Source organism: Moschus berezovskii, chromosome 12 (assembly GCF_049115385.1).
Source record: "Moschus berezovskii isolate FMDL1 chromosome 12, NW_MosBer_1.0, whole genome shotgun sequence".
Classification (NCBI taxonomy): Eukaryota; Metazoa; Chordata; class Mammalia; order Artiodactyla; family Moschidae; genus Moschus; species Moschus berezovskii.
The window spans coordinates 91144815-92298247 of NC_142471.1; the positions used below are offsets into that span (position 1 = coordinate 91144815).

Below are 1153433 nucleotides of genomic sequence, written 5' to 3' on the forward strand. Positions count from 1 at the left end.
CACTGCTAGGGTGATTTCTTTCTTAAGGTTCTCCTCTGCATTGGAAAGCTTGGGTTGCTTAATTTCTACCAGGTAAGCAATGTGTCCCCAGACATCACATCCAGGTCTCCAGACCCTGACCCTCAGGTTAAGGTTGGCTCACCACCTCCGTGGAGAGATGACTCCCACACCGAAGTCTGCAGCCCTGGTTCCTTTTTACGGCTAGAGTGGTGTACCCTGCAGCCTGCTGAGGGCCCTCCTGGATATCCCAAAGGTACCGCAAACCTATGCATCCCAGAGACAGCTCATGACCTCCTCTCCAGCCTTGTCTTTTCTAGTTATTCCAGCTCATCCCTCCCATTCATCCAGCAGGTGACCCTGATACCTATTTCCTACTTGCCACTGATCCAGTCCCCTCAAAGTCCTGGCCATTGTACTTTCTAAGTCTCCCTGGAGCCTGTCTGCCTTTCTGCATCTCCATCACCACCCCACTGGTCCAAAGGGCCATCAATTCCAGCCTGGACCAATTCAAGATGGTGTATCTTCATCTCCCCTCACCAAAGCTCTTCGCCGAGGACATTGAGAAATTTCTTAACAAGGTCGCAGCGCCCTCCCCTGGCCAGTGCTTACCTGCCTCCCCAGCCCCATCTCTCATCTTGAGCTCCTGGGGCTTCTGTCCCAGTCTCACCACCTTTCTGGGCCTCTCTCCACTGATACCTTTGCCTGGCCTTTTCCCGCTGCCTGGAATCCTCTTCTCTCCCCTTGTTGCCAAGTTACCTTCTCTCTGACTTTCCCAACTGGGTCAATTCATAGTTGCAAATTCACTTTTAGTGGGGAACATATTTGAAAGTTTCTGCATGCCCCCAGTAAACTGTATTCGCTCACCTCTGTGTTCCCAGCATGCCACCTGTACATAAAACCATGGAATGATTCACTCAACTCCGGGCCAGAGGAGTACCCACTCTGGCTTCCCTCTGGCAGGGAGACAGGTCCATCTGGAGCTCCAGGGAGCCTGCCCTAATGGTTTCAAGCCTGCTTCAGGGCCCACACAGGCTGCTTCCCAGACCTGGCTCCCAGAGAACCTGGTGTTTTCATCCCTGTGCCCAAGGGGTGGCCAGAGGGCCTCTGTGCAGGGTCAGATAATAGTACATTTTAATAGATTCCAAGTGGTGGCTGTTCCAGAAAAACATCTACTTCTACTTCATTGACCATGCTAAAGCCTTGACTATGTCAGGGTCACAACAAACTGTGGAAAATTCTTCAAGAGATGGGAATATCAGACCAACTTACCTGTCTACTGAGAAATCTGTGTGCAGGGTAAGAAGCAACAGTTAGAACCAGACATGGAACAATGGACTGGTTCAAAATTGGGAAAGGAATACATCAAGCCTGTATATTGTTGCCCTGTTTATTTAACTTTCATGCAGAGTACATCATGAGAAATGCCGGGCTGGATGAAGCACAAGCTGGAATCAAGATTGCTGGGAGAAATATCAATAAACTCAGGTATGCAGATGACACCACCCTTAGGGCAGAAAGCAAAGATTCTCTTGATAAAGATGAAAGAGGAGAGTGAAAAGACTGGCTTAAAATTCAACATTCAAAAAACGAAGATTATGGCATCCAGTCCCATCACTTTGGGGCAAATAGATGGGTAAACAATGGAAACAGTGAGAAACTATTTTCTTGGGCTCTAAAATCACTGCAGATGGTGACTGCAGCCATGAAATTAACAGATGCTTGCTCCTTGAAAGAAAAGCTATGACAAACCTAGAGAGCATATTAAAAATCAGAGACATTACTTTGCCAACAAAGGTCCATACAGTCAAAGCTATGGCTTTTTCAGTAGTCATGTATGGATGTGAGAGCTGGACCATAAAGAAGGTTGAGCGCCGAAGAATTGATGCTTTTGAACTGTGGTGTTGGAGAAGACTCTTGAGAGTCCCTGGACTGCAAGGAGATCAGACCAATCAATCCTAAAGGAAATCAGTCCTGAATATTCATTGGAAGCTGAAGCTTGATACTTTGGCTACATGCCAAGAGCTGACATTGGAAAAGACCATGATGCTGGGAAAGATTGAAGATAGGAGGAGAAGGGGATGACAGAGGATGAAATGGCTGGATGGCATCACCGACTCTATGGAAATGAGTTTGAGCAAGCTCCGGGAGATGGTGGCGGACAGGGAAGCCTGGCGTGCTGCGGTCAGTGGGGTCACAGAGTCAGACACGACTAAGTGGACAACAAAAGGTGGCTGTCGCGAATGTGAGTCGGTCAAGGAAGGAAGACAGAATGGATTTGATTTAATAGTCTGTTGGCTTAATACATACCCTAGATGGGCTTCCCAGGTGGCCGTAGCAGTAAAGAATCTGCTTGCTAATATAAGAGATGGAAAAGAGAGATGCAGGTTCAATCCCTGGGTCAGGAAGACCCCCTGGGAGAGGGCACGGCAACCCACTCCTGTATTCTTGCCTGGAGACTCCCATGGATGGAGGAGCCTGGTGGGCTACAGTCCATAGGGTCACACAGAGTCGGACACGACTGAAGTGACTTAGCACAAATATACCTTAGATATTTAGCCATATGCTATGTAGGCCTCCATTTACAGTCTTCCCCAGGCCCTGCAAACAAAACAAACAAAAAACAAAAAATCAAAAAGCAAGCCTAGGGCTGGTTTCGTGCGTATCTGAGAATAATCTTTCCTCTCATTTAATATCAAGACAATCTCCTTTCTCATCTGCAGTCAGAGTTCAAAGGTGAACTGACTCTGAAAGTCAACAGAGATAGAATTACCAACCCCAAAACCTGAGAGCACAATGAATGGGGGGGAGGGGGCAGCGGTGAATGATTCACGTCATTCAGGATTGAAAACATGTTCCAAAATCACATGACACCAAAATATTACAAATTATGTTCTTTGGGTAGTGGGACAATACATTTTCTTGCCTTTGTGTACTTTGCTATTGTTTGAATTTTCCAACATAAATGGTCCTACATTTGTAATGAAAATTTTATTCTTTTGAAAAATCAAGTTTCTATTCTGTTTCATTCACAAAACATGAATATTTTGCCAAAGCTCACCATCTCCTTTGCAATCCCTTCCATGGAAGCAATGATTTGAATTTTCTGTCCATGTATTTATTTCACTGGTGGAGACAAAAAAAACATATTTTCTCAGAACTCAGCAGAAAAAGACTGCAGTTACACTTACAATTTATGTAATGGGGACTCACTATAAACCTCATTTATAAATTTTAAAAATGCATTGCCTGGTTAGTGGAAGCAGGCTCCACTTTATTTCATGCAGCTCCCAGAGTTTTCTCATACTACTTCTGCTGCCTAATCTCCATGAAGCCCATCTTGATTTCTTTCAGTTTCCTAAGTGGTCTGGAGTTTGTTTTTCCTAGCCACGCTCTAAAAATCCAGTTTTGGAAATTCTCTGGTGGTCCAGTGGTTAAGACTCTGTGCTGTCAATGCTGGGGGAGTGGGTTCAATTCCTTCTCAGGGAACTAAGATTTCACATGCTGTGTAGTGTGGCCAAAATAAAATAATTTCAAAAAATAATAAAAATCCAGTATTGGTTTCCCTTACTTAGGAGTGAGTATTGTCTAGTTCTCAGGTGGCTCAGTGGTAAAGTGCCAATGCAGGGATGTAGGTTAGATCCCTGGGTAGAGAAGATCCCCTGAGAAGGAAATGGCAACCCACTTCAGTATTCTGGCCTGGAGAATTCCATGGACTGTATAGTCCATAGGTCACAAAGAGTCGGACGCCACTGAGTGACTTTCACTTTCACTTTCTGCTTAGGGATGGGCTTCCCAGGTGGCGCTAGTGGTAAAGAACCCACCTGCCAATGCAAGAAACATAGGAGACATAGGTTTGATCCCTGGGTCAGGGAGATCCCCTCGAGGAGGAAATGGCAACCCACTTCAGTATCTTTCCCTAGAGAATCCCATGGACAGAGAAGCCCAGCGGGCTATAGTTCATAGGCTTGCAAAGAGTCGGACACGACTGAAGCAACTTAGCATGCATGCATGCACTGCTTAGGTATGGATTTGAAATGTTTGTGATGAGAAGATATGAAGGCGGCGGCAAAGGAGGAGGAGAAGCGGCAGCTGATTTGCAGACTCAGAGGGGACCCTGGGCGGAGGTATAAAAGGGTCTGGGATACGGGTCTCTGTCTCTTTCAGAGCCATCCCTCCTGGTGGCAGCATTCTTTCCCTCAAAGCACCTCTCTGCTTGTATCCGCACGCGGCCCCCACGACTCATTTACACACCCCCATACACAGACCTTTGACTAAGTAACACCAAGCCAGGCTCAGTCTCTTGACTAATGCTCCCTGTTCTAGAACATCTCCAGGTAGGCATGAGAGCCCCTCAGAGCCAGGCTCTACTTCAACTGCTACAGTTGGCAGACCCTCATGCATGTGTGTGATGTCACACACTGAGAACTTCTGGGGCAGAAAGTTCTTGATTTCGTGTGTGTGTTAGTCACTCAGTTGTGTCTGACTCTGCAATCCCTGGACTGTAGCCCACCAGGCTCCTCTGTCCATGGGATTCTCCAGGCAAGAATACTAGAGTGGGTTGCCATTTCCTCCTCCAGGGCATCTTCCTGGTCCAGGGATCTAACGTGGGTCTCTCGCATTGCAGGCAGATTCTTAACCATCTGGGCCACCAGGGAAGCCCTCGATGTTTCTTAAATCACAGCAAACAGAGCCTCTAAAGAAAGGAGCTGCCATGGGTCACAAGGGCCATCTTGTTGGTGGAAATTTCTCCACTCCAGAAGCCAGTGGAGAACTGACCACCCTCTGCCCAGAACGGCTCCACTCTAAATGACCCCTCAGAAAGTCTTCCCTGTGGCTGTGATTCTCCCATGAGTCACTGCAATCATATAAGATACATTCACTGCAGCCAATATGCACAAAGCACTGTGTTGATCTCATACTTAGGTCTTTCCAAGCACGACATCCACAGCAATCATGTCCAACCGTAATTGGGGAGAAACCAGCCCGAGACCCTCCAACAGGAGAGCTCACTCTTATGCAGTCCCTCTGCTACTTCCAGACCATTAGAGATATTTGTAATGTAGATGAGGCCAGTCCTTTTGCACAAAGTTGACAGACAAGAGGAAGATCCAGAAATGCCACAGCAGCAAATGAATATAATTGATACTTCTCCACTCTGTGCTTACAAAATGCCTTTTGTACCCAAATCTCAGAGCACTCCAGGAAGCCAGGCTTGACTGGCACTTCCACTCAGGGTAACCGTGAATGGTCAGAGCTTCTCAAGTCATTTGTGATAAGAAACAACAAAAGTCCAGATACTTTTAAAATGCAACATTCTCACCTTCTGGGTAGTAAACAAAAGTGTGCAGATGGGTAATGACATCTGTGGATTCTGGCTTCATTTCCCAGAGAGAAAATGTAAATAAACATGTAAAAACTGTCATATGTAGGTAACACCCATGGTCCATCCAGTAGTTAACATTCTGCCCAACATTCTCCTGCAATGGATTCCATCCTGGGTACAGCCTAGTGACTGTATTACACTGAGAAGGTAAAATAGATTTCTTCAATGCCCACAGGCAGGCCAGTACAGAAACGTTCAGTAAAACGTCCAGTCAGTGGGTTTGACCCCAGACACTTCTGCACTGAGTAATGCCTTCCTTTCGTTCTCTCCACCGGATGCTCACTTGGAAATGCGCAATGGCTAAATGATTCGACAGGGTCTACAAAGGCCAAGCCCTTAACTGGAAAGGCGGGGGTCTGCCTGAGGGATTGTCGTGAAGGTTCATTCAAGAATTCTCTTCCTACCCTCTATTTAAGGTGCTTCCCAGGTGGCGCTAGTGGTAAAGAACATGCCTGCCAGTGCAGGAGACATATGAGATGCAGGTTTGATTCCCTGAATTGGGAAGATCGCCTGGAGGAGGGCATGGCAACCCACTCCTGGTTTCCTGCCTGGAGAAGCCCATGGCCAGAGGAGCCTGGTGGGCTACAGTCCACAGGGTCGCAGTCGGACACAACTGAAGGGACTTAGCACGCACAAGGTGCACACACAGCATGAGTCACCACCAGTGCTCCGGCCACCAACGAGGGGCCTGGAGAGCAGTTGTTAGTAACTTCGGAACTGTTCCTAGGATTCATTTCAGGTGATAATCATCTTCAGAGGATAAAACTCATCAAGACTCTGAGGACATTTCTGCTGGGAAAGTAACACCTAGCAGAGAAAAACTGGCCCTCTGATCACTTGCACTGGATTTGGAAGTCAAGGCTAATAGCTCGGGAATGAATCTGAGTGCACTGAGTATCTGGAAAAGGAACTCCTCCAATGATTTCCAAATAGTTTCAAGAATGTTACTAGTCTACAGAACAACCATTAAATAATTATCAAGAATAATGACATAAGGTATCCTGTAGTTGTAACCAAGAGTTAGCCTTGCTATTACACTGATCAACTGCACAACAAGGTTTGCATTATCTTATATTCTAAAAATTTTCTACTCTGGTCAAATTAAAGTGTAAAGGAAAATACTTGTTTGATTGCTAACTGTTCTTGAACTAAAGAGTAGCTAGTATGCAATTTTTGGTTCTAAAAGCAGTGGTCTATAAGCTTTTTTAAATGTAGATTTCTCTCACTTTTTTTTTTTTGCCAAGCCAGGCAGTATGTGAGATCTTAGTTCCCTGACCAGGGGTTGAACCTGTGCCCCCTGTAGTGCAAGTCTGGAGTCCTAAGCACTAGACCGTCAGGGAAGGCTCTAAATTTTCTTATCAAAAGACTCTGATGCTGGGAGGGGTTGGGGGCAGGAGGAGAAGGGGACGACAGAGAATGAGATGGCTGGATGGCATCACCGACTCGATGGACATGAGTTTGAGTGAACTCCGGGAGTTGGTGATGGACAGGGAGGCCTGGCATGCTGTGATTCATGGGGTTGCAAAGAGTCGGACACGACTAAGCGACTGAACAGACTGAACTGACACTGTATTAGTTGAAAAAAATTCTGAACATGTGGCCCCCATATATGCATATAAGTTTATTTGCAAATAATATACTAGCAGTAATACATTAGCATAAAACAAAAGTAGAAAATGTTCAAAGTCTAAAAAAATAATAATTTTACTTAGTGACTGCAAACCATTTAATAGTTCTGTTCTCCCTAACATTTTTTTAAAGAGAGTGAAGTGGTCAGATAGGTTTATTTTTGTGACTCTTGGCTGAAAACTTTGTGACATAACAATTTGAAGTGTCCTAAGGTTCAGTTTATTTTGAAACTTGGCTTTAATGGCTGTCATCCCTGAAAATATCTCAAGAGATAAGTAAACTAACTAGGAAGAATCACATGTCTTAGCAAGTCAAACTGCTCATTTCAGTTGTACCCACAAGTTATGCAAAGGTTTTAACTGAAATCTGGCTAAACTTCCAGCTTCTCTGAAGTCTATCAATCTTCCTTTTAAAAAACAATTATACAATGTCAAGGAATAATTCAGATATGCTTAGCTAGTTGCTTCACGTGCATTTCATTTACTTGTGCGTAAGAAGAAAGGTCAATGGACTGTTGTTGTGGAACACAATTACAAACAGGATGTATAAAAGAGAGGAGAGAGGAAAACCCTGCTGGCAGCTGGGGACAGTGACTCTCACAGGCACATTTTGGGGTAAACAGATCAGTTGCAGACTGACAAGGAGATCAGTGTGTGTGTTGTGAGTGGGCCGACTAGCAGTATCAAAGAAAACAATCAAAATGTGGATCCCAAAACTCTCCATCTGGGAGATATTTTTAAAGACGTGAGAAACTTCAGTTTGTAAGTTTTGTGCAGGTATTAGTTTTTTTATTTTTTATTTTTATTTTATTTATTTTTTATTGGAGGCTAATTATTTTACAATATTGGTTGGTTTTGCCATACATTGACATGAATCCGCCCCGGTGTACATGAGTTCCCCCTCCTGAACCCCCCTCCCACCTCCCTTCTCCCTTTATCCTCCCTCTGGGTGAGCAACAAAATCACAAACATTGGAAAGATTTGCAAACCTCTATTTTCAAAAATGCTCTCTCAATGAGATTCAGTTCTTTTGAAAACCAATGACTTTCTCACTCATTGTTAAAACATCACTGTTATCTTGAAGGAACAGGTTAAGTCTGTTTGTTTTTGTGAAACTCTCCTACAGCACCCTCATGACAGCTACCAGTTATCACGGAAAAGATGAGGAAATGTGAAATACTTTTTGCCAAAAAAACCATCAAACTTGATTTTTAAGTATTTTTCCACAATAAATTCTGTGATCTTCTCTGTGTGGTACATGAGATTTTCGAGGTCACCCCTCACCTTATCACAAAACTCTGAAAAGCCTCTCCTAAAGGCCTTGTTTTGTCACCAAATTTTACCATGTGGATGGCATCAAGTGGCCCGCCCAAGCCACCATACGGCATGGTAGACTGCAAAATGGTCCACGGACACCCAGTGGCCCTCCTTAGTGGACCATTAGTCTTTCCCTCCACCCAGATGCTAAGCTTGCCAAAATGTATCATTTTGGCCAAAAAAAGTGAGTGGCGGTAATGTCTGTGACTTCTGAGCAGGTGCTTCAGGAGATAGTTGATGGCTCACCAGCGTCTCTGTTACTCTGCCACTCCCACTGGCAGAGCTCCAGGTCCAGGCTGCTTCATCTGCCCAGGTCCTGGAGCAAAAACTACCTGGACTAGAGAAAGTATGTCCCAAACGTCACATAGGACGCCCCTACCTACTAAATATTTGGGCATTCTCACCCCAATTATTTTTCACTGTTTATCTGAAATTTGTTTTACATCCTGGGTTGTAAGTCACTGATGTTTGGGGATTGTTTGGTTTGGCTGCAAACCCAATTTTACTGGACTGATACAGCAGCTGACCACAGCCCAAGGAAGACCAACTGGGTCAACTTGTTTATTAAATATATTAATAGTAAGGCTTTGTTATTATCCAGTTGCTAAGTCATGTTTGACTCTTTTGTGACCCCATAGACCACAGCCTACCAGGCTCCTCTGTCCATGGGATTTCCAAGGCAAGAATGCTGGAATGGGGTGCCATTTCCTTCTCCAGGAGATCTTCCCCACCCAGGGATCAAACCTTCATCTCCTGCATTGGCAAGTGGATTCTTTACCACTAGCCACCAGGGAAGCCCATAATAGTAAGGTTTATGAGTGATAGTTGCTGTCATGTCTGACTCTTTGTGTCCCCATGGACTGTAGCCTGCCAGGCTCCTCTGTCCTTGGAATTGTTTGCCCTTACTTTTCGGATTAAAAAAAAAACAAAAACCGGAAGCCATAGTTTTTCCTGCACCCCAGGAAATTATCTTAGGAGATCACTGTTCTAAGGTGTGGTCTGCAGGGCAAGGTGGTCAGACACTAGTAACTCAGTAAAAACACAGACTGCTCAGCACTGCCCCAGTGATACCATCTTAGAATCTGAAGACGGTAAAGGATCTGCTCACTTAACAAGTTCCTCAGGTGATTCTAAAGCAAATTAACGTTCCACTGGCTGGTGTTTGCAATTTAACTTTTTAAAAGGCTAACAGTACTAACTAGTACTCAGAGACCTGCCGTTGCTATTTACACTAGCTTTGTATGATGTTCAATGGGTCAATTCTATTCTCCTTTCTGGATGGCATTGCTCTCATCTAAAGAGGAATGAGACTGACTCAGACATCTCAAATCTCTCTTCCAGCTCAAAGTCCAGGAGTGGAAGTCAGAAAATCAGGGCCTTCCAAGGTCCAGCAGGCAACGGACACTGAGGCTGCGGAGGTGTAGGACACTAGGTCGTGGAGGGGCCCTTGGCAAACAGAAGGGCCCAAGCCCCAGTCTCCCTGGAATTTTACTGTGTAGGCACAGCTGTTCAGGAATTCCGAGGGCCATAGGCATACCTGCCTTACATATAACTGTAAACACCTGGTGAAAATTTTCTAATTTTGTGTTGGTAAATACTGTGTCCCACAAGTAACTAAATGAGTTTATGATTGACTGACATGTCTCTGAAATCATCATATGGGCCGGGAGGATTTTTGTAAGCAGAAAAAATCTAATGTACCAATTATTCTAGAATGGAACAAACTGTGTGACTACTAACTTTAGTAATTAAGGACATTGACACTGCAATATATTGGAGACACACATTCATTAACATTTTTAGCTTTTTTCTGTGAGATTATATATATCTTGGAGCCAACAAGGTTTTTATGTCTGAAACATTTCGATAAGCGTTTTAAAAGCCTGTTGGCACCAGTCATTTGATCTGCATTAGCTTAACGGCTAAAACACTTTCGTGGGCTGATGCTGTTCTGGTATTGGTAAAACAGAGATGATCAGACAGGACATTATTGAGGAGCTCAGTCAGCAAGGGAGGCAGATATAAATAATTAATTTTTCTATAGGCTTCCCTAGTGGTTCAGTGGTATAGAATCTGTCTGCCAACGCAGGGTTTAATCCCTGGGTTGGGAAGATCCCCTGGAGGAGAAAATGGCAACCCACTCCAGTATTCTTGCCTGGAGACTTCCATGGACAGAGAAGCCTGGTAGGCTACAGTCCATGGGGTCGCAAAGAGTTGGACACGACCTAGTGACTAAAAGAAATGACAAAAATAACAATTTTTCTGTAAAGGGGTAAGTGCCAGATAAAGCTGCATACAAGTTTCAGGAACAAACCCCATGAAATGGGGAGAGCGAGCGAGGTGTCAGGAGAGACTTATTAGACACATGCGACACAGAGTCTTTCGGAATAAATTAGCCAGGTGAGGAAAGGAAAGGTATTTCAGGCAAACGAAAATCACCAGCAGACACGGATTTATGGGACAACTCGCTGAAGCAGCAACGCCTCTTAAGTGGTGATGGCATCAGGCACTGGGGAGGCAGGTAAACAGGTGAGAGCGGGGACTTGTTACAAGGTCCAGGATGCAGCTCCTGCAGGGCAGAGAGCAGCCCACAGAGGATGAAGCATACTTGGAGGAGCTGGCCGCTAGGGGCAGGAAAGGAGGGGAGGGCAGACACTGGGAAAACATAACAATGAACGTACATGTCCCAAAATGTCGCGTTCTGGAAGTTATGGTCCAGCTTTTCCCACATTATATTTCAATCACACACATTAAAAGCGATAATAACTTAAACCCAAAGCACATAAACATTTTCGAAGAGGGAAAAGAAAATAATAAGCACTTAGAACCAGCCATCAGTGATCCTCCTCCTTTAGTACCTAAACCTCTCTAGTCCTGCCCTGTTAAGAGACCCCAGAAACCTGGTTCCCTCCTCAGGTTTCCCTCCACAAACAGTTCCTGGGCATCCTCAGTTCCCCCAGCCCAAAGCCGGCTCTCATGGTCCCCTCTGCTGCTGACTCTCTCTCTGCTGAGTTCCTGGCTCTCTCTGTTTGATTCTTTGCCTTTTCACAGGCTGTTTCCAGCGCATTTTCTCCCTAGGCATCACCAACAAGGGTTCAGGCACTTAGCTCTCAAGTACTTAGTCGCTCAGTCGTTTTGCGACCCCATGGACTGAAGTCTGCCAAGCTCCTCTGTCCATGGGGATTCTCCAGGCAAGAATACTGGAGTGGGTAGCCTTTCCCTTCTCCAGGGTAGTTCTCAAGAGGCATGCAATATATGTGAGTCTTAAAGAAAGAATTACAGTTACCTCAGGAAATCCCGGAGAAGGCAATGGCACCCCACTCCAGTACTCTTGCCTGGAAAATCCCATGGACGGAGGAGTCTGGTAGGCAGCAGTCCATGGGGTCGCTAAGAGTCAGACACGACTGAGCGACTTCACTTTCACTTTCACGCATTGGAGAAGGAAATGGCAACCTACTCCAGTGTTCTTGCCTGGAGAATCCCAGGGACAGGGGAGCCGGGTGGGCTGCCGTCTATGGGGTTGCACAGAGTCGGACACGACTGAAGCGAGCAGCAGCAGCAGCAGGAAATCCCTTCTTACAAACACAGACCTATATAATAAAACAACAGAATTTAAGGATCATTAGAAGATAAATTATGTATTTATAAAAGCTTAATGAAATGATGTTTTACTATAAAGTAATGCATAATAGGAAAGAAAAATAGGAAAATGAAGCTTTAAAGAATATTAAGTCATTTCATTTTACCCCTCAGAGATACATTTTTATTGACACTGACACAGATATGTTTGTAAAATCCAAGATCTTATCACAGGTGTGCTTTAAATTCTTTTTCTCACTTAACATCATGCACAATTTTATAGTACAGGCACTTTTAACAGAGCCTGTGGAGTTTACAAGTTCTTGAAAAATTAGTGAATTGTTGCACAAGTTAATGGTATTATGTACCAAAAGTAGACTTAACCATTCTAATGTTAAACATTTGCATTCAACTTACAATGTAAAACAACAACGCATTACCTGCAAAAACACAAAGCAGTGACTGCAAAATCCAAACAGAAAATTATAAATATCAAAACCAATACACATTGATTTAAGGTTCTACAAAATGTACTATACAATTCAGTTATGTTTAATTCATAAAAATGTTTTGTTATAATTGAAAACAATTTGTAAATTGTTTGCTAACAGACACAAGGACTTCTAAATCTGCAGATAATTAGTGCCTTATCAGCACCTGATGTAAATTACAAACTGACAAATAATTGCAAAGGCAAAACTAATTTTTTAAAACCACTTCCAACGTTTTACTGCAAAATACAACAGACATTTTAAGGAAGGCTGTAGCTCCATTTAACCACATTTGATAGTATAGATATTGAGTGTTCCTTCGTAGCTCAGTTGGTAAAGAATCTGCCCACAATGCAGGAGACCTGGATTCAATTTCTGGGTTGGGAAGATCCCCTGGAGGATGAAACTGCAACCCACTCCAGTGTTCTCGCCTGGAGAATCCCATGGACACAAGAGCCTGGCAGGCTACAGTCTATGGGGTCGCCAAGTCAGACAAGACTAAAGTGACTAAACCATCACCATATTGAGTGTTGGCTCAGAGGCTAAGAGGGCCCCTGCACCTTCAAACTTGGTTTTGCTGTTTCTCCACCTTTTTGCAGCTCAAGGCACTGGCGTTATCTCCTGGGGATTTGGTAGAGATTCCGAATCTCAGGCTACTTCCAGACCAACTTAATCAGGGTCTGCATGCCAACTAAAACCCCAGGTGTCTCCTGGGCCTTTTCAGACTGAAGAAGGCCCTGAACCACTACAATACCCTTTGCTAGATCCCTAGATCCTTAAGGAAATCAGTCCTGAATATTCATTGGAAGGACTGATGCTGAAACTCGCAGTACTTTAGCCACCTGATGCTTAGACCTGACTCATTGGAAAAGACCCTGATTGAAGGTGGGAGAAGGGGACGACTGAGAATGAGATGGTTGGATGGCATCAGCAACTCCATGGACGGGAGTTTGAGTAGGCTCCGGGAGTTGGTGATGGACAGGGAGGCCTGGGGTGCTGCAGTCCACGGGGTGGCAAAGAGTCGGACACGACTGAGCGACTGAACAGAACTGAGATCCCTGCGGCGCGATAAGTAAGGGGGCTCTCCGTAAATGCTCCGCTAAGTCACTAAGCAGCAAACTGCACCTTTGGCGGGGGTTAAGGGTGGTGGGTGCCACCTCCTCTGAAACGCATCTCCTCCCCTCAGCAAAGGCGGAGGGCCTCCTCTACGACCCTCTCCCCGCACTCAGGCCTGCGAGGCCCATGCACGCATTGTGATGCGCGGACAGGACGCCGTGTCTAGGAGGCCCTGACTCTGTGGACCGCCCCTCACCTGGGCACGTCCTTCCCTTCCCGGGCCTGAGAGCCCGCCGGGAAGCCGAGGGGTGGGGCGCACTGGGAGCTCCGGAGGGAAGAGGGTTACCGCTACACTGCTCTACGTAACAGGAGCCGCTGGTTACACCTACGGCAGCTGTTTCCCGCCCAAACGCAGACAGGGGCCGGGGAGACCGCGACCCTACCCCGAGCCCAAGTCCCGAGGACTGTTTGCCAACAAAGAGGACGGGCGTGCAAGGGGTGGAGCCTGGGAGTCAGAGTACCGCGAGACGTAGTTTCTGCAGTGCCTTTGACAGGCGCAGGCGCACTACAGCTCCCGCCCCCACCCCTACCGCCTCCGCGAAGGTGGCCGCCACCGGGGGAGGCGGGGCCGGGCCTCTGGCACAGAGCTCGCGAGATTTGAGCGCGTCCGCGCTCGTTCTTCCTGTCAGAGGCCGGAAGTGCGGGGCCTTGCTAGCGCTCGCTCCGCTGTCTGCGGCGGCGCCGCTGGGCCCCGGGTATCCGTCTCGGCTCCTCGGGTCGAGCTTCGCCTGGCCTCCCCTGGAACGTGGTGATGGCGGACTCTAAGGAGGCCGGGACCGAGGCTCCGCCGGCCGGGGCCGCTGCTCGGGGAGGGCTCAGCCTCCTGTCCCAAGGGGAGTCTGAGGAACCTTCTGCACAGGTGAGTCCTCCGTGGGGCGGGACCTGCGGGGGTCCGCGGGTCGGCTCGGCCCGGGAGGGATGTTACGGTGCCCGGCGTCTGGTGGAGCCTTCACCACGCCTCCCCGACGGGCCCCCTGAGGAAACAAAGTCCGTGTGCCCGTCGACTCACATATTTACCGTGAAGTCATGCGTGTCCAAGCGACCCTGCTTCCCAGTCCATGCTAGCCCACAGGTGAGTTTGACACGATCCCTTCTCTCGAGGAGCGCAGGTAGGAATCAGTTCAGTTCAGTCGCTCAGTCCTGTCCGACTCTGCGACCCCGTGGACTGCAGCACCCCAGGCCTCCCTGTGCATCACCAACTCCCGGAGTTTGCTCAAACTCCTGTCCGTGGAGTTGGTGATGCCATCCAACCATCTCATCCTCAGTCGTCCCCTTCTCCTCCCACCTTCAATCTTTCCCAGCATCACGGTCTTTTCCAATGAGTCAGTTCTTCTTATCAGGTGGCTAGAGTATTGGAGTTTCAGCTTCAGCATCAGTCCTTCCAATGAATATTCAGAGCTGATTTCCTTTTGGAATGGACTGGTTGGATCTCCTTGCAGTCCCAAGGGACTCTTGAGAGTCTTCTCCAACACCACACGTGGCTCCAAAACTGACCCAGCCTTGCAGAGCTGGAGGGGAACAGAGAGTGCGCTCACTGAGATGGGACTGAGCTAATATTTGAAGGGCGCAAACTGGTTGCCTGGCTGAAAAGGGACTGTGTGAGAGAAGGTGGGAAGAGTTAACTCAGACCCTGAGCTTTCTTGGAGGTGTGCGGGTGAATTCTGTGCAGATCCCCCAGTGACTTGCCTTGCTGTGAAGTTAAGACATTCAGAGTACTTGTGTGATAGACTGACCAATCAATTACTAAACACTTAAAAATGAAGAAGGCCCAGATAGTACCACAAACCGCTTCCTAAATGATGCATTCTATTGAAATTAAAATACATGTTTAATGTTGAACACAGGTTTTATTACATTTTGTGTTTAGTTACTATGATGCTGTTTACTCCCTGGTTTCTGCTTCTGCCCTTATGAATGTTTTAAAAGACAGTTTGATTGGCCTGTTTCCTAGCTAATAACCATAACCATGAGACTCCTTGACTCATCTTTATTCTTTGAAATTATGTGAAAAAGAGCTATGTAAATTGTACAAATTTATGCTCCCATTTATCAACTGCTGCTGGTAACATGTAGCATATTCTTGTAAGCCTGATGTGGTAGGGTTTTATTATTATTAAGATGAGATTTTTTTTTTTATTCCTAGTAATGTACATTAAAGTTTCATTTAACATGTTAATCAGGGATCAGCTTTATTTCTCGGAGGTAATGAAGTGAAGAGCCGAGCTGTGGTGAAATACTCTTCTGCCCCTCCTCGGACGGCATTTGCACGCCTCGAAGAGAAAACAGACTTGAAACTCCCACCTGCCAACTGGTTACGAGAGAGTGCCAAGCTAGGACCGGCAGGAACTACCATTCTTGGCAATAGTAGGAAAAGCAAGCCATTTTCCAGGTAAATATTAATGGCATTTTTACCTGTTCCTCAACCCTCCTTAAAAACCTTAAAACTCTTAAGACTTGGCTTTTCAGCGTAATTTATAATGCTCATCAACATGCCAAGACTTCACTTTAGAAAAAGATTATATTTGACTTTCATTGTGCTTTTTCACAATAATAGGATTCTGTTAAAATATGAAGATATCAATTGTATATGCTTCTTTCAAGTCTGCATCATGTTATTAACAAAGGTGAATTTTGACCACTAAAATTCAATTAGCTATTTTCATTTTAGCCAGTTTTCATACTTTTTGAATATGTGAATATGGAGTCTCAGGGGGGAAACCCTTAAAACTGTCTAACCTGTCCTGTGGAATTTTTCATTAAATGGTGGTGGATTGTCTGGTCTGACACAGTGATGTAAAAACACAGCATGTTTAAATATATACCCTTGACTTTGACACTTGCTGGAAATTCTGCTGGTGGTATTTAAGGTTGAGAAAGAGGCCTGGGTCTTACAGAGCAGAATGTACTGATGTCCATATTCTTGTCGACCTTTTAATGTGGGGGGGGTTCCCTTTTTCCCTCTTAGTGATTGAACCTAAAGTATTTCCACATAACATACAGCAGGAGCCATAAATAATAGCTTATGTGCCAGTGATTTGGAAATTATCCTAATGCCTCAGGAGGTAAAAGTTATGTTTGCAAAATGTTGCTTGTATGTAGCATTATTTATACTAGAAAAAAAATTGCAAATAGTTTTCTTGTCTTCTTTTAGAAAAATGGCTTAATAAAGCAGAATTAAATGTTATAAAGTGATTTGGCTGATAATTATATTGACAGTGTATAGACACTGCTGAGTACTTTATGTGCTTATCTCGTTTCATTCTGTCAACAACCTTTTGAATTTGGTGGTGTTAACTTTCCTGCAGAAAAGTGAGGCTTGGAAAGGTTAAGAGCTTGCCTAGCCCACGTGGTAAATCATCAGCATACTTTGAAGTGAGTCAGTACTAAATAAGTGTTCTGACTCTGCCGCCTCCTCACTGAAAAATGGTGACAGCAGCTCCTTTTCATATTTGCAGATTATAGATGTGCCTCATGTGGCACCTGGCACGACTTTGGTGCTCAGTGAGCTATTGTTTCTCCTTCTGGTTGAATTCGTGTTGTGTGCATTTTGTTCTCATACATGTTTTAAAACGGTACTAGTGTATATCACTGGGAACATGATCCCAGAGACTAAAATCCTTCTAAATGTTTCTGTTGTTGTTTTTCTTGTCTCCCCATCTAAAAAGAATAACTCAAACTGACTGTTTTCTATTGCATATTTTTTTAGATTTCATGACTACAAAAATAAAAATGATTGTAATTGTTTTTATCCTAAATATTTTCTGTTATTGCTTCTGTTATTATTGTATTTCTGTCTTGTATCAAATTTAAGATGCCACTGATTTTAAGTTGCCCCATTATTTTTGTTTTAACAAAATTTTTAAAAGTATGGTTAGCTTATAATGTGTTGGTTTCTGGTGTAGAGCAATGATTCAGTTATACGTATATATACATATATATATTCTTTTCAATTACGGTTTATCACAGAGTATTGAATATAGTCCCTTGTGCTATACAGTAGGGCCTTGTTGTTTATCCATCCTGTATATAATAGTTTGTATCTGTTAATCCTAAACTCCAATCTGTCCCTCCCCAACTGCACTCCTTCATGGCAACCACAGTCTTGTTTTCTGTATCTCTTAAGTGACCCCATTATTTTATGTACCACTGAGAAGGAAAAACTAGCCAACTGTAATGGTGATAGGCATACTGTTTTCAGAGATGTTAGAGTGTAGAAAATGTGTATCTAAGAAGTGCTGAAATACAGTATTCTGTTGTAACAACACCTGCCCCACCACGAACGTGATTTTTGTGGCCTTTGTTTTCTCCATTAGTTTTGGGATGGCATACGACTTTATTGATTCAGTGGGCAACGATGTGGATGTTGTCTCTGACTCTGAAGTAAGTGTCCTCTTTGTGACTATAATTGGGATGTTTGTGCTGGGGATTTATAGTCTGCTCTGTTCTGCAGCCTGGAAAAATTATTGATGAAATAAGCTACAACTGTCTGATTATTGAACACCTTTTTTATTAAAGTAACACTGTTCACTGCATCATTCCTCGAAGAGGAGGGAATCACTCACAAAATACTGGCAGTGGTATTGATGGCTGTATTTTAATGATAGCAGTTTTGATGATAGCAGTTACAGTGTTGGGTTATATAATGTTGCTGGTTGAGAATTAAATATGATACTTGTAGTAAAATCTGTTGATGCTTAGTTGGCCAGTGTTTTCTGAGATGCTAAAAGCTTGGGTCAGTGCAACAGTGTGACCTGTATATACTTTATGAAATTCCATCATGTTAAAGGAAGTCTTTGTCATTTACATTAACACAGGGAGACTAGTAAAGTGTAAGTGATTCTGGTTTTAAGCTCTGTCTTCCATGTGTTTGTAGGTAGCTCCTTAAGGTACAGTTTCTATGAACTTAAGGAAATAAGGTTTATTATGCTTTAAAACTGAGTGAAGTTAAATTTGAAAGATTCCAGATCATACCGCAAAGGTGTTTCTAAACTGTTTTTCCTTTTATATTTTTTAAGAACATAAAAAAGCTTCTGAAGATTCCCTACAGCAAATCACATGTGAGCATGGCCGTGCACCGTATAGGAAGGACTCTCTTGTTAGACGAGTTAGATATCCAGGAACTCTTTATGAGATCATCTCAGGTAATTCTTGAGAAATAACGAGAAAAGCACTGTTTTAACAACTGATGGGCACTAGAAATGTGATTTTGTTTCAAAGAAAGGACAAAGTGAAAACGTGGTTGAGTGCTTCAACCAAGAAATGAAAAGTTTAGCTGAAGATTAAAAAGCTTTAATAAAGAAAAAGTTAGAGAAGAGAACAGTAGAGAAACTTATTTCACTGATACCAGCAGCCAGAATTCTTATAAGTAAAAGGGTGAAGTGGAGAAAGTTACGAAATATATGAAGTTTAAGGGACTGGTTAAATTTTTGAAAAATCCTTTCATGTCTGTATTAAAGAGATTGTCATGAAACATGGCTCCCAGGAAATGTGAAAAATGTTTAAAAAATTATTCCTCTGAATATATAGTTATGTTAGAATTAATTGGTTCTCTTTAAGCAGAGCTTTTCAAACTGTGTGTGGTAAATGACTATTCTCCACCATTTTTTTTGTGGTGGTGGTTTAGTCACTAAGTCGTGTTCGACTCTTGTGATCCCATGGACTGTAACCTGCGAGATCCCCTGTCCATGGGATTTCCCAGGCAAGAATACTGGAGTGGGTTGCCATTTCCTTCTCCAGGGGATCTTCCCAACCTAGGAATCAAACCCGGGTCTCCTGCATTGCAGGTGGATTCTTTACTAACTGAACTACGAGGGAAGTCACATTATTGAAGATATAATAATGCTGCAGATTCTGAAAGCTGACTCTACATTTCTGTATTTACCATGTTGTTACAAATAGTTCTTGATTGCAAATAGTTCATGGTCTTGCCACTCGCTCCCATAGGCTACTCTTAGAGAATATTCTTGCAATGCTTTGATAAAGGAAAAGAAGTTACAGTGATTCAAACAGACATTTATAGTAAATGTTTTTCTATTTGTAAAGATCACAGTTCAGTTCAGTCTGTATGTGTTAGCCACTGGGCAGGGTCTTGAGAATCACAGCCCTGCCTCCTTGCAGCTTATAAACACACAGATAATTTTAATGCTTTGTGCGTTCAATTTCTTATGTTACCAGACTGGTGATTGGACATGGTTAAAAGAGTTTTATCAAAGACTTATTGATCAGAAGTGGCAGAGGAAGAAAAAAAGCAAAGAACACTGGTATCAGAAGGCTATTCTTTCGAAGTTTTTGTATTACAGGTACTTAGCTATTTGTTTATTTTTATCTGAAGAGAAAAAATGAAAATCTGATATAAAACTTAATTTGAAGCCAGTAAAAGTAATTTAAGTTTGGCTGCTGTTATTGTTGACATTTGTCCTGTATTCCTTTTTTAAATAAGATTTATGCTTGGTTATAGAATCTAGTTTTTTAAAACTGGTGGGCTGTTACATAAAGTTAACTTAAGTAACAGTGTGGTGTTTTTTTGCTTCTGATTTGGCCAGTATCAATGGCGATGGAGCTGCTCAGCCTGTCCCATCTGCCACAGAACAGCAGGAGTCATCCAGCTCTGATCAGACCAACGATTCAGATGAGGCTTCGTGGCCCGCCCCCTTTGAAATGCCTTCTTCAGTCTCTGAAGACCCCAGTGCTTCCAGTCAGGTTGGACATTGCTTAGATGCTAATTCAGCAAAATCATTTAAGGAGACAAAGCCAATTATCCCATCAATAAAAAATAGACAAATAGGAATAAAACATATTCTATCAATTTATGTCTTCACAGGTACAAAAAGTCCTTTTTTCAGTTTTTCAGTATGGAATTTACAAGGGTTATTATGGATGGCTAGATCAGACTTTTTTCAAGAAATAATTCAAAGATATTTTTAAAAGTTTTACCACATTTAAAATAGCTTATTAATATGTTTATCAGTAGTGTTTTATCTCCTCGTAGTCATAAGGAGATATGGTGTATTTAAACTGTGGAAATATTAAGTTCCTTTCAGATATTAAATATTAAGTTCCTTTCAGACCTAAGAGACTCACAGGTCTGTGTAATTTAAATACTAGCCTCCTACCTTAACTCTCAGTCGGATTTGTTAGGCCTGAAATAGATCTGCACATTTTCTCAGTGGAGTTGCTAAGACTTAACCTACATTAATGTTATAAAGCATTTAGAAAGAGGAGAGAATGGACTGTGACCTCTTTTATCTCTTATATTCTTGGTTTCTTCTTACTGTTCATTTGTTTTTGTCCTTATTGTGTCTGTCAGGTAACTTCATAGATGTAAATGGTGCATGTTTTTTTTTTTAGGAAAATTGACAAGCTTGAGATAACTTGCTAAATTGCCTTTCTCCTCTGACTGTGTGCTCTCACACACTGAACGTTCATTATTAGTTTCTATCCTTGCAAATTATAAGGTCATAGGAGACAAAATACCTTTAACCTGATTTTAGTTTCGTAAATTTTTTCAGATAGATATGCCTCATTGAACTGTGTAGTGAACTTTATGTTTTTCCAGAGTTGGGAAAACTGTAAGGAAGACTAGGGGAGTAACTAGCATCCAAGCCCACATCGTGATAACCCGAGAGGTAGGGACGTTATTAATAGAAATGAGAAGGGACATGGGTGCTGGCAGGGTCCTTTGTCATGACTTGGGTGGTGGTTTCATGGATAATTTGTTTTCTAATTAGTCATTATACTGTATTCTGTATAATTTATGTACTTTTCTGTATTTGATTATATGGTTAGATAGCATCACCGACTCAGTGGACATGAATTTGAGCAAATTCTGGGAGATAGAGGAGGACTGAGGAGTCTGGTGAGCTAGTCCATGGGCTTGCATGAGCTAGTCCATGCTAGTCCATGGGCTTGCAAAGAGTTAGACATGACTCAGTGACTGGCCAACAGCAACAATATGTGATTATCCTTTACTGAAGGAGTTTTTAAAAAATTATTTAGTATTCCTTGACTTCAAAACACACGCATTATAAAAAGACCACATGATGAAAATTCTAGTCTCCTGCTGCCCATCTCCCCTGTATCAGCCTTATCATTCTGTCCTTTAAAGGTTACTCTGAAAAACTTTGGAGGCTTTTGAGAATCTATGGACTTGCCTGTGGAAGAAGTGACCTGGAATCTATTTAATGCCTCTTATGCCACATATTTTATGCCATGTATGGTGTGTGTATTTTTCATCCTTTTAGCTGCATATGTATTATGTTGATGGTATCGTTTTACAAATAAATAAATAAAGCTCGTAAAAAGTAGATGTTTGTCTGTGGTCACACAGCTGGTGAAGTTCAAGCTAGGATTTAAACCCTGGTCTTTCTGATCAGAGGCCTGTTCCCACAGCAGTACTCCACTGTGTCTGTATATTCCACACATTTAGAAGGGCCCTACGAGCAGTCAAGTTGTCTGGGCAATGGCATATCCCTAAGCAGAGCTACCTTGCCTACAAATAATCTTTTACAGAATGCTTTCGGTGACATATATAAATCTCTAAACTTCACTTCATGAATTCTTGCTCCCAAGACTGTATCGGCAAGTTTGAGGCCCATGTTAAACAGTAATAGAGTTTAAATAGTTCTCTGGTTTGGCCTTGGAGCCAAAATTTTAAGAACATTATAACATAGAAACCTATAAATCTCACTAAGGCAATACGTGGCAAATATAATTTTTGGAATTTATCCATAGGTCGATAACTTGTCTGTATAAATAAACAATACAGTACATGTTTGACATTCTTTAAGGACCTTTGTGAAGACATGCAAATGCACTGGAGATCTCCCACTTCATAGCTACTTTCATATGCTTCATATCTACTTTCTTTGAAAACTGGTGCTAAGCTTATTAGCACACAAATGGGAATAAGCAACACACACACATGCTCAGATATACACACATGCTTGCTCATCTTGGTTTAATGTTTCTTAATGGTTTTTAATGGCAGCTGCCCTAATGGTTGGAAAATCAGTGGACTGCTTTTACTACGTCAGAGGTTCCGCTTCCTATGTGTTTTCCAGAACACATTCCACAGATAATAATAAGAATAATTATAAGAATGATAAGAATAATCTGTAATAAGAATAAAAAGTGTTACAAGATCAAATAGGTTTGGGAGTAGTGGAGTATATAGAGGCCATGTATGTTTTTCCAGTGCAGGACCTCTCAAGAGCCTTTTATTGTAATAAGCATTGTTACTCCTCAAAAGCGAATCCTTGTAAACAGTGTTTTTCAGATCTGACTCTGGGAATTAGTCACCCCAGAGACTAGACTTCTGCGAAAAACACATTAGGATGTGTGAAACTCGGGACTGTTCTGATTACCAGTGTCATAAAAATATGGCTGAGTTTTCTTAGGAAATTTTTAATCCAGTAGGGATAGAATAGGCTTAGAGCAGTGCTGTTCCAATTCACCCCAAAAAAGAGGGAAAATGCTTGGAAAGCTTAAATCTTTAGTCTTGATTTGAGTAAGATCTGAACGTGTTTAGCTTATTACAGTGACTGACAATTAGAAACTGAAGTATGCACCCCGTGAGGAGAGGTAATGATTCGTATCAGCTGTAATTTACAAGAGCAGGTTTGAGCTGTATGCCTTGACGTGTCGGTGATACTCTTTTTAACAGTAGGCCTTTTGTAAGAAGTTACGACAGCAGAATCACTCCTGTCCTTGCACTTTTCACAGGGAAGTGAGCCTCTTGAACCCTCATACATAGTGGGGCATGTTGCCTCAGCGCCTAAAGAACAAAACCTGACTCCTTTATTCAATGACGGGGAGAACAGTCAGGTATGCTCTCCGTGGGGTCCAAGTCGAGACACCACATCCCCAGTCTACTTCATCATCTAAGAGCTAGTCTTAAATTGGAATTCATAGGGAAAAAAAAATCCACTTGATCCTAAAAATCTCTTCCTAAACATCTCTGTGATCTTCTGGCTCTGTGGCTTCATTTATCTTTTCTCCTTTGTCTTTTCCTTCTTCTAGTCTTTTTGTGGATCGTGGGGGGAGATTATAGATCCCCTGTTTATTACATAATCTTTCTATTTTATTTCAAATCAAAGGGTCTTAAAAATGATTTTGTTCGGAATATTTTATGGACGTTTGAAGACATACACATGTTAGTTGGTTCCAACATGCCTATCTTTGGAGGCGGCCGATATCCAGCAGTCAGCTTACGTCTCAGGTAACTAGACTTATAGTCCAAGAATCGTGTTCCAACTTGCTTTCACCTGCTTATTTTGGCATCCTTTCCTTTTTCTAGTTTTTTTTTTTTTCCCCACTTCCCTCCTTCCTCCACCAGTTGAAATGGCCACAGTACAGAAGGAGTGTTTCAGCAAGTGCTGAAAACCCTGTGGCTGGCTTTTCATTCTAGTCCTTGGTAGTGGAGTCAGAGACCTGCTGTACTGACTGAGTCTTAGGTCTGAATCTACAACTTGTGAGAATGGAGTACAGCTTATTTAACCAGTTAAGAAGGTGGTTTACCAGCTTCCTGTTCACTTGTAGCATTTTTTAACGTTCCAGTTGTATGTATGTGTTCACATCGTCCATCCTGTGTGAGTTCTGACTTGGGCACTGTGATGTATGCTGGTCAGTCTTCACTTCAGGTTGTATGAGGAGCGTGCAGTGGCTCCCAGCCATCTGTGTCATAGTTCTTCCTTTTGCTCCTGAAAGCTCTTATGGACACCCATTAGGAGTCCAAGCAGAGTTTATGGGAAGATGTTAAGTACAACATACCCCATGAGCTGCGTACGTGTGTCTCATCAGAAGAGAAGCATAAATGGCATTCTCCAACTAGGGAGAACAGATTACAATATTCTAATGAGGGAAGTAAGTCTCAGATGATTTGAAATGGAACATCTTCATTAATCAAATAACACCAGAAATGTGTTTTTAGGGATAACAACAAACCCATTAATGTGCTAACTGGAATTGACTATTGGTTGGACAACTTGATATGCAACGTGCCAGAACTTGTCATGTGTTTTCATGTAAATGGAATTGTACAGGTAAGCCTGACACAATGTGACTTTTGAAATAATCTCTCAACTACGGATTGGGGCAGAAAGTACCTCACTAAAGTTTTTAACACCCTTGAGTAAGGTGTATTTTGGCAAGGAAGATAACTACGGCTGAACTGAAATTAGAGTGCTATTACATTTGAGTTGGTGCTGTCAAAATTCTAGATGTGACAGGAGTTTAATTTATAGGTAATTTGTGAGCAGGTCATACATATACTAAAATCTGCATTTTTAGCCAGAGAACTATAATTTTAAGGCAAGTACCCATAGCAGTTACTTCAAAGTGTCTGAACAGTGAAGGTGTTTATTCAGTATCGTATCCTGTTATTCAGTATACAGATAAGAATACTTAATGCAAAATGTTGAGGAAAGGCCCCAGCAGTAATTGCATAAAGTACATAGCTTGTATTAGCAAATTGTTATAGAGCGTTTTCTATTTATGAGGGACTTTGTCCCCATCAGAAATGTTGGAGTTTGGAAAGCAATAAGATTGGTCACTACTCAGAATGATTTAATCTAATGGGAAATAAGAATGTGCAAAAAGGAAAATAGGGAATGGTGGGTGAAGGGTTAGAAGTATACACACGAGAGTCTGGATGACCAGAGAAGAGTGTGGTCACTTCTGTTTTGATCTGGTCTGTTTTCCAATTTAATTGCAGTTTCTAGTCTTAGAGTACTTCAGAAAATATGCTCAGAGGCATTTAGGGAAGTGTGAGCAGAAGACAAAAAATGAGGAGGCCTCTTAGAGATTGTGATGGTAATAGCCTCGCAGCCTTTACTCTTTCCTGCTTCCTCCACACACTCCCCCCACCCCTCCCCGCCCCCCTACTCCCTGCCCCGTGCTCCATTTCTTTAAAGGAATAGTCCAGCGCTCAAAGGAAAAGTAGTGTGCACTGGAGATACTGCCCAGGTGACTCTGGTGTCTGGGAAAAGAAAAAGCCAAAAATAGCATATTTTGAGAAAGCTTACTGGGTGAAGTCTGCCTTGATTTGTCACCTTCCCAGTTGGAAACCATGAGGGCAGAATGAAAGAAAGGGTACAGTGCAACTTATTCTGTGGTTGGGACAGAAATGAGATGTGCTAAGTCTGTGGTTCAAAGTATGGTGATGACTCTCCCTTAAGAATTATTCCTGTGGTAAACCACCACATTGCTGGCAAGGACGGGTCAGATTCCTTCAGAGTATCAGAGCAGAAAAAAGACCGAAAACCAGTGCCTGAAACTCTCATGCTGCCTGGGTCTCTAATTGCAGAATTTAGATATTTGGTCTCTTTTTAATAAGAGAAGTGTTGCTGTGCAGGTTTTCTCAAACTGTCTTTTCTCTGCTTTTTAGAAGTATGAAATGATAAAGACAGAAGAAATTCCCAATTTGGAAAACTCTAATTTTTCTACTAAAGTCATAAAAGACATTGCACAAAATATTTTATCATTTTTGAAATCTAATTGTACCAAGGAAGGACATACCTATTGGCTATTTAAAGGTAAACTATTGTTTGAATGAGTAATCTTTGATTTAAGTGGCAACTGTAAAATGAGGTTTATTTGGGTTTTTTGTTTTGTTTTCTTCCCAGCAAGTGGCAGTGATATAGTGAAGCTCTATGATCTCACTACTCTTTGTGAAGAAACTGAAGACAAATACCAAAATCCATTCACAATGCCAGTGGCTATTCTTTTATATAAGTGAGTGCTTTAAGACGTTAAGATGAAGAAGTAGCCTTATTTAAAAGTTTTATGTATATGGCCTCACTGTCTATGCCAAAGTTTTAAATACCTTTTAGATTTTCATAGTTTAAAAAATGTGTATGTATATACATCTATATGCTGTCACAAAATAAATAGGGAAAGGGAAAAGAGCAGGGATGTAAAATGCAATGTTTTGTTGTTTCTTATGGCCCTTATTCTCCTGGAAGGAAAGATGAGCATGCCTAGACTTGAGTCTTGAGAAAATGATGAACGGGCAGTAAAGTTGATATAAACTCCTTTTAGGGTTGCTTGCAACATGATGATGAAGAAGAATCAAAATAAGAAACACTACGGGACAGTTCGAACCCTGCTTCTGAATTGTGTTAAATTGCTGGACAAAAGCAGACATCCTCAAGTAAGATTAGTATACGCCCTCTAAAAGAATTCTGGCATTCTGATCGAGAATGGTTACCCAGACATTAAAGCCACCTAATGCATAGTCTGTAACTGCCCGATCTGGTTTGCTAACCAGTTACCACATGTTGTGCCTAATCTGAACTGAGAGGTGCTTTAAATGGAAAACACACACTGAATTTTGAAGAGTCTGTGTGTGTGCACATGTGTACACGTTACATATTGAAATATTTTGTGTTTATTGAATCAAATATATTAAAATTGATTTTACCATATTTTGTTCTATAAATTTAGAACTCCTATAATTTTAACAAAGTAGTGCCGTTTTTCCCTCGTATCTTCATTGTTAGAAGGTGGAAAACTATTTTATAGTCTGTCTTGAAAGACCCATTTACATGAATGTCAGTGTAAATAAGGTCCACATTCTGTACCTCAGTATATAAAAGCATCTCTTAAAAAACCTCAGTCTTGCGCCCCATGGTTTTACATCACCCTTATTACAAACCTCAGTGGTCTGAATTTGATAATTGTATATCTCAGTGTAAGGCTAATTGTTGTATCCTGTTTAAGTCAGAAAAGATACGTAGTATTATGATTTTTTTTAAAGATTCAAGTTAATTTTAATTGTAGCCATATTCAATTTGGAGATAAAGATTTTCCTGGAGACCAAACCAAGAGAAACTGGTTTCAAAGAAAAGTGGCAGAACAAGTTTTGGCTTAAATATGTAATTGCAGATTAAAGTGGTGGTTAGTAAGTTAGAAAATAGTGTTAAGGCTATTGCATGTCTGTGATAAAGAATTACTTAAATAATAGAGTAGAATAATGCTGATATGTAAAAGCTATTTTTAAGGGAAGCCAGAAATTTCTGGACTTTTTGCTCATTAAGCTCATGGAGGTTTTTCCCCCAGAACTGTAAATTGTATAGTAAATTCCAGTTTCTTGGTTGATACAGAGTGATAGCTTGCTAATATTTTAGTTGTGACACTTTACATGTGAAAACTTGTCTCTAGTGAAATACAGTTGCAATTTTTTCTTAAGAGAGAAGGCTGGGAATGGATAGTTTCAGGAAGTAAACATGTCAACCCATGAGGATTTTACAGTACATTCAGAGCATTGGTACTTAGAATCAGGAATGTTTCTGTGTATATGCCTGTCTGCAGATCTCCTCAAATTTGTTAGTACAGTAGTAAAGTTCATTTTGTTTTAGAATGCTCAGTTTTGGTGAGTCACTAATATATTTTTTTCTTTTTGTAAGATTATTGCTTCAGCCAATTACATGCTTTCAGAACTTTTTCAATTGGATGAACCTAAAAAAGAAGAAAGTTCAGAATCTCCATTAAATGAGAATTCTGATGAAAGTTACAGTGAAGAGGAGGAGGAGATGCCAGACAGTGATGAAAACGGATCTTACAGCACCAGCTCTGACCCGTCAGATGACAGCAAAGCAGTCGCTATAATCAAGTCTGTTGGAGAGCTGTCCGTTCCAGAAAAATACAAATCCATTCATCAAATCAGAGTAAGCATGTTGGCATTTGTATTAAAATTTCATCAATGGAATTAATTGAGTACAGTTAGCCTCTCAAAAAATGGCATTACTTCAACTAATACTTCGTGATATAGGGTCTAATAATCATTAGCTCTATGAAATCTAAAAATCAGTTTTATAATTGTCCCAGGGTCACTGTCCCACATGCAAACTGACGGTGGACAGATGTGGCACATCCGTATGTTAATTTTCATATGGGAGATTTTTCTTTCCGGTGACCAGTGTGCAGCCCTCCCTGCTCGTCAGGGTGCCCCTTGCTAGTTGCTGTGTTGCTGGGAGGCAGTGTATGTTGCTCGGTGAACGCAGAACCAGAGCGGATGGGCGGCTTGTTGATCCGTATGTGGAGAGGCCTGGCTCCTTGTCCCTGTGCTGTAGGACGTGCCGTCCCGTGACTGGGCACGCCAGCGGGGTTGGACGTGCCCCTGACTGGTCACGGCCCGGTGGACCCTGACAGCTTCCTGCCCATTAGCTTTCTGTTGGTGTTGATCACATTGACTGTCACACCATCCATTGTTTCTAGACAGTGTTTCATTTTTCCAAATTATTGCTACTTTCCAATCGTATTTATAGATAATCTCTTACTTTAAGCTCTGATGTTAACTTTCAGATGGAAATTTTATATTCAAATAGGCATTTAGAGGATCTTTCTGTCATTCCAAAAGATTGCCTGTCCTTCTGACCTCCTCTTCGTTTCTCCTCTGGTTTTATCTTAGCCCCACTGCCTTTTTCTCTGTCTCTCATATTCAGAGTCATGCCCACCCAAGGGCCTGTGCCTCTGCTGTCACTTGTGCTCGGAACTTACCCTTTCCCCAGACCTTTTTGTGACTGGCTTTTTCTAAGTTGATTGAAATGGCACCTCCTCTAGGAGACCTTTCCTGACTGCTCTAGACAAAACATGCTCTGTTTTTTTCTCCTTCATGGGGCTGGTAATCTGTACCTGAAATTCCCGTGTGTCTGTGTCGCATCGCTGAAATGTAGGCTCACTGGAGGTATGGGCTCCCTGGAGGTATGGGCTGTCCTGTATCTCCATGGCTGCAAGCCATAATGTGCACATGTGCTCAGTCGCTCAGTCATGTCTGACTTTGCAACCCTGTGGACTGCGACCCCTCTGTCCATGGAATTTTTCAGGCAAGAATATTGGAGTGGGTTGCCATTTCCTCCTCCAGAGGATCTTCCCGACCCAGGGATCAAACTTGCATCTCCCGCATTGGCAGGTGGATTCACCACTATTGCACCACCTAGGAAGTCCACAACACATCATTAGTGTTCAGCTAAAGCTGAAGCTGCAATACTTTGGCCACCTCATGCGACGAGTTGACTCACTGGAAAAGACTCTGATGCTGGGAAAGGTTGGGGGCGGGAGGAGAAGGGGACGACGGAGAATGAGATGGCTGGATGGCATCACCGACTCTGTGGACATGAGTTTGAGTGAACTCCGGGAGTTGGTGATGGACAGGGAGGCCTGGCGTGCTGTGATTCATGGGGTCGCGGAGAGTCGGACACGACTGAGCGACTGATCTGATCTGATCTGAAATACTGACTAAGTGACCACAGGAAAAAGTCATTAACTGCCCATCTGAATTTTAGTGCACTTGGCAGCTTGAGAAACTCCCAGTACAGTAAAAAAAAAAAAAAAATGTTTCTTACTATAAACAAAATCATCAGTTGTAAAAGGTACCTTATTTGGGAAACTGCTTTGTCAACAGAATGCAGTTACATTTGGTAAATGGTGTGTTTACGGATTTTTTTTTAGCAGAACACTTTCTATCAATATTGAAAGCACTCAGAAATAGCATTCATATAAACGTGTCTTTTGTGTTAGCTCTGCCATATCTCAGTACTTTCTGGAGTACAGACAGTGTGGCTCCAGGGTCCCAGACTCAGCACTTGCTCACTGCAAGTTTGAACACAGCACCTAACATCTGTATTTAGTTCTCTGTATAATGAGAGCGGTAATTCCAGCCTGTAAGATTCACCAAGTGGAATGCTTCAGAGAACTGCTTATACATCATATCACTCAGTAAGCAGAGGTTATTAACTGGCTCTGCTGCTAATTAAGTGTATACATTATACATGAGACCGTGGGCAATACTGGTTAACGTTGCTAAACTGATGATATTGTGAACTGTGTGTTAGCAAGTACTAGTTAGTGCTCGTTGGGAGTGAGCTGACCCATTGGATTAGGTATAGATTTATTTAAAACATTCCTTGCTTGCTTTTTTTTGTTGTAATAGAATTATTTTTTAATTTTAAGTACTTAAAGCAATATATACTGGAAGATCTTTTTAAACAAGATTTTTGTTGATGCTTATATCCATTTACTCTGCAATTAAAACAAGATTAATGTCTAATTGAAACAATTCATTAACCTTGAAACAGATACCTCACTAAACTGAATATACAGAAAAGTTCAAAAATTATTGATTTGCAGAATTTTAGTAATTCCTGAGAGATGGAATTTGTTGTATTGGCAACATGTTAATAATTTTTAATGTTCGTTTCTGAAGCCCAGTTGTGCGTTTCCAGTTTGTCATGACACAGAAGAGCGCTGTAGACTTGTGCTGAGCTATGTTCTGGAGGTAAGTTTCAGTTGAGACTTTACTGTTTCAGTAAAGCTTGTACTTAATATGCAAATGGCATTTGTTTGTTGGTGTCCAAATGTTAATTTTTCTTTATAAGCAAACTTTTATTGGGAGTGCGGTTGTGTGCAACATTGTGCTAGTCTCTGTACAGCGGAGTGAATCCGCTGTTATTCTGAGTGATATTCTGCTGTGATTTTTTTCCCCCTTAAAGCATGAATTGAAAATTAGTTTTTCCTAACTTTCAGGTCAAATGTAGTTTTTAAAGTCTGTCTTCAAAATATAAATTCTCCTAAGTGTATTCATTTCCAGTTGATGTTCAGTGACATGTATAGTAAACATTTCTCCTTTTTTTAAAGGGTTTAAAGTCTGTGGACAGCAGCATCAAAAAAGAAAGTGACCTCCCTGCTGCTGACCCCAACACCCCAATCCCATTAAAATATGAGGATGAATCCACAAGAGGGGGTCCTGAGGGTCTAGAGAAGCAGATGGCCTTGTTTTTGGACAAAAGTAAGTTGAATTGAAGTGCAAATAAGGCCATTTCAATGGAATAATGTACTGGGCCTTTATCAGCAGCAGACTTGGGTCAATTAAGGCCTTCATTGAAAGGAATTCAGAGAAAGGGTACATATGAATGGAAAGTAGGGGAGGATATCCTTTCATTCAAAGTGTAAAATAAAGCAGGGTGATTTCGATCCTTGGTAGATATTCTAACAAGAGCATAAGGAACCTGCCTCCTCCCATCACCCGCTAGGAGGAACTAATGCCCGCAGCCCTTAGGCTTCTCCTGAGAAGGCCCTGCTTCAGTAGGAGCAGTTGAGGGCTTCAAGACAAGGACTTAGGAGCCAAGCCGCACAGCTCCAGGTCTCATCTCCACTGGGGCAGGTCGTTTGACTTTGCTGAGCCTTGTTTGCTCTCCCAAAGTAGAGACAAAAGCAGCCTCCTTTAAAGGGGTGCTGTATGGATTAAGTGAGTTAGTGCAGGTAACGTGCTCAGAGCCGGCATGTGATGAGCAGAGCTACCAGAGCAGCGGCAGCCTGTTCCCTCACAGCACTGGAATAGGCTGTGCATGCACTTAACAAAGCATTGATCTGTTCAAGGACGTCACTTCACAAGGAACATGTGGGCTTCAAAGTAAAAGTGCTGAGTTTCTCATTTTAGTCTAAGTTGTATTTCTTTTCCCAATCCTATCCCCCTTCCCTGTTTTGAAACCAATTTCCAGTTAATTTTAAAAGTATTTTGAAAGCCCATATGTTTAAAATAGTACCAAGAACTTTCTGAAAGGTTTTCTCTTTATGAGCATAAGTGGAGCATGGCAGGACTCACTTCCCCAGCGTTTGTGTTGTGCCTCCTGTGTGCCGGCCTGAGGTTGTACACACCAGCGTTGGGACTCCTGTCTCTCTGCTTTTCTCACAGTGTTGTCTGTTCTGAAATGCCTTTTCTGTCTGTTCCTTCCTCCCCCTCTCAACTGTTGAATATCCTGCCTCTGCGTTTGAGTCACAGTTCCTTGGTTCCCTCACCGCTTTGTGCTGTAAGCACTTCCTGAAGCCTGCCTTAGTCATCCTTAGCTGTGCTTAATGGTTTTATACTCACACACAGACACACTTGTGAGCAAAACTTCATCCTTGGTTCTCTGACAATGCCTCACACATCGAAAATGCATACAGTAGCAGAGGAAAAAGAAATACAGGCACGAATAAAACCATAAAAGAGACTTAAATACTTCTCATTTGTATTTTGAAAGACTCAAACATTAGAGCTGATCAAAAAACGAGAAATCTTGAACCTGGGAGATGCTGAACATGACATAATAAGTGGTGAGGAACCATTTTAATGTTTAGAACAGGAGTTCTACTGTGATTAAAGCTGTGCTTTAGGAAGGTGAACTTTGGGGCAGGTTGACCCGTAGGCTAGAGAAAGGAAGTAGATGTCATCATGAACCCAGTGATGTCAGTGACCCCCAAAGAGAGTGACAGAGTTGACAGCTGCGTGGAAGCAGGGCTTTGGAGATCTCAAGAGTATTGGAACACTGCTGTTCTGTTAATACTTTACTGCGTTTAAGTAGTATAGCATTTACCAGTTTTGTTGTAGCTGTTAACTGTACAGGAGCCTGGTGTGTTTATATCAAGAAACAATTTTTTTTGTACAGTGAGACTTCAAATAAAATATGTGTCTTTTTCCCCTCATGTCGTAGTGGGCTCCCTTCAGAAGGGTAATTATTCCAGTCAATCTGGAATGATCCCTGGTTCTTGGCAACATAAAATGAAGCTCCAGCTGATTCTCAAGTCATCGAAGGCCTATTATGTCTTGTCTGATGCTGCCATGAGTCTTCAGAAATACGGAAGGGCATTACGATACATTAAATTAGCTTTGCAGAGCCATGGTAAGTCACTGCAGATGAATATGTTTAATAGCTTTGGGAGGAGAGATCAGAGAAGGCATCTGAATCACAGTGAAATTTTACTCAGTGAAATTTTCATGTAAAATTTTTTTTCTAACCTTGTATGTACCAGACCACCTGACCTGCCTCTTGAGAAACCTGTATGCAGGTCAGGAAGCAACAGTCAGAACTGTACATGGAGCAACAGACTGGTTCCAAATAGGAAAAGGAGTACATCAAGGCTGTATATTGTCACCTTGCTTATTTAACTTATATGCAGAGTACATCATGAGGAACGCTGGGCTGGAAGAAGCACAAGCTGGAATCAAGATTGCTGGGAGAAATATCAGTAACCTCAGATATGCAGATGACACCACCCTTATGGCAGAAAGTGAAGAGGAACTCAAAAGCCTCTTGATGAAAGTGAAAGAGGAGAGTGAAAAGGTTGGCTTGAAGCTCAACATTCAGAAAACGAAGATCATGGCATCTGGTCCCATCACTTCATGGGAAATAGATGGAAAAACAGTGGAAACAGTGTCAGACTTTATTTTTGGGGGCTCCAAAATCACTGCAGATGCTGATTGCAGCCATGAAATTAAAAGACGCTTACTCCTTGGAAGGAAAGTTATGACCAACCTTGATAGTATATTGAAAAGCAGAGACGTTACTTTGCCAACCAAGGTCCGTCTAGTCAAGGCAATGGTTTTTCCCGTGGTCATGTATGGATGTGAGAGTTGGACTGTGAAGAAAGCTGATCGCCGAAGAATTGATGCTTTTGAACTGTGGTGTTGGAGAAGACTCTTGAGAGTCCCTTATACTGCAAGGAGATCCACCCAGTCCATTCTAAAGGAGATCAATCCTGGGTGTTCATTGGAAGGACTGATGCTAAAGCTGAAACTCCAATACTTTGGCCACCTCATGCGACGAGTTGACTCACTGGAAAAGACTCTGATGCTGGGAAAGGTTGGGGGCAGGAGGAGAAGGGGACGACAGAGAATGAGATGGCTGGATGGCATCACCGACTCTGTGGACATGAGTTTGAGTGAACTCCGGGAGTTGGTGATGGACAGGGAGGCCTGGCGTGCTGTGATTCATGGGGTTGCGGAGAGTCGGACACGACTGAGCGACTGAACTGAACTGAACTGATGTTTCCTAGTATTTTCCACTCTGGTTTAACAGCCCTTCATTTTGAAATACATGAAAGATCTTCTTAAATTTTACTGTGTTCCTTCATTTTTAATGTGTTTTTTCTCCTTCCTGTTCTTTCCACATAGATACTTACTGCTGCCTCTGCACCAATATGCTTTCTGAAGTGCTGCTGTTTCTTTCTCAATATTTGACGCTCTGCGGTGATATCCAGCTAATGCTGGCCCAGAATGCAAGCAACAGGGCGGCACACCTTGAAGAGTTTAATTACCAAACGAAAGAGGACCAGGAGATACTGCACAGCCTCCACAGGGAGTCCAGTTGTCAGGGTGTGCGAGGGAGGGGACTTGTACTTTGGTTCAGAGAAGTGCCAGAAATGTCAGCGTTCATCATTTCTTAATGTTAGCGTTGAACACAAATCCTGTGCATTTGTGTACAGAATGGTTTTGAAGTATTTTGTAATTACTAATTATACAATTGGCACTAACTAAAAGTAAAAGCAATCTCTGGAGACGATCATATTGACTGTTTACACTTGTCTTTCTGTAGTAACCCTTTCGTTAATTGACCAACCCATGATTTTCTTTTGAAAAGGAATTAGCAGTGGGTAAAAATGAACATGTTACCTTCTGAATGGTTCCTGGGGGCTGAGATACAGAGGTCATTATTTTTTGAATGTGGTTCACAGCTGTCTGTTTTTGGAGTCAGATTTTAAACCTGGGAGAGGGGAGAATTTGGTCCACAGCTGCAGTGTTCCTCCTCTTAGCTCTATCCAGGAGATATAAGCACCTGCAATTAGGGCAGTAAATGAGACGTAAGGTGCTTCTGTAATGTATCATGAAATTGTTTATTATGCTCTTGAGTTGTTTATATCACGTGATACCCACACCCCCAAAAGTTTTGGCTGTTAACATCTAGAGCGTGCACAGAGGGAAGAAATGTATTATTTCCTTGGGGGTTTCTGGCCCTCTTTCTTCCCTTCCTCCCTGTCTGAATTTCTCAGATGACCGTTTTAATAGATACGGTGAGAAAATCCATAGTTTGTTTTTGCAGCTCACTTAAGGTACCTCTTTGTAAAAGTGATGTGCTCCCTGAAAGTTAGCAGCAGGCTACTGCCCTTTTTTTCCCTTGAGTTTTTGGGCCCAGCCCCTGAGTTTACTCCAGTCTCCACTAGATGGCAGGTTTAAGTCTTTGGAGCTTATCAGCTTCTTCTGTGACTTAAACTTCCTATTAATATAATGGGGCTTCCCTCGTAGCTAAAAAGGTAAAGAATCTGCTTGCAATGCAGGAGGCCCAGGTTCAGTCCTTGGGGCGGGAGGATCCTCTGGAGAAGGAAATGTACATAACTAGCCTCTGGTAGCAGTCAGAAATTTATTTCAAGAACGGTTTTCAGTAATTAAAAAGAAAAAAATGGTTTACTTCGTATCGGTGGACAACTTTAGGTCTGTACCAATAAGCAGTGCATCCGGTAAAATCTGGGTCTTGGGACTTGTTTGGTATTTTTAGGCAGGAAAATACTTCTCTTAATCAGACGTTAATATTTCAAGAAAATACAGTTGTTTAAATTCAGAGACCTTCTGAAATTTAAAATTTTAGTGGTATTAATTGAATTTTAATATGCTTATACTATATTGCATCTATTTGTTCTTTTTTCTTAAAAGTATCAGATTACTTAGATGCTAAGGAAGAAGCGTTCATATGACTCGTGGTAATATTTCCTCTCTTTCTTTTAAGGATTTGCATGGGCTACTGATTTGTCTACAGACTTAGAAAGTCAACTTTCAGTTAGTTGTAAATGTTATGAGGCTGCTAATGAAATCTTGCAGTTCAGTGACTTAAAAAGTCAAAATCCAGAACACTATGTTCAAGTGTTGAAGCGGATGGGTAACGTTAGGAATGAAATCGGTGTCTTTTACATGAATCAGGCTGCCGCGCTGCAGAGTGAAAGACTCGGTGAGTACCCCTCTGAGCCTGCTCGTTGTCAGCTGCTGTTAGCAGACCCTGCTGAGGCTTACAGAGTTCAGGCCGGGAGCTGTCATACAGGGCTGCACTGTTTATCTTTTATTATTAATCCTGAAGAAATAAAAGTAGGGAGAGACATTATTTTCCCTTGGGAGTTACCATTTCAGTGTCCTCTGTCCTCCACCTGATCAGTTCAGGGGTGAGTTGGACAGTCGGCCATGTGGTAGGCTTTGTGCTGGATATAAAATCAGCTAAGACATAGTTCTCCGAGCTGGGAAGCCAGATATGAATACAGATCTCTGAAAAATGCCGTAAGTACCCGTGCAGTCCAGTAGAGGAGTGGGGAAAGGAGACGTTGCTTCGAGTTGCGTGTTTTTGGAAGGCTTGTGGGAAGGAGGTCTAGTTTGGGCAGATTGCACGTGACATGTAGGGTGTCAGCAGGCAGACGTGGGAAAGGTGGGATGTCCTGACCAGAGTAGGCGGGAGGAAAGAGCCAGAGACGCTGTGTCCGTGGGCGTTGGGAGGAGCAGCAAATGGTCTTCGGTGAGTCAGGCAGAGGGTGCTGGACTCCTCTGGACCCATGTTGAGTGTGAGAGGCCAGTGGACCTGTGAGTGAGTGGCTGGCTTAGTAGTCAGAAATGTGTGGGTTAGCAAGAGCTCTTTGGGTTAGCGAGACTTAGGCTGGGAAGCGTTCACATCGGGGTGATAGTTGAACCCCTGAGAATGGGTGAAACTGTAGAGGCTGTGCACACAGCATGAGAAAAGGGGCTGCGGGAGAGGACTGGGGACAGTACATAAGCTGAATAAGTCTGTCACTGTCTGCCTGCGCTCTGAGCTGGGCTTGGCACCAGGGCACAAGAGGTCATCCCTGGTGGGAGAGCCTGAGCTTTTTTGCTGTTGTTATTTACACACATATAGTCTATTTTTTTAAATTGAGATATAAGAACATGTGCTTTTAAGGTCCCTCTGGAGGAGGAAGTCAGTAAAGGCATATGAAAAGTGGTAGTCAGAAGACGCAGATTGTGTCTCTTAAAATTCATGGGACCGTGTCTCTAGAATCTTTGTAAAATGGTGCTTTGCTCAGATATTCGTATTTGCTTGCTTTAATCACAGCTCATTAATAGAGAAGAGGATTCAGAATATCGTTTTAGCGTGCTTGGCTGCCATAGCAGTAGGGAACTCTGCTCAGTGTTATGTGGCAGCCTGGGTGGAAGGGGAGTTTGGAGGAGAATGGATACATGTGTATGTATGGCTGAGTCCCTGTGCTGTTAGCCTAAAACTATCACAACATTGTTAATCAGCTGTACTCCAATACAAAATAAAAAGTAAAAAAAATACAGTGGACTGGATGGTTTCACAACAGAAGTTGCTGTCTCACAGTCTGGAGCTAAAAGTCCAAGGCTGGGTTTCTCTGAGGCTTCTCCCCTTGGCTTGCAGGTGGCCCCCTTTTTGCTGTTTTCTCACCTGGCCTTCTCTCTGTGCACATTGCTGGCATCTGTCTCTTTTATAAGGACAGTCATTTTGGATCAGAGTCCCACCTTATGGACCTCCCTGGTGGCTCGGTGCTAAAGAACCCACCTGCCAATGCAGGAGACACGAGCTCAGTCCCTGGGATGGGAAGATTCCTTGGAGCATGAAATGGCAATCCACTCTAGTATTCTTGCCTGAGAAATCCCTTGGACAGAGTAGCCTGGCGGTCTATAGCCCATGGGGTCACAAAAGAGGAGGACACAACTTAGAAACTGAACACCAGCAACAGATGACCTTAAATGAATTGCATTTGTGTTTAGGACCTCAGCATAGGTTTGGGGGGTGGGGAACACAGATGTGAAGAGAATATAGCGGGTGTGATGAGAACAGTGTGCTGTGGTTGATCCAGGCGGCTGGTGCTACCCTGGACATCCAGTCACTGCCATGCTCCTCTCATTGAGACATACTGGTGGGCTTGTGCTGATACCTGCTTACGCAATTGTTTTCTTTCTTTTTTGGCAAAGTGAGCAAAACTGTGTCCACTGCAGAGCAACAGTTGTGGAAAAAAAGCTTTTCTTGTTTTGAAAAGGGAATTCACAACTTTGAGTCAATCGACGATGCCACAAATGCGGCCCTTTTATTATGTAACACGGGAAGACTCATGCGGATTTGTGCACAGGCGCACTGTGGCGCAGGTGATGAATTTAAACGTGAATTTTCACCGGAAGAAGGCTTGTATTACAATAAGGTAACACACTTACGTACTGGGCTTCATCTGTTCACACTTGATTGTCATTTACACTTTGCTGTAGCTCCACTAAAAGGTTATAAAACTAAAATAGTTACCGGTGGTGATGGTACAGGATGAGACAGCAGCAGCTGGCCTAAGAATACTAAGGACTCAGTAGTGAAGACGACAAGTTGACTTGATAGGGAGAACACAGTCGTTCAGTAAATTGCATTGGTGTAACCAGATTAATGGAGAAGGCAATGGCAAGCCACTCCAGTACTCTTGCCTAGAAAATCCCATGGATGGAGGAGCCTGGTAGGCTGTAGTCTGTGGGGTCGCTAAGGGTCGGACACGACTGAGCGACTTCACTTTCACTTTTCACTTTCACACATTGGAGAAGGAAATGGCAACCCACTCCAGTGTTCTTGCCTGGAGAATCCCAGGGATGGGGGAGCCTGGTGGGCTTCCGTCTATGGGGTCACACAGAGTCGGACACGACTGAAGTGACTTAGCAGCAGCAGCAGCAGCAACCAGATTAAAACCACCCCGATCTCTGTGGTGCAGTGGTAAAGAATCTGCCTGCCAGTGAGCAGACACAGGAGATACGGGTCCGATCCCTAGGTTGGGAAGATCCCCTGGAGAAGGAAAAGGCAACCCACTCCAGTATGCTTGCCTGGAGACTCCCAGGGACGGAGGAACCTGGTTGACTACAGTCCATGTGGTCGCAGAGAGTTGGACACGCCTTAGTGACTGAACAACAGCTACCAGCAGAGCAAATGCCGAATGGGCGAAAGATGGATGAGGAAAAGCGACACCAGAGATCTCAGAGGAGATACAGGTAGATCCTTAGCTGACGGACTGGGGCTTTCCCTTCGTAACATGGTGAGCAAAAGTCACCAAGTAAAAGACGGATGACGTTCAGATGCATAAAAATCGTTTCTTAAATGCACAACAGAAAGCATCGTTGCAAAGTAGTCCAAATCTAGGGAAACTAAAGCACACATGATAGATCAGAGGTTAACAAACCCTCAACATAAAACGAGCAACTAAGAATCATTGAAAATAAACTGCCCCAGTAGAAGAAAGAACAAATAACCTTGAACAAAAAAACTGGTTAATATGTAAGAACAATTTCAAATTTTAAAGTTTATGAAATTTTTAAACTGAGTTTCTTTTATCAAATTGTAAAATTTTTTGGCAAATAGTGATATCTAGTATTGGAGGAGGTATACGAACTCAAGAACATGCATTTAATCAAGAACTTTGAATCTGTTTAAATTATATTTAGTGAGTAATGTTCGTTGCATATTGAGCTTTAAAACAAAGTGACCTTATTTTTCTTCAGTTTACATATTCATAGAAAAAGTGGATAAGTACACACCAGAAATATAGAAATTATTGGTGGGTGATGGAATTCAGTGAGATTTTGTTTGGCTAAATACAATGACCATGCATTTCAGCATTGTGACAGAGGTGGGAAGGGTTGCTTCTTTATACAGTCAAACCCAGCAAATTGTTCTATCTGTAGACTTGTCAAAAAATATTTTATCTAATTTGCTAGTTATATAAGCTATAATTTTCATTTAGAAAGGAGGGAAAAAAATGAAGAAATGCATCCTCATGGTTCACACGAGTCGTAAAACAGCTTGGCTGATGGCAGACTTGAGAAGAAAGGTGGGCGGCATGCAGTCCACTTGAAATCACTTCCTTCATTGAAAAGTGTCATTGATTTACTTTTTTTCCCTTTCTTCATGACAGTGCCCTTCTATAAGTTCTCTCAAGTGAAGTTGCTGTTGGGGTGACTGAGGCATGTTTTAGTTTAAGGCATGTACTTAAGCTGCGTCACAGCGGCCCTCTTTGCTCCCTCACAGGCTGTTGACTACTATCTGAAAGCTCTACGGTCCTTGGGGACACGGGACATACACCCAGCCGTCTGGGACTCGGTGAATTGGGAACTGTCCACTACTTATTTTACCATGGCAACTCTGCAGCAAGATTATGCTCCATTATCTAGAAAGGCTCAAGAGCAGGTAATAATATTTGCTGGATTATGTAGAAGTATTAACCTTATATATTCCTTTGTTTAACAGATACACAGCATCTGTTACAGTCTTTTCCTTGACAAGCAGTGTTTGTTTTTAAAATTCTTACATAAGATTATGAGATGGTCATTTTTTCCCTTTCCCTTAAACAAAAAATGCACAGATTGAAAAAGAAGTCAGCGAGGCGATGATGAAGTCGCTGAAGTACTGCGATGTGGACTTGGCGTCTGCCCGGCAGCCACTCTGTCAGTACCGGGCTGCAACCATCCATCACAGGCTGGCGTCCATGTACCACAGCTGCCTGCGGAACCAGGTATTGCCGTTCCGACTCCAGCCCAGTTAGAAGTGCTGCTTTTCTTACGTTTCTGTATAGATTTGAAATGCCATCTGTTCTTGTAGCTGTTTCAGAAAAGCTTGGAGTGTAGGTATTTCCCCTTCCCCTATGTTGCGTATTTTTTTCCATTACAATTGATTAGGCCTTAGTTTGCAAAATTAGATATTTGCCTGAATGTATTATTTAGTCTTTTTTTTTTTTAATGTAGTTACTCTTTATAGAAATGGTTTTATGCCAATTTTAAAGTATCCACCACCCAGTTTTAAAAAATTTTACTGTGACATAGAGCATGCATATCAAAGGACACAGGAGATACATGTGAAGCATTTGTACAGTTTGGGGAATAACAGGAAAGCCCTGTGTGCCTCACCTTGCGGTTAAGGAGTGGAGGGGCCTTTGGGTGCGCTCTGTGTGCCCTCCCCATGCCGAGTCTCTCGGTGCCGCCCAGATTAATTCCTGTCCCGGGTTTTCTGGTATGTCTGTACCTGTTCCGTGTTCTATCAATTAAGCAGTATGTTTACATTTTATCTGGTTTTGAACTTTATAGAATAAACCACACTGTATATATTCTTCTGTGACTTCCTGCTGTTTAGTTAACATCACATTTTGGAGATTCTTCCAGGTGGATGCATAACTGTTCATTTACTTAGCTTAGTGTAGGATTCATTAAATGAGTATATCAGTTTATATATCCATTCTGTGATAGCTGAACTTTGGGGTTGTTCTCGTTTGAGGCTAATTAGAAACAATACTATGAACAGTTTTGTACATGAATCCTGGTACTCAAACCCATGTATTTCTGAGAATAATCTGAGGCCTGAGGTCGAGGTGCCTTCCTTCAGAGAGGGTGACTTGCTTCTGCCAGGAGTCTTGTGCCTATATAGTTTCTTTAATGGTTTTTAATGGTTTTTGTTGTTTTTTTTTTTTAATGGTTTTGTTGTTTTCCCTTCCTTAGCACCAAGACAGCTTACCTTGCAGTCCCTTGGGTGTGGGTTTGCTTCTGGGTTGCCTTTATCCTGAGAATGTTGTCCTTTGAGGCCCAGCTTAACCTGGAGAGGGTTTTTCTCACCACTGTGAGCTGACCCTAGACTCTTTCACTTACCTCAGGGGGGCCCCAACCTAAACTTACATTTGTCCAGATGGCCTAATATCCTCATGGCAAATGCCAGCGTGAGAGTGTTCCGGGGCAGCTCCCTGGCGCTGGGACAGCTGGACACCTGCACACCGAAGGATGGAGCTGGCCTTCCTTCCTCACGTAACACACAAAAACCAATGAAACAAAGACCCAGATGTCAGAACTAAAACTCTGGGACTTAACAAAATGCTGAAAAGCACTGTGATCCAGAGATTTGGTGAAGTAGGTACTGTGAAGCCCAAGCCTTAGGATTTATTTTATTTTTGGTTCTAGGTTGGTGATGAGCAGCTTAGGAAGCAGCACCGGGTGCTGGCAGACCTTCATTACAGCAAAGCTGGAAAGCTTTTTCAGCTTCTGAAAGACGCTCCGTGTGAACTCCTTAGAGTACAGTTAGAAAGAGTAGCCTTTGCAGAATTTCAGATGACCAGTAAGTCTTCTTTATTTCTCAGATTTGTATGCATTGGCTTAGTGTTGGATTGTCTTAGAGTGAGGCAGACCTGTGGATCACTCTTGGATGTAAGTAATGCTGTCTTTTTTTGAATTTGCCCATAGTTAATGTCTTTGGGTAGGGATGATTTTTTGAAATGCTTTTTAAAACATAAATGTGTTAGATTATGTTTAATGACTAGAAACACTGGAATACAGCCCAGGGTTTCTTATTTGAAAAAAAAATTGTGACAAGTTACTTTAGACAAAGATTTTAATCATCATGAACAAGGTGGGAGTGGAGAAGCGGTGGTGGGGGCGTGCTGGCCTCATTGAGTCCCTCTGCATGGTAACCACAGAGCCTGAACAGGTAAAGATGCGGTGGGAGGGCGGGGAGGGGTAAAGTGAGGCATTTCATTCCGTCGTTTTCCTCAGCTTGGAGTGGGCTGGCGCTCTACTACTGAGTGTTTTTTTCTAAACTCACTCCTCTGCCTTGATCAGCTGTTCCCTTTCTGCAGAAGCATCTTGTGAGAAGTATCTTGTCTGGTAAAGAAACAGACATTTATTTGAAGTACAGCAATTCTACTGGTTTCATTTCAGTTATTTTCTTCTATAAAATTGAAATGAATTTAATATGTACCTGTTTATACAGTTTCTCTGGAAGGATGGACACGAAACTGATGGCACTGTCTCTTCTGGGGAGGCCGGCAGGGTGGCTTTCAGTGTGTGCCCACTTGAACGTTACACGTTTTGAGGATGTATTACCCACTCGAAACCTACTAGGGAGGCTTCCCGGGCAGTCCAGTGGTTAAGACTTCGTCTTCCAATGCCAGTGCAGAGGTGTGGATTCAGTCCCTGGTCGGGGAGCTAAGACTCCACATGCCTTACAGCCAGAGAGAGAAAAATGCAAAATAGAAGCCATATTGTAACAAATTCAGTAAAGACTTTAAAAATGGTCCACATCAAAAAGATCTTAAAAAAAAAGGAAGAAGTACCTTTTACCCAAAGCATCTTTTTAAATTTTTGGCAGTATATGCATAGCTGAAGGTCAACTAGCTCTTTCTGAGGGTGGTCTGGGGAGGTCTTCTTTTCTAGTTTGCATCTTTGAATTTTCCATGTTTGAATTCCTTAGAATGAGCAGGATTCATTTTTATTTTTTAAAAAAAGTAAATACTAGGAACAGATTTGCTATGATGATAAGTATGGTTAATTCCTTTTTAAAAAAATGTTTACTACTCTTGAGTATGAAACCAGATAGCGAGGCAAGAAAGCAATGATTGTTTATTGCTTTCTCTAGTTCTACTGTTTTTCTCTAGGGATAATTACTAAGCAGAAGTTGGATTTAGAAGATCTGTTGGGATTTTCGGCTACCTTCACGGTGTTTGAAAATCAGAATTTTCATTAATACATTGGAAGGGTTTCTCTATATTTAAAGGAATGATCATTTTGTGTTTGCCACTCTAGGTCAGAATAGCAATGTTGGAAAATTGAAAACGCTGTCTGGGGCCCTTGATATAATGGTGAGAACCAAGCATGCATTCCAGCTCATCAGAAAGGAGCTTGTGGAGGAATTTGAACAGGTAAATGGAAGAAAAGAGTTATCCATTTTTTATGTGTCTTAAAGTAAATGCTGCATGGTGAGTATGTACAGTGGGCATGTGCATGCGTGTGTATAGTGTATATGTATACAAATACATGAATATATATGCTTTGCATGGGCTTCCCTGGTGGCTCAGATGGTAAAGAATCCACCTGCAGTGCAGGAGACCCGGGTTTGATCTCTGGGTTGGGAAGATCCCCTGGAAAAGGGAATAGCAACCCACTCCATTATTCTTGCCTGGGGAATCCCATGGACAGAGGAGCCTGGCAGGATACAGTCCATGGGGTCACAAAGAGGCAGACACAACTGAGTGACTAAAACTTGCGTAAAAACACACTAACAGTGATTTCTTTTTTGGGTGGAATTATTAAACACTTCTTTAATTTGCAAGTGTATCTTTTATATTTTAAAATTGTTTCTTTAAATAACCACTTAGACCTTGGTTAATAATAAGGCCCTGGGAATAAAGAGAAAAAAAGGCCTGTTTCAGTTTCCGCTAAACTGCCTGCAGCTGACCAGTGAGTGGGCTTACACAGGCCCCCTAGGAAGGCCTTTCAGTTTCCCCAGCATCCGTGTATTCATGCTGCCTCCTCTGTGGCCGAAAGCTTCCCTGAGTTCCCATGGTGCCTCCATCCTACGAACGTCCAGGTTCTGGTTCTCAAACCACACGGGACCGGTTTCCCTCTGTTCCTTGCTCATGTAGTGGTGGAAAGTCAGGAGGGTTTCGTGCAGGCTCAGTTTCTTCTACATCAGTGCTGTTTAGGTTTGAGACAGTTTTTTCACGTGATGTGGTCTCTCAGAATGTTCTCACAGGAGGGAGGCAGAGAAGGCCGAGACAGGGCGGTCAACAAGGCTGTCCCTGGACAAAAATCCTCTCGATTTGCTCTTTGTTTTTGGTTAAAATGTTTGCTGGATTATTCAAACTATGGCTCCACCACTTTAGTATGAAGCAGTAACTGTGGGGTGACTGAGCTGAAATCACTTTTTGTTGTTTTTAGCCTAAGAGTGAAGAGACCCTTCCAGCTGCTGATTCTTCTCCTAGTCTTAATCGAGAAGAAGTGACAAAACTGCTCAGTATATTTGAATCTCGCTTGTCATTCCTTCTCCTTCAGTCCATCAAGCTGCTATCTTCAACTAGAAAGAAAACAAGGTAAAGTAAATGACTGGTGGAAGTTTCTTTCTCCGCACCTTACCCAGATACTCGTATGCCAGCCCAGCTTTCCCTCAGGAGAATGTGGATTCCATGAAGGCTGGGAATCCAGGCCTGTTTTGTTCATGACCAGGAGCAGTTCCTGGTACATGGTAGACACTTGACTATTTATGAAAAGAATAATCATTGGCTTTAATTGATGTTTTGAATTAAGTGTTTAAAAACAGGCCCGTGAGCAGTCGATTTGGGAAAGTAGGTATGACGTCGGATTAATAGGACCCCTGCTTCCGTGAAAAGTGACAGCAGGGCCGTCAGCATCTAGTTCTTAGGTCTCTGTCACTGCTCTTGGTGGGCATCACTCTTTCCTTCATCTCTTGCTCTTTTTTTTTTTTTTAACCCAGTAGTAACCTTGATGAAGACGTAGTCCTCAAAACCAACAAGCAGATTTACTCCCAGCTCCTGAGAGCCACTGCGAACAAAAACGCCTCTCTCTTGGAAAGAGTTGACCTCCTCATCCATTTGCTGGACCAGCTGGCTCGTGGCGGCGGAGGCAGCAGCGCCGTCGTCCAGTGACTCCCGCCTGGGGCCGCATCCACAGAGATGCTGTCAGTGCCTTCTGCACTCGGGTACTAGCGTTTCCATTCGGTGCTCCATGTCATTAAATGTGAGAGAAATACCCACTTAAAACAGGCTCAGCGGTGGAAACACAGAGTTCTCATTTCTCACGACAAACGACCGTGGCAGAGTTCTTTGGCTGCTTCGTCGGAGGCGCCAACATCACAGTCAGAGCTCCCGCGTTCGTTTCTTTGGGAAGTACGTGGTACCTCAGTATTAACAGACTTGCTGTGAGGCAGTTAACACTTTAAAATATTTTTGAAGTATGTTAAGCTATGTGGGTTTAAGAGATAATTTTGGATAAATGTTGCTTTGGTCAAGAGAACTTTTATCCAAATGATTTCAGTGGTTCAGGTGGGTTAAAGAAACTTCCGGTGCATCCACAGTGTTTCCTTCTCAGTCACACAGAAAAAGCCTACCCTTTTTAAGCTTCAGTACAGGATTTTTCAAAGACCAGCCATTGTGCAAGTCTGTCTTTAGTGCATGTTCTGAACAGATCTGCTTTTCTTTGACTTTGTATGACAGCTGATCAAGGATAGGTACCTCCCCCTTTACCCACCCCCCTATTTTTTTTTTCATTTTAAACTTGAAACTGTGAATAAGGTTAAGAAAACTATTTTGAATAAATAAATTATTTATTTAAAATGTCTTTGTAGTTTTCCATTTCACCTTCTTCACGCTGCGTTTTGATTTGAACTGGTTTACTTAATATGTTTTACAAAGTGACGATTAAAACGATAATAAGTAAAATTTCTGCCACCCCTGAATTCTCCCTGGAATATTATACGCATTACTTGCTGCTGCGTGGCTCTTCTCCAGTCGCTCATAACACACTCTGTTTTATCCACTGCCTGGAGCGTGCAAGGCTGTCCTTATCATAGTTAACTGATCTCAGGTTCGAGAAAGATAACGTGATACAGAGGTCAGGCATATACTCTTTCCTGTGGGGTTGACGGTCTGGATTTATGTGCATGATGCCCCTGTAGATGAGAGCTTGCCTGGCCGCCACGTCTCTGCTGACCTGGCCCGAGGGCGGGAGGAGGTGCTGCTGCCAACAACGCCTCCCCCACTGCCCCGTGCCGCATCTGCCTCTGAGTCTCATGCCGCCCCGCTCACCAGCCACACCCCTCTGAAGAAATCCAAACTGGGCTAGAAAATTGTCTGGAACAGGAAATTAAAAGACGCTTACTCCTTGGAAGGAAAGTTATGACCAACCTAGATAGCATATTAAAAAGCAGAGACATTACTTTGCCAACCAAGGTCCGTCTAGTCAAGGCTATGGTTTTTCCCGTGGTCATGTATGGATGTGAGAGTTGGACTGTGAAGAAAGCTGATCGCCGAAGAATTGATGCTTTTGAACTGTGGTGTTGGAGAAGACTCTTGAGAGTCCCTTGGACTGCAAGGAGATCCAACCAGTCCATTCTAAAGGAGATCAATCCTGGGTGTTCATTGGAAGGACTGATGCTAAAGCTGAAACTCCAATACTTTGGCCACCTCATGCAACAAGTTGACTCACTGGAAAAGACTCTGACGCTGGGAGGGATTGGGGGCGGGAGGAGACGGGATGACAGAGAATGAGATGGCTGGATGGCATCACCGACTCGATGGACATGAGTTTGAGTGAATTCTGGGAGTTGGTGATGGACAGGGAGGCCTGGCGTGGTGTGATTCATGGGGTCGCAAAGAGTCGGACATGACTGAGCAACTGAACTGAACTGAACTGAAACTTGTGTTTAGGGCTTCCCCGATAGCTCAGTTGGTAAAGAATCCACCTGCAGAGCAGGAGACCCCCGGATTGATTCCTGGGTCAGGGAGATCCGCTGGAGAAGGGATAGGCTACCCACTCCAGTATTCTTGGGCTTCTCCTGTGGCTCAGATGGTAAAGAATTCGCCTGTGATGTGGGAGACCTGGGTTTGATCCCTGGGTTGGAAAGATCCCCTGGAGAAGGGAAAGGCTGCCCACTCCAGGATTCTGGCCTGGAGAATCCCATGGACAGAGGCGCGCTGGTGGGCTATAGTCCATGGGATCACAAAGAGTTGGACACAACTGAGTGACGAGCATACCCGTGCACACAGAATCAGTTCCACGTCCTTGGGTTTCGGGGGTGAGTGGCGTCTCCCCTGATTGGACCCATGGCTGTGGCTGCCTTCTGTCTGCCCTTGAAATCAGGGCCAGTGTGGGTGGAGGGACAAGATGGTGGGTGTTGGGAACGTGGCTACAGAGCCCTAGACAGAGTGGAAGGCAGACGGATTCCTCAGGATGCTTTTCATTAAACTTTGGTGAAATTACTTGTTGAATTATGTTTTCTACCTGAGAAACTGGATTTTCCAATCAAGTAATTTAACAGCTCACATAATGCTTTTCCCATTGAGTCTTAAGGAGCCATATTTGTTTCAGTTAGTTAAAATCTGGTTTGTTTTCTTTGTAAAATAAATAAGACTTATTCTCCTAGAAATCCTCTGTCTCTCCATTTGCCTACTTTTCTCCTTACGAGTTCAGGTTGGAGGGGTCGATGTCACAAACGTCAGGCCACTGCTCTCAGACAGAAATGAGCCATTTGAAGGGAGTCAGGAATCTGTTGTCTGTCCTCAACTTTTCAGTAAGTGTTGCTTTCGAGGAAGAAGACAGCCGTGAGTCTCGTAGGAGTAGTCCGCTGAATCTAGATTAATAGCATGGTTTTGTGACTCTATTCCTGGGGAAAACCTCAGTAATCTTCATTGGATAAGGATCAAGGACACGACTTCTATTCACATCAATGCAAACACCTGCAGAGAAAGTTAAGGCTGGCTTTTCTGGAAGTCATTGGTTTTTAGGTTAATTTATAGCAGTGAGGTAAGTAAACCTGTGGCTGCACCAGATTTTGGGGGCTTGAAGTTGTTAACAGTTTTCCATATGATGGGATCATCTGCCGTGACCGTATATATGTGTGATCAGTCACCAAGTCATGTCCGACTCTTTGTGACCCCAGGGACTGGAGCCCGCCAGGCTCCTCTGTCCATGGGATTTCCCAGGCAAGAATACTGGAGTGGGGTGCCATTTCCTTCCTGGGAAATTCCTGGGAATTTTCCTGACCCAGGGATCAAACCCATGTCTCTAACGTCTCCTTCATGGCAGGCAGATTCTTTACCACTGCGCCACCTGGGAAGCTGGCCATAAATATAAATCTGCAGTAATTAAGTACAGCTTCTAACCAGGAACTTGGTCATCTGACAAATTCCAGTCAAGGACAACAGAAAACACCAGACTGGGAAGTCTTCTATTATGAGGAACCCTTTGAAGAGGTAAATGAACTGCTTTCTTCAGTCATAAAAGGCAACGTCCAGGGATTTGGGATGTGAGGGAATCTTTCTGAAATCAACATGGAGTAGCTTCTTCCTCGTTCATCTTCTGAGTGGGCCTGATCCTTATCACTGTCCTATCTCCAGTGTTGGTTTTCTGAGAGCCAAACAGGTTTTAATGTGGTTTAATACTGTTAAGTGACAGGAAACAAGAGACAGTTTTCAATATGGCTCCCAGCCAACCATGATGCTCTGCCATGATTCCAAGAGAAAGCAGGACTTGCAGCACCTGGCTGAGTGAAGCCTTTGCTCACATGAATGGTCCCACAGGTCTTGAATCACCTCTAGATTTGACCCCAGGAATAGATTCTATTGTATGTCCTTGCTGCAGTTAGAGTGTGATTGGCTCCAAGACCATGAGGGCTCATCAAAAGCAAAAACAACAAAAACCATGCAGTCTTTTTCACATAAACATCTTATTTTTCTTCTCCTTCCTTTGTAATCTAAAGATTTTTCTTTTATATGTTAGGAGCCCATGGGTTGTCACGAATCATTTTCCTATCCTGATCAATATAACCTCTCTCTTTAAAGAAAAAAAAATCATGATGCTTATTATTGGATTCTTCTTTAATCCAGAGTTTTAGAATCACCTAGATCCACCACTAGTCGCATTTTTACAAATGAGGAAACTAGAGTTGAAGCAATTCACCCTGATTCAGACAGCATAGGTTGAACAAGGGATCCAGAGTGGGACTCTGGAATTCCACCCAAGTGATGGTCCTATGAATTAATACTTTGTAATTTTGCTTCATTTCATTTCCAGATCCAAATGCTAATTTCGTGCTCTGAAACAGCACAGGATTGTTTTAAGCTGTCATTAGTTCCTCATCCTGAATATTTGGTATAATGTCAGCATCAATAGAATAAATCCACTTGAGTTTGGGGGCTTTCCTAGTGGCTCAGACGATAAAGAATCTGCCTGCAATTTGGGAGACCTGAGTTCAATTCTTGGATCGGGAAGATCCCCTGGAGAAGGGAATGGCTACCCACTCTAGTTTTCTTGCCTGGAGAATTCCTTGGACAGAGGAGCCTAGCAAGCTACAATCCATGGGGTCACAAAGAGTCAAACACAACTGAGACACTAACACTTTTTAGTTCACAGCTCACAAAACATCAAAAGCAGTTACATCCCTCAGCAACAAAATATGCAATATATTTGGAACAGTTTACCACTGAGAAGAGTGTGACACGTCTGGTTAAGGTGTAATTCACTCCATCTGGGATGGCTTTTTAATTTGGAGTATTCACAACAGGTTAAATTTAAGATGTTTCCAAAGCTCCAAGTGTGAAATTCAGCTGTATTATAGAAATCCCCCATGATGGCCTAATTCTGTATTTGAGGTTCTTTGAGTGTTGCCAATATAAATTCTGGACTTCTTAAAGTGCCCAAAGATTTGCTCCCAACTTCGAAAGATCCAAACAAGTCCATCCTGAGACCATTTCTTTATGTCACTGAACTAAAGTAATTCTTCCTTTGTGTGTTGTGAAGGAAGACCAGATTTATACATACAGCTCTTTGGGTCAACAGCTGCATACAAAGTTCTTTCAGTTTTGGCTCCTGCCTCTAAGCTCTTTTGAGTACTTTAAAGCAACGTCATTCTGGGACTTCCCTGGTGGTCCAGGGGTTAAGAATCTACCTTGCAATGCAGGGTTCGAGGTTTGGATTCCTGGTCGGGGAACTAAGATCCCACGTGCTGGGGAGAAACTAAGCTTGCACACGGCAACTAGACTGTGCGCCACAGTGAGAGGCCCCTGGAGCCACAGCTGAGACCTGATGGAGCGGGTAAATAAACATTAAAATAGATATTAAATATTAATGTTAATATAATATATATTGTTATATAATATATAATATGTATATAATAGTAAATATTATATATTAAATAATATTGCATATTATATAATAATATAATTGTTATATAACAAATATAAATTTATATAATTATATTACATATAAATATATTTATATTACATACAAATATATTTATATAAATATATGTAATATTTATATATATTATACATCATTGCACGCCCCCACCTCCCTCCCTTCTGCCCCCCTGAAAAAAAACACTGCTCCTCCCTGCTTGGCAGCTGCAGCAGATCCTGCTCCATGAAGCCCACCCCCCCCACACACACACGACCCTGGAGTTCCACATGCCCCAGCTGACCTGCATTTCCAACCCGCCTCACCCGCCTTGGCGTCCCTCCCCAGGGCTCAGCTGTCTGGCAGCCAGGCCTCATTCCCACCCAACCCTGAGGCCTTCCTTCTGGTTCCTGTGTCTGCAACCTCAGCCGACCCCTTCCCCACCTGCCCTCACAGACCAACTGAAGAAAAAAAGCATCTGACCTACTATTACTGTGCCTTAAAACTCAGCAATAACTATTGCTGCCGCTTGGTTGCTAAGTCAGCTCCAACTGTTTGCAACCCCATGGACTGCAGCACGCCAGACCTCCCTTCCTTCACCATCTCCCAGAACTTCCTCAGACTCATGTCCATTGAGTTAGTGATGCCATCCAACCATCTCGTCCTCTGTCGCCCCTCCTCCTCTTGGCCTCAATCTTTCCCAACATCAGAGACTTCTCCTGTGAGTCGGCTCTTCGCATTAGGTGGCCAAAGTGTTAGAGCTTCAGCATCAGTCCTTGCAAAGAATATTCAGGACTGATTTCCTTTAGGATTGACTGGTTGGATCTCTTTGCAGTCCAAGGGACTCTCAAGAGTCTTCCCCAGCACCATAATTCAAACCCTTTATGATCATCACATTTACCCAGACAGCATTTACATGTTCAACTGTGGCCTCGTTCTTTATTAGATTTGAAATTAGCTTTGGCCTGGAAGCTAAAAACTTTCTGTAAAGCAGAAAGGACGAAGATGAAAGCTGGAATGAAGCTGCACAGTGTCGTGCGTGCAGGCATCTTGTATTCACGTTCTTCCCACGCAACTATGACAAGCAGCGTTCACACACAGACAGACGCCCAGGGAGATGGCCTTGGAACTGTGCTGGGGAGGCCCAGCCCACTCCCTTCCCGTCTCTTGGGCTTCTGAGAGATGCCTCCTGTGGCTAAATGAACCCTCTCTTCTAGCGGGACTGGCTTGGCAGGCTCTCCGTACCCTGTGATCAGAGAACTGCGATCAGGACCAGAGCCAAACTCTAGTGTCTTCCCACCGCACAGCACTTTGTCAACGTCAGCACACACTTCTTAGCCATACTGTCTGTTGGATGCTCTCTGTACAACGTACATCAGTTCAGTTCAGTTCATTTCAGTCGCTCAGTCGTGTCCGACTCTCTGCAACCCCATGAATCACAGCACGCCAGGCCTCCCTGTCCATCACCAACTCCTGGAGTTCACTCAAACTCATGTCCATCAAGTCGGTGATGCCATCCAGCCATCTCATTCTCTGTCGTCCCCTTCTCCTCCTGCCCCCAATCCCTCCCAGCATCAGAGTCTTTTCCAGTGAGTCAACTCTTCGCATGAGGTGGCCAAGGTATTGAGTTTCAGCTTTAGCATCAATCCTTCCAATGAACACCCACAACATACATAACCATACATAAAACTCTGACATGTGTGTCAATGATCTGTTTTATTTATATATAGCCGTTTATAAAACTATGTATATAGTTACATATGACAAGTATCTATGTCAGTTATATTTATCAACTGATTTAACTAGATCAATATATGTCAGTGAACACAGATCTGAGTTAAGTGGCTATACCGTGTGACCACCGTGTGCCCACCGTGTGCCCAGAACTCTTTGGATCTGAGGACACTGTTCACCTCCGTACGTGGTAGGTTTTCTTCAGGCTTTTTATTGAAATCTCAAACTATGTCTTGATTAGAAGACAAACCGTAAACGTTTTCTCTAGGGGAAACAAGAACCTGCAAAGCTTCTGGACTTGGAACAAAATGACAAAAATTGTTATCCAGACATTCAGCATTTCCTGGGAGGTGAAAATAAACCTAAACCCGGGACAGAACTGAGAACTCTGTGACCAGAAGCTGGTGTTCTGAGGGCTGATGTCACACAGCCCGATGGGTCTCAAAGCCCCAGAACATACCTGTCCCTCCCTTGAGCTCTGGCACAAGACGGCACGTCTGGAAGTCAGGTATTCCTCGTGGTGACAGTAAGATCCCTCCAAGAATCACAGAAGAAGGGTGGGGAGGTTCATTACTGAAGCGTCTTGTTTCACATGATTCATTTTGCTTTTATTTGGCTTCATGCAGCTTAGGACGCCTGAACTCAGGGAGGTGTTGCTACCACTTAAATCGTTGGCTTTTCTCCAGGAGTCACTTGTCTTCTCTCCAGGGATTACCAAGCCTTTGAAGGGACCCACTTGTCAAGGCTCAGAGTGTTTGATTAAATTGCTCGTTCCAGGTAAACTGGATTTTGAGGAACTCGGTTGGATTTCAGAGGAAAGATAGCCAAGCAAGGCGTGTGGTCGACAATAAAGACAGAACAAGGGATGGGGGCTCCTGGTTCCTGGAGAGGCTGGCTCCTCTGTGCAGGACACTCTCCACCTCTGAGCCTGCAGAAGGGTCTGGAAGGGAGTTTCTAGGATCTCCTTAAATACTGAGGTGGCATGACCCATTTTTCCCCCTAAAATATGTATCCTTTACAAAACGGTTCGCGTATTCTCAGCAGTGTACACATAACATTTTTTGGGGAAAAAAAGACATTCCCTTAGTTATTCCTACAGGAGACTTGTAAGCATGATTCTGAAAGTTCAATGTATTTCAGGGGCTTCCTAGGTAAAGAACCCGCCTGCCAATGCAGGAGACTCAAGAGACTCAGGTTTAATCCCTTGGTGAAATGATCCCCCAGAGAAGGGAATGGCAAACCACTCCAGTATTCATGCCTGGAGAATCCCATGGACAGAGGAGCCTACAGTCCATAGTGTCACAGAGGGCTGGACACAACTGAAGTGATTTAGGATGCACGGAGAGTTTGGGAGCAAAGCCATGGGCCCAAGTATAGGCCTGTTCATCATGTGCAGGGGTATGTTACTGCCCGTGAAAGAGAAAGAGAGTCTTCCCATGTGGGTCCTTCCTTCTCTCTAGAGTAAACCTCCCACCCACTCTGGACCAGCTTAGGGAGACCCACCCACGTTTTATATGCGGAAGGCTCTGTGGCTTGGGATAACTCTCCCTCCACTGAAGGAAACCCATGGAAGTTGATTGCTAAGTGGCTGGGGGTCGGGGGAGGTGGGGTGGGGGAACATTCACTGCTTCCCAGGGTAGGGGGGACATTCACTGCTTCCTGGGGTGGGGGGCATTCACTGCTTCCCGGGGTGGGGGGACATTTCACATGCTTCCGGGCACTTTTCTGCCTAGGTGTGTGCTTGACCACAAGATGATACTTCAGAGGCTTGACTTCAAGATTATGATCACCATTGCGGGCGGCCTCCTGATGGCCGCGAGCCTGCTTATGTGCTTTATCATCTGTCTTAGCTACAAACTGACAAAGTCAATGAAGAGAGAGAAGACGGTAAGAGTGGCTAACAGCCCCCCACCCCCTAACCCTCAGATGGGATCCTGGGGCTCCGTGCTTGAGCGGGGTCATCCCCGGGCCTGTGGCCACACCCTGGGTGAGGTCAGGAACAGCAGGAGGGTTTGAGAGGACTGAGGCGGGGAGGGCAGAATCTGGTTTTCTATCCCTTCTGGTCTGAGGCTGTGAGCTCACAAGTGGAATGTTCTCAGCCTCTGGGTCTGCGCTGCTTTGCTGTCACTTAGCCTCACCGGGTTAACCCTCAGCGGGTTGATTCCACACTGGCTGGCCGCCCCCCACCCTGTCTGTCCAGACCCTGCAGACTGGGGGCTGTTGGGGTGGCTGTGATGAGTTCTCTGCCTCTGCTCACTTGGAGGACAGGCTGAGCTGATCTCCTCCTGCCTGAGTCGGCAAGCCCTGGGGGTGTCCGTGGCCCTGGGGATGGTGAGATGGGCCTACAGGACTCTGGGGGTGTTGAGCTCTGCGGAGATCCTGGCTGATCTGACCGTGGGCTGCAGGTCATTAGCCTGCAGCTCTTTGCAAAACGGTTTTCACTTTATCTGGAGTCGCGGAGCAGTTTTGCAGCGGGTAAAAGGAACATCTCCAGTTTGGGGAAGTGACCCTGTGAGGAGGAGGGGACCTCAGAGTCCAGGCTGGGTGTCTGTGCGGCGGTCCCTGTGCGTCATGCCTGCATCTCCTGCCTGGAGTCCATGCACACTAGGTGCTGACGGTCAGACCTGTGAGACTGGTGCCACATCCCTTCTCATTGACAAAATGCTGGAGGACATGGTTGGGTAAAGATTTTGGGAGAGAGTGGAGAGGTACGATGGAGGGCTGGGGTCACACGTCGCCACTGCCTAGCTGAGGACCTCTGACAATTGCAAGAAATGGATTTTTTTTTTTTAAAGTAATCTAATGTTTCTGATAAAAATCTCTGAAGGAAAACGTAACAACCAAAGACGCGGACACAAAAGACAAGAAACCCGCTTTGGAAGCAGGTCAACCTGAGGTTCCGCCAACTCCAGCGTCAAAGCCCCGGTGACAGAGTCTCGGAGAGAGATGTCCTGGGGACCCTCAGTCCAGACTGGTGGAGCCCTGGCATCTCCAGGCCACAGTCCTGCCTCGGGAAGTACAGTCAGCCCCACTGCCTCCCGACTCTGCCCCTTCAGTGTCTGTGGTCCCTCGAGGGTAGGAGCCGCCTCTTAGCCCCGGGGTCCCAGCACACTGCCCAGACTCCTTAGGTGTCAGAGGTAATTGCACCAGATAAACCTCTCAGACACAGCAGTAAATCATGAATAGCATTAATTTTGCTTACTGGTAAGAGTATGCTATGCATTAGAATGTTTAGTAAAATAATTTCCTGCTAGTTTATTTTCTGAAAACCCATATATATCACAATGTCTTTATTTTACCACCCATTCACAGTTAACATAATTGCATCAACATTTAATGTAATAGCTGGCATGAGGCTATTATTTTAACTCATTAAGTGAGTTATTATATGTAACGAATGAGTTAAAGCCCCTAAAATGTGGAATGGTGCGTGAGAACACATCCTGTAATTAGGAGCTTGGCTAAGAGGTCCAAAGGAAATATTCAACTCACTGCTGACCACCAGGGCCCGAGGCCCAGCCCTAGTTCAACACATAGATTCCTGCCCAATGCTGTATTCTCTTCTCAGAGGTCTTCCTTCACCAACGCTCTGGGAGTCGGCTGGGGTGGGCACACGAGAGACCATGTCGGGGGAACACAATACAGCAAACCCTCCACAGCCCCGTGTTCAATGGCTCCTCCCCCTCTCCTTTCCCGTCCCATGTTCTGTCCCTTCTGATCCTTATGGACATGGGGAGCTTAAGAGGCGGGAACTCTTATCAGGGTCATGTGGGACGCAGGCCTCATGCTGGTTCCCGGCTGCCACTTTGGGCCTGGGAGGCACCCTGCACATCCCCAACCTCAACACTGACCCTTCCCAGATGAGACCTATGCCTGGCGAGCTCCTGTTCTGAGGCCGCCATTACCTCTCTCCCAGCCGCCAGACCACAGACCCAGCATAACTCTGGGCCTGGGTGCAGTCACCCTTAAGAGGAGCGGTCACCCCCTGGACAAGGGGGAGTGGGACTGCGTGTGGACTCCCTGGATTTCACTGTCCTGAGTTGAAAGTTATTGGGTTTCTACTTCTGCCACCCCCAATATCTGCAGAACCCAGGTCCCTTCCCCCGTCACTTTACAAATTCCATGTTTGCCTACTCAGCCTTCACCTCCTAAACTGGGAACAGGAGACCCACCCCAGCCCAGCTGCCAATGCGTGGGTTCCCTGCTCACAACCCCGGCTGGGAACCCGCACCCTTGCTGCCTGGCTCCCGTGTGTCTGATGGACAAGGTCGGCTGCAACCCTTCCTGACCCTGAACCCGTCTACATCTTTAACCCAACCTGTCCTGCCTCACCTTAAACCCTGCTCACCTCCTCTCCAAAAGGTCACATCAGGCTGTCGTGTGGACAGAAGACATTTAGCGAGTCCTTGTCCCCTGCTCCCACCCCCACTCTCACCCTCCCCGACCCTCCCCGCTCCGCGGCAGCCCCTCTTCAGCAGCAGCCCCCTCCGGAACTTTCCTGCCTTTATCTCCCCGTCTGCCTTCAGATGCCTGTCTCCTCTCCTCCGTCGTTCAGCGCCCTTCTTAGACTCCGAAGCTGCCAGGGACCGCACCCCGACTAGATGCTATGGTTTTTGGACGTGCTTGCAGGCGGGACTCACCTGGAGGGCTTCTAAGCCGCCTGTGACTGGGGCCTTCCCCTAGCAAAGGATTAAGTAGAAGCGGGTGGGGGGCAGGGAGCAGCTCCCTTTTCAGAAGCACTGTGCGTGGTTCTGACGTGCAGCCACGGTTCCTGATTCAGGGTCTGATCTATTTCCCTTTGATGTTATAGAGAAAAACTTGTTTATAAGGTAGTGTTCTCTAAATTATTTTCCTCAGTCCTCAGGGACAAGTGTTCAGTCTGTGCAGCCAACGCCAGGATCAGTCTTAGGACGCGCCCATCACCTTGTGAGTCCCCCCGGCCCACACCCCAAATCCCCCAGGTCTGCGTCAGGTGTGCATGGGCACGCCCCCGACCCCAGTTGGTTAAGCCAGCCCTCCTGAGGCGCTCTGATTCCCATGAGACCCCCATTACATTCTGAGGGGTCTGCTGCTCATCCCAACTGGGACCTCGAGCTCAGACCAGCAACGCTGCAGGCTTCCCCATTCACTGCCTACGGGGTTCACCACCTTCGGCTGAAAAAGCCCTAGATTTCTGCCTGCCACCTGAACCTAGGGTGGCAAAGCTGCTGATCCCCGCAGGGGTGCACAGGGGCAAGATACATCTCCAGGCCACTTCTTGAGACCATTCCTGCTGATTTGACCCAAAGAGGAGGTTTTCAAGCATATATTGCTTCTTGGGACTTCCCTGGTGGTCCAGTGGTTAAGAACCCGTCTTCCAATGCAAGGGACGTGGGCTTGATCCCTGGTTGGCAAACTAAAACCCCACATGCTGCAGAGCAATGAAGACCCAGCACAGCCAAATAAAAATAATGAGAAAATAGATATTTTTTAAAAAATTAAAGAAGGAATAAATGCTTCTCAATTTGTTGCCTGACTCAGGTCAGTTTCCAGAACCCTGAAGTGGTTGTTGGTAGCAGTTTTGTCTAATTCTAGCCTGGTTTCTATGAAAAGGCAGCTGCCACCCCCCAGCATCCCCTCCCCTCCAAGCTCACTGTCCTGCACAAATTCACTTAGAAGTGAGGTGTGTACAGGGTTCCACCCAGGTCACAACAGACTCCTTTCTGCCTTCTCCACTGTTCACACCTCTGGTCTCAGAGAGAGTCTGAGGGCCACGGCAGTGGCTTCAATCCTCGAGAATATACAAAGAGAAGAAAAAATTAAGGGAAGGAAAACTCTGTTCATTGCACTTAATAAGGTACTAAAGCAGACTCCTGTGGTTCAGCAATATTAAAAAGAGTTTTAGGTATAATTTTCAATTCTGCTTATAAACCGAAGGGCTTGTGCTCGCAACCCTGCCTTCGCTAAAAGTACGGAATCGTTAAGAGACTTTTAAAGCAACTGGACCTTGCTCTGTCCCCCAAGCATGTGATCAGAGGTCCAGCTGACCCAGTCCAGGTACTGTTGAGTCTTCTGTAGCACTGAGGCTGGGGCCTGGGATGCGGGACTCTCCTGCAGTGCTTGTACCTGGACAAGTGTCTCCTTGAGCAGCAAAATACAAAGAAATTATAAGGCACTAAAAACAACAGCATGCATGCAGTTGGGGCAAATTACCTACAACAAGATACAGAGTTGTCAGGAGCAAGAACAGGGTACTGCGCACGCCCCCTGCCCTGGACACCCACACAGGGGTGGGCAGGCCACCCAAGCCACCCCTCCAGCCTGACCCCTGGACGCACCTCTACCCTCATCCCACGTAAGCAACCAGCTCGTCCCCACCCTGGGGAGTGAGCAAGTGAAGCTGTTACTTGTTTTTGCCCCTCCTGCAGCCACCGGAGCCCCAGAAAAGCCTGAGTGTCGTGACTAGCCCTTGGTGGTGGTAGCTGAGCTGCTCAGTCGTGTCTGACCCTTGCGACCCATGGGCTGCAGCCCACTGGGCTCCTCTGTCCATGGGATTCTCCAGGCAAGGATACTGGAGTGGGTTGCCATTCCTACTCCAGGGGATCTTCCCAACCCAGCGATGTGACCCACGTCTCCTGCATCTCCTGCATGGGTAGGAGGATTCTTTACCACTAGCGCCACCTGGGAAGCCCAGAGGTTCTTTTTTAAAGATGAATAAACTCCTTCACACACAGCAAACTTTATTCTTCATGCCAAACTTTATTCTTCAAGTTTGTCAGTTCTCAGCACGAGGGCGTATCTGCTTCTTCCCCAAACACGGCAAGTGACAAGAACACACGGTCAGCCTGAGAGGCCAGCGAGCTTTATTTGGCTTCCTTCCTGCCTCCGGAGGAGCTGTGTGCGCCCGGCGAGGGTCTGCGCTGGCCTCCCTGGGGGGACGCCAGGTGCCTGTGGGCCTGATGCCGGCCCCATGGCCTGTCCGGTCCCGGGTGCTGGGCAGGGGGCAGGGGTTGTTCTCCTCGGGCAGGAGCAGGAGCACGAGGACGGCGGCCTGCTGGGAGCCCCTGTCAATGCCTGGCTCCACCCAGAGGCAGCAGCCCAGCCCGGGGAGGGTGCCGGGGCCTTGCAGTCAGCATGCGTGGGGCTGGAGTGCCATCCTGATGCTGGCGGCCAAGGCGCGTGGCGTGGGGCTCTCTGCAGTGCAGCTCACGGGCAGGCCCTGCGTGGCCAGGGCGTGGGCTGTGGTGGGGCCGATGGCCACAAACTGCAGGGAGAAGACAGAGGGGTCTCAGCGGAGCCGCAGGCCTTGGGGTGATGCAGGGGGCGACAGGTGCAGGGCCTGTCGGACATCCTGTTAGGACGACGTCTGGAACTGGTCAGGACCTCCGTGGTGGGAGCAAAGAACAAAGCCTGGAAAGGGGCTCTCCATGAGGCAGGGGTGGCAGCCGGGCCCCCCATGGAGGCAGAGCAGTCCAGACTGGGGTCAGGAGCCAGGGGGTCAGGTTCAAACGGCAGTTCCACAGGACGGTGGCCTCAGGGTGACCCACCCTTTCCGGGCCTCCGTCCTCACCTCCATGAAGCAGAAAGGTTAACAGCTTTGCTCATCCGGCTGCTCCAAGGATTAGATGAGCAACACGTGTAACCACTTGGCCCGTGCCTGGAACAGACCCACGCCTGGTGACCGTTGGTGGTCCCAGGACCGTTGTTATCCTAGGTCAGAAGCTTCACTGGCCTGGGCCACATTTTGCTGTGACTCTGGCCCCTGCCAGCTGTCATTGCAAGTCACTTAGCCTTTCCGATCCTCAGTTTTCTCATCTGTGAAAGGGGCTCAATCACCCTGCCTCTCAGTGCTACCTTAGGGCGGGGGGTGAGATGGGAAGATCGACAGACAGCTCCTGGCAGAGAGAAGGTGCTCCTCTCACCCCTCTTTGTGCTCACACCACGAACAGGGACCTGCCCGGGAGTGCCCGAAGTGAGCCCCCTGACAATGGCAGCCCCTGCCCAGCACCCCCATCTGCCCCTCCCCAGGCAGGCTGGCAGGAGAGAGGACGAGATACCTCCTTCGCACAGTCTTAGGAAGTGGTGGCCTAACACTCCTCCCCAGGGGCGTGTAGGGGGCAAGGAAGCAGGCTGCTTGCACAGAAGCTGGGGCTCCTCCCACAAAGCAGCTACCCCTTAAGAGACCTCCCTAAGGCAAAAACATGAAGCTGGATCCCTACCTCACACCATGCACAAACATTAACTCAAAATGGATCAGAGAAGTCACTGTCAGAGCTAAAACTACAACAGAAAACACAGCAGTGAACCTTCATGACCGTGGACGAGGCAATGGTTTCTTAGACACATGATGAAAACCACAAGCAACAAAATAAAACACTGGTTAAAAAAAGCTTCTGTGCCTCAAAGAACACCATCAACACAGTAAAAAGACAACTCATGGAATGGGAAGAAGTTTGTGCAAATCATATATCTAGTAAGGGACTTGCATCCAAAAAAAAAAAGAACTCTTACAACGCAACACCAGAAAGACAAATAACCTAGTTAAACAGTGGCAAGGATGTGAACAGACGTTTCTGTTAAGAGGATATCAAAATGGTAAGACTCAGGGAACTCAAGTTGGTGCTCTGTGATAACCTAGAGGGCTGGGAGGGGCGGGAGGTGGGAGGGAGATTAAAGAGGGAAGGGACAGGTGTATACCTGATTAATTCACGCTGATGCATGACAGAAATCAAAGCAACACTGTAAAGCAAAGACAAATAAATATAAAAAACTGTTGTTAAAAGAAGGTTTGGAAATGGTCATCATGCCCACGAAAAGATGCTCAGTGTCTTTAGTCATTAGGGAAATCCAAACCAAAACCACTAAGAAACTACTTCACACCCGCTAGAATGGCTATAATCATAAAGACAAGAAAATAACAAGTGTTGGAAAGAATATGGAGAAATCAGAATCCTCATATATTGCTGGTGGGACTGCAAAATGGTACAGCCGCTTTGGAACATAGTTTGGCAACTGTTCAGAAGGTTAAACATAACGTCACCATATGAGCCAGCAACTCTACCCACAGGTACTCACTCAAGAGAAATGAAAACACGTGTTCACACACACGATCCTGTATGTAAACGTTCAGCTGTTACTCATGATGGCTCAAAAGAGGACACAATCCACGTGTCCATCAGCTGACGAATGGATAAATAAAAGGTGGTACATTCAGAGTGGACTGTCGTCTGGTAACGCACAGGAACGGAGAACCGATACACGACGACACGGGTGAGCCTGAAACCATGAGGCCAAGTGAAACGAGCGTCAGCGCAGACCGGGTATGGTGCGCTCCATTCGTGTGAAGAGCCCAGAGCACGGGGAGATCCGCGGAGACAGAGCAGACCAGCGGGGCCGGGCGCTGGGGCGCAGCTCTCACGGGCATGTGGCTTCTTTCACGCTATTAAAATGTTCCAGAACGAGAGGGTGAAGGTGGCACAGATCTGTGAATTCACTAAACCCACTGAATTGTACACTTTAAAAGGTACATATCTAAGTCATAAAAAGTGAACTTCATGGTGTGTGAATTATATCTCAATAAAGCTGCTTTTTTCTTTAAAAAAAAAATTAAAAAAGAAAGAGACTCCCTGAAGTTGGGAACCAGCAAATAGCAAGCATAATTTCAGCAGAAGCAATCTGGTCACAAGATGACGTTTCCAAGTGAGCCTTTTATTCCCCCTGAAATGGGCTGGTCACAGGAGCGGGGGGCGTCTAAAGAGCTCTGCTGTCAGACTCACCACCAGGGGCCTGGCTGGACCCACAGAGCCCACAGGGGCTGGACCCAGGCTGCGGACGGGGCCCCTGGAGCAGGGCAGCCCACTCCCCACTGGGGCCCCAACAGCCTAGCACTAAGGCCAGTGTTCCAACTCTGGGCACCTGCCGAGGGCTGGGGTGGGAGTGGGGAACCAGTCTATAAGGCAGAGACAGTCCCGACCCCCCAGTGTGCTGGGGCCTGTGCTGGGGGCTCCCACTCACACCAGCAGCCCTTCCCCAGTTCCCCTCAGGCCTTTTAAGAGCATCCCCATTACAGGGCTGTGATTACTTGTCAACTCCTAAAGAGTACGAATGGAAATGCTTTGAGTTAAAAACCACGAAAAGGAGAAAGAATTTTAGAATTTCAAGACAGACGGGAAACAAGGGGAAGCATGCTAATACCCGAGCCAGGCCTTGAGCTAAGGGCTTGCCTCAAATTCTTTCAACGAACCTATCAGGGAAGACCATGCACACGCCTACGAAGACCACAGAGGGGTAATCATCCTCGCGTTGCACAGTCTCAGAGAGGTTGAGTAACTTGTTCAAGAGCACCAGCCAGGAAGCAGCACCGTGACCTGTGAGCAGGGCCTGGGGGTCCTGAAGCCCGCGCTGCGCAGCACGAGGACTTCCTGGATCAGGGGTGGGACTCCAACCCCCTGCGGTGGAAGTGCAGAGTCCTGACCCCTGGACCACAGGGAAGTCCAGCCCTGCCTTCTCTCCAGAGCTGCCATCAGGGACTCTGCGAGGTTAGGAGTGACTTTGCATGGAAATTCTGGGATAATTAGTAAAAGTAAAACGAACAAAAGAATTTGAAAGAAAAAGATCAAAAGCCCACTGAATATCTTACCTTAATTTGGGCAATGCTGTCACCAGATAACTCTTGAATATGCTTGAGACTGTGTGTTAGGCCAGAGGGACTGAAAAACGTGATGCTGGCGGGAACACCCTGGAGAGGGGAGAATAGAGTCAGTCCCTTGCCAGGGGCCGAGGTGAAAGACGCTCCCCAGATGGTGACCATCACCCCTGGAGCCCAGGGTACACACCGGGGCAGCCCGGGGGCATTCGCAGCAGAAGGGTCCCCACTGGTTTGGGTCCTGGGCTCCCCAGAGATGGAGCCCAGGTCGAGAACTGTTTAGAGAGGGGGCTTGTGGGGGAGACTGGGCGCTCTGCCGCCCTTGGGTCTGCGTCTGCCGGGCCAGAGGACACAGGCACCGGGGACCCAGCACCCAGGCGAGTGGAGAACACCTGCAGCTCATGTGGCCCAAGTGCTCTGATCAAGTCAGACAGCAGCGAGCCTGCTCCCTGGCCCTCTCTGTGCCTCTTGGAGATGGAGCAGACAGACGGGCCCACTGGGCCTCTCTGCTCTCTTTGGTGCTAACAGGGCCTCCCAGGCCGGCAAGGCATTCAGAAGCCTATCCTGGGAGAGAAGGGAGAGGTGTCCTATTGGGTGCAGATGTGGAAAGCTCCCATCAACCCAAGAGCTGAGCACTCTTCTGCCTGAAGCCTCCAAAGGTTCCCACTGCCTCCCCAGGTCGACCCAGACCACGGCCCGCCCTGTGGGCCCGCTTGGTATGTACCTCAGCCCTCTCCAGCCCCTGCCCTGCAGCTCCACCACCGCTCCACCCCACGGTGAGGAAGTGTCAAGGCCACTGCTGACCCCCGGCTTTCTCAGTCTTGAATGCTACATAGAGGTCTTTGTGTAAATTATCTTCTTTAACCCTTGAAAATTCTTACCAGATTGGGTCTGTTCCTACTTCTCAGATACAGAGATGGAACCAAAAGACGGGACACTCCCCGCCCCCCCACCGCAAGTCACAAGCTGCGATGGGCAGTAGAGCCTCTATCGGGAGGCAGGAGCCCCTCAACCCTGCCTGTGCCACCCAGGGGCCCCCGGCCCGCGCTCCCAGGAAGCGGCACGCACCTGCTGGCTATAGTAGCTGGTGAGGTTCCCCTGGATCCCTGGGTGTGGGACAGTCTGGTAGACGGTTACACTCTCCAAGGGGATCCCTGGACACAATGGAGACCAGGAGACAGGCTTTACCGCGCCGGGAACAGACCATGGGGCACCTTTAGTAGAGGCCCCCCAGGGACGCACGACCCTCCCAGAACAAGTGGCAGGGCACCAAGGGGCGTGGGCTGGGCCGGCCCTCCGCACCCCACCCAATGCTGCGAAGTGGTCACACGGTGCAGGAGGCGGAGATGACAGGGAAGGATGGGGTCCCGAAGCCTCAGCCCCCCTCGGGACCACGGTTCCTTTTGTCCCCGCATCTGTGTGAACCGTCCACAGGCCTGGCCCTGGCCACTCCCGCCATGGCTGCTGTCCGCGTGGACTCCCACCCTGCAGGCTGGGGCTGGAGGCAGACCGCGCGGGGGTCTGTAGGCCTGGGGCGTCAGCAGCCACAAGCCTTTGGGAGCCCGGACAGCTCGGTCCCTGGCACCCTGGGATGGAGTGCAGGGTTAGAGCGGGAGCAGGTCTAGGTCAGCTGAGCTGCAGGCTGCCGCGTGCTTGATGAGATCGGCTCTCCCCGAAGACTGGCTTCCCCATGTGCCCACCCGGGGGTCCCAGCCACCCCACCACCACCGCGGTCCTGGTGAGGGCTCCGGGCCCCCCGCTGTCCCCCAGCTGAGTTCAGCGGGTGGCGGGGAGCGGATCTGAAGCAGGAAGGCGCCTGCACCCCGTACCTGAGGGGCGCCCACCTCCCAGCCCTACTGGTTCAGCCCAGCCGTGCTCTCCCTCGAGGGCTCTGGGGTGACGCTTGGTCACCGCGCAGGGGGGCTCTCAGGAGCCCCGAGGGCCGGGGCAGGCGTGGCGCCGAGGGCCAGAGCATTCGTTCACCTTTGTCCTTGAGCATTTTTGGCAGGATCTCTCTTTTGAGGGTTCCGCAGGGAAACAGAAGAGGCAGTGCCGACGACTCTCCTGCAAATAAACAGGCAGGCGTTGTAGACAGGCCGGAGGTAATGTGTCGGGGTGTGGGAGGCGCAGCCCCCAGGCCCCGCCTTGGGTCAGGTCAGTTCCAGGGTCGAGTGGAGGAAGCTCTCGGGGTCCTGGGGGGAGACAGCATGTGGAATACTAACACCCACGCATGCCTGGGACTGCAGTCACCCCAGCTTCCGAAGCCCCTCCCACTCTGGTGGCCCCGGGCAGCGGTGAGCGTGCAGAGCTGGGTCAGAGGTCAGGCCTGGTACCGGCCCTGGAGTAACAGTCTCTGCCTCCGGAGGGGACCGGCTGGAACCTGGGCTCCACGGGCAGGCAGCAAATGGGAGCCGAGCATGGATGTTGGACATGCAGCCGCCCCAACAGAGACCAGCTGCAAGGCCACTTTTGTTATGGTGGGGATGGTGGCCGCCAGGCCAGGTGCCCGAGGGGCTGAGGGGCTGAGGGACGCTGGGGGCGGGGGGGCCCAGCCTGCTCAGAACGGCCCTGCTTCCTGTCCCTGCATACATCTCTGCTCTGGGAGAATCAGCTGGAGGCCTCTCTTTGCAGAATCGTGGAGACACCATGGAGACACCAGCTCCAACAAAACCGATGGGCCCAAGTGCTCTGATCAAGTCAGACAGCAGCGAGCCTGCTCCCTGGCCCTCTCTGTGCCTCTTGGAGATGGAGCAGACAGACGGGCCCACTGGGCCTCTCTGCAGAGTGGAGGCCTGACGGGAAACAGCCTCCAGGGGAAGGATGCCCATGGCCCATCACATCACCATGGAAACCGACAGCATCTCCCACCAGGGCACTGCTTGACCACACCGCTCTTCCTCTTTGTCATAAGATCACTTATGGAAAACGAATGAAGACATGAATTTAAAAAATTCCTTTCTGGGATGAGCTCAGCTAAACAGGCCAGTGTGAAAGCTGGTTGAGTGTTCTGCAGAGGTGAGCGGTGAGGTCTCCCTGGGATGACAGGGAGCGACCAGGGCCTGGCAGGAGTCTAACCCCACACAGGATGGTGAACCTTGGAGCTCGGATGCGCTGAGCTCCTTTAACAGGAAGGGGGCCCGGCCTGCTGGGCAGTTGTACGGAAAAGTACAGAAAGTCCTGAGAGCGCGCAATGTGGCCAGGGCAGAGGCTTCCGTCTCTGTAGGCAAGACGGGTGATGAGAGGGAGGGGGTCAGTGTCATTTCACTGGAGACGTGTCTGTCCGTGAAACTCTAACGGCCTCCAGGTCCGTTAAGCTAAGAATTTCATAACTAGTCAAAGCCTAATCCCTACTGAAACACAAACCTCCCTAGAACCCGTGCCATTTTAAGTCTCAGCCCGTGAGCTGCCCAATGATGAGCTTACGAGGGGGTGATGGGTGGGGTTCTTCACAGAGGAGGGGGCTTTGCGGGGAGGGAATTCAGAGAAGGAAGCGGCTCCTACAAGGAAGGGCAGGTGGGGGAGCTGGCAGACAGACAGACAGACAGACGGTGCCCAGTAGCTCCTGCTGCCTCCACCCGCCCCTTACAATCCCCAGGAAGTCCTGTTTTTCTGGTTGTGTCTCCAGCCCTGTCATTCTGTGTCAAGTTCAAGTTGCCTCCAGTCCTTGGGTGGAGCGGGTAGAAGGCAGTGGGCTGAACTTCAGACAAGCACAGACGGAAGCAGACACAAGGCACCTGATACAAGACAGCAGCGGATACAAGGCGCCGAGAACCCAGAGGGGTGCATGCACTCAAATCAGCTGTGTCATTACCAAGAGGGCACTGAGGAGACGGCCCTTCCCCGAGGTGCTGGCTGGGAGGCCACCCAACAGCAGTACCAGGCTTCACTGGGGCCCTGCTCTACTTACTGGAGCAAATGTATTCTGCAAGCTTTTCTGCATTTCCACAGCTTTCTCCTTCTGTATGCAGGCCAATTCTATTCACTGGAAAACAACAACAACACCTATTTCTTTACATGGTTGTTAAAGTCCTTCTGTTCCAGGGTCGTGTTTTAAAGATGCAGAGACGAAGGCATGTGCTTTACAAACACACGGAGTGTCTCCCCTCGGAAGCTGTGTGGGAGCTGGGAGGAGGCATCGTGCGCCCAGGAGGGAGCTGGGTCCCAGCCCGCAGCCCCCGCTGCCCCGCGGCCCCCAGACCTGTGGCTTTGGGTGATGCGGGGTCAAGTTAGCAACTTACTCTCAAAAGGTTCAGGAAAAATTAAGTTCTTTGCCTTGTATTTATGCCTTACCTATAAGTTCCCTTCAAAATAAAGATGTATATATAAAAGACGAAACGACATAACCGTCACACAGATCCATTATCATTTAAATTGAACTCTTCCCCCGTTAGTGGACACTTCGGGTTTTTCATTTTTTTACATTATAAGTAACACGACGATATAGTTGTGTATCCCAACCCCCCACCCTCACCCAAAAGACTCTTTGAGAGTCCCTTTGACAGTGAGGAGATCCAACCAGTCCATCCTAAATGAAATCGGTCCTGAATATTCATTGGAAGGACTGATGCTGAAGCTGAAACTCTTAATACTTTGGCTACCTGATGCGAAAAACTGACTCATTGGAAAAGACCCTGATGCTGGGAAAGATTGAGGGCAGGAGGAGAAGGGGACGACAGAGGATGAGATGGTTGGATGGCATCACCGACTATGGACTTGAGTTTGAGTAAACTCCGGGAGTTGGTGATGGACAGGGAAGCCTGGTGTGCTGCAGCCCATGGGGTCACAAAGAGTCGGACATGACTGAGCAACTGAACTGATACAAACATTTCTCCTATTTGGGATTACTACTTTTGGATAGATTATCAGAGAAGGGATGAGTGGGCCAAAGGGTACAAATAATTTAGCAAAGCCTTTGAATACATGCTGACCAAGTATTTCTCAAAACATGGGAACTGATTTTCAACGCCATTTAGCCGTATCTGAATATATTTATTTCACCACAGCCTTACTGGCATCATTATGTGGTTGACTAACTACTCGTTATGAACTGATAAGGAAAAGAATCTGTTTTAAACTACACCACGGGGTTCCGTGAACTAAGTCAGGTCAGTGGGGAGGGACATCTCCCGTTCCCTCTCTGCTCTCCACCACACTCACACTCTGGTTGCCCCGGGGGCGGGTTTTCCACAGCCAGCAGTTCTCCAGCTCTCAGCTGGGTGTCCGACAACTTAACTCATGTCTGACACTCTCTCCAAGGAGGCAGCGTCATATCCCAAGGCCCGGATCACACCGCCCCTACTTCAAACCTACGTCGTCTCTTGTGCTTCTGACAGACTGGCTCTGAGTCGGAGGGTCTCCCAGCCCACTCCTTGAGTTGGATCACTTGCTAGAACAGCTCACAGAACTCAGGGAAAAGGTGTAATTTACTGTTGCTGGCTTCTTACAATGGATATTTCAAAGGGTGTCAATGAACAGCCAGATGGAGGGGCTGCATTGAGCAGGGATGGTTCGGGGGGCCTGGGCCTCCCAGCTCCTCGTGAAACTGCCCTTTGGATTTTTATGGTGGCTGCACTGCATGGGCACAATGGACCAAGTCATTGGTCACTGGTCATTAATTCAACCTCGGGGCACCCCACCCATCCTTCTCCCTGGAGGTGGGGGCAGGGAGGGCAGGATCTGAAAGCTCCCACTGGAATCATGGGATTGGTTCCCATGGCAACTAGCCCCGTTTACAAGGGCTTCCCAAAAGTCACTGCAGTTAAGTCAACTCAGATGGAGTTGAAATAAGTCTGTTATGAATAACAAAAGATACCTTTTTTTTCCCTTATCACTTAGGAAATTCCAAGGGTTTTAGGAGGCCTGGGCCAGGAATAGGGATAAAGACCAAATATACATTTTTTTTAATAATCACAATATCACAGTCATTCTTTGGTGTTTTATTTGGGCCTCGACTGCTTACCTAGAGAAGCAGTAGCATTTCCCACCACATACACCGACTTAGCATTCCATTTTTCTTTCAGAGACTTTTTCCAGGCTGTAAAACATGAAATTCGATGTGAGTTGCAAATACCATGGTGGCCGTTTGGACTGCTGCCTGCGGCTGTTTGTTCATCCTAAAAAACTTGTGAGCAAGGCAAACTATTAATGATAAGATATAAAGAACAGCATCTCAAACTAAAATCCATTTTTATATTCTATTCATAGTCAGCAGGCAAGTTTTTAAAAATCACTTTGGCCAAATGTTTCAGTATGCCTTGCTTGAAATATTAAGTCATTTCCACAGCTGGCACTAGAAGCATTTTTAATGAATACTAGTAAACAAACATAATGAAGAATTAATTTGCTTGGTGATATTAAAATATAAAAATCTACCCTTTTTCCTTTGGCCACGCCATGAGACTTGTGGGATCTTGGTCCCCAGACCAGGGACTGAACCAACGGCCACAGCAGTGAAAGCACTGAGTCCTAACCACTGGACCACCAGGGAATTCCCCCCAAAATCTACACTTTTAGAGAAAAAAGTTACTGCTTGTGAAAACGAGGCAATTTAAATCTCTAATAAAGCAACGGCTGTTTACTCGCTAAGTCGGGTCCGACTCTGCGACCCCATGGACTGCAGCATGCCAGGCTCCTCTGTCCTTCACTATCTCTTGGACTTTGCTCAAATTCATATCCACTAAGTTGGTGATGCTATCTAACCACCCCATCCTCTGCCGTCCAATACAACTGATTTTATTTGGGACATAAACCAAAGCAGTCAACAAACTGTCATCTCAGATAGGAAGGCTCATGTATCCATTAGGTCAAAGTAGAGATAATACATTTCAGGTTTAGAAACAAACACAGTTTTATAGAGGATGTTATCATTTTATGACAAAAGTAAACATTTAAAAATATTGGTTAAAGAAATACTGAAAAGAAAAAAAAAAGTATCACAAGGCCACTTGGCATTAAACACCCTTTTAGGAGATAAGGAAACATTAGTTTTTCCTTCCTAAGATCTGACACCCGTCTGGGGGTTTAAGAGGCAGCATGGTCCCGTTTCCTGGGGACTTGGCACCTCAAAGTGCTCGCTCCCATCAGAAGGCTCCCAGGTGACGCTATTCTGGGTGGGACACTAAGAAACAGCCTAGAAGAGGGAATCTCAGCTTCTGCTCCTTCCAAAGGTAACACAGACATGAAGGAACTTGGTACCTAAATACTTTTTGAACTAAAAGTTACTGCGCTGTTTCAAATGTGAGGTCCAGCTGTTTCTAGCCTGAGCATCACCGACGGGAGAAACCAGAGTGACATCCAGAGGGATTCACAGCAGATCCCACCCTCACCTTCAGCTTTAGTGTCTTTCTGCAAACACCGCTCCACGGCTTCCACCGCTCTGGGGCTGGTGAAAATGAGTCCCCCGTAACCTTCGGGATGAGACAGCTGCACACCAAACAATGGCAGAGGAATTTTATACGATGGCCGAGCTCAACGCTGCCCAGGATTCCACATCTTCCCAAAAGTAGCAGGCAAACTACATCCATCTATCTTTCCATCCACCCATCTTTCCATCCATCCATCTACCCATCCATCCATCCACCCATCCATCCATCCATCCATCCACCATCCATCCATCCACCCATCCATCCATCCACCCATCCACCATCCATCCATCCACCCATCCATCCATCCACCCACCCATCCATCCATCCATCCATCCACCATCCATCCATCCACCCACCATCCATCCATCCACCCACCATCCATCCATCCATCCACCATCCATCCATCCACCCATCCATCCATCCATCCATCCACCATCCATCCATCCACCCATCCATCCATCCATCCACCATCCATCCATCCACCCACCCATCCATCCATCCATCCATCCACCATCCATCCATCCACCATCCATCCATCCATCCACCCACCCACCCATCCACCATCCATCCACCCACCCATCCATCCACCATCCATCCATCCACCCACCCATCCATCCATCCATCCACCATCCATCCATCCATCCATCCACCCACCCATCCATCCATCCATCCACCATCCATCCATCCATCCATCCATCCATCCACCATCCATCCATCCATCCACCCACCCATCCATCCACCATCCATCCACCCACCCATCCATCTACCTTCCATCCACCCATCTATCCATCTTTCCATTCACTCAAGACAGGAGAGCTCACTATGTGCCTGAACTACTCCAGGTCTTTAAGAACACACAGGTAAATTCATACCATTTCCCTCAAAGAGGTCACAGTCTTCGGGAGGGACGGGTCAGTGTGACGCAGGGTGACAGGCGTAAGGGAGCAGAGGGGATGTGACTCAGTCCGGGCATGGCTGGGGTCTAGGCAGTACCACAGACTGGACCTGAATCCGTAATAAGCTGGAATATTCAAGGAGCAATATCCATGCTGAAACCCCAGTTTTTGAGGATAAAAATGGGGACAAAATCTACTGATCTTGTTTTCTGAGCCAGGCAGTGGGCTGTCTTACACACACTCCTGCACCGAACATGTGAAGATACCCTGTGATGGGTGGAAAGACTCGAATTGATCGGATTAAGACAGAGGCTTGGCGAGGATGAGGAAGCAGCCTAGGTGAGGGGTGGAGCTGCGATCTGAGCAAGTGTCTCCACGGTGCCCAAGCCCGAGCACTCACTCACCGCACCACCAGAGCTTCAGATGGAGCTCAGACACCTCCTCAGGAAACAGACTAGCTGGGGGTGACGGAGAGGCTCCTGCTTCTAGCGTTTTTCAGACCACTGGGGTCCTATTAACGAGCTCAGATGATGAGCTCTGCTTCCATTAAAGCTGCTTATGGGGGTCCCTTACATAGTCCTCACAGCACACAGTCAGGGCAGATGCCAACTGTTGAATGAATAATTCAACATTCAGCTCAAACAGAAGGGAGGAAGCAGAGAGGTGAGTGACAGGTAGACTCCAGTATGCAGAGCATGGGGGCAGGGCGGGGGAGGGGGGAGCCTGGGGCTCACAGCGGCCCAGGAGCCCAGTGGGCAGGGGTGGGCACACCCATCCCGTGAAGCCCCTGCCTCTCGGCCCACGTGTCCAGAACGGAGTCCCTGTGGAAGTTATCTGGTGGCAGGTGGATAGTGGTGGAGGCTGCTGGGCATCTTCAGCTGGAACTGTTCCAATGGGACTTCCCTGGGGCCGTCCCCAGCTGTAATCTATCACCCCAACCCGGGGGTAGCAGCCCCAACCCTCCCTCTTATCTGCTGGGGGACCCGGCCAAGGTGCCCGGCCTGGGGAGAAACAGCAGCTGCTGGGCTCTCTGCTGAGGTAGGGGGGCGGGGCAAGGCCTGCAGGAGAGGAGGAAGGGGAAGGGTCTGCTCGGCTGAGAGCAGGCAGGCGGGGCCTCGCTGTGGGCCTGCCTCTGGGTCAGGGGACTTTCTGCAGGGGCTGCTAGAGGCTCGGGCTGAGGATCCAACAGCAGCCGAGTACTGGGGCAGGTGAGTTCACGCAGCCAGACAGTGAGACGAGTGCTCATCAATGGGTCCTTCCTACTCGGGTTGGCAAGGATGCCACGGGAACCAGAGGTGTCTCATTGGAAAACGATGGTGCTCAGGGGCTGGCGAACCTTACCTTCTCCGACAGACTGGGGAGAGACAGAAACTCAAACGATAAAACAGGGATCAAGGTCGCTTCGAGCCCATATAACCCCAGCTCCTGCAAATAAAAGGGTAAAGCTTTGAGCTGGCAGGGTTTGTTTTTTTAATAAGGAAAAGGGGCCTGTTTCACAATTTACACTGTGCCCACTCCTCAACTGTTTGCAGATCGCCCCACCCTTGACTGACTTCAACACAGGCAGGGCCAGGCATTCTGGGACTGCGTGTGCCAAGCACTTACCCTGACGTAGGGGTCCTGGCCACAGTCGTCCTCCTTGGGGTCTTTCAGCAAAAGAACCTTCATTATGGCCTGGCAGTCCTTACAGGGTGCTACAGGGCAGGGAAAGGGGATGTTTACTCGATCTCCAAGGCTCTTCCTGAGCAGGGCCAGCTGGGCGGGCGTGGGGTGCAGGTAATCAGCGGTAGCTTGGCTGGCCTCTCCCTCCCCCACAATGACTCGGCATTTATGTGCTTGCTCCTTCTGAAGACCCTGTCACCGATAAGGCCCACGGACAGCAGACTGGCACTTGATATCACTTGAAAAGGCGGATTAAAGTCACTCGGGAAAGGCAGTGTCCTAGCGGAACACTGGAGACTCACGGAAGAGAAGTGACGCAAATTCTGGGCTGAATCAATAATAAATAAGAGAAATGAGTATCTTTTAAGGAAAGGAATAATTACTTCCATTTCTTGATAAATCTACTCAGTTGCTTATAAGCTCTTGAGGAAATGATTATATTGACTCTTCTCATACGTTTTACAATGTAGTCAAGTAACATGAGATAATCTTTCAAAAATTTTTGAGAAACCTGGGAAAAGCCTGTTGATATATCTCAAAAGGAGTACATATTCATACCCTTTCTTCCTATAGTTTCACTTTTAGAATAAATTCTAAGGTGATACTCATAAATGTGTGCAAAGATTAACATAAAGGTGTTCATCCTGGTATTCTTTTTTTTAAATTGAAATATAACATAAGGCAAGTTTAAGGTGTACAGTGTGATTTAATCCATTTTTATGTTGTGATACAATACCTCTGTAACATTAGCTAACACTTCTATCACTGCATAAAATTATCAATTCTCTTCTGTGGTAAGAGCAATTAAGATCTAGTCTCTTGGCAGCTTTGAAGTTGATAATACAATATTGTTGATTATAACCACCACGCTATTCATTAGATCCTCAAAACTTAGCTGCAAGTTTGTATCCCGGTATGCTTTATAATTGCAAACAATCAGAAACAATGTAAATGTCCAACAAGGAGAGAATGGCTAAATAAATCACGGTCCAAGTCTACAAAAAAATCACTAAAATATCCATAAACAACTTAATTACATGGGTTATTTAACTGCAAAATAATGTTAAGTTTAAAAAGGCAGGATACAGAATTGCATGACATGTGTGATCTTACAGATTTTATATACACATATACATGAAAGAATATTCTCTGCTGCTGGGTTAGGGTGATTATTTTCTTCTCTAATTCTTTTTGTATCACCCAATTTTATTTTTACAGTAAACATTAAACTCCTCTTATATCAAAGGAGGAAAAAGCACATTATAACCATCCCAAAAGCCTCCAAACAAAAGCTGCCGAAGACCTTCAGAACAAACCCTGCTGGAAACGCGGATTACATCCCGCAAGTAGCATTAGACTAGCAGTTACTTAATGAATATACAGTGGCTGATAACAGTCAAAGGGAGTATGTCGTTTGGAGCAGAAATGTGTTAACGCTGGGAGCCATTACTAATAAATAATCACTGAACATATTTCTGGAAACTTATAACATCTATGGGACCTTAGGAAACTCTGGCTCCAAATGAATTGCTTTGTATCTAAGCAACCAATCCTGGGTGAACTAATAATAATTATGAAGCCAAGTTCAATTATTGCTGCTTTCTAGCAGTTAGCTGGAGAAAGAGGCCGCAGCGTTGTGTCTCACCATGCGACGCCCATAGAAACCAGAAATCCCCCTTTCCAGGATGCTCACTCTGAGGTGCCAACTTGGCCGGGCTCGTTTTCCCCATTTATTCAGAAATGCTAACTTAGGTGTTGCTGGGCAGGCACTCTGCAGAGGTGATCCACTCACCATTCGTTGGCTTTTAGTAGAAGAGATGATCCTAGGTCATCAGGGAGGGCCTGCTTCAGTCAATAGGAAGGCCTAAAGAGCAGAACTGAGGTTTCCTCGAGGAAGAAGGAATGCCACTGTGGCTGCAGCTGCAGGTAGTGCCCGAGCCCGCCCTGCCCTTCCCGTCGGCTTGCACCGTGGATTTCAGCCTTTCCTCGCCAGCCCCTACAGCTGCGCAAGGCGATTCCTTGCACCAAGTCTCCTGATTGTGTCCCCCACTGTTCTCTCTGGTGAACCCTGGCTGACACGCCTCCCCATCTGGGGGTGCAGGGATGCATGTCACTGGGTGGCAGGAGAAGTGAGTGACAGAGGATGAGATGGTTGGATGGCACCACCGACTCGATGGACGTGAGTTTGAGCAAGCTCCGGGAGACAGTCAGGCACAGGGAAAGCTGGTGTGCTGCAGTTCGCGGAGCTGCAGAGTCGCACGTGACTTGGTGACTGAGCAACAGCAGGAAGGGGCCTGGGGCTTCCCCAGGGGAGAAGGGCAGGCGTGACTCAAGCGCAAGGACCAGGGAGACTCTGGTTCACTGAGAAACGGGGGCCCACTGGACCCCCAAATATCCATTTCTCCCTCCTTCCTCACAGAAAGGAGCCCTTCATAATGTCGGGCACGTGGATGCCCGGGACAAATACGTGCCGATGGATGTGGTCAGGTGAGGAGGTGCTGGTCCAAGGGATGGAAGTGGAAGTGATGCACACACTTCCGGTTGCGCCTGGACAGGAAGTGCCGTTCCTGCCCTCCCCTTCCTGCCTGGTGGAGGACGGATGGGGTTGGCCAGTAAGAGCTGCAGGGTCCTGCGCTGGGGGTGATGCAAGGAGCTCTTTGCGTGGCAGAGCCACCAGTCAGCCAGAGAGTTTACATCAGAGGAAAGAAACGTTCTATCCTGTTTCAGCCAATGTTATCGGTTCTCTGTTAGAGAAGTGGGACACACATCCTCACCCAAGCAGAGCCCAGAATGCTTCCTGGAGGACCCAATGTTCCTGGAGGATCATGTTCAGACTGGAGGCTGCACAGGACCAAGCCTGAGGGGTGGGGAGAGGCCTGGGGTGGAGTGTGCAGGGTAGAGTGGGGAGACGGCCTCGTCTGGCCCTGTTAGGGAGTATGGACTTAGTAGCAATGGCGATGTCCTGTTGATGGATGTCCTGTTCTGCTTGCACTTTCTCCTCCCTTTCTCTCTGGGGCAACATAAAGAGGGAAGTGCGGGGTCACCGAACAAGCACAGGATGAAGGGCCAAGGGAGTTGGGTTCTGGTCCCAGCTTGACTGGCCACGACGTGATCTTGTTTTCTCCCCTGTTAAATGGGAATACCCTCTGCCCTCCCAAGGCACGGAGTGACGCAAAGCAGATAATGAATGACAGCTACCCAGTTGTTGTTATGTAGTCATTAAATCATGCTTGACTCTCCTGTGACCCCATGGACTGTAACCCGCCAGGCTCCTCTGTCCATGGTATTCCCCAAGCAAGAATACTGGAGTGGGCTGTCATTTCCTTCTTCAGGGGATCTTCCCGGCCCAGGGATCGAACCTGAGTCTCCTGCATTAGCACATGGATTCTCTATCACTGGGCCGCCTGGCAAGCCTTAGTTGGATAATAAAAACATGTGACAGCAAACCAAATCTACTCACTGCAAATAAGGAAAATATTTCTTCTGGGTTCTACTCTGTGGTTCTCTGGGGTAATAAAACCGATGCCTTCTGGATAATGACTGCTTAAAAATTCCATGAGATGGGCTGCAGGACTTGAAAAATAAAAATCAAATACTGCCCTTGGCCTTTCTCGGCCATTGCTCTAAGCATCTCTAAGGTAGAACTAAGAAGAGCCACCGCTGAAGCTTCCTGGCCACTCCAGAACCCGTATCACCAAGTTCACTGAGAAACAGATCAATGGACACGTGCACTCAGACAGTCAAGCCAACACACTGGTACTTTTCTTAGTAACTGAAGATTTAAAGCTGAGACTGTGCAGAGAATTGACTCTCCTCCACATCTACCCCCTCACGACTGACAGGTACCAGTCACTGAACTACTGGGCAAATACAGCCGAGGGCAGAATCCCAGGGCTCAGAGAAAGGTCCACAGACCCCTTCTCAACAAGGGAGGGGTTGGGACGTCCCTGCTGGGCCAGTGGCTAAGAATCGAGGAGAAGCCTGTGTGCGACAATGAAGAGCCAGAGCAGCCATCAGGCAAGAATACTGGAGTGGATTGCTATTTCCTACTCCAGGGGATCCTGCTGACCGCAGGAATCAAGTCCAGGTCTACTGCATAGAAGGGAGATTCTTTACTGTCTGAGCCCCCAGGAAAGCCCTAAGTGAAAGTGTCAGTCCCTCAGTTGTGTCTGACTCTTTGAGACCCCATGGGCCAGTCCACAGAATTCTCCAGGCAAGAATACTGGAGTTGATACTCCTTTCCTTCTCCAGGGGGACCTTCCCTACCCAGTGATCCCACCTGAGTCTCCTGCATTGCAAGCCTGGCTTGCTGCAGTCCATGGGGGTCCCCGAGTTGGACAGAACTTAGCGACTGAACCAACAACAACTTGCCCTAAAGCAGATGAGGTTGATGCGTGATTTTAAAGAAACCTTCAGATCGAGAAATGCGCTTAAGAACAGTGGGCCAAGGGTAGGTACCAGGATCACATTCACTGATTACGGACAAGGCTGTGCCACCGACTGTGCTGGGCGACGCCTGCCGGGTTGGGGCATCTGCTCTGGTCCCGCGACCTTCTTTCCCTTCAGGGACCACGCACCACGGCCCAGCGCCCACCCAGGCCAGCAGCGGCCTAAGGGGTTCCGCTGCCAACTCGACACGCACAGGCAGTCCCGCAGGCGGGTCCCGGTGCGTCCGCGGAACTCGTGTGTCTTTGCCGGTACCGTGCACAGGCGACACCTACCTGGCCGGGCTGGCGAGGCGCAGGGCAGGCGCCCACTCCGAGGCGTACTCTCAGGGTTTCCGCCTGCAGGCCGCCGGGCTGCGGCTAGCAGCGCAGAGCCGGGAGGGCGGCCCCCTCACCACGTGGCCGGCGTTGCCATGACGACAGTCCAAGCCCCGCCCCCAGTCACCGGGCACCTGCGCCGGGGCTGGAGAATCCAGGAGCCCACGCCGAAGCTCGCGCATGCGCACTGGCACCCAGGCCCAGCGACCTAGTAGGATGGGTCAAACCACTGCGCAAAGCGGGGGGGGGTGTTGAGGAGACACTTGGAAAGACGAGAAGCTCGATGGAAGGAGGAAGAAAAGGCCAAGATAGGACCCCCCAAATTGGACTTGACTTTCGGACTTCACGGCTGTGGGGTCGAGGCCGACTCCGCGCCGAAGGTCTTCGTGCCCTGCCACCCGTCCCCCCTCGGCTGGAATGGGTGGATCCGGAAGGGCGGGCGCGCGGGGGTTGCGCAGGCGCAGAGGCGCCGGTAACATGGCGTCCCGGCCGAAGCGGCGGGCGGTGAGCCCCGAGCCCCCTGCTCTGGGCAATGAGGACGAGGAGGACGAAGTGGAGGAGGGCGAAGACGACAGTGACGAAGAAGAGGATGAAGAGGACGAGGTCGTCAATGAGGTGAGACGCCCGTGCGACCCCGGTTTACCTTCTGTCTGGGGAAAGAAACGTAAACTTTTTGGCAGCAAAAGCCGTGTGAATGGGTGAGCTGCCTGAAGTGGCGGCTTCCCGCTACCTGAGGGTCTTGAAACAGAACCTGGAGGTGAGGGAAGGCCCTCACACAGGCACCACGTCGGTCTTTGACACAACGCAGCCACAAAGGTGTTTTCAGAAGGCCTGCCCAGGCCGGGGCGGCGCGGGGCCCGGGGCCCTCCTGTCGCCGCACCACCCTCCTCGGTGGCAGTGTTCAGTTCTCAGGCTGAAGCCACAAGTCCTCGTGGTCGTCAAGGCCCGGAGTCCATTCACTGCCCTCCCCGCGGCCTCGGTGCCGGGGGTCGCGGTACCCGCCTCCCTCACGGCGGCCCCGCCGCGTTTCTCGGAGGCCCGCCTCCTCTTCAGCTCTTCGCGCCGCCTGTATTATTTCTGTAGTGATTTCCCTCCGTTGTTCAAGTCTCAGCTAAGTCGACGTATCTTCCCTTCAAATCAAGTCCTGGTGACACGTTCTCATAGAAGTGGGTCCTACTATAGAGCCTGGCTGTAGGGATACTTAATGTTTGTTGTTTGTTATAAAGCAGAGACGTTACTTTTCTAACAAAGCTCAGTCGGTAAAGAATCTGCCTGCAGGGCAGGCGATCTGGGTTCAATCCCTGGGTCGGGAAGATCCCCTGAAGAAGGAAATGGCTCCCCACTCCAGTATCCTTGCCTGGGGAATTCCATGGACAGAGGAGTCTGGTGGGGCTGCAGTCCGTGGGATCACAAAGAGTTGGGCAGGACTGAACGACTGTCAGAGGCATTACTTTGCCAACAAACGTCCATCTAGTCAAAACTATGGTTTTTCCAGTAGTCATGTATGGATGTGAGAGCTGGACCATAAAGAAAGCTGAGCAGGGAAGAATTGATGCTTTTGAATTGTGGTGTTGGAGAAGACTCTTGAGACTCTTGAAAGTCTTCTTGCTGCGACAACAAGGAGATCCTACCAGTCCATTCTAAAGGAAATCAGTCCTGAATATTCATTGGAAGGACTGATGCTGAAGCTGAAACTCCATTACTTTGGCCACCTGATGCAAAGAACTGACTCATTGGAAAAAAGGGGACGACAGGATGAAATGGTTGAGTGGCATCACCGACTCAATGGACATGAGTTTGAATAAGCTCTGGGAGTTGGTGATGGACAGGGAAGCCTGGCATGCTGCAGTCCATGGAGTTGCAAAGAGTTGGACACAGTGAGCAACTGAACGGAATATTTGTTGAATGAGTAATTAAGACTGAATGATCCTTGAGACCCTAGAATGCCTAATAGGTACTCCAAACTTAACATGTCCAAAGCCAAAATGGTAATTTATGCCCCTACTCCTAGTCTTTGCCATTTGTAAATGTTTCCCGAAAACTGGGTTCCCTTCTTGGGTGTAGAGCCTGTAGACACAGCCAAGCCCGAGATTGGAAGAAGGAAGAATTTATTCTTGCAGCGAGTAAGGAGAACACTGAGGGTCTTTCCCAAAGCCGTGTCTCCCCAAACAGCAAAACTGAGGGGGTTTTAAGTTGTGATTGTTGTTCAGTCGTTAAGTCCTGTCCAACTCTCTGTGACCCTATGGACTGCAGCATGCCAAGCTTCCCTGTTCTTCACTATCTCCTGGAGTTTGTTCACACTCATGTCCATTGATTCGGCGATGCTACCTAACCATCCTGTCAGGTTGGTTTATTTTTCTCCCTCAGTTCTTGTCTTATTGCCAACAAAAATTTGGAATGATGGACTAACGGGTTTAAAACAACAAACAAGTTACAGTTCAGTTATAGCTCATGCAGACAGATCTTTTATTAAATAGACACTCCCAAGGCATGGGAACAGGCCTACCCCAATGGAGTTACTGTAATGATCCCTCCTGGTTTTCCTCTCTTTTTTACTTCCCGTCTCCTCCTTTCTGTTGTGCAATGTGCAAAATAGGGCTTGTGCCCATCACCAATTGAGAAATGGAATGCAGATGGGCGTACGCTCAAGACTGATTGACAGCTGCTTGACAGCAGGCTCTGCTGTGCCTCTCTTCCCGTAGTTCAGTCTGTTGTAATCAGGTGTATACATGTGCAGGATGCTGACGGACCCTTAATGGGCTCCTAGCTGCCTAAGGTTTGTTGAGGAAGCCCCTGTGGTTGGTTTCTATCCACTGTGTGCCTAGGGTATCTGTGCAGGAGTTGGAAAAGTCTCCGTGGTTATTTTGTAGCGTATCTGTGAGCTTCTCTAGGCATGTCTGGGATGGGGTTTAGAGGTCAGCGCACGTCCTTTTTGGTTAGGCCACCCTTTGCTGCTCCTGCCTAACTTCCTACCTAACAGTTTCATCCTCTGTCTCCCCCTTCTCTTCTTACCCTGTGTCTTTCCCAGCATCAGGGTCTTTTCCAGTGAGTTGGCTCTTCGCATCAGGTGGCCAGAGTATTGGAGCTTTAACTTCATCATCAGTTATTCGTTGAATATTCAGAGTTGATTTCCTTTACGATTGACTGGTTTGATCTGCCTGCAGTCCAGGAAACTCTCAGGAGTCTTCAGTAGCACAATTCAAAGGCATCAGTTCTTCAGTGCTCAGCCTTTTTTATGTTCCAACTCTCACATCCATACATAACTGTTGACATAGCTTTGACTAGACAGACCTTTGTCGGAATAGTGATGTCTCTGCTTTTTAATATGCTATCTAGGTTTGTCATAGGTTTCCTTCCAAGGAGCAACCATCTTTCAGTTTCATGGCTGCAGTTACTGTCCGCAGTGATTTGGGGGCCCAAGAAAATAAAAATCTGTCACTGTTTTTACTTTCCCTCCCTCTCTTTGCCATGAAGTGATTGGACTGGATGTCATGATCTTAGTTTCTCTTAATGTTGAGTTTAAGCCAGCTTTTTCACTCTCCTCTCTCACCCTCATCAAGAGGCTCTTCAGTTTTTTTTCTCTTTCTGCAATTAGAGTGATATCATCTGCATATCTGAGGTTGTTGATATTTCTTCTTACAGTCTTGATTCCAGCTTGGGAGTCATTCAGCCTGGCATTTCGAATGCTGTTCTCTTTGTAGAAGTTTAATAAACAAGGTGACAGTATACAGCCTTGACAAACCCTTTCCCAATTTTGAGCCAACCTGTTGTTCCAAGTCCAGTTCTAACTGTTGCTTCTTGACCAGCATACAGGTTTCTCAGAAGACAGGTAAGGTGGTCTGGTAGCTCCATCTCTTTAACAATGTTCTACAGTTTGTTGTGATCCATATAGTCAAAGTCTTTAGCATAGTCGATGAAGCAGAAGTAGATGTTTTTTGAGAATTCCCTTGCTTTCTCTGTGCCAATGAATGGTGACAGTTTGATCTCTGGTTCTTCTTTTTCTAAACCCAGCCTGTGCATCTCAAAGGTCTCAGTTCACGTACAAGCCTTGCTTGAAGGATTTTGAGCATAGTCTTGCTAGCATGTGAAATGAGCACAGTTGTATGATAGTTTGAGCATTCTTTGGCTTTGCCCTTCTTTGGGGTTGGAATGAACACTGACCTTTTCCAGTCCTGTGACCACTGCTGAGTTTTCCAAATTTGCTGACATATTGAGTGCAGCACTTCAACCGCCTCATCTTTTAGGATTTGGAATAGCTCAGTTGGAATTCCATCACCTCCACTAGCTTTGTTCATAGTGATGCTTCCTAAGGCCCACTTGGATGTCTGTCTCTAGGTGAGTGATCACACCATTGTGGTTATCTGGATCATGAAGACCTTTTTTGTGTAGTTCTGTGTATTCTTGCCACCTCTTCTTAATCTCTTCTGCTTCTGTTAGGTCCATACCTTTTCTGTCCTTTATCCTGCCTGTCCTTGCATGAAACATCCCCTAGATATCTCCAGTTTTCTTGATGAGATCTCCAGTCTTTCCTATTCTGTTGTTTTCCTCTGTTTCTTAGTATTGTTCCCTTAAGAAGGCTTTCTTATTTGTCCTTTTGTCTCCTTTTTTCCATTTCCTTTCACTTCTTTGCTCAGCTATTTATAAAGCCTCCTCAGACAACCACTTTGCCTGATTGCATTTCTTTTCTTTGGGTTGGTTTTGGTCACTGCTTCCTGTACAGTGTTCTGAACCTCCATCCATAGTTCTTCAGGCATTCTGTCTACCAGCTCTAATCCCTTGAATCTATTTGTCACTTCCACTGTATAAGGGATTTAAGTCATAGCTGAATGGCCTAGGGCTTTCCCCTACTTTTCTTCAATTTAAGCCTGAATTTTGCACTAAAGAGCTCATCGTCTGAGCCACAGTCAGTTCCAAGTTTTGTTTTTGATGACTGTATAGAGCTTTTCCATCTTTGACTGCAAATCATATAATTAATCTGATTTCTATATTCACCATCTGGTGACGTCCATGTGTAGAGTCATCTCTTGTGTTATTGGAAGAGGGGGTTTGCTGTGACCAATGTGTTCTCTTGACAAAACTCTGTTAGCCTTTGCTCTACTTCATTTTGTACTCTGAGGCCAAACCTCCGAGTTACTATCTCTTGACTTCCTACTTTTGCATTTCAATCCCCTATAATGAAAAGAACTTTTTTTTTTTAAGTTAAGGGTACATGTATATTCATGAATGTGCTTAAGCAGAGGAGAATTAAGCATAAACTTGAGGCAAAGGTTGATCGAGCCCCAGCTTTGGTTAATTGAAGTCGGAAGGGTCACCATCTTTATTCCATCTTCCACCTTGTGGGGACCTTAGTTCCTGCAGAGCTCAGATATTATTATGTTTATCCTTTGAGGAGGAACTGGGACTTTTATCACCACACTGTTGTTTAATTACCTTTTCTCTGTTCCTCTGTATCCTTCAGATAATTAATTACTGAGACCTGTTTGAGGGCAAGCACTGTGGCAAGGCTTAGAATACGAAATGGATAAGGCCAGAATGGCTTCTCTTATGTCAGGAAAGCTATTCCTGGTTCTTTTTCACCTGGCACCCCCCTAACTTATCTGCTTTCATAAATGGTCCCCAAATTCACGAGCTGCTCAAGTTCAAAACCTGAAAGTTAAATTTAATTCCTCCCTTTTCCTCAAAATCTTGTTGGCTCTGCCATCAGTAGCCAGACATTTCTCATCAGTGATTCTGTGCTGGTCACAGGCCACTCTTCCATGGTCTCTTGACTGGATTTCTGTAGTACGTTTTAACTGGCTTGCCTTTCCCCATTCTTGTAACCTCCAATTTCTCCTCCACTCACAGCAGAGAGATCTTTTAAAAATATAGGTCTGGGGACTTTCCTGACTGTCTCGGTTGAGACTACCCTTCCACTGCATGGGACCTGGGTTTGATCCCTGGTTCCAGAACTTCTGCATGGGACCTGGGTTTGATCCCCGGTTGCAGAACTAAGATCTCTGTGCTGCGTGGCATGGCCAGAAAAAAAAAAAATGTAGCTCTGTTCTCCCTTCCTTGCTCTGACTACCCCAGTGGGTTCCCGTTTCATTTGTAAGAAAATCCAAAGTTCTAATGGTTCTTGGACTGAGACAGCTGGTATGGCAGGATCAGAATAAGGAAGAGAGTGATGGGGAGATGAACATGAGTGGGGGAAGTGAGGGTGCAGGGTGAGGCCTGTGGTTATGGCAGCGGGTACATAACAACTTGTTACTGACTGGGGGATTTTTGCAGAAACTAACACCTGTGGCTTGCAGTTTTGTAAGTGAATATTGAAACAGCTTCAGTCAATAATCTTCAGGTAACAAAAGATGTATTAATACATCTCTGGCCAATAATGTGATAAAGCTCCATGGAACAGAGCTTTCCCCTACAAAACAGCTCTTTACTTTGGCCCCTTCCTTGAATGTGGTCTCACCATTTTTTATTTAGAACTTCTAACTGGCTGTTTGTGAAGTCAAGTGGGCCTTAGAAAGCATCACTACGAACAAAGCTAGTGGAGGTGACGGAATTCCAGTTGAGCTATTTCAAGTCTTGAAAGATGATGCTGTGAAAGTGCTGCACTCAATATGCCAGCAGATTTGGAAAACTCAGCAGTGGCCACAGGACTGGAAGAGGTCAGTCTTCATTCCAATCCCAAAGAAAGGCAATGCCAAAGAATGTTCAAACTACCGCACAATTGCACTCATCTCACATGCTAGTAAAGTCATGCTCAAAATTCTCCAAGCCAGGCTTCAGCAGTATGTAAACCGTGAACTCCCAGATGTTTAAGCAGGTTTTAGAAAAGGCAGAGGCACCAGAGATCAAATTGCCAACATCCGCTGGATCATGGAGAAAGCAAGAGAGTTTCAGAAAAACATCTATTTCTGCTTCATTGACTATGCCAAAGCCTTTCACTGTGTCGATCACAATAAACTGTGGAACATTCTGAAAGAGATGGGAATCCCAGACCACCTGACCTGCCTCTTGAGAAACCTGTATGCAGGTCAGGAAGCAACAGTTAGAACTGTACATGGAACAACAGACTGGTTCCAAATAGGAAAAGGTGTACGTCAAGGTTGTATATTGTCACCTTGCTTATTTAACTTATATGCAGAGTACATCATGAGGAACGCTGGGCTGGAAGAAGCACAAGCTGGAATCAACATTGCTGGGAGAAATAGCAATAACCTCAGATATGCAGATGACACTACCCTTATGGCAGAAAGTGAAGAGGAACTCAAAAGCCTCTTGATGAAAGTGAAAGAGGAGAGTGAAAAGTTTGGCTTGAAGCTCAACATTCAGAAAACAAAGATCATGGCATCTGGTCCCATCACTTCATGGGAAATAGATGGAAAAACAGTGGAATCAGTGTCAGACTTTGTTTTTTTGGGCTCCAAAATCACTGCAGATGCTGATTGCAGCCATGAAATTAAAAGACGCTTGCTCCTTGGAAGGAAAGTTATGACCAACCTTGATAGTATATTGAAAAGCAGAGACATTACTTTGCCAACCAAGGTCCGTCTAGTCAAGGCTATGGTTTTTCCCGTGGTCATGTATGGATGTGAGAGTTGGACTGTGAAGAAAGCTGATCTCTGAAGAATTGATGCTTTTGAACTGTGGTGTTGGAGAAGACTCTTGAGAGTCCCTTATACTGCAAGGAGATCCAACCAGTCCATTCTAAAGGAGATCGATCCTGGGTGTTCATTGGAAGGACTGACGCTAAAGCTGAAATTGCAATACTTTGGCCACCTCATGCGACGAGTTGACTCACTGGAAAAGACTCTGATGCTGGGAAAGGTTGGGGGCGGGAGGAGAAGGGGATGACGGAGAATGAGATGGCTGGATGGCATCACTGACTCTGTGGACATGAGTTTGAGTGTACTCCGGGAGTTGGTGATGGACAGGGAGGCCTGGCGTGCTGTGATTCATGGGGTCGCGGAGAGTCGGACACGACTGAGCTGAACTGAACTGAACTGAACTGGCTGTTTAGCTAACTTTGGGTTGTAGAAATCAGTACTTGCGTTAACATGGATAATCAGGCTACCAGTGATTGAAAATTTGTATTGTAGCCATCACTGATGATAGTGTAAGAAACTAGGTGCTTGCATGTAGTGTTGGTAGGATGATAAATTGATGAAACCTTTTTGAAGGGGGGGCTGTTTGACAAAATCAAAGCTTAAAATATGTAAATCCTCTGATTCAGTGATACTGCTTGTAAGAATTTACCCTCCAGCAATAATAGTAATACTAGTAATGCATGATTTAGGATCCTCAAAGGCTGATCTTATTTAGTACTTAAAAACATTTAAGATTTTGTTTTTGCAATGAAGTAATCCTTTTGTTTATTTATGGAATATTTCAGTGGTGTTGCTTCTTAGAGTCTGTTGTTTCATGGCGAGAGATCCTTTTGCCTAGCTGCACAGACCTTTTGGCTACTTGTACTCAGCATGTTTTCTCCTGCCTCAGGGCCTTAGTATGTGCTGTTCCCTATGCCTGGAATTCTTTTTACTAGTCCTTAGTTCCCAGCTCAATTGTCACTTCTCTAAGGGAAGCCTTTCCTGAATTTCTGACTCCCTATTTCTTTTTCTTATAGCCCCATTCACCTGTTTTGTAGCCTACAAAGTTGTAATCTTCTATTTATTTCCATGACTATTTCTTTAACGTCTGTGTTCACACCTAAACTGTAAGCTCCAGGAGGGTGTGATCCTTCATGTCTGCCTTTCATCTTGAGTGCCTATCACAGTGCTTGGGGCAGAGTGGACTCAGTAAACATTTGCCCAGTGAATGAAGCCTGGCCTTGTATCCATGGGCTGAATCAAGCTCCAGGCAATGCCAGGGACTTTTGGAGTGTTTTTTCTTTGCTCACACTTACTGCCATCAGGTAAGAGCTTCTCCTTTGCTTTACCCAGAGCAGACTTTCTCTGCATTAAAACCATGTCACTGTGAGTGCTCTGTTATGCTCAGACTTTGGTTTCAGATGAGGAGATGGTGTGAAGGTGCTCTGTCATCTGTGCAGATGGCAGTCTTGTCGATGTTTGCTCTTTATTCTGAAGCCTAGATGGTTATAGTTCTGATAACATCTTCTCGTCCTTTTGCTGGCGTGTTCTGTAGATGGAGATAGAGCCAAAAAGAATGGGGGGTGGGCGGGTAGAGGGAAAAGAAAAATGGGCAAATGGAAAATAATGCCTGAATTGTCTTAGTGAGTTACGTATGGTGACTTATTTTGTGTGTCATTTACAGGAAGTGAATATTGAATTTGAAGCTTATTCTATCTCAGATAACGATTATGACGGAATTAAGAAGTTACTACAGCAGGTATGGTCTTTTATTCCGTACACATGAGTCTGCTCTTCTGAGAAATTCCAGGCCATTCAATATAAGTTCCCTCAGATTTCAGTTTTTCTCTTTTAGAATTCCCATTCCTGCCTTCCTTCCTTGCCAGGAGGGAAGAATGCTTTTTTCCTTTTCCAGGGCTTACTCCCCTGTTTGAGCCTCTGCTCCCAGACCTCTCCCTTTGATAAACATATTTAAGTATTCTGTGTTCTGAAATGCCCTCCCTGTCATCTTTTAATTACTTGTGCTGTGATTCAGCTTTTCTTGAATTCATTTCTCAACTTTATGGGGTTGGAGGAATTCTCACGTAATCCCCGTTTCAGTGCTCTGCCATTTGGTGTCACAGGCAGCAGAGGCCCGTCAGAGCCTCCAGGGTCTGTGGCCCGATGTCCCCGCTCCCCTCTCTGCTCCCTATCCTTGACCCTCCCCAGCACCTCCTGAATGACCACCAACTGCCTCTTCTCACATCTCTGTGCCTTGACTTCTTTCTCTTCAGCTTTTTCTTTCCTTTTGGGTTGCTTTTCTGGGTCATCTTCTGGTCGAATCATTTGAAATTTCACTTTTTATTTGCATATGAAAATGAGAAGTTTTATTAGAAACCATTCTTCGATTTTAATTTAAAATAATTTTTTTTCTCTCTCAGCTTTTCCTAAAAGCCCCTGTGAACACTGCAGAACTCACAGATCTCTTAATTCAACAGAACCATGTCGGGAGTGTGATTAAGGTAAGCAGGACAGTGGTGTTTATTCTGATTAAATTAGCTCTGTATCCTACGTTCCTTCCAGTTTACAGCACACAGGCCAGAAGCTCAGACTGGAAAGCTTTACTGGCTGGCACGCCATCATCTCAGCAGTCCAGGGTCAGTAAATGCAGTGATCCAGGCAGTGGCGTGGGTGGTAGGGAGAGAAGTAGGCTGATTCAGAAGAGGCTGGGAAGGTGAAATGCAGCAGGGCTTAGTGAGTGACTGGGTCTGAGAGAGGGGAAAGGAGTCGAAGAGGATTCCGCAGGGTCTGTCTGGAGAACCACAGTCCAAGCGTGGCGGAGGATCAGGTCAGGAAGGGAACATGACTGGGTTTGTACGTCTTGCATTTGATTTGCGTGTGATACATGCAAGTGAGTGGTGGGGCAGCAGCTGGCGTCTGGGGTGTTTTCAGCAGATAAATGGTCACTGGAGTTGTGAGAGGGGTTGAGATTGTGAAAGTCCGTGAAGGTTCAGGGGGAGGGCGCACAGACCCCTCGGTGGGAGGAGTGTCCCGGTCAGTGTCAGAAGAGAATGTGGGATCGAGAAGGGATTGGGCCCACCTGTGGATGGTGGTCTGCCCAGTGACCTGCACTTACATCCACGTGGCTCTCTGTCCGTGCGATGGTGCTGCTGTTCCTTCAGAGCAGTGGGTGCCCAGGATAAGCTGTGTACACCGGCTCTGGTACTGGCACGGGCTCTGTACGTGCAGCCATCTGCATCAGGTCTTTTTTCTATCCCCTGCACCTATTGTCTAGTTTACTGTAAAAAAGCAAAACCGTTCCACCCAGTCTAAGGTTCCACTCTAACAGCATCAGTGTCTGCCATCTCACTTTGTTTTCAAAACCAAAATTCTTGAAAAATATCCTACGTCAATTTCCACCTCCTCTCTTCCCGAAGACCAAACACCTCAATCTGGCTTTTACTCCCAACTCTCCTGACGTCCTGAAACTGATGGGGTCCTGCGGCCAGCATTCAGAACCTCAGCCATGCAGTATCAGGAGAACGAAAGGAGTGACCCCCCTGAGGCATCCTCTCACAGGCTCAGTGGACAGAAGCAGGCCACCTGCTCTGTCAGCAGATAGATGTGAGCTCTCGCTGATGAGTGTCCTGAGACCTGAGGGACACCAATGAGAAGCGGTCATTTATTTTTGAAAAAGTTTATTCTCTGGTTGGCGGATTCATCCTTTAATTGAATAATTACACAAATAAATCTAAAGTACAGTCATGGCTTCCTGGGCTCCAACAGAGACACCTGAGGTGTTCCAGGGACCAGACTTCTCCTTCCGAAGACAGGGACTGCTGGAACTTTCTGCACCCTGTGGAAGTGGGGGGATTTGGACTGTTTGAGAAGGCATTTTCGAGGGTTGTGGAGGGAAGGGGTGGGCTGTGCAGACCGCACGTGCCTGCTCAGCTGGAGACTCAGGGCCCAAGAGGCTCGGGAGAGGTAAGGTGTGGGCTGGGAGGAGGCCGGACTCGGGTCAGGCAGGGCGAATCCTGCGGGGGAGGCAGGTGGTGGTGACGAGGCTGGGATGTGGTGACCGGCAGACCCCATGCTGCTGCCTAGATGCCCGACGGCCTGTCAAGGAGGAGGGCTGAGCGTGTTCCAGAGTACTTGTGGCTTTTTGAGCAACAAGCCTTTGGCGGGCTTTGCCCCGAGGGAGCCGTTTTCATTCACACTCCCTGCCGTCGGCCTGTCGGTACCACACGGGCTTTGTCACAGTGGCTAGGTCCACTGTCTGCTGTTGCTCTCAGGGGGCCTGGGTGGGTCAACACAGCACATCTCCCTCTGCTTCTTTCCCCTGTACTCCAAGAGCAGGCGTGCCTGGGACTGGTGGTCTCCTGAGCTGCCTTCTCATTTTCTCCTTTGCACCTCTTGTTTTGTTGAGCCTAAGGCTTCCCTCACCTTGGCACATCATTCGTTTTGGTGACCTAGGCCTTAGCCGCCTTGCCTGAGCCACCCTACCCTTCCGTGTTCAGTAGATGTGTTTTGTTGTAGAGCCTGGTCGCCCGCTTGCCTGAGGTCCCCTCAGTGGCATGGTCAGCTCAGATCCAGGAGCCATGCCCCCTCACTGTCCCCAGGTGCCAGGCCCCCCTGCAGCTCTGTCCACTTTGACTTGGCCCCTGCAGGCAGTTCCACTCTGCTCTCTGTTCCTGCTGAGGCCCTGGCCGCAGGAGGTGCCCTGGCACCGCCGACTGCTCCTATGCCTGGCTGAGCAGCGGTGCTGGGACCCCTTCCCACCGAACATGTTCAGGGACACTCAGGGCAAGCCTGGGTCCCTGCTGTCCTTTGGGGGAAGAACAGCAGCCTCATTTAATTCATTCAGCACATCTTCCCTGAGGACTTAAGTCTGTGCCAAACTCTGTGCTGGGGACTGGGGAAGCCGCGGCAGGAGTTTATAGCTTGGACGAGCGTACAAGCAGCAGATGAAGGACAGTGTGGCCAGTGCGGCGAGTGGAGCCGAGGCAGGAGGTCAAAACCCGAGAGGGTAGGCTGACTCGGGAGTCACGTGCTCCGCTCTTGGTGCTGCGTTTGCAGTTTCTCGCTTCCCCTCTCGCCCTCTCCTCCTCTCCTGCCCGCGCGCGGGGCATTGCTCGTCTTCCCCTGCGGTCATGACTGGCCAGTGCTCTGGAAGCGTGGGTTTCGGGTGGGACAGTGTGTGGACGCACAGACAAGCCTGGGCGCCTCCAGCAGCACTGAGGAAAGACCAAAACGGTTTCCGTAGTGAGGGCCTCTCTGTTCTGGACTCAATACATGGAGCAGCACGTCTTAAGAGTCAGGAAAGATGCTGAGAGCAGAAAGAGATCATCCAGCCTGTAGCAGAGGACAGCGTCGGGGGCGAAGTGATGGGAGCAGGGCCACACAGGTGTAGTCCATGAGGCTCTGCTAAGACTGTGACAGTGAAACAGTTTTCATTTGAAACGTGAAGAGATAAATGCCGCCTCGATTCCAAGACTTTGTACTGCACTTCTCAACCAAAGGTAAAATGAGTATTTTTTTTCTTTTTGAAACAGCAAACGGATGTTTCAGAAGACAGCGATGACGATGTGGATGAAGACGAGATTTTTGGTTTCATAAGTCTTTTAAATTTAACTGAAAGAAAGGTTGGTTTCATTGGGTGGCCGTTAGAGTGGTTATTCCTTAGGCCAGAACCTAAAAAGTTAATTCTGTTTAATCCTTGCTGAAAGTGTGTTTTACATCAGACAAAGATACTAAAGTATAAGGACATGTGCTCTTGTGAAATCTCACTGTAGCCCTTTTTCAATATGACGGCATTTTTCTCTGAATAATCTGTGCCCAGTTAAAGTCATTTACTGCCTGTGTCACAGAGAATTGTCCCCTGAGTTTTGAAGAACGAGTTTTCTGATGGTGGTGTGGACACAGCTGTTTTTGCTGTCTCTGCTGCAGCTGTTTTCTTTGATTCTGAGTCTTCATTGCTCCCTGAAATTGAGGACACTCACATTTATTTGTATTTTCATTCATTTTTATTGACTCATTGATGGGTTCTAGTTAAAAATATCCAGGGGATTTACCCCCCTTAGAATAAGATGCAGGCTATACTTTATCTTAATTTTTGTGAACTTTTCAGATACTTTTATCTTATGAGACGGACTAGAGTTTCTTTCCCAGTATGTCTGAGTTAGTATAACCTTCTCTGACCACTGAGTATGGGCTAGTAAATAACCAGGTGTAGTTACTTTAGAAAAATAATCAACACTGAAGACTTGTAAAGTGAAAGTCGCTCAGTCGTGTCTGACTCTTTGTGACCCCATGGACTATACAGTCCGTGGACTTCTCCAGGTCAGAATCCTGGAGTGGGTAGCCTTTCCCTTCTCCAGGGAAATCTTCCCAACCCAGGGATCAAACCCAGGTCTCCCGCATTGTGGGCAGATTCATCAGCTGAGTCACAAGGGAAGCCTAAATACTGGAGTGGGTATCCTATCCCTTCTCCAGTGGATCTTCCCGACCCAGGAATTGAATTGGGGTCTCCTGCATTGCAGGTGGATTCTTTACCAACTGACCTATCAGGGAAACCCAAAGACTTGTAAGGTTTTTTTTAAAGGCTTTGGCAGGAAACCACACTTATCTATAAGATACTAAAAAGTGATAGCTCTCACTTTTATGTTTTCTCCTGTGGGTGATGGCCTGTGATAAAGAGTGAGCCTTCTCTTTGCTTTCTAGGGTACCCCTTGTGCTGAGCAAATTAAGGAGTTGATTCTGCGCCTCTGTGAGAAGAATTGTGAGAAGAGCATGGTTGAGCAGCTGGACAGGCTTTTCAATGACACCGCCAGGCCTGTGGGCTTTCTGCTGAGTGAGAGATTCATTAACGTTCCTCCACAGATCGCACTGCCCATGCACCAGCAGCTTCAGTAAGAGACCTTGGAGAAAGCCTTTCAATAGGTGGCACTCCCCCAAGCAGAGTCAGAAACATGACTCCAATGGAATATGTTGGTTTAAGCACATGCGGGGGGAATGCCCGAGAGATGTATGCGTTACTAATAGTAGGCTTTTTAATAGAGTTTTAATTCCTTAGGACTGTTGTGACAGTAGTCTTAATAATCGTAAAAATTTAAATGGTATACAAATAAAGAGTTTCATATACACTTTAACGCCCATTTGACGGAAGTTTTTCACCTGCTTCAGAGATAGGATTTCTGTTACACGAATGAAATGTAAATAATTACAGTAACAAAACAGTAAAATTCCTGAATTCCATTGGGATATTCTGTGACGAATGCAACCATGGCCCTGATACTGCCTCTCGGGCTTCTCAGGGCTTGTTATTGTTTTGCTTTAATGCAGGAGCTTTAAGTTTACAAGAATATTTTAAATATACGAAGAGGTAGGAATTGATATTGCCTGTGCTTTGACATAGAGGAGGATGAAATTACAGGTGGACATCCGGGCTTTACAGAGTATTATTTCTCAGAGGTCAGGGTGCGTCTTTGTGGTCTCCCTGGAAATAGCTGGTGCAAATGTGACTGTAGTTTGAACCTCTTGGTTCCCCATCTGCCTTTACACAGCTGCTTTTTAGTTTGGCTCTTTCTCCCTTGCCCCACCCCTCAGCTGCTACTCACACTACTTGTGGTGCCTGCCTGTTTGTTCTGACTTGTCTTTTTTCTGATGCTGGAGCTCATATATTAGTTTGATTTCATAGGAGGATCAGTTTTCTCCAGATCCTGTGAAAGAAAGCCGATGTGGGTTGTTTTGAGTTTCTTTACATTTTTGTTTAGCCAGACAGATGGGGTTATGTATGATTTAAAGGAAGGAAGGAAAAAGTTAAGGTTTCATTGCTGTTGCATTGACCTGGTAGTTCAGGGCATCTGTCTGGCCATTTCTGGCAGGCCAGAAGTAAGTCCCAGGTGCCAGTGAGTGAAGACTGTAGAGGTCACCTGCTCTGATGGCATCGGTCGTGGCCGTGTACCCTTGTGTGTTTCAATTAAATGTTTTAGAAAATCCAGATTCTTAGGTATTTTTAACAGAGCAGTGATGGTGTATGAACTTGAGACTCATCTGTTAAGTTGCTGTGTATCTACAACTCAGAGCGTTAATCTGCGAGTCACCATACCATTTATCATAAAAGGCGCTGTCATAATCAGCTGAAGTGCATCTGGCTGCTTTAGCAGCATCCAGATCTAATGTCTGTCCGTTAAGGCTGTGTCACCACAGAACTCCATGAAGAGGTCCCAGTGGTTTTCTCTGTGCGCTGGTTTGTCCATGGATCTTATCTGATCCAGCAGGCAAACCTTGTGTCTCTGTGTGTTTGTACCTTGTAGGAAAGAACTAGCAGAGGCACACAAAACTAACAAGCCATGTGGGAAGTGTTACTTCTACCTTCTGATTAGCAAGACGTTTGTGGAAGCAGGAAAAAGCAATTCCAAAAAGAAACGGAGCAACCAAAAGAAAGATGAGTTAATGTTTGCAAATGCAGAAGAAGAATTTTTCTACGAGGTAAGACTGTCCTGTTCCATCTCTTTGTTTAAAAGTAAATAAGGATTTTCTTAATAATAATCAGGATTTCTTGCTCTCTGACTTTATGCCAAAGTTTAAGTGTGGCCCTTCTGTTTTTAAACCTCCGTGTCTACAGCGCCTTGGGGCTAATAACAGAGCAGGAAGGAGGTGATTATCAAGCCGATCAAGCTGATGGTTGGGCATTCACAGTGTGCTTACTCTGAGATCTCTGTTTTCATGCCGCTCTGGGAGGTGGGCGTTAGCCTGGGTGCACAGGTGGGGACGTGGAGCCGCTGCCTGGTGGGTGTGGACGGTGGGCTGGGCCCTGCGCCCCCACTGCTGGCTCCCTCGCCGCCCCGTGCCCTAGGATCTAGAGGCCATGCCCCTGGCGGGACTCTCCCTGGAAGCTTGTGCCCGTGATGGACAGCCAGATGCCAGAGCGTGTACTTCCTCATGCTGCCTGCCCCTCAAAAATGTTAGTCTCTGAGGAGGACAGATTTTCCTGGTTTGGATGACATCACTTATTTTAAAAGGCGCCCACTGAAGACAAAAGCACTATAGATTCAGCTCTGTCTGTCCTTGTTTTTCAGGAAGTAAATAAGTGAAAATTGTTTAAAATGTGGGCCTCAGCACGTGAGGTAGGCCGTGTTAGGGACAAATGTGCGGGTGTTTTAAGATGGGTTGGTCATGCGGACTTACTGTCCTCACAGGAAGCTTTATGCGAAGGAAGCAGTGGGGACAGTGGTAAGACTAGCCTCACGGTTCTTCTCTTTAACTGTCAAATGTTATGAGTCTTAATTTCACTTGTATATCCCAAGATTATTTTGAAAATCAAATGGGCTTGTGAATATGAGTGACTTCAGAATTACAAAGGTGAAAGTGTGAGTTGCTCAGTTGTGTCCGGCTCTATGGGACTGTAGCCCTCCAGGCTCCTCTGTCCATGGGGTTTTCCAGGCAAGAATTCTGGAGTGGGTTGCCATTCCCTTCTCCAAGGGATCTTCCCAACCCAGGAATCGAACCCAAGTCTCCTACACTGCAGGCAGATTCTTTATCCTCTGAGCCACGAGGGAAGCCAGAGTGTCATCACTCAGCTGCTTGTTCACCTCTTAGAAGTAGGACGCGTCTACCCACACTCTTCCTGCAGGTTAGAAACCTCCTTGGGGAGTGCTTTGTAACGTCTGCCTGACTGTCCCATTTGAGCTTCCTTTTAACTGTCAGCCTTCTTACATTTGCCACACTATTGTATTTCTTGTTATTGATTAAATGAGTTTTGTGTGAATTTTAAATTTATGGTTCTTTGGTTTAGAAGGCAATCCTGAAGTTCAACTACTCAGTGCAGGAGGAGAGCGACTCGTGTCTGGGAGGCCGATGGTCCTTTGATGATGTACCAATGAAGCCCCTACGAACTGTGATGTTAATTCCAGTTGACAAAATGAATGAAATCATGGAAAAACTTAAAGAACATCTGTCTGTCTAACCCATCTCCCATGGACCGTGGTGGGCTGGCTTCTGCACAGTTACCAGAAGACTTGGTGGAGGCTTACTGAAAAACTCATGACTTTATTCAGATGAAGGTCCTCTACAAAAAGTAGGGTTCTGTCACCTGTGTCTCTGACACATTTACAAAATATCTTTGCCATTTTAAAATTTTGGTCAAATTAAGAACGGTTGATTAAAAACTTTTCCAGTAAGAAGAAAAACATGGGGTAGTAATTTAAAGAACTCAATAAAAACTTCTATTTTTAGTTTTTAAATAACATACAGAGTGTTCTTCCTTTCAGGACTCTGTGTGGGCTGTGACACCACGTCCGTGCTGCCCCATTGGGCCAGCTGCCGCGCCGCCTTTGGGACAGTTATTGCACATCAGGCTTTGTGTGGACGCTCTGCAGCATCACTGCACAGTGCATCTCTGTTCAGTAGTTTCAGGGCACTTATCACACACCTGCTCCTTTTTCGTTGTCGAAATAGGGGATAGGTGATCCATGACTTGCTGTAGAATATCCTTACTTTCACTGGGAGGCAGATTACTGAAATAGTATTGTGGTGCCAGTTGCATAAATCTGTTTAAAACAAAAAATTATTAGTGGTGAGAGATTACCAAACAAACATTACTGACCCTTCCCAGGCCTGGAGAATCTGCCTCCAGAATCTTGATTAGTTTGAACTTCTCAGCGGCTCAGTCTGCCTTTGTAGAATGAGTGCTTTGTGGTTTGCGTAGGACCAATCCAGCTGCATTTCTAGGAGAAGCTGGGTTCTCTCTCACTCTAGCCACCGGGGAGACTGGTATTTCCCCCAAGGCCTTCACAGTTCTGCAGCAGGTCAGATCAGGTGCATGGGAGAACTCTGGGTGCATGAGAGAGGGAGTGTTTTTGCATCTCTTACCAGCAGCACAGTATGTAGCTGCCGAAGCTGGACACACCTGTAGTTGCTCCCAGCTCCTGCCTGGAAAGATCAGCTGCCCAAGCGGGAGTGGCGTCTTCCCAGTGGGCCCGCACCTGCGGTGGCTGCGAGACAGTCCATCCTCACTGCTCTCCCTGCAGGCCGTTCACTGCGCAGCCAGCGATCTTCCCGACGGAAGACGCTCCTCTGGCTTAAAACCCTCCAACCTTCTTATACCGCACTTAGGATCAACTCCAAACTCCCTCTGTGGTCCGTAAGCCCTCCGCTTTTTGTACCTGCCTGCTCTCAGCCTCACCTCCATCCTTCCCTTCCCCGCTTGCTCCAGTCTCAGTGGATCACCTGTCATGAGAGGTGGCCAGGCTCACTGCTCTGCAAGCTCTGCACCTGCTGGCTCTGTGTCTCTTCACTGTGCCATGCTTTGCCCTGTGTTTCTAGACTATTCTCTCTCTGCTGTAACGTGAGGCACGGGCCTTTCTTAGTCATCTACAGAGACCTGCCTTTAATAGCTGTGCTCCACACAAATTTAGATTAGCAATAGTATAAGCTGCTTATACAGAAAACGTAAGGAAACCCAAGTCTGTCACGTGCGCTTCAAGTAGAAATTAAAAAGAAAGCCCTTTTGCTGCACTGCACTCACAGTTCAGGAGCGATTTCAGAGGCGATCCTGATGTAGTTGTTGTTGGCGATGCTGAATTTGTGGAAGAGAACCCACTCAGGCATCTTCCTGGAGACGGAGTAACAGGACAGCGGATGCAGCTGTGCAACCTGCTTGTGCGTCAGCATCAGGTAGTTACCCGACCCGTCCACGTCCCGAGCAATCTGAGAGGCAGCGTTTCAGAGGGAAAAAGGTGTGTTACTGTGGAGATGGATACGGCAAAAATACTGTTTTAAAAATTCCAAACTACTTCATGGAGAATGAACTACAGACTGGCTACACGTTTCCCATTTTCAGATACAGAGAGTAAGACGTATACATGTTTTGCCCAAAAGTTAAGAGCCAGCGATAAGGATGCTGTTGACTGATTTCATCAGTTTCAGGGCAGCGTGCCGAAACAGCACAGCTGCAAAGGTGAACGTTTCTGGTCAAGAAATAAAGCTGTTCCTACCACATCGCGGACTGCACACAGATGTCCAGGGCTTTACACTTGATGTTTTGGCTCACTGAATTCCTCACCATAACCCTGTGACATCTGTTTCCATACAGATGAGGAAATCCATGCTCAAATGCTGCAGTGTTTGTCTCACTATGATGTGAAGAATGTATGCATTTCTAGAACAGGCTTTACTAACAGTTTAGAGCAGCTGCCTTAGGCAGCCTTTGCTCCAGGAAAGAAACTGACGGGATGCTGTCTCTACTTGTTGGGTGCCACATCACCAGTTAAGTGGGGACAGCCAGGTGCCGTGAGGAACTGCGACTGACGTTCACCCAGGGTGCTGTAAGAGCTCCCTCTGTGATGAGAAAGATCTGTCCTTTTGGACAAAGGGAACCTTCTCGCTTAGCTCTTCACTCCCTTGAGGGGACGTGTGTTTAAATACTAAATATTCAGTAACATATAAGGGTTTTCACACCAATAAAATAATCACCCTAAGTGAGAGACTTCTGACAGGATGTCCTGAGTATGTGAGATTTTTGTAAAGACCACACCACAGGTGGCCTTATCCATTCTTACCTGCATAAAATAACCAGACAGAAGAGCTTTCTTTATGTTCAGAGTGTTCTCCTTTGAGCCAAAGGCAGGTTCTGTGTAGGGAAGCTCGATCCGCTTGATGATTTCTAAGAGTTCAGCTCGGATAACCTCTGCCGTCCTGAGTGCTGAGCAGTTGAGGAAGTAATCGTGACACCACTTTTCCACACAGTCTAGGAAGAACCAACAGAAGGCTGCTTAGACGTGACCTGTCACAGCTGAGAGCCCAGGCCGGACATGCTCTTATTTCTGCGTCCTCTGTCTCCTAAGAAGGTCGTCCCGTGAGCCGGTGGCGGGAGGCGGCGAGGACAGAGGCCTCTGGTGGCTCTGCCACGCGGAGAGGGAACAGGACCTGCAGCGGCTGCAGGGACTCCAAGGCCCCACCGGCTGCGTAAAGTGCAGGGCCCTAGCACTGACCCTTAATCTGGGTCACGAGTGGCAGGAAAGGCTGTCTTTTTTTTTTTTTTTGGTAATTTATTTTTTATTGGAGGCAAATTATTTTACAATATTATATTGGTTGGTTTTGCCATACATTGACATGAATTCGCCCCGGGTTTACATAAGTTCCCCCTTCTGAACCCCCCTCCCACCTCCCTCCTCCCTTTATCCTCCCCCTGGGTCATCCCCGCATGCCAGCCCAGAGCATCCTATAACATGCATTGACCCTGAACTAGTGATTCGTTTCACATATGACAACATACGTGTTTCAATGCCATTCTCCCAAATCATCCCACCCTCACCCTCTCCCATAGAGTCCCAAAGACTGTTCTATACATCTGTGTCTCTTTTGCTGTCTCGTATACAGGGTTATCATTTGCATCTTTCTAAATTCCATATATATGCGTTAGTATACTGTATTGGTGTTTTTCTTTCTGGCTTACTTCACTCTGTATAATAGGCTCCAGTTTCATCCACCTCATTAGAACTGATTCAAATGTATTCTTTTTAATGGCTGAATAATAGTCCATTGGGTATATGTACCAAAGCTTTCTTATCCATTCGTCTGCAGATGGACATCTAGGTTGCTTCCATGTCCTGGCTATTATAAACAGTGCTGCAATGAACATTGGAGTACATGTGTCTCTTTCAATTCTGGTTTCCTCGGTGTGTATGCCCAGGAGTGCGATTGCTGGATCATATGGCAGTTCTATTTCCAGTTTTTTGAGGAATCTCCACACTGTTCTCCATAGTGGCTGTACTAGTTTGCATTCCCACCAACAGTGTAAGAGGGTTCCTTTCTCTCCACATCCTCTCCAGCATTTATTGCATGTAGACTTTTGGATAGCAGCCATTCTGACTGGTGTGAAATGGTATCTCATTGTGGTTTTGATTTGCATCTCTCTGATTATGAGGGATGTTGAGCATTTTTTCATGTGTTTGTTAGCCATCTTTATGTCTTCTTTGGAGAAATGTCTGTTTAGTTCTTTGGCCCATTTTTTGATTGGGTCATTTATTTTTCTGGAATTGAGCTGCAGGAGCTGCTTGTATATTTTGGAGATTAATCCTTTATCCGTTGCTTCATTTGCTATTATTTTCTCCCATTCTGAAGGCTGTCTTTTCACCTTACTTATAGTTTCCTTTGCTGTGCAGAAGCTTTTGATTTTAATTCGGTCCCATTTGTTTATTTTTGCTTTTATTTCCAATATTCTGGGAGGTGGGTCATGGACGATCCTGCTGTGATTTATGTCGGAGAGTGTTTTGCCTACGTTCTCCTCTAGGAGTTTTATAGTTTCTGGTCTTACATTTAGCTCTCTAATCCATTTTGAATTTATTTTTGTGTATGGTGTTAGGAAGTGTTCTAGTTTCATTCTTTTACAGGTGGCTGACCAGTTTTCCCAGCACCACTTGTTAAAGAGACTGTCTTTTCTCCATTTTATATTCTTGCCTCCTTTGTCAAAGATGAGGTGTCCATGCTGCTGCTGCTAAGTCACTTCAGTCGTGTCTGACTCTGTGTGACCCCATAGACGGAAGCCCACCAGGCTCCCCCGTCCCTGGGATTCTCCAGGCAAGAACACTGGAGTGGGTTGCCATTTCCTTCTCCAATGTGTGAAAGTGAAAAGTGAAAGTGAAGTCGCTCAGTCGTGTCCGACCCTTAGCGACCCCACAGACTGCAGCCTACCAGGCTCCTCCATCCATGGGATTTTCTAGGCAAGAGTACTGCAGTGGCTTGCCATTGCCTTCTCCGGAGGTGTTCATAGGTGCGTGGATTTATCTCTGGGCTTTCTATTTTGTTCCATTGATCTATATTTCTGTCTTTATGCCAGTACCATACTGTCTTGATGATTGTGGCTTTGTAGTAGAGCCTGAAGTCCGGAGGAAAGGCTGTCTTAACGGCCAACCTTCTGTCCAGTGTGTGTACAGCCAGGATGCATGTGGCCACGACATTTAATCAGGCTAGGAGGCAAAAGCTTACAGTACACATCTCTGTTCCATGAAAATATCTCTCATGTCGTAACTGTAAGAAAAAGATCACTACTAGGCTGACTTGGGAATTAATGTTACAGTTCAGCTCGCCTACCCGAGTTGCAAGTTTTATTAACATATTAAAAGTCAGTCCCCTGTAGCAGTGTGAAGTTCCTCTCTCCCTCCATCTGTGATGACGGAAGCTGGACCCAGTTTTGCTTTGACCTGGGAGTGCACGTGGCCCGGGCATGGGGACTGCAGACGTTCGGCGCTGTCCTGTCCAGTCCACTCCATTCTGGCCTGTCTGGAGCCGTGAAAGCATGCACTTGGTCACATGATGACCAAGTCATCTGGCTTGCTCTCCAAAGATGCTGCCAAATTCCTTGTGTACCTCGATGACAACTTTTTCTTCTTAGCGTTAAGAAAATGAACTCCCTGCTCCATACCATTCTGACTGCTGTCATATTTTTCGCCTCACTTCAAATACTTTTTCACACCCTCTGTTGGAGCAGAGGAGGCAAAAGAAGCCTCGTGGAGAACAAAGGTGAGCCTGAGATCCCTCCTTGTAGCCAGTCCTCGGGCCGCCTCCACGTCACTGCTCCTCCCTCTTGGCCTTAGATCCCCTTCCTATCTTTAAGGCTGGAACAGGAGTTCCCGTGGAGGAGTTTGCTGTTCGCTTACCCCTGTAGGTGGGAACATAACCCACCGTGCTTCGGACGCACCCCGTCTCTGCCGCAGCTTTTCCACGGGCTGCTTTTCTCCCCTCCCTCCTCGGCCAAGCAGTCTCCCTCAGCTCACCCACCTCTTCGTTACTACCTGGGGCTGGGGGTGGGCTGAGGGAGTGTTTTGAATGATCCACATTCTCTCTCCATCTAGTAGTGAACCTGCCATGTCAGAAAAAGCACAAGGCACAGCTCTGACTGCTGGGCACCTGGAGATGCCAGTTCTTTCCTTTCTCCCCGGACCCGAGAGGGCAGGGCCGTGCTGGGCAAGTCTAGGGCTCCCGTCCTTGTGGCCCCAGCAGGCTCGCTCTGGAGGCTGTGGGCTGAGTGCTGGGGTGTGTGGACGCAGGGCCCCGTCTGCAGGAGCGGGAAGGTGTCTCTACGGTTAAACCTGTGGGTGCACAAGGGGGCCCTGGAGCGCCGTGCCGCTCAGGTGACCCAGGGGCTCGGGGGAGAGAGGATGTTTGCTGAATCATAGCACAGCTCTGTTCTGGGAAGGAGAGGAGGACTAGGAGGTGATTTCTGAGAAATGGCAAGCTTTCACTTACGCTCACTGGCGGCGTTCAGAGTCATGTCCTGGTAGGCCTTGTAGATGTTGATGAGGGTGAAGTGATCTCCGTCAGGATGTAAGAACGTCTTCCAGCAAGACAGGGCGGCCTCCTCCGCTCCGCGGGGCAGGTGCGAAAAGCAATTAGGAGCTTTAAGACACGAAAAGTCAGAAGGTTGGCGATAACAGCACAACAGGCGCCAGGGGGCTCACTGCTGCATGCAGCCCTGCTCCTGTCTTCTTCTGGGAATACCGTGTTTTCGAAATCAGAGACACTCAGGGTGAGCTGTCATCATGCACGTGTTTCTGTTAGCTTTACTCAGGGCTGCTCGGCACAGTGGACACCCTGCCTGTATTACAGCGGGAGTCGGGGGACCTGGGGACTCAGAGGTCCAGGGACAGGACTGGAACCCAGGTTCCGATGCAGCAGAGCCTCTGATTGTTCTGCCAGTAAAGGAATCTATTTAAACCTATCAACCAAGGTGAGTGAGGTGGAAGGAGACAGAAAACACACACAAGATCAGCAGGGGTAAGAATCCTTCCAGTGACGTGTTTCTTGATCGGTACCCATTACTTCAGCAAAAGCAAGCGTGGTATGCTGTCACCTGTCTGATTTAAGAAATTCACTGGGTTTTTACTTAGGTATTTTTCAAATTAAGATAATTCTTATAATTTTCTATCTTTTCAATCTATTTGAATTGAAGATATTTCATTCCCATGTCAATGGATCTCATTTAAATCTATACCTGCTGCAGGAAAAAAGAACCATCCTGAAGGAATACCTGTCACCATGGCAGCGATGGTTAGCATTTCATCGACACAGTCAAATTCACAGGATGCTAAGATGGACTTGGAGAGTTGTGGGTCAAGAGGGAACTCTGACATGATGATTCCGAATTCAGAAAGATTTCCATCATTGTCCAGTGCTGCCAGGTAATCTAAGTCTTCCAAAGCCTGCATCAGACTCTCTGGTGCTGAGGAAGACAAAATTAACCATTAGAAAGTCTCATACCACCAAGATGGGGTAACAGGTACTGGACTTTTACTCCCACGCAGAACCACCAAAGGATAAGCAAAATAGTGAAACAGAAGTCTGTGAGACAGAGACCACCAGGCAACGAATGACAGTGAGACAGGTCATCACTCAGGAAGCTTTACTGCCCTGAGTTTCCAGGCTGTGGTGGTAGGAGGGGAACTGGGGGAGCTTCCAGGTTCCCCGCATCATGGAGATGGTGCTGAGGGTCCCTGGAGACTCGGGTGGTCTGAGCTTGCAGGTCAGACTTCCTGAGAGGAGAGAGCTCTGCAGGAGGACTCAGATGGACGAGGGCCCCTTGCTCAGTCAGCAGGGCCCATCAGAGAAACCACTCCAGGCCAGGAAGGACAGAGGATTCGTGCCTGGTGCACACATGTGATCCAGGACAGGCCTGTTCCCACCGGCCAGGCTGCAAAGCCTCACGGTTCATGGGGCTCTGGGGAGAAAATAATAACTACACTCCCCCCACAACCCCAACCCCAACAGCGCAGTTCCAGTGCCACCTACATAATCCTGAAACCAACCCCTGGAAGGATCATCCTGCAGCCCAGGGCAAGCTCAAGAATACTTATAGGAATAGGAAGTGTCCAATATCCAGCGCAGTGAGACCGACAATGTCTGGCATCCAATAGAAACCATGGGGTAGGAAAATATAATCCCACAATAAAGAGAAAAACGCACCAATTGAAGCTGACCCAGAACTCACACAGATGACAGCAACAGCAGACAGACAAGGGAGCTGGAAGAGCTATTTGCATTTGTGCATTTAGAGACCCTGAGGCAAGGGCAAGGCCTTGAGAAGTCACAGCCCCCGGGAAGCAAACAGACTGGGCTCGTTAGAAAAAGTATTCAGTCCAAGGTGCCATCAGCGAGCCATGAAATCAAAGGTAACAGCTAGAGGCAGCAGCAGAAATAAGCATCTCGGATTACACAGGGCAGGAGGGGCTGGGAGTGCAAACTTAATTACCGAGGGCTGTTTAGAAAACAATTTCCTTAAGTCAGCAAAGCTGCTTCATAAGTTACAGGATCTGGCAACTGTCCCTGTGAGGATCTGGCTGGACAGCCAGCCTCTGTCCCCAGAGGGCACAGCTCCTCATTTTCATATGCCGGAGTTGAGTCAGCTACACACAGAGTGACTGGGGGAAATAATGTCGTGACTCTGCTCCTGGTCCTAACAGCAGGAGAGAGGAAGTTCTTGGGCGGTTTCTTATGCTGGAAAGAGCAAGTTAATGAATGCGGATGATACAGGTGAAGGAGCACTCACAAAAATAACTGCATAAGGTTTGCTAACACTGCATTCTACGTTTTAAGCCAGCTCCCCAGTACGGCCCAAAAAATTATAGGTAAAAGCAAAAGGGTTTAGATGAGGGTTCTTTATGGCAGCGCTGTTTAAGTGTAATCCATGGTAAACGATGCTAACAAACGGAATATAGATGTTTTAGTGCCAGGCCTCTTTACAACACTGCAAAATCACACTGCTTTATTCCAAAGGCAATTTCAATATGAACAAAACATCATTTTTATTAAGCTCTACTGCCCACGGCCGCTGTACTCCCTGCGGGATAGCTCACTGCAAGGTCACATGCCTGCCCCACTGCCATCACTCAGAGTCACCTGGAGGGCTACTGACACACTCTTTCCTGCACCCTTTTCCCATGGAAGCCCAAATGCCAGGTTCCAAGACAGAATCTGCATTTTGCTGCCACAGCACCTGCAGAAAGGCTGCTCAGACAGGTCGTTCGTCTGCAATAAGGGTTGAGCCCACAGCTGGATGGAGGGACTGACCCAGCGCTGATCTGAAGCAGAAGCGCAGGTCTGAGGGGTCCAGGGCTCTGCTGTGTCGTTTCCAGAACCAACAGCCTCATGTGGCATCTTTCCTTGAAAAGTCTGCCAGGATTTTCGATGTCAAATAACAGTGTGTTCCCTTCCTTGTCAAGGGGACCTCCACTCAGGGGCTCAGCAGGGGTGCTGCTGCTGCTGCTGCTGCTAAGTCACTTCAAAGAACGCAAAGATGAAGACGGGAAGCTGCGTACCTGTGCCGCTCAGCCTCTGCCCTTGGGGGTCCCAGAGGCATGGCTTGGGGTCACAGGACACCTCGCGTCCTTATCCCGACACACTCGGGCTGATGCTAGTCTGAGTGGCGTCACTGGCGCCACCTGCAGCCAGAGGAACTGCGATGTGTGGATACCAGGGCGTCAGGGATCCCGGCACAGAGCAGGCGGCACCGGAGCACCACCGCCCCGGGGCACAGCTGCGCTCAGGAGTCAGGGACCCCACACAGAGCAGGTGGCACCGGAGCACCACTGCCCCGCGGGACAGCTGTGCTGGGAGTCAGGGACCCCGGCACAGAGCAGGCGGCACCGGAGCACCACCGCCCCGGGGGACAGCTGCACTCGGCGTCAGGAATCCTGGCACAGAGCAGGCGCGCACGCTCACCCCATGCAGGCCCCGTGCCTGGGAGACGTGTGAATTACACACATGTACACAAATGCAGACGGCGGTGGAAAAAGATCGCTGGACAGGGCGGGAAGGCCTGGTAGGAGTTAGGACTGGGGCAGCGGCATCGTGTGCACCCAACAGAGGGCCCGCAGAGCAGAGAAACAGAAGAATCGTGACGGTGGCTGGCTGGGCGGTGTAGACTCTCCATAGTCCTGGGACTTTCAGGCAATGGGAGTAACGGTTTGACTCTGGAGAGGAAGGGAAGGCCCCTGTTTCACTTAATTTCACAAGGACAGGCTCGTCAATCCTGGCATGCGCCAACCTCCTACTGTCACACCGTACATAGAGCACCTCTGCATAAACGACCTCATTTGCACCTCTTAATAACCCCATGACACAAGAGGGCAGACCCTCCGTCCTCGTGCTACAGATGGGGAAACGGAGGACAACTTGCCAAAGCCACAGGGCTAACCAGCCTCTCTCCTGGGCCATGGAAGCAGCCTCTGGAACAGCCTTTCTGCCGGCAGCTGTTTGAACCTGTGTGCCGTCAGCACAGCTGCCTCCAGTCTTGTGTCTTTCGGCTCCAAAGCCCAGCTCGGCTCCTGACCATCTTGGCTCCTCCCAGGGAGCCCGGTGCGGCCTGCCAAGGCCTGTGGATCAGTACCTGTTTTTCACACCGTCAAAACTGCCTCAGGAGGCTCTCCTGCAGCTTGGGGCCGATGAGCCTTCTGTGTCAGAGTTCGGGTGGACGCCACGTGGGTGGTGACAGCAGAGCATTTACTCCATGTACGTCATCGTTCTTGGGGGCCACAGAGAGGAACGAAGGTACTTGCCTCTGTGAAGTGACGGCTCTGACGACGCTCGTGTTCAAATGAAGACGCTGAGGCGCCCAGCGGGCAACACGCTCACCAAATGTCACGCGGCTGGTAATGAGGGCCAGGGCGCTGGGGTGCCTGAAATCCGGGCCGCCTCTGGCCTGGCGTGCCGAGGACAGCCCCGTTTCCATCTCTCCCCCAGCTCAAGGCAGGCTGGCCTTCCCGTTCAGCCTCCACCAGGCGGGCCCAAATAACAGATCCTACAGTCGCTGGACCCACAAAGGGCTGAACGGGTTTCGAGGGCTGAAGGTGCTTCCCTTCTGTGCCTTCTAAGCTCTCCCTCAGATTTTCTTTTCATTCTGCAAAATGACCTCCTCTTGCTTCTGAGAGCCTCACAACACTGGCTCTCAAGGGGTTTTGGCACATTTGTGCCTCTTCTCCACCCTCCTCCCCTGCCGTCTAGTAACAGTGGTTGGCTCTGTGGGACCTCAGGCAGGTGACGTGGGACCTCTGTGAATTCAAAAACCGAGGTGGGGCCTCCTGCTAGCCCCGGGGCCGAATCCCGGCTGTCTGGGGGCGACCGGAGCATGCTTCCTGCCTGAGATGGAAGGATCCACGCCAGGCTCCCTCCCGCGGCCCATTTCCCCTCCCAACTGCCTCTTCACCCAGACTGTGACATTTTCGGCCCCTTTGTAAACTCCATAGCAGAATCTCACGTTTCTCGCGATGAAGAACCCACCACTTCTCGGGCGCACTCACCAACCAGGCTCCTTGAGTGGAAGAGAAAACTGAGGAGCGTCTTGACTCCCTGATTCACGGGCCGAGAAGTCCCAGCCTCATCACCACAGGTCAAGAGTCTGGACCCATCTTCGGGGCCCTGAGCTGATCCTGCCCTTTCCTCCTTCCCCCGTCTCTGAGACGGCCCTGTCTCGTCCCGAATGCCACATCCGGCAAGTCTGCATTTGGGTCCACTCTTCACAGATGGTTCCAATGCCAGTCGTCTGGCCGCCAGATACCAAGGTGACGTCCGGCATGGCCCTGGACTCGGCGAGCCTGTCCCCACCCAGAGGGAAGATGCCTAGGAGCACCTCAAGTGGTCGGCTGGCCCTGGACTCCCTGCCCCGGTCAACAGGGATTGCGTCCTCCGCTCACCGTGGAAGTCAGTCCTCAACACTAGGGAAGAAAATGAGGGATTTTTTTAAAGAGAGCTATGCCAAGGGACCCTGGAGGAGGGCATGGCAACCCACTCCAGTGTTCTTCCCTGGAGAATCCCCACGGACAGAGGAGCCTTGTGGGCTGTAGTCCACGGGGTCACAGAGAGTCGGACACGACTGAGCGACTAAGCACGCACGTACACATACACAGGCCAAGGGAACTGGATGAATAGCCTAGTGACGCCAAATCCACTTCACATGGCCTGTGAGTCCTGTGGAGGGTGGCCGCTCTGCTGCATCTGCGTATTTCATTTATGAGCAGTGTTAAATGCAGCAGCTGCAACCATCATCTTTTTTTTTCCCTTTCAAAACGATGAGTCAGAGTTAATCCACGGTTGTATTTTCCCAAAGCACAGCAGAAAACAGTTATATGCATACCGCCAGGAGACAAGAATAAATTGTTTCCCTCGCCCTTTTGTTCCCCGCTCTCGGCTCTAAGCCCCACGTATGGAGTGAGCAGCAGAGGGTGACCACTGAGAAACACGGCAGTCCCGCTGCACTCTGGCTGTGCTGTGCCATTTGCTTGTTAAAACTCTGGATGTTACAAGGCCTGCTCTTCTCTCGTCACACTGGTCCACCAAGTAACTACCAGCATGAGAACAAGATGCCCAGGCAACAGCATGAAAGAAAGAAAGAAAGTGAAGTTGCTCAGTCGTGTCCGACTCTTTGCAACCCCATGGACTGTATAGCCCACCAGCCTCCTCAGTCCATGGAATACTCCAGGCAAGAGTATTGGAGTGGGTTGCCATTTCCTCCTCCAGGGGATCTTCCCGACCCAGGGATCAAACCTGGGTCTCCCCTGCATTGCAGGCAGGTGCTTGACCGTCTGAGCCACCAGGGAAGCCCAACATGAGCAGTTTTCAAAAATAAAACCTGTCTCTTCAGGGGGTGGTGTCTGGAGTGCTGACTGGCTGGCTGGCGACAGATGCCCTGGGGTTTCCGGGGAAATGGATGTGAGTGACCCACCCTTGCCTTCCAGATTTCCTTTCTCTCAGGGACCAGAGTGAGACCCAAGGACAGAGGGGCTTCACCATTTGCAACGTTAAGGGCTCATGGTTAAAGGAATCCTGGTTTCCCAGCTTTTCTGGACCTGATCACCCACCCCCCAGGGCCCCAGCCCATCCCCTCCAACCACTGCTGTAGAAGAAAAATGTGTTCTGAGTTTGCTTACATACATTTTACAACCTTACATCACTTCCTGTGACTGCTTCTTTCCTCCAAGCTAGTAAGGAAGGGCCCAGGCCTAATGAACCTCTTCTCAAATGGGGAACCTCTGTGCCAAGCCAAGCTGGCTGATACCCTCAGGGTCAAGCCTCAGGCTTGGGACCACATGGCTGTTATCCCAGTGATGTGCTAATTTTCCCAAGAACCTGAATGAAGAAGGCCAAGGCCTTCTTTACACGCGTTCAATGTAGGCCTCTCTCGCCTGCATGCCTGAGCTTCTGCTGGAGAACAGTGACCCTTTTCCTGCAAGAACAGATGGCTCCCAGGGAGGAGATGGCTACAGAGGAGGAAGGAGGTCTGTCTTGGACGAGACGAGGAGCTCACCCAGTCCCTCTCCTGGAGATCCCACTGCTCCTCTAGGGAGGAGTCTGTTGAAAACCTTAGATTCCAAGGGTGCCCAAAGTAACAGGTCTTCCAAGTGTTTACTGGGAGAGTTTCGATATTAAACCTCCTGTGGTTCTAGGGAAGGTCTCTGCACCACCCTGGCTTCCACTGGCCTGGCCACCCGTCTCCCTGTGTCCCTGTGTCTGATGGCAGACAACATTCCAGTGTCAGGACGGTTATTTCCTAGACGGTGCTTTTTTTTTTTTTTTTACAAAATTTTTAGATGATTTCGGAGAATGTTTACCTCTAGTGAAGACAATGCTTCAGGACAAAGTCAAAGCCCTCAGCTGCTTGCTCTGCCGGGGGGCCACCCGCTCTGAGAACTGGGGGTGAGCAGGAGCTAAGTGGGCAGGGTTGCAGCCAGGCGCCCTGCTGACCCACACCCGCGCCTACCGGGTCTGTTCATGAAGTCGCAGTGGCCCAGGCCCGCGATGTCCACTCTCTTCATGAAGAGTACTGTGCTCGTGAGGTTGGCTTCCTGCATCTCTGCTGGTTTCAGCGGCCGCATGTCCCTGGAGGCAAATTCTTCGGAGTACAGACAGAAGAGTTTTCCTGGAAGAAACCGGGCAAAGACGGGGCTGACATGTCTGGGGTGCCAGCAGACAGGAACCGCCATGCATGGCTCTGGGGCCCACGGGGCTACCTGAGGGAGAGGCTCCAAGGATCTGCTTGCGGGTCTCGGCCTGGCTCTGGCTGATGGGCTGCGTGATGAGCGAGTCTGCTCTGATCCTGGGGTTGTACACCTTTGAACGGAAGGACAGCGGCTTGAGCATCGGCTCACTCAAGACCCCATAGGCTTGCTCGCCCTGAAGTGACTGCTGTTTGTAGCACCTGACTTCATGGACTTCTCTGCTACTGACTCATTACTTTTGTGATATTTGCTATTGTTTCACTTGCCTGGAGATGAAAACTGCAAGAGCTTTGATAAATGGATTTAAGGGCTGTCTGCTTTCACTGTGGCTTCTATAAATATGAGGGCTCTGCATTGTCTGCTGAAACATGGATGCCACTTCTCAAAGCGCCAGCTGCCCGATGGGGACAGATACTCACGTGCCCCATGGACAAAAGGATGATCCTCTGATCCTCTGACAGTGCCACGTTTCCTCAAGCTTCTATTCAAACGGACTGTGACCCCCAGGGTCTCACCTCTATAATGCACGCTGGGCCTTCCCGGTCCAATCAGCTAATATAAAGCTACAGACGGCACTGATGGTGATTCTTCTCAGGTGTGAGTTTAAAGGTAAGTGACAAGCCTGGGTTCTCTGAATGGTGGATTAATTCAGTAAGGTCAACCCAAACTGGTTCCGAGGAAACTTTCCTAACAGCTGGAATGGCTCTGTCATAGTAATCAAGGATGCTTAGGAGACCCGTGGTCTCCAGGGGGGATAAAAGTGACACAGCACCTAATAAAAGTAAATGCATCGATACTCAGGGCAGGTTCTTTTCAGTTTACAGGCTAGGACTTCCGAAACCCCACTGTCTTTGAGAGCTTGAGCCATCCTATTTCTGTTTTTCCTAATTTTTAAGGACAGTGATTAAAAGCATACTTTTTTTTAAAATTTAGGATGGAATTTCACCATGTCAACGATAAAGCCAAAATTTTCTAAAATAAAAGTCAGTGTACTTGAAACTAATCTCTAGTAAATTACCTGGGAGAAGATGCTAATTACTTTGATAAAGAGGCCACCAAAAACACCTAAGACATGTATGGAAGAAAAGAATAGTCTGGGAGTCAAGTAATTTGCTTTAGTAGTTGCGTTTCCTTAAAACTTTTCCCGTTAGCACCTCAATCAATTTAATTTTCCAGACTACCAACCTGCTAATGAAAGGCAGTTACCTATGCTCAAGACTTCGGTTACTGTGTGCAACAGCACTGCTCCGCACAACAGCCAAATACAGAGAAGGCCATGACCGCAAAATGACAGGAACCCAAGACAATTGTCAGCAGTCTGATAACTGTCCTACTCAATTTAGGCAGTTTACGTACTCAGTAACAATTACCTTTCTTCTCTCCACACCCACATCGATAACAAACTTGACTGTGTTGCTGCAGATCAAAGACTCTCCACAGCCAGCCGTTAACACCACACGTCTCTGATAAACGGGGCTTCTTTTCTCTGTCTCGGCGTTTGGCTTGAACACTGCACATTTCTCGTTTGGATACAAAGGAACAACGACCAGCTCTCCAAGATCTGGGTTTAAGTTAGATCCTTCTTGGCAGACAATTTCATAGGCTTTTTCAATATCCTAAAGTAAAAGATCATCCATGACAGTAAAGTACATTATAAACAACTCTGTCCATATTACATAGAACTATCGGCAAAACAAGGACCTCCTGAATAGCATGGGGAACTCTGCTCAGTGTTATGTGGCAGCCTGGATGGGAGGGGAGTTCAGGGGAGAGTGGACACATGCATTTATATGGCTAAGTCCCTTTTCTGTCCACCTGAAGCTATCACAATTTTGTTAATCGGCTATACTCCAATACAAAATAGAAGTTTAAAAAATAAATATTTTTAAAAATTTGGCAAAAGCTGCATAATGTATTCACGGAAAGAAATACTTGTTGTCTATCAGTTCAGTTCAGTTCAGTTGCTCAGTTGTTTCCGACTCTCTGCGACCCCATGTACCACAGCACGCCAGGCCTCCCTGTCTATCACCAACTCCCAGAGTTCACCCAAACTAATGTCCATCGAGTCGGTGATGCCATCCAGCCATCTCGTTCTCTGTCGTCCCCATCTCCTCCTACCCCCAATCCCCGCTAGCATCAGACTCTTTCCCAGTGAGTCAACTCATCGCATGAGGTGGCCAAAGTATTGGAGTTTCAGCTTTAGCATAAGTCCTTCCAATGAACAACCAGGATTGATCTTTAGAATGGACTGGCTGGATTTCCTTGCAGTCCAAGGGACTCTCAAGAGTCTTCTCCAGCACCACAGTTCAAAAGCATCAATTCTTCGGCGATCAGCTTTCTTCACAGTCCAACTCTCACATCCATACATGACCATGGGAAAAACCCTAGCCTTGACTAGACGGACCTTGGTTGGCAAAGTAATGTCTCTGCTTTTTAATATGCTATCTAGGCTGGTCATAACTTTCCTTCCAAGGAGTAAGCGTCTTTTAATTTCCTGGCTGCAATCAGCATCTGCAGTGACTTTGGAGCCCAAAAAAATAAAGTCTGATACTGTTTCCACTGTTTCCCCATCTATTTCCCATGAAGTGATGGGACCAGATGCCATGATCTTCGTTTTCTGAATGTTGAGCTTCAAGCCAACCTTTTCACTCTCCTCTTTCACTTTCCTCAAGAGGCTTTTGAGTTCCTCTTCACTTTCTGCCATAAGGGTGGTGTCATCTGCATATCTGAGGTTATTGATATTTCTCCCAGCAATCTCGATTCCAGCTTGTGCTTCTTCCAGCCCAGCGTTCCTCATGATGTACTCTGCATATAAGTTAAATAAGCAGGGTGACAATATATAACCTTGACGTACTCCTTTTCCTATTTGGAACCAGTCTGTTGTTCCATGTCCAGTTCTAACTGTTGCTTCCTGACCTGCATACAGGTTTCTCAAGAGGCAGGTCAGGTGGTCTGGGATTCCCATCTCTTTCAGAATGTTCCACAGTTTATTGTGATCCACACAGTCAAAGGCTTTGGCATAGTCAATGAAGCAGAAATAGATGTTTTTCTGGAACTCTCTTGCTTTCTCCATGATCCAGCAGATTTTGGCAATTTGATCTCTGGTCCCTCTGCCTTTTCTAAAACCTGCTTGAACATCTGGGAGTTCACGGTTCACATATTGCTGAAGCGTAGCTTGGAGAATTTTGAGCACAACTTTACTAGCGTGTGAGATGAGTGCAACTGTGCCGTAGTTTGAGCATTCTTTGGCATTGCCTTTCTTTGGGATTGGAATGAAGACTGACCTTTTCCAGGCCTGTGGCCACTGCTGAGTTTTCCAAATTTGCTGGCATATTGAGTGCAGCACTTTCACAGCATCATCTTTCAGGATTTGAAATAGCTCAACTGGAATTCCATCACCTCCACTAGCTTTGTTCGTAGTGATGCTCTCTAAGGCCCACTTGACTTCACATTCCAAGATGTCTGGTTCCAGGTGAGTGATCACGCCATCGTGATTATCTTCGTCGTGAAGATCTTTTTTGTACAGTTCTTCTGTGTATTCTTGCCACCTCTTCTTATTATCTTCTGCTTCTGTTAGGTCCATACCATTTCTGTCCTTTATCGAGCCCATCTTTGCATGAAATGTTCCCTTGATATCTCTAATTTTCTTGAAAAGATCTCTTGTTTTTCCTATTCTGTTGTTTTCCTCTATTTCTTTGCATTGATCACTGAGGAAGGCTTTCTTATCTCTCCTTGCTATTCTTTGGAACTCTGCATTCAGATGCTTATATCTTTCCTTTCCTCCTTTGCTTTTTGCTTCTCTTCTTTTCACAGCTATTTGTAAGGCCTCCTCAGACAGCCATTTTGCTTTTTGTCTATAGGTATCGTTAAATACGAAAAGAAGATATAACTGTGTAAGAACATTTCTTTGGGGAAGTTAAATATAATTTATAAATGATTTCATTGCTTTCAGTTCAAAATGTCTTTCCTTTTGTGAAAGGTACTGTCTTTGCTTTCATGCATTTCTCAAGCTTGAGGCAATTTCTCACGTCTGTTAACAATGACAGGGAAACAAAAGTTATTTTCAGATCAGTGAGAACGCACCACTGTGCTCTGATGGTGGCAGAACTAAGAATTGTAAAGCAATCTCTAGGTTTCCAATAGAAGCATATACACATACACGTTCCATAATCAGGACTTTAATCTGGGTCATTCTGAAAATTATTACCCATTAGCACTTAGCATTTAAAAAATAGCAGAAATGCAATGAAGCAAGCAGGAAATAATCACTGTTATTTATATATTTGCAAGATTCAGGAATTTAGAAATACTCTTTAAAAATGTTTCATTATCAACTACACTGAAAAAGAGTAAATTATATGCCCTAAAACTATAAACAAGTAAGTATATTAGTGCAAAATGCTCAAAAAGCAAGACGTTTTACACGATACTTTTCTATTAAATTTTTCTCAAATCACAACCAGATTTCTACAACCTCATATAAGAAAGATGTCACAATGTAATTCTTACACCTTTTAAATTTGTTTCCAAAATCTGTTTTTTTTTAAGGGTCTAACTACCAGATGAAGGAAGTCAGTCAGTTCAGTCGCTCAGTCATGTCTGACTCTTTGTGACCCCATGGACTGCAGCATGCCAGGCTTCTCTGTCCATCACCAACTCTCGGAGTTGCTCAAACTCATGTCCATCGAGTCAGTGATGCCATCCAACCATCTCACCTTCTGTCGTCACCTCCTCCTGCCTTCAATCTTTCCCAGAATCAGGGTCTTTTCAAATGAGTCAGTTCTTTGCATCAGGTGACCAAAGTATTGGAGTTTCAGCTTCAGCAGGAAGCCCCATTTCATTAGATTAGATTTCACTAAAAATCTAAGTAAAACGATGCCTTCTGTGACTGTTACAAAGATTTGAGGCCCCTGTCCAGCGCTCCAGCTCATCTTTCCTTCCCTCCACACCACCTGTTGGATAGAACTGAACTAACTCAAGGGCTTCACAGGCGGACAGATCTGCCTGGAGAGCAGCAAGACCTGGGGTGACCTATTACCCCAGAGACCCCAGGGCAGCAGGGCAGAAGCTGTGGCCCACACCACAGTCACCTGGGCACCTCCTCCTGCTCACTCTTCCCTTTCCTGTGGAGCTGGTCTACTTGGGGCAGGTTTTTTTTTTTAACCAGGCAAAGAGCAAGGCTACTGATTGTAAAGAATGAAAGCTTGCCAGCTGGAATAATCAGAATAAAGCTATTTATTCCAATTTTTAAAATCATTCTAATCACGTCACATTTTCAGCGAGGCAAGCTTAGAGATTTGCACAGAGGAGAGTAAGTCCTTGATCTATGTCTCCCTGCACGTGGCTGTTGCCCAGGCCTCACAGGGACCTGGGTACATTCCTCCTGGTGGGGAGGTGGCAACCTTGGCACACACAGCTACCCGAGCTGGAAGAGGGGGCTCGATTCCAGCAGTGCATTCCCAAGTGTCCAATCAAAATAAGCCTTCAAACTTCACTGCCATAGTGCTCTCACGCTCTGAGAATTGAGGCTTGTCAATTTTCCTTTGCTTCCTTCCAGCGGCTAAAACTTAAGTTATAACAGGATTCTAATGTTGAATTTTGTTCCAAATGGGGAGGGAAAAATCAAAAACAAAAAAAGCCGAGCAAAATAGAAACATTACTGTATCTACTTTGGACTCCTCAAGCTTAGATGACGGAAAGCTTGGAGGTCACATCTTCAGAATTTTTAGAAAGTGCCTAAGATACTTATCTGGTGCTTCAACTGTTTACTGATTTCCTTCTTGTTCAAGGTGTTCAGAGCAATTACATCCGCAGGGCTTTCCCATGATACCTGCAACAAGTATGGAAGACGCAGCCCCCCCTGCTGCCCCCGGCGCTGAAGACATCCGGCCCCAGAGGAAAGGGCCGTGACCAGATGGAACGCTTTCCAGGAAAACCTTCTGCCTAAGAGCACCTTCCTGTGACAGCTTCAAGTTGCATGACCATCTGGCTAGACGGTCTCATTTGTCTTTATTTTTGTTTTCCAGTTAATCTACTTCACTTTTTCTTCAAGTTAAAAGATGGTGAAGTGGTTAGGAACACCACCCTGTAAACATGCAGGCCTCCATGCTTCAGCTGAGCCCCAGACACAGGGAGTGCCTGGCTCATGGGTATTAACTCACAGCACGTGAGGGGCTAGGCCAGCGGTTAGGGAAGATGGGAGGCACCCAACGTTCATCGAATCAAAACATCTGAGGGTATCTCTGCACTTTAAAATGGATTTCTTAAGAGGAAAAAAAAAAAAAAACGACAAGTAGTACACTTCTGTTAGACTGCTTGGGTTTGTTTTCATATGACATTTGGTTTGCCGTAGCAGATTCCAGAGTTGTATATTGAAATCAAGAAAGATTCAAACAGCAAGGGCAAAGATGGTCAACAGCTGTTAATATGGATTTCAGGGCAAGACAAACTTTTCCAAAAGACAAAACTCTGAGACCACAGCAGAGTATCTTATGCCAGTCAGTCCTGACATAAGGAGTGAAAAAGAAACAAGAAAAGCCCATCAGGACACTGAGCTATGTCCAGCCTGCTGGGGAACAGGCGGAGAAAAGAAAGCCAGCTGTGGAACTGGGGCTGGGCTGTGAGGGAGAACGCTGCTTCCCAGGGAAGGCACGATCGAGCTGCAGGGCAGCTGCCTGCCCGCCCACCGGCGGCCTGCTGGGAGCCTCTGGACGAGGAGGAGACCCCCCCAGAGACCCCAATGCTCGACTCGGCCACATCGGCAGCTGCTGCCAGGACGAATGTGTCCTCACGCTCAGAGGCTCAGAATTGCAAACTCCGCCCTGAGCTTTCCCTGCACTATCACTCGCGGGACTTTAAGACTCTGCAGGACTGACGGTTTCTTAAGGAGATGTCTTTCCGGTCTGACTTCCAGGAAGACTCTACACCCTTCTAAGCCCTGTGGATTTTACAGCTTCTACTACTATCCTATGTAAAAATGCATCTTCTGAAGTCTGACAATTAAAAAGTCATTATGACATTACTTACAGCTTCTATTAAAGAATCAAACACTACCCCCAACTCTGTTATGAGCTTTATTTTTCAAAAATCCATTTGAGAATTTTTGGTTACTCTGAAGATGACACTCACCCTATCTTAATTATACTGCCCCCACCCCCAGCATTGAGACGTATGCCTTCTCTTCACGGCAACTCTAACTTTCAAATGTCTTAGACTCTCTAACTCTGCCCTTCCTCCCTCCTGAGGCTTCACCCCGTTACACCAAAAACCTCTGTTCTCAGAAATCCTTCCCTGTCTCCTTAATCATTTCTTCCCTCAGGACTTTCTTGAATATCTCAGTCACGCAGGATTAGGGAATGATAACAGAATACATCACTGTAGCAGGCAGATTTACTACCCAAGAAACTGTATGATCTATACACAAAAAACATAAATATGCTGTAGTTTATCATATACTGGACACTGAATTACTTTCTTTACAGAAATAGATAAAATGTACATTGTGGGAAAACTGTCTAAAGGCCTCAAAGCTGAACGATCAGTCATCCATCGTGCTGTGACTGTGAAGCAGAGTAAACACTCCTGAGGGCGTTTCAGAAGGCGTGTGCACACTTAAGGCTCTGATGGAGAGACGAGGTGCTTGGCTTTGTTCAGCCGGTGGCTCAGCCAGTAGCAAGCAGCTTCCTTCTGGTGTTGTTTAATCACCGGACTTGTCATGGTCTGTAAGGTAGGGCTTTTACTCTCGGAGTGAAATGATGGGTAGGGAGGAAAAGGCCAGGCAGTCAGTCTCTAAGAAGGAAGTCTAACTCCTCAGATTCTGGAGGTTTTTAGATTTGGTCCTCAGAGCAGTGCGAGAGAGAGAAGCAGGATCAGGGTAACTGCGTTAAGACAAATGCAACCCCAAATGGAGCCTGACTGTCTGAAAGCAGTAACAGACGCTCAGGTGTACATTTCCAATTGTGCTTTTGGAAAGGCAGTTTCAAGTGAAGTGTTTTCTCCTTCATCTTTTTAAGAAAAGGGTAGGGAGACAGCCCTCTGGGTGTGCCATAAACTCTAGCGTTCTGCCTAATTCTCCACTGACTGTTGCAGGGACACCGTTTTGCTTCCTGATTCTCCGCCATGCACTGAGGATAAGTTCTGCATCTCCAGCACCTGTTCCTGCCGTGAGGGGGGCAGCCGTACCAGTGTGTCCCCTCTGCTGAGAGGGTTCACAGCGAGCCTCTGGGGCAGCCCAGGATCCCCTGGGGCAGCCCAGGATCCCGCCCGCCCAGGCACAGGAGGTCGGCTCTGGAGATCACCCCACAAGCTCATTGGACTCCCGCCTCCCCTCCTCATTCTGTGTTTCAGAACAATTCCTGCTTTTAGAAGCATTTCCCTGTTCACCTTTCAAGCACAGGCTTTATTTATTCTTTATCAATCCTTCTTCCGAAGTATAGAGAAATGAGGTGTGATAGAACCAAATAATTAAACAGCTAATTAGCAACTGAAACCTATACGTTATTCAAAGCGTCCCAGTGAGGTTCAGAGGCTCCCAGTAAGCAACCTTATTGCTCTGGTGGGTTAGAGCAGTACTCACTTACTTGTTCACAGGCCAGAAAGACAGCGACGTCACCCTTCTCACCCGAGTGGTGAATTTCAAAGATGAGGCGTAAAATAGACTCAAAAGACTCCTTCTGAGCCCCACTGAGGTACACAACGTCCACGGGGTGCTTGTTTTTCACTTGGATGAGAGGCACGTTTCCATAGTAAGAACTGAGTTTGTTGATCAGGTGAGGCGAGGAGTTAATTATGAGCTTCAGCTCTGGCCTTGCCAGTAACACATCTTTAAGAAGTCCAAGTAACACGTCAGTTGCGATGCTTCTTTCATGAATGTCATCTAAGATGATGACCCCATAGCTGCCCAAAAAAGGACTGGACATCATTTCTCTTTGCAACATATCATCGGTACAATACCTACAAGGAGGAGACATTCACGTCAGAACGTCATGAAAAAGACCATACAAGGAGCTCCTGACATAAGCCACAAAAATACCTTTCCCGGAGCCTTTTGTCTAATCCGGGAGCTTAAAACCTTTATCGGGGCCAAGGTTCCTTTAAGCTGATAAAATCTACTTCAAAACCTTCAAAACCGAAAAATACACATAAACAAAAATTTTAAGCGCAATATGCATATGCTCACCAACCCTCTAAAGACCATCACTGAACCTTAGGTTAGAGACCTCTGCCTTAAATGTTTATTACAGATATTAACAAGAGCTACACTGAACCTTTGCCCTGAGCTTTTTAAACAAAAAAGTAATCTAGCAAAATACTCCTGTCGGGCAAGAGTTCTCCCCTTTCATCAGCGAAGAACGTCGAGTGGGAGCACACGCTCTTCAGTGGGGCACACACATGTACACAGATGGCCATCCTGGCTCAGGTTCTGGGCCCGGTGCGTCCAGGAGAAGGACTCTGTCAATGGCACTTTTTTGGGAGATGACATCACCAAGGTGTGAGCATCAACATGTTTGAAATGTCACCCAAATAATACCCACACAAAAGCACCTAAAAAGGAATCACCTATTTGAGGGCAGCATGCAAACTGGGGAGCATTCCTGGAGAAGGAAGGGGTCAATAGTGATTTTACTGGAATTTTACAGTAGATCATGGGAGATTTTTTAAAAAATAATCACAAATACCTATTAATCATCCAGAACTATACAAACATCATCTTTCTGACAGTATTCACATATCTACCTATATTATTCCTTGAGGAAGCCAATCCATAAGCTTTATACCAATTTAAGGTATTTTATTTGTCCCTGTCTTTGGCAGGTCTGAATCGGCTAGTCTTAGAAAGGCCTGCTTGCAAGTGTGCCCCCTGGCTGGCATTTGGGAACTTAGATTTGGGAGTGTTCTCACATTCCCAGAACTGAGGCTTCCTGTCTGTAATACGGTCCAACTTGCTTTCCTTCTGGCAGTCCGGAATTTTAGAATACAGCAGGAGGCTGAGGGTGCCTATGTGGCCAGGCCCCAGCACAGACCCCTGGCACAGAGTCCCTGATGAGTTCCCCTGACAGGACAGCATTTCACACTCGTCGTTCACAGCTCACAGCTGGAGGGACAAAGAGTGTGCTAGGTGAGTCCACGGGGAGGGGCTCCTGGACGCCTGTGCCTGGTTCCCATAGACTGTGCCCCCGGCACCATTTCCCTCTGCTGACTCTGTATCCTTCAGTTCAGTTCAATTCAGTCGCTCAGTCATGTACGACTCTTTGGGGCCCCATAGACTGCAACACGCCAGGCCTCCCTGTACATCACCAACTCCCAGAGTTTACTCAAACTCATGTCCATGGAGTCAGTGATGCCATCCAACCATCTCATCCTCTGTCGTCCCCTTCTCTTCCTGCCTTCAATCGTTCCAGCATCAGGGTCTTTTCAAATGAGTCAGCTCTTTGCATCAGGTGACCAAAGTATTGGAGTTTCAGCTTCAGCATCATCCTTCCAATGAATATTCAGGACTGATCTCCTTTAGGATGGACTGGTTGGATCTCTTTGCAGTCCAAGGGACTCTCAAGAGTCTTCTCCAGCACCACAGTTCAAAAGCATCAATTCTTTGGCACTTAGCTTTCTTTACAGTCCAACTCTCACATCCATACATGACTACTGGAAAAACCATAGCTTTGACCAGACAGACCTTTGTTGGCAAAGTAATGCCTCTGCTTTCTAATATGCCGTCTAAGTTGTATCCTTATACTGCAGTAAGTCTGAGCTGTGGATCAACTACATACGGAATCCCATGAGTCTTCCTAGCAAACCATTAGACGTAGGGGTGGTCTTGGAGACTCTGACACAGTCCTCAATTAACCCACTTCAAGGAAGAAAGAAAAAGGAGAAAACACTAAGTTCCTAGTGTGCGCCAGGCAATGTGCTGGTATGACAGTTTTCATTTAACCTTTAGAGTAAACCTTCAAGGTAGACATTACTATCCCATTATTTGTAAAAGAGGAGCCTGAGGTTCAGACAGGTTAAGTGTCCTGCATACGGTCATAAAGTGAGGGAGAGAATCAACGTAAGCCTGAAATCTGTTCCATCTCACGCTATCATCAAAGTGTGGCGCTCGCCCCCGTGGCCACCATGGCTCCGCAGTAAAGCCCGCGCCCGCTCCGCGCCTTGTGGAGCCGACGTCTGCTGTCCGCCCTGCTCCTGTACTTGTTCTCATTCTGAGTCTGTCTTACCAAGCAAGCGCTGGTAAGTTGCTCATTATTCCTTTTCTCAAACTTAAGAAAGAAAATATATTGAATACTACAGTACCATTCTTCATGCAAAATAGAAACAAACCGAGTTGCATGCAAAATCTAGCTGTCGGGCGTTGTGCTGAGATTAACTAGTATGATAGGTGATATAAGTGCTACTGGTTCTTGGTGAACGCAAGTTATTTCGGTCTACGCTTCTTTCTCAATGTCAGAAATGAAATCTCCCTTCCCTTCTTGGCCAAACTCATCTAAGCACTGATCTGACAGGAAGAAACGCTCCTTCTCTGCCAGACAGAGCTATGTATGTGATGGAAAAACGTCCAGGCTTAATCAAAAAGGGAGAAGTTGTGACTCACCTAAAACTAGGAGACTCAGCAAGTTAAACCTGGCCTTTCGGATGACTGCAAGGAGATCCAACCAGTCCATCCTAAAGGAGATCAGTCCTGAATATTCACTGGAAGGACTGATGTTGAAGCTGAAACTCCAATACTTTGGCCACCTGATGTGAAGAGCTGACTCACTGGAAAAGACCCTGATGCTGGGAAACATTGAAGGCAGGAAGAGAAGGGGACGACAGAGGATGAGATGGCTGGATGGCATCACCGACTCGATGGACATGAGTTTGGGTAAACTCCGGGAGTTGGTGATGGACAGGGAGGCCTGGTGTGCTGCGGTTCATGAGGTCGCAAAGAGTCGGACATGACTGAGCGACTGAAAGGAATACTAAGGATCAATCCTAAAACTTACCACACAAACCTCCAGCTTTCTTCATAAGACAGAGACCTATTTCTTACCTTATATTAATAAGATCATGTGTATAGTGCTTAAGAAAATGCCGTCCCTGATGACCATGTAAAAAGATGGATACATCTTGGAAATGTCATTTATATCTTAAATTCTTAAGACTAAATTTCTGAAAGCTAAGAACATAATATAGGAAAGTTTAATATTTTTTTAAAATTATATTTATTGAATTTGATCTTAAAAATGTGATTAAAAAAAAATCTGTGTTCTAGAGGGTTCTTATTTGAAATTTATGTATCACTTCCACAAGATATTGTGATATCTCTTAATAGTTCAAAGACTATTTCAGGCATATAATATTCAGGTACCCACTGTTTTGAAAAAGGCCAGAAAAAAAGCTTAAAGAATAACTACATTTTTCTATATAGAAGCCAGAAAAATGGCAGTGGCATAAAGATTATATTTACTAACTGCCTATTATATGCCCAACAGATTAGATGCTAAGGAGGTACAAAGAAAATGGAAAAGACAGGCAATGAACGTGGCTGGAGGTTCCCTCTTCACCCAGATCACTAACACAAGCACCGTGCCCCTACGCGTGGAACGCACAGCAGCTCCCTGAGTCCTCACAACACCAGAGCACGTGCGCCAACCACCGCGGCTCAGGGATCAGGAAGCGCAAGGCAACAGGCGGGTGGGTGGCAGAGACGCTGATTTCACAGCCACGCCACCTGCTCTTTGGAGCACAGAGCGCCAGGAAGGAAAGAAAGGACAACTTTATCAACACAGGGCTTTTCATTAGCTCTGGTCCCTCTGCTTGCAACTCAAACTCTGTGAGCAACAGATCAGAGTATCTGCTGACTCTGCACTAGCTGGGGAATGTCAGGGTGGAAAGTGCAGCGTCCCAGCAACAAGCGTGCCCGGGAAGTGAAGAGAAAAGCCGAGAGGAGGACCCGCAGCCCGGCAGATGCGGAAGCCGCCAGAACCTACGGTGGTCGCTAGCTCCCCTCCGCCTTCTAAGGTGTGCCTGCGGGTCAGCTCCTCCACACTTTCTGAAGGCTATATTCTACATTAAGAAAGGAAAGCTACATGCAGAAAGAGCTAAAAAAAAATTGTCAACAGAAACTGTAGTCCTACCTTTGGCTGTAAGGATTGAATGTCTACAGTCCTACAGGGTTTCCCCCATAAAGCATGAAAGCCAAGTCCCTACCCATAACAGATGTTGAAAAGGTGAGGTGTGTCTCTGACCTGCTCTGACGACATTACTGGGTTACTCTGTAAGTGTTTATGTCTACGACTTTCTAAAAATATATATATACACATACATATGTACACTTGATTTATATTAATAAGATAAAAACACCAAAAGATTTCATATTAAAAGTGACTACATCCAAGAGTCCTTTTCATAAGGTTTCCAAAGTTGAGATGGCAATAAAAGTACAGCTGTTAAATGTAAACTAGTCAGAGCTGTCCTTTAATTAAAAGCATGACCACTTGAAAGGCCACTTTAAAATATAAAGAATGAAAAATGAATCTGCTGAGCGTGGGATCCTTCACCCTTTCAAGGGTGCATGTCCTGCCCAATTCCTCAACTTGTCTGTGAGTTCCCCGAAGCAGGGAGGTTTGTACGTTTACCATTTGCATAATAAACAGTTTATGAACACACACTAACACAATGACTCGGGGACATCATGGCGCTAATAAGAGAAGGTTACGTATCTTCAAGAAGTGCAAGTCCCAGTGCCCTTGATGGAAAGATTCCCTATGGTTTCACACTGGCCTGAGGATTGATGTCTTCTACTTTTGAAGGTAAACGTTTGCGGGAAAGCAGCTTGGTGCAAACTGAGTGAGTTCTACAGGCATTCTGGGAATGAGAAGCACCCTACCAGGGTCTGCAGCCGCCGGCGGGGACCAGCGCTGGTCTTCCCTTCCATCAGCAAGGGTGCTGCATGCCCTCCATGGGGCCAGCACGTCAGACGCTGGGGGTGCCAAGTGAGCAGAGACCAGCCTGGTCCACAGTCCTCTGCCAGGCTGTGCAATGCCAGGGGATGCCGCAGCATCCTTGTGAGGCCAGCAGGGGGCGTTCCCACGGGGTGTGAGATGGGCAGACACACTGCTGCCAGGACCCTCGTCTCAGTCCTCGGGGCGGGCGGGCGGGCAGCCTGGGGCAGCTGAGGCCCTTGGGACACTTCATCTTTCCATGAGGGCTGCGATGGAGACCTGCCTGAGAAACTGGCCCAGAGTAGGGATTTTTCTTTTTTTCTTCCACTTTCTTTTTCCTTCTGCTAAATTCTTGGAACCCGCTGTGTAAAGGAAATCTCACAGTGAAGCTAAAAACACATAAAAGGACTTTTTTTCCCCCTCACAACTTGTGGGAGCTACTGACAAGGGTCCCTGGAATCCGGAAGCACCTGAAAAGTAGAGTTTCAAAAACACTGACCTACCCTGCCACCAGGAAGGCTGATAAGACATTTTACAAAGTCCAGCAGAGAGTTTCCTAGTTTACACTAAGGGAGGGTGGAGGAAGTCATCGTGGAGCAGGTGACCTCTGTACAGGGCCGTTCATGATGAGGAGGAAATTAGCCCGGCCTAGAAGAGGCACAGACATTCCAAGCAGATGGAAGAACGTATCGAGGCACGTGGACTCGGAGAACCACGTGCCTCCGTGGCTGGAGCACGGACAGCGCTCACAGACCCGCCAGAGCTGGAGCTCCAGAAGGTCTCTGGGGCCAGCCTGAACAAGTCAGAACTCGTTTCTGAGGACTGTCGGGAGATACGGAAAAAGTTTACAGACAGGGATCTCTGATGGTGTCAGGCTGGAGACAGGGAGATGAGTTACTGTTATACAAGTTACAGGTGCTTAAAGCAGAGAATGCAAATAACACGCTCTTCTGGAATTGCAGAAGACGAGCCGGGAGCCGTGTCGGGCACAGCACAAGGAAGCCCCCCAGACCAACCTCAGGATGGTCTCACTGGTGCAGCAGTTCTCAAAAGGGATCATGTAGCCGACCTCATGGCCGATGTTAACATCCATCTCGTCTGCCACGCGGAGGGCGAGCTGGACCGCCGTGGGCTTGTGGACCTGCGTGCACACCACGCCCCCGTGCTGGTAGTGGACGGAGAGGCAGTACTCAGCGCACCACTGCGGGACCTGAAGGGGACGAAACAGACGGGGTCAGCCCCACGAGCGCAGCGGCAAGGCCCAAGGGCTCGGCTTATACGTGGTTTTCCCTCCACCAGTGCGCTGCATGCCGTCGCGTGAAACTGAACAGCCTGTATTCATGCATCGCGTTATTACTAGAAAATAAAGTTAGGAATAAACAGCAGTTAGCACAGACTGTGAAAGTTAGACCCTCAGATGAAAAAAGGAAGATTGAAAAAAATAAAAGGCAAAGTAAAAAAAGAAAATTTTTTAACCTCAGCTGTTATGAAAAGACTAATATTTAAGATCATTATTTTCTTTCTGGTTAAAAGAAAGCACCATCAAAGATACAGCTTTTGGTACCAACTCTTATGCTTTAAGCAATGTAAATATTAAATATCATTTAGACGAAAAATAGTGGTTCAAAATTACAATATTTACATTTAAATTTATATGATCATAACAAAATAACCAGATAAGCCTACTTTAACTTTCCCTGGCAATAAAAGCTAAAATGTACTGGCATTTATCAACTAAGTATAATGAAAAAATGAGCTCAGTGAGATAACCAACTAATCTTTTCAGATTTAGAGTCAATTAAAAGATGGCCAAGTTATTTCTTTTCAAATCCTTGTACTGAAATGAATAATAGTTCAATTAATTCTATCAAGTTTATCTGTATGAGAATTATTAGAGTAGAAAGCACTGATTCACTTGTATGTGCAATCTTTTTAAAAATTTTCTTCCATGTATCAAATTTAGAACAGTATACATATATATGAATGTATATCTCACACACATATATGTGTATGCAGCCACCTTAGGGCACTGTCAATGAGTTATACTTTGTTATATGTATTTTTAAAATAAATCATTCTGAGTGCTTTTTAATAGATTCAAGGTATTTAAGAGTTTTGACATTTTTAATTATCCTCAGATTTCCTTTTTACTGGGGCTTCCCTGGTGGCTCAGAGGGTAAAGCGTCTGCCTGCAATGCAGGATACCTGGGTTTGATCCCTGGGTCAGGAAGATTCCCTGGAGAAGGAAAAGCCAACCCACTCCAGTACTCTTGCCTGGAAAATCCCATGGACGGAGAAGCCTGGTGGGCTGCAGTCCACGGGGTCGTGAAGAGTCGGACACGACTGAGCGACTTCACTTGCTGTTTACTAGGCCCACTGTGAGATTCCAGGTTTCACTACTCACTATAACTTGAAAAATAAACGTGACTTACCAGAAATCAAGTAACTGCAAAATGAACACCTGCTGTAACCTGCAGATTCCTGCTGACTGAAAGTGTAAATGCAGTTCCTCTCTTTTAAGACGGGTGTCAGCCTTGTCAATAGGCTGAAAACTAGTCAGCAATTAATGCCGGCTTTGTCTGACTCTTTGTGACTGTATAGTCCATGGAATTCCCCAGGCCAGAATACTGAGTGGAGTGGGTAGCCTTTCCCTTCTTCAGGGGTCTTCCCACCCCAGGGATCAAACCCAGGTCTCCTATACTGCAGGTGGATTCTTTACCAGCTGGGCCACCAGGGAAGCCCATGAATACTGGAGTGGGTAAGCTATCCCTTCTCCAGCAGATCTTCCCAACCCAGGGATCAAACCCAGGTCTCCCGCATTGTGGGCAGATTCTTCATCAGCTGAGCCACCAGGGAAGCCCAAGAATACTGGAGTGAGTAGCCTATCCCTTCTCCAGCAGATATTCCCAACCCAGGAATCGAACCGGGGTCTCCTGCATTGCAGGCAGATTCTTTACCAACTGAGCTATGAGGGAAGCCCTTGTTCCACGGAAGATGACATACAACACACTACTCTCAGCGGAGCTGGAATCAAGGCACAGCACAGGAAACGACAAGGCGCTCAAGTGGACTGAAGTCAGGGGTTCCAGACCTGACCTGCCACTAGCTTCTGATTTGTAAATCACGATTTCCCCAAGCTTCCGCTCCCTTTCCTGTAAAACGGGGTGAATGGATGAGAGCCACCCCTCAAAGTCTGAGCTCCTATACCACTGTCTCCACAGGGCTGCAGTGATTTCCATTTACTCCTATACACAGGTTCTGCAAGGTCAGTCTATGACAGGGTACTTCCAATGCCCTAAACATCATGCAGGCCCGGCAGTGCAATAAATATAAACCATCTGACGGTCCTCACTGTCCTTTATGCCTCCCCCACAGTACAGCAAATTATTTCACCTATGAGGCAAAGAATATCATTCAGAAATGGGACAGCTCTTCTAAGTATCAGTTAAAATAAGCAGTGGAAAGACGGGACACCCGCCTATTGGGCTTACTGTGGGGACTACTCTGCTGACACAGCCAAGCTGAGAGTTGGAGCCCAAGTTACAACTAACTGCAGAGCTCCTCTCCAGGCAGCTCTGACTGCAGACTGCGTACCGCCCCTTTCGGCAACAGTCACACATGGATGACAGCAGTGATGCAAACACAAACTGAAAGGCTCGTCGCTCAACAAAGAGGAGAGATGCACGAACTCACCTCTCCTGATTATTACAACTTCCGAGCTTCGGCAGACCTTCCGAAGCACTCTAAGCAAGCAAGGGTGCCCTGTGAAGTTTGGGGCCGTGGCAGACTCTGAGTCTCGGCTGAAAGAAATGACGGTTTGGCAAGTGCTGGAAATGTGAACATTTCATAACCTCAGGGATTTCAGGCACCGGGATTTCAGCTTCACTGGCACTCTTGCACTCTTGGCGCTCATAACAAACAGCACGCCATGCGGGGCCCCGATTCTGACTCTCCTCTGGGAGTGACGGCTTCTTTGCCCCAACAGTCCCTTCCCCTCCTCACCGGTAACGTGTGCGCCTGTCAGAGATTTCGTGTTGCTCTCCAGTTTCCTTTTGGAAGACATCCCTCCCCTCCCCTCTGGCATCTAGAACAGACTTTAGTTCTTAGCAAAAGTTGCGCAACTTTACAACCATCTTGGTAAACAAGGTAGGCAACTGTTCTAACTGGGGGAAAAAAAAACAAAACCAACCTACTTACAAATTTACCCGGGAGTTCTGGCAATAGACATCACTCACATTTATGTATGTGGTCTAGAATTTTTCCCTCCTAGAAACCAGGGCTTCAGATATTTCCATTCTGAACTCACCTAACGATTTTTGAACATTCTCTCGATCCAGTTATTTTAATCTTTGGGTGTGGCCTGCAGGATCTTCCTCTCCCAACCAGGAATTAAACCTGTGCCCCCTGCAGTGGAGGTGTGGAGTCTTAACCACTGGATGGCCAGGGAAGCCCCCTCAACCTAGCTTTAAAGGCTATTTTCTAGACTGTGTGATGTGCACACGTGTTGAAGCCCGCCTCACCCGCTCTGGCTGCACAATCAAGGCTGGAGTGGAACTGGCTCTTGGCTCATATCCCCTCCCTGCAAGCAAGTCACCGGGACCCCGGCCAGTCTGCCGCTATCAGAGCAGGTAAGAGGAGCTCTCCGAGGACCCAGAATCTAATCTAGATCAAGGCTTCACCGTCTTGGCTTCGTAACTAGAGTTCTACAAGTTGTACCAATTTGGAAAACGAAGCAGCCAAGACTCTCCATCCCCCACCCCAGGCGACAGGCACGAGGCTGGGCTGCTGGGCTCCGGGAAGCAAGGGCCAGGGTTCTAGCTGGGCCGATCCAGATCCAAACCGGGAGGATAGCGCCTAAGTCACGCTGGTGTGGCGCCTCCTGCTCCCCCCAGCCACGACGAAAGACCGCGCCCCTCCTCGGGCGGATACACGAGGAAAGGACATGAGACAAAAGGGCTCCAGGAGACCAGCACTGCTACAGTTACACCCATCCTAGTCCCAAGGCCCCAGGTCCGCCTTTAGTACCTCTGGTCCGCCCCGGGTGGCCAGTTTCTCTTCTGGGCCACCCAGGGTACAGTTGTGCTGAGGTCCCAGCCACTCACTTTCACTGAAGCACGAGTCAAGGAACCCAGAGTCGAAAGGAACCGTGTTATCATTGTTCAGTTGCTAAGTCGTCTCCCGCCTCTTTGTGACCCTGTGGACTGTAGCCCGCCAGATGCCTCTGTCCATGGAATTCTCCAGGCAAGAATACTGCAGTGGATTGCCATTTCCTCCTCCAGAGGGATCTTCCCAACCCAGGGATCAAATCCGTGTCTCCTGCATTGCAGGCAGATTCTTTACCACTGAGCCACCTGGGAAGCCTGAAAGGAATTTTAAGGACCAGCAATTCACCCCAAGGCATGAATCACTACAACATTCTTGCAAGCTGTCTAACCTGCCCACATGAACCAGGAAGGCAGAACACACTCCTGAGAGAGGGTCCCCTTCTGGAATAAATGTCACACAACCCTGGATACCATAATCTGTACACATCTTGAGTGAACACAGGTAGACTCTGCCAGCAGAAAACGGGGGTAAGTTACAGGTGTTAAAAGGTGAAGTTGTTAAAAGTGAACATGTTTTATAGCATCCAGCTTCTTAATTTAGGCTAAATCTCAGGTATGTCCTGCTTATTCAGCTCACTAACCCATCCAAGTCATGAGAAATTTCAGGACAAGTAAAATAAGACAGCTCCAAAAATATTTCACTCTCTTTCAGGCTTTTTCATAAACTTTCTCCAAAAAAAGGTAATAAGAAAAGCTCTCTAAACGCATGAAAAGTTGTCCTCTTTTCCACAGGGCAGTCACTACATAGCCTTCCATCCCACCTGAACCAAAGAGAGATGGAATTTTTAAGATCCAGCAGAACACCCATGGTCCTCTTTGAAAGGTTTGGGGCTAAAGTCAGCCTTTTCTTTGAAAGGTTTTAAAATGCTGAGGAAAAAGAAAACAGTCCTGAATGCTCTTTTTTAAAAAATTACCAAGTTGTTTCCATAATTAAGAAGACAGCCGATGCTTTCATTATTTAAACTGGTTTAGAAGAGGCCCACGGTCTCATTTGACTACTACTTTTGATTTCTCCCACTCTGCAAATACATACTGCCTTCACACCTAACAGAAATAAGCATGATCTATTAAAATGATCAAGAAGTTAAAGATGACAAGAGAAACCATGGCTAGGTATTTACATATTACAGGATAACAATTCTTGCCCTTTAAAAGCACACATTCTAAAAGAAAACTCAAGTATAGATAAAATTTTCTTTTGAACGATTGTGTAGGTTAGTAGTTCTGAAGCTAAATTTTGTTCTAAGACTGACCAGGCAATTGTGAGTAACGAGTGCTCAGTCTCTCACAGGGAAGTTACAGATACAGAAATGGGGAAGGCCCGGATGAGCGCCGGACAGCTGAACTGGGATAAGAAGCGTCAGGAAAAGAGAGAGACAGAAATACAGATAAAACACGAGTGTGGGAAGGGAAAGAAAAAGGAGAAGTAAAGAGAGACAGAAAGAGAGCAGTCAAAAGGGCGAGAGTGAGGAGGAGAGACAGCTTCGGAGCTGGAGAGACGGAGAGGTGTGTGCACGCAGCACACGTGTTAGTGTCCTCACTGCTCACTAGAGACACGGAGAGGTGTGTGCACACGCAGCACACGTGTTAGTGTCCTCACTGCTCACTAGAGACACGGAGAGGTGTGTGCACACGCAGCACACGTGTTAGTGTCCTCACTGCTCCCTAGAGACACGGAGAGGTGTGTGCACGCAGCACACGTGTTAGTGTCCTCACTGCTCACTAGAGACACGGAGAGGTGTGTGCACACGCAGCACACGTGTTAGTGTCCTCACTGCTCACTAGAGACACGGAGAGGTGTGTGCACGCAGCACACGTGTTAGTGTCCTCACTGCTCACTAGAGACACGGAGAGGTGTGTGCACACGCAGCACACGTGTTAGTGTCCTCACTGCTCACTAGAGACACGGAGAGGTGTGTGCACGCAGCACACGTGTTAGTGTCCTCACTGCTCACTAGAGACACGGAGAGGTGTGTGCACACGCAGCACACGTGTTAGTGTCCTCACTGCTCACTAGAGACACGGAGAGGTGTGTGCACGCAGCACACGTGTTAGTGTCCTCACTGCTCAGAGAGACGGAGAGGTGTGTGCACACGCAGCACACGTGTTAGTGTCCTCACTGCTCACTAGAGACACGGAGAGGTGTGTGCACACGCAGCACACGTGTTAGTGTCCTCACTGCTCACTAGAGACACGGAGAGGTGTGTGCACACGCAGCACACGTGTTAGTGTCCTCACTGCTCACTAGAGACACGGAGAGGTGTGTGCACGCAGCACACGTGTTAGTGTCCTCACTGCTCAGAGAGACGGAGAGGTGTGTGCACGCAGCACACGTGTTAGTGTCCTCACTGCTCACTAGAGATGCAGAGGTGTGTGCACACGCAGCACACGTGTTAGTGTCCTCACTGCTCACTAGAGACACGGAGAGGTGTGTGCACGCAGCACACGTGTTAGTGTCCTCACTGCTCAGAGAGACGGAGAGGTGTGTGCACGCAGCACACGTGTTAGTGTCCTCACTGCTCACTAGAGACACGGAGAGGTGTGTGCACGCAGCACACGTGTTAGTGTCCTCACTGCTCAGAGAGACGGAGAGGTGTGTGCACACGCAGCACACGTGTTAGTGTCCTCACTGCTCACTAGAGACACGGAGAGGTGTGTGCACACGCAGCACACGTGTTAGTGTCCTCACTGCTCACTAGAGACACGGAGAGGTGTGTGCACACGCAGCACACGTGTTAGTGTCCTCACTGCTCACTAGAGACACGGAGAGGTGTGTGCACGCAGCACACGTGTTAGTGTCCTCACTGCTCAGAGAGACGGAGAGGTGTGTGCACGCAGCACACGTGTTAGTGTCCTCACTGCTCACTAGAGATGCAGAGGTGTGTGCACACGCAGCACACGTGTTAGTGTCCTCACTGCTCACTAGAGACACGGAGAGGTGTGTGCACGCAGCACACGTGTTAGTGTCCTCACTGCTCAGAGAGACGGAGAGGTGTGTGCACGCAGCACACGTGTTAGTGTCCTCGCTGCTCACTAGAGATGCAGAGGTGTGTGCACGCAGCACACGTGTTAGTGTCCTCACTGCTCACTAGAGACACGGAGAGGTGTGTGCACGCAGCACACGTGTTAGTGTCCTCACTGCTCACTAGAGACACGGAGAGGTGTGTGCACGCAGCACACGTGTTAGTGTCCTCACTGCTCACTAGAGACACGGAGAGGTGTGTGCACGCAGCACACGTGTTAGTGTCCTCACTGCTCACTAGAGACACGGAGAGGTGTGTGCACACGCAGCACACGTGTTAGTGTCCTCACTGCTCACTAGAGACACGGAGAGGTGTGTGCACACGCAGCACATGTGTTAGTGTCCTCACTGCTCACTAGAGATGCAGAGGTGTGTGCACACGCAGCACATGTGTTAGTGTCCTCACTGCTCACTAGAGATGCAGAGGTGTGTGCACACGCAGCACACGTGTTAGTGTCCTCACTGCTCACTAGAGACACGGAGAGGTGTGTGCACGCAGCACACGTGTTAGTGTCCTCACTGCTCACTAGAGACACGGAGAGGTGTGTGCACGCAGCACACGTGTTAGTGTCCTCACTGCTCACTAGAGACACGGAGAGGTGTGTGCACGCAGCACACGTGTTAGTGTCCTCACTGCTCACTAGAGATGCAGAGGTGTGTGCACACGCAGCACACGTGTTAGTGTCCTCACTGCTCACTAGAGACACGGAGAGGTGTGTGCACGCAGCACACGTGTTAGTGTCCTCACTGCTCACTAGAGACACGGAGAGGTGTGTGCACGCAGCACACGTGTTAGTGTCCTCACTGCTCACTAGAGACACGGAGAGGTGTGTGCACGCAGCACACGTGTTAGTGTCCTCACTGCTCAGAGAGACGGAGAGGTGTGTGCACGCAGCACACGTGTTAGTGTCCTCACTGCTCACTAGAGATGCAGAGGTGTGTGCACACGCAGCACACGTGTTAGTGTCCTCACTGCTCACTAGAGACACGGAGAGGTGTGTGCACGCAGCACACGTGTTAGTGTCCTCACTGCTCAGAGAGACGGAGAGGTGTGTGCATGCAGCACACGTGTTAGTGTCCTCACTGCTCACTAGAGATGCAGAGGTGTGTGCACACGCAGCACACGTGTTAGTGTCCTCATTGCTCACTAGAGACACGGAGAGGTGTGTGCACGCAGCACACGTGTTAGTGTCCTCACTGCTCAGAGAGACGGAGAGGTGTGTGCACGCAGCACACGTGTTAGTGTCCTCACTGCTCACTAGAGACACGGAGAGGTGTGTGCACGCAGCACACGTGTTAGTGTCCTCACTGCTCACTAGAGACACGGAGAGGTGTGTGCACACGCAGCACACGTGTTAGTGTCCTCACTGCTCACTAGAGATGCAGAGGTGTGTGCACACGCAGCACACGTGTTAGTGTCCTCACTGCTCACTAGAGACACGGAGAGGTGTGTGCACGCAGCACACGTGTTAGTGTCCTCACTGCTCACTAGAGACACGGAGAGGTGTGTGCACGCAGCACACGTGTTAGTGTCCTCACTGCTCACTAGAGACACGGAGAGGTGTGTGCACGCAGCACACGTGTTAGTGTCCTCACTGCTCACTAGAGACACGGAGAGGTGTGTGCACACGCAGCACACGTGTTAGTGTCCTCACTGCTCACTAGAGACACGGAGAGGTGTGTGCACACGCAGCACACGTGTTAGTGTCCTCACTGCTCACTAGAGATGCAGAGGTGTGTGCACACGCAGCACACGTGTTAGTGTCCTCACTGCTCACTAGAGACACGGAGAGGTGTGTGCACGCAGCACACGTGTTAGTGTCCTCACTGCTCACTAGAGACACGGAGAGGTGTGTGCACGCAGCACACGTGTTAGTGTCCTCACTGCTCACTAGAGACACGGAGAGGTGTGTGCACGCAGCACACGTGTTAGTGTCCTCACTGCTCACTAGAGATGCAGAGGTGTGTGCACACGCAGCACACGTGTTAGTGTCCTCACTGCTCACTAGAGACACGGAGAGGTGTGTGCACGCAGCACACGTGTTAGTGTCCTCACTGCTCACTAGAGACACGGAGAGGTGTGTGCACGCAGCACACGTGTTAGTGTCCTCACTGCTCACTAGAGACACGGAGAGGTGTGTGCACACGCAGCACACGTGTTAGTGTCCTCACTGCTCACTAGAGACACGGAGAGGTGTGTGCACACGCAGCACACGTGTTAGTGTCCTCACTGCTCACTAGAGATGCAGAGGTGTGTGCACACGCAGCACACGTGTTAGTGTCCTCACTGCTCACTAGAGACACGGAGAGGTGTGTGCACGCAGCACACGTGTTAGTGTCCTCACTGCTCAGAGAGACGGAGAGGTGTGTGCACACGCAGCACACGTGTTAGTGTCCTCACTGCTCACTAGAGACACGGAGAGGTGTGTGCACACGCAGCACACGTGTTAGTGTCCTCACTGCTCACTAGAGACACGGAGAGGTGTGTGCACACGCAGCACACGTGTTAGTGTCCTCACTGCTCACTAGAGACACGGAGAGGTGTGTGCACGCAGCACACGTGTTAGTGTCCTCACTGCTCACTAGAGACACGGAGAGGTGTGTGCACGCAGCACACGTGTTAGTGTCCTCACTGCTCACTAGAGATGCAGAGGTGTGTGCACACGCAGCACACGTGTTAGTGTCCTCACTGCTCACTAGAGACACGGAGAGGTGTGTGCACGCAGCACACGTGTTAGTGTCCTCACTGCTCAGAGAGACGGAGAGGTGTGTGCACGCAGCACACGTGTTAGTGTCCTCACTGCTCACTAGAGATGCAGAGGTGTGTGCACACGCAGCACACGTGTTAGTGTCCTCACTGCTCACTAGAGACACGGAGAGGTGTGTGCACGCAGCACACGTGTTAGTGTCCTCACTGCTCAGAGAGACGGAGAGGTGTGTGCACGCAGCACACGTGTTAGTGTCCTCACTGCTCACTAGAGACACGGAGAGGTGTGTGCACGCAGCACACGTGTTAGTGTCCTCACTGCTCACTAGAGACACGGAGAGGTGTGTGCACGCAGCACACGTGTTAGTGTCCTCACTGCTCACTAGAGACACGGAGAGGTGTGTGCACGCAGCACACGTGTTAGTGTCCTCACTGCTCACTAGAGACACGGAGAGGTGTGTGCACACGCAGCACACGTGTTAGTGTCCTCACTGCTCACTAGAGACACGGAGAGGTGTGTGCACACGCAGCACACGTGTTAGTGTCCTCACTGCTCACTAGAGATGCAGAGGTGTGTGCACACGCAGCACACGTGTTAGTGTCCTCACTGCTCACTAGAGACACGGAGAGGTGTGTGCACGCAGCACACGTGTTAGTGTCCTCACTGCTCACTAGAGACACGGAGAGGTGTGTGCACGCAGCACACGTGTTAGTGTCCTCACTGCTCACTAGAGACACGGAGAGGTGTGTGCACGCAGCACACGTGTTAGTGTCCTCACTGCTCACTAGAGATGCAGAGGTGTGTGCACACGCAGCACACGTGTTAGTGTCCTCACTGCTCACTAGAGACACGGAGAGGTGTGTGCACGCAGCACACGTGTTAGTGTCCTCACTGCTCACTAGAGACACGGAGAGGTGTGTGCACGCAGCACACGTGTTAGTGTCCTCACTGCTCACTAGAGACACGGAGAGGTGTGTGCACACGCAGCACACGTGTTAGTGTCCTCACTGCTCACTAGAGACACGGAGAGGTGTGTGCACACGCAGCACACGTGTTAGTGTCCTCACTGCTCACTAGAGATGCAGAGGTGTGTGCACACGCAGCACACGTGTTAGTGTCCTCACTGCTCACTAGAGATGCAGAGGTGTGTGCACACGCAGCACACGTGTTAGTGTCCTCACTGCTCACTAGAGACACGGAGAGGTGTGTGCACGCAGCACACGTGTTAGTGTCCTCACTGCTCACTAGAGACACGGAGAGGTGTGTGCACGCAGCACACGTGTTAGTGTCCTCACTGCTCACTAGAGATGCAGAGGTGTGTGCACACGCAGCACACGTGTTAGTGTCCTCACTGCTCACTAGAGACACGGAGAGGTGTGTGCACGCAGCACACGTGTTAGTGGCCTCACTGCTCACTAGAGATGCAGAGGTGTGTGCACACGCAGCACACGTGTTAGTGGCCTCACTGCTCACTGAGAGGGCTTGGGAGCAATGATAAGCCAACAGCAACCCGCTGCTGACACGGCTTCCCTTATGGCTCAGCTGGTAAAGAATCCGCCAGCAATGCGGGAGACCTGCGTTCGAAAGATCCCCGGAAGAAGGGAAAGGCTACCCACTCCAGTATTCTGGCTCGAGAATACATTCCATGGGGTTGCAAAGTCAGGTATGACTGAGCCACTTTCACTTCACTTCACTTGACTTGGTTTTTAAATATAATTCTCCACTAAAAGGAACCACCATGGCTCTTCGGGGAAAATGGCTTTTTCTAAGACTGGAACAAGGAACATACTAGATGAGCCTGTAACACTTTCCTGGGCCAGAAAGCAGAGGTATGCGCAGAGAATGATGTCAAAAGGACACAGAAGTCCTCCTGAAGGAACACGGGCCACATTAGGAACAGTTTGAGCAACAAAATAAATGGGCTTCATAATCAACTATCACCCACAGAATAAGAACTCATGAGTCCACACGGACATAAATAAATGAATAAATAAATAATGAAGGGGAAGAAGCTCAATTTTACAGAAGAATTTGAAACACTGAATGTAGATGGAATCTCAGAAAAGTCACCATTTGGTTACTACCATGTAATAATGTCAAAGGTAAGAATCATGCCAGGACGCTGAAATTGGTAGGTGGATGTGTGATGAGCAGCAGACTATACATGGTCTCCAAGTATCTCCTCATATCCCTCATATATTTTAAATGATAGGGGGAAAACCGCAACTTTACAAAAGACATCAGGACAGTCACCACCTTGTCACGTTACCAGATTTGACATCACTGCTGCTGCTGCTGCTAAGTCACTTCAGTCATGTCCGGCTCTGTGCGACCCCATAGACGGCAGCCCACCAGGCTCCCCTGTCCCTGGGAAAACTCTTCTGTCCCCTGCTATGAGGTCCTGAGGAAGACACATGGCACTACTGTGCTCTTCCCGCCACAAATGCAGAACTGGAGCCTCACCCAATGGAAACAGCAGACAGATCCAAACTGAGGGATGTTGTGCAAAACACCTACTGCCTTGTGCTTTGCAGAAATGTCGTGGTTGCGAAGGACAAGGAAGGACTGAGAAGCTGCTTCGGCTCAAAGGTGCTTAAGGAGAAAGGGCAAGGCGACGCAGTGCGACTGTGGGCTGGGTTCTGAGCTGGAGTTTTTTTTAATTACAAAGGTCCTTAGTGGGAAAACTGATGACATTTGAAATATTACAAGTTAGATTCAGTACTTATATTGTGGCTAACCCTGCTTTTAGTAGGTACTGATTATGGATGTGAGAGTTGGACTGTGAAGAATGCTGATCGCCGAAGAATCGATGCTTTTGAACTGTGGTGTTGGAGAAGACTCCTGAGAGTCCCTTGGACTGCAAGGAGATCCAACCAGTCCATTCTAAAGGAGATCAGTCCTGGGTGTTCATTGGAAGGACTGATGCTGAAGCTGAAACTCCAATACTTTGGCCACCTCATGCGACGAGTTGACTCACTGGAAAAGACTCTGATGCTGGGAAAGGTTGGGGGCGGGAGGAGAAGGGGACGACAGAGAATGAGATGGCTGGATGGCATCACCGACTCTGTGGACATGAGTTTGAGTGACCTCCGGGAGTTGGTGATGGACAGGGAGGCCTGGCGTGCTGTGATTCATGGGGTCGCGGAGAGTGGGACACGACTGAGCGACTGAACTGAACTGAACTGATGAAGTATTCCAGGGACGGGGGAGCCTGGTGGGCTTCTGTCTATGGGGTCACACAGAGTCGGACACGACTGAAGTGACTTAGCAGCAGCAGCAGCAGCTGAAGTATTTGGAAGTAAAGGGTATCATATTGTCAACTTACTCTTGAAAGGCTCAGAATAAAAACGTATGTGTGTATGGAGAGAGAGAACGATGAAGCAAATCTGGTAAAATGTTAACTTTGGTGGAATCTGAGTGAACTGTATGTGGAAAATCTTTGTACCATGTTGCAACTTTGCATAAGTCTAAAATTATTGCAAAATTAAAACTCTAAATCATTTTTTAACTTGCCACTTGTCCACAGAAAGCAGGAAAATTACACTTCTTCAGTGTTCAGCATTAGCTTCTTAGGACAAACTGAAATCATTCATTGTAGCAACCAGTCATCATAACAAAGGGAAAATCATAATATACCCTTGATATTGGCAGTTACAAAGTAAAGGGGAAAAAGAACACCAGTGATTCATTTCACCCCTCTTCAAGTTTCATTTAGAACAAGGAAGGCTCAGAGGTAGTAAAACCTTGAAACAGCAAAATGTAAAGAGTTCTCAGAATGCCACGACAGTCATGTGGCATTCATTAGACAAATGATCACATCCCTCTGGGCCAGAGTTTCATCATCTGAAGAACGAAGGCGCTCTATCAGATTATTTCTGCAGTCTACTCTAATTTGTACATCATGAAAATCTGTGAATTCATTTCATAATAAAAATATTTATCACTTGCTTTATAAAATACAGCTCTCACTCAAGCCTGGAGTTCAAATATAACAACAACAAACTGGCCAATAAGTCGCCACCAACTTTCTACCTGGTTGTTTCCTCCTCTTTCCTCCCCCCCAGGCAGGAACACGGGAGTGGGTCACCATTCCCTCCTCCAGGAGATCTTCTGGCCCAAGGATCGAACCTGTGTCTCCTGCATTGCAGGCAGATTCTTTGCCACTGAGCCACCAGGGAAGCCCTCCATTGTTTCTCAGAGTTTGGAAAACAAAGATTTCCTTGTGTTTTTAACTTTTTGTAGCTTGACCAACGTCACCAACAAGCATATCCATGCATTCTGAGTATCAGACTGCCAGACCTGTAAACATGGCAGTTAATTCCAAAACTTACCGTGGGCCAGTAACCTCTCTTAAAATACAGTATGCACAACAGAATACTTTTTATTTACAACAAAGTAATTTGAATAGATTCTTCTACTAAAGAAAGTTCAGTGGTACAATAAACATGATTAATATCCACCTAAGTATTAACTTTTATTCAGCCGGCTTTCATAAAGGAAATCAGGTTAAGTAACTTATCTGATGAACCTGAATTGCTAAGGTTCTTTTCTGTTTTTTCAGTTTAGACGATTTCATTCTTACAACAGGATGCTATGCTGTGATGCTGTAACTATTTCAGTACTAAAATGGTACAACATACAAAGCCAACTATTTTTTCACAGGGGCTACTCACCTGAGAGCTCTTGCCACACTTAGCATCTCCCGAAACGATCACAATTTGACTCTGAAGCAGCTTCTCCATAAAGGAGTATTTTTCCTTCCATATTGGAAGGTCTTCTCTTTCTTTCAGAAGTTTATAGTAACGTGATGAATACGGCAAGCCATCGAAAGGGTTAAGTTCCAAGTCCTCACACGCCAGAATTCCCTCCTCATCCCCGTCACTGGAATCCAGGGACTCAGGGAAATAGCGTTTTTCAGAGGAAGAATTGGGACATTCCAGGGCTTCTGCTTCCATCTTGTCCAAGGGAGCTTAAGCCGCCGGCATTCCCCCGCAACAACCCACTGCAAACAGCCGTCTCTGTACACAAACTCAGACGTCCCAACCTGCGGGGCTGCAGGGCACGGCTCTCGCCTGCTGAGCTCCTCTGGGCTGCATCTGTGCTCTGCTGCGCTGGCCGCTCCAGCACGCTTCCGGGCCTTCAGTGATGGTCGCCAAAGTCAGACGCAAACTAAACAAGAAGGAAAGTCAGGTACACAGACATACGAGATGCTCAAAAGAAAAAGCAATAGGCATTCCAAAACAAAAGCCTGATTCTTTCTATTAACGGGTTACTCTCTGGCATTTCTGCTGTTTAAAAGGCCAGGCATAACGCAGGCTCGCTCTTCAGCTCTGGTTGGTTGCCATTTCTCCCTGGCCAGTTTGGAGCACGAGCGCACCCGGGACCTGGTTCTCTCTGCTGACCCCTGTCCCAGGTCCCCACATCTTGAATGACAGCAAGAATCGGGAGCAACAGGCGGACATTGTGAGCGTGAGGCTCCATCACGTGGTCACTAATCCCACCACAAAGGAGACGGCAGACCCTCTACAAGGGAAAACTGTTGAGGGCTTGGTGAATGTTCCCTCACACTGGCTTCAGAAAGTCTACTATTCATTTATTTAGTTTAAGAGAGTATTAAATGTTCTTTTTCATTTTACATTTGCCTGTGCTAATTTACAAAGTCCAGTGAGTGAATTTATTATTTTTTCCCATCTGAGGCTATGCCAGCTTTGGTTAATGAGGTCTTTTATTTGTTTAACTACACCAGAAATCTCAAGCATGTTTCCTGAGATTCCTGGGACTTAAGCCCTACATGTTAGATTTAAGAGGCAACAAATTACAACACTTAATTTAAATGAAGAAGAGAAAAACTGCCTAAGAAAGGGTAAAATTTACACTAGGAATGGTCTGTATGTGTCAGAGAAAGGATCCTTCCTTTTCCAATCACTGGTGGTTTTTAAAAAATTCAATCAGTATTGCTGGAAATAAGCACCTTTTCACATTAACCAAGGGAAAACTAAAAGCAAAGAAAAACTCAAGTAAAAAAGAAAGCAGAATAAAATATATTTCATGATATTTTGTCACTCAGGTCACTCTTCTTATGGCACCTCATTTATCAGAACTATTGCTTGAGATTGTCAGAGTTAGTAGTCTCAAACGGCTAGCTTCTAACCATAAGTAATAAAAACAAAACACTTCTCCACTGGTCAAGTCAGGCTCCAGGGAAACAGTCAATCACTTAAGAAACATTCTTGAGTGCCTTTCCAGGGCTTAAACTAATAAAGGAGGCACTGGTCATGCACAAAAAGATACTCCGGGGCAGGAGGAAGACTGGTACAGAACTTTTAAAAAGTCAAAGATCACAAGAGGGAGAAACTGATCTCTAGGGTGGGGAAGAGCGTTCTGGCTCTCTGAGGGCAGAGTTCTTCAAAATTCATTCTGAAAGCCACCGTTTCAAAATTACAATGGAACTGTCAAGGTGTGATAATACAAATGTAACGCGCATTAACTCCACAATTCCACACTGAGACCAGCCCCACAGAAGAGCTCCAAAAGCAGACTGCCTGAGGTCACAGGACAAGCTGCCTGCGACGGTGCCGGACAATCAGAAACCTCCACTGCTTAAGAGAAGTTAACTCTCAGTTTTATGTTCAGCTTTTGTTTTGTTCTGATTAGAATCCCTCCCAAGGGATCTCATCTTACATGTAAATTAAGTTACTGCTACTATGGCTGATGATTGCCTTAGGTACTATTTCTGAATTGTTTTGAGTCGCTCAGTCATGTCTGACTCTTTGCCACCCCATGGTTGCAAACTGTTTTATCTTTAAAAACAAAGCAGCACCATTACTATTGCCAAACATGTGTCCCTGAAACGCTTCTCTTACAGGGCTCCCTAAAAGTATAATCATTGTATAATTAAAGTCTTACTTAGAAAGCACTGACCACGTTGAGTCCTTGGGAAACAGTCACATTTTCTGAATAGGCATCTTTCTAGAAGAAAGCTAAGACTGACCTAGCCTCTTTTTACACAAACCACGTGTACAGATACACATCACCTACTTATCTGTTCTGGTGATCCAGAGATGACCCATGGAGCGGTGGACTCTACTTCCTCTCCCTGTGAATCTGAGCTGGCCCCATGACTCGCTGTGACCACAGGAAAGAAGTAAAGTGATGCTGGACTACTTCTGAGGCACTCAATTGCTTGAAAACACTCTCCCTTGGAGGCAGCTGAGGTGGAGAAGCCACTAGGAAGAGACTGAAGCTTGGCGTCTGCTGACAGAAGGCACAGCTCGCCAACCACGTGGGTGAGTGGTGGAAGGCGCCCCACCCCGGCACGGCCTGCAGATGACCACAGGCCTGGCCGACAGGACGTCTGCACAAGGAGAGGTCACGGGAGCCCAGTCACCTGGAGAACCACGGGACGGACCACCAAGTTCCAGAAGTAGAAAACCTGACTTCTGCCAGCTAAACAGAGCATATTCGGGATTTAACTTTTTCCTCATGACTCAAGGTCCAATGGAGAAGACTCTTGAGAGCCCACTGGACTGCAAGGAGATCCAACCAGTCCATCCTAAAGGAAATCAGTCCTAGGTGTTCAATCGAAGGACTGATGTTGAAGCTGAAACTCCAATACTTTGGTCACCTGACGCAAAGAACTGACCCATTGGTAAAGCCCCTGATGCTGCGAAAGATTGAAGGCGGGAGGAGAAGGGGACGACAGAGGATGAGATGGTTGGATGGCATCACCGACTCGATGGACATGAGTTTGAGTGAACTCCGGGAGTTGGTGATGGACAGGGAGGCCTGGCGTGCTGTGGTCCATGGGGTCACGAAGAGTTGGACAAAACTGAGCGACTGAACTGAGCAAGGGCACCAATGCACTGGTTCCTGTAACAGAATGAGGTTTCCAGATTTCCCTGAAGTGACGGGGGTCAGAGGCCAGACTGCGGTCACAGAGCCCTCCCTCCCCGGGGATGTGGCCCCCACATCACATGGTCGCGCTTCGCTGGTGAGGCTCCCATCTGCTTCTCTAACCTGCTCTCTTTCACGGTGCTTAGAACCAGTCAGCCTTGTTGGACAGAAAGGCCTGTGAAGGCTGAGTCCACAAAGGGCTCCATCCTGACCCCAGCGAGTCTGAAGGGTAAAGCGATGAAGCCTGCGACACCTATTTGCAGCTCTCTCGGGACCTGTTTTTCTTTCTTTCGGTCTGTATTTATTTGGGCTTCCCTGATAGCTCAGTTGGTAAAGAATCCACCTGCAATGCAGGAGAACCTGGTTTGATTCCTGGATCAGGAAGATCCCCTGAAGAAGGGAAAGGCTACCCACTCCAGTATTCTTGGGCTTCCTTTGTGGCTCAGCTGGTAAAGAATCCGCCTGCAATGCAGGAGACCTGGGTTCGATCCCTGGGTCAGGAAGATCCCCTGGAGAAGGGAAAGGCTACCCACTCCAGTATTTTGGCCTGGAGAATTCCAGGGACTGTATAGTCCATGGGACCGCAATGAGTCAAACATGACTGAGCGACTTTCACTTTATCGATTTAATTGGAGGATAACAGGCTTTACAACGTTGTGCTTCTGCTGTACAAGAACACGAGTCAGCTGTAAGCATACGTATGTCCCTTCCCTCTGAGACCCCCCCAGCTCCTCAGCCCATCCCTTAGTCGTCACAGAGCATCAGGCTGGGCTTCCTGCGCTATACAGCAGCTTCCCACTGGCTGTTTTACACAGGCGGTGTATAAGTGTCAAGGCTACTCTTTTGATTTGTCCCACTCTCTCCTTCCCCTGCTGTGTCCACAAGACCCTTTTACTGTCCTATAGACTGAGTTCCCGATTTGGAGGGGCGAGTGGCTGAGTTTTGAGTCCATGCTGGAATGCTGGAACACACAAAAAGTCCAAAAAGTCCAGTCCAACGCTGGAACACTAACGCAAACTCAGCAAATGTACTCGACACATTCACTCAGGTTTTCACAGGTGTCCTCTAGCTCTAGGTTTATGACAGACTTCCTAAGGTCAAGATCCACTTCTGAGTCATCTCTGCAGAGTCTACAACATAACTAATATAGGCCTTTGCAAAGATTATGTGACCAATACATATTAGCTGAAATAATAAACAATATACTCGTGAACCATGACGACAAGGTTTAGAACAAAGGAAGGTTAATGAGGCATTACCAGTGAGTAATGAGTGTCCTCAGGATAGAGGGCTGTTATTTCTTTGGAGAACAGGGTTGTTAGTTCCATGTTCCACACCAACTCTATTCAAAGTGCTTGTGACAAGATAAGGAGCTTGCACTGCAGTGTAAATTAACTGGCTGCTTCCTTCCCTGAAAAAGCCTTGCTATTACCCTGAACAGTATGATTAGGGCCCCAGTGTATTTACATTCTGGCACCAGCTCCTAATCTCACTGCAAACCAGTAAGAGTCTGTGGACTGACACTGGTCTGCACACTGCACTTTGAAAACAAAGGTCCTATCCAACCACCAAACTGGACTAGTACTAACGACAGCAATAATGACAATGAGGATGATTCTACCAATTAGCCTTTACGGAGGGCTTACTGGGCGCCAGACGCTGTAAGTACTTAAGCACTTTATATGGATTATTTCATTTAAACTCTGAAGGACTCCATGAGGGTTTACTTTATTATGTTCATTTTTTTAATGAGGAAATTTAAGCCTTCAGAAGCTTAGTTAATTCACTCAGCTTCGAGCTGCTCAGCTGGGGTAGAGCAGGTGCTGAAGTCCTGCAGTCTGCTCTCAGCTTCACCCCAGATATGTGTCCCAGGTGCGGGTCCAGAATGTGCTCAACCATGTCGCACTGCACTGCTTCCTGACCGCGTTAAAGAGCTACAGCAGGCTGCCGCTGCAACACTGTGGGGCAGAGAACCACTCGATATTACAGGAGGCATCAGGCAGGGTGGCCGAGAAAACATACCGTACAACAACAGTTCTTTCACAGAAAGGAAAACGCAGTTGTAATCACCCATATTGAGAGACGCGGTCAAACGTCTAATATGAAAACTTTATTTTCCAGGCATATTCTGTTTTAACCAAAAACAATGGACATAACTGGACTTTTAAGGAGATTACTCCTTTGCTTTCCTTTGCTTGAATTGGCTCAGGGCTCCCAAAAAGCACATCCTATGATGACACTACCCTTATGGCAGAAAGTGAAGAGGAACTCAAAAGCCTCTTGATGAAAGTGAAAGAGGAGAGTGAAAAGGTTGGCTTGAAGCTCAACATTCAGAAAACAAAGATCATGGCATCTGGTCCCATCACTTCATGGGAAATAGATGGAAAAACAGTGGAAACAGTGTCAGACTTTGTTTTTTTGGGCTCCAAAATCACTGCAGATGCTAATTGCAGCCATGAAATTAAAAGACGCTTGCTCCTTGGAAGGAAAGTTATGACCAACCTTGATAGTATATTAAAAAGCAGAGACATTACTTTGCCAACCAAGGTCCGTCTAGTCAAGGCAATGGTTTTTCCCGTGGTCATGTATGGATGTGAGAGTTGGACTGTGAAGAAGGCTGATCGCCGAAGAATCGATGCTTTTGAACTGCGGTGTTGGAGAAGACTCTTGAGAGTCCCTTATACTGCAAGGAGATCCAACCAGTCCATTCTAAAGGAGATCAATCCTGGATGTTCATTGGAGGGACTGATGCTAAAGCTGAAACTCCAATACTTTGGCCACCTCATGCGACGAGTTGACTCACTGGAAAAGACTCTGATGCTGGGAAAGGTTGGGGGCGGGAGGAGAAGGGGACGACGGAGAATGAGATGGCTGGATGGCATCACCGACTCTGTGGACATGAGTTTGAGTGTACTCCGGGAGTTGGTGATGGACAGGGAGGCCTGGCGTGCTGTGATTCATGGGGTCGCGGAGAGTCGGACACGACTGAGCGACTGAACTGAACTGAACTGAACTGACTGTACACTGTCAACCTGCTTATTTAACTTCTATGCAGAGTACAGCATGTGAAGTACTCTGGAGGGGCTGGAGGAAGCACAAGCTGGAATCAAGATTGCTGGGAGAAACATCAATAACCTCAGAAACCAGATGACACCAGCCTTACAGCAGAAAGTGAAGACGAATTCAAGAGCCTCTTGATGAAAGTGAAAGAGGAGAGTGAAAAAGCTGGCTTAAAACTCAACATTGAAAAACCGAAGGACATGGCATCAGGTCCAATCACGTCATGGCAAACAGTCGGGGAAACAATGGAAACAGTGACAGACTTTTATTTTCTTGGGCTCCAAAATCACTGTGGACGATGACTGCAGCCATGAAATTAAGATGCTTACTCCTTGGAAGAAAAGCTATGACAGACCTAGACAGCATATTAAAAAGCAGAGACATTACTTTGTTGACAAAGGTCTGCACAGTCAAAGCTATGGTTTTTCCAGTAGTCATGCAGAGATGTGAGAGCTGAAAAATAAAAAAGGCTGAGCACCAAAAAACTGATGCTTTTGAACTGTGATATTGGAGAAGATTCCTGAGAGTCCCTTGAACAGCAAAGAGATCAAACCAGTCAGTCCTAAAGGAAACAACCCTGAATATTCATTGGAAGGACCGATGCTGAAGTTGAAGCTCCAATACTTTGGCCACCTGATGCGAAGAGCTGACTCATCAGAAAAGACCCTGATGCTGGGAAAGATTGAAGGTGGGAGGAGAAGGGGACGACAGAGGATGAGATGGTTGGATGGCATCATTGACTCAATGGACATGAGTTTGAGTAAGCTCTGGGAGTTGGTGATGGACAGGGAAGCCTGGCGCGCTGCAGTCCATGGGGTTGTAAAAAGTTGGACACAACTAAGCGACTGAACAACACTGGTGTCTAGTGGAAGAGTGTGGCGGGAGACAGTCCATGGGGTTGAAGAGAGTCAGACACAACCAAGCGATGTCTCAATAATAACAATAATATACCTAACACAGCGTGAATATCAATCCTGCACAATGTTTTTCAAGAATCCTACATTCTACTGGCAATTTGCACATAAACACTTCCCAAGCTCAATCAATGTTTGTGTATCATAGTAACATATTACTCCCTACATGTAAGTCTATAAATCAAGGGTTTTGTTAGAATTTCAAATGGCTTGGCCACTCAGTGCTTTTCAACACTATTTTGATGATTATTTTTACTGAATAATATTCTAAAAACTAACATTTGAGTAAAAGCAAAGTTAATAAAGTATGCTAAAATATTAATTTGACTTATTTATGCGGTCTAGTTAGATATGTGAACAAATGCGTGAGCCAATCAAAGTTGAAAACTAAAAATAGGCTATTGACAGTCTCCCTAAGGAATTCACTGTATTTATTTTACCTACAACATACCCAAAATGAACTTTCATACAACTTCTTTATCAAAGACAGTATTGCTTGGGGTGTTATCATACCTCCTGAAGTTATATTTTACTTGAATTGTTGCTCTAAATGGAGATTGTGAAAAACAAAAAATACAAGGAACCTTTTTCACAAAGTATGTGTGTGTATATGTGTGTTCAGTCAGTGGTGTCTGACTCTGCGATCCCATGGACTGCAGCCTGCCAGGCTCCTCTGTCCGTGGAATTCTCCAGGCAAGAACACTGGAGTGGGCTGCCATTTCCTCCTCCATGCTAACAAAGTAACGGGTAGCCATTCTGCACCAACCTTATTAAAACAAGAATTAGTCGATAAACCACATTGTGCACGCTAAGGCAGGTGGAGGAAAACAGAATCATTTCAGGGAGTGCCAACACACGAGCCTGGAAGAGCAGGGGTTCTGTTAATCTCTCCAGATTTTCTGGTCCCTCCTTTCTAGTTTCTGTGCCCCAGTTTTATCCCAACCCTCTTCTCACTGCACGTAACCACCCCGGAGAATCTCACTCACATTTTAACTTCGATCACTGAGTGCTTCCCGCGAGTTTCCATCTTCATCTCAGACTTCTTTCTACAGTTCCAGACCCACACGTCCGAGGACTACTTACAGGACGTCCCAACTTAGATAACAGGCTATTTCAGGGTTAACGTTCAAAACTGAACTTTTCATCTACTCCACCTCTCACACTTCTGAGAAAGAAAAGGCTTCTTTCACTTTCCAGATTCAGCAACTGACAGAACAATGCCCGTCAGCAGGAAGTCATCCCTGGCTTCTCCCCCACCTTCACCTCCAGCATCTCCAAGGCTGCTGATTTCACCTCGCTCAGCGGCCCCTCCTCCTAATTCCCAACACCATCACCACCAGAGCCTTAGTTATCTTACCATTTCTTCACACAATTACTGCAAAATCTCCAGTTTTGCTTTTCTGCCTCTAACTGTGGCTCTCCATCAACATGACGTCATTCACAGGCTGCCAGTGATCTCTGTCAAATGCAAAACTAGTCATGTCACTGACTCAAGTGCTTTTTACTACCTTCAAGACAAAAGCCTCACTCCCGGGTTCTTTCTGACTTCATCTGTATTTGCCTCTCCAGCCTTCCAGTAAGTTCTCTCTGTTCCAGCCACAATGGACTTGTGCCCAGAGCTGGTCTCCTATCCCCTGTACCTCTGTCCAATCTCTTCCTCTGCCTGGGAGGTCCCCTTGCCCTCACTGACAATCCATCAAGTCATTTCCTAGTCCCTCCTGGAGAAGAAATCCAGGTCCCAGGAAGTACCTCACACATTACAGGTGCTCACCGAATATTTGCTGTGTGTACGCTGGAGTTAATGACAACTCTTTACATTTAATAAATTCTTTGTAATATACAAGGAATTTTCATTCATATCTATAATCACATTTGACAACCACTGCAGGTTTTATCACCCGAGTTATCAATGAGGAAATAATGGCCCCTGACTTTCCCAAGATGGAAGAGCAGGAATTAATGCAATCATCCCTGACTAAAGGCTTGTCCTCTATTATTATCCTACTTAATTATCAGGTACACACTGAAAACCCACTACAAGCTAAAAGGAATACAGAAGCAGCCTAGGTTATGGACTTAGCTCTAAAATGTTTAATCTCATCAGAGGCACAAGACCCATACACAAAATAATGAGAGAAAATTCTACAAGATAGTATAGTATATATATAAAACAGATAACCAATAGGGACCTACCATATAGACAGAGAACTATATTCAATATCTTATAATATTGAAAAGAATCTTTAAGGTAAAAGAATCTGAGAAGGAACATATATATATCTAATATATATGGCTAAATCATTGTACTATACAACTGAAACTAACATGAAACTAACACGATATCATAAATTAACTATACCTCAATAAAAAAGAATTCTAAGAAGAAAAAAGAAAGTACAGTGTAGTATAGGGCTAAGTGCCAAAGTGCGTAGTGACCCTGGGAGGAATAGAAGTACACTCAGTGGACACTCACCTATCCTGGGGGCTTCCTGGGGCTCAGAGGGTAAACATCCCTCTGCCAATGCAGGAGATGCAGAAGACGCGGGTTTGACTCCCGGGTTGGGAAGTTCCCCTGGAGAAAGGAACGAAAGCTGCTCCAGCGTTCTTGCCTGGAAAATCCCATAGATGGAGGAGCCTGGAGGGCTGCAGTCCAGGGGGTAGCAGGGTTGGACACGACTGAGTGACAGCATGAACACATGCACACTTATCCTGGAAAGGCTCTCCAGATAGGAGATGGGGGAGTGGGCAGCATGGCTCTGTAGCCAGTTACACCATGAATAATTAAAAGGGCTAAGGGAGAGGCATTTCTTAAGTCCAACAATTTGAGTGCAGACCATGACAGGTCTGGAGGACAGAAAGCAAACAGCAAAAATGGAAATACAATTGTTTTCTGCCTTTGACCAAATTCCTTCTGAGTTTCAGAAAGTAACAGAGGGAAGAGTTCCCTCACTATGGAAAAACAGAAATCCAGAAACAAAACTGAAAACTTTAAGTTTATGAAACAGAAATTCATCTGCTTTTTTTTTTTTCTTTTGAAATCATCCTACTTGAATCAAACCATGTTAACTTGCTAAGGGAATTACTTTTACTTTGAATTCTGATGTGGACAAGAGATTTAAATAAGAAGAAAGGCCACCTCTGTCTCTTAATTGCTACCTTGTTATTCCTTGGGACAGCGCTTTGGCTTGCTACATGTAGTTGAGCATCAGCAAAGTAAACAATGATGTAACTATTCCTCCAGTGAAGAGCTGGGAAACTTTTCTGAACATGACAGTGAAAACAAATAGAAAAAGTAGTACAAAATCCCCAAAGGGACAACCAATACCTTTACCATTCATTTCAACCCCCAGCCACTAGCAACTGACCTCAGGCCATCCCCTCCAGTAATAATAAAGCACATCCCTTTATCTGAAGCAATTTCTTTAAAGCTCTTCTCAGTCATTCAACAGATGATTAACAAGTACATTGTTACTGGAGAAAAAGAAACTGAATAGCAACCCCTGCCTTGGACATTTTTGTACCTACCCCTTCCTCATTTTCACCCCCCTCTTTAGTCACTTGTTCCATAGGTATACAATCCCCTAAAACAAATGCTGTTTTTCAGCTGCTCAAGTCACGTATTACCTAAAATATGTCCATGCAAGATTGCCTCAATGTCAAGTTCATGGCTATCGTTAAAATCATTCATCTATTTACCAATATATATCTCCATTTTATAAAGCAATTATCCTCTGGTTAAAAAAAAAAGAAAAAAATCTTCATATAACTACTAAATTCTCAAGTCCTTGTTACATGAAGATCTACAATTTGGTTCTTCTTTTTAAATACAAGTGCCTAATCCTTTACTCTATGGGAAAATTTAACCCTACATCCTCTTTTCTGTTAATAAAAGCCAAGCTTTAATCGTCATCCTGTCACTTTGACTCTGACATTATTAAAGAACATCATTATGTTTGTTTCTCCAGTGAAAAGACCAATTCATAACTTTGCTAATGATGTGAAAACTAGAATTTGAAAAGACTGTACTACAGAAGAACTGTTGATCTTAGAACCTTTCCATCTAAAAACTCATTCCCTGCCTCTAAGTAACAAGAACAGGTAGTCAAGGTACCATGAAGTGTCTACCTTCCAACTTGAATTTATTACTTTAATATTGTAGCTGTTGAATTATAAGTTCTGTATGTATCACACTGCTTGTCAATATCCACATAAATAAACCGTGTGGCTTTGACAAAGAATCTGAAAAAGTCCCCATACCATCTGAGAGGGGAGAGCCCAAACTGGTGGAATATAATAAATGTTCCTTTCCATCACAGAATATCTGCCTCTCAGGTTCAATTAACCTCTGAATGATTCTCCTTCTGAGAGGAAAGTAATTCTCCTTGATGTCCTGGTCATCTACCGGGTGGAAAAGAACGAGCAGTCACTAACGTGGCCCCCAAACGCTCCCTTCTTTTCATTCCCCTCAAGTCCTGTTTAGGGCAGCAGGAGGAAATGATGGAGGGGCCAAAATCTTCAGACGGGAGCACTGCATCCATCATGCCAGCCTACCAGACAAAATGCCCGGTGATCCCCAACGTTTCCTGAAAGCACGACCTGCATCGATGTTTTCAAAACCACTCTTAGGAGAAAAAAGACTGTAGTGTGGGATCTTGCTACAAAAAAAAATTACGGTGTGTTTCACTGCCCTACCAAGTTTTGGTACAGGACGTGTGGGCTTGGTGGCCAAAACTTGGAGCGAAAACCAGGAGGAGCTCTGAAACAAATACACACACACATACACAAAACTAAAAACCGGAAAGATCCGACTGGGGCCCACGGCCTGAAAGGTGACACCCGGGATGACAGTGCAATGTGCGCAGCGGAGACGCCTTCTCCCCGCTTTTCGGGACCCGGGCGACGCGCTCGGCCCACTGCCGACCCCTCGCTCCCATCTGCCAAGAGGCGCTGCCCGCCACAGGGACCCGAGTGGCCGCAGTGCGGCCGGGCCGGCCGGGCGCACCCCCGCCCGTGGCCGCCCCCAGCCTCGCGGCCCCGGGGCGGCAGGGAGGGCGGGTACGCTCCGCGCGCCCGGGCGCGGCGCCGCGAGGCTGGGGCGGCCCGGGGTGGGGCGCGGCTCCCCGGGCGTTTCACCGGTCGGGGCGGGGGCGTCCGGCCCGCAACAGGCGCGCCCGGCCGCCCCCAGCCCGGCCTCCCGCCGCCGCGGCCCAGCCTTACCTGCCGTCTGCGGAAGGAGGCCCGGGCGCGGCCGCCCTTCCCCGCCGAGCTCGCCGGGCGCGCGGACCGACGAACGGACGCCGCGGATCGGCGACGGAGGGCCCGCGGGGCCCCACCCGAAGGCCCCGCCGGGGGCGCGAGGGCCGCCGCGGGGAGGCCGCGACCGCCCGACCAGGCCGCCCCGGGGCCGCGCGTCTCCCGCCCGCGGGCCCCCTCCGCCCGCCGCGCTCGCCGCCCCCCGGAGACGCGCGGGCCCTCGCGCTCGCTCGCGTTTCCTGGCGTCTTCTGGTCCCTCCCTCTCGCCGTCCTTCCTGCTCCTCCTCCTCCCCCCACCCCGCCCTCCGGGTTGTCAGGGCAACCGAAGCGACGCCGGCCCCCGGGAGAAGAGGCGTTAGAAGGGGCTTGCGGCGCCGGGGGCTCGGCCGGTAGGGGCCCGGGAGCAGCTTCCTCTATGGAGCTCCAGAGTAAGGGGGCCGGGGCCGGGGCCGGGGCGGGCCTCCCCCGGAACGGGCGTGGGCGCCCCGCGCGCGGCTCCGCAGGCTTTTTAAAAACGCTTTTGACCTGGATATACGGTCTCCCTCTCGCGCTTTCTTCTCCGGGAGGGTAGAGAAAGGGGCTAAATCCTGCGGAGTGTGATCGTCGGGAGCCGGAGGGCTGCGTGAGCTCGGGAATGTGGGCTGGAGGACGCAGCGCCCCCAGGATGTTGCTTCCTAAAATGACCCCCCACGCAAATCCATTTCTTGTTACTATTGTTGTCATTATTATTGGAGCTTCCCTGGTGGCTCAGATGGTAAAGAATCCTCCTGCAATGCGGGAGACACAGGTTCGATTGGGAAGATCCCCTGGAGAAGGGCATGGCAACCCACTCCAGTATTCTTGCCTGGAGAATTCCATGGACAGAGGAGCCTGGCGGGAATACAGTCCACATGGTACCGTCGTCACTGTTTTGTTTGGTACTTTGATTCATTGACCATAAGCAGCCATTCTGCTTCTAAAATGTCAGCAGTTGAACCTGCAAGGAGGCTAGCTCTTCTCCTTATTAGAAGATATGGCCTCCTCTTCGCAGTACTCGGAGATTTGAAGGAGAGAAAAATTTTGAGCTTTGTGCTGCTGCTGCTAAGTCGCTTCAATCGTGTCCGACTCTGTGCGACCCCCTAGACGGCAGCCCACCAGGTTCCCCCGTCCCTGGGATTCTCCAGGCAAGGATACTGGAGTGGGTTGCCATGAGCTTTGTGCAAGAGTGTTTAATTCGTTGCTAGAGGTTCTCCGAGGTAGGCTTGGACACGCAAAAGGGAAAAAAAAGTTTTCTGTTTTCCCCCAAAAAGTTAAGAATTCTTTTTCTGTTTCCCACTTTGTTTGACAAAAGGTGAGCCGTCTGGAATTATCAGATCTAACACAAGCTTTAACTTACTGTGTTTTTGATTGTTGTTCAGTGTGCTGTGCTTAGTCGTTCAGTCGTGTCCAACTCTTGTGACCCCATGGACTGTAGCCTACCAGGCTCCTCTGTCCATGGGATTCTCCAGGCAAGAATACTGGAGTGGGTTGCCATGCCCTCCTCCAGGGAATCTTACCAACCCAGGGATACAACCCAGGTCTCCCACATTGCAGGGGCATTCTTTACCATCTGAGCCGCCAGGGAAGCCCGTTGATTGTTATTGTTATATTATTACTACTGCTACTATTTAAACCTCTCTAGGGACACAGACCTGGTGGGCTTCCGTCTATGGGGTCACACAGAGTCGGACACGACTGAAGTGACTTAGCAGCAGCAGCAGCAGGGACACAGAGCTCCATCCTTCTTTCCCAAGCTGTTTTATTGCTCCTTTTGTTCTTAAAATAAGAACAGTGTTTCATATGGAGACTAGAAAGACCTGAAACTTTTATAGGAGAATGCAGTGTGACTCTGAAAACCAAGTTGTCTTTTCTTGCACAATTTCAGAAATGAAAGTACTCAGACCATGTCCATTCTCTGGGGGTATATGCTGATGTTGTTAAAGGTCGTTAGTTTCCAAGGAGGTCTCTAAAGAGTTTTTCCTTTCTTTTAACTCCCTTGCTGAGCAGAAAGCTTGTAAGTTGAGAATTATAGTTTGAGTGATTTTTATACACTATTCTATTCTATTCACACTTGTAACTCTCTGGATTCTGTGTGTTATCTAACCTGTTGAAAGAAATTTAACTTACAACAATGTTAGCATTTTTGTATCATTTCAAACCAATGCCAGGGTGTGTATATTCTCTCTTTAGAGAAGAAGTAAAGTGAAGTGAAATATCTCTCTTAAAAATACCTACTTTATTTCTTCAAATTTATGTTACTGTTTAACTGTGTAAACTACAAATTTCAAGTATGGTATTGAATTTTGTGTTTCCAATTTCAATACCAATTTCAAATTCCAGTACCAATTTCTGTGGTATTTCCATGGTATTTTCTATGTTCTAAATACTCACCTGGGGTGGAGGATTGAACAGTGACTGAAACGCTGTTAGCTTTGGTTATCCCTGGGAAACTGAGCAGACACTTGCCCAAGAACTTCTGAAAACCTCCCTGGGGTCTGAGATGAGGGGAGAGGAAATGGACAGGTTTCTGGCAGAATAACCCAACAAAGAATGAGGGAAAGGGGTTCCAGCAAGGTCCCTGAGACCAGAGAGAGCAGTGTTGGTTTCAGGGTCAGAGTTCAAAGATCAGTAGAGCTGTAACTGAGGAGACTGAGGGGTGGAGGGGAGGAGGAAGGAGACAAGGCTGGAAAAGTGAGTGGGAGCCGGATGCTGGAGACTTTGCAAAACTCTGAGAAATCGATTCCCTCTACGAATGACCCGTCTGATTTATATCTGATCACATTGGGTCTTAACGTGGAAGATATTTGTTAAGTAATCTTTTATGCCTGGCACACAACTGTAAATTTATTCTTTTTTACATACTCTCAAATGCTGTCACCAGTTTAATTTTAGATAATTCAAACAATGACCATTTACCTTAGAGAATTCTTTAGCAGCCTAATAAACATCATTTTGGGTGAATATTAATTCATTTGCTGTTAATAAATATTTTAAAGGACAAGATTAGATGGTCTTTATGATCCTTTTTAACTTCAAGGAGTGTACCCTACCAGATTCCACCTGAGACTCAAGTTACTATTTTATTCTTTCAAAGATATTGGAAAATACTGTGGCTGTGATATTAACAAATACTACAATTATACTGTCATCAGTATTGTATTAACAATATAGTATGTTGTTATGCCAATATTATCTGGCATATTTTAAGCCTGGTGTGTACATGATACCATTTGTTATTGGGGGGTTTCAAATACCTTTTTACTGGTGTGGTTGAATATAGCACCAGTAAATTGATTTAAAAGGAGGCACCTTCTCCATTGCCTTTAAGGATTAAACGTGTATCTAAGGACAACACCAAAGAACTACTAGAAATAACCCCCAAGTCAGTCTTACCCATTCTGTTTCCAGACACTTAGGTTTCTATTACTTTTAGGAGTGACCTTTATTAACTGAGTCATTAAAATCCCATAAACATAAGCACTTCAAATCCCACAGCTGGATCACACTGGCAATAAGCAGAGGGTGACTGGGGCTACCACTGTTCTCCAGAATGATAGTAAGTCAATGATCCAAGAAATGACTCCTAGGGGAAAGGGGCAAATTAAATCAGCTTACAACCCTGGGCTGTTCAGAATGGTTTTGGCTCTTGGCTTACATATTTACATCTTTAATTATTTTCTTCCTAAACTAATAACGTTGTTGGAAAGATAACCCATGTATGAAATAACATGAAAAATGCACATCAAATTCCTGTTTTTAAAAATTGCTTATTTTTGGCTGTACTGGGTCTCCATGGCTACGCACAGGCATTCGCCAGTTGCGGCTAGTGTGGGCTCCTCTCCAGCTGCAGTGCAAGTGCTTCTCATTGTGGTGGGTCCTCTTGTTGCGGAGCACAGGCTCTAGGTGCGCCGGCGCAGTAGTTGTGGTGCGTGGGCTTCGTTACCCCGTGGCATGTGGAATCTTCCCCGACCAGGGCTTGAACCTGTGCCCCCTGCGTTGGAAGGTGGATTCTTATCCACTGTGCCACCAGTGAAAGTGAAAGTCACTCAGTCGTGTCCGACTCTTTGCAACTCCATGGACTATACAGCCCATGGAATTCTCCAGGCCAGAATACTGGAGTGGGTAGCCTTTCCCTTCTCCAGGGCATCTTTTCAACCCAGGGATCGAACCCAGGTCTCCTGCCTTGCAGGTGGATTCTTTACCAGCTGAGCCACAAGGGAAGCCCAAGAATACTGGAGTGGGTAGCCTATCCTTCTCCAGTGGATCTTCCTGACCCAGGAATCCAACTAGGGTCTCCTTTCTTTGTAGGCAGATTCTTTACCAACTGAGCTTGCCAGCAGGGAAGTCCCAAATTCCTTTTTTTTTCTTTTTCTTTTTAAGAGAAGATTTATGTTCAACAGTACTATCTCTTCCCTAATATTTTAGTAAGTGGCAATGCCAAGGAGTAGCTTTGCAGGTCTTTAAACTTTCCTCTCATGATCTTCCTTAGCCCACCAAATCACCCTAAACAAGAACATACTCTGAATTTTAAAATGTGTATATTTATCAAGTGCAGCATCAAGATAAACCCTTAGCTCCCGCTTACAACCATATTGCCACCTGCCCTCTGAACTCTCCCTAAATAAAAAACGCTGGGCCTAGTTCAGGCCAGGCAGCAGTTTCTTGATAGACACCTCCCTTTTCAAAGGAGTCCTGCATGGGGTTCTAGGTTACTCCAGTGACTAAGAGACTGAGCCACAGCCTTGAAGGGGTGGAGACCTGTTCCTCCAAACCTGTTTTCCCACTGGCCTGCCCATCGATGGGGAGGATTTCACCGTCTTCCCCACTGCTCCAGCTGGAAATCTGAGTGTCATCCGAGCTCCCCTCTGTTACTCAGCACCCGCCCGCCACTCACCCCACCCACCCACCAGCGTGCCTGCGCATTCCACCTTAGACACACCCTAACCCTGTGCCTCTCTCTCTGCGGTCACCACCCACACCGAGCCACCATCTTGCCTAACCTGTGATGGGAGTCTCTGCTGATTTCTGCATTTCCTCTCCCGACCTGTGGGGACCAGAGTAAGCTTTTCAAAATGCACAGGTCATGTCACTCCCCTGCCAAAAGCAACCCCCCGCCCCAAAGCTCCTGTCCAGCTGCCCCTGCACCCACCGCGTATAGGATCTTGGGTACATTGTGCTTCAGCCCAACGGTCTTTTTGTCCCTTCAACGTACCAAGCTCCTTCGGGACTGCGGGCCTTCGCACAGGCTCTCCCCAGGGCGGCACGCTCTCCCTCCTGCTCTGGCGGGTCCCACTCAGAGTCGCCTGGTCTCGGCTTAGATGCCCACTCCTCTGGGCTTCGTGTTCAGTCGCTCAGTCGTGTCCGACGCTTTGCGACCCCATGGACTGCAGCCCGCCAGGCTCCTCTGTCCATGGGATTTCCCAGGCAAGAATACTGGAGTGGGTGGCCATTTCCCTCTCCAGGGGATCTTCCCCGACCCGGGGATCGAACCCCTGACTCCTGTGTCTCCTGCGTTGTAGGCGAATTCTTCACCGCCGAGCAGTCAGGGAGGCCCCATGTTGGGTGCTTTTCTCTGATTCTCCAAAGAGGGTCAGGCCCCCTCCCTGTGTTATTCCTGTCTCTGCAATGATCACAATCTGTAATTCTCTTGTTAATTTTCACAATCTGTGTTCTCCACCGGGCTGTAGGGTGGCTGAAGAGGGCCCAGTCTGCGGTTCTGCTTCCAACACTGAACGTGGAATAGGCCCTGAACAAGCATTTATTGAATGGATGGCACTGCTGTTAACACCTGGGTGCCTTATTTAGTTTTATTTCCTTAAGAGTGTTGCGATGTGCTTCAAAAGACAGCCATTTTACTCTGTAACAGAAAGGGCTGTGCACCAGTGAGATTTGAATTGCCTCTTGTGTTGTGTGCTTTGGGTAAAGTTCATTTAAATCAAGAGCTTGTAAATGTCAGGTGAATTACAAGTATGGCATTTCTTTTTCTTCACTAGTTTAAAAGGGGGTCTTTTAAGTATCTCATTCTTTCCAGTAAAATTAAGGAAATAAGGCAATGTTATTTAGGGGGACTGAAAGGTTCAACAAAATCTTTGCACAGCCATGGAGTACTTGTTCATTAATTATCTGAGAGACTGCTGAGTATTTAAGAGCAATACATTAGAGAAACCCAGGAGTGTTTTTTAAAAGTCTGTGTAACAATTTTTTGTCAAGTAGTCTCTTACAGAGTGAAGCAAGTCAGAAAGAAAAACACCAGTACAGTATATTAATGCATACACATGGAATTTAGAAAGGTGGTAACGATGACCCTGCATGCGAGACAGCAAAAGAGACACGGATGTAAAGAACAGTCTTTTGGGCTCTGGGAGCAGGCGAGGGTGGGATGATTTGAGAGAATAGCATGGAAACATGTATATTATCATCTGTGAAATAGATCACCTGTCCAAGTTCCATACGTTGAGACAGGGTGCTCAGGGCTGGTGCACTGGGATGGCCCTGAGAGATGGGATGGGGAGGGAGGTAGGAGGGGGGTTCAGGATGGGGGACACATGTACACCCATGGCTGATGCATGTCAATGTGTGGCAAAAACCACTACAGTAGTAAAGTAATTAGCCTCCAATTAAAACAAAAGATTGATTTTTTAAAAAAAATAATATTCTATCAATTAGATTGCAATTCAAAAGTTACCATTAAGAAATAAAGGCTTATTTTTGTTTTAAATAAAGGCTTATTTAAATCAAGTTTAAAACTTAAAAAAATTCAAAGCAACATGTTTTAAACAGCTATAAAATCCCAGTCAAAATACTGACGTTCATTGCCATCCTGCCCTCAGGATGCTCAGCCCACCACAGGGAGGGGCAGACTGACTGGATGGGCACAGCTGTGTCTCAGCAGAAGCTGAGCACTATCCTCCAACCAAGTCTGTACCCAATAACTTGGATTTCACCTCCTCTTGCTGGGGAGAGAAAGTGGTGTTACCACCTGCTTGGTCTGGGGAATCTGCCCAAACACGCCCAGGAACTGAACTAAACCGACCAGTTTACTGGAGGGTCTTGTGCCTGAGCATCACCCAGGAGTGGCCTGGATGAGTCATTAAGTACAGAAGGTGGTGCAAGCTTGTTCACAAGTAAACAATTCACACCAGTGTTCTGTGCATTTCCCTGCTCACCGGGCTGGGGCAAAACTGGAGATGCTTATCCTGGGACCCTGCCCAAGTCTGGGGACATTTCTGTCCTGAGCAGCAGAAAGAAAGGAGGAGGCATCCCTTGCCTTTAAATTCGTTTAGCTGAAACACCAATACATTGGCCTCCTGACGTGAAGAACTGACTCATTTGAAAAGACCCTGATGCTGGGAAAGATTGAGGGCAGGAGGAGAAGGGGACGGCAGAGGATGAGATGGTTGGATGGCATCACCGACTCAATGGACATGAGTCTGGGTAAACTCTGGGAGTTGGTGATGGACAGGGAGGCCTGGCGTGCTGCAGTCCATGGGGTCGCAAAGAGTCAGACGTGACTGAGTGACTGAACTGGACTGGATGAGCTGTAACCCACCCCCTTCCAGGCTCTCAGGGACCCCTTCCTGGCCTCACCTTCTTGGGAGAGTTCTCTCCTTCTCACAGTCTCCTGCCTCCTTGTTTCTGCCCGGAACCCAGTCACTGCCCATCCGTGTATCTGTCCTTAAAAGGATCTCGCCAACGTTCCGTTCCGTTCCGTTCAGTCGCTCAGTCGTGTCCGACTCTCCGCGACCCCATGAATCACAGCACGCCAGGCCTCCTGCCCATCACCAACTCCCGGAGTTCACCCAAACTCATGTCCATCGAGTCGGTGATGCCATCCAGCCATCTCATTCTCCGTCGTCCCCTTCTCCTCCCGCCCCCAATCACTCCCAGCATCAGAGTCTTTTCCAGTGAGTCAACTCGTCGCATGAGGTGGCCAAAGTATTGGACTTTCAGCTTCAGCATCAGTCCTTCCAATGAATACCCAGGACTGATCTCGTTTAGAATGGACTGGATGGATCTCCTTGCAGTCCAAGGGACTCTCAAGAGTCCTCTCCAACACCACAGTTCAAAAGCATCAATTCTTCGGCGATCAGCTTTCTTCACAGTCCAACTCTCACATCCATACATGACCACGGGAAAAACCATAGCCTTGACTAGACGGACCTTTGTTGGCAAAGTAATGTCTCTGCTTTTTAATATGCTGTCTAGGTTGGTCATAACCTTCCTTCCAAGGAGTAAGCGTCTTTTAATTTCATGGCTGTAATCAGCATCCGCAGTGATTTTGGAGCCCCCAAAAATAAAGTCTGACACTGTTTCCACTGTTTCTCCATCTATTTCCCATGAAGTGATGGGACCAGATGCCATGATCTTTATTTTCTGAATGTTGAGCTTCAAGCCAACCTTTTCACTCTCTTCTTTCACTTTCATCAAGAGGCTTTTTAGTTCCTCTTCACTTTCTGCCATAAGGATGGTGTCATCTGCATATCTGAGGTTATTGATATTTCTCCCGGCAATCTTGATTCCAGCTTGTACTTCTTCCAGCCCAGCATTTCTCATGATGTACTCTGCATATAAGTTAAATAAGCAGGGTGACGCCAATGTTACTATCTCTTAAAAACCTCTGCTTCTCTGTTTACCCTCCTCCAACCCAAATCAGAGTTAATTTCTCCCTTGTAGCTACTGTCTGCATTTTATTACTACTTTTATTATTCTGACGTGTTGTGATTGATATATATTTATATGTTCAGCTCTCCCATTAGAAGTTACCTTGAAATGGGGACTTCCCTGGTGGCCCAGTGGTTAAGAATCTGCCTTCCAATGCAGGAGATGTGGGTTCAATCCTTGGTCAGGAAACTAAGATCCCAGATGCCTTGAAGCGACTAAGCCCTCACACTGCAGCTGGAGAGGTGACCCAGTGAAGACCTAGCACAAACAAAAAAAGAAAGTTAACTTGAAATGGATTAAGGGCTTAAATGTAAGACGAAATTGTAAAGCTCCTACCAGAAAACACAGGGAAGGAGCTCCTCAGCATACATCTTGGCAATGGTTTTTTGGATATGACACTAAAAGCACAAGCAACAAAAGCAAAAAATCAACACGTGGGACAACATCAAATGAATAACCTTCTGTACCGCAGAAGAGACGGTCAACAAAGCGGGAAGTCAGCCTATAGGGTGGGGGAGAGTTTTTGCAAACCATCTCTCAGTAAGGGACTGATCATCTCAAACGTATTAGGAGCTCGTGCAACTCAATAGCAGGAGAACAGTCCATTTTAAAAATGGACAGGAGACCCGAATAGGCTTTTTCCAAAGAAGGTATATGCAGATGGTCAACAGATACGTGAAGAAGTGTTCAACCTCACTGGTCATCAGGGAAATGGGAATCAAAACCACAATGAGATTCTACCTTACACCTGTCAGAACGACTGTTATCAAAAAGATAGAGCTAAGTGTAGGCAGGGAGGTGGAGAAAAGGGACCCCGGTCCACTGTGATTATCCTCTTAATAACACAGGTCAGCCCTATTCATTGTGAGAGGGGGCTACACAAGGGCCTGAATAGCAGAGGGAGAGAATCATTGGCTATTTTGGAGGCTGGATATCACAGAAATTGTATCAGTTGTATTACACTATTTAAAGGCTTTTTATATTTTATATTTATTTTCATATTTTTATTTTGTATTTTTGCTGGCTTCCCTGATAGCTCAGTTGGTAAAGAATCCACCTGCAATGCAGGAGACCCCAGTTCGATTCCTGGGTTGGGAAGATCCTCTGGAGAAGGGATAGGCTACGCACTCCAGTATTCTTGGGCTTCCCTTGTGGCTCAGCTGGTAAAGAATCTGCCTGCAAGGTGGGAGACCTGGGTTTGATCCCTCTGTTGGAAAGATACCCTGGAGAAGGGAAAGGCTATCCACTCCAGTATTCTCCAGTGTTCTGGCCTGGAGAATTCCAGGGACCGTATAGTCCATGGGGTTGCAAGAGTTGGACACGACTGAGTGACTTCCACATTTTCTCCATTATGCATTTGTTGTACATTTCATCTATTTCTGTTTATATCTTTACTTCCATTATTTCAGTTTGCTATTCTTTTTTAAAAATATTTTGAGATAAATTCTTATATCATTGCTTTCAGTCTTCTTTTTAAAATAAATGCATTTAAGGCTTTGAATTTTCCTCTGAGCTCAAGTATTTTTTTTTTGTTTTTGTTTTTTTCTTTGTAAAATTGTTTTGTAGTATACATACGTATAAGAAACCAGGCAATGTTAAATCTCCAGGTTGATGAATTATCACAAAGTAAACACACTCTGTTAGTAGTACCCAGATGTGGAAATGGATGGCCGCTAGTTATTTGAGTCTGAGTCTCACAGTATTGCCATCTGTTTTAAAGATAGTGTCTGATCATTTCAACACCGGAATCACTTGTAGGTTTGTTTCTCTTTTCTCTTGCTGCTCTTAATATTCAGTCGTTCGGTCATGTATCCTGGAATTCCTGGTAATTTTTGATTGAATCCTTGACATCCTTTGTGAAAATCATAGATGTTTGGCTAGGTATTATCTGTAGAGAATTTTATTTACGTTTGGTTGACATTTAGGTTACAAATAAATTACCTTGCCTCAGTTGAGGATACTCTGTTTTCAGTTTGCCCTTATTTCTAGGGTGTAGCCAGGCATTTCAGGAATATTAGCTGAGCATGGCAACCCACTCCAGTACTCTTGCCTGGAAAATCCCATGGATGGAAGAGCCTGGTAGGCTGCAGTCCATGGGGTCGCGAAGAGTCGGACATGACTGAAGCGACTTAGCAGCAGCAGCAGCAGCTGAAAATCTAGAGTTTTCACTGGTGTCTTTCCTCTTCAGCAGGTCTTATACTTCATTTCTTGATCCCTGCTGCTGCTGCTAAGCCGCTTCAGTTGTGTCCGACTCTGTGCGACCACATAGACGGCAGCCCACCAGGCTCCCCCGTCCCCGGCCACCATGATATTGCCAAAATCTCTGCTTATTCGTGGTCAGCAACTTCCTCAAGGAGGAGTTGCTGGGCTCATTTCTCCGTTTCCCCTTTTCACTGGACTCTTGGCCCATTAAGCCTTGGTTGTTTTGGCAGTCTTCACCTCCAGTGTTTTTGTGTGACTGTTGCAAGTTTCACTTTCTCTTTGTCTTGCCCCAGCTGTGAATCACCCACAGGGACTGTAGGGGGAATGTAGGGCCAGTTTCAATATTTTCTTCTCTTGGGGAGCTTGGGCCCTAATCTTGTCTACGTTCTTGGACCTTATTGCCTTCATATAGCTGTTTTTAAATATACTATCCAGTTTTTCTTTGTGGAAGTATTACTGTGATACCTGCTAGAAGATAAAATTGATAATTGAAACTTAACAGAAGATCCTCAAAGACATTTAATTCAAAAGACTTAATCAGGGCTTTCAATAAATTTTTCATAGCCTTCTATTTCTTTTAAGATCTGAAAGCATATGTAAAATTTAATTTATTATATCCAGCAGTATTTCCTGCCTTTTAATCATTCAATACGTAGTTCGCAATTTATACATAATATCCATGTCTTCTAGTTTGTGATCAAATTGTGTAAATCCTAGTTAATAAAGATAACTTTAAACATCAGTAGATGATATTTTTGGGCTAAGTCCTTGAAGATTAAAAGAAACTTTTATGACTATTTTATGTCCATTTCAGAGAAAGCACTTTTGATGGTTAAAAAATTATGTATACCAAAAATAAGGTGAGGCCAAAGATAACTAATGGAATAGTTTCTCCAGGGGAAAGCAGTATCTGCTATCTGTTAACATCTTATCTGCCAGTTTGGTTGAAAATGTGCTCAGGTAATTCCTGGAGTTGGGTAAAGGTGTTACTTGAGCCTTCTTAGATGGTGATGGTCTTTTCTCTCTCGGTTGACTGGCTTCGTCTCTATTCTGTGCCTATTTGGGGATAAGGACACCTGTGCACCCCACTATATGTTATTAGTTTCAAATGCCCAAGGAGAGACGGAATTTTCTTTCTTAATTTGAATTGTAAGGGCAGGATCCTTGTTAGACCAGGATGCCCACCCCATCGTGAAGGATGGAGGGGAGGGATGTCCGTGACAGCTCGTAAGCCAGGGAAGCTGTAAGGATCTGGGTGAATGTCACGGCGTCGTCAGCCAAGGTGACTGTGCAAAACCATCGTGGTTCTATACTGTGTTCAGTGGGTCTCCGACTTGTTGCTGCGCTTCGCTAGGAGGGAGGCCTGATCCTCACTGATCATCTCCTCCAAAACTGTTACCATGGAAGCAAGGACTGACTCTTCACTGAGTTACTTCTAAGATGCATTCAAAGCGGGGACCATTTTTTTTTTTAATGACTCAACTGTTTCACCTTGCTTAAGGTGACAAACATAAGTGGTGCTGGAAACCAAAGCGTTACTGCAGCCAAGTCTCTCTGACCAGTATAAAATTACCTCTTATTATTTTATTCACAGCATTTCAAACATTAAGGTATTCAATATCCAAACCAAATTTCTCAACAAGTCTTTGAAAAAGCCCTTTCTCCCCATTTCTCAGAATGAAAATCTCATGACGTTTGTCTTTAGAAAGTTCTCTGTACTTATACCTGGTTTCTTGTCTTCCAAAGTGAGCGAGTCAAACTGAACTTTAAGGAATCTTTTATATAGACTTAACATAATGAATTTCGGAGAAGGCAATGGCAAGCCACTCCAGTACTCTTGCCTAGAAAATCACATGGACAGAGGAGCCTGGTAGGCTGCAGTCCATGGGGTCACTACTAGTCGGACACGACTGAGTGACTTCACTTTCACTTTTTACTTTCACACATTGGAGAAGGAAATGGCAACCCACTCCAGTGTTCTTGCCTGAAGAATCCCAGGGACGGGGGAGCCTGGTGGGCTGCCGTCTATGGGGTCGCACAGAGTCGGACACGACTGAAGTGACTTAGCAGCAGCAGCAACATGATGAATTTAGGCCCAGTGAAATCTAAGATACGAAGTAGCCACAGTATTCTCCCTTCTTGGTGTATAAAGTGAAAGTAACTTGTATTCCAGTTTGCTATTTAATGCTAAGAATGAGGCTGGTCTAGGAGTCAGAGCTGTGGTGTCATAGCCTGTGGCTCTGAGCAGGCACCCCTGACACAGCGTACTGAAAGCCAGCTTTGTCTGTTTCACCATTGAAGATCAAGTGTGACAAAAGTGTTAGTCACTCAGCCTTGCCCGACTCTTCGTTTCCCCCATGGACTGCAGTCCACCAGGCTCCTCTGTCTGTGGGATTTTCCGAACAAAGATACTAGAGTGGGTTGCCATTTCCTTCTCCAGGGGATCTTCCTGACCCAGGGATTGAATCTGAGTCTGCTTCTTTAATAACTGAGCTATGAGGGAAGCCCTAAATAATGACAAACTTCAGGACCAAACTCCCTGGTTTAGTACCTGTGTGATTCAAATGAGCTTCGGACTTTGAGTGCTTGAAACATGCCAGGCACACGGAAGGTTGTGTGTCACCTGTCCTGATGGGATGCGTCGTTAGGCCCATGTCCTGCCTTCTGTGGTTCAGGGACTTGTAATGGCAGTGTGTCTTGGGTCCAGTCACACTATGAATTACATGGTAGACTTTTCAGATCTGAAAAGGACTGACACTTGCTATTCAAGCCTGGCATTATCCCATTTGTGCTATATCTGCATGAATATGGAGCCTGTCTATTTTTTTTAACTTTTTATTTTGCACTGGAGTATAGCCAATTAACAATGCTGTGATAGTTTCATGTGGACAGCAAAGAGACTCAGCCATGCAGATAGATTTATCCATTCTCCCCCAAACTCCCCTCCCATCCAGGCTTCCACATAACACTGAGCAGGGCTCCCTGTGCTATATACAGTTGGTCAATATGCAGCTTGTCTTAATTTATGCTTCCTATTATTGCAAATGTGTGTTTCATATCACACAGATACATGTGTACTTCTTACTTTGGAAATTTTCAGAGCCATTGCGTAGTTCAAAGTCTTAGAATGACTCTTTTATTCCTTTCATGGAGATAGGATTGTTTACATTTTGCCACCCTGGACCTCTCTTCCCATCTCTCTCTCTTCCCCTCTCCTCTGTCACTTCTTGGACACCCAGACACAGACACACACACACCCTTTTGCTGAACCATCTAAGTGGTTGCGCATAGCATGGCCCTTCAATCCTGAATCCAGCGATACATGGAGGACATTCTCCTGCGTAGTCACAGTGAAATTAATAACAGCCTCCAAACTCAGCCGTGATGTGGTAATGACACCTCATGTGGACTCCCTATTCATAGTTCTCAATTGCCTTCATAACGTCCTTTATGGTTGTCTTTATTTCTTTCCAGCTGACCAGGATCTGATCCAGGATTGTACACTGTGTTTAATTGTCAGAGTCTTTTAGTCTTCTTTAATCTAGAACAGTCTCTCATACATATTTTTTTTTCTTTCATGACACTGACAGTTTTGAAGTGGCCAGCTGTCTTTGCGGAATGTCCCAGGCTAGATTTGTCTGATTGTTGCCTGAAGATGTGTTCAGTGAGGTATTTTCACAACGGATGTAACCTTACACCGAGGCTGCAGATTCCAGCTCTGTATCCTATTTTGATACAATGTTGTGGCTGCAGCCGGAAAGGAAGAGATTAACTTTCTGGAACGCAAGGGAAATTTGAGTTGAAGAATCTCTGCTAAGAAGAGAAAAACTAGTTTCTCTGGGCTGTCAAGACTGTGCTTCAAGAGCCGGTCAATTCGCAGTGCTAAAGCCACCCCTTGGTGCTTCCTACCATTGTAGGTGTGGGGCGGCAGGCCGGCAGGCAGCCTGGAAAGGAAAGGCGTGCCCTTCTTTTCTAAGAAATCTGCTCCAAGCAGAGGAGAGAACCTGACATACGTGAAATAATTTTTCCAGTGGAATAAGACAGTGTATCTCAGCTTAGGGCCGGGGCACAGATCTGGGCGTGGCCAAGAAAGAGTGAATCAGTGGCTTGTAATTGGGCCAACGCCAGCTCTCTGTATCTTTATTTTTACTGCTTCCCAGTATCCACTTATGACTCTAGTTAGACCTGTGTCTTTGCAGCCTTCCACACGCACTACCCCTGGAGAAGGGAAAGGCTACCACTCTAGTGTCTGGCTTGGAGAATTCCTTGGACTGTATAGTCCTTGGGGGTCGCACAAAGTTGGACATGACTGAGCGGCTTTCAAAAGCACGCACTGCAGTCATTCCTGCTTTTATCCCTCACCCAGTGCCCTGCCCTCCTCTGCCATCTACTGTCTGCACTGGTGGCCGGCCCCTAAGATGCCCCCAGCATCCTCCCCCTGGTCCCCTGCCTCGTTGTGCCAAGTTGGCTTGCGTGGCTGGTGGCATGGGGCACAGTGCTGCAGTCCCTCCCTCGATTAGGTTGTAGATGACCGGAAGGTCTGCCGCGGGCCGATCTTCAGCCTCTCTTGTCCTTTCTTTCTTTCTTTTCCCAACCACCTCGACATTGCCAAGACATGAACCCACTCAAGTGTCCCTCTGACCGAGAACCAGTGAGGACTGACTTCTGCCAGCAACCCAGGGACCTCGCTTGCAGCCAGATTCTCCAGGCTCGGCTGAACCTTGAGATGCAGGCAACCTTGGCTGGCAACTTGACGCCCACCTCAAAGGGAGGCTCCGAGCTCTGTCTACCCAGCCAAGCCATCCCCAGACTCCTGACCCTCCAAAAGCGCAAGATAATAGGTTCTTGTTTTAAGTCATGAAGTTTGGGGGTAATTTGTTATGCAACCGTGGAGTATCAGGCACCATCTTGTGCCAGACACCCTGGCCTTCCTGACTCCAGGCAGCACTGATCTCGTCCAGCCAGAACTCCTTTTGCACTTTGCCTCCTTTTCACTCTTTCTAGAATTTCTTATTTTACGTTTGAGATAAGGACTATAGTCCTGTTGCTATTGTTTATTGTGTCTAGCTCTTTGCAACCCCAGGGACTGTAGCCCTCCAGGCTCCTCTGTCCATGGGATTTCCTAGACAAAAATATTGAAGTGGGTTAACATTTCCTTCTCCAGGAGATCTTCCTGACCCAGGGATCGAACCCGTGTCTCCTGCACTGGCAAGCGGGTTCTTTACCACTGAGCCACCAGGAAAACCCAAGTAATACAGTTACAAGTTTCAAAAATCCGAAGTTACCACAGTGTACATAGTGAAGGGCCCCCTCTTCCTGTGACACTGTCCCCCAGTTCCCACCCCGCAGGCAACCACCTTGTTAATTTTTGATGTGTCATTCCAGAGATAGTTTAAACATTGTGCATATATGTCAATATAGGTAAATTATATAAGCTACATTTTTTTTCTCTATTCTATACTTTTTTTTTTTTGGTCACCTGTTTTGAAGAGCTTTCTGTTTAGTCCATCGTGAGCTTTTTCATTTTTTAAAAAATAACTGTGCTGTATCTACAGAATGAATTTATCTAATTTATTTAACCAGTCTGCTGCCGCTGATCATTCAGTTTGGTTCCTGTCTTTGCTACCATGATAGGCTGAACAAAAGATGTCTATTTCCTAATCCCCCAAACCTGTGACTCTGTTACCTCCCGTGGCAAAAGGGACTTTGCTGGTGTATTGAGTTAAGGATGGCGACGTGGGGAGAGTGGTCATGTTATTCAGGTGGGCCCAAAGTAATCAACCACAAGCGTCTTCATAAGAGGGAAGGAGGCGAGTCAAATGCCGGAAGCGGGTGTGAGGGTGGGAGGGGAGGCTGGAGCGATGCAAGGTCAGGCACTGCGGAATGTGGGAAACTTCTAGAATTTGGAGAAGTCTTGAGAATGGACTCTCCCCCAGAGCCTCCAAAAGAATAGGCCTTCCATTTCAGTTTTCTCTGGATAAGACTGATCCTGGACTTCTGTCCTCCAGAGCTGTAAAAGAATACTTGTGTCTTGTTTTAAGCTACTTTGTTTGTGGCTTAAAGCTCAAGGCTCAAATTGGTTACAGAGGCAGTAGGAAACCTGTACAGCTATTCTTACAACCACTGTGGACAACGTTGGACTAAATACCATGTCCTGTGCCTGACATTTTGCGTTTGTGCTCATATATTTGTAGAATAAATGTCTAGGTGTGGGATTGCCTAGAGTCAAAGGCAGAGTTTGATAATTGCTGACACCCTCCACAGGGCTTACACTAGTTTCCTTTCCAACAGCAATATACATCTCTCTCTTTCCACAACCTCCCCAGCATGTGCATTTTCAGACTTTCGGATTTTTACCATTCTGCGAGTGATAAATCCTAATTTCCCAGTGTGACTGAAAGTGGGGTCTGGCTGCTCACTGCTCAAAAACCAATAAAGAGGCCAAGTTTATTGGTGGAAAGTTTGCTTTATTTTGGATACTGGCAGTGGGGGTGGGGGGGCAGACACCTGTCCAAGGGCTGGCTGCCCCAACCCCCCACCCCTGACAGTCGGGGGCAAGAGCTTTTGTAGAAAGAGGAGGGGCTTCATGCAGACACAGCACGGTCAGCTCTGTCATCCTGAAATCGGCCGTCAGTGGTCTGAGCAGCAGCAGCTTGTTTTTAGTTCACTTCAGTTCAGTCGCTCAGTCGTGTCTGACTCTTTGCGACCCCATGAATCACAGCACGCCAGGCCTCCCTGTCCATCACCAACTCCCGGAGTTCACTCAAACTCATGTCCATCGAGTCGGTGATGCCATCCAGCCATCTCATTCTCTGTCGTCCCCTTCTCCTCCCGCCCCCAATCCCTCCCAGCATCAGAGTCTTTTCCAGTGAGTCAACTCTTCGCATGAGGTGGCCAAAGTATTGGAGTTTCATCTTCAACATCAGTCCCTCCAATGAACACCCAGGACTGATCTCCTTTAGAATGGACTGGTTGGATCTCCTTGCAGTCCAAGGGACTCTCAAGAGTCTTCTCCAACATCACAGTTCAAAAGCATCAATTCTTTGGTGCTCAGCTTTCTTCACAGTCCAACTCTCACATCCATACATGACCACGGGAAAAACCATAGCCTTGACTAGACGGACCTTTGTTGGCAAAGTAATGTCTCTGCTTTTTAATATGCTGTATAGGTTGGTCATAACTTTCCTTTCAAGGAGCAAGTGTCTTAATTTCATGGCTGCAATCACCATCCGCAGTGATTTGGTTTGTTTTCGTTCCGTTCTGTCGCTCAGTCGTGTCCGACTCTATGCAACCCCGTGGACTGTAGCCTACCAGGCTTCTCTGTCCATGGGATTCTCCAGGCAAGAATACTGGAGTGGGTTACCGTTTCCTTCTCCAGGGGATCTTCCCGACCCAGGGATCGAACCCAGGTCTCCCGCATTGGAAGCAGATGCTTTCACCTCTGAGCCACCAGGGAAGCCCAGTTAATCTTCAGCTCCAGAGTTGGTTTGTTTCCATTTCTTGAGGCTAGTTCTTGGAATCATGGCAGCCTGTGTCGTGGCTACAGTCTGGTCATCGTGTAGTTAGCCTCTCCACCTGGTGGGGGTTTCAGTGTCCACAAGAGAGCTCACGGGATACAGCTTAGAGTATTATCCACAGCCTTTGAGGAAGAACTAAAGGTCCTTGGCTCTGCTTCGTGACTCCATTATAATTATTATTGGTCTCCTTTGACTGTTCTTTGTTTCTGCATGTTCTCACTTCTCTGATTAAACTTATTCTTTGGATAAAGTTTTGCCACAGAGCAAAGTCAGGTGGAGGACCTGGGGGAAGGGCCTTAGGGTCCTGCTTCGTTTCCCTAGTGCCTGTCCTCATCCGCACCGCATGTTTAGGGTGTGACCTTCAGGGTTAGGATTCGGTGTTTATTTCTGCCTTATCTTCCCCTGTTTGCCTTTGTGCCCCTCCCACTACCTGACATAAAATGGGTTCTTCCTGGAGAAATGAGACAAGGAAATATCCAGAGGCAGGGATAAGAAATGTGACACAGAGTCCATTTTATCCATCTCTGTATCCTTCAAGTTCTATTTAGAACATGAAAATGTCGATTTTGGACTTAAATATCCTAATCGCAGTCATTGACAAGTGAAGAGTTAAGGAACAGTTGCCTGGCAACGTGGGATCATTCTTGCTGTTGGGTGGACGTGGGCAGGATCAGCAAACACAGCTAGCGTACGGCCCCACCTCCGACCCCAGACTTTCCCTTGGAGGTCAACACAGTCCAGGCTCCTTGCCAATCCTCGGATATTGTTTGCTCACGAAATAAAACCTGCTTGTTGTACCCAGTTCAAGGACTAGCAGCTGCGTCAGGAACTGTAACTCAAGTTGCAGTTTTCCTGTGAAGGAAACAAATGGAAACTTCCACCACCTTCCTCCTCTCTCCTTACCTTGGGGTCAAGGTATGCCCCCGTTCCTCACGTTTTCTTCTTCATTTGTACGGCTGACATCTTTTTTAAAATATGTCTTTTCCAAGTTTCCAGCATCCTTATTTACTCTTTTTGAGATCTTGAAACGTCAGGGAAATGAAAAGCTATTACCCTCATAAAAACAGTGGAGAGTGAAGTTTGTTGCTTTTGTTTATAATGTAGACCGGTTGGTTTGACATTTTAAAAAGTTTAAAAGTTTTGAGAAATCTCCTGGTTAATAACTTGAACTCAGCTGATTTTAAAAAAATCTGTTTAATGTGTAGTGTTTAGCCTCAGTGTGAACCAATGTTAGACTATGAGTTTAGGATTTTCACAACTTCCAAGGAACAACAAAGTTTAATGAAACAAATGTAATAAATTATGGATGTACAAAGGAGCCCCATTACCAAAATTTTTCCCCTACTGTTTCTTGAAGAGGAAAAAGGATACAAAGCAGTGAAGCCTTTTAAGAGAAACATGTACCTTCTGCCTCTTTGTATTCTGAATCCGTTTGACAAAAGTACCCAACAAGTGATTTTAAAGGCAGAACGGTGACTCTCTGATTCCTCTCTGATTGTGTCTGCACATCTTTGTGGGCGCTCACTCTGCGTGGCACCTAAACTTGAGTCCTTTTGTGCCTACCAGGAGGACAGCGTGCTAGTACACAGACTCGGGCCAGAGGCCTGGCTTTCCAGGTGCTTCCAATTGTAACTTGATTACAGGTAACTTAGCGAGAGTCAGGCCATTTTGCCACACTGGTGTCTACTAAGTCTTTCTTAGGAGTCATCGCCATCACTGCTTCCAAGTGGTTTTACTTCTGAGTTTATTTTGTTGTTGTTTAGTCACTCAGTCCTATCCAACTCTTTTGTGACCGCATGGACTGTAGCCTGCCAGGCTCCTTTGTCCATGAGTTAATTTTAGATAAAAACAAATTGTGGTCGTGCCAGCAGCTCAGTAAGGCAAGGTAGCATGGATGGGCACGGGAGTCAGTCAAGCCTGGGTTACTCTTCAGTAGCTCGGGGATGTTTACTATTTCCCGTGGCTCAGGGAGATAGTGAGGCTGACCTTGCAAGGTTCCCGTGAAGGTTAAGTGAGACAGGGTGTGAACCGTGTCCACCATCGTGGGGCCTGGCTTGTTAATGACCATGTAGGTCACACACTAACACTTGACATAAACTGTGAAACAAGACCTGGAAGAAAACAAATGACACCAACCCAGACTGATCAGCCAAATGAAAGGCTGTCCAAGAAGAACCACTGAGAGAGGGACTTCATTTTCTACCACTTAAGTTACCGTTAGAGCGATCACGTGTGAACTCACTAACGACTCATGACAGTGTGGGACGCTTCTGTTTTTCCCTGAGGAAAGCAACTTCCTATGGACAGTTCCCCAGCCCCAAAAGACTATGTAACAGTCTTCATTTTTTGAGATGTCACATTCTAAATTTGCATTACTTTTTCCTCATTTTCTAAACCACCTTTATGCATTACATTGGATATTTCAGAAACAATCAGAGCAGTCCCTTTATTGGGCAAGTTCCTCCAGACTTGCAGCTAGACTACCGGCCCCATGAGGACAGGCCCCAGCCCCGCCTGTGCACACGTGTCTTCTGCAGGCTCCCAGGGAAGACAGCGGGTGGGCACTCGAATACTGTTTGAATAAGAGAATGGAAGACGTGGAAATGTAGGCAGCATTGAAACTCACAGACAGAGAAACGTTATAGGGACATGGGTGAGGAAAGGCTGGCGGAAGGCATGTGTCTTAACCATTTTCACCATATTTTCTCCCCTAAGGGGAAAAACTAAATTCTCCCTAACAAGAGAAAGTAAATACTAAGGAACACGATATTTGCCATGTATGGTTGAGTTTTGACAGACCACAAGCATGGTAATATCTAAGACCTTCCTTCTCCCTGATAATGTACTGTTGTGTGTTAAAGGCTTCCCTCATAGCTCAGTTGGTAAAGAATCTGCCTGTAACGCAGGAGACCCTGGTTCAATTCCTGGGTCGGGAAAATCCCCTGGAGAAAGGATAGGCTACTCACTCCAGTACTCTTGGGCTTCTCTGGTGGCTCAGCTGGTAAAGAAATCTGCCTGCAATGTGGGAGACCTGTGGTCAATCCCTGGGTTGGGAAGATCCCCTGGAGAAGGGAGAGGCTACCCACTCCAGTATTCTGGCCTGGATAATTCCACGGACTGTATAGTCCACGGGGTCACAAAGGGTCAGACACAACTGAGCAACTTTCCCTTTCCTTCTCCCTCCTCCTGGCCAAGAGTGCATTTGGGAGGACAGGTGGAAAGCGCACGACCAGAGGCCTGGGCCTCCAAGCCCACATCTGCCTCCTGAGCAGTTGATTCACTGCAGAAGGTCAGGGAGGTGGCTGCATGATGAGAAGTGTGGTCTGTGAGCTCCTGGGTCAGACTGGGCGTGGAGATGTAGGTAGCAGGAGAGTTTCTGGCAATGAACTTGCCCCCACGCAGAAGGAAGTTTGCTGAGAGGGAGCCGGGAAGGCAGGGAGCAGGTGGAAAACCCCTGGAACGGAATGACCGAGGCTGGCAGAGCCAGTCCCCCCAGGCCAGGAGATCAGTGAGTGATGAGTGTTAACCCACTGCGACTTAAACTTCAATGTGTCCTTGAAAGGGGTCTGGTTAAAATTCAATGCTTCCAATAAAGAGCCCAACTTTCTGCTTTTCTAACAAAGCCATCCCAGGTGATGCCTTCTACAAGCCGTATTTGACTAGTAGGAAATTAGCACAGCTGTGGATGCTACTCATATTTAAGAGTAATTTTGTAAGCAAAGGTAAAATTATGACTCTCAGATACAACAAATACATGTTAAACATTTACTAATGAAATAACCACTAAGACGTTACCACCAGTTCCAAGGGGGATCCAAAGGACAGACATGTGTATAGATCATGAATACTGAAATAAACTTAAATGAGGCCAAAGTGGCTTTGCTCTGTGCGGGGAGGTTTGTTCTTCCATGGAAGAAGTCATCTGCATATCCGGGGACCAGAATCATTTGCAATAGGCGAAGGGCAATGCAACACTAAATTGGAAAACCTGGAAGGGTGTGATCTGAGCAATGTGTAGTTTTCCCACTGAAGCACAGATCCGCAACCCCCTCCATAATTTGTATTTGAGTAGTGTTTTCAAAGTTTGGACTGCTCTACATTTCAACTTGACACCTTGTATTCAACTGTTTGTGGTTAGAAATTTCTTTTCTTTTTCCTCATAATTTAATTATTTTGCTCCTCTAGGTAATGTGAAAAAGTAGAGAGAGCCCTTAAATAGGATTCCCGTCAGGAGGAAGTAGGAGCTATCAACTTTCCCCGACGATAGGCTCAGGAAGAAGATACTGTTAAAAGAGGACCTTTGTGAGCCGGGGACAAACTGTTCTGATGGCTCAATCTGGATTTTTGGTATATAAAAAAGAAAATCTGTGGTTAAAACAGTTACCATTTGCATTACTCATAAGAGCTAAAGGATGGAAGCAACCTAAGTGTCTGTTGACAGATGAGCAGATAAAATGCTATTTAGCTTTTTAAAGGCAAGGAATACTGACACGTGCTATAACTTTTTGTATTTTTAAAGATATTTTTATTGAAATATAGTTGATCTACAATGTCGTGTTAATCTCTGCCGTACAGCGGTTGTACATATACGTGCTTTCTTTTTATGTTGTTTCCCATTATGGTTTATCACAGGATGTTGATATTCCCTATACTATGCAGTGGGACCTTGTTGTTCATCCGGACGCACGTTACAACTTGGCAACAATATACGTGAAGTAAGCCAGTCCCCAAAGGACAAGTACTGTAGGATTCCAGTGTCTAAAGACAAAAGATAAGACCGCTGGGTAGTGGGTCTGTCCTGTATTTAAGAGAAAGCAACCCATGCACTGGAAGACATGGTGCAGGGGGAGCCCTCGTCCCCAGGGTGTCTGGGCAAGAGTGAGGTTTGCAGGGTTGGAAGCAGTAACAGGGAGACATGCGTGGTTGGCTAGGGGTACGTATCGGACCTTATTTAGAAACATCAAGGAGTGAAGAAATCAGGTGCAGATCCCAGAGCTGGATTGGCTGGCTGGATACACTGTTTCTGGGGAAGCGGAGCATTTATAGGAACAGGGAAGTTTGTTTTGCTGGTGTGGAACCCCGGCAGGAGTGGCTGCATATGGGGCCTAGAAATTCATGTCCGCACCTCTCACCTGGAGTGGTCAAGTTCACAGAGACAAGACAGAGAAGCAGTGCCTGCGGCTCAGGCAGGGGTCATGGGCAGTTTGTCAGACGGGTGCAGGGTTTTAGTTTACGACGTCCACGTTCTGGAGATGGGCAGGGCTCATGGTTGCACCACAGTGTGGATGTCCTTCGTGCTACTCAGCTGTCCACAAAAAAATGGTTTAAGTGGTAAACTTTGTCACATGTGTGTTTTCTTTTCCCCTACCAGAATAAAAAGATTTTGAAACACTTGCCATTTAAACACCTACTATAGATAGCATATTGAAAAGCAGAGACATTACTTTGCCAACAAAGGTCCGTCTAGTCAAGGTTATGGTTTTTCCCGTGGTCATGTATGGATGTGAGAGTTGGACTGTGAAGAAAGCTGATCGCCGAAGAATTGATGCTTTTGAACTGTGGTGCTGGAGAAGACTCTTGAGAGTCCCTTGGACTGCAAGGAGATCCAACCAGTCCATTCTAAAGGAGATCAATCCTGGGTGTTCATTGGAAGGACTGATGCTAAAGCTGAAACTCCAGTAGTTTGGCCACCTCATGCGACGAGTTGACTCACTGGAAAAGAGTCTGATGCTGGGAGGGATTAGGGGTGGGAGGAGACGGGGACGACAGAGAATGAGATGGCTGGATGGCATCACCGACTCGATGGACATGAGTTTGAGTGAACTCCGGGAGTTGGTGATGGACAGGGAGGCCTGGCGTGCTGTGATTCATGGGGTCGCGGAGAGTCGGACACAACTGAGCGACTGAACTGAACTGAACTGAACTGATGTGACCTAACAGTCGCACTCCTGGGCATATATATACCCAGAGAAAACTGTAATTGAAAATGATACATGCAGCCCGATGTTCATTGCATTTATTATAGCCAGGACATGGACACAACATAATTACCATCAGCAGAGGAGTGGATAAAGATGTGGTACATATAGCCAATGGAATATTAATCATAGAAAGGAGTGAAATTGCATCATTTGTAGACGTGGATGGACTTAGAGATTGTCATACAGAGTGAAGTAAGTCAGAAAGAGAAAAGCAAATGTCATATAGTAACACATAAATGCAGAATCTAGAAAAGTGGTTCAGTTCAGTTCAGTCACTCAGTCGTGTCTGACTCTGCAATCCCATGGACTGCAGCACGCCGGGCTTCCCTGTCCTTCACCAACTCCCGGAGCTTGCTCCAATTCATGTCCATCGAGTTGGTGATGCCATCCAATCACCTCATCATTCCTCTGTCGTCCCCTTCTCTTCCTGCCTTCAATCTTCGTGACCCATGGACTGCAGCGCGCCAGGCTTCCCTGTCCATCACCAACTGCCACAGCTTGCTCAAACTCATGTCCATTGCATTGGTGATGCCATCCAGCCATCCCACCCTCTGTCGTCCACTTCTCTTCCTGCCTTCAATCTTTCCCAGCATCGGGGTCTTTTCCAATGAGACAGCTCTTCGAGTCAGGTGGCCAAATTATTGGAGTTTCAGCTTTAGCATCAGTCCTTCCAATGAATATTCAGGGTTGATTTCCTTTAGGATGGACTGGTTTGATTTCCTTTTAGTCCAAGCACTACAGTTTGAAAGCTAACTTCTTAACCTAGGGAATTGCTTAGTATCAAATAGAAACAAATGCTCGAAAACCCTGGAGGTAAGACTGCGCCGTTTGTTTCTCCTGGGACTGACCTGGGAGACCTTGAGGAATGAAGGGGGGGATCAGGCCTTGCCTTGTGATTCATGTGAACCAGTTAAGATGAACTAGCCCCTCAAGCTGTGGACTTGTGAACCATGGTATCTAGAGAGGGCAGTTCTCTGTGAGATACAAAGGATTTCAAGCTGGTCAAAGGTATGCAAACTCAGCTGACCTCAGCTGTTGGAGGTTCAGTTTCTCTGGCTGGGGTTCTGCTGGGCCCTTTTTCCTCCTCCTATGACCCTGGGTCCACCTTCTTCCCATTGCTTCTGAAGGCTCCTTAGTCTCTGTGGGTTATGAAATTCTCGGAGGTTGGCCATAAACCTCCAAGTGAGCTCTCTCACTGAATTTGATTATATTCCGATCTCTTCTTTCTGACCTGACTTTTTAACCAACCCCAGAGCTGTGTGATTTTGCTTTTGAAATTTTATGATTTCTCCTGGGGCCTCTCATCCTTGGTTCTTCACTTCACCATCCCAGTAAGTGTGTGACTGTGTTTTTTTCTGCCTACACTACTTCGGGGATTTGTTTAAGTATTGTGACTTTCCACAATGAGAAGGATATAGACTTTGCTGACTCCAGCTTTCCTGATGGCTCCGTGGGTAAAGAATCTGCCGGCAATACAGGAGACACAGGAGATGCGAGTTGGATCCCTGGGTAGGGAAGATTCCCCTGGAGGCGGAAAACGGCAACCCACTCCAACACTCCTGCTAGAAAAACCCCATGGACAGAATAGCCTGGTGTCAGACACGCCTGAGTGACTAAACACAGCACAATCAGTATTTGTTCCTTTCAGTTCAGATGACACTGAGGCCATGCCAGATAACACAGGGCAAGAATATGGACTTAGGAGGTGACTACTGCCCCTTGCACTGTCTGTAACTGGGCTTTAAGCATTTTATCATATTTGACCTCATTTGTTTTTCTCATTGCTTAAGAGCATTGCCAAACATGGAATTTCAGACTAAAGTGAAGAAACATGATACAGAATAAATCAGCAATCATTTGGCCAATACGTTTTGCTTTTTATTTTTCTGGATTTAAGATAAAGACCAAACCTTAATCTCTGGTTTGTGTCTTTCAGTACTGTGATGGTTCGTTTAGCTCAGTTTTAGATGTGACCCTATTTCCTTACAGCCATCTTTATAAGGTGTCCAAATGAATCGATACTGTTGATCACAATTCATTGATTTATTAAGCAGAAAACTTAAGGAACTTTTTTCTTTTTTTGGGTGAAAATTTTCTTTAAAATTTTTTTCTAATAAAAAGATTTTCTGTCTCTCGGAGTAGTCCTAGTAATAAGTGCAAACACTGGAATGATTGTTATTTTGGCAGAAGGCCGTGGAAACGTTGCTGTTGCTCTCTGTGGTTTATGGGAGGGGTTGACAAACATCGTTAGAGCAACGATCATAAATAGAGACTGTGTCAGAGTTTGCGCTCAGCCGCCGTGCTTGCTGTTGACCCAGAGCAAGCACTGGGAAGCTTACATGCCAGCGACGAAGCACAGAATTTATAGCAATGGCTCTGCAGCTTGCTTGCCAGAACTCAAATCTATCAGTAGACCAATACTTTATGTTAGGTGAGGCTTCTTGGTTAGCGTCTCTTGTTTCAAAAAGAGGTTTAGTGTGGGTTTATATATGTGTATAAAACAAATTTGGGGGAATACTTCCACCTACTATTCTTTTGTGGAGACACACACTGACTTTGCTGGCCACCTAATCACCTCCGTCATTAATCTGGAAACGTTCGTGTCTACTCTTCCTCTCCCTGGAACTTGGCTGCTCTTTCTCACTTACATAGAAATTTTAATGAGACTTGGGATTTCCATTGGGATTAAATCAATAGGTCATTCTGGTGAGAACTTTATAGTACTGAATCTTCCAATCCATGAATTTTATCTCACCATTTATTATGTCTTTCCATTCTAAAATAATGTGATTCTTTTCTTTGAAGGGCAATACATCTTGTAGATTAATTGTTAAGTTCATTGCATTTTTGGTGCTTTGTAAGTAATTAAAATTTAATTCTGAATTGTTAGGTGTCTGACTAGCTAACTTTCTGTATTTACCTATAGATTTTTTTTTATTATCAGTGTACATAATCACCTTATGTATAAATGGATTTTTCCCCTTCATCAGCAGTTCTTTTGCTTTTTATTTTCATTATCACATTGGCTAGGACCCACAGTAAAATGTTGACCAGCAGTGCCGACAGTGGTCATCTTTGTCTTCCCAACTTCAGAGAATACTTTGTGTTTCATATCAAGAACGATATCTATTGTTGTGATAGATCTCCTTTATCAGAATAAGGAAGTTCCTTTCTATTTCTAACTTGCTTACTATTTTTTAAAATCAAGGAATGGGTTTTGAATTTTAACAAGTGCTTTTTATGCATCTGAGATGATCGTATTCCTTTTTCTTTAATCGCCGGATGCGTTGATTATCTTGTTTTTCCATGTTAAAATCAATCAAGCGTTCTAGTATAAACAAATTTGGATTACACTTCTTACATTATCCTCTTTATATATTGTTGGCTTTAGTTTACAAAGACATCTTTGAACTTTGTTTTCAAATTTACATGCACTACGTGTTATCTTTTCTGATGTGTAGTTCTGTGAAGTTGCTCTGTGTGAACGTAAGTTTTCATTTCACGTGGGTAGGTACCTAGGAGGAGGATTTCTGGATCCCATTGTCAGTACACGTTTGACTCTGTAAGGTACTGCGGAGTCGTTTCTGGAAGAGGCCGTTCTGTTTCAGTTTCTTTAGCGATACAGGCGGATTCACACAACTTATTCTTGAGTTTGGTAGTGTAGGGGAGGTAACACTTCATCTGGCCCCTCTTCGGTTTTCAGCTGGGGCTCTTCAGCAGATAGGTTAGAAGAGGAACAGGGTGTTCACCTGCAGAGTACATCACACAGGAGAGACTTCAGTGAGAAGTAACTCCTAAGTGGCGGCTTTGCGTTCCGGCTTCTACAGCATCTTCAACAAAGAGCAGTACCTTTGCAGAGAAATGACAGGGGGAAAGGCATGCAGTTTCCATCTTTTAAGGGAGCAAACTATGGTGAGGTAAGTGCGTGAGAGGAAAGCTTTAACGGTGCCAGGTTTGTCCTGCTGCTGTCTGTGGGCTGATGAGTCTCTAGGAAGAAAAGCAACAACAAAAAACCCAAATGAGTGTTTCTGTCTTTAGGCAGAAATGGAAGAGGATGGAGAGCTTTTCCTGGGCATGCTGCCGCTCAGTTCCCTTCAGCTCAAAAATAGTTTTTATGTCAGAAGGTGACATCCAAAATTTAATAATTTTTATTTATTTATTTATTTTTTCAAAATTTAATAATTTTTAAATCAGACATTCTGATTTCCTTCGGTGTTTTGCCTATGTAATCTGATCTGTAAAATGTATATGCGTAATGTTGTGAGATGGCTGGATGGCATCATCAACTTGACGGACATGAGTTTGGGTGAACTCCGGGAGTTGGTGATGGACAGGGAGGCCTGGCGTGCTGTGATTCATGGGGTCACAAAGAGTCGGACACGACTGAGTGACTTAACTGAACTGAACTGAATGTTGTATGTGGTTTCTTCTTTTTTATTTTTTTTAGTATCCCTTATTAACTTTCTAATGTCTGTAGGGTCTGTAGTGATGCTTCTTTTCATTCCTGATATTATTTGTCCCTTTTTTCTTGCAGTCTGACTAGAAGTTTATCATTTTTTTTTTTAAAAATCCACCCCCGTCGAAGAGCAAGCTTTGGCTTTCATTGATTTTTCTGTTTTATATTTTCTTGGTTTAGTCTCTTTAACCTTCCTACTGCTTGATTTAGATTTATTTTGCCTTTCTTCATCTATTTTCTTAAAAAGAAATATATTTTTATATTTAATATATTTTTCTTTTCTGGTGTAGTAATTTAGTGCTAGAAATTTTCCCCTAAGGAGGAATTTAGACAAGTTGTTTACTCAGTTAAATATTTCTTAATTTTCCTTGAGAATTCCTCTTTGACCCATGGATCATTTAAAGTATACTATTTAATTTCCACATATGTGGAGGTGTTCTAGAAATGAGAACACACTTTATTTGATTTCTAGTCTCTTCGTCAGAATTTGTTTTATGACCCAGAATATAGCCTATTGTACTCTGCCGTACTGACCATTCTTCAAGTTCTGAACTTCTTTTCTCAATCTGCCTATTATTTACCTTTCAGAATCCTCTGGTCATTGGTTATATTTTGTCCAGTGTTTTTCTTTGAATCAGTGGGAATGACAGGCTGTCACACCCATCCTACATGGAGGGTAGACCACAAATTGCCAGTACATTAAAATTTTTTTGATTCACATTGAACAACATTGGCCTGTAAATCTCTTTTCTTGGGCTTTCATTAGGTTTTGATCTAAAGGTTACTTTTATTTTAATCACATAAAACAAATTGCAGAGTGTTTCTTTTTCTATTCTTGGAAAGGTTTGTGTTAGTTTTTTTTTTTTTTAGCTTCTATGTTTTGTAGGAAATTTTGGTGAAGCCACCTAAGCCTGGAAATTTCTTTAAAGGAAGATTTTTTGACTACTGAATCAATATATTTAATATAAGACTGCTCATTCTACTTTCAGTCCATTTTGATGTTGCTTTTTACTGGATATTTATTTTTCATATGTACTTTAAAATCTGGCTTAAAGTTATTCATAGGGAAGGAGGTTTAAGAGGGAGGGGTCATATATACAACTATGGCTAATTCATGTTGATATATGACAGAAATCAAACCAATATTGTAAACAATTATCCTTCAATTGAAATTAAATTTTTAAATAAGTTATTCATAATTGCAACTTATCTTTCAAAGTCTTCAGATCTATAGTTCAGGCCTTTTAAAAAGGTTTCTACTGCTTTTTTTCTTAATAACTCTTACTAAAGATTTGTCCATTTTATTATGCTTTATAAAGAGTCAAGTTTTAGCTTGGTTGATTCTACTGTGTGTATGTGTGGGTGGGAAGTTGTGTTTGCATTTTATTCATTTCTATTATGTCTTCCCTGTTTGAGTTTCTTGTTCTGTTTCTAATTTATTGTCCAATGTGTAGTTTATAGATTTTTTTGCAAAGTTCATTTTCTAATGCTCATGTTTAAATGTATACATTTCTGTTTAAGAATGGATTCAACTGTATCCTATAGTTTTTGAAATTCATAAAAGATAATTTTTCTTATAATTTTATCTTTGCTCTATGGGTTATTTAGAAGTGTGTGTCTCAGTGTCTAAAAGTTGGATTTTCTAGTTAGCCTTTTGTTTCCCATTGTTTACTTAATTATGTTATTGTCAAGAGATTTTGATCTGTATTATTCCACTAATTTGAAGTTTGTTTGCTTTAGTATATGGTTAATGTTTTGAAATTGTTTCACATTTACTCGAAAGGAAGTATATTTCTGGAATTGTTAGATCTGTGTTCTAATGTGTTCATTGAGTATAATTTTTTTCATGATCTGTTAAAATCTTTGACATCCTAATTTTTGTATTTTTTTCCGTTTGCTGCTGCTAAGTCACTTCAGTCGTGTCCGACTCTGTGTGACCCCATAGACGGAAGCCCACCAGGCTCTCCCGACCCTCGGATTCTCCAGGCAAGAACACTGGAGTGGGTTGCCATTTCCTTGCTGAGAGACACATTAAACATCTCTCATGATTATGGCTTTGGCTCTCTTTATATTCTGTCAGCTTTTGCTAATATGTGAGGCTATGTTTGGATCTTTATGATTCAAGTATGTGTGTGTGTGTGTGTGTGTGGTGTTTCATTGTTGCGTTTTCCACCGTGTCGCTTGTGAGATCTTAGTTCCCTGAATGGGTTCAATCAAACCTGCACCTTTGGCAGTGAAAGCACAGAGTAAAACCGACTGCTAAAGAATTCCCAAAATATATCTATATCTTGGTAATTTGAACATTTATCATTTATATCATTTATATACATATGTGTCTAAGCCTATGACTGATATAGCTGCAGTAACTGTGGTTACACTGTGCTTGTGCATGGGTGTTGCATGGATACTTATTATTTTTTACTTTCAACCATTTTGTATCTCTGTATTTTAGGTATAGTTTTGTAAATAGCATGAAATTGAATTTAGCAGTTTGACAATTTTTAACTAGGTCATTTAGTCAATTGCATATATTATATACCCTGATATGGATTCTATACTTATGGTTGAGTATCTGATATATATGTATGTATATTTATATGTTTGTATCATCTTATTAATTTATACCATCTGTTGGTCCTACTTTTATGTTCTCTCACCCTCACTTTTCTGCCTTTTGTTGGATTACTGTGATACTTTTAGTCATTTGGGAGTTTTTGTACTTTTTTCTGGAGAAGGCAATGGCAAGCCACTCCAGTACTCTTGCCTGGAAAATCCCATGGACAGAGGAGCCTGGTAGGCTGCAGGGGGTTGCTACGAGTCAGACACGACTGAGCGACTTCACTTTCACTTTTCACTTTCACACATTGGAGAAGGAAATGGCAACCCACTCCAGTGTTCTTGCCTGGAGAATCCCAGGGACGGGGGAGCCTGGTGGGCTGCTGTCTATGGGGTCACACAGAGTCGGACACGACTGAAGTGACTTAGCAGCAGCAGCAGCAGCAGTACTTTTTTCAGTGGTTGTCATATTCATCTAAACGTGTATATGTAGGTTGTAAGTGTCTAAATGTGATTTATCCTTCTGAATGATACAAGAGCTTTCAGTTCAGTTCAGTTCATTTGCACTTTAGAGTACTTTAATTGCCTTAACTCTTCTTGAGTTACACAATTATATTTACATTTATTTTCAACTTAGTATTGAAATAATTGTAGAACTGCTTGTGATTGTAAGAACTGGAGATCCTATATACTCCTCACTCAGGGTCCCTCAATGCTGGTTGGTTGTTCAGTTGCTAAGTTGGTCCGACCCTTTGAGACCCCACGGACTGCAGCATGCTGGGCTTCCCTGTGCTTCACTCTCTCCCGGAGCTTGCTCAGACTCGTGTCCATCGAGTCAGTGGTGCCATCCAGCCATCCCATCCTCTGCCTTCCCCTTCTCCTCCTTGTGTTCAGTCTTTCCCAGCATCAGGGTCTTTCCCAATAAGTGGGCTTTTCACATCAGGTGGCCAAAGAATTGCAGCTTCAGTATCAGTCCTTCCAATGACTCTTCTGGATTGATTTCCTTCAGGTTTGACTGCTTTGATCTCCTTGCTGTCCAGGGGACTTTTAAGAGCCTTCTGCAGCACCACAGTTCAAAAACATCAGTTCTTCAGTGCCCAGCCTTCTTTATAGTCTTACTCTCACACCCGTACATGACTACTAGAAAAAACCGTAGTGTAGACTGTACGGACCTTTGTCAGCAAAGTGATGTATCACACCAGGAAACTGATGTTAATGCAGTCTTCGGATCTCACGCAGATTTAAGCAGTATGTTTATGACATCAGTGACCACGACTGTTACCCATACAGAACAGTCCAGCAGAAGGGTCCCTTGGGCTGTTTTGTTTTTTTTTTAGCCACAGACACTGCTGTCTCCCCTCAGTCCTGGAAACCTCTAGTCTCTTCGTCTCTGTAATTTTGTCAAGGAAACAATTTTGTAGATGTATAAGGCATCTATGGATAAGTACACACAGGTATAAGAAATATACAGGTAAGATTTTACATGTACAACTCAATGGGTTTTTACATAGTTAGCATATAAGACTTGGAATATTACCAGCACTCCCAGCAGCTTCTATCTTGGATTTCCTTCCAGTGGCTACTCTTACCTTCTCCCCAGAGAGATCTCCCTCTCTGACTTTTTACACTATAGTTTTGTCCACTTTTCATTTTGTATATAGAAACTTATTTTTCCTGTGTCTTCCTTCTTTTCTTCAGTGTTGGTCTTCTGAGATACATCCATGGTGATGCCCTTGAGTAGCGAGTTCACGTTCATTGTTGTATGAGTTTCATAGTCATGCACGGATGAGAGAGTTGGATTATAAAGAAGGCTGAGCACCGAAGAATTGATGCTTTTGAACAGTGGTCCTGGAGAAGACTCTTGAGAGTCAGTTAGACAGCAAGGATATCAAACCAGTCAAATCGAATGGAAATTAACCCTGAATAATCATTCATTGGAAGGATTGAAGCTGAAGCCCCAATTCTTTGGCCACCTGATAGGAAGAGCTGTCTCACTGGAAAAGACCATGATGCTGGGAAAGATTGAGGACAGGAGGAGAAGGCGGTGACAGAGGATGGGATGGTTGGATGGCATCACTGACTCCATGGATATGAGTTTGAGCAAACTCTGGGAGATAGTGAAGGACAGGGAGGCCTGGCGTGCTGTGGTTCATGGGGTCACAAAGAGTCGGACGCAACTTAGCCACTGAACAGCAGCAGCACTCCGGAGGTCTTCACCCCTCCTGCTGGCGGTTGTCTTCAGCTGGGTCTATGATAGGAAAGTTGCATCTTCTGGTGCACGTGTGTCCCTGTCTACTGGATGTGTATCAAGAGTGGTGGTGGTGTTTATAGAGTATATGTGTGTTCAGCTTTAGGAGATAACTGCTAAAAATCCTCCACAGTGGCCACGGCAATTTACTCTCTCATTGCCTGTCTTTGAATGTCCCAGTTTTTTTTTTTTTCCCATTCTTCCCAATACTTACCATTGTGTCAGCTTTAACATTGTTTAGATTTTGACTTAGTCATTATGAGGGGTGTGTAGTATCTCACTGAGTTTGTAATCTGATTTTCCTTGATGCCTAAATAGATTGAGCATCTTTTCATGTGTGTTAGTTTTGGCCACTTGAATATTCTCTTTGGGGGAGAAGCTGCTTGAGTCTCTTGCCTAACTTTCTATTGAGTTGCTTGTCACTTTTATTATTGATTTGTAGGAATTCTTAACTGTATTCTAGATCAAAGTACCCTGGTTATATTTTCTCCCACTTAGTAGCTTGCTTTTCCATTCTCTTCATGATTTCTTTTGATGAGTAGAAATAACTTTAATATAATCAATCAATATTTTCCTTTATGGATAATGCTTGTGATGTTTTCATAGAATTTTTTTTTTTTGTCTAATCACAGTTCTTGACAGTATTCTGTTATCTTTCAGAAGCCTTTTCACATTTTTATTTGTCATCAGTCTGGAGTTGATTTTTATTTATGGTGTATATTTTTTAAAAATATGGTTGTGTTGTTGATATAGCATCATTTATTAAAATGACCACTTTTTCTTCACCATTCTTCAGGGTACATTTTATTATGAATTAGGCACTATATATACATATGGACTCTTCAGGTCTCTAACCTCATTCATTGGTTAATTTTACTTTGTTCTGGGAATAAGAAGCCTAATAAAACAGTCTCTGCTCTTAAAGTGCTTACAACTGAATGTAGGAATTGGTTAAGTAAACTGCTAATTTCAATGTGATGGGTTGTAGAAGGAAAAAGTATTAAAATTGTGCTTTCATCTAAGTTTAGGATTAAACTGTTACGATTCACTTTAGTACAGAAACTATAGTGCAATAGTAAGAAGATTCTCATAACTGAAAGAAATTTTGCATTTCATTTCCTAGATTTTCTTTATAGTTCACCATGTACAAATATATCCCTAAACATACATTGTTTAGTTTTGCCTTGTTTGGCTTTAATATCAAATGGCATCAAACCACATGTATTCTGTACTGTTGTGGTTTAAGTTCAGTAAGCTTTTTAAGACTAAGTACATTTTAGTGATGGAATTTTTCAGGCAGTGGGGAAACCTTTGTGCCAACTGCTTCCATTAAATCAATAGTTCCTAAAATATGGTACGCAATGTGACTTTAGGCATTAACATTTTAGCATGTTGTTCATTTTATATTTATTTTTATAGCTGCTTTCTGAAGTTGATTTAAAAAGATGCCAGGTTTTTCATTTGCTTACAGCATAAAATTTCAAGTCAACTTGAGAACCCTGAGGCCGACAGTTTTGCAGATGGAGACGCTTTGTGCTTGTATGGAACTCGGTGGAAATCTGAGGTGACGTGAGGAAGACACGCTTGGATAACACTGCCTCGTTTAGCCAGGCAGGGCCTTTTTCTGACCCGGGGAATGGGCAGGGAGGTGGGGGATCTGTCATTGCTTCCTTTTGACTGAAGCCCCTATCTGGCCAAGGTGAAGTTGCTCCTTAGGAAAGTTACCATAGGCTGAGACGTCCCCAGTGCATGAGGCAGGATTGTGAGAAAGTTGGAAGGGAGCTTAGGTCTGCCATTCTGCCATGGCTGCCTGTTAAGGATACACATGATTGGATGTCAACAAATCTGCAGTTTCTTTGGTTATAAGATTAAATACTCCCTTGTTGTCTGGTCTTCTTCCCTGGCAGCTGGGGAGGTAAAGGGTGGTATAAGTGTACTTGCATGTTGGTTTTTTTTAATTTTATTTTTTGATGTGAACTTAGTTTTATTTATTTATTTATATAAATTTATTTATTTTAATTGGAGGCTAATTACTTTACAGTATTGTATTGGTTTTGCCATACATTGACATGAATCCGCCCCGGGTGTACATGTCTTCCCCATCCTGAACCTCCCTCCCACCTCCCTCCCATCCCATCCCTCTGGTTCATCCCAGTACACCAGCCCCAAGCATCCTGTCTCATGCATCGAACCTGGACTGGCGATTCGTTTCACATATGATAATATACATGTTTCAATGCCATTCTCCCAAATCATCCCACCCTCGCCCTCTCCCACAGAGTCCAGAAGACTGTTCTATACACCTGTGTCTCTTTTGCTGTCTCGCATACACGGTTATCATTGCTATCTTTCTAAATTCCATATATATACGTTAGTATACTGTATTGGTGTTTTTCTTTCTGGCTTACTTCACTCTATAATAGGCTCCAGTTTCATCCACCTCATTAGAACTGATTCAAATGTATTCTTTTTAATGGCTGAGTAATACTCCATTGTGTATACGTACCACAGCTTTCTTATCCATTCATCTGCAGATGGACATCTAGGTTGCTTCCATGTCCTGGCTATTATAAACAGTGCTGCAATGAACATTGGGGTACACGTGTCTCTTTCAATTCTGGTTTCCTCGGTGTGTACTTGCATTTTGAATTGAGGAATGGGTGTGTAGAAACCAAGCTCTGTCTTGAGTGGGCGAAGCCTCAGTTTCAGAAAGAGTGATGCTTGGAGGGTGGATGTCAGAGGATGGCAGAAGCTAAAGGCCAGACACAGAGCCGGAGCAGGAGGGTGGGGATTGAAGGGGAGAGGGTGCGTGGGGAAAACCTCCATCCAAAGTGAATGCATGAGGCCACAGTGCCTTTCAGTGCTAACCCAGAGCAGAGTTTATAATGCGCTCAAGGTGCTCGGCCATCTGCCTGCAGAAAGGAAGTGAGAATCAACGCGACCTGGGACTGTGGATGTGGGAGAGAAGTTCAGCTAGTTTGGGGGAGATCGTAAGAGTTCGGGGGTTGGACTGTGGAAGCATGATGACCCATTCATGACAGCAAAGAGCCAGCTGCAGGCAAGTTGAGGTGGACAGAGAGAGAGGTTCAATTAGCCTAGGAAGTCTGAGGTTACCGAGGCCAGCGCATGAGGCTAGAATGGTCACCACAAAGCCAAGCTAAGCAAAGGTGCCAGGAGTGGGATCTTAGCCGGCTGGAGATAGTAAGTTAGAGCTATGGGAGTGGCATGAGAGGGAGACAGACAGACAGACTGACTCTGTGCCTAGCCCAGGGGAAAAAGCAAAAGGCCACAGCCGGTGATGCTGTCCAGCACAGTGCCTTCTTGCATATATTGTTGTTGCTGCTCAGTTGCTTTGTCATGTCCGATTCTCTGTGACCCCATGGACTGTAGCCTGCCAGGCTATTTGAAATGTTTGTTAAATACCTCTGTAGGTATTGGATGTCAGAAATTTCAGAGATGTAGTAAGAATTCAACTCTTGGAGGCAGAGTTTCTGGCAAGCTTAACCTTGGAATGGGGTCCTATATGTGGTGGTGAAGTTAAAAATAAAGAAAAAATGACCTGCGAGTTTTTGTAGCAGTCAGCTTGCCTGAAATAGAGCCTACTGCTGCTGCTACTGCTAAGTCGCTTCAGTCGTGTCCGACTCTGTGCAACCCCATAGATGGCAGCCCGTCTCCTTGATGGCGGCTCCGCCGTCCCTGGGATTCTCCAGGCAAGAACACTGGAGTGGGTTGCCATTTCCTTCTCCAATGCATGAAAGTGAAAAGTGAAAGTGAAGTCGCTCAGTCATGTCCAACTCTTTGCGACCCCATGGACTGCAGCCTACCAGGCTCCTCCATCCATGGGATTTTCCAGGCAAGAGTACTGGAGTGGGGTGCCATTGCCTTCTCTGGAAATAGAGCCTAGAGCTTGGCTTCTCGGCCTTCCACTCAGAACCCGGTATGGCTCTCATTTAACACATGCTTTTAAATCAGCATGACTCTCTTTGGTCCTTTTCCACAGTAAGTTAGAACTCAGGCCCGAGGTGACATCTGGCAACCTGGTCTGGAGGGAGGAGACAGGAAGCAAAATCAGATTGTGCTTGATGACTGGACACTCCTAAGGGTGCTGGGCTCTCCTAGAGCTGGGGTGGGTTATGTGCTAAACAGGTGAACAGTGGGCCAGGTCAGGCGTGCAGGTCAGCCAGGCAGGCCGGCAGCATCTGACAGCGCTGGGTAAGGCTTGGGAGGAACCTGGTCCCGCGGGAATCTAGCCTAGGCAGTAGGTGGCAATGTTGGCAAGCCGATGAAAGCTACATTAACATATGAGAAAATATCATTTGATCATTTTAATAAAAGCAGAAAAATCATTTGAAAGTCAACCCTCAAATATGGCTGAAAATGCTTAGCAAATAAGGAATCGGGAGTAGGAATGTGCTTAGCCCAATAAATGGTTTGCACAGATTTTTTTTTTCTTTTATATTGTGTTCCCTTTAAAATCAGGGTAAAACAAATATAATGTTTCAGCATTGCTGGACAAGGAGAACAAAGGCTAGAGACTGGAAAAGATGAAGCCACCAAACAGTTCTTTTACTTTTTGCCGAGGTTATGAGTATCTACCAAAATGGTAGAGTTTATATCATATACAATAAAAATGAAAGGCAAATGATTATCCCAGAGTCTCACAAGGTGACCAGCAGATCAACAGACAAACATCAATTGGTACATTTCTATGATACTGGTTAAAAATTGTTAGCACATTAAAAAATATCATTTTGCCAAATTAAAGGAACGTAGGAATTCCCATTTTGCTAGATGTGAGTCCTGTAATGAAGAAATTTATGCATCTTCACTGAAAAATAATACAAAAGACTCAATGATAAATTTCACAGGTAGGCAGACTGAGAATTGTAAAGTTATTTCTAATCAAAATTGGGCTGGGACAGTTATCAATGTGAGGGAAACCTGTGAAATTGGATTGCTATCTCCCTTTATATATAAAATCAGTACCAAATGAGTCAAGAATTAAATATGAAAGGTAAAATTTAAAATGTTTGGAAGGATATATAGGAAAATGCATTTCTAATTTTGGGATGGGCGATAACCTTTTTCATAGAAAGACCACAGAGCAAGGAAACAAACCAGTCCTGCAGAAATTCTGCGTTTGCAGCCAATCTGACAAAGTAGAGGGCACATGGCAGTTCTCTGTACCGCTCAATTTTGCAGTGAACCTAAAACAGCTCTTTAGAAAAGCATATTGAAATAATGTCCGGGAGATTCCATTTAAAAGTGATCTGAAAATTTGACAGCATGCTGTATTCCTGAGGGTATGGAAGTAGGTATAGAATTGTGCTGGGGTGTGTGTGTGTATGTGTGTGCTTCCCAAGTGGCGCTAGTGGTAAAGAGGTCACCTGGCAGTGCAGGAGACTCTAGTTCGATCCCTGCGGTCGGGAAGACCCCCGGGAGAAAGGCATGGCAACCCACTCCAGTATTCTTGCCAGGAAATCCCAAGCACAGAGGAGCATGGTGGGCTACAGTTCATGGGGTCACAAAGAGTTGGACAGGACCAAAGTAACTTACCACACATGCACAGAGAGGAAAGTCATATTAATCCAATTTAAACATGTATGTTCTCTGATTTTATCCTCTCGACCCTTTCCTACATGAACATTGTTTATAGTACGAAAAGGTTGGAAACATTCTCAAAGCACTATAAAAGGGAGTAGACTAAATATAGTGCATTCATATAATGGCATTCTTCCTAGGTATCAAAAGATAAAGGATAATTCAGTCTTTGCTTTTTTTTTTTTTTAATGTTTTAGAAGAGTTTCAACTTTGCATCTTTTTACTGGTAATTTCATGTACATTTTTAGGATTTTACTGACAAATTTGCTGAAACTTCTATCAGGTTTAGCTTTTTCTTTTTCTCCTGTATGACCATTTCACATTTCCTCAGACCAGGGTTATCACACATTTTCAGTAAATTGAGAATAGTTGTTCTTAAACAGTTTTTAAATTGTAAAGATTGAGAGCAGAAGGAGAAGGGGGCAGCAGAGGATGAGATGGTCAGGTAACACCACTGACTCAATGGACGTGAGTTTGAGCAAACTCTGGGAGACAGTGAAGGACAGGGAAACCTGGTGTGCTGCAGTTCATGGGGTCACAAAGAGGTCACACATGACCTATCTTTATAATAGTGGCAATTATGAGTTATATTTTATCTTTAATTTGCTTTTCTAAGGAAAATTCAGCAAACATTTTCACTATTTTCCCCATTATTTTATTTGATTCACTTCTCTTAACTGGATTATCAAAACAAACGAAACAACAGATTCCAGGGGCCTGTTCATTGTGCTTGAAATTTTATCCCTTCCCTTTAATTACTGCTTTTATTGAGAACTGAAAAATTTTCTCTGACAACTTACTTCTGGATGTCAGAATGATTTTCACCTTATTGTTCATTTTTAATCACCTTCATTTCACATTTCAACAATTTTCTCATTTTCTGTGCTTAACAAATAAATGGAAACCCTTCATATGTCCAAATATGAAATTTAAGATATTTTTACTGCCCTCATCTAAAATAGTGTCTCAAAATTTCAGTTAAAATGGCAGTCAACCTTTGTTAGTTTTTAAAATATTTTTAAAAATTTTGTATGTAAGAGACACACCTTTTACAAGTGTACAGTCCAGTGGGTTTTTTCGTATATTCACAAAGACGTGTAGCTGTCACTATGATCTAAATTCATTTCATGACCCCAGAGGAGATCCCATACCCATTAACACTCATGCCCTTTCCCCTGTCCTCCCCGCACCCATTCGTTCACTTCTGTCTATGGATTTACCTAGTCTGAACTCTTGGTATAAACAGAATTCCATGGTATGTGGCCCTTTGTGCCACTATCATTAACTATTTTTTTCCTTTTTTATCACTGACTTTTTGAATAAATATTTTTGTGCCTAGTTTATGTTCAAATTTCCCTTCTCACTCATAGAAAATGTTTTAGAGTCGTTAAAATGTCATTGTCCTTTACAGTGTTGATGTACTTCAAGATTTCATTAATTTAGAATGGGCAAGCTATCTAACTACCCTTTTCAGTTCAGTTCAGCTCAGTCGCTCAGTCGTGCCTGACTCTTTGCGACCCCATGGACTGCAGCATGCCAGGCCTCCCTGTCCATCACCAACTCCTGGAGTGTGCTCAAATTCGTGTCCATTGAGTTGGTGATGCCAACCAACCATCTCATCCTCTGTCGTCCCCTTCTCCTCCTGCCTTCAACCTTTCCCAGCATCAAGGTCTTTTCAAATGAATCAGTTCTTCACATCAGGTGGCCAAAGTAGTGGAGTTTCAGCTCTAGTATCAGTCCTTCCAATGAACACAGAGGATCGATCTCCTTTAGAATGGACTGGTTTGGATCTCCTTGCAGTTCAAGGGTCTCTCAAGAGTCTTCTCCAACACCACAGTTCAAAAGCATCGATTTTTCGGTGCTCAGCTTTCTTCACAGTCCAACTCTCACATCCATACATGACTACTGGAAAAACCATAGCCTTGACTAGATGGACCTTTGTTGGCAAAGTAATGTCTCTGCTTTCTAATATGCTGTCTAGGTTGGTCATAACTTTCCTTCCAAGGAGTAAGCATCTTTTAATTTCATGGCTGCAGTCACCATCTGCAGTGATTCTGGAGCCCCCAAAAATAAAGTCTGTCACTGCTTCCACTGTTTCCCCATCTATTTGCCATGAAGTGATGGGACTGGAAGCCATGATCTTAGTTTTCTGAATGTTGAGCTTTAAGCCAACTTTTTCAACCTACCCTTTAGACTCTTTAAAAGAAAAATCCAGTGTGGCATGAATGTTGAAAATACTCCATCTAATATAAGAGAAAAACCCAAGAAAAGAGCATAATAAGACCCTGAAGTAGTCATTGCTTCCGATATTGGGAGGCAGATTTCCTGTTGTGATTTGGGGATGAGCAGCATCTGAAATATATTTTAAATACCTAGATTTTCAGAGTGCTTGACACTAGAGTCACAGGTGTGGAACGTGGGTTCCAGTAGTCCAGGACTGCGTTCATCCTGTCGAAAAGCCAAAACTGCATTTGAGTGACTCTTGTATGTGCCTTAATTTCAGATGAGTTTCAGCAAACACTTAGGAATGGGTTTTCTGCACAGCAAGTTGGTTTCCTGTCTTCGAGCCGCACACACAGTGACATAGCCAAAGCAGTTCACTGTTGTAGAATCTGAAGCAATCGAGTATTATTTGATGTCTGGTGTGTTTATTTGATTTCTCACTTCATTTAGTTCAGGTTTTCCCCTATTCTGATGAATTCTTTATGAGCTGTTTTGGATAAATAAGTCACATCAGTCCTTTCATTTTGACAGTGTGCCAAGCACGCATGTAAAACTTGATCAAACCCAGCAGTTAGTCTGATTCCCTGAAATTTCTGTTGTTTGAAAGCATCAGTTTTCACTGTGCTATCTGACGGGTAAACCTTCTTGATTTAACTGTTTAATGCCCTCAACTACTCTTTCTGTTTGGAAATTCTGTTTCATGTTTAGGAATACTCCGCTTCTTATAATCTTATCACTTCCGTCGTCATTTTTGTGACCAGTACTTTCTTGGCTATGATGATTCTTTTTGAAATCATTCTGCATACCATTTTAGCCTTTAGGTTTTAAAATTTTACTGTTATATAGGTGAGTTTTTAACTTTTCAAAGGTTCTGCCAATCTTCATTCTCCCGCTAATTTCCTCCTTTAAATTCTGCTAGAATCCTTACTTTCCATTGCATTTGAATTTGGGAATGATCCGTAATTGTAGAAAACAGTGAAAAATTTATCTGAAACTAAGGCAGATAAGAGAGTAATTCAAATGCGCTTAAAATTTGCCACTGTGTTCAATTGAACCCCATAATTGTATAATCAAATTATTCTTATACTACAAATATTGAATTATTGATGGGGTATGTGTCAGAGTTTTTCACTGGAACATTTGTTTCTTCAGGCTACTCTGCTGTATTGGTGGCGATTTCGCATGCTCTTTTATCTGGAACTGTCAGACTTTGTGAGGGCAAGATACATCAGATAAGGAGGTGTGCATGAAGAATGCATAAATCATGTTGCCCCGTCTTTAGTTATACTCGCTCTTTGCCATAATGCTTTGTGTCCTACAAACCAAGACTTATGACAAATTTTATTTCCTGTGATTTGCTACAAAAAGGAAAGTGTGTGTTTATGATGGCATACACTGCTCATTGTGTGTGTTTCTGACAGGTGAAAAATTGTGTTTTAACTAGATATTAAATGAGATCCAAATCCTCTGCTTGAGACTTTAAATATTTGTTTGAAAGAATTTTCTAGAGACTAGCGCTAATAGTGGAGAAGGCAATGGCAAGCCACTCCAGTACTATTGCCTAGAAAATCCCATGGATGGAGGAGCCTGGTAGGCTGCAGTCCGTGGGGTCGCTAAGGGTCGGACACGACTGAGCGACTTCACTTTCACTTTTCACTTTCACACATTGGAGAAGGAAATGGCAACCCACTCCAGTGTTCTTGCCTGGAGAATCCCAGGGACGGGGGAGCCTGGGGGGTTTCCGTCATGGGGTCACACAGAGTCGGACACGACTGAAGTGACTTAGCAGCAGCAGAGGCAGCAGCAGCAGCAGTGCTAATAGACTTCAGTCTCCTCTACTGTTCATACGGCAGTAGGACCTTTCACCTCAAACCTGTGTGATGGGGTGTGAGCCCAGGGCATGGTGGGAGTATCCCTGGAAGTGACTGCCACCGTGGGTGGAGGGGATAGGACCTCAGTTATAACAGGAGTGACTGCAAACTGCACAGCTGTACTTTGTCAAATTGAACCAAATGCATTTCCAGCTCCACGTCCCTTTAGTCTAGCAGAAAATTTTTCCACAGACCAGGGAGCAGAAGGTGGTTTCAGGATGATTCAAGCGCATTACATTTATTTTGTAGTTTTTTCCTATTATTATTATATTAGCTCTACCTCAGATCATCAGGCAGTAGGTTCCGGAGGTTGGGGACCCCTACTTTAGTGCTATCTGAATAGTACCAGTTCCTACTATACACCAGACATGGGGAGGTGGCCTGAGGGGATGTTGGGGTGGGGAGGGGGCACTCTGCTAACAACCTGGAGTTCAAACATTGCAAGATTTACAAGAAAATGTTTTACCACGTGAACACACCGCTGTGATCCTTTATTGAGTCTTGCAAGGGGCTCATGTAAATGAGAGACACCCCGCCACACACACAAAGATTCAGACTTCATTAACTTTATACTAAATCTCTCTCTGGGTCTGATTATTTCATGGCTTAGGGACCCCCTTGGCCCGCCAAAATCCTTAGTAAATATGGGTTCAGCTGGGCAGAATTCATCCCCTGGACCCACTCCATGTCCAGACGCCTGCGTGCTCCCTCTGTGCCGGGAAGCGCTTTCTGCCCCGTGGCCTGTACTTTGGCAGGCTTTAGCCCCCGTCTGCCTAAATGTCTGTGGGCGGAATGCAGTAGCCCAGGGACCTGGGGAGCAGAGCAGCTCCTCTGTCTGTAACAGGGGGAGCCCCTCTAATGACTCGTTCTGGTGAGGAGCCAGGAGCCACGCTTGGAGAAGCCCTCGGCCCGCGGCGGCCAGGGCTCGCTGTTCTGGGAGGGCCGCTGGGCCGGGCCCCCCAGGCTTCCGCCCGCCTCTCTGGCTTAGGGGGAGTCTCTGAGAGAGGCCTTGGCCTGGCCTGCGGGCTGCCTGGGGGTCTTGAAGCTTCTCTCTACACCCCTGAGGTAGAGAGGAACTGCCTCAGGGCGACCTCTGAATGGGAAGAGGGGTGTCTTCAGACACCGCCTGGCCCCCCACCAACTGCCTTCTTCTCCACTCCATCAGCTCTGGTTCTGTGTCTGGCATCTTGGAATCTTTAAAGATGAATTTATCTGCAGGATGATTTCCATTGTAGGGGGAAAATAATGACTGCAACAACCTGGGTTCTGGGCTCTAGAGAATGGGAAGCCTGTGAAAGTTCTCTGAGATCTGGTCCCAGGGAGCCAGCAGGGCCAACGTGCCTCTTGGTTGCTAACTTGTCATTTTTCCATTTCATGGAGAGCCACGGCCCCAGACCCTGGGGCCTGACAGTGTCTGGAGTTGGACAGGCTTGGGAAGGCTCTGAGTCCCAGCCTGAAATATGGGTAAGGGATCAGCCTTGCTCCAGGTGCCTGAGATAAGACAGTGACTTCGAAGCACTTAGCATAGCATCTGGCCCAATGTGAATGCTTATATAAAAGCTAGTATTACCACAACAGTTTTGTTTCTGTGGTGAAAAGCATAAAATTATCCTAATAGAATAAAAAAAATTTAAATGAAATTGATATAAATTTTATATTCCAGAAGAATTTTAATAATTAATGGATTCTTTTTTTTTTCCCCTGTTCTGGGCAAAATGGATTTTTAATTTAAAAAGACATGGAGAGGAACAATAATTAATAGCGCCCTTATTGTAACTCAGAATGAACTATAGCTTGAAAAGAACAATTGCCTAAAATGATAGCTTTGCCCGAAGTGACTGGAATTTCTTTTGTCAGTTGCTTTGCTTGTTGAAGAATTTCTGTGAAACACTTGTAATACTCATATTTGAGGCACCTATCTTATTTTTAATGATATTTTAATAAAAACCCAGTTGCATGCTTCATATCAAGTGATTTTCTTAGCTCCCAAACAAAATCAAGTTTGTTCTAAGTAAGAAAAGATACACTTTCTACAGAAGTGGAATGTCAAGGAGGCAAAGGTGGAGCAGGGGAAATATATCATACTCAAGGAAAATTCAAAGAATTTTAGGTTTTGGAAGTTTTCTATTTGAATGAACTATGATTGCTCATCCCAGATATGGCAGAATGCCATCTAAAGCCACATTCTTATTTATTCACATTTTAAAGCAGTGGATTATTTTATAGTTTTCTTTTAAACTCATTATTGAATTTGTTATAACACTGCTTCCGTTTTGTTTTTTCTTTTTTTGGCCATGAGGCATGTGGAATCTTAGCTTCCGACCAAGGATTAAACTCATACCCCCTGCATTGGAGTGTGAAGTCTTAACTACTGGACCACAGCAGGAAAGTCCCATTTATTCATTTTAAAGTTAGAATCAGGAGAAAAATGGAGATTGATATAAATATTGAATAACTTGGCTGTATGGCAATGTGGCTGCTGCTGCTGCTGCTACAAAGTATTTGTTCTTACCAAGAACGTGAATATTTTACAGAGAATGCATAATAGCTCTTAAAGCTTAAACCAGTACTTTGTTTAAAATTGAAATATAGTTGATTTGTAGTGTTGTGTTAGTTTCTGCTATATAGCAAAGTGATTCAGTTATACAATATGTATGCTTTTTTTTTTTATAATTTTCATTATGGTTTATCACAAGACATTGACTATCGTTCCCTGTGCCATACAGTAGGGCCTTGTTGTTTATCTGGTCTATTTATCATGCTTTGCATTTGCTAATCCCAAACTCCCAATCCATCCTGCCCCACCCACACTCTGCCTTGACAATCAGAAGTCTCTAGTTAAACCGATACTCCTATCCTGGAAAGAAACAACAGCCAAGATGGGGATTGAATACATCTGAAGGGGGATTCAAAGTGATATTTATTAAGGATTCCACTGTAAGAAAAGCAAAAAAAAAAAAAAAAATTATAGGCTTTCTTGAAGATTGTAGAGAAAATATGATTTATTGGAGATATCCCTTGCTTCCATGCTCTAGTATCAAGCCTCCATATATAATGCAAGTTTTATACTAGCATAGAAAATGGAAAGGAGCAGTCAGATTTACTGTTATGTATGAGCATGAATAATTTTTATTTTTATTGCTTTCCCACTTCAGATCAAGTTGGAATTTTTCACTTTTGACCAAAGGCTCTTGGTGGGTTTGCAGAGAGTATGGCAGAGGTACATGAAATGTCATGTATTTATTGTGTACGTTTGTGATGGGATGTCACATAATTGAAGTAGTAATTCGAAAGTTATGGTTAGGAATTTTAAATAAATTTAAAGTCAGAGTTTAGTAATTAACTTCTAAGAGTTAAGTAGTTGTGTGATAATCTGTGGGTATATTCATTTAGCGATTTCAGTGACCAAGAAGGGACTCACTCAGGCCCCTTAAGAAAGTCTCTGACAAACCAAAGGGAAGATAATTTTAGTAAACAATTCAGAAGGAGAAATGTGAACTCATTATCAACTTGTGAGGGTGGGTCCTGGGTGGTGTGGAACCTGTCACGATCTTTCTCTAAATAGTGCCACACGATTGAGAATCTTACAATAGCCTGTTTCTGTCCTCACATCCTTCGTCTCATTGTAGTTTTCTCCTATATATCCCATTAACCTCCCAATGCATTTCTATAATTTTTACTTTAGGAAGATGATGTATTTTTTACTTCCCCATACATCTGCTGTTTTTCGTGTCCATTATTCCTTTGTGTAAATGCAGATTTTCATCTTGTATGATTTCTCTTCTGCCTGAGAAACTTCAACATTTTTTTATAATTCAGCATTGCTGGTGATGAATTCTCTTGGCTTTTTTTTTTTTTCTTAAATCTAAAAAAAAGCCTTTATTTTGATTTTATTGCTTAAAGAGATCGTCCCTGGGTAAAGAAATCCAGCACTCAGTACTCGAAAGATGTCTCTGCACTGTGATAAATGCTCAGATGGTAAAAGTGTCTGCCTGTAATGCAGGAGACCGGAGTTCAGTCCCTGGGTTGGGAAGATCCCCTGGAGAAGGAAATGGCAACCCACTCCAGTATTCTTGACTGGAAAATTCCATGGACGGAGGAGCCTGGTGGGCTACGGTCCATGGGGTCGCAAAGAGTCGGACACGACGGAGTGACTTCAATGCACTGTGATGGGCTTGCCTGTTTCTGAGGAGAGGTCTGCTGTCAGTCTTATCTTTGTTCTTCTGTGATTAATTTTTTTCAGCCTATGGCTGCTTTTAAGATTATTTGCTGAATTTCAACAATTAGATTAAAACCAATGCCATCAATATTTGGTATGGTTTTCTTAAGTTTATTCTGCTTGAGGTTCTTGAAGTTCTAGGTCTGTGGGTTTATACTTCTCATCAAACTTGGGAAATTTTGGCTATTTTTTTTTTTTTTTTTGCTTAAAACAACATCAGTTTATTGTCTTACTTTCTCGAGGCCGGGCTCCCCCTGAAGCCTGTCGGGGAGGGGTCTTCCTTGTCTCTTCCAGTTTCTGGTGTTCTTCTGGCAATCCTTGATGTTCCTTGACTTGGAGATACATCACTTCGCTCTCTGCTCCTGTTGTACAGAGGTCTGGCAATCCTTGATGTTCCTTGACTTGGAGATACATCACTTCGATCTCTGCTTCTGTTGGACAGAGGACAGACATAGCATTGTCCTTGTCTGGGCCTCTTTTCTTTTCATTAGGACACGAGTCGTGTTGGACTTTCGTCCCCTTCTACTCCATTAAGACCTCATCCTAACTAATTACATATGCAGTTATCCTATGTGCAAAGAAGATCGCATTTCCAGGTGCTGGGGACTGAGGACTTCTACATACGTTTTTCGAGTGTGAATTCAACTCATAACAGGGAAAGAATTGAAGATGTAAGTGAAAGAGTCCTGAGTTTAGTTTTCTGTAAGAAAAATGGAAAATGTAAAATCCATGAGCAAAATTAAGCGGCCATCATATGATGGTTAGTTTTTAGCCCTTTACGTTGTATTTCCGGCTTACTTTCTGAAATCTAGGAAATGTTTCCATCAATTCTTTCTTTTCACCAGCTGCTACGGTAATGATATTCTTCCTCTGTATGCATATTTCTGTTGTCTTTCTCTGGATTTAATAATAATAAGCATTACCAATAGTGACATAAGAGTGATAAGGGGTTTCTTATACAAAATTTTTGTGATTATCTCACTTGGGAAAAGGAGAAGTAAAAGATTAGAGGAATATGTTTAGTTTCAGAACATTATGCTGAATACATCAGTTTAAATCAGTGTGCGGCTGCTGCACAGCATGATGTGGCCATGAAGATACACAAGCAAGATTGAACACTTGAACCAGTAGTGAGCCTCAGATCTCTGAGCAGTTCTCAGATGCATTGCTGTTATTCCCCTTAATTTTCCGTCTCCTGTTTCTCCTCCTTTGAGCTACAGTTACATGCATGTTGAGCTGCTTGCTGTTCTTTTGAGTCAGTGACTGCGTTCTCATCTGTTCTCTCACTGTGGTTCATTTCACCAATTTTGTACTGCTGTGTCTTCTCATTTATTGGTGTATTTTCTGCCGTGTATAATCTGCTTTTGATTCCATTCCATGTTTCATTTCAGATTGTATCTTTCAAGAAGTTCCAACTTGGTATTTTTATGTCTTCTGGCCTTTCTGTCTATCTACTTAAACGCATAGAGCATACTTACATTAGGTAATGTACTTGTTTATAAATCCTGTCACCTCTGTTACTTCTGGGCTCATTCCTATCAATTGTTTTCATTATGGGTCGTATTTTCTGCCTTTTGCATATTGGTGATGTTGTTCCTAAAATAGAGTTGTTTTTTTTTTTAATCACAGTTTAGAGTTTATAAAACAATTATAAAAATGAAATAGTACGGGTTCTCACATAATCCACAGTCAGTTTCCCCTGTTAGCCTCTTACATGAATGTGGCACCTTTGTTACAAGTAATGAACCAGTGTTGATAAACCATTATTGACTGATTCAGATTTCTTTAGTTTTTACTGAATGCTCTTCTCTGTCCCACGACCCCATCCAGAATACCACATTACATTTCGTCTTCATGTCTCCCTACTTTCCTCTTGGCTGTGACAGTCTCTCAGACTTTTTGCTTTTGGTGACCTTGGCAGTCTTGAGGAGTGCTGGTCAGGTGTTTTGCAGAACATCATTCAGTTGGGATTTATCTGCAGTTTTTCTCATGATTAGATTGAGTTTATGGGTTTTGGGGGCAGAAAACCAGAGGTGAAAATGCCATTTTCATTACACTGAACTAAGGATACACACTGTCAACATGACTTAACACTATTCACGCATACAATTTAATCTCCTGGCTGACGTCCTGCTTGTCAGGTTTCTTGGTAAAGTTACCCTCCTTTCCCCCACTGCTTTCCCTACTGAACTCTCTGTGCAGCCCACGCTGTTTCCTTGAGGGCTGAGTGTCTCCATCAATTACTTGGAGTTCTCCTGCATAGGAGATTTGCCTCTTCTCCCACATTTGTTTTGTTCACTCCTTTATTTATATTAGTGTGAAGTCAAGGGTATATGTTTTATACTTGGAGTTATAGTCCAATGCTCAATTTTTTTTGCTACTCAAATGTGCCAGTTTTCGCCATTGGGAGTTTTTTTTTTCTGGCTGGCTCTTACTTTTTTTTGGCGTACCCACTGTGGTGGACTTTTGTTTTCTTTTAGCATTAACTTATTTTCCGGCATGCTAAGATGCTTCAGGCTCATTTATCTTCCATGTTTCCTGCCCCATTTCTATAATCAGCCCTTTATCCAAGGAGTTGTTCTTTCTTTAATTGAAGCATTAGGAACCAAGATCTCCATGCTAGATGAGCTTATTGTGATTGGCATATCTGCTTTTAGACCGTCTCCTCTGAAAGAACAAGGAAATATGAGCATATATGTGTGCATGCATGCTAAGTTGCCTCAGTCGCGTCCGACTCTTTGCGACCCTATGGACCGTAGCCTGCCAGGCTCCTCAGTCCATGGGATTCTCCAGGCAAGGTTACTGGAGTGCCCTCATCCTGGGGATCTTCCTGACTCAGGGATTGCACCCATGACTCTTGCATCTCCTGCATTGGCAGGTGGGTTCTTTACCACTGGCACCACCTGGGAAGCACACGTACAATACCTAATAAACATTTGTGTGTGTAAGTGAGGTGAGATACGCAGTCATGCTGTCTCCAACTGTAGTTCACTAGCGTGTGGCTCATTTTAACCTCCTCTCCCTTCTCATCTGTAAACACCCACTCCAGCAGAGAAATCTGACCCCCACTATCTGCCATCCATTTAGTTAATTGTCTAAACTTTGTATACATGCACGTTAATATCAGAATGCTGAACCTGTACCCTGTGGGAAATGAGGTGATCAACTAGTGTGTAGTGCTTGGGTACAGTTTCTTTATCCTTTAGTTTTAGAGATTTTGCTTATTTCCAAAGTGACTTAAGGCAGAAAGAGCCTTTTCCCCTGCCCCAATGAGGCAGACTCATGCATCTGTAATAGAGTTTGATTGTTTTGCCACACTCTGCATTCTACCTTGAGATTCTGCAACTACCTAAATGATTTTAAAAATGTGCACATATTAAGCTTCATTGTTTGTGTTGTAAGGTTCTATTTTGTTCACTCAGTTGTGTTTGACTCTTTGCAATCCCATGAGCTGCAGCACGCCAGGCTTCCCTGTCCTTCACCATCTCCCGGAGTTTTCTCAAACTCATGCCCATTGAGTCGGTGATGCCATCCCACCATCTCATCCACTGTCTCCCCCTTCTCCTCCTGCCCTCAGTCTTTCCCAACATCAGGGTCTTTTCCAGTGAGTCGGCTCTTCGTGAGCCTCTGTGGTTTTTGATAAGTGCTGTGTCCACGTTTACAGTATCGTGGTTGTTTCGCTGCCCTGAAAAATGCCCTGATGTTTCTCCTCCTCATCCTGCCTTCCCTCTCTTGAGACCTCTGGCTGCTCTCTTTCTCCTGTCCCCGTAGTTTTACCTTTTTGAGAACATTACAAGTAGAATCATACAGATGTATCTCTTTCATACTTGTTTCTTTCATTAGGCAATATGCATTTAAGAGTTTAACATTTTTTTCATAGCTTGATAGCTCATTTCTTTTCATTGCTGAGTATCCTTCTGCAGTAGGGAGGTACCACAGTTTCTTTATCCATCAAAGGACCTATTGTTCCTGCTTTTTTTGCTGGTTATGAATAAAGCTGTTGTAAACATTATCAAGCAAGCTTTTGGGGTAAACATAAGTTTTCAAGTCAACTGGGTAACTGGGTGCTGCTACTGCTGCTAAGTCACTTCAGTCGTGTCCGACTCTGTGCGACCCCATAGACAGAAGCCCACCAGGCTCCCCCATCCCTGGGATTCTCCAGGCAAGAACAGTGGAGTGGGTTGCCATTTCCTTCTCCAATGTGTGAAAGAGAAAAGTGAAAGTGAAGTTGCTCAGTCGTGGCCGACCCTTAGTGACCCCACAGGCTACAGCCAACCAGGCTCCTCCATCCATGGGATTTTCTAGGCAGTAGTACTGGAGTGGCTTGCCATTGCCTTCTCCGAACTGGGTGCATGATTGCTGAATCATATGTTTAGCTTTGTGGAACATAAGACTATGTTTAGATTTGTGGGGAAAAAACCAAAAAAACAAAAAAACCCCCTGCCAAACTGTCTTCCAAAGTGGCCATACCATTTTGCATTTTTACCAGCAGTGAATGAGTTCCTACCGCGCTGCATCTTTGTTAGCATTTGGTATTGTCAGGCTTTTGGATTTCAGCCATTCCAACATACCGTGGAAGTGGTGTCACATTGTTTTAATTTGCAATTTCCTAATGATATATGATCTTGAGCATCTTTTCACGTGTTATTTACCATCTGTGTGTCTTCTTTGGTGAGGTATCTGTTCAGCTCTTTTGCCAATTTCTTAATTGAGTTGTTTTCTTATTGTTGAGTTTTAAGAATTCTTTTTTATATTTTGGATACAAGTTCTTTATCCAGCATATGTTTCTACAAATATTTGCAAAATGCTTTCATTTTTTTGTTGGTAAATATGTTTGTTTCATCTTGCTCCCGAAGGGAGTTTTTTTGCTGAGTATGCAGCTCTAGACTGATGGCTACCTTTCCTTTCCCCTCTGAAGGTACTTCTGTGTTGTTTGGTGGCTTCCTTTGCTATCATCGAGATTTCTGCTGTGACCCTAATGCTCCTCTGTAAGGGAATGTGTCTTCCTCTGGTTGCTTTTGGGGCCTCATCATTGCCTTTGTCCTCTTGTTCCATTTTTGTGTCTAGGTATGTTTTTCCTACTGACACTATTTGGAAAGCGTTTTGCGTCCTAAAGTTGTGAATTCATATTTTTAATTAGTTATGTCACATTTTCAGTGATTATCCTTTAAATGTCACCTCTCCTCTGTTTTCTTCATTCTTCCCTTAAATAAATATGTTAGATCTTCTCATTCTGTTTTCTTACTCTCTGTTTTATACACCCATTCTTTGCTCTGTTCTGGGAAAGCTGGGTAAATTCTGTGGATATGTAATTACCTTTTCATTTTTTGCTTCCTTTACCATTCAACCCACCTACTTAGTTTTATGTTTCAGCAATTATATTTTGACTTCTAGAATTTCCGGTTGCTTTTCTCCTCAGATATTTTTGGTCATTTCTAACAATTTTTTTTTTGTTGTTGTTGTTTGTTATTTACTCAGCTTTGGAAAGAATTGTTTTATTTCTTTAAAACTTCTGTATCTGGGTCTTGGATAGTCTGAATCTGACAGTTTCCACCTCTTCCGTTCTTGGAGGGTGTTTTAAGTGTGGGTTTTATTATGATTTAGGTGTAGTGAGGCTGGCAGAGTAGGAGATGACTGCAGCAGTGGAGAAGGTGACTTGTTACAGTCCCCAGGGGGCAGGGATGCCATGTGGGTGCTGCCCAGGGAGGCGCCAGGAGGCAGCGTGAGCAAGGCGAACTGCAGACAAGAAAGAGCCTTGCTGCTGTGGTTTCTGTCTTGAAAGCATGCCAGGCAGAGCAAGCAGGCAACAGGCTTCAGGTTGGCTAGTTTGAATAATTTCCATGGCTCTGGGGTGGAGGGCCTGTCCCTGGTTGGTTGGTACCATCCTGGAGTGATGAGGGCTGGAGATATGCTGGCCTGGAGTTTGTCTTCAGAAGAGGTGGGGTGGGGGGTGGTGTGTGGACTCTGGCCCGGTAATTTTTGTTCGTATGAAAGGGGGACTGGAAGGCAAATTTATCATCTCCAGGAATCGGCTAGCCCTGGAAGGGACTGTCTCCCCAGGGTCAGTAAGGCCCCAGATGTCTAAATATCAGAGGGAAAAGACATGTTTTCTACCGAAAGACATGTCTCTTGACTCTGTGAGCTTGCTTGTCTTCCTTTGTGTTTGGCTATCTTTGATCTTAAGTTATGGCTGAATTGGGGACTCTTGCCTTCAGAGAGCATTTGCTTCTGCCCCGGGGTAGCTGAGGGGCTGATGGGAACGGTGAGCACTTTGGAGTCCCTGGAGACACTCAGAGCAGGGGCTCTGACTCAGCTGCTGCCCTCCATGTTCAATATCCCGTAGCATCATTGCTGTGTTGCCCTGGCCTCGTGATGACTTTATGCCCTGCTGCTTACAGGTCAGGCCTGCTCTGAATCTCCGCCCCTCTAACTCCCTGCTCCTCTGGTCCTGGTTCTCTGCCTCTGTAGGTTCCTTTGTTCCTGTTTCCTGGGTGTTGCTACACAAGCAGACCTTGAAGGTATTGTAGGTTCAGTTCCAGACTGCCGTGACAAGGCGAATCTCACAAAAAAGTGCACTACTCAAATGTTTTGGATTCCCCATGCATATAAAAGTTATGTTTAGACGATACCATTGTCTATTAAGTATGTAGCAGCCTTAGTCTGAAAAAACAATGTGCATCCCTTAAATAAAAAATACTTTATTGCTAAAAACGCTGTCATCCGAGCCTCAGTGAATTGTAACATCAAAGATCACAGATCACCGTAACAAATATAATAGTAATAATAAGCATGTTTGGAATACAAGAAAATGACCAAAACATGACACAGAGACATGGATGAACAAATGCCAGTGAAAGAGCAGCACCGTTAGACTTGCACAATGTGGGCTTGCCACAAACCTTCACAGTTTTTTTTTAAAGCAAAATCTGTGAAGCATCATATGAACCGTAGCCCGCCAGGCTCCTCTGTCCATGGGATTTTCCAGGTGAGAATACTGGAGTGGGCTGCCATGCCTTCCTCTAGGGGATCTTTCCAGCCCAGGGATCAAACCCACATCTCTTACATCTCCTGCATTGGTAGGCAGGTTCTTCACCACTAACGCCCCCTGGGGAGCCCAGAATTTATAATAAAGCCCTCTGGTTCCTGATTGATCTAAACCCTGCTCATATTTTAAAACTTTTCCTGGAGTGGGGAAGCAGCAAAGAGGTGGGCTGTCTCTAGGTCATTCTACCTTTGATGAGACCAACGGTATCTCAAAGGACGCGTCCCATCCCAGGTCTAATTAATTGTTGTGGTGTGGAGGGTCCTTTAGAAGACAGTCTTTGATGTCTGAAGCTCATCCCGTTCCATGACCAATCTCACTACCACCCTGGCCCTAACTGACCGCCCTGACCTTTCCACCTGAGTTACCGCAGTGGCCTCCTTGATGATCTCCTTGCTCCCATCCTTAACCGCTTCAATCTGTTTCCAATATGGTAGCCGGAGGGTTCCTGTTAAAACCTAAATCAGATCACTCTTGTCCCCACAACCTTTGAATTGTTTTCTCTCTCACGTAAAAGAAAGTGAAGTCGCTCAGTTGTGTCCGACTCTTTGCGACCCCGTGGACTGTAGCCTACCAGGATTCTCCGTCCGTGGGATTTTCCAGGCAGGAATACTGGAGTGGGTTGCCATTTCCTTCTCGAGGGGATCTTCCCAACCCAGGGATCAAACCCAGGTCTCCCTCATTGTAGGCAGACACTTTGCTGTCTGAGCCACCAGGGAAGTCAAACATTTTCACAGAGACCCAAAGGCCGCAGATACCGCCTCCCCTGCCTCTTCTCTCAACTCCTCTCACTCAGCCCCTCCTGTGGGTGCTCAGGTCCTGTGCCTTCCTGGGCTCCGTGCAGCGCAGGGACCATGCTGGGCTTGCTCTTGCCGCAGCCTCTGCACTGGCCGTGCCGACTGCCTGGGGTGCCTTCCTCCAGGCTTTGGCTTGGCTTGCGCGCTGTTCTCTCAACTGTTTACTCACAGGCGTCTCATCCTCAGAGGGGCCTTCCTCTGCCACCCCAGGGAAAACTGCCACCAACCCCACTTTCCCTTGTCCCATCTGCCTTATTACTTTTTCCCTTAGCACTTAGTGTCATCTTGCGTACTATATATTTTCTCTTGTAAAAAGTCAACTTTATCGGGATGTGGTTTACAGATGATATTAATAAAATGTAACCCTGTGTAAGTATGCAGTTAGATGACTTTTGCCAAATGGATTCGTCGGTGTAACCAACACTGAGGCCGAAAGAGGGCATGTCCATCCCCAAAATCTCCCCGGAGGCCCCTGTGCTACTTTCCGTTACGGCTTGAGGATCTGGTGACTGTCACTGTCAATGCTTGCCTTTTCTAGAACGTCGTGTAAATGGAGTCAGTCTGTATGAACTCGGTTGTCTGGCTTCTTTTATTCAGCGTAACGTTTTTGAGCTCCATCTAGGTTACGGTGGGGCTTCCCTGGTGGCTCAGGCGGTAAAGAATCTGCCTGCAATGTGGGAGACCTGGGTTCGATCCCTGGGTTGGGAAGATCCCCTGGAGGAGGGCATGGCAACCCAGTCCAGTGTTCTTGCCAGGAGAATCCCCATGGACAGAAGAGCCTGGTGGGCTACAGTCCATGGGGTTGCAAAGAGTTGGACACGACTGAGTGACTAAGCACAGCACAATGCATGAATAACTCTTTGCTTCTTATCTGAGATTGTGTAGCGTGCTTTTTAGAACTCATCCTAGGGGATGGTGTTTATCACCTTCGTTGTTGAAGTTAATACTTGAATGTCTTCCGTGGCCTAATTCTCATTTGTTGAGTTATCTTGTAATTTTGGTTTTGAAACAGATATATCTTTATATATTGGGTTGGCCAAAAATTTCATTCAGGTTTTTCTATACGGTGTTACTTACAAAAGTTTATGGTTTAAAGATAATTTCAAGTAGAAATCTCCTGAACATTTTTAGGAAGTTTAGGAAAGGAGATGAAGGGTGGGGGCCAGTAGGTAGATGTGAGAAGAGGGGAAGGAGATTGAGGGAGGAAGTTGGAAAAGGTTGAAGAGCGAAGCAATACCTGATGGGAAGATTAAGAAGATTTATTTGTGTTCAAGCTGAGATCAAAGCTGTACATTTGTAACTAGTGCAGAGAGGGGAAGTAAATCTATTTTTGAACTGTTTCTTAGACTTTTTGCAAGGAGAACTATAACATACTAGCTGCCTTTGAATTTTATTCACTGAACAGATTTACTTACTATTTACAGTGAAGGACCTGACAATGAATCTTGGCCGTTAAGACATGGTTAGAGGCAAGAAGCAAATGAATATGAAAGCAATCCTATAGCAGAAGCAGGGGATTTCTTATTCAGGACATTATTCTGATAAATGCAAAGAACAGTGACCATTATTTATAATTAGTACTTGATTTATGACTCTGTTTCTTTCTATTCTGGCTGCAGAAGTACAATTTATTTTTCTGTGTGCACCCTGGTAACCTATTTAGAATGAGTCAATCTGGAGACATTTCTGGTAAAAATAATATTTTGTTTTTGTAAGTTAAGTTCATCCAACATTTCTGTTTATCCTTGTTATTGCAAACCATTGCTGTTGGAGAACCAGCGACATAGTTATAAGTTATGAAAGAGCCTCATTTGGAAGAGCACAGTATGTGGCAAATATTACATATTGATGTATAATCAAAATTTCAGTGATTTCATTAATAAATCACAACTCCTAAAGATTCCTGTTTTCAGCTATGTTGATAATGAGGGTTGACTTTTTCCCTGAAGGCCTTAATATCAGTTGGGACACTCTATTCCTTTTAAAATTATCTCATTATTCATTTTTAGGTTTGCATCGGCATTCCAAGAAGGTTGTGCCGCATGTTTCTGCCAGTAGAGGTAGAATGACAAGCCCCTTTTTCTTACTGTAATCTCCTTCATTGCCCTTTCTGGCTGCATCATTGAGGCATGAGCTCAAATGTCTCTTGGCGCCTTGGTCCTTTTCCTTTAGAATGAGGATCACAATCGTAGGAATTGCTTTGGGGTCTCTTGTCATACGTTTGAATCTTCTGCAGGACCAGACTCAGCAGAGATCCACCTGAGAACTGGATCCACCTGTCTTGTGCCTCCATACTCGTAGTACTGAGCAGGGTGATGACCTCACCGTAACATTCAACTGAAGATATGACCAAAGAACAAAGAGTGGTTAGAAAAAGGGAGATTGGCAGGAGAGGGAACAGAGAAGGAAAGTGGTGGTTGAGGGGAATTTAAGACCATAGCCCCTGATGTCATCACTCTTCAGACTGTACAATGTGCTACAAAGCCGTAGGATTTCAAAGATTTTCATGTCAATATGCTTTATTCCATTTTATTTGTGTGAATAAGGGGCTCGTAACGATATAGTTGATTTATGTTAGGAGCTGGATTGAGTTAGTTTTTATAGGGCTGCATGGAAGGCAACTGACAAACACTGGAGTCAAGAGCCAGGTGTCCCATCCTTTGGGATGACAAGCCACTCCAATACTATTGCCTAGAAAATCCCATGGATGGGGGAGCCTGGTAGGCTGCAGTCCATGGGGTCGCTAAGGGTCGGACACGACTGAGCGACTTCACTTTCACTTTCACACATTGGAGAAGGAAATGGCAACCCACTCCAGTGTTCTTGCCTGGAGAATCCCAGGGACGGGGGAGCCTGGTGGGCTTCCGTCTATGGGGTCACACAGAGTCGGACACGACTGAAGTGACTTAGTAGCAGCAGCAGCAGCAGCAGCATATGAACTAGAAGATGGGTAACGTAACGACTTGACCTCACTAAACAGAAGCACTGGAGGCTTCTCTTTCCTATGGGAAGTTTCTATCCGTTTTTCCCATTTACTGGTAAATAATGTACAGTCCAAGTACGGATAAGCACTACAGCTGTAGCATAAAATATGGTAAGTTGTATATTGTGAGTTAATGGTTGAATTATTCTCCACATACGAAAGATCAATACAGAATCCTTTCAATATTTGAATAATGTCAGATTAGCTTGAATCAGACATTAATTGAGTAGTGTTGGGGGTGGAAGGCGAAGGGAACCTCAGTGTATGTCCTCAAGGAGCTTAGTCTGTAATTGGATTGAAGTTGTCATTGGAATGTAGACGATAACAAAGACATATAACGCCCGAGGATTTCTGAATTTGAAACTGGACCACAGTTATACAACATTTCAATGTAGTTCTAAAGTGTAGGTTACCTGGATACCCAGTTACTTGGGAGATGAATAAGACAATAAGGATGGAAATATTGAGACAAGGATATATACAGACACAAACATTTTTGGCCAACCCAGTGCAACCAGTGCATTGCACATCCATGCATGCAGCACCTTGTTCTGTTATTCTTTTATTAAATAATTCAGACCTAACATATCTAAAATAATCTCACGCCACCACTCAGCTTAAGAACCAGTGTTACCAATAAAATTATTTTTCTGCCATTCCATCACTTTTTCTTCCTCCTCCTTTTGATACAGTTTTGTCTTCTCAAGCTCTATGTAAACTATATCATTCTGTACATACCATTTTACAGTTTGCTTTTGTGATTCAACCTGTTCCCACTCTGATTTATTAATGTAGATATGCTTATTGTAGTGGTAAAGAATCTACTGGCCAGTGCAGGAGATGTGTGGGTTGGATCCCTGGGTCAAGAAGATCCCCTGGAGAAAGAAATGGCAACCCACTCCAGTATTCTTGCCTGGAGAATCTCATGGACAGAGGAGCCTGGAAGGCTACAGTCCATGGGTCACAAAAAGTCAGGCATGACTGAGTGACCGAGCACACATGCATGCATTTAATTGTAACTTTAGTCTTAACTGCTGTATAGTATTCCAATTCATGATTGTTCATAATTCATCCAACCCTCTTATGCCAGCCATTTAGGTGGTTTTCAGTTTTTCCTAGCTGCAGAGTTGCTGTGGACATTGTTGCACATCAGGGACTGTGGCTGGGAGTGAAGATCCCATTTCCTGGACTTGACTTCACTTTGCCAAGTTCTTCTCCAAATTTGTGCTTCCACTGGCCGCTTAGGAGTGTTGCCCTTGTTTCTCTTTTTTGTCACTGGCAGATTTCAGTTTTTGTGAGTGTGATTGTGCAGCCTGTTTGAACTGCAAAGTTGTGATCATTGAGGTGGTATGTGCTGTACTGGGATTCCGCTTGGGCTGAGTGGCTCGGTCAGATCCGTTTGTGGTGGTGTTTTCTTAAGAATGTATGTAATCTGCAAAAATAAACAGCCCAAATAAAAAAATGGATAGAGAACCTAAATAGAAGATGTACAGATGGCCAAGAGATACATGAAAAGATGTTCCACACAGTTAATTGTTAGAAATGCAAGTCAAAATTACAATGAGGTATCATCTCACACCGGTCAGAATGCCCGTCATCAAAAAGTCTACAAGTAATAATTGCTGGAGAGGGTGTGGAGAAAGGGGAACACTTCTACTCTATTGGCTGAAGTGTAAATTGGTGCAGCCACTGTGGAAAACAGTATGGACGTCCCCGAAACTAAAAATAGCTACCAGATGATTCAACAATCCCACTCCTATGCATCTATCTGGAGAAAACGAACTTGAAAAGATACATGACTGCTTATGTTCATAGCAGCATAATTTACAATAGCTAAGACATTGAAACAGTCTATACATCCATTAACAGATGAACGGATAAAGAAGATGTGGTATATGTACACAGTGGAATATTACTCGGTCATTGTAAGAATGAAATAGTGCCATTTGCAGCAACATGGATGGACCTAGAAATTGTCATATTAAGTGAAGTAAGCCAGAATGAGAAAGACAAATATTGTATGATATTACTTATATGTCGAATCTAAAATATGATACAAATGAACTTATTTATGAAATAGAAGCACGTATAGAAAACAAACTCTGGCTACCAAAGGGGATGGCCAGGGTTGTGGCGGAGCTGCATTAGTAGTGTGAGATTAGCAGATACAAACTACTATATTTAAAGTAGATAAACATTAGGTCCTACGGTATAGCACTTGTTCAGTTGCCAAGCTGTGTCCACCTCTTTTAGACCCCCTGGATTGCAGCGTGCCAGACTCCTCTGTCCTCCACTATCTCCTGGAGTTAGCTCAGATTTATGTTCATGGAGACGGTGATGCTATCTAACCATCCCATCCTCTGCCGTCCCCTTCTCCTCTTGCCTTCAATCTTTCCCAGCGTCAACACAGGCAACGATTATTCGAAAACTTGTAATAAACTATAATGGAAAAGAATGTGAAAAAAGAAAATTATATATATGACACGGAATCGCTTTGTACACCAGAAACTACCCAACATTGTAAATCAACTGTATTTCATTAAAAAATATGAGCTAAGCAGATGCGCTATAAATACTGTTCCTTCACCACTGTCCCATCCCAACGTCCTGCTGGTCCCTTAGTGCCACCCCCAACCCCTGCCCTGATGGTACTTCTGTCCTTGGGACACAGGGTCGGTGTCCCACCCATGTGCTGAGTGAACAGATGTAAACTTATTCCTTGGGAATAAATGTCATGTGGAATATCTGCTGCATATACTTGACACCAAAATGGTCAATAAATTGAACCAGAGAGTAACTGCTCTGTCTCACGCTATGAAGCACCCACACTGACTTATTCTTGGTTCATTTTTACAGAATTGTTTCTGTTATAGACAAACAAGCTCAGGGAGGAAGAATTAAGACTAGTAGTTTTATCTTAGCTGAAGTTTGTTTTCATAAAGATAAGTGAAAGTGTGCTATTCCATTTTTCTTATTCAGTGCTATTGCGACATTAAAATATACCCCCCAAATCAGTCATAATTCTACCGCTCTAATTGCCTTTCATTTTTCTAAATTCTTTTCCAGTTCTTCTGTCCCTGTGAATCTGTAGATTTTGTGATTGTAGTCAGAGTCTATGCAGATTTGCATTCCTCCCGCAGCATATCAAACACACTTACATTAGTACATATTTTTCCAGGTGTCTTTTCAGTGGCTGGATACTCTTGCACTTAAATGAGGTACTACAGTGTGTGCAACAAATTCTCCACTCTTGGACATTTGTGTTCAGTTTTTGTTACCAGTGATGCTAAAGTGATTCTCTTGGTTTTTATGTAATTTATGCATCTCTGTATTTAAACATGGGCAGGTAGTAGATTGCATATAGAGGGTTTGAGGGCCTGGTTCTGGAGTCACATTTCCTGGGTTCAAATTCTTATTCTGTTGAATACTGTGTGCCTTCCTTGGAAAGTTATATGACCATTGTGTGTCTATGGTACATCTCTCAAATGGGGACATTCAAGGAGCTCCTAAGGTTGCTATGAAGATTAAATGATAAAATATAGGTAAGTTGCTTAGAACAGCCTGATCCAAAGTGAAGGCTCATTAAAATTTAGCGATTAAACAAATATTCACAATAGCTAAGGCATGAAAGCAACCTAAATGTCCATCAACAGAGGAATGGATAAGGAAGATGTGGTACATACGCACAATGGAATGTTACTCAGCCAGGACAAAGAATGAAATAATGCCATTTGCAGCGACGTGGATGGACCTGGAGATTATCATACTAAGTCAGAAAGAGGATGACAAATACTGTATGATATGACTTCAATGTGTAATCTAAAAAGTGATACAAGTGAGCTTATTTATAAAACACACTTACAGCCACCAAATGGAAAAGGAAGGAGGGATAAATTAAGTCGCTCAGTCCTGTACGACTCTTTGTGACCCCATGGGCTGCAGCACACCAGGCTTCCCTGTCTTTCACCAACTCCCAGAGTTTGCTCAAACTCATGTCCATTGAGTCAGTGATGCCATCCAACCATCTTGTCCTCTGTTGTCCCCTTCTCCTCCTGCCTGCAATCCTTTCCAGCATCAGGGTCTTTTCTAATGAGTTGGCTGTTTGCATCAGGTGGTCAAAGTACTGAAGCGTGAGCTTCAGCATCAGTCCTTCAAGTGAATATTCAGGGTTGGTTGCCTTTAGGATTGACTGGTTTGATTTCCTTACTGTCTAAGGGACTCTCAAGAGTCTTTTCCAGCACCACAGTTGGAAAGCATCAGTTCTTCAGCACTCAGCCTTCTTTCCATGACTCTCATATCTGTACATGACTACCGGAAAAGCCATAGTTTTGACTATACAGACCTTTGTTGGCAAAGTAATGTCTCTGCTTTTTAATATGCTGCTTACGTTTGTTATAACTTTTCTTCCAAGGAGCAAGCGTCTTTTAATTTCATGGCTGCAGTCACAGTGTGCAGTGATTTTGGAGCCCCCAAAATAGTCTGTCACTGTTTCCATTGTTTCCCCATCTATTTGCCGTAAAGTGATGAGACCGGATGCCATTACCTTAGTTTTTTGAATGTTGAGTTTTAAGCCAGCTTTTTCATTCTCCTCTTTCACCTTCATCAGGCTCTTTAGTTCCTCTTCACTTTCTGCCATTAGGGTGGTGTCATCTGCATATCTGAGATTATTGATATTTCTCCCGGCAATCTTGATTCCAGCTTGTGATTCATCCAGTTTGGCATTTTTTCTCATGATGTCCTCTGCATAGAAATTAAATAAGCAGGGTGACAGTATACAGCCTTGATGTACTCCTCTCCCAATTTGGAACCAGTCCATTGTTCCATGTCCATTTCTAACTGTTGCTTCTTGACCTACATACAGGTTTTGCAGGAGGCATGTAGGTAGTTTGGTATTCCCATTTCTTGAAGAATTTTCCACAGTTTGTTGTGAGCCACACAGTCAAAGTCTTTAGCATAGTCAATGAAGCAGAAGTAGATGTTTTTCTGGAACTCTCTTGCTTTTTCCATGATCCAGCAGATGTTGGCAATTTGATCTCTGGTTCCTCTGCCTTTTCTAAATCCAGCTTGTACATCTGGAAGTTCTTGGTTCACATATTGTGGAAGCCTAGCTTAAAGGATTTTGAGCATTACCTTGCTAGCATATGAAATGAGTGCAATTGTGCAGTAGTTTGAACATTCTTTGGCATTGCCTTTCTTTGGGACTGTAGTGAAATTTGACATTTATTTCTTATTTAATTTGGAAGTAACTGATACACACTACTTTATATAAAAATAGATAAACAGCAAGGTCCTACTGTATTGTCTGGGGAACTATATTCAGGATCTTATAATCTATAGTGGAGAAGAATCTGGAGAAGAATGCATGGATAAACATGTGTATATATGTATATTTGCATGCATGCTCAGTTGCTTCAGTCATGTCTGATTCTTTTTGACCCTATGGACCCTAGCCTGCCAAGCTTCTCTATTCATGGGAATCTCTAGGTAAGAATAGTGAAGTGGGTTGTCATGCCCTCCTCCAGGGGATATTCCTGATCTGGGGATTGAGCCCACGTCTCTTATGTCTCCTGCATTGGCAGGTGGATTCTTTACCACTAGTGCCATCTGGGGTATATATAATAACTGTATCACTTTGCTGTGTACCTGAAACCGATGCAGCGTTGTAAATTAAGTATACTTCAGTAAAAAAGTTAACTATTAAATAATCCAGATCTTAGGGGGAGGGATGGAGGTATTAATAGGTGGAAACCTAGATTAAATAAGATTGACCATAATCATGCTGATAATGAAGCTGGGTGTCATGTACAAGTGGTTCACTATACTATTCTTTCAATTCTTTTATGTGTTTGAAATGTTTTAATAATAGAAAGTGAAAGTGCACATAATAAAACCTTTTTTTCACTTTTAAATTTATTATTATTTTTTTGCTTTTAATTATTTTCTTTGGACATGTTTCTAGGAGTGGGGTCACCAGGTGGGATATTTTTATGATCGTTGTTTTGAATATGGCTGAATTGCTTTAGTAAAAGATTGTATGGTGCTATCCACAAGTAAGCCAATTTTATCACAATTTCAAACAGCATAAAGTATTATCGTTATGTGTTTGTCATCCAATTTTATCAATAAAATTGCATCTCACGGTTATTCCCCCCCCGCCTTTTAAAGTTAAGCAGAAGCTGCAAGCATTTTGTTTTTAGTTTTATTTATTTTTGGCTGCACTGGGTCTTCATTGCTGTGTGTGGGCTTTCTCTAGCTGGAGAGTGGGAGCTACGGTGGTTGTGGGGCTCAGGCTTCTCATTGCAGGGGCTTCTCTTCCTCTGGATCACGGGCTCCAGGGTGCGCGGGCTTCAGTAATCCTGGCACGTGGGCACAATAGTTGTGGCACATGCACCTACTTGCCTCACAGCACGTGGAATCTTCCTGGACCAGGGATCGAACCTATGTCTCCTGTACTGGAAGGCAGATTCTTTACCACTGAGCCCCCAGGGAAGCCCGAGCACTTTCTTAATTGTGTTTACTGCTGGTTATCATTTGCAAAAAAATTATCTGCCTCTGTCCTTGGTTCTTTTGTCTGTGAGGATTTGATAGGATTCATTGTATGAAAGTCATATACAATGGTTTGGTGTTAAACCCACTGAAACTATCATATTTCACTTAAAAATTTTATTTATTTTAATTGGAGGCTAATTACTTTACAATATTGTGGTGGCTTCTGCCATACATTGACATGAATCAGCCCTGGTGTACATGTGTCCCCCATCCTGACCCCTCCCACCCCCCTCCCCACTGAACGCAGGAGCTGTCATCAGTATTTGGGATCGTGATGTTTGACTGAAAAATCCCTTCCTTCCTGTGTATTCACAGCAAACGTGCTTTTTGACACTTTCACAGTCCGAGCCATAAGAATGATTATGATCTCTGTGCCTTACTGATTTGGAATATGTTCCTGATTTATGCTTGCTGTATGGTCAAGCCATGATGAATTGCTCCGAGGTGGCAGCTACCACTGTTCTTTAATAGCAACCCCTCTGCCTGCTGTCACCTTCGTTGTGGGCCACCTGCCACCAGAGGCCAGGCTACAGATGTCCCTTGTCAATGAAATTTGACCTCAGTGAATTTGCAGGTGTCTCTGGAAGGACAGAGAAACTACCACCCTGTTTCTGTGGTGTTCCATGTCTGTAATGAGCGTACTCAGAGTTGCTTTCTCTCTTTTTCGGTCCCTGCTTTTCACAGTGCTGATGACAATTGCTAATTCCAATACAGACCATGATCACACATTCTCTCCACAGAGCTTTAAAATATGGCCAGTCGCTTATCATTAAGATCCTGAGTAATGTTTTTATTCACTCACCTTTTGAGACTCCTCCTGTGGGGGCTGGCACATTTCTGTTATATTATTACAACCCATGTGTTTAAACTTTTGAGAATGTCAAGGCCTGATATCATACAGTGGTTTATTTAAACTTTGTATTTTTCTGTATTTAAATGTATATTTGTAAATGATAGATTTTTAAAATGGATTTCTGGTGTATACTGGAGAGCCACATTTTATTCCATCTTTGTAACCATAGGGACTGAATAGTGACAGTGTATGAAGCCCTCTCTATTTCATGTTATTTGTTACTTGACAAATGGCAAGAGGGGCATAAAATTGTTTTATTTGTCAGGTTTGCATAAGAAGTTTCTTACAAAAAGCTTTTATAGTACACAACATACATAAATTCTTACATAATCATCCTTTTGAGATTAGCCTTATAGTTTTTTGCTGTTTTTCCTTTCTCTTTTTTTGGGGAAATTTTTTTGGGTATATATCTGTATTTTTATATTGTTAAAGTATAATTGACATCTAATGTTATGTTATGTAATGTTAGGTGTATGACATAATGATCTGACATTTGTATACATAGCAAAATGATCACCAGGTTAAGTCTAGTGAATCATTATATAGAGTTATAAGCATTTCCCCCCCTTTTTTTCTTGTGATTTTTAAGATCTACTCTTGAAAGTGAAAGTGTTAGTTGCTCAGTCCTGTCTGACATTTTGTGGTCAGACCCTGTAAACATAGCACGCCAGGCTCCTCTGTCCATGGGATTCTCCAGGCAAGAATACTGGAGTGGGTTGCTCTTTCCTCCTCCAGGGAATCTTCCCAACCCAGGGATCAAACCCAGGTCTACTGTGTCTTCTGCATTGCCAGGTGGGTTCTTGACCACTAGCTCCACCTCTACTCTTCAGTTCAGTTCAGTCGCTCAGTCGTGTCCGATTCTTTGCGACCCCATGAACTGCAGCACGCCAGGCCTCCCTGTCCATCACCAGCTCCCGGAGTTTACTCAAACTCATGTCCATTGAGTTGGTGATGCCATCCAACCATCTCATCCTCTGTTGTCCCCTTCTCCTCCCACCCTCAATCTTTCCCAGCATCAGGGTCTTTTCAAATGAGTCAGCTCTTCACATCAGGTGGCCAAAGTATTGGAGTTTCAACTTCAGCATCAGTCCTTCCAATGAATATTCAGGCCTGATTTCCTTTAGGATGGACTTGTTGGCTCTCCAGCTTTCAAATATGCAATATTAACTATAGTCACCGTGCTATATGTTACCTCCCCGTGACTTAATTATTTTGTAGATGGAAGTTTGTAACTTTTGACCCCCTTAATCCATTTTTCGTTCCTCCCACCCCACCTGGCCTCTTGCAACCACCAGTCTGTTTTCTGTTGGAAAACTTTTAAGGTAAGAAGTTTGCCATGATGGAAAGAAATTACCAGTTGTTTTAAAGGAAAGATGCAAAACTGAAAGCTTTCTTTTTTGTTTCCGTTTTGTTAGTAATCTTTCAGTTCAGTTCAGTTCAGTCGCCCAGTCGCGTCCTACTCTTAGCGACCCCATGAACTACAACACGAAAGGCCTCCCTGTCCATCACCAACTCCCGGAGTTCACTCAAACTCATGTCCATCGAGTCGGTGATGCCATCCAGCCATCTCATTCTCAGTCGTCCCCTTCTCCTCCAGCCCCCAACCCTTCCCAGCATCAGAGTCTTTTCCAGTGAGTCAACTCGTCGCATGAGGTGGCCAAAGTATTGGAGTTTCAGCCTCAGCATCAGTCCTTCCAATGAACACCCAGGACTGATCTCCTTTAGAATGGACTGGTTGGATCTCCTTGCAGTCCAAGGGACTCTCAAGAGTCTTCTCCAGCACCACAGTTCAAAAGCATCAATTCTTCGGCGATCAGCTTTCTTCACAGTCCAACTCTCACATCCATACATGACCATGGGAAAAACCATAGCCTTGACTAGACGGACCTTGGTTGGCAAAAGCTAAACTTTAAGCCCAAGTTTGTGACGTAGGATTATGTGATTGGCTACATTTGGATACTGGTTTTCAGACTTCAATAAACAAAAGCACCTTTTAACAGATCTGATGCTTATAATGAAGAACATGGAGTCCTGAACTCCTGTGTGAAAAGCATCTGAATTGTGTCTGTGCCTGTGTGTTTGCATGTGTATTGTATGTGTATTTTATAAAATTATGAAAACAATTCCCCAAATAGTGTTTCTACTTAGATAAATAGAAATGCAAATGTGGACATAAACATCTTGGCTAAATAAATAAATATTTAAAAGGTGGGCTTCTGAGTTTTCCAAAATGTTGATTGCAGTCAGTTTGGGAAAGATATATTATTACTTATGACAGCTGGTAGGTTCATCTCAGGGTACAGCGAGTCAGGGCTGTTGACCTAGATGTACTTACTTCCCCTTGCAATTCCAGCTTCACTGTGAATCCTGAGGATGACAAAATTTAAGAATAAAGGAATTTGTTCATGTATTGGGAGTAAACTCAGTTTAGCATACTTTCCCGACAGGGTGCCTATTCCTTGCTCTGGTACCAAAAAACCTTCTCAGATATTTATAAGTTGTCTCACTGATTATTTTACCCACATTTGAGGGCCTTTCCTCTGTGTTCCATGCTAAACATAAAGAGGCACCTGGCTGGTCTCCTACCCACTTTGCAGGGTCAAGGTGAACATCACCAAACCTCTCTGCCTGTGTTCCTCCTAGACCATCTAATCCCCCTCATGATGGACCAAGGTCCTGCCAATGAGCAGCCTTCCTGACCCAGGGCTGGCAGGGAGCCCTCTCCCTTCCTTCTCCGCTGTCACACCCCCAGCCTTCACTCATTCAAATCATGACCTGGTTCATTATCTCCCTTTTTCTTGTTATTTCCTCTTGCTCATTTAAAAGTGTCCTTGGAGTTCAGTTCAAATGAGTTCCCAATTTAACGCTGATTTAAAATGAGTGGCTGGAGGAAACCTGGAGATCTAGCCAACAGTACATTTTTTTACCCCAGGGTCTGCATATCACATCTCCGTTCCTAAAGTTAAAAAATGAAAGTCACTCAGTCTTGTCTGACTCTTTGCGACCGCATAGACTAAATAGTCCATGGAATTCTCCAGTCCAGAATACTGGAGTGGGTAGCCTTTCCCTTCTCCAGGGGATCTTCCCAGCCCAGGGACCAAACCCAGGTCTCCCACATTGCAGGCAGATTCTTTGCCAGCTGAGCCACAAGGGAAGCCCAAGAATACTGGAGTGGGTAGCTTATCCCTTCTCCAGTGGATCTTCCCAACCCAGAAATCGAACCGGGGTCTCCTGCGTTGCAGGCAGATTCTTTACCAAGTGAACTATCAAGGAAGCCCCTCTGTTCCTAAGAGACAATTTTAATACAAATTTGAAAAGCCAGGTGGCCTGTGTTTTCATCATGATTCTGCCAGTTAGCACTTCGTGACCTTGGGCAAGTTACCCCCTCTGCATCTGAGATTTTTTTTATTGTTGTCATTTAGTCTCTCAGTCGTGTCCCTGACCAGGGATCAAACCTGAGTTTCCTGCATTGGCTGGCAGATTCTTTACCACTGAGCCATCTGGGAAGCCCATCTGGGTCCTGTCGGGCATTAATAGTTTTCTGCCAAAAGCAGCTGGTGTGGCTGGAGATTTGGATCTTGTTAAGTTGTGCTTCAAAGTAAAGAAGATGGAAGACATCACTGCGGGTTAGCGCACTAACCTTTGGGGTTCTGGGCGAGTCAAGTCTTGTCTTGGGGTCGGTCAGGTGGGCTGCTATAATGTTGTGCCTTCACTCAGTCTTCATTCATGAGTGCTGAACCTGGGAGAGGTGGTGGAGTTGAGAAACTTGAATCACTTCTTTAAAAAGTAGCAATAAATCAACCTTCTACACACCACTGGAGATGGCAATGGCACCCCACTCCAGTACTCTTGCATGGAAAATCCCAGGGATGGAGGAGCCTGGTAGGCTGCAGTCCATGGGGTCGTGAAGAGTCAGACACGACTGAGCGACTTCACTTTCACTTTTCACTTTCATGCATTGGAGAAGGAAATGGCAACCCACTCCAGTGTTCTTGCCTGGAGAATCGCATGGATGGAGGAGCCTGGTCGGCTGCAGTCCGGGGGGTCGCTAAGGGTCGGATACGACTGAGCAACTGCACTTTCACTTTTCACTTTCACACATTGGAGAAGGAAATGGCAACCCACTCCAGTGTTCTTGCCTGGAGAATCCCAGGGACGGGGAAGCCTGGTGGGCTGCCATCTATGGGGTCGCACAGAGTCAGACACGACTGAAGCAACTTAGCAGCAGCAGCTACACACCACACCTTTTCCAGGGTACCAGGGCTGGAGGGGGTGATGATGAACAGGGAGGGTTCTGACTCCGTCTTGTCCCTGTAGCTCACAGTGGGCACATTGCTGGGTCGCAGGCAGTGGAGCATCCATGGCCATGCCAAGTTAATGGATAGAGGTCTCTGGTTATTTGCCCCGTGTCAGTGGTAAAGAACAAGGCATGAGAAACACATGCAAAACTGGGGATGTTATCTTTTGGTTTCTCATATAAATTTGTGAACCATTAGATTTGTCCCTTTTGAAACTGGGTATTCATTTAGATTTTCTTACCTTTTTTTTTAATTAAAAAAATTTTTTTTTTAATTTTGTCTGCACTCAGTCTTTGCTGCAGCATGCAGGCTTCTCTAGCTGTTCTGCGAGGGCTGAGTTGCCCCACGGCGTGTGGGATCTTAGTTCCCTGACCAGGGGTAGAACATCCACCCCCTGCTTGGGAAGGCAGATTCTTAACCACTGGACCACCAGAGAAGTCCCAGGAATTTCTTACCTTTCTTGATTTCCAGTGGGATCATTAGTTTTTTTGTCTTTTTTAAAAAATTGAAATCAGTTGATTTACAATGTTGGTTCATTTCAGGTATAAAGCACCATGATTGTTACACACACACACACACACATGTGTATATATTCTACAGAGTGTGATTCATGGGGTTGCAAAGAGTTGGACACGACTGAGCGACTGAACTGAACAGTTATTACAGAATATGGAGCTGAGCATCCTGTGGCATACAGTAGGCCCTTATTGGTTATCTATTTTATATAGGGTAGCATATGTATGTTAATCCCAGTTTCTTAAGGTGGATGTCTCTGGAACTGAAATTTTACTCAGCTTCTACTTATTGTGAGGGTAATTCATAACAGTCTGCCCATCCTGGTCTCCGAAAGGTTTAAGGAGGCTTTGAGTAGTTTTAGGAGGCTCTGACAAAAGAGTTGTTCAGTTAATAGTGTCACAATGGGAGTCACCATGCTGTTCCTCAGTCAGAGTTGCAGAAATTGAAATAAATGACTCATGTTGAAAGACCTGTGTCCGACATGTGGTATGTGATCATTAGTTCCTCTCCCCACGTGTGTTCATTAGTATATAAAACACTGAAAAACTGTTTTGCTAAGAAAACCAATAGCTCCACAAAAATAATGTATGTCATTTATTTTTATAGTTATTTCTTAAAAATAGATATTTAAAATACACCAAAATTATTGAAAATCATAATATGCCCCAATCGGCCACCTAGGTTTCAAAGGTTAATGTGTTGCCACATATGCCTTAAATTCTTAATGACATGACGCCTTACAAACACAGTGGTGAGTCACCCTCCCTGCCCCAGCACACCTCATCCTTTCCCTGACTCTTTTTAAGAGCACTCTCTCCTGGCGGTGTATATTCTTCAGTGTTTTCTAACTTTTACTGTATCTCTACATTTATAAACTATATTTATAGTTATATAGTTTATATATAGTATGTTGCACGTTTTAAAAAGATATACACATACAATGCAGTATATCCTTTGAACCTGTGTTTTTACACACTCATTTGAGATTTGAGTTGCATGTAAAACTACTTCCTTTTAGCTGCTGTGTGGGCTTCCCTTGTAGCTCAGTGGGTAGAGTCTTCCTGTGATGCAGGAGACCCGGGTTCGATCCCTGGGTCAGGAAGATTCCCCCGGAGAAGGAAATGGCAACCCGCTCCAGTATTCTTGCATGGAGAATCCCATGGACAGAGGAGCCTGGCAGGCTACAGTCCGTGGGGTCACAAGAGTTGGACACAACTTAGGATACCATTGGTCTGAAATATCCCATAGTTTATTTAGATACTTCATATATATTATTTGTCACCAAGCACTGTTTTCATCTCTGATTCAGAGCAGGTGTTCAAACCCAGCTTTCTCTAATTCCATCAAGCAATGCATTCAATAAATACTAGGAAGGTAAAATTTTAAAGAATGAGCTTGCAGACTGCCTGCTATATCTCTGGGATCTAAATGTAAACGAAATTGGCTGTCTATCCTCCTGGCAAAGCAGGATCAGGGCAGCCTTGTCTTGCTGGAAGAAGGGGGTTGGTATGGGGCTACACTGCAGGAGGCCCCAGGGTCCCGGGGTGGTGGGTCAGCTACCTGAGATATTGGCTGAAGGGGGAAGCAAAAGATCCTCTCTTTATGGATAATAGATATTGGGGAATCAATGACATTAAAAAAATTAGAGTGTAGTTAATTTCTAATGTTGCCTTAGTTGCAAGTGTCCAGTAAAGTGATTCAGTAATACATTTGCTGTTCAGTCGTTTAGTCATGTCCAAGTCTTTGAGACCCCATGGACTGCAGCATGCCAGGTTTCCCTGTCCTTCACTGTCTCCCAGAACTTGCCCAAACTCATGTCCATTGAGTCTGTGATGCCTTCCCACCATCTCATCCTCTGTTGCCTCCCTCTCCTCCTGCCTTCAATCTTTCCCAGCATCAGGGTCTTTTCCAGTGAGTTGGCTTTTTACATCAGGTGGCCAAATTATTGGAGCTTCAGCATCAGCATCAGTCCTTCCAATGAATATTCAGGATTGATTTCCTTTAGGATTGACTGGTTTGATCTCTTTGCTGTCCAAGGAACTCTCAAGAGTCTTCTCTAACACCACAGTTTGAAAGCATCAATTCTTTGGTGCTCAGTATTTTTTATTGTCTAACTCTCACATCCGTACATGACTACTGGAAAAATCATAGCTTTGACTGTACAGACCTTTGTTGGCAAATTAATGTCTCTGCTTTTTAATATGCTGTCTAGGTTTGTCATTGCTTTTTTTCCCAGGGGCAAATGTCTTTTAGTTTCATGGTGCAGTCACCATCCACGATGATTTTGGAGCCCAAGAAAATAAAATTCTGTCACTGTTTCTGTTGTTTTCCCATCTATTTGCCATGAAGTGATGGAACCTGATGCCATGATCTTAATTTTTGGAATGTTAGTTTTAGGCCAGCTTTTTCACTCTCTTCTCTTTCACCTTCATCAAGAGGCTTTTGAGTTCCTCTTTGCTTTCTGCCATAATGGTGGTGTCATCTGCATATCTGAGGTTATTGATATTTCTTCTGGCAATCTTGATTCCAGCTTGTGATTCATCCAGCCCAGCGTTTCTCATGATGTTCTCTGCATATAAGTTAAATAAGCAGGGTGACAATATATAGTCTTGACGTATTCCTTTTCCGATTTGGAACCAGTCTGTTGTTCTATGTCCATTTCTAACTGTTGTTTCTTGACCTGCATACAGGTTTCTCAGGAGGCAGGTAAGGTGGTCTGGTACTCCCATCTCTTGAAGAATTTTCCACAGTTTGTTGTGATCTACACAGTCAAAGTCTTTAGCATAGTCAATGAAGCAGTAGTAGATGTTTTTCTGAAATTCTCTTGCTTTTTCTATGATCCAATGGATGTTGGCAATTTGATCTCTGGTTCCTCTGCCTGTTCTAAATCCAGCTTGTATATCTGGAATTTCTCAGTTCACATGCTATTGAAGCCTAGCTTGAAGGATTTTGAGCATTACTTAGCATGTGAAGTGAAGTGAAGTCACTCAGTCGTGTCCAACTCTGCAACTCCATGGACTGTAGCCTACCAGGCTCCTCAGTCCATGGAATTTTCCAGGCAAGAGTACTAGAGTGGGTTGCCATTTCCTTCTCCAGGGGATCTTCCTAACCCAGGGATTGAACCCAGGTCTCCTGCATTGCAGGCAGACACTTTACTGTCTGAGCCATCGGGGAAGCATGTGAGATGAGTGTAATTGTGTGGTAGTTTTTACATTCTTTTGCATTGCCCGTCTTTGGGATTGGAATGAAAGCTGAGCTTTTCCAGTCCTGTTTTTTTCCAGCCACTGCTGAGTTTTCCAAATTTGCTGGCATATTGAGTGCAGTGCTTTAACAGCATCATCTTTTAGTATTTGAAATAGCTCAGCTGGAATTCTATCACCTCTACTAGCTTTGTTCATAGTGACGCTTCCTAAGGCCCACTTGACTTCACAGTCCAGGATGTCTGGCTCTAGGTGAGTGATCACACCATCATGGTTGTCTGGGTCGTGAAGATCTTTGTTGTATAACTGTTCTGTTTATTCTTCTTAATATCTTCTGCTTCTGTTAGGTCCATACTGTTTCTGTCCTTTATTGTGCCCATCTGTGCATGAAGTGTTCCCTTGGTATCTCTAATTTTCTTGAAGAGATCTCTAGTCTTTTCCATCCTATTGTTTTCCTCTGTTTCTTTGCATTGTTCACTTCAGAAGGGACTTCCCTATAGCCCAGATGGTAAAGAATCTGCCTGCAGTGCAGGAGACCTGGGTTCAATCCCTGGGTTGGGAAGATCCCTTGGAGAAGGAAATGACAAGTATTCTTGTGTGGAGAATCCCACGGACATAGGATCCTGGCGGGCTATAGTCCATGGGGTCACAAAGTATCAGACACGACTGAATGACTCACACACACATTTAAGAAGGCTTTCTTACCTCTCCTTGCTCTTCTTTGAAACTCTGAATTCAGATAGATATATCTTTCCTTTTCTCCTTTGCCTTTTGCTTCTCTTCTTTTCTCAGCTATTTGTAAGGCCTCCTCAGACAACCGTTTTGCTTTTTTGCATTTCTTTTTCTTGGGGATGGTTTTGATAACCACCTCCTGTACAGTGTTGCGAACCACCATCTACAGTTCTTCAGGCACTCTGTCTATCAGATCTAGTCCCTTGAATCTATTTGTCATTTCCATTGTATAATTGTGAGAGTATGTATATAGTAGTGTGTTTGTGTTAATTCCCAAAGTCCCAATTCATCTCTTCTCTCCCTTCCTATCACCTTGGGTAACTATAGGTTTGTTTTCTGTGTCTGTGGGTCTATTTCTGTATTGTAAACAAGTTTACTTGTATCATATATTAGATTACACTTGGAAGTGATATATGATATGATATCTGTCTTTGTCTGATTTACTTTGCTTAATATGATAATGTCTAGGTCCCTCCACTTTGCTATAAATGGCACTGTGTCATTCTTTTTTATGACTTGGTAATATTCCATTTGGAACCAGTCGGTTGTTCCATGTACAGTTCTGACTGTTGCTTCCTGACCTGCATACAGGTTTCTCAAGAGGCAGGTCAGGTGGTCTGGGATTCCCATCTCTTTCAGAATGTTCCACAGTTTATTGTGATCCACACAGTCAAAGGCTTTGGCATAGTCAATGAAGCAGAAATAGATGTTTTTCTGGAACTCTCTTGCTTTCTCCATGATCCAGCAGATGTTGGCAATTTGATCTCTGGTGCCTCTGCCTTTTCTAAAACCTGCTTGAACATCTGGGAGTTCACGGTTCACATATTGCTAAAGCCTGGCTTGGAGAATTTTGAGCATGACTTTACTAGCGTGTGAGATGAGTGCAATTGTGCGGTAGTTTGAGCATTCTTTGGCATTGCCTTTCTTTGGGATTGGAATGAAGACTGACCTTTTCCAGTCCTGTGGCCACTGCTGAGTTTTCCAAATTTGCTGGCATATTGAGTGCAGCACTTTCACAGCATCATCTTTCAGGATTTGAAATAGCTCAACTGGAATTCCATCACCACCACTAGCTTTGTTCGTAGTGATGCTTTCTAAGGCCCACTTGACTTCACATTCCAAGATGTCTGGCTCTAGGTCAGTGATCACGTTATCGTGACTATCTTGGTCGTGAAGATCTTTTTTGTACAGTTCTTCTGTGTATTCTTGCCACCTCTTCTTAATATCTTCTGCTTCTGTTAGGTCCCTACCATTTCTGTCCTTTATCGAGCCCATCTTTGCATGAAATGTTCCCTTGGAATCTCTAATTTTCTTGAAGAGATCTCTTGTTTTTCCTATTCTGTTGTTTTCCTCTATTTGCATTGATCACTGAGGAAGGCTTTCTTATCTCTCCTTGCTATTCTTTGGAACTCTGCATTCAGATGCTTATATCTTTCCTTTTCTCCTTTGGTTTTCGCTTCTCTTCTTTTCACAGCTATTTGTAAGGCCTCCTCAGACAGCCATTTTGCTTTTTTGCATTTCTTTTCCATGGGGATGGTCTTGGTCCCTGTCTCCTGTACAATGTCACTAACCTCCTTCCAGAGTTCATCAGGCATTCTATCAATCAGATCTAGTCCCTTAAATCTATTTCTCACTTCCACTGTATAATCATAAGGGATTTGATTTAGGTCATACCTGAATGGTCTAGTGGTTTTCCCTACTTTCTTCAATTTCAGTCTGAATTTGGCAATAAGGAGTTCATGATCTGAGCCACAGTCAGCTCCTGGTCTTGTTTTTGCTAACTGTATACAGCTTCTCCATCTTTGGCTGCAAAGAATATAATCAGTCTGATTTCAGTGTTGACCATCTGGTGATGTCCATGTGTAGAGTCTTCTCTTGTGTTGTTGGAAGAGGGTGTTTGCTATGACCAGTGCGTTCTCTTGACAAAACTCTATTAGCCTTTGCCCTGCTAGGAAAAGGAGTGCATCAAGACTGTATATTGTCACCTTGCTTATTTAACTTATATGCAGAGTACATCATGAGGAACGCTGGGCTGGAAGAAGCACAAGCTGGAATCAAGATTGCCGGGAGAAATATCAATAACCTCAGATATGCAGATGACACTACCCTTATGACAGAAAGTGAAGAGGAACTCAAAAGCCTCTTGATGAAAGTGAAAGAGGAGAGTGAAAAGGTTGGCTTGAAGCTCAACATTCAGAAAACAAAGATCATGGCATCTGGTCCCATCACTTCATGGGAAATAGATGGGGAAACAGTGGAAACAGTGTCAGACTTTATTTTTTTGGGCTCCAAAATCACTGTAGATGCTGATTGCAGCCAGGAAATTAAAAGACGCTTACTCCTTGGAAGGAAAGTTATGACCAACCTTGATAATATATTAAAAAGCAGAGACATTACTTTGCCAACGAAGGTCCGTCTAGTCAAGGCTATGGTTTTTCCCGTGGTCATGTATGGATGTGAGAGTTGGACTGTGAAGAAAGCTGATCACCGAAGAATTGATGCTTTTGAACTGTGGTGTTGGAGAAGACTCTTGAGAGTCCCTTGTACCGCAAGGAGATCCAACCAGTCCATTCTAAGGGAGATTGATCCTGGTTGTTCATTGGAAGTACTGATGCTAAAGCTGAAATTGCAATACTTTGGCCACCTCATGTGACGAGTTGACTCACTGGAAAAGACTCTGATGCTGGGAAAGGTTGGGGGCGGGAGAAGAAGGGGACGACAGAGAATGAGATGGCTGGATGGCATCACTGACTCTGTGGACATGAGTTTGAGTGAACTCCAGGAGTTGGTGATGGACAGGGAGGCCTGGCGTGCTGTGATTCATGGGGTCGCGGAGAGTCGGACATGACTGAGCGACTGAACTGAACTGAACTGAACTGAATGTTCCATTGTGTACATGTACCATGTCTTCTTTCTCCATTCCCCTGTTGATGAACACTTAGATTCCTTCCATGTCTTGGCTATTGTAAATAATGTGGCTGTGAACATTGGGGTACATGTATCTTTTCGAGTTAGAGTTTTCTCTTGATAACAATGGTATTTTTTGAGGCCTGAAAGACTCTGAGGGACAGGGAAAGGTTTTAAAGGAAGTGTGAGTCAAGGGCCCAGCCCTAAGGACCTATGAATCCAGCAGGGGAGACGAAACTAACATGAAACAGAACAACTGGGATGGAGCAGCTTGCTGCTGTGAGCTGCGCCTCTTGTCATCTTTTCCAGAAAGGAAATATCCTCTTTTTCTCTACCTCTTGACTTCTGCATCCACAATACCTTCTGGAAATACTTTCAAGGCATCTAGAAAGTCCAGAAAAAAATTATTTTTAAAGGCCATGTAATATTCCGTGCTATGGATGTACCATCATTTATTTGACTATTCTGTTACTAATGGGTCATCTCCTTTTGTTGCTGTAATTGGCTAAAAGCTGTTGCAGTTAATGTCCTCATACTCTACATATGTCCTGATGTGGTCAGATTTCTGCAGGAGAGTCTACCAAGACTGGCATGGTTGCAGAGGAGGGTGTACGTATTTCTAATTTTAATAGATGCTGCCTTATTGCTTTTGAAAAAGGCTAGAATTTATACTACACACTACCCACCCCCCCAACTAATGTATAAGTGTCATTTCCCCTCATGGTCACCTCTAATATTATGAAAGTCTTTTTAAGTGTCTGACATTGTTTCCCATTTCTGTGGCGACTAGGCAGTATGAATGTCTTTTTGGAAGCTGTTGGTTGTGTTTACTGTTTGTCTCCTGCTCATCTTTTGCTTGGGTGTTCTTATTGCCCTTTCGGTTTTTCCCTGGGTTGGTTTGTAAGAGCTGTTTATCTAGAATCAATATCAACCCTTTGTCATCCGGTTTATGAGTATTTGGACCAGTGATTTCATTTGCCTACTGACGTTGCTTCCCAGCCAGTTCACTGAAGGATGACAGTTGCAAACTGTGTTTCGTCAGCTCAGAGAACATCCTAATTTGTTCCATAAGTTAACCAACCTTTTGGAAAGGTCCACGGACGAAGTGTGAGCTCCATGGGTAAGATGCAGTCTCCTTGTTGATGAACATGGTAGCTCACTGCATCAGCTGAAGTTTCTATCACTTAACGCTTTTCCGAGTTTCTTCAAACCATAGGGAGACACACCTACGTGTATGCCTGATGTAGAGGAAAACACAACTGATCTTTGCGCAGCTTTAATGCTCTCAGCCAGTCTCTCGTGTCCTTATGGGAGAAGAGCCCTGAAATACTGTATCGTTTTTCCTTTCTAGAAACTGCATCATCCTCAAAGCCTCATCCGCCTGTTGTGGGCAAAGTGACTCATCACAGCATTGAATTATACTGGGATCTGGAGAAGAAAGCAAAGCGGCAGGGGCCCCAGGAGCAATGGTTCAGGTTTTCTGTCGAAGAAGAGGACCCCAAATTGCACACTTACGGTATCATTTATACGTAGGTGCAATGTTGAATTGCTTAATATTTTGCTTTGGTTTCTCGATTAGCTGGATTGGTTTCTGTTGTCTCCAAGAAGACTCGGTTTTTGAAATTAAAAGGATGAGTCAGCATCATTTGCATCCATTCTTTCTGTGAAGGATGAATTTCGGAAAAGAAGGGTGAGCGGTCTCTGACATTAAACCTCCTAGACCTCTGAGAGCTCTGTGGGCTTCTGAAATGTTCTAATGGTGGATATTTCAACTTGGAAACGTGGAGACAGAATCAGAGGAGAGTTGGATGAAATCGCGTGAGGTTCCCATCAGGCTGCCCTGGGCACAGGTGTGACAACTCCCTGACACTCACGTTGCATCACTGGTCCCTCGCTGACTCTTCCAACCCACCTGCCACCTCCCTCTCGCCTCCATCAGGGCCTGGCTTTTCACCGTCCCCTTGAAAGTCTTTCCTTCTGTTTTTATCTATTTTTTGTGGCTGCAGTGGCTCTTCACGGCTTTGCACAAACTTTCACTCGTTGCGGCGAGTGGAGGGGCTACTCTTTGCAGCGCGCTGGAGATGAGATGACTTTTTCTCATTTAGACGGCTCTTCTAGTGGCAGAGCACAGGCGCTAGGCGTGCAGGCTCAGTGCTTGCGGCACACAGGCTTACTTGCTCAGCCGCATGTGGAATCTTCTGGGACCAGGGATCGAACCTGAGTCCCCTGCTTTGGCAGGTGAACTCTCATCCACTCCGCCACTGGCGAAGTGCTCCTTCTGTTTTTAACACAGCTGGTTCCGCCACACCACGCATGTGTCATAGCAAATACTGGCCCCTCCTCAAAAGGCTCCCCGAGGTAGCCGTCCTTCCAGCCCGCTCACCTCTCTGCTGTGACCGGATTTCATTTTCTCATGACATCTGGCTCTGCTGGAGTCACTTTGCTGTTGGTCTCTTCATTTTCTGTCTCCCCCACCCCAGCATCTGAACTCCACGAGAGGCAGGTAAGATTCCTGCTTTGCTTCAGACTCTCTCCCCAGCTCCCAGACAGCGTCAGCACACAGGAGGCCCTCAAAATACTTGTATCAAGAAGTCATTTGTTCCCTCCTCCCCGACCCTTAGCTTTTACTTCAATCCTTATTTCTTCCTTTGGCAGCTCTACTGCTTGTAAAATGACTTTGTGTTTCAAGAAGAAGACCAACAATGAGGAACCAGTTTGGTTTTATATGTAACTTTTAATTTTGACATAATTGCAGCTTCACATCTGGCTGTGAGAAATCGTACAGAGTGATCCCGCGAACCTCTTACACTTTCCCCAGTGGGGACATCAGGGAAAACTGTAGGGCAGAGTCATCATCCTGGTGATGATGAAGTCATGATGCGGAACAGTTGCAGCGCTTGGCTGGACTTTGCTCAAGGTGGCATTATGGTGAGGGTGCATACCCAAACCACGGTATCCTTGCGATTTGATGAATGATTCTTTGTACCTAGAAAAAAAAAAATGCATGCACTTACCTGAAAAAAACAAATCCACCCCAAAGCATGAATGATGATATAAGTGTCCCTATAGAGAAAAAGATCCAATTTCTCTCCTCCTGTCTCGGTACCATGAGCCGCGCTTGGAGACGTCAGGGGGCGCTCTCCTAGGGGCTCCTCTACTTCCCGCCTCCATTTCTCCTGTGCTGGGCGATCAGTCATGTCCACTGGCCTCCAGCCTGGGTTTCTCAGAGATCTGAGTGCTGCCTGGCCTGGAAGCTCACCTGGTTGGTTGCCTGGTGTTTGAGGACCTGTCCCGAGGCCTTCAGAGCCCCCAACCCTGAGCCACCATTGTGAGACCCTCATGCTGTCTCAGAGGATTAGCACAAACCTTGACACTAGGTGGCAGAGTGAGACCATGTTAATCTTGTCCTCTTTTCTCGGTTCCATCCCTTTCCCCCTAGGTGTATCGTTAAAACTAGGAAATGCCTTTCTTTAAAAAGCGGTGATCTAGACCACCTGACCTTGGTCTCGTGGATTTAAGAACTTTGTTTCGACCCGTCACTTTCTGCTCTCCTGCCCCACCAGGGTCGATGCTGTCATCCTCGGCGCGGGCGCTCCTTCTCGCAGCCCGTGATCCCGCTTTTGCGAGTTCTCCCTCCTCACGTCCTTTCTGTGCTTTCTCATTCGCCTCCGGCACGTCCCTTGCTAGGTTGCAAGGAGGGTCTGTTTTCTGAGTTGTCGCTGCTGAGTCCCCAGGTCCTACAGCTGTCCACAGTGGCTGATGTAACTGTCCACACCCCTTTTAGTGGCTGTGTAATTGTCCAAATCCCACATTTTCTATTTTAACCTTCCTTTTGCCACGTTGTCTGCGATGCGTTTCCGTTGCTTGCAGGATGACGGTCAGGCTCCCGCAGACTAACATTTGATGCTCTTCAGTTTGCCCACCACCTGCCTTTCTTCCTGTCTCTTATTTTTGAGCACGAACCTTCCAGTGGAATCTGCTTCACGTCCTTGGATGACACCTTGACTTTTCTTGCACGTGCGTTCAGCTCTTTTCCCTGTTCAGACCAGCCTTCCCCAGCACGCCACTCCATCCTTCCCTCCACCCGAGTCGGCTTCTGTCTTGACTGATACGTTCCCTTTGCCCTCCTATTATCTGCCCTCTAAATTCCTCCAGTAGTCGTTTCCCCTGCCGTGCGCTTCATTCATTCGTTCAATCAGCACCTACTACATGCCAGACATTGTTCTGGTTGCTGGGCTTACCGCACTGGACGAGCAGACCCTAATTCCTCCCTTGTGCTGAGGAAGATGGATGGTTAGGAAGGAACAGAAGTGAACACACGGTGTGTCTGATGGTGGTGAGCACCAAGGAGGAGAAGCCGGGGGCTCGGCGTGGCCGTGAAGGAGGCGTCCCAGAGCGGGTGACACTGCGTGAAGGAGCAGGGAGGGGTATCTGTGAGTGTCTGTAAGACCATCCTGGGCAAAAGACACAGCTGGTGAAAATGCCTGGAGTCCCAGAAACGCTGAGCAGTGGAGTGAGTGAGAGGGGAGACAGGGGCTGGGCCAGAGAGGAGACCCCTGGGGTCCCGGGGGCTGCCCCTCTGCCATGTGAGAAGCCGCCGGGCCCCGATAAACCGTGGAGGGTGTGGTGGTCTCGCCCCGGGAGGGTCACTCTGGCTGCCGAGGGTGGAGCCGAGGCGGCCACAGCAGGGAGAACTAACTGGGGAGCGTCTGTAATAATTTAGGTGGGAGACGACAGGGTGCTGAATTCAGGGTTTTTAAAGACCATTTTGAAAACTTTTGCTGGACCAGGCGCAGGATGTGAGAGAAGGAGGATAGCAGGGGGCATCCGTGGACAACTTGAGGTTGGGGGCACCGGGATGACATGCCAGTCCGTGGGCTTTTGGAGACCTGGCGTCCTAGAAAGTGTGGCGAGTCAGACACAGGCCCCTGGCCCTGCCTCCTGGCACCTTCTCCGAGTCCTGAGCCGGCAGCACGGCCTGCCTGCCTTTCCCTGGGCTCGTTTTGCAGCTCCAAGTGCTCTGATCCCCACCCTGGCCTCCGGAGGCCTGCGGGTTTCTGTCGCAGCCTCGGACCAGCTTTCTGTCCTCCAAGCGTTCAGCACCCGCTTCCCGCAAACGTTTCCCAGCTGAGACGGACCGCGGGGCGTGAAGAGAGCACCCTTCCTGCACTGGCCGTCTCCCCAGCGGCTGCTCCTCACATCCCCTCCTTCTTCACATCCTCTTCTTCCTCACTCCCTCTCCCTGCAGGGGCATTTTGCCTGCAGTGAGGCCGCTGCCGCTGCGGACAGCCTCGTCTGCCTGCTCAAAACCCCCACCCAGGAAGCTTGTGTGTGCTCTCGGACTGCCGAGCTCAGCTTCCAGTTGTGAAACTTGGCCACCTGAGGACAGATATCATGGGTCAACATGATCATTTGTCCGCAGTACAGTCAGTCCCTTACATACGAGTGAGGTCCATTCCAAGAGCAAGTCGGTGAGTCCACTTTGTGAGTCCAGCAAAGTTAGCCTTGGTACTCAACCAACAGAACCGGCTCCATGGTACCGTGACAGGTTTGTCACACTTGTCACGTAAATGACACATAACTAAGCAAACAAGAGTACACAAAAGCACAGCCTCTGGTAGAGGGTGCGTGCACGTGACAATGTACGCCAGGCACGTGAACTGACAAGGGGCGTGATGGGACACGTGAACGCGCGTTCCCGTCTTTGCAAGGTCACAGCTTGAAGGTCCTCGTGTAGGGGACTTACTGTACAGTCACGCGCCAGCTGTGTGTCTGCCCTGCGGGAGGGAGACCAGGCTGGAGGCCACCTGGGGGCAGGGGCAGACGCCTGGTTTGTCCTTTGTGCCCAGGAGTTCAGCCCCAGGTGAGAGACGGCCGGCCATCCACGTGAGCTCCGTACCGCCCTTCTGGTAGCTCTAGAGGACGTAGCCTCCACGACCGGCTGTCTTCATCGCGGGTCTCCCTCCTGTCTAGGGGCTACGCGACCAAGCACGTGGTGGAAGGCCTGGAACCACGGACCCTGTACCGATTTCGGCTGAAGGTCACCAGCCCCTCCGGAGAGCATGCGTACAGCCCGGTGGTCTCGGTATCCACGACCCGTGAGTATTCAGAACTCAGAGCTCATCTGTCTAATGGTGACCGGCCAGCGTGAAGGGGAAGATGCTCTGCTTTCTGCTCGGCCCGACCGGACGCAGAAACTGCTGCGTTTTTGAACGCCGTGATAACATTGTTCGCTGGCCGGGCCTGGCCATCCCCGCAAGGGAAGTCACGTGAACAAATGTGAGACCTGTTTTTGTGTCAGCTGGCACTACCCTGGGAGCGCACATTCAGGAAAAAAAAAGGATGGAGTCACCTTTCTTAGGAAATGGGCCGGGGGGCGTGCGGGCCGCCCCAAGGGTTCCCAGGCCGAGAAGCAGGCTGCCCGACTGGGTGACCTCAGAGGAGAGGTACGCTTGGCATCTTGTCCCTTTGAGACAACGTCAGTGCATCGTCATGACTTGACGCATAAACCTGGTTCCTGGGGATGCCGTGCGTCAGGACACATGGTGGGGGACATGTGGGGGGGAGGGGCGAGAGGCCGCATCTTTGCCCAGGGCCAACTTAGGAGTGCAAATATTTTCTGTGATCTTACTTTCTCTTTTAAAGGTTTACTTATTTTTGGCTGTGCTGGGTCCTCATTGATTTGCATGGGCTTTCTCTGGCTGCACTGAGTGGGGTTGACTCTTCATTGCCGTAGCGGGCTTCTCACTGTGGTGGCTTCTCTTGCTGCAGAGCACTGGTTCTAGAGCGCACAGGCTCCTGCAGTTGCGGCTCCCGGGTTCTAGAGCACCGGCTCAGTAGTTGTGGTTCACGGGCCTCGTTGCCCTGAGACCCGGGATCGAACCTGTGCCCCCTGGCTGGGCTTCCCTGGTGGCTCAGCTGGTGTAAAGAATCCGCCTGCAGTGTGGGGGACCTGGGTGTGATCCCTGGGTTGGGAAGATCCCCTGGAGAAGGGAAAGGCTGCCCACTCCAGTATTCTGGCCTGGAGAAGTCCACAGGCTGCATAGTCCGTGGGGTCGCAGAGAGTCGGACACGACTGAGCGACTTTCACTTTCCCTGCACTGGCAGGCTGATTCTTCACTGCAGAGCCACCAGGGCGGTCCCGTGATCAGTATTTAAAAGCATTTTGAAGGTGTGTGTGTGTGTTACACAGTTCCATCTTTGAACTAGAATGCTGTGAAGACTGAAACAGTCAGAAGTGTTCCTCCCGGCCCACCCACTGAAAACACGGACAAACCTTTTCTCGGTTGCATAAAGGGAATCCACCCCTTGTGAGTTAAACATTATTTTCAAGTTTCATTCATTATAGCATTTGGCTTGAATACAGGTGTATATGCTTTCCGTGAGTTTCAGTTGTGTCTGTAAGGTCTTTACTCACGGAATTTTTCCTGTGCAGCAATGATCATTCGATTTTGAGTTGGTTCTCAACAGCTTCCATTGCATGGGGGCCATTAGGGGTTTGGATCTCGGTTTAGCAAGATGGGAATTTAATTAAAGCTGAGCGTGGCTTTTCAGGGGGTGACATCGTGTACAGCCCCTAAATGGTGCTCAGCTGATTGTGAAGAAATACAGTTTCAGAGAAGGCTTTTGATGTGAAATGGTCAATTCCAAAGATTCTTCACGGCTTGGCTTTAAGCTGGAGAGGATGAACGCACTTGCTTTTCTATGGACGCTGTTGAGCTCCTGGAGTGTTTTAGGGGAAAGGAAAGGCAGACTTGTGTTGGTTCTTTGTGCGCTGGGGGAAGGCACAAAGAAGGGAGGAGAGCAGAGAGGAGGAACATGGACGAAGGGAGCCCACCGGGTGAAGAGAGACCCCGGAGGCCAGCTTAGGGGCAGGCGGCTCCCCCAGGCCAGCGTTCAGCTCCCTGCCGCCCTCTGGTGGCTCCACCCCTTCACTCCGGGGCCTGTCGAGTCCACTCCAGGGGCAGAGCTCTGCTGCAGGTGGGTCCTCGTGGGGTTGCCCCTGGCCTGCCGGGCACCCGGGTCCTCCCCCAGCACAGAGCCGTGTCTCTGGGTCTCCCCACCTCTAAGCAACGCTCCATTGCCTTTTATTTTACACAGTCATTCGTCTCTCCTGGCTTCCACCTACTGTGTGCTGAAGGGCGAGGGTGATGGGTTAGCCATGTCTAATTGTAGAAGAGCCTTAAGACAGGCGTGGGCGGATAGTGAACAAAATGCCCCGAGGCAGAACCCAGAGGAGGAGGAGATGCTCTGATTGGCTCGGCTTGCTTTCCTGTGTCTCAGGAGGTGGGTCTGGTTCCCACTGGCTGGGGAGACGCCCCTGAACCTGCCAGGTGAGTGGAACCGGGCGCAGAGAGGCCTCTGGTGGCCACTGGCATCCTTAGTATCCCACCGAAGCCAGGGCAGGGGCTCCTGGGCCTTGTGGCCAGAGGTTATGGGGAGTCAGGGCACCACCTGGAGTTCTTCTAGGAAGACAGAGGACCCCCCCACCCGCCATAGCTCTTGGTCTATCAGCTGACGATGGTGGTGCCTGCGAGCCAGGCGTGCCTTCTCCTTGCCTAGTGGACTTCGGAGAGGCAGCCGTGGATAACTGGGCCGGTGGTCCAAAGCCTTTGTCACTGCAGTCCGTGGCTTCTGCGGGTGGAGAGACAAGGCCTCCTGCAGGGCTGAGGGTGGGCTGGGGACGAGGCTCCCGGTGAAGACACCCTGGGAGCCGGGCGTCAGGTCACAGTGCGCGCGCCTGCATCCAGGACGCGCGCCGGACCTCAGGGTCCTCTCCTGGGTGGGAAGGATCGGGTGCCTCTTCCTTCTGGCTGGCTGCTGCTCGCTTAGGCTGTTACTGTAATATGCAAAGCAGACTCTCTTAAGGAGGCAGATCATGCTAAACAAAGAATTAAAAATGTGCATGTTATATAAACCGAGCGAAAATGCATCTGTGGGTTGATAATTTGCATTCGGTCTGAAAGTGTTTTAATGAATCACAAAAGCATGTACTTTGTTTGAATAAAGGATGCTCAGCCTTTTTTTTTTTCCTTCCCCAGGTAAAGTACACGAGACTCTTGCTTAAATGAGGCATGCAATTTTAATCAGTTGGGCCCTTAAAAAGAAAGAAAAACAGCTGCTGCTTGTTAATTGGCAAATATTTTCCCCAATGAGCTCATCATTTATTCACTGTTTTTAATAGAGACTTAAATTCCACCAAGAAAGGTGTTATTACCCCACTTCAATATCTGCTGGGGCATCTGCAGCTAAATGACCGTCCTAGAGAACGTGAGCTGAGGCTTCCCAAACGCTGCTCTGCCCCCTCCTCCTCCTGGCCAGGTGTCCCCGCCCGAGGTCCCACCTGACCAGTGCCACCCATCTAACACACGGGGGTGCTCACGGGTGTCTTCACCACCAGCAGCATCAGTTCAGTATTTGGAATTGTGACACCTGGGGTCAACATCAGAGAAACAGAACCACAGATGCAAAGCCTGCCTTTGTCATATTCTGTTGCACGTACTGACGGCAGTCCCTTGGGTCAGGTCCACGGGGTCTTGAAGGGCTTGGGGGCAGTGGACTGAAACATCATGCTCACCCTGGAATTTCCTCTCTGTTCTTCATGACTCCTGCCTAGAGTGGGACTGGGAGGAGCTGCTCTGCCCTGCAAACAAGAGTCTTTGCATTTCTTTTCTGTTTCTCTGTCAATTCCTATAACCAGTGAGACCTTTCAAAGCTTGGTGGTCCCTGGCGGGGCTGGTGGTCACACTCGGGACCTCTTTGCCTTCCCGGCAGGGCTCTGAGAGGGTCAGTGAGTTAATGCTGAGACAGAACTTCCATCCCTGATGACAGTTACTGCTTCCTTTTGCTGGATCTCAGAGAGCAGGGCGTGGTGAGCAATTATGTTGTTTTTCTTCTCTTCCAGGAGGTGTCCTTTTGTTCTCAGAATGAGTTCAGAGAGCGCTGATGACCCCTTCCAGAAGCTAGGACAGGCAATGTGTTGTGTTAGCTGCTGAGTTGTGTCCAACTCTTTGAGACACCATGGACTGTAGCCCACCAGGCTCCTCTACCCATGGGATTCTCCGGGCAAGAATACTGGAGTGGATTGCCATTTACTTCTCCAGGGGATCTTCCCGACCCAGGGATCAAACCTGGGTCTCCTGTATTACAGGAAGATTCTTTACCGTCTGAGCCTCCGGGGACACTTATTTAAATTACATCCTAATATCATGATACCCTGGTCTCTGCTTTGCGTGGTCCTCGAGCTTCTAAGCGTGAAATGAACTTCCTTCACTTTCTGATATTTGCCTGCCGCAGAGCTCCTTGGCGGGGAGCGGGAGTGCCACGCAAGGAGAGGTGTGCTGGGGCAGAGAAGGGGAATGACGTGGACCAGAGGTGGTCGGCGGTACTGTGCTGGGTGCCGTGTGTGCTTTTCGGACTTTCCTTCAAATCCCAAGAAGTCAACCTATTTCTGAAGGCTTCTAAGCTTTAGGCCTCCCCTTTCACTTCACACTTGGCAGCAGTTGGGGTTCATAGGTGTGTATTTAAGATGTCTGCTTGTACCCAACGTTTAGTAAGAGTGGAAGCCTAGAGTGGACTGGTCAGCTATAGCAGCATCTAGTCAAGCCCCACACTCCCTCCTTGGACAACTCCCTCAGCCTTTCTTGTCCTGGCCTGTGGTCTGAAGGAGACTCTAAAAGCATCGTGTAAAGTCCTAGATTCAGTTAAGAGGATCGAGTTAGGATACCATACTTTAAAATTCAGTAGAAATAGGATGAGCTTCCTATGTTCTTCTAGACAATTCTGGAGAAGGCAACGGCAACCCGCTCCAGCGCTCTTGCCTGGAGAATTCCATGGACAGAGGAGCCTGGTGGGCTGCGGTCCATGGGGTCGCAAAGAGTTGGGGCACAACTGAGTGACTAACACGATTCCTACGTTCCCCTAAATGATTCCATTCAAGTCATGTATTTTTGTGTTTTTAGTGGCAATTGAAGTTTGCAATTCACAGGGGTGGGGTCGTTTTGGTGCAATAACTTGGACTTACCCACCACACCGTCCTTCTCCTCTTTTCCAGGAAGGGAGAGGGAAAGGGAACTTTGGGTTTCATTTGCTCATTAAAGGATAGATCATTTTAAGTCCATCCAACTCTAGTGTCCAACTCAGCCTCTGCACTGTTGGCGTCTGGGGCTGGATAATTCAGGCTGTTGGGGCTACCCTGGTCTGCAGAGTGTTTAGAGGCATCCATGACCTCCATCCCCTAGATGCCAGTAGTACCAACCCTTAGGTTGTGACAACCAGAAATATCACCAGACTTCACCAAATGTCCCCTGGGGAGCAAACCTCTGTGCCCTCCCATCGCCCCTCCCGAAACCACGGGGCTAGAGATGACCCCTCTCCAAAGGCCAGGGTCGGCCATGGGCCTCACCCTCTGATGGCTCATCGTGCTGCTTTCATTTAAGGCTCTGGGTCTAAAACTATGTGTGGGATGTTGAAAAGGAAGTATAACGTAGCTGAGGCATCTTGAGGAGATGAGCCAGCTCAAGCAGACAACATGGTTGTTTCAAGAACAGTTTTCACTTGCCTTAAATTTATTTTATGGGAACAGAAGAAAGGGTATCAGCTGAAGGTCACTCTGATAGGGATCCATTCATTCCTCTGCCCCGCTGTTTCCTGGCTTGTACTCTGTTCAGGGAGAATTGTCCAGGGAAACTGGCAGGAAAGGGGCTCCAGTGCTGGGAGCTGGTGCCACGGACCGTTTCTCCACCAGCACAGGTGACCAGGGGCCTCGGCAGGCTGGATGTAAGAGGGAGGCTAAGGTGTGGGGTGAGCCCCAGGAGGCGGCCTGAGGTGTGATGCAAGAAGACGGTTGCGGGGGATGTTTACTTTCAGAGTTGAGAAGGTAACAGCTAAAAGTCAGCCCCACAGCGTGAAGGACAGAAGAGGAGCCTGTGTGTGTCTCCTTCTCCCTGGTGCCCCCTGGAATGAAGACGGGGGATGGACGTTACTCAGTTCAGCTCAGTCGCTCAGTCATTTCCAGCTCTTTGCCACCCCATGGACTGCAGCACGCCAGGCCTCCCTGTCCATCACCAACTCCCTGAGCTTGCTCAAACTCATGTCCATCAAGTCGGTGATGCCATCCATCCATCTCATCCTCTGTCACCCGCTTCTCTTCCTGCCTTCAATCTTTCCCAGCAGCAGGGGCTTTTCTAAGGAGTCAGTTCTTCACATCAGGTGGCCAAAGTATTGGAGTTTCAGCTTCAACATCAGTCCTTCCAATGAATATTCAGGACTGATTTCTTTTAGGATGGACTGGTTTGGTCTCCTTGCAGTCCAAGGGACTTTCAAGAGTCTTCTCCAACACCACGGTTCAAAAGCATCAATTCTTCGGCACTCAGCTTTCTTTATGGTCCATCTCTCCCATCCATACACGACTAAGTTCCTTAGACATGTTAGATGAATGAGCCCTTTGAGATGGCTGAAGCCAGGGATTCTCAGCTCCATGCCTGTGGGGGCAGGTAGGATGCTACTTGTGTGTGGGAGGTTGGACACCAGGTAGAGAGGAAAGGTAGGCTGCCTGGGACCAGGGCACCTGCCACGCTGTTACCTTACCTGCATGTGCGTATGTGTGCTTGGTCATGTCCGACTCTTTGTGACCCCATGGACTGTAGCCCGCCAGCCTTCTCTGCCCATGGGATTCTCCCGGCAAGAACACTGGAGTGGGTTGCCATTCCCTTCTCCCGGGGACCTTCCCAACCAGGGACTGAACCCATGTCTCCTGTACTGCTTGTGGATTTTTTTTCTTACCGCCAAAGACACTTAAATAATGTGCAGGTGCTGGTCTAGTGCTTTGTATTATTTCATTTACACTTAATCATCGACCAAGGTAGAGAGTCAGGGAAGCTGAAACCCGTGAAGCCGTGAAATAAACGTCCTGCTGGACGGCTTCTTTCTCATGGTTCTGCGCCCTCGCACGGCTCCTTTTTGAACTTCGGCCCCATTCTCTTCCATGAGGAGTCACTGCACAAAGGGCCTGTCTTCTCCTGCTGCTCCTCTGCCTTTTCTCAGGATCCTTCCCTGGCTCTCCCCAACTTGGCAGGCTTGCCCCCACCGTGAGGCTTTCTCACCATGCCCCACCTCTCTGGGTACGAACCCTTCTGCCCCCACAAGGCCGGAGTGGATGTTATGTTCCCAGGGAAGGACTGACGGGGTGGGTTCCCAATGTTAAAACCGTCTATCTTTTCTTGTTTGTTTTTCACATGGCTTAGTGACTCCCTGGCAAACAAAACCAGCCCATCGTGATGATGGTGGAGCTTTTCCCCTTGCTCGTAAGAGACGTTTATGAAGTCTTAAGAAATCTGAAAGGTTTATTTTTCGAATATCAAAACAACATCCACACAGCAGTACTTTTATAACTTGAAAACGTCCCGAGCCTTTAGGACAGTCTAAATGCTCTTCTCTTAATATGTGAAAACGAGGTCTTTTTTCAGTAAGAGGAGGAGTGGAGTAGGTCATGTAGAGACCCTGAGCGAAGTTGCCAAGTGCCTTCTTAGAGGTGAACATGAACTTCCGCTCGAGGCCGCAGGAGGAACAGAGCCGGAATGGATCTCCTTTCACTATATTTTGGATGACCGCTTTCCATCTACTTTCTTCAGGAGAACCCATAAGTAGCGAACACTTGCACAGAGCTGTCAACGTGAACGATGAAGATCTGTTGGTGCACATCCTGCAAGGAGGGTGAGAGAACTCTGCCTTTTAAAAACTTAGATCTTTTTTAATTCACAGCAATGCTTAGAAGCTGGCTACAAAATTGATCTCAGATGACGGGTGTGAGTTCATCCTGGTTCGTGAGGATGACCATAGAAAGCCCCACATAAATGCCATTATTTAATGAACATTGAAGACAGAAATGCCAAGTCTGTGTGTCGCGTTTTCTTCCCGGAAATAACTTCTGATTCTTGCTTATATGCCATAGTATTGGGGCAAATTTCACCCCTAACTGCCCATGTCTAATTCCTGATGAAATTAAGGAATCACTCAATCAGCTGTTTCTAATTCAAATGACTGATAAAACCCTAGAGGGGAAATGGTGACCATGAATGCCACAGATGGGCTATCTGCAGCTGCTTCCCAAATGAAAAGGGGGCAATGTTACCCAGACCCTTCTTGAATTGATAGTTTTGAGCGTCTTAGAAGACGGGGCTTCTCTTGTGGCTCACCTGGTAAAGAATCTGCCTGCAATGTGGGAGACCTGGGTTTGATCCCTATTGGGAAGATCCCTTGGAGAAGGGAACCGCTACCCACTCCAGTATTCTGGCCTGGAGAATTCCATGAACTATACAGTCCATGGGGTCACAAAGAGTTGGACACGACTGAGCAACTTTCACTTAGAAGACAGGTCATCTCTGAATTGAGGCTCTGTAAGCTGGAGAAGGGAGAAGGCAATGGCACCCCACTCCAGTACTCTTGCCTGGAGAATCCCATGGACGGAGGAACCTGGTGGGCTGCAGTCCATGGGGTCGCGAAGAGTCGGACACGACTGGGTGCCTTCACTTTCACTTTTCACTTTCATGCATTGGAGAAGGAAATGGCAATCCACTCCAGTGTTCTTGCCTGGAGAATCCCAGGGACGGGGGAGCCTGGTGGGCTTCTGTCTATGGGGTTGCACAGAGTCGGACACGACTGAAGTGACTTAGCAGCAGCAGCAAGCTGGAGAAGAGAAGTTTCCTGCAAAAAGTCACAGCTTGCAAGCTGCTATTTAAGAGCTTGGCTTTTTCCTCTGAGCAGCAGAGCTTCATGCCCAGTAGGTGAGACGGGATCAAGGGAGAACTGTGGCTCTCCCTCATTCCAGGCTCGTGTGGCGGGTGGAGCTGAGAGCCTGTAGCGCAGACACTGTGTCCTCTCCATAGTTCAGGTGGGCCTGCTCTTGGTGGAGGATTTTATTGAATTACATAATGGTTCCGCATTGGAGAAAATGCCTATTTCAAGTGAAATTACGGCAATTTCCTCCTCTTTCCTTGTGAATTTGGATCCTTTAACATATTGGGCAGGGCAGTCTAAGACAACAACAACTTAATCGTCCAGGAGGAATTGGGACTTTTGGGAAAATGAACCATTCTAACCACCTGTGCTCTGCAAGAGATGTCAGCTGTGAATCCACAGGAAGTGATGCAGGAGCATTAATCTCTTTCTCCTCTGTGTTTTCTCCAAGCAACGTGAAGGTTGATGTTCCCAATAAATTTGGCTTTACCGCCCTGATGGTCGCTGCCCAGAGAGGATACACCAGGTATGGCCCTTCCCTCCTCATCCCTTCGCGAAGGGTTGAGCACCTTGTTTGGGAGGGGAAAGGCTGTGGGGGTTCTCTTTCCAAAACTGTGCCACATGGGGGCTGAACATCAACTCAGTGGCTCTTATCATAACTTCAAACAACATTCAGGGGAGGACCTAATGTATAATCTCATGGTAAAGAAGAGAGGTAGCCATTTCAACAGTATTTTGCAAGGTATTTTATATGTCCTGGGGAAACTGGTTATCGGAATGTTAATTTCCTCATCAAGAAAAGGGGAGGGCTATTCATTCTGGAAAACAAACTTCTCTGATAGGTTGCTCAGATAAAATTTCCGCCGACACACTCCATTTTCTCTACACAGAGATAAGCATAAATACTAATATTTTCCCATCATATTTATATTTTAACTACTAAAATGCCATTTTGAAAGAAATAGAACATGGATTTCCATTAAATGCTACCATTTGAAAACATTTCAAATGGCTGTTAAAGTGACAGTGAGTTAGTTTGATAGCCTGGTTTGTTTCACATGGTGAAGTTTTTTTGTTTTCAATGAATAATTCACATAAAGGGCAAAAGCTTTTTTTTTTTTTTTTTTTTTTGGTGTGGAGAGGTGGTTTCCCAGTTTAACAATACCTGGTCTTTAAGGCCAGCTGCCTCTGAAGATGGAGGAGAGTGTGTTGGCATGATAGGTCTTAAATAAGTTTTAAATAAGACCAATAAAGTTGTTCGTTTTTCCTGGGTTATCATGGGTTCTTACTCATCAAAGCTGCTTATCCAGCGATACTGAAATCTGTTTTGTTTAGGCTTGTGAAAATCCTCATTTCTCATGGCACAGATGTGAATTTGCAGAATGGAAGTGGCAAGAACAGGTAGGTGTGGAACTTGCCCTAGGCGTTCGCCATGCTTGTGTTATTTGGTTTACTCCCAGAGGGCTTTTGATTTAACCCTTGTTTCTTTTGACAGTACTGAGACGTGATAGGTTCCCAAAGGAATGATGGTGACTCAAAAGCTGGCTTGTTCATTTGGTACTTATTGTTACATTCAACAGGGTAATTCTGGGGATATCTATCATAATGCGTCTTCCCTCCTCAGCTCAGAGCCCAGCACACTCTCCGCGCTCTGTAAATGAGGGACGTTGACATGGTTATCTCCAGCTGTGTGCTGGGCATTTGGCTGTAAGTGCCTGTGACACTTTGACCTCCCTAAGGATTCATGGGGTCGCGGAGAGTCGGACACGACTGAGCGACTGAACTGAACTGAAGGGCTCCACTGCGTTTCGCCTGACTGTTAACTGAAAGTCTTAGGTGCCTCTGGAGAGAGGAACAGTCATGACGATATAGCTGGAGAACAACCTCCCTGAGGCGGAAGGTCTGAGCACATCACAGGAGAAGTTTATGAAAAGAACATGATACTCACGAGCTTGTTCTTATAATGATGTGGGAGGTTTTTAGAAAGACTTAAAATTAATCATCAAGCTAGTGGTTGTTTAGTTAATTAATTCAAATCAACCAATGGTTATTGAATGACTACCACATGCCAGGCTTCACCATGCTTGGCACTTGGGTAGAACAGTGAACAGAATGCAAAGCCTTTGCTCAAGGAACTTGTAGTCATGTGACAGATGCAGAGTGGAGGTATCTGCACTGCAAACTGGTTTGTCAAGAGTGGCTAGAAGACCCTGATCATGCCTGGCTGGCCACGGAGAGAACATCAATTTCCAAAATCGGATAGCCTGCCTACTGTGTCCTCTGGACATGGTGCAGCAACAGATTTTAGTAACATTGAAACAATCACTTACACATTTAAACAGTCGTGTTTGAAGTAACGCTTAGGTAATTTTGGAACTAAACCACAATGGTGTGTGGTCACTCACTTAGAGTCAGACATCCTGCAGTGTGAAGAAAAATAATAGTGCCATGAAAAGGAAAAAGAAAAGAAAAAGCTGAGAGGTACCAAAAAAAAAAAAAAAGAATTTTTAAAAAATAGAAATTAATTAAAAAATAAAAATTGTTGCGAAATAAAATGGACCAATTTCTTATAAATCTCAGAAGAAAAAAATTAGAAATCTGAAATGACTCAGAACAGAGAAAATTTAAACCTGAAAAGAAAGTGCTACGTTTGTGTCTAAAATAGATTGGATCAAATCATTGAAATGGGTACTTATTTTTTTTGGAGAAAATTTAAACCATTAAAATCAACCCAATAAGCAGAACATCTGAAATAACCCATATCCATACAATAAACTGGAAAATTAAAAAAAAATTATTAAAAAGATTACCTCCAAAATAGGTTCTGTGGTTTGTCTGTTCTACTAATGAGCTTGTTCAGGTTTTCTAGGTACTGATAGTAACCTCGAACTTGTCCAGAGCAGAGAGAAGTTGGAAAGCTACAGAGGATAGCCTTATTGCTAAAATCTGGTAGAAAGAAAGCAATTTGCATGTCTTTATGTGAAGACATTTACGTGTCTTTTCCATGCCAACTAAGGGGATCATGTAGGAGGGTAAAGGTGTCTTGATTAGGAAATTTATTAATATAATACTTTTCATAAGTAGACTAAAGGTGAATCCTGTGTGTGTGAACTAATCCTCTCTTTTTGTACTTCATTTTTTTTTTTTTTTTTTGTAGCAATGACTTTTTTCAGGAGATGGGATCAACTGTCTTAGAGGATGCCCTATGTTTGTGATCTGCTCAATGTCTCCTAGGTGTGAAGGAGGCATTTAACTTGTTTGTTATTCCTAATAAAGTTAAAATTAGGTTTAACAGATTGATTTGATTCAGGTTAGCATCTTTAGCAAGAGCACCTCAGGGCCAGCGTTGTGACTTCAGTTCTCAGGGTTGTGATGCAGGTTGTCCCACAGTTGGATATTCTAGTTCTGATCCTTTGGTTGGGGTATAACAGCTAAATCCTTCTTTTGTAAAGATAATAGTTTCCCATCGCAATTAGAAAATAATCTATGTGCTAGGAATTCAGTACCATGTGAATATCTTATTCTCCATTAACCTTTCATACAAAAATTTTAGCATCCACCATGATCCTTGCCTAAATCAATGTTTAATTGGGACTTGCTAAAAAGTGATTTTCTAATTCCATGATTCCTCCTATATTTATTTGCTGGTAGTCTTCTTTTAACAAGAGCTTTCTCCCACCAACCTAGTATGCACTCATTTTATCACAATACAAATGTTTATTTTGAGCACAATAAAATGTTTATTTTCTTTTAAGTACCAATATTTAGAGTAAAGATTTCATTTAATGGTTATCTCTAATAGTGTCCAGTGAGATTTTTTTTTTCATCTTTTGAATATCATCATGGACTGGTAGGTATTTTTCAAATCTGACATTTTACTCATTTACAGTGATTAGTCATTTTTTGGAGGTTTAATTCACATGCCATAAAATTAATTTTGCTAAAAGGTACAATTCAGCCTTTAAAAATATATTAACAAAGTTGTGCAACCACCATTATTCTATAATTCTAGAGGATTTTCATCAATCCAGAAGGAAGCTCTGAATTCATTAGCAGTCATGCTCCATTTCTTCTCCCTCTAGCCCTGAAAACCACTAATCTGTCTCTATGGATTTGTCTATTCTGGACATTTACTATAAATGAACTAATACACCACATGGCCTTTTGTGTCTGGCTGCTTTTATTTCACATACTGTTTTAAGGTGCACCTACATTGTAGCCTATTTCAGTACTTCATTTCCTTTTTATGGCTGAATTCTGTTGAATGGATATACCACAGCCGATTTATTAGTTGATAGACACATACATGTTATGTGAATAATTTTCTTGACTTTTCCACCCAAATTAGGATTTCTGTCTTAGGTTTAACCCGGGAGGATAAATATGAACCTGAGTGTGGTAACTGCACTTAATAGCCAAGTGTTTCTTCTGCCGTGTGTTGCAGTCTGATGCTTGCATGCTATGCGGGACACCTGGATGTTGTGAAATATCTCCGAAGACATGGTGCTTCCTGGGACACCAGAGACCTGGGAGGCTGTACAGCTCTGCACTGGGCTGCAGACGGAGGCCACTGCAATGTGATCGAGTGGATGATAGGGGACGGCTGTGAGGTATGGGACCCTCCTCAACTGCACACGTGGAGTTAGGAACCTAGATGCTATTCCACAGGGTTCAGGGGAAGCAGGGCCTTATGTGGATGCCTTTGATTAGTTGAACCTAGCAATGCTGGAGGAAGTTCTCTGACTTATGAGCGAGAAGGTTCCTGAAGCCTTGGGACCAAGAAGATCATTATAGGATTTTTACGATAGTGAGGCTTCAGGTTGTCATGGAGGTTCAACTTGTATGGGGGGAAAAGGAAACCGTGCTGAATGAATCCAAAGCTGGACCTGATGTTGCTTCTACTTTGTTTATTCTCTTGTTCATTCCCTCATTTATCTCTTCTTTCCATCTGCCAGCAAAGCTTGCTTGTGTCTTGACCACACAGCAGATAGTGTTGCAGGTGCTGGACACACCGAGACGTTCAGAACTCTTGCAGTCGTAGTGCAGCTTATTGCTTTTAGAATTAGATTATTTTTATTCTTTGCTTTAAAGATGAATCATTACAAAAAATTTCCAAAGAGCAAATACTGTATCAAAAAGAGAGCATCCCAGCTCTTGTGTCTGTGCTTCGAAGCAGGTGTTGCTTCTGGTTTCAAGTCATCAGGAAGTACAAATCCTACTTGGCAAATAGAGTTGTTTGGACATCTATAGATATTTGAAGTTGGGCAAATAGAATTAGCTCAATTATGGTACCTGCTGACAACTTTCAAAACTTCAGTTCAAGACTTCAAAGAAGTTAAATAAAAATTGTAGGGCATGGAAATAAGGAGAGATGGACCAAATGCTGTCCTAATGGTAAGTGCCAGATGGTGCAGGGTTTTGAGAAGTTAAACTGATGACCTGGAAAACAAAACTCGGAAGTAGGAGAGTTATGTCTCCTAGAAGATGTCTGTAGATTTGCTCAGCTTGTCTCTCAAGTGTGATTGAGGGCAAGCGAGGCTTAAGCTGTGGGATCTCACTGGTTATAGAGTGCTGAGGAGAGGGCCCCTTGAAGGAAAAATACCTCAGTCATTAAGACAAATCCCTTTTATTGCATTTCTTGTTTTCTTTGTTTTAGAAACATGTGCAAAAGGTCAAAAGGATCAGCCTGTGTGCCTTGGTGGTTAGGGCCGGCCCACACCTGCCTGGGTGGTAGTGACAGTCACATTCCTCTTGTTTGGTTTATGACAAGTTCTGCTCATGCTCTAGATCCAGTAAGAATCTGTAGTTGAAAATGATAGTTGACCTTTGCTGAAAGAAGGGCAGGTCTCTGCCGCTGACATTTAAACACTGGAATTTTGAAAGTGTAGGCTCTCTGTGCTTCTGTTATGAACACACTCATTTGGGGTGAATACCATCTTTTTCTGTAGAACTGCAGCTCCATAAATGTGTCCATGGAAGATTTCTGTGTGGCCGGCAAGTGGCAGGTAGATGATCTCAGCACGATGGAGGGATGGGCCAGGGAGCAAATCCATCACCACCCTCTTCTTGAATCGAATGATCTGTACTGAGTGTGACTTATTTCAATGGGGAACCATTTCTACATTTAATGAGCCATGGGACCTCAGGAAGGCCATTTGACTTTTCTGAGGTTTGGTTTAAACACGAGTAAACCAGGAATAAAAATAGCTATCCCTGTTTCACCTTCAGGACTCAAAGAGAAAATGTGCATAAGAGTGCACTGAAAATGTATACAGCACCCTGTAATTTCAGGCAATTATTTTATTATTATTTAACCGTAGCAGAGCTTGCTGCCCAGAAAGGTTATTTGTTATTTGCAGGAGGAAGAGCTGCAAATCTTAACGGTGTTGCAGAGGGTAATCTCAAACATACAAATCACCTGCAAGGTCTTAAAGCTCTTCTGGCAGTTCCTTGTTTGTTATTCTGGTCTGATGTTTTACTGAAGCTATAGGTTTCTTTGAGTAATTCTGTAACAGAATTAGGTGTGTGTGTGTGTGTGTCTGTGTGTGTGTGGTGTGTGTGTCTGTGTGTGTGTGTGTTGGTGTGTGTGTGTCTGTGTGTGTGTGTCTGTGTCTGTGTGTGTGGTGTGTGTGTCTGTGTCTGTCTATGTGTGTGTGTGTGTGTGTCTGTGTGTGTGTGCGTGCACATCCAGGCATCCATCTTTATGCATGTCTATGCTTACCTCAGTACTATCCTCATGGATTGATGAGGTCTTCACAGAATTGGTGGAGACATTTACATTCCCTTATTTTAAAATGTCTTTTAAAGCACAAAATTGCGAGACGTTGGTGTAGGGTAGGTTATTGGGAAATGGCCCATCTTGTTAGCAGGCCAGCTCTTGTTTTGGACAAGGCATTAGGTTGGCTCATTTTTCAGGCTGGACTTCATGTCAGAGATCTGGTTGCTTTGCATTTACTTGTAATTCTTAATTACAAGAATTAATACCTATTGGTAAATATCAGGGTGGGTGTTTATATTTCTGTCTTGTTCCAGAAGGGACTTAAAGTTGCTTACAAAGATACTTAAAGTAAGGAGCAGAAACTATAAAAACAGGAGAGGAAATTAGGCGGGAGAAAATAAGACAGCTCACTTGGGGCCAAGGAAAAGGGGATTGTGTTCGTTTTTCTATCCCATCTTCTTTCCACTTGAATACATTGTAAATGAAGATGCTCATGGCTGGGGAGAGGCATCTCAGGGCCTCTCTGCACTCTCTTTAAAGTGGTCCAAACACAGATGGTCTCTGCGTGTATGTGAACGAAGTCAGCACAGTCCAACTGATCATCACTAGGTCTCAAAAGGCTGCTATCTAAATTGGGGGAATTTGGGCAAGTAGACATTGCTTTATAAGCTTCCCACGAGTGATGTGCAGGACAAGAAAGTGGGCTGAGAGCCACTTGCCCTGTGGCTCCGCAGGTGGACGTTGTGGATGCTGGTTCCAGGTGGACCCCACTCATGAGAGTCTCTGCAGTCTCGGGGAACCAGGAGGTTGCCTCTCTGCTGATTGACGCAGGCGCAGACGTGAATGTGAAGGACAAAGATGGGAAGACCCCTCTCATGGTATGACCTGCTCCACGTAGCAGCCTGGCTTGATGTGTGGGATTAAGGTCACAGCTGCCCCAGAAGAGCCCTTCTTTTGAGCTCAGCTGCATAAAAGCACCAGGTTTGGGTGGCGTGTGTATTCCCCACTGGCCTGTGAATTAAGACATGGTGACGTCATCGTGACATTTTTTTGTGGGGAGCCCAGTCTAGTATCTTTGTAGTCTTTTTACAACTATTTCTTGAAGCTTTGCCAACCCCAGTCTCTGGGGCCATTTTGGGATCGGAACAAAGGAGTGCTGTTCTCTGTCTGGGTTTGGCCTTGGATGTGTTGTCTTACATGGAGGAAAGTGGATTTCCTTTCCGTTTCCCTGGCGTTTGCCGGCGCAGTGCAGTGGGGTCCACATCCCCATCCTGCAAAGCCCCGGTGGCCCCTGCCAGCTCTGCCTCTGGAGGGTGTTGCTGGTGGATGTCCTGGACCTGCCCGCACCAAGATCCCCTTCATGCTCACACCCCACTGTTGTCCTGTTTTCTAGGTGGCCGTGCTGAATAACCATGAAGAATTAGTCCAGTTACTTCTTGACAGAGGGGCAGATGCAAGTGTGAAAAATGAGGTATGTGACTCCATCTCCATCTCAAGAGTTTCCCTGGAGGGGAGGAAGGAACAGAGGCACGAAAGAATTTTTTTTTTTTCTTGTTTTGTCTTTCAGTTCGGCAAAGGTGTCCTCGAAATGGCCAGAGTTTTTGACAGACAGGTTGGGATGTTGTTGCTGCCCGTTGAGGCTAATTTTGTAGCAATAAAAAAAAAAAGTAAAAAAACCGCAACTCTTGGATTACATGCACCTGTTTTTGTTTATTTAGAATGTCCTCTCCCTATTAGAAGAAAGGAAACGAAAGCAAATGCCGAAGAAGTCATCTATTCGCTGACCAGGGCACCTCTTACTTCCCTCTCAAAGCCAGTGAAGCAAAGCAAAGCGGGACTTGAACTGGAGAGAAGGAATTCTGCGTCTCTGAGGGCTATACATTTGATTACTTATTTAGTTGGAGATTCACAGTGACTTTTGTAACATACAACTGTTCCCACTTTGAAATACACCTTTCTACCTAAACGTGCGTGGCGGTGGTGTTGTCACTGGGCGTCTGCAGGATGAGGATGTTTTCCTGAACTTGGAGTTACATGCAAAACAAGATAGTTAGGTCCCGGAGATGGAGATGCACAACCACACACCGGTCCCCCTCTTCGCAATCCCACCCTCCAAACTGTCTGTCCTCTGAGCTACCCCGGGAGTCATGGGAAGCCCCGCCCCCCACGTGTTTTCAGTTCTGTCCTTCCCTCCCAACCTAAGGCCTTGCAGCCGGGTTGCCAGGTGGTGCTCTCTCCTGGAGGGACGCTCCTCCAGAAAGCCCAGGAGGCCACGAGCAGAGTTTTCTGCTCAGCTGTTGGCCTCACATCAAAGCAAAAGATACATATTTCAAGACTCCGCTTCTGCTGTTAGAGGAATCTTTTTAGAACAGCCCGGTCTGAGGATGTGTTTGCATAGACTCAGGCCCTGACAATGAAAGAACTGGCCTCCTGGCCTGTTGACACCTTTGCCAAAGAGGAGTTTCAGTTCATTGAGTCCTCAGGGCAGAAAGGGTTCTGATGCTGATCGCTCAGATCTGACACAAGCAGAAATGGACAGGTCTGCTGCTTGGGGGGCTCAGACACAAACGTGTTGGTGCTTGAACTCAGCGGACACACTTAAAATCGGCAAAGAAGGGAGCTGACCACGTGCATTTTGTGTCTCCAGAGAGACGAGCTGGTTAACTCGGCCCCGAGAGAAGACAGGCTACAGAAGTCTGCCCAGGACAGGACTCTACTCTGCAGGGAAAGACCAACTTTCAGGTAATTAAAGTGCTCAAACTTTGGGGGAAGGGCATGGGGCAAAAACACACAATCAACTTTATTGATGTTGGCCATTTTCCACTTCGTTCCATACTATTTATAGAATGGGCTTCCTTGGTGGCTCAGTGGTACAGAATCTTCCTGCAGTGTAGGAGACGTGGGTTTGATCCCTGGGTTGGGAAGAACCCCTGGAGGAGGGTGTGACAACCCACTCCAGTATTCTGGCTTGGAGAATCCCATGAACCGTGGGTCTCACGCAGTCCTCTTCTTAGCTGTTTCACTAGCATTCTGCCTTTCACACAAATGCTTACTCCTCTAGATCTGCTAGATGTTAAAAATCCCTTTAGGAATCAGAGCATTATCACAGCTCTCCAAAGCTCCCCCCACCCCCCATCGTAATCAATGTTGACATTCACCTCAACTTCATTTCTCCATCTCTTGTAGATGATATTCACGAGCTCTGGAAAGAGGGCATGCCTCTTCTTGTGGGCCTCAAGCTTGGCCACATAATGGGGCTGACTTTGGTCAGTGAAATGTGCGTGGAAATAGCTCCTGCCTATCCGACCAGGAGCTTTAAGAACCCCCCGGCCCCTCTTCCCTCTGTCACAAGACCAGCCATGACTCTGATAGAGGCTGCTCCACAGTCCAGGGTCCCGACACCAGAGCCTAAGCTCACCCAGAACGGACATGACATGAGTGAGAAATAGTCCTTTCGTGTTGTGAGCCACTGAAATTGAAGAGTGGCTTGTCATTGCAGGGTAACCTAGCCCCAGATGACTGCTTGGAAGGTCCCGGCATAGATCTGGGAACCCCATTTTCCACGGAAGCACCTCTCAAGTCCTGTGGTTTCCAGTCTTACTTGAGTCACACTTCCTTTCCTTCTCTCCTTGTCTTGCCTTTGCTTTAAATTCAGACTTTTTAAAACTCATGAATGGGTGTTGAATTTTCTCAAATGTTTTTTAGCATCTCTGCTAATCATATTTCCCAACATGCTATCAATTTGCTAACTTGGATTACTAGATTTTAAACTGTTGAACCATCCTTATATTCCTGAGATGACCTCATCGGGTACCGTGGGCTTCTGGGTTCTATGTGCTCATGTGCTATGTGTGTTTGCTTTTCAGTCTTTTTCCTTAGTAAGACTAGATGGGGTGGTTTATCTTGTGTTTTTAATTTTCCTGAGGAAGAACCCATGCTGTTATTAGTTTCATTTTTCCCAATTAATTTATACTTTACATTTCTGAACTGGAATTCCCTCTGGACTGAATATCCCAGGAAAGGCAATGAGCAGTGGGTCATCAAAAGCACTGCAGGCGGGTGCCTGTAATTCAGGGAGTCTGAGAAACATGTGCTGTCATAATTGGTCTCATTCACCATTTGCGACCTGCCTCTTGAGAAACCTGTATGCAGGTCAGGAAGCAACAGTCAGAACTGTACATGGAACAACAGATTGGTTCCAAATAGTCAAGGCTGTATATTGTCACCCTGCTTATTTAACTTATATGCAGAGTACATCATGAGGAATGCTGGGCTGGAAGAAGCACAAGCTGGAATCAAGATTGCTGGGAGAAATATCAATAACCTCAGATATGCACATGACACCACCCTCACGGCAGAAAATGAAGAGGAACTCAAAAGCCTCTTGATGAAAGTGAAAGAAGAGAGTGAAAAGGTTGGCTTGAAGCTCAACATTCAGAAAACGAAGATCATGGCATCTGGTCCCATCACTTCATGGGAAATAGATGGGGAAACAGTGGAAACAGTGTCAGACTTTATTTTTTGGGGCTCCAAAATCACTGCGGATGCTGATTGCAGCCATGAAATTAAAAGACGCTTACTCCTTGGAAGGAAAGTTATGACCAACCTTGATAGTATATTAAAAAGCAGAGACATTACTTTGCCAACAAAGGTCTGTCTAGTCAAGGCTATGGTTTTTCCTGTGGTCATGTATGGATGTGAGAGTTGGACTGTGAAGAAAGCTGATCGCCGAAGAATTGATGCTTTTGAACTGTGGTGTTGGAGAAGACTCTTGAGAGTCCCTTGGACTGCAAGGAGATCCAAACAGTCCATTCTAAAGGAGAGCAATCCTGGGTGTTCATTGGAAGGACTGATGCTAAAGCTGAAACTGCAATACTTTGGCCACCTCATGTGACGAGTTGACTCACTGGAAAAGACTCTGATGCTAGGAGGGATTGGGGGCGGGAGGAGAAGGGGATGACAGAGAATGAGATGGCTGGATGGCATCACTGACTCTGTGGACATGAGTTTGAGTGTACTCCGGGAGTTGGTGATGGACAGGGAGGCCTGGCGTGCTGTGATTCATGGGGTCGCGGAGAGTCAGACACAACTGAGCGACTGAACTGAACTGAACTGAACCATTTGCTACATAATCTGCTATTCACCTTTAGCAGATGAAGAATCACTGCATTTCTAGGACATAGTTTTTCTACCTTTGGTGCATTATAATCTTCAGAATTTGAACCATTTAGATCTTTTACTTCATGCATTAATATACAAAATTATATAATTTTTCCAGAGGCATTTTGAAAGGTGCATGCATATTCTGTGTGTGTGAAGTATCCTATTTGACATATATATACACACGTATATCAGTTGATCTACATTATTAGCTATGTCTGAGGCCTTCTATGGGCTTCCCTGGTGGCTCAGAGGTTAAAGCGTCTGCCTCCAATGCGGGAGACCCAGGTTTGATCCCTGGGTCGGGAAGATCCCCTGGAGAAGGAAATGGTAACCCACTCCAGTATTCTTGCCTGGAGAATCCCATGGACAGAGAAGCCTGGTAGGCTACAGTCCACGGGGTCGCAAAGAGTCGGACACGACTGAGCGACTGAATGGAACGGAATGGAACGGAGGCCTTCTATGTATGTACTTTGTTACTTGCTTTGTCATAGGTGGAAGGTGGGAAGAATAAGGACCCTTGTTATCATCCTGTAAATTTGTTTTCTTTGTATTTAATGAAGTTCTTTATGAAATAGGAGGCTATTTTTAAAACTTGTAATGGATTCCCATTGAACTTAGATATTTACCTTTCTGTGTAAATACTGCTAGTTCTGCTTGCTTCTTTCTGAATTTATCTCCTCTGTAACTAAGGTGAGTTTTAAAACTGTATTTTGATGAGTTATATATCACATTGTTCAGAAAAATTGTTAGGTCCCCCCCACCTCTGGCATGGGCTTCCCTGGTAGTTCAGCTGGTAACTGAACTACCCTTGAGAAGGGACAGGCTACCCACTCCAGTACTCTTGGGCTTCCCTGGTGGCTCAGATGGTAAAGAATCTGCCGGCAATGCAGGAGGCCTGGGTTTGATCCCTGGGTTGGGAAGATCTCCTGGAGATAGGGCATGGACACCCACTCTAGTATTCTGGGCTGGAGAATCCCCATGGACAGAGGAGCCTGGTGGCTACAGTCCATGTGGTCGCAAAGAGTCAGACACACCTGAGCGACTACGCATAGCACAGCACACCTCTGTGTGTGTGTGAAAGGCATACAGACATCTTCCCTCCTCATCCCACCCCCTGATGGGCTCATGTGTATCGCAGCATTCCTCTCCTGACCCTCAAGCTCACCACCCTTCTTAAGGTTCTTGCTGTTTAGTTGCTAAGTCATGTCTGACCCGTTTTCAACCCCACAGAATGTAATCAGTCAGGCCCCTCTGTCTGTGGGATTTCCCAGGCAAGAATACTGGAGCGGGCTGCCATAGCCTTCTCCAAGGGGTCTTCCCGACCCTGGGATTGAACCCGGGGTCTCCTGCACTGACAGGCGGATTCTTTACTGCTGAGCCACCAGGGGCGCCCCTGTTAGATTCTTATGCATCTCGTGCATCTATCCATGAATGAGAATACAGATACCTTCTTCAACTTGAGAGCCCCCCGCCCCTACTTTGGTAAAAATCTCGGTAATGAGTGGGACGCCTCTTTATATTGACCTGTATACCATTTATTGGATATAATATTCGTAACAATGACTTTTTTTTCCTATGGAAATAGCAAGTTGTGTTATCTGTAGACCCCCCGATATGAGAAACGCGTACAAAGGTAACAGACGGTAACATAAAAAGGTAAGTGAAAAAAAAATATTAGCAAACCAAGCATGATACATGGACGAAGCAGCGTAGAAATGAATGCGCCGGGTTAGGAGCTGCAGCTGTACTGTGCTGAACAGCCTGTAGCCAGCTTTGAGAGAGTTCTGTGCCACACACGTTCAAACGGTGCACTTTCCTTCAAACCTCCCCACTTGACCTGACAGAGGGTACACAAGAGCAGCCAACTCTGATGTTGCTTGCCCTCCATGGACTCTTAAGGGATTTTCTCTTTCTAGTTCGATGTATTTTTTTTTTTTTTCTATCACTGACCTTCCCATTTAAGTACTTGCTTATAGGCCATAAACATAGGTATCAGTCCACTTCTTTGAAAACTAAAATGATCATGAGATTTTTTTCCTTTTGTCGGATTTAAAATGTGCTAAATTGAGGACTAAAAAAAATTATCTCATGGAAGGAGCCTCACAGGTACTGACTTCTGAAGAGGATGTGGAAAAATCGGGGCTGGTTACAGAGTACTGAACCTGAAGAGCCGAATCGCACTGCAAATTGTTTATTAAATCTTCCAGCTATCATGATCGATTGTTGGCTATTATGAAAATTTTATATGCAGGGTTTCTTCTCCTGGTGTCTCATATGGATCAGGCTCTTACTGGCTGGGATCTAAGCTGCCACTGGTGTCCCCCCAAAAAAGAGGGGGTTTACTTTATGAAACGCAGAGAGACGGTCCATTCCTGTGCAGGTCAGTGGCTTCTGGAAGCACTGCTGCACGGAAACGGCTCTCAGCCTTTTCTTGAGCTTGCTGTCACTCATGTGACTACCAGAGTTTTCAAACAGGCTTAAAAGAGAGAGATGGAGAGCGAGTCGAGAGACTTTCCGTCGTCATAGGCAAACCGAGTTCCTGTGGCCAACTCTCCCTTTTGATCAGAATAAGTCTTTAGGCGGGAGGTGCCTGTGGCGGGGGGATGCTTTTGGGTTCCCAGCTGCCGTGGCAGAGGGAGCGGGGAGGGGCAGGGTTGCTCCCAGCTGTGGCCCTGGAGAAGGCTGGGCTTTTGGTGGACTTGCAGGGCAGCCACCAAACTGCAGAGATGTGTTGGAGCCTGGGTTAGGGGTGGGGAAGGAACTTGGGTCTGACAATGGGGAGTGGTATGAGCTGAGGCTGCCTGTGTCCAGACGCGTTCACGGCCCTCTCTCTCGAGTCCTGGGGAGATGAGGTGGCATGCTTTAGGCTCCTGCCAGCCAGCCATCGTGTGGGGTGGATCCACAGCCCCAGCACTGGCGCTGGGGAGACTTCTGGGTGTGACGTGTACCTGGGTGACTTGTGTTTGCTTGGGGTCCTAACAGTGAAGAAGGATCTCCAGGTTGAGTCTGCCTGCCCTGGGGTTTCCTGCTCCCCAAACACCCCAGGGAGCCCTCCAGGGCAAGAGTCTTAAGTAAGCCTCACGCTGAGAGCCTGGCAGGGGGGTCAGGCTGTCAGCCAGGTATGGCACCCTCCTGGTCGTTGGGGGTCTCAGTGGCTCAGAATGCTTGTAAACAGCAGTTGAGAGATGGCAGGAAGATGCTCGAACATTCGAGTTGGCCCAGAATCAGCCTCTGTCTAGCACCACAGGAGATCAGTCTCATAGGAGCAGTCTGCCACAGAGCAGGGTCTCAGCTGTTTTTCTTTCGGAGGGGACATGGATATGTTGTATTGATTTGCCAGGGAACAATGGCCTCTGGTTTCAGCCTGAGAATTCCTAATAAAGTTAAGAAGGCATGAAAATGTCCCCTTTGAGGCTAGTTGGGAGTACTTATCCTCGTGTAGTTTAATTTGTTGCTCTTGTGGTCTCTGTGAGGTCATCCCACATGTGTGAGCTGGAAAGTTCACACGGGGAAGGGCAGTCTCTGGACGCACAGTTTGACAATGGAAAATGTTATGCACTGTTTCTCTCGGTTGCTATACATCTGAGTCCACGTATCGGGAAAAGCACACTGTTACACAAAAGTTCAGGAAATCAACTTTTCAGGAGAATGCCTGGAAGGTTAGCCATATACTTCCCAGTCAAGTGGGGTCGTATGACTGCAGCTCCAGTAAGACGGAAGGAGAATGACTACCCTTAGGGGCCGACTGTGTCGAGGCGTGTGGACTCCCAGCCAAGGCCATCTAAACCCACACTGACTCTAGTATTCATGTCCATACAATCTTAAAAAATATTAAAAATAGACGGTCATTGAAATATAAGTATTCCTTTTCATTTCTATCATCTAGGAGGGTATAAAAAGGGGGAGAAATACCTCTTCCCCTCCCCCAAGCAAACTGGCTCTTGGTTCCTAAGTTATATTAAAATGAAGGTTATTGCTGAATATGCTTCATTTGATAAATACTGCCTTTGGAAGTATTGTTCCTTGGCTAACATTACCTGTGTACGGTAAGGGGGTATTAGGTTTAAATATGTTCTTTTCCAGAAATGAATGGCACGGCTCTATAACAGCACTTAGTTTGTAGAGAGAAGAATGTGTCACCAGCCGTGGCCAAGTGGCCTCTGATGATGACAGGTAAGATCACAGCGTTAACCTCTTTTAATATCAAACTATTCCTGGTTCTCTGAAATAGAAGCACAGGAATTCTAGTTAAAGGACAGGTGAAGAAAGTTCACACCCTCTTCCCTGCACTAGCAGAAGGGGCTACAATGCCTGATCCAAGGATTTGGGTGTCTATAAAAATAATACCCACCTAATGCACCATAAAAATGCTGTAAACTTTCCCATAGAATATGTTTTTGGCCTTAATGCAATTACCAAATATAATGCTAGTTACAGTAATTCTGTAAATACTCATCAGCAGTAATATTTTCTAACATGGCTTTATAGTTTTAAGAAACTAATAATTGCATAATGAACAAATTGCATGCTATAAGACTTGGAATGTATTAGAGTTGTTCCCTCTGTGTGTGTGTGACATGGATTTACTGAGTTTATCCATGATCCTGAATGCTATGTTGCCTATATACGGTGAGAACTCGGAGAGAGTTAAATGCACTCTTGTTTTCCTGAAGGCAAACCAAGATTCTTGGAACGTTTTGTCTTTCTGCTTCAAGGCATAGAAAAACCATGGAAATGACCCCAGATGAAGCTCCATCATAAAACAGAGTGGATTATGGAACCGTTGTCAATTGCCTTCTAATGTGAAAACTAGCCGCATAGGACCCCACTAGAAGACAGACATAATGGCATTTGACCTTTTCTGAGTAATTTTTAAATTTTCATGCCATTAGGTCCAGGCATCTTCGAGATCTCCCTGTGAAAATGGCTCCCGAGTCTGACATCCGAAGAGTGAAAGGTTGATGAGTCTGCTGCTCAAGACTGCATTTCATGAATATCGAGCGTGAACGTGAGGACTTTGACGCTCAACAGGTAAGCTGTAAAAGCTTAAGAAACAGATCCAGACTTTATGCTAAAAACATCTCTGAAAGATTCCTGCAGCCAAGGTGGGAAAACAAGATGCCCCAAAGAGAACTTATGAGTAACTTAGGGTTCTTTGTTCAACTTATCCTAACAAAGACAGCAGACCGTGACCTGTCCCAGTGAACACAGCTTTCCATTTGGCTGCAGTTTTTGCAAGCACAGGGATTCTGCCTAATTTTTAATAAGCTGAACCTTGCAATAAAAGGAGATTTTTATCTCCAGAATTGATTCACTAGATCTGGTTACGGGTTCACATCTGAAAATGGTTATGCTCCCGTGGAAAGCCTCATCTGTCTGTCGGAACACAGTATCATTGTGTTACAGTCAAGAACACAAGGTGGTAATTTGTTCAGCTCCAAACAGCACAGGGAGTCGGAGGTTTGCAGGGCTCGGGCAGTAGCTGTCTTGTAGAAACACCACCTTTCCCAATCTAAATAAGGCGCTGATGCCAGCACTCCGTGAAGGGCAGCCAGGAAAAGAAGTTCTTGGTGTTTCTATAAAGCAAACTTCTCGGCCTGCTCTCCAAACGTGCTCATGGCTGGTGAGCTCAAGGTCAAGTGTCTGTCTGGCCTCGTGTTCCAAGTCTGTCTCCTACAGTGGCCGCACCTTAAAATTCCTCTCCAGGGTCCAGGTTCTCTCCCGAGGCCCCTGGCCAGAGGCCAGGTCCTTCCCTGCGATCCCTGGAGCTTCCAGGGATAACCCTGGTGGGCCAGCCTGTCAGCTGTGACAGTGTCCAGGATATCCCTGGAAGCCCAGCCCAGCCTGGACCTGAAGCCAGGCTCTGGCCTGAGAGCAGGCCTTCTACCTGGGGTCTCTCGTTTGGTGTCTGGTACCAGAATCACTGCCATGGGTAAGCTGGGCAACTGCCCTCTTCATGAAGCCTCCATCAGAAATAACATCCTGTCCAGAATCCCAAAGAGCATGATATTTCAAGTTCACTAAACTATTAAAAGCACAACAAGCCTTCCTTCCATGGAAAACTCAGTGATGGTTTTTTTTTTTTTTTTAAAAAAAAAGCCCACTACAGCGCACTGCACTGTATAAGGCATTCTGCATAAATTAATAATTTACAAGTACCTGAGCAAGGAGTATACAGAGCACCATAGCACAGCACAGCACCGACGGCAGTAGCTCAAAGTTCTTTCAAATCACGGTGTTTGACAAATTAAAAAATTCTAAAAGTTGGTACAAAAAAAAATAATAACTCCAACTGGAGTTGACAGATAGTGCAAACTTGTGTCTTCACTGTTGAACAAAGGTGTCGGCTTGCTTCTCACTTAGCATAGGCGGTGGGGGCGGGTCTGGGCACTGGGTGGGGCTGTTTCGGAGCAGGTCTGCAGGAAGAGAGAGGAGAGAACAAAACTGCGTTCAGAGGTCCTGCCAGCGATTTCTGCCAACCCTCAATGCCCGGGTTGGAGATGCTGTTTCCTGTGCTGTGATGGGCTTCCAGGGTCAGATCTCACCTCTGTGCCCCCCACCCCCACCCCCACCCCAGGTGCTGGAGACGAATGGCTCTTGTCAGCAGCAGGGGTGGCAGATTCAGAGAGGGCCTTGCTGAGGGATGTAGTGTCTTCAGCCGTTTATGACCCTTTTCAAAGCTGCCCCTCCTGTCCATCCACAGGGTGATTTGGGAAGAATGCCATGAAACAGAACGGTGCAAGCCACAAAGGTGAGTCTCACACACCACTTTAAATTTTCAGGCAGTTGTATGGAAAAAAAATAGACTAGTTTTAGTCATATTTCATTTAACCCACCCTGTCCAGAGCAGCAGCATTTCAGTAAGTCAACGTTGAGAATGACTGGGAGAGCTGGCACACTGGGGGCACCGACTGAAAACCCAGGGTCTATCTGCACTGCCCGCGTGTCCTGTCTTCCACCAGCCACAGCGTGCCCAGCAGTGACCGTACTGAGACGGCTCCAGAGGATGGGGAGTGAAGCTGGGCACGTGGGATCCCTTGGAGATGAACAGACAGAGTGTTCTCCTTCTAGGTGGAGACAGAACCAGTTCGCACTGGTGTCATCAACTGGCAGAAGTAAGACAGGCAGCTGCCTGAGACCATTTAAGAGAGGGCCTTCCCCAGAGGATCTAAATACATATTTCTCCAAGGAAGTTGCTCAGTCGTGTCCGATTCTTTGCGACCCTATGGACTGTAGCCCACCAGGCTTCTCTGTCCATGGAATTTTCCAGGTAAGAGTACTGGAGTGGGTTGCCATTTCCTTCTCCAGGGGATCTTCCCGACCCAGGGATTGAACCCGGGCCTCCTGTATTGCAGGCAGATGCTTTTACCTTCTGAGCCACCAGGGAAGATCACAGAAGACACACAGGTGGCCAAAAAGCACATGAAAGTTGCGTGACATTGCGAATTATCAGAGAAATGTAAATCAAAAGGACCATGAGGTACCCCACCTCACACCTGTCAGAATGGCTGTCATCAAAAGTCTAAACCATCTAGAAGCAGGGGAGGTAGGATGGGGTGGGAGGTGAGAGGGAGGTCTAAGAGGAGGGGCGTATGTACGGCTGATTCACGCTGAGGTGCGGCAGAAACCAGCACAGTATTGTAACCCTCCAATGAAGAATCAGTAAGTCTGCGAACAAGAAATGCTGGAGAAGGTGTGGAGAAAAGGGAATGCGCCTGCACTGTGGGTGGGAATGTAAACTAGGGCAGCCCCTGTAGAGCACGGCATGGCGGTCCCTCAGGAAACTGAAGGCAGGGTTACCACGTGACCCAGAAATTCCACATCTGGAGACAACATTAATTCAGAAAGATACACGCACCCCAGCGTGCACCATGGCACCATTTACAACAGCCAAGAAGCAGCCTAAATGTCCGTCAACAGAGGAACGGATAAAGATGCGGTGCATATATACAGTGGAATAGCACTCAGACATAAAGTGAAACAGAAGACAAATATCACTCATATGTGGAAAATAATTTAAAAAAAGAAATAAATGGTTTTGCAGCACTGAAGAGATTATAGAAAGTAAATAAGCTAGATCAGACCTGTTTTATGTAGTAATTTTATAGTTTATTTTAATTATTTCAGTTGTAAAATATTGTTATACTGTTAATTAGTTCTGATTGTTCATATTAAACTATTGTAATGCAAATAAATAAATAAATAAGGAAAAAAAATTAAAAAAAAAATACAGTGAAAAAAAAATGATAGAAATGAACTTATTTACAAAGCAGAAGCAGACTCACAGATTTTGAAAATGAACTTAGGGTTTACTCAAGGGATGTGTGTGGTGGAGGGGGGGATAAATTAGGAGCTTGGTATTAACATATCACTATATATAAAACAGACAACCAGCAAGGACCTACTGTATATAGCACAGGGAAGCTGCCTGAATATTCTGTAATAACCTATATGGGAAAAGAATCCAAGAAAGAATGACTATATATATGTATAACTGAGTCACCATGCTGTGTACCTGAAACTAACACCATACTGCACATCAAATGTGCACTAATAAGAGAAAGCTGCCTGCAGGTCAGGAAGCAACAGTCAGAACCAGACAGGGAGCAACAGACTGGCTGCAAATCAGGAAAGGAGCACGTCAAGGCTATATGTTGTCACCCTGCTTATTTAACTTGTATGCAGAGTACATCATGAGGAGCGCTGGGCTGGAGGAAGCACAAGCTGGAATCAAGATTGCTGGGAGAAATATCAATAACCTCAGATATGCAGATGACACCACCCTTATGGCAGAAAGTGAAGAGGAACTAAAGAGCCTCTTGATGAAAGTGAAAGGAGAGTGAAAAAGTTGGCTTAAAGCTCAACATTCAGAAAACTAAGATCATGGCATCTGGTCCCATCACTTCATGGCAAATAGATGGGGAAACAGTGGTTGACTTTATTTATTGGGGCTCCAAAATCACTGCACATGGTGACTGCAGCCGTGAAATTAAAAGATGCTTACTCCTTGAAAGGACAGGTTATGACCAACCTAGATAGCATATTAAAAAGCAGAGACATCACTTTGCCAACAAAGGTCCGTCTAGTCAAGGCTATGGTTTTTCCAGTAGTCATGTGTGGATGTGAGAGTTGGACTATAAAGGCAGCTGAGCACTGAAGAATTGATGCTTTTGAGCTGTGGTGTTGGAGAAGACTCTTGAGAGTCCCTTGGACTGCAAGGAGATCCAACCAGTCCATCCTAAAGGAGATCAGTCCTGGGTGTTCATTGGAAGGACTGATGTTGAAGCTGAAACTGCAATACTTTGGCCACCTGATGCGAAGAACTGACTCATTGGAAAAGACCCTGATGCTGAGAAAGATTGAGGGCAGGAGGAGAAGGGAATGACAGAGGATGGCTGGATGGCATCACAGACTCAGTGGACATGGGTTTGGGTGGACTCCGGGAGTTGGTGATGGACAGGGAGGCCTGGCGTGCTTCAGTTCATGGGGTTGCAAGGAGTCAGACACGACTGAGCGACTGAACTGATACGCTAATAAAATTTTTTTTTTAAAAATCACTGCCTCAGGAGAATAGCAAAAAAATAAAAAGGGCTTTCTACGTGGTATGTATAATTTATATATAATGGAGTATTTCTCAGCTATAAAAAAAGAATGAAATATTCTTTGCATCCACATGGATGGACCCGGAGACTATCACATTAAGTGAAGGAAGTCAGAGAAAGGCGAGTATCATGTGATGTCTATCCCTTCTGTGTGGTGTCTAAGACAGGACACAGAGGAACTTATCCACGGAACAGAGACAGCGGCACAGAGGACAGACTTGTGGTCTCCGAAGGGGAGGGGCGTGGGGAAGGGGCAGATGGGGACTTTGGGATTAGCAGATGCCAACTACCATGCATAGGCTGGACGAACAATGAGGTCCTACCGTATAGCACAGGGAACTGGATTCACCATCCTGTGATACACGCTAATGGACAAGAGTAAGACAAAGAACGTACAGGTGTAACTGAATCACTTTGCGGTACGGTAGAAATGAACACACCACTGAAAATCAGCTCAACTCCAGTAAGATAAAAGAGGGCATTCCCCACCTTCCTGCCCATGTTTTTTTTTTCCTCTGAACACTACAAAAGTAACTTCAAGATCAGTGTACAAACCACAGTGAAATAATTAGGATGCTCTGCAGTGTTTCTGTATTTGTAGAGCCGGGAATCAAACCACTGTCCTGACCCCTGACCAGCTTTATCTCTGAGATTTATTACACAGATTTTTCACAGACCAAACATTTTTCCCTGAGAGCTGGAATGAACTCACAAATGCATGCCTTCCCCTCGGAGACGCTGAATTATTGAACGCAGGGCCCGGCCAGCACCCTACCTTGCTCACAAAGCAAGCTGTCTGCCAAGGGGGCATGTGTTTTGGCTGAGGGCTTAACCCATCTGTGAGCTGGTAAATGTTTAACTCCGCCATGGCGGGGGAAGTCAGAGGCCCTGGATCTGCGGTGCTTGTCAATTTCCACGGTATAAATAACCCATGCTCCCAACAGGACGTGGCTGAGCACAGAAGAGCTGTGTTGTGGCCGGGGCGTGGTGTTCCCATCACACAGAAACGACCGCGGTAGGGAGCCTCAAGAGAGTGGGTGGCAGGAAAATGTAGTTTAAAAAAAAAATGGAAGTTTGGGGCTCTGAGCATTTATTACTTTTGTTTTTAATATAACTGGCATCATTTCCAGTTTACGTAATTTTAAAGAAGGCCCAGGCTTAACACCTAGCTGGCTAAATTCCTGGAAATTTAATAGTTCTTGCAAACCAACAGGAGCTGGCTCCAGCACACCGCTGGGTTAAACCTCCCTGCCCAAGTCAGGATTCGGGCCTAGTCCCCTTGGGGAGGGCAGAGTGGATGACCCCCAGCGGCCGCTCAGTCTGCAAAGGCGATTCCTTTCGTCGGTCGAGTGGGAAGCTCACGGTCATGCTTGCCCAGCAGTTTCTTCAGCCTAACTTCTTCTACTCCTCTCCTTTCATCCCTGGCCCTCCAACCTCACCTCATTTCTTGGGATCCCAGGGACCGAGGAGATGCTATCACAGTCCCAGTCATATTTTTGGAGGCAGTGTCCTGCTGTCCCAATATCGCACCACTGCAGCTGGCTGTGGCCTGAGCCAGATCATCAGCCACTGCTCTGAAGGATCTGTTCTACTCGATCTTGAGCTGATCTCATGGGTAGGCTGGGATCACTGCTAAGAGTGACCAATTCTATAGTTCCCAGCTGCTTCCTTTCAAGATCTGCTCTTGTGTCTGTCTTATGCTGCTCCCAGGGGTGGGGAGTGTGGGACACACAGCTGGCACCACACTCCTGTGTCCTCCGGTGGCTTGAGAAGCGTGGCCCATGCTCCTGGCCCACATAGTTTCGGGGAGGAAGACAAGGAAGTGGGTACATCACCAACCTTATGGGCTCCAGGCGGAGCGTGGACTCCTGCCGTCCCGGGGACCTGGCGGAGGCGCCGGCCAGGCGAGCCATCTTGCTCAAAGGGTCTGCAGGCAGCGGCTTCTGAGGGGGGCTTGGCTTACGAGTTCCCTGCAATAGACCACAAGGTGGGGCGTGATCATCATCTCTGTGCACTCAGACGAGATGCTGACTTGAGAAGCCATCAGAGTCCCATGGAGGGTGGGCTAGGGAGAAGAGGGCGGTTACGCTGCTACACAGCACGACTTTCACTTCCTGTGAGCTTTCTGACTACAGTCCCCTCACCGTACAGGTGTGGTGGTGTGTGTGTGTGCGTGCTGTGTTCAGATTTAACCACAGCATCATAGCTCAGTCGGTAAAGAATCTACCTGCAATGCAGGAGACCCGGGTTCGATTCCTGGGTTGGGAAGATCCCCTGGAGAAGGGACTGGCAACCCACTCCAGTACTCTTGCCTGGAAAATCCCATGGACAGAGGAGCCTGTCTGGCTACAGTCCACGGGTCAGACATGACTTAGCAACTAAGCCACCAAACCAGCATCATTTAGTTACAGAAACTCAAAGATGAGTCTTCGGATGCCACGTTGCTGACTGGCTTTGGATGTAGAGTTGCAGGCGTCTCTGGTCCACTGTTTCCCAGAGGATGTCAACTTTCCCCCATGCTTTTCAGGCTTCTTTTCACTTTATAAAGGCTCAACACGAGAAGCTGGTGACAATCTTTTCAAGGAATACACCCGTTTCTTCAAATTTGCTGGGACCTTCTAACAGAACTGGTTCAGGTACGGGCAACCCAGACAGGGAGGGGGCCACCCTCTCCCACTAACATGGGGTCAGTCACGCTGCTCCCCATGAAATGCACTACCGCTCTTCTACTGAAACTCTTGCTAAGGGTTCGTTCGAAGAGTCACCAACACGCCTGGCAAATGACACCCAGGAGGAAAATCCACGTCCACCAGAGGGCAGTGAGGGAGCTGGCAGTAGCGGGTGGGCACAGCATGAACTTGGAGTTTCTGCTCTGGGTTTTACGCAAAGACCAACACTCTGGGACTTGTGCAGGTCTCTGGACTTCTCCAAACCTCAGTTTCTCCGGGTGTAAAGTGGGAGAAAACAAAGGCCCATCTCATAGTGTTGTTATGAGGACTACATCATGCATGGTAAACTCCCAGAACATGGATAACTGATTAAAAGGCACCCGTGTTCCTGGGGTTCTTCCCGTGGTTACTGTGCGGCGGGGGAGCCACGGTGGGAAGTCGGTGAGCACTGATGACACTGCTTGAGCGCAGGGTGAGCCTAGGCACCAAGACCCCTAGGCCCACCCGCTCTGGGCCTTGGAGCCTAGAAACACTTGTGCGTGCACAGAAAGTGTGCAGGAAGGGGTGCCAGGAACTCAGGGGAGACAGGACACCCTGGTAAACAGACGGCCTCACCCCCTGCGGCAGCACTCAGTGTGCCATCCACCCAGGGCCACCCGAGAGGACTGGGGAACATTTGAGTGGACTTTCTCCTGGTACTCACCCCACTGATTACATCTCCACGGCAGTCAGAGCTCAGTTAAAGGAATGCGACAGTATAGTCTCTCCCGTTTAATAAAGCTATCCCCTTGTGGCTCAGCTGGTAAAGAATCTGCCTGCAAGGCGGGAGACCTGGGTTTGATCCCTGGGTTGGGAAGATCCCCTGGAGAAGGGCATGGCAACCCACTCCAGTATTCTGGCCTTGAGAATTCCATGGACTCTATAGTCCATGGGGTCGCAAAGAGCTGGATACGACTGAGAGGCTTTCACTTTCGCTTTGTAAAGCAAAGGAAGCTATAATACCACAGAAGTCTGTCAATCACAGCTGCATGGAAAATACGCCAAGTTGAGACAAAGGGCAAGCTGGCAGAGGATAGCGCCACTGAACAGGGACAGACTTACAAGGGACATTTCCCCATGAGTGCTCATTTAAGGAAACACCAACAGGCCGCAGAATGTAAAAGAGAACACACCCTTCCCCAGGGATACAGACCCACGACGAGCACAAGCACGGAGGTCAGGCCGTCTGCATATCTGAGCAGGCTCCGCGCCGATGCACGCTGAGAGAGCACGCAAGTTACGCCACTTCACGTTGCAGAAAGAAGGTGACACGAGGGTTACGTGAGAGATGATCTATTAACCTCTTAGCACAGAGCCTGGCACACAGTGACCAATAGGTTACTATTATTGAAGGAGTGAACGGAGCCACTTAAAAGCGCCTTGATCGTACTGGGATTGCCACCCACACAACTATATATGAAGTAAATAACTGATCAACTGCTGTACAGCACAGGGAACCCAGTGCTCAGTGGTGATCTAAATGGAAAGGAAATTGAAAAGACTGGATATATGTATATGAACAGTTGATTCCCTTGGCTGTACAGCAGAAACTAACAACAATGTAAAGCAACTATACTCCAATAAAAAAAATTAATAAAAGTGCCATAATCCTCCCAACAGACTCACTCTGGGTGATAGGCCATGGCACTAAATCAAGTTCCATTTCCTGTAAGATGGCAGAAAACTAGGAGCGAGATATTAGTGTGTGCCATAAGAAAGGAATGCTGCACGTACCCATAAACTTGAGAGACTTTGAAGATTAAATAATTCATGACTAAATGATGACTAGTTTTGCCATTAAGTATGAATAAGTATCTAGTCTTGCTAGTAAAGATAACGCCAAGTTTTTATTGCAAGGCTGGAAAGAATGTGAGATGTATGTTACAACGTATCACAATATATTTGGATTTATCACGGAAGCTTAGAAGGTAATTAGGTGGGCCATTCATTCTGGTTTGCCTGGGACATTCCCAATTTATGGTAGTGTTGAATTTATTAATCACAGTCTCTCTAATGTGTCCTGGTTTAGAGGACAAATTACACAGTCACTGTAGTGATAAAAGCCTAAAGAGTTGAGATGTTGATTGAAAGTTCTGATTCAAACCTGGGCTCAGCAGAGACACCAAACTGCTTCCCTCCTGCCACACCCAGGACAGGTTTCTATGGAAACATGAAACAGGTAGCCGCCTAGGTAAGATGTCAGCTTCCCACCAGGCCCAACTGGGACAAACTGGCTTCATGGAACGGTAGAGTTAGTCAAAGATGAGGGGTCCTCCCTTCTCAGGGATCAGACCTGGAACCCCAAAATCATCTGGGCAGAAGCCCCTGCAGCACATGCTCTGACCTTGGAGAGAGGGGCGGAGCTTCCGCACTCCCTATGAGGCATCATTTTTCAAGCAGACTTTGCAAAACCTGGACCCGGGCTTTCCCCAAGAAGTCCAATCCAACCTGGCCACAAAGAGCCATCAGGATGGAGCAGAGGAACGACTCCAGGACTCAGTGAACATAAACTCCACCCTCAATAAACATTTCTTTAGCTTGACTTTCATTTTTAAAAAGAAAACAAGTTCAGATGCCCCTTTCTCTTCAACTTCTAGGTATCGGAGAAAAATCGCAATCTATTATTAAGTAGAGTGGTCTCGGGCTTCCCTGGTGGCTCAGTGGTAAAGAATCTGCCTGCCAATGCGGGAGACTTGGGTTCGATCCCTGGACTGGGAAGATCCCGCATGCCACGGAGCAGCTGGGCCCATGCACCAAAAACTACTGAGTCTGTGCCCTAGAGTCTGGGAGCTGCGAGTCCTGAGCCCAAGTGCACAACTACCGAGCTCCACTCACCCTGGAGTCCGCGCTTCACAACAGGAGCGGCCACGACGATGAGAAGCCCACGCCCCACAGCTGGAGAGGAGCCCCCCTCGCTCGCTGCAACTGGAGAAAAGCCCACGCAGCAGCAAAGACCCAACACACCCAAAATAAATAAAATTATACAAATAATAGAGTGTCCTCGATTCTCCATTTTCTGCTCATGTTTTAGCAATAGTCACATACTTCAAATAGTGTTTTAGAGGGATGAGAATGAATTTTTAGATCCAAATAGAGCCGTTTGCCTTGACTGCCATAGAGAATTCTCAGCTGCTATCTCCGTCTACATGGTCATCAAGAAGAAGTGCATCCTGCTTCTCCAGAGGGAATCCCCCCAGGAAGACCAGATGTTATCGCAGGAAAATGCCAGAGATGCCACAGCGGTCCCAGTGAGCTTGTGCAGTGCTGAGCTGGGGGTAGGGCAGCATGAATCCTGCTCACCATCTGGCCCATCCCTGGCCCTGCAGGAACCGACGCTTCATGATAACCACAGGGATAACTGGTTCCCGGAGAAATGCCTCGACTTCTTTTTCCTCTTTATTCAGAAGAGGCAGGCCTCCTTGTAAGAACATGTTTGCACCCAGTTGGAAGAGGTCCTTAGTTCTTTCTTTCTAAAACCACCTGAAGACAGTAAGAGAAAATGCACAAGGAGGAGCATAACTCCACTTCTGGGAAAGCCGAATATATGAGAAAAGGATGCAAAGTGCGCAGCAGGCTGGGCCGAGAAGAGCCCATGAAAGGGACACGTGTTGTGGTCAGCTTGGAAGAGCCACCCACCCTGCCTGCCAAGGACAAGACCCGGGAGTGAGCCGCTGACATGTGGGTCAGGGCTGAAGGCACAGCAGACAAGCTCAGCCATCATGCACACCTGGAGCAGGGGAGGGGACCTGGCAGGGTCTCTGCTGAGAGCAGAGGAGGCCAAACCACCACCATCCCTCAAAGCCTGCTGTCCCCACGCTCCCCCAGGAGGTGGGCAATTTAAGAGCTGGTCCTGAGCTCTAACCTGGCCCTTCCCCCAACTGACCTGCAACTGGTCCTTCCTCCCAGGAAGACCTCCCTTCCTGTAAAGAGGAATTCAGACACACTAATCAGAACTACTGAAAGAAGGAAGGAAGGAACACAAAAAACAAAGGGCCAACCAAGAACCCGCTGGCAAAAATGTGTATGTATGTAAGGAAACAAAGCAAAGGAGCTGGCAAAAGTTGCAAGAAGCAGGGAAGGGAAAACGAAAGCAACAGTGGAAACCAAGCTCCTGGATGCGCTCAACACAGGCAGGGCTGCGGGGGCCCAGCCGAGGGAGGGAGGAAAAGCTCAGGGGCAAAGCGCAGCGCCAGCAACGGTGTCACTGAGGGATCTGAGCAAACAGCACAGAGAGGAAAGACCCTCACCATCAACGCGCAAAACCTTTTCTGAAAGGGTCAAGTCCTGGAAAGCGTATACTGTTCCCCTGGGGATGTGCATGAGACTCAGCACAGTGACAGACTTTATTCTGCTGGGCTCCAAAATCACTGCAGGTGACTTCAGCCATGAAACTAAAAGAAAAGCTCCTTGAAAGAAAAGCTATGACAGACCTAGACAGCATATTAAAAAGCAGAAACATTACTTTGCCGACAAAGGTCCATATAGTCAAAGCTATGGTTTTTTCCAGCGGTCATGCATGGATGTGAGAATTGGACCATCAAGAAGGCTGAGCACTGAAGAATTGATGCTTTCGAACTGTAGTGCTGGAGAAGACTCTTGAGAGATCCCTGGACAGCAAGGAGATCAAACCAGTCCATCCTAAGGAAATCAACCCTGAATATTCATTGGAAGGACTGATGCTGAAGCTGAAGCTCCAATACTTTGGCCACCTGATGCAAAAAACTGACTCGTTGGAAAAGACCCTGATGCTGGGAAAGGTTGAGGGCAGGAGGAAAAGAGGGTGACAGAAGATGAGATGGTTGGATGGCATCACCGACTCAATGGACATGAGTTTGAGCAAACTCCAGGAGCTAGTGAAGGACAGGGAAGCCTGGTGTGTTGCAGTCCATGGGGTCACAAAGAGTCGGACATGACTGAGTGACTGAACAACAGCAACATCAGAAATAAGATTCAACTCTTTAAAGCTACTGGACTTTGAAGGATACAGAATCATGTCATTTACAAGGAAAGAAAGGTAAGCCAGCTCCTGATTTCTTCAGAGCAGATAGAGGAAGCATGCATAGAAGAGTTTCAAGGAAGGAAAGTGTGATCCATTAATTTCATGCCTAAAACATCATTGGAAAAGTAAAGCAACAGCCAAATGTCTTTGAACATGCAAAAATTCAGAGAAAATCCTTCCCAAGAGTTCTTCTAGAAGAAATTCTGAAAGTCCAACAGAATGGATTTCAGCCAGACAGAAAAAGGATGGCTCAGTGGCAAAAAGATAGATCACAAAATCACTTCAGTGCAGATCTCAGGCTAACAAAATTGTGGAAATTATGGCTACAGAACAGAAAGTAGATGTTATAAGCTGTAATACAGACAGTTCTATAATATAGACATTACAGAACTAACTGAAGTTATGAGGTGGATCATCCATTTCTAGATACATGATGGGCTGGGTTATTTTGACCTATCTTCTCTCTAAAATTGTTGGACAGAATATATTAAAATTTTTTTTCTTAAAAGTATCAAGAGCTACAAGATAGTAAGATGTTATCAGGCCAGCATCTAAGTGAAAGGAGAAGCCCAGAGGGGTAAGTAGTACAGTGAAGTTATAGGTATTTGCCCAGTTAGGGAAACTTGGGGTTTGGTTCTGATACCCTTTTAAGGTGAGGGATGCAGGGGTTAAAGGTCGGCACCAGTCCCAGTTCTCTTTCTGACCTCTCCTCGATCAAGCTGGGCTCTGCAGAAGACTATACCTCAGGGTAAGAATCTTCCAGAAGTCAACACTTAGCACTGTCCATCCGTAGCAGACTGCAGGGACAGTTCCCTCATCCCTAGATAGACTACAGGGAGAGTTCCCTTGGTGCCGGGCAGACCGACCTGTAACCATAAACTGCCCTTTCGGACCAGAAGCTGACATCTCATCACCCATCACACGGGTGGCTCAGTAGGCCCTGAGTCATCTCACTGGGCCTCAAGCTGGTGCTGCCCTGGCCACCTGACACACGCAAATACACCCTCTCTGGGGAGAACAGCCTTCGTCCTTGACCTGCAAGAGCTCCCAGAGAACTTTCCAGTGAAGTAAGCTCACAGGAAATGACCAGGAAGCAAGGAATCATGAAAAAGACAGAGGGAGGGAGGGATAAAACCTCAGCAGTAACACACCCAAAGACTCTGGATTTGGAAATTATTGGAGCAAACATTCTTATTATAAAAGATTTTAGGCAAAGCCTCATATCTGAGTAAGAACCAGAGAACATCCAGAAACAAAAAGCAAAACACAGATAAGTACATATTTTACGCTTAGTTTGGTACCATTTATATGAACTGAGAAAGAAAATACTAGTCATATATATTATTCATGGATACCTACTTATGTAAAAATATATGAAAAGTACTGGAGGAGGGCATGGCAACCCACTCCAGTATTCTTGCCTGGCGAATCCCATGGACAGAAGAGACTGGTGGGCTGCAGTCAGTGGGGTCCCAGAGTCAGACGTGACTGAAGCGACTTAGCATTCACACACAAACAGAAAATCAACACCAAACATAGGCCAGAGCTTGTATCTGGAGTGGGCTGAAGCAGTCTATACTATTTAATTTTTCCTTTTCTAATAGAGAAATATATACATATATCTGAAAGTTAAATAGTTGTATACCTAGAGAAACAGGTAAAAATGGTTCTTTCTATGCAGTATAAATATGGGTGAAATTTGGATTGTTTTTACATTTATATATTTTTAAGTACAAGTATTCCCCAATTTTCGAGTTTGCTTGACCCTCACTTTTATGAAAGACCTACATTAGTACCTGTTTTCACTAACTGACAGAAATCTGAAGAGGATCTTCACTTTCACATACAAAAAGGCAAAAAGCCAGCTTTCAGCATTGTGGGGGGCAACAGCCATTGAGCAGAGGGGGTGGCACCACCAAGCTCCTGCCCCAGGAATTACACTCAGCATACCCGCCAGAGCTCCGAACCCTGTTGGTGAGCGTCTGTGCTTTATCTCGATTTGCATCCCTTAACGAGATGTGTCCTAAGGTAATCGCTTCTTTACTTTATGCCATTTTGGTTTATGAAAGGTTTCATAGAAACGCTCTGCTTTTAGACAGTAGGGAAATCTATTTAAAATATTAACAACAACAGAATAAATTTCAGTATTTGGGCCAAAGGAGAAAACAAAAGAGAAAACATAGAGTCTTTTAAAATTATAAACATGGTAAACACAAAAATGAGAACAGGCACAGATAAAGTAGTGTTTGGGAAACTTCTAGATTTACATGCTGTGTAATCACATATGAATAATAAATGAAATGATGATCTAAGAAGTTAGAGAAAAATTAAGCTAAGTACAAAAGAAAAATGGAAGTGATAAAGATAAGAGCAGAATAAAAAGTAAAATAAAAGTTACTATCATTTAGCAAAGACATTACAGACATCCTAATAGAGTTATGTTTTCATTTAATTATCACAAAGTCCAATGAGAGAGATATTATCTAAAATTTGTAGAGGGGAGATAAAAGTAATGTTTCTGTGGTCTAATGGCAGTAAAAGGAAAATTATATATAAAATCAAGGGCTGGTTCTCTAGGGGTGGTGGAGTGGAGGAGAATGTGAAAGTTGGACCATAAAGAAGGTTGAACACCAAAGAATTGATGCTTTCAACTTGCTGCACTGGAGAAGACTCTTGAGAGTCCCCCCGACAGCATGGACATCAAAGCAGTTAATCCTAAAGGAAATCAACCCTGAACGTTCCTTGGAAGAACTGATGCTGAAGCTCTAATACTTTGGCTACCTGATGTGAAGAACTGACTCATTGGAAAATGCCCTGATGCTGGGAAAGATTGAAGGCAGGAGGAGAAGGGGGCGGCAGAGGATGAGATGGTTGGATGGCATCACTGACTCAATGGACGTGAGTTTGAACAAACCCTGAGGGAGACAGTAAAGGACAGGAAAGCCTGTTTTGCTGCAGTCCATGGGGTTACAAAGACTCGGACAAGATTTAGAGACTGAACACCAAGGAAGAATGGAGGAGGAACCAGATAAATCTAGTATAGAAAAGATAAGTCATTAAAGGACAAATAAAGACACAAACGCAATGAACAATGCTAAGGATTAGTCAGGAGGTTATCTAGGAAAATAAAGTTGGATTCCTACTTCATTTTATGCACTAAATAGCAGATGGATCGAATACTTAAATGTGAAGAAAAGATCATGAAGCTGTTTGAAATAGAAAAACATGTTTGTAACCTTTGGGTAGACAAGCCTTTTTAATAACAAAAAGTGACACAAGAGGTGACAAGTTTACGAAAAAGGGAAAAAGCAAACGGATTTTAAACCTGTGAAAAGATCCCCCATCTCATATACAGGAAGAAAAACATGTAGTTTTTTTGTTTCAAGCAATCATATTGGCAAAGATAAGAAAAATCTCTGTACGTACTGCATTGATGACGGCTTGGGGAACAGAAATAGGGACACATCTTTTGGGAACAGAAATAGGGACACATCTTTTAGAGGCATTTCTGCCTCACCTATCAGGTTTCTAAGTGCACATGGCCTTTGATCAGCACTTATCTGATCAAGTTCCTAACTGCACATGGCCTTTGATCTGCAATTGTGGTCCCAGAAATTTGTCCCACGTCCATTGTCAAGCATGGGCTCAAGATGCCTGGGCAAGAATATGCCTGTTCGAAGTATCAAATGATGAAACCACCCATGTGGCCATCAGTAAAGGACAGGTTAAAGAATTTACAGTGTGGTCCTACCATGATACACTACACAACCAGTGAAAGGGATTAGGTCCATCTGGAGTAACCAAAGTGGAAACAGGAACCAGGTGCGCTGCTATTGGATTTCAAAATTAGGATCCCAGGTTTGAAATAAGAGCGATCGCAAGCTGATGGTTGCTGAAGATGGGGGATGGGCAGAGAGGTTTCACTGTACCTTTTAATTTCGAGTGTTTGAACATTTCCAACTTTTCCATAACCTCTCACTGCAGAGAGAGACAGCTGGAAGAGACTTTTCACTGTATTCTAAATTACATTTTACAAAAACCTAGTGTTAATGATTGCTTTTGGGACGTGAGCCTGGTGATAGGTGGGAGGGAGATTACTTTCCAAATAATCCTTTACATTGTTGGAATTTTTACTTATAGGCATCCATTGCCATTACAATATAAAGGTAAAGTGTCAGGCATCCATTTTTTTCATGTACAATTTGGGTGCTTACAGTAATAGTGAGTGGAAAACAAACACTCCTTTGAATACTGTAATCACTTGAATGGCTTCCCTCTGAAGTTATTTCTCTCCAGGGAGATAAAGGTACTTCCACATCAGATGAGTCTGTCATGTGAATATTAGTACATGATGTGCTGTGCTCAGTTGCTCAGTCGTGCCTGACTCTTTGCAGCCCCACGGACTGTAGCCCGCCAGGCTCCTCTGTCCATGGAATTCTCCAGGCAAGAATACTGGAGTGGGTTGCCATTTCCTCCCCCAGGGGATCTTTCCGCCCCAGGGCTCAAACCCATGTCTCTTGCATCTCCTGCACTGATCAGCGAGTCTTTTCCACTAGTGCCACCTGGGATGCCTCGGTATATATGAAACCCCAAATATTTTAGCTGAAATTCCTGGGAGTTACTGGGTAGGCAGAAGTGAGCAGGAGTCCCAAACCCTGGTAGCTACGATTTAAGAGTCTTGTGCTGTAGCTGGGCAGTAGCTCTGCTTCAGATTTACAGGATGAAGTGACTAAGGTCTTTACTTACCCATGGCTCACTGGTCGGGTGGGCCCCCAGGGAGCATGTGATCCCGTGACGAGGCTTACGATTTACTGCTGAGAATTCACATCGATCCAGTGCACGTCCGACATGTCTATTGTGTGTGCACAGGGCTTAGGTGTGCCTGGAAGGGAATACAGTCTCCTGCCTTCTGAAATGGAGCAGGCCAGGCATCCCGGTTACTGGACCGAGGTGGCAGGTGAGTGCGGAGACCCCGGGGAGGACTGCAGGAAGGCTCGGGGGAAGGGGGTCCTGGGTGGACATCTGGGTAACAGGATGAAACCTGAGAAGCGGAGAGAAGACGCGGGGGACCCTCCCAGCTTTGGGTTTGCCTTCAGTAACACAGGTTTCTGTAACGATCAGTTTTTTCGTGTTTCACCTCCCTTCCTTCGGAGTATATCCTGACGAATAGATTTCCTTTTCTCAGTATGTACTGGCATTTCTGACAAGCAAGGGTATCTAGATCATCAAGATTGCAAACTCTCTGAGTGCTAGTTTAAGTATCAGATGCCCACACAGATAGGAAGGGTGCAAGTCCTCATTCAAATAAATTCAGATGTGAATTCATTTTGTGGCAGACAACTCTGCAAGTTTGGACGCAACCTCAGAGGGACTGGCCAGGACCTGATGACTCTGAAATCGTGGTCTAAATTAGCTTTGCTCCTATTTGTATCCTTACAAAGCATTTATGAATGAATAGTTATTGCTTATAAGTAACAGCCCGTGTTAATCATTCATCACTCTTTGTGTGGGTTGGGGGAGGGAGGGCTCTTTGAAATAGCTCTCCCCACTTCCCTCTGACACTAGTTACATCAAGTCTGATTGCTCTACCATCTTAGAAGAGATGGACAATGTCGGCCGGCCTTGTTTTACAAAATACAGTGCGTTGTATGTTCTACAGACACAGATAAGGTGTGGAGGAGGAAAAATGTCACGTCAGAGACACTGAACTGAAAATCTCACCTCTACGAACGACGCATGGAGGATTTTTCACGTGGAGTCTAGGAAGACAGTGCCGACGGACCTATTTGCAGGCAGGGAGGGAGGGCAGACATAGATGCAAACTTACGGAAACGGGCGGTAGGGGGAGGAAGGAGAGGGTGAGACAAACGGAGAGTAGCGGGCGAGCGTCTACACTACCATCTGTAACGTAGACGGCCAGCGGGGATGTGCTGTGTGACTCCGAGAACTCAGACCGGGGCTCTAGAACAACGTAGGGGGGTGGGATGGGGAGGGAGGTGGCAGGGAGGTTCAGGAGGGAGGGGACGCAAGTATACCTGGGGCTGATTCATGTTGCTGTACGGCAGAAATGAAACCAATATTGTAAAGCAATTATCCTCCAATTAAAAATACATTTAAAAAGATGCCACGAGTATCTGGAGTGCCACGCAACTCCTGTTGTGTTTCTGAACAAGGGCTGGTTCTGAGAAAGGCCAGTTAAGACAAACGGCTGGAGCAGACACTATTATAAGCAAAAGCGAAGAGAAACGCAAGTCTCTCCTGTTACTGTATGAGGCCTTGCACGATGCGAGAAGATCCCCCCATCCCACCGCATCACCTTTACCTGTGGCAGGAATGGGGAAGTGGATTCGAGACCGCCGAGGCAGCCGGTGCTCTAAGACTTGCCCTCCACCGCCGTCTTCCCGCAGTCTCTTCCTTCTGCCCCCAATGTGTCCTCCTGTTTCTGCAGCCACTTTAAGTCCGCAGCCCTGATCTCCACCTCTGGGGGTCTTGCTATTTGGCCTCACGCTGCCTTGTTTCCTCCTCTGCGAAATGGGGCTACTGGTGGTGTCTGCCTCCGAGGCCCCTCCAGGTGGTTAGAAATGCCTGCAAAGCACTTAGCCTGGGAACACTAGCCACACAACTGGTGCTCAACACATGCTTGCTGCTTTATAACAACTCAAAACACAACTGAGACGCTCCTTATCCTAAAACACTTAGGATAATAACTCAAACAGATATACACACACACACAATTATAGACCAATCGGTTATAAGAATAAAGATAGGAATTAGTCCTGCCTTTGCTGGAATTTCTGCAGCACAGAAACGTGCCAGAAACAGGGTTGGCAGATATTCTCATAAGCCCATCTGCTGTCTCAAGAAAGAACCTGAATTCAGCAAAAATCAATCTAAGAGATAGGTTCAGTTGCTTTTCTTCTTTTTTCCTATTGTTCTAGTAAAGAAGCTAATCTAACTGGAAAAACAGCTTTAGCCAGTCAGGTCAGGAGCATTACTCACTGATAAGATTCTACGGAGGAAAACCACTTCCTAACTTTTCCCAGGAAACGAAGGGCTTAAAAAAATAAAACAATCCAAGTAGAGTCACACATCAGCATGTACAGTTCAAATGCTGTTTTATGGAGCAAACCTTAAAAAAATATTACAGATAAGTGCTAAGTGATGCTTTCATGAGGTTTTACTCGTTTGAAGGGTGGCACGTCTATGGATTGAAGGTGCCACTTATACTCCCATTAGAATCATGGCACACTGCAGTCTGACAGCAGAAAATTGCATTTCGATCTACTTCTTAGCACCGACTTCTCTAGATATAATTCTGTGAGTGGAGAAATCTCTCTCTTAGATGTGACATTGAACGTGCTCTTATTTAAACTCTAGATGAGTGAATTAAGCCTAAGAGTCATAATAAAGTTCATGAAGGATTTCAGTTTGCTACAAATCTAGAAATCTAGTGAGACTCCAGAGTCTGACCCCCAAGCCCGCGCCTTGCCTCAGCGGGGAACACATTTAGGTGCACTGGGGGTTTGGCAGGTAAGACAATCCCCTGAGTGTCGTCATACCTCCTCGTCTCTCGAGTCACACCTATTTTTTTAAATTCATCTTTGGTGACTTGAGACCCTCTCTTGGGTGATGGTGCGACACTCCACCCATGCCCAGAGCCCTCTCAGGGTCTCTGGGTGCCATCTGTGTCAGGGGGCGGTGCCCACCACCTCCCACCCTGGGCCCCTCCAGGCTGGACCCGCTCCCGGCAGCTCAGGACTGAGCCCACAGGGAGCCGTCCTCTCCCCTGTACGTGTGCCCCTGGTGTAACCGCAGCCCCTCCCTCATCTGCCGACCAGCCTGACACCCACACCAGGCTGCAGTGGTCAGCGCCCCGCGCTGAGGTTTCAGGATGAAAGGGAATCGACAGGCAGAAAAGGAAAACATAAAACTCCGTGTCAGATGTTGCTTCTCCTGGAGTCTCTGGCTCGCCCGGGGCCTCTCAGGGCCCCCTTCACTCGTGGAAGTCAAGTCAGTTGACTTTATGGATGACATCTGGGGTCAAGGCAAGGAATCCTTTCACGCTACAAAGCACAGCTCGTGAGCTCCCGGATGCAGTCTCTCCCCCTGCCTGGGTGTCACAGCTCAAGCCTGCTGCCCAAAGACACACTTTCAGAATTCTGCTCAAGACACATGCTCCTCTTTAATATACTCCTCTTTAATTTGCTCCTCTTTAATATTACTTTAACACAATCGTACAGGTGCAAGGTTGTATGTTTTTGAACACTTTTGTAATCCAGAGGAAAAAGCCAACTAAAATATCTTAAGATGAACCATCATTGAAGGAGGAAACAGAACAGGCTCCATTTGAAAGCAGGACTCCATCTTGGGCCAGACTGTGGACTCTGAGCTATATGCCCAGTATCTATGGAAATGACATACCAATTGGAAAACCAGATCCCCCGGATGGAAGAACCCCAGGGCTCGTTCTTAGACTCTCTATCCCTAAAAGAATACCCTATTATCTGTGTAACTGAATAGAGTCATACATTCTATTGTGCTTATTGGGGGATGACCACAGGCCTGTTGATAACTGTCCACTGTCAACTACCTAGGCTTAAGGCATATGAATCACGGGTTAACTTTGACTGTGTCTTTCTCTTCCTTTGTTCAGAATAGTTTCAGGGAATTCGGGGAGGTGGGTTTGGGCACGTACACTTAGGGTATATAATGTTTTCACAAATGCTGGTCGGGGTCCTTGGCTAAGAGGAGACTCTGCCTTGGGCCTGCTGGTGTAATAAACTGCACTCCCCTATCTGCATTGTCCTTCTGAGTGAGTTTGTCTCCCGGTGTGTGTGGCTACAACATCATCAGAAAGCCGCCCAAACCCTCTGGGATCCTTTGGTCGCCACTCCTGGAACTTGCCCTGTTTTTCTTTCCTCCTTTTTCTCTTCCAGAGTCTGAGATGAACTCTCTATGCAGTGCTGTCCCTGGGGCCTCTGAAGTGGTCCATGAGCTGGCAGTGGGTGCTGGTTTGTCTGACTGCCTCACTGACGTGCCTGTTCCTGGTGACTTGTGGACATTACATGCCAGGCAGAACAACGATACTCTATCAGGCTCCCTGCCTGCACACAGTTGTGCGTGACTGCACGCCCCTGTGTGTTTCTTCTTATTTTTTTTTCCCATCATTTTTCTAGCCTTTTCTCAAGCCCACGCTTTGCCTTTCATGCTCAGGCTGTGTTTTGGGAGAACTTGGCAGCAGTCAGCTAAAAGCCAGAAGAATATACTGAATGCTTTTCCTCTCAAAGAGCTGACAGGATGAAAAGGAAATGAAAGTTCGCTTCCTTGATCAAGGCCGAGGAGTTAGTTTGAGAAGCTTGAGTTGCAAGGCTCATTTCCCTGAGAAGGAAATGGTAGCCCAGAAAGGCCCATCTGTGAACAAGAGAAGAGAGTTGATTCAACTGTCCTTGATTTTTAAAGATCACACAGAACACTTGATGGCAAGATGGAGCATTTTCTGTAAAGAATAAACTCCTCCTTGGACGTGAGGTCAACCACTATCCTGGTGTTCATGAAAGTGTCTTCCTTCCGGAAAGTTGTAGATGGTATGCCTGGATGGATGAGGCAGGGCTGGCCACCAAGCGTGTATCTGTCGCGTCCTGGGGGACAGGGCATGGGTAACGCTAAAGTACCAGGCGTCAGTGGATTCGATCTGTGCCGCTAAACAAGAACCACCTCCAAGAGGCACCACACCTGCACGGGATTAATGCCGGTCCCCTCGGTGTGATGAGAAAGTGCGAGCCTAATCCAGATCATGTGTCTCGGAAAAGCTCCAGACAGACCCCAGCCTGGAGTGAGAAATGTGGATTTTTCAGTTACTAATGTTTAAAGGGTAACATTTCCTTAGTTTCATAAAACAGAATGAAAGCCTTTTTTGAGGCCTGCTTTAAAGGAAATCTTGAAGGCGTCATCACTTCTGTAGGCACTCACTGCTGGCAGGAAAAAAAGATACCAGCAAGTAAAACTATCTTTTCTTATTGAGAGTCCCAGTGTCCCATGGTACACAGGTGAGCTACTTAAAGGGAGGCAGGAAAAGCCTCAGGACACGAGAACCCTTGGAGAAGAGGCTGATGGGCTCTGTGAATTTCTGAAATTTGCGTTCGAAGCACTGCTATGGGTGCCTTCTCGAGGGCTCACAGCCTTCACCAGATTCTTGAAAAAATCCATATGCCCAGAGAAGTTTAGAAAGTACCCATCCCTTCCACTAACGTAAATCCAAGACAGGCTCAAAAATGAATGTAAATATACCATCAACGGACAACAAAATAGACAAGAAGTTACAGGTGGATCTTGATTGATTGAACTGGGAGAGGACTTTGTAAGCACAAAAGGAATAGGAGGATTCACCAAGGATTAATAAATACTCAAAACTGGAATTTTTATACCAAAAAAAAAAAACCAGCACAAATAAAACCGAAAAGCAAACCAGGGAGATGTTTACAGTAAATCACTGGAAACGGGTAGGATTCTTAACCTATTAAGAAAACGAACTCGAACAAATAAGAAAGAAAAAGGCTCAAACAGAGAAAAGCAGGCAAAGCATGGGAACAGACAACTCGCAGAACAAATATAGTTAACAGCACCTATGTGCTGGAGCCGGCTGCTACCAGCACATACCGGCTGATTCTCTGCTCCTGATTCAGAGACATCACCTCAATAACCTGAAATTGATCATAGTGGAGTTTTTACAGCAGAGAAATCACCTACAAATCAAGGCTGTTTTATTTTTTGGACAGTCAATTTACCTGCACACTTTGTTAATAGATACACAAAAAGCAGTTCAAGTGTACCGGCAGTCAAAGAAATGCAGAGAGAAGTGAGGTCTGGATGAGATGAAATAAGCACATTTCACTCTATTCCTCCTGCAAATTACAACATAAGAGTCTGGAGAAAGTCCATAAAGCAACCGACAGACATTCTGAAAGATGGAAAAGAGTAAATGGACTGGCTAGGGATCTCAGAGGGCTTCCCAGGTGGCTCAGTGGTAAAGAACCTGCCTGCCAATGCAGGAGACACAGGTTCAATCCCTGGGTCTGGAAGATCTTCTGGAGGAGGGGCATGGCAACCCACTCCAGTATTCTTGCCTGGAGAATCCCACGGATGGAGGAGCCTGGTGGGCTACAGTCCCTGGGGTAACAGACACGACTTAGTGACTAAACAACAACAGGGACCTCTGAACTCAAAGAACTGCCCAGTAGTGAGTCCTTGTTTTTTCTCTTTCCCCCTTCTTTATATCTTGGCCTGGGCTCTGGAGAAGTGCTCCCCAATCTGAAAATGCCAATAGCATCAGACTGAAAAAAAGAAAAAAAAGGCCTGAGGAGAGCCTATCTTTAGCTAAAAGAACAGGAGAAGCATGAGCCAGTAAGAGATATACTGTGGCCATACCTGACCTAACTCTACCTCCAGGTGAGACTAGAAAAAAGCCATGCTCTGCTGTCCCCACTGGGTACCACATCCTGGACACGGCCCAGCCCTGTTACCCATTCCTCCCTACAGTAACAGGCCTCATCTCTTCCCTGGAACAAAGCCTGTGGATGAAACTTTCCAGTGGATTTCTTATTACCACAAAGACCAGAAGGAAGCAGGGCCACACTTTTCGCATCTTGAAAGAAGAACACAGTCAACCCAGAATTCTATATCCATGGAAAATATTTTTCAGTAATGAAAGTGGGTCAGACATGTTCAGAGGAAGGAAAACTAAGATAATTTTTCACCAGCAGACCTGCTTTAACAGAATAAAAGAAGTGTTTTCAGATAGGAAGGAAATGATAACAGAAAGAAACCTGAGACATCAGAAGTGAAGAAAGAACAGGAGGAGGGACGGTATAGTAGGCACTGCAAACCATTCTCCTTAAGTTTAAAAAATGATGCTTGGTGGTTAAAAGCCAAAATGACAACATCTTAAATGGTCTCACTACATTAAAGGTAACACTGAAGACATCCATATCATAAAGGGAAAGGAATAAAGGGAAGGAAAAGATGGTGAAGCTTTACCTTCCACTTGAAGTGATAACATATTGATACCAGTAGACTGTGATACATTATGTACATACAGTGTAGTCTTTAGAGCAGCAGTTTTCAATTAGGGGTGATTTTGTCTCCTAGGAGACATCTGGCAATGTTTAGAGGGATGATTACACATGCTACTGCCATCTACAGTTGGTAGAAACAAAGATGCTGCTAAACATTTCATGATACACAGGACAGTCAGATACAACAAAAATTCATCCAGCCCAAAACGTCAACGATGCTGAGGCTGAGAAACTCTGCCCTAAGGCAGCCAGACAAAAAAGTACAGATGGATATATGTCATAAACACTATAGATGAATCAATATGGAATAGTGAAAAATGTTTAACAAACCTACAGGAAGTCAGGCAAGAGGAGCATGATAAAAACATTAAAATGGTAGACTTCAATTCTGTCAATAATTATATTAAAAGTAAATGGTCTATACACACCAGTTAAAAGCCAGTGACTGACAGAACGGATGAAAAATACATGACTCAGCTATATGCTGTTTCTCAGAAACTCATTTCAAGTAAAATGACATAAGTAAAAGTAAAAAGATGGAAAAACACATTCCTTGCAAACCCCAATCAAAAAAAAAAAAAAAACTCCACTGAGCAAATGTATTAACGTAAGGTAAAACAGATTTTAGAACAAAGTCACCAGAGCCAAAGAAGGACATGTGTTGTTGTTGTTTAGTTGCTAGGTCACGTCCAACTCTTTCGTGACCCCTTGGACTTTAGCTGACCAGGCTCCTCTGTCCATGGGATTCTCCAGGCAAGAATACTGGAGTGGGTTGCCAGTTCCTTGTCCAGGGGATCTTCCTAATCCAGGGATTGAACCCTAGTCTGCTGCATCTCCTGTACTGGCAGATGGATTCTTTACCACTGAGCTACCAGGGAAGCCCAAAATGAAGGATGTTACCTAATGATAAAAGGGTCAATTCACCAAGAAGACACAACAGTCCAGATTGTTTTGTATCACAAACAACAGAGCTTCAAAACACATGAAGTAAAAACTGATGGCTGAAAAGAGACACATTTAGTTGGAAACTTCAACATCCCTTTCAGTAATTTACAGAACTTCTAGATGGAAAAAGCTATTTTATGTATCAAATGGGCAAAGCTTTGAAATATTAATACTTAATACTAGCAAAGTCATGGTGAGACAGATGCTCTGTACTAGTGTGGGAACATAAGTGCATGTCAGTGTTGAAAAATATTTATATATATTAAGAGGCTTAAAATGGTTATACCATTTTTCTTACCAGTGATTATATCTTTGTAATTTGCATTTGGTTTTTACTTTTGTCCCCACCTCATGTTTCCTGTCATACAAACAGAAATTGTTACTTCCAACAGCATAAAAATGAGATCATACACATAAAGTGTGTTACATACTCTTGCAACTGCTGTGCAGAAACTAAATCAGTGGTAAAGACTTTTGTAAATAATTTTTGAAAGTGAAAAATGGTAAGAAATTATGCCCATTGCCATTCCTATCTCCCAGTGAGCCAGCTCTTTGCACCAGGTGGCCAAAGTATCAGGTATCTTATTGTATTTATTGTAAATATCTGTTTTATTGGCCAAACCGAATTACTCACAGTGCCTGCCACCTGTCATTCTCCAAAATGTCATCATATATAGGTCAAGGGTCCCCAGCCTCTGGGATCTAATGCCTGATGATCTGAGGTGAAGGTGATATGATAATAAAAGAAATAAAGTGCACAATAAATGTAACGCCCTTGAATCCTTCGGAAACCATCCTCCCCACCCCGCATCCACAGAAAAACTGTCTTCCATGAAACCAGACCCTAGTGCCCAAAAGGTTGGAGACTGTTGGAATAGATGACAAGTTGAATGGGCGCCCTCACTATTCTGAATAGAAGAGATTAAGAACATTCCTAAGAGGATGTCCCTGGCAGTCCAGTGGTTAAGAATCTGCCTGCCGATGCAGGGGACAAAGGTGTGATCCCTGGTCCGAGAAGATTCCGCATGCCTCAGCGCAACTAGGCCTGTGCATCACACCACCTGAGCCCACGCCCTGCAACAAGAGAAGCCATCATAGCGAGAAGCCCACACACTGCAACTGTTAGGAGCCCTAACATCTGAGTAGCCAGGATAGGCCTGAGACCTTGCTTAGGCCTAAGTTTCAATTTCCTGGAGACAGGGTGGAGGCTAAGTTCACAGAAACTCCTCCCTAAGAAGATCTCGCTGGCGCCAAAATTAAGAAACTCCTCCCTAGAAAAGTCCCGCCGGCGCCAAAAATCAGGCCAATCAGAGGAAAAAAGGGAAATTCCCCCAGAAAAACCCCAATGAGCTTCTGTCAGCTTGATCTTTTGAACAGAAATAGGTGCTTATGTAACCTGAGACTATAAAAACCGCTGTGACCTGGGCTCTGGGCTCTTGTCAGCACTCCACTGCACTGGAGGAGGCATGAGCCCTAGCTCGAGCTAGAAATAAACCCCATTCTTGCTTTTGCATTGCTGCGAGTGTCTTATTCTACCAGTATGGGGGGACCGGACTCAGGGCATAACACAACTAGAGAAAGCCCACGCAGCAACGAAGACCTCGCACACCCAACACTAAACAAATTTAAAAATATCCCTGAGAGTAACTAAACTGTACTGCACAACTATGCCCCAAACACTGTACCAAGTGCTTTCCGTGAACGGTCTCATTTACACATCCCAGGAGCTGAATTAACTCTGTTTTACACAGGCGCCAAGAACGTAAGCACCTTGTCCAAGTTCAGACGCTAGCAAGTGGCAGAGTCCGGACTCCAAGCACCTCCATCAAGTTACGAGCCGGGGGCCTACCTGGGCCTGCCTGAGTGCAGGGTTGGCCGGCAGGGGTCTGGCAGGGACGCAGGGCACACGAGGAGCCTGGTGCAAGGGTGGGAGCCCTCGCTGCGGGGAACTCGGCCGAGGGGCGTTGGGGGCTTTGAGGGGTCTGCTGATGTCCACGTGCTGACACGGCGGCACTCTCCGGGTGTTGTCCTGCGGGGTCAGAGCAAAGAGCCACGATGTGACCATTACTAGGTATCCCCGGAGGACACGCAGTGCTAACTCCTCTGCTAAAGCTGCGGGGGGAGGGGCTGGAGGAAGGGTGAGAAATCAAGGAGTGACAGGAAAGGGAATCTATTATTATTCATGTGAATGTCAGAACTCTAACAGCAGCACCCTTCTCCACCCCCAAATCTGAACCCATGGGGACTGACTGACTTCCTAAGTTTTAATTTCTTTATTGAGTATAGTTGCTTTTCAGTGTTGTGTTAGTCTCTACAGAACAGCAAGGTGAACCAGCTATACGTATACCTTTATCCACCCCCCTTCCCCCCCTTTCTTAAAATTTCCTTCCCATTTAGCTCTGGGATCAATTTCTATTTGAATTTTTAAAAACTGGATTAATTAATTAGCAGGTAGGTGCAAGGCACCTCAGGAAGTGCCAGCATGTGTAAAGACACAGACCAGAAATTCAGGAAATTCCAGAGGACTTGAGAAAACGAGATGCAGTTCAGTGCACACAAGGCCCGACGGGAACCAAGGAAGGAGGAACATCAGGGATCCTGGAAGCCAAGGGCGGAGGTTGGGGCTGGGTCCGGGGGAACAGCGCCCACCTGGGGGCCTTGTTTTTAGTGACAGATGAGAATGGACGCAGCGTGAGCCTCACACACCCTGCCCCTCCCTGCCTCCCTCTTGTATTCCTTTATCTCTAAAAACAGCTTTCAGTTCAGCTGAGTTCAGTTCAGTCACTCAGTCGTGTCCGACTCTTTGCGACCCCTTGAATCACAGCACGCCAGGCCTCCCTGTCCATCACCAACTCCTGGAGTTCACTCAAACTCATGTCCACAGAGTCGGTGATGCCATCCAGCCATCTCATTCTCGGTCATCCCCTTCTCCTCCTACCCCCAATCCTTCCCAGCATCAGAGTCTTTTCCAGTGAGTCAACTCGTCACATGAGGTGGCCAAAGTATTAGAGTTTCAGCTTTAGCATCAATCCCTCCAATGAACATCCAGGATTGATCTCCTCTAGAATGGACTGGTTGGATCTCCCTGCAGTCCGAGGGACTCTCAAGAGTCTTCTCTAGCACCACAGTTCAAAAGCATCAGTTCTTCAGCGATCAGCTTTCTTCACAGTCCAACTCTCACATCCATACACGACCACGGGAAAAACCATAGCCTTGACTAGATGGACCTTGGTTGGCAAAGTAATGTCTCTGCTTTTTAATATACTATCAAGGTTGGTCAAAACTTTCCTTCCAAGGAGTAGGCATCTTTTAATTTCAATGCTGCAATCAGCATCCACAGTGATTTTGGAGACCAAAAAAATAAAGTCTGACACTGTTTCCACTGTTTCCCCATCTATTTCCCATGAAGTGATGGGACCAGATGCCATGATCTTCGTTTTCTGAATGTTGAGCTTCAAGCCAACCTTTTCACTCTCCTCTTTCACTTTCATCAAGAGGCTTTTGAGTTCCTCTTCACTTTCTGCCATAAGGGTGGTGTCATGTGCATATCTGAGGTTATTGATATTTCTCCAAGCAATCTTGATTCCAGCTTGTGCTTCTTCCAGCCCAGCGTTCTTCATGATGTACTCTGCATATAAGTTAAATAAGCAAGGTGACAATATACAGCCTTGACGTACTCCTTTTCCTATTTGGAACCAGTCTGTTGTTCCATGTACAGTTCTGACTGTTGCTTCCTGACCTGCATACAGGTTTCTCAACAGGCAGGTCAGGTGGTCTGGGATTCCCATCTCTTTCAGAATTTTCCACAGTTTCTTGTGATCTACACAGTCAAAGGCTTTGGCATAGTCAATGAAACAGAAATAGATGTTTTTCTGGAACTCTCTTGCTTTCTCCATGATCCAGCGAATGTTGGCAATTTGATCTCTGGTTCCTCTGCCTTTTCTAAAACCTGCTTGAACATCTGGGAGTTCACGGTTCACATATTGCTGAAGCCTGGCTTGGAGAATTTTGAGCATGACTTTACTAGCATGTGAGATGAGTGCAATTGTGCGGTAGTTTGAGCATTCTTTGGCATTGCCTTGCCAAGAGAATGTAGTGGTCATAGCAAACACCCTCTTCCAACAACACAAGAGAAGACTATACACATGGACATCACCAGATGGTCAACACCGAAATCAGATTGATTATATTCTTTGCAGCCAAAGATGGAGAAGCTGTATACAGTTAGCAAAAACAAGACCAGGAGCTGACTGTGGCTCAGATCATGAACTCCTTATTGCCAAATTCAGACTTAAATTGAAGAAAGTAGGGAAAACCACTAGACCCTTCAGATATGACCTAAATCAAACCCCTTATGATTATACAGTGGAAGTGGAAGTGAGAAATAGATTTAAGGGACTAGATCTGATAGATAGAGTACCTGATGAACTCTGGACGGAGGTTCATGACATTGTACAGAAGACAGGGACCAAGACCATCCCGATGGAAAAGAAATGCAAAAAAGCAAAATGGCTGTCTGAGGAGGCCTTACAAATAGCTGTGAAAAGAAGAGAAGCGAAAAGCAAAGGAGAAAAGGAAAGATATAAGTATCTGAATGCAGAGTTCCAAAGAATAGCAAGGAGAGATAAGAAAGCCTTAGAACGGAAAAACAAGAGATCTCTTCAAGAAAATTAGAGATTCCAAGGGAACATTTCATGCAAAGATGGGCTCGATAAAGGACAGAAATGGTATGGACCTAACAGAAGCAGAAGATATTAAGAAGAGGTGGCAAGAATACACAGAAGAACTGTACAAAAAAGATCTTCATGACCAAGATAATCATGATAACGTGATCTCTGACCTAGAGCCAGACATCTTGGAATGTGAAGTCAAGTGGGCCTTAGGAAGCATCACTACGAACAAAGCTAGTGGAGGTGATGGAATTCCAGTTGAGCTATTTCAAATCTTGAAAGATGATGCTGTGAAAGTGCTTCACTCAATATGCCAGCAAATTCGGAAAACTCAGCAGTGGCCACAGGACTGGAAAAGGTCAGTCTTCATGCCAATCCCAAAGAAAGGCAATGCCTAAGATGCTCAAAAACAGCTTTCAGTTCACTTCAGTTCAGTCGCTCAGTCGTGTCCGACTCTCCGCGACCCCATGAATTTACTGAGGTTAATTGACTGTTGCTGCTGCTGTTGCTAAGTCGCTTCAGTCGTGTCCGACTGTGCGACCCCATAGAGGGCAGCCCACCAGACTCCCCTATCCCTGGGATTCTCCAGGCAAGAACACTGGAGTGGGCTGCCATTTCCTCCTCTAATGCATGAAAGTGAAAAGTCAAAGTCAAGTCGCTCAGTCGTGTCTGACTCTTAGTGACCCCATGGACTGCAGCCTACCAGGCTCCTCAGTCCATGGGATTTTCCAGGCAAGAGTACTGGAGTGGGGTGCCATTGCCTTCTCCGAAAGTTGCAGTCAATATTTAAAATGTACATTTCTTAAATTGTGATAGAGGTTCACACTCATGAAACCATCACAAGTGAAACAATGGACATACCCATCGCCGTCACCAGCTATGTTTCACTGATTTTCACTAGTCCTTTGACTTGTGAAGTCCTTCTCTCTCCTTTTCCCAGCAACTATTGACACAATTTCAGTCATTATAAATTGGCTTGCATTTTCTAGAATTTTATATAAGCGGAATCATTGTTTTTGGTCTGGCTTCTTTCACGCGGCATGATTATTTTGAGATGTATCCAAGATGTCCTGTGTTTCAATAGTTCATTTTGTCTTATTCAGAATAGCATCTCACTGTGTAAATATAACAAAATGTGTTTACCCTTTTACCTGTTGATTGGTATTTGGGTTATTTCTGGTTTTTGGTCCTTCAAAAGAAAGCTGCATTTTTGACTCTCACTAATAAAGCTGTTTTTCCCTCATGTCCGTGGTTGGGGGTGGAAAGTGGCAATGCTTATTAGGAATGGCTTCTCTTTGGAACCCAACTCTCTACACTTTTTGGATTGAGGGAGATAAGATAGATTTTCTTCTTCTTTTTTGCTTACCGAATCCCTGATAATGATTTGAAAAATCATTTGTCATTTATTGACACAAACACTGTTTCCTGCTACAGTCGGACTCTTGTTGAATAAGTTTGATATTCAGGAATTCTTGCAGATATATCAGGAACACTTGGTGGGGGAAACTAAATATCAGAGTGAACACTAGTCTACATTCGCCAGGGCAGTAGGAAAGTTAGGAGACAGCAGGGAGCGGGAGGCCCTTTAAGGATCCAGCTCTTTGAAGCTGTGGGTTGGACAGAGCTTCCACAGTCCATGGTTGCAGCAAAATGGGCCCAACCAAGGGCTCGGGGTAATGCTTAGAAATATCCCGGCAGTAACTCTTAGAAATACCCTCAGTGTGACCCTTAGAAGTACCTTCAGTGTGACTCTTAAGAGTACCCTGGGAGTAACTCTTAGAATTACCCCCAGTGTGACTCTTAGACATTCCCTCAGTGTGACCCTTAGACATACCCTGAAGGTAGCAGGGAGCCACAGAAGCCCCCAAGCCCAGACTGTGGGACCCTCGCACCGCAGCAGGGGTCCACGTCGGGTCGGGCCTGAGGGCAGGCCCAGTCCCCTCCCCTCCCCATGGAGCCCGGCCGCCTGGGTGAAGGCGGGGTGATGACCAAGGCCCCGTCCCTCCGGATGCGGGCTCAGCGGAGTCGGGCACCCTGAGCCGCTCGCAGCCGCAGCCGTCGCCTCGGGGCGCCTCTGTCCCGAGGGCGCAGCCGCAGCGCTTCTCAGTCTCTGGCTGAAAGCCCGCGTCCTCCCGCGCTCGCCTCCCGCGTTTGTTGGAGACTCACCTTAGGGGTGCCGCAAGGTGGCGGCTTCCTCGTCGGGCCTTCGCCGAGGTGGGTGAGGTGGGCCTGGCCGGGCTGGGGGCCCCTGGGGGGCCGGGAGGGGCGCACGCACCTGCAAGGCAACCGCAGACACGCTCACGGGGGGCGCCGCAACCCCTGCCCGACTCGACGTTTCCCGCTTTGTTCACAGTAACGCTCAACACACAACTCATTTCTTTTAACTCCGTGTGGTAACCATGCAAGAGAAAAGATTTAATCTCTTACAGGACTAAAATATAAACACTGAGTTCTTTCCCCCAGAGCCATTATTCTGTTAAACTAAAGCTCTTGCAATGCACAGAAACACAACTTTGTGACACCTGGGAGCCTTTCTGCATAGAGCTGGCATTTTAGCAACATCTTGGAATACATTTGGATCAAAAGCTACCCCAGCTGATAAAAATGTTTTAATATCCCATGTCTTATAAAAATTACCAAGGGTAGGGCGGGGAAAAACACACCAGTGGAATTCATCAACACCTTGCTTATTTATGTAATAAGCAGCGAATAGTTTGAGGGGAAAGTGAAGGGGGCAGCTGGTCTGGTAGAAACGTTAAAACACCAAACCAACAGAAAATCTGACCCCTTCTTTGCTAAGGAAACACAGTGAAAAGCAGTTGGTCGCCTTCTTTCAAATGCCATTTCTTGAAAAGGTGACCCCGACCCAGGGTACCTTAGCTTTTCAATGGTGTTTTTTTTATCTGTAAACAGCAGTCGTATCAACGTCTTCCTTTTGAGGTAAACCACACATCCAGCAGCAAGAAGACCGAGGATGGTGACCAGAATTCCTGTCGTTAAACCCTGGTTATCTGAAACAAAGCACATTCGGCTCAGAGAAGAAGGCAGTTACGGTGAAATATGGGGAGTATGAAATTGTGACATTTACGGCAAAACGAACTTGGAAGGAAAGAACAGAAATGCAGTGAGTACATCCTTGAATGGTGTACGGATAAATTAGCCTTACTTCAAAGGTCGTGTTTGAGGTGCAATCTGCCTCGCCATCATTCATTTCTGACAAGTCTGGAACTTGCTAAAGGGGAATATAATCTGGCAGGTGGGACCACAGCTCTGGCCACATGAGCCCCCCGAGCATGCCAATGGCAGGGGAACGGTGGTCAGAGAAAGTAACAGGGAGCTGTCACTAGAATCCCATCAGAACTAAAGTGAAGTGAAGTCAAAGTGTCAGTTGCTCAGTTGTGTCTGACTCTTGTGACCCCAAGGGACTGTAGCCCGCCAGGCTCCTCTGTCCATGGAATTCTCCAGGCAAGAATACTGGAGTGGGTAGCTATTTCCTTCTCCAGGGGATGTTCCCAACCTAGGGATCGAATCTGGGTCTCCTGCACCGCAGGCGGATTTTTTTTTTTTTTAACTGTTCAAACAACCAAGTCGTCCCCAAATTGAAGTCTTCCCGTCCCAATGACACTCCTTCAGTCCCTTTCCTTCTCTCTTTCTTGGGGGTTGGAATCTGTTTTACTTTTGTTTTTTGAACTTTTTTAGACCAAGATCTTACTTCTGGTTATCATCATATTGGAAGGTGAAGAAGAAAACTCTGTTTAAATGAAACACCCTTGGATTTTGTTTTGTTGTGTTAGAGACTTAAAACACAGCCTGTGGGGGGGTGCAAACCCCTGTCTCTGGGAGGATGCTGTTTACATTCTTGAAGGAAAGATCCCCTTTTCTCTGACTTGATTCCATTTTGTTCAGTATAGAGACTCTAAGATTCCTCAAGGATGCAGAAAGGAAGGGAAAATCAAGCCATCGAGTTGGTTTGACTGCAGCTGCAGTCAAGGGCTGTCTGTGGAGGGCTCTGGATGCCAGGAGTCGGGGGTTCACCAGGGCTGTGGGTTCCTTGAGAGAGCAGGTCTCAGCTCACCGGTCTATTCTCCCACCAGCTGCCAGAATCTGTGTTACTCGGTAGGCGCCCCGCAGTCCTTCTGGGCTGCTGCTGCTGGCCGGCCGTGGCGGCGGCTTCTGTCACCCGGGCTCTCCCACCTCTGACAAGGATGTTTGGCTGGCTGAGAACCAGAAAAGCTGCTCCCACCCTGGGGGAGAAAGACTTCACACCCCGTTTCTGGACTTTGTCCTCAACTGACGAGTCCTACCAAGGATGTGTCTCAGGAAGACAATCAACATAAGACTGTCTCGATTCACTTGTTCAGTGTTACTGGAAAAGCCTTGCTGTGGTTTCCTGGCTAACACGCGCCTCTTTTGAGACTGAGCCAGCAGTCTAGGGGCCTCTGGTTAAGGTCCTATTGTGTCTTAACCCAGCTCATTAAACAGGCTTCCTTGTCCTTCACCATCTCCCGAAGCGTGCTCAAACTCATGTCCATCGAGTTGGTGATGCCCTCCAACCATCTCATCCTCTGTCTTCCCCTTCTCCTCCCGCCTTCAAACTTTCCCAGCATCAGGGTCTTTTCCAGTGAGTCAGGTCTTTGCATCAGGTGGCCATAGTATTGGAGTATAGTTTCTAATTTCTTCAAATCAAATCCCTAAGCCTTCAACTGCTCAGTTATTAAACACTGGCAGGAGCAGCTGGCACCCGGCAGATGCGGGAGAGACGCTAGCTTCATGAGCTTCTGAACCCCGCTCACGTGGGTGGCTGCACTGAGGCGTAAGACCCGCACTGTGGCCTTCCCTGTGTAACCCCTGGCTGGCTCCTCAAGGCCCCTATTTTGTAGGCGTTTTGGGGGTAAGAGATTAAACCTATTTTCTTTTATGAAATGATGGCAACAGTGGATGAGTTTGGCTCTTCAGTTGTTTTCATTTAAAAAATATTCTTACCTGGTACAATGAAGAGTTAGTGACTCAGTGGGTTCCCCATGTTTTGGCAACTCCCAAACCCAAGACCCCACGGAGGCCACACCAAAAAGACACTCAGAGCATGTGGCCTGTCTCCCACCATCCTCTCCAACTCCTTGAACATCTGGCTCACTTGAATGTGGATGGAATGGGTGGCACGGGGTTTCTGATGCATTAAAAACGAAAACCCTGCTGTTTTTGAACAATAAACTCTTAATGGCCAATTAGAAAATGAAGTTGCCACCGAGAGGCCAGCCATCAAGGCATGGACGGCAGTGAGGAACAGGGGGGCGGGGCCAGACCCAGCTTATTATCCCCTGGGATGGATGTGCGCTGAGAGCCGAGACCTGCAGGCCCTTTGACCACCTGCTGCGGGGCCAGGCTGAGAGGGCGGGACCCTGGGCACCCTCGGAAGCAGCGCTGAGACTCGTCCACCTTTCAGCACAGGGGTGACCAGAAGTTCCCCTCCACTGCCGTCTCTAGATGCGCCTGCTCGGAGGGTCTCTCCCACCTGGCCCTGCAGAGCAATGTTGTGTCTGTTGTCATGGAAACGCTGGCCAAGCCACAGATTCAACCCTGCCCATCACTGCAGGACGTATGACTTCCTCCGTCAGCCTCTGACTGAGTGCCCCGGGGCCTCAGGTGGGTGCCGAGGTAGAAACACAAGTGTGTTTGGGCAGTTCCTGCCCACCCCGCCCCTGACTCCCCAGCAGGGCTCATGGTGGGCTCTCTGCACCACTGGACTTGCTGCTTCCACTTCAAAGGGGGCGTCACCCTGACTTGCCCCTTCACTGGTTGCCAATCTCTCAGAGAAGACAGTCCTGCACTAGGAGACCACTTATCATCTCTGAGGAGACAAGAACTGATGATCCCAGCACAGCTGCCCTTGGGGGCCCCTACACAGGTAGACCTATGTCTCAATCTTAGCTGTATGACTCTGTGAAAGTTACTTAACTTCTCTGAGCCTCAGGTCCTTTGTACGTAAAGAAAGAAGAAGAAGAATGCTCACTTTGGTAAGGATTCAATTACTGCCTGCAAAACGTGAAGCCTGGTACCTGTAGGGAACAACAGCTCGGCAAAGGTGACTGCTGGGCTGGGCCCAGGTCCCTTTATGAAGAGGATGGCAATTTTCTAAGAAGAGCTTTAAAAGGTACTTGACGTCACAACTCTTGGCCTCAGTAAACAAGGCTGGCCTTGACCGAGCAGTTTGATCTTCCGACCACGAGGTGCACACCCACTCGTCAGTTTGTGGTGGAACGACCTTAACTGAGAAAATGTCACAGCCTGCGTGTGTGCTCAGTTGCTTAGTCGTGTCCTAATCTTTGCGACCCGATGGCCTGTATCCCGCCAGGCTCCTCTGTCCATGGGATTCTCCAGGCGAGAATACTGGAGTGGGTTGCCTTTTCCTTCTCCAGGGGATCGTCCCGACCCAGGGATTGAACCTGCATCTCCTGCATTGGCAGGTGGATTCTTTATCACTAGTGCCAGCTGGGAAGCCCGGCAACCTCTGAGAAAGCAGAGCAAAGAGTCTCTGCAAAGATCAGGGAAGGATGAGAGAGCGTCTGGAAACAGGGGCCTTGGCCTGTGTCAGGTCACCTGGACCTGTGGGGTCCCCACTGGGTTTCCAGCTGTGCACCCACCTGAGGGCCGGCGGGTCCTCTGTCCTGCCTGCAATGGTCCCCCGAGGGCCTGGCTTCCCACTGCCCCTCTGGAGCTCGGCTCACTCCCCAGGATGCACTGTCACCACTAACCTGCTTGCCGGACGGGGCCGCTGTCCGTGCTTCCTCCGAAGCCAAACCTGTCACAGAAGGGAGGCGCCCAGTGGGGCTCGCAGTGGCAATTCTTCCTGTTGTTGCACACCTTTCGGGCAGCGGGGGACAAAGACACCAAGAGGGAGGCAGGGTTAGGACGTGCCTCCCCGTGGGGCAGCGCCAAGGATCTGAGCCCTAACCGAGCCCCATAGCGAAGCAAGGGCCCTGTGGTCAGTGCCCCCACCACACAGAGGCAGCCAGACTCTGGACACACCACTGCAAGGATCCACCCTGCGCCCAGCACCACACCAGCGAGTCAAGAGCCCGAGGCTACAAAAGTAACAGAATGTGCTGTTGTTATATCAGCAGCTGTTGAGAGAAAGATGGAGACCATCAGGGCTCACCGGCTCCCTCCCACCTCTTTTCCGTCTCAATTTCCAGGTGCCTCTTTTAGATCCAGGAAACCCTCCCAATCTGGTTGAGATGAGAAGACCTCTCAGTAGTGAGGAAGGGACCCTGCTATTGGGACATGGAATCCATGCCCTTGGGCATCAAGGGTCTAACAACCCTGAGCAACTTCAGAAAGGGTGCTCGGGGAAGCTGGGTGACTTGGGGTCCCACGGCAGTCTGATGGCCAGGCCTCCTGCTCCCCCTGATGCCCACAAGGTACTGCCTCCCCAAAGTCTGCTCTGATTCCTTCAGCAGACACTCCGGAGGGCTGGTCCAGCTCCTACCTCTGAGTGGTGGACACAGCCAGCAGTGAACTGCGTCCTGGTGAAATAAGAGGCTGATGGCTCTGGTCCCACGGTAAAGGGCTCCCCAAGAAGGTGGGAGGGGCAGCTTTGCTCTTGTGGGCCCTGAGGCTCCACAGAAGGGCCAGTGCTTGCTCACCCTGTGACCCAGGGTGACTGATGGTGGCTGTTGCCACCTGTGATGACATTCTACTTGTTATTGGTATGTATTGTTGTACATGGATCTGGCAACTACTATAGGAACCAATGGAAAATGATTATGAAAACAAGAGGGAGGGAATCCTTTCTAGAAAGATAATGAGGCTGAATGCTTTGGGAATGCTGGATGACGGGTAAGGCCCTAAAAAGAACTTTGGACAAATTTGGAATGGGAAGGACAACTAAAAAATGATCGGGAAAAGCTGCAAAAGAAAGGATTCCCCATTCAGGTTGCTCGTGAGTGTCTCAGTTTCCCTTGCACTTAGAGAAGCAAATGATACATCACGGATGGTGCGCTTTGGAAGGGTCTGTGTAAGGAAGTCAGGGCTGAGCTCCCATCCTGCAGGCTTCAGCTCCACGTCAAAGTACTGCTGGATGGGGCCAAACACACGCTTTTGTTTTTAAGGCACGTTAAATGTTTGGGGTGGATATCTCATTTGTGATGTTTCCCAGGTGGTGATGAATCAACCATAGTCAACATCAACAAACCCAGACACTTCCAGCAAGAAGGCCACCAGTCAGGAAAGCCTGTGATAAGTGAGAAAGTACGTTTCAATGAAGCTCACGTGAAGCAGAAGTCACTAGCACTGCCCCGGCGTGTCCTGCTGTTTCCCCAGAGACCCTGCGGCTGGGGCACCACCCCTGGGATTGAGGCACTGTCTCCTGCTGTGAACCACAGTCAGGGGCCCTCTTGATGGCTTGTGGCAGAGAGATTATAACCCCGACAACTGCCCCCCACACCCCAGGGGGCTGCTGGTGAGCCTGGCCTTGAGAAGGAAAGGTTTGGGGTCTAGCTGTTACTTGTTCCCAAGTCACAGCAGCTGCTCAGCCCCCAGGCACCGTGGGCCTTTCCTCTCCAATGTGTGGATGGGACGCCAGGGATGTTGGAGGGTCAGGAGCCCAGGGGCCTTGATCCAGCATTGCTACTAACTGGCCACCTGATCTTGGGTGTGCCACGACCCCCACGTGGGTCTGGACTCCATCATCAGTCAGATAATGAGGCTGCACGAGATCATTCCTTCTAGCCATTAGGCAGAAGTCTACGATCCAATGAAGACATGAAAAGACTGCGTTTTATACTGACAGTCAGCTACGCTCACCACCAACAAACCCATCTGAGGTGACGCTGCAATCCCTCATGGTTATAGCACAAAAATAATCTTATGCAAACCTCCATAATTCTATGTTAGAATCACCAGCAAGTGTCTGCAAGTTTTAAAAATAGAATGTGGAGCACCATTTCTGCAGAAAAGGCTTCAGAAAAACAAATGAACCATTGGCATAGCTAATCAAGATTAATATGATTCCACTGGAAATAATTAAGCCCATCAGGAAAAATAAATTAGGTTTTGAACAATTAGAATCCTCCCCTCCCCCAAATCCTCGGAACTAAAACAACAGCCTTCTTTAGTTGAAACCCACTGCATGTGATTTCAAGAACATGTGGTCAGTGTGTGCTGTCTTCTTTGTTTTAATTGCTTTTGGAAATATTTCAGTTCAGACACATATTCTGAATCTTGGTTGTAAGAGAGACAGCTCCGTTTGAAACGCTAATGAAAAACTCTTCATGAAGGAAGGTTAGTGTTAAAATTACTTTGAAGATGACAAAGTCCTTTCAAAAAAATCCAGAATGCCAATTTAAAAGATAATTACCACTCAATCTGATTTTCTTTGTTCAATAAAAATCCCATTTCTTACGCCATGTAAAGGTCAAAGAAAATGAATGTCTTCAGAAGAAAATATTGAGGAGACACTGCCATATTTTTACAAAGTGACGGATGGCGAAAGTCCTTTCCAAAGGAATGGTTTAGTGCTGAACTTAATTATGGGCTAGCTGCGTGAAGGCAGGTCACCTACTCACCCCTCTGCCATGACACTGCACCGCACACTCGTGAACGCCGAAGACACTGACATTCTGACACCGACGATTCAGGCAGATCTGGAGAAGGAGGGAAGCGTAGTCAACATCTGTGTCCATCTCCAAACACACACACAGGCATCTGTGTGTTAAAGAATAGAGGAGTGGATACAGAAGATGTGGTACATACACACAATGGAACACTACTCAGCCACGAAAAAGAACCAAAGAATGCCATTTGCAGCAGCAAGGATGGACCTAGAAAGTGTCATACTGAGTGAAGTCAGACAGGGAAAGACAAACATCATGTGATATCACTTATATGTGGAAACAAACAAAAAAAAGGTACAGATGAATTTACCTACCAAACAGAAATAAGAGACACAGATGTAGAAAACAAACCTATGGTTACCAGCGGGTGAGGGTGTGGGGAGTGATAATTGGGAGACTGGGCTTGACATTACACACTACCATATATAAAATAGATAACAATAAGGACCTATTATATATATAGCACAGGGAACTCTACTCAACACTCTGTCATGGCCTATATGGGAAAGTAATCTAAAAAGGGTGGATATATGTATAACGGATTCACTTTGTGATATATCTGAAACTAACGTGACACTGTAAATCAACTACACTCCAATAAAAATTAAAAACAAAAAGAAAAAGCAAAGAAAAACTCTAGGAAGACCATCTTCCAGTTAGCATGCACATGGCATAATGATGCTCTCTGCCTTGGACATAGGTTCTGATGTCCACCTCCAAATTCAGCCCATTCCAAGACTCATCAGTGTGGACACTATGGAAGTCTTCTGTCTCCATAGCATTTTCGATGGTTTTGGTCAGCTCTGAAATTATGGTAACTGATTTCCTCACGACTTTTTGTTTGGAGCTTGCAACAAAATCCATGTATTGCAGCATTTTTGCCCCCATTTTTTCTCTACTGTTAAAAGATATAGGAGAGAGGAGAACAGCCTAGTCCTTCACCTGGGCCAGTAGAGACTCAAAGACTCCAGGAACCCAGGGTCCGAGAATCTTGCAAGGGAGATAGTAAAATATGGGAACTTCCCCAAAGTGCTGACTGACAAGTATTATCGTTGATGACATAAACCATCAACAGAAATGCTCAACAGAGGAGAACAGACGCTTCCCTTGTATTTATCAAGCCTCTCCAGAGGCAGTAATTTGCTAAATGATACTGGGCTGGTTGAAAGAATTTAGTCTCATTTCAAAGGTGCATGATATAGTCCAGACTCATGGGATCAGGCTCTTTATCTCCCATAAAATGTTACAAATTGGTGGAGTCAAAGGAAGAAAAGTCAAAATTTTAGATTACAGAAGCATTTTTAATCAAGTAGGACCTTCCTATGAGACATTCACCATCTGACCCCAGCAGATGCCTCTTATCTAAGGCAAGATGAACGCCCTGTGAAAGAAGTGCTGGTTGAAGCTGCTCTCAGGGATGGTGGGGTCTTGGCCAAGGGGACTGGCACATTCCTGCTAATAAAAGAAACTGTTTGGGGTTGCAATGAGCACAGGAGGAGCCCAGGTAGAATCTCAGCGGATGGGTGCTGCCCTCCCCCAACCCATGGGCCAGGCTCAAAGATGGCTTTCAAAGAACCGGGGCTCTGCAGGAAGGAGATCAAAGCACATTTAATTTTGCACATGAAGCGAAAATCTCACTGATAAATTGAGTCCTTGGAATTTCAGTGTTCAGATGCACCTGGCCTTGGTTGTTCAAATCACAATTTAAATGGTGTCATTCTAATGTCAAGACTTGAATATAAACGAATGTGTGTGATTAAGGAGATACCCAGAATGTACAATGTGTTTCGCATATCATCCTGTTTCCTTAAGGATAAAGCACTGATAGCATGTGAGGGAAGGGGGTGGGGTGGGGAGGAGGGAATTCCTGCCCTGGGGACCCAGCTGCAGGAGCTGGCTCAGCACCTTTCCTTTCTGCTCTGTGACCTCTGGTTAGTAATGGTTTCATATTCATTTTGAAAATGGGGCCCTAATCAAACCATCTTCCTTCCTAAAGGAAATGTTAATTATTAACTTGAGATCATTTAGTCTGATGAGAAAGTTTAGTGGGAAAAAAAATCAATGTGGCAGAATGTGAAAATCTCAATTGTTTTTTTTTTTTTTCATCATTGTGGCCTTTATTCCTAACCTTCCTCCCCAAATATCTCAGTCTACCTTTCCCCCTTGTCTCCAAAAGAACCCTCTTTGGGTTTAAGCTTATCCCATCTCCTCCCCTCTCCTGTCCCTCTGTGGGGGTCTCTGAAACTACATCTGACTTCCCATTCTGTCCAGGTGAGAACAAGTCCCTGCTGTGCCAAAAACCCAGACCACATTTCCAAGAACAATATAATATGCTGCTATGTTTCCTTCCAGAGTAATTTCCTGGCTGGAAACTCGCATAACACCCAGAGTGTAGAAAAGACTTCTTAACACTGAAGGGCTGAGAAAACAAGCTCGATTTCCCCAAATCTGCATCTCAATGGTCAGACGAGGAGCTAGGATTTGCTTATTTATATTTTTCCTTCTAGGTGCAAAGAATTGGATTTCAGAGGCAGCATTCTGAGAAGTGGATTTTGAAAAACAAACCATGTAGCTCAGGTCTCAAACAGGACGTTTCTCAGTGGGCCCTTCCAGACTCACGTTTGTGACGCAAGGGAGCACTTGGGGCTTACTTTTCCATCTGCGCACTTTGTGCCAGCAAGCACGAGCCCCGGGTCTGGCAAGTCATCACCCAAGTACACGTGGGTCCCACGGCACAGAATCCGGCCTCCTTCCTGCAAGGGGATATTCGTTTCTATGGAAACGGCATTGGTACCAATGACTGGTCGGCTGGCACCTCCTTGACACTGGATTTTTCCACACTTAGCATCTCTGGAAAGGCAAGAACAGAGAGTCCTCAAAGAGGGAAAGTGTGGAAGCAGCCCTCAGTGATCCGGGAGGTTCAAAAGCGTGGCGTGGTCAGGACACGGACCCCATACCTCATCGCGCACTTGGTAAAGGAGCTCTTGGAATCTTTGCCGCAGTTGCCGTAAGGGTCACCTGCGGAGTTGACTCTCTCAAAGCAGATCCCGGGGGCAGGTTTAGCACCTGAAACAGAAGCAAAGCAGCACTCTCACCTCCTGCAAGCCTTTGGGAGAGTTTTCTTTGAACGGCACTGGTGGCTCAGTCGGTAAAGAATCTGCCTGCAGAACATGAGACTCGGGTTTGATCCCTGGGTTAGGAAGATCCCCTGAAGGAGGAAATGGCAACCCACTCCAGTATTCTTGCCTGGGAAACCCCATGGCCAGAGGAGCCTGGCAGGTTACAGTCCATGGGGTCGCAAGAGTCGCACATGACTTAGCGAACGAAACCGCCACCTGGCTTTCTAAAGGGAGATGTGTTCCAGTGTCCAGAGAAATCTCACCTGGCATCTTAGCTGATGCCTGAGCCCTCTCAGCTCACAGGAGAGCTTGCGTTCCATCACTCCCTCCTCTGGAGGGCTGCTCTGCGGGCCCATGACATGTGCAACCTCTCAGGAGGTGAGGTCCGGCTCTGGGACCAGACCAGACCCCACACCAAGGCGCTGACTGGCTGGCTGCGGTCAAACAGGGAGGCTTGCTTTCTTGAACAACTTCCACACAATTCTGGCGAAAAAATGCAAGCTAAAGCAGGTTCCAAGGAATAATGATGACTAATGAGAAGAAGCAATGAGAGGGGCAGACAGAAAGAGAGAGACTGTGCAAGGCAGAGATCGCACGCCCCGTCTGCAGCCCCACAAAGCTCCCTGTCAGAGCAAGCACCGGCTTCGATGAATGTCTATGTGGGTCAGGCAGAGACTCCCCTCAGAGGGCATGAGACGTAAAACCTCCCAGTCCTTTCACTCAGCAGGACAGTGCCCAGCAGAGGGGGATGTGGGAGCCAGAGAGCTCAGGAAATGGTCATTTTTAGCACGTCTTCCTGGAGAAGGCAATGGCAAGCCACTCCAGTAATCTTGCGTAGAAAATTCCATGGATGGAGCAGCCTGGTGGGCTGCAGTCAGTGGGGTCGCTAAGGGTTGGACATAACTGAGCGACTTCACTTTCACTTTTTACTTTCACACATTGGAGAAGGAAATGGCAACCCACTCCAGTGTTCTTGCCTGGAGAATCCCCGGGACAGGGGAGCCTGCTGGGCTTCCGTCTATGGGGTCACACAGAGTCGGACATGACTGAAGTGACTTAGCAGCAGCAGCAGCAGCACGTCTTCCGGCCAAGGAAAGCGAGAACATGTACCTGGGGCTTGCACTGCTAAAGCTCCGCAGGGCTCTAGAAGGCCGTGCACAGTGGTGTCCGTGGAGGACTGCGTGAGGAATTCAGGCGAATGTCCCCCGTCCTTCAGAGGAAGCTGTGCCCAGCGCTGTGTCCTGGGCCTGCCTTCCTTTCCACAGGGGTGTCCTCCCATGTCTGCCAGGAGGCCAGCTTCCCAGAGCCCAGTTTTGCCTCCTGCCCTTCTCGGTACCCTGCTCTGGGGAGGCTCCATCGCCTTCCAAGATGACCGTGTTGTGATGGGCAACACTCCCCTCCTCCCAGCGATCAGATGGCGTTCTTACTACTAAAAAGTCCATCTTTCTTCAGCCTGATTCCTCATCAGACATATTTAGCATCCCATTAAAACCAACAACAAACAAACAGGCAGACAAATGAAACAAAACCGTGTAGCAGTTGAGACCAGTCATGGGTTCAGCAGTTGATCTCTGCACTAAGCCACCCCATCCTGGACCTCTCATTACTCATTCTCTGTTTTCTGGGGGAAAAAAGAACATTTAAGAGAGGCCTCGCAAAGTCCTTCCAAAAGGCATTTACCTAAACCGGACACGAATGAGTCATTCAGTTATGTCTGACTCTTTGAGACCCCGTGGACTGTAGCCCGCTAGACTCCTCCCTCCATGGAATTTTTCAGGCAAGAATACTAGATGGAGTGGGTAGTCATTTCCTTGTCCAGGGGATCTTCCTCACCCAGGGATCGAACCTGTGTCTCCTGTGGCTCCTGCACTGCAGTCAGATTCTTTACCGCTGAGCCACTGGGGAAACCCCAACTATGTGTAAGTGAACACTATTCAGGCTTTAAAAAGAAGGAAACTCTGCCATTTGTGACAATATGGATGAACCTGGAAGACATCATGCTGCAGTGAATAAGTCAGATACAGGAAGACAGGCACTGCATGGTCACAGAATCTAAAACCGTTGAGCCCACAGATGCAGAGGGTAAAGAGGTCATTGCCCGGGGCTGCAGGGAGCAGGCAGGAGGGAGGTGTTAGTCCAAGGGTACAAGGTTTCAGTTACACAAAATGAATTCATTCTAGAGGCTGACTGTGCAGCATAGTGACTACAGTCACTAATACTGTACTGTATATTTAAACATTTTCTAAGAGGGTAAATCTTATCTGCTCAGTGTTCTCATCACATACACATATACACATAAAAGTAAATTAGGAGGGTGGGAGGAATAGTTTAGAGGTGATGGGTATGTTTACGGTAAGGATTGTGGGCGTGATTTCAAAAGCGTATGCTTCTCTCCAAACCCATCAAGGTGTACACACTAAATATGCACAGCTTTCTGTATGTCAATCGTAGCTCCATAAAATGGTTTCAAGTCTTTCTCTTCCCCACAGCACATCCCTTTCATTTGCAGTTGATTTTGATGCTGATCCATTCTATTCTGCTGTGTTGCTGTTACGGGAAATCTTATTTTTAGGCACAAGTGACCGCTCACCCCACAGTGAGGCTTCCGATTTTACTTTTCTGTTTGCTCAGTGGGTGTGTATTTAGGCTCTCCACAACCTAATTATCCATTCTGTTGCTTTTAAAAGTTCCTCCACCAGAATAAAAAAAGTAGAAGCAGGAAGTCACATCTTAGGAATAGTAATTAAACACGTGATAAATGTGGGCTTGTCTTTTCTTAAACCTGTGTTGTCAGTTGACCTCAATGAACCTCCTAAACCAGCAATGATTCACGAGACCCAACACAGATGCCCAGCTGGACTGTTAGATTCAAGATGTGACTGAGAAATTAAGAGGTCAGGAGTACTCAGCCAGAAGAAAGAATGAAGTCATGCCCCTGGGTGGGCCTAGAGATGATCCTACTAAATGCAGTCAGAAAGAGAAAGGCAAATACCATATGATACCACTTACGTGTGACATCTAAAATATGCCACAAATGAACTTACCTATGAAAGAGGAACAGACTCACAGGCATAGAGAACAGACTTGTGATCACCCGAGGGGGAGGAGTGTGGCGGGGGGAGGGTTGGATCAGGAGTTTCCGGTGAGCTGATGCCAACGATTTCATATAGAGTGGATAAAAAACAGGTCCTACTGTATAGCACAGGCAACTTTATTTGTTATCTTGTCATAAATCATGATGCAAAAGAAGATGAAAATAATGTCAGTATATGTATAACTGAATCACTTCGCTCTTTCAGCAGAAATTAACGTGACACTGTGAATCAACTATACTGCAATACAATAAATATTTAAAAACAGAGCTCAGTAAGTAAACCTTTCTTTCTGATGACGGATCTTTGGGGAAACGGTGTTTTACATTCGTGCATTCACGAGGTCTAAGAAAAACAGAAACAAGTGTCGATCCAGTCTTGATCTCTTCTGGAAGGCCTCTTCGTGTCTGATTTCCACTGGTTGCGCTGCAGTGCTGCAAGATCCAGGGCTTCACAGGTGTCAGCCCTACAAGCCAGGAGAGCTGGGTCATGCTATGGGAGCTCCTGAGACGTTGTTCCATTTGTACTGTGAGGACGAGGACTTCACCTGCCCTGGAGGCCCAGAGAGACCCCCAGGCTCTCAGGAAGCCTATTTATACTGAGGACAGCCACCAGTCATGGTGAAGGAGATGGCTCGACCCCGGATGTTAAGGATGGCAGAACACACGACAGGAGGGGAGCTCCTCGGAGCCGACCTCGTTTGCAACCCTCACCACATTTGCAAGTTGCAAAAAATAGTTCCGGATGGTGTCAGAAAGGGCTTCACGCCTGTTTCCTTCACAGAGGGTCATCCCCAGGGTCGAGCACATCACAGGAAGCCAGTGCAGACTGTTGATTGATCAGGTGAATGACTCCTGGACCCACCTTGGGGAATGAGAGGGAAGAAAGAGAATCTCCTCGATGGAAAATTTGGGAGGTTTTGTACATACTTTGCATGTTAAATAAAAGTGCAGTCATAGCTCAGTGGGAAATGGAATATTTCTTACCACGTCTGTAAACAAAGGCTGTCACAGTCATCAGTAATTGCACCCGCCACTGACGGTGAGCTGGTGAGCCCTAAGGGCGTTCAGGATGCGAAACACAGGATGCTGGCCCCACATAGTTCAGTTCGGTCGCTCAGTCCTGTCCAACTCTCTGCGACCCCATGGACTGCAGCACGCCAGGCCTCCCTGTCCATCACCAACTCCCGGAGCTTGCTCAAACTCACATCCATTGAGTCAGTGATGCCATCCAACCATCTCATCCTCCCCAGACAGCTGAGGTGCATATCCAAGGAGTGATCTCAGCGAGTCCATCCTCTTACATCTTCCTATACAAAGAAAAGCACGGAATCCCTCCACTCGAGCTATCTCGCTTTCCTTCAATCAGCAATGACGTTCTGATGCTCAGACTACCTGCCCTTGGCTGAAAAGCTTCTGTGTAACCTGGATGCCCCTCCTCACCTCTGAGAGCAGTTTTCTCAGGGTTACTTGAGATGCTGCCTCCCAGGCTTGAAAGTCCTAAACATTCCCAGTGAATAAAGCATAATTCTCAACTCTTAGGTTGGGAGCAATTTTTAAGTCATTATCAGGATGGTTCAGCGGTCAAGAATCTGCCTGCAATGCAAGGGGTGCAGGAGATGCAGACTGGATCCCTGGGTCAGGAAGATCTCCCTGGAGAAGGAAATGGAAACGCACTCTAGTATTCTTGCCTGGAGAAATCCCATGGACAGAGGAGCCTGTGGGCTACAGTCCGTGGGGTCGCAAAGAGGCAGACGTGACTGAGCACAGCACAGGGATCTCAGCTTCCCTCTACCCAGCTCCTCTTCTCTTGTTTCAGTGAGTGGGGCTCCCGCTGCCCCGAGTCCTGTGCTCTTCCTGGTCGCTGCCCCAGCCAGCCTGGGCTGCTCCTCCAGAAGCTCGTATCAGCGCACAGCTTGCTGCCTTATTTTGAATGAGGCAGCAGGAGACCTCAAGCAAAGACACTTGAGTTTGATTTCCTTTCATTCCATCAGACCCTGGGAACACAGAGCATCTTCCCTTGGAATTCCTTTCCTCGCCCTTAAACCAACAGACACAGTTTAAATGAATGAGGACACTTTGGATCCCCAACATGCCATTTGTTGGACAACCCACTGCCAGGTATTGTGCTGGACATGGCAGGCAGTAGAAGCCATTCCCGATCCGGGAAGATCCCGCATGCCATGGGACAACTAAGCCCGTACACCACAACTGCTGATCTTGTGCTCCAGAGCCCGGGGACCACAGTTACCGAGCACACGTGCCAGCATACTGAAGCCCGTGTGCCCTGGAGCCCACGCTCCGCAACAAGAGAAGCCACCACAATGAGAAGCCCAAGCACAGCAACCAGAGAAAAGCCTGCATGACAGCGAAGAGGCAGCACAGCCAAAAATAAACAAAGCTGGGTGGGGTTTGACCCGTAAAATCTTCACTCTGGGATGAATTTGCCCAGTGGCTCCAACAATGCAGAGTTCTAAAAGTTAACTTTCTGGCTCTTGCAAGAAACCAGCTTTTCTCCAGAGCTCAAGGGAGCAGGAGATGACATGACACACCTTGCTGTTGATGCATCGGCGGGGCATGTCATCAACGGGGCACAGCACCAGCACTGTTGGCTACAATGTGCCAAAGGAAACTCACGTCTGGATGTGTAGCGGGTCCTGATTTCATTGGCTACAGACACCTGGGGATAGAGCAATCTCTCTGTGAAGTCAGACACCAGAATGTACACCTGATCCTGTCATATACTCCAGTTTTTCATCTGGAGGATTAAGGGCAAGGACACGCTGATGGGTAATTCGTGGTCAAACTTGATGGACAAGATCTCTCGCATCTCCATCCTCAAGCACTTCGGGATTGAAAATGTTTATCAACTTTCATCTCATTAATACTCTGAAACTGCTGGTGTTTCAACGGAGGGGGGAGCTAAGTGACAGAGGTCAGAGGAGGGTGGGGCAGAACCCTATTTACCACGGTGGTTCCCATCCAGTTGACTAACAATTCTTACCCTGAAGTCTCCATGTTGGGATGAGAAGTCTTGCCTGAGAAACATGGATGTTTAAAGACAAGGGGGTTTACAGAGAAGGAGAAATATCATGTGACATCCCTTCTATGTGGAATCTAAAAAGAAATGATACAAATGAACTTACAAACCAGAAAGAGACTCACAGACTTAAGAGAAGGAAATGATGGTTGCCAAGGGGAAGGATACTTAGGGAGTTTGGGATGGACATGTACACACCACTGCATTTAAAATGGATAACCAATAAGGACCTACTGTATGGCACAGGAAGCTCTAACTCAATGTTACCAGGCAGCCCTGGAGGGGAGGGGGGTCTGGGGAAAAACGAATCCATGTGTATGTGTGGCTGAATCCCCTAGCTGTTCACGTGAAATGATCACAACATTGTTAATTGGCTGCACCCCAACACAAAATAAAAAGACCAAAGAGTTTACTAAATGAAACTTAAATGAAAAAGTGTCTAAGCAGCTGAGACTTGATCCAGGTCACAGCATACTCGATTGCTGTCTCACTTCCCATCTCAGGCTGTAGGACCGTGTCACACAAGGTTTGGGGCCACCTCCTGAGGCCAGCATGCCCCCAGCTAGAGGTGGGCACTGCTCAGTCCCATCTCTTGTGTGGCGGGGAGCAGTTTCCTCCACTGGTTTGAAGCAACTATAGAGATTTGTGAAAACGAATTGTAGAAAAGGAGTTTGTGAAATTTTTGTTTGGTCTAACACCTCTCTCATATCCCTTTTTCTAGGAAGGTAATCCCTTGTCTTACAGAAAATCCACCTTTCATGGTTCAAGTGGGGCTAACTTTCCTAACCAATGCCAAAAGGATGGGCATGAGATTCAAGTCTGGCCCCCTGAGACTGATCCATGTCACCAGTAATGAGTTTAGGTCAGGGATGGATACAGGACCAACCAGTACATCAGCATCTTCCTTGGAACCTGACTGCTGGAGCCGGCTGGACAAGGACCCTGGACTGCTCTGCTCCTGGGGATCGCTGGCTGTGTCCTTCAGGGTCTCCCCCATTACCATTCTCTCTTGAGCCTGGGGAACCCCTGCTCTCATTCACCCTGGAGGGCTGTCCCCACCTTCCATCCATCACAGTTGCCTCTTGCAATGTTTGGAGGCTCTGGTCTCACTGTAAAACCCCCTGTGGACTGAGAAGGTGCCTCAGGCCCGCACAGAGCAGGTGTGCCCCATGAATGAGTGAAAACCAGAGGGAACGCAATTTAGGGAAAGCACATCCTATCTCTACCCCACCCCCCACTCCCTGTAGAAGTCAGCTGTGGTTTCCACAGAACAAAGCCTCTTGGGTGAAAAAACACAGTTTCCTGGGCTGCCTTGCCTGGGTCTTTACTTACTTATTTACATCGAATGAAGCGTTACCATGCTGGCTTCCCTCACAGCTCAGCTGGTAAAGAATCCACCTGCAAAGCAGGAGACCCCGGTTTGATTCCTGGCTTGGGAAGATCCACTGGAGAAGGGATAGGCTACCCACTCTAGTATTCTTGGGCTTCCCTGGTGGCTCAGCTGGTAAAGAATCCGCCTGCAATGCAGGAGACCTGGGTTTGATTCCTGAGTTGGGAAGATCCCCTGGAGAAGGGAAAGGCTTCCCAACTCCAGTATTCTGGCCTAGAGAAATCCATGGACTGTATAGTCCACCGGGTCGCAGAGTCAGACACGACTGAGTGATTTTCACTTTCATCCCTTTCATTTAAGAGGAAAGAAGCTATAAAGTCACAAAAGGACATTTTATTTCCTGGAAAGGAAAGCTGTCATTCCCTTACTGTTTAGACACATTAAAGAAAAATTCTATAAGCAAGGAAACCAGAAAGCGGGCTCCATGATGACCTTGGGAGCAGACACAGCTCCTAAATTGAAAAAAGCATCATTATAGGCAACACTAGAAGATGCAAACCAAGAACAACTTTCCGAGCACCCTAACCATCGGGACCTACAGACACCAGGAAGGACGGCCAAGAGTGTGGAACCAGCCAGCCGGCGTTTTATCTCAGAGGCAGAAGGGTCAATATTTAAAACATGTAAATGACTTCTACCTGCTAGCAAGATGTTATAAAGGTACAGATCCGACTTCACAGTTGCTGCACGTAAAGATGTCTGTCTTCATGAAGACGAGAGATTTCATATCTGTCTCATGAAGAAAAAGTGACAGGTTTTCTTTTCACTACTATATTACATCAATTTACAGCCTTTGAATTTTTAATAATGGAACACTTAGATGTTCTGCTATTATCAAAAGATGAAATTGAGCCCTTCAGAGGGGTTTTTGACATAATCCTGTATTTTATCATTCTATAAGAAGTGATGGAGTTTAATTACCAGGTTTATCTTCAGAGTGATATAACTTGCGATTTGGAAGTTTTTGATGTCATTATGTCTTTTGAAAGAGAGATGATGACATCTTGTATTAAGCCCACAATTCATGTGATCTAATCTTTCTTTAGGGTTTTCCCTTGTGGCTCAGGGGTAAAGAATCTGCCTGCCAATGTGAATTCAATCCCTGGGTCGGGAAGATCCCCTGGAGAAGGAAATGGCAACCCACTCCAGTATTCTTGCCTGGTGGACAGAGGATCCTGGTGGTGGACCATAGTCCACAGGATCGCAAAGGAGTCGGACACGACTTAGCGACTAAACAACAACATTTCCTTACAGTGACTCTGTTATGCAAACGCAGGTCCCCAGTTCAGTTGTGCTGGGTCCTCCTCCCGTCACTAACATCCCTGCCCCTGTTACTAACGTCCACAAAGGCATCTTCACAAGTGACCGCAGCCTGCTTGTCCTTCTCACAGTCCTCTCTCTGTTTCTCTTCTCCACACTGACCTTTACGTCCGTGGAAAAACAGAGACCCAGCAAATACATTCTGTCATTTCCTTCTTGCACAACGGAATGAAAAAGAGACCTTCCCGCCTCCTAAACACGATGACCCTTGGCAAAGACACTCTTCTTCCCATCTGTAGCCTGATGCTTGGATGTTTGTAAACGTATTGTCGCAGGTGTGTTGTCAGAGAGAAACTCATTTAAAGCAGCCTTGCTGGGCTTCCCTGGTGGTACAGTGGTAAAAAACCCACATGCCAGTGCGGGAGACACGGGTTCTGTCCCTGGTCCGGGAAGATCCCACATGCTATGGAACAGCTAAGCCTGTACATCACAACTGCTGAGCTTGTGCTCCACAGCCTGGGGACCACAGTTACTGAGCACACGTGCCACAAGGCTCAAGCCCGTGTGCCCTGGAGCCCACGCTCCGCAACAAGGGAAGCCACCACAGTGAGAAGCCTGAGCAGGGCAACCATGGAAAAACCTGCACAGCAACGAAGATCCAGCACAGCCAAAAATAAAATAAAGTAAAAAAGTAAAAATAAACCAGCCTTGCAGATAAACACTGAAAAGGCACCAGCCCGTAAAAATCGTCTGACCAGCTCACACCACATCAATCAGGTGACGCTATTTTCTGGTGAGTGATAAAATAGATAATACTAAGATAATTTCAGGATTTCCTTGATGCAGATTGTTTGTGGCTCTAGACACAACAGTTATCTGCAAGATTAATTTCCAAGTAACGTTTTCAGTTATCATGCTAGTGGTTCAGATAAACAACAATGGCAAAAGTAAATTTTCTGCCTGAAGAAACATATCCAGCTGTATTTCAGAAGGAAATGTTTAAGGTCATGTCGCACTGACAGAAAATCTTTGTGGCTATTAAGCCTGAAGCGGACAGAGGGCTAAATACAAGGTCTGGTTTGAGCTGCAGGTAACATTTACGTGTTTGACATTAACTGATGAAGTCTTCAGATGCAAGATTTGTGGGAGAAACATCAGTGGGGGGAAAAGTGTCAATTCCAAGCCGACAAGGATACCATCAACAATACTCATCAGGAAAGCAAGCAGATGAATAGCCCTCACAAAAAGTATTCTAAAACTATATTACTTTGCTAGTTAGGAGTTGCAGGCATATGTTTTGAATTTTCTATCATTTTATTTGTAGAAAGATTTGGAAGCAGGATTATTTTATTGAAATATAAGGCTGGATTGAGAAACGTCCCTCTCAAAAGGGAATTAGTTAGCTGGGAGGAAGCGCTTCCTCTGGTCAGCGTTTGGGTAGCGAGTACCTGATGACTTCCTGAATGCAACAGACAATGCTGGCCTGGTTACTAGGATGCCAGTGGCAGGGGCCGGCAAAGCAACTGCCCTAGATTTCTGAGTCACTGGGCTTCCTAGGGGGCTGAAAGTGACCCCAAATCTCACATGGTCCTGATCCCAGAGCATTTGCGAAAGGCTAGGAAATGAAAGACTATATCCTGAACTCATTGCGTCCTTGACAATAAGTTTTCCTCTTCTGAATCATGAAAAATCAATACAAACCGACCACAGTAACACAGCAATATGCTGCTCTCTGCCTGCTGCATCTAGCTGGCCAGGACCTGGCTGAGGAAGTGACCTCTGCCCCCTGGAACTGTGGTGGTCACATCCTGACTCCACTGCAGGTCCCAGGCGAGCGTGCACTGGGGCTGTGGGAAGTGTGTCCCTCTGGCAGAACCAGGGCTCTTGGTCAGCAACTCACAAGAGCAGGACATGGTTGAATAGTTATCGAATGAGAGTATGTGGTGGTAGACATGGCTCTCTGCTCTCCAAGTCACAGCCCAAGCTCTGGACAAGCAGAAGAGCCTGCGGTTCCCCTGGGATGGGCCCCTGTTCCTGTGCACCTTGGCCCCTGCTGTTCCGGACCCAGGAAATCCCTTCCTCTCCTACCCTGGCGGTGATTACTCCAGGGCAACCTTGCTTAGGATCCTTCCTGCTCTAACCACCACCCCCTCCAACCCTGCCCCATGCTGAGCCCGAGTCCCTCCTCTTGTGCCACCAGATCACGGCCCTCTCCGCACCCCCAGGCACTGTGCAAGCTGCAAGCTACTGCACACTACTATATACATGCAATATATTCACAGACATGAAATAGACAAGCTGCAGTAGAGGACAACAAAATACCCACGCCGGAGGCGCATGACTCTCCCCATTTTCAGTGAGACACAAGAAGGTTGAGGAACTTGCTGAAGGTCACCCTTTTAGAAAGTGGTCCATGCAATGCCTCTGGACCCCCAAGAGGGCCTTATGTCCTAATCCTTGAACCCTGTGACTATGCGACCTAACTTGGCAGAAGGGACTTTGGGGATGTGATTAAGAAATTGAGATGGGAAATGATGCTGGGCAACCTGGATGGTCCAATGTAATCCCAAGGATCCTTGTAAGAGGGAGGCAGAGGATCAAAGTCAGAGACAAAGATCTGACCACAGAAGTGGAAGTCACAGAGACAGAGATTTGAAGATTCTTTACTGCTGGCTTTGAAGGCGTGAAGGGGCCATGAGCCAAGAATCGCGGGCAGCCCCTCAAAGCTGGAAAAGGCCAGAAAACAGATGCTCCCCCAGAGCCTCCAAAGGTTAACACTGCCCTGCCAGCATCTTGATTTTAGGACTTCTGTCCCCAGGAACTAGAAGATGATAAACTCGTGGTGTCATAAGCCACTGTGAGGGCAGACACACAAAGCTTACCCAGTGTCCTTGAACTGGAGAGCTAGGCCATCACACTAATATAAGGAAAGAAACACCCTGCATTAGCAAAGCGGGTGGTTGAAGGCCCTTTAAGAAACCCCCTGGTACAGGGAGCCCCTGCTGCTTCTGGCACCAAGTTCTCTATGCTCCTGAGGAGGCCAGTGTGATGACTGCCAGAACGAAGAAGGTCAAGAGGGATGGATCCCAAGAAGCCACCAGCCTGCAGACTCCCCCAACCTCATCCCCACGCCGGTCATTTCCAGGAATGGGCACTTCTGACGTCAGAGATGTGTAGTCTGTGTGCCCGCCGTTGCTGGGCAAGGGCCCCTTCCGTCACCAGGGTTGGTGGGAGGGGAGAGAAGGGGCCAGCCCGGACCCTGGGGCGGCAGGCCCCACCCTCGCTCGCAGGGACGTGGGGGGACCAAGCAGGTAACTCCCTACTGCTTCTGCTCTGGAGAAGCTCAGCCTGTGAGTCATGCCGTCAAGTCTGTCTGCCTGTCTGCCTCTCTCTCTCTGGTCAGGCAGCTCAAGAAGGACTAATCAGATGAGCTAAAAACACCAGCCTCGGTCGCCATGAATCACAGGCCCGCAGCCAGCTGAGTCATTCAGCGGCAGGGCTGAGAGAGCCGTGGGGCTCCGTCTGAGCTCACCCTGGAGCCGGGGCCAGACGCTGTAAGTCAGCAGGGCACCAGAGGCCGTGCTTCGCTCCAACAGCTCCGAGTGCTGTGTGCTCTGGCCACGGAATGCTCCTTGGAAGGGAGCGATGCAACCAAGTCCCCTGTAACTCAACTCGAGTCTGGGGAGAGGCTGGGCAGGGATGGCCACTAGGGACGCTTTGGGCCACAAAGGTTTGGCCTGGGGCAGCAGCGCTGACCCAAAGTGACCCACTCAGCTAAAAGGTGTCTGGTCACTCGCCATTCAGAGCCCGTGCAAGTGGGTGGCATGCAGATAGTGAGCGCCTCTGTTGCACTGGTCATGGGGAGCATTTGAGGCTGTGAGTCCTACCTGCCTGGAGACCCTCCTGCCCAGCTGTGGAGGAGGTCTGGGGGCTGGTCAGGTTCCAAAGTCCAAGCACTAAGGCTCCAGGTACCACCACTTCCTCTTTCTATCTGCCTGAGTTCATCAGCTGACTCACTGGAAAAGCGCCCCTGATGCTGGGAAAGATTGAAAGCAGGAGGAGAAGGGGGCGACAGAGGATGAGATAGTTGGATGGCATCACCGACTCGATGAACGTGAGTTTGAGCAAACTTGAGAAGATCGTGAAGGACAGGGAAGCCTGGCAGGCTACAGTCCATGGGATCGCAAAGAATCAGATGTGACTTAGTGACTGAACAAGAAGCTCATCAGTAAAGCCCGAGGCCTTGGAAGAACTCTCCAGAGAATGAGATAAATGAAGGCATGGTGAGCCGCTGGGTGCTGCATCCGGGCTGCGATCTCTTCTCCCTCAGAAGGTCCCCCGTGCACGGGAGCACTGGCTCGGCTGCAGGGCGGTGGCAGTGGGCTCCACGAGAGCCCCCAGGCCAAGCAAGGCACGCTGTGTCCCCCACACTCAGGCCATTGCTTCTGCGTCGTGCTTCAAACCCAAGCTCTGAGGTTAGTCACTGCTGTTTGCCCTCATCATTCCTAAACCCTAAACCCCAAATCCCACCAGCAAAGTCAGACAGAGGCCCACATCGGCTCTCCCTCCCCTACAGAGCCCGAGTTGGCCTGGCCCCCTGCCTGGGCCTTGCTGACCACAGTGGCCTTGCCACAGCTGGGGCCTCCGGCCAGAACCGAGGCCGCCCTGCAGCCAACGGGAAGGGGCAGAAGAAAGACAAGATCGTTGGGTCACGGTCTTGGAAAATACCCGCTGTGGGATTCACAGTTAGATCCTCGATGCAGAGACAGGGGCCAACCCCCGGGGTGACGAGCCCCTGCTCTGAGTCGCCCTGCCCTAGGCCCTGGGTCTCTGGCCCCAGAAGACCGGGCAACAGAAGAGAGAGACACACAGGGGACGGCGCCTTCCCCCTTTCACTTCTGAGCATCTGTTTGATGTTAGAGCTTCGGTGGAACTTGCGTTCGAGGCCTGGCTCTTTGAGGTGATGGCCCAGTGTGGGAACTCTGGCTGGACTTGGTCACAGTACCAGCCTCGCAACCTTGGGAAATGACTTCCGGCCTCTGAGTCTGAGCTTCTTCCTTCTGTAAAGCTGCGGTCATTGTCTCCACCTCAGGCGTCCTGTCCTGGGAGGGTAACGCAAACCAGGCTGAGCCCGGGTCCAGCGGCCCATGGGCAGGAAGTGATGAACCATCTCTCAGGGACCCAACTGTGCAGAGGCCGCTTCCTGGCCACATTCCCACCTGGGTGCTTTTTTTCTGGGACACACGCCTCTGTCACTCTGCTTTCAGAACAAAAAGGTATTGAAGGCCCTTAACACCTGTCTCCACGCTCTTCCTCTGGAGTCCAGGCCTCCCACTCTGGGCCCTCCCTCTGAATATCCTTCCCTGTCACAGAGTCCGCATCAAGTGGACTCTGGCTTTCCTGAGGCAGCCCCTCCACCACCCCTCGCCCCCTGGGCGCACCGACATCCTCTCCGGCACCCTCGGCCCATGGCTGGGGCTGTCACTCGAGCGCCAAGAAGGACTTGCACAGAATCAGGGTTGCGGGCGGGGATGTTGTGCCGCCTGTCTGCCCGGCTCCCTGTTCCGCCGTCTGAGGGCAGCGGTCCTGGCTGATTCGGCCCTGGCTCCCCACGGGCACACGGAAGGTACTCATACGTCTCTGGCCAGACCATTCCGTTGTGCCTCAGGGCGGGCTCCGGACAGCACCCACTTTTGCGTGCCCTGTGCCCGACAGGCCCCGGTCCCACCACAAAGCCCGTCGCTTCAGCCCAACAGAAGGAAGGTTCTCGACAGCGCGCTCCAGGAGGGCGCTCACGGAAACAGAGGGCAGGCCTGGCAGCCTCAGCACCCGGGCTGGTGGGGCTGCGTACCTGGCCCCCAGAGGGCGGCGCACTGCTGCTCGTGGGTCTGGCAGACGCCGTTGTAGCAGTAGCCGTCCATCCCCTGGCACGGGTGTCCGTCGTGCAGATACACGTTGGCCGGGCAGTGAGGACTGGCCCCTGTGCAGAACTCCGCGAGGTCGCAGGCGTTGCTGGGGTCCCTGCACGCAGTTCCTGCCGGCTTCAGCTGCAAGGAGAGGGCAGGCTATAAGCATGTGGCTGCAGGAAAGGGGGATGAGCAGTCCCAGCAACACTCCGGGTAGATGGGAGCAGGGCCACCCTCGTGTGGCCTCACCTAGATGGGTGTGGACTTCAAAGGAAGTTCCCTTTACTGAAGGGAGAGCTCATTAAGTAAAGAGTCTCGCTCTGGGATTCACCTTTCCACTGTGGGGTGGTGGGGGCAGCTAAGATGCGGCTCTTTTTAATTTCCTGCAACATCAGGGTTTCCTGGTGAGCAGACAAGCTGGTCGCTGGCCCCGAGACCTTAGAGGAGGCGGCAAGTGGGGTGCTGCCTGATGGACCCATCGATTCTTAAGAACAAGATCTCTGGATACCAACACCATCACTTGTTTTAAGATCACATTTGCATTTAAAGCGTTCGCTTTTGTGGGCAAGATGATAAAAATCATCCCAAGGGCATACTTGCAACAGCAATTTTACTTTGCTGTCAAATCACAGAGCTGGGAACCTGGCTGTAGGACTTCACAGGGGCAGGGAGAGAAGTAGTAAACCGAAGGAACCAAAGGAGCCACACAACGGTGCCTCATCTTTTTGATGTCGAGGAGCATATGGCTCAGGGTGGCTTGTCTGAGGTTACAGAGCCAGTGACCAGCCCCGCCTCAAATCCCCCACTCCAGGGACTTCCACCACCAGCAGCTGCAAGCCAGGGGTGCCAGCTTCTTTAATATCCCCATAAACTGATCACAGGAAAGGGGTGAAGGATACTTTAAGCTGAATGTAAAATGTTACAATGCACTTTGGAAACACTGCGCTCTGCCTGGGTGGCTAAGAGGGAGTTTCCTGCAAGCAGAAGGTCAAGATCAATTGCTTAATTAAAAGGAAATAAAACTCTACCCTTGGAACATCTGAATCAAAAGCTGAGATGTCGACTCTGCCAGATCTCAGCTCTGAACAGTGAGACAAAGGATGGAACTGCCAACACGAATGCAGTCAGGGTGGCAGAAAATGGCAGAGTCTAAAACTGCCAACTTGGCTGGGCTGGGTCAGCCAGTACCTTCTGTTGGGGGTCGTCAAGAGCAAGATGTTGAGGTCGTGGAGAACAAGCCACCCACCACCTCAGCCAGCAGGCAGACATTCTTGGGATGGAGCAGAGGGACCTGATGTGAGTCCTCCCTGTGAGAGGGCGAACTGGTTCTCAAAGACTTCCTCCAACAGCACGACCAGAACAGTTAATGGGGAGCCTGAGTTTTTTGGTTCAATTTCCTTCCAGCACCTAAATAATTTATTGCAGATGTCTTAGCATTAAAATGTGCATTTCACACAAAGATTAGGAGATAATAAAAATAGGAGGTAGAGAGTGCCAGCTTGTGTGATAAGGACCACAGTTCCCCAGCAGCGAGCACTGGGAAATCACCCTGCCCTGTAGCTCGCCCTGTACCGGTGTTGAACCTGCAGAACCCGTGGATGACCTTGGGAGCAGGAGGACTCACCCGGCAGTTTTCACAGCACAGTCCATGCGCGCAGACAGCGTCTGGCTTCAGGGTACAGGTGGTGGCATTACAGCAGAGATTCTGACATTCCTGGAGACAGGAAGAGGTTTGACAGGGTCACCAGGGGGCCACTACTCACCAAAAGCAAAGGTCGCACTTTCAGTGACTGGAAAGGGAAGAAAGAACCCCAGGGCCTGGCTCTTGAGCTGAAAACCAGCCTGAACGAGGATTATCTTCCTTTGGAAGAAAGCAGAGCTTCTGGTAAGTGTTTATGAACTGCCTGGGAGTGCATGTCCCTGGGAAAAGTCAGTAGCACTCAAGCATCTTTCACGATGGGGTGAGGGATGGGACAGAAGGCTGGCTGGCTCCGGAGGCCATTTGCATCGGCAGCGGTGGGGCCGTGTGTGTCTGCAAGGAGCTCAGGCCTCAGTGCAGTGACCTGTATCGGGATCACTGGAGCCCTTTGAACGTGTTTGAAAATTTCCATAGATGAACACAAACTTAACTCTTCAAAGACTGATCCAGAGTTTAACCACGAGCACAGTGGCAGGAAATGAAGTCAAAATAGTTGTGTTTGAACCACAGCAGTCCAACCTGAGGCCGCAGCTGGACTCTTGGTTAGCACAGGGAGGGTGTCTCACCCACCAAGACACTCCTCAGGTCAGAAAAGCACCTCAGAATGAGCAGGAGACCGGAAGGAGGTCTGTGGGCTGTGCCCATAGATTTGCAAGGGATTTAAACAGGTCAAATAGTAGATGGATGGTCCTCTCTGAAATAAACACGAGAGAGGAAGTGAACTCCTGTGTTATGCTTCATTTCACAGGTACCCAATCTTTTGTAGCATAAAGAAACCAGAGGCTATAGTTTTGCTTAGCTCTTAACAGAAGGCCTGCACATATCTCTTCAGTGTATTTATGACATCGTGTGCTTCAGGACATTCTGGTAACTTGGAGTTGACACATTTTAGAGGAAATTGAATTGCCATTAGAAAGAGGAGCTCAACAGTCTTCAGAGTTGAACTGATCAATGTCCTTTTATTTTCTCATATATGGTGTGTGCTGAAGAATTTATATATTATTGGCTACAGGCCCATCACATACTATTTTCATAGTGTAACAGTTAACTCCCCAAACCATCTCCCATGAATGAATTTATCATCAGTATCATAAATGCAATGAATAAAACGTTGATAATCCAGAAGATTTATGGCTCAACCAGGATATCTCAACTGTATCCCATGTAAAACTCTATGAATGATGTTCCCAGTGACTGCTCGCTCCTATTACACACACCCCCCAGGTTATTCAATTTTAAAATTGCTCAAGGAATTTATAAACATCCAGAGTGTGTAATATATACAGTAAGAGAAAACTGCCAACCAGAAGCCAACGCTGTAACTTTCAGGACAGTAAGGAATTCTAATTCATGGACTTACAATCCTAAAACATTCAGGAACTTGTGTTTTTATAAACGGAGTCCATTAGTGGTACACCTGATCAGTGCCACAACACATATAATGATGCTGTCCTGTATGTATGGTCTAAATGGCTCTTCTAATGACATGTGGGCCAATGACACATTACAGACTTCCTTGCACTTCTAAGGTAAATCAACCATCCTAAAACTGGTTTGTAAGATCCTTTAAGAACCAGGTCCCAATCCCCCCGACGAAACTGCTAAATAATATACACAGAAGTTCAAATGGAAACAAAGCCAAGTAGCATGGTTTTGACTTCAAAAGGGATTGATAATGTGAGCAAGATAACTAAGTTTAAAAGATATTTGCAAGCTACTGGCATGCAATTGACTTTAAACAAGGAGATAAGGCTGCTTTTTCAATCCTATTAGCTTGGAAGAATGAGCGAGTTGTCAGGATACCCTTATGGTGGATATAAATCTAATGTCCTGGACTCAAGGGTTCAGCACTCACTTGCCTTTTAACTACCCAGAATCTATTTCTTCTGCAGAACTCTGTTTATCAGAAGAGACAAATGCTTCATCCGTTGATGCAGCTATTATTTTAGCGTTCAATAGAGAAGTTCAACAGTCAATGAACGCTCAGCCTCCAACTGCAGAGTAATGAAGCCGTGAGAGGATTTTCAGCAAATGCCCTAATTGTCATTCTTGGCTTGTAGGTATTGGACAGAGGTTCTCAGTCACCATGAACTGGGCTGAGACAACAATGCATCTTCTTGAAAAGAGTCGCCATTATTTCTGGAGCAGAAGCTGGGTCCTGTTGTGAGCTGGGGCAGTGGTTCTGACCCATTCACTCACCGAGGTGGTGACACTAGAGTGTGTTATGGTCCAGGGGATGCATGGGCTGATAGGAAACAGAGGCATGATGGTTATTTACAGTGCTTGAGTGCTGAGTAGGGGAATAAAGAACCCAGGTTCACTAAAGTATTGGTCAGTTTGGAAACTGGAAATGGGCTTTCATATCATCAGAGCACAGCGTGACCTTAAACCTTAAAAAGTAAACAAAAAAATTTAAAATTAGAAAACTAAAAATTGAGGGAAAAATCTTGCCCGTGACTTTCAAAGATTTCTTGGGAGAAAGAATTCTGGATGAAGAGAATGAGTTCTTGTCAGATATCAAGGACTTATTAAATGAGGGCCCTACACATAGAATATCAGGCAGGGAGAGTATAGCTCTGCCTAAGCAAGGAGTTTGATTTCATCAAAATCTGTCCTGCAAGGCAATAAGTTGCCTGAAGAGACAGTAACCCCCCTGTCAAAGCTGAATGACTCCTTGATGGGGGTAAAAGAGAAGGTCATAATATCAATGGCAAATTTCAGGCACTCAAGGGTTTGCTGATGTGATGCTGGTGATGGCAGTGGTGATGAAGATACGGCGGTGCTGGAAATGACAACAGAGATGGTGGTGGAAATGGTAACCGTGGCGATGTTAACCCTGATAATGAAGAGGGAGGCAGGGATGCTGGTGACCATGCTGGTCTATGGAATAAATGACTCTGCTAATAGAGTCATCCCAAACCTGAGAGTTCATGGCTTCAGGGAGAGCTGCCACATTTATTTAAATTAATATGCAATTACAAGGAGTTCAAACAAAAGATAAACCATTTCAAGTCAACCTGACCTCTCCTGAGAAACAGGAGTAAACTGTTTTTTTCCTTTAAGCAATTAGAAAAAAATCTCTGAACAATTTCCCCTTTGTATAACCCATCCCAAGATGGTTTCAAGTTTTCCTCCACTCATCAAAAAGAGTTTCTGTAAGGCCATAATTAGGATTTTGTTCCTGCATAGTAACCAAGCTTTGTGTGCTGTGAGCAAAATTAAACACCCTCATGGACAGCGCCATGACCCTGGGCGAATCCTGAATTTGGCAAGGGCACAGAAACACTTGATCAAGCTGCCTCTTCAACCCCCGTCCCCGAGCACTTATAGTCACTCTCAATATTCTTACAGGAATGGTCAGATGGAGTCCAAGATTATTCCTGCTGCCATGGAAAAGCTCAGAGGCTTGGAGAGGGTAGGATACGATGAGGAGTCCACAACCAGCTGTTTGTCTGATGAACACAGCGATGCAAGGTAAGTCTCAAGAATCTCAGCACAAGTCTCCTTCCATCCTAGAATCCTTTCAGAGCAGCCCTCCAAGATGTGCTCTTCTTAAGCCCTCACCAGGCCCATTTGTAAATTTAGCTAATACCCACCTTGAACTTGTCTACCACTGCAGCTCACATAAGCTCCCAGAGAGGGACTCCCACGTGTAGACAGCGTGCTATGCAAACGGGTGACTGATTTATTCTAAACACAACCTCCTCCAAACTTTGAGGGGCTCTTGTTTTACCAGGCAGTCTCACTGTGTCCTTTCTCTCTCCTTCCCATGATTATTCAGAGATTTTTTTTTTAAAAAAATGGCTGCTACAATTTTGATGGTGATTAACTTTATACTGGGCCCTATGGAAGCATGAAAATGTCCTGACAGTGGCTGGAAAGCAGGGTGAGATAAGCCTTTTGCTGGATTAAAAATGTTCTCTGCTCTCACTTATTGCTTCTGAAAACTGACAAGCTGAGAAGCAGGAGCTTGGGAGCCTCAGGTCACACATTTAGAGGAGGCTGCGGAGACAAGGGCAGAATTTCAACTCGGGAGGCATCTCTTGGTTAAACACGAACGCTGCTTATTCAAATTCCCCTTGGGCTGCACACCTTGCAGAGAGAAAGACTTGGGGCTTATTAGCCATTTGAAGCCAGCATTCCAAGGCTTTCTTCTCTGTCAAATTCAAAGCTAAATGCTCTTTCATTGTTCTCGTCCTCATCTTCCCGAGACTGCCGCGCCCTTCAACAGAGAAGATTCTTTATCTCTTTAAACCAGTGATACAACTTAATTCTACGCAATACTTGGCATTCAGGAAGGCCGTCCTGGCTTATGAAGCTTGCTCAAGGTGGCCCGAGGACTTTCCCATCCTGATTCTCCAGCGCTATTTGTTCTGCTGCACAGTTCCTTCAAATTCTTGCTGGTTGGCCCAGCTGTAAACGCGAGACAAATGTCCCGTGAACGTTTCTCTTACCTCCGGCTCCCCACAGTCACACTCCTCTCCTTCTTCAACGTATCCGTTCCCGCACTTCTGGCCCCCGAAGGACTGCTTCACTTCCGGCAGGTTGAACAGACACATGCCCATGCCCTTCTCCAGGCTGGCCTCCAGGTCCTTCCTGCTGCAGCTGCTGAACATCATGGGGAACGGGAACCTGCAGGAAGGAGGCGGGATGTCAGTCGTCAGGGAACAGAATGGCCTGTGCATCGTCCTTCTTGTGCCAGTGTGCGTGGTACCCACGGACATCACCTGGGTGGGTGGTCACTCTCTCAGTGAGTGAAAGCTTGAAAGCTGTAAATGAGGCACCTTCAGGTAAACCCTCTGGTCTAATCCTGCACAGTTCCAACACCACCAATGAGGAAGGGTTACCGGCTCAGTCATAGCTCGACTCTCTGTGACCCCATGGACTGCAGCCCGCCAGGCTCCTCTCTGTCCATGGAATTCTCCAGGCGAGAACACTGGAGTGGGCTGCCATTCCCTTCTCCAGGGGATCTTCCTGACCCAGAGATGGAACCTGGGTCTCCTGCATTACAGGCAGATTCTTTACCATCTAAGCCACAAGTGCTTTATCCCCAAAGAAATGATCTTTGGATGGTTTCAAATCGACAGCTCCAGACAGTGTCTCATTACAGACATCATTAACAGCTCTGTGTGAGATGATACAATGGAAAGGGAAGACTTAGGACCTGTAGCTTGTAATATAACTATGTGAGGAAGTTTTCTAACTTCATTGTTCGGAATGGCCATCATCAGAAAGTCTACACATAATAAGGGCTGGAGAGGGTGTGGAGAAGAGGGAGCCCTCCTACACTGTTGGTAGGAATGTAAACTGGTGCAGCTACTAGGGAGAACAGCAGGGAGGGTCCTTAAATACTAAAAATAGAGTCACCATATGATTCTGCAATCCCACTCCTGGACATATATCCAGAAAAGATGAACACTAACTTAAAAAAGACACATGCACCCTATGTTTATAGTGGCACTGTTTACAACAGCCAACACGTGGAAACAACGTAAATGTTTATCAGCAGATGAATGGATAAAGAAGGTGTGGGACATATAGGTAAAAGGGAACATTACTCAGCCATAAAAAGGATGAACAATGCCATCTGCACCAACGTGGATGGACGCAGAGATTACCATACAAAGAGAAGTCAGAGAAAGACGAATCATCTGGTATCACTTCAGTTCAGTTCAGTTCAGTCGCTCAGTCGTGTCTGACTCTTTGTGACTCCATGACTCACAACATGCCAGGCCTCCCTGTCCATCACCACCCGGAGTTCACTCAAACTCATGTCTATCGAGTCGGTGATGCCATCCAACCATCTCATTCTCTGTTGTCCCCCTTCTCCTCCTGCCCCCAATCCCTCCCAGCATCAGAGTCTTTTCCAGTGAGTCAACTCGTCGCATGAGGTGACCAAAGTATTGGAGTTTCAGCTTAACATCAGTCCTTCCAATGAACACCCAGGACTGATCTCCTTTAGGATGGACTGGTTGGATATCCTTGCAGTCCAAGGGACTCTCAAGAGTCTTTTCCAACACCACAGTTCAAAAGCATTAATTCTTGGGCGATCAGCTTTCTTCATAGTCCAACTCTCACATCCATACATGACCACTGGAAAAACCATATATGTGGAATATAAAAAATGATACAAATAAACTTATTTACAGAAATAGACTCTCAGACATAGAAAACAAATTTATGGTTACCAAAGCAAAAGGGAGAGAGGGATAAATTAGGAGGTTGGGGTTAGCAGATAACAAAGTACTATATATAATACAGATAACCAACAAGGAGAAGATTCTTGAGAGTCCTGTGGGCTGCAAGGAGATCAAACCGTCAAACCTAAAGGAAACTAACCCTGAATATTCATTGGATGAACTGATACTGAAGCTCCAATACTTTGGCCATTTGATGTAAAGATCCAATTCATTGGAAAAAGACCCTGATGCTGGGAAAGATTGAAGGCAGAAGAAAGGGACGACAGAGGATGAGATGGCTGGATGGCATCACCGACTCGATGGACATGAGTTTGAGCAAGCTCTGCGAGCTGGTGATGGACAGGGAAGCCTGGCGTGCCGTAGCCCATGGGGTCGCAAAGAGTTGGATGCGACTGAACAACAAAACCAGTAAGACCTGATATACAGCACAGGGAATGATATATTAATACGGTATCTTTTAATAACCTATAATGAAAAGAATCAAAACGTACATATAACTGAGTTACTCTGCCGTACACTGGAAACTAACGCAGCATTGTAAATCGACTATACTTCAATTAAAAATAGTAATAAAGGCAATTGCTACCCTGAGGCAGGGGGAAGGTACAAATGACTGGGCTTATCAGCTTCCTGGCTTCACGGACATCATCTCCACAGGGGGTGGTGGTCAAGAGCATGGCTGATACTGGTTTGAATCCATGAAGGGCAAATTGCTGTCTCCTCAGGCATAGCCTTAAAAGAACAGAGGAGGTCAGATGTGCGGGTCCTGCTCTTGTCTATAAAAACCAGGCTTGCAAAGGGATGTGGCCAAGTTGGCCGATTTCCCCGCAAAGCTCAATCTCCCCCTTCCCTGGCCATGAGGGGCGTGCCAGCCCCCTCACACCTGGACGGGCTGTGTGACAATTCTTGGTGACGGAATTAGCAGGGGTGAAATGATATGCAGTTAAGTGGCGATTCCTTCCTCTTCCCTGTGGCCAGCTGAGCTCAGAGCACCCCAGCATCCTAGCAGGGGACGAGGCGGAACATCACCTGGCCCTGACTCACCGCACGGTGCAGAGCCCCACGGCAGCACATGGAAGGGAGCCCCCGTCTAGGACGGTAAGCCACTGGAAACTGGGGGTTTTCCTATACCTGCTAGTGTTCCCTAACATATACAGAACATCTGACTCTTTTACGAACGCGTTTTCCCATGTCTTAGGCAGCAATTATAAGGGCTAAGCCCACCAGAAACCCAAGTTTTATTACTTAGTGAGGAAGCAGAGCCTGCCCACCAGCAAGCCCAAGCATCCTCTCCCATGCTGACGTTTAGAGGATGACGTTATAATTGGATCCCAGTCAACTGGCTAAACCAATGCGTGCTGCTATGTCTCCCTGAGGATGACAGACTAGCCACCATTCAGTGACTGAATCTGGAAATATTTCAAGACCGTGATGAGTTCCAGGGCCAAACGGGTAACACTGCTACCTCCCCAAGTGTTTTCTATCAATCTCAGGTTATTAACTCTGAAGTGTAATTCTAATCCACAGGCAAATTAATACATGCAAAGTCTTGCTCTCGGATGCAATGGCAATAAACCAAGACTTATCTGGAGTGCTGTAACCAAGTTCCTTTTGAACTCTCTGTAACTTTCCTGGGCAGACAGATTGATTATTCCTGGTATCAAAGTGACGCTGAATAGCTTCAGATGACGAGCCATAAGAAAGAGTAATTCTGTGCATTAAGAAGGGCTTGGTGTGGAAAATACGATGTATTGCACAGGGGATAGAAAACAGTCCTTTGCAGTAGAAGAGATCGAACTTTCTCCCGTGTGAGCTTTTCCCAGGCTGCCCCATCTCAGGCCTGATCCCGGAGGCTAAATCTCACTCTCAGGCCAACAATGCCCAACCAGGTGTTGTGATGAGAGCTCACCAGTTCATTCTGGGAGGAAACTGATTCCTAGAAAATGTTAACAGGGAATTAGGAGAGACACTGGATAGACTGTAAGCCTCGGGAAGAGTTTGTACTACGACTAATAGCAGCTGAGAGAAGCCCAGTGAAAGAGGGGTTATCAGCCATCCAGTTCCCAAGGGAGTAAGACGTGTGCAGGGCTGAGACCAGCTCCAGGCACAGCTCTGACAAGCCCTCCCATCTCACTGTCTTTCAAAACAAATACATTTTGAATTTTTTTTTCCAGCGGGGGTTGACATTAAAAAAGGAACAGAAATGAGATGAATGAGATCAGTGTAAGTTCAGCATTTAAAATTCAGAGCATCTGGGAGAGGAGAACAGATCACTAGTAGCAAAAAACAACTCTTTCTGTGTCTGTGGGTATGGTCAGATAAGAGTCGAGTTATCTGTGTAACAGTACATTTCTTGTTCTTAGGTGGTTTTTTTTTTTCTTTCCCCTATTCTGTTGAAGGACAAAGCCCAGATGCTTTTAAAAGTTTTTTCTTGTTTAGTGTCATGGATAACATCCATCCAGTTCACAGCTTCCCAACCTTGCTCTAAGGAAGAGCGTCCAGGCACTAATTCCTCGAGGTGCCTCCCTCTGTTTGTTCTTTATTTTTAACTGGAGGATAATTGCTTTACAACGTTGCAATACAAATGTTGGTCTCTGCCACACATCAGCATGAATCAGCCGTAGGTACCCGCACATCCGCTCGCTCTTGAACTCCCACCGCCCAGCCAACCCCACCGCACCCCTCTATGCTGTCAGAGCGAGGTGCCTGTTTTAGCAGCAGAGCAGCACTGCCAGTCGGGGTGTGGAGGGGTCACCGACGCTGGCCCTTGGTTCCATCACTCCCAGCACGGAGCCGGGGCTGACACCACGCAGCCCGGGTTCACCGGCGCGACACCTGGCTTCAAGGTCGGTACAAGGAAAACCTCCACCAGCTGCCGGCTCACAGCTCCTGCCCCGAGCACATGTGAGAGGGGCATCTTCCCCTCCAATCTGGACCTTCCTGACTCGCTCCGAGTGACCCCAGGGAGGCCCCTTAGGAAGGCTGAAACCCTTCCCCGTACTTTCCTGTCCTCTCTGTGGGCTGGACCGGTCAACATTTCCCCTCTAAGGGAGAATGGAGAAAGGCCACTTGCATCCTCCAAGACCTCTCATTTGATGACGAATGGCAATGAGACCAGGGAGCGTTCTGCACTTGACTGCATCCTTTCATGATTCCTTATCATGGGAACAGGTGACTATTTCTCTCTGATAGAATATTCCTGAGCCCTATTTGGGGGCATTTGGAGAAAGTCAGCCTTTGGAGGAATCAGAGCAGAGTACCCTGTCACTCATCACTCAGTTATTCTGCAAGTATTTATTCAAAACCTGAGTGCCAAGCATTGTACCAGGTCCTGGAGAGACAGGAGTGAATAAAACACCCCCCCGAATCTTGGCCATGGTGGAGCTTGCATCTGGTGGGGCAGACAGATAATACAGAAGATAAGGGAGTAAATTATGTGTTAGGAATGAACATGAAGGAGAAAAGTAAGACCGGTCGGGGGAAAGGATATAGGAGGTCTTGACCTCTTGGGGAAGATGATCAGGGAAGACCACACGGGAAGGCAGGCATTTGGGATATGAGGGAAGAAGCTGGGAGCACCCGGAGAAAGAATGTTCTAGGCAGAGGGAGGAGCCGGTGCAAAGGGGTATGGGCAGGTGTGACGGTCCCAGAGGACTTTGTTGGGCAGACAGCAGCAGGTTCTTCTTTTGGTAACATACCCAGAGGAGCGACCCCCTCCCCAGAGAAGACGCCTAGGCCCTCTGAGTTCAGGCGGATGGCAAAAGACACCGTGGAACTTCATTAAAGGGGGAAAGGAGCATTGCCCTGCGAGGACCAGGCACTGATAACTGCTTGAGGTACTTTTCATAGGAATTTCAAACTAGTATTCCCCATCCCCCCCCCCCTTTTTTAAAGCAAACTAGTTTTGACTGACAAGCAAGCGTCTGCCTGTCAACTCCCTTCTTATGCTGGAATCCTCTTCATTGACAGGTGGGTGGCAAGGAAGAAGACAGTACCTAAAAACTGTATCTAACCCAATGCGCCCCGAAAAGAGAATTCAGTCATCTAAAATGACTTCATGCAAATCAAAACTGAATGAAGTACCACCTCACACCGGTCAGAACAGCCACCATTACAGAATCTACAACTAACAAATACTGGACAAGGTGTGGAGAGAAGGGACCCCTCCTACACTGTTGGTAGGAATATAAACTGGTGTAGCCCCTATGGAAAACAGTATGGAGGTTTCTCAAAAAAACTAGAGTTGCTGTATGATCAAGCAATCCCACTCCTGGGCATGTATCCAAACAAAACCGTGTTCAAAAAGATACATGCACTCCTAAGTTCATAGCATCACTATTCACAGTAGCCTTGGAAGCAACCTAAATGTCCATCGAGAGAGGAACGGACAAAGAAGATGCGGCACATCATACCGTGGTGTATTACTCAGCCATAACAAAGAACGGAAGAGTGCCAGCTGCAGCAACAGGGGCTCAACCAGAGATTATACTGAGTGAAGTCAGTCAGAAAGAAAGACAAACGCCATATGATCTCACTTACATGTGGAGTCTAAAACACGACACTAATGAACTTACCTACAAAACAAGCTCGCAGACGCAGAAGGGACTTGTGGTTGCCAAGGTCGGGGCGGTGAGGGAGGTGTGGAAAGGGAGTTTGGGGTTAACAAATGTAAATTAGTATATAGAGGGAATGCATAAACGACAAAGCCCTACTGTTCAGCACAGAGAACTATATTCAACATCTTGTGATGAACCAGTGACAGGAGAGGATAAGAATGTATAACTGATTCATTTTCCGGTACAGCAGAAATTGACACATTATAAATCAACTATGCTTCAATAAAAAGTAAAGTGATTTCAGGTCAAGAGATAAGGGAATTTGATGATACCAAGTATAAGATCTCTCTAACTATAACAGAATCCTGATTTACACACACAGCCACACGAAAGAAGGACTGCAGGAAAATGCTCGGCACGGCCAAGCTCATCACCCGGCTTCCCAGACACCAACCCCGCTTCTGAACTTCTGACGACACCGAAATGAAAGCTTCTGCATGGCATGCTCACAACTCTTCATTCATCTACTTGCTCACAGGAGAAGCAGCTGCCTGAGGAGGATCCTGTGATGATTAAAATGTGGCTCCAGGCTTCCCCGTCTTTCCTTGCTGGACCTCTGTCAAGGGAACTACAGGACACGCCCCCTCCCCACACTGCCTCTCCACCCATATAACTAAAATACTAGAAATACATTCACATATAGAAAGACATTATGCATATTTATCCACATGTATAAATTATATAAATATATAAGCACATTCATTACATTGAATTGATATATGTATTAGGAATAACTATTGAGAACCTGCTTTAAGCTAGATGATATGGTGGGTACTTTCTCATAGTAATATTTTCTTCTTCTTTATGCTGTTTTAAGTTTACACTTTAAAACAGCCCCATGAGATAGGTTTGTTATCCCTGTTTTGCAGATGAGGTGAAGGCATTTAAGAGTTCTCACTCCAGTATTCTTGCTGGGATAATCGCACAGAGAGAGAAGCCTGGTAGGCTACAGTCCATGGGGCTGTAAAGAGTCGCACACGACTGAACATACAAGCAAAATAAAGAGGCAAAGCAAAGTTTGGGGATGGCAGAGACTAGATCTGATCCCAAGTGTAGTTATTTAAAAAGCTCGTTTTCCTCACTGAGGACATCAGTTCAGCCCTGGATTTCCCACAGTAAACTGCTGAGACACGGACAGTGATCAGTATGGCCTTGATGCTCGGACTTACACATGGAGGAGGAGCCATTCTCTCATCTCAACACCTGCCTGAAGCAGAGCCCCTCCGGTGGTCCCGGCATCAGTATCACCCGGCAACCCAGCAGAAATGGAGATGCTCAGACCCCACCTGGACCTGCTGCCCTGGAAGAACTCAGGGGTGGGGGCCCCGTGACTGTGTTTTAACAAGCTCTCTAGGTGACTTCATTTTAAACCGAAGTAAAATTCACATGACAAAATCACCACTTAGAAATACACAATCCTGCAGCTTTTATATATTCACGGCATTACACAAACATCACCACTTATTCCAGAACATTTTCCTGAGCGCCCCCCTCACCCGAAAAATAGCCAGCCCATGAGGCAGACACTCCTCACCCCCACTCCTCTAGCTCCTGTTGACCACAACTCTGCTTTCTCTCTCTCTGGTTTTGCCTGGTCTGGACATTTCATGTAAATGGAACCTTCCAACGTGTGACCTTTCATGTCTGGCTTCTTTCAACATGTTTTCAAGGGTCATCCATGCTGCAGCACTCTTGGTACTCGGTTTATTTCAGTGACTGAATAGTATTCCATTGGAAGTAAGATTACATCACAATTTGTGTGTCTGTTCATCAGTTGACAGTGCTGGCGATTTACCAAATGATCAAAATTAAAGATTGGGAGCAAGTGACCTGGTTTTAAGATTCAGATGCTGTAAAGAGAATACATGGACAAATCCACACTTATTGGTGTAAATGATAAGAAATACAAACCAGGTGCCTTGCAGGTCACTTTTCTTGCACTTAAAATTAGAAATAGTTCTGTTTTCCCCCGTGGTTCCATTTTTCTAAGAAAAGCTCAATGTACAGCATTTTGAAACCTTACGTGACCGCAGGCACATGCTAGAAATTCCACGAGAATCTTAAAGTCAAATTCAAATCACAAATGAATTTTTAAATATTGTTAAATATTAGAGCAGTTTAACTGATTAATCTTTGTACTTTAAGGTGCCAGAAGATTCTGACTGAACAGAAAGATGTTTCTGTTTTGAAGCAAATTCCTCCCACTTGCTTCGAACTCCAAAGCACAATAGTTCTGCCTGCTTTTAGCTCATTTTGTTCCCTTATTTTATAGCCTTACTCCTTGGACTATTAATGAAAAGAACATTGAATTAGGCCATATAGTTGACCATGACATTGAGGATCCCATGCAGCCCATGGTGGGTAGTTTAAAAAAGACAAGCCTCAGTTTCTTCCAGAGCTTTTGGCAAACTCATCATAATGTGCTTTTTAATACTCTTCATAAATCATCCCAAATACGTCAGGACAGCAGCTAATTGAATTGACATATAGCAGTGTCAGGCTGATGCAAAGCAATAAAATTGGAGAATTATTCAGAAAAGAAGCCCTTTTGCAAGATACTTTCCCTTGGCACAAGAATGCTTTAAAATGATTACACCTAAGGACCCAGAAAAAAGTGCTGCTTTCAGCTCACAGGCAGAGAATTTCTTGCAGACACCATGCCAGGGTGACCGGCTCCTACTTAGATGTGACCTTCTTAGTTAAGACACGTCTGCCTTTTTTCTAATATTTAACTACCAAGGACACTTGGGGTAAATTTACCATGCTGAATGCAAGATTAGAAATGAAAAGCTGATGAAGCAGCTGCGTTGATTCTGGATAAAACACATACACAGAACCTACTTTCCAAAAGAGGAATGCCACTTATGGCTTCCCACCATAAATGCAGTCACAACTTAATATTTCAGCCATCACCAAGCTGCCAAGTAAAACATTATTAGGGGTTACTTTTACTTTGACAAATGTGCAGTCAGAAAACTCTTTTCTTGTAGGAGCCTATTGTGTGTCTCACGGCTGTATTCCTGGGGGTGAATCATACTAAGACCATTTATCAAGCCTGACAGTGGAAGTCGGGCGTTATCTGCCTTGCAAAAGCTCTCTGGGAATTATCTTCTCTTGTTGGCAATTAGGCAGCCTGGACAAGCAGCAGCAATCAGGCTGCACTCACCGGGGCTGAAGGTCACTGTTCCCCATCTCCTCCGACTTCCGTGCCTCATTAATCAGTGCGTGCTGGGTCCCAAAGAACCCGGGGTTCCCCAGCTCCAAGCTCTGGGGGTGAGAACAGCCTGCATGCTGATTGCAGGAAAGAAAGGCAGGTGACCGCAGCAAGAAGGATGGTAGAGCATGGGCAGCTGCTGAGAACAGCTTGAAGCTGACACAACCGTGTGACAGGAGAAGCCAGCATCGCAGGAAACCAGGGATGGGAAGTCATCCAGATTTCTGTTTTAATCGATTGGAAACGAAGAAAGAAAACCTCACATCTTTTACAGCTGATAAATGATTAGATGGTAAAGGGATACTGGTATGGGGAAATACGTTGCTGACTTTCTGCTTCCCACTGATTTCTTCCTGCAACTGGAATGGAGTTTTATTTTCTCCTGACAGTGAAAGTGACAGATGCAACAGGCCTGGGAGGCTCTTCTTTACAAGGCACAGAGGAGACGGAGGAGAATCGAAATTGGAAGACTAAGTCTGAGCACTCATCTGTTAAAACTAAAGCTCAGTCTTACACCCAAGTCTCAGTCTCCACATCTATATGGGGAATAACAACAACTACCTCGGGTGTTGAGGGAGGAGAAAAGTGAGACACACAAACGTGGGAAAGCCTTTAGTTAATTTCAAAGATGCCAGTTGCCAGTATTTGCCTGAAAGGATGTGTGCCTCTCTTCCTTATTTAGAGGTGCCGTTCTGGCTATTTCAAGTTACAGATCGCCAGTGCCTTGTGCTTAGACACACTTTCCAACAGGGTGCAGACTTTATTACAATTACAGTCTCAATGTAGCCCTCTTTAAACTGCAAAACTGCAAGTACAAGTCAGTGCGAGAGAAAGATGATTCAGGAGGCAAAGGCATGATCAAGCAGTTAAACAGGATCCCTCAATTTAATACACATGTTGGCGTCAAAGACACTGCTCATTCTCGAAGGGCCGGGCTGTCGTGACCTGAACCAGAACATAAACAACCAGCCGAGCCGCCGACACTCACAACGCCCCCGTTTAGATGGCTGTTACCTGCCGTGCGGCTGCGGTGGCTCTCAGTTCCTGGAACTTCTTCCAAAACGTACTTCCCCAAATTCCTGCAACTGTTTCCTCCATAGCCAAGGCCTAAGAGGGAGCTGGGAGGGGAATGTCACCACAGACAGACCGACCTGACCCTCCCCACGACCCGTTCTCTGACAACAGGACCTCCTGACTCTTTGTCACTAAATCCAAAACCAGCTTGGAGAGCTTTTCCAAAAACAAACAATAACTCACAGTTCAGGGCCAGTTCAATGCATTCCTAGGTCCTCCAGGAGCACCAGCCTCACGCTGGTGCCGTCTTCTCTTCCTGGGGGGGATGCAGGGCCTACTTACAGAAGTGGGTGCAGAGCCTTGGTTGGGACGGGTTTGCTCAGCCAAGTTTCAACCCCAAAGTTCTGAGGCCGTCCTGAGAAAAATCTTCAGATTTTTCACAATTATGCCCTGGAATAAAATCTTGCAATCACCACACAAAGAATTTAGGAGTGACCAAGAGGCATGTCCTGTTGGGGTGCGTGGTGGTGTCTGCACCCATGGCGACTGGCCTTTGTCAACAGCAGCCTGGCAGGACTGGGGTACTGCTCAAGGTCACCCAGTTTCAGGCACTACTGACTTCATCTACCTCTGCATGTCTGTGTTAATAAGCATGAAAAGCAGTTACCACTCTTGAGCCAGGCCCTGCTGTGGGCCAGGAGCTTGGTGGGCATCCTGGCTCACGGACCGTCTGGTGAGTCAGACTGTATCATTCCTATTTTACAGGTGAGGAAACCGAGGTGCAGAGAGATTAGGCACCTTGCCATAGTCCTCCGGTTCCACCGCCAAGACTGAAACCCCAACTTGCTGACTGAAGGCCTGTGCTTCTTCTCTGCAAACATGCTGCCTCGAGGGCAGTCAGGAGGCCTCCGGAAGCCACTTCCAGGTGTCACCCCCAGGGCAGGGGCCTCAGGGCAGCCCCGGATGTGACCTGGCATAAATGGTGGGAGCCATGAGGGCATCTAGGAGGAGGTGGCAGGGCGCAGGTTAACAGTGAAGGCCACAGCCCTGCCTGCGGCTCCAAGCGTACCTTCGAGCATCTCCCTGAACCTCCTTGGGGCCGGATGTCGGGATTTACGGAGCACACCTGCACTCTCGCACACATGTGAGGGCAGTCGTGAGCCCATGGGTCCCAACAAGCTGCCAGCAGAGGACAGCGCTGTCTACCTGGAACGCACGGGACTCTGCTGGGGTGTTTCTGGGGGTTAGTGAGGGGTGTGTGGATCCAAGCCTCACTCTGCCGGGCCAGGGGTACCCGGTGTAACCCTGAACACACGGGCTCACGTGGCAGAACAGAACCCCGGCAGCTTCAACCTCGTGCCAAGTCCAGGAATGGAAAGTGACCGCACGAGGACCAAACTTAACCCCGCGGGCGCCAGATGGGCCGCAGACGGTGAAGAAAACCACCAGGGCCGGGAGCGGATGATCAAAAACGTCCTTAGTAGGACATGTCCATTGTTAATAGCAAACACCTGGTGCCCAGAATGGAGCCATCTGCCGGCACATTATAATTCATGGGTTTAACATGTGACCTTTGACCTCTGCGCCTCCTCTCCCCCTCCTCCCCGGAAATTAACTAAAGTGTAAATGTAATTGGCCAGAATTTTTAATAAAGAAGGAGACCGGCTGAGCTCTGGTCACTTGAGAGGTGCGCAGGCGGCCACTGGGCGTTCCTAGAAAGTAGCCCTTTTACTTCTGTGCTCTGATGGCTCTTCCTGAATCCAGTCCCACAAGACAGGGGACTCAGGCCAGGGGACCCGTGTCACACGAAAGGGGCCCAGCCCCCTAGAGGCAGTGTCTTGGCTTCGTTACAAGAAGAGGCCACTGTCCCTGCGTGTGGCTCTTCAGGGTTGGGGCTTTGACAGACCTAAACAGATCCAGGGCTTAACAGAGGGTGGTTTACATGTTGAGGTAACTGCACCCTTGCCTCCCGTCCCAGGAGACAGACCTGTGTAGACCCTGCTGGTGGTCACATCTGCTCACTCTGCAAGTCTCTAACAGGGAAGACACTTTTAAACAAACATGATCACAAAGGTGGTCATGGTAGATACTTCCAAGCTATCCAACAAAGGCTGAAGTCTACTCAGCCCTGTTCTAACATCACTGAGCTCCCAACGCTGGGGTAGCCATCAGGGCAGCCTGCAACTCGAGAGCGGTGAGGATGACTCTCTAGGTTTCCCTCCCCTTCCATTGCCCCGGGGATTGGAAATGGAAGGTTCCTTTGCTCAAGGACACCGGGTGAGGGGCCAGGGAATAGGTGAGAGGCAGGAACCAGAGGCTGCGGGCTGATGTCTTGAGCCTGATCCTGATCTACGGTGAGGCCTCTGGCCTTTCTGAACCTCGGTTTTCTCACCTGTGTAATGAAGGTGACTGTTTCTGCCCTTTCCTTGTAGAACCGTGACGATTAAATGAGAAAGGTCTTTGTAAGCTGGGGAGTAATCTATGAGATCTCCAGGGCCTTATTCTTACAACTACTTTTAGTTTTTCTATTGTCAGCCTCCTACTTTGCTAAAATTAAACACAGGCTTTTAGGAGAAGCCACTTCTGGAAGGACTCTGCCTTTTAAAAGCAAATTGCTCCCTGGTCTCCATGGAGTTTAGAACAGGAAACAATGGGCTCTATCTCCTGTTTACCTGGGGTTTCTCAGTCCTTATTCTTTTTTATTTTTGTTTTTATTGCATTGTTTCTGTTCTTGTGAGTTATCATAAGTCCATTGTAGCTGATGTGGGATATACAATAAAAGAAAATGGTGATGTTGCAGCTAATACTATAGTATAAAAGACGGCCTCAGAATCTTCTCCCTGGAAGTTTAGCCATTAAATGCAGGGCATCACGTGCAAGGCATTTACATTACATAAAAAAAATAAGTTTAGCTATTAACTCTGCACACATCTGATTGTGCTAGAATCACTGTCCATCTATCCATCTACTATCAGCCCACTCAAACATCAGCCTATCTACCCATCCATCACCTATCCATCACCCTCCCACCCATCCTTTCATCCATATATCCATCCTTCCATCCATCCATCCTTTCAGTCCGGAAGTATTTATTGAAATTTACTATATACTAGGTACTACTATATTCTAGGTGCTGGGGATTTAGCAGTGAATAAAACAGACAAATTCGTGACCCTCTAGAGCTTAAAGTGGGTCCCTCTGAATACTGTTGGTCACAGAGAGGCCCAGAATTTACCCTTGACGTTACACTGCAGCCTCTGTGCCACATGTCCTGGGGAAAGGAGGAAGCTCTGTGTGTGTCTGTGTGTGTAGTTTGTGTGTAAGGGGGGAAGTATTGGCAAAATTTCAGCAGCAATGTCCTGGGGAAAGGAGGAAGCTCTGTGTGTGTGTGTGTGTGTCAGGGGGGAGGTATTGGCTGAATTTCAGTGGCAATGTTTTCACACATGTTCTACCACAAATAAAATGCTGGATTAACGAGCAATGACAGGAAATAATTCTCTGCTGTTGTAACATAAGTTGAAGGAGATTTGCAGAGCTAAATGCTTAAAAACGGGCCGGCCCTCCTGCTTCGAGAAGTCACACGGGGACAAGGCTCTGGGCTGAGGAGGCTTCAGTCCCCACATGAAGCCTGAATGCAGCAAAGCAGCCAAGGAGGCAGGTGGTGGCGAGGAGCCCGGGAGGCCGGGTGGCATGGCCACCCTAGTCTCCATTTGGTCTGGACCACGGAGCTCCCTGGGAGCCTGAGGTGGGAAGCAAGCGCGCCTTCCTCTGACCAGAACCCCAAGGAGATGCCCTTCTCCTCTTCCTGAGGCTCACAGCTACCTCACGTGCTTACTGGAGATAAGTCACAGCAAGGTGGAGAGTCAGGGGCTTGGCTTCTGGGGACTCAGCCTTACATCCTGGGGCTTCCACTTGGGTAGTTTTGAAAATATAAGCAATTCATTTAACTTTCTGAGCTCCATCATCTCATCTATAAAATGGCTGTAACTACACCCGCCTCACACCTTTGATCGATGAAAGAGGACACCCCAGTGCCATCCAGGGTCCAAGTCAACTTTGCCTTTGTTCATTTCCTCCAAACTGGATATTGAAGGAGGAGAGACCACGTGGAATGGTCTTCCCAGCTTGACCTCTGGTTTGCATCCAGCTTCAGAGGAGCAGACATTCTCCATGCCCTTGGGCAGTGACTATCACTGTCCCAAGTCTGCACTGATTGCAGACAAATTCTTTCATTTTTTAGTGAGCAAAATCTAATCCTGTGGAGAGGAAATAAGTATACAGTCTGTACTGAGGGGCTCTCCTGCCAGTTCATTTCCCCTTTCTGGTTACATCGGGAAGTAGCCAACTCAGTTACTCTGGTTGGATAATTAAATTGATTCTAACCTACAGTGTTTTAACGTTATTTAAGTTCCTCATTTTGTTAGTGTTTGTTTTTCTTTTTAACTCCTGGGTAAAGGTTTCCATCCCTTCCGCTGTACTTGGAAGAAGTGAAGACTTTCCTAAACTTTTCATTGAGAAAAAAAAAAATCACCTTCAAATGAAGAGCTGATATGGGGAAATAATTTTCTCCGATCCCATGCTCATAAAATCCCTTTATAATATGCATATTTCAAGACCGCAGATAGATCCTCAAATTTCAAAAGGGGGTGAGTTTTAATTATGTGTATTTTACACTGATTCTTCAAGAAAGCAAGTTCTTCGAAAGGTATAGACTTTCCAGCTACATCAGATTTCTGTCAATTCCTACCACATCTGAAACTTGGGACGTTTTCACTGAAAATTATGGTCAATTTTAGTTTCCTGAATCACATTTTCAGATAGAAAAGTGAAAGTGTTAATTGCTCAGTTGTGTCTAACTAACTCTTTGTGACCCCATAGATTGTAGCCTACCAGGCTTCTCTGTCCACGGAATTCTCCAGGCAAGAATACTGGAGTGGATAGCTATTCCCTTCTCCAGGGGCTTTTCCTGATCCAGGGATTATACTCGAGTCTCCTGTGTTGCAGGCAGATTCTCTACCATCTGAGTCATCAGGGATAGAAGCTGCCTCAAATATAAATTCAATTTTCCAGTAACATGAGCTAGGAATTCTCGAGAAGAGTCAGCCTAACCCTATGCAATTCTTGTGGGATTGGTTCAGACTGGACTTCACTCCGGAATATTCTCAGCGCACACCCCTTCCAACCTCGCTCCTTGTTTGCAATAAATTATTGGTAAATTTATTTAAAAAGGTGTTAAATGCTATTATGGTAATATTTAAAATTTTCCCCTTATCTTTTAGAGGCACAACTTAAATATTTATAGATGAAGTTATGATACCCAGTATTATATAAATAGATTAGGTGCCCTGACTGCAAGCCCCATGACACTCAAAACATCCTGGCAGAGAGCCCTGAGCTTTGGGTCTGCAATCACCAGTTTGCTTGTCTGTCCTCCTCGTCACAATAGAAGGGCCTAGAAGTCAAGGTTCCTGCCATTTGGGTCCACTGGCCCACTCCTTGGGATCAGACACACAGGTACCCCCAAATTCTAGTTGAGTCAACGAGAGGTTTTGCTGTAATTGGTCGCCCGGCCTTGTTTCCTGCAGTTGGCTTGTCTGGGCTTGAAGGCGGAGGCCACGTCCTCTCAGTTTTCAAGAGAGAAGGGTGAACTTGGGTGGATCCATCCAGCTGTGCTTCACGTCTGGACAGCTGTGCAGCAAGGAAGCATGCAGTGAATGTTTGCTGAATTGAATTATACGGAATTGAATGAGCCAATTATCCACACTTCTGCGGAAGTGGACTGGCGATGCTTCCACCTTAAACGCAGTTATTTGATCTAGTTGTAGATGGTATTCGTGAACGCCCAACCTCAGCGGAATGAAAATGATCTACACCCCTGGTGAGCAAGCGCTGACCCTCGCTCGTTTATTTTCTCAGCCCACGTTATACTGGGCGCTGAACACTCTGCCCTCCACTGCCTGCTGGCAACCGGGCAGCACATTCTTTGCTTGAGAATTGTTTGTCAGCCTGGATTAAACAAAACCTAACAGCCCCAAACTCCCAATCTTAGGATTAACATGAAAACTATGGCAGTAATTCCTTCCAGAGACACACGTGTACAATGTAGAAGTGCTCTTTTGTGGTTCTTGGATGTAGAGTCCTTAAAGAATCTTACTGGAGAAACAGCAAAGTGAAATTCCAAACAGAAAAGACTCAGTGCAGGTAAGAATACTGGAGTGGGTTGCCATGCCCTCCTCCAGGGGATCTTCCCGACCCAGAGATCAAACCTCCATCTCTTGAATCTCCTGCCTTGGCAGGCAGGTGCTTTACCACTGAGCCACCTGGGATATCTTCTGGTCTTGGCTTAAACGTCATCTCCACAGAGTTCTTCCCCAAACCACTAATTAACGTCCAGTCCCCGAGCCAACAGGTCTGCTTTCCACCCTCTTCCTTTGCTTTCGTCACAGATCTCCTTTCAACCTGCAGTTTTTAATTTACTGCTTTCCAAGGCTGTCTTCCTGACAAGAATTCAAGTTCCATGAGGACAAGAAAAGGATCTATCCTGTTCATGGCTGACATAACTCCACCATCTATCCAAGTGTATAACCCGCTGCAGGAACTGAGTCATTGTGTGTTTCTGTCCAGCTGTATCCCGTCATGAGATGGCTCTACGACTCCAACTCTCATCTTAACAGGAAATTGTCCACAAAAAATAAGAGGAGGTTCTGACAGTAATTTCTGAATACTAACCCAGCCTTTTTTCCTACACTCGGAAGTGACATTTACTATTACACAAAATATTCTTTCCCCAAAGTGCTCACATTATTCAAATTATTTTTCTTACTCCCATAAATGTGGCATACTTAGCCCTCAACCCCTTAAGGCCAAATGCTCCAAGAAGCTCATTAATGGATGGATTCAACTGAGTTCAAACTCCCACTCCAATCCCCAGATTTTACTTCTGCCAAAGAGTGATTTCCAAGACAGGTCTTAATGTTAACTATCCAAGGACATAAAACACACACTCTCACACACACTCAAAGACCTGTAGTAATTAATGATATGACCCCGTAAGGACACCCCCTCCAACTATTTCTGTAACATGCAACTGAAGTCATGACACCCATGTTTAAAAGAGCTCTCCTTCACCCTCTGTTTCCAGGCCTTTGGGTCCCATTCGTCAATGATGGCAGTTGGTGAAATTTCAGAGTTAGAATTCTGGAATGTTTTGATAAGGAATAAACAAGTGGTATTAAGGAATGCATTTCTTTCCTTTAAACCATCTGCAACACTTGTTTCTTTTTGATTCTGGGAGAGTTTCATATCATGAAAGCAGTCCCTGATTCATCTCTTTGCAAGTCACCTTTGGGGCTGAGACTTAAATCACATTTTTAACATTTGCTACTCATGTCTGAATCAGCAGTGGGGAGGAAGTTGGGAGGAAGGTTTGGACATGGGCCAGCTGAAAATGAACCATTCACACAGAAACCATGGGCACTCACATGGCACTAGAAGTGCTTTCCAGCAACTATGAGCAGGAACCCTGGGGAAAAAAAAGAGCCTTTAACTCTTCAATGGTTCCAAGGTTCCTGTGAGCTAAACAATAATAATAATAACACTGTCTATTTGTGGAGTGATTTGTAATTTAGAAAGACATATGATCTCATTTAATCCACTCTCTCACTCTCATGGGGACCTATGAAGTAAGAGAATGACCACGTTGAGATAATACTGGAGATTAAAAGCAGCCTGGAAATTCTACAATGGGTGATGGATGACTAAGGTGGCCAGAATGGCTTGACCTCCCCCTTACTGTGGGCTTTTGTGATTAATTCACCCACTTGCTTAGGAAGTTTCTCTCCATCTGAGAAAATTAAAAACACCACTCTCTGGACAGGAATGTGGGATCACAAATGAGAACCAAATAGAAAAGATTTACACAAAAGCACAAGCTCAGCAAAAGAGGAAACTTAGAAATCGCTAATAAGGTATAAATCAAGGAAAGGCTATTAGCAAACCCCTGGTAAGAAAAAAAAAAAACACAGCTTTTAAAGTGATTTGCTGAGCTCTTAACAATACCATTTCTACCTATGATTTTCAAATATCTCCAGGGTAATTTGGCTCGAATCCTTAAACACTGTCATGAAGATGTTCCAAGTTGAAGGGCTTTACACAAAATTACAGAGGGTACCAGAAAGCAGTGCCTTGCTATTACACCTCCAGAACTGTGTGAATTTCAGAGCTGGAGGTGCTTGCTCATGGGTGCATTCCCCACAACAAATGCGGGTCCGAGTATTTGTTTAATGTGTGAGCAAGCAAGTGGAAGAACGGTGGATGGATGCAGGGAATGCTGTGCGTAATGAACAGATGGATGGATGGATGGATGACCAGATGGATGTATAGGCAGATGGGACAAACAATGAATAGATTGATGGAGGAAGGAATGGAAGAAGGATAAAGACTAACTCACTCATTTTACTGATGAAAACGTAAGAGCCAGTGGGGTTACTAACTTGTCTGTTTTGCCAAAAACCGCTGGTGTCAGAATTGAGGCTCTCAGGTCTCTTAAAATCCCAGTTTAGTGTTCCCAGTCTAGACTCTCTTCTCTTCTATTGGCCTTTTTTAAATCAAGAGTTATGAATCATTAACAATATTAACAACACAATCTTCTTAGTTTTGAGAGCCACTTTTGGAGGCAATATAGGCTGGTGTATTTGTGCCTACTTGATAATCAGGGATATTAAGCACAGAGTGAATTTCCTGTGGCCACTTTGAGCTCATCAAGAATGAGAAAGCATGAAAACCACCCAATTTCACATCAACTTTCTGCCAATCTTAACCTCAGAGGTTCACACAGGGAGCTGCCCGTGACACTGGACCCTATCTGGGCTGGTGGCATATTGGAAATAGAAGAGAGCCATAGGCTCTGGCCCAACCTCACCCCCAAGAAGAAACTCTTTGCCCCAAATACCTAACAAACAGTTATTCTGCCCCTGCCCAGGGAGTTTAAATGACATGGGGCACATTATTTCTTGGAGCAAACTGACCCTCTTTGAGGATGTTCCCTTGGTTGAAATCTAGAGTTTTGCAGCATTTCACTTCCTGTTGGTATTGGGCCTAAGATATTGGATTGGATAAAAATTTCATTTGGGTTTTTCGGTAAGATATTATGGAAAGATCCAGATGGATTTTTTTGGCCAACACAGTATTTTCACTTCCGGCTCAGGTTCTTGGCTTTGGCCATCTCAGATTCAGAGAGCAAGTTCTTCTACGAGGTCTTGGTGAGTCCCTTGAATTGTGCTTAAGACAGAACCTCAAGCAAAAATGATGCATATCTGTGCTGATGGTGGTGATGGACGATGGACAGGAGATGTAGGGCCTTGCTGGGATGAGATGGCTCAGGGACCAACTCCAGTGAAAGGACAATGCTCACCATGCGAGCCTGCAGTCCAGCCTCACAAGCCATTCGAGAGGAGGCCCATGAGGCTATCAGTTGCAAAAGCGTTACCACATTCTGTAATAGTCCACCCCTCTGCTGGGACTTCTAATCCTCTTCAAGCAGGTGCCCCCTGCACATCACGACCTCATGAAGGCCAGCCCTTAGGATGCCCGTTGGCACCTGCTTCTTGCCGCAGGTACTTCCTTTGGCAAACCCAGGGAGCAGGCTTGGCTTAGGAAGTGCCATGAAGATAAGCACTGGGAAGGTCTCAGGGTATAAAAAAGAAGCTGGCATCATGATAAAGGCATGTTTTCCTTCACTGATGAAAATCTTCCTACTTTAGCACATCTAGTTTGGGAGGGACCCTTAGAGGCGAAGGAATGCATTGGAATCTGGAATCATTCCAAGCTGCATCTATTTCCACCTCCTCTGAATGCTCCAATAATTAAACTGTCTTCCTTGTTTTTTTTTTTCTGGGTGAATCAAATACAGAATTTCAGAAAACCATGAAGCAAGGAAGAATGACATAACTTACCGAGGAGGGAAAGTGACTTAAGATTTGAGAAGGGGATGTGGTCTCAGCAGTAGGGATCCTACAAGCCCCCAAGCTACTGACACTTAGATCCTCCGCCCCAGGGCCAACACAGAGAGAAGAAGCATCTCCCACCTGGCACCCATCTCATCGTGCCCCCTTTGCCCAGTGGCTTTACCAGGCCCAGAAGGAGCTGTAGGCACAAATCAAAACCACGTATGGGGGATTCTAGGGTTATTTGCGATCTCTAAACAAAGGCCATATCCAGGCCCACCGCTTCTCAGCGAAAAGCTCAGGCCACACGCGCTCTGCTCTGCAATCCGGGTGCTTCTCTCCGAGGAGTCCGGTCCATGGACTTTCTTTCTGGCCAGAAAGCCACGAGCGCTTTGCCCAGCTGTTCGCTGATGTGCGTCCCGGCTGCAGCCCGGCTCCGGGAGCAGCAGAGCAAGGGTACTTGCCCGGTTGAGGGGTTCATGATGCAGCCTCCCTTGTCGGCCGCCGTCTTGCAGCTACAGCCTCTCTCCAGGGTGTCATGGTTCATCCCAAAATTGTGGCCCAGCTCGTGTGCCAGGGTCACGGCCGCGCCCAGGGGGCTGTCTGAATGGTCCTCAAAGAAAACACAAGGGCATAATGTATAGGTCACAGCCTTTTGACCTCTTTCCCAGCACCCCCTTCCCTCCCAGCTCTACCCACCCAGACATTTATCTTTCCTGAACACTTGATGGAATCCAATCTCCTACAAGGAACCAAGATGTGCTGTGCTGTGCTCAGACATGTCCCGACTCTTTGCGACCCCATGGACTATAGCCCACTAGGCTCCTCTGTCCATGGGATTCTCCAGGCAAGAATACTGGAGTGGGTTGCCAGGCCCTCCTCCAGGGGATCTTCCCAACCCAGAGATCGAACCCACATCTCTTGGGTCTCCTGCATTGGCAGGTGGGTTCTTTACCACTAGTGCCACCTGGGAAGCCCAAGGATAGAGCCCCATTATTTAGTTTAAAGATTTGACCTATTTTATTAAACTAATTTGGGCCCCCCTCTGCTGAAGAATGCATTCCTCATAAATACACGTAGGATTCCCCGTGTCTTTACTTGAAATAATCATTTCCCTCCGGCATCTGACAAGCTCTCACGAGACACAGATCTACTGAGTGAGGCAAAAAGTTTTCCTGCCTCATAGGAAGAGGTGTTCCTTCCCAGGTGACTCAATGGTAAAGAATCCACCTGCCGACGCAGGAGACGCAGGAGACACGGGTTTGATCACTGGGTCAGCAAGATCTCCAGGAGGAGGAAATGACAACCCACTCCAGTATTCTAGCCTGGGAAGTCCCATGGAAAGAGAATCTGGCAGGCTACAGTCCATGGGGTCGCAAGTGTCGGACATGACTTAGCAACAATAGGAAGTGGCAGCTCATTTCTTCATGGGCAATGTAAGTACCATTTTGTCCTTGATTGAGAAGATGCTGATAGAAAGTCAGGAGAGGAAGCATACTTAGCGCAGTCTAGATAAGATCGAGCAATTCTTTTTCTGACAGTTGAGCCAAGCTTGCTAATATTGTTTTATGCATTATACATTACTTGCTCTCAACACACATCTTTCTTGCTTAATGTCTCTCATTGACTTCTTTACCCCCTCATTTGAGTCGGCAGTCATGATACCCAAGGAGTCTTCATCCTGTTAGCAGATGCATTATCTTGTTGGCCATCAAAAGATTCGAGCAGAGGAACAGTTGGGAACCAGCAGGGCTGCTGGTGTTGGAGGGTCTCCTGGGAGTTGTGGGCCGGCAGTGGCTCACTGCAGGGATGGGGGCACTGGCAGGACTCTTAGTCCCAGAAGGTGCCCCTTGGCCCCAGTTCTCCAGGGTCTGAGCAATTCTTACTGGGTATGCCTCTTGCTGACTACTTGGTAGAGAAGGATACTTGGAAATTTCATAATAGTTCACCACAAAAGCAAACTACATTGAATAAAGTGTTTGAAGACTCACTGAATTAAGGTTGCAACTTGCCTGCTCTCATTTTGTCAGGAGGCATCCTGATTCTCTGACTCTTGCTGCTGGGAGTTCACTCAACCTTTTGCTTCGTTTTGGAAGGTGGGTTTTCCACTCAGCAAGAGCTGCTTGGCCACCCCCAACTTAGTGGAGTGTGTGCATGGCTTGGCTAAAGAGATATTAGAAATTAATTTTTAAAATATCACTACTCAGCCTTTAATCTGTGACTATGATCTGCAGAAACGGTGCCCATGACCGGTGTTTCTGCAAACGCCTGCATGTCACCAAGTGTTGAAGGCAACTTTCTGAATCCTGCTTCGCGCTACAAGAGGTAATGTGGGAGGTTCCCAGGAAGCAGTGATACTGTGCTTCAGAGCAGTGGTCCCCAACCTTTTTGGCACCAGGAACCAGTTCTGTGGAAGACAATTTTTCCACAAACGGGAGTGAGGGTGGGGATGGTTTGGGGATGATTCAAGTGTATTGCATTTATTGTGTAGTTTATTTCTATTAATATTATATCAGCTTCAGCTCAGATCATCAGGCATTAGATCCCAGAGGTTGGGGACCCCTGCTTTAGAGAACATGCTATTCCTGATACAGAAAATCTCTGTGGGGCCTCTTGATAGAGGTGTGCTCATATGAGATTTTATAGGTTTGTTGGCAGTTACAGTTGTAGCTGCCTTTCTCAATAGCCCGCAGTCTAAGAAAAGAATAATGTCAAACCAAGTTATTCTTAGAATAGATGAAACTCCTAATAAATTACTTTGTTTAGATTTTACAGTTTCCTGTTGTAGGAAGCTTCACAAATGTTTCAGGAAATCAATTTTATTCAATCTGAAAATGCTGAATTTAGCATGTTTTGGTACAAAATTCTAGGAATTCATCTTTAAAAACAAAAAGACTCTTCATCAAATTCTTTTGTATCACTGAATATCATGGTTTTGTTTTGAACTGCCTAATTGTTTCACATTCTTCCACATATATGTGATTATAAACAGAATGTCTCTTAAAAGACCCTGATAAATGGTTTACATTTCTAATAAGACAAAAACCTATTTCTTTATTACTGGCATTATGTCCAAACCAAGACTATTTTAGTCAGTTAGATACAAAGGCGTGGCTTGAGGTAACGGAAATGAAAGATTTGCTCCATCTCAGAAAAATGGAGGAACAGTACAGAAGTCAGATCTTCAATGCAATCAGGATTCCTGCTTGCTTGTGACAGGATTTCCTTCCTCTTAGATTTGTGGGTCCTTGAAAGAGGCATGGTTGCAAGTAACACTCATGAATTTAACTTCAGAGACACAATGGGAGAAAGTCTGGACGTTTTAGATCTGGTCAAGATATTGATTTTGTTGACCTCAAGAATTTTATAGAAACCAAAGGAACTGTGGACTTCCAGCTGACATGGTGCTTCTCTTCACTTGAAGCAAATAAGGAATGTGCCAAGGATGGACTTCACTGCTGGCTGGCTTGTCAAACACACTTTTTGTTAATTAATTTTGGCCTTGACTTGATTTCTGATGCAGTATATTTATCTGCTTCTATTTCCCACATTCATTTTCATCTGTTTTAAATAGTCTTCCCTGTCTGCTCTCAAAGAAGGAATCTTGATCAAATGCTTGCGTGTAAACAGAATAAAGGATGTGAACTTTAAAAAGCCTCTTTATGAGATCAGATCGGTCATAAGAACGTTTAAACACGCCACAGCTGCAGACCTGCCATGCTTATAAGGAATTCAGTTTCAGCCCTAAAAAATATTTATGCCAAGTTTTAAGTGGCAAAGTCAGTAGCGACTGACCATGGAACCATGAAAGAGAAAATGATTCCCTGTTAAAACTTTACAGGCTACTTTGTTAAAACTACAGTTGGGATCTGACTTGAAATGAACCTGGCACCAACAAAAAACAAACTTTCCAGGGACCTCCAGGTTCAAAGAAAACCAGAGGGTGGACTGTTTAAGCCAGAAGTCTACTGGGTGGGGGCAACCGCTCCGTAGAGCCTCCTCAGCCTACACGTTTGGTGCGTGTTTATGTTAATTACCCACGCCACCCAGAGAAGAGGAAAATGTTCCATGCAGATATTCACTAAGAAGATTAGGGTGGGCAGAATGTGAAGAACAAATAGAAGTCAGCAGAATATTCCTCCTTCAGCCCTTTCAGTTCAGTTCAGTTCAGTCGCTCAGTCGTGTCCAACTCTCTGCGACCCCATGAATCACAGCACGCCAGGCCTCCCTGTCTATCACCAACTCCCGGAGTTCACTCAAACTCATGTCCACAGAGTCAGTGATGCCATCCAGCCATCTCATTCTCTGTTGTCCCCTTCTCCTTCCGCCCCAACCTTTCCCAGCATCAGAGTCTTTCCCAGTGAATCAACTCGTCGCATGAGGTGGCCAAAGTATTGCAGTTTCAGCTTTAGCATCAGTCCTTCCAATGAACACCCAGGATTGATCTCCTTTGGAATGGACTGCTTGGATCTCCTTTCAGTCCAAGGGACTCTCAAGAGTCTTCTCCAACACCACAGTTCAAAAGCATCAATTCTTTGGCGATTAGCTTTCTTCACAGTCCAACTTTCACATCCATACATGACCACGGGAAAAACCATAGCCTTGACTAGACGGACCTTTGTTGGCAGAGTAATGTCTCTGCTTTTTAATATACTATCAAGGTTGGTCATAACTTTCCTTCCAAGGAATAAGCGTCTTTTAATTTCATGGTTGCAATCAGCATCTGCAGTGATTTTGGAGACCAAAAAAATAAAGTCTGACACTGTTTCCATTGTTTCCCATGAAGTGATGGGACCAGATGCCATGATCTTTGTTTTCTGAATGTTGAGCTTCAAGCCAACCTTTTCACTCTCCTCTTTCACTTTCATCAAGAGGCTTTTGAGTTCCTCTTCACTTTCTGCCATAAGGGTAGTGTCATCTGCATATCTGAGGTTATTGATATTTCTCCAAGCAATCTTGATTCCAGCTTGTGCTTCTTCCAGCCCAGTGTACCTCATGATGGACTCTGCATGTAAGTTAAATAAGCAAGGTGACAATATACAGCCTTGACGTACTCCTTTTCCTATTTGGAACCAGTCGGTTGTTCCATGTACAGTTCTGACTGTTGTCCTGACCTGCATACAGGTTTCTCAAGAGGCAGGTCAGGTGGTCTGGGATTCCCATCTCTTTCAGAATTTTCCAGTTTCTTCTGATCCACACAGTCAAAGGCTTTGGCATAGTCAATGAAGCAGAAATAGATGTTTTTCTGGAACTCTCTTGCTTTCTCCATGATCCAGAAGATGCTGGCAATTTTATCTCTGGTGCCTCTGCCTTTTCTAAAACCTGCTTGAACATCTGGGAGTTCACGGTTCACATACTGCTGAAGCCTGGCTTGGAGAATTTTGAGCATGACTTTACTAGCGTGTGAGATGAGTGCAATTGTGCGGTAGTTTGAGCATTCTTTGGCATTGCCTTTCTTTGGGATTGGAATGAAGACTGACCTTTTCCAGTCCTGTGGCCACTGCTGAGTTTTCCAAATTGGCTGGCATATTGAGTGCAGCACTTCCACAGCATCATCTTTCAAGATTTGAAATAGCTCAACTGGAATTCCATCACCTCCACTAGTTTTGTTCGTAGAGATGCTTCCTAAGGCCCACTTGACTTCACATTCCAAGATGTCTGGCTCTAGGTCAGTGATCACATTATCGTGACTATCTTGGTCGTGAAGATCTTTTTTGTACAGTTCTTCTGTGTATTCTTGCCACCTCTTCTTAATATCTTCTGCTTCTTTTAGGTCCATACCATTTCTGCCTTTTATTGAGCCGATCTTTGAATGAAATGTTCCCTTGGAATCTCTAATTTTCTTGAAGAGATCTCTTGTTTTTCCTATTCTGTTGTTTTCCTCTATTTCTTTGCATTGATCACTGAGGAAGTCTTTCTTATCTCTCCTTGCTATTCTTTGGAACTCTGCATTCAGATGCTTATATCTTTCCTTTTCTCCTTTGCTTTTCGCTTCTCTTCTTTTCACAGCTATTTGTAAGGCCTCCTCAGACAGCCATTTTGCTTTTTTGCATTTCTTTTCCATGGGGATGGTCTTGGTCCCTGTCTCCTGTACAATGTCACGAACCTCTGTCCAGAGTTCATCAGGCACTCTATCAGATCTAGTCCCTTAAATCTATTTCTCACTTCCACTGTATAATCATAAGGGATTACAATCAAATATTCACAAATGTTCTGTTTGAAAAATGTGGAGGAATGCACGGTTTCTTGGAAGGGCAAGGCTCTGCTTGTTTAACAGAGGGGGTGGGGTGGTCTTGGAGGACACTCCCTGTCTGAGGGTCGGTGTGAAGGGGACACCACATTGTTCCATCGGGGACTGTAACCACATGGGATGAGAGTCTTCCCTTTAGTTACCCGACGAAGGGGAGCCCATCGAAGTTATCTCCCTGTTACATTTGGAAGGAACAAGTCTCCAAATGTCTCCCCGTTTTATTTCCTTTTACAAACATATATAGCTCTTATATGACAAAGTGATCCTTGTAAAGCAATAAACCTAGGTCTCTGCCTTCCAAGAATAAGGTTAGTATAAAGACAAATTGGACCCCGGCAAGGAGGTATGTCAAGCATTTGCAGCGGTAAACAGTTAAAAACCTCAGACGTTTGGCTATTGGGTCTGGAGGCAGAACCATCAGAAAACCATTCTAACGGTAATATCTGGTGAGACCACAGTCCATCCCAGAAGCTAAGTGATGAGAGCAACCTCAGTGCCCTGGTTCATCCCAGGGCTGGGAGGATTTCTTGGTTGGAGGCAGTTGGACCAAAATCCCACTTGAAACTTTACTTCCATAAATGGTGTAGATTGGCTTCCACTGAACTATTTTTACACACTCACCTTTCCTATGTGCAGCTCAGTGTGTTTTTTTATACAGTCCCTAGAATACTGTTGGGTAGAGAAGATCATAAGCAGAAATAGGGTAGAAATATATCTAAGCTGACTCCTTAGAAAAGATCCTGATGCTGTGAAAGAATGAAGCAAAAGGAGAAGAGGGTGGCAGAGGATGAGATGGTTAGATAGCATCATTGACTCAAGGGACAGGAACTTGAGCAAACTCCAGGAGATAGTGAAGGACAGGGAAGCCTGGCATGCTGTAGTCCACGGGGTCACGAAGAATCAGACATGACTTAGTGACTGAACAACAGTGATATCCAAGGAGCATTAAAGAAAAAGGATCTAATTTTACAATGTCTGATAGATTTCCTGGAAAATCATCAAGAGAATTAGGTCTGGACATTGCTGCCGACTTCTCCATGCCCTTGGCTTACCATGACGATCCCCCCGGACTGTTCTGCTGTGCACATACTCATGATGGGTGCCATGCCGATGGTGGTCCCTTGGAAATAAACTCCACTAGGAATAAAAGAAAGGACTCTCTTAAATCAATATAGAGAAGTTTTCTAACATTTGAAATTATGCTGGACACTCCTGCATTCCAAAAGCAGAAAAACTGCAAAAGCATATATAAAGATTAAAACTAACACAACATTTTAAATCAACTATATTCCAATTTAAAAAAGAGGGAATAGTTGCATGAGAGTATGTTTGCACGTGCTTTTTATCTTTGATTCTTCTAGAAATGTGTGTTCCAATTGCATCATCATCCCATAATCTGTTAAGATTTCTGTTTTCAAGACGGGGCAACAACCAGCCATGACTTGTATATTTATAATTTGTAACCTGTCTGTCTCCTAGTGAACTGGGGGCAGGTGCTCCTTTTAAACAGTAGCTGCTGATGCTAGGGCTGAAAAGAGTCATGGAGAGAGAATCACTACTAACAAATGAAACGCACTAGGTGCTTTACTTGATTCTCTGCTGCTGTTGCTCTCCTGGGTGGCGCTGCTGCTGCTGCGTTACTGGGTTACAATTAGGCCAGAAACCCAAACTTTTCCAAAATGTCCTGCTAATATGGCTTGCAAAAATAAAAACAGCAGAAAAATGATTGACCCTTGGGAGTGAGTGCAGAAGCACTCAGAAAGCCTTAGCACCTCAGAGGAAGCTTCTGGAAGGAGACTTCATGGCTCTGGAGAAGGTTTTCCTCACATGGAATCTTAGTCGATAAGTAATGACATCATGGCCTGTTTAATGCAATGCTATTAATTCTAACTTAGTGCATTAAAAATTAATTGAATAGCTGAGGTCTGGAAGCAACCTAAACATCCATTGACAGAGGAATGGATAAAGATGTGGTACGTGTACACAATGGAATATTACTCAGTCATTAAAAAGAATGAAATAATGCCATCTGCAGCAACATGATGGGCCTAGAGATTGTCACACTGAGTGAAGAGAGTCAGAGGAGAAATATGGTATGACATTCCTTATCTGTGGCATCCAATAGCAAATGATACAAATGAATCTGCTTACAGACTTAGAGAAAAATTTATGGTTGCTGGAGGGAAGGAAGGGGTCTTGGGATAGTCAGGGAGTTTGGGATGGATATGTACCCACTGCTATATTTAAAATGGGTCACAACAAGGAATTACTGTACAGCACACAGAACTCTGTTCAATGTCATGCGGCAGCCTGGATGGGAGCAGAGTTTGGGGGAGAATGGATACATGTGTATGTATGGCTGAGTCCCTTTGCTGTCCATCTGAAAGTATCACACGTTGTTAACTGTGTTAACAAAATAAAATACAAAATAAAAAGTTAAAAAATAAAATTATTCCTTATTTACCTAAAATTCAAATTCAATAGAATATCCTATATTTTATGTGGGAACCCTAACATAACAACGTTGCCTGTTTAATGAAGATATGCCCCACCACAATCCTCCATACCTTCTTTCTGTGTCCTGCCCCCTTTTCTGCTCCATTCTGCCTCATTCCAGAAAAATAATCAAACACTGTATTTGCTGAATCGCCTTTAAGTGAAACAAATAAACGGCCATGTTTTCTTGGCCATGTACACATACAGATACTACACACATTATTTGAAGTTATACATTTTGGCAGTGCTCATTGGACAAAGAGGATAAGTTTAGGCAAAATAAAACTCCATCTATGTATGTGCATATCCAATCATCCAGCCAGCCAGCCAGCCATCCTACGGCACTCCTGTTCTCAGCCGTAGGGACCGTGGCTTTATATTTACATCCATATAGACCATTTTAACAGATACAATTAAGCATATATATAAATAGTAAAGTTATATAAGAGGCTAATTTATTTCCAGATGTTCAAATTGGACAGGCTCCATTTGGGGGAAGAAATCAAATCAAAACACTCTGACTCTACTTTTAGCAGTTCGGGATTAATCGATGCATAAAATATGAGGCAACCGCAAATATCCAGGGGTGGGGGGAAAAATACAACCCTGAGAAATGGCCAAAGTCAATTATCGGGGAATGCCAACAACCTCAGTTCAGACGAAGGCCTTGTCTAAAGTGAGCATAGGACAGGGCTGCTTTTCAACTTCCTATAAATGTTCAGGAAGCTAGATCCAATGTGTGTGACAGGAAAGTGTCTCGGACCACAGAGCTTTCAATTCAGTGATATGAGCTACATGAGAACAGAGTCATGGCATAAATTGGGACTTCTCTGGTGGCCAAGTGGCTAAGACTCCGTGGTCCCAAGGCAGGGGGCTCAGGTTTGGTCCCTGGTTAGGGAACTAGATCCTGCACGCCTAAGACCTGGCACCAGCAAACAAATAAGTAAATACTTAAAAAAAATGGTATAAGCTGTTTAAAAATTTTAATAAAAAGTTCTTCAGTTTAGGAAAAAAATCTACTCCGTACAATCTTAGATATGATGTCTTTTGCTTGATATAAAGGAGTCTGTAATATGTTACCAATGGACTATGTTAAAGGCATGCTTTTCCTTATTTTCTCCTCTTCATAGTACTGATCACGCTCTGAAATATTCTTGTTTATTATTATCTCCTCCCAGTAGGGGCTTCCCTGGTGGCTCAGATGATAAAGAATCTGCCTGCAATGCTGAAGACCTGGGTTCGATCCCTGGGTCAGGAAGATCCCCTGGAGAAGGGAATGGAAATCCACTACATGATTCTTGCCAGGAGAATTGCATGGACAGAGGAGCCTAGTGGCCTACAGCCCATGGTGTCACAAAGAGTTGGACACTACTGAGTGACTAACACTTTCACTTTTCCCTGTAGATGGGAGATTCCCAAGAACAGGGAGGTTTACTGTGTGGATCACTGTTACATTTGAAGCCCCGAAAAGATGTTTTGTTCCTAATTTGTGCTCAACACACATTGATTAAACAATAGAACACACGGTTTATCTTTGACATGCTGGTATTGTCTAATCTAGAAAACCAAGAGAAACAGCAAAACAGGAGAAGGAATAAAAGTTTTCTTTCTTCAGGCGGCCGACAGGGTCACTCTAACGTACTGCCTTCAGACCTCGCATGACTACTTTCCACTAATACTGGCAGAAAATGAGCTTCTTAAAAAATATACTATCAGGACAACTTTATATTAAGACTAAGCCTAGAGGGAGAGATAAACTGGGAGTTTGGGGTTGACATACACACACCACTGGATTTATTATAAAACAGATAACTAACAAGGACTCTGCTCTATACTCTGTAATAACCTAAATGTGAAAGGAATTAGAAATGGAATGGATACATGTATATCTATAACTCTTGCCTGGAAAATTCCATGGATGGAGGAGCCTGGTAGGCTAGAGTCTTCAGGGTTGCAACGAGCTGGACACGACTGAGTGACTTCTCTTTCTTTCATCTATAACTGAATCACTTTGCTGCATAGTTGAAACTAATACAACATTGTTAATCAACTGTACTCCAATATAAAATAAAAAAGCAAAGAAATGAAAAGATCAATAAGGAAATAAATAAAAATACGAGAGAAAAACATTAAGAAAGAAAAGTATTTATGAATATCAAAGTATTGGTGGTGGTTGAGTAGCTAAGGCGTGTCCCACTCTTTCGACTCCATAGACTATAGCCTGCCAGGCTCCTCTGGCTATGGGATTCTCCAGGCAAGAATACTGGAGTGGTTGCCATTTCCTTCTCCAGGGGATCTTCCCAACCTAGGGCTCAAACCCAGGTCTTCTGCACTATAGGCAGATTCTTTACCAACTGAGCGGTGAGGGAAGCCCCCAGTTATATATATATATATAACTTGTGACTTCCCTGGTGGTCCAGTGGTTAAGACTCTGCATACTTCCACTGCAGAGGGAGCAGATTCGATCCCTGATCAGGGAACTAAGATGCCATATGCCCTGTGGTGCTCATTCCCCCACCCACACTCAAAAAAGACAAAGCCTAGAAAAAGTTGCATAGAGTAAATGACTAAGACATCTGCTTGAGGGATACGTTTCCCAGGGTATGCAAAGAAAGACTTTTTCAGCAGCCCCCAATTTCAGCTGAGATGGCCTCCCTCCAGTCAGTGGGGGCTGAGAAGCCCACTTTGAGCCTGGTCCAGCGAGTGTATTCTGAAGAACAGGTGCAGTTCACTGACTGTCAGGAGAGGCTAAGAGGAGGGCAGGTGTGCTGGGGGCACGCTTTGATCTTAAGCAAAGGAGAGACAGCAGACACCTTACCTGATGAGCTGTGCATTGTCATGGGATTTGCGAGGCAGAAGCTTCATCTTTCTCCAGTCCAGAAACTCATGCAGGCTCGTGAACGGGTCCTGACTTATGGAGCACTTGTCGATGTCGTTCCACACCTCCACGCCCACCAACACGATGCGAATGTTCAGTGGTCGGTAAAACTGAGGGCGACAGAAGACAGGTGTCCCGGGATCACTTTAACGAGAACTTGCAATGCCACGTAGAACAGATGTGCAATTTCTGAACCTTGTTGACGTGATATGGAAAATCTCTCTGTGCTCCCTTGTTCCCGTGGCATTGGAGTTGAAGGAATATTTTCAGTGACCGATGCAAAGTGATGTGCCAACTGGGTTCGCAGAAGGGGTGGACTGATTAGATGTTAGAGTTAACCAGCCTTTTTTATGTCTCCGAGGTGGCACAGTAGTGAAGAACCTGCCTACCACTGCAGGAGACACAAGACACTTGATTTTGATCCCTGGGTCGGGAAGATCCCCGGGTCGGGAAGATCCCCTGGAGAAGGAAATGGCAACCCACTCCAGTATTCTTGCCTGGGAAATCCCATGGACAGAGGAGTCTGGTGGGCTACAGTCCATGGGATCGCAAAGAGTTGGACGCAACTGAGCATGCACACCTTAACTGTAGGGAAGCATACATTTCAACCAATTCATTGGTGATTATAAATGGGCATATAGATGTGTTATTGCTAATGTAACGTAGTTACATTACAGCTAAAGACTGCTAGCTCATATCTACTGCAAGAAAAACAGTGAGTTAGGATCATTCAGACACTCTGCCAAGTGCAGCAATTTGTTCCTTTTAAGCAAAATGTTCTACCTATGAGTTACAGAAAATGAATCTGTGTTGTTCTCAGCAAAGACTTAGACTTGGCCAACGCTATCATATTCTGTCCCCTGTAAATGACCTAGTAGGTTTTAACTAAATGAATAGATCAATATCTCTCAGGATGATAAAGGCAGACACAGAATTAGTCTTCAGGAACTTTGAGGAGCATTTTTTCCCACAGGTCAGACTTTAGTTCACCAACAGCACCATGGGAAAGACCTCGTAAAGGAAATTCCTCATTCCTTCTGGCACACAAATGGCATCTTGCTTTTCCATCCCCCATCTTTCTGTGTCCTGACTTCAACCAACAGCCCATTCTCCACAAACAGGTCATCTTGGGTCAGAAGCAGGCAGAGCAACTGTTACAATGGCTAAGGGAGAGTTTTGAGCCAGATGAGCTTATTGGGGCAGGATGAGTGGTCAGAGTGGGGCCTTCCCAGGTGGCGCAGGGGTAAAGAATGTGCCTGCCAATTCAGGAGACACAAGAGATGCAGGTTCAGTTGCTGGGCTGGGAAGATCCCCTGGGGGAGGAAATGTCAACCCACCCCAGTATTCTTTTTTTTTTTTTTTTTTAATGAAAACACTGAAACTTTAATTGGATCAGAATCATACCTGTCAGGAACCTGGGCAGTGTACTCTTCTGTATAGCACAGTTACTTCTGAGGGGGTACTTTCCAAGCCATCTAAGTGTTCCAGCTATCCCTGACTGGCTACAGAGATGTTCCAAGCACTGTCACACTAGCGTCAGTATCTGTGCATGCTCAGATTTCTGGTTTCGTGCCACTATTTCCTCAGTTCAGTTCAGTCATTCAGTCGTGTCTGACTCTTTGCGACCCCATGAACCACAGCACGCCAGGCCTCCCTGTCCATCACCAACTCCCGGAGTTCACTCAAACTCATGTCCACAGAGTCGGTGATGCCATCCAGCCATCTCATTCTCTGTCGTCCCCTTCTCCTCCCACCCCCAACCTTTCCCAGCATCAGAGTCTTTTCCAGTGAGTCAACTCGTCGCATGAGGTGGCCAAAGTATTGGAGTTTCAGCTTTAGCATCAGGCCCTCCAGTGAACACCCAGGATTGATCTCCTTTAGAATGAACTGGTTGGATCTCCTTGCAGTCCAAGGGACTCTCAAGAGTCTCCTCCAACACCACAGTTCAAAAGCATCAATTCTTCAGTGATCAGCTTTCTTCACAGTCCAACTCTCACATCCATACATGACCACGGGAAAAAGCATTGCCTTGACTAGACGGACCTTGGTTGGCAAAGTAATGTCTCTGCTTTTTAATATGCTCTCTAGGTTGGTCATAACTACCACGCCCTTATATCCCAGGAGGTTTCACAGCCAGAAGGTAACTTGCCCCTCCCCACCCCACCATACCCTGGAAAAGCCTGGAGTGCCTTCTCAAGCTCCTTCTTCTTCTGCCTTCTTCTGAAGGCAGTCAAAATGTTGAAGCTCTTTTGGAGTTCTTCCTTCTTTCCGTTGCTCGTCTTGTTCTTCTCAAGCAGCTTGGTGATCCGGGTCATCTTTGATGCTGGGAAATCCTCTCCTTGGTCCACAATCTTTCCCATGATCTTAAGGTACCGCTTGGGCCACTTCCTGTTGGTCTCCTTCACACTGACCGGTTGTCCTGGGTTGGGACGATCCCCTGGAGAAGGGAAAGGCAACCCACTCCAGTATTCTGGCCTGGAGAATTCCATGGACGGAGGAGCCTGGCGGGCTATAGTCCCTGGGATCTCAAAGAGTCAGCACACACAGCAGTCACGGAAGAGGTAAGAACTTCCCATGGTCCACACCTGTCTTGCTACTCCTCTGGGCATCACACAGACACAGAGGTGGCTCTGTGCTCGGAGGTCCAGGGGGTCAGGAAGTGGGAATCACCTGGCTGGCTGTACTCCAGGTAGCCAAGGAGAAAGAGGTGGCTGGTGACGTCAGTCGAAGTTAGGCTCCAGATAGGAGCAGGTCCTGTTCTTAGTTGCTGGAAGCCTCTGAGCCAATAAGGAACAAAAATCACAGAAGCACATCTGATAGTTAAGCCCCATTCCAGCGCGCTGAGCTCAAAGGCCATAAACTCCACGAGGCTGAGCGCTGACCCCGGGTTCTGACCCATGAGAGCAGCCTCATCTTTTCCCTTGCTGATCTTCATCCCTCGCTCCCCACCAGTCATCTGGTGAGCATTAGGTTAGCAGAAGAATGTGGCCGAAGCACAAACTACATCACAGAGGATAAACGGATCGCAGCGGTCCAACTTGGTTTCAAGCAGATAACAATTATGGGCATTACATTAATAAGTTAATGAGACAATTATACGACCCAAAACAAGCCCAACAGCTTGTTTTTAATCAAGAGTTGCTTGGCTTGTGGTATCCACTCGCAAGCTCCCAGCCCAGGCTTCCCAGGAAAAACTAAGTTCCTGGCCTCCTTGGGAACTCTGCACACGTGTGCCTGGCTGTGACACTCTGCTGGAGAGCTTACACTTTCAGCTGTGTTTCAGAGAAATGAAACGGAGACCAGAAGGCGGAAACACAGGCCATCAGCCACCCATGTCCACACCAGCCTGCTATGAGACATTCGGGGGCACGTGCCCGTGTGGGCTGTAGGGCTGTCATCCGTGCAGGGGACACTTTGCTTGCCTCTGGAGAGTGTCGTATTGAAGTGGTCACTAAGGTCTGTCAAGATCCAACTCTGTTTCTCAGAGTTAGCTCTGGGGCTGACTAGGCGGGGTCTTTTCATGGTAACAATGGGTTGTAGTTTTCATCTATTGTTGTGGCTGTTCAGTCACTTGTCTCACTCTTTGTGACCTCATGGACTGCAGCATGCCAGGCCTCCCTATCCTCCACTGTTTCCCAGAGTTTGCTCAAATTCATGTCCACTGAGTCAGTGATGCTGTCTGACCACCTCATCCTCCGCCACCCCCTTCTCCTTTTGCCTTCAATCTTTCCCAGCATCAGGGTCTTTTCCAGTAAGTCGGCTCTTCAATTCAGGTGGCCAAAGCATTGGAGCTTCAGCTTCAGCATCAGTCCTTCTAAAGAATATTCAGGACTGATTTCCTTTAGGATTGACTGGTTTGATCCTACTGTCCAAGGGACTCTCAAGAGTCTTCCAACACCCAGCACCAACAATTCAAAAGCATCAACTTAAATTCTAAAAATATGATGCTGTTAAAGTGCTGCATTCAATATGCCAGCAAATTTGGAAAGCTCAGCAGTGGCCACAGGACTAGAAAAGGTCAGTTTTCATTACAATACCAAAGAAGGGCGATGCCAAAAAATGTTCCAGCTATTCAATTCAGTTCAGTTCAGTCACTCAATCGTGTCCGACTTTTCGTGACCCCATGAATCACAGCATGCCAGGCCTCAACTCCCGAAGTTTACCCAAACTCATGTCCGTTGAGTTGGTGATGCCATCCAACCATCTCATTCTCTGTCGTCCCCTTCTCCTCCTGCCCCCAATCGCTCTCAGTGTCAGGGTCTTTTCTAGTGAGTCAACTCTTCGCATGAGGTGGCCAAAGTATTGGAGTTTCAGCTTCAGCATCAGTCCTTCCAATGAACACCCAGGACTGATCTCCTTTAGGATGGACTGGTTGGATCTCCTTGCAGTCCAAGGGACTCTCAAGAGTCTTCTCCAGCACCACAGTTCAAAAGCATCAATTCTTCAGCACTCAGCTTTCTTTATAGTCCAACTCTCACATCCATACATGACCACTGGAAAAAACATAGCCTTGACTAGACGGACCTTTGTTGGCGAAGTAATGTCTCTGCTTTCGAATATGCGACTAGGTTGGTCATACCTTTCCTTCCAAGGAGTAAGCGTCTTTTCCTTTCATGGCTGCAATCACCATCTGCAGTGATTCTGGAGCCCCAGAAAATAAAGTCTGACACTGTTTCCCCATCTATTTGCCATGAAGCGATGGGACCAGATGCCATGATCTTAGTTTTCTGAATGTTGAAATTTAAGCCAACTTTTTCACTCTCCTCTTTCACTTTCATCAAGAGGCTTTTGAGTTCCTCTTCACTTTCTGCCATAAGGGTGGTGTCATCTGCATATCTGAGGTTATTGGTATTTCTCCCGGCAATCTTGATTCCATCTTGTGCTTCTTCCAGTTCAGCATTCCTCATGATGTACTCCGCATATAGGTTAAATAAGCAGGGAGACAATACACAACCTTGATGTACTCCTTTTCCTATTTGGAACCAGTCTGTTGTTCCATGTCCAGTTCTAACTGTTGCTTCCTGACCTGCATACAGGTTTCTCAAGAGGCAGGTCAGGTGGTCTGGGATTCCCATCTCTTTCAGAATTTTCCACAGTTTCTCGTGATCCACACAGTCAAAGGCTTTGGCATAGTCAATAAAGCAGAAATAGATGTTTCTCTGGAACTCTCTTGCTTTTTCAACGATCCAGCGGATGTTGGCAATTTGATCTCTAGTGCCTCTGCTTTTTCTAAAACCAACTTTTACATCTGGAAGTTCATGGTTCACGTATTGCTGAAGCCTGGCTTGGAGAATTTTGAGCATGACTTTACTAGCGTGTGAGATGAGTGCAATTGTGCGGTAGTTTGAGCATTCTTTGGCATTGCCTTTCTTTGGGATTGGAATGAAGACTGACCTTTTCCAGTCCTGTGGCCACTGCTGAGTTTTCCAAATTTGCTGGCATATTGAATGCAGCATTATCACAGCATCATCTTTCAGGGTTTGAAATAGCTCAATTGGAATTCCATCACCTCCACTAACTTTGTTCGTAGTGATGCTTTCTAAGGCCCACTTGACTTCACATTCCAAGATGTCTGGCTGTAGGTTCCAGCTATTAGTCCTCTCAAATTACATCCTTTGACCAAATTCCGTATCTAGAAGCATATAATAGAGCCCTTCCTCTCTAAAACTAGTGCTACCAGTGAACTGTCTCACACACACATGCTGAACTTGCATCGTGTCTTCACACAGAATCCCTCAGCTGCCTGTTGGGATGCTCTTCCCAGACTGCAGGTGGCTTCCCATTGGTTCTTCCTAATAAGAGTGGTCAGAGCTAACACTTAGGAGCATTCCCTATGCCCTAGGCATGGTGCCAAAAACTTTCCACGTGCTCTCTTAGCCCTCATAGCACTCTGTGAGTTAAGAACTATTGTTTCCATGTCACTGTCAAGGACGTTGAGACATGGAGGAGGTGAACCACTCCAGCCGTGACTGGCATCGCTGGAGTTTAAACACAGGCAGGCCGGTGCCCAGGTGTTAAAAACCGCTCAGTAACCCAGCCAGGTAAAGGGGAGTGCTCAGACTCCCTTCCAAGATGATCCACTGTGACCCCAGGCCCAGCAAGAAGCACATGCAGAGTGTAACAGCTGCCTATGACTCCCAGAATGTACGTGGCCAGGGTCCAAGACCAGCTAAATCGATTCACCCATGAACCCAGCAGCGACAAGCACCCGCTTGGCTCTCGCTGCATGCCCAGCTTGGCACTGGCCCCAAGCACAACGTTTAGGATACCCTTGACCTTGACTCCCAAATGCTCAGGGGTCAGCCAGATGCTCGAGGCAGGGGACTCTTAGCCATTATTACAGGAAAATCTAATCCACCGAACTACCCAGGAGGGTGCAGACAGGAAGTTCAGGGGATGCTGGACTTGATGGCTCCAAGAAGGCTTTCGAGAAGTAGACCTGAGAACACACGGGTAGGATCACAGGGCTGTGCGCTGGGCTCCACCACAGGGGCGAGCATCCTGCGGGCAACTGGCCTGGGAGGGGTGGGGACAAGGACTCACACAAGGGGGCAAACACCTGACATTAAATGCACGCAAGATGAGCCAGTCCCTGAGAAGCAGGGCACAGAGGTGCAGCCGGCAAAGACAGGCAGTTGGTGCTAACGTCATCACGAGAAAGTAGGACAGACAGGAGGGAGGGGCAAAGGGGGCGATGACGCCATCTGGCAGCCACACAGCCCGCTGGCCCCACCCTGCAGTGTAACTGGGGCCTGGGGAACATCTTCCTTCCCAGGTGAGGGGTGTGTCTGCCAGTTCCAGCACCAGACACATTTTCTGCATTCCGACTCAGGGGAACTGCCTGCATTGTTCCGAATGTCGCCTCTGTCCCTAAATCACTTCTCGGACTCTCGGTCTGGGACGTCCTTTCCCTCTTCCCTTTGAGCCAACACAGCCAGCCAAGTAGTTATTACTTAAGAATAGCTAAGAAGAGCCAAGATTTCTGCAAATGAGGAAGTTGCCACTGGAACGGTCATTGTTTTTTTAAGCCAAGATGCTCCCACTTGTAGTTGCAAAACTACATTTGGAACGCTCGCTACAGCCCAGAGCCCATCAGTTAGCAGACCTGGGTGCACAGTGCATCCGATGGAGCTGGGTTACCCCGTGGGTCTTCAGGGTCTGCTGGGGACAGACACATACATGTGCTCAGTCATTCAGCTCTCTGCTTGCTAGAAACACAAGAACAGGCGTGCTGGTTAACGCCCCTGAGTCTGTCAGGACTTTTCTCAGATATGTGGTTCTCTAAATACCAGGGCAGGTTATTAACAACCCCCCAGTTGCTCATTCCTGCTTCTGCAAACTGAAGCAAGAAATAATACAGAATACTATGTAAAGAAATACAAATATGGAAGACCAAGCATATCACTTTAAAACAGGATTTCAGCAACGACCAGCTCAAGTTTAATGTTGTTCATGGTTTCTGTTTACTTCCAAGGCTTAAGAAGTTCTTGAATTCTTTGTTTCCTGGTTCTGCCTCATTGGAGGCATCTGGAATGTACTCACCCGAGGCCCCACCCAGGCCAATCAAACCAGAGTCCCTGGACTGGGACTTGGAATCAGCATTTTGAAAGCAAAGATGCAGACACACATTCACATAGACAAACAAACCTTGCGAGGACTCTAATGCCCAGCCCGGGCCAGAACCAGGCCTGACTTCTATTGTTCAGTCTCTAAGTCGTGTCTGAGTCTTTGCGACCGCATGGACTACAGAGCACACCAGGCTTCCCTGTCCTTCACTATCTCCTGGAGTTTGCGCAAACTCACTTCCACTGAGTCAGTGATGTTATCCAACCATCTCATCTTCTGCCACCCTCTTCTCCTCTTGCCCTCAATCATTCCCAGCAGGGTCTTTTCCAATGAGTCGGCTCTTCACATCAGGTGGCCAAAATGTGAAGCTTTGAGTCACGCTGTGCAGGGCCACCCAAGATGGATGGGTCATGGTGGAGAGTTCTGATGCCTATGATCTCTGGCATAACCTCTGGGATCCATCCTTCCCTCCCTGCAAGAAGGACTGGCCATATACAAAAATTCTCCTACATCCACTTTACTTGGGGATCAAGTAAATTTTCAAAAATGAGTTATTCAAGCAAGCATGGGCTGCCTGGGAGTCTGACCTGCCTAAAAGTTCTTGTGGATGCGGATGGTATTATTCTATGATCCCAGGATGCCAACAGCCATCTGTGTTCTTCCTGGTTTCAGAAAGTTCCTTCCAGCCACAGCCACTCTCTGAGCACCAAGCCTTTATTTCCGACTGCTCAGGGTACCCCGGGAGACCCCGTTCTCGCTTCTTTGGGCACAAAGCCTTGTCTGCCTCTCATCCCGAACTTGTGCTCGTTTGGACCCCAGCTCTTCTCAGCCTCTGCTTCTGCTTGGTCAGGGCCGGCTGGGATCCGCAGAAAGTGGGTAGAAACAAGGCCAGAAACTCCTGCGGAGGTGGGGGGTCACAGAGGCCAGGGCTCACCCTTGGTCCTGCCTTTTAATGCTGCTCGAACATGTGCTGATTACTTAACCAGCCTCTGCAAACCTCAGCTTCCTCTGCTATAAAAATGGGAATACCGGTGTCTACCTGGAGGTGTCTGAAAAGCACTGAGACCCTGGCATGTAGAAATTTCTTGGTACACTTATCAGATACCCTCCTTCAAGTGTCTCTGAATTCCCACTTCCCCAGACCCAGGTCAGATCTTCACGATTTCTATACAACAGAAGCCCACCAGCCCTCTTTGGTGACTCCATCCTCCACTCTAACTGCAGGCACCACTGTGTGTGACCCTGTGTGTCTCCTCTGCTTAAAAACATTCTCCTGGCTTACCACTGACAGCAGAATAAAATCCCAGTAGAGCTGAGATGGCTTCGCTGAGCACCCAGGGCTCTGACCAGTGAATCCCTGCAGCTTCCTCTCCTCCTGCCCTAACTGTGCATGGACATACATCCATCTTACACATGCACACACACACACACTCACGTATGTGCTTGTGTGCACACACACCCCTACCACTTAGGTAGACGGAGTTACTTGCATGCCCAGACGCGTGGGGAGCAAGCCAGCTGAATGCTCCTGGTGAAACGGTACTCGCTTTTCAAAATCGCCTTGCTGCGAAGCCTCCCTGACCTCTAGGAAGATGTAAGCGGTTCTCTTCTGCAGCCCCACAGCACCTGATTGACAGCATCCACCCAGTTCCCATCATGCCGGACCACACCAAGTGGCTTATGGGTCTGCTTCCTTACAAAGCTGTGACCCCCCTGAGCAGATGGACCCCATCTGATGCATTCTGGATTCCTGATGCACGGTGCTCAGTTCTGCCCATAAGGCCTCGTAGAATGGAGTTGGATTTCGAGAAGGGCTTTTGCTTTCAAGTTTTCAGAAAACTTTGAAAAGTCAATTTGAATATAATAGGATTGCTTGGAAATATAGCTACTGTGAAGCATCTTCAAACTGCTACGCGTAAACTGTGAGCATTTCAGAGAATCCCCGCCAGGAGAGCTTCAGTGATGAGCCGGGGACGCTTTCCGGTTCCCGCTGTGCTCAGAGGCAGGAGACAGACTTACTGCTGAGTATAATGGTCGTGTTCAGACAGGGGCTGCCAGCCACGTAGCACATGGGAGCCACCTGGGAGCCTACAAAGCCCGATGTCCAGCCCCCACCCCTCCTTTGAAAGCAAGGCCTTTGAAAGCTTCTGGGCAACTCCAGCGGCTCTGGGCTGAAAGCCCTCAGCGCCAATGAGCCGAGGCTAGCTCTCAGAGTGTGTTGCCAAAGGCGGCTGGCACAGTGGTTTCACCTTGCGAACAGCTCATGGAAGGAGCGTTGGTGAGCAAATACGCCTGGGCCAGACCAGACTTTCAGGATCTTGTCCAACGCTGAAGTCACCTTTCAAAGGTGAGCTCCCTCCTGAGTTCACAGTGAAGAATTTTCCAGCAGCAGATTGAGCTGAAAGCCAACTGCTGCATCCCAGGACTGTGAAGCCTGTGGGTCCCTTATCGATGAGAGCCGACCCTCAGGCAGCTGTGGGACCTGCCCAGAGAGACCTGGGGAGTGGCCTGCTGGGCGCTTTCAAGAGGGTCACATGTGCCATCTGGTTCAGGATCCAGCTAGGGAGACCAGGATGGGAGGAGATGGATCCCAAGGCCACCGTGGTCCAGACAGCGTGGGGGCATCTCCTGAGGCTACTCCAAGCCCTGGGGGTCTTCAGAGGAAGGGAAAGTCGGGTACCAGAGGCAGAAGCCAGCCTTCCCAAGTCAGATGGGGTGTGTTTCATTCCCTCCACCTCATTCCCGAACGTTTACACGATGTGAGTGATTTAATTACCCCCAAAGAACTTACCTTGTCAACGTGATTAGCGATCTCTATTAATCGCTGCTTGACTTTTTCCAGATCTTTTCCTTGCCTCTGAAACTTAATAATTTTAAATGTCAGCATTAATAACGGTAAGACCATCAATCAAATCTCATCTTCTCGGCTCCTGGAAATGTGAAGTCTTGGGCTTTGCAACCCTCTAGGGCCCTCCCTGGTTTATGGTGAAGTGAGCTCCCATTCTGCCGAGTAATTTCCCTGTCCAGGGACTTTCTGAAACTCCCTGAAACTCACCCAAGCCAAGTGCTCATAAGACAGTAACTTTTGTGATTTTTTTCCAGCCTCATAAATGATGGAGGCAGTGACATGTTTTGGCAAAGAGAAAACAGACAACCAGAAAGCAGCCCAAAGCCATTCTTCATATCATCGACTTGATTTGAACTTCCTCCGAAATTTCTTTTATATTTGTTTTTAAAAATTAAAGAGTGAAAGTAATAGAAGCTCATGGCAGCAAGTCAAACAATACAGAGAATGGATAAAAGTTAATAAATTCCCCCTTCTCCTCTCTAATCTGACCTTCCAGACTGGGAACAGTTTCCTGAGAAATTGTCAAATCTGTTTCATTCATATGTGTTGAGCCAGCTTGGGAGAGAATGTCACCTAATTCATGATAGGTAGTAGAGGCAAGAAATGAACACAGAGAAGATAATCTAAAAAAAAAAGAGCTAATTAAAAATTAATGTAAAGAAACAAACTAGCAGGGGATAAAGTCTGACTTCACAAGGTGGGGTTTTTCTGCTGTGTTTCCACAGCCTTCATTCATTCATTCATTTTGGTTTAACATATTGGAAATTTTTTAAATTAAACTTTTCCCCAAAGTGTTTTAGAATGCATTCTAAAACCATCTGCTATTTCCCACAAATAATTCTCCCAGTTTGGAGAGCTGAGCTACTATGGCAGCTCTGTAGTCCTTGTGGATATTTTTTCCTGCAGTCCTTGCTAATATTTTGTAATAGCAGATACATTTTTAATGTTTTATACCTTATAAGATCAGGGAGCCATTTTTTTCCCATGGGTTGTTTACAATGCTCTTAAGGCCTCATAGAAAATGAAGTTAACTAAAGCATGTAATAATTCGCTAAACATCTTCTTTTCCCTGTGGTGGCTGTTTTTTTTTTTAATCAACCAAGAAATTTCAAAAAGTTCTTACCTCTCGGTTATCGGCAACGATAACGAGCTCTACGTACTTGGTCATCTTGAGGGTCTCTCTTTTTTGCTGCCAAAAGTAAACATGGATTTAATTCCCTGGAGGTCTCTCTGGGGCTTTCAGCACACTGCCAACATCTCTCTACGGAAGCGTCAGAACTAAAGGGACACCCCACCCCTACCAACAACACTGGCTCCACACCTCTGTTCTACCTAGGAGTTTACCTTTGACCCCAACAACTTCTGTAAAACCACTGCGACATGAGCCATCAGTTTCCATTCCCATCTGGGAAGTCCCTAAAAAGGAATCTAACCTTTGCGCTGGATCACTGATTTTAGGATCAGAACATGCTGAAATCACCATTAAACAAAACACACTCATAAACAAGTAACTCTGGGACAGAAGCCAATGGCCGTTCATTTCAGGCTGGATGTAGCACATGTCAACATCACCATAGACAACGATGGAATTCAGGGTTTCACCGGTGTTCCCTTTGCCTTTGTGGTCTGGTTTTGTGACGTGAGAAAAGCAGAGGAGAAAAGCTTTGCTCGCGTCACAAAATCGGAGGAGAATGTATTTTAAGCCGGAACTGCCCTTCTGGGGAAAAACTGAGTAGTCCGGGCCAGAAGGCTGATTTCTTGCGGCTGATCATTGAAAAATCTGGTTAGATGCAAAGGAAAAATGGGGAAGAACTGAGCCAGGCGGTATTAGGAGGAAAACCAGAAAGGAACAAAAGAAACCGGACAGACAGAGACAACGCTGGAACACGCCACGAGAGAAAGGTGATCGGGGAAGAGTGCGGTAGCGAGAAGGGCCTTGTTTGTCAAGGGGCAGGGCTGAGGAAGAGGCGGACGGCCCAAGCACGGACTCCCTTCCCATCAAAGGCAGCCTCTGAAGTGGGTGACATTTTAATCACGTTTCCTCAAAAAACACTCACACTCTTCCACGAATTACTGGGAGAATCCCAAAGGCATTTTTCGGAGGATAAAAAAAGAGAGCAATTCATGGAGGGTGGTCTCAAAAAGCCAACATTAAAAGCAAAAAATAAAGCCTTCTGTTTTTGCAATAAAATGGAGTCAGAGGAAATGGGGGTTGAACAGGTCTGGCTCCCCATCACTGATATCGCTGCTTTATGAGTTAACTACACTCTGCTTAACCTTGAAAACTTGCATGTTACAACCAGGCTTTCAGACAAAAGCAAAAATGACCAAGGTCTGCTCTGAATCAGCTTTCCAGTCACATAACCCTGAGGGAAACATCTTTTATAAAACAAATCCCCATCAGTGCAGGATCTTCCAAACAGATTTTTACAGGAAAAATGTGTTTGTATCATAGCAGTGTTCCTCCTTGCTGCCCAGCTATGCTGATTCATGAATTCTGATATCTCTGAAGAAATCTCAGGGCTTCCCTGGTGACTAAGATGGTAAAGAATCTGCTTGTCAATGCAGGAGACCCAGGTTTGATCCCTGGGTCAGGAAGATCCCCTGGAGGAGGGCATGGCAACCCACTCCAGTATTCTGGCCTGGAGAATCCCATGGACAGAGGAGCCTGGAGGGCTACAGTCCATGGGGTCACAAAGAGCTGGACATGACTGAGAGACTGACAGTTTTACTTTCACTTCAAAGAAATCTGGAAACCTTATGGAGGGAGGAAAAGAAAAGAACCATGAAAGGTATAATTTCTCATACTTTAACAACATTACAAGGAAAAAAGTTCAGCTTAGTAACTATATGTTGTAGGCATGTTTTATGGTGACCACTCCTTACACACAAAGGGAAAATGACTAGCCCCCGTGTCGCCCACTGGTCTACCCAAAATGAGACACCGTCTTAAAGGGGTTCCTCCTTCCCGAGGGGTGGAAAGCAGAAGCCTCTTCCCCCCAAAATTCCCTGATTTGCCATTCGCAGACTCATCTTACAGAAGAAAATGCAGCTCTGTTAAAGAAGAAATAAATTAACCTCCCATCGAAAAACTCATGGAGAGAGCCCTGGTTGCTCAGATGTTTACACCTTGCAGACTGCAAAGGGGTGAAATGAACGGCCAGGGGACAGTTCCAAATGGCCTTGGATCATCATTTAGAAAATACACAATTCCAGATAATGAAAACAAACACATGAGCCCAATTTTCCTGTCTCTGCAGTTTTCAGAGAAGTCCACATTTTCTCATGAATGCAGAGAATTGCAAGCTCAGAGAGACGCCTAACCACATAATAATAAAAAGCCACAGGGGAGTGGCCGGCTCATGGCCGCAGAGGTTCCTTTTCCACCAGCTGCACACACAGAGAGGCTTAAATTACCTCCACATGATTCCCACCTATCTGGGCTATCCAGTTAAAAAATCATATTCAAAATGTTTGATATGCAGAGCAACATTTGAAACCGGTTGCTTGATGGAATTTTCATTTGAGTGGGGGTAGGGGGGAGATTGAGGAAACAAACACCCTTCCCCAAACAGGTAAGAACATGAGCCTCTGAGAATGGCCCAACCATTTCTGCTCCAAGGTTGGAGGCATTTTTTGAGTCTTGCTCAAGTGGGAAGCTGTTCCCTGGCCTCTCAAAGTTGTCACAGTCAAGTTCTCAGGAAGAATGGCCCCCACACATTTTCACAACAAGAACTCTGGCTCTGGGAACTCAACTTGAGTCCAAAAAAACAAGCTGAGATTAGGGGGCAATAAATTCTCAATGCAACTCTCTCTTCCTACGGGCCAGACCCCTGAAATAACCTATCTGGGAGGAGGGATGACAAGAGCACAAGTCCTGAGGCTGGGAGAGCTTGCAGGCTTGTAGCAGCAGGCAGGATGGCTATTGTCCAGTGAGCGAGGGCAGGGCGTGGATGAGATGCGGCCAAGGATGGGGACAGAGGAAGGGTCCAGAGTGAGGAGGCTGACCGGTAACCTAACTGTCCGAGACAATGGGGCTCCCTTGGAGGTGAGGTTCTTTACATATCACCCTGGCTGATGGGAGGAGAATGGATTTTAGGGGGACAGTGGTGGAAGTGGGGGAGCAGATGACCACTGGTGACAGTTTGAGGCAGTAAAAAGATGGAGCCAGGCAAACAGATTCAAGTTGGATATTTTAACCAAACAACAACAACAATAAAATAACAACAGATCTAGGACCGTCTGCAAAGATGGCAAGTTTAGCAAATTTGGTGACTCAAAAGTTTGATTTATCTCCTTCTTAGTGAAGAAAGAGCATTGTTGACTCAAGCCAGACTCCATGCCTTGTCTCTAAGGCCACTTACTGAGTATTTATGAGCTGAGCCCTGTCTCGGCTGTGAAAGGTCATCTCTACCACCCTTACCAATGATTTGCATGGGGATGAAGCATCCAGATCATATCTGCATGGAATACAGCCTGGGAGGACTGGCTAATGTACAGGCTGCAGAACCAGCAAGCAAATGAGACAAACGCTGGAAGAACGGACTGAGTCTGAGGTACTGAATGCTAACGGGCACAAACGCAAAGCATCGAAATTGAGTCCAAAACGCCCGTGGCACAAGGGAGAGCTAGGATTTATTTTTCTAGAGCGTTAATCGATTCAAGACTCAACAGGAATCCACATCTGAAGATTTTGGAACCTTGGTTCTCACTGAGAGATGCTCAGAGCTCAGGGCTAAGGAAGGAATAGCAGGGCTGGCTGTTTTGTTATCCACCAAGATTTAACAATAAGCAAAGCAGTAAGGGCACTTGGTATGGCCTCTTAGAGGAGGTATTGAGGTGGGAGTGGTTATAGTGAAAAGAAAGTGAAAGTCGCTCAGTCGCGTCCAACTCTTTGAGACCCCGTGGATCATACAGTCTACAGAATTCTCTAAGCCAGAATACTGGAGTGGGCAGCCTTTCCCGTCTCCAGGGGATCTTCCCAACCCAGGGATCAAACCCAGGTCTCCCACATTGCAGGCAGATTCTTTACCAGCTGAGCCACAGGGAAGCCCAAGAATACTGGAGTGGGTAGCTTATCTTTTCTCCAGCGATCTTCCCAAACCAGGAATTGAACCGGGGTCTTCTGCATTGCAGGCGGATTCTTTACCAACTGAGCTGTCAGGGACGTGGTTACAGCAGAGAGAAATTAAATATGCTTGCTCTAATTAACAAGTTTTCCAGCAATTCTGGTTAGTTCCTGATATTCAACTGTTACTAGACTCTACAGATAATCCATTCTACTGTTAATACCACCCCCACGACCACCACTACTGTGGCTTCTATTAGACCAGTATGACAGCCTGTCTAGAAGACCCAGAGCAACAGCCCTGGTTCATTTCAGATGGGCGGCGTTTGCGGAAGCCCCACAGGGTCTCCCTGACAGGCTGAGCTATTTGCACTCAATAGACCAGCGCACATTGCTATTTTAGAGAAGGCAATGACTTCTACACGTGACTCACAATGATCCATCCTAGTGGAGGGGAACAATAGCACAGATAATCCCCAGGGAGGATAATTCAACAACAATTTACATCTGCCTTCGGGATGTATTCTGTGATTTGCTCCAGTAGCAGATTTACAGCCTTCACCTTCCTTAGAGACTGCTCAGGCTGGTGTTAAAATTCGTTTGCATTTTTGAATGACCAGCTGATGGAGGGGGAGGGTGAAGTCCCAGGAGGGCTGAGTGGCCAGGGCTCTACGGATTGGGTGTAAAAACCTGCAGAGGATGGAACTGGAGAGGAAGGCCCCTGACTGCAGGCACCCTTCCAGAAGCAACTTGGGTTTTCACTAAAATTTAACAGAGAGCCTTGTAAAAATGACAAACAATAGCTCAAGCTGATATTATAGCCGGTGAATACCCCGAGTGCAGATTTATTCCCGCTGCTCCTTGAAGAAAAATGCACACATCTGCAGAAAAATCTCAGCCTGCAAGCCAGTCTTTGCAATAGTTAACATTTAGTAGGGGCAGAAAAGCGCTAGGAAAACGCAAATGCATTTGCTGCAGTGCATAAACCAGAGGAGTCAGCCAAAGTTACATTGATTTTTGAGTATAAGATAAAGGCAGTGTTAAGTCTGGCATGCAAGCGGCACGGAACTCGAGTATACTTTCTTTTCAAGTTTACCAAATGGTCTCATATACAATTCCAGCTCTCACATATTCCACTTATTTGAAAATTATTTTTGGTATTGTTTTCATGATACAGATGTGCTTTCCGTCAAAGACATGTTCCCTTCCGTGAAAACAATCACACCACTTTCCAGACAGAAGTACTGAGAGTGGTGACTAAGTGCACATGATAGCCCCCCCTTCCGATTTAAAGGTTCATTTATGCTTCCATATGCGTTATTAACAAAACACCATTGTTATTCAGGTTTTCTCGATCTCTCTACAAGTCCAAATGACTGGAAATTACTGTGCCAATCACAGGTCTAGAGCGCCGGAAGCTTAGTTAAAGAATTAAAATACGGCTGGCCAGGACCGACCAGGCATGCACTTGTAAATGAAACGGCAAACATATCCGAGTGCCGTTTAAACTGTCAAGTTATAAATCTCACAAGGTGGATAACGTGTGTTCAGTGAGGTACTCAAAGCAAGGCACCTCGAAAACAAAATGCAAATATTCTACCTGTTTATGACTGTGAAGGCTACAGTCTCATCACATCTTATCTGAGGTCTGGAATCAAAGGCGAGAGCCTTTGAAACGTAAAGCAAACATGCCCTGGGAGCACAGAGGCTGGTCTCTGTGACTCCATCTCTTAACTCAGTCCCTCTAAAAGGGGTGGGGGGAGGAGAAGGAAGATTCTCTGAGCTGCTACTGCTGGTGATGTGAGTGCTGCTGCTGCTGCTGCTAAGTCACTTCAGTCGTGTCCGACTCTGTGTGACCCCATAGATGGAAGCCCACCAGGCTCCCCCCTCCCTGGGATTCTCCAGGCAAGAACACTGGAGTGGGTTGCCATTTCCTTCTCCAATGTGTGACACTGGAAAGTGAAAAGTGAAAGTGAAGTCACTCAGTTGTGTCCGACCCTCAAGCCCTATTCCTGGAGGTTGAGATCTTAGCTTCCCTGGTGAGTGTCAGTGTCAAGGTCAGCCATAGTGCCTGACACAGGGTGATGGGGAAAAACAAGGAAAAAAGAGACTGCAAGCACCTGCTGTAGAAACCCTCTATTAACAAAGAGAGGATGTTAGGGTCACACGAGCAGAATCAGACTGAAAAGAACGAAGGCAAAATTAAAATGAAAAGTCCTGAAGTGGTTCAGTTAAGAGCATGTTAGGGGAACACCACCTAGCCAAAACTAATGGGAAATTTTTAAGAAGAAGAAATCATTTAGGATAATGTTTACTGTTTGGAGAAAATGATTGGGAATACAAAGAGGCACAATTTTCATGAAGCTTTGAGTGGTAACCAGTATAACACTCAAAGTCAGGCAAGATGAAGAGTGTTAGTGGAGCCTTGAAAACCTGTCAAAGTCAGGGGAGACTCAGAGTGTTAATTGCTAAGTGATAAGTTGTGCTTATCAAGTGTAAGCACAAGTGACATCATATGAACGAATTCTGGATTTCTTGTCAACAGAGGAAGGGGAAAGACAGAGATGAGAAATCAGCAAATCACTGATAACTTCCTATCGGGTTGTGCACCTTTGAATTCGGGGCCTCCAGCCAGACGGGGCTACCCTTACTCTTTTTGTGAGTTTGGTGGTGGTCTGTGGAGCCCCTGTGTCACTGGTGTAAAAGGGTCAGGCAGCCTTTCAGGGTGGAGGTTCCCTGGTGCTGCACCAGCGGTGACCTCTTGGCCTGGAGGCAGATTGTGCTCCCAACTCCATTGGGCAACCTCTGTCCCCAGCTCTACCGCAGAAGGGAAGACCCGTGATGAGCAGATCCGGGGCCAGGTGACCCGAAAACAGACACCTAGAGGGAGAAGTGGGACGCCCAGACGACCCCCTAGCGTGGACTAGGGGTAAACGTCACACATTCTCAGCCATACTGCTGGGCCAAGACCTAGTTCACCCAGGGCAGACGAGTGGGCAGTGGCAGGGGATTCTTCCCAAATTCTAAAGAAGACCCTACTATAAAACAGACTGGCCACTGAGAAACCTCTATACTGTCCTTCTCCTCCCGTAGAATGAGGGCGGCCTGAGAGTGTGGAGGATCTGGTCCAGTCCTGTGTTCCACGGAGGGGTGTAATGGCAGGGCGGACTTCTGGGCCAAGCCCAAAGGTTATCACTGGAGACAGTGAACGGTGATTTTCAGTCCTCTGAGCCCAACACTACCTAGCACAGGTCAGTGAGTTTGACCCTGACATTTGCAATACAATGATGGAGATTTCAGTATCTGATTATGTTCTGCCCACCTCAAATCAACCACCTCCAGATAAAGTAGGTAACTCTATCCCTCAGACACAAATGGTAAAATTTCTCCAGATGGCCTAGCGGTGGGTGTCCCTAGTTGAAGCCCCCCTGCCCCCCCATCTCCAGAGATGTAATGTGGGGTTTTCTCCTACCCTTCTTGTCTGGGTCTGGGAGGCCAGTGGGAGCATGTCATGCACAGTAAGGCCCGATGTATTTGATCCACACGATCCCCAGGTGCCTGGCAAGTTTTCCACTGGGAAGAGTTTGTATCTGTTGGTTGCATTTTTCATTGGCTCCAAAATATAGGTGTTATTTTCAAATGTAATGAGTCCCCTGTTGAAAAAGAAAGAAGAAAAATTGCATAAGTTTTAAGGGCAGTTTCTTATATATGGCTAAAACCCAGTTCTTAATGACAAAGAATAAAAAAAAGAAATACCAATGTATTTATATTCCTGGGTCTGAATTGGAAAGGGCATTGCTGTGCCATATGCTTGCATTGACTTAGTTTTGCAAATATTTCGGAAGACAGGTCTGAGAAGTTTTTCGTTTCAAATATTTTATGGTAAAGAATAGACTGTTTATTCTTTATGCCTTTCATTTGTTTTTTACTTCTCAAGGAAACATTGCTGGGAAGAAGAGTTGAGACAAAAGATGTTTCATCTGCTTAGAGAGTAATTAGATCTAAAGTAACAGACATGATTCAGAAGGGAAATCTTTATTATTATTTTTTTTAAGGAAAATTCCTACATCTGAATTATTCATTCTGATCAACAAAATTGAAAGAATTCTGATATAAGTTTGAATATAAACTTATGCTTTTTTTAAACTTATGGTTAGGCTTCTCTGGTAGCTCAGATAGTAAAGAATTTGCCTGCAGTGTAGGAGAAATGGGTTCAATTCCTTGGTTGGGGAACATCCCTTGGAGAAGGGAATGGCTGCCCACTCCAGTATGCTTGCTTGGAGAATTTTATAGACAGAGGAGCCTAATGGGCTACAGTTCATGGGATCATAGAGTTGGACATGACTGAGTAACCAACACACACGGTTACCAAAGGAGGGGAAGGGATAAAGTAGGAGCTTGAGATAAACAGATAAGAACTACTATATACAGTACAGACAAACAACCAGGTCCTACTGTACAGCAGAGGGAACTATATTCACTATCTTATAATAACCTCTAATGGAAAAGCATCTGTTATACATATAAAACTGAGTCACTTTGCTGGACACAAGAAACTAATGCAACAAGGCTATGGTTTTTCCAGTGGTCATGTATGGATATGAGAGTTGGACTGTGAAGAAAGCTGAGCGCCGAAGAATTAATGCTTTTGAACTCTGGAGTTGGAGAAGACTCTTGAGAGTCCCTTGGACTGCAAGGAGATCCAACCAGTCCATTCTAAAGGAGATCAATCCTGGGTGTTCATTGGAAGGACTGATGCTGAAGCTGAAACTCCAATACTTTGGCCACCTCATGCGAAGAGTTAACTCACTGGAAGACTCTGATGCTGGGAAGGATTGGGGGCAGGAGGAGAAGGGGACGACAGAGGATGAGATGGCTGGATGGCATCACCGACTAGATGGACATGAGTTTGAGTGAACTCCGGGAGTTGGTGATGGACAGGGAGGCCTGGTGTGCTGCAATTCATGGGGTCGCAAAGAGTCAGACACGACTGAGCAACTGAACTGAAGCCAACTATACTTCAGTGAAAAAAAAAAAAAGAATTTTAAAAAGGATGCTTTTTTTGGGTATTTTACTTAATTTGTGGGCAATGTGTGAATAAAGGAACCAATTTAACATAAGTTCACAAGCATCAGAACCGCTCCTCGAAGTCTGAGGTCTGCATCTGGGTCTCTTTGGACTAAAGATATACAGCTCTTTAGAGGCCTGAAGAATGTCTCAGCACCCTGACCAAGAAGGAGGCCTTCGAATCCAAGATCTGGTTTGAGTTCAAGCTCTGACATTTCCCGGCTGTGTGGCAGGACTTGAATAGCAGGAAATCCCATGGACAGAGGAGCCTAGAAGGCTGCAGTCCATGGGGTCGCCGAGGGTCGGACACGACAGAGCGACGTCACTTTCACTTCATTTCATGCATTGGATAAGGAAATGGCAACCCACCCTCCAGTGTTCTTGCCTGGAGAACCCCAGGGACAGGAGCCTGGTGGGCTGCCGTCTATGGGTTCGCACAGAGTCGGACACGACTGAAGTGATTTAGCAGCAGCAGCAGCAGCTCTTTGTTATTGACAAGGGCAGACCCAAGGTGAGGCTTCTGTTAACATACCCATCCAAAGACTGACCATTTCAGGAAGGCCCTATGCTTTGTTCACATGTCCCTCCCCATCCTGGCCATCTGTGGCTCCGTGGTATGAAACACAGCATTAACAAGATAACTATGCTTCTTTCGGAGTGGCAATGATGAAGAAAGAACCCTTTGTGCTAACATTTACATTTGGGAATAAAAGTATAAATTCTTTTTAAAAGATTATTTTACTTTATTTATTTATTTGGGCTGTGCAGTATCTTAGTTCTCTGACCAGGGATTGAACCTGAGCCCCCTGCAGTGACCATACAGAGTCTTAACCACTAGATCACCAAGGAGGTCCCTAAAAGTATAAATTCTTTTTTAAAATAGACACATATGCTAAATATTTTAACTTGCAGAGACAGAAGGTGGCATTAGCTCATGGACCCCAAAGCATGTCTGACCTTCTGGAGGAGGACAGAGCTGAGGCCATGTCCTTGCTGTTGCTCAGTCACTAAGTCATGTCTTTGCGACCCCAAGGACTGCAGCACGCCCGGCTTCCCGGGCCCTCACTATCTCCTAGAGTTTGTTCACGTTCATGTCCATTGAATTGGTGATGCCATCCAACCACCTCATCCTCTGCCGCCCTCTTCTCCTTTTGCTTTCAACCTTTCCCAGCATTAGGGTCTTTTCCAATGAGTCAGCTGTTCACATCAAGTGGTGAATTATTGGAGCTTCAGCTTCAGTGTCGGTCTTTCTAATGAATATTTAAGGTTGCTTTCCTTTAGGATTGACTGGTTTGATTTCCTTGTTGTTTAAGGGACTCTCAAGAGTCTTCAGCACCACAGTTGGGAAGTATCAGTTCTTCAGTGCTCAGCCTTCCTCACATCTGTACATGACTACTGGCCTAGAGGGACCTTTGTAGGGAAAGTGATGTTTCTGCTTTTTAATATGCTGTCTAGGTTTGTCATAGCTTTTCTTCCAAGGAGCAAACATCTTCTAATTTCATGGCTGTAGTCACCATCTGCAGTGATCTTGGAGCCCAAGAAGAGAAAATCTGTCACTGAGGCTGTGTCCTACTCCCTGGAAATGAGCCATATTAGCTGCCTTCAAGTGATGGGGGAGCATCAGCCTACAGGTTGGTTTTTGTCTTTCGCTTTTCCAATGTGGAATAGGAAAATCTTTAAACAGGCTCTTCCTGATGTTGAAATTAGTTTTTCTTTAGAGAAGTGGAAATTTGGGTAACAGTAAACTGGCAGCTCCAAGAGTTCCCACACATCTAGCAACTTCTGTTACCAATCAAATTGACCACGATCATAAATGAACACAATTTTCAGGCAAAATTCATTTAAATAGACACTTGAAACACACTGACTCTTAACCTTTTTTGAGACATGAATCTCCTTATACTCTCCCCAGGAAAATTCACACATACATAGATCCATAATATTTTGCAGAAAATTTAAGGAGATTCAAAACCACGGATGAGGTCCATGGACTTCAGGTTTAGGGAGTCAGTTCTCACACGTGATTTATACAGCCTCAACCCAAGGATTTGAGAAATAGCTTAATCTTTGAGTAACAGCTGAAAAAGTCAGGTGCTCCATCAGTTTCTTTCAGATGATCTGAGCTTGTTTCCAAAGGAAAGAGGTTGGAAAATGTCTTCCACTATTTCTCCTTCATTTGTTCAGACATTCTCTCGTCCTGCACTTAGTGATAACCTACTTACAAGTGAGCATTGAATCGTTCTTATATTTTAATGGAATGTCTGTATTCCAATACTCAAATGGCATAAAAGGAGAAGGGATGAATTCAGTTCAGTTCAGTTCAGTCGCTCAGTCGTGTCCGACTCTCCACGACCCCATGAATCACAGCACGCCAGGCCTCCCTGTCCATCACCAACTCCCGGAGTTCACTCAAACTCATGTCCACAGAGTCGGTGATGCCATCCAGCCATCTCATTCTCCGTCGTCCCCTTCTCCTCCTGCCCCCAACCTTTCCCAGCATCAGAGTCTTTTCCAATGAGTCAACTCGTCGCATGAGGTGGCCAAAGTATTGCAGTTTCAGCTTTAGCATCAGTCCCTCCAATGAGCACCCAGGATTGATCTCCTTTAGAATGGACTGGTTGGAACTCCTTGCGGTATAAGGGACTCTCAAGAGTCTTCTCCAACACCACAGTTCAAAAGCATCGATTCTTTGGCGATCAGCTTTCTTCACAGTCCAACTCTCACATCCATACATGACCACGGGAAAAACCATTGCCTTGACTAGACAGACCTTGGTTGGCAAAGTAATGTCTCTGCTTTTTAATATACTATCAAGGTTGGTCATAACTTTCCTTCCAAGGAGCAAGGGTCTTTTAATTTCATGGATGAATTAGGCAAATATTTATTTTGAACACAACTGGTAAACCCACACACACTAATCAGTTCATTATTATACAACTGGCTTACTCCACTGGTCCTGTTTTGTGAAGTCTCAAAAGCAGTGGAAGAAACAGCAAAGTCATGTTCAGGATGATCACAGCCTAACTGAAACGATGGCACTGAGACACATGAGGCACTTGGGAAACATTGGAGCGTGAAGCTGTGCTACCAACGCCGACGACTTCACTGCGCAGAGATGGGGACGCAGTGAGGTCTGGAGTAACTGAAGGCGTTCTGGCTTATCTCAAATCCCACAGGTCGACAGACAGTCCTTACATAGAGCTGTTTTCTTGTACTCCTTGGCTCCCTACCACTCCCCCACTCCCTCCAACTAGTGTCTTCAGGAATCTCAAAGTAGACCATACGGACACACCTCTGGTCATCAACTCTGGGGAGGCTTGCATTTCTTCTTTTTCTTTGAAAAGTTCTTTATGAACTAAAACTTAGATTCCTAAGTTAAAAATGGGTAGTAGGAGACTTCTGTTTATTAAAGTTGATTTTTTAAAAGCCTCAATTAAGAAAAAGATCTTTTTAAAAAGAGGCCAGGGCAAAGTGGAAAATGAATAATACACTTGGAGGGAAAAGAGAGACTGGCTAGAAAACTGACTTTCCAGCCCCCAAAAGAAAATGACACCAACATCTCATCTTGTATTGCAACATTTTCTATGTTGCATTAGATTTCAATACGCTGAACACTTACAGTAAAACACGTCACCAAGTTCTAATCACGAGAAGCATATGACTGAAGAAGTTTTTCTACTTAATGGAAAATTTCTAGAAATTGTTATTCAGTCATAAAATTGTTCTGGTATCTCCTTTTATCTTTTAAGTCATCCAAGGGCCAGATGTTGAGAAACTGGGGTGAAGTCTTTCCCTTTGCTGCAAACCATTGGCAGCCTAGAATACATCTTAATTAAATAATTGCTTTGGACTGTCTTGTGTATAATTAATCACTTAGCTCTAGAGATTGCTGGAAACCACAGTGGAGACAAAATTCAAGGATTCAGGGTTTCTGAGATTTAAAATTTGATGTTCTCACAGCCCTTTCTGGCCCCAAGCTAGATAAGCAGATGTGATTTAAGTTGCATGTCATAGGTAGTTCGTTGTAAAGTGGGAGTTGGAAGTATCTCAGAGTGAGGGATTTAAATCCAGCAGACTTCGAAAGTGGGGCTCTTTTCCCACTGGTCGAGGAAGGGGGGAAGCTTTGAAGTCAGTTTCCAGTGTCTGAGAGAGATGAAGAGTGTGGGTATCTCCTCCCTGGGGGGATTAGGAGACAGAGGGGAACACTGGACCAGCCCTTATGGGGAGGGTAAGGCCACCTTCCAGGGCAGTCAGAGGTGGTGAATGGGTGGGGGGGAGCAGAGGAGAAGGGGTGGTTGAGGGTAAGGGCAGCCACCCCTTGAGGCACCCTGCCTAGGAAACATCTGGTAGTTTTCCCCACTGTCAAGGCCACACAGGTAGCTGGAGATATGGGTGAGATCCAATCTTGACCCGTGTATCTGAAGCTCGAGGTGGTCAACTCCCACACTCTCCTGCCTGCCTCCTTCTGGTGCTGTTTCAAGACGGATGTGGAGCCCAGAACAGGGCTGACCTTGTTGGAGGGCAGAGGTCAAAAGGAAAAGGGCCAGAGAAGTGGAGTTACTGATCTGAAAACAGCCAGCCTTATTTTAAATGTCAGAATCCTACTGTTTTTCTTTCAGTGGAAACAAAGAGAAATACATTAAAATTTTAAGTTGATTCTGTTAGCTTTCAAAGTGATAACTCAGGGGACCTATACTTCCTCAAGATAAGTTTTGTTCCTCTTAAAAATTGTTTTTAATCTCCAAAGCAATGGTGCATCAGGCAGTAACACAGCTTAATGGTGCTGTAATTATTATGATTTTTCATACCACTCCCAGGCAAACTGGGTAAGGGCACATGGATTTTGATGACCTGTAATAAGACGATGATTCAAAAATATGAATTAACCTGGCTACTTCCATGCTCAGCTGCTAACTGAATTTTCTTGGAAAAAGACTTTTAGGCTCAACACTGTGCTGCCAGGACTTCCCAGGGGGCTCAGTGGTAAAGAATCTGCCTGCAGATGTAGGAGACACAAGGGATGCAGGTTCGATCCCTAGGTCGGGAAGTCCTCTGGAGTAGGAAATGGAAAGCCACTCCAGTATTCTTGCCTGGGAAACCCCATGGACAGAGAAGCCTGGTGGGGTATAGTGCATGGGGTCGCAAAGAGTCAGACACAACTAAGCACGCACTTGTGCATACACACAATGTGCTGTCAATCATGAGTTGGCATGAAATTCAATTTCAGTTCCTTTATGCAAGTAGCTCAGGGGTAAAATAATATCCCAGCCCATTTGTGTTTGAAACATAGGGATAGCAGCAGTGATATTAGCGAACCCATTAGTATCATCAGGCGTTTTTTAAAAAACATTTTTGCCACATGGCATGTGGGAATCTTCGTTCCCCCACCCGGGATCGAACCGTGCCCCCAGCATGGGAAGTACAGAGTCTTAACCACTGGACTCCCAGGGAAGTCCCTGGGCTTAATTTCAATAAATAATTTCTATGAGTGAAATACTCACATGCAATCAAAACAAATACTCATAATCCCCTACTATGTGCCAAATGCTGGGCTGTCTCCTGTGGTACCCATAAAGACGTCTCACCTGTGGTTCCTGTTTCAAATGTAATTCATAACCAGGTTTGGGAGACATGACCAAAGAGGTAAAACAAACTGTCATAAAAGATTTTAAGAATAGCTCTTGCTGGCACATCGGTAATAAAAATAGCAGCCACGATTGATGGCTACCCAGAGCCAGGCTCCTTTTAAAAATAACAGCTATACTGAGAACTAATTCACCAACCATTAAGCTTCCTCTTGTAAAGCATGCAATTCCATGGGTTTTAGTATATTCACGGAGTCATACAAACAAAATCCCCGTCTACCCCTGAACACGCTCATCACCCTCGAAGCAAACCCTGTACCATTAGCAGTCATTGCTCAGCTCCTCCCCGCCCCCAGGCACCAGGTTCTTGAATTTTGCAAATATGATTAATTTCAGGATCTCAAGATGAGATTATCCTGGACTTAGGGTGGGACCTAAATTCAGTGATGTGTGCCCTCTTGAGAGATGGAAAAAGGAGAAGCACAGGGACCCAGGGTTGAAGGTCACATGGACAGCGGCAGAGACGCGGCCACAAGCCCAGGAATGCTGAGGACGGCCAGAAGCCAGGCATGGACGGATTCTCCTGCAGAGCCTGCAGAAGGAGCTAACCCTGCCAGCACCTTGATTCAGACTTCTGGCTTCTGGAGCCACAAGAGGAGACCCTGCCGGTGCTTTAAGCACCCACCATGTGTGGTCCTGTGTTAAGGCAGGCCTAGGAAACCAACACGGCCCATGGCTGGACCTGGCTCCCCAGCCTGCTTCCCTGTCCTTGGCCACTCAGGATGGTCCTATGTCCCCGAGGGCTTGTGCCAGGGTGGGCACCACTGACTTCCAAGTACAAAATGCCAGAGCAACTCAGAGCTGCCCACAGGCCAGCAGTCAGCCCAGCATGGTTGATAAATGGCCCATGGGAAACAGGGGGCCTTGAAGGGAGCTCTGGAGGCACCTGGAGATGTGAGGTCGCTCGGGAACCAGGTGAGGGATTGAAGGAGCAGGAGAGCAGGTGAAACAAAGGTCTGAGCGCACTCAGAATGCGGTGACTGAAAGAGAGACACGTGTGGACGGACAGCAGGGGCCGCAGAAGCAGGGCGGGCACGGGACCTGGACAGGGGTCAGCCACAGGCAAGGCGCTGAGCTTGGCTGTGGCCGTGGGCTGCCTCTGTGCCCACATCACTTCCCGCGCTGCACACGCTTCGTGCAGATGACGATGCTGGCTCTTCTAGCACCACCAACCCCAGCCCCCGGACCTGGCTCCTGTTGGCCCCTCTTCTTCTGCCTTTCTCACCTCCTTCCCGGCCTCGATCAAATCCACCGGCTCCTTGTTTTGTCACCACTGGTGACCCCCACCCTCTGGCCCGCAGGATGCCAGCTGCCTTAGGGCTACATCTCCCACCAGAGGCTTCTACCGTCCCGGGCAGCCCTCGGGCAGAGGCTTCCAGGCCGACCCATAACCTGTGAGGTCCACGCCCGCCATCAGTTCCCTGGGCCCCTCTGCTGAGTTCCTCGTGTGGTTCTGTGTGACCTACTTCGTGGCCCTGGCTTTGTTACATTAAAATGATGTCTGGCTGGGCAGGGATGGCATGTGAGGAGGTGATGGATACATGCCCGTGGAAACACTGTTGAACAAGCCTGGGAGTGAATAAGAGGCTCTGATGTGTAGAGCTTTCAGAGCTGTGTGGTTTGGAGTGCAGAGGGTGGCGGGACTTAGATGATCAAGCAGTGTTTTTGAAACAAGACCTTTTGGAATGTGCAAGATGGTCGCGAAGGGAAGGGTGGAGGCAGGAAGTGTGGGTGGGAGGCAATTTAAAAAACTGGGCGGGAGGGCTGCTTGGGGGTGGCAATGGGGAAGGGGAGATGCTGTAAGCAGGGGGCCGGGGAAGCAGACAAAGGCTGGGGGCCTGCAGGAGGTATTCAGAGACCCCCAGGCGCCATGCTTAGGAGCCTGGGATTGGCTGGACCTGTAATGGAACAGAGTTCAGGAGGGGAGCCTGTCTGGGGATGGAGGAGTTGGGATTTGGACCTTCCACGCTTTGAATGAGAGTGGGGCCTGGGAGAACTGAGACTTCACCTTGGTGGTCCTGCAGGGCCAGAGCAGCCTTGGAGACGGTGTAGATGGGCTCTGAGCCCAGCTCTGGCCCCCCCACGGATGTTTACACAAGATGACGGAATGAGTGTCTCCGTGGGAAGAAGGTGAAGGGAGCAGAAGAGGCTGGGCAGAGATGGTGTGGCCTGTGGGGTGGAGGAGGGCCAGTGTAGCCCAGATGAATAGAAGCTACAGGAGCAGAAGGTCACAGAACAGAGGTCAAGGTCAAATTCACTTCCACTCTAAGCTAGTTTCTTTCTTAATATGATCTATTACACTTTAAAGTGTTTGTTTTTTTTTTTAAACCTTGGACTGGCTAGGATTAAATTTCACTGCCCACCTGGTGGCCTGGGGACAGCACACTGATTCCAACAGCATTTATCGAGCGTTTACAGTGTGCCACGTTCTAGGCAGTACCAGGGTGGGCCCAGGGCCCTGCCTTTCTAGCAGACAGGACAGCACAGGCAAGGCCACCTCCAGGTGCCTGACTTTTCAGCCCCTTAGACCACTGTGCCCTGGGTCATTTAGGCTGAGCTGTGAGACCTGGAGAACCCACGTCCACCTGTATCGGCAAGCACTCAAGTCCAGCTATGAGTCACCAGGGAGGCCAGCGACCCCGCAGCATCTTCACCCCGCAGCAACCCTTCACCACTTGGCAAAGGCTGGTCCTGCAGGAGGGTTGAGCCTCATTTCCCAGCTCTAGTCTTGCTCCTTCCATCTTGTTTTCCTCCTAAGATCTTTGTTCACTTTCTCAACTGAGATTTCTGGTCAACTTCTTCAAAGGGATCAATTCAACTGTTTGTTAAATTACAAATAATAACACTGCATTGAAGCAGAACTTCTTTCTTTTTAAAAAAATGATGTTTCTGTTTGCCTTGATCACTAAATTGCAAATGATTATTTTCATTATAATGGTTATTTCTGATTCCACGGACCATAGCACTAGTCAACTCTATCCTTTGAAAAATAAGTTGATTGGCTATTTTTCAATAGTGTTGGGAGGCAAGAAGTATTCCTGCATTTTGTGTTATATTCAATTTCATTATATAAAATTTAGTGCAGTAAACTTTATATTATATAATTAAAATACATACAAAACATTAAAGGAACATAGCAATGTGTATACTTATTCAATTACCAAATAAGCTCACATTTGAGTATTTTTATTTAATTGAATTTTTGAAAGCATCTCATGCTGCCTCCCACATCTAAGACATGCTGAGAGTCTATTGTATAGTCAAAACTATGGTTTTTCCAGTAGTCATGTATGGATGTGAGAGTTGGACCATAAAGATGTCTGAGTGCCAAAAAATTGATGCTTTTGAACTTTGATGCTGGAGAGGACTCTTGAGAGTCCCTTGGACAGCAAGGAGATCAAACCAGTCAGTGCTAAAGGAAATTAGTTCTGAATATTCATTGGAAGGACTGATGTTGAAGCTAAAGCTCTAATACTTTGGCCACCTGGTGCGAAGAGCCAATTCATTTGAAAAGACCCTGATGTTGGGGAAGATTGAAGGCAGGAGGAGAAGGGGATGACAGAGGATGAGGTGGTTGGATGGCATCACCGACTCAATGGACATGAGTTTGAGCAAGCTCCAGATGGTGATGGACAGGGAGGCCTGGTGTGCTGCAGTCCATGGGGTCGCAGAGAGTCAGACACCACTGAACAACAAATAAAAAGAGCTTGTCAGACAGCTCCTGAAGGTCCTTGCAACAGAAGAGTGAAAGCACAGGGTTTGGTGATGGATAGTAAGTGAGCCAAGGCAGGATGAGTAGTTTAACTGTGAAGTGCCTACTATGCAACAGGAAGTGTCCTATGCAAGCAAGGGCTGTCTATGATAGTACAGGCTAGATAGGGTTGAGTTGCATGGCAAGGGGTGTCTAGGAGGTCTGGGTGGGCTTCCTGGAGGAGACATCATTTGCTTTGGGCCCTGGTGGGAGAGTGAAGCTCCCAAAGCCACTGTGAGGTGGGGAGAGGAGCGCATCCCAGGCTGGGGCACAGCTGGGATAAAGGCAGTGAGACACGTGTGTGCATGTTCTGAAAACAGCTAGAAATCAGTGCAGCTGGAAGGGGGGGCGGGTTTCCTCAGGGTAGAGGAGGATGAGGCTGAAGAAGAAGGTTGGATCCAAACTGTGCAAAATGGCTAAGTGGAGCGAAACGTCTAAGAGGAGTCGGAGTCAGCCCGACTGGGGTCTGAGATGGAGCTTCGCCCGTGGCTGCTGAGGGACTGTGGGCAAACCGCTTTCCCAGGCTTTGCTCCCTCATCTGTAATCTGAGGTGTGTGTTACCTGCCCACAGCTTAGTGAGCGTCACACGAGAATGTGCCGAGGCTCCGTGCCAGTGCACGAGACGCCTCTCTCCTGAGACAGCAGTGACTGTGAAGGGAGCGACAGCATCCTTCGATGTGAGCCTCTGCAGCTCCGAGCTGCAGCATTGGAACCAAGCTCCTGGTGACCCAGCCTCAGCTGCTCTGCAAGGCAGGGGCATTGCCACCTGCTCCATCCTCCTAAAAGCAGAAATCGTGATGATGTTGAAGGTTAGAGTGTGACATAGCCTTAGCCTGCCTGGGAGTATGTGTGTGTGTCTGTGTGCAAGAGCATATGTGGAAGCCTGAGTGTGCAGGTGTGAGCGTGTGCATACCTATGCTCAGGTGTTATAAACCCCACTTAAAAATGCAACTGTCATACAATGAATGCCTAGTTTACAGCTCTACCAGCTTCCTCATCTACCTTGTGAATGCTTTTCCTTACGTCTGTTCAAGCAAAAAGGTGGTTCCTTAAGAAATGAAGCCTAATTTTAACCATTATGCCTGTAGGGGATGGGAAGACTCTTGGCTTAATCCAACAATGTGAGCCCCCAAAACTCCTTGTATGAGATTTCTGAGCAGGAACTGAGAGGTGGGGAGCAAAATAACAAGGAGACATTGCGAGAGACTGTTGCTTCCCTCCAGGATCTCACGCTGTCTCTGGCCAGGGTGGTGGTTGTGAATCAAATCAGGACACGGGGACACGGCTGTGTGGATGCTCCAGAGGGAGTGAGCCAGGGCTGGAGATCTGTACCATCACAAAACACAGCCGCTGAGCTTCTCTTGGGGGTGAGGGCAGCATTCTCTCCCCATCATTGGAACAGTTTGGTACCCGTGCCCGACAGTGCTGTGGCGCATCCGTTGATCATGGGGATACTCCTGGGCTAGGAACTCGGGAGCAGGAGGTGAGGCACACAGCAGCGAGAGCAAACAAGAGACAGACCAGGAAAACCAGGAACGCTGCCCTGGAATCGTGCTAAGGAGGGCAGGGCATCGCGGGGAGACATACGATACGGTACAAAACTAACTTACAGCCTGAACTTCCCGTTTGACTTGGAGTCCTTTCAAAGAAAGGATAAGCTCCATGGCTGAGCTCGTTGTTATGATCTATTTTCCACGTTGCACTTCGTTCCCTCCATTAAAGAGCTGTTTGCTCTTTAATCCCCGTCTACTGGGATCTCCAGGCCTTTCTCTCTCCTTATCTGTCCCCCTTCGAGACTCAGATGAAGAAGGATGGCTTGTTTGCTTCCTCCCTCTCTTCTCTCTTCCAGGACGGAGCTCTCCCTGCCTGCCCATCTTTGATCAGCCCTTTTTGAAGCAAAGCAGGATGTTCCTTCTCTGCTTTTTCTCTGCAGGACTGTAATCTGCTGGGCTCTAATTAATGCGTCCCCCAGGACGCTCGACTTTTCCTCCACATTCCTAGCTCTGAATGTATTCTGGGGTCACACCATATTTCACTTGATTTTTAATCCTTATTTTCTTTCTCAAACTCTCCCAGGCTGGTGCTACTCCAGTTGCGTCTGTATCCCCCCTCGCAATTGATTCTTCCGCCAGGGAGCAGTTGATCGAACACAGCTTTGTCTCCGGTCTGATTCTCCCCTCGCAAGATCACAGAGTTGACTGCATAACTCCGGAATTTCTCTGTTGACGCACGGTCTGCTGCATTTGCAGCAACAGCACAAAGATCTGGGAAGCTGACGTTCTCTGGAGCGCCGTCCCCATGCGGTGAGCTCCGTCAGGCTTCCCACCCGGCCGTGGTGACCCCAGACAACGCAACACTCGCTCCCCTGACTTTCCCTGAAGCCCCGGCCACAAGTATTTCACAGGATCCCTCTGCCAAACTGTGGTCTGTGCCAGGTACCAGGGAGAGAACGATCTCCAGGTGCCAGAGACAGGAGGTGGGCCGCCGAGACTCAGCCCCTCCGGGGGAGCTGGTCGGGGAGATGGACCCCTCTGTGTGGGGCCCTGAGAGTTACCTGCACCTTTGTGGGGGGTGGGTCCAGGATGAAGGATGCGGAATAGAGAGGCAGCAGCAAGGCCAAGCACAGAGGGTGGACCTGTCCTATTTAAATATCCCTCAGGATGCTCTATCTACCCAGCCCTTCATCATCATGGTTTAAAGCCAGTTAGTTAATATCACTGGTTTGGCCACACCTGCACTCCGCTCACCTGTATCTGTGCTCAGTCAGGCGCTCGCTTTGTCTCCTAGTGAGAAGAGGCCCTTTTCATTTTTATGAAGCAAGCAGTGGAAATGCAGATACCTAATGTCCTATTTTTTTTTTTTTTTTTTAACACTGGGAGTTGTTTAGCATGGAGCCTCATGGACAAAAGATAGTCCCCAAATCCTTGGATGCTGAAACCCAGCCAATGTACAGGTCTGAGGATGACCCTGAAAGAGGGGCAGCCAAGGAAGGCACGCTGGGGCAGGGGCAGTGGGGACAGACAGGGGTGGTCCTGAGGAGGTGGGGGGGTCGGGGCTCTCAAGTTGTCACGTGAGGACTCCTGGGTCCTGCGGAGGTGAGGCCCACCCACCGCGTGACTCCTTTCAAGCGACTGGAGAAGCGGGGTGGTTAACAGCAGAGTTGTCAGCATCAAGGCCACTTACCTGAGACCAGAACAAGTGCTGAGACTGACCGTCGATCCGGAAGAGCCTTGCACGCGCCCATGGTAGTGACAGTGACCCTGGAAAGGCGAGACAGCCGCTCAGTCACGATGCCTTCCTGCCCCTCACAATAAACCCGCCGTCTCCAATCACCTTGCTTTCAGCAGTGGAATTCCCTCTGGCATAAGATATTGAACCAGCAGTCTTAATGTTTCATGCCAGCCCCACATGACCCAGCCAGGATCCACGGCAGGAATATCTGATTTACTTAGAGTTTATCAGTAGGGTCTTTAATCACATCCCAGTTTCATTTTCGTCTCTCTGAAACCCTTCAGGAAAGCCCTGATGCAGAAGGTTTGACACAGTCCATGAGCTGAACAAATCACATGGCTATTGCCATTTTCCACTCATGTAAATTGTCTTTTGTAATGAGACGAGGAACCGTATGGGGTATTTAAGCACACTGTGAAATGCAATAAAGTGAGGCCTAAATCTACGACTTAGGAAAACAGAAAAGGAGATGGGAGGAAGGTAGGGTGAAGAGAGAGAGGATCCCTGGACGAATTGCCCAATTGAGGGCAGAAAGGCTCTCTTAGCAGGAGAGAAAAATAAGAAGGTCCTTTAAGGCAAAAATCCCTGGGTGATGTGCCTGCAAGATTCCATTTCTTTAATCGTGTCACTTGCAAAAAGAAATCACAGCATGGACACCTCCTTAGTGAAGACAGATACCTGTCCAGAATCAAGGTTAATTTTATTGTTGAAGAAAGGTTACACTGCAGCCCCAATAAAGTGGCTGGCCGGCCAAGTGCACTCAGCGCTCCTCATTGAAGGCATCCAAAAACCAGTGGCATGTGGTCCCCAGCAGTGGGCTGCATCTTCCAAGGGGCAGGGGAAGTGGGTGCTGGAGTTTCAACCTCAGCACACAGCTCCTTCGGTCAGGACTCACCTTTCCAGGGCAGGGCTGGGTGTCCCGTTGTCCTGCCTGATAGAGACAACGCTCCAAAGGCCACTTTGACTGTACTAAGAAAGGGGACTGGAGGAGACTGAGTGGCCAGGGAAATCCGATGATACCTTGAGAAAGGGGCCGCGATGATCTGTCCGTGAACTGAGGACAAAATTTTGGGAATATCTGAAAGGCAGCTGCAGGAAGGAGATGGCAGTGCTGCAGAGTATTTGTTCTTTGGATTTTCTCTGGTTGATTCTGGAAGTCCTTTACAGATTCAGGATACTAACACTTTGCCTGTTACTATGTGAGAAACGTCTTTTTACTTGACTTACGGTATCTTGTGTTGTACAGTCAAACTGATACACCTTGGGTATTACTTTAGATGGCTTTCTTCAAGGTTATACAGATGTCCTCTCTTGTTTTCTTCTATTTCTGTAGTCTGAGGATTAGCTCTTTAAACTGGAATTTATTCTTGTGCAGGGGTGAGGCTGCACTCTACCTTGCCCCATGAACCGAGAGCCAGCTGTCCTTCACCGCCACGCTCCTTTTCTTAGTCCCCTTGTCATGTACTGAATATCCACACACGCACCTGGCTCCGCTTCTGTGCTCTGTGCTGGTCCACTGAGGCAGGCCTCTCTCAGTCCATCCCTGAGCCGACGCCACGCTGTTTTAATTCCTATTTTTCTATAGGAACATTTTGATATCAGAGCGAGTTCTCTCGTTTGATTGTGATTCCTTTCATGTACCATAACATCCCCTTTTAAAAGCATGCTATTAGGGGCATTAGGACCTTCCCAATGTTGTGCCACCATCATATCTAATTCCAAAACATTTTCATCATCCACAGAAACCTCGCCCATTAGCAGTCACTTTCCATTACGCCCCACCCCCAGCAACCACTAAACTACTTCCTGTCTCTACGAATTTGCCTCTTCTGTTCATTTCATGTAAGTGGAATTGTACATAATGCGGCCTTTTGTGTTTGACTTCCTTCACTTAGCATAATGTTACCAAGGTCCATTCATGTTGTAGGTTGAAGTGAGTATTGGTACTTCATTCCTTTTCACTGCTGAATAAAAGGACACTGTGTGCTTACTGTGTCCGACTCTGTGACCCCATGGACTGTGGCCTGCCAGGCTTCTCTGTCCATGGGATTTGCCAGGCAAGAATACTAGGGTGGGTTGCCATTTCCTCCTCCACGGAATCTTCCTGACCCAGGGATTGAACTCAAGTCTCCAGCATTGGTAGGCAGATTTATTTTTTCCACTGAGCCACCAGGGAAGCCCAAAATGACGTTGTAGGGATATACCAAATTTTGTTTTCCCATTCGACACTTGATGGGAATTTGGGCTGTTTCCACTTTCTGGCTGTTTTGAACGGTGCTGCCATGCATATGTGCCTACAAGTTTTAGTGTGGACATGGTTTTTGGTTCTCTTGGGTATACACTGTGGTAGGTATATGGTTATAAATGGGTAGGTGGGATTGCTAGATTTTATGGTGACTCTGTCAACATTTTGAAGCACTGCTGAACTTTTTTCCAAGCAGCTGAACCATTTTACATTCTCAGAGTGTGGGAGGAATGTGCAAACTTCACATCCTTGCCCACACATGTTATTGCCCACGCTGTTGATTACGCCCATCCTAGTGTATGTGAAGTAGTATCTCTCTGTGGTTTTGACTTTCATGATTTAAGATGGTGAACATCCTTTTTTGGCTGTGCTGCATGGCATGCAGGATCCTGGCTCCCCAATCAGGGAGAGAACCCGCACACTCTGTGCTGGGAGCTCGGAGTCATAACCCCTGGACCGCCAGGGAGGTCCCGAACATCCTTTCATATGCTTATTGGCCATTGGTGTATCTTCTCTGGAGAAATGTCCACTCAAGTCCTTTCCCTGCTTTTTATCTGGGTTCCCGTCTTCATTGCTGAGCTGATAGAGCTCTTCATGTACCCTGGATTCCAGACCTCACATGATTTGGAAAGAGTTTCTCCCAATTTGCGTGTTGTTTCCTCACTTTCCTGATGTATTTTGAGGCACAAAAGCGGATCACTTGGATGAGGTCCAAACTCTCTATTTTTTAATTTATTTGCTTATGCCTTAGGTTGCATATCTGAGAGACCTTTACCCAACCTCAGGTGATGAAGACTTACACCTATTTTGAAGAGTTCTGCAGGCAGAGCTCTTACATTGAGATCTTTGATTCACTTTGAATTAATTTTCATAAATGCTTAAAGTAGGGGTCCATTTTCATTCTTCTGCATGTGGATATCCAGATGCCCTGAACCATTTGTTAGAAATCTATTACTTCCCTAATTTGCTTGGCGACCTTGCTGAGAGTGAGTTTTCTTTTGATCCTATTTTTCTTCAGAAGTTTCTACACTATTATAGCCTATTTTCTCTCTCAGGTGAATTTTGGAATCAAATTTTAAGCTCTGCAATCATCCTTTGAGTTTTCAGCTTGACTACCTAGAATGTATAGGTCGGTTAGTCAGGATTTGTAGTTTTCAAATAATGAGATTTTCTATTCACATACGTGGTATTTCTCTTCATACAATAAAGCCATTTTTGCACCATTTGGTCTAGTTTTAGATTTTTTTTTGGATGGCTTTGGAAAGTTTTCATTAGGTTTATGTCTAGGTATTATATAGATTTGTTGATATCTCGAATAGGATCTTTTTTTCTATTTCATCTTATGGGTGGTTATTTTTAGTATAAAGGAAATCTTTTTTATTTTTTAAAGTTGATCTTGTAGCAGACATTGCTGTTGGGCCATCTTATCAGTTTAACAGTTTGTGGTGTATCTTGGATTTTCATATTGTTGATTAAACCTACCGCAAACAATGAAAGCTTTGGGGGGCTCCTTTTTGACCCCCCTACAATGTAGAGGAGTGGGGTGCCTAGTGTCCAGGGACAGAGGTGGGAGGGGGAACCACCCACAGAGGGAAAGCATATGTACAAAGATGGGTGATGGGGGAGGATGGTTCAGGGAGGGGGCGCATCCGCTTGGCCAGAGGATTCATGCACAGATGTCGACTCACTGCCCTTCTCCTCCCCCTGGCAAGAACATCCTTTTCAAACAGCACGTGGTTCAGGAAGGGGTGTGCAAAGGGCAGTGATGGGGGACCCTGCATCCAGACAGCCCACAGGGGACCCTTGCTGCCAGTCTGCCTCTTCAGTTTCCATGGCAAGTAACTTTTAAAAAAGTTCCATGGACTGCACCCCTGCCCCGCCCCCTGCCCCAGGTAACTCTAGCTTTGGGTAGAGTTAGGAGTTATAACAATTCTATAAACATGGGGAGATTGTGCAACTGGAAGGCAATGCCCCAGGGCATCAGAGGGGGTGTGGTCCCCTCTGCACAGGGTTGGGGTGGGGTTCAGTCCTGGGCACATAGCAGGCATGTGGGAGCTGAGACAACTCAGAAGGTGAAGCTACCCAGCTGGTGTTACAGTTTAGGCTGCCTGGGGAACCAGCATCACTCAGCTTTTGCCTACTCTTTTTGAGGGTCCTGTGCCTGAAATTATTTGCTCCCTTTTAGAGAACTGTGAAATACTGCTATCAGAAATCAAGTATTGGTTAAAGAATTAAAACCCAATTGGTGACAACAGTCTGTAATGATTTACCTTTGAAATTTCAAACTCATTTATTCTCAGTCTCAATTTACTTTTTAATAGATTACTTATCAAAAGTACTTTCAAATTAAATACCCAGAAATATAAGCTCATTAAAGCATGAGCTGAGAACAAATTAGTATAAAATTAATTTCCAGTTCAACAACGAGGATGAAGCATTGCTTATCAAAGAGGAGGGAGTGCATCCCGGCTCTTGTACACTGGCCCTTAAACGACTCTAACTCTTAGTGTCAGAGTTCACACCTCATTTCTAGCTCAGAACAGAATGGCTTTCTGTTCACCTTCAGACAGTTGACTAGCAAGTCCATCTCTCACTCTTGACTTTTACTAGAACTCCAAATTCCAGATCCTCCATGACAATTACAATCTCATGAATATATTTTTTTAAAAAAAACACGATCAACTAAATGTTTAAACAGATGTGATTACATATTTATAAGGTAGTAAGTCGTCATACGGGGCTTCCCTGGGGGCACAGTGGTAAAGAACCAGCCTGTCAATGCAGGAGACCTGGGTTCGATCCCTGGGTCGGAAAGATTCCCCTGGAGAAGGAAACAGCCTCTTCAGTATTCTTGCCTTGGAAATCCCATGGACAGAGGAGTCTGTGGGCTATGGTCCATGGGTTCACAAAGAGTCAGACATGGCTTAGCAAATAAACAAGTTATCACACAGATAAATTGACAAACCAGAGAGACAGATTCATCACACTAGGTGACACAAAATTGGTTGGGGAATTTGGCTCTGGGGAGTGGAGGTTTGGGAGGCTTTATGCCCTTTGGCATGGACAGGGAGGCCTGGCGTGCTGCAGTTCATGGGGTTGCAAAGAGTTGGACACGACTGAGCGACTGAATTGAACTGATGCCCTTTGGCAGTGTTCCAGGTGGAGGGAAGCATGCAGGCAGCATCACACGGGGGCCGGCAGTGCCCACTCAGCAAGGTCTCCAGGTGAGCATGTGTGCCCATGTCTGAGAGCCAGGTTGCTGCTCTTGGACTCATGCCAAGAGGCAGGAACCAGCCAGGCCTCGTAGATTTGCAAACACATGGCCTGTTGGACCCGGATGTGGACACACCCGTGAGGGACACAGGCATCCGTCATGTCCTGTAGGTGCCCCCGGGCCTGCTGGTTCAGTCGATCACAACAATTACCCCTGCAAACCTGCCATTCAGTTGCCTCCAGAGAGTCAAACCGTGTGTCTCTTTCTATCACAGTTATGTCTGTAAGAACAAGACATCACCCTGTTTGCATAGTCGCCTTGGCCTAGTTCTGCTGATCCAATACATTCTCTTTCTACCAACAAAACATAACACAGAAAATAGTCCCAAACATGCATAACCACAAAATTATATCTTTCCTCTACAAAACCTCTAACCATGTATTTTATATACTTATTACTTAACCTAATGCATTTCCCCCCTCCAGTAAAATAAATTCTCCTTCTGTTTAATACTATCAATCAAATATAATAGCAGGGAGAAGGAATATGGAATAAGAAACCCTGAGCTTGAAAATAGTAGCCCTCAACTCTATGTAGTATGGGAAGTAAAATAAAAATTCTGTTACCCAACTCTCAGTGGACTAGAAAGAAAGGAATTTTATCTGCTAAATTGCTAAAAGTCGGCTGATGTTGTGATTTAAAAAGTCCTGTGAGCAAACAAATTCCATTAAAGAGTGAGCTGAGAAAAAATTATTTTCAATGTTCTTTTCCTTGGGAACTGGGTAGGGCCTCCCCCGCCACATGCAATGTGACAAACTGTCTCGATTTAGCATTTGGATCACACCGTGTTCTAGCTGGGAGGGGACTTCCAGCTCTTAAAGGTCGACCTTCCTTGAACAGATGAGGAAACCGAGGCCCTGACCGGTTAAATAACTGTCTTATGTCACAGAGCTGGTTCATGGCAGAAGAGGGACGAAAAACCAAGCCTCTCAACTCCAGGCCAGACAGCTTCCCTCCATATCTTGCTGCTATGAACATGTGCCCTCATAAAGAAAACTGATCCCCTAAAATCCACACCTGGATGGAATCCTTTCTCAAGCACAGCAGGGCCTCATCCCCACATCACTCGGGGAATCCGAGGAAAGTCAAGTCATTTCCAAACTCAGAAAGATCTGCAGATGGGAGGGCCGTGACAGTGAGTGAGTGTGTAAGCACACGGGCGTGTCTGTGTGAGCACAGGTTGCTCCACTGTGGTCCAGTCTTTCCTCCCTTCAGGCCTCCACAAACCAAGTGTTTGCTTGAGACTAAAGCAAGGTGACAGTGCATTCGAGCAAAGAAAAAGTGACCTTGCAGCCCTGCGTGTTTCTGACGTGGCAATATTATACTTTCTCCTGGAAGCTTCCCTTGGAGATTCCCAGGTGGCGCTAGTGGGAAAGAATCTGCCTGCCCATGCAGGAGACCTAAGGCATGCAGGTTTGATCCCTGGGTGGGGACGTCCCTGGAGGAGGGCATGGCAACTTGCTCCAGTGTTCTTGCCTGTGAAAGACCTCCACAGAGATCCTTCCTTCTAGGAGGACCCGTCCCAGGGAACAACGAGACCACTCACGTCCGGATGCAATCAGCAAGAGGTTTATTCGAATACCAGGTACCTGGGGCGACAAAGTCTGTCTGTAGGCTTTGCGCAACTAACGGTTGGAGTGAGGGGTTTTTATAGGAACGGCGGAGGCGGGAAGCGCGGGTACAGAAGCGAGAAGCTTAGTTACTGGGTCTCTATTGGCTGATTTAAAGCGAGGTCCCAATGAGGCGGTCTTTTGGGTGAGGCGGCAGGTTTCAAAAGATCAACCTGACAGTAGCTTACTGGTCAGTTCATACATACACGGTAGCTCATTGGCCAGCTTTTGCGCGCGCGGGGTTTTTGGGGGGGGTTTTACCATTTTTACTCTGATTGGCTCGACTCTTGGCGCCGGCGGGATTTTCTTAGGGAGGAGTCTGTGACTCAGGTTTATGTGTCGCAATCCCCTCCTCCCTCTAGGGGCTTTTTGAGACCTGGCCCAAAATGGTCAAATTATGATTCTCTCATTCCCCCATTTCTTTTGTGAATAAGAATGGAATCTTCCATTCGAGGTTTTTAATCTATCTCTATTCATATTCACCTTGTCTTACCTGGTGATATTGCTGAGTTAGGACCAAGGCTTGCACAACTGACAGCCTGTCTCTAATGAACTGCATTAGTCGGTTGAAAATGCATGGGCCAAATAATAGTATGAGCAGGATAATGATTAGAGGGCCCATGATGGAGGAGAGTAGGGTCGTGAGCCAGGGAGAGCGATTGAACCAGCTTTCAAACCATCCCTGTTCAGTCTCGAATAATTTTTGCCTCTGTTTGAGTCTTTCTCTTAGCTTAGCCATATTGTCTCTCACTAGCCCGGTATGGTCTGCATAGAAGCAGCATTCCTCCTTTAGGGCTGCACAAAGCCCTCCTTCCTGCAAAAATAGGATATCTAACCCTCTCCTGTTTTGCAAAACTACTTCGGAGAGGGAGGTAAGTGACTTTTCTAGAGCGCTTACAGATTCTTCTAATGCTCTGATGTCCGTGTGCATGGCGGCCTGGAGCCGTCCGAACTGACTAGTTTCTATGAGTGCTGCCGTCCCCGTGCCTAATCCTGCCGCTATTCCTCCCACTCCGAGCAGCACGGCCAGGGTGATGGAAACAGGCTCTCTCTTATACCGAAACCTTTTTTCAAAATAGTTATAGACATACTCAGAACTATGGTAAGTTATTCTAGGCCATAACTCAACCAAGACACAGTAGTCAGTGGTTCTGTTAAGCACTGCGGCAGAGACACATGGGGTTAGCCCGGTGCTGCAAGCCCAATAGGTCCCATTAGGGGCTTCTAGGTAGTAGGTGCCTCTGGTTACCTTTTTGGTGATGTTACATAGGGCCTGGTGGGTTTTAGGAACAGTCCCGAGGCAAAGTCCTTTCCCAGATACTTGGGACAAGGTTAGTTTGTGCTGAGTGCCAGAAGCACATCGGCCGGAGACCTGGGTATGATTGGAGTAGTTGCCCCCGACTGCTATACCCTCGTAATAAGGGGGGCTAGACACTAAGCATAGCCAGCACTCTTGGGTCCTGTCAGGGTCAGAGGCGTTAAGGGCGAGGTAGGCTCCCTGTACCAGGTTGAATAATCGGACCCTAGTTTCTGGTGTAGGGGTCTCTGATGGTCCTGACAGAGGTGTCAACTGACTAGGTGGGGGGGTGTTACTTTTGATTCCTGAGCTATTTTTAGGGACTTGGGGGTTTGGAGCTGTCAGGACGGTGTTGGGTCCGACAGCAGCAGTGGGGCCTGGTGTTTCTATGGTTTGGAGGATGGTTATGATACCCCCGTAGAAGGGGCCCCACCAGGTGGGCCCTGCATTGGTCTGAATTCCCCAGCTGAGCCCCAAAGCCCAATGGAGTTTCTTTGCTGTTTCTTGGTTGAACGTTATCTTAACTTGGGCATACTTATCTTTTCCGTCTGGGCCTGGGGAATATGCACCCTCATCGGGGGCCTTTAGTGCAAACGAAAAGGTAATTCCATCCCTGCTTCCAACGTCCCACTTACGGTTGCCATCATTAGAGGTCACGCAGGACCAAGAACTACACCAATAATGTTGCATGCCCCCGCAAGTTTTCCAGTTTTTCAGGTACCCTGGGCATGCCCAAAACCCGTCGGCCTGCAGAAGTCCCCCAGTCCCATCTATCTGTACAATGTCTTTGAAGTTGAAATACAGATCTGGCCACCAAGTGTTGGGGGGGTGAATCTCGGTGGTTGAGTTGAGTACCTCGCCAGTTAGCCCATCTAGAAGTTTCCAGGTTATTTGTTTTGGGGTATGGGGGTTAGCAGGGGATACAGGTGACAGGGAACTCAAGATTATAAGGATTATAGTTATATAATCTTTGAAAGTCTTATCTTGAGTGGATTTTGAGAGCGTTGAAGCCTCCATCGGGGCGGTCCGTCCGGGCTGTCTTGGCTGGTGTCGGCGGCGCCTGATGACGGGGCACGCTTAACGTGCGAGGAGTGGATCCAAGCAGCGATGCCGTCTACCTTCAGGGCGGTTGGGGTAGTCAAAAGGACTGTATAGGGTCCTTTCCACCGGGGCTCGAGGTTTTTAGTCTGATGTCTGCGGACCCAGACAGAGTCTCCGATCTGAAACGGGTGTGGGATCACGGGTTTGTTTAGCTGTTCCTGGTAGGCTGCGGCCAGTGGTTTCCACACTTCTCTTTGCACGATCTGGAGCGCCTGCAGATGGGCTTTTAAAGAAGGGCTGTTAGCGTGTCCAGCAATATGGGGACCGAGGAGAGTGGTGGCCGGCGGAGGGGCCCCATATAGTATTTCAAATGGGGTTAAGCCGTGGGGCCCTGGGGTATTCCGGGCTCGGTATAGGGCCAGGGGCAGTAGGGACACCCAGTCTCTGGAGCCAGTTGCAAGCGTTAATTTGGTTAAGGTCTCCTTGATGGTTCTATTCATTCGCTCTACCTGCCCTGAACTTTGGGGTCTGTAGGCGCAATGTAATTTCCAATTAATCCCCAACAGCTTAGCCACCAGCTGACTTACCTGGGAGACGAAGGCTGGCCCGTTATCGGTCCCTAGTGTCTGGGGCATTCCATACCTGGGAAAAATTTCTTCTAGCAGCTTCTTGGTGACCGTTCGGGCCGTTTCCTGTTTCGTGGGGAAGGCCTCTACCCAGCCAGAAAAAGTGTCCACAAACACCAAGAGATATTTATAGCCATAGTGTCCTGGTTTTATCTCGGTGAAGTCGATTTCCCAATGTATGCCTGGTCGGTGTCCCCGCACCCGGGTTCCGACCCCATATCGGGCCTTGTTTGCATTAACCTGGGCGCAGGCCCTGCAGTCGCCTGCCACTTGCTGTAAGAGCCTGTCCCCCTCTAATAAATAATATGGGTTTTTCTTCTCTATGAGGGCCTTCATTTTTCGGGGGCTAAGGTGAGTTAATCTGTGTAGATGGTCAAAGAATTCCTGAGTCTGTTTCTTGGGCATTACTGGCTTTTGTTGATAAGTCCAGCATCCCTCTTCAGGTTTATAGGAAGCTCCCATCTTCCGTAGTAGGCCTATGTCTTCTTCAGTATACTGGAACGGCCGATTTGAGACATAAGTATTGACAAGTCCCGAGGCCAGAGGGAGGATTTGCGGGGCATCGGGTGGCCCGTTTGAGGCCGCCTCACGGGCCGCTCTGTCGGCCATCCGATTTCCTCGTGCCACGGGACTGTCTCCTTTTTGGTGTCCTGGGCAATGTACGATACTGAGTTTTTGGGGAAGAAACAGGGCCTTTAGTAAATCTAGAATCTCAGTCTTATTTTTGATGTCTTTTCCCTCAGAGGTAAGGAGCCCTCTGCGTCTATAAATTTCTCCGTGGATGTGGGCTGTAGCGAATGCGTACCGGCTGTCGGTGTACACATTTAACTTCTTACCTTCTGCCATCCGGAGGGCCGTGGTCAGGGCGATGAGTTCGGCTTTCTGGGCTGAGGTCCCCGGCGGAAGGGCTTCTGCCCAGATTACCTCGGTTTCGGTAGTTACAGCTGCCCCCGCTTTTCTTTGTCCGTTGTCTACCAAGCTGCTACCGTCAGTGTACCAGGTGAAGTCCGCGTCCGGCAGTGGTCGGTCTGTCAGGTCTGGCCTGGTCCCATGCGCCTCCGCAAGAATCAAGTGGCAGTCATGCCATTCGGGTTCTTTCGGGATCGGGAGCAGGGTGGCCGGGTTGAGTGCCACGATGGGACCGAAACGCACTCGGTCCGTGTCCAGGAGCATGGCTTGGTAGTGAGTCATCCGGGAATTGGATAGCCAGCGGTCTGGTGGCTGTCTGATGAGGGCTTCAACCGCGTGTGGGGCAAAGATGGTTAAGGGCTGCCCCATGGTCAACTTGTGGGCGTCCTTGATGAGGACCGCAATAGCCGCCACCATGCGCAAACAGGGTGGCCAGCCTGAAGCCACGGGGTCTAGCTTTTTCGAGAGGTAGGCTACAGGACGTTTCCAGGGTCCTATATCTTGGACCAGGACCCCTTTTGCGTAGCCCTGTTTCTCATCTACAAACAGTCTAAAGGGCTTGGTCAGGTCTGGGAGCCCGAGAGCCGGGGAAGTCAATAGGGCTCTTTTGACATTTTTGAAGGCCACAGAATGTTCCTCCCGCCAGTCAAACAAGGCTCCTTGTTTTGTAAGGGGGTACAGAGGTGCGACCATTTCGGCGAAGCCTGGTATCCAGAGGCGACAGAACCCTGCAGCCCCCAGGAATTCCCGCAATTGGCGGGGGCTTTTGGGGGCAGGGATGTTCATAATGGTTTGTTTACGAGCTTCTGTCAGCCACCTCTGCCCTTCTTTGATCTGGTATCCCAGATAGGTGACCTGTTGTTGACAGATTTGGGCCTTTTTTGCCGAAGCCCGATATCCTAGAGTCCCCAGGGTTTCAAGGAGGGCAGACGTACCTTCTTTGCAGCTTTCCTCCGTTTTTGCTGCTAACAGAAGATCATCTACATACTGTAGTAGGATGAGAGCTGGATGTTGAACCCTGAAGTCAGCCAGGTCCCGATGCAGTGCTTCATCGAAAAGAGTTGGGCTGTTTTTGAACCCTTGCGGGAGGCGGGTCCATGTCAACTGGCCGGATATCCCTTGCTCGGGGTCTCTCCACTCGAAGGCAAAGAGGAGTTGGCTACTTGGGTGCAGTCTTAGGCAAAAGAAGGCATCTTTGAGATCTAGCACCGTGTACCAAGTGTGTGTCGGCGGCAACCCACTTAGTAGATTGTATGGGTTAGGGACTGTGGGGTGAATGTTTTCCACCCTCTTGTTGACTTCCCTCAAGTCCTGGACTGGCCTGTAGTCTCCTGACCCCGGTTTTTTTACAGGGAGGAGAGGGGTGTTCCATGGCGACTGGCAGGAGATCAGAACCCCCTGATCCAAAAGTCTTTTAATGTGTGGCCTAATTCCTTGGTATGCTTCTTGGGACATGGGGTATTGTCTGATCGACACAGGGGAGGCTGTGGCCTTTAGGGGTATTATCAGTGGCGGCTGTCGGACGGCTAGCCCCATTCCCCCGGTCTCGGCCCAAGCTAGTGGAAAGTTTTGCAGCCAGGGGGTGATGGCAGCAAGGTTTTTGGTCCTGTCGGGTCCTGCTTCTTCAAAAAGTTTGTATTCATCTTCTAATTTTAGGGTCAGGACATGAAGGGGTTGTCCTTGGGGCCCGGTAACATGGGCTCCTGTCTCCTTAAAATGTACTTGTGCTCTTAGTTTTGTAAGGAGGTCTCGGCCCAACAGAGGGTAAGGACAGTCAGGCACGTGCAAGAAGGAATGAGTTACCTCTCCAGTAGCCAGATGTACCTTCCGGTCCGTGGTCCACCGATACCGCTTGCCTCCTGTGGCTCCTTGGACCCACGCCGACTTGTTACTCAAGGGTCCCGCCGGGCGAGTCAGCACGGAGTGTTGAGCGCCGGTGTCCACCAGGAAGGTGACAGGTTGCCCCCCAACGTCTAGAGTTACCCTGGGCTCAGGGGGGGGCTCCTGGCCCTGACTGCCCTAGTCTTCCAAAGTTAGCAGAGCCGTCTGGGGCCTCGGTCGGCGGGGCCCCTTTGGTCGCTTTGGGCAGTCTTTAATCCAGTGTCCTTTCTCTTTGCAGTATGCACATTGGTCTTTATCTACTCGGGGCCCCTTTCGTTCTCCCCCTAACTTATCCTGCCGCTGTCCTGAAACTACGGTGGCCAACAGTTTGCTAAACTCTTTATTTCTCTTACGGTCTCTTGCATTTTCCCTCTCTTCTGCCTCTTTTTTAAGCCTTTCCTCTCTTTCTTCTTGTGTCTCTCTCTTATTAAATATACGTTCTGCCTCTTTTACTAGGTCTTGTAAGGAACTCTCTTTGAGATTTTCTAATCTCTCTAGTTTCTTCCTAATATCTGGGGCAGACTGCCAGATAAAGGACATGGGGAGGTTGCACCCCGGGTCTTCAGGGTTATAAGGAGTGTACATGCGGTAGGCTTCTTTAAGCCGCTCTAGGAAGGCGGAGGGGGACTCCTCAGGACCCTGGACGACTTGTTTTACCTGGGCCAAATTGGTGGGGCGTCTTGCTGCCCCTTGGAGACCCGCTATGAGCAACTGGCGATAGAGACGTAGGTGGTTCCTACCTTCAACCGTGGAGAAATCCCAGTCAGGGCGCCCCAAGGGGAAAGCAGCATCAATTTCATTAGGTAGTTGGGTGGGACGGCCATTTTCGCCCGGGACATTTTTCCGGGCCTCCAAAAAGACTCGCTGCTTCTCTTCAGTGGTTAGCAGTGCTTGCAGCAGCTGTTGGCAGTCGTCCCACGTGGGTTGGTGAGTAACTAAAATGGACTCAATTAAGGAGATTAGCCTGGAGGGGTCTTGGGAGAAAGAAGGATTGTTATTTTTCCAATTATAGAGATCGGAGGCAGAAAAGGGCCAGTATTGGGGTTGGCCATTTGACCCCGTTCGCAGAGGAAGGGCCTGCGAGGTGGAGTCTGGGGGTTGTTCGCGGCGGCCCCGCAGTCGTCCGGCCACCGGTGAGGGCGCCGGAGCGGCCGGGGCGCTGGGAGCTGCTTCTGCTGGGGCAGCTTCTCTCATTGGGGCAGGGCCTTGATAAGGTGGGGGGTCGTCGGTCAGGAGATCTATGAGGTGGCCTTCCTCCGGCGGTAACACCGGAACTGTCGTAGGTGGCCTCTTATCTTTAGAGGCTTTGGTCAGGGCTGGATATAAAGAAGAGTGGGTAGATAGTTGGGTTGGGGCGGGTGAAGGGAGGAGCGGAGGGGTTGGAGCCGATGGGAGAGAGGGGAGGAGCGGAGGGGTTGGAGCCGATGGGAGAGAGGGGAGGAGCGGAGGGGTTGGAGCCGATGGGAGAGAGGGGAGGAGCGGAGGGGTTGGAGCCGATGGGAGAGAGGGGCCTTTGGGGGTGACGAAGGGTTTGACCCAAGGCGGGGGAATACAGGCCAGGGCTTCCCAAGTTACGATGTAAGCCACTTGGTCAGGATGGCCATGCGGTCCTGGATCCATGATTCTGGATTTCACCTGAGAAATAATGTCAAGGTTAAATGTCCCATCCTGTGGCCAGCCCACATTGAGGGTTGGCCATTCGGACGAGCAGAAGGTAACCCACTTCTTTTTACGAACTTCAACTGACTGGTTGCGGGCGATGGTCTGGACATCTTTCCAATGCTGTAAGGTAAGACTTAGGGGGGTGGTCACGGATTGACCCATTTCTTCTAGAAGGACAAATCCCACAATGAAACAGACAAACAGTAGACAGACACCACAACACCAAAATCGCACAGTGCGGTCTTTGCGCAAAACTGAAAGCAAAAACTCGGATGGAGACGTAGATGAGGGTCCGGTTCCCTCGTCTCCCTGGAGTACCACGTACCCCTCGGACAGAGGCTGAGCCCCAAAAAGTCCGATTTGGTCCGTGGACTGAGACAGATGAGCACCGAAAAATCGGGCTCCGGGCAGCCGTGGAACGTCTTCCAGGCTTGCGGAAGGAAGTCCGAGCTCGTCAGCTCCTTCTCAGTTCCGCCAGATACAGATTGTTCAGCTGAACTCTAGAGCACATGTACAGTACAGAAACGTAGAAACAGAGAAACACAGAGTAGAGTGTAGAAGCGCTGGCCAGCTTACCTCCCGGTGGTGGGTCGGTGGTCCCTGGGTAAGAAAAGGGTCCGATCCCGGACGAGCCCCCAAAATGAAAGACCTCCACAGAGATCCTTCCTTCTAGGAGGACCCGTCCCAGGGAACAACGAGACCACTCACGTCCGGATGCAATCAGCAAGAGGTTTATTCGAATACCAGGTACCTGGGGCGACAAAGTCTGTCTGTAGGCTTTGCGCAACTAACGGTTGGAGTGAGGGGTTTTTATAGGAACGGCGGAGGCGGGAAGCGCGGGTACAGAAGCGAGAAGCTTAGTTACTGGGTCTCTATTGGCTGATTTAAAGCGAGGTCCCAATGAGGCGGTCTTTTGGGTGAGGCGGCAGGTTTCAAAAGATCAACCTGACAGTAGCTTACTGGTCAGTTCATACATACACGGTAGCTCATTGGCCAGCTTTTGCGCGCGCGGGGTTTTTGGGGGGGGTTTTACCATTTTTACTCTGATTGGCTCGACTCTTGGCGCCGGCGGGATTTTCTTAGGGAGGAGTCTGTGACTCAGGTTTATGTGTCGCAATCCCCTCCTCCCTCTAGGGGCTTTTTGAGACCTGGCCCAAAATGGTCAAATTATGATTCTCTCCTGGAGAATCCCTCGGACAGAGGAGCCTGGTGGGCTACAGTCCATGGTGTCCCAAAGAGTCGGATATGACTGAAGTGACTTAGCATGCATGCTTTCCCCTGAGAATGTATCGGACAGATTGTTGAGAAGTCAGCACACCCATGCTCTCTGGACCATGTCTGCCCCATCTTTAACCATCTCTGTCCTCAGATATAATTGCTGCTCCCAGCTCTAAACCATCTCTGCCCCCAACTCTAGCAAGTACCATGTCCATTTAAAAGACTAGGAAGGACCAACCTCGGGGGCCATCACATTACTGTTTGATGCTGGAATTCAGCACTAGAGGATGCAGCTTACATAATTGTGTTCACGGTCTTTGAGACCACCCTGCAAACTCAGCCTGGAAGCAGTGAGTCTGCGATAGTGAGAACGCTGAATCAACCTGGAGTCGGAAGTCTTATGGTCTGAGACGCCGCCTCCATTTCTAATTTGTGAAATGGGATTGACACTTGCTGCCCAGGGTCTTAGGGATCAAATCAATCAGTGAAATGTGTGTCACTGTCACCGATCTGGGATATGACAACATGTACTTAAACCCATTATGCTTTAAGCGCTGGGTTCTGTCTGTCTAGTTCCCTCTGTGCTGGACCCCAGGGGCTCAGCATCATTTTGCTGAATGAATGAGTGAACACGTGCAGGAGAAGCTGACCCCTGAGAAAGCAGAGGGCGTGATTTTCTCCCACTCCTGCACTAGCTCCTAACTCCCAGCTCCCAACCTTCTTGGCAGTCGTGCAGAACTTTGTGTGGATGGATGAACAGGAGTTGGAGGGGCGTGGCAGGAGGTGGTGCCCACAGCTCCCTTTCTCCTTTCATCATCCTGATACCTGAAGGACCTCAGAAGAATAGATGGTCCAGGGGGGTTAAGAGAGGTTGTGAATCCATCATCAAAGTAGAGCAGTGGCTACCACGGGCTGGCTCCTCTAGAAGCCTGACTGTGTGTCTGGATCATGCTCACGTTCCCAGCTGGTTCAAGTCTTGGGCTGAGATTTCAGCCGGCAGCCTGCCTCCCTGCCTGCAATCCCAACCTCTACACGCCCTGCTTCCACACCGAAGGCTGTCCTAGCCCCCTCTCTCCTGACTCCTTTAGAGAAGGAGAATCAGCACACCTGGGATGGGTGGGAATGCAGTGCACCTTCCACATGGGTTTGGCTCTGCCATTGCCTAGCTCCTAAAGCATCTTTGTCACGGATCCATCATGTCACCTGTGGTCAGACGGCATGTTCCTCAAGGATGGGGACCGTGTCCCTTCCATCCTGCCTAGTGCTGTGGGGCACTGGGCCTTCCTCAGTTCCCGTGGGCTTCAGAGCAAGGCGCTCAGCAAATCCCCAGAGGGCTGCTGGCCCCTCCCCGTACCCCAGGACAGCAGGCGAGCAGAGCATCCTCTCCCCTCCCTCAGATGTATGTGCCAGGTCTCTCTCCACAGAAAACACCGGCCCATTCCTGGAGCTGCCTCGCTACACTTTTATAGACCAAATTCCATGACAGAAGCACCACGGCCAGGGAGATACAACAGACCCCTGTGTTTGCATCATAGTGGTTAGGAGCTCAGGTCCTGGACTCAGGCTATGTGAACTTGAATCCCTACTAGCTAGGGGCCTGGGTCTGCCTATTCAAGCCCTCTGTGTCCCAGATTATTCAGCTGGGTATAAAAATAACATATTGGGAGTGTAACAACCAAGGACATGTAAAGCCCTTGGCACAATGCCTGGCATAGTGTGGGTGCTTACTCCCTGTCACCGGGGGCACTCAAGAACACTTGTTGTTTGTCAGGAAGAATCTAACAGGAGGCTTCCTGTGTGCTGTTTTGGATCTGTCAGGAATTCTCAGTTCCTTATTAATTCCTGAATATTCAGAAATTAAGAGGAGAGGCAAGCCTCTCCCCGGGGGCTGAGGAATCCAGGCATTTCCTTTGTTAGTTTTTCCATACGGTGATAAGTACCCTCTTCCTTTTTATGAACCATATGGTAAAAGTGATTATTTACAACTCTCTCTCTTTAATATGGATTGCCTATGTTTTGTAAGTCTGGAATTCTAATCTTTATCTTTGTTGAGAATAACTACAGTATATATGCCCCACCATGTTGATTAAAACACCTTTGCTCATCAGAGCTTTGGTCCCCGAGTCTTGCTTTCTCTCTCTCTCTTTTTCAGGCTATTTCCTGGAGCGCAGAGGCCTTCTGTGTTCACTTTCCTGCCCGGGCTTCTAAGACCCTCTTGAGAAGGCGCTCTGTGCTTTCACCCCATCGAGAGGGCGCCTGAGGCCTTCGTGAACAGAGCAAGCCCCGTGCAGGGGTTTTATTGGCTTTCTGCATAAACCAAGGACTATATCAGCCTCTTTCTCTCTCCTTTACTTTCCTATCGGTCGACTCCGGACCACCAGGTTCCGGTCCATTAAAGGACCTCAACAGTTGTTGAGTGTGTGTGTGTCAATGAATGAGCGAATTCGTGTATGAAAAGGTAGGGCGTGTCACCATCGTGGGATTCCCAGGGGAAGCCTGGCTCAGAACTTTGGACTTGAGGACCGGGGAGGCATCGAGGATCAAAATGTGAGTGAAATGTAGGCAGCAGTGGTGGCTGGAATACATGCAGGAGAGATGAAAAGCAGGGAGAAATTTCAGGTGGCCAGAACATCTTCCAGTTGAGAAGTGAGGAGCTGGGCTGCAGCTGCTGCAGTGTCAGTGGATCAGGGAAGGGGGACGAGACGGCCGTGAAGGTGGAAGTCACTTTCAGACATGGTGAGGACCTGAGGGGAGGAGCGGATACCTATTGCCTCAGTCAGCGGGAGCACACAGCAGCCGTGAGACACAGGCAAGCCTGGACGAGCTGATGAACTAGACGCGTGGAGCGTACACACATGGTAGGGAAGCTAATTCCATTTTAAATCTTTTTTTTTAAGAATTTGATAACAAGCCCAGCTCGTTTCCTTATGAGATGGAAACGGCCTCTGTCTTTCATCCTACCCCCAGAATCGTCTTTCACCCGCTTCAGATGCTCTCTAGCTGAGAAGAAAAGTGACTGATTCCCTAATACCCACTTCCAAGCCAATGGTGGAAGATTCTACTCCTTTTGATGGGAAACATTTGCCATGGAAGTGAATGGATGTCACTCAAACAATACTTTGGATCAAGATACGGGATTTCATGCCTTTCTAATGGTTCAGCCACAGTTAACATTGATGGTCCCTTTTGGAAGTCTGTATAGCAAGTGGTTTGATAGATTTTTCCCATGAGAAATGTATATAACAAATGGAGCCCTTCTGGGTAATGTTCAGGTGCAGAAGCTCAGATCTTTTTCCTTCTCCCCATCTCCATGCCCCAGGCCTCAGCAGTCATCTCTTCCTACCCTGGCTCTGGGCTCATCCACGAGAGCCAGCTGCCTGACCTTGCTGAATCTCTGCTCCTGCCCTTCTGATGACCTTCACACTGCAGCCAGTGGCGTCTTCCAAAGCCTATCCCTGGTTATGACAACCCCTGGGTTGACACCTTTTAACAGCTTCCTCATCTTCCTCTATGACAAACAGACTGTCCCCTTAGCCTTAAAGTCCTACCTATTGTGGCCCCTGTCAAATTACAGGCAATTCCCCACCTCCAGGTAAAACTTGGCATCAGCCAGGAATGTCCTTCCCTTCCCCATCCCCTGGGTCATGCTTCCTCAACCTTCAGATCTTGGTTGACATGGCCCTTCTTCCAAGAAGCCTTCCATGATTCCTTAGACTAGATCAAGCCCCTTAGCCTGTCCTTCGGTGCACTCGGCACAGATTTTATTAATTCAGTCTGTGATTCTTAGAATTCTGTCAGTCTCCACCCTCTAGCCCCATGTGGGTTCTCTTGTCTGTTTTTATTCTCTGTGGCAGTCATGGGGCCTGGCGCTGGGAAGGTGCTTTGTTAACATGCACAGAACAGAAGGATGTGTTTAGACCAAAGTGCTGACAACATGTAGGAGACTTTCTGGAGGCCCATTCTGGCCTTCCCCAGAGCTGACTTTTGGGGTGTAAACAGCATAAATGTCACGTGCATTGTCTCCCACAGGCTTTATTAAAAGAGATAATGTAGAACACAGTCTTTCCTTAGATGTGGCCAGCAAAGGTTTGAGCCACAGATATTTTGTCCTGTCTGAACGACAGAGAGAGAAAAGACAAGGGATCGATTCCAAAATTAAATCAGCCACTAGTCTGTCAGTCAACCAGCTTATACGGATTGTTGAGAGATTAAATTTAAGAAAGATGCTAGCCAAAAAGTGGTCCTTATTTTATATATAATTTTAAATTTAGTGAAATTTACTGTGTGCTGACTTGGGGGGAAAGTAGGGTGAGTCAGCACATTTCTTCTTGTTTCCCAGCCTGATTCAATAGAAACAAAACCCCCAAAGCTGCATCCTTGTCTCTCCCCCTGCCCCTATGAAAGACAATAGGAGGCTATGAGCTCCCTGAAAGGGTTTCTGCTGGAAGGACAGGCTGTCGAAGGCTGCGGGTTTTCTTTAAGTAAATGAAACAGTTCACTCATCTTTACAGCAACGTGGCTGACAGCTCAGAACTGTACTCCAAGGAGTGGGGGAAGGTGGCTGTTGGACAAAGGGAAAAGTCATTGTTTTTGTAATTATAAAACCAACATATGCTTATTGTTTCTGGAGGTTTGGACATGCCATTTCACCCAGCCTCCAGCTGCTTCTCCCATTGTATACAGAGTCCAATGCAGATCAAAATACACTATGAATTTGTGTATGTGTGTGTGCATGTGTGTGTGTGTGTGTGTGTGTGTGTATGCTTGGTCGTGTTCAACTCTTTGTGACCCCATGGACTGTAGCTCATCAGGCACCTCTGTCCATGGGATTCTCTAGGCAAGAATACTGGAGTGGTTGCCATTTCCTTCTCCAGAGGCTCTTCCTGACCAAGCGATTGAATCCGCATCTCTTGAGTCTCTTGCATTGGAAGGCGGATTCTTTACCACTTGTGTGCCACGCTATGAGGTTACCTACCTCTGAAAGAGTGGTTTCTGGTACATTCCATCAAAGGACACAACTTAGGTCAGGGAAGAAGCGAGCCTTCCTTCTATCTCTAAGCCTCATCTCCCCTCATCTCCCTCCCTTGTTCTTGCTAGCCAAGCCTGGGGGGACCCAACTTGGGGAGACTGGGGCCTCAGAAGACCATGGCTTGGAATATTCCTCAGAGGGATGGGCCAGGCTTACCCACCCTTAGCTGAGGGAAGACAGTAAGGCTGGCCTCCTGGCCATTCCAAGGCAGGGACCCTACCCCTGCCCCAGTCAGCAGGGACCAGAGGTTGCCAGGGCCTGCCTACTGCTGCCCTCCTTGCCCTGAGAAGATGCTTCCATGGGGAGAAGTGAGGGATTAAGTGCAGGGGGAGGTGTTTGCCTGTCTGCACAGTGACCTCGTGAAAAGATGAGGGGGAGAAAGGAACTCCGTCTCCACACCCATTGCACACAACAGCCATAACAAAGAGAAAACTGTCGAGTCTCCACCAGACAGACATTGTCTCCACTGTCCCCATTCCAGCACCTTTCCAGGGTGCTTTCTGAGATGCCTGGATCTACAGTCAGCAGCAAGCCAACTTCCATACACCCCGGCAGCGGATGGACCCTTGTTTATCAAGTCCCCTATTTCTTCTCTCTTATCACATTTTTCCCTAAAAGAGATAAAAAAACCAGAAATGCCTGAGAATAGGGAATGAGTCAGGGAGCTGGAGATACAAAACAAGAAACTATGAAAATTACCTTGGAAGCATATCTTACAGCCAGAGGATGGTCTGTATTCAACCAGCACTTCCACCATCATCTACCAGCGAGATTTGGAGGACTCCAGCCTATTGTCAACTATTTCTAGAATCTCTTTTTTTCCTGCTTCGAATTGGAACAACAATTTACTCTGTAAGGAAAGCCTTTCTGCTAACTCTAAAAGCATATTTTAAATGACATCGTCTTAGGAGACAAAAAGAGAGAGAGAAACAAAAAGAAAGTCAGGTGAATGCATGCCTGTGCATGCTCCATTGCTCAGCTGTGTCCGACTCTTTGTGACCCCATGGACCGTAGCCACAATGGTCCTCTGTCCCTGGGGTTTTCCAGGCAAGAATACCAGAGCAGGTTGCCATTTGCCCCTCCCAAGGGGAGTCAGCGCACCAGCAGTTACTTATATCTGAGATGGGCCTCCCTCTTCTGTGGTCCCCATCCTTGTCTTGGATTCCAGGCTCACACACCTGTCTCCCCACTGAACACCTTCACTTGACTGTCCCACCACAAACTCAACAGGGACAAACCTGTATTCACTGTGCCCTCTGCCTTCTAAAACCAACAGCTGCTCCTTCAGGATGCCACTGAGAAACCAATTACCTGTCTTAAGCAGGAGGGAGGGCATTGCTGGGGCATCTTTAGTTTTCTTTATTTTTCCCCTTGTGTTTTCACTCTGGAATTTTTACTGGACCTATTCTGTTCTCTTTAAAATAGTTCAGACTTTTCTCCAACTTTTCTATCATCTCGCATTCCTAAAAGTGCTAATTCTCTCCTTTCCCTTGTCACTTTCACGGGATTTTGCTAATTGTGTGTTCCGTCATTTTGACTTTGGGTTATCTTTAATAATATTTTTCTTCCTTTTTGTTTTTGACATGGGAACCTTATGTAATCTGGCTGTAGAAATATCCCTTGGTTCGGTTCAGGCACTCAGTTGTGTCCAGCTCTTTACGACCCCATGGACTGCAGCATGCCAGGCCTCCCTGTCCATCACCAACTCCCACAGCTTGCTCAAACTCATGTCCGTTGAGTCGGTGATGCCATCCAACCATCTCATCCTCTATCGTCCCCTTCTCCTCCCTCCTTCAATCTTTCCCAGTATCAGGGTCTTTTCCAATGAGTCAGTTCTTCGCATCAGATGGCCAAAGTATTGGAGTTTCAGCTTCAGCATCAGTCCTTCAAATGAATATTCAGGACTGATCTCCTCCAGAATGGACTGGTTGGATCTTCTTGCAGTCTAAGGGACTCTCAAGAGTCTTCTCCAACACCACAGTTCAAAAGTATCAATTCTTTGACAGTCAGCTTTCTTTATAGTCCAACTCTCACATCCATACACGACTACTGGAAAAACCATAGCCTTGACTAGATGGACTTTTGTCGGCAAAGTAATGTCTCTGCTTTTTAATATGCTGTCTAGGTTGGTCACAGAAATATCCCTAGAGAACTGTTTTCAGTTGGCTTCAGCTTGGCCCCAGGGGATTCAGCACTGCTAACTTGGGACCACTTTTGAGGTCAGTACACTGAATGGGAGTCCCATCCTTATGCTGGCTTTAGAAATTTGGACAGCAGTCCACCCTGTTCCAAATGTCCACTTTATGAGGCCTGCTGGGCTTTCACTTTCTCTATTTTTTATGAAATCATTGTTCACTCCAGGATACCTGGAGACAATTCTCTCTGTTGCCCCTTCTCTGACTGGGGTTTTCCTTGTCCTTTTTTTTTTTTCACAGAGGAAGAACTTCTCTGGGGACCTAACTTTTGTGGGATTCTCAGTGCTTCTCTGATGGCTCAGTGGCTAAAGAATCCACTTGCAATGTGGGAGACAGGGGAGATGCGGGTTTGATCCCTGGGTTGGGAAGATTCCCTGGAGGAGGAAATGGCAACTCCTTCCAGTATTCTTGCCTGGAAAAGAGCCATGGACAGAGAAGCCTGGTGGGCTACAGTCCACGGGGTCGCGAAGAGTTGGACACGACTGAGGGACTGACACTTTCACCTTCAATCGCAGATGCCCACCTCTCTTGTTCCAGCCCCCAAGCACTGAAGCATCGGGTCTCCTCTCTAAGTCCTGAATAGCCCACTGGGGTCCCATGACCTCAGTTCACCAGCCCAGTGCTCTGAGCTCACATCCCTGCTTTGTTTCTTTTTCACTTCTTTTATTTCTTTTAACTTTTTATTTTTCACTCGAGTATAGCTGATTAACAATATTGTGATAGTTTCAGATGGACAGCAAAGGGATTTAACCATACATACACCTGTATCCAATTTCCCCCAATCTCCCCTCATTCCCAGAGATTTATCTGACTCTCTCAAGCTTGCTCAGGCATGAATAAAAATTCTTATATGCTTATTTTTTAACCCAAGATTTTCAGGTGCTTTCTTTGGGCATCAGTTCACTCTGTATGCTCCTGGAAATCTGAAGGTAACAGTTTGGAAGTGCCAAACACATTGTAAAAGTGTTGGCATAGTGAGGAGAAGGGAGAGTTTGCTGTCTACGATGTAAAGTGTGTGTGTTAGTCACTCAGTCGTGTCTGACTCTGTGACCCTATGGACTGTAGCCCGCCAGGTTCCTCTGTCCATGAGATTCTCCAGGCAAGGATACTGGAGTGGGTTGCCATGTCCTCCTCCAGGGGATCGTCTCGATCCAGGGATAGAACCCAAGTCATCCAAGCCACCAGTTCAGTTCAGTTCAGTCGCTCAGTCGTGTCCGACTCTTTGCGACTCCATGAACTGCAACACGCCAGGCCTCCCCGTCCATCACCAACTCCTGGAGTTCACTCAAACTCATGTCCATCGAGTCGGTGATGCCATCCAACCATCTCATCCTCTGTCATCCCCTTCTCTTCCTGCCCTCAATCTTTCCCAGCATCAGGGTCTTTTCAAATGAGTCAGCTCTTCCCGTCAGGTGGCCAAAGTATTGGAGTTTCAGCTTCAACATCAGTCCTTCCAATGAACACTCAGGACTGAGCCACAAAGGGAGCCCTAAAATTATTCTTTTTAAAACAAACACCCATAGCTCTTTAAAACACGTAACTATCAGTCTTCAGAGGCAATCACTAACTCTCTTTAATGCCCATACTCACACCTGGGGCTGAGCACAATAGACATTTGTTACAGGAATAAACAAAATTAACACCCTAAGTTACACAGAAAACTTCAGATATCAGAAAAGCTAAGAGCCGATAAATGTCGCGTACCAGTAACAACCAAGATACAGCATCATAGCGATACGGTGGCTACATTTGGGACAGGTTAAGCAGAGTCAGTTTTCCTTTGAATTTCTTTAAGGGTCTTGCAAGTTTAATGCTGCCAAGTTCAGCCTGGGGATGACAGCTTTCTGAATCAACTCTCTTTGGGCTCGGTTTCCAGGAAGGATTTGCCTGGCTGCACAGCCCATCGTTATTAGCAGGTGGATTCAATGTCAGCCTGCAGTAAAGCGGTACCTTCAAGGACTGACCTGTCACATACCTGGCCAAAATCAAGTTTTTCTGGAGTTACAATGGCATGGCCAAACAGTAAGCGATGCCCAAGCTCTTCTGGGGTCTAATGGAAGGATCTGGGCATGTAACTTAGCTCAGGATAAAACAGCTACGGAGTTTAAGCACAGATCTGATTGCATCGTATCATGGCAGTCCAAGAAGGACTTACTGTGTAATTTCGGATGAGAGAGATGTCCGTGCCATCCTGCAGATAGTGGGTTTCCGTGAAATTGCTGGCGATGAGACCTCTGTGGAAAAAAAAAAACCACATAAACGTGAGTGTAGATTCTCATTGACATGTTGCTCGTATCTAGGCTGGACGGCAGCAAGGGTCCAACTCCCTCCTCACTGCACAGATGACCTCGTGAGGCTCCCTTGGGCCTTCAACCTATTCGAGTTATCCCGAGGAGAGCCAGAAGGAGACTCAGCATGCGCTCTGAACAGCAGCCCCTATGGTACATGTGGTGTCCGCCTCACCCCTCCCATCTCAGTCCCCCAACACAGGCAGGCGTGTGTACACACGCACACACGCACACAAGTGCACACACACATGCAGCACTCTTTTATGAACAGCACATGTAGATTTTTGTGTGTGATGAAAATTCTTAGGATTTACTCTCTTAACAACTTACGCATAGAATATACAGCAGTAGTCATTATAGCTGGCAGAAACTCAGAAGAGGCCTTCTGTAAGTCACATGGCTCTGCTATCTAGAATCAGCAGCTAAGATCCCCATCGGAAACATAATTCTGGATCCACAATATTGGCCCACTAATTCTCCCACAGGTGAGGGAGCCAGCTGTCAATATTAAAATGTCAAAGAAGTGTTTCAAACAATGATGAAATGTTGGAAAGAGTGCTGTAGGCAGGGGTGGGGAAATGACCTTGGTCATACTGAAATACTGAATTTCTAGGATGAATTGGTAGAAGAGCAAAAACCTCTAACTAAAATGGCCCGCGAACTACTACACCTTCACTGGCAGCAAAGCCTGAGTGTGCTTAGGTTTTAAACTACTCTGTGCTTTCTTCTGTCATATGTGCGTTCTGTCCTTCTCAACATCACTGCAACAAGTATTTCCTGTGCCTACTATGTGCTGGGTACACTGCCCGCTGAGGTGACAGCGGAACACAGTACAGGGAGGGGAGGGCTGTCACAGAGGCGGGAACAGAGTCTTCCTGGCTGAACCGATGCACAGCAGGTGGAGCGCAGGGAAAAGGGAAGGCTTTGCAGAGACAGTGGAGGAGTCTGCAGGCAGAACTGAGCTGGGAGGAGAAGGGGGTTCCAGCCAGAGGACGGCAAGGCCAGGAGACCCGAGGGTCTGGAATCTGGGTAGTCAGGTTTGTGGAGGCTCTAAACATCTCTTCATTTTATCAGTCTGGGCAGTAATGAGTTGTAGTTGTGAGGTTGTTATGTCATGTCCACCTCTAATTGCAGTTGGTGATGGACAGGGAAGCCATAGTCCATGGGGTCGCCAAGAGTCTGAGCGACTGAACTGAACTGAGGCTTCCCTATCCTTCACTGTCTCCCAGAGTAAACTCATGTCCATTGAGTCAGTGATGCCATCCAACCATCTCATCCTCTGTCGTCCCCTTCTCCTTTTGCCTTCTCATGAGTGGAGAGAGTTTTAAACACTGGACTCTGCAGGAGGTGAGGACACAGTGATGATGCTGTCCGACTCCCCTGTCCAGGAAATGCATGTCACACTGCTCAGTTCTTCCGGGGTCACTCCACCCCGAGCCCCATGATGAACCTGGGACCAAAGCGAACCCATCTCTAGTCTTGCCCGCAGCCTGCCTGGAGCTGGGGAATCTGGAGAAGCAGACTTTCCTCTTTGCTCTCAGTTCAGTTCAGTTCAGTCGCTCAGTCGTGTCCAACTCTCCGCGACCCCATGAATCACAGCACGCCAGGCCTCCCTGTCCATCACCAACTCGCGGAGCTCACTCAAACTCATGTCCACAGAGTCAGTGATGCCATCCAGCCATCTCATTCTCTGTCATCCCCTTCTCCTCCCACCCCCAGCCTTTCCCAGCATCAGAGTCTTTTCCAGTGAGTCAACTCGTCACATGAGGTGGCCAAAGTATTGCAGTTTCAACTTTAGCATCAGTCCTTCCAATGAACACCCAGGATTGATCTCCTTTAGAATGGACTGGTTGGATCTCCTTGCAGTACAAGGGACTCTCAAGAGTCTTCTCCAACACCACAGTTCAAAAGCATCAATTCTTTGGCGATTAGCTTTCTTCACAGTCCAACTCTCACATCCATACATGACCATGGGAAAAACCATAGCCTTAACTAGACGCACCTTGGTTGGCAAAGTAATGTCTCTGCTTTTTAATATACTATCAAGGTTGGTCATAACTTTCCTTCCAAGGAGTAAGCGTCTTTTAATTTCATGGCTGCAATCAGCATCTGCAGCAACCTTGGAGCCCAAAAAAATAAAGTCTGACACTGTTTCCACTGTTTTTCCATCTATTTCCCATGAAGTGATGGGACCAGATGCCATGATCTTCGTTTTCTGAATGTTGAGCTTCAAGCCAACCTTTTCACTCTCCTCTTTCACTTTCATCAAGAGGCTTTTGAGTTCCTCTTCACTTTCTGCCATAAGGGTGGTGTCATCTGCATATCTGAGGTTATTGAAATTTCTCCCGGCAATCTTGATTCCAGCTTGTGCTTCTTCCAGCCCAGCGTTCCTCATGATGTACTCTGCGTATAAGTTAAATAAGCAAGGTGACAATATACAGCCTTGACGTACTCCTTTTCCTATTTGGAACCAGTCTGTTGTTCCATGTCCAGTTCTGACTGTTGCTTCCTGACCTGCATACAGGTTTCTCAAGAGGCAGGTCAGGTGGTCTGGTGTTCCCATCTCTTTCAGAATGTTCCACAGTTTATTGTGATCCACACAGTCAAAGGATTTGGCAGAGTCAATGAAGCAGAAATAGATGTTTTTCTGGAATTCTCTTGCTTTCTCCATGATCCAGTGGATGTTGGCAATTTGATCTCTGGTTCCTCTGCCTTTTCTAAAACCTGCTTGAACATCTGGGAGTTCATGGTTCACATACTGCTGAAGCCTGGCTTGGAGAATTTTGAGCATGACTTTACTAGCGTGTGAGATGAGTGCAACTGTGGGGTAGTTTGAGCATTCTTTGGCATTGCCTTTCTTTGGGATTGGAATGAAGACTGACATTTTCCAGTCCTGTGGCCACTGCTGAGTTTTCCAAATTTGCTGGCATATCGAGTGCAGCACTTTCACAGCATCATCTTTGAAGATTTGAAATAGCTCAACTGGAATTCCATCACCTCCACCAGCTTTGTTTGTAGTTATGCTTTGCTCTCAGAGTTTCACACACATGCACTCAAGGCTTCCTCCAGCCTGCACCCTGGGTGCAGGAGGACACAGTCCTGGCAACATCCAGCCGTCACCAGCTGTGGCACAGGATAAAGAGGGGAGTCTTCCAGGTGCCTTGAGGGTCCACTTGGCCTCTCCTTCTCCTCAATCAACCCCTGTTTTTTGCTTCAGCTGGTTCCGGTTGGGCTTTACAACCAAAGTTCTGATCAATATTGTTGTTGTTGTTTAGTAGCTAACTCATATCCGACTCTTTTGTGACCCCATGGACTGTAGCCCACGAGGCTTCTCTGTCCACAGGATTTTCCAGGCAAGAATACAGGGTGGGTTGCCATTTCCTTCTCCAGGGGATCTTCCCGACCCAGATTGAACCCGTCTCTCCTACATTGGAGCCACCAGGGAGGCCTGCCCTGATCAATATGGGAGAAATCAAAGCTGCGGTGCTGCAAACATAACAGATGAGCAAGAGTCCCCTTACAAAGTCAGATCTCTTCAGACTCTCTCCAGCCAAGTCCAGAATTGAGAACCCTCTCCGACTTTTACGCGAGTTTCGATCTCTTTAGGACGTGCCTGGTTTAAATCAGTCAGACCTTCACAGCGGGTCGGAGTTATGCTCTACTTAACAGTGAGCCTTCGAGAAGAACGTGCTCAGAATAGAAAACGCCAACGGTGTGTCACACTCACTGACAAAGCTCGTGCATGCTCCGCACCCTTACTCATCCCTCTGCTCAGGAGGAGATCAGCCTCGGTGGAGGAGCCTAACCTCCCTTCTGGCTTCTGGTCTCAAATCTGCATCTTCTCAGCATCCTCCTCTGAGCTGTCACAGGACCCCCGGGGTGGGCTCGCTGCCTGCAGCCCCGCCTGGAGGGTCAGGAGCAGAGAAAGGAGAGGGGCAGGGGAGGTGCTGGGAGTCTGGACAAGGAGCTGGTGGCCTTCCTTCATGTGGCCAGAGTTCCAGGGATGGGTGGGAGGCTGGTGACCTTGATGGGGCAGCTGGGGGTTGGGGGGGGGCGTGGGCCGAGGGGACGGTGACAGGGGAGGTCACAGAAACTTTCCTGAGGGTAGTTCTAAAGGGAAGCAGAGAGAGGAGGGATCATCTAAAGGGACAGGATGCAGAAACGTGGGCAGAGAGGGCAGGTGGCCGGTGCCCAGAGCACAGTTATCAGTGAGGACAGAGCCTTCGCCCGTGAGAGACGGGACCCGTATCAGCCTAGAGGCCTTGGTGATGGAGGGGGCTGGTCAGCTTCAAGATGGCAGAGAAAGGAGAAAAAGAAAATTTTAATATACCGAAAACTATATTATTGTGACTTACATGCGTCACTGTTCAATAATCACTTTGCAGTATGCCTCTCTCATTCATAATTGAGCAATTCTGTTTCTAACAATGCTGGATGGCCTCTCTATGCACAAGGGCTTCCCAGGTGGCTCAGTGGTAAAGAATCCACCTGGGACGTAGAAGAGGTTCAGTCCCTAAGTTGGGAAGATCCCCTGGAGAAGGAAATGGCAACCCACTCCAGTATTCTTGCCTGGAATATCTCATGGATGGAGGAGCCTGGTGGGCTACAGTCCTTGGGGTTGCAAAGAGTCGGACACGACTGAGCAACTTCACTTTCTAATGCTAAGAAGAATGATACAAAGAGGAGAAATTTGTAGTGCAAAGAGAGAACTTCATGGCTTTCCAACTGAAAGATGGGTGTCCAAGGAGATCATTCCCTTCGTGGGTGAGAAATACAGAAAATCTGTCCAGAAAGCCGGGGATTGGAGAAAATGAGTTTCAGGTCAACTACAGTCAACCAACTGGTGGATAAGAAGAACACGGGGGTTTAACAATGCGGCTTTAAATGAGGCTTTAAAATGCGACTCAGTCCTGTAACACAAAGATGCATGAGTATTTCTGCCTAAAGACTTACTAGTTTTCATTGTACCCAAATGCCACTTAAACAGAAACACAAGAACCATCACATTTTGAGTCTAGCAGGTTCCTCGGTCCTCTCCTGTGTCTCCTTGTATTGACAGAGGGGGAAATGGGAACGGTCTGAGCATGTCCCCCTATAGCTAAGACACTGAGGGACATACCCCTTTTTGAGTAGAGTCTGAAAGGGGAACACGGGCTTGCAGCTCAGACACACCGACACCACTGTGAATATCGCATCTTCCCTGGTGCAGCCCAGGGAGAATAGAGGCTCGGACTCTTTTGCAGCAACCCGGGCATGGAGAGCTCAGAAAACCCAGAGCTTTCTCCAGCCTCAGTTCCCATAAGAGACAAGGCCATGAGATGGGAGAGAAGCCAGATGGCCTGGCCTCCGAGGTTGAGGCTCATCCTCTGGGCCTGGGAATTGGGGGTCTGTGACCCACGTGCTGTGTATCAGAACCCACCTCTCTCTGCTCTGATATCGTCCCAGTGCCAGGTCCAGCCCGCAGCCCCCAGGTTGTGAAGTGCCCAGGGCAGTGACAGGGTCCTGGTCCCACTTGGGGGGGTTCACACCACTGCCCTGTGGGGAACCCTTGAGTGGCTCCCCACCCCCCTGGGATGCAATCCCAAAGCTTTCCATGGCCTCCCAGCCACTCACAACCTCACCTTCCCAGTGCATCATGCCTGTCTTCCCTGTGGCTCATTCTCCCCCAGCCAGCATGCCTTCTGCCTCCTTCTAGAACATTCCATACCCTCTCCCACTTAGGGCCCTAGCGTTTTCTCTGCCATGCACCTGGAACATTCTCCACCTGGCTCTTCATGGGGCTGACTGCTTTCTGTCCTACAGGTATGAGTTTAACCATCTTTGCAGATGGCCCTTTCCAGATCATCTTATCTAGAGGAGGCTCCACCATCCATGTTCCCCAATCACAGAACTCCTTCACTTTCCTATCTTGTTGGTTCATATGTTTATTTATTTGCCTATATTCCCTCAAGAATTTTAGCCACCAGAAGGCTCTTTGCTCTTTGTGGCCCCACCCCCCGCCCAGGCACTGTGCTAAGCCCTCTATGTGAACCAATGAAGTTGCTCAGTTGTGTCCGACTCTTTGCAACCCCACGGACTGTAGCCTACCAGACTCCTCCATCCATGGGATTTCCCAGGCAAGAGTACTGGAGTGGGTTGCCATTTCCTTCTCCAGGGGATCTTAACAACCCAGGGATCGCACTCAAGTCTCCTGCATTGCAGGCAGACGCTTTACCATCTGAACCACCAGTGAAGCCCCTAGGTACTATTTTTATCCTAATTTAAACAAGGATGCCAAGAGACAGGGAGGTTAGCTGACCTGCCCAAGGTCACACTGCACAGGGCAGCATCCAGATGCTTTTGCTTCAGAACCTGCTCTCTTAACCGCTGTGTAGCACTGCCTTTCTCAGCTGGTCAAGAGATAATTGCCGAGCACCTGCTGTACATGCTGTGCCAAGTGTTGGCTGAATACATGCTGAGCAGAATAACGGATGGATGGAAGTGGGGACAGATGTGTGGATGACTGGATCTGAGGGGAATGCTGAAGGCACATTCTCTTTCTGTCTAAGGTCATCCCCTCCCAGGTGGCCCTAGTGGTAAGGAATCTGCCTACTAATGCAGAAGACATAAGAGATGTGGGTTCAATTCCTGGGTTGCAAAGATTCCCTGGAGGAGGGCATGACAACCCACTCCAGTATTCTTGCCTGGAAAATTACCTGGAGAGGAGCCTGGCGGGCTATAGTCCATGGGGTTGCCAAGAGACAGACATGACTGAAGCGACTGAGAACACACACACCCCGTCCCAACCCCAGTAACACCTGACTCTCATCCCTCTTATATACCATGACCCACCAACGAGCCATGGAAGAAACTGGGAAGTCACTCAGGTGAAGCTTTCTGAGATGCATGTTTAATTTAAAAGGGGCTGGAAGTCAAATGTCCCTGGAGAAAGCCAAGAGAAGTGGATGGACAATGGCCATATTGGAAATGTGACAGCAATGCACCCGTCTCCCTTAGATTTCCCCAAGGAGAAAATCCAATTAGACGGATTCTGTATGTCAGCAAATGGAGACAGAAGGTGAATGCATAATTTCATGAGAACATTCTTTTTCTCTGCTTATTAGATTAGCTCATCTAACGAGGCATTCTGTTCCTCTCCACACCAGAAAATAAAATGCCAGGAATTGATTTTGCTGTTTTCCATTTGTTTCATTGTTACAAGTGGTACCTCAATATTCTCTCATTTAACCAACATTTATTGTGCTGGACACTGGGCATAAGACCCCAAGAGTTCACCGTCGGGTGGAGGACAGACCCAAAGAGTGGTCAGAGCCCCATGACAGAGATACACCCAAAGCATTGTGGGAATTCAAGGAAAGGCTTCCAACCCAGGGCGAGGTGGTACCCAAGTCGTGGAAGATGGGGACGAAGGAGTCAGGTTGAGAGTGGTTAGTGAGGTGGGAGGTGGGGAAGGATGAAAAGGAGAATATTCCTGATAAAGTTACTGCACCCTCAAAGTCAGGGAGGCCTGGAGGGTAAGGAAACAGCGTGCCAGTCGGGGCTGGGTTCAGGGGTAAGACTCCATGGGATCCCAAGTTGTTGAGGTGCGGAGAGTGAGGTGAGGAGAGGTGCTGCTGTTCAGATCAGCAGGTTGGGAACAAGTGTCAGTGACTCTGTGCCAGGCAATGCGTGCAAAGCCGCTCAGTCGTGTCCGACTCTGCGTCCCCCTGGACTGTAGCCTGCCAGGCTCCTCTGTCCATGGGATTCTCCAGGCAAGAATACATCTCTTCTGTCTTCTGCATTGGCAGGTGGGTTCTTTAGAACTAGCGCCACCTGGGAAGCCCCCCCACCATGCACTAAGGAAGGAAACATTAAATGTGGCAGAGATCTGAGCAGATACAAGCCTTGGAGCTAGAGGCCACTCTGATAGTCATTCAAGTAAAACCCTGAGGGGGAAGAGACCAACAGGCACAGGAAGGTTAGTTAAGAGGCTGGTGGGGATCTCTGAACAAAGAGGGGCCAGACCAGGACAGGAGCCTCTGGGGCAGGAAATTCAGGAGGCAGGCAGAATTAGGAACCTCAGTTGTCAGCTGAGACAGGTAAGTTCCAAGGGAGGAAGAGGAGAGGATGAATTCAGCCTCGAGCCTCGTGTTGAGTGCAAGGGGCCTGAGGTCAGTCTCCTGTAGCTTCCAGCTAGCAGCTGACTCTGAGAGCCTAAGGTGCAGGAAGTGGCTTGGAGTGAAGATGGAGAGGCAGACCCTCAGGCAGCACACGCTTGCTTTATATGAGGACAAGTGAAATCTCGGTCTTTCCAGCTGAGTATGGTGTGTTCTGATGTCAGTCTTTGGTGGTGGATAGGGCTGAAAAATGATCATTTAGAATTTAAAGTAAAATGTTATGATGTAGATACATTATGGTTTTATACATACCTCCTTTTAAAATTTGTTGCATTTCTGAAATGATTTCTGTATTGAAATAAAAACCATTACTCCCAAACTGCTTTTCTGGGGATCAATATTGAAATGACCCTACTCTAAACTGACCATTATATAATTTAGTTACATCGTTTAAATGAGATGGATTTCACCAAAATGACATAGTTTATTCCCCAAGGCATAGGAAAGCAGGAAGAAACACTTGCTCACTTTTCCCTCTGTGAGGGGGGCTCTTTCTGTAGCCCCCACCTTTGGAGTGAGTTAACCCCTCCCTTGCGTTCTGCCAACATTCTGTTGCAGGATTTTCCCTGTTCTACTCTGTTTCCTGTTGACTTGTCTTCTCCCATATTGAGCTAAGGGACAAAAGCTACATTCCTAAGCCTAGCATAACGCCTTGTTGTTTTTGTTTAGTTGCTTTTTAGTTGTTGTTTAGCTGTTGTTTTTGTTTAGTTGTTTAAGTCGTGTCCAATTCTTTTGTGACCCCACGGGACTGTAACCCACCAGGCTCCTCTGTCCATGAGATTTCCCAGGCAAGAAGACTGGAGTGGGTTGCCATTTCCTCCTCCAGGGGATCTTCCTGACCCAGGGATTGAACCCATGTCTCCTGCATTAGCAGGTAGGTTCTTTACCACTGAACCACAAGGGAAGTCCAATATAATGCAAAAGCTTAATCAATAAATCTCTCTCTTTAGTCACTAAGTCATGTCCAACTCTTGGGACCCCATGGACTGTAGCCTGCCAGGCTCTTCTGTCCATGGGATTTTCCAGAATCCCAGAATTTTTAAGAATACGGGAGTGGGTTTAGAGGGCACAAACAGAATCGCTATCATAGAAAATATGCGAAGAGCTGACTCACTGGAAAAGCCCCTGATGCTGGGAAAGATTGAGGGCGGGAGGAGAAGGGGGCGACAGAGGGTGAGGTGGCTGGATGGCATCACCGACTCAATGGACATGAGTTTGAGCAAGCTCTGGGAGTTGACAATGGACAGGGTAGCCTCATGTGCTGCTGTCCATGGGGTCGCAAAGAGTCGGACACGACTGAGCAACTGAACTGAACTCATCACAGGAAAACAACCCAGTTTGGATAGAATGTAGTCAAACTAATTGGATCAGTAAAAGAATAAAAGAAATGTCTTTCTTTTTTATTTCTTACTTCTTTTTTGGTTCGAAATTGTTATCACCAATCACGGAGGGGGCATGCGGGGTGGGAATGATCACATTCCCTTCCTTGTTATTTCAAGAGTTCCAAACACTGTCAGGCCATCAAGACCCACCCTGACAACTTGACATTAATGTTAGAACTGCTTAAATGACAGGAACAGGGAAAGGAAAGCTTAGAGATTGGCATCAATTACTCTGAATACGAAAATCTCATTGATGACATGTCATCTTTTTCCTGTTATTTCTTTGAAGACGATGCAAATGGTTTGTGGGTTTAGTTATTCTATGCAGCATATTCAAGCCAAAGCATCATATGACAGTGCTTGTTTGTCAATGAACACCAGAAGGCACTTCAGTCACTTTCTGCAAGGAAATCACACAAACACTGGAGGCTTCAGTGATCTTCCTAGTGAAACCCATTTGGTATTCAAAGGATACAGCCCAGTTTTCGCCTGAAGATTTACTCCACTGCAGGTTATTATTCCACACATTACAAAATCATTCATATATAAATTTGGGTAATGGTTTTCTTTTATGAGAATTTGGAAATACAGCTCCAAATACTTTCACATGACTTGGAGCACTAACAAAATGCATCGTACAATAAAAACCATAATTAAAACTCATGATCAGGGTTTCTGAGTTACTGAAAAGAATATCTTTTATTGAAAAATTACCTATTCCTCAACCAGAGCTAAAGTAAATACAGAGAAAAGATTGAGGAAAAAAGCCAGTATGTATCCAGATAGGATTCTGGATTTTTCTACACCCTGGAAGAACTTGCTCTGGCTTTTAGTAAACAGTCTATCTAGATGGGCTGGAATCATGGGGCTCAAGGTTGATGTCATTAGATCTTATGGATGATTTTTAAAACAACTTTTCAAAAAATCCTTTGCATGTGGGATCTTAGTTCCCCAAGGAGGGATTGAACCTGTGCCCTCTGCATTGGAAGCCTGGAGCCCTAACCACTGAACCACCAGAGAAGTCCCCTATGGATGATTTTATGGCAAGATCAGACCACTGAACAATTCTTTATAAAGACAGAGCATGGAGATAAGAAATAATAGAAGGAAACTGAAACTAAGAGAAAGAATCAGAGACCTGGTATTTACCACACCTGAGCTTTGCCTGAATTTCTTTCAGATCGTAATCTTTGCACATATTAATGATTTTTGTTTTCCTTATGGGAAGAGTTACCGTAAGCCGTTAAATAACATATGCTCTGGCTTCTTGATCTGGGGCTGAAGCAAGGCACACCACCACCACTATCCAAGTTCTGTTACCTCCATCAGCTTGTACATCTCCTCCTAACCCTGCTGTTTGGCTCACAGTGTTTCGGGTGCCAGGCCACCCACCTGGCAAGTGCAACTTCTTACTTTTCTTGGCAGAGACCTGATGGTATAGGGACTACTATTAACTGCCTAACAAGGGAGAGGAAAACACTCACAGAGCGTAAACGACTTCTCCACAGCCACACAGCCATGCCCGCAGAGACTGAACTTGACTCTGTTTGGCTCCAAAGCCACCCTCATCCTAACCACTGGCCAACACTGCCTTGCCAAGAAGACATGATTCTGACAGCCTGAAAAACAAGCAGCAGCTTATATTCCCTCTTTTTCTGAAATCATGTTTTCCAGTGTTAAACGGGGCGTATCCTGTTTCACTTAGCACTCAATTCAATTTAGCTAAAAACGTCAAATTATTTTTGGTTACAATTTTGGCATTTGGGATCCTAACGATTTAGAACTGTACATCTGTATGAACAATGAAGCATTTATATTAGGTTTTCTTTTGTTATTTTTCATTTGCTAAGAGACTCAAAATGATCAAAACAACTTTCTTCCCCTGGAATTAAAACAGAAAAGTTCCCTCTCTCCACGTCCTCTCATTTAGTTTCACAAATGATAATAAATAAAACTGTTGATACAGCATTTTAGAAACTGTAGGGGACAATTAGACTTTCTGCAAAATAATTTCTTAATATACTGCTTCTCATTTAAAGTCACAAGTACACAAAATTTTGGATCCAGTCCTGTGGCACTGATGCTGAAGTATTCACGCTGCTGTCTGATATTTACGACTACTCAGATGACCCTCTCCATTTATGAAGTGAACAAATCACATGTGCCACTGTGGATAGTTGTAGACTCAGTAGACATCTCTTTAAGAACAGCAGGACTGATTTGCCAACTGTGTTTCCCAGCTAGAACTTGAAAGCAGGTGAAAAATAGTGGGTTCCTGTCGTTAGAGCTCCACAGCTGGCATTTTACATGGGCCTAAAGCTAGAGACATTACTTTGCCAACCAAGGTCCGTCTAGTCAAGCCTATGGTTTTTCCCGTGGTCATATATGGATGTGAGAGTTGGACTGTGAAGAAAGCTGATTGCCGAAGAATTGATGCTTTTGAACTGTAGTGCTGGAGAAGACTCTTGAGAGTCCCTTGTACTGCAAGGAGATCCAACCAGTCCATTCTAAAGGAGATCAATCCTGGGTGTTCATTGGAAGGACTGATGCTAAAGCTGAAACTGCAATACTTTGGCCACCTCATGCGACGAGTTGACTCACTGGAAAAGACTCTGATGCTGGGAAAGGTTGGGGGCGGGAGGAGAAGGGGACGACAGAGAATGAGATGGCTGGATGGCATCACCGACTCTATGGACATGAGTTTGAGTGAACTCCGGGAGTTGCTGATGGACAGGGAGGCCTGGCATGCTGTGATTCATGGGGTCGCAGAGAGTCGGACATGACTGAGCAACTGAACTGAACTGAAAGCTTTGGGCTGCTTTTTCCCTTTTTAAATGACCACCTGCAGTTCAGAAGTCTTTGGACTGTGGGCTTACAACTGTTTTTTTTTTTTTTGGCTACACCATCTAGCTTGCGAGATATTAGTTCCCTGACCAAGGATTGAACCTGGGCCCATGGCAGTGAAAGTGTTGAGCCCTAACTACTGGACCACCAGGGAATTCCCTGTTTTAGGCTGTTCTTGATGTGATAAGCTTGTCTGCATAGTATGAGATTTATCGAGCTTAATTAACACACTTTTTAGAAATATAGGGCTGTAAAACAGGAAAAGTTGAAAATTAAGTAAACTATTATTTTCACAGGTAAATAAAGCATCACATCCACTTCTCTCAGAAAGGACTGTGAGAATAGATTCTATAGATTAGCTTCCATTTCACTCTTCAACATCACTGCCAACAAAGGTAAAACAGCCGTTCTTTTTAAGCTTAAGAATTTGCTTCTCCCTTTTGAAAAATACCAGTTGGGTGTAACGGAAGCAGCAGAAGCTTGTATTTGATTGAACGCTTACGAAGCAAAAGTCCTTTATAGGCCTTGTTTTATTTAACTTTGACAACAGCTGTGGTCGGTAGGTGCCTGTTTTGAGATGAAGAACCTAGGCTCAGAGAGGTTAAGTGACTTATCTATGGTGGCTCAGCTACTACCATGAAGGTAATCCAATTCATCATCCAAGCTCTTCCCTACACTTAACACAATTTCTCCTTTTCCTTCATCTTACATTTGCCCTTTCTGCTCATCTCCTCTTAAATGGACACTATATTTAATATGCCAATACTTGACTTTGAAAACAATTAGAGAGAAATTATAGCTTGGATCAGGTGGGTCTCTCCATTCCCCATTTATTGCCATGGCTTTGGAATGGAAAAAAGCAGTTAGGAGTGATCTGAATCAGGGTTCTGTTCCCCTCTAGCCTGAGGAACAATCGTCGCCTAAATGTGGTGACTTATGTGTCCTGGTGTAGTGAAGGTTGACACTATTTCATAGAGAGGTGGGTGGAGAGTTCAGTAGCGCAGGCGCATGGAGATTTGAGCCCATCCTGGTGTAGTGAAGGTTGACACTATTTCATAGAGAGGTGGGTGGAGAGTTCAGTAGCGCAGGCGCATGGAGATTTGAGCCCATTTATGTTGATTATTGGTGCTATCACTTGAAAATTATCAAGTAGGTTTGACACCGGAAGCCAAGTCAGCTTTACTCATTTCCTCACTGCCCCTCTTTCCCTGCACGAAGGCGGCATTTATGAGCTGCTACTCACCGCCTCCCACATGGCCCACAAAGTGCAGAGACATTCTCACACCAGTGCTTCTTACACAGTCACAAGAACAGTGGAGGTCGGCATTCTGGCTACTGCAAGGATGTAGAAACTGAGGCTCGGAGGTGTTTAGACATTTGTCCAGGGTCACAGAGCTACCAGTGGCTAGAGACTGAGGTTGTTCGATGCTAACACACCTTACACTCAGCTCGGGGCCGTCACTTGCACGTGGACAGAAAGGCAGCCCTCTCTTCCAGCAAAATTCTTGGTTGGTCATTCAAAGGAATGCTTTTACCCAACTGAACAGCTGAGTGGAGGGCACAAGGGGGCTGAAGCTGAGAGAGGAGTCCCCCGCTGGGCTCAGTGCTAAAGGGTTGGCGTGGGGTCTTCCTTAATCACTTTTGAGGCCCAGTCTCTGCACCAGTTCCTGCTCCCAAAAGGCTTTCAGCCAGTATCTTAGGACACACTTGGGCTGATATATTTCCAAGTAATAAAAAAACTGACGGTAGACGAATACGCCTTCAAAATACACCTCTGACAGCAGGGCAACCGCAGCGGTTGAGAGCAAATCTGGCCCCACCCTTTTCTTCTCTGGTGACCTTGACCTGGCTGTACCACTGTTTCCTCATCTAAAAAGGGAAGATGGACTCCCTGGTGCTCCAGTGGTTAAGACTCTGTGCTTCCACTGGAGGAGGGACAGGGTTGACCCCTGGTTGGGGAACTAAGATCTTGCAAGCTGTGCAATGTGGCCAAAAAAATAAATAAAAAAGGAATAATAGGATCTTCTCATAGGGTTTCTGAGAAGATAATATACATTAAACACTTATAAACATGTTCTCAAAGAATATGAGCAATTATTTTTACTAAACCTGTTGGCTTCCATCCACCTTACCTCCCATCTCCCTGGTCTGTCACCGTGTCCCTCATCTGCCCTTCCGGGAAGGCCTGTATGCCAGCCTCCTGCTTTCACTCCTACCTCGCTCCCATCCAGTATTGGCCAAAGTGAGCCAGAGTGTCGGGGTTTTGAAAACAAAAAATCAGACCACATCGCTCTGTCACTTAAAACAGTACACTTTGCTTCTTCCAGAACCGAGAGTCAGTTTCAACTTCCATAGTGTGGACTGGCCCCTGCATCCCCTCACCCCTCCAGGTCCAGCTCACTTCACTTCTTTCCTTCTTACCTTGGTCTGGAACATTCTTCCCTCTTTCTCTGCCAGGCCAGCAACTAGTAGCCCTCACTCTAAGCGGTGCTTTCTGGAGCAGGGTTCCCGACCTGATCCTTCCTATATCTGGTCTCCTCTGTTCCCGGCCCCCCACCAGGCAGGATCTTGCTCTGATTCTCTGCTCATCACATTTACTGCTTATTTGCTCTGTGACCTGTTTGAGGCGTGTATCCCCCATTAGGGAAGGGGCCTCATCCAACTTGGCTCAGACGGTAAAGACTCCACCTGCAATGCAGGAGACATGGGTTCAATCCTGGGGTCTGGAAGATTCCCTGGAGAGGGAAATGGCAACACAATCCAGTATCCTTGGCTGGAAGATTCCACGGAAAGAGGAGTCTGGTGAGCTACAGTCCATGGGGTCGCAAAGAGTCGGACACGACTGAGCGACTTATGCAACAACACTCAGTCTGTCTGATCCCCTCTGTATCCTCAGCCCTAGATTTGGGCTTGGAAAACGGTTGCTGTTGCTCAGTTGCTCAGCCGTGTCCGACTCTTTGTGACCCTGTGGCCTGCAGCAAGCTAGGCTTCCCGGTAGGTGCTCAATAAAGCACTTTCGGAAGTAATGTAAATATCAAGAATGAGAAAAATACATCGGAGGCACTCAGAAGCAATACTGAGTCATTACTGAACTGCTGCTCTTTTGGCGTATGAGAAAGTGTTTCTTCCTGCTTCAAAAACCAAGAACCAAAGACCACTACCACCACCACCCAAAACACACACACATACACACACAATCTCACTGATAAAAGATACTTTGACCCTTAAAAGTTCTGCCACTTAGCACAGATCTGGCCTTTGCTTCACACTGTGGAACAAAGAAAATACTTAATTTTTTTTTTCCAGAGCATTTTCTCAATTTCCAGCTGTAAAAAATGTCTAGTCAGATTATTCAGAACCACCAATGAAAACTCCCTTAAATCGATGGGCACACAACTTTAAACCCGAGAAGTAAGATGACCAGTCTGGTCATCCACAGAGCAGCCAATACTTGAGGGCTGTGGGAGTTACCTGGCTGGAAGTCCAGCCAGGCTGCAGGTCTGATGACCTGGGAAGCTGTTCTACAGAAAGCTGGATGCCGTTCAGCCTGTTTTCCTCACCCACATCACTCAAGGAGGAACTTTATTAATTGGTGCTCTGGGGCAAAAGAGGGGATTGTCTTGGCCTCGGGATGTTCTGGCGGAAGCCAGCCCGCCAGCTCCCAGGCAGACCTGCTGAGCAGCCAGCTGGGCTCACTTCAACACTGACCTGCACTGAACCAAACTCACAGAGTGTGTGTTCGACCCAATGTGTTCTCTTCTGCTTGCTCAAAGAGAGCTCTGCTCTGCAGATTTCCATGCCATCAGCACCAAGGGAGGGTTGCCAGGAGTGACCCAGGGCAGGAAAAGGACCCTCACTTTCTGAGCTCCCTAAATCTGCCACGGAACTGTTCAGACCCTCTTGCTGATGCTTCTAACAAGTGACGTGGTTGGGTTTGGAAATGGGGGTCTTTCTCCTTTCTTAAAAAGAGCCTCAGGGAGCGAACCTGGGTGTGTGGAGCCCTAGTCACCAGGAGCACCCTCTTTCCTGCCCTGGGCTGGAAAGAGCCCCAGGTTCCTGCCAATACGGAGTGGGCACCAGTGTCCACGCAAGAGCTACAAATCCTTAGGACAACGAAGGGCCATAAAACCAAAATGGCAAAACAAAATCACAAACCCCATCTGAATTCCAGTTGCTCCATTCTTTACAGGAAATATTCTTCTGTCTCCCTTTTTTTTTAAAAAAAAAAAAAAGAAGATAGAAAGAAAAAGAATCCACAACAAAAGTATTGTAATACCCAATGTAAATATTTCTGTTTCCCAGTAACTATTCTGAATGCTTGGATGATTTACTACCTGATCAGCAGCTGGGCTTCTTTCTCTCTTTGTGTGTGTGTCTGGAAGGATTTTGCATTTAGACCTGATGCTGTGAAACTTTCAGAGAAGAAGGGCCAAAGAACAGACACCAGTGACGACGGCCACTGATGGATTTCTCTTCAGGGGAAAGGCCTCATCAATCGACATCCCCACAGCTGGGTGTCCGAACTCTTCGCTTTCTCCGTGTGGGCCCTGATAGGGTAAATGGACACTTTTCATGGCGTTTTAATTTCTTATTCAATTGTAGCTCCCCGGGTTACAGAAGAATTTGGCTAATATTAATACTAAGAGCTAACCTCCTACAAGTAATTAAGTGGTTTAGTCAGAATGGTGGTTGGGGATACACGATGTTTCTTTCTTAAGATAGAGTGATATGAACGACCTTGCTGATCTAGTTAAATAATGAAATACATGACAAGATATCACCCTGGGTCAGGAAAAACAGTTATCTTTAGTAGGTAAACTGTTAGTAGCTCAATCATGTCTGACTCTTTTCAACCCCAAGGACTATAGCATGCCAGGCTCCTCTGTCCATGGGACTCTTCAGGCAAGAATATTGGAGTGGGTTGCCATTCCCTTCTCCAGGAATTTTCCCAACCCAGGGATCGAACAAGGGTCTCCTGAATTGCAGGCAAATTCTTTACCATCTGAGCCACCATGGAACTAGTCTCAAATCATGAAACTGGTTAAAAACCACGACCTGGGTGATAAATTGGGTTGTATTTGATTAAAGCAGTAATTCATTACACTTACGAAATCTGCAGAGCTCACCAGCTATCTGGGAATGTATTCCTTACCTGGAGTGCATTAAAGAAACAAAAATACCGCTAGCACCGCAGCAATGACAAATCTTACAGCACTCAGCAATGAGTGAGAGCTTTTTCCTTCTAGACGTGAGTTCTCCGTTGTGAAGTCTCTCAGATGTCCTGGGTACAGGGCAAAAACGAACACCTCTTTCATGTGCCCAGCTCAGAACATTACTTCATTCCTCTGGACAAACTTTGGCCAGAAAAAAAAAAAAAAGACAAACATGCTTCCAATATTTCTGGCTTCTCAGCCATGGATCTGTTTCTCAGATGACAAAGAACTGTGGTTTCTTTAAAAAAAAAAAAAAAAGGAAAACAGAAGAATACTTCCTCTAAAGAACCCAGCAACTAGAATTCAGATGGGATTTATGGTTTCATTTTCACAGAACCATCTTGCACGCAAAGATGGGAATTGGGATTACATCATGTGTGCTACTAAACTCATATTCTAAAAACATGCTCCAGAAAGGAGTTCTTCATTAAAAGCTGAAAGCTTTCCGTGTGTCTGGGGGAAGAAAATAGCCAAACATGTTGAGGAGGAGGAAGGCACAACTGAATGATCAGAAAAATGTCATCTACAATGAGGTGCTTCAGTAATCTCTCCTGAGAGTTTCATGAAAGGGGGAAACAAAGAAAAAGAATATAGTCACCTACAAGCATACTGAATGTATCAACACTTCTTGGGGGTCAGAAAACAATTATGCATCCTGTGGCTCAGAAGATGAGGAAAGGGCTCAACGAAGAACATGGATAAAATGTCAAGTCAGTGATCCTCATTTTTCCTACAAGCCTGGACATTTCCAAAATTCAGATCACATTTCAGCTCTCTGGAGTTCTGAGCATCACTTCTCCCAGGACATGTACATCTGGACGGCTAACTATCTGGGTCGGTTCTGGGGAAAGATTACTCATTTTCCTGGGTGTGACAATGGTGCTGTGGCCACAAAAAGAAAATTCCATTTTATTGAAGAAACGCGTATTAATATGTGGAGGGGTGAAATGACATGATGTCTGATGTCTATTTGAAATGACCTCAAGCTGAAAACTTACTGAAGCTGGGTGGTGGATGTCTGGGCAGGTCCCTGAACCCTGGGCACTGCTGATGCTTGGCACTGGGTAATCCTGAGCTAGGGGCTGTCCTGTGTGATGCAGGATGTTTAACAACAACCCCAGCCTTTACCTACTAGTAACAATCCCCATTTGCAATAACACAAACTGTTTCCTGGAAAAGGAAATGGCAACCCACTATGGTACTCTTGCCTGGAGAATCCCACAGACAAGGGAGCCTGTCTCTTGTCTAAGTGACAGTCCATGGGCTTGCAAAGAGTTGGACACGACTGAGTGACTAAACCAATGATAAAACTACCTCCCGACATGGCCAAACCTCCCCCGGGAGGCAAAACCGCCCATAGTTGAAGAACCTCTGATATCGGGGAGGATGCATACACTATTTTCTCTGATCTTGTACATAGTGAAAAGGTTTATGAAAAAAAAAAGTTTGGAAATTAACGGAGGGAAAAAAGTGTTTAAAAAAGTCACGATGCTGATTCAGCCTGTTGGCCTGTCTGCACAATATTCCTGAGGGGTGTGTCAGCATAGGCCTGGGGCTTAGACACCGGAGAATTTCTGACTCTGGTCCTGGCCTTCAGCCTCAGATCTCAGAGGAGACCGGACCCTCCCCACGCCAGGGAGTCAGCATCTTAGAGGCCCTGGGCCCAGGAATGTGCGTGAAACAAACAGCATTAAGTCTGTTGCTACCTTTCACCCACTTGCTTTATCCTCCGGGCTAATGTGTGCTCCAACTTTCTCATGAGCTCTGTATCTCTGTGTATGTCTGTCTCTCCCCAAACCACCCCTGCCTCGTGTGCATGTACCACACACACACACGCACACGCACACATGCACCACATTTTTTGCTAAATGACTTGAGGGTGATTACACACATTGTTGGGCCTCCCAGGTGGTGCTCGGGGTAAAGAAACTGCTTCCCAACGCAGGAAATGTGAGATGCGGGTACGATCCCTGGGTTGGGAAGATCCCCTGGAGGAGGGCATGGCGACCCTCTCCAGCATTCTTGGCTGGAGAATCCCTTGACAGAGGGGCCTGTGGGTTACAGCCCATGGGGTCGCAAAGAGTCAGACACGACTTAAGTGACTGAACACACACGCACACATATTGTGGCCCTTTGCCCCTAAACACTTAGCAGTGCATTTCCTACGAAAAGGCCTGCTCTCTCTCCTCATCGCACTACGGTTGTTAACGTCAGTAAATGTCATAGTGACACAAGACTTCTTTGCTCTTCGTTCATATTCTGAAGTTGATACCCGACTCAGTGACGCTCTCATTAGAATTCATGCCCTTCCAGGACAGAATTCAGTTCAGCGTCAGGTATTGCAATAGGTGGTCATGTCCCCTTGTCTCTCTTAAAGAAAATTAGCAACTTTGTGAAATCATCCACACACCATACGATTCACCCATCCCAAAGGCACAACCTCATGACAGTCGTATCTACACGGAGTCGAGCAGCCATCCTCACTGTCTGACCTCGGATCACCACCCTCCCTCTGCCTTGATGACCTTCCTGCATTTGAAACATTTCTGCTGCATTTCTTTTTGACATTTCAATGTTGACATTTTGAGAGAACATAGGCCCCTTCCTTCTTAAACAAAATGTTCCTCATCCGGGTTTGTGCATTACATCCTCAGGATTCAATGCGGTTACACATTCTCAGCAAAACTGCTTCCCAGGTGAGGCTTTCTGCTCCAGGTACCCCACGAGGAGACACATAGTGTCTAGGTGTCACTCCTGCTGACGTTACGTTGATTACCTGGTCCAGGTGCAGCCTGACCCCGCACCCCCACCCCCCAGAGACCCACTGCATCACTGGGAGCTGGTGGGAATCTGGACCAAGAGCCACAAGACTGCATGGTCTTCAACTGTCTCCTCGCAGATGGCTTGTGGTTTGGGAGGAGGGAAGCCGAGCGGTTATTGTGGTGCGGCCTAGTTCCTGATCCCGGGCATGGCTCCTGGCAGATGAAGATGCTCTTTCAGTGCCCGTCGTGGTGGAGGTGGGGTAGGCTGGCTCCAACCTGTGCAGCAACCCTGCCCAACAGGAACTTGAGCATTGACTGCCCGGTTGTTACTAACTCAAGCTCTCTAGGACACACCTCGTCCCACATGCAGAGGCTTTGTGGTCCCTCCAGGGTCCGGTGGAGGAGAAGAGCATACCCTGGAAGGAGGGACCCATTCTTCTTCCCCAGAGGTACCTCGGGCGTGGGAATGAGCAACGGAGGCCCCCAGCCCCCTCCAGTCCAGGGTTTCCACCATCAGTTTCCCAAGGATGCCCAGCACCCCTGGGATGAGCCTGAGGCCACCTTCCCGGTAGCTCCCCTTCTCTTTTGCTCTGTATCAGTCCCTCGAATATCCACAACATGAAAGCCACATCAGGAGACCTGCCTTGTCTTAAGAGATGGAGAGAGGCGGCTGTGGGGAAGGAGAGACTGAACCGGCCACTGAGGAACTCGGGGAGAGCCAGCATCTGGCTGTGGGTGAAGTGCCATGGATGCTTCATGAGGATAAGCTGGCTCTTTGCCAGAGCAAACCCTGTCCTCTCTGCTCTCCACACAGCTCGGAGCCGCCCGAAGTAAGGGCCTGCCCCCGGCAAGCGGGGCGTTTCGCTCAAGAACTCTGGGGGCAGGGGGAGGGGGACGAGAAACGGAGACCACCTGCAGAGTAAGCCCCGCGAGAACGGTCAGAAGTGCGATGACACGGTCCACGCCATCACTTCACAAGGACCCACACCGAGTAAACACACAAGGAGACGGAGTGTTTACAAGGACGGGAAAGAACAACCGCGGAGCGTAACAAACACGACCTTCCGGAGACCGGTCTGCACGGCGGCCAGCGGGCCACACAACTGGGCGCTGACACTTTCAACTCTCCCCAGCCGTGGCCTTGCTTGCTCGTGGGGCAATGTTAAAGGATATTATTATTATTTAATGTTAACAATAACAATCGCTCAGAGAATACAAACCAAACCAGGCAAACCACGGGAGGAACACCAAGAAGAGATTTCTAAAGGTTTTTATTTTAAACATATGTCTCTAAAAGAGTCGGTGAAGAGTGCCAAAAACACAGCATTGAGTCTATCTGTCTTTTTCTGTGTACATGATTTGCTTTGGAAACTGCCTATAAATGCCCTAGAATTTTTGTCTCTCATCAAAAAACAATTGAAAAATGGTACAAGGCGTCCTAAAGCATAACCGGGTTATTTCACTTGGTGGAGTGAGAGTGAAGGAACCAGAGCATGGGAAGACACGAGTGTGGATTGAGGGGGGTGGGTGTCAAGAAAAAGGTTGAGTCATCCCATCGAATCGCACGGAAGAGGCGTCCCCTTGTACGGCCTTTGGAAAACCAGCCCAGACTCTGGCTGCCCTGCAAGTTGGTTGTGGAGGGAGGAGAAAGTTCCATTCTGGAATGCCATGGAGGCCATGGCATCATGCAAGGAACCCCACTGGCATTCAATCCCCAAGGGTGGGTGGGATATTCTATTCCCTTCTTTTGGCATGGGGGCCCTGGAAGATCTCTCTGCAAAGCCGTGGGATGGAAAACCACACTCGCTGTGTGTGAGCTTACCCTCAAGAGACAGCTGTCCTTACCCTGACCTGCACACCGCAAAGAGCTTGCCCCAAGGTAGTCAGTTCATTGTGGCCCACAGGTCAAGGGTCAGGAAACTGCGTGGCTAGTAAAATAAAACAGACCATGAGCTCAGTGATGCCACTGAGTACATGTCACAACCACAGAACCATCCCCAGTAAAGTTAAGAGCATTCTTGGGGAGTCCCTCTGAAAAAGCATCACGAATTAATATGCATTCAAGACCTTCTCAGGCTTCACCACCCTTTGCTTCAAAGGTTCACAACCCAAGTGAGAGGGATAAACAGCACTCTCTGCCCAAAGCCATGATTCAAAATTCTGGCTTTCTTATTCCTCAGCATGGGATTAATTATCACAAAGTCTCTTAGGGGATTCATTTATATATAATATAAAATAGAGTTTACTGTCATTTTAAATAAAGATACAAGATGAAATTTAAGACATGTGAAAGGCAGAGAGAATATAAAACTAGGCATGGCAAGACATTGCCATTCCCAGGAGAACTCTGAATCACTGATCTAGGGCATATCCTGTCTTGTGTTCAGCATAAGTAAATAGCTGAATTAAGCATGTTCTCTATCATTTTATTTCAGAGTCATACAATTCTTTTCTTTCAATTGTATAGGAAGCAACAGTGTAACTAAAATACGATAATCTCTTTTTGGTCTAAAGATAATAAACTTACAGAAAATAAATTGGACTAAAACATGCAGAAGGGTTTCTAACAAAATCTCTCATGGTTTCTTGAAGTAAAGAGATGTACATGGTTAAACAGAAGGTAATTCTTTAATGTGATGTCAGTGGACCATAGACTCTTTTCATCTAAGAGTTTAGAAAGAAATCTCAAGTCACGGCTCCTAACCTTTCAGAAAAGAGCGCCCTTTATTTAAATAAGAGCCACCCCATTCGTAGAGAGCTCTAGTGAATGTGTCATTGTATCATTTTTTAAAGCATGAGTGTGCCAAGCAGAGAGTGAGAAGGACAAGAGCAGGCAACTCGGTCAAATGCACACTGGTATCTGTCCGTTGCTGCCACTGCATTATGAGAAATATCTCTGATAGCCTTTCCTGAAAGGGGAGACCAGGTGGTCAAGAAATACTAGAAATGTAGTGAGTGAAAACCGCTCAGTCGTGCCCAACTCTTTGTGACCCCGCGGACTATACAGTCCATGGAATTCTCTAGGCATATTGGAGCAGGAAGGCGATGGCACCCCACTCCAGTACTCTTGCCTGGAAAATCCCATGGGTGGAGGAGCCCGGTGGGCTGCAGTCCATGGGGTCACGAAGAGTCGGACATGACTGAGCACCTTCACTTTCACTTTTCACTTTCATGCATTGGAGAAGGAAATGGCAACCCACTCCAGTGTTCTTGCCTGGAGAATCCCAGGGACGGGGGAGCCTGGTGGGCTACCGTCTCTGGGGTCGCACAGAGTTGGACACGACTGAGGTGACTTAGCAGCAGCAGCAATAGATATAGAAAAATCTTTGGCAAAATTCAGTACTTTTTCATGATAAAACCCTCTACAGATTGGGTATAGAAGAACCATACCTCAACATAATAAAAAAGTCACACATGACACGCCCACAGCTAACTTCACAGTCAACAGAGAAAGACTGAAAGCGTTCCCTACAATATTAGGAATAAGACAAAGGTGCCCACTCTTACCACTCTTATTCAGCATGGTACCTGGCTAGAGCAATCAGGCAAGACAAAGAAATACAAGGTATCCAACTCTTAAAGTAAGAAGTAAGATGTCATTTTCTGTATACAATATAATCTTACATGTAGAAGATCTCAAGGATTCCGTCAAAAACAATGTTGGAACTAGTTAACAAGTCCAGTAAAGCTGTAGAATATAAAATGAACATCAGAAATCAGTGGTGTTTCCATATGCTGATCATGAAACATCTGAAAAAGAAATTGGAAAACATATCCCACTCACAATAGCATCAAAAACAATAAAATAATTAGGAATAAACTTAACCAAGAAAGTGAAAGATCTGTATAATAAAACTGAAGAAGTCACAAGCATATGGAAAGATATCATATCCTGTGTTCAACGACTGGAAGAATTAATATTGTTAAAATATACATATTACCCAGAGTCATCTATTGATTCAACGCAATCCTTACCACAACTCCAGTGGCATTTTTCATAGGAATACTAAAAAAATTTTAAAATTTGTATGGAACCACAAAAGATTCCAATGAGCGAGCTAAAGCAGTCCTGAGACAGAACAAAGCCAGAGACATCACAGTTTCTGATTTCAAACTGTACTACAAAACTATAGTAATTAAAATGTATGTGTTAGTCCCTCAGTCGTGTCCGACTCTTTGCGACACCATGGACTGTAACCTGCCAGGCTCCTCTGTCCATGGGATTTCCCAGGCAAGAATACTGGAGTGTGTTGCCATTTCCTTCTCCAGGGGATCTTCCCAACCCAGGGAGCAAACCCAGGTCTCCTACATTGCAGGTTGAGCTTTTACCGTCTGAGTCACCAGGAAAGCGTATTAAAACATATGGTACTAGCCTAAAAACAGACTCATAGACCAGTGGAACAGAGAGTCCAGAAATAAACGCCCGCATATATGGCAACTAATATTTGACACAGGAGCCAAGAACAGTTAATGAGGAAAGAATAGCTTCTTCAATAAATGACGGTAGGAAAACTAGATAACCACATGCAGAAAAATGAAATTGGACCCCTATCATACCACCCACAAAAATTAATCTGGAATGGACTAAAGGCTTAAACAGGAGTGATGACACTATAAAACTGCTGGAAGAAAACACAGGAAAAAAGCTTCTTAACATGGTGGACTTGGCAATGAATTTTTGGATATGACACCAAAAGCAGAAGTTACAAAAGCAAAACTAAGCAAGTAAGCCCATCTCAAACTTCAAAGCTTCTGCACAGAAAAAGAAACAATCAACAAAATGAATAGGCAATCAACAGAATGGGTAAAATTATTTGCAAATCATCATCAGAAAAGGGGCTGATACCCCCAACATGGAAAGAACTCATGCAACTTAGTAACATCGACAATGACAAAAACAATCCAATTAAATCCCATTAAAAATGGACAGAGGAACAATATTGACATTTTTCCCAAAAAGGATACCCGAATAGTCAAAGGGTACATGGAAAGGTGCTCACGATCACTAATCATGAGGGAAACGTAAATAAAAATCACAAGGAGATCTCATTCACACCTATTGGAATGCCTAAATCAAGAAGAGAAAAGGTAACCTGTTGGCAATGAGGTGGAGAAAATGAACCCTGTGCATTGTTGATGGGAACGCAAATTGGTTTAGCCATTGTGGAAAACATGGAGGTTTCTCAAAAAGTAAAAGTGGATCTAGCAATCCTATTTCTGGGTATATATCAAAAAGTATATATATAATGCTGCAACCAACATGGCAATATCTCTCTCTCATATCCTTTCATGCTCATTGCTCATTGAAGCATTATCCGCAGCAGCCAAGATATGGAAACAACCTGTATCCGTCCTAAGATGAATGGATAAGGTAGAGGTAGTGTATACATACAATGGAACGTATTCAACCATGAGAAAGAAGGAAATCCTGCTACTTGTGAAAACATAGATATCTTGAGGGCATTTTGCTAAGTAAAGCAAGTCAGAGAAAGACAAATACTGCCTGACCTCACTTATATGAGGCATCTAAAAAAGCTGAACGCATAGAAACAGAGTAGAATGTTGGTTCCCAGGGGTTGGGAGATGAGGGCATTGATACAAACTTGCCACTGGTAGATAAAGCAGTCCTGGAGAACTGACGTACAGCACGGCAAGCACAGTCAACAATACCGTATCATAAACTTCGAAGTTGCTAAGAGACTAGACCTTAATTGTTCTCACTGCAGAATGAAGTGATAATTATGTAACGCGTTAGAGGAGTTAGCTCACACTAGAGTGGTAATCATACCACAATATAAAAAAGTGTCAAATCAACACCATTGCACACATTAAACTTCCACAGTGTTATATGTCAATTAAATTCTGTTAAAAAAGTCCGGGTTCAGGGCTCGCCTCTCCTCTTTCTGCTATCTTTGGCACGCTAGTCATTGCAAGGGTCACGGCAAGTCACCGTGATTTCAGTCTAAGTCATTTCCCAAATTGTTCCTATTCTGGCTTCTTTTCTGTAATCAAGTCATTCCACAAGATACAATCGATTAGCACGGCTTTCTTTATCCATTGGACTCAAAATGAGCCAGTTGGATTGGTCAGAATCAAATTTCTAACTCCTTTAATCTATCAAGAGCAGCAATGACTCTGTAATAGAAAAAACAAGAACTGGAGAGAAAGTTGAAGTAATTTAGAAACATTTTGACCTTGTAGGGGGGAAATGGGTCATGCTTTCCGAATGCTAAACAAAAAATGAAGCCACACTTAGTCTCTCTATTTTTGACTGTGTTCAGCATTATGAATTAATTCATTTCATAGGCACTGCATGCCTACAGGTGCCAAGCCTGGAGCTGGGGATACAAAGATGAATTAGACAAAGTCATATATTCTAGGGTGCTTCTAGTCTAGTGAGGGCAATCAAGATGTGAACAAGTAGAAATAAAGTGTTTTAGGTGCTAGACCAGCAGTGTGTGTGGAGCCAAGTAAGGCTGGAGAGAGAGAGTAGTCAGCAGTCAGTGGGTAGGCTTGGGAGAGGATAAGAACTGAACAGAAGCTTCCTGAATGTGATGACTGCACACTGATGCCTCTCTTGTCCTGTTGGTCTTCAGAGAAGTTCTTTTACAATATTTTGAAACCCATGCAAAAAAGTAAGTTATTCTTCAAAGAGGAACATTGTTTAGGCTATAAATAACATCCATATAATGGGGCTTCCCTTGTAGCTCAGTGGTAAAGAACCTGTCTGCTAATGCAGGAGATGCGGGTCTGATCCTGGGTCAGGAAGATCCCCTGGAGAAGGAAATGGCAACCCACTCCAGTATTCTTGCCTGGGAAATCCCATGGACAGTGGAAACTGGTGGGCAACAGTGACTTAGTGACAACAACATCCACCTGAATAATACAGATGTGTTGCTGTTCAGTTGCTCAGTCGTGTCCGACTCTTTGCAGCCTCACGGACTGCAGCACGCCGTGCTTCCCTGTCCTTCACCATCTCCTGAAGTCTGCTCAAACTAAAGTCCACTGAGTCGGTGATGCCATCCAACTATCTCATCCTCTGTCGTCCCTTCTCCTCCTGCCTTCAATCTTTCCCAGCATCAGGGTCTTTTCCAATGAGTTGACTCTTTGCATCACGTGGCCAAAGTACTGGAGCCTCAGCTTCAGCATTAGTCCTTCCAATGAATATTCAGGGTTGATTTCCTTTAGGATTAACTTGTTTGATTTCCTTGATGTTCAAGGGACTCTCAAGAGTCTTCTCCAACACCACAGTTCTAAGGCATCATCTTTTTTGGCACTCAGCCTTTTTATTGCCAGCTCTTACATCCAAACATGACTACTGGAAAAACCATGGCTTTGACTAGATGGACTTTGTTAGCAAAGTAATGTCACCGTTTTTTAATATGCTAAGTTTGTGATTGCTTTTCTTCCAAGGAGCAAGTGTCTTTTAACTTCATGGTTGTAGTCACCATCCACAGTGATTTTGGAGCCAAGAAAATAAAGTCTCTCACTCTTTCTATTGTTTCCCCATCTATTTGCCATGAAGTGATGGGACCAGATGCCATGATCTTAGTTTTTTGAATGTTGAGTTTTAAGACAGCTTTTTCACTCTCCTCTTTGACCTTCATCAAGAGGCTCTTTAGTTCTTCACTTTCTGCCGTGTGGTGTCATCTGCATATCTGAGGTTATTGTTATTTTTCCCAGCAATCTTGATTCCAGCTTGAGCTCATTCAGCCAAGCATTTCGCATGATGTACTCTGCACATAAGTTAAATAAGCAGGGTGACAATATACAGCCTTGATGTACTCCTTTCCCAATTTTCACCAGTCCGTTTTTCCATGTTTGGTTCTAACTGTTGTTTCTTGACCTGCATACAGGTTTCTCAGGAGGTAGGTAAGGTGGTTGATATCCCATCTCTTGAAGAGTTTTCCACAGTTTGTTGTGATCTACACAGTCAAAGGCTTTGGTGTAGTCAATAAAGTAGGAGTAGATGTTTTTCTTGAATTTTCAAGTTTTTTCTATGATCCAATGGATGTTGGCAATTTGATCTCTGGTTCCTCTGCGTTTTTTAAAATCCAGGTGGTACATCTGGAAGTTCTTGGTTCACGTCACTGTTGAAGCCTAGCTTGGAGGATTTTGAGCATTACTTTGCTACAGTCCATGGGGTTACGAAGATTTGGACATGACTTAGTGACTTAACAACAACAACATTCATCTCAATAATACAGCTATGATATAGACAATATGATTACAAAGAACAGAAATTATTGGGATGGTTCCCATGTTCCAGGTGTTCTATTAAGTATTATTAAATCCTTATAATAATCCATAGCACTACTATTATCTTCAGTTCAGTTCAGTTGCTCAGTCGTGTCCGACTCTCCGCGACCCCATGAACCACAGCACTGGAAAGATGAAGAATGTGCTAAAGGATATTATCTAGTAAGCAGCTGAAATAAGATTAGAATTGGAGCTTTCTGACCCCAGGGTTCAAGGTGTGCCACAGCAAGGGGTGTGGTAAGGGAAACCTTTCTGAGTGTCCTGTGTTCAAGGACCAGGCTCTGTGATTCTGGAGGGACACAGCGGCAACCGACCACAGGCATCATGACACTAGCTTGTCACTTGCAGGTCTTTATGGGCTTTAAATGAGTGACGTGTAAGACTGAGGACTGTAATCAGGAAAAAGCAATGATAAAGTCTTGAAATGCTAAACAGAAAAAAATACAAGAAATCTGAACACAAAATGTAAGCTTGGTAATTTCCAGAATATGTGACTTAGTCTGTTTGGGAGGCAATAACAAGATACCACAGACTAGGGGCTTATAAACAGAAATTTATTGCTGATAGTCCTGGAAGCCAGAAGTCCAAGATGAGACAGCCAGCAGGGTTGAGCAAGGACCCTCTTCCCAGTTTATAGCTGTGCCTTTTCACTGTGTTCTCACATGGTGAAAGGGGTTAGGGAACTTTGTAGGGTCTTCTACAAGAGCACTGATCCAATTTATGAGGGCTGCACCCTCATGACCTAATCACCTCTCAATGGCCCCACATCCTACCGTCACTTTTGGAAGTTAGTGTTTAAACACACAACTTTGGGGAACGACACAAACATTCAGACCACAGCAATATACACCATTCTTTTTTTTTCAAAACAGGATAAGCCCTAGAATCTATCTGTTTAGCACATGGTGTAAAAAGACTTAAAACTAAGAGGCAAAGTGCTTTATTTTCCTTATATAAATATTTATGAAGTTTTAATTTGCCTTTGCACTGGAAATTATTGATCTTCTTCCCTATTCAATTATAAAACCTTATCACATGCAAAGAACCTTCTTAGAAAGAAGGTTAATGAAGAATAAGTTTGTTATTTTGTTGGTTTTCATTTCCCAATATGGCACTGCATTTGGAGAGAGACATCATGATTGCAATTATACTGAATAGACTTACATTATTGAACAATCAGCCAAGAACGTTCTGGAAGAGGAAAAAAGTACAACTACAGTTGCAGTGAAGAAAGTTTAGATGTTACTTTTGGCCTGATAATTTAAATAGTGAATACTATTTCATGGACAAACTATACCAGCTTATTAACATAAGAATTGATAAAGGATCTAATGAATATAAAAGCTGATTGTACATTGGGATTTGGTCATGGTTTAATTAATTCTTCAAAATATTTTCAAGAGTGAGAGAGTTATACTGATTTACATTACATAGCATCTATGCCACTGTTTAATCAGTAAGAATGGTATTTGTGTATCCATCCATCCATCCATCATCCATCCAACGATCTATCCATCTATTCACTAATCCATTCAAGAAATTCTAAATAAGCAGCAGGCACTGTGGTAGGGGGTTTGTGCATGCTGAGTCTGGGCTCCTCTGGCCATGAGATTCTTCAGGCAAGAATACTGGAGTGGATTGCCGTCTTTCTCCAGGGAGTCTTCCCAACCCAGGGACTGAGCCCATGTCTCCTGTGTCTCCTATATTGGCAGATGGGCTCTTTACCACTAGCGCCACTGGGAAGCTCACTGTGGTGAGGACTGAAAGATAAATATGATACATGAATCAAAGAAGAAACAGAAGGAAAACTTGGAGAGAGTTGGTTTTGGGGATTTCATTTCCATTGCTTAAGTGGTTAAAATTGCAGCTCTGTGTTTGCCTTGACTGGTGTTATACTAATTGACCAGGAAATTAGCCAGAAGCTTCTGATAGTCAAATGAGAGGCCCTGAGTGGCGGTCCTTCTGGTTTCATGAGTCGTTGTAGGAACTTCATTGGCTTGCAAGGAGCTGAGATGCACTGAGGTGCTTTGGAAATTTCTACTGCCTTTAACTGCTTCGCCTGGTCAGTGACCATCAATCTGTTGTGAACAGAATGACTTCTCTGAGAACAGCAGCAAAGCAAAATCCTTCTGAAGGCACTGAATGTACTTAATTGTGGAAATAAATCAAGACTGAAAATCAGCCTCACATGGTGCCAAGGATGCAATTCATCCCATGAAGGTGATGGCTGGCTGGCTGGCCTGTAGAGGAAATGGTGACCATGTTAGGAGGACTGTGCTGCCTGGTGGCTGGTGAGTTTCCTTTGACATCACTCGGCAGGAACATTTGTATTTCAAAGCCACAAAAATGTAAAGGGAAAGTGTGAGGACACTCAGAAACCTGATATTTAGGTTCAGATTTGTATGACAGCAGAGAGTACTTATCCGAAGTGTCCAGAATACAGTAGACTTCTAATAAAAAAGGTCAGAGCCTGGGGCTTCCCTGGTGGCTCAGAGGTAAAGAATCCGCCTGCCAATGCAGAAGACAGGGGTTGTATCCCTGATCCGGGAAGACCCCACACGCCGAGAACAACTAAACCCGTGTGCCACAACTACTGAGCTCCAGAGCCTGGGACCTGGGACTACTGAGCACACGTGCTGCAGGCACTGAAGCCTGCGTGCCTAGAGCCCGTGCCCGCGACACGCGGAGCTGCTGCGGGGAGGCCTGCACGCGACAGCCCGTGCCAGCGACACGCGGAGCTGCTGCGGGGAGGCCTGCACGCCACAGCCCGTGCCCGCGACACGCGGAGCTGCTGCGGGGAGAGGCCTGCACGCCACAGCCCGTGCTCGCGACACGCGGAGCTTCTGCAGGGAGAGGCCTGCATGCTACAGCTGGAGAGCAGCCCTGTTCACAGCAGCTGGAGAAAAAGCCTGCACAGCAATTAAGACTCAGCACAGCCACAAATAAATAGGTAAATAAAGTTTTAAAAGGTCAGAGACTGAACACATTTCATATACTCTGGTACAGAAGGAAGATCTTTAAAGGGACCTAGATTTGTGAGATATTTTAAGAGTAGGATGTAACAGGTTGATGGACATATACACTGTGAAACGACTGCCTCCATCAAATTAATATATCCATCACCTCATCTCTTTTGCCCTTTTTTGGTAGAGAACACGAATGTCCTACCCTTTTAGCAAATTTCAATGATACAGTACAGTGTTATCAACTAGTCTCAATGTTATACATTCAATACTCAAACTTTATTCATCTTAGACCTGAAAGTTTACACCCTTTACCAGTCTTTCCCCCTTCCCCCACCCTCCAGCCCCTGGAAACCACTTTCCTGCTTCCTGTTTCTATGAGTTCAGCATTGCACTTGTTTTTTCCTTTGTTTTTCGGTGTATATAAGTGATACCACGTAGATTTTGACTCTTTCTGTCTGGCTTAATTCACTTAGAAAAATTCCCTCCCAGGTGTATCCATGTGGTCACAAATGATAGCAATTCCTTCTTTTTTTTTAAGGCTGAATAATCATACATTTTCAATATTTAGCTTAAAGTTAAATATTAAAAACTAAGATCATGGCATCCAGCCCTATCACTTCATGGCAAATAGCAAGGGAAAAGGTGGAAGCAGTGACAGATTTCCTCTCCTTGGGCTCTAAGATCACTGCTGATGGCGACTGCAGCCATGAATTCAGAAGACGATTGCTTCTTGGCAGGAAAGCTATGGCAAACCTAGACAGTGTGCTGACAAGCAGAGACATTACTCTGCTGACAAAGATCCGCATAGTCAAGGCTGTGGTCTTTCAGTGGTCACACGTGGTTGTGAGAGCTGGACCATGAAGAAGGCAGAGTGCCAAAGAATTGATGCCTTCAGACTGTGGTGCTAGAGAAGACTCCTGAAAGTTCCCTGGACATCAGGGAGATCAAATCAGTCAATCTTAAGGGAAATTAACACTGAATACTTGTTGGAAGGACTGATGCTGAAGCTGAAGCTCCAATATTTTGGTCATCTAATGTGAATAGCTGACTCATTGGAAAAGTCCCTGATGCTGGGAAAGATTGAGGGCAGAAGGAGAAGAGGGCGTCAGAGGATGAGATGGTTGCATGGCATCTCCAATGCAATGGACATGAACTTCGGCAAACTTCAGGAGATGGTGAGGGGCAGGGAGGCCTGGCGTGCTGCAGTCCATGGGGTCACAAAGAGTCGGACAGGACTAAGCAACAATCATACACACACATTTTCTGGCTCCATCCATTCACTGACAGACACTTACGTTGTTTCCATACCCTGGTTATTGTGAACGATGCAGCAGTGGACATGGGAAGACAGTCACCTCTCTGTAACCTGTTTTCATTTCCTTTGGATGCACACCCAGAAGTGGGGCTTCTGGGCCATATGGTAGTTCTGTTTTTGATTTCTTGAGAAACCTCTCTACCGTTTTCCATAGTGGTGGCACCCGTTTACATTTCCAGCAATAACTACACTAGTTCTCTCTTGCTTTTTGGTAACACTCATCCTAACAGGTGTGAAGCGACATGTCACTGTGGCTTTGATCTGGCTTTGTGTTTTAAAACACTGCATCCCAGTCCCGGGCTGAAGATTCCAAACAGGTTAACTTTAGCTTCTTGCCTTGCTGTTTGCACCCGCTTCTAACACAGCCACAAAGAGTCAGACATGACTCATTTACAAAGCAACAACACAGCCACATAGGTGAATAAAGCATTTGGGAGCAAGCACTAAAGCACAGGCTTTCTGAAGATATATCTGGCAAGCACGTGATATTGGATTTACACATTCGTTCCATACTTTTGGGCTTCCCTTGTGGCTCAGTTGGTAAAGAATCCGCCTACAATGCAGGAGAGACCTGGGTTTGGTCCCTGGGTTGGGAAGATCCCCTGGAGAAGGGAAAGGCTACCCACTCCAGTATTCTGGCCTGGAGAATTCCATGGACTGTATAGTCCATGGGGTTGTAAAGAGTCAGACACGACTGAGTGATTTTCATCTATCTTTATCTCCATGCTTTCACGACACCGACTTTTATGAATTCACTCAAACATTTCTGAGACGTCTCCTCTGTCTCTCTGCATCGTCCTGAGTGTGGAGGGTATGACGGAGAATGAGAAGTGATTTCATCTTTCACCAAAGCACCTTGAAGGCAGAAGAAACAACAGCTGTTCTCCCAGAGTCCATACAACAGGCATCCAGTAAAAACTCCAGTGAGTGGACAGACAAACAGAAAAATGAACAGGATGCGTTGAAGTCCAGAGATGTCATGGCAATTTATATGTAACTATAGAAGAGTCTCTTACTGAAGTCTGTGACTAGCACTCAGAAACTTGGCATCACAACGTGTTTCCAAAATGCACATTAAAAATGACTGTATAACACAACGAGTTATCTAATATTCTTTCCTGACATTATTGCTATCCTTATATTCTCTGCTTGCTTCGTCCAAAAAGAGCACGGAATCTCTATTTAACACCATAATTCATGAGCCAAGGAATCTGGACTCAGTCCTACTAAATCTGTACCAGAATCAGAGCTTTGTCCCACTGACAGGATGTATTTCAGCCCCTTCCAAGATCCACTCCGCCCAACCCCCTTCTCCCCAGTGCTTTCTTCATCCAGAGAACATCTGAATTGAACTACCAGATAAAAATGAAACTGCTATTATATTTCAGTATCATTAAACTTTGTTTTTTTCCATCAACAACTTTTAGATAATACTAACAAATGAATCTACACAGGTTTTACATTTTTTTCCCCCAATAATGAAGGGATTTTCTATAGAATCCCCATGGCTCATAAGTGTTACACAAAAAGAGTCTCAAATTTTTAACATGGCACAAAGCTTATTAATCCCACTCAGCTTTCATGCTTCAACATCCGTGATTACATTAATCTTCCCAAATATGATTGATTTAGACTTAAGTACTCCAATTTTTGTGAAGAAATGGCAAATGTGATATCATATTTCACAAACTCCAGATGACATTTTCTAGACTGGAATGAAGGGATCCAGCACTCGAGCTCAGTTTTAGAGTGTGCAATTTTGTGAGAAGTGTGGTATGGGGGCCCTTTCAAAACCCAGTGACCTTTCTACTGGCCACCATCACTGTCACCTCTCAAATATTCTTGTCTTGTCAGTTGACAACTGCACTGCAGGAAACACAATTCCTGGATCAACACAGGGCAGCAGAAAGTACAAAGCATCAGAGTTCAAGTGCTGACCAGCTCCCCACCCTTCCTGCTGCTCCTCCCTGTACAACAGGGACAACGAGACAGCAGCATCCTGCCATCCCCCCAGCACCACGGGAGAATAAAAACCTGAAGGTCAGTGACCAACCCCATCCCACGGAGCAGAAGCTGGCCAAGAAGAATTAGAGAAAAGCCAACTCTGCAGCCTGACTACAATCTTCTATGGGATATAGGATTAAATTTAGCTAACGAAGCCCGACAGGGAAGTCTGGTGTGCTGCAGTCCATGGGGTCCGAAGAGTTGGACACCACTGAGTAACTGAAAAATAACAAGGAGGCCCGAGCTGGATTCTGAAATCGGTCCTCTTTCTGGGCCTCTCATCTTACCCAGGACTGCCTTCCACAATGGTTTGGATTGCGCAACGCAAAGCTGAGCTCTAGCTTACATAATGCGGTAATGTTGTGTGATTATTGTGGGGTTGCTGGCTCTTCTGTCCTCCGAGTCATAAAATGTCCTTTACTCTGATGTGCAGAGAGAAAGGTAGTGCGACCGCACTGCATTTTGCAAACCTGTTCTCACTTTGTAACGATGGTGCAACGTGAAGTGTCAGAAGTTACTCATGGGCTTTCATGATCGGAACAGCTGCTGGCTAGTCAGGGCTCTGCCCTGTGGTCGAAGTGAAACACCTTTGAGAGTTTTAGGAAATCAGACTTAGAGACCCTTTTCCAAAGACAATGCCCCACTTGGCAAGAGTCAATGGTTGTTGAATATCCAGGGTCTACTCACATCTGTTTTTTAGAACAGAGGGAAAGTCATTTTTAGAAAATATATAATGGGGCCAGCTGTAACCTGTTATATGCCTAAATGAGCCCTGCAAAGGGAAATTATCGTGAAAGTCTTTCCGAAAGACAGGACGGACAAACAGGAGCAATTTGGGGGACAGCATGCTGGATGGCAGAGGAACCAGACGCATCATCCCGTGGGGAGAAAAATGAGGGAGACAGGATGTGAGTGGCAAAGAGCAGGCGGAAGGCGGGAACACCACCAGCCCAGGCAATCCATCTCGAGTGATAACATTATCAGCACTGTTACTGTCTGGTGAGTCAGGCCATCTCAGATGACAGCAAGCTCCCTGGCTCCGGGATGAGTGAAGCCCTGGGGTGAATGTTTTCAGAGGTATCCAAGCTCCACCAGAGTGAACTAGGTGACTGTCAACGTCCCCTGTAATCCTGAAGTTCGTGATGTTTTGTTTAAATGTTCTGTCTAGAATTGCAGTGTAATTGTGAGTCAGTGACCTCTATTTGGAATGCTCAGGCCCCAGCAGAGCGAAGGAACTGAGGGAGGGGCTGCCTCTTCCCTCCGTTCCCTCGGATTCCAGCAAGAAAGACAGTCTGTCCCCCAACACCGGCTAGGTCTGCGTCAGGAAACATCCCTACCCTTCCTGACGTCTGTCTTCCAACTGCGAACACGCACAGCTCCCAGAATGACCCGCTGTCATTCTATTAAATGTACTTAGCAACCATTACTTTTGAGAGACTCGTTCGGCCAACAGCAAGGAAGCAAGCATCCATTACTGGAGAACACGGTGCTCTGCGGACAGCAAAGTTCAAGCACCATGTCTGGCTGGGCTGATATCTCAATGGAGAAGAGTTTACACTCCTTGGAGCCATCCCTCTAGATGTTTAAACAAGGAAGCACTGTCTGAGACTTGTCAGATGAACTGACAATTTGACGGGACGGACAGGAAACACAGACCCTTCCAACTAGGCACGATTTTCTTTCCAGCTCACAAATAGCCCTGAGATACAGGAAGCAGCATCTTTGTTTTCTTGATGGGGAAGCAGAGACTCCATGAGCACAGATGCTTCTCAAGACCACACGGTCCCCCGGGATGGGCAGATCCGTCCCATCTTTGGGTTCCAAACCGCGTGATCTCTGCGTGGTACGGCCACCACCTTCCCTGGTCACGGTGCCTTCTCTCCATCCTATTTTAAGGTAATTAGGTGAATGCTAGAATAACGAGTGTACTCTATACTGTTTAGATGCCGCTTCCCTTTAAGAATCCTTTTATGTTAAATTAATTAATTATTTGGCTACATGGAGTTTTAGTTATCGCACATGGGATCTTCCTTATGTTGAGCAGGTTCCGGGGCACGCAGGCTCTCTAGTTGCAGTGCATGGGCTTAGCTGCTATGGCATGTGGGATCTTAATGCCCCGACAAGGGATCTAACCCATGCCTCCCTGCATTGCAAGGTGGATTCTCAACCACTGGACCCCTAGGGAAGTCCCAGGAATCATTTGCATTGTGGGAATTACCACATCGGTAAACTCTGAACGTTTTGTCTTAAAGTACAGATACAATAAAGGATGGGCCTCCCAGGTGATGCTAGTGGCACAGAACCCGCCTCCCAGTGCAGGAGAGGTAAGAGACCAGCGTACAGAACCCGCCTCCCAGTGCAGGAGGCGTAAGAGACCAGCGTACAGAACCCGCCTCCCAGTGCAGGAGGCGTAAGAGACCAGCGTACAGAACCCGCCTCCCAGTGCAGGAGGCGTAAGAGACCAGCGTACAGAACCCGCCTCCCAGTGCAGGAGGCGTAAGAGACCAGGGTACAGAACCCGCCTCCCAGTGCAGGAGGCGTAAGAGACCAGGGTACAGAACCCGCCTCCCAGTGCAGGAGGCGTAAGAGACCAGCGTACAGAACCCGCCTCCCAGTGCAGGAGGCGTAAGAGACCAGCGTACAGAACCCGCCTCCCAGTGCAGGAGGCGTAAGAGACCAGCGTACAGAACCCGCCTCCCAGTGCAGGAGGCGTAAGAGACCAGCGTACAGAACCCGCCTCCCAGTGCAGGAGGCGTAAGAGACCAGGGTACAGAACCCGCCTCCCAGTGCAGGAGGCGTAAGAGACCAGCGTACAGAACCCGCCTCCCAGTGCAGGAGGCGTAAGAGACCAGGGTACAGAACCCGCCTCCCAGTGCAGGAGGCGTAAGAGACCAGCGTACAGAACCCGCCTCCCAGTGCAGGAGGCGTAAGAGACCAGGGTTCGACCCCTGGGTCAGGAAGATGCCCTGGGGGAGGGCACGGCAACCCACTCCAGGACTCTTGCCTGGAGAACCCCATGGAGAGCGGAGCCTGATGGGAAACAGTCCACAGGGTCGCAAAGAATCAGATATGTCTGAAGCGACTGAGCACAAACACGCACAGCAAAGGACAGGGTCCTCTCGGAAATGATCCTCTTTGGCGTGACCGTCTCCACACGATGTTTATTGTTCTCATTCCTTTTCTTTGTAAGCTCTTCCAAACTGTGAAGGAAATGAAATAAAAAAACGAAAACAAATGCAATGCTGCAAATGAAATATCAAGTGCCTTTTTGTTGCTGGGGGTATTTTAGTAAGTGATTTTGACCTTCCTTTTGAAGGCCAAGGAAACCAAGATGCTGGCATGCAGATACCTGGGGGCTGGGCAGGCGATGGTGCCCCCGTCTGAACACAGAAGGTTTGGGTCTGGAGACACCGATGGGCAAGAGCCTGGGGCTGGTGCCCTGGCAGGAAACTCCATCCCCTGAGGCAGTGCTGTTCCTGCCCTTGAGGGCGGTGATGAAGCAAACCACAGCTGTCCGGGGACTTTAAAGTGACTTCAAACAGATCACCTACAGGAGGAACGGGCACTAGGCAGGAAGAAGCCCGACATCACATACCCACCAGTGTCCTGGGCTTTAAGTTCGTGCTGGAGCTAAAGTTGAAGGCACTTTCAAGTGCCTTAGTGTTCCTCCAGGCCCAGAGCTGGTGGGCATACAGCATCACACCCTGCCAGGGGGTACCAGATGACCCCACCTGAGCCCATCATCCTGCCACCAACTGGCAGCCTGCATCTGGGGAGAGGCAGCCCCTGATTTGGTTCTGAGATGCTCAATTCTCACCAGACACCTGAGGAAGATGGCTTGGGGTCCTGAAGAGGGGATTTAGGGCTCTGAGACAAATGTCACTTAAAGGGGCTAGATGCAGCAAAGAGCTGCACTGTGACCTGTGATCTGTTCTCAGTCTCTGCCATCCTCTTTTTTTCTTCCCAACTCGAGTCCCCCTCACTTTAAAAACCTGCAAATCTGGCTCAAGTGGGAAAAACATGTTGAGAGCAGGGGTTCTGAGGACCAAAAGTGGAATTTTAAGTTTACAACCCAACTCAAATCAACCCCCTTCTGTGGGTCTTCATTAGATGCTGTATGTACCACTGGGCACGTCCTAGTTTTCTTGGCCACATCACTGCTGAGAAAGGCCTTTAGGATGGTCTTACAGAGCTGCCCTCCACAAAACACACATCGAAATTTCTTCTCATCCAAACTCACCGAGCGGAGCATCTCAGATCAGTCTGTCTGCCTGTCCATCACTTGGGGTTAGTTTAATCCTATTATGTGTCAGGTCAGGCATTCTGCTGGTCAGAAAAAGCACACAAGCCTTGCCTGCATGTGACCTGCGTATCAGTGCTGCAGAACATTCTTATGTCCCAAGTTCTATTTCAGGGACCTTGGTCCATCATAGGCATCTCTGTATATGGAAGCATTTCTCTTATATTTGATGTCTTTTTGTGGCCCTTATGGAAACTGCACAAGTTAATAAACACAGAAGGTGTTTAGAACACAGGTGTCTGGTTCATAATAAGAACTGCAACCCAACAAATGAAAGCCTTTACTATGATTAACAAACAAGGAAGCTTGCCTCTGCTTGAGGCCCCATGCCTCTGGGTGGACATCAGTTCTACCTTCTAGAGGTTCATGTTCTATTGGCGTAACACCCACACTCTTGAACATACGATACACCTTCAATGATCATTTTCTAGCCAATGGCCACTTATTACAGACTAAGAAGAATAACAGGATTCTAACAGAAACATGCCAAGAGAATTGACTCTGTGAAGATGTCTGTCTACCCGTCTCTCTCACTTGTTAATTCACTGTTTGAAACCTCTACTTTGCACTTCAGTAGTGTGATCCTCTTTGCATGCACTCTTAAAATGTCCCCGCCCTCCCAAACCAGCTGTTGCTCATGTGACTTCAGAAGTAATTACGAAATACTGTAAAAGATCAAATTTAAGCAGAGTCCAGTGGCATTTTGTACAAAGGACTGTTTCATCTTGGGACTACCGGGTCCTCCTCCAACAGCTGATCTGGAGCCGTGGGCTTGCACCATGGAATCCGGCAAGAGACGAAAACACCTGACCTCCTTCTAAAGGGGGACAGCAGGCAGACTTGGCCACCGGATTTACTGTCATGATTTGTTGCAAAAAAATGGAGGCAAAATGGAGGCAAATGTAGGCAAAAGGAGGCAAAATGTAAGCAAATGATTCCAGGAGGCAATGAACTCAAAAATGAACTCAAAAAAAGGAGGCAAAATGGAGGCAAATGGAGGCAAAAGGAGGCAAAATGGAGGCAAACGGAGGCAAAAGGAGGCAAAATGGAGGCAAATGATTCCAGGAGGCAATGAACTCAGGTAACTGATGTGATAAAAGGTTTTGCTTAATTTGCAAAGTCGCTGCAATCTGATGGCACCGAAGGAGAAAACAATCTATCGATCCTGCCACAGGTTAAATCCATTAGAGAAATGTACTTACTGTGCACAATAAACCTAGGAGATCCGAGTAAAACCCAGTCATGACACTCAGAAACAGAGTGGATTTTGTTTTTCAAAAGATAAAGCCAAACAATGGCTTTAACATCTCTAAGGTAAGCGAGAGAGGCCAGGAATGAGAAACCAGTGCTGAGAAGCTGATTTGGCAATTGTTGGGGGAGGGGTGGACGGGGTGGAGCCTGCTCTTGAACAGCCTGATATGCTTTAGAATCAGTGCTTGTCTTCCTGGAGAATTTACATTTGTGAAATGAGGAGAATGCTATTAATAAACACGCTAGGTGCTTATCAGGAGAAGATTTTTTTTAAAAGAAAGAAGACTCCAAATACAGAGTGTGATGTGAGCAATTGCCGACACGAACTTCGGAGGGACCCAGTTTCAAACAAGGCAGTATCCTGGGCGCCTCTGTCTATTGCCAGCAGTCACTGACACCTAATAAGAAGCTCCCAGGCTTGAAAAAAAAAAGCTTTCTGGAAGCTGTCAGCCCATCTGCGTGAAGACCAGAGAGGAATGCTTTCAGCTGTTGGAGACAAATCAAAGGCAGAGGAGAAAAAAGGAAACAGACACCTCCCCACTTATAGGGGAGCAGACACAGGTCTTTTTGCGGAGCCAGATACCACGTGCAGTCTCATGCAGCCTTTCTCACACGCGGAGAAAGATTCTCCAGTTTTAAGAGACCTCTGGTGTTGACTTAAATGATTTTTATTCTAATATTATTCAAATGTATACAAGGAAAAAACACGGTATTAAAGTTTGCTTATAGCACTCAACTCACCCAAGACAGATGTATACACAGAATACTAACCAAACTACTCACCCGAGAACACTCAAGTGAACAGTATTAATCCCAAACCGAGAATAATGCAGTTTCGTTGAAACAAAATTTCTCCCATTGAATTAAAAAAAAAAAGTGACCCCTTTTCTGGTTCTACATTGAATGTTTCTATATTTGATTTTTTAATATTAAACTTTTTATTTTGTATTGGGGTATAGTTGATTAACAATGCTGTGATAGTTTCAGGTGACCAGCAAAGGGACTCAGCCACACATATACAAGTATCCATTCTCCCCCAAACTCCCCTCCCATCCAGGCTGCCACATGACACTGAGCAGAGTTCCCTCTGCTACTCAGTAAGTCTTTGTTGGTTATTCCTTTTAAGTATAGCATTCTATTTGATTTTAATAATATTCTTCCGCATGATGGCTGTTCATATGCTTACGGAATACAGAATGGTACAGACATGTTTAGAGCTTCGTCTGTCTGACTAGGGTAATCGGACCTCCTGTGACTCTGCAGTTCTGCCAGTGAGTAGTCCTTGCACGTGTCTGTCAGTGAGGGAGAATCTGATCACCTTGTTATTTGAAGCCAAGGCAATGTGATCACAGTATAAAAAAATGTGCATTAATTCTGTACCTGTCTTAAATATTGTTGGACTCCTGGGAAACATTTTTCATTTTATTGTTACTAATATCCTATTTATAAATAATAAACCCTTGGGAATTGGACTCCAAAAGATGAGGGTCCATGAGATTGTTAAGAAAATGGTCTCAAACGAGAGAAAGGCAGAGGGCTACCTACGTTGTGTTTTCCGAGTCAAACCTAACAAGTCAAACTTAACAAGTCTGCCTGGGCTTCATCTGGCTATAACTGGGGCAGGGGTGGGCACACTGCCACTGGTAGCCTGGTTTTTGTAAATAAAGTGGTATAGAAATACAGTCATGTTCAAGCTACCTATAGAAGCCTTGCACTACGACGGTATTGCTGAGGAACTGTCACAGAACTGTGGCCTGCAAAACCTCAGATATTTAATATCTGGCCCATTGCAGAAAAAGTTTGCTGACCCTTAATCTTGTTGCTGTTGTTCAGTCACTAAGTCATGTCCAGCTCTTGGCAACTGCAGCATGCCAGGCTCCTCTGTCCTTCACTGTCTCCCAGTTTGCTCAGATTCATGTCCACTGACTGGGTGATGCTATCTAACCACCTCATCCTCTGTCACCTCTTTCTCCTTCAATCTTTCCCAGCATCTGGGTCTTTTCCCACAAGTTGGCTCTTCATATCAGGTGGCCAAAGTATTGGAGCTTCAGCTTCAGCATCAGCCTTTCCAATGAATATTCAGGGTTGATTTCCTTTAGGACTGACTGGTTTGATCTTCCTGCAGTCCAAGGGATTCTCAAGAGTCTTCTTGAATTGAGGTGCTGGAGAAGACCCTTAATCTAGAGGATGTTATTTGGATTGATTTACTGTTTGCTACTGGTTAGGAACCAGATTCTGTAAAGTTAGATGCTAACTTGTAGAAGATTGATAAATGGCAAGTGATTTCTGTTGGGTAGAAAATATAACTGCTAAGTTACCATTTTAGTGCCCTGAATGATATTAACCAGTTTAATAGCTAAGCTCACACTCTTACCTCAACTTCCTTATTCCCCTTTGAGCCACTTTGTCATCCAGTTGGTCCCCTCCTTAATGGAGGTGGGGAATAAAGTCAAGGAGGGGAATGACTATGACACCAGGTTTTGACCACATATTTGTACCTGAGTCATGCTGTTAACTTTCTGAAATGTGTACTTCAATGTATCTTATTTGTAGCTTCCCTGGGGGCTCAGTGGTAAAGAATCCACCTGCCATTGCAGGAGACACGGGTTTGATCCTTGGTCCAGGAAGATCCCCAACACCAAAGAGCAGCTAAGCCCATGAGCCACGACTATTGAGCCTGTGCTCTAGAGACAGGGAGTCATAATTTCTGAGCCCATGTGCCCTGGAGCGCATGCTCCCCAACAAGAGGAGCCACCACAGGAGAAGCCAGAGCACCCCAACTAGAGAGTAGCCCCTGCTCGGCCCAATAGCGAAAAGCCCGAATAGTGACGAAGACCCAGCACAGCCAAAATATATAAATAAGAAAACAAAAAAATAAAAATAAAAGCCTGGTCTGCTGAACCTCCCAGGACACAGAAAGGGTTGGCATGAAGAGAGCCATGGCATTCATTCACCCCTGGTGCCTGACAAATGCTCCATCAATGAACATGGATATTTGCTTATTTATTTAAAAGACAGCTGTGCAGCATCTCCTATGTCCTGGGTGTGGTTCTGGGCCAGGGGATGCAGCAGGGAACACAAGAGTGAGGTCATCATGCTCACAGCTTCCACTGCAGCTGGAGAGATAGACAATCACATAAAGAGTCTGCAGTAAATCAAAGGCAGTCCGTGTCAGGGAGGAAAAGAAAGCTGCTGGGCAAGGGGAGTCCTGGCCGCAATGTCTCAGTTGCTGTTTTAACCAGTGGGATTAGGGATGGTCTCTCCATCAGAGTGACTCTGGCCCAGGACAAAGGGATAAGCTATGTGGCTGGTGAAAAAACTAGGGGTTTGCACTGAGTGATGTGGGGGGTCATGGCAGAACTGAGACAGAGGCCAGAAGGGCTGACTTTCATTTCTCAGGGTCATGCTGGCTGCAGTGCTGGGCAGCCTGGCTGGATAACATTCCTGATCCAGGTGAGAGAGCGTAGTGGCTTGGACCAGGGAGAGTGTGGGGCCACTGGGGAGATGGCTTCAGGTCCTGGATATAGACATTTAAGATCAGACTGATGCAATTCACTGCTGGACTGTCCATGGGCTATGAAAGGAACACACACAAGTCCAGAATGCTTCCAAAATGTTGGCCTCGGTCACTAGATAAAGAGAATTGCTTTTTACTGAGATGGAACAGAAGTGAGAAAAGAAGAATTCCATCTTGGACACATGGAGTTAGAGATGTACTTTACTGGTACGAGTGGGAATGCTCAGGGGCCAGTGGACTTGTCAGCCTGAGAGTTAGGTTTACGGTGAAGGTGTGGGCTGACTGAATGGGGAGGGAGCATTTGAGCCAAGGAGGACAGGCCTGGGGACTGAGCTCGGGGCCCCAACATGGGGTGGGGTCTCAGAGAGCAGGGAGAGGGAGCGGGGGTCCGAGAAGGAGTGGCCAGGGAGGCAGGCAGTGAAGCAGGAGGCCAAGCGGATCAAGTTTCTGAACCATGGTTATTACGGTCAGGACTGAGCTTCATAAGGTCAGGACTGAGCTCTGGATTTAGGAACTCAGAGGTCACTGGGGACCTAGGAAGAGCTGTTTGGGTCATCTCACTGACCCTCTTACCAGGTCATCCTACTGTCTTAGTAAGGAGGCCACAAAAAGAACAGGGAGGAAGGGACTGACAACATCACGTGAAAGTGAGTGTTCGTTGCTCAGTCGTGGCCGACTCATTGCGACCCCCAGGACTGTAGCCCACCAGGCTCCTGTGTCCTTGGGATTCTCCAGGCAAGAACACTGGAGTGGGTAGCCATTCCCTTCTCCAATGGTCTTCCCAACCCAGGGATCGAACCTGGGTTTCCCGCACTGTAGGCAGATTCTTTAGCATCTGAGCCCTTGAAATAGACTTGATTTACAGTGTTTCAGGTATACCTACACTTTGTCAGATCCTTGTCCACTATAGGTTATTACAAGATACTGAATACAGTTAGTTCCCTGTGCTATGCTATAAGCCCTTGTTGCAGGAACATTTTTTTTCTCTCTCTTTTAAGTTAGCTGAGCTGGGTCTTGTTTGCGGCACTCAGGATCCTTAATTGTGAACTCTTAGGTGCAGCATGTGGGATCTAGTTCCCTGACCAGGGATCAAACCCAGGTCCCCTGCATTGGGAGCGTGGAGTCTCAGTCACTAAACCACCAGGGAAGTCCCGAGGTTTCATCTCTTAAGATGAGGGGTTTCAGAGCCTTATTGACTCAGGACAGAAAAATGACGATACTGGGGATGGTGGGGCAACTGTAGGATCCACATTCTAGCTCAGGTGAGAGAGGACAGGGTCGGTGCCATAAACTGAGGTGGCAGACCTTCTGGATACAGACACAGGCAGGGCTTCCCATGTGGCTCAGTGGTAAAGAATCTACCTGCTGATGCAGGAGATGCTGGCTCAATCCTTGGGTCGGGAAGATCCCCTGGAGAAGTACATGGCAAACAAGCCAGTATTCTTGCCTTGGAAATGCCATGGACAGAGGAGCCTGGCGGGCTACAGTCCACGGGGACACAGAGACCTGAACATGACTTGATGACAGAGCACACTGAGGACAGGGAAAACCAGCAGCCAGACTTGTGCAAGTTCGAGTCAAGAGGAGTGTGAGAACAACTGGGAGACACAGCGGTCACCAGGGGGCTCTAGGGTTCACCTGAAGTAGGTGGATAGGGCAATGCAGACAATGAGCAGCCTAAAGGTGGGCAGCTTCCAGAGAGGGGACAGGTTCCAGGAGTGGGGGTGGCATAAGGGAAGGGGTGACACCTGCACATTTGGAGGCAGATGGGGGAGAGGCTTCAGGCGGCAGATGTTACAGACAGAGGCCACACAGTGGGAACGTCTGCCAAGGTAGGAAGGATGCAATCAGAGGAAAAGCCTTCCTGAGCCTGAGTGCCAGGGGCAGGGTGGGCACCTGGAAGGCCCCCAAGTTCTCTGTCATGCATCAGGTGATGTCACCTTCCATGAGGGGATGAAGGAGGGTCTGGGGGTTCAACAAAAGAGTTCACGACAGTCTCAGCATGCCACAGGTTCACATCTGACATCACAGGTTCACAAGAAACATGAAGATGCCAACAGAGCATCTCCACACGGGACAGATGGCCCGACGGCCGTGACGGGAACGGGTCTCCTGAGATGGGTCTGCAGCCTCCCGGGCAAGTTCCCTGCTCATAGAAGGTACAAATGCGGTCAGGCGAGGGTTGTGTCATGGCCAGTAGATGCCACATCGTGTCCAGTGATAAGAGACACGTCTCAAAGATTTAATCGCCAACCCCCGCCACAGCAGAGGAGAAGTCACACTCTCTGGAGAGAGGTCTAATGATGTGTCAGATGACAGAATTTATCTGTACAGGAGAGGGACCAGAAGAGTCCCAGTGAGTTATGTGTCCCACAGGCTGGTCTGTTTCTAGTCCCTGAAAGGGAGCCATCATGAGGGGCCCAATGTTCTGGGTTTCACTGGTTCCTACAAGGAAATATCTGCCATCTGGACAAACCTAGACAGCATACTGAAAAGTAGAGACATCACTTTGCCAATAAAGGTCCATATACTCAAAGTTATGGTTTTTCTTCTAGTAGTCACGTACTGATGTGAAGGTTGGACCATAAAGATGGCTGAGCATCGAAAAACTGATGCTTTCGAATTGTGGTGCTGGAGAAGACTCTTGAGAGTCCTTTGCACAGCAAGGAGATCTAACCAGTCAATCTTAAAGGAAATCAACCCAGAATATTCACTGGATGGATTGATGCTGAAGCTGAAGCTCCAATACTTTGGCCACCTGATGCGAAGAGCCGACTCACTGGAAAAGACCCTGATGCTGGGAAAGATTGAAGGCAGGAGGAGAAGGGGACGACAGAGGATGAGATGATTAGATAGCATCACCGACTCAACATACACGAGTCTGAGCAAACTCTGGGAAGGACAGAGGAGCTTGGCAAGCTGCAGTAGCAAAGAGCTGGACACAACTTAACGACTGAACGACACCTGTGGACATAAACTGTGCAACCGGGGCCCCGCTTCTTTGTTGAACGTTAGCCCCGTGGCTTCTGTTTTGGGGCCTGGGACCACGAACACGCCTCCCCGAGGTTGTGAGTACCCGTGTCTCCTAGGGCTGAGCGTCTGGCATCCATCCTTGCAAAGCAAATGAACAACCTTAAGAAACAAACTCGTCTTTTGTCTCAAGGTACATCTGGGCTTAAACCTGACAATGTGCTCTTTCAATTCTATTTTTCTCCAAGCCCCACCAAATTTCATGTGTATTTATGAATATCCCGTTACTGCCAAATTCCTGGCGATTTATTCACATTTGAAACTCCCAGCTGTGGTGAGAAAAGAGGAGCACATTTTTCAAGAGGGGAAGAAATGACTTTTCTCAATCTTTCAAAAAGATGTCCTATTTTATGACAACATATCTGATATCAAAGGGCAAAGGGGGAGGCTTGGGGAGAAGGTCTCTAGACTTTTCCTGAAGGGGAGCCTGCCCCTCTTCACAGTGAGCTCTCGAAACTTCCTGCTCCAGGGAGATGGGGTGTTAGGCAGTCTCACTTGTAAAACCCCTTCCCAGGGTGAGGGCCGTCAGGGATTCAGGCTAACCACATGGAGGCTTGGCTTGGGGTAATTGTCTGGATGGTTCATTAAAGAAAGAAAAAGTGATTTCAGGTCCTGGATGATATTGGGGAGGTGCGGCAGGCAATCCAGTGACACTGGTAAAGGCAAGCTCTCACCACGGCCACTGAGAAAAGGAGAGGAAACTGAGCTGCTGAAATGACCTGAGTCAGAGTCACTGCAGCATCAGACGTGCTGTGCCTGAATTTTTGTAGGTATGAAGTTGACCAGTCAGTCCTTAATGACCATCCAGGGCATGATGAACTGCCTGGTTAACAGCCCTCTCCAGCTTCCAATGAGTAAGGCAGTATATTGCCAACATTCCTCTGGCGCCCACTGGATGTCAGGGAGGGTCCACTTAAATCCGGCTCACACCCCATGTCCACCACCCACCACAGAAAATCTCTCTTCTGGGGAAACGGGGGAGGGATAATTTGGGAGCTTGAGATTAACATATATGGGCTCCCCCAGTGGCTCAGCAGTAAAGAACCCACCTTCCAAAGCAGGAGTTGTGGGTTTGATCCCTGGGTTGGGAAGATCCCCTGGAGTAGGAAATGGCAACCCATTACAGTATTCTTGCCTGGGAAATCCCACAGACAGAGGAGTCTGGTGGGTTACAGTCCATGAGATGGCAGAGTCAGCTACAACTGAGTGACTGAACAGCAACAACATATATAAAATAGAAAGTCAACAAGGACCGACTTACTGTACAGTACAAGGAACTATACTCACAGTTGTGTAATAACCCGCTGGGGAAAAGAATATATACATTCCATAGTTCAGTTCGTTCACTCAGACATGTCTGAATCTGTGACCCCATGGACTGCAACACGCCAGGCCTCCCTGTCCAACACCAACTCCCAGAACTCACTGAAACTCACGTCTATCTAGTCGGTGATGCCATCCAACCATCTCATCCTCTGTCATCCCCTTCTCCTCCCACCTTCAATCTTTCCCAGCATCACGGTCTTTTCCAAAGAGTCAGTTCTTTGCATCAGGTGGCCATAGTATTGGAGTTTCATCTTCAGCATCAGTCCTTCCAAAGAATATTCAGGACTGATTTCCTTTAGGATGGACTGGTTGGATCTATTCGATCTCCTTGTAGTTCAAGGGTCTCTCAAGAGTCTTTTCCAATACCACAGTTCAAAAGCATCAATTCTTTAGCACTCAGCTTTCTTTATAGTCCAACTCTCACATCCATACATGACCATGGGAAAAACGATAGCTTTGACTAGACAGACCTTTGTTGGCAAAATAATATCTCTGCTTTTTAATATGCTGTCTAGGTTGGTCATAGCTTTTCTTCCAAGGAGCAAGCGTCTTTTAATTTCATGGCTGCAGTCACCATCTGCAGTGATTTTGGAGCCCCCAAAAATAAAGTCTCTCACTGTTTCCATTGTTTTCCCATCTATTTGCCATGAAGAGATGGGACCAGATGCCATGATCTTAGTTTTCTGAATGCTGAGTTTTAATCCAACTTTTTCACTCTCCTCTTTCACTTTCATCAAGAGGCTCTTTAGTTCTTCTTCACTTTCTGCCATAATGGTGGTGCCATCTGCATATCTGAGGTTATTGATATTTCTCCCAGCAATCTTGATTCCAGCTTGTGCTTCCTCCAGCCCAGCAAATAAGATGTTATGAAAAAACCCAAGCGAACTTTTTGTCCAACCCAATACATATATAACTGAATCACTTTGCTATGCACCTGAAACTAACACAACATTGTAAAGCAGCTATACTTCAATTTTAAAAAGAAAGAAAGAAAACCTCTGTTCAAGGCTGTTATCAGAAAACTGTGTCTTAAGTATTTTCTACCCTTTGCTGATATGCAGCTTCACAAGTGTACTAAGGCCTTTTCATGTTGTCAATGCATTTAAACAAAACCAAGTGCTTATTTTTAGACTTCAGAGAGGTATTTTTTCATTAAATAAAAAAATATTATTTTAAATTATAAATAAAAATTTTAAAAAGCACATTAAGTTTCCCTACATGTATGGATGTGAGAGTTGACTGTGAAGAAAGCTGATCGCCGAAGAATTGATGCTTTTGAACTGTGGTGTTGGAGAAGACTCTTGAGAGTCCCTTGGACTGCAAGGAGGTACAATCAGTCCATTCTAAAGGAGATCAATCCTGGGTGTTCATTGGAAGGACTGATGCTAAAGCTGAAACTCCAATACTTTGGCCACTTCATGCGACGAGTTGACTCACTGGAAAAGACTCTGATGCTGGGAGGGATTGGGAGCAGGAGGAGAAGGGGACGACAGAGAATGAGATGCCTGGATGGCATCACCGACTCAATGGACATGAGTTTGAGTGAACTCCGGAAGTTGGTGATGGACAAGGAGTCCTGGCGTGCTGTGATTCATGGGGTCGCAAAGAACCGGACAGGACTGAGCGACTGAACTGAACATGTCAGTAATATTTCATGATAACAGAACCCAGTAAGAATGCATTCTTGGGACTCTTCTGGTGGTCCAGTGGCTAAGAATCTGCCTTCCAATGCAGGGGACTTGGGTTCATTCTAGGTCTGGAACTAAGATCCCACACACCGTGGGGCAACTAATCCCATGTGCTCTAGAGCCCGTATGCTTCAAGGAAAGATCCTGAGTGCCACAACTAAGATCTTGCAGTCAAAAAGTAAAATAAAATACAATAAAAAAGAATGCATTCTTTTACAATAAGTCATATCCCTCTCACTGTAGCTAATTGAGATTGTATATGATCATGAAACAAGAACCAGGGTTTGTTCAGTTAACAAGATCAGATAACACTTTTTGGTCCAACAACTGGCTAATAAGTACAGAAGTTTCACTAGGCCATCCTAGCAGTAAATGCAGGAACTTGATGGGGCCACATATGTTACATGGCTGGGCTCTTCCACACATGTCAGGACCTACACAATCCATCTACAGCAGGAAAGATAGTGGTAGCACTTAACTCAAGGCAAAAGGGATGCTGTGAGCAGAAACACAGCAACTGCCAATGCACATGGAATGTTCTGGAGACAATAAGTAGATGGGTCTGGGCAGGGCACAGGGCTCTGAAATGTGGGTTGATGGGAAGGCAAGACTAGAAAGGTAGGCGTGGCCAGCATATGAGCATCTGACTAGAGTGGTCAGAATTTCTCCCACAGAAGAGAAGGTTTCTGAGCAATGGGATGATGGGAAACAGGATTTTGAGAAAGAACCACATGATGTTGTAGGTGGAATTGTGTCCCCCACCCAACAAAAAAAAAGATGTATTCAAGTCCTAACCCTCAGTACTGCAGCTTGTGATATTGTTTGGAACAGGGTCTTTGCAGTCCTGTTTGAGAGTCCTTTGGAGAGCAAGATCAAACCAGTCAATCTTAAAGGAAATCAACAGTGAATACTCTTTGGAAGGACTGATGCTAAAGCTAAAGCTCCAATATTTGGCTACCTGATTCGAACAGCTGACTCACCAGAAAAGACCCTGAAGTTGAGAAAGATTGAAGGCAGAAGAAGAGGGATGATAGAGGATGAGATGACTGGATGGCTTCACCGATTCATTGGACATGAACTTGGCAAACTACGGGAGATGGTGAAGGACAGGGAAGCCTGGTGTGCTACAGCCCATGGCGTCCCGAAGAGTCAGACATGACTTGGCGGCTGAACAACTTCACAGATGCAATCAAGTTAGAATGAGGTCACGTGGAGGAGGGTTGCCCAATCCAGGGACTGGTATCTTTACACGGAGAGGGAGATTTGGGTGCAGCAGACACACAGAGGAGAGTCACGAGAAGAAACAGAGACACAGGGAACAAAGCTGTGTGCCGACTGAGCAGACAGGAGGGCCGTGTCTGCAAGCCAAGGAACACGAAGGGTTACCGGCAACCCCCAGAAGCAGGAAGAAGCTGGCAAGGATTCTTCCTTGCAGCCTTCAGAAGAGCACGGCCTCCCGGAAATCAGAAGACCTTGATTGTAGACTGCTGGCCTCCTGAACGTTGAGAGAATAAATTTCTGTTATTTTTAGCAAAGTACCAATTTTGTGGTACTTTGTCATGCCAGCCCTGGGAAAGGAATAATTGTGGGGCTGTGCATGGTGGAGCAGAACAGGGAACTGGACATAATAACCTGAGATGATGGTGGCAGTGACAGAGGGCAGAGCTGAAAAACCTTGCTCACAGCAAATCAACTAGGAGGCTTAGCAGCTGGTGTGCAGAAAACGAGAGGGAAACAGAAAAGACACGGGGGGCCCAGGGCTTCCACTGATGTAAAGATAGGAGGGAACTGTTTGGGAACTAGGGCCAGGGCCCTGGAGAGATTAGGTACAGAAGCAGTGTGTCGGTTTAGCGATTACATAATTAACACATAGGCTGTCCAGGAGGAGAAGGGCTGCCCTCTGTATTGTAAGGACAGAACTGGTCCAGTGGAGAAGTGGAGGAGTCACCAGGCCTCCTGGACTCCTCAGTCTCCTTGCCCTCTCTTGAAACGTGCCAGTGTAAATCCCAACTTCCAAACGGCTTGGCTGAACCCTTCTTTCACTGTGGCTAGAGATCTATCCCAAGGGGAGAAGTTAGGCTCCAAAATGCATTCACATGGGTTTACAGCTATTAATACCTGTTGAGAACTTGTGCTTTGTTTCAAGATCTTTAGAAAAATAAACAAGGCAAGCCGTAATTGTTGGTTAATTTGTCTTCAGTTGACTGATTCCAGATATTGGACTTTCTGATTATTTCCACTTTTGCCTCGTTGGGTCCACCCTTAAGCTCACCGAACTGTAATTTGGTATAAATTTAATGACTATCCAATGACACTACAAAGTCTGAAAAATCTTCCTTTTTCATTTTGAGGTGTCCCACCCCATAATCCAAGGGCCTGAAAACCCCAACGTCGTCTATCTCTTCTTCTCTCTCTCTCTTTTTTAACCAGAAGGGAATAAAGGTCACTCTCCTGTCAGAATAATTGCTAGAGAGGAAAGTAGATATTTTTTAAAACTTTCTCACAAAATTACAGATTTAAGATGACAATGAAAGTAAAATTGCAGTTGAACTTCAAGGCAAAACCTTCAACTAAAAATACAAGCTGCTCACAACGTGCAATTTGGCTGCGGCCAAGGGGCAGAAAGCACTTTGCTTCAGCTGAATTCTCATCAACTCTGAGCATCCACATAATTGAAGTGGCTTCGTAAGGTTCCCAAATTACTGGAGGTTGGCATACCTAGATGTCTCTGAAATACTTTCTGACATTCTTCTCCAGGGTCAAATTGAGACTCAATCCTCAAACCACTGAAAAGAAAAACATGTCTCCATTCAAGACATTGTTCTTTGATTTCACGTGGCTGCAGATGACAGAATATAGGGAATTATGTATAAACTTTTGTACTGGCTCCTTTAAAATGTGCCACAGAAAATTACAACTTCCAAACATCTTAGTTGAACTTTTTTTTTTAATTGTGACATCTTCGAATAGACATTTTCTGTGACAGTTTCGATGTTCAACAGCACATAATTTCAATCAAGGAAGGCGTTCACAAGGAGAGCAGAAGTATGGAGATATTTACAAGTGGGATGTTATTCTGGTAGAAAAATCATGTAGAACATCCACTTCTAATTTGGAAGTTTCTTACCTTAATACCTAATAAGAACATGAATTTTATTTAATCTGGAGGAATCACAGTAGTGATTATCTATAAGGAATTAGAAAGCATTCTTTCTTTGAAAAGTATATTAATGTTGTATGTCATCTTACCAACCTCTATTTGAAGGAATTATAAGTTGAGGGGAAAAAAAACTCGGTTCAATTGTAACTAAAATCATACTTAAGGTAAATACCGCAACAGACGTTTTAACTTTATTTTATAAAAAGCAAGTATAGTGGAATTCCTGTATGGAATGTAGGTGATTCAGCCAAGAAAAATTATGTTTTACAGATTTCAGACGTTCTTTTTTGAACAAATATAGAAACATAAACATGCGGAAACACGGAAGTCAGAAAAATGATTTGGGCATCAACTCTATCAAAGCATCAAATACCATTTCACTGAAGAGTCATTCAATCTTTAGACAAGAAATCATGTCTCACAAATGTACCCTGAAGACCGTTTACTGATCTGGCAGGATTGGACCAAGCATCTTTCTAGGTTTCCCCACCTACTCGCACAGATTCCACAGAAAGGGCTCAGCAGCCCTGAAGAAAAGGAGTTGCATAACTCTGGGCAACAGAAGGGTGGCGTCCACTGAGCCCTGCCCTACCCCACTCTTGGGAGCCTCGCTGTTTCTGATGGACCTTACTTTCTGTGGTAGATGTGTTCTTAGAAAAATTGAGTAAATCAGATCTCTTGATGAAACAAATTATCTTTTCAACACCCCAAGGAGTTTACCCAGGAGGTGAAGAAATTCTCCAAAGAGATTTATTTTTTTTTGCAAGAGAAGTAACCACTGTGAGGCAGCTGGTGATGGACGGCTTGGTAGTTCAGCCTCTAGCTGTCCCAGCCCATCTGGCGACTTCCCGTCATTGAGGCTGGATATGGCCAGTCTTCCTGCCCTTGTGACCCAAGCCTGGTCTGTGGGTCTTCCGGGAAACTTTCTGGAAAGATTTTCATCCCTAATGGAAAGAACAACACAGGGGAGAAAACATATCCCCCGCCCCTACCCCTTTTAACATTATTTTTAGCTGTGCTGGGTCTTCACTGCTGCGTGGCTTTGCTCTAGCTGTGACGAGCAGGGGCTGCACTCTAGCTGCAGTGAGTGGGCTTCTCACATCAGTGGCTTTTCTTGTTGCAGGGCACAGGCTCTAAGGTCCACGGGTTCCATTAGCTGCGGTTCCTGGCCTCTAGAGCACAGGTTCAGTAGTTGCGGCACACGGATTTAGTTGCTCCGTGGCATGTGGGATCCTCCCAGAGCAGGGATCGAACCTGTGTTTCCTGGCTTGGCAGGCAGACTCTTCACCACTGAGCCACCAGGGAACCCCAAGCTGGTTCTTTAGGACACTGTTGGGGGAAGATGAGATGCACAAGTGTATGCAATATCACCTGTGGCCACTAGGGGAGCCCCAGAGCACTGGTGGTCAGGTGCTGAGGGAACAAAGCCTAGAAGAGCATGACTGTTACTTGATCCTCACGGTCAAGGCCACGTCGGGTTGGGCATTTTATTATTCACACTGGAAAGCACATAACTGCTTCATGTTCTGTCTTCGCGGGCCAGGACTCTCTGGAAAATTCCTCTCACCCCTCAAGGCTGAGGAGGGAGGCTCATCCGACCCCCTGCCCAGGCCAGTCACTCCTTCCCTGGCGTCCTGTGCCAACATGAATTTCGCTTCCTGGCAGGACCAGCTACATGTGGTTCCCAGGGCAAAGGAAAAGATGGTGCCCCGTGTTCACAAATTATTAACAGTTTCTAAACAATGACATTAGAGCATTAAACCAGGGTTGGGCCTATGTGACCTGTTGGTCAGCACACCCAGAAGTTAGCCCTGCTGACAAGTTTATCTTATCTATAAGAACAGGACTCAGTAAATCTTTTCTGTAAATGGTCAGATAGCCAGTACGTGAGGCTTTGCAGGTCACAGAGTCTTTGTCACGACGGCTCCACTTGCCCTGAGTAGTGTCAGAGCAGTCCCAGTCAGTATATAAGTGAATAGACATGGCTGGATTTCAATAAAACAGTAAGGATTCCTTAAATAACTAAAAACAGGGTTACCACATGATCCTCCAGTCCTGGGCATATATCAGGATAAACTCTAATTCGAAAAGATACATGCACCCTGATGTTCATAGTAGCACTACTTGCAAGAGCAAAGATATGGAAGCAACCAAATGTCCATCAACAGACAAATGGATAAAGAAGATGCAGTACATATATACAATGGAATATTACTCATCCATAAAAAAGAACGAAATAATGCCAACTGCAGCAACATGGATGGACCTACAGATTATCATGTTAAGTGAGGTGAGTCAGAGAAAGACAAATATCACATGATACACTGACATAGGGAATCTAAAAAAAGTGATGTAAATAAACCCTGTTTTCAAAACAGAAACAGACTCGCAGACATAGAAAACAAACTTATGATTACCAGAGGGGAGCCTGTGGGGAGGGAGAGATGAGGCGTTTGGGACTAACATATAAACACTGCTGTATATAAAATAGGTAAACAACAAGGAACAGACATAGACGACAAACTTATGATTACCAAAGGGGAGCCTGTGGGGAGGGAGAGATGAGGAGTTTGGGACTAACATATAAACACTGCTGTATATAAAAGAGGTAAACGAGGACCCAATGTACAGCACAGGGAACCATACTGATCACCTCACGATAACTATGATGGAAGGGAAGCTGAAGATTAATGTGTGTGTATATATATATGTCGGAGAAGGCAATGGCAAGCCACTCCAGTGCTCTTGCCTGGAGAATCCCAGGGACGGGGGAGCCTGGTGGGCTGCAGTCCGTGGGGTCGCTAAGGGTCGGACACGACTGAGCAACTTCACTTTCACTTTTCACTTTCACACATTGGAGAAGGAAATGGCAACCCACTCCAGTGCTCTTGCCTGGAGAATCCCAGGGAAGGGGGAGCCTGGTGGGCTTCCGTCTGTGGGGTCACACAGAGTCGGACACGACTGAAGTGACTTAGCAGCAGCAGCAGCAGCAGCAGCGTGTATATATGTACACTGACTCACCTTACTGGACACTTGGAACTAAGACAACGTGGCAAATTAACAGCAACGAAACTTTTAACAAATGAATTTGGCCACAGGGTCCTTGCTGGCCAACCGCGGGTGTAGAGCCGAGCCTCCTCATCTTTAATGTGCGTGGGGGTCACTGAGCATCCTGTGAGGATGGATGCAGCGGTACAGAGCGTCACTGTCATCCACTACGCCTGGACAAGCCCCTGGGAAGGAGTCCAAATTCCGTGAAGACAGAAGATGGACGGCCTGTTTCACCCACCACCACTGGATGACCGGCACGTAGCACGGTGCCCGCATGGTTAAATACACATTCAGAAATATAAACGCATCACCGTGACTCCATAAACGTTTGCTAACTGAATGCACCAGGATGCGAGCTCACAAGAGATAGGAGCTATTTCTTATACCTCTGGTGTCTTCCAGGCTTCCTAGGAAAGAGCCTCTGTAGTACTTTAGATAAATGCTTGTTGAATATTTGTTAGATGTATCTGACCCAGATTCTGCGTTAACACTTCCACCACCTTTACTCTAGTCATCCTTTTTTCCTCCTCGGGCCATCCATCTTTCCCCCTTCTGCTGGTAACATAACCCACACTCCTATGTATGCTCTGGACTAAGTGGATTAAGTAGGTCTGACCCCACTCATCGTTAAAAGAATTGGCATGAAAACCAACTTGGCCCAGAGTAGCCCAGGTTTCCTGGCTCAGAGACAAGCTCAGAATAAGAGCCAGGCCAAGTGAACCCCACTGCAAGCCTTTGCTGTTGGCTTCGAGGGAAGATGGTGTCATTCATTTGGTCTCCAAAGCTGAGACCTTGAGTCTGAGAATACCAATGGCCTTCATAACCATCATGGCAAAAGAGCCTGTCCAAGAGACAGCCAGAGAAACGGGAACCTGGTGATACTCTGAGCCCTTGGTTCCTGAAGCAAGTCGTACCTTGCTTCCCAGCTACGTGGTGTAAAAACTTTTCTTTTTTTTTTTTTAAAGTGGGTTGAGATAGTTTTCTGTTACTAACAACCAGAAAAGTGACTCTATAGGAAAAAAACCTCTATGTACTTTGAGCCAACTTTCTTCCTCTTAAATTTAATCAGTTTAGTTACAAGAACCCAGTTTATATAGGATGGGTAAAGATTTAACTTAATGTTAGTAAAAGCTATAAAACCTGTGAATGAGACCACCCACATCCATTGAGATGATTACCATTTCTTGAAGCTAGGTGCAATCCATACATTCAGGATTTATACATTTGCTCAATATGTCTTTCACACAGAAAGTCCTTTTGCAAAAGACAGGCATCCATAGATCAAGTGAACACCTGGTGTCGGGTAGGTGAGATAGAAACTCATGCTGTATTTTCCAGAAATGAAGACAAAGCCCAGGCTAGGATAGCCCATCTCAGATTCTGTAAACTCCAGTATCTGCCCTCCCATCACTTTAAGACTCTCTGTGGCAGTCCTGGAGAATGCACAACATATTTCTGCTGGGATATCCAATTATTACTGGGAAATGCTGATCAGTGTATTATGGTAATTTTTTTTTTTTTATTGTGGTTGATGCTTTAAAAAAAATTGAGATAGTCTGGTCACCAGATGATCGGTTTAATGAACAAAAAATTCTCTGGGATCTGGGTAAATTCCAATAATGTACACTAATACATAAACTCATCCACATTGAAAAAAAATAATAACACATCATAGTCTAAAAATCTTTTGGGGAATGCTATAATCCAGCCTTCCCAGCAAGGCTTCATGAGTCTGGAGAAATGCCTTTTTTTTTTTCCCCCATCAGCGTTGGAACACGTTACCTTGAATACAGCAAAGTTGGGTCTAAACTGATCTCAAATAACTGGGCCTCAGAAATCTCTTGACAGCGTGTAGTTGTTAAATTATCTTTATCAGGGAAAACAAACTGTAAGAAAACAAGGTCACCCTGCAAGTTAAGACCACTGGTCTCTGGAACTAGTCCATGGACACTGGATTTCTTTCTTACCTCTTTCAAAGCATACTTGCCATAAACACTGGAGATGCTGACCCTAACAGATTCCGAGATCCTAAATTCCAAACTGCAACATGTCATTAAATTCTACTCAGTTGGGACACTCGCCTACCTAGTCTCGGGATAAGGAGTAATTCAACTTTGAAAAGATTTTTCAAACGCAAGCATTAATGGAAGAGTTGACTCCCTAACATTCAGCCAGGGAATTAAATTAATCACAACATCACGCACGAATAAAGAGAAACATTCTTGTGCTTCCAGAACACGTGTATTCATACCAAATATTGACAAAGACACTAATTGTCTCCTGTCAGAAAATACTGTTTTCTATTACAGAATGTTTGTCTGTATCTGCTAAGACCAAATACTAGATAATGACAAGATTATCTGGCTAATACCACCATTTAAAGAAAATTAAAAAAGCAAGAATCACATTCAGTTCTAAGTGTGTTACAGATGGGGGTTCTCTTTTTCCTGAAGGCTTTACAAGCCTCTGCAAATAGGGAAGAAGGGAAACAAAGATTAAGAACATGAGCTGAGAGCCACTTGAGAAGGCCCTTTTGTGACCCCGAATTAGACAGTTTGGAGAAAGAGAGGTGTGAGGAGGAGGGACACAGAAAAAGGAGAGGGGGTCAGTGAGCCTCTTTCCTGCAGAAGGGAATACTGCATGACTTCAAGAATATTAGCAGAGCTGACACACTTTAGATTTCCTAAGTAAGAAACAATGACACATTATGTCTTATAGTCCGAACCATGTTTCAGCACAGATTATGCCAATTATCATAACTCAGTTTGAGGTCAGATATTTTATTGTGAAACAATATTACCATGATCACTTAAGAGACAATTCTCAAAGAAGAGATCAACGCACAGCTGTGCGCTTGAGATACAATTTTCTCAGATTTGAGATGCTATTGATATTGAGAATTTTTTCCAGGCTCCTGTCCACCACTAATAAACTCTACATAAAATATGATTGCTTCCACACTAATAATACTGACTCACATAGCAACTGGTTACTAAAATATCATTTTTTTATGGCTTGCTAACATTTTTGTAAAACTTTCAAAGTTTACATTACTCTAGATTATTTACTGATAAGATTAAAAGTGCTGTTATTTAAATGGTTACTCAAACACCCATATTTTTCCAGATTCTTGGTTCACTCATCTGCTTATCATCATCCCTCAGGAATTAAAGATTAAATTTCAGAATATCTTGTTAGATAAGGATACAAAAACATACAGAAACCTTTGCATGTTTTAACATGAATAACACTAAAAGGAAAAAATCGTGGACATTTGGTCTTCCAAGTAACTAACATATTTCAATTTCTCTGTAAACTTTTCCTGATAGTGTATAAAGATAGCTGTTATTCACATAATTGCATCTTGTGGATGAGATTATGTAGGTCTGCAAACTTTCTGCTTCTTGGTATGTTGCTCTAATGAAGAAATACTTCTAGTGACAAAGATAAGAGAAGGAAATCCTTGGAGAGTTTGAAGACGCTGTCATAAAAGTTCCTTCACTTTATTTAAATTTTTATTTTTTGAAAGACTTTTTGATGTGGACCATTTTTAAAGTCTCTACTGAATTTATTACAATGCTGCTTCTGGGATTTTTTTTTTTTTAATGTTTTTTGGTTGTTTTGGCATGAGGCATGTGGGATCTTGCTCCCCGACCAGGGATTGAACCCTCACCCCCTGCATAGAAGACAAAGTTTTAACCACTAGACCACCAGGAAAGTCCCAAAATTCCTTAGTTTAAGCCACTAGTGCTCAATTGGAGGTGACTTTGCCCCACAGATGGCAATGGAAATATAGCTGACCCTTAAATAACATGAGTTTGAACTGTGGGTCCACTTATACGTGGATTCTTTTTCAATAAATATGGACCATGGTACTGTAAGATCCACAGGTGGTTAAATCTGAAGATGTGTAATCGTGGATTTTGTTGTTGTTCAGTTCCTAAGTTGTGACTGACTCTTTGCAACCCCACTGACTGCAGAATGCCAGGCTTCCCTGTCCTTCACTATCTTCCAGAGTTTGCTCAAACTCATGTCCGTTGAGTTGATGATGCCATCCAACCATCTCATCCTTTATCACCCCTCCCTTCTCCTCCTGCCCTCAATCTTACCTAGCATCAGGGTCTTTTCCAATGAGCTGGCTCTTAGCATTAGGTGGCCAAAGTATAGTGGAGCTTCAGCTTTAGCATCAGTCCTTCCAATGAATATTCAGGACTGATTTCCTTTAGGATTGACTGGTTTGATCTCCTTGCTGTCCAAGGGACTCCCAGTAGTCTTCTCCAGTACCACCGTTCGACAGCATCAACCATGGATACAGAGGGCTGGCTGTTAAGTTATACTTGAATATTCAACTGCATGGGGGTCAGTGCCCCTACGCCCCATCTTGTTCAAGGATCAACTGCATTTGGAGACATTTCTGGTTGTCATAAATTCCAGGGCAGATTGTGGCTGGAGGCCAGGGATACTGCTAAACAACCCACAATGCACAGGACAGTCTAACTCAGCAAAGAATTATCTCCTTTCTGCAAAAGTCAATAGTGCTGAGGTTCAGAAACCTGTTCTAGCCTTGTCAGCCTCTAATTCTTGGTTGGCTGGATGGTTCTCAGAGCTCCTGAAGATTCACTTGCAATTGTGTCCAAGCACATGGGAGTGGGAGACAGGAGAGAGACACACCATGCAGAGGGTTCTTAATGAAAGCAAGAAAAAGACAAGGAAACCAAATAGGATTTAATTTTGCATTTCAATGATGGGTAAATGCATGCGTGTCATGCTAAGTCACTTTAGTCATGTCTGACTCTTTGTGACCCCATGGGCTATAGACTGCCAGGCTCCTCCATCCATGGGATTCTCCAGGCAAGATTACTGGAGTGGGTTGCCATGCCCAAGCCATCAGGAAATATGTCACATATTTATTACAGGACAAAACCAACACCTCAAGATGTAGTTGGAAGGAACCAACAGCTCACAATCTAAGAAGACTGGGCAGATAAAGGTAACAGTCTAAGCATCCTGGTTAAAACAGTCTTTTGACCATAGCAAGAAAAGACTATGAAACCCAATGGGTAAATAAACTTTGAATCATATCCACAAAACTCTTGGGATGCAGCTTAGAAGGGGAAGAAAAAGAAGAGATATTTTCTGTGTTACTTCCCATGACTTTTAGGCGATCACGTCCCCTAGCCGACACCAAGTGAGCTTTTTCTCAATTATGTGCCAACTTTTTGTCATAAGAATATTCTCTGAGAATTGTCAAATGACAGACGTTTCTTTTCAAGAATTAATGAGACTTTTCTATTACTCATTATACTCTATCAAAAATGAGAGCAATGAAAGCCGGAATTCTGAAGGCAGGAACGTTGTCAGTTCACAGTCAAGAATTCTGGCAAAGAACCCAAGTCCCATCAACACAGGAGGTACATTTTTCATGCTTTAATTGCATTTCGTGGCTACTTCCAGAAAGTGTAGACCATTCACACCTTGATGAAGAGGGTGAAAAGATAATGCCACTTCTGAAATCTTTATTCTGGTAACCTCTCCGGGTGTAAATTTCTTTAGACACCTCTATAAAATTCTGTTGGACATGTAAATGGTTCCAAACTGATAAAAATGAATAAAAATTACCTGATTGACAGTGCTATTCCCACTCTTGTCTTGGCACAAAAGACAAAAAAACTGTCCTGAGCGGTGACTGTTCTTTAGAATGCATAAGCGTGATTGATGGTAATAAAATAAATGACTGGGGTCTCCTATTGTCATGTACAATTTATTAGGATTTGTCATCATGCTATGATGATGCTGTCATGCTTTGATGGTGACAAATGCAATGGTCAGATTTTATTAACTGTAGAGTTTGAAACAGTGCTTACGTGATTATCAAACTAAGCCAGATATTTCAGCTGCATTCTGTCAAGAGCTATTCAAGAAGTTTGCGGGAAGAGGATGACAAAGCAAAGACTACATTGTTACCCTGGATAAAGGCTTTAAGCCATAGAGGATCCCAGAAAGAGATTTAATAAAACACGAAGCTTTCTATCTTCTCTTTACTATGGCTCACAGTCCAATTAGCATTGAGCTCAATAGGAGAACATGTGATCCGACAGAGTTAAGGGTCTGGACCCGCAGAAATCCAAAATGCAGTTGATCATTCTAGTGAGCATTCAACTTCACTGAGGGATATTCTGCTAAAAATGGCGCATGTATAACTTGTTTTCCTTAATGCTTTCACTAACGCAGACTCACATAACATATGCACAGACTAAATTACCTTCCAACAGAACACTGGATATTTATTCTTAATATTGAATCTCCATGTAGCTAAAACTAATTATATTGTGCTCAATAATCCATATTTTGGAAAGCTTCTCTTTCCACATCCGCTGTGTGGCTGAGGGCACTGCTCCGGCCCTGGACGCCTGGCCCTCCACTTCTTACCCTTCCCTCATCTTGATAACTCTTGTCTGTGTGTGCAGAGTGGACTGGAAGTCACAAGGCCATTTTCCTGCTCAAAACTCTCCTCTGCACCTTCTATCCCACAGCGCCTGCTCCAAACTTGCAGACCTGGCCTCGGAGGTCCTCCAGCTGGTCTGACCACACTCCACCCCTCCAGCTTGATGGGCCCTGATCTTTGGAAACAGGCCGGCTCAGGCCAGACTCAGGGATACCTGGGCTCCCAGCTCTCACCAAGTGGCACTCAGCTATGCGTCCAAGCCACAAGCGTCCAAACGTCACTCTGCTACTGGCAGTGCTGGTGTCAGACCAGGACAAGCGCCCTCCCCTTTTCTGGTCTTCAGGCTTCCCAGGGGGACACAGGGGTAACACCCCCACAGGGACCACTGGCAGGAGCGGGAAGGGGTCTGGAGCATCCTGGCTCTGGGACAACCAGGCACTGGGTTTCTCTTTCTTCTTGCCCCTTCCCTTCTTCCGACGACTCTGGGTTTAAGTCTCTGTTAGTTTCATGAGGAGATCACAGGACGGGGCCTTTATCCAAGGGGTGTGCAGCTCAGTTCAGGGCCACCAGAAATCACAGCACAGAATGCTGTCATCAGCGTCGGGGCTCAGATTCTGGGATCTGCAGGGAATTAGCAGGGAGAGGAGGTCGATGAAAGACCCGGGGCCCTTGGGGGAGGCTTGAGGTACAGCAGACACATGGTAGGTAAACTGAGGGCAGGAGCCACCCGGACAGGTGTGAGAGGAGAGAGGACACCTGTCAGAAGGCACCGAGCTGCCCGAGGAGGGCAGGACTCAACGGGGAAGGTGACAGGGACTTGGCACCAATGTGAGACTCAAGCTCACAGTGAAACATAGTCTATTTTTCAAAGGCAGAGTGTGTGCTAGAGACACGCTAGCACACTGTCTACCGGTCACCTCGGCATGAGCACAGCTCAAAGTCTTGTGCAAACTGTACAGAAATGCGGGTGTGTTGACCACAGGTCACTGGATTTGTGAACACATTACTGTTTTAACTTGCGGACGCTCGAGAACTGCCCTGGTTCTCTGGCTACAGGCCTCCTGCTGCCGTGCCTTCTGGACGTGTGCATTACTGCCTTCAACATGAGCCCTGGACCCTTAGGCACAGTGAGCACATTGCCCAAGTCAATGGATTTCATCCTTTCCTGCTCCCTTTTGCATTCTTGCTTTGCCACTTGGTGTTAAGGATGTCTGCTCACAGCTTGCTTCTTTTAAAATGGCTTGAATGATTAGAGAGATGATGATGAAAGCCCCCAAATGATATCCTGATGTGTCCTGTCCAGATGTGTCTTCATTTGTCCTGCCAAGGAGTTCAATCTTCACTCGGGGTTTGAAGTGAAGATTTGAAGTTCAATCTTCACTCCGGGCCCCCAGCGTTTGACAGACCTGGGGAGACGAAGCTTGGCTCTAGTCAATGAGGACCGGTGACGGCCTTTTCTGTAACTGTAAAGCTCGCTTGAAAGTTAAAAAAATTCCCATAAAGATTAAAAAAAAAAAAACACGACTCCACGCACACAGCAGTCAGCTTGCGGAGGCCAAGACATTTGTTTCGTAACTAGACCAAACTTGAAAGCTCTCAATTTCGCCTCTAACAAGATGTATTCCATCAGAGCTTTCTACATAAATCACAGCTTCTGATGGACCTTTTGTTTCAGCCTCCAGAAACTGTTAGGCCTGAGTAACTCCAGGAAAAGGGCTTATCCTCCAAGATGATAAATCTCCTCTTTTTACCATAATGTGAAATGTATCACACCACTTCAAATGTTACTTCAGACTCATCCTTTATTAACAATGCCTTTGGTTTTGACCATTCAGAATGGTGAACATATATCAAAAAACCAAAGGGCTCCGTAGGACAGGGAGGCAGCCTCCTGCCTGACTACAACCCAGCCAGGCTGCCAGAGGACACTGTCTGGGGCCAAAGAGAGAATTCCAGATTTTGAAAGATGATCCAAGAGAAGCTCCCAAAGAAAGTTCCAGATCTGCATCCATATCCACGCTTTGAACTTTTAGTCCTTGGTGACTTGTCCGTGGAACTTCCCATAGACTGAGGTTTTGCCTGAAATCCCATGTGACAACTGAGATTTTTCTGTTCTTTCTATGCTCAACTTTCACTCTGAGCTCAAGAATAGGGGATAGTAGCAAGCAAACCCTTGTACGTTAGAGAAGCTTAATTAATAACATAATGGGAGTAAATAAAAATATCTTTTACAATGGAGAGGGCTGAGTAAGATGAATGTACTTTTATAATGCCCGTGTGCCTGCTAACTCACTTTAGTTGCGTCTGACTCATTGCAACCCTATGGACCGTAGCCCACCTGGATCCTCTGTCCACAGGATTCTCAGGCAAGAATACCAGAGTGGGTTGCCAGTCCCTTCTCCAGGGGATCTTCCAGACCCAGGGATCAAACTCGAGCTTCCTATATCTCCTGCATTGGCAGGCAGGGTCTTCATTAATAGCATTATCTGGGAAGTCCACTTCTACAATAATGACTATTAAAAAGCTAAACTTTAGTTACCTAATGAACATCTTAAATGCATGTGATCTTTGGAAAGAAGAATGAAAGTTTATCCAGGAGAGGGCAAAGATTACTGAGAAAAAATAATCGATTGCATAGGTTTCTACAGGAAGAAAAACACCCCACATCTATAAAGCCAATGGAGGGAAATAGGAAAAGCTCATGTATTTGGCACATTTTTTTGATGCATATAAATTATGATATTTTCTGATAAGAAAAGTGAAAAGTTTTTATTGTGTGGAAACATGAGGTAAGAATTTTTTTTTTTTGGTTTTCTGTAATGTAATCCCACTGAACTACCAGCAGTCACAGTGACACTGTTCTGATATCATCATCAGTCATTAACGACCAAAGCAAACACAGTTGTTGGGTGTCTGGATGTTCAGGGTGGCCACCATCCACACCGGGACACCTTGGGCACTGAAAAGGGGCACTATTAGTAAATGTGACCTGACAACAGACACAGCGCAGGCTGTGCCAGGCAAACCTGGACATACAGTCCCCGTAATGATGTCATCACCTAACTCCACATCTGCCCGCCGAGGCAGGTATCCGCAATCCCGTCTCACACATGGGAGAGCAGAGGCTCCTTCAAGGTCGCCTGGCCAGTCAACAGAAGAGTGGGGCTTAGAACTGATCCCGAAGCGTGGGCTCTTCTGGGCAGACTCCCGGCCAAATAAGAGGCTCACGGCGGTGTCTGGTGCTCTGGGTCTATTAGCAGGGCCAAGGCGAAACAGAAGAGAACGTGCTCAGGCTCTGTGAAAGGTCCAGGGATGAGTTCTACAGGCAGTGGGGCATGAAGGCCATAGGGCAGTTGGGCTGCCTCGCTGGAGCCCTCATCCGTTCACCCCACTGCCCTAGATCTGCTTTATTTTTCTCTGCTCAAACAATGCCCTTATCCAAGGTGTGACTGAACGCAAAAGCCAACCTCAGGAACAAACCCTTCAAAGTGAGAATGTACCGCTCGATCACATTTCTCACGTGTCATTAGGACACATGTGGCAACTGTCGGATGAGGATCGGTAGGGCTTTTGGGGTTATGAACAATAGTGAGTAGTTTGGATATCTGCAATAAAAAGAAATCAACCCTGAATATTCATTAGAAGGACTGATGCTGAACCTGAAGCTCCGATATTTTGGCCACCTGATTCGAAGAGCCGACTCACTGGAAAAGATCCTGATGCTGGGAAAGACTGAAGGCAGGAGGAGAAGGGGGTGACAGAGGATGAGATGGTTGGATATCATCACTGACTCAATGGACATGAATCTGCGCAAACTCTGGAAGATAGTGGAGGACAGAGGAGCCTGGCGTGCTGCAGTCCGTGGGGTCACAAAGAATCAGACATGACTTAGCGGCTGAACAGCAACAATAAATATGGACATCAATGCCTCCCATTAGTGCATACTTGTTCCACGCCTGCCCTGCACTGGATACTTTACAGACATCATGTGCAGTCCTCCCAATCCTGCAGGAAATGCTACCCCGAAATATACAAGGAAGGAAAACAGGCTGCAGAGGGTGGAGGTGGTCAGCAATGGGGCCAAGATGTGGTAGCCAGTATGGAAACCCCAGAACCCAAGCACTTTCCTCCACAGCTGCGCCACCCACATGGCTTAGCCTACTGGGGGTCACCCTTCAATGAAGAAGTACAAAACCAAAAGCCAAGCCATGACTCAAGCCTGCAGAGGATTTTTTTATTCAAATGCCATGCTGTGATGACACTGTACCTTTGAGCTCAGGGCCTGTGTCTTGTCTGCAGGCCCTGTATGGCCGTTCCACTGACTCCTTTGGGAAGCTGCTTGGATGGGAAGTGTCACCATGGCAACCACTGGACAGGCACCCACACCTGTCCTGCCTGCCCCCCAGGGAAGGCTGGGGGCCCTCGCTAATCTGGATGGACACTCATCTCTTTAGCTTCATGAAGGATAGATGACAACAGTCTTTTCCTTTTTCTTTCTGTTTCTTAAGATTGACAGAGCTAGAAAATGTCCACATTTTATAGAGAAAAGGGCTGTCTATAAGTCCAGTGTAAGTGTTACTACGATACTATATTTTAACAACTCAGAGGAGTCTGGTGAAAATCCTTAGGCCTGTATGGCCTCCATCTAATAGAGTTGCTTGTGACAGAAATAGACACACTGCTGTTGTCTAGAAATCATCTTTTCTCATGTAGTTTTGGGTTCTGTGAGATGATTGGTAAATTTTGGTCATGTCTGTTTAACCATCAATTTAACAGGTTTGATACACTAATTCCACCTATTAAAAACATTATCTGATAGACTCTTTTTATCTTTGCTATTACTAGACAACTCTGCGTAATTGAAAAATTTTTGTCACTCTGTAGGGAAAGGAGGTAATAGGGGTTTTTCATTGAATTGGATCATCAATGGGCATTGACCTGGATCATGTTTGTCAAAACTAGGCCACTGGGAATTGGAAATAAGATGAACAATGGAGAGACAGGCACTGGAAAAGTCTGGAATTCTCCATGGTCATAAAGAGCATGTTACTATACCGAGTGGGCTATCTCCAAACCTCGAAAGAGACCACGCCTTTGCTCAGTGTGTAATGGGTCTCCTTTGGGGATGCTCATGGTCAGTCAACTACAAGGGGTCTTCCATCCTTCAGAGAAAACAGACTCTCTCTAAACAGCAACTTGAAATACTCCTGGAGTCCATTAACTCTAAAGAACTGGGTTCCTCTTTTTGAGACTGTAACAGCATTGCATGCATGCAAGCTAAATCACTTCAGTTGTGTCTGACTCTTTGCGACCCATGGACTGTAGCCTGCCAGGCTTCCTCTGTCCATGGGATTCTCCAGGCAAGAATACTGGAGTGGGTTGCCATGCCCTCCTCCAAGGGATTTTCCTGACCCAGGGATCAAACCTATGTCTCTTATGTCTCCTGCATTGGCAGGCAGGTTCTTTACTACTAGCGCCACCTGGGAAGCCCATAACAGCAGAAGTAAATATTTATTGAGTACTTGCAAGCACGGAGCACTTTACAACACTCTATGAAGGTAAGTGGAATGTTAATGTCCTTGTCCAACTCAGGGAACAGTGGTTGGGGTTATAAATAACCCCTCCAAGATCTTACCCTGAACAAGGGCACCATGCCACGTTCATTATGCCTGTATAGGATTGCTCAATAAAATGCAGGATGCCCAGTTAAGCTTGAGTTTGAGATAAATGATGTATACTATTTTTTTTAAGCATAAGTATTGAGCCTAGTGGGCTGCCATCTATGGGGTCGCACAGAGTCAGACATGACTGAAGCGACTTAGCAGCAGCAGCATTGCAGTTTCAGCTTTAGCATCAGTCCCTCCAATGAACACCCAGTATTGATCTCCTTTAGAATGGACTGGTTGGATCTCCTTGCAGTATAAAGGACTCTCAAGAGTCTTCTCCAACACCACAGTTCAAAAGCATTGATTCTTTGGCGATCAGCTTTCTTCACAGTCCAACTCTCACATCCATACATGACCACGGGAAAAACCATTGCCTTGACTAGACGGACCTTGGTTGGCAAAGTAATGTCTCTGCTTTTTAATATACTATCAAGGTTGGTCATAACTTTCCTTCCAAGGAGCAAGCGTCTTTTAATTTCATGGCTGCAATCAGCATCCGCAGTGATTTTGGAGCCCCCAAAAAATAAAGTCTGACACTGTTTCCACTGTTTTTCCATCTATTTCCCATGAAGTGATGGGACCAGATGCCATGATCTTTGTTTTCTGAATGTTGAGCTTCAAGCCAACCTTTTCACTCTCCTCTTTCACTGGGAAAGGTTGGGGGCGGGAGGAGAAGGGGACGACGGAGAATGAGATGGCTGGATGGCATCACCGACTCTGTGGACATGAGTTTGAGTGAACTCCGGGAGTTGGTGATGGACAGGGAGGCCTGGTGTGCTGTGATTCATGGGGTCGCGGAGAGTCGGACACGACTGAGCGACTGATCTGATCTGATCTGATGTGATGTCTCATGCAATACTGATATCAGATTAGGGCCTCCCAGATGGTGCTAGTGGTAAAGAATCTGACTGCCAATGCCAGGGACGTGAAAGATAAGATGAGGGCTCGATTTCTGGGTTGAGAAGATCTCCTGGGGGAGAAAATGGCACCTTACTCCAGTATTCTTGCTGGGAGAATCCCATGGACCAGTGGGCTACAGTCCCTGGGGTCACAGAGTCAGACACATGTGAAGTGTCTGAGCACATGTGAAGTTCACATTTAAGTGTGTGTCCATATTCGTACACGCTAAACCCAGCAGCCCTTAGTATCTGCCCTTCCTCGGTGATGAAGTTCCATGGACTGTTCCGGACCGTCCCTAAGTTATGAATGTTTCAACTGGCTTTGAAAGCCTTACCCAGCCTGAGCAGTCATGGAGACCAGTAACTGTCCCAGGTTAGGGAGCCGCGCCTTCCCAGAGGCAAGTCTGGCAGCTTCCGCCTTGACAGCACCCCGAGGCCCTTGCCCGGAGGCACCTGCTGGTTCTTGGGTGAGACTTCCTGTGATCAGTGCCTCAGGGCAGGGAAAGCAGCAGCTCTGATCACACTTCTCCAGCAGGTCTCTGAGGCCCAGGGGCTTCGGGAAGACATTCCGATCCTACCCCTTTATGCAATGACACACAGGCCATCCACATCACCAGAGTAGAGATCACATAGCCCCATGGAGAACAATCTGACAAAACACATCCAGAACTTTTCTTGTCCCAACGTACGACCTGTGACTCTGTCTCGGGAAAATGCTGAGCTGTCCTTCAGAGCGTGTGTCACAGCAGTGTTCATTCCAGTAAGCCGTTGTTTAGTCAATCAGTCATGTCCAGATTTTTTGTGACCTCGTGGACTGTAGCCCTGCCAGGCTCCTCTGTCCATGGGATTTCCCATGCAAGAATACTGGGGTGGGTTGCCCTCTCCTTCTCCAGGGGATTCTTCTGACTCAAGGATTGAACCCAAGTCTCCTGCATTGGCAGGCGGGTTCTTTACCGCTGAACTGCCAGGGAAGCCCTCATCACAGCAGAGTTTATATTAACAAAAGTCAGACACAATAGATGCCCAGTAACAGAAGAATGGCTCAAAGAGATGGCAAATGAGCTAATGAACTAGTTCTCAGGCATTAAAGACTGTGGTTTGGAGGATTAAGCAGCAACCTACATATGGTATGTTTAAAAAAAAAGAAGGATGCAAGTCATGTTAACATTCTGATGTAATGTATATACATACAAGCGTTCTGAAGGGAACATATAAAATAACAATAGTTATGCTTAAGTTATTGGATTATGGGTGATTTTTAATATGTGCCAGTTTCCACTCTTTTTTTATAAGGCTAAAACATGTGGACAAGGTTAAAATACCTAAAATAAACTCTTCGCCATCTGTCTTTTCTCTCTCACTTAAGGAAAAGGAATTTGGCCTGGGAGTTGCTGCTCATCCTTCACGTGCATCGCAGAAGGGGAGGGGGCGGCCATCTGTCCCGGGGGAGTGGGAGGCAGGTGTGAAAGGCAAAGGCCTGGAGTCTCATCTCCTCTTGGCCTGGGGACTAGATCGCCTTCACTCTTCCCAAAGGGCAAGCAGGCTGGGCTGGGTGCTCTGAAACCATCATGCTAAAGAGAATTAACTGTCAGTGTAAAGACAGCCGATCACCCAAACGGTCACAAATCCAAAGTGGAAACAGGAGCGTCCCCACTCCTCGACGCCACTGTTGATCTCTCTGAGTGAACGCTCGGAGAGCCTCAGAACCAGGAACCCGGGCTGGGCCTCAAGGAGTCCCCCGGGGGCAGCCACCAGTGGTCCATCAGAAGCCCCCTCTCCGGAGGGCTGTCTCCTGAGGCCCTCAGAGGTTGAGTTTAGCCTCTTGAGCCGCGATGCTTGCTGCCTGGCACTTGCCAATGCATGTATTACATGAAATCATGGTCACTGTCATTCTTGAAACAAGGGGGACACATTCAATCAGAGGGACAGCTCATCGGCGCCTCGCCTCTGGGATCATTGATGGTATATTCTGGGCTTCTGCATAAACCGTTTGTAGATAGGTGCCAGGCAGCACACCGTTATCCCTGCTAAAAAAGCATCGTCGTGTCCAGGGAAATTTGCCTCTGAGTTCTTACATGAAATTGAATGGACAGGCTTCTAAGGTGGGGCTCTGCTCCCAGCTGTGTGTCCTTGGGCAAACCCCTTAGCATCACTTTCCTCATCTAAAAATGAGGTACTTACCCCACTGGGCTGTCAGAGAAAGAGCTGAGCACGGTCCTGACTCACAGTAAGCGCTGAGTGCACAAGCTTACAGTATCTCTTCCTGCAGAGGGACGTTCCCAGGGCCCCGCAGCCACAGGGCCGGCTGGTGTTCGACAGACTCCTGTCCATGGGATTTCCCAGGCAAGAATACCGGAGTGGGTTGCCATTCCCTTCTCCAGGGCAATCTTCCAGACCCAGGGATCAAAGCCCAAGACATAAACACATTTTACAAACAGTTTGTCACTGTTTAGTTGCTAAATCATGTCTGACTCTTCTGCGACCCCGTGGACCATGGCCCACCAGGCTCCTCTGTCCATGGGATATTCTAGGTAAGAATGCGGGAGTGGGTTGCCATGACCTCCTCCAGGGGATGGATGGAGGCTTCCGTGGGTCTGACCAGCATGCTGACCCAGACACTCGCCTACCGCTTCTACTGTGGGGCTCTCACCCTGAATTTCTGGGTTGTTTTCTAACCATAAAGGGGACAGACATCACAGTAGGGACTTCAGTTTTCAGGACGGTCAATGATAGCAGAGACTGCTGAGCACCCGTAATTTCACACTTTCATAGTGTGAGAGGCAGCTGATAAAAGCAGGCAGCTTCCTGTCTGCATGCGCTCACTCTCCCACTCAGAGCTGCTTTGTGACTCTCCTCAGAGACCTCAGCCTTTATTCAATACATACTCTGATTTCTTGGGAAATTAGACTTGCAATAAGAAATTTTCCATCGTTTCACACAGAGCCAAGGAAAAAAAAGCCTTTGTCAGCTGATCCATCATACTTACTAATTGTTCCTTCGTTCCCTAGAGATGCAGAAAGCGCAGTTCTGGCAAATCTACTGCAAAGGCTTTATTAAAAAAAAAAAAAAATTCTTCATTTTCCCTCTGCCAGTTTTCCAATCAATTTATGGTTCAGACATTTTCACAAGTCCTTCCATTTAGATCGGATACAATCTGGGGGAGGTCGTTTGCCTATAAGGCATGCAAATCCAAATAACCTTGTATGATGTAATCTAATTCTTGCTTCCTTATTAAGTTGAGAGCAGAACGCTCTGACGTAGATTCAAAACTTGATTGCAAGGAAGATTTTCTCACGTTTCAGCTTCTGCTGGTCACATTCTTCTGTTCATGCAAATCAGCTGAGGTTATCAGTACTGAGAAAACGAACTCTGATTGGGAATGGGTGTTCTTTCTCCTTGGAAGTCCCACTGTGGTCTGTCTTTGGCAAACACACTATCTGTGGTAAAGTGGAGAATAGCTTTCCATTTTAAACATCCTTGAGTGTCTGAGTTGAAAACCTTAGGGTGTGTATATACAATTTCTAAAAGGGCACGACTCAAATCTGAAAGAGAACGGTAAGAGCAGGCCACGCTAGGAGCATGCCCTCAGCTGCACCCCGCGCGTGCACCCCACACGGCGGGAGAAGCGGCCTACAGGCTCCTTGCACACCACCCTACGATGTCAGATGTGCCAATGGCAGACCCAGCACACATGCACACCAGGGCCTATGGTCAAAGTGACTAAGGCTGGGTGTGAACTCCGGAGGCTGGAGGGAGAGGAGAGCTGAGAGTGGGGTGAATGTGGCTCCTTTGGGTGTGATGATAACAACTGGGGTTCCTGGGCTCCTGGTCCACAGGAGGCCAGAGCTGACAGCGGTACCTCCAAGAGCCCGCAGAGCATCCCATGGGAAGATGCTCAGTTCTATCGATGAGAAATGCTTCACGGGGAGGCTGGCTGACAGTCTGGAGCCTGGATGTGAACCCAGCTCGGTGACCTCAGAGCAGACCTTGTGACCCCACCCCAGCTCAGATCCCGGACATCCCGACTCCTGGGGGGGTGGGAGGGCAGCTCCCCGGTGGGCCTTTGGGTGATCCCAGGGTCACTGTCCACAGCTGCTGCCGCACAGAGACATCTGATAGGAGACAGATGAGGGCAGCCCCCTGATTCCACTGTCCCCACTGCTCTCAGGAGATGCTATCCTGGTAGCAGAGATGAGGATGCTCCTCTGGGGATGAGGGACGTTCCTAGTTGTTCAGATCTCACTCTATTGACCCAAGCCCCCTGGAGAGGGAGGATGAGAGCTAGTTGCCTGAGTTAAAGCATTATGTACAGATTATATGTTTTTGCATCCTGAGATTTCAAAGCCAGAAGGCGGAGGTGAAATAATGAGAAAGGAATTATTTAAAAATATGTCACACACTCAGTGAGCATGACCTGGCAGTCACAGAGTTTCAAAGCTGACTGATCTCTGCAATCTTCTAGTTAATTGTCCTCATTTTATATGTGACGAAACAAGGCCAGAGAGGTAAAGGAAACTGTTCAAGATCACACAGCAAAGGGGTGTAAGGTCAGGACAAGAATGTGGCTGATCCTTGTTTTATTCGCCTGATTATTAATATTTGGGGAATCAGTTGGCTCCAACTTTTCAGCGGAAGCCAGGCTTCTCTGGGTAAGTGGGTGGAGGCCTGTGCATCTCACACATGGGGTGGAAGCGAGCCCACATTCAGGGTGCAAAATGACGGCGGGGGAGCCCGCTTCGCAAAGCAGGCTGGTCTTATCCGCCAGCCCAGTAACAGCTGGGGCTTCTGTACATTTTCAGCTTTTACCACCAAAATCAGCAAAAGACTTCCTATGAACCACAGCTCATGGAAATGAGGCTGGAAGCCCTGCTACTCTCTGAGCTCTCTGAAATCACAACGAGGAATTCCCGGGGTCCCAAAGCGACCGTTCCAACAACCTAACAACAGGATGTAAGCGTCCACTGCACAGTAACTCCAGCCTACCTCCCACATGGAACGAAGGGGAAGCTTTCCATAACTTTAACAGAAACAAGGTTGTGGAGTGAAGTCCCCCCTGAAACCTGAACTCGGCAGTGAGGGTTCAATGCGAGCACCCTTGGAGGCAGGGGGAATGGGCGTCTCATGGGACCAGCTGCAGACCTGGGAGCCTGGCACGGACAGTGCCTGCAAGCCAGGATCAGGCTCTGTGTTCATGTGGCAGAGACTGGTTACAGACAGAGGCTTGCTGGACGTCACAATGAGCTCTGTGTGAGCTCCCATGGGTCCAGCACTACTATTCAGTCCCTGGACGTCTGCCTGACCACATCTCTGCAGGACAGAAGCAGAGCCATGTGGGAAGGACGTGTGAGTCCAGGAACAGGAGTGGGAGCGAGCAGACAGAGGTGCATGTGGACGCGGCTGGTGAGTGCCCTGCTCTCCTGGTGGGAGCTTCCGTGTGGAGAGGGAGACACCGCCCGGAAGCTGTCCTGCCCGCCGGCCACTCGGATGGAGAGTCTGAGGGCCTCTCGAGCAGACCGCCACACGCTGCATGGTGGAATCTGGTGGCCCTGAGGATGAATCCCACTGTCCCCTCTCACCGAGTGACCTTGGGCAAGACAGTTTCTGCATCTGTAAAACGGGATTAATAACCACACCCCCCAAGATTGCTGCGAAGGTTAAATAAGAAGAGGCACACAGGGTGCTTGGCATATAGTAAGTACTCAGCAAATGAAAACAGTAGCCAACGTTGACCGGAGGATTATTCTTTGATGGTGTTTTTATAGGGATAAATGTTTCCCAGTATTATCTGTCATCACCATCAGCAGCTCCACTTCCCTTACTACCATCCTCCTCATCACCACCATTATCATCACCTTCACCTTCACCACCATCCCCAACACCACCATCACCATCATCTTCACCAGCACCATCACCACCGTTAAGATAATCTCCATCGCCATCTTCAAGTACATTATTATGTACAGACCACATCCCAGGACCTCAGCCGAGCCCTGCAGAGATCAGCTCCTTGACGTTCAAGCAGAGCACCCTTTGTAAGCAGCACGCTTGCTATTCAAAGCATGGGCCGGCAGCCTGTGTACTGCCTGGGAGCTTGTCAGAAACACAGGTTCTCAGGTCTCGCCCCAGCCCTACTGACTCAGAATCTGCATTTTAACAATATCCCCAGTAATATGCAGGCAAGTTCAAGTTTGAGAAGCAACGGCTTGCAGCAGCAGCCGTCTCATAGTACAAAGTGATAGGTTTGGAGAGAGTCTCCCATCAACCTCCAGTTACTTTCACTCTTCCTTCCCAGGGACCCACTGACTAATCCTCCTGACAACCTCATGACACTAGGAAGGAAAGAGGGAGAAAACCATAGATTGTGACACTTTTGTGAGGATGAAAGAGAGCTGGAAGCAGGGAGGAGGAAAGAAGGAACAGTCCTGGACAGAGGGCGGGCAGCTCTGCAGAGACCTGCCCTTCACATTTCTCTGAGTCTTGAGGTCCCTGGGGGAGCTGTGGGCGGATGCCTTCCTGTGATGACACCCCTGACTCAGGGCCTGTGGTCTGGGAAGGGAGGAGCTGCCACAAGCCAAGGGAGGAAGAGGGGGCTGAGGACAACCCCAGACTCCCCCAGCACCCATTGAAAGGCAGAGAGGAGAGGCTTAATAGGGGCAGCCGGCCCTCAGACCACTTGAGACCCCTGCTTGCCCCAACCCTGCCCAGGGCCTCTTCACAAAGCCAAAAGATCTTTTTTTTTTTTTAATTTATTTTATTGGAGGCAAATTACCTTACATTAATATATTGGTTGGTTTTGCCATACATTGACATGAATCCGCCCCAGGTGTCCATGAGTTCCTTCTTGAAGCCCCCTCCCACCTCCCTCTTCCCCATATCCTCCCTCCATGTCATCCCCGTGCACCAGCCCCAAGCATCCTGTATCATGCGTCGGACCTGGACTGGTCACTTATGATAATATACATGCTACAATGCCCTTCTCCCCAATCATCCCACCTTCACCCTCTCCCACAGAGTCCCAAAGACTGTTCTATATGCCTATGTCTCTTTTGCAGTCTCGTATACAGGGTTCAGGTTACCATCTTTCTAAATTCCATATATATGCGTTAGTATACAGTATTGATGTTCTTCTTTCTGGCTTACTTCACTCTGTATAATTGGCTCCAATTTCATTCACCTCATTAAAACTGATTCAAATGCATTCTTTTTGATGGCTGAAAAATACTCCATTGTGTATATGTACCAAAGCTTTCTTATCCATTCGTCTGCAGATGGACATCTAGGTTGCTTCCATGTCCTGGCTATTATAAACAGTGCTGCAATGAACATTGGAGTACATGTGTCTCTTTCAATTCTGGTTTCCTCAGTGTGTATGCCCAGGAGTGCGATTGCTGGATCATATGGCAGTTCTATTTCCAGTTTTTTGAGGAATCTCCACACTGTTCTCCATAGTGGCTGTACTAGTTTGCATTCCCACCAACAGTGTAAGAGGGTTCTCTTTTCTCCACACCCTCTCCAGCATTTATTGCATGTAGACTTTTGGATAGCAGCCATTCTGACTGGTGTGAAATGGTATCTCATTGTGGTTTTGATTTGTATTTCTCTGATTATGAAGGATGTTGAGATCTTGACTGAAACTTTCCAAAATCTTAAGAATGCCCCAACTTATGGCAATTAGCATCCATGAAGACTTGACACTTGGAACATGAGAGTTTTTGCTCCATTAAATGCAACCTAAAATTTTTCCTCCATTCAACTTCCATTAAATGCAAGAGTCTGAGAGATCATTTCATTCAAATCCAAGAACTGGAAGCTGAAGGAACAGAAGCAAAACAGACTTCTGAAAAGTAACTTCAAATGATGATGTGGGGCTTGGATTTAATTTTAAAAAAGCCCTAAGAAGGTTTAGTCATATTTTTAAACACATGGTTTTTAGAAATATTTAAATGGAAAACACCCTCTTCTTGACTGTATTTCATACGAGAATGAAACCAGATAATTAGACATCATGTTTCTGGTAGGGTATTTTTACCCTCCAGAAATGTGGGACAATTTCATACTAAATGAAATACTTAGTTACACATATTTGTCCTTCCTCCTGGTGTTTTCAAGTTGGGATTATCAGGAGGAAGGGTGGGCTTTGAGTTCATTTTTCTGCCCATAAATTGCGATCCACAGTCAAGACAGGCCAGCCCACCCACCTGTGCATGGCTCTTCTGCTGTGCCCAAGCAGCTTCTGTTCTTTAAATGAAAAAGGCTGTCTTCTTTGCAAGTACATAATAAATCTATTTCTAGGTCCAGTGATGATGCAGAGTGGGGCTTTATAGAATAATCTTAAGACCAAGAATCTTATCGGCAGTGAATACAAGGGTTGGTACCTTGCAATACAAAGGTTACCTTGTAATACAAGGGTCAACAAGGTTGACCATTCAAAAATCAATGCACGAAGAAGGAAAAATCCAGTACCTTTCTGCGATTTCCCTGTTTGCCCAGGAAAAAATAACCCCCCTGGGATAACCATATTCATGAAACATGGAGCCCAGGGGTTTCCTCATTCAAGGACCACCAAACGTGGGTGCTTTCTGAGCATCCTCCAGCCGTGGAGGCAGGCAGGGACTGGGGACAGACAGAGAAGGATGGTGAGGGGCAGACACTCTTAAGGGACCTGTAGGCTCTTAATCTTCCTTCGGAGAAAACGTGTAGAAACCAAGTCCACGTCTCGTTTGGTTCCTGTGGCCCCTCGGCTCAGCTTTGGGTTTGACAGGTTCTGCTCCTTCTCAACAAGCTGAAGGGTATGTTTTGTTAGGTGGGTTAAAACTTTTCATTCATTGTAATGACTTCATACATAATAGTTTTTCAATGCTTTTTAGAATTGCAAAGGCAATATATATTAAATAGAGAAACGTGACAGAGCAGACATTTCAAGTCCCCAAGAATACACTTGGGAGAAGATTAATCCGCATCTCAGAGATGTTTTCAGCTCTCCCCCACGTGTGCATTCCCTTTCTCGACCCCCATCCCCCATTTCTTTCACCCTCTCTTCCTGCAGTTGCAGCACTCACATTTTCCTTAGCAATGTTGCCCCTTCTCACGCTCATGCCTGAGGTGCAGGTGAAATCTGCTTTCTAGTCTAGCAAACGCTCTGAGGTGAGGTTTTCATCTCTCATTGATTTCATTCATTGGTTCTCACTGTTGAAGTGTGAAAGCCGGCCTTCCAAGGCTTTCCTGACCTGCTGCTGGCTCACACCCCAAGGTCCACGTGCATGGGACGGTGCTTCTCAGGCATCGTGTTCATCCCCAGCGTGCCAGTCGGCATCCCCGAGCCTGGCCAGTTCCACCCCTCGCGCGCGTGTGTGTGTGCGTGCGTGCGTGTGTGTGTGCGTGCGTGCGTGCGTGCTCAGTCACTCACTGGCGTCTGACTCTTTGCGACCTCAAGGACTGTGGCCTGCCAGCCTCCTCTGTCCGTGGGATTTTCCAGGCAAGAATACTGGAGTGGGTTACCATGATCCTCCTCCAGGGGATCTTCCTGACCCAGCAATTGAACCTGTGTGTTCTGCAATGCAGAAGGTGGACCGGGGAAGCCCCAACTCTCCTTTACACGTGGCCAGCTCTCACTGATCTGCTCCATCTTGGCTGGGATATAACTTCTAGGAAGCCTTCACTGGACACTGTCTGGTCCTGACCCTCCAAGCCCCGGGCAGGTGTCAGGGGCCTCTCTGCGATCATGTAGCATTAGCACTGCGCTGTTACGGCCCCTTCATGTGTCTGTCCCTCATACGCAGGGTGCAGAGGACAGGAATTCAGGGCAGGGAAGTATCCACTCGCCCCTCACCCATGACCTCCTCTGCACCCAACACTGCTCCTGACTCTTCGTTGACAGTCAATAAATACACCTTTAGCAAATATCATAACCACACTGCAATGAATATCCTTTTGCATATGTCTTGAAATACATTAGCCACTTTCCTTAAAAATAAGTCCCTGATGTATAATTGCTGAGTCAATAGGTACAGAGATGCTTAAGAGTGTTAATATTCATTGCCAAACTGCTCTACCAAAGGGTGCCTAATTTCCATTCTTCCAGTTTACGTTGGAGTCTACCTACTTCCCTGAAAACTCATCGACACTGAATTAGGAGTCTTTTCATCTCTGCCTATGTGATGAATGAAACAAGGCCCTCATCTGAATATGCAGTCAAGCAGAAGTAAATGTCAACAGTCCCACATATTCAGCAATCATTGTGCTTTCTGTGATTGTCTTAAGCCAGTTTTTATTTCCGTGTGACTAGTCTCTCGATTTTCAAAGTTCTCTATAGATTGAGTATATTTATGCTGATCATACTTTTTCCACTGTACCATTTGCTCTTTGCCCTTGATTTTTACATATTATACAAGAATATATTAAAATTTTATATTATAAAATTATTATAATTTATTTATAACATATAAAGTTACTTATAATTTTGTATATTTCATATATATTAATGTCTGTAAGCTTTAAATTGCTATTTAATTCAATATTGCACTCAATCCTTTAGAGCTGTCTTTTTTTTTTTCATTAACTTTCTGTTGAGGAAGGACATACATAAAATCTAAGAGGCTTCGGTCCGATGTCAATTGCAAGGGATTTCACTTTAAAAGGTTGTGAGTTGACTTTTAGCAACCAAAAACATTATATTAAGATATTGCTTATATGTGGAGTCTTAAAAAAATGATACAAATGAATTTATATACAAATCATAAGCAGACACAGAGACACAGAAAAGAAACTGATGGTCACCAAAGGGGAAAGTGGGAATGAGGAGATAAAATAGGAGTTTGGGATTAACAGGTACACATGACTCTACAGAAAACAGACAACTGACCAGGACCTACTGTACAGTACAGGGAACTCTACTCAGCACTTTGTAATAATCTACATGGGAAAAGAATCTGAAAAGGAATAAATATATGCATATAACTGAATTACTTTGCTTTACGCCTGAAACTGACATAGTTAATAAATCAATTATGCTTCAATTAAAAAAAAACTTAAAAAGAAAGGAAACTAAGAAAAGAAACAATCCTATCCTAAAAAGAATAGATTGCATGATATAATTCAAAAAGAATTCTTTGGTGCATTCCTCTGTTAATGGAAGAATCCTCCACGAGTCCTCTTCTGACTTTTGCCTGCTGTATACAACCTATATGTGTATTCTTGCCCCTTAGTAGCTTAAGTTTAAAAAATGGTACTACTTCAACCTCCTGGAGGGTGGGGTTTGTTAGAACAGGGCATTCTACTTCACTAAGCTGAGGTTACTGAAAGTTTGCTAGGGTTACTTTCTCTGCGTTGGAACACTGGACCTTCTCTTAGTGGTTCCATAACAGTGATGCTTTTCTAGAAATGTAAAAATCTTAGGAGGAAATAAAGGGGACAGAAATAAGATATCAGCAGAAACAAACAACTCAAGCTAAGGGGTCCTTCTCATCAAATATGCTTCAATAACATCCCTCTTTAAACAGACCCATCTCTGTCTCCAGAGCTGGCTCCCACCCCACCATCGGCATCTCGACTCAGAATTGTCTCTCAAGTCGACTTCCTTGTTCTTTGCCCCTCCTCACCTGCTGCAAGGAGATACCTGGCTCCACTCCCGGGGCACCAAGGTGACCGATTACCCCAGGTGCCAAGGACACCGCCCTCCCTTTTCTTGCAACAGGCACTGCCAGGGTCCAGGTTTCGTTCCCACCTCCCAGCATCTCCCTTTCCTCCTTCTTTGTGGGATCCTCCTCTCTTCCATCTCAGCGTGTTAGGGAAACAGAGGGATACAGGGCTTGGTCCTTGCCCCGCTTTTATTCCATATCTTGTTTCTTCAGGTGAGCCAATCTATGAGCCAAATCATGTTCTTTAGATCCCCAATTGTTTTTTCCAGCTTGAATTTCAAACTTACATCCAGGTGCCTTTCCTCTTGTCTAGCAGACATTGCAGAATTCATGTAGTTCTTGATATGAGTATCCCCTTACCTCGTTACCCCATCACAAGCTAAATAAAGCTATCCCTTCCAAGATGTCCATGTCCTAGGCACTGCAACCTATATGCTATTTTATGGGGATTCCCAGGTGGCTCAATGGTAAAGAATCTGCCTGCCAGTGTAGGAGATGCAGGAGACCTGAGTTTGATCCCTGGGTTGGGAAGATCTCCTGGAGGAGGAAATGTTAACCCATGCCAGTATTCTTGGCGGGGAAATCTCGTGAACAGAGGAGCCTGGTGGGCTACAGTCCAAGGGGTCACAAGAGTCAGGTAGGACTGAGTGACTGAGCACAATTTGCTATTTTACCTGACAAAGGGACTTTGATAATGAAATTAAATTCAGGATCTTAAGGCAAGAAATTATCCTGGATTACCTGGATGGTCCCATGTAATCACAAAGGGTCTTTACAAGAGACAGGCAGGAGGGTCAGAGTCAGAGAGGTTAGATTATACTCTGCTGGCTTTGAAGAGGGAGCACAGGGCCAAGAGTTAAGGAATTTGGGCAACCTCTAAAGCTGGAAAAGGCGAGGATTCTCTCATACAGCCCCCAGGAACCTCTGCGTTTAAGATAATTTATTCAAGCTGCCAGTAGGAAACAAATTCATCCATACGACTGAAACCAAACCAGACCCAACACTGCCCCCTCCTTGTCTCCTTCGCTAGCAGCTGCAGATTCCACAAACACAGGTAGTTGTTCAGTCACTAAGTTGTGTCCAACTCTTTGAGACTCAAGGACTGCAACATGCTAGGCTTCCCTGTCCTTCACTGTCTCCTGGAGTATGCTCAAATTCATGTCCATAGAATGGGTGATGCCATATAACCATCTCATCCTCTGTCATCCCCTTCTCCTCCTGCCCCCAATCCCTCCCAGCATCAGGGTCATTTCTAATGAGTCAGCTCTTCACATCAGGCAGCCAAAGTATTGGAACTTCAACGTCAGCATCAGTCCTTCCAATGAATATTCAGGGTTGATTTCCTTTAGGATGGACTGGTTCAATCAGTCGTAAACATAGGTGTCAGCCTTTAATTTTTTTAGCCTCACATTAATTTCGTCCCTCATGTTATGCATCTAACAGGTCATCAGCGGACACACTTAAAGGGAAACAGGCCAGTGACGCTAGAACTGCTCCGAGAGCCAGACAGCTACTCCCGTGGCCCAGGGGAAAAATGGCAGAGGTTGGAATTAGGAAACAGCAGTAAAACAGAGGGAAAAGAACATGAGGATTACTTATGATGCAAAATCCACAGGACTTTGAGAAATGGGGTCAGAGGGCCGGGAGGTGCTGTGATGACCCGCAGAGCCAGAGAAGCAGGAGAGGAGAGCAAAGACTGGGAATTCGGGTACCTTCCTGCTGCATCTGAGGTGTGTGGACCTTACTTGGGCAGAGGCCTCCAACATCCCATTCAAGGCACCTGGGGTTGAACTTTTGAGACAGACGTGAGGCAGAGTTGTGATCTGGGCTCCACCAGCGAAACGGTGGATTGTTCACTTCGTGACAGAGAAGGGGTCCCCAGGGGCAGGGAGGGGGTGAGGAGCACAGCCCAGGCAGATGCCAGGGATCCCTCATTTCAGACCTGGGAGAGGGAGACTCAGATGAGGAGCAGGCGGAAAAAGGCCCTGAGGGCGACCCGAGGGCAGGGGGAGAGCCCACATCACAGGATGAGGAGGGGAGAGGCGGTAAAGACGGAGAAAGAGGGACTGTCGCAAAGGCAGAGGCTGCAGGAAGGGTCGCGGTGTGTGTGTGCGGGGGGATCGTGTGAGCAGAGAGACTGGGGCTGATGGGAGAAGCAGAGGAGCAGGGATGGAGAGAGGCGCAGGAGACCAATGAGGAGGCGCTCCGGACCCACGTGGTTCGTGTGGGCGGGGAGAAAGGAGCATCTTTCACAGGCTACCTCGGGGCCGGGAAGGAGGGAGGGGTGGAGACCCAGAAGTCAGACCCATTTCGAAGGAGACTCGAGAACAACGAAGCCTGGCCCTCCAGGAGGCCCAAAAGTCCAAAAGAAAGGAGACCAGTCTGTTAAGTATTGAACATCTGGGAGTCAAATGTTTCCAACTGGGGGCTCCCCTCCCCAGCATAGCTTAAGGTGAACCCTGCCTGCATTAGAACTGCATTTATTCTGCAGTGAAACACTATTTGATTTATGACCAAAGATAAAGAGGTAAGTGGCAACTGTATTTATGCATCATGCTTGGTATTTTATGATCGTTCGTATACATAATTTTGTATCCCCAAAGGTTCCATAAAAGAAACGAGGAGAGATTAAGCAAGGAGCAATACATCACTGTTCTCTTTGTAGGTGCAAGATGAGAAAATAAACACACACCTATTTTACTGTACAGAAAGTATAAGCCAGGGGTAGCAAGCTCTCCCAAGAAAACTGATGAGGGAGCTGATAACACAGAGCAGGCTGAATACAGAAATTCCCCAGTCAGCACTTACACTCTTTCTATGCAAGGCAAACCGCGGTCACAAACTGAAGCAAGTCATAGAAAAAAGCCTGGAAGGAAATAGGCCGACATGTGATGAGACCTCGTGCCAGCTCTCTCTTTTTTTCTTTTCTTTTTGCTTTTTCATGTTTTCTGTATTATATATCATTATCATGAGACACATTTTCAGCAAGAAAAAATAACAGCAATTACAATAAAATGCATGTCCATAGAAACTTAAAACTGTCCTTTAATCGCACATTAAGAGATTGTGTGATTTTGTTTGAAGCCTAGTTTAACTGCTGCTGCCAATTCTCAGATACACAAAGGCAGACATCACTTTAGGGTGGGGATAATCTATAAAAACATCTCTCCATATGAGGGAAGAACACGCTTGTTTCTCCTTGCACATGACTGGACACATAGCACTTCTGACAGCAGGTGTGGAGGGGTTTTCCCCAACCAGGTGATTCTCTGTGATACTAACTGGGTGTCCGATGATTCAGTTCAACTCTGACAGTAACAGAGTTACCTCAGACCCCTCAGACGAAGGGCTCAGTGTCCCAAGACCCATCCCCAACAAATGCCAATCACAGGTTCCAGGCGCTCACGTTCCCCATAAGTCCTTTCCAACTCGGCTAAAGATCGGAGGTGCCCACAACCTCCCATCTTTGGGTTTACTTGCTAGAAGATCTCACAGGACTCAGGGAAACACATCTATGAGTTCATTTTATAATAAAGGGTATGATCAAGGATACAGCCAGCCAGCCAGATGAAGAGACGCACAGGATCAGGTCCATAGGTCCCTGAGTGTAGGCAGTTCTATCCCTGGGGAGTTGAGATGTAGCCTGTCAGTACACGGATGGGTTCACTAACCTGGTAGCTCTCTGAACCTCTTTCTATTGGCATTTTTATGGAGACTTCATCACATTTGTTGTCGTTCAGTTGCTAAGTTGTGTCTGATTCCCTGCAACCCTATGGGCTACAATATACCAGGCTTCCCTGTCCTTCACTATCTCCCAGAGCTTGCTCAAACTCATGTCCATTGAGTCGGTGATGCCATCCAACCATCTCATCCTCTGTCATCCCCTTCTCCTGCCTTCATTCTTTCCAGCATCAAGGCCTTTTCCAATGAGCTGGTTCTTCACAACAGGTGGCCAAAATATTGGAGTTTCAGCATCAGTCCTTCCAATGAATATTCAGGGTTGATTTCCCTTAGGATTAACTGGTTTGATCTCCTTGCTGTCCAAGGGACTCCCAAGCGTCTTCTCCAGCCCCACAGTTTGAAAGGATTTCATCACATAGGCCCGGTCAATCATTAACTCCAATTCTAGCCCCGATTCCCTCTACATGAGCAAAGGACTGAAAGTTCCAAGCTTCTAATCAAAGCCTGGATCTTCCAGTGACTAGACTCCCCTCCAGAAGCCCATTCAGAATGGCCTCATTCAAAACAAAAGATATTGCTAACACCCTGGAGATCCCAAGGGGTTTAGGAGCTCTGCTTGAGGAACTGGAGTCAAAGACCAAACAGAACAAAAGATGCTGCCAGGGCCTTATCACTTTGGAAATTACAGAAGATTTAGAAGACCCATGTCAGGAACCACAGGGCAGAGATCAATATGGATCTTTTCTGTTATTTCACAGCATATAAACCACAGGATCTAACATATAAAGGCTTAGAAATCAGATTGAATTATGCTATTTATAGTTCAACAATATGACTTTCATAACCTAAGTAGCCAGTGGGTACCAAATAAAGGCTGAGTGCTGTGAAGGCTACAAAGGAGAATACTGCATATGGGGACTCAGTCACTCAGTCGTGTCCGACTCTTTGTGACCCCATGAACTGTAGCCCACCAGGCTCCTCTGTCCGTGGGATTCTCCAGGCAGGAATACTGGAGTGGGTTGCCATTTCCTTCTCCAGGGGATCTTCCCTACCCAGGGGTGGAACCAGTGTCTCCTGCACTACACAGATTCTTTACCACTGAGTCACCGGGGGAGCTCCAAACTATGGTGGAGACAGTATCAAAATTCAAGACATGCCCAGCCTGGGGGAACAGAGACATGCTTGGTTGCTCGTGCACCTGTTGGCCCACTGGGATCCTGAGCATTTAAGCACAGATTTGTGTTTTTCTCCACCTCTGAAAGTAAGGAGGAGGGAGGCTCAAGTGTGGTGGCAGGTCAGCTAGCTCTGTAAAACAGGAATAACTCCCTGAAGTGGGAGGGGTGATGACGCCAGTGTTCACTCTGGAAATAACCAGGGGTAGTGTGTGCACAGGTCACCAGATGATGGTTCCAATGCCAAGAGGAAGTCCCTGCACTCAGAGCTGCAGAAGCATGGGGACGGTCCACTGATTACAACATGCCCTTGAGAAGGCATCAGGCTGTGGGTGGGAGGTCGAGGCAGAGGGGCCGGCGATCAAGACCGGATGGACGTGGGAGGAGACAGGAAGCCTCTGCAAGGCGCCGGAGGCACAGACAGGAAGGACCCTCCCCAGGGTCACAGAGCACCGGCCCAGCCACTTCAGGTCCATGGGTCACAGCTCAGGGTGAGCCTGAGGAAGTCATCACCTCCAGAGAATGACACAAGAGCAGCACAAACGTGGTCAATCCAGGGCGAGAGAAAAGCCACCAGGAGGGAAACAGGACTGGCTCAAGATGCAAGAAGCATCCGGCAAGGGCTTGTTGACCTAGCACAGGGGACGGGTAAGCCCGGGGACTCGGGGTTGGCCCATGTGAAATGTGAGTCCAGGCTCTGCCCACACTGATTTCTTGACCTTCTTCGTGTTATTTAAACTTCCCAAAGGAGCGTGTCCTCACCCGGAAGACGAGATTGAATGACCTCTCGAGGCTGTGGGACATTGGACGGGGGAGGCCCAGTGGACAGTGCAGAGCCAGGTCCAGCCTAGCTCATGCTCGATTCGTATTGTAACGATTCACCCACCTCCTTGTCCAGCCTCACCGTCCATTACTGCTCGCCTCCCACTTTCTGCCCTGGGTTTCATTTGTAGGAAATATCTCTATTAAGAAATGTTATTTTTAAAATTTTATTTATTTATTTTAATTGGAGGCTAATTACTTTACAATATTGTGGTGGTTTTTGCCATACATTGACATGAATCAGCCATGGATGTACATGTGTTCCCCATCCTGAACCCCCCTCCCACCTCCTTCCCCATATTGTTTTAAGAAATGTTTCAAGTCAACTGGTTGACCTGAAAAATGATGGAAATGTTCAATAATGGCAGTGGCACCAGGAACCTGAGGGTCGGATGCCAGGACCTGGCAACCTGTGAGATAAGGATCAGGCAGGGATGCAGGCGAGGGGCACAGGAAGGGGGAGGCAATGGCTGACCTGCCTACTGGCAGGATGTGGCCAGACCCAGGAGGCAGCAGAAAGCAGCGTGTGCAAGGGCAGCCCGGGGTCAGGCAGGCAGGGAGATGGGAGCTGGGCTGGCGGGCGAGAGGCTGAGGCAGGCTGAGTGCGGGCCTGGGGTTTAGGGAGGAGGGATCACCGAGGGAGGCTGGAGGACACACCTGTGATTCCAAAGCAGACGATGCCTGCAGGCTCCGGCCGAGCTCCCTGGCGGAGATGATGGGGCTGGACCAGGTGAGTGGAGACAGGAGGCAATCAAGAGACGCGCCCACGGTGGCATCTGCTGGATCGGGCGCGCGGGGGCAAGGCAAGGGCCGGCTCACCTGACTCTGGAGTGTACGGCTTGGGCCACAGGTGGATGCAGACACCAGAGCCCCAGGGATGAAAGTGGGGTGAGGTTTTGCATTTGCAGAGTCAGAGGGCCTGTGGGGTAGCTGAGTATGGACAGTCTGGTTTCTAGACATCCCTGGATGGATGTGGAACTCCACAGAAATGGGAGCTGGAGACACAGGTCTGTGGGTCACATGGAAAAGCATAGACAGGGAGGCGCGCCAGCTGGGAGGACCTTTGGGAGGGCCTAGGAAGGCTCCGTGGTTCCTTCACAGAGGAGGGAACCAACTATGGGGCGACTCACCATCCAGACTCAGGGACGGGTCCCCTCCACGGCTGGATGCTGTGGAAGCACCAGCCTCGGGGAAGGCGATAGTGGGCATTGTTCTGCAGAGAACTGAAAACAATTCGAACTGACCAGAACCGCTCCGCTTCTCACTACAGCCGTGCCTTGGACATTCTAGCTGTGTCAGGGTCAGCCCCAGCGAACATTAGCCACTGCACTTGCTAACACATTTCCCAGCACTCCTTTTTTTCTTTAAAAAAAAAAAGATTTTAAGGAGCAGAATATATTTTTATTTATTTATTTTTTATTTGTTGGCCACACTGCACAGCATGTGGGATCTTAGTTCCTGACCAGGGATCGAACGCGTGAGCCCTGCACTGGAAGCTAGACTCTTAAGCACTGGACCACCAGGGAGGTCTCACCCACCATGCTTCAAATACCCTCTTGGTGTATTTAATTTGGGGATTTTCTTTAAAAGGACTTTTTTTGCTTTTTTGGACTATGAGAAACGGGAAAGCCACTGTTTTCTTCTTTGCCTAGGCTATTAGAAGGCTATGGGTATTTTTTGCTGCTCTACTGGTCTGCAAGGACCAAGTCAGCTACACAAAAGAACCCTCCAAAGCATTTCTGTTACAAATGTCATTAGGATGTTCTATTTGTACGAATTCAACTTTCATTCTTTTCCAGGAGCCCACATAGTCTGTGAAAGATCCTTCAAAATTCTCGCTACCACAGTATTTTAAGCCATATTCTAAAAGTTGAAGATATAAATCCAAAAAAATGCATCAAACATTCTAGAAATGAACCTGAGAATGTGGAATTTACTCTACAGAATAGGAATTTGTGTGGCATTATGCTTAAATATTGATGTCATTACTTCTACTAGTCAATGGCTCATTAAAAAAACATCTGTACTTATATTCTTGGTAGCAAGTCACAAAACATAGAGACTCCCTAAAAATCTTAACTTGGTTTCCGAGGGCACTCTTAAAATTTTGCTGGCATTCATTCTGCCCTCCATGCCTCTCCCTTTTCTTTCATGAAGAGGATCTGCTTCAGAGGCCATAAAGACAAATGAATTATTCATAGACAAAGAGATAAAATAGAAGGTTTCCGGGACTAAAATATCAAGACCTCAGGTTTTATGAATTTGATCACATGGACTTAATGGGCACCTTGGGAGCTGACATAAACCAAAATTAAGAAGTCAAAACTGTGTCAACATTTTTAAAAATTATTTTTTGGTGGGAGTAGGGGAGAACCACTCCCGGCAACAATGTCAGTTGAAAGACTTAACTTGATGCTGAGCTATTTCAAGTAGCATTACTTGCACACATAATTTAACATTGTTTTCTAGCTAGAGGTACAATAGGAAAACTACAGAAATAGAAGTTGCATAGGAAAAATATAATTTTCCATGAATCTGTGATATAATATCCCATAGAAAAGGCATGTGTAGATACAGCTTTTCCTATAAGACATAGTGTAACAATGAAAGTCCCTGGGTCAGCAAGACCCCCTGGAAGAGGATATGGCAACTCCAGTATCCTTGCTGGGAAAATCCCATGGACAGAAGAGCCTAGCAAGCTTCAGTCCATGGGATTGCAAAGATTCAGACACAACTTGGCAACTGAGCGAGTGAGTGAGCGTGTGCTCACACACACACACAGAAATAGAAGTTGCACAGGAAAAATACCATTTTCTATGAATCTGTGATACAACATCCCATAAATAAGGCATGTGTAGATAATAGCCTTTTCCATAAGACATAATGGAACAGTGAAGCTCTGCTGAAAATGTCATCAACGGGGTCAGTAACCCACCTCTCACCACACTGGCAAAGTCTGTCTTTGGATTTCTGACCACCCATCTTCTGGAGTAATGGGGATGTTCTGCTCACTGGGGAACTAGAAGTTTCTGTTCACAAGGACCGCATCCCATAGATAATGGCTGTGGGGTGTGACATGTGCTTTTCAGAAGTTAGTTTAAAGCATACAGTGTCTATTTAGTTCTGTGCTTTCTCTATGAAGAAACAAAGATCATCTTAAAAGGAAGATATATAATAGAATTCTTCCCTGTGGATCCAAAGAAAATGAAGTTCATGTTTGCAACTTTTGCTCTCCGTATCAGGCTCTTGAAACCTTGTGAGGCTGAAGAAAACATTCACTTCACTTGAGACTGATTATATATTAGTGATTTTCTTTTTAAAAAAATCTTTTCTAAAAATTGTAATTGATTTACAATGCTGAGTTAATTTCTGTTGTACAGCAAAGTGATTCAGTTATACACACACACAGACATATATATGTATTCTTTTTTATATTCCTTTCCATTATGGTTTATCCCAGGAGACTGGATATAGTTCCCTGTGCTATTCAGCAGGACCTTGTTGTTTATCCATTCTATATATAATAGTTTGCATCTGCCAACCCCAAACTCCCAGTCCATCTCTTTCCCCTGATTTTTTAATGGGAATAAGAATCGGGGCCACTTCTAAAGAAAGGCTGGCAACCCCACTCCAGGTGGGCAGGTGGAGACTGTGTGGGTGCAGCCAGGCGGGTTCTACGTAGGCTGGATTCCAGGTCAAGATTTTACACTCAGCTGCTGGTGTAAAACTCTGCTGGTGCTTCCCACTCTGTCCTTTCAAACTGACGTCCCTTTGAATTGACGCTTTCAAAGTGCGGTGCTAGAGAAGACTCCAAGATCTCCTTGGACTGCAAGGAGGTCAAACCAGTCAACCCTAAAGGAAATCAACGCTGAATATTCACTGGAAGGACTGATGCTGAAGCTGAACCTCCAATACTTCGGCCATGTGATGCAAAGAGCTGACTCACTGGAAAAGACCCTGATGCTGGGAAAGATTGAAGGCAGGAAGAGGAGGGGACGACAAAGGATGAGATGGTTGGATCACATCACTGACTCAAAGGACACGAGTTTGAGCAAACTCCGGGAGATGGTAAAGGACAGGGAAGCCTGGCGTGCTGCAGTCCATGGGGTTGCAGAGTCAGACAGGACTGTGTGACTGAACGACAGCCCTGCCCTCCTCCTTCACCCTCCGAAGCCCACATGGCATGTCGCCACAACACCTGCCCTGGCTTCTGCCCTGAGCGGGCTCACAGCCCCATGCCAGGCCTGCTCTAGCATGTGTCCACCCTGTTCTGTAGTGACCACCCCGAGGGCACAGTCCTGGCTCAGCACTTCCTTTGCCTCCTGCTCAGGCAAAGCCCGGGATTCCCAGGTGGCACAGTGGGTAAAGAATCTGTCTCCCTATTCAGGAGACTCAAGAGACTCGGGTTCAATCCCTGGGTCAGGAAGATCCCCTGGTGAAGGGAATGGCAATCCACTCCAGCTGGAAAATTCCATGGACAGAAGAGCCTGGCGGGCTACAGTCCACAGGGTCGCAAAGAGTCAGACACGGATGGATGACTGAGCACATACACACAAAGCCTGGGGAGTTCACTTCTAAGGACTCTTCACCAGTTGCGGAAAAATATATGATCAAGTCACACATCCCCTTTGTAAACACTCATTCAGCTGCTCGGCAGCAGACACCGTGGGTGCAGGTGATGGATAGTGGGGCAGCATGCTGGCCTCTAGAAGGAGAGAGAAGCTCTACTCTGTGCTTCACGGGCACGTGAAGATGCTTGTGATTTAAACAGGGTTGCTGACCTCAGGAAGTCTCTAGAGGTAGTGTCAGAGACCCCACTGGGCTCTGTTCAGAGCTGTGACATGGAGACAGCCCACTACAGCTGGCTGGTGTGGGGGGGAAATGTCCTTGCTTGAGACCTCAGAGAGACTCCATGGGAGGTAGTGCCCTCTCCCCGGGGCTGGGCTGACTCAGGTCCAAGACTGACATCAGCCACACCTGGAAGGAACTTCGGAAAGGACTTGACATCTTGGGGCTAAGTGAGCTTTGGTTTCCTCCCTATATTTGACATAGGGTCACTTTGCTTTTGAAGGGCAGGTGTACACAGTGAAGGGAACACAGTTAGCATCCCCATTGCCTGCCTCTCCACCTGCTCTCTAAGCCTTTCTAGAAAACAGCCAACATCCAACACTTGCCCTGAAGATGCTGTCCCAGGTGAAGGGCCAGAACCTCCCAGCCTCGGGGGTGGCTGATGGCAAAAGTCTACAGCTGAACTGATTTCCTAGGAATGGTGGGCCCCATTAGGGCCCTAGAGGAAGCTCCACACACTGTGGGAGGCCTGGGCAGCATACTTGTTTCCACCTTCTCTGTATGTCTTTGGAATCTCTCCTGCTTCTCTGGGCCACATACTGAGCTCTAAATACCAGACCTGGAGAGGGAGGTTCTAACACCATGGGAAGTAACAAGAGTGAATTTGGGGCTATTTCCTACATGGGGGCTTTTCAGATTTGAGTGTTCATCAGAATGACCTGATGGGCTTGTTAAATCTCAGAGTTCTTCCCCCGCCCATCCTCAGACTTTCTGATTCAGGAGGTTGGAGGTACGGTCCAAGAACTGGCCTTTCTAATGAGATCCCAGGTGATGCTGATGCTGCTGGTATGGGGAACACACTCTGAGGACCAGTGTCCTAGATACAGGTGCCCGTGTGGATATCAAATGAGCCCACATATTCATTCCACTAGGCCCGAGCAATAACGTAACAGCAGAAGAAATTGTGCTGTCAATGGCAATTATAGGCAGTGGAGGAGATAGACATAAAATGACCTGGAGTAACAGGAAAATTTGGCCTTGGAGTACAGAATGAAGCAGGGCAAAGGCTAAAAGAGTTCTGCCAAGAGAACGCACTGGTCATAGCAAACACCCTGTTCCAATAACACAAGAGAAGACTCTACACATGGACATTACCACATGGTCAACACCAAAATCATATTGATTATATTCTTTGCAGCCAAAGATGGAGAAGCTCTATATAGTCAGCCAAAACAAGACCGGGAGCTGACTGTGGCTCAGATCATGAACTCCTTATTGCCAAATACAGGCTGAAATTGAAGAAAGTAGAGAAAATTACTAGACCATTCAGGTATGACCTAAATCGAATCCCTTATGACTATACAGTAGAAGTGAGAAATAGATTTAAGGGACTAGAGCTGACAAACAGAGTGCCTGATGAACTCTGGACGGAGATTCATGACATTGTACAGGAGACAGGAATCAAGATCATCCCCAAGAAAAAGAAATGCAAAAAAGCAAATGGCTGTCTCAGGAGGCCTTACAAATAGCTGTGAAAAGAAGGGAAGCAAAAAGCAAAGGAGAAAAGGGAATATATACCCATTTGAATGCAGAGTTCCAAAGAATAGCAAGGAGAGATAAGAAAGACTTCCTCAGTGATCGGTGCAAAGAAATAGAGGAAAACAGTAGAATGGGAAAGACTAGAGATCTCTTCAAGAAAATTAGAGATACCAAGGGAACGTTTCATGCAAAGATGGGCTCAATAAAGGATAGAAATGGTATGGACCTAACAGAAGCAGAAGATATTAAGAAGAGGTGGCAAGAATACACAGTACTGTACAAAAAAGATCTTCACGACCATCATAATCATGATGGTGTGATCACTCACCTAGAGTCAGACATCCTGAAATGCAGTCAAGTGGGCCTTAGGAAGCATCACTATGAACAAAGCTAGTGGATGTGATGGAATTCCAGTTGAGCTATTTCAAATCTTGAAAGATGATGCTGTGAAAGTGCTGCACTCAATATGCCAGCAAATTTGGAAAATTCAGCAGTGGCCACAGGACTGGAAAAGGTCAGTTTTCATCCCAATCCCAAAGAAAGGTAATGCCAAAGAATGCTCTAACTACCGCACAATTGCACTCATCTCACACACTAGTAAAGTCATGCTCAAAATTCTCCAAGCCAGGTTTCAGCAATACGTGAGCCGTGAACTTCCAGATGTTCAAGCTGATTTTAAAAAAGGCAGAGGAACCAGAGATCAAATTGCCAACATCCATTGGATCATCAAAAAAACGAGAGAGTTCCAGAAGAACATCTATTTCTGTTTTATTGACTATGCCAAAGCCTTTGACTGTGTGGATCACAATAAACTGTGGAAAATTCTGAAAGAGATGGGAATACCAGACCACCTGACCTGCCTCTTGAGAAACCTATATGCAGGTCAGGAAGCAACAGTTCGAACTGGACATGGAACAACAGACTGGTTCCAAATAGGGAAAGGAGTACGTCTAGGCTGTATATTTTCACCCTGCTTATTTAACTTATATGCAGAGCACATCATGAGAAACTCGGGGCTGGAGGAAGCACAAGCTGGAATCAAGATTGCCAGGAGAAATATCAATCACCTCAGATATGTAGATGACACCACCCTTATGGCAGAAAGTGAAGAGGAACTAAAGAGTCTCTTGATGAAAGTGAAAGAGGAGAGTGAAAAAGGCAGCTTAAAGCTCAACATTCAGAAAACTAAGATCATGGCATCCAGTCCCATCATCTCATGGGAAATAGATGGGAAAACAGTGGAAACAGTGGCTGACTTTATTTTTCTGGGCTCCAAAATCACTGCAGATGCTGATTGCAGCCATGAAATTAAAAGACGCTTACTCCTTGGAAGGAAAGTTATGACCAACCTAGACAGCATATTCAAAAGCAGAGACATTACTTTGCCAACAAAGGTCCATCTAGTCAAGGCTATGGTTTTTCCAGTAGTCATGTATGGATGTGAGAGTTGGACTATAAAGAAAACTGATTGCCGAAGAGTTGATGCTTTTGAACTGTGGTGTTGGAGAAGACTCTTGAGAGTCCTTTGGCCTGCAAGGAGATCCAACCAGTCCATCCTAAAGAAGATTGGTCCTGGGTGTTCATTGGAAGGACTGATGTTGAAGCTGAAACTGCAGTACTTTGGCCACCTGATGCGAAGAGCTGACTCATTTGCAAAGACTCTGATGCTGGAAAAGAATGAAGGCAGGAGGAGAAGGAGACGACAGAGGATGAGATGGTTGGATGGCATCACCGACTCAATGGGCATGGGTTTGGGTGGACTCCGGGAGTTGGTGATGGATAGGGAGGCCTGGCGTGCTGCAGTTCATGGGGCCGCAAACAGTCGGACAAGACTGAGCAACTGAACTGAAATGAACTGATCTGAAGAGACTCACGATTATAAATGATGAGATCTGCTGTAAAGGGAAAGAAGGGGAGCAGGAGGAAAGAATAAGGCAGGAGGTGGCCTGTTTTAAACACCATAGGCAATTGTCTTCTCTACATTCAGGCTGACGACTGAAGGCCAAGGAGGAGGCAGTATTGGAGGCAGAACTTCCTGGTCAGGGGACAGACCCTGAGATAGAAAGGACACATATTTGAGAATTGAGAGAAGAGCAGCTGGACCCCAGTGAGCGAGCAGCCGACAGTAGGACTCCAGGCTGGAAGGTCACGGTCAGGATCTTCAGCGCTATTTCACCAACAATAAGCAGCTGCTGCTTTACTTGCTGTGGCTGCTGCTAGGTCATGGCTATGCCTCTCTGTCAGAGCAAAAGAGCTCACTTTGCTGGTTTGGGTTTACGCTAAACTCTTTGGCACAGAATTCAGAGTGGCCTCCAAGTGTCCTTCAGTCACTGATGGATGGATAAACAGAGTGTGCTGTCTCCATGCAGCAGAATATTACTCAGCCTTAAAAAGGAATGGCATTCTGACACTGCTCCAATAAGGTTGAACCTTGCAAACAGGTGGAGTGAAAAAAGCCAGATTCAAAAGGCCACAGAGTGTATGGTTTCGTTTACAGGAAATGTCCAGAAGAGGCATGTTCAGAGATAGAAAGATGAGCGCTTGCCAAAGGTTGGGGGGGATGGGAGGAGGGGAAGCAGGAAGTGACCCTAAGCTGTACGGCTTTCTTTAGGGGGGTGGAAATGTCCTGCAATAACCGTAGTAATGGATGTGCCACACTGGCAATGCCGTAAAAGCTGCTGACACTGTACGCGATGGCGAATCTTATGGGATGTGAATTATGCCTCAATTAGAAAAATCATAACTAGGAAGTAAAACTGTCATAGAAAAAAATGCCGTTCGGGAAATGGTATCCTCCCATCTCTTAGAAACATGACTCTGTTGAAGCCTGCAGCATGTCTCTCTGGGGCCACATCTCTTCCTCCCGACAAGCGTGCGTCTCTCGGGTCAAGGTTCGGGCTACTCATTGGAAGACACACAGCAGCCACTATGGGAAGTGGCTCCTTCCTGTCCCACACTGGTCTGGGAGGGCCTGGCAAGTCCATGGAGAACCAGATATGCTTAAATCCAGGGTAAACTGAGTCTGCGGAGAAGGCAGTGGCACCCCACTCCAGTCCTCTTGCTGGAAAATCCCATGGGTGGAGGAGCCTGGTGGGCTGCAGTCCATGGGGTCGCACAGAGTCAGACACGACTGAGCGACTTCACTTTCACTTTTCACTTTCATGCATTGGAGAAGGCAATGGCAACCCACTCCAGTGTTCTTGCCTGGAGCATCCCAGGGACGGGGGAGCCTGGTGGGCTGCCACCTATGGGGTCGCACAGAGTCGGACACGACTGAAGCGACTTAGCAGCAGCAGCAAACTGAGCCTAAAGCCTGACTTACTCATCGGCTAGGCAGCCTGGGGCAAGCTGTGAACATTCTGAAGAGTCTCATCTGTAGAATGGAGCAAGAAGGCTAACAAGATTCCTACACAGCTTAGTGATAAACAGATATGCACAGAACAGGGGCTTCCCAGGTGGCTCAGGGGTAAAGAATCCACGTGCTACTGCAATGGGGACAGGTGTGATCCCTGGGTCGGGACTATGCCCTGGAGTGGCAACCCACTCCAGCATTCTTGCCTGGGAAATCCCACAGACAGAGGAGCCCTGCAGGCTACAGCTCATGGGGTTGCAAAGAGTTGGATGAAACTAGCGACTGAGCACGCATGCACGCATTCCCAGAATAAAAATAAGCAACAGATACCTAGTAGTAAGTCGTTATTAATCGTCTTATTGATACACTCCATAGTGTCTTGGCAGCTAGCATACTTTATAAACACTCTTTGAAATCCCTCACGGCAAAGACAGAGTTGGTGGGGTATACTCTGTAAAACCCAGCATAGTTTTTTTCAAATCCAATAATCGTCTCTTGACATACACGTTTGGAATCTTAGACTGATTTTTCCCCCTATTACGTGAGTCTGTCTGTTTGCTTCAATTCATGCTTGTAAAGCTGTTTCTGAAAAGTTGCATGCAAATCAAATTTTTACAATTCTGATAATATTTTCCCATTGTTCCACATTATATGCTCAGGGGTGATTTATCTTCATTTGTGATTCATTTTCAATTGGCAGCAGCTCCAAACACTTCAGTTTTAAGCCCCTTTTCTCCCCAGACTCTGTCAAGTTGTAAAAACATACTTCAAAATACCCTTGACATTTGAAGGAACCCCCCACTCACCTATTCCATAAGATCCAACTTTTACTTCGAAGGCTCTTTCTACAAGCAGGAGATTGAGCTGGATTTCTGGTTCAGCCGTCAACATTGAACAGGCTTGCTTATTTTCCACTGAAATCCCCCAGAGACTTTCAAAATAAAGGCAAAATAATGCAAAATTAAGTACGATGTGAGCAGTTCTGGCATAGGACAGAGAGGGCGAGGGCCATCCCCCTCGTGAGATGGTGTGAACACAGCGGTCTGTAAATCACAGGGGGTCCCCCACAAACCCTCTGACCACACACTGAGCAAAGCTCTTTAAAATCACTCACCAGTCCAGGTTCGACGCATGATACAGGATGCTTGGGGCTGGTGCACGGGGATGACCCGGAGGGAGGATATGGGGAGGAGGGAGGTGAGAGGGGGGTTCAAGAAGGGGAACACATGTACACCCGGGGCGGATTCATGTCAATGTATGGCAAAACTAACCAATATAATATTGTAAAGTAATTAGCCTCCAGTAAAAAAAATAATGAAGACAATTTCAGCTTTATTTGAAATAGGTACAGAAGCTTGCTCGCTCTCTATTTTCTACATAAACAACAAAGCCATGGCTGGGGTCCCAGGCTCCCCAGGATCCCACGATGCCTACATTTAATGGGCAGAAAGAAGGAGCCCCCTAGCTCTGGGCTTAGAAGGCAATAGTCTCTCAGTCATGTCTGACTCTTTGTGACCCCATGGACTGTAGGTGCCAGGCTCCTCTGTCCATGGGATTCTCCAGGCAAGAATACTGGAGTGGGTTGCTATGCCCCTCTCCAGGCGATCTTCCCAATCCAGGGATCAAACCCACGTTGCCTGCACTGCGGGCAGATTCTTCACCATTTGAACCAGCAGGGAAGCCCCCTAGATGTGGGCTTAGACATGGTGAGAAACAGCGCTTGTCCGCTCCCTCTAACGCCTTGTTTCCACATCACAACGTAACGTGGGCTTTGAGGATCTCGGGGAAGGGCACACTCCTCTGTCCTCCACATTAAAGCTGTCCTCTGAAAGGGCCACAACCCAGCCAAGGCAGCGGCAGCGAGGCGAGGACTAGCCACCCCAGGCTGTGGTTTCCCGGTCCACCCGTGTGGGACCCGAATGACGTCATCCTTTGGCTTTTTCCCTCAGCCTCGTTCATCCCACCTGAAAGCGCAGAGCAGCTGCGGTGGCTGCATCACGACCGCAGGGAGGCGGCCGGCTTAGACGCATCGCTGGACGCCGCGCTGCTGAGCCAGCAGAACCGAGGCTGCCCTCCGTACAGGAGACCCCGGCACGAGGGGCGCACCCCGAGGAACTGATGCCACCCTCCGTCAAACCCTTATCAGAGGTCTCGGACCAACTCTTAGATGTCTGAGCAGCATAAAAGTAAAATTGATAGCATTAATAATTATGGATTGCCATCCTGAGCATGCAATTTTAAGCCGAGAGAACCTTTCAGTTCAGTTTAGTTCAGTTCAGTCACTTAGTCGTGTCCGACTCTTTGCGACCCCATGAATCACAGCATGCCAGGCCTCCCTGTCCATCACCAGCTCCTGGAGTTCACTCAAACTCATGTCCATTGAGTCGGTTGATGCCATCCAGACATCTCATTCTCTGTCGTCCCCTTCTCTTCCCACCCCCAATCCCTCCCAGCATCAGAGTCTTTTCCAGTGAGTCAACTCGTCGCATGAGGTGGCCAAAGTATTGGAGTTTCAGCTTTAGCATCAGTCCTTCCAATGAACACCCAGGATTGCTCTCCTTTAGAATGGACTGGTTGGATCTCCTTGTAGTACAAGGGACTCTCAAGAGTCTTCAGCACCACAATTCAAAAGCATCAATTCTTCGGCGATCAGCTTTCTTCACAGTCCAACTCTCATATTCATACATGACCACGGGAAAAACCATAGCCTTGACTAGATGGACCTTGGTTAGCAAAGTAATGTCTCTGCTTTTTAATATACTATCTAGGTTGGTGATAACTTTCCTTCCAAGGAGTAAGCGTCTTTTAATTTCATGGCTGCAATCAGCATCCGCAGTGATTTTGAAGCCCCCCAAAATAAAGTCTGACACTGTTTCCACTGTTTTCCCATCTATTTCCCATGAGAGAACCTTTATTGATTTCTTACTCTGCATCCCTCACTGCACTGAGCTCCCTTCATACATCAACTCATTTAATTCTCTCGGCTCCCTGTGAGCCTATATTCTCAGTGTGGACCAGTGGGGAGCAACTTTGTGTGTGTACATGTATTTGGGGAGGTCATTGAGGCAAAATTAAAACATTTATGGAATGTATTTTTTTCAGTTTCCAAGTAAATATATTTTTATTGATTTCTTTTAGGGGGCAAGAGTGGGATTTTTACAAGTGGCACTAGTGGTAAAGAACATGCCTGCCACTGCAGGAGACAGAAGAGATGTGGCTTCAGTCCCTGAGTAGGGAAGGTCCCCTGGAGGAGGGCACGGCAGCCCACTCCAGTGTTCTTGCCTGGAGAATCCCATGGACAGAGGAGTCTGGTGGGTTACAGTCCACGGGGTCGCAAAGAGTCGGATATGACTAAGCAACTTAACACTCACACGCCCGTGCACTTTATGAACAGAAAAATAATGAGAAAACACACTCTGCTTTTCAGACACTTAGGTGTAACTATCTAGGCATTCTGGATAAATAGCCGAGTGGAAGCAGCCTCTAGCATCTTTTGCTGTAAAATCAGCCCACGGGCTATTTTGCAGAGCTGGGAGGGCTTCTGACTGCCCCAAGATGTAGACATTGATACTGGGTTATTTAAGACTCAGCCTGAGTGACTGTCCTCTACAAATAAACTCTTTTAAATTCTAGAGTAAACTAGCTGAGAAGAGATTTGTAGCTTTATGAAAATCTGGTGAAAGGCACAGTACCAACTGGATCAGGCTAGGGGCAGAAGGTTTCTGTTGTTCAAATTCTAGTCATTTCCAGACTCCTACTCATGTTTTGGCAACTCTGTGATTAGAGCCCAAGGGTTCAGCCTTAACACTGTGGCTCTGATGGTCTTGAGTTCTTGGAAATGAAGTACGAGATATCTCAACAACTCATCAAGAATGCGATATACAACTTTGCACATACCATGGATCCACTGGTAGAATTCAAAACTGTCCAGCACGGCCTCTGTCTTCCTTCAGCGTATACAAAATCCTGGGAGATAAGGCAAATTAGGAAAAACAGCTGGATGGCATGGGCACAGTCCTAACCAGGCCATGTGCCGACTGTAACTGAACGGTAACTGCAGACAGCATAGAAGAGGGAGGGGCTGCAGATGGTTAAGAAGGACAACGCTAGAGTCAGAGAATCTAAGAGAGGCCAGGAGGAACCCACACGTGTGGGAACGGGTCCAGGGCTTTCTGGGAAACTTGGGCTGACTATGTCCTGCAGAATTACAGTAAATACGGTAGAAAGTTGGGACTGGATAAGCCAATTCCTAGGGACCCAACCCTGTTTCTTCATCAGGACGGTGTCACTGAAGATTTAATTCAGTCAGTGTTCACTGGCATCTATTAATTTACAGGTCTCGTGCTGAGGATTCAAAGGGAAGGCATTATATGTCAGATCCCATGTAGCTCATATTCCGTGAGTATAAGCAGATCTATTAATAGTTTAATAAAATCCACATGCTATGATGAAGACGTGTGTATAAAAAGGAGAGGAAAAGTTCTATCTGAGCCGGGGTAGGGGTGGGGAGACTGCTGACTGGGAAAGCATGTTGTTTTCTTTTTTAAAATTAACATATTTACTTTTAATTGGAGGGTAATTGCTTTACAATACTGTGTTGGTTTCTGCCACACATCAACATGGATCAACCATAAGCATACATGTGTTCCCTTTGGAATCTGCCTCCCACCTCCCAACCCATCCCTGTAGGTTGTCACAGAGCTCCCTGTGTCGAACAGCAAATCCCACTGGCGATCTGTTTTACATATGCTAATAGATGCATTTCAGTGCTACTCTTTCAATCAGTCCCACCTCTCCTTCCCCTCCTGTGTCAAATCTGTTCTCTGTCTGGGTCTCCAATTGTGTGAAAGAGTGTGAAAGTGTTAGTCACTCAGTCCTGTCAGACTCTTTGCAACCCCAGGGACTGTAGCCTGCCAGGTTCCCCTGTCCATGGAATTCTCCACGTAAGAATACTGGAGTGGGTTGTCATTCCCTTCTCCAGAGGATCTTCCCGACCCAGGGGTTGAACTGAGGTCTCCTGCATTTACAGGCAGATTCTTTACTGTCTGAGCCACCAGCATCTCCATTGCTGCCTTGCAAATAGGTTCATCTTTCTAGATTCTATATATATGTGTTCACATATGACATTTGTTTTTCTCACTTACTTCACTCTACATAATAGGTTCTAGGTTCATCAACTTCATTAGAATTGACTCAAATGTATTCCTTTTTATGGCTGAGTACTATTCCATTGTATATATATACTACAGGTTCTTCATCCATCCCTCTATAGTTGGACGTCTAGGTAGCTTTCATGTCCGAGCTATTGCAAAGAGCGCTGCAGTGAACACTGAGGTACATGTGTCTTTTTCAATTTGGTTTCCTCAGGGTTTATGCCCGGTAGTGGGATTGTTGGGGCATATGGTAGTTTTGTTCCTAGTTTTTAAGGAATCTCCATGCTGTTCTCCATTGTGGCTGTATCGATTTACATTCCCACCAAAAGTGCAAGAGGGCTCCGTTTTCTCCACACCCTCTCTAGCATTTATTGTTTGTAGATTTTTTTCGATGATGGCTATTCTATTAAGTATGAGGTGGTGTCTCATTGTAGTTTTGATTTGCATTGCAAGAGAGTTCCAGAAAAACATCTATTTCTGCTTTACTGACTATGCCAAAGCCTTTGACTGTGTGGATCACAATAAACTGTGGAAAATTCTGAAAGAGATGGGAATACCAGACCACCTGACCTGCCTCTTGAGAAACCTATATGCAGGTCAGGAAGCAACAGTTCGAACTGGACATGGAACAATAGAGAGGTTCCAAATTGGGAAAGAAGTATGTCAAGGCTGTATATTGTCACCCTGCTTTTTTAACTTATATGCAGAGTACATCATGAGGAATGCTGGGCTAAGAAGCACAAACTGGAATCAAGATTGTTGGGAGAAATATCAATCACCTCAGATATGCAGATGACACCACCCTTATGACAGAAAGTGAAGAGGAACTAAGGAGCCTCTTGATGAAAGTGAAAGAGGAGAGTGAAAAGGTTGGCTTGAAGCTCAACATTCAGAAAACGAAGATCATGGCATCTGGTCCCATCACTTCATGGGAAATAGATGGGGAAACAGTGGAAACAGTGTCAGACTTTATTTTTTGGGGCTCCAAAATCATGCGGATGTTGGTTGCAGCCATGAAATTAAAAGATGCTTACTGCTTGGAAGGAAAATTATGACCAACCTAGATAGCATATTAAAAAGCAGAGACATTACTTTGCCAACCAAGGTCCGTCTAGTCAAGTCTATGGTTTTTCCAGTAGTCATGTATGGATGTGAGAGTTGGATTGTGAAGAAAGCTGATTGCTGAAGAATTGATGCTTTTTTTAAAAAATTTATTTACTTTAATTGGAGGCTAATTACTTTACATTATTGTATTGGTTTTGCCATACATTGACATGAATCTGCCCCAGGTATACATGTGGTCCCCATCTTGAATCCCCCTCCCACCTCCCTCCCCATCCCATCCCTCTGGTTCATCCCAGTACACCAGCCCCGAGCATCCTGTATCATGCATTGAACCTGGACTGGTAATTCGTTTCACATATGATAATATACATGTTTTAATGCCATTCTCCCAAATCATCCCACCCTGGCCCTCTCCCACAGAGTCCAAAAGACTGTTTATACATCTGTGTCTCTTTTGCTGTCTCGTATACAGGGTTATCGTTATCATCTTCTAAATTTCATATATATGCATTAGTATACTGTATTGGTGTTTTTCTTTCTGGCTTACTTCACTCTGTATACTAGGATCCAGTTTCATACCCCTCATTAGAACTGATTCAAATGTATTCTTTTTAATTGCTGAGTAATACTACATTGTGTATATATACCACAGCTTTCTGATGCTTTTGAGCTGTGGTGTTGGAGAAGACTCTTGAGAGTCCCTTGGACTGCAAGGAGATCCAACCAGTCCATTCTAAAGGAGATCAATCCTGGGTGTTCATTGCAAGGACTGATGCTAAAGCTGAAACTCCAATACTTTGGCCACCTCATGCGACGAGTTGACTCACTGGAAAAGAGTCTAATACTGGGAGGGATTGGGGGCAGGAGGAAAAGGGGACGACAGAATGAGATGGCTGGATGGCATCACCAACTTGATGGACATAAGTGTGAGTGAACTCCGGGAGTTGGTGATGGACAGGGAGGCCTGGCGTGCTGTGATTCAAGGGGTCGCAAAGAGATGGACACGACTGAGCGACTGAGCTGAACTGAGCGACTGAACTGAACTGAATAATGAGCGATTGAACAGGGAAAGCTTTTAAAGGTTACATTGAAGAAAATGTACATTAAAGAAAATGTTTGGACACTAATTCTCCAGGCAAAGGTGGTGAGAGCTGCATCTACACAAGAGAGCTGGATGAGCAGAGACACAGAGGTGTCAACATCCAGGCACGTCCGAAAATGACGGATGATTCCATTTAGGTGAAAATGAGGGTATGTGATCTGAGGAGGGGTTGTCCCAACAAGGAAGAGTTGGGGAAGCAGCAAGACATATGACCAGGGAGCCTGGAGTCTCTTGTGAAACTCAGGCACTTAGGAGCTGTCCTAGGGAGCCAGGATCCCCTTCCCAGAAGAGGGGCGCCATCCAAGGTGAGTGGGCATAACACTGATGCTCAGTGCTTGGAGAAAACACTCGGCTGGCAGGGAGAAGACAGACCGAGGAACACCACAGTCTAGGATGGTAGTCTGACATCTTTAAAAGAGAAATCAGTGGCAGGAAACTTCTGGAAATTTCCCTTTTTGGCAGCAGGGACCAGTTTCACGGAAGACAATTTTTCCACAGACCAGGGTGGGAGGGGGGTGGTTTGGTGATTATTCAAGTGCATTACATTTATTAAGCACTTCATTTCTAACCTAATATCACCGCTGACCTGACAGGAGGTACTGGTTCGTGGCCCAGAGGTGGGGACCCGTGCAAGGAGACTGTTGAAACCCAAGTGTGCAGGGCGCAAACGTGGAGTCGGGCAAGGGTGAGGAAGGGCAAGAGAGACTCTGAGGGAGGAAACGCGAGCGCCGAGACCAGATCTGAGCGTGGGAGGAGCGCTGCCGCGGCCCGTGAGGAAGGGAGCCCAGCTGGGAACCGGAGTCCACTCACGAGAGCTGGGGGTGACTCGGGGACCACGTCTGCAGGGGATGCCTTTGAGAAATGGATGGGACACCCCTGAATGACTGGAAGGTGAACTGTAGGTCAGGACTGGGCATGCGCTCTGAAATTTGTGGCACGGGGAACCAGGTACCAGAGAAAGCCTATGAATTAAGACCCCAGGGCTGAGAACGGGGTGCCTTGGCCTCTATCCACACTGAGAGGCCTGAAGGGAAGGAGAAACTGGTAAAGAGACTGGTAATGGGACGCGTAGGGGGAAAAGATGGTCTTGGAAGGCAGAGTAGGGGTACTCGCAAAGAGAGGAAAATAGTAAGGACAGAAGACCAGAAGAGTGGGCTTCGAGAAAAAGGTACTGGGTTTCAAGGAAATGGTCCCTCCTTTGGGAACTCTGAGGTGGAGGGAAAGGAAGTGGATGGAGAGGGAGGGCAGACGATCCCACGGTTACACAGAGATGGGCTACAAGATAAAGGGGAAAAATCTGGCCAGGGATAGATATGGATATGGATGTTTCTTTAACAAGGGAGCTATCAGGGCATATGCAGAAGGAGAATGGAAGGAATCAGCGGAGGAGGGCTTAGGAACGACAGTCAAAACAGAGGAAACAAATAGGGACACGATCCTGGAGCTCTAGAGGAGGACGAGGCAAAAAACAGGCCTACGGGACAAAACAGTAGCCTTCTTTCTCTGAAGTGGAGAAAACGATGAAAAGACATCCATAGGGATGGCGATCTATTTGTGCAATGTTGAGAGCAATTACTTAACTCCCCACTTTATATTGAACCCTGTTATAAAACATCTCAGATTTAATAGTCCTAGCTTCAAGGAAATACCCACGGCTGACCCAAGTACACTCTGCTAATAGCCAGCCATCCATGCAGATACATATTTAAGCTCTTATGTTCCCAAAGCAAAGAAGTAATGTCACTCAATATTTAAAAGAAAATCACTTCAAAATTGTACAAACTCATTTCTCTCTGGAAAATGATTCCAGTTATCCTTTAAAAGATCTGAAAGTGGTTCCTCAGAAAACCCTTTCTGGATCAAACCTCAGACCGTTGGTCTCAACTTCACTGTATTCAGAGTTGGAATGCCAAGAAGTTTGAAAGGAATCGAGCGCCTGCTTTATTTAAGCATCACTGATTTTGGAGATGGTTTTAAAATATCACTGTATAAAATATTCACGTATAATATTAACTCTTCTCACCCTTGTCCCTAGACAAAATAGCTTGGATTCCCTCAAGTACAACGTCAACCAAACCAGCAATCAGAAAAGTTTCACAGCAACCGGGACACTAACCGAATCTCGCTCACGTATCATGGCAGTAGCAGGAACTTGGAAGCCCTGACTGACTCGATGACCACCGCCAGATACTAAGGAGAGGGCTTGCTGTCAGTGACCCCGACATCTGAGTCGGTCCTGAGAAACGCGTGTGCTCTCTGGCCCCAGTCACCAGGAACTGATGGCGTTCCAGGGCCAAAGACGAAAGTGAATTATTTACAAGTCGGAGCGCCAACCTTGAGAGTAAGTCACCAACCAGGAATCCTTTGCTTTTATCTAGCTTTTGGTTAGATAGTAAAACATTTAATGCTAGTAAAAACGTCAAGCATGAGTAAGGAGACTGTGATGCTAAACACACTTCTCCAATGAGCCTAGTGGCAACAAGCAGATCACACAGTCAGCTCACCAGAGCCAGAACTCCACCTTCTTCTCTGTCCAGTCATTCACTAAAACTCCGAGAAATAAAAACAAAGCCTGCTTCCTGGGCCAGCCCTGGGACCCAGCAGCTCAGGGGCAGGCTCTTTGAGCTGTGTAATTTCCTCAACCCAAAGACTTGAGAAAAGGGAGGGTCTCTGAGGGCCATGAAGGCAGCAGGCCCTGGTGTGGGACTGCAGGAGAAAGCACCAGATGTGGGTTCCAGTCCCAGGCCCTCTGAGAGCTTGCCACTGAGACTACTTTGCATTTCATTCTCGGTGGTGGCTCCTACACACCACTGCATTACGGAAAGGCTCAAATGTCACCACTCACATATTACCTTACTTTCATTCTTATACACTGTTTAAAGGCTACACTCCATTTACAGTCATTACAAAATACTGGCTATATTCCCTGAGAGGTACAGTGCATCCTTGTAGCCTATCTTACACCCGACAGTTTATCCCTCCCACTCTCCCACCCCTATTCTGCCTCCCTCACTGGTAACCGCTAGCTTGATCTCTGTGAGTCTGCTTCTTTTATGCTACAGTCCCCAGTTTATAGCATTTTTTAGATTTCACTTATAACTGATATCATATAGTACTTTTCTCTCTCTGATGGATTTACTTGACTTTACGTGATATCCTTCAAGCCCATCCACGTTGTGGCAAGTGGCAACATTTTGTTCCTCTTTATGCTTAAGCAATATTTCCTTATGTGTGTGTGTGTATTCTACGAAACTCTAACAATTTTGTAACTGAAAGCAAACTACAATGCTGTTGAGTGTGGGTATTGGCTTTATTCGACTACACTTTGATTCTTAACACTAATCAGTGAGCTTGCACATTACTGAAGCTGGCCATAGTTATTCCTGTATAAGACAAAGCAGCTCTTACCAGGCCCTGTACTGTGATGTCATATTATTAAATATATATGCACATCACATCATCTGTTGACAGACATCTAGTTGCTTCCATATCTTGGCGACTGTAAATAATGCTGCTGTGAGCACTGGGGTGCATATATTCTTTGAGTTACTGTTTTTCACATATTCCTTTTAGGATGAGGCCTGCTCTGTGTGCCAGCCTGTCATTGAGGCACTGAGGCTCAGAAATGAACAAAACCGAAAAAACTCCCCACGTGAGAGCACGGAGGCTGGTGCATCATAGATGATTCGTTCTGTCTTTTGTTCTGTCTCCAGCTCTGAACGGGGACGCACAGACACTGCTGCACCATCCCCAGGCCCTCCCTTAAGACGGCTCACTTCTGTTCCTGGAGCTGTAATTGCACGTCCATCCCCGGGTTCCTCTGCTTATAACTGGTATTTTCCATGCGCTGGTCCACTGCCACCCTCAGTGGTCAGTCTGAAGACGTCTCTACCCTCTCACAGGCTCATGAACATGTAAAGACATTTCAATGTTTTGGATAATTACCTAGTGAATCACGAGAGAGGCTCTGCTCTAAGAGTTTCCCAGGCATTTACCTATTTTATTCCCAGAACTCACTCACTGGGTCCAATTACTACCCCCTAGTTGACAGTTTGAGGAAACGGAGGCAAAGAGCAGTTAAGTAATCTGCCTGAGACCACGCAGCTTGTGTTTCTCCTAAATCTTGCCTCCTCCAAGCAAAAACATTCCTGTTCTTGCTTTCCAATTGGCTCTGGAAGAGATTTTCTTCCTCTGTAATCAATTTCCCCTCCTAAAATCTAGCCACTCCTGACAGTTAATGGAGTCAAATCACGCCCTAACCCCAGAGGGGTGGGACTGTGTTTAAGTCTGTGTGAAGAAATGAAGGACTTCACTTGTAATAGTGCTTTGGGAAGTCAATGCCAACACAGAGCCCTTGCTTACAAAATTACTAAACTTCAGAAGCACTAAATGTTTACATGGCTGAATTCATTTTCTTCCCCTTGAATTCACTGAGCCTTTCGTTTTGTGCCCGGGACATATAAACCCACTGCTTTGACTGTGACACTTGGGGCACAAGTCATGGTCCCCCGTTCAACTATAACTTCCTCAAAGGTAGGTCTCTGCTTAGCACAGGGACTCATGGGGTATGGACAGGAAGAAAATATGAGCAAGAAGAACCAGAACGGGGAAAATGAATGAGCAAAAATCTGGTGCGTCGCTAGATACCACCTCCCACCATGCGGGATGACAGAAGTCAACCACACTGACCACAGGCTCTTCAAAGTCCTTGGACAAGGTTTCTTCTCCCAGGAATAACCCTAGAGTCTACAAACACGGACCCAAGGATCCAGTAAACATAAACATTATATATCCTTCACAAACTGCCACTAACCAGGACCCGCCTTAACTTAAAAGAACCAATATTTTGGGGATCTAACCTGAGCGCAAACAACTCTCCCTGACATAGACCACTGGGGCAGTGCAGAATGACATTCTGTTCACATTTATGGGGCGGGTTATCAGTGTGTGCGTTTCAATTTCATCAAATGTCCAATAATGAAGATTTTTAGAAAAGTGTTCTTCTATTGTTCTTCTATTGTTATATGTTTCTCTCAAATGTTTAAAACGAGTGTTTGATCCTTCAGGCCTCTTTTATTGATTGATTGACCATTTCTTTCTTTAAAATGAAGTATAGTTGATTTACAATGTTGAACTAGTTTCAGGTGTCCAGCAGAGTGATTCAGTGACACATATATACACGGATATAGGTATATATGTACTCTTTTTCATATTCTTTTCCCATATGTGAAAAGTGAAAGTGCTAGTCATTCAGTCGTGTCCAACTCGTTGTGATTCCATGGACTGTAGCCCACCTGGCTCCACGAGTTCAGTTCAGTTCAGTTCAGTCCATGATCTTAGTTTTCTGAATGTTGAGTTTTAAGCCAGCTTTTTCACTCTCTCCTTTCACTTTCATCATGAGGCTCTAGTTCTTCTTCACTTTCTGCCATAAGGGTGGTGTCATCTGCATATCTGAGGTTATTGATATTTCTCCTGGCAATCTTGATTCCAGCTTGTGATTCATCCAGCCCAGCATTTCCCATGATGTACTCTGCCTATAAGTTAAATAAGCAGGGTGACAATATAAAGCGTTGATATACTACTTTCCTGATTTGGAACCACTCTGTTGTTCCATGTCCAGTTCTAACTGTTGCTTCTTGACCTGCATACAGATTTCTTAGGAGGCAGGTCAGGTGGTCTGGTATTCCCATCTCTTTCAGAATTTTCCACAGTTTATTGTGATCCACACAGTCAAAGGCTTTGGCATAGTCAATAAAGAAGAAGTAGGTGTTTTTCTAGAACTTTCTTGCTTTTTGATGATCCAATGGATGTTGGCAATTTGATCTCTGGTGACTCTGCCTTTTCTAAAACCAGCTTGAACATCTGGAAGTTCACGGTTCATGTATTGCTGAAGCCTGGCTTGGAGAATTTTGAGCATGACTTTACTAGCGTGTGAGATGCGTGCAATTGTGCAGTAGTTTGAGCATTCTTTGGCATTACCTTTCTTTGGGATTGGAATGAAAACTGACCTTTTCCAGTCCTGTGACCACTGCTGAGTTTTCCAAATTTGCTGGCATATTGAGTGCAGCACTTTCATAGCATCATCTTTTAGGATTTGAAATAGCTCAACTGGAATTCCATCACGTCCACTAGCTTTGTTCATAGTGATGCTTCCTAAGGCCCACTTGACTTTGCATTTCAGGATGTCTGACTCTAGGTGAGTGATCACACCATCATGGTAATCTGGTGTGGCATAAGCCTTCTTAGTGGAGGTTGCCATTAACCCCATCATAGAGCTGCCAAAACTTACACAGGACTGGGGAAACAGGCTCTTGGTGGGCACAAACAAAAGCTTGTGTGTATCAGGACTCAGGAGAAAGGAGCAGTGGCCCTACAAGAGACTCACCCAGACTTGTGCGTGTCCAGGAGTCTTCAGTGGAAGCATGGGTCGGTGGTGGCTTGCTGCAGGGTCGGGGACACTGAGTGTGACAGTGTGTGCACAGGACCTTTTGAAGGAGGCCACCATTACCTTCATTACCTCCACCATAGCTTGGTCTCTGGCTCCCCTGCTCATGGAATTCTCCAGGCAAGAACACTGGAATGGGGAGCCATTCCCTTCTCCAGGGAATTTCCCAATCAGGGATCAAACCTGAGTTTCCTGCATTGCAGGCAGATTCTTTACCATCTGAGCCACCAGGGAAGCCCAATATAGGTTATTACAAAGAATATTGAGTATAGTTACCTGTGTTATACAGTTGGTCCTTATTTGGACTTTATTTAATATTTAAATAGCATTTTTCTGACGATTATTTTGAGGGGGTGGTGAGTTGAAACAATGAACTCCAACAGGGACAAAAAAAGCTTCTTAGGATTTTGGAGTCATCACTAGCTTTTGTTTTTTAACCAAATTAAAATTTTTATTGTGTGTTATCACATGCAACTGTCAAGCAATAATACAGAGAGCGCCTCTGTATATCTGTATATTTTGCCCAGTTTTCCCTAGTGGCAACATCTTTGCAAAACTCTAATATTACATCAAAATCAGAACATTATAAACTCCACTGATGTACAGATTTCCAATTTTAATTGTACTCATCTGTGTGTGTGCATCATTAGTTACTTAGCATAGCTTATACTGTTTAGTCGTTAAGTCATGTCTGACTCGGTCCATCCCCATGGGCATAGTCCACCAGGCTCCTCTGTCCAGGGGATTTTCCAAGCAAGCACACTAGAGTTGGTCGCCATTTCCTGCTCCAGGGAATCTTCCCGACCCAGGGATCAAACCCATGTCTCTTACACTGCAGGCGGATTCTTTACCACTGAGACACCAGGGAAAGCCTAGCTTATATGACTGACCTGCTGCCAGTCGTTCCAACTTAAAATTGTTCATACACGGCTGTAGATTTTTCAGCTCTTTACAATGTGGCAGGCAAGATGCCAAACGCCTCACGGCCACCATGTAAACAAATCCCCATAACCTTCTCGCCTCCTTCTTCTGGTAATAGAAGCTCTGCCTCCTCCACTGGTCAACTCAAGTGCCTTCTTCTCCTCTGGCCAAGAGGCAGGGAAGTGACTTAATGGGCCTGGAAGATACAGTTTCTGGAATATGACCCTGCTACAAGAGCCAGACTTACCACATCCTGACAAGCCTGCCCACAGGTCCTCCCAACAAGATCCAAGGGCTCTGGCCTTTGTCCCGTCTGAGATCGGGTTCTCTGCACTTTCTCTGGTTCTGCCAGCCCCTCCATGTGCTTCCTATAGACCCCTTTGTGCTGAAGTCAACAGAGTCTGTGTCTCTTGCCTGAAATCAAAGAAACCCCTCAAGGTAGCGGGTGCTGTGATTATGATCCTCTCTTTAGACAAGGAAGCAGGTCTGCGGAAGCCAGGGAGCTGCCCCAGGTCATGCGGCTGAGAAGGGGCAAGGACGTGGAACAGTTGGCCTGTTTCCAGAGCTGATGGTCGATGCTCGTAGGGACGGGGGACACAACACAGCGGGCATCTGTGACTCTGGCTTCCTTCCCCAGAACATCTCTGAATGGTAAGTTCAGCCACGGTCTGATATGTGCATTAAGTCTCCAAGCAGACATTCTGTTACGGCTACTTTCTCATGGCCAGACATGCCTGCGTAGGGCTGTGATTCACAGTCCTGCTGCCATTACAGAGAGACTGCAGCAAACTGCACTTAGCACTCACTGATTAAAAGGATCCTTTCCAATCCGCCCTTCCCTGAACCTTTCCCCCCGGGTCCCACACAGGAAATGTTGCTTCACCATTCCTGACATTAACTGCGAATGTTTTTAAAAAATGAAAGAGGAGAGAGGGAAGCGGGGAAATGCATACATTACACCCTTGAGTCATCGCAATGCATTTCTCGGGCATTAGCTTGTGCTTTTACAACTGGTCTTCATCAAAGGGTTTTCATCTGCTTGCCAGTGTGTCATCTGTCCTAACGACTCCTGACAAAGACTCATTCCCCCCAGCGTGATTTATGTTGGCTTATCGTTTCCTCCTCCAGGGGGAAGAGTCTCTGCGAGGCAGCTCAGTCCATGGAGGAATCACCACTAACCAGCAGACTTTCTGTGTTTAGCAAACTGGCTAATGGCTCTGTCCATAAATGACCCCAGTGGGAGGCCGCCGGCATCTGCTCACTGTCGACTGTGGAGAACTGGATAAGCTGGGGGAGCTCCCACCCCCAAGGGAAAACTCTGGGTCCTCTGACAGCTCATGGACTCACTTGCCATTAGCTTATCTTGGGGGGAAGGATGGTGGGGGTTTTGTGCACCACCCAATGCATGACTTTGGAGGGGCTCCTGGGGCCCAGGGCACTGCATGAAGGTAGGGTTGGGATAAGAAGGATAACAAGCCGCGGTTCCCATGTGGCCTCAGCTCGCACAGGGTGGGTGAGGGGAGCCTCACACACAAAGAGTGAGGTGGGTCCCCGACTTTGCCGGTCTTTCTCCCCAGCAGGCCCACCAGTCCCCATCCTGCACGTGGAGCTGAGCGATGACAAGGCATAACCAGATGCTGAGGGTCAGAGTGCCAGAAGGGGAAGTCATAGTCCCTCCTCTGGCCCTGCTCTCTCTCTCTCTCGCAGGTGGAACCATCTGGTTGCTTCTCCAAGGCTCCCCGGGTTCCTCCCGGCAGGACTGTTTATTCCTCGGCCTGTCCCTTCCCTTGGGGACCCAGAGAATAAGGACCAGCCTGGACCTTGCAGGCTGCCTGCCAGGGTCTGCATCCCGGCTCCCTCCCTGGTCAGGAGCTGTGCCTCCCTTTCCACGTCTGTAAAACGATAGGTGACCGCAAGCAGCTCACAGGGGTGGTGTCAGGAGAAACGCAGCAATGTGGATGAAAACTTTTAGCACAGATTTATGCTCCAACCGCATCAGCTGTTCCCGTAACCCTTCAGCTCCAGGGCCAAACTGCAACGCAGACAGTCATCTGACCTGGCAACGGTCCCCTCTCCCGAGAGCGGCGACAAGCTCCTTCTCCATCTGGGGGCTCAGCCCTCCCCAGAGGGCTGCTTTCTGGCCTCCTGCCCTCCCCTTCTCACCTTGCTCACCGGGTCCACCCCCTGCAGTCCTGTTACTCAGGGTGGATCTCAGACTCTCTGAGATCCCAGACCATCACTCCGGCCCTGGGATTCCAACGAGGGGTACACAGGAGCTGCCAGCTCCCAGGGGACAGGACCACTGGCTGGTCTGCTGTCACATCCCCAGGCTCCCCCGAGCTGCCGGACCTGTTGACATCTCCAGGAGCCACTCTTTCCTGGTGGGCACTTTCTCACCTGAGCAGAAATGAGATCAAGTCAATGGACCTGAAAACCATGCCTCTGGGATAACACTGTAATAGAGGTAACCCCCTCCCTGACCCTGGCCCCCTCTCTGGAGGCTCAGAGCACGTGCATTCTGGGTATGGTAGCTTTTGGGGGGCAACGCCCTCGAGCACCACTCTCCAGCCATCAAAAGTGGGGATCACCTGGATAGTTTTGGGGTACTCCTTTTTCAGCCCATCTGCTGACTTATCCAAGAATGCCTTACTCCCTGGGCTTCCTAACCCAGAGCCAGGCTCAGGGCAGCCTCACCACTGACTGCTGCATGCGTGGTGGGGTTCCCTGGTCTCCCCTAGTTACTCGATGAGGGTTTGTGAGGCTTGATAACTGAAATGGTCCTTAGGGAAGCAGAGAGGGCTCACTTCTACCCCCAGGAAATAACCTCTGGTGCAGGAGAACCCAGATTACATCCTGAGTCAGGTTCACGGCTGCATTCAGCCCCAGCCTCCCTCCGACTCCACCCCCTCAGATCACTCATGCTCTCTTTATAAACATTCGTAAGGTGCCGATGGCCATTCTATTCGAGTTTAAGGAAACAAACAGCACAGGTTCCCAGGAAAAAAACTGATCTGGAAACCCCAGCAGAAAACAAAGGTGTCCGTGGGGCCCCAGTCTGTGTAAAGAACACCCAGACGCAGCCTCCCTTGGGCAGGGAGAGCCCCTCAAGACCACAGGCTGCACTGTCCCCTTCTCCCCAGCAGAGCTTCCGGCTCTGTGAGGGCGGTGTCCAGCAGCAGCAGAGTGACTGTGCAGGGTACGTGGCTCAGGGATCAGACTAGAGGCGTCTGCACAGAGCAGCGGGGGTCTGGGCAGGGGGTGGAGGGTGTGAGGGGGCACATGGGCAAGAGAATGATGGCATCACCTCTGCCATTGCCACCAGGAGTCACATCCAGGCAGTGTGGACTGTCCGAAGGCGTCCTGGGCCAGGAGCGGTGCAGAGGAGAAGGTGGGCACTGGAGGTGTCTATGGGGCCCTTCCCACTCAGTCCAGGGGCAGCCCCTTCATGTCAGTCCTCCCCAGAGACAGTCGACTTATATCAGCCTGGTGCTCCCTGAACAGGGGCCCTCAGCCCTGCCTCCTAGTCAACTCAGCATGGACACTTAAGAACACTGATTTTCAGATCAAAGTAAATCAAATCAGCCTCCCAACTTGGGGACTCTTTCCCTCCCCCAGCTCTCAATGACGCCAGTGTGCAAGCACGATGCAGAACCGTGGGTCGAACACACAGCAATCTGTTTTCTGAACGAATGAACAGACACACATCAAAGCCAGAGGGCCACGGCCCTGCAACCACGGAGTAAGAACTCCAGTCTACCAGGACACCTCCACACGGATCTGCCACCTGGAGCTCTTGGTTTAGGTTCCGACTCCACCTCTATCTCAACCACGTGCCCTCAGGCAAGTGTTCACACCTCCCTGCTCTTGGGGGTCTCCATCTGCAAAACGGACACAATGACCCTGGAGATCCCTTGCATTCATTGTGCCCTCAAGTGCCCAGCACCCCAAGTGTGTGAGACTCGGGTGCTAGGGATTCAGCCGGGCCCCAGACCAGACCTGTTCTCCTAAAGCCTGCTTTCCAGTGGACAATCTCACTTCCCTCTCCCTTCACGCTGGAAGGTCTACGAGTCTAGGATTCTACTTCATTTACCTAGGTGATCGCCCAGTTAGAGACCCAAATAGAACAAGAGTAACTGGAAGACAAGTTGCCCTGAGTCATGGGAGGGCCTGAAAGTGATGGAGACGAGGTTAAGTAGGAGTCAGAGGGGAGGGGGAGATGGTGGATGTATCCAGAATTCTCTTTCATGCTGTTATCAAGATTGCAGAGCCTGGTTCTTTAAGTACCATTTCAGCGTACTTATTCCTAACAAGTACTGTTCCCGCAGCTTGGAAAGGGGAGTAACGGTAATGATGATGACGATAATGAAGGGACTTCCGTGGCTTTCAACTCTCCACTCGTCCACTCTTAGCAGCTGGCCACGCCCCGCCCCCGCCCCCACCCCCAGTGCTCCCCGACCTGCTTCTGCCCGAAGCCTTCTCCCCTAGCTCCACACATATGGCTCCATGTATGTGCTGCCAGACAGGACTGACTTTCAGTGGACAGTGACCATCTAACCCCGACGTGTCTGCAAAATGCACTGACGCACAACAGCCGCACTCCAAGGACAGACCAGCAGGAATGACACAAGACAATGACGTCCTAAGGCCAAGATGTCAGCTACACTCACCCCAGTCTTCTCAAACACACACACACAAAATGCTTGAATATGTAATCTCGGAGTATCCTCATTGAGTGCAGCTCTGCGATCAAATGCTCTAATTGGACCGAGATGGTCTGTCCGCTGCTTAGGGGAAGCAGAAACTGCTCTAGGAAACTAACTCCTGATCCAGATAAAACTCAGAACAGAGAAGAGCTTCTCCATGCACACAAGGATCTATTATTTTCCCCAACTTTCTCAGCTTCACGGGAGTGGTAATGTACTTCTATGCTGTATTAAAAAAAAAACCACATTTTATTGACTCTTTAAATAAAACTCTATGCACAATAATAAAAGAAAAATGGGGAAATATGACCTGTCACGGCAATCACGTAAAAATTACATTGCATATAAAATACTGCAACTGCTTCATAAAATAATTTTCATCTATCAACCGGGGAGACGGCAGGGAAATATAACTGTCCTCATTTTATAGAGGTAAGAATAAAGATCAAGATAAAAATATATAAATGCATAGGTTATAGTTTTAAAAAATCAGCCCCTTACAAGACTCAACTGAGCAAACGATGACCAGAATTTTTAAGCAGGAGACTTTTTAACCAGAGGTCATGGATTTCTGGACAAAGGAAGGTGCCCTTAGGAGCAAAGAGCCTGGGGACAGCTAGGAGGCCCAATGCCTGCCATATCCGCAAATGTTAAGGGTGGTCCCAGAGAGAAGCTGATTTCTCAGTTTTCACAGTGAAAAGACATCAAAGGATCTTCGACCATCATAGAGTGCAATCTGTATTTATATACATTATATACATATACATATATCGCCACACATCAGGCTCCAAAATCACCGCAGACGGTGACTGCAACCATGAAATTAAAAGATGCTTGCTCCTTGGAAGGAAAGCTGTGGCAAATCTAGACAGCATATTAAAAAGCAGAGACATCACTTTGCCGACAAAACTCTGTCTAGTCAAAGCTATGGCTTTTCCAGTAGTCATGTAAGGATGTGAGACTTGGACCATAAAGAAGGCTGAGCAGTGAAATTTGCTTTCAAATTGCTTTCAAAATTGTGCTGGAAAAGACTCTTGAGAGTCCCTTGGACAGCAAGGAGATCAAACCAGTTAATTCTAAAGGAAATCAACCCTGAATATTCATTAGAAGGACTGATGCTGAAGCTGAAACTCTAATACTTTGAATACCTGATGCAAAGAGCCAACTCATTGGAAAAGACCCTAATGCTAGAAAAGACTGAGGGCAGGAGGAGAAGGGGGCGGCAGAGGATGAGATGCTTGGATGGTATCACTGACTCAATGGACACGAGTTTGAGCAGCTCTGGGAGGTGGTGAAGGACAGGAAAGCCTGGTGTGCTGCAGTCCACGAACAGTCGGACATGATTTACTGACAGAACAACACATATCCACACACCATGGAAATAGTCAACTGTCTACTCACAATATTTAATTTGCTAGTTCAGCTACATATTTAAAATGGATTGCATATGTTAACTATTAGTATTGTGTTTTCCATCCTCACATCTCACAAAACACTTTTACTTGAAATCGTTGTCAACCTCAGGGTCTTTCTGAGTCATCCGACAGTTCTGTAGGTGTAGCTCCTTCACCTGCATCTAAATAGCCAGGCAGTCAGTCCCTTTCCCCTGGGTATTTCTTAAACTCCTCCGCTTGACTCAAGCTCCGCGGCACCCGGGCTTGAAGAACTCCATCAGTGCTCACGTCTGTGACCCTGGGCCTCTGACGCCCGTGCAGGGCGCTCTCCCCATCTCCGACAGCTGAGCAGTCAGGGTCCCATCCTTAAGGGGCGAGCTGCATTCTATTCTACCGTGCCTACGCCTTTCAGCGGCTTCCCTCAGCACACAGGACACAGCCCCGTCAAGGGGCTCGGTCGGGGTCTGCGCTTCATCAGTCCTTGGTGGGCTGCCAGGTCATTCTCCAAGCCTCCACCATCTGGCCTTCGGCCGGCGTCTCCAGCCACAAGCTCCGCCTCACCCTGGCCCGGGTACCTCCATCGGCTCAGCCTGAAACTCACCTGGCCACTCCCACAGTGGATGGTGCCTCCAGCCTGTGGGCCTCGCCTGGCGTGTCAAGACCAGGAGATCTTTCCTCTGCGCGCGCATACAGAAGAAATGTTGGCTCGGTTCATTACGCGTGGACTTACCTATTCAACATCTCACTGCCTCACGAACCTGTGAGCTTTCAGGGCTCAAGGCTTCTTTTCCTGCGTTCCCACTGCACCCCAGTGTTTGCACAGTGTTTGCCAGGCAGGGGGAGGTAAAAACTCCTGAATTAATAGCAGCAGCACCAACTGACACTGAAGGGATACTAATTACATCTCAAGATCTGTGCTAAGTCCTCACACAGACTGTTGCTTTAATTCTTTAAACAAAAGGATAAACTTGGTGATCCCCATTTTATAGACATCAAACTGAGGCTTAGCAAGGTCAATTCCTAAACTCACACAGCACAGCCCGGGTTTCATCAAGATGATCAGATTCCTGGCCGAGTGCTTCCAATTTGTCTAGTAAAATAAATAAGCTTCTTGGATATCCAAGCAAATTTGACACAGAAGAAAAATACTTAAAAAAAAAAAAAAACCAAAAAAACCCTAGAAGGTCTAACAGGACACTTCAGACTCAGTAAAGCTGAACTGTAAGTTCACAAAATGAGCTATAGCCCTTGGGACTCCAGAAATCCTCTTGTCAAGATTTTTGCAGTGTGTTTACTGAAAAAGCAGCATCACATGTTTTCCATAATGACAAAACCAGCAAAGTCACTCATTTTTGTTGGTTGGTTCACATAAAAGTTCTCACGCCTGCGATCTGATCTGAGAAAGTAAATGTTTTACGTGGGAAAATGCAATGTTAATACTTGATACTTGGAGGTGAGCTTGACATCCCCGTTTCACTGGTTCTCTGTCACACTGGCCTCGAATGATCCTGCATCACTGTCTACACACGGGCTGGAAGGCAGCACCCCTTCTCCAACCTCTGAGAATTACACGAGTACAACTGACCCCGCTGGTTGACCTCTTCCAGGAAAAGTTTCAAAACCTTCATAGTATGCTTTGATGGGCCAGACACTTAACACTGAAAAAAAATTTTTTTAAACTAAACTGAAGCAAACAGAGTTGGCCATGTTAGTGGTCGTAGGCAGCAGTGGGCATGCTGCAGTGAAGGGTCCCTTTAAGAACTTAGAGATAAAGGAAAGGAACGTTTACTCTTCAGGTTAAACTAGCAAATCAATGAAAACAGAAGAAGGAATTCTGTCGACTGTACTTCAGAGACAAACAGATTCAAAGAAGAAAGCAGAGTTGTTACTAGAGACAGAGTGTAGGGGGTGGGAAGCAGATGAAGGTGGTCCAAAGGTACAAACCTGTGATAAAAAACAGGTACTAAAGATGTGATTATACAACACGATAGAGATCATGATCACTGCTGCAAATTATAAATGAAAGGTGTGAAGAGAGTAAAACTTGAGCTCTCATCATAAGGAAAAAATTTTTTTCTTTAATGCTGTATCTAAATGAGATGATAGATGCTCATGACTTATCATGACAATGATGTATGGTATGTGAGAGTTGGACTGTGAAGAAAGCTGATCGCTGACGAATTGATGATTTTGAACTGTGGTGCTGGAGAAGACTCTTGAGAGTCCCTTGGACTGCAAGGAGATCCAACCAGTCCATTCTAAAGGAGATCAGTCCTGGGTGTTCACTGCAAGGACTGATGCTAAAGCTGAAACTCCAATACTTTGGCCACCTCACGCGATGAGCTGACTCACTGGAAAAGACTCTGATTCTGGGAAAGGTTGGGGGCAGGAGGAGAAGGGGACGACAGAGAATGAGATGGCTGGATGGCATCACCGACTCTATGGACATGAGTTTGAGTGAACTCCGCGAGTTGGTGATGGACAGGGAGGCCTGGCGTGCTGTGATTCATGGGGTTGCAGAGAGTTGGACACAACTAAGCGACTGAACCAAACTGAACTGAAATCAAATTTAAATTAAAATCAAAATTAAAAGACACTTTTTCCTTGGAAGGAAAGCTATGACAAACCTAGACAGCATATTAAAAACCAGAGACATTACTTTGCTGACAAAGGTCTGTCTAATCAAAGCTATGGTTTTTCCAGGAGTCATGTACAGATGTGAGAGTTGGACCCTAAAGAGGGCTGAGTGCTGAAGAACTGATGCTTTTGAATTGTGGCGTTGGAGGAGACTCTTGAGAGTCCCTTGGACAGCAAGGAGATCAAACCAGTCAATCCTGAAGGAAATCAACCATGAGTATTCATTGAAAAGACTGATACTGAAGTGAGAGCTCCAATAGTTTGGCCACCTGATATGAAGAGACAACTCACTGGAAAAGCCCCTGATGCTGGACAAGATTGAAGGCAAAAGGAACAGGGGGCAACAGAGGATGACATAGTTGGATGGTATCACCAACTCAATGGACATGAGTTTGGACAAACTCCAGGAGATAGAAAAGGACAGAGGAGCCTGGCATGCTGTAGTCCATGGGGTTGCAAACAGTCAGACACAACTTAGAGACTGAAAAGCAACAATGATAAGAACACCACCATCGTGGAGAGAAAGACACTGAACATAGAGGCTGCCAAGGTTCAAGGTTCCCCAGAACAGGGGCCTGCTGTGGGGCAGGAATAGCTTATTGGGCCTCACTCTGCCCCGATTTAATCATCTGAAAAGATGCATTCACTCCCACTGCTCACAACAGCACTATTTACAGTTGCCAAGACATAGAGACAACCTAAGTGTGTATCAACAGATGAATAGAAAAAGCAAACGTGTTACACATATACAATGGAATATTACTCAGTCGTGAAAGGGAATGGAACGTTGCCATTTGCAGGAACATGGATGGACTTGAAGGACATTATGCTCAGTGACATAACTCTGACGACGAATGGTATATACTGTACGATGTCACTTATATGCAGAATCTAAAAGACACGACAAAGCAGTGAATGTAACAGAAAAGAACCTGACTCACAGATACAGAGAGCTAGGTGCACATGGCGGGGGCCCTAAGGGGCGGGGAGCAGGAGGGGTAAACTGCTGGGGATGGGAGAGGCCCAAGCATCCACTGGGCAACACAGCGAATATAGATGATGTCATGTAACAACTGTAAATGGAGCAACCTTTCAAAACTGTACACATTTATAAAGATTTTTAGTTAAAAAAAATCTAAAAAGCCAACTTATTGAGCATGTTTTATACCAGGCACTGGGCAAAATGCCCCATGAGAATCCCACAATTTAATCCACCTCAACTCTAGCAGGTATTATCCCCATTTTATAGATGAGGAAATTGAGGTTCAGAGAAGCTATCTGTTTGACCAATGTCTCACAAAGAATATGTAGTGTGGAACCTTTGAGTCTCACCGATCCGTCGAGGGCTGTGGCTTAGTTTACCTGACCACCATGCTCCTCTGGATGGCTTATCCTCGCCCCTTCTCCTGTCCTGATCATAGACATGACTTTCCCAGGGCTTCTGAGAATGAATTCCAATTTAGATGTCTGTCACATATGAGTTGGATCACTGTGACGCAGCCCTCATAAGCTATGTCATGAATAATTTTTGGATGTGCCAAGTCAAGACGACCTCCCTGGAGTCATGGTCCAGCCTTTGAGGTTAGCTGCCATCCCAGGACACCAGGGGCACCCTTGATAAAGGCATCAACACTTCTGCCATCCATGTGGCTTAACTACTGAGTCTTCCATGCTCTGCTGTCCAGGTCTGTCCTGGGAAAGTAGAATAGATGACCAGGAGCCAGCTTTTCAAGCTGCCTGCTGAATTATCTGTGCTCACAGGCAAACCTGGATGTAAATTGCATTTGAAAAGTTGATCTCCATTCCTTCCTGGGAGTCTCATAAATCAAAAATGGTCAGTGTTTACAGCAGGGTCCAAAGGGAGAGCTGCTGGGACAGCCCCAAACACTTAGAAATTCTATATGGGAACCAAGAAAACTTCATGTGAGGACAGGAGATTGGAGGAACTAATCGCTGATTTTCATCTGGTTCTCATTTAGAAAAATTGGACTACTGGGGAAAAGGGTACAAATAAAAACTGGAAGAAAAAAAAAGTTTAAAGGCAAGTAGATCCCTCATTCTGAACATGTACAGGTTTATACTCACAAGTCTACTCTTTCCTTAAGGCCAGTTAATTGTCCCGATAGCTGGTCAGACTCTGAAGGAGACGCCATGAAAAACAGACAGACAATGAGGGATTATGGCCACAGCACCAGAGAGAAGGACTTCCCTGATAGCTTAGCTGGTAAAGAATCTGCCTGCAATGCAAGAGACCCCGGTTTGATTCCTGGTTCAGGAAGATCCCCTGGAGAAGGGATCAGTTCAGCTCAGTCGCTCAGCAACCCCATGGACTGCAGCACGCCAGGCTTCCCTGTCCATCACCAACTTGTAAAGCTTGCTCAAGGATAGGGATAGGCTACCCACTGCAGTATTCTTGGCCTTCCATGGTGGTTCAGAAGGTAAAGAATCCGCCTGCAATGTGAAAGACCTGGGTTCGATCCCTGGGTTGGGAAGATTTCCTGGAGGAGGGCATGGCAACCCACTCCAGTATTCTTGCCTGAAGAATCCCATGGACAGAGGAGCCTGGCGGGCTACAGTCCATGTGGTTGCAAAGAGTCAGACACGACTGAACAACTAATAAGCACAGCACACAATACACCAGAGAGAACTGTCCCTCAAACCCAGAGATCATCAGTCCTAAGACGGATGGGTTTGCTTGGGTGGTGCTGTGATGACATCTGCCCTGTCATGACACACCAAAGGCACCATGACAAAAACAGAGCATGCACACATCACACCAGAAAATACACAAGTGTGCTGCATGCCATACACTTATATTTATGGAGATGTGTGCACAGTTTACATACACACACAGAACACATATCGGCAACTTTAAAGCAACTAAGACTATTTGGAGGAAAAGGCAAACGTTATGTAATTCTTTGGAGAAGAAGGCAGGACAAGGATTAGAAGAGGAAGAGCAGTATATTATCTAATTCCCCTATTACATTAATCAGAAATCCTAATTTATCAATACCCCATACGGAATATTTGTTTTAAGTCAATTCAGACCAGCCTGTCCTCCGCTGGTCTATTAAACGCAGGTGCGTCAAAGATTGAGAAGGACAGGAATTCTGTGTTTCACCTTTGTATCCCAGCCCCCTTCCCCGCAACACAGTGTCTGAAACATTGTTCATTGAATAGGTGAACGAATGAACAAACAAAAATGAATAAAAAGTGTGTGCACAGCTACAAGTACTTTAAAATGTAAAAAATAAAAACAGCAGAACGTACTTCTGATCAAAAGTCTTTCTCTCCATCAATTAAAAAGGATTGATAAAATTTTCAATACTCAACACGTTGGAAGGATATGACATTCAAATCTTACCTTCCAAGGAGCCCTAACTTCTATTTCTAAATCAAAATACACAGACTGCTTTCAGGTCACAAGTCAGGTTTACACTGTTGTAGAATTTTTTTTTTTTTTAAAGTCACTGAAAATATAGCCTGAATGAAGAGATTTTTCTAAACATAGCATACTATCACTGGTTCAACCTAACAAAGCGAACCACTGCATTTTATAACAACCAATATTTATGTAACATATTATACAGTGTGTTATGCATAAGTGTACATAGGTATGCTCTGTCACTATAGAGATTTAATTAAAAAAGCATTCTGAAAAATCTCACCCTTTATATAATATTCATGCTTGCTTTCACTAATTCCACTTCCAGGAATCCCATGCCAATGATTAAAGAAAAAAGATGTTAATTCATCAAAACGTTTAGCCAGTTCTTGTCCTTGGCAAAAGTTTTCCTGGTAGCTCAGCTGGTAAAGAATCCACCTCAGTGCAGGAGACTCTGGTTTGATCCCTGGGTTGGGACGATCCTCTGGAGAAAGGAACAGCTACCCACTCCAGTATCCTGGTCTGGAAAATTCCATGGACTGTATAGTCTGTGAGGTTGCAAAGAGTTGGATGCGACTGAGCAACTTTCACTTTCACTTTTCTTTCCCATGACAGAGACCTCTGCAAAGCAACTAGCATTTCTAACCAAGGTGGTCAGAAAGGAAGGAGAAGATAAACGTGATCAAAAGAAAGCCGTGCAACAGCTCTTTGTGGACAAAAAATGGGTAGGTTTTGCCTCAAAAAAAAAAAAAAGTGTTTAATTTTCAGTATTATATAGAAGAATATAAGGAGTAATGCAATCAAGTCATAAACATCACTTTATTTGGTAAAATAATTTGATTCATAATTTAAATATATTTATTAAATGGTAGGAATAGTACTTGTAATACTTTTAACATCATTATACATTTTTTCCCGTTTAACCAGCCTCCTAACAGTCTATATATTTTGTCAACATTAATGGTACAAGAGGATCAGGACTTTACTAAAAATATGAGTAGTTCTTTACTTTGTGAAAACTGCAAATAAAAACCATACCCCAGAGCTCTCAAGGGAACTTTTGTGGCACTGAGATTTGTCACATGGGTGCTGCTTGGCCGCCAACAGAGCACAGAGGGATTCTCCGCTGAAGCCTGTCAGATTTTTCAAACAAAACCAAGAAACTGACCAACAAAATCCTCGAGGCTAGGGGAGACGGAAGAGGCGGCCTTAGAAGGCCTGTGAAAATAACTCTCTGCTTAAATAAATCATCTTCCCAAATAATCTCCCTGCTGCGTAAGCTGGCTTTATATCATCTTCTATCTGCCACATGTTTTTCATAAGGAAAAAAGGCATAAAAAAATAAAGAAACTCTTGTTCTCCACTTACGTTAAATCCACTTTAGCCCACAGTGAAATCCGCCAGCACACTGGGAGGAGAGAAGTGACTGTTTCATAACATCTTTAGATAAAGGTCCTCTTTCTACTCTTCTCAGGCATACCTGTACAAGTGTGGCTAGCCTCTGCATCTTTTCAGACCTTGGGTTTTTGAGGAATTTGCTGCTATTTTCCTTCAGTCAGTCAGTTCAGCCACTCAGTCATGTCTGACTTTTTGCAACCCCATGGACTGCAGAATGCCAGGCTTCCCTGTCCATCACCAACTCCAAGAGCTTGCAAAAACTCATGTCCTTCGAATTGGTGATGCCATCCAAGCATCTCATCCTCTGTCATCCCCTTCTCCTCCCGCCTTCAATCTTTCCTAGCATCAGGGTCTTTTCCAATGAGTCAGTTCTTTGCATCAGGAGGCCAAAGTATTAGAGTTTCGGCTTCAGCATCAGTCCTTCCAATGAACACCCAGGATTGATCTCCTTTAGAATGGACTGGTTGGATCTCTTTGCAGTCCAAGGGGCTCTCAAGAGTCTTCTCCAACACCACAGTTCAAAAGCATCAATTCTTTGGTGATCAGCTTTCTTCACAGTCCAACTCTCACATCCATACATGACAACTCGAAAAACCGTTAACTTTGACTAGACAGATTTTTGTAGGCAAAGTAATGTCTCTGTTTTTTAACATGCTATCTAGGTTGGTCATAGCTTTTCTTCCAAGGAGCAAGTGTCTTTTAATTTCAAGGCTGCAGTCACCATCTGCAGTGATTTTGGAGTCCAGAAAAACAAAGTCTCTCAGTGTTTCCATTGTTTCCCCATCTATTCGCCATGAAGTGATGCAACCGGATACCATGATCTTAGTTTTCTCAATGTTGAGTTTTAAGCCAACTTCTTCACTCTTCTCTTTCACTACCAACAAGAGGCTCTTTAGTTCTTCCTTGCTTTCTGCCATAAAGGTGGTGTCATCTGAGTATCTGAGGTTATTGATATTTCTCCCAGCAATCTTGATTCCAGCTTGTGCTTCTTCCAGCCTGGCATTTCCCATGATGTACTCTGCATAGAAGTTAAATAAGCAGGGTGAAAATATACAGCCTTGACATACTCCTTTTCCTATTTGGAACCAGTCTATTGTTCCATGTCCAGTTCTAACTATTGCTTCTTGACCAGCATACAGATTGCTCTGGAAGCAGGTCGGGTAGTCTGGTATTCCCATCTCTTGAAGAATTTTCCACAGTGTGTTGTGATCCATACAGTCAAGGCTTTGGCATAGTCAATAAAGCAGAAATAGATGTTTTTCTGGAACTCTCTTGCTTTCTTGATGATCCAACAGATATTGGCAATTTGATCTCTGGTTCCTCTGCCCTTTCTAAATCCAGCTTAAATATCTGTAAGTTCACAGTTCACATACTATTGAAGCCTGGCTTGGAGAATTTTGAGCATGACTTTACTAGCGTGTGAGATGAGTGCAATTGTGCAGTAGTTCGAACATTCTTTGGCATTACCTTTCTCTGGGATTGGAATGAAAACTGACCTTTTCCAGTCCTGTGACCACTGCTGAGTTTTTCAAATTTGCTGGCATATTGAGAGCAACACCTTCACAGCTTCATCTTTTAGGATTTGAAGTAATTCAACTGGAATTCCATCACCTCCACTAGCTTTGTAGTGATGTGTCTTAAGGCCCACTTCACTCGAATTTCAGGATGTTTGGCTCTAGGTGAGTGATCACACCATCATGGTTTTCTGTGTCATGAAGATCTTTTATGTACAGTTATTTCGTGTATTCTTGCCACTTCTTCTTAATATCTTCTGCTTCTGCTCGGTCCATACCATTTTTGTCCTTCATTGTGCCCATCTTTAGAAGAAATGTTCCCCTGGCATGTCCAGTTTTGTTGAAGAGATCTCTAGTCTTTCCCATTTCTATTTCTCTATGTTTCTATTCTTTCTATTTCTCATTCCAGGACTAAATCTGCTTGGCCAATGAAACCGCTGCTTTAACTTGCCATTGTGGTTGGCGTGGAAACAGCCCTAAAGAGACAGGCGATTTCTGGACTCCAATGCAGACTTCTGGTTTTCCCGCCAGCCATGCTAGGACCAGTTCCTGCTTTCCTACTCTAACTCCTGGGCATCTGCTTCCACACAGGACACTGGGATGAATTTGATTTTAAAAGGAGAACAAAATCATGGTCTCGATAAAGTGGTTTCAGAGACAGGCTTATGTCCTGCACTCCAGCGGCTGCTCAGGGACAGGCTTGTGGACTCTTCTGCACCCCCCTGGAGTCTGTGACAAACGTGGTGCTCACAAGGGGCCATGGAATGAACTTCCAACAGTGAGGTGCTAGATGTGGGGAACACAGTGGCTACCAACAGGCAAAGCAGAGCAGTGATCAGCAGTGTTCCCCAAACAGTGTGTCCTGCTTTTTATCTCGGTGCGTGCAAGTGTGCCAGAGAAGGCAGTGGCACGCCACTCCAGTGCTCTTGCCTAGAAAATCCCAAGGATGGAGGAGCCTGGTAGGCTGCAGTCCTTGGGGTCGCTAAGGGTCAGACACGACTGAGCGACTTCACTTTCACACATTGGAGAAGGAAATGGCAACTCACTCCAGTGTTCTTGCCTGGAGAATCCCAGGGATGGGGGAGCCTGGTGGGCTGCCGTCTATGGGGTCACACAGAGTTGGACACGACTGAAGTGACTTAGCAGCAGCAGCATGCAAGCATGCATGTTAGGTCGCTTCAGTCATGTCCGACTCTGTGTGACCCCATGGACTGTAGCCCATCAGGCTTCTCTGTCCATGGGATTCTCCAGGCAAGAGTACTGGAGAGGGTTGCCATGCCCTCCTCCTGGGGATCTTCTCAACCCAGGGTTCAAACCCGTTATGTTTTATGTCTCCTGCAATGGCAGGCAGGTTCTTTACCACTAAAGCCACCTGGGAAGCCCCTTTTACCTCGAACCTCAGGGTAAACCAATAGTTGATGGAGGAAAGTTCTTCTCTAGAAGGATTCCAGCTAACAAAGAAAGGAACAACACAATTAAAACATCACCCCTTAGCTAGAACGAAAGAGAAAACTAGGCATTTATTGTTAATGCTCACTGAATCTGGCATTTAAAGTTTGTGAACCTTTATAATGGTAGCGTTGGAATAATCCCTGAAGCCAGTGCTCTATCCAATATCGCAAACGAGAGACAAGCAGAGCTCATGGAACTCCTGACGTGAAGCAAGAAAGGGACAGCACCCCCACGATGTAGTCCTGATGAAAAATCAGAACCTGAATCTGCTCAAGGCTGTAGCTCTAACTTCCGGTTGACAGAAAACACAGGGAACGGAGGAATGGCAAGATGACGATATGGGGATGAAACCAGCAAAATCAAAAATGTGGAAAATTCCACCTGGGTTCACTCACAAGGATTACAAGATTTCAATTGCAAGAGTTAAAAAATGGAACCAGGAAGCTATGTATTAAAAAAACAAAAAAAAAGATTTAGATGTAGCAACCAAACGCAACATTAACTGTGTGTATATCCTGCCTGAAATTATCTAATGGCCGAAAAGTGTTTCAGGCTCTCTGGAGAGTTAATTTTATTTACTGTCTTGTATGATCAATGAAGAGTCATTATGTCACACAAAGAGAAGCATCATGGCCTTTCTGTTGTGGTCATGACAAGAAAAGGACAAGACACTTGCCGCAGATACACCAGCCTGCACAGCACCTGCACAGAACCATCCCTGGCCACGCAGCGGGGAAGGAGACAGTGAAAACAGAATCACAAAGCCAGCATCAGCTCTCCTCTCGGTCACCAGAGACCATCTGGAAATGGCCAGCATGACCCTCATTATCCATTTGGGATACAGTTCTGGAGAGGCACGCCAAGCAGAGTTTTCATCAGCAAATCATAAACCCACAGCACAAGTGAAAGACTGCAAGTGACGTAATTGAATGTGGGGACCCACTCCCACATCAAATGCCCTTTTCAAGTCCTTCTAACTTCACAGACAGCGCTCAAGGCTGCCACACTCTCAAACTGGCACCCTGAGGGGCACCGTCTTGAAAAGGTTGATCTTAACAGGGTTGGGCACTTTAAAGTTAAGTCAGGTTGGAGAAACAAAATCTCTAAAAATGGTGTTCTGACCTTTTCCAGTGTCTGCAAAACTTGAAAGACTGACATGAGGAAGGAAGCTCAAAGGGATTTAGTTCTTATTCAGGGAACAAAATTTAGCCCAATTAGATTTTAAATGTTAACGCTGAAAGATTTTATCTGAAATTGGAAGGAGGCTGGTCTAGTTAGAAGACCGCTGACAGCTGTGTGCAGGCGTGCTAAGTCGCTTCGGTCATGTCCGACTCTTTACGACCCTATGGAATGTAGCCCAACAGGCTTCTCTTCTGTAGGATTCTCCAGGCAAGAATATTGGAGTGGGCTGCCATGTCCTCTTCCAGGGGACCCTCCTGACCCAGGGATCGAACCTGAGTCTCCTGCGTTGGCAGGCAGGTTCTTTGCCACCAGTGCCACCTGGGAAGCCCCATAGTGAAGCGTAGCTGGCATCAATTCCACAAGTCTACAGTCACACTTTGAGAATTTTCTCCCTTTCTTTCCCCTCTTCATCAAAGTGTAGAGGTGACTCCTCTGGTGCAGCCCAATTCCCTAAACTGAGGGATAAAGTGCTGAAGGGGTGTGTGACTCCCTGCAGGAAAGAACATTGCCAGGGGTCATGCATCAGCCAAGACAGAAACCCCAAACTGGAAGGAGTTGGCCAGCCGGTGTTTCCTGCCAATCCCAGCAATGTCCAACAGACATTCCACCGTGATGGAAATGTTCCTACAGCCATAGGTGACTACAGAGCACTTGAACTGTGGCTCATGTGACTGAAGAAATACAGCTTTAATCTTTTAAGATTGATTTAAATAGCTTCATGTGGCCAATGGCTAGTCAATTAAAGTATGAATATAACTCCTTGCAGAATACATTAAAAATACGGATCCCCAAGCTTGATCACTGGGGCTTGTAGTTCCAGAGAAGTGAGGCCAAGCAACCGCCTTTGGAATGAGCTCCGCAGGTGGTCCTGATGCTGGTAGTCCCCCAAATGCCCCGGACTTGAAGGCGGGCAAGAGCCTGTGTGTGGGCTCCAGGTGGAGGGCCCACCCGCTGCATGGAATTGGGCTTGGGAGTAAGCCTGGAGGCCACAGGCTTCCCCGCTTGGCTCCCATCTGGATATTACATGAAGTACTGTCACTGCCTTGGGCTGGGCAGGTATCGAGATACACCAGCGCCACGGCCGATGTCTCGTGATGTTCCACTGACTGCAGGCTGGTCCTCTCCAGCTGACAGTCCCCAACCACTGCTGTAAACACTCACGAATCCCAAATAAATGCCAGGTCCAACTCCATACGAGCACCCTCTCAGGTCACCTCCAGACTGGATTCTGTGAAGCCCAAGGGTCTACCCGCTTCCCAGAGGACCATGCCCGCTACGATCTGCATCCTTGTGTCGTGACCCCAGCTCAGAGGGCAAGCTCTTGGTCCTTTCCTAGGGCTCTCTGTTCCAATCAAAGATCATTACTGTTCTCCTGGCAAACCACATTTAAGAACTGTCCTTGACATCTTCCCTTTCATTAACCGCACGTTTGATGGCCCATCAGTTTCTGTCCATTCCCCCTCCAGAACAGCTCTGATTTACTCCCTTCTATGCAAGTCACTGCTCTGCTTACAGGCCTTGCTCCCATGAGGCACTCTGGTCCTCAGGAGAAAATACAAGGTCTTACCTCGGAGCCCAAGGTCCCACCTGGACTGGCCTCCACTCCTCTCTCCGCATCTCCCTCCTGCTCACTAACACACTGATCTTCATTTCTGAAACACTTCGGTAGTCCTTTCCCTGCCCTTGGGACGTTCAGTATGCTTATCCGTATCTTCAGAACCCTCTGCGGTCTGCTCTCCTAGACCTGGCTCATCTCTCTTCACGCACAGCCTAAATATGGCTTCTTTCCCTGGCTTCTTTCCCTAGGCCAGGATGGGCCTCCTGCTTGTCTTTGTAGCTCTCAGCACCATTGCCATTCAGTACTGTCTTGGGATGACCTGTTTAGCACTGGGCTCCTCGACTGACCTCCAGGAGGACGAGGACGTGACCTTGTTGATGACTCTATTGCCAGTGCCAACAACAGTGCCTGGTACGAAATAAATGTGCTAAAAACAGAGCTGCCATATGATCCTGCAACCTCACTCCTGGGCATATATCCGGACAAAACTATAATTCAAAGAGATATATGCAGTACTATTTACAATAGCCAAGATATGGAAACAACCTAAATGGCTGTCGACAGATGAATGGATAACGGAAATGTGGTACATATATACTGTGGAATATTATTCAGCTGTAACAAGAAAGAAAGAATGCCATTTGCAGCAACATGGATGCAGCTCGAGATGATGATACTCAGTGAAGCAAGTCAGAAAGAGAAAGATAAACGCCGTACAACATCCCTTACATGTGGAGTCTAAACTACGGCACAAATGAACTTATCTATGAACCAGACTCACAGACAAAGAGATCAAACTTGTGGCTGCCAAGTGGGGGTGCGGGGGAGGCACAGACTGGGAGTTTGTGATTAGCAGATACAAACTATTGTATAGAGAATGAATAAACAACAAGGTCTGACTATAGCGCAGAGAACTATGTTCAATACCCTGTGATAAGCCATAATGGAAAAGAATATGAAAAAGAGTGTATGTTCATGTACAATTGAATCATTTTCCTATACAGCAGAAGTTAACACTACACTGTAAATCAACTATATTTCAATAAATTAGAAAAATAAAAATAAATGTGAAAAAAAGACTAAAAAAAATAAAGGGTTTCATTGATTTCTTTTTGATTACCATTAGGAATCATTTGAACTAGTAAAGACCCTGATAAAGATTTATGAATGGTGTGAGGGAAGCTGAGAGATAAAAACATAACACGAGATAGTAAAGTTTCTGTAACACAGTTTTGCCCTCATTAGTTTAGTCAGTAATTAGAACCACCAGGCAAATTAAGCCTAAAGGTTCTGACAGGCAGGTGAGGCTTCTTCTGCTAGAGCAGAAATGGAAAGAAATAGCATTCTGCATGCAGACAGAGATGTGAAAATTCTAATTCCTGAGGATGTCAAGATTGTGAAATTAAGACCACGACAGCAACAGGAAGACGAAGAAGCAGCACATAAATCCCTTCCAGCTCTTGTCGGAATTGAGATGTTTAGCCAGCCTCGAGACTCGTGGGTAAAGATGAGGCATAACTGGAACTCCATTAATTGAGGACACTTGAAACAGGACATGGTGCTGGTGAAGCCAAGGGTATAATTGGGTGACTTAAGTAATCTCACTGGATCCGCAAGAGTATGTCATTGAACCACTCAAATCTGATCATCGAAAAGAACTTGAGCTCTAACCTCTTGGGACTGACTATACAGACTTTTATTCCATTCTGCAGATGAGGAAATGGAGAGGGTATATGTATTAATAGATTGTTGTTGGAAGCAAAACTGGGTTTCAGAACCTGGCTACCTGACTCCCAACCCAGCATCCTTTCCAGAACTTTCTCCTTGAGAAGGTAGTTTCTCGCACTACCCAGGACAGAACTTATCCTCCTGCTGACTCACTCCTGGCCTGGTCCAGGCTGTCCACATCCTGTCATTTGCTCTTCGATATATGTTCAGAGAGCTCCTACAACAAGCCAAGTCATGTGGAAGGGGACGGAGGAGGAAGTAAAAACCCTGCCCCTGACCTTGAAGACATCTCTGGCTGATGGGACAGGTAATGAATTCCAAGCGTGGAGATGAGACCAGTGGCAAGCAGCTCTCAAACATCCAGCCTGAAATTGTGCAGGGGTCAGGGTTCTGCCTGTGACCTGACCAGGGTCCCACACAGCAGAATGGTGCCACGCCCACCCCGGTCCAGCACCCACCTCCCACCTGGGTGACCTGCGCACCCCAGGGGCAGCACCTTTCAGCAGCCACATCACCTCAGGGGCTCACACTGAATTTGAAGTTCTCATTTGCAAGAACACCTTCTGAACTTATCATGTTTATTTATTTATTTATTTTTGTTAACCCAAGAAAAGGACTTTACATTTATCCCCATGATGGGAGGGAGGTTCAAAAGGGAGGAGATATATGTATACCTATGGCTGATTCATGTTGAGATTTGACAGGAAACAACAAAATTCTGTAAAGCAATTATCCTTCAATAAAAAAACTAAAAAAAAGTCCCATCTTGTTAATTTTGGCCCATTTATCCAAACTGCTGAGATCTCCATAATCTAGATTCCATCACGCAGAGCTCAGTGACCCCGAACCAGCTTTGCGTTGCCAAGAAATGTGCCCAGCACACCTATTGTGTCTTCAGAGTGATGGGCTGACAATTATTGGGCCAGGATGAGGCCACGTACACAGCCCGAAGGCCACTGACAGTCATCTCGGTCCAGCTGCCCAACACGATTTGGTTCAATCTGAACAACAGATTGATATCCTCTGGTGGTTATTCAGCCAAGCACTAATCCTTTCAGTTCTACCAGGACACTATCTGCCTTTTTCTACCCTACATCGTGATATTCTGAGACTCTCTGATAAATGCCTTCTCAAATATTCATGCCCAGGGTTGACAAATTGAAAGCGCTCCTTTCTGCAACGGTTTCAGAGTGAGTATTAATCAGAGCTGCCCTTAAGAGATGTCTGGAACCATTCCAGACAGAAGAGAAGTCAGTGCCGAAGTTCTAGCTCAGCGCCATGCCACGTATAGATCACGCGGCCATGGACTTCTGCCAGCAACTGCCTTCACTCAGTGGCGGACAGGGCTTGAAAACAGAAAGCTCAGTGGGTCTGAGGTACGCAGCGGGTGTCATCTACCGCCATCAGTTTCCAATATCCTAAAGTGGGAAAGCGCATGTGTAAGCTGGCCCGCCTGTCCAGTAAAGCATTTAGATCAAAGATGCAGATACACAGAGCAACTGTTTGAGGAATGGCCTGGGTGTCCACGGGGATCCAACAGAGTTATGGAACTTCACAAAGCGGGTCCCTGCCGTTCTAGAGGCAGACAGCAACAGTGTGAAAAATGCTTCTCCGGGGAAGCTTTGAGTTTCTTTAAACATTCAATTATGGCTCTACAAACACAGATTTGAAATGAACAGCATCTGATCTTTGCACAAATTAGAGATGCTAGAAGGCAAATAAAATAGATTCCCCTAAACAATCAAGTAATACAAATCCAGCCCTACTTCATGAAAAATTGGTTTATACCAAGTCTGGGAGTGGGGTTACTTAGGTGACTCCCTTTTCACATTTATTTTAGATGATGACTTTTATGATTGGAGACACTGAGGGCACTTTATTTTGGTTCTGATTTTTAAGCAGGTTTTTAATTAAAATAGATTTCTGGATATAGTCCATGGGTACAGCTTTTTAGCCCTGGGAAAGTTGCTGGAGGCCTTGCTAACATCCACTATTTCCCTTTGCTGGATAGGAAACACTTCAACATTCCTCATTAAAACCATTTTCAACTTTTTACAGAAGTTTTTTTCCTTCATATTAAAAAATTTTCCTAATTTTAAGGATAATATCTTGTAAAATATTGAGAAAGTAAATATCCAAATCTTTCTGGCATTCATGGACACAAGTGTAACGTTAAGATAAAAGCTGAATGTCATGTAAAGTAACAGGCTGTTCACATTGATTATATTATCGATGGTTTTTACATTAATAAAAATCTCCATTATCATCTTTAGCTGTACTACTGCATAATGCTCTATTTCATAGCTGAGTCATGACTTAATCAATCTCCTACTGACATACTTTTAGGTGGAATATTCTGCAGTGAACATCCTTAAACCTGGGCTGATTCCCCACTGTGGGCTCTGAAGCAAGGTACAGACCAGGCCACCTTCTGATTGGTCAGGCTCTACGTTCTGTTGGTTGTGAAAACTTACATTTATTTTGCTTTCTTGCACATTTATCTCTGTTTAATTTGGATAAATTCTCCATTTGGATAAATTCTTCATTTGGATCTATTGGGCCAAAGCCTATATAAATCAAAAATTCTACTTTACACTGGATGGTTGATTATCCTCCGGGCCTGACAAACAGTCAGTAGCACACATGCATTTCATTCTATCTGTAACACTGTAGAATATTTTTGGTATTCCTCATTTCAACAGTCAAGTTCTTATGGGACAGGCATGCCACTTGTTTCAAAAAATTTGTTATACTGAAATATTTGGAGGGTTGCTGCTGCTGCTGCTGCTGCTGCTGCTAAGTCGCTTCAGTCGTGTCCGACTCTGTGCGACCCCATAGACGGCAGCCCACCAGGCTCCCCCGTCCCTGCGATTCTCCAGGCAAGAACACTGGAGTGGGTTGCCATTTCCTTCTCCGATTTGGAGGGTAGTGGATTATTAATAAAATAGTCACATTCCCATGCTCTAGTTTTGAAAACTATTCTTAACAAAATGAAATTTCCACAATTTGTATAAGTAGCGTAATTAAAATCAAGCTATACAATGTCATGTGTGCTAAGTTGCTTCAGTTATATCCAACGCTGTGTGACCCTATGGACTGTAGCCTACCAGGCTCCTCTGAACACAGGATTTTCCAGGCAAGAATACTGGAGTGGGTTGCCAGGCCTCCTCCAGGGGATCTTCCTGACCCAGAGATTGAACCTGCAGGTTCTTCGCACTAGAGCCACCTGGGAAGCCCTATACACTATCACAGGGGCACAAAAGCTATCTCCATATACTCTTCTAAATATACTTTGACAGTGAAGTTGGGAAAAGAAATAAATTAAGAAAAGAAAGTTTTATGCTTACAGCTTTTCTAATTCTGAGGTTATCATCTGATAGGCCCAGAACTGGCAGTGAGCAAATCAAGGCACCTTTAAAACGTTCTTTTATACAAATTAGCCACTGTGTAGTTGTTAGCATGGACTATCATACCCACCTTAATGGAAGGTAAGTCATTTTCAAAGCGAATCATGAAGAAGGCTATCAAGTCACTTTACAGACTCAGAACCAGATGGGCTGTAAGAAATGCATTTCTACATGGGAAAGGACTTCCATTAGAAAGCTAAATGAAGAAGAATATCAGATTACATACAGACTATGATATCAGAGAGGCAGAGACTCATTCATAAGAAAAAAAATTCTATACAAACATTCACCAAAGTACTAACCAGGGTTGTGTTTGGTAGTAGAAGTATTTTGGGGGGTTGGGGCGGCTCTTGATTTTTTTTCCCCTATAGTTTTCAATTTTTTTTTTGCATTGGATATATACTCCTTTTAGAGTGAAAACTAACTTGAGGTCTTTATTAAAGTCCGTTTCCGTTCCTCTACTGGCAGCCCTAATATGCAAAGGTGCAGGCTCAGTTTCACTCTTGCCACTTAGCACATTCCTCCACCAGGCTAAGAAGAACAGTCAAACAAAGACACTTCCCAAATCCTGCTGCCAATCCTAAAACCCCATCAAGGTATACATCACCACCAAAAGCCTGATTTTCTTTTGCTTTTTCAAGGAATACCTAGTTCTGTCCACTGTGATATTTTCAAAACCACATCCAAAGAGTAGGGACACAAATTAAAATGTCCTATAATATTCTTATATGAAAAAAAAGAGCATGGTAGTATTTAATTTGCTAAGAGAGACATACCAAAAGCAATATTCAGGTTTCCATTCAACCCCCTGATTACCCAAGATGTGTAGCTGAACTTCTTGATTAAGATGACCAAGTCACAAGAAAAGCTAAAAACTCATCATGTACTGCTCACAAAATGCCAAGAGGCAGGCTGTGCATCCCAAGAAGCAGGCTATGCTATTCTACATTTATTCATTTGAAACACGTGTATCTGTAATATATTCACCTGTACTTTAAAATTTATCTATTTGTTTATAGTTGCTGTGGGACACGGTGTCAGATACTGAACGTGAGAAGTGGCCATTCATGAACCCGTTCACCCAATTTGCTAAGGACCCTCAAACCAAAGCACCGATGTAAGGAAGTGATCTCACTCACTCACACAGAGATGCTGAGTCAGATTTCTGTGACGCAGTATCTCTGGCAGAACTCATTTCAGCGAAGCTGTCTTACCTATACTGTCATTTCAATGAAAAATCAGCATTTCACCGATGGGTGAGAAATGGGAACCAGTTACGTTGGAAGCGAGAAACTCCCATTTTGGATCAAAAAAGACTTGGGAACTTGATTTATCTCTTTAAATACAGATTGCTTATTAGGGGAGCCTGATTCTTCTTTGGTACTAATCAAATAGGATAGTAGGGGGTCCTTTAGATCTGAGGAGCCCATGGAGAGAGCCACAGACTGTAAAGGGTGACAAAATATGAGTTGCTGTTTTTACTTGTGCCCTGAAGCAGCCATGGTTTTCCCCAGGGAAGGCACACAAAATATGTAATAATATCCATGTGCTGCAGGAAAAAAAATATAATACCATTTTCTGGAAATTTATGTAATTTTGCAAAAAAAAAAAAGGCCAAATTTTTAAATAAAAAGATAAAATAAATACTTCATAACACTGGAGACAAGCTCCGAAAGATAAAATAAACTCTTGGTATTTCCCAAGGAAAAAAAGAGCTTCAACTCACTTGAAGTTGTTTCTCCTTATATAACCCAGGAATTGCCAAAAGTCAACTAATTATGGAACAGTTATTGGAACAGAACAGAGGATGCTTAAATTCTATCCTTGAAAAATCAGGCTCTGAAAAAGGAAACATCAGAACTCTGAGAGAAACCTGCTGAGCTAGAAAGTTCTTTTTCGGAGTGATAAAACTCCTTATTTTTCCATTGGATCATTTTTTGAAGCTAATTCCAGTCTCAAATCCGAATCTGGATTATAAACCCACACATTCAGTGGTGCGTCTCTAAATGCCAACCTCAATTACACAGCACTTTCCAGTGTCCGTGTCGAAACTTCCTCCTGTCAGGCCATAAACATGAATTAACCCGACTTACTCATTCCTTTCCAGGCTCACGATCAGTTCTTTGCTTGTCAGTTGTATTCGAAAATTCAACACTCCTGGGTGATCCTGAAAGACAAATAAGAGAAGTCAGTTGAAAATCATTTCACTTTGACATGCCAATATCTGAATATTCTCTGTAGACACAGCCAGTGGAGAGAGAGAAAAATACGTTTCTTCCTGGGGCCATTCTGAGACCTTGAGTAGAGGAGGCCAAACAAGCAGGATACGAGTCTGGAAAATGCATCACTCTCCCAGATAGGAATGACACACCCGGAATTTCTGGCCTCTGTTCGCCTTTCCGTGGGCCACATACACTTGGGGTGCTTCTTGACTCATAATTTATTCCTTCCTTGGTTTCTCTGTTTCCAGCAATGACACTTTCATTTTCCCCAACTGTTCATGTCAGCGATTTGAAGTCTGTCTCCCTCAACAACTCCATCCAATCCGTGAAAAGGTCTTACTGAGTCACCCTCCAAAGCATAATTCCTGTTGTCTAGGTCGGGTATCTCCACACCCTGCTCTGCTTCATACCTCCTAGATGCTACAAAACCCTCTGCCCTGAGTCCCTCCACACCTACTTGAGCTTTCCTCCCATCCACTCCTCAATGGCAGGGCGAGGATATTTTAAAAATCACAGCCTCATCCATCCACCCTTATGGATGACAGTACATTGACATCCCAGCACACTGATGATAATACACCAATTCTTTTTTCAAAAAAATGTACTTAATCACAGGTGATATAAAATATAAGTTACAGGTGTACACACAGTGATTCATAATTTGTAAAGGTTATATTCTGTTTATAGTTAGTGTAAAAATACTGGCTATATTCTCTACCTTGTAGCTTACACTGTACCTAATAGTTTGTACCTTTAATTCCTTTCCCCTGTACGGCCTCTCCCCATTCCCTCTCCCCAGTGCGAACCACTCTTTTGTTTTCTGTATCCATGAGTCTGCTCGTTTGTTCTATGTTCACTAGCTTGTTGTATTTTTTAGATTACACATATAAGTAACATCATACAGTATTTACCCTCCAAATCCATCCATGTTGCTGCAAATAGCAAAAGTTTCGTTCTTTTTTATGACTGAGTAGTATTCCATTGTGTATATCCATTCTCCATGTATCTATTTATGGACACTTAGGTTGCTCCCATATCTTGCCTTTGTAGGTAATGCTTCCATAAACATTGGAGTGCATCTATCTTTTTTAATTTGTGTTTTTGGTTTTTTGGGGGGTGGTATATGCCCAGGAGTGGAACTGCTGGGCCATATGGCAACTCTCTTTTTAGGTTTTGAGAAACCTCCATACTGTTCACTGTTTTTCACAGCAAACATGCCGACCCTTTAACGTGGACCAGAGTGCGTGCATGGCCTGGCCCTCCACACCCACCTGCTTTGCTCTCCTCCTGGCTCACCTAGCTCCAGCCACAATGACTTTGCCAGCTCCTCCAACACACCAGGATGCTTTGCAGCTCTGAGGCAATATTCCCTCTGCCTGGAATGCTTTCTCCCAACTACCCAGGATCAGCTTAAATATCAATGATCCAAAGAAGCCTTACCTCACTCCCCAGTCTAATGACACCCACCTCCTCCGAGGTATTCTTTCTCTCAGACTCCTGCCTGCTCCCTCCCTTCCTACTCATTATAATTCAGTACATTGATTTGTGGGTCCACCTGTTTATTATGTCCCTTTTGTTGTTTGGTTGTTCAGTCACTCAGTCATGTCTGACTCATTGGTAGTCCGTGGACTGCAGCATGCCAGGCTTCCCTGTCCCTCACCATCTCCCAGAGTTTGCTCAAATCCATGGCCATTGAGTTGTTGATGCCATCCAACCATCTCATCCTCTGTCCCCTTCCTTATCCTCAGGGTGCCAGACAAATAACAGAAGCTCAGTTAACATTTGGTGAAGAAAAGAATCAGTGAGTGAATGGGGCGAACAGCTCTACGTCTTCTCCCTCTTGCTAGGCAGACACCTTCCTCCAACTCGCTTCTGGGTCCCGAGAAACCCTAGTCTGTGCTTGCCGGTCTGTCAGCGGGGGCCAGGCATCTATGTTCACTGTTCTGCCCCAGAAATCCTGATGAGCTTCTTGCCCCTCCTGGAGAACACAAGCCTGTGGTACTGTTCTGAAACCCACACCCCTATCCCAGGTTGAAGTGAAGTGAAGTGAAGTCACTTCAGTCATGTCCGACTCTTTGCGACCCCATGGACTGTAGCCTACCAGGCTTCTCCGTCCATGGGACGATCCCAGGTTAGCCCCCATCTAAACCGGGGTGGTTGAACATGTCACATCCAAGTCAATGATGCAGCATCCTCACCCAAGTTAGTTACGTTGCTCAGTCATGTCCAACTCTTTGCGACCCTGTGGATTGTAGCCCACCAGGCTCCTCCGATCATGGGATTCTCCAGGCAAGAATACTGGAGTGGGTTGCCATTTCCTTCTCCAGGGGATTGAACCTAGGTCTCCTGCATTGCAGGCAGACGCTTTACCCTCTGAGCCACCAGGGAAGCCCTACTCAAAATCAATTTGCCATCCCACAGTTATTCTACAAAGCCTCTCCCTTGCTTCCCTGCCTATTACATCCTCAGTGATTCTGGGGACGGGCGGTCAAACTCCAACCCCCTCTGACCCCCAGCTAACATGTTTCAGTTGGAGGCATCACATGTCCATCAGGCATTTCTAAAATGTTTAATGTTGATTTGGAAAAATGAATGCTGTGCTTTCATTCTGATGAGGTGGAGAGAGAGTTCACCCAGCAGGACCACGCCCTGACTCAGCTCACCATAAATGCTGTGCTCAGCTCAGGCCAGGCAGCACTGCCCTCGGTCTAGGTTGATAGGAGAATGGCAGGGCATGAGTTAATTCACAAATGATGCAACCAAGGCAAAGAAGAAAGAAAGTGGAGCCACTCAGTCGTGTTTGACTTGTTATGACCCCATGGACTGTAGCCTGCCAGGTTCCCCTGTCCAGGGAATTCTCTAGGAACGAATACTAGAGTGGGTTGCCATTTCATTCTCCAGGGGATCTTCCCAACCCAGGGATCGAACCCGCCTCATTGCAGGCAGATTCTTTACCAGCTGAGCTACCAGGGAAGCAACCAAGGTAAGGAAGGACCAAATGCCATCATAGCTCACTGAAGAAATGAAGGCTGCTTAGCGACTTAGAAAGATCACAGTGGAGGAGAGACGGGTCAGGACAGAACTGACAACGTGAACTCAAGATCACCAGCTCCTCCCGGGCGGTCTTGCCCTGGTGTTGCCAGTGAAATTTCAATCTTGTTCAAACATCATCACCCACATTAAATTACTGCTGCTGACTTCACTGTATTGGTTTTGTCTGCCTTTATAAGTTCTTCTGAATTCAAGCTTCAATTAGAGGAGAATAAGTTTAGACATAATTCTCTAACATCACATGTTTGAAAGACACTATTATAACTACTATAATGGTATTCAATAAGAATATTGAATAATAAGGCAAAAGGAGATGGGGGCAGCAGAGGATGAGATGGTTAGAGAGCATCCCCAGCTCAATGGACATGAATCTGAGCAAACTCCAGGAGACAGTGGGCAGAGGAGCCTGGCATGCTGCAGTACATGGGATTGAAGAGTCAGACACCATTTAGCGACTAAATGACAGAATGATAAGTCCAGAGTTCAAGGGACTTTTTTATAAGATAGCATTTCAGCTTGTCTATGAAGAATCACATGCTACTATGTTTTAAGAGATAAATGGATTGTATTAATGAGTTCCAATAACTAACATTAAAATAATGAGTTAAGATGAAACAAAATTGAAATAGAACCCAAAACGGAAGGTCACATGAGTTTGGGGGAAATATTATAACTTGAGTTAACTAATGCCATATAACCAGGGACAGTCACAAAGGGTGAGACATTATTCACTCTATTTTTAGGGCAGCCCTCGGAATGTCTTTTTTAATTTCCCATATCTAACATGGTAACCATTAGCCACATACGGCTACCTAAATTTAAATTAACTAAAGTGATATCAAAATTAAAAATGAGTTCATCAGTCGCACTGGACACATTTCAAGGCTCTAAAGCAACACAGAGCTACTGGTTATTCCTGCTAGACAGCTCAGATGTGGAACATTTCATTTTCACAGGGTTCACAGAAATTTCTGTCTTTACTGCGCACCCCCAAGTCAGTAATAAAGACCTGAAACTTGCATCATCCAATAGCTGCCCAAGTACTACACTATTTTGAATATTGGTGCCTTTGGGGGATAAAGCGAAGTGCCAGCATAAATTTTGTTTTGTTTTTAAAGAAAGATCTTCTCAATTAATTGATGGGTGACATTATTTTTTAAGTAGTTACTTAACCTTGAGAGTTAAACTGCTGGATATTCATATATATAAAATACTTAAGTATAACATCTGGGTTTAAACAGATCTTGTTTTTTTTTTAATAATTGTATTTATTTCTTTTTTTTGAGAATACAAACAATTTTTTATTTTATTTTTCTATTAGTAATCATTTGCTTTTGTTTTTATTTTATATTTGTTTATTTCTAACTGTGCTGGGTCTTGCTTGCTGCGTGGGCTTTTCTCCAGCTTGGGTGAGCGGGGCTACTCTCTGCTTGCAGGGCGTGGGTTTCTTACCATGGTGGTTTCTCTTGTGGCACAGGCTGTAGGGTGCTTGGGGCTTCAGCAGTTGTGACACGTGGGCTCAGCAGGTGCCACTCCCGAGCTGTAGAACACAGGCTCAATAGCTGGGCACAGGCCTAGCTGCTCCGTGGCATCTGGGATCCTCCCGGAGCAGGGATCAAACCCGTGTCTCCTGCACTGGCAGGTGGACTTTCTACCACTGAGCCACCACGGAAGCCCAGATCTTTTTTTTTTATGGATTCATCCTAATGACGATACAAACAACAGTGATCTAGTGAAACCATACTTCCTACTTGCTATATTTTGATACTCCCTGGTGTTTCTAAGAATTGTATGGATTTCTGAGTGTTTGTTGAACTTCTAAACTCAATATTCTTAAACACGGTTAACTTCCTTTGATTTTAATACAGCAGACAAAAAAAGTGTTTCTCAGCCATGGATTTGCTTTCGAGTCTGCCACAAGGACTTTCACCTAAATTTACCCATACTTCCTGACACTGGGATTTAATTACAAACACATACAGAGAGTTCTCTCCAAGGTCTACAATTTGTACTCATTAATTATATCTTAGAAAAACAAGATCACTAATTACATTTGCAATAAAATAGCAGAACAAAAATACATCTCAATGTTCTGTCAAGATGTATCCGAACAGCATATGTTTGTCTATTTTAAATATATGTGTGAAAATAATCACTTTAATTACAAATTGTGTTTGCCTAAGATATGGACATACATTACTATTTCATATTTTTCTCTTTTCTCACACATTATTATTTTAAAGACAAATACTGACAATTACATCTGTGAATAAAAATTAAATATTTGCAGCACCCTTTTTACTCCCTGAAAAATTCAGCTAGATTAAACACAAACATTTGTACTGATTCCACATAAAGTCCCTACAGGAGTTGTTAGAATGTGGTAATGTCAACATATTTCAAATGAATACATTTTCCCCCAGGGAGGTAGAAAGAGCTTTATCTGTGTATTTTAGTTGAGACCTGATTGGTATCAGTTCAGTTCAGTTCAGTTCAGTCGCTCAGTCGTGTCCGACTCTCTGCGACCCCATGAATCACAGCACGCCAGGCCTCCCTGTCCATCACCAACTCCTGGAGTTCACTCAAACTCATGTCCATCGAGTCGGTGATGCCATCCAGCCATCTCATTCTCTGTTGTCCCCTTCTCCTCCTGCCCCCAACCTTTCCTAGCATCAGAGTTTTTCCAGTGAGTCAACTCGTCGCATGAGGTGGCCAAAGTATTGCAGTTTCAGCTTTAGCATCAGTCCTTCCAATGAACACCCAGGATTGATCTCCTTTAGAATGGACTGGTTGGATCTCCTTGCAGTCCAAGGGACTCTCAAGAGTCTTCTCCAGCACCACAGTTCAAAAGCATCAATTCTTCTGCGATCAGCTTTCTTCACAGTCCAACTCTCACATCCATACATGACCACGGGAAAAACCATAGCCTTGACTAGACGGACCTTGGTTGGCAAAGTAATGTCTCTGCTTTTTAATATACTATCTAGGTTGGTGATAACTTTCCTTCCAAGGAGTAAGAGTCTTTTAATTTCCTGGCTGCAATCAGCATCTGCAGTGATTTTGGAGCCCAAAAAAATAAAGTCTGACATTGTTTCCACTCTTTTTCCATTTCCCATGAAGTGATGGGACCAGATGCCATGATCTTTGTTTTCTGAATGTATAGGCAAATTTAATGGAGAAGCTAAACAGAGAGCTATTTTAACTCAAAACCACTCATTGCCAAAGATTTTTTAGTCTAAAAGCATGTATTCATCCCATTTTCTTTTGATTTTTAGATGTAGGAGATAATGGACTAGTACTGGTTAAATACAGCATTCATTTTTTAAAATGACATATTGCTTGCCCGAACGAAATCATGTCTTTTATTGAATGCCTAAAGAACTGCATTTTCTGAATAAAACAATTAAATGCTTATCAATATGCTAGAAATGTCTTAACAGTCATTATAATTCTATTTTTTAATTGGGAAAAGTATATCCAACAGAATGTATAAAACATATAATTTATATAAAAGTATAATTTAAAAAAACAATAATAAAATAATCAGGATATCTACCACCCAATTGAAAAGTCAAAATATTTCCAGAATCCTAGAAGCCACCCTGTATTCATTTGCTAAGGCTGCCAAGACAAAGTATCTCAGACTGGCTAGATTAACTAAGAAAAATTCACTTTTGTGCAGTTCTGGAAGCTAGAAGCCCAGGATCAAGTGCACATTTAGTTTCTTCTGAGGCTGCTCTCCTTGTAAGTTCCTCGTGGAAATGAGTTTAGGCTGACTCTCCCAAATGGCTTGCCCAGGCAGGTCTACAAAGTAAAGCTCTGGCTGGACCCCACTGCCTGTCACTGGGACCCTCATCTGCCCTGTACTTTTTCTGAAGTCTCCCACAATGCACTTGTCCAGCACATCCCTCTTACCTGGAAATATAAACACACATTTTAAAAGTGATTTTTAAAAATTAGCTATAGTATTTTTCTTCTCATTATTATTCACTGGGTTGCCTTTATTTGTTTAGTCCTTGTTAATAACATTTTTATTCACAATAACCTCTTAAATGATATCCTACAGCAATGTAAATTATTTTCTCTGCTATGTGTTACTTATGAGCAATATTATAACACCAATAAAGGGATCTTAAAAATTATCTAATTTCACGTTTTACTCGAAAATATTAGGCTGCTATTCTTTAATTTGTGTAACTGGGGGCTCACCTAAACCTGGATTTAAATTGCTTCACCCTTGATGGCTACAAAATATCTCAAGTCATCAAAGGTATATTTCTATGGATGGGGGAATGCTTATGAATTTTTTTCCCCCTCTGATGAATGGAATGATACACTGCCCCATCTCCTTAATGTTTCTATGTCTTTAAATAATAGCCAATTTTCAATGACTTAGAAAAATCTTAACCTGACCATAAAGTGGAAATAAGGTGAGTGAGCCTGCAGAAAGGAAGGGAACTGCATTAAAAATCAGAAGTGGGGACCACAGCCAGATACACACCCATCCCCACGTCTAGGTTACCCTTGCAAGGACGATAGTCAATCAGAGCCAAAGTCATTTATCTCAGCCATTGATACTAGAAGCTCAGAGGAACCTAATTTTTCAAGCATAACAAAAATATGAAAATATTGCATTCCAGGAACTCTGAAATAACTAGATCCCTCCCTGGCACTAAATAAATGCTTCAGGCTGCAAGCCTGGCACTCACAGGGCACGAGGGAATCATTTATTGCTATGAATATTTAGAGGCAGTCTTGATTACCACTTTAATATTAGTGCAGTGGTTCCACAGTCAGGAAGATATGAGCATCATGGAATTGAGAGAGGGCAAAATTGAATTAGCTGGAGAATAACACCGTGAGGATGAGGGCGCCGCAGCACCACAACGGGCATCCCTGGCTTGGAGACTCAGTTATTATGTAAATGATGATGAAGTTTATTCATGAGTCACTGATACTTTTCTCTGATGGGAAAAGGACATTAGCAAACCTCTTGTTAAAATGTGCAGAATGGCACATGTTATCCTCAGGTCAGAAGTGCTTTTGAAAGATATGGAATGTAGCTTGAAGCTGTTTGTGTGTTAAAATGTGAGGTTATTTTTTGCACTGTTTTTTTCTTACTGTATTTCTCTGCACAATGGGTCCACAGGTTTCTAACCCACTTCTCCCTTCCCACCAAAAAAAGGCACAACCACTTGCTCTTTGGCATGTGTGATATTCTTATTTCAAGCTCTTTATGCTGTTGCTACTGGTGGGACACTAATGCTTAAATTTGCAGCATTTCAGATTTCCATTTTTGACTATTCTAGCCAGCACATCTTGAAGAAATAGAGATCAATGCAAAGAAATAGAGGAAAGCAATCAAATGGGAAAGACTGGAGATATCGTCAAGAAAATTAGAGATACCAAGGGAACATTTCATGAAAATACTGGCATGGAAGAAATGGTACGGACCTAACAGAAGTAGAGTGGCAAGAACACACAGAACTATACAGAAAAGATCTTAATGACCCAGACAACCATGATGGTGTGATCACTCACCTAGAGCCAGACATTCTGGAATGTGAAGTCAAGTGGGTGTTGAGAAGCATCACTACAAACAAAACTAGTGGAGGTGATGGAGTTCCAGCTGAGCTATTTCAAATCTTAAAAGACGATGTTGTTAATGTGTTTCACTCAATATGCCAGCAAATTTGGAAAACTCAGCGATGACCACAGAACTGGAAAAGGTGTTTTCACTCCAATCCCAAAGAAAGGCAATGCCAAAGAATGTTCAAACTACTGCACAATTGTACTCATCTCCCATGCTAGCAAAGTAATGTTCAAAAATTTCCAAGCGAGGCTTCAACAGTACATGAACTGAGAACTTCCAGATGTTCAAGCTGCATTTAGAAAAGGCAGAAGAACCAGAGATCAAATTGCCAACATCCGTTGGATCATAGAAAAAGCAACAGAATTCCAGAAAAACATCTACGCTAAAGCCTTTGATTATGCTAAAGCCTTTGACTGTGTGGATCATAACAAACTGTAGAAAATTCTTAAAGAGATGGGAATCCCAGACCATGTTACCTGCCTCCTAAGAAATCTATATGCAGGTCAAGAAGCAACAGTTAGAAGTGGACATAAAACAACAGACTAGTTCCAAGCTGGGAAAGGAATATATCAAGGCTGTATATTGTCATGCTGCTTATTTAACTTATATGCAGAGTGGTGGTGGTGGTTTAGTTGCTAAGTCATGTCTGACTCTTGAGACCCCATGGACTGTAGCCTGCCAGGCTCCTCTGTCCATGGGATTCTCCAGGCAAGAATAATGGAATTGCTATTTCCTTCTTCAGAGGATCCTCCCGACCCAGGAATTAAACTGGAGTCTCCTGCATTGCAGGCAGAGTCTTTACTGACTGAGCTATGAGGGAAGCCCATGCAAAATGCCAGAAAAGCAGGAATCAAGATTGCCTGGAGAAATATCAATAACCTCAGATATGAAGATGATACCACCCTTCTGGCAGAAAGCAAAGAGGAGCTAAAGAGCCTCTTGATGAAGGTCAAAGAGGAGAGTGAAAAAGCTGGCTTAAAACTCAACATTCAGAAAAAGAAGATCATGGCATCCGCTCCCCATCACTTCATGGCAAATAGATGGGGAAACAATGGGAAACAATGAGAGGTTTTATTTTCCAAATTTTGGGCTCCAAAATTACTGCAGATGGTGACTACAGCCATCTGAAATTAAAAGATGCTTGCTCCTTGGAAGAAAAGCTATGACAAACCTAGTCAGTATATTAAAAAGAAGAGGCATTACTTTGCCAACAAAGGTCCATCTAGTCAAATCTATAGTTTTTCCCATTAGTCCCATATGGATGTGAGAGTTGGACCATTAAGAAAGCTGAGTACCAAAGAATTGATGCTTTTGAATTGTGGTGCTGGAAAAGACTCTTGAGAGTCCCTTGGACAGCAAGGAGATCAAACCAGTTAATCCTAAAGGAAATCAGTCCTGAATATTCATTGGAAAAACTGATATTGAAGCTGAAACTCCAATACTTTGGCCACCGGATGCAAAGAACTGGCTCATTGGAAAGGACCCTGATGCTGGGAAAGACTGAAGGCAGGAGAAGGGAGCAACAGAGGATGAGATGGTTGGATGGCATCACCGACTCGATGCACATGCTTTTGTGCAAGCTCTGGGAGCTGGTGAAGGACAGGGAAGCCAGGCATGCTGCAGGCCACGGGCTCGCAAAGAGTCAAACACGACTGAACTGACTGAACTAACTGAACCGGAGCATCTTAAAGCCTCATTAATTCCTTGAAATAGCGCTAGTCTGCCTCCATGCATCTGTACGCTAGAGGATTACAGTTCCTCATGCTCTGTGTCCACCTGAGGACAATGGCAGATTCTGAGTGGAAAACTGTCATCTGTCCCCTCCTGGAGCTTACTGTTGGGTTGTAAGAGGAGTCCAACAGCCTGACTTAAACAGAAAGCAATCTGGAAAGCACGATGATGCAGGTTTCTCAAACTTAACCCATCTAAATTTCAATTCTTATGTTACCACCTCTCTTCAATGCAATGCAAAGGTGAACTTGGGGAAATTAACTCCTAGAGGCGGGCATCCCACAGATGCAAGTGGCTGCACGGAGGGTCCCTTCCTAGCGAGGGGGGAACCAGGCCGTTGAGGGTGACTTGGGTTCTGTTCCCCTTCCAAGAGGAGGTTGGGAGCTGGACCACTCACACTCAGGGTTGGCTGAGACTCCCAGTGATTGCCAACTCCCAGCCTGGCTTCTGGCCCCTTTGGGTCACTGGAGAGGACACCTGCTCTCCTGCTGGCTTTCTTGGGACCTTAGTGATAAAGAATCCAAAGGGGAGCAGAGGGCAGAGAGTGTGTAACAAGAGGGAGAGTGGACGAGCCCAACACAGAGCAATGTCAATTGCAAGGGGATGGGAGAGGGGCTGCAGAACTAGAAATCAGGTGCCATGCCGGGCAGGGGGTGGGGCGTCAGGGGGGAGGGGCTTGAGGACAGTCTATTCTGCCGCTTAATGGTTCTTAACTGCTCTGGGCTTGGTGGCTGGACCCTGGGCCACCATGTGGTGACACAGTGGCTTGCGAGCTAAACAGTGTGGTGAGATGGTGTTGCTGAAATGGGCCCCTGATATCAGAGCCCAGCAGTTTGTGGGCTGGTCCCAAGACCTCCGCGGCACTCCCTTCCCATCCTCTGTCTTCAGACATCTCGATTATCAGGAGGGACGGGCAAACTCCAGCTCTGCCTGGCTGCCTGCTGATGGCTCAGCAACCTCAGGATGCCCGGGACAGGAGGCCAATGGCTAAGATGGATTTTCCCATCAGCCAGGCACCTGATCATTTAAAAGACCACCTGCAGCCCGAGTGCCATGAGCCTGTCACCCTGCACACAGGAGGCACCGGCCCCTCCTGAACGTTCGCAGTCAGTGAGGCTGCAGTTCGAAAACAGGGCTTGGGATGCGGAAGGCTGTGTGAGAAGAAGGCCTTGGCTGGGTGCCTGGGCCGGGGTTTGCTTCAGCATCTTCACACTCCCTCCAACAGCCGGGAAGAAGTGATGCCCTGTTGTTCAATCACTAAGTTGTGCCTGACTCTTTGTGACCCCGTGGACTGCAGCATGCCAGGCCTCCCTGTCCATCACCAACTCTTGGAACTTGCTCAAACTCATGTCCATCGAGTCGGTGCTTCCATCCAACCATCTTATCCTCTGTCGTCCCCTTCTCCTGTCTTCAATCTTTCCCAGCATCAGGGTCTTTTCCAATGAGTCAGTTCCTTGCATCAGGTGGCCAAAGGATTGGGTCCTAGGGGCAAAGTGATGCCTATGGGCATCTGAAGTTGGATGTTTAGAAAGAAATAGGTAATAATACCTCCACCTGTGAATGCAAAGGAGCAATAATCTCACCTAATAAAGAACTATTTCATCTTGAAAACAGTGTTTTCCCATTTGGAAGACTGTGCCTGGAAGAGGCTCAGGCCAGAAATGTGTCCACAGACAGGCCAGGTGCTGCCATTTGGGCTGAGGGACTGCTGGCGGCCTCTCTTGTTGTCCTCTCTGGGGATAACAATGCTGTCCAACAGTGTGGTTGGCAGAAAAACGGGCCCCCAAAGATGTTCCAGGGGCTTCCCTGGTGGTTCAGTCCACAAAGAATCTGCTTGCGATGCAAGAGCTCACCTGCAATGCAGGAGACCTGAATTCGATCCCTGAGTGGGAAAGATCCCCTGGAGAAGGAAATGGCAACCCACTCCAATCTTGCTGGGGAATCCCATGGACAGAGGAGTCCGGCGGGTATAGTCCACAGGGTCACAAGAGTCGGACACAACTTAGTGACTAAACAACCACCACAGATGTTCTAACCCGTGAATATGTGATCGTTCCTGAAAAAAGGGACCTCATAGATGTGTAAAGAGGCCCAGGGAGATATTATCCTGGTTTATTCAGATGGGTCCAGTGTACTCACGAGGGTCCTAAAAAGCAGAGGTAGCTTTCATAGCTGGGGTTGGACAGATGTACAGGAGAGTCTGACCATTTAGCAATCTTTCAAGATGGAGCAAGGGCTTTGCAAGCCATAGAAGCAGAGGCCTCGAGAAGCTAGGAATGGCCCTTCACCTTCAGCCAGTGAGAACACAGGGATCTTAGCCCGACAACCTTCAAGAGCTGACTTCTGCCAGCATCTCAGATGAGCAGAACAGACCCTCCCCAACGTCGCCATCAAGAAAGGCAGCTCGGAGAGAGGCTTGATTTTAACCTAGTGAGATGCAAAGCAGGAAATCCAACTGAGCTACCTGCCTTGTGATCTTCAGAACGAGAGATCAAAAAGGGGTATCGTTTCAAGCCACTTAAGTTGTGGCAGTTTGGCAGAACATCAATAGAAAACTGAAATCGTCAGGAAGATTGCTGTGAGATTCAGAGTGAAATGTCTGTTTGGAAACTGTGATGCATGACAAGATGGAAATGCATGTTTATTACAGAAATCCAATCACAAACGAAACTGCTACTTCCCAGAATGACAGTGACAAAAGACCATTTCACTTATTATTTACTGCTTTTTACCCAGATTGAAACCCTCTGATGCTTTCTGTATTTTGATCTAAATGGGGATAATAAAACTAAGTTCTGTAAGGTGCTAACAAGTTTTCAAAGAGAAATATTATATACTCATTAATTGGTGGCCTGTTTATAGGGGCTTCCCTGGTGCCTCAGTTGGTAAAGAATCTGCCTGCAATGCAGGGGACACAGGTTGGATCCCTGGGTTGGGAAGATCCCCTGGAGAAGGGAATGGCAACCCACTCCAATATTCTTGCCTGGAGAATCCCAAGGACAACGGAGCCTGGTGGGCTACCGTCCATGTGGCTGCAAAGCGTCAAACATGACTGAGTGATTGAGCACATACATATATCCCCTCTTTGTTGGGTTTCCTTCCCGTTTAGGTCATCACAGAGCATTGAGCAGAGTTCCCTGTGCTATATAGGAGGTTCTCATTGGTTGTCTAGTCTACACATGTCAGTCCCATGGGAATACCAGTCAATGCCAGTCTCCAATTTTTCCCATCCTTTCCCTTCCCTGCTTGGATTCCATACATTTGTTCTCTACATCTGCGTCTCTATTCCTGCTTTGCAAATAAGATCATCTATACCATTTCTCTAGATTGCACATATATGCGTTAACATACAATACCTATTTTTCATACAGAGTGAAGTAAGTCAGAAAGAAGATTGGCTTTTGAGCATCAAGCAGCTGAAACTGAGTTCAGCAACACTTGTTTTCTATGGAAGGAAGATTTTATTCCTGGCTGACAAGTGTTACAGAAGAGGGTGGAAGGTTCTGGAAGACTCACGTGGCCACAATGTAGAACACATGAATGCTCTTCATCTTGATGTGAAATATTTTAAAGATAACACTTTCTAAGGCTTGCTTACTGATATAACCAGGAATATTATAATAGAAAACAGGACAGAGCGTTGCTTTTTGGAATGACTTGCCTAGTCTTACAGGACACAGCCGTAAAATAATACGCACTGTGTTTATTAACTAGAAGGCCTGGTTTCCAATTCAAAGTTCATTTATCTAACTAATTTGATGTCTGGAAACGTTCACGTACCATTTTTTTCCTACAACCCCATTTCGAAACTGTCAGTCAGCGGAAGTTAATAGCTTAAGTTGCTAGTTTGTTTGCAGGCAAGCTGTCTTCTAGAGAGACTATCCCATTCATATGTTGACTAAGGGCCATTTATAAAACATCACTGTAATCTCTTTCAAATAAACATTAGTGCAATATAATAAACTCTTTAAAAAGTAATCCTGCTGTCGATCACAGAGCCACTATCAAGTCGTTCTGTCCAAAGTGAAGCCTAGTGAAAACAAGTTTTTCTGTCCCAAACAGTGTTACAGCTAATTGCTAACTTTTTATAAAACACACCCTAATTGCTCCATGAAAACTCACGCTAAAAGCCTTGTAGAGAGCTATGGGAATTCATATTACACAACTTCAGACAGAAATTGCAGTATGCGTGTCACCAGCTTTCCCTATAGCTTGCCTCTCATGCTATTTCTTGGGGCATTTGGGCCTCAGCATCAGGAGGGAGAAACAGCAGGAAGGATGCAGGTGGCTGGCAGGGGCTGGGGGAGGACCCCAGGGGCAGCGTTAGCAGGTGGAGCCAGACAGGATGGTGCTGTGAGCGTGGATGACAGCCCTGTGATGGAGGACGCAAAAGGGCAGAGAGGGACTCAAGTGGCCACTCACTCCATGGAGGGCAAAGGACTTTGTACTCCAGAAGACACAGTTTTCCATATTTTTTTCCATAAATATTTTAAGCTTTGTGGACCATTTGGTCTTTGCTAGGACTACTCAACTCTGCCGGTGCAGGGTAAAAACAGCCACAGACAATACATAAATGAATGGGCATGGCTAGGTGTCAATAAAACTTTATTTATGAACAGGGACATTTGAACTTTTATATATCATGAAATAGCAAACATCTTTTTTATTTTTTCCCCAGCCACTTAAAAATGTAAAAAAAAAAATTCTCAAACTTAAGCGAGCATCAGAATCTCCCAGAGGGCTTGTGGAAATACATATTGTAGGGTCCACCAAGTTTCTTATTCAGTAGATCTGGGATGGAGCCTGGCAATTGCATTTCTGTAGTCAGATGATGCTGCTGGTCCAGGGACCACATTTTCAGAATTGCTGTGCCAGACCCAGTTTTGCCGGGTGACAGTTCACGAGCCTCACTCAGCCTGCAGCTGATGTTGGTTTGGCACCAAAGTGCAGGCCACCCAGTTTGTCAATGTGATTTAATTGCTGATCTCTAAGAGTCAGGAGAATTCTCAGACAAATCTGGATGGGTTACTTCTTGGAGAAAAAAACAGTATCAGAAAAATGGCAACCCTGGGCTCGTACTTCACAGGGCAACAACCAGCTAAAGCTGAAGAGCAACTGCTCATTCTTGTAGTGCCCCCTGCCCGACTGTACCTGCACACGGAGGCCAAGAGGCAAAGGTGACCTATTGTCTTACACCTGGCCAGCTTTGCTTGTTTATAACACCAGCTTGGCTCCTTGCAGCATTGGAATTCGGAATCTCTGGTCTAAAACCAAACAGGATGATGATATGGGTTGGGTGATTAGAAATAAGCACAGCGGGAACGGATGAGCTTGCCTTTTCTTCTGTTGCCTCCTCTGGCCTCCAGGACGCCTCCTCATCCCGGAAGGGCCTATGAGATGCTCCTGACCTTCAGGTCCCTGCCAGCGCTCAGGTAGAGCTCTCCTCTCCCTGCACTTCACACCACACCTCACATTCTGCCTGGGGCGTGGTAGTTTCTGTTCATGGCAAAGTGCTCGCCAGGCTACAAGCTTCCGGAAGCCTCAGTCAACTTTGAATATACATCAGGGGGCCTCAAGTGCTACTTTCTCATATATCCAAAGCACGAAACCAGTGTTCATTGGTTTGATTCATTTGATCAAGACATTCGGAAGTGCTGCTCAGTCACGTCTTCATCAAATAGTTACATGCCAGGTCCTCTGCTATATTCAGGCAGTCTACCCTGTGAGCCAATCTTGACCTTCACTCCAAAGTTCAGAGTAACAAAAATACCTTATTTTACTGAACTTCCTTGGTGGCCCAGATCGTAAAGAATCCACTTGCAATGCGGGAGACCTGGGTTCAATCCCTGGGTTGGGAAGATCTCCTGGAGGAGGGCATGGCAACCCACTCCAGTACTTTTGCTTGGAGAATCCCCATGGACAGATAAACCTGGTGGGCTACAGTGCATGGGGTTGCAAAGAGTCAGACATGACTGAGCCACTAAACACACATACTGAAGGACAGAATATACCAGCTATTTTGTTGTTGATGTTGTGTTAACAAAGTTACATATTTAAATTTACCCTCAATACAGATGATTTTTAGGCCAACATAGAAAAATCTCCCCCTTGCTGAGAATAAGGCTGCAGTTATCACAAATGTGTCATCAGCAAATTCTTAGCCTATTTTGAGCATTCCTGGATTAGCCATCTTAAACTAAACCATAGAGGGTAAATGTGACAGCATTTAAGAGGCTACCGTGTAGGGTTTCTCCTAGGACAATACTAGCTGCCTCCAAGTGGTCATGATGAATGAAGTTCATAGTCACCACTGTGCCTTCATGTCCTTCACCAGAGCTATCCGTGACTTTGGCTTTAAGGACAGCCAGGAGGGCTCAGGGTTCCCTCTTTGTCCTGCTGGGAAGACACAAGGAGCAGCTTTATTTCTATAAATGACCTTACAACATCTATACGAAACTGGACCAATAATCATTTACGGGATCGTACAACCAAGTAATGTTGATGCGGCAAAAGGAAAAACAGAGGAAGAGGTGTCAAGACGGCTAACAGAAGAGTCCATGGTCAACCTTCAGGATTTTTATCCAGGAAAGTGAAAGTGTTAGTCACTCAGTCATGTCTGACTCTTGGCAACCCCATGGACTGTAGCCCGACAGGTTCCTCTGTCCAGGGAATTCTCCAGGCAAGAATACCGAAGTGGGATGCGGTTTCCTCTTCCAGGGGGTCTTTTGGACCCAGGGATTGAACCTGGCCTCCTACATTGCAGGTAGATTCTTACCGTCTGAGCCACCCAGGAAGTTCTTTTGAACCAAAGAGAATGAAAATTCTATTATTTTCTAGACATAGAATGTCATACAAGGATGCCTGAAGCTCTACTGAAAAAAATTTTTTATTAGTAACAATTTCAAGGGAAGTCGTTCAGAAATCATTTCAGGTGAGTTACTAACTGAAAGACATTTTGTATAAATAAAACTGTGCATACATATATGGACTTTTCTTACACGGAAAAGGGGATCTTACCTAAGTTCAGTTCCGTAAGAACTATAAAAACTGCTGCATGGTCATCACGTTTAAATTCAAGGTTTCCCTGATAAATCTTTATAAATAGAAACACTGGGCATACTCAGGGAAATATACTCATTTTAAAAATCTTTTTCATTAAATTAAATTTAATGAAATTAATTTCATTAACATTTAAATTTCATTAAATCTTTTTGCTTTACCAGCAGCTTTCGTGTCTACCCCCTCCCTCGGGAGGCTCCATCCCACCTCCCCATCCTGCCCCTCTGGGTCATCACAGGGCCCCAAGCTGAGCTCCCTGCACTCTACCACAGGTTCCCACTACTGTCTGTTTTACACGTGGTATGTATGTACCTCAAGCCTAACCTCCCAGTTCATCCCACCCCCACCCTCCCTTCCCCAAATGACCAGTCTCTACAACCTCGTCTCCACTCTTGCCCTGGAACTAGGTCCACCTGTACCATTTTTCTAGGTTCCACATACATGCATTAATATACAACAGTTTTCTCTTTCTGACTGACTTCACTCAGTATAACAGGCTCTAGGTCCATCCACATCTCTACAAATAACCCAGTTTCATTCCTTTTTATGACTGAGCAATATTTCATCACAAATATATACATATATATATACACTGTATACATATATATACACATTGCATATATATACATTGTATACACATATATACACATTGCATATATATACATTGTATACATGTATATACACATTGCATATATATACATTGTATGCATATATATACACATTGCATATTTATACACTGTATACATATATATAGGTTTGCATATATATATATTTTTTTATCCACATCCATTCATCTGTCGATGGACACTTAGGTTTTTCCCATGTTCCAACTATCATAAATAGTGCCACAAGGAACACTGCAATACATATGAATTATGCTCAATATTGTAATAACTTAGAAAAGAGCCTGAAAAACAATATACATATATATGTTTGTATGTATAACTGAATCACTTTCCTGTCAACCCAAAACTAATACAACATTGTAAATCAATTATACTTCGGGAAAGATTTTTTTTTAAAGCTAGGTTTCATGGAAGATAAAAGGAGGTGATCAATTAAGTCCATCGCTAGCTTTATTCTAAACTAGAACTGATTTTCTTTCATTATAGCCACGTTCCCCTCTCTAAAAATAAACAGGATCACAAGAGAATCAGGGTCGAATTCAAGCTCCATGAATGACTACCACTGTGATTTAGTCGTTGTTAGCCTCTCTGAGCCTGTTTCTTCACCTGTAAATCATCGTAATATCAGCTGGGAGGATCAAATGACATAGTTTATATCAGCACTTGGACAAGGCTGCACACAGGAGGCACTTACTGTGATTGACGGTAAGGATTACACCACAGTTCTGCTTGTATTGATCACACCTCTGCTCCTTTAGCTAAGAATATATTTCTGCCTTCCATTCCAGCAAAACATTCCCATTCTCACAATCTACTTTCCATTTTACCATAATATCTGATAGCAAAAATACACATACAAAAACATGTTTATTTCTAATTCTTCTATTGGAATTTTTGAAGGAAAAAATTTCTCATAAAAGCCTTATCTAAACTGTCAGTCATGGTTATCTGAATAAGAAAAGGAATGTTTATAAAGCCCTTCTCAACAAATCGAGGGGACTCTGTCCCTCACTCACAAGGTATATACATACTCTTGCCCTGTTTTACCTGTACGTCTTTTTGGCCCATCCTAGAAAGATGCTTTGAGCATTACTTTACTAGCGTGTGAGATGAGTGCAATTGTGAGGTAGCTTGAGCATTCTTTGGCACTGCTTTTCTTTGGGACTGGAATGAAAACTTAGCTTTTCCAGTCCTGTGGCCACTGCTGAGTTTTCCAAATTGTCTGGCATATTGAGTGCAGCACTTTCACAGCATCATCTTTCAGGATTTGAAATAGCTCAACTGGAATTCCATCACCTCCACTAGCTTTGTTCGTAGTGACACTTCCTAAGGCCCACTTGACTCCACATTCCAGGATGTCTGGCTCTAGGTGAGTGATCACACCATCGCGATTATCTGGGTTGTGAAGATATTTTTTGTGCAGTTCTTCTGTGTATTCTTGCCACCTCTTCTTAATATCTTCTGCTTCTGTTAGGTCCATACCATTTCTGTCCTTTATCGAGCCCATCTTTGCATGAAATGTTCCCTTGATATCTCTAATTTTCTTGACGGGATCTCTTGTCTTTTCCATTCTGTTGTTTTCCTCTATTTCTTTGCATTGATCTCTGAGGAAGGCTTTCTGATCTCTCCTTGCTAGTCTTGGAACTCTGCATTCAGATGCTTATATCTTTCCTTTTCTCCTTTGCTTTTCGCTTCTCTTCTTTTCACAGCTATTTGTAAGGCCTCCCCAGACAGCCATTTTGCTTTTTTGCATTTCTTTTCCATGGGGATGGTCTCGATCCCTGTCTCCTGTACGATGTCATGAACCTCTGTCCATAGTTCATCAGGCATTCTGTCTATCAGATCTAGTCCCTTAAAACTATTTCTCACTTCCACTGTATAATCATAAGGGATTTGATTTTGGTCATACCTGAATGGTCTAGTGGTTTTCCCTACTTTCTTCAATTTAAGTCTGAATCTGGCAATAAGGAGTTCATGATCTGAGCCACAGTCAGCTCCCGGTCTTGTTTTTGCTGACTGTATAGAGTTTCTCCATCTTTGGCTGCAAAAAATATAATCAATCTAATCCAAACAAATGTCCGTCTAGTCAAGGCTATGGTTTTTCCCGTGGTCATGTATGGATGTAAGAGTTGGACTATAAAGAAAGCTGAGTGCCGAAGAATTGATGCTTTTGAATTGTGGTGCTGGAGAAGACTCTTGAGAGTCCCTTGGACTGCAAGGAGATCCAGCCAGTCAATCCTAAAGGAAATCAGTCCTGGGTGGTCATTGGAAGGACTGATGTTGAAGCTGAAGCTCCAATACTTTGGCCACCTGATGTGAAGAGCTGACTCATTGGAAAAGACCCCGATGTTGGAAAAGATTGAGGGCAGGAGGAGAAGGGGACGACAGAGGATGAGATGGCTGGATGGCATCACCGACACAATGGACATGGGTTTGGGTGGACTCTGGGAGTTGGTGAAGGACTGGGAGGCCTGGTGTGCTGCAGTCTATGGGGTTGCAAATAGTCGGACATGACTGAGCGACTGAATTGAGAAAGATGCTGTTCATAAAGAAAAGCAAAACACCAAAACTATGGGATGTGGAGCAGACAGAAGGCAAGCAAATCTCTCTTCATCTGACAAGAAAAGCTCAAAAATAAGCCACTGTGATGAAGGGTAGAGCAACAGGGAAACATACACACGCTTGATGGGTAAGTTGTGAATCTCCACGCCGTGTCTGCTGTGAACAATGCAAACTGCTGGCAGATAGATTTCATGAAAGGCAGCGGCTGGAGAGAAAAGTAGGCTTATGCCCACCCCTGCTTGTGGGGGCTACCAGGACGTGTGTGCCTGAACATATTTACATTAAAATGCTTGGTAGGTAGCTGCCTGTCCCTTCTTTAAAAATATCCTGCTGAAAAGGGCTATATTTTCAAAGCCATGCAAAGTCATTTCCCCCTCCACACACACATCTTCTGTAGGAGCTATACATCCCTGTTCCTTGAGCTGTTTTCCATGGTGTATGATGATCAGTGAGTCACTGCTCGGGGACTCTGCTCCAGAGCCACATCATTTTTCAAAACTGATCATTTATTCTCTACTGTGTTGTATGAAATACCTGTGTAATGCAAGTATGTACTGTGCAAAAATACCCATATTCCCAAACAACATCATGTGCTGCAGACCACAGCCTGCAGAAGCATCATGAGTAGCCTTTACAGCCCATTGCTGCGTTTACACTTGACAACCCCTTGTTGGCTGCTGCAAAAAGTATGATAGCGGATGAAAGAAGGGAGAAAGCTAAGCATGAATGCACTTCTCCAAACATATACATAAACAGCTTATGTTGGAGCCCCCATGGAAACACGTCAAATGACCACATCTGATGCAGTATCTACAAAATGCAGACTCTGCGATAAAAGCCAAAGACACAAAAAATATATTTTGATTTTAAAGTTACTTGACATGTACACATTCAGTTCAGTTCAGTCGCTCAGTCGTGTCCGACTCTTCGCGACCCCGTGATTCACAGCACGCCAGGCCTCCCTGTCCATCACCAACTCCCAGAGTTCACTCAAACTCATGTCCATCGAGTTGGTGATGCCATCCAGCTATCTCATTCTCTGTCGTCCCCTTCTCCTCCCGCCCCCAATCCCTCCCAGCATCAGAGTCTTTTCCAGTGAGTCAACTTGTCGCATGAGGTGGCCAAAGTATTGCAGTTTCAGCTTTAGCATCAGTCCTTCCAATGAACACCCAGGATTGATCTCCTCTAGAATGGACTGGTTGGATCTCCTTGCAGTCCAAGGGACTCTCAAGAGTCTTCTCCAGCACCACAGTTCAAAAGCATCAATTCTTCGGCGATCAGCTTTCTTCACAGTCCAACTCTCACATCCATACATGACCACGGGAAAAACCATAGCCTTGACTAGATGGACCTTTATTGGCAAAGTAATGTCTCTGCTTTTTAATATGCTATCTAGGTTGGTCATAACTTTCCTACCAAGGAGTAAGAGTCTTTTAATTTCATGGCTGCAATCAGCATCTGCAGTGATTTTGGAGCCCAAAAAAAATAAAGTCTGACACTGCTTCCACTGTTTCCCCATCTATTTCCCATGAAGTGATGGGACCAGATGCCATGATCTTTGTTTTCTGAATGTTGAGCTTCAAGCCAACCTTTTCACTCTCCTCTTTCACTTTCATCAAGAGGCTTTTGAGTTCCTCTTCACTTTCTGCCATAAGGGTGGTGTCATCTGCATATCTGAGGTTATTGATATTTCCCCCAGCAATCTTGATTCCAGCTTGTACTTCTTCCAGCCCAGCGTTCCTCATGATGTACTCTGCAGTACACATTACTATATTTAAAATAGATAACCAACAAAGACCTACTGTATAGCACAGGGAACTCTGCTCAATATTATGTAACAACCTAAATGGAAAGAGAATTTTAAAAACAATAGACACACGCATATGTACAACTGAATCACTTTGCCGTACAATGCAACTAACACAACAGCTACACTCCAATAAAAAATAAAATGTTTAACAATCAAAAATAAAAGTTACAGTAATTCTGCGTTTGGATGTTACCAATAGATAGCTGATAATCAAAATATATAGCAAGTCTTTGCTTGTGTCTTACCAATAGATGGCTGAGAGTCAAATGTCAGAACTGTGTAAGAGCGACAAGAAAAACCCACAAATTCACAAAGTGGTTCAAATGTGAAGACAGAGAACAGTTTCAACAGTGAAGAATTTGCTATGATTAGCCCAAACCATCGAATACAGAAAAGAGTCTAGAAAAAAAAAAATGTCTTGGGTGTTAAATAAATTTTGACTTCCTTTTGCTCAGAGAATGTTCTTAAAGGGCAGTCACTACTGTAATATTTCACCTATGAGTTGCCTAATGTATGTTTCAGTGCCACCCCTTACCCTCCTCAGTCTGTACCTTAAAAGCCTGTAAGTTCGGTCCAGGACCACATCAGCTTGTCATCGACTCTGATCCCAGCTCTTTATCCTATGAACTGCTATTATCCCAGATTCTCCCTTCCCAGAGCTGCTTAGCTGGTTTTCAAATTGACCTGCATGCCTCGTCATTTTGCTCACTGATTTATCTTGTGAATTTTGACTCATAGTTCCAACCTGAGCACTTTTAAAGCCATGACTCTTTTGGCCAACCTAGTAGCTACTCAGTGCCATGTCAGGCTTATTAAAGTGCGCTGTTAGGTTTTTGGTGTGATGCCAAAAAATGAGCACTCTCATACACAGCTGGTACAAGTGTAAATTGGTACAGCCTTCCATGAAGCAGTCTGGAAACAGTTATAATACCCCTTAAAAACGTATATATCTTTGATTCAACAATTCCACTCTTAAGAATTCATTTACAGGAAATAACCAGAAAAGTACGCATAGATATAAACAGAAAGACATTTGGCACAGCTTATATTGAAAACGGGGCTTTTCAGGTGGCTCAGTGGTAAAGAATCTGCCTGCCAATGCCGGAGATGCAGGAGAGGTGGGTTCAATCCCTGGGTGGGGAAGATCCCCTGGAGAAGGAAATGGCGCCCCACTCCAGTAGTCTTGCCTAGGAAATCCCATGGACAGAGGAGCCTGGTGGGCTACAGTCCATGGGGTCACAAAGAGTTGGACACGACTGACAACAGAGCACACCAGGTCACCAGGCTCAAAAGTGGTAGAACTGAATTCTGGGCCTATTTCCTTGTCACAGATCTTTCATTAAGCAACTATCATTCCCGATCAAAAAATGGGTATATATATAAACGCTCAGCTGGAATTTCTCCACATTATTCCCTTTCTCTATGTTTTATTGCCGTTAACACTCAGCTCTTTTTCTCTCACATCCCTTACAATGCTGTGAGTCTCCTCACCATCTCCAAGTTATTCCCTTTATCCCTCTTTCCTACTCTCTAACCTTTTGTAGCATACAATATCTTGAACTCATTCATGAAATGTGCAAGCTTCTGTTTACTCAGAGATCAAGCCGACAGCATTCTGCAGTTCAGAGAATCCCACTGGGATTTCCGACCATTGAAGGTTACTGCCCAGATCATGCATAGCCACTATGCACACACCCTGGCCAAGAGCTGCGGTCAGAGTCAAAGTTGAAGCTCCAAGGTGGCCCAGAAAGAAAGAAGGAGTCTGCTGTTTCCCTCCACCTGCCTGACCCCATCGCACCTGATGCACCCTGGGTATAGAGGAAAAGGCCAGGGCTGATGCTATTCACGGGACTCCTCCCTGGTTCCCATCACCCAGTTCAGAGCCTCAAAGCTAAGAGGTAGTCCCCGTTACTCTGGCAATAATTCTTCATATATCTGCATATATCTTTGACAGCTTGGGAGGGGGAACATTCTTTCTACCAAGAGCAATAATCAATCACATGTTTCTATACAATTTACAATCAAGACACATTTTTAGAACACTGAAATACTGCTTCAACATTTCTGCTATTCACATAAGACCCTGATTTTATTTGCTGGAAAGCTTATTAGCACATGACCTCACATTTTTTTTTATCAACAAGAAACACAAAAACTGACCTGACTGAAAAATAAAATTCTGAGCAGAAAAATAAAAACCACCCTTAAAACCCAGATACGAGAGTCTACATAGGTTGACACTTAATTCTTCTTACATGTTCACAGACGAAGTGCTGCTCATGTAAACATATTGCTGTGAGATCCCACAGCTACACTACGATGAAAAAGACCAACTGCCGAGGGGGCCCAAAGGTTTCAGTCAGTAGGTCTTTTGAGTTTCATCTGCTGGATAAAGATGAATATTCCAAACAAGCAACCATTCTATTTTTATTTATTTTTTTCACTTTTTAAAAAATTTATTTATTTAATTGGAGGATAATTACTTTACAATATTTTGATGGCTTTTGCCACACATCAATCAATGTGACTCAGCCACAGGTATACATGTATCCCCCCATCCTGAACCCCCCTCCCACCTCCCTCCTCATCCTATCCCTCTGGGTTGCTTATCAACCTGGTGTGATTTTGCCCCCAGGGCACATGCGGCAACATCTGGAGATGCTTGGGATTATCATGACTGGGTGAAGGATGCTATTGGTGAAGGATGCTATTTGCTATTGGCAAAGTGAGTAGACAGTGGGGATGCTGCTAAACATCTTATTATGCACAGGATAATCCAGCCTTCCCCTACTCCTCCAGCAAAGAATTATCCTGCCCAAAATGTTATCAGAACCACAGCTGAGAAGCCCTGGTTTAAAATTTTCCCTCATAAATAGCTATATTTAAGCAGATGGTCTATAACTTCCTAAATACTAACAACTCCCTTCTTTGCACAGCACTCTTCCTCATTATTTTATTTATACATGCAAACAGATGGGTTATGTATTTTTAAGACCACCTTTGAATGGGAGGAAACATGCCAAAATATAACCACATTCAACCCACGTCAGTGTGAATGCAGTTTCACTCAGCCCCAGAAATGATGGAAGACTGGAAAATAGATTATTGTGTAATTGATTAAAATCTGGGGAGGTTTTCTGGAAGAGATAGGTCTTCAGTTATTGCCACAGGAAGACCAGGGCATGCTGGTGGGAGTACAGGAGAACTTTTTCGTTTCTGAGTCAAATATGCAAAACCCTGGAGAGACAGGCAAAAAGGAACATGGGAGTGGGAGTAGTGATCGGTATAGCTGGAGCAGTGGATTTGGGGAAGGACGTGTATTTATTTGAGATCAGGGCTTATAGAGTGTGATCACTTGGCAGGAAGATTTGAAGACAATCATCAAAAGTTTGCATTCAGTCCTGAGTGATAGAGAGGCAGAGACTATTACAAATCCACAGAGTAATTCTCAGAAGATAAAAACACATCCGTCTGCTCTCGTCTCATCCAAGTGGATGATAACACCCTTTGCAAACCCTCTTTCCTAATTTTAAGGCACAGTTAATACTCTGCCCCCTTAATCCTAGTTTATACTCTGTGACAGGGGACTAATCACTTAATCTTTTTCCAATTTATGGAACATATATGGGCAGTGTGTGTCATAACCGTGGGACAGCTTGAGCCACTTAAGAAAAATTTCAAATCCAAATAGTGTACAAAAACATCCTGGCCTTATCTAAAAATTCAACATTCTCTGGAGAAGCAACAATCTGCAGTGTTCTCTGGAGGGATTCTCAGGGTCATCCAATTCTGATGCTTAAATCAAATAATCATTTGGCTTAATTCTCTTATTGTTCCTCAAGCCCTGCCCCCACCTCCGATGCTTTCATCATTCCAACCTGTTCATCCTGCTTCACCACGCTTGTTTCTGTGCCAGACTCTGCAAGTTCAGCCTCCAGCCCTCAGACTATTCTTCCAAGGGTGGGTGGAGGGATTGGGGTGGGGGGCGCAAGCAAACTCAGGCTTCACTAACTTGTTCTTGTGATCACAGATGTGCTTCTGGACCTGGGGTCCTTCTGCGTGCTATCTCAAGGAGGCTTACACTGAAAATGGAAAGTCAGCATGTTTTTAGAAAGCAATTGGTCTTTAATGATCTTTCTGAACATGATAAATGAGTTTTTAGCAAAACCAGAAATCATTATGATAAGAAGGAACACAGATCCTTGGGAAGAATTCACCCCTCGCACGAGGTCATAGGATAATGAGTAAAGGTCCAAGGTACAAGAGGGTGGAAGGGTCTAAAGAGCTGGAAACAGTCTCTATAAGTTTAAAATAAAGGCACAGTTGTCTCCTGTCTATAGCCAATTTATACTCGGTTGTGTTTAAAAAGGAAACCTCCATTAGAAAGGATCCTCTGTTACGGTACATTATAAATAACTACTGGAAAATAACTTTTAGATACAAAGTGAAAGTTTTTCAAGTAGGTTATCCATACCATTCCCAAAACATGCATCTTTTCCCAGAATTGCAAATGTCCAAACAGAAGATATTTTTCAGTCTTAATATACTAAAGTCCATATTACTTCCAACTTCCACTCATTGAGTAGAGTCACTGAGACAGCGGAAAAGAAGTGACCCATACAAAAGAGGCTCAAAGGAAGAGGTGAGCCAGCATTGGGGGCAGGCTGAAAGTCAGGATCAAAGAAGAGCATAAGCCAACGAAGGAACAAAGCGGAAAGCCGGGGCCCTGGAAGGACACCGATGCCTGGGCAAAAGTGAGTGAGTGAGGCGAGAAGGCTGATTCGGTAACTTCTCTATGTGATGTGTTAAACAATTTGACGTGGCTGAAGTCAATGTTTCTTTAGGTACAGTGTGACCTGTTGCTGTCTCAGGAAGCGCAGATACTCCTTTCTGCACGTCGGTTGTAAACACCCCCGTCTATCACAACGTGCTTTTCATTCTCTCAGCATCTCCAGTGGCTCATACTAACCTATGCGTGCCACTAATATAACAGCAGCTGTTTTCATTACTGCTGTCACTGCGCTGTAAAACTACAAATATACATGCATGACTTGTCTAAGCAAAACTGTAATTTTACTATCAAATTGGGCTTTCATGATTAGTGGGAATAGCTAAATAGCACTAGAAATCTGATTAGAAAGAGTAACATAACAGCCTATACAAGGGTCCCAGGCTGTTTACCAAGACAGGGCATTAAATTACTGCCTAAGAAGAGAAGATTCACACAGCACTTTTTCATCAAGATATTCATTCAGGGCAATTAAGAAGGTCTTATCCTATTTCTAGCTCCTGAGAATTTTGGAGCTGAGGTGTTATGCTTTGAGTAAAACCAAGGCTTATGGTAAAAGGAGATTGATTACGTCTGCATAGCAGGACAGGAAAAGCAAGCAATATGTTTAAAACTGGTCTATATACATGCTTTGAGACAGATGGACTGTGCCTAGCAAAGGCTCTTTAGCCCATGATGTCTTAGGCTTCTTAATTCACTGCAAAGTAATGCCTCACTTTGCTTCTCCTAGTTGTGAGACCACCCTTATATCTCATATCGCTTAATTCATTTGTTGCTGTTCACTTATTCAATTGCTGAGTTGTATTCAACTCTTTGTGGTCCCATGAACTGTAGAGCAAGCCAGGCTTCCCTGTCCTCTACAGTCTCCCAGAGTTTGCTCATATCTGTGTCCACTGAGTCCCTGATGCCATCCAAATATCTCATCCTCTGTTGCCCTTCTCCTTTCGCCCTCAACCTTCCCCAGCATCAGGGGCTTTCTCAGTGAGTTGGCTCTTCACATCAGGTGGCCAAAGCATTGGAGCTTCAGCTCCAGTATCAATCAGTCTAATGAATATTCAGGGTAGATTTCCTTTAGGATTGACTGGTTTGATCTCCTCGCAGTCCAAGGGACTCTCAAGAGTCTTCTCCAGCACAATTTGAAAGCATCAGTTCTTTGGTGCTCAGCCTTCTTTATGGTCCAACTCCCACATCTGTTATGAATACTGGAAAAACCATAACTTTTGACTATACACACCTGTGCTGTGGGCAAAGTGATATCTCTGCTTTATAATATGCTGTCTAGGTTTGTCAAAGATTTTCTTCCAAGGAGCAAGCGTCTTAATTCTGTGGCTGCAGTCACTGTCCACAGTGATTTCGGAGCCCAAGAAAATAAAATCTGCCGTTGTTTCCACTACTTCCCCATCTATTTGCTATGAAGTGATTGGACCAGATGTCCTGATCCTCGTTTTTTCAATGTTGAGTTTTAAGTCAGCTTTTTCACTGTCCTCATTCACCTTCCTCAAGAGCCTCTTTAGTTCCTCTTCTCTTTCTGCCATTAGAGTGGTATCACGTGCATATCTGAGGTTGCTGTATTTCTCCCAGCAATCTTGACTCCGGCTTGTGAGTCTTCCAGCCCAACATTTTGCATGATGTACTCTGCATATAAGCAGGATGATGACAAACAGCCTTGATGTACACCTTTCCCAAGTTTGAACCAGGCCATTTTTCCACATCTGGTTCTAACTATTGCCTCCTGGCCTGCATACAGGTTTCTCAGGAGACGGGTTAGGTGGTCTAGTATTCCTAACTCTGTAAGAATGTTCTATGGTTTGTTATGATCCACACAGTCAAAGGCTTTAGTGTAGTCAATGAAGCAGAAGTAGATACTTTTTTGGAATTCCCTTGGTTTTTCTATGATCCAATGGATGTTAGCAATTTGATCTCTAGTTCCTCTGCCTTTTCTAAATTCAGCTTGTACATCTGGAAGTTCTTGGTTTACATACTGTTGAAGCCTAGCTTGAAAGGCTTTGATCATTACCTTGCTATCATGTGAAATGAATGCAATTGTGTGGTAGTTTGAACATTCTTTGGCATTGTCCTTCTTTGGGATTGGAATGAAAACTGACCATTTCCTGTCCTGTGGCCACTGCTGAGTTTTCCAAATTTGTCACAGAAGAATGAAGATCCCAGGCCAAAGCTATTTTTCAATTCTCTCAGCATGGTATAGTATTATTTGGCAATAGACTATGAATAAGTTAAAACAGCATACTGTAAATTCCATAGACTTTCTCAATGCAACACTCTCCAGAGATTAAACTGTATTTCCCTAAGGCCTACATTTTACACAATGGATTCACTTATTTCCTACACATTTAAGTGGTGTTGGTTATGTATCATTCTGGGATTGCTGGGGGAAATATCAACAACCTCAGATATGCACGTGATACCACTCTAATGGCAGAATGAGAAGAGGAACTAAGGAACCTCTTGATGAAAGTGAATGAGGAGAGTGAAAAAGTTGACTTAAAGCTCAACACTGAAGAAACAAAGATCTTGGCATCTGGTCCATCCCTTCATGGCAAATGGATGGGGAAGTAGTGGAAACAGTGGCAGATTTTATCTTCTTGGGCTCCAAAATCACTGTGAACAGTGACTGCAGCCACAAAATTAAGACATTTGCTCCTTGGAATAAAAGCTATGACAAACCTAGACAGAGTATTAAAAAGCAGAGACATCACTTTGCCCACAGCAAAGGTCCATATAGTCAAAGCTATGGTTTTTCCCATAGTCCTGTACAGGTGTGAGCGTTGGACCATAAAGAAGGCTGAACATGGAAGAACTGATGTTTTCCAAATTGTGGTGCTCAAGAAGACTCTTGAGAGTCCCTTGGACTGCAAGGAGATCAAACCAGTCAATCCTAAAGGAAATCAACCCTAAATATTCACTGGATGGACTGATGCTGCAGCTGAAGCTCCAATACGTTGGTCACCTGATGCAAAGAGCCAAATCACTGGAAAAAATTCTGATGCTGGGAAAGATTGAAGGCAAAAGGAGAAGGGGATGACAGACAGAGGATGAGATGGTTGGATGGCATTACCGGCTCAATGGACATGAATCTGAGCAAACTCCAGGAGACAGTGAAGGACAGGGAAGCCCAGCGTGCTACAGTCCACGGGATCGCAAAGAGTCGCACACAACTGACTCACTGGACAACAACCACAAGCCACTACGCGGGAGAAAACATTTGCAAAGCAAAGGATTTGCATCCAGAACATATAAAGGACTGCTACCACTCGAGAGCGGAAAGAGCTTAAAACACTCACTCAAAAATGTGCAGGAAGTTTTGAGCAATATTTACCCTCTTCTCCAAAAAGGATATTTGAATGGCAAATAAGTGCATGCAAATATGATCCCTGTCATTAGAAAGTACGGGAACAGGCACTAACCCCACAATTAGGTGCCGACACTCATCCATCAGCATGACTGAGAGTAAAAGGCTGAGAGCACACGGTGGGTGAATGGGAGCAACTGGAATGTGTATACTTTGCTGGTGGGGAAATAAATGGCACAGTCGCTGTGAAAAACAACGTGACAGCTTCTAGGAAGCTGAACATGTACTTAGAACTTGAAATAGAAATCCCACTCCTAAATATTTTCCCAAGAGATATAAAAAGATATGTCTGCACAGCAACTTACACAGAAATAACCATAACTGCTTTATTCCTAAGAGCTTAAAACTTAATAGTCACATGGCCATCAACGGGTGAATATGTAAAAGAACTGTGGCATATCCAACAGTGACTTACTAGTCATCGATAAAAAGGACTGGACTGACATGAATGACAACACAAATGAATCTCAGAAACAATGCTAATAAGAAGCAAGACACCAAAGAGTACCTACTCTGTGATTCTGTGTATGTGAATTTCCTGAAGAGAGAAATCTTTAGTGACAAATATTGGGTCCAGGGTCAGTGTTAGTGACAGACGGAAAAGGAAATCTGGAGGAGGATGGAAGTATTCCCTATCTTAAGTTTGGTGGTGGTTTCACGAGTGCATACAACTTGTCAAAATTCATTGAACTTTACACTTAAAATGATGTTTTATTTTTTACTGTTCTGCTTCAAATATTATTTTTGAAAAATCTACATTGTGATATGTTTTTTGTATCTCTACTTTTGATTTTTGTAGTATATATTTTACATAAATTCTAAGAGAAGATTTTCAGATTGAAGGGAAAGAATGCCAAATAGAATTATGGCAGGAAAATTGGGCCCTTTTTCATTATGAAACATACTTCTTTATTTCCAATTATCCTTCTTATCTTAAATCTACTATAGTTGATATTGTTATAGCTGTTCATCTTTATTGATCAGTATTTTCATGGCATATATATTTTTCCATTCTTTATTTCATTTGAAATTCCCATATTTCTATATTTCTCTATGTGCTGATATTTAAAGTACATCTCTGGTAAATCACATAAATCATATATGAGTTAATTTCATCTGATAATCTTTGTTTTTCAATTTGCCTGCTTAATTTTAATATAATTACTGTTACGGTTGAATTCAGCCTACCATCCTATTTATTTTCTTGTCCCATTTGTAGTTCGTCCGTTTATTCTGTTCCTCTTTTTAAGAATGAATCTTGCACTTTTATTTTTCTTCTCTAGTACCTTCTTAAATATCTTTGCATGGTTATTTTAGAGATTAAAATATTCACCCTCATTACAGACTTATTACAGCACATCTTAAATTCGTATCTTTTCCGCTTTCGGAACAATGCAGAAGTATTACAACAGTTTAACTCAATTTGCGCCACCCTTTGTGCTGCTAACATCATATATTTCACTTGACACATGTTCTAAATCCTTGAGCATCTCTCTGCTGCTGTTTTAAACAGTCAGCACTCACTCACCATTATATTTACTTTCTGTTTCTCTATTTCTATTCCTTCATCTGGAATAATTTTTCCTTCAACTTGAAGATCATCCTTTTATAGTTCTCAGAGTTTGAATCTTTCAGGGATGAATTTTATCACCTCTTTTTGGCCCCAAACATCTTTAGTTCTCATTCATTTTTGAAAAATAGTCTCACTGGGTTTGAATTCTAGGTTGTCAGTTTTCCTTACTTTATGCTCTCTCAAAATATCTTTCCAGTTTCTTCTGGTCAGTATATTTCTGTTGAAAAGTCAACTATAAGCTTATTTTACTCTCTTGAAGGTCTTTCTTCTTCTGGATGTTTTAAAAGTTCTCTTGGACTTTGATTTGATGGGTTTGCTTTGCATTTATCCTAATTGGGATTCACTTAGCTTCTTCAAAGTATGAGTTGACTTCTTCTCGTGACTTAAAACAGTTTTCGGCCATTTTCTCTCTAGAAAACGCTTCTGCCACAATTTGCTCCTCTTCTTCCTCGTGGGCTCAGTTGCGTGTGAGTGAGGCTTTGGCTGTTTCATATGCTCTATTATATCTTTTCCATTTGTTTTTTTATGTGTTTCATTTTCTGCTATTGCTCTACCTACAAGTTCACTGTTTCTAACTTCTTTTGTTTATATTCCACTGTTAAACTTTCCAATGAATACTTAACTTTGGATATTGCATTTTTCAGTTATAAAGTGTTCATTGGGTTTATACTGTAGATTCCAAGCCACTGTTGAAAAATCTACATTTTTTAAAAAATTATGAACTATTTTTAACCACACATCCTAATTAATTTTAAGCCCTTCTCAACGAACTCCAATATCTGGGTCATCTGTGAATTTGCTTTAATGACCTGCTTTGTCTCCTGATTGTCAGTCACAATTACCTGTCCTCTTTTTTTTTTAAATAATTTTATTAATTTGTTTTGGCTGTGCTGGGTCTTTGCTGCTGGGCAGGCTTTTCTCGAGTTGCAGTGAGCAGGGTCTCCTCTCTAGCCGTGGTGCGCAGGTTTCTCTTTGAGGTGGCTCCTCTTGTCGTGGAACACGGGTTCCAGGGCGCACAGGCTTCAGCAGTTGTGGCCAGAGGGTTCAGTGGCCTCAGTTCCCAGGCTCTAGAGCACAGGTTTCAGCCTCAACAGTTGCGGCACACAGGCTTAGTTGTTCTGTGGTGTGTGGGATCTTCCCGGATCAGGCTTAGTTGTTCTGTGGTGTGTGGGATCTTCCCGGATCAGGGATCAAAGCCATACCTCCTGCATTCCTGCATGTCCAATTACTTTTCACTTTGTAGCAGACATTGTGTATGAAAGTACCATAGAGGCTCCAGATGATATTCCCCATCAGAGAGAGGGAAGCCTTCCCCCTGTGGGCAGATACAAGCAATGTGATAGGTCCCTCATTTGTCAGGAGCTGAGCTGGGTCACAGCGGGACTACCCTGACTCAGACCACCTCTGTTCAGTTCCTATGCCTTAAAGGTGACACTCCTAGGCTTCTGAAAGTCTGCAGGATTTCTATCCTCTCATTCCCAAAAGACTGCAAAAGAGGTTCAGTTTTATCTTTTAGAGGTTTGAAGTTTCCTTTTGCTGTTCAGTCACTAAGTCGTGTCCGACTCTTTGTGACCCCATGTACTGCAGCACGCCAAGCTTCCCTGTCTTTCACTGTCCCCTGGAGCTTGCTCAAACTCATGTCCATCGAGTCAGTGATGCCATCCGAACATCTCATCCTCTGAATCTTTCTCAACATCAGGGTCTTTTCAAATGAGAGAGTTCTTCACATCAGGTGGCCAAAATCTTGGAGCTTCAGCTGCAGTATCAGTATTTTCAATGAATATTCAGGGTTGATTTCCTTTAGGATTGACTGGTTGGATCTCCTTGCCATCCAAGGGACTCTCAAGAGTCTTCTCCAGCACCACAGTTTGAAAGCATCAGTTCCTCAGTGCTCAGCCTCCTTTATGCAAATTTAAAATCATGTGATTGCTGCAAGCCTGACCTCTCTAGCTGGATCAGGTCTCCCAACCACCATAACAGTGTGGAAGATTTTACTCTGTCTTTCCCACCCAGCATCCTGATTTCCTAAACTACACCAGAACTCACATGCAAATTTATATTCCTGAAGCCAAGGCAAGTTTCAACAACACAGATCTTTTCTTTACTACTTTAAGCATCCTCATAAAAATCTTGCTTTTGCTATTGACTTACTGTGCATTTTTTAATAGATAATATAAAAGTGAACTTCTACACAGACACTGTTTAAAAATTTAAGTTTTGAGAAAGTGGCATTTTGACTACTTTTTTTCAAAACTTGCTTTGCTATTTGAGGCACTGCCCTCAAACTATATCCCAGAAGTTTAAAAATATTCCCTGCAAATTGACTGATGCCTGGTGTGCTTTGTAGTGAAGGACATCTGAACATCTCATCTCAGATAAGAAGCATTATCATCCCTTAGTTAGCAACTGCAAATAACAGCTGTGAAATGTTGAAGTCCTTTTAATATTATATCCATAGCTGAAGGTCAGATCTTATCACGTACCAGCCCAAGAATGACGCATATGTCAGCTGTCATAAAGCCTCTTCTGAGAAAACACAAGAGATGAATTTGTGCCGTTGAGTAGACATCTGCCATTTTGCCTTCTTGCCTTCAATTTTCCCTTTATAACATTCCAGAAGGCAGGAGGAAAAGAAGACAACAGAGGATGAGATGCTGGGATGGCATCACAGACTCAATGGACATGAGTTTGAGAAAACTCTGGAAGATGGTGAAGGACAGGGAAGCCTGGTGTGCTGCAGTTCAAGGGGTTGCAAAGAGTCAGACATGACTGAACAACAGCAGCAGGATTCCAGAGCCCAGGGTTCTTCGCGGGAATCACTCCTCTCCTGCCCGGTCCTTATGATTATGCCTGGTGGTCTCCTCTCAGCGCCAGAGGTGGACACATGGCCCAAGCTTACTCCATGCCTCTGATCACACTGATCACTTGACATGTTGAAACATGGCCCACAGTAGCTCTCAGGGACTTAATCTGAGGATTCTTGTTTACAGTGCGGAGGAAGAGAATGTCCTCATCTAGGGTTGAAGAGGAGGAGCTGTGAGACTGCAGCTGCTGGCAGCCATCTTGAAACCAAGAAGACAGGACCTCTCTGAGAACAAAGCTAGTCAAGAGGAGCTGAGCTAAGAAATGAGAGGATGAAGATTAGTTTTGAGGACACTGGTTGAGTCACTGGAGCCTGTCACGTCTGAAGTCAGGAAATACCGCAGGAGTTTTCAGTTTTGTGACTAGAAAAAAAAAATCCCTATTTAATACAGGCAGGCTTTAGTTACTTCTCTGTCACTCATAATCAAGAGCTGATTTATTCAGGCAATTTTCAACAAGGATCATCATTCCAGACTCCACAGTCCATTCCAAAACAAAGGCTAGAATGGTGAGCTGGGTCCAGGGGTGGAGATACAATTAACGTGCTCTGGATTGCATTACACTGAGTGGGAGCCATGCTTAGGAACTGGCTGTGTCACAGCCCAAATGTGGGTGCCAGCGAGCAACTCAGCCTTCAAGGGAAAGCAGACAAACTCACTCTGGGGGAACAGCAGCTGGAGAGAATGGCACAATATCCAGAATGGGAAGATCTAAGGTGGAATTATGGGCCTGGATCTTGCAAAAGATCAGGGCTGGAGATAAAGAATTTGTCATAACAACAGAGGTGAAAGAGGATGTCTTGGAGTATGTTGAAGGTGTCCAGAGAGAGGATGCCATGAAAAGGAAGTAGAAGACAGAACCTTTGGTGTGGCATAGTTTTAAAAACATGGAGGAAGAGAACAGAACAGGGGAAGAAGCTAGTGGATCACTCAGGGAAATAAGAGGAGGAAGATAAGAAAAAGCCTGGGACCAAGAAATCTAGGGACAGCAGTTAGAAAGAAGATAAAGAGATCACCAACCACAAATATTAAAAAGTTGAAGACCCCAGAGGCTGAGAAGAGCAAGCAAGCCACCAGGGTCGTTGTTGACCTGGCCAAAAGGTATCCCAGGCAAGTGGTAGGGGAGAATCAGGCTGCAACAGTTACACAGCACATCCACAGTGAAAAAGAAGACCCCACAAAAAACTCGCAGCCTCTGAGATCCTTGGGGGCTGAGGCAGGGCACAAAGACAGGCACAGAGAAACTGGAAGCCGGATGCCAAAAACCTCAACACCCTGATGCTATATCTGAGTGCAAATCACTGCTTAGGATGCTAGTCTCATTTTTATCACAACGGTAAAATAAAACCTACTCCTGGGCACATATCTGAAGAAAACCATAATCCAAAAAGATACATGTACCCCAATGTTCACTGCCGCCCTGTTCACAATAACCAGGGCATGGAAGCAACCTAAATGTCCATCAACCGAGCAGTGGATAAAGAAGATATGATACATATAAACAATGGAATATTATCGATGTACATGCTAAGTCACTCAGTCGTGTCCGACTCTATGCGACCCTAAGGACTGTAGACCACCAGGCTCCTCTGTCCATGGGATTCTCCAGGTAAGAATACTGGATTGGGCTGCCATGTCCTCCTCCAGGGGATCTTCCCGACCCAGGGATCAAACCCACGTTTCTCATGTCTCCTGCAATGGCAGGTGGGTTTTTTACCACTAGTGCCACCTAGGAAGCCCACACAGTGGAATATCACTCAGCCATAAAAATCAATGAAATGGTGCCATTTGTAGAGATGTGGGTGGGCCTAGACTAGACTGTCATTCAGAGTGAACTAAGTCAGACAGTCAAATATCATGTGATAGCACTTTTTTGCGAAATATAAAAAAGGGTACAAATGAACTAATCTACACACCAGAAATAGAATTATAGATGTAGAAAACCATCTTAAGGTTATCAGGGGGTAATGGGGGGGAGGATGGATTGTGTATATAAACATATACGCACTGCTACATATAAAACAGTTAATTAGTGAGGACCTACTGTATAGCATAGGAAGGTCTACTTGGATTCCCCTGGTGGTCCGGTAGTCAAGAACCCACCTGCCAATGCAGGGGATGGGGATTCAACACTTGCTCTGGGAAGATTCCACATGCTTTGGGGCAACAAAGCCCGTGTGCCACAGCTACTGAGACCCACGTCCCCTAGAGCCAGGGATTCACCACAAAAGAAGCCACCGCAATGGGACGCCCGTGCACCACCATTAAAGAGTAGCCTCGCTCATCGCAGTTAGAGAAAGCTGGGCCCCAGCAAAGACTTAGAAGGGCCAAAAAATTAAATAATTTTTTTTTAAAGAAATAAAACTCTACTCAACACTCTCTAACAGCCTACATAGGTCCCTGGGTTGGAAAGATCCCATGGAGAAGGGAAAGGCTACCCACTCCAGAATTCTGGGCTGGAGAATTCCATGGACTGTATAGCCCATGGGGTCACAAAGAGTTGGACACGACTGAGCAACCTACATAGGATAAAGAATCTCAAACAGAGTGTCCACATGTATAACTGATTCACTTTGCTGTACACCTGAAATTAAAATAACGCAGCAAGTCAATTATACTCTAATAAAATTGCTTTAAAAATTTCTCAGGCGTGAGGCTAACATGCAGAGTAGAGCATGTTCAAGACAACTACCAAGGCCTGAATGATATCTGTTCAGCAAGAAGGGGCCAAAATAGGAAACTGCACCACAAAGGGAATAGCAGATTTGGGGGCGGCATCCCCCAGGTAAGGTGATGCATGGATCTTAGAAGGAAGGACGAAGTTTCTGCCCCTGGGGGCGCAGGGCTACAGTGAGGTTCAAGGCAGGGTCAAGCCTCCAGGAAGCCTTCCCTGAACTGGACAATGTGTTTGGGGCCTGCTGTTCCTCTCGATGCCGGATGTGGCCCTAGGACTGCTTGTGAACTGATAGGAGCCCTAGACTTGCCTGTGTGTGTTCAGCTGGGCTCTGGGCTGGGACTCTGGCTGGGAGACAGGCTTGCTGTCCTGGGAGGCATGGCCTTCCACGTTGGACTAAAGGAAGCTCGCACTGTGGTTCTTTCTACTCCTAGGCGGTACTGAAGTGAGCTGGGCTGTGCTGCAAAGGTTTGTTTTTAAAGATGAATTTGGGGTTTATCTCTTCTCCTGGGCTGAAAACTCCAAGAAGGCCGGGATTATAGTTTATTCATTTTCATAGCAGAGGGTTCAGTTCAGTCGCTCAGTCGTGTCTGACTCTTTGAGACCCCATGGACTGCAGCACGCCAGGCCTCCCTGTCCATCACCAACTCCCGGATCTAACTCAAATCATGTCCATCGAGTCAGTGATGCCATCCAACCATCTCATAGCAGAGGGTAGACAGTTAATTAGGGTTATGAGATTGAGAGAAAAAAGAAAAAATATAAGTAATACCTCATTCAATCTGGAATTCAAATATGGGATGGGACATACTTTCATACAAAAGCGATTTGCTATTAGAAATGGTCTGAAACTCAAATCTCCCTGGGCATCCTCTGTTTCCTCTGGCAACCCTACATCCAGCCATGTTTGAAGAATGACTGCAGAAGGGCAACTGGGGTGGGATGAGGAGAGACCTGCAGCGGGGGTGGGGGTGGGGAATCACTCCTGCTGAACCCATTCTCCAAAGACAATAAGTTGCATAAATAGTACAATGCTCAAGGCAATACCCTGGCAGCACAGTTAAGACCATGAAAGAAGAGATGAGAAAATCCCACAGCAGGAACACCCGCTGGAGGAGGCGGCCCCACCTCTCCCACAGCTGGGTCCTGGCCTCTCCTGTCCCCAGGATCACAGCTCCTGGTGTCAGAACCCAGCTGTACCTCTGCATGTATGCGGCTGAATATAGGTGCTCTATTTCCTCAACACAAACACAAAAGAAGGAACACTGTGCAGCTGGCTGGTCCTGCCCACATGGGGAAGGGATTCAGAGACTGTGGGGTCTGTGGAGTGTGGGTGGTCAGGGAAGGCTTCAAGGAGGAGGCGGGCCTGTGGTGGGGCCTTCGAGGAGGAGCAGGAAAACATAAATAGGCAGAAACCTCTTCTTAGGTTCTAATTCTGGATTATTGGTAATTAAGAAACAAGTCAAACATGAGACCAAGACTGTGGCTGGCTTCCTCAAACACTCAGTTTGTTTACTGTTTTAGCCTTTTCCCTACTTGAGTAACGATTTTATTCTCCCAGGAGATAACGGTCCCACGAACCCTGTTAGGATCAGCACAGTTTAGTTTCTGACAAACTGTGGCTGCTGCCCTCTCACTGCAGGCCGCGTGTGCATGCACACACAGACACACACACACACAAAGTTGGTGGAAAGCACTTCCAGGTCAACAGCATCTGTAGTCAGGCTCTCAGACTTCGTATTTTCTTCTGTTCTTTAATTTTGACTGACGTCTTCTTACTTGCCTCCTCCTTATGTGAGAGTCAACTATTTTGGTTCAGATGAAGAAAGCATTGAACTTGCTAATAGCTTCCGTGGGGCAAAACGTTGGAATTTAGGCTGAAAGTTTCTATCTTGGGGTCTTTCTGGGCTGTGGCCAGATGTCAGTGGGGGCTGGGGTCCCCTGAGGGCTTGGCTGCCACCAGAGGGTCCACCGCAAGATGGCAGGTTGGTGCAGCCTCTTGGTTGGAGGACTTGGCAATCCACTTGGTCCCTCCAGAAGGATGCTCAAGTATCTTTGTGGCTCAGCAGCTGGCTCCTCTCAGAGGAGAAATCCAAGATGAAAGTGTAAGGTCCCATGCTGTCACTTCTGCCTTATTCTATTGGGACACAGACCAACCCTGACTCAATGTGGGAGGAGGGGGGTCAGAAGGGTGGGGGTTGTCTAAGAGGCTAGCTATCACAAAGCTAGTTCAGAAAATTCAAACTATGCTCACTGCGGGCAAAGCCTCCCACCCTGGATATAAAAGGACATTTGGAGATCTTATAAGTAAATGGCCAGAGGCCCAAAGAGCCCACAAAAAAAGGAGGAAGAGAACACGAAGGCTTCATTAACACCACCTGCTTCCCAGTGATGGCCCCAAACACCCACCACCCGCCCACCCATCATCCATACATCCCCCACCTATCCATTACCCCTCATCACCTGCCCACCGCCGATCACCAGCCCACCCTCCCGCCCCAATATCATTGGTGTTTATCACAAAAGCTTCTGCAGTGAACTCTGGGGACTAGTGGTGACAAAACAGATCTGTCTCCATCATCTTGGAACAGTAGATCCAGTTGGGGAGGAAGACATTAAGTGAGGATACACGGAAACAAGATGGCAAGGGCTAACGTGCAAGACACAGAGACCGATTACAGAAGCCAACAGGGCGATGCCAGCTGAGGGGAGACCTTCAGAAGGCTGCCCTCGGAAGGTGGTCTGGAGTCAGAGAAGAGGCTCCCCGCCACACGACAAGATGGTTGGAGGTATTCAGACCAAGGTCAGAACAGGCGTCAGTTCACAGGAGGCTTCCTGGGCCTCTTCTGGATAGAAGCCCAGAGGAGAAACCAGGTCAGGAACAAGACGAGAAGCTGGGCATGGAAGGTGAGACCACCGACTTTGTCCTGAACGGCCTCAAATAGAGGAGCTTAGCATGTGTGTTACAGCCATGGGGCCTCTGAAGGGGCTGCGGGGGGAGCGGGGGTCAAAACTGGACAGAGGGGTGTGAACAGAAGTCCCAAGAACATGGGAAAAGAAGCCCGTATGACGGAGAGGAGACCAGATGGCCCAGGTGAGGCAAAGCAGAAACCAGCTGAGGGTGGTATAGGGGCAGGAAATGGCAGGAGGTGGGGGCTCGGAAGGGAGTTTTAACGCAGGGAGGGTGAATCAGGAGTGAGTGCAGGGCTGCAGACCAACATCTCCATGGGTCACCCGTCACCAAGCTCCGCTTCTCATTTTGGACAAACTTTGGGAGCACCATCCACTTATCCATGGGGACACACCTGAGCCAATCAAGGGATATGACCTGTATATTTCTAGGGGGAAAGATTTGCTTTAAAGTCCTTGTTTAGTTTGCATTCCCACCAACAGTGTAAGAGGGTTCCCTTCTCTCCACACCCTCTCCAGCACTTATTGCATGTAGACTTTTGGATAGCAGCCATTCTGACTGGTGTGAAATGGTATCTCATTGTGGTTTTGATTTGCATTTCTCTGATTATGAGGGATGTTGAGCATTTTTTCATGTGTTTGTTAGCCATCTTTATGTCTTCTTTGGAGAAATGCCTGTTTAGTTCTTTGGCCCAGTTTTTGATTGGGTCACTTATTTTTCTGGAATTGAGCTGCAGGAGCTGCTTGTATATTTTGGAGATTAATCCTTTATCAGTTTTTTCATTTGCTATTATTTTCTCCCATTCTGAAGGCTGTCTTTTCACCTTGCTTAGAGTTTCCTTTGCTGTGCAGAAGCTTTTGATTTTAATTAGGTCCCATTTGTTTATTTTTGCTTTTATTTCCAATATTCTGGGAGGTGGGTCTTGGAGGATCCTGCTGTGATTTATGTCAGAGAGTGTTTTGCCTACGTTCTCCTCTAGGAGTTTTATAGTATCTGGTCTTACATTTAGCTCTCTAATCCACTATGGAGAACAGTGTGGAGATTCCTCAAAAAACTGGAAATAGAACTGCCATATGATCCAGCGATCGCACTCCTGGGCATACACACCGAGAAAACCAGAATTGAAAGAGACACATGTACTCCAATGTTCATTGCAGCACTGTTTATAATAGCCAGGACATGGAAGCAACCTAGATGTCTATCTGCAGATGAATGGATAAGAAAGCTTTGGTACATATACACAATGGAGTATTTTTCAGCCATCAAAAAGAATGCATTTGAATCAGTTTTAATGAGGTGGATGAAATTGGAGCCAATTATACAGAGTGAAGTAAGCCAGAAAGAAAAACATCAATATAGTATACTAATGCATATATATGGAATTTAGAAAGATGGTAACCTGAACCCTGTATACGAGACTGCAAAAGAGACATAGGCATATAGAACAGTCTTTGGGACTCTGTGGGAGAGGGTGAAGGTGGGATGATTGGGGAGAACGGCATTGTAGCATGTATTTTATCATAAGTGACCAGTCCAGATTCAACGCATGATACAGGATGATTAGGGCTGGTGCACGGGGATGACCTGGAGGGAGGATATGGGGAAGAGGGAGGTGGGAGGGGGGTTCAAGAAAGGGAACGCATGTACACCTGGGGCGGATTCATGTCAATGTATGGCAAAACCAACCAATATATTAATGTAAGATAATTTGCCTCCAATGAAATGAATTTAAAAATAAAATAAAATAAAGTCCTTGTTTATAGTAACACTTACAACAAGTATCTAAGGGAAAGGCTTGATTTCTAAACTATTTATGAAAATGATTTCTTATTTTCTGTGACATTCATCAACCCTAAGTAGAAAAGCACTAGACCAGAATACGATCAAGAGAAAAGTAAATGAAAAATAAAGGGCTCTCAAAGTAAATGTAAATATTAACTCAAATGCCTTTGGGGATCTACTGTGTGTCAAGCACTGCTGGACCCTGAGAGTACTGAAATGAGCAGGGCACAGTATCTGCCTTTAGACATTTCGCAGTTTCCCCTGGGAAACAAAAAGCAAGTCAGCTGTTACATGTGGATACCCTGCACCATGATGGAAGCACTGACTGGGGGTCTGGCAGCCAACCAGGTGTTGAGGAAGAGTGTGGATGTCAGGAGTTCGGGAAAGTCATTTTCTTAGTCCGTGTGAGATGCTCTAACAAAGTGCCATAAACTGGATGGCTTACATAATAGACATTCATTTCTCACAGTTCTGGAAGCTGGGAAAGCCTAGGTCAGGGTGCTAGCATGGTGGGGGACTTGGTGACGATCCTCCTCCTGGCCTACAGATGATCACCTTATCACCGTGTCCTCATTTGACGGAGAGAAAGCTCTGGCCTCTTCCTCTTCTTACAAGGGTGCTAATCCCATCATGGGGACTCCACCCTCGTGACCTTCTCTAACCCTAACTACCTCCCAAAGACTCCTGTACCCACCACAGGGGGCTTCAGGCTTCAGCGTGTGAACTGGGAGAAGGGGACACAAACGTGTGGTCGGTGTGCTGTGCTTAGTCACTCAGTCGTGTCTGAATCTTTGTGACCCCACGGACTGTAGTCCAGCAGGCTCCTGTGTCCATGGGGATTCTCCAGGTAAGAATACCAGAGTGGGTAGCCTATCCCTTCTCCAGGGGATCTTCCTGACCCAGGAATCAAACCAGGGTCTCCTGCATTACAGGCAGATTCTTTACCAGCTGAACTACCAGGGAAGCCCATTTGGTCAGTAACACCAACCAAAAAGGTAACTTCTGAGATGAGTTCAGGAAACTCAAGACATGAGGGACAGCCTTACGGCAAAGGAGGAAAGAGTGTGTAGAAAACCTGTGCAGGTACTTCCTTGGTGGTCCAGTGGCTAAGACTCCGAGCCCCAGTGCAGGGGGTTCAGGTTCAATCCCTGGTCAGGGAACTAGAGCCCATATATGGCAACCATGAGTCTGCATGCTGCAGTGAAGATCCTGCATGGCGCAACTAACAGCCAATGCAGCCAAATAAGTACTTTTTAGAAAAAGAAAAACCGAGCAGAGCACAGAGGCAGGCATGAGTCTCTGGGGACTGGAAGTAAGGTGTTGGAGGTGACACACAGCATGAGGAAAACACAGGGGCCATAGGGGGCCTCAAAGCATCGAAGGTTTGAGCCTTATTCTGAAAGAAGTCACTGGTGGATTTTATGCAGTTTGAAGGCACAGCTATTATTAACGATAATAATAAATAATAATCATAATAAACACAGTGAATCCTAGCATGTGCTAGACACTTAAACATCATCTTATCAATCTTAATAAGAGTCCTCTGAAATAGGCGCTATTTGGGGTTCCTGTTTTTAATGAGGAAATAGAGGCTTCCCTGATAGCTCAGTTGGCAAAGAATTCACCTGCAATGCAGGAGACCTGGGTTTGATCCCTGGGTTGGGAAAATACGCTGAAGAAGGGAAAGACTACCCACTCCAGTATTTTGGCCTGGAGAATTCCACGACTATATAGTCCATGGGGTTGCAAAAAGTCAGAGACAATGGAGCAACTTTCACTTTCACTTGAGGCTCAGAGAGGTCATGTAACTTCTCAAAGGTCACAAAGCAAGGAAGTGGCTGGGCTGGGTTGACCCCCTGAGGCCCTCCTCCTCATGACCATGCCATCCTGTAAACAGTCAGCCCTGATGGCCTCAGTGCTGGGGAGGGCTGGGTCCGGGAGGAGGAGTCTACACTACCTCATGGCATGTCACTCTGCCAGACAGTCCCTGAGCCAAGGAGCCTCTGCTAGGGTGACACTCCTGCGAGTGGCCTTGGGAGCCTGTGGGCTATCCCATCGCCCTGCCCCTGAACCACTGCGGGACAACGAGCCGACACACACAGGAGGAGTGTGGTGATTTGGGAAATGATGTGGGGATAGCGTATTTTGCTGGTTGTTGCTGTTCAGTCGCTAAGTTGTGTCTGACTCTTTACGACTCCATGGACTGCAGCACGCCAGGCTTCCTTCTCCTTCACCAGCTCCTGGAGCTTGCTCAAACTCAAGTCCATTGAGTTGGTGATGCCATCCAACCATCTCATCCTCTGCCTCCCCTTCTCTTTTTGCCTTTAATCTTTTCCAACTTCAGGGTCTTTTTCAATGAGTCAATTCTTTGTATCAGGCGGACAAAGTATTAGGGCTTCAGCATCAGTCTTTCTAATGAATATTCAGAGTTGATTTCCTTTAGGACTGATTGGTTTAATCCCTTAAAAAGGTCAACTCTACTTCCTCGCCCCAGATGGATACAAGGGGTATGAATAAAGCCATTTTGCTCAGATGTATTTATATAGCAGTGGAAATGCCTCAGCCAGAAGCATGCGGCTCTGGAGAGAAAGATCCTTGACAGCAAGGCCCCTGGTCTTTCCTCCTTCTCCAGCGGGGAATCAGGCCCACAGGTCACACTGCCATCCTGGTTGATGTTCACCAAGGCGATGCTCTGAGTCTGCATGGGGTCTGCAGAGAAGAGCCCCTCAAGTGCTCTCTCTGCTCTGGTCACCTCAGAGGCCTGGTGCCACTTTCTGCCCCCAGCAAAACCTACCTACCGCCTTGCCACCACCATCCCTCCTAAAACAGATTGGTGTTGTTCAATCTGTTCAACTCGTTGCAACCCCATGAACTGCAGCACACCAGGCTTCCCTGTCCATCACCATCTCCCAGAATTTGCTCAAACTCATGTCCATTGAGTCGGTGATGCCATCCAACCATCTCATCCTCCATTGCCCTCTTCTCCTGCCTTCACTCCTTCCCAGCATCAGGGTCTTTTCCAGTGAGTCAGGTCTTTCCATCAGGTGGCCAAAGTATTGGAGATTCAGCTTCAGCATCAGTCCTTCCAACGAATATTCAGGGTTGATTTCCTTTAGGATGGACTGGTTTGATCTCCTTGCAATCCAAGGGACATGCAAGAGTCTTCTCCAGCACCACAGTTCAAAAGGATCAAATCTTTGGCTCTCAGAACAGATGCTCTGTGTCAAACCTCTTCTGAATCTGCAGCCCCAAATGACCTGAACCCTCACAAACCTTCCATCGCTTTCCACTGACTTCCAAGTGGAATTCAAGTTAGAATTAGAATTCCAAGTCCCAGCTTCATCTGAAAACTCCTCACCCCAAACCCCAGTCCTGACAGTATCTTATCTGGGTTTGTGCATGTTCAGTTGTGTCCGACTCTTTGCGATCCCATGGACTGTGACCACCAGGCTCCTCTGTCCATGGGATCCCCCAGGCAAGAATGCTGAGTGGGTTGCCATTTCCTTCTCGAGAGAATCTTCCCAACCCAGGGATTGAACCCACATCTCCTGCTTTGGCAGTCAGATTCGTTACTAATCGTGCCACCTGGGAAACATCTTATTTAATAAGTGCTTAAGAGTCATTTGGGAAAATATCCAGGGAAAACTGTAACTGGCCACTCAGCGACCAGGTGATGCAGAGCAGGGTGCCAAATCTCCACTCTGAGCCTTTCTATTGGCTTAGCCAAAAAGTTCATTGGCATTTTCCTGTAACAGCGGGCGGAAAAGCCCGAACAAAATTTTTGGCCAACCCAATACAATAGGAGACAGAGCCGGGGAGTTTTCCACGGGCTACTTCTGTTGGTACAAAAAGCTAAGGCTTGTCCCTTAATTCATGTTTCTTCCCATTTGATCTGAAAATCTAGGCAAGGAAATTCTAAGGCTGGCTGCTGCCGTTCCAGCTGCTTCAAATAAAACAGTTAAATTAATTTGCCGTCATGGCTGCAGGAATTTCTTGAAAGGAGTTGCCTCTGAGGTTAATGAGAAGAAGAGGCCAATTCTGTGTGTGCTGAAATTCTTGGAATCTGAAGACAGGGCACTTGGAGCTGGTAAGGTTTCACTGCAAAACGTATATGTGTCGTCTTTAAGGGTATTTACTTAACTAGAGACGTACGTTTCCACGGCTTCTGGGCATTGGCTTTATGGGAAAGGATCTTTAAAGCGTCTCCAACTCATTTCCCCACCTGCCAGCTCCATGCTCATAATGCCTGCCTGTGCCAAAAGAACGCCTCCATGAGCTGTCTATTAGAACCAACAAAAATGCACTGAATGTTTTGTACTTGACCTCAGGATGCTGTTTCGCTCCTTCCACCGTGACAGCCCCTTCGAACCGTGTCTGGGTGGCTGAAGGCTCTGGTTGGGAAGATGAGCGCCTCGGCTTAGGCTTCAGAATCCAGAGGAAGCCCGGTTTGAGCGATGCCCACGACAGGCGTGTCCTGTGGCCGCCGCCTTCCCAGAAACGCGTCCAGGCTGAACCAGACGAGGCGCGCTACCTGCCAACGAAACAGCAGGCTGGAAAAACCCCGCTCTGGGACTCCACCGAGACTGTTCTGGAGGTGAACCTTAAAAAGCTCCTTTCTCCCCTTCCTTCAGGCCATGAGGCAAGGGGCTCGACAGAACCGGAATCCTCAACTCTTCCAAGACAATCCAGACATGAAAACGGGAAGACGGCGATCGTCTGCAGTCAGCACTCCTGACGGGCAGAGACACATCAGAGGAGGCCAGCCCAGGGCTCCTGCGGATCTCAGGCTTTCCCACGTGGTCTCCTGAAGACACTAAAACCAGCAATAACTTTTGGCAAGGCAAACACATTCCTATTAGCTGAGTAGGCTTGGCCAAAGATGATATGCCCCAGTGGTCTTGTTTTGAACTGTAAAAGAAGAGGCTAGATTTCAAAGGAGCTCTGATAAAATCCTCTACCCCTGGTGGGCTCTTAACTCTTCCTGATGTTTGTCCTGCAGGAGGGGTTGACATTTCCTAGCGTTCTGTTTGAGCAAGCTTCAAAGTAGTTCTGCAATGAAATTGCCAGCTTTCATGCATGCTTTAAAAGGTACAAAATATCTCTAGTACCTAGCATGGGGCCTGGGATATCATGAATTCACAATAACTATGTGTTGATTAAACTAATATACAGAAAGAACTCAATAGAAAACAGGATAACCTTTAATCCGCAAAGTTTTCCCCCTCAGAACCCTTAGATAGAACTCCACTGAATGGTGCCTGGTTCCTAAGCAGAACCATTGCCTTCCAATCTAAAGACCAAAGGGACTGTGCCCCTAAATCAATGCAAGGTTTAATTTGCATAGTGGTACAGGGCACTCCTGAAGCACTTACTGAATGAAAAAATAAATAAATAAATAATAGAGAATTTGTTAAAACTTTAGGGTACAGTTTTCAAATGGCATAATGAGTTTCCCCAATGACGAACGTCACTTTAATCATTTACGTTCTTTTTCTGTGTTTGAGGGAAAAAATCAAAATGTACAGCAAGCATATATAAACTATTCAGTGTGACTGCTTCTGTAATTAGGCTAAAATCTTGCATGTGGGTCATGAGTGACCGACGTTTGGGAAAAGTAAATAAAATATGTCATCTATCTATACAAATATATTGGGTTGGTCAAAAAGTTCATTCAGGTTTTTCTATACAATGTAACAGAAAAACCCAAACTAATTTTTTGACCAACGCAATAGGTCTGCTAATCCATCAGTGATGGGCAATAGTGTGTGCATAATGGTTTCTGAATTTGTCCGCATATCTTCAGCAGTGTCCTATGTGGGATCCCTGCTGGGGTAAGACATGCGGGGAAGGCCAAGGAACTGAGCCAGGCTAACAGCTCCCACAGGAATCAGGGATCCTAACAGACACACAGCCCATAACCCTGGTCCTGGTCTCACCAACTCTGTCCTGGGTTTATGACCAGGTCTTTAAATCATATGCTCAGAAAATTCAGTTCAGTTCAGTCGCTCAGTCGTGTCCAACTCTCTGTGACCCCATGAATCACAGCACGCCAGGCCTCCCTGTCCATCACCAACTCCCGGAGTTCACCCAAACCCATGTCCACAGAGTCAGTGATGCCATCCAGCCATCTCACTCTCTGTCGTCCCCTTCTCCTCCCGCCCCCAACCTTTCCCAGCATCAGAGTCTTTTCCAGTGAGTCAACTCGTCGCATGAGGTGGCCAAAGTATTGCAGTTTCAGCTTCAGCATCAGTCCTTCCAATGAACACCCAGGATTGATCTCCTTTAGAATGGACTGGTTGGATCTCCTTGCAGTACAAGGGACTCTCAAGAGTCTTCTCCAGCACCACAGTTCAAAAGCATCAATTCTTTAGCGCTCAGCTTTCTTCACAGTCCAACTCTCACATCCATACATGACCATGGGAAAAACCATAGCCTTGACTAGATGGACCTTTGTTGGCAAAGTAATGTCTCTGCTTTTTAATATACTATCTAGGTTGGTCATAACTTTCCTTCCAAGGAGTAAGCGTCTTTTAATTTCATAACAATTGCCAAGAAAAATGGTTATGCCAGCTAAATAAAATCTTTTTGTTGCTACTTTAAGAAAAGTAAAGTGAAAGTGAAAGATGCTCAGCCATGTCCGACTCTTTGTGACCCCAAGGACTATATAGTCCATGGAATTCTCCAGGCCAGAATACTGAAGTGGGTAGCCATTCCCTTCTCCAGGGGATCTTCCCAACCCAGGGATGGAATCCAGGTCTCCCGCATTGCAGGCAGATTCTTTACCAGCTGAGCCACCAGGGAAGCCCAAGAATACTGGAGTGGGTAGCTATCCCTTCTCCAGTAGATCTTCCTGACCCAGGAATAGAACCGGGGTCTCCTGCATTGCAGGCAGATTCTTTACCAACTGAGCTATCAGGGAAGCCCTTTTTTCTTTGACTTTTAAGAAAAGATCAAATTAATTTCAAGTAATTAGCAGAAAGGCAGCCTTGAGACATGGACCAACTCAAAGAGTATTAAAAGTTAGAGTTAGGTCCAAATGCTAGAGACTTAAAACTTTAAAATAACATTTTAGGGAAAAGAACAAATGATTTGGATTGACTTTAAGAATTGATATAGCTTACCAAAAAGAGCCATTCTTCTCTTTTAACCTGTATAGGTGTGTGCTAGTCAGTCAGTCACATCTGACTCTTTGCAACCCCATGAACTGTAGCCTGCCAGACTTCTCGTTCCATGGAATTCTCCAGATAAGAACACTGAAGTGGGTAGCCAGTCTCTTCTCCAGGGGATCTTCCTGACCCAGGGGGCAAACACAGGTCTCCCACATTGCAGGCAGATTCTTTAGCTTTGAAGTCACCAGGGAAGCCCTGTATAGGCATACCTACATTTAAAAAAAAGCCAAATTCCTGCTATACTTCCTATTATACAATTTAAAAAATTAAATACATTGTAAAGCATGACTTAGTCATGATCCAGCATTCAAGATTTGTTTTTCCTTTTAATCCAGCAAAGCACATACATATACTTCCTTGTTTTGTCAGTTGAGAAAACCAAGAAGCGATAATACTACAGGAGCAATGAGAACAACCAGAACCTTATATCAAAGGGACACAGGAGCAGATAGAATCCTCACTGGCCAAAGCAGGAACAGTTTGAGCAACATAAAATAGTGCTAGATTACATCCCCAAACTTAAAATAAATATACCTGCGTCCAAGCTGATAAATTAATGATTAAATGTATAAATGAATAGGCGAAGTAGACAAATCTCACACGCAGAAAACACCAAAATAACTTACGTAGCTACTTCAACCTTCAAGGAGGTGGAAGATACATCCTTAGCTATGGATGTGCACAGTGACCTCCTTCTAAAGAATTCAGTGTAGAAAGCAAGGAAAAAAGGGGAACTTCATAGTGGAGAAAGTTGGCAAATAGGACCTCGGGCAACTGATCAAGGCTGACACCAACAGTGACAAGTCCCGTTGACAGTAGGTGCCCCCACACAGTGTAACAGGAGCAGGACTTCATCTCTGTGGACCTCTCTTCAAAACAGATAAACCCAGTTCAATCATGAGAAACACATCAGACAAATCCCAGTCAACGGATATCCTACAAAGTCCTTAACTCACCCCCCACACTGACAATATCATCAAAAACAGGATGCATGGGAAAGTGCCACAACCAAGTAGAGCCAGAGGATATGTGATGACTAAATGTAATGTGATACCCGAATCAGTTCAGTTCAGTCGCTCAGTCGTGTCTGACTCTTTGCGACCCCATGAACCGCAGCACACCAGGCCTCCCTGTCCATCACCAACTCTCAAAGTTCACCCAAACCCGTATCGATCAAGGTGGAGATGCCATCCAACCATCTCATCCTCTGTCATCCCCTTTCTCCTCCTGCCCTCAATCTTTCCCAGCATCAGGGTCTTTTCAAATGAGTCAGCTCTTCGCATCAGGTGGCCAAAGTATTGCAGTTTCAGCTTCAACATTAGTCCCTCCAATGAACACCCAGGACTGATCTCCTTTAGGATGGACTGGTTGGATCTCCTTGCAGTCCAAAGGACTCTCAAGAGTCTTCTCCAACACCACAGTTTAAAAGCATCAATTATTCGGTGCTCAGCTTTCTTTATAGTCCAACTCTCACATCCATACATGACCACTGGAAAAACCATAGCCTTCACTAGACGGACCTTGGTTGGCAAAGTAATGTCTCTGCTTTTCAATATGCTGTCTAGGTTGGTCATAACTTTCCTTCCAGGGAGTAAGCGCCTTTTAATTTCATGGCTGCAATCAGCACCCGCAGTGATTTTGGAGCCCAAAAAAATAAAGTCAGTCACTGTTTCCCCATCTATTTCCCATGAAGTGATGGGACTAGATGCCATGATCTTAGTTTTCTGAATGTTGAGCTTCAAGCCAACTTTTTCACTCTCCTCTTTCACTTTCATCAGGAGGCTCTAAATTTAGTTCCTCTTCACTTTCTGCCATAAGGGTGGTGTCATCTGCATATCTGAGGTTACTGATATTTCTCCCAGCAATCTTGATTCCAGCTTGTGCTTCTTCCAGCCCAGCGTTTCTCAAGATGTACTCTGCATATAAGTTAAATAAGCAGGGTGACAATATACAGCCTTGACGTACTCCTTTTCCTATTTGGAACCAGTCTGTTGTTCCATGTCCAGTTCTAACTGTTGCTTCCTGACCTGCATACAGGTTTCTCAAGAGGCAGGTCAGGTGGTCTGGTATGCCCATCTCTTTCAGAATTTTCTACAGTTTATTGTAATACACACAGTCAAAGGCTTTGGCATAGTCAATAAGGCAGATACCTGAAATAAAACCTGATGAATCAATGTTGCTTGTGATGAGCACTCTATAATAATGTAAGATGTTAATAATAGGGGAAACTGGATGTGAGTATATGGGGTCTCTGTATCATCTTTACAATTTTTTGGTAAATCTAAAACTGTTCTCATGTAAAACACTTGTTTTACAAAATCTAGCAAGGGAAGTCTTCGAAGCAAGGAGAAATCAACTTTTATTCTTTCCTCTATTTGAGTATAATTGCTTTAGAGTATTGTGCTTGTTTCTTCTCTACAACAAAGAAGACATGTCAGTGTCCAAGGGGCACATGAAAAGATGCTCAGCATCACTAATTATTCAGTTCAGTTCAGTCACTCAGTCGTGTCCGACTCTCAGCGACCCCATGAATCACAGCACGCCAGGCCTTCCTGTCCATCACCAACTCCCGGAGTACACTCAAACTCATGTCCACAGAGTCAGTGATGCCATCCAGCCATCTCATTCTCGGTTGTCCCCTTCTCCTCCCGCCCCCAACCTTTCCCAGCATCAGAGTCTTTTCCAGTGAGTCAACTCGTTGCATGAGGTGGCCAAAGTATTGCAGTTTCAGCTTTAGCATCAGTCCCTCCAATGCAAATCAAAACTACAGCGAGGTATCATCTCACACTGGTCAGAATGGATATCAAAAAATCTGCAAACAGTAAATGCTGGAGAGAGTGTGGAGAAAAGGGAACCCTCCTACACTGTTGGTGGGGATGTACATTGATACAGCCACTGCAGAGAACAGTACAGAGGGTCCTTAACAAGCTAACATTAAACAAAACAGGAGCCAGCAAGTTCACTCCCGGGCATATACCCTGGGGAAACCATAATTCAACTTTCAACCTAACCTGCCCCAAATCTCCAGTGGGCAGATTTCTATAAATATACAGAATCCTGGGAGACATGCATCTCCTTTCGCCAACATGTGTGAGGCGCCCATCATGCATTGTCAATGGGTGGACATTTGCCCTCCAGGGAGCAATAGTTGGTACTCGGGGATAGGGTGAAAATTCTTAGGTATTACCATGGTACATTTCATTCCAAAGCTTAAAACTCACCAACAAAATCTTATTCCTTAGAACTTAATTTCCCTCTTTAAGGAGAAATGTAATTTAAATTTCACTTCATTTTTCTCTTTCAGTTCAGTTCAGTTCAGTCGCTCAGTCGTGTCCGACTCTTTGCGACCCCATGAATCACAGCACACCAGGACTCCCTGTCCATCACCAACTCCCGGAGTTCACTCAAACTCATGTCTACAGAGTCAGTGATGCCATCCAGCCATCTCATTCTCTGTCGTCCCCATCTCCTCCTGTCCCCAATCCTTCCCAGCATCAGAGTCTTTTCCAGTGAGTCAGCTCATCGCATGAGGTGGCCAAAATATTGGAGTTTCAGCTTTGGCATCAGTCCTTCCAATGAACACCCAGGATTGATCTCCTCTAGAATGGACTGGTTGGATCTCCTTGCAGTCCAAGGGACTCTCAAGAGTTTTCTCCAGCACCACAGTTCAAAAGCATCAATTCTTCAGCAATCAGCTTTCTTCACAGTCCAACTCTCACATCCATACATGACCACGGGAAAAACCGTAGCCTTGACTAGACGGACCTTGGTTGGCAAAGTAATGTCTCTGCTTTTTAATATGCTATCTAGGTTGGTCATAACTTTCCTTCCAAGGAGCAAGCGTCTTTTAATTTCATGGCTGCAATCAGCGTCCGCAGTGATTTTGGAGCCCCCAAAAATAAAGTCTGACACTGTTTCCACTGTTTCCCCATCTATTTCCCATGAAGTGATGGGACCAGATGCCATGATCTTTGTTTTCTGAATGTTGAGCTTCAAGCCAAACTTTTCACTCTCCTCTTTCACTTTCATCAAGAAGCTTTTGAGTTCCTCTTCACTTTCTGCCATAAGGGTGGTGTCATCTGCATATCTGAGGTTATTGATATTTCTCCCAGCAATCTTGATTCCAGCTTGTGCTTCTTCCAGCCCAGCGTTCCTCATGATGTCCTCTGCATATAAGTTAAATAAGCAGGGTGACAATATACAACCTTGACGTACTCCTTTTCCTATTTGGAACCAGTCTGTTGTTCCATGTACAGTTCTGACTGTTGCTTCCTGACCTGCATACAGGTTTCTCAAGAGGCAGGTCAGGTGGTCTAGTGTTCCCATCTCTTTCAGAATGTTCCACAGTTTATTGTGATCCACACAGTCAAAGGCTTTGGCATAGTCAATGAAGCAGAAATAGATGTTTTTCTGGAATTCTCTTGCTTTCTCCATGATCCAGCGGATGTTGGCAACTTGATCTCTGGTGCCTCTGCCTTTTCTAAAACCTGCTTGAACATCTGGGAGTTCACGGTTCACATATTGCTGAAGCCTGGCTTGGAGAATTTTGAGCATGACTTCACTAGCGTGTGAGATGAGTGCAATTGTGTGGTAGTTTGAGCATTCTTTGGCATTGCCTTTCTTTGGGGTTGGAATGAAGACTGACCTTTTCCAGTCCTGTGGCCACTGCTGAGTTTTCCAAATTTGCTGGCATATTGAGTGCGGCACTTTCACAGCATCATCTTTAGGCAGGCAATAATGAAATTACGGTTGTAAAATACTGGTGCATGCCACTCACAAATGCACACCTTCTGCTTACAGGAATGCTTGTGAGAAATGGAGGTGCCCTGAGCAGGTCCCATGTTTGCTCAGTCATGTCCGCATCTTTGCTGCCCTGTGGATTGTAGCTCGTTGGGCTCTTCTGTCCAATATATTTCCCAGGCAAGAACACTGGAGTGGGTTACCATTCCCTTCTCCAGGGGACCTTCCCAACCCACGGATGGAACCCGCATCTTCTGCATTGGCAGGCAGATTCTTCACCGAAGAGCCACCAGGGAAGCCCCAGCCTTGACATGATACGAAACTGTTAAATTCAACATCGACACACACAAAGTCTCTCTTGGGAAGATTGCCTTTTTCATTTAAACTCTGATCTATAAATTATCATCCATTCTAGAAACCATATGTTCTTCTAAATGTCCTTGATCTCTAGAGCCCTTGTCTCTTATTCAAAAAGTTCAAATTAAAATACAAAAACCATGTATCATTAATTGCTACAAATGTATCATATACATGCAAATGTGACTAATAGCTAAACTCGGTATGGGGGATATGGGACTGTCCCATACTATCTTTGCAATTTTTCAGTAAATCTAAAGTCATTCTATTTTTTTTTCTGAAGACTAGATACACATACATATTCATAATACTGAACCACTTAGCTGTACACCTGAAACGAATGTAACGTTGTAAGTCAACTCTACTCCAATTAAAATTTTATAAAATAAGCATCAAGCAACTTCCTGAAAAAAAATACAGCTATTCTAAAATTGTTCACTTTAAACATTATATATCTCTTATTAAATACTTATCTAAATTTACTACCTGGAGAAGGAAATGGCATCCCACTTGCCTGGAGAATCCCAGGGATGGGGGAGCCTGGTGGGCTTCCGTCTATGGGGTCACACAGAGTCGGACACGACTGAAGTGACTTAGCAGTAAATTTATTACCACCTTATTTCCTCAGGGGCAGGACAGAGTCTCATCCCTGCTTGTGTCATGGGAACTTGACCTTGAACCTGGGACACAGCAGGTACTCACACATCTTTGGATGAATGGATGAAAAACTGAAAACAGAATTCATCCCACTCCTTTTTTTCTTAATTTCAAATATGCCCAACACACCAGTCAAACATGGAGAGTCTTACCCAAGGATTTTATATATATATATATAAAATAACCTCTGTCTTTTTAAACAAACCACCCTATCTCCTAGTATTATCCAACTTTATTTAAAAATGTGATTTTTAAGAAGACCCCGGTCTCTGAGGACACCACACGTTTGAGGAAAAGAAAAAAAGTTGCAGAAACTGTAGGGAGACCTGATTCAAAAGACAACTTTTTGGGAAATGCTAGTAAGGCCTTGCTAAGAGGTCATGAGAAATAAATAAGTCTGTGGAGAGCACGGTGGAGATGAAGCCCAGAGCCCTCCTTGACTCGTGGCGAGAATCCAACAGGAGGGACACAGTGGAACGGAACGCAGTATGCTGGCTTGCCTGCTCCTCTTTGCTCACTGACCAAAGAGGAAGGGTGAGCAAGAAAGGCCTGGGGAGCGGGGCTGGAGCCCTCACATGAGCATGAAGGAAGCCAGAGCTCCCTGGAGGGCAGGGCTGATGGCAGGGGAAGTGCTGGCCAGAGCTCCCCACAGCGTCCCTCTGAGCCGAGACTTCACCTCTGGAGTCGAGATTTATGAACACGTCCCGACAGTGCACAAAGGGAAGGAAAGCTGCAGATCTTCTGGGAGGCGGCCAAGCGCCCCGGGAAGACTAGCCATCAGAGTCTAGCTGCAGCCCTGTCAGCTCGTGTTCTTGCTGTGAGTCCCTGCTTCTTCGCCCACAACATGCACTGGGGGCACTTGATGTGATGGTATCTGGGGTGCGTCTAGCCCAGGGGTCGCCAACTACAGTCCGAGGACCACATCCAGCCCACTGCCTGTGAGCTAAGAATGGGTTTCACATTTCTTAATGGCTAAAAAAATATGAGTAAGAGAAGACTATTTCATGACACATGAACATTATAAAATTCAAATTACGATGTCCACGTGTGTGAGTGCTACGTGCTAAGTCACTTCGGTCGTGTCCGACTTTTTGCGACCCCATGGACTGTAGTCCGTCAGGCTCCTCTGTCCCTGGGATTCTCCAGGCAAGGATACTGGAGTGGGTGGCCATGCCCTTCTCCAGGGGGTCTTCCCCACCCAGGGATCAAACCTGCGTCTCTGGTGTCTCCTTGCATTGGCAGGACAATTCTTACTGCCGAGCCACCAGGGAATGTCCACAAATAAATTTTACTGGAACACAACCGCAAACACTGGTTCACTTAATATCCACAGCTGCTTCTACCCTTTAAGCTGTAGAAGTAAAGTTGCGTTATCTGTGACGGAGATTGTGGGACCCACTCAGCTGAATAGTTCAGCTCAGTTCAGTTGCTCAGTTGTGTCCAACTCTTTGCGACCCCATGAAAGGCAGCACGCCAGGCCTCCCTGTCCATCATCAACTCCCGGAGTTCACTCAAACTCACGTCCATCGAGTCGGTGATGCCATCCAGCCATCTCATTCTCTGTCGTCCCCGTCTCCTCCCGCCCCCAATCCCTCCCAGCAGCAGAGTCTTTTCCAGTGAGTCAACTCTTTGTATGAGGTGGCCAAAGTGTTGGAGTTTCAGCTTTAGCTGAATAGTTACTCTTCATTAAAACAGGGACCCAATAGGGAGGGGATATCTGTCCACATGTAGCTGCTTCCCTGTGTTGTACAGCAGAAACTAACACATTGTAAAGCAGCTCTACCCCAATTCAAAAAATAATAATTAAGCATTCAATTCAGTTCAGTCGCTCAGTCGTGTCTGACTCTGTGCAACCCTGTGGACTGCAGCATGCCAGCCTTCCCTGTCCATCACCAACTGCCGGAGTCCACTCAAACCCATGACCATAGAGTCGGTGATGCCATCCAACCATCTCATCCTCTGTCGTCCCCTTCTCCTCCTGCCCTCAATCTTGCCCAGCATCAGGGTCTGTTCCAATGAGTAATTAAGTATTACAACTATCAAAAAATTTAAATATTCTCTATTATAACCATCAAAAAAAAAAGTTTGCCAATTTTTGGTCTGGCTCCATCCAAAGTGAAGGTCAGTAACCGTATCCGCGTCCCCAAGGGCAGGGGCTGTAATTATGGACACGCCCCATGCCCCAGCCATCTTGAGTTGACTTGGCTGGGAAGGAGGGAGCTAGTGACATCTCGTGGATAAAGACCAGAGAAGCTGCTGAACATCCTTATAACACACGGCAACAGCCGCTTTCCCCTACACACCCAACAGAGACCTAACACACAACCAGTCCCAGTGGCAACGGGGCCGAGGGTGAGGAGCCCTGCCCTACGGTAAGCAGAAAGGCTAGCAGGAATGAAGGGATAGGAGAGTGGCTGAGCTCTACTGAGCACAATGAGGGCGCTGTCAGGCAGTGAGGTCACCATCATCACCTCCTTTACAAATGGCGAGACAGCCTCAGCAAGAGCTAGCCACTGGTCCGACATCACTCAGCAAGGCAGAGGCTCTGCAGGGATCTGAAGCCGTCTGTGTATGTTCCGAAGCTTTTGGTCTTCCCACTCCACATGCTATCAAGTCTAAAAAGCAGCTGAGTTCCCCAAGATCAAAGGGTGCCCATTTGTACCCCACACGTCTCTCCCAGAAGGTAGGCGCAGTCTTGGCTGGGTAGGTCACGCGCGGACGGAACAGCAGCCTCCCTGTGTGCCAGACACAGCTCCTGGGGACTGACAGGCAAGGGGTGGGGCTGCAGGGAGGCCAATGGGAGTTAAGAGACGGGTCCAGTGGTTAGGACTCGGAGCTCCCAATGTGGTGAGGGCAGGGGTGCAATTCCTGGTTGGGGAACTAAGATCCCAAATGGCACGGCCAGATTTAAAAAACAGAGAGAGGGAGGGACGAGGGTAGAGGAAGGTGGAGAATAAACCAGCCCAGGAGACCATACAGTCTGTTCCGACTTTGGAGCCACTGTGTGTATATATTTTACGTTTTGGGCTACACAGGGCCTGCGCTGCTGTGCACGGGCCTCCTCGAGTTGCGGCGCACACGCTTCTCACTGCTGTGGAGCACAGGCTCTAGGCGCATGGGCTCAGTGGCTGCGGTTCGTGGACTCTAGGGCCCTGGCTCTCCGGCTCAGGGCACAGGCTTAGTTGTCCTATAGCAGGTGGGATCTTCCCAGACCAGGGGCTGAACCTGTGTCCCCTGCATTGGTAGGTGGATTCTTAACCACCGAGCCACTAAGGAATCCCTAGTACTCATTTCTTTTGAGGAGTTTCACAGTAGGTATCTTACTAAAAGTTACATTCCTAAAGGGGCTTCCCTGGTGGCTCAGACAGTAAAGCAATTGCCTGCAATGTGGGAGACCCGGGTTCAATCCCTGGGTCAGGAAGGTCCCCTGGAGAAGGATATGGCAACCCACTCCAGCATTCTGCCTGGAAAATGCCAAGGACAGAGGAGCCCGGTAGGCTACAGTCCATGGGATCACAAAGAGTCAGACACGACTGAGAGACTTCACCTTCACATTCCTAAGAGGAAGCGCTGTCAGCTGGCTTATAAGCTAAAGGAAGCTCCATGTTCCATAAGTCAGAAGGCTAACCACTGAGCTTACGCAGTCAAGCTCGGGTACCAAGGCCGGCCTGCAGCAACTCCTATAATGACCAGAATGCTCCCTTCGAGCAGAGGAAACTCAATCTCTACAAGGCTGGTCATGTGAACCCTGGAACACAATGGCGCATGAGGGGTATTGTTAAGATAAGACATAAGCAGCCACGAAAGTGGAAAATGTCACATTCTTCCAAGCTATATAAGACCTCCAGATGATTTACAAGCACCTAAACTTGCTAATGCAGACAGCTGATGCATCAGAAAAGTCCCTGATGCTGGGAAAGATTGAGAGCAGAAGGAGAAGAGGGCATCAGAGGATAAGATGGCTGGATGGCATCATTGATGCAAAAAACATAAACCTGGGCAAACTTCAGGACAGTGAGGGACAGGGAGGCTTGGCATGCTGCAGTCCACGGGGTCACAAAGAGTCGGACACGACTGGACGACTGAACAACAAGCTAGCTGAAAGAGGTCAGCAATGTCTGAAAAGTCCAGGTTTTCCAAGAGTGGTTTGCAAACCCTCTGCAGAAGGGGAAAGGGGCCCCAGGGACCTCTGGGCATTTGAATAAAATGTAAAAATTGACTTCTGTCCCTTCTACCTTCTGTAGCAGGAGGCACCTCTACGCCAGTGAGCGACCTGGTTCCAGGCACAGAGGAAGGCTCAGGGCCCGTCAACAAACATTCCGTATCTTCACTGGGCGCCAAGCGCCACACTAAGGGACAAGGAAGGACAAAAGCTGAGAACACCACCCTCAGAGAGGGCACAGGCTGGCGGGAGAAGCAAAATCATAAACTAGTGATGACAACACAGTATGAGCCGTGCCAAAGAGCTGAGTCCCACGTCGCACAGAGTTAGGGTCTAAAGCCAGGATGAAGGTGAAGCGGTACCCAAGTCAGGGTCAACATTAATCTTCCAAACACCTTACAGTTTTCATGCCTTTGTGCAAGTTCAATGGGGCCATTTCTTCTCTCCTGAATGCTGCTGGGCTGACTTAATGCAGTGTTCAGTTGACTTATTTTGGGGTCCCTGTTCTTTAAAGACATCCAACTGAAGAACCAGACTTTGTTTCAGACAGTAAGAGACTTGCCTCATTTCAGGTGGAGGGGAGGGGAAACAGCATACACTGCTCACCCCTCATGGCCCTTGCCCTGGTCCCTGGCTCCTCAGCAAATCAGAGCATGGACGTGTGTTTTAAAGCGATGTGTTTGCAGCGTCGGTCTCCACCACGTCCCCAGGCTCAGTATGCATGGAGTGTCTGCATGTCAGAGAGACGACGGATGAGGGCCAAGGCCCGGCGGGAACAACCGTGGCTGGGAGGTCGGAAGGGGCTGCACAGAGAAGGCGCGAGGTAAGCTGGGGCCTCAGGAACGAGTAAGACACAGGTGGCGGGGACACAGCAAATGCCAAGCACGGAGGGAAAGAGCATGGCACACTGAGGCCATGGGCTGCTGCAGACGAGCAGGATGGCTGAGCGGTGGGAGGCGAGCCTCCAGAGTCAGGAGTGACTGCTGCTAACATTCACGTCACCACCATAAGGTGGGCTCCTACGACCTGTGGCCTGGGTCTGACCCCCCCCTCCATCATCCCGCAATGTTCATGGACTGAAAAGCCAATAGTCCGCCTGCTCTGATGCCTGTGATTGGGTCACTGACTTCTGATGGCCCCTCCAGGCTTTCCTGAGAGCTCAGCTGGTAAAGAATTGGCCTGCAATGCAGAAGACACCGGTTTGATTCCTGGGTCGGAAAGATCCGCTGGAGAAGGGATAGGCTACCCACTCCAGTATTCTTGGGCTTCCCTGGTGGCTCAGCTGGTAAAGAATCCACCTGCAATGAGGGAGACCTGGGTTCGATCCCTGGGTTGGGAAGATCTGCTGGAGAAGGGAAGGGCTGCCCATTCCATGGACTGTATGCATAGTCCATGGGGTCACAGAGAGGCAGACACAACTGAGCGACCTGCACTCTCACTGGCCCCTCCTGCCACAGGTGGACAGTGAGGCGACTGGAGGGAATGACAAGGCCAGTGGGAGCCCTTAGTAAGAAACGTGCCGAGGAAGAGACTCAGCAGAAACCAGCAGTTGAGGGACAAAGCCAAGAAGAGGAGTTATGAGCAAGAATTAAAAACACATGAGAGCAAACAAGAGCTAACAGGGTCGCGGGAGCCAAAGGAAGCGAGCATTTCAAAGGAGAGGGAGCCAGTGTCCAGATCAGATAAAGAGTGATTCGCGCGCACCAGCTGCAGAGGCTGGGGGGCCACCTGCGACTCTGGCAAGAGCCACCGTGATGACGTGTTGGGAGCGGAAGCTGCTACCAAGGGACGCAGAGGACAGGTGGGAGGGGTGCGACTACCCCTCCAAGAAGAGGTCTCATTGCCGCAGGGTGAAAGGGGATGGTAATTTGAGCAAAAAAAAAAAAACCAGGACTTGGTTTTCTCAGCCATGAAACAAAGCCAACGGAAGTCTATGCAGCAGACCTTACTTCTGCTGTTTTAATTAGATGCTATTTGATCTTTCAGACTCTCATTATGCTACGGGAAGCTTTGGTTTCACGTTCTAATCCCCTTGCCTTTTTATTTTCCATTTCACGCACTATTTCCATCATTTCATTCTCATGCGAGAAAGCTAAAAATTGGAAATTTCCTGGAGCATTCAAAGGCTGAGCTCCACTGAGGTCAATTCAGGAGCAACCCCATCTTGATACATCTTCCCTGGACCCAGAATTCATTTTTTTTTCAAGACGTGAAGTTGGAGATTGGTCCCTAAAGATACTTTAAACTCTCGGTATCACCTTACATCGGGGTGGTAGTTTTTAGTTTCCAGTGTATTTTCACAGACATAGTTTCATTTCATTCTTACCATGACCCTAAGAGGGAGGAAAAGCAGATAAGCTTATACTCAAGTTACAGACCAAAGCAGCAGCAAGCAAACAAACCAAATGCTGGATGCCTACAACGCACACAAGGTCAGGTTCTTTCCCATTCCTCTAGTCTTTCGGCTACATGAGCAGTGGCAGTGATGGCTTGACACTTGATTTGTAAAGGACATAATAATATCCCATTCAGCTATATGTTCATCCCAGATGAGAAAGAGACCAGAAAGAAGGAAAGAGAGAGAGAATCTGAGTACTTCTTCCTGAATCAAGCTGAAGCAACTTGAAATCAGTTGGATCATGTTCACCCACTCTCCAGTGCTGGACACAGCAGCACTTTTCACAAATACTGTGATTCTGAACTGTGTGCTCATTATTTTTTAATTTTTTTTCATTTATTGATTTGTGCCTGGTCTCATGCAGAATCTTTAGCTGTGTCACACGAATTCTCAGTTGAAGCATGCAAATTCTTAGTTGCCATACACGGCATCTAGTTCCCTAACCAGGGATCGAACTTGGGCCTCCTGCATCGAGTCTTAGCCACCAGACCACCAGGGAAGTCCCCCATCCCATGTGCTTATTAGAATCACCTGGGAGCACATTACAGAAAGGAAGATGCCTGGTACTGTTTTTACCTCAGTCATTTTCCAACTCTTTACGACCCCCTGGACTGTAGCCCACCAGGCTCCTCTGTGCATGGGGATTCTCCAGGCAAGAATACTGGAGTGGGCTGCCATGCCTTCCTCCAGGGGATCTTCCCGACCCAGGGATTGAACCCAGGTGTCCCACATTGCAGGTGGATTCTTTACCATCTGAGCCACCAGGGAAGCCAAAATGCCTGGGCCTTTCCTCAAATCAGTTAAGTCAAATTGTCAAAGGCTGGCTGAACAGAAAGAAGCAAGGGAGCAAGGAATAAGATAGGGGAGCAGGAAAGCAAGGATGCAGATCTGAAAGCCTACATTCTAAGGCACAGCAGGCAGAGTTGCATAGCGAAGTATATACGTGAAGTGAGTATGTTCTGCACACTTGAAGATACACTCTGTGAATGCAGTTTAAAATGACCATGTGGACAGTCGTTTTGATAACAAGGAAAGACGTACACATATACACAGTTTGGCAGACTCCCTATCCCCACAACAAATACACACATCTACCCTGTGGAGAATTATGGCATGCTCATACACAAACCCCTTTTCATGCAGGATCTTGATGGTAACCACCAAATAAAGGCACACATGGTCATTACAGAGCCACAGTGCTAACTCCAGGAGCCATACATTGAAGTAAATTTCATGGCATTATGACAAGATGCTGTCCCCCAAGTCATGTAGGTCCCTAGTCCCTTAAATAAATAAAACCTGGAGCTATTTTAGGCAGTAGGTATGTGCCTACTTCCCTGGGTCAGGAAGACCCCCTTGGAGAAGGAAATGGCAATCCACTCCAGTATCCTTGACTGGGAAATCCCATGGGCAGAGGAGCCTAGTGGGCTACAGTCCATGGGGGTCACAAAAGAGTCAGACGTGACAGCAACTGAACCCAGCAACACGTACCTACTACCCGCATGATTCTCGTCCTGGAGGAGTTGGGATAGTGAGGCAACAACAATGGTTTCTAATGTTGTTCTACAAAGATGGTGGTGGTGGTCCCCGATCTTCAGGTTGTAAGCGTGGCCAAGGGTGGGGTGGTGCCAATGCCCCCTCCAGCATGCCTCCTGAAGTCTGCCAGGTGGCTGGCTGGCAGGAAGGATGAAGCTGGAGGTCAGAAACTAGAGCCAACCTGCACTGGTTCATTCCAGAGGCACGCTGAGAACCCTCCTCAGCTCATTGCTCTGATACCCTCCAAGGAAGGTTGCCAGATAAAACACAGGACACCAGTTAAATATGGATTTTGATAAACAACAATACCCCAAATCTTGTACGGGACAGACTTATGCGGAAAAAACATCCATTGCTTGCCTAAGTCCAAGTTTAACGGGGCATTCCTGGCGGCTCAGACGGTAAAGCGTCTGCCTCCAATGCGGGAGACCCAGGTTCGATCCCCGGGTGGGGAAGATCCCCTGGAGAAGGCAGTGGCAGCCACTCCGGCACTCTGGCCTGGAGGACCCCACGGGCAGAGGAGCCTGGAGGGCTGCGGTCCACGGGGTCGCAGAGTCGGGCACGACTGAGCGGCCTCACTTTCACCTTCTGCACTTCCAGCTGCTGAATCTGGCAACCGCGCCACCAGGGAGAGCTCGCATAAAAGCTTCTACCACCCAGGTAACTTTAGATGGTTTCACACTCTTATATCATTAATTAGTGCCTATCAATGTTTAAAATATATACTTTACAAAACAGTACACTTCTCTTTTTCTGAACCTATCAGGTCACTTCTAATTTTGCAAATTAGTAGCACGATGAGATTTTCTTTAACATCCTAGGTGTTTCTTCCAGGAAATAGCAGCGGAGACACTGTGATTGGCTTGCACTTTGTATATTCAGTCTGCAACCGTCCCCACGAAATAGAAATACTGGAAAAGTTTAGGTCTGGCCTTTGGATCCTTTAACACAACCTTTCTGAATGTTCACTTTCAGCTGAAAGTCTCTTTAGAAAATGAAATAAGGATGTGAATCAGGAGCCCCCAGCCTCTAAGAACTAGCGCCTGATGATCTGAAGTGGAGCTGAGATAATAATAATAGAAATAAAGCACACAGTAAATGCACTTGAATCACCTCAAAACCATTCCTGTCCCCCCCTCAAATTGCCTTCCGTGAAATTGGGCCCTGGTGCCAAAAAGGTTGGGGATAATCAATCATAAGCCATATGATCATTACAGACATAAAGGTGGCCCACTGCGGCACTTCCAGAACACCACAGAGGGCTTTCAGTCTCAACTGCTCTTTTTAAAAAAGAATCTGTTTCCTATTATAAAAAATAATCTAAAAATAGTTCCACATAACATAAGGACAAAGCCATCTGTATGATCTCTCCAAAGAGCTCATATTTCTATAGATTTTATCAGTTTCCAACTATTCCAACAAGTTCCGAAATTTAAGAAAGTCATGTAGATTTGTCAGACAAAACTCATCAAAATATTAAATTTAACCACTAATATTTTCATTATTTTATAGTATTCTTTTACATCACAGAAGATTCAAATCAAACATGTATTGAAGTAAATGTAGCATCAAAGTGCATTAAAACTCATTACAAACTTAAAAAAAAGTTGCATGAAAATGTTTCTACCAATAATTGATTGATAAAACCAAAACATTGATAAATAGATGTGCATATAGAAAAAATATCCAGCACTCAAGTAAAATGAGCTGGAAGTTGCATATCTGGAAATGTTATCCTTGGTGTGTGTTTGAAAAAAATATGCATACATATTTTTCACATTTGCAAACAGTACTGAGACACTCATCAGAACCATCATATCAAAATCAGTTCACTTTGTAAGGAAGGATAAAGTTGGAATTAAAGCAGTTAAAGACAAAACTGAATAAAAGGATATGAATGCAGTACTGTGAGTTTTAAACTCCAATCACTGAAAAGTCAAGAAGGAAAAAGTAAAAAGCTGACCTCTGAGTCTCCAGTCTTCATTGGGTTCCATGGATCTCCATTCAAAAGAGAGACACTGACCACTTCATAGGCTCCTCCCCCGTCCCTCGTCCCAGCCTGTTGCATGAAAGGCACAGATTGGCTTCCCAAGTTCACCTCTGTAACACAAAGAAAAACCCTATGTTTATTCCAGTTTGGAAGAGTTTGGCTTCAGAAGTATGACACCGACGACTCAATGAAACTACTTGCAAGTTGAATAAAGCCAGGCAACTACCATCATCTAGTATATCATAGTTTAGTGTTAAAACTGATTAATTCAATGCCAATTGGACCAAAAACTTTTGTAACTTAAAGCAAATAAGAGCTAATTTTTTTTCCCCTTCAAGCGCTGTGGCACGTGCTGAGTGATTACCATCATCAAAGTATATAATTCTGTCCTTCGACAAGCAACAAAAATCCACAAGCTGTGACTTTTTAAATGATGAATTAATCCTTTGCTTAAGATCAGCTCTATTAAAAGTCTCAAGGCTTTAGGTGTATTAAGACTATCTCCATTTACTTAAGTCCCAGCGAATCAGTTAAATACAAAGCCAACTCTGCTCTCTGTACTTATGGGGGCTAATTTTATGGGCTTCGGGGAATGACTCTATAGACAAAATTAATTTGTCAGTTCGGACTGACCAGACTGGTTTATGTAAAAAAAAAGTCAAGTCATTCAGTCAACGATCATGTGATCTTGTTTCCTGGGGTCCTGTCGAACCAGTTAATATACTGACACAGGTTCAATGCAGCCCCATTTCCATAAACAATCCTAATGGAAAGTATAACATTTTTCTCTTCTGGAGAGTATATCACTTTCTTAACAAATATAGTAATTTCTCCAGGCCAGCTCCCCTATGAGGTCACACTCCTGCTATTCGGTGCAACCACAGTCTGCCCCTCAATGTAAAGGATGGGAGTTGATTCCCTCACATGTTATTCCCATTTCTTCAACCAGGACTCATAATTTTCAGACCTGAGTCATAATAGCACAGTTTCAAGTTACTAAAGAGCTCGCATTTATTGGGCACAAATGGTATTGAAATTTTAATCCTAGACATTTCACAGCTCTCCAAATACCTTTCAATCCACACCATTTTATCATCCTCAGTGTGGAAGTCTGCAGTTATATTCAGGTTACAAAAGGATTACTATTGTACTTGAGTATTAACTCCCTGACACAGCCTCCCTGGAAAATTCTTAAGCTGGTCACAAAGCGTTTAAAACTCCCAGTCGTTGAATGCCAAGGGACCAGGGATGAACTGAACGTTGGGACTATAACCAGTGGCCCAGGGGGTGAGCTGGGCCCCTTGGCCACACAGGGCAGGGAGAGGAGAGAGGACCAAGGACCAAGGGAGCAAGGAGACGTGGGCTTGTGGTCTCAGGGCTGGGATGAGCCCGTGGCCAGGAGATGAGGGCTCCAGCTGTGCAGGCGGAGGGGGCCGGCTCCAGGCCGTGACATCTGTGGACAGCCGGTGGAGGGCGGATATGAGGAAGGAGTGGTTATCAGCATGAAGTTCATCAGAAGTCTTTCCTGGCTGGAGAGGGGGCAGTCCACGATGGCTCAGAGATCTTGAATAAACGAGCTTCATCCACTGGCTTGATTTCACGCCCTTCAGCGTGCGCCAAGAGTGCTGAGTCACTCCAAGCAAGGGCTTTGGAGTAAGACAGCCCCAACATCAGAAGCATGCTGACCACGTATCAGCTGTTGGTCCTGGCCCAGCTGTTGACCCACTTACCAGTTCATTCATTCACCAGCTATCTATTAACTGCCTGCCTTGGGACGGGCCTTCTAGATCTGATGTCTTCCACTTAAATAGCCCGCTCTTTCTGCTTCAGCCCTCGTGTCACCTGGAGCGAGCCCCCTCTGCCTACATTGTTGGGACCCTCATCTCTTAAATACGGCTCTCTCCACCCCAGAACACTTGGTTCTCTCCATCTTGTGCGTCTAAGAGAGAGTCGCAGATCAAGCTGCCCTCGTGACCTGTATGTTTACGCTCGGTGAGAGACGACTGAACAAATAAGATGCTTGCACAGAGTAACCAGGACCCTGAAACAACAGGGCTGGAGGACACCCCGTGATGTCCTTGTAACTCTTCTATAAATCTAAAATGATTTCAAAATAAAAGCGTAATGAGGAAAACAAGGTGGTGGTTGGTGGGGAAGGCCACTTCTGATAGACAGGGATGAGAGACCATTGTTGGGATGGGAAGCATGGAGGATGAGAAACTTCCAGCCCTACCCAGAGCCACGGGAAGAACACATCAGCAGTGGGTCATCAAGTGCTTTTCTTTCCCACGAGGCAGAGGGCAGGGAGGTGCAAGGTGGATAATACACCTGAAGCATGAAGCGTGACACCACCTGGTTTCATCAAGACCCTCCTCTAAGCTTTGCCAAGCCCCAGGTCTCACGCTCAAGACCTTCAGTGGGATTCCCATGTTAGAAGTTCCTGAAACAAAGTGAGTTCTGATCCAGTTGCACGGTTTCTGCAGAGTGGACTAAGAATGCAGCTAACTGAACACATCTTGAAAGAGTGCTGCTGCGTTGTCTGAAGTGGATTAAGAAGGATTTGAAATACCCGCAGCTACAGAGTGAAAACGGCAGATGTGACTGAACTTGCCCCTCAACCAAAGAAAAGCATGCCACGCGCCAAAGAGTTACCCTGGCCAACATTTTAATCCTCCAGAAAGTCAAGTTAAACTGTTAAGAGAGTGACTGCAAGCATTTTAAAATTTCCTCTACATAAACAAACCAAGTTGATTATAAGCTTCTCCTGGAAGTTCTGTCAGTTAAGTTTCCAGCACAAGTGAAATGTTAAATCGAGTACTTAATCACAAATTTAAATGCCCCAAGGCTGGATAAATCTAAACCTGGAGTCCTGCACCACTTACCACCCAGCCGCAGTAAGGAAGATGGGATGGTTTCCATGGGTATCCCAGCCGTGATGCTCACAGGCCTGGAAGGTTATCACCCAGGCCTCAGAGACTTAGAGAAAGACTCTTTGAATATAATAGGGCTCACTGAGAAGGTGCCTGTCTTAAAACAGGGGTCCAATCTCTGGGCCATAGACCATAGCGACATTAGAAAGAAAGTGCATAAGGGGCTTCCCTGATGGCTCAGCAGGTAAAGAATCCATCTGACCATGCAGGAGATGCAGGTTTGATCCCTGGGTGGAGAAGATCCCCTGCAGAAGGAAATGGCAACCCACTCCAGTATTCTTGCCTGGAGAATTCCATGGACAGAGAAGCCTGGTGGGCTATGGTCCATGGAGTCGCAAAGAGTTGGACACAACTGATCAACTAAGCACACGGCAAAGTACACAATAAATGTAATGTGCTTGAGTCACCCTGAAGCCTCCGCCACACCTTAGGCCATGGAAAAACTGTCTTCCATAAAACTAGGCCCTGGTGCCAAAAGGGTTGGGGACTGCTGTCTTAGAAGAAAGGAGAAGTGCCATGAAATCCAGGTCTCCTTAGCTTGCCTGTGCCTCTGGGGGACTAGGAGAGGCAGTAGGCCCGCATCCTTGATTTTGCAGGGAGAAGGGAGGCCTTCGTGGGGTTTCCTCTTCAATAATCAAACTGAAACTGCACGACTAAAGAACGTGTTAGTCCCCTGGACCTTTCTCCTCCCAGGCGCTTAGGAGCAGAGAGTGACAGTTGTTTACTCTCCTGAAGCCAAAATGTTCCGACCACTGAACACTTCCCTTTTCCCCTACATATACCAACATCTTGTTCCAAAAGAAGTCCTTTGGGACTGATTTTTTTTTCCTCTAAGAGGCTTTATTTCTAAATATTCCAAAGAGAACTGTGAGGCAGACTGTGCCAGTACTTGTAGAAGGTTGTGCAACCTTTTAAAGAAATTGAATAACAACATTATTTGCTGAGGACAGTATTTACTATCTATATACATGGATAATGAAGCCATCTCTCAACTTTTTAATTGGTTGCACAACATCCCCCCAGCAGTATATGCCGTCAGAGGATGGTTTCTTATGAGCGTTGCTTAAGTATTTATACACTGGTATTTCTTTTAGAAGATGCAAATAAAATTTTTATTTGTGCTGCATGGATAGACAGAATAAATTATACACAGCTGTGAGATATCAGAATGGATTTTATGGAGTGATCTTGTTGACAAACCATAAAAGCAGGCTTCACATTCAAGCCCTAGAAACCCAGGGGGATAAATATGACCTTAGAAAACATACAGCTTGCATACATTTTGTTTTTGCCAATATTTGGGCATCAACAAAACTCAGTTGACTAAATAAAAAAAATGTGACTTAGCTTATCTTGTGGAGGAACTTCTAGCTTTCTTTCTGCTAAGTAACCAGATACATGGACAGTCCTTTTGATAAAATGGCCATTTTGCTTCAGTCTCACAATGTGTATGTGTGTGTGTGTGTGCGTGTGTGTGTGTGTGTGTGTGTTAGTTGCTCAGTCGTGTCCGAATCTGTGTGACCCCATAGACTGTAGCCCACCAGGCCCCTCCGTCCATGGGATTCTCCAGGCAAGAACACTGGAGTGGGTTGCCACTTCCTTCTCCAAAAGGAACTACAGAATGAAAGAAAGTGAAGTCAGTCAGTCGTGTCCAACTCTGCAATCCCATGACTATAGCCTAGCAGGCTCCTCCATCCATGGAATTTTCCAGGCAAGAGTACTGGAGTGGGTTGCCATTTGCTTCTCCATCAGTCTCACAGCAGAAAGAAGCATATCAGATATTTAGGTTTCTAACACAATTACCTTCTGTGACAGTCAGCACTGCTTTCTCATGAGACATGCATGTGCCTACTATGCTCGTCTGAGTTTGTCATCTTCAGACTTGATTATGGCTGGTGAAGAGGGAAGTTGTAGACCTAGTTCCTCAAGCAAGAATCTTTGCAGTGACGGCTTTTAGGTCTTGGAAAAGCCAGCAATAAAGACATCCCCTTTAGTGCCTTCAGATCCTCCCCATGTGAGTCACCTAGAGACAGGCTACCCATGGAAGTCTTGCCTCTTTCCTGCTCCGTCTGGCCAAGCCTCCCTGGCCTGGCTTACTAAGGGTCATCCAGACCACCCTGCTGTCCACCTAAGGGCTTCAGCTTCCTTACAGAAGAGCCTGACAGAGTTTTGAGATACTGAACAATAAACATCTTGAAGCCACAAGACCTGGCCCTGGTCTTGACTCCTCTTTGATTTACTGCCCTCGATCAGAGCCTGCATCTAAGGTGTTACCCTCTACAAAATGGGGGATCACATTCTCTCCCCTAATTCCAGTAGGGTTGCATGCTGGCATGCTAAGTCACTTCAGGCGTGTCGGACTCTTTGCGACTATGCACTGTAGCCCGCAGGCTTCCTTGGGATTTCCCAGGCAAGAACACTGCAGAGAATTGCCATGCCCTCCTCCAGGGGATCTTCCTGATCCAGGGATCGATCTCATATCTCTTCTCCTGCATTGGCAGGTGAGTTCTTTACCACTAGCGCCACCTGGGAAGGCTCGATTCTCATAGGGTTAAGGAAGCTCAACTAAGTCAGAACAGTCAAAGGGTTTCTGAAAAGCTTAATGCATAAAATCAGTCTAGGATGTCCGAATCCATGTTTACAGACTTGCAGGCAGTGTTTCTCCAACCAAACAGGCTAACAGTGTGAAGATGAGAGCTTCATGCCTGTCATTAGAATATACGGGGGGGTTAAGGTGCTTGGGAGGTATCCATCCAAGTTATCCAGTGAGCCAGTGGGAAAACAACCTCTGATGAGACTACTAGCCAAGATGAAACTTAAAACACTAACCTAGAGTTCTGACTTTAAAGCAAAATCACTATTAAAGCCCACACGAACCTAGGAGAAGAGGATTAATCCGAGGTACGTAAAAGAGAATTAAGATAAACAGTCCTTAGAAAATCTAGGTAGGGGTAAAAACTGAGACCACCATTATGAACTGCAAAAGAATCTGAGGACAAGGCCCTGGAAACTCACAAAGCATTTTTTTGTAATCCCAGAGAGCTAAAGAAAATCTTATAGGTTTGATTGAGCAGGGTCTTGGTCCAGGGGAATATGGTGGCAATGTTCCCATAAAGGACATATATATTTCCTTGGTTCAGATTCCTATCTATAGTCTTAATCAAATAACAACATCCCTCTCTCATCTCGTCTGCAAGCTCCAAGGGTGATAATTAGGGGTGAGATTATTTTTAAATGGTATAGCTCAAGGATGTTCAAAAGAACCATGGCAAAAGTTAACCTTAAAAAGAGTAATTTTACAGTGGAAAAACACTATGTCAGCCAGATGATCAAGGTCAACATCAACAGCCATAGTCCTACTGTTGGCATGTACTCTTCATCGGATATGATGAAAATGACACTTCACCTCTGATCGATCTAATCCTGAGACAAAAGCCAATTCAGGTCATCCTATATTATATTTGGCCAGCACACCTCAAAACTGTCACGGTCATCAGAAACAAGGACAGTCTGAGAACCTGTCAGAGCTAAAGGAGGCGAAGGAGACATAATGACTGAGCGTGCTGAGGACTCCTGCCTGGGATGGGGGAACAGAAAAGGAATGTCAGGTAAAAAGTAAGGAGATTGGAGTAAAGTATGAACTGGAGTTAAAGACATTATGTCAATATTGGCTCATTAATTTTAACAACTGTACAGCTCTCAGGTAAGATACTAAGAGCGGGAACTAGTTATGGGGTACAGGTGCACGCCTACCAAGTCCATTCAGTCGTGTCCGACTCTGCAACCGTATGAACTATAGCCCACCACGCTCCTCTGTCCATGGGATTTCCCAGGCCAGAACACTGGAGTGGGCTGCCATTTCCTTCTCCAGGGGATCTTCCCGACCCAGGGATCGAACCCGTGTCTCCCGCAGCTCTTTCACTGCAGGTGGTTTCTTTACTGCTGAGCCACCACAGAAGCCTACGGGGTATAGGGGAACTCTCTATATGCTCTTCTTGTAAATATAAAATGGTCCTTTCAAATAAAGTCTATCAGTCATCATCAGAGGACTCAGTCTGCATCTTGCAAGAAGACTGCACGTTATTCTAGAGCAGTTCAGTATCAAAGGACTCGGAGATGGATGGCTGTTATCACCAGCGGCTCCAAATTCCAGCAAACTGTAGTCTACCTTCATCTCTCTTCTAACATTGCTGTTTGTTCGGATGGAGGAAAGATGCAGTAACTGCGGTCACGTGAAAGGCATAAAGCAGTTAACTGACAAGGTTTCCTAGAGTATAAAAAGGCAGAGCATGCAAAAGCAGTCGATCCTTAGGCAGTGGAAAGGCCCCTCGAAATACACCCGGATAACTCTTCAGAACACAGAAACAAGGTCCTATAAAAACTTCATCTTTTTTCTGGTTATTGGCGACAAGACTCTGAAACAGTACAGAAGTGAAAAGTTGGTTTAGGAAGGTTACACCAAGTGACAGTCGCGTAAATACTTTGATGAAAGGATGTTGAAACAGAACCAGATTCGCTCAGAGCCTAAGGTTGTAGCTATCCACACTGGAAGGCTAAATTATCAAGATACAGCCTGATGGAATGGAAGCAGCTGCAGTATTTTGAGTCAGAAGAGTCAGCATTTTGTGCAATCCCCAGAGGCTTCATGGATGCTCTGGGGCTAGTCTCTCGCCCTCCCTGATACAGAAATCCTTCAGGTGTCCAGGAAGACTATGGACCATTGTCCACTGCCGAAGGCTGGTGAGAGGGTCAACGGACATCACGGGTGCAAAGTGGAGGTGGGTGTCATTTATCTTCGTTTTTTGCTTTTGCTTTGTTTTAATCACTCTTTGGAAAGAAATACACTAAAATGCTCTTGTAGGTTTTTCCTCTGAGTGTTAGGGCTGTGAGTTCGGTTTGTTTCTTCTTCGTGTTTGTACATATCTCTGATTTTTCTATAAACAGACATATTACTTCTATGATGGACAAAAAAATTTAAAAATCAATCATTTGAACTCATGATGACAAACCAACTGATTTATGATGTTTTACTTTCTTACCAGCTTTCCTGGCATTGCAGATTCACTGCCTTGGGCATGCTAGAGGACATAGCCCGTTTGGAAATAAAAGCAATCAAGTACTATGAAACAATTACAATTTTAAAAAGATGTTTCATGCGTCATTTCAAAATTCAAAGAAAGCTAGTTATTGCTTCCCATAAATGTTTCAAATGGATTTATACCCCAAGCACAAGTTGTCTCTACTACACATAAAAATAACTTTTCATGCCTAAAGTGTCTCCTATCTGCAAAACCATTTACAACATTAACTTATATTTCAGACTCCTTTGCTGGTCATTGTGAACTAGTGTAAGTCCTATTTTGTAAATGGTGAGACTGAACTAAGAATTTATACTGGTTGTTTCTAATGTTTCCCAATAATAAATCGCAGAATTAACAACAAAACCTAGGCCCTCTGAATTTCATACGCATTCATTCACTCTGTCCTTCATAGGAATTTATTTGTAATACTTTGGATGGTGGAGGATGGGGGTCAGAACTTTCAAACAATGATGTAAGGGGTAAATGGAATCAATCATTAAAATCTTACCACAGGAGCATCTTTTGGACGTGGAGAACAAAAAGACAGGAACAGAAACGTATCTGTTCCCCTCACTACTGAAAGCATCAGATGGAATTAAACGATGATGACAGAGCAGCATTTCAGCATCTACACTAAGGACCATGGACTTTCTAATGGCGCTAACATCCTCGCTGTATCATTGTCATCATGGACCACCTTCTGCTGAACGTCACTCAGTCATGCTCAACTCTTTGCAACCCCGTGGACTGTGGCCCGCCAGGCTCCTCTGTCCATAGGATTCTCCAGGCAAGAATACTGGAGTGGGCTGCCATTCCCTTCTCTAGAGGATCTTCCCAATCCAGGAATTGAACTCAGGCCTCCTGCACTGCAGGCAGATTCCTTACCATCTGAGCCACCAGGGAAGCCCCTTTCTGCTGAAACACACCCCAGCTTGTCAGCACTCGGTGGCTCTGGCTTTCTCCTTCCTCTCCAGCCAGACCTTGCCTTCTCCGCTCACATCCCTTCTCCCGCCTCCCTTGGGGGACTTGAACAGCCTCAAGTCTCAGCTCTTGAACATCTTCCCACCCTGCTCTTACTGTTTCTGAGAGAACTCATTAAGTTTTAAATTGATGTTGCTCAAGTCAGCATTTTTCCATCTGGCCAGTTCACCCAAGTACAGTTTGTAATACAATATCTACCGGACACTAATTTCAATGGTTTGTTACCCTCATCACCTCAAACTCAGCATGTTTAAAAATCAAAGGCTTCATTCCATCCCCCAGTCAGAAAGCAAAACACTGTGCACCATACATGTCTTGCCAGAGTCACAACCATTCACCACTGCCTGCATCACATGGCTCGGCAACATCTTTGACATGTCTTTTTTTTAATCACTCACATTCGACAACTCCGGTTGGGTATTTTATGCTTTGTTTTTGTTTTCTTCTGTTTTCTCAAAACTCCCACTTTCTAGCTGAATCCTTCTTGGTAGACTCATCACCTGAAGCTCCCTCTACTCCAATCTCAAAGGACAGGATACATTTGATAAGAGCAAAAGTCTATGGCAGGGTTCTCCATCACGAGAACGTGAACACAAAGGCCTAAATGCAGGAGAGAGCTTAGTGTGTTCTAGAGCAGAAAGGGTCAGTATGGCTAAAATGAAGTAAGAAATGGCATGGACAGAGGTGTGAGCTGAAGTACAGAGGGCAGACAAGGCCTAGATCATGTTGGGCCTTCTAAGGTAGCATTTGGGTTTCACTTGGAGTGCAGTAGAAAGGCATCATGGGATTTTATGTAGAGTAAATCTGATTCATTTTGGAAAAATTCTCTGCCGGAGAATGATGTATATGAAGACTGGAGAAGAACGCATACATGAGAACTATTCATAGGGCAAAATGCAATGCTGAGCATAGATCCCATAATTCATAAACATTTCCAGATGACAACAGTGAACACTAATTAAACAAGTTGTTGTTGTTTAGTTGGTAAGTCATGTCTCTTTTGCGACCCCACGGACTACAGCTCACCAGGCTCCTCTGTCCATCTGATTTCCCAGGCAAGAATTCTAGAGTGGATTGCCATTTCCTTCTTCAGGGGATCTTCCCAACCTCGGGATCAAACCTGCATCTCCTGCATTGGCAGACGGATTCTTTACCACTGAGACACCAGGGAAGCCCCAATTAAGCAAGTGTTGTACACCAAACCCCATTCTAAGATTCACCTGTTTAAACTTCATAATGACCCTTGGATGTTTATCGTCATTTAGTAGATGAAAAAGCTGAGGCACAGAGAAGTTAAGAAATTTGCCTGTGGTCCAAAAAACTATGAAGCCACCCAGACAGCCCACCCAGACAGCCAAGTACTAGGATCTATGCTCCAGCCACACCATGTGATAAACAAACAGCACTCTGTCCAGGAAACACTTGGAACAAAATTCAGATTCCTTCCTGAGTCCTACAAGTTCTGGAACCCCAACCCCTGAGAGTTCCATTTTGCCAGCTCTGTTGTGACCACACTGACCACCCCTCTGAGCCATCATATGTCCAGCTATGTCTGCCTTCGTGTCCTTGGTGTTTGGTGTTCTTCTGCTGAGAACACCCTACCCTCAAACCTCCTCACTCACGTCTCAGCTCAAACGCCAGCACCTCAGAGGGGCTGCCTGACTTCAGAACCTTCCTTCTACCCCACGTTTCTCTGCAGCCATCATCCTATTCTGTTCCTTGAATGGTACTTACAAGCATCCAACTCGTTTTATCATTTTGTTTCCATGACCCCACTCCCAAATCTAAAATGGCAAATGGTAGGGGCCTTATTTGAGTGGCTCAATTGGTAAAGAATCTGTCTGCAGTGCGGGAGACTTGGGTTAGATCCCTGGGTGGGGAAGATCCCCTGGAGGAGGGCATGGCAACCCACTCCAGTATTCTTGCCTGGAGAATCCCCATGGACAGAGGAGCCTGACAGGCTACCAGCTGTGGGATTGCAAAGAGTCAGACACAATTGAGCAACTAAGCACACAAGGGCCTTATTTATCAAATTCAATGTTCCATCTTCATACGCCGACAAGTATTTGGTTAATGAATTATGACCAAATGAATAACAAGTTCTCATGACCTTGGGATCATAATGGCAGCAGGGTGGGGTACCGGGGCGTGGGTCTCATCACAGAGGCTCTGATGGGTGACTGATTTTTAGCTTGCCCAGCATCGTCTGGCTCCTCGCAGGTTTAGGCACAGATCCAAACCCACGCGAGCCTTTTTATAAGCCAGAATTTCAACTTACTTTTAATGAAAAAGAACTGGTAAGTCAGCCAGAATCCTCATCTAAAGCATTGGGTTCATTATCTCCCCAGCAGGAAACCTTCCTTGAAAAGACAAATTAAGATCAGAACAGAGAACTAAAGGACAAGAATAGAAATTGTCATCACGGAAGCCTAATATTTCCTTGTCTACTCAAGAGTGTGTACCTGCCATGCTAACCAAGGGAGCACTGAATCCCAGCGAGGGCAGCTGCCCACCGAGGGTCTGGAGCACAGGCTGGTTATTTGAACTTCAGTGCATTTTCTACAGACTCGCTGAGTTATCAGAGGTGGACTCACCAACACTTGTGAAATTATAATGTGCTTGATTCTCATACCATCCTTTAGAAACACTTCATTTTCTTTATGAAAACCATGCTCTAAGTTGTCACTCAGGGAAGTTTCTAGACCTAAATCCCATGTGCGTTTATGAGAAAATATATTCTGAATTCCAAAATGCAGTACTGGGGACCACATCCCCTGTCTCCTGCTTCACTTCTCCACCTGCTGGGAATTCAACTGTGCGGATTCTGCGACTCGAGCCAGAATGTGGGGGGCGGGGGTGGACAGGGGAGGGAGGAGCAGGGCAAGACAGGGAGGCCTGGGCTGGAAGGAGGGTGAGGACGGGGTTGATGAGTTAAAGAACACCTGCCTAAGTCCTAAGGACCAAGGGGCAAGTGTGGCTGTCTGAAGGCAGGTGCTGATTTCTGTGACTTTAATTTTCTAGTTGTTGGCTCTGTCCATTGAATTTGGGAGGTTCCTAATTTAAATAATTACAGGACACCCCAAATGATTATGCCATAGGATTGAAGTCTTGCATTCCAGAAAGTTTCAGTTCTATGTGATTTGACAAACACTGGCTAGGCTTCTAGAATGCAGCAGAATGGCATTTAATAATTTTGATTAGAAATACTTTTATTCTCAGTTCTCAAAACTGAGCATCGTGCTTATCTGTCTTTAAGTCCATGCTTCACCTCACACAGGAAAAGCCAAAGAAGTAAAGAAAACTGTTCAGTCTGGGAACCTTTTGACAATTTCCTCTCAACAATACCCAGCTTTATTCTGACATAATCTCACAGGCAAGAGAACTTGCCCGTCCTTTGCTGGCCATCAAGTTTCTTATGAAGGCAGGTGTCCTGGTAGGCTGAGCATCATGGCATGTGAAGTCACTTTAGTTGTGTCCAACTCTTTGTGACCCTGTGGACTATAGCCCGCCAGGCTCCTCTGTCCACGGGATTCTCCAGGCAAAAATACTGGAGTGGGTTGCCATTTCTTTCGACCCAGGGATCGAACATCTCCTGCATTGGCAGATGGGTTCTTTACCACTAGCACCCCCTGGGAAGTGAGTGTCATTGCCCTCATTTAAAATTCACACTAATGATACATTCGTTATTCTAAACAGGATTTTAGTTCTCTGTGAAATTAGTACTGATTGCTACCCGAGTGTGACAGGGCTGCTGACAACACCGGGAACTGGTCCTGTCTTTCCCTGTTGCTATTTCGGGTCACCCAGTGTGGCCAGTTGAGTCAACAAGAGGAGACACAGCTTTCCATGGCCACCCTGAATTGATAGAGGCAGGTGGAGAGTGGACAGAGTTGCCTCCTGCCTTTCTAGATCTGAACTAGGACTGTTCCCCATCCATTCAGCAATGACTAGGCCATGGCAGGATGACAACTCAGTAGACAAATATTATAAAGAAAAAGCCCTATAAAAATACATGCCCATTGGTGAAGAAAAAAACATATATTTGTCATTTCAATGTGTATGTATTTGTCACTGAGGTTGAACTTTTTCATATTTTTTCAGCTATTTTCTTTTCTTACTTTGAGGATTATTTGCTCATATCTATTGCCATTTAAAAAAAATTCTTTTCCATTATGGTTTATTAGAGGATATTGAATATAGTTCCCTGGGCTATACAGTAGCACTGGTGTTTATCCATTCTATTGGGCTGGTCATTTTTAATGGATCTAATTTTTTCTAATTTATGTATGTGCAACTATGGATTAGGAATATTAAACAGGTTTATTTCTAAAACAAAGAAACAACTGCTGAGCCAACCAGACTCCTCCCTGAAGAGTAGAGGCTGACCATCACACACCCACTGGAGATTTGTCTTCTACTCTTCAGAGTGGCGTGTTGGTAGGTCATGTTGGATAACAGCCAAGAGCATTTCAACATTCCACGTGAATTAAGGACCGTTCAAGCTCTGCCTTTCAACAAAGGTGGGGCATTTCTAATGTATACAATGGAGGACATAGCACTTCACCCCTAGACTAACTGAGAAAATTCAAGGAGATGGCTTGTGGAAAGACCCAGTACATGGCAGCACTCAATTAGAAGCAGCTATCACAGAAGGAAGGAAGGAAGGAAAGAAAGCTTTTCCAAGTGTCAGTTTCCTCGCAACTTTCATGATGTGTGTTCCTTCCTGAAATTAAACTTGACTCAGCCCTCAAGGATCACAAAATCTAGTGAAGGAAAAGATAATATCTTCAAGAGCAACCAGAGCTAAATTAGGAAACAAGATGCGTCTGAGATGGTCCAGGAAGCCTCCATGATAGGGGTGCCAATTATACCAGGCTTTGAAGAGTTGGATGTGGGCACTCACATGTCGGGGAAGGGATGTGACGAAGAGAAGGAAGACAGAAAAAGCCTTCCTAGTCTTACACCCCAGGTCCACCGACACAACACAGATGAGAGAAAATATGAGGAAATGGATGTATTTGACACCCAGGTGGCAAAGAACCCACCTACAATGCAGGAGACATAAGAGATGCGGGTTTGATCTCTGGGTCGGGAAGATCCCCTGGAGAAGGAAACGGCAACCCACTCCAGTATTCCTGCCCGGGAAATCCCACAGACAGAGAAGCCTGGAGGGCTACAGTCCATGGGGTCGCAAAGAGTCAGACACGACTGAAGCATCTTAGCACACACGCATGAGGAGGAAAAAGGTATTGGCCCAGGTTCAATGAGAAGTGCAATAGAAGCGATCTGTTACTACTCTGTTTTCAGACTTTGTTCAAATAGAACATTTGTTTTTATTATATGGAAGGGCTGGACTGAGATCTCTTCCATCTTCATCCCAAAAAACCTTCATCACTGAGGAATTTTCTTTGAGAGTCACTGTTTATGACAGTGGATAATAAATTAGGATCTACGCAGTGTTGCCAGATGTAGAAAACAAAAATCTGACTTCTAGCTCTATCTGAATTTCAGACAAATAGCAAATGACTATTTTTTAGAATAAGTATGTCCCGTGCAATGGTGGGGACATACTTATACTGAAAAACTACTTGATGTTTATCTGAGACTCAAGATTGATTTCAGTTCAGTTGCTCAGTCATGTCCGACTCTCCGTGACCCCATGAATCACAGCACGCCAGGCCTCCCTGTCCATCACCAACTCCCGGAGTTCACTCAAACTCATGTCCACAGAGTCGGTGATGCCATCCAGCCATCTCATTCTCGGTCGTCCCCTTCTCCTCCCGCCCCCAACCTTTCCCAGCATCAGAGTCTTAAGAGACCTCTATTTCATTTGGCTGTGCTAGATTCAGGCTTCCTTGAATAGCTTACCAGTCTAAGAGCCAAAAATTCTCAACCAATTATTAGTAACACATTCTGGATTCAAAATTTGAAGTTAACATGTGAATATCTGGAACGGAATTATTCTCCATCCATTCAAGGTGTCTGACAATATTTTCTGTGGCACAGAATGAGACCAAATCACCTAGTGACATATTTTAAAGGAGGAAAGACGATTTTAAGCTCACTGGAGAACACACCTCTTAAGTAACTGGATCCTCTTAATCTCCTGGCTTGTCTAACCCAACTGCTAGAAGACAAAGTCTATACAAAATAAAGAGTTTCATTCAAGAGTCCACATGACTCTATCCATCACCAAAGCACATGTTTGGCACGGACTGAAAGCCAAAAGCAGTCTAACAAATATTTCAAAACTGAATTTATATCTTTCTAACACATGGTTTATATACGGTTGTAATACCTAGAGAGCTTTGCAGTTCTCAAATAATATCCTGGCTAAAGTACAAATGATGTCTGCCGCAGACCACAATATCAGAATTATTTGCTTTTTAAATATGTTAAAGAAAGCTAAGTTTAGGAAGTGGCCACTGCCCAGAGATGCCTGTTTTAATATGCAATTGTTAGAAAAGACTGAGCCCAAACAGACACACTAGAAGCCAAACATTTGCATAATTCGTAAAACAAAGAAGATACTGCTCTCAAAAGCTCCAACTTCAGAGTGAAATTATCAAAGGAGGCAACGTGTATTTTAATAATTTCTGAATCTTTATTAATCTAGGAAAATCACCTGAACATGAAGTCTGTTGCAACACATACACTAATACGTTTGTTTCTGTTATTCAAAACTAGAAAAAGCTAGCATCATGCGTCTTTTGTATGCAAGCATGCTCAGGTCTACTGGCCTGTTCTTTTAAGTGATTTTCCCCATAAGACAAATTTCCAGATGAAACTCCCAAATTATTGAAAAATAGATATTTAGCTTTCAATATCGAAAAGCCTCAGATTTGTAAACTTATTTATCTTTTTCATTTCTCCCCACCCCTTCCCCTCACCATTAGAGACACAGCTCCAGGCTCTTACAGAACAGACATATTTACCACTGCCTGGCCTATGAAATTCTTGTAAATATTTCAATACTTTCCCTGTTCCCAAGCAGAATATGGAAACACTGAAACAACTCAGAGAAAGCACGGTCCACGGGCTGGCACAGTATTGTAATTCCACGAACTTTCCCAGTGTGTCCTAAAGATTACTTTTCATGAGAAGGGCTGGGGCGGGGAGCAAAAAAATTGTCACATCGATTTTCTGGGGAAATAATACGATTTATAGTTTGTAATTTGACAGTATCTGCGTAAATCACAGCCATATGGAGAGAAACTCTCTCCTCCTAAAATTCCACACACACACACACACACACACACACAGTCAGTAGGCAGAATCCTGCAGCGTAAACTTGGAGAAAAGGATGGGGAGGGGAAGGAGGCATATAGGCCTGGAACGACGACAGCATCCTTCACTGTCACCAGCATTCCAGGAAGCTCCTGCCCAGAGCTGGACTCTGCTCACCTCTCGGAAGACGCTCTATAGAGACTTGTGTGTATGAGCACGTGTGCTTCACACATGACAGTCCTGTGCCAGCCACCTCCCACTTCACAGTTTACAACATGCTTTCCCTACGCGCCATCTCACTCAGCTCCAAACTGCTGCAGGAGGTTGTAAGCGCCCCATCTGACCCAGGGGGGTGGGCATGGGGAGGGGGTGGGTGGGCGTGAGCCTTGGAGAAGTCAAACACCTTATCAGAGCTCACACCCTGGCAGCTGGCAGAGGGTCAGCGCACACTCTGGGGCTTCACCTTGCTGTGGTCAACTGAGACCCAGACTCACTGTGGTCTGGGGTGTCGGCCGATCCCCAAAGCCCTCCCCCTTCCACCTTGCAGGTTTTCATGTTCATGCTGGCCTCCCATTTGATGGCAACACCACACCTCCACCTCCTCCCCAGTGGGTCCCAATCAGCTGCTTAAGTTAGAGGAAATGGGGCTTGGTGATGGCCAGGCTTTCAAGAGACACCAGGATGAGGCAAAGAGGCACCCGAGACTGTGGCCCTGGGGCCCTAGGTGCCAAGCTCCCCTCTCCTGGCGCGACGCTGGCACCCAGCAACCAGGGTCCACTGACTTTTCACTTCTGACCCTCGACTTTCCCCTCCAACTTCAGATTTCCTGGGGCCACCTGGACCTCCCAGACTGGTTCCCCAACAGTGCGGCACTCTGCCGGCCCCGCCCAAACAGGCAGGGTCTCCAGTTGGACAGACAGGTCAGTTCTCCGCCTCAGTGGACGTCACCTAGCCTGCTTGAAGTCCGGCAACTCCTACCCACCTGGTGGTGGTGATCTACTTGCCAAGTCGTGTCACATTCTTTTGCGACCACATGGACTACCGGCTGCCAGGCTCCTCTGTCCATGGCATTTCTCAGGCAAGAATACTGGAGTGGGTTGCCATTTCCTTCTCCAGGGGATCTTCCAGGCCCAATGATCGAACCTGTGACTTCTGCATTTCAGATGGTCTCCTGCATTGCAGGCGGATTCTTCACCGCTGAGCCACCAGGGAATGGCCCAAATGATCCTGCAAGGAGGAACTCCATCCTGCCCTGGCCCCTCTGAGTGCTGTGTCTCCCTTTCCAGACATGAGCCTGTGCCAGGGAAGGCGGTCATCCCCTGGCTGCCTGGGAGCTGGCCCCTTGAGAGAGCGTGGGTGTCTTACTCTCCTCTGCGACCACAGCACCTCGGTCCTCACCAAATGCTAAACAAGTGTGCTGAGCGAACGCACGAGAGACGCAGGAGTTCCAAATGGTGTCAGCTGACGTGCATGAACACACTGCCTGGTTGATGGTCCAGGTCCAGGGTCCAGGAAGAAACTGCCAAGCTCCCCACCGATGAGACAAAGCCTCCATCCGTGCACAGTTGCCCAGCCAGGCTCCAGACGGCTTCAGGTGTTGTCCACACATCCCCTGATCCCAGCCTGTAGCCTCCACCTGCCTTGGACCTCACACCCAGGGCTGGACCACAGGCAGCCCTGGAGGGTCCCAGGGGTTCTGGACCCTTCCTTACACTCCTGCAACTTGGGCTCCTCCCCCTACTCAGTTCTGTTAGGATAGACACTGAAGGAACTCAGAGTTCCACTCTCAGGACACAGCACATATCAGGGCCCCTGGAAGGGTCAGACCCACCAGCAGGCTGTGCGCCAGACACAGGCATAGCGTTAGGTCAACGGGGAGACAAGTCATTCCCTTCTCAGCTCCCTCTAAAGTCTTCTACTGGGGCCAAAGGTCTTTGGGTACAAGGTATCTCCACCTCCCTTGCCCCTGCTAACCACCCTTCTCATAGAGGGAGCGGGACTCCAGCTCAGGGTCATCAACAGGCACCATTGACAGGAATTTAAAAGCAGTGTTTTGTTTTCCTTTGATTGATTTTTTTACACTTATGACAAATGAAACTAGCCTTCTGTTTATAATATGGAAGTATAATTTTCTTCTTGAATAAATTTAAGTAAAATATGTATATCGACTTAAGGGAAAATTTAGGATAAATAAAGAAAAACAGTGTGTAAGTAAACAATAGCACAGGTGATATACAAGAATAAAACAGTCACGGACTTGTGGTTGCCAGTGGGGTGGGGGAGTGGGGAGAGATGGATGGGAAGTTTGGGATTAGCAGATGCAAGCTATTATACTGAGAACAGAAAACAAACAAAATAGAGCACGTGTTTGAGTGCATGCTTAGTTGCTTCAATCACGTCTGACTCTTTGCGGCCCTATGGACTGCAGCCCTCCAGGCTCCTCTGTCCGTGGGATTCTCCGGGCAAGAACACTGTAGCGGGTTGCCATGCTCTCCTTCAGGGGATCTTCCCCACCCAGGGATCAAACCCTTGTCTCCTGAGCCCTCTGCATTGCAGGTGGATTCTTTACCCTCTGAGCCACCTGGGAAGCCATTCAGCACAGGGAACTACATTCAATATCCTATAATAAATACTGACAAAGAATATATATATATATATGTATATATATGAAATGTATGTATATATAAATGAAAAAGTATATATATATATATGTATAAATGAATCACTTCTCTGTACAGCAGAAATTAACACAACATTATAAATCAGCTAAATGTCAATAAAATAAAATTTTAAAATAAATAGGTATGTAGGTAGACAGATAGGTATAAGTAAATAAATAGATAGTCATGGAGAACTTAACACCAAATTGGGAAACTTGGCAGTGAATGAACCCTTTAGACCATAGCTGGATGGCATGGCTCTGTGTTGAATTACTTAAGGGGCTTGATAAACAAGCAGCCCTTCCCCCAAAACAGCAGAGCTGAGATCCTTATTCAGGGTGGGGTACCAGGTAAGGCGATTGCAAGGCAGATCGTCTGGTGGACTAATGGTCCCAGAGACGCTGGCCTCTGAACCAATACTACTGGCCACCAGCCTAAATAGAAGCAGAGGCTGCTTCTGCTGGGGACACTGTTTGGTCATTCCCACCATAATCAAAACAGGCTTCTCTTTACTGTTCCAGAATATCCGTCTTTCATCCATGACACATTTGAGCATCTCCTACATACTATATGGGGCTTCCCTGGTGGCTCAGATGATAAAGAATCTGCCTGCAATGCAGGAGACCTGTGTTTGATCTCCGGGGTGGGAAGATCCGCTGGAGAAGGGAATGGCAGCGCACTTCAGCATTCTTGCCTGGAGAATCCCATGGACAGAGGAGCGTGGCGGGCCACAGTGCACGGAATCACACAGTCAAACACAACTGAGTGACTAAGCACGCGTGCACATACAAACCATATACAGCTCGTGGGTTCAAAGGGAATCACTGCACACTCCCCATTCTCAAATGGATGCCACACCTTAGAAGAGGCGACGTCTGAGACATGAACTCTGGCACCATGGAGCTCTCAGCATCGTGAAGTCATTATTTAACTTGCTAGCCTTTACCAAGCACCTGCCCTGGTCACTTTCCCAGTTCTGAAAGATTTCACCGTGTAACTAGGGAAGACAATGGTGTCAGAAAAGGCAATAGAGCCCCCAAGGTGAATGCCCACCCCAACCTGGCAAAGGAGCCAGGAGGCTTCCGAGGGAGGCTTCCAAGGGACAGAGAGCAGCTGGCAGCAAGGGGGCGCTGCAGGACATCAGTCAGGACAAGAAAGCCACGAGTGTAAACATACAAGAAAACACAGCAGACACTGTGGTTCCATGAGTTTGTCATTTTTTCCATTTGATTTGCAGAGAATCTCAACCTGTTTATTAAAGAGCTGAGTTACATGAGGGGCTCTGGTTAAAGAAAAAGCAAATAAGAGATTTATGACTCTTCTAATGCTGCCCACTGTTTGTGAGTAGACAAAGCTAATGCAATCCAGGTCTAGCCTGGCCCTGCTCATGTATGTTTGGGAAGATTTCAGAAGGAAATTTCCAGAGTCCCTAAGAAGAAGGGGAAACTGCCTTCTGTAACCAACTGACGGCTCTGGCACAAACAGTAAACCATAGGCTTCCAGTTGCCCTGACTTGTGGAAACCCATTCCCCAGGGATAAATGCCCCTTCCCAGGTCTACAAGATCATGTCTTAACCCTGGTCAGGGGATCATGTTTATGGAAACCTCCACAGGCCCAAAGGTAACACTAAAGGAAGGCAGCCATTTGAATTAGAGGATAGCATTTATAGATATTTCTCCAAAGAAAACATACAGGTGGCCAGTAGCCCAGGAAAAGATGCTCAACGTGGCTAATTATTAGAAATGCAAATCAAAACTACAATGACATATCACTTCACAGAAGTCAGAATAGCCATCATCAAAAAATCTACAAAGAGTAAATGCTGGAGAGGATGTGGAGAAAAGGGAACCCTCCTACACTGTTGGTGGGGATGTGGATTGGTGCAGCCACTGTGGAAAACAGTATGGAGGATCCACAAAAAACTAAAATTAGATTTACCATATGATCCTGCAGTCCCACTCCTAGGCATATATCTGGAAAAACTATAATTCAAAAAGACACATGCACCCCCCCATCTTCATAGAAGCACTATTTACAATAGCCAAGACATGAAAAGGACCCCAGTGTCCATCAACAGATGAATGAAGGAGATGTGGTAGGTATATGCGGTGGAATACTACTCAGCCATGAAAAATGATGGGTAATGCCATCTGTAGCAGCACGATGCAACTAGAGACTATCAAACCAAGTGAAGCAAGTCAGAAAGAGAGAAACAAACACCAGATGATAGCGATCATATGCAGAATCTAAAATATGACACAAACGAACCTATCTATGAAACAGAAACAGAATCACACACACAGGGGACAGCCTTGTGGTTGCCAAAGGGGAGGGGCTTGGGGGAAGGATGGAGTGGGAGGCTGGACTCAGCAAAAAAGTGTAAGCTTTTATGTATAGGATGGATAAACAACAAGGTCCTGCTGTGTAGCACAGAGAACTATATTTAATATTCTAAGATAAACCATAACGGTAACACACATATATGTATAACTGAATTACTTTGCTATACCTCAGTAACTGATACACCATTCTAAATCAACTATACTTAATTAAATTTCATGACAGATTTTAAATAACTTTTATACCGATAACAAAACTTTTTTACAAGGGAAAGATATCTGCATGTATTTACTTAGCTGGCTTTCCCATCGATACTCCCCGTCGGTGCCTCCATAAAAGGCTGCTCCTCCTCTCCTCTGGCATCTATCTTTGGACAGTCCTTTGACCTGCTCAGCCTTACTCTTATCTGAAAAATGACAGATTTATGGCTTGTTACTCTGGCTTCTTGGAGTTCCGAGGATGCAGTACTGGCGTGCTGGGAGTCACTTTTACTAAAGCAAAAGCCCCAGAAAGTATCACACAATAATGCTGGTTTATCTACTGTGGTTGGATCCTTGTAAGCCTCGACTTTCACATAACTAAATAACTTCCTCCTCTGTTCTGAGAGGAAGGACGAGCCAGGACTCAGAAGTAACTACACATAGCATCCGGGAGGCAGTGGATGCTTGATGAACTTTTACGGAGAGAAGGATGAAAAAGGCTGGCAACCAGAGGACTGGGTGAGTTTCTTCTACTTTCTGAATTCCTATAATGCTTTACATTCTGTATACCTTACTGGCAATTATACTTGCAAATGACATTTAAATGCGACTAAAATTTTCATCATTAATTTTTTGAAGAGCAGGTTTTAAATGGAAAAATCATGTTTAATGCTGAGAACAAAAATGGGTTGGCTATTTGAAATGAAAGCTCTGTGGACATAGTCTTTGGAGAGAAAAAAGTATTCATGAACATCTAACTCTTCCAATGGATCCATTTGCAAAGTGAATCCCTTGGAACTGACCAGGGCAGGATTTCAGAAAAACACTACAAAGATTTTTTTTTTAAAAAAAGAAATACTCAAAAGAGATGATCAATAGAATTCTAAATCTAGACTCATGTTTTTTCTGGAGTGATGGCAAAATAAGGAGATGGAGGTTTTTCACATATTTATGTTAAAATTTGCATCAGGCTTGGGATTTAGTAGTTCACAGAAAATCTGTCCTGAGAGGGATTTATGCCAATCTTCAAAACAGCAATTCTCCATAGAAAAAGGAAACAAAATGTAAAGGTAGAAAAATGTCTAAAATTCGGTCTAAAGAATGGTGGTGATGGTGGTTTAGTCACTAAACTGTCCGACTCTTGGGACCCCATGGACTGTCGCCTGCAAGTCTCCTCCGTTCATGGGATTTCCTAGCCAAGAATACTGGAGTGGGGTGCCATCTCCTTCTCCAGGGAATCTTCCCAGCCCAGGGATGGAACCCTGGTCTCCTGCATTGCAGGCAGATTCTTTACTGACTGAGCCACCAGGGAAGCCCATCTCAAGAATGCTACATATCAAAATACATGAGAAAAGAAACAAAAATTTACTACCAGGAAAAGGTACAATTTTAAATGCTTTTATGACCAAGAGATATGAATGCAAATGAACTAAGCATTAAACTATGGAAAAAAAAACAATGAAAATTAAGAGGAAGCAGTTAAAAATAAAAGCAGATACTATTAAAGCCATAAATAAAAGCAACAGATTTGATTAATAAATCCAAGACATAATTCTTCTGATAGACCAAATCTCTATCCAAAACTCCAAGTCCAAACAAGGAGAAAGATGAAATGTAAGTGGGTATAATTACAGGTGTGTGTGCGTGTGCGCTAAGTCACTTCAGTCGTGTCCCTGTCCTTGTGACCCTAGGGACTGTAGCCGGCCAGGCTCCTCTGTCCATGGGATTCAAGCAGGAATCCTGAAATGGGTGGCCATGCCCTCCTCCAGGCTAATTATAGGTACAGAATTTAAATTACAGAATTTAAATTACAATCAAGTATTGCATACTATTTATACTAATAAACTTAAAAACATGGATAAAATAAAGACTTTCTAAGAAAAGTTAAGTTAAAAAAACTGGTTCAATAAGAAATGCCAACACCAACAACCATGTAAAATGTTAAAAGAATCTTTAAGAGATGTATGTTTCCACACAGATGCTGGACCCAAGGGAGAGCTTTTAAAGCCCCCAAAGACAGATTATTCTGATACTATCTTTCAGTTCAGTTCAGTTGCTCGGTCATGTCCGACTCTTTGCGACCCTATGAATCACAGCACGCCAGGCCTCCTTGTCCATTACCAACTCCCGGAGTTCACTCAAACCCATGTCCATCGAGTCGGTGATGCCATCCATCTAGCCATCTCATTCTCTGTCGTCTCCTTCTCCTCCCGCCCCCAATCCCTCCCAGCATCAGAGTCTTCCAGTGAGTCAACTCGTCGCATGAGGTGGCCAAAGTATTGGAGTTTCAGCTTTAGCATCAGTCCTTCCAGTGAACACCCAGGATTGATCTCCTTTAGAATGGACTGGTTGGATCTCCTTGCAGTCCAAGGGACTCTCAAGAGTCTTCTCCAGCACCACAGTTCAAAAGCATCAATTCTTCGGCGCTCAGCTTTCTTCACAGTCCAACTCTCACATCCATACATGACCACTGGAAAAAACATAGCCTTGACTAGACGGATCTTTGTTGGCAAAGTAATGTCTCTGCTTTATAATATGCTATCTAGGTTGGTCATAACTTTCCTTCCAAGGAGCAAGCGTCTTTTAATTTCATGGCTGCAATCAGCATCTACAGTGATTTTGGAGCCCAAAGGAGCAAGCGTCTTTTAATTTCATGGCTGCAATCAGCATCTACAGTGATTTTGGAGCCCAAAAATTTAAAGTCTGACACTGTTTGCACTGTTTCCCCATCTATTTGCCATGAAGTGATGGGACCAGATGCCATGATCTTTGCTTTCTGAATGTTGAGCTTCAAGCCAACCTTTTCACTCTCCTCTTTCACTTTCATCAAGAGGCTTTTTAGTTCTTCTTCACTTTCTGCCATAAGGGTGGTGTCATCTGCATACCTGAGGTTATTGATATTTCTCCCGGCAATCTTGATTCCAGCTTGTGCTTCTTCCAGCCCAGCATTCCTCATGATGCAGTCTTTACTATGATACTATCATGATACTATCTTTACACCTTCACAAAAAATACACGTGCGTACACAGACAGGACAAGAAAACTTTAGGATCAGGGCTGGTTCCTAGAATGGCCCATTGATGTCACTAACCCTCTCTCTGTGGCCCAAGGCCCTCGCAGCTTTGGGGCTGGGATACGACTTTGCCCATTTCTCTATCCCTTGATTCTGGGTTTGACTACTTGACACAAAAAATGTTGGCAGGTGGGACCCCAGTAGAGGCCTGAAATGAGCGTTCACATTAAGGCCCATTCCACCTTGTTCCTCCACCTTTCAGTGAGAAGGAATCTGGGTTTGCCTGCTGGAGGGAAGGGGCTGACGTGTGGAGTGAAGCCCGATCGCCCTGTGGACAGAGGACCCACACACACATCAGAGAGCCTTGAAGAGACCAGAACTGCTCAATGTCTACTCCCGACTTGCAGATTCATGAGCCAAAGAAATCTTTTATTATTTGAAGCCACTGACTTTGGGGCAGTTTATTAAGCAGTAAGTGCCAATATACAACTGATATAAAACCACTTTGCCTACTTAATAGAGATGTGAAAAATCTTAATTAGAACATTAGGAAATCAAATTCAGCAGCATGTTAAAAATATGACGCACCTTGACAGAGCTGGATATGTCCCCCAAATGTAAGGATATTGGAAAACCCATCAACAAATAATTATAGCAATAAGTCAATGAGTATCTCTATCAATAGATCAAAGGGTTAAAATGAGGGATGGAGGAAGATGTGGTGCCTAATTAGGTGTCTAAAAGGCAGTTAATGAAATGCAATATCCAATGTTGATTTTTTTAAAAAATATTCCTACTTGAAAACCAGCAATAGAGTTTTCCTTAAAATAATGAGTTTGTATCTTAAATCTACAGTCAATATCACAATGGTAAAACATGAGGGGCCTTCACATTTAAGACTAAAACATAAGAGGTATTCCTCTTGTGCTATTTGCACAAGTTTTTTAAACTATTTTTTTGAGACTGCAATAAAGCAATAAGAAAGAATTCAGAGAAATAAATGTTAGAAAAGAGAAACCATTTATAGATGATATGATTGGTTACCTAAGAAACATGAGAAAATCAATTGAACATCTACTAAAACCAGCCAGACACTTTAATAAGCACATTAATCTCCAAATTTATATATATATATCAATATAAGACAATGTCATTACTAAAATAAAATTGAAGACTAGATCTCATTTACAGCGACAAGAGAAGAAAAAACACTAAGGACAAGAACATCTAAAATGCTAAGTAAGAAGTGGATGACAATGCTGTTCATCCAAAACGTTGGCTCACAACAGAGCAGTGCCATAATACGTTAAAAGCTCTTAACAAGTCAGTAAGAGGAGACAAATAGCTCAACAACAAAGTGGCCGAAGGATATGAACTGACAATTCAAGAAAAATCACAAATAGTTGACAAACATATGGGGGGAAAATTCAACTGCATTATTAAGTATTTAAACACAATTTCCTGCCCCCGGCTTCCCCACTGACCCATCCTTATTTCCATGTGCATGAACTTCTATTAGACAAGCACTCCTCACCTTCACTCCCAGCTCCTCCAGAGAAGGAAAAGTGAATATATTTATGATGGAAGAGGCTGGGAAGAGGATCTGGGTTTCATGGCTCCATTTATGGGTTCGCCCTCCCTTCTTGAATCTGTCCACAGCACATTCATCCTGGTCTACTGTCTGCCATTCGTTACGGGGAGCAGCGCTGTAAGGGAAGATCTGACCTCGGCCAGTGGGGCAAATGACTCTCAGATCTGGAAGTGGCAACAGGTCCACTTGGCCACACACCAAAACCAAGTCCTCCTATCAGCAGTGACGGACAGTTTGACCTTTAACAGTCAGCTTCGTGAATAATCAGTGACCTCTGAATCTAAGAGAGGAAGAGTGGCATCGCTTATTAGACTCCTACTTGCTTTGTGTTGCTTTGGAGTCACTCTTTGTGACTACAGCAGGCCAGGCTTTCCCATACTTCACCATCTCCCAGAGCTTGAGCAAACTCATGTCCATTGAGTCGAAGATGCCATCCAACCTTCTCATCCTCTGTCTTCCCCTTCTCCTCCTGCCCTCAATCTTTCCTAGCATCAAGGTCTTTTTCAATGAGCCGGCTCTTTGCATCAGGTGGCCAAAGTACTGGAGTTTCAGCTCCCAACAAGAAACTAAAAATGTGAATTAAACTATCTTAACCCAGACAATTGGCAAAGAAAATGTGATGATAATCGACAACCATAATCCATGAGCTGGTGATGAAGAGGCTTCAGAAAGGAAGGTCATAAATGAGGATCGCTTTCTAGAAGGCAAAGTAACACCCAACACACATTTTAGAAGGTGCTTACTCCTCTCTGTTTATCTGCAACTGTAATGCATTCTTGTTCACATTTATTGTGAGTTATTTTTGGACTCTAACATTTATATGGAAAATAAAGTGAAGCAGATAGAAAAATGCTAGAATAATTGTATAAGGGGTTTCGATCCTCCAGATATTAGCAATATCAAGCAGCGTACTTAAGTGTGCAGCACTGATATATGATAGACAAATAAATGAAAGTGAGCAAACTGAAGACTTAGTGTATGATCAAGTAGCATCAAATCAGCTGAAGTAACACAGGGGTCACAAGTGGGCAGCCACCTGAACAGAAGAGGGATTCCCTGTACCAAAATAAATGCCAGCTGGTCAATGATTTAGTGTAAGAAGAGCAAGACTGTAAAACTGCTGGATGAAAGTGTTGGCACCACGGTGACTTCACGCAGCCTTTTTGGGCTTCACAGCAGGCTAACCAAGAGTAGCAAGCCCATGAGACAAGATCTGATGTGGTCCAGTAGGGTGACAGGCTAAAGACACACCTTCTACTGGGCTTCCCAGGTGGCTCAGCAGGAAAGAAAGGCCTGCCGATGCAGGAGACTCCACAGAGGCAGCTTGGATCCCTGGGTCAGAAAGACATCCTAGAGAAGGAAATAGCAACCCACTCCAGTGGGGAATCCCATGGACAGAAGAGCCTGGCGGGTTACGCCCATGGGGTCACAAACAGCCAGACACTACTGAGCGCGCAAACACACACATTCTAATCCCTACAGCGGCCACTAAAGAGTGACCATAATCAAATTAGGAAATACAGCAAAAAAAAAAAAAAATCGAATAATAAAATGACTCCATCAAAAAGAAAACAGGAAAAGAAGAAAAAGAAAAACATACTGGGCAAATATGAAAGAGCAAGATAATGAACTTAACTCCCCATATGAATAATTAGATTAAATATAATTGAATTAACTGTTCCATTTTAAAGAAAGAGACCCTCAAATGGATTAAAATGCAAGGCCAACTATTTACTATCTGTAGGAAATGCACTAGAAGCATAAATACAGACAGGTTAAAGTAAAAAAATAAATAAAAATAGAAAAAGACACTTTATGCATACGAATCCCTGCACTAAGAATAAGAAAGCAGAGGTGGCTATATTAATGTGCGTCAAAGCAGACTGAAAGAGATGAATTAGCACCTGCGATCAAGAGGGAATTTCATAATTATAAACAAGGTCAATTCAAGAAACAGATGTGACAATCCTAGATATGTATAAACCTTGTAAGAGTTTCAAAATACATGAAGAAACCTGACAGAATTGAGAGGAGAATTAGATCAATTGCCAACTCTAGTTAAAGGTTATACTCTTTCCTTGTAATTAATAGAAATGGTAAACAAAAATCAGTAAATTTACAGAAGATCTGACAATACCAGTCACCAATTTTGCTATTTATAGGACATTATCCCAACCAACGGGCTTCCCTGTTAGCTCAGCACAGTAAAGAATCTGCCAGAAATGCAGGAGACCCCTGTTCGATTCCTGGGTCGGGAAGATCCCCTGAAGGAGGGCGTGGCAACCCACTCCAGTATTCTTGCCTGGAGAATCCCACAGACAGAGGAGCCTGGCAGGCCACAGTCCATGGGGTCACAAAGAGTTGGAGACGACCGAAGTGACTAAGCACAGCACAGCACCCCAACCAACAGCTACAGAACACATGTTCCTTTCAACTGAAAAGTGAAAGTGAAGTCGCTCAGTGGTGTCCAACCTTTCAACTGCTCACGGACTATTCATCAATATAGACTACAGAGTATAAAACAAGTCTCAAGTGTAAAGATCAAAAGCATAAGGACTATATTCTCTGATTACAAGAAAGGGAAATTGAAAAATAAAAATAGAAAGATATCTTTTAAAATTCTCAAATATGTGGATATTAAATAAGCTATGGGTCACATAATTAAGTTACAAGAGAAACTTATAAATACATTGAGTTGAATGATAATGAAAATACAACCTATAAAATTTACGACATGCAACTAAATATCTGAAGCTAAGCAACTAAAGATGTGTTTACAGGGATGTTTATATTTTCAAATACTTATATAGAAAAAGGAAAAAGGCTTTATGTCAACAATCTAAGGATCTACCATAGAAGAGCAAATCAGAGACAAAGCAGAAGAAAAAAAGTGCCAAAGCATAGAAATAACTGAACTAGAAAACAAAGAGAATATCTTTGAAACCAAAAGTGAGTTGTCCAAACACATTGATAAAATTGTTATATTCCCAGCAAGATGAAAGAAAAAGTGAGACAAACCACGATTCACCAGTTCCAGGAGTTAAAGAGAGGATGTCATTACAGGTGCGTCCCTGCGCACTCAGTCGTGTCCGACTCTTAGCGACTCCATGGACTGTAGTCTACCAGGCTCCTCTGTCCATGGGTTTTCCCTGGCAAGAGTACTGCAGTGGGTTGCCATTTCCTCCTCCAGGTAATATTCCTGACCCAGGCATCAAACCCGAACCTTTTTCACCTCTTGCCTTTGCAGGTGGATTCTTTACCACTGTACCACCTGGGTGGCCCTCTACCACAGGCATTGAAGTGACAATACATATGTAATATTAAGCCAGTGAATCTGATAACTCAGATGGCGCAGACATGTTTTTTGAAAGACACAAATTATGAAAGCGGGCACAGAATGAGAAATGTCGCTATAGCCTTTTATCTGCTAAAGAAACTGAACTCACGATTAACTCCCAGCACACACAGACACACACACACCCCGACGCACACAGCCTTACCCTCTCTCTGGGCCCAGACAGCTACACCGGTGAATTCTATCAGGCATTTAAGAGACAAATAATAACATTTTGATGCTAACTCTTTCACAGGAGAAGGCAATGGCAAGCCACTCCAGTACTCTTGCCTAGAAAATCCCGTGGATGGAGGAGCCTGGTGGGCTGCAGTCCATGGGGTCGCTAAGGGTCGGACACGACTGAGCAACTTCACTTTCACTTTTCACTTTCACACATTGGAGAAGGAAATGGCAACCCACTCCAGTGTTCTTGCCTGGAGAATCCCAGGGACGGGGGAGCCTGGTGGGCTTCCATCTGTGGGGTCACACACGAAAAGAATGGCCCAGTTCATCTGCAGACCTAAATAGTCCATATTCCCAGGACTACACCTAAATAGGCCACCAGGTTCTTATTCATAAAAACTTTTCAGCAACATAAATTCCACTTTTCCTTTGATAACCTACTTCAGTAGTTCATGAGTTGGGCTTAGTCTGTATCCTATTTATGGACAGGACTAATGGTAAACCACCAAGATAAAGTGTATTGTAAAAATAAATAGGGCACAACCTTAAGAAATGTACTGAAGAAAATCATTGTGAGTTTATCAACAATAAACTCTGATGTTCTCAGACATTTGTATATAAAAATGTTTTTCCCAAACCACTGAAATCAGCCAGTGCAGACATAAATAAAAGGATAGCCAAGACCAACGTAAGGAAACAATATAAAACAAATTGGGGATTTGCAACTTAGCCTGATGGGAGGTTTTATGGCTTGTTTTTTGTTGTTGTTGCTTTTGTAAATGCTGAAGTTGAGTCTGTTTTAGAAAGAGTTATTTAATCCTCCAATTGAATTTTGACTTATTTGGGTCAAAACCATTTTAAAAGTTGAAAATGGAGGAAAGAGCGATTAAAAAAGAAAAAAAAAAGGGGGGGAACATACAGCTTTTATCTTCTAGGTCAGTATTAGGGAAAATCCAAACCCAAGTCAGCACACACAGTTATACTGCTTCTCAGTGATATTACAGGAATCGGCTAAAACTGGTGGAGCCCTCCTCAGCTCCAATTAAACGATCAGCTCCTGTTTTCTAGCCAATACAAATAATATCCAAAGAAGAGTTTCACGTTATACCCTGGAGCTGTTTCTTTTGGATCACTCATTAGATACTAACTACCTTTCTGTACCAAATATTACGACCCCTGGCCTTTTTATTTAAAGAGATTTTCCAAATGTGCTCATTCATTACAGGAAAGTTTGTACAAAGGCAAAATATTTCAGTAAAGAACTGAGGTTTAGTGAACCACATTTCCTGAAAAGAAAAGAAGCACATGAAGTGATGCTCTTCACTCATTGTGCCAATATTTACTGACCAGCTGGGATGCGCCGAGTGATGGGGACAGCAGAGAGGAAGATGGATATGGTCTCTGTCACCACGGAGCTTAAATTCTAACCAGGAAGACAGACGGATCCTTTGACAGAGAAACAGCATGCTTAATAAGAGGACCTCTCCTCCCCTGGAGAGAGGCAGCAAGAACCAAGAACGTAGTGCCCCTGAAGCAGTGATGATTAAGCTGAGTAGGAGACAGAGCAAATGCTAGAGCTCAATATTCAAAAAACTAAGATCATGGCATCTGGTCCCATCACTTCATGGCAAACAGAAGGGGAAAAATTGGAGGATTTTATTTTATCCAGTGACAAATTTTATTTTCTTGGGCTCCAATATCACTGCTGGATGGTGACTGCAGATAGTGACTGCAGTCATGAAATTAAATGACCCTTGCTCCTTGGAAGAGAAGCTATGACAAATCTAGACAGTGTATTAAAAAAGCACAGACATCACTTTGCTGACAAAGCTCCGTCTAGTCAAAGCTGTAGTTTTCCAATTGTCATGTACGGATGTGAGAGCTGGACTATCAAGAAAGCTGAGTGCAGAAGAACTGATGCTTTCGAACTGTGGTGCTGGAGAAGACTGTTGAGAGTCCCTTGGACTGCAAGGAGATGAAGCAGTCAATCCTAAAGGAGATCAACTCTGAATATTCACTGGAAGGACTGATGCTGAAGCTGAAGCTCCAATACTTTGGCCACCTGATGGGAAGAGCCTACTCATTTGAAAAGACTCTGATGCTGGGAAAGATTGAGGGCAGTAGGAGAAGGGGACGACAGAGGATGAGCTGGTTGGATGGCATCACCGACTCAGTGGACAAGAGTTTGAGCAAGCTCTGGGAGATGGTGAAGGACAGGGAAGCCTGGCGTGCTGCGGTCCATGCAGTTGCAAAGAGTCGGACATGACTTTGCGACTAAGCAACAACAAGGGAGGGTAAGAACTGTCAGGCAGAAACACAGAATCGCTGCTGCACTAAAGGACACACAACAGTTCAACAATTAATGATCACAAAGGCAGAGACACACGACCGCCTTACTAAGAGGACACTGCTACCAATTCTGGCACTTGTACATAGTAAGTAGACAAGCTCTGCAAACAGAAGCTTCCCACTGTCAGAGCCACACCTGATATTAACAACACTCGTTATCCACATAACTCATTGTGGTGGACAGACTGGTCAGATGGTTCTGAATGAGCATCTGAGACTCACACCTGTGTATAGTCTCCTCCCTGAGAGAGGCTGGCTGGGGTGGGGGGCGGTGGGGGTGCGGGGGGGGCTGGCTTCTTCCCAGGGGAATATGGCGATAATGTCCATGATGAGGTTACAAAGACATAACTTTTTTTTCTTTCTGGATGACATGCTCTATTGCCTTCTCCACTTGCTTGCTCTGATGAGGCAGCGGTGTTGGAGGGGCAAATTGTTAGGGACATGAGAAAGGCCTCCAGCCAATGGTCAGCTAGGAGCCGAGACCCGACCCCGGTCAACAGCCCTCCAGGAACTGAATTCTGCCAATAGGCACGCGAGCTTGGGAGCAGATGCTTTCCCATGCAACCATCAGACAAGCCCAGACCTGGCTGACCCTGGACGGCAGACTGGAAAGAAGCTGAAGAAAAACTAAGCTGTGCCCACATTCCTGACCCACAAAACAGTGAAATCCTAAACGCCTGCTATCTGAAACCACTAAGTGGCGTAATTTGTTGCACAGCAATTCATAATGAACACACTCACGTATGTGCATTTAGAATTTTCAGGTTTTCCGGAGCCATCCCAGAGAAAAGTGATGAGGGTGAGTCTCCTGTTTCATTTGTGAGAAAGAACAGAAGACAGATGTTTAATCATCAAACAGGAAGTTTCCCCTGCAGAGAAAAGGCACTTTAGCCAAGTCCACATGCTGCTTTAATGAAGAAACAAAGGGTCAAAGATATTGGACCCTGAAAATCGGTCACTAGTCCTGCCTTTCCTGCGACTCCCTGGAAGTCAGGACCCAACCCCAGAAAAGTCCCCGGGTTCTACAAAGTCTCAAATATTGCTCCACTTGGTGCCCTCCTGGAAAGATGAGCTGTTCTGGCCTCAAACCCTGATGTCCCCAAATCAACAGAAGATGGGACAGCTGCAAAGGGTTGTGAATCTGGAAGGGCACTTGGAAATTCTGGTTCTTTCCAAGTAGCCCGGGGCTTATCACGTGGACTCCAAAACCAGTCAGCTAGCTTGCTCTTGGCTCAGCCTCTCCTGAGAAGCAAGGGCTAAAGCAAGTCACAAGTTCTCCGTGCCTTGTCCCCACTTCTGTAAGATGGACACAAAGATGGTGCACACCTCCCAGGGCTGGAGTGAGTCTTTAAAGAGAATCGATGGGAAAGGCTGAGCCCAGCGCCCGCGGGAGGTAGGTGAGTTGCCAAGTCAGTACCGTGACTGTTGCTGGTGTCTGTTGCATTTCTGTAGTCCTATTTTACGGTCACTCAGGTACAAAGCCCAGTTGTGCCACTTGCTAGTGGTGTGTCTTCGTGCAAGTTTCTTTTTTTTTTTTTTAAGTATTTATTTTTTATTTTAGTTTCAGCTGCACTGGGCAGCCTTGCTTTGTGCAGGCTTCCTCGAGCTGTGGCGGGCAGGGGCTACTCTCCAGCTGTGGTCCACGGCTTCTCATGGAGCAGACAGGCTCTAGGCGTGGGGCTTCAGAAGTCACAGCTCATGGGCTCAGCTGCCCTGCCGCGTGTGGGATCTTCCTGGACCAGATTCCTGTGTCCCCTACATTGGCGGGCACATTCTTAACCACTGGATCACCAGGGAAACCCCAAATTTAACCTCTTGAGCTCAGCTTCCCTCTCTGGAAAAGGGAGTGACTATGTACCTACCTCCCAGGTGAATGGGTAGGAGGGATTGAGAATGCAGGGAAAGCTCTTGAACAGTGCCAGCGTACAGAAACCACTAAAGCAAAACTGCCTTGATGGAATTCCTTAATTCTGTCCTCAAAGTATGAGCAATTACCGTTGGGAAGTAGGACTGTCCTTCAGGCACAGAGGTGAAACTGTAACCAGGAGCCCATGGGGAGCGTCTGAGAATGTGCTGGACCAAGAGTGAGTAGGTATTCTTGAAAACTGACTCGCTTCTCCACAGCTCAGGGGAGACGGCAGCCAGAACCCACATTTAAGAGAGAATCAGAAGATAAACAGTCTCGGCAGTGGGGGGGAAATATCTTTCCAAAGACAGTACTTTTTCTTTAAATTGGGGGAAATGACACCATTTAGTCTCAGTGGGACATTTCTGTCAGATTCTGGAATATTCTACATTTGCCCTGATTGGAACCACAAGGAGAAGGAGCCTCTCATGGGCTGCACCGCTGGAATCACCTACTGTAAGTGGTAATTCATGCAAAAGCTAAGAGCTTACCTCTATGCTTCCCCCGTAAAATGTGAAAGGTCCATTCCTATTCCTATGGCAGTTCTTATTAACACCCACCCAGCACCCGGATGAGCATGTTCAATTTTATCTTCCTTGCGATTCTACACATAGTTGCCTCCCAAACCCCTTTCACTAGAAGGTGGGGGCTGGGAAGATGCCCCTGGCTTGGCTCCCCTTCTCCAGTTCTGACACTGTACCCACAACATGCCCCTTACAACGGAGAAGAAGGAGCCTAACACACGCTCTGTTTGCTATGACTAAATGATATTTGTAAGAGCTGACATTATTAAGGCAATCTCAAATGCTCCTTGTTAACAAAGAGAGGCCCTAACCCAAGATCATTCAAGGCAAAGAACGACACATGCAATTTAAGGTGGGAGAGAAAGGCCCAGAAATGTCTGTCCCTGCCAAACGTCTCCTGACCTTGGGATTAACTTGCAAACCCATCTACCAAAAGCAGGAAGGGAGGATGGTTCACGGATGTTGAGAAATGTGTGCCTCCCAAGACAGTAGGGCAAACCCTCATCAGTGAAGGAATGGGGGGACCATATGCCCCACAATCTGAAGGGCAGAGTTTAAATTACAAACTGCTTTTCCCAACATTCCCCTCATTCAATGGTTTCTGCAACCCTGCGAGGTAGGACTATCTCCTTATTCTTCTTTGACAAATAAGGAACCTGAGATTCAGAAAGACTTAGTAGGTGCCTCAAGGTCACAGAGGTGACCCTGTGTGGTCGCCTGGCCAGCTGTCACCAGGCCAAGCCAGGACTCAGAGCCAGGCCTCCTCAGTCCAGAATTCTGGCCAGCTCTCAGAGTCATTACTACAGCACGAGAATACACTAAATCCACATGGGAGTGACATCAGGGGAGAAAAGTCAACGGAACATCATTATTTGCCATCATTTATGCCCATGAGAAAAGCAGAAGCTTCTTTTAGGGGATCTCTTATGCTTCAGACAGTTGTTTTGGCTTTTATTACTGTTTTTTAGTCTTTTGGTCCCAACTTGTGGCATGTGGGATCTTAGTTCTTCATCAGGGATAGAACCTGTGACCCCTGCAGTGGCAGCGTGGCGTCTTAACCACTGGACCGCCAGGGAACTCCCGTGACCTGGCTTTTCAAACTACATCCCAGCCAGTCCCTTGGGCCACCCTTTTTGGAGTCAGTCTCTCACTGGCCTCTGTAACCAAGAGCTTGGCCCTCAGTTGTGCTGAGTGACAAACAAAGGTTGAAAAAGCACTTCAAGCGTGAGGAGAGACAAGAAAGAGGGCTGAAACATGTGTCTGCTTTGATGGGAAGTTTCAGGAGGGCCATCGGTTACAGCCGAGGAAGACTTTCCCTCCTAAGGAACTGGAAGCCAAACTTCACGGAGCAGACAGAATCGGACACAGCCAGACTTCCGCGACAAATCAGGCATCTGAGTTTTCTAGATAAATCGGCAGAGTCACCCATCTCCAGGGAGCGTGTTCATTCCAAAAGGTACAGAGGTAGAGAGAGGAGGGTTCAATCATCAGCTCACCCCACCATCCAACTCACTCTCTGTGTTCAAGTTTGAAAGCACGGAACAAGCTCAGCACACGCTCCTGGAAGGCTCAGATGAATGGAATTCTGTTGACACCTCCGCTGGCAGAGGAGCGGCTTCTGGGATTGTGCGCCGGCCTCGCTTCCCAGCTGCTCTCACTTTGCCGCAGCCGGGGGGCGATGGGAACAGCTGATGGCTTCACCCCCAGAGCCCGGCTTGGCCCCTCATCAGCACATCTCACCCCGGCAGCTGCCAAGGCAAAGACTAGCATACCAGTGGGAAAGCAGCTGACTCGCCTTTCTGCCCGAGTTCTTGGAGCAGCACTGGCGGCAGGGGAGCCGGGAAACCAGGCCGGTTCGATTCATCTCCTGTACCCTCTTGGGACCTGCTCACTCCGCCTGCCAGGTGGTGAGGGTCCGTGTCTGCTTTCCTCCCCGTCATATCCTTAGCCCCTGGCACGCAGCCAGGAGGACGGGAAGGCAACTTGGAGACTCCCAGGATCGGTGTTTTGGGGACGTCCAGTTCTGAAAGCGCGGTGGTGAACTGAGCAGAAGCAGATAGAAAACCATCCCACTGCAAACACATAAAAATGCTAAATAAAATGTGACATTTTTATAGCACATACATAACTAAACGAGAAAGAAAGGAAAGGAAATTGCCAGGATTCATAAATAAAGAAGGAATTCATAGCCAGAGCATTCAGACACTGCCAGTGCCATGGAAATGGAGGAGGCCCAGCAGATACAGGCCTTCAGTCTAGGAGCTGTAATTTTAATGACAGGAGGTATTGATCCGGAACACATGAGGTGGGAAACGAGCTGAGAGCCTTGCAGAAAGCCAGGGTCTGCAAGAGTGCCCTTCCCACGTTCAAGGGGCTAGAAAAACTCCACCAAATGCCCCAGGGAAACTGCAAAGTGGCTATGTTTACCCAAACTGCTGGTGAGAGTTGGGTGCTGTTCCGAGAGAAATCAAAACTCTGAGCCTTCACCACACTGGGTGTGGAAACCAAAGTTACAATAACCAAGGAGTGGAAAATTCCCAAGCTGAGAAATGAACGTAAAAGCTGGGCTCTGATGAGAAAACCCCCTGAAACACCTATCACAAGCAAGACTCTGCTCGGCTGGACCTCTCACAATCCGAGCCACACAGACTCTCGGGGAGGGCATAGTGGAGGGAGGGAAAAATACTGAAAATGAGTTCACAGTTCCAAACAGCAAGGCACTAGAAGGAATGATTTATGGTAATGCAGGTTCGGCACGCTGAGAACTAGAGAAAATAGAATAATCCAAAAGGGATAATAACATACGCATCCCAAAGTTACAAAGACACAGAAGAAAACAGACACCATAATGGGAGATAGTAAACAGACATCATTTTTAAAGACCTATCAGGCTTTCAAAAGAACAAAATCAAGCCTCTATCAATGAAAAAATCAAGGAGCTCGTGCGTCCATAGATGCTTTATACAGCACTCGACACACAGCTCCAGAGAATTACGAAGTGGAATTTAGATTTGGAGACGTCACCCAGCGTGAAAAGCAGAAGGATGAAGAGACAAACAGAAGTTAAACACAGCATGACGGAATGATAAGATCCAATCACATGCAAAAAAGTTCCCAAGGAGATAAAAGAGAAAATAAAGGCAAGATAGCAGTTGAAAAGATAATGATTAAGAACTTTCTATAATTGATTAGATCCAAGAAACACTACAAGGGAATACGGCTCAACCATTAAAAAGAATGAACTAAAGCCATTTGCAGCAATATGGCTGGACCTAGAGACTGTCCTGCTGAGTGAAGTAAGCCAGAGAACAGACACATCATACAACATACCGTATATGCGGAATCTAAACATAAATGATAGAAACGAATTTATCTGCAAACTGGAGACAGACTCACAGACTTAGAGAATGAACTCACAGTAACCACAGGGGAAGGATGCGCGGAAGGGATAGGTAGGGAGTTTGGGATCGACCTGTCCACACGGCTGTATTTAAAGTGGATAACCAACAAGTTCCTGCTGTACAGCACAGGGGACTCTGCGCTATGCTATGTGGCAGCCTGGATGGGAGGGGAACTTGGGGGAGAATGGATACATGTGTATGTATGGCTGAGTCCCTTTGCTGTCCATCTAAAACCATCACAACATCGTTAATCAACTCTGCTGCTAGCAGAGTTCCCCTCCCCAAAATAAAATGTTTTAGAAAAAAAAAAAAAAAAGATTCAAGAAGCACAGCAAGGCTGGACAGACATAAAGTAAGTCTATTTATTAAAATATGATAATAAAACTATGAAAACACAAACAAAGGATACCCTGAAAAGCAACCAGAGAAAAAGGCAAGTTTAGTGCAAAAGAACAATCTTGAAACTAAAGACTTGTCAACAGTGACAGCAGAGGCCAGCACACCCCAGGTAAGACCTGCCAAAGGACAGTAACTGTCAACCTAGGATTCTATATAGAGGTAAGCTAATATTGAAGAAAAAGAGAAAACAAGCACTTCCCAGCAAACAAACATAGGGAATTTGCTATTCATAGACCTTCAATGCAACACGACTTTGATAAGAGGCAAACTGAATCCAGAAGGCAGAAGAGATTTGAAAGAAGACATGATAAAAAAAAAAAAAGGCCTTGGTAACACTGGATGAACCCCCCAGGTCAGTAGGTGCCCAGTGTGCTACTGGAGAAGGGTGGAGAAATAACTCAAGAAAGAAAGGAGAGATGGAGCCAAAGCAAAAACAACGCCCAGTTGTGGATGGGACTGCTGATGGAAGTAAAGTCTTATGCTGTAAAGAACAATACAGCATAGGAACACGGAAAGTTAGATCCATGAAGCAAGGCAAATTGGAAGTGGTCAACAGGAGATGGCAAGAGTGAACATCGACATTTTAGTAATCAGTGAACTAAAATGGACTGGAATGGGTGAATTTAACTCAGATGACCATTATATCTACTACTGTGGGCAAGAATCCCTTAGAAGAAATGGAGTAGCCATCATGGTCAACAAAAGAGTCCAAAATGCAGTACCTGGATGCAATCTCGAAAAAGAGAATGATCTTGGTTCGTTTCCAAAGCAAACCGTTCAATATCACAGTAATCCAAATCTATACCCCAACCAGTAACACTGAAGAAGCCAAAGTTGAACAGTTCTATGAAGACCTACAAGACTTTCTAGAATTAGCACACAAAAAGGAGGCCCTTTTCATCACAGGGGACTGGGATGCAAAAGTAGGAAGTCAAGAGATATCTGGAGTAACAGGAAAATTTGGCCTTGGAGTACAGAATGAAGCAGGGCAAAGGCTAACAGAGTTTTGCTAAGAGAACGCACTGGTCATAGCAAACACTTCTTCAAACACGAAAGACAACTCTACACATGGACATCACCAGGTGGTCAACACCGAAATCAGATTGATTATATCCTTTGCAGCCAAAGATGGAGAAGCTGTATACAGTCACCAAAAACAAGACCAGGAGCTGACTGTGGCTCAGACCATGAACTCCTTATTGCCAAATACAGACTTAAACTGAAGAAAGTAGGGAAAACCACTAGACAATTCAGGTAAGACCTAAATCAAATCCCTTATGATTATACAGTGGGAGTGACAAATAGATTTAAGGGACTAGATCTGATAGATAGAGTGCCTGATGAACTATGGATGGAGGTTCGTGACATTGTACAGGAGACAGGGACCAAGACCATCCCCATGGAAAAGAAATGCAAAAAAGCAAAAGAGCTGTCTGACAAGGCCTTAAAAACAGCTGAGCAAAGACGAGAAGCTAAAAGCAAAAGAGAAAATGAAAGGTATACCCATCTGAATGCAGAGTTCCAAAGAATAGCAAGGAGAGATAAGAAAGACTTCCTCAGTGATCAATGCAAAGAAATAGAGGAAAACAATCAAGTGGGAAAGACAAGAGATCTCTTGAAGAAAATTAGAGATACCAAGGGAACATTTCATGCAAAAATGAGCACAATAATGGACAGAAATGGTGTGGACCTAACAGAAGCAGAAGATATTAAGAAGAGGTGGCAAGAATACACAGAAGAACTGTACAAAAAAGATCTTCACGACCCAGATAATCACAATGGTCTGATCATTCACCTAGAACCAGATATCCTGGAATGTGAAGTCAAGTGGGGCTTATGAAGCATCACTATGAACAAATCTAGTGGAGGTGATAGAATTCTAGTTGAGCTATTTCAAATCCTAAAAGATGATGCTATGAAAGTGCTGCACTCAACATTCCAGCCAATTTGGAAAACTCAGCAGTGGGCACAGGACTGGAAAAGGTCAGTTTTCAATCCAATCCCAAAGAAAGGCAATGCCAAAAAATATTCAAACTACCGCACAATTACACTCATCTCACATGCTAGCAAAATAATGCTCAAAATTCTCCAAGCCAGGCTTCAACAGTATGTGAACCATGAACTTCCAGATGTTCAAACTGTATTTAGAAAAGGCAGAGGAACCAGAGATCAAATTGACAGCATCTGTTGGATCATCAAAATGCAAGAGAGTTCCAGAAAAACATCTACTTCTGCTTTATTGACTAGGCCAAAGCCTTGACCGTGTGGAACAAATTGTGGAAATTCTTCAAGAGATGGGAATGCCAGACCACCTGACCTGCCTCCTAAGAAATCTGAATGCAGGTCAAGAAGCAAAAGTTAGAACTGGACATGGAACAACAGACTGGTTCCAAATTGGGAAAGGAGTATGTCAAAGCTGTATACTGTCACCCTGATTATTTAACTTCTATGCAAAGTACATCATGCAAAATGCCAGGCTGGATGAAGCACAGGCTGGAATCAAGATTGCCAGGAGAAATATAAAAAACCTCAGATATGCAGATGACACCACCCTTATGGCAGAAAGTGAAAAGGAACTAAAGAGCCTCTTGATGAAAGTGAAAGAAGAGAGTGAAAAAGTTGGCTTAAAACTCAACATTCAGAAAACAAAGATCATGGCATCTGGTCCCATCACTTCATGGCAAATAGATGGGTAAACAATGGAAACAGTGACAGACTTTATTTTTTGGGGCTCCAAAATCACTGCAGACGGTGACTGCAGCCATGAAATTAAAAGATGCTTGCTCCTTGGAAGAAAAGCCATGACCAACCTAGATAGCATATTAAAAAGCAGAGACATTACTCTGCCAACAAAGGTCTGTCTAGTCAAAGGTATGGTTTTTCCAGTAGTCATATATGGATGTGAGGGTTGGACTATAAAGAAAGCTGAGCACCAAAAAATTGATGCTTTTGAACTGTGGTATTGGAGAAGACTCTTGAGAGTCCCTTGGATTGCAAGGAGATCAAACCAGTCCATCCTAAAGGAAATCAGTCCTGAATATTCATTGGAAGGACTGATGCTGAAGCTGAAACTCCGATACTTTGGCCACCTGATGTGAAGTACTTACTCATTGGAAAAATCCTGATACTGGGAAAGATAGAAGGCAGGAGAAGAAGGGATGAGACGGTTGGATGGCATCACTGACTCAATGGACACGTGTTTGAGCAAGCTCCAGGAGATGGTGATGGACAGAGAAGCCTGGCATGCTGCAGTCCATGGGGTCTCAAAGAGTCGAGCATGACTGAGCAACTGAAATGAACACTGGATAAATCAAAATAAGCCTGCACTACTAAAAACTAAAGTGAAGTCTACTGACCACCACCCCACTATATTTGTTTAATGAGAGATATGCTTCAAAATGGTAGACTAGGGACTTCCCTGGTGGTCCAGTGCTAAGACTCCATGCTACCAATACAAGGAGCTCAGGTTCCATCCCCGGTCAGGGAACTAAATCCCACGTGCCACAACTAAGAGATTGCATGCTTCAACTGAGAGCTCGCGTGACACAGTTTAAGATTCCACATGAGACCCAATGCAAATACATAAATGAACTAAGGAGATCGCACATCCTGCGACTAAGATCCAGCAGAGCCAAATAAATAAATAAATATTTTTAAATAGTAGACTAAAATACTAGACAACAATAAGAATAAATAGGAGAGACAACGAAAGGCATGGAAGCATTCTCAGTTCGTGGAGGTGTTTGGGAGGCAGCCAGAGTCCCCAGCTACCTTTATACTTTGTTACCTAAAGTGCAACATTAATGGTTTAACACTATTACTAAATTGTGGAAAACAGATATGCAATCTCTAAATTCCTAGAGCTGGAAAGAAGTAGGTGTAAACAGTCTTTCAGCAATATCATGCGTGCATGCATGCTAAGTCACTTCAGTTATCTGACTCTGCAAGCCCATGGACCACAGTCCACCAGGATCCTCTGTCTATGGGATTCTCCAGACAAGAATACTGAAGTAGGTTTCTATGCCCTTCTCCAGAGGATCTTCCCAACCCTGGGATCAAACCCGCATCTCTTATGTCTCCTCCACTGGCAAGTGAGTTCTTTACCTCTAGTGCCACTTGGGAAGCCCACAGCAATATAATATTACACAGAAAAAAAAGGTGCGGAAAAAATATCAAAATTCAGTAAACTTTTAGTAAACAGAGAACAAAGGGGAAGAAGAGTTCAAAACATGAAAGATCACAACACACACGAAGGAACGGACCTGTGAGCTAAGAGGCAGCAATCATAAAGTTTTAAAATCCAGGCATATTTTGTTTAAAATAGACAGATGTTAAATATAATGACATGGAAAATTTGCAACCGAAGAGACAGGAAAAGATATACCAGGAGAGTATAAACCCAAAGAAAACTGATGTGGTAATATATATAAACTGGTACAACAAGTTTGGAAAGCAATGTAAAAATACAGATCAAAGTAGAAAACCAGCTTACTCTACAACTCAACCGTTCATCTGTTGTCGATTTTCTAGAATTCACCTACATGTGAAGAGATAAGCATAAATATCCTTGGACCAGGCTTCCCGGGTGGCTCAGCAGTAAACAACCCACCTGCCAATGCAAGAGACCTAAGGGACAAGGGTTCAGTTACTGGGTTGGGAAGAAGCTCTGGAGGAGGAAAATAGCACCCCACTCCAGTATTCTTGCCTGGAGAATCCAATGGACAGAGAAACCTGGCAGGCTACAATCCACAGAGTCACAAAGACTCGGACATGACAGAAGCGACTTAGCACACATGCAATCCTTGGACCCGTGCAATATCAAGAGCAGGGGAAACATATTTATCCATACAGGGGTGTACAATTCATGGTTTAACCATTCAATTAAAAGGAATGAAGCAAGCACATGTATCAGTAAGTCTTCAAAATCACAGTGATTTTTTTTTTTAAAGCAAGTTGCCGAAAGCTGTTGTATACCGTAGGGTAGCACTTATATAATATTTAATATAGAAATAATATCAAATATCTATTAAGGATGCTGCTACTTAGTAGCTCAGTCGTGTCCAACCCTTTTCTACCCCATGGACTATAGCCTGCCAGGCTCCTCTGTCCACGTGATTCTCCAGGCAAGAGTACTAGAGTGGACTGCTATTTCCTTCTCCAGGGGATCTTTCCAGCCCAGGGATCCAACCTGCATCTCCTGCTTGGCAGGCAGATTCTTTACCACTGAACCACCTGATGTAAACATATATGTATCAGAGTAGTGGTTGTCTCTTCAGAAAGAGGATGAAGAGCTGGATGGCTGGAGAGAATGGGGGATGGTTACAAGCAATCTTTAACATTTTACATCTTTAAATTTGAAGAATTCTGAAGAGTAACAAAATCTGCTTGACAGGAAGAATATGGGTGTGTAACTTATTCTACATCCTTTTCTCGGCTCTAACGATATTTCACATTCTATGAAAGAATGGATAACGGAGCCAAAATTCTTTTTTCATGACCATATCTCAAATTTTACTGAAACGGGTGGAATAAATGATTTTAGTTTAGAAATTCTGGTCTGCTTGCCTTATTTCAGGAATACGTGTGGTCTGTTAACCAGAGTGTAGCTGCATTTTAAGATGTAACACACACTTGGTTCTGATGCAGCCTTTCAAGAGCACCACCAAAACCCCCAGGATTTCAGAAAGCAAACCTGGGTTCTCCGATGACATTCAGGTTCCTGTGAGCAGAGACCTCATGAGAGATGCTTCGTCCTATCCTGGTTTTAACCACAAATGCAGCAAAACACAAGACAAGAACTCTTTTGGTAAAACTGCAGGCTGTCATTTACCACGCCCTGCCAAGAGAGGATGTCAGGGTATATCACAAACAGTTCTAAGAATGGTTCATCTAAAGGGATTGGAGAGATCAATGCTTCCAGGACAGACGGAAGGTGCAGAGTCGGTCCAATGAGGCGGCCCGATTTTTTAAGCAGTTGCCTAGAAACTAAGTTCTTGGTGTCACCTTTGCTGTTGTTCACTCGCCAGGTTGCATGACGGGGTGACCCCAGGGACTGCAGCGCACCAGGCTTCCCTGTCTCTCACCATCTCCTGAAGTTTGCCCAAGTTCATGTACATTGAGTCGGTGATGCCATCTAACCATCTCATCCTCTGTCTCCCTCTTCTCCTTCTGCCCTCAGTCTTTCCCAGCATCAGGATCTTTTCCAGTGAGTTGGCTCTTTGCATCAGGTGGCCAAAGTACTGGAGCGTCAGTTTCAGCATCAGTCCTTCCAATGAGTATTTAAGGTTGATTTCCTTTAGGATTGACTGGTTTGATCTCCCTGCTGTCCAAGGAACTCTCAAGAGTCTTCTCCAGCATCACAGTTCAAAAGCATCAATTGTTTGGCACTCTGCCTTCTTAATGGCCCAACTCTTCCATCCACACATGACTACTGGAAAGACCATCGCTTTGACTATATGGAAATTTGTCAGCAAAGTGATGTCTCTGCTTTTCAATACACTGTCTAGGTTTGCCATAGCTTTCCTTCCAAGAAACAAGCGTCTTCTAATTTCAAGGCTGCAGTCACCATCTGCAGTAATTTTACAGCCCAAGAAGAGGAAATTTGTCACTGCTTCCATATTTTCCCTTCTATTTGCCATGAAGTGGTGGGACCAGATGCCATGATCTTAGGTTTTTTTTTTTTTAATGTTGAATTTTAAGTCAACTTTTTACTTTCCTCTTTCACCCTCATCAAGAGGTTCTTTAGTCCATCTTCACTTTCTGCCATTAGACTGGAATCATCTGCATATCTGAGGTTGCTAATAATTTCTCCTGGCAATCTTGATTCCAGCTTGTAACTCACCCAGCCCAATGTCACCCTGGGAGGACATAAAAGCTTAAACGATTAAAAAACAATGTCAATATGATGCTGAATTATCCAGCTTCTCCATCTCCTCAATCATTTAGAGGAAAAGTTTCAGTTCAGTTCAGTTCAGTCGCTCAGTCGTGTCCGACTCTCTGCGACCCCATGAATCACAGCACGCCAGGCCTCCCTGTCCATCACCAACTCCCGGAGTTCACTCAAACTCATGTCCACAGAGTCGGGGATGCCATCCAGCTATCTCATTCTCTGTCGTCCCCTTTTCCTCCCGCCCCCAACCTTTCCCAGCATCAGAGTCTTTTCCAGTGAGTCAACTCGTCGCATGAGGTGGTCAAAGTATTGGAGTTTCAGCTTTAGCATCAGTCCTTCCAATGAACACCCAGGACTGATCTCCTTTAGGATGGACTGGTTGGATCTCCTTGCAGTACAAGGGACTCTCAAGAGTCTTCTCCAACACCACAATTCAAAAGCATCAATTCTTTGGCGATCAGCTTTCTTCAGTCTAACTCTCACATCCATACATGACCACGTGAAAAACCATAGCCTTGACTAGACGGACCTTGGTTGGCAAAGTAATGTCTCTGCTTTTTAATATACTATCAAGGTTGGTCATAACTTCCCTTCCAAGGAGTAAGCGTCTTTTAATTTCATGGCTGCAATCAGCATCTGCAGTGATTTTGGAGCCCAAAAAAATAAAGTCTGACACTCTTTCCACTGTTACCCCGTCTATTTCCCATGAAGTGATGGGACCACATGCCATGATCTTTGTTTTCTGAATGTTGAGCTTCAAGCCAACCTTTTCACTCTTCTCTTTCACTTTCATCAAGAGGCTTTTGAGCTCCTCTTCACTTTCTGCCATAAGGGTAGTGTCATCTGCATATCTGAGGTTATTGATATTTCTCCCGGCAATCTTGATTCCAGCTTGTGCTTCTTCCAGCCCAGCATTCCTCATGATGTACTCTGCATATAAGTTAAATAAGCAAGGTGACAATATACAGCCTTGACGTACTCCTTTTCCTATTTGGAACCAGTCTGTTGTTCCATGTACAGTTCTGACTGTTGCTTCCTGACCTGCATACAGGTTTCTCAAGAGGCAGGTCAGGTGGTCTGGGATTCCCATCTCTTTCAGAATGTTCCACAGTTTATTGTGATCCACACAGTCAAAGGCTTTGGCATAGTCAATGAAGCAGAAATAGATGTTTTTCTGGAACTCTCTTGCTTTCTCCATGATCCAGCGGATGTTGGCCATTTGCTCTCTGGTGCCTCTGCCTTTTCTAAAACCTGCTTGAACATCTGGGAGTTCACGGTTCACATATTGCTGAAGCCTGGCTTGGAGAATTTTGAGCATGACTTTACTAGCGTGTGAGATGAGTGCAATTGTGCGGTAGTTTGAGCATTCTTTGGCATTGCCTTTCTTTGGGGTTGGAATGAAGACTGACCTTTTCCAGTCCTGTGGCCACTGCTGAGTTTTCCAAATTTGCTGGCATATTGAGTGCAGCACTTTCACAGCATCATCTTTCAAGATTTGAAATAGCTCAACTGGAATTCCATCACCTCCACTAGCTTTGTTCGTAGTGATGCTTCCTAAGGCCCACCTGACTTCACATTCCAGGATGTCTGGCTCTCGGTCAGTGATCACATTATCGTGACTATCTTGGTCATGAAGATCTTTTTTGTACAGTTCTTCTGTGTATTTTTGCCACCTCTTCTTAATATCTTCTGCTTCTCTTAGGTCCATACCATTTCTGTCCTTTATCGAGCCTGGACATTAAATACAGCCCAAGGAAGCAGGATAAAGAATGCGCAGGGGTGAGTACAAGGATTAAAGCGGCAGCCTGTCAAAAAGCATGATCTTCAGGGTGCACATTTCAACTGACAGAGTTGATGAAGTACACTATCATTCTGTTTCAAGGCAAACTACCGTACAATCTCTGTGCTAGAGACATTTAATTATTTTCAAGACAGAGTATATAGATGACAGAACGTGAACAACGGTGAGGCTAAGACCTGGTCGCCATCATGAGACAGCCTGGGGATGGCCCATAGCAGACACCCAGCCATCAAAGCTGTGGTTTCCTCCTCTGCACAGTGAGGGCAGTAACAGTGCCATGGCACGCTGCTTCCCCAGGGACCGAATGACAGTGCAGGCAGAGGCCCTGCCAGCGCGCCCGGCGCGGAGCGCTCAGGAATCACTGTGGGCTGGTATTCAAGCTGCGGCTTCTTGGCCGGCATGCTCAGTCGGGTCCGACTCTTTGCGGACCCACGGACTGTAACCTGCCAGGCTCCTCTGTGCATGGGATTATGCTGGCAAGAATCCTGGAGTGGGTGGCCATTTTCTCCTCCAGGGGATCTTCCTGACGCAGGGATCAAACCTGTGTCTCCTGCAGCTCCTACACTGGCAGGCAGGTTAAAACTTTAGGGTCCACAACATACTAAACAAACTCACACAAAGAAACAGCTGCTCCAAATGCACAGACACTACTCCCCAAACACTCTGTATAGATTATATCAACTCCCCTTTCTCAAACCCAGAGAGCCAATAATTAAAGGACTGTGTATCCTACAGAGCTGTTTCATACAGCTTTCTGTGGGCACACAGCCAAGGGGCTAGCCATTCGGTACAGAAGGAACATGTGAAAGTGTTTCTCACACCTGTCTTTATAAATCAGATACTGCAGCAACAATTCCGCTTAAAGAGGCCTCTGGAACGTACTATGATACAAAAACAACAAAAATTTTTTTGCAACTGTAATGAGTTCATTACGGCATCATCTCCACCAGGAAGAAATGTGCTTAGCTTCTTTAGATGATGTAGTTGCATTCCTGAAAAAATAGCCTTACAGTTTCCACAGCTGCAACATCTATCTAATTAGGTGCATGTTGACTTTGAGTATTTATAGATTTTTAAAGGAAAGTTTTGAAACATTTAAAAGTGAATGTAATTTTTGTTTCCACAAGGAAGGGCTAGAAAGCGCCAAATGACAAGCGAGTTGGGGAGGTGGGGGAGGCACCTCTGTACACAGAGTGTGGTGATACAAGCCCGGGCTGCCTTTCAAATGTCCAGGGTGGATTCAGAGGTGTTTGTCTGCACTCCCTCCTGAAAGCCTATAAAACAAATAATAATCATAAACATAATTTAATAAAAAACAGAGTTGGAGAGAAAATAGCAATACACAAGAGAAAGCAACAGGGCTTTAGCAGAGGGGAGACAAACGATTACCTCCTCAGCAGGACAGACAGGCGGGAGTCCTGCCCGGAGAAGAGGGAAGCCATCTAGGAGGTGGGATGAGTGCCAAGAATCTTGGAAGACTTGGGCATGGGAGGCACGCAGACACCTCTGATGGGCAATACCGTCTAGGCTCGAAGACATTCCAAGGCAAAGTTAGAGCTGCAGGTCCCTTGCAAAGGCACCACGTAGGTGACTGCCCCTCCCATTTCATCAGACAGGAGATGTGTTTTCTGGAGGCTCTGAAGCAGAGACGTTCTGTATGCTAGGACCCAGGCATCGCTAAGAGTGAGGAAGTGGTAGCAAAGTGCCAAACTAAAAGCAAAAGGATTTTTAAAAAGAAAAAAAAAAACCCACAAAGCACACCCATGGGTGAGACACCCGCCTTAACCCCATTCCACTGCTCAGCTCACAGGCCCCAGGCTAGGCAGGCTTAGCTCCCCAGCTGTTTGCTGTTTAGTCTCTAAGTCATGTCTGACTCTTTGCAATCCCATGGATGGTAACCCACCAGGCTCTTCTGTGAATGGGACTTCCCAGGCAGGAATATTACAGTGGGTTGCCATCTCCTTCTGCAGGGGATCTTCCTGACCCAGAAACTGAACCTGCGTCTCCTGCTTGGCAGGCTGTTTACTGCTGAGCCCCCTAAGAGTAGTGGCAGAATTCTTTTTTGGACCAATGTAAGAAAAAAGACATAGTGATGGATGGAGGCCCCCCAACAAAATGTAGGCCCACCATTTACTAAGCTCTTCTTTGAAGCATACAGAAGTTTCAATCAACTTTTTAGTGTCTCATTGTTAAATATAAACAGACCACCAAAATATAGACATTTGAAGCAACTCAAAGACTATACCAAATAGGAGGGTGAGAGCTGAGAGCTAACAGTGAGAATAAAGTCAGTGACACAAGGTTTAGAAAGTAAAAATTAAGATAATTTCATAGAAATCTTGCATCCATTATGAAAGAAAAAAAGAACAGAATCTTATTTTTTTTAAATAGAACATTGATAGAACAAGAAACATTCCATGGAAATTAAATATATAGTAGCAGAAATAAATAACTTGAGTAGCAGGGTTGGAAAGTGAAATTAAACAAACTCTCCCAGAAAGTTGAACAAAGTAAAAGAGATGAAAAATAGAGGAAACAATTAGAGGATGTTTTCAGGAAGTTAGGACATATAGCTTTTTTTCAGTTTCAGAAAAAAAGCATGATAAGAACAGTGAGAAAGAAATAATAAAAGGAAGCATGTTGGAATTTACAGCATGAATTTTCAAGCGGAAAGTATCAGCATAACTACTGATAAGAATTTAGCTAATGCACATTATCATGAAATGTAAAAATACTGGGAATTAAGATGACAAAAGCTTTGAGAAAGAAAACAGGCTACATATAAAGGGTGAGCAATCACCAAGCTCTCAACCTCCCAACGGGCCCAGAGGCAATGAGGACATGTCTCACAGAATATCGAGGGGATGTGCTTTCGTCTTGCAATTTCATTCCTAAACTAACAATCAAAGGTGATACATATATTACCACTTTTAATATATATATGTGTCTCTGCTCAGCTGTGCAATTGGTCTGACTCTTTGTGACCCCAAGGACTGCAGCCCTCCAGGCTCCTCTGTCCATAGGATTTCCCAGGCAAGAAGACTGGAGTGGGTTGCCATTTCCTCCTCCAGGGGATCTTCCTGACCCAGGGATCAAACCGGAGTCTCCAGTGGCTCTTGCCTTGGCAGGCGGATTCTTTATCACTGTGCCACCTGGGAAGACACACACACGCGTGTGTGTACATGTGTGTGTGTGTATTGTTGTTGTTTAGTCGCTAAGTATGTCCAACTCTTTTGGGACCCCATGGACAGTAGCCTGCCAGGCTTCTCTGTCCATGGGAGTCCCCAGACTAAATATACACACACACATATATATATATATAAACACCAATGTGAACAACTAAAAATAATATTTTTTTCCATCTTCCATGGAGCAAGCATGTGTCACAGTCTAGCCAAGAAAAAAATCTGCTACAAAGGCTTCTGGAAATATTCTTATCTTCCCAATAAAAAATAGATTTAGCGATTCTGTTTTTTGCCTCTTCTGCCTTATTGCTGCCGAGAATGCAGATATAATGCCAAAATGTACAGCAGCCATCATGAGAGCACGAGGTACTAAGCAGAAAAGCAAAGGCCAACATGTAAGTGTGGCAGGCCAAGCCAAGGGCAAAGGCTCAGCTCCCTGATGAAAGAGAGATGAAGGGAAATCACAGAACATGGTGTGGCAAGATCAGAAGCAATCTTCGCTTCGCAGTGAACATGAACGCTGTTGGTTCAAAGAGTGGCAACATTATATTGGGAAGCTGGAAAGAAGAGAAGCCCATGAGGCTGCAGTAGAGATAGCGGAGGAGGGGTGGGGGGGATGGTGAGAAAGCAGATAACAGGAAAACAGGCGATAGGTTATCCAGAGGTTTGGATTTTCTTAAGAACCATAGAAAGCCACTGGAGAGTTTTAAACAGGAAACCAGCAGGATCCAACTCATGATTGAAATAGATGACTTTGGCCGTGGCGCTGGGAAGAGAACACTGACCGGGGACAGAGGGAGAAGCCAACAGATGGGTCAGGAGATGACTACACTCGGGATGTGAGCTCACAGAAGACATCAAAAGAAGGGAGAAATGGCGGCCAAAGCTGCGGAGGGCCTCTTGAAACGGGGGGGTGGGGGCGTGGATAGATGAAAACACACTTTGGAGGCTGGTGGCTTACGCAGGGCCAGGTGCAGACTCAGGATGACCTCCGTGTTTGCATGGCATCTGGAAAATGCGAGGGGCGTGACCACTGAGTTGGGAAGGTAGAGGCGGGGGTGGAGAGTACCCAGGGCTCTGCTTCGCCCTGTTAAGGCTTGCCCGGTGGCTCAGCTGTAAAGAACCCACCCGCAATGCGGGAGACTCGCAGGAGATGCGGGTTCCACCCCTGGGTCAGGAAGATCCCCTGGAGGAGGGCGTGGCAACCCACTCCGGGGTTCTTGCCTGGAGAGTCCCATGGACGGAGGAGCCTGGAGGGCTACACGTGCGGTCCCAAGAGTCGGACGCGACAGCAGCCAGACAACAGTATCGAGGACTGGGGCGCCACTGGAGGGCGTCAAGCGGGAAACCACGGGAGACGCAGAGAGGCGAACCCCAGAGCACGCCCGCCCCGTCTGCAGCACACGGCAACTCGTCCCTCTCTCTTGCCAGCACAAAGAGATATCTCATAACACATTCGGGTTTTTAAACAACCTCCATGCTCTGATTTGGTGCACCGACTAACTTAAGACTTGATACTGAGAACCCAAGAACAAACAAGCAGTGAATCCTGGTATATCTCAGCATGTAATCACTCTGAATGTTTTGGCTTAACTGGTTTTCTAGTGAAAGTGTTACTCATTCAGTCGTGTCTGACTCTTTGCAACCCCATGAACTGTAGCCCGCCAGGCTCCTCTGTCCATGGAATTCTCCAGGCAAGAATACTGGAGTGGGTTGCCATTCCCTTTTCCAGGGGATCTTCCTGACCCAGGGATGGAACCTGTGTCTCTTATGTCTCCTGCATTGGCAGGCGAGTTCTTTACCACTGGTGCCATCTGGGGAGCCCCTGGACCATTCTAAAGGTTTTGGTTTAATTGGTTTTCTATTCTGAGTCATAGCTATCCTCGGGAAAAACTCTCTCAACCAAAGCTGCAGCCATAAAATAATAAAAGTCCTTCCTCCATGAAATAATTTCCCATTATTAGCTTGACTTAGTAAACATTTTCCTCTTTTTTTTTTTAAAAAAAAGCACTTATTGTCCATGTTCAGTGGACTTCTGTTTATGTGTACAGAACGTGTGCCAAGGCAAAGACCACCTCAGGCACACTCTGAGATTCTGTTTCAGTTTTTTTTTAAACTTCTTTCTCAATAAATATTCAAAAGGACCAATTTGTACAAAAGTCTTTCAAAACATTTTTGATGACTATTATTTTCACTTGCAGGTCAGAGAGTTATTCAACTAAACAGTCAGCAGTATTTTTTCTTGGCTTTCTCATTGCTTCTTCCTTGCTTTGAGCAATCCTTTTATTTAATCATTAATTCCAAATTGGTCTTCATTGGCATGTGGATTTTAATGAGAGCTGGGTTTTAGCCACATTACAGTAGGAGCGGTGGAGGGGGAGGGTAGTGGGTAGCCGTGGCAAAGGCAAAACTAAACGTACCCTAAGATGGTAACGTTTCTTGATTGAGGCCAGTTGCTGAAAAAATAAATGCCTGTGATACAGAACCATAGTAATCTGGAGCTGGAGATGAGGCAAGACTTTCATCGCTAGGCCGACAGCGCCTCCGGCGGCAGAAAGACGGCGGAGGCGGGGACGGGGACCCGCAGAAACTTGCGAATTTTTAAAAAGGCACCTGCTGTTTGAGTTCTCATCGTGCAAAAAGATCCACAGGTGCCCGATTTTAAGGGTAGACAACTGGGGGAAACCTAGATCTTTATAAAACGGCTACAACAGCCACACTTTAGCTTAACTTGGAGTTAAGTTGTTGCTTTACACAAAGTTGATTTAAGTAACCAGTTGGCAGAGAAAGTGACGGAGCTGCGGGAGACAGAAAGATTCTGCTCAGGTTTGGCCGCCGCGGACCACCGGGGAGCTATCCGGAGTCCAAAAAAAAAGAGGGAAAGAAAATTAAAGAAGTGAGCACGAGAGTCTCTCTTTTTTTTTTTCTTTTTTTTTAAAACTGGAGAGCCCCGTGGAAGGCGGCGGGCACACCTGTGGGCCCGGGGGTGGCTCACCTGCGCGGTGACGGCGCGTCCCCCGCACAGTGGATCCGAGGGGGAGGCAGGGGCGGACAGGAAACCGCAGGGAGAGGTGACCCGGAGTTAGAGATGGGGGTCGGTTCATCGGTGACAGAGTGAGAGGACCCGCGCGCATCCTCCCGGGCGACACCCTGGCAGATGAGCCCCGGGAGGGGAGGGCGCGCGAGCGGCCCCGAGGCTGTGCCCCCCGGCCCCGCGCGCAGGCGGCTTCGGAGCGCCGAGCCAGGGGCCCCCTCCTCCCCCGGGAGCTGGCACCTGGGCCGTGGGGGAGCGGCGAGGGTCTCCTCCGAGCCGGGCGCCCCAATCCCGGCGCTCCGCAGCCGAGTCCCCCCGCCCCAGCGGGGCGCGCGGAGCCCCGGGGGCACGGGTCCCCAGCGGGCCGGCGGGCGGGCCGCCGCCTCGGCTCGGCCACTTACCTCGGGCCGCGCGCGGCGCCAGCAGAGCCCCGGCCAGGGCGAGCAGGAGGGCGCGGGCGCGGGGCGCGGGCGGCGGGCGCGCGGCCATCGTCGCCAGCCTTCGGTGCAGCGGCAGCTCGCGGGCCGGGCGGCGGGCGCTGCACCATCCCCCGCGGGCGCCGGGCAGGGGCCGGGCGTCGCGACCCGCGGGGACTTCCTGCTGCGGGGAGGCAGCTCCGAACCCCCTCGTGCAGTGCCCGGGCCGCGGCAGAGCTCGTCTAGGCTTTCATTTTTTTAAAGAAAGTTTTCCCTTGGCGTGTGTGTGCGCGCGTGTGTGTGTGTGCGCGCGCGCTGTGCTGGCACGGGCCAAGCCTTGACCGTTGCAATAAATGAGCAAACTGTCCGAGTTGGCCCCGGGACGAGGAAGATCGTTAGGGCGAGGAGGCAGGCCTGTGAAATGGATCCACGGCCCGCAGTCACCGTTCTCCTGACCACGGAACAAATTATCGTCTCCCCCGCCCGCCCGCGGCGTCCCGCGGGTCCTAGAGACCGCTCGGGGCTCCCCCAGCCCCCGCCCAGGGTCCCGCCCAGAGCCGGCGCTCGCCCACCCCCGGGCGGCTGGGGCAGGGCGCCTCCCGGGCCGCGCGCCCCGGCGGCGGCGGCGGCGGCGGCGGCGGCGGCACAGACGTGGCTCGGTGGCGGCGGGCGCAGGAGCGCACACACATCCCCGCCCCGGGGTGATGTGGCCGCGGGGCCCCGGGCGCCCGGCTGCCAAGAGCACGCGCGGCGGCACGGTCCAGCTTTCCAGTCTGAGGCTGGAAATGATGACTCGGCTGCTCGCTCCAGGCTCGCCGGGAACCAGCGGAACGCGGGTAGCCGGTCTGAAAGGCTGTCCGCCGCTCCCCCGCCGGGCCGGTCCCGTAAGTTCCCAAACGGGGACATCTCCTGCCTGAGATTGAATTTGGACTTGAAGACACGCGACTTCTGGGCATGCTGCTTTTGAGGCGTTGCTTTAGGTTTTACCATCATAGATTGGCTCACGTTTCTTTTCCAGGGCATGGACCCCCCCCCAAAAAAATAAAAGGTGCACAGCAATGTTTCCCAAACTTTCCTGATGTAAGAAACGACTGGGTTTGTCTGTCAAAAATATTGATTCCTGGGTGCCCTCCCACACCCTTGAAATGACGCTCTCTAGCCAAGGGTCCAGGAAGCACTGGGTGTTTGGGAAACAGCAGTGAGGTGAATGAGACTTGCTTCCAGTCTGAGTTCTCTGCGGCCTCCTTCTCTTCTGCCACCTTCGCCTCAAAGAGCACAGTATCAGCTTTTATTAAAGCAGGGCTTGCCTTCTCCTAGAGCATGGGACCAGCAAGGAGAGGGCTACACAGACTAAAGGAGCTGGGGGCATCAAGATGGGTGCCCACCACCTGTGGAACCACCGAGATCCCTACCTTGACCACCTGTTAGAACCCTTAGCACTAAGGGGTTAATAACACCCCCACCCAGATTATTCAGCATCTCCAGCCATGGATGGAGCCTGAAGTGAAGTGTTAGTCGCACAGGCTTTCGGATTCTTTGCAACCCCATGGACTGTAGCCCGCCAGACTCCTCTGTCCAGGGAATTCTCCAGGCAAAAAGCATACTGGAATGGGTAGCCATTCCCTTCTCCAGGGGATCTTCCCCACTCAGGGATCGAACCCAGATCTCCCCCATTTTGGGCAGTTTTATTTATTTTTACTGTCTGAGCCACCAGGGAAGCCCAGATGGAGGCCAAAAAGTTTCTGAAGCCCCAGGTGATTCCACTATGCAGGCCAGAGGGAAAACCAGGAACAAAAACCTGTTCTATGACCTCCCACCAATTTCTGACCAAGCGTCATTCCAAGAGGCATTTAGCCAGTATTTGAGAAAACTGCGTTCCTCACCACCTCTTTTTACAGGAAAGGGGCTTTTCTCCTAGTTCCCTCCCACTCCTAGGTTTCTGCCATGTTCCTAAGAACCAGGTCAACTCCTCTAAACAACGTTCAGGCCTTTTATTGAAAAAAAACCAAAAGCCAGAAGCACTGGCCCCAAGACACCCTCCTCAGCGCCAAGGCATCTCAACACTCTGTCTGGAAGCCAGGCCTGGGTCCAAGCCCCAGTTTCAGTCCAGCCCTACTACTCACCCCTCTGTCTGTCCTTGGTACTTTCATTCTCTCCATTAGCAATTAGCAATGCTTTGTTGAGGTCTTGGGAAACCAAACCAATGAGAAACGCTTCTTGCTTTCCAAGACCTTTCTGTCTAGTCAGACAAACTGATCAATCCCGACTTTTGAATGGTGTGAGCTGGTTACTCGGCCTCTTTAATAATCACTAGGTTGTTTGCTAACTACTGCATTATTTATTACATACCTCATACAATGAGAGTATTGTGCTAAAAGTGCTTCCCAGGCATTGTTTCATTTTAAGATCCTGAAGATACGGATGAGGAAATTGCAATGTCTAGAGGTTAAGTCGTTTTCCTGTGGCCAAAGGGCTAAGTGGTAAATCAGAGCCCACACCAGGCCTATTTGCAGGCGCAGATTTAATTCTGATCTCCAAGCTGTGGGTTTAGCATCTGTTAAGTGAAAGTAAAATGCAAACTCCCAGGTGGTGGTAGTGAGCATTCAAGGAGCTGATGTAACACCTCCCCAAGCCAGGAGATTCCTGCTGTTTTTAAGAATGCACATCCATGGTACGTGCACTGGCGATCCTTATTATGGAGGTCTGGGAAGGACAGTTTTAGCAAGCACCCAGGTGGTTCTGATTGCCCTTGTTCTCTGGAACTTCCAGAAACACTGCACAAGGGAGTTTTAAATTGTGTCCTTTGAGATCAGTGGAGGAGACTCGCTTTCGAATGAGCCCAGCTGCTGGCCTCTTGAATCTTTCTGACTGGTTAAATTGTTTATTCATAATGGATGTAATATGCACTGTGCATTAGTCCTTATACACTTTCTCTCCGAACAATCCATCTCTTTTTCTCCTTTCATATTCAACTCTTGACTACTGAAGTCCATTTTTTTTTTTAAACCTGGAAGTTGCAAAGCTTTCTCCGAAGGGTTAAATGAAGGGCTAAATGTGCCCCCAGGACTGTCCTTGGTTTCTTTGTGATTGAATGAAACAAAACAGCCAATGCGGGGGTGGGGAGGGTGGAGATAGTAAAGAAAATCCTACCCACCAGCCCTGGTTTCTCCAGTTTCTAATTCACCACCTCTGTGAAGCAAGAAGCCTGGGCTAACGCTCTATCCATAAAGACTTATGACCCTCAGTAACAGCCAGCTAGGCAGAGGGGGAACCTTAGGTCTAGCAGATGGTCGGCCTTTGGATGAGAAGCCTGCCTCCTCCTCCCAGTTCACAGGAAATGGAAGCCGACGTGGCACTCAATACTGGATTGTTAGGTAATGGTACGGGGTCAGAGGCCAGGGTCTGCTCATTAAAATTTCAGATAGATGGCTTGTTGTCCTTTCCTTTCCTTTCCTTTCCAGAAGAACTGACCTTTGCAGCACCGTTTCCTGTGTGCTATTTTTGCTCTACAGCCTGGGCATTCACGGTGAACAGGGCACTTATTTCTCATCCAAGCTCACATTTAACTCAATCTGCTTTGAGTCCGAGCGCATGCAAAATGGAGGCAAACGCTCCTAAGGCAAGATTTTACAGGCAGACACTCCTGACTTCTGCTATAAGGGAACGGTCAGCCTCCTTCCCACTCGACCTACCGACGGAGCTTCAGACACAGGCTCACAAAACAGCTTTCATCTCTCCAAGCACAGTCCCCATGGCTTGCTGCAAAGGTAAACAAACACAATAGCCCCATGATTAAGACTCTTGGAAATCATTTTAATTCCATCTCGTGGGGAGATTGAAGCTCATGATCTTCTTAGCCTATAATGACATGAAGTTCACTTTTGTTTTCTTAGAATCTTCACTCCAAAAGTCTGTGGCTTTACCTCTAGAAACTCGCTCCCAAGGAGCCTCCTCTGTGTAGATTAACTCCCCCAGATTCTGATACCCCAACTGTTGCACAGAATCAGTACGTTAGTAACCTATGCAAACACCAGAGGAAGAATGCTCTTGGAGGAATCAGGAACTCAGAGATGCTCACCCCCAGAAGGGACATGGAAGTTCATTTAGGCTGGCTCCCTTCCCCCATCTACATTCATCTTTGTCATCCCACAACTGACCTTCCAACTTCTCCATACAGGCCTACTGTGGTGCCCACTGTGAGGACCTCAAGTGACTGACAGCACCCAGGAGGAACAGAGTGCCACATAGCCAAATCGCCAGCTTTTCAGACAGCCCCCTGGCTGCACTGGTCCATCCATTCCCACCATCATGCGGACAGGCTACATGAAACGACAACACTCAGAGAAAGGCAAACGGAATCTCAAAACCAATCGTAACTTACAACAGCAGTGACCAAATATGTATGGCTCCTCCTTCATTCAAGAAACATAATAAAAGTTAATTTCCTTCCCTTTTCATGTAGGCTGGGATTAGAGACTCATTCTAATAATTAAAATAGGGCCAAAGTGAGGAGGGTATGACAACTCGCTCCAGTATCCAGAGGAGCCTGGTGGGCTACAGTCCATAGGTTTGCAAAGTCAGACATGACTGAGCAACTCAGCCCAAAGTGACTGTATATGAGTTCTGAGACAAGTCCTGAAAAGCATGAGGGACCTGGGTCATTCACTTGGAGGGAAAATCAGCTGCCATGTGGTGCAGACACTCAGACAACCCCACTGGGAAGAGCTGAAGTGAGGAACTGAAGTCTCTGGCCATCAGCCCCGTGGGTGCACCATCTTGGAAGTGAATCTTCCATCCCCGGTCGAGTTTTCAAATGACGGCCGCCCAGGACAGCATCTGCATACCAGCTCCAGCAAGACCCTGATGCAAACCCACCCAGCTGAACTGCTCCTGAATTCCTGACCCACAGAAACTGCATGCAATGAATTTCTGTTGTCCTGAACCACTAATTTGGGTGGTGATTAGTCCTGCAGTTGGGCTTCCCTTGCATCTGCCTGCAGTGCAGGAGACCCAGGTTCAATCTCTGGGTTGGAAAGATTCCCCTGGAGAAGGGAGTGACTCCCCACTCCAGGATTCTTACCTGGGGAATTCCATGGACAGAGAAGCCTGGCAGGGGTCTCGAAGAGTCAGACACAACTGAGTGACTACTAACAGATGACAATCCATATTTAGTAAAGCAAACATCCCATTTCTATATATTTTCTAGCTTCCAAGAAGTCCTAATCATTTCAATGTCAGTGGTACTTCCCTTGTGTTTGAGCTCTGAAGAAGAGTTATAGACAAGATGGCCTGAGGTCCCAGCTTGTCCTAGCATAATTGTCTCTGACACTCCCCCTTTACTCTTACAAGGGCCCTGGTTTCCTATCAAACTGGGGGAAAAAGGGGAAGACAGACACATAAGCTTGGGTCTGCATCTCGATGCTCTTCCTCCTGTGAGCGAGGGTTGAATAGTGTCTGGACTCATAGTGACGGGTGGTACTTAGGTCCAAGCATGGCAACAGCAGTGACAACCAGAGCCAACTCCCCAGCAGCGTGGAGTTCCACAAGGTTGTCTGAACGTGTTCATTACACGGTTGGCCAGTCACGCAGTGGCCTGAGCTAAACTGCCACTGTCAGAAGCGGTAAGACATTGTGTCACCAGGTGCCAGAGACCTTGCCGGCATTTGCTGTTGACTGTCTTGTGAACACGTCAGTGAGAAGAGGTGCTTAAAGGTCATGGATGCAGAGACCTGCGAGAGAAAAGCAAAGACGCTCCCACCACGGAGGCTGGCCACTCACTTATGTGAAAAGATGCCTGCATTCCCAGAAGCCAGAAGAGCTGGGGTGCTTGGGGGTTAGCGGGGGAGAGGGGAGGTGGGGGCGAGAGAATGACTTGGAGACTAGCCAGGGTCTCCACACCTCCACGCCCCCAGCAGGTCCCTCCCCTGCAGCCTATGGTGCAGTAACCCCCTGGGAGCCCGTTCTGAGACGCACGTGCGCACATGATCTCTCCTGAGGCAAATTAGGCCATGTGCCTCTCATCCTGTGCTCTTGAAATTGGGGAATAAATGGACAGCGGCCCCTCTTCATGTATATGAATGCAGTTCCCATTTTGTCTTTACTGTTTCGGGCAAATCAAGCCCAATTTCTTTAAGTTGCCTCTTGGGTCCTATTCTTCCTCTCTTTAATCATGGGGGTTTTTTTGCTCTCTTTTGGATCCTCTCCAGTTTCTTGATTCCTCTGAAACTGTGGAGGCCAAATGTGGCCACGGAGCTCCGAGAAGGGTCTGCCCGGGCCTGAGGGAAGTGGAGGCAGTGTCTGTCGCATCCGGTTTATTGGGTGGGGAGGGTGCTATGTGTCTTTCTGCAGTTGAGACTTTTAACGTCTCTTCGGAGGCCTGGACTCGGCTCCCTTTGAGGGTGAATGAGCAATTCTGGGGGCTCTGGGGAGGCCAGTTGCTCTGACATGGGTGTGTTTGGCTCTCCACTCGTCCATCCGCCCATCCGTCCATGCCAGGGCCCTGCTTCTTCACCACAGCTATGTCGTCCGCTTTCTAGGTCCGTGTGCATGTGTAACCGAATCACTTTGCTGAACACCTGAAACTAACATGACACTGTTAATCAACTGCACTCCAATGTAAAATGAAAAATAAAATACAGTTAATACCCGGCAAGCTTCACTGACTCCTCACTGCCTTCAGTAATACACTGAGTCTCCTTCACAGCCAGTGTTCCAGTCTCATCTTTCTCCCGCCCTGGATACCCCGTCCCATCCTTCAGCTATATGGGGCCACTCAACGTCTGAAAAGCGTTTGGCCCGGCGTGGTCTTCTGTATGCGTCTCTCAGCATCAGAATGTCCTTCTCCCGCTCTCCACCCACCGATGCAAAGTTCAAGGTCCAGAAGGCGCCGTTTCTTTTGTGTTGTCTTCTCTATGTATTGGTCAATCGCTCTCAGTCGTGTCCGATTCTTTGTGACCCCATAGATTATAGCCCTCCAGACTCCTCTGTCCATTGAATTCTCCAGGCAAGAATACTGGGGTTGGGAGCCACTGCCTTCTCCAGGAGATCTTCCCGACCCAGGGATTGAGCCCAGGTCTCCTGCACGGTAGACAGACTCTTTACCATCTGAACCACCAGGGGCTCTCTATGAACTCCAGGCAAAAGGGTGCCATCCTCATTCTTCTGGCACATTTCTGGGCACCCACAGATGGCATTACCTGAGCTTGCCCACCTTACTAGACAGGGAACCACTTGGATGCCGGCCTCCTTCACTGGCTCAGCATTGTACCTGAACTGCCCAAGCGTCAGCTTCCTAGGTGGCACCATAATAAAGAATCCACCTGCCAATACAGGAAATTTAAGAGGCACGGTTTCAATACCCAGGTCGGGAAGATCCCCCAGAGGAGGGCATGGCAACCTGCTCCAGTATTCTTGCCTGGAGAGTCCCATGGACAGAGGAGCCTGGCAGGCTACAGTCCACAGGGTCGCAAAGAGTCAGACTCAACTGAGTGACTGAGCCCAGCCCCCAGCCTGGGGGAGGAGAGCAGCGACAGCAGCCTCTGGTTGAGGGGACAAACGAACCAGTGTGTGACCACGTTCCCATTTGGTCTTTACGAGGTTTCTTCCCTATGCAGCTTTCCACCACAAGCTCAAGAACAGTGATTCCCTGCAAGTGTATTTATTGCTGAGGTCCAAGAAGATAAGTAGGCAATATTTCATTTCCTTCCCAAACCGTTCTCCCAATAACCTCTATAATTATTCCAGTTAAGGCCCATTACCATTGCAAATCAAGTTAGAGCTGATTTCCACAGAGCTAGTAATCTGCACCAGGACATGTTTTATTTTCTAAATATTCGATTTTTAACTAAGTCTGTTACTTCTGGTACTATTTTCAATTTAATAGAAACAAAATAAAAGTCTCTTAAAACTCCAAACTGCCTCAAACTGTGTTTTGTTCTGGTAATCAGACAATGGATAAGGATTGTGGTTACTCAGAGATATTGCCAACGATGGAAAAAACAAATAAGAGCGTGAGTCAGAATAATTTAAAACCAGAAATGTGTGTCGGTAATAACTCAGAAAGTCACATGGAAGAGCCTTGGTCACAAAATCAAATTTGATGGTTTCTTAAAAATCATAATCTCATATATTAGAGAGCCCCTTGTACTGGGGAGAGTGCCAAGAAATCTGACAAAACCCAGTCTTGGGAAAGCAAACTCCCTCCCCATCCGGAAAATGCTGTCTCTCTTGGGGCAGGATGTAGACAGTCTCGCGTGCCATATGGAAAAATGAGCCACCGCGGTAAGGAAGCAACGTATCATTAAAGAGGAGACCGTTGGAGTAAGGTAAAAGCCATTCCTGCAGTCTAATCCTTTTAGGCCCCTTTCCAGAAACACAGAGGGAACTGCAGCCTCACTCCTGGTGGGTGATGTGGGATCAGAGTCTGTGTCCAGCTGCACTGCGTCAGAATACCAGAAGCATTACCCAGAAGTGTGGTTTTGCTGTTCAAAGCCAGCCACTTCCCGACGTATCCAGAGAGGGGGAAGAAGTCCCCTGCTTATTCATCCTCAGGCAGCGTGTTGTCCCTGCCCCCGTGGTGGGCTTCCTAATGACCATCGGGCTTAAATCTGCCACCTTGGTCCTGACCGGCAACCATGATCTCCAGCCTAGATAGAGGAGGGCCATCCTGGAAAAGAAAATGCTCGTAGTCAGCCAGAGTACAATAGAGTATCTGATCCCTCCCCACCAAAACCAGAAATGGTCCTTTAGGCTTTGTCAGAGCAGGCTCCAGAGGTCTGAGCCTCAGTCTTTCCAAAGCTGAACCCCAGTTCCTTCTTCTGCTTAGATTTATGTCAATTGACCTGTTTTACAGCTCTTTTACTGACCTACTTTTTAGTTCTATTTTGGAAAGTGACACAGAACTCTCTCGGATCTCTGCAAAGGAAGAAGAGGAAGAAATACATACATAGGCGCACACGTATCCACACCCCAGAAATCAAGGCTGTGTTAATCTTCCACAAAAAAAAGCATTCTTTTTTTTTTCTCACCAATAAAACTTGTCAGAAAACGCTTGAAGAGTGTCAACAGTCCTTTCAGAAGTAAAGGATATAGAAGTTAATGTATTAGATGCTTATTTTCTGGTAGAATACTTACAGAGTAACCCCCATGCCTGTGATGGAAAGCTTTACATTAAGACACCAGGAACTGACCTGTTAATCCAGGAGACTGGAATATAATTGCCCACCCCTGCCCCCAATCGCCCCTGCTTAGGGCCACTTAATCAGAGGTGGCATGTCTGGGTTGTAACCCATGGTAAGCTGGTAGGATAAACATTACCTATCTTTTTATAGGAGAGGATTACATTCTGGACAGCAGATGACCACACACCCATTTCCTAAGTGTTACTTACAGCTATACCCAACAACGATGCTGTGAGAATGGCAGTCATCACTTACTGGGCATTTATTATGGTCTAAACACCTCACGCACATTATGCATAATGTTCCCACTATACACATGAAAAACTGAGGCTCAGTACTATTAAAGATTGCAGACCTCACAACTCCTCAGCAGCAAACCCAAGCAGGCCCCCAAGCTCAGGTCTGCCTAATTCTAGAGTCTGCACCTTCGACCGGAGAAGGCAATGGCAAGCCACTCCAGTACTTTTGCCTAGAAAATCCCATGGATGGAGGAGCCTCGTGGGCTGCAGTCCATGGGGTCGCTAAGGGTCGGACACGACTGAGCGACTTCACTTTCACTTTTCACTTTCACACATTGGAGAAGGAAATGGCAGCCCACTCCAGTGCTCTTGCCTGGAGAATCCCAGGGACGGGGGAGCCTGGTGGGCTTCCGTCTGTGGGGTCACACAGAGTCGGACACGACTGAAGTGACTTAGCAGGAGCAGCAGCAGCACCTTCTACATCTAAACCAGATTGCCTCTTTGCAAAGAAGAGTCCACCAAGATTTAAATTCTGTGATCATCCCACTGCCAGTAAACCACACTCTTTCTGACCCTCACAACCTATAAAACGGGAATGCTACTGAACTTTGATTTGTAGGGCAATTAAAAATGGAAAGATATTAAATGCAATGTGGTATTCTGGTCTGATTCTGAAACAGAAGAAGGACATTAGTGGAAAATTAATAAATTTGGATAAAGTCTGGAGTTGTATTAACAGTAACGCACCAACGTTGGTTTTGCGGCGTTGATAAACGCACCACGTGATTTTGGACAGTGACAAGAGGAGAACCGCTGATGGCATGTGAGAGCTCGCTGTATGATCTTTGCAGCTTTCCCATGAATCTAAAATGATCCAAAATTTCAAAGCTTATTTTTCAAAAGAGGACATCTAAACAAAAGGGAAAGAACCCTGAGAATCATGTTTTCTCCTTTTGTGGTTGTTTATGTACAGATACCACATTAGACTCCAATCCTTTATCACCTGGTGGGAAGAACTGATTCACTGGAAAAGACCCTGATACTGGAAAGATTGAAGGCGAGAGGAGAAGGGGACGACAGAGGATGAGATGGTTCAACAGCATCACTGACTCGATGGACATGAGTTTGAGGAAGCTCTGGGAGTTGGTGATGGACAGGGAAGCCCAGCACGCTGTATTCCATGGGGTTGAAAAGAGTTGGACACGCCTGAGCAACTGAACTGAACTGAATCGTATTAGACAATTTCAGATGTTGTTAGCTTAAGTGTTAGGAAGTGAAGTGCAGGAAGGCATTTCGTCCAAGCTCACTGTGCTGTGGGTAAGGTCAGTCCCAAGGTGCTCTCTATCCCATGTGGACTCCTCCTAGAACTGTAGATTTACAATTAAAAATGAAAGTTTTCCCAGCACATCGTTCATAATTTCTACTATCTTGGGGATCCTTTATGTGTTCTTCAACATTAACTGATTGCATTCTGTTTTGAGTATTTGCAACTGGATGTTTTACTTTAAAATTTTTACTGAGTTATACTTGCAGTGAAGTGTGTGAATTTTAAGGGTACAGCTTCATGAGTTTCATTTATGTATGCAACCCTTATATTTCTGGCACCTCTCCCCCGGGGGGACTGCTATGCTGATTTCTATCCCCACAGATAAAAACAGGATCCTAGTGGGTGGTCTTTTGCATCTGGCTTTTTTCACTCATCATTATGTCTGTGAGAGTCACACATGGTGTATGGTAGTACTTTATTCCTTTTTATTGTTGCATACTATTCCATTGAGAAGGCAATGGCAAGCCACTCCAGTACTATTGCCTAGAAAATCCCATGGATGGAGGAGCCTGGTAGGCTGCAGTCCGTGGGGTCGCTAAGGGTCGGACACGACTGAGCGACTTCACTTTCACTTTTCACTTTCCACTTTCACACATTGGAGAAGGAAATGGCAACCCACTCCAGTGTTCTTGCCTGGAGAATCCCAGGGACGGGGGAGCCTGGTGGGCTTCCGTCTATGGGGTCACACAGAGTCGGACACGACTGAAGTGACTTAGCAGCAGTAGCAGCAGTACTATTCCATTGTGTAAACAGACCTCAATTTATTTGCCCAACCCATTTAATGGAAATCTGTGTTGTTTCCAGTTTTAACTATTGTGAATAAACCAGCAATGACCATTCTCGTAAATGTAATCTGGTAGGTATACACACACATTGATTGTGGATATAAGCACAGGAGATGGTTGTATGGATGGCAACACAAACTCAATGAACACGAGTTTGAGCAAACTCTGGGAGATGGTGAAGGAAGGGGACCTGGTGTGCTGCACTCCATGGGGTTGGAAAGATTCGGACAAGACTGAGTGACTAAACAACAAGCAAAGGAGCGGAATTGCTGGGTCATAGCAATGTGACCATATATTTGCCTTTAGCAGAGTTCCAAAGAATAGCAAGGAGAGATAAGAAAGCCTTCCTCAGTGATCAATGCAAAGAAATAGAGGAAAACAACAGGATACGAAAAACAAGAGATCTCTTCAAGAAGATTAGAGATTCCAAGGGAACATTTCATGCAAAGATGGGCTCGATAAAGGACAGAAATGGTATGGACCTAACAGAAGCAGAAGATATTAAGAAGAGGTGGCAAGAATACACAGAAGAACTGTACAAAAAAGATCTTCACGACCAAGATAGTCAAGATAACGTGATCACTGACCTAGAGCCAGACATCTTGGAATGTGAAGTCAAGTGGGCCTTAGAAAGAATCACTACGAACAAAGCTAGTGGAGGTGATGGAATTCCAGTTGAGCTATTTCAAATCTTGAAAGATGATGCTGTGAAAGTGCTGCACTCAATATGCCAGCAAATTTGGAAAACTCAGCAGTGGCCACAGGACTGGAAAAGGTCAGTCTTCATTCCAACCCCAAAGAAAGGCAATGCCAAAGAATGCTCAAACTACCACACAACTGCACTCAGCTCACACGCTAGTAAAGTCATGCTCAAAATTCTCCAAGCCAGGCTTCAGCAATATGTGAACCGTGAACTCCCAGATGTTCAAGCAGGTTTTAGAAAAGGCAGAGGCACCAAAGATCAAATTGCCAACATCCACTGGATCATGGAGAAAGCAAGAGAGTTACAGAAAAATATCTATTTCTGCTTTATTGACTATGCCAAAGCCTTTGACTGTGTGGATTACAATAAACTGTGGAACATTCTGAAAGAGATGGGAATCCCAGACCACCTGACCTGCCTCTTGAGAAACCTGTATGCAGGTCAGGAAGCAACAGTTAGAACTGGAAATGGAACAACAGACTGGTTCCAAATAGGAAAAGAAGTGCGTCAAGGCTGTATATTGTCACCCTGCTTATTTAACTTATATGCAGAGTACATCATGAGGAACGCTGGGCTGGAAGAAGCACAAGCTGGAATCAAGATTGCTGGGAGAAGTATCAATAACCTCAGATATGCAGATGACACCACCCTTATGGCAGAAAGTGAAGAGGAACTCAAAAGCCTCTTGATGAAAGTGAAAGAGGAGAGTGAAAAGGTTGGCTTGAACCTCAACATTCAGAAAACAAAGATCATGGCATCTGGTCCCATCACTTCATGGGAAATAGATGGAAAAACAGTGGAAACAGTGTCAGACTTTATTTTTTTGGGCTCCAAAATCACTGCAGATGCTGATTGCAGCCATGATATTAAAAGACACTTACTCCTTGGAAGGAAAGTTATGACCAACCTAGACAGCATATTAAAAAGCAGAGACATTACTTTGCCAACAAAGGTCCATCTAGTCAAGGCTATGGTTTTTCCCCATGGTCATATATCGATGTGAGAGTTGGACTGTGAAGAAAGCTGAGCACCGAAAAATCGATGCTTTTGAACTGTGGTGCTGGAGAAGACTCTTGAGAGTCCCTTGTACTGCAAGGAGATCCAACTAGTCCATTCTAAAGGAGATCAATCCTGGGTGTTCATTGGAAGGACTGATGCTAAAACTGAAACTGCAGTACTTTGGCCACCTCATGCAACTAGTTGACTCACTGGAAAAGACTCTGATGCTGGGGGCGGGAGGAGAATTGGACGACAGAGAATGAGATGGCTGGATGGCATCACCGACTCTGTGGACATGAGTTTGAGTGAACTCCGGGAGTTGATGATGGACAGGGAGGCCTGGCGTGCTGTGATTCATGGGGTCTCAGAGTTGGACACGACTGAGCGACTGAACTGAACTGAACTGAACTGATTCTTCACAGCCTTAAACATACTTATCTGGTAGAACCTGGTACATGTTTTATGTGCTGCTGTGCTGCGCTCAGTCTTATATGATTCTTTGTGACCCCTCTGGACTGTAGCCCACCAGGATCCTCTGTCCATGGGATTTTCCAGGCAAGAATACTGGAGTGGGTAGACATTCTCTTCTCCAACACATTTTATATAAATAACCAATTTCTTTGGAACTTGTGAGTCTATTTCCAGCACTGTTAGACACAGGGAGAATCTGGCCTGAAAGTCTCAGAGCTCTCAGGAATTGGGGAATATTTTCTGTCTCCAAAGCCACATTTGCTTAGGCCTGGGGTCCCAAAGGAGCAGAACTCAGGTCCCAGGAGTAAGCTACCTGGGTTGCCACAGAACTTAGATAGTGTGGATCTGTTTTGAAAAGCCCACGTCTCCCCCACCCAGCCCCGTCAACCGCCCACCATATTGCTATGATCACACAAAACAGTATCCACACACTGTGACCTTATCAATACTTGCCAAGACCAGCAATCTTCTCTGTGTGGAGGGTGGGTCAGATACAAATACTATGCCTGCCCTGGTCCACGTCTGAGTTCAGGAATTCCCAGCAGTGACCTCGTGGTCCGCACACACACACCAAGAGAAGCGTGATCACGGAGGCGTGCCCGCAGCCTCCCGTAATAGACACATCCACATAAAGGCTGCCGTTCATGTCACGGGGAGTTGAGAATTCACTGCTGTGTTCAAATCACCTGGGTGCCTGTGTAGATAATTGTAACCGGCAAGTAAACTCAAAAGCCCATCTTTGAGCCAAATATTTGGCTTTCACTGAACTTCAGCAAAGCGATTACACCAGTGGGCTGACATCTGTGGCTTTGGTTGTGAGCAATTCTAGATGTAGAGAGAACTGCAGAATGAAAACACACTCAGAGAGAATCGGTGCTGAGACCAGCAGAGCTCGGAGGGAGAGGGACTGATGAAACAGAGGAGAACATAATTCCAGTCTCCCCAGTGTGTCTTTAAGTCATGCCAGCCTGGAGGGGAGAGAGGGGCTGCACCATTACTGCATTTTACTGCATCCGTCTGGGCCTTCAGTGTGTTTCCTACGCTGGCTCTTGTGACCACACCAGGGCACAAAACTCAGTCCTGCCGTTCCTGGGGGCCCCTAGGACTGTCACGTGTGCTGTTGATCAGATGCCCTTGGCCTCCACTCCCTCTGCCTGCCCCACCCCAGCACTGACTCCAGCCCCATCTCCCTGAAGCTGTAAATCACTAGGCGACACCAGAAGGCCCAGGGGTCGGGTGAGGTGACACGTGACGCCAGTCTGGCTGCCCTACTTCCGGTTGTCCCTTGGGAGCTTTAGAGGCCCAAGCACTTGTCAGTTCAGGCTGAAAACAACCTTCTGTTGCCGTGCGTCCTCACACTTGCCTTCCCCGCTCTCCCAAGGAAAGAAATCCTCTGTGCGTGTCCCTCATTCATCTGGATGCTGAAGATAGTTGATTTCTGCTGGGTTTTGTGTTGCAGGAGGAGAGGATAAGCAAGAGAAAGGCCAGCAAAAGTGACGACTCACCCTGAAACCCATCAATATGATTTAGAGCCCTGCCTTGGCCCCACCCCCACCACCATGGACTTCCCTGGTGACTCATTGGTAAAGAATCCACCTGCAATGGGTTCGAGCCCTGGGTCAGGAAGATCACCTGGAGGAGGATATGGCAACCCACTTCAGTATTCTTGCCTGGAGAATCCCAAGGACAGAGGAGCCTGGAGGGTCACGGTCCATAGGGTTGCAAAGAGTCTGACACATCGGAAGCAACTTAGCATGCATGCAATCATGTTTTAGTTCAGAGACACTTTAATACATTTAGCTAGACGGACGGGCTTGCTTGCAGCACTGGGAAAGCATCTCTGAAAGCCCATCCTCTCTGCTGGGTCTGATTGCTCTTTCCTTCAGAAGCTGCCTTTTGAAAACTGACTTACGACTTCCCTCTGAAAAAGAGCCCCCACCCCGCTGTTCCAGACGGAACTGAGCCAGCCAGATTCTCCTAGAATGCCACCCTGACACCCCAATATCGCATGCCAGTGACAATGGCACCCAGTCATGACCTTGAAGGCTTTTTTGAAAGGTGGAGATCCTTCGAGTCTTGTGATGACAACCTGCCACAGAAGTGAAATTTACAGGCAGAAATAAGCACGTTTAACTATTATCAACTTACACGCATGTCTGGGCAGAAAGACAAGCCCACCTTCACCAGGTACGATGTGCCAGCCTCACAGGTTCTAGAGCTGTGAGCCACAGGGTATTTTCTGGTCTGCATTTTCTTACAGAAACTTGATTCTAAGCAACTGCTTCAATGGACAGACGGTTGGGTGATTCATTTCCCTCCTTTGAGCCACTGGAAGATAGTTGAGACTCTGCCAGGGCTCTCTTCCAGGCCAGGTTTGCTCAGCTTCGCCAAGAGCTTCAGCCCTAGAGGCCACTTGATTCACTCTTTCCCCAGGAGAGGATGGGAACAACCTGGGTCTCTGCTCACCGGAGTTCGGAGACTTTCTCTCCTGTAATAATGAACCGATTCCTGCTCTGGTCTCCAGACCAGAGTGGATGAGTCATGCTGAATATCCCTCTCCTCCCTGGCCCAATTCTCGCATTTTCCCAGGCAGGGGAGACAGCAGACAGATGCCCTGTGGCCCTCACTCTCTCTTGGGCGCGTCCACATGTCGCACTGTTTGCAAAGTCTGGGAGTGTTGAAGGCTTCCTCCCTGCCTCTCCCCTCCACTCCCCTGCCTCCTGGTCCAGCCTTAATTCCACCTGGGTACGCTGTCTGCTGCCCTTTCAAACATCAAAGAGCAACTGCGCTGGCCGACAGAACGGTCATCTTTGTTACTCCTGAATGACCTGAATCTTTAAAACGTCACTCCCGTACCGACCTCATTTGGTACAGACCCAACTGATTTTATTATCATATGTGAAACGAATCACCAGTCCAAGTTCGACGCATGATACAGAATGCTTGGGGCTGGTGCACGGGGATGACCCAGAGGGAGGATAAGGGGAGGAGGGAGGTGGGAGGGGGGTTCAGGAAAGGGAACTCATGTACACCTGGGGCGAATTCATGTCAATGTATGGCAAAACCAACCAATATAATATTTTAAAATAATTAGCCTCCAATAAAAAATAAAAAAAATAAATAAAGTTTAAACTTGCACTTGGAAGTTGATTCCTGGGGACTACATCTTTTTTTTTTTTTTTTGCCTTTCAGCTGGCTCACCCCTTGGATCTGACATCCTGATATAGATATATAGGGTTTCCTTGCAAATCCTCGAGACTCCTACAGTTTCTAAATCTTTCTGATCTGAACTTAAGGAGGCATTCCTTAAGGACACATAACTGCTGAGATCTTGTGTTTGGCATGGAGAATATCACTATGTTTAATGATTTTCTTTTCAAGAAACAATTAAGGTTGTGGTCACTTTAGAAATGATTTTTTTTGTAAGATTGGACGAATCATATTAGAGGATGACCAATTCCTTTATGTCCTGGCCTGGCATCCACCAGAGCTGTGGCAGCAAGTCTTTTGTTCTGGTTGGGGGTCGGGGGGGTGCAGGAGTGGGTATTGGCTGTGGTCTGCTCAGAAGTGAGAGCCTGTACCCCGTGTTTATCCGGGACCCCAACAAGAAGGTTGGCAAAGCATAGCATCCCGATCTCCAAGTCACCGCTGCATCAGCCTACGTTCACTCACAGCCAAACGTTCGCTGAGCAAACCAAAGGGCTGTGCTCAGAACTCTGGGAGACAGCGGCCCCTCCCAAGGGCAAATCAGGTCATTAAAGTAGCCTTGACAAGAAGGGTGGGAGCAATCAAGGAGGACTACATAGCCTGGAGTGAAGTGAAAATGAAACCCTGACCACACACAGGATTGTAAAAGAAACCTCCCCCAGGTCAGCGACCACTGTTTCTGAAAGTGGATCTTTTTGGAGGTGGGCCTCTCCTCCCGGTGTGCAGATGGCTCTGGTCAGGGCCAGCCTGCCCCTCCACTGGGAAGACTGGTCCATGAGTACTTTGAACACTTTGAGCTCCAAGGCTTGGCTCTGAGGTTTATTTCATAGGGTCACGTCCAGGGGACACAGTGCCTTCCAGGAAGCTGTGTGGGGAATGATCTTGGGGTTGCTGGTGGATTTAGTGGGAGAGAAGGCAGCCTTGGTTGTGGACGAGCTTTGGGAATGAGGAGAAAGGCAAGTCCTCCTTGCTGAACTCCTGGGATGGGGTTTGGGGGGGTCCTTCCATGCTCGCTTGTCCCTGGTGGAGGGGTCCCCAGCCAAGCGTGCTCTGGGGCTGGAGGGCTGTCTCCGGACTCTCCTTTCCTGACGGTCCAGGTGATCCTGGCCTGCAGGCTGAGCAGCCTCCCCATTTAGCGGGGCTCCTTTCTCGGGAGCCCCACCAGGGCCTTGTCGGAATGATTACCCAGAAACATGCCCCACTCAGCCAGACCATTGGTCGCAGGTTGTCATTTACTAGTATTTCCCAGTGGTAGTAAGTCCTTCACACACATGACTTTAATGCATGTATAAGATTTCTTCAAAAGGATAGACTAGTTCTCACTTCTCTCTTGTTGAACATTTGTCTTATTCACATTTTTTTCTCATAAAAAGAATATTACGATTCAATTTTTCACATAATGCCCTTTTAAAATTTGAAAGTTTCTTAGAATAGAATCCCAGAAGTAGGATTATTAGTTCAAAGGAAATGTATGTTTTAAAGCTTAGATCATATTTCTAAGCTGATTTCAAAAGAATTATATCAACTTAGTATCCCACCAGTAGTCTTTAAATTATTTAAAAATTTTGAGAGGTAAACAGTTGTGAGTTATGTCTTAGGACACAACAATAATTTATTTTTTTATCTAATTACAATGGTAGAAAATTTGGAAAGTATAGAAGAGAAAAGGGATAAAATAAAAACAAGACGTGAAGGTCACTATTTAGGGGGAGAAAGTCATGATTTCTGCAACTTTCAATTAAATAGTTCAGAAAAAAGTATTATATGATTTTAAATAACATGTAATAGCACATATATAATAACACACCTTATACACACATTATTCATATAAGACATAAATAGTGTACATCTTAAACATACATAGTATATCATATAAAATTATATATTATATACAAAGGATGCAATGTACTTACTATCCACATATAAAATCTTATATAATATAAAGTTATATATTATTTTATAGAGAGTCAAAGTATTTGAGTGCGTGTGTGTGGTGTGTGTAGACAGAGAGAATACAGCAAACACGGCAGAATGGGAGCAGCTGGGTGAAGGTATGTGAGAATTCTTTGTACCATTCTTACAATTTACCTGTAAATATCATATTATTTCCAAATAAAACATTAATAAACTTTGGGTAATATACTTTCAGGGTTATTTTCTTTGCATAAAAACACCATTTTCTGCCAATTTGGGATTCATATGATTTGGCTTTTTTAGCAGCAGACTTCATAACATCCCACCTGCCATTGATATATTGCCATGGCCTTTATAGCAGTTTCCATCCTGTGGAACCTTCAAGTTGTCTCCAATTTTTCACTATTAAAAATATCTCACTAAGTGTCCCTGGACAGAAATCTACAGTCACATCTTCAGTAAGTCACCTAACTAGGAAGAGCTGCTAACACACATCGCCAAATGCCCTGGACAGGTTTCTGCTAATTCACTCTGCCATTCTACTTGCAGATCTGCTTTGTCAATTGCCAGAAAGAGAATCCGTGCAAAGCAGCCCACATGGGAAGTAGGGTCTCCTGGCGGGGGGGTCATGGGGGGGTCTCAGGGACTCCAGCCACAGGAAGCCCAGCCTGACATTTCAGATCTGGGGGGCCCAGGGTTACCATCCGAGCCTGATATCTGCCCCTTGGAGCCTGGCAGCCTCCTTGTAAAGCTCTGTCCCTCCACTTCTGCTTGAGAGGGGCTATGGCCTGAGCTCCAGGCCTGAAGTGGGGCTTCTGTTCCCCTGAGCGCAGAGGACAGGTGTCTGAGGTCTGGGCAGGAACAGGGAGGGGGTGGCCCACACCTCAGACTTATACTGTTCCTCGTGCATTCACTACAGTTTCACTCAATCTTGGAAAAGAATCAAAAAGGGAAATGTTGATAGCTTTAGGGAAGATCCCTCTGGAGGAGGGCAGGGCAACCCACTCCATCATTCTTGCTTGAAGAAGCCCATGAACAGAGGAGCCTGGTGGGCTGCAGTCCATGGGGTTGCAAAGAATTGGACATGACTGAGTGACTGAGCACCTCACCTCATCCGGGTAGAGGGGTTTCTAGTGAAAGAATTAGGCATGGCTTTCTTGACATCAGAGAAGCCATGTTGGGCCTAAGTCCTTTTGTGATCTAAGGCTGGCCACAGTGCTTTCCTTGAACAGGTCTCAGCAGTCAGTGACCTCAAGGGAAGTCAGGGGATATAGGTACAGAGTCCTGAATCAAGAAACAATAGTTTAGCCATAAGACAGAGTCCTAATTCCTCCTCAAGGGATATACACAACATCTGATACATGTCTCTGATTCTGCAGGAACTAAACCCCCACCCAAAATCATTGCAAATGGTGACTGCAGTCACAAAATTAAAAGATGCATGCTCCTTGGAAGAAAAGCTATGACTAACCTAGATAGTATTTTAAAAAGCAGAGACATTACCCTGCCAACAAAGGTCTGCCTAGTCAAATCTATGGTTTTTCCAGTGGTCATGTATGGATGTGAGAGTTGGACCATAAAGAAGGCTGAGTGCTAAAGAACTATGGTGCTGGAGAAGATTCTGGACAGTCCCTTGGACTGCAAGATTAAACCAGTCAGTCCTAAAGGAAACCAACCCTGAATATTCATTGGAAGGACTGATGCTGAAGTTGAAGTTCCAATACTTTGGCCACCAGATATGAAGAGCCAACTCATTGGAAAAGACTCTGACGCTGGTGAAGATTGAAGGCAGCGGGAGAAGGGAGTGACAGAGGATGAGATGGTTGGATGGAATCATTGACTCAACGGACATGAATCTGATCTACCTACAGGTGATGGTGAAGGACATGGGGTTGCAAAGAGTTCGACACGGCTGAGGAACTGAACAATCACAAGCCCCCATACAGGTGGAGGATGGAACGATGATGCTGCTGACAATCTTGGCTTCAATCAACTAAAGCTTGGTAGTGGTTCAGTTGCTAAATTGAGTCCAGCTAAAACTGAGCGACTGAACTGAACTGAACTGAAAGGTTTTTCCAGTGGTCATGTATGGATGTGAGAGTTGGACTGTGAAGAAAGCTGATCGCCGAAGAATCGATGCTTTTGAACTGTGGTGTTGGAGAAGACTCTTGAGAGTCCCTTATACTGCAAGGAGATCCAACCAGTCCATTCTAAAGGAGATCAATCCTGGGTGTTCATTGGAAGGACTGATGCTAAAGCTGAAACTCCAGTACTTTGGCCACCTCATGCGACGAGTTGACTCACTGGAAAAGACTCTGATGCTAGGAAAGGCTGGGGGCGGGAGGAGAAGGGGACGACAGAGAATGAGATGGCTGGATGGCATCACCGACTCGATGGACATGAGGCTGAGTGAACTCCGGGAGTCGGTGATGGACAGGGAGGCCTGGTGTGCTGTGATTCATGGGGTCGCAAAGAGTCGGACACGACTGAGCGACTGAACTGAACTGAAAGCTGGGAGTATCTCAGCCTTGGCCCCAGTTCTAGGCTGAATTCTCTGCTCAAGCCCCTTTATGAATACGCATGTTCCCTTAACTTTAAACTTCGGGAAGACACCTCTTTGGGAAAGCTCCCTGGTGTTCTCCTTATTTGCTGTAAGACATCCTTCCTTCTGTTCTTGGTCAAGTCTTTTGGCTTGACACCCAGCTAGAGGCAAACCCCATTTTCAGGTAACAGTTTTAACGGCATTTCTTAAATTACTTGTGAGGTTTAGCACCTGTGCCAGTGTGTTGGCTCTTTCCCCTTCTTCTGTAAAGGGACTGAGTCCTTTTACCTCATTTCTATTGGAGCGTTTTTCCTTCATTGCTCTGTATCAAGTTTTCTTAAAGGCTTTAACCCTCTGTCATGTAGCTCAAAGTTTTGTCCCACTTTGCTAGTCACCTTTTTTTATTTTGCTTCCAGTAACTTTTGGCATTCAATAGTTTCTCACTTTATACAATGAAATCTAAGTCTCTCTCTTTTTTAACCTATAGCTCAACATTTCTAGAAACACTTCTCCCTTCGCTTTCAGCAGAGAGGATTTGCCTTCCACGTGCTTCTATGTTATGTATCTGTGTTTTCTTTCAGCCACTTTGGTTTCCCACCCTTTATCCCCTCGGACTCCCCACCATGGTACCCAGCACGGTGTCCCAAGGAGGCACTCGATCAGCGAGTGATGGCTGTTGACTGATGAAGGGTAATGAAAACTCTTCACGGTCTAATGACTTTTGAACATTATTTGTGAGACTGCAAATGAGAATTCAAGAAACCATGTCCTCCACGGGCCCCTGGTGCCTCTCAGAGGACCTGGCTAATTGAATTCACACCACATATGGGTGCTGCCATTCCCAGGGTAGCTTGCTCAGAGGCTGTGGGGCTGAGCCTTTCCCAGACCCTGGGAGACCCGCAACAGGAGCAAATGAAGACGGAAGCCAACAGCTTCCTTCTTTCCCTTCTGAGATCTGGATTATGATGTGCGCCTTCTAACAGTAACCATTTCTGAAAATTCACACAGAGTTGGTAACACGCAGGGCTGTCGGCAGACAGCAAAGCCAGCTCGCTGTTTCAGAGTGGAAAATGGCCCACAAGCACAAGGCCACACGTCGACTGTTGCCGCAGATTCTTCTACGACGTCTTTGAGCACATGAATTGAAGTAAACAAGAGCGTCCTAGTGGCGGGCTTTCTGATGGTTCTGGGACCTTAGATCCTGTTTTAGAAAGTGCCTGCAGTGAACAAAAACAACACATAGTGCTTTTCTAAAGACACTACTCCCCCAGCACCCCATGCTTTCTCAACTTTGGGGAGCAAGCTTTGGTTTGAGATCTTGCTGTTTTGACAGATTCATTGATTCTGTCTTGACTCCTTGCTGCAAGTTGGTGAATCCTCTTGGTCATTACAAATCGACATTTGCAGAAAGGTCTCTTTCACCACCATCAAAAAGAAGGGAGCTTGGGATTACTAAAGAAAGTATCTGAAGAAAACCAATGTGTGTATTGCACAGATTACGTTAATAATGCATTTTTAGGTGAAGTTAATATTTTATGGGTTATTAATAATATATGGGTTTAGGGAAATACACATTTCTATAGAAAGCACAGAAAGTTATAAACTGTGAATCTCACATTTTTTGTATTATAGTGGAGTTGTGACCTATACTTGATGAAACCTTGCTGCTACTTTTCATCAAGAATTAAGTTCCTTCACTGGTATAAACTGGAAGTTTCAGAATCCGGGAGTCTGTTTCCACTTCTGGTCAAGATGGTGCTGATGAAAGCTCCTCCCTTACTTACCCAGCGAGCACGTCACTCACAGCTCTGAGCAGCATCAATCCAAAACGTCAGCTTGGAAGAAATCAGCTGGGGCAGGTGGATGCCACTTGTCTGCGTGTACATATAGGAAGTCTTTCTCACTTCTCAGAATGTGATTTAAACTTGGCAGTTTCTGTCCAGAACTTGAAGCGGGTCTCTCTGTCCCATTACCTTTGACTCTGAAGGGAGACTTTGTTCACTTTCCCAGATGGCGCGAGGCACAGAAGGAACGGGAGTGAAGAACGGCTGGCGAGGCCCACATGTGTTGGAAAACACTAAGCCCCAGGGACTGATGACTTTGAAGTGAGAATATCCTAACGCCCATGGTGTGCAGTGCTCTGCCAGGCTCTCAGAAAGAGGAGCAAGACATACCCCTGTCCTTGGGGTGTTTTCAGTCTGGCTGAGACAGACATCACATTATTCCATTTTCCCTACATCATGAGAAACCTACTTAATTCCTTATTCTGTCACACCCGACATTTCCCTGCTGAGGATGCAAATTTCCAAGGCAAATATTTTCTAATTTTATTTTGCTGAAGCTGCAAGGCATCCTATTCCATAATTTAAGTCTGATGGAGTTCAGAACATGCTGCCCCCCAAAATATGGGGCCCACTGACTATTTCAAGGGGAAGAAATTTGAGAAACAACAGGAGCAGCACTTCCTCTCGGAAGCAGTAAGAAAATTCTTACATGAGAGGTGCCCTCCCTGGACCCAGAGGAAGGAGCTTCCTTACTGCAGGAGCCAGGCACCAACTGGAAGCCGGATGGACAGTCCCCTCCCCTCCCCTCCCCGCTCCCCCCTCCCCTCTCCTTCCCTCCCCTCTCCTCCCTGCTCCCCCCTCCCCTCCCCTCCCCGGGCACCGAGAAGCCGGATGGACAGGTCTCATTAAGTTACCCTTACCCCATACCCTCTGCCCTACTACGTTTTCCCACAACGTTCAGTCTTCAGCAAAACTAATATAAAAACGTTCAAGGTTTACCATTTCTTCACGTGTTCATTTCCCAGTGAAGGCTCCAATGGCACAGAAAACTGCAACAAACTTGTCTGCTTTCTCCTGTTAATCTCTGTCAGTTTAATTTTCAGGCCCAGGCAGGGATTGAGGGTAAGAAGAGATGGGGGCGACAGAGGATGAGATGGTTGGATGGCATCATTGAGTCAACAGACATGAGTTTGAGCAAGTTCCAGGAGATGGTGAAGGACAGGGAAGCCTGGTGTGCTGCAGTTCATAGGGTCCCAAAAAGTCAGACACGACTGAGCCACTGGAAAACAACAGCCAGGGACCCAAAATGGTCAAGGAAACTCTTTTCCTCCCAGTCTCTTAGGCATCAGTAAACTTACTTAAAATGTTAGTGAAATGCAAAAGTACATCTGCACCTTGGATTCTTAGACACAGGTACACACGCAGCATGGCATCAGTATATGAGCTGGAAGGTTCTGGAGGGAGGCAGGCATGGTTCAGATTTCAGCCCAATCCACCAACAGGAAGTCACCCTGGCTGGTTACACCATCCTTCCCCACTTACTCCATTTCCTCATGTAAAATGGAGATGATTCCATGGGTCCCATCACATTTTTGGGCTTCTTTTAATCCAGAGGCCAGCTCAGAGGAGGGTTGTAGCTGTTCAGTCGCTAAGTGGTATCAGACTCTTTGTGACCCCATGGACGGCAGCACACCAGGCTCCTCTGTCCTCCACTGTCTCCTGGAGTTTTCCCAAACTCAAGCCCGTTGAGTGGGTGAGGGGAGGGAGGGGAGAACAGCTGGAACAGGCCGGGTGATATCCCAGGCCTCTGCCCCGGGGAGGACCAGATGCGATGTGGGAATCTCCCAGGGCCCACCTCACTATGCTGAGGGGGAGTCTAGTATTTTTAAAAGAAACTTTTTCTGTGTGTCACGGTCCCTAAACATGTGAGTTTCTTTAGCAGATGCTCAATTTCAGAGTTGGAAGAAACCCTGAAGGGCTGCAGGCCTGCATCAAGAGAAGGTAGTTGGCCTTCTAGATAGCATGGAGGGATTTCCAAGAGTTATTTTGACATTATAACAGTCCATTCTTATCTCATTTAAAACCTATTGCCCAGCCCCAACACACACAAGCACTGTTGCTCAGTTCAGTTCAGTTCAGTCACTCAATCATGTCCGACTCTTTGCAACTCCATGTACTACAACATGCCAGGCCTCCCTGTTCTCACCGACTCACGGAGTTTACTCAAACTCATGTCCATCAAGTCAGCGATGCCATCCAACAATCTCATCCTCTGTCGTCCCCTTCTCCTTCTGCTTTCAGTGTTTCCAGTGAGTCAGTTCTTCGCATCAGGTGCCAAAGTATTGGAGTTTCAGCTTCAGCATCAGTCCTTCCAATGAATATTCAGGACTGATTTCCTTTAGGGTGGACTGCTTGGACCTCCTTGCAGTCCAAGGGACTCTCAAGAGTCTTCTCCAACACCATAGTTCAAAAGCATCAATTCTTCTGCGCTCAGCTTTCTTTATAGTCCAACTCTCACATACATACATGACTACTGGGAAAACCATAGCCTTGACTAGAAGGAGGAGGATTACCAAGGGATTATTAAAAATCCCTTGAGTTTCATTAGCATGTCAAAGGTTCCATAGGACCCTTTTGTCATAGGAACTTGATCTCGGAGATTATCTATCTACATGCCAGAGGCAGAGGGAATCCAGGATTTGAACTAGAGAAGAAATCCTCTTCCTCTAGTATGGACTCTATGTGAGTGATCACACCATTATGCTTATCTGGGTCATGAAAATCTTTTTTGTATAATTCTTCTTGGGAAACAATGGAAACAGTGAGATACTTTATTTTGAGGGGCTCCAAAATGACTGCAGATGGTGACTGCAGCCATGAAATTAAAATATGCTTGCTCCTTGAAAGAAAAGCTAGGACCAACCTAGACAGCATATTAAAAAGCAGAGACATTATTTTGCCAACAAAAGCCCATCTAGCCAAAGCTATGGTTTTTCCAGTAGTCATGTATGGATGTGAGAGCTGAGCACCAAAGAATTGATACTTTTCAACTGTGGTGTTGGAGAAAGCTCTTGAGAGTCCCTTGGACTGCAAGGAGATCAAACCAGTCAATCCTAAAGGAAATCAGTCCTGAATATTCATTGGAAGGACTGATGCTGAAGCTGAAACTTTGGACACCTGATATGAAGAACTGACTCATTGGAAAGGACCCTGATGCTGGGAAAGATTGAAGGCAGGAGAAGAAGGGGACGACAGAGGATGAGATGGTTGGATGCCATCACCGACTCGATGGACATGAGTTTGCGTAAGCTCTGGGAGTTGGTGGTGGACAGGAAGCCTGGTGTGCTGCACTCCAAGGGGTCGCAAAGAGTCGGGCAGGACTGAGCAACTGAAATGAACTGAACTAGCATGGACAGAGGAACCTCTTTTTTCTCCAGGATGTCTCCAGGCCTTCCCATGGGGCGTGCAGGAAGGTGTCCAGAAGTTCCTGCCGCTCCGTGGGCAGATGCAGAGACTAGTGGTGCTCATGCTCACTTGGTCATATCCAACTTTTTGCGACCGCGTGGACCGTAGCCCGCCAGGTACCTTCGGCCAAGGAATTCTCCAGACAAGAATGCTGGAGTGGGTTACCATTCCCTTCTACAGGGGATCAACCCAGGGATCGAACCAGGGTCTTCTACTTGGTGACAGACTTGTAGGGTAGCTGTACAAGTGAGAGCAGGTTGCTTTCGTAGATAAGGGCTGCCCCAGAACACAGGGACTGGGGGTCTAGGGGAGTCACCATGTCAGCAGGTATGTCAGGGGGTCCTGAGAGCAAGAGAGACAAAAATGGCTTTCCTGGCATAAGAGAACCATTTTGGCCTAAGCCATTTTAAGACCGAAGCCTGGCCACAGTGATGCCCTTGAACAGGTCTCAGTAATAAATGATCTTAAAGATACAGAGGAATGCAGGAACAGAGAAAAGACAGTCAAACAAAAGTGTGGTGATAAATCAGAGTCCTAGTTTCTCCTCGTGGGATACATATAATTAAAATCTCTTGATTCGGCAGGAACTAAGTCTCCCACTGGGTGGAGGATTGAATGAGGATGTTGACCCTCTGGATTTTAATCAACTAAAGGTGGGACTCTGTGAATTGACCTTTACTCCAATTCTAGGCTGAATTCAAATCTCAAAAATAATGGAATGATCTCTGTTCATTTCCAAAGCAAATCATTCAATATCACAGTAATCCAAGTCTATGCCCCAATCACTAATGCTGAAGAAGCTGAAGTTGAATGGTTCTATGATGACCAACGAGACATTCTAGAACTAACATCCCCAAAAGATGTCCTTTTCATCACAGGGGACTGGAATGATAAATAGGAAGTCAAGAAACACCTGGAGTAACAGGCAAGTTTGGCCTTGGAGCACGAAATGAAGCAGGGCAAAGGCTAATAGAGTTTTGCCAAGAGAACATACTGGTCACAGCAAGCACCGTCTTCCAACAACACATGGACATCACCAGATAGATGGTCAATGCTGAAATCAGATTGATTATATTCTTTGCAACCAAAGATGGAGAAGCTCTATACAGTCAGCAAAAACAAGACCAGGAGCTGACTGTGGCTCAGATCATGAACTCCTTATTGCCAAATTCAGACTTAAATTGAAGAAAGTAGGGAAAACCACTAGACCAGGTATGATGTAATTCAAATCCCTTATGATAATACAGTGGAAGTAAGAAATAGATTCAGGGGATTAGGTCTGATAGACAGAGTGCCTGAAGAGCCATGGACAGAGGTTCGTGACATTGTGCAGGAGACAGGGACCAAGACCATCCCCAAGAAAAAGAGGTGCAAAAAGGCAAAATGGCTGTCTGGGGAGGCCTTACAAATAGCTGAGAAAAGGTGAGAAGCTAAAAGCAAAGGAGAAAACGAAAGATACCTATTTGAATGCAGAGTTCCAAAGAATAGCAAGGAGAGATAAGAAAGCCTTCCTCAGTGATCAGTGCAAAGAAATAGAAGAAAACAACAGAATCAGAAAGACTAGAGATCTCTTCAAGAAAATTAGAGATATCAAGGGAAAATTTCATTCAAAGATGGGCTCAATAAAGGACAGGAATGGTATGGATCTAACAGAAGCAGAAGATATTCAGAAGAGGGGCAAGAATACACAGAAGAACTGTACAAAAAAGACCTTCAAGACCCAGATAATCATAATGCTGTGATCACTCACCTAGAGCCAGACATCCTGGAGTGCAAAGTCAAGTGGGCCTTAGGAAGCATCACTACAAACAAAGCTAGTGGAGGTAATAGAATTCGTTGAGCTATTTCAAATCCTAAAGGATGGTGCTATTAAAGTGCTGCACTCTTTTTTTGTGGGGTCTTTACCAGGTTTTGGGATTAGGGTGATGGTGGCCTCATAGAATGAGTTTGGAAGTTTCCCTTCCTCAGCTATTTTCTGGAAGAGTTTGAGTAGAATAGGTGTTAGCTCTTCTCTAAATTTTTGGTAGAATTCAGCTGTGAAGCCGTCTGGACCTGGGCTTTTGTTTGCTGGGAGATTTTTGATTACAGTTTCAATTTCCGTGCTTGTGATGGGTTTGTTCAGATTTTCTATTTCTTCCTGGTTCAGTTTTGGAAAGTTGTACTTTTCTAGGAATTTGTCCATTTCTTCCAGGTTATTCATTTTATTGCCATATAATTGCTGATAGTATTCTCTAATAATCCTTTGTATTTCTGTATTGTCAGTTGTGATCTCTCCATTTTCATTTCTAATTTTATGGATTTGGTTCTTCTCCCTTTGTTTCTTGATGAGTCTGGCTAGTGGTTTGTCAATTTTATTTACCTTCTCAAAGAACCAGCTTTTGGCTTTGTTGATTTTTGCTATGGTCTCTTTTGTTTCTTTTGCATTTATCTCTGCCCTAATTTTTATGATTTCTTTCCTTCTACTGACCCTGGGGTTCTTCATTTCTTCCTTTTCTAGTTGCTTTAGATGTAGAGTTAGGTTATTTAGTTGACTTTTTTCTTGTTTCTTGAGGTGTGCCTGTATTGCTATGAACTTCCCCCTTAGCACTGCTTTTACAGTGTCCCAGAGGTTTTGGGTTGTTGTGTTTTCATTTTCATTCATTTCTATGCATATTTTGGTGTCTCTTTTGATTTCTTCTATGATTTGTTCATTCTTCAGCAGCGTGTTGTTCAGTCTCCATATGTTGGCACTTTTAATAGTTATTCTCCTGTAATTGAGATCTAATCTTACTGCATTGTGGTCAGAAAAGATGCTTGGAATGATTTCAATTTTTTTGAATTTACCTAGGCTAGATTTATGTCCCAGGATGTGATCTATCCTGGAAAAGGTTCCGTGTGCGCTTGAGAAAAAGGTGAAATTCATTGTTTTGGGGTGAAATGTCCTATAGATATCTATTAGGTCTAACTGTTCTATTGTATCATTTAAAGATTGTGTTTCCTTGTTAATTTTCTGTTTAGTTGATCTATCCATAGATGTAAGTGGGGTGTTAAAATCTCCCACTATTATTGTGTTATTATTAATTTCCTCTTTCATACTTGTTAGTAATTGTCTTACATATTGCGGTGCTCCTATGTTAGGTGCATAAATATTTATAATTGTTATATCTTCTTCTTGGATTGATCCTTTGATCATTATGTAGTTTCCTTCTTTGTCTCGTTTCACAGCCTTTGTTTTAAAGTCTATTTTATCTGATATGAGTATTGCTACTCCTGCTTTCTTTTGGTCTCTATTTGCATGGAATATCTTTTTCCAGCCCTTCACTTTCAGTCTGTATGTGTCCCTCGTTTTGAGGTGGGTCTCTTGCAGACAACACATATGGGGGTTTTGTTTTTGTATCCATTCAGCCAGCCTTTGTCTTTTGGTTGGGGCATTCAACCCATTTACGTTTAAGGTAATTATTGAAAAGTACGATCCCGTAGCCATTTTCTTTATTGCTTTGGGTTCAAGTTTATACACTCTTTCTGTGATTCCTGTCTATAGAAGATCCTTTAGCATTTGTTGGAGAGCTGGTTTGGTGATGCTGAATTCCCTCAGCTTTTGCTTGTCTGTAAAGCTTTTGATTTCTCCTTCATATTTGAATGAGATCCTTAACTACAGGCCAATATCACTGATGAACATAGATGCAAAAATCCTTAACAAAATTCTAGCAATCAGAATCCAACAACACATTAAGAAGATCATACATCATGACCAAGTGGGCTTTATCCCAGGAATGCAAGGATTCTTCAATATCCGCAAATCAATCAACGTAATACACTACATTAACAAACTGAAAAATAAAAATCATATGATTATCTCAATAGATGCAGAGAAAGCCTTCGACAAAATTCAACACGCATTTTTGATAAAAACCCTCCAGAAAGTGGGAATTGAAGGGACATACCTCAACATAATAAAAGCTATATATGACAAACCCACAGCAAACATTATCCTCAATGGTGAAAAACTGAAAGCATTTCCCCTAAAGTCAGGAACAAGACAAGGGTGCCCACTCTCACCACTACTATTCAACATAGTTCTGGAAGTTTTGGCCACAGCAATCAGAGCAGAAAAAGACATAAAAGGAATCCAAATTGGAAAAGAAGAAGCAAAGCTTTCACTGTTCGCTGATGACATGATCCTCTACACAGAAAACCCTAAAGACTCTACCAGAAAACTACTATAGCTAATCAATGATTACAGTAAAGTTGCAGGATATAAAATCAACACACAGAAATCCCTTGCATTCCTATACACTAATAATGAGAAAATAGTAAGAGAAATTAAGGAAACTATTCCATTCACTATTGCAACGAAAACAATTAAATACTTAGGAATATATCTACCTAAGGAAACAAAAGACTTGTACATAGAAAACTATAAAACACTAGTGAAAGTAATCAAAGAGGACACGAATAGATGGAGAAATATACCGTGTTCGTGGATTGGAAGAATAAATATTGTAAAAATGAGTATACTACCCAAAGTAATTTATACATTCAATGCAATCCCTATCAAGCTACCAACAATATTTTTCACAGAACTAGAACGAATAATCTCACAATTTGTATGGAAATACAAAAAACCTCGAATAGCCAAAGCAATTTTGAGGAGGAAGAATGGAACTGGGGGAATTAACCTGCCGGACTTCAGGCTCTATTACAAAGCCACAGTCATCAAGACAGTATGGTACTGGCATAAAGACAGAAATATAGATCAAAGAAACAAAATAGAAAGCCCAGAGATAAACCCACGCTCCTATGGACACCTTATCTTCGACAAAGGAGGCAAGAATATAAAATGGAGAAAAGACAGTCTCTTTAACAAGTGGTGCTGGGAAAACTGGTCAGCCACTTGTAAAAGAATGAAACTAGAACACTTCCTAACACCATACACCAAAATAAACTCAAAATGGATTAAAGATCTAAATGTAAGACCAGAAACTATAAAACTCCTAGAGGAGAACGTAGGCAAAACACTCTCCGACATAAATCACAGCAGGATCCTCCAAGACCCACCTCCCAGTATATTGGAAATAAAAGCAAAAATAAACAAATGGGACCTAATTAAAATCAAAAGCTTCTGCACAGCAAAGGAAACTCTAAGCAAGGTGAAAAGACAGCCTTCAGAATGGGAGAAAATAATAGCAAATGAAGCAACTGATAAAGGATTAATCTCCAAATTATACAAGCAGCTCCTGCAGCTTAATTCCAGAAAGCTAAGTGACCCAATCAAAAAATGGGCCAAAGAACTAAACAGACATTTCTCCAAAGAAGACATAAAGATGGCTAACAAACACATGAAAAAATGCTCAACATCCCTCATCATCAGAGAAATGCAAATCAAAACCACAATGAGATACAATTTCACACCAGTCAGAATGGCTGCTATCCAAAAGTCTACATGCAATAAATGCTGGAGAGGGTGTGGAGAGAAGGGAACCCTCTTACACTGTTGGTGGGAATGCAAACTAGTACAGCCACTATGGAGAACAGTGTGGAGATTCCTCAGAAAACTGGAAATAGAACTGCCATATGATCCAGCGATCGCACTCCTGGGCATACACACCGAGGAAACCAGAATTGAAAGAGACACATGTACTCCAATGTTCATTGCAGCACTGTTTATAATAGCCAGGACATGGAAGCAACCTAGATGTCCATCTGCAGATGAATGGATAAGAAAGCTTTGGTACATATACACAATGGAGTATTTCTCAGCCATCAAAAAGAATGCATTAGAATCAGTTTTAATGAGGTGGATGAAATTGGAGCCAATTATACAGAGTGAAGTAAGCCAGAAAGAAGAACATCAATACTGTATATTAACGCATATATATGGAATTTAGAAAAATGGTAACCTGAACCCTGTATAAGAGACTGCAAAAGAGACATAGGCATTTAGAACAGTCTTTGGGACTCTGTGGGAGAGGGTGAAGGTGGAATGATTGGGGAGAATGGAATTGTAGCATGTATATTATCATAAGTGACCAGTCCAGGTTCGACGCATAAATTTTCCTCTGTTCAAAAAAAAAAAAAAAAAAGAGTACTGGAGTGGCTTGCCATTGTATAATCTTATTCAAAAACACTATCCTCCATTACAGTTGTGTATGTGTGTGTATGTTTGTAGATGCATAGATAAAAGTCTGTAAAATACGCTCCACATTTGCTAACTGCTGTTATCAGCAAGGAGGGAGGCATGGTGTGTATATTTGGGGAAGGGATTGGGATATTTGAGGGGAGCTTTTGTTATCATACTGTACACATGTTGTATTTATTGGCATTTAAAAAATAAAACATTTTTCTGTAAAAAAAAATAAATAAATAAAGTGCTGCACTCAACATGCCAATAAATTTGGAAAACTCAGCAGTGGCCACAGGACTGGAAAAAGTCAGTTTTCATTCCAATCCCAAAGAAAGGCAATGCCAAAGAATGCTCAAACTACCGCACAATTGCACTCATCTCACACGCTAGTAAATTCATGCTCAAAATTCTCCAAGCCAGGCTTCAACAGTACGTGAGCTGTGAAATTCTAGATGTTCAAGCTGGATTTAGAAAAGGCAGAAGAACCAGAGATCAAATTGCCAACATCTGTTGGATCATCAAAAAAAACGAGAGGTCCAGAAAATCATCTATTTCTGCTTTATTGACTATGCCAAAGCCTTTGACTCTGTGGATCACAACAGATTATGGAAAATTCTGAGAGATGGGAATACCAGAACACCTGACCTGCCTCTTGAGAAACCTGTATTCAGGTCAAGAAGCAATAGTTAGAAATGAACATGGAACATCAGCCTGGTTCCAAAGTGGGAGAGGAGTATGTCAAGGGTGTATATTGTCACCCTGCTTATTTAACATCTATGCAGAATACATAATGTGAAATGCCAGGCTGGATGAAGCACACACTGGAATCAAGATTGCCAGAAGTAGCAAAAACCTCAAATATGCAGATGACACCACCCTTATAGCCGAAAACAAAGAGGAACGAAAGAGCCTCTTGATGAAAGTGAAAGAGGAGAGTGAAAAAGTTGGCTTAAAACTGAACTTTCAAAAAATGAAGATCATGGCATCCGTTCTCATCACTGCATGGGCAATAGATGGGGAAACAATGGAAACAGCGGCAGAGTTTATTTTCGTGGGCTCCAAAATCACTGCAGATGGTGACTGCAGCCATGAAATTTAAAGACACTTGCTCCTTGGGAGAAAAACTATAACCAACCTAGAAAGTGAAAGTGAAGTCGCTCAGTCGTGTCCAGCTCTTTGTGACCCCATGGACTGTAGCCCACCAGGCGCCTCTGTCCAAGCTAAGCAGCATATTAAAAAGCAGAGGCATTACTTTGCCGACAAAGCTATGTCTAGTCAAAGCTATGGTTTTTCCAGTAGTCATGTATGGATGTGAGAGTTGGACCTTAAAGAAAGCTGAGCGCTGAAGAATTGATGCTTTTGAACTGTGGTGTTGGAAAAGACTCTTGAGAGTCCCTTGGACCTCAAGGAGATCCAACCTGTCCATCCTAAAGGAAATCAGTCCTGAATGTTCATAGGAAGGACTGATGCTGAAGCTGAAATACTTTGGCCACCTGATGGGAAGAACTGACTCATTGGAAAAGACCCTGATGCTGGGAAAGATTGAAGATGGGAGGAGAAGGGGACAACAGAGGATGAGATGGTTGGATGGCATCACTGACTTGATGGACATGAATTTGAGCAAGCTCTGTGAGTTGGTAATGGATAGGGAAGTCTGGCATGCTGCCGTCCATGGGGTCGCAAAGACTCAAACATGACTTTGTGACTGAACTCAGCTGAACTAAGGCTGAATTCCCCTATTTTCAAGTCCCTTCATGAATATGCATGTACCCTTTTAGCTGTGGGAAAGCTCCCTGGTGTTCTTGTTACTTACTGCAAATAATACGTCCTTGCTCCCTACTCCTGATCTGATCTTGTGCTTGGCTGTGTCTGTTGGCTCCACACCCATCAAGAGGCAAACCCAGTTTCGGGGTAACAGCAGCAGATCACAGGGGGCTCCGTGGTGCCTGAGAAAGTGTGGAGCCTAGCCATCGAGGACAACTAGCAGCTCAAGCTCGGAGAGCCCACCTGCTGCCCAGGTGCGTGGCGGATGCCAGCGGTCCAGGCAGGAACAGTGCTGGGCTTCCATGTGAAATGCCACACACCAGCGCCTATCTGAAGGGAACCACTCACAGTTCTGGAGGCCAGCAAGTCCAAGAGCAAGGCGCTGGCAAGGCATGCTTCCACACTGAGGTCTCCTCTCTTTGGTGACCATAGGCTGCCACCATCTTGAGTGTGCTCACATGACCTGTTCCTCGTGTACTGAGAGGCACAGACTGTCAGCTCTCCGTTGTCAGTTCTTATAAGGACACTAATCCTGCTGGATCTGGGCCCCACTCTCGTGACCACAATTAGCCTGAATTACTTCTGTAGGTGCCCCATCTCCAAATATAGCCATACAGGGAGTTAAGTCTTCACAAAGTGAATCTGGGGGCGGCGGTGTGTATGTGTGTGTGTGTGCACAGATGTTTACTCCATAACAGGTCCATGGCTATCTGTGAACCCGAAAGCAGATCTGAGACTCAGTTTTATTCATCTCTGAGTTCCTCAGATGTGCGTATGAGAATTGTTGTTGTTTAGTCACTCAGTTGTGTCTGACTCTTTGCAGCCCCGTGGACTGTAGCCTACCAGGCTCCTCTGCCCATGAGATTTCTCAGGCAAGGATAATGGAGTGGGTTACCATTTCCTTCTCCAGAGGATCTTCCTGACCCAGGGATCAAACCAGAGTCTCATGCATTGGGAGGAGGATTCTTCACCTCTGTGCCACCCGGGAAGCTGGCACATGAGAAAAAGGTGCTAATAAACTTGTGTTCGTCTTGTTAGTCTGCTTTCTGTTACAGAGCCCTGAGAACCTACAGAGAAGAAATCTCTCCCTGTGTGTTACGTGGTTAACACTCATGAAAAAAAGCCTTCCAAGCTATCACTTTTAGAAACACTTGGATGAGATCCTGGGTTCCACAGTTCTCCTCTTTTCTGTTCAGAGCATGCGGGTGGGGCTTAGAGGGAGAAGAGTCTTGCTCAACTGCTAATTGAAAATTAAGGTTGAAACACCCCAGTTTGAAACAAATTCCACAAAAGCATATATCACCAATGAACATAAAGAAGGCTGAGTGCCGAAGAACTGATGCTTTCGAACTGTGGTGCCAGAGAAGACTCTTGAGAGGCCCTTGGACAGCCAAGGGACAACCAAGGAGATCAAACCAGTCAATCCTAAAGGAAATCGACCCTGAATATTCATTGGAAGGATTGATGCTGAAGCTGAAGCTCCAATACTTTGGCCAACTAATGTGAAGAGTCAACTCATTGGAAAAGACCCTGATGCTGGGAAGGATTGAAGGCAGAAGCAAAAGGAGATGACAGAGGATGAGATGATTGGATGGCAACACCAACTCAATGGAGGTAAATTTGATCAAACTCTGGGAGATAATGAAGGACAGGGGAAATCTGGCATGCTGTAGTCCATGGGGTTGCAAAGAGTCAGACACAACTTAGCAACTGAATAACAACACACCCTAGTCTTATCCAGGCAAAAATCTTTGTTATCCATTGTAGACACATAAGCTTAGCCTTGTTAATGAAATGTCAGAGGCTACCAAAAACCCAGAAAAATATCCTGGATCATTTTGTCATTTTGATTTAATAAACATTTCAGCTGAAAGAGTAAGACTTGGAATGATGTCAGCATATAATAATTAAATCTGGCTTAACCAGCCTGCAGGTATATTTTTAAGCAAAAACAAACACAAAAATTCTGTACGTGCGCCTGAGGGCTTTTTTTTTTTTTTTTTAACAGCAAGTACATATTTGGCAACACATAACAGTTAAGAGGAGGGTGATCACTAATTCCTTTGGTATCCGTGTCATGAGAAACCACAGTGGTTATAACACACGCTGTGGGTGTATCTCTTTATAAGTCAGCAGCAGTGAAAAGATTTATAATTTCCCTCTTCCTGACACCAGCGGGCCCTGTTGGCTTTGATGAAAAGACACTACCCGTCATATGCAGTTAATACGGGTTAACGGCTGTGATATGTTTACCCTGACGTCAGTTACAGCTGCTGTTTCATTCAGGTACGTCAGCAAAGTAACGCTGACCACAGGGAGGAGGCTCGGAAAGTCATCCACAGGACACTCTCCCCATGTCTTTCATGCTTGGTGCTGTTTCATCAAAACGATTTAAAGAAATTTATCATTTTTTTTTCCTCAGCTGCAATTTAGACCACAGACTTCTTTCTCTTCCCTTTCAAGCTTTGATAAGAATCAACCATCCTTTTTGAACATTCTAGAGGCAAATCAAGTCTCCCCATTTCCAGCCCCTTCATCAAGATCTTGACGTGTGAAGATCTGAGGGAAAGACGTCTGCTTGAAGTCACATTTCTGGCTGCAGCCTGGCAGGTCACAGCATCCCTGATGTGGATACGGTTCTCCTGCTTAGAGAAGCAAGGAAAAGGGGAAGGATTTCAACGCCTCCCCTGCTACACACCCCAGACAACTACCTCAGACAGTCTCTTGGGGTCCCAGGATCAGAACTCTGCCTGAGGCGGCCAACGGGACTTGAAAGAAACCCTCCGTTCTGGGGGCGACGCGCCAACACTGTGTCTACGCTACATGTGGAGAAAACATCTGCGTGGAGGCGCCTGCTTCCCCAGCAGCCCGCTGGTGGGGAGATGGAATCTCAGGGAAGTTTCTGACAGCCTGTGCTCCAGAGAAGTGGGGAACATCGTGTCCACGTGAGACAGAGAAGGCTGCAGAGGCTTCCTAAGTGTTTCGGTCCATGGGGCGACTGGTTCAGCTCCATGACAGCCGATCCCAAAAGGTTTCTATTTAGCTAGACATTCATGGGTCATGATCAAGTATTGATGAAAGTACAAATGCCATGAGCACTCTCACAGAGAACCATCTGCTGATAGACCCATTTTAATCACTTCACAGATCATTTCCTTTGCTTTTAATGCACACGCCAACACTCTCACACAAAGCCACAGTGAATCTTTTTTTTTTTCTTCCCATCACTCTCCTTAACCCAGAACCCGCCTGTCTCCACTGTCCGAGACCCTCTGGTGGGGTGAGGTCTCCTTCTCTTGTTCTGCCTCTGACTTGCCTCATGTTCAGACTGTCAGCCACTTGGGACAGTGGGAGACCAGGTCCACACACTGAGATTTTTATACCAGCAAGTGCTGACGTGGGAGAACTTCAGAAGGAAGAGGATTTTCAACTGCTCTTCAACCATTGGTTGTTTGGCAAATAGTTCTTTCAATGAGGAGCGTTTCATCTGAGCAAGCATTTGCTGACTCACCCCAAGAGCACACAGCTTCCAGGAAGTTGGGTTGGCAACAGACGCTGGCTAAAAAACCCAGGCAATTGTTTTTCCATTATTCCATTACCAGCTGGCAGAGAGGACAAATCACCAAAATAGGAATGTCTCCTTCGACGTGAAGGCACGGAGCAGGCAGCAAGGCAGCCTGGTGCTGGGACCGTCTGCTGTGTCTTCTCAAATGGTTCCAAGTGTTGTCTGGTCCGAGCTCATGAATATCAGCCACAGAACCTCAGGTCCCACAACCTACTTCATCACTGAAGGATAGTTGTGTGCCAGAACCCAAACACGCTCAGATGCAAAGAAATCAGCTCCATGACCAGATATGAATACTGAAGTTATGATGATGATACATTCTATTATAATTTCAAAGTCTGGTCTTTCCTTAAGTCTGATGTTAATAAGAGAATCTAGCACATGGTGTGGAGAAGGCAATGGCAAGCCACTCCAGTACTCTTGCCTGGAAAATCCCATGGATGGAGAAGCCTGGTAGGCTGTAGTCCGTGGGGCCGCTAAGGGTCGGACACGACTGAGCGACTTCACTTTCACTTTTCAGTTTCACACATTGGAGAAGGAAATGGCAACCCACTCCAGTGTTCTTGTCTGGAGAATCCCAGGGACGGGGGAGCCTGGTGGGTTTCCGTCTGTGGGGCCACACAGAGTCGGATACGACTGAAGTGACTTAGCAGCAGCAGCAGCAGCAGCACATGGTGACCAATTCCTGGCAGAGCTATAGGGATGGCTAATAGGATTCAGGTCTTTACTTCCGTATTTATTATATTAATAACATTATTGTATTTCTGTGTCAACCTCATTAGAACAGAAATACTGGATATTTGAAACTCACTCATCCATATTGGGTTTCTCTGGTAGCCCAGATGGTAAAGAATCCACCTGCAAAGAGGGAGACCTGAGTTCGATCCCTGGGTTGGGAAGATCCCCTGGAGAAGGGAATGGCAACCCACTCCAGTATCCCTGCGGAGAATTCCCATGGACAGAGAAACCTGGTGGGCTACAGTCCACGGGGTCACAAAGAGCTGGACACAACTGAGCGACTAAGCACATACATCACTGGAAAAGACCCTGCTGCGGGAAAGACTGAAGGCAGAAGGGGACGACAGAGGAGGAGATGGTTGGAAAGACTGAAGGCAGAAGGGGACGACAGAGGAGGAGATGGTTGGGAAAGACTGAAGGCAGGAGGGGACGACAGAGGAGGAGATGGTTGGAAAGACTGAAGGCAGAAGGGGACGACAGAGGAGGAGATGGCTGGAAAGACTGAAGGCAGAAGGGACGACAGAGGAGGAGATGGTTGGGAAAGACTGAAGGCAGGAGGGGACGACAGAGGAGGAGATGGTTGGGAAAGACTGAAGGCAGAGGAGACGACAGAGGAGGAGATGGTTGGGAAAGACTGAAGGCAGAAGGAGACGACAGAGGAGGAGATGGTTGGAAAGACTGAAGGCAGAAGGGACGACAGAGGAGGAGATGGTTGGGAAAGACTGAAGGCAGAAGGGGACGACAGAGGAGGAGATGGTTGGGAAAGACTGAAGGCAGAAGGGGACGACAGAGGAGGAGATGGCTGGAAAGACTGAAGGCAGAAGGGGACGACAGAGGAGGAGATGGTTGGGAAAGACTGAAGGCAGAAGGGGACGACAGAGGAGGAGATGGCTGGAAAGACTGAAGGCAGAAGGGGACGACAGAGGAGGAGATGGCTGGGAAAGACTGAAGGCAGAAGGGGACGACAGAGGAGGAGATGGTTGGGAAAGACTGAAGGCAGAAGGGGACGACAGAGGAGGAGATGGCTGGAAAGACTGAAGGCAGAAGGGGACGACAGAGGAGGAGATGGCTGGGAAAGACTGAAGGCAGAAGGGGACGACAGAGGAGGAGATGGCTGGGAAAGACTGAAGGCAGAAGGGGACGACAGAGGAGGAGATGGTTGGAAAGACTGAAGGCAGAAGGGACGACAGAGGAGGAGATGGTTGGGAAAGACTGAAGGCAGAAGGGGACGACAGAGGAGGAGATGGTTGGGAAAGACTGAAGGCAGAAGGGGACGACAGAGGAGGAGATGGTTGGAAAGACTGAAGGCAGAAGGGACGACAGAGGAGGAGATGGTTGGGAAAGACTGAAGGCAGAAGGGGACGACAGAGGAGGAGATGGTTGGGAAAGACTGAAGGCAGAAGGGGACGACAGAGGAGGAGATGGTTGGGAAAGACTGAAGGCAGAAGGGGTGACAGAGGAGGAGATGGTTGGGAAAGACTGAAGGCAGAAGGGGACGACAGAGGAGGAGATGGTTGGGAAAGACTGAAGGCAGAAGGGACGACAGAGGAGGAGATGGTTGGGAAAGACTGAAGGCAGAAGGGGACGACAGAGGAGGAGATGGTTGGGAAAGACTGAAGGCAGAAGGGGACGACAGAGGAGGAGATGGTTGGGAAAGACTGAAGGCAGAAGGGGACGACAGAGGAGGAGATGGTTGGGAAAGACTGAAGGCAGAAGGGGTGACAGAGGAGGAGATGGTTGGGAAAGACTGAAGGCAGAAGGGGACGACAGAGGAGGAGATGGTTGGGAAAGACTGAAGGCAGAAGGGACGACAGAGGAGGAGATGGTTGGGAAAGACTGAAGGCAGAAGGGGACGACAGAGGAGGAGATGGTTGGGAAAGACTGAAGGCAGAAGGGGACGACAGAGGAGGAGATGGTTGGGAAAGACTGAAGGCAGAAGGGGACGACAGAGGAGGAGATGGTTGGGAAAGACTGAAGGCAGAAGGGGACGACAGAGGAGGAGATGGTTGGGAAAGACTGAAGGCAGAAGGGGACGACAGAGGAGGAGATGGTTGGGAAAGACTGAAGGCAGAAGGGGACGACAGAGGAGGAGATGGTTGGGAAAGACTGAAGGCAGAAGGGGTGACAGAGGAGGAGATGGTTGGGAAAGACTGAAGGCAGAAGGGACGACAGAGGAGGAGATGGTTGGGAAAGACTGAAGGCAGAAGGGGACGACAGAGGAGGAGATGGTTGGGAAAGACTGAAGGCAGAAGGGGACGACAGAGGAGGAGATGGTTGGGAAAGACTGAAGGCAGAAGGGGACGACAGAGGAGGAGATGGTTGGATGGCATCACCGACTTGATAGACATGAGTCTGAGCAAGCTCCGGGAGTTGGTGATAGACAGGGAGGCCTGTGTGCTGCAGTCCATGGGGTTGCAAAGAGTCAGACATGACTGAGGGACTGAACTGAAGCATATCAGCATTCAAAAACAACTATAATCATGGAGAAAAGAAATTAGTTAAGCAGAAACTAAAACTTAACTTGCAGCCTTGTCCTGAGCTGGCTGTCCAGAGGAAAGCAAAGCTCAATAGACATCATAAATTCCTACCCACTACTTACCTCAGGCACCTTAGTGAAGAACTGTCCTCAGGAATACATAACTCAGTGGCATTTAATCTCAAGTGGGCTTTTATTTATTCTTTAGATTTTAAGACTTGACATCAGGTTTGCAAAGGCAGGAAGCCCTTTCTGGGCATTTTTGAAAGTTGGCTCCACCCAGGCACTCTGAGATATTTAGAGATCAACTGACACAAATCCACTTTTTAGAAAGTGTCACAGAACAGTCTAGAAGTGGTTTGGCCTTGAATTTAAATTATTGGTTAGGAAAAGTATTGGAAATTCTCTGAAGCTATTAAAGAAAAACAAGTAGAAGTTGTGGCAAGATAGTTACCTATAAAAGACTGTCCTAAGCTAATACCATGCATTTGATGAAAAATATTTGTTAAAAAGCATTAAAAATATAAACAGAAATTCAACATTGCATTCTAGAAGAGGCCTCATAAGTTCACAAAAACCAAATTAACCTTAAGGGCAAGCGTAACCATGCTGTCAAAACCGTTTCTAAGAATGAGAAGAGCTTGAGAAAACACAAAGCCTGCAAAGCGTCCAGGGTGCATGACTGACTTTTGCTGTAGCAACTCCCACAAATTCAACAGTCTTGCTGGTGCATCTTCCCAGCGCCAAGCTGGGGACTAAGAGACGAACCCCCAGCGGCCCTGTGCTCAGGGTTTCTCAGGACACTCTGCTTCCACGTCTATGCAGAGACGACATGGTTGTTCGTTCTGGGCCAGACATCCTTCTAAGCGCCCGACTCACACTGGCTTATCTTCCATCCCCAGAGTAAACTGAAGGAGAAGGCACTGTAATGGTCTCCACTGGACGGAGAGAGATGAGCAGACTGAAGCCATGCCAGCTCTTAATCATCCTGCACGTCTCTATGCACCCTTCCTTGCCTTCTCTGTTAAAGTGGATCCAGGCCCTTGAAATGTTTTCCCTCTGCCCACTCCCACGATGCCAGGCTTTGCCAGCAGAGGGAGCAGGAGAGACACTGCAGGAGGGGAAGGGACCCGGACATCAGGAAGCTCAAGGGCCCTTACCTGGTGGCTCTGATGGTCAGAAGGTGGTGGACCAGGGGCAGGTCAGAGGCCCCCCTGAAACCTGGCAGCGTTTCTCTCCGAGCAGCACCTGCACTGGCTGCTTGGCTCATCACACAGAACATGGGGCAGGGCAACGATTTCTCTAATAGTTGCATTTATTTCCATTTTTTGTAAAACTATTGTTCTTCACTCCCCTAACACATTTACAAATAATGGACATTGTAAGGGCTTGGAGGAACAAATGGCAGAGTTGGAGCCATCAGGCCATTTTCAGCCATGCAGCTCTTTTGGTGGTGGGGGGGGGGATGGCTTGCCAAAAACACTGACATGATCTACAACTCTTTTCCAGCCAATTCTGCCCTCATGGCTTCCGTGGATATAGACTCTTTTGCTGAATGAAGACAGGTGCTAGGAGTGGGGTGGGGGTTGTGGGGGCTCTGACCACCCAAGGTCACTGAGAAACAGGTCCCCAGTCTCTGACAGAGCAGCTGCCTAGCTCTAAAGTCACCTCCAGTATTAATGGTACAGACATCCAGAGGGGTTTCAAACACACTGTATGATGGTCCAAAATCTGGAGTTTGCAGAACTTGCAGAAGTTGGGAATGGTATTTTTAAAGTAATGTATTTAGGTCTGAGAAATTCAATGAAAAAGAAAAAAAAAAAAACCAGTCCCCAGGATCTAAGCCCATGAGAGCATAGAAGGCCTTTGTGCCTGGGTGGAAATGGTAAGGGTAAACTTCAGAAGCAAAAGGTAAAATTCAAGGGTCAAAAAATGAAAGGACTGTATCAAGTGGGTTCTGTTGGGTTGATTACCTCACTGCAGTCTGAAGATCCATTTCCTCAAGGGTTATCATTTCTGCTTGGTTTAGGTCAGCAATTCAGGAAGCTATGCTTTGCTTTACGGAAAAAAAAAAAAAAAAAAAAAACCATCAAAAGTGAAATAAGTGTTTCACGTCATGAAGATACAGTTAAGTTTAATGGTTTATCCAGCGTTTGAAGTCATCCCAGGTCCAGGTAGAGGGTCGGTGGGGCAGCCCGTGGTTAGACCGCGTTCCTTTGAAGGAGCCGGTCCAGTAATTGCTGGGGAAGCAGAGACAGAGACGTCAGGTTCAGATTCAGCATCTGGGCACCACACACATGTCCCCCCCTGCTGGCGGCCAGGCCGTTACCTTTTTGAAGACCTCAGCCCGGAGTCTGTTACTCTGTAAGACCACCCTTTTCTTTTGCTCCTCTTTTTTCTTCCTAACTTCCGGCAAGTTATTATAGATTCTGAAACAAATTGAGAAAACATTTTGAAATGGTAGCGAGACAGCGTGCGTCTGCTGTGGCTCTGCCTCTTGTCTTGTCAGCAGGCGCTTACATTTTAAAGGGCAAATCAGCCAGCTCTGGACCACCCGTGTCTCTGAGACCCCTAGACCTGGGGCTCCCCTGACTGTCTGCAGATGGGGCTGTCCAGGCGGGGGCTGTGCAGTAGATGGGGCCCCACCCAGGGCAGAGCTGGAGGGGCCAGGGATTTCTTTAGAAGTCACATTTCTTTCTCTCCACCCCCTGTGATAATTGACCACTTGCTTGTAAAATGAGAGGTGCCGGGCCTACTGCTTTGGCCACTCTGAGTGCACACGTGTGCGTGCGTGCTTAGTCAGTCGTGTCCAACTCTTTGCAACCCCATGGTGTGTAGCCCACCAGGCTCCTCTGTCCATGGGATTTCCTAGCAAGCATACTGGAGTGGGTTGCCATTTCCTCCTCCAGGGGATCTTCCCAACCCAGGGATCAAATGTGTGTCTCCTGCATCTCCTGTATTGGCAGGTGGATTCTCTACCATCTGAGCCACCTGGGAAGCCCCCTGAGTGTAAACTTATTTTTTACCGAATACTTTCTCTGCCTCTCGACTTTTGTCTTCCTATGGCTTGGAAAAGGAGCGGCGGCTCGATGAACATAGCTGGGTCGCATTGGAGCAGCACTCATGCAGAATGTGAGTGTCTGCCTCTTCTTACAGCATCCCTGAGTAAGCTGTTTCCAAACACATCCCAGGCGCAAGTATCACGTGTGTGTCCTGGTGCAAAACCAGGAGCTTCCCCGACACCAGCAGGGCCTCAGGGAGCCTCCTTCCGGGCCCTTCCTTCTTACTTCCCTCCAGAGACTGCGTGTGTACTGACGGCTGGCATGCACGGACAGACAGGGGACACTGCAGCCTGAGCTTTGAGGATGCTGTACCAGTGACATGTGGCTGAACACCTCTCTTTTATTTCCCTCATGTTTGAAAGCCCAACAAAATTTAACATGTTCCCCAATTAAAATAATAATTACAAAGTATGAAAAGATTGATGGTGGCAACATTAGCAAGATATCGTCTTGGTTAATGGGTATTAGGCTAATCATCTTTTTTTATGAGTCTGTCTTTTAAAATTATCTTTTACTGAATATACAGCTGATTTACAGTACGGCCGTAATCAGTATAGCTGATCTACGGTGGTGTGTTAGTTTCGGTGTATAGCAGTGATTCAGCTTATACGTGCAGGTATATTCTTGTTCAGATAGGTTATTCAAAAACACTGAGTCCGCTTCCTGGTGCTTCACAGCAGGTCCTTGTTGATTACCTGTTTTACACACAGCAGTGTGTATATGCTAACCCCAAACTCCTCATTTATCCCTCCCCTACCCTTTCCCCCAGGTAAGCATAAGTTTCTTTTCTAAGTCTGTGGGTCTATTTCTGTTTTGCAGATAAGTTCATTTATATCATTATTGTTTTAGATTCCATGTGTAAGCGATATCATATGACATTTATCATATGACATTTGTCTGACCTGCTTCACACAGTATGATCATTTCTAGGTCCATCCATGTTGCTGCAAATGGCGCTATTTCATCGTTTTTATGGCTGAGTAATATTCCATCGTATATATGTTTCACATCTTGATCCATTCATCTGTTGGGGACAGTGAGGTGTCTTTCATGTCTTGGCTATGGTGAATAGTGCTGCTATGAACATTGGAGCGCATGTATCTCTTCAAAGTACAGTTTTCTCTGGGTATATGTCCAGGAGTGGGCTTGCAAGATCACATGGTAGCTCTATTTTCAGTTTTTTAGGGATCCTCCTCCGTACTGTTCTCCATAGGAGCTATACCCATTTACATTCCCACCACCAGTGTAGGAGGGTCCCTTACTAGTCTAATCATCTGACTCGAATTTTCCCGGGTAGCCCTCACACCAGGTGGAAGAGACGTCGTACCGTGTCCTGTTGTATGAGAGTGAGGAACCCCAGGCCCAGCAAGGTCAGGAGGCCAGGGACATCCCTCAGGTGGTAACTGAGGAGCTGGGAGCCCAGCCTGGGTCTGCTTGACTTCCTGCAACACTGGCCCCCAATCCCATAGCATAAGGCAACCCAGGAACTGCTTGCACCCATCAGAGTGCCTGGCACAGAGGGCGTCAGCACGGTATGCATTAATGAGTGCCAAGCCCAGGAGCTGCTCTAGAAGGAACCAGGAGAAGGCCGTCAGGATCAGTAGGAAAGATGACACGTCCCAAAGCTCCACAGTGGAAATCCTCCTGCACCCAAACAGACACACCATCCCCACCTTAACCATCTGGCCATGTGGGGTGTTCAGGATAAAAATCCCTAGGCCCCAATCCTGGAGCTTCTGCTGCAGCATTTTCTTAAAAGAACATCCTTAACAAATTATAGTTCATTTATGCAATGGACCACTCTGCATCAGTGAAGAAAATCATCCATATCTATATCTTCTGACATAGAAAGACCCCACAGACATAAAGTAAAAGAAGCAAGCTACAGAAAGATAATACACAGCATGATCCCATTTATGGTCAAAATTAGACAGTTGTATATGTAACAAGTAAATGTCTGTTTTCAGGCAGAGAGAAAGGCCTGGAAGGGTATAAAGGATGCTGATACCTATGGTGTCTCTGGAGGCAGGACAAGGCTGGGGAAGTGGGTAGGAGAGGGGGTAGCTGGTCATGAGCGACTTCAGTTCTCTCTCCTGTGCTTGAATTTTTTTTAATGAAAGTGCAATTTAGTAATAGGATTAATAACAAAGAACACGAAAGAAAAGAAAACCCGTTATGATTCTGCGGGGGAGTGAAGTCCAAGAGCCGGGGTCTGAGTCCACGCAGGGCCGACCGCAGAGTAGATGCCTCACCGACTGTATCTGAGCAGCCCCGGCTTCCAGCCAGGGAAGTCATGATGGGGGACACAGCACCACTGGTCCTCTTGGAGGCTGTTCCGTCTTCAGTAAGCTGACAGGGCGATGCTCTGTCCATGGATGCTGCTTTGAGATCTATCATTTTCATTTCAAGCCTCCACAATAGTGGCTTTGGCTTAGGGACCAGGAGGGGACCATTTGACTGAAATTTTCCACCAAATTGAAGAGGAATACTTTGGGCATGAGGTATACAGGGCTTCATACTTCTGAAACAGCAGGTCTTGACCCCCAGTGGCCCTTTCAAACCCCCAGTTAGAATGCTGTGAAGCCGGTGGTCAATGGGAGGGTTCCCCTCCTCCCCACTGACACTTTTTTTTTTAATTTACAGAGAGATTCCCTACAGATAATCAAAGCTGGCTAATGATCATGGAAACAATATAATCATGGGAAAAGCAGAGATTTTGTGCCTGGAGTGGGGAGAAATGTACTCTTCCTATTTCAATGGTTTCTCTAAGTTGCCCTATCAGTTTGGTTTAATGATTATAATTCCCCCTAGTGCCACATACTTTATTATAAACTAATGACATGTTACTTCCATGAACTTGGTGAACTCTGCCGGGTTATTACGTGTGGATTGGGAGGCCCAGGCTTGGGAAGAATGGCAGCCTTTGTGAGCTGGTGAGAACGAGGGGACATCCAGAACTGCAACCAGCCAAACAGGACACAGAGAGCTTGCGGCAGCCGGGCGCCAAGAAGGCCGGCTCTGGGGCCCCCTCATACTGCCGCCTCCAGGCCTGGATGCTTTCCTGCAGGCCCGGAGACCCAGCTCCTCCCCTCTTACGAAGTTACCTGTGAAGATGCAAGGTGACAAATGGCGCCTGCCCAGAGCAATGGCAGGAACACACAGAAGCATTTCTGTTAAGTCGGGGGATCTCTTAAGAGATCAGTTACTGGGCTGGTTCAAACTCAAGACCCACCACCTTCCTAAGGGTTTTCCAAGAAAGACATCAACATTCAGAGGTGCAGTTCGGCAACTGCACTCCTTTGGGACAGCTTTTCAAATTCACAGCCGAGAAGACCTCAGAGCTCAAATGTGGACCTAGAAGTAGTGGCCCTGCTGGACAATGCCTGGATCCAGCAAGCCACCCCTCCTTCCCCACTTTTTCAACTTCACACAATAGAACCAAGTACCTTTTAGATCGCATGTGCATCTCCTTCTCTGAAATGTACCTTTCTTTGGGTTTGAACAAGTTATCTGAAAAAAAAAATGGAAAGATGATTAATTTCAGAAGGTACAGATGTTGCACTTATCTAGAAAAACATCATGGCGGGCTTGCTTGACTCTCCGTCCTTAATCTAAGATCAGCCTGTTATAAGCACAGCAGGATTCAGTAGACACACACCACAAATGATTGTATCAAAATTGACAACCCACAGGTTGGCCTTGACAACAGTCAAATACAGCATGAAGTTCAAGGTCAGCTCCAACAGACTTCAGGGGCAGTGACTCCTTTGCAGGCTTCATTGAGCAATAAAGAGTCACAGTTTACTGGGGTCATGCCAGGGTAGCACAAAAACGTGTTTCAGCATCACTCTGGGTGCAGGGCCAGAGAGGTGGTCATCCCATCTACAAAACAATGACAGTAGGTTTTTGGTGCCTCTGAGAACACTGAGAACAGGAGCTTTCACTCACAACTGTAGTCTCCATCATGGATGGTCAGCCTCTACTCCCTTTCTAAGGGGGAAGAATTAGTCCTTTCCAAGGTCAGAAAACATAACGGAAAACAACATAACAGTAACATCTGTCTAGTGTCCTTTGAGAAAGTGCCCAGTGGCTACATATCACGGAGTCTGGAATGTCTTTTAATGAGAGTACACATTGCTAATTGCAAGGATGTTTACAGATAGCACTCATAAAAATGGTCTGCATTTTTTTTAGAAAGAAAAAAAAATAGTACCCTTTTGATACAACTCTGAGATTCCTGAGAGACTCTTGGCCCTATAGATTAGCCAAGAGTCTGGCACCCCAAAATGCTCCTGGGGTGCTTGCTGCATGGGGATGCATCTGAGTGGCTATCACACAAACTGCCCGGAACACCTGGATGGTAACCAGCACACCAGCCTTCACTCGGCAGAAGTAGATGGTGACTCAGCATCCTTTAGTCATGGAACTAAGGCAGGCTCCTGGCGTCCCCAGACAAGACCCCACCAGGCTTCAGTCAGTCTCCCCACCTGGGCCTGTTCCCTGTCTTCAACACTCCAGCGGAGCCACTTCAGATACCCCAAGCTTGAGAATGGTCAGCATTTTTCAAGAATATACAAGAAGGTAGACCAGAGGCAAGAATATGAAGAAGTCTTTTCCTGTCTGGGGAACGACAACACAGCTCTGATTTATAATATGGAAACGACACAGAAGGCTGAGCTAGCCTTCTGTCTGGTTATAAACATAAAAAAGATGGTACCGTTACTCAACCTCAAAGACAAGACTCAAAGGAGAAACAAGAGAAAGGAGAAAGAAATCAGAAGAATTTTCACAGTGAAGGGGAAACATCCCCAGTGTTTGGAAAGGCATTGGGCCACGTGAACCAGGAGAGTCAACCTCACCATGAGGACTCTGATCTGCCAAGACACCTCCCAGTGCCCACCCTACCCTCTTGATCTAGACAGGGCCAGGCCAGAACCCAAGACCTCAGGAAGAGCCCAACAGCATTCCAAAGAAATGGGGGTGTTGCCAGGGCAGTCAGGGTCTCAGGCAAGCAAACATGTGTCTGCCTACAGACTTCCACTCCAGGGAGAAGGAGCCGCCTGCAGACTTAGACTCCAGTCTGCACCAGCATTCCTCAGGAGCGACTCAGGATGAGGGAGAGGCTGGTGTGGACCGAGGCAGGGGCCCCAGGGGGATAGAAACGCTATGAACGGCCTGTAAAACACTTAAAAATCTCAGCTCAATTGCATGTGGTCTCCCCGCAGATATTAGCTCTGTTTTTGATTTGGTTCGGTTTGATTTCTTTCTTTCGAGCGCCTGATACCACAGTGAAGCTCTGGTCTCATTTCCAAGAGGAAACACACGCGAATGTGAGTCCTGGGCACCGCCTCTGCTTTGTTTTCTGAACTCTTCTCCGCCCGCTGTGCCTCAGCACGAGTTTAAATTCTGGGCCCAGCGGCCGACATGGGTGCAAAACAAGCAGGTCTGCGTCCAGGAGTGCCAACCCCAGCCGGCAGGCTCCAGCCCACGCCTCGCGCTGGTCGCTGTTGACTTTGAGTTTTCCTAACAGCACCAGGCTCATCGGATGAGCAATGGGGGCTTTCTGGATGCTGGGGAAGAGAGGAAGAGAGCATAGTTCTGCCTCCCTGGAGGAAGTGGTTTGAAATAAATCGTGTGTTGTAATGGCTCCCGACCTCACTAGAGCAAAAAAAAGAAAAAAGCACATTTGGCACTTGGAGAGGGAAGGCGGCCGGAAGAGGGAGGGGCAGTGTGACACCGGAGGGTCAGCAGTACTAGTTGTAATAACCTGTCAGCATTTATTGGATCTCAGTAGGTCTTCACACCAACCCTGTGACATGCTTGTAATTTTTGCATTTCAGGGACAGAAAATCAAAGTTCAAAGGGCCAAGGGTCCCCTGCTCTGGGTCATTCAGTGAATGAGGGAGCAACAGAGTTGGGTTTCAGTCCAAACCAGTCCGTCCAGCCCTGTCCACCCATGCCCTCAATCTCAGAACATGGTCACCAACCTATGGTTTCAGAGCCCATCTTTTGGGAGCCATGACACATGCTGGTCAATTTCCCAGGCATCATTCCAAAATTTCTTTCTCTTCCCCTTCCTCCTACACTGAAGGAGCAAGGACTATACCTCCAGGGGATGCTCAGAAGAAAGAAGCACTGATAAGATCTTGCCACCTTGAGACTTCATTTTTGAGGGAGGAGCTGGATAATGAACAGATCAGGTGAGTGTTATGATGAAAATGAATCTCTGGCCACTTGGTCAAGTGGGTCCCGGGGGTCGTCAGGAAGGCCCCTTGGGGAGGATATATTTTACTGTGACCCAGATGAGCTGGCTGCGGGGGCCAGTAGAGGGAAGAGCGGGGAAGGATCAGGGGGCCATGGCGCATACGGTGCTAGGAAGGAGGGCGTGAGAAGGCAGGCAGGGAACAGGCGAGAGCAAGGACCGCTGTGGTTCTCCACCCAGGCCACATTCCAGCACCGCCTGCGGAGTCTGACCGTGATTCCCACGCAAGGGCACTGGGATCCAAACCAGAATCTCCCATGGTTCTAGCGGGCACCATGTAACAGGGAAGAACAAATCTGACTCTGTATTAGATCCGTTTCATTAACCTTTGTACTCTACTGCTTTTGCTTTAAGAATGTTCCCGAAAGCCTGAAATATACCCTTTTTCAAGGCTCTGACCTTTAAGGGTGTAACACTCTTCCATTCATATAGAGGTGAAAAGTTGCAAAACAGAAAATAACGTTTGTCCTGTTAGAGGTTTACAGGAACCTCATGACACCTGCAAGAACAAAGGATTCCCACACCAGGAAGTTTGCCAAAGCCAACACCTCCCTCACTCACCATGCCTTTAAAAATGCTTTGCTGAAACTCTTAGGGGAGTTTGGACTTTTCAGGGGCACGAGACACCCATTTTCCTTATACGGCCCTCCAATAAACCTTTCTCTGCTCCAGACCCCTATATTTTGGGTATTGTTGGGCCACACTACGTGTTGGGCACACAAACTTGCATTTGGTAACTGCTGGAGGTAGGAACCATCCTTGTTGGGTTTTGCAAGTCCATTAAGGAAAATTTCAAGTCTGTTAAGTGTTCCTTCAGAGTAAGAGACAGAACCACGTGAGGTTTGAAGTAGGGGCTCTGATTTGGATTCCCAAAGGATGGCTTCAGCAGCTGTTCAGAATATGCACCAACTGGGCAGAGTAAGGGCTTCATGGTGGCTCAGACAGTAAAGAATCCGCCTGCAATGCGGGAGACCTGGGTTCGATCCCTGGGTTGGGAAAATCCCCTGCAGGAGGAAATGGCAATGCATTCCAGTATTCTTGCCTGGAGAATCCCCATGGGCAGAGGAGCCTGGAGGGCTCCAGTCCAGGGGGCTGCAAAGAGTCAGACACGACTCAGTGACTCAGCACACAAGGTAGAGTACTTCAAACATGGCTGGAGGGAGACAGGTCAGACCACCGTGGCTGGGTAAGCAGTGCTCAGCACAACTGCGAAACAGGAGGACTCAGGACCCAGCTACACCCACGGAACATGAGCAAAGAGGGCTGTGAAGGTGGGACAGAAAACCAGACTTTACGGGGGAGGGAGGGAGGGGGAGTTTGCGGTTAGCAGAGGCAAACTCTTACATACAGAATGCATAAGCAATAAGCTCCTATTGTATATCACAGGGAACTGTATTCAACACCTTATGATAAACTATAATGGAAAAGAACGTGAAAAAGAATCTGTGTATATATATATGTATAATTGAATCACTTTGCTCTACAGCAGAAATTAACATAATGTTGTAAATTAACTATAGTTGAATAAAATAGAACGAAAAAAGGAAAGAAAAACAGGCTTTGGGTTGGAGCCACCCTTCATTTGACCGTTCAACTTTCACCTGTTTGGTGCTCAGCAGCCTCAAGGATCAGTAAGACAAAGGACTCGCAGCTCAGGGTGAGAGCCAGACACATGTGGCCTTCAGGTCTCACTACTGACATCTGCCCAGGGAGAGGGCTCCTGGGGGTTGTGCGGTCCATCATGGAAGGGATGCAACTGGGGAGACTTCACAGAAGGACACAGCTGAATGGAATCTTGAAAAATAAAGTGGTTTCCTGATAGTGAGAGGGAGTCCAGGAGTAAGGTGACCTGGGTGGGAACACGCGAGACCACACGGACCAGCCTACAGCAAGAGACAGTCCTTCAGGGAAACACGCAGCTGGCTCCACTGGGGACCTCGTTTTACAGCATGCAAACCATCCTGCACGCACTTTGCTCAAAGATACAGCGAAAGCCCATCTATCCATACCCTTTTAATGGAAATTCTGCCTTTATAAAATTAAAGTGACTGGTGAGAACAATTTTCAGCCAGCTTACGGATCTTTTATGGATTTTCTTTGAAGCTTCCTGTATTCTAATTCACTAATATGGAGGAAAGAACTGAGGCTGTATTTAGGTCCCATTATCATTCAAATAGAGCAGGCTTCCCCCTCCACTTAATACAATTACTAAGGTAGTTAATCACCCATTTCTGTCTTTCTGGAAAATTCTTTTACTTTTTTTTTTTAAACCTGAGTGTCTGGTGTCTGGCTCATTATTGTATCCAAACTACTAGCCTATTGCTAAGCTCATGACTTAAGGCCAGACACACAGTGTGAGCAGACAACCAGCTACCAAGGTTTTGGTGCTTCTGAGGCTGTTGTTGGGGAGCAGCTGAGTACAAGCCTGACATCGCATTAATCTCTATAAACACACACGGGTGCTTATCACAACCCTCACCTCATGTGTGCAAACACGTGTGCACACACAGGACAGGAGGCCTGAACACTCAGCCAACGGTGTTAGCAGAGGCAGCAAGGGTCACCTGGACACCAGCGTGACATGTTGTTTATGAGGCCAGAGCTCATTTTCCTCCACACAGAGTCCTTATCTACAGCTCTGATTGCAAAGCTTCATTTTTCCTATTGAACGAGTAATCTAAATGATAATCAAGTTCACACTGGATTTATTAGTGCAGTGCCCTCACAGAAGCTGATTTTCAGTAGTCACCCTGAGCACTTTGAAGAATCTTTTAGAATGTGCTTCCCCCAGCTTACAAACACCAACGCTACGGGATGCCTGTTGGAGAGAATCCAGCCAGGAGCCAACAAGCCAGTTGTAGACGCCAAGTCTACACTGCCCAGTATCTTCTAAGAAAGACATGGCCTACCCAAAGAAATGGAAATGGGATATGTTTCAGGGAAGAAAATCTCCAGAGGATTTTCCCCCTAGAAAAGAGGCCCTGGTAGGTGTGTATTCTCAGCTCACAAGGGAGGCTGTTCATTATGTCAGCTTCAAAGCCAGTGAGCACCTGGCCTTCCTGCAGCTGGAACGATTGCATCATGGTCTTCGGGAGTTGAATCCAGCTACTTGCACGTCATTTCCATTCGGCTCGTCTCTCTGGGATCTCTAATCTGCTGACCTAGGCAACAGACGAGGGTCTACCTTGGACTAATTAGCCCTCCAGAAACTAAATGGTGTGCATTGCACCCTAGAAAATCTACTTAAAGACTCATAGGTTGTTCACCTCCAAAGTGCTCTTGTGATGATAAAATCCTGTGCTGGATAAACATCGTCATTTTTCTGAAATCCTTCGATGCTTCTGTGGGATCCTGAAGGACAGTTTCACACGGTGAGCTGCCCATTCCAGGCACCTGGGTAGTGGGTGGAGGTTGTGTGTTTCATTTACATAAAAATCGAGACAGCAAAAGAGACATAGGTGTATAGAACAGTCTTTGGGCCTCTGTGGGAGAGGGTGAAGGTGGGATGATTTGGGAGAATGGCTCTGAAGCATTTATATTATCATATGTGAAACGAATCACCAGTCCAGTTTCAACACATGATACAGGATGCTCAGGGCTGGTGCACCGGGATGACCTGGAGGGAGGATACGGGGAGGAGGGAGGTGGGAGGGGGGTTCAAGAGGGGGAACACATGTACACCTGGGGCGGATTCATGTCAAGGTATGGCAAAACCAACCAATATAATAAAGTAATTCAGTTCAGTTCAGTTCAGTCGCTCAGTCGTGTCCGACTCTTTGCGACCCCATGAATCACAGCACGCCAGGCCTCCCTGTCCATCACCAACACCCAGAGTTCACTCAAACTCATATCCATCGAGTCGGTGATGCCATCCAGCCATCTCATTCTCTGTTGTCCCCGTCTCCTCCCACCCCCAATTCTTCTTAGCATCAGACTCTTTTCCAGTGAGTCACTCAACGCATGAGGTGGCCAAAGTATTGGAGTTTCAGCTTCAGCATCAGTCCTTCCAATGAACACCCAGGATTGATCTCCTCTAGAAAGGACTGGTTGGATCTCCTTACAGTCCAAGAGACTCTCAAGAGTCTTCTCCAACACCACAGTTCAAAAGCATCAATTCTTCGGCGATCAGCTTTCTTCACAGTCCAACTTTCACATCCATACATGACCACGGGAAAAACCATAGCCTTGACTAGACGGACCTTGGTTGGCAAAGTAATGTCTCTGCTTTTTAATATACTATCTAGGTTGGTCATAACTTTCCTTCCAAGGAGTAAGCGTCTTTTAACTTCATGGCTGCAATCAGCATCTGCAGTGATTTTGGAGCCCCCAAAAATAAAGTCTGACACTGTTTCCACTGTTTCCCCATCTATTTCCCATGAAGTGATGGGACCAGATGCCATGATCTTTGTTTTCTGAATGTTGAGCTTCAAGCCAACCTTTTCACTCTCCTCTTTCACTTTCATCAAGAGGCTTTTGAGTTCCTCTTCACTTTCTGCCATAAGGGTGGTGTCATCTGCATATCTGAGGTTATTGATATTTCTCCCGGCAATCTTGATTCCAGCTTGTGCTTCTTCCAGTCCAGCGTTCCTCATGATGTACTCTGCATATAAGTTAAATAAGCAGGGTGACAATATACAACCTTGACGTACTCCTTTTCTTATTTGGAACCAGTCTGTTGTTCCATGTCCAGTTCTGACTTTTGCTTCCTGACCTGCATACAGGTTTCTCAAGAGGCAGGTCAGGTGGTCTGGTGTTCCCATCTCTTTCAGAATGTTCCACAGTTTATTGTGATCCACACAGTCAAAGGCTTTGGCATAGTCAATAAAGCAGAAATAGATGTTTTTCTGGAACTCTCTTGCTTTCTCCATGATCCAGCGCATGTTGGCAATTTGCTCTCTGGTGCCTCTGCCTTTTCTAAAACCTGCTTGAACATCTAGAAGTTCACGGTTCACATATTGCTGAAGCCTGGCTTGGAGAATTTTGAGCATGACTTTACTAGCGCGTGAGATGAGTGCAATTGTGCGGTAGTTTGAGCATTCTTTGGCATTGCCTTTCTTTGGGATTGGAATGAAGACTGACCTCTTCCAGTCCTGTGGCCACTGCTGAGTTTTCCAAATTTGCTGGCATACTGAGTGCAGCACTTTCACAGCATCATCTTTCAAGATTCCAAAGAGCTCAACTGGAATTCCATCACCTCCACTAGCTTTGTTCCTAGTGATGCTCTCTAAGGCCCACTTGACTTCACATTCCAAGATGTCTGGCTCCAGGTGAGTGATCATGCCATCATGATTATCTTTGTCGTGAAGATCTTTTTTGTACAGTTCTTCTGTGTATTCTTGACAGCTCTTCTTAATATCTTCTGCTTCTGTTAGGTCCATACCATTTCTGTCCTTTATCGAGCCCATCTTTGCATGAAATATTCCCTTGATATCTCTAATTTTCTTGAAGAGATCTCTTGTTTTTCCTATTCTGTTGTTTTCCTCTATTTCTTTGCATTGATCGCTGAGGAAGGCTTTCTTATCTCTCCTTGCTATTCTTTGGAACTCTGCATTCAGATGCTTATATCTTTCCTTTTCTCCTTTGCTTTTCGCTTCTCTTCTTTTCACAGCCATTTGTAAGGCCTCCTCAGACAGCCATTTTGCTTTTTTGCATTTCTTTTCCATGGGGATGGTCTTGGTCCCTGTCTCCTGTACAATGTCACGAACCTCCGTCCAGAGTTCATCAAGATTCTATCAGATCTAGACCCTTAAATCTATTTGTCACTTCTACTGTATAATCATAAGGGATTTGATTTAGGTCATATCTGAATGGTCTAGTGGTTTTCCCTACTTTCTTCAATTTAAGTCTGAATTTGGCAATAAGGAGTTCATGATCTGAGCCACAGTCAACTCCTGGTCTTGTTTTTGCTAACTGTATACAGCTTCTCCATCTTTGGCTGCAAAGAATATAATCAATCTGATTTCGGTGTTGACCATCTGGTGATGTCCATGTGTAGAGTCTTCTCTTGTGTTGTTGGAAGAGGGTGTTTGCTATGACCAGTGCGTTCTCTTGGCAAAACTCTATTAGCCTTTGCCTTGCTTAGCCTCCAATAAAAAAAAAAAAAAACGCTCTACAACAATGAGACGAAAGACCATTCAGACCCAAAAGAGAGATACTAATGTCACAGTTTAGACATGCAAGGAGGCTCTCAGATCCTTCGGGTAAAGGCATCCAAAATTAAGAAATGAAAAAGAAACCAGAGGTCTGCAGAAAAATCTATTTCTCTTTCCACGCTCAGGTCAAGAAATGAGGCATCACGGGCTTCTGGTTAATGCAAGTGAATTGTTCTCTCTGCAGAGAGCTTGGTTCCTGCACATGCAGACCGATCCTCGAGTTTCCAGCAGAATCACTATCCTGGGGACTCTGTGAACACACAGGGTGCTGGGTGCTAAAGGATGGATTTGAGAAAGGGTCTGCCCCTGGGCGTGGGCTTCCCAGGTGGCTCAGTTGATAAAGAATCTGCCTGCAATGCAGGAGACACAGATTTGATCCCTGGGTTGGGAAGATCTCCTGGAGAAGGCCGTGGCAACCCACTCCAGTAGTCTTGCCTGGAGAATTCCATGGACAGAGGAGCCTAGTAGGCTACAGTCCATGGGGTTGCAAAGAGTCAGACTCGGCTGAGCATGCACACACATTGACATTGGCCTGCCCCTAGGCATGGGGTGGGGGAAGGGGTATGAGAACAGCCTACCAGGCACTCGGGAACCCCACGAACCTCCCCACACATCCTCATAAGGTAGAATCCTTGATGCAACATGGGCAGACCAGGGATCACGGCTTCAGTTACCCCAGCTAGAAAAACTAGATCCCCAAGTCAAACTGTTTAAAAGGAGCCTTACCACAATTCCGTTGCTCTCTCTCTCAGACCCAAGAGCTCCATCATAAGCTGCTTCCCCATCTGTCCCCAGCGTCCTGTCCTTTTTGGTTCCAGATTCAGTTTATTTGGCTGTCTGCCGTAAGAAGCCCCTGAGCAGGCTGAAATCATGCAAATTCAGTTCACCCGTCTGTCTGCGGTAGCAGAGACTCGAAGACCGACTCAGATCCCCACACGAGACCAGACGCTCACACACTGAACCCTCAGCAAGGGCTTCCATCAATTGCCTAAAATGTGCATTTTTCTCCCTGGGTTCAGCAAAACAAGGTACAGCATTACTCACAATGAGCACACCGGTGAATTTAAAGGTGAACCAAAGGAGCTAGGGAGCTTTACCAGCCTCTAAGGTTTAATGACCCCAGTTCTCAGTGACCTCACTACACATGGCAGGAAATCATCACTGGTTTCTGCTTCATGAAAATCATACAAGTGTTAGTACATTAAACATCAGGTTTTAATGATGTAACTTTGATGCTTCCTTTGGCCTGCTTGGCCCTCCACACCATGAACAAAGTGTCCACTTGGGATCCAAGTCTGCAGACCTGAATCAGGTTAGGCCTCAGCTTGGTGCTCTGTGCCCTGGCACTGGCCACTCAAGCTTGCTGGTCTCCCGTTCCTCCTCTGCTCCGTGAGGGGACAGCACCTGCTTTAAAGGTCCTAGGAAGGCCTCGCAGGAATGGTCCGTATGAATGTGCACTGTAAGCTGCCTCCAGTGGCAGCCACAATGCTAACAGCCACCAGTCTCCAAGCACCCCTGCCCCGGCCCCCGTTTGTGACTCAGTTCATCCCGTGACTCAGGAAAGCAGGTGTTTTCCTCTTTACGGATGAGCAGAGGTCTCGAAGGTCAGTAACTTAACCTCAGGTCTCAGAGTAAGCAGCTAAGAGGCCTGAGAATCGAGTCACTGATGGAATCAATGGGCTGTTTATTCTCTGCAGAAGATAGATGGCCATGGTCCTCAAAGTGGGGCTGATGCTTTCACAGAAAGACCAACATCTGGGTGGTGTCTGCTTCCCCTTCATTCCCCGGACCAGCAGCACCAGCATCACTGGGGAACTTGTGACTAATGAAAGTTCTTACCCCGGCCCCAAGTCAGCTGGATCAGTTTTGGGGCTGGACCAGTGTCCTGTGAGCTCTCAAGTCCTGCAGGGGATTCTCACTTGCTCAAGTTTGAGGACCACTGAGAGACCATAACAAGAATGATAAGGAAAACAGTCAAGTCCCCCCAGGGATTTCCAGGCTTTGAGAAAGGATTGCCAAATACTATACAGGAAGCCCAGGAAAATCTGCATCTCAGATCAACAATGAAACATTTTTAGCATAAGTATATCCTATACTCTTAGTGAAGCCTCTTGATGAAGGTGAAAAAGGAGAGTGAAAAAGTTGGCTTAAAACTCAACATTCATAGGTGCATGGATTTATCTCTGGGCTTTCTATTATCTTTGACAAAGGAGGCAAGAATATTCAATGGAGAAAAGACAATCTCTTTAACAAGTGGTTCTGGGAAAACTGGTCAACCACTTGTAAAAGAATGAAACTAGAACACTTTCTAACACCATACACAAAAATAAACTCAGAATGGATTAAAGATCTAAATGTAAGACCAGAAACTATAAAACTCCTAGAGGAGAACATAGGCAAAACACTCTCTGATATAAATCACTGCAGGATCCTCCATAACCCACCTCCCAGAATATTGGAAATAAAAGCAAAAGTAAACAAATGGGACCTAATTAAAATCAAAAGCTTCTGCACAACAAAGGAAACTATAAGCAAGGTGAAAAGACAGCCTTCAGAATGGGAGAAAATAATAGCAAATGAAGCAACTGACAAAGAATTAATCTCAAAAATATACAAGCAACTCCTGCAGCTCAATTCCATAAAAATAAACAACCCAATCAAAAAATGGGCCAAAGAACTAAACAGACATTTCTCCAAAGAAGACATACAGATGGCCAACAAACACATGAAAAGATGCTCAACATCACTCATAATCAGAGAAATGCAAATCAAAACCACAATGAGGTACCATTTCACGCCAGTCAGAATGGCTGCTATCTAAACATCTACAAGCAATAAACGCTGGAGAGGGTGTGGAGAGAAGGGAACCCTCTTACACTGTTGGTGGGAATGCAAACTAGTACAGCCACTATGGAGAACAGTGTGGAGATTCCTCAAAAAACTGGAAATAGAGCTGCCATATGACACAGCAATCCCACTGCTGGGCATACACACCGAGGAAACCAGAATTGAAAGAGACACATGTACTCCAATGTTCATTGCAGCACTGTTTATAATAGTGAAGACACGGAGGCAACCTAGATGTCCATCAGCAGACGAATGGATAAGAAAATGGAGCAATTAAAAAGAATACATGTGAATCAGTTCTAATGAGGTGGATGAAACTGGAGCCTATTATACAGAGTGAAGTCAGCCAGAAAGAAAAACACCAATACAGTATATTAATGCATACATATGGCATTTAGAAAGATGGTAACTATAACCCTGTATACGAGACAGCAAAAGAGACACAGATGCAAAGAACAGTCTTTTGGACTCTGTGGGAGAGGACGAGGGTGGGATGATTTGGGAGAATGGCATTGAAACATGTATATTATCATATGTGAAACCAATCGCCAGTCCAGGTTCGATGCATGAGACAGGATGCTCGGGGTTGGTGTACTGGGATGATCCAGAGGGATGGGATGGGGAGGGAGGTGGGAGGGGGGTTCAAGATGGGGAACACATGTACACCTGGGGCAGATTCATGTCAATGTATGGCAAAACAAATACAATATTGTAAAGTAATTAGCCTCCAATTTTAATTTAATAAATTAAAAAAAAAAACAACATTCAAAAAATGAAGATTGTGGCATCCAGTCCCTTCACTTCATGGCAAATAGATGGAGAAGAAAAGGAAACACTGACAGACAAAATCACTGTGGACCGTGACTGCAGCCACAGAATTCAGACGCTTGCTCCTTGGAAGAAAAACAATGACAAACCTAGAGAGTGTGTTAAAAAGCAGAGACATCACTTTGTTGACCAAGGTCCATATAGTCAGAGCTACAGTTTTTTCAGTAGTCATGTATGGATGTGAGAGTTGAACCATAAAGAAAGCTGAGCACTGAAGAACTGATGCTTTCGAACTGTGGTGCTGGAGCAGACTCTTGAGAGTCCCTTGGACAGCAAGGAGATCAAAACAGTCCATCCTAAAGGAAATCAACACTGAATATTCATTGGAAGGACTGATGCTGAAGCTGAAACTCCAATACTTTGGCCACCTGATGCGAGAAGCCGACACATTAGGAAAGACCCTGATGCTGGGAAAGATTGAAGGCAGGAGGAGAATGGGACGACAGAGGATGAGATGGTTGGATGACATCACTGACTCGATGGACATGAGTTTGAGCAAGCTCCAGTAGATGGTGAAGGACGGGGAAGCCTGGTGTGCCGTAGTCCATGATGTAGCAGAATCGGACACGACTTAGCAACTGAACAACAATAATATTCCATGTAATATTTGGGACCTACTTATGCTAAAAGAGGTTTTGATGCCCTGAAATGCAAATTTAACTGGGCAGCCTATATTTTCACTTAATGAATCTGGCATCCCTATTTTGAGTGTGTGAAGAAACTCTCCCTGCCGTGGCAACAGATAATCAGGTCACTGGCTCCAGAGCCCCCATGGGCATCGTCTGATGCAGCTGCCTGCGTCACGGGGAAGGCAAGCCTCTGCCCCAGTTCCACAGTTACTTCTCTGGTAGCTTATTGCTTCTCTACCATTTTTCAGCCCTTGGTGTGGGGAACGCCACCCTCCCTGGTTATTTCACGTTGTGACATTGGTGAAGGGCTTTCCAAAGGGGTTTTGACTGGCTCCTCTTTCTCCGCTGGACTCTGTTGGGTGACAGTGTGAGGGCCTTGTTACAGATTCCAGGGGAGCCCACATGGAGAGAGGTCCAGCACCTGCCAGTGGACAGGCTTCCAGGGAGGCAAGTTGGCCAGTCTGTGAAACTGGCACCACACCCTGCCGCCGAGAGGACCCCAGGCTCCTCAATCATTGCTTTTTGGCACTGCCAGACCAAAAGGATTCAGATAAGGAGAATAATACCTTCTTCCCGCAATCTCAGATTTTTGTGGGAAATGGCAGATCAAAATTCCAGTTGGGGCTTCTTTAGCAAAGCATGGTATTGGATTGGCCAAACAGTTTGTTAGGGTTTTTCTGTCACATCTTTTAGAACAAAATCCGAATGAAACTTTTGGCCAACCCAATAGAGAGTCTTAAAAGCAAAGATTCCTAGAGCTATGTTTCCAAAATGGATGCTTACGAATTAGATAAAAGCATTCCAAGGTTAAAGAAGTTTAGAGAAAATAAGCTTAAACAAATTTAAGCAGGCTTCATTGTTGCAGGACTTATCAGTGCCTTTAACATACATGGGCATTGTAAACCTCCCAGAGAATACAGCTTACAAAATAATCCAAAGGAATTGGACTCCCTCTTGAATGTATTTTTGATTGCCTAGGCTTAAGGATGCTGGGGGGGGAAAGTGACAATTGTAGAACATTAGCAAGTTATAATTAGTTTTCAGTTTTCAAAGTTATTATTTGTGGCTATAAAATAGGATTTTAAATATATAAAATGTGCTATACTGCCCTCACACTTTCTTAAGAATATGTGTATGTGTGCACGTGTGCGTGCGCACGTGTGTGTGTGGGCTGAATGGCAAGTTTAAATTAGTCATGTAAAGAAACTGTGGCAATGGCTCAAGTCATACTTCACCATAAAACAGCAACATCTAGAACACGTCTGAATGGCTAGCTGTTGATCTGGGAGTCACTGCTTGCTCAGTTCCAGGGTTTCCCAGCATTATTTAGAGAACCACAAAATGCGGTGATTTATAGATGATGAATAAACTTTCATTCTGGTTGCCAAGTAGATTTATATCCTTAATGTCACTGAAAGGTTTATTACTGAACGGCACTGGGGGATAAAAGGGAAATCATTTGGAAAATAAAATCCAGGCAATTGGGCGAGTTCCCATAAAGACTTTTTTCCTTACCACTCTGCAATTCTGTGTTTTTACCTTGCATTATTTTAATTGGAAATAACACTGTCCTACAGCTCTACTTCTAATCAATAGACATAAATTGATCTTTTCTCCCTGTGTTTTTTAGGGGGAAAAAAAAAACCAACACACAACACCTTTATCTTTGGTCTGCATAGGATACCAGTAACAGCAACATGCAAATATCTTTGAATCAGGGTAACAGTCTTTTAGCTAAATCATGCTTCTTGTTTTCTTTGCAGACTGATGAAGTAATAATTGACTTTTATCTGATAAGCACATTTTAAAATCCCTTTGTGAGCAATGGGAGAACTAGCCCCAAATATTTTTTCAGATGATTGATGGAAAAATATCCAGGAGATCAAATTGGAGATTGTAGGGATGGTGTGGCCAGCACTAGCTGCGTGATGAACAGCACATTTTTATTACAGAATGACTTCTCCAGCCATCTCATATCTGCTGGGTCACTTCTCTAGCTCAGCGCTCAGGGAATGCAAATTAATTTTAATACTTGTTCCAGCCAAAAATCATCAGTGAAAGCAGATCGGCTGGAGAAGGAATTCTGCAGTGCCTTCCGGAGAATTCCGCTCCTCTACTGGTCCGTGATATGAATGGCTGTGCTTGGCTCACCTTGGAAAGTGTGGATAATGCAGTTCAGATTAAGTTGCTTGGCTTTGCTACACGCAGCAGAGCTTGTCAGGGTGACTTGGTGTAGTGTGTGCCCACTGGCACTTAGAATCCAGGGGGCTTTTGCTGGCATACTCACTGGACGATGATCCAAGGCGGGAAGGTAAGGAGGTAGGGCATCTAAGAGATAGACAAGAGATGGGAGTGCTCCAACAGCAGAGGTGGGGAGGTGGAGACTGGATGGATAGTCAGGGAGGGCTGCCTGGAAGAAATGCCTTCTTGCAACCGTCTTCCTGATGGATTTCCTACACATTCACGGGCTAGGAGACCATCAGAAAGAGCCACGAGGACCACTCCAACAGTTAGGGGAAAGAAACTGAGATGGAGGCAGGCTGGCCTGGGCGGTTTCAGCATGCCTGGCTTCCTGACCCTCTGTGGCACTGAGTACAGGGAGTGACAGAGATTCATGTGAGGGAAGGGCTCGACTTCTCAGCCAGAGTCACCACATGCTGACAGGAATCAGAGGCAAGAGCCTTGGAGGTGAGAGATTGGGACTGAGCTGGGCTTTCGCTGGGCTAGGGAGGTTAGGCAGGACGCGGCAGGGCAGAGAAGAGGGACGGACAGAATTCTATCAGGCAGTTTGGGGGCACCGATGGCGCAGGCTCCCAGGGGTAAAGAAGGACAGCCTTTCAGACCAACTGGGAAAAGGAGGCAGGGGTGCCAGTCAGGCTGGGTGGGGTCTGGGATGCAGGGTGGGGGTAGGATCCAGCGAGGCTTGAAAGCTGGAGATGGGGAGGGCTCGGCTGGGGGAGCCAAGCTAGGGCTGGACAAAGCCACAGGCTGGCCCCCGGGAGACAGTGACCAAGCCCCTCTACCTGTGGGTGACGCTGCTGCTGTTCAGTCGCTGAGTCGTGTCCAACTCTGCAACCTCGTGGCCTGCAGGACGTCAGGCTCCCCTGTCCTTCACTGTCTCCTGGAGTTGGCTCAAATTCATGTTCGCTGAGTTGGTGATGCCATCCAACCATCTCATCCTCTGCCACCCTCTTCTCCCTTTGCCTTCAATCTTGCTCAGCATCAGGGTCTTTTCCAATGAGTCGGCCCTTTGCATCCAGTCAAAGTACTGGAGCTGTACCACCTACTAAGTGCAGGTGCTAAACCACCCGCCACCTGCGGGTACTGTGCTGGTGCTTCCCACGTGCTTTCAGCCTGTCCCGCCCCCGATGCGTCCTGCAGGCAGAGCAAGGACTGGTTCTGGAACACTGATCCCCAGGTTACAGCCGGCCCTGGAACAGGACCAGCCTGCACCCCAGGGACCCGGGTAGCTGAGCAGAGACAAAGGGGAAGCCCCGCCCACAGCCCCAGGTCACTCTAGGGACAGGGGCAGGCAAAGCTCCAACTGGTTAAAGGGTTGGCATCTCAGGGGTTGAGAGGTAGGCCGGCCTCCCAGCCTCCTCCCCAGCCTCCTCGAGGCTCATCTCCTCTCGGTGACTGGGCAGTCATCACGTTCCGCTAATTCCATCACCCAGAGCCTCTGCATCTGTCACCCTTCTGTGTTCACTGCCCTGCCCTAGCCCGCCTTCATCATGTCCTGCCTGGAGCTACGTAGCCTCAGCTTTGATCACAGAATAAGGAGAATGCTGGAAGCAGCGTATACCATGCCTGGTGGCCCCTTTGGACTCCTCTCTGGCGCCTCCATTTCTCCCTTTGCTCCCCACCCCCATCTGTAGTCCAGCCACAGCTGACCTGAGCACTCGGCGGCCCCTCCCTATGCAGCTTCCACATCCTCCCCCAGCACGCCCCGCCCTCCCCACCCTGGACCACGACCCAGCTGCAAGTTCTCTTCTCAGTACCAGATCTCCTCCATCAGGACCATATCCCATAGCAGGAGCAAGGCCAGCCTGTGGGTTGCCGTGGCAACCCCCTTCCACGGCAAATCCCAAGATCGCTGCCTTTTTTACCTGGGTGCTTTCCCCCAGAGGTGAGGAGGTCCACAGAACCAGGGACTCTGCCCAGCACACAGTGAGTCCTCAAGAAAAGTTTGCCGAGAGATGGAGGAAGAGGCTTCTTATGCCACTACTAGAGCCAAGCCCAGGGGGCCCAGGAGGCTCCCAGACAAGGCAAGAAAGAGGCCACATATTTGTGAGCTTTGGGAACGCAAGCCATAGATGATGAGTGAGTCAAAACAGACTGGGGTTGCTGGCAGGACCTTTATAATGCTACTTCCTGAACTTTCTCGGGTCCCAGCTGGTCGAGAAAATCCCCCATCTCCACATGGGAGCCTAGTGAGCGCTCACATATGTGCGCATGTACACACATGTGCCCGCACACGTGTCACGTCCCTGTCCCTTAGAGACTGCCCGGGATTCACTGGGCAACAGGAAGCAGAGCTGGCCCACCGGCCCTCGCTGTAACTGCCCTTGACGTCCGGCGCACGCTTTGCCCCCAGCCCGTGCTTGAGGGGGCATCTGTCAGCTGCTGGGGGCCCCACCTGAACCCCTCAGGTCTGTGCCAGCAGGGCCCTGATCAGAGGCAGCTCACCCAGCTCAGAAAGCAATCCAAGTCTTGCTTCTGTCAGACGCCTTGACACTGTAGCGGGAGCTCATTCACGCATATGATTTATTAACTAATTTTGCATGTAAGAAAAGCATCTGCATCTCGCTTTTATCATCTTGCCAGCAGACAGGCTGAAGACGAGATGCGGCCTGTAGACGTGCTTAATGGGGCCTTAAGCACTCCTGCGCTTGTCCAGAGCTCACACGAGGCTCTGGTTTCAGAACTTGTCTGAGTGGGCTGGCCTAACACAAACAAACACGAGGGTAAACCTCTCATCAGCCATAAATACCACGGGGATCAGAAGAGCGGCTGTAAAATCCTGTGCCAGAGCCCTCCCAGAGCACTCTAGTCATCAGGACTGTCTCGGAACTGGGGAAATAAAAAGGTGCCTCGGTTATTTAAAACTATTGGCTGGGTCTCATCATCTTTTATTATTATAAACGATTTTAAGATTTTTCAGTCAAAGGAATGTGAACGGGTGAGGGTGATATCTGTTTTGGGGAAAAACATCACCCTCGGAGGAGAGAAGGTAAAACTGTCCCCCACCAAACGGGGGAATGTGTTTCCTCCCCTGTCCCTGTGACTTGGTTTGGAAATCAGATCTGTGCAGGTGTGTGCAAGCTAAAATGAGGTCAGGCTGGGTGGAGGTGGGCCCTGATCCGATGACCGGGGTCGTTGTGAGAGGAGGGAATTTGGACAGACACAAGGCGGGGTGGAGGCAGGAAACAGGATGATGCAACGGTAAACCAGGAAATGCCAGCAGTTGCCAGAAGCTCCCAGAGCCGGAAGAGAGGCAGTGCACGGATCCTCTCTGCGCCTCCAGGAGAAATCACGCCAGGGGACACCTGGATTTTGGACTTCTGGCCTCAAGACTATGAGAGAATCAATTTCTGTTCCTTGAGCCACCCAGCCTCGGGCCGTTTCTTACAGCAGCCCTAGGAAATGAATACATGGGACAAGGCAGCCTCCCTCTGACATTTGAGATGGTGACTTTCCAGGCCACTGGGGCCCTCGGTATGGCACAGCTAGAGGGCAGCTGGTCCAGGGGACAAGGATGAATGGTCTCATGCCTAACAAGTTCCCAAACGTTCATGAGTCTCCATTTTTTCCTCCACGAAGTGATGGGAGCTGACTGAAAAGGAAGCCTGTTAGACACCATTTTTTGTGTATACATGTGTTGAACTCTAACGTGACACTTTCATATTTGTTGAGAACACATTCGCATATCTAACCATCGTCATCAAGCCAAGTGACCCTCACACCACAGGCACCATGGGCATCCTGGCAGCCCTCCCCAGGACAAGCCTGGACCCTGAAGGCCCTGGGGGGACCCCCAGCTGTGACTGACACTTGGTCCCTCTTGCCAACCTGATACATCTGCACCCAAACCCAGACTGCTCTCTGTTGAGCCAGAAACTAAGGAGCCTCCAGAGAACACACCCACATAGCCAATATCTGCCAATCAGCTTCAGATGCTGACGTGAGACACATTTCCAGGCAGGGAAAGTCTTTGCACATATATTTTGCTGATTTCATTCCTTAGCATCCTGGGAAGGGTCACCAGGGCCGAGCAGCAGGTGTCCCGCCAAATCCTTCACTGCGGGAAGGATGCGTTCAAGTTTGCCCTTGCTGAGGTCTTGGATGACTCCCCAGAAGAGCTCTGGGTTGGGGGGGTGGGCGGAGGGGGACTCAGCCTGCCTGTGGTTAACAGGAATCCTATTCCAATGCCTGCTGTCCCCCCAGCCGCTCTGTAAGATCCTGGTAATATTTGCTAAGCTGCATTTTATTGACTATGGTTATTTCCCCAGAGGACTTTTATTCAGAATCAGACCAATGATTTCACCTCCTGGGGCCCAGAACATTTTGCTAGGAAGATCCTGTTCCTCTATCCAAAGAAATAAAACAGAGGTCTCCCCGGGCCTCCAGATTTGAAGCTTTGGGTTGGCAGGTCATCAGAATGTGCTCCCCGGGCCCCATCCTTGCCCTTGTCTCTTCTTGTTATTCTTCCTGGTTTAATAGTCTGTTTATAAGCTCCACGAACAAAAGGACAGAGCCCAGCCTTGCTCACCAAGCTCTCCCCGGCTCCCTGCGTGGGGTCTGGCCCAGGGAAGGTTCCTGATAACGCCCTCTCCAGGGCATCCAGGAGCACCCCATCACAGGGTCCAAGTGACACCCGCCTCCCAGGGCTCCCAAAGCTGTCCAGCCTGACGCTGAGCTCACAGCAGGAAAGGGGTTTTGAGATGACGAATGTGGATGCAGACAAACTGGAGTCAACCCTCTCTCCCTGAGACCAGTTTTGCAATCTAGCAGGGGCAAAGCAGAGCTCTTGGAATATCTGTTACGGAGCCAAGAATTTGAACTGGCTACCCTGGCTGCCATGGTGCTTCTTCCCCGGCTGAAATGGGGAATGTGTGTCCCCAGCTATTTCTGCTGAATTCAGGGTCTGCAGATCACCTCTCAAGATGGGTGATCTGTTCCCAGGGTGGGCTGTGAGACCCCGAGGTTTGGGCACTTGGGTGAACACCAGTCCTGCATGTGTCAGGGGCACCGCTGGGACCATCGGTTCGGACAAGGGTCCCAGCCCTGGGGTCCCATGTTTCGCCAGCCCTCCCGAGCCAGCTGCAGCTTACCGCTGAGAGGGTGGGGGACGGTGACCTGCTTCTTGTTGGTGCAGACAGGACGGGGACTCTGCTTTGGAGCCAGGCTCTCCTTCCGCTGGGCTTTTCTTTGCTGGACCATGTGCTCCAGCTTCTTCAGACGTTCTTGCGAGCGAGAAATGAACTGAGGCTTGCGGACTTCCAGGGCCTCCTAGAGGAGCCAAGAAAACAATTGACTAAGGTATTTCTGCTTATGTATTCATGTATTTATCTTTAATTTCTTGGTCACACTGTGAGGTAGGCAGAATCTTTGTTCCCTGACCAGGGACCCATGCCCCCTGCATACGAACCACAGAGTCCTAACCACTGGGGAGCTCCCAAAACTTTTTAAGAGAAGTGACATGGCAAGACAATGCATCCATCTGATTTGGTCAAGAGGCTGATCAAAAGTACAGTGCAAGAGCACGCCCTAATTTTCTTCCAACCGCTTACGGACAGATGGCCACAGACTTGTTGATGACGCAGGTCTCAGCACTGAGAGCCCCCCTGTAGCATGACTTGAGTTACCAGCATCAAAGGTACACCTCTGCCCATTTCTCCTTCCACCTGGCAATTCATTCATCTCCAACGAATGAAAATCTGAATGCCCCAAAATGCCATATTCCAAGGTGACGTTGGTGGGAAAGGAATGCAAGCCTTAGAGTCACCTGCTTCTGCCAGGGGCTGGATGCCTTCTGGAAGCTCAGAACGAGATCATTCTCCCAGCATGACTTGTGTATCTTTTCAGGAGAAGCAGTAATCGTAGCGAATGGAAACAGCTTCTCGCCCCAGGAAGTCAGAGCTGGTGGGAGAGCTTTTTCTTTGCAAAACGGTTCTGCAGACTCCATAGAGGAGGTCAGAATCCCCGTGCTTCCTCTTCAGCCTCATCTCTCTCTGCATCCCCGATTCCACGCGTGAACACTGCTCCCCACACAGCTTTACTGAAGAAGAACAACCACCACGATACGTCCTGCTCTGTGCTAGACACTGACCTCAATAGCTTTGTGCGCATCGGTCATCTAAGAATCCTGCACGAGCCACGAGCTCCTGGATGGCACAGGCTGTGACTCCTCCACTTTGTACCCTGCATAGCCAGCACCCCAGCTCTGCACATGGCAGGGGCCCAGCACGGGCCCCCCAGAGCTGCGGCCATAGCAGAAATACCCTCAGCCCCATTCCTCTCCCAGCCCTTAGGGGGCTCACAGTTTCCAGGCAGAGGGTGGCATGGGCTCCATCTGCATCGTGGATGTGCCCCTAGCTGTTGTGCCAGGAAAGGAGTCTCCAGGTCACTTGGCCTTCAAGGTGCCAGCCCAGGTCCTGGGGCCTGGGAGACGGCCCCTGGAACCAACTGTGGGGCCCCGTGTGGCTGCTGCCCCAGCTGTCTGCCCTGATGCTGGAGGCCTGGGTGGCTCCAGGGCTACCGGCGTCTCTCCAGATGGATCCACCCGAGGGGATGGGGGTGGAACCCACGACCCATCTGCAGGGCGGTTTACAACACCCGTGTCTCCCAGGAGGCATGGCTAGCCTTCTCCATGTTTTTTGTCCTTCTAATCTTTATATCTGTGTATTTTTTGCACTTTAAAAAAGTGTGTCCGTGTTATGTCTACAGTTGGGAAAAGACACAAAATGAAAGCTTCCATATCCTCGAACTCAAGCCCCCGTGACCTTGGGACTACCTTCATCTTTCAAAAGGTTTAACATGCTTATCTGAGGACGGGGTTGTAGGGACAGACTCCTGCCTCACAGGGGTGACCCTCTCCTTGTCTGGGCCCCAGAAAGTTCTTGACACATGCTGACTCTCCTTGCTCCAATCATGGTCACTAATGATCCCCAACCTAGCCTGGGTGGATGGCACCATCTCCTTCCTCACACGGTGGGACAGAGGCCCAGGGAGGTTAAGGGAACTGCCCAGAGTCACACAGCCACCAGGAAGTAGAGTCAGATCTCCAGCAGCAGAAGTGAGGCTGTGTGCCCATGGGCTCCCCGGGAAGTCTCCCCTCGGCGGGAATCGAGCCAGAATGTACAGTGGGAATCAAGCCGGACCTTGCCTTACCTGCAAGGTCAGGGAGCTTTCGGGCCCTTGGTGGCTCTCGGAACAGTCTTCGGGCAGGATGTGGGTCTCTGGGTCCTCGGGGGGTGCTGGCTTGGACTCAGCGTTGGTGGGGTGGTCACCCTCCTTGCATTCCTTTATTTTAACGACCAAGTCACAGCACGTGTAATCCCCTGGGAGAGAAGATTTAGAATTCCATTTAGAGGGCACTGAGTGCTTTTCTCCTGGCTTTTCAACACCATTAGACACAGAAGACAATTTGGAAAATGGAAATGCCAGTGGGTTATTAATAGGCCTCGTTAAGCCAACGAGATCATGCCCCAGCACAGACCCCCGGGTGCCCTGGTCGCAGGGAGGCATGTCTGTGAACAGCCAGACTCGAGACTGGCTATGCCACGCAGGTATTCCCCTGGCAAAAATGCTTTTGCAGCCAAGGCAAAGAAACTTCTTCTATTTTGCACTTCATATTAAGTGTGTCCTGTGTAATTAATACAGTTGGGTTGTTTGGGGACCGTGAATTAATTTATCTTATGTTTGCTACACTAATGATGTAAGACAGAGGAACGGCGTTCAATTATTTATCCCGCCCCTTAATCTACTGGAGACTAGCACTGACTTGACATTCATAATTGGGACTCTGTGTCTCAGCACTGGGTTTAGCCCCATCCTGGGGCCATTCTGACACCTTTTGGTGGAAAAGGTCAGGGCTTGAGCTGATGGCACAGCACTTGGGGCAGAGTCATCTTTGGGGTGCTGAGAGGGGGGATTCGTATGGATTCACTGACCACTTACTGACCAGCTGCTCCTCAGGGAACGCGGTGTCTGTCCCAGGTCACTCTTCCCATCTGAACTCCCCCCTCCCCCATCACACGTCCCCCCAGCCGCAGCCTCACCAGCCGTCTGTGGTCTGAAACCCAACCACGTTCTCCTTTCTCCTCACCCACACACCCTCCCATCTCCACGAAACCCCTCTGATCTCACCACCCGGTGACCTCCTACCTTCAGGCTGAGCCCAGATTTTTCAGGAAGCCGGCCCCCATTTCCCAGGTACACCCCGTCCTGCCTCCTCTGTGTGCCTGCCGTGGAACACACTGCACACATCAGCAGCAGCAGTGGGCCCATCACAGGATGCTCCAACCCCACAAGCCTGGGACCTTCTGGAGGGCTGGACCACATCATATGTACCCTGAGCCTCGCCAGACTGCCAGCCTGGGGGCCCTGGAGCAGCTGGCTCTGCTGGGTGGGGAGAGGTGGGCATTCCTATGCTCATGTGACCACAGGATGCAACCCCATGGTCCCATGGGTCCCTTAACTGACCCCCCAGTATAACTCTGCCATCACACCCAGATCCGCCCTGGTCTGGACCAGCTCTCCTATGTTCTCCCAAGGTCCGCTAACGCCCCTGCTACCGACAAGCTCTACAAGCACACCGGGCGTCTCATGGCTCATTCACGATGGATGTTGCCCACCAGGTACCAACTTCAATTCTTTGCCAACAGCATGCTACTTAGAAGTTCACAAATCATTCTTGTTCTTCTAAGCATTTGCTCCTGTTCTTTCTAGATCTTTCCCTATTGCTCCCCATTCCTTTTTCAGGACTGGTTCCTAGCTGAGATATTTGTCCCCAGCCCTCCAGCCAGAGTTAATTACACTTCCCACTGCGCTGCTTCCATACCGTGTGAACCTTTATTCTAGCTCACCCCATACTCAGGGAAGCCAGAGGTCCTCCCATGCTCCCCCAGTGCCAGACCCAGAGACCCCAGGAGCAGCGCCAACATGCCCGTCTTCCTCAGCACTCACAGCACAGCTCGTCCATTGCCTTCCCAGCCTCCGCTTGGGCGGCCAGGCCCCCACGGTGACGTGGTCTGTATCCGGTCTGGCCAATCTCAGCACCATCTCCCCCCTTCCCCAACTTGGACCTCTCCCTTTCATGCTCCACGTGGTCCAGGAGACACCCACCTTCAGAGAACATCCAGTTAGGTCTCCTCCAAGGACTTGGCCTGGCCTCCAGTCCAGACCCCTTAGTGGGTTTATAGGACCTTCCAGCCTGACCCATGAGGATCCTTAGGTTCCTGCGGGCCTCCTTTCCCCCGTCCCTGCACTGTGGTCCCCTGGATCCCACGTCAGCCCTGCTCTTTCCATCCACTCTGCTTTCTGTGTGCCTTTCCCTCCGCCCTTGGGGTCTGAAGTTTTCTTCCTCAAAAGCACTTCCTTGAGGAAGACGTCTCTGTCCAGCCCCAGCTTGTATCATCTGGGGCATCCTCAGCTTCCTGACAGGTCACCCCAGGCACGGTTATGACCACAATGACTCTGGCACAGGACTGCAAGCACCTGGAGGGCAGAGAGCCCTGAGCACCGTGCCTGCCTGACACACAGTAGGTGTTTAATAAGTGTTTCTCTGATGGTATATAGATGCTTCTTTCATTTATTAGTGAATAACAAGCTAGAGATTGACTTGTGTTCCCAGAAAAATTAGTTTCATAAATTACCATAAATATTTTAACTTTTCCATTCCAAAGCTGTAGAATCTAACAGTTTTCTTTCTGTCCTTAGCTATAGATATTTAGGGACATTTTTATAGAGTGATTGGAAATCTAAATTTTCCTCTGATATAACTGGGCACCAGGTATCTTTTTTACTATTTTATTCCTAAATGTTTTTTACTATATCAATAGTTCCTGCAATGTTAGTTGAGGTCAGCCTCTTGGCCTTTAGAGAAAGGATGGTCTAGTTTGAATTTAGCCTCTAGAGAGGCTGAGATGGGGGCCTATCTCAAAGGCACCGTGAGGTCAGGGCCCTCATGCCTGTTAAGTGCCTGGTACACATGATACAAGCACCCCTCGGCCATTAGCCCAGCTGGTCATCTACCAGGGACCATGGGCAGCCACACCAGCATCTCAGAGTTTCCCTGACTCAGCCCAAGAGCCTGCTGGGCACCTGGAAGTGGCCTTCATCCCAACCCCAGGCGATGCTGGCCTTGTGCACAGCAGGGCTGGGAATTCCTGACCTGGGCAATGCTGCCTTCTCCCTGCCTGCGAGGCAGACTTGCCCACCATTTAGACCTGCTGGCCTTGCTTCCCTCATGGCTCCCACGGATGGATAAAGGCAGCATCACAAGGGAAGCTGGGGTGAACCAGGGCCCAGGAAGACCCTGCACTGTTTTCCCCATGAAGATCAAGGAAGAACCGTCTCATCCCTGCCTCCCTTGCTCCTTACCTTCTGGGGCCTCTCTTTCTATCTGAACACCATGTTCTTCCTGCGGAGATGCGCACAGATCTTGGAAGGGGCAAAGGAACCCTGGTAAAGGGACCTTGGGTTTTGGGAGGCGCTGCTGCTGACTCTCTGTGGGTTCAGAGAGGTCACTAGACTGAGAGCTGTTGCTTGGAGAGCTAGAACCATCAGGAAGGGGGTCTCTAACCAGCTTCCATTCCACTGGGGGAGCAGACACGATCTCACGTGCTCCTTCTTGTTGCTTCTCGCTGCTTCCAGAAAATACGTTTGGTTCTACTAAAAATAAAATGAGAGTTGTGCTCAAAACATCTGATGAGCCCACATCTGAGGCTCAACCAGAGACAAGCAGATGGACTGCAGCGCTGCCTGGGGTGAGCGGGGCGGGGAGATGGGGGCAGGTGGATACGGAGTCGCTGATGCCCTGGAGCACATGCTCCCCCAGCAACTCAACACACGTGGTCACCAGTCCTGGCCAGACGTCCGCGGGGTTCACTCGGGAGCCTTCCACATACAATGCTGTCATGTATGAAGCCCTCAGGCGACCATGCTCCCTGGTGTACTTAGGAGCCCGGAAGCCCTTCTGGACGGTAGATAGTTGAGCAGGCGGTTTAGCACACTGACTCTAGGGCCAGATACCTGGGCTCAGTTCCCACCTCATCATAAAATTGAGGTGACACTACAACAAGGTAAGAATATTAAATATCATGTGTCTAATTTTATCATATTCATTTTCTTAATAAATTCACCTACTTAAATAATAAGCAACATATTTATATTGTCATCATTGATATAGTAAATAACATATATATTATTTATATAAATACCAAATGCTAAAATCTAGGCAATGCTATAATAAAATAATGATCCAGGTGTTTTGCGCAGTAGCTGGTACTACTAAGCATGTAATAAATGTTTGCTATCGTTATTATTCCAGTGTATGTCCTGTGGCGAGTGCAGAGCAGGAGGTAGCTCATCAGGCGCTTGCGCTCGTGTCTAATGCAGCAGTGGGTCTGAACCGTGTACCGCGCGTTGCTCGTTGCCACAACATCATATCAAGGTCTGCAAACCACCTCATACTCATCAGTAGAGGCCTGTTCAGCAAGTTACAGCACTTTGTACTTTGCAGCGGTGAAAAAGAGCGAGGCGTGTGCTCTCGTGTAGTCATGGAATCGTCTGTAAATCCATTATCAAGTGAGCAGAGAGTGGACTATGTTCAGACCTGCCTCCTGAGTCCAGGCTTATTTGCGCAGAGTATCTCTGGAAGGACCCAGAAGACCCTGGGAGCGGGAGAGGGCAACACGGGACCAGGAACTGGGGGTGGGAGAGAGACTTTCTCTTTTCCTCTTTTCTGATTTTGTACTCTTTTTGTTTTCTTTCTTCTTCTTCTTTTAGAATACTCTATAATTTTTTTCTTTTTTAATTTGGCCGCACCACGTAGTATGTGGAATCCTAGTTCTCTGACCCGGGACTGAACCTGCACCCCTGCAGTGGAAGCAGTCTTAAACCACTGAACCTCCAGGGAAGTCTCTACTCTGTAAATTTTTTAAAGTTATTTTTTAAAGTTGTTCACTTTAAATACGGCAGTGACTCCTCACCAGGTGCTGTCTCTTCCCATTGCTGAGGCCCCCAAAGTGGGGACAGGCATGGCTGCCAGTGGAGTGTGCAGACCTCCGGCATCCAGGGGCAGATGAAAAAGTCCTGGGAACCACTGGCATAGTCAAGATTCTTGGAAGACTCTGACCGTATTTTCTGAGGTGTTTTATACACAGAAAGGCAATGAGTCCATGACTACCCGGCGCTGATTAGAACAGTGACTTCTCCTAAAATGCCAGTTGTCTGCAATCCACTCCAGCCCCGTCTTCTCTGAGCCTGGGCACCGTGGCCAGGGAGGACAGGTGGATGGTGGTAAGGCTGGCGGGGCAGGGGGAGACAGAACCCAGGGGTCCCCTCGGTGGGCATCCTGGCTGTGGGACCAAGGCAGGAGAGCCATCAAGGGGGTGGAGCCAGTATGCCTGCTTCCACGAACAAAGGGAAGGGAAAGTGCCCCTGGGTCCTTCTGCCTGGAACGTGAGTGCCCCCACAAATGGTGGTCATTACTGACCTTGTCATCTGGAAAAGGATATGCAGCCATGAAATTAAAAGATGCTTGCTCCTTGGAAGGAAAGCTACGGCAAACCTAGATAATGTATTAAAAAGCAGAGATATCACTTTGCCAACAAAGATCCGTATAGTCAAAGCTATGGTTTTTCCAGTAGTCATGTGAGAGTTGGACCATAAAGAAGGGTGCGTGCCAAAGAATTGATGCTTTTGAATTGAGATGCTGGAGAAGACTCTCGAGAGTCTTTTGGACTGCAAGGAGATCCAATCAGTCCATCCTAAGGGAAATCAGTCCTGAATACTCATTGGAAGGACTGATGCTGAAGCTGAAGCTCCAATACTTTGGCCACCTGATATGAAGAGCCAACTCACTGGAAAAAACCCTGATGCTGGGAAAGATTGAAGGTAACAGGAGAAGGGGGCAGCAGAAGATGAGATGGTTAGATAGCATCACTGACTCAATGGACATGAATCTGAGCAAACTCTGAGACAGTGGAGGAGCCTGGCATGCTGCAGTCCATGGGGTCACAAACAGTCGGACACGACTCAGTGACTGAACAACAAAAATGGCTCTTATGGCAAAGCTGGGCTTTGCTAATTTATTCAGAGAAATCTTTACAACTGAGTATTTCAAAATCTGTCAGCTCTGTGTAAGTATAAAACACCATGGGCTTCCCTGGCGGCTTAGATGGTAAGTGGAAACGTCCTAAAGTCGTTCCTCCTTTCTCTGTGGCTTCCTTTAAAGACTCAAAAACCAAACGATCAGTGGTGCAGTCCTAGTCTGCTAGTTCCATCCTGACATCAGATTCTTTACATTAATGGATTATTTACAGACTAATTGAGGTCCACCTACCTATCCCACACCTACTTACTTACCTATTATTTTTTAACTTTCTATCTGATTTAATGTAAATTCTCATGTGAGTGATTATGTACAAGTCAGATGTTCCAATTGTGACTTGAAAGAGTTAAAACAAATTCCTCAAAGTAGAACACAGTTGGTGAACTGGGAAAAAGAAAAATGTGTAGTCAAAGAAAAACTTTCCTGACAACATATTGATCAGGCCTTTTTGTGGATTCTGAGAAGCACAACCATCAGCCGTGAAATGATCCCCCGGTGGGGCCTACGCCAGGCAACAAGGTCTTATTTTTCTCATACCCTCTGCATGCAGACTGAAGAGTTCTCTATTCATGGCTCAGATTTAAAACTACATCACCCTCATGAAGACCTGTCGCCTCCAAAGGCTCTGCCCTTCGTCGGAGAAGCTGAATCAAACCGGCTTCTGCCAGGGATTTCTGTTTCTTGAACTGGAACTCAAAGCGTGCTTCCTGAGCCCGAGGCCTGCAGGGGCTGGGCCTGTAGGTTCCCTTTCAAAAGTAACACCCCCCTCCATTCCCTTCTCTAAAACACATTACCCTCAACTATCCAGCAAGCTCACCTACCCAGAGCCGGGCTGGGTTCGAGGAGGTAAACCAAAACCAACCAAAAAACCTGCTTAATGGTCATGGATTCCTTCTGTTATATTTGACTGGGGAAGCTTTGCAGGAACTAACACAAAAATCCCCTGGTCAATATCAAAATCGTGCCCAGCATTTTTTTATTTTGGCTGGCCAAAACTTATTTCTGTTATTTTACTAACACTTTGCAGCTTATTACAGTCAGTTACACCTGACACACCTGTGAAGTCTTCTCTAGTAATGTTAGCTTTGTTTTCACTTTCTGTATCAGAATCAATCACTAAGGTTTTTTTGTCTTTTTGTTAAGGGCTAGTATTCACATCATCTGCATCGGAATTATATTCTCAAGAACTAGCATCTTCTGAGACACTAAGGTATATGTCACTCAGACATCAGAGACAGTATCTACATAAAACTCCCTGAAAAAATTCTTCTTCACTCACAATTTTGTGATGTGTCACTTTTGAAAATTCTATGGTAATAAACTTGTGTTTATAATATACACCAGGTTGGAACAAAGATCTAAGGGAACAAAATACGAATGACAACAACCCTAAGTTGTATTCAGTTCAGTTCAGTTCAGTCGCTCAGTCGTGTCCGACTCTCCGCGACCCCATGAATCACAGCACGCCAGGCCCCCCTGTCCATCACCAACTCCCGGAGTTCATTCAAACTCATGTCCACAGAGTCGGTGATGCCATCCAGCCATCTCATTCTCCGTCGTCCCCTTCTCCTCCCGCCCCCAACCTTTCCCAGCATCAGAGACTTTTCCAGTGAGTCAACTCGTCGCATGAGGTGGCCAAAGTATTGCAGTTTCATAAGGAGCCCTAAATTTTAAGCTCTAACAGCTTTGCACAGTGATGTTAATTGCATCACTCCCTAAAAACATATTGATAATTCCCCAGTCAATAACATTTGAGTAATAAAGATGTATTAATATGTCTCCAGTCAATAATGTGTTACACTCTTATCTTTAGATCAGTTAAGTCCTCCTTGGACCATTACACAGTGCTTTCCTGGGTTCCTCTAAAGCTCTTTATTTATTGTGAAATGTATTATTATTTATAATTAAAGATATCAGAGCACCCATGAATCCTCAAAGATTAAGCAGAAACTTTCTCAGGCTTCAATGTTTCTACCTGAGCCTCTTCTGGATCATACTTGTCCAGACAGAACCACCTGCCTAAATTTTGAGCTGCCTGATTCATTGCTTTCATCTACAACATACCCACCTATGTAGGTATCCACAGACAATATATTTTCAATATGGAATATCTGAACAGCAAGCACAAAGCCAGCTGTTTTAAGGTAAATACATTATTGCAGCTTTCAGGAGAAGAGAGTTCAGCAGACTTGCTGGGCCATCACTTCCCTGAGAGTTGATGGGCTGTGATTCTGGGGAAGAAGAGCCTCTGCAAACAAGAGGCTGGCCACAGTCGGGGTGTCAGGCAGGACCAGCAGGCAGCAGGACAGTCAGGGGAGCCGGTTGTGTCAGATTTTCTGTTCCTGACTCACCGCGTTCACCAGCAGACCTCAGGGCTGAATGCCAGCAGGGCACTTCTCTGTGCTGAAACAACGGTCCCAAGCTGCCCCAGCTTTAGGGTGGGAGGGGGTGGGGAGGACAGTGGGGACTTCACCAACACAGTATCAAGAAGATACTTGAATCTGGGCCAGGCAAGGGTAGCATTGGGGCATGCAATCCTTAATATAAAAAGCGGAAAACCTGCCTGAGCCTCAAGATGCTCCACCGGCCGGAAAGTGCCATAATGAACCAATTTGATAGAAGAAGATATTTCACTTCTTCTAAGTATTAAAGTGATACATAATTTTTCGTGTTCTTAGATGAGCCCCTGTTGAGCCATAGCTCCCTGGTTGGCACGCAATTCTAATAACTGTGGCACTTTGACTCACAGTAGGAAATGAGCCAGGGGAGGGTGGTTGCTAAGGGGTGGCAGGGCAGAGTGAGGTTGGGGGCGGGAGAAGACCAGCACGGCCGCCAGACTCCATCAGTGGAATCTCAAGGGATGAGCGAGAAAACCATGAACATCACACGCAGGCTCAGAAAGCATCGCTGTTGGAACCTTGACAGCCCAAGGCAGGGAAACGCATCTAGAGAACGCATTTTAGAACAATCTATTTCCAGACAGATAAATTTTGGTGTCAAGCAGTTCTCTAGAAAGATCTTCTGTTTAAGGTTTGAGTCTCAGTTCCGTGCACTTTCCTGCCTCTGAAACCAGACCGAAGCTGGCCAATTAACCAAAGAGACATTTCTAAGCGAAACAGACTTCCTTGAAGCCACGGCCACATTTTCTTCCACATTTGATTGTTTCGGGAGGTGATATTTTCTCCCCTCAAACGTTAGACCATTGTACAACAGACTGTCTTAGAAATGCAGTAACCAGCTTATGTTGATATTTCTGGGTCATCAAAATAAATACCAGCTTCTAAACAGGGGGGTCTTCAGTTCAGTCGCTCAGTCGTGTCCGACTCTCCGCGACCCCATGAATCACAGCACGCCAGGCCTCCCTGTCCATCACCAACTCCCGGAGTTCACTCAAACTCATGTCCACAGAGTCGGTGATGCCATCCAGCCATCTCATTCTCTGTCGTCCCCTTCTCCTCCCACCCCCAACCCTTCCCAGCATCAGAGTCTTTTCCAGTGAGTCAACTCGTCACATGAGGTGGCCAAAGTATTGCAGTTTCAGCTTTAGCATCAGTCCCTCCAATGAACACCCAGGATCGATCTCCCCTAGAATGGACTGGTTGGATCTCCTTGCGGTACAAGGGACTCTCAAGAGTCTTCTCCAACACCACAGTTCAAAAGCATCAATTCTTCAGCAATCAGCTTTCTTCACAGTCCAACTCTCACATCCATACATGATCACGGGAAAAACCATTGCCTTGACTAGACGGACCTTTGTTGGCAAAGTAATGTCTCTGCTTTTTAATATATTATCAAGGTTGGTCATAACTTTCCTTCCAAGGAGTAAGCGTCTTTTAATTTCATGGCTGCAATCAGCATCTGCAGTGATTTTGGAGCCCAAAAACATAAAGTCTGACACTGTTTCCACTGTTTTTCCATCTATTTCCCATGAAGTGATGGGACCAGATGCCATGATCTTTGTTTTCTGAATGTTGAGCTTCAAGCCAACCTTTCACTCTCCTCTTTCACTTTCATCAAGAGGCTTTTGAGTTCCTCTTCACTTTCTGCCATAAGGGTAGTGTCATCTGCATATCTGAGATTATGCTCTCCTAAAAACCTGATGCTATCTGCCACTGCCCTGAGTCGCCCCAGACTGCCCTCAACCCATTACTGCCTTTTTAAAGCTCATGTGTCCACATTTTATCCATAATTGACCTGTCTGACCTTCCTGCCTCTCCTGTGGGCTGACCTGCAGCAAACTCCATTCCTGTGTCTTACTGGAAATCAAAGAAGTGAGCTGGGTAGGACTGTGCAGACATCAAATGGAAGACTACGCTGGATGGTTCCAGGGGGTGAATTGCAGACCCTTCTCACTTTGGGCAGGATTTTGCTGTCCCTCACCCCAGGTGGCTCCAGAAGTAAAGAACCTGTCTGCCAGTGCAGGAGATGTACGAGAAGCAGGTTTGATCCCTGGGTTGGGAAGATCCCCTGGAGAATGAACCAGCAACCCGCTCTGGTATTCTTGCCTGCAGAACTCCATGGACAGAGGAAGCCGGTGGGCTACAGTCCATGGGGTCACACGGAGTCAGACACGACTGAAGCCACTTCGCACAGCACATTCTAGCACTGGGACACAGGCGGCTGCTGCTCAAGGGAAGGCCAGGCATTCTCAGCTCAAACCTTGCCAACCTGTGGATGCGGAGATCGCTAAAGAGGAAGAGGCAGGAACCCTGGTGCTCAGAGCAGACCCAGTTTCTCCAGCAGGTATGGTTGGCTTGATATTTCCCCCACTCAACAGGAGAGAGATCCTCAAACCACCTCAATTACAGCACGCAGAAGAAGAAATAAAAGGGCTTGCTCATGACCCGCAGAGAAACAAGCAACAGAGCCAGCAAAGAAAAGGCTTTCACGATGGACGAAGCTGGTGGGTGTGTTCTCTGCTTTACAACCGACCAAGGCTTCACCTTCTGGCAGCAGTTGAAAAGTTGATTTCCTCACGTGGAAAGGGGTGTCCATGTGGTACCCTGTCTTCTGCCCGATCCAGACTTCTGTTTAAAATCAGCTGGTAACCGGTAATTATTTCAGCACATTTCTGTTAAATTTCTGTGCAGAGATGCTGCAAGCCAGGCGGGGAGTCAGAGAAAGGGGAAAGAGGGTGGGGTGGGGGGAAGGAGCAAATGGAATAAACAGCCCCTGGCGGAGAGGAGAGGAGAGGGTCAGGAGGGGAAGCTGTGCTTGGACCTGCAAGTCCCAAAGCCCAGCCACACAGCAGGAGCAGAGCTGGAGCTGGCGCCTCCGGGAAGAGGAAAGAGAAGAAATCCGGGGAACAGACAGCAACTCAAAGGTCGGCCGGCAAGGATGGAGGGGAGTCCAAAGGCAGCTGGGCCAGCGGAAACGCACAAGCGGGTCCTTTCTTTGTCAGGAAACAAGACTTCCTGTCCATGCCAGCCCTTCCTAGATAGTAAACAGGTTTCTCCTACTGTAAGCATATACATTTCTCCCTAAAGGAGGAGACAAATTGGGGAGGGGTGATGACCAAGAAATAACTTGGGAAAAGCAATGGCAGCAGCTATGGCCCTCTGAAAGGAGCCTTCCCTTTTGGGTATCCAGAGCAGATTAGGGGAGGGTGCTAAGCAATGTTAAGATGTCAATATATTATTAAGACAAAAATATTCAAGCCCTGGGAGTGGAAGAACTCTGGATTCAGAAGGAAAGGGGGAAGAAGCACTATGGTTATTTTTATTGTTCTAGGGTTAAGTTTCAAGAAACCATGTGGGCTACAGCCTCGGTGAAAAACAGTATGGCAGTTTCTTAAAAAACTAAAAATAGAGTTACCATATGATCCTGCAATCCCATTCCTGGGCATATATCCAGACAAAGCTATACTTCAAAAAGATACATCCACCTCCTATATCCATAGCAGCTCTATTTATGATCGCCAAGACATAGAAGCGACCTCAGTGTCCACTGACAGATAAACGGGTCAAACACACACACACGCACACACACACACACAGTGGCTTACTACTCAGTCTAAAAAAATAATAATACCACTTGCAGCAACACGGATGGACCTATAGATTATCATAGTAAGTAAATCAAAGACAAATAACATATGACACTGCTTACATGTGGAGTCTAAAAATAAGATACAAATGAGCTTACTTACATAACAGAAAGAAACCGACCGACAATGAAAATAAATTTATGGTTACCAAAGGGGAAAGGGGGAGAGGTATAAATTAGGAGTTTGAGATTAACCAATATATACTACTATATATAAAATACATAACCAAAAAGGACCTATTATAGCACAGGAAGCACTACTCAATATTTTGTGAAAACCTACAAGGGAAAAGAATCTGGAAAAGAATTATATATGCATTTCAACCACTGTGCCATACACCCGAAACTAACACAACATTATAAATTAATTATACTTCAATTTAAAAAAAGACAGCTTGTGTGGAGTCTGCACCCAGTGCTCATAAAGGGTCATGCATGCGTTTACTGCAGAGAGCAATGTAGATTATTTTATCCATTCTAGACAGTAGAATGGTCACTGGGTCACTGGACAGAGCTGTGTTTCCAATTATGTCATAATCCTTGAGTTTTAAGACTACTGAACAAAAATCTGAACACATATACATATTTGGAGGTAAAAAATATATACATACATACATACATATGTACACGTGAACACACACACACACTCACCTGCCCATTGTCTAATAAAAGGATTACCCGGCCTCTCTTGCAGGTGATAAGAGGGACATTTCACTCAATGATTAGATCACACCTTTCTACCTGACACTGAGGAAGGAGTCCCAGATGATCGATAGTCCTATAATTCTTTATCCCAAAGCATGAATTAGATTCTCAAAGCACAGACAAAAGCATTTAAGCTTTTATCAAAACTTGTTGTTAAAGTTTCCAGAGGCTACTATTTGAGGGGATGATTTTTTTTCAGTAAGGGATATTTCCTTTTAAAAATTTTCTAAATTATAAAAGCCATGTCAAATTTGAAATACTGAAAAGAACAGTCTTTTGGACTCTGTGGGAGAAGGTGAGGGTGGGATGATTTGGGAGAATGGTATTGAAACATGTATATTATCATATGTGAAGTGAATTGCCGGTCCAGGTTCAAAGCATGAGACAGGGTGCTCAGGGCTGGTGCACTGGGACGACCCTGAGGGATGGGATGGGGAGGGAGGTGGGAGCGGGGTTCTGGATGGAGAACACATGTGTGCCCGTGGCTGATTCATGTCGATGTTTGGCAAAACCACTACAATATTGTAAAGTAATTAGCCTTCTATTAAATTAATTTTTTTAAAAAAGAAAAAGTAGAAACCATTGACAATCTGTCACTCACAAAAATCTGCACAGTGGTTTTCTCAGGGAGCTGTGGTACATCTCCAGTGAAATAACACACGACTGTTTCCCTGCCATCTCCATTTTGGATATAGCTTATAGCCAGACAGGGTCACCCTCTGCCACACCGGTAGTATGCAAAAGCAGGGCTCACCACACACTGTCACTTGGGGGGAGGTATTGCCATCAGTGGCCATCTTTCCATTTTGCTTGATAATTCTGGCAGCTTTCATCTCTCCTCCTCCCCTTGCTTTTCTTGGGAGCTCTGAGCATTACCAAGCAGGTAACACTAGATACTAGAAACTGATTTAAAACTCAGACTGAACTTCGAGGTGTCGATGGAAGCAGGAGAGAACCTTGGTTAAGGCTCCTGCAGAGTAAAGTGCTGCTCAGAGTCAGCCGTCATCCCAGAGTGTGTGTGTGTGTGGGGGGGTGCGTGTGGTACACGTGATGTGTGTGTGGGTGGTGTGCATGTAGTATGTGTGGTGTGTGCGTGTGTGCTGAGGGGGAGGAGCTTCCAGGTCAGACTTTTACCCCACTACCTGCTCTTCCCTGGTGGCTCAGAGGTTAAAGCGTCTGCCTCCAATGCAGGAGACCCGGGTTTGATCCCTGGGTCGGGAAGATCCCCTGGAGAAGGAAATGGTAACCCACTCCAGTATTCTTGCCTGGAGAATCCCGTGGACAGAGAAGCCTTGTAGGCTACAGTCCACGGGGTCGCAAAGAGTTGGACACGACTGAGCGACTGAACCGAACTGAACCTGCTCTTTCAAAGAAATTGCTTGATCTCCTTATTGTCAACAACTATCCACAGACTACCTACTATGCACCAGGTACTGACAGAGACAGAGCACCTAGGAGGCAGCAGTGAAAACAGCAAAATTCCTGGTCTCATGTCAAGGACAGTTCACTCCAGCCCCTCCTACAACCAAGGGCCATCACCTCCACTCTGACTCCCTCCCACCCAATGACATCACCTCCCCTCCTATAACCAATGACATCACCTCCTCTCCTACAACCAATGACCATCACGTCCACTCCTACAACCAATGACATCGCCTCCCTTCCTATAACCAATGACCATCACGTCCACTCCTATAACCAATGACCATCACGTCCACTCCTACAACCAATGACCATCACCTCCACTCCTATAACCAATGACCATCACGTCCACTCCTATAACCAATGACATCACCTCCCCTCCTACAACCAATGACATCACCTCCCCTCCTACAACCAATGACATCACCTCCACTCCTACAACCAATGACCACTACCTACATATAGCCCACCACTCCTATAACCCATGAGCATCACCTCCACTCCAGCCCTTCCAACAACAAATGACCATCACATCCACTCCTACAACCAATGACATCACCTCCACTCCAGCCCTCCTTATACCCAATGACATCACCTTCACTCCAGTCCCCACTCCTACACCACATCCCATACCTGAAACGTCCCCATACCCAAAGCTTCCTCTCCTCTGGTCAGTAAATTAAAACCTCCCACTCTCTGATGACATCCAACAACTCATTTAATTCACAGAATGTTGCTCTCTCCACGTCTTGAACGTTATCACTGACGACCTCAAGTTCCCACCATCTCTGGTAGACTCAGTTGGTTGCCCACTCAATATCCATTCTTATACTTTTTCTTACTTACAGAATCTTCATTTTGTTCAAGGTGATAACAGGCCTAGCGAAAACCCGTGTCTTGCTCTGGTAGGCTACTGCTCTGGCCAGTGAGAGATAAGCAGAAGTCCTTTGGAAGAACTTCTGGGAGGGTCTCAAGAGGGGATGTTCACCTGGTATTCACTATGGATGTGGATGTGATGGCTGGAATCCTGGCAACTATTCTACAAGCATCATAATGAGGGTCACACCTGAAGGACTGTGGAGCAGAAAGACAGGCACTTGAGCTTTCTGAGGACACTGTGGGCCTCCCATACCTGCCCCAGACTGCCCACGCCTGGATTTCTTTTACAACAAAAATAAACTTTTCCATTCTCAAGCCACTGCTTTTTGAATGTATTGTTACTCAAAATTAAACACAAGTCATAATTGATTGAACCCCACCTACCGAGGTATGCTTCTGGATCGGCCCAGTTAGTGGTAGCATGCTTTAGAATCACAGGGAGACCTTATTGAAATCCATTATCTGGGGCAGTCCAGCTCCAGTGTTTCCAACTCAGTAGATACAAAGCAGAGCTCGGAAGTGTACATTTCTCCCGGGTGGTGGTACTGAGGCTTCAATTCCAGGAACCACACTTTGAGTACTACTAAGCTAGGTTACAATAAAAAACAAAGAACAGAAGCAAATTCTGTGACTCAGCACCTGGCTACTAAAGCTATGAGCTGGGAAGGGCACTGACCACACCTGGGGCCTTACACAGAGGTAGGTTCAGCCCTTACCTCTGACCGACTGAGTCAGAGTCGGCCCTGGAAGCCCCTTCCCAGGTGGGCGCAGCACAAGGCACACGCCCAGAGCCAGCCCACAGGACTTTGCTCATCAAAGAGCCTCCTGGAGGTGCCACCTTGGCCTCTGCTTCCGTGACCCCGGAGTTTAGGAGAAAGGGCACAGACTGTACTGGCCCATCAGGGCTTCCACTCCCAAGCCTTCCAATTGCTCAGTTGCAGTGACCACGGCAGACTGTCAAAGTAGAGGGACATATAGTCCTGCCACGTGCCTACAAGGAAAGCAAGATTGTGGAACAACAGTTGTAAAGACTCCCAGACCAGCCTTCTGGTTTCCCAGCCTCTTTTATCCCTTCAGCTGCTCTCAGATTAGGGATTGAGGACATTCAAAAAGGTACAAGTACAAAGGGAGAGATATATTAGGAGTTTGGGATAAACAGATACACACCACTGAAAACCTACTGTATAACACAGGGAACTATACTCAATATCTTATAATAGAGCTTCCCCAATGGCTCAGTGGGTGAAGAATCCACCTGCAATGCAGGAGATACAGGATCAATCCCTGGGTGGGGAAGATCCCCTTGAGGAGGGCATGGTAACCCACTCCGGTAGTCTTGCCTGGAGAATCCCCAGGGACTGACGAGTCTGGTAGGCTACAGCCCATAGGGTCATAGAGTCAGACATGACTGAAGTGACTTAGCATGCATGCGTGCATACATACATAACTGAAGAGTGTATGTACATATATATATGCACATATATATAAAACGGAATCACTTTACTGTATACGTGAAACTACCACAACATTGAAAATTAATTATACTTCAATTTTAAAAGGTACAAGTACAAATGTAACCACCAGAACAAAGACGCAAACCTTATTAATAAAAACTAGGAGAAAATTATAAACAAAGAGTAATGAATACATATCTTAGAGATGAACAAATAACCAAAAAAATTACAAATTTATGACAAAGTTGGCACCAAACATCAGTCATTCCATGAATATAAATGGACTTAACTCACTTATTAAAAAAAAAAGCCCACACAGCTTACAAAGCAGGGAACATTGGTGATGTCCAGCAGAATCGCAGGTGGACTTACCCTTTAGCCCAGAAACGCCCCCACCAGGAACCCACTCTAATGGACTCACGAGATGGTCCAGAGACCTAGCCTGCATCATCAGATGGTTTGCTCTGGTCCTCCATTGGCAAGCAAGCCAAGGGAAAAAAGCACACTTCTAAGGACTCAGGCTCAGGCCCCTGGGGAGTCACGGCCCCATCACAGAACCAACAGATGTCACTTGGACAGACCAGGTGAAGATCTGCCCAACAGCGAATTCTGACTCCGGCACTGACCTGAGGGGTTGCTACCTGTTCTGAGAAGTCCAATGACCCAACAGTGAATGAGCCTGATGGGTGGGAGCTGACTGAGAGAGCCCAGCGGGGTCTTCCAGTTAATGAACATGTCAAAGTGACATAGAAAAAAGTCGTTCAGAAAGCCAAGGGCAGAAAAACACAACATGCACTAGTGTCTGTGATGATATCATGCAGTTCAGGAAGGCCTCCAGCCAAAGCAGCCAGTAGGGGCTCATCCAGAGAAGATGAAGGCAAGGTGAAGGCCTTCGTACCTCTGACTGGTCTATTGTAAGTCCCCGAGTGGCCCACCCACAGGTACATTTTGATGTACCCACATTTTGAAACACCCTCCCCCCATGAGGGCTTCCACACTTGGAGGCTGGATGTGGGCACATCCCCATGTGGCCTCGAGCCCCAGCACGGCTGTCATTCTCGTCTGGAAGGCTTGTTCTCTGGCAATTACTTGAATATATCCTGCGGTTACCCTGCCTTATAAAAATGAGTAGAAAATGGGCACATGTGTCTGCATGGGACTCATTTAATATAATTAAGATGAAGATGGAAATCATCAGGTGTTAGGAGCAGCAAATCTTTAACCTTAACGCAGCGGTCACTGGACGTAGGCCAGAAACTGGTTGATTCCGTGCTGAGTGGTAAAGGAAATGAGCAAAATTAAAGAGCCAGTTTGAAGAGCTTAAAATGATCAAAGTCCGGGCCTAAGGAGTGAGTTATAAAATTAGGGATTTTATAATACTGTTGAGGACTCTGATCTCAGAATTCCCTTTCTCAATGTGTCTTCCTGTACACAGTTTCCATGTGCGGTTTCAGGACTCTGGCCTTAAGGAAGGAATCCCCTATTTCGGTGCTTTGTGGGGTTGGGGCCAGGAAGGAGACAGGCTTGTCTGATACACAGTGCCTCCCCTTCCTGCCTTCCCAGGTCAGGCAGGTTCCTCCTACCAACCCCAGCCAGACCCTTGATTCCATCCCAGGATCTGGAAACCCCATTTGGAGAAGATATAAATACTTCTGAGGGTTCCATGTCAGAACAGGAAGTGAATTCCAAGGCTGCAGGATTCCCATGGAAAAGGCTCTGGGTTCTCCTTCTCAGAGCTATGGGAACCCGCTGGAAGCATTTTCTTGTCTGGCTGATGGCATTTTTCTGGTTTTCTCAGATGCTTTTTACAAACCTCAATCATGTCAACCCAAACTCAGCTGGAAACATGTGGCCCTGAGTGCCTCTTTTTCTAAGAATGCTGCACCCTTTGAAGAACTATTTTTGAAAATCATGATTGGAGAGACTCCCCAAGGCCTCTGCAGAGAAGCACAGGCCACGTGAAAACAGTAATGAAGAATAAATCAAGCAGTTGAAAGAGGCTGAACCAGGGCCGGCCAGGCCACAGTCGGCACACAGAGGCTGAGGCTCTGATGCTGGCCTCCATCTCCTAAGACCACGAGGCTCATATATTTCAGGTCCTTTCATCCCCTACACCCCCCTCCCCAAATGACCATCATCTCCCAATGAGGTAAACAGGTGGTGTAGCAATTGAAAGCACTCACTTTCCAATTCCTTTCATGAGGACATCCCTCACATTTACTTGTCATAAGGAACAAAACATATTTTGTTCATGGGCTTGCCTTGAGAGACCACTTAGGTTTGGGAAAAACGGAAAGATGCTTAACTGTTTCTTAAATGCTACAGTGAGTATCTGCGTAGTAGATGCATTTCACTTATATCCTAAAGAGAGGAGGGGTTGCTGTGCAAAAATAAACTTATCATCGTCTTGTTGAAAAGTCATCATTTTGGAGTAAAGTGGAGAGTGCAAAATCGCAAAAAACGACAAGTCCTTCTGAACTAATATATCTCTGGAGAGAAGATATCTCTGGGGAGAAGAGAGAGGCCCCATGTACTTTTACTCTTTCTACCTGTCTCACATAGGCTGGAGAGAAAATCATTTTCCTGTGACATTTTTGAAAGTTCAGTTAATACAGCTGAGTGTCGTGTTATACAGACTGGCACCTCTGGCAGTGAATTATACAGAATGATGGTAGGATGTGCACTTTTCTTCCATATCAACCCCTCTTGCCTTTTCTTGGGGGTCATAATGTCTGTTTTATTCTTGATTTCAAAGTAGGAAGAAAAATAAATAGTGAACTAGTTTTTATTGGGCTTTTATATCTCTAAACACCCCAACTAAGTTTTCTAAAAACTTCTCTTAGGAAGGTAGGTTGCCACGTTGCACATCCTCTGGTTCTATCCAGTTCCTGCTGTCCCCTGGGGTTACCCTGGTGACTCAGTGGTAAAGAATCCACCTGCAAAGTAGAAGGCCCGGGTTCAATCCCTGGGTTGGGAAGATCCCTGAAGAAGGGAATGGCAACCCATGCCAGTATTCTCATCTGGAAAATTCTACGGACAGAGAAGCCTGGTGGGCTAGAGTCCTCTGAGCCATTCTGTTTTCCTGATGCCTTTCAAAGGACTCTTGGGAGTTAAGCTGCAGGGTAAATACAGCACTCTTCCAAAAGTGACTTCGCAGGTGGTTGGTCTTTAGGCTGCATTGATGATTGTTATTTAAGAAAATGTTTTTAAAATGGTTGTTGTTAACATGGTATGTGTTAGCTTTAGTGCAGTGAGGAGTACAAGAAAACTGTCCTATTTTGGCACTATATCCATATTCTAAAATTAGTGCAAATGTAAACATTGTAAAAAAAATAGTAGTTTGTGATAGGTCAAAAAATTTTTCAGAGTAACAGTTTTCAGATAGTCACTCTTCAGAACCTTGTACTATGACTATCTATGTTGATTCACCAAAACGGCATGAACACATTTGTAATATCCTATGCCATAGGTACTAAAACATCTTGATGCATCTCAACATTGTCTACGGTTTCCATCAGTTTGCTGGTGAGCAGAGATTGGTCATCAGCTACTTGGAATCCCACCAAGGTCGGGTCCACTGACCTGGTCATGACCCCTCAGAAAGGGGGGTCACTAATCCACCCAGGATGCCAAGTTTACATCCCGATGCCACCTCAGGAAGATGGAAGACACTTGGAACACAAGTGGTAAAAGAATTAGCACACACTCCTAGAAATCTGGGGTCCAATTCCTCCTGGTTCTGCCTTCCTTTAACCAATGATGGTGCACAAGTCAGTCTGCCTGTTTAACCTCAAGTTACTCATCTATACAACGGGATAATAACCACCCTGCTCTGTGAGAAGGACACAGGACATTATGAAAACTCAGAAAGAGTAATGCACTGGGCAAAGGTGAGCCATCGTTGCAGTTTACACAGCCCTAAAGTGGCCCATATCTAAGAGGCTCAGTCGTGTGCTCAGCCATGTCCGACTCTCTGCGACTGTGTAGACTATAGCCAACCAGTCTCCTCTGCCCATGGAATTTTCCAGGCAGGAATATTAGAGTGGGTTCAGTTCAGTCCCTCAGTCGTGTCCAGCTCTTTGTGACCCCATGGACTGCAGCACGCCAGGCCTCCCTGTCCATCACCAACTCCTGGAGTTCATTCAAGCTCATGTCCATTGAATCAGTGATGCCATCCAACCACCTCATCCTCTGTCGTCCCCTTCTCCTCCTGCCTTCAATCTTTCCCAGCATCAGGGTCTTTTCCAATGAGTCAGTTATTTGCATCAGGTGGCCAAAGTATTGGAGTTGCAGCTTCAGCATCAGCCCTTCCAATGAATATTCAGGACTGATTTCCTTTAGAATGGACTGGTTGGATCTCCTTGCAGTCCAAGGAACTGTCAAGAGCCTTCTCCAGCACCACAGTTCAAAAGCATCAATTCTTCGGTGCTCAGCTTTCTTTATAGTCCAACACTCACATCCAAACATGACTACTAGAAAAACCATAGCTTTGACTAGATGGACCTTTGTTGGCAAAGTAATGTCTCTGCTTTTTAATATGCGTCTAGGTTGGTCATAACCATTTCCTATTCCAGGGGATCTTCCTGACCCAGAGATTGAACCCACGTCTCCTGAGACTCCTGCATTGGTAAGCAGATTATTTACCACTAGCGTCACCCAGGAAGTCCACATCTAAAGCACAGCCCTAAAAATGTAATCCTTAAGGGATACAAATTTGTCCTTTCAAATTTAGGAAAAAATATACACACAAAGAGGCACAGAGAGGCAGGAAGACAGTTTGTTCAGGCTGACTGGTGACCCACTGAATGCCCTAAGTCTATTTCCTGTCCATTTCGCTAGGTTACCGGCTGAAGGTCAGGGGAGGTCAATGTGGGTCAGGTTTGCGGGGGCATCTCTCAGCGGGATGAGAACTGTCCTTGGAGTGGGACAAGCCCAGCCGTCCTCCTGGCCCTACAGCAGCTCTGGGTGAGGGGCTGGCCTCCAACCCCAGTGGCCGTGGTCTGTCCCTTGAGTGTGCCAGGCCCCTTCCTTGTGTCTCAGAGGAAAAGCAGGAGCTTTTGTGCTGGGGAGAAAAAATGATGTGGAGCTACCACAGGGAGGCAGATCAGAAGCCCTCTGCTCAGGGGAACTTCAGATGCAAAACTGAACCTGAAGGAGGAAACAGCCCCCACCTTGTCTGCATCTGCCCTTTAACCCTTCTTACCTCCAAAGATGCTCTGATCACTTCAGTCAGAGGTAAAAGGAGGCAGATAGCTGCACTGGGTCGGGGAGGGGAGAGGAGCACACAATGAGATTCAGGCCCAACCTCTGCCCAGCTCCAGGCCTCTGGGAGCAACCAACACAGAAGGAGTTTCTTAGCAAAGTCCAACCTTAAGTTCTAGGGTCACACAGGATGCTCCAGACCTGGGGGAGACAATGGAGTGAGGACGTGTCCAACCAGCAATGTGTGGGTTTCCCAACAAGCAGGGCAGACCCCACCCTGCCCAGAGCTGGAGGGCATCAGGTGGGCCAGAGGAGGCCCCTTTGGGTGCTGAGCTCCAGAAGACCCTGATGGTTCATCCCACCGCATCCTGAGCAGGGTCTGACATGGGCAGACCCGTCCCCAGGGACACGGCTGGATGCAGGCATTGCAGACAATCCTCACCGTGACCACTGGCCTGTGTTATTCAAGCACTCGGGGATGGTTCCTTTCCTTCACCAAGAGGCCTTTCTCCCATTAAGGCTAATGGGAGTCATGTGGCTGAAATACAGGCATTTCATTTTCCAGATTTTCTAAAAATAAAATGTGGTGACGGAAAACATATGTATTGTTTCTATTTGGGACTGTGAAAACACAAACAAAAGGAACCATAGAGAGTCACAGCCCGATCCTTGTTGATTATAATAGTAGATAAAGTTATTTGTCATCGCATAGGTTTAGGTGTGGGGTGATCTGAAACCAGGCTCAGTTTGTTATACGAGCACAGTGTAAGTAATGCTTTTGTTTTTTATCCCTTGAAAAATACACCCCATCTTTTCTTTGATGACCAGGATACTCAAAGTGTTTTTTTGTTGTTGATGATTTTTTTACTTACTAGACCAAGGAATGGTCATATGTTATTATCACTATAAAGAAAATTACTAAAAAAGGAATTTTATATTCCAAACTCCAATACTTTGGTCACCTCATGCGAAGAGTTGACTCACTGGAAAAGACTGATGCTGGGAGGGATTGGGGGCAGGAGGAGATGGGATCGACAGAAAATGAGATGGCTGGATGGCATCACCGACTCTATGGACGTGAGTTTGAGTGAACTCTAGGAGTTGGTGATGGACAGGGACACCTGGCGTGCTGTGATTCATGTGGTCGCAAAGAGTCAGACATGACTGAGTGACTGAACTGAACTGAACTGAATAACTTTCATGATTCACTTGCAATTATGTATGGTAAGGATTTTAAAAGTAACTCCTAGATATAAAAAAAAATCGAAGTTAAAAACCAACATCCTTTTTAAGTAACACGGTTAAAGAAAAGGTAGTGATAAAAATGTTAATAGCATTCAAACTACCAACCGCACCATGGGCCAAACTCAAAACTTGACAAAAGAGCAATACGGAAAATGAACTTCTGGTCTGGTTTGTCTCACATAAGTGTTGCATGTTTTAAGAACTGGCTACACTTGGTCAGTCTTCTATTGACGTGAACATTTCTAGTTTACATTCAGAAGCATCTTCCTGTTTCACTTTTCTCTTGCTTGAATTTATGGGAACTTTAAGCACAGCTACAGCTCAGTGCACAACCTGGTCCAGTGCTTGCAACCTACAGACACATCCAGTCTGCCTGCCAATGAAGCCTTCCCCTGTGGACTTGCAAACGTACGGCGGTCTCCTCACCATCTCATACACTTGAAAATGATTAAATTAGGACTGGAGCAAAGCATCCTGCCCCCAGTGTCTTTGCTGAGCCACTCAGCGGTGTCTGACTCTGCGACCCCACAGAGAGGAGCCTGCCAGGCTCCTCTGTCCATGGAATTTTCCAGGCAAGAATACAGGAGTGGGTTGTCATTTCCTACTCCAGGGGATCTTCCAGACCCCGGGATCAAACCCGTATCTCCTGCACTGGCAGGCAGATTCTTTACCATTGAGCCACCAAGGAAGCCCCATTCAGGGTCTTATTAATGCCCAAACCTAGGCATTCCCTTGAGTCCCTCCTTCCTTCTGCTTCACACGGATTCCATCAGCAAGTCTGGTTAAGTCCACCCACCTAAAAGCTACCTGGACCATGCCTGCTCCTCCATCTCCATTCAGAGCACTCCCCTGGATAGCTCTCCTGCTCTGCTGACTTTCCTGCTCCCACCTGAGATCTTGAGAAACTGCAAGTCAAATCACGACAATCCTCTGCTTAAATCTCTCCCACGGCTTTCCACCTCACCTAAAATACGTCTCAAACTCCTCCCCACGTGATCTGCCCACCTCCTCGAGCTCACATGACCCCTCCCCCTGGCCTCTGCTCTTTGCCCCCCCCGCCACTCCCACCCCAGCCCCACTGGTTTTAACCTGGTCTCTTGAATGTGCCAATTCCATTCTTTATCATATCAAGGGCTTCTCACCAGTCACTCCTTTTGTCTAGAAATGCTCATCCTTTCTACCTTCACAAGGTAGACTCCTCATCATCACAGAGATCTTGGCTGAAATGCCCTCGCTCAGAGAGGTCTGCCTTCCAGACCCCTCTAAGAAGCCAGCAAGTGGCCAACTCAATCACATCACCTGATTCTAATGCTGTGCTAAAGCTGTATCCCCACCTGAAATTTCTCATGTTACTGCTTCTCTTTGTTGTCCATCTCTGTCAGCCGCTCAACAGTCAGCTCCATGAGAGCAGGGACCTTGCCTTGCCTGCTTCAGTACCCAGGTGACACCCCGCCCACTCAAGAAACATTTGAAAAGTGACACATCATCATTTAGCTGATGGTGCTTGTTTTCATGGGCTTCTAGCCTGAGAGGAGCCTGGTAACATCCTGAAGTCTCAGTTGCCTACCAGATAATAATAATGAAGAGATACAGAATCTCTACCCAAAAATATCATCAGGGAAATTCTGACAGTTTGTTAGGGGTGAACATTAACTTAATAATTCACAAGTATTTCTGAGGTACCTCCTATGGTCAGGTATGACCTAAGTAAAGTTATAGGCAAGTTGGGGGTTTTGGGACAGAAGGTTAAATGCCTTAAACTTTAGGGTACGTCCATCCTCACTCTTAAAATAACGAAAAGGTTATTTTAGAGGAGGCTGAGTTCTCTCAGTTTCAACAGCCTCAAGGAAAGGAACAATGAGACTAAGTCTAAGTCCTGAAAAGCAGGCCATTTCTTACTCTTCTGGCCCTTTGTTTTCTAAATCATTCACTGCCCAGGAAGGTGCTGGAAAACTCGCTTGTCTTAACTGGGCCGTCATACCATCAGATGCCAAATATTAGTTTAGCCAAAAGTGACAGGGAAGCGGGAATGCTGGGTTGTGGGCACCCCAGCCCAGCGGAGACTGGACATTAGCAAACATTCAGATATACAGCTCCCACTAGAACCATTTCACTACGGACATCCGTTCACGCCCTTTTCTTCTACAAAACATTCGCAAACTAAAAGTGGCAAACTTGACCAATTCCATCTTCACATTCTCTTTCTGCAGGCTGTCTTAGCAGAAGCACAGATGGATAGAAAATTAGACAAAAGCCAGGTGGACAGAAAACGGGAGACAGAGAAGCAAAGAGCTCAATTACACTTTGACTGAAATAATTTACTTCCTAAATAGCTAGGGGTCATCGCTATGGCTTTCCCTTGGATTTGAAATTACACATTTTCCATTTCTGACACGACCACCAGACTAGCCATGTGAGGGCAATTTTCAGAAGGGAAGGAGCAGATCAGCTTTCCAGGCCGTGGAGACCAGACAGCAAACCCTGATGTGCCACTGGGGAGAGCAAGATGGTCGGACTTTGTCTGAGATTAGAAGCGGGGCGGGGTGTGCGCTTCCCCGCAAGAAAAATTAAACCAAATTTTAAAGAGAAGTTTCTCTGCTGGAAAAGGAGTTAAGGACTGAGTTTGGTTTGGGCAACCCTCAATTTTTAGTTTCCCGCACCTGTGATATTAGGCACTCCTGCTGAACAGTACATAACAACAGGCAACATTCAGAAATTTGATGCATTTTAAGTTTACTGTCTGGAAGATATTGCTGACTGAAGTAACACAATGCAAGACAGTTAAATGGCTTATACTCCAATGAAGCTGCTATTAAATAAATCTTTTAAAAAGCAACACTGTTCACCATGCTGATAGGCATGTGGCCAGCAGGTTTTGCATTAGGCCAGGACAGCTGGGAGTCACACAGCATTAAACTAAGAGCATTTCATGCTTGGCAGGTGAAGCCCCAATGAAGTATGCTCCTGCACACTTCGCATGCTGGTCTTTGCTAGTCTTTTGACTTGCAGCCTAATTTCTTTTGGTTGAGAAACTAATCCAACTCAGCTGCAGAGACAAGTTTTTGTGCTTTAAGTTTTATAATGTAATTAACAATTCACATCCAATTACATCACATTAAACATTCTTTTCCAATCCTTTCTCTACTAATCCTAGACTCAGTACCCATGTGCTAACTGGATCGATGATCAGGAGAAGAGCAGAAAACTCATTGGCAGGCATGGACCTGAGCCTGCCATGATCAGCAATATTTTAGTCTAGTCAAAATTGTCTCAAAGTACACGCCTACTTTCATCTTGTGATTTGAGATCAATGGGTGTCTTTCTGTAAGGAAACCCTGAGAAAATAGGACTATGTCTTCAGAATGAGGTTTTCACATTAGCTCCGTGAACATGGCTTTCATACAAATCACCTCATTCCTTGTAGCCCTGGAGAGCTCCACGGTGCCCCAGAAGGAAGCCTGAAAGCTTTGCTATGGATCTCCCACAACAGGCTTCCCTAGTGGCTCAGACAGTAAAGAATCCACCTCCAGTACAGGAAAACTGGGTTTGATCCCTGGGTCAGGAAGATCCCCTGGAGAAGGAAATGACAACCCACTCCAGTATTCTTGCCTGGAGAATTTCACAGACAGGGGAGCCTGGTGGGTTAGTGTCTGTGGGGTCGCAAAGAGTCAGACACGACTGAGTGACTGAGCATGTAGCACTCAGGCACACACACACTCTCCACACTGGGTTCTGAGCTGCTTCTCCACCCCAGTGTCCTGTGTGCAACCCTTCAACCTCCAGGGATCCAGACACACATCCTGTTTGTTATTCTCCAAGATATTCTGCCCGTCTGCACCTCTCCTGGCTCCATCTAACCGCCATCTTTTCCCTTGAACCTCCCTGGTCTCACTGGAGACCACGCCCTCTCACTCTGCAGGTTCGGCACAGATTGCGGGTTAGGCCAGTGGCCTGGCTCTGACCCATTTTGTGTCTCCCTGGCCTCATTAGCCAGTATAACTTGGGACAGAGAAAGTTGTTTTTCTCTTCCCTGTGTCACCAACAGTGCAGAGCACAGCAACTGTATTTGCAGCAAAACTTTAACAAAATGTGTTACATTTAAGGTTTCTCTAAGAGCCTGCAAAGCAACTGAACTGAACTGAACTGATGAGCCTGCCAGTTCCCTCTAGATCCATCACTATTTTGTGTGGTCATAACAACTGCAATTCTCCAAAGACAAAGAAAAGTCAGAATGCTGTAGAAGGAATGTCAAGTGAAGTTCAAAATGACTTCGGGCTCAGGATGCAGAGGCCCAAATGGGGAAGGCTAATCGTCAAGGCCCCTAGTGACATTAAACAGTGCATTGAAGACTCTTGGGAAAAACCTACCACTCAAAGAGCAGACGGGAAGATGGAACAGAAGACAATCTCCAAGGCAGGAAATACACACGGCCAATTAACAAGCAGATACAGCTGACCTTGAGCAATATGGGGCATTAGGGGCACCGACATCAAAATCTTGTAACTTTACACTCAGCCCTCCATACAGCTGCTCCACATACACAGAATCAACCATGGCAGACCGTGCAGTACTGTAGTATTTAGTACTGAAAAAAATCTGCATCCAGATGGATCTGCTCAGTTTGGAATTAGTCAAAAGAAGATACTTTCACCTATCAAACAGGCAAAGGTAAAGATCTATGTACTCAATTCTAGAGAGAAAATGAGCAGACAGAAACTCTCCTGCAGAGCCATTGGCAGCACACACTGCTGCAACGTTTTTGTAAATAGTTGGCAATATAGAATCAAAGCCCTTAGAGAATTTCAAGTCATTTACCCAATGATTCTGCTTCTAGGAATGTGAGCTCTAGGTCATCTAGAGCTCTGGATCTGAGGAGAAACAGAGTGAAGGAGACAAAACCTGGCCCCTGAGAATGTGGGAAAAGACACCACATAAACACTCAATTCATAATTTCAGACCATTTACCCAGCGATTTTACTTCTGGGAATACAGCTTAAGAATACAAGCAGTGTGGTCAAAGCTGTACACACATAGACACACATTAAGTATTATTTATCATGGTGAAAATTAGGAAACTAAATGCCCAGTGTTAATCGTTTAAAAAGTTATGTCACCACATGATCTGAATGTTAGACAGTTATCTCATATGCTCACAGAGAAGTTTTAATAACATAGAAAACAGGTCATTCTGATTCATGCTTAGATAAAACCTGTAATGTTAGAAAAAGCTTAAAAAGATAGCAACAATAAAACTTCAAGAATAGACACCATTTAAGTCTACTTGTATAAATGAAGAGACATTCAATATAGGACATTAGTATTGCAACAATGACCATTAATTTATAGATTTAATTATTGCCGCTCCTGCCCCAAAATCCTAAAATTATTTTTTATGGATGACCAACTTAACAAAATCCTACTAGAAAAAAATAAATGAATGAGAACTTTTATTTCCTGTAATATGGTACGTTATAAATACATAGCCAAAAACAACTGAAAAATCTTGGACACAAACATAAATACATATTTACCCATATAGCTCAGCTTGTCGAATGGTAAAGAAAGGTTTCAGAGCTCAGGTGGGGAACAAATCCAGCTGCCCTAAAGGCAACTGCTTGTTTCTGGCCATCTGGAGCTCTGGATAAATAGAGGACAAACAGAGTTAAGGGAATGAAACCTGGCTCCTGAGAATGTGGGACTAGATACCGCATGCATGCTCCGTTCACAATCACAGCCTCAGGGCCAGATGCACACAATGTACCTCCTGTGAGCAGCTACGGGCCGAAAAGGCAGCATCATGTGAGTGCACTTTAGAGGGCATGGAAGTCTCTGGCGGAACTCTCCTCTACCTGGGACTCAGAGAATCTCCACAGATAAAGTCCCAGTGAGCATGAGCTCAGGTCCACAGTATTAACTTGTGAATCAGAAATCACAACACATCTTAGGAACAGTCACCATAAACATGGGTCAGCAGATGAGCGAGACTACAGAATCCGAGATTCAGATACGCTGCTGCTGCTGCGTCACTTCAGTCGTGTCCGACTCCGTGCGACCCCAGAGACGGCAGCCCACCAGGCTCCCCCGTCCCTAGGATTCTCCAGGCAAGAACACTGGAGTGGGTTGCCATTTCCTTCTCCAACGCGTGAAAGTGAAAAGTGAAAGTGAAGTCGCTCAGTCGTGTCCGACCCTCAGCGACCCCATGGACTGCAGCCTACCAGGCTTCTCTGTCCATGGGATTTTCCTGGCAAGAGTACTGGAGTGGGGTGCCATCGCCATCTCCGACAGATACTCTAGATACTCGAAATACCAGATACAGGACATGAAATCATAGCATGTTTCAAGGAATAAAAGAGCTAATCAAAATTATGAAGAACAAGAGGCTACAAAACAGAGTGATTTTGAAGTCAAAAATACAGCAATTGAGATTCAGAACTCTGCAGAACATAGGTAGAACTGAAAGCACAGTGAGTGAGGTGGAGCACGACCTAAAAAATGTATGAATGTGCTGTCAGGAGTCCAACAAATAGAAAGTGGGAAAGAGGCTATGGCGGGGGGACAAGACAGCGGGAGAGAATGTGATCAGAGCTGAAAGGAGAAAATGGAAGGAATGAGGAGAGGAAACCCAGACATGACCGGGAAATCTCCAAAACGATGAAAAAGAACCATCAGATTCATGGAGTACAATAAGCACAGAGAAACCCGCATCTAGAAACATCATAATGAAGTGTAACATCAAACAAAAAGAGCAGACCTTAAAAACAGCTCAAAGGAGAGGTCTGCAGGTGTGACGACCAGACAGCTACTTTCTCCAAGTTGCAGTCCAAGCCTAAGCCACTCGGATGATATTTTCAAAGGGCTGAGAGGAAATAATTGTAAATATTAGAATTGTATACCATGAAAAGTCTTCTTTCAAGACACAGTAAAAAGATGTTTTTAGAATTTCCGCTCTTCCCAAGTCCCAAACACACCTGGGAGAGTGGACCATCAAACGTCCCTTCACCAGGTGTGTCAGCATAAAGATGTATCACCTAATACGTGTACTTTAGGAAGATGAAAATCGCTATCAGCAAAGATGTACATGCATAAAAAAATGGCGAGCATAGAAAGGGGAAACATAAGGTAAAGCTAAACACAGATCTTAGAAAAGTAACGTTCAACTTGGAGGGATCACAAAAACACACAAGGTAGAACCAAAACATACAACAGAAGGAGTGCATCTGTCTGAGTGATCACAGACAGCTAAAGCACTCTAAGTGAATGAAGAGTTTGGGACATGATTGAAAAGACTCATCATCGTTTGGCTTTGTTAGGTTCACATGTCACAATTTCTAGCTGGTAACTCAAATGATAAAAAGAACTAGTGTCATTTCCAAATAGCAGAGAAAAGAACAGAATGAGAAAAAAAACTAATCCAATACAAGGCTGTTAAGAAGATAGAAAACCTAAAAAATATGATCGGAATAAATAATCCATATGTATCAATAATCAAAATGAGTATAAATGGTCTAGATTTTCTAGTTAAAATAAATACATAAGGTAGTTAATAAAAATTTTGCAAAAAAAAAAAAAAAACCAAAACAGTAATGGTCATAATCTAATCTTTCTCTGTCAGATATTAAGCTTATCATGACGCTACAATTCAAACAAAGTGATACTGGAGTACAGGCTTCCCCAGTGGCTCAGCGATAAAGAATACTCTTGTAATGCAGGAGACATGGGCTCAATACCTAGGTCAGGAAGATCCCCTGAAGGAGGGCACAGCAATCAACTCCAGTATTCTTTCCTGGAGAATCCCACAGACAGAGGAGCCTGGAGGGCAACAGTCCATATGGTTGCAAAGGGTTGGACGTGACTGGAGTGACTGAGCATGAACACAGGAAACTGGAGTATATGCCGAAAATATTCAGAATGAAATGAAAAATGTTATACATCAAAACTGGAAGGAAATTTTTATCTTGAACTGATTATATAAAAACATTTGATATGAGCATTTAACCTAAGCTTCTCCCTTAGGCTAAAAAATTAAAATTTGCTCTCTCTCTCAGGAGAGAGCAAATAGAAACATGGGAATAATAAAGCTAAAAGCAGAATCAGTGTAATAGAAAATCAAAAAATAAGAGAAAAACAAATGGGTTAAAACCTAGATCTTTGAAAAAATTCAATAAAATGGATAAACCTTTAGCTAGACTGAACAAGTCTTCCCTGATGGCCGAGTGTGTAAAGAATCTGCCGGTAATTCAGGAGACACAGGAGAGGAGGGTTCAATCCCTGGGTCAGGAAGATCCCTTGGAGAAGGAAATAGCAGCCCACTCCAGTATTCTTTCCTGAGAAGTCCCATGGACAGGGGAACCTCGTGGGCTACAGTTCACTGGGTCACAAAGTGTTGGACACAGCTGAGTGACTAACCACGCAAACTGTTCAAGAAAAATGACACAGATTACCAGTATCAGGAATAAACGTGGGCACATCACTACACATCCCAGAATAACAAAAAAATATCATGAACAACTTTATGGCAATCATTTCAACAACTTGATGAAACGGTAAATTCCTTGAAAGACACAAATTACCAGACTCAAGAAGCCGCAGAAACCCTGACTAGTCATATAGCAATTAAAGGAACTGAATTCATAATTAAAATGTTCCCACAAGGAAAACTTCAAGCCAAAATGACTTCACTGTTGATTTCTACAAACCACTCAAGAAATAATGTTCATCTTACAAAATTTCTTTCAGAAATAGAGAACACTTCCCAGTTACCAGTTTATTATATAAAGTTAGTATTTTCCTGATATCAAAACCAAAATCATTTCAAAAAAGGAAAATGGTATGCCAACATTCCTTAAAAGCATAAATGAAAAAAAAAATTCCGAAAAGATTAGCAAATAGAATTCAGCAATATATTTATTTTAAAATTAAGAGTGCATCATGGCTAAACAGAGTTTAACCTAGAAATATACAGGTAATTTGACATATGAAAATCCATATAATTCCCCATACTTACAAAATAAAAGAGAAAAACTATATTATTATCCTAATAGGTGTGTTAAAATTATGTCAGTTTCAACATCCATGCATGACAAAAATTTTTTATCATTTAGGAATAGAAATAAACAACGGAATATCCTGAATATAAAATTGGCAAAGGATTTGGAAGACAGCTACGCTTCACCACTACACCACCAACACTAAAACTGGCAAAGGATTTGAAAAGACACTTATTCAAAAAAGATATACGAATGTCCAACAGGCATATGAAAAGATGTTCAACATTGCTAGGGAATCACTAGGGAAATGCAAATCAAAACCACAATGAGATACCACTTTTCACCTATTAGGATGACTATTACATAAAAACAAAACAAAATGTGTTGGCAAGGATATGGAGAAGTTGTCAGTCTTGCGAGAATATAAAATGGTGCAACCGTTATGGAAAACAGTATGGCGGTTCCTCAGAAAATTAAACAGCAATTCTGCTTCTGCGCAGATACCCAAAAGAATCAAAAGCAGAAACTCAGACTTTTGTATACCTATGTTCGTAGCAGCAATGTTCACATCAGTCAAAAGGTGGAAGCAACCCACGTACCTATCAAGAGATGAATGGGATAAACAAAATACAGCATTATCCATACAATGGAATATGATTCAACCTTAATAAGAATTGAAATTCTGACTCATGAGACAACATGGATGAGCCCTGAGGCCATGATGCTAAGTGAAATAAGCCTCACAAAAGGGTAAACACTCTTACGACTCCAAAGATACAAGGCGCCTGATAAAGGGAAATTCATAGAAACACAGCAGAACGGTGGTTCCTGAGGACTGGGAGTAATTGATATTTAATGGATGTGGAGCTTCATTTTTTGCAAGATGAAAAACATATCTGTGGATGAATGGGGGTGACGGCTGCAAAGCAAAGTGAGTATACTTAATGCCACAGAACTGAACACAGCAGAAGTATTAAAATGGTAAATGTTGTATTATATATATATTTACATGTATTATATATTAGAATTTTATCAGAATGAAGAAAGAAAGAGAATAAATTAGGAATAAAAGGAAACTTCTTCAACCTGGTGGATGACATCTTCTCTATTCAGTCCTTACAGCTAACCAGGAAATAGTCAGAGATGCTCACTTTTATCACTTCTATTTTTATTCAACATTTTATTCTACATTTTACTGTTTTAGTGCAATAAGCCAAGTAAAAAGGAATTAAAGGAATCAAGATGGAAAAAGAGTAAGTAAAACTCTGTTTATACATAATATTATCATGCACATAGAAAATCCTAAGGAATCTACAAAAAAACAGTATTACAATTATTAAGTGCTTTTAGCAAGGATGCAGGATTTGAGGTCACTATACAGATATCAATTATGTGTAACTAAAAAATGTTGGAAATTAAATTTGTAAAAAATCAGTGTAATGCATTTATAGCAACATTCAGAATATGCAATAAATAAGGATACATTCAACAAAATATGTGAAAGATATTTATAATAAAAACTACAAAATACTGAAGAGAGAAATTAGAGATATTTACAGTGACATGGAAGAATTTCAAAGGCATTAGTCTGAGTGAAAGAAATCTTATACAAAGAAAATCCAAGTTGCCTTAATTTATATAAACTCTAGGATAACAACAGAAAAAATAATCTGTGATTTCTTGAAGCTGGGGTAGGAAGTACATTGAAAAGGAGTCAAACGTTTCTCTGAGGTGAGAGAAATATTCTGCATATCAATGTGGTATTGGTTACATGGACATATATGTTAAATGTATACACTTTATGTAAATTATACCTCAATATAGCTATTATACCTCAATATGGCTAATCAAAAATTAAAAAGCAGAATGTAGGATTAGATTGAGAGGGCATTTTTAAAATATAAAATTAAAATTTGAAAAATGTATAATGATAGCTGGAATGTCTCACTGCCTGAATTCTGCAGTAATACAATACATAAAATGCTAACATTTTAATTTAGGAGCATCTGAAAGATTCTCCATCGTTCAAATCCATAGATGGTAGTAAGATGACTTTTGCAAGTCATATAATATTCAAGTGGCATGAAAGTTTCTAGAAGAAAACTACAGTATAAGTCAGGAAAATCCTTGTATAAAACACAAATTCTATAAATGATTGGCATTTCCAACCAGGAAAGAAATAATGGATTATCCCATCAATAGCCACAGACAACTGGCAAACCATTTATGAAAAATAGATCCCAAACTTACCCCATCTGAGGAAATACACTCAGAGGGATTACAGATTTAAATAAAGGAGCTAGAGAGAAATGGCTAGAAAAGGCCATTGTAAGTCTGTCAGTGAAAACAAAAGGGAAGAGATTAAGAAGAAAAAAACGTCTGAATGTCAAAAATTACCATAAACAGACATGATGGCTAAATGCAACGTGGTGTCCTGGATGGGGTCCTGGAACAGAAAAAGGACATTAGTGGAAAAACTGGTGAAACCTGAAGAAAGTCTGTAGTTTAGTTAATAACACTGTGGCAATACGAATTGCTTAGTTCAGACCAGTGATTCTCAAAATGCGAGTGATTTTGCTCCCCAGGGAACATTTAGCAATGTCTGGAGACTTTTTTGTTTGTAAACTAGGGAGCGTTTGTAGACTAGCATCTCATGGGCAGAGGCCAGGGGCGCTACTAAATATCCTTCAGTACACAAGATAGCCCTCTGCAACCAAGCATCATCCAGCCCAAGATGTCAGCAGTGCCAAGGCTGAGAAACTCTGGTTTAGATAAAAAGTCCTGTGATTATAAGGAGAAGCTGTATATACAGGACACACAGGCACTCTTTGTACTATCTTTGGAACTCTCCTGATAACCTAAAATTATTTCAAAATCCAAAGTTTAAAAAGGAATGATAAACATTAAAATGTAAATACAAAAGGATATATTTAACATAAAGATTCAAAAGAAAAAAAGGCTGAAGAAAAAATGACCAGAGAAAACACAGAGGAAATTTACAGAAGAAGAAACACAGATGTGTAACAAACACACGAGAAAGTTTAACATCTCCATAAAAAAAAATACAAATTAATGTGCACGCTAAGTCACTTCAGTCGTGTCCGACTCTTTGTGACCCCATGGACTGTAGCCCCCCAGGTGCCTCTGTCCGTGGGATTCTCCAGACAAGAATACTGGAGTGGGTGTTTCCATGCTCTCCTCCAGGGGATCTTCCCGACCCAGGGATCAAACCCACGTTTCTTACATCTCCTGCATTGGCAGGGAGGTTCTTTACCACTAGCGCCACCTGAGAAATTTATATATATGTAAAAATAATATTAAATATATATAAATAATATTATATATAATAAATATTATTTTTCACTTATCAAAATTGGATGAAAATTTTTGTAATGTTAATACCCAATGCCTGCAGATGTTCAAGGCAGTCACTATTTAGGTATTGATAGTGTAGCTTGATACAACTGTTACAGAGTATCATTTGGAAATCAATATTAAAAAGCCTTAGAATTGTGCCTTTCCTTTGACCGAGAAATTCTAGGACTCTAATTTAAAGAAATCACATGAAATGCCCACAAAAATTTCTCTACAAGGACATTTATCAACACATTGTTATAAACGGGCAAGAATGAAAACAATCTATTTAACAGGAAGATTTTTCAAAAAATAGCTTAGGTAAATCCTTACAACAGAAGCCTTGGCAGCTAAATGATTAATAGAGGAATATGTAGGACATGAAAGGAAACTTGACAGTCAATTGCTGAGAAAAAGCAACCTCTAAAATGATGTTTTGCATGAGCCTCTGTTAAGAAAAGGAAAGAAAAAAAAAAGTCTGTTGCATAGATGAGATGATCCGACTAAAATATTAACAGTGATGTTTATCTGACGGTAGTAGTGGTATGGTTGGTTTTTACTTTCCTCCTTTTGCTTATCCACATTTTAATTTTTACAATGGACACACTTTATGTTTTCTGTAAGGGGGCAAAAACTTTACAAAAGCAATGGAGTTGAAATGTACGCCTTTTTCTAAAGAGTATTCTCATGGACAGTTTTAGACCTAGAGAGAAACCATGGTGTGACCAGCAGTGCCAACAGCCAAGATAGATCTTGTGGCTGAGAAAATCAGAACAGGCTTTGCCACAACCCATTACATCATCACAAATTCTCCCTGAGGTCTCGCTCGGCTCTCGCTCCCAAATGCACAGCCCTGTGATGTTCAGTGTATTTTTGGACCACTTCTCCCAAACTCTGCTGCCCAGGCTCTGACGCTCCACTTTTCACAGCTCCTTTGCTACCATCTCTGAACTGAGGCGGGCCACTTGGTACACGCACATATGTTTATGCAGGTGCAGGGCAGGATGCTGCAGGACCTCAAAGCTATTTGTTCACTCTCTACACAGGCCGTCTGAACAAAATCACCTAAGTATGGTCCATCGATACTCAAAACATGGATAAGCCTCCACCTTCCGTCAGGTCATTTACCAGTTGAACAGACCCCAAAGGTTTCACACCGCCTCTTTCTCGCATTCCCCTGGTTGTTCCCAGGGTGATCGATGTCTGGAAAGCTTTTCCTTACAGAGTGTTGTGACCACTTCCTCCTTCCAAGACCATGTGTCAGTTGACTTCCTGCAGACAGCTCAGATGATAACAAAGACTGGTGATGGTAATCAAGTGTACTGAGTTCCCACCGTCCACCATACAGCCCAGTGCTCTTCATGTAAATGACCTCATTGAGGATGCAAGGCCAAGAACCACCCGAAAGAAACTCAGATGGATCTCATTCCCAAATTCACGGGGCTTCTGCCAGGTCACCCTATCACTGTTTCTCAATCATGTAGAGAGGGTTGATCTGCATACTTCTATTTCAAAGAGCAGACCACTATCCTATCAGTCAGCTGTGGGCCTTGGGGCTTCCCAGGTGGCCCTTATGGTAAAGAATTCGCCTGCCAATGCAGGAGACATAAGAGATGTGGTTTGACCCCCAGGTCAGGAAGATCCCCTGGAGGAGGGAATGGCAACCCACTCCAGCATTCTTGCTTGGAGGATCCCACAGACCGAGGATCCTGGTGGGATACAGTCCACAGCGTCGCAGAGTTGGACACAACTCAACTGACTTAGCATGCACACATGGCCCTTGAATCCTTTTCTCTGAATCTATCTCAGGCAAGCCTGAGCAAGTGGCCCATGAGAAGGAGCATTTCCTAAGCAACATGGGGACACAACCCGTTTGTATAATTGAAGGGGTTACTCAGAAAGAAGGAAAAAGAGAACAACACACACACACCCCTTTTCTCCATAGAGACAGCCAGGGTGGCTGACAGGAGCAAACGGCAGAGGCCAGACAGACTCTGGGGAGCGTTCCGAACGTCAGATTACAGGGAAAGTCTCACCAAGCCTTCCCAAAGTAGTAAATAGAAATAAACCCCCACCCCCAAAAAGCCTTCAAAATAGTTTTAATATTGTTCATGCATTTTCTATTTTTGTACATTTGACCATCTGAAGGATAATAAAGTTCTTCCTTGGACAAAATTTGATTATTCTTACTAAGTTCTTGGAGAGGGACAATATTTTGAGAATTTTTTCCCTCCATTTTAAAACAAAGCAGGAAGGCTTTCACTTCATGTTCACAACCTACCTCTGAACAGTGAATCTTACATGGCTCGCCACCCTTTCCTGGCCAGAGAGGTTTTGGATATGATCACAGGGAGAGGTGGTTTGAAGAAGAAAAGGTAGCAAGCTTTTAAGTGACCCTGACATCAGCAAGGCTTTGTTGGGTCATCACTCAGGTCCTGAGCACGTGTGTTGGGCTCCATGGCTCACTGCCACGTATGGAGGGCTCACTGCCATTAACTCGGACTTGGATCCTGACCTCCAGGACAATACTGTCTAAAAGAACAAAAAAGGCTCCCAAGACACAGCAAATACACGACATTAAAAGGCAACTGAATTCTTGGGAGTTCAGTCCTGGAGAGATGGAACTGGGAAGATGCCCTGAGGCTATGTCACAGTCTGGTGAGTTATGAGGATTGCTAAGCAGGTGGTCCCCAGTACCGATGGGCTATAGGGAGGCTGGACACAGAGCAGGCCTGGGGTTCTCCATCAAGGATGATTCTGTCATTTCTCCCCCAACCCAAATATATTCTGGAGACATCTGTGCTTGTCACCACTGAGAGGGGGGTCTATTGGCATCTCGTGGGTAAGTCTAGGGATGCTGTTAAACATCCTGCAGTGCACAGACAGCCCCAACAACAGAGAATTATCTGGCCCCAAATGCTGATGCTGCCAAGGAGGAGAGAGGGAAGGCAACATGGGGGTGGGGGGCACTGAGTCAGCTATGGTCAAGGTCACGGTGAGAAGCAGGAACCAGGAAGCAAAATATTCCCTCTTACTAGCGACCACGGAAACACCAGCCCAAATCTCAACAGAGCAGCAATTTTTCATTTGGAAATTTGGGAGCATTTGCAAATTAATACCTAATCTTGGCCAAGCATGAAAGGCACTCACCTAGGCTTCTCTTGGAGTCTAAACTGGCATATGTGTCAAGTACCTTAAAAAGGCTAATACTCTCTGATTTAGACATTCCATTTCAAGGGTATTTTTTCGAAAGGAAATAAGTCAGCATACAGAAACCCTTATAAGCCCAGTGTTCACATCAGTATTACTCCAAAAAGTGAAAAACGAGTCACTACTACTAAGGACCAACAATGAAGAACTAGTTAAACTACGGTATATCCATAAAGCACACCACTGCATAGTCAGTGAAAGCTATCTTCATAAAGTCCTGTTAATATCAGGAAAAATTTATGATACAGCATTGAGTGGCAGAGACCCAGAGGGAAATTACATATGCAGCAGGATCTCAGCCATTTGTGAGCAAAAAACAGACATGCATAGAAAGAGAATGGAGGACAAGACACCAAAATGTGAAACGTGATTACTCAAGGGTACTGAGCATTTTATTTTGCTCTTTGTTATTCACAGTTGCCTATAATGTATTATAGTCAGGAAAATAAATCTCCTGGTGCACAGAAATTTCATGAAGATAATGAAGGTTTGAGTGAGGAGAGTGGCTGTGGCCATGGAGAAAAAGGGATGGGCCTCAGAGACTTCCCACTTTCCACTTTGCTTTAATGTGGAAGCAAGGAGGAGGGAGGAAGCAAAGCTGACACTAACTTGTAAGCCTGGGAGCCAGGAGGTAAGGGGACCCTTACCAAGAACAGGAGGAAATCTGAGCAGAAAAGTGACCACAGTGGTCGGGGACATGCCATCAGAAGGCCATGGAACACAGCCAGAGGTACTGAGCACCCCCACCCAGGTAGCTGTGCATTCCTGGAAAATGAAGGTAATCGGTGCACCTTTCCTACAAACTTTCAGGGAGGAGTAACTAGATCAAAACCCATGAAGTATCTGGAACAGCGCAGGACACACAGCAAGACCACAGCAAGAAGAGCAGGGGCCTTGGTGACGGTAGTTCTAGCGACGAGTTGAAACGGCGGCTCCTGCCAGACCTTTGAACCTTAGCGTGCCCAGAGCCTATTGCCGCCTGCCCTTCTCGTTTCCTAGGTGCTCGCAAAACACTGCTGTGGCATAAAACATCTATTCTAGGGGGAACACCCCCCAAACCGTAACTCTGTCCTGGAACACCGTTTCAGGCTCTGGGTTCATGGGTCCAACTTTCAGCTTGCAGTTTGCACCTGCATGCCCCACTGACACTTCAGATACAACCTGTCCTCAGGGTACCTGGGATCTTCCACACCTCTCCTCACATTCTCCCCATCTGGATAACAAGCTTCTCCCCTGTTATTCAACATATATGAAGAGCTCTTAATATTTAACTGTCAGAAAGCAAACAACTCAAATAAAAAAACAGACCGAAACTTTTTATAGACACATCACCAAAGAAGACACACAGATGGAAAATAGGCATATGAAAAGATGCTCATCATATATTACCAGGGAATTGCAAATTATAACAGGAAGAAGATACAGAACTATTAGAACAGTCACAATCCAGAACACTGATACCACCAAATGCTGGCAAGGATAGAGAGTCACGAGAGCTCTCATTCATTACCGGTGAGAATGCAAAATGGTGCCGCCACTTTGGAAGACAGTTTGGCAGGTTCTTCAAAACCAGACACACTCTTACCATATGATCCGGCAATCAGATTTCGTGGTATTTCCCAAAGGAGTTGAAAACTTATGTCTACATGAAAAACTACACATGGATGTTTATAGCAGCTTCATTCATAATTGCCAAAAACTTGGAAGCAATCAAGATGTCCTTGTTTAGGTCAACAGATTAATAAAATGTGGTCCATCCAGACAATGGAATATCATTCACACTTCAAATGAAATGAGCTTTCACACAATGGAGAGACATGAGGGGTTTTCAATGCCTATTAGTAAGTGAAAGAAGCCAATTTGAAAAGGCGGCGTATAGTATGATTCCAAGTATATGACATTTTGGAAAGGGCAAAATTATGGAGTCATTAAAAAGATCAGTGGTTGCCAGAGTTTGGGTAGGGAAGGATTTCGGGGGGCAGCGAGACTATTCTATGTGATCCATGTCATTATACATTTTTTTCCAAACTCATCGGAGGTCCACACCAGGAGTGAATCCTAATAAAAGCTATGGACTTTGGGTGACAATGATGCATCAATGTAGGTTCATCGGTTGTAGCAAATACATCACTCTGCTGGTGGATGTTGAGAGGAGGGGAGGCTGTGAATGTTGGGGGGTGGCGTATGGGAAATCTCTGTACTTCCCCCTCAATTTTGCTGTGAACCCAGAACTGCTCAAAAACACAAAGTCTTTTTTAAAAGCCCCCAAATCTCCCAGTGCCCAAGCCGGGAAGTCAGATGTCATCCTTGCCACTGCCATCCCTCTTCTGACCTCATCGATACTCAAGACTTGTGAATCCCACCATCAGACTCTTTTCCCAGCCTCCATCCTCCCATACGACTCTCGTCTACTGCATGGCAATGACCTCACCCCCTTTATCCCTCACCTTCCGAAAAGGAAAGGTGATCGTCCTAAAGCATACACCATATCATGACATCTCACTGCTGTCAGGATACAATTGTCAATCCTTATTCCGGTCTCAAAGCCCTAGCCCAAACCATTTCACGAGCTTCCTTCTTCAGCCTCGAGCTTCAGCCTCATGGTCCTGCTTGCTATGCTGCAGACACACTGGCCTTCTCAGCATCTCAAAGATGCCAAGCTCATCTCTGCCTGGAAACATCCTCACACGCTGGTCCCTCATGTATATGTTTCTCAAGAATCACATACAGGGACTTCCCTGGTAGTCCAGGGGTTAAGCCTTTGCCTTCCAATGCAAGGAGAGAGGGTTTGATCCCTGGTCAGGGAGACAAGGTCCCACATACCAGAAAACCAAAACTTGAAACTAGCAGTATTGGAACAAATTCAATAAAGTCTTTAAAAATGATCCACATCAAAAATCTTTATTAAAAAAAAAGAACCACACACACACACTCCTGCATACAAAACAGGTAACCACCAAGGACCTACTGCAGAGAACAGGGAACTCCACTCAATACTCTGTAATAAACAATATGGGAAAACCATCTGAAAACGAAAGAATGAATGTATACATATAGCCGAATCACTTGGCTGTACACCTGAAGTGAACACGACACTGCAAATCAACAATTCTCCATTAAAACTGTAAAAATAAAAATGTCCCTTCCTCAGAAAGACCATCTTGGTCAGTCCCCTCTTCTAAACGGAAGCTTCCCTGTTTCTCTCTCATGGTCCTCTCCTCCCCTTAGCACCGACCACAGTCTATGATGACACACATGTCTAGGGGTATCGGTGGACGTCTGTGTCCCCACCAGAGTGTAACCTGCGTGGTGAGCTGACCATGTGTGGGTTTCCTGTCCGCTCTGTGGAACGGAAGGCTTGCCCATGGCCCCCCCAGGAGTGAGGGAAGGTTGTCTAGACAGGAGTCTGGTCTGGCACCCCCAGGAGGTGCCAGGGCTGGACACACATCCCAGCCACTTATCGAGGATGGGGAGGGGGTGGCAGGCAAGAGCCTGATTTTGCTGCTGATGTGTAAAGAGGCAGGAGAGCTGCGTGAGGTGAGGTAGGTGAGGCTCAGCGGGCACCTACCTCCGGGGAGGGGGAGGAAAGAATCAGAGGAAGCCAGACAGGGGCGGGTGAGAGAGGCAGAGGAGACCCCAGAGTAAGCGAGGTCGCCGGGAGAGAGCTTTGCCCTGTGACCCTGAGTACCTCTCCAACCTGACAACCAGACGTGTCTGAACAGCTCCTGTGACAGAAAACCAGAGCCAGGAGAGTGCATATGTTCACGTCCTAGGAGAGGAGAGAGCTGGCCTGTGTCTCTCGTTTCACAGATACAGACACGGAGACGATGAGGGGAGGAGACCGTCCGCAGCCACCCGGAGCACGCCTTGAGCAGGGGCTGGCGCCCCTTTTCTGTAAAGACAGTGGTAAATACTGCAAGCTCTGGGGGTCAGTGTCTGTCCCAGCGACCCAACACCACGGGGCAGTGCAAAGCAGCCACAGAACAGGGTGTGAAGGGACAACCACGGCTGGCTCCCAGTGGGGCTGGAGAAGACTCCCTTGTACAGCAAGGGGATCAAACCAGCCCATCCTAAAGGAAATCAACCCCGAACACTTGGCGGAAGGGCTGATGCCGAAGCTCCAATACTTTGGCCACCTGATGGGAAGAGCTGACTTGTTGGAAAAGACTGATCCTGGGAAAAGTTGAAGGCAACAGGAGAAGGGAGGGGCGGCAGAGGATGAGATGGTTGGACAGCATCACTGACTCAAAGGCCATGAGTCTGAGCAAAGTCCGGGAGATAGGGAAGGACAGAGAAGTCTGGCATGCTGCAGTCCTTGGCGTGAAGAGTTGGACATGACTTAGTGACTGAGCAACCACGTTCCAGTGAGACTTGATTGACAATGATGGGCCGAGGGCTGGTTCAGTCCCCGGGCTGAGGTTTACTCACCCTGCTCTCAGCTGTACACACCAGGGGCCCTGTTTCACTGTCCGTTGGTCAGAGGATTCTAAGGCTCCCTAGCTGCCCCTGCTATGAACGATAACACAAAATGCAAAATCTCATTCTTCTCAAGTCTCCTCTTACTGCTTCCCAGCAAGCAGGCACCGTCCTAAGATGGTGCACCTGGTCCTCAGCCATCTCCCCACGGCAGGAGGGCGTGCAGTCCCCGTGTGAGTGCTGGCCAGGCGCTGGCTGTGGGGAGCAAGGGTCCCCCTCCGGTTGAGAAGCACTGAGTGAGGAGCCCCAGGACTCCGCAGAGGGTTAGACGCGTCCTGCGGGCACTTCCGGCCACTGAGGGCACTGCCCACCCATCCCGTCCTTGGCGAAACAGCCCCTGAATCTGACCGCGTCTCAGCACCCCTGCCACCCTGTGCCCGAGTCACTGCTCTCGGCCCCACTGCTCAGTGTGCGTTTGTTGAGTGAACGTCAACAGCAGGACTAGTTAGGAAGAGCGAGAGCTTTTCCGAATGGCAGCTACACCCGAGAAGACATTCCAGGAAAGGGTTTGGGAAAGTCAGCATCAGTGAAGAGAGAGAGAGGGCTTTCCCAAGCAAAGGGAACGGCAGGGAGAAGGCAGAGAGGGCAAAACAAGAAGCAAGTGCCTCTGGGAAGTGGGGCAGTGAGGAGTGGATCTGCACGAGTAAACCAAAGGAGTTAGGTTTCTTGGAGTGCCTATAAAACAACAACAACAACAACAAAAAGAAACAAAGAAAAACCAAAACAAAAATTGTCCAGGGTGGGATTTCTTCATACAGGTGCTAAGATCCATACCCGCCCCACCCCCCAACGTCCACCACCACTGCCCCAGGTCCAGCCCTGAAAGATCCTCAACTTGTTTTAGAGAATTATGAGGCCACAGAGAGGAAAGAATGATTAAACTGTAGACCGGCCACCTGGGATGCACTCAGATCCTCTCCTCTGGGATGAAGGAGGTAGTCCCCCACTGCTGCTGGGGTCCTGCAGGAAGACAGTCCTTGTAAGTTCAGCATAACTATGGCAACCAGAAGGCTCGCCAAAGGTCACATGCCCTTCCCAGGACTGAGGCCCTGTCCCCTTGCCCCCAGAGTAACTCTGAAAGGCCACTTCAAATTCAGAGCCCTCCGAGGCTTTCATTCTGCATCACAGAACATTCATGTTCTAAAGCCATCAACATGCCCATCCACGAGTGCCATTCCAAGAGCACTGAGCAATAAATGTCCATTCATGGCCATCTCAGAGCTGGATTTCCACAGACTCCAACATGGAATAATGGCCAGCAGGGTAAACTTTGTCTTGGAGAATAGACAATAAGGAGCAGGCAAATTATAGCTGGCAAGTCAAATCTGGCCCACTGCTAGCTTTTGTCAACAAAGTTTTATTGGAACAGAGCCCTGCTTATTTATTTACATGTTGTCTGTGGCTGTTTTCATCCTACAATGGCAGAGCTGAGTAGTGGCTATGGAGACCATGTGACCTGCAAAGCCTATACTTAATTGCTACCTGGACCTTTCCAAAAAGAAAAAAAAAAAAAAAAGCTTGCCAATCCCAGTTCTAGATCATTTAAGAAAAAAGCTCAGTTGTAAAACAAGGGTTCCTCCTCAAATGTCTTCTGGCATTTCCAGCGAGAAGTCTTCCTGGGCTTGAGAGCTGAGTGTGATGCAGGCTTCTCTGGTAGACCTGGCATGTATACACACAGTGTCATGTAGCCTCCCCTTGAATGGTGGAAGTGGTTTCTTCATGAGATAAACCTCACTGCTACAAATGCGTTAGATCACGGCGTCAGAACGACAGTAAACACAGCACTCCTTCCGTGACCTGGAAGGGTTTCCTCCCTCTCCAGTAACTCCCAGCTTTGGCCACTAGTGACTGCAGGTCACAGAAGGAATGCTGTGCTTCTTAGTCTTCTGACAACTCCGCTGAGGACTTCTCAGACCAAGGCCACCATAGCCATTCTAAGATGGCGCATCCACCTGGAACATCGGTATCCACCTAGAACATGCCAACATGTTGGCAGACGGTGTCCACTCAACAGGGTCTTCTCCACAAGCATTGAAATAGAACCAGGTGGTTCTGGCTCATCTACTTGGGTGTCTCGGGAATAGCAGAAAGCTTCAGATCTAGACCACAGATTGGAAATGAAACTGGCAATAAGTAACATATGGAACTCGATATTGAATTAGGCATGCAACACCCAGTGAGGACAGAAACATCCAGGTCAACACTGCATGTCCCGCAGAACACCAGGAGAACAGATCTCAGGCTAGGAAGGACATCTGAGCCAGGAAGTTTTAACTGTGTCAATGGCACGGCTTGTTACATTTAGCTGGAAATTAACTGTGCTGCTTATTCTCCCAACACATTCTACCAGGGTAACTGGGCACCAAATGCTGGTCTTATTTATACACCCAGGAGCAGTGTTTGAGCATCACCTTGGACAGTGGTAATGGAGATGGGGCCACCACTGAGAGAGTCCCCACCTTCCTAACTTGATCTATTCTGCGCGCTCACTGAGGATGGCACAGCTGGAGCCAGACACACAGGACTGAGCTCAGCATGGCACCTCCTGGCCAGGTGGGCTCGGGCAAGTTATTTAACCTTCAAGCATTGTCTGTCTTTTCTCCAAAATAGGAATAATGATATTCTCTTCACAGAAGGACTTGCATGATTCAGAGTAATGAACACAGTGCATGCAGCCCAGGGCTTGGCCTCTAGATTTCCACAGTGTGTGTTGTAGGCATTGACAGGATGGTGATGGTGCGGTGGTGGTGATGGTGAAATGCTTCCCTACCAGCAGATGCCGGGATTGGTTGGCTGCCCACCTACCAGGTGCCAGCAGGATGCTTCTAACAGTGGAGAAGTAACAAACTTACAGGAACAGAGGAAATGAACAAAGAGGGAACCCATTTCCAAGCCTTCAGCCTGTGAAAAGACAGCAAGTAGCCCTGGGTCTGTTGAAAATGCGTGTCCTGGCAGACACAGCCAATCTGCGTTACACAAAGCACCTGAGAGAATCTCATTTTCTCTAATCTTAGTAATCTTTCTGGGTGTGTGTCCTGGAGGCTCTTTCAAGAATACAATTTATAGGACTGTCTGTCTGATGACCTAATAACTAGAGCTGAAATTGCTTTGCCTCCATTTGTGCAGAATCTCCAGGGCTGCACCTACCTTGCAGCAGACTGCAAGTCGGCTAGTGAGGACACTGCTCATTTGATATTTTGGAATCCTTCAGATACAAAGAGTCAGATTCTTCTGATGAACCACAGATGAACCATACTTCACCTATGAAGTACGAAGACCACTAATAGCATGTGTAGCCACAGGAGGCTGTCAAGAATGCCTCAGCTAAGATTCCAGTTTCAAATGAAAAAAACACAGACAGTTCCTTCGCGTTTTAATGAGCATCACCACTGTTGGCAAGTACTCGCATTAAGGTTAAAAAGCTTTGTCAAGACTGAAGGTCAGAGAGCTCACCCTTGCAGACTTGTGTTGACTGCGCTAGGACAGACTGGTAGTTAGAATCCGTGATGAGCTGTGCTTATACATTTCAGGCAAGGATCCTATCACGTGAACAAGAAGTGCTTTCTTGTCACTGGGAAGAAATGCATCCCATTGCAAATGAGTTTCTGAGTGAGAGAGCACAACATTATAGGGACGTGTGTGTGTGTGCGCATTTATACACATGAACACATGTATCCCAGTGAGCCCAAGGTTCTGTAACTTTGAACTTCATGACTGAGGGCCCAGAGTCACATGGAACCCCTTTCCCTTATAGATTTCATCTCAAAAAGAGCAGAATTTGTTAAAGCTTAAGGGAAGCTTCAAGAATACCAAATCCAACCCCTTCTGTAATTACCCAGATGAGGAAACAGGCTCGGAGAGTTAGTGTGGCTTCTCCATGTGCTGCAAAATAATAAATGAGCAGCTCTGAGAAAGTGATCTGCCTCCGTGAGATTCTCCTTCCTCAAAGGGTAGAGCAGGGCCAGGCGGGTTCAGTTCAGTTCAGTTCAGTTCAGTCGCTCAGTCGTGTCCGACTCTTTGCGACCCCATGAATCACAGTCTTTAGAGCCTCTCAAATGCTCCACACCTGCCTCATCAGGATTAGAGCTATTCTGAGGGAGGTCAGCTCAGGAGAGGTAAAAATTAACTCATACTTTTTGCCTAAGAAAGCCAGTTATAGGAGCAGTCATTTCACAAAGTCACAAGCAAAAACCTTCTCTGCGCCAAAGTCAAGAATAAGATGGGGGGATTTTCTTTGCTCATGCTCCTCTGAGATAAATGTTTGAGTCCTGGCTGTAGTGATTTTTAAGGCTCTTTTGTTGAAAGTGCTGTAAATCTAAATTATGATTTCATACCATGAGACGCTGCACAAAGAATAGGGTATGCTTCAACAGGGAAGCGTGCAACAGTACAGGCCATATATTTCCAGAATCTTCATCAACAGGGAAGAAGAAATGGCTGGCTTGAGAAATGTCTTTTAAAAGCCAAAGTGAGGCCCAGCTTTGCAACACTGATGGCTGCTTACATTTTCCTAGTTGCAATTAGTCTGCCTGGCTCCGAGGCATTCAACAGTCTCATCAGTTCTGAAAGCCATGTCAAATTGCCTTAAAATTCTCTGAGCATTCAATATATATAACTTGTTAAAATTAATTACATCATTTAACATTTATACACACATTATAGCTTTAAAATGTTTTACAGTCATTTTTATTAATTAATAAAGCTTTTAATGGGCAAAAATTGTACCATAAAATTATTACGCATATGCTACATACGCATTTTACTCAATTTCACTACTATTATCTTTAAATATTTTCCCCAAGTGGTAAGTCACTAATTCATAAACCAGAGTTTCTCACAGAAGTATGCACAAGGAAGGAAAGAAATCTGACCTCTGATTAAGGCCCACTCCACCTCCAACTCCAACCTCCCCAGAAACGTGATGGGTACCCAAAACAGCTGACCCTGGGAATTCTGCCTGGCCCTGGCCAATGGCAGAAAGGCAAACATCCTGGCCAGTTTGCCCCCAGAAAACGTAACTAAGGGGACAGAAAACTGCTGCTTTTGCCGTTTGGTATGGAGAGTCCCCACTTTGCCTCTTTTTGAAAACATCCCATAATTGCTATCCACACTCCAGACAGACACTCACACTCTCACATATATTCTCCATGACGAAGCCTGGCGGTCCAGGTTTCTGGGCCAAACCACCAATATCAATGACCCAACTGAAAAATAAACAGCACAGAGGCCTGGACACTTCCAGACACGCAGATGCTCAGAGCAGAGGGACAAGACAGCTGGGAGCGGGTGGCCCTTGGTTCTTCTCACCCTCCCTGGGAACGACAAGGGCCTAAAGGAACTTCACTTGGGGCGAGTTTCCTACTCATTACATATGGTCTGGAGCTACTGATGGAAACAAGTTCATGCAAAGACCTTTCATAATTTACAGAAGTGTCATCTAAGAACATCTACCCAATCAGACATCAATATGGAGCTACAGTCAGCTCTGAGTGGAGCAGATGAAGCCACTACTGAGAACTGCTTCTTGGAGTACCTGACCTAGAAGAAACTCACTAAGCACCTTGGCAATTACACCAGTGACCTGAAGCGGGGAGGGGTCTGCCCTTGGTGGCGCGGAGGATGGAAGCGTCGCTCACCTGCCGTGTAACTCCAGCCCGGGATGTGAATAGACAGTTGGTTGGCCTGACTGTGACCACGGGTGGGACAGCGAGTTGCCTCGTCCTCCTTCCATTTTCTCATGGTGATCTGGTTAGTTCCCGCCTCTGCATTTTCCGAAGGAGGAGAGCCTCTCCAAGGACACCTGCCAGCCCCCAAGTTCCCGAAACGCACCTGCCCCAACGATGGGTTTTCCTTCAGGAAACTTCCTTGCAAACCCAGGTTCCAGCGTGGGCCAAGGAGGTCCTGGGCTCCCTCCCGGAGCTCGGGCTTCAGGGCTCTGCTTCCAGGCTCCCGGTTCTCTGTGTCATCTACTCCATCTGGTGTCAGCCTGTGTGAACTGCAGCTCAGGTTGAGGGACAGGACGGATCTGTGCATCTTAGGGCCAGCAAGCTGAGGTGGCTCCATAGGGACCGAGAGAGACCTGTCCAGATAGTAGATGGGATTGGGACACGACTGGGACACCCTGAGATGGACACACGAGCTGAACGCCAGCGGGCTCTTTCCTGCCCGTGACCGCGAGATGCCTGGAGAAAAGTGATCCTCCCTGTGGTCCACGTTGGTGACCCAGTACCCATGTCCCTCACACAGCTGGGCATGGGCCTCGGGGACCTCCAACCCCATCACACAGCTGTTTCTGGAGAACTCTGTACAGGTGAAAGGCCCATGGTGCTGACTCGGATCGGCACTGCTGGCCAGAGCAGAGGGGTCCCCAAGCAGAGCATCCCGGGCCCTGCACTTGACACAGGGCGGGTCCCCAACAGCCTCCCACACCAGGGTGCTGGCAGGGGGACCCACACGCCTGGCTGTGATGGTGATGGACGCAAAGCCCTTCTGGGAACCACTGCACAGCTTCTCCTCCTTGGACGGTGGCTTGAGTCCTGGCTCCCCCACCAGGGTCTGAACTCCCAGTCCTCCAGGAAGGAACTCGAAGGCCCTGTTAATGGTGACTCTGCTGCGATTAGCCAGAGATGGCTTCATGGGATATGCACACGGCGCAGGCAGCGCAGCCCCATTTTCTTTTGATTTATTCTCATCAATCAGCTGTGAAATGACTATGGATGAAATCATTTTTGTATTCTGAGATGCCAGAGTCCCCTGCAAATGGAAAAAGATGGCAATTATTCAAGCAGCTTGTTGTAATACAGGCAGATAACTCTCTCAAGGGCCAAGAGGATGCTGGAGAGTGTCCTTCCTAACACTCAAGTGTTTCTCATCCAAGGCCTTTTATCACACACCTGACACCCACCACCTCTGAGCATCCGAAGGGCAGGAAACCCATATCTGCTTGTGAAATGATTAGACATTCTGCAAAAATTTCTCTGACTGGGGAATTGGTTTTGCTCTGCTGGTGTCTATACCGAGCTTATTTAATGGTGTCTGTGTGGATGGGGATGATCAGATTTCAACAGTCACCTTCACCAGGCCCAGGAGCACCTGGATGCAGGGTCACAGCTTCACAGCAGAGGGAAGATGCACTGTGCAGGACGGCTGGGACTTGTGGGAGATGAGTCCAGGCTCCTCCATGGGATCAGCACATGCGATTCCAAAGAGCACCTCGACTCTGACCTCAGTCCCCAACTCCCCAGCAGAGTCCTCCATCTCCACTGGGTCTACACTGGAATTCAGTCACTCACCCAGGCTCAACATCACAGGATCAAAGTCCAGAAACCAAAATTAACAGAAATCAAACGCCCAAGCTTGACAACAGCCCAGACTAACACAGTAATGACAGCACATAACAGGATGGAATGAGGGTGGGGGTTTGGGCCAAAACAGATGCAGTTTTGTGGCATTTCAATGCCCAGGTACCTGAGCATGAGTTCTTGTCCAGTATAATGATCAAGGGGCTGCATGCTTCGTAATCCTGACAGTCAATCACCAGTGTGTCAAAGCACCATGCTGTGATCTTTAATAAAGCATCTATCCAGGTCGAGACCAGGAAGAAGACTCTGCCGTCATTTTGATTTTATCACATGTGTGCACGAAGTACTGCAGAAAACCACACGGAAGATTGAGCATGTCTAGCACCAGGGGATGCTCGCGGGGTTCTGAGCCCCTGTGCTGATGTTCCTTATTTCAAGCGCTTCAGATGAACCCTTGCATACACTGCAAGGCACCCCAAATAACCCAGGGACCTGCTCGCCCCACGCTACCTGCAGGATCTTCACTTTGGGGTCCTGAAGGCGTAACTGTGCTCAGCTCTGACCGCGGCAGCTCTTGAACACCAAGGAACCCAAGAATCGCCAGGGACATTACACTTGCAGGTTCCCCAAACCCCAAATCTGCGGGTCTGTGGGTGGGGCACAGACGTCTGAATTTTAGCCAACATTCCTGGCAGCCTGATGGAGGTGACCCAGGGAGCTCATGGAAAACCGCGGACAGAGTTGTGGGGTGGCTGGTCTTTCCAAACAGGAGAGGGCCTGCGTTTGATGAGAGCAAATTGTTCTCTTCTCCTAAGATGGGATAAGAAAGCGCAGTGGCTTTTTCTTTTCTTTAGAGCAAGATTCACATTCATTCACTCAGCTACCGGTATGCTCTCCTCCAGCTGGACTTCTGATTGGAGGACCCGTGCATGTGATCCTAGCACCCAAGACTCCTTGCATCCTTGCAATCAGACACGGGAAGGGGGACAGTTTGTCTTTCTTGGTTTTCCCTTTGTTTTCTTGCTTTCACGGCAATCTCCACCAGCTTACAGGTGCTACACTTGAAAGATACAGGTTAATATTGTAAATCAACTATACTCCAAAATAAAATACAATAAAAAGTAAAGACGCGTGGCAAGTTGCAAATTGAAAAGATGACAAGACTTAGGTGAAGAAGAAATAGAGAGGAGCGCCACCTTGAAAATCAACCAAAACGTCGGACTTCCCTGTTGCTTCAGCGGTTAAGACTCCATTCTTCCAGTGGAGGGCCTCGGGGTTTGATCTCTGGTTGAGGAACAAAGATCCCACATGCTAAGTGACATGGCCAAGAAAACATAAAAGAACAAAACGAAGCAAAAGAACCAGAACTAGTCTTCCAAGAGAAAAGCAAATATCCATGGCAGAATCAGTGCAGCTCTGGTCTTAGAGGGAGTAGTCCAGTGGTTAAGACTCCACACGCCCATTGCAGGGGGCATGGGATGGATCCCTGGTTGGAGAACGAGGATCTCAAATTCTGCGCAGCACAGCAGTGATGATAATGAATATCGTGGCTACCTTTCTCCAGAGGGCCAGTGCGAGCCAGGCTCTGCTTGAAGCCTCTTCTCTAAAGCAGGGGCTACTCTTTAGTGATTTTCAGTCCAGGATACATAGCATCGTCTAGGTTCTTACAAAACCCCCAACGCCCAGGCCTCCTCTCCAACCATTCCTTTAGAATTCTCGGGGGTGGGGCCCAGACATTGGTGCTTTTAATTTATTTATTATAATTGGAGGCTAATTATTTTACAATATTGTGGTGGTTTTTGCTGTACATTGACATGAATCAGCCACAGGTGTACTTGTGTCCCTCCCCTGTCTCAAACCTCTTTAAAGCTTCCAGTTGATTGCAGGACCAGCAACGCAGAGAGCCACTGGGATGCTCGAGACCCCTCCCTCCCACTCCCCCCCAACCCTGCACACAGCACGTTCCAGGGCTGTAGTTCACTCACAAGAAAACCGAAGTTCATCTGGTGCCAACCCCAGGTCACCTGTCTTGAACATCATCGCTCCCATTTTAGTAAAATTTCGTTCTGATAATAATTGCTCCCATGCAGTCTACAAAGCGCTTAATCACCCCCAGAAGAAACCCCTTTGACGGGAGTCTTCCAAGAGAAAAGCAAATATCCATGTTGGAAACGGGGCAGTGCTGGTCTTGGAGTGCAAGTCTCCCCAAGTTTGGGCCAGTGAGCACCTGCAGAGAGAACACCTGGGATTTAAATCTGTGTCTTATGCAGATTTCTGAGCCCCTCCCTCTGAAGACCTAAGGTGAGTCAGGATCTCAGGGGACAGGCTCAGAAGTTGTATTTTTAAGCATCTGCCAGGTGAGTCTTCTGCACAGGTAAGATAGGATGCTGGGCCAGGGGCTTCCAGACTGGCCACAGGACTGTGGGGGCAGCCTTGGTTTCCACAGCTATAGAGCCAGGGGACAAACAGGGTAATTGTCATGGAGAAGCCAGGCTGCCTCGTACCGTGGCCCCAAGCATTAAAAGGGGACTCCATCCTTTAGGCTCAAGATTGCATGAGAGCCTTGGCCTTGATATAAACAAGGGGTGTCAGAAACAAGGGGTGTGTTTCTAGGAGTGGGTGAAGGCCATCTCACCTGGAACAAGGGCAGACCAGAAAACGACTCTCATTGCATCAAGCTGGCTGCTCGCCTGAGCTGCGTCAGGGAGCTGCGGCCAGGAGCCCAAAGCACCCACACTAGATGGATACTCTCAGGGCTGTGGGTTTACAGGAGGTCATAGAGGCCCAAAGGATGGGCTAGAGAATCAACCACCATTTCATTACTTTGGGGCTGCAAGTGCTACTGTGATTTTGATCCCATTAGATGCAAACAGATAAGGGAAGTCTCACATGAATGATGTGAATCTGAACTTATTTCTGAAGCTCCATCATCACTCCAGATGTCAGAGTTACCCTGTTCCAGGGAGGTCAATGCTGATGCAAGCCCAGTTTCAAAGGAAAATCCATTTGCCTTCACTACCTCATATGGGAGTTGTGGAGGTCAAAACCAATGATGGGCATGAAAGTACCTCCCAAGACATGAACATTCTATGTAACTCCAGGGTATAACTTGTCTCATGAGTCAGCAGAAATTAGTGGATATCTGAGGTAAGCAAACCTATGGAGACATGAGGAGGTATTTATATCGAAACTATGCATATTTTACTGGAATTTATAATAAATGCATTTGAGGTTGAATTGCATCAATAGAAACAACCCATTGCATACCCAATACATTGAAATTTGTTAATATGACTGTAGAATAAATGTTAATTATTTTAAATGCAAATTCTGTTATTCATAACACAGAGTCTTAGTCAAACCATTTACAGTAAGTCCCCTACATGTGAACTTTCAAGTTGCAAGCTTGCAAAGAAGTAAACATGTTTCCAGCCCCTGTATGCCAGCTGTTGTACCATACTGCTGTATTTTTCATGATGCTTTAAGATTAAAACTGTTTTTTTTAAATTTTCTGTTTGTTTTTATGTATACACTATTTGTGTGAAAAAATATTATAAACATATTACAGTACAGTACTAGATAGACTGTGTTAGCTGGGTACCGAGGTTAACTTTGATGGGCTTCCGAACAGACTGGACTTATGAACATGCTCTTGGAATGGAACTTTCTCATAGGTAGGGAACTTACTGTATTTATTTGCTCATCAACTATTTGCTGAGCACCTACTGTGTGCCAGGCTCTGTGATGGGTGCAGAGGAAACTTCCTGGCTTCATGGAATTAACAGACTGGAGGTCACATCAAGCAGGTCATCAAATTGCCAGGCCAGGGATTATTAGATTAAAGTCTACTGGATTTCTTTCAGGGGTTTAGACTCAGTTTTGACAAAAGCACCAACCAATAAACAGAGAAATTAAAAAGGAAACATTGTACTCTTTGCCCTTCAATCTACATCACAATCGTATGGGCAGTTTTATTTATGAAATCCTATTTTCTCACTGAGATCTAGTAAATAACTAAAGATAAGATCTAAACTCCTAAAAAATCAATCTCAGTTTCCTAGGGCTGCTCTAATAAAGTATCACAGTCTGTGTGGCTTACACAACAGAAATTTTACTTTCTCACAGTTCTAGAGGGCTTCTCAGGTGGCACTAACGGTAATGAACCTGCCTGCCAATGCAGGTTTGATCCCTGGGTCAGGAAGATCCCCTGGAGGAGGGCATGGCAACCCACTCCAGTATTCTTGCCTGGAGAATCCCATAGACAAAGAAGCCTGGTGGGCTACAGTCCATAGGGTCACAAAGAGTTGGACACGACTGAAGTGACCTGGCAGCAGCAGCTGGAACTTAGAAGTTCAAGACCAAGGTGCCAGCAGCTCTGCGCCTTCTCTGGTATCTTCAGAGTTCCTTCCTTCTGCGTGTGTCTATGTCCTAAACTCTTCCTACAAGGACACCAGTCATATTAGACGATGGCCCATCCTTCCGAACGACCTCACTGAGCCTGAATCATCTCTTTAAAGACCCTGCTCTACACACACACTCTGAGGAGTGAGGACTTCCTCCTGTAAATCTGTGGCGGGGGGCACAGCTGAGTCCATAACAGACTCCACTACATCACATCACATCCTGCTCTCTTCTGGGCCGGGAAACCAAGAAAGAGAGGAGACAGACAGGCCACTTGGTATGCCTATCCAGCTAGCACTTTTCAAACAGGACAAACTTTCTTTAAAAGTAATCACATCTTTTACATCAAATATCTTCCCCAATTAAGCTGTTTCAAGGTGTCACTCCATCTGTCCTTGGTTAACTGAACATGGCTTTGAAACAAGGTGTCTTTTATCTAATGTAAAATTAACTGATGTAAGAGTTGATTGGAGAGGACGAAAATAATCTCGTATGTAAAGTGGAACATTCAAGGTCAGAAAGAGGGCAAATGAGTTGGGTTTTACATCAGGCTTTTGGTAGTAAATCATCCCTTTCCTGACCATCCCACACAACACTCTCTCATTCATAAATGCTGCTTTAAGATATTGATTTCTTTTAAATGTTTCCAACCTGATTCTGTAGAGCTGATAACGACTTTCATAGCTTTATGCATTTTATTGATTGTTTTTAACTTTATATTTATGCCTTAAGGCATATTACTAAGAAGGGCTCCATTTCATAAATTGAAGGATGCGCGAGATAAACAGCAGGTGAGCAGGAAGATCAGATCCGGAACCACGGGAGTAAGGGTGCTTCTATTCCTGGAGCAGTTTATTTCCTCCAGATGAACTTGGATCAGCATCGAATCCAGTCTACAGCTTTGAAATCTGTATTATTCTCCATGAGACGGTGCTTTCCTTTTCCATAGCTGCTCTGCAAACTACAACTCTATTTGCCAGTGGAGCCTCTGTGCCACCTCCCGACAGATACACTCTGTAGTCACCTTTGCATCAGCTGCAAGCGTGCTCATTCCCGCTTGGGGGGATCTAAAATCATCTTCTCCAGGTCATCTGCCAACCCAGCAGCATCTCATCCTAAATGTAAGAGTGTTTTCAAATGTTCCTCTGGTATGTAACAATAAGGAAAGGTGGTTTTTTAAGACAAAATGGAAAAACTGGAGATTTTCTCCCTCTCCAGCCTGCAGCTCTTATCTTTCCACACATTCACTAGAATCCAAAGGATTCAACGCAGTGTAATATATGAAAGTGAAAATCTGGCAAGAATCTAAATGTTTTTTCAAAGCGGATTGGGTAAGTCAATCATGGCATGCACGATTGCCTCATGTTCTGTAGAAATTAAAACTAAGGATGGGAAGTTGCCTGGGATAGAATGTTATGAAATACAAGGACACTATAAACGTTGATATACATTACAGCTGCGTGCTTAAAAGTGCATGCGTATTTCCTTATTTATATATTCCTACATTTTCCTAAGTGTCTACATGAAATTACGATTATTTTTGCTATCGGGAAAATTAAAAAAAAAATTTTTTAAACAGAAAACTCGGTTCCATAATTCATTCCTTTTAAGTAATCACTTGGCTGGAGAAGTGCCTGCATATCATTTCTATGGCTTCGATGAATTTGAAAGGAAAAGTGATCAATCTTGCAGAGGCTCTGGAGGAGAGGCAGAGATTTACGGCAGTTACAAAGGAAGGGCGCCCGTTTGGAGTGTTTCATCACCCATCCTTATAGCACCCACCCAGGGGCAAGCCTGAAGAGCTCAAAGTTAGGAGGGAAGTTTGAAAGTCACACCACTGTCATGATCAAAGCAGAGGATCCGGATCATTGCAAAGTAGATGTTTAGAAGGCGTGGTCTCTGAGAGTTAGCCCAGTTATAGATAATGGCCAAGTGTGAGTATATGAGTGTGTGTGTGTGTTATTGAGATCCAGCCACATGGAGCCAAAGATCTGTATCGTGAATGACCAAACTGATTAATTTTAGCATCAACCAGAAAAATGCTGAAATTGACTAGCTCAATGTGAAAAACAGGTGGGAAAGATCTTCAGACAGTATCTTTCTTGTTAAAACAGCAGCAGCTGACCTTCACATTATCCTCCACTTCTTAATGGACATCTCCTCCCAGGGGTGGTTCTCAGTGGGCCATGGCTCCTTCAAATCATTTCCCTCCCTGCAACCCGGGGTTCCTGCTCCTGCTTTCAGGGAGCACATTAATTATAGTTACACATTTGCACATCTCAGATAGGGAGCTCCATGTTCCACATAGAAATAGCTTTAAATATTGATGACTAAATCTCAGGACCCAGAATAGTGGCCTTCATCCATTGTGTGAGATTTCAGCCTGGGATCTCTAAGGATATGTTGAACTTTATTAAACACAAAGTTAAATTAAAGGATAATACCTAAGATGAGTATTTAGGGCACAAAATTATGTTTTACCTTGGCTACATTAATGCTATGAGGGATCAATTCTTATAATTCCACTCTTTCATAATTACAAAAGTTGGCAGCAGAATTATCATTTGTGAAAGACAAGAGATGCCTTGTAAACTGTAACACTTCGGACAATTCTCTCAGGCAGGAAAGTCCATAGTTCAAGTTCTGTTCACTGGAATGAAACTTTCTCTACACCAGCCCTGTCGAGCAAGATCAGAACAAAAGCTCTGGAGCCAGACAGCTTATGAGCTGTGAGATTTGGAGCAAGTCAACTACTGGAGCTACTGAAGCTTTCATTTTATCATCTGCAAAACAGGTATAATAACAATACAGTTGTCCCTCAGAATCCAATGGGGGTTGGTTCCAGGACCGCACCTCCTCAGATACCAGAAGCCAAGGATGCTCAAGTCCTTTGTGAAAAATTTCAGAGTGTTTGCAATATAACCTATGCACATCCTCCTGTTTACTTTAAATCATCTCTAGATCATTTATAGCCTGCAATACAGTGTAAATGTTATATCTAAATATAAACTGGCATGTAGCATGTTCAAGTTTTGCTCTTTAGAATTTTCTGGGATTCTTTTCCCAAATAGCTTCGATCTACAGTTGGGTGAATCCACAGAGGAAGAATCCATGGACATGGAAAGCCAGTGGTCTCTCCTTCCCAGGATTGTGCTAAGGTGAAAAGAGTCAGTTAGACAGAGCCTGGCTTGTGATAGGCTGTCAACATTACCACTGTGTACACAGAGTTCTTTATTGTCTAGCATCAGAAACACTTCATTTTGTAAATATGACCTCTAATTTTCTTCCCTGTGTGAGACCGCTGACACTTTTTGCAGTTATAACAACCTGTGCTAGCTTGTTAGATTTCAAATTACCTCTTCTCCACCTTCAAAATGCCATATGGCATCATACTTCCTCTCTAGCAGATTAATTTTGGTTTAAAGCTGAGATTTGATCACCATACTCTGATACTGAAAATCTACAAATTATTGGTCAAGATTATAAAAGGATGAATGAATACACACTGCATGCTTTAACGTAAAGTCTTAGCATGATGGTTAGATTTTCTGCTGCGTTGATGCCACTTTTGACTAAACAAAATAAAATGCAAACACATCATAAGTAGGCCAGTGATCACATTTTACAGTTGGCTGCATTTTGCTGACTACTCTAGGAGTTAGAAACATATGTTACCTCGGTGAAGTCAGATCTCTTCTCTGGAACATCAGACTGGAGATTTTTAAGGGCAATTTGATCGTGGGGACTGTACTGGCTGTCCCGTAATCCTAGGCAAAAGGAAATAATATTGCTACTTTTTAGTATATGAAAGGATAAAGTGGAGTATATAACTTTACTATAAAATTTAATGTCACCTACTCAAGTATTATGGACTTCCCAGGTGGCACCAGTGGTAAAGAATCTGCCCGACAATGCCAACGACATAAGAGACACAGGTTCGATCTCTGGGTCAGGGACAATCCTCTGGAGGAGGGCATGGCAATCCACCCCAATATTCTTGCCTGGAGAATCCTATGGACCAAGGACCCTGGTGGACTACAGTCCATGGGATCGCAAAGAGTCGGAAATGATTGAAGCGACTTAACACGCAAGTATTATATGAACCAATAGTGAATCTAGGCTCCTCGGACCCATGAGAAAAACCTTGCCTGTTCCCCTCATCCACTCCACCCACCCGTGGAGGCTCTGAGCTCACTGTTATTCAGTTTATCAGGGTGCAAGATGCCTTCTTCCATACTGCTGCTCTACGTTCCCAGACTTGGAAGTATTAATAAGTGAATAAGTTTAGCCTTCACACATTCACCCGTGCTCTGAGTTTGCACCCAGCAGAAGAGAGAATCATGCCTATGGATTTCTCAACATCCCTGGAGTTAAGAAAGCCTGAACTGCAAGATCAACTCTCATCCAACCTCTTAACACAGTCATTCTGGAAGGAGCTGTGAGCGACTCAAACACTGATATGGGAGCTGCTTTGGAATATCTGAGGATAATTCTGTGAAGACACTGTGGGGAAAAAATGAGACACCGTGGACCACCCTCCACATAAACACCAGCCACAGCAGCAGCCAAGAATATCTTCAGGTCCACGTGCTCACAGCAGGGGCCAATAATTGTAGAACCTGGGCTCGGGTCCTGGCTCCACCATCCACCAGCTTGGAAACTATGGACGAGTCTATGGAATTTCCTAATCCACCCAACCAGCCCTGCACCCCTCATGGAAAGCCGAGGAGAAGGAAACTGCACTTTGCGATGCAAGCCTGCAGTATCAGGACGTCTGCCTGGTGTCCTGCCGCCAAAGCAGGGACGTGAGTCAAGCCCAAGAAGGTGGGTAGCGAACAGCCTTCACTGCAACACAGCCCTGGGTTACAGCGTTGCCTTCACAATGCGGCTATTCCAAGAAGAGTGATTTTCCAAAAGACGGCAAAGAATGCTTTCCCAGCTGCTGGTGCTGATGACGAGAAAGAAGAGATCTAAGAAAGCAGCTCTCAAATTTAGCATCTTTATCAGTTCATGAGAAGGGTTTACTAAAGAATTTAGATAAAATTTCAAGCATCTTATGGGGGAAATGATATGCTATGGCATTTTCAAGTTTGGCAGATTTGCAAAAGCATCAGGATATGGCCATTTCAAGGGCCACCACTGACCCATCCAAAATATATCCACGTCTCATCTCGTCCTTGGTGATAACAGAGCCCCCATCAGATCCACCCAGACGTGTGGCTATGTCCCCATCTGAGCCTGGTATTGAGTGACAGAGACATTCATCTAACATGATGTGCACGGATTACTTCCCGTGAAGCACAAATCTAAGACCTGAAAGATGTCATGGATTTCTGTGCAGAGTCGATGCATCATGATGAACTGACAATAAAGCTGATGAAGACGGAAATCTTCCAGGCTCTGGTCTGTGTTTAAGAACTCCGCAGTCAGCACAGGCCTGGGGCCAAACCAGCCTGGCCTGCATCCCAGCTTGGCCCCGAGCTCACCTGCAGAGGGGAGATGCTCGCCCTCCCTCCACATTATGGATGGGAGTCTTCATCCCTAAAATGCAGGTAATAACACCTCCTTCCCAGCCTTGCAATCTGTGTTCTACAGGTCCCGTATGTTACCAGGGGTGGGATGTGGTGTTGCTGCTGCTGCTAAGTCACTTCAGTCATATCCGACTCTGTGTGACCCCATAGACAGAAACCCACCAGGCTCCCCATCCCTGGGATTCTCCAGGCAAGAACACTGGAGTGGGTTGCCATTTCCTTCTCCAGGGATGTGGTGTTAATGCTCAGTAAATAGCCTGGTTACGATCCTTAATGAGCGGGTCCAAGGCAGTTGCTCCTCTCCCACCCAGACCCCAACGGTCCCTATCACCAAGACATCAGTGGTTGTTGGAATCAGACCACAAAGTTCCAGGCTTTCTAACTATGTGTGTGACTTTGGGCAGGTGATTCTGCATCCCCTTAGCTCCTTGCTATGAAGTGGACATAGTGGGGCTTACTTCATAGAGTTCCTGGAAAAAGGTGAAATGACCTAAATAGCACAATGCACAAAATATAACAACATGCAATGAACATCACTTCATGGCAAAGAGATGGGGAACCAATGGAAACAGTGAAAGACTTTATTTTCTTGGGCTCCAAAATCACTGCAGATAGTGACTGCAGCCATGAAATTAAAAGACACTTGCTCCTTGGAAGAAAAGCTGTGACAAACATAGACAGCATATTAAAAAGCAGAGACATTACTTTGCCAACAAAGGTCCATCTAGTCAAAGCTATGGTTTTTTCCAGTGGTCATGTATGGATGTGAGAGTTGGCCCATAAACAAGGCTGAGTGCCAAAGGATTGATGCTTTTGAACTGTGCTGTTGGAGAAGACTCTTGAGAGTCCCTTGGACTGCAGGGAGATCAAACCAGTCCATTCTAAAGGAAATCAACCCTGAATATTCATTGGAAGGACTGGTGCTGAAGCTGAAGCTCCAATACTTTGGCCACCAAATGCAAAGAGCCGACTCATTGGAAAAAACCCTGATGCTGAGAAATACTGCAGGCAGGAGGAGAGAGAGACAACAGAGGATGAGGCAGTTGGATGGCATCACTGACTCTATGGACACAAGTTTGAGCAAGCTCCAGGAAACGGTGAGGACCGGGAAGCCTGGTGTGCTGCATTCCATGGGGTTGCAGAGGGTTGGACATGACTGAACAACGACAGACAAACATTAGCCATGGAGAAGCAGCATCTCTAGAAGGGAGGAGGGAGGCTGCCGAGATTAGATAAGCAGGGTCTGTGCATGAGTATCTTCTTGCTGCTGTAACAAATGCCGTAAACTCAGTGGCTTAAACAACACAAATTTATTATCCTACAGTGGATATCTGAGTCCAATACGAGTCTCCCTGGGCTAAAATCAAGGTGTTCCCAAGGCTGCACTTATGTGGGAGGGTCTAGGGAAGACCCTGTTTTTCCTTGCCTTTCCTTGCCTTTCAGCCAGCTTCTAGAGACTGCCACATTCCTTGACTCATGGTCCCTCATCACTCCAAACTTCGTTTACATTATCACACCTCCGTGATGCTCCCATTCCTTCTTATAAGGATCCTTCTGATTAGACTGGGCCACCCAGATAATACAGGACACTCCTCTCTTTTTAGGTGGGTTCTTAATCCCACCTGCAGAGTGCCTTTTGCCTTTTTTTTTTTAAGTTGTTCAGTCGTGTCCAACTCTTTTGGGATCCCATGGGCTAAAGCCCACCAGACTTCTCCGTCCTTGGGAATTCCCAGGTAAGAATACTTGAGTGGGTTGCCATTTCCTTCTCCAAGGGGTTTTCCTGACCCAGGGACTGAACCCGCATCTCCTGCTTGGCAGGTGGATTCTTTCCCACTGAGCCACTTAAAAGGTAATATCTTCACAGGTTCTAGGCAAGAGGATATGTACATAGTTTGTGAGACCAGTATGATACCCATCACAGCCTAGTTGAGGAGACTGAGGTAGATGTATTGGCTGGAATGTAGGGTCTTTAAAATGATGACTCTATGGGAAAGTTCTTAAAATGTAACTTTAACTGAAAAGAAGGAATCAAAGTCTTATGAATCCCATGATTACAACGTTTAAATTTTCTTTAATGTTTGTGGGAATCCACACAAATGGCAAAGCTGTAACTTAGAGTTATGAGCCTGTTTTTGAGTAAAATTGAGGTGTGATTACAGCAATGCATGCATTAATTGATGACCCAGAAGCCGTAAGAGAGCTTACTAGGCTGGGCTTCCCTCATAGCTCAGTCGGTAAAGAATCTGCCTGCAATGCAGGAGACCTAGGTTCAATTCCTGGGTCTGGAAGATCCCCTCCACTGGAGAAGGGAATGGCAACCCCCTCCAGTATTCTTGCCTAGAGAATCCCATGCACAGACTAGCTTAGCAGGCCACAGTCTATGGGGTCCCAAGAGTCGGACACGACTGAGTGACTAAACCACCAGACTGGTTAAAAGTAGAGACTTTAGGTGAAGAAAGACGCTAATCCAACTCTGTCTCTGGCACTAACCATTTGGGCAATTGAGGTCATTTTGGGCAGCTTAAATTGTCAATCTTACTTCCCCATGTGTCAGAGGAAACACAACACTTGTCTCCTAGAGTGTTCCAAGGAATAAGTGATGACAAGTACCAAGAACTGAGCAGAGTTCCTGGCACATGGTGACAGGTTCCCTGTCCCTTCCCACCTGACCACATCACTGTCATTACTGAGAAAGCCCCCCCTCCACTGGGGGCCCCACCCTGCCATCTCTGACTAAGGCAAAGCCGGTGGACATTTGAGGCAGGCTACTGAAAACAAGGCCAGCAGGAGTCCGGGCATTTTCCAGCAGCTGGGATCCGGGTCTCCAAAACAGATATCTGCAGAACCCAGGACCCACGGGCAACTGGCCTAGGTCTCTGGAAGAGGTACTACTGCCCGGGCAGGAGGGGCCAGCCCGTCTGCTCCTTCCCCTGCAGCTGGCCTGTCCCAGAGCTCTCACTGGGTGGCTGCCTGTCTGCGGGCCAGCAGGTCAGTCTCACTCTGCAGCCGGAGACCATCCTGGTGAAAGGGACACTGGCAGAGCGTGGACCCTGAGCACCTGGAGGACACACACTGGATGGGGCTTCATCGCCGAGTCAGCAGCCTGGGTCCAAGCTAGTAACTGGAGTGCTAGGAACTGGAACGCGGAGCTGACCCTGTTCCCGCCCCACCGTCCGGCTGCCCGCGGCTGCAGGGAGGCGGCTGTCAGAGGCTCGCAGCTTTGCTCTTCTCGGAGAACCATCCTCGACAGAAGGCTTCCTCCGCCTTGGCCCACAGCCGGTGGGGACTCACAGTGGTACAACTGCCAGGGCAACGCTGCGGATTGCACCAGAGCATAACCCGAGGGCCAGCCTGCCCCCAGGGCCCACCTATCACCCCCTGCAGCTTTCCCATCAGGCCTCTCTCCCTCTCTCTGGGTTCTGTCCTCAAGGGCACCTGCCCCCTCGTGCCCCTCAATTCCCACCTCAGGCTCTGCTTCTTGGAAACTCGACACGCTGGCATCTCACTGTGCTGACCAAGCGCGGGGGATCTCAGTGTGGGTCCCCAGACCTGCAGCCCCAGCATCACAGGGTGACGTCAGAAACCCGCAGTGTCAGGCCCTGCCTCCTGACCTGCAGACCCACTGATCGGGAAACTCCGGGAGAGGGGGACAGAGCGCATCTCCTGGGCCTGACCGAGCCTTCTGGTTCACCCATGCCGCTTCACCCCAAGGGCACTGTGGGTCCTAGACGATCGAGTGCCTGCACAGACGGTGACTCGAGGCCCTCGAATGGAGCCAGAGCTCTTCTGACTCACAGTCACCCCACGGCTTTTGGAGAACGCACCGAGGGGTTGGCAATGGGACTTTTACTCAATGTCTTTAATTAGAACGAAGCCATCGATGATGGCACCGTGCGGTTATTTTGAAACAAACTAAAACTCATTCCCCAGGGGGAAGTCAGACTGACAATTTAAGGAAGTTGCCCAAAATGACAAGTGCCCAGATGGTTAGTGTCAGAGACAGATTTGGATCAGGATCTCTCTTTACCTAAGTCTCTGCTTTTAACCAGTTTGGTGGTTTAATCACTCAGTCGCGTTGACCCTTACGACCCCATAGACTGTAGCCTGCCAGGCTCCTCTGTGCACGGAATTCTCTAGGCAAGAATACTGGAATGGGTTACCATTCCCTTCTCCAGGGTATCTTCCCAACCCAGGAACTGTTCCCAGGTCTCCTGCATTGCAGGCAGTTTCTTTACCAATTGAGCTATGAAGGAAGCCCTTAACCCAGGCCTTGCTGGTTAAGGAACGGGTTCAGTCTGGTGCCCAGTGTCCGCTGTGCCTGGGGAGGGGTCACGGCACAGACAAGTCAGATGAAGGCTTGTCTCCCATGATGGCTGGAAAGATGGAACAGGATTCCACCTCCAGCAGCCTAAGTCCTTCCTCCAAAGCCATGGAGGCCTCCCTGGGGGCTAAGAGAGTGAGAGCAACACGAAACTGAGCAACCGTGAGGCCTTGAACCAGACTCTCCTGGAATCTAACTTCCTCCCTGGAGGAGGGCGTGCTTCAGGGATAGGTTCCACCTGACTGGGAGTTTAAGCCTTCCTCAGGGTGATGGGGGCCCCAGGGCGGAGCAGCAAAGGTGGTGAGATGCTGCCCCCTCCCACGACTCTAAGAGGACAAAGCTGGCATCCCAGGAAGCCACCGGGAGAGCCCCATCAGCCAGGGACCTGGGAAAGGTGTGGGATGGGGTGAACTTAGGCTAAAGGGGACACTGGGTCGGGAGAAGGTGGTGCAGCCCACGCAGAGGTAAAAGAGGAAGGTGGAAATGTCTTTAGGGACTGTGTGAGAGGGAATCCAGCAAATCAGGAGACCGCAAGCAGCATGCTGGGCAAAGCCTGGGATATGGGTAAGGAGCTGCATACAATTCCCACGGGGCACCCAGCCCGGCTTGAGCTGTCTGTGCAGAAATAGCCGACAAGCCACATCATGCACTGTCTAATGAATCCATCCATCAACGTCATGTGTAAATGATGAACCCCAGGCTTCCGTTGGTTCAGAGAGCTCACTTGTTTTCATGTCTCTATCGTGCGTATCAGGGACCCAGACAGGATGTCCACATTCCCACCTCGTAGACTGTAAATGCCTTCCCTCATTTCCAGCCTGATAGGAGGTGAGGAATTTTCACTTGACTTCAACATGACCGCTTCTGAACCTTTTCAGTAGATGTTTCTCAGAGAGATTCACTTCTCAGCCCTGAATTAAAGCCATCATCTCTGTGAGGTTTGACCCTGTTAACCACCCACTGCCTCTGGACCACCTTCCCATGGTTGACTTCTGGGGTCTTCTCACTGCCTTCCTCCCTCGTGGCTACCGTGTCTTCCTTTCTTTTGCGCTCTCTCCTTGACACACTCCCTTCTGGGCCCTCCGGCCGAGTCTCAGACCACTGTCGAGGCAGGACGCAGAGCCCAGCCATGGCCACCAGCTCTTAGAAGCAGTGACCTCCAAGTCTCCGCAAGCTTCATTTTGGGGGACTTTCCTGAGCCGGGGGTTAAGAGTCCACCTTTCAGGGCAGGGGGTGCAGGGAACTAGGATACTATGTGCTGCAAAGAAACAGCTCGCACACTTCAATTACGGAGCCCTGTGCGCTGGAGTCCAGATGCCACAGGGAAATATCTTGCATTTTGTAAGGAAGATCCCAAAGACCACAACTGAGACCAGCCTCCGCCAAATAAATAAAGAGATATTTTTTTAAAAATAAAGATACTTGTCAGTAGATTAAAAACACACACACACAGCTTTTCCAAAAGGAGATCAACCAGCTTCTCTTGAGCTGCCACCACTGACATCTCCTCCCCGGCCCCTCCGTCTCCCTCCCTCCCCCTTCCTTTTCTCCTCCTCATCTGCCAGGTCCATTTTCTCAGCACGCGGCCACCATCCTCCCATCACCCACAATAGACATCAGGGTTCCACCTCCACACCCACCTCCAATGTCCAGTTAAAAGTCAAGTCCTGATTTATCTCATGAAAGACGCTCTGCCTCATCCCATCAGCTTAATCTTGCCTGAGCTGCCTGGTCTCAGCAAGGTCACAATCAAGGTGAACCTTTCAGCCTCGTCTCCCATCAGGTTGTCCCAAATTCCCTTGATGTTGTCAGTTTGTGACCTTGTGAAGGTCACACACTCCTTTGAGAACTCTAATGAAAAGGATACATTTCCCCCAGAACAGAACCTGGGAGACATACACATAACAAGCTGGGCCCATGTGGGACAAACAAACTGGACACGGCTGGGGGCTCAAGGAGACCAGGATATGGCCATACAGCTAGACAAAACTGTAATTCAAGAAGACACATGCACCCCTATGTTCACAGCAGCACGATTCACAACAGCCAAGACATGGAAACAACCTAAATGTCCACTGACAGACGAAAGGATCAAGATGTGGCACATATATACAGTGGAATATTCAGTTCAGTTCAGTTCAGTTCAGTCGCTCAGTCGTGTCCGACTCTCCGCGACCCCATGAATCACAGCACACCAGGCCTCCCTGTCCCTCACCAACTCCCGGAGTACACTCAAACTCATGTCCACAGAGTCGGTGATGCCATCCAGCCATCTCATTCTCTGTCGTCCCCTTCTCCTCCCGCCCCCAACCTTTCCCAGCATCAGAGTCTTTTCCAGTGAGTCAACTCGCCGCATGAGGTGGCCAAAGTATTGCAGTTTCAGCCTCAGCATCAGTCCCTCCAATGAACATCCAGGATTGATCTCCTTTAGAATGGACTGGTTGGATCGCCTTGCAGTATAAGGGACTCTCAAGAGTCTTCTCCAACACCACAGTTCAAAAGCATCAATTTTTCGGCGATCAGCTTTCTTCACAGTCCAACTCTCACATCCATACATGACCACGGGAAAAACCATTGCCTTGACTAGATGGACCTTGGTTGGCAAAGTAATGTCTCTGCTTTTTAATATACTATCAAGGTTGGTCATAACTTTCCTTCCAAGGAGCAAGCGTCTTTTAATTTCATGGCTGCAATCAGCATCTGCAGTGATTTTGGAGCCCCAAAAAATAAAGTCTGACACTGTTTCCACTGTTTTTCCATCTATTTCCCATGAAGTGATGGGACCAGATGCCATGATCTTTGTTTTCTGAATGTTGAGCTTCAAGCCAACCTTTTCACTCTCCTCTTTCACTTTCATCAAGAGGCTTTTGAGTTCCTCTTCACTTTCTGCCTTAAGGGTAGTGTCATCTGCATATCTGAGGTTATTGATATTTCTCCCAGCAATCTTGATTCCAGCTTGTGCTTCTTCCAGCCCACCGTTCCTCATGATGTACTCTGCATATAAGTTAAATAAGCAAGGTGACAATATACAGCCTTGACGTACACCTTTTCCTATTTGGAACCAGTCTGTTGTTCCTACTCAGCCATAAAAAAGAAAGAAATAGTGCCATTTGCAGCAGCATGGATGGACCTAGAGATCGTCATACTAAGTGAAGTAAGTCAGGCAGAGGAAAACAAATATCACAAGATATCCCTTAATTTAAAATATGATGCAAATGAATTTACCTTCCAAACAGAAACAGACTCACAGACATAAAGAACAGACTCGTGGTTGCCAGTGGCGAGGGTGTGAAAGCAATGGATTGGGAGTTTGGGATAAGCAGATACAAGCTAGTATACAGAGAACGGTCCCACTGTATAAATGAGGTCCCACTGTATAGTACACGGAACTGTATTCAATATCCTGTGATCAATCATAAAGGGAAAGAATGCATGTATACGCGAAACTCAATCATTTTTGTGTACAGCAGAAGTTAGCACAACACTGTAAATCAACTATACTTCTATAAAATAAATTATAAAAAATAAATAATCTAAAGACTTTGAAGTTAAAAAAAATCTCTTAAGTTATTTCCATGAATGTAGCTAATAATAAATTTCTCCAGGTTTCAAAAAAAAATTTTTTTTTAAACTAAAAAAGAGTCCAAGATAGAAATCCTTAAAACGAGCCCCTTGTCCTTCCTGGATGTGGCTGCTTTGACGTCTCTGTGACCACGGCCTTGGCTGCCTCCTTCCCAGCTCTCCCAAGGGGCTAACCCCTCGCCCTCTGCACAGCTCAAGGTCACCTCCGCTCAGCAGGGCTCCTAGGTCTGCCCCTGCCACACATGCCTTCCAATCCGTGCAGCTGCCTGTGTTCCTTTCCTAGAGCTGCCACAACAAATGAGCACAACGGGGCAGCTGACAACAGCAGGAATTTATTGTCTCACAGCCCTGGAGGCCAGATGTCTGGCGCCAAGCTGTTGGCAGGGCCATGCTTCCTCTGAAGGATGCAGGGAGCATCCTTCCTTGCTGATTCTTGCTTCTGGCGGCTGCTGGCAACCCCTGGCATCCCTCGGCTTGTGGCAGCATCACTCGTCTGCCTTCTTCCTCGTGTGGCCATCCTCCCTTTGTCTTTATGTCTGAAAACTCTCTCTTATTACAATGGCCCCAGTCACTGGATGGAAGGCTCACCCCAAGCCAGTATGACCTCATCCTGACTACATCTGCAAAGACCTCATTTCCAGATCCAGTCCGTTCACAGGTTACGGCTTGAGCACAACTTCAGAGAGACACAATCTAACCCAGCACAGTGCCCCCGACAGGCTGCCATCACTACACTTCCCTGTAACCGTCTGGACGTGGGTCTGTCCCCTCAAGTTGATGGAGGCCTTTAGAGGGCACCTCATCATCACCTTCCCTCCCATGCCCAGCACAGTGCCTGCCAACCAAAGACCTTCACCAATTGTTGACTGAACGAATATATCATTCCGTATTTTGATAGGCATTATATCTATGGGAGAAAATCAGAACATACCTTCCTCAGACAGCTTGATCATATTCCACTGATGTTTCAAAGACATGTCACTTAGATTCAAAGGTCTGTTAACGGCAAAGATGCACTGGACTAAAGGGAAGAAAAAGCGGCCACGCTTCACATCCGTAACTCCTCTCGGAATGAGTCAGGCTCTCACCTTCTGTGGTGGGCTGAAGAACCTCCAAACACTCTACCTGTGATGAAGTCACCAGAATGTTTCCATGGCAACCAGGGAGAGGGTGAGGAGTCCACCCTGTGCTACTCCTCCTGAGAAGGAACAGCAATCATCACTTTGACGTTTATATCTGAGGCTTTGTTGACAAATTAAACAAAAAAAAAGTTTGTGCAACCATTGCGTTTTCTGCAGAGCGCGTTAGATGTGAGACAAAGAACGGTTTCATCTACTGCCTACATTCAGATACACACTTCTCCTCAACTTCTCAGGACTTTTATTTTTTGCCTTGTTTTGATGACACTGGCAGTGTTTTTACTGTGGGCATGTCCCCTCACTATTAAAACACATTCAGATAGCATCACAGTGTGCATTTGTTTCCCCTACTTGTAACACGTGTTACCAGTTTGTGCAAAGTGGTTTATCTAGAAAATTGGGCAACAGGGCAGTCTGTGTACCATGCAAGCTATTAGAGGAATGATCAATTCCAACAATTTAACAAAGCACCTTTGACACTAAATTATAATAAATATTGTTTTATAATTTATACCCAATCACATTTGAAGTGGCCTATAATTAACAACACGGATAAAAGCCAGCAAAACTGACAAAAGACGCCAGTAATGAACTGGAGAACTCATCGGACCATAAAGCCTGGGCTGAAGATGACCCTGGCATAGAAGAACCACAAACTACGGGTGAGTTTGCAGCAGCCAAGGCCAAAGAGGGGAACATGATAAACTGCGTAACTCATTGCCTTTCAAATGAAATACACTGCTTCATACAGAGTGGTTTTATACTCTGGGATAAGGCACTGTTGGCATGGGTCATTAGATAAATGGACAGCACCTTTGTAAGCTGGCAGGACAGTGTAGAATTCACTGGACAACCCCAAGGTACTCTGAGTCAGGTCAATGTCCCTCATTATAGTTGTTCAGTCACTAAGTCGTGTCTGACTCTGCGACTCCATGGACAGCAGCCCGCCAGGCTTCCCTGGCCTTTACTATCTCCCAGAGTTTGCTCAGACTCATGCCCATTGAGTCGGTGATGCCATCCAACCATCTGATTCTCTGCCACCCTCTTCTCCTTTTGCCTTCAATCTTTCCCAGCATCAGGGTCTTTTCTAATGAATTGGTTCTTCACACCAGGTGGGCAAAGTACTGGAGCTTCAGCTTCAGTATCAATCTTTCCAATGAATATTCAGAGTTGAATTCCTTTAGGATTGACTGCTTTGATCTCCTTGCTGTCCAAGGGCCTCTCAAATATTGTCAAGCACCACAATTCAAAAGCATCAATTCTTCAGTGCTCCGCCTTCTCCGTGGTCCAACTCTCACATCCATACACGACTGCTGGAAAAACTATAGCTTTGACTAGATGGACCTTTGTCAGCAAAGTGATGTCTCTGCTTTTTAATTCACTGTCTAGGTTTGTCATAGCTTTCCTTCCAAGAAGCAAGGGTCTTTTAATTTCAATGTCACTATTACATCATAAACACAAGACAGATATTGGATACAAAGGTTATCTCCTTTAACATTCAGAATGACCTTTTGAGGAAAGCACAGTTAGCTCCCCCATTTTACAGATGAGAAGTTGCACCTCCTTGAAGTAACCTGCCAAGAATCACTCAATCCAATAAGCCTCAAGCTGAGAGTCTGCAATATGACTGATCATTGTACACACAGAAAAGGTAGAAATGGGGCCTAATCTGTAGGATCTGATAACCTCTTTCATGAAGCTTGAGAAAGGGGACAGAACATGCTGGCTTTAGATGTCAGGGCTAGGTGACACCTGGCCCTCCCACATTCTAAGGCTCTTTGCCCCTCAATTAAAGGGGCAAACTGAAGGTTGGGGAACCATGAAAAGAAAGGTTTTCACCAGCCCAGCACTCTGCCTGTCAACAACGGCCTCCCATCAAAAAATGGAAAGTGTTATTAGCCACAGCTTTATATAATTTTCATCTCTCCCAGAAAATGATGGAGCATAACACAGACTTGTCTAATAATGAGTAAAAACCTGCCCACTAATTTTGTAGCTACTCTGGCTCTAGCTGATTTCCAAGACACCTGGAACTGGAGGAACCAGGCCTCTGCCCTTGGTGTCAGGGCTTGGCCCCAGGGTCAGCGTTTTGTGCGGTGGGAGCGGGGTCTCCCCTGGAGGACTGGGTAAAAACACTGCGTGCAGGACCGTACACTCAAACATGCTTGTGCGCATGCGCCAGCCTCCTAGCCCCTGAGGCTCTGCTCGCGAGTCGGCCTTGGTGGGATCGCGCCACGACCCCAGTTCAGTCAACAGTTACTGGGAATCTGATGTCTTTGAAGACCCCTCTCAGGTGCTGGGCTGAGCACAGGAGAGCTTTAAGATGAGCAGAGCACAGGAGTCCCTATCTTTAAAGCCCGCAGAGTCTGAAAAAGGAATAAGACGCGTAACGAGACCTTTTTCAGTGCAAGGTGGATGTCCCCTTATGGGCTCCCCCCGCCCCTAATTGTGGTAAAACACACACAAAAAACATTAAATCTACCATCCTAGCCATTTTTAAGTGTCCAGTTCTGTGGCAGTAAGCACATCCATCTACACCGTGTTGGGCAACCATCACCCTCATCCATCCAGAGAACTTTTTCATCATCCCGAACCAGAACTCGGTCCACTTCAAACCATAACCATCTGCCCCTCCCCCAGCCCGGGGCAGCTGCCGTTCTGTTTTCTCTCTCCATAACTCTGACTATCACAGGGGCTTCAGGTAAGTGGAATTATCCAGTGACTGTCCTGTTGTGACTGCCTTATTTTACCCAACCCGATGTCTTCAGAGTTCATCCATGTTGTCTCATGGGTCAGAATCTCCTTCCTTTTAAACAGTGAATGATATTCCACTGTACGGATGGACCGTACTTGTTTGAACATCTGTTCGTCTGTCAGTGGACCCTTCAGGCCACTGTGAATAATGCTGCTGTGAACATGACTATGCAAATACCGCTTCCATACCCTGCTCTCAGTTCTTTCCGCAGACTTCTGCCTTTCATTCTGCGGTCCTGCCTTGGTTTTATTACCTAATTTGTTCTTAGCAAATATTAGAGAGCTTTTGTGATAGGTAGGAAGAGCTAGTCACTTGGATAGATGAGTTTAGTAGTCATCTTCCTACCTTCCCTGGTGGCTCAGAGGGTAAAGTGTCTGCCTGCAATGTGGGGGATCTGGGTTCGATCCCTGGGTCGGGAAGATCCCCTGGAAAAGGAAAAGGCAACCCACTCCAGTACTCTTGCCTGGAAAATCCCATGGACAGAGAAGCCTGGTAGGCTACAGTCCATGGGGTCTCAAAGAGTTGGACACAACTGAGCAACTTCACTTTCCTGCCTTCCTACCCTTGTGTGGGGGAGGGGGCGGGGAGACGGAGTGGGTCTCCCTTTAAGCCGTCAACACTGGGAAGTGGTTAAACACAGGTGGTCTCTGTCATGTAACCTAACCCAGACAAGCTCAACTTGGGCTCCAACCTGAAAGGGAGAGAAAGTGCCATCACCACCACTACCACCACCCCCTACCTGCTTCTGACTCCGTGCACTGGGAGGAAGGCAAGGGGGCAAGGGGTCTGCTGGGCTTCTCAAGGACACACTGCCTCACCTAAGCAGAGGGTGTGGGGGTAGGCAACAAGAAGGAGCCTTGGGAGAAGTGGAAAGAGGAGGATTTTTCCTCCTTTCTTTTGTCCCAACATAGCGTGGTTCAGCAGGCAGAGTCCAGACAAGCAGCTGAGACCCTGGGCTCAGGTCCCAGCTGCCGTGCAGCGGTGACTTGAGCCGGTCAGTGCATCTCCGGGCTTGGCCTCCCGTCTGTGACATGAGGAATGTGTAGGGGCCTGGGTGGCCTCCAGGACACCATCTGGTTCTGCCAGGGGTCTTGTCCATGATGGCTGGGTCGAGGGGTGCTGGGGAGGTTTGAGGGATGGAGTGTGTGAGCAGCATCGCCCATGAACTTGCTTCTTCCATAAACTTGAACGTGGCTTCGTGACACCCTCTCACTGAAGCAGGGTCATCACTGCCTGGCACCAAACGTCATGCAGGGGTTTGATTTCAGAAGGGACCAGTTCTGCCCCTCTGCCAGCCTCCCCTGGTTGAGATCCAGGCTACTGAAGGGCCCTAATCACCATGCTTGTTACCCAGGCAGCTTTCTGCAGGATGAGCAGGGGTGGACTGTGCAACTTTATTCCAGAGCTAGGTGACAACTGATACACAAAGAAGAGAAATGGGATGTCGTTGGAGCCTCCTGAGAAAGAACCCGGAGCCGCATCTGGCCCAGCTGCAAAGCCAGCTGCTCAAGAGAGAGCAGGAGAAGCTGTCCGCTCGGGGTTCGTTACATAAACAGAAATATTTTCACAAGACATCAGCCTGGACTTCCTCTCCGTCACGAGGAGCAACGTGGTTCTTGTTTGCGGGGGAGTGGGGTTTCTCACGTCTGGAGCCCACAGAGGTGATTACAGGTTCTGCCACGAGCTGGACAAATGAAATCGGTGCAGTGTCTGAAAGCTCCAAGTCGTAAATTTCTCATTGTAAGAACCACACTGTACATTGTGGGTATGGGAAGAGATGCAGCCACCAGATCAGATCTGAAAACCCAGCATCCAAGGAAAACCCCAGGCTCAGAGATGCTCATGCCTACTGCCATCATCCTGTCTTCCTACCAGCGAAGTCAAAGCGGCCTCTCTACAGAATTCTCCAGCAGCTCATCCCCTGTGCTGGACAGTTAGAACCAGGTGGCTCTTCTCACCAGCTGTGACTTTTGAGTTGCTTTTATTGAATGGGAGAAAGATCCCAGCACTCTGTTTTCCCTAAAAGTCCCTCCTGCTGTAACAAATCACAAACTTCGGCAAGAACAAGGGAAACTGTCCTCTTATGGCTATAGGTTTGTCCTCACCTGCCACCTTATAACAAAAGGAAGCAGAGGGTCAGAGCAAGGTAGGGTTTGTCAGAGAAGCTCCTGGCTGGGAAGTAGCCGAGTTAGACTTGCTCAGTCAAAGCCAGGACTCCAGATCACTGACTGTCAGTCAAGTTATCTTCTAGCCACACCCTTCTAGCTTAGCTGAGCTGCTGTCTCCCTGTGGCTGATTCTTTAAAAAGTGTAACAAACATACCATAAAACTTAAAATTCAGTGGTTTCTGTATATTCACAAAGTTGTGCAAGCATCACCATGATCTAACTCCAGAACATTTTCATCATCCCCCAAAGAAGCCCCATACCCATACTCCCCATCCTTGGAAACCACTAATATATGTTTTCTGGGTTTGACTATTCTAGATATTCCAAATCATAAATATGTGGGCTTTTTTTATCTGGCTTAAAGATGGAAGGCAGAAGGAGAAGAGGGTGACAGAGGATGAGATGGTTAGATGGTAGCACCGATTCAATGGACATGAGCGTGGGCAAACTCCGGAAGATGGTGAAGGACAGGAAGCCTGGAATGCTGCAGTCCCTGGGGTAGTGAGAGTCGGACACGACTTGGCAACTCAACAATAACAACAATGTATTTCACTGAGTAATGTATTCAAGGTTCATCCAGGTTGTGTCAGAATTTCTTCCTTTCTCTGGCTGAATAATGTTCATTTTGTATCCATATTCATACTGTATGGCGCACATATTGAGTATCTGTTCATTAACTGATGAGCATTTAGATTGTTTCTACTTTTTGGTTCCCTGATAGCTCAGTTGGCAAAAATCCGCCTGCAATGCAAGAGACCTAGGTTTGGTCCCTAGGTTGGAAAGATCCCCTGTAGAAGGGAAAGGCTACCCACTCCAGTATTCTGGCCTGGAGAATTCCATGGACTGTATAGTCTATGGGGTTGCAAAGAGTCAGACGGGACTGAGCGACTTTCACTTTCACTTTTTGGTAATAATAATCAATGCTACCATGAACATTTGTATACAAGGCTTTATGTGGACACAGTTTTTCTTTCTCACCAGGATAAACCTAAGGATGGAATTGCAGGTCATATGGTAATTCCATGTTTAACTTTTTGAGGAAATGTCACCCTGTTTTTCAAAGTGGCTTCACCACTTTCCATCCTTACTAGCAAAGTAGTTTCCATTTCCCCCATCTTTATCAACACTTATTATTATTCATTGTTTAAATTGTAGCCTCCTATGGCTATGAGGTGGAGAAGGCAATGGCAAGCCACTCTAGTACTCTTGCCTAGAAAATCCCATGATGGAGGAGCCTGGTAGGCTGCAGTCCACGGGGTCACTAAGAGTCGGACACGACTGAGCGACTTCACTTTCACTTTTCAGTTTCACGCATTGGAGAAGGAAATGGCAACCCACTCCAGTGTTCTTGCCTGGAGAATCCCAGGGACAGCGGAGCCTGGTGGGCTGCCGTCTATGGGGTCGCAGGGAGTCGGACACAACTGAAGCGACTTAGCAGCAGCAGCAGCAGCATGGCTATGAGGTAGTATCTGATTGTGGGTTTCATTTGCATTTCCCTAATGACTAATAATGTTATGCATCTTTTCATGTGCTTACTTCCCATTTGTATATCTTCTTTGAATAAATATCTACTCAGCAACTTGGTTCAAATTTTAAATTGCATTATTTGTCTTTTTATAGCAGCTCTAGGAAAAAGAGGATTATAAAACTTTCTATGCCCCTTCCCTCCAAAGGAGTGAAAGGACAACAGGTATTCTCAGAACCACAACCCCCTCCCTCAAGGCAACATCTTATTTCTATGTACCTTCAATCACAGCAGCATTAATGCATGAAGACTTAAGAGAACGTTCTTGGTATCCCACAGACATGGGCTCGGATCTAGCTTGAACACTTATAATGTTTGCGACTTAGATGATTCACCTAACTTCTGACACAGCCTTCCAAGCTCCCAAACGGGGATCATGGTATCAGTTTACTGGACTTATAGGAGAGCCGAGAGGAGACACACTGAAAGCCCTTCGCACGTGACTTGTCACATGGAAAGTACCCAACAAAACTTCATTTCCTTTTGTATCCAGTGAATATTCTTATAGCATCACTATGGGCGAGGTACTGGTCTAGACCCCAAAGTCACAGCAATAAGCAAAATGGAAAATCTCTGCCTTTGTGGAGATTATATGCAGCTTATCATTCTGCTGCTGCTGCTAAGTCGCTTCAGTCGTGTCTGACTCTGTGTGACCCCACAGAGGGCAGCCCACCAGGCTCCTCCATCCCTGGGATTCTCCAGGCAAGAACGCTGGAGTGGGTTGCCACTTCCTTCTCCAATTCATGAAAGTGAAAAGTGAAAATGAAGTCGCTCAGTCATGTCTGACTCTTCGTGACCCTATGGACTACAGCCTACCAGGCTCCTCCGTCCATGGGAGTCTCCAGGCAAGAGTACTGCAGTGGGTTGCCATTGCCTTCTCCTGCTTATCATTTCTAGCAGAAGTTAATGATGCTGTTATTATTATTATAAGTCAACATTTTTACTCTTAATTGCAAAATAAGCACAGGCTCCCCAGAAACTAGAGTGACAAGATAAAGGAGGTCTCACTAATGAACTTGAACTTTAGAGAGAGACCCGGCATTAGCATCCTTAATTACAGGTCTCCTGGTGCCCCAGCAAGGCCTTTCCACGGTACTTGCACAGACACCTGAAAGGGGAGAAGCCACTAGTAGGGGCTCAAGAATGTGAAAAAAAGGTGCAAACGCCAAGCTTTAGCACTTCTAGGTGTCCACGCAAAAGGGATAACACACACTTACCAATCTGGGGGAGGCACTTAGAAGCTTACAAACAGATCATTATAACCAAAAATAGGATAAAGAAGTAAAAGATGTCCAGGAAGAAAAAGTGACCAGAGCAGCTCTTATGGCTTGAAAAGCAAGTTCAGTGGGACGGGGTGGGGCTGAACATGAATTTGAATGAAAAGTGAAACTGCAAGCCTGGAGAACTCTTCTGCAGACTGAGAGCAAAACCCATTGAGAGGGATGAGGCTGAGGAATACTGGGAGATGGTGCTGAGTTCAGAGGTCAGCAGTTCTGCAGCGGAAAAACAGGGAGCCGACCTGTACTCAAGGCCAGCTCTACAGCGGACTGAAAGTGAAAGTCATAGAGTTGTGCCCGACTCTTTGGGACCCCATGGACTATACAGTCCATGGAATTCTCCAGCTAGAATACTGGAGTGGGTAGTTTTTCCCTTCTTCAGGGGATTTTCCCAGCCCAGGGATCAGACCCAGGTCTCCCACATTGCAGGTGGATTCTTTACCACCTGAGCCACAAGGGAAGCCCAAGAATACTAGAGTGGGTAGCCTATCCCTTCTCCAGCGGATCTTCCTGACCCAGGAATCAAACTGGGGTCTCTTGAATTGCAGGCAGATTCTTTATCAACTGAGCTATCATGGAAGCCCATGGACTAGAAGGGTCAACTAATGAGCTAATGACCTTTTCTCTTGGTTTGCTCATCTGCAAAAAGGGTTTGGCAATTCTGACCTCATCATGCAGGTTAGACTCTCAAATCCTTTAAAGAACATCCCACCACCTGGGAAGTGAGACCTCTAGCATAATCCAGTTGTTAATTCCCAGCTTACTGCAGGAGTTTCTGAAATGCCTAGATGAGGATAGAGGCATTTGCCAGATACTGTGATAGGTTTGTTTGTTTGTTTTTTAGTTTTTATTGTATATTGGAGTATAGCCCATTAGGGGCTTACCAGGTGGCGCTAGTGGTGAAGAATCTCTCTGCCAATGCAGGAGATAAAAGAGATGTGGGTTTGATCCCTGGCTTGGGAAGATCCCCTGGAGGAAATGGCAACCCACTCCAGTATTTTTGCCTGGAGAATCCCATGGGCAGGGGAGCCTGGCGGCTATGGTCTTTAGGGTCACAAAAAGTTGGACACAACTGAAATGATTTAGCACACACGTACACATAGCTGATTAAAAATGCTGTGATAGTTTCAGGTGCAGAGCAAAGGGACTCAGCCCTACCTATACATGTATCCATTTCCCCCTAAACTCCCCTCCTATCCAGGCCAAAATCTTCTTTGACAGGAGAATTTATAAATAAATTGTGAGATAGTCAACTATCCAGCAGTGAAAGTAAGATAAACTACAGGTACACAATTAACATAGATGACAAAAAGCAAATCAAAATAAGAGTAGAAATCAATGAAGCAGAAAAAAAAATAATAAAAAGTTGGTTTGTGGGAAAGAGAGACTCATCAAAATCAGTCAAGAAAAAATTTCGAGACAGACACAAATAGCCATTGTATTGCTGTCATTCCATCCCAGCATCCTTGTCTCTAAGGCTCTCTCTGCCTCTGGTGGGGGACGTTATGATGATCCTCTTGGGTGGTCCTGAAGCACAGGAGGTGCACTGATGCCTCCTCGCCAGCATCACTTTCTAAGGAACCCTGGATCCTGGACTCCGAGGCTCCCCCAGTGGTTGGCATCACCACTGCACCTGTGTTTCAATCCTAGCACTCCCTTGGCCCCAGGAACTCAGAGAACACAGTCCCCTCATGCTCTCTGACCTTTAGCCTGGATCCTTCACTGGGCTTGATCAAAGCTGGATCACCCCAGATCAACCCCGATGAGCGGAATCAGAACTTACACGCAGAGTGAGCACAAAGCAAGTGTTCTTAAAACAATAACTTGCTCCTCTACTGCTAAGCCCCACATAAACCCAGCAGTGCTCCCGCCAGTGGCCTTCTGGGATCCTCTCTCGCCTTCACAGATAGTAGTCACATATGCTTGGGCTTAAATCTCTTCCTAACCATAGCATACAGATATCAAGGTGGTAATATCTTCTCCAAGTCCTCTAAACACAGAAGTCAGTCACTTTCAACTCAGTGGAAATCTGTCTTATCATTTAAGTCTCAGTTCAAACTATTTCCCTCTAGAAGCTTTTTCCCCCAGGAAAAAATAAATCAGTTGTTCTCCTGTGTTCTCAGGGCATTTTTGCACACGCTTACTCATCAGTGTCCTATAACTTCCTGGGGGCAAAAGCCTCCATCTTTGTATCCACCCCCACCCCCAATCTGCTTTGGGAGACAGTGCAGTAAGGACTGAACTCTGACACTGGAGAACCTGATCCCAACTTTGCCTTTAGCAAAGTTAACTTCTCAGAGCCCGTTTCCCACCTGTGAAGTGAGAATTGATGGAACTGCTTCCTGCCCGGGAAGCTCTCAGCACAAGCGCCTGGCACAGAGCAGAAGCTGAGAAGTAGCAGCTGCCCGTCGATATGAGAGATGACAATATGTTCGCTGAACTGGGCTGAGTGACTTGTGCTGGCTCCCCAGGGATGGGTTCACGGTGTCCGGTCAGGATGCTTGTCAGAGCTGGGCTACACTGGACCGGAGCCCCAGGAGGTATCTCCATATAAAGAGGAAGGAGAAAATAATAATGGGTTGGCCAAAAAGTTTGTTTGGATTTTTGCATACCATTTAGGAAAACCCAAACAAACTTTTTGGCCAACCCAATACAACGATCCGCTGTGCACAGGAGGTGCCTGCTTTCTCCCTGCCCTCCCCCTTCCACGGAGCTCCAGCCACAGCGACGCCCTCCTGCTGAGGACTCTCTTCTTGCCCCATGAGATCAGCGTCCCTGGAGAACACCTCTGCTTCTCGCACCCTGGATGCAAGTCCTGTCCCCCAAGGCCCCCCGACCTACCCCTGAGACAAACCCAGGTCAGTAAACCCCAGGTAAACCCAGGTCAGTCTGGCAGTTCATACTCTGTGCTTCCAACATAGACCTCAGCATGCCCACCTCTTGTATCCTAACTACACCTCTGGTTTGTCCCTTGAGAATTTCTGGGCATGCTCTCTCTGCCAGCTCGTTTTCTTTGGCATCACCTCTGCCACTCTCCACCATTCCTGCTCTTCACATAACTGGGCATTTTTGCTTCCAAATCTCTCAGTCCTTTGGATCTGGCTGGAAGGTGTGCTGCCAAACAGAGGCTATTGCCATGTTTGGGACACCCGGTCCCTTGTTTCGCGGGAATATCGCTGGCGTCATCACCAAGGCCCAGTAGACACAGCCAGCTCTTCCATGACGTCTAAAGAAACAGATTCCCTACAGCTCTTGTTCACTCCCAAAGGGAGAAAAGTTAACAGTGCCACTGGGTCCACAGGACTTTCATTTTTCTAATAATATAGAGATTTCTAGAAGGAATTCCAGGTTTGCGTGCTTGCTGCTGTCTTCATCCTGCTTCCTGCCCACCCGGCTGACTGAAAGAAATGGGGAGCAACTGGTAGACCTGGAAACTTTCGGAACGCCCTTGTTCACCTTGCACCGCCTGGGGGAAAGACAGCACGGCCCACCCAGGGCTCTGCGTGTGGTTGTACCCTTAGTGAGTCTCTGCAGAAGTCACGGCCACCCCTTTAGCATCTCCCCCCAAGCCCCTCAACCCCCCAGGAGCAGAAATAGGCCACTTCCATCTCGCTGAGAAGGAAATGATACCCAGGTGGCTTGCTCCGGGTGTCTGAGATCCCACCCCTGAAAAGCCACCTGTTTTCATTTTGATCCCAGGAAATTTGTAAACAGATCCCCAAATCCCCCATCAGCATCATCTTAACAGCGTCCTGCTACAAAGACCATAAAACACGAAGTTGTGCTCGCACCTCTCTCAATCAAGTGCCTTCTATGAATTGCCTGAATGGAAAGGAAACACTGAGAAAAGTGTTTAATCTAAACACTCTCTAAACCCATGGCCACAGAAATTTTGATTTGATAGTTTTTTTCCTACAAATTCCTACGGACTTCCTTGGTGACTCAGAGGTTAAAGCATCTGCCTACAATGTGGGAGACCTGGGTTCAATCCCTGGGTTGGGAAGATCCCCTGGAGAAGGAAATGGCAACCTGCTCCAGTATTCTTGCCTGGAAAATCCCATGGACAGAGGAGCCTGGTGGCCTACAGTCCATGGGGTAGCAAAGAGTCGGACACGACTGAGCGACTTCGCTTTCCTACAAATTCATTTTTTTCTAATCTTTCTTGAATCTTCCCATTAGAAATAAATGTGGAGAAAACAGGACCTTTGGTTTCACAGGCGACAGAGGCACAGTCTGCTCCTTCACCCTCCTCAGTCAGGACTGGCCCTTCGGAGCATCTTCATTAGGGAGCACTGGATGAATCAGAGTCTGAAAAATTGATGCTTTTGAACTGTGGTGTTGGGGAAGACTCTTGGGAGTCCCTTGGACTGCGAGGAGATCCAACCAGTCCATCCTAAAGGAGATCAGTCCTGAATATTTATTGGAAGGACTGATGATGAAGCTGAAACTCCAATACTTTGACCACCTGATGCGAAGAGCTGACTCATGTGAAAAGATCCTGATGCTGGGAAAGATTCTGGGCAGGAGGAGAAGGGGACAACAGAGGATGAGATGGTTGGATGGCATCACTGACTCAATGGACATGAGTTTGAGTAAACTCTGGGAGTTGGTGATGGACAGGGAGGCCTGTTGTGCTGCAGTCCATGGGGTCGCAGAGAGTTGGACAATTTAGCGACTGAACTGCACTGGATGAATAGTGATGCGTCATAAACCCACGTGTGAAGCATGGCTGTCCTTGAACTTCTAATGGCTGCTAGCTCAGGCCCACAATTGGTGTGACTGCTGAAATCCCTGCCAGGGGTTCCTCGTCCCCAAGAACAATCTGAGCTTCCACTACAGAGCCCGGAGGTAAGAGGCTGAGCAGAATTCTACCAGAGTGTGGGGACCAAGAGAGCAGGCCAGCCCCCCATGTGCGTGTTACTGGTTCTGGAAGGGTCTCTGTAGTGGTCCCACTTGGAACCAGTACGCACTGATGTGAGAAACCAGATCCTCAGTCTGGGACAACCAGACCCACTTCCTGTCACGGAACACCCTCCCTGTGAGCATGTGGGACCTTGACAAAATCTTGAACTTGGGAAAGGGTTGGTAGGTGGTGGCAGTAAGGAGCGGTGGGTGGTGAGCACCCCCAGGCAACCAGCCCTTGCCTCAACTCTGTCCCAGACTTCAAGAAAGAGGGAAGATTGCTCAGGTTTTCCTGAGTGCAACAGGGATTCAAATCCAACACTGCTCGACTCTAACCAAAGCTTCCCCACCAAGCCACACTGGCCTTGAGGAAATAGTTTCAGCCTGTGCTCTCAACATCAAGACCGTCCACCACCAACCATGCCTATTGCTGTGCTTGTGTTCTTCCAAAGAAGACTGCAGGCTTCCCTGGTAACTCAGATAAGAAGGAATCTGCCTGCAATGCAGGAGATCTGAGTTCAGTTCTTGGGTTGGGAAGATCCCCAGGAGAAGGGAATGGCTAACCACTCCAGTATTCTTGCCTGGAGAATTCCATGGACAGAGGAGTCTGGAGTACAAAATGAAGCAGAGAAAAGGCTAACAGAACTTTGCCAACAAAACACACTGGTCATAGCAAATACCCTCTTCCAACAACACAAGAGACAACTCTACACATGGACATCAACAGATGGTCAATACTGAAATCAGATTGATTATATTGCTTGCAGTCAAAGATGGAGAAGCTCTATACAGTCAGCAAAAAACAAGATCGGGAGCTGACTGTGGCTCAGACCATGAACTCCTTATTGTCAAATTCAGAATTAAACTGAAGAAAGTAAGGAAAACCACTAGGCCATTCAGGTATGACCTAAATCAATCCCTTACAATTATATAGTGGAAGTGAGAAATAGATTCAAGGGATTAGATCTTACAGACAGAATGCCTGAAGAAGTATGGATGGAGATTTGAGCCATTGTACAGCAGGTGGTGATCAAAACCATCCCCAAGAAAAACAAATGCAAAAAGGCAAAATAGTTGTCTAAGGAGGCCTTACAAATAGTGGAGGTGATGGAATTCCAGCTGAGCTATTTCAAATCCTGAAAGATGATGATGTGAAAGTGCTGCACTCAATATGCCAGCAAATTTGGAAAACTCAGCAGTGGCCACAGGACTGGAAAAGGTGAGTTTTCATTCCAATCCCAAAGAAGGGAAATGCAAAAGAATATTCAAGTTACTGGACAAATGCACTCATATCACACACTAGTAAAGTAATGCTCAAAATTCTCCAGGCAAGGCTTCAACAGTTTGTGAACTGAGAACTTCCAGATGTTCAAGCTGAATTTAGAAAAGGCAGAGGAACCAGACATCAAATTGCCAACATCCGTTGGCTCATAGAAAAAGCAAGAGAGTTCCAGAAAAACATCTACTACTGCTTCACTGACTACACTAAAGCCTTTGACTGTGTGGCTCATAACAAACTGGAGACTTCTTCAAGAGATGGAAATACCAGACCACCTGACCTGCCTCCTGAAAAATCTGTATGCAGGTCAAGAAATAACAGTTAGAACTGAACATGGAACAACAGATTGGCTCCAAATCAGGAAAGGAGTATGTCAAGGCTGTATATTGTCACCCTGCTTTATTTAACCTATATGCAGAGTACATCATGCGAAATGCCAGGCTGGATGAAGCCACAAGTTAGAATCAAGATTGCTGGGAGAAATATCAATAACCTCAGATATGCAGATGACACCACCCTTATAGCAGAAAGTGAAGAGGAACTAAGGAGCCTCTTGATGACAGTGAAAGAGCAGAGTGAAAAAAGTGACTTAAAACTCAACATTCAAAAAACAAAGATCATGGCATCCAGTACCATCACTTCATGGCAAATAAATGGGGCGACAATGGAAACAATGACAGAATTTATTTTCTTGTGCTCCAAAATCACTACAGATGGTGACTACAGCCATGAAATTAAAAGATGCTTCCTCCTTGGAAAAAAAAAGCTATGACAAACCTAGACAGCATATTAAAAAGCACAGACAATACTTCGCCAACAAAGGGCCATACAGTCAAAGCTATGGTTTTTCTAGTAGTCTTGTATGAATGTGAGAGTTGGATCATAAAGAAGGCTGACCGCTGAAGAATTGATGCTTTTGAGCTGTGGTGTTAGAGAAGACTCTTGAGAGGCCCTTGGACTTCAAGGAGATTTAACCAGTCAATCCTAAAGGAAGTCAATCCTGAATATTCATTAGAAGGACTGATGCTGAAGTTGAAGCTCCAACATTTTGGCCACCTGATGAGAAGAGCTGACTCATTAGAAAAGACCCTGATGCTGGGAAAGATTGAAGGCAGGAGGAGAAGGAGACGACAGAAGATGAGATGCTTGGATGGCATCACTGACTTAATGGATGTGAGTTTGAGCAAGCTCCAGGAGATGGTGAAGATGGCATGCTGCAGTCCATGGGGTCTCAAAAAATCAGATATGACTAAGTGACTGAACAACAAAAACAAGATTGCCCTTGACCTCTTTCGGAGCCCTGACTGGGGTCTGATAAAACATCTGCCAATCAAAGGTAGCCCAGGATTCTGCAGCAGGAAGGCTGGCGGGCGAAGAGGCTTGTGGTCCTCTATCACATAGCTCTCATTCTTCCCCTAAAACAGAAAGCTTCCAAGGGCTGGATTTGGCAAGTCCATTACCCTGCTGAGCCCACAGAAGCTGGAATAGGGATACCTGAGATTAAACAAATGCAGGGGCGTAAAAATAAAGAGAAGTGAAAGTGGGTTTGGCGCTTATCTTCCTTCCAACAAAAGATAACAGGTAATTGCTTTTTTATCACCAGCACTTGAAATTTGAAAGTAAAGAAGGAGCAGGGCTTGGTATCACACATGAACTCTGCAGTCCATAGATCCTTACCTTCCACTTCTTCTGCCAAGGACCAATAGCCACACTGAGCTGGTGCTCATACAGTTTAATCCTGAAAAGAGCCACGAAGTAACAAAGGAGATGTCACCATGTCATCTCCAACAGGAGGGATTTATATTTAGATTTTGTGAACCGATTACATATATATGTTCCCTCTCCTCCACCGCCCGCCCCCACCAAAAAAGTTCTAAACTGTCATCAGTTCTGTAAAAGTAACCTTTACCAAAGAAGAGACATTCGCACAAAGGGAATGCAATGGTCTGTGGCTTTCCCAGGAAATGAGAAAGCTGTTGCCTAGCAACCCAGCCCTCCCCAAACTCAGCCTGGTACCTGGCTCTTCTGAAAACAGAACATCTTTGATAGACACAGAGACCGCCTGCAGCTGCTTGAGCACGGCCTTTGCGGGGGAGCCCCGCTTTCTCTCCCCCTCAGGCTTTCCGGTTGATGGGGGTGAGCGCCAGTCTAGTCTGAGCTTCACTGGCTGTGGTTCTCTTTTAAGATGACAATCCTTGGATTTCCCACCACTTTCCAGGTTTCCACGTGATTCGACTCGACAAAAACTGACACTTTTCTGTCTGTGTTCTCTGGATGCTCAGGAATGTCTGTGGCCCAGCTGAGAACGAGTCTCTTTCATCTGGTGGCAATGCTCCAGGTTTGGATTTGTTATTGAAACTCCCGAAATTGATGTGATCTTGAGTTGAATTGTGTCCCTTTCCTCCCCCTTCCCAGGTGGTGCTAGTGGTAAAGAATGGTGCAGGAGACATTAACAGATGTGGGTCTGATCCCTGGGTCGAGAAGTCCTGGAGGAGGAAATGGCAACCCATTCCAGGATTCTAGCCTGGGAAATCCCGGGGACAGAGGAGCCTGGTGAGCTGAGAATATTTGGGGACACAAAAGAGTCAGACACGATTGAGCGACTGAGTACATGGAGCACGCCTCCCCTTGATTGACATAAGGAAGCTCCAACCACCAGGGCCACTGACTACAACCTTCTTTGGAGTCAGGGTCTTTACACAAGCAGTTAGTGTGGGCCCCTAATCAACATGATTGGTGTGCTTATGAAGAGGTGAAATGCAGACACATTGACTCACAAGGGAGAGTGTTATGTGAAGATGAAGGCAGAGGTCGGGGTGACCTTCTACAAGCCAAGGAATGTGAAAGACGTACCAGCAGACCACCAGCAGTTGGGAGAGACGCCTGGAACAGAGGAGTCTCCTTCACGGCATCAGAAGGAACCCACGCTTCTGACACCTTGATTTTGGACTTTGGGCCTCTGGGACTATGTGAGTAAATTTCTATTGTTTAAGTCACTCAGTTTGCCACCCAGTTTTTGCCAGGCTTGGGATGCTGATGGGCTTCCCTGGGGGCTCTGTGGTAAAGAATCCACCTGCCAATGCAGAAGACTCAAGTTCAATCCCTGATCTGGGAAAATCCCCTGGAGAAAGAAATGGCAACCCACTCCAGTATTCTTGTCTGAGAATGCCCATGGACAGAGGAGCCTGGGGGGATATAGCCCATGGGGTTGCAAACACTGAGCAACAACAGCAACAGGGACACTTTCACCCATGTTTCCCATGAACCAGCACACTGGGACAGGTGTATCATTTTCCTTTCTCATTGAACTCTCGGGACGACTCATGTACGATGCACTGTATCCAGCACATAAGAAGCTGTGGTTTGGGGAAGTGAACTGACTCGTCCACCAACCCACAGCCCCTTCATTTAGGGATCGGGGATTCAAATTCAAGCTGGAACGCCATGGAAACGTACGCTCTTAACCCCCATGGTATTCCCCCTCTGCTGATTCTTGACGTAGCTTCCCAGGTCGCCTCACAGTGAAGGCTTTCCTCCCAAAGCAGCTAAAAGCCCAGTCAGCTGCTAACCAGGGCAGGGAAATCCACAAAGCCAAGGCACTATGAAATATTCAACATGTTGACAGGAGGCATATTGCCAGCTGAGTGGAGGCCAGGAATTGGTCCTTGGCTGATGGGCAAGAGATTTCTGCTGCAGAAAGCTGAGCCTAGAGCGAAATTAGCTTTGAAGTTTATTAAATCTTTGTATCTCTGGGGCCAGGGGGAGAAAGAGTCAGGGGGTGACTCCTGTGGTCGTCAGCTGAGCAAGGCAGCCTGGGGGGACCTTTCTACCCCACCAGCAGAGCAGGATATTTTGGATGTATTTTTCACATTTGGAATACTCAGCAACTCTATTGGACTTTGGATTAGTGCGTTTAGCAGAAAAGCAAAGCTGCTGTGAACACAGGCAAAAATCCACACTAGAGTTTTGCTCCACAACAGAAAGAGGCTGAAATTATCAGAAGCAGGTGAAGCTCAATTCCTACTACAAACAAGGTCACTGTGTTTGGAAAAATAAGCACATAGGGGAGGGTGTGGAAAAATTCTTTATCATTAATGGGAGTCTTGGTGGTAGCATTTTAGGATGAACAAAGGTTTCATATCAAGAAAGCTACTTCCCTCTATTTTGTCAGCCAAAAAGTTCACCCTTTGACCAAGCTCATACATTAAAATTTTGACCAAGCCCATACATTATTTAAAAGGTGAGATCAGATAAATAAATGAATTTTTGTGATTCTTCCATCCACACAAACCTTCAGCCAAACTGCTGTGTAAATAACTTTATTATATAAATATAGTATAAAGGAAATCAGAAAATCTGATCACAACATTTTAATAAGCCAAGCAAATACAATACTTATTTTGTGATTTTTATACAACAGGTAAAATTTCTAAGACCAACATATTTGGAAAAACTTGCAAGGTAAATTTTTTCCAGCATGCAATTATTAAACATGCTGCTTGACTTTTTTATTTCAAATTCATGGATAATTTTATTTCTTCCATATCCCCATCTGCTACATCAGCCCTTATTATTCTGAATCATTCTCAGAAGTCGTTTCATTTCATTCACAGTCATTTCTATATAGCTCCTTAAAGATAATGACTCTTTTTTTCTGGACACAACCACTTTGCTATTGTCGTATGTTAAAAAAGAAATCAACAGTAATCCTTTAATATCATCAAATGTTTAGTAGTTGTTAAAACTGCCAATCATTTCATAAGAGTCATAAATTTATTTTATAGATTGCTTGACTAAGATCCTACATGTTACTATTGGGTGATAACACCTTTCAAAACTGCATCATCCCATCATCTTTTTATTTTCTTGCAATTTTTTAAAATTTATTTTTTATTGAAGGATAATTGCTTTACAGAATTTTGTTGTTTTCTGTCAAACCTCAACATGATTCAGCCATAGGAATACATATATCCCCTTCTCTTGAACCTCCCTCCCACCTCCCTTCCCATCCCACCCCCTAGGTGGATACAGAGCCCCTGTTTGAGTTTCCAGAGCCACACAGCAAATTCCCGTTGGCTATCTATTTTACATACAGTAATGTAAGTTTCCGTGTTACTCTCCTCATACAGCTCACCCTCTCCTCCGCTCTCCCCGTGTCCGTAAGTCTGTTCTCTATGTATGTTTCTCCATTGCTGCCCTGCAAATAAATTCTTCAGTACCGTCTTTCTAGATTCTATATATATGCATTAGTATACAACATTTATCTTTCTTTTTTCGACTTACTTCACTCTATATAATAGGCTCTAGGTTCATCTACCTCATTAGAACTGACTCAAAGGTGTTCTGTTTTAAGGCTGAGTAATATTCCATTGTGTATACGTACCACAGCTTCTTTATCCATTCATCTGTCAATGGACATCTAAGTTGCTTTCATGTTCTAGCTATTGTAAATAGTGCTGCAATGAATATTGGGGTACATGTGTCTTTTTCAGTTTTGGTTTCATCAGGGTATATGCCTAGGAGTGGGATTGCTGGCTCATAAGGTGGTTCTATCTCAACATAGTAAAGGCCATATATGATGAGTCCACAGAAAACATTATTCTCAATGGTGAAAAACTGAAAGCATCCCCCCTAATATCAGGAACAAAACAAGGGTGCCCACTCTCACCACTATTATTCAACATAGTTTTGGATGTCCTAGCTACAGCAATCAGAGAAGAAAAAGAGATAAAAGGAATCCAGATCGGAAAAGAAGCAAAACTCTCACTGTTTGTAGATGGCATGATACTTTACATAGAAAACCCTAAGATAGTATCAGAAAATTACTAGAGCTAATCAGTGAATTTAGCAAAGTTGCAGGATACAAAATCAATACACAGAAGTCACTTGCACTTCTATATACTAACGATGAAGAATAAAAAAGAGAAATTAAGGAATTGATCCCATTCACCATTGCAACAAAAAGAATAAACTATCTAGGCCTAAACCTACCTAGGGAGACAAAAGAACTGTGTATATAGAAAATTATGAGACACTGATGAAAGAAGTCAAAGATGACGTAATAAACAGATGGACAGATGTCCCATGTTCCTGGGTAGGAGAATCAATATTGTGAAAACTGACTTCCTGACACCATGCAAATTATAAGGCTGACTATGACAAAACACAAAATGCCAAATAATGCAACTTTCAAACTAGGGGGCAAAGCACACATTTCCAAGGTCACAGGGGTGCTGCTGATAGGGGAAGATAAAAAAGGAAGAGGCGTGAAGCTGAAATGGAAGAGACAACACTGATCATTTCAGATAATATGACTCTCTGCCTATAAACCCAAGGATTTCAGTTGAAAACTCTTACCAACTGCTGGGAGAGCTGAGTGATTAACCACAATCAAAAGCAACTTCTGAGAATCAATAACTTTCATAAAGAGGGGAACTAATCAATTTAAAAACATCAGGAGAAAAAAATTAACAATGACAAGAAAATCATAATATAACCAGGAACACATCTACCATGAAATAGGAAATAGCTACATTGAGAAAGTCATAAACCTATTCTGGAGGAAATGAAAGAAATACAAAGTGAATGGGGGGGCATGACATGAATCTGGATGAAAAAAATCAAACTGTAAATTCAATTGTGCCTAAATTAGTTTATAAGTTCCATACTTAACTAAAAACTGGCAATAAATAAATTAAAAGTTGACAATTGGATTCATAAATGCACGTGGAAGACAGAGAATGCATAAGACAATTTTAATAATGTACAGTGGGAGTGGGATATTCTAATACTGTATTAATTAAAGCAGCATGGTCTCAGGGAAGGAAAAGACAGATAAATCAGTTGGATAAAATAAAGAGTAACACTGGCTTCCCAGATGGTGCTAGTGGTAAAGATCCCGCCTGCCAGCCATTGCAAGGGATGTATGAGACAGGTTCAATCCCTAGTTGGGAAGATGCCCTGGAGGAGGGCATAGCAACCCACTCCAGTATTCTTGCCTGGAGAATCCCATGACAGAGGAGCCTGATGGGCTTCAGTCCATAGGGTCGCAAAGAGTCAGACACGACTGAAGCAACTTAGCACAAACAGAGACAGTAAGACATCCACGTACATTTGGGAATTTGTGAAGAAGACATTTCAGATCACAGAGACTGGGATAGCATATAAAATTAGTAATACCTCTGAGGATAAAATAATGTTAATAATGTTGTGGTACATATTTAAAGCCATACACAAAGCTAAATTTAAAATGGATTAAAGGTGTAAACATCAAAAAGTGAAATTAAAAAATAACAATAGAATAATATTCTTCATAACCGTGGAAGTCTTCTTAAAGAAGACAAATATCCAGAGGCCATAAAAGATTAACCACTGAACTATAAAATAACGAGTAACTTTTATACGACAAATGTTATTACCTACAAATTAAAAGACAAGCAACAGAGACGCCCAGCTCCAGCGGCACAGGCGCAGACGCGAGAGACGCCAGGCTCTGGCGGCGCAGGCGCAGACGCGAGAGACGCCCGGCTCCGGCGCAACCGACCACGTCCAGAATCGTGGCTGAGATGAGCTACCCCGCGCCTAGGGTTAGGGCGGTGGCCGAGAGGAGCTGTACCATGTTCAGGAGGCGGTGGCTGCTTGGGCACTGGAGGGCCGAGAGGAGCTGATCCACATTCGGGGCAGGAGGGGCGGCCTTGAGGAGATACCCCTCATCCAAGGTAAGGTACAGCGGCTGCACCTTGCTGGAGGAGCTGGGAAGAGATACTCCACGACCAAGGGAATATAAGAATCCAGTGTTCTGGGGAGGAAGGAACAAGATGGCGGAGGGATAAGACGGCGAGACCACTTTCTCCCCCACAAATTCATCAAAAGAACATTTGAACGTGGAGTAAAGTCCACAAAACAACTTCTGAATACTGGCAGAGGACATCAGGCTCCCAGAAAAGCAGCCCAGTGTCTTCTAAAGGAGAGAGAAGAAATCCAGCTCCACCCACCAGAACACCGACACATGCTTCCCTAACCAGGGAACCCGGACAAGTCATCCGTCCAACCCCACACACAGCGAAGAAACTACATAATAAAGAGAACTCCACAAACTGCAAGAAGGGGGAAAGGCCACCCCAAGCAAAGCAATATAAGCAAGATGAAGAGGCAGAGAAATACCCAGCAAGTAAAGGAACAAGATAATTGCCCACCAACACAAACAAAAGAAGAAGATAAAATTCCCTGAATTTACCTGATAAAGAATTTCAAATTTTGATGGTGAAAATTATTCAAAATCTTGAAAGCAAAATGGAGTTACAGATAAATAACCTGGAGAAAAGGATTGAAAAGATGGAAGAAAGATTTAATAAGGACTTAGAAGAAATAAAAAAGTCAATATACAATGAATAATGCAATAGATGAGATCAGAAACACTCTGGAGGGAACAAACAGTAGAATAACAGAGGCAGAAGACAGGATAAGTGAACTAGAAGATAGAATTGTAGAAATAAATGAAACAGAGAGGAAAAAAGAAAAACGAATTAAAAGAAATGAGGACAATATTAGAGACCTCTGGGACAATGTTAAACGCTCCAACATTTGAATCATAGGAGTCCCAGAAGAAGAAGACAAAAGGAAAGACCATGAGAGAATACTTGAGGAGAAAATAGTTGAAAACTTCCCTAAAATGGGGAAAGAAATAATCACCCAAGTCCAAGAAACCCAGAGAGTCCCCAACAGGATAAACCCAAGGCAAAATACTCCAAGACACATATTAATCAAATTAACAAAGATCAATCACAAAGAACAAATATTAAAAGCAGCAAGGGAAAAGCAGCAAATAAAAAAGGGGATTCCCATAAGGATAACAGCTGATCTTTCAACAGAAACTCTTCAGGCCAGAAGGGAGTGGCAAGACATACTTAAAGTGATGAAAGAAAATACCCTACAGCCCAGATTACTATACCCAGAAAGGATCTCATTCAAATATGAAGGAGAAATCAAAAGCTTTACAGACAAGCAAAAGCTGAGGGAATTCAGCATCACCAAACCAGCTCTCCAACAAATGCTAAAGGATCTTCTATAGACAGGAAACACAGAAAGAGTGTATAAACTTGAACCCAAAGCAATAAAGAAAATGGCTACGGGATCGTACTTATCAATAATTACCTTAAACGTAAATGGGTTGAAATTTTCAAAAAGGCTAGGAAACAATTCTCATAGCCATCAATAGTTCAGTGTTGAGTTCATGAATAGTTTTTAAAGTTTGGGACAAACTGTAGTATTTGCTATTTGAAGTACTATTTGTAATTGGCATATTACGATGTAACATTGGTCTTCATTTCCAACTTAAAACGCCTAAAATGCCTAACAGGTTTTTAGATTTGTGAATTTTAGTTGAATTGTATTTTACGATGTTACTAAACCTGCAGAAATATTGAAATATTTCAGAAAACTTATTCACTGTACATTTAATTTATTTTATTTATAAAAGTTATGAACTGTAGAAAGTTTTACTTGTTGGGTCAAATGCTTTTTGCTTCAAATGCTTGTTGCATTTGAAGTGCTAGTTACAAGAAAATCAAATACCTTCAATGTATAAATGCTATTAAGTTTTTAAAGGACTCTGGAGTATAAGTAAGTTTGTTTAAAGAAATTTAGTCTGTTCAACTTAAAAAAAATAAATAAAAATTGGATTATTTGATTTTAAAACAATAAATAAATAAATACCAAAAAAAAATTTCTTTTAAGAAAAATTTGTCAATATCTAATAAAGTTGAAGAATGTGCATATACTAAAAAAAAAATAAAAAAAAAAGACAAGCAACAGACTGAAGGAAAATATTAAAGATATTAGTACCCAGGCTATAAAAGTAACTCTTATGATTATATTAGAAGAAAACACTTTAGAAAAGTAAGTAAATGCTCTGAACACAGATTTCATAGAAAAATAAAGACAATGGGATAACATACATTGAAAAGATGACAGGGCCCTTTAGCAACTGGGACGCTATAAATTAAAACAACAACTTTTAAATAAAATAAGGCAATACCTTGTGCAGCAAATGATATTATCAAGCAAGTGAAATCTAAAGAACAGGAGGAAATATTCTCAAATCATTTATCTGATAAAGATCTAGAATCCAAAATATATAAGGAACTCTTACAATTCAGCAACAAAAAGACAAGCAACTCATTTTAAAAATGGGCAAAGAACTCAAACCAGCATTTCACCAAAAAGGCCATGTAAATAGCCAACAAGCACATAAAGAAGACGCTCCACATATAGACCATTAAATAAATGCAAACCAAAACCACAATGAAATGCTGTGTCATATTCTCCAGGATGAGCATAATTAAACCTAAAAGAACACAAAACAAACAGAAACAGAAACTTAGATTTATAATTAAATCTAAAAGTACACAAAACAAACAGAAAAATAGAAAAAAAGGGAATAAGGAGAAATGGACTCTACCTTACAGTAACAGTGGGAATGTAGAATGGTATACCAGCTGTGGAAAATAGTCTCATAGTCCATCAGAAAGTTAAGCATAGAATTGCCACGTGACTGTACAAACCCCAAAGAGCTGAAAACAGGTACTCAGACAAATATTGTAGACAACATTCATATCAGAGCTATTCACACCAGTCAAAAGATGGAAACAACCCAAACACCCAACATGGGATGAGTGAACTAACAAACTATCATGCGTACATATGAAGGAATAACACTCAGACATAAAGAGGGATGAGAACTAGTCCCTGTTACAACATCAATGAGCCTTGATGACACCGTGCTAAGTAAAAGAAGATCAGATACAGAAGGTCACATATTGTACGATTCCCTGTATGTGAAATATCCATAACAGGCAAACCCACAGAGATGACGACAGATCAGGGGTTGCTAGGGACTGGGGGCAGGGAGAAGAGGACATGACTGCTTGAGGGTTACCAGGTTTCCTTTGGGGAGGATGAAAAGATTTAGGAGTGGACAGAGGCGGTGGAAGCAAACATCATGAATGGACAAAATGCCATTGAACTGTACACTTCAAAATGGTTAAATCTTTGGTCCTGTGAATTTCACCTCAATTAAAAATCAGCATTGAGATACTGTATCTTTCTGTTAGTTTGGTAAACACACACACACACCCCTTTAAAAACCCAGTGTTAGGGTGTTAAAAAGTGGGTTCTCTCCACACTATTGGCTCAAATATAAACTGGCAGAGAGCTTGGGGGAGGTAAATTTGACAATACCTATCCATATTTAAGATGTGCATGCCTTGTGATACATCAAGGTCATTTACAGGATTCAATCCCACACATGCCCCAAGAGAGTTGTACATGTTCACGGGTGCTTGCTTTTGTTTAAGAAAAGGAAATAAAATTTAAAAATTGATATCTGACAAATGGGTGGTGTTGATTTTGTTGAGAACCTCAAAGCAAAACCTGAAAGACCATTTGGTCTCTAACTGCCCTGAACATTCCTTAAATCACCCATAAGTTACATACACGTGATTTGTGTAAACAACTCAGTACAGCACTAAAAATGTTTAAAATATATAATTTACACTCTAATGTATAATATGTAGTTCCATAAAATGGCTGCAACAAAAATTAAATCACTCAAGTGCTACACTGCTTAGACACCCTTCCACAAAATCGTAAATATTCAAAGCTTCCAGCTTTGCCTGCTGATGGATAAACATCTCCACGGTTTGGGTCTTTCACCTGAAAAATGGGGATACAACACCACTGCCCCAGAGGGTCACAGTGAGGACACAGTGAGTTAATTCAGAGAAGGCCTGGCATTGTACCGGGTGCAGAGTAAGCCTTACCATAAATGTGGGATGCGTTAGCCTTTCAGAAGGTTGCTCTTCTGGAAGAGGAGAGAGATAACTGACAGCTTTATAGCATGCGATGTGATGAGAGCTCTGGCAGATGTGGGCACAGGTCTTGTGGAGGACAGAGAAGAAGCAGGCTGACCACCCAGGGGACCCTTCCCACCGCCTCTCAGGCTAAATGAAGTTGCCTACCAAGCCCTGCCCTGCGACCAGCGCCAACATGCTGCTCCCCACAGCGCAGATGTCGTTTCTCTGCAACTCTGTTCTCTACCATCAGCACATATGCTTAAGAATTCTCTGCGTTTGTTCTCTGGAAAGTAAACTGCTGGAAAGAAAAATCAATGTTCATTAACAGTGCCATTACTTTTAAGAAAAGCCTTTCTCAAGGAAAAGCAGTGGAGGACAATCCTGAAGCCCGTGTCCGTCTGACGTCCCTGCGGGGCTCAGTGCCTTACTGACTCAGCTTCACGGTGGTCATCTCTCCCCGGCTGGACGCCGGGGGCACACCCGTGCTGCTGGGGTAGCCGCACCCTGCGGATGGGGCTCGGGCGAAGCAGGGAGCCTCCTGCAGGGGCTGGGGTGGGGTGGGAAGGGGTGCGTTTCAGTTCAGCTGATAGAAGCACCCATCTGGGGTCGCCAGACCTTCTCGTTTTTTAAGAGGAACTCTATGCCTGAATTTTTATGTGAAACTTCCCAATTTTTTAAATATTGTCAACAAATTCAAAGCAAACAGTAAAATAACACTCTCGGAGCCCAACCAAATAATTCTGTGGGTGAACCTCACCCCAGGGCCCTAGTTGGTAACGTCTGTGACACACGTTTAGACTTCCAGCTTGGAAATCGTGCATCTGAAGGTGTCACAGACCATGGCCTTGGATGTCGCAGGAAAACAATCTGCTGGGTTCCTTGAGTTCAGGCAAGCCCATCCTTGCTGGTGAGTTGGTTTCCCATCCCCAGCCTGTCATCATCTGCGCCTGGCTCCATCCTCCCCTCCACACCATACCCCCTCGCTGTGACCTGTGCATGTTGGGGGAGGGGGGCTCGTCATTTGAAATAACACCTGTACATGCCCCTCACTTAAGAAAAACAAATCACAAGATGCCTTCTCCACCAAGAAAGCGCATAAGAGAGTTTTGTCTTCCTTTCCACTTAGAGTCAACAGAACTGGTGACACTGGCCATCTTTGTCAGGAGCGCTTTTAGAGAGGTTATCTTAAGTCAATACAGAGAAGAATGATGGAATTCTACACAGCCACCAGCAGAATTGATTTTTTCTTAAGTGAGGTGAGTGAATAATTATATAATGCACGGCCAGGGAGAGAGATTCTGAAACTCACTCTTTTCCCAGATGGTATAATGTCCCCGCCTGGCCCTATTGATCCTGCCCAATGGGCTGCCCCAAAGGTGGAGGACCTTTGATCATCCGATGATTTTTAGTATTTTTCCCTCCCTCTTCAACAGCACTGGCAGAGTGACTGATGTTCACACCAGTTTCTAGGTGAGGCTTTCCCATCCCTGGTATAGGCAAAATGATTTTTAAACAGCAGTCATTTTTAGAGGAGAAATGCTGAGCCATTATTTAAAAGATACGGTGAGTGTTATCCTGCGCGTGAAGGTGACTTATAGTCCGGGCAAGGTCATACATAATCACCCTCATCCCACAAAGGGCATGACTGCACCACGAACATCCTCCTTCATCTCCAGGTACCTCGCCACACCCAGCCCTGCTCCGATCTCTCACCCAGAGCCAGGCCATGTGCGCAGGGACCCTGGGACATGTGATGAGATTGAGCATGTAAAAATCTCCCATGAACTACTACTAGGGTACCAGATATACAAGCCAAGGCTGGCTGTCCAGTGTCCTAACCCCTCTTGGTCAAGGTGTCTCTGTGGTCTTATTCAATTCCTGTTCCTCGCCTTTCATTATATTAAGGAAGCATCATGTTCTATATCCCTGGCCAAGTGAATGACACAAATACTTTGATTCTTTGGCTGAGTGATTAAGAGTCCTTTAAAAGTGGACACTTTACTCTTACCAGTATGCTATGGCTATTTCAGGCTTAACTCTGTCCATTTCCTGCGATTAGAGGACAGCTGAGGAATTTGGAGGCAAACATTTTTCATAGCACTTAACTCATTGGAAAAGACCCTGATGCTGGGAAAGATTGAAGGCAGGAGGAGAAGGAGATGACAGAGGATGAGATGGTTGGATGGCTTCATCAACTCAACGGACATAACTTTGAGCAAGTTCCAGGAGTTGGTGATGGACAGGGAAGCCTGGTGTGCTGCAGTCCATGGGGTCGCAAAGAGTCGGACATGACTGAGTGACTGAACAGAACCCAACTCTCTCCCCTTTGCTCCCTTTCAGTTCAGTTCAGTTGCTCAGTCGTGTCCAACTCTTTGCGACCCCATGAATCGCAGCACACCAGGCCTCCCTGTCCATCCCAACTCCCAGAGTTCACCCAAACTCATATGCATTGAGTCAGAGATGCCATCCAGCCATCTCATCCTCTGTCGTCCCCTTCTCCTCCTGCCCCCAATCCCTCCCAGCATCAGGGTCTTTTCCAATGAGTCAACTCTTCGCATGAGGTGGCCAAAGTATTGAAGCTTCAGCTTTAGCATCAGTCCTTCCAATGAACACCCAGGGCTGGTCTCCTTTAGGATGGACTGGTTGGATCTCCTTGCAGTCCAAAGGATTCTCAAGAGTCTTCTCCAACACCACAGTTCAAAAGCATCAATTCTGCGCTCAGCTTTCTTCACAGTCCAACTCTCACATCCATACATGACCACGGGAAAAACCATAGCCTTGACTACACGGACCTTGGTTGGCAAAGTAATATCTCTGCTTTTTAATATGCTATCTAGGTTGGTCATAACTTTACTTCCAAGGAGTAAGCATCTTTTAATTTCATGGCTGCAATCAGCATCTGCAGTGATTTTGGAGCCCCCAAAAATAAAGTCTGACACTGTTTCAACTGTTTCCCCATCTATTTCCCATGAAGTGATGGGACCAGATGCCATGATCTTCGTTTTCTGAATGTTGAGTTTTAAGACAACTTTTTCACTCTCCTCTTTCACTTTAAAGAGGCTTTTTAGTTCCTCTTCACTTTCTGCCATAAGGTTAGTGTCATCTGCATATCTGAAGTTATTGATATTTCTCCCGGCAATCTTGATTCCAGCTTGTGCTTCCTCCAGCCCAGCGTTCCTCATGATGTACTCTGCATATAAGTTAAATAAGCAGGGTGACAATATACAGCCTTTTCCTATTTGGAACCAGTCTGTTGTTCCATGTCCAGTTCTAACTGTTGCTTCCTGACCTGCATATAGGTTTCTCAAGAGACAGGTCAGGTGGTCTGGTATTCCCATCTCTTTCAGAATTTTATTTTTGCTCCCTTTGGCAAACCCATGTACTGGAATTTGCTCCCTTTTTACTTTATAATTTGCTCCCTTTGGCAAACCCATTTACTGGAATTCTGGAAACTGTGGAGTCCAGAAGGAAGTGACACAATGTTTTCCAAGTGCTAAAAGAAAAGAACTTTCAACCTGGAATCCTATACTAGGTGAAAATATCATTTAGGAATGAAAGGAAAATCAAGAATTTCTCAGATGGAAAAATAAAAAACTAAGAGAATGTGTAGCCAGCAGACTTACCCTATGAGGGTGTCTAAAAGTAGTTCTCTAAACAGAAAAAGAAAGATAAAACAAAGAACTTGGAATGTCAGGAAGAAAGAAAGAATACAGTGAGCAACATAAGGGTAAACAGAAGAGACTTCCTATCCTTTTGGGTTTTGTAAATTATGACAGTTGAATCACAAATGATGTGGTTCTAAATAAATGTAGAGGAAGTATTTTAGGTAAAACCTCTATACTGGAGCTGACAAAATGACAACATTAAGGCTGTGATTATAAACGAGTTTGGCCAAAAGGTTCACTTGAGTTTTTCCATAACATCTTACAAAAACCCAAAGAACCTTTGGCCAGCTCAACATATGTGTGTATATGTGGATAATATAGCTACTTCTGCTTTCCTTTGGTTAATTTTTACAAGATATATCTATTTCCACCCTTTTACTTTTAACTTGCTTATACTGCTCTGTTCGAAATGAGTTTGTGTATAGCAAATGGTTAGGTCATGTTTTATAATCCACTCTGAATCTCTTTTACTTTGTATATTTAGATCATTTGCATTTGTGTTATACACATACATAGTACATATAGTTTACATGCGTAGATTACACATTTATTATATATTGTGTATATATGTATATATAATATGATACCCAGAATATCACACCTAATACCTGATACTAAGACTAACCATTAAAAAAGCTAAACAAAAACTATACTGAAAAACAGTATAGTTAAATCATGATGAAATTCCCGCCAAAGGAAGGCAGGGAAAAGGAGAAATGAAAAACAGGGGAAACAAGCCAGAAAATAATAAAATGGATACTTTAAGCCCTGACAGACCTATAATTATAATAAATTCAAATTGTCTATATACACAAATTCAAAAGTAGAAGTGTGTGAAGTGGATTAGAAAGCATGACCTAAGCATTTGCTATCTATGAGAAACTCAGTTCAAATAGAGAAATATAGACAAGTTGATAAGTAAAATGTTAGAAGCAGACGTTCCATACAAACATTAATTGGAAGAAAGCAGGAGTAGTTATGTTAATATTAGATGAAGTAGATTTCAGAACAACAGAGATTCACTAGAGATGGATGATATGAAATGATAAAAGAGTCAATCTGTCATGAAGATACAGGAATCATAAAAGTGTATGTTTCAGACAGCAGAGCTGCAAACTATGTGAAGCAAAAGACAACAGAACTGAAAGGATTAGTAAAATCTGAAATTATATTTGGAGATTTCCCATTCTTCTCTCAACTGTTGATAGAAAAACTAGACAGAAAATCAGTAATAATACAGAAGAACTTCACACTACCAAGAATTGACAAGATACTGAACCGACATTTATAGAACACCGCACCAAAGAACAGCAGAATATGTATTACTTCCAAATATCCATGAACAAAGACATGAATACACCATATCCTGCATCATAAAACAAATATCAACAAACTTTTAGAAACTGAACTAATGATGAGTATGTTCTCTGACACAGCGAAATCAAACTAAAAATCAGTATCAGGAAAATCTCCCAAAACTTGAAAACTAAGTAACACACTTCCAAATAATCAAGGAGATAAAGAGGAAGTCTCAGAGGAAACAACAACAAAAAAATAAAATCAACTGGATAAAAATGAAAATACAACCTATCAAACTTTGGGAAACACAGCTACAGCAGTGCGGAGGCAAAATTTATAGCATTGAACGCACACGACAGAAAAGAGGACAAGTTTTACATCAACAATCTGAGCTCTCACCTCAAGAAACGAGTTAAGAAGAGCAAACGAATCCCAGACCAAGCAGCATAAAGGGAATAATAGCGGTTAAGCAGAAAGCAATGAGAGTAAAACACACACACACAGGAAAACAATCACGTCAGTGAAACAAAGAGCTGGTACTTTGATAAGACCAATAAAGTTGACAAACTTCTGCCAACAATAAAATAAAATAAAAAAAACCAGATTGCCAACATCAGGAATGAAACAGGGGGGTTATCACTGCAGATTTGACAGATATCAAAAGGATAATGAGAGAATACTACAAACAACTCTATACATATAAATTTGACAACTGGGATGAAACAGGACCAATTTCTTGAAAATATAAACTAGTACAACTCAATATATTAAATATATAATTTTACTAACTCTATAGCTAACTATCAAAGAAACTGAATTCATAAGTCAAGCCTCTCCCCAACAACCCACAAATTTCCTGGCCCAGATGGTATCACTCAAGAATTCTCAGTTCAGTTCAGTTCAGTCGCTCAGTCGTGTCCGACTCTTTGCAACCCCATGAATCACAGCACTCCAGGCCTCCCTGTGAATTCTACTGAACATTTAAAGAATTAAATCCAAGTCTACACAATTCCTTTCAAGGAAAAAAAAACAAAACAAAACACTTCCCAGTTTATTTTATGAAGCTAGCATTACCCTGCTGTCAAAATCAGACAAAGGAAATTATAAACCCATATCACACATGAATATGGATGCAAAATCCCTTAACAAAATAGTATTAACAGTAAATAGGATTAAATGATATGTAGAAATATTATACATTATGACCAAATGGGGTTTGTTTCAGATATATGTCTAGTTCAATATTCAAAAATTAATGTAATCTATCACATTAATAAGCTAAAATGTAAAATCACATAATCATATCAGTGAAGAAAAAGAATTTGACAAAATCCAACACCCATTCATGATCAAAACTCTCAGAAAAATAAGTAATGAAACATACACATTATCACATGCAAAGTGATAGCCATGGGGATTTACAGCACGATGCAGGGAACCCAAAGCAGGTATGCTGTGACAGCCTAGAGGGGTGGAACGGGGAGGGAGGGGGGAGGGAGGTTTAAGAAGGGGAGGAGATGTGTGTACCTATGGCTGATTCATGACGTATGGCAGAAATCATCACAATATTGTAAAGTAATTATCCTCCAATTAAAATTAAATAAAATTTAAAAACATTTTTTTTTAAAAGCAAGTAAAAAAATCCACAAAAAGCCTAAAACCAACATTATGCTTAGGTGAAAAATTGAATATTTCCCTCTAAATCAGTAACAAAGCAAGTATGGCTGCTTACACTGTTCTTATTCAACATAATGCTAGAAATTGTAGCCAGTGCAATAAGGTAAGAAAAGGAAATGAATTGCATATAGACTAGAAATAAAATTCTATTTACAGATGACATGATCGTCTACACAGAACATCTCAAGAAATTTGTAAGAAAGTCCCTAAAACTAAGTGAGAACACACACGACACAGTTACATGATACAACATAACATGTGAAAATCAATTGGATTTTTATGTATCAACACTGAACAGATGGATGCCAAAAGCTCAATTAAAATACCATGTCTAACTGGTCAAAAAATGGAATTCTTAGGTTTAAATCTAACAAATCATGACTGGTGTGAGCCAAAAATGACACAATACTAATGAAAGGAGGGAGGGAAGTTATTAAAGCTCAGCTGATATTTAAGAGAAAAAGCTTTCAGGTTCACCAGCTTGAAAGCACCTTTATATCAAGTTTTCTCGCTGATTATAAACTCCTTGAGAGCAGGGGTCTCCATCTGTTTTCTTAGTCTCCATTTTGCCAGTGCCTGGAACTGGCAATAAATGTACTATACATGCAATAAATATTTGTTGAATGGACAAGGGGTTCACCTTGGTTACCCAAGTGTCTCAGAGTACTGATGGTGGTACTAAATGTGTTCTGCCTTTGTCTTTGTTAAATCCAGTCCCAGGACAGAGACCTCCTCCCTGATATCTCCACAATGATCCAAAACATCTGACCACAAAACCGGAGGAAACATGACTGGCATGCTCCCGGTTTAAGGGAACCGTGCATGCTCAGTCAAGGAAGTCCTCCTGGGAAATAGAAAAGGACAAGATAGGTGGTCCTCTACCTAGGTATTCTCTCCACGAGGCTGGAACCTGGCTAAGCCTTTATCAGCTGCTGAATCCAGAGAAGGCTGGTTCTCATACTGCGTACTCATCAAAGCCTGCTTTGACCTGGGGATGGGCTGAGCCCTGCTAGAGATGCTGGCTTTAAAGGACATACACCCGAGCTGTGATGCAATCTCCACTAGCTTGTAATCTGATTATGTCATCTTTCCTTCCCACCTGGTGAGACCATCTACCCAGTGTGAAAGGAAATTATGAAGTGGCATGCCTTAGTAAAGAAAGACAGTGAAGTCCTAACCTTAACTCTAGCTACACGACCAGGATACGTCATTTAATCCCTCTGAGCCTCAGCTTTCCCATCTGCATGACAGGGATAGAATCAGTATCTATGGCTTAGGGTTACTATGAGAATTACATGACAGAGTATATCTAAAACAGCCAGCACAGTACTGCAATGCTGTAGGGGGTAGAAAATATTTCCAATAAGTGGTTCTGGCCAAATGGACATCAGGTTAAGGAGAAAAGCAAACAAACAAACTTTGATGACTGTTTCACACTATAAACACAAATCAATTCCAGACAAATTATAGACCTAAAAAAGAGAACTGCAATGCTTTGAGAAAAAGATGCAGGAGAATCACTTCATGAGTTTGGAACAGGCATAATTTTCTTAAAAAGTATACAAACAAGCTCTGCTTTTAGAAAGAGAATATAGGCAAGTCAGACTTCAGAAAAAACAATTCACCAAAAGACACCATTCAGTTCAGTTCAGTTCAGTCGCTTGGTCGTGTCCGACTCTTTGCGACCCCATGAATCACAGCACGCCAGGCCTCCCTGTCCATCACCAACTCCCGGAGTTCACTCAAACTCATGTCCATAGAGTCGGTGATGCCATCCAGGCATCTCATTCTCTGTCGTCCCCGTCTCCTCCTACCCCCAATCCCTCCCAGCATCAGACTCTTTTCCAGTGAGTCAACTCGTCGCATGAGGTGGCCAAAGTATTGGAGTTTCAGCTTTAGCATCAGTCCTTCCAACGAACACCCAGGATTGATCTCCTTTAGAATGGACTGGTTGGATCTCCTTGCAGTCCAAGGGACTCTCAAGAGTCTTCTCCAACACCACAGTTCAAAAGCATCAATTCTTTGGTGCTCAGCTTTCTTCACAGTCCAACTCTCACATCCATACATGACCACAGGAAAAACCATAGCCTTGACTAGACAGACCTTTTCAGGAGAATGAAAAACATGCCGCAGATGGAGAAATGATACCCATAATACATATATGTGCATGCTAAGTCACTCAGTCCTGTCCGACTCTTTGTGACCCCATGGACTGTAGCCCACAGGCTCCTCTGTCCATGGGATTCTCCAGGCAAGAGTACTGGAGTGGGCTGCCAGGCCCTCCTCCAGGGGATCTTCCTGACGCAGGGATCGAGCCCAGGTCTCATGTTTCCTGCATTGGCAGGCAGGTTCTTTACCACTAGAACCTTGGGAAGCCCCAAAATACATACATATTTGTCCTCAATATATACTGAGTTCTGACAAATCAATAAGGAAAAGACAGAAAACACGATTTTACAAGTTTGTGACTTGAAAAGGCACTGCATAAAAGAGGATATTAACTGTCCAATAAGCATACAAATTGATGCTCAACACCAGTAATCATCAGAATAACTAAATTAAGAAAGCACTGCAGAAAAACAAAAAATGTGTATGTTTGGCAGTACCACATTTTAGAGAAGGTGAAGACACTGCCAGGGTATGAGTATGTTGATACAGCCACTTTGGAAAACTGTTGGGCCTTATCCACAAGCCTTAAAAATCCCTACGACTACCCTATCGTGCAGTTGTTCCATTTCTAGGTATATACCCAAGAGAAACGGATGAACCTGTCCACTGGAGACACAAGCAAGGGTATTTGTTGCAGATTTTTTCAGGAGTCCTCAACCTTTTTGGCACCAGGAACTGTTTTCATGGAAGACAATATTTCCATGGACTGGGGGGCTGTGGGGATGGTTTCGAGATGATTCATTCACATTACATTTATAGTGCACTTTATTACTGCTGTATCAGCTCCACCTCAGATCATCCAGCATTAGATCCCAGAGGTTAGGGACCCCTGCTGTAAATAACCCAAATATTCACCAGCAGTAGAACAGATAAATCAATGGTGGTATGTTCATACAATGGAATACTATGTAGTTATGAAAAGAACATTAGGATAACAAAACATGCTAGGACACAGAGGAGAAATCTCAGACACAATGCAAAGCAAAAGCAGCCAGATGCCAGCGAACCAGGTTGCATGAGTCCGTTTCCATCGCGTTCAATGGGCAAAAGTCATCTCTGCAGTAGACGTCAGGAGAGTGGTTACCTCACCTGGAGAGGCAGGGGGAGGTAGTGGTGATGGATGAGAGAGGACACGAAGGCACGTTCTGGTTTGCTAGACATGTTCTATCTTGATACGGAAAGAGGTTATAGGAGTATATACACGTGTAAAAGACGCACGAAGCTGCACACCTAGCATGCTTTGCTGCGTGTGTACAAAACCTCATTAAATGTAAATATAAAAATCAACTAAAGATAGAGGCACTCAAAAACTGACATATCATTACAGTTAATTTTACTATCACGATAATAGATTTCTTCCCGGTCCCACCCTGTGCTGCTAGTTTTCTGCAGAAACTGCAGGAGCATCACAACACATTTTATACTTTTACTCGGTCATTTTAAAACTTCGTTTCCCCCTTTGTCTCCAAAAATGTGTATGAAAGTCAAAGACACCTTTATTTGAAATGACTACTCCTGCCGATTATACCTTCAACAAAATGTGTAGCACAATCAAGCCAGAATCAGGAACGTGTCAGAAACAAATGCCGAGGGGACGGCTGATTATCTGATGCAGAGGATAACCTGGGATCTGCAGAAATACTGGCTGCTGACTTTAATTCAGCACTCACCTTCCTCAGCAACCTTTTAAAATACAGGAAAATCTCCCCAGAACATCCCTTTTACTCAGGGAAGACAATTTGACGTGGTCCACACAAAAGAAGCAACTTCTCCTGAGATGTGTCATCTGTAAAGGATGGGTGGGATGCCACCTTAAAGCCAGGAAATTAAATAAGGCAGATTGGGCTGATGAGAGAGCTGGTCCCACCTGGCTCGTCGCATTTCATTTCTTACTAATTCACAACTTGACTTTGAGTTAACCTTGAATGTTTACAGTGTGAGCGGATTGGGCTTTGGGGGAGAGGGAGCGGGTGGTGGCAAATAAAAATGTAAAATACAGCAGCTCCAAAAAAGCAAAGGAACTGGGAGATGGGAGAGACTAACACATCGGCTTACGTGGCTCATCATTCACTGTTTAAAATAAGCTAAGACCCTTCAAATCCACACTCGGGTCAATGAAATGAGATCAGCTTCACACAGAAATGCCGACAGAAGGAGGCATCGTGAAGGCCTGCTCTCGACACGAACTGCCGGCTCGCTTCAGACAGTGCTCATGCTTATAGAGATGATTACACTCCACAAAGATACCACTCTGTCTGTGCCTGAGTCAATTTCACATTTTAACCTGCCATCGGACTTCTGTGAAATTATACCATTTTGGCCAATGCCTGTGAATTGGTGAAGCGAGTCCTCCTCAGGTAAGCCAAAATTGGTGGAAAAGGTCTGGCTCTGCCTGCATCAGATCATAAACGCATCTTTGCTCACTGATATGATTGAAAGCAGCTGGTCGCCTGGCACTTTGCCAAGCCGTGGCAATGCCTGGGATAAAATGTCCATTAGTTGACTGCTGGGTCCCATAATAATAATGCCGGGTCCTCTATCATGGTGAAGAAATGATACCTGTTCTGTGATACGGGAAGACTGCAAATACCAACAGCAGGTACTGAAGAGGGACGAAAATATAAGAAGCAGGGACGTGAAGAAATAATATTAGGTGGACCCAGCAAAGTGAACCAAAGGGACGCCATCTCCTTTCCTGCTCAAAACAGACCATGGACACTTTTCTCCACATGCTTACCAAACCTAGATGCTTTTCTAGCTGCAAACTCATGAAATGATCCTTGAAATTATATTACCCAGAGAAATTTTCCTTCATTGCTTATTTTGATATAATTTCAATAAATGTACACTATGTGAAATTATTTCTTCATTTCATCCTGGTTCTGGAAATGAAATTCAATTTTTAAGCCGGTGTGTGGAACACTCCAGCTGAGCACACCCCACCAGCAGAGTCTTGTTCGCTGTAGGTTTCTGGGTAAGAACAAATAACCCTTTAGGGGTAAGGAGTTCTTCAGGTTTATTTCCAGTAGGTCGAATCATGGATTTTGGATTCTTAATCAATAATGGCAACTCAGACACTCTCTTCAACCTGTTTTGTGATCTCTGAAAAGAAAGGCACGGGAGAGGGCTCACAAAAGCCAAGATGGCCAAACCCTGGGTCATGTCTCTGCACCCCAAGTGTGACCCCAGACAAGGAACTTGTTTACAAGCCAAAACCCCTGACTTTGAGAGGGGTGGGCAGGGCTGTAGGGCCCAGCTATCTCTGTGAAAGCTCTGGATAAGAGAGAAGGGTCGTTCCTAGGAAATACGTTAATAATTTGGTCTCAGGGAAGGGGTTTTTCTGACTTAAAAATCATGAGAGGGCCTCCCCTGGTGGTCCAGTGGCTAAGAGTCCACCCAGCAGTGGACAAGATGCGGGATCGGTCCTGGTTTGGGGAACTGAGATCCTCCATGACACAGAGCAACTAAGCCCATGCACCACAACTACTCAGCCTGCACGCCACAACTGGAGAGTTCTTTTGCCAAAATGAAGATCCACATGCCGCAACTAAGACTCGACACAGCCAAATAAATAAAGTACTTATGAAAAAAATCATAACATATTTAAGGCAGACAGAGGTATAACGAATAGCCAACTGCACCAAGGGAAACTGATCACTCAGCTTAAAAATAAATATTACCAAAACAGCTGGTAATATTTCTACCCCCTCCCTCAGGTAAGCACTGCCTTGAATTTGGCGCTTATCCTTCCAATGATCTCTGTTTATACAAAAGGATGATTTCTTTAGCAATATATGATACTGCTCTACACGTTGTCAAACTTTGATAAATAGTATAATACTGTTTCTACTCTGCTAGGATTTGCTTTTTTGCTCATCATAATTGAGACCCATTCGGGTTAACACATGTATTAAGAGCTCCAATTAGCTCCTTTTCACTACAGTGTAGTATGAATGGGCAGCCTCTTCTCCCTCTTTCTTTTTTGTTTTTTGCCCTTTTCAAGTTTTCTACATCAGACCAGTGTCACTTTTACCATCAGAGGAGAAAAAGCTATGAAAAGGGGAGACATTCTCCCCACGACCCACCCCCACTCCGCCTTCCGAGGAGGAGTCGTTACTGGGTCAGAGCCCTCCGCTCCCCCAGCCAGCGACCAGGGCTGCCAGACACCCCTTCTAACAGGTCTGAAACCCTTCTCTTTCTCCCCCATTCACTCTCACAGCCTCACGATCAAGAGCACATCCTTCTCCGTCTGGATCGTGGGGCTGTATCTGCCCAGCCTTCTTCTCTTACCCTGCCCCAGATCAAATCCACTTTTATTAATTCCAACTGCTAATACCCTAGCTCCGGCTACCACCCCTTCATGCCAGGATCACTTTACCAGCTTCATTACTTGTCTCCTGTCTCTAGTCTCATTGCCAGAAGAACCTTTCTAAACAGAAATCTGAACCTCATCAAACCCTCCCCTCCATCTTAAAAATCCTTCAGTGATTCCTCATTGTCTTCAGGATGAAATTCAAACTCTGAGGCAGGATGCATAAGACTCCTTGTAATCGGATCCTCACCCATCTGGCCAGTCTCATCTCATCCTCCCCTAAAGGGCTCTGAGACCCTCCAGTCCGGATGCACGCCCCTTCCCCTGACCAGGGGCATCTTCTGTCTCCACTCTCTACCCGCCTTCCTCTGCCTGGCCAGCGCTGGCCACGGCTCCTTCAAGCTCCTCTGACATCCCAAGAGGTCTTCTCTGAGCACCGTTCCCCATCCCAGTTAGCCCCCGCTCCATGTACCTTGGCAAGCCCCATATTTGCCTCTATAATGGCATGCCCACACAGATAGGTCTTCTCCTGTTCATCTGTTTTCTCACCCCCATGAGCTGGGCTCCCAGGGCTGAGCTGTGCACGTCGTATTCCCAGGACCCAGCGCAAGACCCACATTTGGCAGCTGTGGGATGAAAGCTGGATGAATTACATCAGGCTGCCTGGGGGGAGTGACGGCCACATGGCTTTGGAGACCCTAAATTGCAATCGTCTCACCACTGGGATTATTGAGAAACCTCACCCTCTGTAAAAGCAGATTTTCTACATAATCGAAATTCATCCCTTTGAGCCAGAAATACTTTTATTTAGTAATTTATTTAGCATGGCAATCCACTCCTGTACTCTTGCCTGGAGAACCCCATGGACAGAGAACTTTGGTGGGCTATAGTTCACAGGGTCACATACAGCCAGACACGACTGACTAACACACACACACATTTAGAAAATTTTCTACAAGTAATATACGCCACTGATATTTGGCCAGTGTTCTCCGGTGCACCTGAGCCGCTGTCTCCAGCCACATTTAGTCATCATAGCTAGGTCAGTGCCTGTGCCCTACAGTTGTTAAACATTTTTAAAATCAGTCCTGATTATTCATTTTCTTGAGTTTTTAAAGCAAGCACTGACGACGCTCCCAGCACCTCCTGTGCCCTGCTACTATGAGCACCCGTCCTTCAGGGGCAGAATTCACAGCAGGATTTGTCCCTGCACCATGGGTCCCACATGGCCGAACTTCCACACGTTCAGTCAACGTCCCATCTGTCAACGGCCTCCTCTGTCGTCCGTCACCTTTCAGTCTACAAGGGAAGGTCCTACGTTCGCATCAGGCGCCTTGCTGTGTTTGTTCAGAGCTGCCACCAGGAACAGGACTGAAGGAAGGCAGCCAGGAGAAGCCACCCCTCAGAGCAGTGGCGGGCGAGTCCGCTACTCTGACCCTCTCTGATCTTCCTTCTTCTGCCCCCGAGCCTGGCAGAGCTCCTTGCACCTGTCACAACTAAGTTGGTGCTGGTGGCATTGGTCAGATGATGGGTACCAGAGAAGCTGGATCATCTCTGCTGTACCTAAGCAGCAGCCCGATGGCTTGAAAAAACAACTAACCCACCGACTAACTCCCCAGTCTTTCCTTGTTCTTGTATGATGCCAACTGGCAAGATCAGGACACTTTGTACAGCAGCTTAATCTAGAGTTGGTTTCCTTGAGTAAGTCAGGAATATTTTTCTTGGAGTTTATTAACAGTTTCTGGTCATGCTCAAAATATTTGGTGAGAGTTCTACTGAAATTAGACCCTCATCAGTTTCAGAGAAAACACACACTGGATTTCCTATTACGGACAACGGTGTGAAATTAGATGCCTGAGAGAGCTGCACGTTCTTCTGGATTTTCCCGTCACAACAGCTTCTATGACGTCAGGTTGTCTGGTGGTGGCACACGCTTATTTTATAGTATTTGCTCTTAAAAACAGATGTTACATTTCACCCTAACCACGCCATATGCTTCCCCCAATAATCTTAAGCTCGTTGTTTGAGCAAAGCCACATATAAGAAAGCTTTCCCATTCTCACTGGACAGCACTCATGGGCCAGCAAGAATTACCTTCAGAATAAAATAAGCACCCCCCCCATTCTTTAAGTGGGTAAGACTCAGCTTGAGATGAAAACCCACCAGTGATTAGAGCTTTCATTTTCAATTTCTGCCTTTACTTGCAACGGAAGGAAAACCGAAATTAATTTTCCACTTTACTTCATTGGCAAACTATTTTTCACTTTGCTGAATGTTCACAGCATGGTGATAAATGGCAAATAATAAGCCGCCAGCGCTCTCAGCACAGAGTTGGAGGCCCCACAATTTCACCTTAATGGACAGAGTCACGTGGTCCCCTCTCTGGAAGGAAACCTGGCTATGGATCTGGTCCTGACTCACAACAGCCTAGCCATTAGTGCCACTGGAGGGCAAAGGTCTCAAGCCAAAGTGACCTCATAGACCTCACCTGAAATACAGTTCTCTTCACTGCAAGAAAGATACCAGTTTAGCAGACCCAAAGTCATCCCCATCTCCACACCTGCTCTTCCACACCAGGGCTCAGCAAACGCTTGTGCAAACAGCAAATATCATAGACTTTGCAGAGTATACGGTCTCCATCACAACTGCTCATCAGCCCCTGGCAGCCAGAAGCAGCCATGGACAACAGGAAACTATGGGCCTGGGTGCCTTCCACTCAAACTTTATTTATGGGACTGACATATGAATTTCACATAATTCTCAATGTCACTAAAGATCTTTCTTTCCAATCACTTGAGAAGGTAATATGGTTATATATATATTTTGCCTGGGAAATCCCATGGACAGAGGAGCCTGAAGGGCTACTTGCCATGAGGTAGCAATGAGTTGGACACAGCTTAGTGATTAAACTCCTATATGTGTGTGTGTGTATACATATATGGACTATGCTGGTGGCTCAGATGGTAAAGAATCCTCCTGCAATGTGGGAGACCTGCATCCAATACCTGGGCCAGGAAGATCCCCTGGAGAAGGAAATGGCAACCCACTCCAGTATTCTTGCCTGGAGAATCTCATGGACAGAGGAGCCTGGCGGGCTACAGTCCATGGGGTCGCAGAAGAGTCAGACACAACTGAGCGACTAAGCACACCACAGCACAACATGTGTGTGTGTGTGTGTGTGTGTGTGTGACCCCATGGACTTAGCTTGTCAGGCTCCTGTCCATGGGATTCTCCAGGCAAGAACACTGGAGTGGGTTGTCATTTCATCCTTCGTGGGATCTTTCTGACCCAGGGATCGGACCCAGGTCTCCTGTACTTCAGGCAGATTCTTTATCATCTAAGCCACCAGGAAAGCCCCCGTATATGGCCCAATGGTGGTGGTTTAGTTGCTGAGTTGTGTTTGACTCTTGCGACCCCATGGACTGTAGCCCACCAGGCTCCTCTGTCCATAGGATTTCCCTGGCAAGAATACTGCAGTGGGTTGCCATTTCCTTCTCCAGGAGGTCTTCCTGACCCAGGAATCGAACCCAGGTCTCTGCTTTGCAGGCAGATTCCTTACCAATTGAGCTATGAGGGAAACCCAGAGATCAGACAACATGATTTCCTAAGATAGTATCTACTGGCCCTACAAAGACCAAGTAGAAAGTACCTCCATCCCTTAAGCCCCTTGGTGTAAATGAACTCAGAACCAAACCCCAGCTGGAGATTTGGGATGCTGGCACGATGTGCTGGCTTTCACCCGAGCTTCTCCCACAGAGGCGTTCAGAGTGGATGAAACAGTGAGTCAACGTGAGCAGCGAAGGATGTCAGAATGGCTGAAAAAAAAAAATTGGGGGATGTTCTGGAAGCATCTTTGAAAGTACACTAGGAGTATCATTCCTAGCTTGTTGCTGGTTCCAAAATGTGGGCCCTCACCCTCTAATTAATCTTAATGGCAGCCTGCCTGCTTCTGCTCATGATACCGTGATGAAATCCAGCACACACTGCACCCCAACATCTGCGAGGCTTGCATATTTGAGGAGCCGGTGACTCCGCGGTGATGAAAGTGCAGCCCCGAGCTCAGTGGCCCTCCCTGGAATTCTGCGGGAACACGGGGAGTGTGGGTGTGAAATCGCAGGCAAGTACTTTCATCCCCACTACACGCGCTTCTGCTGAACTCATTACAATCTGCTCTCAGGATAGGACTGAGGGACTGGAATTTTGGTGGTCCTGATAACAAAATTCAAAGCCAGTGTTCCCTCTCCGAGCTGCGGGGAACAGCAGGACGTCCATCCTGCAATGAGGCGCGGATGTAACTGACACACGTCACCTCCTGGAAATGCAGCTGCAAATGAAGAGACAGGGGCCCAGAGGCAGGCAGAGGGCGACTGCAGGAAGCAGCTCCTCCCCTCCGGAGGGCTCCGGATCCCTGTCTGATGCTAAGCCCCCATCAACACCTCCTGATAGAACTTCAGGGCGAGAGGAGAGGTGTCAATTTGGAAGTTAAGTGGGAGAGAACCCCCGACTGGGAGCTGAATGAGAAGGGTAAAAGTTGTGACCAGGAAGGTCCCCGCAATTAGGAAACAGCCCTGCAAAAGCAGAGGCCTGGGATGAAGCGTTCATTCCTGGCCTCCAAAGAGCCAGAGTGCCCACCCCTTGGCCGAGGTAACGGCTGGCCCCCTCACTCTGCCCCTGCTGGATGGGGACCCGGGGGGGCTCAGGCCCAGTGGCTTCGTGCCGGTCCTAGTTTATCCAGAGCCCAGCCCTGTGGGCACAGCCCCGGGGGGTCCGGCGGAGGCAAGGGGGAGCCCTGCTCCTCACTCTCCTCAGGTTCGGGGGATTGGCAGGCCACCGCTCCCCTCGCCCAGGAGGTGAACGTGAAGCATCAGAGCCAGGCTCTGCCCAGGGCGGACACCTTTAGCCGAGGCTCCAGGCCTTCCTCTGCCAGCAAGACCAACGAGCTGGCCCAGGACTGGAGGAGGAGGGAGACGCTCTTCCGAGCAGGATCCTTCAGCTTCGGCATACAACGCAAGACAGAGCAGCTCCAGACTCAAGATGGGAAGTCTGGCTCTGCTAACTTCCACCCTGGCCACCTGGGAGGCCCAGGCCTCCTGGCTGGTATGGAGATTGGCCCCTACCTGGCGCGTGGAAACAGGGTAACCTGCAGACGCTCAGCTGGTGGTGTGGCGTCCTCGCCTCAGTCTCGATGAAACTCAGCTGCACGGTTACAGCCGATACTCCTACGACGGCCGCCAGTGAGAGAATGGGTCCGGGGGCCCCGCTCTCACCCCAAACAAGCAGGAAAATGGACCCAGGGCAGCACAAGCCCGGTCGTGGCCTTACCAGGGTAGCCCCAGGAGCCGTAAGTGGCCCCAGTGCAAAGCTCCGCACCCCCTCAATGTACTGACACCACCGTACTGGGTGAGAAGAGCTCTGAGCTGCAGAGCCCGTTTCTCCGCTCAGGGAATGGGGATAACCGTGGCCATTCGTTCCTCAGAGCAGGGGTCCCCAGCCTCTGTGCCACAGACCGGTGCTCCTGTGGGATCAGCGGTGGCCTTAGGTTAGAAATAAGGTGCACAGTAAACGTAAGGCACTTGAATGTTCGGAAAACCACCCCCTCCCCCCACCCCTGCCCTGGTCTATGGAAAAACTGTCTTCCGTGAAATCGGTCCCTGGTGCCAGAAAGGTTGGGGACCTCTGCCTTAAAAAGGGCTCTTGTGAGGAGTGAGTGAGATCAGGCCCACACATGGCTCGGCACCCAGGCCACATGGCTGGTGTGGCAGAGGTAGCGGTGCAAGTTGCCCCTGGCCGGCCCGCACAGTGGGGGAGCCGGCAAGCTCTGAGCAGAAGGACCACAGCATCAGGTCTTTGCTCATTTGCCCACAGCGCAGCCACCCTGGTCCTTAGGCCAGAGAAGGGGAGTGTCCCGAGTGTCCCGAGATGCACACTTTCTTCCTCCCTTACACCAGGGCGCACCCAGGACCAGTCAGAGACAGCCCCTGCCTTCAAGGGACTTGGAGGGACACACTCCAGGTGGGACCCAGAGGCTGGCGAGGGGACAGCAGGAGAGCTGAGGCAGGCTTTCACCACCTTCTGTGTGCGTGTGTTTAGTCGCACAGTTGTGTCTGACTCTTTGTAACCCTATGGACTGTAGCCCTCCAGACTCATCTGTCTATGGGATTCTCCAGGCAAGAATACTGGCGTGGGTTGCCATGCCCTCCTCCAGGGGATCTTCCCAACCCAGAGATCGAACCCAGGTCTCCCACATTGCAGGCAGATTCTTTACCATCTGAGACAGCAATGGGGACATTCCGGCCAGAGCATTCTGTGTGTGGGGCCCACCTGAGCAGCCTCCCTGGCCTCCACCCCGCCCCCGACGCCAGTAGCACGCCCTTCAGCCCAGTTGTGACAACCAACATTGTCTCCAGAAACGATGAAGTGTCTCTTGTGGGGCAAACTCACTTTGGTTGAGAACCATGGTGTCTGCTCTAGGGGCCGTGGGGACTGGGTGACTAGACCAGCAGGTTCTGCTGATCTGTGTGCTTAAAAGGAGTCTGGAGATGCATCACCAAGGTGTTGGCAGTGACTTTCAAAAGGGAGCGATTTTGGAATTGTCTGGCCGTTTTGGAATTGTCTGGCCTATCCTTGTGGATAACAAGGTGAAACCCGTCCCTGGGTGCCATGGACCCGGGAGGAGGGTCCAGACTCAGTGACCAGACCCGAGTACTGAAGGTCGGGATCTAAGAAGTGGCAAGGGTGGCCCCACCATGGTGGCAAGCAAGGACAAGGCGCTCCCATGGGTGCTGTTTTTCTCCCTCCAAGCCAAACACAAGCAACAATCAAACCTAAAACCATCAGTGAGCAAGGGCCTGGCTCTCTAGGACACAGGACACAGGCTGGGCCCCACAGCAGGGAGCTGTTGGTTCCATCAGGCTTTGTGTCCTTGGCACCTATCAAGGCCCGTGTCACTGGCCGGCTCCTGCAGGGTTTATAGGGCCAACGCCCTCTTGCTTAGCCAACAAGATCACTGGTCCCAAAGTGACTTTCCCAGGTCTCAGAACACGTTAGTAGCAAACCAGGGGAAGAAATGAGAAAAGCAATAATGACGCAGATGGCCACCACTGCTGGTGCCAAAGAGGCCCAGGGCTGGGCTAAGGGTGTTGAAGACGTCACAGTAGCTGGTCTTCGAGGCTCCCTGTGGGCTAGGCCAGGGGTCCCCAACACCCCCCACACAGAGGGCCGCACAGCAGGAGGTGAATGGACATAAGCAACACACTCTGGATGTCAGCGCCTCCCATCGGCCCCATATGGGGCCATCTAGTTGCAGGAACACAGCTCAGGGCTCCTGCTGCTTCTGCATTAGGGTGAGTCAGACAATTACTTCACCATATATCACAGGGTAATCATAATAGAAATAAAGTGCCCAACAAATGAAGTGAGATTGAATCATTCTGAAACCTCCCCACCACCATCCCCCACCATTTCCTTGAAAAAAATTGCCTTCCATGAAACCGGTCCCTGGTGCCAAAAAATGTTGAGGACCGCTGAGTTAGGCAGCTCCTGCCGTTCCACAGGGCGTCACTCACGATGTCGGGGTCCCGCAGCCAGAAAGGAGCAGAGCCTGAAATGAGGCTTAAGCAGAGCCTGTATCCCCGACCCCAGGCTGCATAACGCCCCACTAAGGAGAGAGGTGAGGGCAGGGAGGGCCTTTCGGCAGGTCATCATACAGAAAGCCACCAAATCAGGCATATCTTCCCAACCAGCCCTCACTCCCAACTTGGCTTGAAAGGACCTCTGCACACGCTCGGGGCACTTATCTCCAATAGGAAAGAAAGGGCCTGCCTTTCGCAACCTGGAGAAGTCCACCAATTGAAACCATAGCAACCTCCTCCGGCTCACGTGGGAACAGCCAGCCCTCCGCACGCCCAGGCCCACAGGAAGAACAGCCTTGTGTTGATACCTCCCTTTTGCCACAGCCCACTCTGTGTGGCTTGACTGCCTAGTGCTTTCCCTGCGGCCCTCCCTTCCCGAGTCATCTGATGAAATGTTAAAGTGAAGACATCTTCGTGTTGACTCAATTGTAAGTTTAGCCCCAAGACTCTTACCTGAGACTTAACATAGATATGCTTATATACACCCTTCAAATGGGTACATCAATATGTTTGCTGTCACTCTCCCCAAAAACAAGGCATGTGTACGGGAGCCCCAAGCTCTGCTTTTAAAAGCGTCCTTCTGAATTAGCATCAGGAAAACTGGCCTGTTTCCAGGGAAACGGGAAAACTTCTCACCACTCAATACTCCCTGGCTGCAGACTGGGCTGGTTTCGAGCACTTCAAAGGTCCTGGTCGTTTGAACAAATTGGAAACAGAAAACACAGGGATGAGAAAGAAGTATGTCCGTGCGAACACGCTCGATCCAGGACGGAGCCACGTCCCATCCGCCTCTGATGCAGCCCCCGGGCCCCACTCTTCTCTGAAAGCTCCGGATGCCGGACCCCACATCCTCCTGCTGCTGTTCTGAAGCTGAGCTAGTCCAGCTTGGAGCACACATGAGCCAAGGGACCGAACATGATATCGTGGCCACGGGCGGACGCTGGCTGAAATCTGCTCTGCTCCTCCATCCGTATTTTCCTCCCATGACACCGAGCGCATCGCAGGCCATGTCCCTTGTTACGACTCTGTGTATTTTCAAACTGCTCTGTAGTCATGACCACTCATGCCCCTCAGTCCTGTGAGAGGACCCTCACCGAGCAGGTGTGGGGCTGAGGGGCAGGACCAGAGCCAGAACGCCTGCCTTCAAGCCTGGTTTCCTGAAAGGATGACCTCGGGTGGATTAGTTCATTTCATTCTGATTTGGTTTCTTTCCCTCTTAAATATTCATGATCCCAATACTGATGTGACGGGGTTATTGAGTGGATCAAATAGAAAACCTGGGCCTGAAACATAGCAAGCAACAATTGAGGTTGCTCTTTTTTTTTTAATTCGACGAATATTATTTGAGGACCCCCCCAACCCCGCGTACCATGGGTCAGGCATGAGGCTTCCCAGGTGGTGCTAGTGGTAAAGAATCCGCCTGCCAATGCAGGAGACATAAGAGACATGGGTTCGATTCCAGGGTCAAGATGATCCCCTGGAGGAGGGCATGGCAACCCACCCCAGTATTCTTGCCTGGAGAATCCCACGGACAGAGGAGCCGGAGGGCTACAGTCCGTGGGGTCGCAAGAGTCGGACACGAGTGAGCAACTGAGCACTCACCAACATGCATGTTTCAGGTTTCATGCTAAGTGCTGAAGACAGGGCAGTAAAGAAACTGAACTGAATCCTTGCCCTTCAGGAGATAAGGAGTGAAGAAATAGGCAAGGCCATGAAGAATTTCTTTTGAATTTCAGAAAGTTCTATGATGGCAACACAAGGGGTCTGAAATGAAGGATGTGAGGGCAGCACAGCTGGGTGAGTAGACAGGGTTGGCCTCTTGGAAGAGCCAGCTGAACACGGAGGACACAGCCAGCAGAGAAAAGGAGAAGGGTCTTCTGAGCAGGAGGCCGTGACTGGGGCAGAAGCAGGAGGGACTTGGGGAGATGGAGGGTCTGAAGCGGAGGGGACTGGGCTGGTGAGCTAGGAGCAGCGGTGTAGTCGGCCAGAGGTGTGGACGCTCAGAAAAGCACTTCGGCTGCTGTGTGGGAAATGAACCAAGGCTGGCGGGGGCGCAGGTGGAGAGTAGCGGCAGGAAGCCCGGGTCGGGAAACACAGCTCAGGGCCGAACGTGAAGACCTAGGCAGCGAAGAAGGGAAGGGATTAAACATGACTTCTACATCCCTGCCGAGGCAGGACGGCTGGGGAGGAGACTAGGGGAAGGGGGACGGAAGCAGGACACTTCATTTGGAGCATGGAATCTGTTCTTAGCGCCTGATGCAAGAGCAGTGGCCCTTTCTGGGTTCAGGGAGACTCGTGCCTTCTTGATTGCACCACGAATCCTTGCAATAAATGGGGTTTATGTGAAGAACTTGAGAGGGTCTCTGTTTCCTGAAACCTGAAAGCCCACTCACCTCACCCATGCTGGGCTCTGTGTCCAGTACAGAAGGGAAGGAGACATACATGGTCCTCTCTTGGGCCCCTGGTCCTTCCACGGAGGATTCCACAGTCTCGTGCAAGCTTACCAGAAGGTCATCACCGCACAGACCCAGACAGACCACAAAGAGGCCAGGAGACAAGTGTGTACCCTGGCACAAAGTTTTCAGAAGAAGTGTGAAAATTAAAAATGAGAGGCAGAAGGAAAGTTGAGCTGTGAGAAGGGTGTGGCTTCGGAAAACAATAGGAACAAGACTTAATTGGCAGTGAGAAATCTTATCTCTTAGCAAACCTGTCAGGCATCTGTGGCCAACCCAGGCTAATGGCTCTGTGTGTTATAAACACTCTGCCAACCAAAACAACATCACAATAGAAACTTTTAGGATTGTAGCCATTAAAACCCAAACTTGACATGGGAAAAAGAAAATCAAGTTAAAAGGGGCCCCAAGGCTCCTCAAGTATTTCTGAACCACTGAGAAAGCAGATACGTGTCACCTGCAAGCTTTTTTATTAAAAAGAAAGAAAGGAGAAAAGAAAAGTGATGCTTCTCCTTAGCTGGTGACCCAGCACATTGCACGGTGGCTGTATTCATGCATTCATGGTTCATTGTAATCCTTGTGAACCGGAGGCAACAGCGTGCATCTAAAAGAAATATTGCTTTAAAACTTCAGTAAAGCAAAAGCTTGCCGTGAGCACTGGTGTTTCCGCTCTTCGTGGAGCTTTGCCCTGAACCTGTTCTCTACTTTATTGCAGATCCTGGTTTATGCTGCAGTCTCTCTCTTCCTTTAATTCCCCGCAAAGCATCCTTTCTGCCTGCAGACCCAGGAACTCCTTGGGGCAGGGACTTCATTAAGGTCGGTGCCAATCAATAGAGAGTTGCATGCATTTTCCAGCACACAATGAACTCTGCACAGGGCCTGACTCCCCTCCTTTATCTTCCCCCCACGCCGGCCTTCTCTTTAGGTTGCAGGAATCAGATGCATTTAAATGAACCTTAGAAGTTAATATATTATTTGCCAGACAGTGCAGTTTTATTTCATAGTAGCATAATGTAATGCTCAATGATTTTTAAGCAGTAAAGGAGTTACTTTCAAACTTAATTAGGAAAATTTAGAGACTATCCAGGATTCTTACTGAATTTCTGAAAACTTTGGAATAATGCACTGAGATTCCTGAGATTTATCACACGGAAACCACAGCAAGGGTTTTCTGAACTGTTATAAAATCATTCTCAAGTGTTTCTCTGTCTTGAAGTTTCACCAGATCTATTTTACTGGGGGAAAAAAACAAGACTGTGGCTCCTATGAGAAGCCAATCCACATTACTGTGTCCCTCCTGTATTCTTTGGGGAGGTCCCTAGGAATCCCTTATGTTTCACTAAACAGGGTACAGCTGGGCCCTTTGCCACACTTCCCATTTTTTTCACTGTCTTTCAAATTAATAAAATCTCATTTAAAAGAAAAAAGATAAAACTGTTTGAGTCATAATAGACTCTTCACCAAGATCCCAAAGTATCTTTTCCCAGTTCACCCCCCAGCAGCATCGCCATGGCCAGCAGTCTCCAGAGCATCTCCATCCCTTCTTCACTACACAGACTCATCCTTGGCCCACAGCTTCATCTACTTCCATTAAAATTAGCATTCCTGCCTGCAGGAGATGGCCTGAGAAATAAACGCTGGGTTTGGCACCTTTTAAAGAAGTCAGGATCAGAAACATAAAGGCAATAGAAGATGCGGCCATGAGCAGAGTGTCCTTCCGGGGACACTGAGCCTTCTTTTATAAGTGAGGCCATGTGAGCAGTCACCTTCCAAAGACAGGAATCCTTTATATTCATCCCCACAAGGGCTTCCCACAGCCTCACTGCAGCCCACAGCATAGGTGAGACTCACCAGGGTGACTTGCTCTCTCGGGAGGGCTAGCCCGGAGCCCTGACGCCCAAGTCACCCAGAATAAGTGCCTTTGGGAATCCAGGCCTCTGGGGAGACCTTGCCGCACCTGCAGCAGAAACTCCGGGCAGCTGGGCAGGGCAATCACCTGTCACTGGGCCACAAGGAGCCTCTGGCGTCCCTGCACCCTGGAAGGAGGCCAGAGGGAGGAAGGCAGCCCATGAATAAGGAATACACTCTCACCTCCCAGCCTGGCATTTCACTCAGAGCAGGCAAGTGAAGCCAGGCAAGCGAAGCTTTGCCATCGCTGGCTTAAAAGGAGAAGCACAGAGTCTGCCTCCAGGACAGAGAGTGGGGGACCTGGGACCCGGACTGGCTCCCCGAGGATGGGTTGATCCTCCACCCACCAGGTATCACAGGACAGATGGTCGCCTCCAGTGACCAGAAAGGAACATTACCCTGGGGCTAAGTTACCCTAAGACCCTGTGGAAACAAAGGGGGCACCAAGCACCTAATCACAGCACAAGCAGTCAGGCCTGTGCAGTCACGGCTGGAGAGTCAGCACGGAGAACCCGCGCCCCCCTGGGGAAGACCTTGACAGGGATGGTGGCAGGGACAACCCCAGACGGGCTTCTGAGCACCGCTCTGATCTGGCCTGTTCTCAGTAGCCTCGGCTCCAGAAATAGCCCCACAGCAACCTATATTCACACTCCATTTATGGCCTGCTTCGGGGCACAACAGGTCCCTCCATAATCCTGCTTTGCCCCTGCCTTGATGGCCCGTCCATGAGCCCATCTCGGCCTTATAGACCCCTGTTCCCCCTTCCCACTCCTGAGAAGTCTCAGGGAGACCACTGCCCCCTCCAAAATCCCCAAGACAGCCCACAGCTCCACCCAGTAGGTCTGCTGCTTCCAGCCTGCACCCATCAGGGCTTCTACAAGAGGAGCACTTAGAAAGTAACTTACAAGCAGAGGAAAGATCGCTAAACTTTGCCTTTTAACCCTTAATAAAAGGCTGTCATTTGAGAGATTTGTTCAAATCCTACCTCCTGCACTGAGGGTGCACAAGGCTAGGACCGTGAAGAAAGCAGTCTCAGTCCCGCTCTGGGGGAACGTCTACGTCCAAGTTTACCACAGTTCACTTTGATTTAGCAAAAAGGCCTTATGCTTCTTGTTCCAAAACAAGCTCCAGTAATTAAAGATTTAGACAGTAAGAAATGAAGTCTTAGAAGCACAGAAAGGGGAATATTGTAATAAACTGAGTCAGAACACGTTTCAAAGCTAGAAAGACCTCCAAGCCCAGAAGTCATGAAAACCTGAAAACGTTTACAATCTAAAGAATTAGAACGTTCTGCATAGTGACAAAAAATATGCCATAAGCAAAATCAAAAACTGACATTATGACACAAATGACAAACTGGCAGAAATATATGGAACACGCATATTTAGACAAAGATGAATTTCCTTAATGCATAAAGAGCCTCTAAATCAATAAGAAAAACAACGGAAGAGAACAATGGACAGAAGGCATAAACGGGCATTTCACAGGGATAAAGAGCTGGCTCATAGTAAGAAAATTCCCTAGTGGCTAATAAACAAAGGGAAATGTGCTCAACTTCACTGATCGTCAGGGAAAGGCTAACTAAAACCACTATTATCAAAAGGCAAAATGATAGGAGACTGAATGAGGAATTCCCCGGGTCGGTAGGTGCCCAGTATGCCACTGGAGATCAGTGGAGAAATAACTCCAGAAAGAATGAAGGGATGGAGCCAAAGCGAAACAAATACCCAGTTGTGGATGTGACCAGTGATAGAAGCAAGGTCTGATGCTGTAAAGAGCAACACTGCATAGGAACCTGGAATGTTAGGTCCATGAATCAAGGCAAATTGGAAGTGGTCAAACAGGAGATGGCAACAGTGAACATAGACATTCTAGGAATCAGTGAATTAAAATGGACTGGAATGGGTGAATTTAACTCAGATGACCATTATATCTAATACTGTGGGCAGGAATCCCTTAGAAGAAATGGAGTAGCCATCATGGTCAACAAAAGAGTCCGAAATGCAGTACTTGGATGCAATCTTAAAAATGACAGAATGATTTCTGTTCGTTTCCAAGGCAAAACCATTCAATATGACAGTAATCCAAGTCTACGCCCCAACCAATAATGCTGAAGAAGCCGAAGTTGAACAGTTCTATGAAGACCTACAAGACCTTTTAGAACGAACACCCAAAAAAGATGTCCTTTTCATTATAGGGGACTGGAATGCAAAAGTAGGAAGTCAAGAAACACCTGGAGTAACAGGCAAATTTGGCCTTGGAGCACGAAATGAAGCAGGGCAAAGGCTAATAGAGTTTTGCCAAGAGAACACACTGGTCATAGCAAACACCCTCTTCCAACAACGTAAGAGAAGACTCTACACATGGACATCACCAGATGGTCAACACCGAAATCAGATTGATTATATTCTTTGCAGCCAAAGATGGAGAAGCTCTACACAGTTAGCAAAAACAAGACCAGGAGCTCACTGTCACTCAGATCATGAACTCCTTATTGCCAAATTCAGACTTAAATTGAAGAAAGTAGGGAAAACCACTAGACCATTCAGATATGACCTAAATCAAATTCCTTAAGATTATAAAGTGGAAGGAGGAAATAGATTTAAGGGACTAGATCGGATAGATAGAGTGCCTGATGAGCTCTGGACGGAGGATCGTGACATTGTACAGGAGACAGGGACCAAGACCATCCATGGAAAAGAAATGCGAAAAAGCAAAATGGCTGCCTGAGGAGGCTTTACAAATAGCTGTGAAAAGAAGAGAAGTGAAAAGCAAAGGAGAAAAGGAAAGATATAAGCATCTGAATGCAGAATTCCAAAGATAGCAAGGAGAGATAAGAAAGCCTTCCTCAGTGATCAGTGCAAAGAAATAGAGGAAAACAACAGAATAGGAAAACCAAGAGATCTTTTCAAGAAAATTAGAGATATCAAGGGAACATTTCATGCAAAGATGGTCTCGATCAAGGACAGAAATGGTATGGACCTAACAGAAGCAGAAGATATTAAGAAGAGGTGGCAAGGATACACAGAAGAACTGTACAAAAAAGATCTTCACAAGCAAGATAATCACAGTGGCGTGATCACTCACCTGGAACCAGACATCTTGGAATGTGAAGTCAAGTGGGCCTTAGAAAGTATCACTACGAACAAAGCTAGTGGAGGTGATGGAATTCCAGTTGAGCTATTTCAAATCCTGAAAGATGATGCTGTGAAAGTGCTGCACTCAATATGCCAGCAAATTTGGAAAACTCAGCAGTGGCCACAAGCCTGGAAAAGGTCAGTCTTCATTCCAATCCCAAAGAAAGGCAATGCCAAAGAATGCTCAAACTACTGCACAATTGCACTCATCTCACACGCTAGTAAAGTCATGCTCAAAATTCTCCAAGCCAGGCTTCAGCAATATGTGAACCGTGAACTTCCAGATGTTCAAGCAGGTTTTAGAAAAGGCAGAGGAACCAGAGATCAAATTGCCAACATCCGCTGGATCATGGAGAAAACAAGAGAGTTCCAGAAAAACATCTATTTCTGCTTCATTGACTATGCCAAAGCCTTTGACTGTGTGGATCATGATAAACTGTGGAACATTCTGAAAGAGATGGGAATACCAGACCACCTGACCTGCCTCTTGAGTAACCTGTATGCAGGTCAGGAAGCAACAGTTAGAACTGGACATGGAACAACAAACTGGTTCCAAATAGGAAAAGGAGTACGTCAAGGTTGTATACTGTCACCCTGTTTATTTAACTTATATGCAGAGTACATCATGAGGAACACTGGGCTGGAAGAAGCACAAGCTGGAATCAAGATTGCCGGGAGAAATATCAATAACCTCAGATATGCAGATGACACCACCCTTATGGCAGAAAGTGAAGAGGAACTCAAAGGCCTCTTGATGAAAGTGAAACAGGAGAGTGAAAAGTTTGGCTTGAAGCTCAACATTTAGAAAACGAAGATCATGGCATCTGGTCCCATCACTTCATGGGAAATAGATGGGGAAACAGTGGAAACGGTGTCAGACTTTATTTTTTTGTGCTCCAAAATCACTGCAGATGCTGACTGCAGCCAGGAAATTAAAAGACGCTTACTCCTTGGAAGGAAAGTGATGACCAACCTGCTGCTGCTGCTGCTAAGTCTCTTCAGTCGTGTCCGACTCTGTGTGGCCCCATAGACGGAAGCCCACCAGGCTCCCCCGTCCCTGGGACTCTCCAGGCAAGAACACTGGAGTGGGTTGCCATTTCCTTCTCCAATGTGTGAAAGTGAAAAGTGAAAATGAAGTCGCTCAATCGTGTCCGACCCTTAGCGACCCCACGGACTGCAGCCTACCAGGCTCCTCCATCCATGGGATTTTCTAGGCAATAGTACTGGAGTGGCTTGCCATTGCCTTCTCCGGATGACCAACCTAGAGAGCATATAAAAAAGCAGAGACATTACTTTGCCAACCAAGGTCCGTCTAGTCAAGGCTATGGTTTTTCCTGTGGTCATGTATGGATGTGAGAGTTGGACTGTGAAGAAAGCTGATTGCCGAAGAATTGATGCTTTTGAACTATGGTGCTGGAGAAGACTCTTGAGAGTCCCTTGGACTGCAAGCAGGTCAAACCAGTTTATTCTAAAGGAGATCAATCCTGGGTGTTCATTGGAAGGACTGATACTAAAGCTGAAACTCCAATACTTTGGCCACCTTACGCGACAAGTTGACTCACTGGAAAAGAGTCTGATGCTGGGAGGGATTGGGGGTGGGAGGAGACGGGGACGACAGAGAATGAGATGGCTGGATGGCATCACCGACTCGATGGACATGAGTTTGAGTGAGCTCCGGGAGTTGGTGATGGACAGGGAGGCCTGGCGTGCTGTGATTCATGGGGTCGCAAAGAGTCGGACACATGAGCGACTGAACTGAACTGAACTGAGATTTCCAGCAAAATGGCCAAAGCAGAACAACTGGAAAATGCCCAGTGTTGGCAAGAGTGTGGAGCCACTGGAATTGTCTCTTGGTACTGCTGGTAGCGTATCTTAGTAAAATCATCTTGCAAAACTGAAATGCTTCGGTTTTCCAGTTTGGGGCTCTCATGAAAAGAGCTTCTGTGAACATTCTTATGTGTGTCTTCAGGTGAACATATGAAGCATTTCTATGTTCATTTCTATGTATGCTTTATGTGTTTAACCTGAAGACACACGCAAGAATCTGTGTAGGTGTTTTATAAAAGTTTATGGAACTGTATGCTTATGATAAGTGCACTTTTATTTACTGTACCTCAATTAAAAGTTTTTTTAAAGTCAGTTCCGCTTTTATTGGCAGACACTCAGTGCCAGCTACCCAGGGAGCAACAGCACAGCCTATAGACTTTTCCCTCAGGAAGCAGGGCCACCTGGTCAAACTTATCAACCACTTGCATACAGGTATTTCAGCGAGATTTCATTTTGAAAGAGTTTCACAAATCTGCGGCCTTCCCTGGTGGCTCAGATGGCAAAGAGTCTGCCTGCAGTGTGGGAGACCCAGGTTCGATCCCTGGGTCAGGAAGATCCCCTGGAGAAGGAAATGGCAACCCACTCCAGTACTCTTGCCTGGAAAATCCCATGGATAGAGGAGCCTGGCAGGCTACAGTCCATTAGGTCACAAAGAGTTGGACACGACTGAGCAACTTCACACACTTTTCACTTCACAAATCTGTACTTCTTGATGCAATTTTACACTAAACAAATTTCACCGAACTCTGTTCAAATCAAGGACTGTTTGAAACTTTGAAAAAGTTTAGCATGTCTATTATGCAGACAAAAACAACAGAAGTATCGTTTTCTTGGACCAATCTCTTATTGAAAGCTACTGCGATCTTGTCACAAAAGACTTCATACTATATTTCATAATGTATAATATGTCGCATGTATGTTGGTGAAGTCATGGAAAAGAGCCTATTCTTACCTGGCACTCATTTGGAAAGCGTTCATGCAGGTACTGGCAGGTATTAACCCACAGTCGTCTGCAAGACAACCCACAGTGTAAGGTTATTATCAGCTCCACTTTTAATAGGTGGGAAATCTGAGTGGTTAAACAGTCATTCACAGTTACAAATCTCATGAATATTCTGATGGGACACAAACCAAGGTGCCTGGTTCCTGCACTCATGATTCTGCCTGAGAATGATTCTCACCCACAAGCATGAACCTCTGGATCTTGGCTCTGCCTTGATTTCCTATGGGGTAGACACCTGATGGATGAGAATTGATCCATTTGTGGCCAGAATCCAGGATCTGATCTAAAAGGCAGCAAGTAAGCGAGGTGAGATGGAGGTGCACTAAATATAAGCGGGTGAGGGAGACCCAGAAGCACCAGAATTCTTATGTTGGGGCCCCCAGGGCCCTGACTCTCCTCCCGAAACCTGGATTTTCAACTCTTCTTTGGATCCTATGAGATCCATCTCTTTTCTTTATTGATTTTGACTTCTTTATTTCTTTAACTTGAAATTTTCTGACTTCATTTAGAAATAACTGACATCCATCACTCTATGCATTAAAGGATGATGGTGTGATCTACATGTATTATGAAATGATTACCACAATAGGCCCAGTTAACATCCATTTTCTGATATAGATACAATAAGAAGGAAAAAAAGAAAACAGGAAAAAAATTTCTCCTTGTAATGAGAGCTCCATGGAATTTACCTTCTTAACAAATTTCCTGTATATCACATGGCAGTGTTAACTGCATCCGTAATGGTATACATTGCATCCATAATCACTGGAGTGTTTGTACCTTTTGAGCACCTTCCTTCAATTTCTCCTCCCCCTTGGGGGTGTGGCTCAGGGACAGAGTATTTGACTGCAATTTCTTCTCTCCTACCCGCCCCCCCCCCATCTCTGCTAATCATAAGCCTGATGTTTTTTTCCAGAATTAAGATTTTGAGGTTTTTCTTAGATTTCACGTATTAGTAAGGTCATACAATATTTTCTTTTCTCTGTCTGACTCATTTCACTTAGTATAATGCCCTCAAGGTCCATCCATGTTGTCACAAATGTGTCTCTTCTCTAATAAATCTATTTTTCCAAAAGCTAATATGACCTGGTTTCTCTCACCACAAAGAAAATGAGAGAAGGAGGCGGAGCAAGAGGAGGAGGGAGGGAGGAGGAAAGGAAGGGAGGAAGAGGAAGAAGACCAGAGGCTAATCCTCTGCTCACGGCACAAACAAGAAGTGCACGTGTGCACATCACTGTGTTTCTGGGCAGATTCCCACCGTCCCTCGCTCAGTGTCACAGGGCCATATTGTCGGTTTCTCCCACATTCTCTGCCCCATTGCCATCAGTCCGGACTGACATTTCAAGTTGTCATCAGTTCAGTTCAGTTCAGTTCAGTCGCTCAGTCGTGTCTGACTCTTAGCGACCCCATGAACCAGAGCACTCCAGGCCTCCCTGTCCATCACCAACTCCCGGAGTTCACTCAAACTCATGTCCATTGAGTCGGTGATGCCATCCAGCCATCTCATTCTCTGTCGTCCCCATCTCCTCCTACCCTCAATCGCTCCCAGCATCAGAGTCTTTTCCAGTGAGTCAACTCGTCGCATGAGGTGGCCAAAGTATTGGAGTTGTCATAGGAGGCATTAATTTACACCAACAAGGCAGAACTGCAGGGGTCCAAGCAAAGAACGCATTCACAGCCTGGCTGAGAGCTAACCCGCTTAGACTGGCTGCCCTGCAGAGCAGGAGCCCTGGGAATACTTGCTGCACCTTCTGCGGGGTCAGCTTTCTCGCTCCTTGGCCTCACTGAGCCCCCTCCTTTGACCCATGGGTCTAAGAAATACTCATGCTGGGAATTTTGTTCTGAAAAACTCACAGAAATTAGAAGGGAAAAGATCACATTATAGGGAGAGTCCCAGCCCTGAGTGTGACGGGCAGCTGTGCACCAGAGCAGAGCCTTTTTCCTAGAGCACATCCTTAGGTTGGAACTCCCAAGCGGTCTGCCCAGTGGTGTGGGGTCCTTCCCAGCCAGCCTGCCATAGTGCCTTCAACTCACAGCTGCCAGAGGTAGACGTGGCCTTGTGGATAACTATTTCATGTAAAATATGATGAACTCCTCCTCATATCTTGAAAATTCCCCATGTTGCAAATTCTACACTCCTAGTGTAGACTCAAAAACAACCAGAAAACTATATTTCCCAGCACATTTTGCTCCCAGGTTGCAGCCATGTGACTCAGAGATCACCAATCAGACACCTTGTTACAGACTGGGTCAGAGAATGGTCACAGGAGTCTTGTGGGACCCTCTTACTGGGGCATCCCAGTAAGCATCCCAGTCTTGTGGGTAATGTGATTCTGAGGTTGGCAGCTGTGGGGCCAACTTCTGGTTGTAGCCTGCTCCCAGGGCTTCTCCTAGGATGACCCTTAATAAATCCCCTGAGCTAGCAGCAGGGGACTTCACAGTCTACAACAAAAAACCCAGGTTAGTTCCCCAGGTTTGTGCTAAACCTGTATTAAGGTCACTTTTAAGGACTAGCGCTGCTTCTCCCCAGCTCCCCTCTTCAGTAGCTTCTACAGATTTTATTCAGAGTATGGGGTTACCTACTTACTCTGCTCCCCTGATTTATCTCTTTCAATTCCCTTTTTTCCACAATTCAGATGAAACCTGAGACAGTTATTAAGTCTGCAAGGAAGGTGTGGGAAACACAGGGGCATGGACGTGCACATAGGAATCCTGCTGAAAACCATTCGCTTTCACTCTGCTGTGATCAGAGAAAGAACACACAGAACAGGAAAAGAGTGCTGGGATCTCCAAATTCCATGTTTCTTTCCGTGATTAAATGTAAGATGAAGCCCCTCAATATATCTGAGAGGGTTGGTACACATATATAACAATACAACTACAGAAATGAAGGAGGATATGCATATCTTCCTATTTGGTTCTTTTTACTCTTCCAATGATTATATTTCTTTCCTGTTTTCTAAACATCCTAAAAATGATGTAGTCTGGTGGCTCAGATGGTAAAGTACCTGCCTACAATGCAGGAGACCTGGGTTCAATCCCTGGGTCGGGAAGATCCCCTGGAGAAGGGAATGGCAACCCACTCTAGTATTCTTCCCTGGAGAATTCCAGGGACAGAGAAGCCTGGCAGGCTACAGTCCATGGGGTCGCAAAGAGTCGGGCATGACTGGGCAACTAACACTTTCTCTTTCTTTCAGAAATGCAAGTGCTGTGGCCCAGAGATCACACCAATGATCCCAAGGACTGAGCCAAAGTCTTGTGGTGAAAGGTGTACTGGACCACTTAAAGCTTTGCAAGGATCATGTGCTACTCGTAGGAAGAGGTAGTGATGCCACAAAATCACAAGCCAAGAGACTGTTTCTTCAAGTCAAAGTCATTCGGAGGGTCTTTTCTCCCTGGTTGACGCTTTGGAGGTTTGGGGCTTGATAATCATCAGCTGTGGGACCTGTCCTGGGTCCTTTAGGACATGTCACAGCATCCCCTGGCCTCTCCTCATGAGAGGCCTGCCGGGAGGACCCCTTTCCTGCCAAACTGAAAGGCGCGACACACTTAGTGTGCTCACGTGTGTGTGCATCGAGGTGCACAAGTGTTCCAGCTTAAGGAATAATGCTTTTCAGTCACACGCTCAAAAGCTGTACATTAAATCTCAAGGTAATTTTCTTTTATCTCTGAAACATTTGGAGAAGGAAAATCATTATGAATTCTAATACAAAGAGCTCAAAAATCTCTCATCCTCAAAAATCATTTCCCTCTACTTGAGACTTTATATGGAAAACAGACCCTGGATTGTCTGAAAAATCCCTTATCCAGCTTTATATTTCAGGCTTAAAGGTGCTGAATTTATATTCTTAAATTTCATCCTGTTTCCTATGTATGAGGATGAACAATATCAGTTCTGTTCTTTTAAATAATATCCTGGCGTTATTCTGCTCAGACTTCAGCCAGTGGTGAGCAGGTTCTCTCAGCATCTGGAAGGAGCTGCCCTGTTGAAGTTCCAGCTCTGGGAGGATAGATGACTAAAGCTGGCCCAGCATCCCAGCTGCCATGTGTCCAGGGTGCCCGCACTCAGCCCTCTTGGTTTTTCCAGCATTTCGCAGGAAAGATGTCTAGCTCCTCAGCTATCCAGGGAGCCCAACAAAAGCCCCCAACAAAACTAAACAGAGAACTCATATGATCCTACAATCCTACTCGGGGCATATATCCATTGAAAACTATAATTCAAAAAAAATACATGCACCCCAATGTTCACTGCGGCATGATTCACAATAGTTAAGGCATGGAAACAATCTAAATGTTCATCAGCAGATGGATGGATACAGAAGATGTCATACATATAAGGATATGGCAACCCACTCCAGGATTCTTACCTAGAAAATCCCCTGGAGAGAGGAGTTTGGTGGGCTACAGTGCACGGGGTCACAAAGAGTCAGACATGCTTAGCGACTGAGCATGTGTACAAATGTACAAGGGAATACCACTCGACCACAAAAAAGAATGAAATAATGCCATTTGCAGCAACATGGATGCAACTAAAGACCATCATGCTAAGGGAAGTAAGTCAGAGAAAGACAAACATCATGTGCTATCACTTATATTTAGAGTCTAAAATATGACACAAAAGAACTTACCTATGAAACACAAACAGACTCACAGGCATAGAGAACTAGCTTATGGTTGCCAAGAGGAAGTGGGGTCGGGAAGGGGCAGATTGGGAGTTCGGGGTTAACAGATGCAAGCTATTATGTATAGAATGGATAAATAATGTCCTGCTGTAAAGCACAGGGAAGTATATTCACAATCCTGTAATGAGCCATAATGGAAAAGAATATGAAAAAGAATGTATATATGGATAACTGAATCACTTTGCTGTTCACTAGAAATTAACACAACACTGTAAATCAACTAAACTTCAAGAAAATATTTTTTTTAAAAAGTTGAAAGCCCTCCAGGCTGCTTCCTAAGGTTTGAGACCTACTGCTGTAAACAAAAGGAAATGGCTGAAGATTATTAAATAGATAAATAACTTAATTCTGTCCTAAAACTTAGGCAACTTTTTTTTTTCAGCCTCTCAAAATAGAAATGTTTGTTATGACCAGTGTGTTAGCTTTCGACCTGCTTCGTTTTGTACTCCAAGGCCAAATTTGCCTGCTACTTTAGGTTTCTCTTGACTTGCTACTTTTGCATTTCAATCCCCTGTGATGATAAGGACATCTTTTTGGGGTGTTAGTTCTAGAAGGTCCTATAGGTCTTATAGAATCGTTCAGCTTCTTCAGCATTACTGCTTGGGGCATAGACTTGGATTACCATGATATTGAATGATTTGCTTTGGAAACGAACAGAGATCATTCTTCCATTTTTGAGACCACATCCAATTACTGCATTTCAGACTCTTTTGTTGACTATGAGGGTTACTCCATTTCTTCTAAGGGATTCTTGCCCACAGTAGTAGATATAATGGTCATCTGAGTTAAATTCACCCATTCCTGTCCATTTTAGTTCACTGATTCCTAGAATGTCACTGTTCATTCTTGCCATCTCCTGTTTGACCACTTTCAATTTGCCTTGATTCATGGACCTAACAACATTCCAGGTTCCTAGGCAGTATTGTTCTTTACAGCATCTGACTTGACTTGCATCTCCAGTCACATCCACAACTGGGTGTTGCTTATTCTTTGGCTCTGTCTTTTCATTCTTTCTGGAATTATTTCTCCACTGATCTCCAGTAGCATATTGGGCACCTACCGACCTGGGGAATTCATCTTTCAGTGTCCTATCTTTTTGGCTTTTCATACTGTTCATGGGGTTCTCAAGGAAAGAACCACTGAAGTAGTTTGCCATTCCCTTCTCCAGTGGACCATATCTTGTCAGAGTTTTGCCAAGAAAATGCACTGGTCATAGCAAACACCTTCTTCCAACAACACAAGAGAAGATTCTACACATGGACATCACCAGATGGTCGATGCCGAAATCAGATTGATTATATTCTTTGCAGCCAAAGATGAAGCTCTATACAGTCAGCAAAAACAAGACCAGGAGCTGACTGTGGCTCAGATCATGAACTTCTTATTGCCAAATTCAGACTTAAATTGAAGAAAGTAGGAAAAACCACTAGCTCTTGGAGGTACGACCTAAGTCAAATCCCTTATGATTATACAGTGGAAGTGAGAAATAGATTCAAAGGATTGGATTTGATAGAGCGCCTGAAGAACTGTGGACAGAGATTCATGACATTGTATAGGAGGCAGTGATCAAGACTATACACAAGAAAAAGAAATGCAAAAAGGCAAAATGGTTGTCTGAGGAGGCCTTACAAATAGCTGAGAAAAGAAGAGAAGATAAAGGCAAAGGAGAAAAGGAAAGATATACCCATTTGAATGCAGAGTTCCAAAGATATCAAGGAGAGATAAGAAAGCCTTCCTCAGTGATCAATGCAAACAAATAGAGGAAAACAACAGAATGGGAAAGACTAGAGATCTCTTCAAGATAATTAGAGATACAAAAAAGGAACATTTCATGCAAAGATGGGCTCGATAAAGGACAGAAATGGTAGGGACCTAACCGAGGTAGAAGATATTAAGAAGAGGTGGCAAGAATACACAGAAGAACTATACAAAGAAAGAACTTCATGATCCAGATAACCATTGGTGTGATCACTCACGTAGAGCCAGACATTTTGGAGTGCGAGGTCAACTGGGACTTAAGAAGCATCACAATGAACAAAGCTAGTGGAGGTGACGGAATTCCAGCTGAGCTTTTTTAAATCCTAAAAGATGATGCCTTGAAAGTGCTGCACTCAATAGGCCAGCAAATTTGGAAAACTCAGCAGTGGCCACAGGACCAGAAAAGGTCAGTTTTCATTCCAATCCCAAAGAAAGGCAATGCCAAAGAATGCTCAGACTACCACAGAATTGTACTCATCTCACACACTAGCAAAGTAATGCTCAAAATTCTCCAAGCCAGGCTTCAACAGTACATGAACTGTGAACTTCCAGATGTTCAAGCTGCATTTAGAAAAGGCAGAGGAACCAGAGATCAAATTGTCAACATTCTTTGGATCATTGAAAAAGCACGAGAATTCCAGAGAAACATCAATATGCTTTATTGACTATGCCAAAGCCTTTGACTATGTGGATCCCAACAAACTATGTAAAAATTCTTCAAGAGATGGGAATACCAGACCACCTGACCTGCCTCCTGAGAAATCTGTATGCAGGTCAAGAGCAACAGTTAGAACTGGACATGGAACAACCGACTGGTTCCAAATCTGGAAAGGAGTACATCAAGGCTGTATATTGTCACCCTGCTTATTTAACTTACATGCAGAGTACATCAAGTGAAATGCCTGGTTGGATGAAGCACAACCTGGAAACAATATTGCCAAGAGAAAGTTCAATAACCTCAGATATGCAGATGACACCACCCTTATGGCAGAAAGTGAAGAAGAGCCTCTTGATGAAAGTGAAAGAGGAGAGTAAGAAAGTTGGTTTAAAACTCAACATTCAGAAAACTAATTTAATGGCATCCAATCCCATCACTTCATGGCAAATAGATGGGTAAACAATGGAAACAGTGACAGACTTTATTTTTAGGGGCTCCAAAATCACTGCTTCCCTGATGGCTCAGAGGTTAAAGCGTCTGCCTCCAATGCGGGAGACCCGGGTTCGATCCCTAGGTCGGGAAGATTCCCTGGAGAAGGAAATGGTAACCCACTCCAGTATTCTTGCCTGGAGAATCCCATGGATGGAGAAGCCTGGTAGGCTACAGTCCACGGGGTCGCAAAGAGTCAGACACGACTGAGCGACTGAACGGAATGTAACGGAAAGGAAAATCACTGCAGATGGTGACTGCAGCCATGAAATTAAAAGATGCTTATTCCTTGGAATAAAAGCTATGACCAACCTAGACAGCATATTGAAAAGCAGAGACATTATTTTGCCAACAAAAGTCTGTCTAGTCAAAGCTATGATTTTTCCAGTAGTCATGTATGGACGTGAAAGTTGGACTATAAAAAAACTGAGCAACGTAGAATTGATTATTTTGAACTGTGGTGTTGGAGAAGACTCTTGAGAGTCCCTTGGACTGCAAGGATATCCAACCAGTCCATCCTAAAGGAAATCAGTCCTGAATATTCATTGAAAGGACTGATGCTGAAGCTGAAACTCCAATACTTTGGCCACATGATGCAAAGAAATGACTCATTGGAAAAGACCCTGATGCTGGGAAAGATTGAAGGCAGGAGAAGGGGATGACAAAGGATGAGATGGTTGGATGACATCATTGACTCGATGGACATGAGTTTGAGTAAGCTCCGGGAGTTGATGATGGACAGGGAAGCCTGGCGTGCTGTAGTCCATGGGGCCATAAAGAGTCGGTCACGACTGAGCGACTGAACTGAACTGAACACAATAAAAATGGTAAATTCAAAGTTTACGTTGTTTCCTAATTCCTTACTTTTACCTTTGGCATGTTTTCTAATATGTAGCCTTAACCTGAGGAATGGTTTTGCTACTGTAATATTTACAATATAGAAACAAGAAACACCTCCAGGAGCCACAGAAAGTCTGTTCAAGGAGAAAAAGATGTGACGATGCTCTCTTCAGCATCCCCTTGCAGCTGCAGCCTGTCAAACCTTTGCTTTAATTAAGCAATAGAGCATCTGTGGAGGCCTGATGGCGGGGTCCCCCAAGGCACTCACTCGAGAGGTCAAGTGAGAACATCAGAAGGTGGTCTGAGCAAACATGGTGCTCCCTCATGAGTAAATTCACGGTTTGCGTGGCTGCCAGGATATGCCTTTCTTTTTGCCTCAGTTTGTTCAGAAAAACAAAAACCAGGCCAGTAATTGCTGCCCAGCACCTTCAAAATGGCCATTTGCACCTGTTTCTTTCCGGAAGGTCTTAAATTTCCTACAGTGACTTGGAATCTGCGTAGAGAACATTTTCCCCTAGTCCCCTAAAGTTAAGAGACAGCAGAAACAGAGGCAGAGGCTGGGAGACCCCGGAGACTCTGCAGTTTCCTGGATAAGATGGAGAGGAGGATCACTGAGTTGGAGAGCAGGGCAGCGGGTCAGGGAGGTGGCACTTCAGGGCTCCAGTCCGTGCTTTGTCCCGCCACCATGGGCTCCGCTCCTGGCGACTTTCTACTCCCTCCACCCCCATCCCCAAACCCCAGGAATCTGACTCTGGACAGAAGTCCCAGATAAGAGGTTCGCAGAAGCCAGGGCAGGAAAGGACCCTCCATGGCCTCTTCTTCATCAACAGAGAAGGCAACCAGGTTACAGTACTGCCAGGAGAGTAAGTCCCATCCAAAGACGATTCTGATTATCCTTTTCTAGTCACGCTACCATGATAACTGCAGAAATGTTAGCTATGAGGTTTCATGCCTAGGGATGGCGGAATCCACTCATCTAGGATTGCTGGTGATGTCACAGTCCAATGACATCACAGCAGTGACATCAAGGAGGCCTCCTGCTCCTGGCTGCTTATATATTTTATTGGATAATTAATGTTTGAAAGCATAGATGGGATCCAGAGACTCATAAGGCTTTTGTGGGTCACATCCTATGAAACATATTAAAATGCCCCCAAAGACCGTTTAGAATGGAGAGATGGTTGATTTGTTGACATAATGCGATATTTTGTAGGCATTTAATTAAGCAATTACTAAACTTATACTTTTTCTTTTCACATTTTGGAGACATTAAAATGACCTTTTTACAGTCCTATTTCACAGATCTTTGGAACGCAGTCCGGTTGAGGCTGTAGAGGCTACAGAAGCTAAAGTAAGAAAGCCCTTGTGAATTGCAGTTGTGAGGCATGTAATATGCATCCCAGTCCCTGATCTACATCAGGAAATGAGTTGCCAAGAGGACACTCCAGAGGGTTTTCAAGGGGGAAACACGTGGGAACAGAAGAAAGAGAACTGAGCTCACTCTACAGATGTGGGAAGGAAGGTAGAGAATTACAGGATAAGGGTAGCTCAGAATCATCGGGAATATGGTTTCTAAAGTGTATATTATTTTTAAATTATTTATTCCCTATCACGCCATCAGGCTGTCTGCTACCTTATAGTCTTTAAATAAATAATCCTTTTCGTTTTTTTTCAAACATTGTTTGCTGGAGGGGGTGTTAGGCTACTTGTGCTCCAGGAAGGGCTTTCTTGGCATTCTGGGCAAGAGATTGGCTGCCTTAATTCTGCCCAGGTAGAGTGGGGGCGAGTACAGTGAGGGCAACGTGGAAAAGATAAGATGACCCCAAAAAGAAGGACCAACCCAGGGAGGGGATGGCTGGTGAGGAGCAGAGACAACCTGTATATCCATTGTAGGACAGCTACCTACATGTAGAAAAGCAGGTAGATTTTACCAGGAATGAGGTAGATCTCTCTGTGCTGAAGCAGTGAGATTCTCTCTGGGCACACTCCCAGTGATAAACTCAAGCTGCAGGGCAGTATGAATACAGAGATCTCATATACGTAAAGCACAAAAGAGAAGCTGAAAACAGAGACAGATCACCTATATGTCCAGTATGAGTACGAATATACAAGTGTAAATGTCCAGAAAAGGATTGGAAGGAAAATACATGAAAATATGGGCAATGGTCACCTCTGGGGAGGAGGTTTAGAGGAGGAAGATGAGGGCTGAAGCGAATGTTCTCTTGAATTGTGTGGTTCCTTTACAGCCATCAGCAGGTATCAACACCTCACCTGTCCTGCATACCATGCTTGATGTTACAGAGGGGTGACGAGCGCCTCTAGGCAGTTACATTCTGGTGGAAGGAGAGATAAATAAACACACAGGTAGGTAAGCCAGGCGCAGATCTGTGCTCTGGAGAGGAGTGAAGGAGTGCATGATGGAGAATGGCAGTGAGGACAAACCATGGAGATACAGAGTAGGAGGCCCAGAGGGTCAGCCAGAGCAAAGGTCCCGAGAGAAGAACTCGCCAAGTTCAAGAGGCAAGAAGGAGACGAGCAGGCCAGGGAGTGGGGAACAGAGAGGCAGTGGGAGGCAGGTTGGAGAGCACGCCCCGGGGTGGGGGTGGGGGTGGGGGCAGATTTTATGCAAAGTGAAATGGGAAGGCCTGGGAGTTCTCAGAGGTGGAGGGGAGGGCGGGTTTGTGATGAGGATGATCTACCTGGGCAGGGGGAGCAGGACAGGCTCACAGGAGCATGTTCAATCACCTGGTCAAAATGATCAATGCAAACATTCACACGATGATTCCAATTCTACACTAAACATTATGCTCTTTACAGAGGCTGTTGGTTGCACATAATATATTCTAATGCAAACACCCCCCCCCAAAAAAAATCCCCAAGGTAGGGTGGGGGAACAGGGTTTGACAAGGGGAGTGGCACTAGAAAATATATAAAGTGGTCGTTTTTAAAGATCTGTTTTTGAAGGAGGACTGGCAGAACTTACAAATGCATTCAGGCTTCCCAGGAGGCTCAGTGTTAAAAAAAATCTGCCTGCCAATGCAGGAGCCGCAGGAGACATAGGTTTGATCCCTGGGTCAGGAGGATCCCCTGGAGGAGGAAATGGCAACCCACTCCAGTATTCTTGCTGGGATAATCCCATGGACAGAAGAGCCTGGAGGGCTATAGTCCACGGGGTCACAAACAGTCAGACATGCTGAACAACTGAACACGCACGAACAGATACATTCAGTGTGGGATGTGGCAGGAGAGAAGGATCAACTGAAAATCTGTGGGTGAAGGCCTGCGCAACTGGATGCAAGACGGTTTCACTGTTGACAGGCTGTTACCGAACCCAGGTCCAGCTGCTCACCACTCAAAAATCAATACTCGAGAGGCGAGTGTTGCTAGAAACAGAAAACGTTGCTTTTACTCAGAAAGCTGGCGTTCTGGGAAGAAGGTGGACTTGTGCCCCCAAACAAACTCCCAGGATTCTCCTCAGCCATGAAAGGTTTTAAAGGGAAAAGGAGAAGTCATCTCAGTTCATCATGGAGATAGGACCAGGCTCCTTACACCTTCTGCTGCATGCAGGCTGGTCAACTTCTCAGGATCTTTCTTCAGATGCAATAGTGTTCACACAGTTTGTGAGATTACTGAAAGGCAAGCTGCGGAAGAATAATTACTTATTCTTCACTTCTACTTCTTTGCTCTACAGAGAGAATTAAGAGGTTAGGCAAGGCTTTGTGTGATCAAAAGATTTGAAAGTTGTGCTCAGGTGGGAGATGAGTAGAGAGAGCATGAGGGTGTCTGGTTAAGGTTAGTTACAATACAGTTTTGCATGAGTTTGGGTGAACTCCGGGAGTTGGTGATGGACAGGGAGGCCTGGCACACTGCGGTTCATGGGGTTGCAAAGAGTCGGACACAACTGAGCGACTGAACTGAACTGAACTGAAAGCGACAAGACAAAAGGAACCTCCTACATAAAGCTCTTTCCTGCTGAAAGCTTTTGCCAATCAGTCAGGGAGCATGGCAAGATTTGGAGAGGAAATCAACAGCGGTGCCAGCGTGAGTTGCCACCCAAGAGGAGGGGCAAGTGGACAGTCATCTGGGAGAGTGCGGACCCAGGACAAGGTCAGATGGAAGCTGTGAGTTAGAGAGGCCACTGAAGCCCCTGGACGGTGCCCACACTATGGGGCAAGACAATGCTCCTGCAGGGACAAGGAGGTGGAGGAGAGGCTTGAGGCCAGGGGCACCCCCAGAGGTGATGTGTGCGGAAGGGGGCAGAGCCATGAACAGAGAAAGAAAAGGAACAGCGGGTGACTGAGTGGCTTACAGGCCAGAGCAGGAAAGGGTTCAGGAAGAAGAAAGTGACCCACCGTCTCGGCCGCTCCCGAGTTGGGGACATGGTGGGCGGAGACAGGACATGGGCATCACCGATGACCTGGACATCAGTGGTTTCCAGGGTGGGAGGGAGAGGATCTGGAGAGAGTGGGCTGCAAAAGAGCATGTTCATACTCCAATGTGCCGTCAAAAGGCCCTCTTGAAGTACTCAGGAACCCCTGGCCTTACTCTTGAGCCATGGAATTCAGCCCTGCATGCCCACCTGCACTCACGATTATTAGTTCAGTGGCAAACAGACAGAGTCTTTGCAGATCATTAGAACATCAGGGCACATTTCAGGAAGGGGTAGAGGCGGGAGTCCTAGCTGATACCCAGGAAGCTGTCCTGTGCTCCACACTGATTGATAGATCAGGCTCTTCCACTGAGAGTCGGAATGTGCTTGCGTCGCCTTTGGACAACCGCCACCCCTCCTGATAAAGCCATCTTTTATCTCCCCTGCAAGTGACAACATCAAGAAAAGAGCATCTAAATTATTTAGCTGTGTGGGTTGCCCATATTCCTTGTTTAAAATGCTGAAAAGGCAAACTGCAAAGCAGGGCTTTTACAGAAGCTCTCAACCAGAAGCCGTGTGAGGGGCTGAGGGAGGGGCGGGGGTGGGGAACGCTCAGGTCAGGTGGGAGGACGCCTGCTCCAGGTCTGGCAGGATTCTTATGGGTCCCGTGGAGCTTTCCCGGGACCAGGTTCCCATTTTGCCACTTAGAGCTCAGGCAGAATTCTAACCTTGTTGGATGTGGAAGCCTTTGTTCAAATGAACCTGATGCAGAAGACCCATCAATGAAGGCAGAGATCAAAGTGGAGGGGTGTGGCTGGGTTTGGCAGACTACCCAGGGTCCTGCAGACCTCTTTAGGTGGGTGGCTCCTGACCTTGGGCACTGGGAATCCTCAAGTTTACTGAACTATCCATTTAAGAAAAACATGCGCTTCAACCCTTATCTCACATCACACATAGAAGTTAATTTGAAATGGATCATTGGCCTGAAGGTAAAAGCTAAAACTATAAAACTTACAGAATTAAACACAAGAGAAAATCCTTGTGCCTTTAGGTGGCAAAGATTTCGTAGTCAAAAAATGCCAAAAACACTGAACACAAAAGAAATAAATCGATAACTTGACTTCATCAAAATGAAAATCTTCTCTTTGAAAAATACCATTAAGAAAATGAACAAGGAAACCACTGATTGAAAGAAAATATGTGCACTGTATCTATCCAGCAAAAAACCTGTGCCCATGTTATACAGAGCTTCACAACTCACTAAGAAGACGGGCAACTCAGTTTTAAGACATGAGTAAAATACAAAACCACAATGAGATACCATTAAAAACCTATAAAAATAGCTTAAACTGACAATACCAAGTAGACAAGGGTGTGGAGAAACCTGAACTTTCGTATACCACAGGGAATGTGACTAGCACAGTTCACTTAAAAAAAAAAAACACTTTGGGAATTTTTTATAAGGTGAAACACAGGTTTACTACACAACCCAGAAATTCCAACCCTAGAGATTCACCCAGAAAGAAGTAACATCTATTGTGATAAAGATTTGCTTGAGAAAGTTCATAACTGCATCTCTCACACAGTGCTGTGTCCAGGCAATGGAGTACTGCTCGGCAATAAAAAGGGGCCAGTGGATGTTCAAGCCTGAGGGGTGTGCATCTTCCCGTGTCTGGGGGTAAGAGAATGCAGTGTACTTGAGGACCTGCCTGGCTGGGGCAGAGCGGGGAGGATCATGGAGGCTGGGTGCCAGATGCCCCTGCATCTCGGGAAGCGTGGTAATGAGCCTGGATTTGTTCTGCTGCTACTGCTGCTAAGTCACTTCAGTCATGTCTGACTCTGTGCGACCCCATAGATGTCAGCCCACCAGGCTCCTCTGTCCCTGGGATTCTCCAGGCAAGAACACTGGAGTGGGTTGCCATTTCCTTCTCCAATACATGAAAATGAAAAGTGAAAGTGAAGTTGCTCAGTTGTGTCTGACTCTTCGCGACCCATGGACTGCAGCCTACCAGGCTCCTCCATCCATGGGATTTTCCAGGCAAGAGTACTGGAGTGGGGTGCCATTGCCATCTCTGTGGATTTGTTCTAAGGGCTGCAAAAGAGGAGCAGCTGACGAACTTGCTCAGATGTGCATATTTAAAAGACAGCCAGTTGCTGGAAAGAGAGCAAACCGGAAAGGGGGCAAGGGTAAAGGAGGAGAGACCAACTGGGAGACCCGAGGTGACAGTGGCTGGGGTTGTGATGGTCATCGGGGAGGGAGATGAGTGCAGCTGAGAGAGCCTCGCGTGACTATCAACAGAACCGACGGAACTGAAGGGCCGACTGGAGGTGGGGAAATTACTTTCCCCTCTGAAACGCCATCTCCTTAGCTTCCACCCTTCGTTTTGGATTCTGTCATCTGGCGCGGAAGAAATTCCCTGCAAAAATCTGATCGGCATCTGTCTGTGTGAACTGAGTCATTGCTGCAAATGTCAAGACAAACCCACGGAGAGGCACAGCAGCAGAGCACGGTGGAGAGCCGCGCGACTTGCTCTTCTGTGAGCGGCCCCCAGAGTTCTCCGAGGACGAGCTCGTGGTCCTGCCATCTCCTCGGCAACCGGCGGCAGAGATGGCCCCGCACACAGTGAGCATCGCTCACACCCCTCTATTCCCCAGCAGCTCTGGCACCGAGACAACAGATCCAGCAGAGCCAGCCTCTGACCCTCCTATGAGGCGGGCTATAAACCCAGGTGAATAATTGCATCCGATGGGCCTTTCTTAGTGGAGAGAAATAAACAGCAAATATCTTCTCAACATCTTTCTTTTTTTGAACATCCTATAATCTGACCATCTGGGGATTAACGCCTTTGAACACCAAATCCACTGGAAGCAGATATTTAGAACAAAACCTGCCTTGTCTTCCTGCTCTGCCACCCAACAGGTTATGATTTAAGCATCCATCACACCTGTATGGCTTCACGCCCCTTGCCTGCAGGCTCCTCTGTTCTTACACATTTTCTATGTCTTCCTCTCCCCGACCTGTAATTAAGCTACTCTTTCTGTGCACTGTTTCATTTGCAGTTGGCATGTGATCTGGTCTTTAGGAGGGAAGCAATCATCAGCTCAGGAATGGGCTTATTCAGTGGTGGCACTTCTGAACTGATTTAGGCAGGCTGTCAAAAGTGAGCAAAAGTAGTCACGAGTTTACAAGGTGATGTTCCCATCTCTGGCACTGGGGTTGGGAGGGAGAAAATAAAACAGAACTGCTGTTTCCCCTTCCTCTTTCCTTCCTTAGGGCTTCCGCAGTGTCTCGGCAGGTAAAGAGTCCACCTGCAATGCAGGAGACACAGGAGACTCAGGTTTGATCCCTGTGTTGGGACAATCCCTTGGAGGAAGAAATGGCACTTCAGTGTTCTTGTCTGAAGCATTCAGACCCACTCCAGTATAACTTTCTGAAAAATCCCATGGACGGAGGAGCCTCATGAGCTACAGCCCAAAGGGTTGCAAAGAGACACAACTGAGCAACTGAGCCTGCGTGTTTCCTTCCTTACTTGCCTCCTCCTCCTCCTCCTCCTCTGTCTCTCCGTTTCTCTCCCTCCCTCCCTTCCTCCCCTAGCACACTAAGTGATGAAGGATTTGCTGGCTTGTCATTGTCTATAATTCAGCTTTGCTCTGTCTTCTAAACAAACCTTTACACACACCTGCAGGCAAACTTCTAGTCGCTGTTTTGTTGATAACTTAGACACCCCAAGACAATTTTGTGGGGGTCACTGGGCCGTAGCTTCAGCCTGCTTCACGTCTCCCCAGTCTCTGCACCTTCTGGTAAGATCCCCCCCACCCAACAGCAGAGCTCTCTGTGCACTACAGAGATACAGTGCCAGGCTCCTTGGCGCTCTCCTCGTAGGAAAGCAAGGCTGCGCGCAGCTCATGGAGCTGTTAACGGGTGGATAGGCAGATCCCAGGAAAGACTAGGAAACAGAGGCTGGACCGCGCCCAGGTCACCCCCGGCGCAAGACACCGGGGAGAACAGCCACCCTCCGGCTGCCTCCTCTGCTCTGTAGGGTCTTAAGGGCTTCACTCGGAGTTGTGAGCACAATTAGCGGTGGATTAGCAAAGCTGGTAATAGGGCTTGAGGCACTAATCCCCTTCCGATTGTTCACACTAATTAAAGTGCCATTTTCTCTCCTCGTGCAACACACACTAAGTACTTCATTTAAAGGAGGAGATCAAGAGCGCCCCAGGTTAGGGTTACGCACGGCTCATTTCTTCCAACCGAGAAGGCATCGCGTGTTTGTCAGCATTCTTGGAACAAAGCTTCGTAGTGGATGGGAAGCATGGGAGGAGGAAGAGAATCCATTTGCTTTTCACCATTTCACTGTTGAGACATTTCTTAAGTTCTAAGACACATTGCCTCTCATTTTCCCCAAGAAGTTTCTTATTGGCCACCACAAGCCAACTATTTAGATTAAATCACAGAGACAGCTCAGTGAGCGGGAACCTGGCTTCCATGGGGTTTAGAGTGCGGATGGATGACTTCCTTGTGGCCAAGAGGGCGGATAGGTGGTCAGCTCCCCACTAAACGGGTGTGCTGAGCGCAGGGATTCAGAGCTGGGCGGGTCCCATCTTCCTCGGGGAGATGCTATGGAAAATCTCTTCTCATAGCCAGTCCGACGAAAACACCCACTGAGCCCTGGCGTGTGCAGAACCCTGCGTCATGTGTAGGGAGGAGATGCTCCGGAACAAAATGTAGATGCAGTGAGAAGTTCAGGGTGTCCACGTGGCAACCAGAGCAAAGCAAACTCAAGTAAGTAAAAGCCAAGCATGCAGGTGCAGACTCTGGAGGAACTGGGAGAGTGAGAAGCACCCCCACGCCCCTCCTAGGGAAAACCCATCTCACTAATGCCCTGAATTTCAAACCAACAAAAGATAACTAAATCCTCCTCCTTCTCAAACCGTAAAATTTACCAGATGTTCTGTAGGTCCAGTTACACACTAAAAGATTCTGTGTGTGTGTGTGTGTGGGGGGGGGTGTCCATGTGTTTCTGCATGTCTGTGTTTAACTACAATGCGTGTGTATGTGTTAGTCACTCAGTCATGTCTGACTCTTTGCAACCCAATGGACTGTAGCCTGCCAGGCTCCTCTATCCATGGAATTCTTCAGGCAAGACTACAGGAGTGGGCTGCCATTTCCTACTCCAGGGGATCTTCCCGGCCCGGGGATTGAACCCAGGTTTTCTGTATTGCAGGTGGACTCTTTACCATCTGAGCCACCAGAGAAGCCCTCTTAACTGCAACGTGTGCTTAGTCGCTCAGTCGTATCCAACTCTTGTGACCCTATGGACTATAGTCCACGAGGCTCCTCTGTCCATGTGGATTCTCTAGGCAAGAATACTGGAGTGGGTTGCCATGCCCTCCTCCAGGAGATCTTCCCAACCCAGGTCTCAAACCCAGCTCTCCCACTTTGCAGGTGGATTCTTTACCATCTGAACTAACAGGGAATATCTGCAATATCTTTTGTTAATTAAGGGACCCAGAAGACAGGGCTGTTTTACTTATCTTCATTTTTTCCCCAAAAAAACCACCATAAATGAAGTCTGACCTCAAATAACCTGCTATTCTGGCTTCTTGCAATTTTACTGTACTTATGCACCAATTATCTCTTTGATCTAAATGACTTTCTAAAAATTTTAATAGAACAAGGTGATTTTCCTAGTTACATCCTGGAATTCGGAGACTGGATAAAGTTCTATGATTTAATGCTCTTAGCACACAGACCCATGAGGACATCTCACGAGGCCAGGGTGCTCAGGGAGTGTGGCCTGCCCTGTGCCTGCCCCCATGTTGTCAGGAAGCAGGAAAACATCCTAAGACTGCCTCACATACTAGCTCTCTTGTATGGAAGTAGTCACATCTCTAAATCCTCAAACTGCCCCACACAATGAATGAACACCAAGCAAGTCCCAGGCATTCGGCAAAAGCAGGGTTAGGCAAACAGCCATCCTTCTTGTTACCATGCAAACGTCTCTCTCCAGCCAGCCCCCACCCACCTGAAAGCAGCAGAGCTCCTCCAGATGAGGCCCATAGACCGGTACAGGGAGAACAGTCCCTGAACCGTCGGCTCGTGTTTCAGGATGAGCCCTCGTGATGAATGGCATCGCTAAGCTGAGGCATCACCTTTCCTAGGCTCTGAGCTACAGCAAGGGTGCTAGGTGCGCCGCCAGTACATTCTTCCCTAACCCCGGAGCTTTCACTTTGGTGAAGAAGCCACGAAAGCAAAATGATGACCATGATAGTAAGGAAAGTGAACACTCAGTGTGCAGTCGCTGCACTCCAGCCCTGTGTTTTACGTGGAATGTCTCACCTTGGACCCACACGGGAGACCAAGCAAGGGCAGGAGACCCAAGGTCACCCAGCTGTAAGGGGGCTCTCCTGCCTGCCTCTCACACAGCCGGTCCTGCTGCAGAGCCCCTGCTCTGAGACGCTTCACTCTGGCACACAGCAGAGGCTCAGCAGCACACAGCCCCTGGAGGGAGGGAACGGTGCCAAGCTCCCAGTCCGGTGCTTTTGCAGTTTGGTCAGAGCCCATAACAGGACAAGTGTTTTGGATCTGATCTGTGAGCCAATGTGCCCTGCTTCTGGCAGCAATTTAACCTCTCCAAAGTCAGGATACACACGACATGGTGTGTCACAGTATAACTGGCAGGTTTGGGGTTTCTTCTTTGATCATTTTTAGTGGCACAAAATGGAGAAGGAACCGGCAACCCCTCCAGTGCTCTTGCCTGGAGAATCCCACGGACAAGGGAGCCTGGCGGGCTACAATCCATGGGGTTGAAAAGAGCGGACACGACTGAGCAACTAACACACACACACAGTGGCACATGAAGATAACGGTGAATCTTTACAATCGGTGGGTCTTGGATTTGATGAAATATGATGATGTTTGTTCAGTCTGTTCTTGAAATCTGTTTCAGATGGGCGGTCTTCAAATTTCAGAATCACAAACAGTTGGTGATATGAATAAGGCGGCAGCAGCAGAGTAGCAAATGGGGAGAGAGAGAAAGCGAGGAGGCAGAGCAGCAGAGAGGCAGACAGACACCAGACACGGGCAGGCTGACGGGGCGGACAGGGCTTTACACCCGTCACGTTTCAGAAACCAGAGGAAAGCCCCGGCCCAGAGGCTCGGGAGCTGGGCGTCGTCTGTGTCCTCCGATGTCTCGGATAAGACAGAACTGGGTTTGAGTGCAGGCTGCCCCCACCTGGTAGCTGTGTGACCTCAGGCGGGCTGCCGCAGCCCTCTGTGCCCCAGCTTCCCTCTCTGTAAAGGGGCGATAGTTGCACTTAGCTCCTAGGTTAGTGCAAAGGGGAAATCTGTTCATCTGTTTAAAGTCATGAAAACAGCCCTAGGAAGTACTTCTAGCTCTACACCTTATCCGTGAAAGGGTTCATATGCTACTCCCAGGCCTAAAAGGCAGTCACATAAGTGTGGGTGACTCCACACAAATATCTGGATTTGGGGAACGCTTCTGCTGGGTGCGGCAAAGAACCATAAGCCCAGGACGGTGACAAGGAAGCCGACACCAGAGGCTGCCTGGGAGCCACCTTCCCTCTGGATTCAGAGATGAAGGAAGACGCACGTGAGTCAGCACAAAGGCGGAGACGGATAGGCTAGAGAAGGGATGCTCGTGTTCCTTTCCCCTGAACCTGGCTCTCCATGGTGTTCAGTTTCTCCAGGATGTTTTTATGTCCTCCCGCCATCACAGGACACTCCCAGAGCCAGCAGCCGCCTTCCCGAAATGCAAACTGGGAGAATCCCTCTGGCCTCTCTCAGCAACTCTGGTGGTAGCCTGGCTGACCCTAACCTGATTGTCCCTTGATTCCTAAATAAAATTGTGCCACAGGAGGAAATACAAGCCCCCGAGTCACCTGGGAGTCCTCGCCTGTGCCACATTTTCATAAAGAAAGAAAAAAAAACAGCCTTCAGGTAATTTATCCAATATTTTTGTCTGAATTGTTCGGCTATCTCAAATATTCATTTCCTTTCTCAGACTTGATCGTTGATTGAAGGGAAAAAGTACAAACCCATACATAAATATGCACTTTTTTAAAAGAGAGAAAATTGCATAAGCAAAAAGTCTTTCATCTACAGGGAGAACCTCATCTCTACCATTCAGGTCTGAGAAGACAATCTACAAAACACAGGAACGCAAAGCCAGACGTGGCACCTCCCCTCTTCCAGACCACTGGCAAAGTTCATTTCAGAATTTTTCCCCCTGGAAGCCACAGGGTTAAGACTACCGGTTTTTACCACATTGCGTTAACACCCTAAGGGTCAGAAAGGCTAAAGTTCTGATAATAGACACAGATTTTACTGCTGCTGCTGCTGCTAAGTAACAATTTATCTACGCCTCTCTGCAAGTTCCACCAAGCTTGAATTTCTTTAGCTACACGGATCCATTTTAATAAGAGCTGACAGTTTAATCAGGTAAGATAAGGCACATTTTCATAATAAGGCACAAGAGGTATGCATATTTTTCCATTAATGGATCTTGGGACTTGGTCACATAGCCCCTGCATAAAAGGTAGACATTTCACCCCAGTGTACCATTTTGATCCAGTGCCACACCAGGAAAGCTCAGGGGGGAAAAAAAAGACAAAACTCCCTGGAAAAGATATTTTAGAACAAAATGGATCGCATGCATCAAGAAGAACTCGCTTTTCAAAAGGATGGTCCTTGGTGTCTTGAGTCACGCTGATCACTGAACGGCCATTTTTAACCTTGTAACTAAGACGGGGAAAAAATAAAACCACGAAACTTCATTCTGAAAAATGGCTTCATATTTATTCTAAGTGAAGACAGAACGTGGGCCAACAAGTCATGAATACGGATGGCGGTGAGCACCTCCAAGGAGCGCACACGTCCGGGCCGAGGCGATGCGGGGATGGGGGTGGATTCCTCTGACTCCGACACTCTCCCCTCCCAGCCCAGGTCCCACTTCGGCGAGGACAGCCCTGGACCAGTGGGGAGTGGACAGGGCCAGGCCTGCAGGCTACCAAGGGGAACTCGGTTCCCTCTGGAGGCTGGTTGTAGAGGACTCCGAACAGGTCCCACTAGTCCTGCAAAAGAGCCACCCCTTGGTGACCCCTGGGCCCCTGGTGGGAACAGGCTGTGTGAGTGGTCCTGGGAGAACATACAGGATGGTGGGAAAGATGGGATGCATCCCCCAACCCCTGGTCCAGGAGCCTTCGTGGCTGGGGAGAAAGGTAGGGTCCCAGGTGTCCTGGTATCCTGCGGGGGCCTTGACCACACATGCTCCCAAAGTAGAGGCTGAGCATCCTGCCAGGCGTGACATCACTGCCTCTGAAACTGGACCCAGAGCCTGAGAAGGATCAGAGCCTGGGATTAGGGGACCTGACTCCCCAGGAGTGGAGGAACCACCAGAGACCCAGACAAGGTGGCTCCTCCTGAAACAGAACTATCGGAGGAAACAAGGGAAAACGGAAAAATACTACAACTACTGCTCTTATGACCAAAAATAATAACTATATTCAACTGCAGGATTTCTTAAATTGCTTTCTCTAACTAGATTTTTAAAATCCATGCATGAATTGAAGTAGAAGGTGGCCACTGTTGAGACCCAAATAAGGAACCGTGAAATTAAGTGGAAGAAACAATTCAAATTACAGACTAGCGATTCAGAAGTAATGCACTTTGGGGTTGGAGTGAGTGAATGAGTGAGTGCTCGGTCGCTCAGTCGTGCCCGACTCTTTGTGACCCTTAGCCCACCAGGCTCCTCTGTCCATGGGACCCTCCAGGTAAGAATACTGGAGTGGGTTGCCATGTCCTTGTCCAGGGGATCTTCCCGGCCCAGGGATCAAAACTGAATCTCTTACTTCTCCTGATTGGCACGCAGCTCTTCACCACGAGTGCCACCTGGGAAACTCTGTAGTTGGAGTATGTGAATACTATCGCAGCATGCCCTGAGGGCCCAGGGATTCCCAGGAGTTCTGCCTGCAGTATATAAAGCAACTGTCAGGACAAGAGAATGGCCATCAGGGACCGCACTTTTGTTATGATTAAAAGAATGTCCTTTGACTACTGTCCAGAACAAGAAACTATACTCAGTATTTTCTAGTAACCTATAAAGAAAAAGAATCTGAAAAGAATATATATATATATATAGATACATACATGCATATAACTGAATTACTTCCCTGTGATTCACACCGTGGGTCAGTCTGGTTCCACCAGGGGCTGCGAGGGTACCTCACGTTGGTTGGTGACTATCCCTCTTCTCTTCTGCTCCTTGAATAATATAAAGATGCTACAGGTCATCCAGGCTATTTGTGAAGGCTGGAGTGAACTCTCCAATACCAGTCTTCTTGGCAAGTAAAATCAGGTAACTGACTCCCCGAAAAGCAAAAGAGGTTCAGCATTCCACCTACTGTAGTCCACTTCCAAGAAACATTGAGGGGTTCTAATGACTTGCTGCTAGGAGACAGACTGCCAGCATAATAGCCCCTCTAGGATTTGGGGGTGGGGTGTGGATGGAAGCAGGACCAGGAGCTGCTCAGCCTCTGACTGACTCAGTCTCAGTCACGCAGCTGTCTTAGGGTGGCCGTTGTTCTTCCGTCGCTCGTTCGTGTGACTCTCTGTGACCCCACGCACTGCAGCACGTGAGGCCTCCCTGTCCTTCACCACCTTCTGGAGCTTGCTCAAACTCATGTCCATCGAGTCGGGGATGCCATCCAACCATCTCACCCTCTGTCGTCCCCTTCTCCTCCTGTCTGCAGTCTTTCCCAGCATCAGGGTCTTTTCCAATGAGTCAGCTCTTCACATCAGGTGGCCAGAAGATTGGAGCTTCAGCTTCAGCATTGTCCTTCCAGTGAATATCCAGAGTTGATAAACTGGTTTGACCTCTTTGCTGTCCAAGGGACTCTCAAGAATCTTCTCCAGCACCACAGTTCGAAGGCGTCAATTCTTTGGCATTCAACCTTTTTTATTGCCCAGCTCTCACACCCATACATGACTACTGGAAAAACCACAGGAGCAAGTGTCTTTTAATTTCATGGCTGCAGTCACCATCTGCAGTGATTTTGGAGCCCAAGAAAAGACAGTCCGTTGTTTCCCCATCAATTTGCCATGAAGTGATGGGACTGGATGCCATAATCTTAGTTTTTTGAATGTTGAGTTTTAAGCCAGCTTTTTCACTCTCCTCTTTCACTTTCATCAAGAGGCTCTTTAGTTCTTCTTCACTTTCTGCCATAAAGGTGGTGCTATCTGCTTATCTGAGGTTATTGATATTTCTCCCGGCAATCTTGATTCCAGCTTGTGCTTCATCCAGCCTGGCATTTCACATGAGGTACTCTGCGTAGAAATTAAATAATCAGGGTGACAATATACATCCTTGACGTACTCCTTTCCCAATTTGGAACTAGCCTTTTGTTCCATGTCCAGTTCCAACTGTTGCTTCTTGACCTGCATACAGGTTTCTCAGGGTGCGTGTAAGGTGGTCTGGTATTCCCATCTCTTTAAGAATTTTCCACAGTTTGTTGTCATCCACAGCGTCAAGGGCTTTAGTGTAGTCAAACACCTTGGTTGAGATGTTTGTTTTTGGATGATTTGCACAAATGCTGAAGAATATCCCCGCATTCCACAATGAACCTGCTGGATGTGGAAGAAGCAATATAGCTCCTGGATTTCATTTCCAAATCTCATATTCAATTACATGATGAAGAACAGAACATAACCAGGGACAATACCCATTGGAATAGTCAAGGCAATGACCTAGAAGGCTTAAAGGGGAAGCTTTTAAAAGTGAGCATCTCTTAAAATTGTGATTCTTAAAGTACGGGGGACCTCGTGATCCTTTCCAAGCTCCACAGGGTCAAAATAACATTTCTATAATGTTACCAAGATGCTGTTTTCCTTCCCCACTGAGTTGACATTTGCATGGAAGGTACAAAAGTAATGGTGGGTAAAACAGCTAACACTTCAACATGAGCCTAAGCAGGGGCACCAAACTCTACCAGCAGTCATTGTATCTTCACCACTATATGCTCGTCAAGCAAAGCAGAACAAAAGTTGCCCACTTCTCCTAACAATGTTTTTTGTAAAACCAGTGCCTCCTTCTCAGCCTTGTGTCCCCCCGTTCACCTCTCCAGATCTACCCCCACCTTTCTCCACCTGTGCTTGGCCCTGGCAGGCTGCCCTGCATGGAGCACCATAACAGGGCTGCCAAAGGGGGCCCCAGGCAGAATATAAGAAGAGGCGAAGACAGGATTCGTTCCCTGGCTCCTCCTCCTGGGCCTCCCATGAGCTGCTGAGGCTCATCCTGTAGGTGGTTCTTTCCTCCCAGCTGCCCACATCCTCCCACCTGTTATGTAGCCTCAAGTCACCACCTCCTGTGGGAATAGAAAGAGCTGCTGACACAAGTCCTAGGGTTCTGCCCCATCCCCTGCCATATTTTATAGATGGCCCCTTTTTAAAACCCTCCTAAAATTACCCAGAAGGAACGTGCTCTCTATCTCTTCCCAGGCCCTTGATCAATGGACTTGCATGGGTCCAACCCAAAGTCTCGACATGGATGGCCTTCAGAAGTGGATGGCCCTGTGGGGGGACTGGGGCCACTTCTGCCCTGCTCACTGCTACCTTGCAGGGTTGAAGAGCATCCCGGGCACTTATTAAACATTTGTTGGATGCGAGAATGATAAATGAATTTCCATTTTCATTCTGCCCATATATTAATTCCAGTGCTTCAAAACACTTTAGAATGGGGATTAATTGACTCTTGTAGTCATTATTTTAATCCACAGCTATAATCAAACCTCCATACACACACAGTTCATAAGTGAAAAAGAGACTCACAACAAGTTAGCAGAGAGGAGAGCTCAGAGGAAACTCCAACTGGCAATCACACCTAGGACTCCACACTCCAGACTTGTGCTTGTCATAAGGGAAGGGGTGGAAGTCTATGTATTTGTTCTGAGTTTTTTTCCTTTTTTTTTTCTATTTGCCTTTTAATTTCATTCATTTTTTAAATATAACTTGATTAAAATATAATTCACCCACATCTACAACTCATCCACTGAAAGTGTACAAATCAATGTTTTTTAGTATATTTATCGTTGTTTACCCATATCCATGATCAATTTTAGAACTTTTTCATCACCCCGAAAAGAAGCTCCATACCCAGTAGCAGCCATTCCCTCTTTCCCTCCAACTCCCCAGGACTAGGCAACCACTGTCTATAAGTTTGCCAGTTCTGGAAATATCATATAAATGGAATAATACAACATGTGATCCTTTGCGATGGCTTCTTTTACTTAGCATAATATTTTCAAGACACCCAAGCTGTAGCATGCCTCCGTACTTCATTTCTTTTTATTGCAAGATAATATTCCACTTGATGGATACACCATGTTTTAATGATTTGTTCATCAGTTGGTGGACATTTGGGTTGTTTCCACTTCTTGGCTGTTATGAATAATGCTGCTGTGAACATTTGCGTACAGGCTTTATGTGGACATATGTTTCCATTTCTCTTGGGTGGGATTGCTGAGTCATATAGCAACTCTATGTTTAATCTTTTGAGGAAATGCCAGACTGTTTTCTAAAGCAACTGAACCATTTTACATTCCTACCACCAGTGTACAAGGATTCCAATGTCTCCACACCCTCACCGAAACATATTACCTGTCATTTTTATGATGGTCCTATACTCACTCCATCCCAGGAGATGGGATTCTTATTGAAGGCAGCTTCAACCAGCTATCTGGGCTCCCCACTGGAGTGACCACCTGTACAAGGGATTATTCTGAACTGATTCCATAGAACCTCACAATTTATGGAGTTCAGTCCAAGTTCCAAGGGTGCTGAATAGATGTGGCCCCAAGAAGCAAATTGAGAGTCCAAATAAATTCCACAAATGCATGAATTCTACATGTTCTAGAGCATAGAAGCGTCCTGTCCAATATGGTAAGCACTAAGCTTAGATGGCCATTTGAGTTTAAATTAATTAAAGTGAAATGAAATCAGTCATACCAGTCACATTTCAAGTGCTCAATAGCCACCTGTGGCTGGTGGCTGCCATACTGGATGGAGCAGATGTAACACTTTTCCTTCACTGGAGAAAGTTTCAGTAGACAGAACGGAAAAGTAAAGACAAGGGACCCTACATATCACCACCTGTGAGAAACATCAGTCAGAGGGGCTTTGTCTACAGACCCCTCCCTTTAGGAACACCATGACACACACTTCCAGAGTCCATTTCTCCATTTGTAAGTAAAGCTCAGAATTCTTGGGGATGCCAGAAAAAAAGTTGAAAGGTGTATATTTTGATGTAGAAATGCCAAAAACTAGATCTCAAGACCTTGAAGGTGGATGGCCATGTTTTCCATTCAATTCATGTGAACCATTCTTTTCACTCCTTGGGTCCAGCTACCCAATCCTCAGTGTCTGAGGTGAGAAATACTTAAAATATAAAAGCATCTCTTTCTGAAAACTCTTCTATGAAGGATTGCCAACATTTAGGCTTTTTCAAAAAAAGAAAAAAGAATATGCTGCCTATGTGTTGCTCATAATTAGCAGTCAATTAACACTTCTCAGCTTCCAGCCTGTTGCAAATGTTAACAGATGTTTTTAGAAGAAAGCTGTCCTTGACGCAGCAATTCTGCATCGCACACTGAAGCTGAGTCAGCCTTGAATTCTGGGGCTGGTGGGGCACACAAAATACTTGATTCTCTACATCTTTCTTATTATTAATATTCAAAGAGTACATTCTTCATACCTTGAAAGGGAGGCAAACACTCCTTACTATTTGCACAGAAGATATCAGTGGGCACTGGCCTTATCTATCCTTTGCCACAAGTTGTATGATGTCCAAAGGCCAAAGCTACAGATGAACATTTCAGTCCACCTATACGAAAGTTTACAAGGACTAATTCAAATCTGAAACATTATATAAAGCAACTTAAAAGTCAAGTTCTCCACAGAGCTTCCCTTTACTTTGAATCACTGTAGACAAACTAACTCTTGCCAGGTCTTGTCTTAAACAGGAAACCAGTAACATCCCCATTGGGACAAGTCAAATCCACAAGTATGTGACTTTCAAGCAAAGACTGAAGGGCGGCTGGGGAACACAGCTCTAACACAGCTGCTCGTCTGTTCTTGAGCGCAGCTGGACAGCACATGAGCGACCCCGTGAGAAGCTGCTGACGGTGGCGGCCTGGACTCTCACTAGTCAGGAAGGGCGAAGGGCAGCCTCGCCCCATACTTCCCCCAAAAGGCAGTCAGGACACCGTGGACTCCACCGAAGCTCATGCCCATCTCATAGGGGCTAACTCTGTGGTCCCATCACAAGTCTAATCTCCTCACGTGTGGGTCCTCAAAGCTGCAGCACAGTATGGAGGTAAGCCAACATAACTGTGAAGGAGGTTCAAGTTTGGGGGCATCTAATGTCTTTCATGTATGGATGTGAGAGTTGGACTGTGAAGAAAGCTGATCGCCGCAAGAATTGATGCTTTTGAATGGTGGTGCTGGAGAAGACTCTTGAGAGTCCCTTGGACTGCAAGGAGATCCAACCAGTCCATTCTAGAGGAGATCAATCCTGGGTGTTCTTTGGAAGGACTGATGCTAAAGCTGAAACTCCAATACTTTGGCCACCTCATGCAATGAGTTGACTCACTGGAAAAGACTCTGATGCTGGGAAGGATTGGGGGCAGGAGGAGAAGGGGACGACAGAGAATGAGATGGCTGGATGGCATCACCGACTCGATGGACATGAGTTTGAGTGAACTCTGGCAGTTGGTGATGGACAGGGAGGCCTGGCGTGCTGTGATTCATGGGGTGGCAGAGAGTCGGACACGACTGAGTGACTGAACTGAACTGAACTGAATGTCTTTCAGGGACAGAGAGAAAGGTGAGTAAGACCACAGAGGTCACTGCACTGTGCCCCTGTGAGTCCCTGCCCAAGTTCAAAGAAGTAAGTTCTTACTGTCCCCACTTTACAGAGAAGGTCACGGAAATTGAACAACTTTCTCAAGGTCACTGAGATAGGACAGGACTTGAGGTATCTGGTCACCATTTAAAAAGGGAATAAAAACATTCATGAGATGTGGCGATTACCTCCCAAGAATATCACAAGGCCAAGAGTAAGCACAGGGACTTCTCCAGTGGTCCAGTGGTTGGGAGTCTGCCTGCCAATGCAGGGGACACAGGATGGCTCCCTGGTCTAGGAGATCCCACATGCCGCGGGCAGCTGAGCCCACGTGCCACAGCTACTGAAGGCTGGGCACAGTAGAACCCGCGCTCCGCAACAGGAGAAGCCACCGCAATGAGAAGCCCATACACCACAACCAGAGAGTAGCCTCAGCTAGAGAAGCCCGAGCACAGCAATGAAGACCAATGCAGCCAGATCCACACAAAAACAAACACATAAATAGAAGAACAAGCACAGGTCAAGGCTGGAGAGAGGCAGCGGGAGTCCACAGGGCCTGTGACACATTCTCCTCCATCCTAACACTGAGCTAAAATTCCAAATAACCCCTGACCTTCCCACTTCTGTGGATTGGGGGTGTCATTCGGGGGTGGGCATGGGACACTGGGAATTAAAAGAGGAAACCAGCTGTCCCATTCTGAAGGTCGGTCCTAGGCCAGGGCTAAGACCTTTCCATGGTTTTCTATCTTCAGCTCAACCTTTTAACACCAGTCAACAGAGAGGAGCACTGGCCCCAAGGGGCACTGCTACTCAGAAGGCACGATGACAGAGGGCAAGAAAGAGGAGGGCCTCAGCGTCTGTCTGACAGACTTACGCACTTGGGGTAAGTCTGAGATCACCTGTGAAACAGAGCAGCAGAAATACTTTTTCCTACACCAGCTTCTGGACTCAGTTAGCACTTCAGTTCAGTTCAGTTCAGTTGCTCGGTCGTGTCCGACTCTCCGCGATCCCATGAATCACAGCACGCCAGGCCTCCCTGTCCATCACCAACTCCCGGAGTTCACTCAAACTCAGGTCCACAGAGTCGGTGATGCCATCCAGCCATCTATACTCGGTCGTCTCCTTCTCCTCCCGCCACCAACCTTTCCCAGCATCAGAGTCTTTTCCAGTGAGTCAACTCGTCACATGAGGTGGCCAAAGTATTGCAGTTTCAGCTTTAGCATCAGTCCTTCCAATGAACACCCAGGACTGATCTCCTTTACAATGGGCTGGTTGAATCTCCTTGCAGTACAAGGGACTCTCAAGAGTCTTCTCCAACACCACAGTTCAAAAGCATCAATTCTCCGGCGATCAGCTTTCTTCACAATCCAACTCTCACATCCATACATGACCACTGGAAAAACCATAGCCTTGACTAGACGGACCTTTGTTGGCAAAGTAATATCTCTGCTTTTTAATATGCTATCTAGGTTGGTCATAACTTTCCTTCCAAGGAGTAAGCGTCTTTTAATTTCATGGCTGCAATCAGCATCCGCAGTGATTTTGGAGTCCCAAAAAAGAAAGTCTGACACTGTTTCCACTGTCTCCCTATCTATTTCCCATGAAGTGATGGGACCAGAAGCCATGATCTTCCTTTTCTGAATGTTGAGCTTCAAGCCAACCTTTTCACTCTCCTCTTTCACTTTCATCAAGAGGCTTTTGAGTTCCTCTTCACTTTCTGCCATAAGGGTGATGTCATCTCCTTATGTGAGCTTACTGATATTTCTCCCAGCAATCTTGATTCCAGCTTGTGCTTCTTCCAGCCCAGCGTTCCTCATTATGTACTCTGCATATAAGTTAAATAAGCAGGGTGACAATATACAACCTTGACGTACTCCTTTTCCTATTTGGAACATGTCTGTTGTTCCGTGTCCAGGTCTAACTGTTGCTTCCTGACCTGCATACAGGTTTCTCAAGAGGCAGGCCAGGTGGTCTGGGATTCCCATCTCTTTCATAATTTTCCACAGTTTATTGTGATCTACACAGTCAAAGGCTTTGGCATAGTCAATAAAGCAGAAATAGATGTTTTTCTGGAACTCTCTTGCTTTCTCCATGATCCAGCAGATGTTGGCAATTTGATCTCTGGTGCCTCTGCCTTTTCTAAAACCTGTTTGAACATCTGGAAGTTCACAGTTCACATATTGCTGAGGCCTGGCTTGGAGAATTTTGAGCATGACTTTACTAGCGTGTGAGATGAGTGCAATTGTGCGGTAGTTTGAGCATTCTTTGGCATTGCCTTTCTTTGGGATTGGAATGAAGACTGACCTTTTTCAGGCCTGTGGCCACTGCTGAGTTTTCCAAATTTGCTGGCATTTTGAGCGCAGCACTTTCACAGCATCATCTTTCAGGAGTTGAAATAGCTCAACTGGAATTCCATCACCTCCACTAGCTTTGTTCGTAGTGATGCTCTCTAAGGCCCACTTGACTTCACATTCCAAGATGTCTGGCTCTAGGTCAGTGATCACACCATCGTGATTATCTTGTTTGTGAAGATCTTTTTTGTACAGTTCTTCTGTGTATTCTTGCCACCTCTTCTTAATATCTTCTGCTTCTGTTAGGTCCATACCATTTCTGTCCTTTATAGAGCCCATCTTTGCTTGAAATGTTCCCTTGGTATCTCTAATTTTCTTGAAGAGATCTCGTTTTTCCTATTCTGTTGTTTTCCTCTATTTCTTTGCATTGATCACTGAGGAAGGCTTTATCTCTCCTTGCTATTCTTTGGAACTCTGCATTCAAATGCTTATATCTTTCCTCTTCTCCTCTGCTTTTTACTTCTCTTCTTTTCACAGGTATTTGCAAGGCCTCCTCAGACAGCTAGTTTGCTTTTTTGCATTTCTTTTCCATGGGGATGGTCTTGGTCCCTGTTCCCTGTACAATGTTACGAACCTCTGTCCAGAGCTCATCAGGCACTCTATCTATCAGATCTAGTCCCTTAAATCTCTCACTTCCACTGTACAATCATAAGGGATTTGATTTAGGTCATATCTGAATGGTCTAGTGGTTTTCCCTACTTTCTTCAATTTATGTCTGAATTTGGCAATAAGGAGTTCATGGTCTGAGCCACAGTCAGCTCCTGGTCTTGTTTTTGCTAACTGTATACAGCTTCTCCATCTTTGGCTGCAAAGAATATAAGCAATCTGATTTTGGTGTTGACCATCTGGTGATGTCCATGTGTAGTCTTCTCTTGTGTTGTTGGAAGAGGGTGTTTGCTATGACCAGTGCGTTCTCTTGGCAAAACTCTATTAGCCTTTGCTCTGCTTCATTCCGTGCTCCAAGGCCAAATTTGCCTGTTACTCCAGGTGTTTCTTGACTTCCTACTTTTGCATTCCAGTCCCCTATAATGAAAAGGATATCTTTTTTGGGTGTTAGTTCTAAAATATACTTGCCTTGAGAACCCCATGAACAGTATCAAAAGGCAAAATGATAGGATACTGAATAAGGAATTCCCCAGGTCGGTAGGTGCCCAGCATGCTACTGGAGATCAGTGGAGAAATAACTCCAGAAAGAATGAAGGGATGGAGCCAAAGCGAAACAAATACCCAGTTGTGGATGTGACCGGTGATAGAAGCAAGGTCCGATGCTGTAAAGAGCAACACTGCATAGGAACCTGGAATGTTAGGTCCATGAATCAAGGCAAATTGGAAGTGGTCAAACAGGAGATGGCAAGAGTGAATGTAGACATTCTAGGAATCAGTGAACTAAAATGGTCTGGAATGGGTGAATTTAACTCAGATGACCATTATATCTACTACTGTGGGTAGGAATCCCTTCGAAGAAATGGAGTAGCCATCATGGTCAACAAAAGAGTCTGAAATGCAGTACTTGGATGCAATCTTAAAAATGACAGAATGATTTCTGTTCGTTTCCAAGGCAAACCATTCAATATTACAGTAATCCAAGCCTATGCCGAAGTTGAATGGTTCTATGAAGACCTACAAGACCTTTTAGAACTAACACCCAGTTAGCACTTAGTATCACAAAATCCCTAAATCATAGGCATTTACTCTTTCCCATGATTTTGTGCACTGGCTGGATGCTGCTTCTGCTCCTGTCGGCTGGCTGAGGCTCGATGGTCTAAAAGGGTGTCACTGACGTGTCTGGGCTCTCACCTGGGACCCTGGGGCTCCCTCCACGTGCTCTCTTATCCACATGGAGACACAAAGGTTCCCAGAAACTGGAGGGAGTCAGTCCTGCTCACATGACTTTCCAAGTTTCTGCTTGCATTGAGGCCGCTGACACTCCATTGTCCAAATCAAGTCACATGACCCAGTCTAGAGTCAGTTGGGAGGAGCTACCCAAGGACGTGGCTAGAGGGAGGCACGTTTCATTGGAGGTGATTTCTGCAGGAATCTATCACAAATAAACCCAGATATCTTGTGACCACCCAAAGCCAGTAAAATACATCTCTTCTGTGGAGAAGATTTAAAATCATATCTAAGTCCAAGTTATACTTATTAGCAATATTTCATAACATGCCTTCAGTTACTATTACCCATGAAAGAAGATGCACTTGAATCAAGGCCATAAAAATATAAGTCTAAATACAATGATCTGACTCTTAATTTCCTTACATTTCATTCTCTAATGAAATCTCCTTAAGGTTTCTTTTAGTTACCCAGCAAATATCTTTTATCAGCATCTATGATTATTAGGTATTGTGAAGACTCAGAGATGAGTAGGATACGCTCTGTCCCCACTGGGAGAGATACAGTCTCTACTCATATCACTGCATCTGCCCTAAGAGGAGGGAAAGGCACTATGAGAGTAGAGAAGCAGAGAAAAGTCCGAAGAATGCCAAGATTAGGTTTTAGGTATATCCCATGTCTATCTTGTTGTTCTAGCTTCAAGGAATCCCCAGTTTTCATCGGGTCCCAGCTTGGCCATGTGCTGGGCACCTCCCATTAGAGCACCGTTGTCTTTATTGGTGCTTGATATCTTGGCCTCAGTGATTGGGTGCTTCTGAGTGACCTGGATCATTGGCCAGGGGGTTACCCTCTAGGATGGCTGGATGGAGGGCTGAGCAATGTCTCAGGGCACGAGCGAGCACATTCCTGCTGGACAGCTGACACACGGGCCCCCACTGCTGGTGCCTGAGATCAGCCTGAAGCTGATGATCTCCTGAACCTCTGCCATTCTTGTCTGACTGTATCCTCCTCCCAAGCCTGTGAGGCTTTTATCTCTTCTGGGGGTGGAATAAACTAGCTCTGCCAATATGCATTCAAATCTTCCTGCCTTGCACTTAAACCAATGGTTGCTAAGCTTAATAATGAAGCACTGGCCAGCATCTCTGCTTCTTTTTCTGCAGCGACCCTCCCTCATCAAGCAGTAGGTGACCTGCATCTAGCTGTCTGAGGGGAAAGGTTTTCAGGGCTCACCTGGGTGGGCGATAAGGCATGGGAAGTAATCATACAAATACAATTCCGCCCATCCCACTGAGTCTCTGGAGAGCCATGCATCCAGATGGCATTTGTCCAGACAGCTGGTGGAACAGAAGCTGAGCCTTGAGAGGATTTCAAGAGGCAGGAAGCCTTGCGGACATGGGTGAAGGCACAAGGGCCATCATGCCACGTGAAGCCCCTGGCAACTTCCATCATCCCTTGCTCAGCAGTGTGGGGGCTCCCTGTCCACAAACTTAACTTTGAAGGTCAGGTCAGGGCTCTGGGGTATTCGAGCCTGTCTTTCTGGTCTGTACAATCCATCTCCTTAATTAATGGCCATTCATGGTGCAAGGCAAGCTTGTGGCCACTTGAAGAACAAAACTTCTGACCCTTGCTCTTTGCTTGTCTCCTCCTAACTGAATCTCAGGCAGAAAGAAAAATAGCATCAAGCCCTCCCTCCTTGATCCAGTGACCCCAGTGCCCCAGCAAAGCGGGGTCAAAACCTTGATACATGACCTGGCGTCTTGCTTTCTGCCCCTCCAGTGCCTAACTGGTGCTATTTCATCTACCTTGAAAGACAATGGGAGACTTAAATCCCCGGATTGTGTATCTGCTAAATCCACTGGGCACCATTTGCTATCAGAAAATCAAACTGACTTAATTCCTACCAAGAGAAACTGTCTCCTGATTCTGATAACCCAAAGAGGGACAAAGTAAAACACACTGTACACAACTAAACTGTACAAATTTCTCTCATCTGCCGGACTGATTTTCTTTGAGTTGCCTCCTCTTTAACTTCCCCAAATTATACACTTACACCCACCCCAAATCAGACAAGCTGAGGCATTTTTTCCCATCTGATCTCCGACCAGGGAGAGTTATAAGATCAGTGCTTGGTCCCCACTCCTTTCCCCAGGGTGCCAATGAAAAGAATGTTCTGCTTACAGATTGGCAAGAACAAGCGCCACTGCAAAACAACACCAGCGACCTAGATACCTACTCAGAAATGCTGTGCCTCGCACCCATGTGGCTGGTTTGGCTTCTTCCAAGCCACTGGGTCACGTCATCACGGCACAGGCTCTGATCCTCCTCCAGTCCAGGGCCGGTCTGCCTTGCAGGCGTACTCCTTCACGGTTGAACGTCAGTCTCTGGGTGTCAACACACACACGGACATACAAGCCCCTCACTCCATTCTCTGCGAGAAAGGCATTCTCCAGCGCCGCGCCTCATTGCCTGATGACTCCTGTGGTCGTTGCCAGGGCAAGAAGCCTGGGTATCGAGACCTTTGTCCTGACCTGCGTCCTGGGCTCCTCTCTCTCTGCCAAGTCTAATCTGCTTTCTCATCCTCCTCTTTATCTTTACAGAGAAAAGCGTCATCTAGCACAGCCTCTCTGCCCTACTTTGGATTTGCCATTACAAACGTGGTATACAGTGAACGAGAGGGGGGTGGACAGAGCTCATCAGTCACAAAATCCATGAGCAATAAATGTTAACGTATGCCAATTTCTATTCAGAGCTGGCTGTGGGCCACAGTTGATGCTTAATATTTATTGAGTGGCCCATAATGGATGATGCCCCTTCTGACCTGCTAGGGGGACAACCCTCAGGAGGGATAGAAAATGCCTTCCTAAGGGAATAAACATCCCTCACTATGAGGCTCAGAAGGGAATCTTGAAGCTGCAAGGGGTTTTATTACCATATTTCATCAAACTGAAGGTGCCTATCAATCTTACGATCTTATATTGATGCACCATTACTTTCTGGACCTAAGAAAGACACTACCATTAACTGCAAAGTGCTATAGATTATATGATGCATCAAGGTTTCAGAAATGTTAAAATATGACAAAGCGTGCATCTTAGAATCAATGAATTATGCTATTTTATCTAGCATTGCTCCTGACTTCGATGTGGAAACTTTTTAGGGCTAGGATACTGTTTACTTCTTGAAGATTCCAAGTGGACTCCTACCTCCCTGCAAATCACTGCTGTGCTGGAATCACCCTCATTCTCAACAAGTCCTCCTATCTGCCTGGCCAAATATTCCACTTACCTGTATACAAGCTAGACATCTCCTTCCTTACTTTATTTATTCTAATTTTATGGCCGTGCTGTGTGGCACATGGGATCTTAGTTCCCTGACCAGGGATCAAACTTGTGCTCCCTGTAGTGGAAGTATGGTGTCTTAACCTGTTGTCCTGGACCAACAGGGAGGTATCCTTCCTTATTTTAATAAGGAAGGGTATTTAATAAAATTCTGTATTCGCTTAAAGACAAGAATCAAGCAGCCCAGTCTTTTCTCCTATGAATCAAACAACTTCAATGCCTTTTAACTGAAAGGTGACACATTCACACAGAAAAGGACTAATCACAAATGTGCACACATACGCGATAAGCCGCTTCAGTCGTGTCCGACTCTGTGCAACCCCATGGACTATAGCCCTCCAGGCTCCGCTCTCCAATACTGGAGTGGGTTGCCAGGCCCTTCTCCAGGAATCACAAAAGTAGAGCGCGGTAATTTTTACAAAGTGAACACACTTGGACAATCACCACACTGATTTTTAAAAAGTGTGAGCTTCCCTCATGCCATCCCCGCTTTGTTCTCCACCCCATGTTAATCATTGCGACCTCAACCAGAACAGAAATCTGTTTGCCTGTTTTGAACTGTGTATAAGGGAAGCATACGATGTGTACTACTTTGTATTTGGTTTCTCTGACTCAGATTTATGCTCACCATCTTGCCATGAGTGACAGGAGTTTGCTCCTTTTTATTGCCATAATGTTTATCCATGTCACTTCATAACATATACCTGTTTATCCATACCTTATACTTGTTATGAACAAGATCGTGTTGCAGATATTGTCATAAAGGTCTTCCAGGACAGAGAGGCACACAGTCCTGCTGGGAATATACATAAGACCTGAATCACTTGGTCACAGGACATGCACATGTGCAGCTTTAGTATCTACAGTCAAGAATTTTCCAAAGTCATCCTGCCTAGTTCATACTCCCACGAGCAATGTATAAGCATTCCAACTGCTCCAAATGCTCATCAACATTTGATTGTGTCTACTTCATTTTAACCATTAGTGCATGATAACTCACTGCTGTTTTAATTCGCATTTCCCTGATGATTAATGGTAGTAAGAACTTTTTCAAATATTTGTTGGCCATTGTATATGCTCTTTGATGAAGGACCTGTTCAAGTCTTTGGCCCTTTAAAAATTGGGCTGTTTATTCTTAATAAATTATAGAATTCTTTATATAGTCAATACTGAATACAAATCCCATGATCTATTTATCAGTCGCAGTTATCATCTGCCACTCTATGGCTTGCCTTTCATTATCTTACATGGTGTCTTTTGATGCTCAAGAGTTTTCAATTTCAATTAAAAATAATCCAGTTGAACAATATTTTCCTTTACAGGTGGTGTTTTATGTTTTATCTACTCCACAATCATGAAAATATTTTCCCATGTTCTCTTCTAAAGCCTAGTTGCCTAGCTTTAACGTTTAGACAAACATTTTACAATCAACCTGGAACTGATTTTTTCCCTATAGTTGCAATTCAGGATGATTCTTCCCCACATCATGGCTGGGGACCCCTTGTCAGACGTCAGGATGTCTGTGTATTTGGGTTGTAGCTGGTCTGTCTATTCTGTCCCTTATCAAATTCCTCACTGTCTTGACTACATTAGCTTTTTTGCTTTAATTAATAAAATACAACCTAATTTTAAAATGGCAGATGACCCATATAGATTTTTTTTCCAGAGAAGACACACAGATGGCTAATAATAGTCACATGAAAAGATGTTCAACATAACTAATTATTCAATTCAGTTCAGTTCAGTTCAGTCGCTCAGTCCTGTCCGACTCTTTGTGACCCCATGAATCACAGCATGCCAGGCCTCCCTGTCCATCACCAACTCCCGGAGTTCACTCAAACTCATGTCCATCGAGTCTGTGATGCCATCCAGCCATCTCATTCTCTGTCGTCCCTGTCTCCTCCTACCCCCAATCCCTCCCAGCATCAGACTCTTTTCCAGTGAGTCAACTCGTCGCATGAGGTGGCCAAAGTATTGGAGTTTCAGCTTTAGCATCAGTCCTTCCAATGAACACCCAGGACTGATCTCCTTTACAATGGGCTGCTTGGATCTCCTTGCAGTCCAAGGGACTCTCAAGAGTCTTCTCCAACACCACAGTTCAAAAGCATCAATTCTTTGGTGCTCAGCTTTCTTCACAGTCCAACTCTCACATCCATACATGACCACTGGAAAAACCATAGCCTTGACTAGACGGACCTTGGTTGGCAAAGTAATGTCTCTGTTTTTTAATATACTATCTAGTTTGGTCATAACTTTCCTTCCAAGGAGTAAGCGTCTTTTAATTTCATGGCTGCAATCAGCATCCACAGTGATTTTGGAGCCCCCCAAAAACTAATTATTAGAGAAATGCAAATCAAAACAACAATGAGCTATTACCTCATACTGGTCAAAATGGCCATCATCAAAAACTCTACAAATAATAAATGCTGGCAAGGATGTGGAGAAGAGGAAACACTATTGGTGGGAATGTAAATTGGTGCAGTCACTGTGGAAGACAATATGGAGATTCCTCAAAAAACTAAATAAGTTACCATATGATCCAGAAATTCCTCTCCTGGGGATATATCCCCCCCAAATGAAAATACTGATTTGAAAAGACACGTGGCACCCCACTGTTCATAGCAGCACTATTTATAAGATATGGAAGCAACCAAAGTGCCCATCAGCAGACAAATGGATAAAGATGTGGTATACATATATATATATATATATATATATGCATATATATCATATACATACACAATGTCCATATATACATACACAATGAAATATTACTTAGCCATAAAAAGAATGAAATTCTGCCATCTGCAGTAATGTGAGTGGACCTAGAGAACATTATGCTTAGTGAAAAAGGTCAGAGAAAGACCAACACTTTAGGATGCCATTTATATGTCGACATAAAAAATAAAACAAATGAATATATAGGCAAAAAAGAAACAGACTTACAGATGTAGAAAACAAACTAGTCAAAGAAGAAAGGGAAGGGGGTAGAAGCAAATCTGGGCTATGGAATTAACAGATATAAACTATTATGTATAAAACAACTAAACAACAAGATATACTGCATTCAGTTCAGTTTAGTCTCTCAGTCATGTCCAACTCTATGTGACCCCATGAATTGCAACACGCCAGGCCTCCCTGTCTGTCACTAACTGCCTAAGTTCACTCAACCTCGTGTCCATCGAGTCGGTGATGCCATCCAGCCATCTCACCCTCTGTTGTCCCCTTTCTCCTCTGGCCCCCAATCCCTCCCAGGATCAGAGTCTTCCAATGAGTCAACTCTTCGCATGAGGTGGCCAAAGTATTGGAGTTTCAGCTGTAGCATCAGTCCTTCCAATGAACACCCAGGACTGATCTCCTTTACAATGGGCTTGTTGGATCTCCCTGCAGTCCAAGGGAGTCTCAAGAGTCTTCTCCAACACCACAGTTCAAAAGCATCAATTCTTTGGTGCTCAGCTTTCTTCACAGTCCAACTCTCACATCCAAACATGACCATGGGAAAAAACATAGCCTTGACTAGACGGACCTTGGTTGGCAAAGTAATGTCTCTGCTTTTTAATATGCTATCTAGGTTGGTCAGAACTTTCTTTCCAAGGAGTAAGTGTCTTTTAATTTCATGACTGCAATCAGCACCCGCAGTGATTTTGGAGCCCAGAAAAATACAGTCTGACACTGCTTCCACTGTTTCCCCATCTATTTCCCATGAAGTGATGGGACCAGATGCCATGATCCTTGTTTTCTGAATGTTGAGCTTCAAGCCAAACTTTTCACTCTCCTCTTTCACTTTCATCAAGAAGCTCTTTAGTTCCTCTTCACTTTCTGCCATAAGGGTGGTGTCATCTGTGTATCTGAGGTTACCGATATTTCTCCTGGCAATCTTGATTCCAGCTTGTGCTTCTTCCAGCCCAGCATTCCTCATGATGTACTCTGCATATAAATTAAATAAACAGGGTCACAATATACAACCTTGACGCACTCCTTTTCCTATTTGGAATCAGTCTGTTGTTCCATGTCCAGGTCTAACTCTTGCTTCCTGACCTGCCTATAGGTTTCTCAAGAGGCAGGCCAGGTGGTCTGGAATTCCTATCTTTTTCAGAATTTTCCACAGTTTATTGTGATCCACACAATCAAAGGCTTTGGTATAGTCAATAAAGCAGAAATAGATGTTTTTCTGGAACTCTCTTGCTTTCTCCATGATCCAGCAGATGTTGGCAATTTGATCTCTGGTGCCTCTGCCTTTTCTAAAATCAGTTTGAACATCTGGAAGTTCACGGTTCACATATTGCTGAAGCCTGGCTTGGAGAATTTTGAGCATGACTTTACTAGCGTGTGAGATGAGTGCAATTGTGCGGTAGTTTGAGCATTCTTTGGCATTGCCTTTCTTTGGGACTGGAATGAAAACTGACCTTTTCCAGTCCTGTGGCCACTGCTGAGTTTTCCAAATTTGCTGGCCTATTGAGTGCAGCACTTTCACAGCATCATCTTTCAGGAGTTGAAATAGCTCCACTGGAATTCCATCACTTCCACTAGCTTTGTTCATAGTGATGCTTTCTAAGGCCCACTTGACTTCACATTCCAGGATGTCTGGCTCTAGGTGAGTGATCACACCATCGTGATTATCTTGGTCATGAAGATCTTTTTTGTACAGCTCTTCTGTGTATTCTTGCCACCTCTTCTTAATATCTTCTGCCTCTCTTAGGTCCATACCATTTCTGTCCTTTATAGAGCCCATCTTTGCATGAAATATTCCCTTGGTATCTCTAATTTTTTTGAAGATATCTCTAGTCTTTCCTATTCTGTTGTTTTCCTCTATTTCTTTGCATTGGTCGCTGAGGAAGGCTTTCTTATCTCTCCTTGCTATTCTTTGGAACTCTGCATTCAGATGCTTATATCTTTCCTTTTCTCCTTTGCTTTTTGTTTCTCTTCTTTTCACAGCTGTTTGTAAGGCCTCCCCAGACAGCCATTTTGCTTTTTGGCATTTCTTTTCCATGGGGATGTTCTTGATCCCTGTCTCCTATACAATGTCACGAACCTCTGTCCATAGATCATCAGGCACTCTTTCTATCAGATCTAGTCCCTTAAATCTATTTGTCACTTCCACTATATAATCATAAGGGATTTGATTTAGGTCATATCTGAATGGTCTAGTGGTTTTCCCTACTTTCTTCAGTTTAAGTCTGAATTTGGCAATAAGGAGTTGATGATCTGAGCCACAGTCAGCTCCAGTCAGCTACACTGCATTAGCACAGGGAATTATAGCCATTTTCTTGTAATAACTTTTAATGGAGTATAATCTGTAAATATACTGAATCACAATGCCATACACCTGAAATTAATATAATACTGTAATCAGCTATACTTCAATTCAAAAATAAATATACACGTGCTAACAAAATATTAAACCATAATAATTTGTGTTATCAAACTGTCACGCATATGACTCACCTACACAACAGTTTCCTAAGCAAAAGAACAGAGTCCACTGAAGCTAAAATAATTTTAAAATAATTCAACAATTTTGTATTCCTTGAGCATCATTTCCTGAACATCTTTCTCTACCCCACTTTAGTCCTCTCTCCTATTTTACATCCCAGAAGTCAGAAAAAAAATAGAAGACCCTCCTTGGAGGGTGGGTAGGGCAGAGAGAAAGAAAAGTCAGCGAATCCAGGCTGGTCAGAGAGGAGAAAAAGGCTAAAGATACTCACTGTTAATCATTTGCTTTGATTTGTTTCGGTTTTAAACTTATAAAAGCCATGCAGACATTATACAAATTTCAGCAAGTGGAAGTAGAAGAACAGTTTATATTCTCAACTAATTCAACAGTTATAAACTTAATGCATCTCTGCCTGGTCTTTATTTCACGTTTGATTAGCCATTGCTTTTTAATTTGACATAAGCGTTACAGCATGTCTTGCATTATTGCAACTTATTGACAACTTCTGTCATAAATGAACACAATATTTGATTAAGTATATTGCCAAAATTTACATAATATTTTCCCTACCCTTAAGCTTATAGGCTGCTTCTGATTTTTCTTAAGTTAGAAAATACTGCAATGGACATCTTCAAGCATATGGTTATTTTCCTTCTACTGAATTATTTCTTCCCAGTAGGTTTTGCCAGTTTTTAGGACCACTTTGGCATTCAACGTTAACATGCATATTATGAATTAGTTTAAATTTTTAAGATGAGATTACATACTTTTCTGTATGTTTTCTAGTTGCATCTGTTTTGTCCTTTGCACAGTGCTGTAGCAGGGTCTTAATGTGTTTCTTTTCCACTTGCACAGCACATCTTCAGATGGCAGAAACAGTCGTTAACTGACCTTTGTTAGGCCTTGTGCCCCTTCAGGTCTGGGCCAGTGCACAGTCTACCTAAGTGTCCTCAGTGATGGCTGGCACACAACAGGCACGCAGTATGTGGTCCGTCAGTGTCCTCTGAGTGAGTGAAGTCATGTTTGCTTCAACGGTTCCTCCCCGGCTAGTGTTACCATCTGTGCTTTGCGCACGAAACAATAAATAAATGTTGACGCTTATTATGATAATGATGACATATGGTATATTTGTTTTTTAGTGGTATTTGTCATGAAAGAGAGTACCCAATTTAGTTATTTCAGTCTGACAACCTACGATTGTTTTCCTGAGCCATTCCACTCATTCTTAACATTAATCAAAATTCCTCTAAATGATTTATTTAGTGTGAAAGTGAAAGTCACTCAGTAAGTCTTTGTGACCCCAAAGACTATATGGTCCATGAAATTCTCCAGGCCAGAATACTGGAGTGGGTAGCCTTTCCCTTCTCCAGGGGATCTTCCCAACCCAGGGATCGAATCCAGGTTTCCTGCACTGCAGGTGGATTCTTTACCAGCTGAGCCACAAGGGAAGCCCTTATTTAGTATAGACAGGAAATTTTAGAGAGAATTCTGCTGACTTTGCTTTAATGTATCAACAATTGTTTTCATGCCTTTGTATTTCAGTGATGGTAAACTACCTATAGTTCTCTGAATGCCAAGGCACAAGTCTCCCTCTTGCTTCTTGGCCTAAGGGTACCGTTCTCTGCCATTTCTAACATCCCTGGCCCATCTCCACGCCTCACGTGGCGGACACTGATGTGTAATTCCTTCTGATGCCCAGTTTAGCAAACATACTCCTGGGCTATCCCTCCTGTGGGCTGCTTGGGGAGGTTCCTCCCCACTGTCTTCCTAGCATCCCAGTATTTCCCTTATTACAGCTCTTTGCATCAAGTATTAGAATTGTCTGCAGGGGTTGTACTGGTTCAATTTTACGCTTATTCCCACCCTTCAACCTGGGACATAGTGGCAATCAAAAATTTACTGTTGAGTGAATGAAAATCATTAAAATAAACCTTATGTAGAATAGACTTGTGGCTGACAAGGGGGAAGAGGGTGAGGGAGGGATGGATTGGGAGTTTGGGATTAGCAGATACAAACTATTATATAGAGAATAGATAAACAACAAGTCCTTGTATAGCACAAGGAAGTATATTCAATATCCTATGATAACCATAATGGAAAAGAACATGAAAAAAGAACATATATATTACACATATATGTATATACACATACATATATATACATATGTATAACTGAAGCACTTTGCTGTATAGCAGAAATTAATACATTTTAACTATACTTCAATAAACTATAACTATACTTCAATGAAGTAAATTTAAAACAAATAAACTCCATGTGGACCAACCTTCTCTAGCTCAACTGATGAATAATGTCACCAGGCTTAGAAAGGAGACCCTGACCCAACTTCACACTCTTTACCACCCCCTGCCCATTGGCAGGTGCTGCTGTCTCTTCCCTGTAAATAAGGGGGAAAAAAAATCCAGGTTTTTCTTTCTGTTAGTATTGTTTTTAAGCCTGGACAGTCTATGGTAGTAGTTCTTAAGTAGAGCAATTTTGCCTTCTATTTTTTTTTAATGTATTGGAGTGTAGTTGATTCACAATGTCGTGTTCGTTTCAGGTGTATAGCAAAGTGAATCAGTCAGACACATATACACATCCACGCTTTTTTTAGATTCTTTCCCATATAGCCGGTTGCAGAGTATCCAGTAGAGTTCCCTGTGCTATACGGCAGTTCTTGTTAGTTATCTATTTTATATATAGAATTTTACCTTCTAGGGGATGGTCGTCAATGTCTGGGGACACTGGTGGGTTTCATAACGAGGGGTAGAAGCCAGGTATGTTGCTAACATCCTACAGAGCACAGGACGAACCCCCCCACACACAGAATTATCTGTCCCAAGTCAGGAGTGCTAGGAAACCCTGCCCTATGATATCCTTCCCCATTCCTTCAGCAGGTCCCTGCCACCACTCAGCAGTCTCCATTTCCCCAGAAATCACCAGAAGTGTCCAGAATGCCCCTACACACAGCCACAGTCCCCGGCTCTGACAGCATCAACCGTGCTTCCTTAGAAAGGTGCACACATGCCTATTATGCAAAGTAACTCAACAGACCTTCAGATATCTGTGTGACATAAAACCATTTAATTTACACGTGCAAGCCCATATTTTCCTACATACTTATCATTGCCACAAATAAAGTAGCAATACTGGAAAGCCTCACATGAAGTATTAACAATATAATCTGATTTCATGATGCTCTGTGCAATTTCCCTGCAGAGGAGACACAGAAGTGAGAGCAGACAACACAGCCCATGGCCTCGGGCCCCATCCCTGCCCCCAGCAGCTCCAAGGACTATTGGATAAGCTCACAGTTCAGTATAACTTGTAGACCATGGGAGAATATGTCAAAATACAAGTAGGAGCACTCCCCTCCCTCTGCCCAAAACCTTCCCTGGGGTTCAGACTTCAACTCGAGTAAAAGCCAAAAGCCTCACCGTGGCCTCAGGGAACCCCCTGCCCCTCCAATCTGTGATGACACCCCCACCCCTTGTTCATCTCCTAGACTGGCCTCCTCGCTCTTCTCAAATCCTCTATGCCTGTCCCAGCCTCAGGATTTCACCCTCCCCCTAGTTTCTACGAAGTCACTATTCTCCATGTTTCTCTAATGTCTTTATCCCCGAGGTCTCTCCATCCACTTATACAATCCTCTCTACCGTCCTTGTTTCTTTTTCTTTGCAGAGCCCACCGCCACTACGACAATTTTTATCTTATTTGTCTGTCTCCCCAAGTAGAATGAGAGCTATGTGGCAGGGTCTCTGATTGTTCAAGGCTATAGTCCTAGTCCCTAGAATGCTTTCTAGATCATAGTGTTGACTTAATAATTGTTGAATGAATGACTCCACAGTTGCAATTTGGGGTCCACCCTCCATAATGCAAAGAGATGAGGAACTTTGTTGGTCAAACTTTGTTGGTGTTAAAATCTTCCCAGGTGTTTGCAAGCACTAGCACTGGAGGACCAGGTCCTTTTTTGGTCTGTTTGTTTTCCATTCAGCGTTTGCATCCCAGTTGCCTCTGGCTAACCTAAGCCCATGTGACTAGGGGAGCTCAAGAGAAGACTGGGAATGTGGAACCTGCACGAACCAAATGGGTTCCCGGGAACTAAACAGCCAAGAGAGTCAAAAATGGTTTTATCAACCACACATCAATTTAAAATTTTTTTAATAAAATAAAATTTTTTTAAAAAAGAATGGTCTTATAGCCAGATGCACAGTCAGGATGAGAACGTTGAGCCATCTTATCTGTGATTATTTTTTTCTCCTTGATACTCACTCCAGGGTCACAGTTCTAGACGAGAGCACCTGGTGGGTCATCTGGAGGATACATGCTGAGTGTACAGAGCAGGAAGAGGAAGCAGCTGGCAGGAAGTCTGCCCAGGGACCACGTTACCTTCCCTGTCAGCCATCTGTATTTATCCCACAAGCCTGGCCCCAGTAAGCTAAGCTATCACTAGAAAGAGCTCGGTGTGTTGGTAGGTAATAGAAAGGGTTCCAGGGCAGTTGTGTGTGCGTGCATGCTAAGTCACTTCAGTCATGTCTGATTCTTTGCCACCCCATGGACAGTAGCCCACCAGGCACCTCTGTCCATGGGATTCTCTAGGCAAGAATACTGGAGTGGGTTGCCATTCCCAGGGCAGTCAACAGCAGACAAACACTCACTCTTCCCTTCCCTCAGGGAGTGGCCAGTTGCTTATTGTTGAATCACGAGTGAAGGAGGCTTCAGGTCTAGGGACCTGGCAGCCAACCGAAGGCAGGAGCTGCAGGGCTCCTAAGGAAAGTGCCCGATGGGACCCCAGAATCCTCAGCCCCACTCTTCCTTATTGGAAGTAGGAGATTACATCTAAGCAGACACTGGTCTATCCTTTCCCACTGGAAAACGTCTAAAATAGATGTTCAGTAAATGTCTCCAGAGCCCTTGAGCCAGAACAGCTCTTCCTAATGTGTGTTTCTCATGATGCTTGTCCTGCAAAGGCCAAGCAGATTTGCAGAACTTGCACAAATATGCCCGTTAGCAGAATGAGGGCTCTAAGAGCTTCTCAGTAAAGAAAACAGCTCACTTCACTAACCCGGTGTTTCCCACACTGACTTGACCAAGTGATGTTTTTATAAAATACGATAAGGATTTAACAACCTGCTTAACTGGTAATGGATGAAGCATCCTTAGGACACTTGAAGAAAAAGAGAATGTTATTCTCCCACCCCTGCCACCCATCTCATATCTGATTGGTTCCGACATATCCTGAGAAAGAAGAGGAGTTGGGAGGATGGAAGTGAGAAGGAAACAATGTTGGATAAAAACAACACACACTCTCTGAAGTGTTGGCTACCCTCATTTGGCAATTCCTCTACTTTCTGTACAGCTGTCAAAGACTCAAATAAAGAGTAGGTAATATAGAAATCTTGACTCTTGAGAGTCGCTTGGACTGCAAGGAGATCAATCAGTCAATCCTTAAGGAAATCAGTCCTGAATATTCATTGGAAGGACTGGTGCTGAAGCTGAAACTCCAATACTTTGGCCAGCTGATGCAAAGAACTGACTCCTTGGAAAAGACCCTGATGCTGGGAAAGATTGAAGGCGGGAGGAGAAGGGGACGACAGAGTATGAAATGGTTGGATGGCATCACCGACTCGATGGACAAGAGTTTGAGTGAGCTCCAGGAGTTGGTGATGGACAGGGAGGCCTGGCGTGCTGCAGTCCATGGGGTGGCAAAGAGTCGGACACGACTGAACTGAACTGACCTGACTGAACATAGAAATCAACTGGAGGATTGAAATTCAATCACTTTAGGGAGTTCGCCAGTGGGTAAGACTGTACTACCAATGCAGGGGACCAGGCTTTGATCCCTGGTCAGGGAACTAGGTTCCACATGCCTCAGTGAAGAGTTCATAGGCTGCAACTAAAGATCCCACAAACTGCAACAAAGATCAGAGGTACCCAGTGTCACAACTAAGAACTGATGCAGACACACAAGTGAATAAATAAACACTGGAGACAGAGGACGAGGTGGCTGGATGGCATCACCAGCTCAATGGACGTGAGTCTGAGCAAACTCCAGGAGATAGTGGAGAACAGGGAAGCCTGGTGTGCTGCAGTCCATGAGGTCACAAAGAGCTGGACATGACTTAGACCTGATGCAGACACACAAGTGAATAAATAAACACTGGAAGACAGAGGGTGAGGTGGCTGGATGGCATCACCAGCTCAATGGACATGAGTTTGAGCAAACTCCAGGAGATAGTGGAGGACAGGGAAGCCTGGTGTGCTGCAGTCCATGAGGTCACGAAGAGCTGGACATGACTTAGCAACTGAACGACAACAATTAAAAGAAAAAAAAATAGAAAAACACAATCACTTCACTTTTTTGCTTTGTTCGCCAGAATTTTATCATCATGTTTAACTCCTACAGTTTGGAGACTTTAAAGGAGTGCTAGATTCCCTCTCAAAATGTGGGACGGCCTGAGACACTTTCTTTTCCTGGTCAATCAACCACTCTCCTCTGAACTAAAGACAAGTAATCACAGAAAGCACATTACCACCTCCTCTCTGTCCACCCCACTTAGGCCAGGCCAATCCTGGATCTCCATGGTTCTCCAGAGACCATCTGCCTCTCAGAACCCACAGTGGTCCTGGTGGGAAGGCAAAGAAAGTAGGCTGGCTGAATGCTGAGTGCAGCAGCTTTCATGAAGTTCACAGGTGTGGGTGCCTGAGGTCAGTTCAGGAACTGAGGTGCCTCCTACCTTGCCTGGCCTATGAAAGACTCATTACTGTGATAACAGAATCCTACCCTGGCTTCAGATATATTCTTCCAACTTAAGAAAGGATTACTGCATCTTTGATATCACAATTAAAACGGATCAGTAAGGAAAAAGAATGATTGATCCTTAAACTATTGTGCTGATCTGTTAAAAGTACTCAAGTACGCCTAGAGAAGAAACACTGAATCACAGGGATCAATAACTGAGCTCCACTGTACCAACGCTGCAGGCAGCCCAGGTAGGCTGGTGCTGGCATTTAAAGGAACGAGTTGACATTAAAACCACCTCGCCAGGAACACGTAACCTTGATTTCTAAGCGGATGTGCAGCTGTCCTTGGTGTTGTCGACACATCTCAACTCGTCTTTGGCTGTCTGCAAGGGCATTTCCACCCAGCAGCTGCCTCAGCCACCATGACAAAGGCCATCTTGCTAAACTGAAACAAAGCTCAGTGAGCCCAGGTAAGAGCATGTAAGAGAGATGACTGTCTTTTAAATAATGGGCATAAGCTGGTGATTTTCATCACTAAGGACTGGTTCCACTTTAATATGCCTCATGGACGATTAGCAAAATTCTACCATGGTCCAGGTTGGTGAATCAGCAACACAAAAGCATCTGCTTTAGGGGAGCAGCGCCACAGGGAAACCTACATGCTTCCCTTGCCCCTTGTCTCAATGAGGTGCATGTCTCCAGTTCTGAAGCCACATGAAACTCCAGAGGTTTGGCTGCTCCAAGTTAAAAAAAAAAAAAGGCAAGCTAAGAGATACAAAGCTGTGGTTTTTCTAGTAGTCATGTATGGATGTGAGAGTTGGACTATAAAGAAAGCTGAGCACCAAAGAACTGACACTTTTGAACTGTGGTATTAATGAAGACTCTTGAGAGTCCTTTGGACAGCAAGGAGATCCAACCAGTCCATCCTAAAGGAGATCAGTCCTGAATATTCATTGGAAGGACTGATGCTGAATTTGAAACTCCAATACTTTGGCCACCTGATACAAAGAACTGACTCCTTAGAAAAGACCCTGATGCTGGGAAAGACTGAAGATGGGAGGAGAAGGGGACGACAGAGGATGAGATGGTTGGATGGCATCACTGACAATGGACATGAGTTTGAGTAAACTCTGGGAGTTGGTGATGGACAGGGAGGCCTGGTGTGCTGCAGTCCATGGGGTGGCAAAGAGTTGGACACGACTGAGCAACTGAACTGAATTATACTGCACTGAAGAGACAGAGGGCCTTCCACCATTAGTAAGAGAAAAATCACTCAGTTCATTTGTGCATTTTGGCAGGAATAGGTAAGGAGGAGGAGGTCTAATGAGCTCAGGTTGACACAGTATCATTTCTCTTGCCCCCCTCCCCCCAGGTAAGAGAAAAACCAGGATCCCAGGTGCTTGGCAGAACATGTTTTCACAACAGTGTGAATATAATCTTATTTGTTTCTGAACATACTTGGCCAGTTTTCTGAGAATCAGAAGCCTGCTTATTTTCCTTATCAAAGCCAGCAGGTGTCTCTCAGGGAAATGCATGAAATCACACCCAATCTATAGAGTACACCTTCTCACTCATCATGGGGATGGACCTCTCAGGCTGGTGCGTGAAAACTTCAACCCCCAGTTAGAAGGCCTGGATTCCAGCCCAGCAGGACGGGGTCACCATCTGTTCTGTGACATGCGTTCTCACTGATCACATAGGACATGGAGGGCTCTAAAGAACTCTTGGGCGTTCACATTCTTGGGGTCTCTCCTGGGGTCTCCTGAATTCAAAACATCTGGGTCTGTGTCTTATTTATGTATTTTCAGGGCCTTTCTCAAAGTCAACACCTATTAGATATTGGGTGGAGGGAAGGCTGGATGGGTGGATGCGTGGATGGAAGGCAGGAGAGAGAGAGGGGGGAGGAAGGAAGGAAAGGGTGGAGCTGGGTGGCTGAATGCTACGTCTGTCACTGCTCACAGGCTCCTTATCTGTGGAGAATTTCAGCAGTCTTGATGAGCCTCTGACGGTGGGCACCCTGAGCCAAGGGAGGGGTGCTGGCCTGGCTGGAGGTCAGCCTTCCAGGTGAGGTTCATGGGCTCCTGCCTCTCAGTATTGTTGCTGTTGTTCAGTTGCTAAGTCATGTCCGATTCTTTGTGACCGTCTCTCGGAGTTTGCTCAATTCATGTCCATCAAGTCGGTGATGCCATCCAACCATCTCATCCTCTGTCGTCCCCTTCTCCCCCTGCCCTCAATCTTTCCCAGCATCAGGGTCTTTTCCAGTGAGTCAGCTCTTCCCATCAGGTGGCCAAAGTATTGGAGCTTCAGCTTCAGCATCAGTCCTTCCAGTGAATATTCAGGGTTGATTCCCGTTAGAATTGCCTGGTTTGATCTCCTTACTGTCCAAGGGACTCTAGAGGGTCTTCTCCAGCAACACAGTTGAGAATTGCTCAATAATAAGTAGCTTGGGGCTGATTGTACTGAGTGGACAGTTCTGAATACTCCATAGTCATCTCTCCTGAGTTGAGAGTCTTCTTAGAAAAAAGTGAAATCACTCAGTTGTGTCCAACTCTTTGCAGCCCCATGGACTGTAGCCCACCACGCTCCTCCATCAATGGGATTTTCCAGGCAAGAATACTGGAGGGGGTTGCCACTTCCTTCTCCAGGGTGATCTTCCCGACCCAGGGATTGAACCCAGGTCTCCCGCATTGTAGGCAGACGCTTTACCGTCTGAGCCACCAGAGAAGTCCCGCCAGTGTCTTCTTAGTCAAGCAAGTAACACCACCTTCCTTCCCTCATCTTGCCCCTAAAAATTCTCCAGGGCCAGCCTTCCCCACCTACCCCTCACCCTTCATCTTCCTCACTCACAGGAGTGTAACTGGTAATCCCAGTTCATTACAGCAGGGCTGGGCTGTGACCACCCTGTTCCTTCCAGACACCGAGCTTCTCCCATGGGTCCCCCCCACACTGCACAAAGCAGACCCCATCTGCCATTTCCTCTACCTTGTGGCACACCTGGCTTATAAAAGAACCTCTGAGTGGTCCTTGTGTGAGAAGCTGGCATCTACACTGGAACTCGCTACAACACTGCCAATCCAGAAATTAAGATTCCAGCCGCGAGCCAGAGCTCCAAATAGTCACACCCTCGTCAGGACTGGAAGGCGGGGGCGGCCTTCAGATGTGACATTTAGGGCCCCAGTCGCTCGTGAATGTTGAAGGCTGATTTCTGCAGCATTAGTTTTCCATCACTGACCTCTTCCTGCATTAACTGTGAAGGGTGAAAGCTTCTGTGACAACAGCTTCGTAAACGCTGATTCCGTCTTTCTGGGGAGGGAACAAGGAGGCCAGCTTTTCCCACGTAAGGAGGACAGAGGCAGACGCCCTCCGGCCAAGATTTCTGATGGACACATTCTAATGAAGGGGGAACATCTGGCTGGAGACCAGCGTCGGCACCCTGAGATCAGACCCTCACTTCATGCCTGGCACATCTCAATTATCAGGAAAAGCCAGTGCGGAGACAAATGGCAGGTGTTAAAGGCAAAGGCGGGAGTGAGGCTTCCAGCTGCCCGCCAGATGCAGACACTTAAGGCATCTATTCTTCTTATGATGGCTTGGGGCGGGGTGGGGGGGGTTTCAAAGTGACTTTAAATCCCACATAATTTAAAATTTGAGTCCAACTGATTGGGAAAGCTGATGCTCGCCAGGGAGGAGAAGCCATTTGTAGAAGAACGAGCTTATAAAAAGCAGGGCTAGGCATGCTTTGTATTCCGCGCGGATATGACATCCTTTCCCATTAGAAAAGCCACTTACTTTGTATTCAGTAAAGATGGGAGCCACCAGCTCTGCAGAGCTCTCTCCGGGGGCCGGGGCCAGGCAGTGCAGGGTGTGATGAATGTCATCTGCACGGAGAAGTGAGTGGGGGCAGGGGTCTCAGACCCCAAGGACTTGGCTATGAACCTCCCCCTCCATAGCCTCTTACATTCGCCAACTTCTCTTTTAACTTGGAAATATTCTTTAGCGTTTCACCTTACATTAACTATATGACATTCTTCATCTTCCTTTCCTCTCAAAATACAGATAAAAAAAAAACAATAGCCCTCGCTCACGTGTGCACCCTGCACCAGGCGTGGTGCCAGCATGACTTTGTTTAATCCTCTCAATGACCCTGTGATGAGGGACTATCATTGTCCTATTTTAATAACAGGAAAATAGGCCAGAGAGCTTTGCTCCCTGGAGCCCTTGCACGGAATTAAGCTTGCTGCTCCAACTGTATGTAAAAGAACTTCATCCTGCGAAGCCTGACTGGCACCTACTGTGTGCGCCCTGAGTCCTAAATATGCTGGAATGAAGGAGTCCCACAGTGGGGTCCCATGTGGTCATCCTGCGAATGAGCTAATGGGGGCGGAGGTGGGCAGGCAAAGGAGGAGGGAGTGGGGACCACCCCGGATGACATGTGGAGGGGAATCTTCTCTCAAAGCCAGCCGACAAGACCTGCACGTGTCCGGGGTGAAGTCAAGCATCCCCGGGAGTGACCTGCCTCCCACCCCAGCTCTGCAGCAATCGCAGCACATGGTGACAGGCTCACAGGCAGCTGCTGCAGGGCGGCCCCCTCCAGGGTTCAACCTTCCACCGGGTGGTTCGGAGTCCTGGGCAGATAACAAAACCTCCTTCTTCCAGACTGGAGACCATCACCAGACAGACAACCAGATATTGGTTCCCAGAGGGAAGATGGAAGGGGAGGGAGTAGAGAGGGGGAGGAGATGAAGGGAAGAAAATACTCTGCAAAAAATAAGCTACAAGGATACTCGGTACAGCATGGGGAATGTAGCCAATATTTTATAATAACTCCACATGGAGTATAATCTTTAAAAACCATGAGTCACCACATTGTATACTTGGAATAAGATTGTACATGGACTATAATAAAGAAAAGAAACATTTTAAAGTGATCTCCAGCATCTCCTAGACATCTGGAAAGGACTAAAGGAGAGGAGATGCTTCGTGGGAGTCACCTTCAATTCCTCCATCCCCTGCCGCCCACACCCAAGCCTGGAGAAACTCTTCAGATTCTATTTCAACATCTGTCCGAGTGCATCTCTTTCTCTGAGGCTAGCACCCTGGTCACCAGTCTCTCTTGTCTGGACAGCTGCTGCAACCTGCAGTCACTCCCGCCCCCTTCATCCGTGCCATCAAGGGAGACCCTGTGTCAACCGCAAGGAGCTTCCAGGGCCTGACCCACATAGACGTTGTTCCATGTCTCTGCAGGGGGCCCTGCACTTCTGCACTTGTCATTTTGTACCCGATTTCTTACACAAGTCTGCCCAGATGATACCGGCTTTAGGCCTCCCAGCACCCGAATGTACCCCAGCGTGCACAAGTGGTCTTGTCACAAAGTAAGCCCCGCAGTTTGCTCTTTTCAAATACTTTCACTGCTTCTGCATTAAACAAAGGCTCACCCCTTTAGCATAGCCCTCTAGACTCTGCCTGATCCCTCTCCAGGCCACTCCTCCAGTCTCCTCCCCTTCCTCAGTGTGACCAAGCCACACCAGGTTTCCTTTTGGCTCCTTGTATGTACCAGGCTCTTCCCTTCTCAGGAACTTTGCACATCCTGCTTCCTCTTCCTGAAGCAACCCCACCCTGACACCTGGTGCGGAGAACTCCTTTCCCACCACCTTGCTGACCTGAAGTAGGTGCCCCTCTGTTTTTCTCTCTAATCTCACTGCTGCACTAATCTTGCTTATTTGTCTATTTCCTTGGTTTTTATCCATCCTGAACCTCTAGGATATACATTTCAGAAGAGCAGGTTCCATTGATGTCATGTTTAACACCACATACTCAGCACCCAGCATAGTTCCTGGTGCAGAGTAAGTGCTCAGTAAAAAGCGGAGGCCACTGTTCTGATTTACAACCTCTACCTCCAAGGCCTTTGAGATCTCCAAATTTCCTTGATGGCAGAGACTTGAGCAGTGAAATGATGGAAATCAAGGACCAGCATTGTAAACTCTAAGACCCAAGGAACAGACTGGATGATGAAACCATCATTTAGGAGCCATGGGTGCGGCTTCCCAACTTGATCGTGAGTGGGTCAAGGACCAAGCTGCTGCAGAAGCAGCCAAAACAGACGAGGCAGGTGTCAGAGGAGACCAGGCACTGTCCTCATTTGTATAACCATGGTGCCTCGGTAGAGCTGGAAAACAGTGGCCCCAGGGAGCAGAACTCCAAAACATATCAACCCTCAACATTCATGTGGAAGAGGTGAGACTGGAAACCTCGAGAGTGACCTTAAAACACAGTGTCTCCCAGACCCCACAACTAATAACGAACTAATCAGACTCAGACCTAGATCTGCCTGACACTGCAGTGTTGCCTTTCCAAGACCCTGGGTGTTATCATACAGTCACTGAACAGCTATTTATCGGGTCCTCTTCACTTTGCCAGGCACAGGGGCTGCAGTGACATGGAGACACGTGTGGCCCCTAGGCATGTGTGGTTTCAGGCCTGAGGGCAGCTGGCATCTATGAACTTTCAGTGCAAGCCAGGTACAGATACCAAAGTGCATACAGGCCCCAGGGCATTCACCCCCCCATCCCAGAACTCAGGGTATAAAACATGGCCCTCATCCTAGGGATGGGCAACTCAGCAACCCCATAAGTTACAGATCTTTTCTGAAGTTCAATATTCTTATCTATCAAATGGGCGTATGTGTACCTTCCTCTTGGAGTTGTGAAAAACACACAAACCCTGCAAATGCCCAGCAGACCACTTGGCACGGATTTGGTAGGAGGATGGTATTAAGAACTCCAATTCTCCGCTCACCCATACTCCACCCTTTTCACTGGGCTTTGTCACTCCTTTCATCAAGAGTGGGTCTATTTTTCCACGTCTGTATTCTGAGCTCTGCCGCCTGCATTGCTTTGGCTTGAAGACATGTTTCCGCACTTCTGTTTCTGCTCCTGCCCCCGGCTTTCACCCCAGGTGGCCTACTTGAGCAGAGCTGTCACCTGAGCTGACAACCTGCCAGGCCCAAACGCACAAGCAGGCCCAGAAGAGACCAGAACCATCAGCCAAAATTGCCAACCTGAGGCTCAAGAGTGAAAGAAATTCTTATTATTCCACAAGCCACTGAGTCTTGGGGATGGTAAGTTTTTCGGCATTCCCATGGCAACAGACACCTTAATTCCATGGCTGCTATTTATCTCTTACCCCACTCTGAGCCCTCTGACACAGCAGGACTTCTGGATCTACTCAGAGCCCATCCGACTCAGGGGTCTGCTGCCACCATCCAGATGTTGGCCCCGCCCTCCACCAACCACTTGCCTTCATCCCGTCTGCAAGAGTGAGGCATCCAGGCTCTGCGGGCAGCTTCTATCATCTCTCTACTAATTTCCCAGAGACCCGTGAGGTGGGAATTTTGCTGACAGGCAAGAAATGGTGTGAAGAGAGGGTGTAGGACAATCCAGGGCCAGGAGCGTCATTGACCAGGGCATGGCAGTGTCCCGGGGCAGCTCACAGTGCAAGGGGGTCACCAGACACCACTGAAGTGCTTAGGAAGCCCAGGGCAGGGCACAGGTCTGACCCACCCTGGGACAGGATGCGACAAAGCTGCAGGACTTAAAAGGAAGGTAGACATAGGGATAGGCTGAGCTCAGTGACCCACAGTATGTGCCAGTTTCCTGATGTGGCAGATGCAGAGTGAGCCCACAGATCACAGACCACAGGCAGTCCTTCTGTCCACATGCCCCACCTCAACTCACCATATCTCTCCTTCCCCCTATACACAACTCAAAAGCAGAATGTTTCAGAAAAGGAAACTCACCTATAAGCCTCTGCTTTGGGTAGGGGGAGAGATATCCTGAATGTTAACAAGAACCAAAGATCAGGATCCATCATAGTCATCAGAGGAATACAAACCAAACTGCAGTGAGGTATCAACTCACATCTGTTAGGATGGCCCTTATGGGAAAAATAAAAAAAGCAAAATACAACAAAGCATTGGCAAGAATGTGGGGAAACTGGAAATTTTGGACACTGTTACTGAGAATGCAAAATGGTGCAGCCACTATGGAAAATAGTATGGAGGTTCCTCAAAATATTAAAAATAGAACCACCTAAGATTGCTGAATCTCACTTCTGGGTATGATCCAAAGAACTGAAATCAGGATCCCTAAAGAGATATCAGTGTTGCTATGTTCATTGCAGCATAATTCAAAAGAGCCAATATAAGGAAACTAAACATCCATCAACACACGAATGGATAAAGAAAAAGGTGGTCTGTACATACAATGGAATATTATTCAGCCCTTAAAAAAGAAAGAAATCCTGCAATTACAACAACAGGGAAGACACTTGAGATCATCATAAGTGAAATAAGCCAGTCACAGAAAGACAAATGCTGCATGAGTACACTTGCGTGAAGCAGAGAAAGCAGTCAAATTCACAGAAGCAGAGACTGAGGGGTGACAGCCAAGACGGGGAGGTGGGGAATTACTAACCAACAGGCATAAAATTTCAGGTAGCCAGATGAATAAGCCCTCAGCCGGTCAGTTCAGTTCAGTCGCTCAGTCGTGACCGACTCTTTGCGACCCCATGAATCACAGCACACCAGGCCTCCCTGTCCATCACCAACTCTCGGAGTTCACTCAAACTTATGTCCATCGAGTTGGTGATGCCATCCAACCATCTCATTCTCTGTCGTCCCCTTCTCCTCCCGCCCCCAACCTTTCCAGCATCAGGGTCTTTTTCAATGAGTCAATTCTTCGCATGAGGTGGCCAAAGTATTGGAGTTTCAGCCTCAGCATCAGTTCTTCCAATGAACACCCAGGACTGGTCTCCTTTAGGAGGGACTGGTTGGATCTCCTTGCAGTCCAAGGGACTCACAAGAGTCTTCTCCAACACCACAGTTCAAAAGCATCAATTCTTCGGCGATCAGCTTTCTTCACAGTCCAACTCTCACATCCAAACATGACCACTGGAAAAACCATAGCCTTGACAAGCTGGACCTTGGTTGGCAAAGTAATCTCTACTTTTTAATATGCTGTCTAGGTTGGTCATAACTTTCCTTCCAAAGAGTAAGCGTCTTTTAATTTCATGGCTGCAATCAGCATCTGCAGTGATTTTGGAGCTCAGAAAAATAAAGTGTGACATTGTTTCCACTGTTTCCCCATCTATTTCCCATGAAGTGAGGGACCAGATGCCATGATCTTCGTTTTCTGAATGTTGAGCTTTAAGCCAACATTTTCACTCTCCTCTTTCACTTTCATCAAGAGGCTTTTGAGTTCCTCTTCACTTTCTGCCATAAGGGTGGTGTCATCTCCTTATCTGAGCTTACTGATATTTCTCCCGGCAATCTTGATTCCAGCTTGTGCTTCTTCCAGCCCAGTGTTCCTCATGATGTACTCTGCATAGAAGTTAAATAAGCAGGGTGACAATATACAGCCTTAATGTACTCCTTTTCCTATTTGGAACCAGTCTGTTGTTCCATGTCCAGTTCTAACTGTTGCTTCCTGACCTGCATATAGCTTTCTCAAGAGGCAGGTCAGGTGGTCTGGTATTCCCATCTCTTTCAGAATTTTCCACAGTTTCTTGTGATTCACACTGTCAAAGGCTTTTGGCATAGTCAATAAAGCAGAAATAGATGTTTTTCTGAAACTCTCTTGCTTTTTCCATGATCCAGCAGATGTTGGCAATTTGAGCTCCGGTTCCTCTGCCTTTTCTAAAACCTGCTTGAACATCTGGGAGTTCACGGTTCACATATTGCTGAAGCCTGGCTTGGAGAATTTTGAGCATGAATTTACTAGTGTGTGAGATGAGTGCAATTGTGCGGTAGTTTGAGCATTCTTTGGCATTGCCTTTCTTTGGGATTGGAATGAAAACTGACCTTTTCCAGTCCTGTGGCCACTGCCGAGTTTTCCAAATTTGCTGGCATACTGAGTGCAGCACTTCACAGCATCATCTTTCAGGATTTGAAATAGCTCCACTGGAATTCCATCACCTCCACTAGCTTTGTTAGTAGTGAAGCTCTCTAAGGCCCACTTGACTTCACATTCCAGGATATCTGGCTCTAGGTAAGTGATCACACAATTGTGATTATCTGGGTTGTGAAGATCTTTTTTGTACAGTTCGTCTGTGTATTCTTGCCACCTCTTCTTAATATCTTCTGCTTCTGTTAGGTCCCTACCATTTCTGTCCTTTATCGAGCCCATCTTTGCATGAAATGTTCCCTTGGTAAGCTCTAGAGATCTACTTAACAACTTCATATCAATAGTCAACAGCAATGCACTGTACACTTAAAACATTTGTTAGCAGGGTAGAGCTCACATTGTTGTTACCACAATAAAATTTAAAAATTTAACATTTAGAATTGGTGTTTAATGTCTATTATAACTGCTCCTCAGAACAACAGTGTAAGATGTCCAACTGTTCTCACTTCACCTGTTGTGAAGCCGGGCTCACTCACTCATCACAGGGCTAGGAATGAACAGTGGAACAGCTGGCATAGTCCAAGCCTCCTAATTTCACCCCAGAACACGGATTCCAATCTTGACTCCAAAGGCAGGGACATTATCCTTTGATCCCAATTTTAACTCACTTTCAGGACACCTCTGGTAGTTGTGTACAAGTGTGAGGGTTGGGCCATAAAGAAGGCTGAGCAGAGATGCTTTTGAATTGTGGTGCTGGAAAAGATTTTTGAGAGTCCCTTGGAAAACAAGGAGCTCAAACCAGTCAAGCCTAAAGGAAATCAACCCTGAATATTCATTGGAAGGACTAATGCTGAAGCTGAAGCTACAATACTTTAGCCACCTAACTCAAAGAGCCGACTCATCAGAGAAGACTTTGAAGCTTTGGAAGATTGAAGGCAGGAGAAGGGGACAAAAGAGGATGGGATGGTTGGATGGCATAACTGACTCAATGGACATGAGTTTGAGCAAACTGTGACATAGTGAAGGGCACAGGAGCTGCAGTCTATGGGGTCGCAAAGAGTCAGGTATGACTTAGTGATTGAACAACAACAGAACACCTCAGTTCAGAAACCACATTCCCCCACCTGGTCAAGTGCACAGCCTTCTGGAAGGGAGTCCCTTCCCCCAGATGCCACCCCCACCTCACCTCGTGTGACCTGCTCTCAAGCTGCCCAGGAACGGGCTCAGCCATCCTCCCAGGATGCCTGTCTCAATGTTTTGTTGTCCTCATCGCCGGCTCCTCGGTCCCATAAAAAGAACAAATCAAACTTAAGCACAGGCCAGGCATTAGAGAAAGCCACATTTGGAGTTGAGTAAGTAGCTGGAGGCCTGCCAGGGCCGGTGAGAAGGATCTAAAAGAAACTCTGAGCCAAGGGTCATTAAAGGAAAGCTATTTAATATCGGAAAGGGAAGGGAATTTGAAAAGCTCTGTCCTATTACAGACTCTTGCCGCGTCCCATCTTCCAGTTAAAACCCAGAGCACATTTCCACCTCCTCTCCCTTTGCGGGATGCCAGAAGCGCAGCCCTCCACTCAGGAGAACCCAGAGCGCCAGCGCCAGCCCACAGGCGCTGAGATGATCACAGCCATGAGAACCATAAAGAGGGACGCAGGAACTGAGCGCAGATCAGCGAGGAAGTGGGGATGTCTTGAGGTTAATACGGGCTGCCTGCCGTGATAACCTGCTCATTCCACGGGGCTCCAGGTTAACTGCGTGATGGCTCAACAGTCAAAGACAAAGCAATCAATTTCTATTCAAATTGCGCTCTCCTCCAAGTCTCGAGGACGATGGCTTTTGAATCATCCTCCGACATGCCAGCAGGCTTCTGGAATATCTCAGGGAAGAGGGCCCGCCTGGGCCTGTGTGCTCACTGGCCCCCTTCAGCCAGAGTGCCTCTGCTTCTATCTGTTTGACAAATTGGCTTCCCATAAGATTCCATTTTCAGAAAGAGTTCCATTAAAAAAAAAACAAAATCACATACACCGCTTGAACGCAACTCAGCCCTCCGTGGTCAAGGTAGTTTGTGAAACACAGAAACTTCACAGCTGAAGCTCTCCAAGTAAGATTCAGGAGCTCTGCCCTCAGCACAGAGATGGGACGGTGGCATTGTCAGATACCAACCTAAGGGGAGAATGTTCCGGAAGTTTCTAGAAACAGAAGAGCTGCTCAGGTGCCAAGGCAGGCAAGTGACCTGAAGCCAAGGCCCTTCAAAGAACAATGGCACCTTTGAAGGAGAAGCAGATTCACCTGCCTCCTGCGTGAACACAGGGGTGCAGTTCGCCCCAGGAACCAGGAGTCTGCACCCCTCAGAAGCTGGAAAGGGGTGCTGGCCCCAGTTTTCCCTTCCTGACGACAGTGCTCATGATGAGCGCTCTCCCAGCCAGAAAGTTCCTCCCTGTCTCCTGCTTTCATGCCCTGAGCTCAGGGCACGCTGTCAGCTAGCGACCCCACCCAGAGAGAGAGAAGGAAGCAGTTCAGGTTACCTGTTCACAAGCTGATGCTGTGCAAGAATCAGCTTAGAGTCAGCCCTGGTGTTTTTACCAAGATGTAAAATAAGCGATGAGGGTAGACAGTTTTGCTTGGTTTGAAAGGTGTGTCCTTCAGATCCTTAGACTCTCTGCCACACTACAGCTGCCAGAGAAAAATTCCTGTTGTGCCAGAAAACTGGACACTGACACACACGTGATAGTAAAAGTGCAATAAGCTTCAAAATTACATTTAATTCCATGTGTCACTTTCAAGACGTTGTCACTTTCAAAGACGTTGCCTTTGTTTATATGCTTTATCACTTTCAAAGACGTTGCCTTTGTTTATATGCTTTCTTTATTATCAAAATCTTTTATTTACTTGACTAGTTGGGTGTGAAAGTTACTCCAAAAATAAAAAAAAAATTACCACTTTAGCTTTTAGCCAAGCTATCCTCTCCATGCCTTATTAACAATATTTCATCAAAACCAGCAGCATTCCATAGAGCAGGACCCACAAGAGTTTGGGGGAAAGGCCTTCTATTGGCAGTCTTTTCCCTGTAATATTCAACCCTTGAAAGCAGTGTATCACTTCTGACAATTATCTGTAAGTGCTATTCTTCTTCTGGGTGGGGGCGGGGCGGGGGCTCTTGATATACAACCAACAATAAGGAAGGAGAAACCAATAAACCTCTCAAATTTAAAGCACCCTGAAGTCATACCGATAACAGTACGTGAGCCCAACGCAGGCCTCGGCACTGAATGGGGTTCACGACTCTGGAGCCAGGCAACCCCAGGTGGAGAGATGGTGATGATGTCAGAGGAAGCAGATTGAGGAGGTAGGGGTCAGAGAGAGGGTGGGATCAAGTCAGAGCGGGGAGGAAGAGGAAGCAGGAAGGGACCTGGCCGCAGGGATGTCAGCCACGATGATGGATGTGACTCCCTGTCCCAACGGGTCCTCCAGGCTCTCCTTCCTCCAGCCAGCCAGTTCGTCCCTGCAACAAGTGTTTACAGAGCACAGGACTTGGCACGGCGTCTAGCAAGCAAAACCTAAGCTCTTGGGCAGCTCACAGTCTGGATGAGGGGACAGATATTCACCAAATACAGATAAATATGACATGGTTGTGACAAAAGCGAGAAAGGAGAAGAAGTGGGACTCCAATGCCTGAGATGGGGTTGGTCTTGAGATCAGGGATGGTTTCTCTGGGACACGGGTCCCACAGGATCTATAGGCTGAGTCAAGGTCACACAGGGAGGAGGAAATGAGTGCTGACGCTCAAGAAGAGGGATCAGCTCCTACAAGGACCCCATAGCAGGAGACTCCTGGCAAGCAGGGGTGCAGCAGAAAGAGGGGGAGGAGGCGGTGGAGCTCAGGGACCAGCGTCCTCAGGCCCTTTCAGACCACAGCAAGAACTTTCTGGGGTTATTTTTAATATAAAGTCCAACACCCATTCATGATTAAGAAAACCTCCCTAGAAAGTGGACGAGTAGGGGACACGTGTGTGGCTGTGTGCTCAGTCACTCAGTCATGTCTGACTCTTCGTGGCCCCGACGGCAGCCCGCCAGGCTCCTGTGTCTGTGGAATTCTCCAGGCAAGAATACCGGGGTGGGTTGCCATTTCCTACTCCAGGGGATCTTCCAGACACAGGGATCAAACCCGAATCTCCTGCGTCTCCTGCAATGGCAGGTGGATTCTTTACCGCTGCACCCCCTAGGAAGACCATAGCGGGGTCATACTTCAACCTAACAAAGCCCATAAATGACAAACCCACAGCAAACATCATACTCAACGGTGAAAAGGTGAAAGCATTTCCTCTGAGATCAGGAAAAAGACAAGGACACCCACTTCCGCTACTTTAATTCAAGATAGTTTTGGAAGTCCTAGCCATAGCAGACAGATGAAAAAGAAATAAAATCCTAATTGGGAAAGAATAAGTAAAACTGTCACTGTTTGCAGATGACATGATATTATATATAGAAAATCCTAAAGAGGCTACCAAAAAATTACTTGAGTTCATCAATAACTTCAGTAAATTTGCAGAATACAAAATTAATACACAGAAATCTGCTGCATTTCTACACACTAACAATGAAAGATCAGAAGGAGAAATTAAGGAAACAATTCCTTGTACCATTGCATCAAAAAGAATAAAAAACCAAGGAATAAACCTACCTAAGGAGGCAAAAGATCTGTACTCTGCAAATTATAAGATACTGATAAAAGAAACCAAGAACTTTCTTTATTATTATAAGAGCAACAAAGGCATGGAAAGGTTTCAGGGGAGGGGGGTGACATGGCCTCAACAGCTCATCTGTTCATAGGTGCAGACCAGACAGTCTGGACTATTGCAGTAGCCCAACCAATGTGGCAGCAGTGATGCAAAGAAGAGAGAAGACCCCAGAGATGACTAGGAGGTGAATCTCAGGGAAACGGCCATGGACTGGACGTGGGAGTGTGACAGACGCAGAAAGACCCCACGAGTTCCAGCTTGGCCAGTCAGATGGGCTGTGGCACCTTTTCTGAGCATGAGACAGCTATTCTGAGCTCAGAGAATCGAGGGCTCATATGTACGTTTGGGGGAAATGAGTTTACAGCAAGGGCAGCTTGCCTCACTCAACCTTTCTAAAAATGACACAGTGGCCCTCAGGGACTGTCCTTGTCATGTCCACCCTAGCATGAGATCTCGATGAGATTCTTTGGTTCCTCAGTGCACAATAGGCAGTAACTCAGCAGCCATGCCTCTGAGAGGAAGCAGTTAAACCTGGCTGCATGCAGTTCTTTCCGACACAAAGCTACAATAATGGGAAATCTTCCGCTGAGTTCTTTGCTTAGTACTTTATTTCGCCAATTATTTTTAAAATTAGATTATTACCAGGTGATGGGCAAAGATGAAGCTAGAGGCAGAAAGTCGTACAGGGTGGAAAAGTTGCTCATCGCATTATTTATGGGTGATTGCAGCAAAATTGAGGGTCAAGACCCAGGCAGCCTCTAAGCAGAATTGAGGAGGAGATGTGAGGGTGATGGTTATTCATCAGAGAACAAACAGGAACCATCACATGCCCCTGTGACAAAAGCAACTTGGTCTATTTTCTTTCCAATAATGTCCTACACAAGTTGGCACAACGGACCAAACGTCCCTTTATGTCTTGCTCAGAAAGCAGGAATAAATGTCCTTTCTTCTCTGGGGATCAGGGGTTGTGCTGCTTCTTCCCACCTCCCTCTTGCAGAGGAACCTAACCAGACACAGTCCATGGGATTGCTAACAGTCAGACACGACTTAGCGACAAAACAACCACAACAACTCTTGCAGAACAGTGTGGAGGCTGAGTGGGGAAAAGCAGAAAGGAGCCCCTCAGGTGGAAGGCTGTCCCCTCTCACCAAAGGAGCTGAGTTACAGGACAGGTGCCTGTCATATGAAGCTCTTGCAAGAATCTCAGAAAAATCCAAAGACAGATGCTTTCTCTGCCATGGCTGTCATGTGACCCGATTCCCAACCTGCTCTGCGGTCTTCCTGAGAGGGGCAAGTGGGATCCCTGGATGCAGTCGGCTCCCTGTGGGGCTTCTTGGTACAAACAATGCCGCTCAACCTAGTGAACAACTGGCCCCTGTTCAAGAGCCCGTCCCTGAACTTGGGAACATGGATGAGGGGGATAAGGTCCCCACTCTCTGAGCCCACAGTCTTGAAGAGGGGGAGAAAAAAGCACAAATCTACAAAGGAAACAAGGAAACACTGCAAAGACTACAATGGCAGAACAAAATGCCTTTGGGAGATTGGGAATGGGGCAGGTTGACTCAGGGAACTAACCTGAAAAGGTAAGATCTTCTCAACAAAAACACACAGAAGTCAGTTTCAGGAGAGTCTCTCCATGGCCAATGAGAGATGTAAGCAAGTGTTGAACACAGGTGCTGCAAGGCTACCCAACTGTAGAAAAATCTAGAAGGGTGAACTAGAGTCAGAGGGCAAACTAGCACCAAATGCCAGGCCAAGGAATTTATACTTGGCTCTCTGAGGTCAGGGAGGGTGATTGCTTTGGTTAAAGATGCTCTCTCTTACACACACTGCTCCACAGAGTGATCCTCCCCATGGGCAGGGAGGGATCTACAATAAGGCAGATAAGGGCAGTGTAATCAAAACAGCTCTGTAAAAAAATTATCTTTCTACTCCAACCATTAGAGCCCTAATTAAAAAAACAAAAACAAACAAACAAAAACAAGACAGGTTTTTCAGGAGATAAATTTGGCATCCCAAAGAACCTGGTTGGCAATGTGGGAAATGTGAGGATCTCCAGGGAAGATCCCCTGGAGGAGGGCATGGCAACCCAGAGAAGCCTGGAGGGCTACAGTCCCTGGGGTCGCAAAGAGTCATACACGACTGAAGCAACTGAGCACAGATGAACTTATTTATGAAATAGAAACACATCTGCAGACATAGAAAACAAATTTAAGGTTGCCAAAAGGGAAGGGGGGAGGAATAAATTAGGAGTTTGAGATGAACAGATATATACTCCTGCATATAAAATAAAAATCTGGCAAGGACCTACTTATATAAGGAGGTATATAGTACAGCACAGGGAACTCTATCTACTCAGTATCTTGTAATAACCTCTAATGGAAGAGAATGTAAAAGAAGACTAGAAATATTTATACATATATATGTATAACTGAATCACTTCACTGTATACCTGAAACTATAATACAACACTGTAAATCAACTATATTTCAAAATTCTTCTTCAATAAAAATTAAAAAGTAAATTTTTAAAAAGGAGTTTTGGATTAGCAGATACAAACTACTATACATAAAATAAATAAACAAGGACCTATATTCAATATCCTGTAATAAATTATAATGGAAAATAATATGAAAAAGAATATGTGGTGTGTGTACATACAGATATGTACATTTATTTAAAACTGAATCACTTTGCTATACAGCAGAGCTACCAGGGGAGCCCTAAAATCAACTACACCTTGATCAAAATAAATAAATAAAAATGTGGTGCCCTTCCATGTTCATAGAGAAACCGCATTACAAATCACAAGAAGGGAAAGAATCACAGCTCACATCAGATCCGCGGTGGTTTTTAAGGTGTAATAGAACCACCTTTCCTCAAAGTGTGGTAAAGGGTGCATTTTATCGGGGAAACCGTTTGATGCGATGAACTAAAATTGAAACTGTGATTATGAAGGAAGAAAATCACTGCTCTTACAAAAGCTGGAATAAAGGAACAATAACCCTCAAGTTTTAAGTGGAAATATAATCACTTCATTCCACTCATCCATCAAAGACCCACCCTTTAAACACTGCCAGTTTTAAAGGTCGGGCTTAATTGATCAGGAGGGAGAAAATTTCATGCCGTCCCACCTTCCTTCCTAAGCCAAGTGAATTAATAATGAAAACTTCCTGGTGACCTTCATCAGTTCCCTTTACATACATTTCCTATAACTGATTTTCCCAGAAAAGGTTTAAGCGGGCACCTGATTCTCTCCATCTTTTCTATATCCTCAGAGAAAGCAGTCTCACAGACAAACAGGCAGCACGGTGAGGGAGAACCAGGAAATGGAATCTTCTTATATCACACAGAATGGAAATTTGAAAGGGACTTCCTACCTTCCACTGATTTTGAAAACAGACGCGAGTTTGGGCAGAAATAGTCATCCTTCCTACATTTTTTCCCTCCCTTAGTGTTCATATATTATTAATCATAGTAAACTGAAATTTTACCCAGACCCACAGATTTCAAAAGGCCTTGCCGAGACGACAGCTTTACCTAAGAAATCGGCTCCTGCCCTTCCCAGTCCTGTATTTCCAGTGACCGAGACAGTGAACAGTTGCACTGCGCAAATGAAGGAAACAAAAATGAAAGCTCAGAGATGACATTCACTTCAGGATTCCTGCAAGGGCCCTCTGAACCCCATTCGATCCAGCTTCCATAAGAGAGGGTACCACCCACACCCCCAAGTTTTAGAGCCACCCCACGGACATGGGGGAATCCTAAACCACAGTTTAAGACTCGAGAAAGTGGAGCAGTTTTTTCAAAAATAAAGGATGGACTGACAGCAAAGCCAACACTGGCACTGGAATTCCAGTTAAAAGCATGCCCTGACAGCAGGCGTGGGTCCCCAGGTCAGCGCTCTTCCCGCTCCACGTTTGGGGGACTCTTGGGATTGGAAGGCCCTCCTTTTCCTACTTTCCCCTTTCTGCTGCACCCATCTCAGCTATTCTCCTGGATTCTCATACGACCCACCTGAAAATAATGATCACACCAAGACCAGTGACACTGACCTGCCTCTTGATCTCAAAACCAAAATTCCAGCTGCTTCCAGGACATCAGGCAGAGATGGTCTCTCAGATGCAGAGCATCTAGACCCCACAAATCCAGGGTCCTCCCACCAATACCAGCCCTTGACTCCTGAATTTCCTACCCTACTGACGGGAGCCCTATATGCCCAGAGACACCTTTAATTCCTCCCTTATCCAGCTGCCTATAATCTCTGCTATTCCCCAGGGCTCCGATGGTTCCAACATCCTCTGTCCCTGGCCTGGCCCAAACCCGTACCATCTTCTTCTAGGAACAACACGATGCAGTTGTCTTCCAAGAACACAGATCAGAACATGTATTCCAGCTCCTTCAGTTCAGTTCAGTCGCTCAGTCATGTCCGACTCTCCGCGACCCCATGAATCACAGCACGCCAGGCCTCCCTGTCCATCACCAACTCCCGGAGTTCACTCAAACTTATGTCCACAGAGTCGGTGATGCCATCCAGCCATCTCATTCTCGGTCGTCCCCTTCTCCTCTCGCCCCCAAACTTTCCCAACATCAGAGTCTTTTCCAGTGAGTCAACTCGTCGCATGAGGTGGCCAAAGTATTGCAGTTTCAGCTTTAGCATCAGGCCTTCCAATGAACACCCGGGATTGATCTCCTTTAGAATGGACTGGCTGGATCTCCTTGCAGTACAAGGGACTCTCAAGAGTCTTCTCCAACACCACAGTTCAAAAGCATCGATTCTTCGGCGATCAGCTTTCTTCACAGTCCAACTCTCACATCCATACATGACCACAGGAAAAACCATAGCCTTGACTAGACGGACCTTGGTTGGCAAAGTAATGTCTCTGCTTTTTAATATACTATCAAGGTTGGTCATAACTTTCCTTCCAAGGAGTAAGCGTCTTTTAATTTCATGGCTGCAATCAGCATCTGCAGTGATTTTGGAGCCCCCCAAAATAAAGTCTGACACTGTTTCCACTGTTCTTCCATCTATTTCAGATTAAAAATAAAGAAGGAAGGTTATTTGCTTTGGTTCAACACAGTCGTAAGGCTTTCTAACAATTTCAGCTGCACAAGCAAGTCATGTGTGCATGCATGATAAGTCACTTTAGTCATGCCCGGCTCTCTGTGACCCCATGGACTGTAGCTTGCCAGATTCCTCTGTCTATGGAATTCTCCAGGCAAGAATACTGGATTGGGTTGCCATGCCCTCCTCCAGGGGATCTTCCCAACCCAGGGATCAAACTCATGTTTCTTATGTCTCCTGTATTGGCAGGCAGGTTCTTTACCACTAGCGCCACCTGGGGAGCACAAGCAAGTCTAAAGCGACCTTCAAGTAGAGTGAGTCTCCTGGCCTTGGGGCTCATTATGTGCTGCACCTACTCTTCAGAGACTTTCTCACTCCCGCGTGAGAAGGAGTGGGAAGGGTTTCAGTTGTCAGATGTCAGGAAGAAGTTGGACAAAACGACCTCGATGACCCCTCTCCACCTTGAGATTCCATGGACCTATTTATGCCTTTGGGACATCACCTTGGCCTATGGACTCCTTCTGGGAGACCTGCCCCGCTGTGAGCCAAGCACCCATAAGGCTTGATGCCCATAAGCCAGGTTTCTAACATCTGACCTTGCTTCCTGACCTGAGATGACCGACTCAGGTTCGAGCCTGAGGATTTAACTCAAAGACACGGGCTGCGAGAGCCAGATCCAGTTACTGCATCTCCCGTGTCTCCTGCATTGGCAGGCAGGTTCTTTACCGCTGAGCCGCCTGGGCGTCCCTCTCCCCTACTGCCGTAGCTCACATAAAATCCATCTTACCACTTTCAACCAGTGTCCAGTGCAGTTTCTCGTTAACAGATGGAAACGACCTTGTGCAAAGATGCCGAGGGCATGGGTGTCCCCTCAGAGAGCCAACTCCCAACTGCATTTGGTGCCCACACAGGCACTGACTCCAGCAGAGACTCGCCTTGACCTGAGTCGGTCTCCTCTGAGTTCTCCTCTGAGAACTCCTGACGAGGCCATGCTCCTGAGTTCTGTCCTTGGCCCATTTAGTGCAATTTTAGCAAGAATCCAGCTGGGTGAATTTAGAGGACATCCCCTGCCCTTGATATCTAATCAAATTCCTCATCCCCCACCTGTCAAGTCTCTTTAGCCAAAACCCTCCCTACTCCTGACATTTCTTCCTAAGAGATCTTCCATCCACTGACCCCCTCCCTTCTCCTTGGCTGTAAATGCCCACTTCTCCTTGAACTTGGAGTTGAGTCAAACCTCTCTCCCCTCCTGTAAGACCCCACTGTTGCGGTCCCTCTGAACAAAACCTGCCTTACCCTCTTCAACAAGTGTCATGAGTGATTCTTCAGGAACTCCTCGCCTTCTGCCTGAATACCCAAGTTTTAAGACTGCCTCTAATGTATTCTTCCAGAATGAGAACTTTGAAAATATAGATAGATCTAAGAGGAAACAAAGAAATCCAGGAGACATGCGTCTCTCTCCTCACCCAGGCTTGTCTGGACACATTCTCCACAGCCTGGACTATTCACCTCTGGCCTCAGGGCCAACTTGTACTTGTTTCTAAGCCATTAAACTGCTAATCACCTCATGAGCAGGCTATGCTTGTCAGCAGAGTGAGAGCACGCATGTTTTAGGTGACCTCCCATGCCGTGCTCAGTTGCTTCAGTCGCGTCCGACTCTCTGCAACTCTATGGACTGTAGCCTGCCGGGCTCCTCTGTCCATGGGCTCCTCCAACCAAGAATAATGGAGTGGGTTGCCATGCCCTCCCAGGGGATCTGCCTGATCCAGGGATCGAACTGGAGTCTCTTACGTCTCCTGCATTGGCAGACAGGTTCTTTACCACTAGCGCCACCTGGGAAGCCCCCTTTAGGTGACCGAGTCCTCAGGAAAAGCAGACCGACACACCTGTGAGAGGCCACATGGGTCTGACTGTTCTCCCAGGCACCTCTGAGTGCCCCAAGGAAACGTGGCGTCTTCCCAAACTCCCCGTGACATACTGGAAGCCAGTGTGCTTCCCGAGCCTACCACGCACCCCACCAGAAGCTTCTATCCGTGGATTCACATTCTTACTACAGGCAATTTCTGGGCTAGGTTTTTGAAGGATCCAAACTAAATAGCTGCCACTACTAAAGAATAAGCTTATAAGCCATGCTTTGGGGACTCCAGGAGGATTAACTAGGAAAGCTCCTTTCAAATAATATTTTTGTCTTGGGTTGACTGTGTCAGTTAAGGAAAGGATTTCAGATCCTGATACCTTTGATATAGGCAGGCAGTGAAGGATAATGTAAAGAGAAGCTACAAATGTGTGTGATCACATACACAGACATATTTATACCAACTCATCAGCCACACTTACCACCTAAAATTCAAGTTGAGATTAAAAATTAAATTTGCCACATGAAAAACAATTCTCTCAGAATATATTCTTGCTAGAGTCTCTGAATTGAAATATTCTATTAACCCAGCAGTATTATTACAAGACCATCGGAAATTTGACTTATACCCACGTGACTTCTCTTGTGAAAGGGAGTAAGAAATCTTATCTGGGTGCCATTTACATTAACAAACTTAACAAAGTTAGGGAATGGAATCATCCCACCTAGTGTTTCTACAGTTGAGTGCCTATGAATTGACGCTTCATAAAAAAAATGATTTATGAGCGCACAGATACCTTGCCTATATTTAACTCGCACCCTCTCCAGTTCTGAGAAGACTCCCTATTTGTCACATTATTCATTCTCACCGGAACCATGCTCCACGCTGTCCTCACCCCCTCGCACGCCCAGAGATCTGGGGTCATCTCGGCTTCTGAGGGCACTACCTAAGGCAACCGATATTTCTTCTGCATTGTTTGTTTTTTTCAGAGACTGCCAGCCTAAAAGCCTGTGTGTTTGGAAATTCAAATCAGCTTCAAATCTTGTCGGAGTCGCTGAGCTCTCATTTTATGCTGGCGGGGAGACTGGGCTCCAAAGCACATTTCATTATTAATAAAAATAAAGGCGAGAGAGAACAAATAGAGGCTTGGAGGGAGTGCCACCCGGTCAGGGGCGAGTTCTTTACCTGCATTTGAAAGACTCTCCTTTCTTTCCCAGGCAGAGTGATCTCTCGGGGATGAGAAGAGCCGACTATGGATCTGGAAGATAAACAGAAACCTTTCCAGGTTTATATTCTTATTTGCCAGATATATATCTTCAATAATGTATATTACTATCTTTAAAAAAAAAATCGAGAAATGTCCCTAGAATCTCTCCTTTCTCCCAAGAAAGAACTACAGACTGTCATGAACATACTCATTTCCATTTTCGTCTGGGTTAATTCTGCCAGTGAAAAAAAGATGTTTTTCTTTTTTTCCTGCTTGTGGTTTTTCTGAGTATAGAAGAAAGCATTTTTATTTAAGCCATAGTTGACTTATAATATTGTGTTAGTTTCAGGTGTGCAGCACAGTGATCCAGTTACACATGCATATATACATATATATTCACATGAGGAGTGCATGGTGACCTGCTCCAGTGTTCTTGCCTGGAGAATCCCCATGGGCAGAGGAGCCTGGCGGGCTGCAGTCCATGGAGTCACAAAGAATCGGACATGACTGAGGGACTAAGCACAGCGCATACATTCACATACATATATATGTGGATGTGAACTGACTCCTTGGAAAAGACCCTGACGCTGGGAAAGACTGAAGGCAGGAGGAGAAGGGGACGACAGAGGATGAGATGGTTGGATGGCATCACAAACTTAATGGACATGAATTTGAGCAAGCTCTGGAAGTTGGTGATGGACAGGGAGGCCTGGCGTGCTGCAGTCCATGGAGTTACAAAGAGTAGAACATGACTGAGCAACTGAACTGAACTGATATATATATATATATACGCACATATCTTTTTATATATATGAGAAGGAAATGGCAACCCGCTCCAGTGTTCTTGCCTGGAGAATCCCAGGGAAGGGGGAGCCTGGTGGGCTTCCGTCTATGGGGTCGCACAGAGTTGGACACGACTGGAGTGACTTAGCAGCAGCAGCAGCAGCAGCATTATATGTACACATGTACATACATATATTTTTCAGATTATTTTCCCTTACAGGTTATTGCAAAATATTGAGTATAGTTTCCTGTGCTATACAGTAGGTCCTTGCTGATTATCTGTTCTATATGGAGTAATGTATATATGTTAATCCCAAACTCCTAAATTATTCCTCCCTGCTTTCCTTTTGGGTAACCATAAGTTGGTTTTCTATGTCTGTGAGTCTCTTTCTTTTTCAGAAATAAGTTAATTTTTATGAGTAATTAAAGGGTGGGTTTCTGATGATTGCAAAATGCACAGGGAGGAGGCAGGGAGGGAGAAAAACTAATCAGTGAACATGGATTTTGCTAGTAGATCAAACAACCACATCTCATATTTCTTTTCTTTCCCAGCATAGCGCTGAACGGGTGTTGAGCTAAAATAGGACATTCAATAAATATTGATAAATTGATTAATCATGAGCCATCAAATTTCAGGAATTAGCCTTCAAGGCCCAATGAAAATACGATTAATGTATACAAAAGCGGTCTGCCGTCTGCAAGCTTGATCATGATGCTGCCTTCTCTACCAAAAGACAAAGGTGTATAAGTTTATTCTGAAAGCACTTGGCTATGAGTCTTTCAGTTCCAGTTTATAAACCTCTAATCAGTATGGATGTGAGAGTTGGACTGTGAAGAAAGCTGATGGCCGAAGAATTGATGCTTTGGAACTGTGGTGCTGGAGAAGACTCTTGAGAGTCCCTTGGACTGCAAGGAGATCCAACCAGTCCATTCTAAAGGAGATCAATCCTGGGTGTTCATTGGAAGGACTTATGCTAAAGCTGAAACTGCAATACTTTGGCCACCTCATGCGACAAGTTGACTCACTGGAAAAGAGTCTGATGCTGGGAGGGATTGGGAGTGGGAGGAGACGGGGACGACAGAGAATGAGATGGCTGGATGGCATCACCGACTCGATGGACATGAGTTTGAGTGAACTCTGGGAGTTGGTGATGGACAGGGAGGCCTGGCATGCTGTGGTTCATGGGGTCGCAAAGAGTCGGACACGACTGAGTGACTGAACTGAACTGAACTAAATCAGACTCCTGAGTACCTGTTCCTCATGGGACCTCACCTCATGCTCAGCATCCCTATGAATATCTAATGACCTTTCCCCAAACTGAAGAATAACTCTTCAAACCGCTGCCCTCTGACTGTGATCTTATCCTGAGCCTAAGAGGCTGGATAGCCTCTCATTCTGAACCCAGTTAGCTGCTGAGTCCCAGGGCGGGATTAAGCTTCTCCATGTATTCACGTCCCTTTTTCAGCCCCTTCACATGCCCAGCATCTGGACCATCAGTTTGGAGACTACAGACGGGAAGCTGCAGGCAAACGATTCTTCTGGTCCAAGCAGGAGTCTGGCCTCTGAGAATTCACAGAGAAAGATAAAGATTAGGGCAGGACTGGACTGTGGCTTGGCCGAGATAGGGAGGATTAAATAGTTATACAGCATTTTCTGATGCTGTCCAGGCCCCTCCTTGAGCCTAACTCGGCCACTGACTATTGTCAATCTGATTATTAATTGTAATAAGCATAAGAAGAATGGCTGATGGTTATTGAGGTTTCACATGGGCTAGTGCTGTGGTCTGTGTTTTCCATACAACATCCCATTGAATCATTACAACTGTTAGAAAGATATGTTGCTCTCAGCCCTGCTGTGGCAGCTGAGAAAGCCATAACTAAGGTCCCCCACTGGGTACCTGGCGACACAGCCATGATTCAGACTAGGCTCATCAGACACAAAGCATTTTGAGCTTTTAGCCAGTGTGTTCCAAATACTGCTAGTGTTATAATTCGAAAAGACAGACACATCCCAACGTTCACAGCAATACTGTTCACAACAGCCAAGACAGGAAAGAAATCTAAGCGGCCATTGACAGGGGAATGGATAAAGAAGATGTGGTTTCTTTCTTTTTAATGGAATATATTAGCCATAAAAAAGAAAGAAGGAACACCATTTTGCAGCAACATGGATGGACCTAGAGATAATCTTACTGAATGAAGTTAGTCAGACAGAGAAATATGGTACAATATTGCTTATACATGAAACTTAGAAAGGATTACACAGATGAACTTATTTATAAAACAGAAGTAGACTCACAGACATAGAAAACAAAGTATGGTTACCAAAGGGGAAGTGGGGAGGAATAAATTAGGAGTTTGGGATAAACAGATACACTACTGTATATAAAATAGATAACTGATAAGGATCTACTGCATAGCACAGGGAGCTCTCCTCAGTACCTTGTAATAACCTGGAATGGAAGAGAATCTAAAGAAGTGTATATATATATATATGTATATACACACATATATATAGTTGAATCACTTTGGTGCGTACCCGAAACCAACGCGATACTGCAAATCAACTGTATTTCAATAAAAAAATTTCAAAATGAAAAAAAATTTTTTAATTTTTAAAACAAAAAGAAATACTGCTATTGTGATTATTACAGAGTATTATTATTTGGCTATTTGACTGTATTTGGTTGTGCTTATATAACCCTCACATTTTCCTATGTCCTTTTCTCAGACTTAGCATAGACGTGTCACACGAAACACACAATAAAACTTTTTAGAAAGGAAGCAAAAGTGCAGCACAGTAGCCAGGAGGATGGAAAGTCACTGAAGCCCAAGCAGAAGAACTGAGCTGCCTCTCCGCTGCTTCAAACACGCCAGTCCCGCAGTCTGGAAGCTGCCTGTGTGGGGGGGTGTAGAGCGACTCTGGCCCTGCGGAGGTTCCCCGCTTCCTCTCTCCAGCAGCGTTGTCTCGTATCGTTCTCTTCAGAAAGAGTTTCCTGTGTGTTTGTGGAAGTAACGCCATCAAGTCTTGCTACCCTGAGACCGGACTCAGAATCAGGTCTGCCCAGCAAGCCCCCTGTGCACCCTGTGACCCTGATCGAGAGCCCAGCCCCACAGTCCGTGAAGCTACAGGTACTGAAGTGTGCTGGTTCCGACCCATCACCACTTCTCTCTCTCCCAGGTCTAAGCGGCTGGCAGTAGACAACAAGCTGGCTCAGCCACACAGCCCTCTGTCCGTGCCTGGCTTCTCCGAAGTCTGGAACTTCCTTGCACAGGCTCGGGCATTACAAACCCAAGAATTCCCAATAGCAGGGTGATTCAGGAGCCTCAGTCACCATCTGACCCCAGGTCTCAGTCTACCAGCGACGTCCTGGACACACGCGGCTTTGGCCACACTTTCCAAGGGTTGCTCTTTGAAATCCCTTCACACAGAAGGCAGCGCTTCCCACTGCCCTTAGGACAGAGCATCAGAAGAGCCCTCTGCGGTCCGCCCCCACTGGTCTCTGTGCATCCCGGCCAGGGGAGCCGTGGGAGTTTCCCTCCTCCCCCTGAGTCAAATCCTCTCCCGCACCTCAGGTCCTCACCCTTGTCCTTCCATCTGCACAGCGTGGTCGTTCCCCGGTCCTGTCCTCTGGATCCTGTTCACATGACCTGCTCGTGTGTCTCTCCAGACACAGCGCTGAAAACTCAGTTTCTGATCTGCAAGCTCTTGCAGGAGCATCCTCTTCCTTCAGAGCACTCAGCTTGCTTTGTAAGCACACATCAACGTCTGTGAATCCACACTGATGCCTGCTTCTCCCCTAGACTCTAAGCCCTCTGAGAATAAAATTACGTTTCCCTCACTTGCCAATGTATTCTCAGCTCCTGGTATAGGGACAGACACAAAGTGGCTTCTCAATAAATAATCTACTTTACAAAAGGACAGAATAATTAATCAATCAGTTAATTGGCAAAAGCAAAGCTTCTTCTCCAAGTTAAGTTGCACAGAAGCCTTTAGAATCCACTGTCCCATCTCCTCGGAGCTCGGGTGCCATCAAGGGTCTCCCGTGTTCTCTTCAATTTCAACTTTTGTCCTCCTCAACACTTTTAAGCACATCCAAACTTTGCTTTTTTATTTTGTAATTGAAGTACAGTTGATTTACAATATAGCATAAGTCTCACGAGTATAGCAAAGTGATTCAGTTATACGTTGTGTATGTGTGTGTATGTATATATTGTTGTTTAGTCACTAAATCATGTCTAACTCTTCTGTGACCCACGGACTATAGCCCACCAGGTTCCTCTGTCCGTGGAATTTCTCAGTCAAGGATACTAGAGTGGGTTGCCATTTCCTTCTCCAGGGTATCTTCTCAATGCAGGGATCAAACCCGTGTCTCCTGCATTGGCAGGCAGATTCTTTACCACTGAGCCACCGGGAGGTCCATACATATCTATGTATACGGGCTTCTCGGCAGTGTTAGTCGCTCAGACATGTTCGACTCTCTGCGACCCCATGGACTGTAGCCTACCAGGCTCTCCTGTCCATGGAGTTCTCCAGGCAAGAACGCTGGAGTGGATTGCCATTTCCTTCTCCAGTGGCTTCCCGGTGGATATATGTATATGTGTGTGTATGTGTGTGTGTGTATTCTTTCATCATATTCTTTTCCATTACGGTTTATTATACAATATTGAATATAGTTCCCTGTGCCATACAGCAAGACCTTGCAGTGTATCTACTTATGTACAGTAGTGTAATCCCACACTCCTAATTTATCCCTCTCCCCCACGCCTTTCCCCTTTGGTAACCATCAGTTTGTTTTCTATGTCTGTGAGTCTGCTTCTGTTTTCTAAATGAGTTCATTTGTATCGTATTTTAGATTCCTCCAAAATCTGTCTCAGCAGAACAATGAAACCAAAAATCTCCCTCCAGAAACACAGGCTACCTCTCTCCTTTCCCCTTTCCACTCGCCCCAAGCCGTGTTGAAGCAGATGACCACACTCCCCACCCCACTGGAGGCCTCACCTCAGCACCGCCTGGCCTCAGCCACTCCGACCTAAGATCCTGGAACTTGAGGCTGTGCTACCCCAGCCCAGGCCGGCCGGCTGCAGTGGACGTCCTGTACCCCTGCCCCTGGGCAGGTACGATTCCTGAACATCTCCCAGCAAGTCTCTGCCTCCCTCTCTTCATCACCATCTCCTCCTCCCTCTCCCCACCACCTCCACAGAAGTCTCGAATTCTTGCCAAGATCACAACGTCCCAGCAGCCTTCTCCCTCCACAGTATCACCAGTCATGTGATAAAGCAAATTTGGTCATGTCCCTCCCCAGCTTAAAACCCTCGGATTCCTAATGAATTCCAAATAGAATTGGGGGGGGGATAAATTGCAAATTTGGGATTAAAACATAAACACTGCTGCTGCTGCTGCTGCTGCTACATCACTTCAGTCGTGTCCGACTCTGTGTGACCCCATAGATGGAAGCCCACCAGGCTCCCCCATCCCTGGGATTCTCCAGGCAAGAACACAGGAGTGGGTTGCCATTTCCTTATACATAAAATAGATACCCAGCAAGAAAGCACAGGGAACTATATTCAATACCTTGTAATAATCTATAATGGAAGAGAATATAGAAATAGAATACATATATTTATATGTGTGTATAACTGAATCATTTTGCTATACACCTGAAACTGCTGCTAAGTCACTTCAGTCGTGTCCGACTCTGTGTGACCCCATAGACAGAAGCCCACCAGGCTCCCCCATCCCTGGGATTCTCCAGGCAAGAACACTGGAGTGGGTTGCCATTTCCTTCTACAATGTGTGAAAGTGAAAAGTGAAAGTGAAGTCGCTCAGTCATGTCTGACCCTTAGCGACCCCACAGACTGAAGCCTACCAGGCTCCTCCATCCATGGGATTTTCCAGGCAAGAGTACTGGAGTGGCTTGCCATTATAAATCAACGATACTTCAATAAAAAGAAAAAAATCTATATATATAGTTAAAGTGCAGATGACACCACCCTTATGGCCAAAAGTGAAGAGGAACTAAAAAGCCTCTTGATGAAAGTGAAAGAAGAGAGTGAAAAGGTTGGCTTGAAGCTCAACATCCAGAAAACAAAGATCATGGCATCTGGTCCCATCACTTCATGGGAAATAGATGGGGAAACAGTGGAAACAGTGTCAGACTTTCTTTTTGGGGGCTCCAAAATCACTGCAGATGCTGATTGCAGCCATGAAATTAAAAAACGCTTGCTTACTCCTTGGAAGGAAAGTTATGACCAACCTAGATAGTATATTAAAAAGCAGAGACGTTACTTTGCCAACAAAGGTCCGTCTAGTCAAGGCTATGGTTTTTCCAGTGGTCATGTATGGATGTGAGAGTTGGACTGTGAAGAAAGCTGATCGCCGAAGAATTGATGCTTTGGAACTGTGGTGCTGGAGAAGACTCTTGAGAGTCCCTTGGACTTCAAGGAGTTCCAACCAGTCCATTCTAAAGGAGATCAGTCCTAGGTGTTCATTGGAAGGACTGATGCTGAAGCTGAAACTTTGGCTACCTGATGCAAAGAGCTGACTTATTGGAAAAGACCCTGATGCTGGGAAGGATTGGGGGCAGGAGGAGAAGGGGACGACAGAGAATGAGATGGCTGGATGGCATCACTGACTCGATGGACCTGCGTTTGAGTGAACTCCGGGAGTTGGTGATGGACAGGGAGGCTTGGCGTGCTGTGATTCATGGGGTCGCAAAGAGTTGGTCACGACTGAGCGACTGAACTGAACTGAAAGTCATACTCACAGAGGACTCTTCTGCCATGTGATTGATTCATCATGACAGAATACTGGGACGGATCTTAAATATCCTACAGCAGGGACTGGCTCACCGTTAACGTTATAACAATGCTCATAATCCATACTACATATTATTTCCTAAATGATGGGGAGGCTTTGGTGATTTCTGAACAAGGAGAGTCAGCGCCTTACGTTCAGTTCTGTGTTAAAGCTTCGTCTTGTGTACATGTTACATTGCAGCCTTGTTTCTGGAACCTTGACGCATGAGCTGAAATTACCTATTGCCTATGTAAGGTGCAATGTTTTGCGATTTATTTTGCCAAGTCTAACATGCGATATGTTTTTTTATTTTAATTCTCTTTATTGTGGTTAAACCCACCCCATACAAAATTTAGCATCATAACCATTCTTAAGTGTACGGTTTACTGGTGTTAAATACATTCCAATGTTGTCCTACCATCACCAACATTTAGCTCCACACCTCTCTTAATCTTATAAAGCTGAAACTCTACACCCATTTAAACAATATCTCGCCGTTCCCCCACCCCTCAGCCTGTGGCAACCTCTTTCTGTCTGGACGGCTACTCTAAGTACCTCATGCAAGTGGAATCGTATAGTATTTGTCCTTTTGTGACTTGATTATCTCACTCAGCATAATGTCCTCAAGGTTTATCCATGTTGAACACTATGTCAAAACTTTCCTCTTTTTTAAATTAATTTTATTGGAGTGTAGTTGGTTTATAATGTTGTATTCGTTTCGGGCATATAGCAAAGTGAACCAGTTATACATATACATGCATCCATTCTTTTTTAGACTCTTTCCCCATATAGGTCATTTCAGAGTATCGAGTAAGCTCCCTGTGCTATAGAGTAAGTTTTTATTAGTTATCTGTTTTATATATAGCAGTGTGTATATATCAATCCCTATCTCCCAATTTATCCCTCTCTTGCTTCCCCCTTGGTAACCATAAGCTTGCCCTTCTTTTATAAGATTGAATGATACTCCATTGCACATAAACACTACATTTTGCTTGTTCACTCATCTGTCAACAGACACACTTTAGTTGCTTCCATGTTTTAACTACGATGAATAATGCTGTATAAATATCTCTTTGAGATTTTGCTTTCAATTCTTTTTGATATGTACCCAGGAGTGGACTTGCTGAATCATATGACAATTCTATTTTTAATTTTTTGAGGAACAAACATACTGTTATTTGCAGAGGCTGTACCATTCGCACTCCCGTCAACAATCCGCAAGCATTTTAATGTCTCCCACACCCTCCACCAACAATTATTATTTTTAGGCTTTTTTTTTCCATAGTACCACTCAAATAGGTGTGAAGTAGTATCTCATTGCAGTTTTTCTTTGCTTTTTCCCTAATGATTATTAATGCTCAGCCATTTTTCTTGTGCTTACTGGCCATTTAGATGTCTTCTTGGAGAAATCCTTATCCAAGTCTTTGCCCATATTTGAACTGATTGTTTATTTCTTCTTGAGTTTTAGGTGTTCTCTACATATTGTGGATATTATTCTGTCATCAGACATATGATTTACAAATATTTTCTCCCATTCTGCTGGTTGCCCTTTTACTATGCTGATATCATCTTTCAATGCACAAAATTTTAAAGTCTTCATAAAGCCCAATTTGCCTATTTTTTCTTTTGTTAATTATGCTTTTTGGAGGTATGTTCAAGAAATTATTGCTAAATCCCTTGTCTTGAAGGTCTCACCCTATGTTTTCCTCTAAGAGTTTTATGGTTTTAGCTCTTTGACCCATTTTGAGTTAAGTTTTGTACATGGTGTCAGATAAGGATCCAACAGGACTAATCACTGAGTGACTCCTCACTCAGCCCATTCAAGCCTTTATCTCCTTTAGGTGTTTGAAGCCAACAGTGTGTTATTTAGTGAACGGCAACAGTAATTTATCAAAGCCACCCAATAGCAGGAAAGACTCAAGGTCTCTTTGTCACCTCTGTTCCCAGAGGCGGCTGAGCCTGCTTCAAGCCCGGGGTCACAGATGGAGCTGGCACTGAGGGCTCATTGCATGCCAGACAATTAACTCACTGGATCGAAAGACAGCTCGGTGAGAGAAATATAATTACTGTTTCAATTTTGAAGAGGTGGAAATTAAGGCACACAAAGGGGAAGTAAATTGCCCAAAGTCACGCACACTGAGTGACCACGTGAAGAAGCCCAGACTAGAGCCCAGCAGTCAGAACGACTCCTTGGAAGTAAACACTATGGCCAGGATCAAACACATTAAAAGAGTTATGACACCCCACAGTCACAGGAGATGCTCCAGTCTGCAGATCTCCTTCACACACATCACCTCAGCTGGATTCTCCAAAGTCCCTGAGAAGCTGCCAGAACACACAGGTGTTTTTCTATGCAGCGAAATCAAGGCCCAGAGAGAGTAAGTGACTTGAGTGCCCAGGAGCGGGACTGTGGTGGCTCTGGCACCTACAACGGCCGCTCTGAGCCTGGTCTGCAGTTCTTCCACATCGTCTCGCCACCTGCCTCCTACGGAGTCCCACCTACCAGCAGAAATTCTGGGGTCATACCTGACACCAGCTTAAATACTGATCACACTGACCACAGATAGATCTATGAATTCCCTTGGGAGCCTGACGTTGATTTGAACATCGTGCGTACAATAATACTGGAGACTTCCACTTGTATAAAACTAAATACTCTACAAAACAACTTCCACGTTTTTTCACTCACTCCTCCAAAGTCCTACCATCATATCTGTGGTCTAAGGAACAAATATATTATTGTCTTTTGTTGGATTTGCAGTTTACTGACTTTCCCTTCAAGACATCGGAGTACTCACTATGAACCCATAATCCCTGATGTGCAATTCTAAAATCTCTGAAGCTCTGAAATCTGAGACTTTTTCTCTCTGAGTTTGTAGAAAACTAATCTTGACAGCAAAACCTTACCTGAACTAACCCGGGGCTATTGATAATATTAATTTATTCCATTTAACATGAATATTCATATATTTTTATTGGAGAAATATCAATGAGCTTAATTACAGGGTGCTACTCAGATTCCACTGGGAATTCTATGCAGGATCACCTTTCTGAAATAAAACTGAAAAGTCACTATTGACTTACATTTGTCCCCAAGAGTTTTGGATGGAGAAAACTGTGGATGGGTGCCACAGACACTTAATAAACTTACGGTCCCTGGGATAGCATTTTCCAAACTCCCTCATGCAGTTTCTACAAGACACATGTTATCTCTGCTTATATTAGATATGAACTCTGGGCTGTGGAAAGATTTGGTAATTCGGAGCTACTAAATGCCAGGTTCAAAACAACTAGAATGTCATGTTCTCAGCATTCCCCATAGAAGTGTCTGTGTGCGTGTGTGTGTGTGTGTGTGTCTGTGTGTAGAAGCAGGGAGGTAGTTAGAGATGATTCATGGGTTTTCTGAAGCATTGAGCAACTAAAACAGAGACTGAAACTTCATGGATCCCAAGAAAGAAGACAGAAGAGAAAACAGGATTTTCCAGGCCTACATAGAACCCCAGCTCCACTCTGCCTCTTCTGGACACCTGTTGGGTTGGCAGAGAAAACACAGGAGAGATTCTGAAACTACTTATATCCCAAGTTGTCAAAGAGCACAGGTGGATTTGGCTGGCAGGATACCAGGATATCCTAAGATATCCTATCTTAGGATAAACATAGGATACCATTTTCCTAACTTCTTTTTAGGATAAAGGTAGACATTGGTTGGAATCTACCAACAGAAAAGCCAAAAAGAGGACCGTTTCTTCTCAGCACCCCAGTGCCTTCTCCTGAGGATGTGGGAAGTCCCACTACAGGGCAGATAACTAGCACGAGGTATAGATGGTTCCAGGCTGGATCGCCAGTGGGTTAAATGCAACCTCTTTGGGGTCTAGCGTGCACTCTTCATGGCTAATTTAGACACGATTGATCTTCGCCAGCATTGCATGTTTGTATTCAATCTTCTGAACTCTCTTCTGCAACAATAATTAATGTTGGCGCAGTGTATGGATCAACAGTGTGTCTTCTGGTTAATGCAACCCTGCACCTATAATAACTCAAAACTGAAATTTATCACTCTGCCACGATTCCCTCTTCACGCTTCATCTCTGCATGTTTACATCTGGTTTAACTTTTTCTAATCTAAAATAAATCAGCATGAAAAGCATTAGATTCTTCATTTAGATTCTCAATTGACTTTTATTATTGAGATAATGCCCCTTATCTGATTGCAAATGGTGGGACCATTCCCTTGCTAGAACCTAAAAAAAAAAAAAAAAAAGATGCTACAGTTCAATCTCGGCATCTCTCCTTGCTTCTCCTTCACTTTGGTTTTTCAAGGGTGGTGTCTGGAGGAGGGGTTCTGGCTTGAAACTGAGACAAACCAGGATGTAAAGAGGATAGATCATTTCAACCGTTCCTCCTCTTGTGAGACTCAAGCAGGAAGAAGGCCTCCCCCAGCTGCCTAATCAGAAGTGGGCTTTGGTGAGTTCACTCTTCATTTTGTCCCCCGTGACTTTGGCCCCCGTCGGTCTGCAGGGATAAGTGAGGCAGCAATGATGGAGCACTTACTGGAGACTTTTATGCGAACGTTAGACATGCGGGGAAAGTACGGCCGTGTTACAGGCATGTTGATCACCCAGTTACAAAGTCAGATTTCGCCGGACTGTTTTGAATATCAGAGAGGTAGATTTCCCCCGACTCCTTGAGCCTGCCTTTCAGCACGTTCTATTATGTTTTATCATGGGCAACATTTTTCTTCTAACCTTAAAGTGGGAACCGATGATTCCGGAAACTGAATCCACTCCTTGTACCTGGGGGAAGTGTCTTCTTTCCCCGGTAATTGTTTACTATCGCTGTCCACTTTCCCTCGGAGACCCACGCTGCTTGAAACCCTTCAGCATGGGACACAGCCCAGTGACTCTGACTTTGGAACACTCAGAAAGTTCTGAGGACACAGTCGCCCACTCAGTCCTACAGAGTTCCACTCAACTGCTGTCACTTTCCTTCCTTCAAAGAAGAGGAAGAAAGGGACACAGTGTTTCCTGTTCTCTGGCTCACCTGTTCCCAGGAACACCTCCCCTGAGCTTGTGGGGAAAGTCCTTCCTATCTCACACTGGTGGCTGCTTTTTATGACTTTTTTTAGCCAGACTGACAGAAAGCAATCTAAAGGGAGCACTTTTTATAGCTGTTTTTCACACCTTTTCAGAATGACTTGGTGAGAAACAGCAGAATAGAGTCCTTCAAGCTTAATAATGAAATAATAATAAGATACCCTACACAGCAGTTAGGGCTTCCCTGGTAGCTCAACTGGTAAAGAATCCAGCTGCAGTGCAGGAGACCCTGGTTTGATTCCTGGGTCAGGAAGATCCCTTGGAAAAGGGCATGGCAACCCAATCCAGTGTTCCTGCCTGGAGAATCCCCATGGACAGAGGAGCCTGGCGGGCTACAGTCCATGGGGTCATAAAGAGTTGGACACGACTGAGGGACTAAGTACAGCATGGCACAGCACACATCAGTTACCCCATGCCAAGTATTGTGCTAGATGCTTCCCAGGCATTATGAGTCTCCATGGCAACTCAGGAAGGACGTTGTACTTCCAATTGAATATGATGTTTAACATTATTGTTAATAACAATATCAATAAAATAATAGATGCACAACAATAGGAAACAGACTTATGGCTACCAAAAGGGAAAGGGTTGGGAGGGATAAATTAGGACTTTGGGACATAGTAACATCTACACGGAGGAGCCTGGTAGGCTACAGTCCACGGGGTCGCAAAGAGTCGGACACGACTGAGCGACTGAACGGAACGGAACGGAACATCTACACACTACTATATGTAAAATAGATAATAAGGACCTACTGCATAGCACAGGGAACTTCACTCAACATTGCGTAATAACCTACAGGGAAAAGAATCTGAAAAGAACATATATATATATATATGTATCACTGTGCTGTACACTGAAACTAAGACAATACTGCAAATCAACTATACTTCAATTTTTAAATAAACAAAAATTCTCTTTAAAACCTATAATGTGATAAACAACAAAGCATTACTGAACTCTTATGTTGAGCCAAGCCCTGCCTCAAATTTCCATCCACCACTTTCTCCAGTGCCCACAAATGCCCTAGATTTCTTACCTCCAACCTGTATAGGAACCAGCTGATGCTGAGAAAGGTAAGAGTTCACATATAGTCCAAATTAATAAGGGGTGAGGGCAGGGTCAAAATCCAAGTTTACATGAGTCAGGCCCCAAACCTTCACCCTTCTGATGTCTCAACAGAACGCCATTTATTTCATCAAGATGCCAAAGGTCTAACTGAAACTAACCACAGACACAAATAATTGCGTACTGTGTGATTTCAGCTACAGAAGATGCTGCTGCTGCTGCTAAGTCACTTCAGTCGTGTCTGACTCTGTGTGACCCCATAGGCGGCAGCCCACCAGGCTCCCCCGTCCCTGGGATTCTCCAGGCAAGAACACTGGAGTGGGTTGCCATTTCCTTCTCCAATGCGTGAAAGTGAAAAATGAAAGTGAAGTCGCTCTGTGGTGTCCGACTCTTCACTACCCCATGGACTGCAGCCTACCAGGCTCCTCTGTCCATGGGATTGTCCAGGCAAGAGTACTGGAGTGGGTTGCCATTGCCTTGTCCACGGAAGATGCTGACCAGGGAAAAATAAAGTGGCAGAAAGCAGACCCATGGTTGCTAGGGCTGAGCCAGGGGGAGGACATGGATTGCCAAGGGCACAAGGAACTTCCTGGGTCATGATTTGGAACTGGGTATATAACTGCACACATTTGTCAAAACAAAATGAAGTGCACAGTTATAAAAGTATGAATATTAATGAATGTAAATTATACCTTAATAGGAATGACTTTTTAAAAGATACCATGAATAAGCTCCAATTTATCTTAGAGTTTCAGTTCAACATAGAGTTAGAGAGAAATGATGGGACCTTGACCTCAGGCATCTCGCCACCCAGTTAAAGAGAACTGTCTTGGGCATCTGTAAGCACCAGTTAGGGCAGGACCACCAACCACAGCTCTGGGCCCTCACCTTGAAGGCCATGTGCTAGTTTAGTCTTGCCATCTTGGATTATTTTTTAACTATTGTATAATATACACAATACTTTGGCCACCTGATGAGAAGAGCTGACTCACTGGAAAAGACCCTAATGCTAAGAAAGATTGAGGGCAGGAGGAAAAGGGGGAGACAGAGGATGAGATGGTTGGATGGCATCACTGACTCAATGGATGTGAGTTTGAGCAAAGTCTAGGAGACGGTAAAGGACAGGGAAGCCTGGTGTGCTGCAGTCCATGGGGTTGTAAAGAACTGGACATGACTTAGCTACTGAACAACAACACACACAGCATAAAATGTGCCACTGGAAGTGTCAAAGCCCATGAGAGTAAGTACACTCACCCTGTGCAACCGTATCCTCTCTCCATCTCCAGAGCTTTTCATCTTCACAGACTGAAGCTCTGTCCCCATTAAACAATGGTTTTCCAACTCCCGTTTTATCCAGTCCCTGGCGGCCACCATTCGGCCTTCTGTCTCTGTGAATGTAACTACTCCAGGAGCCTCAGGGAAGTGAAGTCAAACAACATAATGTCCCCCTGTGCCTGGCTGGTCTCACTCAGAACAAGGTCCTTGGATTCATCCACGGTGCAGGTGGGCTGCTTTCACTCTGTCCATGGGGTCTTCAGACGCACACAGCTTTTTGTGTTGATGCAGCCCAACTTCCCCATTTTTCCTTTCAGGGCCTATGCTTTGGGTATTGCCATCCTGGTTTTTTAAATACCTTTTTCTGTGAATGTGTGCTTTGTGTATACACCTCATGGAACAGCAGATCATGCATGTGTGTGTGTGTGTTGATTTCCTCGCTGTTCCATTCACAGATGGTGTTCAAGCGCGCCTTGGTCACAGAATTTGGGTGAACCTACAATGCGCAGGAGTTTGACAAGATTCAAAGGGAATACAAGGTAAGCAAATTTCCCTAAGATCAAGTAAGCAGATGGCTGACAGCCCCCACTGGAACCAGACTTACTTTTAATGCAGGAAGATGGCTGTGGATTTCTGAGAAACACAAATGACCGAAAGCCTCTACTGAGACAGACTGGGACCTGGGACCCTTTGCTGCAGTGCTTGGACCTGGACAAATATCTCCTCAAACAACCAACTACAAAGAAACTATAAAGGACTAAAATAACTGTGTTGAGGCAAATTACGGACAATAAGATACAAAAAGACCAAAAACCCAGTTGCCAGTTCTGAAGTAGTAGTAGCAGTATTCGTTGCTCAGTCGTGTCCACCTCTTTGTGACCCTGTGCACTGTACCCTATCAGGCTCCTCTGTCCGTGGAATTCTCCAGGCAAGAATACTGGAGTGGGTTGCCAACCCTTCTCCAGGGGGTCTTCCCAACCCAGGGATTTAACCCATATCTCCTGCATTGTAGGCAGGTTCTTTACTGCCTGAGCCACCAGGGAAGTCCTTCTGAAGAGCTAGGAGCAAAAGCAGAGTACTGTGCATGCCAACTACACTGGACACCACCAAAGGCATGGGCAAACCTCCTGAGCCACCCCCCCAGCCTGGCCCGTGGACACACCACTACCCTCACCCCATACATCAGCTCACACATCCCCTCAGGGAGTGAGCAAGGGGCCCTTATACTTGTTCTCATTTGCCACTGCACAGCAGGGGCCCCAAAAAGCCTTGCTTGAATTTCTTGTCTGGTCTCTTACCAATTTTTGTTTTGTTTTTTTAACTTTTTATTTCGTATTGGGAGTACAGCTAATTAACAAACACATTGTGATAGTTCAGGTGGACAGAAAAGGGATTCGGCCATATATATACATATATCCATTCTCCCCCAAACTCCCCTCCCATCCAGGCTACCACATAAGGTTGAGCAGAGTTCCATGTGCTATACAGTAAGTCCTTGTTGGTGATCCATCTTAAATACAGCGGTGTGTACATGTCCACACCAAACCCCCTAACTATCCCTCCCCCCACCCTTAAACGCAACTGGTAATACTGTCATATCTACTCTTCTTCTGGGATAGCCCTGTACCAGCCACAAACTCATGCTGAAAAGAATGGCCGAGAAGGAAAGGGAAGAGAAGGGCAACCACAGTCCCTTTCCTTTCGGTTCTTCCTTGCTCATCAGTAAAGGAAAATAGAGAGTGTTAGTAAAATATGATTATATCAAGGAACGAAATTAAAATCTGAATTGGTTTCTGCAGAGTTTCCATTGTTCTAGTAAGAATACATATAGGCATGGATGAGATTAAAAAATAAAAAATGGTATCATTTCAGTAATTTCACAGATGAGTTCAATGCTTTTGTATTTGTGTGTATTTGTATTAAAACTGGCATCACAAATACAAAGATGAACAGTAAAATTTATGGCAAAAATTTAAATTTTTAATTGTCTTTACTTGGACTAACATTCAATAGCAAATAAAAACCATCATAACAAATCAAGAAAAAGACCACGGAAGAAAGGAAAGAGACATATTTTAGAAACTGAAATGACTCTTTTCCCCAGATTGTTTAACATGGGATTCACACGTTCATTTTGTACTGGTTCCCACAAATGACACAGCCGGACCTGAGTGAGGGCCATTTATTGTGGCACTATTGCATAGAATTAGAAAACAACTGCTTCTTGGAAGGAAAGCTATGCCAGATCAAGACAGTGTATTAAAAAGCAAAGACATCACTTTGCTGACAAAGGTCCATATAATCAAGGCTATGGCCTTTCTAGCCATCATGTACAGATGTGAGAGTTGGACTATAACGAAGGCAGAGTGCCAAAGAATTGATACTTTTAAACTGCTATGCTGGAGAAGACTCTTGGACTGCAAAGAGATCCAACCAGTCCATTCTAAAGGGAATCAGTCCTGCATATTCAATGGAAGGACTGATGCTGAAGCCGAAACTCCAATACTTTGGCCACCTGGTGCAAAGAACTGACTCATTTGAAAAGACTCTGATGCTGGGAAAGATTGAAGGTGGGAGGAGAAGGGGGCAACAGAGGACGAGATGGTTGGATGGCAGCACTGACTCGATGGACAAGAGTTTGAGCAAGTTCCAGGAGATGGTGAGGGATAGGGAGGCCTGCTGTGTTGCAGTCCATGGGGTCTCAATGAGTCAGACATGACTTGGCAACTAAACACATTGCCTGTGTTCAGATTTTTGCTCCCTGTGATTGAGGGCTGGCACAGTGGGACACACACATTGGGATCACAGCTAAGCTTCCTTCCTGGGTGTGACATCAACAGTGAGGAGCAAACTATGCCTCTGAGCCCACACATCTCCTGTGCACCCTGGGCCCCTGTCCATTAACTGACACACGATCCCTTTCACACACCTAAACCACCACCATCGAACAGGCTTCCTCTGAAACTATAGAGTGTCACAAAGCAGCTACATTGGAGAAGGCAGCACTGCCCAGAACTCATTAGCAAGGAGCTGAGCGCATTTGTGGCTAAAATCCTGAGTTTCATGAACTTTCTGTCAGTGAAGGGCTGGATCAGAGGCTCTGAGCCCTTCGTGGGATAGGGCCTACCCCCTTGTCCCTGGTTGCAGTGGCTTTCTGGGAAGAGGCTTTTTGTCCTCAGTACAGAATGGCAAGCAATTTGTTGTCTGCTTTAAGAAAATCATGCCCTCATTTTTGTCTTCAGCCCTGTTTGTTTCTCTGATACATTATTATTCCTAAATTCTGGATATTTTCCAAGACACTCCTTTTTGAAGCTGCCTCCAAGTCTTCTCTGGAAGAAGAAGGGATATAAATTAGACTCACAGAGAGGAAATTAAATAATTTCTCTATTCAGAATTTGATTAATGAAAAGGGGAGTAGGACTGACCTCTATTTTGGAGCGTCATTTTGGCAAACTAGAGATGATGTCTGTCTGTCTATCCATCTGTCTGTTGATCGGTAAAAAATGAGTGACTCTGGAAGGGAGCCTAACACACATATCAAATCAGAGGACGCTGTATTCCATGCCTGAAGCCATTAATCATCATTCACTCTGGCCTCAGGTTTTCAGCTAAAATACACTTCGTGCACCTTTGTTCATTCACTCACTCACACACACACTCCACAATGCTTCTTAAAGGCTGACCTGTTGCTGGGGCACAGTCATGAGCTAGAATAGATCCAGTTCAGTTCAGTTCAGTCGCTCAGTCGTGTCCGACTCTTTGTGACCCCATGAATCACAGCACGCCAGGCCTCCCTGTCCATCACCACCCGGAGTTCACTCAAACTCATGTCCATCGAGTCGGTGATGCCATCCGGCCATCTCATTCTCTGTCGTCCCCTTCTCCTCCTGCCCCCAATCCCTCCCAGCATCAGAGTCTTTTCCAGTGAGTCAACTCTTCGCATGAGGTGGCTGAAGTATTGGAGTTTCAGCCTCGGCATCAGTCCTTCCAATGAACACCCAGGACTGATCTCCTTTAGAATGGACTGGTTAGATCTCCTTGGGACTCCTTTTCTTATGACGCTCCTAGATAGAGGTTCACACCTATGTTTCTTCAACTCCAGGGCTCCTATGATTTCCCTCTTTGCACAGATACAAAGGTTTTAAATACAGTACGGTAAGCAGAATACTCATATGTCCCCAAAGTTCTCTTTCTTTTGAGTGTGGACAGAACCTGTAAACACGATGGGCTGGCTCTCATTGCTACAACTCAGTTACATTATATCGCAAAAGGGTCTCGCAGATGCGGTTGAGGTTGTTCCTCTGTTGCTGTGGAGTTAATCCAAGGGAGATCATATTAGGTAGACCTGACCTACCATTCTAAAGGAGATCAATCCTGGATGTTCATTGGAGGGACTGATGCTAAAGCTGAAACTCGAATACTTTGGCCACCTCATGCGACGAGTTGACTCACTGGAAAAGACTCTGATGCTGGGAAAGGTTGGGGGCGGGAGGAGAAGGGGACGACGGAGAATGAGATGGCTGGATGGCATCACCGACTCTGTGGACATGAGTTTGAGTGTACTCCGGGAGTTGGTGTTGGACAGGGAGGCCTGGCGTGCTGTGATTCATGGGGTCGCGGAGAGTCGGACACGACTGAGCGACTGAACTGAACTGAACTGAACTGACCTACTCAGGTGTGTCCTTAAATGAGGTCAGAGGGATTCAAAGCAGCAGAGACTGTCCTTCTGACCTTGAGGAAGCAAACAAACATGCTGTGAACTGCTTGTGGCCAGAACCACATGACAAGGCTGAGGACAACCTCTGGAGGCTGAGTGTGCTGACCAAGACCCGTCAAGACAGTGGGGACTTTAGTCCTACAGCCACAAGGAGTTGAATTCTGACAATAACCAGGGATCTTGGAAGAGGCCTCTGAGCTACAGACGTGATCACAGCCTCATCTGACACCTTGATTCAGCCTGGAAAGACCCAAAGCAGAGGGACCAAAACTGTAAAATAATAAATAGGTATTGTTTTAAGGTACTAAAAATGTGATCATTTGCTTTCCAGCAATAGAAGAATAACACAGATAGTATCTTCCCAGATTGTTTGAGACAGGAATACTAGACCACCTTACCTGCCTCCTGAGAAATCTGTATGGAGGTCAAGAAGCAACAGTTAGAACCAGACATGGAACAACAGACTGGTTCCAAATTGGGAAAGGAGTACGTCAAAGCTGTATATTATTACTCAGCTTATTTAACTTAGATGCCAAGTACATCATGTGAAATGCTGGGCTGGATGGAGCACAAGCTGGAATCAAGATTGCTGGGAGAAATATCAATAACCTTAGATATGCAGATGATACCACCCTTATAGCAGAAAGCAAACAGAAACTCCAAGGGCCTCTTGATGAAGGCAAAAGAGCAGAGTGAAAAAGCTGGCTTAAAACTCAACATTCAAAAAATGAAGATCATGGGGAAACAATGCAAAGAGTGATAGACTTTATTTTCTTGGGTTTCAAAATCACTGCAGATGGTGACTGCAGCCATGAAATTAAAAGACGCTCCTTGGAAGAAAAGCAATGCAAACCTAGACAGCGTATTAAAAAACAGAGACATTACTTTGCTGACTAAGGTCTGTCTAGTCAAATGGTTTTTCCAGTAGTCATGTATGGATGTGAGAGACTGACCATAAAGAAGGCTGAGCACCAAAGAACTGATGCTTTTGAATTGTGTTAGAAAGACTCTTTAGAGCCCCTTGGATATCAAGGAGATCAAACCAGTCAATCCTAAAGAAAATCAATCCTGAATATTCATTGGAAGGACTGATGCTGAAGCTGAAATGCCAATACTTTGGCCACCTGATGTAAAGAACTGACTCCTTAGAAAAGACCCTCATGCTGGGAAAGATTGAAGGTGGGAGGAGACAGGAATGACAGAGGATGACATGGTTGGATGGCATCACCAACTCGATGGACAGGAGTTTGAGTAAGCTCCAGGATTTGGTGTTGGACAGGGAAGTCTGGTATGCAGCAGTCTATGGGGGTCACAAAGAATCAGAGACAACTGTGTGACTGGACAGAACTGAATAGCCGATCAGAGCTGAAACTACATATGATCCTACATGAAATTGGTATTGTCTCTATCATAAGTAAATAAACAATTTCCTCAGTTAACTTATACAGAGCACAAGGAAACAAAGAAACAACTTCCTTGGACTGAAGAACACTGATTGAAAATGCTTGTGGACCACCAAGGTGGAAACACTGAAATAAATACTATTTCACATGACATGGGCCAATCTTGCTGATCTGGCCTCTGCCAAGTATAACTGGCTTAAATATTACAAGATACACATAACCAGTAATGCTTTGACATGAGTTCCACTACATTATGAAAATTTTTAGCCATTATTTCTTCAAAACTTTTCTGTACCCTCACCCCATACCTATTCTTTCTAAGATTCTAATTATATGGGTCTTGGATGTTTTGATATCGATCCCTCTGTTTCTCCTTTGTGTTCAATCAGAAATTTCACTGATCTTTTCTTCTATAGCATCCAATTTCCTGTTCCTACCACCTAGTAAAACTTCCATTTCAGATAGTATTAAAGAATCACTTTATTTTCTTCTCTATAAGTTCTATTTGGCTTATTTTTATGTCAACTATTTCTCTTCCCATTTATGGTAACATCTTCCCTTAAATCTGTGAATTTAAAGGGATAGTACACTTACTCCTTGGAAGGAATGTTATGACCAACCTAGATAGTATATTAAAAAGCAGAGACATTACTTTGCCAACAAAGGTCCGTCTAGTCAAGGCTATGGTTTTTCCCGTGGTCATGTATGGATGTGAGAGTTGGACTGTGAAGAAAGCTGAGTGCTGAAGAATTGATGCTTTTGAACTGTGGTGTGGGAGAAGACTCTTGAGAGTCCCTTGGACTGCAAGGAGATCCAACCAGTCCATTCTAAAGGAGATCAATCCTGGGTGTTCATTGGAAGGACTGATGCTAAAGCTGAAACTGCAATACTTTGGCCACCTCATGCGACGAGTTGACTCACTGGAAAAGACTCTGATACTGGGAGGGATTGGGGGCGGGAGGAGAAGGGGACGACGGAGAATGAGATGGCTGGATGGCATCCCCGACTCTGTGGACATGAGTTTGAGTGAACTCTGGGAGTTGGTGATGGACAGGGAGGCCTGGCGTGCTGTGGTTCATGGGGTCGCGGAGAGTCGGACACGACTGAGCGCCTGAACTGACTGAACTGAACTGAATATATTCATAGTATCACAAGAGCTTTTTAAAAAGTCCTTGCTATTCCATCATCTCTCCATCCGTTTAGGGATCTGCTTCTATTAATCAAAATTTCCCCTGGTTAAACCATACTTTCCCGCTTCTTTGAATATATAGAAAGTTTTATCTGGATGCCAGATATTTTAAATTTTTTATTATTACTTGATGGATTTTGTTGTAATTTTTTAAAGAGTGTTGAACTTTGTTCTGGCAGGCAGTTAACTTGCGAAACAGCTTGATTCTTTTAAGACTGTTTTAAGTTGTTATAGGATGGACCTGGAATGCGGCTTCCCAGGCAGCACTAGTGGTAAAGGAACCTGCCTGCCAAGGCAGGAGATGGAAGAGACACAGATTCCATCCTTAAGTCAGAAAGATCCCCTGGAGGAGGGCATGGCAACCCACTCCAATATTCTTGCCTGGAGAATCCCATGGACAGAGGAGCCTGAAGGGCTACAGTTCATGGGGCCACAAAGAGTTGGACACGACTGAAGTGACTGAGTACACACGGACCTAGAAATAACCTTTCCTCTAGAGCTGATTTAGCTGACTTCCAAGGCAGGGCCCTTACTGAAGCTCCACTGAGCGTGCTATGCGTTCAGGGAGGTCTCTGCATTCTGGATGGTTGGGAACGTCCATGACCCGTGGCCCTGAGTGAGCTCTGAACACTGTTCATCTGGTAGCACCCCAGGAGCTTTTCTTCCCTTGCAGTTGTTCTTTGGCCTTGTGGAATTTCACAGCACAGATTGGTCCTCAGCCACAAACTCAAGGGAACCCGAAGGAAATTTCAGGAGCTCTCTCTCCTCCTGGCTCCCTTCTTTCAGCAATTCCTGCAAATTCTAGCTGCAATTCAAGAGATGACTGGGTTTCGTTTAGGTTCTGCCTGCCTGTGCCACCGCCTAGAAATTGCCATTCCGTCTCCCTGAAATGTCTTCCTTTTCTCCGTTCTCACCCCAGATTCTCAAGCTCCCTTTGGGTCACTAGAAACTCGCATTCATCTGTGAAGAACGTGCCCAGAGCTCTCTTTCCCTGTGCGGTCTACGGGTCCATGCAGACCCCGACTTGGCACCGACCGGCTGCCTCCTAAGCAGACGACAAGAAGGGGCAGCAGCACTGCTGTCTGGACCTCTGTGTCCCCAGCACCAAGCACAGCTCCTGCACGCACTAGGCCCCTGATGTACTTCTTAAAGCAATCCAGCCCAGTATCTCCCCTTTAGTCCATCTGCCCCCCTAGAGAAGGAAGAGGACTTGGGACAAACAAACAAACAAAACAGAGGACACTATAAGCCCACGTGGGATTCACAAACTGCAAGGATGCGCTTAGTGGAAAAGCCGCAGGAAGAAGAAGAGCTACCCAGAGCAGAAGGAGAGCTGGGGGCTCTCTAACGCCTCCTCCCACCCGATTCAGGCAGAGCCCACTTTCTCCAGGGCCCACTCTGACATCCCGGGGGTCCCCAGCTATTGCTGTCCCGACAAAGGCTGCTTCCCGCTCTTCGCCCCCAACACCAAGCAAGAAGCACAATGGCAGAGCTGACGTAACTAAAGCTTCCTTCGGCCGCTCCTAATGGTGTCTCTGGGCATCATTTCCTGGGTCTCGCAGAATTTTCTCTTTGGAAAAACAGGGATCGTGTGCCTTCGCACAGCTGTGGTGGGGATCAATGGGGCAATTCAGAGACCAACCAACACAGACCCCTTTGTTCCAGCCCATCTCAGCTCTCCTTGCACGGAGTGGTCCAGACACTCTGCCCTCTGATCGTATCGCCCCCATGGCCTCTCTCCCTTCACATCAGCTTTCTCAACACAGGCAATTCACATGGCCTTCTTTGTCACTTTCTCCTTGGCTCATGCGGTTGGGAAACATCAGTCTGAAACTTCCAGATCAAGGCTTCGGATCTGTGTCCTAATCACCTGGTTTTCAAGTTAAAAAAAAAGAGATTTTTGTACTCAGCCATAAAAAAGATTTAAAAAGCCATTAAAAAAAAAAAGATGCAGCAACATGGATGGACCTAGAGGTTGTCATACGAAGTGACGTAAGTCAGACAGAGAAAGACAAACATCATAGAATTTCACTTATATGCAGAATCTTTAAAATATATATTTACAAATGAACTTATTTACAAAACAGAGACAGACTTTACAGACTTAGAAAATGAAATTATGGTTACCAAAGGGGAAGGGGAAGTGGAGGGATAAACTAGGAGATTGGGATTAATATATACACATTATTGTATGTAAAGTAGATAAACAAAACAACAAGAATCTACTGGATAGGATAGGAACAGTATTCAATATTTTGTAGTAAGGGAAAAGAATCTGCAAAAGAACATGTGTGTGTGTGTGTGTGTGTGTCTGTCTGTCTGTCTATCACTTTGCTGTACACCTGGAGCTAATGTGACACTGTAAATCAACTACACCTCAATAAAAAATGAGAATATGCCACTCCTCTGCTTGAAATTCCCCAATGATTTCCCAATGCACTTAAAATAAAATCTAAAAGCTTCAAAATGAAAAATCAAAAGAACCAGAGGTTTCTGGACTCTCCCCTTTCCCAGAGCCTAGGGGTCTATATTCTTAGAAAGGTCTCCCTAGGGCTTCTGAAGGACCCTATAGCATGAGGGCCGTTCACCTTTATGAGGTGACAAACCCCATTCAGAGCAGAGCAGGTCTTCTAAGGGAGGGTACATCTTTCATGAGAGATGCACTGCTATACTTCCTGACCTAACCCTGGCTTTACCAGGCAGGAATCAGATGTGTGTGAATTCACCCTCTCTATCATCTCTTGTCAAAGATGGCCACGGGACTGGGTGAGATCCGAGCAGAAACTGGTCATTCAGCTCAAGAACAAGGTGGTGACTAATCCCTGAGTTGTCTGGGGATGGAGATTGCTGAGCCAAGGGTACAGACGGTCACCGGTCCCTGTCACTTGGCACTTCGAGGGTGGGGAAGGACAGCGGGGATGTTCACCCAATTTAAACAGGATTTCTGGCAAGGGGCAGCAGCTGGGGATGACAGGAAAAGGCACACTGGAGCACGAACTCCAGGGACAACTCACCTCACAGAATGCTGCCTCTGTGCCATGCCAGAGGCTCAGCTTTCTTATAGATTATCTCCCTGAGGTAAGCCCTATAATTGTCCCCACAGAGAGGCATCTTCTGGGCTGTGTATCAGGAAGGGGAAACTTGAGAGCCTGGGGTCTCACTGAGTGGAGGAGGCAGGGGTGAGGATTCAGAGAGGCTGAGGTAGCCAGAATTTGTGCAGTGAAATACCAAAGAACAGCAAGGAAAGACAATGATAGTAACCTGCAAAGGGGCCCACCAGTCTTTGGCTGAATGTTGACTTGCATGTGGGAAAAGAAACTGTCTGCCAATGGAAGCAGAGAAGGCAATGGCAAGCCACTACAGTACTCTTGCCTAGAAAATCCCATGGATGGAGGAGCCTGGTAGGCTGCAGTCCGTGGGGTCGCTAAGGGTCGGACACGACTGAGCGACTTCACTTTCACTTTTCACTTTCCACTTGCACACATTGGAGAAGGAAATGGCATCCCACTCCAGTGTTCTTGCCTGGAGAATCCCAGGGAAGGGGGAGCCTGGTGGGCTTCTGTCTATGGGGTCACACAGAGTCGGACACGACTGAAGTGACTTAGCAGCAGCAACAGCAGCCAATGGAAGAGATGCAGGAGATGTGAATTCAATCCCTGGGTTGGGAAGATCTCCAGGAGAAGGAAAAGGCAACCCACTCCAATATTTCTGCCTGAAGAATCCCAAGGACAGAGGAGCCTGAAGGGCTACAGTCCATGGGGTCACAAGAGTCTGACACAACTTAGCAACTGAGCATGCAGGGAAAACTACCTGAAAGCAGGAAAAGAACTACTAGAAGTGCCTGCCAGACACTTCTAGGAACTCATTCAGAGCTGGAAACAGTTCGTGTTCCCATTGGCCCTGGTAGTAAGATATCACAAACATGGGGCCTTAAGTGGTGTTGGAGAACTGTGACCTGTGGTGCTGAGAACTGTGGTGCTGAACTGTGGTGTTGGAGAAGACTCTTGGGTGTCCCTTGGACTGTAAGGACATCAAACCAGTCCATCCTAAAGGAAATCCACCCTGAATATTCATTGGAAGGACTGATGTGGAAGCTGAAACGCCAATAATTTGGCCACAAGATGCAAAGAACTGACTCATTGGAAAAGACCCTGATGCTGGGGAAGATTGAAGGCAGGAAAAGAAGGGGATGACAGAGGATGAGATGGTTGGATGGCATCACCGACTGGATGGACATGAGTTTGAGCAGGCTCTGGGAATTGGTGATGGATAGGGAAGCCTGGCGTGTGCGGTACAAGGGGATGTAAAGAATCTGACACGACTGAGGGACTGAACTGAACTCACAAGGAGCGGGCCTTAATAGTGGGGCTGAACTATGGAAAACAGTATGGAGGTTCCTCAAAAAAACTAAAAATAAGAGTGGCTGTACAATCCAGCAATTCTACCTCTGGGCATTTATTTTACTTCAGTCGCTCAGTCATGTCTGACTCTTTGCAAACCCATGGACTGCAGCACGCCAGGCTTCCCAGTCCATCACCAACTCCCAGAGCCCACTCAAACTCATGTTCATGAAGTCAGTGATGTCATCCAATCATCTCATCCTCTATTGTCCCCTTCTCCTCCTGCCTTCAATCTCTCCAAGCATCTGGGTCTTTTCCAAAGAGTCAGTTCTTCCCATCAGGTGGCCAATGTATTGGAGCTTCAGCATCAGTCCTTCCAATGAATATTCAGGATTGATTTCCTTTAGGATTGACTGGTTGGATCTCCTTGCAGTCCAAGGGACTCTCAAGAGTCTTCTCCAACACCACAGTTCAAAAGCATCAATTCTTCAGCACTCAGCTTTCTTTATGGTCCAACTCTCACATCCATACATGACTACTGGAAAATCCATAACTTTGACTAGATGACCTTTGTTGACAAAGTGATGTCTCTGCTTTTTAATATGCTGTCTAGGTTTGTCATAGCTTTTCTTCCAAGAAGCAAGCATCTTTTAATTTCATGGCTGCAGTCACCATATGCAGTGATGTTGGAGCCCAAGAAGAAGTCTCTCACTGTTTCCATTGTTTCTTTATCTATTTGCCATGAAGTAATGGAACTGGATGCCATGATCTTCATTTTTTGAATGCTGAGTTTTAAGCCAGTTTTTTCACTCTCCTCTTTCACCTCCATCAAGAGGCTCTTTAGTTCCTCTTCACTTTATTCCATAAGGGTGGTGTCATCTGCATATTTGAGGTTATTGATATTTCTCCTGGCATTTCTCCTGACAGCCTGTGCTTCATCCAGCCAGGCATTTACCATGATGTACTCTGCATATAAGTTAAATAAGCGAAGTGACAATATACAGCCCTTTGTCAATATACATACTCCTTTGTCAATTTGAAACCAGCCTGTTGTTCCATGTCTGGTTCTAACTGTTGCTTCTTGACCTGCATACAGAATTCTCAGGATGCAGATAAGGTGGTCTGGTATTCCCATCTCTTGAAGAATTTTTCACAGTTTGTTGTGATCGACACAGTCAAAGGCTTTGGTGTAGTCAATAAAGCAGGAGTAGATGTTTTTCTGGAATTCTCTTGCTTTTTCTATGACCCAACAGATGTTGGCAACTTAATCTCTGATTCCTCTACCTTTTCTAAATCCAGCTTGAACATCTAGAAGTTCTCAGTTCACAAACTATTGAAGCTTCATGTGGAGAATTTTGAGCATTACTTTGCTAGCATGTGAGATGAGTGCAATTGTGCGATAGTCTGAACATTCTTTGGCATTGCCTTTCTTTGGGATTGGAATGAAAACTGACCTTTTCCTGTCCTGTGGCCACTTCTGAGTTTTCCAAATTTGCTGGCATACTGACTGTAGCACTTTAACAGCATCATCTTTTAGGATTTGAAATAACTCAGCTGGAATTCTATCACCTCCACTAGCTTTGTTCATAGTGATGCTTCCTAAGATCCACTTGACTTCACATTATCCAGACAATACTATAATTCAAAAAGATATGCACCCCTATGTTCACAGCCGCTCTATTTATAATAGTCAAGACATGGAAGCAACCTAAGTGTCTACTGATAGGTGAATGGATAAAGAAGATGTGGCACAAATAACAGTGGAATAATATTCATGCGTAAAAAGAATGAAAATGATGGCATTTGCAGCCACATGGATGGACCTAGAGATTATTATACTAAGTGAAGTCAGATAGAGAATAACAAACATCACATGCTACATCTTATATATGGAATCTAAAATATTACACAAATGAACTTGTATATAAAACAGGAACAGACTCAGGAACGTAGAGAACAGACTTGTGCTTGCCACGGGGGAGGGGTGGTGGTAGAAGGTAAACTGGCAGTTTGGAATTAGCAGATGCAAACATTATATACAGGATGGATAAACAACAAGGTCCTACTGTACAGCACAGGGAACTATATTCAACATCTTGTGATAAACCACAGTGGAAATAAATATGAAAAAGAATAGTATATATATGTATGTACAACTGAATCACTTTTTTGTACAGCAAAAATTAAAACAGCGTTGTAAATCAACTATACTTAGATCAAATAAGTTTTTAATAAATAGTGGGGCTGAATTAGCCCAAGACCAGGGTTTCTCAGCCTCCACACCGAAGACATTTCAGGATGAGCAGTTCATTGTTCTGGGGTCAGGGGACTGTCTTGGGAACTGCAGGATATTTAACAGCATCCCTGGCCTCTACCCAGTGGGTCCAGGAATATCTTTCCTGCATTGTGAAAACCAGAAACGTCTGAATGTCTGTCTGCAGGCATCACCAAATATCCTCTGGGGAGTAAAATCATCCATGATTGAGAAGAATTACCTTGACTAAAGTCTGCCAAAAAGTAAGGCTCAAAAGGATCAAAGTGTTTTCAAGTAACGTAACCGCTCTTTGAAGGAATACAGCCAACTTGACACACATACACAGCAAACTCGGGTCACAAGGGCCTTGGCTGGGTCACAGGCATGTGTGGCTTTTAAAGTTCACCAAGAGAAGACAATCCAATTATCCACCGATGGACAAACAGACAAAGAGAATGTAATACACACACGCGTACATTTGTGTAAGTCACTTCAACTCTGTCTGACTCTTTGCGACCTTGTGGACTGCAGTCCACCAGGCTCCTCTGTCCATGCGGATTCTCCGGGCAAGAATACTGGAGTGGGTGCCATGTCCTCCTGCAGGGAATCTTCCTGACCCAGGGGTTGAACCTGCATCTCTTATGTCTTCTGCATTGGCAGGCAGGTTCTCTACCACTAGCACCACCTGGGAAGCCCCACTACATGCATACTAGAATATTATTCAGCCTTTAAAAAAGAAGAAAACTATCACTTGTGACAACATGAATAAAACTAGGAGACACTGTGCGAAGTGAAATAAACCAGTCACAGAAGGACAAAGGGTATGGTTTGCCCTGCAAGATTCCACTTATATGAAGTATCCAAACCAGGCAAATTCATGGAAACAGAAAACAGAACAGTGGTTGCCAGGACCTAGGTGAGGGGAAATGTGGAATGCTACTCATAAAACATAAAACTTCAGTTACACAAAATGAGTAAGTTCTAGCACTTTCCTATATGACACAATGCCTATGCTTAAAAATATGACACTGTTACTTCAAAATATGTTGAGATAGATCTCATGATGCTTTTACCACTAAAAAACAAGCAGAAAAAACAACACAAAGGACATAAGGAAATCTTTAGCAGTGATGGGTGTGTTTAGTACCTTGGTTGCAGTGATTGTATCATGGATGTCTGCATACGTCTAAGCTCGTCAAAGTGTAGTTCAGTTCAGTTCATTTCAGTCACTCAGTCGTGTCCGACTCTCCGAGATCCCATGAATCACAGCACGTCAGGCCTCCCTGTCCATCACCAACTCCCGGAGTTCACCCAAACCCATGTCCACAGAGTCGGTGATGCCATCCAGCCATCTCATTCTCGGTCGTCCCCTTCTCCTCCCACCCCCAATCTTTCCCAGCATCAGAGTCTTTTCCAGTGAGTCAACTCGTCACATGAGGCGGCCAAAGTATTGCAGTTTCAGCTTTAGCATCAGTCCTTCCAAATATGTGCAAAAAGTCAGTAAATAAAAATGATGAAATTTTGCCACGATGCTTATATTCAGTTGGAATTGAGCACCACAGCTCCTCCGTTCCCTCCCCCATAAAAGGATGATTACGTAGAAGAGGTGGAAATGCCAGAGGTTTGAGGAAATGTTGAGAAGCATGGCCAGATGGTGACCACCAAACACAGAAACTTTCCCTCGTCCATCTAATGATTAAATGTATCAGAAACTGTCACCTACAGGAAGACAGATGGGTAAGACATGGCTGGCATGTCCTGGCCTGGTCTATCATTAGAATGGCTTCAAGTATCAACAGATGCCACCTCACATTCTGACACTGGGAGACATGAACACATCTCTGAATTCTACATGGCTTCCCTTCCTGACATCAGGGAAACCGTGCATGTGGCACTTCATAGCAAATCTCGGAAGGTGGCCACGCTTGCAAAGTTGACAGCAACCAGAACTCAAATGCACATCCACTTCCTTGCCCAGCTACAGTTATTCTGATGTCCAAAAGTTATCAAGTATGTTTGCAGAAGGACAGAGGTCCTGAACATATTGTGCTCTTAAGAGTCTGAACATATTGTGCTCTTAATAGTTTGGGGCATTGGTGGAGTCAGCAGGGATCGCGGCTTTACAAACATGAAGACCAGGGTCTTTGGCCTCCTCACCACCATCTGCTTCCAATCCTCTCTGCCTTTCAGCACAACACATCTGCTTGCTGTTTCTATTAAAAGGTAGCTTCAGACAAGGAATGAGTGTGGCTGGACCATCCTGGGGCCAGAGTTAAGCTGGGTCACTGCTTCTCTCAGATGAGAGGCAGTATCTCCAAGTGTTAACACAGCTCAGAACTAAGGCGATAGTTTTAGAAAAATGCCAGCCTTAGACCTTAGACTCAGCTCAAATAGATCTGTAGGTCTTCCTGGGAAGGATCTGAAATCCATAAGGTTTCAGTTCAGTTCAGTTCAGTCACTCAGTCATGTCCGACTCTCTGCGACCCCATGAATCACAGGACGCCAGGCCTCCCTGTCCACCACCAACTCCATGCAAAATCCCCCAAACTCACTTTTCCTGGAGAGGCAGCCAGTTTCTTTAATCCAGCTCCTTTGTGCATTGAGAGTTCATCCCACTGACCAGGCTCATTTTTCGCCCCATCAGGTACTTTATGGTTAAAGCCCTGGCAGGTTAACCAATGGCCTTGGAGACTTTGAGAGAGAAGGAGTCACTGGGCCAAGTCTAACAGAACCCAGAGGCTGTTAATTGGGCTCTCGTCAGTTCAGCTTGAGAAGTGAGCCAGGAAGTTGCATTCTTTCTGGGTTTCCTAACCTAAACGGTGCTGCCATTCCCCAGTGGGAATAACAGAAAGAACAGTTCAATGGATGTGGAATATTTTAAGCTGAAATGTTTGCTACTGAAAGAACAGAGCTCGGAATTCAGGGGGATCAGAGGCTCAGATCCTGTCTGAGTGTTCAGACTTGGCCTGCGCTTGAGCAGAGGAAGCAGGACCTGCCTGGGCCACCTTTCACATCACAGACATCACAGTGAGGAGAGTTCAGTTGGCCTGATTGCTATGGGTCTCAGACTCACTTTAACATAAGACTTGAGACTCCAGGTTACTCTCAAGCAGCAGGCACACAGCCTCAATTGTTGGCCGTATTTGGAAATGGGGGTTGGAGCAGAGTTGAGTCATGCAAAGATGCTGTAGCTGCGGCTGTCAGTATAATAGATGTTTTTTACGGTCTCCTACAAAGATGCAGTTTTCCACACTGTTACCTTCAATGTTGCTAAAGGAATAAAGAAAGTTTTATGCATACAAAAAAACTGAGGACACAGGAGCTGCTCTTTGTCCTTTGAGGGTTTAAAATGGACCCATGAACACTTTTTAAAAATGTAAGCTTATATAATTCAACAAGTTTTTCTCTCTCTCTGGAGAACTGAAAAATAACCTCAGTGAAAACTACACAATGATAAAATTCTGTCCCCATCTGATTAATTCTTTGTGAATAATAACATCCCTGGTTTCCTTCAATTATATTCTAATTGCACACCTTTTGCTCTGGTTGATTGGGCAATGAACTAATGAACAACTATTACTGAATTTAATTAACACCATTATTTCTGTGGCCTTTATATCTCTGTGATGAACATGGAAATTCACAACCCTGGGGCTGGCACTGGGAGAAGCCAGCCTTGAACCCAGCAGAACAGGTTCTGACATTGCCCTGGAATAAGGAAGCCCAGTGTCGGGAACAAAAGAGCTAGGGGTTTTGCCAGCATTCATGGGAAGCCTTTCCTAACAACAGCATCAGTATTCAGAAAGGTTACCTCTTCATAAAACATTAGCAATTTGCATGTTACATTTATCAAAAGGGATGGGTAAGTGAGCTATATGGGAATCAATTACAATGTCATTCATAATTTATTCCATGTACAATAAAGACCTGATCAGATTTCGTGTGTGTTTACCTTCTGGAGGATAACTGCTTGTGGCTTATTCTAGTTACAGAATACAAATATGCTTCAGAGTAATGTGTTTATCTAACTGTGACATTCTCAATCTCCCAAGTTCTCCTTTTTTCTCCCACAAAAAGTAGTTCCTGTTTAAAAATAAGATCTCACTATCAAAAAATAAAAGCCCATTCTTACTGGTGTAACTTAAATCATACTATATTAACTTGATCAAAGCAAGGCATAGATAATCTCCTGCAAAATGCATCAGGAAACAAATGGGAATTTGTTTTTAAAGATAGATGATTGCAAATACACAGAGCTAAGAAAATTTAACTCCCAGAAATATACTGCAGTTTCTAAATGTGGATACAAATTATCCAGCTCTTTGGAGCACTATTAAATGTTTGTAAGGGCAGACGTGTGTCATGTGTAAATTGCAGTTATCCAATTCCACCCCCCACCTCATATTTCAAAAACTGAAATAAATTAAGAGATGAGAAAGTCTTTTCCAAATCCTTTGAGAAAAACTAAACCGATGATTAATTTATCAGACCAGATAGAACATCTGAGCTGTCTGTTTGAAGAGCAGCACTCCATTTCTCAGAATGAGGTGTGCGCCCCAATTCAGCCTTACCTCATATCTGCTGGCTGTCTGCTCAGCTGTCTTCAGGCCTTGATACATATGGATGATACAAACTTTGGCTCTTCTCTGGGAGGGAAACCAGTTCCTCTTCACAAAATCCATGACCATCACATGGTTTTTCAACTCTGTACTAAACGTTTTGATCTGAAAAGTCGGGTAGACGACTGTGTCCGTGTGGCGGGCCACATACCCTTTCTGTTGAGGTTTTGTAGGAATTCCAGACTGCTGCATGATACGCGGAATCTTGTGACTTCAGCGAGCGAGCCTGGCAAACACAATTTTCTTTGTTTCATCCAGGTATCGAGTGAGGCAGGAGGCACTTGGAAAGTGCCTGGGCTCAGACCTCTCCCGGAGCTTTCCAGTTCCAGACTGCGTTGGTTGCAAACCCCAGCTGTAAAGCACGTAAGATTTGCACATGGGAACCTTGAGGGTGACCTTTATGTGCCATGAAAATATTCCTTCTTGATGCTGTCCGCCCGTCTCCAGCACTTCCACCTGTGTTCTCGGGTCACTCAAAATCTCCTCTGATTTCAAAGACAGACTTCTTCTTCCCACTACACTCAAGTTCTGAACATAGAATCCACCCAGTTACAGCGAGATCCAATATATGTTTTCAGTCTCCAGTCCCTCGATCCAAATAAATTATTTACGGGGCACTGTACAAAGGAACCAGGAGGGATAATTGCCGATTTTTAGAATTCCTGCTTTCTCTTGCCAGGACTGAGAGGAACAAGAACAGACTCCTACTGACACAAAGGGTGACCTCAGCACTGGAAAAGATAAGAAACGCATTCAAGTGAAAAAGAGAAGTCAACACAGAGGCAGTGAAGGCTAAAGCAGGCATCAGAAACTCGGAGCTCGAGTAGGACGCCCTGGGAGCCACTTGGGGGGATGTCCTGGCATAGCTGAGGGCTCCGGTTCCTGCACAACCCTGGGAATTCTCTCACTACCCAGAGCCTCATTTTCCCCACCAGGAAACTTGAAATAATAAGACCTGCCCTTCACAGGGTTATTGGAAGGATCTGGTTAGCAAAATGGTGAAACAGTAACTTCCAATAGAGTCACATAAGGCAACACTTCCAAAGAATAGTTAAATGTTTTCTGCCCAAACTATGTTGCACACAGTTCTTCCCATCAGGAAGAACAAATCTGACTCTGTATCAGATCTGTTTCTTTCTCTTTAACCTTTGCATTCTGTTGCTTTTGCTGCCAGTTAAGAACTGGTTGCCAAGAGCCTGAAACTGACAGAAGGGCCCATTCCCGAGGCTCTGACCTTCAAGGATATAACACCTTTCCATTCACACAGAGATAAAAAGTTGCATAACAGAGAATAGTGTTTGCCTTATTAGAGGTTTATAGTAACATTGTGACCTCCCTGGACAGCTATGAGAACAAAGGACTCTGGCTCCAGCACTTTGCTTCCCTTTAAGTAAGAAAGAAACCGGAATTCTTTCCCACCAGACTCCTCGGTCCATGGGATTCTCCAGGCAAGAATACTGGAGTGGGTTGCCATTCCCTTCTCCAGAGGATCTTCTGGACCCAGGGATTGAACCCACATCTCCTGCATTGGCAGGAGGATTCTTTACCACTGCACCACCAGGGAAGCCCACTTTCTCCGTTAGGTTTAAACTGTTTGAGTTTCTGTCAGTTGTAACCAACAGAGTTTGGGCTAGTCCTTGAATACACATTATGTTATTTAAAAAGCACACATGACATGCTTCTTCATGCCGGGTGCTGTACAGGCGGCAGAGACTCAAAGATGAGAGGACACCTTGCTTCCACAGAGTCCACCGCCCCACAGTGGACCGGTCCCCACAGCACAAGGAGTGCTTCCAATGAGGAGGTTTGCACCAGCTGATGGAGACCCTAAACCCTCAAGGAAGAAGGGTACTGCAGTCTTGAAGATGCCTGCTGGGCTGCTGAACCACCATGGCCAGCCTTGCAAGGACAAAATCAACCACAGGCCTTCACTTTTCACTTTCCGTGCATACATTTTGCCATAAAATGTCACGGCCACGAATGGGAAAACATTAACTGCAATAATCATCACTCTTTCTGGAAGACAACTACCTGAACCTTTTGCTAATTTGTTTTTTCTTCTTAAACCAAGTAACTCAGTCATCTATAAAAGCTAGATCTCTGACCTTATTAATGTCCTGCAGTAGATCCTACTTCATTTCCCCAAATTGGTCCCTGGGGCTACTAACTAAAAAGCTGTACCATTGTTAGCAGTTGCAATCCAATGACACCAAATCAATATAAATAAGCCTTGAATGTATTTAGTGTTGAAATATATGTGGAGTTAATGTTTCTCCCTTGCCCCTGATACAACATGTAGGATTGTATAAGATGCACAATGAAGTATTTAAATAATGAATTATTCAGAAAGAAAAGGAACTTAAGATACCTGGTGCCAGGAATTTATGCCTATGAATTCTTAATCTGTTCTCCAGTGGGATTAGCATTTACGACTATGAAAGATGTCCTAATTATGCAGTTTCAAAGCTGATTTTCTTCAGGGCCTGCGCAGATCTAAAAGCATTAGGCAACAATAAAAACAGATGACTATGAATTTCTGAATTCATAATTTGATTTCCCTCTCGGGGGAAATGACATTTTTATTTATGGGTGCTTCACTCATCAGGTGGGAGCTGAAGTCGTCTCTTAGAGGCAAAGGGCTTACTGTGAGCACATCTAAACCATCATCCTTTTCTAACAGATGCATGAAAGTCACAGGACTTTTGGACTTGGGAATGATGTGCTGTCTTTCTCCTCCTCTTAATCCCTACCCACAGGGGTTCTAAAATAAAGCAAAATAAAATAAAACAAAAGGACTGAGACTAGTACAACAGATTATGGGGTCCTGCACCTTTTAACCAAGGTAGAAAGAGAATATAATTTCCCTGATAAACCTCAATCTCTTGCAAATCATTCAGCTGTGCTGGGTTTTAGCATCAATGCATGGGCTTTCCTGGTGGCTTAGATGGTAAAGCATCCACCTGTAATGTGGGAGACCTGAGTTTGATCCCTGGGTTGGGAAGATCCCCTGGAGATAGGCATGGCAACCCACTCCAGTATTCTTGCCTGGAGAATTCCATGGACAGAGGAACCTGGCGGGCTACACTCCATGGGATTGCAAAGAGCAAGACAAGACTCAGTGACTAACAGTTTGCTTACTTTATTTATACGGAAAAGGAGCAATCAGTTATAGATACTAAGTAGTTATCTGTTCAGTGGATGAATTAAATGAAAATGTATCAGCTATCTTCTTCTGTTAAGGTACACTTTTTCTCCCACAGCTAGTCTTGCATGCACAGAAGTCAACCAAGGGCCTTCACTTTTCACTTTCCATGCATACATTTGTCATAAAGCATCAAAGCCAAGAACAAGGAAGAATTAATAGAAACCATTGTATTCACTGCAAATAATCATCATTCTTTCTGGAAAACTACTACCTGAATCTTTTGCTCTTTTTTTCTTAAACCAAGTAAGTCAGTCATCTATAAAAGTGAGATGTCTGACCTTATTAATGTCCCCCATAAGATTCTGTTTAACTTCCCCAAATTGGTCCCTGGGGTAACTGACTAAAGCTATACACGTTTTCCATAAATGGAAAAAAAAAATTTCTGCTTCACTACATTGTGTTTGGAAAGAACAATAATTTGATATTTCTCCCTGGGTTCAATCCCTGGGTTGGGAAAATCCCCTGGAGAAGGGAAAGGCTACCCACTCCAGTATTCTGGCCTGGAGAATTTCATGGACTATACAGTCCATGAGGTCGCAAAGAGTCAGACAGGACTGAGCACTTTCACTTCACTTCACTAAATTTTCAAGGAGAAGTGGCAAAGACAAGGAGAAAACATGGAGCAGTGGCATGAACTGCGGGGCCCTCTACCAAGGCCACAGGGCAAAAATCTCTGGAACTAACCAAGCCCCATAGCAACTGTTGCCATGAGACTCTGGATATAAACTGGCCAGTTCCCTGACCCCATATTAGGTAAAATACCCACCCTATTACCCATCCTATAGCATCTTAACCAGTTACCTAATGCCGACAGTAGGAATCTTCTCTGTCTAGAGGTTATAAAAATTTGCTGTTGCTGCTAAGTCACTTCAGTCGTGTCCGACTCTGTGTGATCCCATAGATGGAAGCCCACCAGGCTCCCCCGTCCCTGGGATTCTCCAGGCAAGAACACTGAGTGGGTTGCCATTTCCTTCTCCAATATGTGAAAGTGAAAAGTGAAAGTGAAGTCGCTCAGTCGTGTCCAACCCTTAGCGACCCCACGGACTGCAGCCCACCAGGCTCCTCCATCCATGGGATTTTCTAGGCAATAGTACCGGGGCTACTAGCCTGCAAAAGGGATCAGCTCTCCCTGGAGCCAGCCCACAGCCCTAACAGCATCTCCCACTTTAAAAAAAACTCTATTCTCCTCTCATTCTGCCCCGTGTCTGGAAATTATTTTCCAACCCGTACACAGACCATGATTTGAACCATGTTGCCATATTCATCTATAAGATTCATTTTCTCTCCCTTTGAAAGTCTTCAATAATCATTTAGTTTGCACCTGCTGGGTGTTCAGCTCTGGGCCAATTAAACATTCACAGCCATTTCCAATGATGCTAAAAACCAAACCAACCCATATTGAGAGACAGACCACACAGCCCTCCTTCAAACCCATTGGGAGGAGCAAGTCATTTGAAGATAAGTGGTATCTTCATATTTTCTCTTCAATGTCTGAATAGATTTTGAATAAAGAAAACCAATGACTTTGTTAGAAACTATGCTTAAGTATATATTTCAACAAGCATGAGAGGGTGATGAAGATTGTGGTTGAAATATTGAGGCAATATAAAATTCAATTTGCTATCTACATCCTTGGTCAATTTTATCCAAAAGGAAAACTATGTTGCCAACCACCTGTCACTGTTCTCCCATGAGAAGCAGTTGCCAGGCTGGGCTGTGGGCAACGAAGTGGGTGGGGGGCACTATTCCCATTTCCCCAAGGGGACACACCCCTCTGCCCATATTTCCTTCTCACAAATATTGGCTGTCACTCTTGGTCATGTTTCCTTTGTTGTGTGAATTAATGAGTGTGTTGAGTGAATCTGTGAAATCCAGTAATTATCAGGAAAATACCAAAGTCCCAGGGGAAACCACAGGCCTAGCACCGGCCACTGCCAACCTCTGGGACTCCCAAGCTGGACCCTGCCTCCCACAGGGGCAGCAGATAGGCAGCTACTTGGAGGGCACCCAGACCCTCACCTGCAGCGCAAAGGGGTGGGCACCTACGTGGATAAGGCCCCACTCCAGGCCACAGCTGGCGCTGAAAGAGAATGGCCCTCTGCAAGCACCCACTGGCAGCCAGGCTCCTGTCCTGTGCCAGGAAGTCCTGCGCTGGTCAGAGAATGGGCTTTCCTCGAGCCCCAGGGGATGCCCTTACTAGCAAGGTGGTAACTCCAAGATTCTCTCAGACTTTAGAAAGGAAACACGTACTGTAGCAGGACCCATGGGGCCTTGGGGGCAGGGGTAGGGTTGGGGGATGGGAGGAAAACTGCCTTCCCGGATTCCCTGAAGGATGAATATCTAGATAACAGGATTTGATGCACCTTTCCTGCGTTGCTTTGCAGATGAAAAAAACCTCCCTCTCTCCAACAAATGAAGATGGTAACTACATGACCACCGAGAGCACACAGCCCAGGCCTGTGTCCTGGATCCTAAGGACAGATAACGTTCACCCCTGGAACACCATCCTGCTACCTCACATCAGCCAGTCAGAGATCTGCTACCTTACATTAGCCAATCAGAGATCTGCTACCTCAAATCAGCCAATCAGAGATCTGCTACCTCGGTTCAGTTCAGTCAGTCCAGAGGCTCAGTTGTGTCTGACCCTTTGCGACCCCATGGACTGCAGCACACCAGGCCTCCCTGTTCATCACCAGCTCCTGGAGTTCATTCAAACTCATGTCCATTGAGTCGGTGATGCCATCCAACCATCTCATCCTCTGTCATCCCCTTCTCCCACCTTCAATCTTTCCCAGCATCAGGATCTTTTCAAAATAAGTCAGTTCTTCACATCAGGTGGCGTAAGTGTTGGAGTTTCAGCTTCAGCATCAGTCCTTTCAACGAATATTCAGGACTGATCTCCTTTAGGATGGACTGGTTGGATCTCCTTGAAGTCCAAGGGACTCTCAAGAGTCTCCTCCAACACCACAGTTCAAAAGCATCAATTCTTTGGCGCTCAGCTTTCTTTATGATCCAACTCTCACATCCATACATGACTGCGACCTCACCATCAGCCAATCAGAAATCTGCTACCTCGCCATCAGCCAATCAGAGAATTGTACACAGTCTGATCACAAACTCTGCGACCCACATCTCTCAACCGGCTTTTAAAGGTGCTTTGCTGAAACCCTCTGGGGAGCTCAGAGGTTCTTAGGGTAGAAGCCAGCTATCTCCTTGCATGGCCCTGCAATAAACCTTTCTCTGCTCCCAACTCCAGCATTTCACTTTGTCTGGCCTCACTGAGCATCGGGCACACGAACTTGCATTAACAAGTTGACCAGTTGGGTCGTTCTCACACTCTAAGCCCAACAACGAGTGTGGGCAGGTTCCTGGTTTCCCAAACATAGAACCAGTTCCATGTAATGATTGTGCATGCGCGTGTACACTACACACAGAAGATGTGTAATAGTCCATGTGTGTTTTCTGAAAATAAAATGGGTCCAGTACAAGTTACTGTTTAAGCATTTCATATAAATATAAGAAATTCCTAGCCACCTCAGCTGTCCATCAATGAATAGGACCAGAGGCCTGCAAACTATAGCCTTTACTTTTTGTCAGTAAAGCTTTATTGGCACAGAGCCATCCCCATTTGTCTACATATTATCTACAGAGCCTTTGTTTTTCATAGGGTGACCAAGTTGAGTGATTGCAGCACAGGCTGTATGGCCTCCAAAAGCAAAAATATTTACTATTTGGTCCTTGACAGATTTTATTTTCTCAGGCCCCAAAATCACTGCAGAAGTTGACTGCAGCCATGAAATTAAAAGACCCTTACTCCTTGGAAGGAAAGCTATGACACACCTAGATAGCATATTAAAAAGCAGAGACATCACTTTGCTGAAAGTTAAAGCTATGGTTTTTCCAGTAGTTATGTGTGGATGTGCGAGTTGGACCACGAAGGAGCCTAGCACTGAAGAACTGATGCTTTCGAATTGTGGTGTCGGAAGACTCTTTAGAGTCCCTTGGACAGCAAGGAGATCAAGACAGTCAATTGTAAAGGAAATCAACCCTGAATGTTCATCAGAAGGACTGATGCTGAAGCTCCAATACTTTGGCCATCAGCTGCAAAGAGTCGACTCATTGGAAAAGACCCTAATGCTGGGCCAGATTGAAGGCAAAAGGAGAAGAAGGTGGCAGAGGATAAGAAGGTTAGATAGTATCACTGACTCAATGAACGTGAAACTGAGCAAGCCCCACGAGACAGTGAAGGACAGGGAAACCTGATGTGTTGCAGCCCATGGGGTCGCACAGTCAGACACGACTTAGCGGCTGAACCACAACCTTGACAGAGAAGGTTTGTTGCCCCTGAAGTGAGACCCTCTGGTGAGGCAGTCAGCTCACCTGAATCAAGAGCCAGAGGGGAGACCGAAGCTTTGACCACGGCAGGGAGACTAGCCCAGGGTTGCCAAACTTACCCCTGTGCTACAGAATCGCTGGGTGCTTCTGAAACCACATACCCTCAGGCCCCACCTGACCCTCCCCACCTCCCCCATCAGAATACCCTGGTGAGGGGTCTGGGAAACTTGGGGTGTGTGCATTTTGCATGGGGGCAGAGAAGCCTCGTACTCTCCATGCAATGAACAGTCCCAAGGGCTGGGCCAGGCTTGGGCCAGGCTGAGACTCTAGCTTTGACTGTGGCTAAGTCTGTGGCTGAGGACAAGGCAGCACAGCTCCTGACCCCATGGAACATTCTGAGAATTGGAGAGGGGGGACCCTGACCCAGGTAATTCTGTGAAGCTTTACCTGCAATCGCAACTTGCAGGTCACACTGCCACCTGGTCCCCATCCCTGTACATCTGCTCGACTTCTCCTCACTTCACGCTGCTCCCAAATCAGATGCCGTCTTCCCAGTGGACTTTCCCAGCCAGAAGCCTCACTTGCCCTACTCGATTCTTCTTCATGTTACTCTCACTCTGATGTATGTATTTATGACTGTTTTCTGTAGCTTCTCCCTTGCCCCCAGGAATGCAAACTCCAAGACAGCAGGGCGGGCTGCCCCTGGTGGTGGTCGTTCTCATGCTGGTTCTCCCTCCCCATCCTTCCTCCCCAGCCCGCCTTTCCTCCCCTCCTTTTCACTGCCTGAAGCAAGGATGAATGGCAGGGTTATGCCATCCATGTTATGAATGGGGATGTTGGCGGCTTTCTCTTACAAGAAGGACTTACAAGGATTAGACATTCTCAGTGATATCTGGAAATGTGGGGGTCAGTGTTACATGCAGTGGAAGTGAAAGTCGCTCAGTCGTGTCTGACTCTTTACGACCCCATGGACTATACAGTCCATGAAATTATCCAGGCCAGAATACTGGAGTGGGTTGCCATTCCCTTCTCCAGGGGAGCTTCCAACGCAGGGATCAAACCCAGGTCTCCCACATTGCAGGTGGATTCTTTACCAGCTGAGCCACCAGGGAAGCCCAAGAATACTGGGGTGTGTAGCCTATCCCTTCTCCAGCGGATCTTCCCAACCCAGGAATTGAACATGGGTCTCCTGCATTGCAGGCAGATTCTTTACCAGCTGAGCCATTAGGGAAGCCCAACTTTTTCTAAGCCCAGGCGTGGAGCCCATGGATACTGACGGCAATGTGGTGCCGTCCAGCCCCCTCCACCCACCTCTTCCTCTTCCAGCAGCTCTGGCCAGCTTTGTGCAGGGCCACCAGCAGGACCACCCTGGCCAGTGGGGGTCCGAGGCTGGCAGATGCAAAGGGACTGGCCTGAGATGCACTTCCTAAGGTTCATCTGCAGGGCCCGTAACAAAGCACCAACTGCCCTGGGTGCCTGCCCCACAAACCATCCTCCCCCCAGGTCAGCCTCTCGGGCAGGCTCTGCCCTCAGGGGAAGCTGGGCTGAGCCCAATTCCAACTGGCATATGGTGTCCCGTCGACACCCCACCCCCAGGTCCCTCAGGGACCTCTCCAGTCCTGTCTTTGACCTTGAAATCTGTCCCCCAGGCACTTTGGTGGTGCCCACTCTGCTCTTAGTGGGTGAGCATCAGAACCTCCACTGAGTTCTCCTAATGTCCAGCTCAGTACCTTGCTCAGGACAGAATCCCAGTAACCACTGGTTCCCGGAGACAGCGAGGTGACAAATGCATCCACACAGAAGAGTAGAGAGCGAAGCCTGTGTGTGAGGAGACCGCTGAGGCCGCGAATCAGCCCTCCTCACAGGACGCTGAGTTAATCACCACGCAAAGCACCCAGTGTGACTCAGAGACCTTGGGGTTGCTTTCTGCTTTCCGTGGTCCTGCCTGAGGGTCAGCTTTCTTCTCTGGAGGCATCGGGGTGAAGCAGAGAAAGGCTGAACGTCTCATATAGGTTTTCTTCTGGTTCCAACTTGTCTTCATGCGGGTGTAAGCCTGAGGAAATATCACCAAGGTGTTATCTTGAAGCCCATGCCAAGGGAGTGCAATGCCATCTCTTCTTAATTCAGGATAGTGAAGAGGAAGTAGCGGCCTAGGAGCTTTGGTGCCAGCGGGCATCCCTGCTGGGGCATCCCTGTGGGCCACCAGGATCAAATGTCCTCACCGTGAGCTGCTCGCCTGCTGCTCCTCCGAAGCTGGCCAGCACAGGGGTCTCCAGCCTCTGTCCATGCTCCATCTCTGCCCAGGAACGGGTGACTGTCCCCACCCTGTTATAGAAGTACTCCTCTTGGGGGTAACAGCTTTCTGTTAAGAGGTTTGCCTGCAATGCAGGAGACTTGAGTTCAAGCCCTGGGTCGGAAAAATCCCCTGGAGAAGGGAATGGTTACCCACTCCAGTATTCTTGCCTGGGAAAGTCCATGGACAGAGGAGCATGGTGGGCTACAGTCCATGGGGTTGCAAAGAGTCAGACAAGACTAAAAGGCCAACACACACTTTGAATATAACTCAGCAAAGCGCACACCTCTTTAGAACAGGATTCCACTTGTAAGCTGCAATTGATTTCATGCCCACTAGGAAGCAGACACCTGCCAGATCTCCTCAGGTGTGTTCTCTCTTTTTATTCTAACACTCAGCTCTATTAGATTTTTTTTTTTCCATTCTAGTTTATTACAAGATGCGTTGAATACAGTTCCCTGCGCTACCCAGCAGGACCCTGTTGTTTATCCAAGTGAGTTCCCTCTTGATCACTTGGTGGATCCCCTCCCCCAACCCCCACAGCACCTGTCTGAGAGGCCTTCACAGGTCAGGGGACCAAAGAAACTGCAGCGTCTCACTGACAGGGGCGGAGCCTGCTGGCCCAGTCTGGCCAGGGTCTGTGTCCAGCGCACACTGTCCCCCAGGCCCACCTGTGCCAGGGCGCCAGGCATGGGGCCAGGCCGCCTCACCATGCAGGGTCACTCTCTCCCCTCTCACGCAGCCCCAGGCGCTCAGCCTTGGGCTGTGCAGCCGGCCGCTGTTCCAGGCCAGCGCATCATCGCAGGGAATGGAACTCAGATTCCGTCTTCCCCTCCCTGGGGCTGATCAGGGCCCCTCCTCAGGTTTCCTGCCTGCTTTCTCCTCCCCGGTTTTGGTTTCCCTGCTCTGCCTTCTGCTTTGGCTAAGGTTTCTCTGCGTTTCTCATCTGACAGGTAACACTCAAATCGGTTGACAGCCCTATTTTTTTTTTTTTCATGAGACAGACATTTATTTCTCACTGTTACTTTTTCTCCCCTTAGGTTAATATAGGGCAGGACACTGGGGGTGTCAACCTCTCCAACCTCTCCAAAACTGGGCTGAGAGAGAAGGGAGGGAAGGGTTTCCAACTGGACCATTCAGAGTTTGTCATTCAGCATCACACACAAGTTTATGGATCAGAATTTTGAGAGCGCTATATGATAAGTCACTTCAGTCATATCCAACTCTTTATGACCCTCTGGACTATAGCAGGCCAGGCTCCTCTGGCCACAGGACAGAGGATACTGGAGTGGGTTGCATGCCCTCCTTCAGGGGATCTTCCTGACTCAGGAATCGAACCTGCATCTCTTATGTCTCCTGCATTGGCAGGCAGGTTCTTTACCACTAGTGCCACCTGGGAAACCTACTAACAATGACCAAAAAGCGGGGAGTGGTTGGAGAAAACTATTCATTTCAACCCAGGTAGCTGAATTCACAGAAACATTTCCTATACAATGTGAAATAAGAGGCAACTCCCACAATTTAAGTAATTACTATCCCAATCTGAATTTAGTTACAAATTAGAATACTATGAGATATTAGCCTAAGTTAACATGGCAATGAGAGTTTTAAAGTGCTTACTGACCATAATACCAGATTCACTGCTTCATAAACAAGGAAACAGCCTTGTTTTGGAAAACTGAAATGAACTAAGAATATAGGACCAGACCTATCCATTGCCCCTTTCAAAAAGAAGAAAACAGAAAATCTGAGGGTTTGGTTTGGGATTTCTTTAAACATGAGAAATCCACCCTGCCAACCAATTGCAAAACTAGTTTTCAAAGATACAGTCTGAGTCCTTTGAAGAAAGGAGTGGCAGCCCTTTTGACATCTTACCTAGAAAATGAATAATTCAGAGTCCAAGGCCAAGCCCTGCCAGGGGAAACCCTTGGTGGGACTTCATGTGGACTTTGCTGCTCTCACACCTTCACTGTCCTACTGAAGCTGACACTGTGGGCTTCCCCGACTCTACCAGAATTTCAGTGAAACTAGGCTGCCTCCTGCTCATGTATTCACTCCATGGATACTTTCTGAGCACCATCCCCAGAGGACAGGCACAGTTCTAGGCAGGAGGAACACAAGGTTAAGTAAAACACTGTCCCTGAACTTTGCACTCTTGGTGGGAATGTAGAACGGTCCTGCCATCATGGGAAAAAAATATGTCAGATTCTTAAATAATTAAACATAGATTCTCATGTGAGACAGGGATTCCACTTCTGGGTATATACCCAAAAGAACACAAAGCAAGGTCCCAAATAGATATTGTACACAAGTGTTCATAGAAGCATTTTTCACAACTGCCAAAATGTGGAAGCAATGCAAGGGTCCATTAATGGACAAACAAAATGGTTTTTCAGCTGAAGCTGAAGCTCCAGTGCTTTGGCCACCTGATGCAAAGAGCCGACTAGTGGAAAAGACCCTGATGCTGGGAAAGATTGAGGGCAGGAGGAGAAGTGGGTGACAGAGGCTGAGACAGCTGGATGGCATCACCAACTCAATGGATATTAGTTTGAGAAAACTCTGGGAGCTGATGAAGGACAGGGATGCCTGGCGTGCTGCAGTCCATGGGCTTGTACAGAGTGGGACATGACTTAGTGACTGAACAAATAACAAAACAAAATGTGGTCTAGCTATATGATGGAATATTACACAGACACACAAGGAAATGTTCTGATACGCGCTACAATGTGGGTGAATTTTGAAGACATTATTCTAAGTGAAGTGAGCCAAATCCAAAAGGACAAATGCTCTATGACTCTGCATACGTGAGGATCCTGGAGCTGTCAAATTCAGAGCAATGGAAAGTGGAATGGTGGTTACCAGGGGCTGGGGTAGGGGGAGGAGCAGGGAGCTATACTTGATGGGTATGGAGTTGCAGTTTTGCAAGATGAAGAGAGTTCTGAAGATGACAGTGGCGATGGCTGCAGAGCACTCTTAGTGTACTGAATGCCCTGAAGTGTGCACGTACAATGGGTAAGATGACCACTCTTCGTTATGTGTAATTCCCTGCAGTTAAGAATAATTAAAGGACTAAACCAAATGTGGTGCCTGCTCTGAAGGCTCCTGAAGTCTGGTGGCCCTGGGACAGTAGTCTCTAAAGCTGGCCTGGGCACTTGACAGACATGTTGGTGCCCACAGGGTGGGGGAAGAAGATTCCATCTTTTATTTATATATGCTTTTATTTCATCTTTTTAAAAAATCCATATAGAACATATTAATGAAATAGCTTGTGGCCACATCAGTTCAGTTCAGTCGCTCAGTCGTGTCCGACTCTTTGCGACCCCATGAATTACAGCACACCAGGCCTCCCTGTCCATCACCAACTCCAAGAGTTCACTCAGACTCATGTACATCGAGTCGGTGATGCCATCCAGCCATCTCATTCTCTGTCATCCCCTTCTCCTCCTGCCCCAGTCCCTCCCAGCATCAGAGTCTTTTCCAGTGAGTCAGCTCGTCGCATGAGGTGGCCAAAGTATTGCAGTTGCAGCTTTAGCATCAGTCCCTCCAATGAACACCCAGGATTGATCTCCTTTAGAATGGACTGGTTGGATCTCCTTGCAGTCCAAGGGACTCTCAAGAGTCTTCTCCAGCACCACAGTTCCAAAGCATCAATTCTTCGGCAATCAGCTTTCTTCACAGTTCAACTCTCACATCCATACATGACCACGGGAAAAACCATAGCCTTGACTACACGGACCTTGGTTGGCAAAGTAATGTCTCTGCTTTTTAATATACTATCTAGGTTGGTCATAACTTTCTTTCCAAGGAGTAAACGTCTTTTAATTTCATGGCTGCAATCAGCATCTGCAGTGATTTTGGAGCCCAAAAAAATACAGTCTGACACTGCTTCCACTGTTTCCCCATCTATTTCCCATGAAGTGATGGGACCAGCTGCCATGATCTTTGTTTTCTGAATGTTGAGCTTCAAGCCAACCTTTTCACTCTCCTGTTTCACTTTCATCAAGAGGCCTTTGAGTTCCTCTTCACTTTCTGCTATAAGAGTGGTGTCATCTGCATATCTGAGGTTATTGATATTTCTCCCGGCAATCTTGATTCCAGCTTGTGCTTCTTCCAGCCCAGCGTTCCTCATGATGTACTCTGCATATAAGTTAAATAAACAGGGTGACAATATACAACCTTGACGTACTCCTTTTCCTATTTGGAACCAGTCTGTTAGGTTCCATGTTCCAACCTAACTGTTGCTTCCTGACCTGCATACAGGTTTCTCAAGAGACAGGTCAGGTGGTCTGGTATTCCCAACTCTTTTAGAATTTTCCACAGTTTCTTGTGATCCACACAGTCAAAGGCTTTGGCATGGTCAATGAAGCAGAAATAGATGTTTTTCTGGAACTCTCTTGCTTTCTCCATGATTCAGTGGATGTTGGCAATTTGATCTCTGGTGCTTCTGCCTTTTCTAAAATCTGCTTGAACATCTGGTAGTTCACGGTTCACATATTGCTGAAGCCTGGCTTGGAGAATTTTGAGCACGACTTTACTAGCGTGTGAGATGAGTGCAATTGTGAGGTAGTTTGAGCATTCTTTGGCATTGCCTTTCTTTGGGATTGGAATGAAGACTGACCTTTTCCAGGCCTGTGGCCACTGCTGAGTTTTCCAAATTTGCTGGCATACTGAGTGCAGCACTTTCACAGCATCATCTTTCAAGATTTGAAAGAGCTCAACTGGAATTCCATCACCTCCACTAGCTTTGTTCCTAGTGATGCTTTCTAAAGACCACTTGACTTCACATTCCAAGATGTCTGGCTCTAGGTCAGTGATCACACCATCGTGATTATCTTGGTCATGAAGATCTTTTTTCTACAGTTCTTCTGTGTATTCTTGCCACCTCTTCTTAATATCTTCTGTTTCTGTAGGTCCCTACCATTTCTGTCCTTTATCGAGCCCATCTTTGCATGAAATGTTCCCTTGGAATCTCTAATTTTCTTGAAGAGATCTCTTGTTTTTCCTATTCTGTTGTTTTCCTCTATTTCTTTGCATTGATCGCTGAGGAAGGCTTTCTTATCTCTCCTTGCTATTCTTTGGAACTCTGCATTCAGATGCTTATATCTTTCCTTTTCTCCTTTGCTTTTCGCTTCTCTTCTTTTCACAGCTATTTTTATGGCCTCCTCAGACAGCCGTTTTGCTTTTTTGCATTTCTTTTCCATGGGGATGGTCTTGGTCCCTGTGTCCTGTACAATGTCACGAACCTCCGTCCAGAGTTCATCAGGCACTCTATCAGATCTAGTCCCTTAAATCTATTTGTCACTTCCACTATATAATCATAAGGGATTTGATTTAGGTCATATGTAAATGGTCTAGTGATTTTCCCTACTTTCTCAATTTAAGTCTGAATTTGGCCTGTATTGTGTGCGTGCATGCGTGCTCAGTTTCTTCCATCATGCTCGACTCTTTGCAGCCCCATGGACTGTAGCATGCTGGGCTCCTCTGGCCATGGGCTTCTCCAGGCAAGTCTTCCCAACCCAGGGATGGAACCCAAGTCTCTTACGTCTCCCGCATTGGCAGGTGGGTTCCGTACCACTAGTGCCAACTGGAGTGCCCTCACAACTCTCCACTGGTGAAGATGAGTGGCAGAAATTGATGTGGTTGAATCTCATTTTTATCCCTCACTAGCTTTGGCGCGGAGAGTCGGACACGACTGAGCGACTGAACTGAACTGAACTGAGCTTTGGTAGGGAGAAGGCAATGGCAACCCACTCCAGTACTCTTGCCTGGGGAATCCCAAGGACAGAGGAGCTTGGTAGGTACAGTCTGTGGGGTCGCAAAGAGTCGGACACGACTAAGCAACTTCACTTTCACTTTTCACTTTCATGCACTGGAGAAGGAAATGGCAACCCACTCCAGAGTTCTTGCCTGGAGAATCCCAGGGACGGGGGAGCCTGGTGGGCTGCCGTCTATGGGGTCACAGAGTCAGACACGACTGACGCTACTTAGCAGCAGCAGCAGCAGCTTCAGTAGACCAGGAGGTTCTCCTTGGAATTCACACAGCCTGGAGCTATTTCTGGTGGAGTGCGGGCTTCTGTGTTCCATTCTCTCTTGGAAGCCAACAAGTTCCGTCCTTCAATCCGTGGTCACTGTTATCCATCTGACTTGACACTACTGCTCTCTACACACACACCCAAGCCCACCCACAAAAGACAAATCATAGGAAGGAGAGACGAGACGCTGTGTATTTACTTGGAACAAAGTGGAGGGCCAAGCACCATGATTTCAAACATGTCTGTTACTTTCACCCAATTCCCCTCAGTTGCCTCATTTTCTTCCTATCTTACCTGACTGTTGGGGAAACAGGGACATCTTTATGTTTTCTTATATCTCAGCCAATTGTGTTCCCAGATGCTTCCTGCACTATGATCTTTAATCTGATTAATAGGCTTACATCCCATTTTTATTTTATCTTGTCTTGTCTTGCTTTTATTCTATCAATCAAGTCACAGTGTAGACGGTAACAAACTAACATAACAGAAGCTCCTTCTTCCCTGACTGATGTACCCCGGTCTCGTTTATCTTGATGTTGCTCTTTCACCTCATTTCTTCCAAGGATTACATGAACACTCATGCACGTTAAATTAAACAGGTATACAACCTTGTAAGGGGGGGTTATTATTTACATAAAGTGTTGCAATCCCATGGCCAGAGCAGTCTAGTGGGCTACAGTCCACAGGGTCACAAGAGTCGGATGCAACTTAAACCGCCACCGCTGCCACCCGACAGCCGGGTAAATCACTGTAGATGTGACAGGGCTTAACTGTGAGGTTCAAGGCTGCCTCGCCATAGAGCAGACATCTCCCAGGAAAATCCCCAGTGCCTGTCAAGAATATTGTAGGTGGGTCATTCTTAAAATACTCTAAAGGATCTCAATTTCTCTTTTTTTTAACTGAACGGGTGGTGAGCCCCTTTCTACAGTTAACAACACTTAGAATAACTTTTCATTATGTGCCAAGGTTGCTCAGAGTTTAAGTTGCTGAAATAATTCTTACGCAGTTTGTACTGAGAACGTCTCCCTCCATCAGAGAGCTCCTTAAAATCACTTGACCCCACTGACCACAGATGACTGGCTGAGAGGTGGAGGTTGCAGTCAAGCTTAGCCAATCACATTTTCTCAGGGAAGCTTTATCATCAGGAATGGGGAGAATGAGCCAACCTGCTGAGGGCTGCCATTTAAAGCTGACCATACCAGGGCCGCGTGCATGATTTCAGAGATTTTGTTTAATTTTCAACCAATAGATTATTTTTGTTTCAGAAGGTGTTCTTCCTTCTTCTGCTGGGGATCAGAGCATAAGGGTGGACCCAGTAGCTAATTTCAAGGAGCTCACAGTCTGTGGAAGGTCAAGCATACCAAGTGAATTAGGATTCTTGGGGTGGCAAATGGCAAAAGCCAACACAGATCAGGCTAGACAAAGAGAGGAACCCATTGGCTCCAGGAATCTCAATGGGGGATCAAGGAATCACACTGCCAGAAGGGTGAGGACTTCCTGGGAATCAGGAACAATTGGATCCTCCATCTAGACCCTCCCCTGCCTACATCTTTGAGACTCAGTTTACTTAGTAATGGGTGGGAGGAGACTGACTCGCACAGAGGAATGGAATACAGATTAAATTTCAAATATTAATATCTCAGAGAAGTGCCTAGAATGACACCTAGTAGGAGCTCAATAAATTTCCCTTTTTCCTCTTACAGGAATCTCACGGTAATGAAGCCCAGGAACAATGTATTACCTGGCATGCTTTGTGTGGGTGTGATAGAAAATAGAAGATGACGAAGAGGAGCAAAAGTGGAGATAAAGGAACACTGGAGTCACCCGAGAGAATCTTCCAGGCATCTTTGAGTCCAACAGAGACAGTCTTTCCTCACAAAACCAACCTCTGTCCCTCCCAGGATAGTTGCAGAAATTATCTCAAAGAAAGCCTCATCACAAAAGAAACCACACCTCCTAAATAATGCACAGATAAGTAAAATGTTTAAATGGAACATCTTAGAGTTAGAAAAAATAGAAATGCGTTTATAGTGTTTATGGAATTAAGTCAGAAAATTGCTGTAGATTCAAGAATGAATTTGGACTTACTCAGAGAGACTGAACGCCCTCAGGAATTAGCATGTAAGTATTGATTTAAGAATAAGTGAGCACTCTGAGAGCAACTGCATGGGCTGGTGTTGATTAGTAGATCAGAAGTAGAAAGACTGAAGGAGACCAAAGGACCCAGAACAAAATTGCCACACCATCCCTAGCTAAGGCTTCACCAATACACTAATGAGGAGAGATCCAGAGGAAATAACTGGAAGTGAGTAAAAAGATATTTTTAATGGCAAAGGTGCTAATTATAATATTAAAAAGAAAACAGAAATGTCTAAGTTAAAAAGGAAATGACACATTATATAACAAAATTATACTCACAGAAGACATCAAGAGTCAAGGAGATTCTTGCTAAAGGCAAGCCAACGCGACCAGATACCCAAGATGGGAGAGAAGAAGTTTATCAGATATCAAGAGCAGGGGGTTCCTGCTGATGGGCTGGGCAGACCAAGGACAGGACAAGGGCCAAAGTCAAGACCTAGAGGAAAAGAGGTCTCAGAGGAGGGTAAAGTTAGGCCGGGGAGAAAGTGTCTGCCAAGCCTCAAGAATTAAGAAGATGCTCTGTAACCTGCACATTAGGAAAACTGTAGCGAACAGTTTCAGTAACTTTGTTTCTATCTTGTACAGACATTTACTCTGCTGCTGCTGCTAAGTCACTTCAGTCGTGTCCAACTCTGTGTGACCCCATAGACAGCAGCCATTTACTCTAGAAATTATTTAGAAATAATTTGTGCTTAATAGCTGGTAAAGGATTGGGGGCAGGAGGAGACGGGGACGACAGAGGATGAGATGGCTGGATGGCATCACCGACTCGATGGACATGAGTTTGAGTGAGCTCCGGGAGTTGGTGATGGACAGGGAGGCCTGGTGATGGACAGGGAGGCCTGGTGATGGGGTAGCAAAGAGTCGGACACGACTGAGCGACTGAACTGAACTGAACTGAAAAAAAAAAAAAAAGAGTTGGCATTTCGAGTCTAATCCAACCAAATATACAATCTTTGGGCTCTGAAAACTCTGAGAGATAAAGAGTTCAGGAGCCAGTGATGTTGTGACCATCTGGTTCATCTCTTTTCATTAGCACTGTATCTAATGCCACACGGTCCATGGACCACTGGCGGCTATACCTTTCAGCATCTGAGCGATCACCCCAGCCAGCTGAGACTCCTGGGATGGTTCCCAGTGCACAGCTGGGATATGGCTCAGAGGTCAGCCATAGAGGGCTGTGCTAATCGCTACTGTACTTCCTCCCTGGGGGAAAACAAAAGTAGAAACAAATCAGAGAGGAACTCTCTCATCATATGTCAAGTCGTCCTAATCCTTTTAAGGACTGCTACTTAATATCTGCCAGGATCTTAGGAGAAGACTTAAATTGACTTCACAGATTAGAAAGCATTTCTGGGAAAAGGATTGCCTGGCCAGCTGGGTGGCTTCTCCCACTGTGCTTCTCCCACCATTTACAAGCACCCTTACCCATCCAGAGAGCTTCAGTGTGTCCCCAGAAGCATACCAGCAAATGAACTCAGAATACCTGGAACTGAAATGGCCTTCAGACTCAGGGAAACAAATGAAATCTGACCAAGGGAAGACTATTGGGCTCAATTGTCCGATACAACAGAATATAGACCATGAGGATGTGAACTCCTGAGCCTGGACCATTCTTCCTCTGTCCAATAACCCACATCTTTTCTTTGCTTCAGTGGTTCTAACCTCTACCTACTCAGAGTGACCACCAGTAGATACAGAACTGCCTGTTGGTGTGTTGTTGGGGAATTCTAAATTGTCATCGACTTTGAGGGCTCCAGCACTCATCGAAAACTGCCCTAACAAAAACAAGAAGAAGGATGTAAGGTCTTACCCCAAATGAAGCCTTCCCTGATTCCCCAAGCTCAACACAAACTTCCTCTCAGCCCTCTTATATTCTGTGAGGTTTCTTCCAAACATATTTTGTTTGTCCTGGGTTTATTTCTGTCTCACCCTCCATATTCCACCCCTTCCTTTGAGGATCTGTTAAGACCTCTTGAGTCAATCAAGACATAGCTTCTACTAACCCTGGTTGAGCCTCCTGCGCCTCAGTCACCCTCCCAAGTAGACACTGCTGGTGGGCCAGGACTGGCATCGGAATTAATGCGCTAATCAATCCTGTACTTCCACCCTGGGGGAAGACAAAAAGTGGAAACTTTTAGAAATAAAAGTCAATTTGAAAATAAGACTATTTGTTGCCATTTTGAGTCTCCAGAGGGAGGGTGGGACAGACTTTTATCCATTCTGGTTTCTCCCTCCTGTGCTTGAGTGAATGGTTTCAATGCTTAATTTGCCTTAGATTCTCAGCTGCATTCAAATAAAATGAGAAGTCAAACCCTCTCACCAAAAGCAAATATGGTGCTTGGCAAGGTTACATCGTGAGTCCTAGCCTTTCTAAGAAGAGAGAATGTAGACAGATCTTAAGGGGCCCCTACACCCCTCACTTTTCCCCTCACTTCATCCCTGCATGAAGGAACTGCTCCCATAAGGGGGCATGGATGCTCCACCAGCCACTCCAGTCAACTGGTTAATGTGGTCAGCTTTGGGGAGGCTCCTGCCAGAATCTCACCCTTTGCAGACGTCGGATCCTGTAGAGTTGTGGTCCCTGGAAAGTCTGAGATATGGATGGTGGAGGTAGGGGTCAGGGGCTCTTACTTATTCTGGAGGGTAAAACCAGAGACTTTCAAAGCAAAGTGTCATTGGCACCTCACAATCTGCCCACCTCACTTCTTTAAAGATGTTTGTCTATGGAAGCCCTGGACTGTATCGTGGATGGGAATTTCCTACTGGGAAACGTCTTCTTCCTTTTGGTTATGAAACGTTTGAAATAAATAATGTGCTCCTCCCATGATGGGCATTACACAACCCATTGGCAGATCTCTGCTGTCTGTACAGAATAAAACAGCAGAGGCTAGCGGCTATCGGTCCAACAGAGTCAGGGTCACCTGTGAAGTTAAAGACTGGGAAGAAAGAGAGATATGCTTTTTGGAATGCTTTTGGGCACTGACGATTTGATTCTGTTAACCTGCTGAGTCTAATCAAAGGAAACCCTCTTCAAAGAGAGGTGACACACATTACTTTGCCAACAAAGGTCTGTCTAGTCAAGGCTATGGTTTTTCCAGTTGTCATGCATGGGTCTGAGAGTTGGACTATAAAGAAAGCTGAGCGCAGAAGAATTGATGCTTTTGAACTGTGGTGTTGGAGAAGACTCTTGAGAGTCCCTTGGACTGCAGGGAGATCCAACCAGTCCATCCTAAAGGAGATCAGTCCTGAATATTCATTGGAAGGACTGATGTTGAAGCTGAAACTCCAATACTTTGGCCATGAAGAGCTGACTCATTGGAAAAGACCCTGATGCTGGGAAAGACTGAAGGCGGGAGAAGGGGACGACAAAGGATGAGATGGTTGGATGGCATCACCGACTCAATGGACATGAGTTTGAGTGAACTCCGGGAGTTGGTGATGGACAGGGAGGCCTGGTGTGCTGCAGTCCACGGGGTTGCAAAGAGTCGGACATGACTGAGCGATTGAACGGAACTAAACACACATTTATATGATGGGGGAGATATATCTGTCTGGAACCCAGCAATAAACTCACATGAAAGTATAAGTGGACAAAAAAGACACTGCAGCGCACACAGCCAACAAGACTACAGAGTGGAGAAGGCCACACAGATGGCTCCTCCAGGCCCCCACGCCTGGGTCTCTGGTGTTCTCCAAGTCCTCCGAGCCTGAGGATTGACGTCTGCTCACAGACTGGTGAGGCCACCTGTCTGTCCCTCACGGTCAGAGGTGACCTGGTTGGAGTGCATCGCAAGACAGAGCACGGGGAGATGCTGTGGAGACCACATATGAAGTCAAACAGGCGGGGGTGCAGACTCTGAGCCGGGCGGGCTTGGAAACTGGGAACTAGAGACCGCTCCCAGGGCAGAGCCAGCAGGGCCAAGAGGGAAGGAGGCCAGGGAAGCGGTTCGTGACTGGGGACCAGTTTCCATCCCCCACAACCCCAGGGAACAGTTGGCAACATCAAGAGACATCTGTGCTTATCAAAAACCCGGGGGGGACAGGCTGGGGCATCTGGTGGGCAGAGGCCAGGGATCCAGCTGGTCACCCGACAACGTGCAGGACAGCCCCCGGCGACCACGGTTATCCTGCCTCCGTTCTCACTGGTGCCGAGGCCCAGAAAGCCTCCATCTGACCAGCACAGAGGACGCTACAAGTTTCCAATGCAAAGTGGGGCCACACGGGGGCGGTTCCCACCATACGAGAATTGCTGCTTCCAACCTCAGACCTGCCCCCAGGTCTCCAGGAATAGCAGCGTTCTCACACCGAGAATGAAGAGACCTGAGACCAGAGGGTCCTGAGGCTGGAAGGCTCCTTTTTACCCACTCTCGGTCTTCTTAGAAGTGCTCCTTTGTAGGGAGGGAGACGGCCTGAAGAAAAGCAATTTGGGAGAAATGAATGGCTCCCTTCTCTTGCAATGAAATGGGAAAGCTGCCATTTGACTAAACAGGGGTCATTACCCTTTGAAAGATGTCTTCCCTTTTGTCTGATTCAAACCAGCCATTTTTCATGTAAAATATAAGCTAACTGGGAAATTACATTTCTACTCTTTTATAATACAGATTAGAGAGATGAAGAAAAATCTGCCACAAACAATCGGAAAAGCCATTATTCAGAAGAGGAGCAGCCTGCAGGAGGCCAGCGTGCTGGAGAAGCGCGCCCTGAAATGAGCACACGGCCCCACGAGTCATTCGCAACCTCAGCTGCACACCAGGATCACCGGAGATGCATTGAAACTCCTGACAGTTGGGTCACACCGAGGACCAGTGACATCAGAACCTCAGAGACTGGTTCTTCACCCTGTGAATCAGAATCACCTGGAGGGCTTGTTAAAATTCAGGTGGCTGGCCCCACCCTTTCAGAGGTGGAGGCTAAGAAATTGCATTTCTTCCCTGTCACAAGTTCCCTGGTGACACTGATGCTGCTGGGCTGGAAACCACATTTGAACCACTGTCCTCAGGAAGAGACCCAGATATCCCCAGGTGTACAGCCTGTGTTGAGAATCAGTACTCAGGGACTGACTTCACCAAGGGAGGCAAGGAGGAGACAGAGTTTCGCGGGTCCTTTGTGCCTCTCTGCTTTACCCATCAAGGTGCGTGCCTGCCAAGTCGTTTCATCTGTGTCTGACTCTTTGTGACCCTATGAACTATAGCCCACCAGGCTCCTCTATCCATAGGATTCTCCAGGCAAGAATACTGGAATGGGTTGCCATGCTCTCCTCCAAGGGATCTTCCTGACCCAGGGATCAAACCCGTGTCTCTCATGTGTCCTGCATTGGCAGGCAGATTCTTTACCACTAGCGCCACCTGGAAGCCCACAATCCTGACAATGAGATTCCCTTAGTGGATAGAGGATAGGAATGGGGAAATGGTAACCGTGGAGTGGACCAAGTGAGCAGACACAGCCTCAATGTAAGACTAAGTTAATTTAACCTCAGTGGTACTGAGTCACGTTGTGTCAAGTGTCCCCTGACACGACACAACAGGAAAGGGACGTGACCCCTATGGTGTGCATCCCCCAACTCCATCACTTCCACCTGGTAATGAGAAAATGCTGGAGAACCTCCAGTGGAGGGACATTCTGCATCGTGACTGCTCATTACTCTTCAAGAGTATGAAGGTCAAGGAAAGACTGAGGAAGTGCCACAGATTGGAGGAGGCTAGCAAGGCCTGAGAACTAAATGCATGTGGGATCCTGGATTAGATCCAGGGACAGAATGAAGACATCAGAAATCCTGAGGAAATTCAGGTAAGTCTGTAGCTTCATTCATGGCCTTGTACCAAGGCTGAATTCCTCAGGTTTGACAAGTGTGCCATGGGTATATAGGGTGATAACAGTATGCAAAGCAGGGTGAAGGGAACTGTCTACTGTCTTCACAACTCTTCTGTACATTCTAAATTATTTAAAGGACTTCTCCGGCAGTCCAGTGGTTAAGACTTCACTTTCCAGTGCAGGGGTTGTAAGTTCAGTTGCTGATTGGGAAGCTAAGATCCCATATGCCTTGGAGGCAAGAAAAATCAAAGCATAAAAACAGAAGCAGTATTGTAACAAATTCAGTAAAGACCTTCAGTTCAGTTCAGTCACTCAGTCGTGTCCGACTCTTTGCGACCCCATGAATCACAGCACGCCAGGCCTCCCTGTCCATCACCAACTCCCGGAGTTCACTCAAACTCATGTCCATCGAGTCGGTGATGCCATCCAGCCATCTCATTCTCTGTCATCCCCTTCTCTTCCTGCCCCCAATCCCTCCCAGCATCAGAGTCTTTTCCAGTGAGTCAACTCGTCGCATGAGGTGGCCAAAATATTGGAGTTTCAGCTTTAGCATAAGTCCTTCCAATGAACACCCAGGACTGATCTCCTTTAGAATGGACTGACTGGATCTCCTTGCAGTCCAAGGGACTCTCAAGAGTCTTCTCCAGCACCAAAGACCTTAAAAAATACTTTTAAATTATTTAAGATAAAATATTTAAAAATGAGAATCCTGGGACTGTAAGATTTTTCTCAACTCCTTTCATAACTTGGGTTTTATGGAAAGATCCACAGAAGAGATGCTGATGGTTTCAGAGACACCACTGTTCTCTAACTCAGTTCCCAGTGGTAGCTGGTGGCAAGGACAAGGTAGGGTGCCAGATGGAATTTGAGGCAGGACACAGGAAAATGTTTTACTTTTAGTCGTAAGGTCCTTGGTCATTAGAAGAAAAAAAGATTAATGCAACTGTGACTAGGATAACACTGAGCAGAAATGCAGAAACGGCGCCGTCTGTGGGGCACAGACAGGGCGCAGAGGGCCGGGACTTTTTGAGTCCTCCTGCAGCCACGGTGTGCTCAGCTGTGAAACGAGGGACTCAGATAAGACCTTCAGAAGGTCCTTCTCACTGTCCTGTTCAACAGTTCACATGTACACTGGGATTTCTGAATGACCATCTTTCTGTGAAAGCAAAGCATGCCTATTTCAAACCCACTGGGAAATATAATTATCTTTAAAGAAACTATTATTTCAATTTCTTTTTTATACTTTCACAGTATCTTCCAAATTTGCAAAAAGTGATATGTCATGGTTTTATGAATCAGGGGAAAATGAACTAAAACAATACACAAACAAATACAGGAATATCAGTATTGTCAAGACCGACAGAATACAAATCACACCGGAGCAGGCCGCTGATGGCTTGGAATTGCCAATGACACTCTTCTCTGAGAAATATCACAAATTGATAAGACGAATAAATACGAATGCCTGAAAGCTCAACAAGATGCTGAAAGAAATGAGTTTATTCTGCTTTCCACAATGCACAATTGATTTTTCCTTTGCCTCGAAGTCTCAAATTATGCCATTTTCAATCTATTCTACCACCAGGTTGTCAGGCTGAAAGTATGATCAAAAGTTAAAATCCACAAGTACAGTTTGAATCCAGTGTTTCAGAGTGTTAAATCAAAATTCAACAATGGAGATGTCCATGTCTGGCCATGAGAGAGTAACTGGTTTCAGATATCTCCTCTTGTTGGAAGAACTGTTACAGGCTGAATGCTTGTGTCCCCCTACCCAAATTCATATGTGCAAGCCACCCCAAAGTGATGGTATTCGGAGGTGGGACCTTCGAGAGGTAATTAGGTTTAGATAAAATCACGAGAGTGGAGCCTCCGTGATGAGCTTGCTGTCCTTATAAGAAGAGCAAGGGACCCCAAAGCTTCCTTTCTCTGTGCATCTAAGGAGGGGTCATGTGAGCACACATGACGGTGGCCACCTACAAGCCAAGAGCAGAGGAAATGAAACTGGCCTTGCCTGTGCCTTGATCTTGGACTTCCCCACCTCCAAAACTGTGAGAAATACATTTCTATTGTCTGAACCCCTCAGTCTGTGGTATTTTGGTAGCCTGTGCAGAGTAAGACAATAATTGTATATAAAACTGAATAAAATGTATGTAGCAATGGTTTTGAGATTCTAGGCAATGGGCGGTGTAGAAGAGCAATCCTGAGGGGAGAGACATACCAGGTATCTCAGAAGCAGCTGCTCACTTGCTGGGGGCAGGTCACTTCCCACACAGGAGGCTGGTTCTGCTGGGCAGAGGTTGGGGCTGCTAAAAACAGCTGGAAGTTGGAAAGGATTATGCTAGAAAGGAGGGAACTGTGCACAGAACCCTCCCCCACCAGTTCTCAGGTAGGGGCTAGACACTGCACACACAGGCAAGACTGAAATGTATCAAAGAGCTGGGAGGTACTGAGGAGCCAGAGGTCCCACAGAGCCAGCATCTAGCTAGTGGAGAGGAGGTTACAGATGTGGAAAGGAGCAAAATCAGAGTGTGTCCTGTGGTAGTGGATTGGAATCAGAGCGGTCATTGTAATCTCATGCATATATCAGTTCAGTTCAGTCACTCAGTCATGTCTGACTCTTTGCGACCCCATGATCGCAGCACGCCAGGCCTCCCTGTCTTCACCAGCTCCCGGAGCTCCCCCAAACCCACGTGCATGGAGTCGGTGCATATATAAGTTTGTATGTGTTACATGTGCACACATAGAATAGACACACGGATAAATCTGAGCATAGGCAGTGTCTGCATTTGGTAACAGTATTGTGATGATGTTTTTAGGAGTGCACGCTGAAGCGTTAACTTTGATCTTTATCAAGCCCGCGATTTTCAGTATATTTATGGGGTCACCGGAAAGAGGTGCTGAGGCAGCCCACCCGTCCCTTGTTGTTGCTCATTTGCCCAGCCGTGTCCGACTCTTCGGGACCCCGTGGGCCGCAGCGCGCCAGGCCTCCCTGTCCTTCACCATCTCCCGGAGCTTGCTCAAACTCATGTCCTTCGAGTCAGTGGTGCCATCCAACCATCCCGTCCTCCGTCACCCCCTTCTCCTGCCCTCAGTCCTTCCCAGCATCAGAGCCTTCTCCGATGAGTCGGCTTTTCACATCAGGAGACCAAAGTATTGGAGCTTCAGTTCTATCATCAGTCCAGTCCATACATTCCTTAAGCTTTTCCAAACTTCACCCCTGCGTTAAGTCAACTTATCAGGGACCTGCACATCTGGTCATTGTTCTCGCCACTTGGTGGGTTAAAAATGGCTACCTAGTCCTTGCCATTTCTGCCATCAAGCAGTGGAGTCAGTTTCTGAGCTATCCCAGTAATCTGGTTTGGCCAGCGGAATGTGGAGAAAGTAACACTGTGAAACTTCCAAGGCTGGACCTTGGAATGTCTATGTATCTCACGATGTCTGCAGCTTTCCCTTCACAGTCAGAATGGTTCTCCTGGCCCCCAGCAGCCGTATTCTGAGAACCAAAGCATCCCAGTTGACAGCCCAGCTGAGCCCCCAGCTGACAGCCAGCACCGTCAGCAGCCAAGTGAGGGAGCCACGTGGGATGCTCACCTCAGCCAAGCTCGTGGGTGATGCAGCCCCAGCAGATGCGACTCCATCACTGCCCAGCTGAACCTGGTCAGTCAGCAGACTCAGGAAAATAATAAATTGTTGTGTCAAGTCACTAAGTTTGATGGATTTTAATGCAGTAGTGGGGCTTTCCTGGTGGCTCAGTTGTAAAGAATCCATCTGCCACTGCCTACCAATGCAGGAGTTGTGGGTTTGATCCCTGGGTTGGGACGATCCCCTGGAGAAGCAAATGGCAACCCACTCCAATATTCTTGCGTTGGATATCCCATGGACAGAGGAGCCTGGCGGGCTACAGTTCATGGAGTTGACTTAGCAACTAAACAACAACAATGCAGCAATATATACCTGAAACCACCCTCCACCCCCAGTCTTTGTGGTATCTTTCACTAAAATGTACTTTGGTATCAGGTCGTCTGCTTGCATTAAGGGATATGGTGTGAAACACTGCCATTCATACAGAAGTCATTACTGTCTCCACTAGAGCTCTTCCAAGGACAAAGTTTACATCAACATACCCTATTGCTGTGAGGGTCTACAGAAATTCTCAGGTGTCAGCCATAGATGTTTGAGCATCGGCTAAACAACTCACCTGTATTTATCTTACTGCTGCTGTGAATTTTATACCTGACCTTGTTTCTCTATTTGCTTTGCGCTCTAGGAAGCTTCAAGCTAGTTTGTGAACCATCTCAGTCAGCAATGAACTAACCCTTCCCCTTCATTTTTTCCTAATGAAAATTTTCTTTTTCCTGTTTCCAACTATTTATTCCAACATTGTATATTGCTTGAATTTTGGGAAGTTATATCAAGTCCTTTGTGGTCTGAGACAAAATATAAATAAATATGAAGAAAATACAGAAAAACATCATAAGGTAAACTTCCAACTTTGCCATTCCCTGTTTTTCTGTAAATGTCATAAAGGGACTTTAACATAAGAATAGGGAAAATTCATTATGCCTTGTCCACCAGGAGGGACATAAAAAGGAATTAATGATCCTGTTTGTAAACTTGTTTCAAGATCATCATTCTCAAATTCTGATATGTTACTCTACAGGTTAAGAACTTTCGGTGATTCAAGAGGCAGTGGACAGAATGACGCCCCCAAAGGTATTCACCTCCAAATCCCCTGCACCTCTTAGTATGTCAGGTTATACTGTGAAGGGAATTTAGGTGGTGGGTGGAATTGTTGTTGCTAATCATCTCACTGGAAAAGGAAATGACAACCCACTCCAGTATCCTTGCCTGGAGAATTCCATGGACAGAGGAGCCTGGAGAGCTACATTCTATGGGGTCACAGAGAGTTGTCCACGACTGAGCAACTAAGCCCAATCATCTCACGTTAAAATAGGGAAACCATTCTGGATTACTTGGATAAGCCCAATATAATCACAAGAGACCTTAAAAGTAGAAAACAGAACTGGAGAAATGCAGCTTGAGGATGCTACCCTCAGTTGCTGGCTTTGAAGGTTCAGGAAGCGGCCAGGAGGAAAGTGGGCACCCCTAGTAGCTGGAAAAGGCAAGAACACAAACTCCCCCCTAGAGCCTCCGGAAGGAATGTGCCCTGCCTCCAACCTTTGGTTTCAGCCAAAACCATTTCTGGCTCCTGACATCCAGAGACATAAGCTAAAAAACAGTACTGCTTAAGCCACTAAAGGCATGATAATTTGTTACAGCAGCCACAGAAAACTAACACACAAGACAATGGACAACACCTAGGAATGCATCCAGGACGCTACAGCCTGACTGCACTTTCCCATCTCACTCCAGCCATTCTTCCATCTCTAACCCCTTCCCTTCCCCATTCTCCTCCCACCTATCCCCATTCAGTCCTCCCTGGACCACTTGGCCTGGATTCCGCTTGCTTCAGACACTGGCACACTGTCCCCCACCTGCCACGTCTTGTCCCTCCCTCTCTTCTCACAACCTGTCTACCTACTGAACTCTTCCTCACCCATCAAGACCCAGCTCGATGGTCACCTTCTCCCTGGAGCCCTCCTTGATTCCAGCTGAGTCCTACCCACTGCTCCACGCCCCACAAAAAGGGCCTCTGGCTGAGAACACACGTGCTTTATGCTATGATGTCAGCATTGTAGGTTTTCCTTTCTCTAGCCATACCCAGAACGGACACTTTGAAAACAAAGACAATGTTTCAGTCACCTTTGCCCCGCTGGTGCCTGGCTCTTAGTAAATGCTGTCCTAATAGGATGGAATTGAACAAAACCACAAGGACATGACCACATTGCCCATGCTGGCAGCTCTTTCACCATCTGTAAAAACCCTGTGTCAACAAATTGGAGGCAGCACAGGGTTGGGAGGCTGGCTCTGCCAGCAGGTCACCTGGACTCCCTCCAGCTCCACCGCCACCTGCCGTGTGGCCATGGGCAATTTTCCAGATGTCTCTGTGCATCCCTTTCCTGACCCACAAAACTAGGAGTGGAGTAGAAAGCCTCCACAATTCAGAGCTACCAGAATAAAGTGCAGGGATGCAGCACTCAATAAACACTATGTGTTATTATTTATTTACCACCCTTTAAAAAGAAGTCTCCGTTTTTACATGAGTTCAAAAATGACACAGGAGTTCAGCTTTTGCTACCAATAGAGAAAACTGCTCTGGCCACCATGAAGGGCCCCCCGATTGCTGGCCCAAGTGTGCCCATTCTCTTTAGGTCCTCTTCTGTCCCATCACACCTCCCCGTCTGCAGCCCCCTGTCTTTGGACAGGGTTTTCTTCACAAGTGGAGATTCATGGAAGGCGATTCTTATAGCATCAGAGAGTAGCCAGCACATTGCTCTAGAAATCAAAAGGCCTCAAGGGCAAACTGGGTCCAAGATGAAATTTACAGGAAAGCTACCAAGGAAATGTGCTGACATGCACTCTGAGCCCACCCAGCCCCCGAGACTCTGATTCTGTGGGATCAACCAACTCCCCCAAGATGTGTGCATCGGTGGGATGCCTTAGGAGAGACCCTGGATGGTGATCCTTAAGTCTTTCCTTGCTGGATGTTTCCACAGGACTCCTGCAGGAATGCTGCATGAATCCCCAACTAAATGCCAGAGTATTTCCAGCGTGGAGACTCACGGAAGGTGACCCTTACAGTGTCAGAGCACAGCGTGGACACACGCGTGTTTACCTGCCCGCACCCATTCCCCTCCTGCAGTAGCATCACACTTGGCCTTTGGAATGTCCCCCTGCAGCATAGTAGCAGGGATGCCAGGATCACCAGCTCAGCCCCTGCCCCAAACCCCAGTGCCCAGCTACCGCTGCTCCTGGCAGAGGCCACCCGTTCACTGCCGCCCCCCTAGTTCTACGCAGCAGCCCCTGTGAAGCCGGGGTCTCCAGCTCTCCATCTGTCTGTGCGCTGTCCAACACCCCCCAGCAAATGCCTTTCTGGGTATCAAGCCAGCTGATGTTCGTTTCTGTCGCTTGCAAACAAGCACCTGAACCCCTGCTCTGTCTATGACCTGAACCCGAGCCGAGGACCCACAGGCAGGGATGTGACAGGTGTTTGCCAAGAGGGTTTCCTAGTAAAGGCTGCCCAAAATAGGGATGAAAAAAAAAATCTGTGTCATGTTCTAGGTTTCTGCAATAACAGCTATCAATATTCAAGCTGCTTCTGGGTGATTTAACATGGAAAGAGCAGCCTTCGAAGGCAAAGCCCTGCCTCCTGTGAGCAGCATTTTAAGAGGATGAAAAGCGCTCAGGGAGCCTGAGTGACAGCAAGGGGCACTGTGCCGCTCAGCTCAAGTGGCACCAGGAGAACTGCGGGCAACATAAGAAGCCGGGGGTTGTTCTCAGCGCTGCCCCGGGCCGGATCCCCCACAGGCAGGGTCATACTGGAGACCCAGCAACCCCTTCAGGCTTCAGATACTATATCCGGCAGGTTGGTACCTGCTTGGTGATTGCAGGACCCAGGATGGAGGCAACATTCAGGGCTAGAGAACCCAGCGGAAGCGTTCCCTGCCTGTGGGAACTGGAGCGGGAGGGCCTTCAAGGACACTGTGGGATAAAAACAGAGTTGCCATAGAACCCAGCAATCCTACCTCCAGGGCATATGTCAGAAGAAAACTCTAATTCAAAAGGATTCATGCTCACCAGTGCTCATAGCAGCACCATTCACAACAGCCAAGACATGGAAACAACCTCAGTGTCCACTGACAGATGAGTGGATAACGAAGATGCGGTACACAGATGCAACGGAATACTACTCAGTCATGAAAAAGAATGAAAGAATGCCATTTGCAGCAACATGGATGGGTCTAGAGATTACCACACTAAGTGCAGTCAGTCAGAAAAAGAACAACACATACCACACTTATGTGTAGACTGTAAAATATGACATAAATGAACTTATCTAGGAAACAGAAACAAACTCACAGACATAAAAAACAGACCTGTGGTTGTCAAGGGGGAGGGGCTGGGGGAGGAATAGATTGGGAGTTTGAGACTAGCAGAGGCAAAGTATTACAGAGGATGAACAAACAACAGGGTCCGATCGTACAGCACAGGAGACTATTCAATATTCCATGATAGACCACAATGGAAAATAATATAATATAAAAAAGAATGCATATATATATTATATATATAACTGAATTAAGTAATATATAGTGTGTGTGTGTGAGTGTGTGTGTTAGCTGCTCAGTCATGGCCAACTCTTTGCAACCCCACAGACTGTAGCCCATCAGCTTCTCTGTCGCTGGAATTCTCCAGACAAGAAAACTGGAGTAGGTAGCCATTCCCTTCTCCATTCTCCAGGGGAGCTTCTCGATTCAGAGGCTGAACCTGGGTTTCCTGCAGTGCAGGTGGGTTCTTTACCATCTGAGCCACCAGGGAAGCCCCAGGTATATACATACTTTGGTATATACCAAAAAACTAACCCAACATTGTAAATCAACTATACTTCAATTTAAAACAACAACAACACCTATTTCAGTCCTTTGGGGTATACACCTAGGAATAAAAAGAAGAGGTGGCAAGAATACATAAAAATATACAAAAGCGATCTTAATGACCCAGATAACCATGACAGTGTGATCACTCACCTAGAGCCAGGCATCCTGGAGTGTGAAGTCAGGTGGGCCTTAAGAAGTATCACTACGAACAAAGCTAGTGGATATAATAGAATTATAGCTAACTTATTTCAAATCCTAAGAGATGATGCTATGAAAGTGCTACAATCAATATGCCAGCAAATTTGGAAAACTCAGCAGTGGCCACAGGACCGGAAAAGGTCAGTTTTCATTCCAATCCCAAAGAAAGGCAATGCCAAAGAATGCTCAGCTACCACACAATTGCAATCATCTCACACGCTTGCCAAGTAATGCTCAAAATTCTCCAAGCCAGGCTTCAACAATACGTGAACCATGAACTTCCAGATGTTCAAGCTGGATTTAGAAAAGGCAGAGTAATTAGAGATCAAATTGCCAACATTCATTGGATCATAGAAAAAGCAAGAGAGTTCCAGAAAAACATCTACTTTTGCTTCATTGACTATGCTAAAGTCTTTGACTGTGTGGATCACAACAAACTGTGGAAAATTCTGAAAGAGATGGGTATACCATCTTACTTGCCTCCTGAGAAAGCTGTATGCAGGTCAAGAAGCAACAGTTAGAACTGGACATGGAACATCAGATTGGTTCAAAATTGGAGAAGGAGTACGTCAAGGCTGTATATTGTCACCCTGCTTATTTAACTTATATGCAGAGTACATCTTACAAAGTGCCAGGCTGGATAAGCAGAAGCTGGAATCAAGATTGCTGGGAGAAACATCAATAACCTCAGATACGCGGATGACACCACCATTATGACAGAAAACTAAGGGGAACTAAAGAGCCTCTTGATGAAAGTGAAAGAGGAGAGTGAAAAAGCTGGCTTAAAACTCAACATTCAGAAAACCAAGATCATGGCATCTGGTTCGATCACTTCATGGCAAATAGATGGGGAAACAATAGAAACAGTGATAGACTTTATTTTCTTAGGTTCCAAAATCACTGCCAGTGGTGACTACAGCTATGAAACTAAAAGATACTTCCTCTTTGGAAGGAAAGCTTTTACAAACCTAGACAGCATATTCAAAAGCAGAGACATTACTTTGTTAACAAAGGTCCATCTAGCCAGAGCTATGGTTTTTCTAGTAGTCAAGTATGGATGAGAGATTTGGAACATAAAGAAGACTGAGCACTGAAGAATTGATACTTTTGAACTGTGGTGTTGGAGAAGACTCTTGAGAGTCCCTTGGACTGCAAGGAGATCCAACCAGTCAATCCTGAATATTCACTGGAAGAAATGATGCTGAAGCTGAATCTCCAATACTTTGGCCACCTGCAAACGCAAAGTGCAAACTCATTAGAAAAGACCCTGATGCTGGGAAAGATTGAAGGCAGAAGGAAAAGGGGACGACAGAGGATGAGATGCTGGATGGCATCACAGACACAATGGACCTGAGTTTGAGCAAAGCTCTGGGAGATGGTGAAGGGCAGGGAAGCCTGGTGTGCTGCAGGCCGTGGGGTCGCGCGGAGTAGGACCCGACCGGCTGACTGAACGACGACCAGGAGTAAAAGGGCGTCCCTGGCGGCCCAGCTAGTACAGAACCCGCCTGCGCTATGGGAGAGCTGGGTTTAGTCCCTGGGTGGGAAGATCTCCTAGAGCTTCCCTGGCGGCCCCGCTGGTACAGAACCCGCCTGCGCTATGGGAGAGCTGGGTTTAGTCCCTGGGTGGGAAGATCTCCTAGAGCTTCCCTGGCGGCCCCGCTGGTACAGAACCCGCCTGCGCTATGGGAGAGCTGGGTTTAGTCCCTGGGTGGGAAGATCACCTAGAGCTTCCCTGGCGGCCCAGCAGGTACAGAACCCGCCTGCGCTATGGGAGAGCTGGGTTCATTCACTGGGTGGGAAGATCTCCTAGAGCTTCCCTGGCGGCCCCGCTGGTACAGAACCCGCCTGCGGCGCGGGAGACCTGGGTTCAGTCCCTGGGTGGGGAAGATCCCCTAGAGGAGGCCATGGCAACCTGCTCCAGTGTTCTTTCCTGGAGAATCCCCATGGACAGAGGAGCTTGGCAGGCTACAGTCCATGGGGTTGCAAACAACTGGACACGATATAGTGACTAAACAGCAACAACAACACAGGATGGTCTGTGAGACAAAGGCATCAGCAGGGAAAGGCCCAGATAAGGGGTTTATGACTTGGATGATGGAAGGGTGTCAGCAAGGACGACCTCCTGGAGGCAGCGCTACCCAAACAGGGAAAGGAAATCTTCGGGTTTCCAGACTGGTACTTGGGAACGCAGGCCGGGGGGAAGGAGAGGGGCTGAAAGGGGGCGGATGGGGAGAGTCTAGCAGGGGCGGAGGTCCAGGGCCATGAGAGTCTCGGTGTCTTTGACGGGCTTTGGAGAAGCAGAGTGAGGTGGGGAAAGGCAAGGAGAGTGGAGTGCAGGGAGCAGGCAGAGCACAGCGCCCCTCGGGCGGCGGTCTCCCCTCTCACACCGGCCCCCATCCCCGCTGAGCTCAGAGCACCGGAGAAGGAGCACGGAGGCCCGCTGGCTCCGCTCAAGCAACGCCGCAGGCAAAGCACCTGAGACAGGTGTGCGGAGACCACGGCTCTTGTCTCTCCCAGCGCCTCTGCGCCTCCATTTCCTCCCCAGCCCTCCCGTGTTTGGGCTGTCCGAGGGGACAGACAGCAGAAACAGGAGTCATGGGGAACTCCCAAAGCAGCAAAAGATAAAGGGACACAAACTCTGAGCGCTGACTCTCGTTATTGGACACTGAAGCTCCACTTCGCAATCGGGGAGACTGAGGCTTGGGATGTCCTGATGTTGTCTCAGCACTACCCTGGTAATGAGTGGTGAAGCAGGCACAAGTCCAGACATCCTGGCTCGGTCCTGTGTGCCTCACTCCAAGGCCGGCTGGGAAGAGAAGACAGGGAGGGAGGAGATGGTTCGGCCTTTAGCACCACAAGGAGGGCCCAGGGCAGAGAGGAGAGGAGCCCGGGCCTCCTGGGAGCTCTTCCTGCTCCACCAACTCCGTGCCCTGTCTGTCCCTGTTGTCACCTCCCCTGGCTCACAGAGAGGGAAGAAGAGACATCCCTCTTTGATCCCACCTCTCTAGAAAACATTCCTGGGTGCCCATGGCACGGGAACCTCCCTCCTGTACCAGCTCGTCTCAAGCTTCCCCTCTCTCTCCTGCATGCTGCCTCGCCCAGCCCAGCAAACACAGCTCCTGGGACTCAGACCAAAGGCTATCCTTTCCTCTAAAGACCACCCTCTTCCAAGCCCCTGCACAGGCTCGCCAGCCCTGTGCCTGTTTGCGGCTCTGTCTCCTTCAGCCTGCCTGTCAGGGGGTCCACTCTTCCACTGGGGCTGGGCGCTACAGTCAAAGGACCCTGGGTCTAGGATCAGGAATTTCCCAGCATCCCCTGCCTTCCTGCTGCCCTGGCCATGATCTGGTTACATAAAAGCAGCCAGACTACTCCGCTAGTCTCAAGAGCCTCGAAACAGGACTTAATGAATAGCTGTTCCTGGCCCTTCAGATCCAATGACCTTGGAGTGCTCACAGAGCTTCCTAAGATCCCTGAGGACTCCCATCTTTCCGGCAGCAGGTCTTGACCTCCCCTGCATCCCCACAGAGACATGCTCTGCTGAGGGTAGATACACTGTCTTTATAAAATATGAGGTTATTGTGACTCTGCAGAGGCATGCACTGAGTTAAAGTCATGAAAACAGCCATAAAACTGTAATTATTTAATTAGGGAAAATGGGAAGAAACTTGAACACTTCAAAACCCAAGTCAGAACCACATCCCAAGGTTAGGCAACTCAGACTACCCACATTGGGTCAGAGGTTTCAGCTGTCCCTGAAATAAAGCAAGCCTCTGCATCCTTCCTCGTGCTGTTCTCTCTTCCAGACTTCTGTCTCCACTGCCACATATCCAGCTAGAAAACGTCTACTCAATCATCAACACCCAGCTCAAAGGGCTCCTCCTTTAGGAAGCCTATCTGGGTTTCCCCTGGCTGAATGAGTGGCTTCCTCCCCTGAGAACCCTCAGAACCATGAAGACATCCTGTTATCTTGTTTACAGAGCTGTCTTATTGTCTTTTACCTCTCTGGCATCCTATGAGAGAAAACCTTTTTGAAACAGAGGCCAGCTAGCTCATCTGCCCTTCTCCCAGGCCCTGGCACAGCCTGGCATGCAGGAGGGCTCCCCACCACAACTGCTGGAGCCAAAAACCAGGGCTTCTGAAAAAGGGGCAGCGAGGGAGCCAAATACTGAGGATAAGCACGTCATTCTCATTCAGCATTTACCTTGAATGCCCCATGCAGAATGACCAGACCTGATGGATGATGAAGCCATGTGGGTCCAACTAAATAGAATGTAAGGCAGGTCCATGCCTTGATGGGGTTTGCATTTAGTAAGGAGAGGTGGAGACAGGCAGCAAAACAAATATATAAGGATTTCTGGAAGAAAGCACTGACTGTGTCGGTGCTGTCTTGAGAACGAGAGAGGGAAGAGTAACAGCAGCACCCTTCCCTTAAAAAAAGAAGTCATCTAAACCGTGTGTACAAGAATTGGATAATCCTCAGATCACACCTTTTCCAGCCATTGGGCTCTGGCATCATAGATAATTTTAGGTTTTCTTACTTGAACTTAATTTCTACTTTAAATTTTATCCACCTGTGGCAGAAATGTAACTTTTTATTGGCCACTTGGCATGGGGGATCAGGGTTCCCCAGTGAGGGACTGAAACCCCACTCCTTGTACTAGAAGCACAGAGTCTTAACCACTGGACCACCAGGGAAGTCCTAGGAATGTAACTTTAGATTATTCAGGTTAAACCCAGTTAATTCAGGCTCTTCCTTCCCCCCTCTTCCTTGGTCAGCCTCTAAACTCAGGGAGGGGGTTATATTGTGACAAGCACAGAAGGGAAAGGGGAAGGGGGCTGTGGTGTCATCTGTCCAAGTGACAGCTGCCTTCATCCCCTCGAGTCACCGGTCATTGGCATCAGTTTCTGCTAGCATCTAGGAGACAGCCCCAGCGCCATCTGGTCAACTAGCAACGTCAAAGAGGTCGAGGCGAAGCCCTCCCACCCCAGCCCCCAGGACTCCTCAGTTCAGCAGCTATCTTTGCTTACTTCTGCACTCTCCCCACACCCCGCCAACCTTTGCCTGGTTTGCATGCGTGCGTGCCCATTCTCTCAGTCGTGTCCTACCCTTTGCAACCCCAAGGACTATAGCCCCACCAGGCTTCTCTGTCCATGGGGATTCTCCAGGCAAGAAGACTGGATGTGTTGCCATGTCCTTTTCTAGGGGGTCTTCCCAACCCGGGGATTGAACCTGAGTCTCCTGTGTCTCCTTGCATTGGCAGCTGGATTCTTTACCACTGAGCCAGCTGGCAAGCCCTTGCCAAGTTTAGCAAATAAAAATGCAACATGCCGTTTTACCTGGCGACTCTTTCTTTCAGACACAGGAGACTGTAGACACCCTTGCCCAGTGCTTTGGGGCTGTGTAAGTCCCTGAGTCTCTAGGATCTTCTCCGTCTAGACCCCTGCCCACCGCACCTACCCTCCCTGGTTGCTGCATGACCAGCATGGGGGACCAGGATTTCTGCTTTCCTCAGCCCAACCAGGCAGTGGGGCTCAGCCCTCTGTTGCTCTAAGATGCCCAGGCTTATTTAGGGGTTTTTATCATCTCTCTTCCTTGGGGATACTTACCAAACGCCTTGGAGTAGGGAGGGGGTATGGAACAAGTCCCTTTTCAGATGCTCATGGAAGTATCTAACTCCTGGGTTTTCCCTCTAACCCTCTCCAGCAAGAACCCAAGAAAGTTTTTTCTTCTCTAGAGCAAGAAAATTGGTTCCTTAAGTCTTACCTTCTTATACCTACACCTCAGCATCTGAAATAAAAGCTTAAATTTGCTTCTCTTCATATTCTTTGAATTTTGGCTAACCTTATCAACACTGCCCTAGAGGCAACATGTTTAGGGGGAACAGAAAAATACTAGGGGGTGAAACAGATTAGCAGTTCAAAATATTATTGAGACATTCACTTCCAGATGGGCTGGAATCACTGATGACTGACCAGTGCTAAGACAGCAACTGAGACAGCAGCAACAGCTTATAAAATATAGAAATAGCCTGTGTTAATCCAGGCTCTCCAAGAAGAAGGCATCAAGATGAGATTGACTGTGCAGTGACTTTATTAGGGGGAAAAAAATGCCCTGTGAGAGGAAATGAGAGGGAGCTGGCAAAATCCATCAGATGATGATGCAAGTCATGACAAGTGAAGGAGAAAAGGAGGGAAGGAGATGGTCCAAGCTGTGGTGCAATTTGAGGAAAGTTGGGCAAGGCCCCCAGGAGGCCCTCAAGCCAAAGTCAGCAGGTAGAGGAGTCCTGTGTCTCCCAGGACTGGGTCTGCCGTAACATACAAGGCACCTTCAGTCTTGACAATGCGGCCTTAATACAAACGCAGTGACAGATTTCAGAGCACAGCCGCTGGGATTCCTGGTCGCTTGTGCTCCAATAATTAAAGGTTTGTGAGGATCTACTTTTTAGAAGCAGTAGAAAGGTGCTGAGGCAGTGAGAATTAGAGAGGCTAAGATTCCAGAGAAGGAAAAAATTTAGAAAGGAAAGCTGGCTGTCACAGGCTGCTGTAACTTTCAGGACAGTTTCCAATTCTAGGTATGGAAAGAAGGCTGAAAATATCATAATGCTCTGTGAAAAACTAGGTGAAGGGGGACTGCCTGGAAACAAGAAATCCAGACATAGTTCTGGTGGACTTTGGAAGTCCTCAAGAGCAATGTTTCCTCTCAATAATAGCTGAATTCTGAGGCTATGCAGAATGGAAGCTAAAAATTTAGGTATAAGCCTCTGAAAAGTACAGTCTCAAGAGACAAAGCTTTGCATTTAGGGCCCTCCCCACTCCAGTGTTCTTGCCTGGAGAATCCCAGGGACGGGGGAGCCTGGTGGGCTTCCGTCTATGGGGTCACACAGAGTCGGACACGACTGAAGTGATTTAGCAGCAGCAGCAGCAAGAAGAGAAGACTTGTACACTTAACTTGGATTTTAGCAGAAAGAGCATGGAGATTCAGAGATGATCATAAATGGAGCCTTTAGCAGCTCAATTAAGTCCTGACTAAACTTGGATTATCAGTCACTGCTCCCTGATCCCAGTGGAGCTTCCCTGGTGGCTCCAATAGAAAAGAATCTGCCCGCAATGCAGGAGACCCAGGTTCAATCCCTGGGTTAGGAAGATCCCCTGGAGAAGGGAGTGGTTACCCACTCCAGAATTCTTGCCTGGTGAATTCTATGGACAGAGAAGCCTGGAGGGATACAGTCCACAGGGTGGTAGAGAGCCAGACATGACTGAGTGACTAATACTTCCCCTGATCGCAACAGAGAAAAGGGATAAGTCCTATCTAGAAGAGAGAAAAACCCATCTGGGGCTCTAAATTAATAAACGACTAGGTACTCCAAGGGACAAAACCACATGACCAAATAAGAGGAAGAAATAAACAGTACAAACATACCCACAAAGATCCAAAGATTAACACCAGCTGACAAGCTGAAATATAACCATAATTAGCGTGTGTGAGTAATAGACACGCCCATGCTAGATTGCTAACTTGCGTCTGACTCTGTGACTCTGTGGACTGTAGCCTGCCAGGCTCCTCTGTCCCCGGGATTCTCCAGACAAGATTAATGGAGTGAGTTGCCAGGCCCTCCTCCAGGGGATCTTCCTGACCCAGGGATGGAGCCTAGGTCTCTTTAAGTCTCCTGCACTGGCAGGCAGGTTCTCTACCACCAGCACCACCTGAGAAGCCCCGGGTAGATTATTTTAACACAGAACTATTATCCATGAAAAACTAAACGGACAGTCTGCAACAGCAATAGATAACACTTGAAATTAGGAACTCATTAATTGAATTTAACAGAGTAGAATACGGGATTGTTGATCTATATCGGAAGACAGATTAATAGAAAATATACAGCAGGAACATGGAAAGGAAAAAGGATAGAAGAAAAGAGGAAAGAGACATTTAACATTTAGATGGGTCACAGTCAGAATATCTAATACATACATAAGCACATATATATATATGGTCTGGACAGAGAAAAATAATGAAAGTTGATGAAAGCTTAACTCATATATACAAGATGTTCTATGAAGCATAAAGATAGCCATAATAATGTATATTATGGTAACACTAAAAGAGATTTAAAATGTAGAGAAATTCAAGTAGTTGAGAGGGAAAAATATTTGTCTTTAAATTTGTCTTTAAAAGACCAACAGAAAATCTAACAGCTGAGTTGTCAACAGAAACTATGGATTCTAGTGCCAATGAAAATAAAAATTGAATGTTCTTCAAGAAAATACTGCCAACATAGAATTTAAATCTCAGCAAAAGAGAAAAATCCTTCACAGATAAAGATGACATGAAGACATTTTAGACAAAATCCAAGAAAATTTGTTGTCAAAATTCATTTAAAACATTAAGGAGTTTTCTTGGAAGTCCTAGCCACAGCAGTCAGACAAGAAAAAAGAATCCAAATTGGAAACGCAGTAAGACAGTCACTGTTTCCATATAGAAAATCCTAAAGATGCCACCAAGAAACTATTAGACTAATAAATCAATTCAGCTAAGTTGCAGGATACAAAATTAATACACAGATATCTGTTGCATTTCTATACACTAACAATGAGCCAATGAACTATCAGAAAGAGAAATTAAGAAAACAACCCCGTTTACAACTGCATCAAAAGGAATAAAGTACCTCAGAAAATCTAACTACGAAAGTAAAAGAATTGCTCTCAGAAAACCATAAGACGGTGATAAAAGAAATTGAAATTGACACAAACAAAAGGAAAGATATACCATGCTCAAGGATTGGAAGAATTAATATTGTTAAAATGACCATACTACCAAAGGCAATGTACAGATTCAATGCAATTCCTACTTAAGTTTTTCACAGAACTAGAATAAAAATTTTTTTAATTTGTATGGAAACACAACAGAGCCTGAATAGCCAAAACAATCTAAAGAAAGCAGAACAAAGCTGGAGATATCATGCTACTTAATTTCATACTATACTACAAAGCTACAGTAATCAAAAACAGTATGGATCTGGTGAAAAAGCAAACACTCAGATCAATGGAACAGAATAGAGCACCCAGAAATAAACTCATACTTAAATAGCCATGACAGAGGAGGCAAGAATATACAAAAAAGAAAAATTGCTTCTTCAAAAAATGGTTTTGGAAACACTGGACAGCTACACACAAAAGAATTAAACTTTCTCACACCGTATATAAAAACAAACTCAAAATGGATTAAAGACTTAGATGCAAAACTCAGTCCCAGAATCTGTAATGTTTGGTTTTAATTGTGGTGCTGGAGAAGACTCTTGAGAGTCCCTTGGACTGCAAGCAGATCAAGCCATTTAATCCTAAAGGAAATCAACCCTGAATATTCACTGGAAGGACTGGTGCTAAAGCTAAAGCTCCAGTACTTTGGCTACCTGACTCGAAGAGTCCACTTATTGGAAAAGACCCTGACGCCGGGAAAGATTAAGGGCAGGAAGAGAAGTGGGAGACAGAGGATGAGATGGTTGGATTCGCATCACTGGCTCAATGAACATAAGTGAAGTCATTCAGTTGTGTCCGACTCTTTGCAACCCTATGGACTGTAGCCTACCAGGTTCCTCCGTCCATGGGATTTTCCAGGCAAGAATACTAGAGTGGGTTGCCATTTCCTTCTCCAGGAGATCTTCCTGACCCAGGGATTGAAGCTGGGTCTCCCTCATTGTAGGCAGACCCTTTACCATCTGATACAAAGTTTGAGCAAATTCTGGGACATAGTGAAGGAAAGGGAACCCTGGTGCACTACAGTTCACGGGGTTGCAAAGAGTTGGACATGCCTAAACAACAATACACCTAGAAATGTATAGGATTCTTTTTTACATAAATACTATTTGGCTGCAACTTGCCTTTTTTTTTTCCTCTTGACAACATGACTTGGAGATCGTCCCATGTCAGTTTTTCTACACTAAGTTCTAAGTGCAGCCACATAATCAAAAGTTGTGCACATCTTAATTCTAAAGACAGTATCAACCTGACCTCCCAACATCCCAAAGATCTGAAGTGCACCACTCTGATAAGCCAAACTTCCTATGCCTCAGTTTCCAGAATTGGAAACAGGCAATTAGTAATCTATCCTCTGCTACCTCCCAGGGCACTTGTGAAAACCATATCAGAGCCAAAGGTTGGGGATGACCCAACAAGGGCTTCAAGGTAGCTGGTGGCCTCCCAGCTGAGCCAGGCTGGCAGGAGCTACAGCCACCCCCATCTCACTGCTGATGCCTAGAAATCATAGTACTGTTTGTCACTGGCGTTGTTTAATGAGCACCAAACCTCCTCAATTGCACAGAGAACAAGCATGGGCTCTGTCAGGAATACAAATTGCATGCGTCCTTAATATATTCAGAGCATGTACACTTGGCATTAATTTAAAATCATCCATTGCTCTTCTTATCAGTGTAGAGGACACTGGCGCATTTTAGTGTTATCTTGAAGTTAATTTGAGGCTTTATATATTTAAGTGTTTGATAACTTGCAGTCTGGATGGATGAAACACTGAGAACAGCGTGGACTGTGTTTATTTATCTGCTGGTGAGATACGCAGCGCCTTCCCCTCTTGAAATAACACTGACTCTTAAATAGGTCCCTTTAAAAATTCATTTTTCAGCTATTGATTCTTTCAATGAAGATGCTCTATCTGATAGGTAAGGAAATAACTTCTGAACAGCTTCTTATTCTATGGACTATTGGGTTAGAGTGCACGCTGGGTGAGCTATGCAAGTGGGCAAGGAAGCACATTTTTAATGTGAACTATTAGTGTCTTAGAAGACAGCCTTGTGACCTTGCAGCTGTCCCAAGGCAGCACACCCCTCACCCCACCCAGTATCACCGTTATGCCTACAAAGCGTGCCAGGGAGCTGCTCCTTCAGATAGAAGGCATGTCTTTTGCTGTTTCCTAGGAAGAATGATGATTTTCATGGAACAGTTAGGTACCCTCTGTGCAACTCACCCATCCATTCATCCGTTCATTTATCAAGGAGGGCTATCAGCTGAGAGTTGATAGGAAGACAGGGAGGATAAAGATCTCCCAACCCAGGTTCAACCCCAGCTCTATGTTTACCAAATATTTGAACTTGGGCAACACTCTCCTCCACTTAAAGCAAAATAGGGATTTTTTTTAAAGCATCCTCTTCTGACACTGTCTAAAGATGAATTACATAATGCACAGAAACATTGTGTACCTGGGCACACAGCCAGGTACAAGGAAGTGTACCCAGGGAATGCCATGCACTACTAGCTATGCTCTGAGCTGCGTGCAGGGTCCGGGCAAAGCCCACTGGAGCTGCCAGATGGAGATGGAGAAACCTGCACCCACACCTTGAAGGTCCATCTAGTCAAAGCGATGGTTTCTCCAGTAGTCATGTACGGATGTGAGAGCTGGACCATAAAGAAGGCTGACAGCCAAAGAATTGATGCTTTCAAACTGTAGTGCTGGAGAAGACTCTTGAGGGTCCCTTGAACTGCAAGGAAACCAGTCAACCCTAAAGGAGATCAACCCTAAATATTCACTGGAAGGACTGATGCTGAAGCTCAAGCTCCAATACTTTGGCCACCTGGTGCAAAGAGCAGACTCATTAAAAAAAAAGACTCTGATGCTGGGAAAGATTGAAGGCAGGAGGAGAAGAGGGCGGCAGAGGATGAGATGGTTGGATGGTATCACTCACCCAATGGACACGAGTCTGAGCAAACTCTGGGAGACAGTGAAGTGCTGCAGTCCATGGGGCTGCAAAGAGTTGGACATGACTGAGCAACTGAACAACACCACCTTGGAGCTCAGACAATATGTAAAATGTGATAAACCACGACAGTCTGCAGAGGAAGAGTTCCAGAATCTAGACTGGCATTTGGAAATACATCTAGGGATGCTCTATATGGAGAGAAAAAACACCAGGAGTTGAGATTCTGGAAAAACCGATTGGAGGATTCTGGGGAACAGAAATAACTTTCGTGTGGAACAGAGATTCGTGGAAGGGAATCCATGATTTTGACACATGAGCAGCCACCATTTTAGCCATGTCCATGAACACTGCCCCATTCCATGGAAAGACGGACTGGGACCAGGGAGGGAAGCATCATGAATGCCCACTGAGACGTGAGGACTTGATTTGGTCAGGAAGGGGACTGCTGATCACTGCTGAGAGGACAAGGGCAGTGACGTAATCGGAGCTGGGCGCCAGGAAGGGAAATCTGGCTGCAGGATGAAAAATAGGTGAGAAAGGAAAAGTCTCGAAGCAGGGAGGTCAGGTGCGGCCTCAGGAAGTGCTCAGCGATGCCTGATTGGAGGGAGGCTGGCTCAGCAAGTCCTCATCTGTCGCTCCTCTGCCTACAGCAGCACCCCCAGCAGCTTTCAAACATACTAGAATTTCCAGCCTCGGCAGGTGGCAGTAGGGGGTCACCCGGGGGCTCAAAAGAAACACTTTAAAAGATCAATTAGACAACAAACAACTTTCAAAAAAAATATGAAGATGTACCTTTCTCCTGGGAAACCTAACATCAAGGATTCAGTTTAAAGGCAACAACATCACCTGTCCTGATGCTGCTGTGATTTGAACACGATTGTAATTTTGTTTGTATTTAATGAATCATTTGGTTTGGCTTTAGACTTGCAGAAGAGCTACCAGCCTAGCTCTTCTAGGGCTTTATGCCTCAGTCTATGTTGTTATATACCTTGTGCAATGATAATAAAACAGTTTACATCATCAAGCTCCCCCCTGGTCCTATTATGTCTGCAGCCATCCCTCTGTTGGACTTTACAAGGAACAGCCACAGGTATCTGACCAGCACAGTCCAGCTCCCCACCTGCAATTTCCCATGCTGGCCATTCCAACGGAGCTTTCACTGCCAGGCTCTCCCCAAGTGACCTCCAGGCCCCGCCACCCCTTGCTTGTGCTCGTCTCCGCCCTCATCTTCTTTGACCATCAGCAGCTTTTGACTGGGCATGCTTTCCACCTACCCTCTGCTTCCTTTCTCTCCCTACTTCTTTCTCACCACTGCTCCTTCTGAGGAATCCTGCTGGCCCCTCTGCATCCTCCTGACCTCTGATTCTAGACCACTGACCTCCTGACCACTCAGTCCTCCAGCACCTTCTCCAGCTCTATTCACTCCCTCTCTGAGAATATCCATCACGGGCTATTAGCTCTCACCTTTATAGTCGAGTCCAGACTTCTGCCCGGGACTCCAGATCTGTGTTTCTGGAGGCCTGTTCATCCTCCCACTTGCATGTATCATGCACCTCTTGAACTCGACATACCCAAAACAGAACTCCTGATTTCCTCCCCTAAATCTATTCTTCCTAAAATGTTCACAACCTAGTAAATAGCAACGCCATATCAAAGTCTTGGAATCATTCCTGTCTCCTCTTTCTCTACCAACCCACATCTAAGTAATCAGCAGATTCCATCTGAAGTCACCCATTAGCCAATCAGTGCTCACTCACATCTGGGTTGGGCACCAGCATCACCCTCCTGGATGACTGTGATAGCTTGCTCCTTGCCCTGGCTTCTGTCCTTGACCTTCCTATAACCTCTTATCAACACTTCAAATGTAAGTTAGATCATGTCACACACCTCTGTGGTTAAACCCTTTCAAAGTTTTTTGGGGAAAAAGTCCTTACACCAGCACTACATGACCTGCCTTGTCTGCCTCTTGAAGTCATCTACTTCTCTCCCCTTTGCTTTCTCCACTCCAACCACATGGTCCTTCCAGCTGCCCCAGGACCACACCAGGGACACCGTCTGCCTCCGTGCTGTGCTAGGGCCAACTCACACACACTGGACCTGGCTCATGGGCGATGATTATGAGTGTCCCTTCCCAACTTCACATTCAGTGACATCATGTTGGTGGCTTAATATCAGCTATGGTGGGTGTGTTTAAACAACAAAAATCAGCCAGTGTTGCAGATAAAATTTCATTGTTTCTTCAGAGAGCTGATGACTCAGAGAACACCACTGCTATCCCTAGAACAACCTGCCCTGATTTCTCTCCCTACCCTCTTTGCTTCCTTTATGTCTCTGCTCAAATGCATCCCTGAAGACACTATAGAAGACAGTAACCCCTACCCACTCACTCCTCTCCCACAAACCCTATGTTATTCTCCACCCGACTTGTTATGTATTTAACAGTTTGCATTTTCTTCTAGAATATCAACTCCATAGTGACAGGGACTTTGTTGTGTTCATTCTTTATCTCCAGCACCAGGAACAGTGCCTGGCATGTAGAAGGCACAAATAAATAAATATTTATTGAATGAATGAATAAATTCATTTTATTAATTATTCCATGTGTTGATAAAATTTTCTGCAATTATTCAATACATTGAAAATTATTCAATACCTAGTGAAAGAAAGAATAAATGCATCTATTATACTGACACAGAAAGACATCTAAGATTAAAAATATTTTTAAAATTATTATTCTGTTTATTTATTTACTTTTGGCCGTATGAGATGTGGGATCTTAGTTCTCTGACTGGGGATTGAACCAGAGCCTAAGGCAGTGAAAGTGCAGAGTTCTAACAATTGGACTGCCAGGGAATTCCTGAAACAGCAACTTGCTAAACGTGTTATAAAATAAAGTATGCACACATAGGTACATATGCATACACAAATATGCATATATTTTATTTCATAACACATTTAGTAACTTGCTCTTTCAGGAATTCCCTGGTGGTCAAGTGGTTACACATATGTATATACAATATGGAGCTTCCCTGGTGGCTCAGATGGTAAAGAATCCGCCTGCAATGCAGGAGATCCAGGTTCCATCCCTGGGTTGGGAAGATCACTTGGAGAAGGGAATGGCTACCCACTCCAGTATTCTTGCCTGGAGAATTCCATGGACAGAGGAGCCTATCAGGCTACAGTCTACGGGGTCGCGAAAGAGTGGGACACAACTGAGCGACTTCACTTTCACTTCCATATATACAAATCAGTTCACTCAGTTCAGTTGCTCAGTCGTGTCCAACTCTTTGCGACCCCACGGACTGCATGCTACAACTCCCGAGGCTTGCTCAAACTCATGTCCATCAAGTCAGTGATGCCATCCAACCGTCTCATCCTCTGTTGTCCCCTTCTCCTCTCTTTTCCAATGAGTCAGTTCTTCGAATCAGGTGGCCAAAGTATTGGAGTTTCAACTTCAGCGTCAGCCCTTCCAATGAATATTCATGACTTATTTCCTTTAGGATTGATTAGTTTGATCTCCTTGCAGTCCAAGGACTCTCAAGAGTCTTTTCCAACACCACAGTTCAAAAGCATCAAATATATTTATATACATATAGAAATTTATATATCATATACAAATATATTTTTTAAAATGTCACAAAAATTACGGAACTCTTCCACATTTTAATTTATGTACAGTACTTTCAGAATATGACTTTTTAAGCAATTAGCATTCACAAATCAACTATACTTTAATAAAATTTTAAAAATAAAACTAAAACAATGACCTTGTGTCATTTTTGATACATCTCAAATCTGGAAAATCAAAGCATGAAAATTCTCCGGGGGTATGAGCTCCATGAAGAGAGATTGGAGCCATATTCACGGCACACCTTTAGCATCTAGACACTTTCTGGCAAACAGTAGGTGCTCAAAGATGCTAAGGCATGGTCGAATTCAAGTGAGAGCTGACGGAAGCCTGACCTCGGAAGCAGGGGTTGAGGGGAGGGCCGTGTGATGGCTAAACGAGCAGCACTAGGAGTGCAGGAGCCAGCAACTGGGACCCTGGGGGCTGACAAACAGGAAGTGCCAGAGACGTCATCATTCATCTGCTCACACTGCCCGAGTGCCAACTTTGTGCCAAGTAGCACACCGACATCTGGGAACAAAGCAACGAACAATGGCGGTCTACCAGACCCTAAGGGCTTCAGCACCAGAGCTAGGGGGTGAACCGGGTTTGGGAGAGAAAGCAGGAAGCACCCTGAAGGAGTGCTGCCCCTGCAGAGACGCCCCAAGCCGCAAACCTGAGAAGGCAGCTAGCACTCAGCGCTGGGCTCTATATGTTTGGCCTCAAGCACCCGCCTAGTCTTGGGCCCTTACTCGCCAGGATTCACTGCTTAGACTCAACAATGACAAACCAACCACCATGGTGAACCCCAATTTAGGGTGCAAGACCATTAACTTGGAAATGCCTCTCATACCAGCTTGGTAATGTGGCATGATAAACGGACAGAATTAGACCTAAATGATGATTTCTTTCTTCTTGGGAAACCAAACTTGCCCTTGGTCCGTGATGATACCCTATTACACACATCATTATCTACATGTTCGATCTAAGAGACATTTATCTTCTATTTTAAGGAATTGTGATAACTCGTTATGGAAAAGAAAAAAGAGATCAGCCACACTTCATTATGTGTTTTCCTTCAATTAGGTAGAGATCTCAGTGGATTATATTCAAAAAGATACCAGTTTTTCCTCTGACCTGGATTTTCACGGGGGTTTCTCAATAGCAAGCAGTGGATACTGAGGCAAAGTCAATGATATATGGTAAGCAAGCATATGTATTACTGCATTTTCAATTTTCCCCAAGTCAACTGTTTCAGCCATAGTAACTAGATAGAAATAAATAACTTTCCTCTACTATTTCTAATGATTTTCACTCTAGAAATATGATGGGCATGATGGAAAAAGTCTTAAGATTGGTATAACAAGCTTGCTTCTGCAGCTAAGCAGGAAATTTGACCTCTATTACTTTTTTCATCTGCAAAAATGGGTTAGAATGATAATCACTTCAAAATGCTGTCATGAAGGTTAATAATGCACTTTACAAAATCATTATAACATATTCTAGCAAGAGCAATTATTACTGTATTCATTTGTTAAGTAAAAGAGTTTAAGTTGTATAGACATATTATTAAAAAATAATTGTGTCTTAAGCTTGTGTAACTACTAATTATGTACATTTTCCTACAACTCCTGCTAAATAACTAGCTGGGTTTTTAAAACAAAAAAAAAATCTAGCATGCAAATCATATTTATTTTCCCCAATGGCCATAGCCATCATGATCATTTCTGCTCCCCCAAATTTATAAGTCCCTCTTTCCATTGTGGTAACATCCGTTTCATGACCCTTACATTTAACATAAGCAAGGTCAATTTTCAGGTATTTGATGTTCTTTTGATAAAAGACTGGGCTTCCCCAGTGGCTCAGCAGTAAAGAATTAGACAGCAGTGCAAAAGCCGCAGGAGACACAGGTTTGTTCCCTGGGCTGGGAAGACACCCTGGAAGAGGAACCACTCCAATGTTCTTTCCTGGAGAATCCCATGGACATAGAAGCCTGGTGGGCTACGGTCCACAGAGTGGCAAAAGGTCAGACACAACTAAAGTGATTCAACACACATGGGAAAAGATTGCATAAATAAAAGAGAAAGACAAGAACTTAGCCAGCAAAAACACCGAAGTTGCCTTACGAACCAAGTCTCCATGGGTTATCCGGTGAGTAACTGAAGCTGGTTTAAGAACTTGGATGCCTTGGAAGCACGTTTTTTATCACCCGGAGCCAAAGATTTCCATTATTTGATTTCATTTGAAAGTGGAGTTGTTGCTGTTCGGTTGCTAAGGCACGTCTGACTTTTTGCGATCCCAGGGACTGCAGCATGCCAGGCTCCTCTGTCCTTCACCATCTCCCGGAGCTTGCTCAAACTCATGTCCATTGAGTCGATGATGCCATCCAACCATCTCATCCTCTGCCACTCCCTTCTCCTTTTGCCTTCCATTTTTCCCAGCCTCAGGTTCTTTTCCAATGAGTCAGCTCTTTGCATTAAGTGGCCAAAGTATTGGAACTTCACCTTCAGCATCAGTCCTTCTGATGAATTTTCAGGGTTGACTTCCTTTAGGATGGACTGGTTTGATCTTTCTGCAGTCCAAGGGACTCTCGAGAGTCTTCTCCAGCACCACAATTCAAAAGCATCAATTCTTTGGCACTCAGCCTTCTTTCAAGCAGAGGAGCCCAAAGTTGATAAAGCAGGCAAGAACACAGAGTGAAGACACTTTGGGCCATATCATGTTGTCAGGACTGGGGAGGTGGGGTGATGGCAGAGGATTCTGAGGCTTTGGTCCTTTTGGCAACTTACATCCCATTCAGTTTTTTTTTCAGAAGAATGAGCATTGAGCCACACACAAACATCAGCCTTGTTTTCTCCCTGATTAACTTCTCCCGCACTTACCCTCCTTCCCTCTCTGACTCTCTTCCCTTCAAAATCTCTCTCCTCCAGCATCCCAGTGGTTTTGAGAAGAATCGGAGGCTGGTGGGGAGGGAGCCATGGGAGGAAGGGCAAATGCCCTTGAGTTGTACCCATCATCCCAACATCTCTATTCCATCATCGTAGGTAGCTTCAGATTTTATCCACCTTCCCACTGAGATCCCAGCTTGCACTTGAGTTTTTCTTCTGAAAAGATTGCAGGGCGTTTGTGTTTTAAGGTATTGAAACTATCTACACTTTAGCAAAACATTGGTCTTCAAAAGTGACCCTCTTGTCTGTGGCCTTCATACTAAATGAAGGTCAGGATTAAAATTCAACCCTTTCTGCCGGCACTTTCCTTAATGAGAAAATCAAAATCGGGTCTGAAGTAGATTAAATAACTCGTTTGGATGTCACTCGAGGCGACGCTGAAACACGAGGCATCACTAGAAGCAAGTATGTTTCTCCATTTAAATATCCTGAGGGTTCAGATCACTCAGCGTTTGGTGACACGCTGTCCCTGAGGATCTGCCCCAGACTGAAGCTGGGCACCTCAGAACTGTTTATTTCTTCTTCCATCATCCCCACAACATGCAGAATCCCAGGATGTGAGGCCTTTGGAAATATCCACAAGTTCCAAGCTTTCCTCGCTTGGGAATTGTCTGGAGTGTTTGTTCCCATGCGTCTTCCCAGGCTGCTCTGCCGGAAAGCCTCCTCATGAGGTTTGGGGGCAGGAGGCGAGCCTCTGAATTTAAATGTTTAACAGGTTCTGCATGTGATGCTGAAGCAAGCAGCCCATGAAAACACTTTAAAAATACTGAATAATAAGGTGGCATTTTCCACTGAGGGTGCTCGTCACTCACCCTGCAGCCTTTGACATGATCAAAGAAACACTCCACACTTGTGATAGATTTACGAAGAAAACAAACCCAGCAGAAAGGGAACTCAACAGTATCAGCCTCTTCCAGGTCTCACATGTGACTATTATCTTGCCTGACTCATACTTCATTACATGGGACTTGACATACAAGATTAATATCATACACAGTTATTTCATCCACACACAAACTCCCTTCCGGCACTTCAGAACAGAAGTGAACTAATTTTAGTAAATCATTCGCGGTGACTTAAGGAGACTTGGGCTGTTCAAGGAAGTCTAAGAAAGGGTAATACACAGCAGCTTCAAAACACAGTCCAGGTGAAGCTGAATTTGGGGAACATCTTCAACCCTGTAGGTTCATGACTCAAAAATGGGGAAACTTCTTGCGTAGGAGCTGGAACATTTCCCCAGTGGACAGAGATCAGCCATGAACTCAAACACTAAACCAGTGACACAACTGATAATTTCAGTGAAGGTCACTCGAAATATACTGCATTCAACAAAGCTTTGACCATGATTTCCCTTTGTTAGTGTCTCTGGAGCATAATATTATTGGAACACATTCTTGTGAGGGACCCAGAGAGGCTGTACTCAAATACCTGCCTTGGCACACTGCCTCACCCGTGATTCAATCGTGAGCCCTTAGATCTGTTTCCCAGAGTGGCTCCTGTTCTTGACGCTTCCTAAAAGAAAATGAATGTCCATGTGGGACGGTGGGTTGCAGTTCAGGACAGGTGTGCCGTTTCGGAAAGCCCGTCGAGCCGCTCCTTGTTTAGAAGCTTCCTGGTGTTGTGTATGTGTGTGCTCGGTCACTCAGTGGTGTCCAGTTCTGTGACCATGGACTACAGTCCACCAGGCTCCTCTGTCCGTGGCACTTCCCAGGCAAGAACATGGAGTGAGTTGCTATTTTCTACTCCAGGGGATCTTCCCAAGCCAGAGATCAAACCTGCATCTCTTGCATCTCCTGTGTTGGCAGGCAGATTCTTTACCACAGAGCCATGTGGGAAGCCCAGGTGTTCTTGACAAAGGATCTAAAAGCAGGAGAAATTAACATCTTGGCTCTTAACTTGCTGTATCTCAAGATGCATAGACACAGAACCGGCTTCTGCTATAGCTGCTGTTTTGTGCACACATGCTCTCTCTCTCAAGAAGGAATCCCTGCTGCTCTTTATGAATGCCAGGACCACCCTGATCTGGGGCTCCATGAGTACTTGTTCCTCTTATAAGGATGACAATCATCCTTTAAACAACACGCCAAGAGATCAAAGATCTGTGTAGCACTTCACTAAAATCAGAGTGTCAACTCCTGGGGGCATGACATACACTTCCCATAATTCCTACTGACAATACTCTCACTAGATGGTTTTGTCCTTGCGATCCTGGTGGGTGTGCCAGAGGAGACGCTCCTGCAAGCAGGATGGAAGGGCCATACGCCATCTGCTCAATGGAAACAACCCCCATTAAAGGCACGGAGCTTGAATGCATTTGCCTGCAAGCCGAACCTCTCCAAGTGGCATTTCACTACATCAGCGTTAATCCTACTTATATAATCAACTGCTTGGGACTTTCTAGAGACAGTGTGATTTAGCAAGAAGCTGTTCTTGTTGTGGGTATTAAATAGGATCCCAGGATAAGGGTCCTGTGGACGTCAACTTCAGCTTGGCACCCAAGAGCTTCTCCTGCAGCTAATGGGTCTTCCAGACACCAGTGCTCAGGTAGCAGTGAACCGAGGTGATTTACCTGGATTCCAGGCACACACTCCAAGGTTATTAGGAAAAGGAGTAAGGAAACGAGGGAGGTTGGACTGTTTGGGATGGTAGTAAACTTGGAAGGGCTGCTATGTCCAAAAGGACCTGCAAATACAGGGCACCATCCAATGCTACCGGCACAGTCGCAGCCCCAAGCTACCAGATTTCCTGTGTTATTTTTTGAGAAGCCAAATAATTGTTTTTTAAGGTGAAATCCAGTGATTTTTTTTCTTAATCGACTTAATGCACACATATAATTAAAAATCAAAGGCTTAGAAAGTATGGAGATGATAAAAAGATCCGTTGCCGGGGGTTGGGAGGAGGAGGAAGAGGGAATGAACAGGCAGAGCTCAGAGGACTTTCAGGAAGTGAAATCCTCTGGATGATATTACAGTGGTGGGTACACGTCATTACGATACATTTGTCCAAAGGTACGACACCAAGAGTGAACCCTAACATAAACCACGGGCTCTGGGCGGTGACGATGTGTCAAGGCATGTTCATCATTTGTAACAAAAGGACCATCTTGTGGGGGGATGTTGACAGTGAGGGAGGCTGTGCGTGTGTGGGGAGGAGGTAGACAGGAAATCTCGGTACCTTCCCCTTGGGCACAATTTTGCTATAAACCTAAAGGCTCTAAAAATCCAAATTAAAAAGAAAAGAAAGGGAATTCCCTGGCAGTACAGTGGTTAGGACTCCACGATCAAACCCAGGTTCAATCCTGGTTGGGGAATTAAGATCCCACATGACATATATGTGCCAAGTCGCTTCAGCTGGGCCCGACTTGGTGCAGCCCTATGGACTGTAGCTCACCAGGCTCCTCTGTCCATGCGATTCTCCTGGCAAGAATACTGGAGTGGTTGTCATGCCCTCCTCTGGGGATCTTCCCGACCCAGGGATCAAACCCGCATCTCTTACGTCTCCTGCATCGGCAGGCAGGTTCTTTACAACTAGCGCCACCTGGGCAACCACCGACGTGTGATGCGGCCAAAATAAATAAATTTTTTAAAAAGAAAAGAAAAGCTGGAAAAGAGAATCACAGGCTTATAGTATCAGTGGCCTCTGCCCCGTTGCCCTCTAACCACTATCCTCAGTCACCACTTCAAACTGCTCTGTTTATTTGTTCTGGTATGTTCTCTGTTACTAAAAAGTGTGGCTATCCTACTGTTCATTAGCTTCATTATTCGAAGCATTGCCTATATCTTTTCTGCACTCACCGAGGCTTGTATTTTTTGCTCCTCCTGCACCAACCCTGCCCGGTTAGTCCATCTTCAGTGACCTAGGTCTCACCAGCTCTCAGGTTCTGCTCTCTCCCTTGGGGCATCCATGTGCCTTTCTACTGAGTTGACACCCCTATTTTCTGGATTCCATGATTTTCTCAGTTGCCGTTTTGTTGAAATATATTTCAGGTAGTTCCCTTATAAAGCTACTTGGATAGTAAAAATTTGGAGACTTCACACGTTGGAAATGGGTTTATTCCACTCACACCTGACTGTAATTTGGCTGGTAAGGATTTCGGCCTTGAAAACCAGCTTCCTTGAGTTTTGAAGGCAATCTCTCTGTATCTTCCCGTTTCCAGGGTTGCGTTAAGTAGATCTGACCCTCTCGGATTCACGTTCCTTCAGCTGTGTCCTGCTTATCCCTCTGTGAATGTTGGGCTCTTCTCTTCATGCGTGCTATTTGGACATTTCACAGCGACAAAGGCAGGTATCGGGTCAACCCCCTGGGCCTCAAGCACCGCAGTGCCCCCGTGAGTGAGAGATCTTTGGCATATGACATGACCTCACTGTGCCTCCGTAAAACCAGGGTGAGTGTCCTTCAGGTAGAATGCTTGTGCAGAGTAACGAGCTAATTCATCAAAACCCTAGAGCAGTGCTGGGCCTGTAGTGAGCAGCCAGTGAATACTGGGGTGAACACTGGGTTTTTTGACTGCTGATGCTATCATCGTTGTTCATTCCAGCCTGGCTTTTCCTTATGGTGGTTTGTATCCTTCTCTTCTGCTACTTGAAACACATTTTTGGTAATTTCCTGCCTGCTTTTTCTCGCATCCTTTGCCTTGGAATTCTCATCAGTCAGACACTGGATTCCTAGACACATCCTCTCCTGCTCCCAGCCTTTCTGAAATTCCGTTTCTCTTTTCTCGTTTTAATTATTATCCTATTTCCTGAGATATTTCCTGGACTTTGTTGCCCCGTCCCGTTGAGTTTGCTGATGGCCACCGTATGTCAGTTTCCATCTCCCTGAAGGTCACTGTCACTCGGCATCCTGCTCTTGGTTTCTGGATGCAGCATGTCGTCTTAAATTTCCGGGAATAATGAGTAAACTCTGAACTTGTTTCCTGATTCCCACAGCGGCATTTCCTTGGGATCTTTTCCCTTTCTCTGCTCTGTTCTCTCACTTTCAAGTGCAGGATTTTCCCCTCAAAGTTCTGGCCATCCTGGGAGGTTCACTAACACCCAGGAGGGAGACCTAAAAAGATTGTGCCTGTGGGTTGTGCTTGTAGACTGGTGAGCTTCACCCCAGGGGACCCAGGCTCATTTCTCCAGAGTCCTGCCTGCGTCCCTGGAGTGGACTCCTCCAGTCCTACCTGGGAACACGATCTGGCTGCAACATTCCAGACAGGGTTGGGGCTGGAGCTGGGCGTCCAGGCTAAACTTCCACAAAACCCTCGGTGCCTAGCCCTGTACTTCATCCTGCCATCTGCAGCCCAGATGCTCCTTTTCTCAGTTTCCTTAGAGAACGAATTTCCTAGATGCACAGGAGGCCAGCCACTTGGTACAGACTTTCTATCCATAGAAAGTCTACTCCCCCCCCACCCCGCTACCCTCATAGCCTGGGGTCTCCCAGCCCTGCCGAGCACTTGGCCTGCTTCTCCCTGACATTGCTCTGTTAAATCAGTTTCCATTCCTCTACTCTGTCCAGGGAAAAAAATTCTGGTACTTTAAAGCTAACTAATTCCGATTTTATTCTATTCACTGGGACAGGTTCTGGGCTTCCCTGATGGCCCCGATGGTAGAGAATCTGCCTGCAATGCAGGACACCCAGGTTTGATTCTTGGGTTGGAAAGATGACCCCTGGAGAAGGGAATCACTACCCACTCCTGTATTCTAGCCTGGAAAATTCCATGGGCAGAGGAGCCTGGTGGGCTACAGTCCATGTGGTCACAGAGAGTCAGACATGACTGAGTAACTAACATTGATTGATAGATTGGGACAGGTTAGGGGACAAAAAAAAAAAATGTGTACAGGCATTATAAGCAGCCCTTTGGCCAGTCGTTATCCTAGGACAACCCTACTTCAGCCCACCTATAATAAGAATGTTAAAAACGCAGATTCCTGCCCCAGATCAGACACACTAAACCAGAAGCCCTGTAGGTGGTGCCCGGGAGTCTGAATGTTCAACAAGCTGCCCTGGGGAAGTCTGGATGCAGGTGGCCTGATGTTTGTCACACATGGATGGACGCCACTTGGAGGAAAGCCAGCTGGGAGCCAGGTCTGCTCACCAGGAGGCACAGTTTGGCCTCCTGGTTAATCAGGCCTCCTGCTAGTCTCTGGCCACTCAGCAGTTATGCACTGTGTGTCCACCTGACCTTGGACTCGCTGGGTGGTTCTCACGCATTGTGAGCCGTAAGACACAGAGCTGCACTGACCCCACTGGGGCGGGCAGTGGGGCCTTAGTCCATGTTCTAGTTGGCCCTGCACTGGGAGCACCTTTTGGCAGGAGCCAAGGTAAACTCCTCCACAGTGGCAGCCCTTGAGCAGGAGCGCATGGACCAGTGTGTACTGGAAGGGTCCCTAATGGACACAACACAGCTAAAAGGATGTGTGGTATCACCCAACAGGGCATGCTCCCGGGAACGTGACACTGGGCTCTCATCTCCAAGGGAAGACGGCTGCTGGGCAAAGCAGAAGATGTCCTCTGATGTAAGGCAAATGTTTCAGGCCACAAGAGAAGCTCAGACCTAGCTTAGGACCTCCAAGAGCTGGGGACCCAGGAAAGGGGATCTAAAGGAGAAGCAGCAGAGAAGGCGTGCCAAAGGGAAAACTCAGCATGACACAGGGAATGGGCTCTCTGACTGTTGCCCCATCTCCTTGGGTTGGCAGGTGCCTGAAACACCCCTCTGGACATGGGGACCTGAGGACCAGAGAGATTTCTAAGGTTGTACCCCAAGAGGGCCTGCTGTGTTCTCAGCTAACATCCCTACAGGACTCCAGCATGGCCTGAAGGAATGAGCACAAACCAGCAGGCTTGATTCTAGACAGAGGACCAACGCCTTCCCTCCCCTGCAGTTCAGTCTCCTTGACTAGTGAGAAGTCTCTCACCATCTACGGAAGCATCTGTGAGCACTTACAGGCCTACACTCAGCTACACTTCCAAGAGCAACAGTCTTTTCTCCTAACAGCGTGTGTGTCGGCTCTGAAAACACAGACCTCTTCACCATCTCTGAACATTCCCACTTAACACTATGTGGCCCTTTGTAACTGCTCTGTAAATGGCTTTACTGACACATTAATTAATTACTCTCTACCAGATATGATTTAAACTGACTGCTCTCTATTCACCTTTTCCCCTTGGCTTGATGCCATCAGACGTACCATCTTTTATTAGGTGTGAGACAATGTTTGAGGCTGGTTGTTTATTGAAAGAAGAAAAGCATAAGTTGCCTTTCAAAGAAGTAGGATGCATGTTCTGCAAAAATTCACAAGAGCCAAATATGGCTTGGAAAGTGTTGTGGTTGACTTGAAATAACAGAACAAGAGTGTGTGTGCGTGTGTGTGCATGTACAAGAGAAAGAGGGAACCATATTCTTCTCTAGATAAATTGATTTCCTTAACAACAGGCGAGTGAACAAGCCTCCCCACACTGCTGTCACTCTGTCTAGAATTTGAGCTCTATAAACATGGGAAGGGGGATCTTTGTAGCTGTTTTTTATTACTATCAAACCTTTTTCAACCAAGGAGGTGGATAATGAGTCTCTGGATATGTAATTTGTAGCATAAAAAAGGAGCACACCACAGTGTCCATCACCATGGTTGACCAGATGCCCCAACTCCAGGACCGCACAGGCTAAGAGACTGTTGTTTGCTTCTCTTATGAGCGAGACCACTCTTCTCTCTCCAAGAGCTCTGCAACCCCAACTTCACTGTTTCATAGTCATCTTTCTCTGCATTGAAACTTTTCCTCTTCAAAATCCCTCCCTTGAAAATAAACTGGGGCTGTGCAGTAATGCTTACTAACAGTTAAAATGCACAGCAACTTGATGCAGTCAAGGGTACTTGTGAGAACGTGTTCACTACATTCTGGTTTGTAACAGCAAAAGTTGAAGACCTGAAAATCCACCAATAAAAACTGGTCAGTAAATTATGACATCATCACACTATGGAACTCTGCACAGCACCTAAAAGGAATGAGGTACCTGTCTGTCCTCACTTGGGAGGGTATCCATGCTAGATTATTGAGGGAAGACCACTATGGAGAGTACATACACAATTTTGTTTAAAAATTAAGATGTCTACCAACGTATAATAGATGTCTGTACATTTCTACATGCACAGAAAAAGTTCTGGAAAGATACACAATAAACTAAGAACAGTCATTACATTCAGAGATAATTAATAAGGAGGGAGTGATAAGGATGGTGATTTTCATGTTTTTATTAGACTGGACTAATTTTGTAAGTTTTTAAAAATCCTTGATCCCTTATTAAAACACATATCTCTGCAGGAGGGGTCATTCCATGCGGAGATCCAGTAGCTTGGCTGAAACCTGGGGGAGCTATGGAAGGGAATATTTACTACACAATCTGCTGAGAGCCAGCCCAAGGGTTATCACAGGAAAGGGGGTGTCAGAGCCCAGACAGAGTGCACGCAGTGAAGATGCCCTGTCCAGGCAATCCCTTGCCTACAGACCAAAGAACAACAAGAGACACAAGAAGGATTTGTGGTGCTGCCCTCTCTTGGATGGACAATGATGCCCCACGGGCAGTTCCAGGCTTCTTGTGTCCCGTTTCTACCACAGGATTTCTTTACTCAAAGGCGCTGCTCATGCACAGAGTGTGAAAAACAATGGATTATAAATGGACTGGCCTGTTACTCATCTCATGGTTGCCCTTCATAATGTTTGAATCACTTTATAGTTTTAAATATCAGCATCTCTACTTGGTCAGAAGAACTTAAAATCAGTCACATTTGGAATAGATACCTGTATAACTGAATCACTTTGCTGAACGCCTGAAACTAACACAACATTGTTAATCAACTATACTCCAGTGTAAAATAAACAAGGATGTCCCTGGTGGTCCAGGGGGTTAAGAATCTGCCTTGCAGTGCAGGGGATGTGGGTTTGATTCCCGATGAGGGAAGTAAGGTCCCACATGCTGCGGAGCAACTAAGCCTACACGCTGAACTCCTAGGCCCACTCGCCAGAGCCAGAAAGAGTCCGTGAGCCAGAGGAATGATCCACGCGACCCAGCGAAAATCTCACACACTGAGGCGGCCCAACATAGCCAAATAAAGATAAATAAATAAGAGGTATTACGTTTATTAAAAAATAAATTAATAAATAAGTCACATTTGGGCAACCTGATACAGACATAACACTATTCCCGTTATATAAGGAAATCTTTGGCATTCCCCATCCTGCTCTAATTTAGTAGTTGACTGACATCTAAACACTGCCTTCTGCTGAAATCAACAATGGTTGGGGGGAGCCTAGGATTTTTGTTTGAGATCCCAAGCAATCTGCTGACCTTTCCCCAACACCACTTACTATACTGGCTTCCCTGGTGGCTCAGATGGTAAAGAGTCTGTCTGCAATGCAGGAGACCCGGGTTCGATTCCTGGGTTGGGAAGATGCCCTGGAGGAGGAAATGGCAGCCCACTCCAGTACTCTTGCCTGGAAAATCCCATGGACGGAGGACCCTGGTAGGCTACAGTTCATGGGGTCTCAAAGAGTCAGAATCAACTGAACGGTGGGTTCTAAAGGGAGCAACTGAATACATGCGTGCTTTGGTAAAAAGCAACCAGTGTGATGATCCTCGACCATCACTTAGAAGGGGGAATGCCTTAAAGGGAGTCGTTCTCTTTCCACTGTAATCTGCCAGCAGAGCACACATGGATTCTATGACGTAACACACCGCAACCACTGTGATTCATCCGCACAAGGTGACGCCCGAGCCAAAGGAGAACCTAACTCAGAGCCTTTCTCCGTTGGGAAAGTGGAGGGGCCCTCGGGCCTGGAGGTACGAACCGCATAAGGGTTGCAGTGCCCTCTGGTGGTGATTGCTTTTTCCTGCATCGCGCCCTCGCAGGAGTCCACTTGCCCCGTGGAATCCAAGCAGCTCCATGCAGCGGGTGGTGTGGGTGATGGGAGGCCCACAGGAAGAGAGTATCTGAAACTGAAAGAAAGCCATCGACACGTGGCCTTCCCAGGTGGCTCAGTGATAAAGAATCTGCCTGCCAACACAGGAGGCCCAAGAGACGTGGCTTTGATCCAGGAAGATCCCCTGAAGAAGGAAATGACAGCCCACTCCAGCATTCTTGCCATGGAGACCCCCTGGACAGGGGAGCGTGGCAGGTGACAGTCCACAAGGTCGCAAAGAGCTCGACACGACTGAGCACACACACACTGCACCAACACTTACAACTGCGACAAGAATGACTCGTGGTTGCAGGCCTTGCTCCCGTGTGTCACACTGAGAGCTGATGCCTCACAGACAAGGCAGTGGGTTCTGTAAAGTTCTGGTGGGTCCTCTCCAGATTGCCTGAAAAATACGGTGAAATGTCCTTCCGTGAAGAAAAGCAACACTGTCCGGTGGGAGAACACAGACAAAGAAGCTGTGGGGCCAGTTCAGCCACTTGCTGGTTAAGTAACACAGGGCAAGACATTTGGCTTCTATAGTTTGTTCATCTGTGAAATGCCAGGAAGAAGCCCTACCTCCTGAAGTGAAGTGAAAGTCACTCAGTCGTGTCCAACACTTTGTGACCCCATGGACTATAGGAATTCTCCAGGCCAGAATACTGGAGTGGGTAGCCTTTCCCTTCTCCAGGGCATCTTCCCAACCCAGGGATCGAACCTAGGTCTCCCTCATTGCAGGTGGATACTTTACCAACTGAGCCATGAGGGAAGCCCTGAGTAACTGTTCAAATGAACAGGATAGTATGAGTGACAGCTTAGCAGAAGGCAGGCAGTCCCTTGGTGGCAACTTTCACAAAAGTGCTGCAAGCTCACGCCTTGTTTTAGGTTTTTTACTTGATGAGACTATGGAAGACAATAGATGTTTTGATTTCCTTTTATTATCATATAGTTTATATATAATATCACATAAGTTCCAGTGGAAGTGACAAATAGATTCAAGGGATTAGATCTGATTGACAGAGTGCCTGAAGAAATACAGATGGAAATCCATAACACTGTACCAGAGGCAGTGACCAAAATCATCCCCAAGAAAAAGAAATACAACAAGGCAAAATGGTTGTCTGAGGAGGCCTTACAAATAGCTGAGAAAAGAAGAGAATCGAAAGTCAAGGAGGAAAGGAAAGATATACTCATCTGAATGCAGAGTTCCAAAGAAGAGCAGGGAGAGATGAGAAAGCATTCTTAAGTGAACAGTGCAAAGACATAGAGGGAAACAGTGGAATGGGAAAGACTAGAGATCTCTTCAGGAAAATTAGAGATACCAAGAGAACATTTCCTGGAGGATTGCATGACAACCTAATCCAGTATTCTTGCCTGGAGAATCTCCATGGACAAAGGAGCCTGGCAGACTTCAGTCCATGGGGTCGCAAATGGTCGGACGTGACTGAGTGACTGAGGACAAGGGAACATTTCATTCAAAGATGGGCACAATAAAGGACAGAAACGAAGTGGGACCTAACAGAAGCAGAGATATTAACAAGAGGTGGCAAGAACACACAGAAGAACTGTACAAAAAAGGTTTTAATGACCCGGATAACCACGATGGTGTGATCACTCACCTAGAGCCAGACGTCCTGGAGTGTGAAGTCAAGTGGGCCTTAGGAAGCATTTCTATCAACAAAGGTAGTGGAGGTGATGGAACTGCAGCTGAGCTCTTTCAAAGCCTAAAAGATGATGTTGTTAAAGTGTTGCACTCAATATGCCAGCAAATTTGGAAGACTCAGCAGTGGCCACAGGACTGGAAAAGGTCAGTTTTCATTCCAATCCCAAAGAAAGGCAATGCCAAAGAATGTTCAGACTACCGCACAATTGCACTCATTTTACAGGCTAGCAAGGTAATGCTCAGAATCCTTCAAGCTAGGTCTCAACAGTACATGAACCAAGAAATTCCAGATGTTCAAGCTGGATTTAGAAAGGGCAGAGGAAGCAGAGGTCAAATTGCCAACATCCACTGGGTCATAGAAAAAGCAAGGGAGTTCCAGAAAAACTGGTACTACTGCTTCATTGATGACCCTTAAGCCTTTTACTGTGTCATTGTTCAGTCGCTCAGTAAGGTCCAACTCTTTATAACCCCATGGACTGCAGCATACCAGGCTTCACTGTCCTTCACCATCTCCTGGAGCTTGCTCAAACTCATGTCCATTGAGTCAGTAATGCCATCCAATCATGTCATCCTCTACTGTCCACTTCTCCTCTTGCTTTCAATCTTTCCCAGAATCCGGACCTTTTCCAATGAGTCAGCTCTTCACATCACATATCCAAAGTATTAGAGCTTCAGCTTCAGCATCAGTCCTTCCAATGAATATTCAGGACTGATTTCCTTTAGGATTGACTGGTTGGATCTCCTTGCAGTCCAAGGGACTCTCAAGAGTCTTCTCCAACACCACAGCTCAAAAGCATTAATTCTTCTGTGCTTAGCTTTCTTTATGGTCCAACACTCACATCCATACACGACTACTGGAAAAATTATAGCTTTGGTTAGATGGACCTTTGTTGACAAAGTAATATCTCTGCTTTTTAACAAGCTGTCTAGGTTTGTCATGGAGTTTCTTCCAAGGACCAAGCATCTTTTAATTTCATGGCAGCTGTCACCATCTGCAGTGATTTTGGACCCCAAGAAAATAAAGTCTCTCACTGTTTCCATTGTTTCCCCATCTATTTGCCATGAAGTGATGGGACCGGATGCCATGAACTTCATTTTTTGAATGTTGAGTTTTAAGCCAGCTTTTTCACTCTCCTCTTTCACTTTCATCAAGAGGCTCTTTACTTCTTCTTCACTTTTTGCCCTAAGGGTGGTGTCATCTGCATATCTGAGGTTATTGATATTTCTCCCGGCAATCTTGATTCCAGCTTGTGCTTCATCCAGCATTTCACATGATGTATTCTGCATATAAGTTAAATAAGCAGGGTGACAATATACAGCCTTGACGAACTCCTTTCCCAATTTTAAACCAGTCTATTTTTCCATGTCCAGTTCTAACTGTTGCTTCTTGACCTGCACACAGGTTTCTCAGGAGGTAGGTGAGGTGGTCTGGTATTCCCACCTCTTGAAGAATTTTCCAATTTGTTGGGGTCCACATAGTCAAAGGCTTTAGTGTAGTTGATGAAGCAGAAGTAGATGTTTTTCTGGAATTCTGTTACTTTTTCCATGAGCCAGTTGTTGGCAATTTGATCTCTGGTTCCTCTGCCTTTTCTAAATCCAGCTTGAACATCTGGAAGTTCTTGGTTCACATACTGTTGAAGGCTAACCTGGAGGATTTTGAGCATTACATTGCTAGCCTGTGAAATGAGTGCAATTGTTTGGCATTTTGAACAATCTTTGGCATTGTCCTTCTTTGGGACTGGAATGAAAACTGAGCTTTTCTAGTCCTATGACTGTGTAGATCACAACAAACTATGGAAAATTCTTAAAGAGATGGGAATACCAAACACCTTACCTGCTTCCTGAGAAACCTGTATGCGGGATAAGAAGCAACAGTTAGAACCAGACATGGAACAACAGACCGGTTCAAAATTGAGAAAGAAGTACATCAAGGCTGCACAGTGTCACCCTGCTTATTTAACTTATATGCAGAGTACATCATGCAAAATGCCAGACTGGATGAAACTCAAGCTGGAATCAAGACTGCTGGGAGAAATATCAATAACCTCAGATATGCAGAAGATACCACCCTTATGACAGAAAGTGAAGAGGAACGAAAGAGCCTCTTGATGAAGGTGAAAGAGGAGAGTGAAAAAGCTGGCTTAAAACTCAACATTCAAAAAACAAAGATCATGGCCTCCAGTCACTTCGTGGTAAATAGATGGGGAAACAATGGAAACAGTGAGAGACTTTATTTTCTTGGGCTCCAAAATCACTGCGGATGCTGATTGCAGCCAGGAAATTAAAAGACGCTTGCTCCTTGGAAGAAAAGCTATGACAAACCTAGACAGCTTGTTAAAAAGCAGAGACATTACTTTGTCAACAAAGGTCCATCTGGTCAAAGCTATGATTTTTCCAGTAGTCATGTATGGATGTGAGAGTTGGACTATAAAGAAAGCTGAGCACTGAAGAATTGATGCTTTTGAACTGTGGTGTTGGATATTACTTGAGAGGCCCTTGGACAGCAAGGAGATCCAACCAGTCAATCCTAAAGGAACTCAGTCCTGAATGTTCATTGGAAGGACTGATGCTGAAGCTGAAGCTCCAATACTTTGGTATTGATACTCCTGATGCAAGGAGTCGACTCATTGGAAAAGACCCTGATGCTGGGAAAGATTGAGGGCAAGAGGATAAGAGGGCAAGAGAGGATGAGATGGTTGGATGGCATCACTGACTCAATGGACGTGAGTTTGAGCAAACTCTGGGAGATAGTGAAGGACAATGAACCCTGGCATGCTGCAGTCCATGGGGTCGCAAAGAGTTAGACATGACTGAGCGATTGAACGACAACAATTGTTAACTCGTTAACACTGAACACGTTGTCAACAGCACTGTAACAAAACTCATGTGACAGGTGTCTTTTCTCCATGAGGCACATCCCAGCCTTCCTGTGATCAGAAACAGTGGGTATAACTTTTGTACAACAGGTGGGGTCATTGTAAACAGTAGAATCACCAACAAAAAGCACAAAATTAAAGCTGAGAGTGTGATACTACATAAACTGCATGAAGAACCTTGGTTTAAGGTCTGAAAGCTGGACAGGGAGGCAGAGGGTCAGCCTGTTTGACTTCAGCTGGGAACCCGCATGCTGAAATTTAAGCCCCTTTGTTCACGTGCTTGTCCACAAATGCCCACAAATGTGCAGCATTGATTGCAGGTTACAAATAACTTAGTGAGCAGCTGCATTCATAAACACCAAATCCGTGAATAATGAGGATCAGCTGTGCCAGTAGGTCACCGCCCGGGGTCTGTGGGCCCCTCGGCTTGCTGACACCCTTTCAGTTGTGTACTAAACTATATTTTTTTCATAGAATTCTGTTTCTCCTTGAATGAGCCTCTGACAAACAACAGTTATTCAGACTGGGGTAACTAGCCGACATCTTCTCAGGAGTGAATGAAGTCAGCCTGTCATTTCAAGGAAAACAACTGATGTTATTTGTTGCCGATGATAAAATTTCAAGCTTTCAGGTGCAAATTAGATGTTGGAAAACTAGCATATGCTCCCACAAGGTGAAGAGCCTTCCAATATGTAAACACTTCTCGGATGTGATTAGAGATGATATCAAGCAGTGTGCAACAGACTGGTTCCAAATAGGAAAAGGAGTACGTCAAGGCTGTATATTGTCAACTTGCTTATTTATCTTATATGCAGAGTACATCATGAGGAACGCTGGGCTGGAAGAAGCACAAGCTGGAATCAAGATTGCCGGGAGAAATATCAATAACCTCAGATATGCAGATGACACTACCCTTATGGCAGAAAGTGAAGAGGAACTCAAAAGCCTCTTGATGAAAGTGAAAGAGGAGAGTGAAAAGGTTGGCTTGAAGCTCAACATTCAGAAAACAAAGATCATGGCATCTGGTCCCATCACTTCATGGGAAATAGATAGAAAAACAGTGGAAACAGTGTCAGACTTTATTTTTTGGGCTCCAAAATCACTGCAGATGCTGATTGCAGCCATGAAATTAAAAGACGCTTACTCCTTGGAAGGAAAGTTATGACCAACCTTGATAGTATATTAAAAAGCCGAGACATTACTTTGCCAACAAAGGTCCGTCTAGTCAAGGCTATGGTTTTTCCCGTGGTCATGTATGGATGTGAGAGTTGGACTGTGAGGAAAGCTGATTGCCGAAGAATTGATGCTTTTGAACTGTGGTGTTGGAGAAGACTCTTGAGAGTCCCTTGTACTTCAAGGAGATCCAACCAGTCCATTCTAAAGGAGATCAATCCTGGGTGTTCATTGGAAGGACTGATGCTAAAGCTGAAACTCCAATACTTTGGCCACCTCATGTGACGCGTTGACTCACTGGAAAAGACTCTGATGCTGGGAAAGGTTGGGGGCGGGAGGAGAAGGGGACTACAGAGAATGAGATGGCTGGATGGCATCACTGACTCTGTGGACATGAGTTTGAGTGAACTCCGGGAGTTGGTGATGGACAGGGAGGCCTGGCGTGCTGTGATTCATGGGGTCGCAGAGAGTTGGACACGACTGAGCGACTGAACTGAACTGAGCTGAATGAAATGTAGCAACCCTCAGAAGGACTGCCTCACACAGAGAACCAGCATTTTCCACGTGGCCAATGCATAATGTTACAAAGTGATGCATAGAGAAAAGATCCATCCCAAGTGTAAGATAGGAAAATAGGTTTTAATATAACAGAGAATGAGAAGTTCATTGATACCATTCCATATTCCACATTACAACTAACTTTTGAGGACACTACCCCTTTCAAGTTTTGGTATGGTACACAAGCAGAATAGCCACAATTATCTGAAAAGACCATTACAACTACATTTCTGGGTGAGGCCAGGTGTTTCTCATATACCTCAGCCAAACACAATACATTCCATATAGAATTAGATAAAAAAAGTAGTTGTCGTCTAGTAAGCCAGATGTTAAAGAGGTATGTAAAAACGTGCAACAATGCCATTCTTCTCACCATGTTTATCTTGGAAGATATATATTTTACTTCACTTTCTCTAAATAAAATTTAATATTTAATAAATTAAATAATTTAATTAAAATTTATTAAAATTTTAGCCTTGGAAATAACCTATCCATTGACAGATGAACGGATAAAAAAGATCTGGTATTTACAAACAATGGAATACTACTCAGCCATTAAAAAGAATGAAATAATGCCATTTGCAGCAACATGGATGAACCTAGAGGTTATCATCCTAAGTGAGGTAAGTCAGACAGAGAAAGACAAATACTGTATAATATCATTTATATGTGAAATCTAAAGTATGATGCAGGGAATCCCCTGTGGTCCAGTGGTTAGGAATCGGTGTTTTCACTGCCAAGGCCTGGGTTTGATCCCTGGTTGGGGAACTAAGATTCTGCAAACCTCGTGGTGCGGCCCAAAAAAATAAAATAAAACATGACATGAAATTATCTATGAAACAGAAACATACAGACATGGAGAACAGATTGGCACTTGCCAAGAAGGAGCGAGAATGGGGGAGGCGAGGATTGGGAGAATGGGGTGAGCAGATGCAAACTAGTATATATAGAATGGATAAATAACAAGGTCCTACTGTATAGCACAGGGGACTACATTCAGTATCCTGTGCTAAACCATAACGGAAAAGAATATATATGTAAAACTGAACCACTGTGCTGCAGGGCAGAAATGAACACAACATTGTAAATCAACTATACTTCAGTTTAGAAAGTTAATATGTTATTTATGTTACCATGTAATAGGTCTGTTATCTTTCCTTTTAAAAGAATTAATAAATCATTTTTAATGTCTCAGTTAAGTTCCAATGTGGGAAATACATATTAACAAAAGTTAATGCTAACAAAACCCCACATAAACAGGAGTTCTCCATGGTTCTCAATCAGGATGACCCTGAGGGATGGTATGGGGAGGGAGGTAGGAGGGGGGTTCAGGATGGGGAACACATGTACACCCATAGCTGGTTCATGTCAATGTATTGCAAAAACCATTACAATATTTTAAAGTAATTAGCCTCCAATTAAAATAAATTAAGTTTTTTTAAAAAAGAGTGTTTGAGACTCACTGGCCATGCTATGTGTCACCCAATCAACACTGATGTCACTCTATCTGCATACACGCTGATTCTTACATCAGTTATAAGACCCCGGTGGAGACCTTGTTTCCCAGCAGCAAAGGAGACAGAAGCAGCTGGGTGCCTGGAGAATGGGAGGCGCTGCAGACAAATGCCCAGCCCTGCAGACCTCATGGTGAGTGGGCTTCACTTTCCTGAGTCCGTGTAGGATACTCATGACATGTGGAAGGACCTGGATTGCTCCATGGAGAGAGCAATGATATCTGTGAAGGTGAAACCTTTCAAGAGCTGTCCTCTTGGACAGTGGTCCTCAACGGTCAATGGATGGAGAATTTGCTGACCGGAGGATTCCTGTGCTATGTCCCCACCCTGAGCAATCTAATCAACTCTCAGGCTTCCAACTACCACCTGCAGCAGGGCATCTCAGCCTGTCCCTGCGAGGCTGTGGAATCTCCCCTTTATCCCAGTAAAAATGCAATAGAAAAACAAGACCAACAGCCCAAACTTGTCATTTAGGTGGTTAGTACCAAAGAGAGAATGACATTGCCTGATCCTGTCTGAGTTGGAGCAAACTGCATCAAAGTCCCACTCCAGGCAGCCTGCTCCTCCCCAAATCTCTCTTTTCTCCTCAATTCTTCCTGAGCACCCTTCCTCCCACTCCCACTTCTGGAAAAAGTGGTCTTGGCTTTTTAGCTTCGAGGATCCATCCATCTTGGCTTCCAGGATCCATCTTTTCTCCCCAGGTGGGAAGCCCCAATGGCTCAGTGGGTAAAGAATCCACCTGCAATGCAGGAGACACAAGAGACATGGGTTTGATCACTGGGTTATGAAGATCCCCTGGAGGAGGGCACAGCAACCCACTCCAGTATTCATGCCTGGGAAATCCAATGGACACAGGAGCCTGGTGGGCTGCAGTCCAAAGGGTCATGAAGAGTCAGACACAACTGAGCAACTAAGCATGCACACCCAAAGTACCTCTCCTGTTTCTTATATAATCAGTCTAGCTTTCTTCCCTTCTCTTGCCCACACCCTACACAGATCAACACAACAAAAGTTCATCTGTACACAAAAAAGCATCAGGAGCCCCCCGATAAAAATACTTCTGTGCATTGTTTACGATAGCTGGGACATGGAAGCAACCTAGATGTCCATCAGCAGATGAATGGATAAGAAAGCTGTGGTACATATGCACAATGGAATATTACTCGGCTATTAAAAAGAACGCATTTGATCTGTTCTAATGAGGTGGATGAAACTGGAGCCTATTATACAGGGTGAAGTAAATCAGAAAGGAAAACACCAGTACAGTATACTAACGCATACATATGGAATTTAGAAAGATGGTAACGATGACCCTGTGTGCGAGACAGCAGAAGAGACACAGATGTACAGAGCAGACTTTTGGACTCTGGGAGAGGGCGAGGGTGGGGTGATTTGAGAGAATAGCATTTAAACATGTGTATTACCAATGGGAAATAGATTGCCAGTCCAAGGGCACTCAAAACTGGTGCACTGGGACAATCCTGAGGGATGGGATGGGGAGGGAGGTGGGGGGGTTCAGGATGGGGGACACATGGACAACCATGGCTGATTCATGTCGATGTATAGCAAAAACCACCACAATATTGTAATTAGCCTCCAATTAAAACAAGTAAATTTTAAAAAAAGAAAGAAAAAACAGAAACAAACAAAAAAATACTTCTGTGCAAATACTTTGGTACAAATTGCTTTTTTTTTTAATGGACAAATGGCATGCCGTTCCAAAGTCTATTATTTTTATGAGACTAAGAGTTACCCATGAAATGTGTTTCTAAATTTGGAGTTCTTAAACTAAAGTCAGACCCATATAAGAATTTACTGAGGGTTCTGCCAGACAGTATTGCTTCTCTCCTATTTCTGTGCAAATAAGCATTTGGAATTTTCAAGGATAATGCTTAGTCATTAACACATCGTCAATGTTGCCTTGAGTTGTTGTGATTTGGACTTGCTGCTATTATTCCATTTTAATTAGAAATCTTTATTAGTTTGACTTCATCATTATCACTTTAATTTCTTGTGAGCTATTTGGTCGGCTATATAATGAGATGCCTATTAGCATCCATTGCAATTTTGGCCCATAATTTTCCAGTGCCCAGATTTAGGACAATGTGTTACGGTACAAATTTGAACCCTTCAGACTCCTATTGCTAAGATTTGTGAGGTGTTATTACGGATAATTATATAATGATAAATATACACATATTATTTTGTGATTATAGAAATAATTCCCTCAGAATGTGTTTGAATGGTGAAATTTTATGGTTGTTCAAAGTGTTTCTTCAACTGGGAAGGCAAACAGGGCAATGTGGGGTCATAGTCTGTGTCTCAAATAACCAATGTCGAAAATATCTAAGTGGCGATGATTTGTTGCTGATAATCCCCAAACCAGAATCTTTTCTGATTCCCCCTCGTCTCTACTTCCATACATTCAACCAAATAAATTCAGTATCTCCAACATGGAAACCATCTTCCCTCTCCCACACCAAACTTGCATCTTGTAGCTGCTCGCGTCTCAGGAAATGACATCACTGTTCACGCACTCCTCTGTCTGCAAACCTGGCTCCTCCCTCTGCCCCAGTCCAGTCCCTGAGTTCTGTTGATTCTGCCTCCAAGACACTTTTTGAATCCCTCCTCTCCTTTCCATTTCTTCTGCTACCATCCTAAGGTTCTGCCATCTTTCACCTGGATTTTTCACTGTTTTATTCCCAGCCTCCACAGTCACTTCTAGCACATAGTAGGTCCTTGCGCAGAATCATGCCTAGCACACAGTAGGTGCCTGTGCAATATCTTTTGCTTGTCTGTTTGGGTCCACTCTCCTCCCTTCTCCCCCTGTTCTGGGCCCAGGAAGCTGATGTGATGGACCATCTCAGTAGGATGCCTTGCCCTTTGGCTCTTTCAGCAGTGCTATTCAACAGAAATAAGATACAAGCCACTAAGATGTGAGCTCACATAAGCCAATCAAATAAGATGTGAGCCTCGTGTTTCATTCAAAATTTTCTAGTAGCCACATTTTAAAAAGTAAAATGAAAAAGGTGAAGCTCCTTTTAATAATGTATATTATTTGATTCAATATATCTGAAACATTCCCATGTCAACTTGTGAAAAGATATTTATTTGTGACATGTTTAACAATCCCTTTTCTCACCAAACCTTTGCAATCCAGTGTGTGTGTGACACAGCACATCCCAATTCTGATTAGCCACATTTCAAGGGCACCATGGCCATGTCTGATGAGTGCCCACCACCCTGGAGAGCCGAGATCCAGAGCTCAGAGGGAGGGAAGGGAATAAGAGCAGAAGATTGACACCCGTAAGTACCCCACCATGGAATCCTCACAGGCGGGCAGATCCCATCTCCTGCTGAGCAGCCTCTCTGTTTTGATGCCCCATGTATAAGGGTCCCAAGGCTGCTGTAACAAAGGACCTCAGACCGGGTGGCTTAGAACAACAGACGTTTGACTCTCTAAGTCCAGAGACTGCCATGCAGAGTGAAGACAGAGAAAAGCAAATATCATGGATTAATGAATATATGTGGGATCTACAAAAACGGTACAGATGAACCTATTTGCAAAGCAGAAATAGAGACACAGATGCAGAGAACAAACGTATGGACACCAAGGGGGAAACGGGGTGGCTGGGATGAGCTGGAAGATTGGAGTTGACATGTATATACTATTATGTATAAACTAGGTACCTAATGAGAAGCTCCTGGACAGCACAGGGAGCTCTACTCAGTGCTCTGTGGTGACCTAAATGGGAAGCAAATCCAAGGAAGAGATACAGGTATAGGTGTGGCTGGTTCACTCTGTTGTACAGCAGAAACTAACACAGCATGGTAACGCTTATACTCCAATTTGAAAAAGAAAAGTAAAAAGAAAACAGACATTTTTCCTCTCATAGTCCTGGAGACTACGAATGTGAAATCAAAGTGTTGGCAGGGCAGTGTTCCCTCTGAAGCTTCTAGCAGAGAGTCTGTCCATCTGGTGTTAACCACCATCCTAGGGCTCCCTTTGATGGGGAAACAGTGGAAACAGTAAGAGACTTTCTTTTGGGGAGGCTCCAAAATCACTGCAGATGGTGACTGCAGCCATGAAATTAAAAGATGCTTCCTCCTTGGAAGAAAAGCTATGACCAACCTAGACAGCATATTAAAAAGCAGAGACATTACTTTGCCAACAAAGGTCTGTCTAGTCAAAGCTATGGTTTTTCCAGTAGTTAAGTATGGATGTGAGAGTTGGACTATAAAGAAAGCTGATCGCCAAAGAACTGATACTTTTGAACAGTGGTGTTGGAGAAGACTCTTGAGAGTCCCTTGGACTGCAAGGAGTTCCAACCAGTCCATCCTAAAGGAAATCAGTCCTGAATATTCACTGGAAGGACTGATGCTGAAGCTGAAACTGCAATAATTTGGCCACCTAATGCGAAGAACTGACTCATTGCTGGGAAAGATTGAAGGCAGGAGGAGAAGGGGACAACAGAGGATGAGATGGTTGGATGGCATAACCGACTCGATGGACATGAGTTTGAGCAAGTTCTGGGAGTTGGTGCTGGACAGGGAAGCCTGGCATGCTGCAGTCCATGGGGTCGCAAAGAGTCGGACACGACTGAGCCACTGAACTGAACTGAGGCCTCCCTTGGCTTGTAGACACAGCACTCCAATCTGTGCCTCCATCACCACTCACCTTGCCATGTTTTTCTCCCCATCTCTTCTTACAAGGACATCAGTCATGGTGGATTAAGGAGCACCCTATTCCAGCACAGCCTCATCAGAACCAGTGGCATCTTCAGTGATCCTACTTCAAAATCACACCATATTCCAAGGCTCCGGGAAGGACGTCATTTCGGGGGGGGGACAATCTCCAGCCCAGGACAGCCTACAACTGTCACCTCCTCTGAAGGGACATGCCATTGCTATTTCCTCAATGGTTTGAGATCCATCTTCATTAAGTACTAAATTTCCATGTGCAGTTGGGTCTGTTTCCAGATTTTTCAACTCTGTTCCATTGGTCTGTCTGTGCAGGCACCAGTTCCATGGTATCCTAGTTACAGAGCCTTTCTGGTGTGCTTTAATATTCTAATTCTAGAATTTTATAGTATGTTTAACCTAGTGTTTAAACTGACTCTTCTTCCTCGAGGTTTTCCTTGTGACTCTTCCTCGTTTGTTCTTCAACATACACTTTAATTTATAAATTGTCCTGTGAAGAACTGACATTTCTTTATGAGCTGACATTCACAAAGATATTTGTGAAAATGACTTTTTCTATTCAAACATGGCACATGTTTTTGCTGTTTATGGCCTTTTTTTTTTTGTATCTTCCAGGGTGCTAAAGTTTTTCATAAGGTTTTAGACATTTCTATGTGTTTATCTCTTAAGTATTTAATTTTCTTTCTAGCTGTTGTAAGTACAGTCCCCTCTTCCAGTAAGTTTTCTAACTGGTTTCTGGTTATATTTATGACAGCTATTGATTTGTGTGAGCTTCCCTGGTGACTCAGTTGTAAAGAGTCTACCTACAAGGGAGGAGACGTGGGTTCGATTGCAGGGTCGGCAAGATCCTCTGGAGAAGGAAATGGCAATCCACTCCAATGTTCTTGCCTGGGAAATCCCAGGGAGAGAGGAGCCTGGTCAGCTAAAGTTCACAGGGTTGTAAAAGAGTCGGCTGCAACTAAACCCCCATTGATGGTGTGTTGCTTTTGTAACTTAACTTACTAAATTTCCTTACTACTGTAGTTTCCCACCAATTCTTTGCATTGCTACACAGTCATATTATCTATAAATAGAAATGTACTTATGTTATTTTCTAGTATCTCCTCTGTAAATGCTCTATTTTGTCTGATTTTATTGGCTAACAACACAATATTTAGCAGTAGAAGAGACATTAGTGGCCATTAGTTCTTATGCCAGACCTTGACAGCAAAGCCCCAAGTGCTTTGCAATTAAGTAAAATGCTAACTTTGGTCTGAAGCATATGTATTTGTCATGTTATGGCAGTATCCATCAGTTCCTATATTACTAAGTGTTTATACTATGAATGGGTATTGTTAGGGACTGAAGTCCTACCTCTAGTACTCAGAATGTGACTTTATTTGGAGAAAAGGGGTAATTCAGTTAAAATGAAGCCACTAGGTGGGCCTTAGTCTGTTCAGACTGGTGTCCTTGTAAGAGGGAATCAGACCCCCTAAGGGGCTCCAGGAGCAAGTGCACACACAGGAAGGACCAGGTGAGAGGGTGAGAAGGAGGCCACGCGCAGCCCGAGGAGAGGAGCCGCAGAAGAAACCACCTCGGTCATGGACTTGGCAGCCTCCAGACCTGTCAGAAGATATGTTTCTGTTGTGCAAGCCACAGGTCTGTGGTACTCTGGAGTAACACCTGTAGCAGTCTAATATATAATATGGAATTGTGTCAAGTGCCTCTTCTGTATCTGTGGAGATGACTGTATGATTTACCCCCTCAGCTCTATTAGCTGTTGCTGCTGTTCAGTCGCTAAGTCCTATCTGTGGCCCCGTGGACCACAGCACACCAGGCCTCCCTGTCCTCCACCGTCGCCCGGAGTTTGCTCAAACCCACGTCTATTGTGTCAGTGACGCCATCCAACCATCTCATCGTCTGTCGGCCCCTTCTCCTGCCCTCAATCTTTCCCAGCATCAGGGTCTTTTCCAGTGAGCCAGTTCTTTGCATCAGGCGGCCAAAGTATCGGAGCTTCAGCATCAGCATCAGTCCTTCCAATGAATATTTAGGGTTGATTTCTTTTAGGACTGACAGGTTTGATCTTACTGTCCGTAGTATGGTGTATAAATATATTTCCTACTAACAGATGTCCTTTCACTCTAGAGTGAATTTCACTTACCAGTTTTGTTTTGTTTTGGGGGCATGCCACATTGGTGGCAAGATCTTAGTTCCCAGACCAGGGATAGAATCCAGGCCCTGGCAGTGAGAGCACAGAGTCCTGACCCCTGGATCACCAGGGAATTCCCAAATCTCACTTGTTCTTAAGGTATATTTCATGTGCTATTGCATTCTTTTGGATAACCTTTTACTTAAAAATTTAACATAAATCTTTATCAGTAAGATCAATCAGAAGTTTTATTTTTCAGTGAAATCTTTTCAAATTTGAGGATTAATAATATATTCACTTTTTAGCAAAGAAAACCATTCTTTATATTCCAATTGAACTTTTCTATAATTTTGTAATTCTTTTTTTATTAAAAAAAATTAAACATAAAAAAGTCTAAGCTCTTTGATGGCTCATTATCAGTAGAGGCAACTTCACAACAGTGTTATTAATAATGTTCTTCCTGTTGGGGTTGATATGCAATAGCCCTAATATGTCAAATCTCTTGAACAAACTAGATGGGCCCCTTGTCACATGGACAAAAGTCTCTAGGATTTATCCCAGTTCCCGGCACATATCCGGTGCCCTGAAGAAATTCTTTGAATAAGCGAATGGACAAGGATGGATTCTGCACATATGCATCAAAGTATTGATTGTACAGAAAATCCATGGAACTTTTCCCTTAATATTTTGTGATGTGAGAAAAATTATTAATGTTTGAAAGTCTGATCCCTGTTTAAGCAGTTAGGAGAGTAAAAAGGAGATTTTTTTCCATCAACTAAAATAACTCTGCTTTCTACAGACTGTGTAACAGGATAATTGAAGATTCATGCAAGACTAATGGATTCTTTGTGAGAAGGATGGATGCATGAAGGGAACCTGATATCCCTGCACGATGACAACAGCAGCAGTTATTTATCAGAAATGTAAATGGATTTACTCGGCCCATGGCGTTGCCCCTGCTGTAATGCCAAGTACACACTTGGCACCATTTACCTCTTTTCCTCCCGACCTCCCTCCGCTTTGCTTTACCAGCACTTGTTGGCCCTTCTTGCATCACACTGTTGATTTGCATGACATTACAAATGAGTGCAATCCTGCATGTGGTCATAAAGCCTGCTCAACACCATCATGAGCATAATCCCTCAGAAAACAAAAGCCCCACTCTTTGGAGTCATTAGTACCCAGCCTGGTTGCTGCAAGCCTAACCCCGAAAGCCTCACCTCACACAGAAGCGCTGGACCCTGACCCCTCTCTCCGACAGGAGCACCAGAAAGATGTCAAGAGTCCAGTCAGGAAATCTAACCCCATGTCTCATGTTACGGGAAGAAAATTCTATGACTTTAAACGAGTTCCTTCCGACCCCCTGCACCGTCGCTGTATGACTTTCATAAGTCACCCAGTTCACAGGGTCTCAGGCTTGAACACCATCCAAGCATGTGCTCTGAGGCTTTGTTCACATGGGTTCCTCTTCCTGGTGCTCCTTCCCTACCTCCCATCCCTACTTAGCCAAATCACTGGAGGTCCAGCTCCGATCCACCTGCCAGGGAAACTCTCTGGATGCTGCCTTTCTGCTGCCTTTATTAGAACCATGAGTATACATGCTCATTCTCTTCAGTAAGTCATACATGCCATCAGAGAGAAGACTGGGTCTTGACCATTGATAAAGGCCACACAGCAGTGTCTCCCTGCAGCATGCAACACTGTGTTGTGATAAATTCATTTATTAAATTCCCCTGGGGTGGAGTCAATACCTCCTTTAAAATGAAACTTATTGCCTTCTGATGTTTGCATCCTCTTAAAATTTTCAGAAATTTTTCTTAAACTTGAGGTTTCTATTTTGAACCTAGATAGATGTGCTTAGCTGTCAACTACAACACTAATTTTGAAATTTCATGAAAGAATAATAATCCAATTCCTATGGAATAACAGAACAATGCTAAGTAAGGGTTTATGTTTGTGAACTACAAAATGCCTAAGAAGAAAGAAATGCTGCTTGAATATTTAATCGGCAGTGATGTAAAGAAACTGAATGAAGTCCCTGTAAAGCCGTGCCTTCTGATTTCTCAGTTCCCTGAAAGCTTGGAGGTACACTGTTTGCATAACCAGGAGGGGAGACAGTTTCATTTATAGAGTCGAAATAGAAGACCTGAAAGTAGGAAAAAGTCACATATTTGCTACAAAAGATGATACAAGTTAGATTTCTCTATGTAAATTCGTTTCTCAGTAGTGTTCAACTCTTTGCAACCCCATGGACTGAAACCTCTGTCCATGGAAGTCTCTAAGCAAGAATACCAAAGTGAGTAGCCACTCCCTTCTCCATGGCATCTTCCCAATCCAGGAATTTAACCCAGGTCTCCTGCACTGTACGTGAATTCTTTACCATATGAGCCACAAGGGAAACCCGATGAAAAAATGATACAAGTAAGCCAGCCTCTGAAGGCATCTTTAGAAACTTTTTCCTATTTAGAAAAAGGATGAGTAGAATTTCCCATGAAAATCTTCAACTAAAGGTTGAAATGAAGAATCATTGGACTGACTGAAAGTTATAACATGCAAATGTCACTGGCATATACTCACATAAATATGTTCACAAATTCTTAATGGAGCATATATTGACTGCCAATTATGTGCTGCTAGACCTACCTGAAGTAAGTCTCTAATTCCCTTTTAGAAAATGACATCACATGACTATAAATAGTATAAATCCACAATCTACAAGTTTTCTTAAGTGGAATATCTTGGTAAGAGATCATATTTCTATCACCTCTGAGAAAACTCTTCTCTGTTAATTAGAAGGACTAAGAAACCTCTATTTTGTCAGCAAATGCCTACCCTGGAGGACTAAAGGGTTTAACTACAATATTTGTCTTGTGACTCATTTTGGTTTTGACAGTTTGACGACCATAATTATCACTTTCTCAGGAAATATTTAATGAAGATAATAAGATAATCCTGTGCACGACTGCACTTTCTCATGGAATCTTCTTCATTCGTTACTTTAATGACAGAAAAATGTGATTTTGTTATTAAGTTAATGCAAGGCTGAGTTTTCATATATGTTGCAAAAATGCATATAATCTTAAAGGGCAGGCTCGGCGGGTGAAGAATCCGCCTGCAGTGCAGGAGACATAGGAGACTTGGGTTTGATTCCTGGGTCAGGAAGATGTCGTGGAGAAGGAAGTGGCAACCCACTCCAGTATTCTTGCCGGGAAAATCCCATGGACAGAGGAGTCTGGAGGGGTATAGTCCATGGGGTCATAAAGAGTCGGACCCAACTGAGCACATGGCCCATATGCTATCTTTATGGAGTAAAGTGTTTTTTTTTTTTTCTAAATCATTTTAATGTAAAGACCAATATTCTTTTATGGAGGATGCTGGCTGTATTTTGGAAAATACCTCAATAATCTGTTTACGGGGTTTAAAGAGAGGCTCTGCCATTCAAGTTGGCTTGAAGCAGGTTGGTAAATGACAGGCTGATGACGCTCTGGATGCAGAGGTCAAGGAGCGAAGAGAGGAGCGAAGAGGGAGGGAGGGTTGACGCAGAGGATCCCAGGGGCTCTGAAGGCCAGGACATCTAAAATTCAGTGTGAGCTACAAACATCTCCATCACCACCACGCTCCTCCACGTCCACTGCCCACACAAATGCCCTGTGTGTGGGACCAGGGGCGGGACAGAGTTACCCACTCAGGATGGTGTGGACCAGAAACTAAGTGTCCCCAGGGACTTACCTGAATCTGGGGGAGCTGGATGAAGGAACACGGGTGGACCTCTGCATGGCACTTGGAGATGCCCTGCCTTCAAGCCTCTTCTTTTGACATTGCCATTATTTTTTTTCAAAGAAAGCATTTTTCCCTGGAAACTTGTTTCTGCAATTCTTTTCTTCCGACTTGAGAGATTTATGACTTGCAATGCAGCTTCCCCCTCCACTCCCCTACCAGGAAAAGCTTTACCTTCAGCAAAGCACTTAAAAGATTCAAGATGAACCAGTTCTCAATTTGTCAGTTGGGTGTTTTCTCCTCTCACTTCCTCAGTATGGACTCACAGATGGTCAGACTTCCTATATTCCTCAAACTGATGGAAAATCTGCAGGGAACTGGGCTGAGAGCAACTTCTGGTGTCCTTGCTCAGGACTGAAAATCCGTAAGGCTCTGTGGGCTCCACACCTTCTCCCTGAATCACAAACTGGAATCTTAAAATATACTGAGTCCTTTTCCTCCTTTTCTCTCTCAACTGTCATCCATTTAAAATGTATTTTCCGAGCACTAACTCCACATAACATACATTATACAGGTAGCCTTGCTAGAAAGGAATATTTTTCAATTGAGCAAGAAATTAGAAATGGCTGAAATAAGAAGAAAATATTAGGAAAACTCACCCGCTAGAGTAGTGATACTGCGAACTAACCACCAGTGATACACATCTGTAGATGGCAACTCAGGCTGAGGTCCTCTGCACTGCTGATGCTTGTAGATGCCAAAACTGCTTCCTCTGAGTTTCTGGATGATTCCTCACACTAGGGTCTAGGATTCAGTGACCAAGTCCATTTCATACAGAAACTGCATAACAAGGCAAGATGGTCACTAGGGTTGTTTTGAATCCAAGTGAAGAGAAACTGGAAAAACTCATATACATTCATGAGCAGTTTTTGTTTTTTTTTTCCTGAGCAGGAGATGCTTGAACATGCATTTTGATGTTGTCTGTTCCTTGGCTTTTGGGGAACCAGCCAAAGTCCTTCAGTATCTGCAAGGCAAAGAGACCCTACAGAAAAGGAGAGCTTTGAGAAAACGTGGCACTGGGTACCATGAATGCACCTTTGCATCTTCCTCCAAGATGATGCTGTTTTTGCGGACAGAGCTGCCCACTCTTCAGGGTATCAGAGATGGAGATGGGCTTCTTTCTTAAGTGAGGACTGGGCCTGCCCTTAGCCCATGTTCTTGTGTGTCTTTACAGAACTCTGGGTGTGTCCTCACCGCAGATTTAGGCCAGCATGGATGGGGTGTTGAAGCTACAGGAAAGACACATGGGCCCATCTAGCCCCAAGTCAAGTTCAGACCAAGAGGAGGGACTTGAAAGGACATCACTCCCCTTGGCCCAACCCAGCCTGGACGCAGGTGGGATTGAAGACTGGTTTGGAGAAACATGCTCATGTTCTGTGGCTGGTGGTGGAGCAAACGGATGATTCTAAAGAAATCAAAGATGATGAAGTTCTTCTTAAGTTCAAGGGAACATGTCCTCAGAGCCTTGGGGTCTGAGGCCAGTCTTGCGGGTGTACTGGTGGGGAAACAGAAGCGGGCCATGAACCCAGGGATGAGGGGGCTGGGAGAAGACCCTCTTCAGCGGTAGTGTGTGATTCTGCCCGTCTTCTGTGACCCCAGATCCATCATAAATGTTCTTCTGGATGCTGCAACCTGGTCTCTGCTGGGCTGCAGGACCCAGATGAGCCGAGGGGATGGCCAAGCTCAGCCTTTGTAAAATTAGTTTCCCGCTGCTGCTGTTGTTAATTACCACCTACTTAATGACTTAAAATAACACAGTCTTTCCTACAGTCCTGGGGGTCAGAAGTCCACGGGTCTCAGGGGACTAAAATCAAGGCTGGGGTTTCTTCTGGGGGCTCCAGGGAGAATCGGTGCCCTTGCCTTTTCTTCTATCTAGAGGCTTCTGCATTCCTTGGCCTGTGGGTGCACCATTCCAGCCTAAACTCTCTCCTTGCATCTTTTTCTCAGACTCTGACCTTCTTGTCTCCCTCTTATAAGGACCCCTGTGAGCATCCTGGGCCTGCATGGTGAATCAGGGGAATTTCCCCCCGGCAGTATCCATAACTTAATCACATCCTGCAAAGTCACTTTTACCCTGTAAAGCAGCAGATTCACAAATTTCAGGGTTTGGGACCCGGACACCTTTAGAGGTCACGACTAGCTTTCCATAGCCTTCCAGCTCCACCCAAGTGAGCATCCACATCTGCGCCCTGAGAGGAGCCCACCCGAGGGGCAGAGGTGGCTGAGATGGCAGAGGGGAGCCCTGAGATGCAGGAGGCCAGGGTGCAAAAACAGGGTGGGGTGGGGTGGGTCCTCAACACTCTTCATTTAAGATTAACAACAGTCATTTTGAGTATAAGCAAAACCCAAATATGACATAGGACATATTTGTACTAAAAATTATTCCATTGTTTATCTGATAGTCACATTGAATTGGGCATCCTGTATTTTCACTTGCTAAATCTAGAAACCCTGGAGGAACTTACAGAAATAGTTCTGAAGCGTCTGGAAGGAAGACACTACAGGGAGCTAGCGTCTTACAATGAGGCCATGACAGAGCTTTGCTGCTGTTACTACATCACATGCTGTACTCACTGATTTTATAAACCGCCATCATGGTTCCCTTCACAGCTTCTTCTTGCCACGTCAATATTTCTCTGATCTTAATTTAACTGTCTCTTCTAATGTTAGGTTTTCTGCATTTTTTTAAACTTGGCTAATTTTACCCTAGTACTAAACATGTATTCAAAATGTGATTCCAATCTATATATCAATAACTGAACTTTTTGTTTCCGTAGAGCAAAGACATCACTTGTTGCCTACAATAAACAGATGTGTGGCTCCTATAGTCACACTCATAACTGAGCCATTTACCGTCAGGGTTCTTGGACATCAAGACGATCCAGCTAAAGTTAACAACCAGTTATGTTCTGTGTGCATTAGAAAATTCCCAGAGGTCTTACGTAAAACACCACGACTCTTCAAATAGCATCATAACCTGAGTACTGAAAAGAGATTGAAGTAAATTACTACATTATGGAAGCCTCCCTACACAGTGGGCAATCAGAAGTATGAACAAGCCCCAGGATGATTTGACATCATTTTCAAAGAGTATGTATTCTCATTTGATGGAGAAGGCAATGGCAAGCCACTCCAGTATTCTTGCCTGGAAAATCCCATGGATGGAGGAGCCTGGTAGGCTGCAGTCCGTGGGGTCACTAGGGGTCAGACACGACTTAGCGACTTCACTTTCACTTTTCACTTTCATGCATTGGAGAAGGAAATGGCAACCCACTCCAGTGTTCTTGCCTGGAGAATCCCAGGAACGGGGGAGCCTGGTGGGCTTCCGTCTATGGGGTCACACAGAGTCGGACACAACTGAAGTGACTTAGCAGCATTCTCATTTGGATTACACAATAATCTGAACTATCTAGAGCAGCCCTGACCAACAGAAATAATGCTAACCAGACATAATTATAAATGTTCTAGGAGCCACATTAATAAAAAGAAACAGGAAAAGTTAATTTCAATGATGTATTTCACTCAACACATCCAAAGTACCATTCCTACAACATGTAACAAATGCAAACACTCTTCAAGAGATATTTTTACTTTTTTTTTTTTCCTATTAAAGTTTTTGAAATCTGGAGTGTATCTCATAGTTAGAGCCCATCTCAACTTGAAGTAGACACAGTTCCAAAATTCAATAGCCATACACGCCTGGTGAGTTCCATGACTGGGCCGGGCAGTCCTACAGTGAACTACACATCAACCAACAGAGTACCTCTTCTAAACACAGAAGCCCAGACAAATCAGAGACTGCCCCATGCTGATGGGCAGTGCTAGGGTATTTCTGAATCCTCCCAGCATCGAGGAGTCCTTTAAACAAAAAACAGCAATCTCGTTTGTTTCCACTGTCATTCCTTCAAACATGAAAGATGGAGTGCTCAGACACACAGAGACGATTAATTAGAATCAAGTAATTAGGAAAGAATCGTATGTTAATTGATTCCTTTACACCTACAGGAAAAGAGAAGCAGGAAGTCTAACAGCCCAGCACTGAGGACTGGAGAAGTCACCCTTCTGAAGCAGAATGAGCTTCCGAAGCTGCCTCAAACATAAAATGAATCTCCACCCTTGAAGGCAAGCATTTGGCACTGATCATGCTGCAGGCTCTTAGGGAAGGAAAACCTGACTTTTCGACCCTGTATGGCTATAAACCTGGGCTGATCCTTCCAGACATGAGAGAGCCACACTCTGACAGTCGTGCAGTAGGACTTAGCGTAGCGGCTAGGACACTCAAAGCATCCTGAGCTCCACGGGAACACCTTTATCACAAAAAAACAGCAGTACCTGGAATTCTCACCATATGGCTCTGTCAATGGCATCCTCCTGCCCACGCATGGCAGGGAGGAAGCCGGCACCCAGCTGAAGTGGGTCCTGAGCGTCGTCTCTGTGCGTGAGTGTAAGTAAGAACTTACGGACATGTCACATGACCTGAGTCTACAGTTCACACGTTCCATTTTTGAGGTTAACAAAATACACCTGGTTGTTGTTGTTTGGTCGCTAGTCTTGTCTGCCTCTTTTACAATATACTTAGGAGTTGTCATTGCTTCTGGGCAGCACAAGATCTTAGGGCACCGAGGGTCCCCATTTACAAGAGTTTGTGAACAGACTCAGAACTTCAGATGTTAGAACGTTTGTGTACTGACAACAGAACAAAACTCCCGCGGTCCACACTGATGGAGCAGTCACACGTGACAGAGGGAGGCTGGTCTCACTTCCAGAGGCATTTTCAGTCCCCGTGACTTACAGTCCTGATCTGAATTCCTGTTGCTGACATGCATAACATTTGGCCTCAGTTTCCAAGTTTCTTACTGAGAAAAGTATAATACTGACTCAACTACAAACATTATTCTGAATATTAAATCTTTAAAACACCAATTGTGTGTGTGTGTTTGTTGGGAGCTCAAAGCCATGGATACCTAATATTATAATGCCCAGGTTACATCCTGCCCTGTAAGATCTAGAGGTTCATCTGGCAAATGACAGTAACTCCATTTCATTCTTTTCTCTTTAACTTTTTGTTTTATATTGAAGTATGGTTGATTAAAAATGCTGTGTCAGTTTTAGGTGTATAGCAAAGTGATCTGGCTATACATATACATGGATCTATTCTTTATCAAATTCTTTTTCAGTTTAGACTGTTCTTAATACACAATACTGAGGAGAGCTCCCTGTGCTCTACAATAAGTCCTTACTGGTTTTCCAGTTTGTTTGTTTCTAATAGAAGATAATTGTCATTTACTATATAGAAGATTTCCAGGCTTCCCTGGTGGCTTAAAGGGTAAAGCGTCCACCTGCAGTGCAGAAGACCTGGGTTCGATCCCTGGGTCAGGAAGATCCCCTGGAGAAGGAAATGGCAACCCACTCCAGTACTCTTGCCTGGAAAATCCCATGGACAGAGAAGCCTGGTAGACTACAGTCCATTGGATTGCAAAGAGACACGACTGAGCGACTTCACTTCACTATATAGAAGACTGCAGTCCATTGGGTCGCCAAGAGTCAGACACAACTGAGCGACGGAACTGAACTGAATCAGAAGACTAGAGCAGCATGTGTATGTCAATCCCAAATTCCTTAACTACCCCTTCCCCTACCACCCCCCACTGGTAGCCATAAGTTTGGTCTCTGCGTCTGAGTTTGTTCCTTTCTGTCAAATAAGCTCACATACCCTTTCTTTTCAGATTCTGCGTGTGAGCACTACCATACGGTATCTGTTTCTCAGTCCAGCTTACTTCACGCAGTGTGACGCTCTCTAGGCCCACCCACGTTGCTGTGAATGGCATTATTTCATTCTTTTAAATGGCCGAGTAATGCTCCAGATAATAACTGCATTCTATCTAAATAGCATGGGAAATGGAAAGTTCTCATGCAGAAGACTCTTTAGAAGGCTGTGCCATCTCCCAGCCCCTGTTTGTACTAGAAAAAGAGGCTGATACAAAGCCATCAAGGTTAACAATTTAAAACTCATCTTCCGGAGGAGCACGGGAAGATGGCGGAGGAATAGGATGGGGCAGCCACTTTCTCCCCCACAAAATCAACAAAAGAACATTTGAACACTGAGTAAATCCCACAAAACAACTTCTGAATACCGGTAAAGGACATCAGGCACTCAGAAAAGCAGCCCATAGTCGAAGAAAGGAGGTAGGAAATAGATAAAAAGAGAGACAAAAGAGGGAGGGACGGAGCTCCATCCCCGGAAGGGAGGCTTAAAAAAAAAAAGAGAAGTTTCCAAACACCTGGAAACACTGGCGAGTGGAACCTCAGAGGGCCGCATAACTGGGAGACAAAGGACATAAATAATTAAAACTCACAGACTAAGTGCCCAGAGGAAACACTCAGCGGAGAAGCGGCGCAGACGCCCGCGCCCCCCACTAGCAGGCGGGGGCTGGGCAGGGAGGCAAGGGCAGCGGCGCTTAGAGGGAGAACCGGGCTTGAACACCCCAGGGCAAACTGAGGGCTGAACTTAAGATACCAAAAGGTGAAAAGGCTAGGAAAAACCTGCGAAAAGCCCCAAGCCAGGACTCCGCCAGCCCCGCCCACAGAACCAGGCGCGGAGCGGAGAGAGCAGCAGCGGGCGGCCCAGCCCCCAGCCCCCGCCGTCGCGGGCGGGGAGGGCGGCCAGCGCCGGGGCGGGGGCAGCCGCGGCCCCAGAGAGGCTTCACGCACCAAGCTGCAGGCAGGCTTCCTTGCTGGCCAGGACTTCTTGGGTTCGGGCCGGTCGATATCCGCCTGAGAAAGTGCGCCGGTTGTACTCCCAGAAAATCGAGCGGCAGGGACCGGGAAGGCGATAAGTCACAGCGACCACGCTCACCAAACACCTGGTCACCTGAGCTGCTCGGACCGGGGAAGGCACAAAACGCAGGTCCAGCCAAGTCTGCGCCTTTGTCGAGTACCCGAGGACCTGAACCTGAGCCACTCAGACCTGGGAAGTGCATGCAACCCAGCGCCAACCACGGACAGCTCGCAGCAGAGCAAACTAAAGCCTAAGCAGCATAAACAGGGAAAGCACACACGCCTCGAGCGGGAGCATTCCCAGTGTAGGCGAGACACTGCGAGCACTCCCCACAGACGCCAGGGATATTTGTTAGCTGTTCCTTCCTCCCCACAGCAGGACTGAATAGGTGAGCCGGGGGGGAAAAAAAAAGTGTCCACCACCTCATCCTGGTGTCAGGACGGGAATTAGACACTGTCAGTTCAGTTCAGTTCAGTCGCTCAGTTGTGTCCGACTCTCCGCGACCCCATGAATCACAGCACGCCAGGCCTCCCTGTCCATCACCAACTCCCGGAGTACACTCAAACTCATGTCCACAGAGTCGGTGATGTCATCCAGCCATCTCATTCTCCGTCGTCCCCTTCTCCTCCCGCCCCCAACCTTTCCCAGCATCAGAGTCTTTTCCAGTGAGTCAACTCGTCGCATGAGGTGGCCAAAGTATTGCAGTTTCAGCTTTAGCATCAGTCCCTCCAATGAACATCCAGGATTGATCTCCTTTAGAATGGACTGGTTGGATCTCCTTGCAGTATAAGGGACTCTCAAGAGTCTTCTCCAACACCACAGAGGAGACCAGAAAACAGAAGAGCTTTTTCAACAGAAGGAACTGCCTGGGAAGTAACAGAGGGAGAAGCCTTGAGCCTCCTGCAAGAATAAGACTGAAAACCAGAGGCAGAGGCTTAAGGCCAAATCCTGAGACCACCAGAGATCTCCTGTTCCAGAGAACATTAATTGATAGGTACTCATCAAATGCCTCCATACATACACTGAAACCAGGCACCACCCAAGGGTCAACAAGTTTCAGTGAAAGACATACTACGCAAGCTATCCAGCAACACAGGAGAACAGCACTGAGCTTCAATATACAGGCTGCCCAAAGCCACCCCAAACCCACTGACATCTCAAACTCATTACTGGACACTTCATTGCACTCCAGAGAGAAGAAATCCAGCTCCACCCACCAGAACATCGACACAAGCTTCCCTAACCAGGGAACCTTGACAAGTCACCCATCCAACCCCACACACAACGAGGTAACTACATAATAAAGAGAACTCCACAAACTGCCAGAAGACGGAAAGGCCACCCCGAACACAGCAATATAAGCAAGATGAAGAGGCAGAGAAATACCCAACAAGTAAAGGAACAGGATAAATGCCCACCAACACAAACAAAAGAGGAAGATATAGGGAATCTACCCGATAAAGAATTTTGAATTTTAATTGTAAAAATGATTCAAAATCTGGAAAGCAAAATGGAGCTACAGATAAATAAACTGGAGAAAAGGATTGAGATGATGGAAGAAATGTTCAATAAGGAATTAGAGGAAATAAAAAAGAGTCAGTATATAACGAATAATACAATAGATGAGATCAGAAACACTCTTGAGGGCACAAACAGTAGAATAACGGAGGCAGAAGACAGGATAAGCGAGCTAGAAGATAGAATTGTAGAAATAAATGAAACAGAGATGGAAAAAGAAAAAAGAATTTTAAAAAATGAGGACAATATTAGAGACATATGGGACAATATTAAAAGCCCCAACATTCGAATCATAGGAGTCCCAGAAGAAGAAGACAAAAAGAAAGAACATGAGAGAATACTTGAGGAAAATTTCCCTAAAATGGGGAAGGAAATAATCACCCAAGTCCAAGAAACACAGAGAGTCCCTAACAGGATAAACCCAAGGCGAAATACCCCAAGGCACATATTAATCAAATTAACAAAGATCAAACACAAAGGACAAATATTAAAAGCAGCAAGGGAAAAACAACAAATAACACACAAGGGGATCCCCATAAGGATAATAGCTGATCTTTCAGCAGAAACTCTTCAGGCCAGGAGGGAATGGCAAGACATACTTAAAGTGATGAAAGAAAATAACCTACAGCCCAGATTACTGTACCCAGCAAGGATCTCATTCAAATATGAAGGAGAAATCAAAAGCTTTACAGACAAGCAAAAGCTGAGAGAATTCAGCATCACCAAACCAGCTCTCCAACAAATACTAAAGGATCTTCTCTAGACTGGAAACACAGAAAGGGTATATAAACTCGAACCCAAAACAATAAAGAAAATGGCAACGGGATCATACTTATCAATAATCACCTTAAATGTAAATGGGTTGAATGCCCCAACCAAAAGACAAAGGCTGGCTGAATGGATACAAAAACAAGACCCCCATATATGTTGTCTACAAGAGACCCACCTCAAATCGAGGGACACATACAGACTGAAAGTGAAGGGCTGGAAAAAAATATTCCACGCAAATAGAGACCAAAAGAAAGCAGGAGTAGCAATACTCATATCAGATAAAATAGATTTTAAAACAAAGGCTGTGAAAAGAGACAAAGAAGGAAATTACATAATGATCAAAGGATCAATCCAAGAAGAAGATATAACAATTATAAATATTTATGCACCCAACATAGGAGCACCACAATATGTAAGACAATTACTAACAAGTATGAAAGGGGAAATTAACAATAACACAATAATAGTGGGAGACTTTAATACCCCACTTACATCTACGGATAGATCAACTAAACAGAAAATTAACAAGGAAACACAAACTTTAAATGATACAATAGACCAGTTAGACCTAATAGATATCTACAGGACATTTCACCCCAAAACAATGAATTTCACCTTTTTCTCAAGTGCACACGGAACCTTTTCCACGATAGATCACATCCTGGGCCATAAATCTAGCCTTGGTAAATTCAAAAAAATTGAAATCATTCCAAGCATCTTTTCTGACCACAATGCAGTAAGATTAGATCTCAACTACAGGAGAAAAACTATTTAAAATGCCAACATATGGAGGCTGAACAACATGCTGCTGAATAATGAACAAATCATAGAAGAAATCAAAAGAGAAATCAAAATATGCATAGAAATGAATGAAAATGAAAACACAACAACCCAAAACCTCTAGGACACTGTAAAAGCAGTGCTAAGGTGTACGTCAAGGTTGTATATTGTCACCTTGCTTATTTAACTTATATGCAGAGTACATCATGAGGAACGCTGGGCTGGAAGAAGCACAAGCTGGAATCAAGATTGCTGGGAGAAATATCAATAACCTCAGATATGCAGATGACACTACCCTTATGGCAGAAAGTGAAGAGGAACTCAAAAGCCTCTTGATGAAAGTGAAAGAGGAGAGTGAAAAGGTTGGCTTGAAGCTCAACATTCAGAAAACAAAGATCATGGCATCTGGTCCCATCACTTCATGGGAAATAGATGGAAAAACAGTGGAAACAGTGTCAGACTTTATTTTTTGGGCTCCAAAATCACTGCAGATGCTGATTGCAGCCATGAAATTAAAAGACGCTTGCTCCTTGGAAGGAAAGTTATGACCAACCTAGACAGCATATTAAAAAGCAGAGACATTACTTTGCCAACAAAGGTCCGTCTAGTCAAGGCTATGGTTTTTCCCGTGGTCATGTATGGATGTGAGAGTTGGACTGTGAAGAAGGCTGATCGCCGAAGAATTGATGCTTTTGAACTGTGGTGTTGGAGAAGACTCTTGAGAGTCCCTTGGACTGCAAGGAGATCCAACCAGTCCATTCTAAAGGAGATCAATCCTGGGTGTTCATTGGAGGGACTGATGCTAAAGCTGAAGCTGCAATACTTTGGCCACCTCATGCGATGAGTTGACTCACTGGAAAAGACTCTGATGCTGGGAAAGGTTGGGGGCGGGAGGAGAAGGGGAAGACGGAGAATGAGATGGCTGGATGGCATCACCGACTCTGTGGACATGAGTTTGAGTGTACTCCGGGAGTTGGTGATGGACAGGGAGGCCTGGCGTGCTGTGATTCATGGGGTCGCGGAGAGTCGGACACGACTGAGCGACTGAACTGAAGGGGGAAGTTCATAGCAATACAGGCACACCTCAAGAAACAAGAAAAAAGTCAACTAAATAACCTAACTCTACATCTAAAGAAACTAGAAAAGGAAGAAATGAAGAACCCCAGGGTTAGCAGAAGGAAAGAAATCGTAAAAATTAGGGCAGAGATAAATGCAAAAGAAACAAAACAGACCATAGCAAAAATCAACAAAGCCAAAACTGGTTCTTTGAGAAGGTAAATAAAATTGAGAAACCACTATCCAGACTCATCAAGAAACAAAGGGAGAAGAACCAAATCAATAAAATTAGAAATGAAAATGGAGAGATCACAACTGACAACACAGAAATACAAAGGATTATTAGAGAATACTATCAGCAATTATATGGCAATAAAATGAATAACTTGGAAGAAATGGACAAATTCCTAGAAAAGTACACCTTGCCAAAACTGAACCAGGAAGAAATGGAAAATCTGAACAGACCCATCATAAGCACAGAAATAGAGGAAGTAATCAGAAAGCTTCCAGCAAACAAAAGCCCAGGTCCAGACGGCTTCACAGCTGAATTCTACCAAAAATTTAGTGAAGAGCTAACACCTATTCTACTCAAACTCTTCCAGAAAATTGCTGAGGAAGGAAAACTTCCAAACTCATTCTATGAGGCCACCATCACCCTAATCCCAAAACCTGGTAAAGATCCCACAAAAAAAGAAAACTACCGGCCAATATCACTGATGAACATAGATGCAAAAATCCTTAACAAAATTCTAGCAATCAGAATCCAACAACACATTAAGAAGATCATACATCATGACCAAGTGGGCTTTATCCCAGGAATGCAAGGATTCTTCAATATCCGCAAATCAATCAACGTAATACACCACATTAACAAACTGAAAAATAAAAATCATATGATTATCTCAATAGATGCAGAGAAAGCCTTTGACAAAATACAACATCCATTTATGATAAAAACTCTCCAGAAAGTGGGAATAGAAGTGACATATCTCAACATAATAAAAGCTATATATGACAAACCCACAGCAAACATTATCCTCAATGGTGAAAAACTGAAAGCATTTCCCCTAAAGTCAGGAACAAGACAAGGGTGCCCACTCTCACCACTACTATTCAACATAGTGCTGGAAGTTTTGGCTACAGCAATCAGAGCAGAAAAAGACATAAAAGGAATACAAATTGGAAAAGAAGAAGTAAAGCTTTCACTGTTCGCTGATGACATGATCCTCTACACAGAAAACCCTAAAGACTCTACCAGAAAACTACTAGAGCTAATCAATGAATACAGTAAAGTTGCAGGATATAAAATCAACACACAGAAATCCCTTGCATTCCTATACACTAACAATGAGAAAATAGAAAGAGAAATTAAGGAAACTCTTCCATTCACTGTTGCAACGAAAAGAATTAAATACTTAGGAATATATCTACCTAAGGAAACAAAACACTTGTACTTAGAAAACTATAAAACACTAGTGAAAGTAATCAAAGAGGACACTAATAGATGGAGAAATATACTGTGTTCGTGGATTGGAAGAATAAATATTGTGAAAATGAGTATACTACCCAAAGTAATTTATACATTCAATGCAATCCCTATCAAGCTACCAAAGATATTTTTCACAAAACTAGAACAAATAATCTCACAATTTGTATGGAAATACAAAAAACCTCGAATAGCCAAAGCAATCTTGAAGAAGAAGAATGGAACTGGAGGAATTAACCTGCCAGACTTCAGGCTCTACTACAAAGCCACAGTCATCAAGACAGTATGGTACTGGCATAAAGACAGAAATATAGATCAATGGAACAAAATAGAAAGCCCAGAGATAAATCCACGCACCTATGGACACCTTATCTTCGACAAAAGAGGCAAGAATATAAAATGGACAAAAGACAGTCTCTTTAACAAGTGGTGCTGGGAAAACTGGTCAGCCACTTGTAAAAGAATGAAACTAGAACACTTCCTAACACCATACACCAAAATAAACTCAAAATGGATTAGAGAGCTAAATGTAAGACCAGATACTATAAAACTCCTAGAGGAGAACGTAGGCAAAGCACTCTCTGACATAAATCACAGCAGGATCCTCTAAGACCCACCTCCCAGAATATTGGAAATAAAAGCAAAAATAAACAAATGGGACCTAATTAAAATCAAAAGCTTCTGCACAGCAAAGGAAACTATAAGCAAGGTGAAAAGACAGCCTTCAGAATGGGAGAAAATAATAGCAAATGAAGCAACTGATAAAGGATTAATCTCCAAAATATACAAGCAGCTCCTGCAGCTCAATTCCAGAAAACTAAGTGACCCAATCAAAAAATGGGCCAAAGAACTAAACAGACATTTCTCCAAAGAAGACATAAAGATGGCTAACGAACACATGAAAAAATGCTCAACATCCCTCATAATCAGAGAAATGCAAATCAAAACCACAATGAGATACCATTTCACACCAGTCAGAATGGCTGCTATCCAAAAGTCTACATGCAATAAATGCTGGAGAGGGTGTGGAGAAAAGGGAACCCTCTTACACTGTTGGTGGGAATGCAAACTAGTACAGCCACTATGGAGAACAGAGTGGAGATTCCTCAAAAAACTGGAAATAGAACTGCCATATGATCCAGCAATCGCACTCCTGGGCATACACACTGAGGAAACCAGAATTGAAAGAGACACGTGTACTCCAATGTTCATTGCAGCACTGTTTATAATAGCCAGGACATGGAAGCAACCTAGATGTCTATCTGCAGATGAATGGATAAGAAAGCTTTGGTACATATACACAATGGAGTATTTTTCAGCCATCAAAAAGAATGCATTTGAATCAGTTTTAATGAGGTGGATGAAATTGGAGCCAATTATACAGAGTGAAGTAAGCCAGAAAGAAAAACATCAATACAGTATACTAATGCATATATATGGAATTTAGAAAGATGGTAACCTTAACCCTGTATACGAGACTGCAAAAGAGACATAGGCATATAGAACAGTCTTTGGGACTCTGTGGGAGAGGGTGAAGGTGGGATGATTGGGGAGAACGGCATTGTAGCATGTATATTATCATAAGTGACCAGTCCAGGTTCGACGCATGATACAGGATGCTTGGGGCTGGTGCACGGGGATGACATGGAGGGAGGATATGGGGAAGAGGGAGGTGGGAGGGGGGTTCAAGAAAGGGAACACATGTACACCCGGGGCGGATTCATGTCAATGTATGAATGTAAGGTAATTTGCCTCCAATAAAATAAATTAAAATAAATAAATAAATAAATCCTCAAAAAATAAAAATAAAAAAAATAAAACTCATCTTCCTTTTACTGGAAGATTTCTGCTGAGGGAGATTTTTTGAAGGGGAAACAGAGAAATATGATGTATTGACTCTTTTCATGGCAAAGAAGCCTCCAAAGTTCATGGAGTAAGCACTCCTTTGCTGATCCTTTTGGCGAGTGGAGAGTTGCAATTTCATAGCCGTCCTCCGACAGCTTTGCACCATCCTGCTCTTAGGGAGACCTCTACTCTCTGGGTGGACCCACATGTCTGCTGACTCACAGTTTCCAATGGGGCTGATAGCCACTGATATTTGCAGTTTTAAGAACCCCTCAGAGGCTCCTGGGGCTCCCCAGGTGATGCTTTAGGAAAGAACCGGTCTGCCAATGCAGCAGATGCAAGATACGTAAGAGATGCGGGTTTGGTCCCTGGTCGGGAAGATCCCCTGGAGGAGGGCATAGCAACCCACTCCAGTATTCTTGCCTGGAGAATCCCCAAGGACAGAGAAGCCTGGCAGGTACAGTCCATAGGGTCGCACAGAGCTGGACACGACTGAAGTGACTTAGATAAAGGCTGCCTTTGATGAAGCCATCATCAGAAAGGACATGCCCAGAGAAGGAATTGGTGAGCTTTAAAGAAGGTCAATAGATGCACACCTGAAATTAACATAACATTGTAGATCAGCTATATTTAAAAAGAAGAATAGATCAATAGATTTCCAAACTAAAATTCAAAGAATGAAAAAACTCCTGGACATTCTAGGGTAGTGGGCAGGGGAGTTTATCTGGTGGCCTAGTGGTTAGGATTCTGGGCTTTCAGTTCCAAGGCCCAGGTTCAATCCCCGGTCAGGGAACTGAGATTCCACAAGCCACACAGCACAGCCAGAAACAAACAAACAAACAGAGCAATAGGACAATTTCAAAAGGTGTAATAAATGCATAACTGGAATACCTGAAGGGAAAAAGAGAGAATGGGACATAATATTTGAATAATAATAATAGCAAAGAGCTTTCCAAAATGAATAATCTCTCCATTTCCAGAATAACAGAGAATACTAAGCAGGACAAATGCCAAAAAATAATAATAATAACAACTACCTGCAGGCATATCATATCCAAACTGCAGAAAACCAATGACAAAGAGAAAATATTGAAAGAAGGAAGAGGGAAGGAAAAAACACTTTACCTTCAGATGAAACAGAATTTTAGCAGACATTCCATCAGAAACCATGCAAGACAGAATGGAGTCAAAGCTTTCTAGTTGAAATAACAAAAATACCAATCTAGAACGCTATGTTCAGAGAAATTACTCTTCAAAACTGAAAGAAAAATAAAGATTTACTCAGATAAACATAAACTGAGGAAATCCATCACCTGTCTCACAAGAAAGTTTAAAAGATTTTCTCAGGCGAAGGAAAATGATATAGGTCAAAAACTTGTATCTACATTTTAAAAAAGGAAAAGCATTGAGGGAGGAATAAATGAAGACAAAGAAAGTATTTTTATTCTTGACTGATCTAAGCAATAACTATTTGTTCAAAATAGTAATACTAACAATGTATTGGAGAAGGCAATGGCACCCCGCTCCAGTACTCTTGCCTGGAAAATCCCATGGACGGAGGAGCCTGGTGGGCTGCAGTCCATGGGGTTGCTAAGAGTCGGACATGACTGAGCGACTTCACTTTCACTTTCCACTTTCATGCATTGGACAAGGAAATGGCAACCCATTCCAGTGTTCTTGCCTGGAGAATCCAGGGACGGGGGAGCCTGGTGGGCTGTCTTCTGTGGGGTCACACACAGTCGGACACGACTGAAGTGACTTAGCAGCAGCAGCAACAATGTATTAGGTTATGGTAGCAAATGTGTAAGTGAAATGAAAGGCCGCAGGCCATGAGGATGGGAGGAAGAAATTGGGAATTCTCTTTTGTAAGATAACCTCCCCAGGTGGTGCTAGTGGTAAAGATGCTAATGCTAAGTCACTTCAGTCGTGTCCGACTCTGTGTGACCCCATAGACGGCATCCCACCAGGCTCCCCTGTCCCTGGGATCCTCCAGGCAAGAACACTGGAGTGGGTTGCCATTTCCTTCTCCAATGCGTGAAAGCGAAAAGTGAAAGTGAAGTCGCTCAGTCATGTCTGACTGACTGAGCAACCCCATGGACTGCAGCCTACCAGGCTCCTCCGTCCATGGGATTTTCCAGGCAAGAACATGGAGTGGGTGCCATTGCCTTCTCCAGTGGTAAAGAACCTACCAGAAAATGCAGGGGAGATAGGAGACGCAGGTTTGATCCCCGATTCTGGAAGACCTCCTGGAGGAGGGCATGGCATCCCACTCCAGTATTCTTGCCTGGAGAATCCCAGGGACAGAAGAGCTGGGCTGGCTACAGTCCATGGGGTCACAAAGAATTAGACATGACCAAAGTCACTTAGCAGAAAGATAACCTCACAACATATATAGTAGAATAATGCTATATGTAGGTAAACTTAAATTAGCTTAAGAGCAAATACTGTAAACTCTTAGAGCAATAGTTTTTAAGAAGTATACTTGCCAGGGTTAGAGAGAAGATAAAATTTACTCATATGAATTGCTCAAATAAAATCAGAGAAAGCAGAAGTCTCTGATAATAAACAGAAAATGGTTACAAACGTGGTTGATATAATAATCCAAATATGTCAATAATCACATTACATATTATTATAATAGACTACCAGAGTTAAAAAGACCAAAATATATGTTATTTACATGAAAAGTGAAAGTGTTAGTTGCTCAGTTCAATGAGACTCTTTGCGACCCCCTGGACTATAGCCCACCGGGCTCCTCTGTACATGGAATTCTCCAGGCAAGAATATTAATATAAAGTCAAACGTAAAACCATGGGAAAGGTTGTTGTTGTTCAGTTGCTAAGTCGTGTCCAGCTCTTTGCAGCCCCATGGATTATAGCACTTCAAGTTACCCAGTCCTTCACGGTCTCTCAGTTTGCTCAAATTCATGTCCAGTGAATTTGAGTCAGTGATGCTATCTAACCATCTCATCCTCTGCCACCCTCTTCTCCTTTTGCCTTCAATTCTTCCCAGCACCAGGGCCTTTTCCAATGAGTCAGCTCTTTGCACCAGGTGGCCAAAGTATTGGAGCTTCAGCTTCAGCATCAGTCCTTTCAGTGAATATTTAGAGTTGATTTCCTTCAGGATGGACTGGTTTCATTTCCTTGCAGTCTGAGGGACTCTCAAGAGTCTTCTCCAACAACACAGTCCAAAAGCATCCATTATTTGGTGCTTAGCCTTCTTTATGGTCCAACTCTTACATCCATACATGACTGCTGGGAAAACCATAACTTTGACTATACAGACCTTTGTTGGCAAAGTAATGTCTCTGTTCTTTCAATACATTGTCTAGGTATGGAAAAGATAGACCTTGCTAATAGTATTCTAGAGAAAGCTGGAATAGCTATATCAACTTCAGTGCAGATTTTAAAACAAGGAAAATTATCAAGGGTACTACATAATGATGAGGAGCCCATTTCTCAAAGAAGACGTACCAGTTCTAAAGGTGTATGTACTTACCAAGAAGGCACTGAAATACATGAAGCAGAATCTGATACAACTGAAAGGGAAATAGTCAAATCCACTGTTAAAGCTGAGTTCAACACCTCCCTGTCAGTAATTGATAGACCAAGCAGACAGATAATCAATAAGGATACAATAGACCTGAATAACACTATCAGTCAACTTGATCTAATTACCATTTATAGAATACTCCATCCAGCAATCACAGACTATACATTCTTCAAAGCTCTCAAGGAATATTCAGCAAGAAGGACCACATTCTGGGCCAAGAAATATATCTTAATTAATTTAAAAGAATAAAAATCACATGAAGTGTGTTCTCAGGTCACAGAAGAACTGAACTAGCAATTAGAAACAGAAAAATAGCTAGAGGTCCCCAAATATTTGGCAATTAAGCAGCACATTTCTAACTAATAACTGGTACCAAAAGGAAATGTCAAGAGAAATGTAAAAACATTTTGAACTAAATTAAAATTAGAGCTCAACTTATCAAAATTTGTGGAATATAGTAGTCAGTGCTTAGAGGAAAATACACAGCATTGAAATGCACTTATTAGAAAAGAAGAAAACTATAATATCAATAATCTAAGCATTCATCTTAGAAAACTATAGAAGGAAGATCAAGAGAATCCTAAAACAAGAAAGGAAAGGAAGCAATGAAAATTAGGGACTTCCCTGGTGGCCCAGCAGCTAAGACTTCACGTTCCCAATGTAAGGGGCCCAGGTTTGATCCCTGCTCAGGGAACTAGATCCCACATGCCACAACCAGGAGTTCATATGCCACAGCTAAAGATCCCGCATGCTTCAACTAAGAGATGGCACAGCCAAACAAATAAATAAATACTTTTTAAAAGAGACAACAAAAATTAGAGCAGAAATCAATAAAATTGAAAATAGGAAAATAATGGAGAAAAATTATAAAATCAAAAGCTGTTTCTTTGGTAAGATTAATAATATTGATAAAGCTCTAGCCCCAGCTAACCAAGACAAAAAGGAACAAGTGATCAATATCATAAATCTAGGTTTTATGATTTAAGGTTCATCATTATTGATAAAATGGACATTAAATAGAGTCAGATAAAGAAAGGCTATTAACAGCTCTGTGCCCACAAATTTGATATTTTAGATGGAATGAATCAACTCCTTGAAAGGCTCAGACTAATAAAATTAAAAGACACTTACTCCTTGGAAGGAAAGTTATGAACAACCTAGACAGCATATTAAAAAGCAGCGACATTACTTTGTCAGCAAAGGTCCATCTAGTCAAGGCTATGGATTTCCCAGTAGTCATGTATGGATGTGAGAGTTGGACTGTGAAGAAAGCTGAGCACCGAAGAATTGATGCTTTTGAACTGTGGTGCTGGAGAAGACTCTTGTGAGTCCCTTGGACTGCAAGGAGATCCAACCAGTCCATCCTAAAGGAAATCAGTCCTGAACATTCATTGGAAGGACTGATGCTGAAGCTGAAACTCCAATACTTTGGCCACCTGATGCGAAGAGCTAACTCATTGGAAAAGACCCTGATGCTGGGAAAGATTGAGGGCAGGAGGAGAAGGAGACGACAGAGGATGAGATGGTTGGATGGCATCACTAACTCAATGGATATGAGTTTGGGTAAACTCCAGGAGTTGGTGATGGACAGGGAAGCCTGGCATGCTGCGGTTCACGGGGTCACAAAGAGTTGGACACGACTGAGCAACTGAATTGAACTGAATAAAACTCTCACAAGGAGATGCAAAAAACATGAGTATACATATCTTTTAAAGAAATTGAATTAATAATTAATATCCCTCCAAAAAAGAAACACCAGATCCAGATAGTTTCATGGATGAATTTTACCAAACATTTAAGTAAGAAAGAATGCCAATTAGGTTGTTATAGAACATTAGGCATAGTTCCCTGTGCTATAAAGTAGGTCCTTGTTGGTGATCCATTTTAAACAGAGCAGAGTGTACATGTCTATCCCAAACTTTCTAACTATCCCTTTCTGTCACCCTTCTGCCCTGGTAACTGTTAAGTTCATTCTCTATGAGTCTATTTCTGTTTTGTAAATAAGTTCATTTGTATCACTTCTTTTCAGATTCTGCATATAATCAACATCATACAATATGTATTTTCCTGTCTGATGTACTTCACTCCGTATAACAATCTCTAGGTCCACCCATGTTGCTGCTAGTGGAATTATTTCATTCTTTTTAATGGATGAGTAATATTCCACTGTGTATATATACCACATCTCCTTTATCCATTCCTTTTTCGATGAACATTTAGGTTGCTTCCATGTCTTGGCTATTGTAAATAGTGAAGAAACTGGGGTGCATGTATCCTTTCAGACCATGTTTTTCTCTGGGTATATCCCAAGGAGTGAAATTACAGGTAGCTCTATTTCTAGTTTCCTAAGGAACCTCCATGCTGTTTTCCATACTGGCTGCACCAATTGACATTTCCGCCAGTAGTGTAGGAGGGTTCCCTTCTCTCTGCACCCTCCCCAGCATTTATTGTTTGTGGATTTTGTTATGATAGCCATTCTGACTGGTGTGAGAAGACGATATCTCACTGTAGTTTTGTTAAGAATTTGAAAAAGAATAGATATATGTATATAAAGGAAATCAACCCTGAATATTCTTTGGAAGGACTGATGCTGAAGTGCCAATACTTTGATCAATATTTTGATTCAAAGAGCCAACTCATCAGAAAAGACCCCGATGCTGGGAAAGATCAAGGGCAGGAGGAGAAAGGGACGACAGGGGATGAGATGGTTGGACGGCATCATTGATTTTGACATGAGTTTGAGCAAACTCTGGGAAATAGCGAAGGACAGGGAAACCTGGTTTGCTGCAGGTCATGGGGTCACAAAGAGTCAGACATGACTTAGTGACCTACAGTAACTGAATCTCTTTGTTGTGTACCTGCAACTAGTACAACATTGTTAATCAACTGTATTGCAACATAAAATAAAAAGTTAAAAAGGAAGAAAGAAAAATGCCAAGCCTCCACAATATCTCCCAGAGAATAAAAGCAGAGGGAAATTTTCCTAATTCATTCTATGAGACCAACATTACCCTAAAACAATCTCAAAGAAGTTACAAGAAAGGAAAATTACAGACTAATAACTTACAGGAACACACACACAAAAATCCTCCAAAAATATTAGAAAACCTGATCCAACAATGTATAAAAGTATTGCATTCCACAGCCAAATGGGTTTATCCCAGGAATGCAAAAAGGCTGGTTCAACATTTGAAAGTCAACCAATGTAATCTACCACATCAGACTAAAGAAGAAAAATCATATTGTCTTACTGACTGACACAAAAAAAGCATTTGACAAAATCTAACACACATTAATTAATTTTAAAAAATTCCCAGCAAACTACAAATGAAGAGTAACTTCCTCAATCTAATAAAGAACATCTATAAAGACCTATTTAAGATATATGTGTGTTTGTGTGTGTGTGACTAAATCACTGCACTGTATACTTGAAACTAACACAACATTGCAAATCAACTATACTTCAATAAAAAATAAAAATTTAAAAACCTATTTCATTTTTATAGATAACTATGCAGTATGATAACAAATATCATACTTAATGGTGAGAAACTGAACATTTCCTCCCTAATACCAGGAATAAAACAAGGATAGTCTCTCTCACCACTTCTACTTAACATCACGTAGGAAGTGCAAGCTGGCAAAATGAGGTAAGAAAAGAAAGTAAATGGTATAACAAAGTAAAAAGGAAGAAATAAAACTTCATTAAGATGGCATAATTATATAGAAAGTTCCAATTAACCAAAAAACAAGCATCAACTAATACAAGTCTCCTAGAACTAATAAAAGAGGATAGCAAGTTTATAAGATACACAGTTAGTATATAAAAGTCAGTTGCTCACTTTTACCAGCAGTGAACAATTGGCATTTGAAATGAAAAACAACATAATTTTCAATAGCAACCAGAAAGTAAAATGCTTAGGTACAAATCTCATAAAATATGTGTAGAATCTATATGCAGAAAGCTATACAACACTGATGAAAATCAGGAAAATCTATGTAGAGAGATATTCAATGTTTATGGAATGGAACCCTCAATATCGTTCAGATGTAATATCTTCCCAACAGGACCTAAGGATTCAACTTAATCCCAATCAAAATATCAGGATGGTATTTTGTAGATATTTACAAAATAATTTTAAAGTTTATAGGAAAAGGCAAAAGACCTAGAATAGCACACACAATACTGAAGGAGTACAGAATTAGAACACTCACACTACATACCTTCAGGAGTTATTATAAGGCTACAGTAATCAAGACAGGACAGGCACATAGATCAATGGTACAAAATTAAAAGTCCAGAAATAGACGCACACAAATATAGACAACTGATCTTTGATAAAGAAGCAAAAACAATGCAAAGGAAAATTCCAAAGATAGCTTTTTCAAAAACAGTACTGCATGCAAAAATAGTAACCTAAACACAGACCTTACACATTACACAAAAATAAACTCTAAATGAATCATACACCTAAGTGTAAAATGCAAAACGATAAAACTTCTTAAAGAAAATCTGTATGACCTTGGGCTTGGGGATGAGTTTTTAAATACAGTATCAATGGAATGATGCATGAAAGAAAAAATTGATAAGTTGGACTTCATTATAATTAAAACATGCTCTACATAATACACTGATAAGAAAATGAAAAGTTAATCCACAGATTGAGAAAAAAGTATTTTCAAAATACAGATCTCATAAAGGATTTGCATTCAAAATATGCAAAGAATTCTTAACATTCAACAAGAAGGAAATAAACAACAAAATTGAAAAATGGGCCAAAGATCTGAAATGACATAGATGGCAAATAAGCATATGAAAAGGTGCTCAACATTGTTTGTCCTTAGGGAATTGCAAGCTAAAGCAACAATGAGACACCACAGCACACCTATTTGAATGGTTAGAATCCAAAAGACGACAGTATCAACTGCTGGAAAGAATGCAGAAAAAAATAATTCTCTTTCACTGCTGTAGGAAATGCAACGTGGTACAGCCCCTTTGGAAGACAGTTTGACAGTTTCTTACAAAACTAAACACAGACTTACTATAAGATCCAGCAACTGCCCTCCGAGGTATTTACCCAAATGATTTGAAAACTTTTTTTTCAGACAAAAAGGCTGCACAGGTATGTTTACAGCAGTTTCATTGGTAATTCCCCAAAATGGGAAGCAACCAAAATGTGCTTCAGTAGGTGAGTGGATAAACAAACTATTGCGTGTTACCGGGAAAGGCCAACTGCAGAGAGAGGGAACGGGTCTACGGTTGCAGGAGGGACAAATCAGGGCACAGGAGTTGAGCAGGGAAAGCACAGAGGTTTTTTAGGGTAACAAACCTATTCTGTATGATACTGGAATGATGAATACAAAACAGTAAATTTGTCAAAACCCACAGAACTTGACAGCTCAAAGAGTAGCTCTTAATCTTTGCGAATTAGGCAAATTTCTATTAAAAAAACACTTAGGATGTGGAGGAAACTCAGGATGGAAGTCAGAATGTGACAGAAGAACCTAAATGTAGTTTAAAAAAAAAAAAGAAACAATCTGACAAGGATGGGGAATAAAGCGCTGACCTAAGAAACTTTGGAAATGAGTAGAAGCTATACAAGTAAGCTATAATAAGCACCTTAGTTGATGAAGTTGTTCCCCTGGGGATATGAGTTAACAATTCTGAAACCATTATGTGTATATAATGGAAATGAGAAGTTAATAAATGAGTCAGGTTTCGCACTGTTATAATGAGAGTTGGATTAGAGCTGGAGGTAGGAGTATGCTAACTCATGTTCAGCTTGATATAAATACAGATGATTACACAGGAATGGGCTTCCCTGGTGGCTCAGAGGTTAAAGTATTTGCCTCCAATGCGGGAGACCTGGGTTCGATCCCTGGGTCAGGAAGATCCCCTGGAGAAGGAAACGGTAACCCACTCCAGTATTCTTGCCTGGAGAATCCCATGGACGGAGAAGCCTGGTAGGCTACAGTCCATGGGGTCGCATAGAGTCGGACACGACTGAGCAACGGAACGGAACACATAGGAATATTTATAGATACGTGTATACACATGAACTAGTTCATGCATATGTCACTGCTGTTAGTTGAAAGGACCTAAAAAATATGACATTCCAGGAGCAACAAGCACAGCTAACACCATTAGTTTCTAATACCATTCTCCCATGAAAGAGGTCCAGGCTTTTCAGAGAAACGACTGATTATAGATTGAGACAGGAAATACACCAGGTGGGCCGGGAACATCCCATAGTCCATGGAAGTGCGAAAAAGAAAGGTGAGGGTACTTTAAAGGGGTACAAGAGCAACTGAAAGAGCTCCCAATAGCCAAACTGGAAAAACCTGAGCAACTGAATAAAATACAGTAGTATTGGATTATAACCCAAATCATATAATGAATATGTAGGATGGCGGCTCAGATGGTAAAGAATCTGCCTGCAATGCAGGAGACCCAGGTTCAATCCTTGGGGCAGGAAGATCCACCTCCCTGGAGAAGGGAATCGCTACTCACTCCAGTATTCTTGCCTGGAGAATTCTATGCACAGAGGAGCCTGGCGGGCTACACTCCATGAGGTCGTGAACTGAGAGTCGGACACAACTGAAGTGACTTGGCATGCATGCATGCAAGTAAACAAGTAAGAAAGATAAATAATAAGAAAGATAAATAATAAAATCTTCCATGCAGAAGAATTACAAATGACTTAGGTATATTCCCTGGTGACTCAGACAGTAAAGAATATGCCTGCAATGCAGGAGACCTGGGCTTGATCCCTGGGTGGGAAAGACCCCCTGGAGAAGGGCATGGCAACCCACTCCAGTACCCTTGCCTGGAGAATCCCCATGGTCAGAGGAGTCTGGCGGGCTACAGCCCATGGGGTCTCAAAGAGTCAGACAGGACCGAGCGACTCACATGAGGTGTGTACTTCACTTTTAAGGAAGGGCAGCATACTGCTCATTTAAGAGTGGGCTTCCTTTGGTGACTTATTCTAAACAGGACCCGCAGGGAAAAGGAGACACAGAAGAATAGTGATCTGACAAACATACCTCAGCCATGTGATAAGGTCAGCATCAGAAGTGATGAATCGTATTGATAGGGTGTACCCTTGGTATGATTTGATGAGAACAGCACTTTACCTCTGTGGTCCTCCTCCCCCAAACCCCGTGACTCCTATTTACTCATGAGAAAAACATTAGACAGATCCCAATTGGAGGATATTCTAGAAAACATCTGACTGGCAATCTTCAAAACTGTTAAAGCCATCAAAAACAGGGAAAGTCTGGGAAACTGCCACAGCCAAGAGGACCTTTAGGAGATATAATGACCAAATGTAATGTGGGATCCCAGATGGAATTAAGGAAGAGAAAACGGATATTAAGTAAAAAGTAAGCAAATATGAAAAAACTATGATCTTAGGAATTCCCTGGAGGTCTAGCAGCTAGGATTCCATGCTTTCAACAGTAAGACTGTGTGTTCAATCACTGGTAGGGGAACTAAGATCCCACAATCCAAAAACAAAAAAAGAATTAAAAAAATAACCTGTAATCTTTAGTCAATAATAATATATCAACTTTGATGCAAGAATTGTGACAAACATATTAATGCAAGATGTCAGTAACAGGGAAAATTGATATAAGTTACGTGAAAAATCCCTGTACTATTCTGGCAATAATTCTGCAACTTTTAATTCAGCTTTTAAAAGTATATATTTAAAATAAATAAATAAATAAATAAAAGTATATATATTTTTTAAATCAAATGGATAGACAGTAAAGTCAAAATTGAAACAAAATTCACAGAATTCTGAAATTCAAGCAATATATTTGCAAATATAGAGATTTAAAATCTTGGTTTAATCTACCAACATGTCCATCATAACAACATCATCAGTTAATCTAACTTGATTCTGGACTAAACTGATTTAATTATATCCAATTATAGGCAGGATGCAGACACATACCAAGCTGTACAAGAATGGGATGAGCTGGGGTAATATCTTAATAGAATGAATGGCTTGTGTTTTAAAATGCTAAATCAGAACATAGGTATGCATGCTGGCTAAACCCACCCAGAGGTGGACAAGTAGAACCTCAAACATTATGCAACTAATTGGTGATATCATAACTAAATCGGACAGTTTGAGGAACATCAGGGAAGAAAGACAAATAATAAAAGTGGACTTAAGAAGATTATAAGCAGAGCCAGAAAATAAGAAAATGAGATTCCTGCTGGATAAATGCCAGTTAGAGCATCTGGGAAAAAATAATCCCAAACACAGATACAGTTGCAAGGAATGAGATGCTTAAAACTCCCAAAGAAATCAAGCAGTGAGAGCATATTAGATGCTAGCTTGTGTGCAGTATGGCCAGGGGAGTAGAACAAGGTGGGAAACAGGACATGGGCCTCTTTTGGGCTTGAGATGAGACAAACAAGCCAGCGGACCTCTTCCTGGGTAAGGCCTGCGGTCCTCTCAGAAGCTGGGGAAGCTGGAGAGAGCTAGTGTGGAGCTGGCTTATCTCGGAGAACAGGGAACTGAGACATTCCATGCTCTTCAGATTCGTGATGAGAAGGCTGTTCTTCATTTCCACTAAGTATTCAGAACTGAGCAGAGTCAAAGTAAGTCACGAAGCATGAGGACTGGAAATGACTTTGAAGTCCAAAGTCTAAAAGCCTTAGAGCTCATGTTAGTTGGCGCACTGGGCATGACTGAGAGGTGACACAGCTTAACACCACTGTTTTGAAAATATAAGAATAGTCAACAGCATTTGTTGAGAGCTTACCTTGTGCCAGCCCCGGGCTAAGCATCTTATCTGCAATGTCTCATCTAATCCTCACAACATCCTCTAAAGAGAGGGCTTGGTACTACAGGTCTCCCTCTCTATCCGAAAGCAGAGTGTTCCTATGAAAACTCCCATAACTGAAACTGCATAAAGAAGCAATTACCCTGGGACACAGCTTGCTAACAGGTGCACAAAATAAACGGAGATAAAGCACAGATGCTCAGACGCGGTTCAGAGCTCTGGTGGCTGGATGCTGTGATGCTGAGTGTAGTTCTGGGGAAGGAGCTTGGTGGGGCCATTCAGCTGCTCGGGGGCCTCTGTTCCAAAAGCAGATGCGGCAAAACAAACTCTAAACACAACTTTCACAATTTTTGCCTTTTGCCTTTTTTTTCTGGTAAAAGTGAAAGTCTTCTTCCAATTTTTTTCAGCTCATAAAAACAGGTACTAGTACAGGTCTTTCGTAAAAGCAAAGTAGCATGAAGCAAACTTTCCAAAAGTGGGCGATACTCACAACCCCATTTCACAGATGAGGAAGATGAGGCCCAGAGAAGTGAAGGCACTTTCCCGAGGCCCCCAGGCAATTGATGGCAAGGCCAGAATGATCACCAGAGCTGCAGAGTTCCCACATGCCTACACCTAGTCCCCCAAGGAGGGTCCCCTGCTGGGCGAGCACCCAAAGTCAGCCCCACTGAACAGGTAGCCTGCTGGAAAGGCTGAAAGGTCTGAGTCCCGGACGCGGCAAACAGAGGAGGCGCTGGGCCACCTATTAGTTTGTGTGCTCTGCTTCCCGAGGAAGTGGGTTCCACAGGGCAACTTGTAGCCCTGGGGTAGAGGGAAGGCCAGAGGATGTCCACACCAGAGATTTGGGGAACCCTGTGTGCCCACACACCTGAGCCTGATCTTTGTCATCAGGAAATGGGAGGTGCTACTCCGTTTGCTTGACTCTGCTCTGACGCTCTCTGCATCCTTCTGTCTCCCTGGCTGTCTCTCCCTGTCCGCGCTGATTTATGTTGGCCTCTTACTTCCTCCTCTTCTCTCTTTGGTTTTTCTCACCTCCTCCTGTGGCGCCGTTTCTTCTCTTAGCCTCTATTGTGCTTCAGCTGTGCGTCCTACGCTGCTGGATGTACAATCCTCTTGCCTCGGTGAGGTCACCCCCAACTCCCAGGAGGCGGCAAGGCTTCTGATTCCCCGGGTGGTTCAGTGGTTAAGACTCCATGCTGCCAATGCAGGAGGCACAAGTTCGATTCCTGACCTGCTCAGGGAACTAATGCTGTATGGCGTGGCCAGAAGATTAAGAAAAATATCCCCTGAAATCTCTTAGAAAAGGCAGAGGAACCAGGGATCAAATTGCCAACATCCGCTGGATCATCAAAAAAGCAAGAGAGTTCCAGAAAAACATCTATTTCTGCTTTATTCACAATGCCAAAGCCTTTGACTGTATGGATCACAATAAACTGTGGAAAATTCTCAGAGATGGGAATACCAGACGACCTGACCTGCTCTTGAGAAACTTTTATGCAGGTCAAGAAGCAACAGAACTGGACATGAAACAACAGACTGGTTCCAAATAGGGAAAGGAATATGTCAAGGCTGTATATTGTCACTGTGCTTATTTAACTTATATGCGGAGTTTATCATGCAAAATGCTGGACTTGATGAAGCACACGCTGGAATCAAGATTGCTGGAAGAAATATCAATAACCTCAGATACGCAGATGACACCACCCTTATGACAGAAAGTGAAGAACTAAAGAGCCTCTTGATGAAAGTGAAAAGGAGAGTGAAAAGTTGGCTTAAAACTCAACATTCAGAAAACTAAGATCATGCTATCTGGTTCCATCTCTTCATGGCAGATAGATGGGGAAACAATGGAAACAGTGAGAGACTTCATTTTCTTGGGCTCCAAAATCACTGCAGATGGTGACTGCAGCCATGAAATTAAAACACGCTTGTTCCTTGTAAGAAAATTTATGACCGAACCTAGACAGCATATTGAAAAGCAGAGACATTACTTTGCCGACAAAGGTCTGTCTAGTCAAAGCTATGGTTTTTCCAGTAGTCAAGTATGGATGTGACAGTTGGACTATAAAGAAAGCTGAGCACCAAAGAGTTGATGCTTTTGAACTGTTGTGTTGGAGAAGACTCTTGAGAGCCCCTTGGACTGCAAGGAGATCCAACCAGTCCATCCTAAAGGAAATCAGTCGTGAACATTCATTGGAAGGACTGATACTGTAGCTGAAATTCCAATACTTTGGTCACCTGATGTGAAGAACTGACTAATTTGAAAAGACCCTGATGCTGGGAAAGATTGAAGTTGGGAGGAGAAGGGAACGACAGAGGATGAGATGGTTGGATGGCATCACGGATTCAAAGGACATGAGTTTGAGTAAACTCTGGGAGTTGGTGATGGACAGGGAGGCCTGGCGTGCTACAGTCCATGGGGTCACAAAGAATTGGGCATGACTGAGTGACTGAACTGAACTGAAATCTCCTTTTGTCAACCAAAAGGAAAGGAAGTTGGTTTGTTGCCCAAAACTTGTGATTTTTTTAGGAGTCTTCATCTACAGATAACTTTCATTTACAACCTGTAGGTTTTAAACAAAGATAATTAAATAGATCTTTCAAGGAAAAGACCAACCAATGTGACAGAAAATTATAGTTCAGCACATGCTTCTAATTGAAACATGCAACTTAGCAAACAGACCAGCACCCTCTGTCTCATTTGTGCCAAGGCCAACGGCTTGCAGATTCCATCTCCACCGTCAGATGCAGTTAACTAGAGAACTGAAGGGTCCTGAACAAGCCCAGAATGTGATCTCATCCACCAAATCTTTCAGGCTTTCTCCTGGGTCCTCACTTTCAAGTGCCAGAGTCTCAGAGCCATCCAGCTTCAAAGCCCAAAGCTTTTTGCCTGGACAAGCTGCCAACCCGAAGCCCCAACAAGGAGTCTGTCAGCCACACGGTTCTTCTTCCTGATGGATCTGACCATCCTGGAGGAAAGAGCTCCTGGAAGTCAGGGACCTGGCCAACGACAGCACATGTGCATGTGAGGGTGACGGGAGCCTGACCACCACTCTCACTGCTGCCTGAGGCCCGGTTTGCTTCCTCCAGCTCCAGCTCACAAGCTGCCCTCCCCTCTGCCGACAACTGCCCTCTGCTGCCTGCCTCTGTTCCTTCGGGTGAGGACATACTTTCCTGAGCCCCTTGCTCTGGCAAACAGCGATGGTTAAATACTGCCCCTTGCCTTTTCGTTCCAGGGAGCGGCCCAACACAGAGACCTGCCCTTGTCTACAGGATTTAGATGAGAACTGCAGACGCCCTCCTTGTTTATCCACGAGAAAGCCAGACACAGACCCCCCAATTCCCATTCTTTGTCTTGAAAATGACTGGCTGAACTGTTTGTCGCCACTGACCAATCTGGACAAAATGTCTGCTAACATGACCAGTTTCATCAGGTTTTCTGCTTCCCTACGGCCTTTGAAGTTGTCCTCAGGCACTGGAACAACGGGCAAACCTGTCTTAACAGAATCCACTGACCTCAGGGCTAAGCATGGCCTCATCATCCCCTCTGATCATGGGCTCCTCCTCCCACCCCCCCATACCTGGTGCTTTCTAGCTCATTGACTCCTCCCTGGAAAAGAAAACCCCTTGCAATGTAGACGGACCTAGAGACGATCACACTAAGTGAAGTCAGTCAGACAGAGAAAGACAAATCTCATATGATGTCATTTATACACGGCATCTAAAAAAATGATCCAAATGAAAGTGTTTACAAAAGAGATGTAGACTCACAGACATAGAAAGCAAGCTTATTGTTTCCAAAGGAGAAAGATGGGGCAAGATTAACAAGGAATTTGGAATTAACAGGTACACACTACTATATGTAAAACATATAAAGATTAAAAAGATTAAAAAGAAACAAGGACTTACTGTATAGTACAAGGAACTCTATTCAATATCTTGTAAAAACCTATAATTGAAAAGAATCTATAACATACATGTATATGTGTGTGTGTGTATATATATGTATATATACTGAATCATTTTTCTGTATACCCAAAACAATATAAATTAGCTCTACTTCAATTTTTTAAAAAGAAAGAAAGAAAAAGGAAGAAAATCCCTTTTCTGCGTAACACTGAAGAGTCTGCAGTTTTATGGTCAAGAGTCCTCCTTATTAAAACAGTACTCCCCTCCTCCTACTGTAGTAATCCTTCTAAGCCAAGTTTCTGTACCTAAGTCCAGATTCACTTTTATCCCATATGACCAACTCCGGTCCTTCATATGCCCTCTCGAAGCTCCCCCACCCCACCTTTCTGCTTGGTTAGCTGGAAGCCCAGTTTTGGACTCACCTCCTCCATGGAGCCTCCCCTGACCGCAAGCTTAGCCCATGGAAAGCAGATGGTGTGTCTAACCAACCTGACTCCAGACTGCTGCATTGCTGTGATGGGCACTTGACCTCAAGCAAGTTCCTTTACTTCTCAGAGCCAGGTGTGCTCCTCTACACAATGCTGTTGAAGTCACTTTCCTCCCAGGAAGAATAAACTGGGGTGCAGAAGGTGGGGGAGGGGTGCCGAGGGGCACATGTAAAGCACTCAAGTGTCCAGACGCCATGGCGATAAACACAGAGCAAGCATGCCAGGACCACTTCAGCCCCCAAGACAAATATCACCAGCCGGGCACATCCCTCTTGCCCTGTCAAGGAGAGGACAGGTACTCATACAGAAAGGAGACCCCCCAGGGCAGTTCCGGGGAGCCAAGTTTCCAACATCAGAACACAGACCTCGTAAGGCATCCCAGTGCTTCCTTCCACCTAGTGATTTCCACACAGCTGGAGTCTGAAAAGGTAATAGTGCGGCTTTATTGACTCTCTTTCCCATGCACTCATCTGAGTTAAGGCTGCAGAAGCTCATTAAAATATCCATTTTCAAAATTTCTCTTGTTGGCATCATAACAGTTCATTGTGGTAGCACTGGCTATTAACAACTATTTAAGAATGCACTTTGCAATGATGCGATCAACAAGGGCTCAATTTCCAAAACATACAAACAGCTCAGTTCAGTTCAGTTCATTCGCTCAGTCGTGTCCGACTCTTTGCGACCCCATGAATCACAGCACGCCAGGCCTCCCTATCCATCACCAACTCCCGGAGTTCACTCAAACTCATGTCCATCGAGTCGGTGATAACATCCAGCCATCTCATTCTCTGCCATCCCCTTCTTCTCCTGCCCCCAATCCTTCCCATCATCAGTCTTTTCCAGTGAGTCAACTCGTTGCATGAGGTGGCCAAAGTATTGGAGTTTCAGCTTTAGCATCAGTCCTTCCAATGAACACCCAGGATTGACCTCCTTTAGCAAACAGCTCATACAACTCAATAACAACAATAACAACAAAACCCAATTAAAAAAAAAAAAAATGGGTAGCAGCCTTAAATGGCTATCACTCCAAAAAAGACATACAATGACCAATAAGCACATAAAAAGATGCTCGACATTATTAATTATTAGAGAAATGCAAATCAAAGCTACAAGAGGTACCACCTCACACTGGTTGGAATGCCCATCATTAAAAAGTTTACAAATAGTAAATGCTGGAAAGGATGTGGAGGAAAGGGAGCCCTGCTACACCACTGATGGGAATGTAAATTGTGCAGTCACTATGGAGAACAGTATGGAGGAAACAGTAAGGAAAACTAAAAATAGAGTTGACATAATCAGCAATCTCACCCCTGGGCTTACATCTGGAGAAAACTACATTTCAAAAAGATTCAAGCACCCTATTGTTCATTGCAGCACTATTTACGGCAATCAAGACATGGAAGCAACCCAAATGCCCATCGACAGATGAATGGATAAAGATGTGTGTGTGTGTGTGCGTGTGTGTGTGTGCGCGCGCACATGCATGTGTTCAGTGAAATACTACTCAGCCATAAAAAAGAACAAGAGAATGCCATCTGCAGCAACATGGATGGGCCTAGAGATTATCATGTGGAGTGAGTAAGTCAGAAAGGAAAAGGCAAATATCATGTGATATCACATATGTGGAATCTAAAATATGACACAAATGAACTTATTGACAAAATAAAAACAAACTCACAGACATAGAAAACAAACTTATGGTAACCAAAGCGGGAAGTTATGGGGAGCAACAAATTAGGAGTTTGGGATTAAGATATATACACTGCTGCTGCTGCTAAGTCACTTCAGTCGTGTCCGACTCTGTGTGACCCCATAGATGGAAGCCCACCAGACTTCCCCGGCCCTGGGATTCTCCAGGCAAGAACACTGGAGTGGGTTGCCATTTCCTTCTCCAATGTGTGAAAGTGAAAAGTGAAAGTGAAGTCTCTCAGTCATGTCTGACCCTTAGCGACCCCACGGACTGTAGCCCACCAGGCTCCTCCATCCACGGGATTCTCCAGGCAAGAGTACTGGAGTGGCTTGCCAAGATATATACACTACTATGTCTTGCCTGGAGAATCCCAGGGACAGGGGAGCCTAGTGGGCTGCCGTCTATGGGGTCACACAGAGTCGGACACGACTGAAGTGACTTAGCAGCAGCATATATAAAATAGATAAGCAACAAGGCCCTACTGTATAGCACAGGGAACTATATTCAATATCCTGCAATAAGTGAGATTATTACTATATATATATAACTGAATCACTCTGCCATACACCAGAAATTAACACAACTACACTTCAATAAAATTTTAAAAAAATAATAAGAAATATACTTTGTATGTAAAATTTTTCCCAAAGTGAGATCCATGGAAAGAAAAACTTCTGTAAAATATCCTACAGCCAAGGCCCTGAGAAATTGGGGGTCTTCTGACTTTAAGTTACAATAACCAGATTTGTTTCTAATGTAAGTTTTGCTTGACCAGCACACAAATCTTGGGGATTTTTTTGTTTTCTTACACATTCGAATATTGACCATTCAAATGCGGGCTTTCTGTTTCCCTGTGACCCACCCCTGCAAGACTGCCACAGCTACGACGCTATGGACATTCGATTCTGACTTCAGTCAGGTCTCCCACCTCCTTGACCAGTGATTTTTCTGTAGTACCCAGAGGCCAGATATGAGCTTCAGCCATTTCTGAGGGAGTCTCAGCCCCAAGTCTGCCTCAAAGGCCAAGAGTGTCCAGGTTCTCAAGAGATACATTCAAAGTCCAGGACTCAAAAATCTCATCGATTTAACTTAGAAAGCCTAATTTTTTTTCCTGACCTAGCTTTTATACTTCTAGAAACATATCTCCAGAAAATACGGTCCAGAAATCATATGAACAATGACATTTATCAGAGCATTGATTGAATACCAAAAAAAAAAGGCACTCATTTAAATGTCTAGCAACGTAGCACTAATCCCAATTTATAACCACTGAGAGACGATACAGCCACTTAAAAATGATATACATGCTACAATCAGATATATATTCAATGACTGAGCGGCTGAACTGAACTGAACATATCAATGCCATAGAGCTAAGGGGGACAATTATGCCTTCTCTTGTGGCAACCCAGTTTGCTTGGTCCTCTGATCCTGCCACCCCTGGGGCTTTGACTACGTGCTCAGTGAGAATCCCCCTGCTGCCACCAAGACCTGTTTAGTCTCCTGACCCTGCCCAGTGCCTCAGTCTCCCTAGACAAGGGCTGGGCTCAGGCTCAAGCCCAAGGCCCCAGCTGCTGCTGCTGCTGCTGAGTCACTTCAGTCGTGTCTGACTCTGTGCGACCCCATAGACGGAAGCCCACCAGGCTCCCCCATCCCTGGGATTCTCCAGGCAAGAACACTGGAGTGGGTTGCCATTTCCTTCTCCAATGTGTGAAAGTGAAAAGTGAAAGTGAAGTCGTTCAGTCATGTCTGACCCTTAGCGACCCCACGGACTGCAGCCTACCAGGCTCCTCCATCCATGGGATTTTCTAGGCAAGAGTACTGGAGTGGCTTGCCATTGCCTTCTCCGATGGCCCCAGCAGGCAGGTCCAAATAAAAAACTCATGTATGGCACCTGCCCCCAATGCTGTCATTCGGTCGCTCAGTCCTGTCTGTCTCCTTTTGACCCCATGGACTGCAGCATGCCAGTCCGTTCCCTGTCCTTCAGTATCACCCAGAGTTTGTTCAAACTCATGTCCATTGACTCAGTGATGCCATCCAACCATCTTACCTAGGTCGCCCCCTTCTCCTCCTGCCTCAATCTTTCCCAGCATCAGGGTCTTTTTTACTGCATCAGTTCTTTGCATCACGTGGCCAAAGTACTGGAGCTTCAGCTTCAGCATCAGCCCTTCCAATGAACAGTCAGGGCTGATTTCCTTTAGGATGGACTGGTTTGATCTCCATGCAGTTCCCCGGTTACCAGGCCCAAATGAGCTGCTGGGCAGGACCTGCTTTCTCCATCATCTGCAAGGAGAGGCTGGTAACAAAGCATGGAAATTCCATGAAGTTGATGCCTATGGGGAAAAATCTGACCAGTGAGAGCCAAGAAACTAGAAGGAGCCCTCGGGTAAGATCCTCTCTCTTCCAACCCCAACACACTCTACTGAGACTCGGAGGTCCCACGAAGGCTGTGTTTTCTTGTGAGGCTCTTTATTGCTCAATAATTTACCACATTATGGTTTTTGTTTTAACCGTCTCTACCTTCTTCCCCTTTTTCCTCACTGTTGCTGCCCTGGGATTGCACTTCCCAAGAAAGCCTTGGCATATAAACTAGGTATCTAAGCAAAAAAAGAGAATCTCAAAGATACTGTGTGTGTGTGTGTGTGTGTGTGTTCATGCAGATGAGCATGTGCGAGAGAGAGAGAATTGTGGCCATGAGTGATTTTCACTCATATTTTAAATGGTCTATCATTTTAATCATGACTGCTGTTACATGTATCAATATAATCTCTAAAGTTTATTTTTGAGAGTGTCACCCACTGAATATTTTAATCATCCCCATAAAGGTTAGCCAACTGCACAGTTAAAGGAAGCACAGTCCACAAGATCACCCTCACTTCTGACACAAGCTGCAAGTCTGGAGGATTCCAGATCACCCAGAGGTTTGATAACTGAGTAGACAGACTAACAGAAGTCCCTGACAACTGCTGTGCTCGTGGTTTATCATAGGGAAAGGGCAGAATTAAAATCAGTCAAGTGTGGGGGGAGGGATGAATAACCCGAAAGGGAAAATAATCTGAAAAAGAATATAATTAGATAGACATAGAGATATAAGTACAGATATAAGACACACACACCTGAATCACTTTAGTGTACCCCTGAAACTAACACAACATTGTAAATCAAATATACTTCAAAAAAAAAAAATAAGCAATTCCCTGGCAGTTCAGTGGTCAGGACTTGCACTTTCACTGCAATCTTTGGTTGGGGAACCATGATCCCACAAGTCCTATGCCCCCCCCAAAAAACATCAGCCAAGGGAAGAGGCTCAAGATCGGAGTCCAGGAAAAGTCCCAAGTGCAGAGCATCCATCGTTTTTGTCCTGTGGAGTCAGGTACAGCACCTCCTTCTTGATAACGTGTGAGGAACAGGTCCATCTGCAGCCAGTCTGGAACCCTGACCCAGAGTCCCCATCCCACATCACATTGCTGCTGTCCTGCTTGGCCCAAGGACCCCAGAAATACAAGGATGCTCCTATCAGGCAGAACATTCCGAGGGCTTAGACATCACCTCCTAGAAACCAAGGGCAAAGGTCAGAGGTCAGGTCTCCTCTGGGCAGGGTTAAATTCTCCACTGCTCACCGCCTGAAAACTGCTCAGGGTTCCTCCAGTGCCTTCGTGATGAAGTCAGATCTTTGCAGACCCTTTAAGATCCCGCTGCTGCCTATCTCTCTGGACACGTGTCTCCCTCCCAACCACACACGTTTTCCTGCCATCCTTGTCTGTTGCAAGCACGGCTCTCTCTTGCCTCCAGGCCCTTGCACGGTCTACTTCCTCTGCCCTGAACATCTGGCTGATCCCACCTCAAACCCAGACACACTGAGGGCCTGCTTCCAAAGCCTCAGATTCTTAAACCCACAAAGGCTTCTTCTTCCTTCGAGGCTGTGTCTCAGGCAGCAACTCTCATGAAGGGATTCTTTTTGAAACACTGCTTTTTGGGGGAAAGAATGCCAGAAAGAAAACTGGTGCTACTGATGGACGTAATGCATCTAAGAAAGGATGATTCTTGGCCAGAAAATGGAAGTTAAGGAAAGATTTCAGAGTGGAGTGTCACTTGTGGTAGCCCTTCAAATCTATGCCTGTTACAAATTAGTTTCTTTCTGGAAAAGCTATACAAGAGTTAATTTGACAGGTAGTCATGTCATTGCAAAAATTACACATTGAGCTAAAGACAAAACTTCAATGATATTCAGAAGGACGGTTAACTATGGTGTATCAATATGTAGAGAAAACATGTAATTATCAGCTGATTTACATAATTTACTTAATCTCTTCTTAGAACCCACTGTGTGTCATATAGTGTTCCAAGTCCTTTACAAATAACTTTTAAAATAACTTATTTAATCCTTTTAACAATCCTATGAGGTCATGTATGGATGTGAGAGTTGGACTGTGAAGAAATCTGATCGCCGAAGAATTGATGCTTTTGAACTGTGGTGTTGGAGAAGACTCTTGAGAGTCCCTTGTACTGCAAGGAGATCCAACCAGTCCATTCTAAAGGAGATCAGTCCTGGGTGTTCATTGGAAGGACTGATGCTAAAGCTGAAACTCCAATACTTTGGCCACCTCATGCGAAGAGTTGACTCACTGGAAAAGACTCTGATGCTGGGAGGGATTGGGGGCGGGAGGAGAAGGGGACGACAGAGAATGAGATGGCTGGATGGCATCACTGCCTCGATGGACATGAGTCTGGGTGAACTCCGGGAGTTGGTGATGGACAAGGAGGCCTGGCGTGCTGTGATTCATGGGGTCACAAAGAGTCGGACACGACTGAGCGACTGAACTGAACTGAACTGATGAGGTTAAGACTAACATTAACCTCTGTTTACACAGGAAACTGACAGCCAGAGAGGTTAGGTAACTTGCCTCAGGTCACACAGCCTGTAAGTGGGAGAACCAGGATGGCTCAGCATCTGAGTTCTGATTCTATGGAAAAAACGTAATCCACCAGGGTATGAATGCCAAGATACAAAGAGCTAAGGTTAATTTGCTCATTGTTATATCCCCTGTTATTAGCACAGTTCTTAATACCAAATAGATTCTCAACAAAGGTTTATTGTTAACTGATTAATTATGAAGACTAAATATTTTTCATGTCCATCAATTAATTAATCACACTGAGGGTTAAATATGTGAAACCTTTAAATTATCTGCCTGGTCAAACACACTCTATAATCTGCAGAATATTATGTGGCTGCAAGGGAGGGCAAATGAGCTCAGGGAAGGATCCTTGGAAAGAAAAATTTGAGAGTCCTCTCCTAGTAAATAAGAGTTGGCAGATGACTTTCTGGGATGAATATAGCTAAGATACAATTAAGCAAATTTCTTGCTGAATTCCTGAGTATGCTGTCAGATTCATTACTCAATGCCCATAAGGCTTAGATTGAAAGAATCCCAGAATTTCAATGATGGAAGTAACCTTAGAGGTCATCAAATTTAACTTTACATTTTGCCTGTGATTGTCATAAAAAGAAATCAGAATGTTTCATAAAAAGAAACCCAGAATGTTCAAGTAGCTGACTTATGATTATCCACCCCTCTGTGTTGAAAGCCCCTCATTCCCCTCTTCAGAATGTCCTGGTTCAGTGCATCCTACAAGGCTCTCCTCAAACCATCCACCCACGCGTGGTCTTTCTTGCACCCTCGAACCCACGGAAAGCCATTTATCTCCTTTTAACTGCCATAACACCCAGTTTCTAGCACTCTTTAATGCTTAGTTTTCTTCAGCAGCTTCAGATCATTTGAGTTCAGTCACTCAGTCGTGTCCGACTCTTTGTGACCCCATGAATCACAGCACGCCAGGCCTCCCTGTCCATCACCAACTCCCGGAGTTCACTCAAACTCATGTCCACAGAGTCGGTGATGCCATCCAGCCATCTCATTCTCTGTCGTCCCCTTCTCCTCCCGCCCCCAATCCCTACCAGCATCAGAGTCTTTTCCAGTGAGTCAACTCTTCGCATGAGGTGGCCAAAGTACTGGAGTTTCAGCTTTAGCATCAGTCCTTCCAATGAACACCCAGGACTGATCTCCTTTAGAATGGACAGGTTGGATCTCCTTGCAGTCCAAGGGAGTCTCAAGAGTCTTCTCCAACACCACAGTTCAAAAGCATCAATTCTTCGGCGATCAGATTTCTTCACAGTCCAACTCTCACATCCATACATGACCAATGGAGAAACCATAGTCTTGACTAGACGGACCTTTGTTGGCAAAGTAATGTCTTCGCTTTTTAATATGCTATCTAGGTTTGTCATAACTTTCCTTCCAAGGAGCGTCTTTTAATTTCATGGCTGCAATCAGCATCTGCAGTGATTTTGGAGACCCCCAAAATAAAGTCTGACACTGTTTCCACTGTTTCCCCTGTTTCCCCATCTGTTTGCCATGAAGTGATGGAAGCAGATTCCATGATCTTAGTTTTCTGAATGTTGAGCTTTAAGCCAACTTTTTCACTCTCCTCTTTCACTTTCGTCAAAAGGCTTTTGAGTTTCTCTTCACTTTCTGCCATAAGGGTGGTGTCATCTGCATATCTGAGGTTATTGATATTTCTCCTGGCAATCTTGATTCCAGCTTGTGCTTCTTCCAGCCCAGCGTTCCTCATGATGTACTCTGCATAGAAGTTAAATAAGCAGGGTAACAATACACAGCCTTGACGTACTCCTTTTCCTATTTGGAACCAGTCTGTTGTTCCATGTCCAGTTTGAACTGTTGCTTCCTGACCTGCATACAGGTTTCTCAAGAGGCAGGTCAGATGGTCTGGTATTCCCATCTCTTTCAGAATTTTCCATAGTTTATTGTGATCCACACAAAGGCCATGTCAAAGGCTTTGGCATAATCAATGAAGCAGAAATAGATGTTTTTCTGGAACTCTCTTGCTTTTTCCATGATCCAGCGGACATTGGCAATTTGATCTCTGGTTCCTCTGCCTTTTCTAAAACCAGGTTGAACATCTGGAAGTTCATGGTTCACGTATTGCTGAAGGCTGGCTTGAAGAATTTTGAGCATGACTTTACTAGCGTGTGAGATGAGTGCAATTGTGCGGTAGTTTGAGCATTCTTTGGCATTGCCTTTCTTTGGGATTGGAATGAAAACTGACCTTTTCCAGTTCTGTGGCCACTGCTGAGTTTTCCAAATTTGCTGGCATATTGAGTGCAGCACTTTCACAGCATCATCTTTCAGGATTTGAAATAGCTCAACTGAAATTCCATCACCTCCACTAGCTTTGTTCGTAGTAATGCTTTCTAAGGCCCTCTTGACTTCACATTCCAAGCTTAGAGTGTGTTTAATTGTCCCAGATGGGCACAAAGGTCAGTAAGTATTTGTTGAATGGATGAATCCAAGCCCCGTGTTGGCACAGCAGGATACAACTGGCATTGCTTTTCATGATGCAGCATACCACCTCAGGGGCTTGGGATATGGTGCCCAGAGAACACTGATGTGAATTTAACACTTGCATCTAGGAAGCCAGTGATCATGGCAGCTAGGAGCACAAGACTCAGAGCCTGGGTTCACTTCCTGCCTCCATCACTAACTAGCTGAGTTATTTAGGCATTTACTTAAGGTCTCTGCACCACTTGTCTGTTAAATAAATCATATCTCATAGGGTTTGCATGAGTATAAAATGGACGATGTTATGTATACCACTTAGAACAGCGTTCAGCACAAAGCAAGTGTTCAGGAGATGTTCACAAAAATATAATTATTAATTTCTTATTATTGTGTCTCCAATAAAGCCTGACATATGATAAGAGCCTAATAAATGGTAAGTGCTATAAGTTCCCTCAGCATCTAGAATCTTTGTCGCTGTTTTTAACTATACCTCGGAATAGAAACATTCAAATAATCAGAAGAACAAAGAATTCAGAATAGACAGATGAAGCTGTACCCCTCTGAGGGAAGTGGTAGGAAAGCTTATCTGTGCAGGAGGCAACGTACATAATATAGCTACTACAGACTCTTAAAAATTCCATAAAGTTGCATGAGCAATTAAAACACATTAGGGACCAATTCCAGATTTGCTCCCAGAACCAAATTGTGTAATTATGTCAGTGAACTAATACCATCATTTCCATTTAGCGGAAAGAGTTCTCAGGTCATAAACACAATGGCTTGCATCCTACCATAGCCAACTGCTATGAGAATAATGGAGACCTAATGACCCAGCCAGTTTAATCAAAGCAAGGAATCTTCTTTCCAGAAGCTTCTGTCACTTGCACTGTATGATCTAAACTTAAAATTATGGCACAGCTCAAACCCAAGACAGTATTCATTCACCTTTATGAAGCTCTTAGCTCTGAAGATTTAAAATATACTGAGCTGAGTACTTAGAATTCAGGGTAAAAATAAGTCTCCTCAAGTTAAATAGCAGGGCTGAGAAGAGTTACGAGGCGTTATTAACCTTCCCTGCCCTAGAACCACATTTCTGAGATGATGAAGGAGAATTCTGCATGCCACCCTTCACACAAGTTTTCTTTCTTCTGAATTTAAATTTGAGTCTCAGATTCTTGTGGTCTGTGGTATAAAGACGAGGTGCCCACATCCTATCACCTTTTCTCATCATTATTGTATTTCTTTGTTGTTGTTGTTTAGTCACTAAATCGTGTCCAGCTCTTTTGTGACCCCATGGACTGTAGCCCGCCAGGCTCCTCTGTCCATGGGATTTCCCAGGCAAGAATACTGGAGTGGGTTGCCATTTTCTTCCAGCAGATCTTCGCCACCCAGAGATAGAACCGGCATCTCTCGCATCTCCTGCAGTGGCAGGCAGATTCTTTACCACTGAGCCACCAGGAAAGCCCACTGTATTTCCTACACTTGGGCAAACAGTCTAGCTACCCAGACTTGTCAACAGCAACATGGGTCTCAGCACCTCGGGGGACCTCACAGACCATTACCAACCTGCCCTCTCCCTGCTCTTTCCATGAGCTTTGACAGAACAGATAAATCTGGGACTGAAGGAAGGTCTTTGTATCCAGGTTTATAGGTCTGCTTGACACGTGAGCAGCCCTTACAGTCAGAAGATAGAAACCAAAGCCCTGCTCAGAAATAGCTTCTTTAGCAGGGCCTTTTGAGAAAAGAAATGAGACCATTTAATTCCATTGTTAAGCAGCACTATAAGTACCTATAAGAATCCCTGCCTTCCTGTTCTTAAAGAGGGAAGTTTCATTGTGAGAGACATTCTTGATGTATTTCTGTCTAAAGTTCATTTGAAGATCATTCTTTTGCACTTGTAGAATGTTTCTTTTATCTTTATTGAAGGGAAAGCAGTCCTGCTGTATTATGCTATTTTTTTTTTAAATAGGAAGGATGTTACCTATTGCCTGTACTTTTATAGGAACCTGAGATCCCCATGAATAAGATAATTAAAAGGATATAACTGAATGGCAAGTGAGTTGAAACATCCTAAGGGTGTATTATCCTGAGCCAGTTAAGTAAACCGTTGCATTCATACAACAGAATATTATAAAGCTATTTCAAAGAATGAGGCAATTCTTGTATTAATATGGGATATTCTCCAATATACCATATTGTGAAAAAAAAAAAGCAAGGCCATAAACAGTAGATAGAGAATGCTACAATTGGTGGGGTGTTTCAGAAGATATACATCCTTATACTTACATATACACACAATTTTACTGGAAAAATCCACTAGATTTTCATAACAGTTTCTGTCTCTGGGCAGGTAACCAGAGAACCGGTGTACTGTGGAGAAAGAGGTATGTACTTTTTTTTTTTTTTACTGCATATTTCATTTACTTTTACTGAGCTCTAGAATTCTACTGGAGGGGGCTTCCCTAGTAGCTCAGATGGCAAAGAATCTATTGAGAGAGAGAGAGGCATTTTTGCATATTTTATTTTTTTAGATTTCACATATAAGCAATATCATATGATATTTGTCTTTCTCTGTATATTTTATTCAGTATGATAATCTCTACGTCCACCTGTGTTGCTGCAAATGGCAAGAAAAAAGATATATTTTTTTAAAAAAGAAGGTAGTTTCTACAACGATGTTAGAACAATTGTCAGCCACACACAAAGAATAAACCTTGGCCTATATAAAGATCTGTTCAAAGTGAATCAGAGATCTAAATATAAAATAAATATGATAAAACTTTTTAGAGGAAAACCATCAAAAACTGGGCTAAGATGAAAAGTACATAGAAATGACACCAAAATCACTACATTAAAGGTAGAACTTCTCATCAGCAAATGTTAGAAGAGGAGGTATTTGGCTCTTACTCCCACTCAGCAATAATAATTTGACAGATTTAAGCATAAAAAAAAGATAAGGTGAATTTTATTAAGATTTGAGATTCATCCTCATTCAAATGTACCATCAAGAGAATAAAGAGACAAGCTACAAACTGGAAGAAAATATTTACAAACCACATGCTCAACAAACTACTTATACCCAGAATATAAGAGAACTCTCAAAACTCAACAATTAGAAAGCAAACATTCCACTTCTTAAAATGAGAACAGGACTTGTACAGACACTTCACCAATGACTGTTTGAAGATGGTAAATAAGCACATTAAAGATGTTTAACATCATTAGCCATTAGAGAAATGCAAATTAAAATCATAGTAAAATACCTATACACCTACTAGAAGGACTAAAATGTTTTAAAATAATAACAATAACAAATGCTGGCAAGGATATGGAGCAACTGCAACTCTTACACATCGATGACAGGAAGACAAAATGGTACCGTCCCTCTGGAAAACAGTTTGACAGACAAACGAAGCTAGATACGCATTTATTGAATGACCCAACAACTCCATTCCTGAGTACCTGCCCTAAAAAAAATGAAAACTTATGCTCACAAAACTGTGGTGTTGGAGAAGACTCTTGAGAGTCCCTTGGACTTCAAGGAGATCAAACTAGTCCATCCTAAAGGAAAGCAACCCTGAATATTCACTGGAAGGACTGATGCTGAAGCTGAAGCTACAATATTTTGGCCTCCTGATGCGAAGAACCGACTCACTGGAAAAGACCCTGATGCTGGGAAAGATTGAAGGGAGAAGGAGAAGGGGACGACAGAGGATGAGATGGTTGGATGGCATCACCGACTCGATGAACATGTTTGAGCACATTCTGGCAGCTGTTGATGGACAGGGAAGCCTGGTGTGCTGCAGTCCAAGGGGTCACAAAGAGTTGGACACAATGGAGTGACTGAAATGACTGAACTGAATGAGCTGAATGCTCACACAAAAACTTGTACACAAAAATTCACAGTAGCTTTATTTGTGAAAGCCAGAAGCTGGAAACATTCCATACATTGTTCACCAGGTGAATGATAAAGTGTGGCCCATCTGTCCAACTGACTATCACTCAGCAGTAAAAAAGGAAAAAGGGACACACCATTGGTCCATGGGACAAATGGATGATTTGCAAAAATGTTCAGTTCAGTTCAGTCACTCAGTCGTGTCCGACTCTTTGCGACCCCATGAATCGCAGCACGCCAGGCCTCCCTGTCCATCTCCAACTTCAGGAGTCCACCCAAACCCACGTCCGTTGAGTTGGCAAAAATGTACTATGAGAGAGAAGCAGTCTCAAAGGTCTACATATTGGACAAGTCCACTTATTTGACATTCTCAAAGATAAATGATAGCTACGGAAAATGGATCAGTAGCTGCCAAGAACTATAGTAAGAGGAAGGTCTCACTACAGAAAGGTAACATGAGGACATTTAGGGGGCGGGGGTGGCTGGGTAATGGAGCTGTTCTATATCTTGATTAAGGTAATCGGTACAGGAAGACATACAAGTGTCAAAACTCACAGAACCAGGGACTTCCTTGGTGCTTCAGTGGTTAGGTCTCCTCGTTCCCAGTGCAGAGGGACCAGGTTCAATCCCTGGTCAGGGAACTAGATCCCACATGTGGCAACTAAGACCCAGCACAGACAAATAAAATTTTTTAAAGTTCTAATTAAAAAAAAAAAAAAGCTCATAGAACTGCACCCCTAAAGAATTTTTAAAATTTATGTATGTTTTTAATTTTTTTTTTTTTAATTAAAGATGAGTTCAGCTTCTAGTACCAGCGGAGTAGATTGGTGGAACTAGTGAAGTTGCTCAGTCGTATCCGACTCTTTGCCACCCCATGGACTGTAACCTACCAGCCTCCTCCATCCATGAGATTCTCCAGGCAAGAGTACTAGAGTGGGTAGCCATTTCCTTCTCCAGGGGATCTTCCCAACCCAGGGATCAAACCTGAATCTCCCACATTGCAACACTGCAGGCAGACACTTTACCGTCTGAGCCACCAGGGAAGCGCTGTTTATAATATTCCTATATTAGACATAAAGTAGTGTAATGTTAAATTTAAGTTGATTGTGATCAAAGATAGATAATGTAATCCCTATAGGAAACACTAAAAAATAATTAAAATAGAGATAGCAAAAACACCTAAAGAGGAACCAAAAGAAATACTGTGCTAACTCACAAGAAGACAAGCAAAGAGAAACAGAGAAACAAAAAACAGATGAGACAAATAGAGAACAAATCGCAAAAACACTTGCCTAAATCCAACTGTAATTATATTAAGTGTAAATGAACTAAAAACTCTAATCATAAAACAGAAATTCTCAGCTGGATAAAAACTAAGATTCAAGTATATACTGTCTACAAAGGATTCATTCATTCCTACAAAGGATTCATTCATTTTTAAAGACATGAAGAGGTTAAAAGTAAAAATAATGAAGAAACATTATACCATGCAAACATTAATCATAACAAAAGTAGAGTGTCTACATTAGTATCCAACAAAACCAATTTCAAGACAAGAAGCATTACTTAAGATAAAACAGGGCATTTTATAATGATAAAAATTGTCAATGTAGCAGGGAGGCATAACATATTTATAGCAGTATCCCTAATAATAGCGCTTCAAAATATATGAAGCAAAAACTGATAATAAAAAAAGATGTCCATCAACAGATGAATGGATAAAGAAGATGTGGGATATATATACAATGGAACATTACTCAGTCATAAAAAAGAATGAAATCCTACCACTTGTAGCAAAATAGACCTGGAGATTATGCTTAGTGAAATAAGTCAGACAGAGAAAGAAAAATACTGTATGATATCACTTATATGTGGAATCTAAAGAAATAATATAAAATGTATTTAGCAAAACAGAAACAGACCCACAAGTGTAGAAAACAAATTAGTGATTACCAGAGGAGAGAGGGGGGCTTCCCTGGTGGCTCAGCTGGTAAAATATCTGCCTGCAATGCAGGAGAGCTGGGTTCAGTCCCTGGGTTGGGAAGATCCCCTGGAGAAGGGAACAGCTACCCACTCCAGTATTCTGGCCTGGAGGATTCCACGGACTGTGTAGTCCATGCGGTTGTAAAGAGTCAGACATGACTCAGTGACTTTCACTTTCAGAGGGGATAGGGAAGGGGGAAAGGGCAAGTTAGGGATATGGGATTAAGAGATACAAACTACTATGTGTAAGTTAGACAAGCAACAAGGACATACTCTATAGTGCAGGGAATTATGGGCTTCCCAGGTGGCTCAGATGGTAAAGAATCCACCTGCAATATGGAAGACAGTTGGGAACACAGTTCCCCATGCTTTACAGGAGGCCCTTGCTGTTTATGCATTCTATATAAAATAGTATGTATCTTGGCCGATGTTTAGACTGTGCCCACACACAAAGGCACATTGACTCTGATGGTAGAACCTCAGAGACCAAATGTTGCCTGCACAGGGGTGCACACCTGATCCCTTGCCTGTTCCCTTTGCCTCCTTAGATCCTCACGTCCCCCAACATACCAAGTGCCATCAACATCCACAGGGTTATTCATAGCATTACCCCAAACCCCTCCTCCTCCTCCTCCCCACAGGGCTAAAGTCCACCATGCCGCCCTCAACCCCACTTCCCCTGAGGACTTCTCCAGCCATCATCCTACTTCACGGTGTGAAGACACTGCCCAGAACTTTCCATGACACCTACCAGGCACTCTGCACACATTGTCCTGCATGGCAAACTTTCTCTCATTAAACCTCATAGTTCACAAATGGACACAAACTATAAAAATTGTCAGAGTGTCTGCATTCTCGGTAGAAAGCTGACATTTTGTTTTGGCAAATACATTGGTGAACTCTTTCCTTAGACAAAGATGGCTCCCTTAACCTGAGCTGGAGAGAGCAGGTCATGAAAGAGAAAGGTTAACTAGGAACAAGCTAGCCCTGACACCATCGTGAAAAAGTTCCCATTCCACCCGGGCAGTGGAGGAGCCGGTTTGTGTCCATCCTCGTGGCATAGGTTTGCGGGGGGAGAAAGAAAGGAATAAGGACCCACATGGCCAAGGGCAAGCAAGACACACTTCTGAATTCTGACCTTCTTGCTTTCCCATCCCAGAGTTTCTCCCTTCTTCTGTGATAGCTAAGTGTTGGTTAAAGCAGTTTAAAGTCTCCATTTCTATTCGGATAACATGAAATGGTCCACATTGGAGCATAAAGTATAGATCACACTCACTTCTGAAAGAGACTCACACAGCAACCCTTTCAAAACAAGCTTGGAGAACACCCTAATCTCATGGATAGTCTTCAGCTTGCACTTAAGTTTAAGAAACAGTAAAAACCATACCAAGAGAAAGAAAGAAAAACATTTTAATCACGCATCCTTCAAACCTCAAAAAAAATGATATAAACATTTATGAAATTATGAAAGAAAAACGTGAAATACAAGACCATTTTTTAAAACTTCCTGGAAAAGTATGAGTGTAGATGTTCCTAATTTTGCATGGTATTGAGGCCATGCAAAAATCAATGACTACCTGCACCCTTACTTAGTAATTCACAACCCCTTAAAATTGGGAGCAAAGGGAACTTTTTGGTTAAAGACAAGTGAGTGAACCTACTTCTCCCACCCCTTTCAAAGTCACTGCAAACAATCTGAAAAGGAAAGGAAAGCATCATCTTAAAATGAACAAGGGAAGAGCCAGAGCTGCAAAACTGAAAAGGGTGCACACCTGGGGCGCCGTGAGACACGGCTGAAGACGCGGAGACACTGAGAGACAAGGCAGGCCTCCAAGTCTGAAGCTGCTCACCACGTCCGTGAGGTCAGCGTCACAGGCCTGGCACTCCCTTCATCAGTCGTTAACTAGATCTGTGACTGGGGCAGATCATGCACGAAGCGAACCAATCAATGGTCGGCAGGAATCAATCTGAAGGAGAAACCACACAGAGACCCCATGTTCATTTATGGAGGACGTGGCATCTGACCTGAGGGAAACTGCCCAAGACAGAGGAAGAGGAGGCCGTCAGAACCAGATCATGAAACGGAGAGGCTATGGCTAAGGACTTTGTAAAACCCAGTAACTCCATGGTTGCTGAAAACTGAGAGAGTATTTCTTACCCATCTCAAAGATATCAGAGGTGCCATGGGCAGAATGATTTTTTAAGTCCCCCTAAAATCACAAGCTGAAATCTCATCCCCAAGGTGATGGTATTAGGAGATGGAGTCTTTGCTTAGGTCATGAGGGTAACTGTAAAGCCCTCATGAATGAGATTGGTGACCTTACTAAAGATCCCCTGCCTCTTCCATCCTGTGAGGACACAGGGAGAAGCCTCATTTCTGAACCGGATGCGAGCTCCAGCCAGACACTAAAGTTGCAGGCACCATGATCGTGGTTGCACTCCCAGCTTCCAGAACTATGAGAGATGAATGTTTCTAGTTTATAAGCTGCCCAGTTCATGGTATTTTTATCACAGCAGCCCAATGGAATAATACAAAACAACCTGATTCTCTAATAATCAAAGAAGAGAGAAAGATTCAAAACAGATGCTATAAGGCATCAGAAGAAGATAAGCAGGTTGGAAGATACAAAAAAAATATAAACATTTACAAATTCAAATAAGTTCCCTGGTGGCCCAGTGGTAAAGAATCTGCCGGCAATGCAGGAGAGAGACCCAGATTCAATCCCAGGGTGGGGAAGATCCCCTGGAGGAAGGCATGGAAACCCACCCCACTATGTTGCCTGGAGAATCCCATAGACAGAGAAACCTGGTGGGCTACAGTCCATAGGGTCACAGAGTCGGACACGACTGAAATGACATAGCACGCTCAGATGCACATCAGTTATACTTCAATTCTTAAAAATAATAAAAATAAGAAGTAACTCAGGGAGACAGATAAACTGGGAGTTTGGGGTTAACATATACACCTTATATATACATATATATATAATAGATCATCACAAGGACCTACTATACAGCACAGGAAACTCTACTCAATTCTCTGTAATAACCTGTAAGGGAAAATAATCTGGTAAAGAATGGATACCTGCATATGCATATCTAGACGACTTTGCTGTACACATGAAACCAACACATCATAAGGCAACTATACCTCAAAATAAAATAAAAATTAAACTTATATTTTAAAAAAGATGCAACTGCTTTCACAATTTGTAAAATGCTCACAAAGCCTTGTGACATAATTAAAACATTTAAAATGTTCCAGTGTAAAAACATGTTTTATTTTAAAAAATTTTAAGTAGTTTGGGAGCCCACAATTATCAGATTGGAAGTTACTTTAGTCCCTCTTTTTTTATTCCTCAAGGAGGAAAATAAAGAATTCAAATTATATTGGAAACAACCAAAATTAGTGCTCAGAAACATAACCAGGACAAAACAAAATGCAAAAAATAAAACTATAAGCTTATCGGAGTTCTGCCTTCCGGTCATACAGAGCAGCATGTGTCAGACTAACCTTCATGTTGGTTATAATAATTATAAACTCTCAACAAAAGCCTTTAAAAAATAATTTTTGGAGGTACTAGAGAGCAACCAAAATTAGGCAGAAACTGGAGGTAGTTCAACCCTTGAAAGAAAGTCACAGAGGGTGTGATTCACATTTAATCTCTTCTCCTTCAAGAACCCTCCGTCCCACTTGGTGGGGGCCCTTAGATCAGCCTGTTGACAGGAGGGCTTGGGGAAAAGTCAGGGCTGCCAAGATGATTAGAAATTACAGAGGAAATCCAGGAAAGGAGAGAAGCCCAGAAAGGGGAGTCTGTGGCTGTGAATAATTCCGCCTCTGAATTATTACCTGGCCCTGAACTCCACGTATGGGGGACAGCAGGGAAGCCAGGTTCTAAGCAGGGATGTCTCTTCCCACCGGGAAACTGTCTGGAATTTCAGTGACCAACTGAGAGGCACTTGTAATCACCCAGGCTTTCAGCAAGTCCCAGAAAGGCCAACCCAGAGTCAAGTCCATATCACAGCAGAAGGCACCGGGAAGCCGGACCAGCAGGGGTTCATGGCCCAGGTCATCATATTCCAGCCGTGGGGTCAAAGGACAAAGCTGAGACTAGGCCATGAGCTGGCCGTACAGCCTGGGTCACTGTGAGGGTCCAGGTGCACCAAGGAGCCCTGCCCTCATTCCAGAACCTTCTTTCCCTGAAGCATTCCTGGGCTTCGGTTCTCCCAGATGTGGTCTTTCTCTGAAACTCAGCCACTTTGCTGGTCCCTTTCCCAGGGTTTACTGAGTAAGCCCCTGTGCTTGCTGCGGTGTTTCCTCCAAATGGTTCTTTTCAGCTCCAAGCCTTCATTCTGTATCTTCCCTTCTGACACGACAGCATCCCTGGCTGGGCCCTCAGTGTCACGTCCTAACACAGCCTGAATCCTTGGCAAGGGCAGGACAAGATGCCTTTATGTGCGGTTAAGGTGTAAGGGACATGGTTAACTGGTGACACGTATGAACCCCGGTCATGACAAGCATGTCACATAATGGATGCGCTTTCCTCCTCCGCTGGAAATTTGCCAAGACTGCTTTCTTCTCCCACATACACATCCTTCCCATTAAATAGCAATCAACTGGGGATCTTTCCATGAATCGTAGCACTCCATTTTAAAGATCTTTTGCTGCGGTGAGTACAAACTGGAGAAAGGCATTTTGAAGCTTTCTGAAATTCAGCATCTCTAATGATTTTTAAATGTTGTCTATATGGTTTCACTCTTAAGAATCAAAAAAAAATATGTGTTTCTGAGACAAACAGTTCATTCATTAATTCAAATGTCTGTGCTTTGTTCACAGGAGACTGATTCAAAACACTATAAGACAAATGCTAACTATGAACTTTGCTCTGTGACCCTGGGCAAGCTACTTATTAGCTCTAAATTTCTATTTCTTCTATAAAAGAGGAGTTATAATGTCACATACATGATAAAGGCATTTGATAAATAATGTCTGGGAGCATTTAGTCCACAGCTGGATCAAAGGAATCAATAGTGTTAGTGCAAGAAGGGTCAGGGATTTGAATCCACAGCCAGTGCTCAGAACTCTGTTACACTTTCTGCAGTACGTAAAGCCCTCTGCTAAACTGAGTGCTCAGGAAATTCAATAGATCGTCGTGACTGTGGTTCTGAACCAAATTCTATACCAGCAGAGACTTACAAATAAACCCCTAAATAAACATACCAGTGCGCAAAGATGGCAAAATGAAAAAAAAAAGTTTCAGAATAATGAATTATGGTCCTTTGCTTTCCTTTTCCCTTTGTTTTATGAACTTAAATAAATGAACACTTGAAGGAAACAGTTGTAGTTACAGTGTAAGTTATCAGTGTAAGTGGAACCAGATACAGGGATTCTGGGAGAGAGTAGGAGGCATTCCCAGAGACAGGGATAGAACTGTGACACCCAACATAGCCAGACTATAATTCACAAAGATACATGCACCCCATGTTCATAGCCACCCTATTCACAATAGCCAAGACATAGAAGCAACCCATATGCCCATCAACATGAGTGGATAAGGAAGATGCAGTGTTTGCGTGTGTGTGCATGTGTGTGTGTGTGTGTGTAATAGAATACTAGTCATAAAAAAGAATGAAATAATGCCATTTGCAGCAACATGGATGGACCTAGACATGATCATACTAAGTGAAGTAAGTCAGAGAAAGACAAATATCACATGATATCACTTATATGTGGGATCTGAAGTATGACACAGATGAATTTATCTACAAAACAGAAACAGGCATAGAGAACAGACTCGTGCTTGCCAAAGGGAAGGGGGTGGGGAGGGTATATTGGGAGTTTCGGGTTAACAGATGCAAGCTATTATACAGAACATGGATAAGCAACAAGGTCCTACAGTATAGCACAGGGAACTACATTCAGAGTCTTGCAACAACCTATAATGGAAGAGAATAAACATACGTATGCATCGTGTGTGCATGTGTGCTCTGTCACTTCCAGTCGTGTCCAACTCTTTGTGACCCTATGGACTGTAGCCCACCAGGCTCCTGTGTCCGTGGGATTCTCCAGACAAGAATACTGGAGTGGGTTGCCATGCTCTCCTCCAGGGGATCTTCCTGACCCAGGGATCATTCCTGCATCTCCTGCATTGCAGGCAGATTCTTTACCACTGAGCCACCTCAGAAGCCCCTTCTTGGCAAACAGAAGGGGGAAAAGTGAAAGATTTTATTTTCTTGGGCTCCAAAATCACTGCAGATGGTGACTGCAGCCACGAAATTAAAAGATGCTTATTCCTTGGAAGAAAAGCTATGATGAACCTAGACAGCATATTAAAAAGCAAAGGCATAACTTTGCTTATAAAGGTCTACATACAAAAAGCTGTGGTTTTTCCAGTGGTCATGTATGGATGTGAGGGTTGGACCATAAAGAAGGCTGAGCCCCAAAGAATTGATGCTTTCAAATTGTGGTACTGGAGAAGACTCTTGAGAGTCCCTTGGACTGCAAGGAGATCAAACCAGTCAATCCTAAAGGGGATCAATCCTGAATATTCATTGGAAGGACTGATGATGAAGCTGAAGCTCCAATACTTTGGCCATCTGATGCAAAGAGCTGACTCACTGAAAAAGGCCCTGATGCTGGGAAAGATTGAAGGCAGAAGGAGAAGAGGGCAGCAGAGGATGAGATGGTTGGGTGGCATCACCAACTCAATGGACATGAATTTGAGCAAACTCCAGGAGACAGTGAAGGACAGGGAAGCCTGGCATTCTGCAGTCCATGGGGGTCACAAAGAGTCAGACATGACTTAGCAACCGAAGAACAATAACTGAGACACTTTGCTGTACGGCAGAGATTAACACAGCATTGTAAATCAATTACACTTCAATCATTTTTTAAAAAAGAATTCTGACACCCAAAAAGAACCTAAGAAATACAAGTGTTTGAGTAAAGTCAGGACCATCACGATTTTAACAGGTGACTCCTTTCTAGATTAATATACAGAGCAATTGAAAAAAAAAAAAAAAAAACAAGTTCTACCCACTTTTTTTGAAAGTTTGAGAAATGTGCCAATTTGGAGATATGCAAGTCATAAAGAGTTAAACACTGTTTCCCATTTTTTCACCAAGTTGCTATGGATTAATCATTTTTTTAAAGTTTAGCCCTCCTAAGGGTCAGAATCAATAGACCCTGAAACCTAGGAAGCCAATGGCATAGACCACGTCTTTTCCTGTCCCCAAACCCTGAAATGCTTCCCATTTCTTGACAAGCGTGCGGCCCCTCACTCCGTCTGTGCTGGGCGGGCACTGTGCTGAGTGCTTCCCTGGTAAGGTTCTTATCACCCAGTCACAGCAGTCACAGATGCGGGGGCCAGGATGTGGACTCACGCAGGTCCGGTCCCAAGGTGCTGTCCCCATCCCTACCCCAGAGCACCCACCCGCCGCGCAGGCGCAGTCTCACTTCCTGTTGCGACCCGCCACCCACCGCCCCACCCCGCAGCAGCGTCCGCGGTTTCCTGCAGCTTTCATTTTGCTCCTGTTGTCCTCTGCGAAAATGCCCCCGATAAAACCATGACGTTCACTCAGCTTGTTGCGATGGTCATTTCAAGATGTACATAAATCAAATCATGACGCTTCTTCGGGGATGCATGTCAGTTATAGCTCAATCAATGCCCCTCCCCCGCCAAGTCTGTGGACAGCCAGCCTGCCCTCCTTGTAATCCTCAGAGGTCGCTGCTCCCCTCCAGAGAGAGATTTCTGCACTCCTGCCTCACCCCTCCACCTCCGGTTCTCCCTGACTGTACCCACAACTGTTTTTCCACACCTGGTACACCTGGCACCTCTCTTAAAGAAATTAGAAGGGTATGTGGAGGCTCACGGGGTCCCGGAAAGTGCCTGGGCTTTCCCACCAGAGGTGGAAGCCTGTTCTGTTTCTTGCTCTCTATGTGATTCTGAGTAACCTCCTCAGAACCCCACCTGTAAAACAGATGCACCCTCTCCCACTCGGAGGGGCCCCCGTGAGGGTCGAATGGGATGAACCCATGAGGCGCCACTTCCTTCCCCGCTCCTGCCCCCCCTCCAACTGACAGCCTGCCAACCTGTGCCTGGCCTGGAGGTAAGATGGTATTTCTCCTGCTGCCTGGTTAAGTTTGTGAGACACGCAGACAGACCATGAATTATTCATCACGCCTTTCCTGCCCAGCGCAATACATAGTAGGGCCTCTGACTCCCCATCAAATTGGACGAAAGGCACATCTCTTCCAGAACATGAAACGCCAGTCACATCACCCTCATGTATTCAGTTCAGATCTCATAACATACATCTTTAATACAATAGGAATTATTCAGAGTTATTAACATTTAGAAACAGTCTTTGCAAACAACTTCTAAATCTTTAGTAAGAGCTGTGTTTACATAAATATTTATTGAGTTTAAAGCTTTCAGTGTATATTGTAAACAACACTTCCAGGCATCTTTCTTATTATGGATCAAAATAGACAGAATTTAATTGTTCATATTCTGTTCTTAGTTACTAAGGATACATCACCCTGCCTGGGTATCTCTGGAACCACCAGCAAGTAGAAGCAAGTAAAGAAGGAACACGACTCCAGGGTCCTCAGTTACCATTATCACTCGCCAGCCATGGGACGGTTCCATAAAACATCTAAGCCTTTATTTCCCATTTTTTAAATGGGGATGGTTTGGGCACTGCTTTCACAGCATTGTTGTAAGAATCCAATCAGAAAATGAATACAAAACTGCTAACATGTCACAGATGCAATGTTACTAATGATCACTGGCACCAAACATAGCTCTGAGCTTCCTGGGTAACCAGTCTCAAGGGATAACCACAACTTGAGCGGTTTCCGATGTTCAGTAAGAGGAAGCTTTACAGTTCTTTGGAAAAGAAACTCTAAGACTCTGCTCAGGGGAATCTGCCATCTTGACATACACAGGAGACCAGCAATTTCCTAACGAATGGTGTGCTTTGGGTTGTTGTGGAAGGAACAGACCTTGTTCCTCAGAGTATTTCTCCCAGCGACTCCTGATGGCAGTTGAGGACACTGTGCTGGATTGTCACTCAGGAAAGGGGTTCCCAGGCAGCCAGATTTCCTGCTCCTTGCAATTCCTTTTGGGGCTTGAGAAGGTTTCAGAATGATAAAACGGCTCCATTATCCATAGATCCTCCACATGGCAGAAAAGGGAGAGGAGGGAAGAGAGAGGAAGAGACAGGGAAAGAGAAAGAACCTTTTAGACACCTACTCAAAGGTCAAGGAATCTCGGGGATCTTTGATTTTCCAAAACCGTCTCATTTGACAAACTAGAGAGAGATGAAAATTTTTACTAGAGAACAGCAGTTCACTAGGAGCAAAACGCCGAACTAAAATACTTCCTTGTTCCGAAGTTAATTATTAAGCCACAGTTTTTTTTTTTTTTATCAATTAGCACAACCCTCATTTATCTAATGCTCGATATTCAGCAAATATTCATTGGACATCTATTACAGGCCTAAGGATATTATTATTGATAAAAGCATACAATAAAAATAATAGCAGGCATTTACTGAGTGCTTTCTATGAGTCAAGGGAACATTCTGGATATTCACGGTCAAAAAAATAGGGTCTCAGCCACCGCCCTGGAGAAGCAAGGGCTTTCGTCTTCCCCCACCAGGATTTAGGGAGCAGGGCCCTGGTGTTCTCCCTGGGAGGGAACCAGGAGAGTGCTGAAGGCTGGGAAGGTCACCCTGAAGATGTGAAAGTGCATCTCTTATCAAAGGGCGGCATGACCCCATCTGCAAGATCAAACATCCCATGATGGGGAGAGGTGAAGACATTCAAGAAGGAAAGGTAAGGCTGGACTGTCCTGGGAAAATGGAGATTCCAGGGCTGACCCTACTTCCTTGCAAAGAGCAGGTCTGCAGCTGTTTCCTGCAAGTCATGCACCCGCAGTCTGGAATCTTCTGTCCTGCTCCTACAGATGCAAGTCATCCTCCTACACCATGCTTCCTAAACGCGCCATTCCCCGTGAGAGCCCTGGATTGCAGGTCTGCCTCTTCACTGTCCCCACTTGGAAGAAACCCGTGGTCGGTCCCCAGCACCCTCAGGATACAAGTGGACTCTTCACAAGTCTGTTCTCACCAATCTCCCCAGGCTCTGTTTCCCTGAGGCCATCCTCAGACCCGGGTTGAAGAGCCATCCTCCGTCCACCAGCTCCTCACCTAGGGGCCAGCCAACCTCAGGCAGGTGTTTGGTGAAAGTGCAAGACAGGAAAGCCCTGGCCAGTTCCTCCCGTGTCCACTCACCATGATGTTCCTCTCTGACTGGTCAACGTGAACAGGGTCAACATCAGTCTCCTCCATCACTTTCTTTGAGATAAGGGCTGTCAGCCTATTTTAAATGTCGGTGGACTATTTCAGAGTACCTTCCCTCATGAGCTCTGAGATAACGATGCACAGAATAGCAGAATGCAAATTCTGCATCCCTGGGGTTTGAATGGGGTAGGGGAGGGTAGCCACTTTTCTGAAGTCAAGTGATTTTTTTTCTTTCAGTGACACATAGCTCAGTGCAATCTTTCACTTGTGCTGCAAAACACTCTGAATTTTGACGTTGAGGGTGCACAAGTGAAAATGATGGAGCTAAAAGACCAGAGCTCTGCCTGCATCACTGGACCCACCTCCCTGTCGCCACACACCACAACATGCTCCAGGGAGCTGAAGCCTCCAGAGCAAGACTCGATGCCAAATTCAGTGAACCTGGCAACTTTCACTGGGGATCTCAAGGAAAATGAACAGACTCCCTCTCTGAATGGGATCAAAAAAATCTAAGCAGAAAATACCAACAATGCTTTGTTTCCACACCAAACTTAGCCCCTGGGGAAATTACACTCGGATGATTTATGGAATGTGGGTCTTTAACTGCCGTACACTTTGCAGCACCGACAAAGACAACAATAATGTATAATTGATTCCACTTGGATCTCAGCGAGTCAATAAAGAACTTTGTTTATACATAATTTTGTTGGGCAAATCTCCCAGATGGTACTGAAATGTTGCATTTTTAAGATGTTGAGTTTGGTCCAGGAGGATCATAAATTATAAAGATAATGTGTCTTTTGTATCGTTACAGTCATCTAATTGTAATCACAATTATAGTCACTGTGAAATCTAACTACATTCTATTTCAGCATCACTCCCGACATTTTTTAAAGCATCATTTATTTAAGAGCCAAAAGTCAAAATAAGGGTTCCGGAATCCCAGAGCTCCACCTGCTAACACAAGAGCAATTGTGCAAATTAAAACCTATCATGAAAATAAAAATTTAATATTTTCACAATAGGAATTAGCAGCAGTGCAAATATCAACTCTGATAGGTTTCAGGCTAACTTTCTCACTCTCTACAAAGATGCTTTAGCTAGGTTCCTAGGAAACTAACACTCTATCTCTGCAATAATTTTATACTCTCTGAAACATGTAATTTGTGCTTTCATTAAAGATAAAATTATGCTTCTCTCTGCTGCATCACACAAAACTGCTTGAGCAGATTAGCACAATATTGGAAGCATAGGTTTGTGATGGTGGGATTTAAAATATAAGGTCCCAGCTCAAGAAAAGCCTTTGGGGGCCCCTGGTGGGTGCATTTCAAAGAGCCTGGCATGTGTCCCAGAGCAGCTGAGAGCACCCCAGCTCTCCCCCACGTGACTTCCTTCCAAGGGAGCAACAGGGCCTGCATATTAAGACTGTGAACAGAGAAAGCAAGCAGTAGTTTCAAAAACAAGCCCCTAGATGGAAAATTACCCGGGCAGAGGCCAAAGATGGCCAGCACTGACTTATAATTGAGCTGCTTCTCCTGAGAGCAACATTGCATCACCTGCGCCAGGTGAGAGGCCTCGGGATTTGGTATCAGGGGAAGGTTAATGATCCTCTCAAGTCATGGCAGGAAGCCCAGCTGGCTGCTGATCAGACAGAAGGAGGCTCAGGTCAGGGGAGGGAACTACAGCCGTGCGTCTCACACGTGAGTGAGCTTCCCAGTCACCAGAGATGGCCAGGCCGGTAGCTGCAGTTCTAAGAGGTCTCTGGCTTCTGCAGCTGGTCTGCAAACCACACACAAACCCACAGCACAAGATCCTACGCTCTGTCCAGGGCAAGTGGTCCTTGCCTGGACCCAGAGCAGCACCTGGCACCTGTTAGAAACAGACTCTCAGACCCACCCAGGACCTATTGATTCAGAATCCACAGCTTAACGAGATTCTCCAGGTGTCTGGCGCACACATTAAGCTTGAAAAGCACCTTAGCGCATGCTATTTAAGGCCCTTTCGGCCCCTGGGATTCAGCTAATTCTGCATCCACATGGTTCCAGCATGAATGTGTGTTGGGGGTGGGTGGGGATGAAGGAGCTCATGTTTGGGGATGGAAAAGAGGGTGTGGTTCACTTTTAACCCTTGATTGAATTCCTCTTTCCCACACCCTTTTGCCCCCAAAATATACTGAGTAAAGTTTTGCATCTACCCTCCTGGACAACCAGCTTGTACAAGTGTAAAGCACATAAATCAGCCCTGAGCCAGCCATGCCCATCATAACAGCATAATGACTGCTGCCCATTCTTGAGAGTCGCCCTGACCCTGTATCTGAGAGCAAAGTGGCACCATCCTGACCCCACATTCTCACCACGGCATGGTCTGGGCCAGTAGATGCTTGTGGGCTGACTGAGGGGCTGCTGGGTGAGGGCGCATGGAAACAGAGCCCCTGAGCATGCTACAACACACCCCCGCCTCCACACCCCCGCAACCCCCAGGGCCAGTGCTGTTCACGGGGCTCTCACTCCAGCTGTCCGAACCCACAGCTCCTCTCCGGAAATGCCTGGGTTCTGAGCCTCAGCTCCCCGCAAAACTGCCTGCTGGGTCCCAGCCCAGAGCAGGAACGGACAAACATTTCCTGCAAAGGGCCAGATGGTTAATACCTCAGACTCCGTGAGTCACACAGACGTGGTTGTGCAGCCGCTCTACTCAGCTGATGCTGTTTGCAATCAGCCAGAGACAATACCTAAGCTGCAGGCCATGCTCCAGCAAAACTTTATTTACGGACACTGACACCTGAAGTTCATATAATTTTTATGTATTATAAAATGTGATTCCTCTTTTGCGTTTACTTTAACAATTTAAAAATGCAAAATTTCTTATCTCAAGAACCATACAAAACACAGGAAATAGGCAGTGACTGGATCTGGACCACAGTCTGACCTCATCTAAAATTCAAGTGCAAGGTTAAGGTCAAGTCCTGGCTACATATCTGACTAGCTGTGTGGCCCTAGCGAACCGAGGGCTACTGTCCCAGTGACAGGAGATGATACCCAGACTGTGGCCTTCGGTGAGTGAGCAGTAATGGTAGCTGCTGCTAATGTTGTCATGCTCTAGAAAAAGTCAGTGGAGACAGGAAAGACCAAAATGCTTCAGTCAGGACCAGACCTTGTTTGATAAACGCCTATGGGAATGTGGACTCTTTAGAGGTCTCTCCATGGAGCCCCAATCTGAAGCGGCTCTGTGGACACTGAGGTGTCTACACGGGATCACCAGGAGGATGCACTGAAGCATTTGGCATTTAACACGGGCAAAGACAGCACAGGAACAGGCAGGGGTGAGGTAAGTGCAGAGAGGGGCACTTAGGCGACCAGAACAAGCCCCGTCAACCTGACCCACAGGAGAGGGAGCCAAGGGGTCCCTAAAAAGGCTGGACCTGGGGGGCTGACTCTTCTGTTTGTGAGCCCCAGGACAAGCTGGTAATTTAGCCTGTTTGAGCCCTTGCCTTCATCCTCTATCATATATTTGTTCAACGGTTTGGCACATGTGGTCATGTATGAATGTGAGAGTTGGACTGTGAAGAAGGCTGACCGCCGAAGAATCGATGCTTTTGAACTGTGGTGTTGAAGAAGACTCTTGAGAGTCCCTTATACTGCAAGGAGATACAACCAGTCCATTCTAGAGGAGATCAATCCTGGATGTTCATTGGAGGGACTGATGCTAAAGCTGAAACTGCAATACTTTGGCCACCTCATGCGACGAGTTGACTCACTGGAAAAGACTCTGATGCTGGGAAAGGTTGGGGGCGGGAGGAGAAGGGGACGACGGAGAATGAGATGGCTGGATGGCATCACCGACTCTGTGGACATGAGTTTGAGTGAACTCCGGGAGTTGGTGATGGACAGGGAGGCCTAGCGTGCTGTGATTCATGGGGTCGCAGAGAGTCGGACATGACTGAGCGACTGAACTGAACTGAACTGGCACATATTTACTGAATACCTACTGTGTGCCAGGCACTGAGCTAAGTGCTGCAGACATATGTGTAATATAGTCAAAAACCCAGATGATGGATCAGTAGCTAGATAAACGATAGATGGATACATGACGTGTGGATGGCTTGACAAACAGATAGATAAATACTAACAGCTACCATCACCAACTGTCTCGGCTCAGGAGAATAACCTGATCAGCCTCTTGGGTTATGCACAGCGAGACCAAAGGCCTCAGGTCAGCTCACAGAAGGACTCCCCAGCCGCCTGCTGTCACGTGTCAGGAGTAACAGGACTCTGGCCAGATGGACAACAGATTGATTGACACAGGAAGGGGTGCTGTTTTTGCTGGACTGTCCAAGTTTTCCAAAGAAACTCAAAACTGTGGCAGTGCACCCAATGGCAAATATTGCCCTCTAGCTCAAAAACTCCCAAAGGCTATGGTCCAAACAAAGCACACATGTGAGCTGAATGCGTCTGGCCCATAAGCCACCCATCTGTGACCTCTGACTTAGAAAAAGAGTCAGCAAAACAAAGAAATTGCTAACTCACACTGAAGGAAGGGAGCAGAATGCAGAGCAGACTGTGGGCGTCTCGGGGGAGGGAGGCTAATGGGGTGTGTCCAGGGCACTGTGCCCAGTGGGCTCTGAAGGACAAAAATGTCTCATCTCAACACTGCGCTGTTGTGACACCAACTCCCTCATCCTGGCCAGACTTAGGGTGATCTGTCTGGAGCAAGTGGTACAGGGAGAGATGCTTCTGCTTAGGGGCGGGGGGCTCTGAGGACCATCTCTGGGGAAAGATGCTGGGGGCAGGGTGGTGACCAGCAAGGGCAGGACCCTGAAGCCACTTGACTAACCGTGAGAACTAAAAACCCCTCAGGATCATAGAAACAGCTTACGCATGAAAGGAGGATGGGGCCCATCTGAAAGGCCAGGTTCCCCCAGCTTATGACTGTTTAGACAAAGGAAAACAAAGCCTGACCTTCAGGGGGTCTGCTGCAGACATACACACCCTCACAGCACTGGGGAAGGGGGAATGATTCTCATTCACCCACAAAGAAAGCAAGGAGCAGACAATGTGATACTGTGTCCAAAATCTCACAGAAAAAACACCCAGAATCTACCCAGTTCTGTCGATGTTGTTATTGTCACAGCCCAATTCAGTCTGGAGAAGAAGACACTGTGCCTGTCCCCAAAGGGTGCCTAAAAGTGGAGAAAGTCCATGAGCTACACAGGACAGAGTGGGTCCCACACAAGCTCCATCCTTCTCATTGGACTGTTTGCCCAGGAGATGCTGAGGACCCAGGGGAGGAAGGAGCTGGAGTCTGACTATGAGACTGAAGCCCAGCATCCCACTTTCATCTGCTGTGTTTCTGTCTTCTAGCCTCTCAGTTTCCTAATCTGTGAAATGGGAATAATGATAGCAGTTCCTTACCTTGAGAGCTTCATCATGGAAGACTGTGTGATTAACCATATGAAAGGCCTCCACCTAAGACGCTCTGTCCATCTGTTGGGTTTGGTTTTGCTGTTGTCATTGTTGCCACGGGGATCTGTGTGGTTTCCCACACACCTCAGTAATCTAGGAAGGAAGCCCTGACTCCCAACCACAGTCGTCAACCACCTCCTGGAGCTGGGCTCTGTGTCTACCGCATGATCTCACGCCATCAGTCCCTCCCTCAGGGACTCATCTTCAGATCCACCTGTGTCATCCGAGCTGTGGTGACCCCAATGTGGGGTGGGGTCTCAGGGTCAAGAGAGCTGGAGTTCATCGAGGGTTCAGGCACCCACTGCTGGGTCTCTCGGGGCTTCTGCCTCTGCAAACTCTCTGTCTTCATCCAGTTCTCCTCCAGGTGGGCCTCCACTCTCTCCATCAGGTCTTCCTGGCCAGTGTGCCAATGCATCACGGCCTATTAGAGCCCAGGCAGGACTCTTGTCTTTATTGCAACAACTTCAGGGGCACACCCACTATATGGGGGGCAAGGGACCCCTGGCGTCTGAATCCAGTCACTATGGGTGGAATTTCGCATGGAAGCCTAAGGGTCAGTGGGCTTGTTCTCTGCTCAGAGTTTGCTTACAGGTAAGGCTGGGCCCATGACCGCTTTTTTGACAGATTCCTTCTGTTACTGAGCCTAGGGTCCTCTGCCCAGTGCTTGTCAAGCCAATGTCATCAGGAGACACCTTGTTGGAACAAGGAATAATGACTCTCATCGGAAAGCAAGCAGACCAAGAAGATGGCCAACCAGCTTTTCTGAAAAATCATCCTCCCTCAGTCGGTGGGGCTCCTTTTATAGACAGGAAGGGAGGGGGCGGGGCCTACTGTGGCATCAGCCAATGGCTGAGCGGGACCATTAACGGTCGCAGGTTGACCGTTGCTCACTAACAGTCCCTTGCTTGGGGAAGGGGCCCACTGCAGCGCCAAGCAATAGCTGAGCGGGTCTTTAGCGCTCACACCTGCCTATTACACCCTGAGTAGAAAGGTGAGACGCCCCGCAGCATAGGGTCTGAAGAAGTACTGGCCACTCTAGCATCCTTATTCTCCAGCTCTCTGTGGAGCGAGGCACGCAGGCAGCAGAGACCGCGATGGCAGCGAGGAGGCAGTTGACCCAACCATTCGCTTCAGTTCAGTTCAGTTCAGTTCAATTCAGTCGCTCAGTCGTGTCAGATTCTTTGCGACCCCACGGACTGCAGCACGCCAGGCCTCCCTGACCATCACCAACTCCCAGAGCTTGCTCAAACTCATGTCCATCGAGTCAGTGATGCCATCCAACCATTTCATCCTCCGTCGTCCCCTTCTCCTCCCGCCTTCAATCTTTCCCAGCATCAGGGTCTTTTCAAGTGAGTCAATTCTTCGCATCAGGTGACCAAAGTATTGGAGTTTCAGCTTCAGCATCAGTCCTTCTGACCGGTCCATTACTGGGATCCATGTCTGAGGCAGTGGGTGACTCCGCCTCTGGCTTCACCGGTTGGTTTATGACCGATGAGATGGCCAGGGAGCTGGCATCCCGCCGCGGAGCTCCCTGCTGCCCAGTTGTGCAATGGGTGGGCTGTGGGCACCGGCCGGTCCACTGGGCTAGGCATGGCTGCAGGCAGGAGAGGACTGGCACCAGGGAGTAAGGAGGGAAGGGTCCATCACGCTTTGGGTTCAGGCCGGGGAGGCTGCTATTACCATTCTGACTTTGAGCAGGAATCCCACCTACACACAGAGACTCTTTCCATGACAATGTCACCTGTGGTAATGGTAAGCACACCTATTTTTAAAATTAATTTATTTTTTATTAAAGGATAATTGTTTTATAGAATTTTTCAGTTTTCTGTCAAACCTCAACATGAATCAGCCACAGGTATACATATACCCCATCTCTTTTGAATCTCCCTCCTGTCTCCCTCCCCACCCCACCCCTCTAGGTTGATACAGAGCCCCTGTTTGAGTTTCCTGAGCCCTACAGCAAATTCCTGTTGGCTATCTATTTTACATATAGTAATGTAAGTGTCCGTGTTACTCTTTCCACATTTCACCCTCTCCTCCCCTCTCCCCATGTCCGTCTCTATGTAAGCACACCTATTTTTTTAATCTTCTGACTTGATGTTTACCCAAGTAGGTCCACGGGTCTGTACAGCATCAGTTCAGTTCAGTTAAGTCGCTCAGTCGTGTCCGACTCTTTGCGACCCCATGAATCACAGCACGTCAGGCCTCCCTATCCATCACCAACTCCCGGAGTTCACTCAAACTCATGTCCATTGAGTCGGTGATGCCATCCAGCCATCTCATTCTCTGTCGTGCCCTTCTCCTCCCGCCCCTAATCCCTCCCAGCATCAGACTCTTTTCCAGTGAGTCAACTCGTTGCATGAGGTGGCCAAAGTATTGGAGTTTCAGCTTTAGCATCAGTCCTTCCAATGAACACCCAGGATTGATCTCCTTTAGAATGGACTGGTTGGATCTCCTTGCAGTCCAAAGGGCTCTCAAGAGTCTTCTCCAGCACCACAGTTCAAAAGCATCAATTCTTCGGCGATCAGCTTTCTTCACAGTCCAACTCTCACATCCATACATGACCACTGGAAAAACCATAGCCTTGACTAGACGGACCTTCGGAGAAGGCAATGGCAAGCCACTCCAGTACTCTTGCCTAGAAAATCCCATGGATAGAGGAGCCTGGTAGGCTGCAGTCCGTGGGGTCGCTAAGGGTCGGACATGACTGAGCGACTTCACTTTCACACATTGGAGAAGGAAATGGCAGCCCACTCCAGTGTTCTTGCCTGGAGAATCCCAGGGATGGGGGAGCCTGGTGGGCTTCCGTCTATGGGGTCACACAGAGTCGGACACGACTGAAGTGACTTAGCAGCAGCAGCAGCAGACGGACCTTGGTTGACAAAGTAATGTCTCTGCTTTTTAATATGCTATCTAGGTTGGTCATCACTTTCCTTCCAAGGAGTAAGCGTCTTTTAATTTCATGGCTGCAATCAGCATCTGCAGTGATTTTGGAGCCCCCCAAAATAAAGTCTGACACTGTTTTCACTGTTTCCCATCTATTTCCCATGAAGTGATGGGACCAGATGCCATGATCTTCGTTTTCTGAATGTTGAGCTTCAAGCCAAACTTTTCACTCTCCTCTTTCACTTTCAAGAGGCTTTTGAGTTCCTCTTCACTCTTTGCCATAAGGGTGGTGTCATCCGCATATCTGAGGTTATTGCTATTTCTCCCGGCAATCTTGATTCCAGCTTGTGCTTCTTCCAGCCCAGCATTCCTCATGATGTACTCTGCATATAAGTTAAATAAACAGGGTGACAATATACAGCCTTGATGTACTCCTTTTCCTATTTGGAACCAGTCTGTTGTTCCATGTCCAGTTTTAACTGTTGCTTCCTGACCTGCATACAGGTTTCTCAAGAGGCAGGTCAGGAGGTCTGGTATTCCCATCTCTTTCAGAATATTCCACAGTTTATTGTGATCCACACAGTCAAAGGCTTTGGCATAGTCAATGAAGCAGAAATAGATGTTTTTCTGGAACTCTCTTGGTTTCTCCATGATCCAGTAGATGTTGGCAATTTGCTCTCTGGTGCCTCTGCCTTTTCTAAAACCAGGTTGAACATTTGGAAGTTCACGGTCCACTAGACCATTCAGTGAGAAGGCAATGGCAAGCCACTCCAGTACTCTTGCCTAGAAAATCCCATGGATGGAGGAGCCTGGTAGGCTGCAGTCCGTGGGGTTGCTAAGGGTCAGACACGACTGAGCGACTTCACTTTCACTTTTCACTTTCACACATTGGAGAAGGAAATGGCAACCCACTCTAGTGTTCTTGCCTGGAGAATCCCAGGGACGGGGGACCCTGGTGGGCTTCTGTCTATGGGGTCACACAGAGTCGGACACGACTGAAGTGACACAGCAGCAGCAGCAGCAGCAGCAGACCATTCAGATATGACCTAAATCAAATCCCTTATGATTATACAGTGGAAGTAAGAAATAGATTTAAGGGTCTAGATCTGATAGATAGAGTGCCTGATGAACTCTGGACGGAGGTTCGTGACATTGTACAGGAGATAGGGACCAAGACCATCCCCATGGAAAAGAAATTCGAAAAAGCAAAATGGCTGTCTGAGGAGGACTTACAAATAGCTGTGAAAAGAAGAGAAACGAAAAGCAAAGGAGAAAAAGTAAGATATAAGCATCTGAATGCAGAGTTCCAAACAATAGCAAGGAGAGATAAGAAAGCCTTCCTCAGCGATCAATGCAAAGAAATAGAGGAAAACAATAGAACAGGAAAAACGAGATCTTTTCAAGAAAATTAGAGATATCAAGGGAACATTTCATGCAAAGATGGGCTCGATAAAGGACAGAAATGGTATGGACCTAACAGAAGCAAAAGATATTAAGAAGAGCTGTCAAGAATACACAGAAGAACTGTACAAAAAAGATCTTCACGACCAAGAGAATCACGATGGTGTGATCACTCACCTAGAGCCAGACATCTTGGAATGTGAAGTCAAGTGGGCCTTAGAGAGCATCACTAGGAACAAAGCTAGTGGAGGTGATGGAATTCCAATTGAGCTATTTCAAATCCTGAAAGATGATGCTGTGAAAGTGCTGCACTCAATATGCCAGCAAATTTGGAAAACTCAGCAGTGGCCACAGAACTGGAAAAGGTCAGTCTTCATTCCAATCCCAAAGAAAGGGAATGCCAAAGAATGCTCAAACTATCGCACAATTGCACTCATCTCACACACTAGTAAAGTCATGCTGAAAATTCTCCAAGCCAGGCTGTACAGCATAGCATTTTGCAATCCCACCCACACCGTGCCAGGTGTTGGACATCAAAGTGGTGGCTATGCTAGGCCCAGTGACACTACTGTTGGAAATTTCTCTTAAGTTCCAACCAATGGGTACAGGAGACACCTAAGGAGCATGGTTTCCTGGGCCCCGTTCTCAGCCTTTTCACAGCCTGTCACACCGAGACCCGCTAAGCTACATGTATCACAGGCCACAGCCACAGACATGAAAATAATAGGCATTTGCCTTCAGGGCTCTAAAAGCATCATTCTCAGTATCAGAATGTGTAGTACACGTGCCATAGTTAGGAAATCACTGCCTACACCAGTGTGCATCAAGTATACTTTCCGCTTCCACTAATTTTGTAATTTAATAAAACACAACGTTGCTTGGTATGATCCATCCGTCAAATACCAAAGAGACATTACTGCTTGATGTTAAATATAATTTTGAAATGTGCCACCTGGATGCCGCCATCCCCCGAGCCTTTTAAACCATATTCTCTTGGAAATGTCATGACATGTGAGCTGAACAGGGTGTCTTTTTTTCCCTGTTGTAAATGAGCATTTTATGTCCTCTGAAAAATCAAAAGGATATTTTTACTGTTATGATTTTATTATGCTTCTTTATAGTGTCGTTTGCTTTCGTGAAGTTAAAGGAAGCACTGACGTGGAAACCAGTAACAAATAGGGCATACTGAAATCAAGCTCCAGAGTTAAAAGTTTCCATTCATTTAATTGGGGAGAAAAGCGTGTGTTTGTTTGGGTACCTAATTATTGGGGAAGGAGAGGTTCGTTTGTCTAAGTTAATATCCCTTAACCAAGTTAGGAATTAGCATACATCTCTTTAATTACACCTGCTGTGACAGCCTCATGCATCAGCCACTCGGGCAGGATGGGAGGGGGTGTCCTGACCACCTGCCCCCAACACTACCTGTTGCTGGAAGGGCACCAGGGCCCCCCAGGAAGCTCCAGCCACCCCTTCCCCATCACCGGCTTGAAAGCCCACACGGCCCTGAGTGGCCGGCCTCCATCTGTGTGCTTGGCCAGTGTACCCTCAGGGCTGTATGATGCTTGGTGCATGGCTGTGCACGGTACTTACTGAGCGGCCGAACGAATAAAGGACAAGTTAACAAGTGCTCGTAAGCCCTCCCACATCCCGAGGCATGGGGGCTAACATTTGATCCCCGAAGCCGAGTGTTAATCAGCTGCGTGGAAACCCTTGTGGCGCCAGTGACTGCTCCCCCTGGAGGTTGAGAAGGGAAGGACCCCTCCTGCTGTGGGGTTTGTGTTAATTTCTAAACCCATCATCTGGAGGTTCTGCTCATTTATTTGCTTATTATCACTGAAAACAAATGATCTGGAGCTTAAATGCCTGACAATCGAGAAACAGTTGAGGAAATAATAGAATTGCAGTGCACTCACTTGCTATTTAAAATGATGTTTATCCAGGACTTATAATAACGTTAGAAATCCTTATGATCTAATATTTAAAATTAACAGAAAACTAGTCTGTGCCATATAAAGTTATATGAAGACTATTATGATGCATGCATTTAAAAAAAAATCAAAGAATTCTAATACAAGACCAGAAGAAAACAGCAAGACTGTTAACTGTCTTTGGGTAACGAGTTTGTGACGCTCGATTCTCCTTTCTGCTTCTTGGTGCTTGCTAGGTTTTCTACAGCCACTGTTACTATATAAAGAAATCGTAATGCTTTTTTTCTGAGAGGAGGTGATCTATAGTCACCTCTCTGCCCGCAGCTGGCTACGATTGCTATTTTGGGTTTTCCTGAAGAAGGGGTTCTCATGACACCCCATGTTCTGGAGGCTTTTCCATACCCGGAGGGCTGTGGGGTGTGGGCTGAGAGACGTGCGGGCCCCCACCCCCTGCAGCTGCCCTTTCTAGTGATCGAAGGCTGAGTTAGTTTGCAGATAACAGGATCAGTGGAAGACTGGGATCAGAAGTCCTGCCCTGCTTTTCATGTTAATTATTCATGCCTTTACATTGCACTGCCTCTCCTGTTACATTTCCAAGGCATTGTATAATACAATCAATAACTAATTTATTTACCATCAGACTTTTCTGATGGTCCAGTGGTTATGACTCTGCGCTTCCACTTCAGGGGACACTGGTTCAGTCCCTGGTGGGGAAAGTAATATTGGGCTTCCCTGGGAGCTCAGCTGGTAAAGAATGCAGGAGACCCCGGTTCGATTCCTGGGTCAGGAAGATTCGCTGAAGAAGGGATAGGCTATTCACTCCGGTATTCTTGGGCTTCCCTGATGGCTCAGCTGGTAAAGAATCTGCCTGAAATATGGGAGACCTTGGTTCAATCCCTGGGTTGGTAAGATCCCCTGGAGAAGGGAAGCTACCCACTCCAGTATTCTGGCCTGGAGAATTCCATGGACTGTTTAGTCCACGGGGTCACAAAGAGTCGTACATGACTGAGCAACTTTTGGGGTTTCCCTGGTAGCTCAACTGGTAAAGAATCCACGTGTAATGCAGGAGACCCCGATTCAATTCCCGGGTCAGAAAATTCCCCTGGAGAAGGGATAGGCTACCCACTCCAGTATTCTTGGCCTTCCCTGGTGGCTCATATAGTAAAGAATCTGCCTGCAATGCAGGAGACCAGGGTTCAATCCCTGGGTTGGAAAGATCCCCTAGAGGAGGGCATGGCAACCCACTCCAGTATTCTTGCCTAGAGAATCCCCATGGACAGAGGAGCCTGGTGAGCTACAGTCCATGGGGTCGCAAAGAACCAGACACGACTGCGCAACTAAGCACAATACAAGAAATAGTTATGTGTTATTTTTCATCTCGTTAAAAATGCAGCTTGAGCTTAACCCATGACTAACACTGGTGTTCAGCTCTGGTTGGGGCTCCTGGGATGAAACAGTGTGAGGGGATGAGGAGGGTTTATGGATACTCCTGGTACAGAGGAGAGAGGAAGGGAGTCAGGCAGGAACTCCTAAATGCTGCCCTAGAGCAAAGCTACTGGGGTCAGAGGGGAGGGTCTGTTCTGAGTTCCCGCAAGGAAATTTCACAGCGCACACGGTTAGAATATTCACTCTAGGGGTTCTGGTAACCAGTGTGTGTAGGGAGGATTTTCCAAGGGTCCTTGGAAGCACTGTGATAGCCAGAGAGACCCAATCATTGTGGCCATTACTGCTAATCTTCCCCCACGTGGACATACCTCTGGATTGTATGCTCGGTGTAAACCAGCCTATATTCATATATTAATACTTTCTATAATGTTTCATTTCTAAAGAAAAATCTTGAAGGTTTTATTTAACAATGTCTAAAACATTGCTGTCATGGGGACCAAAATCCCTTTTTAAATTGCTTATTGAAACATTAGTCATTTGAGTTCACAAAGATAGGATAAAAAATTTTTATCACAGTACCATTTAGTTATAGAAGCACTTGCAATTTATCTCCCCCAGAACTCTCAGGGCACATTTCTTTTGATTTGTCAGTATTTCTGAAATCCAGTGAGGAAACTTGCTAGAAAGGGGACAGGCACAGAGAAAAGACATGTGGATGGACACGGGTTGGGGAAGGTGAGTGTGGAGCGAACTGGGAGAGTAGGTTTGACATAGATACACCACCATGTATGTGCCGAATAGTAGGAACCTGCTGTACAGCACAGGGAGCTCAGCTCAGGGCTTTGTGATGACCTAGACAAGTGGGGTGGGGAGGGGAGGGTGGTCCAAGAGAAAGGGGAGAGGGGCGTTCACGCCACTGATTCACTTTATCACATGGGCTTCCCAGGTGGTGCTCATGGTAAAGAACATGCCTGCGAACGGAGGAGATGTAAGAGACACGGGCTTAGTCTCTGGGTCGGGAAGATCCCCTGGAGGAGGGCATGGCAGTCCACTGCAGTATTCTTGCCTGGAGGATCCCATGGACAGGGGAGCCTGGGGGCTCTTCTCCATGGGGTCGCAGAGTCGGACACGACTGAATCGACTTAGCGCACACAACGCAGCACTGTAAAGCAATTATACTCCAATAAACAAATTTTTAAAAAATAAAGGAGAAGAGAAAAATTGTGGCCAGGCAAATGGTGCTCACAGCCTGGGTTCCCTTTTGGTCTCCCTAACCCTCAGCCATCCTGCACACAAAACACCAGTAGCACGTCCTCTGATGCCCCGGACGGTGCCGTGAACGCTGTGTCCTCCGAAAGTCTAGGTTCGTTCTCTTCTCATCCACAGGCTTCCAGGCAGATCCACCAAGGCAGCACCCCTCTCCTGGCCCCGCCCCTCTATGGGGTCGGGGGAGGAGGCATCCCCAGGCCAGTTTCAGGGAACAGGAGAGGAAGGGCAAATCACAGGTCAGGAAATAGACTGTGTGGTCATCAGGTCGGGGCATAAAAGGTAGAAGGGAGAGACTGTGAGGTCCTTCAGGAAAGATAGAACACCCTTGAATGCAATGCCGAGGCACTTATCATTCATTCTGCACATCCAAGGGAGCCATTGATGGTTTAGAAACAAAGGAGTGATGTGATCAAAGATTTGGTCGTGGAAGGTCCTGCAGGAAGTTATTAGGGCTAGAAAAAACCACCCACCTCCAGCTGGGGAGGTCTAACTGCCCCATTCGCCACTCCTCCTCATTCTTTCCATTTTCTGTTAATGAAGACATCATTCTACCCTCTACCGTGGCTTCTCTGTCCTCATGAGTCTCACCTTCCTGCTGGTCTGGCAACATCTTGCAAGCAGTTTTATGCCTCAGGTACCTCCCTAACCAGCACATGGGGCAGCCGTTTGTACCACGCTTGCTGCCTGCCTCACTGCCTGATTTCAAACCTGTATTATTTTGAAAGAGATTCAGGGCAAGTTGGTGGTGGTAAAGAAACTAGATGGGAGTGTGGATAAATAAAAGAACAAATGAGCGCTTGAGGGAATGCCAGCTTTCATGGTCCAGAGGCCCCTGCTTCTGCTGCAGCCCACAGGGCCCAGAGCTGACTGTGCCCCTTGGAAACCTCTGGGCATCAAAGGCTGAATGAGCAGAAGGCTCTTTCCTGTCCACTGCCGCGGTGCCACGTGGGCCCGCCTCACACATCCAGGTTCCAGCTGTCCCCACTGTTCCCTGAAGCCCTCTTCATCCTCCTTATCACATTTCTAAAGGATGGAGACTATGCTAGCTTTTGTGAAGATCTTTAGAACAGAAGGGTTGGGATTTCCCTAGTGGTCCAGTGGCTGAGACCCTGCGCTCCCAATGCAGGGTCTCTGGGTTTGATCCTGGCTAAGGAACTGGATCCCACATGCCACAACTAAGAGTTTGCATGCCACGACTAAAGATCCCTCATGCCACAGTAAAGATAGAAGATCCTGAGTCCCACAACTAAAACAAATAAACAAATATTTTAAAAAAAGAAGAAGAACAGAAAGATTACTCCCTGGTCATGTCAAACCTCCCTTGATCACCCATCTTCAGCCTCTCCTTTAGAAAAATAGAAACCCTCCTTCTTTAGGTGATTAAACTGGAATCTGCCAAGTTACCTGGTTCTCTTCCAGCTAAACCTCTATATCATGATCTACCCCAGATCTAGCACCTGGGAATTTTGGTCTGCCCACTATACCTTTTCCAGTTGTACTGGACCCCTGGGAAAGAGAGCAATTTTAAAGGTTCCACTTCCATACAAATATTATTGAAGAAACTAGACTGTGAAGAAGTACAATGTGTATTAGAAAGATAGGTAAATACAGGACCTTCAAGTCATGTCTATTTTTTTAAATAGCCTGTACCTCCAGGATCTTCATAATATTGGGGAAAAAAAAACTGTTTGGAAAGCTGTAATAACTTTAACTACCACATAAAGGAAGGCAATCCGTGACATGATTGGCTTGCCATTATGTTATTTGTGCTGTATAGATACAAAATTTTGGAATCAGATGTTTTATGGGAAATCATTACAATTCTGAATATGTGACTGAACTTTTCCTAAATATATCAAAAATGGAACAGCTTGTGAGCATACATAATTGAAAACAAAGTTTATGAGGCAGTAGATGTCTACCAATATCAACAGAAGTTTAATAGAACTGCATAAAATTTTGTGTTTTGTCTATTACACTCAGATGCTTCCCTGCATGGGTCCACTCACTGTTCCTGTAGCGGATGGTGCTGAGCCCATTCACAGATGGAGGCGGTAATTTGATGAGACAGTCTGTGGGGTTTGAGACTAATGGGGCAACCATGTACAGCTGTGCAGGTTGTGCATCAAACAACTACAGGACACCCCTTTGCCGTAGAGAATGATGCGAAAGGCATCCACTGGAGGTCATAGCACACAACCTGCACAGCATAAGGCATTCTTTTTGAGCCATCACCTTGAGGGAGAAGCGGAATCTGCCTATAATCCCCTAAAGAACACCACTACCAAAAGGAAAACCCAAAGCCTCACATACTGTTGATGCGAATTCAGATTGGGGAAGCCATTATGGAAAACAGTATGAAGGCCCCTCAAAAAATTAAAAATAGTGTGTCTCATTTATATATGGAATCTTAAAAAAAAAAAAAAAGCTTATTGTAGATACAGAGAACAGAATAGTAGTTGCTAGAAAGTTAAAGTCATTCAGTCATGTCAAACTCTTTGCGATCCCATGAACTATACAGTCCATGGAATTCTCCAGGCCAGAATACTGGAGTGGGTAGCCTTTCCCTTCTCCAGGGGATCTTCCCAACCCAGGGATTGAACCCAGGGCTTGAACCCAGGCCCCCTCATTGCAGGGGGATTCTTTACCAGCTGAGCCACAAGGCAAGCCCAAGAGGTGAGGGGTGAAGTGGGTAAAGGGAATAAAAAGGCACCTACTTCCAGGCATTAACAGAAGATGACTCCCCTAGAAGCTGTAATTACCTGCGGTTCATTTGTTCACTTACTCACTCACGCGCTCACTCGTTATCATTCAGCTTTTAACGTGAGTGGCTCAGCGGGTAAAGAATCCGCCTGCAATGCGGGAGACCTGGGTTTGATCCCTGCTTTGGGAAGACTCCCTGGAGAAGGGAACTCCAGTATTCTGGCCTGGAGAAGTCCACGGACTGTATAGTCCATGGGGTTGCAAACAGTTGGACACGAATGAGCGACTTTCACTCACTTGAAAGTTGTGAATTCCCCCCTTAGAATCATCTCAGGGGGTGCCTGCGGATGCCTGCATCATGGAGAGAACTGAACTCCTGGGTCTGCTCTCACCCGGGACCCATGATGTCACCAGCAAGCTGGACGCTCTTCCTCCCATATTCCTGTTCCTGGGTGCCTCTTTCTTGGACCCTAGGGTTTGTGGGTCAGAACTCATGCATCCTTCTGACTAGCAACTGGGATGGTTGCTTTGGCCATTTGAGGATTTGCATCTGAGAAAAGGTTCAGCCATATCCTCTCTCCTGTGCGGTGGGCTCCTAACGCTACCCAGCAGAAGTTTCAATGGCTCCTCTGCTGGCACAGTGGATAGGAATCTGCCTCCAGTGCAAGGGACATGGGTTCGATCCCTGGTCCGAAAAGAGTCCACATGCCATGGAGCAACTAAGCCCATGCACCACAGTGACTGAAGCCTGCACATTCTAGGGCCCGAGAGCCACAGTTAATGAGCCCGTGGGCTGCAGCTACTGGAGCCTGTGCTCCGCAACAAGGAAAGCCACACTATAATGAGAAGTGCATGCGTCACAACGAGAGCGTAGCCCTCACTGTCCACAACTAGAGAAAAGCCTGTGTGCAGTGAAGAAGACCCAGCCCAGCCAAAAATTAATTAATTAAGCGGTAGGTACATGAAAAAAAAAAAGCAGAACAATAAGAGTTGCCCAGGTCATTGACCTAAAACTACTCCATGAAACATGCTCTCATTTTAGGTCCAGCAAAAACAATTCCATGCCAACAAATGATTTAGATCTGACAAAAAATACCTCATAAATAAAATAGACATGAGAAAGCACCTGCTATGACTTTTGAAAATGTCCAGTTGGGCACCAATAGATTGCAAGGCCACCAACCTTTGCCATACTTAGAGCATCCTCAAGGATCCCTGCTCTGGAGCTGGGTTCATTTCGTGCTGGAAATCCCTTTGCTGATACTTTCCTGCCTAATGAGTATTTAACACCATCCCACACATCAACACACACTGAGTAATTACAAGAACTGGAAGTCTCTTTTAGAGAAGAGAAAATCAGATAATTTAAGACATGGAAAACAAGACCTGAGAGGGAAAAAAATTGATAGAATTAAGACTGTTTAACCCAGAGGAAAAAAAAGACTGCTTGATGGGTCACTAATTCCGGCAAGTTGATTGAAAGTTATTTCACATAGGATACTGGCCATCTGGTTTCCCTTTCCTGAGCACAGAGGGGAAATGATTTTCAATTGCATCAGGAAGAGTTTAGGTTGGAAAATAAGGAAGACTTTCCAGATGCTTAGAGTTATTAAATACTGAGTGCTGAGAGGGCCACAGCATCACCTTTTTGGAAATGATTCAGAGGATGACAAATTCTGTCCATCCAGGCCTTTTTAGGAGCAGCCTGGGTGGAGGACATAATAAGATGAGTGAAACGATCGCTTTGAAAAGCCTTCCTGCCTTATTTGTTGTACTAAAAGCGCCTCTTAGAGAAGCATGGGGTTCCTAGGTGGCGCCAGCGACAAAGAATCCGCCTGCTAATGGAGGAGTCACAGAGACAGGGGTTCATCCCAGGGTTGGGAAGAGCTCCTAGAGGAGGCAATGGCAGCCCACTCCAGCTTTCTTGCCTGGGAAATCCCACGGACAGAAGAGCCTGGTGGGCTACCGTCCGTGGGGCCACAGAGTCGGACACGACCGAGGGACCGAGTGCAGAGAAGCGCGTGCAGTTTCTAGGCTTCCAAAATGCTCTCACTGTCTCGTTTATGTGGACCCTTCCTAGAGGCAGAAAAGGCGAGTCACCTGGTTCTTGCCTCACCTCTGTTGTGGGCGAGTCATGAGATCTGCAAGGTGCTGGGGTCTCCAGCCCCAGTTTTCCATCTGGAGCTGCCCTCGTGGAGGTAAACATGTTGATGAGCAGCTTGCTATGTGCATCAGCTGTTGCTTCCATCCTGCTGGCTTCCCAGCCCCTGTGTCTGGATGTGGAATCTACTTCCCTAGTTGCAGGGAAGGGCCCCCGACCAAGGATGCAGTCGGCTGTGTTCTGTCCACTGCGAATGGTCCAGGGCGGGGTGTGTAACCCACGGTGGATCAATCAGAACTTTGCCCGGAGTGTTTTACCCACAGGTACCAGGGAAAGGCCTTGGTTTCCTTCCTGGAGACAAGTTGGCTAAATGGAAGTTCCTGACTGCTTAATGCCATGCCAAGTCTCCACTATCTGGGGAAAACTGGTTTGTTTGTTTTTTTTAAAATCCCTGAGAGAGGCTAAATGGACAGAGAGAAAACACTCCAGGCCTTCAAGTCAGCCCAGAAGTCAGTCCTCACACTGCTGTTTTCCCTTGGGTTTTATGAATCGACAGAGTACTTTTTTCCCCTTATGCTCATCTGAGTTCCGTTTCTGTCATTTGCAACCCCAGTCCTAGTGATTATGGGGTGGAATGAAGTCCCAAGGATATGGGACTGCAAGAGCCAGAAGACAGGGCACAAGCTCTTCTGCATAGTAAAATCTAATAGTGAGATCTATTCACACCTCAGGGAAGATAAGAGAGAAGGGGACAGAGAAAGGCAGGAGAGTGGAGCCCGGACCCTGGCTTATTCTGCAGAGGCTCCAAATGTGCCCTTACGAGCAGCAGTACAGGGGCTTCCCTGGTGGTCCAGTGTCTAAGACTCCACGCTTCGATGGCAGGGAGCCTGGGTTCAATCCGTGGCCAGGGAACTGGATCCCACATGTTGCAGCTAAGACCCCGAGCAGTCAAATAAATAAATAATAAGAAAGAAATAAACAAAAATCTCAAATCACTTAAAGAAAAAAGAACAGCAGTACAGAAGGTGGGGTTTTTGAATGCTTGCTGCATCATGGGCAAAGGGACTGCTCCCTGTGACTGTAAATATCAGGAAAAGTTCTTCCACGTGGAAACAGGCTATATTCAAGGCAGTTGGAACAAGGTGATGAACACTGGGGTCACAGGTGGGCTCACCAGCATGCAGACACAAGGAATCGTCAGAAGAGGCAGAGCACAGATGGAGAATCTTCCAGGGAGGGAATCAAGAAATCTGGTCTGACCCCGCCCCGTGGGAAGCTCAGCCATTTGCAGAAACTGACAGATAGACTTTCTGATTTCCATGTAGCCCAGAATGGGTAGTTGAGCCGTTGTTACTTAGATGGTGTGGGACCTGGCGATCCCAGAAAATGCTTGGGGTAACAAAGAACAAGACTTGTTATCAGAGATGACATTAAAATGTGGACCAGATAACTTCTTCAAGTGTTATAGTTTATTCTGCACTAAAGAAGTGTGTGTGGGTGGGGGGGTACAGTCACTAAATTGTTTTCCTTTGATGAAATCACATTGCACAGTAATCCCAGACCCATACATGAGCACCTCCTCACAACATGTAAGCCAGGTCCTTTCTCATTTTTTGCGGGACATTTTATAACCAAAGGACATGCAGCCAGAGAGGAAGTTTTCCCCATGTTTCCCATGAAGCTGAGCAGGATCCAACGTGAAACAGAAACTGTGGACAGGACAGCATCAGTAAGCCAACATGATTATCGCACCTAAATTGCAGAATGGAAAAAGGCAGTTTTTAGAGTGAAATTGATCTGGGCAAAAATTGCCAAGAATACTATTTTAAGGAATAATCTACCTTTAAAAAAAAAAGACCTATCTAAGCTTATTCTGAAATGACTTTACCATTACATTTTAACAAAGAAGATTTAATGGGAGAGAAACTAAACTTCCATTAAGTCGCTTCGAACACCCCCGATTCATATTTACTAATAATGATGATTTCCAAAAGCTCATTCCTGCGACTCAGAGCAGGCGGCCCAGCAGGCAGATGCCATGAGTAGAGTAATCTCCATGAATAATTGCCTGTCAGCGTGGCATACTAAAAAGAAACAGCAAGATTACAAGACAGTGTCTTGGTCTGCTGTTTAACTTGAAGATACAAAGCAGAAACCTAGGCTTAAGGAAAATGCTTTCAGACTTTTAAGTTGACATGAAATTTGGGAATTTTAACCCCTAGGGAAGGGATTGGAAGGATCAACAGATGCTCTGAAAATGTGCACCAGATTTTTTTGTATGTCTGTATTAATGTACCTTTTTCAGGAAAGAGGATTCAGAGGGGATACGGCCCCAAAACATTTAAGAATCACTGAATACATGTACTTTGACCGGTGCCATCCAGCAGAACTTCTAGAATGATGGAACTATTTTGTATCTGCACCATCCAGAATGGTAGCCATTAGCCACCATGGTTATGGACCACATGAAATGTGGCTAATGCAACTAACAAGGTGTATTTTTAACTTTATTTAATTTTTACTAGTTTAAATTTTGTAAAAGCAAAATTATAGGGATTAAAAAACATATCAGTGGTTACCGGGGGCTTGATCTTGGCAGAAGGTTGACCAGCCTGATGGAATAATTTGGATCGATGGAACACTTCTACATTTTGACTGGAGTGGCAGATACTTGATTCTATGCATTTGTCAAAGCTCATGGAACCCTCCATCAAAAACAGTGATTTACTGGGATTTCCCTGATGGTCCAGAGGTTAGGACTCCATGTTTCCACTGCAGGGATCATAGGTTCAATCCCTGGTCAAGGAACTAAGATCCCACAAGCCGCGCAGTGCAGTCAAAAAAAAAAAAGGTGATTTATTGTACACAGACTGAAAATAAACTTTTAAAAGATGTAATTATAATGTAATTTAAAAGATGTGGTTCAGTTCAGTTCAGTTCAGTCGCTCAGTTTGCGACCCTATGAATCACAGCACGCCAGGCCTCCCTGTATATCACCAACTCCCGGAGTTCACTCAAACTCATGTCCATCGAGTCAGTGATGCCATCCAGCCACCTCATTCTCTGTCGTCCCCTTCTCCTCCTGCCCCCAGTCCCTCCCAGTATCAGACTCTTTTCCAGTGAGTCAACTCGTCGCATGAGGTGGCCAAAGTATTGGAGTTTCAGCTTTAGCACCAGTCCTTCCAATGAACACCCAGGATTGATCTCCTTTAGAATGGACTGGTAGGATCTCCTTGCAGTCCAAGGGACTCTCAAGAGTCTTCTCCAGCACCACAGTTCAAAACATCAATTCTTTGGCACTGAGCTTTCTTCACAGTCCAACTGGCTACCATATTAGTTGTGTAGCCTTAGACCATCACTTTAAGAGATCTACCTGTGTTTGCCTCAACATTGATGTGACTGGATTTTCCTGACCAACAGATTCACTAAGCTTAGAAACGTTTCTACAAACCATTGCAATAATTAAGCGCATTGCAGCCTCACTGGCAAGGACAGCATGCTAAGGACAGGATGCTGATGCCCTGTCCCGTTCCCTCGAGCTCTGCTGAGTAGTCCAACCCTCCTTGGCTACAGCAAATTTTGAGGAGCAACCTTGCCACAAGTTTAATACCCTTGTTCCAAGCTCCAACCTCCAGTCTTGGGACGGACCTCCTGCCTCAGCACCAGAGATTCCTCCAGGCAGCAGAAAAGGCACGGTGAGCTGCAACTGGTAATAGCTTGCCTTGGTAAGCTCCACTGCCAACAGGCATCTTACTCAGAAGTAATCTCAAACACGTGCTCATGGAAACTCTTTTCAACACAATCCAGTCTTTTCCCTTGTGACCATTTATTAGTATCTGGATGGAGGAGCCTGGTATGCTGCAGTCCGCGGGGTCTCTAGGGGTCGGACACGACTGAGCCACTTCACTTTCACTTTTCACTTTCACACATTGGAGAAGGAAATGGCAACCCACTCCAGTGTTCTTGCCTGGAGAATCCCAGGGACAGGGGAGCCTGGTGGGCTTCCGTTTATGGGGTCACACAGAGTCGAACAGACTGAAGTGACTTAGCAGCAGCAGGGCTGCCCGGACAAAATACAGCCAACTGGTAGCTTAGAACAATAGAAATTGATTGTCTCCCAGAGACCAGAGGTCTGAAATCCAGGTGTTGACAAGATTGGTATCTTCTCAGCTGCGGGAGGGAGAACGTAGTCAATGTCTCCCTCTGGCTTTGGGGGCTTCAGCGCATCCTCTTTTCTTGGCCTATGGCAGCAACACTCCCATCTCTGCCTCCGTCTTCCATCTCCACAGAGCATCTTCCTGTCTGCTGTGTCTCTCTGAGTCTCTGTGTGCAAATGTCCCTCTCCTATACGGACACTGGAATTTGGATCGGGCCACCCTCACTCACTACAACCTCACCTTAATGTAATCACATCGGCAAGGATCTGAGTTCCCCAAAACGGTCATACTCACAAGGTACCAGGACTTGAATGTGTCTTTCCAGGGGACATAATTCAACCCACGAAAGACCCCAATCATTGTTGCACAGAATCCCTTTCCTGGCATAGAACATTCCAGAGCAGGTATGGCTTCACCTTGGATTTATCTTGAACTTCATTTGTGTGTGTGTGTCTTTCTGTGTGTGTTCATAGGTGTGCATGCATATGTGTGTGTGTTTTCCATCCCAGGCTTTTTACCATGTCCTGTCCGTGACAAAGGGAGTAGTGTCCCTGCAGTGCCCACTTTTACTGAGCCCTTAACACTCAGGAAAACTTGCTTTCATTAATCGAAGAGCAGGTCCTGAAGCAGAGATGTGACCTCTCCCAGGTCGGTTGGCCCTGAGCTAGTTAGCAGAAGTCTGGGTACAGAGGTACAGAGGATGCTGAAAGAAAAGAAAAACTGGACTTGATTCTAAAGTTTCCTATCCGCCACCCGTGATTTTTGTTGAATGCCCCACACAGCATGCTGAATCTTAGTTCCCCGACCAGGACCCACACCACCTGCGGTGGAGGCATGGAGTCTTAACCATTGGACCTCCAGGGAAGCCCCAATTACTTCATTTTTTGAGCCTTAATTTTCTCACTAGTCCCATGAGACTGATGCCTACTTCTTGGGTTGCTTTATCAGTAAATAATAGATCTATTGACTGCTTAGTAGCTAATCAATAAATGTTGTTTTCCAAGTCCTTCCTTTTTTGACAATTTTCCTTTCATTAGAAAACATTTCTATTTAATATAAGAATGAAGAAAAACATGAAAGGTAAATGGAAATGTTTGTAATTCCCTCACCCAGGGATAATCGTTATTTAAATTTTTATGTTGTTTCCTGACTATCTTTTTCAATGCATATATTTACATACACTATTTCTGCAAAATTGGTTTCATTCTGTACATATTTGTTTTGGAACCACTCTCACTTAACAAGACAGTAAGTACATTTTTGTATTTAATTAAATGGTCCTCTAAAGCATGGTTTATAATGGCTGCAGAGTAATCCATTATGGACATAACATATTTCTTCAATAAATAACATTTTGTCAGCCCTTTTGGCTGTTTCCAGTATTTTACTCCTTTAAACAATGTTGTTAGAAATGTTCTCATGTATTAAACATTGTGCCTCTCTCCAATTACTCCTTTTAGAATTCAGTTATCTGGGGGAATTCCTGGCAGTTCAGTGGTTAGGACTTGACGCTTTTATTGTGGTGAACTGGGTTCAATCCCTGGTCAGGGAACTAAAATTCCATGGTATGGCAAAAAAAAGAAAGGCAAGAAAAGTTATCAGGAATAGGGTGACTTAAACCCACTCCCTGAAGGACCATTCCATAACGTCTGCTCGCTCCCTTCTTTCCTCCACCTCCTCTCAGTTGATAACCTTCCCCCTTGATGTCAATGAGAAGACAGAAGCCATCAGATGAGAACTCTCTTACCTCCCCTTGACCAAGTCTATCCATCTCCACTCACCTGGACCGTCACACTGTCTGGCCTCCCTGCCACACAGGTGAAGTTCAGCACCCCTACTTAGGTTCTGGGTCTCAGCCTCTCCTGCTGACTCACTGACACTGCTCCTATAAACCTCTCTGCTTCCTCTCCTGGCATCTTCAGGGACCTTCACCAGATCTGGAACATTCCATCCCCAACACCATGCAGACACCTAGAGATTTATCTCCTGGGTTTGTCTTCTATGACTGCTCTCACCAAAGACCACAAACTTCATGGCTTCAAACACAAAAATATTGTCTTATAGTTCTGGAAGTCAGAAGTCCAAAATAGGTTTTTACTGGAATAAAATCAAGTATCAGCAGAGTTGTGTTACTTCTGGAGCTCCAGAAGAGAATCCATTTCCTTCCCTTTTCCAGCCTCTTATAAAGACCACTGTGGTTACCTTGCCATCAAGACAACCCAGGACAATATTCCCATCTTGAAACCCTTAATCAAGGGCTTCCCTGGCAGTCCAGTGGTTAAGAATCCACCTTGCAAGGCAGGGGATGCAGCTTCCATCCTTGGTCTGGGAACTAAGATCTCCAGGGCAACGAAGCCCACTCGCCACAGCTGAGAATTCACGCACTTCAGTGAAAGAGCCCTTGTGACATGGAAAGACCTTGAGTGCTGCAACCAAGACCCAGTGCCTCTCCCACTCGCCGTGTCCAAGGCCAAGCTCCAGGTCCCTCACCCCCACCCGCCCAGCAGTACATTCCCATCTCATCAAATGACATGGGGCACCCAGATGCTCTGGCAGAAAGTGTGGATTCATCTTGATTCTGTGCTTTCCCTTGAAACCAGCATCCCAGGTATTAGCAAGACCTGAAGGTGCCACCTTTACCATGTATCCCAAGATGACCTGTGCAACACCCCTCAAATGGTCCCCTCTCTCCTGGGTCACTGCCCAGGCCTCCAAAAATCTCCCTGCTTCTTGTCCTGGCCTATAGTCTGTTTCCCATGCAGAAGCCAGCACGATCTTTAAAATGTACATCAAATTCTGTCATTCTTGTACTCAAGATCCTCCAATCAGAGCATGTACAAGATCAAGATGGTAACCACGGGGCATGCATCTCAGACACATCCAATTAAGGACTTTGCTGATGACAAATGACCAGGTAGAAGATTCAGGGCAACATTAGTCCTGTTGACAGCATTGCGGGAAGTAAGCTACAAAACAGGAAACAAAAGAGTGAGATGGAGACTTAGAAGAGATATGCATTAGAACCAGAAATGTCTGATAAGCAGTGCATTTATTGGCGAAATTAACAGAAATGTGATAGACTGGGAGATGTTTGCACATCTACAACTGACCAGGGATTTAAAAACAAAAATTTTCAAGAGCTCCAATGATTGAGCCAGGCAGAAGCTCAGAAGCCTGGCTGTGCATTAGAAGCAGCTCAAAAGAATGTGGACAACGTCGCTGCCTGGGCCTTCCCTGGTGTCAGTCAGAACCTCTGGGCGTGAGGTCCCAGCATCGGCGCATTTTAAAAGCTCTCCACACAAGCCTGCTTTGAGGACTGAGAACCGCCGGTGGAGGGTATGAACATGAGTGTGGAGATAAGGAGGGCAACCGAAGAGAAGGCGGAAGATGAGAAGATGAAGCAGCTGAGAGGTCAAGGTGCCCATCGGACATTTACGCAGACACTGAAGTCTCCACCAGCTGCAGAGGAGAGAAATTCCACTGTGGTTAGAGACGCTTTCTTGAACTGACTTCCTGGGTACTTGATTGAAAGAAGATGGGCAGTTTGTGGTGGGGCCAGGAATGTGGGCTTCCCAGGGCCACTCAGGCTTCTGAGGATCTCCCTCAAGTCCTTGCAAGAGCAGAGCTGAGGCCCAGGAGTGGGTGATCTCAGTAGGAACACTCTGAGCTCAGGGGACCACTTTCGTATCCACAGCAGCCAGAGTAATGTCCCCCTAGAGTGGACTGATTGGTGTCCCCCCAAATCCATGTCCCCTGAGAAAGTCAGAGCATTTTACATGGAAACAGGGTCTTTGGAGATGGACTTACACTAGGATGAGACCATACTGGATTGGAGTGGCCTCTAAATCCAAAGGCCGGTGTCCTTAAAAGAAGAAAGGACACGTAGGTACACAGGAGAGAAGGGGCCACGTGAAGGCAGAGGGACACGTGGAGGACCTGGAGCTCCTCCCGGTGGAAGGGGACATGCGCACCCTTTGTTTTTAAGATGTATTTATTTATTCATTTTTGGCCTTTTTGCTGTGCAGGCTCTTCTCTAATTGCGGTGAGCGGGGGCTCCTCTCTAGTTGCGGGGCGTGGGCTTTTCATCGTGGTGGTTTCTCTGGTTGCATGAGCCACAGGGCGTGCAAGCTCAGCAGTTGCAGCATGCAGGTTTAGTTGCTCCAGGCTTGTGGGATCTTCCCGGCCCAGGGCTCAAACCCACGTCCTCTTTAAACCACTAGACCACCACCAGGGAAGTCCATGCACACCCTTCAGTCCCTTAGAGCTTTTCATGATTTCAGTGTTTATATTTAATTTTATAATTCAGCAGCCTTTAACCAATTTCTTGTAGATACTTTGGGACTCTGACGAAAGCAACTGACGCCTCCACCTCAGAAGAACACAAACCTATACATGCAAAATTTTGCCACAACTAAGAACATTCCCAATCCCATCGCTGTTTCTTTTGGTTCACAACCTAAAGCAGAGGCCTTGTTTCAGAAAGGCTCTCCTGTCCCACTAGCATGTCCCATAAACGAAAGTTTCAAATATCAAACAGAAGGCTTTTATTCCGTCAGGCCAAGGTGTTCACCTCTAGAAAAAGAAGGTTAAAAAACAAACAAACAAAAAAAACACACCTCATTTAAAAATGAATAGGCAACTCTGAAAGGAGGGACTCAGATGCACGTGGAGCAAAGTTCACAGAAGCATCATTCATGAGTGCCAAAAGCTGTGGACACCTGAAACGCCCATGGATGGACTGATGGACAAATATGGTCTATCTGTACAATATTATTCAGGCTTAAAAGAAATGAAATTCTGACAAGTGTTATAACATACATGAACCCTAAAAACAGTATGCTGAGTAGAATAAGCCAGACACAGAAGAACGAATATTATATGATCATCCTTATATGAGATACCTAACAGAGGCTAACTTAGAGAGACAGAAAGTAGAATTGAGAACTGAGTGGGACTTCCCTGGTGGCCCAGTGGCTAAGGCCCAGGTCCCCATGCTTGCAAAGCAGGGGGCCTGCGTTTGACCCCTGGTCAGGAACTAGATTCTACATGCCACAGTTAAAGATCCTGCTTGCAGCAACTAATCTGTTGATGCCCCCGGCTGCTCCTTTGTTGACTTCTTCATTCATTTGACATATGTTTACTAAGGACCTACCCGGTGTCAGAGGCTTCCCAGGTGGCTCAGGGTAAAGACTCCGCCTGCCAAAGCATGAGACCCAAGAGACGTGGGTTCGATCCCTGGGTCAGGAAGATCCCCTGGAGAAGGAAATGGCAACCCACTCCAGTACTGTTGCCTGGGAAATCTCATGGACAGAGGAGCCTGGTGGATTACAGTCCATAGGGTTTCAAAGAGCTGGACACAGCTGAGCAACTGAACAACAGCAACCCAGTGTCAGAAGTCATGCAAAACATGATGGACAGAATACACACACAGGACCAGCTTCCGCTCACCCCCGAGCTTCAGCTGGATGTCAGCACGTGCCGCTCGGGCCCCCCTCAGAACTGAGTCACTCTTTCTCCCAGCTGCTGGCAGTGTTGGCAGAGGATGTCACGCAGCTGGGTCTCCGTCCAAGCATCACAAAGGCCATCCCAAGTCTAAGATCATGCATCCCACCTGGGGATAGCCCACATCCAACAACCAGCCCATGGTAAAGGCCTGGCCAAGGAGGTGATCCCCAAGAAGCCACTCCATCTCCAGAGCCCCCAGGGGACATGCTGAGGCTTGTGTTAAACTGGAACACGAGAGACACAGACATGGACAACAAACATACGGACACAAAGGGGGAAAAGGGTGGTGGGATGAACCAAGAAGTTGGGACTGACATGTATACACTACTATGTATAAAACAGGCAAGTAATGAGGGCGTACTGTATAGCTCTGGACGGGGCGGGGGAAGCTGCAACCTGCTCATAGACATAGAATAAGTGAGCCTTACGAATGCATTGCACTAGATGGTAGGTTCTCCCCAGGTGGCGCAGCGGAAGAGAATCTGCCTGCCAAAGCGGGGGATGCAGGTTCAACCCTCGGTCTGAGAGATCCCCTGGAGAAGGGAATGGCAACCCACCAGTATTCTTGCCTGGAGAATCCCATGGACAGAGGAGCCTCGTTGGCTAAGTCTATGGCGTTACACAGAGTCTGACACGATTGAGCAACTGGGCATATGCAGTAGGTGCAAACAAATGCTGTTTGATTCTGCTTCTACATGGTACCAACAACAGCCAAATTCATAGGGTCAGAAAGTACACTGGTAGGTGCTAGGGGCCGGGGATGGGACGGGGAGGGGAACGGAGAGTTAGTGTTTATTGGGGCCAGAGTCTCAGTTTAGGAAGGTGGAAAATTCCAGAGATGGCTGATGGTGAGAGCTGCACAGCAATGTGAATGCACTTAGTCCCACTGAACTGTAATATTTAAACTGTACTATTTAAATATGGTTAAATTGTATGTTTTATAGTATGTCAGTTTTTTAATAAAAACATAAATGACCCTGTTTCCCCCACCCACGGCTCCCCCTAGGGTTGATCTGAAAGATTCTTCCCAGTACCTTCTCCACACAAATCTTCACAGTGTCTCAGTAACCCAACCGCAGAAAAAGGGACAGCCATGCAAGTTCAAAAGCAATGATAAGACAACTCTGAGTGATTCCCGACCAGGAGGATGGAGAGGTTGTCTTCCTGAGTGGTCTTGGTTTTGGGCGGGGGCGGGGGGGGGACAGATTTTACCTGAAACATAAAGCATGAGAAGGACTTCCAGTGGTCACAGGTGAGGGCATTGCCCCAGAAGGGGTAGACCTGATAGAGGAGAAGGCAAGGGAGGGCCTGGTGCATCCCCAAGACGGGAGGAGCCTGCTGATGAGAGTCATCCTGCGTGGGGACATTCTCCTGTAAGCCAAGGAAGATGTTAGGACCTCAGGAAAATCAGGAACTTCGGGAAAAAGAGCTGGGAAAGGTCATGTGTATTCAGTATGGAGGTCTGAGAGGTGGAGAAAATGACATGATGAAATAAATTGCTACAGACACAGCTAAACGCTCTCTTTTGTAAGTTACATGTGGATACATAAGGCAACCGGCAGGAAAAAAAACAGGAAGGCACTGCTTCTAACATCCCTTTTCACAGATGGTGATTCAAAGACACGGAGTGAGGTTAAGCAATTTGTCTAAGGTCAACGATGTGTAGATTTATATTCCTGCAGGGCCATAGGGGCGTATAGCAGAATACTTAACAGTCACGTAGATAGAATTCTTAAGTACACAGACTTCAGGGGAGCTTTCAGTTCAGTTCACTCGCTCAGTCGTGTCCGACTCTTTGCGACCCCATGAACCGCTGCAAACCAGGCCTCCCTGTCCATCACCAGCTCTTGGAGTTCACCCTATCCATGTCCATCTAGTCAGTGATGCCATCCAACAATCTCATCCTCTGTCGTCCCCTTCTTCTCCTTCCCTTAGTCTTTCCCAGCATCAGGGTCTTTTCAAATGAGTCAGCTCTTCACATCAGGTGGCCAAAGTATTGGAGTTTCAGCTTCAACATCAGTCTTTCCAATGAACACCCAGGATTGATCTCCTTTGGGATTGACTGGTTGAATCTCCTTGCAGTCCAAGGGACTCTCAAGAGTCTTCTCCAGCACCACAGTTCAAAAGCATCAATTCTTCACTGCTCAGCTTTCCTCACAGTCCAGCTCTCACATCCATACATGACCACTGGAAAAACCATAACCTTGACTAGACAGACCTTGGTTGGCAAAGTAATGTCTCTGCTTTTTAATATGCTGTCTAGGTTGGTCATAACTTTCCTTCCAAGGAGTGAGCATCTTTTAATTTCATGGCTGCAATCACCATCTGCAGTGACTTTGGAGCCCAGAAAAATAAAGTCAGCCACTGTTTCCACTGTTTCCCCATCTATTTCCCATGAAGTGATGGGACCAGATGCCATGATCTTAGTTTTCTGAATGTTGAGCTTCAAGCCAACTTTTTCACTCTCCTCTTTCACTTTCATCAAGAGGCTTTTGAGTTCCTCTTCACTTTCTGCCATAAGGGTGGTGTCATCTGCATATCTGAGGTTATTGATATTTCTCCCAGCAATCTTGATTCCAGCTTGTGCTTCTTCCATCCCAGCGTTCCTCATGATGTACTCTGCATATAAGTTAAATAAGCAAGGTGACAATATACAGCCTTGACGTACTCCTTTTCCTATTTGGAACCAGTCTGTTGTTCCATGTCCAGTTCTAAGTGTTGCTTCCTGACCTGCATACAGGTTTCTCAAGAGGCAGGTCAGGTGGTCTGGTATTCCCATGTCTTAAAGAATTTTCCACAGTTTATTGTGATCCACACAGTCCAAGGCTTTGGCATAGTCAATAAAGCAGAAATAGATGTTTTTTTGGAACTCTCTTGCTTTTTTGATGATCCAGCAGATGTTGACAATTTGATCTCTGGTTCCTCTGCCTTTTCTAAAACCAGCTTGGACATCTGGAAGTTCACAGTTCATGTATTGCTGAAGCCTGGCTTGGAGAATTTTGGGCATGACTTTACTAGCGTGTGAGATGAGTGCAATTGTGTGGTAGTTTGAACATTCTCTGGCATTGCCTTTCTTTGGGATTGGAATGAAAACTGACCTTTTACAGTCTTGTGGCAACTGCTGAGTTTTCCAGATTTTCTGGCATATTGAGTGCAGCACTTTCACAGCATCATCTTTCAGGATTTGAAATAGCTCATCTGGTATTCCATCACCTCCACTAGCTTTGTTCCTAGTGATGTTCTCTAAGGCCCATTTGACTTCACATTCCAGGATGTCTGGCTCTAGGTGAGTGATCACACCATCGTGATGATCTTGGTCGTGAAGATCTTTTTTGTACAGTTCTTCTGTGTATTCTTGCCACCTCTTCTGAATATCTTCTGCTTCTGTTAGGTCCATACCATTTCTGTCCTTTATTGAGCCCATCTTTGCATGAAATGTTCCCTTGGTATCTCTAATTTTCTTGAAGAGATCTCTAGTCTTTCCCATTCTATTGTTTTCCTCTATTTCTTTGCGTTGATCACTGAGGAAGGCTTTCTTATCTCTCCTTGCTATTCTTTGGAACTCTGCATTCAGATGCTTATATCTTTCCTTTTCTCCTTTGCTTTTCGCTTCCCTTTTTTTCACAGGTATTTGTAAGGCCTCCTCAGGCAGCCATTTTGCGTTTTTGTATTTCTTTTTCTTGGGGATGGTCTTGATCACTGTCTCCTGTACAATGTCATGAACCTCCATCCATAGTTCATCAGGCACTCTATCTATCAGATCTAGTCCCTTAAATCTATTTCTCACTTCCACTGTATAATCATAAGGGATTTGATTTAGGTCATACCTGAATGGTCTAATGATTTTCTCCAATGTCTTCAATTTCAGTCTGAATTTGGCAATAAGGAGTTCATGATCTGAGCCACAGTTAGCTCCTGATCTTGCTTTTGCTGACTATATAGAGCTCCTCCATCTTTGACTGCAAAGAATATAATCAATCTGATTTCGGTGTTGACCATCTGGTGATGTCCATGTGTAGAGTCTTCTCTTGTGTTGTTGGAAGAGGGTGTTTGCTATGACCAGTGCGTTCTCTTGTCAGAGTTCTATTAGCCTTTGCCCTGCTTCATTCTGTACTCCAAGGCCAAATTTGCCTGTTACTCCGGGTGTTTCTTGACTTCCTACTTTTGCATTCCAGTCCCCTGTGATGAAAAGGACATCTTTTTTGGGTGTTAGTTCTAGAAGGTGTTGTAGGTCTTCATAGAACCGTTCAACTTCAGCTTCTTCAGTGTTATTGGTCGGGGGGCTTTTAGGAATCTTAAAAGTTACCCACATCCTTAATGGAACAAGCGAAAACTCTGAGACTCAGAAGGGTTGACAAGCTCACCCAGGATCACAGAGCTATGAAAATCAGACTGGGTTCCAGTGCTCAGGAATTCTCAGGACTGGGCAGCTATGGAAAGCTCTGTGGGCAACATAGTGCAATGGGGCTGTCTATCCTCCTCAGGCTTTAGACCAGTTTTACAAGCAGCCCAATAGACAGCATACTTAGCTCAGTCCCCCTAGACTGATGATCAAGAACTGTAGAAATTGTGTGCCTCAGTGTGCTCCATTGAGATCCAGAAAAATTTTAATGTGGTCCACTGCTAGGTGATATGGCATCAAACTGGTGGTGGTGGTTTAGTCTCTAAGTCAAGTCCGATTCTTGCAACCCCATGGACTGTAGCCTGCCAGGCTCCTCGGTCTATGGGATTAACTGGAGTGGGTTGCCATTTCCTTCTCCAGGGGATCTTCCCGAACCGACCCAGGTATTGAACCCGGGCATCAAATGATGACCTTCATATCATGAGGTCTTGTGTCCTGGGGCCATCTCACAGCATGCAGGCCTGCCATGATTCCCTCTCACTCAGCTGCCCAGCCTCATCTTCCCCTGTTCTGTGCCACCGTTGTGGGCCCCAGTGACACAAAACCATGAGCCACCCCCAGGCCACCGTGTTGTCATGACCCAGTGCCATTACAGACGCTGCGTGTGTTTCCTGGCTCCCGCCTTCCTCTGTTCTGCCAGGGAAGCTCTACTTCTTCAAGACTTTTTTTTTAAAAAAGTCACTACATCTATGCTTATAGCTGCAGTATTCACGATAGCCAAGGGATGGCCACAACCCAAATGCCCATCAAAGGACGAATGGATAAACAACATCTGGTACATACACACAGTGGAATATTAGTCAACCTTAAAAAGAAAGGAAATTCTGATGCACATTATAACATGGATGAACCTTGAAGATACTATGCAAAGTGAAATAAGCCAGACCCAAAAAGACATATGCTGTATAATTCCACTTATATGAGGTCCCTAGAGCAGTCAAATTCACAAAGACAGAAGGTAAAACACCAGGTTGTGGGGGGAGGAGAGAAACTGGGGGAGGGGAGTTATTGTTTAATGGGTACAGAGCTGCAGTTTGGGAAGATTAAAACATCCTGGAAATTGATTGCACAACAAGATGAATCCATACACTTAGCACTACTTAACTGGGCCCTTAGAAATGGTTACAGTAGGTTTCCTGGTGGTCCAGTGGTTAAGACTCCACCTGCCAAAGCAGGAGACAGGGGGTCTATCCCTGGTGTGGGAGGATCCCACATGCTGGAGAACAACTAAGCCCGTGCACTGCAACCGCTGAGCCTGTAAGCCTAGAGCCCATGCTGCACAGCAAGAGTAGCCACCATGGTGAGAAGCCCATGAACTGCAACGTGACAGCAGCCTGTATGCCAGGGCAGCCGAAAAGAAATACTTTATTAAAAATTTTAAAAAGGAGAAATGGTTAAAATGGTCAATTTTATGTAATGCGCATTTTACCACAGTTTGGAAAAAATACTTTTAAACTTTTTTTTACATATTTTTTAAAAACTCCATCCTCTGGTAACTATTTCTGGGAGCCCTCACTGAGGCAATTCACTCCTCCCAGCCAGGTCTGGTTATGACCTTCTGGACACACTTCTTTTGAAGTGTGCTGACCACCATGGAACTATTAACCCTGAAGTGCTGTCTTCAGCAAATGAAGGACCTGCCTGATTGCTGTGGGTCTCTGTAGCTGCAACCCCTAGGTGAGCACACGGTTAGACTACGATTGCTGCTCAATTAGGACCCTAAGTAGGACGTTACCAGGAGGTGTCAAGCCTTCCCCAGCTTTTGGATATAATCATAGGTCCATGATGCCTCTACGACTGACAAGCCATTTGTAAAGAATTGGCTTGACAGATTGAACACTCTTCCCTTGAAAAATGGAGATGAATAAGAAAATATTGAGCATCCTGAAGCCATGGGATGATTTACAGAGACATTAACAAGAGCTGAGCCCTGCCCAGCTCAACTTTGCATTGTTGGCATCTAATTCACCTCCAAAGCCTTCCTCCCCTTATCAGGATCTGCAATCCACAAGCCCATAAATATCATGGTGGCATGTGACCAGGGGAGTCAGGGAAGTCAACCACGGTGATAAAATTGTCTATAGAAGAGGCTGGAGGGTGCATCACAGCAAAGGATGGACAGGAGACAGGCCGTCTCCCACAAGGGTTCATTACCAGCCTGGGCTTTGGGATCCAGGTGCAAAGGTGTCTTGGAGGGCTGAAGGAAGGATGGGGCAGGAAAGCCCCTGAGGCCAGGAACTATCCCTGGGTGCCTCCTCCTCCGGAGCTGTCTCCTGCTTTCGGGGTTTGTGCTTTGGATCCAGTGTGAGGTGTTACTAAGTCCCCACGTGTTCCCATAACCTCCCTCTCCATCCTCCCATGGCAGCCTCTAATCTTGGTTTGGGATGTAAAGAGGAGACAGCTAAACAGGGCAAGTGCCCCAAAGAGGGGTGAGCGGTCAACCCTGAGATATGCAAGGAGACGGTTCATCACTGGGAGCTGGGTGAAGTGGCTGCAGTTGACTGCAAATGAATCTCTCAGAGCCAAGGTCACCCGGGGGTCTAGAACAATGCATATAGGACATCCAGGGCAAACGAGTCTTTAAAAGGGATACAAGGGACTTCCTTGGCAGTCCAGTTGTTAAGACTTGGTGTTTCCAATGAAGGGGGCACAGGGGCGATCCCTGGCGGAGGAACTAAGATCCCATATGCTCTATAACATGGACAAAAATTAAAAAATATATATATATATATATATACATGATCCTAGAGGAAACAGCAATCCCTGGACCCAACTAAACGGCTTTGCTGATAATAGCAATGATAACTTACATTGACCGAACACTTGCTTAAAGCCACTTACTGTGACCAGCATTTTTAAGTGGGCTATCTCATTTACTCCGCCAAGAACTCTATACGGTATCTTCCACTGTCTCCACTTTTCTGTCCAGGAAAGTGAAGCACAGAGAAGTCCAGTGACCTGCTCCAGGACCCATGCAATGTCGGCACCAATGTGGAGAAGCAGGAAGGGATCCCCTGTGAATCAAAATGAAGAGCTGCGACCCTGGGGCTGGGTAGCCGTGGAAACGAATGCTAGAGACATGCCAGCAATTGTCATCACCCACAGGCAGAGGGTCCAGAGCTGGACACGGAGCATCATCCAGACGTTAAGCATTCACGCTAATCAGATTCGTGCTTCAGTAAAGGGGGCAGTGGAAGAAGCAGGGGCAAGACGCACAGGCTGTGCCTACCTGGGGATGGCGAGGTGTGGGCAGTGCACTGGCAATCGGGGGACCCAAAGCAGCTGCTGCAGACAGGGAAGGCACACTGCCACCCCAGGGTCCCCTCCCACACACCCTAGCGAGACATTGGCCACCGGCACAAGCTGTCCAGATTTGGCAGCTCATGGCTCATGGTTCACGGACATCCACGTCCTCAGGGGAAAGGAGAGGGCTGCCCTTCGGCAAGAATCCTCTGGGGACTCTGCCCCCATATTTCCAGAATCTTCCACCTGCACCTTCTCCAGAATCTGTAACAAAATCTGCCTGAAAACGCAGGCTTAATTTTTAATGATCACTGAGTAGAACTGGCAATGAAAATGACAAAGTGCGTTCCCCAGCAGATCCTGGGGAAATACACTCACTCAGATCATCTCAGCCCTGGAGACGTGCCGTGTGGGTGAGGTTCACACCACATCTTACACTCAACATGCATTTAGCGGGGTCCCTGTGGGTCAAGAGCTAGCTAGGCTGCATCCTGGGGCTATGAGGTCAAATGAGACCTGGGCTCAGCCCTCGAGGTGCTCATAGTTCTGGGGATGACATATCAGGAATGCATGTGGACTCTGCAGGAGCGCAGTAGTGGGTTGCTGCCCGGGTTTGGGGGCACCCAGACCTCAAGGTGAGAATTGGAACACAGGGAGCTACTCAGCAGGTGCCAGGGATGCTAGGATATCTGGAGGATAAGACCAGAGAGAAAAGCAGCTGATGAAGGATGCACTATCCAGACAGCATCCCTGTGGATTGAAAAAGTGTCGTCCTGCTGGGAACCAGGGTAATTCACCTGCCTCTGAGCTACCCCCTGGAGGATGAGGAAATGGGGTATTTATGCACCCACTCCCACCAGTCATGGGTTAAGCCTGCTCCCAAAGCCTCTAATTCTGACCTGCTGCACAGGGAACAGCTGTCTCCCTGGGTAAGCAGAAGCGCTCAGGGTGGGGACTATGCTGGCACTGGGATGCCAGCTGGTCTAAACAGGAATGGTAAAGGCCAGTGGACATGGCTGAGACCCTCCTAGTGTCCCCCCAAGGGTCACGCACCTCCTGTGGTTATTTTTCAATTCTTTAAATTTTGATTTACTATTTATTTGGCTGCTCCAGGTCTTAATTGTGGCATGCAGGATCTTTAGTTACAGCCTGAGGGATCTAGTTCCCTGATGGAGGATTGAACCCAGGCTCCCAGCTTTGGGAGTGCGGAGTGTTAGCCACTGGACCACCGACTGGGGAGGTCCTTCCCTGTGGTTATTTTTGAAGGGTGTGCTTTGCCTTGCAAACTGGAATATAAACCCATCCAAGAACAAAGTCCCCTCCTATGCCTCTAGTGGGGCTTCCCAGGTGGTGCTAGTGGTAAAGAATCTGCCTGCAGTGCAGGAGACTTGAGTTCCATCTCTGGGTTGGGAAGATCCCTTGAAGGATGGCATGGCAACCCATCCAGCATCCCTGCCTGGAGAATCCCATGGACAGAGGAGTCTGGAGGGCTACAGTCCATTGGGTTGCAAAGCGCTGGACACGACTGAAGCGACTTAGCATGCATGCACACCTCTGGCATCCGGTCACATGTATCACCACATGCTTGACCAATACACTGGGCCCAGTGTCAGACCTGGAGGGTTCCATGTATAATGCTCCCCAAGGACTCTGTGCTATGAGATCATCAAGCCTGTTTCACAGAGAAGGACGCAGACTCAGAGGATCAGGGCTAGGGTGTGTGCGCTGTGGGTGTTACACACAACACACCCAAGCGGGAGCTACTCACCCAGACTTCTACATGAGTGGAGCCCCCTAGCCTTGTGCAGTGCATAGCCTGGGCAACCGAGTCCTGGGTGACAAAGGGTGATACCTTGCAAAACATCCCTCTACTAGGAAGTGGCAGTGTGGAGCACCCATCTGCTCCAAAGCCCTGACTTCCCATCCCTGTGTCTTTCCTCCTACAGCCCTGGAAGGAACTTCATAAACAAAGCCCATCTTAACTCTTTCAGTCCCTTGGGCTGCTGCTGAGTCATCCATTTGCACAAGTCATCAGCCCAGGCCAGGGGTTGGCATGATTCAGATGGGGCAACAGGCAAGAAACAAGAATCAGAGAGGAAGAGTGAACAGAAAAAATAGAGGACCTTGGAAGACGATAATGAAGCAGTTTGCAGAGGCAAATGGGCAGCATAAGAAATCAGGGAGATTTAGACAATGGAGCTGGACATTTCCAAAGAACACAGACCTTTGGCTCCCCTGGGACCATTGTCGGGCTCAGGCCTTGTGGTCTGAGGTGGGCAGGGTGGTCTGGGGACCTGGCCATGACTCCACACTAATGGCTCTCTGGCAAGAACTTCAAGCAGAATTCAGCCTGATCCAGCTGAGGGTCTGAGGGCCACGACGGGCAGGTGAGTGAGGGCTGGTCCAGTGCCACCTGGCTGCATGGCCACCATCTATAAGGGCAGATGCACCTCGGATGTCATCTGGTGTCCTCACCTCTTTCCTTGGACCCCCAGCAGCCCCTCATCAGGGAGAGCCATTCGGAATTTGAGCTTTGGTGACCTGGCTGCATTTGGTCAGAATCTTGTTTCATGAAGATTCACGTACAGCCATGCAGTGCCCCTTCCAGCTGTCTCAGTCGTGTCCAATTCTTTGTAACCCCATGGACTGCAGCACACCAGGCTTCCCTGTCCTTCATTATCTCCTGGAGTTTGCTCAAACTCATGTCCATTGAGTCAATGATGCCATCTAACCATCTCATCCTCTGTCGTCCCCTTCTCCTCCCATCTTCAATCTTTCCCAGCATCAGGGTCTTTTCTAATGAGTCAGTTCCTCACATCAAGTTGCCAAAGTATTGGAGTTTCAGCTTCAGCATCAGTCCTTCCAGTGAACATTTAGGACTGATTTCCTTTAGGATGGACTGGTTTCATCTCCTTGCAGTCCAATGGACTCTCAAGAGTCTTCTCCAACCCCTCCCAGGCTCTTACTCAGTCCTTAGAGAAGTCTGCCCCACACCCCAGCAACACCACTGTTCCCGACCACACACGCCCTCGGGATTCAGGGGTGTCAGCTCTACACTATGATGCTTATGGGAAGATCTTCCAAATGAAGGTCACGGGCCCCTTGGAAGGCACCCAGACTGGCACAATTTCCTCTTCTTTCAACCCACAAGTAAACTGCCCAAATGATCCGCTTCCCACCCCTCATCTGCTGGGAGCACTGCAACTTTGGAAGGAGCTAGGTCACCTGGAGGTGACATGAGACAAGTCATAGGAGCTCTGGAGAACGGGCCTGGAGAAGGACACATTCCCAGCCTACAGACAGATGTTCTCCTGTGTTAACTGTTCATGCCCTTCAAAGGATTTCTAAAAGGTTCCTCTTGAACTCCCCAGTCCTTGGGCATCTGAACCACACCTGTGCCTCCCTCCTGCTCCCCCTGCACCCCATGGTTCTAAAGCACCACGTTCATAGGAGTTTCCTCCCAATTCAGTGAGCAGCCCTGGTGCTCTGGGTCACCTCCTCTGCTTACAGCAAGGGCTGGCTTTCTCTCCTGTTCCATCACCTTCTTCCCCATCAGCACGCAGACCTGAACTGGAAATAAGTGGCTCAGCTAAACCAGTCCATCCTAAAGGAAATCAACTGAATATTCATTGGAAGGACCGAGGACGAAGCTGAAACTCCAGTTCTTTGGCCACCTGATGCAAAGAATCAACTCATCGGAAAAGACCAGATGCTGGGAAAGATTGAAGGCAGGAGGAGAAGGGGCACAGAGGATGAGATGGTTGGGTGGTGTCACCGACTCAGTGGACGTGAGCTGGAGTAAACTCCAGGAGGTAGTGAAGGACAGGGAAGTTTGGTGTGTTGCTGTCCATGGGGTCACAAAGAGCTGGACTCAACCAACTGGACAACTCTGTCTCCTTCTTCACTCCAGACAGACCTCATGACTCCAACAAGGCTGCTCCTGTCAAGGTCACACCTGGGCTCCATGTAGCAGTTGAGTGATCCCTCCTCTGTCCTCGTCCCAGCCTCTCAGCAGCCTTCACTGTAGGCTGCTCCTTCCTGCTGAGACACCGCCTCCCGCTTCCTGCTAGGATCCACACTTCCCATAGCTCCCTCCTGCTCCTCCGTGCTCCTTCCCGGCCCCTTTTGCTGACTCCTCCCCTTCTTTCTGACCCTCACTGAGGGCATCTCCAGGGTCTGCTCTGAGTTGCCTCTCCTTTCTCTCCACACATTCTTTCCGGTTCATCTCATCCTCCCTATCTCCAGGCTCTAAATGCCTTGTATTTGACCTCTGGGTCGATATCTCCTGCTTTCATCTCCTGGTATTCCAGATTTCTAGATCTTATTGAAAGGGCTCCTCAGATGCTTAAGTGTGATCTCAGACTTAAGAAGGCAGAATTCTTCACTTGCCCCCATCCTTTGCCTGCAGCCTGCATACTTCCTGCATCTCCTCCATCTCTCTAATCATCACTCCAACAGTCACCCAGATTTTCAGGCTAGAAATCCAGGAGTCTTTGTGGCATCCCCTCTTTTCCTTAGTCCCTACTTAAATCCTGAGCCCTATCTTATCCTCCACTTTGGGGTGGACCTCAGCACCCTAATCTCCAGGAATCTTCAGCACCTCCTAATGGGTATCCAGAGGAGGGCATGATTACCCACTCCAGTGTTCTTGCTTAGAGAATCCCCGTGAACAGAGGAGCCTGGCGGGCTACAGTCCATGGGGTCGCAAGAGTCGGACACGACTGAGTGACTAAACACAATGGGTATCCTGCCTCAACTCTTGGAGGCAGAATTTTAAAAACACTAGATGTGGGACTTCCTTGGTGGTCCAGTGGCTAAGACTTAGCCTTCCAATGCGAGGGGTGTGGGTTTGATCCCCTTTTGGGTAGCTAAGATCCCACATGCCTCATTGCCAAAAAAAAAAAAAAATATATATATATATATCAAACAGCAGCTATATTGTAACAAGTTCCATAGAGACTTTAAAAATCGTCCACATAAGAAAAATATAATTTTAAATAATAAAAAAAAGACTCCAGGCTTCCAATGCAGGGGGCATGGGTTCAAGTCCTGGTTGGGGAAGATCTACATGAATTTTAGCAAAAACAAAACAAAACAGCGGCGGGGATGGAGTGGGGAACAGAAAATAAAGTATATGTAATAAAATAATTTGACAAAAATTCCTTCATAGGTATGCAGAAAAATACAACAGAGCTTTGTGGTAAAATACATATTGAAACTAAAAAAAATAAATTAAAGCATTAAATGCTTTATTAATACTTCTCTCAGCCTAAAATCCAAAGCTTAAAACCACATGTACAATAAAACCCAAATTTTATCATGGCCTGCCAGGTCTCTAGGCCATCTACTTCCCAGCCCTGACCTATGCCCCTGTGTCACCCTCCCCTGGTTTAAGCTTTGCCCGCCATGCTGTGTATCTGCTCCTTAAATACACCAAGTTCATCCTTCTCGCTGGGCTTGGTTGTCCCGTTCCTCTCCTTGGAACGGATTCCCCTCTTCCTGGCATCAGGAGTCATTTCTTAAATGTCCTCTCCCTGTTCCCACCCTCTGTTATCTCCTCCCATTTTCATTCTCTGAAGCACCCTGGACATTACCTTCCTTGTTTTCCTGTTTGGAGATTTGTTTGTTTGTTCGCTGTCTTCCCTAGCTCACTCACTGTGGTCTCACCAGTGCTCGCAGGAGTGACTGAACCTTGTAGTAACCGAGAAGCACTTGAGTGAACTCAGAATAGACAAATGCTGTATTGAGCCAACCAAGGGGAATCAAGCTGTGAGATCTCTTTCAAAAACAGACATCCTGGGACTTCCCTGGTGGTCCAGTGGTTGAGACTACGCTCCCAATGAAGGGGGCCCTGGTTCCATCCTTTGTCAGGCAATGATATCCCACATGCTGCAATTAGGAAACAGCACAGTCAAATACATTTTTAAAAAATGAACATCCCCAAAACTTATCTGAGAACTAAGCAGCCTACAAGAGCAGTGAGATTACCATTCTTCTATCCCCAAAGACAGATGATAAATGAAAGGCATATCCAGACAACCAGTCAAGGACGTTTTCTTCTAATTCCTCCTCTAAATCAATCTCATCATTGCAATTAGCTCCTTTCACGTTGCAGAGTTGACCTGAGCTCCGAGGTAGATCAGTGACACCGGGAATAACAGAATAAGTGGGCCCATCATACAATCCTCAGGCTCAGACTTCAAGGAATTGTGTGTTTCCTCTTTAACCCTTGGGCTTCCCTCACAGCTCAGTTGGTAAAGAATCTGCCTGCAACACAGGAGACCCTGGTTCGATTCCTGGGTCGGGAAGATCCGCTGGAGAAGGGATAAGCTACCCACTCCAGTATTCTTGGGCTTCCCTTGTGGCTCAGCTGGTAAAGAAACCGCCTACAACGTGGGAGACCTGGGTTCAATCCCTGGGTGGGAAGATCCCCTGGAGAAGGGACAGGCTGCCCACTCCAGTATTCTGGCCTGGAGAATCCCATGGACTGTACAGTTCGTGGGGTCACTCTTGTGCTGGCCACTCAGTGCTGTGCAGTGAGTGATAGATTTACGATTGTGCCATCGATCAACTGCCTGGGTTTTCTTTCATAAAGATTTGGGTTTTGATCTGTCATTTTTCTATAATTATGTGTCAGGATTATATTTCAGTAGGAAAACTTATTTGAAGTCAAAAGTATAGGTCTTAAATTTAGACATTAAAAAAAATGCACAGAGGCAAGCAAGGTTCCATGAACCTCTATCATATAATAATCCAGAGGTCAGAGTGGCCCACAGCTGTGCAGAGTCAAAACTTACTGCTATTATTGTTCAAAGAGGTGATCTCTTTGGATGTGTGAATAGCACAGTCTAATAAGGAAGAAGGTCTGGGCTTGTTAAGTGAAAAATAGGCAGGATTTTCTCCTTAGAGATTGGTTTTGCTCTTTGATATCAGTTGGAACTCTCAGACCCCCCCCTTGAGCCAGAGCCAGAGACTTTCTCCTTAAAAGATAAGATATTTTAAAATCTTAATTCAGTTTATGACGTGTGTTAGCTTAAAGCCTGATGAGGATAACATAACTCACATTATCCTAAATACTAATGATCAACTTCTCAATGTCCAGATGTGGGTTCTGTGACCACACCATTGCTCCTGTGTGACACCTTGGTTGAGGATGTGTCGCTCCTGAATGACTGGGGATGAGGTCATTCATTGTGCAAACAACCAGAGTCCTGTTGAGAAGGATCTGAGCTCTTTGTGATCTGTTACCTTATCTCCCATCTGTTCTATCAGCTCCAGCCTAACTCCCTGCCCAGGGCGGGGCCCGCATCGCTTCTCCCTGGCAACACTCACCTGTCCCACTGCTCAGACAGTTCACCCTCTGGACAGGCATCTGGAGCCCAGCCTTCCCCTTGCAGCCCCTGCGACTGGTGTGCAGGACAAATGCAATCACCATGTTAAGACTCACTTAACTCATGTTCAGACAGGGGGAGATGCCTAGAAGAGAAGTCTTTAAACTGGAGCAGCTATGACCTTCCCTATGACAGAAGATGGGTTGGTTGGATGGCATCATGGACTTGATGGACATGATGAATCTGAGTAAACTCTGGGAATTGGTGATAGACAGGGAAGCCTGGCATGTTGCAGTCCATGGGGTCGCAAAGAGTCAGACACGACTGAGCCACTGAACTAAACTGATGACCTTCCCCCTTCATACCCTGACCTTCATTCTTCCCACCTTTCCCTTCATCACTCCTCGCCTTCTGTCTAGACCTTCACTTCAGCTCCACTAGACCACAGGCGGCTTCGTGTCTTCCTCACTGTATTCACACCATGGTTGTCTTTATACAGAATGGTGTTTTCTCCCCTGCCCGCCTCCCCACCCAGCTCACATCTATTCATCCCCCAGAGCGTAGCATCACCTCTGCTGGTGAGTCGCCCGGGTCCTCAGACCTGGCTCCAGGCTGCTCCTCTGGGTGCCCATCATCCCTGGTGCATACAATGTGTTCCCAATAAAATATTTTCTGGTCCACTTGCCCCGGATGCATGGTGATATCGTTGAGGGCAGGGTCAGAGTGCTTTCTGGCACAGAATAGACACTCAACAGAGGTTAAGCGAATGACGGTTGGATGGATGGATGGATGAGCCAGGGCCTATTATTACAGTGACTGCCAACATTTTTTTTTTTAATTCCAGCTCCTGTCATCTGGACCAAAATGTTCCAGACAAGCAGCCAGTGTCTGGTCTGGAGCAGAGCTGTAGAGGGGATGTAACATTCACTCATTGGGGCCACCATGCAGGTGGACACAGGAGTCAAAGGGAGAAACCATCTTTATGGTGCCAAACCGGGGGCTCTAACTTGGATTTCAAGGAGGAAGACAATTTTCCTGACCTACTGACATTTGCTCGAAGGGGTATGAACCAAAACGAAAGAAGAAAGGGATTGGAAAAGGAATCTGAAAGTAGAGACAGGAAGAACTATGGTATTTAAAAATAATGACTGAATTAAAGGAGAGGCCTTGAGGTATATGAACAACCCACTCTTTCAACACAAGACCGTCGGGGAGACAACCACAGACGCCGCAGGGTCTGTGCCCTGAGCCACAGCCGCAAGAGCTGGGAGGCGGGGCTTCCTCCTGGAGGAGCGCCAGGAGGAATTCTGAGCCATCAGGCTTGCTTCAGGGCAGTCCTGGGATTGACCAGCAACGGACATCTCCAAGTTCCTGAGGCAACAGAAGAACAGGCAGTGACTCTGCCAGGAGGCCGCTCAGGGTGAGTGCTGGGCTTTTCAGGGTGTGTCCCAGGGATGCCCCCACATGCCAGGGGCAGGACATCCACACTGCAGGAGCGGAAACTGAATCTAGAGTTGACCAGACTTTGGAACAAATTCAGATTAGCACAATTTCCAAGAGGCCAATGTGTAGACTAGCACAGGCTCCGTGTTCATTGACATCCAGAAATAAAAGGCTGCATCCCCTGCAGGACTCGTGTCTGTGACTCTCTCATGTTCCCCCTAGAGGGAGACCTCGAGGGAAGTCACACTGTCAGATGAGGGACCGAAGGAGCAGAGCCCAGGAAAACTGCTGCTGCTGGGGGACCTGAAGGCCAGGAGACTCTGCCAGCCAGTGCCCCATCTTCACTGTAAGGTAGGCTCTAACCAACCAGGGGCTTCTCTGGTGGCTCAGATGATAAAGAATCTGCTTGCAGTGTAGGAGACCTGGGTTCCATCTCTGGGTCAAGAATATTCCCTGGAGGAGGAAATGGCAGCCCACTCCAGTATTCCCGCCTGGGAAAATCCCACAGACAGAGGAACCTGGTGGACTACAGTCCATGGGGTTGCAAAGAATCAGACATGACTAAGCAACTAACACCCACCCAAACCTACCATCAGAAACTTGTATTTGAGTATAGACCAATACTTGCTTTCTATCTGCACCTTTTCTAGCCCAGTGGTATTCCCTGATAGCTCAGTTGGTAAGGAATCCACCTGCAATGCAGGAGACCTTGGTTCAATTCCTGGGTTGG

At 45.8% G+C, this 1153433-nt stretch overlaps 8 protein-coding genes and 2 long non-coding RNA genes across 27 annotated transcripts; 4 read left to right on the plus strand and 6 right to left on the minus strand.

The window, feature by feature from the left end:
- Positions 1-395: 395 nt before the first annotated feature.
- LOC129555942 (uncharacterized) lies at positions 396-11825 on the minus strand. Its single transcript, XR_008685855.2, has 3 exons — positions 11615-11825; positions 3059-3123; positions 396-2598 (listed from the first exon to the last, which is right to left on the minus strand). It is a non-coding gene; the product is annotated as an uncharacterized LOC129555942 (long non-coding RNA).
- A 2303-nt stretch (positions 11826-14128) lies between these two features.
- EDRF1 (erythroid differentiation regulatory factor 1) lies at positions 14129-46425 on the plus strand. Of its 5 annotated transcripts, none has more exons than XM_055424426.2 (25): positions 14130-14373; positions 15695-15903; positions 17828-17894; positions 18530-18655; positions 19689-19813; positions 20057-20213; positions 23235-23336; positions 23609-23730; positions 24442-24553; positions 25897-26044; positions 26135-26243; positions 26550-26661; positions 27917-28177; positions 30715-30786; positions 31146-31296; positions 32981-33169; positions 34441-34641; positions 36047-36265; positions 38269-38492; positions 40346-40504; positions 40680-40829; positions 42259-42412; positions 43876-43991; positions 45010-45161; positions 45563-46425. In XM_055424426.2, exons 1-25 carry the CDS (start codon positions 14266-14268, stop codon positions 45732-45734), a joined length of 3717 nt encoding a protein of 1238 aa, XP_055280401.2. In that variant the 5' UTR covers positions 14130-14265; the 3' UTR covers positions 45735-46425. The 5 variants fall into 5 exon arrangements, 4 of the variants coding, with proteins under 4 accessions (XP_055280401.2, XP_055280402.2, XP_055280404.2 ...); XM_055424427.2 differs by having other exon boundaries at positions 45566-46425; XM_055424430.2 differs by having other exon boundaries at positions 14240-14373; positions 15717-15903.
- A 13012-nt stretch (positions 46426-59437) lies between these two features.
- On the minus strand, positions 59438-78126 carry UROS (uroporphyrinogen III synthase). Of its 6 annotated transcripts, none has more exons than XM_055424421.2 (11): positions 77981-78121; positions 75052-75123; positions 73203-73291; positions 72939-73022; positions 70663-70759; positions 69297-69371; positions 67245-67319; positions 65321-65401; positions 64406-64491; positions 63332-63430; positions 59438-59956 (listed from the first exon to the last, which is right to left on the minus strand). In XM_055424421.2, exons 3-11 carry the CDS (start codon positions 73263-73265, stop codon positions 59822-59824), a joined length of 795 nt encoding a protein of 264 aa, XP_055280396.1. In that variant the 5' UTR covers positions 73266-73291; positions 75052-75123; positions 77981-78121; the 3' UTR covers positions 59438-59821. The 6 variants fall into 6 exon arrangements, with proteins under 6 accessions (XP_055280396.1, XP_055280395.1, XP_055280400.1 ...); XM_055424420.2 differs by having other exon boundaries at positions 73203-73587; XM_055424425.2 differs by having other exon boundaries at positions 75052-75146; positions 77981-78092.
- Positions 78127-78474: 348 nt separating this feature from the next.
- BCCIP (BRCA2 and CDKN1A interacting protein) lies at positions 78475-95821 on the plus strand. Of its 2 annotated transcripts, XM_055424418.2 has the most exons (8): positions 78475-78637; positions 87278-87352; positions 88014-88094; positions 91125-91214; positions 92293-92480; positions 93888-94062; positions 95102-95206; positions 95369-95821. In XM_055424418.2, exons 1-8 carry the CDS (start codon positions 78500-78502, stop codon positions 95537-95539), a joined length of 1023 nt encoding a protein of 340 aa, XP_055280393.2. In that variant the 5' UTR covers positions 78475-78499; the 3' UTR covers positions 95540-95821. The 2 variants fall into 2 exon arrangements, with proteins under 2 accessions (XP_055280393.2, XP_055280394.2); XM_055424419.2 differs by lacking the exon at positions 95102-95206 and having other exon boundaries at positions 78477-78637.
- DHX32 (DEAH-box helicase 32 (putative)) lies at positions 95603-151669 on the minus strand. Of its 2 annotated transcripts, XM_055424415.2 has the most exons (12): positions 151398-151669; positions 138987-139482; positions 124495-124688; positions 118139-118511; positions 110930-111175; positions 109572-109671; positions 109322-109480; positions 102602-102793; positions 101821-101970; positions 98133-98320; positions 97100-97281; positions 95603-96122 (listed from the first exon to the last, which is right to left on the minus strand). In XM_055424415.2, the coding sequence occupies exons 2-12, from the start codon at positions 139266-139268 to the stop codon at positions 95954-95956; spliced, it is 2235 nt and encodes a 744-aa protein (XP_055280390.1). In that variant the 5' UTR covers positions 139269-139482; positions 151398-151669; the 3' UTR covers positions 95603-95953. The 2 variants fall into 2 exon arrangements, with proteins under 2 accessions (XP_055280390.1, XP_055280392.1); XM_055424417.2 differs by lacking the exons at positions 138987-139482; positions 151398-151669 and adding an exon at positions 128581-128808.
- Positions 151670-151750: 81 nt separating this feature from the next.
- On the plus strand, positions 151751-263669 carry FANK1 (fibronectin type III and ankyrin repeat domains 1). 4 transcript variants are annotated; one of them, XM_055424412.2, is made up of 16 exons: positions 151751-151861; positions 230215-230379; positions 234837-234961; positions 242495-242576; positions 244051-244125; positions 244935-245000; positions 248044-248209; positions 251052-251195; positions 251711-251788; positions 251885-251929; positions 252036-253059; positions 259564-259653; positions 260373-260511; positions 262184-262231; positions 262552-262750; positions 262836-263669. In XM_055424412.2, exons 2-11 carry the CDS (start codon positions 230330-230332, stop codon positions 252099-252101), a joined length of 897 nt encoding a protein of 298 aa, XP_055280387.2. In that variant the 5' UTR covers positions 151751-151861; positions 230215-230329; the 3' UTR covers positions 252102-253059; positions 259564-259653; positions 260373-260511; positions 262184-262231; positions 262552-262750; positions 262836-263669. The 4 variants fall into 4 exon arrangements, with proteins under 4 accessions (XP_055280387.2, XP_088698552.1, XP_055280386.2 ...); XM_088842426.1 differs by having other exon boundaries at positions 151757-151861; positions 230215-230392; positions 262326-262750; XM_055424411.2 differs by having other exon boundaries at positions 151757-151861; positions 230215-230392.
- ADAM12 (ADAM metallopeptidase domain 12) lies at positions 257008-671524 on the minus strand. The gene is made up of 23 exons (XM_055424409.2): positions 670979-671524; positions 617522-617658; positions 552019-552092; positions 414522-414600; positions 389332-389408; positions 375158-375338; positions 367741-367806; positions 366561-366632; positions 356144-356313; positions 351882-351966; positions 345044-345192; positions 324046-324223; positions 319517-319606; positions 317838-318033; positions 303044-303152; positions 302738-302936; positions 300039-300116; positions 297228-297336; positions 293351-293486; positions 292642-292750; positions 287655-287834; positions 266922-267052; positions 257008-261896 (listed from the first exon to the last, which is right to left on the minus strand). Exons 1-23 carry the CDS (start codon positions 671064-671066, stop codon positions 261836-261838), a joined length of 2754 nt encoding a protein of 917 aa, XP_055280384.2. The 5' UTR covers positions 671067-671524; the 3' UTR covers positions 257008-261835.
- Positions 396404-405097, minus strand: LOC148776047 (uncharacterized). 2 transcript variants are annotated; one of them, XR_016038811.1, is made up of 2 exons: positions 404501-405097; positions 396404-399129 (listed from the first exon to the last, which is right to left on the minus strand). XR_016038811.1 is itself a non-coding variant. In XM_088842425.1 (2 exons), the coding sequence occupies exon 2, from the start codon at positions 403880-403882 to the stop codon at positions 402401-402403; it is 1482 nt and encodes a 493-aa protein (XP_088698551.1). In that variant the 5' UTR covers positions 403883-403897; positions 404501-405097; the 3' UTR covers positions 401980-402400. The 2 variants fall into 2 exon arrangements, 1 of the variants encoding a protein (XP_088698551.1); XM_088842425.1 differs by lacking the exon at positions 396404-399129 and adding an exon at positions 401980-403897.
- LOC148776048 (uncharacterized) lies at positions 500814-526798 on the plus strand. The gene is made up of 5 exons (XR_016038812.1): positions 500814-501025; positions 512828-513026; positions 520234-520539; positions 526037-526215; positions 526693-526798. It is a non-coding gene; the product is annotated as an uncharacterized LOC148776048 (long non-coding RNA).
- A 42931-nt stretch (positions 671525-714455) lies between the features above and the next one.
- Positions 714456-972668, minus strand: C12H10orf90 (chromosome 12 C10orf90 homolog). 3 transcript variants are annotated; one of them, XM_088842544.1, is made up of 11 exons: positions 972466-972668; positions 972126-972399; positions 938612-938684; positions 799728-799819; positions 789987-791103; positions 744638-744925; positions 741425-741594; positions 739366-739543; positions 718763-718826; positions 714584-714683; positions 714456-714494 (listed from the first exon to the last, which is right to left on the minus strand). In XM_088842544.1, the coding sequence occupies exons 2-11, from the start codon at positions 972363-972365 to the stop codon at positions 714456-714458; spliced, it is 2361 nt and encodes a 786-aa protein (XP_088698670.1). In that variant the 5' UTR covers positions 972366-972399; positions 972466-972668. The 3 variants fall into 3 exon arrangements, with proteins under 3 accessions (XP_088698670.1, XP_055281877.2, XP_088698669.1); XM_055425902.2 differs by lacking the exon at positions 972466-972668 and having other exon boundaries at positions 744638-744928; positions 972126-972365; XM_088842543.1 differs by lacking the exons at positions 744638-744925; positions 972466-972668 and having other exon boundaries at positions 972126-972365.
- Positions 972669-1153433: the final 180765 nt, after the last annotated feature.

Bases quoted from the DNA above. Each gene is read 5' to 3' on its own strand.
- C12H10orf90 (XM_055425902.2), bottom strand. From the start codon at position 972,365: ATGCAGCAGTCTGGAATTCCTACAAAACCTCAACAGAAAGGGTATGTG. The intron at 744,929-789,986 runs GTGAGCGACGCT...TTTTATTTTTAG, and splicing joins GGGCTGGAGTTACACGGCAG to TAGAACCAAACGTATTTTCT. The intron at 714,684-718,762 runs GTACTTGGTTCT...AATTTGTTTCAG, and splicing joins ATGCACATGCGATCTAAAAG to AATCTATAATAACTTGCCGG.
- LOC148776047 (XM_088842425.1), bottom strand. From the start codon at position 403,882: ATGGATCCAGGACCGCATGGCCATCCTGACCAAGTGGCTTACATCGTA.
- EDRF1 (XM_055424426.2), top strand. From the start codon at position 14,266: ATGGCGGACTCTAAGGAGGCCGGGACCGAGGCTCCGCCGGCCGGGGCC. The intron at 19,814-20,056 runs GTACTTAGCTAT...TGATTTGGCCAG, and splicing joins TCGAAGTTTTTGTATTACAG to TATCAATGGCGATGGAGCTG. The intron at 43,992-45,009 runs GTAAATGGAAGA...TGTTGTTTTTAG, and splicing joins TTGTGGAGGAATTTGAACAG to CCTAAGAGTGAAGAGACCCT.
- UROS (XM_055424424.2), bottom strand. From the start codon at position 73,265: ATGAAGGTTCTTTTGCTGAAAGACCCCAAGGAGGACGACTGTGGCCAG. The intron at 63,431-64,405 runs GTGCGTGCCGCT...TCCCCTCTCCAG, and splicing joins CCAGCTACTATAGCCAGCAG to GGTGTTCCCGCCAGCATCAC. The intron at 59,957-63,331 runs GTAAGATATTCA...TTCTCCCTGCAG, and splicing joins ACAGCATTGCCCAAATTAAG to TTTGTGGCCATCGGCCCCAC.
- DHX32 (XM_055424415.2), bottom strand. From the start codon at position 139,268: ATGGAAGCAGAAGCCCTGGAATGTCCCAATTCTTCCTCTGAAAAACGC. The intron at 111,176-118,138 runs GTAAGTGAGTAC...CTTTTACTTTAG, and splicing joins TCTTTCTGGCCTGTGAACAA to GATATTGAAAAAGCCTATGA. The intron at 109,481-109,571 runs GTAGCCCCGTGG...GGTTTCTTCCAG, and splicing joins CCTTGGAGCCTCTCCCTCAG to GAAAACTCTTCTGTCTGTAC.
- FANK1 (XM_088842426.1), top strand. The intron at 245,001-248,043 runs GTAGGTGTGGAA...CGTGTGTTGCAG, and splicing joins AATGGAAGTGGCAAGAACAG to TCTGATGCTTGCATGCTATG. The intron at 251,789-251,884 runs GTATGTGACTCC...TTTGTCTTTCAG, and splicing joins ATGCAAGTGTGAAAAATGAG to TTCGGCAAAGGTGTCCTCGA.
- BCCIP (XM_055424418.2), top strand. From the start codon at position 78,500: ATGGCGTCCCGGCCGAAGCGGCGGGCGGTGAGCCCCGAGCCCCCTGCT. The intron at 91,215-92,292 runs GTTGGTTTCATT...TTTGCTTTCTAG, and splicing joins TAAATTTAACTGAAAGAAAG to GGTACCCCTTGTGCTGAGCA. The intron at 95,207-95,368 runs GTTAGAAACCTC...TCTTTGGTTTAG, and splicing joins TACCCACACTCTTCCTGCAG to AAGGCAATCCTGAAGTTCAA.
- ADAM12 (XM_055424409.2), bottom strand. From the start codon at position 671,066: ATGGCCGCGCGCCCGCCGCCCGCGCCCCGCGCCCGCGCCCTCCTGCTC. The intron at 345,193-351,881 runs GTAAGCCAAGGG...GTTTTCTTTGAG, and splicing joins AGTCCGGGGGGATCGTCATG to GACCATTCAGACAGCCCCCT. The intron at 324,224-345,043 runs GCAAGTACCCTT...TCCTTCCTGCAG, and splicing joins ATCATGAACCCCTCAACCGG to GTTCCCGTTCCCCATGATGT.